The 1,070,975-nt window shown below is 43.4% G+C and overlaps 4 protein-coding genes, 1 long non-coding RNA gene and 2 pseudogenes across 11 annotated transcripts; 4 read left to right on the top strand and 3 right to left on the bottom strand.

The window, feature by feature from the left end:
- Positions 1-102,519: 102,519 nt before the first annotated feature.
- On the top strand, positions 102,520-136,701 carry LOC121284880. Its single transcript, XR_005944566.1, has 4 exons — positions 102,520-102,629; positions 134,891-134,970; positions 135,923-136,324; positions 136,656-136,701. It is a non-coding gene; the product is annotated as an uncharacterized LOC121284880 (long non-coding RNA).
- Positions 136,702-266,431: 129,730 nt separating this feature from the next.
- Positions 266,432-544,023, top strand: lnx1 (ligand of numb-protein X 1). Of its 3 annotated transcripts, XM_041200624.1 has the most exons (12): positions 266,432-266,577; positions 305,240-305,657; positions 364,579-365,053; positions 460,389-460,651; positions 466,469-466,606; positions 471,342-471,544; positions 473,610-473,969; positions 479,514-479,642; positions 499,774-499,951; positions 502,161-502,392; positions 534,661-534,819; positions 543,038-544,023. In XM_041200624.1, exons 3-12 carry the CDS (start codon positions 364,689-364,691, stop codon positions 543,171-543,173), a joined length of 2,163 nt encoding a protein of 720 aa, XP_041056558.1. In that variant the 5' UTR covers positions 266,432-266,577; positions 305,240-305,657; positions 364,579-364,688; the 3' UTR covers positions 543,174-544,023. The 3 variants fall into 3 exon arrangements, with proteins under 3 accessions (XP_041056558.1, XP_041056547.1, XP_041056567.1); XM_041200613.1 differs by lacking the exon at positions 305,240-305,657; XM_041200633.1 differs by lacking the exons at positions 266,432-266,577; positions 305,240-305,657 and adding an exon at positions 359,555-359,629.
- A 213-nt stretch (positions 544,024-544,236) lies between these two features.
- On the bottom strand, positions 544,237-651,705 carry fip1l1a (FIP1 like 1a (S. cerevisiae)). 5 transcript variants are annotated; one of them, XM_041200666.1, is made up of 16 exons: positions 651,513-651,705; positions 651,295-651,340; positions 637,701-637,764; positions 627,436-627,542; positions 615,556-615,614; positions 613,602-613,712; positions 613,181-613,311; positions 610,308-610,435; positions 604,102-604,207; positions 595,758-595,923; positions 587,275-587,301; positions 586,829-586,880; positions 566,001-566,056; positions 562,769-563,012; positions 546,312-546,467; positions 544,237-544,634 (listed from the first exon to the last, which is right to left on the bottom strand). In XM_041200666.1, the coding sequence occupies exons 1-16, from the start codon at positions 651,598-651,600 to the stop codon at positions 544,490-544,492; spliced, it is 1,686 nt and encodes a 561-aa protein (XP_041056600.1). In that variant the 5' UTR covers positions 651,601-651,705; the 3' UTR covers positions 544,237-544,489. The 5 variants fall into 5 exon arrangements, with proteins under 5 accessions (XP_041056600.1, XP_041056581.1, XP_041056590.1 ...); XM_041200647.1 differs by having other exon boundaries at positions 544,237-544,637; positions 651,513-651,702; XM_041200656.1 differs by having other exon boundaries at positions 544,237-544,637; positions 604,102-604,204; positions 651,513-651,702.
- A 7,590-nt stretch (positions 651,706-659,295) lies between these two features.
- scfd2 (sec1 family domain containing 2) lies at positions 659,296-1,022,880 on the top strand. The gene is made up of 9 exons (XM_041198895.1): positions 659,296-660,196; positions 668,734-668,902; positions 723,156-723,283; positions 743,143-743,318; positions 818,270-818,519; positions 957,378-957,523; positions 997,321-997,455; positions 1,003,329-1,003,448; positions 1,022,283-1,022,880. The coding sequence occupies exons 1-9, from the start codon at positions 659,371-659,373 to the stop codon at positions 1,022,373-1,022,375; spliced, it is 2,043 nt and encodes a 680-aa protein (XP_041054829.1). The 5' UTR covers positions 659,296-659,370; the 3' UTR covers positions 1,022,376-1,022,880.
- Positions 887,252-887,352, bottom strand: LOC121285790 (annotated as a pseudogene).
- Positions 1,022,881-1,028,501: 5,621 nt separating the features above from the next.
- On the bottom strand, positions 1,028,502-1,034,531 carry rasl11b (RAS-like, family 11, member B). The gene is made up of 4 exons (XM_041202525.1): positions 1,034,240-1,034,531; positions 1,033,775-1,033,831; positions 1,033,547-1,033,623; positions 1,028,502-1,030,190 (listed from the first exon to the last, which is right to left on the bottom strand). Exons 1-4 carry the CDS (start codon positions 1,034,352-1,034,354, stop codon positions 1,029,723-1,029,725), a joined length of 717 nt encoding a protein of 238 aa, XP_041058459.1. The 5' UTR covers positions 1,034,355-1,034,531; the 3' UTR covers positions 1,028,502-1,029,722.
- A 15,858-nt stretch (positions 1,034,532-1,050,389) lies between these two features.
- On the top strand, positions 1,050,390-1,050,498 carry LOC121285570 (annotated as a pseudogene).
- The last annotated feature ends 20,477 nt before the right edge of the window (positions 1,050,499-1,070,975 follow it).

Raw genomic sequence — 1,070,975 nt, 5'->3', positions numbered from 1 at the left:
GATATTTACAGTGTAGGCTTTATATAACTGCAGCAAACTTTGAAAAATCTTACTGTACTGTAAATTTGGAATCTTTGGTGTGCAACTATTTTTTTGTTACAGTTTGTCAGGGAGCCTGAACCAAGACTGGAATTTTTGAAATTTGTTATAAATATTCACAAATATTAAAATATCAGCCTTGTATCATATCTTTTGTGAATTAAAACTATTTCTCCATAGCAATCTAATCCAGATTTGTTTTAGAACATAGGTATTATTCAAAATTGTGGAAATTCATAATTTTAAAATTTTCAGTGAAATTCATTGTGTTTAGATATGAATGCAAAATTAATAGATGTAAAAGATACAAATTGATGCTTTCTGAACAATTTAGCAACATGGGAAGTATTTCCACTGTGGTGTATTTTAGGAAATCATAAGTTGTTTACAAAGAACTAACGCAGATTTCATATGCAAGTGTACAAGAGAATTCTTTGCTGAAGAAGAGTCCCTATAAGAAATGTTTTCACTTGATGGCAGTCAATGGAAATACTTTACAAGATAGTCACTGTGCATTTATTACTGAATCAATTATGTAATCAACAAAATGTGGTAGTAAACCAGTGCACTTGTACCAAAAATGCAACCTTCATAGTTTCTAACCAGGCAAATGGAATTTGCTTGAACCCAATTGACTTTTTTTATGATGGTAGACAAGAAGGGAAGAAAAGAGAGAAGTTACATTTGAAGGAATTGAATGCTGTGATGGGGTTTACTGATTCTGTGAAAATATAGGATAGGTGGGCCGTATTGTCCTAGTTCTCTCTCTTTACCTTTGTACCCATTGTTTAGTGTGTAAACTGATGCTTAATCCTTTGCTGAAATTCTTGGCTACATGATCTACACTTCTAGTTTCAACAACAAGATTGATAATGATGGTCCCTTAACTCTTTGCTCATCTATGGAACTGGGTAAAGGATAAATTGAATGACACCTAAAAAGCTGAGTAGACACCACCCACCAACAGCTGCATAAAATCCTGGGAAAGCTTTTAAAAAAAAACCTAGACCTTTGATGGCGGAACCTGAGAAATTCCTTATTAATCCCTGCAGGCAACCAAAATGAGTTCCAGGAGATGATTTGGAGGAAAATGTGACTGGGCTAATTAGTAAGTTTGCAGACGACACTAAGGTTGGAGGAGTTGCAGATAGTGAAGAGCATTGTTAAAGGATACAACAGGATATAAGTCGGTTGGAGACTTGGGCGGAGAAATGGCAGATGGAGTTTAATCTAAACAAATGCGAGGTAATGCATTTTGGAAGGTCTAATACAGGCAGGAATTATACAGTAAATGGCAGAACCCTTAAGAGCATTGACGGGCAGAGGGATCTGGGTGTACAGGTCCACAGGTCACTGAAAGTGGCAACGCAGGTGGATAAGGTAGTCAGGAAGGTAAATGGCATGATTGCCTTCATTGGCAGGGGTATTGAGTATAAAAGCTGGGAAGTCATGCTGCAGCTGTATAGAACCTTGGTTAGGCCACACTTAGAATATTGCGTGCAATTCTGGTTGCCACATTACCAGAAGGATATGAAGGCGTTGGAGAGGGTGCAGAGGAGGTTTACCAGGATGCTGCCTGGTCTGGAGATTATTAGCTATGAGGAGAGGTTGGAGAAACTTGGATTGTTCTCACTAGGGCGACAGAGATTGAGGGGTGACTTGATAGAAGTTTACAAAATTATGAGTGTCATGGACAGAGTAGATAGTCAGAAGCTTTTTCCCAGGGTGGAAGAGTCAATTACTAGGGGACATAGATTTAAGGTGAGAGGAGAAAACTTTAGGAGATGTGTGGGGCAAGTTTTTTTACGCAGAGGGCAGTGAGTGTCTGGAATTCGCTGCCAGAGGAGGTGGTGGAAGCAGGTGCGATAGTGGTGTTTAGGAGGCAGCTTGACAAATACATGAATAGGATGGGAATAGAGGGATACAGACCCTGGAAGTGCAAAATGTTTTAGTTGACAGGTAATATGATTGGCTCAGGCTTGGAGGGCCAAAGGGCCTGTTCCTGTGCTGTACTTTTCTTTGTTCTTTGTTCTTTGAGACCATAGTGGCTATGATACTTATTGTCTAATATTGCACCTATGCATTGTCATATCAGCCATATCAAAAATTTGTCCAGTTTCCTTTTGAACTATTGCAACAAATCTGCCCTCCATACACAAGCCAACAGTTTGTTGCAAAGGTCCGTGCTCATTGGAAACAAACCAATCTCCTGACAGCTAACCATAAGCCGAGCATGTGCTTTCTTCATTTCTGGCATGTGCCCCTAATTCAAATAGTCAAGCCATTTAGACATAGTTCAGTCCCTTCATTATATGAAAGCACAAATCACCCGGAAGTCTATAATTTTTAGGGTAACAAGATCCAACATATTTATTGCGGTAATTAAGAGCTTTTAAACTAGGTATCACTTTAATTGCCTGCCTCTGAAACTTTTCCAGAGTATTTATTTTACCCATCACCTGAAATGAACAAAACTGGACACACTATTCTAGATGAGGCCTAACTAATGTATTATAGTGCATTTTGTTCTATCTTTGGTAATTATAGTAGTGCATCATTTAAGAAGCTCCATAGCTGCTTTAAAAAAAAATTCATCCAGATGGGTAAAACATGGCCACTTTTACCAGAAGCCATGTTTAGAGAACACCTGATAGAAGCCCTGATTTACAATGGCAGCAAGTGAATTTTATGCACAAAACAGGGGTGCAAGATTAGTACCCAAGTTTCAGTATTTTAGTGCTCATGTTTTGGAGGTGAAACTGATATTCCCAAATGGAAAGTTTTCCTCAGTGTCTATGACCGTTTGGACACTGCAGTGGTTATTAAAGAAGTTCCTAGATCAATGGATGAAGATAGTCTGGTCGACTCTGTATACTTAGATTTTGAAAAAAAAAATTAGAAGGTACCACCCACTTTATAAGAGATAATTCTGTGAATTGATAGACAAATTTGATTATATAAGGAATTGGCTACATTTTCATAGGCGGTAGGCTGTTTTTCAACATACTGATTCTGTGTAGAGGTTGCATGAATCAGTGTTAGGACCATTGCTATTCACTATCTTTATTAATTAACTGGGAGAAGACAGCTACAGTCAGAAGGAGTACAACTTGTCATATGACCTTTTCAACCTGTTTTGTCATTCAGTTGGTTGATGGCTGGTCTTTGACGCCAACTCCCCTTTCCTGCCCTATCTCCATATCCCTTAGTTCCCTAAGTGCCCAAAAATCTATCACAGCCTTGAGCATACTCAACAACTGAAGATCCACAGCCTTCTGGGGTAAAGAATTCCAAAGATTCACATTCCTCTGGGTAAAAATTGTTTTCCTCATCCCAGACTGAAATGGCTGACTCCTTATCCTGTGAGTCTAGCCATGTCAAATGGCCTCCCAGCATCTCTCCGGTCAAGCTCTCTTGGAACTGTAGTTTAAAAGAATGACACATAATCTCATGGAAACATACCGAGAGTCTAGACCCATTCTACTCAATCCCTCCTCATAGGACACCCTGTCATCCTGGAAATCAACTTATTGAACCTTGGTAGCACCGCCTCTAAGGCACAATTTTTCTACCTTGGATACGGAGATCAAAACTGTTCACATTAATGCAGGTGTGATCTGACCAAAATACTGTACAATTACAGCTAGACTTACTTTCTTGTGTAAAAGCAAAAAATTGCGGATGCTGGAAATCCAAAACAAAAACAAAAATACCTGTTAAAACTCAGCAGGTCTGGCAGCATCTGTGGAGAGGAGCACAGTTAACGTTTCGAGTCCGCATGACTCTTCAACAGAGCTAAGGAAAAATAGAAAAGGGGTGAAATATAACTTTATAAGTAATATAAATATTACTTTCTTGTGTTTTCTACACCCCTTCCAATGAAGGCCAGTATGCTATTTTGAGTTTCGTGTATAAGGATGCTCAAATCCCTCTTAGTACCAACTTTAATTGTTTCTCACCATTGTACTAAATGTTCTGTTTCTCTTCTTCCAACCAAAATGAATAGTTTTGCCTTCCCCTCATTATACTCCATCTGCCACCTTGCCTGACTCAATTAACTGGCCTATATCCCTTTACAGATTCCTAGTATCCCCTTGCATCTTTCTTTCCTATCCTTATACTGTCAGAAGACTTGAATATATTAGTCTCTGTCCCGACATCCAAGTCATTAATATAGATTGTAAATAGCTGATACTGCTCCCTCCCCACACATTTATCCTTGTGAAACTTCATAAGTTACACACTGCCAACCTGTAAATGAACCATTTACTCCTATTCTGTTTTATGTCCTTTAACCAATCCACTACCCAGACTAATACATTACCCCTAAACCCCACCATGAACAGTTATCTTGAATTTGAAGATTGAACAGAGATATTACTCAGCATTCATCTAATCTCCATTTGTTACCACAAATGTAGAGGCTGCTGCATCATGAGCAGCAAATGCAGTATACTAAGCTGGAAAAAAAATGCAAGTAAGTCACTGTTTTAACTGGAAAGAGTATTTAGTATCATGGGCAATGGGAACGGAGGAGATAAAAGGGCAGGAATTGCATCTTCTACACTTTCAAGGCAAGATGCTGTGGTATGGGGCGAGTTACGGGCAGTTGAGTGGACTGGGGTATTGTGGAGGAAATAATCCCTGTGGCAAGCTGAAAGTGGTGGGAATGATGTGTTTGGTGATGGCATAATGCTGGAGGTGGAAGGCATGACATGGTGATTCATTGAATGTGGAGTCAAGTGGAATTGAAGGTGAAAACGGGGGAACCGTTTTGGGGGGGGGGGGGGGGCAATGACTGAAGACAAGTGTGCAAAATGGAACAGACGCAGTCAGAAGTCCCTGTCAACCACAGTGGAATCATATCCTCAGCTGAGGAAAAAGGAAGACATATCGGAAGCATTGGTATGGAAAGTAATATATTGTCAGAACAGATGCAACAGAGATGGGGAAAGCGGGAGAATGGGATAGATGCTTACAGAAAGCAGGTGGGAGGAAGTGTAGTCAAGGTAGCTGTGGGAGTAATGTGGACTTATTGCGGTGAATATTGGTCAAAAAGCAAAGAATTGGTTGAAAAGGAGACACAAATGTCAAGGAAAGGAAGAATCGAAATTGGGCCATGTGAAGGCAAGGGAAGGGTGGAAATTAGCAAAGCTAATGAAATTTGCCAGTTTGTGGCGATAGCCAGAAACTGCACTAATGCGGTCATGCACTAGAAAAAGATGTAAGACTTGAACAAGAGCATATGTTGCAACACCTTTTTGATTTGGGGGAAGTGAATGAAGTCAGAGGAGAAGTTGCTCAATGTGAGAACAAGTCATGCCAGGCAAATTAGAGTACTGTTGGCTGGGGACTAGTTGGGTCTCCATTCAAGGAAGAAGCATCAAACCTCAGCCTATCCTGGTGGAAGTATGGAGAGTTTGGACTTTGAAGATGAAAAGGAGACATTTAAGACCTGAAAATAGCTAAAGTAGCAGTGGGGATTGGAAGAGTAGTGGATGCAGATGGGATGAGACTGCATAAAAATAAATCAGTTCCATGGGGCAAGAGCAGGCTGCTGCAAAGGGCTGCTGCTAGATCCAGTCTGTAAACCTTAGGCAGGAAGTAGAAGTGGCTATCGAGGGCTGGGGATTGAGATATCAGCATTCCGAAGGGACCATGTCTTCTGTGACACCCTGGTTCACTCCTCAACGGACCCTCCCCCCACAATACCCCTTCCCCTTTCATAATGGCATAAATAGGAGCTGGCGCAGGACATTTATCCCTTAGACCCTGCTCTACTATTCAACAAACTCATGACTGATGCACCTGAAATTACATTCCTGCACTATCCCCATAATCCTTAATACCGTTACTACTGAAAAAAACCTATCGACCTCTGTCTTGAATGTAGAGAATTCCAAAGATTCACAGCTCTTTGAAAAAATTCCTCCCTTTTTCAAACATGAATGGCTGTCCCATTATTTTAAGTTTGTGACTCCATTTTATAGACCTCACAAGCCAGGGGAAACATTTTGAAGCCCCTTAAGAATTTTATGTTTCAATTAGATCACTTCATTCCTCTAAACTATTGCAAAAACATAAGCCTAGTCTACCCTCTTAAAACAAATCCCCTCATCCCAGGACAATTTAGTCAACCTTTATTGCACTACCTCTAAGGCAAATAAGTTCTTCCTTAAGTCAAGAAACCAAAATTGCACGTAGTACACTGGTGTGGCCTCACCAATGCCCTGCATAATTGTAGTAAGGCTTCATTACTCTTATACTCCAAACCCTTTGTAACTAAAGCTAGTGTATCATTTCCCTTCCTAATTGTTTGCTGTACCACCATGTTAACTTTGTGATTCATGCACAAAGACCTGAAGGTTCCTCTGAGTGCAAACATTTTCTAGCCTGTCACCATTCAACAAATATTGTGCTTTATTTATTTATTATTCATTCACAGGATGTGGGCTTCGCTGGCTGGGCCAGCATTTATTGCCACTCCCTAGTTGCCCTTGAGAAGGCGGTGATGAGCTGCCTTCTTGAACTGCTGCAGTCCATGTGGTGTAGTTACACCCACAGTGTTGTTAGGAAGGGAGTTCCAGGATTTTGACACAGCAACAGTGAAGGATCGGTGATATATTTCCAAGTCAGGATGATTAGTGACTTGGAGCGGAGCTTGCAGGTAATGCTGTTCCCAACTATCTGCTGCCCTTGTCCTTTTAGATGGTAGTGGTTGTGGGTTTGGAAGGTGCTGCCTAAGGACCCTTGGTGAATCCCTGCAGTGCATCTTGTGGATGGTACACACTGCTGTTACTGCGTCGGTGATGGAGGGAGTGAATGTTTGTGGACAGGGTGAGAATCAAGTGGGCTGCTTTGTCCTGGATGGTGTCAAGCTTCTTGAGTTTTTTTGGAGCTTCACTTATCCAGGCAAGTGGGGAGTTTCCATCACACTGTTGACTTGTGCCTTGTGGATCGTGGACAGGCTTTGGGGAGTCATGAGGTGAGTTACTTGTTGCAGGGTTCCTAGTCTCTGACCTGTTGTAGCCATAGTATTTATATGGCTAGTCCAGTTCAGTTTCTGGTCAATGGTAACCCCCCAGGATGTTGATAGTGGGGGATTCAGTGATGGTAATGCCATTGAATGTCATGGGACGATTTTTAGATTCTCTCTTGTTGGAGATGGATATTGCCTGGCAATTGTGTGGTGCGAATGTTACTTGCTACTTGTCAGCCCAAGCCTGGATATTGTCCAGGTCTTGCTGCATTTGGACAGGGACTGCTTTAGTATCTGAGGATTCACGAATGGTGCTGAACATTGTGCAATCATCAGCAAACATCCCCCCTTCTGACCTTCCGATGAAAGGAAGGTCATCGATGAAGCAGCTGAAGATGGTTGGGCCAAGGACACTACCCTGAGGAACACCTGCAGTGATGTCCTGGAGCTGAGATGACTGATTTCCAACCAACTACAATCATCTTCCTTTATACTGGGTACGACTGCAACCAGTGGAGAGTTTTCCCCTGATTCCAACTGACTGCAATTTTGTTAGTGCTCCTTGATCCCACACAGTCAAATGTGGCCTTGATGTCGAGGGCAGTCAGTCTCGCCTCACCTCGGGAGTTCAGCTCTTTTGTCTATGTTTGAACCAAGGCTGTAATGAGGTCAGCAGCCGAGTGGCCCTGGCGGAACCCAAACTGGGTGTCAGATTATTGCTAAGCAAATTCCATTTGATAGTACTGTTGATGACCCCTTCCATTACTGTACTGATGATCACGAGTAGGCTGATGGGGCAGTAATTGGCCAAGTTGGATTTGTCCTCAGTTTTATGTACCAGACATAGCTGCGCAATTTTCCACATAGCTAGGTAGATGCTGGTGTTGTAGCTGTACTGGAACAGCTTGGCTCGGGACGTGTTAAGTTTTGGAGCACAAGTCTTCAGTACTATTGCTGGAATGTTGTCAGGGTCCATAGCCTTTGCAGTATCCAGTGCCTTCAGCCATTTCTTGATATCACATGGAATAAGCCGAATTGGCTGACAACTGGCATCTGTGATGCTGGGGACCTCCAGAGTGGGCTGAGGTGGACCACCCACTCGGCACTTCTGGCTGAGGATCGTTGCAAATGCTTCAGCCTTATCTTGTGCACTGATGTGCTGGGTTCCCCCATCACTGAGGATGGGGATATTTGTGGAGACTCCTCCTCCAGTAAGTTGTTTAATTGTCCACCTCCATTCACGACTGGATGTGGCAGGACTACAAAGCTTAGATGTGATATGTTTGTTGTGGAATCACGTAGCTCTTTCTATTATTTGCTGCTTATGCTGTTTGGCACGCAAGTAGTCCTGTGTTATAGCTTCGCCAGGTTGACACCTCATTTTTAGGTATGCCTGGTGCTACCCCTGGCATGCCCTCCTGCACTCTTCATTGAACCAGGGTTGACCCCCTGGCTTGATGGTAATGGTAGAGTGGGGGATGTGCCAGGCCATGAGGTTACAGATTGGGCTCGAATGCAATTCTGCTGATGCTCCACAGCGCCTCATTAGATATCCAGTCTTGAGTTGCTAGATCTGTTTGAAATCTATTCCATTTAGCACAATGGTAGCGCCATAGAACATGATGAGGATATCCTCAATGTGAAGACAGTACTTCATCTCCTCAATGACTGACTGTGCGGTGGTCATTCCTCCAGATACTGTCATGGACAGGTGGATCTGCGGCAGGCAGATTGGTGAGGGTGAGGTCAAGTATGTTTTTCCTTCTTGTTCATTCCCTCACCACCTGCCCGCAGACCCAGTCTAGCAGCTATGTCCATTAGGCCTTGGCCAGCTTGGTTAGTAGTGGCTACCAAGCCACTCTTGGCGATGGACATTGAAGTCCCCCATCCAGAGAACATTTTGTGCCCTTGCTTCCTCTAAGTGGTGCTCAACATGAAGGAGCACTGATTCATCAGCTGAGGGAGGATGGTACATGGTAATCAGCAGGAGGCTTCCTTGCCCATGTTTACCTGATGCCATGAGACTTCATGGGGTCTGGAGTCGATGTTGAGGACTCCCAGGGCAACTCCCTCTCGACTGTATGCCACTCTGCCGGGTCTGTCCTGCCAGTGTGACAGGACATACCCAGGGATGGTGATGGTGGTGTCTGGGATATTATCTGTAAGATATGATTCCGTGAGGATGACTCTGTTAGGCTATTGCTTGACTAGTCTGTGAGATAGCTGTCCCAATTTTGGCACCAGCCCCCAGTTGTTAGTGAGGAGGTCGACAAGGCTGAGTTGCCATGGTAGTTTCCGGTGCATCTCTCAATGCCGGTTTTTTGAGACTTTTTAGCAGTTTGGCACAACTGAGTGGCTTGCTAGGCCATTGCAGAGGACATTTAAGAATCAACCACATTGCTGCAGATCTGGGGTCCTACCAAAGTGGAAAAGCTTCATTCTTCATCACATTGTATTCCATTTGCTATGCCTTTGTCCACTTATCTAGCTTATCTGCAGTCCCTTTATGTCCTCCTCATTGCTTACTTTGATCCTTCAAGGATATCATCCCTCTTCTTAGATATAATAGGTTACTTGCATATTGAAAACATCTTCCGTTTTATTCCCTTCTCTATCTCATTTGATAACTTTGTAGCCAGAAATGTTGAGCCATCATTCCTGCCTTTCTTTAATCCATGTTTCAGTTAAAGCTATGATATACTTCTGAGTGTCGACCTGTGCCTTCAGTTCATCTGCCTTTTTTGATAGACTTCTTGCATCAGTTTATATCATTGGGCACTGCCAAACTCCTCTATTTTCTTTTGTTTCCTCTGCTTTCCATTAGGAGCATGAATAGGCCATTTGGCCTGTCCAGCCTGCTCTGCCATTCATTCAGATCATGGCTGATCGTCTGCCTCAATGCCACTTTCCCGCTCCATCTCCATATGCCTTGATGTCATTACTCTCCAGAAATCTATCGATTTTTGTCTTGGAACATGCTCAATGATTGAGAAGGCCCTGATAATTTCCTAACTGCCTAAATTCTGCTTGCAGGACCTCCTGCCTGTTGGCACCTATGCTATGTCATTAGCAAAAATATGGACCAGAATCTCTGGTTGTTCCCCCCCGCCCCGAATGTTCTGAAACATTTCAATGATATCCTCGACCCAGGCAAGATCCCATCCTGGAATCGCATCTGCAGACACAAATACTGGTCTGCTCCCCTAACTATTGAATCCCTACTATTATCTATATACCAATTTCTCCAGTTAGTTTTGGTGGCTCTAATAGCAACTTGTTACCTTCAGTTGAGCGAAATATCAATTCTTGTTCTTTGGAGAGTTGTTTTACTTCAGTCTGTTAAAGTTTGTTTTGCATGAGTTTGATTTGTCCAGTTAGCCAAATTGCTTTACCACATACCTTTTGTATCTGGATTCATACACGACTTCCTTTCGAATTCAGATATTTTTGTGTCCTTTGTCTGTGTTCGCAATACCCCTCCAAGGAGTATTACCCAATTAAGCCGATTCAAGTTCTCTCTTTTTTTTACACACCTGTTCTTCTTGAAATCCAGAATTTGCAATTAAGTTTCCTGTGAATTCAAAGGGAATGGAGTATAAAAATAGGGAAGTCTTGCTAAAACTATACAAGGCACTAGTTAGACCACACCTAGAATACTGTGAACAATTTTGGTCCCCTTATCTAAAGAAAGATACACAGGCATTGGAGGCAGCCCAGAGAAGGTTCACTAAATTGATCCTGGGCATGGAAAGATTTTATTATGAGGAGAGTTTGAGTAGGCTGGGCCTATACTCATTGGAGTTTAGTAGAATGAGAGGTGACCTTACTGAAACATTTAAGATTCTTAGGGGGTTTGACAGGGTAGGTGCTGAAAGGTTGTTTCCCCTTGTGGGAGAGTCTAAGACCAGAGGGCATAATCTCAGAGTAAGGGGTCGCCCATTTAAAACAGGGATGAGGAGGAATTTCTTCACTCAGAGGGTAGTGAATCTGTGGAATTCTTGCCGCAGAAGGCTGTAGATGCTGGGTCGTTAAGTATATTCAAGACTAAGATAGACAGAATTTTAATCAATAAGGGAATCGAGGGCTATGGGGAAAAGGCAGGAAAGTGAAATTGAGGTTTATCAGATAGGCCATGATTTCATTGAATGGCGGAGCAGGCACCATAGGCTGAATGGCCTACTTCTGCTCCTACATCTTATGGCCTTATGGACTGGTGTAGCTGCTCAAATCCAATATAATACTATTGTCAGTTTCGCCCAACTGTTCCTCCGCATGGAAGACTGATACCACATCAGTTTCACTGCTGAAACTTAAATCAAGATTGATTATCTTAAGAAACAATCATTTATGGTGTCAAATATCTTTCAATTGCCCTGCCTCTCAATACTTGATAACTAACAATTATTCTAACCACTCGTCATCCACCCTCGTTTCTTCTGCTGTTCCCGAATTATTTAAAATTTCATTAAAAGTTATAGTGCCACGAATATACGATTTATACACAAAGTTGCAGGCGCCGACATTCTTGTGGCTTTCAGTTGCATTCTGATAGGAAGCATCACAGCCTGGTTAGAAAATGAAATGCAAGACAGCAATATATGTTGGATGTTAAAGGTTTCATGGCCAAAGTGGCAGTTCATTTGACTGGATTTTCGTTTAATTTATCTGCGGCATTTTGTTTTGCATGACGTTATATATTTTAAAGTGGAAAATGAAGTTGAGTTGTAGCTTTATTCCGAACTAATGTTTTCTTGTAAATTACTTTGATCCCGGGGTTTCACTTTACCAATGATGGCATTCAACCCACTATGGGTGGCGGGGCTTATTGGCCTGACTGCGAACTGCTCATTTAAAAATAAAATTCTCCAGTACACAGTCAATGGGCTGAAAATCTAGCATGTGTGAAACCAGAAAATCTCGAGAAAGGCGAATTTAAAACTAAAACCTAAGACTGCAGAAAAGTAGGTTTATCTGCACATTGGGGACATTTCTAGCATCCCCTTTTCCAGAAGTAAAATGTAGAATACTGTGTTAGAACACCGGTTTTCTCCCATGTAATTTTTGTAATGTCTCTTAAAATGATCACGATTCTTTAAAGAAAATATTCCTTGTATTTGCATTTGCAAAGTACACTGGGATTTGAAAATGCAGCGTTCTGTTCAACGCACTATGTTTTATTCCCAATTCCTGTATAATCCGTATTCAGTAAAACACCGGGAGAAATATTAGGGATTCTCGCTGCCATTGTAAGAGCGCACAGAAAACAACAAAAAAACACGTTTACCGATGTAATCAAATTTGGCATACGCGTTCAACTATAAAACGTAAAGTGGGTACTTTTTTGTTGAAGAGTGTGGAAGGTTTTGCCCTTCAGATAAACGTCTTTTGAGGCGGATTCTGCTGGAAATCAAACGCTAGGAAGGAGAGGCCGTTGTTGCGCATTCATTAGTAGCTTAGCTCCCAGTTAGCCGGGGTGTGGTACAAAGTTGCTGAGAAGAAAAGTTGCACGATCGATTTAATATAGCCGATTGTCTAACGTGTGAAAAAGAGTAACAATTCTGTGAGTTAATTTTGAATTTTTCATAGTCTGTCTGCCTGCTAGGTATTGTCCTGCATTCTCGCAGATAAATGCCCATTCCATGTGGGCTGTTCGATCCTAAATGCTCTCGCCGTGACACTCGGCTCTCCTTTTGCAATCAAGATTATGTTGCTAAGGAGATTTGCTTTACTGTTACCACTGATTTGTGTTAATACGTATTGAATACCTCTTAGTATTCTTTCAGACAAGGGCGAAGGAAAACTTTCCTAAGTTTCGGAATTTACATTACAAATGAATCGGTCGTGTAATGAAGCCGATATAAAGTGCGAAAGAGAAAAGAGGCTAAAGAAGGGCACTCATGTGAGAAATGAAGTGAGCTGCAGGCTGCTGTTGTTGAGTTGAGAGCGCTCAGAATCAGCTGGAAGAGGGGGAGAAAGGAGATCGAGCGACTCCATCAGCCCCGACCACCCACTCACTAAAACCCTCTGCTCAAAATCATTAGTACCGTCCTGACAATATACTGGAAAATCTAACGAGTTTGGTGCACCTACCCTCTGTTTATATACATTTTTAAGCATTTCAGTGAAATTGTATTTAGGTGACAGTGAGATTCACTTTTGTAGAATTGATTAGAACCAGTCCATTCTACTCTTAACATGTTTCCAAGAGTAAATATTACTGCTACTAAAAATGGGCTCTGATTTCTTTCGGGTCATTTCAATTGAGTTTCTTGTAAATTATTGTGAGAAATGTGTTAATAGGCTTCCTTTGTAAGATAGCAATAACCCATTTTCACTAAAGGAAGAGGATTTCGAACTTTTAATGTCTTGCCCAGTACCAGGCAAGTACCAGTACCAGCACAGTAGTTCAAAGTGGTCAATAACAATCAACCAAACTTTCAAAGCACTCATTTTATAGATAATAAATGGCAATTACATTGGTTATAATTACAGTTTACAGCAACAAAAAAAGTCACTTCTGGTCTTCGATTATTCAATTATGCCATGCCAGCATGTTACTCAAAAGAGTACAATCCAGCTCCAAGAAAATCAAAACTCGATCAATAATATTCTTATATTCTAGAATGCCATTTATTTTCCCTAACTCTCAAGTTTCTCTCTGTGAAAGCCCTCAAAGGATGTTGTATAATTCCTTTAAGTATTGAGCTTGAATACTGTAATTGCATGTAGGCAATCATTAGCAGCTGGTTTCTGCAGTTTTTTTTTATTCGTTCATCAGATGTGGGTGCCTCTGACTAGGCCGGCATTTATTGCCTATCCCTAATTGCCCTTGTTCAGAGGGTATTTAAAAGTCAACCACATTGCTGTGGGTCTTGAGTCACACACATGTAGGCCAGACCAGGTAAGGATGGCAGATTTCTTTCCCTAAAGGGCATTAGTGAAACAGATGGACGTTTGCAGTGATAGTTTTGTGGCCATCATTAGACTAATAATTCCAGATTTTTATTGGATTCAAATTTCACCATCTGTCATCGTGGGATTCAAACCCTGGTCAGCAGAGAATTACCATGGGCCTGGAATACTAGCCTAGTGATAATATCATTATGCCACTGCCTCACCCATACCAAGCCTATTCCTAAACAGGTATAAAAAAATACAACATTACATGGTATGCCCCAAAACTTACAAAGCTGTCACAAGCTTGAGTGAGATATGTGTACTATGTGAAATCTGTCATCACAGATAAGTTAGACATGTGTAAATGCCCATTGTTTCTTGTCTTCAGAATTTTGAAACTTCAGTATCTCACAAATAACATGCATTTTTATCACAAACAAAAACAGAAAATGCAGGAAAAACTCAGCAGGTCTGACAGCATCTGTGGAGGGAGAAGTTTCTCCCTCCACAGATGCTGTCAGACTTGCTGAGTTTTTCCAGCGTTTTCTATTTTTGTTTCAGATTTCCAGCTTCCACAGTATTTTGCTTTTATGCATTTTTATTATATATTTTTATATAGAGAGAGAGAACACCATCCCAAGACATATCACTGAGGCATGAGGAAAATGGAGGCCAACCCGTAGAAAGGGAGGATAGGAGAGCATAAAACAAATAGTAAGAGATGGATATTAAGGAATGTTTTAGAGGAGGAGAATGAAGAGGAAAGGAAGATAGTTTTTGGAGAGAAAACCAGAGACACCTTGACATCTGGAAACACAGCTACCAAAGGCAGGAATTAGGAACAAGAGTTCCCTTTCAATGAGCTTACTGTGCCATTCAATGAGATCCATACCTCTTAATGCTTCAATTAAAAAAAAATCTCTAACTTAGCATTTAAAATTTGAACTGACCCAGCCTCAACAATCTTGGGGAAGAGCTCCAGATTTCAATTTCCCTTTGATTTCACTACTGAGTTGCCTAACTCTCCTCTCAAAGGGAGAATCCTTTTGCTCTGGATTCTCCCATCAGAAGAAGTAGGGTAGATAGATACAAGTGGTTGAAATGAGTAGTGAAGAACAGCTTAAAAATGGGGGCTTTTTCCAGTGGAACAGATAAAGTTAAGGAAAAATCTAATAGATTTTTTTCAAAATTTTTAGAGAGTAAGCTACAAAGGAAAATATATACTGGTTAGCAAATCAACAGTAAGGCATTGACTGGTTTATCACAAGAAGGATGAAAATAGACAAAGAAACGCTTTCACACAAGTTCTAAGAACATGGAATACTTTTCTGAAGTCTATAACAATTTAAAAGAGAATTGTGTAAATATTTGAAAAGGAGGAAGATGGGGAAAGGATAGAAAAATAGGATTTTCATGTGAAAAGCTAGGACTAGCACAGGTGTAATAGGCTGTGCAGCTTCCCAAATTCCACAATAGATGAATTAACTTAGAAGCAAACTTTCTGTATGTTGAGTTGCAACGACTTAGTGTTCTATAAGCATTTTTTTCTTGGTGCACCCTCATGTGCATCACTTCAATCAACAAGGTAGAAGATTATTTTTAGTTTACAATAAATACAATCAATGTAGGGTATTATGTATGTATGTATGTCGATACAGATAATAAACCTACTGCAGTTAGTTAACATGTTGCTTCAGTTTTTCCCCAAGCTCTTTGATTGCGCTTGTTTACAAGTGTGAGGAATGATTGTGCTTGTGAATTTTTTTCTACCCTAGACATTCATGTTCCGAAATTGCTGAGTCTTACTCCACTACAGAATGTGTGATGGAGTAGGAGTTCCTCCAAGCCTTGACCCAAAACCTGGGGATAGAGGCATTTGCATAAAAAGGATCAGTGCCTGTGCCATTCCCAGCATTCCTTGCACATTTATTCCATGTAAGGCCATAAATTTGGATATTATCTTGCTGCATCATAAAAATATAGTCAAATTCCATTAGGAAAACTAGCAATTTGGATCCTGCATCTTGTCAAGATATTACCCTAACCGCATGGTTACTTGCATTAGGGCAAAGAAGGCACAACAGGTGGTATTTATAGAGGCTTCCTTTTCTGATATCAGCACTAAAAGGGCTTAATGCAGCTAGTGCCCATTCCCACTTCTGGTAAAATTTTTCACTATTTCCAATAAAGGTGGTGGGCAGAGTGCGAGCAGTGCCAAGTCCCAACCCCGAATCTGGCCTTCAATGCAACATATGCAGGGCCAGGAATTCTGAGACTTCAGTGTCTGCGTTAAGCGCTGTCAGTTCAGGTATAATACTGGCAGAATAGAAGCCCCTTTCCCTTAACAATGTGCTTTAACCACATTGCTACTAACCATACCGCTTTGCTACTGAGATTTTCATTTTCTCCATTAAACATCCTGTGGCTTCTGAGTGAAACTTCCATTTTTTTTCTATTAAATTATAGGCAGTTTTAGATGACTTGTTGCCATTTGCAACAGAGATTGATCTGGATAACCTCAGCTGGAAGAATGTTTTATTTTGCCACAAAAGCAAAATACTGCAGATGTTGAAAATCTGAAATAAAAGCCAACAATGTTGGAAATATCCAGCAGGTTTGGCACATCTGGGGAGAAGGAGAAATAGAGTTAGTGTTAGGTCTGTGACCTTTCATCAGAATGTCATTTCATTAGTTGGGTTGCATTAAAACCCAAGACTAAGAACTGCGTGGTCACTATTCTTAATCATTGTGCTACCCAATCCAATGACATCTTCGCTGACACTGAATTCAAGCTAATCTCTGATATCTCACTTCTTCCATTTCATTTATTCAAAGACTCTATGGTAGGTTTGTATCCATTTCTCACAAAGATATTCATTGTAATGTGGTTTTAAACTCTATTTTGCAGTTTTACCTCATATTAGAGATTGCTATGTAAAAAAACTGATAGTAACATTTCCATTTAAAGCAGGTGTGTTTAAACCTATTATAACTGTGCACCTCATCTACATATTATACTGCTAATATTACATGAATGTAACCATTAATTTTTCATACAAGTCATGCTGTTTGTGCAGAAAAGAGACGTTTCCAAAACTCCTGCTATAAAATTCCAATAGTAGAAATTATCTGCCCTGTCACTTTTCTCCTGTCTCTGTGTCCTGTCAGCTTTTGCTCCTCTATCTCCTGTTATGACAATAGACACTAATTCATTACATTCGGAATAATCAAATAACATTTTCATTTATTCTGAATGCACAAAGTATAAAGTTCTTGCTTTTGTAAGATGAATGAAAAATAGCTATTATCATGAAGTGAAAGTACAGGCCAATGGCGGAATCATCCCAGATTTGCAATAAGTGTGGTAGCTGGCAGGGAAAATGATGTTTTACCTGCTGGCCGCAATGGTGGCTTCTCCCGCTGTATCATCCGAAAACTGCCACGTTAATTATGCATTCCCGTGAAACATGCCGTTTCCATGGCGGGCAGGCTCCAATTCACCCGCCACACCATCACCTCGCTGCTTCAGGCCAGGTGCAATATTTAAAGTGCAGCTGTGCACATACTTCTCAGTGCTTCCAGCCCAGGACTGCTGCAGGGGAGACAGGATGCAAGAAGACTGCAGCCCCCTGCTTCAATGACTCATCCCTTGAGCACCTTTTGGATGCCATGGAAGCCCGCTGTGACATCCTCTACCCCCTCTCTGGCCGCAGGATGGGCAGCAACATCATCGATTCAGGGAGGTAGTGGCAGCAGTGGTCAGTGCCAATGCCTTGCAAAAGAGGATAGCCACCCAGTGCCGCTACAGGATGAATGGTCTCCTCCATTCTGCTGGGTAACTCACTCTTCTCATCTCTCTCAACTCACGCACTCACAAACTCATCTTTCATCCACAGGGATCCCACACCTCGAGGGACAACACCACTAACTCACACACCCTCACATCTCCATCAGGCTTATATCCTCTCGAGCTCTCACTCTCATCCCATCCATGTCTCCGCTCACCACACAAACATTCCACGCAGTGCCATGCATCCTGCTCACACTTTCTCCACCTATTTTCATGCAGGGAGAGGTCCCAGGCTGGGGGCGGAGTTGCCCAAGTTAGGTCCCTCACTCACATTGAGGATCGTGCCATCATGCTGACTGGTGAGGACATGGACTTTGTCTATGGTGATGGTGAAGTCGGCAGCGAACACCCTTGTGAGAATCCTGCACCACACCAACCCTCTCTCAACACAGCTGTGAGTACTCTCTCTGCAGCTTTTGACTCTGCTGCCATGCACTAATTATCTCTACTGTGGTTCACAGGGAGCTCTGCCAAGCGACCCACACCCTCAGGCAGCCAGTCCCTCAGCTCGACCCAGGTCCTCACCTCCAGCCAAGAGGACAGCTTCTCCATTGAAGAGCTGGAAATAAGCAGCCTGGAAGATCTGCCACAGTGCTTACCCAACACTGCACCAGCACAGAGATAAACACCTTGGTGTGATCTAGATCTTGAACAGGCTCGGGTTCACAATCTGATGGTCAGCGCACGGACACATGTCTGCAGCAGGAAGAGGCAGATTTGGCTGAGCTTCCCAGCACCTGGAGGACTGGGGAAGAGACATCTGTGAGGTCAGAGTCAGATGACGAGCCTCTAGATTTGGCTTTCCAGCTCATCTTGGAGAGTCAGCAGAAAGCATGGGAAGCCATCAACAGAGTGGCACATGAGTTGAAGGGGTGTATCCGCCTGCTTTCTGATGAAGTGGTGCCCATATGTGCACTTAAGGATGTCTCCATGGGGAGTATGACAGACGCCATGGAGGCCCTGGTCCAGCAGAACACTGAGATGTGTGCAAACCTGCACTCCATCGTGGGAGCCATGGGTGAGCTCCTGCAGTGACAATGTGAGAGGCAAATGGGGCACCTTGACGTTCCTCCAGGTGCTCCTTCCCCTCGGGGAGTCAGGCCGGGGCCCCCAGGCACCCAAAGGGAGGAGGAGTGGCAGCTGGACACCCCTAGGTCATCCACTCAGGAATCTCAGAGGCTGTCTTCTCCCTGCTAGTCCCCTTTGCATGTGAGCTCCTCAACCTTGCCCTCTTTCACCGCAGAGGGAGCAGCTGCCAATGAGCGATTCTGGAGGGAGGTGTGTGTGTGACAGGGCCTTTTGAAGCCTCATGCAACCACTCTCCCATGCACGCGGATCCTTCATATATCATACCTCAATGTCCTGAGCATTTTCAATGCTGCCTGCTGGGGTTCACTTTCAGTTGACCTGCATCTCCGCTCACCCAATGATCACACTCCCATGCAGCAGCTGATCTCGCCCACTATGACTGTTGTTTCACTTTCAATTTAGGCAGCATGGTCTTGACTTGGGTTTTTGTGTGCTCCCCCTTCTTTACCCCTCCCCCAGACACCCATTCTCTTTCCCCCATCACAGTTGACACCCCGGCATCACCTTCCACCTCCCCCCTGTGACCTAACAGCCACAACCCTTTTCCTTTGGGGATGTCCTGATGAACATGCATGTTCCCTTCCTTTCTGAAAATCCCACCCCCATCCACATTCACCTATCTGACCTCCTCCTTCCCATCCCCAGGTTCCATGTCTGCCTCCAAGTCCTCACCAACCACCCTTGCTGCCCTTCTACTGCTCCCATTGAACCCTTACCCTCCCACCTCACTCAGCCTCAGCCCTGGGTCAATCTCACCATTCCCTCACCCCATGCCCACCCTCAGTTCGCTCCCCAGGAGGCAGTCATGGACTCATCAGAGACCTCCCTTGCAGGTTCAACTAGACATCTGACCCTATGGACCCCTTCCCCTTGCCCCGCCCCCCCCCCCCCCCCCCCCCCCACCCCCACCCGACCTCTTCTCCACCCATTTCTCTCCCCCCCCCCCCCCCCCCCCAACCCTTGGAACCCCTTCCTCGCTTCCCCCCCACCCATGGACTCCACCCCCGCTTAGTCCTTCACCCTTCCTGACTCCTTCAGAAACCCTTATGTCTGCTGACACCCTTAGTCCTTCCCTCTACCCTGAGGACTTTTTCCTCCAGCCTTGCTTCTTCCTCCAGCTTTACTCCTTCCCCCTCCCTCACTCCTTCAGACAGCCTTACCTCTTCCTCCAGCCTTTCTTCTTCAGCCACCCTTAGTCCTTCACCATTTTCGACTCTTTCCTCCACCCTTACTTCTTCCTCCAGCCTTACCCCCTCCCCTCTCTGCACTCCTTCCACTCCCTCCCCTCTTTGCACTCCTCCCCGCCCCCAAACTCCCTCCCTTACACCATCCAACACCCCTTAAACCTGCCTCCCCAGTTGCCATCTTCCACCTGTTACCTGCTCTTCCTCCGTACTCCCTACCTCCCCAATCTCCTCCCCTGCCACCTTAATTTCCCATTTCCCAACCTCACCCCATCCTAACACCTTCGTTCCCATGCTCACCCCCCCCCCCCCCCCCCCACCCCACAGCCAGACTCCTCTTCCAATCCCGGTCGATCCTAGACCATCCTCTCCCACTCCCCAGTATATCTTCCTCCCCCAAACACAGCTGAACCTTCCTCCTCACTCCCTTGACCATCATCAGTTGTGAGTGGACCCTCAATGGTGACTTTCCAACATCTGTGAGCTGCTTCGCGGCGGAGCCATGTCCATGAGAATCCACCCTGCATGCCATAGAGGTTCCTCCTGTGTGCCATTGCCGTCAGGCTCCAGCATCTTCTGCTCCTCGGATGTCTGTGATGTGAGCAAGGTCCTGGAGGTAAGCCCCAACTTCTGCACGTTACACTTGTCAGACATAATCTGCACCACTGTGCAATTACGCCGACATGGACAGATGATCCAGAGGTGGTGGCGGTGCTGAGACCGGCGGGCTAGCCTTATAATGATATGCAGATGTATTATAATCAGGTTCCTGATATCCCATGGTGGGAAATGCTGCCCATCATTGATGAGCTGAATAGACGATTGCAAACTGGTTTCACGACGTTGTGAAACTCACTTCTGGCCTTCTCGCCATATTGTCCGCTCTCGCTGCTGAGCATGCCCAACACCAGCGGGCATGGAAAATTCAGCCCAATATGTGGGTAGAGAGGATGGAATTCATGCTTTCCATTTCCTCAATCATGGTTTATGGTCATGAAACTGTTTTTCAGTGTACATGAAGCAGTTACATAGTTAATAGGAGGTGCTACTAAATGCCCAGTCTAGGATTCTGGCTAGGAAATTCAGCATGTGTGACAAATCTTCTCTTGTTGATTTTAGCAAATATATAAAATTAAAAAGTCATGTACTGGTAGCAGAAAGCACCAATAGACTATTCATCTAACAGTAATGCTGTTCTGAGGATTTCCAGCCTTTCAAAAGGTACATTTTCCTCTTTGCATGCCCATTAAAGTAATTAACGATGAGCTTGTGCTGCATTCTGCAGCTGCAGAGTTGAAAGAGGAACTTTTTTTTTGAAGTGTGGCAAGAGCAAACAAGTGAAGGTTTTGTGCTTTACAGCATAAGCTTGGTGGGTATATTGTGATGGATAATTCAGGAGTGTGAAGGACTTAGAAGGTACACACCTAGCAATTAGTATTTACCTAGGGAGCTAGTTTATTGCACAGATTTAGTGACTTGGGAGTGATGAAGCAGCTGTGCTCAACTGGTTCCAACTTAGCAGAGAGGTTGTGATTAAGATTAGCCACAAAGACCTCCAGGGAAAGTAAATGATGAACCAGTACAAATGAAGGTACCCGCTTCAACAACCAGGGGTTTTGAAGGAGTTAGCCATTTTATTTGGCTTTAATCTCTCTCGTGTTTGGGACCATAAATCATAAAATTGTGACTTTTGTCTGGCCATACACCAGGAACTCTCTCACGTTTTTTTCCCCCCTCTATACTGCAAGGTACAATCAAAAGTAAATTAAGTTTATTCAGTTGTAGAATGTTAGTGGTGTATATATTTTGCGGCTGTATTTTCCTTTTGAATTTTGTGGATGTGCTTTTTTTTATTCTTTCATGGTATGTGGGCAATCGCTGGCAAGCCCCATTGCTCTTGAACTGAATGGCTTGCCAGACCATTGCAGAGGGCAGTTAAGAGTCAACCACATTGCTGTTGGTCCAGAGTCACATCTAGGAAGGACCAGGTAAGGATGGCAGACTTCCTTCCCTAAAGGGACATTAGTGAACCAGATTGGTTTTCAGAACAATTGATAGTTTCATAGTCACCGTTACTGAGGTTAGCTTTCAATTCCAGATTTATTGATTGAATTTAGATTCCACCAGCTGCCGCAGTGGGATTTTGAACCCATGCCCCCAGAGCATTAACCTGGGTCTCTGGATTAATGTTCAATTACATTACCACTACGCCATTATCTCCTTATTATTCAATATTTCCCAAATTGAAAAAGTAGCAGTGGTATGTGACTATATAGTCAATTAATAGGGCATAAAAAAAAGTTTGAAGGCTTGGTATGTATACCTGTAACTAACTCTGAAACACCTACATTAGCATAAGAGTGGCATCATTTTACACCTTGAAATTTATCCAGTCTAGTTTGGTTGAGGAACCATCAGAATGGAAGGCCCATGAGATCACATTCACATTTATCTAACATACATTGAGTTTTGATGTTTCTTTACTCCATGGCAAAACAGAAAGATAGGCAGGCTGGAATGCAATTGTCCCTTTGTTGATGGTCCATCCTTATACGAAGGGATGTGTGAATTCCACAGATGGCTGTAAATGCCCATATTTAATTAGATATTTGCTTGAGACTTAGGACTGTCCAGAGCTCAGTGTCAAGATCACAGGATTTGCAGCAGTTATTTTAATAGCCTGTGTTCAAAATTTTAAACTATTAACAAAGTTCCTAATATACCAGAGCATGACATTAGGTATAACCACAGCTTTGTACACAACAAGTTTTATTGTGAGTATGATACCTTGTTGCCTCCACAGTATCTTGCATAAAAGGGCATGTGCTGAGATTGCTCTGGCAATTCTTTTTGCCACCTTGCTGTCATTACCGACATTTCTGGAGATTGTGCTTCTGAGATAGGTAAAGTTATCTACAGCCTTCAGGGTTGTGTCATCGATGGTTATAGCATGTGGGGTATAGTCTGGATTTGGTGGTGGTTGGTGGAGTATCTCTCTGTCTTCCTTAAGCTGATGGTTAGCCTATAGTCGTCAGCTGCTTTTAAAAAAACTGTCCATGATCCTTTGGAGTCCATGTTCACAGTGTGACATGAGGGCACAGTCATCGGCAAACAGCAACATTATTTCTGATACCTTAGTTGAGGACTTCAGTCGTCTCAAGTTGAAGAGATTATCATCTGTTCTGAATTGGATGCATATTCCATCAACATTTCCATCAAATGCCCCAGAAGGCATGGCAGCGAAGAATATACTGAAGAGCAGAGGGGCCATGACACACTCCTGCTTCACACTAGTTGTTGCGTCAAAGGGGTCAATGTATTCACCACAGTCAGTGGCTCTGGTCACCATTTCATCATGAAACTGCTGTATCAGATTTACAGGTCTATCAGGACATCCGAGTTTGACTAAGACTTTGCACAAGGCCCCTCTATTTACTGTGTCAAAGGCCTTTGTCAGGTCAGCACAGGCACAGTAGAGTACGCTCTGTTGTTTGTGGCATTTCTCTTGTATCTGTTGAAGGGTGACAGTCATGTTACAAGTGTCTCTGTCTTTCCTGAACCTCTTTGCAGAATGTGCACTACCAGAAAGTCAATGTGGCTTACCAGTCTGTTGAGTAGAGCTTTTACTAGAATCTTACCAGTATAATCACAAGCAGTGTGATTTCTCTGTGGTTGTCACAGATCTTTGTCCTTTTCCTTTTGTACAAGTGAGCAATCATGGCATCCTTGAACTCCCAAGGAATGATATAGTTGAGAGTTTTATGGCTAGCTGGGGTCCCTCAGATTTGTAAATTTCTCCTGAGATCCTATATGAGCCTGGAGCATTCCTCAAGGGTGGTGGTCTGATGGTTTTGTCAACCTTCACAACAGAGGGCTTGCTGTCTAAGCTTTTACCGTTGGGCCGGTCTGGAAGCCTGCCCATAGCTACCCCAGTTATGGTGGATGGGTGGTTAAGCACACCACTAAAATGCTATCCCAGAGCTCTTTGATAACTGGTCCTCTCCATCAGGGGAGATTCCCCGCTAGTGCTGAGAACAGGTGGGTAGTCGTGTGAGGGAGGACCAATTCAGTCTTCAGGGCTTTATAGAAATTCCTCATCTTGTGCTGATCATGGTAGACTTGAAGCTTTCTGGCTTGTTTGGCCCAACGTGCACCTTGCATCCTATGCAGCTTCTGTTGCAGGTTCCTTTTGCTCTCCTGGTGTGATTTCTTAGCAGTGTTTGTTTCACAGCCATGCTGCATTTTTCTCCTGTAGCAGCTCCTTAATTTGATTAATGTTTTCATTGAACCAATCTTGGTGGTTCTGTGCTCCCAGGACGCAGCTTCCAGAGCTGTAGATTTGAAGGTTGAAAATGTCGAGTTGACATCATTACTTGGATTTTCTTCGGGAGACAGCTGTTCCTCAAATCTGAGCCTGAACTGCTCGCAGCACTCTGTGTATGCCAGATTTTGCACATGTCACTTTCTTGGAGGCCTAGACCATATTGGTCATCTTTTCTGTGAAATAGTAGCTTTTAACTAGGAGCATATATTCCTGTGGTCTCATAACCCTGGTGATCATAATATATTTTATGTTGTTTTCCTAGGTGATACCACTGTTTAGATCTTGGGTGTATTCATGTGTTTTTATACTTTGCCTTCTGTTTAAAGATGGTTTTGGTGATGATATGTTCCAGCAGGTCCAAAGAGTCAGGAGAAGCATGCCATTGCTGTTGCATTTCTGCACATCTTGATTCCCCAGGACACAATCCCAAGCCTGATAGTCAGCATTGAAGTCCCTACCACAATGAACTTGTCCTGCTAGGGAGTACTTGCAATAGCTCTGTCTTGGTCCTCATAAAATTTGTCCTTGATACCCTTTGCAATAGTCATTGTTACAGCGTATGCACTGATGATTGTTGCAAGAGGTAGGCATCGAGTCATGAGGCAATTGTTTATGCCCCTAGGAATAGTACCCAAACTTTTTGCATCATCAGACTTGGTAGCAAAGTCAGCACCTGCCCCTCTCCTCTCACTCTTCGGCTTGCCAGTCTAGAAGAATGTGTAGTCGCATATTGTCTCTATTGGTTGTCCCTCCTCTGCTAGGCAGTTTTGCTTAAAGCAGCAGTTGTATCACAATAGTTTCATGCCAACCACAGCAGTTCTGCGCTATCAGTGGACACCGCCTCATGATCCCCATTCATCTATCAGAATATGGAATGGTGGACATTTATGGGATTTTGGAATCCCTTCCTTATTGCAATTAACCATTCTCCAAGTAAGCTGAAATTCTTCATGGTTGCATCTTAATGTCTTGATTCCAAAGCAGCCATGAAAGATGTTGCTACTATGTTTACAGTCTGCTCAACTGAAGGCTCCACTGCAAATGGTACCACTGTGCTCATTAGTAGCCAGCAGGTCATTATCAACTCTTTCTCTGAAGCATATGAGAAAATGGACCTTTCACTAAACACCCAGAAAACTAAGGTCCTCTTCCAAGCACCTCCCAGTAGACAACACTTATCCCCACCACGATTAAGATCAATGGTGCGGATCCTGGAAAGGGTAGACCATTTTCTGTACCTTGGGAGTCTCTTCTCAATGACAGAGGAAAAGAGCATTTGAAGACCAGGATTTCAAACTCGGGATTGAGGCCATGGTTTACCAGGCAGCAGTAACCCCCTGCTGCCTCATATGCTTTGGAGAATTGGACAACCTACAGCAGGCACCTCAAAGCACTGGAGAAGTACCACGAATGGTATCTGCACAAGATTCTCCAAGTTCAGTGGCAAGAAAATTGGTCCAACAGTAGAGTCTTCTCCCAAGGCAACTTGCCCAGCATCGAGGCACAAGCTCTGTTTGTGGGGGCATGTCATTTATATGCCTGACACCGGACTCCCAAAGCAACTGCTTTACATGGGACTCAGTTGCAGTAGGAAACTCCCTGGAGGACAAGGAAAATGTGTGATGTTCTCAAAGCATCCCTGAAGAGATCAAACATCCCAGTTGACTCATAGGAGTCCCTGGCTTAAGACCGGCCAAAATAGAGACGGTTTATTCAGTAAGGCACATCAAGAGACTTCTTCAGGAGCAGGCATCAGACCTCCAAACACCTCATCTCCTCATCTACCTGACCCTTTAAACACTATCTGCCCCGCAATTGGCAGAGTCTTCTGATCATGCATTAGACTTATCAGCCATCTTAGAACACATCGAACTGGAGTGGAAGCAAGTCATCCTGGAGCCTGAGGGTCTGCCTAAGATGAAGAAAAGCATAGCAGTGCAAACTGCTCACTAAATAACATGTTCAAGAATCACATATCTCAAAGTAGCATATTCATGCAATTTCATCAATATGTTACTTGTTCTTTTCCCCGCTTTTTAGTTAAAAACAGAAATTCTAGTCTATAGAATCTACTGGTGAGCTATTACATAGACTCCTTATTTACCTGTCCTTAAATAGGAAGAGAAATATAAAGGAAGAACCAAGGGAGAAAAGAATCTATCTATAAAACATAGTGAACAGTCGAAGGGAGCCTCAGTTGCTCAGACTTTCAGGTGCACACAACCCATGATTTTTCCAGCTATGATTTAATGATCAGAAACTATGAGCTGTGAGGACTTGAATTTCCCATATGTGTCTGCGAAATTCTCACAGAACAGAAAACTTCGAAAATTGTCCCTAGGAATAACAGAAGGAGAAACATTATTCAAATGCCTGGTTGATGATCATCAGTTCCCTCCGCAGCTTATTTACACTCAAATAACAGCAATCCTAGACATGCAAAATGACAGCACTCTTTGCCAAATTTCTGCCTGAGCCCTGATCCTGTTTATTTTGTTTCTTCGTTGAGGTCACTCTTTGCTCGTATGTACAGCCAAGTTTATTCTGTCAGGTTCCGCTTCATTGCGTATCATGGGATTTCGATCAGTTAGAATAACAATGTCATAACGTAGCCATCAATGAGGTCAACTCACTAGGATTAGACATGAGCTCCACCAACCTAAATTGGATGAAACATAAGAAAATAAAAATACACTGTGATCTGTCAAATAAGCCATTAGCTGTGTAGCAGTTCATTTAAATCAAAAACTTAATTTATTTGATTTTCAACACTTGTAATAATCCACAGAGAAATCAGCACACATTATTCTGGAGAAAGTACATTGCAGTAATAGTTAATTCCTTCTCTTCTGTTACAGGGAATACCAATATTCCATGGAAAAAACCTCTACTTTTCTTGTCCTTTTTCACTTGTTAAATTACCAGCTAAAATTCATTTTTGTTTAATCTTGTGTAAAATAATGGAATTGGTTATTATCTGTAGTCTAATAACTTAGTTTACAAGGATTTGGAAGTTTAAGGTCCTGCCTGACTAACCTCCTTGACTTCTTTGAGGAATCGACATCCCAAGTGAAGTGTGAAAAATGCTATGATATGGTGTACTTGAGCTTCCAAAAGGCATCTGACAAGTTTGCACATGAAAGCTTTGAGATTAACTAATAGCCTGTGAGGATTCAAACAAAATCTTAGAAATAGATAAGGAATTGGCTGAAAAGTAACCAGCAGTGGTGATTTTTCAAGAGGAGTTATGTCAGGATTGAAACAAAGTAGCCCAATTGATTAGTAGCCCATCCATATGTTAAATGTTCACTCACTCTTCCACTGACGCACAGTGGCAGCAGTTCATATCATCTACAAGAAGCACTGCACAGGAACATAGGATTTAGGGGCAAGAATAGGCCATTCAGCTCTTTGATCCTGCTCCGCCATTCTGTAAGATCATGGCTGATCTGGTTGTGTCTCAAGCCCACTTTGCCATCTGCCCCCCATAACCATTGACTCACTTACCTATCAAAAATCTGTCTAACTGATCTGTAAATAGGCAAGAAAATGGCAGATGAAGATTAATACATAAAATGTGAGATGCTGCATATAGGAAGGAAAATTGACTACACATGTATTCCATGAATAGCGTTGAATAGCGAAGGACCTCATACTCATGCCATCATTAAGACCGCCTATTTCCACCTCCATAACATTGCACGTCTCAGATCATCTGCTGAAACCCTTATTTATGCCTTTGCTACCTCTAGACTTGAGTATTCCAATGAATTCCTGGCTGACCTCCCACATTCTACCCTCTAAACTTGAGGTCACCCAAAACTCTGCTGTCTGTGTCTTAACTTGCACCGAGTCCCATTCCCCTATCACCACTGTTTGCTGACCTACGTTGGCGCCCGATCAAGCAAAATTTTGATTTTAAAATTCTCATTTTTGTTTCAAATCCCTCCATGGTCTTATCTCTGTAATCCCTGTCAGCCTAAAACTCTGAGATATCTGTGCTCCTCTAAGTTATGTCTTTTGAGCCTATCTGATTTTAATCGCTCCATCATTGGTGGCTGTGCCTTCAGTTGCCTAAGTCCCAAGCTCTAGAATATGTTCCCTACACCTCCCCTTCTTTCTCCACCTCACTTTCCTCCTTTAAGATACTCCTTATAATCTACCTCTTTTAAGTTTTTGGTGATCTGCCCTAATATCTCTTTATGTAGCTTGTTGTCATACTTTGTTTAATAATGCCCCTATGATGTGCTTTGGGATGTTTTATTGTGTTAAGGATGCAATATAAATAAAAGTTGTTGGATAAAATTAAAAATGCCTGTTGGGTCCTTGGTAGACTTAATACTTCTTGAGCTAAAAATTCATCTGCACCTGTTTTTGGGAACAGGGGTTATGATTCAGGAACTGCCCATACCTATTCCTGGCCCTGTTGAGGCTGCTGCCTTATTTGATTGATTTTCAGCACCTTGCCCAGCACAACCTATGCTGCTGGCTGGCTGCATGCTCAAAAGGGAAAGCCTCACAGTGTACAAGGTTGGTACATGTTGCCATTAGCCTTCAGCTCTTAAAGGCAGCCTGACCCTTTTGAAGAGCAGCTACCACTGACCTGGAAGATGCTGCTGAGTACTATTGCTGCAATTCTACTCAATGCAGCCCATTGTCACAGCTTCCACTGCAGCACAGGCAGAGGCCACCCAGTGTCTCAGTGCTGCAGTGGAAGCTCGGATGGAAGTTGTAGATCCATACTTGCTGCCATGCAGATTCAGACTGCTGCCATTATGGCTGCAGACTCCAGTACTCAAAGAGGCATGCAGGCTTTTACAGCAGTCTGGTAATTGGTCTTTCAGTAGATTACTGTGATTGCTGAACTGTCATCCCATGAAAGTGGCAGTGCCTCTGTGGAGCATGAACCTGCAGTCCTCTCTCAGGGATGACAGCACTCATGGCCCCACCATTGCCACTGCACCAGTTGTTAGTGCCTTTCAGCTAGCCAGTCCAGGCTGCTGCTCCCCATGCTGAGTTGGTGCAGTCTGAAGCCAAGCTCTCAAGGCCCAGAGATACTCCAGGGTGTCCTGCAGGACATCTGCCATCTCCCCCAGTGAAAGTCAGCAGCCTTTCACCAGTCATGCTGCAGGCACTGCTTTGGATGCAAAAGAGCACTAGGACAGGCAAAGGCACCTGCAGGACAGTCACTAATGGAATGCACAAGGACTAATAGTTCACTTCTATTTGTAAAATTGCTTGTTTTGTTCGATAAGGATGTTACCAAGAAGGTTTTTGAGGGTGGGCTTTATTGTAGGTTGGTTGCCAAGGGAATGCTGTAATGGGGCATCTCAGGTAACAGTGTGGAATGGTGGGTCCATGCTGATCAAGGGAGTTTTATTGAAAGCAATGTCTAGGAAACTACTCTTTGATAACCCATCTGGAGCAGAACAGTCCATAATGCAGCTTCCCTTCCTCCTCCTCTTCTTGCTCCACTTCACACTCCAGTTCCTCAACCAGATCAGTAGCATGTTGAACTACTTCTCCAGAACAGTAGAATGCAAATTGGAGAAAGTCATAATCTGTATAGTTCCAACCGCAGAGACACAATGGCGACATTCAGTCACAGGAACCAGCGTAGGAAAGGAACATGAGGTTGAACCCTAGTGTTAGAGGTCTGAATTCTCAAGAAAGATGATAGAAGCTTGAGTTTTTCGACCTTGGAAAGGGAAACATCAGAGATGTTCTTCATGTATTTAAGATCATAAATGGTAAAAAAAAGTAAATGCAGAAAATAAATTCAAAATAAGTTACGTGCTTAAAATATGGAAACACGGATTCAAGATAATGAAAGACAAATTTAGTACTGGTATCACAGAGTGTTCATGCCACCAGGACAATCCATAGACCAAAGTCAAATGTACAAAATCCCCTTCATTTGCTTGATGGTGTTTCTCTCCTTGAGGATGGCAATGCAATCTATCATTGCTGAAAAGAACATTATCAACAACTCATCAACTGTGAACCCACAGCGGCAGTACCCTACTGTAGAAACCATGGGTGAAACACCATCGATGGGACAGCTGCAACAAGCAATCAAACAGATGAAAAACAATAAAGCCCACAGCCCTGATGGTATTCCAGCTAAGGTCTTCAAAGCTGTGAGCTTTTGCTGGCATCAAAACTCCATGCACTCATCCTACAAATTTGTGAGGAAAGAGAAACTTGGGAAGGTGATGGCGTATTGGTATTGGCGCTGGACTAGTAATCCAGAGACCCAAAGTAATGTCCTGAGGATCCAGCTTCGAATCCCGCCATGACAGATGGTGGAATTCAAAAAAATCTGGAATTAAAAGTCTGATGATGACCATGAAACCATTGCCAATTGTTGTAAAAATCCATCTGGTTCACTAATGTCCTTTAGGGGAGGAAATCTGCTGTCCTTACCTGGTCTGACCTACATGTGACGCCAGACCCACAGCAATGTGATTGACTCAAACAAGGGCAATCGGGGATGGGCAATAAATACAGACCTAGCCAGTGATGCCCACATCCCATGAACGATTTAAAAAAAGAACTCCCCTACCCACTGTATCTTCCCCGCACCAACTTCAGGAATGGGACAATTGTTACAATCTTCAAGAAGGTAGATAAATCATGCTGCAGAAACTATGGAGGTATTTCCCTTTTGTCCACAGCAGGCAAAATCTTGATAGGCATTCTCCTGAATCACCTACTTCCTGTGGCTCCCCCAGAGACACACTGTGACTTTAAACCTTCCAGAGCAACCTCCAACATGGTCTTTGTTACCAGACAAATCCCAGAAGAATATTGAGAATGACACTAGGAACTCTTCATTGCATTCATGGACTTGGCTAAAGCATTTGACTCAGTAAATCAAGCTCTGTGGATTGTGCTCCAAAGATTCGGATGTCCAAGAAGCTTCTTCACAATCCTGCAATTGCTCCATGATGACGTGACTGCACCTGTCTTGAATAGGAGATCTGAAACAGCTGCCTTCAAAATTCCGGTCCGCTGATAAGCAAGACTATGTGATAGCTACCATACCATTCACAATCTACCTGACAGTGGCTATTCACCTCATGAGAGATCAACTGCCATCTGCTTTTAGCATTAAACAGCATTTAACCTCATTTGTCTGTGTGCCAAAACTAAACTGACATAGACACTCAAGATCTACAGTTTGTGAGGAAAGAGAAACTCTGCACCAGATTTGCAAGCCACTCTTGATCTTCGACATTCAATTCTACACACAAGAAACTCAGCCTGTCCTTGAATGTTGTCAGAACAAAACTCATCTATCAACCCACACCTGGTCAGCCAAATAATCCACCTCCCATATATGTTGAAGGGGAGTCTCTGGAATATGTTAAGCACTTCCCATACCTTGGCTGCCACCTCTCTCAAAAAGTCACCATTGCCAAGGACATCATCAACATCAAATCAGCTGCACCAGCTCAGCCATCAACAGTCTTTGACAGCAAAGACCTCCGCAAGCCAACGGGAGCCCTGGTGTACAGAGGAGTTGTCATCACCACACTCCTGCACTGCAGTGAGACCTGAACTGTGTATCAGCGACACATAAGAGCACTGGAGAAATTCCACCAGCAATCCCTCCTCCAAATCCTACGGATTCAAAAGGAGGACTGTCGAACAAACTATAGTGTCCTTTTTGAAGCTAGGTCCACAAATATTCAGGTAAAACTCCTGCAAAATCAACTTTGATTGATTGAACACTGTGTCAAAAACTGTCTCCCCCACCAGGCCTGTTTTCTCAACTCTTAAATGGCCAACGTTGAAGGGGAGGACAAAGAAAACACTTCAAAGCCATTCTGAAGCTTTCCTTGAAGTGCGGCAGCATTGATTTTAATGACTGGGAGGAGCTTGCTGTTGATCATTCAAAATGGTGACAACTTGCCCATCAAGCTGCATCATACCTTGAGTCCCAATGTCTTAATGATGAGGCAAAGAAAGAAAAGGAAGCAAATCTTGCACTCTGGATCCCACTACCCCATGTGCCCAAAGATCTGTGGGTCAAGAATTGACTTGTTAAGTCACGTGAAGACCCATGGTAGAAACTTCTGATGCTAAGTAGACATCATCCTTGAATCATGGGACAGCTGATGAATTAAAACGTGCAAAGGATTTCTTGGTAGTGTAGTAGAAGCAAAACCTTGGAATCATTTATGAAACCAAGTGAACATTGGAGCTATATGATTCTAAGATGTGCAAAATGGCCTGCTCCTGCTTAATTATTTTATAGCCTTGTAGCTTATATCGCTCATAGAAATGTAAAATACTGCAGATTCTGGAAATCTGATATATAAACAGAAAATGGTGGAAATACTCAGACAGAATTTGTGAAGAGAGATATAGAGTTAATGGCAGAATTCTCCCACGGACTTCAGGACCCTGACCTAAATGTTCACAGACCTGAAATGTTAACCCCACCATCCTGTACTCCCATTGTTCAATTGTAAATCTTTGATTCTCAGATTTTGAACAAGGAAGCCACGCTCACAGGAAGGGAAGCCATGCTCGCAGGAAGTGTGCTTTCAAGCTACATTTCCTGGGAGTGCCAGATCACAGAGTCACCCCTATACTCTTCATCGTAGTTGCATAGCACAGTCAATCTGCAGGAGCCACTGAGATAATTATTTTTGAGTTACTTCTTACTAAATTGCAATGGTCAAAATGTTCTCCTGTTCTATTGTAATCCAGTGAAGTGTGGACATCAATCTTATAAAGATTAAAAGTATGACACACATTAAAATTGCATCTCTTAAAATAAATTTGATTTAAATATTTACTTATCTGACCATGGGAGAAGGAAATAATTGGAACAGCTCCTGCCGTTGAGGATAGAAAACATGCATTTGACCTCTGCTTGTTGCAAACAGATTTGAACTGCACAGGCAATACATGAGTGTTTGAAAACTACACCGATGAAGCAGTATCCAGCAGTTGGGAAGCATGGAGAACAAATAAGGAGCCTACTAAAATGTCATAGTCACATATGGGTATTGCACAGGAAAGTAGTTATCAGGAGGGTAGCCTCATTCATCAGGAGTGCAAAGCCGAAAAATGAATATTAACTTTGTGTGTGGAGGGCACGGGGCGATCTTCTCCCTTTAGGTGAGAATCTGCAATTTGAGCTTCTTTTTCTCCCAGGACACTCAAGCTCAATGGATTGACAGTTCTCTGGTTTTGAAATTATATACCAAAGTGTTCTTGAGTAAAAAATAAGTCAAGAGATATTTATCTGATTGTGCCACCATGGACCTAATCTTTCCAACTCTCCTCTTCCTGATTATAGCTTCATGTCTGCGACTGTCACAGTTTGTTATGGTGTGAAAGCAACATCAAGTCAAGCCTTTAAGCTGTCAAGATGGATAAAGGAGGAAAAAGTAAAGGAATGTTATAGGTTAGATTTTCCTCCAAGAATCTATCCAATTTCAACCTGGAAAGTTAATGGGAGGAAAATCGTGTCTTTAAGCTGGCCGCAACTTTTTAAAATTGTAGTCAGCAATAAACTTGATCACTACCTAGAGATTCCTGAAAGAAGTATTCATGAGAGTAAACTAATTAGTTGGGGCAGGGCAGGGGGCGGCTGCGGGGTGGGGGGGGGGGGGGGGGGGGGGCGGTTGGGGGGGGAGTGTTCAATTGAAGGGAAGTTTAAAAAACCAAAAAGAAATGAGAGCAGGGGTGCAGGGTAGTAAAGAGGTGAACTATAAAGTGTGACAGGAAGGGGCAGAATATATAAGCAGATGAGTGCAGCAGAAATTAGAATCAGAATGAGTAATAATGCTTAAAAAGTCAAAGCTTAAGGCACGCAGCATTTGTAACAAGATGGGTTGACGACACAAATAGAAATAAATGAATATGACGTAATAGCTATTACAGAGATATGCTTTCAGGGTGACCAAGACTGAGAACTCAATATTGAAGGGTATTCGACGTGCCGAAAAATAGGCAAAAAGGAAAAGGAGGTGGGGTAGCTTTGTTAATAAAGGAAGGTATCAGCGCGGTGGTGAATAGTGATATAGGTGCAGTAGATCATGATGTGGAATCAGTTTGGGTGGAAATAGGGAATAGCAAGGTGAAGAAGTCACAGGCAGGAATCGCCTATAGGCCCCCAAAGAATTGCCTCACTGTAGGACAAAGTATAAATCGGGAAATAATGGAGGCATGTAAGAAGGGTGCTACAATTGTCATGGGTGATTTTAATCTGCATATTGACTGGACAAGTCAGATTGGCAGGGGTAACATGGAAAACAAATTTGTAGAGTGCATCAAGGATTGTTTCATAGAGCAATACGTTACAGACCCTACCCGGGAACAGGCTATTTTAGATCTAGTAATGAGTAATGAGGTGGAATTAATAAGAGATATCATAGTTAAGGATCCTATAGGGGGTAGTGATCACAACATGGTAGAATTTCAAATTCAGTTTGAGGGTGAGCAGCTCAGATCTCAGACCAGTGTCCTCAACTTAAATAAGGGCAATTACAGAGGTATGAAGAAAGAGTTGTCTAAAGTGGGCTGAGGAACTAGACTAAGGGGAAGGTCAGTGGATGAGCAGTGGCAGATATTTAAGCAGATATTTCATAATGCTCAGCAAAAATGTATCCCGGTCAAAAAGAAGGACTCGAGAAGGATGAACTGCCCTTGGTTAACAAGATGGTCAAGGAGAGTATCCAATCAAATACTAAGGCATACAAAGTGGTGAAAACTAGTAGTAGGCCAGAGGATTGGAAATTTTTTAGGAATGGGCAGTGGATGACTAAAAAGCTAATAAAGAGGGAGAAAATTGATTATGAAAGTAAATTAGCAAGAAATATAAAAACAAATAACAAGAGCTTCTATGGGTATATGAAAAGAAAGAGAGTGGCTAAGGTGAGTGTGTGACGCTTGGAGGATGCGACTGTAGAATAGATAATGGGGAACAGGAAAATGGCAGTTAACTTAAACCAATATTTTGCATTGGTCTTCACAATGGAGGACACTATAAACCTCCCAAAGCTATCAGATAAGCAAGAAGCTAATGGGAGGAAAGATCTTGTAACAGTCTCTATCATGAGGACAAAGTATTTGACAAACTAATGACTAAAGGCAGACAAGTTGCCAGGACCTGATGGTCTGCATCCAAGGATTTTAAAGGAAATAGCTGCAGAGTTAGTGGAGGCATTGGTCAAAATATTCCAGAACTCACTGGATTCCGGAGGGTCTCAGCGGATTGGAAAACCACTAATGTGACATTCCTGTTCAAGAAGGGATGGAGGCAAAAAACAGGAAACTACAGACCAGTCAGCCTAACATCTGTTGTTGGGAAAATGCTGGAGTCCATTATTAAGAAAAATGTAGCAGGATATTTAGAAAAGCTTAACGCAATCAAACAGAGTCAACATGGTTTTGTGAAAGGGAAATCATGTTTGACGAATTTGCTAGAGTTCTTTGAGAATATAACAAGCAGAGTTGATAAAGGGGAACCGATAGATGTAGTGTATTTGGATTTCCTGAAGGCATCCAATAAGTTACCACTTAAAAGGTTATTGCACAAGATAGGAGCTCACGGTATTGGGGGTAATGTATTAGCATGGATTGAAGATTGATTAACATACAGAAGACAGAGCGTCAGGATTAATGGGTCTTTTTCAGGTTGGAAAGCCGTAAGTAGCACATCCACAGTAGCTGATCCACAAGGATCAGCCCTAGGGTCTCAATTATTTACTATCTATATTAATGACTTGGGGGAGGGGGCAGAGTGTAATGTATCAAAATTTGCTGCTGATACAAAAATAAGTGAGAGGGCATGTTGTGATGAGGACCTAAGGATTCTGTAAAGGGATGTAGATAGGTTGTGACTGGGCAAAAACTTGGCAGATGGAGTTTAATGTAGGAAAGTGTGAAGTCATGCATTTTGGTAGGAAGAATCAAACGGTAGACTATTATTTAAATGCAGAGAGACTCCAAAAAAGTGCAGCACAGAGGGATCTAGGTGTTCTTGTGCATGAAACACAAAAAGTTAGCAAGTAATTAAGAAGGTAAATGGAACTTTGGCCTGTATTGCTTTGTTTAAAAATAGGGAAGCCTTGTTAAAACTGTACAGGGCGTTAGTGAGGCCGCACCTGTATTACTGTGTACGGTTTTGGCCCTTGTGTTTAAGAAAGGATATACTGGCACTGGAGGCAGTTTGAAAGAGATTCACTAAGCTGATTCCTGGGATGGAGGGGTTGACTTATCAAGAACGGCTAAACAGGTTAGGCCTTTATTCACTAGAGTTTAGAAGAATGAAGGGTGATCTTATTGAAACACATAAGACCCTGAGGGACTTGGCAGGGTAGATGTTGAGAAGATGTTTCCACTAGTGGGGGAATCTCGAACTAGGGCCATTGTTACAGAACAAGGGGACACTCATTAAAAACTGAGATGCAAAGGAGTTTCTTCTCTGAGAGTATTGAATGTCTGGAATTCTCTACCCCAGACAGTTGTGGAGGCTAGATCACTGAGAGTATTTAGAGAGGAGGTAGATAGATTTTTGAAATATTGGGTAATTGAGGGCTATGAGGAGCTGTCACGAAAGAGAAGTTGAGGCCTGGGGTAGATCTTATTGAATGACGGGGCAGGCTTGAGGGACTGAATGGCCTACTCCTGCTCCTATTTCTTATGTTCTTATGTTTGAGTGCATGTTAGAAAAAGGTGCGGGGCAGGATTGATGGTGATGTACCTCACAGCGAAAGAGCTTGCCACAGCACGTGATATGGGTTCACTTGAAAAATGACCACTTGAATGAGGCACTAGAGCAAGGTCAATGTTTCCAGGAAGGAAAGATAAAAAGATGGATAAAGGAGGAAAAAATAAAGGAATGTTATAGGTTAGATTTTCCTCCAAGAATCCATCTAATTTCAACCTGGAAGGTTAATGGGAGGAAAATGGTGCAGGGTGGCATATGGTCATCATCCCTAAAATGAATCATAAATTTTGCTTCTCTTCCACCTCCATCCAATGTCAAACATCCATCTTTCTCCCCACACTAGACAGTTTGGCTAGGCTTGAGACTCTTCAGTTTTTTTGCTTTGCTACCTCTGTACTGTTGGTGGAGAAGATGACAGGTAAAAAGGTGGCAGTAGAGGAATTATTGCAGTGGGAGGCAAAAAGAATTCTTGAAAGGAAGGAAAGGACCTCAATCCTCCTCCTGTCCCATCCATGGGCTCTGTTTTTATTACTAAGTTCACTTACAGCTATGTTGGGCTGTCCTATGCAGCTTATTTATGAAGGCTTTGGCTCTGTGCTAAACTAGATTATAGGTTTCATATGAGACCAAATCAATTAGAATACCTTATTTTCTATAATATAATATTGTTACATCTGCATTATTTGATAACACTCAGACAAAGCACCATTAAAGGTGCTACACAATTGCAAATTGTTGTTGCATGTATTTCATTTCCACTAAATGTACTTCCTGATATGTTTTTGATTTTTTTTTCAAATTCCTGAGTTCACGTTTGAAATGGAAACTGTCCATGTGGTGCAGTTTTGCTTCTGGATTGCATCTCCTTGGCCTCTACCTTATGTTTAACTAAAGATAATTTGAAAAGCAGAGACCTCTACTTATCTGCTGCCCAAATTCCTCTAAGTATTGATATTTACCATAAATAATGTAAAGTCAAAGTATATTGTGAAAAAGGACAGAATAGGATAAAAATAGATAAAGACAAAGTACTTAAAAGGTTGGCAGCCTTGAAAAGTCACCTGGTCCAGATGCTTTGTATCCTAGGTTACAGATTGGGGAAGTAGGGGTGGAAATTGCAAAGGCTCTACCAAAAGCTCTCAGTCCTCTTTGTGTATGGGGGGTGGTGCCAGAAGATGGAGGATTTCAAATGTTACACCCCTGTTCAAAAAGGGGGGAGTGAAAAAACTTGAAAATTGACAGGCCAGTCAGCCTAACATTGGTGGTAGGAAACCTTTTACAGACAATAAGTAATTGGCCTTTGAGAAAGCATGGGCTAATAAATAAAAGCCAGTGTGGCTTTGTTAAAGGCAAATCATATCTGATTAACTTGTTTGTGTTCTTTGATGAAGCTGTGGAGAAGGTTGATGTGGGTGGTGCAGTTAATGTATAAATGGACTTTCAAAATGTGTTTGGCAAAGTACGATGTAATAGAATTGTTAGCAAAATTAAAGCCGTTGGATTAAAGGGACAGTGACAAAATGGATACAAAATTGGCAGAAAGGACAGAAACCAGAAAGTAGTGATGAACGGTGGTTTTTCAGACTGGAGAGAACTATACAGTGATGTTTCTTCTGAGGTCAGTATTAGGACCACTGCTCTTTTTAATATACATTAATGACCTGGATTTAGTATCCAGGCATAATTTCAAACATTGAAGATGATACAAAACTCAGAAATGTAGTAAGCAATGAGGAGGATAGTAACTGACTTCAGATGGATATAGACTGCTGAGGATTTATCCACTTTCAAAGATGTTAAACCCCTTAATACTTCCTTTCACTGTTAATTGCATTTAATATTTCTCACTACAACTCCCTCGATGGTCCCTCTCTTTTGTGAAAACAGATGCAAAGTATTCATTAAGAACCATACCAACATCTTCCACAACCACGCGCTGGTTGCCCTCATGGGCCCTACTCTTTCTTTAATTATCCTCTTGATCTTTATGAATCTATAAAAAAATCATTGGGTTTCCTTGATTTTACTTGACAATACTTTTTCATGCCTTCTCTTTTCTTTCCTAATTTCCTTTTTAATTGAACCCTTACACCTTTTATATTTCTTTATGTTTTTTGTGGTAATGAGCCCTCAGCATCTGTCATAAGCTTCCTTTTTTTTTCTTTGCCTTTTCCCTTAAGATCCTTGACATCCAGGAACCCCAGGATTTGTTAGTCCCACCCTTTTTCTTTAACAGAATATACTTGCTCTAAAGATTCACTCTCTCTCTCTCTCTCTCTCTTGAATGCCTCACACTGATCTGGCATTGATTTCCATTCAGGCTGCTGTTTCCTGTCCACTTTAACTGAATCACATCACAGCTTAATAAAATTAGCTTTTCCCCAATTGAGAACTTTTATTTCTGGTTTATCTTTGTTCTTTTCCATAACTAACCTAAATCTAATGAACTATGATCCCTTCCATTTAAGCGTTCCCCAACAAATACTCCTTCTACCTGCCCAATTTCATTCTGTAAAACTAAGTCCAGAACTACCCCCTCTTTTGATGAGCTTGCCACATGCTAAAAGCTTGCCTGAATGCATTTCAACCATTAACCCCTCTCCCCTAACTTCACAAAATCCAGGCTCCTCAGACTTTAAGCATAAGTCCCACTTATGCACCTAAATGGAGTCTCACCACACTTTCCACAAAGCTACAACAGCATAGTGACAGAATTTTGGAGAAAATGCATGGTTTTAATAAGCCAAAATGCAATTTATAAGAGATTGATCCAATTTTGGATGAGATGCTGAAGAGACAGCCAGCAAGGTTTGACAGTGTCAACCCAATCCCATGGTAAGTCATAAGCAAGGAAGCAGATTTCTGGATGATCAGAAGTGAAACTCCAGAATACAGACACTTGGAAGAGAGCGGGAACTGTTCCAATGGAAATCGGCTAAGAGGAGAATAGCATTTAAGTGCCAAGCTTGAGTTGCCAATGAATGATAATTGTTTGTCCTGAAAGAACAGCTTCCTGCAGGGAGCAAAATGTCTGAGTTCAGTCATTATTGTAAGTTTGGACGAGGTTGAATAGTATAATATCGGTGGGACAACCACTGATTCTGATAAATGCATCTAAGTACTGTTTTAAAATATATCGTCAAATTTTAAAAAAACAAATATGCCAGGATTTTTTGGATAGCAAAGTTTCCCAGGCCGCCATCCGAAGAGTTGGTGGAGAATTCATTTCTGCCGGTACGGGACTTTCGTCCCTCTCTTGGGGGGACGTTTTGGCTCTGAGAGCTGCGGGCTAAGCTGGTTAGCCAGCAGCTCTAGAAGCTGCAGTGGACAGAACTGGGATTACAAGCATTCCCCAGAACCTAAGTCCTGCAGTCCAAGACTAAGCAGGTGTGGGGGTCTCAGGGTGGGGAGAGGAGGTGATGCCTGGGGGCATTGGCAAAGAGGGGGTGGGGATAATGGACATTTTCATAGACATGATAGACTGTTTCAGCAAATGAGTAATGAGGTTGGATCATTAGTAGTTCCTAGGACACCATCCAAAATGGAATCATCCTGAGGGTGCACCAGCATGTTCATAACTAACATTATCATCATCGTCAGTAAGAACACAAAGCCTTGTACTATCCTTATCAGGGGTATTCATCAATGTAAGAGGAGGAAACACTGACCATGTATGAAACTTTTACAAATGTTCCTTGGAATCTAAATCTTATAGAGTTGACCTATGGAACCTAAGTATAAAACATCCTTCGTACTCCAAATTTTAGAGATTTATTCTAAAATAGCCAAGTACTCAGAAGACATCACCAATATTTTGTGAACCCAATGTTTCCATTTACATAGGAAGGGCAATGCTATTATTGCTGAAAACAGAGAATACTGTCAAAGCTTTTCATCTTGCACTCATCAGGACAGATTCTCAAGCATACCAAATCTCAAAGGGAACAACAACTTATACTGCATGGGAAGAGGGTGCTGATTGGTTGGCAAGTGGACTTTGATTGGTAGAGGCATAACCATCGAGAATGCACCAGGAAATAGCTGTCCCCCAAGCTTATTTGAAAAGGGCACAATGTATGGACATGCTCTTTCGGTTCGCGAAGGACAGGGCCATACGTGTGAATATGTGTAGTTTAGTAGCACGCATAAGTGAGCCACACTGGCAATCTGACTGATAAACTTAAATTGGTTGTCAGTGTAATTCTTAGCACAATCAGAATTGTTTAGCAAGTGTTGCCCAATCGTGGAATTTTATCTAATGTTGGACACTATGTTCTGAGTTTTGCAAGCATAGACTGGCTAAGCAGTACTTCGCGAATAGCCAAAGGGACGTGCTGTTTCATACAGTCCTCCAGTTGTTAGGATGTACGGCCCATATACCTGGCATCATAGCGTTGAAATTCATTTATCACATTATTCAATTGTGTGGTAGTCAGAACATCTTTTTGGCTTGACAGCAGCATCCTATTGGAGAATACTACTCATGATGCTACTGCATAGTAACAGTGTGAAATGGCTAGCTTCCCCTGTTGTTCAAATTTTTGAGGCAAATTACTGTTCCAGGGTAATCTGAGACAGACTGGGCACTTTTCAGGACCAAAAGTGACAGCTTTAGGCCCATTCACAAGTTTGCGCAATATCCAGCAAGTCATGACCTGAGCAGGATAGTCATTATTATGCAGGATAGCTTTGATGTACCTATTTCAGCATCAAGCTCGCACGGTGTGCAAATGGCTCGGGCCCAATTTCAAGGTTGCTGATAAGGCCAACCCTTTAGCATGTGGGACTGTAGGAATCTCAATGTGTATGTTGACTAGTGAAAGTGGGCTTCTTGTAGATAGTCATAGAGGACCCATTGGCAGATATTTCAACTGGCATGTCGAGGAAAGGGAGCTCGTTTGACTGCTCCATTTCAAACGTGAATTTGAGTGCAGGATGGAGCCCATTAAGGTGTGTAAGGAAATTCTTACATGCAGCTGCAGATTCAAATGTAGCAAAAGTATTATCTATGTATCAGAAATATACAAGGAGTAGGAGGTTAGGGATCATTCCATTAAAGATGCGCTTCTGGTGGAAACCAACAAAAATAGCCAGTCTGCCAACCCTAGAAAATGTGGGAAGTAAAGAATCATAAATAGACAGTACTAAGAAAGTAGCATTGTTTTTGAAATTTAGGCAACATATTTACAGGGGACTATACAATGCCAGGCTTCAGTTGGTGCCTGAAAGGAGCCAATACCAAGAGTATTACTAGCTGCAATTATGTTCACTGCAGCCATTCCCAGAGAGAGTAACTCTAAATTGTCATTCAATGTGTGGCAGATATAGATGAATTGATCTACAATGAGATGTACAGACTGCAACTCAGTCAAGACCAAGTATTTTGTCCTCGGTCCATATGCCTCCTGAAAAATGTATTCTTCCTTCATCTAGTCTTTTAGTCATTCCTCTATCCTGCTTATGCTCAGCATCAACTATCAGTGAACCATCCATTCCAATTCAAATCACAAGCATGATTAAAAACTTTGAGTCCAGAGAGTACCATTTAATTCTACTTCTTACAGTCAAATCCTATTTATGAATCTGAAAGTTATTAACTGTGGTAAATATCTTGCCTGCTTTGATCAGGTTCCCTTTATAATAATTGGTTTAAGGGTTCATTTTGTCAATGTGCAGCATTCTGTAGAATATGATACTCAGAATTAGGTGAAAAAAATGAGTAGCGATAACAACCATTAAGTGTTAAATTACCTCTGATAACAAACTCATTAATGACAAATGAATGGTAACAGTACCACACACAGGACAGCCCCAATTAAAGCACATGGGATTTGGGGTAATATATTGGCATGGATTGAGAAGTGGTTAGCAGACAGGAAACAGAGAGTAGGAATAAATGGGTCTTTTTCGGAGTAGCAGACGGTGACTAGGGGGTACTGCAGGAATCAGTCCTTAGGCCCCAGCTATTCACAATATATATCAGTGATTTGGATGAGGGAACCAAATGTAATATTTCTGAGCTTGCTGATGACACAAAACTTGGTGGGAATGTGAACGATGAGGTGGGTGTTAAGAGGCTTCAAGGCGATTTAGACAGGTTGAGTGAGTGGGCAAATACATGGCAGATGCAGTATAATGTGGATAAGTGTGAAGTTATCCACTTTGGTAGGAAAAAACAGAATGGGAGAGTATTATTTAAATGGTGATAGATTGGGAAATGTTGATGTACAAGGCGACCTGGGTGTCCTTGTACACCAATCACTGAAAGCAAGCATGCAGGTGCAGCAAGCAGTTAAGAAGGCAAATGGTATGTTGGTCTTCATTGCAAGTGGACTTAAGCACAGGAGCAATGATGCCTTACTGCAGCTGTACAGGACGTTGGTAAGACCACACCTGGAGCATTGTGTGCAGTTTTGGCCTCTTTACCTAAGAAAGGATATACTTGTCATAGAGGGAGAGCAGCAAAAGTTCACAAGACTGATTCCTGGGATGGTGGGATTGTCGTGGGAGGAGAGATTGGGCCAACTAGCCTGTAATCACTGGAGTTTAGAAGAATGAGAGGAGATCTCATTGAAACATATAAAATTCTGACAGAGATGGACAGACTGGATGCAGGAATGATGTTTCCTCTGGCTGGGGGGTCCAGAAGAAGGGGTCACACTCTCAGGAAATGGGGTGGACCATTTAGGACTGAGATGAAGAGAAGCTTCTTCACTCAGAGGGTGGTGAACTTATGGAATTTTCCAGCACAGAAGGCTATGGAGGCATGTCATTGAATATATTTAAGCAGGAAATAGGTAGATAGATTTCTAGACCCTAAAGGCATCAAGGGATATGGAGAGAGTGTAGGAGTACGGCGTTGAGATAGAGGATCAGCCGTGATCATACTGAATAGCGGAGCAGGCTCGAAGGGCCGAATAGCACTCCTATTTTCTAAGCATATGGTTCCAATACGAATCCATTTGTTGTCAAAATACAAAACATTTTCTGTTACTTACTTAGCCTGAGGATTCACTTAAAAGGATTAACAAACCCTCTGCTCACCCAGTTAGTGTAAAGGAATCCATTAACCTGGCATGCCTAACAGCATAAGCTCACAAGTCATGTCCACATAGCCAAGAAGCCTCACATACATATGAACATACGAATTAGGAGCAGGAGTAGGCCAGTTGGCCCCTCAAACTTGCTCTGCGACTCAGTAAGATTGTGGCTGATCCAATTGTGGCCTCAACTCCACATTCCGCCTACCCCCATACCTGACTCCCTTGTTAGGCAAGAATCTATTTAATTCAGTTTTATAAATATTCAATGACCCAGCCCCCACTGTTCTCTGGGCAAGAGAGTTCCACAGAGTCATAACCCTTTTCACCAGCTACTGATATTTGACAAACAGTATGCATCTCATTGTGGAAATGCAACTCATTAAATTTTTGTCTTCCTGTTTCCATTGCCTGTTTACATAGTGTTCTTTCATTCAAGTCTGCTTAAATTTAGATACCAGTTTAATTACCAGTCATAGGGACAAGAAAGGCCATTCAGCCCTTTGAGTCTACTCTGCTTCTCAGATAGATCATGGCTGATCTATATTGCAATCTTAATGTAACACTAATTATTTGGGATGGAATCCTAACAAATGAACCAAATATGTTAAACATTTATCCTTCTTTGAGCACAGGAAAAAACTAAGAGCTTAGTTCTGGAAAACTGTCCCAGTGCTGGTTCTCCTCCAATCGTGTGTAAAACAGGGTTTGTGCTTTATTGCCAGAGAAGTAACGCTGGCAAAAGGAACAGTTCTGAGGAAGTTCCTGGGCTATATAATTGTGAAGCTTTCAATGCAGCCAATGTCTACCCACATCTCCTCCTTCAGAAACGGTCTCCGGCACTGAGTATTCCCTGTGGGTTCCAACTGAAATTCCATCCTTCATGTTTCATATTCACCCTTGATTACAGATATCTCCATGATATTCAGCATTCTACAAACTGTTGTTCTTGCTGAGAACCACGCTCAATGCCGTGTGCCACCAGATGCACGCTCTCGACCTCTCTCTCTTCAGCAGCATTGACTTACTCCATCTCAAAGCTGTCTTGTTCTGCAGTTTCGTTTCATCCTTGTCTCATGTGCACTTTAAACAAAAGCATTTTTCTTCAATAAGCTTCAATAACTCATGGCTACCAAACATCCCTCAAGATCCTTCTTCCCCTTCACTTTCATATAACACCATCCCTTCTAATTTCACCTCTTGCCATGCATTCACAATACGCTCTGATCTTCCCCTCCCTGAACGTGAATGACATGTTCTTAGCAAAGGCGTCAGCTTCATCCCCTTATGCCCCCACCTCAATGAATTTTGAACTTGGCACAATGCTGAGCTCTTATTCCATCACTTTCGCCTCTGCACCCACTTCTTTGGCCTGGGATCTTCCTCCAGCACAGCAGACACTTCCTCATGTCTTCAGAATTCTCCCACCACCTGGGCCCCTCCTTCTGGCTTCTTGCCTCCTGTAGATATTTTCATTGAGAATTCCAGGCATGACCTGGGCTATCTCCCTCTGCCAAGCCCCAATATTGTCATTAAAACTGTTAACAAGGGTACCATTTTAGGTAAAGCAAATGGCAAACCTCTGACACTTCCTCCACCAGACCATGACCCCACCACTGAACATCAAACCATAATTTCCAAGAATTTAACAAACTCATCTCTGGAGATCTTCCCTCCATGGCCTCTAACCTGATAGTCCACCAACCCTTCACAGTCTGATTTGACCTCCTTCCCAAGATCCACAAACAAGACTGCGCTAGGACTGGACTTTGCTGTCCGGAATCAGGACAGAATAGCGAAAGAAATGATGCTGGCACCTGCGAGCCAGACTTCCACCTCCGTTTCTGACTCTGATGATGTTCCAGAGTAAAAGTGAAGTCACTCGCCTCGCTAATTGGGTGGACTGAGGTCATTAGGGAGTTTGTTCAGAGCTCGCGTTTTGACCACCCAAGGTTTTCATAGAATCGGGCTGCCATTAGGAGCTCTCTGAAGCTGACCAGCTGCAATCTGGCAGGAAGAGGGGTGACAACGCTGGAACTGTTTTATTTAATGCAAATTGGTAATAATGTGGACAAAAACAAACGAGCAATAATATAATTTTACTAACTGACCTTTCCCACCCTATCTTTGGTCCCTGCTCTCCATTTACCATAGCTAATCTGAAGATAAAGATCCTCTTTTTTTAAGGCCATGCACAGATGGCAGCCACAGCAATAGCTACCAAGCCTGAACGGGGTCCACTTCCCTGGTAGCCCACCTCCATTCCTGCCCCGGCCACTAATTGGGTCGCAGACTTATTTCTAGAGTCATCAAGATCCTGATCCTATGAAGATAGTGCTTCTCAATTTTTGCCTCCAACTGGATAATCCAGCCTCTATTGTTTCAGCCTGTTCCTGCCGCACTAAACCAATTTCTTTCTATCTCCTCTCTATTTTTCCACCTCTTGTCCAATCTTTCCCCACCTACATCGTGACTGTTTCATGTTCTCTGTCACTTTAACATTTTTCAATGTCCTGACCCTAACCATCTTTCTTCACCATGGATGTCCAATCTCTCTACACTGCCAAGCCCCACCAGGATGATCAGAGGCCTCTCTGCTTCTTCCTTCACAGAAACCCATCAAGTGCCTATCACCGCCTTTGCCTGGCTAACCTTATTCTCACATTGAACAACTTCTCCTTTAACTCCACTCACTTCACGCAAATAAAAGGTGTTGCTCTGGGAACCAGCATGGGTCCTAGCTATTCCTGCATTTTTGTGGGATATGTGAAACATTTTTGTTCCAGTCCTACTCAGTCCCCTCCTTGACCTCTTTTTTTTCCTGCTACATTGATGACTGTTTTTGTGCCATTTCCTGTTCTTGCTCTGAACTGGAAAATTTCATCAAATCCAGTTTTCACCTTTCCCTTACTCTCATATGGTCCATCTCTGAGTATTTCCTTCCCTTCCTCTATTTCTCAGTCTGCATTTCTGGGGATAGACCATCAACCACTATTCAATATTCTTGCTAGTCAATCCTTCGGGATCAAGGATGTTGTGCTTCCACTTAGATTCAGTGGGGCTCTGAGATGACTGATAAGTCAATACACAATCTGCAGACTCTCATGTAGTGCTTCAAGGGTGGGTAGATGGGTTGTTTGGAGGATTGTGCACTTTCTCAAATGCCTCAACTTCACCTCTGCATGTTCCTGACGATGGGTTGAATTTTACCAGAATTGCACTAAGTGCGGTAGAGAGCAGGTAAAATGAAGTCCTACCCACTGATGAAAATGGCGGGTTTTTACACCATATCTTCACGAGCCCACCTCATTATATATTCACTCCTGTGAAACATGCTGTTTCCATGGCGAGCGGGCTCTCATTCACCCACTAACCATCATCCCGCTGTTGCATCATGCTGGCCACCATATTTAAAAGGCAGCTGCTAGCAAAGCATTCATCACCACTAGCTCACCACCGCTTCCTGGGAGACATGGCCAGTCAAGGCAAAAAGACTGCAGCCCCCCCACTTCATCGACGGGTCCTTCGAATGACTGCTGGATGCCATGGAGGCCCGCCGGGATGTGCCCTACCCCCGCTCTGGCTGCAGGATGGGTAGCAATACCACCAACCCGGCTTGGGAGGTGGTGGCTGCAGTGGTCAGCTCCAACGCCCTTCAGAAGAGGACAGCCACCCAGTGTCACAAAAGGATGAATGATCTCTCCCATTCTGCCAGGGGAAGTTACTCTTTTCATCACTCCCAGCTCACACACTCACAAACCCATCACACATCCACAGGGCCCTCACTCACTGCCAGTGCAAGGGACATCACCATCCAGTCTTTCACGCACACTATCATTGTCCTCATCCCGTCCATGGGACCACTTGCCACCCACACGGGCCAGGCATACTTATCATCTAGCCTGGCAGACGTCCTAATACACTTTCCCCATCTCTATCCGTGCAGAACAAGCTGGCTCACAACAGAAGGGAAAGGCCGCAGACAGGTGGAGGGTTGCGGGAATTCAAAGTTCTGACAAAATTTGAAAACAGAGCCATCCAGCTGGCCAGTGATGACTGGGACTGGTCCTGTGCTGACAGTGAGGTTGGCAGTGCTCTAAAGTGAGGATCCAGCAGTGCAACGTCCATCAGACAACCATGCCATGAGTGATATGTCCTCTTTCACAGGACACTGCCATGCACTAATTATCTCCCCTTGATTTCACAGGCACATCTGGGGAGCAGATGACGGAGTCCATGACCCAGAGCCTCCAAGCAACTTCCGAAGAAACCTCTGAAGAGGAATCTGGAGGCACCCTCCCTGAACACCTGTCACCCGCTCACCCACACCCTCCACCAGCACAGAGACACACACCTTGGTGGGACCTGGCTTTAGAGTAGCCTCAGGACCACAATCGCACTTTCTGATCCACAGCAGGCGGAGGCAGGGACTTCCCAGGTCCCCGGCACTCGCAGGACTGCTGGAGGCCAGAACGTTGCTGAGTCCGAGTTAGATGACGAGCCTCTGGACTCGGTCATGTCACAGTTGATGGAGCTGCAAAGGCAAGCTTGGGAACATCAGGAAGGGATGTCCACTGTACTCCTCAGGTTGCAACGCACAATGGAAGAGTTCATCACCTTCAGGCTGAGGTGATCGCGCCAGCATTGCAATGCACCGAGGTCAGTACTGGCAGGATGGCGGCCACCATGGAGATCTTGGTCCAGGACGTCACTCCTGCGCTGCTGCGCGGGCTGATGCCATAGTTGGCCTCCAACAGTGTGTACGCGAGAGGGATGCTGGGCAGCTCGATCACACTCCAACCACCCCTTCTGCTCACAGAGTCAGCCAGGGGCCCTCGGGCACCCAGAGGGAGGAGGATCAGCGGATTCATACTCCGGGGCCATCCACCCAGGTGACTCTGGGAGTGATCGGCCCATCTGGTCCCTCTCTTCCTGTGACCTCTGCAGCTCCAGCTTCACAGACCGAGAAGGGTGCCACTACCACACAGCAGGACCCCAAAAGCAGGCCAGGGCCCTCCAGGTCTCAGCCCTCCAGAGGACGCCCCACCACAGACAGGGTGTTACAGTCAGCAGGCTGCCTCCACCTCCGCTGTGTATGTCTGGGGAGCACCAAGACGTAGCGACAGGGTTAGGATGGTTAAGGAGAATTAGTTGCACAGCCTGAGCACGGGTGTTAATCATTTGTACATACTGTTCACTATTGTCAATAAACTCCCAAGAATGTCTCCCTGCCTATGGCTCCTTGTTCTGATGAGCAGTGTTCTTGTCACTCAGATGTGAAACCTTACTGCACTCAGTCCAGGGCCTCTTCCCTGTGCTCTGTGTGGCCTTCAGACCACAGTGATGGTCCAGCCTCACACTCCCTGGAAACATTACTGATGCCTGCACCTTGGTGGTGCTGGTCATTGCTTCCAGAATGTAGTGGGCAGGCACCACAGAGCTCTCTCATACTCTCTGTGTGCTGGTGGGGCTGACCCCCATACCAGCATCTGCGACCAGCGATGCTGTGCACCAGCTCCTGAAGGGCTGAGGTATTGAGGGCGACACAGCATCAAGTGCATCTAAAGTTTCAAAGCTGTGTCTTTGAGATGGTCCTGATCACAGAGCGCAAGCGAGCTGCCCTCGGCCAGACAGGAGTCAGACATTCTCAGAGGCCATGTGAAGATCTGTGGAGTGTCCTCATTGCACGTTGTCATCACCCTCCTCCGATCGAGCAACTATTAGGGCCTCCACTGCGTCTCCATGACAGGGGCGTTCTCGCAGAGGGTATTGGTGCTGCAATAAGTCAGACTGGAGTCAAACATTCACAACTGCAACGTGAGGATCTGCAGGGACACCTCACTGCATGTCGTCATCATCCTCCACAAATCTGGCAGCTATATGAGCCTCCCGAGTGCGCTTGCCTCGTCTAGCCAGTGTAAGAACCTCATCCTTGTCGTTGTCACCACTGAAGACCCCCTCACTCTCATCCCCATCAGCGTCCTCCTCATCGGAGGAGATGTGCAGCTCCTCCATCTCTTCCCCAGTCAGCTCCTCACCCTGTTGCAGTGCCAGGTTGTAAAGGGCACAGCAGACAACAACGATGCTCTGTGGACTGTATTGCAGGGCTCCACCAGACCAGTCCAGTCACCGGAACCACATCTTCAGCAGCCCGATGGTTTGCTCCACCAAGTTGCGAGCTGCTGCATGAGCCTGATTATAGCGTCGCTCTGCTGCAATCTGAGGCCACCGCACGGGTGTCATCAGCCACAGCCTCTGTGGGTAGCCCTTGTCCCCAAGGAAGCAACGCTGCAACCTCTGTGGACCCTGGAAGACGTCAGGGATCTGTGAACGACTCAGGATGTAGGCATCGTGCACACTCCATGGAAACCATGCGCATGCCTGCAGGATGTGTTTCTGGTGGTCGCATACCAGCTGCACATTCAGTGAGTGGAAGCCCTTGCATTTGATGAAATCCACTGAATATAGCGATGGAGACCTGAGCGCCACATGAGTGCAGTCAATCGCACCCTGCACCTGTGGAGATCCCGAGATCAGGGTGAATCCAATGGCCCTTTCATCCTGGCTGTCCCGGTCCCGGGTGAAATACTCAAAGTTGTGTGCCATGGAGAAGATGGCATCTGTGACCTCATGGATGCATTTGTGGGTGGCGGATTGTGAGATCCCACAGAGGTCACCTGTGGAGCCTTGAAAGGAGCCACTGGTGTAGAAATTGAGCGCCATGGTCACTTTCACAGCCATTGGCAGTGGATGCCCTCCATGTCCCCTTGGCGCAAGTCCTGCAGTAAGTGGCAGATGTGAGCCACCAGGTCCCTAGACATGCGCTGTCATCGGCAATACTGGTTCTCAGTCATCTGCAGGAATGGCAGATGGTGTCTACTGGGTATTGCTAGGTGTTGCCCAGCCACGGCTCACTGTCGCTCCTGGGCAGCATGTGGGGGAGTCCCTGCTGCCTCTTCTTCATGAGGTTGCTGCTCCAGCCTTTGCGCAGCCAGGAGCCTCAGTCACTCTCTCCTCCGTCTTCTATGGTCTCTGTAGGCCATCAGACATACAGCTAGGTCACCAGGATCCATGATCCAGACGTGGTCCTCATGCAGCATAAAAGAGAGAGAGAGAGAGAGAGAGACGTGGTTATCATGGCTGTACTTAGCAGCTTTCCTGGTCCTGTGTGGCCGCCCCTTAATGCTTCCCGGAGAGTGCTGGTCACCCCTTGGATGGCCAGAGATGAGTGCGCTGCATGGCTGCCCTGTCAACCTGCGACATGGGGGACACTGGTTCAAACCAGGCTTCTGAGATTCCAAGGGGCTGTGAGCGCCTCCAGCAGTGACTGCCAAACGGGCAGCATTGGCGAGGAGATTGTAAAACATGTGCAGTCCAACTGCTCCGCGGTCCAATAAAGTGGTGGCAGACTCAAAGTCTGTGCCGGGGGATCGGGGGCTGGGGGCTGTAATGTATGGAGCACTTGGTGGCCCTTTGGTGCCTCGGTGTTGCTTGCATGGGCAGGCAGGCTAGGAGCCTGACCCCAATCATATCGCTGTGGCTGCACTTGATCTGTCTCAGTTGCAGAGGCATGGTCAGTTTATACAGGTGTCCCTAATGCGTGGCCACTTCCCTCAGTCCTGCCCCCCACCTCGATTGCCTGTGCAAGGGATGCAGCGCCAGGGCAGCACTTGACCCCCCCCCCCCCCGCTTACCCCTCAGCAGTCGCCTCCCAGGCTGGCCAGCACTTGCCCCCTGACACCCCCCACCCCTCAGCAGTCACCTGCGGGGCCAGGCATCAGTTTCCCCTGCCCACCGGTGCCCCTGAGGCCTGTAAACAACGGGTGAGCTGTGGAGAACGCTGCTGCTCACTTACCTCAATTCCCTCAAAGTGAAGGCCTCCAAGCGCACGTCGCCTGCGTGCTGTTGTGGCATGCTTTCCCGCCGACGTGGACGGATGATACGATGTTGTTCCAAGAGCCTGGCGGTATGGCCTTTTAAGTACATGCTAATGTATTGCAATTAGCTCCCCGCCGACCGATGGCAGGAAACGCAGCCCGCTATCGGCAGTCTGAGCGGAAGATCACAACTTCGCCATTGTGAAGTGGGTCCTGCCATATTTTCCGTGCATGCCACCTATCATGCCCACCACCAGTGAACTCGGAAAATTCCCCCCGTTGTGTCTCAATGTGTTCGGTGCCTTGCTGAAGGAATCTTCTCCGTTTTAGTTGGTCACAAGCTTGTGTCTCCCATGAATCAGTGGGTATGTTTGACGCTTTGAGGACATCCCTAAAGTGCTTCCACTGTTCTCCTGTGCAGAGCAATTGCTTTGTAATTCTGGTGTCAGGTGTACAAATGACATGTGTTGTTCAGCGGAGCTGGTTTTGAGTGATTAGTGCCTTGATGCTGGGCAAGTTGGCTTGAGGGAGGACATTGCTGTAGACTTTTCTTGCAACCAGATTGGGAGAATCTTGTGAAGGCATTTCTTTCTCCAGTGTTTTGAGGTGCCTGCTGTAGTTTGTCCAAGTCTCCAAAGCAGATAGGAATGTGGGAATCCCCACTGGGAGCCAAGCATGGAGGTGAGCTCATCAAGGACAGGGGGGTAGTCAGTGCTCACTGGAGAGAACATTTTGAAAAACTCCTCAAAGAGACTGTCTTCAACTCAAAGATGCTCAATTCCATTCCTCAATACCCCATCCAGTTCAGTCGTGGCACTACCCTGGTCTGGAGCAAAATTGACAGTTGAAAAACAACAAATTCACTTGAAAAAGTGGAATCTCTACTGATATTCTAAAACATGGAAAAGATACACTCTTGACATGGCTACACAGCCTCATACCCCTCATCTGGGAAGAAGAGTGCAAGCCAGGGGATCTCAAGGACACTGTGATTGTGATTATATTCAAGAAGGGAGACAAGTCTGATTGCAGTAACTACAGAAGAGTCTGCCACAGGGAAGATCATTGCAAAGGTCCTCCTTAACTGCCTCCTACCAGTAGCTGTAGAGCTCCTTCCAAAGTTGCAGTGTGGTTTTCATTCAAGAGGCATCACAGGTATGATCTTCATTGCACAGCAAGTTCAAGAAAACTGCAAGAAACAGCATGAACCGCTGTACATGGCCTTTTTTGACCTCACGAAAGCTTCTGAATGTCAACTGTAGAGGCTTGTGGAATATCCTCTCAAATTTGGCTACTTTCAGAAATTTGTCACCATCCTCTGCCTACTTCATAATGACATGCAAGCTGTGATCCTTACTAAAGGAACCACCACAAACCCTATCACAGTGAAAACTGACATCAAACAAGGCTGTGTCATTGCACCAACTCACTTCTCCATTTTTCTAGCTGCAATACGAACTTCACCTCCAGCAAATTATCCTCAGATATGGAGGTACTCGACCGAACAGATAGGGAAATGTTCAATCTACACTACCCTTCAATCCAAACCCAAAACCATTATTCAATATAAGCCCACTGATTTCCATAGCTACCTTGACTACAATTTCTCACCCTGCATCCTGTAAGGACTCTATTCCATTCTCCCACTTTTTCTGTCCCCATTGCATCTTTTCTGACAATGTAACCTTCCACACTTGCATTTCTGATATGTCTTCCCTTTTCCTCAACTGAGGATTCCTGCACCCATTGTTGATAGAGCCCTCAACTGTGTACATTCCATTTCAAGCACAATCGCTCTCACCCCTTTCCCTCCCAGGACTATGATAGGGTTCTTCTTGTTCTCACCTTCCACTCCATCAACGTCCATATTCAACAGATTGCCCTTTGCCATCTCCAATGTGATGACACCACAAACATACCTTTCCCTGCCCTCCTATAACAGCATTCTGAAGGGACCTTTCCTCAAATCATCCCCAACACCAACCCCCCTGCCCACAGCACCTTTCCATGCATTCCCTTCTCACCGTCCAAGGGCCCAAACATTTCTTCCAAGTGAAACATCAATTTGTATGTACTTCTTTCAATTTGGTCTACATTATTCGCTGCTTACAATGTGGCGTCCTCTACACTGGGGAGATCAAATGCAGATTGCATGACTACTTTGCAGAACACCTCCATTCAATCTTCAAACCTGTTACTGAGTTTCAGGTCGCCTGTCATTTTAATTCTCCACTTTGCTCCCACTCTGATCTTTCTGCCCTCGGACTTCTGTAACATTCCAATAAAGCTAAACATAAGCATCAGGAACTTTATTTTTTAGTTAGGCACTTTATATCCTTCCATATGGAACATTGAGTTCAACAATTTCAGATCATAACTGCTGCTCCATTTTGTTTCCCTTTTCCTTTTCTGATTTTGTTTTTTCTCTCTTTTTCTAACTTTTATTCCTTGTTTTTGCCTACGGAAGAAGCTGTTCATCATTCTGCCATTCACACCTCCTCTAGACACATCATTTTTTTTCTTTATTTTTACCATTACCACTCCGATTGGCCATGCACTATAACCCTTTTATCATCTAAGCTCTCCTGCTCTTCACCCTCACTCACCTTCCCATTTGGTATTTTTATACGTTCCCCCTTTCACTTGTTTAAAACTTATTACACCACTAACTTTTCACAGTTATGATGAAAGGCCATTGACCTGAAATGTTACCTCTGCTTCTCTCTCCAGAGATGCTGCCAGAACTGTTGAGTTTTTCCAACATTTCTGTTTTTACTTCAGAGTTCCAGCAACTGTAGTATCTTGTTTTTGTTTCCATGTCTGTCTGAGACTCAAGTACTGCTGTTGTATCTTGAGTTTATTGTATAAGTTCTTCAGGCCCTCTGAAGATATGAAAAAAGCACATCCTCATTGTTAAAATCACCACATAGGCTCTTACTCTGACTTACTGTTTCCCAGGACCTCAAAACTCTCCTCTTGTTGTTTTTTGATTCATAACACTTTCTCTGTTACTCTTACTAACGTAGGGTTTGTTAGATGAGGAAGGTCCAAGGTCAATCTCATTCGCCTTCTGCCATCCTGGTAGTCACATGATACATTGATATTGGAATTGTTAAGTAATCATAGCAATAAAATTTAACCAACCAATTAGTCTACAACAAATTCAAATATGATGAGAGGAAAACCTCAGTGGTGGAGAACTTTGGGAGTCATAAGTCCAAACTCAACTGTTCCTCCTGAGCATGGTAAACTGATCACATATCATGCCCCAAATTGCTCAAGTACTGTGTCCCAAAATGTTATTTTCTGAAAAAAACTATCTAGTTTGCATTTGAATTAATCAATATCGACTACTTCCAATGTCTCATTGATCACATTTCTGGAATGGGCCCTGACAATGTTCCAGCAAAAGTACTCAAGATTTGTGCTCCACTGGCTTCTACCAGGAAATGTGGAAAATTGTTTTTGGGTCCCTGGGACATGAAAAGATATCCAGAACTTTATTTTAATTGCTACATTTTAAAAAATGGCTGCTACAAGTCACATGACCATAGGGTTGGCCCTTTGTTCTGGGAGCTTCCCTCAGGAGTTACAAGAACAAAAGAATTCTTTTCTCAACTGGTGGTATCTCATACCTCATTGTACAGACTCCTTGTAATTATGAAAAACAGGAGACTTGCACATCGAAACTTGTTAGGCTTACAGAGCTGCTGACAGACTTGTATCACAACTTGGACTGTCCAGGCCCATTTAAAAGAAGAACCAAGGGGGTGTTATTTGCATCTGAAGCTCACCCTGCTAGTGGAGTCAGTAGGTCAGCCCAGACAATGGCTCCCTGACACCAGCACCTCAATATGGATGGTAACTCTTTCAACAACTAATGATGGGGACATTATCAGTCCTGAAATCAAAGCTAGTTCCAGACATTGGATAAACATTCTCTTCCTTTCCCCCATGACTTCCAAAGTCATCTGACTTGAGTGACCATTTTGAAGTCTCTATATGCCTTTGAAAATGGAGAAATACTTAGTCTGCTGTTTTAACATCAACTGGAAAGGTCTCCAGCCACCCAGCTGAGCAAACAGTCAGTTACCAAGCCAGGTGAATTCGAACTCCCACGTGAAAGAATTCGTAATTGGACTCTGACTTTGGATTCTGGAAATCACGTGAACTCATGTTCATTTCTGTGGTCATTGTACTGTTAATATCTAGAGTTTAAAACTCATTTTTCTAATCCCCCCACTCTCTTTACCTGGTGTTTGTGTATATGTGTGTGTATAGTGGAGAGAGAAGCTGTGAACACTCCTCCCCCAGATTTTGAATGTGAAATAAACTAACCTGAGTTAATCATAACACAAGTTCACTGTGGGTTATTAGTAAATTGGATCACACAAGCCGAGGGCTTGGGAAAATACCTTCTGTTTATGGACAAGTGGTGAAAGGAAATCAGTGCAGTTAGTCTATCTCTCTACTGTTTGTAACATCTGTTGAGTTTTGGCCTGTCCACAAAAAGCAGGACAAATCCAACCTGGCCAATTACTGCCCCATCAGTCTACTCTCAACCATCAGTAAAATGATCAACAGTGCTATCAGGTGGTACTTACTCAGCAATAACCTGCTCACGCCCAGTCTGGGTTCCGTCAGGGCCGCTCAGCTCCTGACACCATTACAGCCTTGGTTCAAACATGGACAAAAGAGCTGAACTCCAGAGGTGAGGTGAGAGTGACTGCCCTTGACATCAAGGCAGCATTTGACCAAGTGTGGCATCAAGGAGCCCTAGCAAAACTGGAGTCAATGGGAATCAGGGGGAAAACTCTTCCTTTGTGCTAGGTATGACTCCAAGTAGTGAAATCACTTATGGTAATTGGAGGTCAATCACCTCAGTTCAAGGCATCGCTACACGAGTTCCTCAGGGTAGTGTCCTAGGTCCAACCATCTTCAGCTGCTTCATCAATGACCTTCCTTCCATCATAAGATCAGAAGTGGGGATGCTTGCAGATGATTGCACAATGTTCAGCACCATTCGCGACTCCTTAGATACTGAAGTAGTCCATGTCCAAATGCAGCAAGACCTGGACAACATTCAGGATTGGGGTGACAAGTGGCAAGTAGCGTTCGTGCCACACAAATGCCAGGCAATGACTACCTCCCCTTGACATTCAATAGCATTAGCATCACTGAATCCCCCACTATCAACATCCTGGGGGTTACTGTTGGCTAGAAACTGAACTGGACTTACCATATAAATACTGTGGCTACAAGAGCAGGTCAGAGGCTGGGAGTTCTGTCGAGAGTAACTCACTTCCTGACTTCCCAAAGCCTGTTTACCATCTACAAGACACAAATCAGGAGTGTGATGGAATACTTTCCACTTGCCTGAGTGAGTGCAGCTCCAACAACATTCAGGAAACTCGACACCATCCAGAACAAAGCAGCTCACTTGATTGGCACTCCATCCACCACCTTCAACATCCACTCCCTCCATGACCGACGCATGGTGGCAGCAATGTGTACCATCTACAAGATGCATTTCAGCAAATCACCAAGGCTCTTTTGACAGCACTGTCTAAACCCTAGAAAGATAAGGCACCACCTGCAAGTTCCCCTCCAAACCACTCGCCATCCTGACTTGGAATTATATTGCTATCCCTTCACTGTCGCTGGTTCAAAATCCTGGAACTCCCTCCCTAACAGCACTGTGGGTGCACATACACCACATGGACTGCAGCAGTTCAAGAAGACGGCTCACAACCACCTTCTCAATGGCATTAAGGATTGGCAATAAATGCCACCTAGACAGTGATGTCCATACCCATGAAAAAATAAAAAAATTCTTGGATTCAGCTCTTCAATTTTGCTTTTCAATTGAAATATATTTCATAAAGAATGATTTATAATGGTTTCTCAGGAATTCAGATTCTGCTAACAAAATGTTTAATAAAAAGAGTATCCTTTGAGGAGCTAATCAATTTTATTCAGCAGCGAGCAGACCAAAAATAAAATGAAAGGGGACAAGGGGCCTGAACTTCCATGGAGTGGCAGTTAGAGTTGGATTGCCACTTCATTTCTACTTTTTAACCTTGAAACCTTTCCGATCCTTTCTCGCCCAACATTGCAACTCAGGCCCGGCAAGAATTGTTTAGTGCAGTATGTTCTACGGGCCTTCTGTTGAGGGCCTCAGAGTTGGACGCAAGGAGGCCACATCCCTTTTGTTACAGCACCGAGGAGTCAGACAGTCGAGGGGTCTGGTAGGACAATTGGTGGGGGGAGCGGGTTCGAGTGTCGGAGCGGGGGGTGGGGGAGGGGAGGGCATCTAACATGGCAGAGTGGGGCAGTCTGGGGGTGATGGGGCCGCACATTTGGGGACGGTGGGGGATGGGAGCAGTCGGCAGGGTTGGGCAGTCATGGTGAGGGTTTGGGCAGTCGACAGTGGGTGGAGTAGTCGGGGGTTGGTACCCTCGGCACCTACTGCTCCTTTTGGTAAACCACAGGGACCCTATTACAAATTTGGGTGACCTGGCTATTTAGCTAGGGACTGCAGGAGTGCTTGACACCCAGGAAAGAATGGCCCACCTATTAGAGGACTTCCAGGACTACCCCCATACACTTCTCAGTCCCTAACTGCTACTGAGGCCAAGATAGATCAGTTGGTGAGTAACATGAACAAATTGAGTGTGAATCTTGCCAAATTAGTAGCATTTATGACTACTCAAGCTCTGACTCAGGGAGGAAGCGAAGGCTTTCACGTGTGTACCACTCTCATTTAGCCACCTATGGACCCAGGGCGAAGGCCTACATGAAGGGCCCCATTCTGATTGGAAGTGGAGTTCCGATGCGAAGTTAATGGATGACCAGTGATGCCAGTTGTTTTACCAGAGGCCGGCAACAAACCATGCTTATTGACACCAGCTCCGCCATTACCATTGTCAATACCCCACAAGCTTAATGCCAGGTGGTGGTGGACAAGGGTTGCTTAAATGTTAAAAGGTTTTAGCGGTGAAGAGAGTTGCATTTAAAGGGGATGCTCCATGTGCAAAATGTCCCAATGGCTATTGAGACACCTGTTATGATGGTTATCCCTGTTGGTCAAGGAATTTTGGGCAATGATGTCACAACATAGCATGAGGTGATCGTTAATTATAATTATAATTGCATTTGGATAAACACGGGAGGTAGTGAATTGCCCGAATGACCAGATGTTCACTATTTTTTGCCATTAAAAGGGCTTCCTTGTATGAACTCACGAGCCACCCCAACAAAAGTATTTATCAGATGATCCCACCATATTCATCTGTCTTTGCCACCAGCCAGCAGGGTAAGGAAATAATTAATGATCTTCTCCATCCCTTTGCCAGGTAATCCCTATTGCTAAAGAAAGTTACCTGTAAATTAAAGATGCGTTTGATTCAGCCCTCATGCAGGGTGCCTTGAGGGCCGGCATGTTTACGACCAACTCTCTCATTTGGCCAGTTCATAAACCAGATGGAGGCTCACCATTGATCATAGGTGCTTGAATAAGGTAACACCTAAAGGTGCCCCTATTGCCAGGGAGGCACCAACCATACTCTTTGAGATACCCCAGGATCTCAGTTTTTCTCTACATTGGACATTGCCAATGGGCTTTGGAGTATTCCCGTGGGTGAAAACGACAAATATAAATTTACCTTTACTTTAGGTGACAGGAGTTGCACTTGAATATGTCTGCTCCAAGGCTTTCTCAATGCTCCAACCATTTTTCACACAAGAATGGAATTTCAAAAGCTTCTCTCAGCCAGAATGCCTGCTGCTGTATGTGGATGACTTATTGTTAGGTACAAAACCATTGATGAGCATTTGAGTTTGCTGCTAGAGACTAGTTTAAAGATCAAACCATGACAATATCAGTTGTTGCAGGAAGAAATTACCTTCCTGGAAGTCTCTGTACCTCCACAAAGTGTCAGTCCAGATACCCATATGGTCAGAATTATTCAGCAATTACCTTTTCATCTATCTAAAACTGCTGTTTGTTCATTCTTGGTGTTGGTGAGATACCAATGTAATTTTATTTCAGGATTTTCAGAATTGACCAAGCCTCTTCGTGAACTTTTGAAGGCACTTGTATCCTGGACCCCTGAGCATACCATTGCAACAGAGAACCTTAAGAAGGTAGTGATACAGGCTACATGTCTTGTCTCATCTGACACAACACAACCGTTACATCTTGAGCTGTCTTCTACAGACCTGAGCCTGACAGCTGTGCTCTGCCAAGAGCATGCAACTGGTTGCATATGCATCTCATTCTACAAGGAGCAGAAACAACATATTAGATGTGCAAGCACCACCTTCTGGCAACCTTTTGGGCCATTCAGCACTTTACCTACATTACTGGTGACAGAAGATCCTTATCATTCTCCATACACCCCTTTGAATTTGTTGATCAAACCTAGCGATTTGTTGGTTCTCTTCACAAAGACTGAGCTAACGGACTTTAGAGTTACTTAATCGTGATCTTGACATGACTCCAAGGCAGCCCATTCTTTTGCCAATAGTGATGGCCTATGAAGGTCATCCTCACAAGAGTCCTTTGCTTTTGATTGGCTTTGAGTCATATGCAGTACCTCACACACCAATTAAAGAAGCACATAATGTCTATGTTGATGGATCAGGGACTCCCCTCACACAGAATTCACAGTGGTCCTACCTGAATGCACCATCAAGTTCAAATGTTCTTGATATTCATGCTGCCAAACTCTTATTGAGTTAGAACCACTAATGAATTAGGTAGGAATTTCATTACTGATCATTGTGACAACCAACACAAGTTGGTGCATCTTTTCTAAATTGCACGTACTAATGGGAATTCTGCACAAGTTGCATTTTGCACACGACCCTTAGGCCGAAATTTTCCAACGCAGTTGGTGTCGGGCATCATAGCAGGTGGGGAGGGGGGAGGAATGGTGGGGGTTGGGGGGGGGGGGGTGCGGTGTGGCGGGGGATAATATGGTGAGAAGGCCAAAAATTGGTTCATGCTGTTGTGAAACCAGTTTGCGATTGTCCGCTCCACCTGTCAATGGCAGGCCACGTTTCCCAGTGCAGCACATCGGGAACCTAATTTCAATACTTTAGCCCTGCTCACTGCAAGCATCCCCCCCCCCAACGGCAAGTTTACCACCCACGCAGGCATGACTTCAGAATGGCGTGCTTCATGACTGCCTTTAAAAGGCATGCACCTGGTGACCTGAACTTCGAGGGTAACTTGGAGGTGAGTGCACACAACCTTGTGCATGTCCAGGGAACTGGTTCGTCACATATGCCACCTACTGCAGGATTTGATGTCACGGGTACATGGAGGGCATTCATTGCCAGTGGCCGTGAAAGTGACCACTGCACTCAATTTTTACGCCAGTGGCTCCTTCCAGGACTTCACAGGTTACGTTTGTGGGATCTCGCAAGCCTCCATACACAGATAAGTGCCCGAGGGAGGTGTTGCTAAATTTGGGGGCAGCATGTTTCCTCCCTTTGGCAGCCATGATTTTCCAACAGCTTCTAATCCCTTAGAGAGAGCTAGCTCTGTGCAGGGGTGCCCTTTAAATATGGTGCCCAGATTACTGAAGGCCTGAAGTGACAGTCGGGCAGGCGAATCAGAGGCTGCCCCACCAGTGATCTGGAGTGTTTCCCATGCTTGCATTATTTATGAGGCAGGATGCTCTGGCAATGGGATGATACGGTGGAAATTGGGATATTATAATTATTATAATTGTGGCCGGTAGGTAAAATGACTTTTTTCATGCCCACTACCACACTTCGTGAAAACCTGGGACAATGCTGCCCTTAGTCCTCTGAGATTGTGAATCGCAGCAGTCGTACCTCAAAAAGCACGCTGTGAAAATCGTGTACAGACTACCCTGCTCAATGGGTAAATAGTTTGCCTAAGTGTGTAATGGCAATTCGATGCACGTCACATAGAACCATGGGTGTGTCCCCATACCAGGCTAGGACTGAAAGATTAATGAGAGAGTACCTGGCTATTCAACATTGACCAGTGCCACCCCACTTCTGCACCAACCATGGAATTCTAGATGGTTGGAAGAAATGGTAGAACATGTGAATCAATATATGGCTAAGAACATGGAAAAATCAAAGAGGCAAGTCAAAAAGTACTTTGAATACCAGGTGGGAGATACTATAATGGTGCAAGCTATAGTAAAACAAGTACAGAAAACACACTCGACCTCACATAGAAGGGACCTTTCCAATAATTGATAAATTAAATCCTACTGTTTATTTAATTGAACTCCTGCAGGCAGCTAAAGGGGACAAGAAAGTAATGAAGTGGTATTACGTGAATCATATTAAAGCTGTGAAAGGATAAATACTATAGTTTGTTAAGAGGTAAGCTGAGCTGATGTGTGGAAGTTCCTCTTCGTGATAGCTCTGGTGTATTGTCAAGCTGCCATCATCATTGTCAAAAAAGGACCAGGAACAGCACACTATGGAATCTTGCCACACCTAGCACGGAGAAGACTCCGAGGGGGATCACTCCATGAAATCAACCGAGGAAATCTCCCAGTCAATCAATGCAACAGCACAATTACATGCAGGTCGTGCCATTTGGAAACCAAAGATAAGGACGGGAGGAGAGGTTAAACTGTAAGGTCAATGTAAAAATAAAATGACAAAAGGAGGATGGATATGGGTCAGAGATGAGGGTGGATTCCCAGATAAGCAATAGGGTGGTGGAAAAATGAGACAGCTGGGAAAGGGAGGTAAGCCATATTCTCTGGCAGCAACTCAATTAAATTATCTTCAGTGTTTGCCTAGGCAAGAGGGGTTGGTAATCTTTTATTCAATGGATGGCCCCAACCTGACTATATGTCAAAATAATTTCAAAAGTCAAATGATAGTCACCTGGCCATATCATATATGTTGAAAGTGGCCATCAGATACAATGCAGTGTGGGCTATGGGCATGTCTATTTAAAGGCAGCTAGGGAAACAGAGTTGATGGGCATGACTATCACTACAGGAGGAAGGACCAGAAAATGGTCTGGTAATAGCTCCAGAGCTAGGTGGTCTATATGATGACATACAAGATGTGATTATTCCAGTAAATCTGAATTTGACTAGTTTAGCCTTCCTGGAAGAAATTTGTCTGACTGCTTATAAAAAGTTCATACACCAATCAGTGAAGCACCTAAGGGACTCTAGAGAAACTACCTCCTCAGTATAACACTTGGGAAGTTCTGATCCAGGTAAAGTTAAGAACATACATTTTAATGCCAGCCACTACAATGCAACCATGAAACCCAGGAAGAAAAGAGGTTTAGGAGAATGATTAGTAGTTGTGGGGAGGGGGAGTGGGGGTGAATTGGTTGGTGGGGGTGAGGTGCAGTACAAGCAATGAACAGTATAGACATAGAAAGTATGTGGGAGCACAACGAAGCCATGAGGTGACAAATGTAATCAATATTAGGATGAGGTAGTTATCAACAGCTCCAGATGATGAATGAAGTGCTTTGCTAGAGGTTAAGCTTTTTTGCAGAAATAATTAATTATAATTAAGGACATGACAGAATGGAAAAACAGGAACATCTCCAAAGTTATTGGTTGTAGCATCTATGGCAGTTATATTTTAACCGAAGTAGAATCTAACCTTTGGCAAGTAGGGCAAGGAAAAGGATGCCCTGTGATTGTCCTGTCCAAGCTAGGAGAATAGATGGCAGAAAACTTAGAAACATTAATGAAACAGCTGGGAATGTCACCTGAGCAAAAAGGAATAGTGAAACCCCAGAAACTATAGTACCTATAGTATTAGGCATACCACTTATCAGAAAGAGAAGCAAATAGGAAATATTTAGGGTTGGTTTCACAGGAATTATGGAAGAGGGAAAGCACATTGAACATGAGGAGCACCCTGCAACCCTTAATAGGGATCAGACATTGCTAGCAGGTGATTTAAAGTGCTGTGATTCCATAAAGGATATATATGTGTAAATATACAGATGCAGTGTCACACATGTAAAGACCAAAGCTTGTGGTTTTGCCCTTGATGAGACTTTGCCACTAGGTAAAATGTCAGTCACAAGGTGGTAAACAAATGAGATTAAGGTAGCATATCAGGGAGTCGATAATATTGTTTGACCACATCAACGAAGATTATGGGGCTTGAACTAACTAAGTGCCAGGTTAAGACTCCTACTTTCAGCTTCACCCCTTCTCACATGGTGCAAAAAGGTGACAGGTAGATACGACCAATTTTTACTCATAATATTACAGAGTTAAAGAGTTAAATTTAGTATCGGTCACATTGATGTGACATGTGCAAGTGTGATATTAATCTTTCATTTCATCAGCTGATCAAATATATATTGAGCTGCTTTAAAAGGACTTTTAAAAAGCAAGCAAAGACACTGATGTAAGATGGCTGCCACAGGTCACCTAATGTATGATATTACAGGTTGGTCAGCATCTGGAAGGTTCTAATGTGGATTACAATTAAGACATGCCAGGGCCACCTCCAATGCAATTTTGCACCAGCTGATGTCAAGATTAACTTCAGAGATTTACTGAAACTGTATTTGCGTTTCTATAAAGCTACTTTTCAAGCGGAGACAGAAAGCCTATCAGGCCAATGGTTATATAAATGGTGTTCTTTCTGTCTCATCAAGATGGAGGATGGATCATTCAGGAGTTAATGGCTAGAACATTAAAGAAACAAATCACCTAGGCTATAACAATAATCAAGGGCCAGTGTGTGAAGGAGTGGAGCTTTGAGGCTTTGGCTCAAGAGGCTTTAGCGAGCAGAGGCTGAGGACGAGCTTGCTCCCAGTGAGGTGAGGGTGGGTAAGTTCCTTTAATTAAATTAGAAGTAGGTAATGGAGGCAGTCGAGTGCTCCGAATGCAGCATGTGGGAAGTCTGGGACAGCACAATTGTCCCTGAAGACTACACCTGCAAAAGATGCATCCAGCTGCAGCTCCTGACAAACCAAGTTAGGGAACTGGAGCTGGAGCTGGATGAACTTCAGATCATTTGGGAGACAGAGGCAGTAATAGACAGGAGTTTCAGGGAGACGGTCACCCTAAAGATCAGGAGGCAGGAAGCTGGGTGACTGTCAGGAGAAGGAAGGGGAATAGACAGAAAGAGCAGAGCACCCCTGTGGCCGTCCCCATCAACAATAGGTATACCATTTTGGATACTGTTGGTGGGGACGACCTACCAGGGACAAGTTGTAGTGGTTCTGTCTCTAGCACCAAGACTGGACCCTCAGCTCAGAAAGGAAGGAGGGTAAAGAGGAGAGCAGTAGTGACAGGGGATTTGATGGTTAGGGGGACAGATAAGAGGTTCTGTGGGAGAGATCGCGAATCCCAGATGGTCTGTTGCCTCCCTGGTGCCAGGGTCCATGATATCTCGGATCGAGTTCTCAGTATTCTCAGGAGAGAGGGTGAGCAGCCAGATGTCATTGTCCATGTACGGACCAATGACATAGATAGGAAGGAGGAGGAGGTCCTGCAAAGAGAGTTTAGGGAGTTAGGTGCAAAGTTGAAGGACAGGACCTCCAGGGTTACGATCTCAGGAGTGCTACCCATGCCACGTGCTAGTGAAGCTAAAAATAGGAGGATAATGCAGCTAAGTATGTAGCTAAGGAGATGGTGCAGGAGGGAGGGCTTCATGCTTCTGGACAATTGGGCTCTGTTCCAGGGAAGGTGGGGTCTGTTCTGACGGGACGGTTTGCACCTGAACTGGAGGGGGACTAACCTCCTTGCGGGTAGGTTAGTGCTGCTCTGGGGGGTTTAAACTAGATTTGCAGGGGGAGGGGAACCAGAGTGTTAAAGCAGATAGTGAGGTGGAGGAGGATAAAGGTCAAGCGAGGAATGCATGTATAGACAAATCAAAGGTTTGTACGTGATAGAAATGTTCTCAGGTGCATCTATTTCAATGCAAGGAGTATTGTTGGAAAGGCAGATGAGCTTAGGGCGTGGATTGGCACGTGGGATTACGACATTATTCCTATTAGTGAGACTTGGTTGCAGGAGGGGCAGGACTGGCAGCTCAATGTTCCGGGGTTCCATTGTTTCAGACGTGATAGAGGGGGAGGGATGAAAGGGGGAGGCATGGCATTACTAGTCAGGGAAAATATCACAGCTGTGTGTAGACAGAACAGCCCGGAGGGCTCGTCTACAGAGGCAATATGGTGGAGCTCAGGAATGGGAAAGGTGTGACCATGCTAATAGGGTTGTATTATAGACAGCGCAATAGTCAGAGAGAATTGGAGGAGCAAATCTGTAGAGAGATAGCAGACTGATGTAAGAAACAGAAAGTTGTGATAGTAGGAGATTTTAACTTTCCACATATTGACTGGGACTCCCATACTGTAAAAGGGCTGGATGGCTTGGAGTTTGTCAAATGTGTTCAGGAAAGTTTTCTAAATCAATATATAGAGGTACCAACGAGAGAGGATGCAATACTTGATCTCCTATTAGGGAACCAGACAGGTCAGGTGACAGAAGTATGTGTAGGTGAACATGTTGGGTCCAGTGACCGTAATGTCATAGTTTTAAGTTAATTATGGATAAGGATAGGTCTGATCCTCGAGTTGAGATTCTAAATTGGAGAAAGGCCAATTTTGTGGAAATGAGAAAAGATCTAGGAGGCGTGGATTGGGATAAGTTGTTTTCTGGCAAGGATGTGTTCAGTAAGTGGAAGGCATTCAAAGGCAAAATTTTGAGAGAGCAGAGTTTGCATGTTCCTGTCAGGATTAAACGCAAAGTTAACAGGCATAGGGAACCTTGGTTTTCAAGGGATATTGGCGATCTGGTTAAGAAGAAGAGAGAGGTGTATAGCAGGTGTAGGCAACAAGGAGCAAATGAGGTACTTGTAGAGTATAGGAAATGTAAGAAAATACTAAAAAAAGGACATCAGGAAGGCAAAAAGAAGACATGAGGTTGCTTTGGCAGATAATGTGAAGGTAAACCCGAAGGGTTTCTCCAAGTATGTTAAGAGTAAAAGGATAGTAAGGGACATAATTGGTCCCCTTGAAGATCAGAGTGGTCATCTATGTGTGGAGCCTCACAAGATGGGGGAGATATTAAACAGTTTTTTTGCATCAGTATTTACTCAGGAAACTGGCATAGTGTATAAGGACGGAAGGGAAACAAGCAGTAGTGTCATGGAACATATAGAGATTAAAGAGGAGGAGGTGCTTGCTGCCTTACAGCGAATAAAGGTAGATAAATCCCCCGGGCCTGACATGACATTCCCTCGGACCTTGAGGGAGACTAGTGTAGAAATTGCAGGGGCCCTGGCAGAAATATTTAAAATGTCCTTAGCCACGGGTGAGGTGCCGAAGCATTGGAGGGTAGCTTATGTTGTTCCGTTGTTTAAAAAAGGCTCCAAAAGTAAACCAGGTAATTATAGGCCAGTGAGCCTGATGTCAGTGGTAGATAAATTATTGGAAGGTGTTCTGAGAGATCGGATATACAATTATTTGGGCAGCCAAGGGCTGATTAAGGATAGTCAGCATGGCTTTGTGCGTGGTAGGTCATGTTTAACGAACCTTGTAGAGTTTTTCAAGGAGGTTACCAAGAAAGTAGATGAAGGAAAGGCTGTAGATGTTGTCTACATGGATTTTAGTAAGGCCTTTGACAAGGTCTCACATGGGAGGTTAGTTCAGAAGGTTCAGAGACTTGGTATCCATGGAGAGACTGTAAACTGGATTCGAAATTGGCTGTGGGGGAGAAGACAGAGAGTGGTAGTGGATGATTGCTTCTCAGACTGGAGGTCTGTGTCTAGTAGTGTACCTCAGGGATCTGTGCTGGGACCATTGTTGTTTGTTGTCTATCTCATTGATCTGGATGATAATGTGGTAAATTGGATCAGCAAGTTTGCTGATGACACTAAGATTGGAGGCGTTGTGGACAGCGAAGAAGGCTTTCAAAGCTTGCAGAGGGATCTGGACCAACTGGAAAAATGGGCCAGAAAATGGCAGATGGAATTTAATGCAGAATAGTGTGAGGTGTTGCGTTTTGGAAGGACAAACCAGGGTAGGACATACACAGTAAATGGTAGGGCACTGAGGAGTGCGGAAGAACAAAGGGATCTGGGAGTTCAGATACTTAATTCCCTGAAAGTGGCGTCACAGGTAGACAGGGTTGTAAAGAAAGCTTTTGGCATACTGGCCTTCATAAATCAAAGTATTGAGTATAGGATTTGGGATGTTATGGTGAGGTTGTATAAGACATTGGTGAGGCCAACTTTGGAGTATTGTGTGCAGTTCTGGTCACCTAACTACAGGAAGGATATCAGTAAGATTGAAAGAGTGCAGAGAAGATATACTAGGATGTTGCCGGGTCTTCAGGAGTTGAGTTACAGAGATAGATTAAACAGGTTAGGACTTTATTCCTTGGAGCGTAGAAGAATGAGGGGAGATTTGATAGAAGTTTACAAAATTATGAGGGGTAAAGACAGAGTAAATGCAAATAGGCTCTTTCCACTTAGATTAGGAGAGATAAACATGAGAGGACATGGCTTTAGGGTGAAAGGGGAAAGGTTTAGGGGGAATTTCTTCACTCAGAGAGCGTGGAATGAGCTGCCATCTGACATGGTAAATGCGGGCTCACTCTTAAATTTTAAGAATAAATTGGATAGATGCATGGATGGGAGAGGTCTGGAGGGTTATGGATTGGGTGCAGGTCAAGGGGACTAGCAGAATAATATTTCGGCACAGACTAGAAGGGCTGAATGGCCTGTTTTTCTGTGCTGTAGTGTTCTATGGTTCTATGGTCTGTCCAGGCATGAGCTAATCAATTCCCTTCTGAAATCACAATGGGGAGAGAGATCATGTTACCAGAATAACCGTTTTGATGTAGCTTTTAGTACAACACCCAAGCTGCTTACAAAAAGGAGTCTAGAAGAAATCTGCGAATGGAGTAGTAACACTATCTCTCTCCCCTCTCTCTCAAGTTCAATACCCTATCTCTGATACATTTTGGAAACCACCATAGAGATAGAGAAATTCTATCAAATAAGTCTCAGGTAATTCACGTTGCCTTTTGGAAAAGATGGATTATGGTTTAAAAAGAGACTGTTTCCAGAAATTGCAGTTTACATCAGCCTCAACTCCACTGGAATTTCAGGATCACTATGGAAAAATTCTGCTTCAGCCATGGATACCAGCAAAGGTCTCATAAACAGTGAACTTTCCATTTTTGCCTTTTATCAGTTTCCTACTGTAGAACATGTGTGTGCATGTTACAAAGGTCAGGACATGGGTTTACCTTTTTAAATAATCTTGATATCTTTACCTGGGTGGGTTTTTAGTTCAACAAAAAACTTAATCCCTTTTGTTTAAACTCAACAAAGCCTGTCAGACTGTTTTTTTGCAATCAGCACATAAATGGTTGAACATAGACATTGAATTAATATCTTCATCCTTATAAATTACAAAAAGCCCTGTTACAATTAATTGAGGAATGAGAAAGAAAGAACGAGTCCTGACATGTATCCTCCTTGGTTGTAACATATGCAAAAAGAAGCCCATGGCATGTAGTGGCATTGGGGTACCCCATAATTCATTTATCGCTAAATCCTAAGAATATAATTGCTAGAATGCATTTCAAGTAAAGCAACAGCACAGGAGAGATAGTGAAGATAGTAAGAAGCTGGGAGCAAGTGACAGGTGGGAAATAACTTATAGGGCAGGATTTTATGCGTCGGCGAGCAGGGGAGGGGCCCACTCGCCAACGTGTAAAATGATGCGCTGTGACATTGGGGGGAACTCCTGACATCACTGCATCCTATTTAAATTTTCAGGAAGGCAGGGGTGCAGCGAAATCAGCTACGCGCCTGCTGACCTGTCAATGGCCAACTGAGGCCATCGTCAGAGTCAATTATGTAATTAAAGGACCAGGCCGTCCAACCTTAAGGTTGGCAGGCAGGCCAGGAGCCCTGGCGCGAACTGGAAAAAGCATGAAACCGCATCCACGGGTGGGATGAGGTTTCATGTAGGTTTTAAAAATTTTTAATAAAGTTTATGTGAAAATTATGGACATGTCCCAACTTATGTGACATTGTCAAGTTGGAGGATGGATCATTCAGGAGTTAATGGTTAGAACATTAAAGAAACAAATCACGTAGGCCATAACAATAATCAAGGTCTGTCCAGGCATGAGCTAATCAATTCCCTTCTAAAATCACAATGGGGAGGGAGATCATGTGACCAAAATAGGAACATAAAATTTCCCTAACATGTCCCCTCATGTGACATGGTCACATGAGGGGACATGTTAAGGAAATTTTACATTCCTAATTTTAGGTTTTGTATATTTTAAGCCGATCTCCCTGAGGCAGCACTTAGCCTCAGGGATGAGTGTGCTCTTTCATGCGCATGCGCGAAAGGTTGCACTCTCGATTTTGGTATTCCCCTACCCGCACAGGGAGCGCATAGCGCTTCTGTGCGGATGTCACGCCCTTAATTGGCCCGCCCACGTAAAATGGCACCGCGCCTCCGATCAGGGGCGCTGATCGGGAGCGCGCCCGCCCTTCAACATCCCCCCCAATGGGGGGAAAGTTCAGCCCATGATGTGTGTCAACACCCAAGGTATCAAATCATATTCATGCTAATATTGTCTGTTCAAGTGGTTTTAACTATTATTGTACTAATTACGACATGTTGTCTCAAATGTATGATTCATAGGCCTGAATTTTATTTTGGAGGATGCGCACGATTGACAGGCCCAGGAACAGTCAGGAAATGGGCCCCTGATCGTGATTTCATGCTGGCTGGCCAATTAACGGTCAGCCAGCGTGAAACATGCACTGAAAAGCTCAGCGCTGCTGGGGTGGGGGTGGGAAGAGGGCAGGCAATGATGTTTCCGCGGGCGCTGGTGAGCACCGCGAGAAAGCTCCCTGAAGGCGAACAGCTGCCTCAGGGAGTTGCAAACCTGAAAATGCTCAAATAAAGGTTTATAAAGCTGCAAAAAAATTGTCCATGCATCACAATCAAGCACCTGAAAATATAACTTCTAAAAATGCTGTCCACAGATATTTATTTTTATTTTATTTCATAACGAAAATTTCATCCTGCCCTTGGATGAGGTTTGATGAAAAATGCAAAAGCCAGCTGGCCGATTCACCCAACCACCTGATAAGATTGAGCAGGCCACAAAAAATCGGAGATAATTGCGCCATTAATGGGCTTAATTCCCCGAAATATCATGCGAGTGCGCGATGATGTCAGGACGCTTGCCCGACATCTTCTCGTGCGATTTTATGTCCGATCGGGTCGAGCGCGTGCCCACCCATGGGACATAAAATTCTGCCCATTGACTTTCCCAAAGGGCTATTGCTATTGAAAATTTGGAATCAAAACATCAACTCTTGTGGAGATAAATTTTAAGTTATTTGAAGCATCAGTACAAGAATGCATTTCGTTCTCAAGGTGGGAAATTGTGATAATGTTAATTCCCTTAGGAAGGTGTTCCGAGTGTTTGTATTTTTTAATGGAAAGATTCTGAATTGTTTAATGACTGTACTGTTTATAGACCTAGGAACTGAAGGGTTAAGCATATTTTAAAAAAGTGCACTTTCCACAGTTAGAGGATAAAAGCAGCCCTCGGTGTCCTGTGGTCAACAAGCAGCATGAAAATGGAGCCAGCGAGTCTAGGTGATTTAGCCAGTCCTCACGTAGTCAAGGGGTCACTCATAGGCAGGGAGCAATGTGCAGAACTGCATGTAGGCAACCTCTGGGAGGGTATAAAAGTAGGGACCTCGAGGCAGACAAGCACACAGCACCGCAGGAGGAGGAGCGAGAACAAAGAAGACATTGGAGAGAACCATTGACAACTTCACTTGTGGCCAGGCAGCTTCGAGGATCAAGAATCAATGGCAGCTTCTCTCCTTTCTACGTAACCTATTGTTAAGTATTTTTGTTCAATCACTTCATTAATTTCTGTTAACTTGTTGCACCAAAATCACTGTTTGTTTCCTTTTTGTCTTGTTCCAAGAATTCAGTTAAGGTCAGGAAACCTTAAAGCTGTTCTATAATGAGAAGCTGAGTAAATTGGGTTTATATTTTGTAGAGTTTAGAAGAATGAAAGGTGATCTCATTGAAATATTCAAGATTATAAAGGGGCTTGACAGGGTAGATAGTAAGACGTTGTTTCCCCTGACTGAGGAATCCAGAACAAGGGGGCATAGTCTCACCATAAGAAGCCAATCATTTAGGACTGAGAAGAGGAGAAATTTCCTCCCTCAAAGGGTTGTGAATCTTTGAAATTCTCTATCCCAGAAGGCTGTGGATATGCCATCACTGAATATATTTAAGACTAAGATTGACAGTTGCTTGTTCTCCCAGGGAATCGAGAGATATGGTGAGCGGTTGGAAAATGGAGTTAAAGCCCAAGATCAGCCATGGTCATGTTGAATGGTAGAGCAGGCTCGATGGGCTGGATGGTCTACTCCTGCTTCTATTTTTTATCTTACTCTTAGCTCCTCAAGGAGGAGTGTAACTCCTCAAAAGTATATATAACACCAATTCAGAAAAGATCACTTAAATTCAAATCCAGTGACAGAAAGAGTCATAGAAACTTAAAAAATACTTAGTCTTCTGAACTCAAATAACCCTGAAATCCTGGAACAGTCGTCCTAATACAGCTTTCATGTGTAGATCTACAGAATGAAGATTGACATATCGCGCCAGAAAGCACAAATTAAATGCTTGCACACCATAATTTTGTATCTCCCCTGCCCCCACCCCCCTTAAGAGCATTATATATGCTTTTGTTCTTAAAGGTATAATTTTAGAAACAAATATTTCAATTTCTTCAACAATTGCTTTACATTTTTCTCATCAGCCTTACACATTATGATTGGCCAATAACCTAATCTGGAACAAATATAAACCAACTAGACATGTTCATTGCAAATAAAAGAAAGGTTGCCTCAGTAACTTCTAGTGAGAGCAGAGTTTGGCTAAAGGCAGAATTAAATTTACATATCTCCTTTTCTGACTATCATTTCCAAATGAAAAGCAGAATGTAGCATGAGTGTCTATATAGAAATGAGCATTATGCAATTGTCTTTCTTGACCCTGCAGCTGATGATGGTCATCTCCACTTCAGTGGAACAGGATCTTGAGTATATTTTACAGTGTGTAGTTAAATCAATTTCTTGTATATAAATGGATATTTTGTCTCTCTGTAACAGTTGCTTTACCATCTGGCTTTTAAAATATATTGTGATAGCCAGAAGGTAAAGTAACTATAACAGAGAGATAAATGGCTAGATTTTCAAGTCAGACCTAAAATAGCATTACAACTTGGCTGCCTGTATAGAAACTGTCCAGTTTTGTTTCTGTTTAAATCAATAGAACTTTAAACCAGTCAGCTTCTAAAACAGGTGGACAATCTGCGGTGCCTATTTTATACCTGGGCAGCATCTTGAAAACAAACCAGTCAAAATATCCATTTATGCACAAAAGCATATCACATAAAGATAGAATACTATTTCATGCAAGTAAAATAGTCATTTTTAAATAATATTAAGATCATAAACTAGTAGTTTAACAGCTGTACTAAACACCGGTGGCTATTAATGGTGATTGCAAAGAGCCTAATATATAGCTTCAGTATAACCAAACACTAACTGAAGGGCAATGTATCTGCACATTTTCTTTCTAAGCAAACAATTTTCTTCTAATTTAGATAGTTTGTGGTATCTCAACTTTAATTCAAAAAGATCTTAAACCCAAAACCGCAACTCCAATTTTGTATTTAATCCACAGGTCTAGTTATTATAATTAATTTGTCCTGTATACATTCTTCTGTATAGTCGATAAAGAATTGAATAAACATATTGTAAGTTTGTTAATTTACCTGTGTTTTGAATTGCATGATCCAATTTTCCAGGCATGAGAGAGCAGTAATTCGCTCAAAGTCAGTCAAATGCCACCTGATTAAAAATGATTGTACAGCATGACTGTGATTCAAGGACCTAACACAACAACTTGTATTAATATAGAGCCTTTAACATAGTAAACAGACCTAAGGTGCTTCACAGGAGTGCAATCAAACAAAATTTAATACCAAACCACATAAGGCAATTTTAGGACAGGTCATCCAAAGCTTGACCACAGAAGTAAGTTTTAAGAATTTTAAAGGAGGTGAGAGAGATGAAGAGGCAGATGGATTTAGGGAAGAAGTTTCAGAGCTTAGAACTCAAGTAGCTGAAGACACAATGGTGGAGTGAAGAAAATTGAGGTGAATAAGTGGTCAGAATTAGAGGAGCTCAGAGATCTCAGAGGCTTGTAGGGCAAGAGGAGATCTCAAAAATAGGTGGGGGGTGGTGGGACTTGGCCATGAAGGGATTGGAAAACAAAGGTGAACAATCTAAAATTGAGGCATTGCTGAAACCGGAGCTAATGTGGTCAGCAATCGTAGTGGTGGTAGGTGAACGGGATATATCATGATTTAGGCTATGCTGAACTTTCCTCTCAATGCTTATACTTCGCTTCAGCTTTTTGATGGGAATGCATTATAGCAGATTGCTGTCCGTATTACCCTAAATAAAAGACTACATAAAGCAGTGATTAGCTTTAATCAGCACCTTGAATAACTTGGAGAATTATTTGTGATATTTATTTTGAACAGGTTAAGTACCGCCATCCAGGCATTGAGTATTTCCAGCACAATTTATGAGTTTGTGGTTATGGAATGGAATATTCCCTTTGGTGATTGAAGCCGTAAATTGTAGTTCAAATTATGTCAGAAACCACACGAACAAAGCTTGTGCAATTAATAGGCAAGAACATCAGACAAATCCCAAGAGTGTATATCAACTTTGAGCACATTCACGGACATTTTTATACTTTACAATGTGCATATTTTAGCCTTTTTCCATCCATGAGCGTTCCCTCTCCATGTTTCGCTATGCAGGGTTGGATATTCCATTATAGCTGCCAGATATTTTCTTACATTCACTAACTGCCACTGGTACAGCTGCTGAGATTTTCCATATGGCTTAACATTACAAGGCAGAAAGTTAAAAAAAAGATGATGACGGTGACAGGAAGAGAATGTTTTTGTTTCCTTCTTGCTATGTGGGGATTGTTACCAGATGTGAAAGATAACTGGAGTAACTAGATCCCTAGATCTACATTTAAAAATCTACCATAAGTGATACTTAGGCAGTCCTAAATGAGAATTATACATGAAGAAATATACTTCAGATAGTGGCAGTAAATAGGATCGACTTAAATCTTCTGCAATCTATATCCACATGGAATCATAGAAGTTTACAGCATAGGAAGTATCCATTCAGCCATTGGCCTAGAAATTGGACTGGTGCCCAAAATGGTCAGCCATGCAATGTCTCCACATGCCAGTCCATACAGCCTGAGATCTGCATTTCTCTCTGAGCTAATCTGGTGTCCTGCTGTTCACCAGTCAGAAAGGACAATAAATTTGCAGGCTGCCATGCAAGCCAGCTAGCAGGTCGGTCTGGGGAAAGAAGGAGGGCTTGCAGTGGGCTAGATGGGCCCAGGATGGAGCATGCCTTCTACAAATGAAAAAATAATTTTGCCCTTTAAAGGTAGAAAACAAAATCCTGTAGACGTACATGATCTGAAACAGAAACAGCAAGTGCTGGAGACACTCAGTTTGTGACATTTTAGTGACTAGTAGGTAGGCCGATCAATTGCCTGGGCAGGGCAGAGGGTACATAAGCTCCATTTTTTTGTACCTAAATTTTAATCTTAGTCTTACACCCAATGTAGGATCCAAATAGCATCCTTAAGTGCCCTACACCTGTTTCAAGCAGCAGGACTGCTTGCCCGTTTATAGACCTGTCTGAATATCACACCCCACCTCCCCATTGCCAATTTTCAACTTCTTCCATTTTTCAAGCACATAACAGGAAGTGGTAAATTGAATTGTTCAGCTACTGTATCCGACAAATCTTTGTGCTTTGAATATTTACCTTCAATGATGCAATGATGTCTGCCTCAGTTTCCTGCTGCAGCACAGCATTCTATGCTCCAAAAATTCTTTATGTAAATCAACCCTGACCTCCCTCACAGTGACAATCTTAAATTGATGACCAAGAGTTGTAAGCCTGTTTGTTTTGGCATTCTGGGTGAAGATATAAATAGGGACAATCAGAAGAGCAAATGTGTGCAAACTTAAGGTACATTCTATCAGGACTCTCATTTCCCAGGAATCTCACCAGAGTTGACAATGTCTGGTGACCCTATTAGGACTGAGAGGGAAGGAAAGGATACAACAAGCCTGATGCAAAACTGAAAAAGTGACATCACAGGAAAGCTGTGACCTGATTGGTTGGTAGGAAATCTGCACCAAATTTGAAAAAAAAACTTGTTACAAAGCTAATTAATAAATTAATTAACTAAGTCGAGATAACTGGGCAGGTGATATGCTGTAGCTGTTCTGTTGAAGGGTCATTTGCATTCGAAATGTTAACTGTGTTCCTCTCCGCAGATGCTGCCAGACCTGCTGAGTTTTTCCAGGTATTTTTATTTTTGTTTTGGATTTCCAGCATCCGCAGTTTTTTGCTTTTATCTTGCTGTAGCTGTATGATGTGGGAGCTGGCAGATCCTATTGCGAGCTGCAGTGACCACATCTGTAGCAAGTGTTGGTTGCTGGAGGAACTCCGGCTCAGAATTGATGAGTTGGAGTCCGAGCTCCGGACACTGCAGCACATCTGGGAGGGGGAGAGTTACCTGGAGGCTTTGCTTCAAGAGGCGGTCACACCCGGTAGATTAAGTACCTCAGATTCGGTCAGTGATCAGGGTCAGCAGGGTGTGACTGCAAGTGAGGCAGGTAGAGGGATCCTGTGTTCAGGAACAGAGGAGCTTCAGCTCCAACAAGTACAAGGTACTTGCTCCCTGTGCGGATGAGGAAAAGGGCTGTAGGGAGGATGAGCCAGCTGACCATGGCACCGTGGCACAGGAAGCCATTCAAGAGGGAGGAGCAAAAACACAAGTGGTAATTGTAGGGGATTCTATAATTAGGGGAATTGATAGCATCCTTTGTAAGCAGGATCAAGAGTCCCACATGGTATATTGCCTGCCCAGTGCCAGGGTGAGGGACATCTCTGAACGTCTTGAAAGGATGTTGGAGAGGGAGGGTGAGGATCCAGTTGTTGTGGTCCATGTCGGGACAAATAACATAGGTAAGAGTAGGAAAGAGGACCTGTTTGGGGATTATCAGGGATTAGGAACTAAATTAAAGAACAGGTCCTCAAGGAATATAATCTCCGGATTACTACCCGAGCCATGTGCAAATTGGCATAGGGACATGAGAATAAAGGAAGTAAGCATGTGGCTAAAGGCGTGGTGCAGGAAAGAAGGGTTCCATTTCATGGGGCACTGGCATCAGTATTGGAACAGGAGGGATCTGTACCATTGGGATGGTCTCTACCTGAACTGATCTGGAACCAATGTTCTAGCGAAAAGGGTAAATAGGGTGGTCAAAAGGACTTTAAACTAGAAAGTTGGGGGGAAGGGAAAGGTAAAACGCCAAGAAGTATGACTAATGGGAAACAAAGCAGCAGGTTAGCATGTGGGAGGGGGGTGGATTCAACTTCATGGAAAATTATGAAAAAACTGAAAAGAAAGGAGAGCCCAGGAGAGGCTATTAGAGTCTCCAGAACACAAAATAGGACAGAGTGTTTGGAAAGGGCTAGGAATGTAACTTCAAGCACTTCAAATAAAGGGATGACAATGAGAAAGGGGATGGGAAATACAGGACTGAAGGTGTTGTATCTGAACACACGTAGTATACGAAATGAGCTTGTGGCGCAGATTGAAATTGAAAGGTATGATGTGGTGGGCATCACGGAGACATGGCTGCAAGGGAATCAAGACTGGGAGCTAAATATCCAAGGATATACATCCTATCAAAAAGATAGGCCGGTTGGCAGAGAGGGTGGGGTTGCTTTGTTAGTAAGAAATGAAATTAAATCGATAGCAAGAAATGACGTAGGGTCAGATGATGTAGAATCTGTGTAGGTAGAGTTGAGGAACTGCAAAGGTAAAAAAAATCATAATGGGAGTTATGTACTGGCCTCTGAACAGTAGTCAGGATGTGGGGCACAAGATACACCAGGAGATAGAAAAGGTGAGTAAGAAAGGCAAGGTTACAGTGATCATGGGGGATTTCAATACGCAGGTAGACTGGGAAAATCAGGTTGGTAGTGGATCCCAAAAAAAGGAATTTGTGGAATGCCTATGAGATGGCTTTTTGGATCAGCTTGTGGTGGAGCGAACTAGGGAACAGGCAATTCTAGATTTAGTGATGTGTAATGGGGCAGATTTGATAAGGGAGCTTAAGGTGAAGGAACCCTTAGGAGGAAATGATATGATAGAATTTACCCTGCAATTTGAGAGGAATAAACTGTAATCAGATGAATAAAGGCAACTACAGAAGCATGAGGGAGGACCCGGGCAGAATTGACTGGGAGATGAGCCTGGCAGAAAAGACAGTGGAACAGCAATGGCAGGAGTTTCTGGGAGTAATTTGGGAGACACAGCAAAAATTCGTCCCTAGAAAGAAGAAACATACTAAAGGGAGGACGAGGCAACCATGGCTGACAAGGGAAGTCAGGGACAGCAAAAAAGCTAAAGAGAAAGCATACAATGCGGCAAAGAGCAGTGGTAAACCAGGGGATTGGGGACCCTACAAAGACCAACAGAGGACAACTAAAAAAGAGATAAGTAGGGAGAAGATTAAATATGAGGGTAAACTAGCTGGTAATATAAAAGAAGATTGCAAGAGTTTTTTTAGATATATAAAGGTTAAGAGAGAGACAAAAGTGGACATTGGGCCACTGTAAAATGACGCTGGAGAAGTAGTAGTGAGGAACAAAGAAATGGTGGAGGAACTGAATAGGTACTTTGCGTCAGTCTTCATGGTGGAAGACACAAGTAACATCCCTAAAATTCAAGAAAGCCGGGGGACAGAGGTGAGTATGGTGGGCATTACCAAGGAGAAGGTGCTAGGAAAACTGAAAGGTCTGAAGGTGGTTAAATCACCTGGACCAGATGGATTACACCCCAGAGTTCTGAAGGAGATAGCTGAAGAGATATTGGAGGCATTAGTGGTGATCTTTCAGGAATCACTGGAGTCACGGAGGGTCCCAGAAGACTGGAAAATCGCTAATGTAACCCCCTGTTTAAGAAGTGAGTGAGGCAAAAGACAGGAAACTACAGGCCGATTAGCCTGACCTCGGTCATTGGTAAGATTTTAGAGTCCATTATTAAGGATGAGATTTCAGAATACTTGGAAGTACATGGTAAAATAGGGCAAAGTCAGCATGGTTTCATCAAGGTGAGTCATGCCTGACAAATCTGTTAGAATTCTTTGAGGAGGTAATGAACAGGTTAGACAAAGGAGAGCCAATGGATGTTATCTACTTGGACTTCCACAAGGCCTTTGACAAGGTGCCACACAGGAGGCTGCTCAGTAAGATAAGAGCTCATGGTGTTAGAGGCAAGGTACTAGCATGGATAGAAGATTGGCTGTCTGGCAGGAGGCAGAGAGTGGGGATAAGGGGGTTCTTCTCAGGATGGCGGCCGGTGACTAGTGGAATTCCGCAGGGGTCAGTGTTGGGACCACAACTTTTCACTTTATACATTAATGATCTAGGTGAAGGAACTGAGGGCATTCTGGCTAAGTTTGCAGATGATACAAAGATAGGTGGAGGGACAGGTAGTATTGAGGAGATGGGGAGGCTGCAGAAGGATTTGGACAGGTTAGGAGAATGGGCAAAGAAGTGGCAGATGGAATACAACGTGGGGAAGTGTGAGGTCATGCATTATTTTTTAAATGGGGAGAGAATTCAGAAATCTGGAGTGCAAAGGGACTTCGGAGTCCTAGTCCAGGATTCTCTTAAGGTTAACTTGCAGGCTGAGTTGGTAGTTAGGAAGGCAAGTGCAATGTTGGCATTTATTTCGAGAGGACTAGAATATAAAAGCAGGGATGTGCTGCTGAGGGTTTATAAGGCTATGGTCAAACCACATTTAGAATATTGTGAGCAATTTTGGGCCCCATCTCTGGAAGGATGTGCTGGCCCTGGAGAGGGTCCAGAGGAGATTCATGAGAACGATGCCAGGAATGAAAGGCTTAACATATGAGGAACGTTTGAGGTCTCTGGGCCTATAATTTATGGAGTTTAGAAGGATGAGGGGGGATCTGATTGAAACTTACAGAATACTGAAAGGCCTGGATAGAGTGGAAGTGGGGAAGATGTTTCCTTTAGTAGGAGAGACTAGGACCTGAGGGCATAGCCTCAGAGTAAAGGGAAGACCTTTTGGAACAGAGATGAGGAGAAACTTCTTTAGCCAGAGAGTGGTGAATCTATGGAATTCATTGCCACAGAAGGCTGGGGAGGCCAGGTCATTGAGTGTATTTAAGACCGAGATAGATAGGTTCTTGATTGGTAAGGGGATCAAAGGTTACGGGGAGAAGGCGGGAGAATGGGGTTGAGAAACTTCTCAGCCATGATTGAATGGCGGAGCAGACTCAATGGGCCGAATGGCCTAATTTCTGCTCCTATGTCTTATGGTCTTATGGTCTATGCCCCTGAGTTAGGACAGTCCCATCCATTTCACCATCTCCTGTCACCTCTGCCAAATTCACTCCCTGCATCTTGAAAGCCTTCATTCTCAATCTGAAACTTTTAGATTAGCAGTCGGTCTTCCAATGTCTTGTTCTCTATTCAAAGCCTTCTGTTGAGACCTTTACTACTAAGAAAGAAAAGAATTCTTGTGTGTTTATATAGTGACTTCCACAACTTCAGCAAATCCCAAAGTGCTTTACAGCCAATGTTATACATTGGGCAAAAATTTCACCCTGACAGGGGAGGGCAGGAGTGAGCACAAACCCAAAGAGTGTCCCCTATTGGGTATGTGCTGCCATTTTACATGGGTGGGCCAATTAATGCCCGCCCAGCATGATTTACACCTGGAAGCAATGAGCACTCCCTGTGTGGGTGGGTGGGGGGTGGGGAGGGCGTGGGGAGGTGGTGGTGGTGGTGGTCGGTGGTGGAGGGGTGGAATTCCCTGAGTTGGGGCTCACGCTCTGGTGCATGTGCACAAAAGAGAGCAGAAATCTCCCTGAGGCACAGAAATTAGTATAAGTTCTGAAAAATGGAATAAAGGTGAAAAATATTTTTATGGACATGACCCTTCATGTGAAACTGGCACATGAGCTGGGACATGTCCATTAATTTTTTCAAAAATTTTTATGTAATTAATAGACCCTTCATGAAACTTCATCCTGCCTGTGGATGAGGTTTCATAAAAAATGTGAAGGTCACCTGGGCTCTTAGCCTGCCCGCCAACCTTAGGGTTGGACGGGCAACATTCTTAACAACTTTAAATACTTTGTTAATGGCCTTAATAGGCCTTTGACAGTTCAGTGGGCGCACAGCCGACACAGCTGCATGCCTGCCGAACTGACAATCTAAATGACGTGTGCCGACCGAAATATTGCGCGAATGTGACTTTGGGACACTCGCACGACATCATTGCACACTATTTTATGCCCGATTGGGTCAGGCTTGTGCCCGCATGCAGGACGTAAAATTCTGCCCCATGTGTTATCAATAATATTCAAACCCTGGGGCATGTTATACTATTGCAATATATTCCAATCTTTGTTATGCATGTTATTGATAAAAGCACAGTTAATAGAGCAATTTTATTTCATTCTTACCAAGTTATTGTTTTGTCTGCAGTAGGTGTCATAGCAAGACAACATTAGAAAAAAGGACCCTCCAACCTGATCATGTGGTTTAAGCTCAAATAATATTTTACCATGTGATTTGAAGTGAAGTGTTATTGGTCTTGATTTCACTCGATGCCAGAAGGGAATAGTAGAACCGTTATACATTTCAAATTAGTAACAGATGCTATACAATGCCTCAAACTTTTATGAACTGCTTTGTATTGTTTTACAGCCTTGCTGAGACATTACTGTTGAATATTAAAGTGGTGTAACAGCATTTTTATTAAGTGCTTCTTAACCATTTGTTGCATTGTTATCATAACATCTTATTGATATATCGTAGTGGAATTTTTCTAGGTTTTGTAAATGATTAAATTATTTTGTCATCATTTCCATTTGAGGTGAAAAGGATTAGTAACTTCACCACCATTCCATCAATTTTCTGTTCATTTAAAAAGTATATCATTTTTCAAACATTTAGTGAACTCATCATCTGCAATGAGTTGTAGCTATTGTGTGGGAGATGAAATATCATTTGTGGTTAAAAAAAAAGGATGCTTCAGCTCCCTTAATGGCTTAATAAATCCACGACTTAGTGTGTAAATCTAAGCCATACAAATGGAGTGGATCACAGATCTGATTCTTGCTCAATGTTAACTAATCTCGGTCAGGGTGATAGTTTGTGTCTCTACGCTCCTGGGCTAGAGAAGGGGAAACAAGCCAGGTCCCACTTGTGATCACTATCAAGTGACCGCCTTTGCAAAGTGGGCACATGTAAATATCAGCTGAGGCCAGAATTAGATGTATCCTAAGACTGCCATTCATTCTATAAAGCAACAGCTAATATACAGTCACCTGGGGTGAAGTATCTGAGGCAACCTGATGTCCATGGAAGCAACTGCTACCATCCAGAAGGACAAGGGCAGCAGGCACATGGGAACATCACCACCTGCAAGTTCCCCTCCAAGCCACTCAACTTGACTTGGAAGTCAAGTTCCTTCACTGTTGCTGGGTCAAAATCCTGGAACTCCCTCCCTAACAGCACTGTGGGTGTACCTATACCACAGGGACTGCAGCATTTCATGAAGGCAGCTCACCACCACCTTCTCAAGGGCAATTAGTGATGGGTAATAAATACTGGCCTAGCCAGCGATGCACACATCCTGTGAATTAATAAAAGAAAGTATAGTATGAGTCAGTTCCTATTGGAGGAGGAGGAGGAGGAAAAATTGGAAGACAAAATGATTTCTTTAGATGAATGGCTCGTACCTCTGATAATAATTCAGCTCCCTCAAACAGTCAGCATCTATCGATATCACATTGTAGTCAATGCCTCAGATATGTCACCAGCACTCACAGATTAAAAATAATTATGCAATAAAAAAGAGCACAATTAGGCAAAGGAATTTTAATGTTAATGACAATCCTTTGTAAGGACTTACTTTTAAAAAGAGCTACTGATAGTGTTAGCAGATCTTTAATTTGTAGTTCACAGCAGATACTTAAAATGAAGGACCCAGTAACCATTCTTGTGTGCTGTTCTCTTTCAATGTGATTAAGGTGTTTCTATTGCATATATGTGCTGAGGATTGATTGCCAGTGCAGTTATATGTTCTGACAGTTTCATTTTTTTCTCTCATATTGCTTGCTAGTGCGGTTGAAATCTGTGGGTCTGGGTAAGTGTTTTTTCCCAACTTCTTTTTGGCTAAAGAAGATTTATACCTCCTCTCACCCTTGGCAAACAGAACGCTTCAAGCTGGTTTGTTGAAGTTGACATTTAAAGCTCAACAGAAGCATTTCTGCACTACATCAGCAGAATAGTCTTAATATACCAATTTATAAATTGCCATAAAAATAAGGTGAACATTTTTTACACTTCTGGTTATAAAGCAACTAAACTGGTTTACCTGGGATGTAGATAGAATTGAGATTTTAAAATGTTGTAACCGAGTCAATGTTAAAAATGAACAACAATTTTGAACTGAATGGATGGATTTTGGGATAATTTTTAAAAAAGCTGAAAACTGTGAGAAATCGACTACCTGTATAATTATTGCATTTGGAACCATAAAGTGCTAAGTTTCACATTTTCCAGTAGAAATCCTGCCAGCGCTAATGGCTATATGTGTTCTCCCTCAATTTCCACTTTTGTTTAAGGTACATTCACTTTGATAAGCAACAATTTCTGAAGTTACCTAGCCTGAAAGGAGTGAAAAATAATAATACAAAAGGGTGTTCCACGTGAAACGGCCAGTGAAAAAACATCATTTAAAGCAAATGCTCAATTGATTTGTTACCACAACACACATTAAGTTGTGAGGTCATTTGGCATAGGCAATTCAGTCAACTGATTTTTTTTTGTTATGTCAGAGAAACATAAGAAGAGATAATTTGTTCCAAATGACAAGCATAATAAATCGAAATATGATGATTTTGCAAAGCTGAACCATTAAATCTTCCCCATAAATTGTCATGGAGAGCAAATTGTAAACGAGCACAGATTGTGTTTTATGTAGTTGGCAATCTACCAGAGTTTGAATTGACTGTTCCCATGGCTGCCTGGGCCAGCTTCATGCCTCCAGTTCAGCAATACCACATATGTAAAAACATATTTGATCATTTTGAATAAAATAGTCAATAGTTTCATTGTTTGCCTTAGATGGTTTCAGGGGAGTCCAAAGGTGGAGGTAGTTCACCCAAACTGTTTCATAACATTTCCTGCACACATGATGGGATAAAACTTGTATTCTTTCACATTGAATTTGCGCTTGTTGCCAAGCTGTTTTTAACAGGTTTAAACCTTGTAATGGGTGAAATTAAAATTGCTTAATCTATATGTTCAGATAAAGTTACTAAAACGTTAAAAGACCTGTCAAAATAATTATTGCTTGGTGATTTTAAGTGTAATATGTTTTCATGCCTGCTCCCATGGGATGTGTGTCTTGTAGCACGTTGATCTATTTATAGCTCTGTCAGAAAACTCAGAAATCAGCTGTTGCACAACAGCCCATGCATTTCACAACATGTTCATCATTACTTTGCAGAATTGCAAACTGTTTCTAGAAAGAGTTTCCACTGGATATAACTTTAATGGTAACAATAAATGCAGAAACCCTTCCTCTAACTGTACTGTAAGGGAACAGGAAGGGCAGTTAATTTCTAGATTTTAAGGGACTTGACTAGTTATTAAATTCTATGTTGTAATGTACAAAGTAAAAGATGTAGGGAACGTAAATTACAGACCAATATAAGTACTGATTTTAGAGGTCAATCAAAAAATCTCTAGATTCTGACAGAGGAACGTTCATTTTACAGGGATATGATTTCAGAAATTATAAGAACCTTAGTAGTGGATCATGCACCTTCTGTACACATAGGACTATTGTTACCATGGTTAGACAAGTCTACCAGGATACCTCCTTGGATTTAGTGGTGTCAGTCCCTTCCTAAGGTGGCTTGAGTGTTTTATGTCTTTCTGGGAGTTGACTCAGACTACCTTGTATGTAATGGTACAAAAACATAATATAGAAATGTAACAACAGCATTGAATTATGATCTGGGCAAGATATTTTTGTCTATTATTGTGTATTATAAAGAATTTACAGTACAGAAATAGGCCATTTGTTCCAACTAGTCTATGCCAGTTTTATGCACCAGAAGAGTCTCTACCTTCATCTAACTCTATTCTACATTTTGCCCTCAAGTTTATCTAGCTTGACTTAAATGTGCCCTTCTATTTATTGTAGAATTGAAGGTGTATAATTCTTCAATCTCTCTGATGACAGACTAAGTTACCACTGGATGAGGGGACACTTGTTACAAGTCATTAAGCTGCTTTGTTCTACAATGAAGTATGCAAACGGAGCTGCAGTTATGATGAGGTCGCTTAGTTGAATGGTAAAACTTTGTTTAAAGGTATAAAAATAATAAATATTTTATGGGTCCCCAAGAAGTCAATGTGATATGGCTATTGTGTGGGTGAAGAGCATTTGCTTGCTTTCTGCTTAGTGTTCTAGTTTGTTTCTCATTTTAAGTCTACACCACTGGCTAGCAGCAATGTGAAAAATAGAGTGAAATGTATAATTCTGCCCCTGTCAGTACACAGCCTCTCCATTGCAAGTCCTGAGCTGCGCTTCCTCGTGGTAACATATGGAAGCTAGGTCCACAGGTTAAAACTTCAGAGTAACTTAAAGGTTTGACCCCCGGACATGCAATGTGCAGGGCCACGGGAGTGCGGACACCTCCCAGAACTCATGAACCAAACTTCCAGCTATGGCAGAATAATTCCATTGCCTTGTGGAAATCTCCAGAGAGTTGAAAGCTCAAGGTGTAAACCCTGACAAAAAAAAATCGAGTGCAGCCCAAAGGTAGACTAATGTCTAAATATGTCATCTTTCCAGCAACTTCTGCAACCAAACATAATGCTTTGTATTCCTTTGGACTCAACTGTAGAGCCGAGAGGAGGGACCCTGATATTTGGACAGCTCAGGGTCTCCATACGTTTTGCCCAGGCTTGCGTTCTCCAGGGCGGTTGCTACAGGCTGTTTCCAATGGTAGGAGGGACCATTGTGTCCCACTGGTCAGCCACCACCCACCTCAAATTGGACAGCTCCCGACTATTAAGGTGCTGATCCACCATAATACATCTGCTTCAGTGATTTCTTGGAGCTTAGAGTCTCTGCTCAGCAAATGGATGGAATCCATTGCACCAGGCAAACAAACAAAGCAAATGGAAAGAAAGAAGATGTCGACTCTTTGAATGGCAAACTGAAACGTCAGGAACATGTGCACGGGACGGACAGATGGCTTGCAACTGGGCGATAATTTTTTTTTATTCATTCATGGGATGTGGGCATCGCCGGCTAGGCCAGCATTTATTGCCCATCCCTAATTACCCATGTTCAGAGGGCATTTCAGAGTCAACCACATTGCTGTAGGTCTGGAATCACATGTGGGCCTGAACAGGTAAGGACAGCAGATTTCCTTCCCTAAAGGGCATTAATGAACCAGATAAAAGCAAATTACTGCAGATGCTGGAAATATGAAACAAAAACACAAAGTGCTGGAAAAATTCAGCAGGTCCAATAGCATCTGTGGAGAGAAAAACAAATATACCAGACGGGCTTTTACAACAATCAGCAATCGTTTTGTGGTCATCCTCAGACTTTTAATTTCAGAATTTTAAAATTAAATTTCACCATCTGCTGTGGTGAGATTTAAACCCAGGTCTCCAGAGCATTAACCCCAGGCCCCTGCAATATTAGTCATTGACAATACCACTATGCCAACACGTCCCCCCATAATGTGTGGAAGATAACCATGATCGATGTGGAGCTTGATAGGCTGAACAGTAACATAGCATCCTTTCATCAACATAGCATCCCTACAAGAGACCAAGCTCAGCGAGAATGGATCACTGAAAGAAAAACATTACACATTCATTAGGCAGGGGAAGAGTTCAGAGGCAACATGTGAGCAAGGTATTAGCTTTGCTGCAAGGAACTTGCTAAACTCAATGATAGAAACCCTCCTCCACAAGTGGTTCAGAATGTGTTCTCTCCATCCATCTCTCAACTCAAACAGGGCCAGTTAAACTCATGAGTATCCATGCTTCAATGCTGTGCTCCACCACAGAGACAAAAGTCCTGTTCTGTGAGGAATTTGACACTGCTACCAGCAGAATCCCTATCAGAACATCTTTAGCTACTGAGAGATTTCAATGCAAGAATGGGCACAGACCATGAGGTATGGCCCTCCTGCCTCAGACATCATAGTTTGGAAAAGGTAAATGAGAACAGACAGAGACTACTTGAGCTTTGCTGCTACCACAAGCTTTGTATAACTGACACTTTCTTTCAGAACAAACCATCCCACAAAGGCATCCTGGAGACACCCAAGATCAGGACGTTGGCACCAGCTGAATCTGATCATCACCAGTCGTGACTCTCTGAACAGCATTCTCATACACAGCTACCACAATGCTGACTGTGATACAGATCACTCCCTGGTGTGCACCAGTGTTAGGCTGCAACCGTTGAAGCTTTTGATTCAAAGCAGAAATGCCGTCCTTGTAGCAAATTTAACCATACTGCCTACCCAGATAAAAAACAACAGTTCCTCAATTTGAACAGGCACTGTCCGGCATTTCCACACAGGGTGCAAAATCGAGATGGAACATACTGGGAGTGGAATGGTCCCAGAACCACACTAAGTGCGGTATCAGGCGTGAAAAATGACATTCTACCCACCAGCCACAATGGCGGATTTTAGTGATGTATTATCTGCTTCCCGGTGTGTCCCACCTCATTAACAATGCAGTCACAGTAAACATGTTGGATTGCTGGTGGGCAGGCTCGGATTGCTGGCCATGCTGTGCCCTCAGCACTTCCTCACTCCAGGCACCATGTTAAAAGCACCTACTTCATATCTACATACCAGGACTGCCCAGGTGACAGATGGCCTTGAAATCAAAGGTGACAGCAGCGCCCTCTCTTTGTAGTGCATGCTTGACGCAGTGGAAGACCACCACGGACTCCTCTTACCCCACTCTGGCTGCAGGAGGTCCACCAGAGTCACTAATTTGGGCTGAGAGGAAGTGACAGCAGCAGTCAGCACCAACAGAGCACAGAGGACGTCAGCCGGCCAATGCAGGAAGAGGATGAATCATCTCACCTGTACTGCCAGGGTAAGTCAACCACCTCATCACTCTCAACATACACTCCCAAACCCATCACACATCCACAGGGATCTCACACCTCAAAGAACAACACCACTAACTCACACACAGCCTCACATCTCCATCAGGCTCATATCTCACTTGCATTGTCATGGCCTCCAGGGCTATGGGTCAAGCGCTGGAAATGGGATTAGTGTAGTCAAACCTTTGTTGACTGGCACAGACATGATGGGCTGAATGGCCTCCTCTGCTGTAAATGTCTATGGATCTATATCCTCTGGAGCAGTCACATATGGATGAGACTATATCATTATGAGTGTCCTTACATGTTGATGCTCTGTTAGACCAAAATAGGACACCTGGGGTGTGTAGTCTCCCCGACTAGGATTTTGTCTTGTTTTGTTCCTCCAATTCTGTGCCCTCACCTCCCTTTTATCCTAATCATCATTCATTTGATTGAAGAATGTTGTAAAAGTTGAAAATCCATGCTCTTAGAACTTCTCTGGTCTCTTCAGTACAGCAGCATTAATTTAAGCTCTGTATCAGATGTACCTTGGACAAGTCATACTACCACTGAAGAGGTGCTAGTAAAATCTGAGACCAAAATAATTCTGTTGAACAAGATCAGGAAGAGACAGTTGGAATTTCTTGGGCACGTAATAAAAAATCATGATTTAGAAAGTCTGATGCTGATGGGAAAGATTGATGGTAAAAGTGATCGAGATGGTCAAAGAATGATTTTTTTAAAGAGCCTCGCAAACTGGATGAACATACCACCAAAGAAGATGATTCACACCTCCAGAGCAAGATTAACATGGATGCCCACTGTTGCCAATGCCCTCTTAGGGCATGGTACCTGAAGAGAGAGAATTGGAGGTAACGTGAAGTCTGGTTATGTAGAACATTTTTCAATTTAGTATTTGCTACCTAGACTATCACTGGATCTGCCCCGCCCCTGATAATTTGTTTAATTGGAGCCTTTACCGATAATTTTAAACACTATTAAACCCATGAAACAGAATGTGATTTGACTCAATTACCAAGTCAACAATGGTCTTTGTGGAATGGAGAAGGTCCTCTAAATTAACACTGCCCTATTTAATATAAGAAAATAGTTATTATTATTCAGGCTTTTCTGAATACTTTTTACAAGATCTTGTTCGTAAGGCAGCTTCCAAGGATAATTTGTCATTAAAAAAACAGCTTCTTGTCCAAAGCCACTTTTAGGATAACCTAAATTCTCTGAGTTACATTCTGTGATCTGAAATTTTGTCTACAGTGTATAGTAAATGGAATATAGAATGCCACAGAGGAAACAATTCTTCTTTATCTTACAAGGAATATTACAATACATAGGATTCCACAATATCCCAAGTCATGTCAGAAGACAGATATTATCAGCACACAACATGTTTTTCATAACAAGCTAAACGATGGGGAAAATTTTCCCCCATTGGGGTGGTTGTGCGGGGGGGCAGGCGGGGGCAGGCACGGACCCGATCAGTGTCCCCAGTCGGGTCGGTGCCACCATTTTACGTGGGTGAGCCAATTAAGGCCTGCCCAGCTTGACATGCGCCCGGAAGCGCTGAGAGTTCCCTGTGCGGGGGGCGGGGGGGAGGGTTCCCTGAGTCGTACGAAAGAGTGCAGAAATCACCCTGAGGTACAGAGGTATCTCAGGGAGATTAGTTTAAGTTTTAAAAATCTAAATAAAGGAAAGAAAAAAATTTAAGTCATGTCCCCTCATGTGACACTGTAACATGAGCTGGGATATGTCAATGAATTTTTATAAAAATTTTTATTCAATTTATAAACAATTCATGAAACCTCATTCCACCCGTGGATGAGGTTCCATGAAAAATGCGAAGGCCGCCTGGGCTCTTCGCCTGCCCGCCAACCTTAAGGTTGGGCAGGCAGCTCAGTTTGTTAGTTTAATGAGTTTTTAAATGGCCTTAGTTGTCCTTTGACAGTTCAGTGGGTGCACAGCCGAGTTGGTTGTGCACCTACCGAACTGAAAATATAAATGAAGCACGGTGACATCGGGACGAAAGCTCGATGTCACCTCACATCATCTTACGCCTTGGTGAGTGGGCCCCGCCCCCCGCTCCCCCTTGCCAAGCCAAAAATTCTGGCCTATGAAATAGGTTTATTCATTGTTAGGATCACTATAGGAGCAGTGAAATTACTCCCCGATTCTCCCTTTCCAGGTCCAACCGTAACAGGGCTTTTGTGAACTTAGAGAGGATGTGCTTTGCCAATGCTGCAGGAGTCCTACTGTTTATGCTTTCAGATTGTAAAGTAGTAGTAAGACAGGTATCCTTAAGTTAAACAAAGAACAAAATAAGTTTATTGAAACTATTCCCCGAATTTAAAAAAAGGACTAGGTAACTCGCAATATGTCACACTCACGCGTCTGGGCCCACACACACGCGCGCGCACACACACTCGTACAGATGGCAGAATAAGAGGATAGACTTAAGGACTTTTTACAGCTCATGAAGAAGATAAAACAAAGGGCTATACGGTTAGCTGTCCTTTGGCTAGTTTCAATGCGGTGATTTCACATTGCAGCTGTTTTGTTCAGTTGTCTTCATGCCTGTGGTTGTATGGAGCAGATTTCCACATATTATTCCCAAAAGGTCTCGGTTTGCAGTAGATTTCTCTTCTCAGGCTGATTACTTTGCAAATCCAGGCACAATACTTCTGAAAGAGAGAGAGAGAGGAAGCAAAGAGCTTCAGCCCGGCTCAGTACAGTGTGGTCTTGGTCTCTTTCCTGCTTGTAAACAGATCGTTAAAGTACTCTGTTGGCTGCATATTCCAGAGAAATTCTCTTAGTCCATGTCTACTGCAGCATTGTTTTAGAACAGGTAATTGCATTTTGATGTCTCATTTCAGAAACAGTTGCAAAGTTTCGGGATAATGTAAAGCCAACAGGAGATGGGGTCTTTCATGTTCCCAAGGGGTTTGAGTGTTTTTTCCTTTTGATCCCACTTGATGGAATGCAACTACAAACGTAGCCATCTGGCCAGTCTTCATTGCCTTAAGGGAATTTCAGTTTATTTTTAAAAATCCAGCCAGAGAAAGAGAGATAAGAAATTGTGGGTAGAATATTCTGCTGATCGGGTGGGCTCGTGCCCAACCCCATTGAGCATAAAATGACGCGCGATGACGTCAGGTGAGCATCCCAATGTCATTGTGCAATATTTCAGTCGGCAGGCGCATGTGGGAGTCGGCAATGTGCCCGCCGACAATTAAGCGGCTTATTAAGGCCCTTAAGGAACTAATTGCTTGAATTTTTCACTGCCCGTCCAAGCATTCAGTTGGCAGGTGGACAAAAAGGCCAAGTGGCCTTTGCATTTTTGGTGAAACCTCTTCCACGGGCAGGATGAGGTTTCGTCCAGTGATTTAAAAAAATAAAAACCTTTTGCACTCATATTTTACTTTTCCCTGTTCATGTGACAGAGTCACATGGGGGAAAAGTTTTTATTATTTTAAAATTCTTTATTTATATTGATAAAAATCTTCAGCTCCCTGAGGCAGCTCTGTGCCTCAGGGAGTTTTTACTGCGCGCACCCGCGATCTCATGCACGAACATTAGCGCTCGCACTTCTGTCTCCCCCACCCAGGCTCTGCTGAGAGCTGTACAATGTGATTCATGCTGGCTGGCTATTCATTGGCCAGCCAGTGTGAAATCCATGCCTGGGCCTGATCGTGGGCAGCGGTCGGCTTCATGACCACCCCCAGGCCTGCCTGCCGTGCTTGCCCAATGAAGGCAAAATTCTGCCCTGTATCTTTGAAAAAAGCACGTCCTTGTAACATCATAAACAATATAATTCATGAAAGTAAACAGAGTGAGATAGTGAACAATGTAATGCAGTACTAGGAAACTGGAGACAGATTGCCAAGGGGTAAGCCAAAACAAATTAGTTAGACAAGTCTTTTTGAATTCCTGTGATAGAACTTAAAATGAGTACTTCTCAGAGAGAAATATGTAAAAGATGACAAACTTTGTAACAATTACATTGAGCAGAGCTTAATTCATCCTTGCACTCCACAAGAGAAACTGAAACACTACATACATCAATCGTGCTGATTTGAAAGCTGGTGTGTGTCATGACAGCGGACCACAGCCCTGAATTACTTACTGGCATATTGAACTTTTTAAAGGAAGATATGTGTTTTTTTTTAAAGACATACAAGCAAAAGCTGGCTGAGAATGTAAAGTAACCACTTTCTGGAAAATTCCTATGTGGATTATACATGACCAACTAGCCCAGAGAGAACATGAAATGTTACACATAAAAAGGTATCAAGGCCTACTTCAGACAGAGACATTTGAAAGGAAGAGATGCATTGCAAAAGATTGCACTTTAATCTCCCGTGGTTGTCGAGACAAAGGAAACTGATTACCACATCTCAGCAGAAACCATCTCCTGTTGAGTGATATCTCAGAACGTGGAATAGTCTGAGTTGAAAGAAATGGATTATAAAACCAGTTGCAAACCTGACCTGTGTGTTCTAGTTCTGGTGTGCTAGTGTGTGCTGTGAAGGTCACGGCAAAAGAACATCAACTAGGCATTCCTGCAGCTTACAGTTAAAAGTCTCTATCTCTCTCTCTGTGGCTGGAGGTAATTCAGCAAAACAACAGTCAAGAAGGAAACAGGACAGCTCCTTCAGTTAACCTGCAGAACTAAGTGTCTCCAAACCAACTGCTCAACTGTCAAAGTCAACTCTATCGGAATTACCAAACTTAACAGCCACAACATTTCGCCATTAACTCCTCACAGACAAGCCAAAGACTGATTTGAATACCTTTTTTAATTTTTATTTTTAGACTCAACTTCTCATTTCTGATCTGTATATATGTATGTTGCATTTTTATAATTTTTTCTCAGGTTTTTAGTAACTAATAAACTTACTCTTTCTTTAACTCAAGAAAGCCTGACTTTGCCCGCTGTCCCCACCCTGCCAAATTTTAAATCTTGGGTAAGACTGAAGTGATGAAAACTTGTCCCTAAGAACTAGACATATGGAAGGCCAAGGAACTGAAGCTTTTTATACAAAAAATGTAGGTTCTTGGAAGAATTTGTTTCTCTTTTCATGTACTTATGCCTGGTCCACACAATAATTGATTTTAATACACCTCCCCACATGTGAGCATATGATGCATCTATACCAATTGTAGAAATAAATCCTCCAACATATTCCCCAGCAATTAGGTCATTTGAATATTGGATGCAAAAGGCCATGAGTTTGGCCCAGACGAAGAGGGCCACAGCAATCTTTCCAGCTGCTAGGGAATGTGAAAGTATTCATAGATGTGAACTCAGAGACTATCGGCATCCTCCTGCTGTGAAAGGCTCTGAGGGCTGCTACCAGAAATTGAAGGAACAGCACCTAGCACCAGGCATGTTACAGGGTGGGGTTTTTTGTGCTGTACCGCTAAGAGCAGGTTCTTTCTGCAGTGCTTCAAGCAGAAAAAATCTTCTATTCCCATCCTTCTATCATTGAACTCCAAATCCCAATGAAAAGTGAGCAACAGAAGGATGAAAATGAAGCGAGAGAGACACACAAACAGTGTGAGGCTGCACTAAAGGTGTTGTAGGCCAACCAGGGCATACAGTTCTCTAGGGTCGGTGCCACTCCATTGAGTATAAACCAGAAGAGGCCCCTTTAAGGGAGGCTCTAGTTCTGAGAGGATCCATTACAGGAATTCTGACCCAAAAATTGGGAGGGGTGTGATCGTGGCAGTTTTGCCTTTCATTGTGCACACTGATAATCACAACAAACAATTCGTTTCTTATCCTGTCTTCCCCTGATGCTTTTCTGTGCAGTTCTATTGATATAATCCCTGATAAATATCAAGCCTGAATGCCAGTGTTCAATGACTCCATGTTGGAAGCACTAACTCCTCTAGGCCTCTGACTGGGAAGAACAGAAACGAGGGAAGAAAGGAATGGGGCAGATGTGGAAGTCCCTGGAAATGCCGTTTGCTCCGAAGAATGCTGCATCATTTCCAATCCGTTTTGAAAGTCGACTTTGATGGTGGTGCTGAAAATATATTTGGAGTTAGTGTTCCAACAGGCTGTGTTCTTCCAATGTGATGCATATTATCACAGGATTCATGTTCTGTTTTGCATTTCCGACCTCTCCATTTCGAATTATGGGCATCAATTAGACTGCAATGGCAAATTCCATTTTTCAGATTACTGTCTTGACTGAAATGTTATGCTTTTGTTTTATAAGATATTTCCCCATTGAGTGTTTTTTTTTAAATTTGGAGGATATTGTGCATGAGCACATGTGCATGGTCCACCATTACTTTTGACTGCACATTCAGAGAGGAAGTTGCTCTTCCCTTATCTCTTCCTCATGCGGTGATACAATTTATAAAAGGCATTTTGCAAACTTCTGCAGCTGGATTCCAAAATAGTTCAGAGAGGTTGTTTGCAACTAAGCTATTCAAGTGAATGGCTATGAATCCATCATGACTCAGAACTGATACAAATTACGTTTACAAAAACTAATGTAACACCAGAAAAATGTTTTAACAGGACTACATGACTTCTCACACCTCGATTTAGAATGCCTCGGATTTTGCATCATTAATAAAGGCGAGGCTATCAGCACCCATAATTATTAAATTGGACAGCAACTTCCAGCATTCATACAAGTTGTAAAAAGTGGAAATCCAGGGGGGAGGATTTTTCCTTTGTTAGGCGGGCTTGGCGGAGGTAGGCTGCGATTGGGGTTGGACTGCGATTTCACACTGGTGGTCCAATTAAGGCCCGCTCAGTGTGCCTGTGTTGGGGGGGTGGGGAGGAGGGCAAGCACACAAGTGCAGTATTAGACTGCAGTGAATGAAGATCCCAGTGCCTGGGCTAAAAGCAGCAAATCCAAGCACCTGGCCAAGGTAATGTCATAGCAGTCGGTCATGTAAAGGCAAGGGGTGGGGGGAGCACATTGATCTGCACCCCACACTGGCCATCATTTTAGGGGTGAGTAGTTGTTGATATGGGAACAATGCCCCTGAACCCAACATTCATTGATGTGTCATTGACAGAAAGAGGATCTTTGGAAACTAATGCTGACTCTTGTTTCTCATTGATACTGCAAAGAGGAGACCACCAGGAAGCTGGAGCCTGGATTTACTGCTGCCTGCATTATCACATACAGACAGGAGAGAAGAAGGAGAAGATTATGATAGTGATACCTGGCTTACCAAAGGGAGGAGACACTCACAGAAATGTCATGCGTAGGTGGCTTGCAAGACCAAGGGTGTATAGAACTTGCATGTCTTATCTGCAGATGAGCAAGAACCTTTGTCACCAACACCTCCACATATCCAGGGATCTGGTAACTTGCATTTGCCACATTCTCCAGGAATTGGCTCTGCAGGGACATTGCCAGTGGCTCCGAAAGCAACAGCCGCACTCAACTTCTACACCAGTAGTTCCTTCCAGGGTCTCTGAAGCATCCACACACAAATGCATACCTGAGGTGACAGATACCCTTTTTGCCAGGGCCCACAATTATATCAACTTCAACAGAGATCAAGCAAGCCAGGACACCAGCACTGGGTTTTGCTGAGATTCCGGATTCCCACAGGTGCAGGGTGCCATCGACTGCACTCATGTAGCTATAAAAGCTCCCTGGCAACAGGCACTGCAATACATGAACTGGAAAGGTTATCACTCGTGCAATGTACGGCTGGTCTGCGACCATAAGAAACCAACCATGTAGGTTTGCACCAGATACCCAGGAAGATTCCACAATTCATACATCTTGAGTAGATTGCAGTGCAGGACATCTTCAAGGGATCACACAGGATCTCAGAGACAAAAGGTACCTGCAAAGGGCATGGCTACTGATGCCCATTTGGCAGCCTCAGACTCCTGCAGAGAAAAGGTGCAATGAGACTCAGGCCACCAGCCGAACATTAGTGGAGCATACCATTGGGATCCTAAAGATGCGATTCCGATGCCTGGGCAGATCTGGTGGAGCACTCCAGTACAGCCCCCAGAGAGTCTCACAGATCATCATGGCTTGCTGTGTGCTGCACAACCTGGCGGTGCAAAGGGGGGAGGAATTGCCAGATGCCGACATGGAGGAGCTGCAGGTTTCCTCTGGTGAGGAAGACATCAAAGGGGAAGAGGGTATTGAGTTAGAGGAAGCCATGGTTGCAGGGGAAGAGGCCATAGAATAGCCCAGATGAGTCAGGCGTGCATGTGAGGCACTCATTGCCACCAGGTTCCACGAGGAGGATGACGAGTTGCAGTGAGTACCTTCTTAGGCAAGTGCCCTCCATCATGGGCCAGCATGAACACCAGCATTGCTATTTCTCTCATTTCACCCAGGCAATTCAATATGAGAGTGAATAGTTTTACATCTGGCTCACATTGTCCTGATCCTTTGAAGGATGATGAACACTCAGGAGCATGAGTCCTTGCTAAGATGGGATGCTAACTGGAGGAGGGCATCACAGCATCTGATATCAGAAGGTGCTGCTTCTTCAAGCGTCTCTCCAGCATCCCAGTCACTGTGGCAGCCTACGAGAGCCAGGAACTGTTCCACTATCCTCAGTGGGCTCATATCTGTGTGCCTTCAATCTCAAAAGGCTCCTCAAGGAGATCCATCTCCAGCAACAGGACGACGCATTCTGTGTAATGTCGATGGTGAAACTGGTAGGTGACATTTTGGCCAAGGCAGCCGAGGGCGTTCTACAGGTGTGATCTATTCAGAGGTGACTCAATCCTCTGTATCACCTTCTTCTCTATCACAATAACATCCGGTACTCTCAGTTAAGCTGACCCGCTTTTATCCTCACCTTACTATGCATGTGGACCACCTGAGGATGGCGATGTTCAACCACTTGAGTGGCAGATATTAAAATACCTCCTCTTTAAGACACACTTTGTGTCCCCTTGGCCAGCCCTGGCCCTTGTGAACTCCAAAATCCTCAGACACCACAAGGCCCTCAAGGTGACGAGTTGTTGCTAATAAAGAGCAGACTTCAGCTTAAGTACATCCTTGCTCCTATCGCATTGCTCCCCAAAACATTGTCTAAATCTACGATGTGCACTTTCAGGGCATGCTCAAAGGCTCCATCGACTGCCAAATATCACCATTTGCAATTAGTATCACTTGTCTCGGTGAGTATTTAGTTGATGGGACGCACCGCGCTGCATCCCAACATTGTGATGAGAGCCTTGTGGCTGCAATCCGGACAATTACAGGCTGAGAAACGCTAAAGGTTGTAAGTTAGAGTGCCAGGGCAATAATGTGGTTGAGAGGGGCAAAGCTTCATCGTCTTGAGATGGCAAGGTCCTCCCACTTATTGGTGAGAATTGCAGATGTACACTGGGAAAGTCACAAGTGCAGTTGGAGGTGCCCGGCCTGCTTTGCAGGTGCACCCTCCTCGGCCTGTGGAGCTGGAGCTGCTGGGGTCACAGGAAGAGGGGATTCGGATGGGCTGGACACTTCTGGAGGCACCTGGGTGGATGGCCCTAGAGTGTGCACCTGCCGATAGGTGCCCAAGGATCCCTGGCTGACTCCTTGAGGAGAAGGGGCAGCTGGAGTGAGATCTAGGTGCCCTGGCCCCCTCTCATGTAGCCACTGATGGGTGCCTCCAACGGGTACAGTGATAGAGTGCTGCTCCTGCAGCAGTGTTAGACTGATATCATGGACCAAGTTCTCCATGGCAGCCACCATCCTACCAGTATTGGCCTTGGTGCTTTGGCATGCCGGCGCTATCACCTCAGCCTGAACATGGACAGACTCCTGCATCATCTGTTGCGATCTGAGGAATGCAGCTGATAGCCCTTCCTGATGTTCCTGTGATTGTTGCTGCAGCTCCACCAACTGAGTTAGGATCGAGTCCAGAGGCTTGTCATCTGACTTGCACTCAGCAGAATCCTGGCTTCCAGCAGCCTGCAGAGTGCCAGCAGCCTCAGATGTCCCTGCCTCAGCTTGCTGTGAACCAGATTGTAAGCCCAAGGGTATTCCAGAACTAGGTTCCACCAAGGTGTGTGTCTCTGCAATGCTGGAAGGGGTGGCTGAGCGTTGTGACGGTTCTTCTATAGTGCTCCCCTCTGGTGCCTCATCCAAGGTGTTGTCAGGGCTGGGACTGAGGGCCTGGCTTGTGGATGCCCTTTGGCACTTTCCAATAATGCCTATGAAAGAAAGGAGAGATAATTAGTACATGACAGCTGACTCTAAAACGGACAATGCACTCACAGTTTGGTTGTCTGAGGGATGAACTGGTGCAGGACCCTCACTAGGATGTGTGCTGCCCACCACATCGTCGGCACAGGCAGGGTCCACATCCTCTCCAGCCAGCTCGATTTCTTGTTTCTCACAGGGAATTTCGGCCACTCCGCACTTGGTCTGGGACCTCTCCCTTCAATCGTATGCGAGCTTCTCCTGCATGAAGACAGATGGAGAGTGTGACCAGGATGCATGCCAGGGCAGATGATAAAGGTGCCTGCCATGCGTGGGTGGTGAGTGCAGCCATGGATGGGATGAGGATGCGAACTACAGAGGTTGTGAGGCCAGGTGGAGATGTGAGGGTGTGTGTGAGAGTGAGTGACGATGTCCCTTGAGCTGGCAGGATGTGAGATGCCGGTGAATGTGTGATGGGCTTGTCAGTATGTGAGTTTAGAGTGATGAGATGGTTGCCTTACCCTGGCAGCGTGGATGAAATCATTCATCCTCTTTCTGCACCGGGTGGCTGACCTCTTCTGTGCTGCGTTGGCACTGACCATCGCTGCCACTGCCTCTCAAGCCAGAGTGGTGAGGTTGGTGGACCTCCTCTGCCATCATGGGAGTAGAGGAGATCGTGGCAGCCTCAACTGCATCCAGCAGACATTCCAGTGAGACGTCATTGAATTTCAGAACAGCATGCTTCTTCCCTTTGGGAGCCATGTCTTCGGTGTCACATTCCTGGGATGCAAACAATAAAGAAGCTGTGCACGGGTGCCATTTAAATATGGCACTTGGAGTGAAGAAACGGTGAGCTCACAGTGGGGTGGGTGAATCAAAGGTGTGTTTCCCATGTGTGCTTAATTAATGTGGCGGGAAACGGACAATGTGGCGCGTAAACCTGCCATTGCGGACGGTGGGAAGAACGCCATTCTTCACGCCCACTTCCGCACTTGGTGCGACGAGGGGAAAATTCCACCCATTCTTTCGAAGATTTTTGTCTTGCACTCATCAGGACAGATATGCCAGAACCAGGGGGCACTGTTTTAAAATTAGGAGTTGTCCTTTTAGGCCAGAGATGAGAAGAAATTTTTTCTCTCAGAGGGTTGTGCCACTTTGGAACTCTGCCTTCGAAGGTGGCGGAGGCGGGGTCATGAATTTTTTAAAGGTGTGGGTAGATAGATTCCTGTTAGGCAAGGGAATCAAGGGTTATTGGAGGTAGAAGGGAATGTGGAATTCAAAACACAAACAGATCAGCCATGATCTTATTGAATGGCGGGGCAGGCTCAAGGAAACAAATGGCCTAGTTCTGCTCCTGTTTCGTATGTTCAAATGTTTATAAAGGGAACAACGATTTATACTGCATGAGAAGAGAATGCTGATTGGTTGGCAAGTGGACTCTGATTGGTAGCAGCATTGTCTTGGAGAATGCATCACGTAACAGTCAACTACCAAGCTTTACTTTAAATTCAAACCAGGCAGGTTGACTCTGATTGGTCAAGGCATTGCCATGGGGAATGAACTAGGGAATGGCTGTCCCCCCAAGCTTTTGTTTAGTTGACAAAGGTAATCTGAGGTCGACCCTGGAAGAATAAGGTGTCTCAGAAAATTGAGCAACAGGTAAAGCCAGCCGTTTCTCACTGCTACTATGCAGTAGCAGCACGAGTGGTATTCTCCACTAACAGGATGCTGCCAGCAAGCCAAAAAGACTGTTCTGCCTATCACACAAATGAGTAATGTGGTTCATAAGTTTCAGTGCTGTTGTGATGCCTGGTATGTAGGCTGCACATCCCAATGACCTGCGGATTGTATCAAACAGCACACCTCTTCAGCTGTTCACAACAGGCAAAGTACTGACTGTATCCAACCAGCACGTGCTTGCAAAACTCAAAACATAGGCCAGGATTTTTAGAGCGGCGGGGTTGCCCTTTCCACCATCTGAAGAGTTGGCGCGGAACACCACATTAATTGGCTGTAGGTAGGACACCTGCCCTTCACTCAGGAGGTAGTCCCACCTTACAGAGCTGCCAGCCAATCCGGTTGGCCAGCAGCTCTCTAATCCCTGCAGCGCCAGAAGCTGCAGTGGACAGGACTAGGACTGCATGCAGTCCACCCGGAACCTAAAACCTGAGATTCCAGGAAGTAGTAAGTTTTGGGGGTCTCAGGGCAGGGAGGGTAGGGGATGCCTGGTGGGGGTGGACAGTGGTGGATTGGGGTGTCAGTGGAGAGACTGGGAGTGGAGGGGAGGGAGGTCCTGCCGTTACTGGCCTTAAGGGAGGAGTACCCAAAGTTAAAATGAAGCCGCTGATAGAGCCGCCCTCCCCCCTTCCAGCCCAAGGCCTGAATCCAATTATTTTTATACTTCCTCTATACCCGGGAACTGCTTGCGCCAGCCTCAAAATTGAGGCTGGGCGGAAAACAACTCTTAAGTGGTCAATAATTGGCCATTTAAGGGTCTCAACTGGGTCAAGGACGGAAGGGCTCTCCAAGGCCTCGCCCACCCCAGCATAAAATTGCAGAGTGGTCGGAGTGGGCCAGAACCCAATGGGAAGCCCATCCGAGGAATTTTACGCATACCCCCACCAACAAACCTGCTGGCAGGGGCATGAAAAATTGAGGCCACAGTGTCCAACATTAGATGTGATTCCACGATTTGAAGCACATGCTAACAATTGTGCTAAAAATTACACTGAGAACTAATTTAAGATTATCAGTCAGGCTTGGCTCATTTACGCATGCTAGAAGCTACATATACCCACATTGCGGGCACTGTCTTTTGCAGATAGAAGGAGCATGTCCACACATTGCACCTTTTTCAACTAAACATTCCCCACGGCAATGCCTTGACCAATCAGATTCAATTGCCTGGTTTGAATTTAAACAAAAGCTTGGCAGCTAACTATTTCCAGGTACATTCTCCATGGCAATGCCCCCACAAATCAGAGTCCATTTGCCAACCAATCAACGCTCTCATGCACTAGAAATGTTGTCCCTTTGCAATTGGTATTCTTGCATATTTGTCCTGATGATTGCAAGACAAAAAGCTTTGACAGCATGTCTCTTTTTTCAACAATACTCAAATCCCATACTACCAAACGGCTATTTAATAGCATTTCTATATTCCCTATTATTATCCAATAAACCTATTTGAGGAGAAATTTGCAGGGCCAACTCAGCTCTGTGTGGCTTTGTCATGTTTGAACCATTAGCTAGGTCAATGCCCCGATCTTGAGGTTTGAATGGAATTAGGGCTCGGTGGGGCAGTTTTCCCCTAGAGGTTCTGGACAATCATATCCATTGAGTTCCCTTTAACCACTGGGCCCATCACTTTAAAAAGTCAAGTAGATTTATCAGATATGCACTCTTTCCCATAAAGCCATGCTAACTTTACTCTTGCTTATCCATATTTCTCCAGGTGCTTTATTACTCTTTCCTTTGGGATACCATATTTTGCCTACTACAGTTCCCAGAGTTATCATTATGCCCCTTGAAAAACACATAATGTTACTTTGGCTCTTGTACAATCCTCAGGCACTTTTTCAAATTCCAATGCATTTCTTAAAGGATGTGATAGATTTCAATATCACTCCCTTAAGTACCCTGCTATGCAATCTACATGGGCTAAGATGACTTATCCTCTTTTGTGCTGTCAGCCTGTTTATTACTTGTCAAAACACAGGGAAGAAGACGAGATGAATCAAAAAATAATGATTAGGTGATGCCGAGGATAGGTTAGCCTAAAGTTAATTGTGTAAGCAAACTTCCAACTTATGTCAGCTCTTTCCATGGATTTTCATTACCACAACCATTGGCAAGTGGACCTGAACTCCACCTCCAATTGTCTGGGGTGCCATAGAACAGGAGTGTTGCAGCATCACACATACTTAAGAACAGATGTTATATCGCATAGTAAATTGCTTACAGATTCTTTAATTGTAGAAATGTAAGTTAAAGTATGCAGGAGAACACGGTGAATAAGAAGGGCAATCTAGATCTCTCAGAATTATGTTGGAAAAAGAGAAGAAATAAGCAGAAGAAACTGCGAAAGTGCATAAAACAACTAATAGTAAGTGCAACAAAGCCTTCTTATAAATTGTGCAGCTACTTTGTTCCTTACCAATGTTTCCTGCTTATGTTGTAATTAGCAAAATAGGAGATGCAAAAATACTACAGTCTAGACAGAGTGAAGTCTATATATTTGTGAATCTTTTATTTTGACAAATGTTACATAAATAAATAGGAAACCACAAAAGATTCATTTTGACTTGATTTTCTTTGCTCACTTAGGTTTTTGGGGCATTTAAGGCATGTAGAAGTTTTACCAGCTCCCCTCCCCCTTTAGCCAATACAAGAGCTAACTGTTCTTGTAGGGTCCCCTGACAATACTCCACTTGTTTTCCATTAGGTAATTACTGCCCCTGCAGGAACCATGGCCATGTTTCTTCCACTCAGCTCCGAGAAGCAACAGAATTGTCGTTTGAAATGAATACATTAAAATGTGTTTTCATGAATTGTAATGTTTTTGCCACGTGTAAAAGCAACACTTAACTGTTATTAAGCCAGCTGTTATATAACAGCCTGGTTATATATTTAATATGTTGCTTGCATTTAATCCTTAAATTGTGTATTGTTTCTTTATTTGCCAGGTTCTGGGTTTGTTGGCTGCCAATCACACTTGCATTCCTGCTACCTAATAATAAAAATTGTGAGCCAATGAGAATTAGGGAGGCGCAAGGATTAAGCAAGTTATACTTAACTTGACTTCGTTACATGTCATCTCAGTGTAAACTGACTGCACAGTGAGCTAGATTGTGACTTGACACGGACCACTCTCAGAAGGGGCCTTGGTCACATATGGCATGCTTCAAAAGAATTGGAGGCATTAAACTGCAACACAGCTTCACAGAATGAACTGCCATCACCTCCTCTTCTTGGGAGGAATTATACCATTGTTGCTGTAGGTTTCTGATAAATGTTGTAACTAAAGTAAAATTCCCATTATCATTTCCTCACAACTTCCTGAAAATGACTGAGAGTATTTACAATATCTCAGTGAACTGTTGACCATTACTCATGAAACTGCCTGTCTGGAAACCGTGATCTTTTAAACAGAACATTCTGACCACTGGGTCAGCAGTGTGAACTGGTTTACTGCAATAAGAGTGCTGTTTCAGCTATCATACAGCAATTGGTGCATTTATATTGGATTACCACTTCTCTGAAAATAATTCACTAATTTATTTAATTCCTCTCTGGTAGTTACTTTAATTCTCAGCCTTTCCTAAGAGCTTGGATACCTTAAACTGTCTATTGTCACTGGGTCAGCAGTGGGGAGCTAGAGGATTTGTGTGTTGTAAATGTTGTGGCTGTGCACACGTCTGTGTGTGGGAGAGAAACAGGAAGAACACCACCTGCAGTCACCACCCGAGAGCCCCCAAGGCTTGTTCAAAAATTGAACAAGAAAGAAAACCAATTTAAAATAAAGCCAGGTCCAGCACAACAAATGTTGCAATGTGTAAACAACTGACCATTTGTTAGCTGTCCCACACATTTTTATATGAATGGATTTGTCTTCCACTAGTGACCACGAGGAATGTAGCTCTTAAGGTTATTTTAAGGGCCCACTTATCGCATTAAAATCACTAAAAATGAAAACATAAGCCCTGAACTTCAAGGAGCAAGCACATAAGTGGGTGCTGAACCCTGGGAGTCTGGAGACATGGAGGTCCAGTGATCTTAACTTAGCTGCCAGGCCTCATCCATAAATTTTCCCAGAGTCTGGCCTGAACCTAACCAGATCCATGAGCCAGCCAGTTGTTCAGAGGTTGGGGGTGGCGGGGGTTGGGGCGGGGGGGGGGTGGGGGGGGGTGCGGTGGGGAGGTGCGGGTGTCGGTGGGGGGGTGTGGTGCTTCTAGAGGAGATTGGGGAGTGGGGGATCGGCTTCTTTGAGGCTGAGGGGAGCATTTCCTCCTGGTCCACTGTGAAACCTAAAATCAAATTTAAACCATTGCTGCCTGGTTCTCTCCTGGCTCACGATCCCAACAGGTTTGGCTTGTCAGGGAAGCTGTCACTGCTCCTTTGATTATAATTGCAGACCAGGTCCCAATAATCTTTGGGATCAGTGGGGGTAAGTGCCGGCCCTCATTTTTTGACTCACTCAATTCCCACCAGCTGAGGGGAATTAAAATCAGCTTTTAAATTGCGACACTTTTGGTGAAATTTGTTAAAATGATACTATTCACTTGAGATTTAACTTGTGTAGAAGTAAATGGCACAATTGCAATGCATGTCCAAAGGCACCAGTGAGTAGCCTGAATGAAAAGTGGTGTCAAGTTTCATTTGAATAACACTGTGGAAGCCAGTTGTTGTGACGGGGGGAGGCAATGAGTCCAGGCCAGCAGTGGTCCACAGTACTTTGCTGGAACCTGGTGGCACTGCCCTGGCTATGCCCGAATTGCAGCTACTAAAAAGCTTTGTTACGTTTTACTAAGTGGTGGCCAGAGACCCTGTGACCACTAGTTGTGCTGTTCAAGACCTCGAACAACTGGCGGAGTAGAAACAGCCTAATTTCTGCTTATATAAAAACAAAAAACTGTGGATGCTGGAAATCCAAAACAAAAACAGAAATACCTGGAAAAACTCAGCAGGTCTGGCAGCATCGGCGGAGAAGAACAAAGTTGAATTTTCGAGTCCTCATTACCCTTCAACAGAACTAAGCAGAAATAGGAAAGGGGTGAAATATAAGCTGGTTTAAGGGGGAGGGGGGGGGAAGAAGTTGGGGGGTGGGATTTGTTGGGACAAGCAAGCAGTGATAGGAGCAGATTACCAAAAGATGTCACAGACAAAAGAACAAAGAGGTGTTGAAGGTGGTGATATTATCTAAAAGAATGTGCTAAATAAGATTGGGGAGCAGGACGAGCAAGGTAGCTCTAGTAGGGGTGGGTGAAATAAATCATGGGTGGAATACATTTAAAAATAATGGAAATAGGTGGGAAAAGAAAAATCTATATAAATTATTGGAAAAAACAAAAGGGCGGGGGAAGAAACAGAAAAGGGGTGGGGATGGAGGAGGGAGCTCAAGGTCTAAATTTGTTGAACTCAATATTCAGTCCGGAAGGCTGTAAAGTGCCTAGTCGGAAGATGAGGTGCTGTTCCTCCGGTTTGCGCTGAGCTTCACTGGAACAATGCAGCAAGCCAAGGACAGACATGTGGGCAAGAGAGCAGGGTGGAGTGTTAAAATGGCAAGTGACAGGGAGGTCTGGGTCATTCTTGCAGACAGACTGAAGGTGTTCTGCAAAGCGGTCGCCCAATGTAGAGGAAACCGCATTGGGAGCAATGAATGCAGTAGACTAAGTTGGGGGAAATGCAAGTGAAATGCTGCTTCACTTGAAAGGAGTGTTTGGGCCCTTGGATGGTGAGGAGAGAGGAAGTGAAGGGGCAGGTGTTGTATATTTTACGTTTGCATGGGGAGGTGCCGTAGGTGGGGGTTGAGGAGTGGACCAGGGTGTCACGGAGGGAACGATCCCTATGGAATGCCGCCGGGGGGGTGAAGGGAAGATGTGTTTGGTGGTGGCATCATGCTGGAGTTGGCGGAAATGGCAGAGGATGATCCTTTGAATGCAGAGGCTGGTGGGGTAATAAGTGAGGACAAGGGGGACCCTATCATGTTTCTGGGAGGGAGGAGAAGGCGTGAGGGCAGATGCGCGGGAGATGGGCCAGACACGGTTGAGGGTCCTGTCAACTACCATGGGTGGAAAACCTCAGTTAAGGAAGAAGGAGGACATGTCAGAGGAACTGTTTTTGAAGGTCGCATCATTGGAACAGATGCGACGGAGGCAAAGGAACTGAGAGAATGGGTTAGAGTCCTTACAGGAAGCGGGGTGTGAGGAGCTGTAGTCGAGGTAGCTCTGGGAGTCGGTAGGCTTGTAATGGATATTGGTGGACAGTCTATCACCAGAAATTGAGACAGAGAGGTCAAGGAAAGGAAGGGAAGTGTCAGAGATGGACCATGTGAAAATGATGGAAGGGTGGAGATTGGAAGCAAAATTAATAAATTTTTCCGGGTTTCCATCTAATCTCTGCTTGTTGGCTGACCACTTTCAATCCTGCAATTGACTTTAGGATTCCAATCTTGCTCATTCAGGTTGCCTAATGCCTCTATCCGGTTGGTGTTTTGACCACTTATAAATGGTCAGCTCTGTTTCCAGGGGGAATCAGACACAGGAGATCCTGACCTGAAATTCGTTCCTCTGACATAGATCTAACACCAAAAAAGGTGCAATGATCTCCTTTAATACCAAAAGGAAAGAACATCTTCAAAAAATGTTTTCTCTAGATTGTTATAAATTAGAATTCAAGAAATTCAGTAAATCGAAGAGCATTAAAAACTTTTTAAAATGGATCCTAGTTCTGATACAGATTTTTGTGTTGAAATAGTAATATTTATTTGCAATGTTTGTGTTAACCTTTTAAATTATTGTCTTCAAAATGTAACAATGCAACATTGAATACTGCATACAATACATATATGTTTACATGAAACACTAAGCTAATAGAAGTCAAAGTGAAGGTTAATTAAGGTCAGTTAAAAAATGTGTGAAATCATTTAATGACACAGATGAAAGGATTGACTATTGCAGCCCTAATAATTGGTTTATTTTCAAATAGGTTAACAGTCCTCAAATCCCCAAACCAAATCAATTTTAATAAAAAGTAACTTTAATATCAGCTTAATCTTTAAACCTTATGGGTTTATTAATTCTACAAGCAACAAGAATTATAAGAGGAAGAATGAAGGGCAGGATTTTCTGGCCCCATCTGCCACCAGGATCGTCCGGTCTTGCTGAAAGCCAATGGACTCTTGGCTGGCTTGCCACATCCCCCACAGCAGGCCTTGGCACGGTGGGGCTGCAAAATCCCAGCCAAAGAGCCTGATGGCAAATGAAACAGGGAATTTTTCATTTTTTGGAGAACTCACAGTTACTTAATCCCAAGGGTTAATGTGGAAGAAAATATTTAACCAACGACTAATCGAGACCACAATTCACAATGTTTCAGAAAGAGAACACAGTTTTCTACGCTGGACAGCTTCATCTCCAAAGAATGTGACTAAATTCACGAATACCAGATTCAAGATAGTTCCAGCTAGTCAAAGCAAAAAATCTGGGTTAATTTGAGGACATCTTGAACTTTAACTTAAAACAAAGTCAAAACTCTGCAGAATAATAGAGTTTGAGTTATATTTATGGAGAGAATATTGTTTGTTGTGAAGGCAGAGGCCGTATTAGGCCTGACAAACACCTGAGACAATAGTGAAATATGAGCAATAGGCATATATGTATATTTTCCCCTGTCACTATCTAATGTCGAATGCGTGATGGGAACCCTGAAAGCGAGTTGAGAATCACTTCCACAAGAGTTCTGATGACAGGTTATCAACTTGAATCTTTAACACTGTTTCTGTCCCCACAGATGCTGCTTGACCTGCTGACTGTTTCCAGCATTTTCTGTTTTTAATTCCACAAACCTGTCCAATTAGCATAGCATGTGATCTTCTTACCAAAATTTTACATTGGATTGAAGTGTACTCTCAAAATGGGCAAGGGCTCAATTTAAGTATTAAAATCAATGTCAATAGCATGATGATAAGCATTAATGTGATTTCCCTATTGTTTTGTGAACAAATAGCTACATGTTCAACAATCCATATAAAATGATACAGAACGTCAACAACAACATATCTACATGGCATCTTAACGTAAAAAGTGCCCCAAGGCACTTCACAGGAGCATTATAAAGCAAAATTAGACACCAAGCCACATAAGGCAATATGAGGGCAAATGGACAAAAGCTTGGCGAAAGTGGTACTGTTTAAGAAGTGTCTTAAAGAAAGAGAAATAGAGGCAGAAAGGTTTAGGGAGGGAATCCCTGAGCTTAGGGCCTAGGTAGCTGAAGCCATAGCCACTAATGCTGCAGTGATTAAAATTGGGGGTGCACAAGAGGCCAGAACTGGATGGGTGCAGGAATCTCAGAGGGTTGTGGGGCTGGAGGAGGTTACAGAGATAGAGAGGGGTGAGACCGTGAAGAGATTTGAAAACCAGGATGAGAATTTTAAAATCAAGGCATTGCTTAACCTGAAGCCAATGTGAGCACAGGGTGGGTGAAGGGTCAGTAAGGACACAGGCAGCAAAGTTCTGGATGACTTCAAGTTTATGGGGAATAGAATGTGGGAGACCAGCCAGGAGTGCATTGGAATAGCCAAGTCTTGAGGTAACAAAGCATGAATGAGGACTTCAACAGCTGATGAGCTGAGGCAGGGGCAAAGTTGAGCAGTGTTATGGAAGTGAAATTGGGGTCTTAGTTATGGTACAAATCTGTGGTCAGAAGTTCATCTTGGGGTCAAATGAGACACCAACACCATTGAGCCTGTTCTAAAAACCTATTTCCACCTCTACAACATCACCCATCTTCCCTCCACTGCACCCCATCAATGTTGAGATCTTTAATTATGCCTTTGTCACCTCCAGAGCAAATTATTCCAATGATCTCCTTCCAATTCTCCCAACTCTACACTATTAAAAAGCCAACTTATCCAAATCTTCACTTCCCGCACCCGATTCCATTGTATGAACCCCTTCCATTACTCCTGGGTTTGTCAACCTTCACTGGTTCCCTATTCCTCATGCATTGATATCAAAATCCTTGTCCTCATCTACAAATAACCCCAGTGACTTTCCTCATCCATATTTCTGTAAACACCTTCATGCCCAACCTTCCCACACTTACCCTCAGCTCTTCCAACTATGGCCGCTTTTGGATCGCTTTTTTCCCCTTTGCTCCCCCTCAGTTGGGCTGTCATCTGCCATTTCAGCTGTACACTCTGGGACCTACTCATTAAATTCCTCGGCCTTAGTATCTCTCTCCCACTTCCAAACGTTTCCTGAAAACTTGCTGCTTTGATCTTGGCTTCATAACTAATCTATTTCCTTCTCTTTCACCTTGGGATATGTAAGGCAGAATCTTGTGCTCTCCCCTGTAGTGAGCTTGGTAGTGAAGGGGCATCTAATCAGGTGGGAAGGTGGCAAGTGGGCACCCGATTAAGTCCATGGCAGGAAGGCCCATGGATGGCCTACCTGCCCTGCTACTAATTGAGGCCAATTAATGCCCACTTAATGCCTCCTCTTGCCACTGCTGATATTAACCCAGTAGCAGTGGGCAGCTCACCATGCTGGGAGTACAACAAACAAATCCTGGCATGTTTGCTTGCAGGATCTCAAGGGTGGAGGGGAGTGGGGGGTCAGAGCAGCCCTCGTTCAAAGGCACTCAGTGTCTAATCAAGGAACCCAGCTTCGGGTAGGGGGAGGGGTGCTGACAGCCACCCCTCCCCTGTTCTTGCTGCCGACCCCCACACTCCCCTCCCCTGAGACCCACTTCCTGCAACCTCTTCCCGCCATTACTCGTCTGTGCCTGGGTCCCGCCTCAATCCAAGGCCTTGGGCAGGTTTCGCAGCAGTAGCAGCCACCACCTCCCTGGTGGCACTGCTGAGTACAGAAGAGCTGGCGGCCTCTGATTGGCCATGCTGCTGGCCTGTCAAGTGCCTAAGTGGCACAAGATGCGGCAGGATTTCCTGAAAAGAGGCGACGTGGGGCTCTGACCAGACCTGCAGCCAGCAGCTGAGACCCCTTCGAAAGATTCTGCATGTTACATCAAAGGCATTAAGTGCAAGTTCCTGTTGATCTGTTGGATTTCTCAGACAAATACGTTTGATTGTGGAATTTAACTGTTGAGTGGTGGATTACTCATTGTTCTTTTTTGCTGCTGGGATATAGCACTGTTGTGATTTTGGTACTGGACCAGTAAACCAGAAGTCTTGAGCTTAAATCCCATCATAGCAATTTGTGAAACTGAATTCAGTGGGCACGAAATATATTTGCGTAGCGCTACTGCAGGCCCCCTGAGGTTCCCAGGGGAAGGCCACGCAGCAGTCGGCTGCTGCTTCTGCAAGCTATGCACCATTCTCCAAGGGTATGGGCACATGCAGAATTGATTTGACATCACACAGCCCAACCAGCAGCTGTGACATCACTATGCTAAATTTGGGCAATACAGATCCAGGTAGCACTTGCATTGTTTAATGATGAAAAAAGAAGCATGAAGCAACAAGATGGACCCTGCAGTAGCATTAGTTAAAGGACCAGGTACCCTGATTGAATTTAAGTTAAAATTTTGAAACCTCTTCTATGACAAAGAGTTTGAAAGCACTCTAGAGTTTTTTTCTAGGTGTTATGATGAGTTCCTGCATTTGCCAAATTTTGTTGCTGCACCCTCACCAGGATGGCAGAGGAGTAGCCACCCTGCCCACACAAAGGTTGCAACAGGTATGAGGGAGTAGTGGCAGTGCCTCAGCACAACAGTGAGATTAGAGCAGAGGCAGGAGAGAGGGCAAGTTCAATGTCATCACCTCCACCAAGTTGGAGCCAAATATCTCCATGCTCCTTGACAGTGTCAGGAGTCTGCCTGGCAGACCAGTCAATGCACCCAGCTTCTTCATGTGTATGCCCATTCAGTGCTCTCCTTTATGCCCCCCATCAAGGTACTCTGCTGAGTTCTCTGTAGCAAAACTCATTTGTCACCTTGCCCTCCGGTGAGTTGGTAAACAAGCCGGCTGTTCTCCCAGACATGGCTGCAGCTCATTTGTGCCTAAAGATTTGCCATGTGCTAATCCTAACTATATACTTGCTTCCAAGGTAAATGCAGAGTCTGTGATTGAGCTGGTGGAGGCTGCGAGTGTCAGACCAAGTGACAGGGTTTCTCCATCAATTGGTACAATAGAGAGGGATGACCTTGGACCTAAAGATCAGGATGTAGAATCAGTTTAGATAGAGATAAGGGAGTGGTTTATGGGCCCCCAAACAATAAGAACGCTGTAGGTTAGGATTTCCAGAAGGAAATAAAGGAGCCTGTGAGAAAGAAATGTTGATAATAATGGGTTATTTTAATCTACATATAGATGAGATGAATCAGGTTGGTAACAGTAGCCTGGGTGATGAGTTCATAGAGAGCTTTTGGGACAGTTTCTTAGAACAGCACACTCTTGAGCCAACTCTTGAGTATACTAGATGTGCAATGACACAGGATTAATTAATGATCTCATAATGAAGGTACCTCTTGGTAGCAGTGATAATAATATGATTGAATTTCACATTCAGTTTGAGGGAGAGAAGAGTGGAGCTAAGCCTAATGTTTTAAACTTAAATGAGAGTAATTATGAGGGCTTGAAGACAGAGCTGGCTAAAGTGAACTGGGAAGTTAGGTTAAGGGATAGGTCAGTAGAAATGCAGTGACATACACTTAAGGAGATATTTCAGAATATTCAGAAAGGATACATTCTAATGAGAAAGAAAGGCTCTAAGGGAAGGATGTACCATCCATGGCTAACTAAGGAAGTTAAATATCAAGTTGAAAGAAAAAGCTTTTTATAATTCCACAAAAATGAGCAGCAAGTCAGAAGATTGGACAGAATGTAAAGACAAGCAAAAATGACTAAAAGATTAATAAGGATGGAGAAAGAAGTGTGAGAGAAAACTAGCTTGGAATATAAAAAACAGATAGTAAGAGTTTCTACAGGCATTTACAAAGGAAAAGAGTAAGTGAAGTGAATGTTGGTCCTCCAGAGAATGAGCCTCGGGAAATTTATAGTGGAAAATAAGGAAATGGTAGATGAATTGAGCAGATATTTTGCATCTGTCTTCAATGTAGAGGATACAAATAACATCCTAGAAATAATTGTGAATCAGGAGGTGAAAGGGAGGGAGGAACTAAAACAATTACAATCACCAGGGAAAGAGTACCGAGAAAATTATTACAACTAAGCCGTCATGTCCCCAGATCTGGATGGACTTCATCTTAGGGACTTAAAGGAAGTGGCTGCTGAAATAATGGATGCATTGGTTTTAATTTTCCAAAATTCCCAGATTCTGGAAAGGCTCCATCAGATTTGAAAATAGCAAATATGACTATGGAAACAAAGCAGGAAACTACAGGCCACTTAGCTTAACATCTGTCAGAGGAAAGATGCTTTAATCTATTATTAAGGTTATAGTGGGGCACTTAGAAAATCTCAATACAATCAAGCAGAGTCAGTATGGTTTAATGAAAGGGAAATCATATTTGACTAATTTTCGGAGTTCTTTGAGGAAGATAATGAACAACATGGATCAAGCAGAACCTGTGGATGTGCTGTAATTAGATTTCCAGAAGGCATTTGAAAAGGTGCCACACCAAAAGTTACTATGAAAAATAAGAGTTCATGGTGTAGGGGTAACATATTAGCATGGATAGAGGATTGGTTAGCTAACAGAAAACAGAGAGTAGGCATAAATAGGTCATCTTTGGGTTGGCAAAATGTGACTAGTGGAGTGCCACAGGGGTCAGTGCTATTTATCACTATTTACAATTTATATCTGACTTGGATGAAGGGACCAAATGTATGATTGCTAAATTTGCTGATTACACAAAGGTAGGTAGAATAGTAAGTTATGAAAATTATGTAAGATTTCTGCAAAGGGATATAGATAGGTTAAGTGAGTGGGCAAAATATTTGGCAGAAGGGCTATAATGTGGGAAAATGTGAACTTGTCCACTTTGGCAGGAAGAATAGGAAAACAGTATGTTATTTAAATGGAGAGAGACTGCAGAACTCTGAGGTACAGAGGGATCTGGGTGCACTGGCACATGAATCACAAAAGGTTAGTAAGTAGGTACAGCAAGTGATTAGGAAGGCAAATGGAATGTTACCATTTATTGCAAGGGGAACGGAATATAAAAGTAGGGATATTTTGCTATGTTGTATAGGGCCTTTGTGGAACCACATCTGGAGTATCATGTACAGTTTTGGTCCCCTTATTTAAGAAAATATATAAATGCATTAGAAACAGTGCAGAGAAGATTCACTCAACTGATACCTGGGATGGGAGTCATCTTATGAGAAAAAACTGGATAGGCTGGGCCTGTTTCCATTGGAGTTTAGAAGATTGAGAGGTGATATTATTGAAACATGTATAAGATCCTGAGGGACTTGACAGGGTGGATGCTGAAAGGATGTTTTCCCCTCGTGGGAGGACTGGAACTATGGGACACAGTCTAAAAATAAGGGGTCTCCCATTTAAGATGGAGATTAGGAGATTTTTTTTTCTCTCAGAACGTTAAGTCTTTGAAGCTGTCTTCCCTAGAAAGCAGTGGAAGCAGAGTCATTGAATATTTTTAAGGCAGTGATAGATAGCCTTTTACTCCATTGTTAGTGAAGAATCTATCTGGGGTAGATGGAACGTGGAGTTAAGGCTGCAATCTGATCAGCCACAATCTTATTGAATGGCGGAGCAGGCTTGAGGAGCCAATAGATCTGCTCCTGATTTGTATGTATACACATATCAGTGCTGTCATGTTTCTCTCTCTCCTCCTGGTGTTGCTGCAGCTGAGAAGGTAGCAGTTCTTGGGTGTCCGAAAGAAGGAATTCAAAAGGGGCAAGTTGGTGTAAGGGAAGGGGATTGGGGCAGGGAGCAAGAGGTCCACAGTCACACCATCAGCAGCTTGTCCAATATGCCAGATAGCAGGATGGGTGTGTGATGAGAGTGGAGGAGTAGCATAAGGCAGGACCATCCTCAATGTCCGATGCCACAGGCCCCATCAAAGCCCATATGATGCTGAAAACCATCTCCTCTGTAGGACACTGGAGATGCAGGTGTGCCTGACTCTTGCCAACTCTGCTCTGTGTTCTTCTATTTTCCATCTTGTCCTGCAAGAGAGAGAACAGAATGTTAGTGATTCTGTAGCATTGTGATTGGATAATGTACCTGCCATTACTGATAGCTGGATGTATGTGGAGGTAGCAAGAAGTGGGTGTGAGGCTAGCAGCATTGGAATATGTGTGATGATGAGGTAGAGTATTTGAATACTAGGTATGAGTTCTGAGTGCCAGGAATTGCTGCTAGTTGAGTAATGGGGATTTAGTACATTGAGCAGCATGAGATATGGTGATGTGGTAGGTAGGAAATGTCATGTTAAGATCCACTTCCTGGTCTTGAGCACCCACATGAGGCCATTAGGCTTCTTTTGCCAATGCTGCCAGGTCCTTTGGTTCAGACTCCAGCTGTTGATCTTCCTGGCCACCTACTCCCATTCCCTTCTGAGGGTGGTCCCTGAGGTTCTCCTGGTACCTCTGTGGTGTCATGATTGCCCTCCTCCTGCCTAGCTGAACTACCAATGCCCCCAATGCTGCATCTATCACAGTGGATTCCTCTGTTGGCTCTGTACAGTTTCCAGAAATTTCCATTGCAACAATCTTTTTGTGCAGCTTTCCTCTCAGCCTTTAGGAAGATTAGGTTGCCTCTACTGCATGATCAGCAAACTGCACTGCTGGGGCCTCCTGCTGTGTGCAGAGATCATCAGTGTTCAGGTGCAAAGAACAGTGCTGGAAGAGCACCAGCTAGCCCCACAACTATTCAGATGATGTTAAACACAAATTTTGTGCGTTTTCCACCTCACTCTGAACAGGCACAGGCACGTTACAATTTGCAAGATAGCAAAGTATCAATAAGGGTAATGACAATCGGAGCATTGGACAGAGTGTACAAACTTAAGAGTGTGGCAGCAGATAAGGACAGAATTTGAAAAAATAGTAAAAAGTCAGAACTAAAGGTTTTGTATCTGAGCACCCATAACATTCGTGACAAAACAGATGAACTATCAGGTCAAATATAAATAAACATGTATGGGCTGATGGCCATTACAGAGACCTGACTGCAAGGTGACCAGTGCTAGGACCTGAATATTCAAGCGTACTTGATATTTCAGAAGGACAGGAAACTAAGAAAGGATCGTGAATTAAGGATAACATTCATACAATAGTGAGAGACGACCTTTGTTCTAAAGATCAAGATATAGGATCAGTTTGGGTAGAGATAAGAAATAGAAAAGGGAAGAAGTTACCTGTGGACGTATTTTATAGGCCTCCTAACAGCAAGTACACTGTAGGATGGGGTATACAGGAAGAAATAATGAGGACTTCTAAGAAAGGCACTGCAATTCTAATGGGTGATTTTAGTTTACATGTAGTTTAGATGAATCAGATCGGTAAACGTAGCCTGGAAGATGAGTTCATAGAGTGTTTTGGGGACAGTTTCTTAGAGCAGTGCATTCTAGAGCCAACCAGAGAGCAGGCTATTCTAGACCTGGTAGTGTGCAATGAGACAGAATTAATTAATTACCTCATAGTAAAAGAGCCTCTAGGCAGCAGTTACCATAACATGATTGAATTTTGCATTCAGTTTGAGGAAGAGAAGAATCTAAGACTAGTGTTTTAAATTTAAAGGTACAAGGGTATGAAGATGAAGCTGGCTAAGGTGAGCTGGGAAATTTGTTAAGGGCTAGGTTAGTAGAAATCAGTGCAAACACTTAAGGGGATTTTTCATAATGTTCAGCAAAAAGGCATTCCAGTGAGAAAGAAAGATGCTAGGAGATGAAGGCGCCATCCGTGGCTACCTAAGGAAGTTAAAGATAGTATCAAATTAAAAATACAATTTTTGTGAAGATTAATGGTAGGTCAGAAGATTGGATAGAATTTGAAAAACAGGAAAGCATTACTTAAAATTAATAAAGAGGGAGAAATTAGAGTATGAGAAAAAGTGAGCTAGAAATATTTAAAAAAACAAGAGTTTCTACAAGTATTTAAAAAGGAAAATAATAGCTAAAGTGAGCATGGGTCTTCTAAAGGGTGAGACTGGGGGATTAGTGGTGGAAAAGAAGGAAATGGCGGAAGTGCTGAACAGATATCTTGTATCTGTCTTAACTGTAGAAGACGTAGATAACATCCCAGAAATACTTGTAAATCAAGAGGTGAAAGGGAGGGAGGAACTTAAAACAATTAGAAGCAGCAGAGAAAGGTTATTGAGAAAACTATTCGAACTTAAGGCTGACAAGTCACCAGGGGTAAAATTTTTAGCTCGGTGGGCAGGCTTGCACCCGACCCAACCAAACATAAAATGATGTGTAATGACATTGGGCAAGCATCCCAACATCATTGTGCATTCGCGCAATATTTTGGTCGGTAGGTGTGTGCTGGAGTCGGCAGCGCACCCGCCAACAATTAAAAGGCCTATTAAGGCCATTAAAAAGTTAATTAAAAGGATTTTTTCACTGCCTGTCCAACCTTACAGTTGGCAGGCAGGCGAAAAGGCCAAGTGGCCTTTGCATTTTCTTGGAAACCTCATCCACAGGTGGGATGAGGTTTCCAAAAGCAAATAAAAATAAAATAAAAACTTTACTTTTTCATTCGTAACAAGTCCTTGCTCATGTGACGGAGCCACATAAGGGGACATGTTTTATAACAGTTATAAAATCTTTAGTGTTTTTAAAATCAGTTCACCTCCCTGAGACAGCTCTGTGCCTCAGGGAGATTTGCAAATGGTGCTCACCCGCATGCTCGCACTCCCCCACCATCGCAACCACCCCCCCCACCTCAAACCCCATTCACCCGCACAGGCAGCGCTGAGTGCTGCCACTCGTGTCTCATGCTGGGTGGGCCTTAATCGGCCCACCAGCGTGAAATTGCCTTCCAGCCCTGATCGTGGGCAGTGGTCGGCTTCCCGACCTCCCCCACTGAGTCCGCCCGACATGGTTGAAATTCTGCCCCAGGACTTAACAGACTTCATTGTAGGGTCCTAAAAAAAGTGGCTGTGTAGATGGTAAAAGTATTGGCTTTAATTTCCCTTGATCTTGGAAAGGCCTCATCAGATTGGAAATTAGCAAATGTAACCCTTCTATTCAAGAAAGGAAGGAGGCAGAAAGCAGGTAACTACAGGAGAGTTAGCCTAACATCTGTCATGGGGAAAATGCTAGAATCTGCCATTAAGGAGGTTATAGCAGGGCATTTAGAAAGTCTTAATGTAATTAAGCAGAGTCAGCATGGTTTTGTGAAAGAAAAATCATGTTTCACTAATTTATTAGAGTTCTTTGAGGAAGCAACAAGTAACATGGATAAAGGGGAGGCTGTAGATGTGGTGTACTTGGATTTCTAAAAGGCTTTTGAAAGAGAACATGCCACATCCTCATTAGTATAGTGGTTTTTATCCCCCCCTGTCACATGGGAGACTGGGGTCCAATTCACCGTTGGGGAGGCAAGTCCTTGATTGAAATGCATGCTGCATAAGCAGTGCTCATGCTTTTCCTGCAAGAGAGTCCTGGATTTAATTTTTGAGAATGAAGCCGGGCAAGAGGTAGAGTTATCAAAGGGGAGGCATTTTGCAGATAGTGATCATAACTCCATTAGATTCAAGGTTGTTATGGAAAAGAACAAGGATAGGCCAGAAATCAGAGTTCTGAATTGGGGGAAGGCCAATTTTAATAAGAAAAGATATGATTTGGCCAGAGTGGACTGGGAGCAGCTACTTTTAGATAAATCTACATCAGAGCAGTGGGACTCATTCAAGAAGGAAATAGGGAGAGTACAGGGCCAACATATTCCCATAAAGATAAAGGGTGGGACCAACAAATCCAGGGAACCCTGGATGTCGAGGGATTTACAGGATTGGATAAAGAGAAAAAAGGAGGCTTATGGCAGATACCGAGGGCTCAAAACAGCAGAAGCCCTAGAGGAATATAGAATGTGTAGAGGGGAGCTTAAAAAGGAAATTAGGAGAGCAAAAAGAGAAAAAAATGGCAGGTAAAATAAAGTAAAATCCGAATTTATTTTACAAGCACATTAAGAGTAAGAGGGTAACTAGGGAAAGAGTAGGGCCCATTAAGGACCATAGTGCTAATTTGTGTGTGGAGCCAGAAGACGTAGGTAGGGTTCTAAATGAATACTTTGTGTCAGTGTTCACAAGTGAGAGGGAGGACATGGGTATGGAAATCAGACAGATATAATTAAAGAAATAAGCATAGAAAGGGAGGAGGTTCTAAGTGATCTAGCAGGCTTAAAAGTAGATAAATCTCCAGGCCCAGGCTACATCCCAGGCTGTTGAGCGAGGACAGGGAGGGGATAGCAGGGGCGCTGGCAATAATTTTGAACACCTTTCTGGCCACAGAAGAGGTGCCAGAGGACTGGAGATCAGCCAGTGTGGTACCATTATTCAAGAAGGGAAGAAGGAATGAACCAGGGAACTACAGGCCAGTCAGTCTAACCTCAGTGGTGGGGAAATTATTGGAAGCAATTCTGAGGGACAGAATTAATCTACACTTGGAGAGGCAGGGATTAATCAAGGACAGTCAGCATGGTTTTCTTAAGGGGAGGTCATGTTTGACCAATTTGATTGAATTTTTCGAAGAGGTGACCAGGTGTGCAGATGAGGTCAATGCATTTCACGTAGTCTACTTAGACTTCAGCAAGGCTTTTGATAAGGTCCACCATGGGAGACTGATAACGAAGGTAAGAGCCCATGGGATCCAAGGCAATTTGGCAAATTGGATCCAGAATTGGCTAAGTGGCAGGAAACAGAGGGTGATGGCCGAAGGGTGTTTTTATGACTGGATGCCTGTGTCCAGTGGGGCTCCACAGGGATCGGTATTGGGTCCATCGCTGTTTGTAGTATATATAAACAATTTAGACTTGAATGTAGTAGGGTTGATCAGCAAGTTCGCGGATGACATGAAAATTGGTGGGGTAATAATTGTGAGGAAGATAGCCTTAGATTACAGGAGGATATAGACAGGCTGGTCAGATAGGCCGATCAGTGGCAAATGGAATTTAATCCAGATAAGTGTGAGGTGTTGCACGGGCAGGACAAACAAGGCACGGGAATACATGATGAATGGTAGGACCCTGGGAAGTACCGAAGATCAGAGGGACCTTGGTGTACATGTCCACCAGTCCTTTATGGTAGCGGGACAGGTAGATAAGGTGGTTAAGAAGGCAAATGGGATATTTGCCTTTATTAGCCGAGGCATTGAATGTACGAGCAGAGAGGTTATGCTGGAACTGTATAAAACACTGGTTAGGCCACAGCTAGAGTATTGTGTGCAGCTCTGGAATCCACATCATAGGAAGGATGTGATTGCACTAGAGAGAGTGCGGAGGAGATTTATCTGGATGTTGCCTGGGCTGGAGAGTTTTAGTTATGAGGAGAGATTGGATAGACAGGGGTTATTTTCCTTGGAGCAGGGGAGATTGAGGGGGCATGATTGAGGTGTATAAAATTATGAGGGTCATCGATACAGTAGACAGGAAGGAACTTTTCCCCTTGGTGGAAGGATCAATAACCAGGGAGCATAGATTTAAGGTAAGGGACAGGAGGTTTAGAGGGGATGTGAGGAAGAATTTTTTCACCCAGAGGGTGGTGAGAATCTGGAACTCACTGCCAGAAGAGGCAGAAGCCTTCATAATATTGAAGAAGTATTTGGATGTGCACTTGTGATGCCATGGCATACAAGGCTATGGGCCTAGTGCTGGAAAAGGGGATTAGAATAGTTAGGTACTTGTTTTACTGGCGCAGACTCAATGGGCCGAAGGGCCTTTGTGCTGTAGACCTCTATGACTCTATGACATCAAAGGTTACAATGTAAAGTAAAAGCTCATTGGTGTGAGAGGAGGACCCCGAGCCAGGCAGTCAGCAGCACCTAGAGGAGAGCAGAGGAGCTATTAAAACAGCACGAAAAGCAGTGAGAGTTCGAGAGCAGAGGTGACTGAGGGAGTTCGATGAGGAGGGAGGAGGAGGCTCCTTCCCTTTCTACCTTTCCTCAGAAAGAAGAGCGGTGGCCTTGGTAAGTAGGACCTGGTGAGTAAATTAGAAAAGTGTAATACTTTTAAACAAGTAGCTATACTTGGATTTAACTGAGAAGTGCCAGTAATAAGGGAAATTTAGGGCCAATATAATTAAGCAATATAAACACCCAAAGTAGAATAAAGTTAATGTAAGGGAAATAGCGTTACGGCATGGAAGGGCAGCTCAGTCAAGTGTAACGTGTGTCCTGTAATATGTGAAATATTAGAGGAAATTAACATAGAGAGAGAGGAGGCACTGGCGGGTTTAGTGGCCTTAAAAGTGGAAAAATCCGCAGGCCCAGATGAGGTGTAACTCAGGCTGTTGAGGGAGGCAGGGGAAGAGATATCATGGGCCCTAGCAGTAATTTTCAAATCCTTTCTAGCCACAGGTGAGGTGCCAGAGGACCGGAAGACTGATAACAGTGTGCCATTATTAAAAAAGAAAGGAAAGGATAGACCAGGAAATTCCAGGCCAGTCAGTCTAACCTCAGTGATGGGGAAATTACTACAAAGAATTCTGAGGGACAGAATATACCTGCACTTGGAGAGGGTCAGATTAATCAGGGATAGTCAGCATGGATTTGTTAAGGGAAGGTCATGTTTGACAAATTTGATTGAATTTTTTGAGGAAGCAAACAGTAGTGTTGATGAGGGTAATGCATTTGATGTGGTCTACATGGACCTCAGCAAGGCTTTTAATAAGGTCCCTCATGACAGACTGTTCAAGAAAGTAAGAGCCCATGGGATCCAAGGCAAAGTGGCACGTTGGATCCAAAATTGGCGGAAATGCAGGAAGCAGAGTGTGATGGTGGAGGGATGTTTCTGTGACTGGAAGTCTGTTTCCAGTGGGGTTCTGCAGGGCTCAGTGCTGGGACCCTTTCTGTTTGTGGTGTACGTAAGTGATTTGGATTTAAATGTAGGGGGTATGATCAAGAAGTTTGCAGATGACACGAAAATTAGTAGGTTGATAATTAATGAGGAGGATAACCATAAACTGCAGGAGATATCAATAGATTGGTCAGATGGGCAGAGCAGTGGCAAATGGAATTCAACCCAGAAAAGTGTAAAGTAATGCAGTTGGGGAGAGCTAACAAGGCAAGGGATTATATTATGAATAGTAGGACCCTGGAATGTACTGAAGATCAGAGAGACCTTGGTGTGCATATCCATAGATCCCTGTCGGTAGCAGGGCATGTGGATGAAGTGGTTAAGAAGGCATATGGGATACTTGCCGTTATTAGCCGAGGAGTAGAATACAAGAGCAGGGAGGTTATGCTGGATCCGTGTAACACACTGATGAGGCCACAACTGGAGTACTGTGTGCAGTTCTGGTCACCACATTATAGGAAGGATGTGATTGCACTGGAGAGGGTGCAGAGGAGATTCACCAGGATGCTGCCTGGGCTGGAGGGTCTGAGCTATGAGGAAAGATTGGATAGGCTGGGGTTGTTTTCCTTGGAGCAACGAAGGTTGAGTGGAGACCTGAAAGAGGTGTATCAGGTTATGAGGGGCATTGATAAGGTAGATAGGAAGGCATTTTTTCCATTAGTAGAGGGGTCACTAACCAGTGTGCATAGATTTAAGGTAAAAGGTAGAAGGTTAAGGTGGGAGTTGAGGAGAAATTTTTTTACCCAGAGGGTGGTGGGAGTCTGGAACTCAGTACCTAAAAGGGTGGTTGAATCAGAAACTCTCGTAACATTTAAGAAGTATTTAAATATTCACTTGCATTGCTATAGCCTCCAGGGCTATGGGCCAAGCGCTGGAAAATGGGATTAGTGTAGTTGACTGGCATGGACATAATGGCCCGAATGGCCTCCTTCTGTGCTGTAGACGTCTGAGTCTGAGTCTATGTGCGAAGCCATGGATGCTACCGGTGTCCTAGACTACCACATGTGCACAAAGTGCTGTCAGCTGCAGAAACTTGAGCTCCGGGTTTCAGAGCTTGAGCCGCATCTGGAGTCACTGTGGCACATCCACAAGGCTGAGAGCTACATGGATAGCACATTCAGAGAGGTGGTCACACCACAGCTTAAGGGCCTTGAGACAGAGAGGGATTGGGTGATCACCAGGCAATCTGAGAGGAGTAAGCAGATAGTGCAGGAGCCCCTTGGGGTCCCACTCACAAATTGGTTTTCCATTTTGGAAGCTGGTTCCTCAGAGGAGTGCAGTCAGAGCCAAGTTTGTGACACCACAAATGGCTCGACTGTACAGAAGGGGAGAAAGAAAAAAGAAGAGCTATGGTGATACGGGGTTCATTGGTTAGGGGGAGCAGACAGGCATTTCTGTGGCTGTAGATGTGACTCTAGGCTAGTATGTTGCCACCCTGGTGTCAGGGTCAAGGATGTCAAAGAGCGGCTGCAGGACATTCTTCTGGGGGAGGGTGAACAGGCAGAGGTCGTGGTCCACATTGGTACCTATGACTTAGGTAGGAAAGGGAATATGGCCCTGAAATCAAAATTTATGGAGCTAGGTCAAAAATTAGCAAGCAGGACCTCAAATGTAGTAATTTCCGGATTACTCCCAGTGCCACATGCCAGTGAGTACAGAAATAGGAGGATAAGGCATATGGTGTGGTTGGATAGATGGTGCAGAAGGGAGGGCTTTAGATTCCTGAGACACTGGGACTTGCTCTGGGGAAGATGGTGCCTGTACAAGCCAGAAGGGGTTGCATCTGAACAGAGCTGGGACTGAGTTCCATGCGGATCGTTTTGCTAATGCTGTTGGGAGGGCTTTACACTAACTCGGCAAGAGTGTGGGAATCAAGAGAAAATATTTCAGAGAATACCAGGGTGCACAAAATACTGGGAGGGACAGATACTTATTATTCTTTATACTAGTGCTAATAAGTGAAGTCGGTGTGAGGGAGAAAGTAACAAGATCTAAATCAGTGTTACTGTGCATATATGTGAATGCATGGAGTATAGTAAATAAGATTGGGGAGTTACAGGTGCAGATTGCAATGTTGTGGTGAAAACAGAGACCTGGCTCAAGGAAGAGCAGAACAGAGTGTTAAATATACAAGGTATTCAGAAGAGACAGGAAAGGAAGGAAAGGAGGATGGGTGGTGGTATTGGTTAAGGAGAGCATTGCAGTGCTGGAGAAAGAGGATGCCCCAGAGGGTTCAAGGACAGAATCAATTTGGTCAGAGCTATGGAACAAAAAGGGTGTAATTACATTGCTCGGTATAGTCTATAGACCGCCGACTGGTGAGAAGAACATAGAAAAGCAATCTGCAGGGAAATTATAGAGAGATGTAACATTATAGAGTAGTTATAATGGGGGACTTTAATTACCCAAATGTAGACTAGGACAGTGGTTGTGTAAAGAGCAGAGAGGGGCAAAATTTCCTAGATTGTGTTCAGGGAAGTTTTCTGCAGCAGTATGTGTCCAATCCAACCAGAAAAGATGCACTGTTGGATCTGGTTCTTGGAAATGAGATGAGCAAAGTAGGTCAAGTGTCAGTGGGGGAATATTTAGAAAGCAATGATCATTGTATTGTACATTTAAGGATGATGATAGAAAAGGACAATAGGCAATCCAGAGTAAGAATAATTAACTGGATAAGAGCCGACTTTGATGGTGCAAGAACAGAACTGGGTCAGATAAACTGGAACAAAAGATTGGCGGGAAATCTACAGCTGAGCAATGGGCTGCCCTCAAAAAATAACTGGTTTGGGCACAGTCAAGGTATATTCCATGGAAGGGAAAGGTAGGGCAAACAAATCCAGAGCTCTGTGGATGAGAAAGGAGGTAGAAATTAAGATAAAAAAGAAAAAGTGTACTTATGACAGGTGTCAGGTAGAAAATACAATTGAGAACCAAGAGGAATACAGAAGATTCAGAGGGGAGGTGAAAAAACATGTTAGAGAAGCGAAGAGGGATTATGAGGAAAGACTGGCAACCAGCATAAAGGGGAATCCCAAAGATTCCTATAGGCATATAAGTAGTAAAAGGGTGGTAAAAGGAGTAGGGCCAATTAAGGACCTCAAAGGGAATTTACACATGGATGAAGGGGCCATGGTTGAAGTATTAAAAGAATACTTTGCATTTGTCTTTACCAAGGAGGTAGATGCTACCCAGGCCATGATGACAAACAAGGAAACTGTCACTGGAAGGAATCAAAATTGATAAGGAGGAAATGTTGAATAGATGTCCGTACTTAAGGCATCGGCACCAGATAAGGTACATCCAAGGGTATTGAAGGAAATGAGAGTAGAAATTGCAGGGGCACTGGCCATAATCTTTCAGTCTTCCCTTGACTCAGGGGAGGTGCCAGAGGACTGGAGAATAGTAAACATTACACTCTTGTTCAAAAAAGGTTGTAAGGCTAAGCCCAGCAATTACAAACCAGTCAGTTTAACTTCAGTGGTGGGCAAGATTCTAGAAACAATTATGCAGGATAGAATTAGTAGTCACATGGAAAAATGTGGGTTGATAAGGATGAGCCAGCATGGATTTCTAAAGGGGAAATCGCGATTAACTTGCTGGAGTATTTTGAAGAGGTAACAGAAAAGGTCAATGAGGGTTATGCTGTTGATGTGGTGAACATGGACTTTCAAAAGGCATTTGACACCATGCCACATAACAGACTTGTGAGAAAAGTTATTGCTCATGGAATAAAAGAGACAGTAGCAATGTGGATACAAAATTATCTGAAAAATAGGAAGCAGGAAGTAATGGTCAATGAATATTTTTCGGTCTGGAGGAAGGTTTGTGGTGGAGTTCTCCAGGGCTTGTTATTGGGACCCTTGCTGTTCCTGATATGTATTAATGATCTAGATCTTGGTGTGCAGGTGACAATTTCAAAGTTTGCAGATGATACAAAGCTTGGGAGTGTTGTAAACTGTGAGGAGGACAGTGTAGAACTTCAAAAGGATATTGACAAGTTGGTAGAGTGGGCAGATAGGTGGCAGATGAAGTTCAATGCACAGAAGTGTGAGGTGATGCATTTTGGTAGGAACAACATGGACAGACAATATAAAATAAGGGGTGAAATTTTGAAGGGGGTGCAAGAGCAGAAAGACCTGGGTGTATATGTGCATAGATCATTGAAAGTGGCAGGATAGGTATAGAGAGCAGTTAATAAAGCATATAGCATCCTGAGCTTTAACAATAGGGGCATAGAATACAAGAGCAGGGAGGTTATGCTGAATTTATATATGACACTCGTCAGACCTCAGCTGGAGTATTGTGCACAGTCTTGGGTGCCACATTATAGGAAAGATGTGAACACATTGGAAAGAGTGCAGAAGAGGTTTACAAGAATGGTTCCAGGGATGAGAAACTTCAGCTATGAAGATAGATTGGAGAGGTTGGGACTGTTCTCTTTGCAGGAAAGAGGGTTAAAAGGAGACTTGATAGAGATATTCAAAGTCATGAGGGGGCTGGACAGAGTAGATAGGGAGAAGCTGTTCCTGCTTGTAAAAGGATTAAGAACAAGAGAGCACAGATTTAAAGTGATTTGCGAAAGAAGCAAATGTGATGTGAGAAAAAACTTTTTCACACAATGAGTGGTTTGGATCTGGAATGCACTGCCTGGAAGTATGGTGGAGGCAGGTTCAAGAGGGCATTAGATGATTATTTGAATAGAAACAACATGCAAGGGTATGAGGAAAAGGCAGGGCAATGGCACTAGGTCATAATGCTCATTTGAAGAGCTGGTGCAGATACAGTGGGCCGAATGGCCTCCTATGCTGTTAAAATTCTATGATTATCATGGATAGAGGATTGGTTGGCTAACAAGAAGCAGGGAGTAGGGATAAATGAGCCATCTTCACCTTTGCAAGCTGTAACCAGTGGAGTGTCACAAGGATCAGTGCTGGGGCCTCAAATATTTACAATCTACAGAAATGACTTGGATGAAAGGACCAAATGCTAAATTTGTTGATTACACAATGATATGTAGGAAAGAAGGAACTAGGGTTTGCAAAGGCATAGCTTAAGTAAGTGGGCAAAAAAATGGCTGATGAAGTATAACGTGGGAAAATGTGAACTCGTCCACATTGGCAGGAAGAATAGAAAAGCAAATAATTATTTAAATGGATAACGATTGTAAAACCTGGAGGTACAGAGGGATCTGGGTGTCCTGGTGCATGAATCATAAAAAGTTGGTATGCAGGTACAGCAATTGATTAGGAAGGCAAATAGAATGTTGTTGTTTATTGGAAGGGAAATGGAATACAAAGTAGGGACAACAATTGCTACAGTTGTACAGGGTGTTGGTTTGACCATATCTACAGTACTGCGTGCAATTTTGGTCTCCTTACTTGAGAAATTATTTAATTGCATTAGAAGCAATTCAGAGAAGGTTCACTCAACTAGTTCTTGGGATGAAGAAGTTATTTTGTGAGGAAAGTTCAGACAGATTGGGCCTGTATCAATTGGAGTTTAGAAGAATGAGAGGTGATCTTACTGAAACATATAAGATCTTGAGGGAATTGACAAGCTGGAGGGTGAAAGGATGGTTCCCCTTGAGAGAGAGCCTTGAGCTAAGGGACCCAGTTTAAAAATAAGCAGTCTCCCATTAAGATGGAGGTGAGGAGAAATTTTTTCTCTCAGAGGGTCGTTGATCTATGGAATTCTCTTCCCCAGAGAGCAATGGAGGCTGGGTCACTGAATATTTTTAAGGCTGAGTTAGATAGATTCTTAATTGACAAGGGAGTCAAAGGGTATAGAGGGTAGACAGGAATATATGGCAGCATTTTCCCCCTGCCGGTGGGGTTGTGCGGGAGTGGGCGCCAGCGGGTGGGTTCCCGATCGACGCCCCCAGTCGGGGCTGCGCCGCCATTTTACGTGGGCAGGCCAATTAAGGCCTGCCCAGTGTGATGTTCGCCCAGTTCACATAATTGATGTTCGCACGCCCAACGTCACCCCACGTCATTTTATGCATCGGTGAATGGGCTTCGCCCCAGCTCGTCGACTGGAGAATGCTGCCCGTAGAGTTCAGGCCACAATCAAATTAGCCATGGCCTGATGAAATGGTGGAGCAGGTTCAAGAAGCCGGCAACACCCGCACCTGAAAATCAAGGCAATGAGCCTCGAGCCCAATATATCTCGTAATTTGTGAGCTTGTGCTAGAAATAAACATGAGCTGTCAGGTTGTCGTAAAACCCCAACTGATTCACTAATGCCCTGAATTTCTCCCATCTCTACCTGATCTTGTCTAGATGTGATTCCAGCCCCACACTATGTGGCTGAAACATGGCAAAAGGGAATGGGTAATATATGGTGCCTTGCCAGTGTTGTCTATATCCCAGAAATAAACACAAAAAAATATGATTTATTTAGGTTGATTTTTTGATAGCACAAATTTTGATTGCTTCAATTGAAAAACCTGGACATGAGAATTCATGTCTTGTGAATTTTTGGATGAAAAAAAGTTGTCTTTGGATCAATGAAATGTAAATACGCCTCTTAAAAACAAAAAGCCACCAATTAAACATTTGTATAAATAAAACTCACACGGTGCTAGTGTTTAAATTGAATGTCTTGGTTCTTCCCTCAGACATCTGGCCAGGTATGTCTATTTTCTGGGGCGATTGTATCAAAATAAATTGAGCCCTTTACTATGAGAGAGTTTTTATTATTGAATTCTAAAAAAATGTACCTTCACATCTATGCTTTGAGGGTACTGAAGATTTTGCTTGTACAGTTCCTGTGGAAAGAATGCATCAATACATGAAAACCTAGTTTATGGAAGGATTGATTGGTAGGTCAGACGGCAAGCTTTAAAATCTATCAAAGCTGAAAGTGAAGACAAAATCACATCGAATCCTGATCAGAGAAGTCCTTTTTGCTAATGATGCTGTGCTAGTCGCCCGCGTGGAAACTCAACTACAAAGACTCATGGACTGTCTCTCTTGTGCTTTTAATCAATTGTTCTCCCTGACTATAAGCATCAAGAAAACCATGGTGTTGGGACAAGGTATTGCATCTCAGTCCCTGGCTAACTAACACCCACTGGGAGCCATTTGCAAATTCTGCTACCTCACGTCCACAGTGACACAATCTGCTCCTTGATGCAGTACATAATACGCACATGGGGAAAGCAGCCACCACCTATGGCCAACTCACAAAATGTACATGGAATAACATCAAGCTGACCCTTAGGACCAAGCTGATGGTTTAAGGGGCCTGTGTTCTCACACTTTCTTGTATGGCTGTGAAACATGGATGACTTATAGTTATCAAGAAGAGAAGTTCAACAATTTCCATCTTCGCTATCTGTGAGGCATTATGGTTATACCCTGGGAGGACAAAATCACAAATGTAGCAGACCTTTCAAAGGCAAAGCTCCCATGTGTGTTCACACTCATCAAACTTCATTGGCTTGCGCACATCTGCAGGATGGAAGATGGTCACATACCCAAGGATTTTGTCTGGCGAGGTAGCCGGAGCCAGATGACCAGTGGGACACCCAAAGTTCAAGGAGAAGAATGCACATAATGCTGCCAAGTGGGTGAGGACTGGCAGCGGCCCGGCACAGTTAGCGATTCTCAGCTATTTTGAGCAGGAGGCCCTAGATTTGAAGAGGCACCATGATCCCAGGTCCACCGGTGTCGGTGAGGCTGGAGTACCACAGGTAGGTATGTTTGCCCAGCAGTGAGGTCACCATTGTTCTCCCAGCAGCCATGGCAGTGCTGAATGTTCAGTGATTGAAGTTTGCAACATGGCTTGACCATTGCTTATGGAAGTATGAGCGCATAATGATCCAGGAGACAGGGATCCACATTGACATTATCTCCACGTTAACTGATCCAATGTCCTTGTTCTTCCATTCAGCATCATCGGAGCAGGGCCGGGAGGAGGAGCAGCAGAGGCCCCCTCTCACACCTGAGGGCCCTGAAGTCTCACCAGCGTCACACCATTTCTGCCAGGTAGGCATCAGTGCAGATACTAGCACCTCGATGGGAATTAGAACATCAGCTAGTGTCCCCGGGCACAGCAGCAAGGGCACTTCACAATTGCTGGAGGAGCTGGCAGAGACAGAGAGTACCCATGGTGCCAGCAGTCAGAGGACTGCAGGGAACCAGGCACATGCTCAGCTGGTGCCTGATGATGTGCCTCTGGAGTTGTCCGTAACGCAGCAGCTGCAGGAAATGCGGCCGGGTGTGCGGGAGCATCTGGTGGAGATACATGAGGCTAAGCTTGGCTTGGTGTCTATGGTGGAGGAGTTTACACAGACTATTGCTGAAACAATGAGCCTCATGGCTGAGTACCATGAATCCTCCATGGAAAGAGTGGTGATTCTCATGGAGAGGGTCCTCCAGGAGACCCATTAGGGCTTCCTGGGGATGTGTTTGGACCAGCAAGCCCTCACATCGGCATTGACCTCAGCTGGTCAGTGCCAGTGTGGGAGATGGTCTGGGCACCAAATTTCCCAGCTCGGTGCCCATCCATCCACGGTGAGCAGGGAGGTCCAAAGTGACCTCACATCAGCTCTGCAGCTGCCTGTCATATCTGCGGGCACCTCTCAGGGCGCTCCAGATGAAGGCGGCTGCTCCTCTGACCCTCTGCCAGTGACCATTTTATCTGGCGAGGCTGCGACGACTGGGGAGATGCCAGCTGTGGAACTGGCAGTCCCTCCCAGGTGGGGCCAGCACAGGCGCCACAGGCCAGAGGACAACTGCCAAGGTCATCGAGGCCAACAGGACAGCAGAGTCAGCAGGCTGTCTCAGCTGCCACTACCAGCGAGGGGGCACCACCAAGACGTAGCACCCGAAAACGTAAACATAAGGCACCTTAGGCACATCATGGGTTTATCACTGGTGCTTTTGTGTTGACCTGCAATGAGATTTTTATGAGTTGGTGTGATTTTTAACACTTCTGTCATTTTGTTTCATTAAGTTTCTTTGCTTGCAAAAATAAATTCAGACATGTCACCATGGCTGAGGTTGCCTCTTTTGTTCTGCAGGTGGATGGTTTCCAATAATGTAATATGTGCTTTGTGGGACATTCAGCTTTATTAACAAGGCCCTTGGTTAATGTTCCTAACCAGGCTGGTTTGGCACTTAGTTATCGAATATGGAGCCTGCAGCCCAGGCTTGTCCTGGAGGTCCATATGTGGTGTGCTAGGTTCGTTGGATTAAAGCCTCCCAGTTGCCCCTGCCTCCCTGCAGTATGCCCAAGTCAGTGTCTACCCTGTCAGCATTTCCCTGTGCATGCTCATCCTCGGACTCACTGCTGGACTCTTCGCGTGCAGCCGCAGCCACTGCGTCTACGTTTTCATCGTCCACTGTGTTCCCCCTTTCCAGCGCAAGATTGTGGAGAGCACAGCATGCAACCACTATCAGCAACACATGATCTGGAGGGTATTGGAGTGCGCCCCCCTGAACGGTCCAGGCATCGGAAGCACATCTTGAGAAGACGGTTGGCTCTCTCCACCACAGCCCTTGTGAAGGCGTGGCTCCTATTGTACCGCTGCTCAGCCTCTATTCTTAGATGGCGGAGAGGTGTCATGAGTCACCCTCTGAGAGGATAGCCCTTGTCACCCAGCAGCCATCCATCCAGCCGGGCTGGAGCACTGAAGAGCCCCGGCACCTGGGAGTGTCTGAGGATGTAGGTATCATGGGAGCTGCCTGGGTACCTTGCACAGACTTGTAGAATCAGCATCCTGTGGTCACACACTATCTGCACGTTCATGGAGTGGAAGCCCTTCCTATTGACGAAGGCACCGGGCTCATCTGCTGGTGCCTTGATGGCCACATGTGTGCAGTCTATTGCACCCTGGACACAGGGGAAGCCAGCAATGGCCGCGAAGCCTCTGGCTCACTGTGCCTGACTTGCCTGGTCCCAGTGGTAGAGGATGAAGTTCACTGCACGGCCGAACAGAGCGTCTGTCACCTGCTTGACAAAAGTGTGGACAGCTGATTGGGAGACACCAGAAAGATCACCCACCCACCCCTGGAAAGAGCCAGAGGCATAGAAGTTAAGGGCAGCTGCGACCTTCAGAGCCACTGGCATGGAGTGTCTACCCACACAGTTCACAGAGATCTCAGGCCCAATCATCTAACAAATATAGTTGACTGGCTCCCTTGAGAGACAGAACCTCCTTCGGCACTGCACCTCAGACATATTGAGATAGCTGCTTTGCCGCCTGTATTCCCTGGCAGCAGGATAGTGGCGTCTTCTGTGGCCTCTTCCACCTTGGACTACCTCTTGGCCCTGCGTCCCTTGTGCCTGCACCTGACCTCCCAAAGGTGGCTCCCCTGAAGGCTGCATGTGCACTCCTAGTCTTCTCCTCCTTCTAGCCCTCCCTTCCTTCTCTGAGGAGGTGCCTCCAGTAGAGCGTTCAGCTCCCATTCCCAGGCTAAGTGAAGGCTTCCTGAAACCTGCAGGCCCAAAAATGATTCTTCACTGCAGAGTGCTGACCTGAAGGTAGTGAGTCCAGACCAAGCAGCTGGTATGTGTTTTGAAGTATTGCAGATCACACAGGCAAGTATCAGAAACTTTGAAACATCGATATTTGACAGAGCACACTCGCGACCCCACTGAGCCCTCTTATCCCACCTGTGAATGAGGTTTATACAAATTTGTCCTACCCGCCTGCCCATTGTGTCTGTGAGCCAACCCAAAGATTGTGTGGGTGCTGAAAAATCAGTCAATTGGAGCGTCAAGGGCCTTAAGTGGCCTGTTAATTAATGGCAGGTGAGCATTGGAGAGCATCGCGCACCCACCCAATGAAATATCGCGATGGCGCGCAGTGACCTCGGGACACTCACCTGACATCACTGCACGTCACTTTACGCGTGTGTGTGCGGGACCCACCCCTGCACACCAACGGGAAAATTCTGCCCATTGATTATTGTGCCTAGGAGCTCTTTCTCCAATGGATAGCCTCAAATAGACACAGGCCTGAATGGGTGAAACATTAGTGGGACAAATGCCAGTCAGAACAGGTAATATAGAGGCTTGACCTGAGTTTTAGAAGCACCTGGGGGTTTAAAGCTTGTTCCCAGAGAGCTCCTCTACTTAGACATCACCCCACCCAGACTGTCCCACAGGATGGTAAAAAAGGGTCAGCAGCGAACTCAGTCACAGTCTGTCATGGATTCTTTTGTGTTCATCTGGGCTGTCAGAAACTCAAGCTTTGCCAGATTCTGCTGCACAGGCAAAGTCCTGGAAATCACCGTGACAGAGCCAAAACCTGAGATGGTTAAATAACCAAAAGTAAAAGTTCCACCAACAGAAAATGGTGAAATCTCTCCCAGATTTTCAATGATAATCGAACAAAAGGTAAATTTCATCATATCTATTCTAAGGCAAGTTACAGAATACAATCTTTAAGCCTAACAGGTTAGTTATATATGATTACATATGATTTAAACAAGTTTGTTTTCAGCGTAGATACATGCATTCACACAGACTTTGTAAACATGTCATTAGTCAAAGATAGCAAATGGTCACCTACGCTGTTTTTGCTCTAACTTCTGTTGACTACCTGATGACAGAAGAAAATGGCGACACCTCTTGCGGGCTGGCATGCACCACCATGTGGCTACAGTGACTTGGTAACAACCCCAACTCCAAAAATAACAAACCACAATGACACTCGGTAGCTTTGCAAGTATCTTGTGGCAGAATCTGCCTCTTGAGGATTGGCCTCTTCAGCCATCAGCAAAGGAGCGCCGTATGAAGAAACCCATCTGAAATGATGTGTTTGCTGGCTGCCCACCATCTTTTATGGATGGAAGGATGCCGACGAGTTTTTGACTCCATATGTGCTGAGAAATAAAGAAGGCAATACATAAGAGGCAAAAATAGTTTATTTTTGTCAGTGGCGCACACAGATTATACAGAAGTTGAAGCAAAAACAGCGTAAGTGACCATTTGCTATCTTTGACTAATGGACATGTTTACAAAGTCTGTGTGAATGCATGTCTCTATGTTGAAAACAAACCTGTTTAAATCATATGTAATCATATATAACTAACCAGTTAGGATTAAAGATTGTATTCTGTAACTTGCCTTAGAATAGATATGATGAAATTTACCTTTTGTTCAATTATCCTTGAAAATCTGGGAGAGATTTCACCATTTTCTGTTGGTGGAACTTTTGCTTTTGGTTATTTAACCATCTCAGGTTTTGGCTCTGTCACAGTGATTTCCAGGACTCTGCCTGTGCAGCAGAATCTGGCAAAGCTTGAGTTTCTGACAGCCCAGATGAACACAAAAGAATCCATGACAGACTGTGACTGAGTTCACTGCTGACCCTTTCTTACCGTCCTGTAGGACAGTCTGGGTGGGGTGATGTCTAAGTAGAGGAGCTCTCTGGGAACAAGCTTTAAACCCCCAGGTGCTTCTAAAACTCTAGGTCAAGCCTCTATATTACCTGTTCTGACTGGCGTTTGTCCCACTAATGTTTCACCTATTCAGGCCTGTGTATGCTTGAGCCTATCCACTGGAGAAAGAGCTCCCGGTAACTTGTAGGATAATTGAGCTAAGACTGCCATAAGAAGAAGCATTTTCGCCACCACCCAACAGCAAAGTGCTATCCTGCCCTCCACTTACACGCAATTTCTTATTCATAAATAAATTTAAGTCATGATACAAACTGAATACTCCGTTAATAACGACCGAGTGTGATGAATTAAACCAGAATTATATAGCTCTTTTCATGGCAGTAGCATCTCAGACCTACAAATTGTGCATCATCTATGCGCAAGTTAAAGATAGATCATAACTTGCACTAGTCTTAGGGACTATTCTTCCAGGGAGATAGATTGAGAAATCTTACTCGAGGACCCGGATCAAGTGCAAGGAAAGAAGATTGATCTTAACCATATCCAATTAGCTTGGTTAATTCAGCCGCTCACTTGATGAGCTGTTATATTCTCTTGTGCTGATGTGTTACAGTAATGGTGGTTTATCCTATAAATCTAACTGTCCTGACTGTGTTTTGTTCAAATTTAACTTCAGCTTTGATTGTCAGGCAAGAGGTGGAGACCACTATGGTTCTGGAAATCAGTCTCAGCACATTGGGCCATGTATGAAATAATAAGTTGAATAACACAATAACAAGAATATGTGGTGATGTTCATTGGATCTCACTGAGTCTGTCGTCTTCACCACATGAAGATGCATCTCTTGTTTGCTGGCCCACAGAAGAGCACAGGCACCCATCACCATGGAGGTTCATGGTCCTTTTCCCAGATGGAGGAGGGCTGTGCAGAACTAAATAGTTGTGAATGGGAATGGAAAACATTGCAACTATTATAGACCAGTTAGACCTTTTCCCTGTAGGGAGATCATTTAATTTCTAATTTTAGCAAGACTCAAAGTCAATAACCTTGGGCCAGCTCCATTAAACAAAAACAGGAGATTTTTTACTTTAATTGCAGATTTGTCTCATGAGCGACAAGGGGGCATTGCCTGAGGTAAATCAAACTATGTTTAAAACAAAATTGGTCTACTTCTGTTCATCTACTGCTGATGAAGATATATATATAAAACAAACCCTTCGCCTGGAGATGATAAATTTAACTGCAAGTAGCCCAGGTGCACACGTTGTATTTGTATTTCTCAGACAGACCCTTATTAATCTGTTATTGTCTATTTACTTTCTGTTTTCATAGTCTGTTCCTGGCAGTTTAGTATCTCCTGGTGTGTCCTGTTGCAATAAGCAGCTGCCCTGTCAACATCAGTGAAAAATGAGGTAATAAGGCAGACACGTTAACCCATTGCCTTTTGAATTTCTTTTATTTACAGAACAATAATTTTTGCAATGGAATAATTTAACTGTTTGAAAATGGTGAAGCAGTTTAAAAAAAAAGTGGAACAAGAAGAATAAGGAGTAGAGGGTTGACCCAGGATTATGTTAAATCACTGAGATTCATTCCCCCCAGTACTTCACATATAAGAAATATAATGACAAAATGCAGGCCTTAATCTTTTAATTAGAAACACTTGGGACAAAAATGTTTAGTTTTCTTTCTTGAGTCATGCTCAACAATCAGTTTGTTTTTTTTTTAAACTAAAACTCAGAATTGTTACTTCAGGCACAGGAGAATTCGTTTCTACTGAGAAAGGTAAACCTGGCACAATAGGCAACTGTCTTTCTTGTGCTGGCAGATTGCTCTTACTTTAATTATAATATGACTGAATCCTCTTGGAAAATGACTGGTATGAGTTGTGAAATGAGTTTTGTTTTATTTGATAGTGTGCCAGTATTCAGATCCATTGGGAACATACGATCCATCTTCATGCAAACTCCCTTTGGGAGGGACTATTAACCAGCGGGAAGGGACAGTGTATGACAGCATCATTCGTCATGACTTAGGAAGCCTGGCCAATTTCTCCTGGGAAATATTAGCACATTGTCAGGGGTCACTAAATCAAGTGGCATCTTATAGCAATTGCTTGTCCTCTGAGGACTGCCACGTCTCGTATTACATAGATTTCATCAAGAAGCTCAAGCACTGTATAATTGATGTTGTCTTAAGGCAGGTCAAGTTTAGTGAAAATCACGTGATCTGTGGTTGGCAGGAAGTGAATTAAGTGGTTACAACATGACATTGCTGAAAGTTTCTAGATGTTTTCAGTCTGTACTGTCTGTTCCTTCCAGTAACTTGTCACTTCTAATCTGATCCATTTCTGTTTCTCTGCAGCATTCCATCAGACTACAGTGAACATGTGACAGGATTTCAATATGCACTGGATGATGGAGCACCATGAAGTGCACTATCATAAGAGTCGATCTCAAAGGCAGCAAAGTAATTTTTCCTATACCCCTGGAACAAGAATGAGGGGTGTCCAATATGCCATTATTTATGTTTTGTGACTGCCGGCTGCTGACTTTACTTCTTTTTGCAGTATTTTGGGAGACATTATTGTGACATTCTCTGCCATTGGAATTGTAATAGGTGTAACATTTCACTCCCCAGGATGGGCTACACTATAAAGAAGCAGCAGCTTATAAGACAGTCAATAGGAAAACAAGAATCACCAGACTGTTGCAGTTTGGCATTAAAGCCTCAGTAACTACAGGCCTTCATGGACAAAAGATAAAGGTAAAGTCAGAATATTGAAATAAATCAAATTTGAATTTCAGGTGTATGTAACTTTCCATTAACAAAAGAAAATTTTGGAAGTACAGGCTAAAGGAGTTATGGATTTTTTTTTAAAAAATGATCTTATAATTAGCATATCTCCCCATGGAATATTTCAGTGAGTCTAAAGTTATTCTGAAGTGGTGGTGAGGGAGGGTGGGGGGAGAGGGGGGTTCTGTGCTGACTTAGAAAGCTGGAGGTGGGGTGAAATGTTAAATGAAAAAAATTGTTAAGAAATTCATGTGAGATTTTTTTCCAGAGATTAGTGAAGTTTTTTTTTGATTTGTTTCAGGAAAATCAGTGCCTGGATGAATGCAGTTCCACCACTTTAGACATTCATTCCCTCCACCACAGACACACAGTGGCAACCGTGTGTACCATGTACAAGATGCACTGCAGCAACTCAGCAAGGCTCCTTTGACAACACCTTCCGAACTTGTGATCTCCACCACCTAAGAGGACAAGGGCAGCAGATACATTAGAACACCATCGTCTGGAAGTTCCCCTCCAAGCCACATATCATCCGGACTTGGAAATACATCACCATTCCTTCACTGTCATTGGGTCAAAATCCTGGAAATTCCTCCCTAACAGCACTGTGGGTGTACCTACACCACATGGACTGCAGCAGTTCAAGACAGCTAACCACCACCTTCTCAAGGGCAATAAGGGATGGCCTAGACAGCAACACGCACATCCCATGAACAAATAAACAAATAGTGTTTTCTTTTGCCTCATGAAAGTCAACATCAAGTTACCCTGATTCTCAGCTTATCGTCCACTGAGATGCAGTAGGTACCAAATCGGGTAGAGGATCCTGGGCTATGATTGTCCCCTCACATCCACCAATTGATTGACTGCTACACCAGGTCCCTGAGCAAGCTAAAGGGAAGGAAACCTCACATTTGGGGCCACTGCCATTTGGGGCTCCCTTGCCACCTCCCCAATGTATTGGTGTCCTGCTAACATTCACCCTTCAGCCTACATCTATTTATGTATCCCATTGCTGTTTAGAGAACCATGCTCAGACATCATTACCACTTCCCCATTTCTACTTCTCTTTAGCTCTGAAGGGTCATACAGACTCAAAACATTACCTCTGTTTCTCTTTCCACAGATGCTGCCAGACCTGCTGAACGTTCCAACATTTCTGTTTTTATTTCAGATTTCCAGCACCCACAGTATTTTGCCTTTACCTGCTCAGACCAAATTGGCTGTTGAGTTTGCTTAATAACTGTGACTACACTTTGAGTTTTGGTGTCAGTTCAAAACTCACCAGAAATGAGGCCCAGACTTTTTTAGTTCCCAAGCCTCACTTAAATGACACAGGCCAACTTTACACCAGTTTCTGGGCAGGAACTTGGTGGGAAGTGATGGAAGTTTGGAGAGCCTGCCACAGGATGAGAGGCAGGATCAGTTTCAAAATCCTCACATTTAAGTGACACTAAAGTTCCAGAAGTTTTCTGATTCACATTCATCTGGTCACTGCCTTTGCTATACTGTAGATTTTCTTCTACTTTAAATGGGTGGGAATCTCTCACATCTTTGAATGGAACTTATGGGTACACACTCCATTCACATTAAGTCTCTGGATCTTGATAGATTGCTGATGAATTTTTATAAAATTCAGCCCAGAATGGGAAGCACCACTCCTAATGTGTGTGTTGGTGTGCAATTGATGTTCACGCATGAAGTATTACACACTCAGAGGGAAGTATGTTGCTTTTCCCATATGTTGTTGCAATTTCTGCTAATTCAGCCTTCAGCACAATTTGAAATTCCCCGACAGGGACTGAGCATCTTTCCATTGTGTGCAAACATTGAGAGCACCACAGACCTAAGCTTGCAAAGAAAGTGTCTGTGGATTGCTTTTGCACACTGGACTGATTATATTCGCCAAAATGCAGGCACAGTCACATAAGAAATTGTTTGCATTACCCTGTTTGGCAATTTTAATCTTATTGTCCAACAAATGTGTCAATCTTAGATTACTGCATTTAACTGATTGTGATTACTTATCACTAAGGTTCTCTAATTTCAATGGCTTTCTAATAAAAACAAAGCAAAGTTAACCAAATTGTTTTTTTGGCAGCACCACTATGGGTAATGTTTATTTCAGGAACTCTCATAACATAGTAAAGTATAGTAAATCTTGTTACAGTGAGACAACTGGAGTTGGCAGAGCATGTGTGAGTCTGGCTGAAGACTGGTGCCCTTGAAGAGTGCTGGAAAGAGCGTCAGCTAAAAGATGGCCATGTGGAGGCCCAAGGCTGAGAGAGTGGTTCTATGTATGAGAAGACTTAAACAAATTAGTGATGGTGGGAGGCGGCAGAGGGGAGAGTCTTGTGGCATCTGTGATCACTTTGGAATGCACTATCACATTGCGCTGTATACTTGTATATTTATAGTACACATAAGATGTTATATATTAATCCTAATGTGTTGGACCTGTATAGCCGGCTTGTAGTGAGGTAGATACTATAGCTTGTATTTTCAGTTTTTAACCAATTGTTTACAAGCCTGAAAATAAAACTCTGCAAGAGCACTTGCACCCATAAACCACTGATTCTGTCACATTGTCAAAACTATTGAGCTAAGTATGATATAGTTGGGACACTGTCTGACAAAGCTTTAGCCATCATTTACAAACATATGATTAAAAGCTGGATCAAATGGAAACACTTCATCATCACAACACAAAATGACATAAGGCCCTCCTGCCTCATCAATCAAAAAAAGTACAGCTTGCCACACTTTTTATGTGAACAATAAACCTTGCTCAGATTTTAGTGCAGCCTGGAGCAGACTACACTTTACAAACGCATATTTCAAATGCCTGTTCCCAGTTCTGGTGGTGTAAAAGATCTGTTGTGACTATTCAAAATGGAGGATTGTATTCTCCCAGAGTCTTAGTCAATATTCCCGCATCAACCAATATCAGCAAAGCAGATCAACATTTCATAGAGTCAAAGAGTTATACCGCACAGAAGCAGACCCTTCGGCCCATCGTGACGGTGTCGACCTTCAAGCACCTAACTGTTCTAATCCCATTTTCCAGCACTTGGCCTGTAGCCCGGTATGCTATGGCATTCCATGTGTTCATCTAAATGCTTCTTAAATGTTGTGAGGGTTCCTGCCTCTACCACCCCGCCAGGTTCCAGTCTCCAACCACCCTCTGGGTGAAAACATTTTTCCTCAAATCCCCTTTGAACCTCCTGCCCCTTACCTTAAATCTATGCTCCCTGGTTATTGACACCTCCACTAAGGGGAACATTTTCTTCCTATCTATGCCCCTCATAATATTATATACCTCTGTCAGGTCCCCCCTCAGCCTTCTCTGCTCTAAGGTAAACAACCCTAGCCTATCCAGCCTCTCTTCATAGCTGAAATGCTCTAGCCCAGGCAACATCCTGGTGAATCTCTTCTGCACCCTCTCCAGTGCAATCACATCCTTCCTATAGTTTTGGTGACCAGGGCTGCACACAGTACTCCAGCTATGGCCTAACTAGCGTTTTATACAGCTCCAATATAAACTCCCTGCTCTTGTATTCTACGCCTTGGCTAATAAAGGCAAGTGTCCCATATGCCTTCTTAACCACCTTATCTACCTATGCTGCTGCCTTCAGGGATCTATGGACAAATAGACCAAGGTCCCTCTGATCCTCTGTACTTCCTAGGGTCCTACCTTTCATTGTGTATTCCCTTGTGTTAGACCTCCCAAAATGAATCACCTCACACTTCTCAGGATTAAATTCTATTTGCCACTGCCCTCCCCATCTTTACTATATCGTCCTGTGAGCTAAGGCTTTCCTCCTCACTATTTACGACACCACCAATTTTCATGTCATCTGCCAATTTACTAATCATACCTCCTATATTCACATCTAAATCATTAATGTACACCACAAACAGCTAGGGTCCCAGCACCGATCCCTGTGGTACACCACTCGTCACACGCTTCCAACTGCAAAAACAACCTTCGACCATCACCCTCTGTCTCTTGTCACTAAGCCAATTTTGGATCCAATTTGCCAAATTGCCCTGGATCTCATGGGCTCTTACCTTCTTGTCCAGTATCCCATGTGTCAACTTGTCAACAGCCTTACTGAAGTCCATGTAGACTACATCAACTGCACTACCCTCATCTAAACAACGAGTCACCTCCTTGAAAAATTCAATCAAATTTGTTAGATATGATCTCTCCCTGACAAAGCCATGCTGACTATCCCTGATTAATCCCTGTCTCTCCTAGTGGAGATTAATCCTATCCCCCAGAATTTTTTCCAATAGCTTCCCTAGCACTGCTGTTAGACTCACTGGCCTGTAATTACCTGGTTTATCCCTACTGCCCTTCTTGAATAATGGTACTACATTTTCTGTCCTCCAGTGCCCTGGCGCCTCTCCTGTGACCAGAGAGGATTTGAAAATTAGTGTCAGAGCCCCTGCAATCTCCTCCCTTGCCTCACAAAGCAGCCTGGGATACATCTCTTCTGGGCCTGGGGATTTATCTACTTGTAAGTTTGCTAAAACTGCTAATACCTCCTCCCTTTCAAGCTAATTTGTTCAAGTATATCACAGTCGCTGATTTCTACACATACATCATCCTCCACCACACCCCACCCCTCCCCCGCCCCGTCATACCTGAAAATTCTATACCCTGGAATATTGAGCTGCCCGTCCTTCAACCATATCTCTTTGATGGCAACGATATCATATTCCCATGTATTAGTCAGTGCCCTCAATTCATCTGCCTCACTTGTAAGACTCCTTGCATTAAAATAGATGCAATACAGCCTTGCATTATTCCCTTGTGCCTTTACAGGTCTATATTTTCTCTGCCTTCCAGACTGACTTAGTTTCTCTTCTACATTTGGCTGTGCATCACCCCAACTGTACCTCCACTCTGTATCCCACCCCCTCTGCTAAATTTGTTTAAATGCCCTCCCCCCCCCCCCCAACAGCACTATCAAAGCTCCCCGCAAGGATGTTGGTCTTGTTCCGGTTCAGGTGCAATCCGTATGACTTGTATAGGCCCCACTCTCGCCAGAAACAGACCCAGTGATCCAGGAAACTAAAGTCCTCCTTCCTGCACCATCTCTTCAGCCACGCATTCACCATCTCTATCCTCCTATTCCTATACTCACTAGCATGTGGCACAGGGAATAATCCAGAGATTACAACCTTTGAGGTCCTACTTTTTAATCTGAAACCTAGCTCCCTAAATTCTTGTTGCAGGACCTCTTCCCTCTTTCTACCTACGTCGTTGGTACCAATGTGAACCACGACCTCTGACTGTTCATCCTCCCCCTTCAGAATGTCCTACAGCTGTTCTGTGACATCCTTGACCCTGGCACCAGGGAGGCAACACATCACCCTGGAATCACGTCTACAGCCACAGAAGTGCCTGTCTGTGCCCTTCATTATTGAGTCTCCTACCACTATTACTCTTGCACTCATACTCTTACCCCCTTGTGCAGCTGAGCCACCCGCAGTGCCATGATCTATTTCTACTGTTTGTGTTGGCTGTTTGATAGAGTTATCTAATTAGCCTCTTCACCCATAGCCCTGCAGTGTCAGCTGTGACTCAGTTAGTAATGCATTTGCCTCTGAATCATAAGGTTGGAACCAAATACCACATCTAAGTGTTCAGCACAAAAATCAAGGTTGATACTCCAGTGCAGTACTGAGGGAATGGTACACTGTCAGAGCTGCTGCTTTTTAAATGAGACCAAACATAGGCCCCATCTGCCTTCTTAGGTGGATGTAAAAGATCCTGTGGCACTATTTCAAAGAGAAGCAAGCGAAGTATCCCTCGTGTCCTGACCAATATTTAGCACCTCATAAAACACAAAAACATTATCACGTTGCTGTTTGTGGGAGCTTACTAGGTTCAAATTGAGTGTTGTATTTTCTACATTACAACAGTGACTGCGCTTCAAGAAGTCATTGGACGTAAAGTGTTTTGAGATAGCCTGCAGTCATGAAAGGTATCATATAATTTGTTTGCAAGCTTTTCCTTTTTAGGTATATAATTCACTCAAAAGACATGCAAAAAAAACTTCTTTCCCAGTAACATGTTTTATTTTATGATTTGAGAATCCCCTTTCATTTTCTCTTTATTTGTTTGTCCTCACATTTGCTTTCATTTTCTGCTCATACCTTCACTGGCGGTTACTGTTTTATAACAGTGGGCATGGAAATGCTGAGAATAACTCAAGTAAATATTAAAGTTCAATCGGCTAAAGGATGACTGGTCGTGCTAGGTCGCTGTTAAAGTAATGAGAACCTCTCCATATACCACCATTACCACCATGGCATTTTCCCTTTATGTACTTTGGTGCTGTACAAGTTACAAAAATTGAAAGAAAAAACCACGTACATTAGAGGCAATGAAAAAAAATTGCAGTGTTTTCACTGAATGCATCCACATTTTGCAGTACTTAAAACCCCACTTAATGCAGGAGAGGAAGGATCCAGGATGCTTACGGTGGGGGTGTTCAGCGTGTGGTCTGAATGTGAATGTGGTCTATTGTTTCCCATTCCCTGCAATGTACAGAATGAAGAGACAGCTCCCCCTATTGTTTCCCATGTGCATTTTCACAAATGCTGACTGGCAATAAGTGTTGTATGCTGCTGCTTAGATTGCCTGAATTAAGGGAGAACCAATACTTTTGAATTTCTTTCTTCAATGCAACACTCTGGTCAGATATAAAGTGAACAAGAAATATACACTTAGCTGTTAAATTTGAGAGTAAAAGCCTGTGCTCCCGTGCAAGCAAAATATTGGAATCAATTTGCACAGGTTTGTATTTCTTCAATTTTTTTATCTATAACTAATTATGCCTGTAAAAATATTTCATTTTCCCTTATTCTGTGGCCTTCACAGCTTCAGTTCTCCTACTATACCTGTGGGAAAGCCCTTCACTTTTCTCAGGCCTCCCCATGACATCCCTCCAAGCCCAGGAACTTGCTATGTGAAGAATTATGGATGCGCTCCCCTACTGAACTGCTTGGAGAAGCAGCACATCCAAATATGTTCACCCATTGCCACTTTTAAAATGCAGTATAACTGATTCTCTAAATTTATAAGCACAAGTATATCAATTGATGAGCCCATATGTGTGATATTAAGAAAGCATTAAAATGTATTGTACAAGATTAGGAATGGCAATAAATGACAACAAAATAGGCTGACACAAACAGCATGTTTTCTTTCAGCACCAGCTATAGAAAGTCTTTGGGAAAATACTTTATATGTAGTTCAATGCTTGTTTTCTCAATGTTTATTTGAATTGACGTTATCTCATCGGGTGAGACTTGGCAACAGGTCGATCTGTCATTCTAAACATGGATTAATAAGAGATTGGGGACTGGTAAGGTCAGCTTTAAAGGGCTAGTTCACTGCAAACCTTTTGAAGCAGAATAAATACTGCACTTGTCAGCTGTTACCTTTCTATAAACAGTATGTCAGTATAAAAAGGCCTATGTCCCTTGGGATCAAACTTTCTAAGTGCAATTTCATGCCACTTAGTAGTACAGTAACCCCTCTTTGCAAAGCAAACATGGGAACCATACAATGTTTCTAGAAAGGGTATAATATAGACTGGGATAGTGGGATGCTATATGTCTTGATTTCTTATATGGAACCAGCTACACATATGTAAGATTACATCTACAGCAGTAACAGTTATCCATATGCTGCCCAACACTTAAAGGGATTTTTGATGGTGGGTTTCTCTCTGCTGAACTGTGTGCAGGGCAGGGGTTGAGGGGCCAGGGAAAGCACATCCACATCAGGGTGGGCTTTCCACTCATCAATATTATCATCTCTGACCCTTTTCCAATTTCTGGGGTCAGGTGTATTTACACATTTTAGGCAGGTACCTGCATTTGCATGGTATAACACAGCTGCCCATTGCTGAACAGCTCTATAATGTTTATTCATCCTTCAAATGCAGCACAAATTATGCTGGGCAGAAAAAGGAGCAGAAGTCCTGTGTAAGTGGCTCCTGTCCAAAATTTCCACTCTCCCATGCCCAGGGTGAAGCATGTTTACACCAATTTGGCAGAAGAAATTGGCTTCAGCAAAAAATGAAGTGGCAAACCTTTTATTGATTTTACAAACACCCAATAGGATGATCTCACTTATTCTTTCCCATGCATGTGATAATAAGTATGATTCTTGGAGCTATTTTCCCATTTTCTCCCTGACCCCCGAGAAACAAAAGGCATGGTAAACACATTCACGTGAACCCAAGACTTCTTAGTAACTTGGTACGAGGACAGGTGATATTTGTTTTTATGAAGCCAGTTGCCAATATGTTCAATAATGAACAAACTAGGAACTACTTATTCCCCGGCCCACCAAGTTGGTGTGAGCTGTCTGCCGTGGTTGGATGTGAACTTATCCTAACTCACTCAGATTTTATGGACGCCTTTTAATTCTGGAGTTGCTAATTGTCTGCAGTATTTAATTTTACCTGTTTTCAATGTTAACATGACATTTCAGTGCTTCAGTGGGTCAACCTTTGAAGTAAAAATAAAAATATAAAAACAAAAAAACTGCGGATGCTGGAAATCCAAAACAAAAACAGAATTACCTGGAAAAACTCAGCAGGTCTGGCAGCATCGGCGGAGAAGAAAAGAGTTGACGTTTCGAGTCCTCATGACCCTTCGACAGAACTTGCGTTCGAGTCCAAGAAAGAGTTGAAATATAAGCTGGTTTAAGGTGTGTGTGCGGGGGGCGGAGAGATAGAGAGACAAAGAGGTGGAGTGGGGGGGTGGGGGGGTGTGATTGTAGGGACAAACAAGCAGTGATAGAAGCAGTTTGAAGTAGTTGGGCACTAATTTCACCCATGATCTCCCAGGATTAATTTTAGCCCTTTATCATCAGGTGAGAAAAGTGCGATTGCAAATTAACAGCTCGCTTTACATCCTTGCTGGATTTAAGTGAATGGAAACAAAATCAGGTGAGGTGTAAAACCGACCATCCAGGACCCACAAGGAAAGCCGTGGCCACTCCTGATCTAGATTACCCCGCCCACTCCCACTTTGTTTCCACAAGAACCTCCCAAAACCACTTCCCTATAAGTTGCCTGTAATTTGGCAAATGACCCTTGCTCTAGCTGTCCAACCTTCCGCAACCCATGCAGGAAAGATGTGGGTCGGCAGCATTTAAATGAGACTTGATGGTTAAAATCACAAAACCTTCTGCTGCCATTTGCAGGGGTCAAGGGGGTGGAATTAACTTTTCTTAATAGGTTTCCACTGGAAACCCAATCCAAAGAGAGCCAGTGTAGTACAGTCTCGGTTAGTGTCTCTCAAGAGTTCACTAATGTCCTTTAGGGAAGGAAATCGCCATCCTTACCTGGTCTGGCCTCCATGTGACTCCAGACCCACAGCAATGTGGTTGACTCTTAGTTGCCCTCTGAAATGGCCTAGCAAACCATTCATATGAACATGAGAAAATACAAAATAGGAGCAGAAGTAGGCCATTTGGCTCCTCAAGTCTGCTCTACCATTTGATAAGATCATGGCGGATCTGTTTGTGTTTCAACTTCCACATTTCCATCTACCCCTAATAACCTTTGATTCCCTTACCCAGCAAGAATCTATCTACTTCCACCTTAAAAATATTCACTCACTCTGCCTCCACCGCCTTCTGAGGCAGCGAGTTCCAAAGTCGTACAACCCTCCGAGAAAAAATTTCTCCTCACCTTGGCCTCCTCCTGAGGTCCCCAGGAGCACAGATGCCAGTCATCAGCAAGTTTGATTCACTCCACACGATATCAAGAAATGACTGAAGGCACTGGACAATGCAAAGGCTATGGACACTGACAATTCTGGCAATAGAACTGAAGACCTGTGCTCTAGAACTTGCCGCGCCCCTAGCCAAACTATTCTAGTACAGCTACAACACTGGCATCTACCCAGCAATGTGGAAAATTGCCCAGGTATGTCCTGTACACAAAAAGCAGGACAAATCCAACCCGGCCAATTACCGCCCCATCAGTCTGCTCTTGATCATCAGTAAAATAATGGAAGGGATCATCAATAGTGTTATCAAGTAGCATTTGTTTAGCAATAACCTGCTCACTGACGCCCAGTTGGATTCCGCCAGGGTCACCCAGCTCCTGACCTCATTACAGCCTTGATCCAAATATGGATAAAATAGGTGAACTCCAAAGGTGAGGTGAAAGTGACTGCCCTTGGCATCAAGGCAGCATTTGAATGTGGCATCTAGGAGCCTTGGCAAAACTAGAGTCAATGGATTTCAGGGAGAAAACTCTGCTGGTTGAAGTCATACCTCGCACAGAGGAAGATGGTTGTAGTTGTTGGAGGTCAACCATCTCAGCTCCAGGACATCACTACAGGAGTTCTTCAGGATAGTATACTAGGCCCAACTATCTATAGCTGCTTCATCAATGACCTTCATAAGGTCAGAAGTGGGGATGTTCGCTGATGATTGCACAATGTTCAGCACCATTCGTGAATCCTCAGATACTGAAGCAGTCCTTGTCCAAATGCATCAAGGCCTGGACAATATCCAGGCTTGGGCTGACAAGTAACATTCGCGCCACACAAGTTTCAGGCAATGACCATCTCCAACAAGAGAGAATCCAACTATCGCCCCTTGACATTTAATGGCATTGCCATCACTGAATCCCGTATTATCAACATCCTGGGTGTTACCATTGACCAGAAACTAAACTGGACTAGCCATATAAATACTGAGGCTACAAAAGGAGGTCAGAGGTTAGGAATCCTGTGGCAAGTAACTCACCTCCTGACTCCCAAAGCCTGTCCACCATCTACAAGGCACAAGTCAGGAGTGTGATGGAATACTGTCCACTTTTCTGGATGAGTGCAGCTCCCACAACACTCAAGAAGCTTGACACCATCCAGGACAAAGCAGCCCACTTGGTTGGCAGTCCATCTACCACCGTCAATATTCACTCCCTCCACCATCAATGCACAGTGAGAGCAGTATGTACCATCTACAAGATACACTGCAGTCTCTCACCAAGGTTGCTTAGATAACACCTTCCAAACCTGCAATCTCTATGACCTAGAAGGATAAGGGTAACAGATGCCACGATAACACCACCACTTGCCACACACCCTCCAAGTCACTCTCCATCCTGGCTTGGAAATATATCACTGTTCCTTCACTGTTGCTGGGTCAAAATGCTGGAACTCCCTTCCTAACAGCACTGTGAATGTACCTACACCACCTTGACTGCAGCGGTTCAAGAAGGCAGCTCACCATCACCTTCTCAAGGGCAATCAGGGACGGGCAATAAATACTCACCTACCCTGTGACACCCAGATCCCATGAATGAATTAAAAAAGGTGTTGCTGGTTGCTGCAATGGTTGCAATGAATTAAGGGCATTGCATTTTGTTCCCAATCAGATTCTGATGATGTGGTTCTATTGATACACCATTTATTCTCTCACATCATCAGTAGTGTCATCATTGAGTATTCAGACATGAATATGTTTCAGCCTTGGCCACCATTCTGGAATGTGTGGCCTAAACATGTACCAGGCAACCCAGCAGCTATTGCTCACCCAGTTTTGAGCCCTCTTAGAATGCTGTGTGCGCAGTGTTTGTAGTCTAGTCCTCACATATCCTGCTGGTGTCCTTATGTGAGACATGAGGAGTTTGCAAAGAGATCTAAAGGCTAAGTGAATGGCTAGGAACATGGCTGAAGGAGTATGGGAGTCAAAAACAAGAGTCTCTCCACTGTGGTCTGAGGAAAATAAACAAGAGCCTTTCCTAGGTAGTGAGATAATGAGAAGTGTGGATGGGCAAACAGACCTGGCTGCCCTTGTTCAAAAGTAACTGTGAGTTAACATGCCAGTGCAGCTGGCAAGCAAGGAGGCAACTGTCAAGTTGATTGCAAGAAAGATGGAGTGTAGAATTGAAGAGCTCCGGGAGCAGTTGACTGCAGCCTTAGTGAGCCTCAACTGATGTATTGTCCATCCTGTTCAGCTCCTTACCTAGCAAAGGATTGACCTCGCATAAAAGGATTACAACCAAAATTCACCAGACTTATGCCAGGGACTGGGCGATTATCCCATGAGATGAGGTTATTTGCTGGGATGTCGATATTATGAAACTCTTGAGTAAGGGGGAAAATCTGCTGCTGTGTGGGCTTCACCATGGAAAGGAGAACATAGCTGAGCATGGTTCTCATCCAGTTCCTTCATAAAATTTAGAGTGTCCCTTTGGTCGGTAATTGTGCTCAGCTTGAACTGCGTTTTTGAGGACACATTTAAAAAATGGTGCACGTCACATTTCAAACATGCTCCCCCTCTTTCTACCCTCCCTCTGTCACTCACCAGCCTCCTTCCATCACCCTTGATTAACCAGTATAACCAATCCTCTCTCCTCTCCATGACCACCCTTAACAAATCTTCAGCTGCCCGACTATCATCCTGGAACTTCCATCCTACCGCATCCCATTCATCCCTCTTAATGTGACTGTTCTCACTGTTGCCCAGTGCCCTCAGTTCAACCCCACCATGGACAGCAACAACCCTGCCCTCTAGGACAATCTCCCTCCCACCATCCCAACCTGGAAAAACCCTCCCCCACCAACATGCAGGGCCCCCAAACCCAACATGCAAGGTCCTTCCTCCATCCCATGTGCCCAGAACCTTGCATTCCCTCGCTGTCTCCTTCCTTGGCCCATACAGCGCCCCCTCCATGCCCTGAACAGTCTGCCTTCCTTCCCCAGACAGTCTGTCTTCCTTCTCTAGGCAGCCTCCCACCCTTCCCTGCTGGCCCTCCCTACCATGCCCTTCCAGAAGGAAAAAACAGTTCAGACCAGTATTCTTATTTCTCAGTTTTTACTGTTTTTTCCTTCTGGGCTGCTTCTGTTCCACTCTTCCCCCACAGCCTGCATTCACTGTTCAGTCTCCACTCCCCCACCCTTCCCACCAGTCCTGCTTCCCATGTCCAGCCTTCAAGCAGCTTGGCCTATCAGCACTTAATCTCAATCAAGAGCCTATCATTTTTGAGTGGTCCTCAAGAAGGGCAAAGCAGCGGTTACTCACTCCGAAGCCCTGGAAGAAGCCAACCTCAGCAGGTGCACGCCACTTATATGCATAAATGTGAACGTTTTCATTTCTGACTGGTGGGTAAATTAATTTGGAGGGGAAGCTTAAAGTTCTCTCACCCACCCAAGTTTCCTGTTGCTGGTTGGCTCAGAACATTCCGCCCAATATTTCCAGACTGCAGACCCAGTTGTTCATTTCTACCATTTACTAATGTGTCACTATAAAGCAGATCAGCAATGAAAACACTGATAGAAGGTCATTAATCGGAAACGCAGGCTGGATCTTCCAATCAGAGCAGTGAATGTTGAGACGTTTGCACTGTTGCACGTTGGGATGCTAAGGAGTCCCGACCCACATACATGTGCAGTATTAACCCGGAATTTTAAACTTCTAATGCTCAGGATTGCCTCAGCCACTCCGAGAACATGTCCGACACTGAACTTAGTGTCGGGAGTCTTAGGCTAGATGCCCTCATTATAAGTATACTTACCCCATCTTTCTCCCGCTGGTAATCATAGGCATAGGACGTGGGTTGACAATGGAAGCTGTATCGGGAAAGCCTGAGAATTTACCTAAACTGAGCAATTAACACCCACCCTCCCGCCCACCATTCACCCCCCACTCCCACCATTCACTCTCCACCTCCACCTCCTCCCAACAATGCTCACACTCCCAACATTACTAATCCCACCCCTGCACCCCAATACTGTTCACCCTCACATCCTGACAATGCATCCCCCCCACCCTGCAACTCCCCACCGCCCCCCTCAGCTGGAAATCTGAATGAAAAACAAAAAAAACAGCAGGTCAGGCAACTTGTGGGCGGGAGAAACAGAGTTAATGGTGGAATTTTCCGACACTTTGGAGTCAGGCATCATGGCAGGTTTGGGGGACAATATGGCGAGAAGGCCAGAATTGTTTTCGTACCATTGTGAAACCAGTTTGTGATTGTTTGCTCTGTTCCTTAATGGCGGGCCGTGTTTCCTGCCGTCGTATGTCGGGAACGTCATTTTAATACATTTGCATCTAGTTATAAGCGCTGCTAGCCGGAATCATCCCCCCATGCTAGGCCATCCGAGCACATTGGTGTGATTGTATGCCGACATGTTTCACAACTGTACAAAGGCGGCATGCACCTGGCGAGCCGCACTTCACTCAGGATTTTGAGGTTTGTTTGCCTACCTTGCTTCGGGCAGCACTTGCAGTCATCAGCACCAGGCTTCACAGGCAGCACCACACCATGGTTAGGGGGATTCACGAGCATGTCTCTACCTACCAGACCAGCTGTAAGGCATGGGTGGCTTTTCAATGGCTGCAGGGCTAGGGTTTGCTTGGGGAAGGGGGAGAAGTGGCCCCAGGCAAGGGAAGAAGCTGAAGAGTTAGGGCATTACTGGGGATGGCGGGTATCCCAGGGTGTGTGTGGGTGTGGGGTACATGTTGATCTGTGCAAGTGGCCTCAAGATGGGTAGGGCTGAGGAGGCAGTTTCCAGAGGAGATGAGGCTAGATGGAGATGTGAGGGTGTGTGGGTGAGAGAGTGAGTGATGATGCCCCTTGAGCTGGCAGTGAGTGAGATGCCAGTGAATATGTGATGGGCTTGTGAATGTGTGAGTTTAGAGTGATGAGATGGTTGCCTTACGCTGGCTGCACAGATGAGATCATTTATCTGTGTTCTGCACTGGATGGCTGACCTCTGTGCAGCACTGGCGCTGACCACTTCTGCCATCGCCTCCCAAGCGGAGCGGTGAGACTGATGGGCCTTCTGCGGCCAGGGCAGGGGTAGTGGACATCGCGATGACCTCCACGGCATCCAGAAGGCATCCCAGGGATGCATCACTGAATCAAGAGTGGGGGGGGTTGCACTCTTCTTGGCTTTTGGGGCCATGTTTTCACTGGAGCAGTCCTGGGTTGTAAGCATTGAGAAGTGTGCACACGGCTGCAGCTTAACTATAGCACCCTGCGTGAGGAAGTTGCGAGGTAATGGTATGGTGGGCAAACTGGAGGCTGCCCACCAGCGAGATGGCATGTTTCCTGTGGCTGCATAATGAATGAGGCAGGAAGGGGATGATACAGCACGAAAAGCCGCCATTGCGGCTGGCAGATAAAACAACTTTTTTTACGCCCAGTGCCGCACTCTGTGCAAATCTGGGACGATCCTGCTCAATGTTTCAGGTCAATGATCTTTCATCAGAACTTGAAAAATATCAAGATGTAACAAGTTTAAAACAAGCCCAGAGGCAGGGAAAGGAGGGAAGTGGACAAAAGAACAAAAGGGAAGATCTGTGATAGAATGGAATACAGGAGGAATTAATTGACATGGGAATGATGGTGAAGGCAAACAGAGATGGTAATGGTAGAAGTAAAGAAACAAAAGATGAGCTAAGAGGTATAAACGGCAATATGAGAATCACTGCCAATTGCTGCCATCTGAAAAACTGGGATGAGCGCTTATGAGCTGAAATTGTTACACTTAATGTTGAGTCCAGGAGGCTGTAAAGTGCCCGACTGAAAGATGAGCTGCTGTTTCTTGAGCTTCTGTTGAGCATCATTAGAACAGTGCAGGAGGCTGAGAGAGGGAGGTCAGAGTGAGAGTGGGTGGGCAGTGAAGAATCAAAACGACACGTGACCCGAAGCTCAAGGTCAAACTTGCGGTCTGAATGGATCTGTTCCACAAAGCAGTGACCCAATCTGCATTTGGCCTCCCCAACGTAGAGAAGAGCACATGGTGAGCAGCAAGCACAGTATACTAAATTGAAAGAAGTATAAACAGATCACTGTTTCATCTGGAAGGAGTATTTGGAACAAAGTTGTGTAAAAAGTGAATCACCAGGGGTTGCAGTCTGACAAAACAACCATCAGCCAGCTGTGAGTGGTAGGGGAGACCAAAACAGAGAGGAGGTAAATAAAAATTCACAGTAACCAGCAGAAGAATTTTTTAAAAATTAAACAACAGAACTTGATTCAGGAAACTGTTAACTGAATAAAGAAAAGCCCTTGATCCCAGCAGAGTGTAACCATCACCGGCCTGTGAACAACTCCTCCAAATACAACATTCCAGGTTCCAGCAGGAAGTACAACTGCATTCAACAAATGACCGGATTTATCTTGTAACTAACCCCTATGTAAAAAAAAGTCTGTAGGACATACTACAGAACAGATATTACTTTGAAGTCACTTGCGATCGGTTTAACATGATTGAGCCTGTAACAGTTTGGTGTTTGCATGCATGTCCTAAATCCTCAGGGTAGAGGAAGTCCTATCCTTTCAAAGACAAAAGTACACTATATAATGTAACAACTATAAAGAAAATACTTTTTGCATGTATAAAACTGAATCAAATAGAGAGGGTAGAGAGATGTGGAGCAGGCCTTGAATTACAAAATTTTCAGCTGATGCTAAATGGGAGTTAAATGGACCGGCAGTACCCACTGTGAGTGTAACTGAGCACTAGTATAAGAATAGTGCACTCTAATGCATATGTTGTTGACATTCACTGATAGAAAGAAAGGGTTACATTCACAGAAGCATCTACTGATCTAGCAAATGCTGTTTCTTTGGTGATGGAAGGTGCGCAATGGCAGAAAACGACACTCCAATAGAGCAGCGATGTATTTTCTAATGATTTAACACAAGATGGTTCTTCCTGTTACCTTTCCCACCACCCACACAATCTCCTTACCCCTGACCCTTCCCCACTGACCAGTTTCAAAGGCAGATTAGTAAATGGATTTAGTAAATGGGATAAGACACATCCATAGGAATAACTGAGCAGAATCCATCTGAAGTTTAAGTTTGGCGGGCTCATTATTTATGCAAAGGTAAAGGCAAAGTACTGTGGATGTTGGAAATCTGAAACAAAAACGGAAAATGCTGGAAAAACTCAGCAGGTCTAACAGCATCTGTGGAGAGAAAAAATAGTTAACGTTTCGAGCTTTATGACTCTTCTTCAGAGCTAAAGAGAAGTAAAAATGTAATGAAATTTATACTGTTTAAGGGGGGGTGGAGAAGGTGAAGCTGGATCGAAGTTTAGTGATAGGTGGAGGCAAAGGAGTGATTGCAAAAGATGTCATAGACAAAAGGACAAAGGGGTGTTAATTATAGTGATACTGGCTAAAGGAGGTGCTGATAGCGGCATTAAGGTAAGAATGTGATAATAGCAGGACAAGGGTAAGCACTCTGGAAAGAACAACATGAACAAGTGACAGATGGCCCTAGTGGGGGTGGGGTGGTGGGACGGGATGGTGGTGGGAAAAAAGATTGAAAATAGGATAAAAGGTGGGGATAAAACAATGAATAAAAATGAAAATAAATAAAAATGAAGAAATGAGAATGAATATTGAAAAAGGGGGATGAAAAGGGGGTGAGGATGGAGTAGAGACTTCATGGTCTGAAGTTGTTGAACTCAATGTTAAATCCAGAAGGCTGTAAAGTGCCTAATCGGAAGATTAGGTACTGTTCCTCTAGTTTGTGTTGGGCTTTACTGGAACATTGCAGCAGGCCAAGGATGGACATGTGGGCATGAGAGCAGGGTGGTGTGTTGAAATGGCAAGCGACACGAAGGTCTGGGTAATGCTTGTGGACAGACTGAAGGTGTTCCACAAAGCGGTCACCCAGTCTGCGTTTGGTCTCTCCAATGTAGAGGAGACCGCATACTTATGCATCTGTGTGGAGCACGGTGAATCTCATAGTAGGGGTGGGCAGCGAGTCGCCCTCCTTGTCACGTCATGGGATCAATGATCCAGGCACCATATTTAAAGGGCACCCAGACAGCCTCCCTCCATGCCCTCCTTTAGCTTGCCTCCCAGGTCGAGCCTGCACTCTACTCTTCTAGCCTAACACCCCTGCCCAACTCCCCCTAACTTCCAGCCTTGGCACAGCTTGTGCTGCCAGCACCCAATATGAGTGAAGTTATGAGCAGTACCCAAGAAGGTGAAAACAGCATCTACTGACCTCAAAATCATGGAAGAGGTGAAGCTCGCCAGGTGCACACCATTTATAGTCAGTCGTCAAATTGAACGTTCTAAATTCTTGCTAGTGGGAACTTAATTTGGTGGAGGAACTTAATTCCGGCGAGGTGACCTTTCAATGAGCATGAATGACATGCTAATGCATGCAAATGGGGTTCCCGACATTATTTTGCCTTTTTGTCAGTGGCGAGATCTCCCTGCTATCTCCATTGGTTTCAGTTTTGCGAGAGCTACTTGGTTTAGCACTTGATCAAATGCTGCCTTGATGGCAATGTCAGTCACTCACATCTCACCCCTGGAATTCAGATCTTTGATTCATGTTTGGACCAAGGCTATAATGAGATCTGAAACCAAGTGGCCCAGGCAGAACCCAAATTGAACATTAGTGAGTAGGTTGTTGTTGAGCAAGTGCTGTTTGATAGCACTGTTAATGACCCCTTCCATCACTTTGCTGATGGTCAACAGTAGACTGGTCAGTTTTGATTTGTCCTGTTCTTTGTGGACCGGACATAGCTCAGCACATTTCCACATTGTCAGGTAGATATCAGTGTTGTAGCTGTACTGCAACAGCTTGGCCAGGGGCATGGATAGACCAGAAGCACAAGTCTTCAGCAATATAGCCAGGATGTTATTAGAGCCCACAAAGTTTTGTGTATCTAATACACCTAGCCATTCCTTGACTTAATTAATTGAATTCAAACTTCTGCACTGTCATTGTGGGATTTGAACTCCAGATAATTAGTCCAGGCCTTTGGATTACTACTATACACTTATGAGTCCCTGTTTTGAAGGATTTTTCTTAGTCTAAACCAAAGCATTGATGCTTCCTGTGCTGTGTGTTTACATTCCTTCCAATACGTAGACAGCTGTAGAATTCTGGAATGAAAATGGGCCACAGAATTATTGAAATTAAGTTCATACTCATTCAACACAGTAACTGTACAGGCCGCAGTGATGAATTATATGCTGGATTTGCATTGCAGTACATGGACTGTGTTAGCTTTCTGTCAAAAGGTCATGAGGACTCGAAACATCAACTCTTTTCCTCTCCGCCGATGCTGCCAGACCTGCTGAGTTTTTCCAGGTAATTCTGTTTTTGTTTTAGCTTTACAGATATTGTCATCATGAATGGAATTAATAAAATTTAGCCCATTTTGCCATCACTTTCATATGAATAGGATGTTAATGAACATGATCAGAAGCAAGAAGATGTTTCTTGACCTTTTTTATGTTTCAGAATTTTCCTGTTTTATAATCAGTTCTCATATTCTTTCACAAGAACACAAGAACTAGGAGCAGGAGTAAGCCATTCGGCCCCTGGAGCTTGCTCCGCCATCCAATAGGTTCATGGCTGATCGGTTTGTGATCTCAACTCCACTCCCCTGTCTGCCTCCAATAACCCTTGACTCCTTGTCAATCAAAAATCTATCTAACTCAGCCTTGAATATATTCAATGACCCAGCCACCTTTGCTTTTGGGAGGAAGAAAATCGCACAGACTAACAACCTTCTGAGAAAAAAAAATTCTCCTCATCTCCATATTAAATGGGAGACCCCTAATTTTTAAACTGTCTCCCCTAGTTCTAGACTCCCAACAAGGGAAAGCATCCTCTCTGCAGCCACCCTGTCAAATCCCCTCAGGATCTTATATGTTTCAATAAGATTGTCTCTCATTCTTCTAAACTCTAAACAGGCCCAACCTGCTCAACCTTTCCAACTAAGATAATCCTTCATCCCGGGAATCAGTCAAGTGAACCTTCTTTGAACTGCTTCTAATGCGATTGTATCTTTTCTTAAGTAAGGAGACACAAAACTGTACACAGTATTCTAGATGTGGTCTCACTAAGGCCCTGTACAGCTGTAACAACACTTCCCTACTTTTATACTCCATTCCCCATGCAATAAAGGCAACATTCCATTTACCTTCCAAATCACTTATTGTATTCGCATACTATCTTTTTGTGATTCATGTGCCAGTGCACCCAGATCCCTCTGTACTGCAGGGTTCTGCAATCTCTCTTCATTTAAATTGTTTTCTGCTTTTCTATTCTTCCTGCCAAAGTGGACAACTTCACATTTTCCCACATTATACGCAATCTGCCAAATTTTTGCCCACTCACTTGGTCTATTTATAGACTCTTTATGTCCTCTTGAAAACTCTCTTACCTATCTTTGTGTCATCAGCAAATTTAACTACCAAGCATTCGGCCCCTTCATCCAAATCGTTGATATAGATTGTAGATAGCTGAGGCCCTAGCACTGATCCCTGTGGCACTCCACTAGTTAGAGTTTGTCAACCCAAAATTGACGCATTTACTGTATCCCTACTCTTCGCTTTCTGTTAACTAACTAATCCTCTATGCATGCTATCCATGCTCCCCCAGTGAACTATGAGAAAGTTCAGATAAGATTAGAAATTCTGGGCCATTTCCTGGTATCTCAGTGGGCAATTTCACTGCCATACAGATTAGGGTGATTCCACTTTCACTTCCCTCCTTATGCTTAGTTGTCTGTTCTCAAGGGCCCAAGTTTCCTTGGGTTAGGGAATGAACGTATCAACCAGATTTCCTGCTGTTGGTTGATATCAGTGACTGCAGCTGGAAAGTAGATATGTAAAGAAGGAAGGAAGAAAGAAAGGGACTGTCATCTATAAAGTAACTTTCACAACCTCAGAACCTCAGTGTTAGAAATACCAGAGAGACAAGCTTGGAGTCATTGGGTGGCATCATCCCAGTTTTGCACTAAGTGTGGTAGTGGAAGGGAAAAAGAACATTTTACTCATCGGCTGCAATGGTGGCTTTTCACACCATATCATCCCGATCCCGCCTCATTAATCATACATGACCCAGAAACACGCCGTTTCGATGGCGGGCGGGCTCTTATTCACAACCATCTCATCACTCTAAACTCACACATTCACTAGGCCATCACATATTCATCTCTCACCACTCACTCTCACAGACCCTCATATCTCCATCTGGCCTCATCTCACCTGGAGACTGCCTCCTCAGGCCTCACCCTCTTGGGGACACTTGTGCCCCTATAGACACCCTGAGATACCTGCCTTCCCCAGTAATGCCTTTGCCCTGCCGCCTCTTCCCTTGTCTTCTCCCCCTTCCCCAAGAACGACCTTGCCCTGTAGCCATTGAAAAGCCACCCTCGCCTTATGGCTGGCCTTGTAAGTAGAGACCTGCCCATGAGACCTGCCTCTATAGGTGATGTGATGCTGTCTGTGAATCCTGGCGCTGATGACCCAGAAGCAAGTTAAGCAAACAAACTTCGAGTGAAATGCTGGTCCGCCAAGTGCACTTCAGTTATGTTCAGTTTTGAAACACGTTGGCATGATGGTGCCAGGATGATCCAACGTGGGGGTTGATTCTGGTAAACTGGGCTTATAATGATATGCAGATATATTACAATGAAGTTCCCAACATGCAGCAGTGGGAAACGCAGCCCACCATTGATGGGTGGAGCAGGCAATCGCAAATTGATTTCACAACGTCATGAAACCGATTTTTTGGCCTTCCCGCCACATTGTCTGCTCACACCTGCCATGATGCCCAATGCCAGCAGGCACAGAATATTCTGCCCATTATCTTTGTGCCAGCAATGAGACTTTGAGACACTTGTTCATTCACAGAGGAAATGATAGTCACAGACAACATGTGGCAATGGACAGGTTTCAGAAAACCCAAGGCTGTTACTTCCTCAGAGTAGCAATCAGCATCAGATTACCATTCCGCGCCCACTTACTATGCCAAATTTCTTCCGTGCCTGTCTCACCTGACCTTCCAACTCAGGCCGGGCAGCACAACTGTCTTTGAAATCCAGCGTTGGAGTCCAGCACTGTCGAATTGAAGGAGGGCACACCCCCTTTTTTACAGCACCTGCTGCCGTAAAGCAGGAAAGTTTAAAAGTCCCGTTGAAATTGACAGGCCAGGGAGAAGATAAATGCCTAAGATAAGTGAAAAGGATCTGGGGGGTGGGGGTGCTCGGAGGGTGGCTGGGGTTGCGGGGGAGGGGATCAGACATCGGGGATGGTTTTGGGGGAGCTGGACATTGGGAGGGGAGCAGCGGACCGGTCATTTGGGGGGGTTTGGGGGTCGAACATTTGGGGGACATGGGGGGTTGGACATCAGGAGGGGGTGGGAGGTCAGACATTCAGGGAGGGTGGGGGGCTGAGGGTTCGGACATCAGGGGATGACGGGGTCAGACATCCGGAGGGTGGTGGGGGGGTTTGGACATTTGGTGGGGGGTGTGGGTCAGATATGAGGCTGTGGGGGTTGGGCCTGCAGGTAGTGTTGTCAGGTGAGGAGTCCCGTGCAGCTGGGGGGAGTCCCATGGCGGTTGAAGGTGGGGAATACTGTAGGGGGGTGGTTAATCAAGGTGGGGGAGTCCTCTGAGACATGGAGGCTTTCGGGGGAGTCCCATGGAGGGCCGGTCTGGGTCTTTACAATAGTTACCCAGAAGTTAGAAGAGGTTTTAGTTCTTCTAACTTTTTCTGGTTAACTATTGGTGTAACCCTGGCGGAACCATCTGAAGTTTGCGATTTCAACAGCATTTTCAACTGGTTCCCAGTGCAGCGCAATTATCCAGAGGAAGTGTGCATTTCTAGGCAATTGCCATGCAAACCCTTACCTGGGAACTTCCCAGAGGGATTCCTGAGCACATCTTTGGGGTACCCCCCAAATCTGACTCTGGGGAGCTCGGAGGTTACGGCCCGTAATGTTACAGTTGCTGAGTTCAATAGAAGTGTGGTTAATCCTCACTCCACCTCACTCTGCAATACAATTATTCAGTCTGTTCATTTAGCTATAGGCCATTACATCATATCTGTCACATGACCTTTATCCTTAATTACATTAGCTTCTATAAGCTCAGCCTTGTAGAGACTTGCTGTCTCTATGATAAAGATCCACCGCCTTCACTCATCCACATCAATGATGCAAGCTGTCTGTCCATTTATATCTGCAGGAAAGGTAAAAGCAACACCTTATGCAGATGTGAGAAAGATTAATTTATTTGCCAGAAGCTAGAGTTCCCCAATGAACAGCGACCTATCCTTATGTCTCTAGCTTCTACTAGCCTAAAAAGGACCTTGAAGTTGTTTGGACATGTTCCAGATACCGTCTGCTTCAACTGATTTCTGCAGACACTGTTTTTCATCACAAAATGAAGTCCTCAGCACAAGATGGACCCAAATTTTAGTTTAGCTCCACTAACAAGTGCCAGGCAGGACCTGGGTTTAATATCTCTTTTAAAATACAGCACCTCTGACAATGCAGTACTCTGAAACTAATGCACTAAAGTGCCCGTCTAGATTTTGTTCTTAAATCCTGTGCTTTAATTTATAGACCTTGACTAAGAGGTGAGAATGTTGCTACTTAACCAATTGACACCTAGGCACTTTATTGCTCATCAAACATCTCCTAATTATTAGAAACATTTTAAATAACACAAATCCTGCAAAGCACATCGAGGACACTCAACAGTTCAGATCAGATGTAGACCCTTAATGCATTTACATAACAACAGCAATGGCAATACAAAGTGAGTTCGTTGTGAGCGATGTGCTCTGAGAAATGCTGAGAGACATGATGAGGTGCTATAAACACAAATTTAAACTTTCTTTATTAATTGTAAGTCATTGAAGGTTTGCCATCTTTCCTGTTCTTGGTTACTGATCTGAAGTGACCTAGCGATGAAATACCTCTACCAATGGTATACTGCTGTGTTGAACAATTGATCCAATGTGAAGTTTGTTGGTTGAAGCTCGTGAAAGATCTAGCCTTGTTTCCAGCTGTCTGGCTGATGGATGTTTGACATTTCAGTTTGAAATTATAGAAAGGATCAAAGGTGTCTAACTTAGCCTTGAAGTCTGTCAGTTCTTATAAGAAAGATCCTTGGTGAATAATTAATGACCTGTTAACCAGATGTCATTGGCATATTGAAGTACAGTAAATCCATTTCACTCCTACGATGACAATTAATGCCATTTAGAGGCAAAACATTAATGGTCCATTTTTTTCAAGAACAAGTATTGTCAATGCAAGGAAATGCCAGTACAAATACCTCACATTATGAAACATGGTGTTAAACATAAGAAAACTGAAATCTTGGCAAAACATTTGGCAATTGTGATCATATGTAAGAAAGCTGGGAGCATGCCTAGAGAAATGAAGGGAATGAACATCCTTATTTTGTTGGTGGTAGAATTGTCGGTGTTGTGGTTTAATTCCCTATAACCTGGCAATAAAAAATAAAAACAGCATCAGTAGCTGTCCACCATAGTAGCCTTTCTGTGGGCCTGTCTTACCTATATATATATATATATATATATATACACATTTATTTTAGAAATAGCCTTTATGGATAATGCTTAACCTTTTAATTGGTGAAGAATGCCCATGAGGATCAGTAATAGTACAACAAAAACAAGTGCTTTTTAAAGGAGCCTATCTTTTAAAAGCAACAGATTTTAAAATGTAGTAAAAGTGATTATTATGAATATTGCTGACTACAGTTCAGTTGGTAAAATATGTGCTTATATCTGTAACATCCCCAAGATCTAAAATCCTCCACAATCTCTGGACTTCTCCAGTTTTGGGCTCTTGTGCATCCCTGATTTTCATCAGTTCACCATGGGTGTCTGCATTTTTTTGTTAATTCATTCGTGGGATGCGGGGATCACTAGCTAGGCCAGCATTTATTGTCCATCCCTCATTGCCCATGAGAAGGGTGATGAGCTGCCTTCTTGAGCACTGCAGACTGTGTGGTGAAGATGTTCACACATGCTGTTATGGAGTGAGTTCCAGCCACAGTGAAGATACAGCAATATAGTCAGGTCAGTATGGGACTTGAAGGGCAACTTGGAGCTGGTTGTCTTCTCATGCATTTGCTGCCCTGTCCTAAGTTGTAGATGCTGTGAGTTTGGGAAATACTGTCAAAGAAGCCTTGGGAAGTTGCTGCAGTGCATTTTGTAGATGGTACACACTGATGTCACTATGTGCTGATGGTGGAGGGAGTGAATGTTTAAGGTGATGGATGGGGTGCCAATCAAGCAGGCTTTTTTTTGTCCTGGATGGTGTTGAGCTTCTTGAGTGTTTTTGCAGCTGCAATCAACCAGGCAATTCCAGGCATTTCACCACACTCTACTTAATTGTGCCTTGTAGATGGTGGCTAGGCTTTGGGGAGCCAGGAGGTGAGCTACTCACTGTAGAATTCCCAGCCTCTGAACTTCTCTTGTAGCCACAGTATTTATATGGATGGTCCAGTTCAGTTTCTGGTCAATAGTGACCCCCAATATAGTGATGATGAGGGATTCAATAATGGCAATGCCATTGAAAATCAAAGGGAGGGTGGTTAGACTCTCTGTTGTTAGGATGGTCATTAACTGGCACTTGTGGGGTACGAATGTCATTTGACACATCAGCCCAACTAAAATGTTGTCCAGGTCTTGTTGTATGCAGACCCTGACTGTTTCATTATCTGAGGAGTTGGAAATGCTGAACATTGTGCAATCATCTCTGAACATCCCCACTTCTGATTTTATGACAGAGGGAAGGCCTCTGATGAAGCAGTTGAAGATGCTTGGGCCTAGGACACTACCTTGAAGAACCCCGGCAGTGATGTACTGTGGTGAGATGGCCTCCAATGACCACAATCATTTTCCTTTGTGCTAGTGATGACTCCAGTTGTAGAGAGTTCTTCTCTGATTCCAGTTGAATTCAGTTTTACTAGGGCTCCTTGATGCCACAATCAGTCAAATGCTGCCTTGATGTCAAAGGCATTCTCACCTCACCTTTGGAATACAGCTGTTTAGGCCTCAAGCTTTGGAATTCTCTCCCAAAACCACCCCACTTCTCTACTTCTCTTTCCTTCTTTCAGACACCTCTTAAAACCTCTGTCTTTGACCAAGGTTTTGGTCATTGATCCTAATATATCGTAATGTGGCTTGGTGTTGAATTTTGTTTGATAGTGTTTCTTAAAGATCATTAAAGTCCCAGTTTTCACTCTGAAATAAACAGCAAACTAACAGTGGAGCTCAAACATCTCCAGTTTACATCCCCAGATGCCTGTTCATTCCTGGTGATCAATCCTTATGTTCCCACAGGTCAACAAGTTATCTTATCTTTAGTAATAGTTTTGTTAGTTTGCAGCTTTCAGCTGGTGTCTTACCAGCACATTCTGACAAAGGTGTAAACATGCACTCTAGGTAATTCCCACCAAAACAACAAGAATTCCTTGAGACAGGAGACTAGCATTGATACAAAGTGTCAATAATGATGGAAAGCAGGGAGCTGGGTCACACACTGCAGGCCTCATCTGGCAACCAGAGCCCAGCAAGTTGCAAATATCACTCAACTGATAAGCAACTGCTTTCAAATGGGTGACATCTGAGAGCCAGTGTGAAAAATGTCCTACAGTGCTATCTTCACAAAGACTGAGTTATCAGCAAGGATTGAAACGTTTAAACACATTTCTCCAATTTTTCAACATATCATCAGCGTTCTCTCAACTAGTTAGAAAGCCATTTTTAAAAACTACATTTTTGCTTTAGGGCCTTATCACCACACACAACTCTTGTCATGTTTAGCAGAGCCAGAGTAAAGAACTGAAACATAGGGCAGAATTTTATGTCCCGCGGGCAGGCACGCACCCGACCAGATCGGCTGTAAAATAGCATGCGACGATATCAGGCAAGTGTCCTGCCGTCATCGCGCACTCACACGATATTAAAAATTGGCGGGCGAGAGAGGTTGCCAGAGCCCCTCCCGTCATTAATTAATAGGACACTCAAGGCCATTTTAAAGCCAATTGACAGTGATTTTTCGTTGCTTATGTGATTTTGCGCTCATCGCACAGGCAAAACGAACAGGTGGGCAGCCACAATTTCAAAAACCTCATCCAAGGGCGGGATAAAAGGGTCAGCAGCCTTGCCAGTATGAATAGTGAGGAGTTTGGTAGCTAGTTTGCTGCTGATAACTTATTGGTACTTGGCAGCTTCATCTCTGTTCGGGACTTCATTCTTAGGATTTCCAAGCTTCATTTCAGGACTCCTTGGTGTCTCCAAAAGCACTGAAAGATTTACACCATGTGGACCCTTCCAGGCATCAGACAGCCTTCTGTTACCCTGGTAATGGGGATTGTTCTCTCCGCTGGTGGCTCCTCCTCTGAGGAGGAAGAGAGGGGCAGAAGGGAGAGGAGGCCAGGATGCCCAATGCAGCTTCCAGGGGAGGGACCTGTGGGAGGGGAGGAGCAGGCACAAGAGGTGCAGGGCCAGCAGGAAGTCCAAGGCAGAAGGGGCTGCAGAAGATGGCACTATCTTACTGCCAGGGTTTACAGGTGGGGATGCAGCTACCTCAATATGTTCGAGGTGCAATGCCAAAGGAGGCTCCATCTCTCAAGGGAGAGTGCGACCTCCCTTTGCCAGGTGATTGGCCCTGAGATCAGCTCTGATTGTGTGGGTGGACACCCCATGCCAGTGGCTCTGAAGGTCACAGTGGCCCTCAACTTCTATGCCTCCGGCTCTTTCCAGGGGTCAGTGCAGATCTGTGTGGAGTCTCCCAATCAGCTGTCCACAGTTGTGTCAAGCTGGTAACAGAAGATCTGTTCAGGTGGGTAATGACACTTATTCTTTATCATATGGACGAGGCCAGCCAGGCTGAGTGAGCCAGAGGCTTTGCAGTGATTGCTGGGTTCCCCCACATCCAGGGTGCTATAGACTGCACACATGTGGCCATTAAGGCGCCAGCGGGTGAGCCCAGTGCCTTCATCAACAGGAAGGGCTTCCACTCCTTGAACGTGCAGAAAGTGTGTGATCACAGGATGCAGATTCTGCAAATCTGTGCAAAGTGCCCAGGCAGCTCCCATGATGCCTACATCCTGAGACACTCCCAGGTGCCGAGACTCTTCAGTGCTCCAGCCCAACTGGCTGCTGGGTGACAAGGACTATCCATCGAAGGGGTGGCTCATGATGTCTCTCCTCCACCCAAGAACAGAGACAGAGAAGTGTTACAATACAAGTCACACCTCCACAAGGGATAGAGAGGGCCATACATCTTCTCAAGATGGGCTTTCAATGCCTGGGCCATTCAAGGGTTGCACTACAACATCCCCCAGAGCGGGTATCACTGATAGTGTTTGCATGCTGTGCTCTCCACAATCTGTCTCGGGCAAGGGGGGACCTACTGGAGGAAGAGGGTCTTGACACAGCTCCACAGACCACAGAGGATGAGTCCAGAAGTGAATCAGAAGAGGAGAACGGTGAGAACGCTGCAGGTGTGGAGGCAGATCTCTGTATCCTTTAGGGAGGCAGGGACACCAGGGATGCCTTGATCCAATGCTCCTTCTCTGCCAAAGATCAGCTTCAAACACATAACAGGGATGCCTCCATCCCAGATGTCTGAAATGACCCTTTCCTTTGAACCCAAAGTTCGCTCAGTGCCTGTGCAGAAAAGTTTTGAGCCACCCATGTCCAACATTAGATACTGGTGTACCCTGCACCACATTAAATAAAAAGGTGAAGCATACTCAGGCCATTACGACAAAAGAAAATTTACCTCATGTTGACACTCAAAACAAATTAACAGAACCTTTTATGGTCTTCAACACCAGACCAGTTAAAATAAACAAAACATTGTGCAACAGAAGGTCACCCATGACCAGTCCCTCTTGTGCTCATGGTGCCTTAAACTTATGTTTGTGAGTACTACGTCTAGGTGCTCCCCCCTTGCTGGCAGCGGCATTGGAGACAGCCTGCTGACTCTGGTGTCCTTTTGGCCTTGATAACCTTTGCTGTTGTCCTCTGGCCAGTGGAGCCTGTGCTGACCCCACCAGGGAGGGAGCGGCCATTGTCACAGCTGGCATCTCTCCAGTCGCTGCATCCTCATCAGATGCCATGGTCACTGACAGAGGGGCAGAGGAGCTGCTGCCATCACCTAGAGTGCCCTGAGAGGTGCCCACAGAGACAACAAGCAGCTTGTGCGCCAACGTGAGGTCGTTCTGGACCTCCCTGCTTGCCATTGATGGTTGGGCACCTAGCTGGAATACTGGGTTCTTATCAGACACAGACACTGACTACCTGAGCTCATTGCCTGTGTGAGGGCTTGCAGGTCCGAGTGTAACCCCAGGAACCCCTCATTCTGTTCCTGGAGCTGCATCTCCATAAGATTTGCCACTCTCTCAATGGAGGAGGCAGTGCGCTCGGCGATGATGGTAAACACAGTGCTCACGCTCCGCATGCACTCCTCCACAACAGAGACCATGGCATGCATATCCTCATGGATCTCCGCCAGATCCTCCCACACATCCCGCTGGACATCCAACATCTGCCGCCTAATGGACGACTTCAGAGGCTTTTCATCTGCCTTCGACTGCACCACAAAACTCTCACCTCTGTGCACTGCACTCTTACCTTCATCTGACTCTCAAGCCTCTCCATGGCCGGTTGACCAAGGTACATGGTGCCTCTCAGGTCCAAGGCGTCCTGCTCAAATCTGGAAAGGATTAGGAGGGTAGCTGGGCCTCTGCTGCTCCGTGACCTTTCTGCGTTGTTATGGGCGTCTTCTCCTGAAAGGACAGAGGAGTCTCCTCCCCAGTCATTGCAGCCCAGCCAGCCCCAGCTGAGGAATACTTGCAGGGCACATCCGAGTTGTGGCCCTCGAGCCGGAGGACACTCAGTCCAGGCAACCATGGCTCACCTCCTTGGCCAGCTCTGGCATCATTGACAGTTGGCATTCAGACTCTAAACCCCTGAGCTCCACAGGGGATGGCCAGACCTTAACACTTCCCCACACTGATCCATGCCAACATGGCACTCACCCTTCCTGAGTGCAGAAAGTCATTAAACCTCTTGCAGCATTGAACACAGGTGCACCGCACAACATTGTAGCTGCTGACCAGCACTGCCACCTCCTGCCAAGCTCTTTTCGTTAGGTGCTGTGGCCTCCTTCTATCTCTGTGGGCAAGGGTGTCCCTCCTGGCAGCCACCTCTTCCATGATGACCACCAGGCACTCATCAGTAAACTGGGGATACCGAGCGCCCACCCGACCTGCCCTCCCGCCTGGCGTCTGCAGCTGCATTACTCTCCATAATTTACACTCGCCTGCTCACAGTACTGGAATTCTCCTCATCGCCGGCCTGGTAGTGCTGGTTTTAAACTAGCTGCTGGGTCACCATTGGACCCAGCAGCTGACAGGCTCTGCCCCTGCCCACCACTTGCCAACCAGTTAAGAGCTGCACTTCATGCTGGGCAGGCCTTAATTGGCCTGTCAGCGTGAAATTGCGGTCGGGGGCCGATCGTGGGCGGTCGACCATTTCCCGGCTGCTCCCGGGCCCACCCAACATGTCCGCCCGATGACCTCAAAATTCTGCCCATAGATATCAATGTGCCTCTTCCATATCCTGTTTAAAGGGCACAATGCACAAGAAATAATTTTCCTGAAAATGTCAGTGTGATCTCACTTTATGGGTGGAATCGTCCCAGATTTGCATTAAGTGCGGTAGCAATGGGGGTTTTTCACACCGTATCATCCCAAACCTGCCATGCTAATTATGAATTCCCAGGGTACACGCCGTTTTGATGGTGGGCGGTCTCCGCTTCATGTGATAAGCTGTCACCTCGCTGCTTCACGCCAGGCACCTCATTTAAAGTACAGCTTCCAGCCCAGGACTGCAGCAAAGAAGACATGGCCCCGAAAGGCAAGAAGACTGCAGCCCTCGAGCACTTTTTGGGTGCTATGGAGGCTCGCTGTGACATCCTCTACCCCCACTCCGGCCACAGGAGGGGCAGCTATATTAACACTCTAGCTTGGTAGGTGATGGCAGCGGTGGTCAGTGCCAATGCTGCACAGAAGAGGTTGGCCATCCAATGTAGATAGACGATGAATGATCTTATCCGTGCAGCCAGGGTATGACAACCACCTCATCACTCCAAACTCACACACTCAAGCCCATCACACATTCACTGGCATCTCACTCACTGCCAGCTCAAGGGACATCACCATCCATTCTCACCCTTTGCATGTCCATCTGGTCTCACCTCCTCTAGAGACTGCCTCCTCAGCCCTCATCATCTTGAGGCCACTTGCTCAGATTAACATGTGCACTCCCCACCACTCACCCTGGGATACCCTCCTTCCCCAGTACAGCCCTCATCCTGAAGCCTCTTCCCTTGCCTGAGGCCACTACTCCCCCTTCACCAGCAAGCCCTAGCCCTGCAGCCATTGAAAAACCACCTACATGTGGCTTACCTGTTAGGTAGAGACCTGCCCGTGAGCCCCCCTAAAAGCGATGTGGTGCTGCCTGTGAAGCCTGATGCTGATAACTGTGACTGCTGACCGAAACAAGATAGGCAAACAAGGTTGAAGTCCTGAGTGAAGTGCAGCCCGTCAAGTGCACTCCTTATATATGCTGTTGTGAAGCATGTCATCGTCTTTTCCCACCGACATGGGTGGACGATGCAGCCGTGGGGGGCGGGGGGATGGGTGATGAGTCCAGCGGGCTGGCCTTGTATTTGTATTCTGATGTATTTCAATGAGGTTCCCAAGTCCAATGGCAGGGAAAACAGCCCGCCATTAATGGGCAGAGCAGACGATCACAAACTGATTTCATGACACCGTGAAACCAATTTTTGGCTTTCTCGACATATTGTCCTCTCATGCCACCAAATATGCCCAACACCAGCGGGCACGGAAAATCCCGGCCTTTATTTACATTCACATTTCGGCTAAAATTTTGATCTCACAAACTTTGATTTTTTTCATTTCATTAATTTTCTTCTTGTCTCTTCCTCTCCCCTCCCCTCTTCTCGTAGACGCATTGGTTCTTCAGGATACAGTTCCATGAGTCAAGTACCTTTCCTAAGAAGCTATTGTTTATGCATAATTTCAACACTGTCTTCATAAAACAGTTGTTTTAAAATCTACTAGTTGAAGAGCGTAAAGCAGAGAAACCATTTGCCATTTTGCCATATTAGCTTAATGCAGGATGAAAGTTACCACCTAAACATGCCATAATAAAGTAGCACTCATCAATCAGTCATTGGATTTGGTGGAGTACATTTTATGAGTTAGTATTTGCAATACTAAAGCCATTCTCAGCAAGACAGCAGATCAGACAATCAAGTTCAACATTGCCATGACTAAAATATGAACTTCCCAATTTCAAATTACAGTAATATTAATGGATGGGACATTATAGGGGTCAGGAAAAGGACAGTGACCTCTAAACCCAATTATCCAATCAGCTTTCTCATTGGGAGCACTAGTTTGTAAAATTTACCCTATAATCTTTAAATTAGCTTTGCCATTTGCTAGTTGTTTTGCAGGAACTATCTTCGTGATTGTGAGGAAAAAAAATCCATGCATGGTTTCCCTGCTTTTATACTTGAAGTGGGGAGCCAGACTTGGGAGGTGTGTTGTTCTCTGCTTTTACACAAAACGCAACAGACAGCCCCTATTCCCAGTATTTATGTTGTTAAATCTAGCTCCCTTATCTTAATGGCAGACTCACATTTTTGTGGGTCTATGATGCTGTTGGGATAAGGAAGCCAGGTTTGTGGAGTGCAGCTGATGGAAAAATCCTCTAGCTGAGACATTGCGCAGATATGTTTGAGGGGGTGGCGTGGAACTTTAATCTGTGCCTGCCACCAGCTGATGGCTCAATCCCAAGTCCTAAGTGCTAAGCAAGTGTATTCAGTTAGTTATTAATTTATTCTATAAAGTATCAGATACTGTGTAAGCGAAATCCAAAAATACAAATGCTCCATTCATTTACTGTACCATTTTGGTATTTCCAGTATGAAATTTCCAATGTTGAAAATAAACTTTTTAAACATTACCAGACAATTAAAATGTACTTACTTCTGAACAATACAAGTGTATTGGTATAGTTTTCTTTTGGATTATGTATGCACCGTTTGAAAGCTTGATCCTCGATCAGAAGCCTGGAGCATCACTGTTACCTGTGCCTAGAAGTGTGGATTTTAATTCTACGCTTTCTGGGCCGCTCTCTCCTGTCACTGCTGCTGGCGCTATGAAAGCTCCAAGTTCAAAACCTTGGTTGGACCACTTCTGACCACTTACATCTTGGCCAGCCTAGCACTCTGTCTGACTGGGTGTAAGTGCGAGTGTGCCATGCATGCAAAAACACATGAGAACATAAGAAATTGGAGTAAAGGTTAACTATACCAATACACGAGGAGACCATTTGGGCATTTGAGTGGCTGTGCCATTCAATAAGACCTGATCTGGTTACAGCCTTAACTCCACTTTCCTTCTTCCCCCATAGCTCTAGACATCCTTGTAGATCAAAAATCTGTGCAACTCAGCCTTGAATATATTCAATTACCCAGCCTCCGCTGCTCTCTGGGGTAGAAAATTCCAAAAATTAATGACCCTGCAAGAGAAGTAATTCCTCCTCATCTCCATCTTAAATGGGACCCATTATTTTTAAACTGTGCCCCTTAGTTCTAGATTCACTCAGACTTAACCTAGTGAGCCTTCTGTGAATTGCTTCCAAAGCAAGTACATCCCTCCTTAAGTAAGGAGACCAAAATTGTATTCAGTATTTCAGGTGCAGCCTCACCAATGCCCTGCACAGTTGTAGCAAGACTTCTTACTTTTACCTCTGATTCCTGGGATGAGGGGTTTGTCTTATGAGGAAAGGCTGAACAGGTTGGACCTATACCTTGCAGTTTAAAATAATGAAAGGTGATCTTATTAAAAGATATAAAGATTCTGAGGGGGCTTGACAGGGTAGATGCTGAGAGGATGTTTCCTCTTGTGGGTGATCTAGGACTGGGGATACAGTTTCTAAATAAGGGGTCTTTTAACAAGGAGATGAGGAGGAATTTCTTCTCTCAGAGGGTCGTTAGTGTTTCGAATTCTCTTCCCCAGCGAGCAGCGGAGGCTGGATCATTGAATATATTCAAGGCTGAGTTAGACTGATTTTTGATTCGCAAAGGAGTCAAGGGTTTTGGAGGGCAGACAGCAAAGTGGAGTTAAGGCCATAGTCTTATTGAATGGTGGAGCAGGCTCAAGGGGCCACATGGCCTACTCCTGCTCCTATTCTTATGCTCTTATGCTCCACTCACTTGCAATGAAGACTAATATTCCCCATTTGCCTTCTTAAATACTTGCTGTACCTGCATGCTAACTTTCTGTGATTCATGAACGAGGACACCCAGATCCCTCGGTACTGCAGCATTCTGCACTCTCTTTCCATTTAATTAACATCCTGCTTTGCTATTCTTCCTGCCAAAGTGGACAACCTCACATTTTCCCTCCATCTGCCAAATGTTTGCACAAACATTTAACCTATCTATATCCCTTTGCAAACCCTTTGCCTCCCCCTCACAAACTGTATTGTCAACAAATTTGGCTTCCTCCAAGTCATTTATGTATATTGTAAAAAGTTGACTAAATGTTGTTGACTCTTAAATGCCCCCTGAACAAGGGCAATTAGGGATGGACAATAAATGCTAGCCTAACCAGCGATGCCTGTATCCCATGAATGAAAAATAATATACTTCTTTAATAAGGGGAATTCCAGCATTTTTCCAGTAACTGATAATAGGCTAGCTGGCCTATAGTTGCCTGCTTTCTGTCTCCCTCCTTTCTTGAGTAGGACTGGGATGAGGGGTGGGGGGTTACATTTTTGGTTTTCTAATCCACTGGGAACTTTCCAGGATGTAGGGAATTTTGGAAGATTACCAATGCATGGTTGTAATCTTCCAAAGCTCCCTAGATTCTGGAAAAATCCCACTAGAATGGAATGGATTTGGAGAGCTTCTTTTAAGATCCAGGCCATCAGGTCCAATGGACTTTCAGTCTTTAGTATCATTAGCTTTCCTAATATTTTTTCTCTAGTGATAGTGATTATTTTAAGTTCTTCACTCGCCTTTGCCCCTTGATTTTCTTCTATTATTCTTGGGATTTTTTTTTATGTCATTTACCACAAAGACAGATCCAAAAATGTCTCTGCTATTTCTTTGTTTCCCATTATTAATTTCCCAGTCTCAACCACTAAGGGACATATTCTCACTTTAGCTACTCTCTTCCATTTTATATACTTGTAGAAGATCTTACTGTCAGTGTTTCAAATTTTTGCTAGTTTACTCTCATGTTCTATGTCCTTCCTCTTTTTTTTTAATCATCCTTTGCCTGTTTCTAAATTTTCCCAACCTTCCACGGATCTTCACAGCGCTATACGCCTTTTCATTCTACATGATACCATCTTCAACTGCCTTAGTTAGCCAGGGATAGTGCATCCTTCTGGTAGAGCCTTTCTTTCTCAATGGAATATATTTTTGTTGGGAGTTATGAAAGATCTCCTTAAATGTTTGCCACCGCTTCTCTACCATCTTCCCTTTTAACCCATTTTCCCGTTCCATTGGAGCTAACTCTGTCTTCATACCTTTGAAATTGCCATTATTTAAGTTTAAATTATTAGTTTCAAACTCATGTGTCTCACCCTCAAACTGAATATGAAATTCTATCATTGTTATGATCACTTTTCCCTAGAGGATCCTTCACCATGAGATCATTAATTAATCTTGTCTCATTACAAATTACCGGGCCAAAAATAAACTATTCCTGGTTGGTTTCAGAATGTATTTGTTATATTGTTATATTATTCCAATGTGATTTAGGAACTATATGTTCATGTGTACGTGCACATAAATATCACAAGTGCTACATCACTCACTACTGCACTATATTCTATGTATTGAGCTAACAATGTATCAGTCTGTAGCACACAGTGTAGTCTAAGAAATACATTTGATAATGATCTAGCATTTGAGTTTAATGGTGTACTTATTTCACACTTCTGGGAACCACAAGACATAACAGTATTGCTCTATGAAAGTTTCCCCGATACATTCTATGGACTCATCCTTAAGGCTACCATTGCCGATTTGATTTGTTCAATCCATGTGAAGATTAAAATTTCCCACAATTATTGTAATACTTTTCTCACAAGCCTCTACTTTTCCTTGCTTTATATACTGTTCTACAGTATAGCTACTGTTAGGGGGCCAATAAACTATTCCCACCCGTGACTGTGGTTGACTCTTAACTGCTCTCAAGGATAATTAGGGATAGGCAGCAAATGTTGGCCTTGCTAGTGACACCCACGTCCCATGAAAGAATAAAAAAACTTGTTGTTGCTATTTCTTATCTCTACCCAAACTGATTCCATATGTTGATCCTCTGAGCCAAGATAATTTCTCACTGTCCACCTCCTTTTCCTTTCTTCCTATATTTCTTAAATGTCAAATTCTTTTGAATATTCAGTTCCTAGGCTTGGTCACCTCGCAACTATGGGTAGATTTTATTTGGGAGAGGGGTGCTTATTCCTCATCCCCCTCGACCAAAAAGCCCGTGGTCATTTCACCCACTCAAAACCTGCAGTGATATTACACTAGGGGTAACCTTAATTGAGTCAGGGTGGATTTCCACCCCCATCTGGGAGGAATTCCTGCCCTCGGGATCTGCCAGCCAATCTGATTGGCCAGCACCTCTGTAGTCACAGTAGTATCAGAAATGATTAGGGGCCATTTCTGGGACTACTAGCAGTCCCTGAAGAAGACTGATGGATCCAGAACTTCAAGTAAATTCAGGGATTTTGGATGGGTCTGCCTGGAGAGAGGAGGGGGTGGGTAAGAGGCTGTGTCTTCGAGATGGGGGAAGGCTTAAAGGGGGCTATGATTTTGCAAGGTACCTCCAATGGGCACAGAGGACACCCCAAAGGAGGTACCCCCCATTGCTGCCCAATAGTAGCCAGTGCAGTGAAAGCTGCCAGATTGCCTGCCTTGCTTCTGCCTTCCTCTGAAGCATGTATTATAGCGGCAGAGGTGGAATGAAGCCCTTACCTCTTGCCCACCAAATGTAATATGGGGACAGATCAGCGGTGAGCGGGAGCCTCCCCACCATCAAGTGCATCAGTGGGGAGGGGGGGAGGGGGGGCATAAAATTCAGACCCATACTTCTGTAATGACTATCACATCATTCTCACTTATTTCAATTTGTGCTGTCAACTCATCCATCTTGTTATGAACATAGAGTGTATTCAGATGCTGTCTTTTTACCATTTTTTCCCTACTCTAACCCTACTTGCTGGTGCATTCTTGTTTAGAATGCTCTTTTAATTCCTGTCAAATTCTGTTGACTGCTGTGATGACCTTTGACCCAGAAGCAGTACTGTAAGAAAAATTTGTAATTTATTTAAAATGTCTGTGGAATCTGTAATTGTTTTTAAGAATGTTTGAAAAGGACTTTAAAGAGTTTGCATTAATTGTAAAAGAATAATTTTCTTGGATGATAAAAAATATTGATCCACCAGACCTGGTGACCCATGACCTAGAAGCTGTGTGGCCAGACACAACGGAGAGCTACAGACAAAAGAGAGCGTCAGCTGAGGGGAGGACAGAGAAGGTACATTTACAGGGTACATTAAACAAGACAAAGCTGAAGACAGGGTAAGAGCAGAGATTGTGAATTGGACATTTTTACTGCTGCTGCTTCAGTTTTGCCAGAGCTGAACAGATGGTTTAATAGTGTTTATTAAAGAGATAGAATAAAGGAGTCCCTGGGGAATCTCTGCCATCAAGACTGGTGTAAACCTAGCTAAGGAGGTTCTACAAGAATGTGTGTTCACTGAGGATGAACTCTGGGAAACTTGAATGGAATATAACTGCAGGTGAATGCGACCCGAAGGACAAATCGATTGAATGGGAAAGTAAGAGATCCTACATACCGGAGATCAAGTTAGAGAATTTTGAACTGCATGTAGTACGACATGTCAGTGGGGTGTGATGTGGGTGCTGGTGGTTGCGTAAGATGCACCTTTCTTGTATCAACTATTTAAAATGAAAGCTACCCTTTTTTCAAATATCATTTGCCTGTTAATTCATGTTTAATTTGCATTGGTTCTGATCCATGCTAAAGTAAAAGTTACAAAAAATGAAATCCTGTTGATAATTCCTTCAATTGGGGGTTATTTGGTAAATTTGGTTATTTTGGTTTATTGTTTTCCATGGGGATCATGACATTACTCTGCACTGTTGCCTTGTTCTTTCTTGTTAACTTTCCCAATCTCCCCTCACATGAACCCTCCCCTCCATTATTTAGCTAATGTCCTCCATACTGTCCTTGTTATACAACTCACCAGGACACTGGTCCCGGTACAGTTCAGGTGAAGGCCGCATCAATAGTACGCCTCCCTCTTTCCCTATTTCTCATGTCAATACCCCATGAATCAAAACTCATTTCTCCCACGCAAACCTTTGCGCCAAGCATTCAACTCTCTGATCTTATGATCCAGTGCCAATTTACTCATGGCTCAGGTAGCAATCCAGAGATCATTACCTTTATGATTCTGCTTTTTAATTCAGTGCCTAGCAGCTCACGCTCCCTCAGCAGGACCTGTTTATTTTAGTGCGACATATGTCATGGTGCACCATGACAACTGGATCTTCCCCCTGACCCTTTCCAAGTTCTTCCCCAGTCCTGAGGAGATGACCTTAACCTTGTCACCAGGCAGGCAATACAGCCTTTGGGACTCCCACTCTCAGCTGCAGAGAACAGTGTCTACCCCACTAACTATACTGTCCCGTGCTACTATATTCCTTTTTACTCCCCCACTTGAATGGCCCCATGGAACACGATGCTGTGGCCAGTTTGCTCATCCTCCCTGCAGTCCTTGCTCTAGCCCACAGGCTGCAAGAGCCTTGAGCCTGTTGGATAATTACAAGGGCTGAGACTCCTCCAGTGCCTAACTTATAGTCACAGCCTGCTGTCCCAGGCCATGGAGCAAATGTGAAGTATCTCGCCTAAGGGGTGTGACTGCCTCCTGGAACAAAGTGTCTCCCTCCCTGACATGCTCTTGTAGCTACAGTATTTATAAGGCTAGTCCAGTTCGATTTCTGGTCAATGGTGAACCCCCAGAATGTTGATAATGGGGGATTCAGTGAAGGTAATGCCATTGAACATCAAGGATCGATAGATAGATTCTCTCTTGTTGGAGATGGTCATTGTCTGCACTTGTGTGAAGCAAATATTACTTTCCACTTATCAGCCCAAACCTAAATGTTGTCCGGGTCTTGTTGCATATGGCCCCAGACTGCTTCAGCATCTGAGGAATTTGCAATTCCTAAAAATTACTCTCATCAAATGGCTTTGTGGAACTGAATATAACATCTAACAATGTTCTCCCTCTATCCCATATATATTTGGTACCAAAACACATAACTTAATTCCTTGCAGATCCAATAAAAGCTGCAGTGCACTTACAAAATGAAAGCATCAATACCTTCTTCAGCAGTTTTTATTCCTAACCAAGTTATTTTTCCTGACTTTGCCCCTTTCAGCAGCACTCAGTTGGCATTCTTCATCCACAAACAGTAGGTACAGGCATGTCTACTCACTGATCTTTCACCCACCACCCACTGCCACCCCTCCCCACCCCCCAATTTTCCTCTTCTATTACCTTCCTGAGAACCAGCCGTTCACTCAGTGAAGAACTTAATGTATTTTTATTACATTTTCTAAAAGACCCAAGAACCAATTCTGCAAAGTTGCATCTTTGGTGGAGAGCTTCAGCCAAGTGCCATGCAGATTTGGAAATTGCAGGTGATGATCCTGTTATTTCCTGATAGTGCAGTCAGCAGGCAAGATTCCTCACTTGCTGCACAAACTCACAAAATTACTCCCATAGTACAAGTTTGCTGTATTTGCCAATGACATTTGGCTAATACAAGGTAACTGTAATAAATCCTTTAATGAATGAACTCAGACATATTTATTTGAACATTCATTAGTCCATTTGAGTATTTACCACATCTTGCTGTACTGCTGTCATACATCAGCAAATGCAATAAAATGCATTAAAGACTTTTAATCAGACAACAACTGATTTGTGTTTCAGTATCAGGAATCTGGCTTTAAAAATGTTTTAAGTTCAGCATTGAATCGGAGCAGGAATGAAAGGCCCAGTGCCTCTGACGCCCTCTGCTCAATCCTGCAAGACCTTGACATATTACCAGATAATAACACACCAATCCCAATGCTTGGAATGCTTTGACCCAATTCACACCTTAACACCCCTTATATGTATATTCAATTTATGCATCTACATGTATCTACTTGGGTTCACTGGTGTCAGTTGTTTCATTAGCGGTCTGGTTGTCTGTTTTGGAAGGAAGCTAATTCCTGATGTCTTGCAAATGCTCATGTGGTAGTGGGAACAGGGAGAGTAACAATTAAAAACAAAAAAACTGCGGATGCTGGAAATCCAAAACAAAAACAGTATTACCTGGAAAAACTCAGCAGGTCTGGCAGCATCGGCGGAGAAGAAAAGAGTTGACGTTTTGAGTCCTCATGACCCTTCAACAGGTGAATCCAAGGAAGGGGCGAAATATAAGCTGGTTTAAGGTGTGTGTGGGGGTGGAGTGGGTGGTGGGGGGAGAGAAGTGGAGGGGGGTGGTGTGGTTATAGGGACAAACAAGCAGTGATAGAAGCAAATCATCAAAAGATGTCACAGACAACAGAACAAAAGAACAAAACAAAAACAGAATTACCTGAAAAAACTCAGCAGGTCTGGCAGCATCAGTGGAGAAGAAAAGAGTTGACGTTTCGAGTCCTCATGACCCTTCAACAGTTCTGTTGAAGGATCATGAGGACTCGAAATGTCAACTCTTTTATTCTCCGCCGATGCTGCCAGATCTGCTGAGTTTTTCCAGGTAATTCTGTTTTAGTTTTGGACTTCCAGCATCCGCAGTTTTTTTTGTTTTTATCTCTGTGAACAAAAGAACACATAGGTGTTGAAGTTGGTGATATTATCTAAACGAATGTGCTAATTAAGAATGGATGGTAGGGCACTCAAGGTATAGCTTTAGTGGGGGTGGGGGGAGCATAAAAGATTTTAAAAGATTTAAAAATAATGGAAATAGGTGGGAAAAGAAAAATCTATATAATTTATTGGAAAAACCAAAAGGAAGGGGGAAGAAACAGAAAGGGGGTGGGGATGGAGGAGGGAGTTCAAGACCTAAAGTTGTTGAATTCAATATTCAGTACGGAAGGCTGTAAAGTGCCTAGTCAGAAGATGAGGTGTTGTTCCTCCAGTTTGCGCTGGGCTTCATTGGAACAATGCAGCAAGCCAAGGACAGACATGTGGGCAAGAGACCAGGGTGGAGTGTTAAAATGACAAGCGACAGGGAGGTTTGGGTCATTCTTGCGGACAGACCGCAGGTGTTCTGCAAAGCGGTCGCCCAGTTTACGTTTGGTCTCTCCAATGTAGAGGAGACCACATTGGGAGCAACGAATGCAGTAGACTAAGTTGGGGGAAATGCAAGTGAAATGCTGCTTCACTTGAAAAGAGTTTTTGAGCCCTTGGACGGTGAGGAGAGAGGAAGTGAAGGGGCAGGTGTTACATCTTTTGCGTGGGCATGGGGAGGTGCCATAGGTGGGGGTTGAGGAGTAGGGGGTGATGGAGGAGTGGACCAGGGTGTCCCAGAGGGAACGATCCCTACAGAATGCCGACAGGGGGGTTGAAGGGAAGATGTGTTTGGTAGTGGCATCATGCTGGAGTTGGCGGAAATGGCGGAGGATGATCCTTTGAATGCGGAGGCTGGTGGGGGATAAGTGAGGACAAGGGGGACCCTATCATGTTTCTGGGAGGGAGGAGAAGGCGTGAGGGCGGATGCGCGGGAGATGGGCCGAACATGGTTGAGGGCCCTGTCAACGACCGTGGGTGGAAAACCTCGGTTAAGGAAGAAGGAGGACATGTCAGAGGAACTGTTTTTGAAGGTAGCATCATCGGAACAGATGCGACGGAGGCGAAGGAACTGAGAGAATGGGATGGAGTCCTTACAGGAAGCGGGGTGTGAGGAGCTGTAGCCGAGGTAGCTCTGGGAGTCGGTAGGCTTGTAATGGATATTGGTGGACAGTCTATCACCAGAGATTGAGACAGAGAGGTCAAGGAAGGGAAGGGAAGTGTCAGAGATGGACCACGTGAAAATGATGGAGGGGTGGAGATTGGAAGCAAAATTAATAAATTTTTCCAAGTCCCGATGAGAGCATGAAGCAGCACCGAAGTAATCATCAATGTACTGGAGAAATAGTTGTGGAAGGGGGCCGGAGTAGGACTGGAACAAGGAATGTTCCACATACCCCATAAAGAGACAGGCATAGCTGGGGCCCATGCGGGTAACCATAGCCACACCTGTTATTTGGAGGAAGTGAGAGGAGTTGAAGGAGAAATTGTTCAGTGTGAGAACAAGTTCAGCCAGACGGAGGAGAGTAGTGATGGATGGGGATTGTTCAGGCCTCTGTTCGAGGAAGAAGCTAAGGGCCCTCAGACCATCCTGGTGAGGGATGGAGGTGTAGAGAGATTGGACGTCCATGGTGAAGAGGAAGCGGTTGGGGCCAGGGAACTGGAAATTGTTGATGTGACGTAAGGTGTCAGAGGAATCACGGATGTAGGTGGGAAGGGACTGGACAAGGGGAGAGAGAAGGGAGTCAAGATAATGAGAAATGAGTTCTGTGGGGCAGGAGCAAGCTGACATGATCGGCCTACCGGGACAGTTCTCTTTGTGGTAACAATTAACTCTCTTGTGATCTGGACTAAATCCTTCTGGTCTTAGTCCCTGCCAGAATGGCAGGACCATTTTTGGATAGGGAATCCAATTAACTACTGGGCAAGCTTAGCCCTGGCCCCTTAAGTCAGCCTGGGTATTAGCAGCCTATCAATGCTATCTCCTCTTCGCCATGGACACCCAATCTTTCTACACCTCCATATAAAAAACAAAAAACTGCGGATGCTGGAAATCCAAAACAAAAACAGAATTAACTGGAAAAACTCAGCAGGTCTGGCAGCATCGGCGGAGAAGAAAAGAGTTGACGTTTCGAGTCCTCATGACCCTTCAACAGAACCGTTCTGTTGAAGAGTCATGAGGACTCAAAACGTCAATTCTTCTTCTCCGCCGATGCTGCCAAACCTGCTGAGTTTTTCCAGGTAATTCTGTTTTTGCTTTCTACACCTCCATTCCTCCAACAGGACAGCCTGTGAGCTCACCACTTCCTCCTTGAACAGAGACCCAACCAGTCCTCATCCACCACCACCTTCCTCCACCTGGCTGAATTTGTTCTCACATTGGACAACTTCTCCTTCAACTCAACTCACATTACCATAAAATAGGTATTGTTTTGTGTATCCACTGTGCTTGCCTTTTTGTGGGATAAGTGATACAACCCCTGTTCCAGTCTTACTCAGGTCCCCTTCCTATCTCTTTTCCCTGTATATTGATGACTGTATTGGTACCATTTTCTTTTCTGGCCCTGAACTGAAAAATTTCATCAATTTTGTTTCTAATTCCCACCCTCTCTCACCTTCACATAGTCCACTTTCCACTCCTCCCTTCCCTTCCTCGTCTTCTTAGACTCCATTTCTGGAGATAATCAGCGAATATTCACCATAAACCCACTGAGTACCAGAGCTACCTCAACTACATTCCACTTTCTGTAAGGACACCATTCCATTCTGCCAGTTTCTCCTTCTCCATCACATCTGTGCTTCTGATATATCTTCCTCTTTCCTGAACCACTGTGGTTGACAGGGCCCTCAATTAAGTTTGTCCCGCACTTCTGCTCTCACCCCTTCCCCCCTCTCTCAGAATTGCATTAGGGTGCCCCTTGCCCTCACTTTCAACCATTCCATCATTTTCTGCCATTTCTGCCACCAAAAACATCTCCCCAACACTCTCCCCTTACAGCATTCCGAAGTGAACGTTTGCTCCATGAGACCCTGGTCCACTCCTCAATCATCCTCAACACTCCACTCCTCCCCACAGTATCTTTCCATGCAAGCACAGAAGATGCAGCAGCTGCCCTTTTACCCCCTCTCTCCTCAACGTCCAAAGCCTCAAACACTCCTGTCAGGTGAAGCAGCGATTTATGTGCACTTCTCTTCATTTAGTTCACTATGCTCACAATGCGGTCTGCTCTAGGTGAGAAGATCAAACACAGATTGGATGACCGCTTTGCAGAATACTTCCATTCAGTTTGCAAGGGTGACCCTGAGCTTCTGGTGGTCTGTCAAAGAAAAGTACAGCACAGGAACAGACCCTTTGGCCCTCCAAACCTGCGCCGATGATATTGCCTGTCAAACTAAAACATTTTGCACTTCCGAGGTCCGTATCCCTCTATTCCCATCCTATTCATGTATTTGTCAAGATGCATCTTAAACACCACTATTGTACATGCTTCCACCACCTCCTCTGGCAGAGAATTCCAGACACTCAATACCCTCTGTGTAAAAAACTTGCCCCGCACATCTCCTCTAAAGTTTTCTCCTCTCACCTTAAATCTATGTCCCGTAGTAATTGACTTTTCCACCCTGGGAAAAAGCTTCTGACTATCTACTCTGTCTATGCCATTCATAATTTTGTAACCTTCTATCAAGTCGCCCCTCAATCTCCGTCGCTCTAGTGAGAACAATCCGAGTTTCTCCAACCTCTCCTCATAGCTAATAACCTCCAGATCAGGCAGCATCCTGGTAAACCTCCTCTGCACCTTCTCCAATGCCTCCATATCCTTCTGGTAATGTGGCGACCAGAATTGCATGCAATATTCCAAGTGTGGCCTAACCAAGGTTTTATATAGCAGCAGCATGACTTCCCAGCTTTTATACTCAATACCCCTGCCCATGAAGGCAAGCATGCCTTATGCCTTCCTGACTACCTTATCCACCTGCGTTGCCACTTTCAGTGACCTGTGGACCTGTGCACCCAGATCCCTCTGCCCATCGATGCACTTAAGGGTTCTGCCATTTATTGTATAATTCCTACCTGTATTAGACCTTCCAAAATGCATTACCTTGCATTTGTCCGGCTTAAACTCCATCTGCCATTTCTGCGCCCAAGGCTCCAACCGATCTATATCCCATTGTATCCTTTGACAATCCTCTTCACTATCTGCAACTCCTCCAACACTTACTAATTAGCCCAGTTACATTTTCCTCCAAATCATTTATGTATACTACAAATGGCAAAGGTCCCAGCACTGATCCCTGCGGAACACCGCTAGTCACAACTTTCCATTCAGAAAAGCACCCTTCCACTGCTACCCTTTGTCTTCTATGACCAAGCCAATTCTGTATCCATCTTGCCAGCTCACCTCTGATCCCGTGCGACTTTACCTTGTCAAAGGCCTTACTGAAATCCATAGAGATAACATCCACTACCCTTCCTTTGTCGATCATCTTTGTCACTTCCTTGAAAAACTTGATCAAGTTAGTGAGACATGACCTCCCCTTCACAAAACCATGCTGCCTCTCACTAATATGCCCATTTGCTTCCAAATGGTAGTAAATCCTGTCACAAAGAATCTTCTCCAATAATTTCCCTACCATTGATGTAAGGCTCACATGTAAGGATGTAATTTCCTGGATTATCCCTGCTACCCTTCTTAAACAATGGAACAACATTGGCCATTCTCCAGTCCTCTGGGACGTCATCCGTAGCCAGTGAGGATACAAAGATTTCTGTCAAGGCCCCAGCAATCTCCTCCCTTGCCTTCCTCAGTACTGTGGGGTAGATCCCATCTGGCCCTGGGGCTTATCCACCTTAACATTCTTCAAAACGCCTAACACCTCCTCTTTTTTGATCTCAACATGATCCAGGCTATCTACACACTCTTCCCTAGACAAATCGACCGTTAAGTCCTTCTCTTTGGTTAATACTGATGAGAAGTACTCATTTAGTATTTCTCCCATTTCTTCTGGCTCCACACACAGATTCCCACCTCTGTCCCTGAGTGGGCCTACCCTTTCCCTGGCATTCCTCTTGCTTTTTACATATGCATAAAAGGCCTTGGGATTTTCCTTAACCCTGGTTGCCAATGACTTTTCATGACCCCTTTTAGCCCTCCTGACTCCTTGCTTAAGTTTAAGTGTCATTTTAATTCTCTACCTTGCTCTCACACTGACCTCTCTGTCCTCAGCCTCCTTCACCCTTCCAGTTAAACTTAGCATATGCTCAAGGAGGAGCACCTCACCTTTTGACTCAGCCTTTTACAGTCTTTCAGACTGTAGTTCAACAATTTCAGACTGTAATCTCTGTCCCTATTTTGTCTTTTTTTGCAAGTTTCGATTTTACTCCAATTTTTCACTTGTTTTTGCTTTCAGAGGGCAGCTGTTCACCATTCAACCTTCCCTAGATTAGAGGCTCCCAAAATTTTTCTTCAATAAACTACAGAGGCAGGACAAAAGTCCTCGCTGATCATTCACGCTAATCCTATTGCCCTCTCGCACGATGCCTCACAGTCACCCTCCACAAATGGTGTCCATCTCTCCTCTGCACACAAGCTATTTTCAGCATTCTAACCTCCCTGCTTTCTTGATTTGCAGATCAGTGAGAGGATGTGACCTGTGGATGTGATCCTCCAGTGACAGGCATCTTGTGGCCATTAGCCCACCTGGTCCACTGAGAAGGAGATGTCAACAGTGACTCACCACAAGAGCCTGACCCTCCTGAGGCACTGGTGCTCAGACATGTTCAGAGAGCTGACCCTCTGCCTTTAGACCCTGTGTTGGAGTCTCGCCTCCTTCCAGCTGGATTTCGGTGTCCATCCACCTGCCATGTGAAGAGGCATGTGCCTAAAGAGAAGGCAGCTGGTGCTGCTGCTGGAGCAGTTGGTAGCTTCTGCTCTTGTCCCTCAGCAGAGGTGGACAGTGGAGCTGCGTAAGCTGCTCCCATGCTGAAGTGAAGGCTGGCAGCAGGGAGGTGCAGCTGAAGGTGTGAAGTGCTGGACAGATAAAGTTCCTTCCTAGAAGTTGGCAATCATCTGTCAAGTAACGGTTGCACTTTCTCAGAAGTGCTGTGAGCAGCAACCTCACACCTGGCCATGGTTAAAGCTCTTCACTTTTACAGAGCAAAGGCTTGCCAGCATGCCAGTTTCACTGAAGAAGCTCATCCCATTGTGCACTCGCCTTGGTGGTCCTTGTTGACAGTTGGAAAATGGGCTCCCTGGCTGCGAAATCCAGGATTCAGGCTTAAAATAGGTCTAAATTGGCTTTTTAATTACCTTAATGACTTACCCAATAGCGATTGCAACATGCGATTAACCCATGCCTGCTCAGTGTACTGCAGGCAGCATGCCAACTTTGCCGGCACATTTGAATGACTGCTTTGCGCAGCCAGTGCTATACCTCATTGTTCATTGGCTGCACTGTTGCAGAGGGCCCTAAAATTGTAAATTCCAAACATCACATAAAACTAACCTGCACTGTTTGAAGGGGAGGTCCGCTGCGGCTGGACCAAGTGCTGGAGTCATGAAGCAAGTGACTTTGACCAAGGGAACAATGAATAATGATGCAACATGGAGAGCATGGACTCCAGAATTTTCAGGTGCTACACTAAAGCCCGTTGTGGAAGAGATGGAAAGTACGACAGATGTCCTGTGGCCGCAGGGGGTCAAGAGACCCTTCAGAGATGCACTCAAATGGCATTGGGAGCAGATAGCCTTGGAGATCTATGCCAGGAGTTCAGGACCTGCATGCTGTGCTGCAAAAGGTTCTATGACCTCATGTGAGCTGTCAAGGCATGTAAATATATCTTCAAATGACATATCCTCCCAACAGCACCACGTGTCAGGCTTGTATATATCTAAAATGCTTGCTGGCTTTGTGCCTTCTGTAAAACACAGCCACTATGTTGAATTGCAGTGTGAGACTCACTGGCTGCTCTGGGAACAAGGTGGTTTGAGTGCATACCCCGATGGCTCCTGGGGTAAATATGCATAATACAATGTGGTATGAAGCAACACAGACCAGTAAAATCCCCGCTTTCACCCCATGTCAATTATAAATTAGAAAATTTCAATTAAAGCAAAGGATGATGCTATGGGGAGAAATTGGCCCTTGTTTTGTCTGTTTTTTGGGCATACAATGGGGGGAAAATGATTAACTTCATGGAACTATGTTCCGTGCCCGTAGAATGCCTGAAATAGATCCATTGTCTTTTGTTTATAAAACTTGATACTATTCAGAATTAGTAGCTGTTGATGGTTGAAGTAACAGTTTGCTTGCACTATGAAATAGCCATCATTGTGAGACCGATGTTTCCACAGTGATCACCATTTAAAAACAGAATGCAAAGGAGCAGATTAAAGATTTAGAGGCCAAGAACTTTAGGGTTGTGGTGGGTTGGGGTTCCCGAACAGAAATCAGGAACTACTCAAATCCCAGGTGACTGACGTTATGGTCTGCCTGCTCTGCATATTTCCAGCGAGCATTCACTACACATGCGGTAATGCTCTCACCAATATTTTTCCAGGGTTATGTGCTGGCCATTTCACCATTTTGGAACCTCAGGACATTCATAACAGCCCCAAAAATGGATGTTAATGAGTCCAATTTCTCACCCATCACTTTCCATTAGCTCTGTGTTGGGTATCCCTCACTGTCGTCAGTCCCAATAACCAGCAGAGAATAACTTCCGGTGTCTATGTTGCTTTCCGAGACAAGCATCAACTGCAGCTGGAGGATCATCAACTCGGTGAAAGACGCTCTTTGGTCTGCCTGAAACTTGTTGGTCTTGCAGCGCAAAGAGTTGTCCCCGACCGAATGTTGCAGACTGGCACATTCCAAAGTCCAGGACTTTGTGCTGAGGGACGCACTAAAGCTTGGGGCAGCTGCCACAAAGGCGCAATGGGGAAGGGTCGCTGCCTAAGACCTTTCTGCCACAGTGCACCGAGGGGCTGGGAACTGTGAAGAGCCCCTCGGGATGTACAGCTCAAAATGAATGTCTGCTAATGATTGTAATATTCATTGTTTGTACTGATGCACCTTGTGATACATGTTGTGAAAGTTGAACCTGATTGTACTTTTGTAATGGTGATTTTGAAATGGTTTGGAATGTTCTTGAAGATATTTTATGAATAAAGTATACTTTTGCAAAAAAAAAGTCTATGTTGATTTTTAAAAGAACCTTTCTTCAAGGACTAACAGAGATCAAAGAAATCGATCAACTCTTAGATGCTATATGTTTCCTGAACGGCTAGACATTGCTAATGAATGAGCCATTATTTGGGGACTGTTAAAGACATTGGCTCATCCCTCATTCAGAATAGCTCCTGGCTGTCACTGGATTGACAAGTTAGGTTGAGACTGGCTGAAGCAGCAAATCACTTTTAGGCATGCTTCTGCTCAGGATGCATTTTAAGATATCTTGGAGGTGATTCTCAACTCATCCCCTGGGCAATTTCCTGCCAAAGCAAATTACCTGTCAGCTGCAGAGCATTGAAATCAATGGGGTGAAAATTATACAGTTTCTGCAACAGAATATTTTGTTCCTGTGCTCCCACACTCATCAATCCCTTCTGTGGTCATTTCACACATTAGCACCTTGATCCCAGAATTGCCCGCCAGCACTTTCAGCCCTATCCCAATTATTCCCACACCCTGGCATTCCCTGCATTATAGCACAATGCTCACCAATTTCTCAGAGGAATTCTAATGCATTCTCTAATCCCTCATAAACATCAGGCAATAGATGTCAGGCATTTTATGGGCATGGAACATAGCTCCATGAAGTTAGTCATTGTATGCCCAAAAAAACAGGCAAAACAAGGGCCAATTTCTCCCCATAGCATCATCCTTTGCTCTAATTGAAATTGTCTAACTTATAATTGACATGGGATCAAACCGAGGGACTTTACTGTTCTGTGTTGCTTCATGCCACATTGCATTACATATATTTACCCTAGGAACCATAGGCGTATGCACTCAAACCACCTTGTTCCCAGAGCAGTCAGTGAGTCTCACACTGCAATTCAACACAGGGGCTGTGTTTTACAGAAGGCACAAAGCCAGCAAGCATTTGGATGTATACAAGCCTGATTTCTGGCCAAATTGAAGCAGCTTCATGAAGTTGGTCGTGTTCACTCTACAGTCAGATAAACAAAATTACACAATTTCCATTTCCCTGTTTATATCCGATTTCATTGTATTTGAATTTACACACTATCAGCTGAAAGGGCAGAACAGTTTGCCCCAAGTCTTTGCCACAGCCCCATGTATTTTAATGCTTTATCGGTCAGCAGGAGACACATGTTGAAAATGGGATAGCCCATCCCCCATGTTTAGTATTCCTTTCCTTGAAGCAGGGGATTCTACTACTCCCAACACTGTCAATCTAATAAGCCAAGAATGAGCAAAAGAAGTCTACTGAGGATAGTCGAGTTTGGATGGCAATCAAGGCTGGGATTTTAAACCTAGGTCTCCAGTACAGGAGTCCAATCCTGTACTGCTAGAGCTGCCAGACCACCCCTGCACTCTGCATTTTAATCAGAACCAGCTGCAAACTTGATACTATTCAGAATTAGTAGCTGTTGTACAGTTGAAGTATCAGTTTGCATGCACTATGAAACAGCTATCATTGTGAGACCGATGCCTCCATAGTGATCACTATTTAAGAACAGAATGTAGAGGAGCTGATAATTACAGGCCAACAACTTTAGGGTTGGAGTGGGATGGGACTCCCGAACAGAAATCAGCAGCCTCCATACGTCCCTCCCTACCTCCCTTTCCATTTAATTCAACAGATAGTGTATTAGAGCTGGTGTTCGCCTTACAGGGTCCCTTGCCATTTTTCTAGTCAATGAGCAAAAGAGACCCTGATTCCACCAATCAACATTGCCATTGCATGTTTTCACACAGTGGTGTGCAATATATTAGCGTCAGGTTCCTTTGCACATGTTTTTAGCCAGGGGAGGAGGTGATGTAGTGGTATTGTCGCTGGACTGGTAATCCAGAGAACCAGGTTACTGCCGGGTTTGAATCCCACTACGGCAGATGATGGAATTTGAATTCAATAAGTACCTGGAATTAAAAGCCTAATGATTGTAACTATTATCAATTGTTGTAAAAACCCATCTGGTTCACAAATACCCTTTAGGGAAGGAAATCTGCTGTCCTTACCTGGTCTAGCCTATATGTGACTCCAGGCTCACAGCAATGTGGTTGAATCTTAAAAATGCCCTATGAACAAGGGCAATTAGGGATGGGCAATAAATGCTAGCCAGTGACACCCACATCCCATGAGCAAATATAAATAAAACTTAAAAGAAAGGGTCCAATACACATTTAGTTAAAATAGCAGGAACTTTTTATTATTATTCACTCATTGGAAGTGGGTGTCATTGACAAGGTGTCCATCTCTAATTTCACTTGACAAGTTGTTGGTGTGCCACCCTCGTGAACCATTGCAATCTGTATGGCGAATGTACTCCCAAAGTGCTGTTACTGAGACAGTTGCAGGATTTTGGATCATTAACAGTGAAGGAACAGCAATACATTTCCAAGTCAGGCTGCTGTGTGACTTATTGATGGTGGAGTTCTCATGCATCTGCTGCCATTGTCCTTCCAGACGCTGTCAAATAAGCCTTAGCAATTTGCTGCAGTGCAAATTGCAAATAGTAGACACTGCTGCCACTGTGCACTGGTAATGGATGGAATGCCAATGAAGTGGGTTGCTTGGTCCTGGACAATGTCAAGCTTCTTGAGTGTTGTTGGAGCTGCACTCATCAGGCAAGTGAGCAGTATTCCATCACACTCCTGACTTGCGGATCGTGCAAGGGCTCTGGGGAGTCATGAGCTGAGCTACTTGTTGCAGAATTATGAGTCTCTGACCTGCTCTTGAATGTCCAAGGGACTTCTGAGAGCTCCTGCTCCTAGTATTTATATGGATGGTCCAGTTAAGTTTCTGGTCGATGGTAAGCTTGTTGTTAGTGGGGAATTCAGTGATGGTAATGCCATTGAATGTCAAGGGGAAGTGGTTAGATTCTCTCTTGTTGACATTGGTCATTGCCTAGAGCTTGTGAGGTATGAATGTTGCTTGCCACTTATCAGCCCCAAGCCTGAATGTTGCCCAGGCCTTGCTGCCTGCAGGTGCGGATGTTTCAGTATCTGATGAGTTGTGAATGGAACTGAACATTATGCAATCATCAGCGACCATCCTCTCTTCTGATCTTATGATGGAGGGAAGGTCATTTGCAAAGCAGCTGGTGTCAGCTGTGGCTCATTTGATAAAATTGTCACCTCTGAGTCAGAATGTGTGAGTTTAAGTCCCAGTGCAGTACACAAAAAACCAAGGCTGACAGTACGGTACTGAGGGAGTGTTGCACTGTTGGTGATGCCATTTCTCGGATAAGACATTATATCGAGTCTCTGTCTGCCCTTTCAGTTGGGTGTAAAATTTTCAGTGTTTAAAAGGTCAGGGGAATTATCCCTGATGTCCTGGCCAATACTAATCGGTCAATGGGACCTGAATTTCAAGGGTAGTTGATATTTTAGAAGGACTGGAAGTTAGGAAAAGGTGGTGGAGTTGCTCTGTAAATTAAGGATGATATTGGTACAATAGTGAGAGATGATCTTTGTGCTAAAGATCGAGTTGTAGAATCAGTTTGGGTAGAGATAAGGAATAGTAAAGGCAAGAAGTCACTTGTGAGAGTAGTTTATAGATCCCCTAACATTAATTACACTGTAGGGCGGAGACTACAGGAAGAAATGATGGAGGCTTGTGAGATAGGTACGGCGATAATCATAGGTGATTTAATCTACATATAGTTTGGACAAATCGGATTGGCAAAGGTAGCTTGGAAGGTAAGTTCATAGAATGTTTTCAGGACAGATTCTTAGAGCAGCACATTCTACAGCCAACCAGGGAATAGACTGTTCTGGACCTGCTAATGTACAATAAGACAGGATTAATTAATGACCTCATAGTAAAGGCACCGCTAGACAACAGAATCTCAGGATTGTTACAGCACAGAAGGAGGACATTCGGTCCATCTTGTCTGTACTTGCTCTCCAAATGAGCAATTCATCTAGTGCCATTTCCCTGCCTTCTGCTCATAACATTACAAATACAGTCTAGTTCCCTTTTGAATGTCCAATTGAACCTGCCTCCACCACACTCTCAGGTAGTGCATTCCAGACCCTAACCACTCGCTGTATGAAAAAGTTTCTCTTCGTATCATCTTGGATTCTTTTGCCAATTACTTTAAATCTGTGCTCTCTTGTTCTCGATCCATTCACGACTGGGGACAGTACTCTGTCCAGACCCATCATGATTTTGAATATCTCTATCAAATCTCCTCTCAGCCTTCTCTTCTCAAGGAAAACAGTCCCAACTCCTGCAATTTTTCTTCATAGCTGAAGTTCCTCATCCACGGAACCATTCTCATTAATCTCTTCTGCACTATCTCCAATGCCTTCACACCTTGCCTAAAGTGTGGCACCCAGAAATGGATGCAATATTCCAGCTGAGGCTGAACTAGTGTCTTATACAAGTTCAACATAGCCTCTTTGCTCTTGTACTCCACGCCCCTATTAATAAAGACTAGAATACTGTGTGATTTATTAAGCGCTCACTCAACCTGCTCTGCCACCTTCAATAACTTATGCAGAATCTCAGAGTTGGACAGAATATTAAAAAAAGCAAAGAATCACCAAAAGATTATTAAGGAGGGGCAGCAGCATCACCAATCCAGCATAGGAAGTGGTTACAGTGGTGGTCAGCACCAATGCCCTGCAAAAGACAACAGCCACACAGTACCACTGCAGGATGAATGGTCTCATCTGTTCCACCAGGGTAACTCACTCTTCTCATTGCTGTCAACACACACTCACAAACCCATCACACATCCACAGGGATCTCACACCTCAAGGGGCAACACCACTAACTCTTGCACACACCCTCACAGCTCCATCAGGCTCATACCCTCTGGATCTCACGTCCTCTTCCAATCCATGGCTCCGCTCACCACGCAAACATTGCATGCAGTGCTATGTATCCTGCTCACACCCTCTCCATCTGTTTTCGTACAAGAGAAGCCTGCTCACATCAGCAGGAAGAGTTCCCAGACCGGGGGTGGAGTGGCCCACGTTAGGCGCCTCTCTTGAGGAATGTGCCTGGTGAGGACATGGACCGTGCCTGCAGTGACGGTGAGGTCGGCTGCGAACACCCTCATGAGGACCCTGCACTACATCATCCCTCTCTCAAAGCAACTGTGAGTGCTCTCCTTCCTGCTTTTGACTCTGCTGCCATGCACTAATTATCTTTACTTTGGTTCAGAGGGAGTTCTGCCAAGCAACCGACACCCTCGGCCAGCCAGTCCCTCGGCTCCATCCAGGTCCAGACTTCCAGCCAAGAGGACACCTCCTCCATTGACGAGCTGGAAATAAGCAGCCTGGAAGACCTGTCACAGTGCTTACCCACACACTGCATCAGCACAGAGACACACACCTCGGTGGGACCTAGATCTAGAGCAGGCTCGGGTTCACAATCTGGTGGTTACTGCATGGATACATGTCCGCTGCAGGAGGAGGCACATTCAGCCAAACTCCCCAGTTCTTGGAGGACTGCTAGGGAAGAGGCATCTGTGACATCCGAGTCAGATGACAAACCTCTCAATTTGGCCTTCCAACTCATCCTGGAGAGTTGGTAGAAGGCAGGGGAACATCAGGCAGAGCTGTTGGAAACCCTCAACAGAGTGGCTCGTGAGTTGGGGGAGTACGTCTGCCTGCTCTCTGATGAAGTGGTGCCCACATGCACGCATGGAGGCCCTGGTCCAGCAGAACACAGAGATATGTGCAGACCTGCACTCCAAACGTGGGATCCATGGGTGAGTTCCAGTAGTGGCAATGCAAGAGGGAAATGGGGCATCTCAATGTCACTCCTCGTGCTCCTTCCCCTCAAGGGGTCAGGCTGGAGGAGGAGCGGCAGCTGGACACTGCTGGGTCATCCACTCAGGAATAAGAACATAAGAACATAACTAGGAGCAGGAGTAGGCAATTCAGCCTCTCAAGCCTACCCCACCATTCAATACGATGATGGCTGATCTCATTTCGGCCTCAACTCCAATTTCCCACCCTCTCCCAATAACCTTTCAACCCATTACTAATTAAAAATCTGTCTATCTCCTTCTTAAATTTATTCAACGTCCCTGCATCCACTCTGAGGTAGTGAATTCCACAGAATCACGACCCTTTGATCTCTGATCTCTGATTTAAATCTACCACACCTTAGCTTAAAACTATGGTCTCTCATTCTAGAATGCCCCACATAGGGAAACATTTGCTCCACGTCTACTTTGTCTATCCCCTTTAGCATCTTATATACCTCAGTTAGATCCCCTTTCATCCTTCTAAACTCTACAAATATAGACCTAAACTGCTCAATCGCTCCTCATAAGACAAGCCCCGCATCCCTGGAATCAATCTAGTGAATCTCCTCTGAACTGCCTTCTATGAAACTCCATCCTTCCTCAAGTAAGGGGACCAAAACTGTGCACAGTGCTCCAGGTGCAGTCTCACCAATGCCTTGTACAGTTGCAACAACACTTACCTATTTTTATACTCTAATCCTTGAGCAATAAATGCCAAAATTCCATTTGCCTTCCTTATTACCTGCTGTACCTGCATACTAGCTTTCAGCGATTCATGCATGAGGACACCCAGATCCCTCTGCACTGAAGCATTCTGAAGTTTCTCTCCATTTAAATAATAAGTCGCCTTTTTATTCTTCCGACCAAAATGGATAACCTCGCACTTATCCACGTTAAACTCCATCTGCCAAATTTTGGCCCATTCACCTAACCTGTCCATATCCATTTGTAAATTTCTTAGCTCTTCATTGCAACTTACTTTTCCACCTCTCAGAGGTTGTGCATTTCCTCTGAGACCCCCTTGCCTGTGACCCCCTCAACTTTGTCCTCTATCACCACAGAGGAAGCTTTCCTATGTAGTTTCAAAGGAGGCATTTCAGAGGAGGTTCACTAGATTGATTTCAGGGATACGGGGCTTGTCTTATGAGGAGAGATTGAGCAGTTTAGGACTATATTTGCTAGAGTTTAGAAGGATGAAAGGGGATCTAACTGAGCATTTTGTCCTGAGCATTTTCAATGCTGCCTGCTGGGGTTCGCTTTCAGTTGTCCATCTGAGCTGCCCTGCATCTCTCTGCACCTACTGATCACACTCCATGCAGCACCTGGTCTCACCCACCACAACTCTCGTGTCACTTTTGGTTTAGACAGCATGGCAGTGATTCAGTTTTTCATTCGCTCCTCCGTTCTTTCCCCACACCCAGTCAGCCGTTTCCTTTTTCCCATCACTGTTGACGCCCCCACCCCCAGGCATTAACTTCCATCTCCCCTCCGTGACCCTCCGTGACCCTACCAGCCACAACTTCAGGGATGTCCAGGTGAACATGCACGTTCCTTTCCTTCCTGAAAATCTCACCCCATCCACATTAACCTCCCTGACCTCCTCCTTCCCACCCTAGTCTCCATGACTGCCTCTAAGTCCCCACCAACCATCCTCACCGTCCCTTCTACTGCTACCATTGAACCTTCACCCTCCCACCCCGCCGCCTCACTCTTCCCATGGTCATTCTCACCATTCCCTTGTTCCACACCCACCTTCAGTTTGCTCCCAGGAGGCAGTCATGGACTCGTCAGAACCCTCCCTTGCACGATAACCTGGACATTTCCCACAGCTCCCTGGACACCTCCCCACCCTTAGTCCTGCCCCATCACCAGACCTTCCCTCTCACCCCCCCCACCCCCCCCACCCACCGCCCCTCCTTGACCTCTCACTTAGTCTTTCCCCCCCTTCCTGTCTCAGTCAGGCACCCTTACTTCTTTCCCCGGTACATCCTCCTCCCCCAAACATAGCTGGATCTTCCTCTGCACCCTCTCGACCATCATCCATTGTGAGCAGATCCTCAACGATGACCTTCTAACACCCGTGAGTTGCTTCGCGATGGAGCCACGTCCATGAGAATCCACCCAGCATGCCATGAATGTTCCTCCAGGGTCCCGTTGCTGTCGGGCTCCAGCATCTTCTGCTCCTCGGATGTCCGTGGTATGAGCAAGGCCCTGGCGGGTAAGTCCCCAGTTCTGCACATTACACATGTCAAGGCGTGTTCTGCACCGGCGTGTAATCACGCTGATGTGAGCGAATGATCCAGCATGTGGGGGTGGTTCCAGTGGGCTGGCCTTATAACGATATGCAGATGTATTCCAATGAGGTTCCTGATGACTGGAAACGCAATGTGCCATCGACAGGATGAGCAGATGATCGCAAACTGGTTTCGTGACGTCATGAAACTGATTTCTGGCCTTCTCGCCATATTATCCGCTCACACCGCTGAGCACGCCCGACGCCAGCAGGCACAGGAAGTTCCACCCAAGGAGTCTACAAAGGGAAATCGATAGGTTAAGTCAGTAGGAAAAAATTGGCAGATGGACTATAATATGGGAAAATGTGCACATCCTCTTTGGCAGGAAGAATAGAAAAGCGGCATATTATTTAAATGGAGAAAGATTGCAGAGCTCTGCAGTACAGAGAGATCTAGGTATCCATGAAACGTCGCAAGATGTTAGTATGGAGGTACAGCAATTGATTAGGTAGGCAAAATGAATGTTGTTATTTATTGCAAGGGGAATGGAATATAAAAGTAGAGAAGTTTTGCGACATTTGTACAGGGTGTTGGTGAGACCACATCTGTAGTACTATGTACAGTTTTGGTCTCCTTATTTAAGAAGGGATATAATCGAATTGGAAGCAGTTCAGAGAAAGTTTACTTGACCGATTCCTAGGGCAAAGGGGTTGTCTTATGAGGAAAGGCTGCACTGTTTGGACCTGTATCTGTTGAGGTTTAGAAGAATGAGATGTGATCTCATTGAAACATATAAGATCCTGAGGGGACCATAACAGGTTGCATGCTGAAAGGATGTTTCCCCTTGTGGCTGAGTTAGATAGATTCTTGACTGATAAGGGAGTCAAAGGGTATAGGGAGTGGGCAGGAAAGTAGAGGCCACAATCAGATCAGCCATGATCTGATCAAATGGCAGGTTTGTGGGAACTTGCTGTGCACAAATTTACTACTGCAATTCCTATATTACAACAGTGACGACATTTCAAAAGTACTTGATTGCCTGCTAAGTGCCTTGGGACATCCTGTGGTCATTAAAGGTGCTATATAGACACATGGATGAAGGGGCCATGGCTGAGGTATTTGCAAGGACGTAGATACTACCCAGGCCATGGTGACAGACGAGGAAACTCTGTCACTAGAAGGTTCAAAATTGATAAGGAGGAAGTGTTGAATAAACTATTGATAATTAATGTTGACAAGGTACTGGAACCGATGAGATGTATCCAAGGATACTGAAGGAGGTGAGAGTAGAAATTGTAGGGGCAATGGCCATAATCTTTCAGTCTTCCCTGGACTCGGGTGGAGCCAGAGGACTGGAGAATTGCAAACATTACGCCCACCAATTATAGATCAGTCAATTTAACTTCAGTGATGGGCAAGATTTTAGAAACAATTATTCGGGATAGAATTAGTAGTCACAAGGAAAAATATGGGTTGATAAGGAAGAGCCAGCATGGATTTCTAAAGGGGAAATTGTGTTTAACTAACTTGCTGGAGTTTTTTGAAGGGGTAACAGAAAAGGTCGATGAAAGTAATGCTGTTGATGTGGTGTACATTGACTTTCAAAAGACATTTGATACAGTGCCACACAATAGAGAAAAGCTATTGCTCTTGGAATAAAAGGGACAGTAGCAACACAGATACAAAATTGGCTGAAAAATAGGAAGCAGAGAGTAATGGTCAATGGATATTTTTCAGGCTGGAGGAAGGTTTGTAGTGGAGTTCCCCAGGGGTCAGTATTGGGACTTTTGCTTTTCCTGATATATATTAACAATCTAGATCTTGGTGTGCAAGGAACAATTCCAAAGTTTGCGGATGATACAAAGATTGGGGGTGTTGTAAACTGTGAGGAGGACAGTGTAGAACTTCAAGAGGATATAGAAAAGTTGGTGGAGTGGGCAGATAGGTGGCAGATGAAATTCAATGCAGAGAAGTGTGAGGTGATACATTTTAGTAGGAAGAACATGGACAGACAATATAAAATAGGGGCTGACATTTTGAAGGGGGTGCAAGAGCAGAAAGACCTGGGTGTATATGCACATAGATCATTGAAGTTGCCAGGACAGGTGGAGAGAGCAGTTAATAAAGCATATAGTATCCTGGGCTTTATTAATTGGGGCATAGAGTACAAGAGCAGGGAAGTTATGCTGAATTTATATAAGACACTCGATAGACCTCAGCTGGGGTATTGTGTACAGTTCTGGGTGCCACATTATTGGAAGGATGTGAACACATTGGACAGAGTACAGAAGAGCTCTACAAGAATGGTTCCAGGGATGAGAAACTTTAGCTATGAGGATAGATTGGAGAGGTTGGGACTCTTCTCTTTGGAGAGCAGAAGGCTAAGAGGAGATTTGATAGAAATGTTCAAAATCATGAGGAGGTTGAACAGATAGATAGGGAGAAGCTAATCCTACTCATAAAAAGGTCAACAACGAGAGGGCACAGATTTAAAGTGATTTGAAAAGAAGCAAGTGTGATGTGAGAAAAATCTTTTGCACACAAGTGGTTTGGGTCTGGAATGTAGGTGGTAATCAGTAGAAGGCCTTCTTGCCCATGTTTGACCTGATGCCAAGTGGCTTCACTTGGTCTGAAGGCAATGTTGAAGACTCCCAGGGCAACTCCCCCCGACTGTATACCACCTTGGCTCTGCATCTGGTGGGTCTATCCTGTCAGGGGGAGGGGACATACCCAGGGATGGTTTTCAGAACAATGGCTGTAAGGTGTGATTCAGTGAGTATGACTATGTCAGGACGTTGCTTCATAGTCTGTGGGGCAAGTCCCCAGATTTTATTGAGGAGGACTTTGCACAGTTGACTGGGATGAGTGTGCCCTGATCAGGTCTGATTAGGTTGGTGCTGGGTGGTCCGTCTGGTTTATTAAATCCTATACTTGGTGACACAAATGTATTGAGAAGCAGATGTAAACTACTCCTGTGGGCAGGAGACAAGTTGTGGGGCAGTTGGTGGTTCCCTTTACATCTTGTCCGATTTTCCTTTCCAATGAAACAGATTTACTCTGCACCAGGAGTCCTAGCTCACAGAATTTTTGACGCGTCTTTTTCCCCTCCCTCAACTTTTTTCCCCTAGTTCAGATCACAAAATCTGAGATCCTCACACTGCACTCACCCCTTCTGCTGAAGCAGATTCAGCTTATGTGTCTGCAGGTGGAGACGAAGATCCTTTTCCAACAGCACCCTGTTTCATTCACGGGATGTGGGCTTCGCTGACTGGGCCAGCATTTATTGCCCATCCCTAATTGTCCTTGAGAAGGTGGTTGTGACTGCCTTCTTGAACCGTTGCAGTCCATGTGGTGTAGGTATACCCACATTAGTGTTAGGAAAGGAGTTCCAGGATTTGGACCCAGCGACAGTGATGGAACAGCAATGTATTTCCAAGTCAGGATGGTGGGTGTCTTGGAGGGGAATTTCCAGGTGGTGGTGTTCCCACCTATCATCTTCCCTTGTCCTTCTAGATAGTAGGGATTGTGGGTTTTGAAGATGCTGCCTAAGGAGCCTTGGTGAATTCCTGCAGTGCATTTTGTAGATGGTACACACTGCTGCTATTGTGCGTTGGTGGTAAAGAGAGTCAATGTTTATGGATGGGGTGCCAATCAAACAGACTGCTTTGTCCTGGATGGTGTCAATCTTCTTGAGTGTTGTAGGACCTGCACTCATCCAGGCAAGCGGGGAGTATTCCATCACACTCCTGAATTGTGCTTGTAGATGGTGGACATGTTTGGGGAGTCAGGAGGTGAGTTACTCATCGCAGGATTCCTAACCTCTGACATGGTCTTGTAGCCACAGTATTTTTATGGCTAGTCCAGTTCAGTTTCTGGTCAATGGTAACCCCCAGGGTGTTGATAGTAGGGGATTCAGTGATGGTAATTCCATTGAATATCAAGGGGCGAAGGTTAGATTTTCTCTTGTTGGAGATGGTAATTGCCTGGCACTTGTGTGACGTGAATGTCACTTGTTACTTTTCAGTCCAAGCCTCGATGTTGTCCAGTTCTTGCTGCATTTTGACATGGACTGCTTCAGTATCTGAGGAGTTTCAAACGGTGCTGAACATTGTGCAATCATCAGTGAACATCCCCACTTCTGACCTTATGATGGAAGACAGGTCATTGATGAAGCAGCTGAGAGGGACTCCTGCAGTGATGTCCTGGAGCTGAGATGACTGACCTTCAACAACCACAGCCATCTTCCTTTGCGTTAGGTATGACTCCAGCCAGTGGAGAGTTTTACCCCGATTCCCATTGTCTCCAGTTTTGCTAGGGCTCCTTGATGCCATGCTGGTTTCAAGGCAGTCAGTCTCACCTCACCTCATGTCGGGAGTTCAGCCCTTTTGTCCATGTTTGAACCAAGGCTGTAATGAGGTCAATAGCTGAGTGGCCCTGGCGGAAACCAAACTGGGCATAAGTGAGCAGGTTATTGCTAAGCAAGTGCTGCTTGATAGCACTGTTAATGACCCCCTCATAACTTTACTGATGATGGAGAGTAGACTGATGGGGTGATAATTGGCCGGGTTGGATTTGTTCTGTTTTTTGTGTTCAGGACATACCTGGGCAATTTTCCATGTGGCCGGGTAGATGCCAGTGTTGTAGCTGTACTGGAACAGCTTGGCTAGGGGCACAGCAAGTTCTGGACAGATGCATCGGCAGCAGGCAGGTTGGTGAGGATGAGGTCAAGTATGTTTTTCCCTCTTGTTGGTTCCCTCACCACCTGCCACAGACCCATTCTAGCAGCTATGTCATTTAGAACTCCGTCAGTAGTGGTGTTACCAAGCCACTCTTGGTGATGGACATTGAAGTCCCCCATCCAAAGTACATTCCGCACCCTTGCCACCCTCAGTGTTTCCTCCAAGTGATGTTCAACATGGAGGAGCACTGACTCATCAGCTGAGGGAGGGCACTACGTGGTAATCACATGGTTTCTTTGCCCATGTTTGACCTGATGCCATGAGACTTTGTTGAGGACTCCCAGGGCAACTTCCTCCCGACCGTATACCACTGTGCTGCCACCTCTGCCCGTGGGACAGGACAAACCCAGGAATGGTGATGCTGGTGTCTGTCTGCAAGACAACTCTCCCAATTTTGGCATTTTCCCCCAGATGTTAGTGAGGAGGACTTTGCAGGGTCGACTGAGGTTTTTTCCTGTTGTGGTTTGATAGACCCCAAATTGGGTCTGGAGTCACATGTAGGCCAGACCAAGTAAGGACATTAGTGAACCAGATGGGTTTTTAACAATAATCATTTCATGGTCATCATTAGACTCTTAAATCAAATTCAAATTCCACCATCTGCCGTGGCGGGATTCAAATCCAGGTCCCCAGAGTATTACCTCGAGTCTCTGGATTATTAGTCTAGCAACAATACCACTACGCCATCACCTCCCCAATAAATGACTCCGCTGATTATGCAATAACAATGCCAACATCTCACTGCACCTCCTGGCTCTGTGGGCTGATTCTACTCGGGGGATCTCTGTCTGGCTCAAGGTGCCAGCCAGCTGCACAGGTTTCATGACCTTTTCACTGCCACCCACCTACACCCCCCGTGCCTCCACCCCCAACAGAGAGGAGAATCAGACAACACATCCTTGAATGCCAGTTTTCTACCCAGGCCTAAAAGTGAAAATGGCCCCCCCACCGTGTTTCCTGAGCATCCCCCCCATCCCCCTGCCCCCTGTCCTATTGTTAAACTCCAATACAGTTCCCAAAGTTACTTAGTTACTTGTGAACGCTCCATACAGCTGATGTTAATGTGGCCTAGCAGTTATACTGTAATGGCCTTATACTGCAACCGGGAAATTAATTGCAATCAGTGGCTTCCTTTAACAAACCCGCCTCAAGTTAAATACTCTTCACACCCCACCCCACTCCCTGCTAAACTTACGGTTAAAGGTAATTGACCAAAAGAGATTGTGGCACTCCTTTTCCTTAGTGTTTATAGCCCTGTCATTTATTCTCTAAAGACCTTAAATATAAATCGGATGATGCAGGATAAAAATGTCAATTACATCTCGCATACTGTGTGCAATTTTGGTCGTAAGAGAAATATTCAAGCAATAGAGGTGTGCTGAGAACAGCCACTAGTATCAAAAGATTGAAAGACTTCAGCTGTTAGGAGGTGACAGACCATGAATTGTACACAAGTATAGATATGGAGAATCTAGGACAGAACACTAAAACAAGGGGCATAGATTAAAAATGGTGGTAGGATGATTTTCTATCAAGAATGATTAACATTTGGAATGGTTTTCTGAATAGTAGATTAGAGGCAACATCTTGGACACATTCACGAGGCAGACAACTTTGAGGAGGGAGGTGGAGTGGGTGGGGGAAGTAGGTCTTTTATTCCAGATGGAAGAGGTAAGATTATCCATGTGGCCTCCCTCTCCTACATTTAATTGTGATCCTGCATTTTCATCTGAATTTGTTCCTTTATCTCTCTTCTGGCCTCCCAAAGCCATGCATTGTTGTGGTCACAGGCTGGCAGATCACTTGCCAGGTCTACACCAATGTGATTCCTCAACCACCAAGAAAGAAATGTCCACCAGTGGTTCAGGTGCAGTGATACCTCTAAGTTCCCCCAGAGGATTCCACTTGGCAAATGCCTCACAGCAATGTAGCAATTCACCAAGCAGGGAATTCCACCGTGCATGAGCGTTAAGCACAACACTCATCCTGGCAGTGCTTCTTTTAATTCTGCATTATGTGAGTCTACAATGATAATTCTTTCTCTAAATTGTCTCAGGAGATAAGTTGTTCGAAATGTTATTTTTGGAACTAAACTAAAATTACCAAGCAGACTGCTTTCAGTAAAGCAGTGTATTTTAAATGAATGGTCATTATATTCACAAACCAGTTGTAATGAATGTGTCTTGTGGAGCACCGGATGAAACATCCAGAACACAGAATGAAAAGTGGCTCCCAGGCAGCAGTCTGATTTCTCTGCTGTCTTTTCAATGTGTCTGCAACATCCCTACATCTAAACCCTGGCAAGCTAGCTTTTGTAAGCTATACATGAAAGTCAGCTTACATCATGTAAACGTGCTACACCACAATTGCAGTACAAAGACGAGTGTTTTTTTTCACTTGACCCATACAACATAAAAAGGCTCAAGGTCATGTTGTCAAAACAAGCTTCAAATTTTTCTACGTTTACTGCCGCCCCTCTCCAAACATGACAAGGATTAAAGCACTCTTCCTCCAGCCCCCAGCTATGACCATGAACCAAGTTAACTGCTATGATGACAATTGGTGGTCTGCCACTTCACTCAGCTAGTTGCAGCTGTTTGAAAGGACCCCTATGGTCAACTGTGTGCACACAGCACATTGATGCCTACAGCAGTCAGATAACAAAGATTATCAGGACACCCCTTGGTGAGTAAAATTAAACACTGCAGGTTAAATGAATATCAATTACAATGTGAAACTCGTGCAAACCAATAGGTTGCCATCTATAAGCTGGGATAGTTTCAACTCTGGGTCAGTGCAATTTGGAAGCTGGCTCCTCTCAAGTACTCTCTCTCATTTTGCAGAGAACACTGGAACAATGTATCCCCAAAAAGAATGAACTATTGAAGTAATTGATTCTTACAATGTATGATTGCTTTCCTGAGAGCTGATTTTTGCTTAAGGACATGGGGAGGATTGTTCCCCATGAAATGCTCATTAGTAAGAACATTGGTATCTATTCAGGGAATATTTGGATCGGAGCAAGGTTACATCTTACATATATAAAACAAAACTCCGCTCCAATTATTTTCTTTGGGAGTATTAGGTAAATAGAGACGATCCTCTTGCCCCCAACTCCTCCCACTTTGACCAGGCGTTGAGCAGGCAATTAAGTCGAAGAACTTTTCTGTACTTTTATAAACAAAGTAAGTCTTAACTGATTGCACCCATGGATACTCATAGAAACTCAGGAAAAGACAGTGGCGGTATTATTATTAAAAATTCAGCAGAAAAAGGAACAGTGCCAGCAGACTGGCGAGCATCAAATGTAATCCCTATCTTAAAATGGGAGATAAATTTAACTCAGGGAACTCTAGACCAGTTAGCTTCATGTTAGTGGTAGGAAACATACCCGAGTCATTGGTAAAGTAGAGGAAAACATATTTAGACATGGAGACGGTAAAATTGGCTTAGCACCTGAAAACAATTGGATTGTTTGATTAACCCATGCCCATTCAAAGTAATGCAGGCAGCATTTAAACTTCCTCAGTGCTCTTGGGGGACCCTAGGTGGGCTCCTGTTGTGACCCTTTCCACTGCCCCCCTCCTCTCCCTGTGAGCAGCTTAACCTGCTATTTGCTGCCTCTGCACTATCTCTGTCTGTTGCTGCAGCTCATGGAGATTGCAGAATAGACCTCATGACTGGGAGCAGATGGCCTGACCAGGACCCTTGTAATAACAACCAACCTCTTTCCCCAAATGCAGCACCAAAATTCACAACTGTAACCAACTCCTCAAAACACTCAGCGTTCCCACTAACTCAAACAAACCTAGTAGAAAGCAATCGGCAACTAATCTGCGAGTTGTTAATGATCCAGTTAAATAGGGTGGGTGGGGAGGGGGTTCCTCCATGTTGCTAACTGCATATTCAGCTGTGTGTGTTTAAGAGAGGGCATTAGCTAGGGTGGTGAGGTTGAAATGGAAGGGCTGGTGTCAAATCTAAATGGCATAGCACATTTATTTATAAATTTGGCATGTAATTAAACTGCACATCCTAAGGATTCCCCAAGTAGGAATTCCACTGTGCATGAGAGTTATCTACTTTTTTGTTCCACTGAGCTGGTCTGTAAAAGATGAAAAATCGTAACAATCTAAGTAATCCTGTTGACCAATCATTGATAACTCTAACCTTTCTGCTGTCAATACTGCAAAATGTATTATCAATGGGAGAATGATCTAATTTATAGTCATTGTTCCTATTAGTTAACCTCATTTTAAAAGTTGAAGATGATTGCCGGAGGAACACTTTATATGCTTCATTGTGCTCCTGGCATTATGCAATGGTTGCCCAAGTAACTAATTTGAAAATGCTGGTAAGAAAATGACATTTGAACACAATTCAGCTAGCTCTTTAAAACCAATGAAATCTTGTAAGCTGCTTCTCAGATGACACTGAAATAAACATCTCTGGCAGAAAACTTACAAAGCTTACTTCCTGCCTTCAGAAACCCATGACAACTGATAATCAAAGGCAGTCCCACAGGGGATTGTGACTAGGCAGGACAAGAAGATCAGACCAGGACACTGGAGACTAATGGCCATTAAAGAGAATGGAGACATTGATAGAAATAGAGAGCCTTGAGCACTCCAACACAGAAACCTTCAGTGACAATGCAAAGAGCCTTGAGCATTCTAGTAAGGAAGCTTGAGTGTTGAAATGGAAGCCTTGAGTGTCTGTCAAAGACGTAAGAAGTCTTGAGTCTCAAACTTAGAACACCGGTTGGTTCCAGTTACACTGAATATTTTTCTGAGCTGTTGGCTGTTGGGATTAGAATATTTTAAAGGTATTTTAATCAGTAGGGTCAGGTAAAATTATACATTATGATAATAGAAAATGAGCGCACCAACATTCTGATTAAAAAATCCATTGTCTGAAATTTTTAACAGATGTACCAGCCTGAAATGGGTTATGCTTGGTTAAAACCACAAAGAGAGGAATTTGATATGAAGTTATAGAATATGGATACAGTGTGACCTCATTCCCACTAATTCAATGTGTTTTTAAAGGATTGACTTCCATCAGATCTAAATCTCAAACTAGTTTGCTCATCCTGGTTTAGCAAAAGAGAACTTCAGTTATAAAAGCTTATCTAAAACTGAGTGATAAAGGTTGATTTTCCTCCCACCCATATCAGCCAAATGGGTGCAATTCAGTTGGAATACATTTGAAGTGTTCTTATGTGCCTAACATGATCTGAGGCATCTGTTTCTGATCATTACTTTGAGCCCAATCTTCCTGTGGTGTAGACTACCCTCAGAGGCCTGCAGAAGTGGTACTGGCCATCGGCTGTGGAGCCATCTGGCTGCTTTCAAAATACAACATCCTCCAGCTCTGAAGGACTAATGGGATCCTGAAGAAAAAGGGCCCATCACTTTTCAGTTGCGCCATAGCCTTGCTGTCTGCCACACCACCTTAAGCTCATCTGACCTGAGGGGAACCAGGTGCGTTAAGGCCTAAGCCTTCTGGGCACTCTTTTTAATGGGTGCTTAAACATTAGGGAGATTGGAGGATGAGGCAGCAGATGCCCTGACATCATTCCAACTTCAGTTAAATGCAATTTGAATGCTTCTGTCTGCTCCAGATGCAAGGACTCGATCCTTCAGTTCCCCTTCTCTCCTGTGGAAAAACTCTGGAAGTCTCAGAGCAAAGCAAAGGATTCATTGGATTTCTCCCCTTTTAGCTTAGCTTCCCACATGGGAACTAAACATTTCCAGGGGGCAGGACAGATGAAAATTTGTTCAGTTATAACTTCAAACAGACATCAATATTTCTTAGCAGTTTACATTACCTAGCATAATAGCTATTTATTTGCTCCATTTCCTAGAAGTTTCCTCAGAGAAACCCCAGCTTCAATGCAAACCTTGGTTTCAGGGTGTGACTAAGTGCAGATTTAATGCCTGACCTGAGTGAGACTCCCTGGAGGTGGTGGTTTCACAACATTCAGATGCACAAAAATTTGGGAGCTGTCTATTTTGATATAAATTCTCAGATCTGCCTTCTGGGAGCATTCACTACTTATCCAACCAGAGCACCCGAGGCTAGAGAGAGGTTTTCTAATTATAATTCTGTTGATGGGCGTCTGTGCTGCTATGGGCACATTTCAGGTGCTTGCCAAAGCAGCGTGGGGTAGCACAGACGGGAGAAACAGCACGAGGCAGCCATTTGGGTTTTATCCAGCTGTCCAGACCACTTTTTCAAAGGACCTGTTGTCCACTCTCAGACATAATGGGCTGACAGAATCCTTCAAGGATCCAGGCCAAGATCCAGGCCTGGAACCCCAGATGATCCCCAGTGGTGTAGAGAGGAAGCCTGGCACACCTCCTGCTTCCTGGAGTATCAGACTCCCAGGCCAGGGCTGAGGCAATTCCCAGACTGAGCATTTCCTCCTCCAGCCTTCCGAGATGGCAAAGATGAGTTTTGAGGTGGACAGAGTCCAGTAAGTCAGGATCTAACCCTTCCTAATTGCCAGCTATGCTGCTGCATGTGCCAACACCAAGTCAAAAAGGCTCATACAAATTTTGAGGTTCAGCTAACATGGTGTTAAACCTGGTTTACAAAGAGCTCAAAGGTTCTCTGGGAATTCCTGGGTACTTTTTAACCAATTTTGGTTGATTCAAATTTTTTAGGTTAGATTCAGTGCATAGATAACAGTCACTCTCGTGCTATTCATAATGGTGGAATAAAACTGATGATAGGACCCACAAAATAAATTCACAGCATGGCTGCTTTTTGACACCAGGGCCAGAATTTTACGTTGGGCGCGGGGGCATGCGCCTGACACCCCCGAGTGAAATATGACGTGTGATGACGTTAGCCGTGCGTTCTGACATCACCGTGCTCCCTCGCTATATTTCACTAGGCAGGTGGATGATGAAAACAGAGGCATGCGCGCCATTCATTAACAGGCCAGTTAAGGCCCTTGAGGCACCAATTGCCTGGGAGTTTACGTAGCCCATGCAATTTTCAGGGCGTTGCATGGGCGCAATGGGCAGGCGGGTAGGCCAAGTTTTCAAAAACTTCATCACGGGTGGGATAAGAGGAGTGAGTGGACTTGCTAATGCGAGTTGTTTGAACTTTAGCTTATAAGTTGCTGGTGCTTGATTGTGTGAACAGGACAGCTTCATTTCGCTTCAGAGCTGCTTTGACAGAAATAAGAGGCTTCAGTTCAGCACTCCGGAGGAGTCATATCACTTGGGGCCTTCCAGGTATCAGGCAGCCTTCCCTTACACTGGGAATGGGGATTGTGATCTCCACTGGGGGCACCTCCTCTGAGGATGAAGAGAGGGCCAGAAAGGGGAGGAGGCCAGGAGTCCATATTCACCCTCCAGGGGAGCAACCTGTGGGAGGACAGGTGCAGGCACAAGGGGCTCAGGGCCAACAGGAAGTCCAAGGCGAAAGGGGCCGCAGAAGACGCCATTATTCTGCCAGGGTTTATAGGTAGCAAAGTAGCTACCTCAATATGTCTGATATGCAATGCAGAAGGAGGCTCTATCTCTTAAAGGAGACAGTGGCCTCCTTCTTTCAGATGATCGGCCCTGAGATCCGCTCTGACTGTTTGGGTGCACACCCCATGTCAGCGGCTCTGAAGGTCACAGTGGCCCTCAACTTCTATGCCTCCGGCTCTTTCCAGGGGTCGGTGGGTGATCTTTGTGGAGTCTTCCAATCAGCTGTCCACATTTGTGTTAAGCTGGTGACAGAAACTCTGTTCAGGTGTACATTGACTTTCATTCATTACCGCACGGATGAGGCCAGCCAGACAGAGTGAGCCAAAGGCTTTGCGGCCATTGCTGGCTTCCCCCGCGTCCAGGGTGCAATAGACGCACACATGTGGCCATCAAGGTGCCAGCAGGTGAGCCCGGTGCCTTCGTCAACAGGAAGGGCTTCCACTCCATGAACGTGCAGATAGTGTGTGATCACAGGATGCTGATTCTACAAGTCTGTGCAAAGTACCCAGGCAGCTCCCATGACACTTACATCCTGTGACACTCCCTGATGCCGGGGCTCTTCAGTGCTCCAGCCCGGCTGGATGGATGGCTGCTGGGTGACAAGGGCTATCCCCTCAAAAGGTGGCTCATGATGCCTCTCCATCACCCAAGAACAGAGGCTGAGCAGCCATACAATAGGAGCCACGCTTCCACAAGGACTGTGGTAGAGAGAACCAAGATGCGCTTCCGATGCCTGGACCGTTCAGGGGGCTCACTGCAATAGCCCCCAGATCATGGTCACTGATAGCGGTTGCATGCTGCGGTCTCCACAATCTGGTGCTGGAAACGGGGGACACTGTGGAGGAAGATCGTGACATAGCTGCTCTGGCAACAGACGAGTCCAGTAGTGAGTCTGAGGTCGACTACAGTCAGGAGAACACTGAGGGGATAGACGCTGACCTGGGCAACCTTCAGGGAGGCGGGGACCCCCGGGAGGCTTTGATCAAATGCTCCTTCAGCTAGAATACCAAATAAGAACCATCACCACATGCCAGGGCTGCAGGCTCCATACTCGATACCTGACAGGAACATTTGCTAAGTGAACAACATGAACTATGTGCCATTTCAATAAAGTTCAATGACAAACAAGTCACTCATAACATCATGGGTTACCCTGCACCTGCAGAACTAATAAAACAGAGGCTTGTCGAACAAAAACACATTTAATGCTGTGGTGCCTGGCAAATATAATACAAATTAAATTGAAAGGTGTTATCCATCACACCAAATAATAATTAACATAAAAGTGGGGGGAAAAATATCACCAGTGATAAGCCCGTATTGTGCTTAAGGTGTTTTAAGTTTGTGCTTGTGGGTGCTCCGTCCCTCGCTGGCACTGGCATTGGAGACAGCCTGCTCACTCTGCTGTCCTGTTGGCCTTAATGACCTCGGTGGGCATCCTCTAGCCCATGGAGTCTGTGCTGGCCCCGCCTGGGAGGGATGGCCAATGGCATGGCTGGCATCTACCCAGTCGCTGCAGCCTCATTGGATGCCACGGTCACTGGTAGAAGGGCGGAGGAGCTGCTGCCATCACCCAGAGTGCCCTGAGAGGAGCCCGCAGAGACAATAAGCAGCTCGTGCACCAACATGAGCTCGCTTCGGACCTCCCTACTCACCTTTGATGGATGGGCACCGAGCTGGGATACTGGGTGCCCAATCTATCTCCCCCACTGACACTGACCAGCTGAGGCCAATGCCGCTGTGAGGGCTTGCAGGTCTGAACACATCCCCAGGAAGCTCTGATTCAGCTCCTCTCCATGAGAATCATCACTCTTTCCATGGAGGAGGCAGTAAGCTCGGCCATGAGAGTCATTGTACTGCTCATGCTCCACGTGGACTCCTCCACAACAGAGACCATGGCATGCATTCTCTCATGTATCTCTGCCAGATCCCCCTGCACACCCTGCTGGACTTCCAGCATCTGCTGCCTCAGGGACGACTCCAGAGGCACATCGTCAGCCACCAGCTGAGCATGTTCTTGGTCCACAGCAGTCCTCTGGCCACTGGCGCCATGGGCACTCTGTCTCCATCTGCACCTTGAGAGAGTGTGAAGTTCCCTCACCGATGTGCACTGAGATATTATCCGCTGATCTAATGCCCACCGAGGTGTTGGTATCTGCACTGGTGCCTGCTTGGCTGTGTGTGTGTGACGCAGGTGCATTTCGATAGTTGCTGTCCTCTGGGGTCAGTGGTGGCCATTCAGGCCCCTGACACCGATGGGCTGCTGGTGAGCCTGAAAGGAAGAACAAGGATATGTCATTAGTTGAAGTCATTACACTGTTACTGTGCATGCCTGATACCCGGATCAGGGTGCCCTCGTCTTTCCATTATCAATGGAGAAGTCATATTCGAGGTTCACATCAATATAGAGACTACGGTGGAATGGTTGCTATGACAGACATTTTGAACTCAGTGCGCTGCACTCTTACCTCCCTGTGGCATCCCAACCTCACCGCAGCCGGTTGACATAGGCGCATGGCGACTCTCCAGCTCCAGGGCCTCCTGCTCATATCGAGTTAGGATTAGAGGGTGGGGCGGCCCTCTGCTAGTCCACAACCTCTTGGCATTGTTATGGGATGTCTTCATCTGAAAGGAGAGAGGAGCATTGATTAGTCCACCCTGTGCCTGCAGCATCATTGCAGCCTGGTCCAACCCCACTTGAGGAATACCTCGCAGGACTCAGCCAATTTGTGACCCTGGAGCCGCAAGACACTCATTCCAAGCAGCCAGGCCCCCCGCCCCCACCCCTCGCCCAGATGCTGCCTCATTAACATTTGCCACTCGTACTTTAAGACCTTTGAGGTGCAAGGGGTGGGGGTGGGCAACTCCTAACTGCTGTGCTAAGTGACCCATGCCAACAAGGTACTCACCCTTCCTGATCGCAGGAGGTCATTGTACCGCTTACGGCACCGCACCCATGTGCGCCTCACCACATCATGGGGGCTCACCCTGGATGCCACCTCCCCCCGGGCACTTTTGGTGAGGTGGAGGGGCCTCCTCCTCCCGTCCCTGGGGACAAGGATCTCTCTGTGTGCTGCCACCTCCTCCAGGAGGGCAGCGAGACACTCATCAGAAAAACGCGGAGCCAACTGTCCCACCCACCTGTCCTCCCGTCTGCCGTGTTCACCAGTAACCAGCTCCAAGACAAGGTACGTCTGCTTCACTGGCAGCGTTCGCATGGCTTCCGCAGTCACTTTAGAATCGGGTCGCCATTGGACCCAGCAGGCAGTGAGCTCTTGCCCCCGCCCCTCCCTTCTTGCTGTTGCCACTTTCGCATCTTATGCTGGCTTAATTGGCCTGCCCACATAAAACCACGGTGCAGATCCGATCGTGGGCTGTCAGAGAGGAAATTCCAGGATTTTGACCCAGTGACAATGAAGGAATGGCGATATATTTCAAAGTCAGGATGGTGAGTGACTTGGAGGGGAACGTCCAGTTGGTGGCATTCCCATGTGTCTGCTGCCCTTGTCCTTCTAGATGATAGCGGTCTTGGGTTTGGAAGGCACTGTCTAAGCATTCGTAGCCTCTGACCTACTCTTGTAGCTACAGTATTTAAATGGCTAGTCCAGTTCAGTTTCTGTCAATGGTAATCCCCAGGATGTTGCTAGTTGGGGATTCAGCGATGGTAATGTCATTGAATGTCAAAAGGTAATGGTTAGATTCCCTTTAGTTGGAGATGGTCATTGCCTGGCACTTGTGTGGCATGAATGTTAATCGCCACTTGTCAGCCCAAGCCTGAATATTGTCCAGGTTTTGCTGCATTTGGATACGGACTGCTTCAATGGCTGGAGTTTTCCAGCGCACCCCCCCCCCAACCCCCGCCCCCCCGGCCCCATGGCAGCTTTCCCTGTGATGGGGCCGGAAAGCCATTGAAATCTCTGTTCATGTCGCAGGGACCAGAAAATCCGGGTGGCGTGAGCAGCTAGAAAATTCCAGCCCATATCGGAGGAGTCATGAATTGTGATGGGTATTGTGCAATCATCAGCAAACATCTCCACTTCTGAGCTTATGATGGAAGAAAAGTCATTGATGAAGCAGCTGAAGATGGTTGGGCCTAGGACACAACCCTGAGGAACTCCTGCAGTGATGTCCTGGAGCTGCGATGATTGACTTCCAACAACTGCAACCATCTTCCTTTGTGCTAGGTATGACTCCAACCAGTGGAGAGATTTCCCCCTGATTCCCATTGACTCCAGTTTTGCGAGGGCTCCTTGATGCCACACTCAGTCAAATGTGGCCTTAATGTCAAGAGCAGTCACTCATACCTCACCTCGGGAGTTCAGCTCTTTTGTCTATGTTTGAACCAAGGCTGTAATGAGGTCAGGAGCTGAGTGGCCCTGATGGAACCCAAACTAAGCATCAGTGAGCTAAGCAAGTGATGACCCCTTCCATTACTTCACTGATGATTGAGAGTGGACTGATGGGGCAGTAACTGGCCGTGTTGGATTTGCCCTGCTTTTTGTGGACAGGACGTATCTGGGCAATTTTCCACATAGCCAGTATTGTAGCTGTACTGAAGCTGCTTGGCTAGGGGCGCAGCAAGTTCTGAAACACAAGTCTACAGTGCTATTACCAGAATATTGTCATGGCCCATAGCCTTTGCATTATCCAATGCCTTCAGTCATTTCTTGATATCACGTGGAGTGAATCGATTGATTGAAGACTGGTGTCTGAGGTGCTGGGGACCTCTGGAGTAGGCCGAGATGGATTATCCACTCAGCACTTCTGGCTGCAAATTGTTGCAAATGCTTCAGCCTTATCTTTTGCACTGATATGCTAGGCCCCCCCAACATTGAGGATGGGGACATTTGTGGAGCCTCTTCCAGTGAGTTGCTTAATTGACTACCACCATTCACGACTGGATGTGGCAGGACTGCAGAGCTTAGATCTGATCCATTGGTCATGGAATTGCTTATCTCTGTCTAACACATGCTGCTTATGCTGTTTGGCATGCAAGTAGTCCTGTGTTGTAGCTTCACCAGGTTGGCATCTCATTTTGAGGTATACCTGATGCTGCTCCTGGTTTGCCCTCCTGCACTCTTCATTGAAGCAGGGTTGACCCACTGGCTTATGGTTATGGTAGAGTGGGGGATATGCCAGGCCATGAGGTTACAGATTGCATTCAACTACAATTCTGCTGCTGCTGAAGGCCCACAGCGCCTCATGGATGCCCAGGCTCGAGTTGCTAAATCTGTTCAAAACCTATCCCATTTAGCATGGTGGTAATGCCACACACACAATGGAGGATAACCTCAATATGAAGGTGACACTTCATCTCCACAACAACTGTGCGGTGGTCACTCCTACTGATTATGTCATGGACAGATGCATCTGCAACAGGCAGGTTGGTGATGATGAGGTCAAGTATGTTTTTCTCTCTTGTTGATTCCCTCACCACCTGCTGTAGACCCAGTCTAGCAGCTATGTCATTCAGGATTCAGACAGCTCGGTCAGTAGTGATGCTACCGAGCCACTCTTGGTGATGGACGTTGAAGTCCCCGATCCAGAGCACATTCTGCATCCTTCCCACCCTCAGTGCTTCCTCCAAGTGGTGTTCAAAATGGAGGAGCACTGATTCGTCAGTGGAGGGAAGGCAGAACGTGGTAATCAGCAGGCGGTTTCCTTGCCCATATTTATCCTGATGCCATAAGAATTCATGAGCTCCGGAGTCGATGTTGAAGACTTTACTGTACGCCATTGGGCCGCCTCCTCTGCCGGGTCTGTCCTGCCGGTGGGACAGGACATACCCAGAGATGGTAATGGTGGTGACTGGGACATTGTAAGATTTGATTCCATGAGTATGACTATATCAGGCTGTTGCTGGTCAGTGAGACAGGCCTCCCAGTTTTGGCCCCCAGGTGTTAGCAAGGAGGACTTTGCAGCGTCGACTGGGCTGAGTTTGCCATTGTCGTTTCCGTAATCTAGGTTGATACTGGGTAGTCTGTCTGGTTCCATTCCTTTTAGACGTTTTATAAGTTTGATACAACTGAGTGGCTTGCTAGGGCATTTCAGAGTCAACCGCATTGCTGTGAGTCTGGAGTCATGTAGGCCAGACCAGGTCAGGGCAGCAGATTTCCTTCCCTAAAGCACATTAGTGAACCAGATGGGTTTTTATGACAATTGACAATGGTTTCATGGTCATCGTCAGACATTTAATTCCAGATATTTAAGAATTGAAATTTCATCATCTGCCATGGTGGGACTCAAACCCGGGCCCCCACAACATTATCCTGGGTCTCTAGATTACAAGCCCAGTGACCACTATGTCACTACCACCCTGGATTCAGGGAAACCAAGGGGCAGTGCCAGCTTAGTGAAGCTAGCAGTCTGCGAAAAACCTGGAATTGTGCCTGTAACTGGAGGTGGGAGTGCAGCTTTGTGAATCCTGTGGAATGCAGGCTCGGGAGAAGAGACTGAATCATCAAGAGGTGAGCAGTCATTGAGGCAATCCAAGTCAGAGTAGCTTTTGAGGGAAATCTGAGGCAAGGGACTGAATTTTACATGCCCCTGGTGGGCATGTTTCCCATGGGGGGGCAGCATATAAAATAGGATGGGCACCCACCCCACAGCTTCCCAACTACCCTGAGCTCTCCTCCATAATATGGGGGTGGGGGGGGGGGGGGGGGGTGGGGGGGTGGTGTTGGTTGGGGGGGGGGGGGGGGGCTGGTGAGCCTACTCCCCATATTTAATTGATTAATTAAGGGTCAATTAGGCTTGTCATCAAGCCAATTGACTCTGATAATATGCTGCCCATACCATAAAATATTTGGAGTGGACAGCCGGCCATGAGCAAGAAGTTCAATTTTTTTTAAATCCAGTGTCTCAAGGGTGGGAAGGAATAGGGGAGGGTCACTCTTTGGGGGCTGCCTTTTGTTGATCATGGGCTCCTTTGCTTCTGTTAATCCCCATCATCCTTCCATCAGCTTCAATGAGGGGCAGAAGTCCATCTCAGTCCTTATTAGTCCATCCGGCAGCACCTTATGGCTTCGGGATGAGTCAGCACGGAGCATGTCGGCTCCATGCCCACATGATTTCTGGGAGTGGGGGTGGGGGCGGGGGGGGGCGGCCTCCGTTCGCGTCCCCATGTTATTCAAGTCTAGATGTTCGAAAGTGAAGAGTTCAAATCCCTCATGATGAAGATGTGGTTTTAACGAGAAAATGTGACTCTCAGCGGTCATTGACATCTGGATGGGTTGCCTGAGAAATCCATGGGATCTGTCTTGGTTGCATCTACCATTTAATGTGCAGTGAGGTGTGTTTGACCACAGTTTGTCTGTTAATTCATATATACCTCATGTTAATTCTGAATGTTGGAGTATAAGATAAATATTGTGGATTGTTGTACTTTTATGACCTTCTATAGAAAAGTTCATTTTGTTTGTTAAAACTGTGGAATCTTACAGCTTTATTCTCCTAGTGAGTAACTGGGATTTCAAACTTTGTCCACTTTAAACAAAAAGTTACTGGTCAATAACTAGATCATGTAATAGCATTCCAATACTAAATAGTCAAGGGGGAAAAGAGGGGGAGGAAATAAATACAATAAATATCACTAGAGAAAAAATATTAGGGAAACTACTGGGCAAAAAGTCCCCTGGACCTGATGGGTTGCATTCTAGGATATTAAAGGAAGTAGCTACAGAGATAGTGGATGCTTTGGTAGTAATTTTCCAAGAATCCTTAGATTCTGGAAAAGTCCCAGAGGATTGGAAAACTGCCATTGTAACACCCTTATTCAAAAAAGGAAGGAGACAAAGAACAGCTAACTATAGGCCAGTTAGCTTAACGTCTGTCACTGATAAAATGTCAGAGTCTATGATAAAGGATTTTATAGCAGAGCATTTAGAATTACATAATCTAATGAAGCAGAGTCAGCATGATATCATGAAGGGAAAATCATGCCCGACAAATTTACTAGAATTCTTTGAGGAGGTAACAAGCAAGCTAGATAAAGGAGAACCAGTGGATGTAATATATTTGGATTTCCAAAAGGCGTTTGATAAGGTACCGCATGTAAGTCTACTTAATGGGATAAGAGCCCATGGTGTTGGGGTTAGTATATTAGCATGGATAGAGGATTGGCTAACTATTAGAAGACAGAAACTTGGGATAAAGGGGGGCATTTTCAGGATGGCATCTGTAACTAGTAGAGTGCCACAGGGAGCAGTGCTGGGGCTGCAATTATTTACAATATATATTAATGACTTAGATAAGGGAAGTGAATGTACTATCGCCAAGTTTGTAGATGATACAAAAGTAAGTGGGAAGGCAAGTGGTGAGAATGACACAAGGAGTATACAGAGGGATATAGACAGGTTAATTGAGTGGGCAAAAAAATGGCAGATAGAATATAATGTGGGAAAATGTGAGATTATGCACTTTGACAGGAAGAATAGAAGAACTGGACATTATTTAAATGGAGAAAGACTGCAGAAGGCTGCAGCACAGAGGGATTTGGGGGTTCTTGTGCATGAATCACAAAAGCTGTCATATAAGTTCAACACGGAATAGGGAAGGCAAATGGAATGTTGGCCTTTATTTCAAAGGGAATGGAATATAAAAATAAGGAAGTCTTGCTAAAACTATACAAGGCACTAGTTAGACCACACCTAGAATACTGTGAACAGTTTTGGTCCCCTTATCTAAGGAAAGGTAAACTGGCAATGGAGGCAGTCCAGAAAATGTTCACTAGGTTGGTTCCAGGTATGGAGGGATTTTCTTATGAGGAGAGGTTAAGTAGGTTGGGCCTGTACTCATTGGAGTTTAGAAGAATGAGTGGCGATATTATTGAAACATATAATATTCTTAGGGGGCTTGACAGGGTCAATGCTGAGAGGTTGTTTCCCCTTGTGGGAGAGTCTAGGACCAGAGGGCATAATCTCAGAGTAAGGGGGTACCCATTTAAAACAGAGATGAGGAGGAATCCCTTCTCTCAGAGGGAAGTGAATCTATGGAATTCTTTACCACAGAGAGCTGTAGCGGCTGGGTCATTAAGTATATTCAAGGAGGAGATCGACAGATTTTTAATCAGCAAGGGAATCAAGGGTTATGGGGAAAAGGCAGGAAAGTGGATTTGAGGATTATCAGATCGTCCATGATCTCATTGAATGGCAGAGCAGACTCGATGGGCCAAATGGCCTACTTCTGCTCTCACTTCTCATGGTCTTATGGTAACCTGGCTCAATTAGTTGCCTGAAATCATGGCTTTCAACCCTCAGAGGCATCCTGCCAAGACCTGCCTGTCAGAGGTCCTGAAGCTCCTCAGCCCTAGCAACTCACCAGGGGCAGTGGCCACTGCTGAGGCTGCAGTAGGCACAGGATCAGGAGCCCCAGAGTTAAGATGAGAGAAGTAGGCTCACTCGGCCAGTTAGGCAGGCCCTAGCAATGGAGGTGTCGGCAATCAAGAGGCTGGAGTGTTTCTCAAGCGTGGGAAGGCGTTATTGCTGGGAGGGTGGCCCCCCATGGGTTATAGGGCACCCAAAAGGTGGGAACCACACCAAGCCCACAAGCAGGCCACCAGTGTATATCTGACAGCCTTGCCATTGCGGCAGCGGTGAGAAGAGGCCCTAAGAACATTCAGGCCACCCACCACCTACCTCGCTGCTGGTAAAATACCAGTGGAGGCAGGTAGGTGATGGGCACAGCACCCTCACACCATCCCACCTGATTTCATGCCCCACCCTCACCTGCCAACCTGCTCCAGTGTGTGAGCATAAAATTCTGCCAGTTAACGTTTCAGGTCTGTGACCTTTCATCAGAATGCTTATTCCTATTCTTTTTAAAGCAGACCTAACTATAGTTAACTGTGGTGTCTACAGTTAATTTCTGTGCTCATCCCTCCCCAATAATGATAGGAAGTTGAGTGAGAATCTAAAGTGGGGGAATGTGGTGGGGAAGTGGGGAGGATTCCTCATATGAAATAAGCTTCCTTGCAGGGAGCAAAAGTTGCTGAAAGTATTGATATCAGATCCATAGGAACTCAAATGAGGAGTGAGGCTAAGATCATTGGGCAAGTTTGTCATGTATTATCAAAAGAATTAACACTTTGAGTGCTGGAGACCTTTTCACATTCCTAAGAAATGCCAGAACCACTTAGAGAGTTTCAATTTACCCTGTTCGTAGACTTTTTAAAATCGGGTTTATGTTTAGCAGCCTTAAGTTGTGCTCAGTGGTGGTGTGGATGTGTTTTATGTTAGTGACCTGTGAAAAGTTCATGTCCTGTGGGACAGATGGCTCTTTCCCCCAGAGTGGCAGCATGATTAATGGTTTATTTACTACTGACATCGAACAGCAACCATCTCTCAGCAGCTTTTTGATGTGAAACACACTTATTTGCAGACAGAGTTACTTTGTTGTCCCTAACATATTAGCAAATCTAAACAATAATAAATAGCTTAATCTCATAAAGCTTTGTGTATGTAATCAGATTGTTCCAATATGTTTTGGAACTGAGGTTCACCTTTTGGTTTATTTTTATTCTTTTCCTCCACCTTTATCTGAAGCCTTTAACTCTTTGCTGCAGCACAGCTCTATAGGCCCCAGAGTGTGGTGCCTCGCAGAAGTGGCCATTATTGATGTGCCAGTGAGAGTCAGTATGCCATCCAAACGGTCCTGTCCAAATCATTTCCACATATGTACATGTCCAGCAGGGCTCATGAGGCCCCTGGCTGATCTTCCCTTCTCTTTCCCAGGGATGTCAAAGCTACTTATGATATCTCTACTATACATGTCTGAGATCAACTAACTTATCAGACATTGTGGAATCAAACTGGATCCTGATTAGCAATACACTAGAGGAAACCTCATGAGGATAAATTTTAATGGTAAGGCTAGGAAAATTGGATGCAGCATAAGATGTTTGGCTGAGTAATCTCTGCCATGTCCCACCCAACAAGACCAGTTAAACTGACCTTGGTGACACTTAGTCTATAAGCTTCATGCACTTTAAAATAGTATTGTATTTTTTTCTGTTAAAACATAAATAATGTTTGTAAAAATGCATTTTGTTGGCTATAACAACCATTGTTAATCAAGAGTACAAATGAATTCACCTTCAGTGGAAGTATTCTTTTTCATCAACCACTTTAAAGCTACATTGAATAGATACCTGTGTTGTAATCTATCAATTCTTCTGTAAAGACACAACATTTGATGTACAGGTGGGCTACAGATCTCCCTTAAAGGTACAGGAGTCATTTCAAAGTGAATCTAGGTTTTCTTGTTGAACCTTGTGTTGTCTAAAAGGGATCTGTGTCAGCAGTTTATATAATCCAGATATCCTGTTCAATTGCCCGTGTCCTTTAATGTTAGTCAAAATGAACTTTAACCTGCCACTGACCACAAAGTCTGATTACAATGTGGAAAGTCTTCAGGAAACAGTTTCTTTTCCAGCTGCACAATACCCAGACCGACAGCAGATTAACACCTGTAAGTCTTTTTTTTAAACAAAGGTCAAAGGGAGAGAGGGAGAATCTTGAGGCAGTTAATAGATTTTTAGTCGCATGGCCTTGGCTGTTACAAAACCCTTGTGTGACTATTTGAATTTCAAACCTGACTTGCCAGTAAACATTATCCAGTCAAAATAAACCAACAGAATACATTAGCCTGTCAGATTTAGGACCTCTGAGTTGCTCTGCACCACATATTTCATTGCTCCCAGATTAAAGAAATCTTTCTGATTTCCACATTTATTTGTCACTTTCTTGCCCCAGGTTCATAATTCCTAAGCTTGGCTTAGTTACTTTTAAGTCAGCACTGAGAACATTAAGTAACCTTATATCCCCTGCAGATTTTTTAAAATGTGGTTTCTTCAGCAGGATGCAGACCACTTAGAAGTAATCAAAAACAGTGTGCCTCAGATGCAGTAGAAATATTATTCATAAGCAGTAATAGTAATCAGACTGTCTGAAAAAAGTACCAGTCTGTTCTGTTCTTAGTAATCCTTGTAGTGAATAATTGGGGTTGACAAATATTTGTGTTAAATCACCCTTCAGATGTTATTGTGAAATGAAGACATTTTGTCTGATTGGTTGCTGACGTTACAGGGGAATCTACACAAAGGGAAGGAGATTGTTAACTGGTTGGTTTGTATATATACGAATAGCAAGAACCCATTATTATTAGATATTAATCTTTAACCCTTTCTCACTTACCACACTGCAAACAAAGTTTCTATACATAGAACGATACATAGCTCTATACTCTGCTCAAGATATTAAGTCTTTTTTGTTAACTCAGAGGATGTATATGCACCTGCTGTTCTGGTTCTTCTAGGTGATTAGAGATTGTGGGCTTGAAAGGTACAGTTGAAGAAGGCTTGTTGCAATGTTATCTTCAAATGGTACACACATGGCAGCCATGGTGTGCCAGTGGTGGAGGCAATGAATGTTTAAGGTGGTCGCATACCATTCTGACTTGGGACTATATCCCTCACTGTCCCTGGGTCAAAATCCTCAAACTCCTTCCCTAATAGCACTATGAGTGTCTACCTAGATTACATGGACTGTAGCAGTTCAAGAAGGCAGCTCACCACTTCTTTCTTAAAGTCAGTTAGGGACCTTGCAAACAATGCTCAAATCCCACAAATGAAGAAAGAAGAAGGCCTCTAACCAAGCGAGAATTTTCCCCTGAATTCCATTGAATTGAATTTTACAAGGGCTCCTTGAAACGATAATCGTTCAAATGTTGCCTTGAGGTCAACAGTAGTCACTTTCTGTTCACCTCTGGCATTCGGCTCTTTTGTCCTTGTTTGGACCAAGACTGCAATGATTTTAGGAGCTGAGTGAACTTTACCAGAACCAAACTAAGCATAGGTGAGAAGGTTATGTCTAAGCAAGTGCCGCTTGATAACCCTACCAACAACACCTTCCAACAGTTTGCTGATGATTGAGAGTAGACTGATAGGGCAGCAATTGGTCAGACTTGATTAGTCAGGACTGGACATACCTGGGCAATTTTTTGCATTGTCAGGTAGCTGCCAGCCTTGTAGGTGTACTGGAACCACTTGGCTAGAGGTGCAGCTAGCTCTGGTGCACAAGACTTCAACACTACAACTGGAAGGTTGTTAGGACCCATAGTCCTTGTTATATCCATTGCCTTCAGCTGTTTCTTCATGTCAGTTGGAGTGAATCAAATTGGTTGAAACTGGCACCTGTGACGCTGGAGACCTCAGGAGGAGACTGAGATGGATCATCCACTTGGCATTCCTGGCTAAAGATGGTTTGTCAGTCTTGTCTTTTGCACTGACACATTTGGCTCTGTCATCATTCAGTCAGAAAAGGATGTTCATGAAGCCTTCTCCTCCTAACATTTGCTTAATTTGTCCATCGCCATTAACAACTGCAAGTGACAGAACTGCAGACCTTTGAACTGATCCAGGGGTTGTGGGACCATTTAGCTCTGCTTATAACATATTTGCTTCCACTGTTTAGTTTGTTTGTAGCCCTATAGCGTTGCCAGATTGTTTGTAGCATTGCCAGATTGGAACCTCATTTTCAGGCATGCCTTGTGTTGCCCCTGGCATGTGTTATTATACTCCTCATTGGGTTTGATTCCTTGGCTTGATGGTAATGGTAGCTTGAGGGATATGCTGGGCCATGAGGTTACAGATTAGGGTTGAATACAATTCTGTAGGTACTGATGGACTAGCATGCCTCATGAATGTTCAGTTTTGTGCTAATCTGAATCTCTCCCATTTGGCATGGTGGTAGTGTCTCACAACATAATGCAGGGTTTTCTCACTGTGAAGATGAGTCTTGGTCTCCACAAAGATTGTGCAGTAGCCACTCCTACCATTACAGTCATGAAGAAATGCATCTCATTCATGAGGATGAGATAAAGTAGGCTTTTCCTTCAAGTTGGTTCTCTCACCACTTGCCACAGGCTCAGTCTGGCAACTATGTCCAGTTGAAAGACTGGTTGGGACAGCATTGTTTTCACCTGGGTTGAGTTCCAGCCCAGACCAATAAGATGAAAGTCACTGTCTGCTGGATGGAAAGGTTCTACCAGACAAAATTATTTTGGGTAGTGACATCCCATGCTCTAATGGATGTGTGAGCACACACAATGCAATGAGATAATGTCACTTGTACAATCTTATACTACATATTCTTGAAAGGAGAAAGCTAAAATCCCCATTTTAACCCTCCTCATTCATTGAGAGTGTGTTGTGCAGAGTGTTAAATAAAGGCAGCATCATGCCCAGTAGGCTTGGCACTGGTCTCATGCTGGATGTTATTTTGACCCCTGGGTCTGGGGAGGTGCATGATGCTCTCACTGCAGGCAGGTGAGGATTTTATATAAAATGCAAAGTTGAAAACTGATGATGCAATTGAGACCTAAATGGCATCTTAAGCTGCAAAGAACACCCAGTGCCAGCTTCATCAGGATCATGGGGTGTCAAGAAAGAACAGGTCCAGAACAGAATCGCGAAGATATGAGAACTTAATTTTCTTTAAGTTTTCCTTCTGGGCAGGAAGAACAAGAGATCTCCTCTGTTTCTGCAAAAAATCTTTGGACTTCTCCTGTCCCAGACTTTCCTCCCCCAGCCGGAACTACAATAATGTCCAGCATCCCTCCTGAAGCATTACCACACTGCTGGGGACTGTTCCCATGGGTCACTGACGGTGGCCTTTAACTGCATTCACCCCACTCCTGCCTGTGGACCTTCACATCATTCCTTCTAGTATCGGGCAAATATTTGCTAATGAGCCTAAGAGTTAAAGTGGTCTGGTCACACATTGGTTAGTCAGGGCAAGCCTGCCACTCGGCCCACCAGCTTCACAACTGACTCCTCACCATGAAGTTAAACGGAGATGGCATTTTTGATTCAAATTCAGCCCTGGCCCAATTTTTCCAAAGCTCCCCTTGTCAGATCTATTCTGATTTCTATCCAATTGATTTGTCAAAGTTGTAGAAAAGTCTTCCACATGTGCACAGCAGTGATAATAAGACCTGTGTGCCAATACTGATAAAGCTGCAACTTCATCCTGATTATAGAAATAAAATGGTTGGCTCCATCCACCAAATATTAATCCAGCGGTTTTCAGTAATCTGCCAAACTCCCCCAGTAACCATTCACTCTTCAGTATGTACCTTCCCTAAACTGGCACACTTGACCCCACATGTTATATCTTAGATTTTTCAAGGCTCTCACGCTGTAGCACCAGTGGGTGTCAGTTTAGATGAAAAGTGGTATTGTGCTGCTCCTGACCACTTTTAGTGCAGTGCGCACTGATTGCCATGTCATTGGGGATGATAGTGTGGGAATTATGTATGTGCGCTGGATATTTGCAGTGTAAGCAGATCATGATGCATGCTTGCTATTTTCAACATCACCGCTCTAGTTAATGCTGTCTCTTAATCATATACACAACTGACAGTGCACAAGGGCACCCTCATCAGCATTAATTAAAAGGATCCATCCAATTTGGGACTAGTTGCTTATTGCTATCCATTGACTCTTGCAGAATGTGAGTAAATACTGGTTTTCTGAAAGAGTTCAGAACACTTGGTAAAGCCTGGGGGGTGTGGTGCTGGATGTTAAAAAGGAGTTGGTTGCTACTGCAAGGGCTCTGAGCACATCATTTGCTCCTAGTTATGGGGGCTGGAAATTGATTCCCTCTTGGGCTGCAGCATCAGAGGTAGATGGAGCAGAGGCAACAGAGAAAGCAAGCTGCCCACAGAGGGAAGAGGAGGTAGGATGGATCTCAGTGGGAAGTCTTACCTACCCAGAGTCTTCAGGGAGCTGAAGCTAAAGCAGGAGCAATATGTTCGATGGCTACACTTCCCCAAAGCAGTGGTCACAGAATGGAACCGGGGCAAGGATGGCATTGCCAGTGGCCTTCAAGGTGACCAAGTCCCTGTATTTTTTCCACCAATGGACCCTCTGGGCTGGATCAGACGCCCTAGAAAGCATTTTGCAGTTTTCCATCCATTCCTGCATCTGGGAGGTGACAGAGGTTCTTTATGTCAGGAGAGAGAACACCATTGTCATCTCTCTAAACAGAGAGAAGCAGATGGATCCTGACTTTGCCAGGATAGCGGCTGTCCTCTTGGTGCTGGGAGCCATTAACTGCACATACTTCACTATGCAGGCGCTGCATCTCAATGCTGAGGTGCAGTCCAACTTAGGTAGCACACACTCAATTCTCCTGGATCTGTGTTATTTATTGCATTTTTTGTAAGCTTTTTCTTTTAGTTTTACCTCTTTAGTTCTCCATGGCTGCCTTTATTAGCAAGTAGAGCACTTCCCCCACACTGTTTCTATATCACATTAAATTCTATTTTCAACATCTCCCACCGGAGTTCTGTTGTTTTACCTATTAACAGATTTGTACAGTTTACTGTGGACAGTATCTGTCTCAACACATTGAAACTGGTCTTAACTAAATCTCGAATCTTAGGAGCTGTTTCACATTTCTGCCTTTCCAACACTACATTGAATATTATCATATTATGATTGCAATTAGGTAAATGTTCACACACCATGAGCAGGACTTTTAGTTCAGTGTGCGGGCGTGATTGGCAGGCCCAGGAGCGGCCAGGGAACGGACCACCGCCCGCGATCAGCCCCTGACCACGATTTCACGCTGGCTGGCCAATTAATGGCCAGCCAGCATGAAGCACTCACTAAAATGCTCAGCACTGCCGGGGTGGACATGGGAGGAGGGAGGGCGGGGCGAGCGCTGAATGAAAGCTCCCTGAAGGCAGAGAGCTGCCTCAGGGAGCTGAAGACTTCAAAACAGTTAAATAAAGATTTTAAAATCACGAAAACAATGTCCAAACATCACAATCAGTTACCTGAACATATACATGTTAAAAATTCTGTCCATAGATTTTTATTTTTCTTTCGTTTAATAATGGAAACCTCATCCCGCTCTTGGATGAGGTTTCATCAAAAATGCAAAGTCCGCCTGGCAGATTCGCCCATCCACCAGCCATAAGGTTGGACAGACCACGAAAAATCAGGGACAATTAAAAACTTTAATTATGGGCGGGCATGCTTCTGACACTCGTGCGTGCCTGCCAACCGAGATATCGCCCAAGTGCAGGGTGACGTCGGGACACTCGCCCGATATAATTTCATGTCCGATTGGGCTGGGCATGTGCCTGCATGCCAACCTAAAAATTCTGCCCCATTATACTGTTAAGTAAATCTGGTTCATTACTCACTACTGAATCTCATGTGACTTACCCCCTTGTTGCCTGTAGAACATATTGGACAGAATTTTAACCTACAAGGAAGAACAGGGGCCAGCATTGGTGGATGGTTAAATCATTAAAAAATGCACAACACAGTCCCACTCACTTCCACCTTTAACCAGCATTTGTTTGGTGGTGATAGTTGTAGCTGTGGTAGTTGTAGGGGATTCAATAATTAGGGGGATAGATAACGTCTTAAAGCAGGATTGAGGCCTGAGACCTTGCTGCTCCATGGCTTCTCCCACCTTTGATGCTGTTCAAGGTCCCTATGGTAGGTTTTTAATATTTTAATAGAGGCTCTATTAAAATAAGGATGAGAGGATGGCCTTGCAAAATTCAGGAAACCAACTATCCTCTCAACCTATCACAATTGATGGACAAAGCCCCAATTTTGTAAAAAAGTAGCAAATGGGGTTTATGCCTACTATAAGGCTGTCGTTCAATTTCAAGCTTAATAACTGTCTAAAATAAACTGTCCTAGTGACTGGCTGATCAGAGCCTTCAGTTCAACTATAATAATTTCTCCCTTTGCAGTATTCATTACATAACAGTGTTGGTAACATTAGTAGAAATGTGCAATAATACCACAATAGAGGTAGAATCTCAGCTAAAAGCAACAGATCTTTCAGAAAGCATTAAAAAAATGTACTTATAAAAATGAAATAAATTGACAGTGACCTTGACTGCCATTAAACCACACAAATCTTATGAACCCATCAGGTAGACTGCAAAATTGATTTTTCTTAGCTCTTCCTTCTCAAACCCCATGCTGCTTGCTGTGGTCTAAATTTCTGAAGTGAGAGCCCTAACCAATAGTCCTTAAAAGAACTGCAGGAGGTCACTCACAAAATGGCCCATGAAATATCTCACATTTCTGTGGTGGCACCAGGAGGAGCAGAAGAGCTCCGACTAAAAACCAACAAAAATAACCAGGGGTGCTGCCAGTCCACCCACGGCCCCTGCTGGGATTGTCCCTGCTCCGTGCCACCCCATCCACCCTCCCAGCTCAGCATGGAAGCCCTTCCAAATCCACTAAGCTGAAATGTGACACCTGTCTGGCGGTTACAGCTCACAGGCACAATGGAAATGAGCCCTTGCATCTAAATAACTCATATCTTCCACTGGATAGAGTGGATGTGCAATCTCCACCCACCCATCCACCCGCCCATCCTCTGATGGTATTTGAAATTGGCCTTAAGGTCTTGTTCAAAGTGACTTGGGAAATCGGTATGTATTGTAAGTTGCATCAAAGATTCTATTTTCATGGATAAACCCAAAACTCCTTGATCCTGAATTGCATCTGTGACCATTTTTATTTCATGTAATTACTTCTTCCAGTGATCAACAATGACCATTTGGTCCATGACCATACTCTGAAAAGTACCCTTTAACTTCTCTTTTCAACTGAGACAATTATCCTCTTTTGGCTGATAATGAATAACCTCATAATGGTGCTCTTAAAAATACTCTCAGTGATTAGTGCTTGAAAAGTCTTAGAGTTGAGCAGTTAAAAACATCATGAAAAAGAATTGTAAAACAATTCTGTCAATGAGCCTTTTAATTTAGGCTAATATTAAAGTCTCAGCCACCAATCATTCTACTGCAGGTTTAATTTTCTTGAACTTCTGTATGACAACTTGCTGTAAGTGGGAGATGAAAGCAGCCTGGCACCCTCTGCAGGGCATCTGGGACCTGCATGAAACAGGTAAGCAGCTGTTTATGCCCTTAATTCAGATTGAAGAATTATTTCTGAACAGTGCAAAGCCTGAACCACAAATTCAAAATTAAAATAGTAAATTCAATGTCAAATCAGGGGCAGTAAGCAAAATAAGGTGAAGGAAAGAAAGATTGGATTAAAAGAGTGAGAAAAAAAGAGATACAAAGGGCAAAATTGTCCATGCCCACTGGCGTCAGGCATGCTCAGCGGCATGAGCGGACAATACGGTGAGAAGGCCAGAAATCGGTTTCACGACATTGTGAAACCAGTTTGCAATCATCCACTCAGCCGTCGATGCAGGTTGCTTTTCCCGCTTTCGGACATCGGGAACCTTATTGTAATATATCTGCATTTTATTATAAGGCCAGCCTACCGGAATCATTCCTCCTACCCACTGGATCGTCCGCCCATGTCGGCATCTTTGCACACCAATGCGTTACACAACAGCATATAGAAGGTGTGCACCTGGCGGGCTGCACTTTGAGGGGAACTCAGAGGTGAGTGCACAATAACATTATGCAGTGCTCGCAAGGGTCAACTGTTAAACTTCAAGGTTGAGGTACGTTGGATGCGTGAGGGCAAAGGCTGCTGTATGGCTGAGGCGACTTGAGGGTGGGGGAAAGGGCTGTCCTGCGGTTGAGGCGACTTGGGGGTGGGGGCAAGGGCTGCCTTGAGGTTGAACGTAGCGTACAAACACGTGTGGGGTGAGGGGGGAGGGAAGCGACCACACATTAGGGAAACCTTGTATAAAGTGACCATTCCTCTGCTGCTGAGACAGTTCAGACGCAGCCACATTGACATGCGAGCAGTTGGGCCTCTAGCTTATCTGCACACAGAAGCAAAATAAGGTGAAGAAAAGAAAGATTGGATTATGAGAGCAAGAAAAAAAGAGATACAAAAGGTGTAAGTATGGCATGTAAAGCTGCCATTGTGGCCGGTAGGTAAAACATTCTTTTTCCTGCCCACTACCACATTTAGTGCAAACCGGAGATGATTGGCTTTCTGTGGCAAACTTAGTTCATATCAACAATACAGGAAATTCACGTTACATCTGAACGGTGAACCAGACAACGAGGGAAGCTAATGGCAGGGTGCTGCATCTCGGACAGCAGCTTTTGGATTTTTGTGTTTAGCACATATTGCCTTTTCCTGAGGTTGCTGTGCCATAGACACATAAGTTATGGTGAGTGCTGTTAATTGCACCATTATTTTGACAGTAAATTCTGGCCATATGTGTATTTTATTTAGCTATAAACACAGAGGTGTACAGTTCTGGAATTTAGATTATTTTAGTATTTATAATACAATATTTACAGTACCTTGAACTGAAGGACCTTGAAATTCTGTGGCAGTTCTCCTGCTCTCATAACTTGAATGGGAAAGCATTGCAGCGCACAGGGAAACGAATAGTTTTCCAATCATTTACACTACTTTCCTACTGGGGTTAGGGGTGGGGGGACTTGCAGTTGAGGAGAGCACTCTGCCAGCCTCTTCACTGGAGTTACAGAAAGAAACCAAAAAAACCCCAGTGGAATTTCAGGTCTATATTCTGATCACTGGGACAATATGTTTTGGAGTCACCCCTGATGTTTTGACAAAGTAATCTTCAGTTGCTAACACGATTCAGAACTTCTTCAAAGCAACCCAGCAGGACCTGGACAACAACTATGCTTGGATTGACAAGTGACAGGTAATGCTCATAGCAAATAAGTACCAGCCAATAACCACTTCCCTTAAGAAAAGCCACAACTATCTTTTCCTTTTTGATCTCCCCACTTGAATGGCTTCCTGTACCATGGTGCCGTAGTCAGTTTGCTCTCCCACCCTGCAGCCCCCACTCTCATCCAAACAAACTGAGAGAACCTCACACCCATTGGACAATTGCAGAGACCCACACTCCTGCTTACTCGTACACTTCACCAATATAAATCTTGAGCCAACTGGTAGGAGCTGATTGAGGTAATCCTGGTGATAACTTGCTCGCTGATTTTCCCTCCTTGCGTCGTAACTCTTGCTTACAGCAGCAACTGAATGGAGAGTCAGCTGACTGATATAAACCTGTATCTCTCCACTTGTTGAAGCTTTGACAGGCTGGGCACTCTCCCATCTCACTTTATTTAATTTTACATATTTTGGTTTCTTTCTTCACATCTTGTTTGCCTCTTTTTCTCTCCACAACAGTTTTCAGAACTTCCCCATAAACCAGCTCAGCTCTAAACCTCATCAAAGTGAACCTCCAGTGCGATGAAGAAGAGTTTCAATAGTTCCATCCTTCTCACTAGCTCCAAACTCAATGTTGTCCGGGGATTTTATTGCTAGGGAAATATGTAGTCACCATTGTTATTGCCCCTCTACACTTGTATGTGTTACTGGGCACTGCCAAAGTTGCTGGTGGAGACAGAAAATAAATCAATAAAACCAGAAAAAATAAATAAAACAAGTCAATTCATAAACCCTCCTGTTCATAAGAAAACATGCAGCTGAACTGTTTTTTGATATGTTCCTCTGCATATTTCCCTGTATCCTTATAATTTTTGAAAGCACTGATTGTGCTGGGATATCATTCTGTTGGCAATGGTCACCCTTTGATGACAAGTTGTCATTCTTCGTTTGCAGGTCTAGACAAGCGAGTCTGTTGTCCAGTCAACAATGGGAGGCATCACAGCAGAGCCTAAATGATCCTCAATCTATGGCTCACGTGCATTTTTCAACCGGGTTCAGTGGACAGAGATTATAAGCACGAAGCTTAGCTTATTTTGTGGCTGCCGCTTTGCAACGCAATGGCAGACAGAAATGAGAAGCAAGTGAGGCAGAGGCATGCGTGGCAAGTCTGCCTGATGTTTAACAATGCCACTCTTGACATCATCATTGGAGGCTCTGTGAGAAAAGAGAGTGTCAGGAGAAGGCCACCCAGCCAAACTAAGCTGGCTTGGCTGGAGGTGGCATAGCATGTGAGCAACTGTAATGTCATCAGGAGGATCTGGGGTAAGTACCCTGAAAGATTGAATGACTAGACAGGTCTCCAGGTCTGCAGCCACCAGTGGACACAGCAGCTGAGCAGCCTGAGGGCAGACTGTGCTCCTCCTGAGCATGGCAGAGTTGTGTGCCAGGGTAATCACTGGCCCACAGTAAGGCTCAGAGTCTTAGCCCTAATGAGGAGCTAGCAGATTGATACATGCAACATCTTATTGAGAAAGGCCTCTAGGATTGGTGAAAGAGGACAGCACCGCCTTAGCTCTCTCTCTTCTGTCCGTGCAGGAGCAGGGGGTGTAGAATGCAAGGAAAAGAGTATGCACAAGAGGAGGAGCGTCCCAGCTCGCTATCCTCACTGCCATGGAGGAAGCGATGGTGGTGCCCCATGAGGAGGTGGGCGATGGAGAGATGGGTATATCAGGAAGAAAGAGTGAAAGATTGAAAAGATATTGCATTCTGTAGATCAAGGAGATGGAATACAGTCCTGCCCATCTGACAGCATGCGAACCCCTTAGCGCCATTGGGAAGCCTCAGCTCTGTTGTCATGGGTGAGTTCTCATCATCTTCTTCCTATGCCTCCCACAGGGTCAGTTTTGAGGTGCAGCAGTATTGCAGGGATTCTCAGATGAGATGGAAGCCACAGAGCCAGCACCATCACATTATTCAATGCACCCACCACCAGTGTGGATGCACTCACATCAGTGAGTCCTCATGTGCAGTTAGAAAGGGTGGCACTGGCTGAAGAGCATGGCACCAATGAGCAAGAGTAGGTGGTGGAGGCAGAGGGAGCTGTGAACAGACCGCCTGGGAGGAGGGAGGACAGACACATCCATGTTCAGCTGGGCACTATGCAGGAGTTTGGGAGTCACAAGCAAGGCAGCCCTACCTAGATCAGCAGTGTGAGATACATGTCCACATGTTTGAGTTCCCTGAGGCAGTGCCGTGTCATTGCCCCTGATTGGAAGAATCCATTCAGCTCCTGATCACTACCATGACTCAGGGCTTTGAATGAATGAGCTCCTCCAATGAGAGTGTGGCCAACCTCATGGAGATCCATATGCAGCAGCACTAGGAGTGAATGCAGGAACATTGCAATGATGTGTGCAGAATGTCACACCCTGTAGCATTGACTGGTCAGTGGCGCTAATGGCACAAAGAGGCAGGCAGTGGATGCCAGTTATACCCCACCTGGTGCTCCCCCCCAGCCATCCAGAGCACCATCCAAGGGCTGAGGCGGTCACCGAAAAGGATGATGGGCCAACACCAGCTCCTTGGTCCCTCTGAACAATGCAGCAGGGCCCTGTGATGGAGGCTGCCCCTGTATTGATGCCAATGCAGAAGCCTCTAGAGCTGCTCCCACTGGCAGTTCCACATGAGGACAACCACCACGGGCATCTCCACTGCAAGGGGACACGCACAAGCAGGCTGCCTCCACCTCACCCAAGGCCACCAGGGGACCAACCTGTAGAAGTGGCTGAGGGTGAAGGCTGGAATGTTGGTCACAGCACTGAGGGCTCACTTTGGTGACTTACATTTCTGATGGCAATTGTTGTTTATTTATTACATTGGTGAGGTTGAGCCATGATCCCAGATGTGTGAGCTTCCATTGGGTGAAGGGAAGCCTTGGTCTTTGAATGGGTCACTGAGACTGCTGGAGAGATGCACCCTACATTGGCAATAAGAGTGCATCTATTCAAGGTTGTGTGTTTAATAGGTGTGTTCTCATCGGCAGATCAAAGTGAGAGCCAGAGCATGCAGTCCTGCTGAATGAATAGAGCCTGGATCAGATTTACCCGGTGTTGACACCTACCTGGTGAGAGATTTGCCTCCTTGCCAGCCCCTCCCTACTCTGTATCTTTCTCCTCTTCTTCTGCCTCCTCCTCCTCCTCTAATGAACTGTGTCGATCTAGCACTTCAAGGTCCATACCTTTCTGAGGGCTATCTTACAGAGTGCTCAGCAGACCACCACAATGTGTGAGTATACTGCAGGGCATCATCTGACTGGTCCAGGCATTGGAATCGTACCTTCAGAAGCTCAGTGTTTTGCTCGATGGTGGCCCTTGTGAGCAGATGGTTTTGGTTGTACCTCTATCTTAGGGACATTTAAATCTATGAGTAGGCATCTCTTCAAGGGATATCCCTGGTCCCTTAGAATCCATACACAGAATTTTAGGGGGGGTGTACTGTAGGCTTGAGGTCTTGTGGACTGGCAGTGGATGAAGGATTCATGGCAGCTGCCAGGAAAGCGAGTGCACACATCGAAGAAGCTCTTGTTGTGGTCACTGACCTGCTGAACATTGAGGGAGAGGAAGCTCTTCCTGTTGATGGGTCTGAGCGGCCTCTCACTTGATGCCTTGATGGCCACATGGGTGCAATCAATGATACCCTCGGCCTGCAGGAATCCAGTGGTGAAGGGGGATCCCACTGCTCTTTGGGCCAGTGAGGCTGCATCTCTTTAAGATTATATGTACTGCACAGCTCTCGCAAACAGTGTTTCAGTGAGTTGTCAGATGCAATGGTCTGCTGCTACTCGACACGATGGGCCACTGCTGATCCTCGGAATAAGTCAGAAGTTAGGAAGCTCAAGACCATAGTGACTTTGATGACTGCAGGCAGGGCATGGCGAGCAGTGCTTTGAGGCCTGAAGCCTTCCTCTGTGAGGGCACAAATGTCAGATACCATCTACCTAGAGAGGTGCAATCTCCCATAACACTGATTCTCTGGTATTCAAGGTGGGGAGATAGTGATGTAGTGGTAATGTCACTGGACTTGTAATCCAGAGTCCCAGGCTAATGCTCTGGGAGACATGGGTTCAAATCCCATGGCAGATGGTGGAATTTAAATTAATAAATCAGGAATATAAAACTAGTCCCAGTAATGGTGACTATGACAACTATAATCGATAGTGGTTAAAAACCCATCTGGTTCACTAATGTACTTTAGGGAAGCAAATCTGCTGCCCTCAACTGGTCTGGCCTGCATGTGAGTCCAGACCCACAGCAATGTGGTTGACTCTTAACTGCCCTCTAAGCTGGCTCAGCAAGCCACTTATTTCAAGAGCAATTAGGGATGGGCAACAAATGCTGCCTTGTTGGCGACACCCACATCCCATGAAAGAAAAAAGAAAAAGAGGTAGCTTCTTCTTCAGTGGTGCACTCTATGGTGAAGTTGGCCTCCTGCCCATTGTTCGTCTTCTTTATCCCCCTCATGCCCAGGGGTCTGCTCCAGAGGATGTTGCTCCTCATTTCTACTTATCCCTAACTCCGAATACCTTAATCACAGCTGTCCAGCTGATGTCTTGCTTTCAGTCAGCTGCACTCACAATGCTTACAAGACCTGCTTCTCATGGCCCTGAATCCCTGGAGAGTCAAAACCTCCTCACCTGACCCCAAAGTGCACAGAGCACTCATTTCACTAGCTTTGCTCACCCAGTGGCACCTGTGGTGCTAATTGATGAATGCACGTCTCAGCTGTGCCCCCTTTTATGAGCCTATTTTTAACTGAATGGCACAGCCATGAGTGGCTCCCTGCTGGGTTACTGCCTCCTTCCACTTGAAGTGTTCCAGGTCCCGTGTATACCCCGTGCCTACCCACAAATATTGCAGACTGGGTCTTAACAAGCTTACAACAGGCTTAATTGGCGATTGCTCCAAATTGGGTGGGTTGCTGGCTCCCAAGTTCCTCCCTCTTCAGCAAAATCACTGACCATCAGGAAGGTTTCAGGAAACCAACACAACGGCTGTCATTGGGAAATTATGCACTCACCTGCCTTGGCTCCCACCCCTACCGAGCCACAAAAGTCCTGCCCCTAATGTGTGTGATTTATTACTATACTACATAGCCTATTTAACCATGGAAAGACCTAGAAACAGCCCTTAATAAGAATATTATGTATGAAGTATGTGTTAGATACATAAATAAAAATGAAACGAACATGCTAGCATACCTTTGAAACAAGCTTACTTTAGGACAAGCTTGATGTATTTCATACTTCCAGTATTAAGTGACTAATACTAATCATTTAATATTAATTTAGATGGAAGTCCAGCTTCCTATTATAAAGGTTGCATTTCTATAAGGTAATTGTATGATGCATTATTTAATTAAGCAACGAGGGCTAGAGTTTCTACATTGCTGTGAGTAACAATGCTATTGCAATGATCAAGCTCATAATGGTTGTCCTTTTCAGTAATTTTCCAAACACAAGCAGTGATGCCATGGCTAATATTTATACAGAGATAATCTTACTGCAAGATTTCTTTTAACAAAGTGTGGTTGAGTTCTATGAGGTTAACTCTTTAGTCCTGGGTGCACATAAGAAAAAAAAGTAAGTGACAGACTTATTCTATGAATACAGTTGAAATATCTAGGAGTTTTCTCCAATTTGACAGTCAGTACCTCTGACCACTGAAGAGAAGCAATCGAGAAGACAAACAGGGTATTAAGCCATTTAACTGAAACAATGGGCAGAATTTTTCATGCCTGCTGGCGTTAGGCGTCATGGCGGACAATATGGTGGGAAGGCAAAAGATCAGTTTCACAACATCGTAAAACCAGTTTGCAACTGCCCACTCCAGCCATCAATGGTGGACTGCGTTTCCCGCTGCCACACATCGGGAACTTCATTTTAATACATCTGCATATCATTATAAGCCCAACTCGCCAGAATCACCCTCCCATGCTGGATCATTTGGGATAATACCGATATGTTTCGCAGCTGAACATGAGTGACATGCACCTGGCGAGCTGCATTTCAATCGGGACTCTGATGCTTGTTTGTCTACCTTGCACTCTCGCTCATCAGTGCCAGGTTTCACAGACAACACCACATCACTTTTAGGGGGCTCATGGGCAGGTCTCTACTTGCAAGACCAGCTATAAGGTGGAGGTGGCTTTTCAATGCCTGCAGGGCTAGGGGTTGCCTGGGGAAGGAGGAGAAGTGGCCTCAGGCAAGTGAAGTGCTTGCAGGGCTAGGGCATTACTGGGAAGGGGGGTATCCCAGGGTGTATATGGGGATACATGTTGATCTATGCAAGTGGCCTCAAGAGGGTGAGGGCTGAGGAGGCAGTCTCCAGAGGAGATGAGTCTAGATGGAGATGTGAGGGTGTATGTGAGAATGAGTGGTGATGTCCCTTGAGCTGGCAGGGAGTGAGATGCCAGTGAATATGTGATAAAAACACAAAATGCTGGAAAAACTCAGCAGGTCTGATAGCATCTGTGGAGAAAGGAACATAGTTATTGTCTCGAGTCTTTATGACTCTTCTTCAGAGCACTGAAGCACATACGGAGTCAAAAAGCGCGGCTGCATTTTTTTTTTGCTTTTGGGATGTGGTTGTCGCTGGCTAGGCCAGCATTTATTGCCCATCCCTAACTAGCTGCCCGTGTTTAGAGGGCATTTTAAGAGTTGACAACATTGCTGTGGGTCTGGAGTCACATGCAGGCCAGACCAGGTAATGACAGCAGATTTCTTTCCCTAAAGGACATTAGTGAACCAAATGGGTTTTTATGACAATCAGTAATGGTTTCATGGTCATCATCAGAATTTTAATTCCAGATATTTGTTGAATTCAAATTCCACCATCTGCCATGAGTCCCCAGAGCATTACCTTAGGTCTCTGGAATACTAGTGCAGTGACAATACACTATGCCACCATCTCCCTTATGGTGGTCATAAATACAGAACCTGGAATGAGGAAGCGATGTGGCAATGGTATGGTGGACAAATGTGAGCCCACCCACCATCGAAACAGCACGTTCCCAGATTGCATGATTAATAAGGCCGGTTTGGGATGATATAGCATGAAAACCTATTACTGGGGCTGGTGGGTAAAATGTCCCTTTTCCCATACGCTACCGCACTTAGTGCAAATCTGGGACAATTCCCCCCAATAAATTACCAATTTCGTCAGAACACACCTTGAATGCTGCTTCCAGAGATATTTAAGTCTTTGAGGCAGCGCAGAGAAACGCAATTGACGTGATACTTAGAGCCGGATTTTCAAATGTGGGCAGAGCCAGGGCCTGGTGCAAATGCTATTTCGAAATCGCAGCCCTGGAGGCTGCCTTAGGATCCTACTCTCTCTGGGATAGTTTGAAATTTCCAAAGGCCTGGTTAGGGGAGGGAATGGGAAACATGTTTGCCTCAATTAACAGTCAGTTAAACTCCTGTAGAGGGCTTTGTTATTGGGCCAGGAGGGCAAGGGCAGGAATTTCCATGACCAGGTTGGCATCTCCCAGTTGGTGCTCAGCTTTCGGGTTTGCTGCGGGGGCACCAGAAATTTTATATCTGTTTGTGGAGAGCTGAAGTTTGATGAGCCATCTTGTACCAGGTCAAGCATTGTCCCTTTACTTTGCAGGCTTGGCCACTTTCCTCCATGTTCCAACCTAAGGCCTTCTAAGGAGCTGCCTGCTGTATTCGACAAGGCAACAGCAGGCCCCGTCATAACTGCCATCTGCCTTTTCCTGGAGGTGCTCAGCACTACTAATTGATCACCAAGCTCCCCTCCAGCCCAGTTAGGGCATTTACATTTAAAAATTGTGTCAGGAGAATGACACAGTTGTGGTGCAGGGTCATGGCCCGGAATTCGTTTGGGTATTGGGTTCCCAACCCCACTTTAAAAATCCAGCCCTTAGTGTCAAAGGACTAAACTATGAGGAAAGTCTAGGGATACTTCAACTTTTCAATCTGCAAAGGAGATGTTTGAGAGGTGATCTTGTAGGAAATATAAAATCTTCACTGGATAGTAAAAGCAAATCTGGAATATCATTTTAAATTAAACTAGGAGTGTAATATAAGGGGACTTTTTTTCAAGGTAAATTTGGAACTGATGTCAGGAAATATTTTTTCATGAAGAGGTTTCCAGGAAGATAAGTGAAGATAAAAACCCTCGAATGGCTTAAGAAACAATTAGATGCTGAAACAGAGGGATTTTAGCATCTCTCTGGATGAATGAATTGAGATGAGAAAATAGCTTCTCCATCAATATTTATCTTGAGTTCTTGGAATTGTTCTTCAGGTACCTATTGCCCCTTTACAAAATCAAAACTCAATCATTTCGATAATGCATGGTTATTAAGATGAATTAACAGTGCAAAAAGATGTTGGATGATTTATTTCGATGACTGTTGTCATGACAGCCGACATGATGTCAGAGCGAGAGTGACCCACAACATACGACTAGCTACGGGCATATTGAACTGCTTCAAGAAGACCTGTGCTTTACAAGGAAATACAAGAAAAGGCTCTGATCAAAAGATGGCTGATACTTTAAAGGAACTCTTGCTGGAAAAATTCTTATGTGGATTATACTTACAGACCTGTCCTGAGAGGTTGCATAGAATTTCGCACCTGGGGAGGTGTTGAGGCCAATTCAAACAGAGACACTTGAAAGGAAGGCATGGAAAATTGTGGTAATCTTAGGTGCAATACACCTTTAAGAGAATGGGAGCAGATTGACCACGTGACTATATTACCTAATTTCTGTGTAGTGCGGGCTACAAGGCTAATCAGTAGTTTAGAATAGGGTCTGTGTTAGTGCTCTGCTACTTGTATAAATAAACAGCGTATGCTTCATCTTATATTGGTCTCTGCGTCTGCAGTATGTTGTTTGCCAACTCACCCAATGGAAGACAGGTGTCCAACCATGTTCACGAGCAAAGCAACCCGGCAGAAGGAATGTAACAAAATACAAAAGGCTGGATTTTAATCCCTTGTGTTTGTGATGACAATGGATACTGTCCCTCTAGCCAGCTACAACCCATCAGACATCCAAAAACAACCTCCTTTTGATTTATATCTCAGAATATGTCAAAATGTTCCTGAATTGAAAGCAAATTGGACTTGAGATGCAAAACATGCCAATTAAATTCTCTTCTGGGAAATCACAGAAAAATGAATTTAAACCTGGCTCTGGAATTATTTTTACTCATTCTTGGGATGTGGGCATCGCTTGCTATGCCATTTATTTCCCATCCCTAATTGCCCTTGAGAAGGCGATGGTGAGCTGCCTTCTTGAACAGCTGCAGTCCAAGTGGTGTCGGTACACCCACAGTGCTGTTAGGAAGGGAGTTCCAGGATTTTGACCCAGTGACAATGAAGGAACGACGATATATTTCCAAGTCAGGATGGTGAATGGCTTGGGGGGTACTTCCAGGTGGTGGTGTTACCATGTGTGTGCTGCCCTTGTCCTTCTAGATAGCAGTGGCCATGGGTTGGAAGGCCAAAGGAGGCTTGGTGAGTCCTTGCAGTGCATCTCGTAGATTATACACATTGCTGCTACTGTGCATTGGTGGTGAAAGGAGTGAATGTTTGTGGATGTGGTGCCAATCAAGCAGGCTGCTTTGTCCTGGATGGTGTCAAGCTTCTTCAGTGTTGTTGGAGCTGCAAGTCCAGGCAAGTGGGGAGTATTCCATCACACTCCTGTGCCTTGTAGATGGTGGACAGGCTTTGGGGAGTCAGGAGGTGATTTACTCGCTGCAGGATTCCTAGCCTCTGACCTGCTCTTGTAGCCACAGTATTTATATGGCTCGTCCAGTTCAGTCACTGGTCAATGGTAACTCCCAGGGTGTTGATAGTGGGGGATTCAGTGAAGATAATGCCATTTAATGTCAGATGGTGATGGTTAGATTCTCACTTGTTAGAGATGGTCATTGCCTGACACTTGAGTGGCGTGAATGTTACTTGCCACTTGTCAGCCTAAGCCTGGATATTGTCCAGGTCTTGCTGCATTTAGAAATGGACTGCTTCAGTACCTGAGGAGTCGCGAATGGTGCTGAACATCGTGCAATCATCAGCGAACATCCCCACTCCTGAAATTATGATGGAGGGAAGGTCACTGAAGAAGCAGCTGAAGATGGTTGGACCTATGACACTACTCTGAGGAACTCCTGCAGTAATGTCCTGGAACTGAGATGACTGACCTCCAACAAACGCAACCATCTTCCTTTGTGCTAGGTATGACTCTAACCAGTGGAGTGTTTCCTCCCTGATTCCCATTGACTCCAGTTTTGCTAAGGCTCTCTGATGCAACACTTGATCAAATGCGGCCTTGATGTAAATGGCAGCCACTCTCACCTCACCACAGGAGTTAAGCACTTTTGTCCATGTTTGAATCACGGCTGTAATGAGGTCAGGAGCTGAGTGACCCTGGCGAAACCCAAACTGGGCGTCAGTGAGCAGGTTATTTCTAAGCAAGTGCCACTTGATAGCACTGTTGACACCCTTCCATCATTTTACTGATGATCGAGGGTAGACTGATGGGGTAGTAATTGGCTGAGTTGGATTTGTCCTGCTTTTTGTGTACAGGACATATCTGGGCATGTAGATGCCAGTGTTGTAGCTGTACTGGAATATCTTGACTAGGGGTGTGGCAGGTTCTGGAGCACAAGTCTTCAGTACTATTGCCAGGATATTTTCAGGGCCAAAGCCTTTGTGGTATCCAGTGCCTTCAGCCATTTCTTGATATCACGTGAAATGAATTGAATTGGCTGAAGGCTGGCACCTGTGATGCTGGGGATCTCCAGAGGAGGCCAAGATGGATCATCCACCCGGTACTTCTGGCTGAAGATTGTTGCAAATGCTTCAGCCTGATCTTTTGCACTGATGTGCTGGGCTTCCCCACTGAACTGAAAAAAGCCAACTCCAGAGATCTATCAAAATTATCTAACTTAAAGGCCACAATGTTCCACCAGCTATGCCTCATGGACAAGCCAAGGATTTACTCGTATCTTCTATTAGCTTTTATTTGGACTCTTACTGTTCTTATTTCTGATCTGCGTGCGTGTGTGTGCATGTGTGCGCATGTGCACATGTGTGTGCATGTGCGTGCGTGTGTGTGTGTGTGTGTTCGCGTGTGTGTGCGCGTGTGTGTATGTGTGTGTATATGTGTGTGTGCATGCGTGTGTGTGCATGTGTGTGTGCATGTGTGTATGTGTGTGCATGCGTGTGTATGTGTATGTGTGTGTGTGTGTCTGTATGTGTGTATGTATGTGTGTATGTGTTTATGTGTATATGTGTGTGTGTGTGTGGGTGTGTGTGTGTCTGTGGGTGTGTGTGTGTGTGTGTATGTGTGTGTGTGTGTGTCTGTGTGCGTGGTGCATGTGTGCATGTGGGGGGGTGTGTGTGTCTGTGTGTCTGTGCATGTGGGGTGTCTTTTATTATTTCTCCTCGGGTTTTAATAAATAATAAACTTACTCTTACTTTGACTCAAGAAAACCTGGTTTGATTGGTTCCTTGTTAAAAAGTAAATACATTTGGTCTGGAAAAGATGTCCATGGGGGGAGAATTCTAAACAAAACTTTGTTGTGACCAACCGAGGGTATTGTAAATAAAGGGAGTTAGCTCATTCCTCCTCACCTGGTCATAACACTGTATTGTGAGAAGTATTTGAGTAAGTTTCCACTTTAGTTTCTGCACTTTGCTTTCCTTTTCTGCATCCAACTGGCCTGATGCCTATAGCAGAGAGGGCAGGGACTTGGCCTGCTCCCAGACCTGGGTAAATACCCCTGAAACCAGCCACTAGAAGATACCTGGAACCATACAGACATGACCCTCTCCCTCATTTAGTAACACTGCAACTTTGGCTCAGCCCCACACCTGCTCTCCACCCCTCCCCCTCTTCCCCTCCCCCCACACTGGACATGGTTCAACTCAGGAATGAAGGATTTACATATTCCATTTTTTCAATTTGGAGATTTATTTTTCTCCTCTCAGGCCAGGCCAAACCATTTAACATTCTCTGGGCAATAGAATGATCAAAAGACCTTTTACCCGATGAAGTACAAATAGTCATTTTGTGTGGTTGCTAGGATGAGCATGGGGTGAGTTAGTGCTCATTTTCCCACCTGCAGGGTACAAAGGGCTTTGTGTGGGCGCTACATCTCTGCTGGTAACTAAATTGAGGTTATTACTTATAGAACCATGCGCACAAAGTTGCAAACCATTCTGCCATAGCAGAGTTTTGTGTAAGGTTCAGTTCTACAAGGACAGTACCTTCACCACCTCGTCTCTTCTTTTCTTCTCCCCAATTACTTTTATGCTCCATGGGTGCCAGCTGTCATCTCACTCTGTTGATATTCACTGTGTATGAGCAAGACGGCTAGTTACTGAACCATAACATCACATGCAGGTCCCACGCTAACCTCAACCAGTATCCACATGCGTATGCTTTCCAGCAGGAGCAGATGGGTCAGGTAGGAAAGTAGGAACTCTAGCAATCTGTTTCCTTTTCACACATGAGAGGCTGAAGCTAATTGAACCATGCCCATGAATGCTTAGGCCAACTAACTGGACTTCTTGATCGTGGGACTTTCCTGGCCTGCATGGTTCATTTCCAGTATTGGACAATGAATTTACAACTCTGCCTTCAGTGGTGCCTACACAATTTATTTTTCCTAACATTTTCAGCAACAATAAATGAAAGAGAAAAGAAACTAGCCCAGGAGAATGGAAACTATCACATTGGATGTCATGGAATTTTGTCTTATCATGAATGAAGGAAATGTAAATAAACTATAATCACGTGTACAGTCAGAAAATATTGTTTGATAAAATTGTTCAAAAGAACTTACCCTATCTTGTGATTTTCAAAAATGGAGGTACAAATCGCAAATAAATACAACAAGTATCTATTCATTTATAATCTATCTCTAAACAAACGACTGCAAATCAAGGTTCCATACTGTAACGATTGAACATTACCATAAATAAAAGGAGAAAAGGAGATCGTAATACAGAATATCTCTTTAAGGCAGAACTACTTAAAATAGTTTTTATTTTCTTTGCCAATACATATTAGACCTAAGCAGTTGTATAAATATTTTGACTCTTAGTGATACAACTAATAAAACTGTTTAGAAAATTTTCACAATGTTTACACATAGAGGAAAGATATGAGCCTGATCTTACATTAATGTTTAGCAGATGAGATGCTGCTTATTAGCACTCAGTATAAATATTTGCATAAATGGTAAATCCCAGATAAGTTGTATCTTGTATTTCAGGTATTTACTTCTTCCTGAAGATTACATTTAAAGATGTTTTTAGGCGTTACCACAGAAATGTGGTTTTGGGCAGCGTCAGTATGATCCAAGGTTCAAGTTCAAAAGCAGCCTATCCCCCAGACCCCTGGTGGAACTGAATATTTTTCTGAGCTGTTAGATAAAGTGCCAGGGTATGGAGTGGACATCAAGCCTGAGAACTTTTCACCTTTCTGCGAGCATGTTCACTGATTCCTGACCACTCAATGGCAGCTGTGCAAACCTCAGTCTGTGTGTTGCCTACATAATGGTCACTGCACTTGAAAAATAATTAATTGTGTGAGGTGCTTTGCAATGTTCTGAAATAAGGCACCTAATCAATGCGAGCGTTATTGTTGTTATATATTTGCTGAGCATGGATCATTTATGGAGATGGATCATTTTTGCAGAGTGTGAAGGGGAAAAGTCAAGGATTTAAATTGAAATTGTGACAGATAAAACTGAGAAGTCTGCATTCAGGACTCCTGTCCTGTGTATGACCAGGCAAAAGACTGGTTCTCAGCACCCACTATGAAAACCATGGTAGAATGAACTCACTTTAAAGGGAGATCACCATCAGTTTGATGAGGCCAGAAGAAAAGAAGCTTTACAGACAACTTTACAAGTGCGAAAATGCCTCTTTATATAAAAAAGCTGGTTTCCAAGGAATCTATTTTCCAAGACTTCAAGCCAGAACACAATAATTTTGTTTCCTTTTTGGATAAAATTACCTTAACTTTGAATGATTGTTTCCTTGTTATTATCCTCTGTGATTATAATCTTCTGGGTGCAATTTTCACCGTATTCCATACTGTAGAACTTGGAGGCACTCCAGCACTACTGAGATAAGGACATGTTCTGCTACATTTACACTAAAACTAATCTCAGACGTCTAGGTGCCAATCAAGGAGGCACATTTGATGGGCAACAATGTAAGCAAGTTACATCACCCCTGTTTTTGGCTGGAGACAAGAGCCATATATCAAAATTAGATCCTGGCATTGCTGTGGGCTTGAATTAACACTACACCAACCATCACAGTCATTAGAGTCTGAAAGACATCTCTGCAGAGGCCTACTTGGCTCCAGTGTGTGGAACCTGTAACTCCAAACCAAAACTGACAACTTCAGCCTGGACATTAGAAAAAGCTAAAGTTATCATTGTAGGTACTAAGTATCCTGGGTAACTATTTATGGTGTGTTATTAGCAATGTAAATTGCAATTGTGTTCTTCTCACTGCAAAATTAAGACCATACTTCACTCCGTGGTTCAACGTGTACGTCTGTGCCAATAGGTTAATATAGATAGAGAAATTAAATGAGTTTCCATGGTATTTCTGTGTTTGTGTGGTGTTTTTGAGTTATGTTTTTTGTAAGAAATGGTGCAGAGCCCTTCTTTGCTCCTGCAAAAATTCTTATCAAACCTGTTGGTGCTGCAGATTTTTGCATTGTAAAAGCAGCAGAATCACATAGGCATGCTGTGGTGTAATGCAGTGATATTGGAGCAAATTAGCAGAAAAATTGAGAACAAAACATCCTGCATCACATTGGTGCAACTGGCTTCATTAATATTTTGAAGAAATTATGTTTCACAGCTCTATAGTACTGTCCGAATCAAATGAATCCAATTCAATAATAATGTTAGCATATGAAAATGTTAATAAGACATTTATCAACATTTCATTAATACATTAATATCATTTTTAAACATCATTCATTCTCGGGATGTAAGCATTTCTGTCAAGGTCAGTATTTGTTATTCATCCATAGCTGAAGAAGTGATGATAGGCCTTTTCCTTGAACCCCTGGTAATGATGTAAAATAATTTCAAAGGAAAATCAATTACATTTGTGTGGGAGTCATGAATAGACCAGACCAGGAAAGGACAACAGAGCTCCTTCATTAAAGGACTTCAGTGAACCTGATGTGTTTTTATAACAATTCAACAACTTCATGGATACTTTTGCTGAGACCATTTTTTTTTTACTTCTGGATTTTGTAAACTGTATTTTCTAAAGTACAAATTAGGAGCAGGAGTGGGCCACTCAGCCCTTCGATCCTGCTTTACCATTTAATAAGATCATGGCTGAACTGATTGTAGCCTCACCTCCACATTCCCACCTACCCTATATAACCCATTCAGTACACTGGAATAATGGCACATTGAGCCTCATACTAATCATATCAATATCATAATGTTATTACCAGGATGGGAGGAGTGTGCAGTTGATCTAGCTCCACTACTCCACAGGTCATACCATTAGTTTAAAAGTTTAATTTACTCACCAACGTGGCCAATTTTTCATATTCACTACTGGTACCCAGAATAAAAGAGAATTTAACCAAGCTTCTTTCAATAAACAACAAACTTATTAGTTTATTATAAAATCGGTCTTGTCAAATAGAAAGGCAAAGCTTATCAACACAAGGTATGGAATATGAAATTATACCAATTACTCTTTCGAGGTACCCGATGACTGACACACACACACACACACACACACAAACACACACACACACACACACATATACACACATACACGTAGAAATAAAAATAGAAATAGAGGAATTCGGCCAAAGGTCAAAAGTCAATGGTTCAAAGGCAAAGGTTAGACAGTGGAGTTCTTGAAATGGCGTCCAGGTTATATTGAGTTGACGTTTCGAGTCCTCATGACCCTTCGACAGAACTTGCGTTCGAGTCCAAGAAAGAGTTGAAATATAAGCTGGTTTAAGGTGTGTGTGTGGGGGGCGGAGAGATAGAGAGACAAAGAGGTGGAGGGGGGGTGGGGGTGTGTGGTTGTAGGGACAAACAAGCAGTGATAGAAGCAGATCATCAAAAGATGTCAACGACGATAGTACAATAGAACACATAGGTGTTAACATTAAAGTTGGTGATATTATCTAAACGAATGTGCTAATTAAGAATGGATGGTAGGGCACTCAAGGTATAGCTCTAGTGGGTTTTTTTTTTATATATAATGGAAATAGGTGGGAAAAGGAAAATCTTTATAATTTATTGGAAAAAAAAGGGAAGGGGGAAACTTAAAGGGGGTGGGGATGGGGGAGGGAGCTTACGACCTAAAGTTGTTGAATTCAATATTCAGTCCAGAAGGCTGTAAAGTCCCTAGTCGGAAGATGAGGTGTTGTTCCTCCAGTTTGCATTGGGCTTCACTGGAACAATGCAGCAAGCCAAGGACAGACATGTGGGCAAGAGAGCAGGGTGGAGTGTTGAAATGGCAAGCGACAGGGAGGTTTGGGTCATTCTTGCGGACAGACCGCAGGTGTTCTGCAAAGCGGTCGCCCAGTTTACGTTTGGTCTCTCCAATGTAGAGGAGACCACATTGGGAGCAACGGATGCAGTAGACTAAGTTGGGGGAAATGCAAGTGAAATGCTGCTTCACTTGAAAGGAGTGTTTGGGTCCTTGGACGGTGAGGAGAGAGGAAGTGAAGGGGCAGGTATTGCATTTTTTGCGTGGGCATGGGGTGGTGCCATAGGAGGGGGTTGAGGAGTAGGGGGTGATGGAGGAGTGGACCAGGGTGTCCCGGAGGGAGCGATCCCTACGGAATGCCGATAAGGGGGGTGAAGGGAAGATGTGTTTGGTGGTGGCATCATGCTGGAGTTGGCGGAAATGGCGGAGGATGATCCTTTGAATGCGGAGGCTGGTGGGGTGATAAGTGAGGACAAGGGGGACCCTATCATGTTTCTGGGAGGGAGGAGAAGGCGTGAGGGCGGATGCGCGGGAGATAGGCTGGACACAGTTGAGGGCCCTGGCAATGACCGTGGGTGGAAAACCTCGGTTAAGGAAGAAGGAGGACATGTCAGAGGAACTGTTTTTGAATGTAGCATCATCGGAACAGATGCGACGGAGGCGAAGGAATTGAGAGAATGGGATGGAGTCCTTACAGGAAGCAGGGTGTGAGGGGCTGTAGTCGAGATAGCTGTGGGAGTCGGTGGGTTTGTAATGGATATTGGTGGACAGTCTATCACCAGAGATTGAGACAGAGAGGTCAAGGAAGGGAAGGGAAGTGTCAGAGATGGACCACGTGAAAATGATGGAGGGGTGGAGATTGTTTCCAGGACTGTCACTGACCTCATCTCCTCTGGGGATCTCCCTCCCACAGCTTCCAACCTGATAGTCGCCCAACCTCGGACGGCCCGCTTCTATCTCCTACCCAAAATCCACAAACAGAACTGCCCCGGTAGACCGATCGTCTCAGCTTGCTCCTGCCCCACAGAACTCATTTCTCGTTATCTTGACTCCCTTCTCTCTCCCCTTGTCCAGTCCCTTCCCACCTACATCCGTGATTCCTCTGACACCTTACGTCACATCAACAATTTCCAGTTCCCTGGCCCCAACCGCTTCCTCTTCACCATGGACGTCCAATCCCTCTACACCTCCATCCCCCACCAGGATGGTCTGAGGGCCCTTAGCTTCTTCCTCGAACAGAGGCCCGAACAATCCCCATCCAACACTACGCTCCTCCGTCTGGCTGAACTTGTTCTCACACTGAACAATTTCTCCTTCAACACCTCTCACTTCCTCCAAATAAAAGGTGTGGCTATGGGTACCCGCATGGGCCCCAGCTATGCCTGTCTCTTTATGGGGTATGTGGAACATTCCTTGTTGCAGTCCTACTCCGGCCCCCTTCCACAACTCTTTCTCCGGTACATCGATGATTACTTCGGTGCCGCTTCATGCTCTCGTCAGGACTTGGAAAAATTTATTAATTTTGCTTCCAATCTCCACCCCTCCATCATTTTCACGTGGTCCATCTCTGACACTTCCCTTCCCTACCTTGACCTCTCTGTCTCAATCTCTGGTGATAGACTGTCCACCAATATCCATTACAAACCCACCGACTCCCACAGCTATCTCGACTACAGCTCCTCACACCCCGCTTCCTGTAAGGACTCCATCCCATTCTCTCAATTCCTTCGCCTCCGTCGCATCTGTTCCGATGATGCTACATTCAAAAACAGTTCCTCTGACATGTCCTCCTTCTTCCTTAACCGAGGTTTTCCACCCACGGTCATTGACAGGGCCCTCAACTGTGTCCAGCCCATCTCCCGCGCATCCGCCCTCACGCCTTCTCCTCCCTCCCAGAAACATGATAGGGTCCCCCTTGTCCTCACTTATCACCCCACCAGCCTCCGCATTCAAAGGATCATCCTCCGCCATTTCCGCCAACTCCAGCATGATGCCACCACCAAACACATCTTCCCTTCACCCCCCTTATCGGCATTCCGTAGGGATCGCTCCCTCCGGGACACCCTGGTCCACTCCTCCATCACCCCCTACTCCTCAACCCCCTCCTATGGCACCACCCCATGCCCACGCAAAAAATGCAATACCTGCCCCTTCACTTCCTCTCTCCTCACCGTCCAAGGACCCAAACACTCCTTTCAAGTGAAGCAGCATTTCACTTGCATTTCCCCCAACTTAGTCTACTGCATCCGTTGCTCCCAATGTGGTCTCCTCTACATTGGAGAGACCAAACGTAAACTGGGCGACCGCTTTGCAGAACACCTGCGGTCTGTCCGCAAGAATGACCCAAACCTCCCTGTCACTTGCCATTTCAACACTCCACCCTGCTCTCTTGCCCACATGTCTGTCCTTGGCTTGCTGCATTGTTCCAGTGAAGCCCAACGCAAACTGGAGGAACAACACCTCATCTTCCGACTAGGGACTTTACAGCCTTCTGGACTGAATATTGAATTCAACAACTTTAGGTCGTAAGCTCCCTCCCCCATTCCCACCCCCTTTCTGTTTCCCCCTTCCCTTTTTTTTCCAATAAATTATAAAGATTTTCCTTTTCCCACCTATTTCCATTATAAAAAAAAACCCCACTAGAGCTATACCTTGAGTGCCCTACCATCCATTCTTAATTAGCACATTCGTTTAGATAATATCACCAACTTTAATTTTAACACCTATGTGTTCTATTGTACTATTGTCGTTGACATCTTTTGATGATCTGCTTCTATTACTGCTTGTTTGTCCCTACAACCACACACCCCCACCCCCTCTCCACCTCTTTGTCTCTCTATCTCTCCGCCCCCCACACACACACCTTAAACCAGCTTATATTTCAACTCTTTCTTGGACTCGAACGCAAGTTCTGTCGAAGGGTCATGAGGACTCGAAACGTCAACTCTTTTCTTCTCCGCCGATGCTGCCAGACCTGCTGAGTTTTTCCAGGTAATTCTGTTTTTGTTTTGGATTTCCAGCATCCGCAGTTTTTTTGTTCTTATCCAGGTTATATTGTTGGTCTCTCAGCACTGATCCATGAAACAATCAATGACTCCAACACTGCTTTTCAGGCAGACTCATGGAATACTAGAGTGTACTCTATTCCAGCATGTAGAGCATCTCAGGAGCAGCATATATTCACTTCTGGCTGTGGACTGGCTCTGGAATTGTAAAAGGCAACTGATTTCCTTTTCAAGCAGTTAGTCCTTTTATTCTCAAAGCCAAACCAAACTTTTTAATCACAGTCTTGCAGACATGGTATTTTATCTGAGCCATAAAACCCATGTGACCCCCTTTGTACACAGTTCACCTGGTTCAAGAGGTTCACAGATTTTTTTTCAAGTGCTTAATTACCCTTTCTTCAAGGATTTCTCTCTGCTTCTCTGAAGACTCTCCTGGCCTCTTCAGACCACTGAGTTACATCCTGTCAGGATACTCTGCTGGGTTTGTCAGTGGGCGGTCTTTCCCCTAAAACTGATTCTATCGTTGGACTATGACCCTTCTGTTTAAATTCTGCCCTCATTTTCCTGCAACAGGAAGGTCAAACAATTCCAAAGTCGATGAAGACAAGATATTACCAGGTAGGAACAGTTTATTCACAAGCCAGTAGGTAAACTTGGCCTGAACTTAACCCCCCACCATGAACCATACTCACTGGGCAATGGGGGGTTAAACTATCGACCCCACAATCTCAAATTAAAGGAATAGTTACTTGTAATAATTTCTAACAATATTAAATTATATTTGTCCCTCCAATGGGTACTGAAAATAGTTGGAACTCAAATGAATTGGGGGTAAGGAGGGTTATTTCAGTTTGAATTTGACATTTTGATATCAGCTATATCTGTAACCAGTGTTTTTCACAATTACACAGAATATAAGTCAAGCATGTTGAAGATAGCAATAACAAAAAAAGCCATGATTTATTACTTGCTATAAGGCTGCTACCATTCCAGTTCTTAGACAACATAAATGTTCTCTGCTCCATGAAAAACCAAGCAAACAAGCAATGTTTGTAGCAAACATCTTTATATCAGATGATGGAAGGAGCAGTAAGTAATCATTAGCCTGACCTACAGAGTTACAGATATATCTTGCTTTAATTATGGATGTGGACTCTTGATTAAATCAGTGGATGTAAGCATCGCAGGCAAGGCTAGCATTTATTGCCCTTGAGAAGGTGATAATCAGCTCTCCCAATTTTGGCACATGTCCCCAGATGTTAGTGAGGAGTCCGTCGCATTGTCACTGGGCAGGGTGTGCCATTTTCATCTTCAATATCTTGGTCAATATCGATTGAAACACCTGGTTTTATTCTTATTAGACCTTTTCGTAGCAGTTTCATACAGTTGAGTGGTTCACAAGGATATTTCAGAGGGCATGTAACAGTCAACCACATTGCTGCAATCTGGAGTCACATGTAGACCAAACCAGGTAAGGGCGGCAGATTTCCTTCCCTGAAGGACATTAGTGAACCTCAAACGTTTTTACGACAATTCAGTAGTTTCATGGTCACTATACTAGCTTTTTATTCCTGATTCATTGAATTAACTGAATTTAAATTCCCCAGCTGTCATTCCTGAACAGCATCTTCCAACCCCAACACTTCTACTTTTACCACCATGAAGAACAAGAGTAGCAGGCTCCTGGGAACACCATCAGCTGCAGGTTTCTGCCCCCCACCAACCCCCCCCCTCCCAACCCCCCACCCCACCCCTCCCCCTCTCCCACCATCCTGAATTGAGAATATATCACTATTTCTTCATCGTCATTCAGGCGAAATCCTAGAGCTTCCTACCTAGGTGTGCCTACGCCAGATGGACTACAGCGGTTCATGAAAGTGGCTCACCACAACCTTCTGAAGGGCAATTGGAAATGGCCTTGCCTTATAAACAAATGTCCACATCTCATGAACAAGTGAAAAAGCCTGATCGGTTTCAATTGTATTGCTAGCTGTCGCACCAATTACCAAAAAGATAATCAGTTAGCATGCAGAAGGGAATGACACCATCCACAGTATTAAATTTACCCTGCTGAGGATTTCATGGAAATTTCACAGAATCACAGAATCACACATGCAGAAGAGGCTCTTTGGCCCATCGAGTCTGCACAGACACATGAGAAATACCTGATCTACCCACCTAATCCCATTTACCAGCACTTGGCCCATAGCCTTGAATGTTATATGCCAAGTGCTCATCCAGGTACTTTTTAAAGGATGTGAGGCAAACCAGGTATTTTTTAAAGGATGTGAACCACCCTCCCAGGCAGCGCATTCCTGACCATCACCACCCTCTGGGTAAAAAAGTTTTTCCTCGCATCCCCCCCTAAAATTCCTGCCCCTCATTTTGAACTTATGCCCCCTTGTGACTGACCCTTCAATTAAGGGGAACAGCTGCTCCCTATCCACCCTGTCCATGCCCTTCATAATCTTGTGCATCTCGATCAGGTCACCCCTCAATCTTCTCTGCTCCAACAAAAACAACACAAGTCTATCCAGCCTCTCTCCATAACTTCAATGTTTCATCCTAGGCAATATCCTGACGAATCTCCTCTGCACCCCCTCCAGTGCAATCACATCCTTCCTGTAATGTGGCAACCAAAACTGCACACAGTACTCCAGCTGTGGCCTCACCAAGGTTCTATACAACTCCAACATGACCTCCCTACTTTTGTAATCTATGCCTCGATAGATAAAGGCAAGTATCCCATATGCTTTTTTCACCACCCCACTAACGTGCCCCTCCACGTTCAGAGATCTATGGACACACACACTAAGGTCCCTTTGTTCCTCAGAACTTCCTAGTGTCATGCTGTTCATTGAATACTTCCTTGTCAAATTACTCCTAAAGTGTATCACCTCACACTTTTCATGGTTAAATTCCATCTGCCACTTATCTGCCCATTTGACCATCCCGTCTATATCTTCCTGTAGCCCAAAACACTCAACCTCATTGTTAACCACCTGGTCAATCTTTGTATCATCCGCAAACTTACTAATCCTACCTCCCACATAGTCATCTAGGTTACTTATATAAATGACGAATAATTGGGGACCCAGCACAGATCCCTGTGGTACATCACTGGACACTGGCTTCCAATCACTAAAGCAGCCTTATGTCATCACCCTCTGTTTCCTATAACTAAGCCAGTTTTGAATCCACCTTATCAAATTCCCCTGTATATCATGTGTATTTGCCTTTTTTATAAGTCTCCCATGTGGGACTTTGTCAAAAGCTTTGCTGAAATCCATATAAACTACATCAACTGCACTACCCTCATCTACACATGGGGATGAAATAGTTTCCAGCCAGTTGCCTTTATTAAAAAGAACTCAAATTCTCAAATTTAGATTTTATAGGCAGCAAAATCACAAATATTGTGATTCAAACACCAACAATTTACAAAATAAAGGCAAGTGTTAACAACAAATTAGAGGAGCATTCAGTACCATCATTTTCATCACCTTGAATGTAGGCAGTCTATGTAAAATAGGTGTGACTCCTCTCATTAGTACCTTATTCTATTTGCCAGGGGCACATGGTGCAGTGACAGAAGGAACAGGGTCAATTATAATGCTGCCCAAGCCCAGGGAGAAAGTTACATTAGGCAAGGTTAGCTGGGCTAAAAAAACAAAAAGCAATATACTCAAGGAAGGATGATGATGTTTCATTACTGACATTTAAAAGACAAAACAAGGCTATATCTCCTTTCATATTTTATTTTTATTCGTCTGTAGGCCATGTTCTAAGAATTCAGCGCTACACAATATACCACGAAGCAGTAATCATTCAAGAATAAAAAGAAACTTATTGAAGTTTAGGCAACCATTAAATTAGTTAGTTAATAGTTATAAACTACACAGATGGATATGCAATAATCAGTAAAGAACAAAGACGGTATAATCAAATGTTACAGGAGCAGCCATTTCATTAGTTATGTTAACCAGTGAATTACAAAGCATTAATCACTGTTGATGAGTAGAAAAAAGCTTTTTGATGTCTTAAAATATATTTTCACTCCCGCACCAGTCATCATCAGAAGTTATACACCAGACCAGCAATGAGATGATTGGAGATCTCAAACTTGCAAAGATTTCGGACTTTAAACTAGAATTAAGAGAAATGATCTCACTAAGTGTGAAAACTTTGTCAGCACTGGTTGCTGAATTAAAGTGCATTTCTAAATAATAATGCGCTTTTTGCTGTTTGACATAAGAACACTAATGACCAGAATAACTTTGCCATGTTCATTCACCAAACAGAATTCTAACATTGGTTTTAATACATGTAATACCTTAGCAACATAGACTAGAATGGAATAAATATATGCCATGACAATTTGGTACTAGCATCCATCTAAATGGAGATCTTACACTCTTAAATCTTCATAGGAAATAGTTGCAAAGTGGTTTTCAACAATGTTAAAATATTCACACTTGCCTGTAATGTTTTCCTGTGATATCAGTAGGTGTCACTTTAATTGGTGTTTCAAAGTTGAATTTATGATTTGCTGGACAGAGCTTCCTGACAAACAATCACAGGTTGCTGTAACATCTACCCTCCACAAACCACTGAAAATGCTTTCTGGGGATAAAAAGTTCCACCATGTTTTTCTCAGCAACTGAAAGTTTAAATATCCAAATTAATATTTTAAATAAAAACAATATAGATTTGTAGTAACTGAAGATTTAGCTTCTCTTGCTGGCTATCAGGGGTTACGTGATGTCTTTGGAGGCTCCGACCAATGAGCTCTAAGCGCAGGTAATCCGGGGGTTGAGGCTTCCTGATGAGACTCCTGAACGAGCATGTACCATCTGAAAAGCTATCTGTAATAAAGTTCATCTATTTCTTGTTTAGACTTGTCTGGTCCACCAAGTCATTACATTTGGTGACGAGGTTAAAACAGCTCCGCATCTGCACCTTGTCTTGTTACTGTGAGTACATTGAATCTTAAGAGAAAAGAAAAGAATGCTCACCAGTCATGCCATTCTTTAACAGGATCAACCCTGAGCCAGTATGCAGAGCGCCTTGGTTTTTATTTCAGAGCGAATGAACTTACCACGGAGGAATAGCAGAAAGCCACCCTTTTCAGTGTATGTGGTAGCAAGACATACAAACTCATCCGCAGCCTGACGGCCGCGAATGTGCCCAATCCTTTAATGAATTAGTGGACCTCGTGAAAATGCATTTCCAGCAAAAGCCATTGTAATAATGCAGCAGTTTAAGTTTAATTCCAGCGTTAGGGCCCCAGGAGAGTCCATCACAACATATATGGCAAAAGGTGACGCAGATGATAGAGCACTGTGATTTCAGAGCCACACTAAATGATATGCTGTGGGACCAATTAGCTTGTGGAGTTTACAATTACGCTATTCAGCACCATTTATTCGCAGAGGTCAACATCGATTTGAAACGTGCCCTGGAAATATCCCTCACTATGGAAAGTGCTGTGAGAGACCCGCAGGCTTTGCAACACACAACATGGTGCTGTTCTTCATGTGGGGTGGGAATCTACCACCAGGCATGACATGAAAACCAGAGACACAGCAGCAAAGTGAGAGGCAATGTCCACTGTTAGAAACATGAAAAGGCCTAGCAGAAACACTTCAGAAGTGACTCCAATTTGTTATAGATGTGGAGATGACCATGGACCGGACACCTGCAGATTCAAGGAAGCAGAATGCCATTACTGCCATAAGAAAGGTCACATAGTAAGGCAATGCAGGGCGAAGTCGAAACAGCCTATAAAGCAGCAAACCAACATGACTGAATTGGAAAATACAGCAGAACCTGAAGCTGCCGATATTGACACCTATTCCCTGTATAATGTCGCCACTGTAAAAACTGAACCTAACACTGGCACAATCCAAGTTAAAGGGAAGCCACTAATAATGGAGATAGATACGGGAGCCTCAGCCACAGTAGTGAGACAGCATACATTTAAATACCTAAATGAAGGTACCCAGCCACTGAATCTGGAGCAGACAACTGCTAAATTAAAGACATACACTGGAGAATCTATAAAGAGTATCGCCACAGTACCAATGTCTTACAGGCAACAGACAGCCCAGCTTCCAGTGATAATAGTGACAGGAGAAGGCCCTGATCTTCTGGGCCAAGACTGGTCACAGAAAATTAAGCTTGACTGGTCTGAAGTATTTTACCTGAGAACAGGAGGAGTTCCTGAGCTGCTAAGGAAATATGACAGTGTATTTCAGACAAATTAGGGAAGTTAAAAGGCTTGCAAACAAAAATATATGTGGATCCTCAGGTGACACCACATTTCTTTAAGGCCAGACCTGTGCCTTATGCATTGAAGGAGATGATGGATGCAGAATTGTGCCAGTTAGAAAAGCTGGGCATCATCCAACCTGTCCAGTTCTCGGAATGGGCAACAGCTATAGTTCCAGTGGTTAAGCCTGACCAAACCATACATACTCGTGGGGACTATAAATTGACCATGAACAAGGCAGCCAAACTAGATATGTACCCCATTCCAAGGATAAGTGACTTATATGCAATGCTAGCTGAAGGCAAATCCTTTACAAAATTGGACATGAGCCATGCTTACCAACAATTAGAACTGGATAGCATAACTAGAGGATACGTGACTGTCAACACACACAAGTGTCTTTATCAATATACTCGCCTGCCCTTTGAAGTGTTGTAGCATGTGCAATCTTCCAAAGGACAATGGAGTGTCTTTGTAAGGACTTCCCCAAAGGATAGTATACCTAGATGATGTTTTGATCACAGAGCCAACCGAAACTGAACATTTGGCCTACCTGGAGGAGGTACTAAGAAGATTCATGGAAGCCAGTATACGGTTAAAGAAGAAAAAATGTACATTCCAAGCACCAGAAATTACTTACCTAGGTCACAGGGTAGACGCAATGGGTTTGCATCAAGTAGAACAGAAAGTTAGGGCAATAAAAGATGCTCCCTCAACGTCCAATGCAACCGAACTTAAGTCTTTCCTGGGTATGATCAACTACTATAGCCACTTCTTGCCAACTTATCAACTGTGTTAGCACCATTACAGTTGTTGTTAAAAAAGAATTGCCATTGGTTGTGGAATTCACAGCAGGAAGAAGCCTTTGTGAAAGTAAAGAAACTGTTGCATTCATCGTGTTTATCGGTACACTCGACCCATCGAAAGAATTGGTATTAACATGTCATGCTTCTCCTTATGGTGTGGGAGCTGTGTTATCATATAGAATGGAAATGGATCAGAAAGGCCCATTGGCTATGTCTCTAGAACACTCTCCCAGCTAGCATCACAGAATCACACAGTGCAGAAGAGGCCTTTTAGCCCATCGAGTCTGCACCGACAAGTGAGCAACACATTGAAAAGGAAGGTTTATCGGATATTCCACCATTACCTACATGGAGGGCATTTCACCGTTGTGTCAGACCATAAACCATTAATGGGTTTATTCAGTGAGGATAAGGCCATTCTGCCAATAGCCTCAGCAAAAATTCAATGTTGGACTTTAATTATCTGCATATGAGTGTACCTTTATGCATCCATCCTGGCTTGCATATTGCAAATGCGGACACACTTAGTCATCTCCCGTTACCAGATAGCATTGTACATGCTCCAGTGCCACAAGAAGTTGTGCTTGTACTGGATTTCTTGGATACTTCACCTGCATGTGTGAAGCAAATTAGAAATTGGAAGAACAGAGATGCAATTTTGTCTTAAGTCAGAGACCTTGTGTTGCAAGGGTCGTCAAATTCACCAGTGACTGAAGAGGTGAGACCATTCCATGCCCGAAAAACAGAGTTAAGTTGTCAAGATGAATTTTGTTGTGGGGATCAAGGGGTGTCGTTCCATCACAAGGTAGCGAACCACTCTTGACGAAGATTCACAGTGCGCATCCAGGCATCCCAAAGATGAAAATGCTTGCGCAAAGTTATGTCTGGTGGCCAGGTACTGACAGTGTCAAGCACTGTCTCCATTGTCAGCAACAACAGAAGTTGCCTGTTTTAGCTCCACTGCATCCGTGGGAGTGACCTTTTCAACCCTGGGTTAGACCACATATTGATTATGTTGGACCATTCTTAGGGACCATGTTTTTGTTGATGGTAAATGCACATTCTAAATGGATGAATGCACATGAAGTCAATTCACCAACATTGAGCGCAACTATTGAAAAACTGCATCATTATTTTAGCATACATGGCCTACCTGAAATCATCATTTCTGGTAACGGTACAGCCTTTACCAGTACAGAGTTTCAGAGATTCATGAATTTAAATGGAACCAAGCATATTAAAACAGCCCCATGGCATTCCTCATCAAATGTTTTAGCTGAAAGAGTTTTGTAAACTTTCAAATCTGAATGAAGAGGTTATCTGAAGGTGTTTTTTTGGAACTCGATTTTCCCGCTTTCTTCTCGGTTATTGTACAACACCACATTCAACAACGGGTTCAACACCGACTGAATTATTGATAAAACACTGCCTCCGTACAAGCTTAAGTCTGGTGTTTCCAAACTTAGGGGGGAAAGTAGAGAGGAATCAGAGCAATCAAAAATTGAATCATGATATTCATAGCAAAGCTCAAAGATTCACTGTAGGAGACACAGTATTCGTGAGGACTCTTAGAAGTGGACCTTGTTGGGTTCCTGGCGCCATTATCTCAGAGACTGGTCCCTTATCCTTCCAGGTGGAAATGGAAGATAAAATTGTTCAAAAACATTTGGGGCATCTTCGTGAGAGAGAGACATTCCAACAACCCACCATTCTGCCTGTGAGTAACATCGAACCATTAATCCCTGAGGTTACAGATCGACCTAGTATAGACAAGCCCAATGTCTCTACAGAGTTGCCTAACCCAAAACTGCCACTTTCTAATGATGTATCTTGTGCTGCAGTATTTTTTTTTTGCATTCATTCATGGGATGTGGGCATCACTGGCTAGGCCAGCACTTATTACCCATCCCTAACTGCCCTGCTACAGAGGGCATTTAAGAGTCAACCACATTGCCTTTCCTGATCATGTCAATCCTGTGGAGGAACCTGAAATGGTAGAGCTACGCGCTCAAACTGAATAAGGAAAGCACCTCTGAGACTTAATCTTTAATCAGCTGAAGTTGTATATATGCATATGTTGTTGGATATTCAAATGTTCTCTATAAATAGAAACTGTAAAAAACTACAGAGGGGAGAAATATAGTAACTGAAGGTAAAGGCTCTCCAGCTGTCTATCAGGGGTCACGTGATGTTCTTGGAGGCTCTGACCAATGAGCCCTAAGTATGGGTAATCCAGATGGGGCTTCCCGTTGAGAATCCTGTTCGAGCACATAGCATCTGAAAAGTTTATCTGTTTCTTGTTGAAACCTATCCGGTCCATCAAGCCATTACAAGATTCATAAAAACTTGTTTACATTTATCCACTGAATTATCTTTTTTCACCGCCTTCATTGAAGATTTTACTTGAATATCTCCCAAAAGGCTGAGCTAGGATTGGTAACCTAGAAATTGTTTTTGGTTCAGTTTTGGACGTGTAACCAATGGCTCACAGAAAACATTCATACCCCAATTTGAAAGTTGCAGGCTGGCCTGAAACTGAGCCCCATTAGCATTAATTGGGACCCACCTACTGCCCATCTTCCATCTCAGCACCCATATGGAGCAACCTTTCTGAGGAACATCTACAAGTAGACATCCTTTGGCTCAAGGAATGGAAATCATGGGAAGTCACTAACATGTTCCTTGTGACAAATCCTATCTGTTTAGTGGCAGACTTTGAAATACCACGGTGACAGTGGTCCTTGCTGAACAGGTTCAGGACAGGACACGATCCCCATGTAGCCAATCTCCACTACTGGCGCCTCAGTACAGCTCCCTTATGCACTTGTGGAACAACACAAACAGTGCTGCACATTACCGAGAAGTGTCCCCTCTACAGACTAAGTGGTGGGCTAATCTCCCTAAACTCAGAAAATGAGGCTATTGCTTGGCTTCGGGGATTTGCATTCCCTAAATAAGTAAAAATAGGAGAGCAGTCAGCACCTTCACAGGAAGCTCACCATTTTATATATTTCAGGTTCAGATTACTTTCCTAGGTTACTACACTTTAAGCTCTGCTCTTTAATTTATTCCCTAATTCCTGAAACTCCCTTGACAGAACCTTGGTTCTGTTCTTTTTCATGTACTGGTTCTACCACGAGCCACAACTTTTAACACTCAGCTGCTAGCCATGGCTCAGCGGACTGCACTCTTGGCTCTGAGATAGAAAGTTGTGGTTTGTGCACACTGCACAAGTGTGGTCATGAGTGAATACTTTAGGCAGGTTATTCTTTCCATTCAAGGAGTTCCTCAGCAGATCACTGTATTTGTATTGCAAATAGTTAATTATTCTACCTGCAGCCACAGCAGCAAAATCTAAGAAGCTATTTAGGACTAAGTCAAAGTCATACTGGACAGTTGAAAATCATAGCTAACAATTCTTGGCACTAACCTGGGTTAATTTTTTCAAGTCTATCATCTTCTTCTTGCAGTACCTTGAGGGTTCGGGACACTGCATTCGCTGTTTCTTATCATGCATGGTGAACCTCAGGAGGAAGCCTCTTTGCCGCAGACAACTTCCCTCCGTTGCTTAGCTCAGTCCCTCCTGAATCTAGTCATCAAACTTGCTCTCTTTTTCCATTGCACCATTGCACTCAGTCTGAACTCCCAAATTGCTAGCCACAATCAAGTGTTGCTCTTCCATGCACTTTATAACTGAATCAACTAATGGCCCTTATAATATTGCTTAAATTTAGATTGCAGCCACAGTCCAATCAGTTGCTTCATTGTGCAAGTACTATAGCGCACATGCTAACACAGATCATCTCACATCTTCAACTATGCCTAATAAAACGCATAAACCAAAATTTAGGTAAAATTAATCCTATTTTGGAAATAAAACAGTAACCCTTCTAATCAATATTCTTAACTATGACCACTCCTTTCAGTAAGCAATAGATAAATAAATATATTGCTTGAATAAAACACATAAAAATGTAAGTATTGTTAATTGTATTTTTTATTAGTCTTTTTAAAAGGGAACTGACAGTAACATGCTCTCTTTACATCAACCCTCTTTTTTTTTCATTATGATATACCCTTCAAAACCATGCTTTACTATTAGTGTTATCTGAATTCATCTGATATAACTTTATAGTTTCACTGACAACAGTCCTTTGAAATATAACGATTTTATGAAAACCATTTCTAAGTATTTATATGGATTCTGATTTTCTACTTGTATTACCTACATATACCACATATAAAGTAGAAAGGTTGGCACCAACATTGTAGTGTTTGTCATCATTAAATCACTATCCTTGTTACTCTGCATTGCAATATTTGCCAAACTTGTGGAGTGCAGACAGGTGCCAAGACCCTACCTGACTCAAAGCAACGTGGAGCTGGGTTACCTACACCAGGTAATCTTACTCATCTTTGCTATGGTGTCAACTAGGGCACTGATTCCAGGTTTAGGTTACTTTTATGCTGTAACTGCCACATTGATGCCAAGCAAAATCAGTTGGCACAAATATTACAGTTATAGTGAGAATGCAGCCTTAATTTGATGGAGACAAAAGAAGCCAAATAATGTGTGCCACAATCCTTAATAGTTGCTACTGTTTCATCTTAATATCATGATTGGAAAGCAAATTGTTCCTTCATGCAGTAGGATGAGAATGGATCTATAACGGAGCAGTAATTCTGATCGTTCATTTTTTGACCTTTTCCATAACTAGTGATTTTTGTATGAACACGTAAGTAATTTATGTCACTCAGAAATAGAAAATGGTAGAAACTTACAGTATTTGAAAAAAGATAGGTTAACACTGCAATTAGAAATCCTTCATCAGAACTGCTTATCTTTACATAAACTCAGCTTTGGATGGCACACTTTCTGTAGTAATATTTGAAAATTTATCATTCCTCCCATTTCAGATTCCACACCCCTTTACTCCATCATTCTCTCTTACATCCAAACATATGAAATAGGCCCCCTGAGCCTGCTCCACCATTCAATAAGAACATGGCAGATCTGCTTGTGTTTTGAATTCCACATTCCCATTTACTTCCGATAACCTCTGATTCCCTTGCCTAACATGAATCTATCTACCTCTGCCTTAAAAATAAATACTTTCCCTATTTCAGCCCCTATATCAGAGCATCTCAGTCTTCTCCCTGTATCAGTCAGCCTTCCCTTTATCACATCATCTTTCTCCATGTATGAGACCTTTCACATCTCTATAAGAATCACTCATCACCCTCTGTTGTACCACTCCATTTTTTTTCAATTCACTCATAGGATGTGGGCATTGTTGGCTAGGCCAGCATTAATTGCCCATCCCTAATTGTTGCCCTTGAGAACGGAGTGGCTTGCTAGGCCATTTAAGAGTCAACCATGCAGGCCAGACCAAATAAGGACAGCAGATTTCCTTCCCTAAAGGGCATTAGTGAACTGGATGGGTTTTTATGACAATCATGTCATAATCATCATTATTGAATTCAAATTTCACCATCTACAGTGGTGGGATTCAAACTCAAGTCCCCAGAGCATTTCCCTGGGTATTTGGATTACTAGTCCAGTGACAATACCAATATGCCACCACCTCCCCTATCTTCCCTTATATTATTCCTCACAATCCCTGCACTACATCTGTTCCAGTCTTGGGTTCTGCCTCTTCCTCACCCTGTATTACTCCTCATCACCTATATTTTCCCTCTTTAGTATCACAGAATCATAGAATCACAGAATTTTAACGACACAGAAGGAGGCTATTCGGCCCATCGTGTCTGCACCTGGTCTCCAAATGAGCATTATGACCTAGTACCATTGCCCTGCCTTTTCCCTGTACCCCTGCACATTGTTTCTATTCAAATAGACATCCAATGCCCTCTTGAAAACATCGATTGAACCTGCCTTCACCACACTTCCAGGCAGAACACTCCAGACCCAAACCACTCGCTGTGTGAAAAAGCTTTTTCTCACGTCACACAGCATCATCCCACCCATTGTCTTGTATCATTCCTCCCTGTCGATCACTTCCTCTGCTCTAACCAAAAGGAAAGACTTGCATTTATATAGTGCCTTTCACAATGACTGGATGTCTCAAAGTACTTTACAGGCAATCAAGCATCTCCAATCAATCTAAAAGACAGCACAGGAGTATCAGCTTTGATTTTTCTTAGAGCGAGGCTTGAACTCAGGCCTTTCTGACTCCGAGGAGAGTGTGCTAACAACTAACCAACATTGGACACTGAACTAAACCAGCCCTTATCACTCCTCGTTGGCTCTGCATCATTCTTCTCCCTGCATCAATCCTCACCCTGTATCACTCCTCACCTTTTATCATTCCTGCCCCTGTATCATTCCTCACGCTGTATAATTCGTCACGCTGTATCATTCCTGCCCCTGTAGCATTCCTCCCCTGTATCATTCTTCTCCCTGTATCATTCCTCATGCTGTATCACTCCTCTCCCTGTATCATTCCTCATCCTGTACAATCCCTTCCCCTGTATCATTCCACTCCCTGTATTATTCCTCTCCTGTATCATTCCTCACGCTGTATCATTCCTCCCTCTATATCGTTCCTCACCCTGTATCATTCACCCCCTGTATCACAGAATCACAAAATCACAGAATCACACAGTGCAGAAGAGGCCCTTCGGCCCATTGAGTCTGCACTAACATGTGAGAAACACCTGACCCACCTACCTAATCCCATTAACCAGCACTTGGCCCATAGCCATGAATGTTATGGTGTGCCAAGTGCTCATCCAGGTACTTTTTAAAGGATGTGAGGCAACCTGCCTCCACCACCCTCCCAGGCAGCGCATTCCAGACCATTACCACCCTCTGGGTAAAAAGGTTTTTCCTCACATCCCCCCTAAACCTCCTGCCCCTCACCTTGAACTTGTGTCCCCTCATGACTGACCCTTCAACTAAGGCTCACTAAGCTGCTCCCTATCCACGCTGTCCATGTTCCTCATAATCTTGTACACCTTGATCAGGTCACCCCTCAGTCTTCTCTGCTCCAACAAAAACAACCTAAGTCTATCCAACCTTTCTTCATAGCTTAAATGTTTCATCCCAGGCAACATCCTGGTGAATCTCCTCTGCACCCCCTCCAATGCAATCACATCCTTCCTATAATGTGGCGACCAAAACTGCACACAGTACTCCAGCTGTGGCCTCACCAAGGTTCTATACAACTCCAACATGACCTCCCTACTTTTGTAATCCATGCCTCAATAGATAAAGGCAAGTGTCCCATATGCCTTTTTCACCACCCCACTAACATGCCCCTCTGCCTTCAGAGATCTATGGACATACAGGCCAAGGTCCCTTTGTTCCTCAGAACTTCCTCATGTCATGCCATTCATTGAATACTTCCTTGTCAAATTACTCCTGCCAAAGTGTATCACCTCACACTTTTCAGGGTTAAATTCCATCTGCCACTTATCTGCCCATTTGACCATCCCGTATATATATTCCTGTAGCCCAAGACACTCAACCTCACTGTTAACCACTTGGCCAATCTTTGTGTTATCCACAAATTTACTAATCTTACCCCCTACAAAGTCATCTAAGTCGTTTATATAAACGACGAATAATAGGAGACCGAGCACAGATCCCTGTGGTACGCCACTGGACACTGGCTTCCAGTCACTAAAGCAGCCTTATGTCATCACCCTCTGTCTCCTGCAACTAAGCCAATTTTGAATCCATCTTATCAAATTACCCTGTATCCCATGTGCATTTGCCTTCTTTATAAGTCTCCCATGTGGAACCTTGTCAAAGGCTTTGCTGAAATCCATATAAACTACATCAATTGCACGACTCTCATCTACATACCTGGTCACCTCCTCAAAAAATTCAATCAAATTTGTTAGGCATGACCTCCCTCTGACAAAGCCATGCTGACTATCCCTGATCAAACCTTGCCTCTCCAAGCGGAGATAGATACGCTCCTTCAGAACTTTCTCCAATAGTTTCCCTACAACTGACGTGATACTCACTGGCCTGCAGTTCCCTGGCTTATCTCTACAACCCTTCTTAAATAGCGGAACCACATTACCTATTCTCCACTCCTCTGGCACCTCCCCCATGGCCAGAGAGGAATTAAAAATTTGGGTCAGAGCACCTGCGATTTCCTCCCATGCCTCCCTCAGCAGTCTGGGACACAAATCATCCGGACCTGGAGATTTGTCCACTTTTAAGCCTGCCAACACCTCCAATACCTTGTCAATCCCTCTATCAATTTGCTCAAGAACCTCATAGCCTCTCTCCCCGAGATCAATACCTTCATCCTTATTCTCTTGGGTAAAGACGGATGTGAAGTATTCGTTCAACACTTTACTGATGTCCTCTGGCTCCACCCATAGATTGTCCCCTTGGTCCCTAATGGGCCTTACTCTTTCCCTGGTTATCCTCTTCCCATTGATATACTTATAGAATATCTGGGAATGTTCCCTACTTCTACCAGCCAGAGCTTTCTCATATCCCCTCTTTGCTCACCTAATTGCTTTCTTAAGCTCCACCCTGCACTTTCTGTACTCCACTCATTCCTCCACTGATTTGGTCCCCTTGTACCTGCTAAAAGCCTCTCTTTTCCTTCTCATCGTAACCTGAATATCTTGGTCATCCATAGTTCTCTGGGCTTGTTACTCCTTCCTATCACCCTAGAGGGAGCATATTGAGCCTGTACCCTCCCCATTTCCTTTTTGAACGCCCCCCCCCACTGCTCTTCTGTAGATTTTGCCACAAGTAGCTTTCCCCAGTCTAACTTGGCCAGATTCTGCCTTATTTTATTAAAAGCCGCTCTCCCCCAATCCAAAACATTTTTTCGCAACTTGTCTATTTCTTTATCGATAACAAACTTAAACTGTACCATGTTGTGGTCGCTATCACCAAAATGCTCCTCCACCACCACTTCAGCCACTTGTCTGGCTTCATTCCCCGGAATTAGGTCCAGCACTGCGCTGTTCATTGCGGGCCCTCTACATATTGACCTAAAAAGTTCTCCTGTACACATTTCAAGAAATCCACTCCATCCAAGCCCTTAACACCATGTCTATCCCAATTAAGGTTAGGAAAGTTGGAATCACCTAATATAATAACCTATTGTCATTGTTTTTATACACCTCCGTGAATTGTGCACATAGTTGCTCCTCAATTTCCTGCTGACTATCTGAGGGTCTATAATAAACACCTAACAATGTGGCTGCCCATTTTTTATTCCTAAGCTCTACCCTCAAAACTTCATTTGATGCCCCCTCCAAGATATCATCTCTCCTTACTGCAGTAATTGACTCCTTAACTAATAATGCAATGCCTCCTCCTCTTTTACCCCCTCCCCTGTCTCGCCTGAAGACTTTAAATCCCAGAATGTTGAGCTGCCAATCCTGTCCCTCCTTCAACCATGTCTCAGTGATGGCTACTATATCACAATTCCACGTGTCAATTCTCACCCATAACTCATCCATTTTACCTGTAATACTCCTGGCATTAAAGTAGAGGCCATCCAGCCTTGCCTTACTGCCTTGAAACTTAATGCAGCTGTACTTCCTCTGACTTGATTGTTTTATAGTATTATGATGTGTCCCTATTCTGCTAACATTCTGTGTCCCATCTTCCTGCTGAATCACCGTGTATCATTCTTCCCCCTGTATCATTCCTCCACTTGTATCATTCCTCACCTTGTATAATTCCTCTCCCTGTATCATTCCCCTCCCTGTATCATTCGTCCCCTGTATCATTCCTCACCCTGTATCATTCCTCACTCTGTATCATTCCTGCCATTGTATCATTCCTCCCCTGTATCTTCTTCACCCTGTATCATTCCTCTCACAGTATCATTCCTCTCCCTGTATCATTCCTCACCTTGTATCATTGATCACCCTGTATCATTCCTCTCCCAGTATCATTCCTCTTCCTGTATCATTCCTCCACTGGTATCATTCCTCTCCTTGTATCATTTGCTTGGACAGTGGACTAACAGTACCAACTACCAATGGGCAATTTGAACATTTTAAGGAAGACTTGTATTATTTTAAGCAATGAAATACAAGGGCCAGGTTTTTCATGCCCGCTGGCATCGGGCATGTTCAATGGCGTGAGCAGACAATATGGTACGATTAGTTTCATAATGAGAAACCAGTTTGCGATTGTCTGCTCAGCCCTCCGATGGCGGGCATTGGGAACCTCACTGTAATATCTGCATATCATTTTTAGGCCAGCCCACCAGAATCATCCCCCAACCCCTGCTGGATCGCCTGCCCATGTCAGCCGGAAAACACGCCAATGTGTTTCATAACAGCATGTATAAGTTGTGCACTTGGCAGGCTGCACTTCACTCGGGATTTCAAGGTTTGTTTGTCTACTTTGTTTCGGTCAGCATTCAGTCATCAGCGCCAGGCTTCACAGGCAGCACCACATCACTTTTAGGGGGCTCACAGGCAGGTCCCTACCTACCAGATCAGCCATATGTGGATGGCTTTTCAATGGCTGCAGGGCTAGGGCTTGCTTGTCAAAGGGGGAGAAGTGGCCTCAGGCAAGGGAAGATGCTGCAGGACAAGGGCTGTACTGGGGAAGGACGGTATCCCAGGATGTGTGTGGGGGCACGTGTTGATCTGTGCTTGTGGCCTCAAGATGGTGAGGACTGAGGAGGCAGTCTCCAGAGGAGATGAGGCCAAATGGACATGTGAGTGTATGTGTGTGAGAATGGGTGGTGATGTCCCTTGAGTGAGTGAGATGCCAGTGAATGTGTGATGGGCTTGTGTGTGAGTTTAGAGTGAGGAGATGGTTGCCATACCTTCGCAGCATGGATGAGATCATTCATCCTCTATTTGCAGTGGATGGCCAACCTCTTCTGTGTAGCACTGGCACAGATCACCAATGCCACTGTCTACCAAGCCAGAGTGGTAATGTAGCTGCCCCTCCTGCTGCCGGAGCAAGGTAGAGGACATTACAGCGGGCCTGCACAGCATCCAAAAGGTGCTCAAAGGCTGCAGTCTTCTTGCCTTTCAGGGCCATGTCTTCTTTGCTGCAGTACTGGGATGGAAGCACTGAACGCAGCTGTACTTTAAATGTGGTGCGTGGCATGATGAAGCGTGAGGTGACAGCGTAGCAGGTGAATCGGAGCCTGCCCACCATCGAAACAGCATATATCCCAGGAATGCATAATTAATGAGGTTTGGGAAATATGGCATGAAAAGTCGCCATTGTGGCCAGCATGTAAAACGTCATTTTTCCTGCCCATTACCAAGCTTTGTGCAAACCTGGGACAATTCTGCCCAAGTAAAGGCACTGAGCGAAAGATGGCTGATAATGTAAAGTAACCATTTTCTTGAAAATTCCTATGTGAGTTATACTGACAGACCTGTACTGAGGGAACATCGAATGTCACACCTGAAAAGTTGTCAGGGCCTTGTTCAAGCAGAGACACTTTGAAGGGAGATAGGAAAGATGCAAAAAGACTGAACTTTAATCCCCTGCGGTTGCAGAGACTAAAAAGTGATTTGCACGTCTCAGCAGAGATGCAAAATCCATCTCCTGTTGATTAATACCTCAGAATGTGTAAATTGTCTGAGAAGAAAAGAACATGGACCCTGGGTAAGAGTCATAGTTTTTTGCCTTCCAGGATACACAGGGAAAAATCAGTTAAAAAGCTGGTGTGCTGGTGTGTGACTGTGTGTGACAGCAAGCAGAAGAACTGTCTAGTCACCCCCCCTATAGCTTGCAGATGAAAGGTCTCTCTCTCGTTCTCTCTCTCTGTTGCTGGAGTTAAAGCTTAGCAGAAGCCACAATCTAAAGGAAAAAGGACAGCCTTTCAGCCACCCTGCAGAACCAATTGTCTCCAAACTAAATGTGAAACTACCAAAGTCAGCTCTACTGAATCACCCAACTTAACGGCCACGACGTACCACCATCTACGCCTCATGGACAAGCCAAAGACTGATTAATTTTTAAAACTTTTATTTGGACTCTTAACTTCTCATTTCTTACCTTTGTGTATGTGTATTGCATTCTTATTATTTTTCTTGGATTTAGTAACGAATAAACATACTTTTTCTTTGACTCAGGAAAGCCTGGTTAAATTTGCTCTTTCTAAAACATAAATATATTTGGACTGGGAAAGATATCCACGGGGGGAAGGGGTCCCTTTTAAATTAACCTTGTTGCGTCCAACTGAGGGAGTTGTATAAAGAAAGGGAGATAGCTCATTCCTCTTCGCCTGGGAGCATAACAAAATTGGGGTCTCGTTTGGGAAGTTAACAAATTGGGGGACCTCACCTGGAAACCAGTCGTAACCAATTCGTCCCCCTGTATCATTCCTCACCCTGACTTGTAAATATATTGCTGTTCCTTCATTGTCACTGGGTTCAAATCCTGGAACTCCCTCTGTAACAGCACTTTGGGTGTACCTACACCACATGGACTGCAGTGGTTCAAGAAGGCAGCTCATCACCACCTTATCAAGGGCACTTGGGGATGGGCAATAATAATTTCCGTGAAAGAATAAAAAGAAATTCCTCTCCCTGTATCACTCCTCACCTCCGTATCACTCCTCTTGAACAGTAATTATTTTCTAGTCGCTGCTGAAAGATTATTTGGAGAAACAGATGTCATTGGTTAAACCTCATTCTGGAAGAGGACAGCTTGCTGTCAGGCTGCAGTCAGTCTTGTGCTTGGGCGCAGGGCTTAGTGTATGGAAGGTACAGGTGCAACCACCTGTGGTGGCATCCTGCCATGTAGGTACCCGAGGAGCAAGTTTCTGAGGGGCGGATACCTGAGGGGTGTCTATCTGGTCAGCGGTAATCTGAGGGGTTTGTACCTGGTGGATGGATAGCTGAGGGTGGGTACCTGAGGGTTAAGTACTTGGTGGGTAGGCGCCTTTGGCGGGTGTACCTGAAGATTGGGTACCTGAGGAGTGTGTACCTGGCAGACAGATACCTGAGTGGCATCTACCTAGAGGGTGAGCATCTGGGGAAGAGTGTACCCTGCAGGCAGGCATCTAAAGAGTGTGTACCTGAGGCCTATTTACCTGAGGGTGTATGTTTGAGGGGTGTATACTGGGCAGGCATGTACCTTAGGGAGTATACCTGAGGGCTGTGTACCTGAGAGGTGTGTGCCTGGAAGGCATTTACCTGGTGGGAAGATACCTGAAGGGTGTGTACTTGAGGGATATGTACAGACAGGCAGGTACCTGAGGGCTGTGCACCAGAGGCCTGTGTACCTGAGTGGTGTTTACCTGAGGAATGGGTACCTGGCAGGTACATGAGGGAAGTCTATCTGGTGAACAGGTGGAAGGGTGCATACCTGAGGGATATGTTTCTGGTAGGCAGGTACTTTAGGGGTGTGTATTTGAGGCATGCATATCTGAAGGTTGTGTCCCTGAGGGGGTGTACTTGAGGGTGTGTACCTGTTGAGCATGTACCTGAGGGTGTGTATGTGAAGGTGTGTATCTGGTGAGTGTGTACCTCAGGATGTGTACCTGAGGGTGTGTACCTGTTGAGCATGTACCTGAGGGTGTGTACCTGAGGGTGTGTATCTGGTGAGCGTGTACCTGAGGGCGTGTATCTGGTGAGCGTGTATCTGGTGAGTGTGTACCTGAGAGCGAGTACCTGGGCAGCTGATACCTGAGAGGCGCGGATCGTGCGGGGCGGTTACCCTCTGCGGCGCTGCGGAGAAGTTACCACGTATCAGTTTTACTTTATTTGTCTAACATTGTTTACTCCTGAAAGCTTTTTCGAAGAATTTCTCGGAGTCGCTTTTTGGTGCTAGGTGAGTAACTGGTTAATTCTCTTTGAAATATTCTGTGGCGTGAAATAGTGAATTTAATGTTTTATTATCGCCAAGTTTTATATCAATTCCTTTTCGGGTGTGATCGCCTTTGTCTCGTTGTTTTATGCTCAGAGCGAATGGAGCTAACTTGTGACTGGTCCGTGGCAGCTCCCAGCAGGGCTGCTGATAGTTGCTTGTGTTTCCTTTACCTTTCACTACAGCAAATGCAAAAAAAAGGGCACCAAGTATGTTCTACTGCAACCAGATGACTAGACTGACAAAAGCACAGTTAAAGTAACTTTTTAAAAAATGGACTGTAAACAGTAGAGCAAAGTGCAAAACTTAAGAGGTGTGGGCTCACTCCTTGATCTGCGAATTTAAATATTGCATTATCAGAATCAAGTGAAGCGTTATTCTCAAAGTAATTTCTGTTTTGTTTACAGTATTGCCGTTTTTATCATGTTAAATGTGATACTTGTGTTATTGTATTTAAACTTTTTTTGTGTATATGTACCATTCAGCGATAAGTGTACATCTACTTCAAGAGCCGGTGACGATCATTGTACCCCTTTTAAGCGGCTTCCATACTGCACCTTCGGAAGGAAATACAGATTTTATGATTCGAGAGGGACAGAGGGTTCGATTTATTTGCAGGCTGAAAGTCTCTTTGTGCATCAAAATGGTTGAATAATTAAAGAAGCTTTACTGTTAGGAGGTTTGGTATTTGTAGTGCTAAACTGCAGAAATTTTTGGTACTGATAAAATCAGGCGTAATAACTAAGGAAAACTAACCAAAGTGCAGAAACTATCAATTTGCCAATATAGGTATATAAAGCTTTATCTAGATGATAAAATGTTATTTATTACAGAGCCATTAATATGTTGGAGCCCCTGAGGAGCAAAGGGCGGGATATATAGAACTGTCGGCTGAGTATTCTAGATAATCCAGTTAGCAGGGATCAATCCCTGGGATTGGTGGTACTGTAAAATCAAAGCTCAGGTGATCATTAATGCAATTTAAACCCGGAAATCTATCGCTGTCTTGCGGTTGAAACTAAACGAGAAGTTGTAAAGCAGAGCAGCAAGTTCTCAAATGTGAAAAAAATAAGCATGTTTGAATGTGACGTCTTTCAAACTGTAATGATATGAAAATGAATTTGTTGATGCAGAAAATAACACATAATTATTCCCTGTAATTGATGCTGACTGTTAGGAGAGCGGTGAAAGGCCTAGCACCAGTTTTAGCAGTGATTCACAATAGTTATTCTTTTATTGATGTTCCACCAGATAATATTGTCTAACTAAGATGATGGGTGGAGTGACCTGTTTTTAGGCTGTTGAGTCAGAGATTATAAATTAATGGTCAGAGTCAGAGAATGTCTAGCCCACGAATTTTTCTTCATTTTCAGGGGAAATCACTTGGCCTCTTGACAATCCCATAAGTATCAAACATTTTCTGTCTGAAAACTGGTCAAGGGAACTTCTTGTTCCAGTTCATAGTGTTGGCCATATAAAATAAAATATAAGCTATGCTTTTCACTTTGTTACTTTGAGTGTGCATGAATCTGAAAGAAGTAGATACATCCACATTCTGGTAGTACCAACTGGTATTGCAGTAATGCAGATATAATAGAATGGGCATAACCTGATGACATTTCTCAGTATACTGTATAATTTGGTTAAAGGAGGAGACCTACTTTGCACAAGCTCACCTGGATTTAATAAAGTGCCATATCAAAGATTATTGCAGAAAATTAAAGCTCATGGTTTATGGGATAGCATATTGGCATGGATAGAAGATTGGCTAGCTAACAGGAAACAGAGAGTTGGCATAAATAGGTCATTTTCTGGTTGGCAGGATTTAATGAGCAGTGTGCCACAGAGATCAGTGCTGGGGCCTCAACTTTTTATAATTGATACAAATGATTGGATGAAGGGACCGGAAGTGTGATTGCTAAATTTGCTGATGATACAAAGATAGGTAGGAAAGTAGGTTGTGAGGAGGACATAAGGAGGCAACAAAGGAATATAGATAAGTAAATTGAGCGGGCAAAGATCTGGCAAATGTGGTAAGATGTGGGAAAATGTGAAATTGTTCACTTTACCAGGAAGAATAAAAAAGGAGCATATTATGTAAATGGTGAGAGATTGCAGAGCTCTGAGATGCAGAGGAATCTGGATGGTCTTGTGTATGACTCATAGAAGGTTAGTATGCAGATGCAGCAAGTAATTAGGAAAGCGAATAGAATGTTATTGTTTATTGTGAGGGAGGTTGAATACAAAGGTAGAGAGGTTATGCTTCAGTTATACAGGGCACCGCTGAGACCACATCCTATGTACAGTATTGGTCTCCTTATTTAAGGAAGGATGTAAACACATTGGAAGCAGTTCAGAGAAGGTTTACCAGACTAATATATGGAATGAAAAAAACAAAAAGATAAAAACAAAAAAACTGCGGATGCTGGAAATCCAAAACAAAAACAGAATTACCTGGAAAAACTCAGCAGGTCTGGCAGCATCGGCGGAGAAGAAAAGAGTTGACGTTTCGAGTCCTCATGACCCTTCGACAGAACTTGAGTTCGAGTCCAGGAAAGAGCTGAAATATAAGCTGGTTTAAGGTGTGTGTGTGGGGGGCGGAGAGATAGAGAGACAGAGAGGTGGAGGGGGTTGGTGTGGTTGTAGCGACAAACAAGCAGTGATAGAAGCAGATCATCAAAAGATGTCAACAACAATAGTACAATAGAACACATAGGTGTTAAAGTTAAAGTTGGTGATATTATCTAAACGAATGTGCTAATTAAGAATGGATGGTAGGGCACTCAAGGTATAGCTCTAGTGGGTTTTTTTTTATATAATGGAAATAGGTGGGAAAAGGAAAATCTTTATAATTTATTGGGAAAAAAAAGAAGGGGGAGACAGAAAGGGGGTGGGGATGGGGGAGGGGACTCACGACCTAAAGTTGTTGAATTCAATATTCAGTCCGGAAGGCTGTAAAGTCCCTAGTCGGAAGATGAGGTGTTGTTCCTCCAGTTTGCGTTGGGCTTCACTGGAACAATGCAGCAAGCCAAGGACAGACATGTGGGCAAGAGAGCAGGGTGGAGTGTTAAAATGGCAAGCGACAGGGAGGTTTGGGTCATTCTTGCGGACAGACCGCAGGTGTTCTGCAAAGCGGTCGCCCAGTTTATGTTTGGTCTCTCCAATGTAGAGGAGACCACATTGGGAGCAATGAATGCAGTAGACTAAGTTGGGGGAAATGCAAGTGAAATGCTGCTTCACTTGAAAGGAGTGTTTGGGTCCTTGGACGGTGAGGAGAGAGGAAGTGAAGGGGCAGGTGTTGCATCTTTTGCGTGGGCAAGGGGTTGTGCCATAGGAGGGGGTTGAGGAGTAGGGGGTGATGGAGGAGTGGACCAGGGTGTCCCGGAGGGAGCGATCCCTACGGAATGCCGATAAGGGGGGTGAAGGGAAGATGTGTTTGGTAGTGGCATCATGCTGGAGTTGGCGGAAATGGCGGAGGATGATCCTTTGAATGCGGAGGCTGGTGGGGTGATAAGTGAGGACAAGGGGGACCCTATCATGTTTCTGGGAGGGAGGAGAAGGAGTGAGGGCGGATGCGCGGGAGATGGGCCGGACACGGTTGAGGGCCCTGTCAACGACTGTGGGTGGAAAACCTCGGTTAAGGAAGAAGGAGGACATGTCAGAGGAACTGTTTTTGAATGTAGCATCATCGGAACAGATGCGACGGAGGCGAAGGAACTGAGAGAATGGGATGGAGTCCTTACAGGAAGTGGGGTGTGAGGAGCTGTAGTCGAGATAGCTGTGGGTGTCGGTGGGTTTGTAATGGATATTGGTGGACAGTCTATCACCAGAGATTGAGACAGAGAGGTCAAGGAAGGGAAGGGAAGTGTCAGAGATGGACCACGTGAAAATGATGGAGGGGTGGAGATTGGAAGCAAAATTAATAAATTTTTCCAAGTCCTGACGAGAGCATGAAGCAGCACCAAAGTAATCATCGATGTACCGGAGAAAGAGTTGTGGAAGGGGGCCGGAGTAGGACTGCAACAAGGAATGTTCCACATACCCCATAAAGAGACAGGCATAGCTGGGGCCCATGCGGGTACCCATAGCCACACCTTTTATTTGGAGGAAGTGAGAGGAGTTGAAGGAGAAATTGTTCAGCGTGAGAACAAGTTCAGCCAGACGGAGGAGAGTAGTGGTGGATGGGGATTGTTCGGGCCTCTGTTCGAGGAAGAAGCTAAGGGCCCTCAGACCATCCTGGTGGGGGATGGAGGTGTAGAGGGATTGGACGTCCATGGTGAAGAGGAAGCGGTAGGGGCCAGGGAACTGGAAATTGTTGATGTGACGTAAGGTGTCAGAGGAATCACGGATGTAGGTGGGAAGGGACTGGACAAGGGGAGAGAGAAGGGAGTCAAGATAACGAGAAATGAGTTCTGTGGGGCAGGAGCAAGCTGAGACGATCGGTCTACCGGGGCAGTTCTGTTTGTGGATTTTGGGTAGGAGATAGAAGCGGGCCGTCCGAGGTTGGGCAACTATCAGGTTGGAAGCTGTGGGAGGGAGATCCCCAGAGGAGATGAGGTCAGTGACAGTCCTGGACTGTTTCCAGGACTGTCACTGACCTCATCTCCTCTGGGGATCTCCCTCCCACAGCTTCCAACCTGATAGTTGCCCAACCTCGGACGGCCCGCTTCTATCTCCTACCCAAAATCCACAAACAGAACTGCCCCGGTAGACCGATCGTCTCAGCTTGCTCCTGCCCCACAGAACTCATTTCTCGTTATCTTGACTCCCTTCTCTCTCCCCTTGTCCAGTCCCTTCCCACCTACATCCGTGATTCCTCTGACACCTTACGTCACATCAACAATTTCCAGTTCCCTGGCCCCTACCGCTTCCTCTTCACCATGGACGTCCAATCCCTCTACACCTCCATCCCCCACCAGGATGGTCTGAGGGCCCTTAGCTTCTTCCTCGAACAGAGGCCCGAACAATCCCCATCCACCACTACTCTCCTCCGTCTGGCTGAACTTGTTCTCACGCTGAACAATTTCTCCTTCAACTCCTCTCACTTCCTCCAAATAAAAGGTGTGGCTATGGGTACCCGCATGGGCCCCAGCTATGCCTGTCTCTTTATGGGGTATGTGGAACATTCCTTGTTGCAGTCCTACTCCGGCCCCCTTCCACAACTCTTTCTCCGGTACATCGATGATTACTTTGGTGCTGCTTCATGCTCTCGTCAGGACTTGGAAAAATTTATTAATTTTGCTTCCAATCTCCACCCCTCCATCATTTTCACGTGGTCCATCTCTGACACTTCCCTTCCCTTCCTTGACCTCTCTGTCTCAATCTCTGGTGATAGACTGTCCACCAATATCCATTACAAACCCACCGACACCCACAGCTATCTCGACTACAGCTCCTCACACCCCACTTCCTGTAAGGACTCCATCCCATTCTCTCAGTTCCTTCGCCTCCGTCGCATCTGTTCCGATGATGCTACATTCAAAAACAGTTCCTCTGACATGTCCTCCTTCTTCCTTAACCGAGGTTTTCCACCCACGGTCGTTGACAGGGCCCTCAACCGTGTCCGGCCCATCTCCCGCGCATCCGCCCTCACTCCTTCTCCTCCCTCCCAGAAACATGATAGGGTCCCCCTTGTCCTCACTTATCACCCCACCAGCCTCCGCATTCAAAGGATCATCCTCCGCCATTTCCGCCAACTCCAGCATGATGCCACTACCAAACACATCTTCCCTTCACCCCCCTTATCGGCATTCCGTAGGGATCGCTCCCTCCGGGACACCCTGGTCCACTCCTCCATCACCCCCTACTCCTCAACCCCCTCCTATGGCACAACCCCTTGCCCACGCAAAAGATGCAACACCTGCCCCTTCACTTCCTCTCTCCTCACCGTCCAAGGACCCAAACACTCCTTTCAAGTGAAGCAGCATTTCACTTGCATTTCCCCCAACTTAGTCTACTGCATTCGTTGCTCCCAATGTGGTCTCCTCTACATTGGAGAGACCAAACGTAAACTGGGCGACCGCTTTGCAGAACACCTGCGGTCTGTCCGCAAGAATGACCCAAACCTCCCTGTCGCTTGCCATTTTAACACTCCACCCTGCTCTCTTGCCCACATGTCTGTCCTTGGCTTGCTGCATTGTTCCAGTGAAGCCCAACGCAAACTGGAGGAACAACACCTCATCTTCCGACTAGGGACTTTACAGCCTTCCGGACTGAATATTGAATTCAACAACTTTAGGTCGTGAGTCCCCTCCCCCATCCCCACCCCCTTTCTGTTTCCCCCTTCTTTTTTTTCCCAATAAATTATAAAGATTTTCCTTTTCCCACCTATTTCCATTATATAAAAAAAAACCCACTAGAGCTATACCTTGAGTGCCCTACCATCCATTCTTAATTAGCACATTCGTTTAGATAATATCACCAACTTTAACTTTAACACCTATGTGTTCTATTGTACTATTGTTGTTGACATCTTTTGATGATCTGCTTCTATCACTGCTTGTTTGTCGCTACAACCACACCAACCCCCTCCACCTCTCTGTCTCTCTATCTCTCCGCCCCCCACACACACACCTTAAACCAGCTTATATTTCAGCTCTTTCCTGGACTCGAACTCAAGTTCTGTCGAAGGGTCATGAGGACTCGAAACGTCAACTCTTTTCTTCTCCGCCGATGCTGCCAGACCTGCTGAGTTTTTCCAGGTAATTCTGTTTTTGTTGTGTAATATATGGAATGGGTGGGTTGACTCATGAGGAAAGGTTAGACAGGCTAGGCTTGTGTCCACTGGGGTTTAGAAGAGTAAGAGGTGACTTCGTTGAAACCTATCAGATCCTGAGGGGTATTGACAGGGTGGTTGTGAAGATGAGGAGAAATATTTTCTCTCAGAGAGTTTTGAGTTTTTGGAACTCTCTTCCTCAAAAGGCAGTGGAAGCAGAGTATTTGAATATTTTAAAGGCAGAGGTAGATAGATTTTTGTTAAGCAAGGGGTGAAAGGTTAATGGGGATAGATGAGAATGTGGAGTTGAGGTTACAATCATATCAGCTATGATCTTATCAAATAGCAGAACAGGCTCAAGGGGCCAAATGGCCTACTCCTGCTCTTAGCTCGTATGTTTGTACTAACTAACTTAGCCTGGACAGATTTTTAAAAAGTTTAATTTGAAACTCTTCATTCATATTAATATATGGACCAAGACAACAGAAGTGAGTCACAAATGCTTATGCAAAATAAAGAACAATGAGAACTTGTGATGTGTCACTGCTGACACTGTATAGTATATTGTTTGTTAAGAACATATAATCCAACAAATTCTTTCATTGTTCAACAACTTCCTTACATTTGATTGCAAATCAATTTAACTGATTGTTTTGGAATTTCAACTCCGAATCAACATTCAGTCACCAACACTTCACCAATAGTGTTGATACATGGGTTATATGCTGATAGAGAATCCTGAATAAACATTGGACAAGGAAAATATTATTAGTGCAATGGATCATAATTTGTTAGCAACCAATGTTTTCATACTACGTGGTCTGCATAACAATCAATGGTTTCGTTAGTGGTTCATGTTTTGTCTGTTGTGTGTGTGTAATGATCAAAATAGCTGATTCAAACCAAGAAAACGTTATGAGCTCATTAAACAAATTATGAAATTAGGAGCTGGTTTGGTTTGAGATGATCTAATGCAACCCATACCTTTCCATGGTGAGAACAGGGTGAGATTCCCAGGGCTATATATGAAGAACTAAATAAAACATTAAAACTAGTCAAGAATAAAAACAACTGAAGAAGAAAAATTACTGTATTCATCCAGCTGTGAGAAACAAATGTCTAAAACTACTTAAGAATTTGCTGAGATAGCTATTTCAAGGTTGTTTAGGAAATGGCTAGACGTTTTTTCTGCTTCCTTTCCCTAACATCTTTAAAAGTAATGCTCAAGTTTTAGCACAGACTGGGGCAAATTATGAATTCTTGAGATGTTTGCACTCATGCCTTCAAACATTATTTTTATTCATCCATGGGATGTGGGCTTCATTATCTGGGTTAGCATTTATTGACCATCCCTCCTTGCCCTTGAGAAGGTGGTGGTGAGTTGCCTTCTTGAACTGCTGCAGTTCATCTAGTGTAGGTACACTCGCAGTGCTGTTAAGGAGGGAGTTCTAGGATTTTGACCCAGCAACAGTGAAGGAATGGTGATATATTTCCAAGTCAGGATGGTGAGTGGCTTGGAGGGGAACTTACAGGTGGTGTGTTGTCATGTGTCTGCTGCCTTTGTCCTTCTAGATGATAGAGGTCGTGGGTTTGGAAGGTGCTGTCTAAGGAGCCTTGGTGAATTTCCGCAGTGCATCTCGTAGATGGTACACACTGCTGCCACTGTGCGTCAGTGATAGAGGGAGTGAATGTTTGTGCAAGGGTTGCAAATCAAGCAAACTGCTTTGTCTTGGATGGTGTCAAGTTTCTTGAGTGTTGTGGGAGCTGCACTCATCTAGGCAAGTGGGGAGTATTCCATCATGCTCCTGACTTGTGCCTTGTAGATTGTAGACAGGGTTTGGGGAGTCAGGAAGTGAGTTACTTGCCGCAGGATTCCTTGCCTCTGAACTGCTCTTCTAGCCACAGTATTAAATGGCTAGTCCAGTTTAGTTTCTGGTCAACAGTAACACCCAAGATGTTGATAGTGAGGGATTCAGTGATCATAATGCCATTGAACATCAAGGGGTGATGGTTGGATTCTCTCTTGTTGGAGATCGTCATTGCCTGGCACTTGTGTGACGTGAATGTTACTTTCCACTTGTCAGCCCAAGCTTGGATATTGTCCAGGTCTTGCTGCATTTGGACATGGACTACTTCAGTATCTGAGGAGTCGTGAATGGTGCTGAACATTGTGCAATCATCAGCCAACATCCCCACTTCTGACCTTATGATGGAAGGTCATTGATGAAACAGCTGAAGATGGTTGAACCTAGGACACAACCCTGAGGAACTCCTGCGGTGATGTACTGGAGCTGAGGTGATTGACCTCCAATAACCACAAACATTTTCCTTTGTGTGAGGTATGACTCCAACCAGCATAGGGTTTTCCCCCTGATTCCCATTGACTCCAGTTTTGCTAGGGCTCCTTGATGACACACTCAATCAAATGTGGCCTTGATGTCAAGGGCAGTCACTCTTACCTCACCTCGGGAGTTCAGCTCTTTTGCCCATGTTAGCACCAATGTTGTAATTAGGTCATGTAGTGAGTGGTCCTAGCAGATCCCAAACTGATCATCAGTGAACAGGTTATTGGTAAGCAAGTGCCACCTGATAGCAATGGTGATGACCCCTTCCATCACTTTACTGATGATCAACAGTGGACTGATGGGGCGGTAACTGGCCGAGTTGGCTTTGCCCTGCTTTTTGTGTACAGGACATACCTGGGCAATTTTCAACATTGCCTGGTAGATGCCAGTGTTGTAGCTGTACTGGAACAGCTTGGCTAGGGGCATGGCAAGTTCTGGAGCACAAATCTTCAGTACTATTGCCAGAATATTGTCAGAGCCCATAGCCTTTGCACGATCCAATGCCTTCAGCAAGATCCCAGCAGCAATGCAATACTGACTGGATAATATGTGATCGTGATGTTGGCCGATGGATAAACATTGGCACCAGGACACCAGGTACAGCTCCCCAACTCTTCTCCCAATAGAGATCGTGGGAGATTTCCGGGGATGGGAGATTAGGGAACCAGTAGATTTCTTGATATTACATATAGTGAATCAAATTGGCTGAAGACTGGCATCTGTGATGGTGGGGGCCTCTACAGGAGGCCATGATGGATCATCCACTTGGCACTTCTGGATGAAGGTTGTAGCAAGTACTTCAGCCTTAACTTTTGCACTGAAGTGCTGAGCTCCCTCGTCATTGAAGATGGGGATATTAGGGGAGCTTCCTTCTCCAGTGAGTTGTTTAATTGCCCACCACCATTCACGACTGGATGTGGCAGGACTGCGGGGCTTAGATCTGATCCGTTGTTTGTGGGATCGCTTAGCTTTCTGCTTAAGCTGTTTGGCACTCAGGTAACCCTGTATTATAGCTTTACCAGGTTGACACCTCATTTTCAGATATGTCTGGCGCTTCTGGACTTTCCACATTTGCAGACAAACCACCTGTGAGGCCCTTCCCAATTTGAGGACGCAATTCACAGGCTGTGCCTGGAATTATGGAAGAAACAGGATAATGTCGGCTCCCTTTTGCAGGTCTGCTTCACCTCTGCTGCACACAGTCAAAGATAGCTTGAAATCAGTGGGCAACTGGAGAGGTTCCAGATCATCCCTGCCCAAAAAACATCCCAAAAACAATATCCTGAACAAACCTTGGCCACACCCTATACTCCCAAAAACCCTGATTCTTCTTATTAAACTAAAGAGCTCCCTACCAAAACATTACTCTTACCCAAATAACACTCAATGTGCTACCAAAATCTTTATGGATTCTTCAATATTTTTTCCTACAACTAATGTTCAACATTAGTGCACCTTATCTAGAGAAAGCACTTTGCTGAAATCATCTTTATTTTTAAAAAGACCTTAAACTTCAAATAGGAAAATATGTCGCAGTGCATAGATCTAAAAACAAACTAAATCTTGGAATAACAATGTATAATATTGAGCCCCCCATTTGCATCAAGTTGATTTGTTGTTTTAACAGTACCTGTAATCCTTTTGAGATATGTAGGATAAATAGATTAATGCAACTATTGTATTGGAGGACAAAGGAAATTTATTCAGACTGTTAAGCATTCTTATGACATCACGCAACTTAATTTCCACATTGTATTGGGCTGATTTTCATATGCCCCATCTATTCGATGGAGAAAGGTGCAGTAGACAAACAAAAATGTGAAAAGATAAAAGCAAAATACTGCGATTGCTGGAAATCTGAAATAAGAAAATAAAAGCTGGAGAAACTCAACAGGTCACACAGCATCTATTGAGAGAAACAGAGTTAACATTTCAGATCAATGACCTTTCATCAAAACTAGGATCTCTCGACAGATGCTGCTTGACCTGCTGCATTTCTCCAGCTTTTTATTTTCCTATTAAAAATTTGAAAAAGCCCTCCAATCTGACTTAAGTTTTGAGCGGGTCTCAATGGGTGTCCTGCTCCAGCCCGAAACACGAGGGAGCCTTATTTAAATCAATGATGTATGGCTTCAATACAACCTTTGCGGGCCAACAGATGGGACGTATTTCATGCCCACCTGTTCAGCTTGGCATGTAGCAGCCTGACAAGGGTCCTAAAGGGATTTATGCGGGCAGAAGGTACTTTGCAGTCTTCTCCTACTTAACATCACTAAGATGATTGGTTCCAACCTACCTATATTTCCTCACCAATCCTTCTCTTCCCCTTCCCCTTCCCTCTTCATCCTCTCCTTCCTCACTCTCAGCCTTCTTTATCTTGTCAATTCTGGTAACATCCTTGCAATTCTTTGCTGTGTTTTCTGTAGCACTGCAATATCCTTTTAGTTCGGAGGCCAAAACTATGCATTGTACTCCAAGCATGGTCTAACCAAGTTTGTTATCAATTTGGCATTACTGCCTGCTTTTGTATTCTATTCCATTAGAAATGAAACCCAAAAGTTTTATTTCAGTCCTTCATTTGGAAGTTTAGTTTAACAATCTTTAATATATCTTTGTTCCATACTCTCTGGAACGCTTATTAAAAAGGTTAATAAGGAATAAACATTGTGATTAGCCAGAATCAGCAATGCAGCTGATTTCAAGTGTAAATTAATAACAAAGGGCTTCTGCTGAAGTGGAAAATGGGTGTGCCATCCTTTTCTTCAAGGTGACAGTGTTTCTTCGTTCATGGGAAGTAAGCGTTGCCAACGAGCCCAGCATTTAATGCCCATCTCTCATTGCCCCTGAGAAGGTGGTGGCGAGTTGCTTTCCAGAACTACTGTCGCCTATGCTGCGTAGTTACATCCATAGTGCTGTTAGGAAGGGAGTTCCAGGATTTTGATCCAGTGACAGTGAAGAAACAGCAATATAGTTCCAAGTCAGGATGGTGTGTGGCTTGGAGGGGAACTTGCAGGTGCTGGTGTTCCCATGCATGTGCTGTGCTGGTGTTCCCATGCATGTGCTACCCTTGTCTTCTCGGTGTAGAGGTTGAAGGTTGGAAGGTGCTGTCGAAGGAGCCTTGGTGAGTTGCTGCAGTACATCTTCTACTTAGTGCAGACTGCAGCCATGGTGCACCAGTAGTGGAGGGAGTGTGGTGGATGGAGTGCCAATCAAGTGGACTGCTTTGTCCTAGATGATATTGAGCTTCTTGAGTGTTGTTGAAGCTGCACTCATCCATGCTAGTGAATAATATACCATCACAGTCCTGATTTGTCCCTTGTAGATGATGGACAGGCTTTGGGGAATCAGGAGCTGAGTGCACCTGCAGAATTCCCAGCCTTTTGACTTGCTCTTGTAGCCACAGTATTTATGTGGCTGGTCCAGTTCAGTTTCTGGGCAGGATGTTGGTGGTGGGGGATTCAGCGATGGTCATGATATTGAATGTAAAGATCAGATTGTTAGGTTCTCCCACTTTGCAGAAGGTATTGCCTGAAACTTCTGTTGCACAAATGTTACATGCCACTTTCCAGCCCAACCCTGGCCATCACTTGTCCTGGTCTTGCTGCAAATGGGCATGATGTGGTTCAGTATCTGAGAAATTATGAACTTTACTGAACACAGTGCAATCATCTGCAAATAACCCCACTTTTGACCTTATGATGGAGGGAGAATCATTGATGAAGCAGCTGAAGATGCTTGGATCGAGGATACTACCCTGAGTAACTCCATCAGCAATGTCCTAGGAATGAAAGAATTGGACTCCAACAATCACAACAACTTCCTATGTGCTAGGTATGATGCCAACCAGTGGAGAGTCTTACCCCGATTCCCATTGACTCCAGTTTTGTTAGCACTCCTTGGTATCACACTCAATCAATGGGCAGTCACTCCCACCTCACCACTTGAATTCAGCTCTTTTAACCATGTTCGGTCAGGAGCTGAGTGGCCCTGGCAGAACCCAAACTGAGCATCAGTGAGCAGGTTATTGCCGAGTAAATGCCACTTGAAAGCATTGTCGACAGTACCTTCCAGCACTTGTAAATGTTTGACAGTACACTAACAGGACAGTAAATGATCTGATTGGATTTGTCCTCCTTTTTATGGACACGGCATACCTGGGCAATTTTCTATATTGCTGGGCAGATACCAGTGTTGTAGCTGTACTGGAACACCTTGGCTAGGGGCATGTGCTCATTCTGGAGCACAAACCACAACTGCCCAAAGCCTTTGCAGTATCCAGTGTCTTCAGTCATTTCTTGATATCACGTGGAATGGATCAAACTGGCTGAAGACTGGCATCTCTGATGCTGGGGACCTCAGGAGGAGATGGAGATGGATCATCCATTCGGCACTTCTGGCTGAAGATTGTTGCAAATGCTTCAGTCTTAGTCTTTTGTGATGACTTGCTAGGCTCTCCCACCATTGAGGATGGGGATATTTGTGGACCCTTCTCCTCTGGTTAGGCATTTAATTGTTTAGCACCACTCACCACTGAATGTGTTACAACTGCAGACCTTTGATCTGATCCATTGCTTGTGGGATTGCTTTGCAACAGCTGTTTAGTATGCATGTACTCCTGTGTTGTAGCTTCATCAGGTTTTTCATTATTAGGTATGTCTGATGCTGCTCCTAGTATGCTGCCATACATTGCTCATTGAACTAAAGTGGATCCTCTGGCTTCATGGTAACGGTTGAGTGAGGGTTATGCTGGGCCATGAAGCTACAGATTATAATTCTTCTGCTGTTGATGGTACTCAGCAATTCGTGGATACCTAGCTATGAGCTGCTAGATCTGTCCTGCACCTATCCCATCTAGTATAGTGATACACAACACAATGGAGGGTGCCCTCAGTGTGAATATAAGACTTATATCCACAAGAAATTTGCAATGGTCACCCCTACCAATACTGTCATGGAGAGTTGCATGTGCGAAAGTTAGATTGGCAAGGATGAGGCCAAATAGGTTTTTCCCTCTTGTTGGTTTTCTCACCTCCTGCCACAAGCACAGTTTGGTAGATATGTTCTTTAGGACTTTGCCAGCTTGGTCAGTAGTGATGCTACCATGCCACATTTTGTAATGGACCCAGAGTACATTCTGTGCCCTTACTACCCTTAGTGCTTCTTCCAAATGGTTTTTAATATGTACTGATTCATTAACTATGGTAGAGCAATAGGTGCTAATCAGCAGAAGGTTTCCTTGCCCATATTTAACCTGAAGCAAAGAGACTTCACAGGGTACAGAGTCAATGTTCAGGATCCCAATGGCCACTACCTCCCGGCTGTATACCACTGTGCCGCCACCTCTGGTGGGTCAGCCCTGTTGGTGGGATAAGACATACCCAGGGATAGTGATGATGGTGTCTGAGACATTGTAAGGTATGATTTGGTGAGTATGACTATGTCAGGCAAGGCCAGGGAAAGAAATCACGGGCTCCAGTGCTTCCCCTGTTTCCAGGCCCTCAGGTGTGTCTGTGCAACAGAACTTTTAAGAGGCCAGAGAACAAAGGTTGAATGGTTCACAGTTGTATTCTGTTTCATGATCAACAAGTCTGAAGACTCTGCTGATTGCTGCTTCTCACTACAATATCCTTTCAATATCTGCTATGCAACAGAATTTATTATAATATTTCAATAACTCAAAAAACTCAAAATGCACCAAGATAGAGTGGAATAATAGGTAAGCAGACACAAGGACAAGATGGACGTCAATGGAAAAGAAATCTAAGAATCATGTGCAGTGTAAAACAAGTTATTGATTCACTATGAGTCCATTATGGGCACTCCTGTCCTGGCAATGTCACCCACAAAACCTGCTCACCAGAACTGTGAACTTTCATTAGCAAAAAAATAAACTGAACTCCAGCCATGATTCCACCCTCTGTTCCCAGAATAGTTATGGATAACAAAGGCCACTTAGCCCAGTTCCTTTCATCCATCCCAGAGTGACATACAAACATTCACATTCGGAGCAGGAGTAGGCCAGTTGGCCTCGTGAGCCTGCTCTGCTATTTGTTAACATTGCCTACATTATACCAGTGACTACAACTCAAAAGTATTTACTTGGCTGTAAAACGATTTGAGACATCATGAAATGTGTTGTATAAATGTAGGTTTTGTCTTTCTTTCATTACACCTGCATGCAGAAGTCAAAGTGACTGTAACGCTGGTGAAATTGGAGGCCCAGTGCTGATTCTCTCAGGATAATTAATCACAGATCAATCAACTGATGTGAAGAAAGTGGCTACAAAAAATCACCACATTTACAAAAACAATTCAACTCTATAGTAAATCTCCCCCCAAACTCCCCACAGCCACCCTTCTAACCAACCCTCCATCCTTCCCCCCAGCTCCCCCTAACGTCCCCCCAACCCCCCCTCCAACCTTCCCCCAACCCCTACCAAACATACCCCCAACCCCCTCCAAACTTCCTCAACCCCCCTCCAACCATCCCCCAACCACCCTCCAATTTTGCCCAATCCCACTCCGACCATCCCCCCAAAGCCCCTCCAACCTTCCCCCGAGTCCCCTCCAACCTTTCTCCAACCCCCCCCTCCAAACTTCCCCAAGCCCCCTAGCCTTACTCCAACCCCCCCGAACATTCCCCCAATCCCCCTCCAACCTTCCACCAACCCCGCTCCAGCCATCCCCCAATCCCCCTCCAACCTTCCCTCAACCCCCTCCGACAATCCCCCAACCCCCCTCCAACCTTCCCCCAACCCACTCCAAACATACCCCCAACCCCCTCCAACCTTCGTCAACCCCCCCAACCATCCTCGAATCCCCCTCTAACCATCCCCCAAACCCCCCTCCAACCTTCCCCCAACTCCCTCCAAACATACCCCCAACCCCCTCCAAACTTCCTCAACCTCCTCCAACCTTCCCCAAGCCCCCTAGCCTTACCACAACCCCCCTCCAACATTCCCCCAATCCCCCTCCAACCTTCCCCCAACCCCCCTCCAACATTCCCCCAACCACCCAACCCCCATCCAACCTTCCCCCAACCTCCCTCCAGCCATCCCCCAATCCCCCTCCAACCTTCCCCCAACCCCCCTCCAACCTTCCGCAAACCCCCTCCAACCTTCCCCCAACCCCCCTCCAACCATCCCCCAAACCCCCTCCAACCTTCCCCTGAGTCCCCTCCAACCTTCCTCCAACCCCCCTCCAACCTTCCTCTAACCCCCCTCCAACCTTCTTCAAGCCCCCTAGCCTTACTCCAACTCCCCTCCAACATTGCCCCAACCCCTCTCCAATCATCCCCCAATCCCCCTGCAACCATCCCCCAATCCCCCTTCAACCTTCCCCCAACCCTCTTCCAACCTTCCCCAAGACCCCCCCCATCACCCCCAAAGCCCCCTAACCTTACCTCAACACTCCTCTGACCTTCACTCTAATTCCTCCTCCAACCTTCCCTCCAGTCCCCTCTCCAACCTTCCCTCCAACTCCCGCCCTTCTCACACACATGCAGCTTCCAGTTGGTTTTAAAATGACAGGGATTTGACTTAACATTGTTTAAGCAAGAACACTCTTCATTGCTGCTGCTGCTTTTCACCTTCAGGCAAGTTTGTGGTTTTCTGGCAGGCTATCCAAAAAAAAAATCTGGAATTGCGAAACTGCCCGAAGGTCGCAAGCAGCAGCAGCAACTCATGAAATTGACCTGACACTGGCAGACTGATTTTAAAAATATCGGAGCTCTCAGCCTGACAGATCCAGTCTTTTCAAGCTGGTCTTTCAGGGCTGCAGCTCTGGTTGCTTAGCGTGCACGATGATAAACTGTTTGAAGCATTGGGCCCAGGCCTGGGCACCCCCAGGCCCCCCACCAAACCCCAGTGTCTGGCACTATCTGCAGCCCTCTCTCCCAGGCTCTGATATCAAGTTGTTGCTTGACTCATTTCTGGGCTCTCCCTGTTTTGGCCCAAGTTTCCAGACATTCATGAGGAGGGCTTTTCAGAGACAGCTGGGCAGCGTATGCTTTTGTCAGTTCTGGTGTCTAGATCGATGGCTGGGTGGTCTGTCTGGTTTTATTTTTCTTCAACTTTTCTGTAGCAGTTTGATACAACTGCTTGACCTCTTAGGCCATTTCAGAGGGCAATTAAGAGTCAGTCATATTGCTATGGATCTGGAGTCATATGTAGGTCAGACTGGGTTAAGGATGGCAGATTTCCTCCCCTAGAGGGCATTCATGAACCAGATGGGTATTTACAACAATCTAGTGGTTTCATGATCATCATCCATCATCGTTACTGAGGCTACACTTTTATGCCAAATATATAATTAATTGAACTTAAACTGCCCCAGCTGCCATGCTGGGATTTGAACTCATGTCACTGGTATATTAGTCCGGACGTCTGGATTACTAGCCCAGTAACATTGCTATTATGCTACTGTCTGCATTGTAGTCAGAACTCTCTTAAGACGCATCAATAATTGTAAATATGTACCACTTTCAAAAACCCTATGTTAACAATATTGAAAAATGTGCCCATCACTGCCAAAACAGTTTATGTACTGGACAACTTCAAATCCCCAAGAGTTTCCTGCATTTGCCTATGGCTGAGTCATCCTCCTGCTGTACAGGTTGGTCACTCATGTTCTTTCCTCTGCCTCCCAGATTGTGAGTGAGCAGTTCCTGCAAAGTACACTCTAGAAACCACCGCCCCCCCCCCCCGCCCGCCTCCCCCCCAACCCTCGCCTATCCACTTAGTGCAGAAATTTGCAATTATTTTTCAAGATCAGTAACATTGAGCCAGAGTGATTCCACCCAGAGACTTTTCATTCATCAGTGATAGTTCTGGACATTTGTAGCAACTTCTATAGCATTCACCTTTCACAAACAGAACTTGGAAATTCAAATTACTGAATGTTGACTCTAGCCAACTATACTTCAGTGCCAAATTTCCTGTGCTCTCATTGCTGCTTTCTTACTCCTTGACCTTGCAGCTTCATTGCCTTTTGCCTGTACAATCTACTTAAATCCTCTCAAAACAATGTCAGCAAAATCAGCTAATCCTAACAGAGATACCACATTAAAAACAACAATTAATGAAATATCACACCAGGCCTCCAATACTTTTGCTTCATGCATGACTTGTCAGTCAAACCAGGCCAAGTCTGTATTTACAGAAAAAATACCACAGTTAACTACTAACTAGTCAGAAATTATAATTTAGTACTTGGCCACTCAATCTAGTTCAGGACAAACATCTTGTACTTTCATTGATATGAAAAGACTTGTTTCAGGTTTTAATAAATCTGCTCTTTATTGTAAGAGTGGGTGAGAGCAGAGAAAAACGCTTTCTTCTCTTATGAAATGGCTAGTTTATTTCAATTAATTCTTAATGTATGGAGTACAGAAGACTATAAATTTTGCAAGTACTGCATGTTATATTTCAGAAAACCTGACTGACGCAACAATTAAAGTATAGTTTAAGATCTGGAAGACTCATTCTTAGATCGAAGCAGGACTAACTGGTTCTTCATCGTGAATCGTTCTGTCATTGTGAATCATAGCAACAAGTAGCACAATTTTAATACCAAATGCTTTGGTTAACATTGTTTTCACTGTATTTTAATAGCACCTATTTCATTCATCATTTGTCAATTTTGAAGATTCTCATCAATTATGGACAAAGTGCTTGGCTGTTTTGTAATTGTCACCAAATGGGAATTTAACTTTGCTAATGTCAAATAGTAATATAAATAGTTCTAAATCTACTTTTATATATTAGAAGTCTTCTGACAGGAGATCCCCTATTAAAATTCCAGTTGCAGCTGTCAAAACACTGGAGGCCAAGTAAGTCTTTATTACATCCTATTGATTGTAGTGAAGTCACACTTGTGATAAAGCTATACTGTAACCAGGGTTTGAAAGCAGTGTTCTGATGCCAGTCCAGATAGTATCGTCAAAGGTATTAGCCTAGATTTTCCATGCTAAAAGTATGGTGGGACAGGACTTCCGCTTTCCTGACAGTACAATTGCTGACCTTCCATTGTTTCAAATGTCTGTATTGACTTAAGGAGGAAGTTATCCTTAGAAGACTGTTTGCCAGTGTTGCATTATGCACTTTCAGGCAATACTTTTAAAATTTTGGACTCAAACAGTGTATTAAAATGGCCACTAAAAAAAAATCACGTGACCATTAGCATTTTGGGTTCCTGAATCTCAAACAAATACCTAATTAAGTGTGGACATTCACAGCCAACTGAGAAATTCACACATCTTGTTGTTTAAGGATGGACTGTCAGCATTCCAGCCGACTCATCTTTTTGTTTCACCACGGAAAAAAGAAACATCAAAACTCAGTATGCGTTAACCGAAAGTGCAAGGGATCCTCCATTCTATTTTGATGGTTTCTTAGCCAAACTAGACAGGGTGAATTTCAAAGTGTCAAACGACAATACAGGATATATAATCAACAAATCACCTTGCTTTGGACAAAGAATTTTTGAACTTGTACAAGTCACATGTTGAGCATAGCCACATTTTCTATCTGTTTTTAAAACAGCAAAAGCTGCTTGCAGAGAAAGAGAGAGTTCAAAGTTCATCAGGGAAGCCATCAAACCAGCTTCAAGTCAATTATGCAGCCAAGGGAGCAAACAGAAACACCCTGAAAGTAGGAGAAGGACTTTGCCCAACCTATTCCAACTTCAAATTCACCCTCTCCTGGAAATTCAACTACAAGAAATATCACAAATCACTGAGAATCCCCTGCTTACAAGACCTTCACTTCAACTAAAAGCATCAACTCATCTAAGAAACTGCAGGCCTGCCACAAAAGAGACTGAGACAATTATACTTAGTAATTGTATTGATTTTTCTTCATCAATACCTAATCTTTGTGTGAATGATAGTATGTGTAAGGTAATTGAGTGCGACATCATATTCTTTAAACCTCCAGGAAAGTTCAATCTTTCCCCATTATGTAACCAGACACTGGTTTTGTTGCATCCCATGGTATCCAATGATATACGCACTTTTCTATTAATCTTAGAGGAAAAGATAGCCTTGAACAAGGGAGATAGGAATAGACAAGTCTGTGAGATTTTGCTTTCTCTGAGAAGAAAGCTTTGCAGACCTTGAGAGAACTCATGAAAGGTGTTGGAGATTGGCAATAAGACAGTATAGAGTTTGTCAGACCATCTGTTTCTCCTGAAGTTCATTAATTATCAATAATTAACTATCAACACTATCTGGGGGCTACCATCAACCAGAAATAGAAGTGAACCATCCATATAAATACTGTGGCTACAAGAACAGGTCAGAGGCTTGGAATCCTGTGACGAGTAACTCACCTCATGCCTCCCCAAAGCCTGTCCAAGGCACAAGTCAGGAGTGTGATGGAATACTCCCCACTTGCCTGGATGAGTGCAGCTCCCACAACATTCAAGAAGCTGATACCATCCAGGACAAAGCAGCCCACCTGATTTGCACCCGTTGCACAAACATTCTCTCCTTCTACTGCCGACACACTGTGGCAGCAGTATGTATCATCTACAAGATGCACTGCAGGAACACACAGCACCTTCCAAACCCATGACCACTACCATCTAGAAGGACAAGGGCAGCAGGCACATGGGAACACCACCACCTGGAAATTCCCCTCCAAGCCACACATCATCCTGACTTGAGAATATATTGCCATTCCTTCACTGTCGCTGGGCCAAAATCCAGTTGAACAGCCTTGGGATCTGCAGCCTATCAGGCTCAGCATTTAAAGGAAGGTTGTTGTTGAGCATCAAGGTCTGTATCAGATTGTGTGCTGCTGGTGATGATTCAGGTAGGAGTAACCATCAGGAGAACCTAGGAAGACTATTTAATAGCACTGCAGTCAACCATGGACTGTGTGGCTGCTTCAAGAAGATTTGTAGCTAAGGCCCTAAGAGCAGCCTTTGTTCAAACTGTGTTGCTGACTGGAGAGACAGGTCTTTGAGTTTGGAAAGATTAACAACTAATGGCAGGCAAGCATCAGACAGAACTTCATTGATTTCACTGGGATCATTAGGTGTAATATCCAGCAGATCAAGGGTCACGCAAAGTCAATGTCCAATATTAGTTATGTGGCAGGAAGTTGAACAGATGTCTCAGGATAGCAACACATGCATGCCCTCCAGCCAACTTCTTCCAACACCTCTATATGTACAGAATGGAGGCAAGGCAAAGTTATCCATGCAACTGCACAAGTCATAACAGCCTGCAGCATTTCAATCCCAACACTTAATTGGCATGACACAAGGCCCACTTCAGTCCATGCACAGTAGCCAGCTAGCCAGCTATTAGGGATTTGGATAGGGATGTTCATATGCCCCCACATTTGTTCATTCACTTTAACAGATAGAAGATTTTGTATTGTGTGCTGACCTGCGTGTCCAATTCTCAAAATATACACTCATTACATGAGGCTCTGTGCCGGGTGCATTAATCCATAACATTTACTTTTAAAGGGTAAAATATCAAGCATGCTGCAAAGTTGAATCATTGGCTGTCTTGTGCAACTCTCCAATCTACACTCCCTCAAAGAAAGACTGAGTTAGGAGCAGAGGCTTCAAACAAAGAGTCTTATGTTTGTGGAACAAAAATAGGATTGAGTTTGTTGGTCCTAATATTTGTAGCACGACCTTAATTTATTGATCTGGTCATTACTGCTATCTGAAAACTCCGATCTCTTCTAAAAAGTCTACCAGAATTACATGGTCACATGAAATTGTGTGCAGTTGACCGCAAGGTGGTAAATGTGTACTCTATATGACAGTACTCAAGGGCCAGCAGTTTGAGGATCTCAAACATTGGCTTTGTTATACCTCTTGCACCTCTTTATGTGTATCTTGAGAAGCACCATGCAGATTGAGCAGAATAAGCATAATCATGGTGCAATCCTGCAACACTTGCAAACAATGTAGTGCAATAAGATTTTGCTTTTGCAGATGTTCTTAACATTCACATAGCATAATATTTTTCTATTTAGAAGCAGCCCTGGGATCTATGGTATTCCATGTACTGCAACATACACGCAGATGATTGATTCCATAGCTTCGGAAAAGTTGAGTTGGACATGGAAACCTAAATTTTTGGTACATATCCAAGGAATTTAGAAAGACAAATATGGTGATCTGGCACCCCAATTTGTATGAAGGTCATCTAGTTTGTGCTGTATTTTAAGACAAAACACAGCATGGTTGATAGCTGTCGTCCCCCAACATACTAGAAACTGAAGCTGTTATCACTGTCATTCGAACAGGTGAGGCTAGGATTAATGCAGAATCTGTTTCCAAACCCAGGTCAAAACTTGTTTGCTTTCTCAGTGAAAATCTCTGCAGACATTGGCTAAGAACACATAATTGAAGCTAATAGACCCACAGGAGGATATTTCTTCCTCTGCTTCCTTTCTCAGTCTTGCTTCGCCAAAAGTTAAAGAAAACATGCTGGAATGAACCATGTTTTTTTCCGTTATGGATTGTTGCCTAGGAATATGTTTTGTTCATACTTAAGATATAAAAAATGTAAGCCTCAATTCCATTCATAAAATTATCTCATTACAACAATGAATTTCCAGAAATGAAATCTTAAATTCTTAATTATTAATTAATGACAACTAAATTAAAAATAGATTGTTGAACTTGGCAAATCCAAAATGTAAAACTCAAGATTCAAGCTAGAAGTGGAGGATAGAACAGTAGAAAAAAAACAACTATGGAATTCACAGAATTCCTTGTAGATTTCTTGGCATAATAACAGTGAACAGTGTACAGATTTCAATTGTGAGCAGTCCAACTCCATTTTAAGTTATCATAGTGTGCAGTATGGAAAGAGTTGTAACTCTTGTTACATGTTAGAGAAAAAGGACAACTTCTATTGCACAACCCAAGAGGAAAAGGGCGATGTTGGAATGTCCCACGAGTAGTCTGCAATTCATACTCCAACCAATCACAACTATGACTTTGGATTGAATTATTGAATGTTGAAGTTTTAAAAAAAAGTTTGCCAAGAAATAATATTAATTCAGTCTTGCCTAATGTTTAGGTGAAATGTATAGAGATAGGATGACATTTTCTCCATGATGAGTGATAATGGAGTCCACGTGGGCTATACCAGAAAAAAATCTGTTACTACTTAGTATTTTTCTGTTATGTTGCTATCAAGCAGGAAATTTAAGTATGGTGATGTCTACTGGTTGTAATTTTCTCGGCTCTCACAGCTGTGCATTTGGAAGAAATATTATTCAAGTTGGTATGAGATCAATTTTGAAGTGTTGCCATCATTGTCGATGTTAAAGTCTTAATATTTTTGCCTTCTCTCTATGCTTAGTATCCTTAGGTACCAGTGAAATGAAGTAGAAATGAAGCTCAACATTTTTGGACCTAATTCCGGCAGCCATTCAAAATTGGGTGGCTGCCTCCTTGGAAGTTAGAAATATTGTCAGAAAATGCTTCAGGTGAAAAATTCAGCAGGGACCTAGAACTAGGCCAATTTTCTGATTAGATCTGTTAGATTCAGACCGGAAACTAAAGTGGGTCTATTGTGAATATCCAGGCCACTAAATCTGCACCATCTCCTTTGGGAGAAAAAAGTTACAATATTACTCTGTGGAAATAAAATCTTCACAGATGAAGTTATTTAGCGTTTCCCTGTATATTGAAAGGATATAATAGTTTCCTGTGGCTGAAAAGAATAGCATGTCAATTCTTTGTTGAGGAGGTTCCAGTCCAAACATTCCACTTTTTTTCGGAAATATTTTAGCCTGCTTATTCACAATCGATACCTATTCACATTTAAAGCATGATTATCTCAATAGAGCCATTTTAAATATATTTATAATTACCTCTGCCTGGCTGCAGTGCTTAACCTTACAAAGAAATCCATGCAAAATAAATATCCTTGCATGTACATAACACCATTTCTGATATTCTGTGTAAGAGGTGTGGAAAAACTATATAATTTTCTTGCGGTTTTTTTCTTGCAAGAAGACTGGTTAACAAGCTTACCAGTGCACCAGGCGGGCATGCAGTGCCTGTAGCTGACAAGACATCTGTCACTGGAGGGGTTTCTCCCTCACCTGCCCCAAACCACATCAAAAAAATTCTCCATTCTTGGCAACATTCTGGTAAATCTCCTCTGTGCCCTTTCAAGTGCGATCACATCTTTCCTGTCATGTGGCGGCCAGAACTGTATGCAGTACAAAAAAGTACAGTACAATAAAGGGTCCAAGTCTATAGGTGGTGCAGGAGAGGGGTATAAATCATTGATGGTGGCAGGACAGGTTGAGAAAGTGATTAATAAAACATGTAGGATCCTGGGCTTTATAAATAGGGGCATAGAGTACAAAAAAAAGCAAGTTTTGATAGCCTGCACAAAACTCTGGTTCAGTCTCAACTGGATTATTGTGTCCACTTCTGGTCACCACACCTTAAGAAGGGTGTGAAGGTATTAGAGGCTGTGCAGAAAAGATTCATGAGAATGGTTCCAGGGATGAGAAACTTCTGTTATATAGCTAGGCTAGAGAAGGTGGGGCTGTTCTCCTTGAAGAAGGGGAGATTTGATGGAGGTGTTCAAAATTATCAGGAATCCGGGCAGAGGACATAGGGAGAAAATGATCCTGTTGGTGGAAGGATCAGGAACCAGAGGATATAGATTTAAGCTAATTGGCAAAAGAAGCAACCGTGACCTGAAGAATTACCTTTTTTTCCGCAGCAAGTGAATAGGATCTAATATGCATTTCCTGGGAGTGTGGTGGAAGCAGAGACAATCGAGGCCTTCAAAAAAGCATTGGATAATTATCTGAAGAGAAAAAAATTGTAGCACTACAGGCAAAAGGCAGGGAAGTGGAATTAAGTGAGTTGCTCTTGCAGAGAGTCAGCAGGCACATGATAGGCTGAATAGCGTCCTGTGTTGTAACCATTCTATGATTTTATTCTAGTTGTGGCCTAACTAATGTTTTACACAATTCTAGCATATCCTTCATGCTTTTATATTCTATGCCTCAGCTAATAAAGAGAATTATCCCATATACCTTTTTAACCACCTTATCGACCTGTCCTGCTACTTTCAGGGATTTGTGAACATGCACTCCAAGTTCTCTCTGTTCCCCAACACTTCCTCAGTACTGTATTCTATATCACCCTGTCCTCTTTTTTCCCTCCCCAAATGCATTACCTCACATTTCTATGGATTGAATTCCATTTGACACTTTTTTGCCCACCTGTGCATTGTTATCTTCCTGTAGTCTACAGCTTTTTTCATCACATGGCCAATTTTTGTATCAGCTACAAAACCTACTACTCATACCCCCACATTTAAGTTTGAGTTGTTAATATATACTACAAAAGCAGGGGGCTTAGTGCTGGCCCCTGCAGAACCCCAGTGGAAACAGCCTTGCAGTCACAATAACACTCGGCAATCATTACCCTTTGCTTCCAGCCACTGAGCTAATTTTGGAGCCAACTGCCATTTTACCATGGACTCATGGTCTTTTACTTTTCTGACCAGTCTGCAATGTGACACCTTGTCAAAAGCCTTGCTAAAATGCAGAGTACGTTAAATGTATTAGCTTCATTGGCCTTCCTTGTTACCTCCTCAAAAAATTCAGTCAACTTCTCCAAACATGACTGTCCCTTAGCAAATTCATGCTGACTGTTCTTGATTAATCTATAGCTTTGTAAATGATGTTTTATATTGTCCTTCAGAATTTTCCCAATAATTTTCCCACCACTGGGGTTAGGCTGACTGGCCTGCAATTGCTCAGTCCACCCCTTCCTCCCTTTTTAAACAATGATACAATATTAGCAGTCCTATAGTCCATTGGCACCATGCCTATAATCAGAAAGGATCGAAAAATGATGGTCGGAGCCTCTGCTATTCGATTCCTTGCTTCTCCTAACAGCCTGGGATACATCTGGGCCTGGAGATTTATCTACTTTGAAAGATGCCAAACCCCTTGTTGTGATATGATGTACATACCTTTAAGGGAGTGTATATTGAATTGCTATCAATAACAACTACCAAGACAAGATATGATGAAGCGGTCCCATGACTTGTTACCCAGTAACAGTAGAAGTCAGATATGCATACACAGCCCTCCAGTTAATATTGTATGTCTTATCTTCAAATAAAGAACCCACATCAATGTTTTACCAATCCTTGTCGTATGATTGGTGCGTTTACATTGAATAGAAGACTGTAACGCCCTTTAATATTTCTTCTCTTATTATTTTTATTCCTCCTTAACTACATTTTCTGCATCAGCCCCCTCTCTCATTAAGGCAGATGAAATGTATTAATTAAGAACCATGCCCATGTCTTCCGCCTCCACACATAGGTTCCTCTTTTGGTCTGAAGGATTTAGTGCGACATACAATATGGACATCAGAGCTTTTAAAGAACACTGTAACTACTGTTGCCGACCTGAAAGACATCGGGAACAGTACTGCCCACATTGCAGCTACAGGCACATGCACAACTATTCCTGATGCTTTTCCAGTCGGTAGCAGGAGTCGAATATGCACGATGGGCATCAATTTTGCTGCCATAAATAACAGATTACGAAAAGACATGATTGGTTGGCAACAATTCATTCCAGTTCCCAAACTGTGAAGGGATCTCAATCTCAATGAGAGTTTATGTTAGTGCTGCCTCCTTAGGCTAGATCCCGTGTGGTAAGGCTTTATGCAAAGAGTTGCTATGCAGCCCAGGTACCTCCCTTGGTAGATAATGGGACTCCTACTTCCAGGATCATTGTTTTGCATTGGGTAATGAATTTTTTCTTAAATGTTTTCTTCAAAATACTATTTTTATTGATTTTTACCAAAACTGGCTTTCAACTAAATAATACAATCAATCCTCCACATTGGAAGTTGGGAATCTCATTTACTGAAATGTTCTGTTCAAATATCTTCATCATTTACTAAACCATCAGAAGTGTATTTTACAGAGGGAACAGTTGATAAATGATAGATAGATTAGATACAAGAAATTGCAATCAGTTAAGGACTGCACAGACCTAAAAATGGGTAACTTGAACTTAATTCTTAGTCTACGTCAAGCTGGCTTATTTGTTTTAATGGACACAGCTGATACTCTGGGCAGAATCATCCAGTCCCATTGACAGTGGGCAAGCATGGGAGACTTCAGCATGAGGGGCAGAAATGGCTTCACGCCAGCATGAAATCACAATGGGAGCATCCAATGGTGACCGCCATGGCGGAATGAGAATCCCACTGGAGGCCAGCGTGTGCATGATTTGCATCCCTCTAATGGGATGCAAAGTAAGACCCAACTGGAATCCATACCCCCATGCCTATTTACCATTATGCCAGCAGGAAAACAAATTGGCCCAGAACACGTCTGGACAAGTGAGATGTGCAGAAGTCAGGACTGACCTTTAGGACCTTGCTCAGATTGCGGACATCCGAGGAGAAGAAGATACTGGAGCTCTACAGCTACCAGACCCTGGAGGAACACATGCATTTCATGCACGTGGCTCCGCCACGAAGTAGCTCTTGGAAGGTGGGAGGTCTCCGTTGATGCTCCGGGCTTGCTTCAGAACATCACGATCTTGGCCATGGGCTGTTATGGATGATCGACAAAGGAGGGAGGGAGGGAGGAAGCTTTGGTGTGAGTGGAAGAGGAAAGTGTACCAGCGGGGGGGGCGGGGGGGGTGAGGTTGCGGTGGAGGGAGCAACAAAGGTGTCAGGGGGAGGTGAGGTTGGCAGAGGGGGATGAAGTTGTCCATAAGACCATAAGATCATAAGACATAGGAGCAGAAGTAGGCTATTTGGCCCATCAAGTCTGCTCCACCATTCAATGAGATCATGGACAATCTGATAATCCTCAGCTCCACTTTCCTGCCTTTTCTCCATAGCCCTTGATTCCCTTACAGATTAAAAATCTGTCTACCTCAGCCTTGAATATACATAAGCCTCTACAGCCCTCTGCGGTAAAAAATTCCACAGACTAACTACCCTCCGAGAGAAGAAATTCCTCCTCCCTGTTTTAAATAGGTGACCCCTTACTCTGAGATTATGCCCTCTGGTCCTAGATTCTCCCACAAGGGCAAACAACCTCTCAACATCTACCCTGTCAAGCCCCCTAAGAACCTTATATATTTCAATAAGGCCACCTCTCATTTTTTCTAAACTCCATTGAGTACAGGCCCAACCTACTCAACCTCTCATCATGAGAAAATCCCTCCATAGCAGAATCAACCTAGTAAACCTTCTCTGGACCAAAGGTCTTTGGGGATCAAAGGTTACAGGGAGAAGGCGGGAGAATGGGGTTGAGAAACTTATCAGCCATGATTGAATGGCAGAGCAGACTCGATGGGCCGAATGGCTAATTTCTGCTCCTATGTCTTATGGTCTTATGGACTGGGTCCATTGTCAGTATATCTTTCCTTAGATAAGGGGACCAAAACTGTTCACCGTATTCTAGGTGTGGTCTAACTAATGCCTTGTATAGTTTTAGCAAGACTTCCCTATTTTTATATTCCATTCCCTTTGAAATAAAATCCAACATTCCATTTGCCTTCCCTATTACCTGCTCAGGAGGGGAATGTTGGGAGGGGGTGGATGAAGGTGTTGGGCGGTTGAGGTTGGGAGAGGGGGGTTGAAGGTGTCAGGGAGGAGGAGGGAGAATGGGGGGAAGAAGGTGTAATGGGGAGAATACTGCACAAGTGGGGAGGTAGGTGTAAAGGGGAGAGGAGGGTTTAAGGGAGGGAGTTCGGAGGGTAGACAGAGGAAGTTATGAGGGGGGAAGGTGTCCAGAGAGAGGAGGGAGTAAGGGCGGAGGAGGGACTAAGGATTGAGGAGGGAGTAAGGGGGGGATGTCCAGTGAAAGCGCAAGGGAGGGGCCTGTAGAGTCAATGACTGCCTTCTGGGGAGTGAACTGAAGGTTTTTGGCTCGTCAAGTGGGCATGGGTCCAACCTGAACAAGCATAAAATGACGCGCAATGATGTCGGGCAAGCGTCCCAACGTCATCGTGCACTCGCGTGATATTGCGGGTGCGCATGGGAGTCGGCAGCACGCCCACCGACAATTAAGCAGTGGTAGGACGGAATGATGAGTGTGAGGGGGGCAGAGGGAGCTGGTAGGGTGGGAGGGTGAGGGGGCACTGCAACATTAGAAGGGGCGGTGAGGATAGTTGGTGAGTACATAGAGGCAAATAAGGACCATGGGTGTGTAAATAAGGAGGTCAGGGAGGTCAATGTGGATGGGGACGGGATTTTCAGGAAGATAGGGAACATGCACCTAGTAGGGTTTGTAGGTAACAGTGAGGAGATAGAAGGTGATGCCAGGGGGCTCCACAGTGATGGGGGAGAGGACGTGGGTAACTGGAGAGGGGAAAGGATGGGGGAGCTGATCAGAAACTTAATGACTGCCATGTTTTAGAAATCGAAAGTGAGCCTCATGTTGGCTGGGAACAGGTGCAGCATGGGAGTGTGATCAATGGGTGGACGGAGATGAATCTCAGCTCAGATAGACAACTGAAGGAGAACCCGTGCAGGCAGCGTTGAAAATGCTCAGGATATTGAGATGTGTGAAATATCAAGGATCCGTGTGTGTGGGAGAAAGCTTGCTCAAGGCTCGAAAAGGTCCTGCCACACACACACTTCTCCCTCCAGAATCACTCGTGGGCCAGCTGTGTGCAGCTGAACTGCTAGTGGTGGCAGGGTAGTGGGGGGATGCAGGGGGAAGCTGGTAAATGAAGCTGAAAGACAACGCTACACATTATTCAGTGAAAGTGAATATATTTTCAGATTATAAAGTGACAAAATGTGTTCACCCTGTGCAACCATCTGGTGATCAGAATTTCTTAACTTCTCTAGACCTACCATTTCTTCTAAGTGCTGCCCTGACATCTGCAGCAGGGGTGGAGACAGCCTGTGCAGTGGTTGGCCCGGTTGCCTCTGATGGCTTTGGCATGGGTCCTCTGGAAAGCCGAGACCTGGATGTCCCTGACTTGCTGTGGCTGTCCTCCTGTGGGCCAGATGCTCCGTCTGCAGTGACCAAGAATGAGGTTGAGACGGTCACAGGCAAAGGAGACTCAGAGGGCGAGGACAGGAGATGACTCCCCTGCCACCACTAGCAGTTCAGCTGCACACAGTCGGCCCACGAGTGATTCTGGAGGGAGAAGTGTGTGTGTGTGGGGCAGGACCTTTCAGAGCCTCGTGCAAGCACTCTCCCACGCCCTAGATCCTTCCCCCATCACACTCATCTCAACATCCTGAGTATTTTCAATGCTGCCTGCGGGGGTTCTCTTTCAGTTGTTCATCTGAGCTGACCTGCATCTCCGCCCACCCATCTCTAAGATTCCTAAGTGGATGACCCAGGGGTGTCCAGTTGCTGCTCCTCCTCCCTTCGGGTGCCCGAGGGCCCCAGTCTGACTCCTTGAGGGGAAGGAGCACCTGGAGGGACGTCGAGGTGCCCGTCTCCCTCTTGCATTGCCACTGCAGGAACTCACCCATGGCTACCGCGATGGAGTACAGGTCTGTGCGCATCTCTGCGTTCTGCTGGACCAGGGTCTCCATGGCGTCCGTCATCCTCCCCTTCCCATGGGGACCTCCATGCATACACATGTGGGTTCCACTTCATCTGGGAGCAGACAAATGCACTCCTCCGTCTCGCGTGCTACTCTGTTGAGGGCTTCCGACAGCTCTGATGTGATGTTCCTCCGCCTTCTGTTGACTCTCCACGATGAGCTGGAAGGCCGAATCCAGAGGCTCATCATCTAATTCAGACCTCACAGATGCCTCTTCCCCAGGAGTCCTCTGAGTGCCAGGGAGCGTGGCTGAACCTGCTTCCTCTTATGGCAGATACATGTCTGTGCGATGACCATCAGATTGTGAACGTAAGCCTGCTCTAATCTAGGTCCCACTGAGGTGTGTGTCACAGTGCTAGTGGAAGGTGTAGGTTAGCATCGTGATGGGTCTTCAAGCATGCTGTCCTCAGAGCCCTCCTCCAAGGCACTCTCGGAGCTGGGGTCGGGTCAATGTTGCCTGAGGGCGACATGTCAGATGTGTCCTTAAAGACCCGCCACTGCGCACACCCACACCCTCCACCAATGCAGCGACACACACCTTGGTGGGACCTGGATTAGAGCAGGATTGGATTCACAAACTGGTGGTCACCGCAGGAACACATGCCCGTGTCAGATGTGCCTAGGACAGAAAGTGGAGATTATTAGTGTTTGGTAGTCACGTTGAACACAGAACAGTGGACTCAAAGTAGCGTTGTGGGAGGGATCATGTGGTGCAGGATCCTCATGTTGGTGTTTGCCACCAACCTCACCATCACTGCAGGAGTGAAGACCTTGATGTTTTGCACTCCATCCCCGGTCTGGGACCTCCCCTATTGATTGTGCGCGATCTTTTTCCTGTATAAAGAGAGATGGAGGAAGTGTGAACAAGGTGCATGCCAGGCCAAATGAGAAGGATGCCAGTCATGTGTGTGCGTTGAGTGGACAGAATGAGGTGGAAGTCTCCAGAGGAGATGAGGCCAGATGCAGATGTGAGGGTGTATCTGAGACAGAGTGATGATTTCCCCTGAGCTGTCAGTGAGTGAGCACCAGTGAGTGTGTGAGTTTAGAGTGATGAGATGGTTGCCTTATCCTGGCAGCACGGATGAGATCATTCATCCGTTTTCTGCACTGGAAGGCCAACCTCTTGTACACAGCATTGGCACTGACCACCTCTGCCACTGCCTCCCAAGCTGGAGTGGTGAGACTGATGGACCTCCTGCGGCCAGGGCAGAGTAAAGGCCATCGCAGCGGGCGGCCTCAGCATCCAGAAGGCATCACAGGGATGGATCACTGAATCAAGAGGCTGCATTCTTCACTGGGGCAGTGGTGAAGGAATGAGATGGTGGGCAAATTGGATCTGGCATGTTTCCCATGAATGCATCATTCCACTATTAATGAGACAGGACGCATCAGGAAGGGGAAGAAATGGCGCGAAAACCTGCCATTGTGGCTGGTGGCTAAAACGTCTTTTTTCACACCTGCTACCGCACTTAGTGCAAATCTGTTCGATTCTGCCTTCTGTCACTAACACTGGGACTGCATCTGAACATGTGCAGGAAGTGCTCCCCCTAGTGTTGTGGTGTAAATAAGAACAGCTGTTGAGAGTGGAGAATGAAAAGGCAGTGAACAGATCACTGGAATAGTTAAACCTGGAGGTGATAAATGCAAATACATGAACTCCAGTGGCAGATAAGCTATGGCAAGGGGTGAGGCAGGCAATTTTTGAGATGGAAGTCGGCAGTCTTTATGATGGAGAGGACTTGAGGTTGGAAGCTCAGCTTGTTGTATGTTGGTTTGTCTAGCTTCAGAATGATTACTGAGACATGGGTAAATTCAAACAAAAGCTGGCTTATTTTATACAACTGGACTATGTACAGCTATCCATGACTAGGTGTTACACTGCTGAAGCCATGAACATTCTCCCCTCCTCTCCACGTCATGTGTTGTCTTGCATTATCATTATGGGAGGTGCTGTTTACTCAGTCCCATACATTAATCTTTACAAACCCTAATGCTACATCACCCCCCAAAGTTTTCATCCATATTTTTTACATTCATGTTTACATACTACCCCATCACCCCCAAGTCTCTGACATCACAAATTCAATCTGTCAGGAAGCTTCACAGCTGATCATGTTCTTGTCAGACTTGGAAAATCAGTATTGCGTTTCTGAACTCCTTTTTCTTGACTTGGATGGTCTTCATTGAGAGTTGTAGCATCTGCTTTTTATTAATTTCTGACTCAGCGTCTGGTTCTTCCAAATGTACGACTGATTGTCCCATTTTTGATGATTAGAAATAAAATGTTTCCAGTTTCTACATATATTACTTTCTGAAGCATGTATTAAATAAGATCTCTTTTGACTGTTATCTCTCTGGGCTATAACTCTTTCTTTCTCTTGGACTGTCTTCTGGATCTGAAAGGAGTAAAATGAGGGAAAATGTGAAATTGTCCATTTTGGCAGGAAGAATAAAAAAAGCTTATTGTCTAAATGGTGAGCGGTTGCAGAGCTCTGCGTTGCAGAGGGATCTGGGTGTCCTCGTACATGAATCACAAAAGTTTAGTATGCGGGTACAGCAGATAATTAGGAAAGCTAATAGAATGTTATCGTTTATTGTGAGGGGAATTGAATATAAAAATAGGGAGTTTATGCTTCAATTGTACAAGACACTGGTGAGGCCACATCTAGATTACTGTGTACAGTGTCGGTCTCCTTATTTAAGGAAGGATGTAAATGCATTAGAAGCAGTTTATAGAAGATTTTCTAGACTAATACCAGGAATGGGCGGGTTGTCTTATCAGGAATGGTTGGACAGACTAGCCTTGTATCTGCTGGAGTTTAGAAGAGTAAGAGGTGACTTGATTGAAACATATAAGATCCTGAGGGGTCTTCACAGGGTGGATGTGGAGATGATGTTTTCTCTTGTGGGAGAATCTAGAACTAGGAATCACTAATAAGGTATCGCCTATTTAAGACAGAGATGAGGAGAAATTTTTTCTCTCAGTGGGTAGTGAATCTTTGGAACTCTCTTCCTCAAAAGGCAGTTGAAGCAGAGTCTTTGAATATTTTTAAGGGAGAGGTAGATAGATTCTTGATAAACAAGAGGATGAAAGGTCACCTGAGGTAAGCGGGAGGTTACAATCAGATCAGCCATGATCATATTGAATGGCAGAGCAGTCTCAATAGGCTGAGTGGCCTACTGCTGCTCTTAATTCATATGTTCATGTGTTTGTATCTGGACTTGATCCATTTCTTCCTCTTTTTACTGTTATACTTTTCACATTTCTCTCTCTCTTTATTCGATTTGGAGGTTTTATCCCTCTCTTTGCATTTTGCATGCTCCCTATCCTTGCTTCATGAGTTTGCCCTCTTTCCTTTGTTTTATTTTCTGTCCTTCCTTACTTCTGGAGTGATGTCTCTCGTTTTTGAACTCTCAGATAGTCCTGGACTTCTAGCCCTGGACTTCTAGCCCTGGAAGTAATTCTTTGGGTAGGATGGGAGGAATCCACCTGCTTAATGTCTTTGTTCCCCTCAGAATCTAGCAAACCTGGTTTATCAATAAGTTCACTTTCTTATCACATAGAAAGGGCAGACATTATGTGGCTTGGTTCTATGTCTAGCTTTGACTCCTTTGATTGCTAGTATCCTTGATGACTACTTTTTGGGAATGGATAGGTACAGATGCACTTTCTAGAAGGTCGCCACTGTTGGATGAATGTAGTATTTCAACAGAGTATTTGGTCAACAGATTTTCATCTTCCACTTTTGAAGCAATGCTACAGAGTGATGAATGATCATTCTCATTCTTGTGTTTTTTTCTGGTCTAATTCTTTTCACTGTGCATTCGTTGTGCATGAGTAGACTTCCCCCTCCTGAACATCCTATTGCAAAACAGCTGGACTATCGATCTCTGTGAAGCATGTCAAAAAGTCAGTGCTGAAGTCACAAACCAAATCTTCGTTGCAGCTGGATAGCTTCAGGGATTCATTTCTGAAGTCACCCTTGGATTCTTGCTGATTGACTTCCACTTTTTTGATAAGATTGAGGTCAATACAAGCTCTTCTACTTAAAAGAGAGAATTCCTGATTCTGTAGGACATACAATGTTTCTAATATCTGCTTTCCCTTGTACTGGAATGTTGTCTGTAACTTTCCCTTAACCTTTGGTTTGACTCGTCCTGGACCATATAGGATGTCCATTGGCTGCAGGCAATGTGTTCGTAACCTGATTCATTGATAAAACCATTACACTTGCTCCTGTAGCTAGTTTAAAGTTGGGGATATGTCCGTTGTCGTATGCGTCTACATTCCAGAATGCCTGCTTGGGGTCATTGATCTCGCTAGGAAATATTTTTGATCCTCTTCTGGCAGAAATTCTTCAATGTCCTTGTGCATAAAGAATTTTGCTTTGAAACCTCTGAAGTTAGAGGCATGTCTTCCTGAAATGTCCAATTCTTCTGCAGCAAAAGCATTCTGTAATGTTTGCAGGACACTTTGTGCCTGTGGGCATTTTTGGTGCCACAGTACTGGCAGGGTTTTTAGGCACCTTGTATTTTCAATCCAAATTGTAACTTATTTTCTGATGCTTCTTTTACGTTCCTGGGATAAAGGAACTATATGGTCACTGGAGGTTTCCTGAGCCAAAGTTTTTCTTCACTTCTCAGTATTGCCCTGTTCTGTTTACAGACCTTTGTTGTGTCACCAGCTGTATTGCTTTTTCAAAGGTGAGGTCTTCCTTAGAGTGCAATAAGTCTGATAGGGATTCATCAGTAACACCAACTACAATGCAGACTCATATGAATTAGGTTTTTAGATCGACATAACTCACCTCCTTCAACCAGCCTGTAAAGGTCATAAATAAAAGCATCTACTGGTTCACCTGGTTTCTGGATCATTTTGTTCAATTTGGCCCTTTGCAGAATCTTATTGCTCCTCAGGTTGAAATAGTTATCAAAGGCTTTTAATACTTCTTCAAATTTGTCAGAGGTTTCATTGATGCCCTGTCTTGCAATAACATCATCTGCTCCTCTTCCAATGGAGTAATGTGTTAACATGTTCCACTTCAGACTTACTGTCCAATCCTGAAGCAATTTGGAACCTTAAGAACCGTTTTCTCCAAAGTGCCCAGTTTGTCCTTCCATGTGTTCAAGCTTTTAGGTAGCATAAATTTAGGATCAATGGCTTTTCTGAGCTTTCAGGTGGTTTACCTGGAGTTTCAAATTCTCCTTCCAGTATTTGAAGTTTCCTCACGCTGTTCAGCCTCTCACTGAGACCGGCTGAGGTTATTGTCTCTCAAAGAGGGGATCTTTCAGCTGGACTTGGTATTTATTTTTTGAATGCTGCAAAGTTGTTAAAAGCTACTTTGCTGTAGGTTATTTAAATAGTCTCTTCACTCTCTTCCCCTGGAGCTTGGAGTATTTGCAGCCATTTTCTTTTCTTTTATGCTGCCTTGCGGTTACCGTGTGTCATGGGGCCAACCTCGGACCAGGACTACAGAGTTTTCCGTAACCTGCCCTTGCAAGGGATCTAACTTTCCCAATACTGCCTGCCCAGTGCGCCGTTAAAATTTATTTTTACCCTTCTTAAGGGTTGCTTACCAGTTCTACAATCTTTGTTTGGTTCTCCGACTTGAAGCCTATGATCGCTGGACCAGGATTTTCTTCACAGGCCACCACGTGCTGTGGTGTAGCCCTGAATGACTTTGAAAGTTGATTCGCTGACTCTTCCTGCCTCCACTTCATCTTTGAAGCAGCTTTGGAGTTGCTCAGCTGTGCCTTACAGAGTTCTGCAGATTTGGCACCACTTTTGCAGGTCTGATATTTCATATTCTTTAAAGTTGAATTTTCAGTGCTTTGGGACCCATCCCACCACTGCCACCATGTTGTATGTTGGATTGTCTAGCTTTGGAATGATAACTGAGACATAGGTAAGTTCAAGTAACCACTGGTTGATGTTATACCACTGAACTATGTACCATAGACCAGGTGTTATACTGCTGAAGCCATGAACATTCTCTCCTAGTCATGTGTTGTCTTACATCATCATTATGGGAGGTGCCATTTACATAGTCCTTCACATTAACTCTTAAAAATCCTAATACTACACAGCTCTTAATTGAACAGGGCACTGAGATTGCAATCAAATTCAGCCTGGGAGAGTGGGCAGGAAAGGGCAAGAGTCAGTGACAAGGTTATGGAGTTTATCGAGTGGGGCAAAGACAATGTCATTAGTCTTTCCAATGTTTAAATAGAGGAAATATGTTTTTTTTCAAGACTGCATGTCAGATCAACAGTCTGATGGCACAGATGAAGTTGAGAGGCAGAGGGAAGTTATTTATCAGCATATGTGTGGAACCTGATCCTGTATCTTCAGATGATGTCAGAAGGGGCAGTACACAGATCAGGAAAAGGTGGTGGTTTTAGGACTTTGGAGGTGACAGTTCAGGGACAGGAAAAGAGATCAACAGTTGCTACAGCTGTGCTCAAATAGGTAAGAGTGTAGCCAAACAATGGTACTCCCACCGAGTTGAACGACTGAGCAGAGCCATTGGCAGAGGATGGTGTGATCATTTTGAAAGTTGAAGAGAAATTGAGGAGGTATAATGCACCAAGGTTAAGAATGTTCTTAATGTGCATTTTGGGCTGTTTCAGTGCTGTGGAATAGGTGGAAAGATAATTGTGATTCAGAGTGTACTTAATCATCTTGTTTGTATTCATATGTTAGGTTAATTTTAAATCTTTGAAACTGATTTAACAACGGTGAAAGAATTTGCTGGAAATATCCTTATAGTGGTTCATTTTGGTATGATAGGTACTTAAAGTGATTTTTTTTTCCAGCAGTAAATGTGTGGTGAAGGGTAAAGGTTTGTGCTTGGTTTTAGAATCCCATTTTAGTGGCTAGAAGAAAGCTGTGACCTTGAAAGCTCACAGAAACTTCCAGAGCAGGGTCATAATAGCTCAGCTCAGTTGAAACACTAGGGCTGTTCACATGTCATTCATCTGGCCCTTTTAATGCTAATAGGTCCTGCTCATTATATACTAAGGTAGTTCACCAGTCATGGTGGTAATTTGCTTTAGCGTTCACACTAAAGTTGTCTACAGTGGTGTAGTAATTAACATCATTTAAGGTGACGGTCAAGGAAATTCCAATGTTCAAAAGTAGGAAGGAATATGCTGGCTTTTTGGGGGTATATTCAAAAGGCAAAACCCTAAGCTATGGCCTGCTGTTTCAATTTGCATGAAAAAACAATGTGCAAGTCTTAACAAGCATGCTATACAGAGCAGCTTTACAAGCCAGGGCTGTGATAGCATTCACTTTCAAACCGCCTGGGGGTAAAAAAAACTCACATGGGTCTGAGGTGTTCATGTCTGCGAATATTAAATGTTCTTGTTGAATGCGATCCTGAGTGGATTGTTCATGGGCCAAGCCTTGCTGTTGACAACACTAGTTGGCTTTGTTGCCCAGTGAGATTTTAGAATGTGTTTCAGTTGCAAAGCCTATTGCTACTTGTTTTCATATACAACTGTCCATAGATAGAGCATAGGAGACTGGCCAGCCATTTTTTAAAACATTGAGTCAGTTTTGAGAGAGAGATTAATTGGTCAATCATACATATAAAAAGAAATTGTTTGGAACTTTAAAATAAATAGTTCTTTTTCAAATGTTAATCTCCTATCTGTTCTTTGGCTCAATTAGGAGCATGTTTGTCATCAGGACTTGAGTTCAAAAGTCAAGGCTGACAGTCCAATGCAGTGCTGAAGGAGTGCTGCACTGTTGGAGGTGCTGTCTTTCAGCACTTTCAGCTGAAAGCCCTGGCTGCCCTCTCAGGTGGATTTAAAAGATCCCATGGCACTATTTTGAAGAAGAGGAGGAGAGCACAGCCCCTGTTCAAGCCAATATTTAACCCTTAATCAACATCACAAAAATGGTGCGGAATCGTCCCAGATTTGCGCTAAGTGCTGTAGCGGGAGTGAATAAAGGCACAATGGTGGATTTTCACATTGTATTACCTCCTTCCCAGCAGGTCACACCTCATTAATAATGCATTCACGGGAAGGACTCTAGATCGCTGGCGGGTGGGCTTGGATTTGCCTGCCACACCGTGACCTCAGTGCTTCCTCACTCCGGGCATCATATTTAAGCCGCACCTGGTTACAGTCTACTTCATGTCTACAGCCCAGGACTGCTCCAGGCAACAGATGACCCCTACAGCAAAGAAGATGGCAGCCCCTAGATTTACTGAACCCTCTCTGGGGCACCTGTCGGACACAGTAGAAGTCCATCGCGATGTCCTCTACCTCCGCTCTGGTCACAGGAGGTCCACCAGGGTCACCAATCCAGCTTGAGAGGTGGTGGTAGAGGCGGTCAATGCCACCGGAGCACAGAGGAGGTTGGCCATCCAGTGGAGGAAGAGGATGAATGGTATCATCTGTTCTGCCAGGGTAAGTCAATCGCCACATCACCCTCAACTCACACACTCACAAACCCATCACACATCCACACGGACGTCACACCTCAAGGGTCAACATCACTAACTCTCACACACATCCTCACATCTCCTTCAGGCTCGTATCCTCTGGAGCTCACGTCTCCCGTCCATGTCTTCACTCAATTTGTAAACATTCCATGTAGAGCTATGTGTCCTGCTCACACTCTCTCCATCTCTTTTCATGCAGGAGAAACTGGCTCACATCAGTAGGGAGAGGTCCCAGATGGGGGTGGAGTGGCCCATATTTGGCCCCTCACTCACTTTGAGGTGTGCCATCACATTGACTGGTGAGGATGTGGGCTGTGCCTGCGGCAATGGTGAGGTTGATGGAGCACCCACATGAAGATCCTGCCCTCTCTCAACACAAGTGTGTTACTGACACACCCTCACCCTTCCAGTCTCCCGCTGCCCCCTCTCACACACATCATTCCCTCCTACCATATCTACCCTCAGCTCGCTCCCCAAGAGGCAACTATTGACTCCACAAACCCCTCCCTCGAACATTCACCTGGACATCCCCCGGTCCTTACTCCCTCCTCCATCTTTACTCGCTCCTCCACCCTCACTCCCTACTCCCGCCAGACACTTTTCCCGCTCCAAATTCCCTCCTCCCCCCGGATACCTTTCACCTCCAGACTCCTTCCTCACCCATGGACACCTGCCCCCTTTAAACTCCATCCCTTACACCTTCCTCCCCCTTACCCCTACCTCGCCACTTGCAGCATTCTCCTCCATTATACCCTCCTACCCCTGTACTCCCTCCACACCCATACTCCCTCCTCCCTTTAGACACCTTCCTTCCTCCCCAAACACTTTCATTCCCCCCCCCACCGCCAACCACACCCTCCCCCACACCTTCTTTCCCCCATTCCCACCCTCACGCCCACCCCCAACCAAACAGTACACCTTCACTCTCCCAGTCACACGTAGACCTTCCTCTCCCACTGCCCCCACACCCTCCACCCCCGGTACACCTTCCTGACCCCCACTCACAGCTGGACCTTCCTCTTCCCGCCTCACCAATCATCTGTAGCAGCCCATGGCCAAGACCATGGTGTTCCGAAGCAGACCCAAAGCATCAATAGAGACCTCCCACCTTGCTGTTTTGTGGCGATGCCATGTGCATGAGGATCCACTAAGCATGCAATGCATGTGTTCTTCCAGGATCCGGTAACTGTAAGGCTCCAGTGTTTTCTGCTCCCCAGATGCCCATGATCTGGGCAAGGCCCAATGGTATGTCCCAACTTCTGCACATCACACTTGTCCATCCATTACTGGGATGCAATCGTGTTCACACCGGCCTCCAGCAGGATCCGCATTCTACCAGGGCGGACACCATCGGATGATCTCACTGTGATTTCACACCAGCGTGAAGCCAATTTCTGCCCCTCACATCAAATTGTCGTTCACCCCCACAATCCCCGTCATGACGCCCACCACCAACAACAGGACCAGACGATTCTGCCCCAGTTTATCTGGTCATTATCACATTTTTGTTTCATTGGAGCTTGCGATGCTAAAATTAGCTGCCACATTTGCTGTATTACAACGGTGACTATACTTCAAAATTAATTCATTTATGGTAAAGCATTTTGATCTGTGCAGTGGTCATGAAAAGCACGGTATAAATGCAAGTTTTTCATAAAATATTATCTCAGTTAACTTTATTATGGGCAGAATTTTGCCCTCGGATGGCGGGTGGGCCCCACCGGCTCAGCGGCGGGCGGACAGCCGACCCCTGCCACCAAAATAGGGCCTGCCGCCATTTTGAGTGGGCGGGCCAATTAAGGCCTGCCCATCGGCCTGCCCGACAGGAAGCGCTATGTGCTTCGTGTGCAGGAGGGAGGGATTCCCCATTTGTCAAAGTGCACTCTTTCATGCATGTGCACAAAAGAGCACACTACTCCCTGAGGCAAAGTCCTGTCTCAGGGAGATTCGTGACAGGTAAATACAGTCTAAAAATAGATAAACATTAAAATTATTAACATGTCCCCCTCATGTGACAACTTATTAAATGTTTAAAAAACAGACATGAAACTTCAACCCGCCAGTGGATGAAGTTTCATGGATAACCTGGAGCCCGCTGGGGCTCCTGGCCTGCCCGCCAGCCTTAAGCTTGGACAGGCAGGTCTTCAATTATCTTAACGAGTCTATCAATGGCCTCAACTGACCAGTGACAGGTCGGCGGGCGCACAGCTGGTTTCACTGTCTGCCCGCCTTCCTAAAAATTTAAAGGGACCGAGATGACATCGGGGATTCCTCCTGACGTCATCCCACATCATTTTCCCCTCGGCGAGCGGGCCCCGCCCCCAAATCGCCAAGGGGAAAATCCTGGCCTATGACACAGATTTAAAGCTACTTTATGTTGTACGTCACTAGGACATTTGAGGTGATAGTTTTGTTCATGAAGGGTTAAGTTGATATGATCAATGTTCTGCTTGACATAGCTGCTGTGTTACAAAACTTAGCAGAAGAGTAGAGGCTTGTAAAGGGTAGGGCCTACATTCTTCATTGATAATGTGATGGCTAACTTAAATAATCTAATATTAAAGCAAATTACCAAAATGCTTTATTATTTATTATAGTAGTTAGTACATTGTTTTGGGGAAAAGACCCTTTTACTTTACAGCGTTTCTTTCATATTATATAAATCTTAATTTAGCAACATTGGACCTAGGAGCAAGTGTAGGCCATTCAGCTCTTCAGGACAGCTCCACCTTTCAAGAAGATCATGGCTACTCTGATTGGTCAACTCCACATTCCTGTCTGCTCTGCATAAACCTTAAAGCCCTTGCCAATCAAAAATCAATCTAACTCAGCCTTGAATAAATTCAGTGGCCCAGCCTCCATTGCTTTCTGGAGAAGGGAATTCCACGGACTAACGAGTCACTGAGAGAAGAAAAGTTCCTCATTTTCATCTTAAAACATAGAATTCTTATTCTTAAGCTGTGTCTCCTAGGCCTAAGTCTCCCCCACAAGAGGAAACATCCTCCCAAGGAGAGATTTAGGAGCCCTGACCACTAAATGATGGGCATTGTTGTGGGCAGGACGGGAAAAATTGGAAGCTGACAATGATGCCTGCCGCTGACGGGACTGGAAAACCCTAGCCCCATTATCCATCCTATCAAGTCCCCTCAGGATCCTATGTTTCAATAAGATCACCACTCATTCTTCTAAGCTTCAGTGGGCATAGGCCCAACCTATTCAACCTTTCCTCATAAGGTAAGCCCTTCATCCCAGTCAAGTGAACCTTCTCTGAACTGCTTTTGACGTACTTATATCCTTTTTCATTTAAGGAAACCAAAACTGTACACAGTTTTCCAGATGAGGTCTCACCAAGGACCTGTACAGCTGCAATAAAACTTAATTACTTTTATATTCCTAATCCCTTTCAGTAAATGCCAATATTCTATTTGCCTTCCTAATCATTTACTGTACCTACATACTAACTTTTTGTGATTTGTGTACCAGGACACCCAGATCCTTCTGTACCACCGAGTTCTGCAATCTCTCGCCACTTATATTGTATACAGCTTTTCTATTCTTCCTGCCTAAGTGGACAAGTTCACATTTTCCCACATTAAATTCCATCTGCCAAATTTTTTGCCCATTCACTTAACCTGTCTACATCCCTTTTCGGACTCTATCTCCTCTTGACAACTTACTTTCCTACCTATTTTGGTGTCATCAGCAAATTTAGCCACCATACATTCAGTCCCTTCATCCAAGCCATTGATATAGATTGTAAATAGTTGAGGTGCCAGTACCTTGTGGTACTGCACTAGTTACAGTTTGCTAACTGAAAAATGACCCATTTATCTCTACTCTCTGCTTCCTGTTACCCTTTATGCATGCTAATATGTTAGCCCTTACACCAAGTGCTCCTATTTTGTATAGTAACCTTTGATATGGCACCTTATCAAATGCCTTTTGGAAATACAAGTACACCACATCTACAGGTTCCCCTTTATCCATATTGTTTACTTCCTCAAAGAACTCCAATCAGTTAGTTAAGCATGATTTCCCTTTTACTCTTCCTGGTCCCATTATGATTTTCTAAATGGATTCTAGCAATATCCCTGTGACAGATGTTAGACTAACTGGCCTATAGTTTCCTGCTTTCTGTCTTCGCCACTTGTGTAAAGGTGTAACATTAGCTATTTTCCAACAGGCTGGGACCCTTCCAGAATCTAAGGAACTTTGGATGATTATAACCAATGTATCTGCTATCTCTGCTGCCACATTTTTTAAGAGCCAAGAATGCAGGCCATCTACAGTGAAGACAGACACAAAATACTTGTTCAACACCTTTGCCATTTCCTGGTTTTCTATTATCAATTCCCCATACTCATTCTCTAGAGAACCAACATGAGATCTAGTTACTCTTTTCTTATCTAAATACTTGTAGATACTCTTATCTGCTTTTATATTACAAAATAGCTTTCTCCCACGTTCTACTTTCTCCCTCTTTTTTTAACTATTCTCTGACCTACCACTAATCTTTGCAGATTTATACCGTGTTTCTTTCAATTTGATACAGTCCTTAACTTCCTTATTTAGGCACAGATGATGCATCCTTTTCAAAGAGTCTTTCTTTCTCACTAGAATAAATCTTCGCTGAGATTTATTTATAACTCCTTAAAAGTCTGCCACTGCATCTTTACTATCCTACATCCTAGCCTAGCTTCCCAGTTCACTTTAGCCAATTCTGCATTCATATCCTTTTAATTACCTTTATTTGGGTTTAAAACACCAGTTTTAGACCCAGACTTCTCCCCTTCAAACTGAACATAAAATGATATCATGTTACGATTGCTGTCTTCCAGAGGCTCCTTTACCCTAAGGCTACTGAGTAATCCTGTCTCATTGCTCATTACCCGGTCTAGAATAGCCTGCTCCCTGGCTGGCTCTAGAACGTACTGCTCTAAAACGTTGTCCTGCAAACACTCTATGAACTCATTTGCCAGGCTACCTTTGCCAATCTGATTCATCCAATCTATATGTAGATTAAAGCCACCTATAATTATTGTAGTATCTTTCTTACATGTTGCATTTATTTCGTTCTATGCATTCTGTCCTACAATATAACTAATGTTAGGGAGCCTATAATCTACTCCCACAAGTGATCTCTTACTTTCCTATTTCTTATCTCTGCCCAAACTGATTCTACATTCTGTTCTTTCAAGCTAAGGTAATCTTTCACTACTGTATTAATGTTAACATAATTAACAGAACTACCCCACCATCTTTTCCTAGCATCCTATACTCTTGAAATGCCAAATACTCTTCAATGTTTAGGAGCTAGCCTTGGTCACCCTGCAACATGTCCCTGTAACGGCCATCAGGTCATACATATTTATTTCTATCTGTGCTAACAATTCATCCATTTTGTTATGAATGCTGCATGCATTCAGATACAGAGCCTTTAATTCTGTCTTTTTACCATTTTTGCAATCTGGCCTTATCTGCTGGTGTACTCTTAAGTTTGTACATTATGTCCTCTCCTGCCACACTCTGTCTATCATTAGGCAAATTGCTACCCTACTCTGTCACCTCGTTTTCCTTCAATTTACCATCTCCTTTCACAGACTTGCCAAGCATGATCTTCCCTTTCTCCCATTATTTAGTTTAAAGCCTACTCTACTGCCCTAGCTATACGAATCACCAGATCACTGGTCCCAGCACAGTTCAGGTGAATGGTCCCAATGGTACAGCTCCCACTTTCCCCAGTACCGGTGCCAATGCCCCATGAATCAAAACCCATTTTTCCCACACCAAACTTTGAGCCAAGCGTCATTTAGTCTACTCCAATTTGCTCGTGGTTCAGGTAATAATCCAGAGATTATTACTTTGGGATTCAGCTTTCTAATTTTTGTAGCTGCTCATAAGAACTACGCAAACCTCTTTCCGAGTCCTATATATGACATTGGCACCCACATGACCACAACAACTGGATCCTCCCCCTCCCACTGAAAGTTCCTCTCCAGCCCAGAACAGATGTCCTGAACCCTGGCGGGCATTGCAGCTGTAAAGATTCTTGTTCTTGCCTGCAGAGAGCTGTGTCTATCCCCCAAACTATACTGTCCCCTACTACCACTACATTCCTGTTTACTCCCCCACTTGAATGACTTCCTGTACCATGGTGCAATGGTCAGTTTGCTCATTCACCTTGCAGCACTCTCTGTCATCCATTCAAGCTTCAATAACCTTGAACCTGTTGGACAATTGCAAGGGCTAAAGCTCCTCCACTTCTACATTTTCAACCCGTTATCTGCCCCACTTGCAGTGATACCCTGCGTGACCACTGACCAAATCAGATGATTCGATCCTAACAGGCGTGACTGCATCCTGGAACAAATTGTCCAGGTAACTTTCCCTCTCCCTGATGCATCGCAGTGTCTGTAGCTCGGCTGCGAGCCCAATGGCTCTCAGCCGAAGCTCGTCAAGCCCACAGACACTTACTGCAATCACACTGGCATCCAGGAGCTCCCAAATTCTGCAGTCACAACACATCACCTGCTTTACCCAGTAAACTAACCATTGTTCCACTTTCTATTCTCCTTCCACAATCTTATCAGTTTGCACTTGACAGCATCGAATTTAATTCGTAATTTTTCCTTTCAACTTCCCGACTTCCCAGTCTATCTAGATCTCTCTGCAGCTGATTACTCAAGCAACTGAAAAAAGAGAATAGGTAAAGACCAGCTGATTCATCGAGATTGTGACAAATCATCATGATGTAACTTCAAACAGCTCTTGTTCACAGCACTTTTTTCTACCTGAACCCCTACAACCTTGGTGCCAACAGTGAGGTTTAACCATTTTCATTTCATTGATATACAATGTGAAAAGTAACATTTCCAGCACTGATCCATGGGGCACTTCACTAATCACTTCCTGGCACTCCCATCCTGATAGCTAAATGATCAAGTGCTAGTCTACATCGTAATTGTTCAGTTAATTCTTTGGACCAACCTAAGCAGCACTCTATCAACAGCCTTGCTGACATGGCGTTCCCTTTTTTGATGAGCACTGATAGCTCCTCAAAGAATTCTAACAGCCTTGCCAAGTATGATCTTCCCTTTCACATTCCCAATAAAAGCATTAATATAAAAAAAACTGCGGATGCTGGAAATCCAAAACAGAAACAGAATTACCTGGAAAAACTTAGCAGGTCTGGCAGCATCGGCGGGAAAGAAAAGAGTTGACGTTTTGTGTCCTCATGACCCTTCAACAGAACTGAGTGAATATTTGGAGAGGGATGAAATATAAGCTGGTTTAAGGTGGGTGGGGGCGGTGGGGGGGGGGGGCTAGAGAAGTGGGGAGGGGGGTGTGGTTGTAGGGACAAGCAAGCAGTGATAGGAGCAGATAATCAAAAGATGTCACAGACAGAAGAACAAAGAGGTGTCGAAGGTGGTGATATTATCTAAATGAATGTGCTAATTAAGAATGGATGGCAAGACACTCAAGGTACAGCTCTAGTGGGGGTGGGGTGGAAAGACTAACAGGGCATAAAAGACATAGATTTAAAAATAATGGAAATAGGTGGGAAAAGAAAAATCTATATGAATTATTGGAAAAAACAAAAGGAAGGGGGAAGAAACAGAAAGGGGGTGGGGATGGAAAAGGGAGTTCAAGATCTAAAGTTGTTGAATTCAATATTCAGTCCGGAAGGCTGTAAAGTGCCTAGTCGGAAGATGAGGTGCTGTTCCTCCAGTTTGCGATGGGCTTCACTGGAACAATGCAGCAAGCCAAGGACAGACATGTGGGTAAGAGAGCAGGGTGGAGTGTTAAAATGGCAAGCAACAGGGAGGTTTGGGTCTTTCAGGTTTGTCCATAAGAAATACTGAATACTACGCTTGTCAAGTGGAATGAGGTTTCGATCAGTTATTTAAAAAATTTATAAACATTTTTCAAACTAATTTGTAACATGCCCTTGCACGTGTGACAGAGACAGGACATGTTATTAACATTTTAAAATTATTTTTACATTTAAAAATCTTCAGCTCCCTGAGGCAACTCTGTGCCTCAGGGAGGTCTTAGTGCGTGCATCCCTGTGCACATGCAAAATTCTGCGCTCGCCCTCCTCCTCTTCCCACACAGGCAGCGCTGCAGCGCACAATTCATGTTGACTGCCCATTAATTGGCCAGCTAGCGTGAAATGGTGGTCAGGGCCCGATCACAGGCGATAGTTTGATTCGCAGCATTTCACTCTCAACTCACTCCCGCCGAGCCCAGAACTGGTAGAGTTGATTAGTTTAAAACTCTTGTAAACTGCCTACTGTGGACAAAATAAAAAGTAAAGCAGTGCACAACAAACAGCATTAAAATGGCATTTTGTATCTGATTACTATCTCACTTCTATGAGTATCATGGGAAATGTTCCTTCCCCAAAGCAACACTAAACAGTTAAATGTCAATGTGCAAGATAGCAGTTCCATCTGCCTATGTAACAGCACTCAGCTAAATAGTTTACTGAGGCCCTTTGAGGTGTTTCTGAAATAAGGATTTATTTAAATGCAAGTATTTGCATGGCCTGGGGCAGATCAGTGATGATCTAATTGAATGGCAGGGAGGCTTGAGGGGCTGAATGGCTTACTCCTGCTCCTATTTCTTATGTTTTTATGTTCCTTGATGTCAAATAATGACTTGTGCCATTCCTGCTTAGTATAGGTGGGTTTCTCAAACAAACAAACAATACTTTTTTAAAATTTCAAGCAAACTGAAAGATCCAACTCCACACAACACATCATGCCTATATGAAACTGAACAAAATTCATGCACTACCCCACAGCATGACACAAAACTGCCTGCTGTGTTACAATCCATATATTGTTATCCATTTTGATGTATTCACTGAGGTACTGTCTGCTTTATAAGTGAAAAGAACAACTTGATAGCCTCACTTTGAAAATATAATATGTAATTATAAAAACTAATCTGTGAACATAAGAACATAAGAAGTAGGAGCAGGAGACTATACAACTCATCAAGCCTGCTCCGTCATTCAATACAATTAGGCCTGATCCTGGGCTTCAATTCCACTTTCCCAACCATCAGTTAATTCCCTGACAGACCAAAAATCTGCAAATCTCAGCCTTAAATATATTCAATGATGGCACATCCAAAACCCTCTGAGGTAGAGAATTCCAAAGATTCACAATCCTTTAAATGAAGAAACCTCTCCTCACCTCAGTCCTAATTGATTGGCCCCTTATCCTGAAACTGTGCCCCCTTGTACTAGATTCCCCAGCCAGGGGAAACAACCCCTCAATATCTATGCTGTCAAGCCCCTTCATAATCTTGAATGTTTCAATGAGATCACTGCTCATTCTTCTAAACTCCAGAGAACATAGACCCAATTGACTCAGTCTCTCATCATAGGACTAACTGTCTCATCCTAGGGACTCATCGAGTGTGCCTTCACTGTACTGCCTCCAATGAAAGTACATCCTTCCTTAAATATGGAGACCAAAACTGCACACAGTATTCCAGATGTTGTCTCACCAAAGATCTGTACAATTGCAGCAAAACTTCTTTACTCTTGTACGCCAGTCCTCTTGCAATAAAGGCCAACATGCTATTTGCTTTCCTTATTGCTTGCTTTACATTCATGCTAACTTGTTTTACAAGTACATCCAAGTCACCCTGAAAGTCAACATTTACAAATTTCATGCCTTTTAAAAGATATTCTGTTTTTCTATTTTTATGACCAAAATGAATAACCTCACACTTCCCCATGTTATATTCCATCTGCCAAATTGTTGCCCACTCATTTAACCAGTCAATATCTCTTTGCAGCCTCTTTCTGTCCTCCTCACAGCTTGTAAATCCTGAAAGTCAGCAAAGTTAGATGCAATACTCTATGCCTCTTCTTCCAAGTTATTAATATAGATTGCAAATCGCAGAGGCCCAAGAACTGATCATGGCTGCACTCCACTAGCACAGCCAGCCAACTTGAAAATCCCTGATTTCCACTTCCTGTCTGCTAACCAACCCTCTATCCATGCTATTTTTTTTTATTCATCCATGGGATGTGGGCTTCGCTGGCAGGGCCAGCACTTATTACATAATATATCATACATATCATCCCCAACTCCATGAGCCCCTATCATGTGTATTAACCTTTTGTGTGGCACTTTATTGAATGTCTTTTGGAAATCAAAGTTTACTACATCTACTAGTTCCCCTTTATTCAGCCAACTAGTTACAACCTCAAAAATGAATACATTTGTCAAACAGGATTTTCCTTTTGTAAAACTATATTGATTTGCTCTAATCATACTATGTTCTTCTAAGTGCATTGTTAAGATTTCCTTCTTAATAGATTCCAGCACTGATGTCAGGCTGACTGGCCTGTAGTTCCCTATTTTCTCTCTCCCTCTTTTCTTGAATACTGATGTTACATTTGCTAACTTCAGATCTGCTGGAATCTGTCCCAAAATCTCGGGAATCTTTGAAAATCATAGCCAGGGCGTACACTATCTCGGCAGCTGCCTCCTTTAGAACTCCAGGATGTAGGCCAACAGGTCCTCGGGATTTGTTGGATTTTAGTCCCTTGAGTTCCTTCAGTATATTTTCTTTGCTGATGTTAATTACTTCAGTTGCCTCTTTCATATTAGCCCTTAGGTTACCTTCTATTTGTGATATATAGCTTGTGTCTTTTACTGTGAAGACTCAGCATCTCCGCTATTTCTTCATTCCCTATGATAATTTCGCCTATTGCTGCTTCTAAGGGACCGACATTTAGACTCATAGCCTCATAGATGTTTGCAGCACAGAAGGAGGCCATTTGGCTCATCATGTCTGTGCTGGCCAACAAAGACCTGACTACACTAATCCTATTTTCCAGTTATTGGCCCATAGCCCTGGAGGCTATGGCAATGCAAGTGAATATCTAAATGCTTCTTAAATGTTACAAGAGTTTCTGACTCAACCACCCTTTCGGGTACTGAGTTCCGGACTCCCACCACCTTCTGGGTGAAAAAATTTCTCCTCAACTCCCCTCCAACCCTTCTACCTCTTACCTTAAATGCAGCCTGGTTATTGACCCCTCTAATAATGGAAAAAGTTTCTTCCTATCCACCCTATCTATGTCCCTCATAATCTTATACATCTCCTATCAGGTCCCCTTTCAAGCCCTGTTGCTGCAAGGAAAACAACCCCAACTTATCCAATCTTTCCTCATAACTCAGACCCTCCAGCCAGGCAGCATCCTGGTAAATCTCCTCTGCACCCCATCCATTGCAATCACATCCTTCCTATAATATGGTGACCAGAACTGCACGCAGTACTCCAGTTGTGGCCTAACCAGCATTTTACACAGTTCCAGCATAACCTCCCTGCTGTTGTATTCTATGCCTCGGCTAATTAAGGCAAGTATTTCTTCCCTTTTATCTATATAAAAGCTCTTACAGCATGTTTTTATATGTTTATTCTCATTTTATTTTTTACCTTTTTATCAACTTTTTAGTGACTCTTTACTGGTTTCTAAAATACTCCCAATCCTCAGACTTACTATTATTCTTTGCAACATTATAACCTCATTTTTTAAAATCCTTAACCTCCTTAGTAAGCCATGGATGGGTCTCACTGTGGCTTTGTTTTTCAATGGAATATAGTTTTATTGAACACTTTGAGTTGTTTCTTTAAATGATTTCCACTGTTCATTTACCGCCATACCTTTTAGTCTATTTACCCAATCAACCTTGGCCAGCTCTCCTCTCATACCTTTATTGCGTTATTTAAGTTTAAGATTTTTGTTTGTGATTGGAGTAAGTTGTTTTCAAACTTGAAGTGGAATTCAATTGTATTACGATCACTATTTCCCAGTGCATCTTTTACTATGACATTACTAATTAACCCTGCCTCACTGCATAATACTAGACCTAAAATATCTCTATCTCTAGTTGTTTCCATAACATATTGCTCCAGAAAACTGTCACAATATAATTCTACAAACTCATCTTCCAGACCATCTTTGCCAATTTGATTGGTCTCGTCTATTTGAAGATTGAAGTCCTCCACAACTATTAAATTGCCTATTTTACAGCTCCAATAATTTCTTGCTTAATTCTCTATCCAATGGTATAACCATTGTTGGGAAGGGCCATAAATTACTTTCTTCAGCATTTACTGACCCTTGCTATTCCTAATTTCCAGCCATACTGATTCTAGTTCCTGATTTTCTGAGCCAAGATCCATTCTCACTAATGTCCTTATATCATTCTTTTCTATCAGAGTTACCCTATCTCCTGTTCCATTCTGCCTGCCTGTCTTTTCAAAATATTCTATACCCTGGAATATTTATTTCTCAACTTTGGTCACCTTGTAACCATGCCTCTGTAATGGTGGTTAGACCTAAACCATTCACCTCTATTTGTGCTATTAGTTCATGTAACTTATTGCAGATGTTCTGTGCGTTCAGATAAAGTGGCTTCATTTTTAAAAATTACTATTTGCTATTATTACTATTCTGTCCCTTACTGCCAAACTCAATTTGTTTTTACCCATATTGATATACTTTCCTATTGCCTCAACTTTTATCTTTGGATTTCTAAATCTCCCTTTACCTGAACCCTCCACCTCCTCTGTTAGTTTAAAGCCAATTTGCCCTATTCTGACCATATTTTCTGGTGCACTCTTATGTTTGTATGCTCTGTTCCTTCCTGTCACACTTTGGTTACTATTACCCGTATCTTTACCTGCACTATTGCCTTGTCCTCTCTTGTCAACTTTCCAAATCTTCCCTCATGTGAACACTCTTCCCTCCCCTCCCACCCCCAACACTGCACCTCACTAATTAGTTTAAAGCTCTCTCTACAGCCTTAGTTATACTAGTGGACACCAGTATCACAATGAGTTATGCTAGTGGACACCAGTCCAATAGCATAGCTCACCAGGATACTGGTCCCAGTGTGGTTCAGGTGGAGACCATCTGAACAGTACTGTTCCATCTTTCTGCAATACTAGTGCCAGGACCCCATGAATCAAAACCCACACCACATTTCTCCCACACCAATCTTTCAACCACATTCAACTCTCTGATCTTATTTACCCTATGCCAATATGCTTGTGGATCAGGAAGTAACCAATAGATTATTGCTTTTGTGGTTCTGATTTTTAATTTAGCCCCTGGCTCCTCATACTCCCTCAGCAGAACCTCTTTCTTAGTCCTATCTATGCCATTGGTACTCTCACCTACCACAACAGTTGGACCCTTCCCTCCCACTCCACGTTCCTCTCCAGCCCAGAGGAGATATCCTTGACCCTATACCAGACAAGGGCAGCAGATGCATGGGAACACCACCACCTGGAAATTCACTCCAAGCCACTCATCATCCTGACTTGGAAATATATCACTGTTCCTTCACTGTCGATGGGTCAAAATCCTGGAACTCCCTCCCTAACAGCACAGTGGATATTTAGAAGTTTAGAAATGTCACTCAACTGTTATCTGTCGTTATATTAAATAGTTGAACTAGTTAAGCTATAAATTTAATGCAATACTTATTTCTGTCCAGTCCACACTTAATTGTTGAAACATGTTCTGATGCTTCAAAGTTTGACTGATCTTTGCACAGAGATGACAGTAGCTGTTTGATTTGAAGTTCTACACCAGCTGCATAAGTGCTATTTATTATATAATCCCTAGATTATCTCAGCCATTTGGCAATTTCCATGGCATTTCCCACAATCATCCATCAAAGCTCTTTCAGCTACCATCATTTTACTTCAGAAACCAATCATACCAAGACTCACATGCTTGGTATAGTGAAGTCAGATTTGAGAAGAATCCGAGTGCTGCACTTAAAAGAAAATAGTGAAATTTGTGTTACATCAATTTTAAGATTTTTTTTATAAAGTTAAACATAAAAGCAAATCTTGTAGGTTAACCTCAACCATCATTCTTCTGCACTGGAGATGAAAATCTTTATTTTCATTATTATTCATTCGCAAAGATAAACACAGAGGAACATCTTTACTTAGTTTGTACTGAATTTTTCATTGGATTATTTTTCTCTCTATTGTTTGTGAAATATTACTACATAAGTGATTGCTGTCCTTACAACTAAAAGATCAAATATTGTTTATTATTTGTCTTCGCTGGGGGTGATTTTTTGCTTCAAAGCCATCAACTTCAATTGCTCTTTTCTCTTTCTGATGAGGGACAAAGAGTGCTATTTTAAATGCGATTGCACTTCATAATCAACACAGACCGTTTTGAAATCAAGAATGAGGAGAAACAGGGCTGTGTCTTAGCACCTACCCTGTTTGGTAACTTTTTCTCTGCCCTATTCGCCTATGCTTTCCCTGCTGACATGAAGGAGTGTATCTCCTCACATGATCAGATAGGAAACTCCTCAACCTATAATGATTGAAAGCCAAGTCAAAAACACAGCATGTACTGATCAGAGAACATCTGCATGCAGATGATGCTGCACTAGTTGCCCAAACAGATGATCAGCTCCAAAGGCTCATGGATCATTTATCCCATACTTGTGTCGTAATCTCCCTCACCATCAGTATCAAGAAAACTGTAGTTATAGAACAAGGTGTTATGTCTCCGCCTGTAATCAGACTTGACAACACACTACTGAAAGAAGTCAGCGAATTCTGCTACCTTGGATCTATGGTGACAGACAACCTGTCTTTTGACAAAGAGCTCAGCTCACACATTGGAAAGGCAGCCACCAACTATGACCAACTAACAAAAACAGCATGGAAAAACAACAAACTGACCTGCAGGATCAAGATGTTGATCTACAAGGCCTGTGTCCTAAGCATATTGTTGTATGGCAGCAAAGCCTGGACAACCTATACCTACCAAAAGAGAACATTCAATAATTTTTGATATCCCACTTAAATTTCCCCTTAACCTTGCTCTTTCTAAAGAGAACAAGTCCTAGGTTTTCCATGTAACAGAAGTTCCACATCCCTGGTACCATTCTGGTAAATGTCTTCCGCATCCTCTCTGCTGCCTTGACATGCTTTTTAAAGTGTACTGCCCAGAATTGGAAACCATACTCCAGCTGATGTCCAACCAGTGGTTTATAAAGATTTAGCGTAATTTTCAGGTTTTGTACCCTATGCCACTGTTTATAGGGCAGGATCTTCCTGTCGGCGAACGGGGGTGGGGCCCACTCACCGACGCGTAAAATGATGCGGGGTGACGTCGGGTGGAACTCGTGACATCACCCCGTGTCATTTCCACTTTCAGGTCAGCAGGGGAGCAGCCGTGTCGGATGCGCACCCACTGACCTGTCAACGGCCTATTAAAGACATTAGAAAACCAATTCATCTCATTTATGGACCTGCCCGTCCAACCTTAAGGTTGGCGGGCAGGCCAGGAGCCCTGGTGGGCTTGTGAAAAAACATGAAACCTCATCCACTGGCGGGATGAGGTATCATGAGGGTACTTAAATTTTAATGAAAGGTTTAAATAAAAGTTATGGACATGTCCCAACTCATGTGACAGTGTCACTTGAGGGGACATGGCAGGGAAATTTTTAAACTCTTTTACCAAAAGTTGAAAATCTGAGCCGATCTCCCTGAGGCAGCACTTAGCGCGCATGCATGGGCCCGACCACATAAAATGGCGATGCGCCTCCAATTGGGGGCGCCAATCGGTCACTCCTAACAATACTGTCATGGATGCAGCAACACATTCATCCTGCTGTTTTGCTGTTTATTGGAAAAGAAAATGAGGGTGTTGGTCCTGTTAAATGATAGAGTCATAGAGTCATGGAGGTCTACAGCACAGAAAAAGGCCCTATGACCCATCGAGTCTGAGCAGGTCAAACAAGTACCTAACTATTCTAACCCCATCTTCCAGCACTAGGCCATGGTATCACAAGTGCACATCCAAATACTTCTTCAATGTTATGAGGGTTTCTGCCTCTACCACCCTTTCAGGTAGTGAGTTCCAGATTCCCACCACCCTATGGGTGAAAAAAATCTTCCTCACATCCCCTCTAAACCTCCTGCCCCTTACCTTGAATCTGTGCCCCCTGGTTATTGATCCCTCCACCAAGGGGAAAAATTGCTTCATGTCTACCCTCTCTATGCCCCTCACAATTTTGTATACCTCAATCATGCCCCCCCTCAATCTCCTCTGCTCCAGGGAAAATAACCCCAATCTATTCAATCTCTCCTCATCACTAAAACTCCAGCCTAGGCAATATCCTCGTAAATCTCCTCTGCACTGTCTCTAGTGCAATCACATCCTTCCTGTAATGTGGATTCCAGAACTGCACGCAATACTCTAGCTGTGGCCTAACCAGTGTTTTATACAGTTCCAGCATAAGCTCCCTGCTCTTATATTCTATGACTCGGCTAATAATATCCCATATGCCTTCTTAACCACCTTATCTACCTGTCCCGCTACTTTAAGGGACTGGTGGACATGCACTCTGATCCTCGGTACTTCCCAGGGTCCTACCATTCATCGTGTATTCCCATGCCTTGTTTGTCCTGCCCAAGTGCATCACCTCACACTTATCCGGATTAAATTCCATTTGCCACTGATCAGCCCATCTGCCCAACCCGTCTATATCCTCCTGTAATCTAATTTACCACCCCACCAATTTCCGTATCATCCGTGAACTTACTGATCAACCCTCCTACATTCAAGTCTAAATCATTTATATATACCACAAACAGCAAGGGAGCCAGCAACAATCCCCGTGGAACCCCACTGACACAGGCATCCAGTCACAAAAACACCTCTCAACCATCTCCCGCTGCTTCCTGCCACTCAGTCAATGTATCTGTTGCCTGTTTGATTCACCATTATTGACTGAAATTGCAGATGGGCTCGGTATTAACCAACAACAAGGAGCTGGTGCCATTAAATTTGAGGTCCCTGCTCATCTTGCCTGCACAGGCAGTTCTTTCCCCATGCCTGATGTTGCCTGCACAGCTCCATGAAGCAAATGTCAAGTTCTGTTCCTGTAACACTGTTAATTCAGAGCGTGCAGAAGCAGTATGCTCCATTACCAGATAACCTTGTCTTGGCATATAGAAATGGTAGACAGCTTGTTGGTGGCTGCAGCCAGGCTGCCTCTGGTGCCATCTCATATCTCCAGCATCCCATCTCTGTTCTTGCACAACCGCTTCCATTAAATGAAGTGAGAAAAGGGCACTGACAGGATCCCCATTGCTAATAAGTACATGACTGCTAGGGAATGGAACATTAGCATTATTGAATTATTCCTGATGAGCACCTACCTCCTTGTCCTTTAATGCCTATTTATTGCATAGAGCAGGAAAATAGCCTGCTTCTTTTTACTAACTATAATGATGGGTTTGCATTAATAATTAAGGAAATGTGTATTCTGTGCAGGAAGCGCCCAACCTGCTGGGAAGCAGCGTTTACAACTGGGTTTACAATGCTAACACTCAGTGAGTTCAGGAACTCAGAAAGATTATTGCCCTGCTTCACCTGATTCCCTTCAGCAAATTGACAGGAATTTCCAAGTGATAAAGACTATAAAATGAAGCCTAAACACAGAAGTTAAAAGTCCTTCTTGGTTTGTTTTGAATACATGAGTAAGGTGCATAATGAAACTCGCAATAATTGCTACTCTTCTGCATGGTGATGCTGTTCATTATGGTGTTCTTTCTGAGTTTTGTGTATTAAGTTACCATGGACTGTTTGCTAAGCGACTGGGAGAACAGGTTTCTATTGTGCATGATTTTGTCACTTTGCATATTGATGCATCATTTAGGAATCTTTTTGTTGCACAAAATTGTGTTTGTTTTGGATAACTTCAAAAACGGGATGAAAATACTGAAATTAACATAACTGTAAGGATAATCATGTTTATGTGAAAAGCAAACAACCTTTATTCTAAATCTAGCCTGCAAATTGCAATCACTAATAAGAGGCTTCCACTATATTACAATTCCTGGTAAACTGCAGTTGAAGTCTTATTCTTTCCTGCTGGGTTCTGTTCATTCGAAAAGGCAATTGTAATGGGAGCTGTTTTGGAAAGGTTCTAGGTCACCACGTATTGAAATAATGCCAGCAAGTAGTCACATACTATCGAGCTTTTCAGAGAGGAGGAATGGGATTAGTGATGTGTGACAGAAGATTGAAAGAAACTAAGGAAAAAATTGAAAGGTAAAAATAAAGATTGAAAAGAAGCATAATAACAGAAATAAACATAAACTAAAGAAAACCAAGGGGGAGTAAAGGCGAAGTAGCTGAAATTATTTTAAAGTTAAAAACAAAAACAGACTCACCCGGAAAAACCCAGCAGGTCCGGCAGCATCGGCGGAGAAGAAAAGAGTCGACGCCTCGAGTCCTCATGACCCTTCAACAGAACTTTATTTTAAAGTTACTCTGTTCCCTCACCACCGACTCCACCCCTCTCCTTGGAAGCTGTCTGAGGCTGAACCAGACAGCAACCATGGTGTTATATTTGACCCTGAGATGAGCTTTAACCACACATCCACACTGTCACTAAGACAGCCTATTTCCACTTATGTAATCTTGCCCGATTTTGACCCTGCCTCAACTCCTCTGCTGAAACATTCATTCATGCCTTTGTTACCTCCAAACTTGACTATCCTAATGCACTTAGTCTACTGCATTCGTTGCTCCCAATGCGGTCTCCTCTACATTGGAGAGACCAAATGTAAATTGGGCGACCGCTTTGCAGAACACCTGCGGTCTGTCCGCAAGAATGACCCAAACCTCCCTGTTGCTTGCCATTTTAACACTCCACCCTGCTCTCTTGCCCACATGTCTGTCCTTGGCTTACTGCATTGTTCCAGTTAAACCCAACGCAAACTGGAGGAACAGCACTTCATCTTCCGACTAGGCACTTTACAGCCTTCCGGACTGAATATTGAATTCAACAACTTTAGATCTTGAACTCCCTTTTCCATCCCCACCCCCTTTCTGTTTCTTCCCCCTTCCTTTTGTTTTTTTCCAATAATTTATAAAGATTTTTCTTTTCCCACTTATTTCCATTATCTTTAAATCTTTTATGCCCTGCTAGCCTTTCCACCCCACCCCCACTAGAGCTGTACCTTGATTGCCCTACCATCCATTCTATTTGGCACATTCGTTTAGATAATATCACCACCTTCAACGCCTCTGTGTTCTTTTGTTCTTTTGTCTGTGACATCTTTTGATTATCTGCTCCTATCACTGCTTGCTTGTCCCTACAACCACACCACCCCCCCAATTTCTCTCCCCCCACCCAACCACCCCCCCTCCCACCATAAACCAGCTTATATTTCACCCCTCTCCTTAGATTCACTCAGTTCTGTTGAAGGGTCATGAGGACTCGAAACGTCAACTCTTTTCTTCTCCGCCGATGCTGCCAGACCTGCTGAGTTTTTCCAGGTAATTCTGTTTTTGTTTTGGATTTCCAGCATCCACAGTTTTTTGTTTTTATATCCTAATGCACTCCTGGCTCCCAACCTGCCTCACCATCTCTGTAATCTCATCCAGTCCCACAACCCTCCAAGTTATTTGACCTTCTATAATTTTGGTCTCTTGAACATCCTCAATTTTAATCAGTCCACCATTGGCCGCCATGCCTTCAGGAACCTGGGCCCTGAGCTCTGGAATATCCTCCCTACACCTTTCTGCCTCACTATCTCACTTTGCTCCTTTAAGACATTCCTTTAAAACTATCTCTTTTACCAAGTCTTTGTTCATTTGCCCTATCTTCCTCTGTGGTTGGTATCATTGTTTTGTTTTATAACATCTTTGTGAAGTACCTTGGGAGATTTTAAGATTTTATTATGTTAATGTAAGCTAAAGAGAAAAATAATCAAAATGATGAAAACTGTGCCAAAAATTATGAAATAAGTCAGAAAAACAAAATAACTGGAACTAAAAATAAGGCAGAAGCAAAATGTTTTTCAATGATAATGTTACAAGATATGACCTATAACTTTGGCTATCCATGCAGTTTGTTGTGTATTTCATCATTTATATTTACCTGCATCACATTTCTTATTTCCCTCCTTCAGTTTTGCCCTTTTTATGAATTTCCATGACAGAGATGCAGACCAGTTAGGAAGGTTATCCACTGTTGATAATATTGTTAAAATATTATTCAGTGTTCAAAAGGCTTTGTTCAGTTTAGTACAGCTACTGTGGTTTCCTTCCCATCAAAGATTGGAATGGTTTGCATCAGAATGGTGTTTCATCCAACAGCAAACCCGCAATTGTTAAATCACCCAATTAAGGTCAACAAGTTGAACAGATAACCAAAGCACTCAAACTCAGCCTGCTGGATAGACATGCCCCTGATGTGTGAACATAAATGTATTCTACTTAAGTTACAGAAGAGTCAGAAGGTCATGGGTTCAAGTTCTACTCCAGAGATTTAAGCACATAATCCAGCTGAGAGGCCAATGCAGTACTGAGGGAGTGCTGCAATTTCAGAGATGCTGCTTACAGATGGGACGTTAAACTGAGACCTCATCTGGCCTCTCAGGTGGGCTTGAAAGATCCCATGGCTGTATTCAAAGTGGAACAAGGGAGGCTCCTAGTGTCCTGACAAACATGTATCACCCATCCAAAATCACTGAAACATAATGAAACATTGCTGATCTAAAATGTTTACTCTGTTTCTCTCTCCACACATGCTCCTGGCCTGCTGAGTATTTCCAGAATCTTGTGTTTTTATTTCAGATTTCTAGCATCCAGTGTTTTGCCTTCGTACCACTGAAATGGATAACCTGGCCATTATCTCATTGCTGTTTTCAGGACCTTGCTTCTTTGCTTTCCTATATTACAATAATGACCACACTTCGAAAATGTCTCATTGAATGTAAAGCGTTTGGGAAACCTATGCTACTGTATATAAATATAAATATGTTCCTTTCATTTTTCTGGTGCAAATGAAACAGCTTCAGTTTGTTTTGCCTTTTACCAAAATCATGTGCAGTCCCCTTGAGCCACTGTATAATTACATATCAAAGAGAGCATTATGTTGAGATTTGCAGCTTGTAAATTATAAATTAGGTCATCATCCTGCATGTTGATGCAATACATGTGTCTATGCCTTTGTATCATTATGTGGTTACATATCAAATGAAGTCAAAAACATCCAAAAAATATTATTACTTCGGGCTCATTATCAAAGGTCAATACAAGATTCCCAGAGGGAGAGACAGCCAGGAAGTGTACCACAAAATGTCACCCCATCCCCCACCCATGCTGCAAACCCCTCTTGGCGCTCACCTTGCCTCTTCCCTGCTGCCAACTCCTCACAGCACCCCCACCATCCCACCAGCTCCCCAGGTCATCGCTCCTCTGTCCCTCGTCATCTCTCTGTGACAGTGGAGGAGTTGACAGAAATATTGGTGCGAGGGAGCTGGATGTTGTCAGGTTCAACAACTACACTGACGTTTTCTTTTATATTGAGATTGCCAAGAGGCAGTGTGTAGATGAGAAATGGGAGGGGGCACCAATAGATGCTTGAGGGCGTCTGGGTGGGAACAGAGGCCATTGCTGGTGATTCTCTGTCTATGGCTGAATAGGGAAGATTGGAATATGACCATTTTCAGCCATCCTGGGATCAGCTTCCACTCCATGTCACACCATCAACAAGGCCTCTCACATCACCTAACTCTGCCCTGCCCCAATTCATCAGATCTTGCCTATGTTACCTCCAGACTTTACTATTCCAGTATTTCACTAGCCTCCCATTTTCCAACCTACATAAATTTGAGCTCATCCAAACTCTACTGCCCATGTCCTAATGCCTAGTCATGTTCACCCATCACACTTGATCACACTCTCTAGGTAATAAGCTCGGGAATTCCTTGCCTAAACCCCTCCACCTCTACATCTCTTTCTTCTCTTAAGGTCCTCCTGAAAAACTATCCCTTTCATGAGGCATTTGATCGTCTGCCTTAATATCTCCTTGTGGCTTGGTGTCAAATTTTGTTTGATTGTGCTCTAGTTAAGCACTTTGGGATGTTACTCTGCATTAAAGATGCATTTTTCTCCTTCTCCTCTTCTATTTTCCCTGCTCCTTTTCTCCTCCCAGTTTTTAGGGGGCTGGAGTCTGGGGCTGGAGTGTGGAGTGGGGGCCAAAGACAATAGCTTTGAGGTTCCCAATATTTTGTTGAAGGAAATTTCTGCATGCCAGACAAGCAGTATGACAAATCACCGAGAGACAAGGATCGAGAGAGATGGGGCAGGATTTTCCCCTCGTGGTGCGGGTGCAGTGGGCGGGCCCAGGAGCAGCCACAAAACCGATCACCACCAGCAATCGGGCTCTGACCACAATTTCACACTGGCGGGCCAAGTAAGGCCTGCCCAGCGTGAAAAATGGCTCCACACTGGCTGGGAAGGGCCACGTGTTGCTGGGGGCCTGTCGGCCACCGAGTCCAATGTTGACCCAACAGCCCGCTTTAAAGCGGCCCTGGCTGCCACGGAGGGCATTTCTTGAGTGAAGCTGGACACGGCAGGCAGGAGGGCAGGTCGGGTGGGCACTCGGCCCTCCCGCTTCTCTTATGAGCGCCTGGTGGTCCTCATGGAGGAGGTGGCTGACAGGAGGGAGACCCTTGTCCCCAGAGATGGGAGGAGGAGGCCTCCACACCTCACCAAGAGAGCATGGGAGGAGGTGGCAGCACTGGTGAGCAGCCGTGACGTGGTGCAGCACTCCTTGGTGAGGTGTCAGAAGCGCTTCAATGACCTGCTGTGCACAGGAAGGGTGAGTACCATGTTGGCATGGGTTAGTGTGCAGAAGTTTTAAGATCTGGCCATCCCCCCATGGACCTCAGGGGTGTTAGAGTCTGAGCGCTAACTGTCAACCATGCCTGAGCTGGCCAAGGGGGTGAGCCCTGGCTGCTTAGACTGAGTGCCCTCCGGCTCAAGGACTACAACTTGGATGTGCCCTGCCAGGTGCTCCTCAGCTGGGATTGGCCAGGCTGCAATGGTGCTGCAGGTACAGAGAGGACTAATCAATGTTCCTTTGTCGCTTCAGGAGAAGACAGCCCACAACAATATAGAAAGGTTGCGGACCGACGGACGTCCCGCTAGCCTCCTAATCCTTTTGAGTTGTGAGCAAGATGCCTTGGAGCTTGAGAGCCAGCATGCCCCATGTGCAACCGGGTGTGGAGAGGCGGGGGTACCAGACGAAGGTAAGAATGCAGTGCACAGAGAATTTCAGTTTGTGCAACCATTCTAGTGTAATCTCTTCACTGATGGGAGCCTTGAACTTGGAGTCCCCATTGATCATTGGAAGATGAGGGCACCATGATGCAGATCTCCATTGTCTCACCAGGGTGCCTGACATGCACAGTGTGACGGCTTTAACTAATGACGTGTCCTTCTTCTCCCTTTTAGGCTCACCAGCAGGCATCCAGCCTCCAGACCCCGAAGGGCCACCCCTGTCACCGGGGAAGCACCGGGTGTCATTTTCACCTACGTCACACCCAATCTCTGAAGCAGGCACCAGCGCTGATACCAGCACCTTGGTGGGCATTAGAACGGCAGCTAATATCTCAGTGCACATTGGTGAGGATGCTTCACAATCGCTTGAGGAACAGGCGGAGGCAGAGAGTGCCCAGGGCGCTGGCAGTCGGAGGACTGCTGGGGACCAGGAAGATGCTCAGTCAAAGGTAGGTGAAGAGCCTCTGGAGTCGTCCATTAGACGGCAGATGCTGGATTTCCAGGGAGATGTGTGGGAGGATCTGGTGGAGAACCATGAGGGTCTGCGTGCCATGTCTCGGTAATGGTAGAGTCCATGTGGAGCATGAGCACTGTGTTCACCCTCATGGCCAGATGCACTGCCTCCTCCATTGAGAGAGTGGCGACTCTCATGGAAAAACAGCTCCAGAGACAGAATCAACGGTTCCTGGGGTTGCGCTCGGACCGGCAAGCTCTCACCCAGGCAGCGATCTCAGGTGGCCAAAGTCAGTGTGGGAGATGGATGAGGCACCCAGTATCCCAGCTAGGTATCCGTCTATCAATGGAGAGCAGGGAAGTCCAGAGTGACCTCACATTCGTGCACAAGCTGCCTGTCATCCCTGTGGGCTCCTTTCAGGGCACTCCGGATGACGGCAGCAGGTCCTCCACCCCTCCACTAGTGACCCGCACTCGCCCGCTGAGCGAAATATCGCACGAGTTGCGCGATGATGTCAGGACGCTCACCTGCGCACTATTTTACTCCCATTTGGTCAGGTGCACACCCGTCCAATGGGACGCAAGGTTCTGCCCACGATGGTGAAGTCGAACTGGGTGTTGTCAGCAAACAATCAGAACCTGATGTTGAGCTTTCAAATTATGTTACCGAGGGACAGTATGTAGATGCAAAATAGGGTCCAAACTTAGATTCCAGATTTAACAGCCTTTGTAACTTGTTTTGCCATCTTCAATGATCAGTGTATGTGCACCACATTTAAAATTGTATCATTTATTTTACATTGCCTCTTACTCTTCCCACCAAAATGCATCACTTCATATTTTTCTGCTGCCACATGCGAACATATGAATTAGGAGCAGGAGTAGGCCACTCGGCCCTTTGAGCCTGCACCACCATTCAATAAGATCCTGGCTGATCTGCTTGTAACCTCAACTCCACATTCCCGCCTAACCCCGATAACCTTTCACCCCCTTGCTTATCAAGAATCTATCTAGCACTGTCTTAAAAATGTGCAAAGACTCTGCTTCCACTGGCTTTTGAGGAAGAGAGCTCCAAAGGCTCACCACCCTCTGCCCATTTCAGCAGTCGATGTATGTTCTCCTGAAATCGATTACTATCCTGTTCATTGTTTACATTTCCAAGTTTTGTATCTTTGAAATTAAGCCCTGTATTCCCAAAATCAGTTGTGATTTCAACACCGATACCTGAGTATATGGGTGGACTTCAACTCATCAGCGCAGAAGTTGACATCCACGTCACGTAGTTTCTAGAAAGTTCAAGTGATTTACTCCCGAAGTGCAAATTTGCACTTTGACCCTAGTGTAGAATAAACCATTGTAAAGGTTTCCATAGATATGTGAGGTTTTCATGTTGCCAATTCTCTTTTCTTGGTTTTAGGCTATTTTATGTCTATTACTATCATGGTAATTCTTACAATTGTGAATTTATAGAACCATATTCTGTCTCAGTGGCTTCACAGTAACTCGTGTACTTGAACCTTGTCCCCTATGATCTATAGTTAGTGTGACTTGAAGGTTAACAGCTGTCTGTACTTGCAGTAAACTGCTTACAGGATTAAGCATGACCTGCTGCAACACTATTATACTCACTTTGGAATACTGAGCTCAGACATATTACAGTAACAATACATTTATTTATATTAACTATGGAGATAAAGTGAATAATAACACAATATAAGAAACAAAAATGTTGGGCTTTTACAGACAAAGTACTGGATGCTTCAATGCAAGCTTATTTTTCAGTTTTCTACTTTTGAAATTACTGTAAAACCTTTAAATGTGCAAAACTAAGAAATAATTGTAGGGGAAACATTTTATCAACATCTACTAACAGATATATTAAAAGCTTAAAATTAAAGCCTAAAAAGAGTTGATAAATCTCTTTTTTTTTAAAGTCTGGCATTTGGGATTCTAAAGTTTACTGGCAGGAATATTTGATCCAGAGTTGAGCTTCTGGTCACATACCAGTCACATACTTTTCCACTTCTGTAACATTGCCTGACTTCATTCCTCCTTCAGCTCATTTGCTACTGGAACCTCGTCCATATTTTTGCCACCTCTGGACTTAATTATTCCAACACACTGTTGGCCCACCTCCCACATTCTACCTTCTGTAAACTTGAAGTCATCCAAAACTCTGCTGTTGTGCCCTTTTGTTGATCACACCAAATGCCATTCACCAATCACCCCTGTTCTCACTGACCTACACTGACTCCCAGTTAAGCGATGCCTTGACTTTAAAATTCTCACCCCTGTTTTCAAATCCCTCCACGGATTTATCCCTCCCTACTTCAGTCACCTTCTCCAATCCTGCAATCTGCTGACATATCTATTCTCTTCCAATTCTGGTCTCTTGAGCATCCCCGATTTCAATTGTTGCACCACTGGTGGCTGTGCCTTCAGCTGCCTAGGCCTTAAGATCGGCAACTCCCTCCCCTAAACTTCTCTGCCTCTGCCTTTTTTCCTCCTAAAAGCCTATCTCTTTGACCAAGCTTTTGGTCATCTCACCTAATATCTCCATATAGCTCAGTGTCAAATTTTGTTTGATAAAGCTGCTTTGAAGCATCTTGGGACATTTTTAGTGTGTTAAAGCATCCTATAAACTCAAGCTGCACCCTTATATCATCTAGAGTAGGCTGAAAAAAGTCCAATGACTGATGGAACTCTTACAGGGTCTGAGAATTTTTAACTATCTTTAGATTTACAGTGTTTTCAGCGCAGTTTTATTGTTAAAGTTCTGCATTTTTATGTGTTATTTGATCTATATTGTAGTAACTGAAGGTATAGCCCCTCCGACTGATGATCAGGGGTCTCGTGATATTCTTGGAGACTCTGACCAATGAACACTTAAGCGTGGATAATCAGGTTATTGTGGGGGGTGTACTTCCTGTTGAGGATCTGATCAAAGCATGTAGCATCTGAAGAGCTCTCCATAATAAAGTTTACCTGTTTTTGTTAAAACCTGTCCAGTACATCAAGTCATTACATTTGGTGACGAGGGTAGAATAGATCTGACGCTGCACTTCACCTTGTTAACGTGAGTACATCCAATCTTAAGAAAAAATAAAAGACTACTCACCAGTATCTGCATAGATGACATTTCACCATTGTGTTGGACCATAAGATGTTCAGTGAGGATAAGGCCATTTCGCCAATAGCATCAGCAAGAATACAACGTTGTGCTTTGATATTATCTGTGCATCAGTGTACCTTTATGCACTGGCCTGGTGTGCATGTTGCAAATGCAGATGCAGTTGGTCATCTCCTGTTACCAAATAGCATTGTACATGCTCCTGTACCACAAGATGTTGTGCTTGTAATGAATTTATTGGATTCTTTGCCAGTGTGTCCGAGGCAAATTAGAAATTAGATGAACAGAGATCCAATTTTGTTGCATGTTAGAGACCTTGGGCAAAATTTTTAGCTCAGCGGGCGGCTATGCGCCCGACCCGCTCGAGGGTAAAATGACATGCGTTGATGTTGGGCGAGCATCCTGACGTCAGTGTGCAGTCATGTGACATTTCGTTCGGTGGGTGTGCACCAGAGTCAACAATTAAAAAGCCTGTTAAGGCCATTAAATTATCAATTAAGTTGAACTTTTCGCTGCCTGTCCAACCTTACATTTGGCGGGCAGGCGAAAAGGCCAAGCGGCCTTTGCACTTTTTATCCATAGGCAGGATGAGGTTTCCTAAAGCAAATAAAAATAAAATAAACATTTTAAATCTTAATTAATAACGTGGTCCCTGTTCATGTGGCAGAGTCACATGAGCAGACATGTTTCATTACATTTTTTATTGCATTTTTTTTACAACTCTTCATCTCCCTGAGGCAGCTCTGTGCCTCGGGGAGATTATGAAATGCGCACTCACATGCATGCGCTGAAAGTTGCCCTCGCCCCCGCTCCCCCTCTTCTCTCTGCCCGCACAGGCAGCAATGAGTGTCGCTGCTCGCGTTTCATGCTAGGGGGGCCTTAACTGACACGCCAGCGTGAAATCGCCTTCAGGCCCCAATCGCGAGAGGTGGTCATCTTCCCAACTGCCCCTGCCCGCCCCTGCCGAGCTCACCCGACAAGGGTGAAATTCTGCCCCCTGTTTTGCAACAGTGGTCAAGCTCACCTGTACTTGAAGAAAGGAGACCATTCCATGCCCGAAAAACAGTGTTAAGTTGTCAAGATGAAATTTTGTTGTGTGGATGAAGGGTTGCCATCCCTTCGCAAGGAAGAGGACCACTCTTGACAGAGCTTCACGGTGCGCAATAGGGCATATTGAAGCTGAAAATGTTTGCGCGAAGGTGTATTTGGTGGCCTGGCATTGACAATGACATTGAAAGCATGGTCAAGCACTGTTTCCATTGTCAGCAACAACAGAAGATAGTTTAAAATGCTCAGGCCCTGTAAGAGTTCCATCAGTCGCTGGGCTTTTTTCAGCCTTCTCCAGATGGTAGTCGGGTGCAGCTTGAGTTTATAGAATGCTTTTAGCACACTAAAAATGCCCCAGGATTCCTCAAAGCAGCTTTATCAAAAGTTGCCTATTTCAGCTCCCCTACATCTGTGGGAATGGGTTAGACTACATATTGGTTATGTAGGACCATTCTTAGGTACCATGTATTTAATTGATCATAGACGTACATTCTAAAGGGTGAATGTGTATGAAGTCAGATCACCAACATCGAGCAACTATCGAGAAGCTGCATCGTTGTTTTAGCATACATGGCCTACCAGAAACCATCGTTTCTGATAACGGTCCAGCCTTTACCAGTGCAGAGTTTCAGAGATTCATGAGTTTAAATGGAATCAGACATGTTAAAACATCTCCATACCATCCCTCATCAAATGCTTTAGCTGAAAGAGCTGTGCAAGCTTTCAAATCCGGAATGAAGAGGTTATCCCGCCCGTGCATGAGGTTTTCACAAAAATGCAAAGGCCACCCTTGGCCTTTTCGCCTGCCCACCAACTGTAGGGTTGGACGCGCAGTGAAAAATTTCATTTTATTACCTTTTTAATGGGCTTAATAGGCCTTTTAATTGTCAGTGGGAGCGCTAGTGCAAGAATGCACAATGACGTCGGGACGCTCGCCTGGCATCATTGCACGTCATTTTACGTTCGGTTGTGTCTCAAAACATCAACTCTTTTCTTCTCCGCTGATGCTGCCAGACCTGCTGAATTTTTCCAGGTAATTCTGTTTTTGTTTTGGATTTCCAGCATCCGCAGTTTTTTTGTTTTTTTCTCTGGGTCAAGAGTATGTCCGAGCTGAGCCCACAGTTTTCATGTGGAATTTTCGAAGTGGACTTTGTTGGGTTCCTGGAGCAATTGTCTCAGAAATGGGTCCTTTATCCTTCCAAGTGAATAAAGGGGAACCGACGGATGTACTGTAATTAGATTTCCAGAAGGCATTTGATAAAGTGCCACATCAAATGTCATTGCAGAAAATAAAAGCTCATGGTCTAGGGGGTAACATATTGACATGGATAGAAGATTGGCAAGCTAACAGAAAGCAGCGAGTTGGCATAAATGGGTTTTTTTTTGGTTGGCAGGATGTGACGAGTGGTGACAAGAGGGATCAGTTGCTGGGGCCTCAACTTTTTACAATTTATATAAATGACTTGGATGAAGAGACCGAAGGAATGGTTGTTAAATTTGCTGATGATACAAAAATAGGTGGGAAAGTAAATGGTGAAGAGGATGTAAGGAGGCTACAAATTGACATAAAAGATTAAACATCTGGCAAATGGAGTATTTTGGCAGGAAGAATAAAAAAGATGCTTATTACCTAAATAGTGAGAGATTGAGGATCTCGGAGATTCAGAGGGATCTGGGTGCCCTAGTGCATGATTCACAAAAGGTTAGTATGCAGGTACAGCAGGTAATTAGGAAAGGTAATAGAATGTTATCATTTATTGTGAGGAGAATTGATTACAAAAGTAGGGAGGTTATGCTTCAGTTGCACAGGGCATTTGTGAGACCACATCTGGCTTATTGTGTACAGTACTGGTCTCCTTATTTAAAGAAAGATGTAAGTGCATTAGAAGCAGTTCAGAGAAGGTTTACTAGACTAATACCGGGAATGGGTGGGTTGTCTTATGAGGAAAGGCTGGACAGGTTAAGCTTGTATCCACTGGAATTTAGAAGAGTAAGAGGCGACTTAATTGAAATCTTTAAGGTCCTGAGGGGTCTTGATAGGGTAGATGTGGAGAGGATGTTTCCTCGTGTGGGAGAATCTACAACTAGGAGTCACAGTTTAAAAATAAGGGGTCGCTCATTTAAGACAGAGATGAGGAGAATTTTTTTTCTCTCAGAGGGTTGTGAGTCTTTGGAACTCTCTTCCTCAAAGGACAGTGGAAGCAGAGTCTTTGAACATTTTTAAGACAGAGATAGGTAGACTCCTGATTAACAAGCGGGTGAAAGGTTATTGGGGGTAGGCAGGAATGTGGGGTTAAGTTACATTCAGATCAGGAGAAGGCCACTTGTCCCTGGAGCAGGTTTGAGGGGGCGAGTGACCTACTCCTGCTCCTAATCTGTATTTTCATAGGTGGAAGTGGAAGACAAAATTGTCTGAAAACACGTGGACCACATTCGGGATAGAAAGACATTCCAACAACCTACTATTCTGCCTGTGATTAACGTCGAATCGTTAATTCCTGAGGTGACAGATCGACCTAGAATAGACATGCCTGATGTCTCTGTAGATTTGCCAAACCCTAAACTGCCACTTTCTAATGATGTATTTGGTGCTGCAGTCCCTGATCATGTCGATCCTGTGGAAGAACCTCAAGTGGCAGAGCTACGCTGCTCTAATCAAATAAGGAAAGCACCTCAGAGACTTAATCTTTAATCACTTAAGATGTATATATGTATATGTTGTTGGATATTTGAATGTTCTCTGTAAATAGAAACTGTAAAAACCTAAAGGGGAAGGAAATATAGTAACTGTAGGTTTAGCCTCTCCTACTACATATCAGGGCTCACATGATGTTCTTGGAAGCTCCAACCAATGAACCCTAAGCATGGGTAATCCAAGGGGCAGGACTTCCTGTCAAGGACCTGATTTAACCATGTAGCATCTGAAAACCTCTCTTGTAATAACATTTATCTGTTTCTTGTTGAAACCTGTCCGGTACGTCAAGTCATTACAATGTATTACAGTTTTTTTTTGGAGAATTGTTTTAATTTTCTGGGCATAATCTTCATCTGGATAGTCAAATCTTGCTCATTCACTGGAAAGCTGAATGTAAAATGGAAGTATTTCTAAGACATCAGCTATACCATTATAGGTCAGGAGATCATCATAAATAATTAGGGTAGATCCTGCAAAAACTTGGTCATCTCAGCTGGCAATAAGTCAACAAATATTATGCTTGTATCATTCTAATATTGTAGATTTAGTACCTGGATCAGAAAATATACACAAATTGAGAAATTATTATTACAGATAAAAAGGAGATGAGCACTTAATATGTTTGCATGACATTCCTCTGCCTGCTATTTTAACAGAGATGTTGGGCAGGATCTTTAGGTCGGCAAGCAGGGGGCAGGGCCCGCTCGCCGATGTGTAAAATGACACGGGATGACGTCAGGTGGAACTCTTGACGTCACCCCGCGTCATTTCCATTTTCAGGTCGGCGGAGTGCAGCCGAATCAGCTGTGCTCCCACCGACCTGTCAACAGCCAATTGAGGCAATTTAAAAAGTCATTAACCTAATTAATGGATCTGCCCGTCCAACCTTAGGGTTTGCAGGCAGGCCGGGAGCCCTAGTGGGCTTCAGAAAAAACATGAAACCTCATCCACAGGCGGGATGAGGTTTCATGAAGGTTTTTAAATTTTGAATAAAAGTTTGAGTTTAACTGATGGACCTGTCCTAACTCATGTGACAGTGTCACATGAGGGGACATGTCAGAGAAATTTTTTAAACGTTTATGTTAAAAGTTTTAATTATGAGTCGATCTCCCTGAGGCAGAACTTTGTCTCAGGGAGATGATTGTTCTCTTTTGCACACATGCAAGATAAGTTCTTTTTGATAGGAAGTTATTCTTTGCAATTTTTTTGAGATAAGAGAAACAGTGACAATTGTAAGTGTCAGCTTTGGCTCTATGAAAGTGTATTTGCTTTTTGAGGCAGAAGGTCATAGGTTCAAGCTCCACTCCAGACATATAAATGCATAATCTAAACTAACACTTTAAAGTACTGCTGAGGGAATATTTGCACTGTTAGAGATTCCTTCGTTCAGATGAGATGTAAACCAAGTCTGGCTTCTTGGGATGGGTGGATATAAAAGATATCAGGGCACTATTCAAAGAAAAGCACTAAAGGTCTTGTCTCCTGGCTAACTTTTATCCCTCAAATAACATTTTTTTGGAGCATTCCTATGTACAAATTGTGCCATATTTACAAAACTAAAGTGACTGACTAGACTTAAAAATAATTCATTGGTTGAGCTTTGGAATTTCTGAAAGGCAGGAAAGGTGCTATATAAATGTAAATGCAAACATTGTTATCTAGTGTGAAGCTTTATTGACTTTGTTTCACTGTTCATTGCAATCCCAAAATTGACAGCCCAAAATTTGGATATGGGTTTTGGAGGACTGTTGAGTTAGGCCCCTGGAGCTTGATCCACCATTCAGTATAATCATGACTGATCTGATTGTGGCCATAACTCTACTTTCCTGTCGATCCCCCATAAACCTTGATTACCTCATTGATCAAAAATCTGTCTAACTCAGCCTTGAATGTATTCAATGACACAGTCTCCACTACTCTCTGGGGAGAATATTCTCCCTGTCGGTGGGGGCTGAGCAGGAGCGGGCACAGGCAGGCGCGCAGCCAATTGCAGGCAGCGATCGGCTGCACGCCGCCATTTTACGTGGCGAGCCAATTAAGGCCCACCCAGCGTGACGCACACCCGGAAGTGCTCAGCGCTACCTGTGCAGGCAGGGGGAGAGTCGGGGCCTGCGCTCTTTTGCGCACAGAGCTGCCTCAGGGAGATTAAGGAAAGTCATAAAGATGTGATAAATAAAGGAATAAAATTATTCTGACATGTCCCCTCATGTGATATTGTCACATGAGGTGGGACATGTTTATCAATTTACATGAAACATTTTGTTAAATTAATAAAGCCTTCAAGAAAGCTCATCCTGCCCGTGGATGAGGTTCTTTGCCTGAGCTCTTTGCCTGTCCACCAACCTTAAGGTTAATAGAATTTACCCTGCAATTTGAGAGGAATAAACTGGAATCAGATGTAACGGTATTACAGTTGAATAAAGGCAACTACAGAGGCATGAAGGAGGAACTGGCCAGAGTTGACTGGGGAATGAGCCTAGCAGGAAAGACAGTGGAACAGCAATGACAGGAGTTTCTGGGAGTAATTTGGGAGACACAGCAAAAATTTATCCCTAGGAAGAAGAAGCATACTAAAGGGAGGACGAGGCAACCATGGCTGACAAGAGAAGTCAGGGACAGCATAAAAGCTAAAGAGAAAGCATACAATGCGACGAAGAGCACTGGGAAACCAGGGAACTGGGAAGCCTACAAAGACCAAAAGAGGACAACTAAAAAAGAAATAAGGAGGGAGAAGATTAAATATGAGGGTAAACTAGCCAGTAATATAAAAGAAGGTTGCAAGAGATTTTTTTAGATATATAAAGGGTAAGAGAGAGGCAAAAGTGGACATTGGGCCACTGGAAAATGATGCTGGAGAAGTAGTAGTGGAGAACAAAGAAATGGCGGAAGAACTGAATAGGTACTTTGCATCAGTCTTCACGAGTGACATCCCCAAAGTTCAAGAGAGTCGGGGGGGCAGAGGTGACTATGGTGGGCATTACCAACGAGAAGGTGCTAGGAAAACTGAAAGGTCTGAAGGTGGATAAATCACCTGGACCAGATGGATTACACCCCAGAGTTCTGAAGGAGATAGCTGAAGAGATTGTAGAGGCATTAATGGTGATCTTTTAGGAATCACTGGAGTCAGGGAGGGTCCCAGAGGACTGGAAAATCACTAAAATAGCCCCCCTGTTTAAGAAAGGAGTGAGGCAACAGACGGGAAATTGCAGGCCGATTAGCCTGACCTCGGTCGTTGGCAAGATTTTAGAATCCATTATTAAGGATGAGATTTCAGACTACTTGGAAGTGCATGGTAAAATCGGGCAAAGTCAGCATGGTTTCATCAAGGGGAGGTCATGTCTGACAAATCTGTTAGAATTCTTTGTGGAGGTAATGAGTAGGTTGGACAAAGGAGACCCAATGGATGTTATCTACTTGGACTTCCACAAGGCCTTTGACAAGGTGCCACACAGGAGGCTGCTCAGTAAGATAAGAGCTCATGGTGTTAGAGGCAAGGTACTAGCATGGATAAAAGATTGGCTGTCTGGCAGGAGGCAGAGAGTGGGGATAAGGGGGCCCTTCTCAGGATGGTGGCTGGTGACTAGTGGAGTTCCACAGGGGTCAGTATTGGGACCACAACTTTTCACTTTATACATTAATGATCTAGATGAAGGAACTGAGGGCATTCTGGCTAAGTTTGCAGATGATATAAAGATAGGTGGAGGGGTAGGTGGTATTGAGGAGGCGGGGAGGCTGCAGAAGGATTTAGACAGGTTAGGAGAATGGGCAAAGAAGTGGCAGGTGGAATACAACGTGGGGAAGTGTGAGGTCATGCACTTTGGTAGGAAGAATAGAGGCATAGACTATTTTCTAAATGGGGAGAGAATTCAGAAATCTGGAGTGCAAAGGAACTTGGGAGTCCTAGTCCAGGATTCTCTTAAGGTTAACTTGCAGGTTGAGTCTGTAGGAAGACAAATGCAATGTTGGCATTTATTTCGAGAGGACTAGAATATAAAAGTAGGGATGTGCTGCTGAGGCTTTTTAAGGCTCTGGTCAGACCACATTTAGAATATTGTGAGCAATTTTGGACTCTGGAAGGATGTGCTGACCCTGGAGAGGGTCCAGAGGACGTACACGAGAATGATCCCAGGAATGAAAGGCTTAACATATGAGGAACGTTTGAGAACTCTGAGCCTATACGCAATGGAATGTAGAAGGATGAGGGGGGATCTGATTGAAACTTACAGAATACTGAAAGACCCAGATAGAGTGGACGTGGGGCAGATGGTTCCATTAGTAGGAGAGACTAGGACCCGAGGGCACAGCCTCAGAGTTAAGGGAAGACCTTTTAGAACAGAGATGAGGAGAAACCTCTTTAGCCAGAGAGTGGTGAATCTATGGAATTCATTGCCACAGAAGGCTGTGGAGGCCAGGTCATTGAGTGTATTTAAGACCGAGATAGATAGGTTCTTGATTGGTAAGGGGATCAAAGGTTACGGGGAGAAGGTGGGAGAATGGGGTTGAGAAACTTATCAGCCATGATTAAATGGTGGAGCAGACTCGATGGGCTGAATGGCCTAATTTCTGCTCCTATGTCTTATGGTGTTATGGATGGTCAGCCCTGGCAAGTGACTCAATTAGCTGATTAATGGCCTTAATAGGCCTTTGACAGTTTGCCTCCAGCATGCGCCCGCCGAACTCAAGATCGGAATGACGCAAGGTGGCATCGGGACGCACGTCCGATGCCACCGCCCGTTATTTTATGCATCAGCGTGCAGGGCCCACCCCCGCATGCTGAGTGGAAGATTCAGGCCTCTGAGGAAGAGAATTCCAAAGACTACCAACCCTATGAGAGAAGAAGATTTCTCCCCATCTCAGTCTCAAATGGGACACCCCTTATTTTTTAATAGTGGCCCTTTTTTCTGGATTCTCCCACAGGGGAAACATTCTCTCAGCATCTAATCTATCAACCCGCCTCAGAATCTTACATGTTTCAATAAGAACACCTCTCATTCTTCTAAGCTCCAACCTCATGAACCTTTCCTCATAAGACAACTCCTTCGTCCCAGAAATCAGCTGGGTAAATCTTCTCTGAACTGTCTCCACTGGAAGCATATCCCTCCTTCAGTAAGTAGACCAAAACTGCATGCAACACTCTTGCTGTGTTCTCACCAATGCCCTGTATGGTTGGTTGTAGCAAGACTTCCTCAATAATCTATCACCCTTGCAATAACACTGGAGTCATTTTAACTACCTGGCCAAACTCTACAGTACAAAGGTGGAAAGCTGGTTTGTGAGGTACACCATTGGCTCCCCACTCTTGATCTCTCTTCTATCATTGCATCTTCTAGGGGATGTATGGTATGGGCTTCCATGTTGGGCTGTGAAGGCAAGAACATGAGAATCATTCCAGTAGCTGTTTGGCTATATTTGAATGGTCTTCGCTTGAACCGCACTGGGACCAGTGTCCTAGTAAGTTGTATAATTGGGCTGTAGTGTGCTATGAACTAAATAGTGGGAACAGGGTTCATGTGAAGGGAGATTTAGAAAGTTGAAGAAAAAGGACAAGGTAATTGAGCAGGGCATTGATATAGGCATCGACATGGTAACCAGAATATGGGAGGAAAGGACAGGGCATACAATTTCATTCACTGTCACTAGTTCAAAAACCTGGAACTCCCTCCCTAACAACACTGTGAGTGTGCCTACACCAAAGGGACTGCAGCGATTCCATAAGGCAGCTCACCACCACCTTCTCAAGAACAACTAGGGATGGGCAATAAATGCTGGTCTAGCCAGTGATGCCCACATTCCATGAATGAATATAAAAAGTACATGAAAGTGCACCAACAAATATGGTTAGAATAGGGAAAAATGGCTTTAAACTAGCAGATGGGAGGAAGGTTCATTTGAAGGGAGATTTGGAAATCCAAAGATAAAAGTTGAGACAATAGAAAAGCATACTGATGTTGGTAAAGACAAGCTGAATGGGAAAGCAAGGGACATAGAGTTTAATGGTAATAGTGCATCTGTGAATAAGGTCAATGCAGAGACTAGTAGCAAAAAATTGAAATTGAAGCCACTTTAAGTAAATGTGTGGAGTATCCACAACAAGATAGATGAACTAATGGCACAAATAGAGATAAATGGTTTCGATCTAATCATCATTACAGAGACATGGCTACAAGGTGACCAAGATTGGGAAATAAATATTCCAAGCTACACAAAATTTTGAAAAGGTAGGTAAAATGGAAAAGGCGGAAAGGTAGTCCTGATAATAAAGGATGACATGGTGAGAAAGGATCTTGACCAGAAATCAAGAAGTGGAATGAGTATGGGTGGATATTAGGAATAGCAAAGCTCAGAAAATGCTGGTGGGAGAAGTTTACAGGAGTAGTTATACCATTGGACAGAGCATCAAACAAGAAATTATTGGAGCTTGTAACAAAGGCAATATCATAGTTATGGGGGATTTTGATCTTCATTTCGATTAGACAATTACAATTAACTAAGGTGGTCTGGAAGATGAGTTTATAGAACACTTGTGAGAGTTTCCTAGAACAAAATGTTGTAGAATCAACTGGAGTTAAAGCTGAAAAATGCTGGTAAAACTCAACAGGTCTGGCAGCATCTGTGGCAACAGAAACAGGGCTAATGTTTCAAGTCCATATGGCTCTTCAGAGCTCCCCTTTAGCTCTGAAGAAGGGTCATATGGACTCAAAATGTTAACTCTGTTTCTCTCTCCACAGATGCTGCCAGACCTGCTGAGTTTTACCAGCATTTCTGTTTTTATTTCCGATTTCCAGCATCTGCAGTATTTTGCTTTTATCTTAGTGTTAAAGCTATTTTAGATTGCACAATGAGGCAGGTTTAAATAATGTCATAGTAAAAGATCCGCTGAGAAATAGTGATCATAATACCATTGAATTGCATATTCAGTTTGAAAACAGCATTGCTAATCATAAACAAGGATCCTAAACTTAAAGCCAAAAATGTGGGTATGAGGAGAGAGTTAAGGTTGATTGGGTAAGTAGACTATAAGGTATAAAAAGCAGCAAGTAAACAGTTGGAAACTTTAAAAGGAACAATTCAAAATGCTCAACAAAAATGCATTCCATTAAAACTAAAACTCAATGAGAAAGACCTATGTATGGCTTACTAAGGAGGTTAAGGATAGTATTAGTATAAAAGATGAGGCTTATAACGCAAATAATGGAAATAAACCTGAGAATTGGGAATGGTTTAGAAACCAGCAAAGAGACACCAAAAAGTTAATAAAAATGTAAAAAAAATGAGTAAACTCAACAGGAATGTAACAATGGATTGTAAGACCTTTCACAATATAGAAAAGAGAGTATCTAAAGTAAACATTGGTTCCTTAGAAGCAGAGGCAGGAGAAATTATTATAGGGAATGAGGAAATGTCAGAGACGTTCAACAAGTATTTTGTGGCCGTCTTTGCAGTAGAAGACACAAGTTACATACCAGAAATAGAGGGTAACCTAGGGGCTAATAAGAGTGAGGAAATTAAAGTAATTAATATCAGCAGAGAAAAAGCACTGGAGAAACTCAAGGGACTAAAATCCAGCAAACCCCCTGGAACTGATGGCCTACATCCTAAGGTTCTGAGAGTCATAGCTTCAGAAATAGTAGATGCACTGGCTATGATTTTCCAAATTCCCTAGATTTTGGTGCTGATTAGTTGGCAAGTTGACGCTGATTGGCTGAGGCATTGCCATGGAGAAAGCAACAGGGAACTATAGGCTCCCAAAGCTCCTGGATAATTCTCAAAAGATGCAAGTCTTGAACATATTCCTTTTATCTGCAGACAATGAATCCCTGTGTATGAATGCATGTTGCCTCTAGCACAAGTATGTGACTCACATTATGAGCTCAACTGATTATCTTAAATTGCTTGTTCGTATAGCTATTAGTACACTCAGGATTGTACAACTAGTGCTGCCCAATTGCAGAATCACAACTTTTTTTGGATTTTGCGAATACGGTTTGTACTGTGCCTATTATGAACAATTGAAGAAACAGGCTGTTTGATTAAATCAGCCAACCGCTGGGACATATTTTTGGGATATTTTGCCTTGCCAACCAATTAGCATGTTTTTCTCCGCCAGTATAAATTGTTGTGATTGTTTGAAATTTAACATTTTTACCTTTATCCTGATGAATGCTAGACAAAAAGCTTCAACAACGTCTCTCTTTTCAGCAGTATTCAAATTCTGTTTCACTAAGTGACTATTTTTATACCTGAAACACATTTATTTGCTTTTGAAAACCATCATTAGGATGGAAGGATTAAAGTTGAAGCCTTTATTGGTAGTTAGCTTTCAACAGCATCTGATTGATTGTACAATTCATTGGTAGGTTTTATTATCTAGAATTCATCAAATATAATTTTTTATAAAACAAAAGGTCCAGATTTCTTCCTTTTTTGAAGGTGCTGACTCCTGCTGAGGTAGAGTTCCTTCTGCGAAAGTGAATGCGACCAAGCTGTTTAGCCATGAATAACATTAGCATGATGATTATTCTGCATTTACCAAATGTCACTATGTAATCTGGAACAATTGCTTTTCCCCATTCATAAAGGTTTTGAAGCCACCCCTCCATCCTTCAGACTGAGGTCAGCACAGATTGGAGATGAAACTTGCAACCGCCCTGGTCTGTGTGGGTCAGATCCACTCCAGGCAGTGTTTTTACTAATTCAGCTATTGGCAGAGCTACCTCTTCATGGTGACATTTACCTTTGGCAGCTAGCTTTTCTACTTGAAAAGTCTAAACATTTGCTTATGTATAATGTATCAGAACATTGAACACTGGTTCATTTATGTTTGGTCATAAACATCCACAACCATGTGTGGCCTTGTTGATGCAACAATTTGTTCTTTTGTATATTGTATTACAGTAAATAGTTTTGGTTGCATCCAGTAGTGTTGTGACAAATTTTGAGGTGCTGGAACTCTAAGAAAATGTGATGGCCATATCATTTCTAAATCTACTATATAAGTTGCTATGTATTAATCATTTGAGTCCCCAAAAATCAGTAAACTATGCTTTTTAAGTGAAAGATATTAGTGCTGGTAGGCGGTAAGCATTTTATTTTGAATCATGTGATATTTTGAATCTCTAGTGTTTAGCGTGGCTAGAATTTCATTACACAACAGTTCAATTATTTAATTCAAGCCTATTAAAAACATGAATTACAGAAAACTCTGCTTACCTCTGACTGGGGGATGGTATATAGAGGGGCCACTGCTTTTCTTGATTTATATTTATAGCCTAGGCCTGGGTGTACAGACACAATTTCAAAATTTGCAGATGATGCAAGACTTGGAAGTACTGTGAACTGTGAGGAGGATAGGATAGACTTCAAGAGGATATAGACAGGCTGATGGAATGGGCAGACACGTGGCAGATGAAATTTAATGTAGGGAAGTGTGAAGTGATACATTTCAGTCAGAAGAACGAGGAGAAATGACATAAAATAAACAGTAAAATTCTAAAGGGAATGCAGGAGCCCAGGGACCTGGTTATATATGTGAATAAATCATTGAAGTTGGCAGAGCAGGTTCGGAAAGCAGTTAATAAATTATACTAAATCCTGGGTTTTATAAATAGGGGCACAGAGTACAAAAGCAAGTAAGTTATGAACCTTCATAAAACACTATTCCAGCCTTGACGGGAAGGATGTGAGGTTTTTAGAAAGGGTGCAGAAAAGATTTGAAAGAATGGTTCCGAAGATGACTTCAGTTACATGGATAAATTGGCGACACTGGGGCTGTTCACCTTGGAGAAGAGAAGGTTGAGAGGAGATTTGTTAGACATGTTCAAAATCATGAAGGGTATGGATATAGTAAATGGGGCAAAACTGTTCCCATTGGCAGAAGGTTGAGAATCCTAAGGTGATTAACAAAAGAATCAGAGGCGACATGAGGAAAAACCTCTTTATGCAACAAGTAGTTTCGACCTGCAATGCACTGCCTGGGCGTGTGGTGGAGCATGGTAGAGACAGATTCAATTGCGGTGTTCAAAAGGGAACTGGATAATTATCTGAAGAGAAGATATTACAAGGCTACAGAGAAAAGGTGGAGGAGTGGGGCTAGCTGAGTTGCTGTTGCAGAGAACTGGCACAAAGGCAATGCACTGATTGGTCTCCTTCTGTGCTGTAATGATTCTATAATTCCAGTATAGTTACATTCAAGGAACTTGATAAACACAAGAGGAAGAAAGAAGCTGAAGGTTACCCTGATAGTGTGAACAAGAAGGGAGGTGGCTTGTGTGGAACAAAAATGCTAACATGGATAGGGTGGGCTAAATGGCCTGCTTCTGTGCTGTAAATCTCAGGTAAAGCTGCCAACTGGGATGAGAAACACTATAACATGTTTCACATCCTCAGGCCATCACAGCTGAGGAATTAATGTGAATCATTTTCTCTCCCCACACACTCTCTCGCCCCACCACATTCTCTCTCTCCCCCCACTCCTTCACACTCCGTCTCCCCCGCCCCCTCACTTTCTCTCTCAAACTGTCTCCATTCACTCACTTACTCAGATGCCTATGGGCTTCGCTCTGGCTGCCTCCAGCCCCGCTCAGGCTCACCTAAGCCCCATTCACTTGGGTCCTGCTCCACCCTGACTGGGCCCCACTGCATCTGCCTTGCACCTCTATTCCAGCCCATCTGGGCCACACTTGGGCTGCATTGCACTCTGCTCCGGCCCACCTGGGCCCCATTGCAGCTGCCTCATGCATTGCTCCGGCCTACCCGGGCCCTGCATGGGCTGCCTCGCGCTCCACTCCATCCCGCCTGGACCCACTTGGGCTGCCTTGTGCATCACTTCGGCCCAGCTGGACCTAGTTGAGCTACCTGTGCTCCACTCTGGCCTGCCTGGGCCCCACTCAGGCTCACCTGGGCCCTGCTGCTCCAGTTGCCTCATGCTCCACCCCTTGGAACTTACCCAGCAAAACTTACCTTCCCATTTTTTTCTGCTGGTCGTTGAAAATCTAACAAGCTTGACAGGCCACACTGAATTGGACAAGCCTGCTTTAACTAGAAGGTGCTGGAGCAGCACATCCTGGTCGCATCTTGATAATGTGATTTAATAACAGAATGAGACTACAGATTAAAACCACTCAATGCTGTTGCCATTCCCATTAAGCTGTCAGTCTGTCAGCATAAAAATATGATGCATTTCTGTAGTTTGTGGCCATGCCATTTTTTAGTTGCTGGAATAGAGCTGTCCTTCAATGAGAACCATCTCTAGTCCAGCATACAAACTGTAGCATCACCTTATAACCTTTAGTACACTGCATCAAATGTCATTGTTTTCACATCATGATCAGATCTTAATTGTTCCTATACTCCTTTATAATTTCAAGTTTGTGTGCACAAAGAAAAAATATGTAAACTATAATGTTACTATTATTTGGATGTGTTCTTACTAGCATGAGAAAAATCTAATCAATGTACCCATCTAACTTAACTTCAGTGCACTGAGATCATGATTGTTAATTCATTCAGAAGCCAGATGAGGTAGGAAACCAGAAGCCAATCTTTTTACTTAATACTAGATTTATTTACAGAATGCAGCATTACATATATCTACCTCCTCCCTAACCAACACCCAGTGACCCAGCAGTCTTTCTTTATATTATCTTTTGAAATAAACCAAATAATCAACAAAAAAAGTAATATGGGGGGGTGACAGCCCCTGACTGGGCACAGTGATAGGAAGGCAAATGGAATGTTGGCCTTTATTTCAAAGGGAATGGACTATAAAAATAGAGAAGTCTTGGTAAAACTATACAAGACACTAATTGACAGAAATCTTTGTATCCTCACTGGCTATGGATGACGTCCCAGAGGACTGGAGAATGGTCAATGTTGTTCCATTGTTTAAGAAGGGTACCAGGGATAATCCAGGAAATTACAGGCCGGTGAGCCTTACGTCAGTGGTAGGGAAATTATTGGAGAAGATTCTTTGTGACAGGATTTACTACCATTTGGAAGCAAATAGGCGTATTAGTGAGAGGCAGCATGGTTTTGTGAAGGGGAGGTCGTGTCTCACTAACTTGATCGAGTTTTTCAAAGAAGTGACAGAGATGATTGACAATGGAAGGGTAGTGGATATTATATACATGGATTTCAGTAAGGCCTTTGACAAGGTCCCTCATGGCAGACTTCTACAGAAGGTAAAGTCGCACGGGATCAGAGGTGAGCTGGCAGGATGGATACAGAATTGGCTTGGTCATAGAAGACAGAGGGTAGCAGTGGAAGGGTGCTTTTCTGAATGGAGAGCTGTGACTAGTGGAGTTCGCGGGGATCAGTGTTGGGACCTTTGCTGTTTGTAGCATACATAAATGATTTGGAGGAAAATGTAACTGGACTAATTAGTAAATTTGCAGACGACACCAAGGTTGGAGGAGTTGCAGACAGTGAAGAGGATTGTCAAAGGATACAACGGGATATAGATTGGTCGGAGACTCGGGCAGAGAAATGGCAGATGGAGTTTAATCCAGACAAATGCGAGGTAATGCATTTTGCAAGGTCTAATACAGGCAGGAATTACACAGTAAATGGCAGAATAGTCAGGAAGGCATATGGCAGGGGTATTGAGTATAAAAGCTGGGAAGTCATACTGCAGCTGTATAGAACCTTGGTTAGGCCGCACTTGGAATATTGCGTGCAATTCTGGTCGCCACATTACCAGAAGGATATGGAGGCATTGGAGATGGTGCAGAGGAGATTTACCAGGATGATGCCTGGTCTGGAGGTTATTAGCTATGAGGAGAAATTGGAGAAACTTGGATTGTTCTCACTAGAGTGACGGAGATTGAGGGGCGACTTGATAGAAATTAACAAAATTATGAGTGGCATGAACAGAGTAGATAGAAGCTTTTTCCTAGGGTGGAAGAGTCAATTACTAGGGGACATAGATTTAAGGTGAGAGGAGAAAACTATAAAGGTGATGTGCGGGTTTTTACGCAGAGGGTGGTGAGTGTCTGGAATTCGCTGCCAGAGGAGGTGGTGGAAGCAGGTACGATAGTGGTGTTTAAGAAGCAGCTTGACAAATACATGAATAGGATGGGAATAGAGAGATATGGACCCCGGAAGTGCAAAATGTTTTATTTGACGGGCAATATGATCGGCGCAGGCTTGGAGAACCAAAGGGCCTTTTCCTGTGCTGTACTTTTCTTTGTTATTTGTTCTTTGTTCTTAATTAGACCACACCTAGAATACTGCGAACAGTTTTGGTCCCCTTATCTAAGGAAAGATATACTGGCATTGGAGGCAGTCCAGAGAAGGTTCACTAGCTTGATTCCGGGTATGGAGGGATTTTCTTATGATGAGAGGTTGAGTAGGTTGGGCCTGCACTCATTGGAGTTTAGAAGAATGAGAGATGACCTTATTGAAACATATAATCTTCTTAGGGGGAATGACAGGGTAGATGCTGAGAGGTTGTTTCCCCTTCTGGGAGAGTCTAGGTCCAGAGGGCATAATCTCAGAATAAGGGGGCGCCTATTTACAACAGAGATGAGGAGGAATTTCTTCTCTCAGAGGGTAGTCAATCTGTGGAATTTTTTTTTACGACAGAAGGCTGTAGAGGCTGGGTCGTTAAATATATTCAAGGCTAAGATAGACAGATTTTTTTTAATCAATAAGGGAATCAAGGGTTATGAGGAAAAGGCAGGAAAGTGGAGTTGAGGATTATCAGATCAGCCATGATCTCATTGAATGGCAGAGCGGGTTCAATGGGCTGAATGGCTCCTTCATCTTATGGTCTTACTGGAACAAAAATCAAAACATCATAGGAAACTTAACTGACAAAACAGAAATATAATTTCCAGGGGTAATGACGCACCTCAGCCCTCACCGTGCCCATCGATTACGGAAGGCTTCAAGCATACGGGTGGACACCGCATGCTCCTTCTCCAGGGTCACCCATCTGTGAACATAGCAGTGGTAGAGGGGTAAACAGTCAGGTTGGACAACCCCCTCGACTGCCTGTTCCCTGGGCCTGTTGATGGCCATGTTAGCTGGCCCAGGAGCAGGTTTACGAGGAGGTCCTCCTCCCTCCCCCCTCCCTCCTCTGCATGGAAAGTCTTTCTTTATATGTGCTCATGGTACTTAATCACTCAATCCTCTTTACTGTGTACCCTTAACTTTGATAATACAATTAGTATGCCATTAACAATGATCAGATTTCTCTGGCAAACTATGAGGGTTTTTTCCCCTTTTGCCTCGGTGCATGGTTTTGTGTGCTGCTAAAAATGTACCCCTAAATATTCTTTGGTCTGTGTTCAATTACTAGTTTTCTATCTTTCGCTCATTCTGTATTTCTAACTGTCAATCAGCTTCTCCTTCTTTCATTCTAATTCAGTAAAGTAACTGAAAATCTATGTGCAGTAGTTCTGCTATACAGATGAATACACACTATCGAGAATGCCTCTTTGAAATGGAAATTGTGCTCTAAGAATACAAGACTCTAGCAGGGTAATACTGCTTGCTCCCTAACTAATTGCAGCTGTCTATCACTAGCAGTAAAGTGTGATCCAGATGTAACTAAATGTGATAATTTTGTTTAACCTCTTCCTCTCCTACTACTGGTAGCTTGGTGGAAATCAAAATAACTAAACTAATTGAATGGAACGGTTGTCATTTCCCACAAACCAATTCATATCCCTCCTTCAAAATAAAACTACAGAGTCCCAAATTCAGGTTTTTTTTCACATTGGTGCAGCTTTTATTGCTGTTGCTGGGCCATGTGCAAAACATATTGAAACTCTTTCAATATTGTTGATCTGTTTTCCTCAACTGAAACAGTACTGTGATTGTGGAAAGCCTCAGGCTCTCTTCAGCTTCTCTACCCTACATATCTGTGTGGTTCCTCAGCAAGTGAAAAGTGGGATATTATTTACTGTGCTGAGAGTTTGTAAGGAAAGTTCCAGCCCCAAAAACTCCTCAAATATATTTGAACATTGGCTGATTGGGGAGCCCTCTCCCACCATGTGTTAATCTAATCATTTGCAGTTTCATGATGTATTTATATTACTAGTTTACCATTGGTAAATTCAAAATTATATAATAAAATTAATAATGGAAAATTATGGATAGGAGAGAGTACATGCTTAGATTCTTAGTGTGCGAAGCTCTGTGCTAGAGCACTGAAGGTGAACATTTACTCCACTGTTTTATATTTGCCATTGATACTGCTTCAAGGTTCACCTCTTGGGTGGGTTGGGGGATAGTAGTGTGACTTAATTTATCTTACAATGTTGTCTCTGAGCTTGTGACTGTTATCAGCAATGGCGATGCAAGGCAAAAGCAACAGTAAGTGTGTTGTATTGTCTATCTTCAATTATAGTTGAAGGCCAGTGTAAACATTTTGTTAAAAATCCATCTATTTTTCAATTTGAGGTAATCTGAATTAAGCATTATTAGTGTTTTTTCTTTATGCATTTGAAAATGATTTATTTTTCCATGCCCATTATTAATTGTACTCTTTGTTATTCAACTTTCAGTAACCCTTTGACAGCACTGCGTAATTGTGCATATCTTAAATAGAAAGATGGTATTCAGTAAAGGCAATGTTAAGTTGAGTAGGGAGAATGTTTGAAAGCAGACTTCACAATCAGACGAAATAGTGAACGAGCAGTGAGTGGCCTCAATGAAGAAGTGGATGCAAAAGCAGGGAGGCAAACTTGAGAAATAAGCTGTTGGCAATTAATTGTGGGGGTGGAGGGGGGTGGTGGGGATGCGGGGTGGGTGACGGAGTGCTCTCTGGACATGCATGAGCAATTAGAGCCAGTGCCTTTCTGAACACAAAGGAGTCTTCAGAGCTCCCTGAATATTATTGAGAGGAAAAAAGGAAGTGTTTGTGTTGCCTTTTGGGAGTGGCTTGAGGTATTTTACATCACTAAAGAATATAGGCTTTTCAAACAAGAACCTTCAACAATATTCGTACAGTGATTTGAGAAATCACCAAGGGGATGGGAAGATTCAAAGCATTTGACAACATCCTTTGCCTTGGTACGCTTTGAAGTTCCATTTGCCATTGATACGAATGATTACCTCTCAAAAAATATTACTGCATCTTTTTTATGATGTGTCTATGCTCCATTAAAATACAGGTTTCAATATTTATTGCTTTTGTAAATTTGTGGAATATCCAAGAGACTCCATACCTCTCGCCCTGTAAACCTGCAGAGGTTTGTTAGTGAAGAAATTTTTATTTATTTGTATGTAAAGAATTGTAGTCAGATTATTTGAGCCTAATAAACAGTTTAATCAGCTTTGCTGTATTATAATTAGGAAGAGGAGATTGGAATGGTGTTAAGTTAAATTTTGCAGGGAAGTATTGTAGGTTGATGTGTATAAAGTATGTTTGAAAATATGAATTTTAATAAGATTCTTTGTATACATTTCTGTAATGCCTTCTTCCAATTTTGTTTTACTGTTTTATAGACCATATTTTTACTAGTTGGTTTAAGCAATATTGGCATCCATGGCATTGAAGGAATTGGCATGTGAGCTGGCAATACAAATTAGTACTGAATTATCTTGACCTTATCAGAGTTGCAGGCAGAGGAAAATTGGTTGTCCAGTTGCTCAGCTTTTTAATTTTTTCATGGGGTGTGGCACTTGCCCATTCTGAGTTGCCTATTAGAAGATGATGTTGAGCTGCTGCCTTGAACCACTGCAGTTCATCTGGTGAGGGTACACTCACTGTGCTGCTAGGGAGGGAGTTCCTGGATTTTGACCCAGCGACAGTGAAGGAACGGCGATATATTTCCAAGTCAGGATGGTAATTGACTTGGAGGGGAACTTGCAGGTGGTGGTGTTCCCTCTATCTGCTGCCCTTGTCCTTCTAGGTGGTAGAATTTGTATGTTTGAAAGGTGCTGGCAAAGGAGGCATGCAGTGCACTTTGTATACGGTAGACACTGCTGCCACTGTGCACTAGTAGTAGCAAGTGTGAATGATTAAGGTGGTGGATGGGGTGCCAATCAAGTGGTTTGCTTTATCCTGGATGGCATCAAGCTTCTTGAGTATTGCTAGAATAGTACTCATTCAGGCATACGGAGAGTATTCCATCACACTCCAGACTTGTGCCTTTTAGATAATAGACAAGTTTTGGAGAGTCATGAGACATGTTACCCTCTGCAGAATGCCCAGCCTCTGACATATTCTAGTTATTTCAGTTAAGTCTCTGCTCAATTGTAACCCCAGGAGGGTGATGGTGGGGTTTCAGCATTGGTGATGCCATCAAAATACAAGAAATGACATCTCTTGTTGGAGATTGACATTACCTGACACTTGTGTTGCATAAATATTACTTGCCATTTTTGGATGTTGTCCAGATCTTGCTACATAGGGGCACAGACTGCATCAGTATCTGAGGATTCGCATCAGTCAGCATCCGCACTTCTGACCTTATGATAGAAGGAAGGTCATTAATGTAGCAGCTGAACATAGTTGGGTCTAGGACACTACCTTAGAAAACTCCTGCAGTGGTGTCCTGGAACTGAGATGATTAGCTTCCAACAACCACAACCATCTTCCTTTGTGTTAGGTATGACTCCAACCAGTGAAGAGTTTTCCCTCTGATTCCCAATGACCTCAATTTTTCTAGGACTCTTTGATGCCACACTCAGTCAAATGCTGCCTTGATGTCAAGGGCAGTCACTTTCACCTCACCTCTTGAGTTCAGCTCTTTTGTCCATGTTTTGACCAAGGCTGTAATGAGGACTGGACCGAGTGATCCTGGCAGAACCCAAACTGAGCATCAGTGATCAGATTATTGATGAGTAAGTGTCGCTTCTTAGCACTGTCAATGACACCTTAAATCACTTTGCTGATAAGGCAGTAAATGGACAGATTGGGTTTGTGGATAGGGCGTATGTGGGAAATATTCCACATTATTGTGTAGATGCCTTTACTGTAGCTATACCGAAACAGCTCTGGAGCACAAGTCTTCAGAACTGCAACTAGGATATTGTCAGGACCCATAGCCTTTCTTGTCCATTCAGCCATTGCTTGCTATCACGTGGAGTGCATCGAATTGGCTGAAGACCGGCATGTGCGATGCTGGGGACCTCAGGAAAAGGCTGAGATGGATTATCCACTCGGCATTACTGGATGAAGATGGTTACAAATGCTTCAGCCTTGTCTTTTAAATTGAGGATGGGGATATTTGTGGAGCCTCCTCTTCCAGTGAATTGTTTAATTGTCCACCACCATTCACGACTGATTGTGGCAGGGCTGCAGAGCTTAGATCTGATCCATTGGGTGTGGAATTGCTTAGCTCTGACTATAGCATGCTGTTTCCACTATTTAGCGTGTATGTTGTCCTGTATTGGAGCTTCACCAGGTTGACACCTCATTTTTAAGTATATCTGGTGCTGCTCTTGGCATGCCCTCCTCCTCTCTTCATTGAACTAGAGTTGATCCCCTGGCTTGGTGGCAATGGTAGAATGAGGGATACTCCAAGTCATGAGGTTACAGATGTGGTTGAATACAATTCTGCTGATGGCCCACAGCACCTCATGGACGCTCAGTTTTCAGTTGCTAGATCTGATCTGAATTTATCTCATTTAGCACGGTGGTAATGCCACACCACACAATGAAGGGTGCCCTCAGTGCAAAGGTCCCCACAAGAACTGTACATTTGCACTCCTGTCAATACTGTCATGGACAGATGCATCTGCGACATTGGTGAGGGCGAGACAAATAGGTTTTTCCTCCTTCTTGGTTCTCTCACTACCTGCCACAGGCCTAATCTGGCAGAAATATCCATTAGGACTCAGTCTGTAGTGGTGTTAATGAGTCATTCTTGGACTTTGAAACCCCAACCATTGTAGATTCTGTACCCTAGCTATCCTCGGTACTTCTTCCAACTGTTATTATTTAAATGGAGAAAGACTGCAGAAAGCTGCAGCACAGAAGGATTTGGGGGTCCTCGTGCATGAATCACAAAAAGCTAGCATACAAATTCAGCAGATAAAAAGGAAGGCAAATGGAATGTTAGCCTTTATTCCAAAGGGAATGGAGTATAAAAATAGGGAAGTCTTGCTAAAACTATACAAGACACTAGTTAGGCCACACCTAGAATACTGGTGAACAGTTCTGATTCCCTTACCCAAGGAAAGATATACTGGCATTGAAGGCAGTCCAGAGAAGGTTCGCTAGGTCGATCCTGGGTATGGTGGGATTTTCTTATAAAGAGAGGTTAAGTAGGTTGGGCCTGTACTCATTGGAGTTCAGAAGAATGAGAGGTGACCTTATTGAAATATATAAGATTCTTCGGGGACTTGACAGGGTAGACGCTGACAGGTTGTTTCCCCTTGTGGGAGAGTCTAGGACCAGAGGGCATAACCTCAGAGTAAAGGGTTGCCCATTTAAAACAGAGATGAGGAGGAATTTCTTCTCTCATAGGGTAGTCAGTCTGTGGAATTCTTTACCACAGAGGGTTGTAGAGGCTGTGTTGTTAAGTATATTCAAGGCTGAGATAGACAGATTTTTAATCAGTAAGGCAATTGAGGGTTATGGGGAAAAGGCAGGAAAGTGGAATTGAGGATTTTCAGATTAGCCATGATCTGCTTGAATGGTGGAGCAGACTCAATGGGCTGAATGACCTACTTCTGCTCCTACATCTTATGGTCTTATGGTCTAATGGTGTTCAAAAATGGAGGAGTACTGATTCATCAGCTGAGAGAGGGCAGTAGGAGGTAATCAGAAGCAGATTTCCTTGTCCATGCAGGTGGGACAGAGCATACCCAGTGATGGTGATGGTGGTGTCTGGGATATTGGCTATAAGTTATGATTCAGTCAGTAAGTTGCTTGACTAGTCTGTGGGACAGTTCTCCCAATTTTGGCATAAATGCCCAAACGTTAGTGAAGAGGACTTTGAGGGTTGACTAGGTAGGGTGTGCTTTTGTCGTTTCCAATGTTTCGGTTGATGCTGGGGGCTTCATTTGGTTTATTCACATTTAATTTTTCCTTTGTGGCTTGATACAATTGAGTGCTTTGCTAGGCAATTTCAGAGGGCAATTAGAAGTCAAACACATTGCTGTGGGTCTGGATCATTACTCTAATAACATTACAATTGTGTTACTGTTCCCTTTCACATGCATTGGTGAGGCAGATCAGAACCATGAGGGCACTCCAACATGGCGCTTCCCTTGCTGGCCAACACAGAAGGGCTGCATCGAAGACTCCCCAAGCAGATAAGGAGATTGGGATAGAGGGGTAACCCCTCTGCAGGGCTATTCACTGATGGGGCCTATGGGATTTCATGTGCCGTCTTAATTGGACTAAATAGCTGCCTATCTCTGTGGAACAACAGCTGACCCAGTTCCCAGTCTGTCCCTTGGAAAGTCCCCAGAGGCAGGAATGCACCAGGAAGCTGTCCCAATGGGTTCCCCACTGCCTCCCCCACCTCAATTTTCCTTTTCCCATCCAGCGTCCAACTTTGTCTCCTTTGGGGCTTGGAAAATCTAGCCCAAAATAACTTGTTAAATAACCCGAATTGTTAAATGCATCATCACCATTAGTTAAAAAAACGGTGGAAATCAAATGATATAAGTGGCTTTGGGCATGGATATATCTGCAACTGCGATTGGAATGATTGAGTCCGTGGATGGCAAAGGTCTGAGATGAGGGTTTCAGCAACAGTTTTTTAATTTTTTTTATTCATTCACGGGATGTGGGCTTCGCTGGCTAAGCCAGCATTTTTTGCCCATCTCTAGTTGCCCTTGAGAAGGTGGTGGTGAGCTGCCTTCTTGAACCGCTGCAGTCCATGTGGCGTAGGTACGCCTACTGTGCTGTTAGGAAGGGAGTTCCAGGACTTTGACCCAGCGACAGCGAAGAAACGGCAATATATTTCCAAGTCAGGATGGGGTGACTTGGAGGGGAACTTCCAAGTGGTCGTATTCCCATCTATCTGCTGCCCTTGTCCTTCTAGATGGTAGTGGTTGTGGAAGGTGCCATCTAAGGAGCCTTGGTGAGTTCCTGCAATGTAATTGGTGATGGTACACACTGCTGCTGTTGTGCGTTGGTGGTGGACAGAGTGAATGTTTGTAGATATGGTGCCAATCAAGCGGGCTGCTTTGTCTTGGATGGTGTCAAGCTTCTTGAGTGTTGTGGGAGCTGCACTCATCCAGGCAAGTGGGGAGTATTCCATCACACTCTTGACTTGTGCCTTGTAGATGGTGGACAGGCTTCGGGGAGTCAGGAGGTGAGTTACTAATCACATGATTCCTAGCCTCTGACATGCCCTTGTAGCCACAGTAATTTTATGGCTAGTCCAGTTCAGTTTCTGGTCAATGGTAACGCCCAGGATGTTGATAGTGGGGGATTCAGTGATGGTAATGCCATTGAACATCAAGGGACGATGGTTGGATTCTCTCTTGTTGGAGATTGTCATTGCCTGGCACTTGTGTGGCGTGAATGATACTTGCCACTTGTCAGCCCAAGCCTGAAAGTTGTCCAGGTCTTGCTGCATTTGGACATGAACTGCTTCAGTTGTCTGAGGAGTCACGAATGGTGCTGAGCATTGTGCAATCATCAACGAACATCCCCACTTCTGACCTTATGATGGAAGGAAGGTCATCGATGAAGCATCTGAAGATGGTTGGGCTGAGAACACGACCTTGAGGAACTCCTGCAGTGATGTCCTGGATATGAGATGATTGACCTCTAACAACCACAACCATCTTCCTTTGTGCTGGGTTTGACTCTAGCCAGCTGAGAGTTTTCCCCCGATTCCCATTGACTCCAGTTTTGCTAGGGTTCCTTGAAGCCACACTCAGTCAAATGCTGCCCCACATCACTTTTAGGGGGACTTTCGGGCAGATCTCTACCTACCAGATGAGCCACATGTAGGTGGCTTTTCAGTGGGTGCAGGGCTAGGGCTTGCTTGGCGAAGGGGAAGTGGCTTCAGGCAAGGGAAGAGGCTGCAGGACGAGGGCTGTATTGGGGAAGGAGGGTATCCCAAGGTGTGTGGGGCATATGTTGATCTGTGCAAGTAGCTTCAAGATGGTGAGGGCTGAGGAGGCAGTCTCCAGAGGAGATGAGGCCAGATGGACATGTGAGGGTATATGTGTGAGAATGGACGGTGATGTCCCTTGAGCTGACGGTGAGTGAGATGCCAGTGAATGTGTGATGGGTGTGAGTGTGTAAATTTAGAGTGTTGAGATGATTGACATACCCTGCTGGCATGGCTAAGATCATTGATCCTGTATCTGTATTTGATGGCCAACCTCTTCTGTGCAGCATTGGCACTGACCGCCATTGCCACCGCTTCCCAAGCCTGGCTAGTCACACTGCTGCCTATTCTGCTGCCAGAGCTGGGGTAGAGGACATCACAGTGGGCCTCCATGGCATCCAAAATGCATTCCAGTGATGCATCACTAAACCTGGGGGCTGCAGTCTTTTTGCCTTTCATGGACATCTTCTCTGCAACACTTGTGGTCTGGAAGCACTGAGAGGTGTGCACGCAGCTGGACTTTAAATATTGTGCCCAGTGTGATGAAGCTTCGAGGTGTCGGCATGGCGGGCAAATGAGAGACCATCTGCCATCGAAACGGTGTGTTTTCCAGGAATGTATAACTAATGCGGCTGGTTTGGGATGATATGGCATGTTTCACCTGCCCGCTATCACACTTAATGCAAATCTGGGATGATTTCGCCCAGTGTCATTGGGAATTCAGGCACAGAGAAAAAGACACACAAGTTATAATCATAGCTGGACAGAAAATCATGCAGACTGCAATTAAGGTGCAATTACTTCCATGGCTTAATTCACAATGTGCACTCCCTTGGTATAAAGCTCTTAGACCTTTGTGCATAGTGTAGGGTGTGACAAAGCAGATGTCATGAGATAAGCCACAAGTTGTGTACAGCAACCTGAAAAACAGCCAATACAAAGGAACAAGCAACTACCAGTCTGGAAATGACTCAGAAATATTTAAAGAGGGGATGTCTTAAATGGAAAAAAATCCTGTTTAGGGACAAGTCCCTATGTCTGAAAAGGGAGAAGAAAGAGATTAGTGTTGTTTGCATTAACGTGATATGACATGTAAATGATGGCATAATGCACTCCCACATGATTTATAAAATGGATTTTCCAAATATTCTCTTGTGTACATGGTGCCTTTTTTTAAAAAATGTCTTTGGTTGCTGTATAGATGTCTCCAGGGAACCAGAAACCTCTGAGCTGAATATTGCATGTTAGGGCGGGATCAAAATCTGCAATTTTGCAGTCTGCAGATATATATGAAAAAGGATTCTACGTTACTAATTGGCTGATCCTTAAGCAACTTCATTTTTGTCCAATGACAATCCTTTATAAAAAGTATTCAGCTACAGTGAGTTCACAATGTGCTTCTGTGGATTTAAACGGATGTAAATCCTCTTTGTAACTTTTTCTGACAAAGGAGATGATTTCCTAGCACCAGACATAGGTAAGTTACAATGATCAAACTTCTTCCTATTTATTCTTTTTGCAGTTTTATCTGGAAAATTCCTATCTGCGTGAGAGCGTACTGTGACATGTAGGACCACCATTCCTGACACTTTGTAACTTTATCCAGGTTTAGTAGAACCTAAATTTTAATAACTTCAACTCGTTTTTTTAGTTTAATTCCTGTTAATTCTATCTACTTGGTGAAGTTTCACATCTGTGTGTAGTAAGTAATTAACTCCATTAACCAGAGCACTTTAATTATTAACTTTTGTATTATTGAATTTATTGAAAAGGGAACAATCAAATTTATTGTGAAAATACAGTATTAAAAGAGAAAGTAACAAAACCTCATTATTAAAGATTCACACATACATAAATATAAGCATTATATTTATTCACCACATGGACTGCAGCGGTTCAAGAAGGCGACTCACCACCACTTTTTCAAAGGCAATTAGGGAAGAACAATAAAAATGCAGGCCTAGCCACATTCCTTGGAAGAATTAAAAAAATTATCATGATTGCATTCAAACTTGAAGCTACAAGAATCTGTGTAGAAGTTGCATCACATAGAGAATTGGAGAAATTAGATAAGAGCTTGCATTTATACAGTGCCTTGGCCACCTCGGGATGTTCCAAACCACTGCAAAGAGACATCCTTGAAGAGCAGCTGTAATGTAGCAAACACTGGAACTAATTTATGCACAGCAAGGTCCCACAAGTAAAATAGGATAAATTTACCTGACAACCTGTTGTTAAGTTATGCGGTTAAGGGATGAATTTGGCCCTAGGACTACAGAGAGAACTCCCTTGCTCTTCTTCCTTTACAACACCTGAGAAGGCATACCTCACCCAAAAGATAGCAACTCTTGACACTTGGGCACACCCACAGTATTGGCACTCTGACAGTGCAGCATTCCCTCACCACTGTCCTTCCAACAGCATGGTACTTCCTCAATATTAGTGCTGCTGAATGTCACCCTGGATTATGGGACTCCAGTCTCAAGACTGGGGCTCAAACCCACAACCATCTGACTTGGAGACAAGATGAGCCACAGCTGGCACTGAAGATTAGGAAACAACAAAAGAACCTTATGGAAACAAAACATATTTATATATAATGCTGAATCATAACCTCAGGACATTTCAAAGGGCTGTACAGCCAGTGGATTCCTTTTGAATTGAACTCACTGCTATTAGGGACCTAAGAAAAACTTGCACCAAGCAAGGTCACATCAGCATCAAAAGGGGTAAATGGCTGGTTAATCCATGTCTGGGTTTGTCACGTGAGGGAGGGATATTGGCAAGGACACTGCAGAACTCCTTGTTCCTCATCAAATTCAGCCATAGAATCAAATTCCAACTGAACAGACAGATGAAATCTCGCTTTAACATCTTATCTGAAAACCAGCACCTGTAATAATGTAGCACTCCTTCACAAAAGAGGAACATTTAAGAGCCAGCCTAGGTTATGTGCTCAAGCTCTGAAATGGAACTTGAACCCACAATCTTCTGACTTAAGGTAAAAGCTGTGTTTACAACCAAGCCAATCTAATTCTTGAACATCAATGAGTGCTCTTCATCCATCACTCCAAGAAAAAAATTTAACCAATTTGATGAGAGAGGAAAAGAGTTAATGGGCTGAATTTTAGTTTCAGGGTCCAATCCGGACTTTCAGATTCCAGATCGGGAATCTGGAAGTGGCCATGGCAGGACCACGGGTGGCAGCTGGGCTCTGCAGCTGGGAGGGCCAATGGAAGTTCCAGAGGCTCTGGGCAGCTAGCAGCTCCACCTCCACCAGGGGTGGAGGGCACTGCCAGTGAAGTGGGTGGGGAGGTAGTCTGGTAAGGGCAGCGCAAGTCAGAGATATCCTCTGAAAACTTGTAAATGGGTCAAAATGTACTGCGACCACAGTTGCCAAGTATCATTGCTGAGGGGGTTCCCCTCCAAAGGATGGCATATGGCCATGACTTTCAGCCTAGCAGATTGATGCTGGGCTGCTTTGCAGGACATGCCTCTCACCCCTCTGGCCTGCCCGCTGGGAAGCCACCGCCATTCACACAACCATAGCCACACAGTGGAGCTTGTCCGCAATCTGTAAAATCCAGGTAGCGTATGAAGAGAGCCCTCAGCTGACTATTTAATTAACCCAATTGGCTACCCTCCACCAGTGGGTGAGTAGCCAACACCTCCCAGAAGTCACATCCCTGAAAATAGACCAGAGACAAGAACATGGCAACAGACTGGCACTCCAGCCAGTTGTGGGAAATTACTGGTGTAAATGCCTCCTAACCAGCCAGTCTTACGATGAAAACTCATCCCAACCTAAGGCTGATGACCTTTCATCAGATCTCAGGAGAAAGCAATGATGGTGAACAAGGTAAAAGAGACAAACAGGAAGTCCTGTCGAAGAGAAGAGCAAAACTTCTTCAAGGTTGGGATTCTTGGAAGAGCAGTGGCAGTGAACTAAACACTAATACGAAAGCAAGATACTGTGGGTGCTGGAAATCGGAAATAAAAACAGAAAATACTGGAAATAGTCAGCAGGTCAGGCAGCATCCTTGGAGAGAAACAGAGTTAATGTTTCAGTTTGCTTTCATCAGAATTGAGATCCATGTATACACCAGTAAATTTGTTATAGTCTTTGCATTTTGTAGAAACCATGCTGGTTTACCACATAACCGTGTCAACAAATTACAAGATAACGCTTGATCTTTGAAGTCCCAATGCAGAACTTTGCATGAACAATGCATAGAAGAAGGGTATTATGATTTGTACATAATGTGCATTGAAACATTTTACACTAAGATTCTGTTATTTTGTGTTAAATGGAAAATTAAACTGCTCCATCTCCTGTGGGAGGAGGACCACGGACGATTTCAAATAGGAATTGAAATAAACAACATATTTTAGCACCACCTCCACAAGTTGAGACAGATTCAGAGATTTTTTTTTTAGGAAGGTCCCAGTGACTAACAACAAAAACAAAATCCAGTTTTACATACAGCTGCCTGTTCTCAGAAAGCCAGGTTAAAATAAGATATTTATGGGCGTTACCTGATTGCAAATTTTTCAGGCAGGTTCTATTGCTGTTGAGGTTTGGACAAGTCTGTTACAGTCATTCTGCTGATATGGCATTGTGGTTGTTCGTTAAGATTTACAGTGCGATGTGTTATGTATTTGCTGAGCTGTAAAGGGTGACAATGGTTTTGATATTATTTTCTCCTTTCTGATTCTCACTAGTATGATTCCAGCTTTGTTTTTCAAATGGCAAATAAACACAATGAACGACATCATTGCTCCACTGATTGTATTGCTGATCCATCTCTGTTTACTGACCTTGGGAATTGTCCGATATGACAGTATTGCAGCAATCAATATCTTTTTATAGTGCAAAGAATTACTTTAATTTTTGGCCTGGTCATGCCCCTGTAGTCTGTTTTTCATCCAGCATATCTGTATTCACAGAACTTGCTTAAACTGCTCACATGCCAACTGGTAAATGAAACTAGTTGGAGATTTAGCATTTAATTTTCTATTTAACTTTCCCCTTTTTTCTCCTTTGTTAACCCAAAAGCAGAGGTTCTTGGTGGCTTTCAGTTGAAGGGGAGCCAGCAGCTTTCCAGTACCTGCACCTAGAAGTGCCAAGAGCCCATGCCTGAACAGTCATTGTTTGTGGCCTGCTCCGTGTGCCTGCCTTTGCAGAGGAAAACCAATCTAGGCTAAGTGCCTTCCCAGACAGCTACCCCTCCCCCAGCACTACTACCTTGTGCTGTTGCTATAAGAGATGGAACCCTGCTGCATACCGTGGGCAGAAATTCTTAAGAGGTTAGCAATTCTCACCTACAGTGTGCAGCATTATCACAGTCGCACCCGGAAGTAAGAGCCTCAATTATGCACTGGGGGGGGGATGAAGAGAAGACTGAATTAACTGAGATAGGGAAAGAGGAGTAACAGTGACAGACTTAATTGAGCACAATAAAGGAAAATGCCAGCACGAAGGGGAGTAATTGCGAGAGGGTGGGGTGGGGGGGGGCGGTGGTGTCAGTGAAGGGGGAAAGAAGAGGGGAGTGCCAACTTTAAAAAGAAACTGAATAAATTTTCTCCCCTGAAATAGTTTGTCAGCTGCTACTGATTTTACACTAAGGAAGAACAATTAATTCTCAAATAACAAATAGGGAAACATTTTTCTGTAAAATGGTGAAATGACTCTCCCTTTTTAGATGGGAAAAAGATCAGCTTCTGTATTCATTATAAATTCTAAACTATCTCAAAATGAACCAAATAAAGTGTGAAAATTTCTAGAGATTTTTCCCTGGACCCTTCAACATATTCTCATTCAAGCTATTCCCCCTGCAATAGTTATTTAAAAAATTACATTTTGAAATGTATTTACTTTGTTATATAGACATAAGTGACAGCCAATTGCACACACAAAAAAGGGCTTATTTCTGGTATATTGGTTGGAGGGGGTGTGCTGTTCAGAACACTGAGATAACTCCTACTTTTATTCAGACATTGCTGATGAAGCTTTTACCTGAACAGCGGGGTAGGGCACGGCATCAGTTTAATATCTCAGCCAAAAAACAGAATCTCCAATGATAAAGTATTGCCTCAGTGCTGCACTGAATTGTCAGCGTGCATGATATACTCAAGTTTTTAGTGAGGCTTAAACCCCAAACCTCAGTCACAAGAGAGTGTTATCAAATGAACCAAACTGAAATGTACTCGTGATGCTTTTGCCTCAGGGACAGAGCCTTACGACAGGTTTAAGCGCATATCCAGCTTTTTTCTCATTTCCCGTTGGGAAATTTCTTTGATGTGCAATGGTATGACCTTTATTATGCTTTACTGTAGCAAGATTCAACTTCATAAGATTTTAACAACTATCTGTTGAAAGAAGAACTTCACTTGTTTAATTGTCACTATCCGTGTTGTTTCTTTCAGTTCTGGAGTTTAACCTGAAACTCAGCAATCTTCATTGTTGGTGAACATTGATTTGGATCTAGCTTTCACTGAATATTGTATTGCTAGAATAAAGTGATTCTGCAGTGAATATGGATCCTGCTGTACTGACTCTTTGTATCTGCTGCGGACAACCACACCTGCCTCAGGAAAATCATTCATATAATTACTGGGATGAAATAGATGATGATCTCATATGTCACATCTGCCTCCAGCCCTTAGTGCAACCACTGGATACACCATGCGGTCACACTTATTGTACTTTGTGCCTTACCAATTTCTTACTGGCCAAAGATTTCTGCCCCATGGATCGAAAGCCCTTGTGTCTGAAGGTGTGCAAGAAGTCAAGCTTCCTGGTGCAAAAACTGCTGGATAAAGTATTGGTATTCTGCCCATTTAAAGAACACTGCACTGAAGTTATGCAGCGCTGCGAACTAGAAATCCATCTACGTCACAGGTAAGTCCACTCGGCTATTGGAGAAGCATGTCAACACAAAATCATTAAGGCATGAATCTGCTGTTGAGGTTACAGCCAATCTGTTAATCATGTCCCAAAACTGTTGTTGATTGACCAAAGCGATTACTTCCAAGCAGCAATCTGCTATAGCTAATTAAGACATTTTTAAAGTGAATAATATTGTCCAGAAATCATCTGAGTCACAATCCTTTTACCTAAGGGTGTGTGCCTATGTTTTATATTCTTGTCCCTCTCCCTCTTCTTCAAAATTAGTGCATGAAACAATCTCGCTTTCAGTTATTCCAGTCAATAGTATTGAATGATTTTTTTTAAGGGAACTCTTTGGCTTAGATCTCCCTACAGGTTTCAGTAACATTTAAATAACTCTCTTAAACACTCAAAGAGCAGCCAATCAAGTATTTCTTTGAACAATCTGTCAAGATGTTAGTATTTAAATTGAATTCAATGGCTTGGTTTATCCCTCAGGCTTTTGGCTCCCCCAAAACTATTGCATTGAAACATATCCTGGTCTATTTTGAATAATCAAACTGATTTTTAACCCTTTGTGTGTTGTAATAAAACTAAAAGAATCTAATCCACGTTGAAAGATTATTTTTGTCACAACTGCATCCAGCTTTCGAGGTGTCAATGTTTTTTATTTTACCCCCCAAGTCCTGTGTTCTGTTTCCAAATGGACATAAGCTAAAATTAGTGGCAGCTGCTTCTTCCTCTTAACACAACCACAGAGAATGGCTGACTAAAGTTCTTTCAACTAGTTAAACGTTGAGGGCAGTTTTATACTTCAGTTTTATTCTTTGCATTTTATGTGAATGCTTTGGTGAAAACCAACTGACTACCCTAAGACAAAAAAACAACCCTCATCAGAGGTATGTGGTTGTGGAAAGTAATTTACTTAGTTTGACTATGATAAAGATTGTAACCCAAAAATTTCCAGACTCCAGTTCAATGTTAATGGCGAGGCAGTGGTAACATCTTGCAATTCTGTGGCTTATGTGTCAGACATAAGAGACTACACTGCAGACATTGTACTAGCCAATGGGGAACTTTTTAATTATTTATTGCCATCTAGGGTTTAATTTTCTCTTTGCAAAGCATTAGTTAACGCATTTGCAGAAAATATCTTCATGGGCTGTTTAATGCCGTCATTAACCTTTCGAAATAAGTAGCTTAATTGTACAAAGTAGGACACAAGGGAGTTTAACAAAAAACAGAAAATCAGAACCCTAGTTGTTTAACTTAAAAAGAAAGTCATGAGACCTTATTGTTACATGAGCTGTTTGCATTCACTGACTGGTTATATGAATGCACAGAATGAGAATCACATAAATACAATGAATTATAATGACCAGATGATACTCTTTTTAATGATGTTGATTGAGGGATAAATACTGACCAATAAACCAGGGAGAACTCCCTTGCTGCTCTTCAAATTGTGTCATGGGATTCTTTATGTCCACCTAATAGGGGGCCTTGGTTGAACGTCTCATCAAAAAACAGCATCTTCAACAGTGCAGCACTCCCTCGATATTGCCCTAGAGTATCAGCCTAGACCTTTCTCAAATTTCCAGAGTGGCACTTGAACCCACAAGCTTCTGATTCATTGGCAAGCGTGTTACTAACTCAGCCACAACTACAACTACTGGTATTAAATTCACATCTGTTGACGCGGCAGTGACAATGTGTCTGAATTAATTCACTTAATTTTGTCAGGTCTGAGCTAACCTGGCCACTTCAATCATCTGTTCCCCTTTCTGTGACAAGTTATTTGTGCCATTGCCTAACCACTGCTTGCTGTCTTCCTCGGATCCTGGTTCTATTTATCTCTGCTGCTGGGGCAAGAAAAATCTCCCAGCTACTTCCTGAAATATGCCCAAGCTATTGCAGTTGTCTTTCTTGGATGGACTGTATGAGCAGAATTTTGCACCAACAAGATTTTACAGTCCCGCTGAAGTCAATGGACTTTTGAATAGCTCGCTACATTTTACGGCCCCTCACCATTACCCACGTAGTCTTCCCACTGCTTAGGATATCTGGCAGCAAAAAGGAGGTTTGAGATGTTGGTTCAAGAAGGTAAATGCCTTTTACAGCACACTTTTTGGATCAGAAGGCGCAGCAATGCACCAGTGGCACCTTTATCCCATACCTCCTCTGTGAAAGGGAAATCATGTTTAACCAACTTATTGGAGTTCTTTGAGAAAGTAACATGTGCTGTGGATAAAGGCGAACCAGTGGATGTACTGTCCTTAAATTTCCAGAAGGCAATTGATAAAGTGCCACATCAGAGCTTATTGCGGAAAATAAAAACTCATAGTTTAGGGAGTAACATATTGTCATGGAGAGAAGATTGGCTGGCTAACAGGAAGCAGAGAGTAGGCAAAAATGGGTATTTTTCAAGCAGTCAAGATGTAACGAATGCTGTGCCAGAGGGATCAGTGCTGGCGTCTCAACTTTTTACAATTTATATAAATGAATTGGATGAAGGGATTGATAGGATGCTTGCCATATTTGCTGATGACACAAATATAGCTAGGAAAGTAAGTTGTGAAGAGGACATAAGGAGACTACAAGAAGATATAGGTAAGTTAAGTGAGTGGGCAAAGATCTGGCAAATAGAGTATAATGTAGGAAAATGTGAAATTGTTCATTTTGACAGGAAGAATAAAAGAGAAGCATATTATCTAAATGGTGAAAGATTGCAGAGCTCTGAGTTGTAGAGGGGCCTGGGTGTCTTCAAAAGGCTAGTATGCAGGTACAGCAAGTAATTAGGAAAGTTAATAGAATGTTAAGATTTATTGCAAGAGGAATTGAATACAAAAGTAGGGAGGTTATACTTCAGTTATACAGAGCATGAGTGAGACCACATCTGGGGCCGAGTTTTGCCCTTGGCAGGTAGGCTCAGTAGGAGCAGGCAGGGGCAGTAGAGAAGTCGACCACCGCCGGCGATCGGCACTGCACTGCGATTTCACGCTGGAGGACCAATTAACGCCCGCCTGTGTGGGAGGGGGGGGAACAGTGCGAGCCAACCGAGCGCAAACTTCATGCAAGTGTGTGAGTGAGTGCTGCATAATCTCCCTGAGGCATGGAGCTGCATCAGGGAGATGGAGAGATATTAAAAGAAATTTAAAAATAAAAATGTAATAAAACATGTCCCCTCATGTGACTCTATCACATGAGCAGGGACATGTTATTAATGAAAAATTAAAGTCTTTATTTTGTTTTGATTAGCTTTTGGAACCCTCATCCCACCTGTAGTTGAGGTTTCCAAAAAAATGCAAGGCCACTTGGTCTTTTTTGCCTGCCTGCCAACCGTTAGGTTGGACAGGCAGTGAAAACTTTATGTTAATGGATAACTTAATAGTCTTAACAGGCCTTTTAATTGTTGGCGCGCACGCTGCCGGCTCCAGTGCACACCTGCCAACCTAACTATTGTGCAAGTGCGCATCGACATCAGCATGCTCGGCTGATATCAACGCGCATCATTTCATGCTTGAGCGGGTCAGGCGCAAGCTCACCTACCGAGCAAAAACTTCTGCCCCTGAATTACTGTGTACAGCATTGCTCACCTTATTTAAGGAAGGATGTAAATGCGTTGGAAGCAGTTTAGAGGAGGTTTACCAGACTAATACCTGAAATGTGCGGGTTGTTTTATGAGGAAAGGCTGGACAGGCTCAGCTTGTATCCGCTGGAGTTTAGAAGAGTAAGAGGTGCCTTAATTGAAACATGTAAGAACCTAAGGGGTCTTGACAGGGTGGATGTGAAGAGGCTGCTTTCTCTTGTGGGAGAATCTAGAACTAGGGGGTCACTGTTTAAAAATAAGGGGTCGCCCATTTAAAATGGAGATGAGGCAAAAAATTTTCTCTTAGAGGTTCATGAGTCTTTGGAGCTCACCTCCTGAAAAGGCAGTGGTTGCAGAGGCTTTGAATGTTTTTAAGGCAGAGGTGGATAGATTCTTGGTAAGCAAGGGGGTGATAGGTTATTGGGGGTGGACAGGATGCAAATCTGAGGATACTATCAGACCAGCCATGATCTTAATAAATAGCAGGTTCGAGGGGCCGAATGGCCTACTGTTCCTGGTTCGTATGTGTTATTTCTTGTCCAAACCATGTTGTTATTACATCATTCTTGAATCTGTGTCAGTTATTAGCTTTTGCTCATCAACATTACTCCTGTTCCACCACTTAGGTCATCCAGCAATGACCTTCACTTCATAAGTTCTTACTAAAGTATCTTTAGTCTCTCATATCCTGCATTTTTAAGGTAAAAGGGAGAAAAAAGAATAAAACTGGAGGGAGGAGTAAAGTGAAACCCAAGCCTAGAAGGTTTGTCAAACACATTCTAATGATGGTTAATGTGCATTTAAGAAAGAAAGAGCTTGCAGCTGTATTGTATCTTTCACAGCCTCAGAATTTCGCAAAGCACTTCACAGTCATTGAATTACTTTTTGTAGTTAGTCACTGTTATAATTGTAAACGTGGCAACCAGCCTGTAAACAGCCACGTCCCACAACTGATAAATGACCAAATCTATTTTGCTGATATTGGCTGAACAGCCAACAGCTCCTGCTTTTTTTTTTCCCAAATATTGTCTTTTATGAATAGGCAGAGAGGGCTTCAATTTAATAGCTTTCCTCCAAAACCAACTCTAAGGGCAGAATTTTCCCACTGGCATGTTGGGGTGAGTCCTGCATGCCAACGCGCAAAATGACATGTGGTGACGTCGGGCGAGCGTCCTGACGTCACCGTGTGCCATCATGATATTATAGTGGGTGGGCGCATGATGATCTCCAATGCATGCCCGCCATTAATTAATGGGCCTCTTAAGGCCCTTGAGGCACCAATTGACGCCGATTTTGAGGCCCATGTGATCTTCACATCATCGCATGGGCACAACAGGCAGGCGGGTAGGACACATTTGTATAAACCTCATCCATGGGTGAGATAAGAGGGGTCAGTGGGGTCGCGAATATGCTCAGTCAGATATTTAATTGGGAAAGTTACTGATACTTGCCTGTGTGAGCACAAATACTTCAGAACTCATACCAGCTGCTTGGACTGGACTCACAACCTTTAGGTCAGGACTCTACAGTGAAGATCCTTTTTGGGGCCTGCAGGTTTCAGGGAGCCTTCCCTTAGCCAGGGAATGAGAATTGTGCTCTCCACTGGAGTCTTCTCCTCTGAAGAGGAAGGGAGGCCTAGAAGGGGGAGGAAGCCAGGAGTGCACATTCAGCCTCCAGGGGAGCCAACTTTGGGAGGACAGGCGCAGGCACAAGGTGCGCAGGGCCAACAGGAAGTCCAAGGCAGAAGGGGCTGCAGAAGGTGCCATTGTCCTGCTGCCAGGGTTTACGGGCAGCGAAGCAGCTACCTCAAAATGTCTGAGGTCCAGTGCCGAAGGAGGCTCCGTCTCTCAAGGGAGACAATCAACTCTATCTGTCAGATGATAGGCCCTGAGATCTCCGCAAACTATGTGGTGGACACCTCATGCCTGTGGCTCTAAAGATCACAACTGCCCTCAACTTCTATGCCTCTGGCTCTTTCCAATGGTCGGTGGGTGAGCTTTGCGGTGTCTCCCAGTCAGCTGTCACACTTGTGTCAAGCAGGTGACAGACTCTCTATTCAGGCATACATTGACTTTCATCCACTACCACAGGGACAAGGCCAGCCAGACAGAGCAAGCCAGAAGCTTCGCAGCCGTTGCTGGCTTCCCCCGCGTCCAGGGTGCAATAGACGCACACATGTGGCCATCAAGGCGCCAGCAGGTGAACCCGGTGCCTTCGTCAACAGGAAGGACTTCCACTCCAAGAACGTGCAGATAGTGTGTGACCACAGGGTGCTGATTCTACAAGTCTGTGCAAGGTACCCAGACAGCTGCCACAATGCCTAAATCCTCAGATACTCCCAGGTGCTGGGGCTCTTCAGTGCTCCAGCCCGGCTGGATGGATGGCTGCTGGGTGACAAGAGCTATCCCCTCAGAAAGTGGCTCATGATGCCTCTCCGCCATCCAAGAACAGAAGCTGAGGAGCGGTACAATAGGAGCCACGACACCACAAGGGCTGTGGTGGAAAGAGCCATCGGTCTTCTCAAGATTCGCTTCCGGTGCCTGGACCACTCGGGGCACACTCCAGTACCCTCCAGATCGTGTGTCGCTGTTAGTGGTTGCATGCTTCACTCTCCATAATCTTGCGCTGGAAAGGGGGGATGCTGCGGACGATATAGATGTAGACACAGTGGCTGCGGCTGCACACGATGAGTCCAGCAGTGAGTCCGAGGATAAGCACGTACAGGGAAATGCTGAGGGGGTAGACACTGACCTGGGCACACTCCAGGGAGGCAGGGACACCCGGGAGGCTTTAATCCAACGGACCTTCAGCTAGAACACCACAGATGGATCTCCAAGACAAGCCTGGGCTGCAGGCTCCATACTCAATACCTGAGTGCTAAATCAGCCTGGATAGGAACATTAACTAAGGGCCTTGACAATAAAGTTCAATGTGACACAACTCACTCCTAACATTATGGGTAACCATCCACCTGCAGAGGAAAAGAGTCACCCTCAGCCATGGTCATATGTCTAAATTTAATATAGAACAAAATGAACTTAAGGAAACAAAATGACAAAGGTGTTAAACACCAGACCCACTTAACATGACCTCATTGCAGGGCAACACAAAAGCACCAGTGAAAAACCCAAGGTGTGCTGAAAGTGCCTTAAATTTACGCTTTTGTGTGCCAAGTGTTGGTGCCCTCCCCCTCCCCACCCCGATTCACTGGCACTGGCATCTGAGACAGCCTGCTCACTCTGCTGTCCTGTTAGCCTCGATGACCTTGGCGGTCATCCTCTGACCCGTGGACATGGCCCCGCCTGGGAGGGAGCGGCCAGTTCCACAGCTGGCATCTTCCCAGTCATCGCAGCCTCATCGGATACAACAGTCACTGGCAGAGGGTTGGAGGAGCTGCTGCCCTCATCTGGAGTGCCCTGAGAGGTGCCAGCTGAGACGACAGGCAGTTGCTACGCTGACATAATGTCGCTTCGGACCTCCCTGCTCACCGTAGCTGGATGGGCACCGAGCTGGGAAACTTGGTACCCAGACCATCTCCCACACTGGCACTGACCAGCTGAGATCAATACCGATGTGAGGGCTTGCTAGTCCGAGCACATCCCTAGGAAGCCCTGATTGGTCTCCTGGAGGAACCCCACCATGAAAGTCGCCACTCTCTCCATGAAGGAAGCATGGCGCTTGGCCATGAGGCTCGTTGCATCAATGATGGTCCGCGTGGACTCCTCCACAATGGAGACCAAGCCAAGCACAGCCTTATGTATCTCCGCCAGATCCTCATGCACACCCTGCTGGACTTCCAGCATTTGTTGCCACATGGACAACTCCAGAGGTACATCATTAGCCACCGACAGAGCATATGCCTGGTCTCCTGAAGTCCTCTGACTGCTGGCACCATGGGCACCCTCTGTTTCCACCAGCTACTCCAGTGACTGTGAAGTGCCCTCACCACTGTGCCCTAGGACACCAGCCGATGATCTTGTTCTCACCGAGGTGCTAGTATCTGTGCTGGTGCCTGCCTGGCAGAGATGGGGTGACGCTGGTGAGTCCATGACTTCAGGGCCCTCAGGTGTGAGATGGGGCCCCTGTGCCTCCTCCTCCCAGCCCTGCTCCACTGATGCTGAAAGGAAGAACAAGGGCATTGGATCAGTTAATGTAGAGACAATGTCAATGTGCATCCCTGTCCCCCGGATCATTATGCACTCATCCTTCCGTAGGCAATGGTCAAGCCATGTTGCAAACTTCAATCACTGAACATTCAGCACTGCCATGGCTGCTGGGACACTAATGGTGACCTCAGTGTTGAGCAAACATACCTGCGCCTCTCCAGATTAAGGGCCTCCTGCTCTAACCTGCTAATGATCACCAACTGGGCCCGTCCTCCGCCAGTCCTCACCCACTAGGCAGCATTATGTGCATTCTTCTCCTGAAAAGGAGAGAAGAGCATTGATTAGTGCTAATTGTACCTGGACTCTCTTCGCGGACGGCCCACCCCAACCAGAGTGAGACATTGCAGGGCTCCAGTGTCTCCTCACCTCACAGATACCGAACATTCACACAAAGATGCCAGGCCTGCACCATCCCCCCACCCCCTTGGCCAAATGCTGCCTATGTCACCGGCCTAACCTTGCTAAGCAAGGAGGTGCAAGCATGTGGAACATAAAGGGCAGCAGATGCATCGGTGCCAATGCCACCTTGAAGCTCCCCTCCCAGCATATCATCACCCTGACTTTGACATGTCCTGGAGTTCCAGCACTGCACCCAAGTGCAGCTCCTCCAGGTTGTCCCCAAAACAGTAATGTGGGTCTCAGTGTCCCACATGCTGTGGGGCAGAACCCATCTCTTCACCACCCTCTCAGGGTGGCCTCAGCATGGGCAATATCTGCTGGCCCACCCAGCGAAGGACACATGCCGTCAATGATTCAATGCAGTCACTACACTCAGAGCTTGGTGGGCTGCAGCCAAGCAGGAAAGCCATCCTGCTGGGTTAAGTGACCAATGCCAACATGGTCCTCACCCTTTCTGAGCACAAGAGGCTGTTGAAGCGCTTGCGACACTGGATCGAGATGCACTGCACCACGTTGCGGGAGCTCACCACCTCCATCACCTTCTCCCAGGCACGTTTGATCATGTGGGGGAGCCTCCTCCTCCTCCTGTCCTGGGGTATGAAGACCTCCCACCCATGCTGCCACCTCCTCGAGGAGGGCAGCAAGGCAATCACCCGAAAAATAAGGGGCACAGTGCCCCCCTGCCCTACCCCTCTGCCTGGCCTGCTCACCAGCAACTCTCTGGGAAGCCCTTCCACTGGCCATGTTTGACAGCCTTTGAAAGGCTGTAGGAGCTTTTAAAACAGGCCACCCGGTCGCCATTGGACCCAGTGGTCATAGCCGTCCCGCCGCCGCCCGCCCACTCCCGCTGTCCTCGGGAGCCGCGATTCACGCTGGGTGGGCCTTACTCAGCCCACCAGCATGAAATCGGCTTCTGGCCTCGATCGCAGGCAGCAGTCAGCTTTCTGACTGCCCCCACCAAGCCCACCCTGCAAGGGGAAGATTCTGCCCAATTAGTAGAATTTTCAGGTTGGCAGGCGGCCGCAATCAGCGGGCCCAAGAGCGGCCGGAGAACAGACCACCAACCACGATCAGCCCCCAACCCCGATTTCATGCTGGCTGGCCACTTAATGGCCATTCAGCGTGAAAGGCGCGCTGAAAGGCTCAGCGCTACTGGGGTGGGGGCAGGAGGAGGGCGAGCGCTGAAGTCAGCGCAGGCATGGGGGAGCGTGGAAGGAAAGCTCCCTGAGGACAGAGAGCCTCAGAGAGCTGACAAATTTAACATCAATAAAAACAGAATGTAAAATTCAGAAAAAATGTCCACACCTCAGAATGAGTCACTTGAACATACGGACGCTGAAAATTCTGTCCAAACCTTTTAATCTTTTTTAAATTAATATCGGAAACCCCATCTTGCCCTTAGATGAGGTTTCCTCAAAAAGGCAAAAGGCCGCCTGGCCAATTCACCCGCCCACCAACCGTAACGTTGGACAGGCAGCAAAAAATCGCCATCAATTGCTATTTTAATGGCCTCAATCAGGATTTTAATTGTCGGCGGGCACGCTGCCAACTCTCACAGACTCTTGCTTGGCATCATCACATGCTATTTCACGCTCGAGAGTGTCGGGCATGCCCCTGCATGCCAAGAGGAAAATTCAGTTTAAGTCCTGTGTGTTGTTTGAACGTACAATTTTCAGGTTCAGAGGCAAGAGAGTTATTATTGAGCCAAGGTGACAATTTAGCAACTCTTTTAAAGTATGATACACACAGTGACTTTTTTCTTTATAGGTTCCTGTACTACCAGAACCATATAAATATTGATTGCACTAGTGCAGTCCCCAGCAATTGGGCAGGGGGAAAGGAGCAAGCAAGAGTTCATTGGACGTCAACCATGGCTGAGGGGGGGAGAGATTGTAGCTTGCAGGTGGGGGGGGTAGTTGGTAATCATGGAGGGTGGGCAGGAGAGGTTGGGAGCAGAAGTGGTGTATTGTAACGGGGTGGGGGGAGGGTAGAGTTTGGCAGAGGGGGCATGGATCTTTGGAAAAGGGACCGAGTGGTGCATTGCTGCACCTTCTGACCCACAAAGAGTGCTGTAAGAAGTATTTACTTTCTTGAACCAGCATCTCACACCTCCCTTTTGCTGCCAGGTATCCCAAGCCCTGAGAAAACTGTGTGGGTAACATTTACATTTAAATCAGGCTTCCAATAATACTGCGGGAGCCTGATTTAAAATAGATAATGAATTGTCCTTGACTGTCCACAATGGAATACCTGTACGTGATGAAACCTGACACCTGAGAAACAGCAACTGGCATGTTCACAGGCAGTTGGGGCGTGTTCCAGTTTTTGCATTTTTAACTTCTCCCAACCCTCTCCTGCATGTCACAGGGTTGTTAATATTGAGGCCTGAAAGAGCAAGCCAGGCTAAAAGCCCTACCACATATATATGAAGTATAGTAACTTATGATTTCTAATTATCACCTAACATAAAAACACAAGGATTGGTGAAGCAGTAACCTATACACTGCTGTTTCCCTCCAGTTACCTTGTTAAGTTGTGCACAAGAGTGTCAGTACCCAAACAGAGTTTCTGTATGAATGCTGCTTCCAACCAACCATCCGATGATCAAACTCAGTAATCTTCTTACATTTCAATAATGTTCAGTCCAACTTAGTTTTGAAGAGATTTAAGTTCAGAGTACCAGTCTTTATACCAGTCTTCAGGCAGAAATGATTGGTGATACAGCCAGACTGAAAGATATGTGCCCAAATGGGAGAGAGAAATATAGATTACAGAGCAGCATCTCAGCAAGAATCCTTTGACAATGAAAGCTCTCTTGCTGCTGGCATCACCCTGGCTAAGTCCTGCTAACTACGTTGACAGTGTTGGCAACCTGCACTTTCTATACACAGAGCAGTGAGTAGCATAAAATGGCTTCACATCTTGTGTTGTAGTGGAAAAGTGTTTTTACCTGTGTTTTTACTGAATAAAGTAATGCTTTATTAACTAGAAATAAGACAAAAAAATGGTATTTCACAATGTCCATGTTTATGTTATAAAAACAGGGCATGCTAGAAATGCTCACCAAGTCCAGCAGCATCTTTGGAGAGAGAGAGTTAATAGCTGGAATCATTTCGGAAGAGGGGAGTCCCAACGGTGGGACTATATGTGGGTCCCAATCATCATTGATGGGCAGTTGGGCCACAGTGGCAATCTTCCCGGATGTGGTCTTTTAATTAACCGTCATCGGGCCCACCATCCAATTAAGAACGGCAAGTGGGTTGCTGATGCTGCTGGACCAATCAGAGGACCAGCAGCTTCGAAGCTTCAGCAGTGCCATCAGGAGAGGCAGGTGCTGCTAAGGCAGGTTGGAGAACAAGAGGGGGCCTCACCATGGATGCGCCCTCAAAAAGGTAATTTGAATTTAAACAATGATGTGACTGACGGTGATAGGCTCTGTCGATCAGAGGGCAGACCCTTCCGGATGCATCTTTGGGGCTGCGAGGATAGCCGTTCCTGGTCCCAACCCTTTCTTTGGGACATGGAGGCTCCAGGTCTGAAGTTAGAGAGGAGGAGGGTACATACGTGTTGAGGTGAGGACAAAACCTGTCACTGAGGTTCAGGTAGGGTGGGGCAAGGTCACTGAGATTTTAAGGGATTATCATTCTGAAGTATACTCACTGAGATATGGGGCTTTTTGGATATGGTGGCAATGAGCAGAGTTCGAGAACTTTTGATATTTGGCAACATTGTGGTTTGGGTGGGAGTAAGTTGTTCAGGGATAGGATCTGGTCCTTGGATATGGAAATATTGTGGGGCTGCCCTGTGGCGGGAGGTACTTGGGTTTAGGTGCACTGAAGAGGGGATTCGGACCAGAGGCAACACTGGCATAGATCAGAAAAGGGGGCAATAAGTACAATAGCTGGGATCTGGCACTGTTTCTCTTTCACAGGCTCCACTGCTGACATGGAACACGGAGAAAATGCAACAACAGAAGGTGAGGACGGCAGATTAAAGCAGCCAGAGAGTTACAGGACCATTTAGGGAGATAGAAAGGAGGCTGAAGTGGGTGCCACAGGTAGCACTCCTTCCACATCCTATTCTTGGTTCTCCAAAGTACCTCCAAAAGAAATGGTACTTAAAATCTTTACTTGGCCTTCAGGCAACCTCACCTACTAATTCCTAGGCATCAGCTGAGAGCAGCAGTTAAAGATTTCCTTCAACAATCTGCTAGCTTTGGCCCAGTTTGCTTTTATGCTGTACAGTGTTAATGTGTTTTTTGGTATTTGTGGGTTTTGTCCCATTCCATTGTGTCTGTTCTTTTTTGGTCTCATTTCAAATGCTTGTATTTTTTTTAAAATTCCCACACCCCAAAACCTTCCAAAAATAGCATCCATCTCTCCACTACTTCTAGATATATTATGTTTGACTTTCTTCTCAATCTTTTCCTTCGCCATTCTCCTGATCGTAATTACCCTAACGTCAAACTCAATCCTCATCCCAACAAATTCTTTTTTGGTCCCCACTCATTGCCACAAATATTCTGAAGCTCCTAATGTTCCTTCTCCAAATCTTCTTCTCAAATGCTCACCACTTTTCTCACTTGTGTTACAGATGGAGTGAGGGAGAACCACTACAATCCCTCTTTCCTTCTCTACTGTCCATAATCAGTAAGACTTTGAGAGGAAGAGATGGATATGTGTATGTTTTTAACCCTGAATGTGTGAACAATTTGAATAACCAGCAAACAGCTTTTCATGGGGTTAAATAAAAAGGATTGTTTATTCATGCGCTCACCCCAAAAATCTAAGGCTACGGCACTCACTTACACAGTCACACAGACAAACAGTCAGGGAAAGATAAAAGCAAAATACTGCGGATGCTGGAAATCTGAAACAAAAACAAAAATAACTGGAAAAACTCAGCAGGTCTGACAGCATCTGTGGAGAGGAAGACAGAGTTAATGTTTCAAATCCGTATGACTCTTCATCAGAACTAAAGAGAAATAGAAATGTGGTGAAATATAGGCTGTTAAAGGATTAAATTGAGGGAAGTGCAAGGGAAGTGCTGCTCAATTTGGTCTACTGCATTTGCTGCTCCCAATGCGGTCTCCTCTACATTGGAGAGACCAAACACGGACTGGGTGACCGCTTTGCGGAACACCTTCGTCTGTCCGCAAGCATGACCGAGACCTTCCTGTCACTTGCCATTTCAACACACCACCCTGCTCTCATGCCCACATGTCCATTCTTGGTCTGCTGCAATGTTCCAGTGAAGCTCAACGCAAACTGGAGGAACAGCACCTCAACTTCCGATTAGGCACTTTACAGCCTTCCAGACTTAACATTGAGTTCAACAACTTCAGATCATGAACTCGCTTCTCCATCCTCACCCCTTTTTTCTAATAATTATTATATTTTTTTCTTTCCTCACCTATTTCTATTATTATTTTTACAATTTATTTCCATATTGTTTTATCTCCACCTTTTAGCCTATTTTGATCCCCTCCCCCCACCCCATCCCCACTAGGGCTATCTGTCACTTGCTCACCCTGCCTTCTACCCTTAATGTCAGCTTAAGCACATCCTTTAGCAAATATCACCACCATCAACACCTCTTTGATCTTTGGTTTATGACAGTTTTGGCAATCTCTCCTTTGCCTCCACCTATCACTGGCCCTCTATCCAACTTCAACTGTCCAACCCCCCCCTTAAACAGTTTATATTTCACCAAGTTTCTATTTCTCTTTAGATCTGATGAAGAGTCATATGGACTCAAAACGTTAACTCTGTCTTCCTCTCCACAGATGCTGTCAGACCTGCTAAGTTTTTCCAGCTACTTTTGTTATAGTCAGGGAAAGTACAGTTAAAGATAATGGTGCACTTTTACAAATTAAAAACAAGAGCGATAGTTCATAATTCATGTGATTAGTTCATTCTGGAAAATGCATTTTGCTGGCATGATCAAGAATTTGTCTTTACTTCTGAAGCGTAGCTTAAGTAAATTCAACAATTAAAGTTCTATACCAAAGTCCTTTCCCTACTGCTGTGTCTTTCTGCAGACAGCACTTAAAGATTAAAGGGGAGACCAACATAGCTGCTCTACTATGTGGCATCTCACAGTTCCTTTTCCAAATATGGTGTTGATCTTAGGTTGATTAGCCACAACCTGGATTATTGTTTGAAGACATTCACCCTGGGGTGAGAGCAGTGGGGGTTGAGTCACCATCTTTGTTTCAGAAGGACCCAGTCAAGTCAGGAAATATCTTTTCTATGGCCTCAGGAGATGAGTAGTTGACACCACTAAGTCTGGAATGTATCCTTTAGTCCTTGCAAGACAGTGTTGCAGCTTTGAATTCACAGACTAGGGTAGATGACCTTTGGCAGCCACCTTTTGCTGCACATTTTGTCCACTTTTAAAGAAAAGTCAGTTCCAAAAGATTCCACACTGAGTAACTTTCATATTTTAAAAGTTATGAATTTGAATGCCTTTACTGGATGTGACACTTGACTTTTACCAGTTGGTCACCACCATGAGCATCACTGTGATCTTTATCATCTTCTGCCCCCATCAATGCTTACTATTACTGTATCACTCAGACTTGACTCTCCAAAGTACATCCGTCCAACCACCAAATAAAATGACACTCACACTTTATTAGGATCATTGTCTGTATTAGGACTATTGTCTGTATTAGGACCATTGCTTTTCTTGTTACGTGTAAATGCCATGGACTTAAGAATAGGGAGTATAGTTTTAACACTTATAGATGATGCAAAGCTTGGCAATATAGGAAGTAATAGACTGCACAGTAGCAGGTTCAGGAGGACTGGTGAAGTGCACAATTTAATGCTGATAAATGTGAAGTGACGTGCTTTGAGATGAACAAAGTACAGAGACAATAGAGTCTAAATGCCAGTGTTTTGAGGTGGGTACAAGATCAGAGGGACCTTGAACACAGCAACCTGATGCGGCAGTTAATAAAACATTTGGAATAACTGGCCTTGTAAATAGGAGCCTTGAATGCAAAAACAAGGAAGTCATGTTAAACCTTTTAAACACACTGGTTGGGCCTCAGCTGGAGTATTGTGCTGCACTTGAAGAAGCATGCCAAGGGCTTGTAAAGATGCAGAGGACATTTGAGGACGTACATACGATGAGAGACTTAAGTTATGTGGAGAGATTGGATTGTTTTGCTTAGAGCGGAGAAGGTTAAGAGGGAATTTACTGAAGGCATTCAAAACTATGAGGGTTTTTGAGAAAGTAGATAAGGAGAAATTAGCTCTTTTGGCAAGTGGGTCAGTAAAGATCATAGGTTTAAACAATTGGCAAATGAACTAGAGAGGGAATAAGGAGCTTTTTCTTCTTAGAGGATTGTTAAAGTCTGGAATAAACTACCTGAAAGGATGGTGGAAATAAATTCAATGGGGGCTTTCAAAATACAATCTGACATGTTTTGAAGAGATTAATTTTCAGGGTTATGAGGAAAAATCTAGGGTGTGGTGTTAATTTGGACAGCTCTTTCAAATAAGCAGTACAGACACAATGGGCTGAATGGCCTCCTTCTCTGGTATAAGATTCTATAATAAAATATTTTGTACAAATTATGCTCAGTGCCTTATGTGCTATATACACTTTTTATATTTACATTTGATAAAAATCTTGCACATGATGCACTTCCTTTCTACATTTTTCTTGCTTCCAATTTTTGAGTAATGTTTTTATGTCAATATTTATAGTGGAAGAGCCATGGACCAAAACTCTATGGTACTTCTGCTATTTCTTTGGCACCACAACGTGGATTTTCCTTTTTGAGGCTTGTAAATTGAATATTATTTCCACTGACTTTTCACCCCATTGCAGCTGGGCTCCCAGTTTCCTTTGTCACCTGAGGGCTTCTTGTATTGTATCCATTGTTGTAGTGGGTTTTACCATGGTTGCTGGGGCAACACTTAATCCAACATCAATAGCTCCACTCATGGTTCCAGGCTTGAGTAGATTTTTGTAATGAGGTTTAATATATTGACTGTTAACTGTCTGCCATATTGTATAAGTGACATGCAAATAATACAACCAGGTTCTCAGTCTCCAGCTACCTTAAACGCTTAGAGACACAAAGATCACAATATGGGTCTAATTCTCTTGGACTGGGGCAACGACAGCGCTCCAAAATGTTGTGTGCCTGAACATTTCAACAATGCTTTGCTTTGGGAGGAAACAGGTTCTATTCTTACATTATAATACAACCTTGGCCTGTGCCTATGGATTGTGTGGTTGCATGTTTAGCTGAGGCTACATTTTAAGGTGTTTACCCAACTTCTAGAGCACGATTTTTTAGTCAGCATGTGGGGCCAGGCCCGACACGCCGACGTGTAAAATGACACGTGATGATGTCGGGCATTATTAAGGCCATTAAGAGAGTAATTGATTTAATTATTAAGGCTGCCTGTCCAACCTTACAGTTGGCGGGCAGGCAAAAAGGCCAAGCGGCCTTTATGTTTTTTTAGGAAACCTCATCGTCGAGCGGGATGAGGTTTCCTAAAGCTTTTATTAATTAAGTTTAAAAATTTTCATAAATATAAAAACATGTCCCATCTCATGTGACGCAATCACATGAGGAGACACGTTTAAAGAAATTTTTAAACCTTTTATTCTTTATTTACAATAGCGATTCAATCTCCCTGAGATAGCTCCATGCCTCAGGGAGATTGAAGTGCGTGAAAGAGCGTTGGCCCCAACTCTCTCTCCTCCCCCTGCCTGCATAGGTAGTGCTGAGCACTACAGCTGGTGTCTTATGCTGGGCGGGCCTTAATTGGCCTGCCGCATAAAATGGCAGCACAGAACCGATCATGGACAGCGATCCGCTCTGCGACCTCTCCCGCCTGCTCCCGCTGAGCCTGCCCACCGCCTGAAAAATTCAGGCCTTAATTTAATAAGGGGAGGTGGTGGCATAGTGGTATTGTCACTGGACAGGGTAATGCTCTGGGGACCTGGGTTTGAATCCTACCATGGCAGATGGTGGAATGTGAATTCAATAAAAACCTGGAATTAAAAAGTCTGATGATGACCATGAAACCATTGCCGATTGTTGTAAAAACCCATCTGGTTCACTAATGTTCTTTAGGGAAGGAAACCTGCCACCCTTACATGGTCTGGCCTGCATGTGACTCCCAGCAATGTGATTGGCTCTTAAATTGCCCTTTAAAAACAAGGGCAATTAAGGATGGGCAATAAATGCTGGGCCAGCCAGCGATTCCCACATCCTATGAACAAATAAATTTTAAAAAGCCTTGATTATTTTATACGCAAAGTACATGATACATGGTACATACATAGGCCAAAATTTTAGCTTTTATACTGGTTTGTGGTACCCCGTCATACTATATCCTGTTATATAGCATCTTTAAATGTAATAAAATGTCCCAAGGCACCTCACAGAACCATTATCAAACTAAGTATGTCACCGAGCCACGTAACAGGATATTGGGCTGCATTTTAATCCTACAGGCAGGTAGCTCAAGTTGAGAAATTTCCTGGCTCAACGCACCCGCCTTGGGAAAAGGTGTTCTGAATGGTGTGATTTTTGTTCCGGGGCCGGGGGGTGGGTGGTGCTAGTTTGGTATAAAGTCAGGCCCATCACCCCCAAAAGCAGATCGGAGGCGGCCTCAGGGGCTACCAAGTGCTGAAGTGGGCTGGTTAAAAAGCTCTCCTTGGTTCTCTAAGACCTATTTCCCAGTTGCATTGGTAAATATTAAGCCCTCTAGCCCTCATCTTTCACACCCCCTCAACCTTCCACCCCCTCCCCATGCCCCATCCATGCCAACCCATGCCCCACACCCACCCCCAATTGGCTCCTCATACCCTCCATCCCAATGCATGCCCTTCCACCCAGCCCCAATGACCCCTCATCTGCTCCAGCCAACCCACGCCTCTCCACCCAGCCTCAATGGCCTCTCATATCCTCCATGTCAATGCATGCTTTACCACTCAACTTCATAGTCCCTTGTAGGCCCTATGCTAACTTAGTGCCAACTCATGACAAACCATGGTCCCCATCCAGCACCCTTTGCCCTTATATCTCCATGCCAACTCACCCAGACATCAGGAGTCATGCTGAGATGAAATAAAACAAAGTTCTAATTATCTATTACAGCCTTCACAATATAAAAAAGCACTCATTCATGAAAGCACACTCAATGCATTTTAATCCCCTCAAGCACATAATCCCTTATAAAAATGAACATTTGTATTCATAACCCCACAATATTGGAAGCTAATTCTTTAATGACCCCTTGGAGCTGTTAATCAAACTGTGAACTTAAAGACTCCTACCGTCATATCGACAGTTGTGGAAGCAGTCAAGCTACAATGATAGTACTTAGGGCTATGTCAACAAATATCTATTGAAATAGCCAGATAGGATTTTTCTCACTCTCAAATACATAGGCAGGCAGTTGTTTTTCAAAATATAAAGGCCAGGGGATTACATACAGACAAACATATGAACATGCAAAACAGAAGCAGAAGTAGGCCACTCGGCCCCTTGGGCCTGCTCTGCCTTTCAATAAGATCATGGCTGATTGTTTGTGTTTTGAATTCCACATTCCCATCTACCCCAATAACCTTTGGTTCCCTTGTCTAACAAGAATTTACCTGCCTCTGCCTTAAAAATGTTCAATGATCCCACCTCCACTGTCTTCTGAGACAGTGTTCCAAAGTTGCACAACCCTCTAAGAGAAAAAAATTCTCCCCATTTCTGTCCTAAAAGGGCGACCCCTAATTTTAAAACAGTGCTCCCTAGTTCTGGATTCACCCACCAGAGGAAACATCCTTTCCACATCCACCTTGTCAAGACCATTCGGGATCTTATATACTTCAATCAAGTCGCTCCTCACTCTTCTAAACTCCAGTGGAAACAAGCCCAATCTGTCCAACCTTTCCTCATAAGACAACCCGCTCATTAGGTATCAATCTAGTAAACCTCCTCCGACCCACCTCCAATGCAGTTACATCCTTCCTTAAATAAAGAGACCAAAACTGCACACAGTATTCAAGGTGCGGTCTCACTAATGCCCTGTATAACTGAATCATAACATCCTTACTTTTATGTTCAATTCATCTCATAATAAAGGATAGAATTCTTGATTACATGCTGTACCTGCATACTAACTCTTTGTGACTCACGCATGAGAACACCTAGATCCCTCTGCACCTCGGAATTCTGCCGTTGTCCTTATTTAAGTTATACTCTGCTTTTTTATTCTTCCTGCCCAAGTGAATAATTTCACATTTTTCCACATTATTCTCTGTCAGATTTTTGCCCACTCACTCAACTTACCTATATCTTGTCTGCAAGTTCCTTGTGTCCTCTTCACAATATATTTTCCTACCTATCTTCGTGTCATTTGCAAATTTAGCTATCATGCCTTCGCCTCCCCCCCTCCATCGAAGTCATTGATTTAAATTGTAAAAAGTTGAGAACGTTTGACAGTTCTCCATGCCCTTCCCACCCTTCATGAGCATTTACGCCTCCACCATAAAGTCATAGAACATAGATTGTGGATTGAGGCTATTCCTGGAGTGAAACCCGGATCTGCTTGGCGTGTGCACTGAGTTTAAATGGCCCAGCTGACTCGTAATTCACACCTGTGCACTTCATGTCCCACCTCCTCTCCCTTACTGGCAAAAATGGAATGTGTTGGAAATGGGGGCAGGACTTCCAGATCTGGAGTGTGTCCAGCATTTTTAAAATTCCAAAGTCTCCACGACTCTGCGAATATCCAGCCCATTAGATCAGATGACCAAAATCTTGGTCAAAGAGGTCGATTTTAAGTATAATAAAGGAGAAAAGTGATGTGGAGAGGGAATTCCAGGGCATGGAGCCTATGTAACTGAAGGCACCGCCACCAGTGATGGAGTGATTAAAATTGGGGATGCATTAGGGCTCAGAGTTAGAGGAGCGCAGATATCTCAGAGGCTTTTAGGGCTGGAGGAGATTACAGGGATAGGGAGGGGCATAGCCATGGCGGACTTTGAAAATAAGGTTGAGGGTTTTAAAGGATGACTGGGAACCAAGTAAATCAGCAAGCACAAGGGTGATAGGGGGCTGGAACTTGTTGCGAGTTAAGACACAGGCAGCAGAGATTTGGATGACCTCACATTTATGGAGGGTAGAATGTGGGAGATCAACCAACAGTAAATTGGAATAGTTGAGTTTGGAGGTAACGATGGCATGAATGAAGGTTTTATCAGAAGGTGAGCTGAGAGAGGGACGAATTCAGATGATGTTACAGAGGTGGATATAGGCAGTCTTAGTGACAGCACGAATATGAGGTTGAAAGCTCATCTTGGGATCAAATGTGACATCAAGGTTATGAACAGACTGACTTAATCTCAGGCAATTGCCAGGGGGAGGGATGGAGTCAGTAGCTAGGGATTGGGACCGAAAACAGTTGCTTCAGTCTTTCCATTATTTAATTCGAGGAAATTTCTTCTCATCCAGTACTGGATGCTGGATAAGAAGTCTGATAATTTAGCAACGGTGGAGGAATTGAGAGAGGTGTTGGAAAGGTAGAGCTGAGCATACATGTGAAAACAAATACTATGCCTTTGGATGGTGTCAAGGGGGAGCATGTAGAGGAGAAATAGCAGAGGACCAAGGATAGTTCCTTGGGGGACACCAGATGTAACGGTGTGGGAGCAGGAAGAGAAACCATTTCAAGTGATTCTCTGGCTAGAATTAGATAGATAGGAATAGAACAAGGTGAGAACAGGAGAGAGTCCAGAGCAGGTTCATGAGAACGATCCCAGGAATGAAAGGCTTAACATATGAGGAACATTTGAGGACTCTGGGTCTATACTCGATGGAGTTTAGAAGGATGAGGTGGGAATCTGATTGAAACTTACAGAATAATGATAGGCCTGGATAAAGTGGACGTGGGAAAGATGTTTCCATTAGTAGGAGAGATGAGGACCCGAGGGCACAGCCTCAGAGTGAAGGGAAGACCTTTTAGGACAAAGATGAGGAGAAACTTCTTTAGCCAGAGAGTGGTGAATCTATGGAATTCATTGCCACAGAAAGCTGTGGAGGCCAGGTCATTGAGTGTATTTAAATCCGAGATAGATAGGTTCTTGATTGGTAAAGGGATCAAAGGTTATGGGGAGAAGGCGGGAGAATGGGGTTGAGAAACTTATCAGCCATGATTGAATGGTGGAGCAGAGTCGGTGGGCCGAATGGCCTAATTTCTGCTCCTATGTCTTATGGTCTTAGTCCCATCCAGTGATAGGCGTTGGATGGTGTAGTCACCCATGTCAAAGGCTGTAGACAGGTTAAAAAGGATGAGGAGGGAAAGTTTACTTATGTCACAGTTACATGAGATACCATTTGTCAACCAGTCTCTTAATCAGGATATGAGCCTCTTAATTTGTCTATCATTCTTTTGTCTTACTAACTAATAGTTGTCCATGCATAATTCTCACACTTTCACTGGTAATGGGCATTCCTAGTCAGTTCAATGCTACAGCTTGTTCTTCATTGAAATCTTCTATTCTCAATTCCAAATTCATATTCAAGCCAACAATATGTGAATTATGGATTTTGTGACAATTAGTGCTGGACAATGATACTAAGTGAGAATAGATTCTAGGAATTCCAGCAGGTAGTAAATAATAAATCACTTTTATTACAAATATTTTCCAAAAGGATTGTAAACAGGAAGCAGGCCAATGTAGTTATTCCTCACAAGTCCTGATCTTAGTTGTGTCCCAGAGGTAGTGTTTATTTTACCAGGAAAGAAAAAAAATCAGAATCAGAGATCCTCGCATGAGTGAAGCTGCTGGGGACTAGAAGCAATTGATTGTATGTAATCTAAACTGAGGCATGGTGCTTATAGCAGGTAGTGGTGGAAAGAGCCCAAAAGCACCAGCAAGTTTCCCTGCAAGTTGTACACCGCGGAGACTTGGAAATATGTTGCCATTCCTTCAATATTGCTGTGTGGAAATCCTAGATCTCCCTTCCTAACAGCACTATGGGTAATTAGGTATGAGCAATAAATGTTGACCCTGCCAGCAACATCCAAGCCCCATGGACAAGTATAAAATAAATTGTTACTTGACATTAGCTTTTGTAAATTTGCAGGCAACACTGGTTTGTATGCTTCTTCATGATTCAACACAAGAAAAGTGAGTGCTTCTGACTAGCTGTGCAATAATTGTAATGGTAGAACTTTCTGTCTCCTTTATTGAAAGGACATCTGATGTCTTACAATACTTGGCATTAAAGATTAGCCTGTACAATTGAGAAACAATTACTTTGTAAAAGCCATCCAAAAATGCACCAGCCAGGCCAGATGGACATGGGAACTTCAATGTAATGCATTTGTCACTATTACTGTGTAGATTTGTTCCTGTATTGATGCATTATATATAAGACCATAAGACATAGTAGCAGAAATTAGGCCATTCAGCCCATTGAGTCTGCTCTGCCATTCCATCATGGCTGATAAGTTTCTCAACCCCATTCTCCCGCCTTCTCCCCGTAACCTTTGATCCCCTTACCAATCAAGAACCTATCTATCTCGGTCTTAAATACACTCAGTGACCTTGCCTCCACAGCCTTCTGTGGCAATGAATTCCATAGATTCACCACTCTCTGGCTAAAGAAGTTTCTCCTCATCTCTGTTCTAAAAGGTCTTCCCTTAACTCTGAGGCTGTGCCCTCGGGTCCTAGTCTCTCCTACTAATGGAAACATCTTCCACATGTCCACTCTATCCAGGCCTATCAGTATTCTGTAAGTTTCAATCAGATCCCCCCTCATCCTTCTAAACTCCATCGAGTATAGACCCAGAGTCCTCAAATGTTCCTCATATGTTAAGCCTTTCGTTCCTGGGATCGTTCTAGTGAACTTCCTCCGGACTCTCTCCAGGGCCAGCACACCCTTCCTGAGATAATGGGCCCAAAATTGCTCACAATATTCTAAATGTGGTCTGACCAGAGCCTTATAAAGCCTCAGCAGCACATCCCTGCTTTTATATTCTAGTCCTCTCGAAATAAATGCCAACATTGCATTTGCCTTTCTAACTACCGACTCAACCTGCAAGTTAACCTTAAGAGAATCCTGGACTAGGACTCCCAAGTCCCTTTGCACTCCGGATTTCTGAATTCTCTCCCCATTTAGAAAATAGTCTATGCCTCTATTCTTCCTACCAAAGTGCATGACCTCACACTTCCCCACACTGTATTCCATCTGCCACTTCTTTGCCCAGTCTTCTAACCTATCTAAATACTTCTGCAGACTCCCCGCCTCCTCAATACTACCTGTCCCTCCACCTAACTTTATATCATCTGCAAACTTAGCCAGAATGCCCTCAGTTCCTTCATCTAGATCATTAATGTATAAAATGAAAAGTTGTGGTCCCAACACTGACCCTTGCGGAACTCCACTAGTCACTGGCCGCCATCCTGAGAAAGACCCCCTTATCCCCACTCTCTGCCTCCTGCCAGACAGCCAATCTTCTATCCATGCTAGTACCTTGCCTCTAACACCATGGGCTCTTATCTTACTGAGCAGCCTCCTGTGCGGCACCTTGTCAAAGGCCTTCTGGAAGTCCAAGTAGATAACATGCATTGGGTCTCCTTTGTCTAACCTACTCATTAACTCCTCAAAGAATTCTAACAGATTTGTCAGGCATGACCTCCCCTTGATGAAACCATGCTGACTTTGCCCTATTTTACCATGCACTTCCAAGTATTCTGAAATCTCATCCTTAATAATGGACTCTAAATGTAATGCTTGGAGAGGTCTTTGACAGTAAGATTTAATTTAATTAATTAAGTAACAATGCAGTGGGAAAAGCTAGGGAAGTTGAAGTATAGAATTTTAATTTTAATTCGGTGTTTTGTTTTTTGCAATTTACTGGGATTTAAACAAATAACAGATGCCTGGAAGTGATAACCTGCCACTATGAACACAAAGCTTCAGGAGTTCATAACTATCTTTTAAAAGCCAAGGTGCAGTTCTCATTGGCTATTGACCACAGTAAAAAATTATCCCTAATTGAAGTATAATTACTGTATCTCTAAATTGGCAATCTCACTCAGGATTTGTGGTAGGATAGCTGAGGTAGGAAATACAGTAGGATGCTTTTCTGAGGTTAAGACAGAGGCACTATGCTGAGAGTGTAGTTAGTTTTACCCTGCACCTAAATGAGCTCTACATAACTGGGCTTAATGCTGACACTGGATACCTGAAATAAATGTTACATTCCCTAGCACAACCATCTCTTACCTTGAAAGTTCACAAAAGAAACTCCAGGCCCACATTTAAGTCACCATGAAATCATTCATTCCCAGTATTTTTCTGTAATTTTTGCTGAGAAGCTCACAAGGCATTTTCATTCCATTCTGGATCACTTGCCAGCAGCCATCTTGTACTGGAGTAACCAGCCGGCGTGTGCTCTGTGTAAATGTATGTTCCATGATTAATGACAAAATGACTACAAGTTAATCAAGAAACTATTTGTATTTGGTTATCGGGAAATATACAATCATGTTTACTATATGCACAATATTTAACTATAGCCACCAAATAACAAAATCATACTGATTTTTATTGGATAGCTTCACCTGTTAAAATATTTTTGGCGCTGTATTTATTCTGTCTTGCAGCCAAGGAGACAAGCTTCAGCTGACAAAGTAGAAGTATTGTACTAGTGCTTCTTGGGTTCTAAGTTTGACTCTTTTGGGACAGATTCTTAACCTCTGTTTCTTTGTCAAGTTCAGATAGAAAACTCTAAGCAATGGAGTAAAACAGTATATTGAGACATAGAGATAAAAACAAAAAAACTGTGGATGCTGGAAATCCAAAACAAAAACAGAATTACCTGGAAAAACTCAGCAGGTCTGGCAGCATCGGCGGAGAAGAAAAGAGTTGACGTTTCGAGTCCTCATGACCCTTCGACAGAACTTGAGTTCGAGTCCAGGAAAAAGCTGAAATATAAGCTGGTTTAAGGTGTGTGTGTGGGGGGCGGAGAGATAGAGAGACAGAGAGGTGGAGGGGGGTGGGGGGGGGGGTGTGGTTGTAGGGACAAACAAGCAGTGATAGAAGCAGATCATCAAAAGATGTCAACGACAATAGTACAATAGAACACATAGACGTTAAAGTTAAAGTTGGTGATATTATCTAAACGAATGTGCTAATTAAGAATGGATGGTAGGGCACTCAAGGTATAGCTCTAGTGGGGTTTTTTTTTATAATGGAAATAGGTGGGAAAAGGAAAATCTTTATAATTTATTGGAAAAAAAAGGAAGGGGGAAACAGAAAGGGGGTGGGGATGGGGGAGGGAGCTCACGACCTAAAGTTGTTGAATTCAATATTCAGTCCGGAAGGCTGTAAAGTCCCTAGTCGGAAGATGAGGTGTTGTTCCTCCAGTTTGCGTTGGGCTTCACTGGAACAATGCAGCAAGCCAAGGACAGACATGTGGGCAAGAGAGCAGGGTGGAGTGTTAAAATGGCAAGCGACAGGGAGGTTTGGGTCATTCTTGCGGACAGACCGCAGGTGTTCTGCAAAGCGATCGCCCAGTTTACGTTTGGTCTCTCCAATGTAGAGGAGACCACATTCGGAGCAACGAATGCAGTAGACTAAGTTGGGGGAAATGCAAGTGAAATGCTGCTTCACTTGAAAGGAGTGTTTGGGTCCTTGGACGGTGAGGAGAGAGGAAGTGAAGGGGCAGGTGTTGCATCTTTTGCGTGGGCATGGGGTTGTGCCATAGGAGGGGGTTGAGGAGTAGGGGGTGATGGAGGAGTGGACCAGGGTGTCTCGGAGGGAGCGATCCCTACGGAATGCCGATAAGGGGGGTGAAGGGAAGATGTGTTTGGTGGTGGCATCATGCTGGAGTTGGCGGAAATGGCGGAGGATGATCCTTTGAATGCGGAGGCTGGTGGGATGATAAGTGAGGACAAGGGGGACCCTATCATGTTTCTGGGAGGGAGGAGAAGGCGTGAGGGCGGATGCGCGGGAGATGGGCCGGACACGGTTGAGGGCCCTGTCAACGACCGTGGGTGGAAAACCTCGGTTAAGGAAGAAGGAGGACATGTCAGAGGAACTGTTTTTGAATGTAGCATCATTGGAACAGATGCGACGGAGGCGAAGGAACTGAGAGAATGGGATGGAGTCCTTACAGGAAGCGGGGTGTGAGGAGCTGTAGTCGAGATAGCTGTGGGAGTCGGTAGGTTTGTAATGGATATTGGTGGACAGTCTATCACCAGAGATTGGGACAGAGAGGTCAAGGAAGGGAAGGGAAGTGTCAGAGATCTTCCCTTCACCCCCCTTATCGGCATTCCGTAGGGATCGCTCCCTCCGGGACACCCTGGTCCACTCCTCCATCACCCCCTACTCCTCAACCCCCTCCTATGGCACAACCCCATGCCCATGCAAAAGATGCAACACCTGCCCCTTCACTTCCTCTCTCCTCACCGTCCAAGGACCCAAACACTCCTTTCAAGTGAAGCAGCATTTCACTTGCATTTCCCCCAACTTAGTCTACTGCAGTCGTTGCTCCCAATGTGGTCTCCTCTACATTGGAGAGACCAAACGTAAACTGGGCGACCGCTTTGCAGAACACCTGCGGTCTGTCCGCAAGAGTGACCCAAACCTCCCTGTCGCTTGCCATTTTAACACTCCACCCTGCTCTCTTGCCCACATGTCTGTCCTTGGCTTGCTGCATTGTTCCAGTGAAGCCCAACGCAAACTGGAGGAACAACACCTCATCTTCCGACTAGGGACTTTACAGCCTTCCGGAATGAATGTTGAATTCAACAACTTTAGGTCGTGAGCTCCCTCCCCCATCCCCACCCCCTTTCTGTTTCCCCCTTCCTTTTTTTTCCAATAAATTATAAAGATTTTCCTTTTCCCACCTATTTCCATTATAAAAAAAAACCCCACTAGAGCTATACCTTGAGTGCCCTACCATCCATTCTTAATTAGCACATTCGTTTAGATAATATCACCAACTTTAACTTTAACGCCTATGTGTTCTATTGTACTATTGTCGTTGACATCTTTTGATGATCTGCTTCTATCACTGCTTGTTTGTCCCTACAACCACACCCCCCCCCCCTCCACCTCTCTGTCTCTCTATCTCTCTGCCCCCCACACACACACCTTAAACCAGCTTATATTTCAGCTCTTTCCTGGACTCGAACTCAAGTTCTGTCGAAGGGTCATGAAGACTCGAAACGTCAACTCTTTTCTTCTCCGCCGATGCTGCCAGACCTGCTGAGTTTTTCCAGGTAATTCTGTTTTTGTATTGAGACATAGAGATGAGTTATCAATCAGTATACAGGTTATGTGGCACATCTAAATAAAATTGGATAATATCTATAATTGGCTCTGTTTTCAACCGCATGCCACATAACCAGGCAAATTAATTCAAGTTGATGCTTCTGTTTTGTACACAGTAACCATTTGCTCACCAGGCGGTGAATTATTTTCTCATCAAACACACTATTGAAACTGGTATCAACAAATAAACTCAGAAAATCCTATTTTCTCAATAGCCAGTACAGCTGAAACGCAAGGGCAGTACTGATAGATAGTCAACTCAAATGCAGAGTCAGCAGGAAGGCAGAAATCATGCATATCGATATACTTATACTAGATGGATGACCATAAATGTTGTCATACAAACTCTGCAAGAACATCCCCAGCAGAAATCATTTCTTTTCCTGTTACCTCTTCTCTCAAAGTCCATTGATGATCAAAGACGATCCCTGGTGTAGTTTGAAAGAGGGATACCACATTCCAGTGTCATGGGATTGTGAACAATCGACGTTTAATTGACCTCTGTCCCCATCTGGAATTCTTGACTTCTGTTTTCTGTGTACTGAGGCAATGTGTTTTACTCTTTGTCAGTTCTATGGTATTGAACAATTGGAAGCACAGTAACGTCACAGATAAATTATAAATTTATTTTTTCTTTAGAAGATAGTCTGCCACTTTGCGTTGCTTTATCCTAAAACCTTAACTTTTTTTCTCTATTAAACTAGAAAACTTCTATGTTTTTGGTTATCAGGTTCGTTTTGTCCGGTGAACGCTAGCTGCACCCTTGATATTAACACATTAATTGGCGCTTGAAGCAATATTGGCAGAGAGGCCGATTAACTGAACAAACACTAGTAGTTTATTGGAACTAAGAACAGGCCACTAAAAACCATGTGTGCTTCTTCAATCACCTCCAGCTCTAGACTTAAAGTTACCCAAGAAACCTGCACTGTGCAGCGATTGGTCAATACAATCACATGGTAAACTAACTACATTCTCTTAAAGGTACATAGCACTCCCCATTACCACATCCTTCCCCCTTTACTTGAAAGTACAATTGACAAGCATCACAACATCCCCATTATTTGCACGAATAACTATTTACAAGTCAAGTCTGTCAGGAGGCTTCCTCGGATGTGTCGAGCGTCGTAGCTCAACGGCCTCGGCTGGTTTTTCCAAGACCCCCCCTTCTCAGGGGTCAACTGTCCACCAGGTTCTTCAATGGAAGTGGGCAGGTTTATGTCGTTGACCCTCTTGGGTCCAAATTGTGTGGCATTTCTTCTACGTGCGGTGCAGACTCAAACACAAATGATTCTTTCTTGTGGGACTGTTTCTCTTCTCCGGAGATGATCCATGAAGTGAGTGTCATTTAATTATTCAGTCATTTACTGATACATTATAGGAGAGAGGTCCTGTCAGTTCACCTAATAGCCAATTGGGCTCATCTCCAAAGTTCTCCCACCATGAAATTTCTTTCATGATTAAGGCCATCATGTCCAGCCTTTTGGGCCTCTCAGCTTCTCTCCACCCTCCCCATAAATCCAGCCTGATAATAGACAGGTGCAGAGACATCTCTTCATTAGTAATTCAGTGGGAGCATTACGGGTAGTCGTGTGTGGCATCAACCGGTATGCGAACAGGAACCGTGACAATCTGGTGCTGATGGAATCCCCATCCAGCTTTTTCATTCCAGACTTAAAAGTTTGGACCGCCCACTCAGCCAAACCATTAGAGGCGAGGTGGTAAGGCGAAGTTTTGATATGAGTTATTCAACTGAGTGTTGTAAACCTATGGAACTTCCTGCTGGTAAATGCAGTCCCATTGTCTCACACGAGCACCTCTGTTAAACTGTGCACTGCAAAATTCTGTTGCAAACTGTCTATGGTGGCAGCAGACATGGGTGATCAGATATCATAGACATTCATCTACTTGGAGTGGGCATCTATTAGTAAAAGGAGCATCGTGCCCAAGAAGGGCCCCATATAGTTGACATGGAGGTGCACCCATGGGCATCCCGGCCATTCTCAGGGATGCAATAGAGCTAGGGGGGAGCTTTTGTGCCTGCTGGCATTGAAGATAATTTTTGACTCGGGTTTTGATGTCCGCATCCATCCCTGGCCATCCCTAGTGTGTCCAATCATCTTCATCCTACTAATGCCAGGGTGAGCGCTAGGTAATTCGGCCAGCAATAGCCTTCACCCTCTCAGGGCACGATAACCCTTGCTCCCCAGAGCAATATGCTGCCCTGGCAGGTGAGCTTATATCTGTGATTGAAATAGGGCTTCATGTCATCAGACTTTGGCTCGCCTGACCATCCATTCAAAACCTGCTCCCAGATGTGAGATAAATGTGGATCTCGGTTCGTCCACTCATGGATTTGTTTGGCCTGGACAGGGGAGGAATCCAAATAATTTATTACTAAGACAGGTTCCTGGGGAATTGGAACCCTCACGTTGTTATCTGGCAGGGGGAGGCAGCTCAGCATGCCAGCATGTGCAATCTGGCTTCCTGATCAGTGAATAAAAGTGTACTCATAAGCAGCCAATATCAGTGCCCACCTCTGGATGCGAGCAGATGCGATGGAGGGCATTGCATTATCCTCTCCAAATAATGGTCGAATATAATGTGAAAATGTCAGCCTTGGAGGTATTGATGGAATTTCCGAATACCAAACACAACAAACAAGCCCTCCTTCTCAATTTGAGAATATTGTCGTTCTGCAGCACTGAGCATGCAAGATGTATAACCAATGGGTTGTTCGGAGTCATCTACCATCTGATGTGAAAGTACAGCTCCTACTCCATAAGGGGATGCTTCGCAAGTTAAAAATCAATTCTTTCTTTTGGTCAAAGTGGACCGTTAGGGCCAATGATCTTAACAATTGCTTTACCTGGTGCAGAGCTTGCCAAATCCATTTATGGTTTCTCTTAAGCAATGCGTATAATGGAGCCAGTACAGTTGATAGATTTGGGAGAAATCACCCAAGGTAGTTTATCATGTCTAAGAAGGCCTTTAGTTCTGTAGTTTCTCGGTGCCTGCACCTCGCGAATAGCCTTGACCTTTGCTTCCATCGGATGCAGGCCCTACGCGTAGACTTTATGGCCCATGTAAATTACTCCTTTGGCTTGGAAAAGACATTTTTCTCGCTTCAAGTGCACCCCTGCTTGTGAGAAGTGTTTCAGCACCTCCACCAAATTACCTAAGTGTTCTTCGTCAGTTTGTCCAGTGACTAAGACATCATCCAGATAAACAATGACATGGGGCAGTCCCTGAAGCAGATTTCCCATGGTACGCTGGAAAATAGCACACGCCAATGAGACCCCAAAGTTGAGTATATTGATACAATCCTCGATGTGTATTGATGGTTACAAATTCCCTAGAGCCTTTTTCCAACTCTACCTGCTGGTAGGCATGGCTCATGTCAAGTTTTGAATATGTGATGCCCCCTGCCAATTTTGAATATAATTCATCAATCTTCGCTATTGGGTGTCTATCAAGTTTGGCCACCCTGTTTATAGTCACCGCATAAGCGAATACTTTGGTTTGACTTCAGTACAGGTACTATGGATGCTGCCCACTTGGAAAATTGCACCGTTTGTAAGATACCCAACTTTTCCAGCCTGTTTATCTTGGTCTCAGCCTTGGCCCATGGAGCATTAGGGACTGATCTGGCTCTGATAAACTTGGGGGCTGCGTTAGGGTCGACGTGACTTTGGCTTGTAGCCCACAAATCCTTCCTAGCTCGTCACTGAAAATGGAAGCGTGCTTTTGTAACAATTCCTGTGAGTTTCTCATTCTGATTTGAAAAATCTCAGCCCCTTGCAATTTAATGTTTTTGAGCCAGTTGCAACCAATTAAACTGGGGCCCACCCCAGCCATTGCAAGGGGTAAATTTTCAGACTGATCCGCATACTGCACCAGGACTTGACATATCCCTTTCACTCTTATTTCTTCACCCGTATATGTTTTTAATTTAATGTCCGACTGTTCCAAACTTAAAGGATGGACTCTTTTATTCATATGTTCTCACATATATTCTCCTATGACAGACATTATCGACCTCTGTCTTGATGGGTTGTTCACTGACTCTAACTGGCTCAGTTCTACCCACTTTCAGGTTGTATAGTGAATAGATATCAGAATCTCCTTCCTCTGATTCTTCAACGAGGCAGATTTCATGATTTCTACCATTGTTTTTAAAATGCTGTCTCAGCCTATCTTGACAGTGCCACATTATTGTGGTGGCAGAAAAAGCATTTGATATTTCTAAACTGTCGATTGCCTGCCGGCTGCCTGGAGGCATTTCTCTCATTAATGTCTTGGGTTTTCACTGTAGTGTTGTTGTTCTTCAATGGTCTGTACATAGTGGGCTTTCCCCACCTTTCTGCAGAGTCCAACGTTTTCGCACTTTTTGTTACCAGCCCTTCCTGCCTTACAAGATGGACGTCACCATTTTGTGTATCTTTTATTGCTTCCGAGTCTCTAACAGCACTCTCCATGACTGCAATCAATTCTAATGCCTCACTGAAGTCTAGATTAGTTTCAGATAGCAATCGCTTTTGAATAGCATCGACCCCGATTCCGCATATCAATCAATCTCTCAACATGTCATTAATTGAAGTTCCGAACTCTTAATATTCTGTTAATTCCTTTAAAGCAGCTCCATAGCCAGTGATTGTCTCTCCTGGAAGCCTATTCCTCAAATTGAATTTAAAACGCTGCATAGTGACTGAGGGCTTTGGTGTGAGGTGGATTTTTACAAAGTTTATTAACTCGTTGAAAGTCTTTGTATCGGGGGTGTTAGGTGACATGAGGCTGCAGATCAGCCCATACATTTTGCTTCCGCATGTGGACAAAAGAATCGCCCTCTTCTTGCCCTCCCTCGCTTTGTCATTAGCGGTAAAGAAGAATGCTCGGCGTTCAACATAATGTGACCAGTTATCGGAAACGGGTTCGAATGGTTCAAGCTGCCCAAACCGTTGCATACTTGGTGACGAAAGAGACTGCGCTTTCAAACAGCTTTGAAGGTAGTGGCGAAGTAACGTAACTGGCTTACCGCAGCTTCCTCGATTGCCGTCAATTGATCCAGTTTATCCTCGTCGCCTGTTTTATTGTTCTTGGTTATCAGGTTCGCTTTGTCCGGCGAACACTAGCTACGCCCTTGATATTAACACATTAGTCGGTTCTTGAAAAAATATTGGCAGAGAGACCGATTAACTGAACGAACACTGGTGGTTTACTGGAACTAAGAACAGAGCACTAATACTTTGTGTGCTTCTTCAATCACCTCCAGCTCTAGACTTACAGTTAACCAAGAAGCCCGCAGTGTGTAGCAATTGGTCAATACAACCACATGGTCAACTAACTAACTAACTCTTAAAAGTACATGGGACTCCACTTTACCACAAAAGCCATTTGCAAGAAGATATTAAATTGCACCATGGAAATGTGGTGTAACCAATTCAATTTTGTATTGGCAAAGAAAGTTATATTCAAGTTATCTATAATGGACCTTAAACCTATTCTGTTTCAGATCAATTAAGCTCTAATTTATATTTGTACAGGAACTTGTGGCTGTGTCAGACGTTACAGCATCTGAGCACAGTTACTGAGGTTGCTTTCTGGAAGATATTTCTGTGCTTGTGAAGGACAATCTGTCCAGGTTTGACACTGAGCTATGTAGAGTGATTCGTCTGCCTTTTGCTCCGATCTTTGCCATTATGTAAACAGTTCCTCATCAGTTCCAGATCGGCTGTGGTACCTTACCACTGCTTCTCCTGGTTAACAGCGTTGCTGCTAATCAACATGGTATGAAAACTATTTTTGGCTTTGGTGCCTTTGTTCTAAATTTTATTGATAGTTCGGTAGCAGAGTATTGAGTAAATATGGGGATAAATATGTTGAGCCTGGCTCTTTAGTTCAGTTCATTCAGTTTCATCACAGGTACGGTTTGTTATAGTGAATGTAAGAGTGTGTGCTTATGTCAAAAACACCTTTAAAGCTCTTAAAGATTTATTTTGTTACTTAATTTAGTTTTAAATAATGAATAGTTTTTATCCTCAGCTATGCGGTATGCTATTGTGTTATATTCAGAGGTGTCTGACCTATTCAGTGGCAGGTGGTGGTGTAGTGGTATCACTGCATTCGAGGTCCTGCCTAATGATATGAGCCAGGATTTAGTCCTTGTCGGGTGAGATCGGCAGGGGCAGGCGGGAGTGGTCAGGAAGCCGCCCACGATCAGTCCACAATCACGGTTTCACGCTGGCCAGTTAAGGCCCGCCCAGCGTGAAATGCGTGCTGCAGCGCTGCCAGGGTTGGGGGTGGGGAGGGAGGAGGGCGAGCACGAACTTCGCACATGCGTGTAGGTGTGCACAGGAAAAGCTCCCTGAGGCACAGAGCTGCCTAAGGGAGATGAAGGCTTTTGAAAATGAAAAATAAAGCATCTTAAAATGATTAAAAGCACGTCCCCTCATGTGACTCTGTTGGAAACCTCATCCTGCCCGTGAATGAGGTTTCCTAAAAAGTGCAAAGGCCGCTTGGCCTTTTTGCCTGCCTGCCAACCATAAGGTTGGCCAGGCTGTGAAAAATTTCATTTAATTGGTACTTTAATGGCCTTAATAGGGCTCCCAACTCCCAAGCATGCCCACCGACTGAAATATCGCACGAGTGTGGGATGGCCCCGGGATGCTCGCCCGATGTCATTGCACGTCATTTTACATCGTTCAGGTCATGCACACACCTGCCCGACGAGCGAAAAATACTGGTCTATGGATTCAAATCTCACCATGGCAGCTGGTGAAAATTGATTGTTTTTATAAATCTGGGGCAGAATCTTGCCCTTGTTGGGCAGGCTCGGCAGCAGCGGGTGGGGGTGGTCGGGAAGCCAAACGCCCCCTGTGATCGATGTCGGAAGTCGATTTCATGCTGGTCAGTCAGTTAAGGCCCACCCAGCGTGAAACACAAGTGGCAGCGTTCAACACTGTCTGTGCGGGCGGGGGGAGGAGGCTGAGCATTGTCTCAGATGAAGAGATTTTAAAAAAATAATAAAGAAATTAAACATGTTATAAAACATGTCCCTGCTCGTGTTACAGAGTCAATTAATTAAATTTTAAAAGTTTTAGTTTATTTTTATTTGCTTTAGGAAATCTCATCCTGCCTGTGGACAAGCTTTCCTAAAAAGCGCAAAGGCCGCTTGGTGGGCCTTAATTGGCCCGCCAGCTTGAATTCGCGGTCAGGGCCTGATCGCAGTCAGCGATCTGCTTCCTGACTGCTCCCGCTTGCCCCCACCAAGCCCGCCCAACGAGGGCAAAATGTCAGTCAATTGATACTTTAATGTCCTTAATAGGCCTTTTAATTGTTGACAGGTGCGCTGCCAGCTCCAGGCGTGCCCACCGACCAAAATATTGCGCGACTGCATGTTGATGTCGGGACACTCACCCGACATCAACATGTGTCATTTTACGCTCAAGCGGGTTGGGCCCACACCCACCCGCTGAGCTAAAAATTTTGCCCCTGGAATTGAAAGTGTCAGTAATGGTGACCATAAAAACCCATCTGGTTTGCTAATATTCTTCAGGGAAAGAAATCTGCCATCCTTATCAGGCCTGGCCTACATGTGATTCCAGACCCACAGTTATGTGGTTGATAAATGCTCTAAAGGACAATTAGGGTTGGGCAACAAATGCTGGTCTTGCCAGTGATGCCCAAATCCCATGAAAGAATGAAAAAAACATTGAACTGACCCTACAATACCCATTGCAAACACCCCTGGCAATAGGGTCTGTACATTGCCTTGTAGCAATTCAAATCCAAATTGTCATCATAGGATCAAGTTTCACAGGCTTACCGATGGAAGATGCTGAGTTTTGGAATAAGCACACAAGCTTTGGGAAATAATCTGAATGGCAACACCTAACTTGGGTGGAGCCTGTTAAACTTTAGGCAGGATTTTCTGGTCCCGCCTGTGGCAGGCATTTTGGTGGGTAGGACCGGAAAATTCAGAGTGTGGCCAAGAGTCAGCTCCTTGCCGGCGGTGAAAATGGTTCACACTGTTCAGCTGCTGAGTTTCTTGACAGGTCAGGTTGCCCGCTGTGACATGTTGGGAACCGTATTTGCGTGCCTTTGCATCGGACGAATGCTCATTAAAAACCCAGCTCGCTGGAATCATAAAGCAAAATGCTGCAGATGCTGGAAATCTGAAATAAAGACAAGAAGTGCTGGAAAAAAAACGCAGCAGGTCTGTGGAGAGAGAAACAGAGTTAGTGTTTCGAGCTGGTATGACTCTTCTTCAGAGCTCCCATGATAAAACTGCAGCAGCACCATTTCACCAGCCGATGGAATGACTCAGTTGAAAAATAACCTTGGAAAATATCACCAGGGGAGGGGGCCTGAGGACTTATGGGAGGAGTTGACTACTGCACTTTTGGGCTGATTAATGGGGCACCCCAATAATTTCCACTTCAGGACATGGAGAACGAGGCTACGAATTGAAGTATTTGGGTGCCTTAACTCATGCAGGTGCATTCTTGCGAGAATCCATGGCAGCTTGTGGCCAAATGTTGATTGGGTTTGAATGACCCTTTGCCCCTCTCATAGGAATGTGCAAAGGTCACAAGGATCCAACTGTAATGGGGCAATAGCTAAAGTGCACATGCAAAAAGCTTCAAAGACCTACACATTGCAGCTGAGAGGTTCAGGCTTTACACACCTCAATGATTATGGTAATCACCTTAGTGCAAGTTTGGTCTCGAGTCTACTCCAAAGGAGGCAGCCTGACAATCCCTGACTGAGGCTCACAGAGCCTGGCTGCAATTATCCGGATGCAACTCCGTCTGTGAAAGCGCTGTCATTCCTAGGGCACCTGGGGGATGGGTGGGGGTGTATGGGTGGGGGGTAGTTTCCAATAATCCTGAGAGCTGTGCGACAGCTGCAAGAGATGATCTGGGGATGGAATGTCTGGAATGAAGGCAGCCCAAGGGCTTCACAACAACTCCCTAGCTTGGTGACGGAAGGTGACCATTGCAGGGTTATGTTCAGTCATGCCTCTGTTCAGTTTTCCCACAGAGTCGGGAAGGAGTGCAGAATTTAGGCCATAGGAAACGCTGCCTTTCTCATGGAGCTGAGAGGGAGATAAAGGGCCCTTCACCGTCGTGCAGGACAAAGGGAAGAGCCTTGCGCTGAGGAACATGGGCCAGCAAGGCCCCATGTAGTCCCAGAAGCTGAGGAGGAGAAACTAATTCCACGGAGGTGTTTCGTGTGACCCAGGGTATACCGAAGACGCCTCTCATACTTGCAGATGAGCAACAGACAGTGCCGTAGGCATGTAGGCTTGTCAAGGGATATGGTGGCTCACATCTCCCAAATTCTTCGGGACAATCTGACTCTGCAGGGACTGGGAGGCCATCCATTGCTAGTGGCTCTAAAGGTGACCGCTGTACTCAACTTTTTGCGCATGGCTCGTTTTAGGGCTCCACTGGGGACCTCTGCGGAATATCAGAATTCTTTGCACATAAATGCATCCGAGACGTTACTGATACCCTATTCAGTAAGACACACAACTACATTCAGTTTGTCCTGGATGAAGCCAGCCAGGCTGCCAGAGCAATGAGGCTTGGAATGATCTCTGGCTTCCCACAGGTCCAGGGTGCCATCGACTACACACATGTGGCTTTAAGAACTACCTGGCAGCTGCCACTACAATTTATTAATAGAAAAGGCTTCCACTCTCACAACGTACAGTTGTCCGTAACCACCAAAAGCAGTTTATGAAGATCTGTGCGAGATACCCTAGAAGCCCACATGGCTCTTACATCTTGAGCCACTCACAGGTGCCCGAGATCTCTGAGGGCCCTCAGTGCACCCAGAGTTGGCTCTTCAGTGAGAAAGTCTACCCGCAAAAGACGTGGCTAATGAGGCCCGTTAGGCAACCACAAAGTGCTTCAGAGGAGAGGTACAATGTGTCTCATTCCACGACATGCTCCTTGATTGAGTAGACCATTGGCATGTTGAAGGTGCATTTTTGATGTCTGAACAGGTCAGGCGATGCTCTCCAGAACTTCCCCCAGAGGGTCTCCCTCATCATCATGGTTTGCTGCGATCTACGCAAGCTGGTGCTACAAGGGGGAGGTGAGTTCCCAGATGGAGAGATGGAGTCAAGAGGGATGAGCTCGATCAGGGCGAGGATATTGAGGCCCCAGAGGAAGAGGCCATAGCATGGGCCAGACATGGCAGACATGCCCTTGAGATGCTTATAGCCTCAAGGTTCCAAGATGATGAAGATGACTAGCTCATTCGGGCCTCTTTCACCTGTGCCCTTCATTCTGCCTCGACATTAGCACCTTCCTTGCTATCCTCAGCATCTCAATGAAGGTCATCAATCTCAGAATGTGTTGTCACCATCTTGCGTGATGTTGGCCTCATTCTTGGCATGCTAAGCAGCCTATGGGTAATGTGGCCGTTCTGTTATGGGGTAGGAACTCCACCAGCATGCTCTGTGAAGAAGTTGACAAGGTGCAGTCTTTTCAAGCACCGTGTCAACATTTCGCTGCCTATGACAGCTTTCAAGAGGCAAGAGCAGCACTGCAAACCTCGGTGCACTCATGGCAGTATGCCTGGAGCATTGCAAGGTACCTCAAGGAAGACAATCATCCATCACTGATTCTCGCCTGAACGTCTGAGGTCTAATCTGAATCCGGAATGAGGCACCTCTTTCTCAGGCCATCCCTCCTGCAATAATAATGTTCTGGCCTCATCCTCATACTAAGTCCACAGCATGAGATCATTCTTTAGGACGCAGTGATCTGTCACTCTCAGTCATGGATGCGAGCCTGCGAGTCAGGTCACCTTGTGTGCACAGAGAAAACTTCAGCAGCAGCATCATCTGATCAGTGACAAGTGCCAGCCTTCTTATGGAACTTCCTAAATCCACATCCAGCATTGCCTTGGCACCTGTGGCCCATGTCGACACGGCATTTAAGCATCGTTTAGTAACTTTGTTGATAATAAAGAGCACACGTCAGATATACTGGAGCTTCGTTCTGAACCCATTTGATGCCTCCACATTTTCATTCCAGCAGCTTCAGAGACACAAGGAAACCTGGCGCACTGATGGCATTGTGATGATCAGATAACCATGTCAATTGCCCATTTGAGTGCTGGCTCAGGGATTAAGTTAAGCCACACTAGCCAGACCTTCAGGGCCAGAGCATCATCATCTCATTTAAAAGTCCAGCATCAGGAGCCTAGACACATACTTCTGATCTCGCATAGTCCCAGCAGATAGGGTCACCAAGTCCGTAGTCACTAGGTCCGTAGCTCTGCATTATGCAGGTAGAGAATGGGAACTACTATAGGGGTGATGTCTAGCTGTACTTGTGGTCACGACATCACGCTACAGGCTGCCATGACCGGCTAAGACCATCGACTATTTCTTGAAATGTAAACCACACTCAATACATTTCATGGAGAACATTGATAAAACGTATAAGATTCACACAGAACAATCTCAATGCAACAACATCAGGAGAATAAACCAGACTGCAAAATCTATACTTGTGAGGCCACATGATATAATCCCCTGACGCAAATCTAAGAAATGCATTGCCTAACCACCATATCGATAGAGCAAAGGCTTTGCTCATGGTGGTGCGGTAAACAGAAAGAGATTGTGTGAGACACTATAGGCAGAATTTTTACCTCAGTGGGGAGCACACGACCCACCCACTCAAGCGTAAAATGATGCGCATTGAGGTCAAGCGAGGGTCCCGAGGTCAATGAGCAGTCATGTGATAGTTCTGTTGGCAGGCGCACTGCCGACTCCGGCACACGCCCGCCAACAATTAAAAGGCCGGTTAAGGCCATTAATAAGGTCATCGAAACAACTTTTTTACTGACCATCCAACCTTACAGTGTGTGGACACCCATGCCACTTTTGTGCTCTCAATATTTCTTAATTTTTCGTACTTTACTGTTACACCTAGGTGCTTCCCTGGCATCTGCAGCAGAGATGAAGAAAGCCTACTAACTCCTATGCCCTTTTGTCTGTGTCAGGGCACTAAGACCTCACTCTATATTTTTGTTTTATATATATATATATTTCAACCTGGCTAATCTATACAATTATTTTCCTTAAAAGTGAACAGAGGCCTTAAACTGACTGAAGACATGATTGGCTATGACTCACAGCAAAGGAATTTTTAGCCTTCACACAGCAGCAACCTGGTTATCCTAAAGAGGCACTAATGTCCTTGTGACCGCATTTTCCATCTAGCAGGCAGCAACAGAAAAGGGGCTCTGAATTCCTGGCTCCCCACCTACACCTTTTTTTCTATGGAACTTCTGAACTTTGTAACAATGTCCACAAGACTAAATCATTCTTATGTGCCTATCCCATCAGGCAGGTTAACCCTACTGTGAAAGTGGATTATCTAGCATCCATCTTCAACCTGCTGACCCTGTGAAAGAGTACACCATTGGGCTTGATTCTGGACTCACGTTAAACAATATTTCTTGTCTTCTCTGTGGTCTTTGCCCTGTACCACTTTCTTTCCCTTATCCCTCTCTTATTGAATGAACGTACTGGAGGTTACGTAGCGACACCCCCTCCTGCATTTTGAGTGTGTGCAAAATAAACTAACCCTTTTAGTTCACCCTATCTCAAGTTTTCTGTGGGATTATTAATAGAGAATTGGATCACACCAAAACTGAGGGGTTGGGAAAGTACACCACCACATATAAAATCAAAAATCAAAAACATCTTTCTGTTTATGGATGGGTAATGAAACGAGAAATCAGGGCTATTTTAATTAAATGCCCTCCTGTCCGTTAAATCTGTGATTGCCTTGGCAGGTGTCCTCTGGAGGGCCGAGGCCTTGAGGGTCCTGGCCTTCTGTGGACCTCCAGCTGTGGACGGATGCACCCTCCTCAACCTGAACATCTGGAGTTGCTGGACGACAGGCAGAGGGGGCTTGGGGCGGCTGGACAGCCCATGAGAGTCCTGGTGGATTGGCCAGGGGTGACTGGCTCACACTGCTCCTCCCTGTGGGTGCCAGAAGGCCCTTCTCTGACCCCTTGAGGAGAAGAGGCTCCTGGGCGGAGATTGAGGTGCCCATCCCCCTCTTGCATAGCCACTGATGCATCCCATTCATGGCTATAACGATGGTGTTCAGGTCCTGCATATGTCCAGCACAAACTGCTGGACCAAGGTCTCCATGGCGACTGCCACCCTTCCGATGCACTGGCACGTCAGTGCCATGACATCAGGCAGAATGTGAACTGACTCCTCCATCCTCTGTTCTGAACTGCTGACAGTCTTTGACAACTTGATTCTATGATTCTAACCCTGCCTGATGTGACCCTGTCTGTCTTTGGATCTCTAGCATCTCTCTGAGGGCTGATTCCAGAGGCTCATCATCAGACTTGGATTCAGCAGAATTCTGGCCTCCAACAATCCTGCAACCATCAGTGATCTTGGCTGTCACTAACTCCACCTGCTGTGGACCAGACAGTGTAATGTGCTCTCCAGACAGTGACCCTGAGCCTGTTCTAAAACTAGGTCCTACCGAGGTGTGTGCCTCTGCACTGGTGGAGGGTGTGGGTGAACGCAATGACAGCTGTACATCTAGTTGGTTCTCAGGATCCTCATCCGAGGTGGTCTGGGGACCAGGTCTAATGGGTTGGCTGGCAGTGTGTCTCCTCCTTTTCTTGCTGGAGGCTGTTATGGAGAGAAGAGATAATTAGTGATTAGTTGGATATTCACCAACATTAAAGAGCAATCACAGTCTCGGAGGGTGGGCGATGACTACAGGATGGACCCTCACTGGCTTGTTGAGAGATACCAATCTCGCCTTCAGTGCAGCAATGGTCCTGGTCCTTGCCAGCCTGCTTAGCTGCCTGCTCTTCAAAGGGGCTGAGCGGCCCGAGGTCTGGAATGCCCTCTCCAGTCTGGGATCTTTCCCTCTTGTTGTGGGCGATCTTTTCCTGCATAACGACAGATGGACAGATTGTGAGCTGGATGGATACCAAAGCAGAGGATAAATCTGCCAGTCTGCTATGGGGGCTGAGTGGAACTATGTAATTCTGGAGATGCAACTTGTGCAAAATGTGACAAGAGATGATGATGTTAAAGTGTGTGTGAGAGAATCTGTGATGGTGTCCTGTGTGCTTTGTTTTTATTCATTTCTGGGATGTGGGCATCACTGGCTAGGCCAGCATTTAATGCCCATCCCAATTGCCCTTCAGAAGGTGGTGGTGAGCTGCCTTGAACTGTTACAGTTTATGTGGTGTACGTATAATCACAGTGCTGTTAGAGAGGGAGTTCCAGGATTCTGATCCAGTGACATTGAAGGAACGGTGATATCTTTCCAAGTCGGGATGGTGAGTAGCTTGGGGTGGAACTTCTAGATGGTGGTGTTCTGATGTGTCCGCTGAACTTATCCTTCTAGATGGTAGTGGTTGTGTGGTGTGTAAGGTGCTGTCTAAGGAGCCTTGGTGAATTCCTGCAGTGCATCTTGTAGATGGTACACACTGCTGCCACTGGTGCGCAGGTGCTGGAGGAGCGAATGTTTGTGGGAGGGGTGCCAATCAAGCGGGCTGCTTTATCCTGGATGATGACAAGCTTCTTGAGTGTTGTGGGAGCTGCATTAATCCAGGCAAGTGGGAGTATTCCATCACACTCCAGACTTATGCCTGGACAGGCTTTGGGGAGTCAGGAGGAGAGTTACACAACACAGGATTCCTAGCCTCTGACCTGCTCTTGTAGCCACAGTATTTATACGGCTAGTTCAGTTCTGTTCCTGGTCAATGGTGACCACCAGGGTGTTGACACTGGGGGATTCAGCGGTGATAATGCCATTGAATATCAAGGGGTGATGGTTAGATGCTGCAGCTGGAGATACTTCCTGCACATGTGGTTGCCCTGCACACTGGATGCGTCCCTGACTTCCCATATCACACAAGAGGAGCATTCCACTTGGCCAAGCTGCCCTGCCATGGCTTGCCCCTAAATTACTTTTAATTGAATTTACTTTGAATTCCTCTAGTTTAAAGAATATTAAGGACAAAAGAAATACTCACCAGGTCTTACTGACCAAGGCCACCACTCTTCTTATTGAGGAAAGGAAGAAAATTAAAGGATCCCTCCCTCCCTCTTCACTGAACTCCCTCTCTCAACAAATTTTATCTTAAGCATTCTAATGCAGCTCAAAGCAGCACCCCAGCTGGTAGTCTCAAGGTTCAACATATACAATCACTTGAAGCAACAATTGACAAAGCAAAAATTCTAAACATTAGTCCTGAATTTGCATTGAGCTGGGTTGAACCTATGTTTCTCTACTACCATGGCCTGGTTTGAGATAGCTTTCAAATCCCCTTTTTTCTTTCATTCTGTTTCTTTCTCTCTCTCATATATTGTATGTTAATAATATATAAATAAATATATATATTTTTATATGTATATATATAATCTGTAGCTGTACTATATATATCATTGTAAGGCTTCAAACATCTCATTACATGATTAGCTGTAGAAAAGTTCATTTTTTGATAGTGCTAAGTACATTTGCCGAGCTTGAATTTGAAAGGTAAAATTTACATCCTATTTTTTAATCTGGAATTTGATTTGAAGATGGAGCAAATGTGTATTATTTGGTATTCTCTGTTGCATTACATCTGCCCTTTTCACATTCAAAGCTTAGTCTTTTAGATTGAAATCTGTTTGGAGTAAATTATGCAACTATTGCGGGTAATCTCCAGGATTATTCCATACTTCGCTCAATTACTGCCATAAATTGTTATGACTAGAATAATTTACAGGCATTTTCAGTATTTAATGCCACAATTATGGTCCGGCCTTCAGCAATACATGAGGAATGGGGTTGAGCAGAAGAATTGTAGCTGCCGGTAGAGACAAACAAATATGACACTGGCACCCTATGCAGCAGCCTCACTTTTCCTTTTGCTAATATTGATCAAAGCGTTCCTGCTGCCTCTATCAATGGCAAAACAAGGTGAAAATACACTACATTTGTTGCTGTGTGTGCCTGGGCATGGACAACACGGTTGCTACAAATGCAGACTTTTTTAGCATTTTGTTTTATTTCCCATTTCCCCTTTTAAATAAGATAGACAATTCAATAACAAATGACCTGGAATGTAATGGAAAGTTTGATCAGATGCTCTGGTCTGAGCATAATATGCGTAATAGTTTATATACTTCAAAAGCTGATCATTGTAATACAATTGGTGTACTCTTGTGTAAAATCATGATTATTTCCTTGTAATTATGCACCTCTACCGTTTATTACAAACAGCAGTTTTACATTATTCTCAGCTCCCCTGTCACAGTACACATATATCATGTAGTAACAACATATAGCTCAAATAATGAATAAAATATATCACAAGGAGTGTATTACAGGCATTGAGGTGCTCACAATAGGAGCCATTTTTAAGGTTCTATACTCAAGATGCTTCATGCCACAGAGAGCACTGGTGAAAAGTGACTGAAGCGTTCTAGGAGAAGTCAGCGCAGTCACCACGACTCAGGAAGAAATCAAGGAGAAGGACTCTTGTACTCAACAGGAGGAAGGGCATCCAACAGAGGGTGCTGGTGAAAAGTGACTGAAGCATTCTGGGAGAAGTCAGCGCAGTCACCATGACTCAGGAGGGAATCGAGGAGAAGGACTCTTGCGCTCAACATTTGAAAAAGAGCGTGGATCTTGAAGGCAGGTCAATTGAAAAAGAGTGTGGAGATTGAAAATAAAAGGAGGGGAAGCTGAAGAGGAGCGGCCAGCCTGTGAGCGGCCAGTGTGTGAGTGGCTCAGTGAAGGAGTGGAGCTTTGAGGCTTTGGCTCGAGAGGCTTCGGCGAGCTGAGGATGAGCTTGCTCCCAGTGGGGTAGGGCCGGGTAAAGTCCTTTAAATAAATTAGGAGTAGTAATGGAGGCAGCAGTTGGTGCAGTCGAGTGCTCCGAATGCAGCATGTGGGAAGTCAGGGACAGCACAATTGTCCCTGATGACTACACCTGCAAAAGGTGCATCCAGCTGCAGCTCCTGAGAAGCCGAGTTAGGGAACTGGAGCTGGAGCTAGATGAACTTCGGATCATACGGGAGGCAGAGGCAGTAATAGACAGGAGTTTCAGGGAGACCGTCACCCCTAAAAGTCAGGAGGCAGGCAGCTGAGTGAATGTCAGGAGAGGGAAAGGGAACAGACAGAAAGAGCAGAGCACCCCTGTGGCTGTTCCTATCAACAATAGGTATACCGTTTTGGATACTGTTGGTGGGGACGACCTACCAGGGACATGTTGTAGTGGTTCTGTCTCTAGCACCAAGACTGGACCCTCAGCTCAGAAAGGAAGGAGGGAAAAGAGGAGAGCAGTAGTGATAGGGGATTCAATAGTTAGGGGGACAGATAAGAGGTTCTGTGGGAGAGATCGAGAATCCCGGATGGTCTGTTGCCTCCCTGGTGCCAGGGTCCGCGATATCTCGGATCGAGCTCTCAGTATTCTCAGGAGGGAGGGTGAGCAGCTAGATGTCATTGTCCATGTAGGGACCAATGACGTGGATGGGAAGGAGGAGGAGGTCTTGCAAAGGGACTTTAGGGAATTAGGTGCTAAGTTGAAGGACAGGACCTCCAGGGTTGCGATCTCAGAAGTGATACCCGTGCCACGTGCTAGTGAGGCTAGAAATAGGAGGATAAGGCAGCTAAATACGGGCTAAGGAGATGGTGCAGGAGGGAGGGCTTCATCTTTCTTGACAATTGGTCTCTGTTCCAGGGAAGGTGGGACCTGTTCCGACGGGACAGTTTGCACCTGAACTGGAGGGGGACTAACATCCTTGCGGGTAGGTTTGCTAGTGCTGCTCTGGGGTGTTTAAACTAGATTTGCAGGGGGAGGGGAACCAGAGTGTTAGAGCAGATAGTGAGGTGGAGGAGGATGAAGGTCAAGCGAGGATTGCGTGTATAGACAGAAATCAAGGGTCCGTACATGATAGAAATGTTCTCTGGTGCACCTATTTCAATGCAAGGAGTATTGTCAGAAAGGCAGATGAGCTTAGGGCATGGATTGGCACATGGGATTACAACATTATTGCTATTAGTGAGATTTGGTTGCAGGAGTGGTAGGACTGGCAGCTCAATGTTCTGGGGTTCCGTTGATTCAGACGTGATAGAGGGGGAGGGATGAAAGGGGGAGGAGTGGCATTACTAGTCAGGGAAAATATCACAGCTGTGTGTAGACAGGACAGCCCAGAGGGCTCGTCTACAGAGGCCATATGGGTGGAGCTGAGGAATGGGAAAGGTGTGCCACACTAATAGGGTTGTATTATAGACCGCCTAATAGTCAGAGAGAATTGGAGGAGCAAATCTGTAGAGAGATAGCAGACCGATGTAAGAAACAGAAAGTTGTGATAGTAGGAGATTTTAACTTTCCACATATTGACTGGGACTCCCATACTGTAAAAGGGCTGGATGGCTTGGAGTTTGTCAAATGTGTTCAGGAAAGTTTTCTAAATCAATATATAGAGGTACCAACGAGAGAGGATGCAATACTTGATTTCCTATTAGGGAACCGGACAGGTCAGGTGACAGAAGTATGTGTAGACGAACATTTTGGGTCCAGTGACCACAATGCCATAAGTTTGAAGTTAATTATGGATAAGGATAGGTCTGGTCCTCGAGTTGAGATTCTAAATTGGAGAAAGGCCAATTTTGTGGAAATGAGAAAGGATCTAGGAAGAGTGGATTGGCATAAGTTGTTTTCTGGCAAGGATGTGTTCAGTAAGTGGAGGGCATTCAAAGGTGAAATTTTGAGAGTGCAGAGTTTGCATGTTCCTGTCAGGATTAAAGGCAAAGTTAACAGGCATAGGGAACCTTGGTTTTCAAGGGATATTGGCGATCTGGTTAAGAAGAAGAGAGAGGTGTATAGCAGGTGTAGGCAACAAGGAGTAAATGAGGTACTTGTAGAGTATAGGAAATGTAAGAAAATACTAAAAAACGAAATCAGGAAGGCAAAAAGAAGACATGAGGTTGCTTTGGCAGATAACGTGAAGGTAAACCCGAAGGGTTTCTACAAGTATATTAAGAGTAAAAAGATAGTAAGGGACACACTTGGTCCCTTTGAAGATCAGAGTGGTCGTCTATGTGTGGAGCCTCACGAGATGGGGGAGATCTTAAACAATTTTTTTGCATCAGTATTTACTCAGGAGACCGGCATAGTGTATAAGGAAGGAAGGGAAACAAGCAGTAGTGTCATGGAACATATAAAGATTAAAGAGGAGGAGGTGCTTGCTGCCTTACAGCGAATAAAGGTAGATAAATCCCCCGGGCTTGACATAATATTCCCTTGGACCTTGAGGGAGACTAGTTTAGAAATTGCAGGGGCCCTGGCAGAAATATTTAAAATGTCCTTAGCCACGGGTGAGGTGCCGGAGAATTGGAGGGTAGCTTATGTTGTTCCGTTGTTTAAAAAAGGCTCCAAAAGTAAACCAGGTAATTACAGGCCAGTGAGCCTGATGTCAGTGGTAGGTAAATTATTGGAAGGTGTTCTGAGAGATTGGATATATAATTATTTGGACAGCCAAGGGCTGATTAAGGATAGTGTGTGGTAGGTCATGTTTAACGAACCTTATAGAGTTTTTCGAGGAGGTTACCAAGAAAGTAGATGAAGGAGAGGCTGTGGATGTTGTCTACATGGATTTTAGTAAGGCCTTTGACAAGGTCCCACATGGGAGGTTAGTTCAGAAGGTTCAGACACTTGGTATCCATGGAGAGGTTGTAAACTGGATTCGAAATTGGCTGTGTAGGAGAAGACAGAGAGTGGTAGTGGATGATTGCTTCTCAGATTGGAGGTCTGTGACTAGTGGTGTGCCTCAGGGATCTGTGCTGGGACCATTGTTGTTTGTTGTCTATATGGATGATATGGATGATATATTGGATGATAATGTGGTGAATTGGATCAGCAATTGCTGATGATACTAAGATTGGAGGCGTTGTGGACAGCGAGGAAGGCTTTCAAAGCTTGCGGAGAGATCTGGACCAACTGGAAAAATGGACCAGAAAATGGCAGATGGAATTTAATGCGGAAAAGTGTGAGGTGTTACATTTTGGAAGGTCAAACCAAGGTAGGACATACACAGTAAATGGTAGGGCACTGAGGAATGCGGAAGAACAAAGGGAACTGGGGGTTCAGATACATAGTTCCCTGAACGTGGCGTCACAGGTAGAGAAGGTTGTAAAGAAAGCTTTTGGCATACTGGCCTTCATAAATCAAAGTATTGAGTATAGGAGTTGGGATGTTATGGTGAGGTTGTATAAGACATTGGTGAGGCCAACTTTGGAGTATTGTGTGCAGTTCTGGTCGCCTAACTACAGGAAGGATATCAGTAAGATCGAAAGAGTGCAGAGAAGATTTACTAGGATGTTGCCGGGTCTTAAGGAGTTGAGTTACAGAGAAAGATTAAACAGGTTCGGACTTTATTCCTTGGAGCGTAGAAGAATGAGGGGAGATATGATAGAAGTTTACAAAATTATGAGGGGTATAGACAGAGTAAATGCGAGTAGGCTCTTTCCACTTAGATTAGGAGAAATAAACACGAGAGGCCATGGCTTTAGGGTGAAAGGGGAAAGGTTAGGGGGAACATTAGGGGAAACTTCTTCACTCAGAGAGTGGTGAGAGTGTGGAACGAGCTGCCATGTGACATGGTAAATGCGGGCTCACTCTTAAGTTTTAAGAATAACTTAGATAAATACATGGATGGGAGAGGTCTGGAGGGTTATGGACTAGGTGCAGGTCAATGGGACTAGCGGAATAATATTTCGGCACAGTTGGCCTGTTTTCTGTGCTGTAGTGTTCTATGGTTCTATAGTTCTATTACAGGTGAGTTCCTTTGGTTTGCAAAAAATTCTTTTCTGTTTCAAGAGGTGATGATCTACCAGTACTCTGCAGCAACATGAGTAGCTGGTCCTTGCTCAATATAGTGTTTGTTCATTCTAATTGGGACATGTCAAGCACTGAAGAAGCAGCGGGTTGTGAGAGATGGCACACCAAAATGGTAAGGTGCAGCTTAAGCCAGGAAGGAAGGAAGGGCCATGTTGGGAGGCTGCCTCCAGGTAGCTGCACTCTCACCTTGAGGGACCTGGAGGTTGAGAGGAAAACCCCAGTCGGCCTGAGACAACAGGCCTTATTGGTCTTTAATTAGTTGAATCAACTCTATTTGCTGTCCACCATCTCGCCTCTGGGAAAATGGAGCAAGGAGCGAGATGAAGGCAAAGAAGCAGCACACTTGCCGATGAAATTCTATGCCTGCCCCCATCAAGGTCTAAACATTCAGCTCAGGTGTCAGCGGATTTGGTACCTGCTCTCTCAACTCTGCATCAAAAGCTTATAGATTCAAGCCCCACTTCAGACATTTGAGCACCTTATTTAGGCTGACACTTCAGCATATTCTAAGAGTGCTGCCTTTTGGATGAGACTGTAAACCAGTTGTATGTGACAGATGATTTTGTTCATCTTTACATTCTATCTAGAATGACCCCACTTTGCCTGAATCTCCCCCATTGCTTTGGCTACAGCGATGAGTTAGAAGTTACAAATCACAACCCCACCCCCATGACTCTGGCCATGGTGCGTAATCCTTCTGCTATTCTCAACCTCCCTGTAGCCTGATTGATCATACTATCCTTCACCAATCCCACCATCTGGTTTATTGCTCTGTTCCACTTCTACCTATCCGGTTGTAGCCAGAGTATCTCCAACAATGGCTTCATTTTCAGCCCCCAATCTATCATTAGCTTTCCTCACTTCCTCACCTTCTTACTTTTCCTTGGTGATATCATCCAAAGACATGGGACGGAATTATCCCAGATTTACACTAAATACGGTAGCGGGTGGGTAGAACGCCTGCCACTGTGGTAGCGTTTCACACCATATCCCAAACCCACTGCATTAATTATGCATTCCTGGCAAACGTGCTGTTTTCATGGCAGGTGGGTTCTCAATCGCCCGCCATGCCATCACGTCACTGCTTCATCATGCCAGGTGCCATATTTAAATTTAAAGTTCAGCCACCCACACATCTCTCAGTGCTTCCAGCCCACGACTGATGCAAAGAAGACATGGCCCTGAAAGGTAAAAAGACTGCAGCCCCCAGGTTCAATGACATGTCCCTCGATCACCTTTTGGACACAGTGGAGGCTTGTCGTGATGCCCTCTACCCCCGCTTTGGCCGTAGGATGGCAGCAACATCACCAATCCAGCTTGGGAGGTGATGACAGCAGTGGTCAGCACCAATGCCCTTCAAAAGAGGACAGCCACCCAGTGCTGCAAGAAGATGAATGATCTCCTCCATTCCACCAGGGTAAGTTACTCTTCTCATCACTCTTAACTCTCACACTCACAAACCCTTCACACATCCACAGCCCCCTCATTCATGCCAGCTCAAGGGACATCACCATTCACTCTCTCACACATGACTTCATCTGCCCTGTGGATCATGTCCTCATCCTGTCCATGGCACCATTCACCACACACACATGCCAGGCATACTTATCATTTGGCCTGGCAGGCCTCCTCCTTACACTCTCTCCATCTGTATTCATGCAGGACAAGCTGGCACACAACAAGAGGGAAAGGCTGCAGAATGGTGGAGGAATGCTTGTCATCAAGGTGCTCACAGCCTTTGAAAACAGAGCCATCCAGCTGACCGGCGAGGATCTAGACTGGTCCTATGCTGACAGTGAGGTCGGCGGTGCTCTACCAAGTGAGGATCCAGCAGTGCAACATCCATCAGACAATTATGCTGTGAGTGATGTGTCCTGTTTCACAGGCCACCGCTATGCACTAATAATCTCTTGTTGCTTTCGCAGGCACATCTGGGAAACAGCAAACAGAGTCCATGACTAAGCCCTGAAGAAACCTCTGAAGAGGAATCTGGAGGCACTCTCCTTGAAGTCCCGTCACAGCACTCACCCACACCCTCCACCAGCGCAGAGACACATACCTCAGTGGGACCTAGCTTTGGAGTAGCCTTGGGATCACAATCTAGTGGACAAATTGCACTGCCTAATCCACAACAGCAGCAGCAGGGACTTCCCAGGTTTCCCGCACTCAGAGGACAGCTGGAGACCAAATATTTGCTGAGTCTGAGTCAGATGATGAGCCCCTGGACTCAGTCATGTCACAGTTGCTGGAGCTGCAAAGGCAAGCTCGGGAACATCAGGAAGGGATGTTCACTGCACTCCTCAGATTGCAAGGCACGATGGAGGAGTCGTCTGCCTTCAAGCATATGTGATAGCGCTGGCATGCCAACACACCGAGGCCACTGGTAGGGTGGCAGCTGCCATGGAGGCCTTGGTCCAGGATGTTGCTCCTGCACTGCTGTGCGGGCTCAACTTCATCGCTGATATCATAGGGCGCAGCAGACGACGATGATGCATGACACCTCTGTGGACTGTATTGCAGGGCTTCAGGCACTGGAACCTCATTTTCAGCATCCTGATGGTTTGCTCCACCAAGTTGTGAGTTGCAGCATGAGCCTCATTATACTGTCGCTCTGCTGCAGTCTGAGGCCACTGCACAGGTGTCATCAGCCACATCCTCTGTGGGTAGCTCTTGTCCGCGAGGATACATCCCTGCAGCCTCTGTGGACCCTGGGAGACATCAGGGATCTGAGACCGACTGAGAATGTAGGAGTCGTGGACACTCCCTGAGAACCATGCGCAGACCTGCAGGATGCATTTGTGGTGGTCGCACATCAGCTGCACATTCAGCGAATGGATTCCTTGCGGTTGACATAGTTGACCGCTTGTTGTGAGGGAGATCTGAGCGCCACGTGAGTGCAGTCGAGTGCATCCTGCATCTGTGGGAAACCCAAGATCTGGGCAAATCCAATCACTCTTGCATCCTGGCTCTCTTGGTCCTGGGCGAAATGCATAAAGTTGTGTGCCCTCACAAAGATGGCATCCGTGAACTCATGGATGCATTTGTGTATGGCAACTTGTGATATCCCACAGGGGTCACCTGTGGAGCCCTGAAAGGAGCCACTGGTGTAGAAATTGAGCACCCCGGTCACTTTCACAGCCATTGGCAGTGGATGCCCTCCATGTCCCCGTGGCACCAAATCCTGCAGTAGCTGGCAGACGTGACCGACCAGTTCCCTAAAAGTGCACAGTCTTCGGTGACACTAGTTCTTGGTCATCTGGAGGAATGAAGGGCACCGTCTATGAGCCCCTGGTCTCGCTAAGCGCCGACCAGCGACAGTTCGCTGTGAATCTTTGGCGGTATGTGCGGGAGCCCAGCTGCCCCTTTTTCCAGAGGGTGCTGCTCCTCCCTCCGCGCAGCCAGAGAGCTCAGTTGCTCTCTTCTCAGTTGTCTTCACTCTCTGTAAGCCACAAGGCATGCAGCTAGTCCACCAGGCTCCATGAACCTGATGTACTCCTACTGCAGGATGAAAGAGAAAGATGAATGGGTTAGCATAGGTATACTAAGAATCTCTCTTGTTTAAGACAGAAAGAGCCTCAATGCATCCCAGAGAATGCTGGCCACCACTTGGATGTCCAGAGTTTAGTGCCCTGCATGGCTGCCCGAAACCCCACCCACCTACATCCGACTCCACCTCCGCTTTGCCCATTGGACTACGTGCTGTGCTCTCAGCTCAGGCGCAGGCATTCTCTTAACCCACACTGCAAGTCTGCACTGTTAGCTTGAACCATGGGGGAGACTGGTCCAAACTGAATGATGACATTGTTAAGGGGCTGTGAGTGCCTCCACCAGTGACTGCTCCATGGCCAGCTTTAGCAAGGAGATTGTACAATGTTTCCAGTCATCCAACTGTTTTGCAGCCCACTAAAACGTTCATTAGTTTGCAGTCTGTGCCCAAGGCATGAAAAGCTCTGGTGCACTTGATGGCACTTTGATGCCTCTGCATTGCTTGGGTGGGCAGAGAAGCTAGAGGCCCAACTCCAATCATGTCAATGTGGCTGCGGCTGAACTGTCTCAGCTGCAGAGGAATGATCACTTTACACAAGGTATCCCTGATGTGTGGCCACTTCCCTCACCACCCCCAACCCCAGTACTTGTGCACTACCTTCAACTGCAGGGCAGCCCTTGCCCCTCCCCAACATGCTTCAATCGCAGGGCAGCCCTTGCCCGCCTGTAACATTCCTTAACCGCAGGGCAGCCCTTGGTCCCTCCACGATGTGCCTCAGCCACAGGGCAGCCCTTGCCCTCCCCCAATGTGCCTCAACTGCAGGGCAGCCCTTGCCCTCCCCCAATGCGCCTCAACCACAGTGCAGCCCTTGCCCCATCCCCACATGCCTCAACCGCAGAGCAGCCCTTAACCCCTCCTCCAACACACCTCGACAGCAGGCAGCCCTTGACCCTTCCCCCAATGCGCCTCAACCGCAGGGCAGCCCTTGACCCCTACCCAATGCACCTCAACCTTGAAATCCAACAGGTGACCCAGGCATGTGCTCATCTCTGAGCTCCCCTCAAAGTGCAGCCCAAGCGCACACATTTTCTATGCTGTGTTCAATCACGCCGATGTGGGCAGTTGATCCAGTGTGGGGGGACGATTCGTAGAAAAACAACAAACTGACCTGCAGGGCGGAGATGCTTTATCTATAAGTCCTGTATCATCAGCATATTGTTGTATGACAGAAAAGCATGGACAACCTGTACCTATCAAGAAAAAATATTCAATAACTTTCATCTCCAGCATCTGCGAACCATCCTTGACATTGAGAGACAAAGTCACTAATGAAACATTTCATTCTAGGGCAAACATGCTAGAGTTCATCAAGCAAAGAAAGCTTCACTGGTTTGGGCATCTGCACAGGATGGAAGATGGCCGCACCCCTAAGGATATGCTATAGAGGGAGGCAGCCTGTGCCAAGGTACCAGCAGAGCGCCCAAAACTCCAATTCAAAGATGCTGTCAAAAGAGACATGAAAGGCCTTAACATCAGTCACAACAAGTGGGAAGCTCCAGCTGACAACCTTGCTAAGAGCAGCACCAGCTGTGGTCAGGAGTTCACCTCCACCACAACATGTGGCTTTAGAAGCTTCAAAGCAGATGCCAGCCCTGCAAACAAGGCATCAGTAGAGATCATCCCACACCACCGGCAAGTGACAACTTCATGTGGGCACTTGTGGCAAGCTTTGACTTTCCAGAATTAGCTTGTTTAGCCATTAAAGGAAGTGCAGCAGATTATCTCATATGACCTAAAATTCTGAGGCTGCATTTCCATCATCTCTCGCAAGGATGGAAGAATGCCAAATCAATTGACCATGGATAAATGCCAGAAGATTGAAGAGTTGTGCCTGTAACCACTTCATTAACCCAGTTATTAGCAGGCCAGTTAGGTTGACGTCCCTGGTAGGGGAAACTTTTTTTGGAGTCTTAATTAAACATGAATTCACCATATTCCTGGATGAAAAGCTGTTAGAAGTAGCCATTTTAAAAAGAATTATTGCACTTGACAAACCTCCGAGAGTTCTTTGAAGAAGTAACAGGCATGATAGATGGGGAAAATGCAGTGGATATAGCGTGCTTGGATTTTAGGAAAGTCTCCAAGAAGATGGCTGTGAGCCACCTTCTTGAACCATTGCAGTCTGTGTGGCTGTAGATAAACCCACAGTGTTTTAGGTAGGAAGTTCCAGGATTTGAACCCAATCATGCTGAAGGAATGACAATATATTTCCAAGTCAGAATAGTTTGTGACTTGGAGGAGAACGTGTAGGTGCTGTTGTTCCCATGTGTCTGCTGCACTTGTCCTTCTATGTCAATGATCCCCAAATTTTTTCCAACAGTGACCCCATTTCGAAGCTTGAAAATTGCCATGGACCCAGAGTGAGAGACAGGTGATGGGGAAAGAGCTGTGAGAGCGGTTGAGAGGAGCTGTGAGAACGGCTGGGAGATGATGTGAGATCAGGTGGGAGGAGCTGAGAAAGATGGTGGGAGGAGCTGTGAGAGCGGGAGGGAGGAGCTGTGAAAGCGGGTGGTAGGAGCTGAGAGAGAGGGTGGAAGGATCTGTGTTAGTGGGTGGGAGGAGCTGTGAGAGCGGTTGGGAGGAGCTGTGAGAGAAGGTGGGAGGAGCTGTGAGTGTGAGAGGGAAGAGTTGAGACAGCGGGTGGGAGGAGCTCAGAAAGAGGGTGGAGGAGCTGTGAGTGGGTGGGAGGTGCTGAGAGTGTGGGAAGAGCTGTGAGAGCGGGTGGGAGGAGCTGTGAGAGCAGGTGGGAGGTGATCTGAGAGTGGATGGGAGGAGCTGAGAGAGAGGGTGGGAGGAGCTGAGAGAGAGGGTGGGAGGAGCTGAGAGGGTGAGAGGAGCTTTGAGAGGAGGTGGGAGGTGATGTGGGAGTGAGTGGGAGGAGCTGAGAGAGAGGGTGGGAGGAACTGTGAGAGAGGGAGGGTGGAGCTGAGAGAGCAGGTGGGAGGAGCTCAGAAAGAGGATGGGAGGTAATGTGAGAGTGGGTGGGAGGTGATGTGAGAGCGGGTGGGATGAGCTGAGAGAGTAGTTGGGAGGAGCTGTGAGAGCAGGTGGGAGGAGCTGTGAGAAGGGGTGGGAGGAGCTGTGAGTGGTTGGGTGGAGCTGTGAGAGAGGGTGGGAGGAGCTGAGAGAGAGGGTGGGAGGAGCTGTGAGAGAGGGTGGGAGGAGCTTTGAGAGCAGGTAGGAGGAGCTTTGAGAGCAGGTGGGAGGAACTGAGAGAGTGGGTGGGCGGAGCTGAGAGAGCAGGTGGGAGGATCTCAGAAAGAGGATGGGAGTAATGTGAGAGTGGCTGGGAGGAGCTGTGAGAGCGGGTGGGAGGAGCTGTGAAAGAGGGTGGGAGGAGCTGTGAGAGATGGTGGGAGGAGCTGTGAGAGTGGGAGGGAGGAGCTGAGACAGCGGGTGGGAGGAGCTCAGAAAAGGAGTGGAGGAGCTGTGAGAGTGGGTGGGAGGTGCTGAGAGTGTGGGAAGAGCTGTGAGAGCGGGTGAGAGGAGCTGTGAGAGCAGGTGGGAGGTGATCTGAGAGTGGATGGGAGGAGCTGAGAGAGGGTGGGAGGAGCTGTGAGAGTGGTTGTGAGGAGCAGAGAGAGAGGGTGGGAGGAGCTGTGAGAGTGGGTGGGCGGAGCTGAGAGAGAGGGCAGGAGGAGCTGTGAGAGTGGGTGGGCGGAGCTGAGAGAGCAGGTGGGAGGAGCTCAAAAAGAGGATGGGAGGTAATGTGAGAGCAGGTGGGATGAGCTGAGAGAGTGTTGAGAGGAGCTGTGAGAGCAGGTGGGAGGAGCTGTAGGAGAGGGTGAGAGGAGCTAAGAGAGAGAGTGGGAGGAGCTGTGAAAGAGGGTGGGAGGAGCTGTGAGAGTGGGTGGGAGGAGCTGTGAGAGAAGGTGGGAGGAGTTTTGAGAGGGGTGGGAGGAGCTGAGAGAGAGGGTGGAAGGAACTGAGAGAGAGGGTGGGTGGAGCTGAGAGAGAGGGTGGGTGGAGCTGAGAGAGAGGGTGGCAAGATCTGAGAGAGAGGGTGGGAGGAGCTTTGAGAGCAGGTGGGAGGTGATGTGAGAGCAGGTGGGATGAGTTGAGAGAGAGGGTGGGAGGAGCTGTGAGCGTGGGTGGGAGGAGCTGTGAGAGAGGGTGGGAGGAGCTGTGAGAGAGGGTGGGAGGAGCTGTGAGAGAGCGTGGGAGGAGCTGAGAGAGAGGGTGGGAGGAGCTCAGAAAGAGGTTGGGAGGTAATGTGAGAGTGGGTGGGATGAGCTGAGAAAGTGGGTGGGAGGAGCTGTGAGAGTGGGTGGGAGGAGCTGTGAGAGAGGATGGGAGGAGCTGAGAGAGAGGGTGGGAGGAGCTGTGAGGGAGGGTGGGAGGAGCTGAGAGAGGGTGGGAGGAGATGTGAGTGGATGGGAGGAGCTGCGAGAGCAGGTGGGAGGTGATGTGAGAGCAGGTGGGAGGAGCTGTGAGGGAGGGTGGGAGGAGCTTTGAGAGCAGGTGGGAGGTGATGTGAGAGCAGGTGGGAAGAGCTGAGAGAGTGTTGAGAGGAGCTGTGAGAGCAGGTGGGAGGTGATGTGAGAGCGGGTGGGAGGAGCTGAGAGAGAGGATGGGAGGAGCTGTGAGAGTGGGTGGGAGGAGCTGTGAAAGAGGGTGGGAGGAGCTGTGAGAGATGGTGGGAGGAGCTGAGAGAGAGGGTGGGAGGAGCTGTGAGAGAGGCTGGGAGGAGCTGTGAGAGAGGGTGGGAGGAACTGTGAGAGTGGATGGGCGGAGCTGAGAGCAGGTGGGAGGAGCTCAGAAAGAGGATGGGAGGTAATGTGAGAGTGGGTGGGAGGTGACGTGAGAGTGGGTGGGATGAGCTGAGAGAGTGGGTGGGAGGAGCTGTGAGAGAGGATGGGAGGAGCTGAGAGAGGGTGGGAGGAGCTGTAAGTGGATGGGAGGAGCTGCGAGAGCAGGTGAGAGGTGATATGAGAGCGGGTGGGAGGAGCTGAGAAAGAGGGTGGGAGGAGCTGTGAGAGCAGGTGGGAGGAGCTTTGAGAGCAGGTGGGAGGTGATGTGAGACCGGGTGGGAGGAGCTGAGAGAGTGGGTGGGCGGAGCTGAGAGAGCAGGTGGGAGGAGCTCAGAAAGAGGATGGGAGGTAATGTGAGAGCGGGTGGGATGAGCTGACAGAGTGTTGAGAGGAGCTGTGAGAGCAGGTGGGGGGAGCTGTGAGAGAGGATGGGAGGAGCTAAGAGGGTGGGAGGAGCTAAGAGAGAGGGTGGGAGGAGCTGTGAAAGAGGGCAGGAGGAGCTGTGAAAGTGGGTGGGAGGAGCTGTGAGAGAGGGTGGGAGGAGTTTTGAGAGGGGTGGGAGGAGCTGAGAGGGTGGGAGGAGCTAAGAGGGTGGAAGAGCTGAGAGAGAGGCTGGGAGGAGCTTTGAGAGCAGGTGGGAGGTGATGTGAGAGCGGGTGGGAGGAGCTGAGAGAGAGGATGGGAGGAGCTGTGAGAGTGGGTGGGAGGAGCTGTGAAAGAGGGTGGGAGGAGCTGTGAGAGATGGTGGGAGGAGCTGAGAGAGAGGGTGGGAGGAGCTCAAAAAGAGAATGGGAGGTAATGTGAGAGTGGGTGGGTGGTGATGTGATAGTGGGTGGGATGAGCTGAGAGAGTGGGTGGGAGGAGCTGTGAGAGTGGTTGTGAGGAGCTGAGAGAGAGGGTGGGAGGAGCTGTGAGAGCAGGTGTGAGGAGCAGAGAGAGAGGGCAGGAGGAGCTGTGAGAGTGGGTGGGCGGAGCTGAGAGAGCAGGTGGGAGGAGCTCAAAAAGAGGATGAGAGGTAATGTGAGAGCAGGTGGGATGAGCTGAGAGAGTGGTTGCGAGGAGCTGTGAGAGCAGGTGGGAGGAGCTGTAGGAGAGGGTGGGAGGAGCTAAGGGAGAGGGTGGGAGGAGCTGTGAAAGAGGGTGGGAGGAGCTGTGAGAGTGGGTGGGAGGAGCTGTGAGAGAAGATGGGAGGAGTTTTGAGAGGGGTGGGAGGAGCTGAGAGAGAGGGTGGGTGGAGCTGAGAGAGAGGGTGGCAAGATCTGAGAGAGAGGGTGAGAGGAGCTTTGAGAGCAGGTGGGAGGTGATGTGAGAGCAGGTGGGATGAGCTGAGAGAGAGGGTGGGAGGAGCTGTGAGCGTGGGTGGGAGGAGCTGTGAGAGAGGGTGGGAGGAGCTGTGAGGGAGGGTGGGAGGAGCTGTGAGAGAGGTTGGGAGGAGCTGTGAGAGAGGGTGGGAGGAGCTGTGAGAGAGGGTGGGAGGAACTGTGAGAGTGGGTGGGCAGAGCTGAGAGAGCAGGTGGGAGGAGCTCAGAAAGAGTTTGGGAGGTAATGTGAGAGTGGGTGGGATGAGTTGAGAAAGTGGGTGGGAGGAGCTGTGAGAGTGGGTGGGAGGAGCTGTGAGAGAGGATGGGAGGAGCTGAGAGGGTGGGAGGAGCTGTCAGGGAGGGTGGGAGGAGCTGAGAGACGGTGGGAGGAGCTGTGAGTGGATGGGAGGAGCTGCGAGAGCAGGTGGGAGGTGATGTGAGAGCTGGTGGGAGGAGCTAAGAGTGAGGGTGGGAGGAGCTTTGAGAGCAGGTGGGAGGTGATGTGAGAGCAGGTGGGAAGAGCTGAGAGAGTGGATGGGCGGAGCTGAGAGAGCAGGTGGGAGGAGCTGTGAGAGTGGGTGGGCGGAGCTGAGAGAGCAGGTGGGAGGAACTCAAAAAGAGGATGGGAGGTAATGTGAGAGCGGGCGGGATGAGCTGAGAGAGTGTTGAGAGGAGCTGTGAGAGCAGGTGGGGGAGCTGTGAGAGAGGGTGGGAGGAGCTAAGAGAGAGGGTGGGAGGAGCTGTGAAAGAGGGTGGGAGGAGCTGTGAGAGTGGGTGGGAGGAGCTGTGAGAGAAGGTGGGAGGAGTTTTGAGAGGGGTGAGAGGAGCTGAGAGAGAGGGTGGGAGGAGCTAAGAGGGTGGGAAGAGCTGAGACAGAGGCTGGGAGGAGCTTTGAGAGCAGGTGGGAGGTGATGTGAGAGCGGGTGGGAGGAGCTGAGAAAGAGGATGGGAGGAGCTGTGAGAGTGGGTGGGAGGAGCTGTGAAAGAGGGTGGGAGGAGCTGTGAGAGATGGTGGGAGGAGCTGAGAGAGAGGGTGGGAGGAGCTGTGAGAGAGGCTGGGAGGAGCTGTGAGAGAGGGTGGGAGGAACAGTGAGAGTGGATGGGCGGAGCTGAGAGCAGGTGGGAGGAGCTCAGAAAGAGGATGGGAGGTAATGTGAGAGCGGGTGGGAGGTGACGTGAGAGTGGGTGGGATGAGCTGAGAGTGGGTGGGAGGAGTTGTGAGAGTGGGTGGGAGGAGCTGTGAGAGAGGATGGGAGGGGCTGAGAGTGGGTCGGAGGAGCTGTGAGTGGATGGGAGGAGCTGCGAGAGCAGGTGAGAGGTGATATGAGAGCGGGTGGGAGGAGCTGAGAAAGAGGGTGGGAGGAGCTGTGAGAGAGGGTGGGAGGAGCTTTGAGAGCAGGTGGGAGGTGATGTGAGACCGGGTGGGAGGAGCTGAGAGAGTGGGTGGGCGGAGCTGAGAGAGCAGGTGGGAGGAGCTCAGAAAGAGGATGGGAGGTAATGTGAGAGCGGGTGGGAGGTGATGTGAGAGCGGGTGGGATGAGCTGAGAGAGTGGTTGGGAGGGCTGTGAGAGTGGGTGGGAGGAGCTGTGAGAGAGGGTGGGAGGAGCTGTGAGAGTGGTTATGAGGAGCTGTGAGAGAGGGTGGGACGAGCTGTGAGTGGTTGGGTGGAACTGTGAGAACAGGTGGCAGGAGCTGTGAGAGAGGATGGGAGGAGCTATGAGAGTGGTTGTGAGGAGCTGTGAGAGAGGGTGGGAGGAGCTGTGAGTGGTTGGGTGGAACTGTGAGAACAGGTGGCAGGAGCTGTGAGAGAGGGTGGGAGGAGCTCAGAATGAGGGTGGGAGGAGCTGTGAGAGTGGCAGGGAGGAGCTGAAAGAGAGGGTGAGAGGAGCTCAGAAAGAAGGTGGGAGGAGCTGTGAGAGATAGTGGGAGGAACTGAGAGAGAGGGTGGGAGGACATCGCCTTAGCACTGTTAACATTCAGTTGGAGTTCCATGGCAACCATTGCTCCCTCGGAGCTCGCGACTCCAAAATTTTGTCTGCAGCTCCACTGGGGTTCAATACCTACAGCTTGGGAAGCCTTGTTCAAGGTGACAGAGATCAGGAGTTTGGAATGTAAGATCCAAGCAGCCTTGACGAAATGCTGCAACACATCTTGTACATGGTACCTTTGTGATTGGGTGAGGAGGAGTGAACTAGTTCCCCTCTATTCAGCCTCCTCAGTAGGTCACAACAAAGGATTTTAAAAGTTTCTTTTTCCCATAAGTGCCTTTTCCAATCCAAATATATTTACTTTTTAATAAATAGCCAATCAAACTCGGTTTTCTCGAGTCAAAGAAAGTGTAAGCTCATTAGTTACTAAAACAGAGAAAAAATAACAAAGACGTGAGAACACACATCTCAGAAGTAAGAAAAGTTAGAGTCCAAAAAAAATGTCAAAAGAATTTAGGATTAAATCCTTTGCTTGTCCTTGAGGCGTCGATTGTTGAATGTTGTGGCCATTTGAAGTCAGCTTGTTTCTTTTAAAATCCTGGAATTGAATTAAAGTTCAAGAAACTGCACTTTACTGGAGACCATCTTAGCTTCAGAAAGAGAGAGAGAGAGATTCCTTACTGTATCTGGCTTGGCAAAACCAGCTCTTAAACCTACTGTCTGTATATTCCAAGAAAGGAATTTGATTAACATGTCTTGCTGTCATTGTTGTAGAACAAGTAATCGCATTTTTGATTTTTCATCTCAGAAAATTTTAACACATTTCAAGATAGTAGAAATCAAGAGGAGATAGGGTTATTTCATCCACTACAGGGGGTTTTGATGCCTGTTGGGTGTATCTGGCTGGTTAGTAGCTCCCATTGTCTTGAGAGAATAACCATTGTTTAAAGTCCAGCAATTTGCAGTTTAATGCCTCCCTTTCAAGAGTCCCTTTTTGAAGTGGACCTTGACACCCCCAGGTGTGAAGTTCCATGTAACATTCCAGGGCAGGTCTGCAGTGCAATCCATTTAGGAGCTTTCAAGAGAAGTGGTCAACTTACAATACCAGATGTCAGATGAATGGTGGTAGCTATCTTTGGTCAGTGTCTTTTCTTGTATTTTTTGAGAAAACAGGTCCTCTTTAAACAGTAAATAAAAAATAAAAAATACCTGGAAAAACTCAGCACGCCTGGCAGCATCGGCAGAGAAGAGTACAGTTGACATTTCGAGTCCTGATGACCCTTCAACTGAACTAAGTAAAAATAGGAGATGGGTGAAATATAAGCTGGTTTAAGGCGGGTGGGGGGGGGGTGGTTGTTGGGACAAGCAAGCAGTGATAGGAGGAGATAACCAAAAGACGTCACAAACAAAAGAACAAAGAGGTGTTGAAGGTGGTGATATTATCTATAAGAATGTGCTAATTAAGAATGGATAGCAGGACAAGCAAGGTACAGATAGCTCTAGAGGGTGTGGGGTGAAATAAAACTAAAAGGTCATAAAAGGTATAGATAAATGATCGGTAGAATACATTAAAAATAATGGAAATAGGTGGAAAAAGAAAAATCTATATAAATTATTGCAAGAAAAAAAGAGGGGGAAGAAACGGAAGTTTTATCATGTGTCCTTTCCTTATTCCCAGTCTAAGAGAGAAAGAAACCAGTTACAGTTTTTTATTTATTCAACACATGCATAGTCCCTGAACTAAGCAATAGCCTTATCAGTGGTTCGATGGAGTTCTTTAAGCCTGCATTCAAGTGTAGTCTGAGGACACTCCTTAACAACATGAGTCCTTGTTTGGACTGCACCACAGCTGCTGCCTGGATGTTCTTGGCGACCCCACTGATGTTGGGTGGCTGCATAGAGGCCTTGGTCAGTCCAGAAATGATTTAAAAGGGCCCAATGTCACCTTGGGAATGCAAAACTGGGTGGCCGAGCAGTGGAATCTGTGATAAGAAAGTGGTTTTTTGGTGCATATGGGTGACAAGCTAGTGCCTGGAGGAAGCAGATGAACGGACCACCCCAAAAGTCTGTCTTAGCCCAGCCCTGTTCAATTTGTACACCAATGACCTATCCCCAAACCAGTCCCAGAAGTTTACCTATGAAGATGACACCGTGTTGTGGCACACAGACTCAGACTTTCCCTGAGCTGGAGGGCCATTTAAACAATGATATTGCCAAACTGGTCGATACTGGAAGACATGGTTGCTATTCCTGATCAACATCTGTTGATTCCTGGAACTCTGCTAATACAGATGTCTGATGTTAACAGGATGGAATCCTCAGTTGTGATTTTCCCTGGAGTAAATATCGTGGCAGACTAATTAACCAACTGGACACGAAGAATTTTCTTCTCTCGTTCTGCCTGATTTTGGGCAGGCAGGAGAAGAAAATGGAGCAGGAGCTGATCCATCAGTTCTCCTCCACCTGCCTTTTCCTGCCAGAAATGGAACTGGGTGTAAATTACATTTGCTCCAGTATGGGCAGGAATATTGTAATGAGATGCAAACGAGAGGAATATATCAATCACCGCATTTCCCATGACTTGTGCAAGAACAATGCTCGATGATGAGTTTCTGGGTAGCTGTGGCAGAATTTAAAATCTTAACATCCTTCCTAGTATGAATGCATGATTACAATGCCTTGTGGCAGAATTTTTTAAAAACGTCACTGACCATGTTGTACTGTGACAGTCACTGCAGCTATTTCCTTGCCCCCTCTCTACCCTGTGCCTCCCACCACCCCCACCCTGGTCAGGCAACCCAGAGTCTGCCAAAACTAATCATATGACCCTGGAGGTCTGGAGCAAGTTAGAGGGCCTGCCAAGTAGTCAAAAAAAATTGTCTTAAAGAATTCCTGTGTGTTTGGCATGTTGATCACTTGGCCTATGCCTTATAGTCTTATGAAAAGATTGCTAGTATAAATCAGTAAAGTAAATGTGATTATTTCACAGATTTCCCAACTGTCTTACTTGAAGCACAAAAATGATGCTGCTAATTTTAAGATTCAATAGGTGCCCAGGATGGAGCAAATCCCCAATAATAAATTCTACAGTGGATCATGCAAAATATTTAAATGCTGCAAAAAAATTAAATATTGCAGAAGTCTTGTATTCAGTGTGAGAATATTGGTTCTGCCTCTGCATGTTGTGCTAAGTTTTGGCCTAGCACACAGCTATTTTATAACGTCTTGTTGTGCCTATTGCAACATGTTTGGTTGGTTAATTGTTACGGTTCTCCAGCAGCAGAAATTCCAAGAAACGAGATGCACAGAAAGTGAGCTGACCTACAATGTGACTTGCTGCTCCTTTATTTTAGTAACAGAAGCAGATGTGAAAATTACTGCACAAACTGAACATCTATGAGTTTCATTAATTACACCAGCTTTATAAGGGGAAAACATGGGCAGAGTGCAGCGTGACTTTTTCTATTTATCAAAATAACAAATGACAGGAGTGGGGAAATTGACCATTCCTCATTTTTCAGCCGATGTCTGCATCCAACAGCTTCTGATCATGCATAGCTCAAATTAGCTGAGAAATAGAACTGATTTGAGCCGAGCATTGCACGAAAATCACATCACAGAGGAGCACTCCCTACTGCATAATGTACTTAGGTCCATTTGCCTCGCCAGCTGGCCTTGTGGCCTCGTGGAATGTAACTGTTGGTGGATTATAGATAGTTATTTTCACAACTACATTGTGTCTGACTTGGCCAAAGAAGCTTGGAAGGCTGTCAACCTCAGGGGATTTTAACTGTGTGATTAATGGTTAAAAAGAGGGAAACAGCTCACTTCAAATGGGTTACAATTTTAAACCATTCCAAATGAATGTGAAAGACTACATTGTTCCTTTTGAAGTATAAATTGGCAACAGGTTATAGATGATCAGGAAATGGTATTTGTTTTGTCCCTCTTTTTTTCCTCAATTGTCTTCCTTCTCTTAGCATTGATTCCCAGCTGCCGTGCAGTTTGACAGACACTGGACATCCTCTGCTAACTTGCCCAAGTGACCATTTTGTGTGTTTAAGCTTAATCAATAGGAGTAAAGCTCCCATGGGAGTTCCCACTCTCCTGCTATAACTTTGGCAGAGGGTCACTTGAAACCCTGAAGAAATGATAGAAGCTCGGTGGCATTCCCACAGAACTTGGTGGTGTAGGTATCAGTGGGTTGTCTAATTGTTGGTGGGACGGGACTGAAGGGGCACAAAAAAGCTATATCCATTCCAGTGTCCCAACAGTGTCCATACACATGAAATTCTACAGTAACAAGAGAAGTCATTGCAGAAGATTTCTCTGGCTCTGATTACCTTAATAAGAGAGTAACAATGGAGAGACTTTGGGTGAGGATGGCATAGTGAACCAGATCAGAGGCTGCAGAGGGGGTCAGAGGGTGAGAATAAGATAGTTTATCACAGACACAGAGGATGGCTGTAACTTTGATTAGGACCAGTTCAGTGCTGTGTTGGGTGGAAACCTGATTGGAGAATTCAGATCTGGAATTTTACAAACATAAGAACATATGAATTAGGAGCAGGGGTAGGCTCCTCGAGCCTGCTCTGCCGTTCAATAAGATCATGGCTGATCTGAATGTAACCTCAACTCCACATTCCCACCTACCCCAATAACCTTGCACCCCTTGCTTATGAAGTATCTGTCTACCTCTGCCTTAAAAATATTCAAACATTCTGGACAGAATAAATCCAGATTTACATTAAATGTGGTAGTGGGCGGGTAAAACGACATTTCATCTGTTGGCCACAATGGCGGGTTTTCACGCCGTATCATCCCAAACCTATTGCATTAGTTATGCATTCCCAGGAAACACGCTGTTTCCATGGCGGGCGGGCTCTCATTCGCCCACCAAGCCATCCCTTCACTGCTTCGTCACGCCAGGCATCATATTTAAAGTCCTGCCATGCGTACACATTTCAGTGCTTCCAACCCACGACTACTTCAGGGAGATGTTCACAAAAGGCAAAAAGATTGCAGCGCCCAAGTAAATGACGTTTCGCTGGAATGCCTTTCGAACATCGTGGAGGCCTATCACAATGTCCTTTACTCCTGCTGTGGTCGCAGGATGGGTAGTGGCATGACCAACCAGGCTTGGGAGGCAGTGGCAATATTGATCAGTGAAGAGGTTGGCCATTCAATGCAGATAGTTGATGAATGATCTCATCCATGCAGCCAGGGTAAGGCAACCATCTTATCACTCTAAACTCACACACTCAAGCTCATCACACATTCACTGGCATCTCACTCACTGCCAGCTCAAGGGACATCAGCACCCATTCTCTCACACACATACCCTCAAATGTCCATCTGGCCTCATCTCCTCTGGAGACTGCCTCCTCAGCCATCACCATGTTGAGGCCACTTGCACAGATCAACATGTGGCCCCACACAAACTCTGGGATACCCTCCTTCCCTTGTCCTGCAGCCTCTTCCCTTGCCTGAGGCCACTTCGCCCCCTTCCCCAAGCAAACCCTAGCCCTGCAGCCATTGAAAAGCCACCCACATATGGCTGACCTGGTAGGTAGAGACCTGCCCGTGAGCCCCCCTAAAAGTGATATGGTTCTGCCTGTGGAGCCTGGCGCTGATGACTGCGATCGCTGACTGAAGCAAGGCAGGTAAACAAGCCTTGAAGCCCCAAGCAAAGTGCAGCTCGCCAGGTGCATGTCGCTTATGTGGTGTTGTGAAACATGTCGGCATGTTTCCTGCTGACGTTGGCGGATGATCCAGCGGTGGGGGCCGATTCCAGAGGGCAAGCCTAATAGTGGCATGCTGGTATATTACAATGAGGTTCCTGATGTCCAATGATGGAGAACGCAGCCCGTCATCAGTGAGCAGGATGGACAATTGCGAACCGGTTTCATACTATCGCGCTGCATTGCCTGCTCACTGCACCGAACACGCCCGACACCAGCGGGCACGGAAAAACTGGCCTCTGCTTCTGCCACCTTTTGAGGGAGAGAGTTCCAAAAATTCACAACCCTCTGAATGAAAAAATTTCTCCTCATCTCTGTCCTAAATGGACAACCTCTTATTTTTAAACAGTGACCCCTAGTTCCAGATTCTCCCACAAGAGGAAACATCCTCTCCACATCCACCCTTTCAAGACCCCTCAAGATCTGAGATGTTTCAATCAAGTCACCTCTTACTCTTTCAAATTCCACTGAATACAAACCTAACCTGTCCAGCCTTTTCTCATAAGACAATTCCAGATATTAGTCTAGTAACCTTCTCTGAACTGCTTCCAATGCATTTACATCTTTCCTTAAATATGAAGACCAATACTGTACACAATACTCCAGATGTGGTCTCACCCTGTATAATTGAAGCATAACCTCCCCACTTTTATATTCAATTCCCCTCACAATAAACAATAACATTCTATTAGCTTTGCTAATTACTTGCTGTACCTGCATACTAACCTTTTGCAATTCATGCACTAGGACACCTAGATCCCTCTGCATCTCAGAGCTCTGCAATTTAGATAAAATGCTTCTTTTTTATTCCTCCTGTGAAAATGGACAATTTCACATTTTCCCTCATTATAACTACATTTGCCATATCTTTGTCCATTCATTTAACCTGCCTCTATTCCTTTGCAGTCTTGGTATGTCCTCTTCACAGCTTACTTTCCTACCTATTTTTGTATTATCAGCAAATTTAGCAACCATACCATCAGTCCCTTCATCCAAACCATTTAAATAGCTTTGAAAATGTTGAGGCTAATTTACAGCCAGCATGAAAGGTGCGCTGAGAAGCTCAGTGCTGCCAGGTGGGGGCGGAGGAGAGTGGGCGCTGACGTCAGTGTGGGCACGGGCGGGCACTGACAGAAAGCTTCCTGAAGGGAGAGAGCTGCCTCCAGGAGCTGAAGACTTGAAAAGCATTAAATAAAGTTTTTAAAATCAGGGAAAAAATGTGCAAACATCACAATCAATCCCTGAGCATATATATGATAAAAATGCTGTCCATAGGTTTTTAGTTTTCTTTCATTTAATAATGGAAACCTCATCCCGCCCTTGGATGAGGCTTCATGAAAAATGAAAAGTCCACCTGGCGGCCATAATGTTGGACAGACCATGAAAAATCAGAGACAATTACACCTTAAATTACATTAGTTGGCCTCTTAATTGTAGGCAGACTCGCTTCCAACTTTTGATGCTCGCCTGACTGACGACGCTCGCCCAATCGTGTCAGGCGCGTGCCCACCTGCCGAGCTAAAGATTCTGCCCATAGAGAACAAGAGCAAGGAGATTATGCTGGACTTACATAGGACACTAGTTAGACCTTACTGGAGTGTCGTGTACAGTTCTGTGTGCCACACTTTAGGAAGGATGTGAACGCATTGGAGAGAGTGTAGAAGAGGGTTACAAAAATGGTTCCAGGGAATAGAAGCTTCAGCTATGAAGATGGATTAGAGAAGTTCGGACTGTTCTCCTCTGAGAAGAGAGGACTAAGAGGAAATTTGATAAACGCTTTCAAAATCATGAGCGGTCTGGACAGAGTGGATAGGGAGAAATTGTTCCGCCTTGTAAAAGGACCGAGAATGAGGGGGCACAGATTTAAAGTGATTTGCAAAAGAAGCAAATGCGATATGAGAAAAACTTGTTTCACACAGTGAATGGTTCGAGTCTGGAATGCACTGCCTGGAAGTGTGGCGGAGACAGGTTTAATCGAGGCTTTCAAGAGAGCATTCGATGATTATTTAAAGAGAAACAATGTGCAGGGTTACAATGAAAAGGCAGGAGAATGGCACTGAGTCATAATGCTCATTTGAAGAGCTGGTGCAGGCACAATGGGCTGAATGGCCTCTTTCTGCACCATAACAATCCTGTGATTCTGTTACCCCCTACACCATGAGCTTTTATTTTCCACAATAACCACTGATGTGGCATCTTATCAAACACTTTCTTGAAATCCAAGTACATCCACCAGTTGACCTTTAGCCACAGCATGTGTTGCTTCTTCAAAGAACGTCAATAAATTGGTTAAATATGATTTCCCTTCCACAAAACCATGTTGACTCTGCCTGATTACCTTGAATTTATCTAAGTGCCGAGCTTTAAAGCCTTTAATAATAGCTTCTAACATTTTCCCTATGGCAGATGTTAAGCTAACTGGCTGCAGTTTCCTGCTTTCTGTCTCCCTCCTTTTTTAATAAAGGAGTAACATTTGCTATTTTCCAATCTCATAGAATCTTCCCCGAATCTAGTGAATTTGGGAAAATTAAAACCATCACATCAAATACCTCACTAGCCACTTCTTTTAAGGCCCTAGGACGAAATCCATCAGAACCCAGGGACTTGTCAGCCCCCACAATTTTCTCAGTACCACTTCCCTGGTGATTGTAATGTTCTTGAGTTCCTCCATCCCTTCCAATTCCTGATTTACAGCTATTTCTAGGATATTACTTGTATCCTCTAGAGTGAAGATCGATACAAAATACCTGTTCAATTCATCTGCTATCTCCTTATTTTCCATTATTAATTCCCCAGTCTCACTTTCTTTCAGGCCAACAGTCACTTTGTTAACTTGTCTTCTTTTTTAAAAAATTTATAGAAACTCTTACCATCTGTCTTTATATTTCTAGCTAGCTTTCTCTTGTGCGCTATTTCTTCCTTATCAATCTTTTAGTCACTCTTTCCTTTTTTTTATATTCTGTAAAATCTTCTGAGCTGCCACCCATCATTGCACAATTATATGCTTTTTCTTTAAATCTGATACTATCTTTAACCTTTTTAGTTAACCATGGATGGTGGATTCACCGCTTGGAATTTTCTTTTCTTGTTGGAATGTATCCATTCTGTGTATTCTGAAATATCCTTTTAAATGTCTGCCACCCATCTCTGTTGACCAAACCCTTAACCTAAATTGTCAGTTCACGTTAGCTAGCTGTGCTTGCTCATTTTGGAAAAGATGGACACAAATTTGGGAATCAGGAACACATTCAAGAACTCTGGAGAGATATGGTTAGTTTCCAAAGACAGAGCAGTCAATGGGAGCATTTTTTAGGGTGATGATCATGATGATGGCATTTTTAGGGATGTAGCAAAACCATTGTTGAATTTGATTAAAAATGGAAAATGCTGGAAAAACTCAGTAGGTCTGACAGTGTCTGTGGAGAGAGAAACAGAGGGCAGAATTTTCCTGTTGGCGTGCAGGGGTGTACCCCGCATGCCAATGCTTAAAATGATGTGCGGTGATGTCGGGCATGCATCCCGACATCACCGCGCACCATCGCGATATTTCGGAAGGCGGGCGCTATGAGTTCGGAGGCACACCCGCCATTAATTAACAGGCCAGTTCAGGTGGCAATTCAATACAATTTTTCGCAGCCCGTGCGATCTTCAGGACGTCGCACAGGCGCAACGGGCAGGCGTGTGGGAGACATTTATATTAGCCTCATCCACGGGCAAGATAAGAGGAGTCAGTGGAGTCATGAATGTGACCTTTCAGGTATCTAAGTGTGAAAGTTACTGATATTTGCCTGTGTGAGCAGGAATACTTCAAAACTCATACCAGCTGCTAGGACAGGAATAAAAGCCTTGGTCAAGACTCGACAGTAAAGATCATTTTTGGGGCCTGTAGCTATCAGGAAGCCTTCCCTTAGCCTGGGAATGGGAGTTGTGCTCTCCACTGGAGGCACCTCCTCTGAGGAGGAAGGGAGGGCCAGAAGGGGGAGGAGCACAGGAGTCCACATTCAGCCTCCAGGGGAGCCAACTTTGGGAGGAGAGGTGCAGGCACAAGGGGAGCAGGGCCAACAGGAAGTCCAAGGCAGTAAGGGCCACAGAAGATGCCAATATCCTGCTGCCAGGGTATACAGGTGGTAAAGCAACTACCTTAATATGTCTGAGGTGCAATGTCGAAGGAGGCTCATCTCTCAAGGGAGACAGTCAACTCTATCTGTCAGATGATAGGCCCTGAGATCTCAGCTAACTGTGTGAGTAGGCACCCCAGGCCAGTGGCTCTGAAGGGCACAGCTGCCCTCAATTTCTATGCCTCCGGCTCTTTCCAAGGGTCAGTGGGTGATCTTTGTGGAGTCTACCAATCAGCTGTCCACACTTGTGTCAAGCAGGTGACAGACACTCTATTCAGGTGTGCATTAACTTTTATCCACAACCACTGTGATGAGGCCAGCCAGACACAGCGGGCCAGAGGCTTCACAGCCATTGCTGGCTTCCCCCGTGTCCAGGATGCAATAGACGCACACATGTGGCCATCAAGGCGCCAGCAGGTTAGCCGGTGCCTTCATCAACAGGAAGGGCTTCCACTCCATGAACGTGCAGATAGTGTGTGACCAAAGGATGCTGATTCTACAAGTCTGTGCAAGGTACCCAGGCAGCTCCCACAACGCCCACATCCTCGGACACTCGCAGGTGCCGGGGCTCTTCAGTGCTCCAGCCCGGCTGGATGGATGGCTGCTGGGTGACAAGGGTTATCCCCTCAGAAGGTGGCTCATGATGCCTCTCCGTCATCCAAGACCAGAGGCTGAGCAGCGCTACAATAGGAGCCACGTCTCCACAAGGGCTATGGTGGAGAGAACCATGGATCTTCTCATGATGCACTTCTGATGCCTGGACCTTTCAGGGGGCGCACTCCAGTAACCCCCCCATCATTGTGTGTCACTGATAGTGGTTGCATGCTGTGCTCTCCATAATCTGGCTCAGGAAAGGGGCGACACTGTGGACGAGGAAGATGTGGACCCAGTTGCACCAGATACACACGATGAGTCCAACAGTGAGTCCAAGGATGAGCATACACAGGAGTACACAGAGGGGGTAGACGCTGACCTGGGCACACTCCAGGGAGGCAGGGACACCCAGGAGGCTTCAGCTAGCACACCACAGATGGATCTTCAACAATCGCCAGGGCTGCAGGCTCCATACTCGATACCTGAGTGCTAAATCTGCCTAGTTAGGAACATTAACTAAGGCCCTTGTCAATTATGCTAATGTCAAACAACTCACTCATAACATCATGGTTTTCCGTCCACCTGCAGAAGTAAGGAATCACCATGGCAACATGTCAAAATTTATTGACGGAACAAATGTAACTTCATAAAGCAAAAAATAAAAGTGCTGAACATCACACCAAGTCTTCAATAAATTACTAAGGGCCAACATAAAAGCACCAGTGAGAAACCATGGTGTGCCTAAGGTGCCTTAAGTTTACGTTTGTGGGTGCTACGTCTAGGTGCTGTCCCCTCATTGGCACTGGCATCTGAGACAGCCTGCTCACTGTGCTGTCCTGTTGGCCTCGATGACTTTGGTGGCCATCCTATGGCACATGGAGCCTTTTGAGGAGCCGACTAGGAGGGAGCGGCCAGTTCCACAGCTGGCTTCTCCCCAGTCACCGCAGCCTCATTGGATGCCACGGTCACTGGGAAAGGGGTGGAGGAGCTACCACCCTCACCCAGAGCACCCTGAGAGGAGCCCGCAGAGACAACAGGCAGCTGCTGCACTGACATGAGGTCGCTTCAGACCTCCCTGCTCACCGTTGATGGATGGGCACCGAGCTGGGATACTTGGTGCCCAAACCATCTCCCACATGGGCACTGACCAGCTGAGGCCAATGTCGCAGTGAGGACTTGCAGATCTGAGTGCAACCCCAGGAGCCCTGACTGGTCTCCTGGAGGAGCCTCTCCATGAGAGTCGCCAATCTCTTCATGGAGGAGGCATGGCGCTCAGCCATGAGGCTCATTGCATCAGTGATGTTCCATGTGGACTCCTCTAGCACGGACACCATGCCACGCATAGCCTCATGTATCTCTGCCAGATCCTCCCACACATCCTACTGCATTTCCAGCGTTTGTTGCTTCACGGACGACTCCAGAGGCACATCATTAGGCACCGACCAAGCAAGTATCTGGTCCCCTGCAGACCTCCGACTGCCAGTGCCCTGGGCACTCTCTGTCTCTGCCCACACCTCAAGCGAGTGTGAAGTGCCCTCACCGCTGTGCCCTGGGACACCAGCCGAATATCTAATTCCCACCGAGGTGCTAGTATCTGCACCTGGCTGAGATGGTGTGACACTGGTGAGTGGATTTCCTCTGGGGCCTCAAGGGTGAGAGGTGGATCCTCTGCCTCCTCCTCCCGGCCCTGCTCCGGTGATGCTGAAAGGAAGAAAAAGGACATTTGATTAGTTACAGTGCAGAGACAATGTCAACTTGCATGCCGCTCCCCCGGATCTTTATGTGCTCATCCTTCCATAATCAATGGTAAACCCATGTTGCTAACTTTAATCACTGAGCATTCAACAGTGCCATGGTTTCTGGGACACACATGGTGACCTCAGTGCTCGCCAAACATACTTCCCCATGGCACCCCAGCCTCACTGCCATCTGTGGACATGGTGCCTCCCCAGATCCATGGCCTGCTGCTTGTAAGCTGTTAGGATGGCCAACTGAGCCTGCCCTCTGCCAGTCTGTATTCGTTCAGAGGCATTGTGCACAGTCTTCTCCTGAAAAGAGAGAAGAGCATTTATTAGTTCAGCCAGCACCTGAATTCCCCTCGCATCCCTGCCAACCCAACCAGAGTGAGACATTGCAGGACTCCAGCTCTTTGTCACCCCGCATTTGCTGCACACTCACCCAAACAAGCCAGGGCTGACCGCACCCCCTCCCCCCCCATTGCCCAAATGCTGCCTCCTTCACATAAGGGACCACAAGGTGTCACTTTCCTAAGCAAGGAGGCACAAGCACGTGAAGCGCAAAGACCAGTAAATGGATTTGTGCCCCGCCACCTGGAAGCTCCCCTCCCAGCATGTTAGCCACTGACTTTGACATACTTCCCAGTTCCAGCACTCTGACTAGGTGCAGATCCTTGTTTCACCCCACTCTATACTCTTGGGTCAGTGTCACACATGCTATGGATGCAGAACACATCCTAGCTCAACCCGATCAGGGTGAGCTGGGCATGGACAATCTCTGCTGTCACACCCAGCGAGGGATACATGCTGTGAAGGATTCAATGCTGTTACTGTACTCAGAGATGCCGGGGTGGGGGGTTGGCTGCTGGGAGGAAAGGGTGACGGCTGCATTAAGTGACCTGAGGCAACATGGTACCAACCCTTCCCAAGTGCAGGAGATCGTTGAATCTTTTGCGGCACGGAGCCATGTGCGCCGCACCACATCATGGGAGCTCATGCTCTCAGCCACCTCCTCCCATACACATTTGTCATTTGGGGAGGCCTTTGCCTCCTGTCCCTTGGAAGAAGGATCTCCCACCGCACTGCCACCTCCTCCAGGAGGGCAGCTAGGTACACGTCGGAGAAACGAGGAGCACACTGTCCCTTCCTTCCAGCCTGGCCTGCCCCGCTGGCCTACCCTCCAGGCTTGCATCAGGCACATTGCTCCTCTGATGTGCTTTCTCCCAGTCATTATGAGCAGCCTTACAAAGGCTACCAGGCCTTCATTTAAACAGGCTGCCGGGTCCCCATTGCACCCGGTGGTCTGTGCACGCCCATCGCTGCCCGCCCACTCCCGCTATCCTCAGGAATTGTGAACTACGCTGGGTAGGCCTTAATTGGCCCGCCTGCATAAAATGTCAGCATGGACCCGATCACAGGTGGCAACTGGGCCTTCGCCCACCCATGCCTGCTGCTGCACAACCCTCCTAACATGGGGAAAATTCTCCCCAGAGTTAACGTTTCGGATCTGTAAGATCGTTCTTCTGAAGAAAAGTCATACGGACTCAAAACATTAACTCTGTTTCTCTCTCCACAGGGGCTGTCAGACCTGCTGAGTTTTTTCAGCATTTTCTGTTTTTATTTCAGATTTCCAGCATCTGCAGTAATTTGCTTTTGTCGAATCTGATTATGCGAATTTTAAATTTAACACATTGTAGGTAAGTGATGATAGGAATGATGAGTAAATTGGAATATTTGTGGGACAAGATATGGACAAATGATGTGGCTTAAAACAATTTAGAATTTGTGAAGAATGGCAGGTCAGCAAGGAAGTCATTGTAGTTAAGAATCAACATGGGATTTGGAGGGATGACTCCTCCACCTCCCTCCAGTCTCCAAACTATTCCCTCCCCACCCCCAGTATCCAAACTCTTCCCCCCACTCTCTCTCTCTCCAGTCACCGGGCCTCCGGCCCAGCCCTTCACTGCCAAACTCCAGGCCTGCGTCCGCCGAAATCCGAATTCTGCACCCCCATGGTTATCACCCACCACACATGCCACCCCCCACCACCTCCACCCCCCCCACTCCCAGTACTCACCTTGTTGCCAGCACAACGACTGCTCCCACGCTGGCTGAAAAACTTCACTTTCACTCCAACCACCCTCTCCCACTCCTCCATCCCTTCCCTGCCATCCACTCTCCCTCTCCAACTTCTCCATCTCTTCCCCCGGCTCTCCCCCTTCCCCCTCTCTCTCTGCCCCCTCTCTCTCCCCCTCCCTCCTCTCTGTTCCCCTCGTCACAACTCTTCCCCTCCCTTCTCCCCTTCCTCACCTCTCTCCCCTCCCTCCACTCTCCCTCCCCTCTCCCCTCTCTCAACCCCTCCGCTTCTGTCCGCCTTCCTCCCCTTTCTCTCTCCCTCCTTTTCTCTCACCCCTCTCCCCTCCTTTTCTTTGTCCCCCCTCCACCTCTCTGCCCCCCTCTTCCCCTTTCTCTCCCCAACCCTAGGAATAAAGAAAAACATTTTTAACAGTGATTCAGCAGCCTCATCTACAGTGAAAAAGGGCAAAGAGTGAGTACTGAAACTGGTTCAGTGTGAAACCTAGAGCAGGGTCTGGAACATGAATCTCAATTTCTCTTGAGGTTCTCAAAGATTAATATTTTTATAAAATCAAGGTTACTAAAAAGTGTGATTGTAATGACGTGATTAATATTTAACATGACAACAAGATTTCCTCTGTGCATAACATGAAATGTAATAAAGTTGTAAAATCCATCTATTGCGACTGTATATAATGCACAGAGGGTATCTTGCTCCAGGAATGGACACCAATATCAAGATTTCGGCAGGAAATATAATAGTGTTGGGAGAAAATATCTGGCATACAGAAATCACTCAGATTTATTTCCTAACAAGCTATCGCCTGTCATCATGTATTCTTTGTGGAAACCACTGCTAGGTTTAGTTGATTTATGTCACATATTAATATAGCTTGAGAACAAAAGAAAATCAGTACATTTAAAATGATGTTCATGACTCGCTACTGACTCAAGGTCATGTAATGCCACAGAAATTAATTCCAGGTGTAAAATAAAATGGTGATAAATAATCCAATGAGGCACAGATCACACACATGTTACATGCTAATTCATAGAAATGATTTACACTAGTCTTGTGATCAGAGTGCAATATTAGTTTCTCAAATTCATTCATGTTAAATAAAACCCAGTTAATTTGGGTGAAATTGTAAAATTTAACTTCCCTTGGCAGTCTGGGCTATTGAGTAGGATTTTTGCATTGTTTCTTGTGCCAGTTTATTTCAATCAGTACCTCCCAGAATCATGCCCCTCCTCCATCTCCCAGTGTCAGCTTCCCTCTTCCAAATGTACTAGCGTCCTTGCTGTGGTACAGATTCAAGCATCCAAATTTCTCTGTGGTTCAAGTAGTCATTGTCCACGTATGACCTCTGACCAGCTCATTGACTTGTCATTCAACCAGGGTGAGCATCACAGATTAGCTTGATGCAACATCCCATATCACATTCACAAAGCACAACCTTTCTAACATATTATCAGGAATGGGAGCCATGGCTTTATTTTTCTCTTTCTTACTTAGCTAAGGAATGCAGAAGTGATTGGTAGCACCCTTATCAGCACCCCCCCATAATATTATTTCTTATTTCGTGACCCCACACAGTAGGAAGCAATTGGACAAGTAAACTGTTCACTCTTTCAGGGACATAGTATTGCAGTCTGTTGCAATACGTCAAGGAAAATATTACGTGGCTATAAACACACTTGTCTCACATCATTAACTGGCTACATCTTGCACACACTACTCTCCAACTGCATGTTTTAATTTTATGCATTTTTTTTGATGAATTTCTTCGAATTGGTAACATTTTTGATGAAATAGGATGTTAAAGAAATATCGGTGATCCACCAGACTTTTCACTTGATCTCTTTCTTATTGTTTTGTGCAGTTATAACACAAGAGGATTTTTTATTACTCTGACCAGTACGTCTGAGAAACTGGGAACTGAAACCATTTTGAGAATTGCACCAGTTCGCTGAGGTTACAGGAAACTACTGATCATGAGAGGCTTATTATTTTGATTGTTAGTTGATTGTCACCTGTCTGACCCCAGGGCTGATGAAACTGATTATCCCTCTGTTTGCAGTCTCTATTGATAGAGGGCATATGTGGAAAATAGCCTGATGATCTGGCTGACCTTGTGGAGACTACAGGACTCTGAATTCAGAAAGGTCAAAGGGCAGTGTCATTTAACCCCGACCTCATGAGCGACTAACTTCACCAAGATGTAAAACCTAAAATGTTTAATGTGAAAATCTAAAAACAGTTGAAAGATCAATTTAGCTGCTTATGATGGGTGAAGTGTTGTATTTTTAAAGAACATTATTATTATATATCCCATGTGGTTTTGTTTTCTCATGTACTATGTGGCACCAGACATCTACATACAAACGGAATCCTTTGGAAAACTGACAACACCCTCGTCAAAAGCTCTATAAAAACTCTTAAAAAGTTTCCACAATCCTCCACCCTCAGCTGACTCTTTTTCTAAAGGTGCCGGTTAGTGCTGGCCTGTAAGGAAAACAATTCTGTCGAAAATACTGTGTCAGCCTACAATATGTATTTTGTATCTTATTTTTACAACTGGTTATGTTCCAGGAAAATGGTCCTTCAGCAAGAAAAAGCTTTGTTGATGTTTGAGCTAGGAGGAGGCTATGACAAATTAACCATTGAAAATCTCATTTTGTTCTAATTACACCAGAAGTAAGGTTAAAGCTGAAATAACCTTTCTTCCATGGGTGCCAGGGTCAATGGGACAGTACCATTATCATGGCCAGGCCATTGCATCTAATGTCAGTTTACTGTAGTATCTCCAAGCTACATATTTTTGAGTTTCTTCATTATTGGTATATTAAGCTGTATCCTGATGATGACTCATGTATATTCAGTGTACATATAAACCTGGTATGAGCACAAACCTAGATAAAATATTTATTTAACTCACATTTGGCTGCTTTAGCAGGCACAAGTAAATCTTCATTCTTAACAGCTCCTGATCTTACAGCAGTAGGTTTTCGGAATAAACTCTGTATTCAGAAGAGCAAGGGGTCTTTTAGGATCATCCAGCAGCATCCATGTGAAAGCTTAGCTGTTTACTGAGGTAAACGTAGAACCTCTGGGGGGGAGGGGAATCTGGATCATCCACAGATGAAGCTTGTAGTGCAAGCACACTTTCCTCTTTACCTATTTTTTTGTTGTTCCTCTTTAAGACAAAGGCCTATGTGCACCAGTCTTGACTGTATCACTCAGCAGATCAGGCAGCATCTGTAGAGCAAGAAACAAGGTTAGCATTTCAGGTCGATGATCTTAATGATTTGAAAGATGAAACTTATTTATTTGAGTTTGATATTGCACAAGAAAACATCTGATATTTTAACGTTCAGCCTTATTAGAAAACATTTTAGTGAATGGACCTTATGCCCAGGATTTTCCAGTCGTCGGGTGGGCTCAGCGAGAGTGGGCAATGGTGGTCGCAGAGCCGATTGCCACCCACGATCGGCTCCGCACTGCAATTTCATGTGGATGGGCCAATTGAGGCCCGCCCTGCTTGGATCGCGAGCGGTAGTGGTGAGTGCTACCTGTGCGGCCAGAGGGTGGAGGGAGAGTCAAGTCCAGCGCTCTTTCGCGCACGCGTGTGAGAGTGCTTCAGTCTCCCTGAGGCATGGAGTTGCCTTCGGGAAATTGAAGCACTTTTTAAAGAAATAGATAAGGACATTAAAAATTTAATGAAACATGTCCCTTCATGTGACTGTGTCACATGAGATGGGACATGTTTTTATTTTCAAAATAAAGTTTTCATTTCATTAGTATTAGCTTTAGGAAACCTCATCCCGCTCTTGGATGAGGTTTCCTAAAAAATGTAAAGGCCGCTTAGCTTTTTCGGCTGTCCGCCAACTGTAAGGTTGGACGGGCAGCATAAAATTCAACTTAATTACCTAGTTAATGGCCTTAATAGGCCTTTCAATTATTGGCAGGTGCGCACCCGCCGAACGAAATATCACGTGAGTTCACGATGACATCCAGTCACATGCCCGCACACCGAATGTAAAATTCTGCCCAATGAATATGATTTTTCATTTGTTATATTACCATTTCGCCTGAAGTGACACAACGTTGACCAGACACTCATCAGGGGTCAGAACGTTTGCAACACACCTGTGCTTCAGAATTGAATGGTAACAGTGTTTGTTTTAATATTATGTGAAAAGATTTTTACAACAGTATAAAATATAAAATGATGCCAAGTCAATGATTTAATAACAAAGTGACCTGAATTCCGTATAACATTTCCTGGTTTCTGTACACAAGGCAGGCAAAGCTAGCCATTGGCCAGAGCCAAGAAGAGTTCAATTGGGAAAGCACTTGTCCAGATTTGTTTAAATGCAAACCCTAAAATATTGGCCATTTCTGCAATTGCCAAATAAAACATTTCTATTTGATAACGTATTTTTCTTTCTGGACCCTGAAGAGCTTGGTCTTAAATGTGTTTTTTTTCAAACTTAGTGTCAAACACATTGAGCAGACTTGGGAATTTGAGAAGGTGTAGATCCTATAATATGCACCAGCAAAAGCTTAAGTCGATTTAATTAAGTTTAAAAATGCATTTAAAAGCAATCATTGGCATTTCACTGACCAGATGCAATATTTTACTCAGTAAAATAAGGGAGAAAAGCTGGCAATCTAAAATAAAATGTTAGAAATATAAAGCAGATCAGTTAACATCTAGAAAGAGAGAAGTTTCAGCTATGTAACCTTCCTGTCTTGATGAAGGGTACACACTTGTAAATGTCAGAATCTGTCTTTTTGCAGATGCTAACTGACCTGGTTTGGACTTCCAGTTTTTGTTACTAGCTTCTAGTTATCGTCTAGGCACTGAGCCGCCTGACAGTCTTACCTTAACGAACATTAATACCATCAACGGTAGATCCTGTACCATTAATGGCACTATAAACATCCCAAACTCACTACAGGCCACAGAGCAGGCACTACTTCTTTGTGATGATATTTTGCCCTGTTGGCAGAACAACTGCATATTCCTCGGAATTGCTGAAGGTTCAGGATTAATTCATAGGCTTACTGCATTTACTATTTCACTGTTGGCTTGGCCTAAATAGCCAAGTGGTTATGGTACTGGGTTTACAACCCCAAGATCAAGAGTTCAAATCTCACAATGGCAAACTATGAAACAATGTAACTTCATCTGAAACAGATGGAAATGTATTTGTACTCAAAAGAGTTACTATTTCACTGTAGGTGTTTAATGGCATACCCAGGAAACCTATTCTTTTAAAAACTGAGCTTATAATGAAATAGGGTCAGAATAACACTGAAGGGCACTTGGGATAAGTCTGTGGGCAGATCCCGGCCCTCATTCCAAGGTTATGGTAATTTATGTATTGTGCTATTTGTGGTACAGAGGGTACCTGTGAGGGGTGGAAAGTCACTGCAGCAGCTTACCTGGCCCAGGTCTATTATTTAAAAAGAACAGAGAAACCTCTGAAAATGATGGACCGGAAAAGACTAACTCCTCCATGGAGCTTGCAATCCTGATGCCCTAAAGCATTATGATCACAACAAACCACTCCCCACCTCACCTGCCCCAATCCCAGCATCAACAGCTAAGTAATCTCCCAGAAGAGATAAATAACAGGTTTTTTTTAAATGAAAGCTAATTCTGTGCAAGGAAATCTGGAAAACCCCTCTCTGACCCTCTTTGGCAGTCAAGATTCGTCCAGAAGTCTACATTGACCATGACTTTTATTACTGGTTCCTAAATCTATCTTTTGCACGCCGCTATTAGTAAGCAGTGAATCACCACTCATCACGTGCGCTGAAACTTGTATCTTGATCAACTATCCTTTGGAAAAGTAAAACCTCTCAGCATCTCATGTAGTTCTGCCCTTGGATAACCTATATGAATAACACCTGGTCCTCCCATCATTAATTGAAATAGTCTGTCAATATGCGCACAGGGCAGAATTTTGCCCTTGGCATGCGGGCTCAGTGGGGGCAGGCAGGGACGGTCGGGGAGCCAACCGCCGCCTGTGATCGGGCCCGGAAGGCAATTTCACGCTGGAGTGCCAATTAGGCCCCCCTTACCGCGAAACGGGGGGTGGGTGGGTAGGAGGGCGAACAGACTGAGCACGACCTTTGCACATGCACGCAAGTGAGCGCTGCATAATCTCCCAGAGCCAGAGAGCTGCCTCAGGGAGATGAAGAGATATGGAAAAAAAAAACTCTTTTTAAATGTAATAAAACATGTTCCCTCATGTGACTCTGTCAAATGAGTAGGGACATGTTACTAATGAAAAATTAAAGTTTTTATTTTATTTTTATTTGCTTTTGGAAACCTTTTGGATGAGGTTTCCAAAAATGTGCAAAGGCCGCTTGGCCCTCTTGCCTGCCCGCCAACCGTAAGGTTGGACAGGCAGCAAAAAGTTTATTTTAAATAATTTGTTAATGGCCTTAATAGGCTTTTTAATTGTCAGCGGGCGCTGCTGCAAGTGTGCGATGACGTCGGGATGCGTGCCTGACATCGTCACGCATCATTTTACATTTGGTCAGGTCAGGCGTGTGCCCACCCGCTAAGCAAAAAGTTTTATCCATAGTGTAATGCCTTCATTATTTTCAGTTGTATCAGATCACCCTAGAGTCCATGTATCTGTAAAGTAAATATGAACAAGTTTTTAAGCCTATCTGGGTAACAATGTATTTGAAGCCCGTTATCATTCTTATAGCCCTTCTCAGAACGTTTTACAAAGCCTCTATTATTGTCCTCTATTGCCGGCATAAACTCGATGGGCCAAATGGTCTTCTTCTGTGCTGTAAGTGGCTTTCTGACTCTAAGTGCTGGGATCAAAACTGAATACAGTATTCTAAATGAGGCCTAGCCAAAAAAAATCAAAATGGTGTGTTTTGTTTTATATTGAATTGTTCTGGGAATGAAACCTAGTGCCTTATTTGCTTTTGGCTTTCCATTCACAACATTGGCTGTGAAATTTAAAAGAAGCCCTACAGTGATGTCCTGATGATTGGCCTCCATCACCCATAACCATATCCCTTTGTGCTAGATACGACTCCCAACCAGTGGAGCATTTCCCCCCGATACCCTTTGACTTCAATTTTGCTAGGGTTCCATGATGCCACACACGGTCAAGTGCTGCCTTTGTATGCAGATCATTTTATTGGGTCCATAACTTCAAGAGGGAAACTATCCCTTTAAATAATCAGTAAATCTTAGTGCTTAAATGCACTGCATCAAAAATAGGATAGCACTTTTGCTGAAATTAAACCTGTCAATTTTCTGGGATTTAAGAGTGGGCGGGGGAAGGTTGAAAAATTGCTCAGGGACTGCACTGCACTTTAAGATACAAATTAGGGAAATATGTCCTTCAACATTGGATGTGGAGAACACCTGCAAGTCCCCAGTGGCTGCTATGCTAATTGGTGGTGGGCACATGCTGTCAATTTTCCATCGTTGGAAAGCTCATGCAGTTGCTCATTGAGGGATACTTTTCATAGGATGTTTTATTGGCAGCCTTACACTTTGACAGACCTCTGAGACTTGCTGCAGGAAAACTCCAAATTCGGCCTGGTGAAACACTTCTACAGGGGCTTGGGAGCCCACCTACAATATAGATTTGACTATGAGGTCAGAAGATCAGCTGGGGTTAGGGGCTTGGGTGGAAGTGAAATACCTTGAGTGTTATTTCTTCTTTTAAGCTGGATAAATAGATCAGGTGTTTAGAAAACAGGCAAGCTACAAATCTCCAAGCAGAACCTTTATGCAGATTGTGTGATATCTCTTATAATAACATGATTGTTCCATTATTTTTCAAGTTAATAAAGGGAAATTTGATATAGCCTGAGGGAGGGGAAACAGAGGGTAGAAGACTGAAAGTTTCACAGTCATTGAAAAGAAACCCTCTGTTTTTAATAATGTGATTGCCTCATGGGTCAGGACCTTTAACACTTGTGACAACCATATTTAAAGGGTTCTGTGCACTTCGACGTTAGGGTTGACTACTCCACTAGAACTATATGGAAGTTTTGTTCATCCTGCCAATCCACTTCTCATAGAATTGACTCACAACCATTACTTGGTGCTCAAACCACAATCAGTTATAGAAATGTTATGTTGTAGAACCAGGCGCACAAGATGTAATTACCGGGAGCAAGAAAAACGTTGAAATGTGCACAAAACTCTTTTGTAACTGTAAATTGCATTCTGTATTATTTAAGTATATAAGATTGCAGTTCAAGGCCAATAAAAGCACTGCATCAGACATAGTACAACATGAAAACTGCCCAGTTTATTCAGCTGCAGTACTATAAATAATTTGTGGGCACTAGTGTTTAAATTAACAAGAGTTGGGATAGCAACCAGTTTATTATTTTGGACTGCATATTTTGAAAATTTTCTTAATAACTGCAATAACAGAAATCAATTTAGTTTTAGTCATGGTCACAGTTTTTAAAAGTAGGATAATAATATAGGCCTACAGCAAGAAAAGAAGCTGGACTAGAGCCAGGCCACAGTGAGGCCTACTGGGTGTATCCTCTTGCTCTGTGACGTGGTCTCTTTCTCCATTAGCCGTTATTTCTGTCTCTTCTCTTTATATATATCCCCTATTTCTACCATTTATTAACTATTATTTTTCTCTAGGCATACTAGATAGTTTCGAAGAAGAGTCATATTGGATTAAAAACGTTAACTCTGTTTCACCCTGCACAAGTGCTGCCAGACCTGCTAATTTTCCCCAGCACTTTCTATTTTTATTTCAGATTTACGGCATCTGCAGAATTTTGCTTTTATATTAGACGGATTTAGTCTTTTTACACATTCTTCTCTATTTGAATGGGATAGGAAGAGTGCATTGGTGCTGTGAGAATATTCTGGAGGCTAATCATTAATATATGGAAGAAACAGGGGCAGGGAACACAATGTGGGATTAACACTTGTATGTTCCTTCCAATGCACGTGGCGTGACAGCTTCATGCTGTCTGAACATTAACATGACTGCAGTGTGCAGCTAGCACTAACCCCACTGTTCAGTGGCTGCATGCTTCAAGCTGTTCCCGTACAACTACAACACTGGCATCTACCCGGCAATGTAGAAAATTGCCCAGATATATGCTGTCCACAATAACCAGGACAAATCCAACCAATACGCCCCATCAGTCTATTCTCAATCATCAGCAAAGTGATGGAAGCAGTCATCGACAATGCTATCAAGCAGCAATTGCTCAGCAATAACCTGCTCACTGACATTCAGTATGGGTTCTGCCAGGGCCACCAGCTCCTGACCCCATTGCAGCCTCCAAACAGGTTCAAAAGACCTGATCACAAGCGGTGAGGTGAGAGAGTCTGCTTTTGACATAAAGGCAGCATTTGACCTGGTGTAGCATCAAGAAGCCCTAGCAAAACTGGAGTCAAATCAGAATCAGAGGGAAAACTCTCCATTGGTTAGAGTCATACCTAGCATAAAGGAAGATGGTTGTGGTTGTTGGAGGTCAGTCATCTCAGTTCCAGGACATCACTGCAGGAGTTCCTCAGGGTAGGGTCCTAGGCCCCACCATCTTCAGCTGCTTCATCAATGACCTTCCCTCCATCATAAGGTCAGAAGTGGGGATGTTCACTGATGATTGCACAATGTTCACCATTCGCGACTCCTCAGATACGGAAGCAGTCGCTCTCTGGACAACATTCATGATTGGGCTAATAAGTGACAAGTAACATTCGTGCCAAACAAGTGCCAGGCAATGACCATCTTCAACAAGAGGGAATCTAACCATCTCTCTTTGGCATCCAATGACGTTACCATCACTGAATCACCCAGTATCAACTTCCAGGGGATTACCATTGACCAGAAACTGAACTGGACCAGCCATATAAATACTGTGGTTACAAGACTAGGTCAGAGGCTAAGAAATCTGTGGAGAGTAACTGACTCCCCAAACCCTGTCCACCATCTACAAGGCACAAGTCAGAAGTATGGTGGAATACTCTCCACTTGCCTGGATGAGTGCAGCTCCAACAATACTCAAGAAGCTTGACACCATCCAGGACAATCCGCTTGATTGGCACCCCATGCACTACCTTCAACATTCACCCCCTCCACCATTGTCGCTCAGTGGCAGCAGTGTGTAGCATCTTCAAGTTGCACTGCAGCAACTCACCAGGGGTCCCTCGACCTCCGAACCTGTTACCACAACCACTTTGAAGGACAAAGGCAGCACAGGAAGGGAACATCACCACCTGCAAACTCCCCTCCAACCCACACACTATCCTGACTTGGAACTATATTGCCTTTCCTTCACTGCGGCTGGGTCAAAATCTTGGAACTCCCTCCATAACAGCATAACAGTGTACCTACACCACATGGACTGCAGCAGTCCAAACAGGCAGCTCACCACCACCTTCTCAAGGGCAATTAGGGATGAGCAGTAAATGTTGGTGAAGGCCACTAATTCCATGCTGGAGAGGGTTAGGGCTCAGAAGCCCTGGCAGCCATTTAGAATACAATGCAGCCAGAAAACTGGAGTTCAGAGAAACCTGGGGGCAGTGCCAGCTTAGCAAAGCTTGCAGTTTGCAAAAGAGTTGGATTTGTACCAGTAATTATAGGTGGGAGTGCAGCTTTCTGAATTCCATGGAATGCATTCTTAGGAGAAGAGATTGAAGCATCGGGAGGTGAGCAGTCAGAGGCAGTCCAAGTTAGAGCAGGTTTTAGGTAATTCAGAGGCTAGGTCTTCAAATGTGAAGAGCTGAAATTCCTCATGAGGGAGACAGAGTTGTAATGAGATATTGTGGTCCGAATTTTCTGGCCCCATTGGCTTCGGACGTCATGGCAGGCCCCCTTCCTCCAATATGGTGAGAAGGCCAAAAATCAGCTTTATGCCATCATGAAACTAGTTTGCGATTGTCCACTCAACCCGCCAATGACGGGCTGCATTTCAGCCACTGCACATCAGGAACTTCATTTTAATGTATTTGCAGCTAATTATAAGCCCTGCTCGCCGGAATCATTCCCCCATGTCAAATTAACCACCCACATCAGCACGACTTCAGAATGGCATACTTCACGACTGCCTTTAACAGGCGTGCACCTGGCAACCTGAATGTCAAGGGGAACTTAGAGGTGAGTGCACCTTGCACAGCGCTCCTGAACATTGTCCGTAGGGCATCAAGGAAGAGGTGCTGTGCATTCACGGGGGACACAGGCAAGTCGCTTTTTCCAGGGTAGCTTTCACTGCAGTGCAAGGGCTCCAGTGCAGTTCAGGGTTGGGGGGCAAGGCAGCACGGACTGAAAGAAATACTCAAGCACATGCTGGGGGGTAGTTAGAGTGAGGGGGGGATGAGGGAAATAGCCACACACTTGGAAAAGTTTGTCGAAAGTGAGCATCCTTCCGCAGCTGAGGTCATCCAGCTGCAGCTCCATTGACATACTTGGAGTCTAGCCTCTGAAGCTTTTCTGCCCAATCAAGCAATGCAAAAGCAAGAAAGTGCCACCAAATGCACCAGAACTTTTCACCCCTTGGGCACAGACTGCAAATTAATGTGTGTTTTCGGGGGCAGCAAAGCAATTGGCCGACTAGGAAAGCTGTAGAATCCCCTTGCAAAAGGTGTCATGATGCAGTCACTAGCAGAGGTGCTCATAGCCCCTTGCAATGTCAGCATCCCGGTTGGATCAGTCTCCCCCATGGTTCAAGCTAACAGCGCAGCCTTGCAGTGCAGGTTAGGCGAAGGCTTATGCCTGAGCTGAGAGCACAGCATGCAGTCCAGTGGCTGATGCTGCTGCCAATTGGTCAAATGCAGCAGGGCAGAGTTGGGGGCAGTTTTTGAACAGCCAGTGATTGTACTACACACTGGCCATTCAAGTGGCCGCCAGCACTTTCCCGCATGTGTGAAGGGGCCTTCAGACTTAACCAAGATAGGTTCAGAGGACATCCAAGCTAACCCATGTCTCTCTCTCTCTTTGATCCTGCAGGAGGAGAACATCAGGATCATGGAGCCTGGTGATTTAACGGTATATCTCATGGCTTAAACAGACCAGAGAAGAAGAAGAGATTGGTGGAGATACCTAGCTTAGCTACCCGCAGAGGATGTGGCTGATGACAGCCATGCAGCGGCCTCAGACTGCAACAGACCGACGGTATAACGAGGCTCATGCTGCAGGCCGGACTTTGGTGGAGCAAACAATAGGCACTTTGAAAATGAGGTTCCAGTGCTTAGACAGGTCTAGTGGAGCACTGCAATAGGGTCCCCACAGGGTGTTGTGCATCATCATTGCTTGCAACGCACTCCACAACCTGGCGCTGCAAAGGTGGAGGACCTGGCTGAAGAGGAGATGGAAGAGCTGCACATCTCCAATGAGAACGACGTCAAAGGCGATGATGGTGATGAGGTCCTCGAAGGCAAGGATGCTAGCAACAAGGCCTTTACTCTGGCCAGACGAGGCAGGCACACTCGGGAGACCCTCATAGCTGCAAGATTCATGGAGGAGATGAGGAGATGCAGTGAAGACAGTCCTGACATCCTCACCTTGCATCTGTGAATGTTTGACTCCTGTGTGGCTGATGGCAGTACATATACCCTCAGTCCTCAGGCTTCTGTCATGGAGATGCAGTAGAGGCCCTGAGCGTCGTTATATTCCAGGAAGATGATGATGACATGCAGTGAGGACAGTCCATAGATATTCACATCGCCTCTGAGAATGTCTGACTCCTGTCTGGCTGAGGGCAGCTCACTTGCACTCTGTGATCAGCGTCATATCATGCAGACCCAGCCACGAAACTTTAAATACACCTGACCCCATCACCAGTCACAGATGCTGAAGAGATGAGGGCCAGCCCCACATCAAGAAGTTGAGAGCACACAGAGAGAATGATGGAACACTGTGACCCCTGCCCACGGCATTCTGGCAGCAATGACAAGCACCATCGAGGTGCAGGCATCAGTCATGTGTGCTTGGTTAGCTTGGGTGTCCTCTGAACCTATCTTGATTAAGTCTGAAGGCCCCTTCACACACGTGGGAAAGTGCTGGTGGCCACTTGGATGGCCAGTGTGTAGTACAATCACTGGCTGTTCAAAAACTGCCCCCAACTCTGCCCCGCTGCATTTGACCAATTGGCAGGGAGTGTGAAGCCAGACCATCACTTTGGTCTGAAGGTTACACACTGCACAGGGAAGAGGCCCTGGATTGAGACACCTGCCTTTATCTTGTGCAGGAACTAATATTTCATATCTGAGTGACATGGACACTGCTCATCTTAACAAGGAGCCAAAGGCAGGAAGACATTCTTGGGTGATTATTTACAATTGTGAATAATATTTGTGAGTAAAACCTGTGCCCAGGCTGTGCAACTACACCTTCTTAACCTTCCTAACCCTGCCACTATATCTTGGTGCTCCCCCAACATCCACAGTCCTGCTGACTGCTACGCCCTGACTGGGATGATCTTGGCGGGCGTCCTTTGGAGGGCCAAGACCTGGAGGGCCTCGGCCTGCTTTTGACAGTGGCACACTCCTGGGCCTGTGGAGCTGGAGCTGCTGGGGTTACAGGAAGAGGGGATTTGGATGGGCCAGACATTCCTGGAGTCAGCTGGGTGGATGTTGCTTGGTTATTTCGAAGAGGGGAGTTAGCAGCCATGCCACTGAGGGATCAGGATTTTCCTCTCAGATTAACATATAGGAAAATCCTAATGCACACATTAATTATTGTATGCTAAATGCTGCTTTATTGCTTTTTGGTGATTACTTTTCAAGTGTTAACATAGGGTTGTAATGGATTTACATCTGCTCATCCCCCTTCCTATGAGTGCCTGAGGGCCTCTGGCTGATTCCTTGAGGAGAAGGGGAAGCTGGAGGGGGATTGAGCTGACCTGCACCCTTCTTGCGCTGACACTGCTGGAGACCAACTATGGCATCCGTGATGGACTTCAGCCCACGCAGCAATACAGGACTGATGTCCTGGATCAAGGTCTCTAAGGTGGCTGCCATCCTACCAGCGTTGACCTTGGTGCGTTGGCATGCTGGCATTATCACCTCAGACTGAAGGCAGACAGACTCCCCCATTGTGCTTTGCAATCTGAGGAGTGCAGCGGACATCCCTTCCTGATGTTCCTGAGCTTGCCTTTGCAGCTCCAGCAACTGAGGTATGACTGAATCCAGAGGCTCCTTATCTGACTCAGACACAGCAGATTGCTGGCCTCCAGCAGGCCTCTGAGTGCCGGATACCTGAGAAGTCCCTGCCACCACCTGCTGTGGATCAGACAGTGTGATGTGCTCAACAGATTGTGACCCCAAGGCTACTCTAGGATTAGGTCCCACTGCGGTGTGTGTCTCTGCACTGGTGGAGGGTGTGGGCGAGCACTGTGACGGGTCTTCGATTAGGGTGTCATCAGATTCTTCTTCCAAGGTTTATTCAAGCCTTCAGTTGAGGATCTGGGTTGTGGACCTCCTTGGCTGCTTCCCAGATGTGCCTGCAAAAGCAAGGAGAGATAATTAGTGCATGGCAGGGGACTGCAGAACAGGGGAACTGACTCACAGCATGGGTGCCTGATGGATGTTGCACTGCTGGATCTTCACTTGGCTGAACACTGCCAATCTCATCATTAGCACAGGAACAGTCCAGATCCTCGCTGACCTGCCGGATGACTCTATTTTCAAAATCCATGAGGACCTTGATTTCAGGCATTCCTCCACTGATCTGCGACCTCTCCCTTTTGTTGTGTGCCAGCTTGTCCTGCATGAAGACAGATGGAGAGAGTGTAAGCAGGATACCTGCCAGGCCAGATGATAAGTATGCCTGGCATGTGTGGGTGGTGAGTGGTGCCATGGATGGGATGAGGACACAATCCGCAGGGCAGATGAAGGTGTGTGTGAGAGAGTGAATAGTAATGTCCTTTGAACTAGCAGTGAGTGAGATCCCTGTGGATATGTGATGGGTTTGTGAGTGTGTGAAATGAAAGTGATGGGAAGACTGACTTACCCTGGTGGGACAGATGAGATCATTCATCCTCTTTCGTACTGGGTCCCTGTCCTGTTTTGCAGGGTGTTGGCACTGACCACCGCTGCCACATCCTTCCATGCTGGATTGGTGACCTAGTCTGCTGGTCTTGCCCATAGCAGGGGTAGAGGGCTTCACAGCCGGCCTCCACTCCATCCAGTAGGTGCCTGAGGGAGGTGCCACTAAATTTGGGGGCAGCATGTTTCCTCCCTTTGGCAGCCATGACTTTGCAGCAGCTTTCAATCCGTTAGAGTCTTTTCTGACTTTGTATAGTCAAGTTTTTTTTGTTTGTTTTAAACCGCAATCTTTATTCTCCTAGTGGGTTACTAGGATTTCAAATTTCATCGACTTTGAACAAAAAGGTTACTGATCCTTAACTAAATTGTAACATTCCCCACCCAAAATTGGTGTATAATGTTGACACCCTTGCTGCATTAATAGTCTTGTAGCAATGTTAATTGCCACACACTTGCTTTAAATGTCATAGTGCCTCCAACATGGCTGCCAAGCATGTACAAGTAGCTATGTGCATAAATGTACTTTAGTACATGTGATTTGGCCATTTTCTGATATTTGGAAGAAGCTGGAGCATTTTGGACATGTGATCTGCATTACTGAGCTAATGCAAATAATACCAGCAAATCATCAAAAATGACTTGTGCCAGTTGGAAAGGGCTGTTCTGGTAGTTATTATGACATGCAGTAGCTTCTGGACACTTTCCCAGCTACAAACTAAGATGAGGAATTGGCAAAAAGCTAAACCATCAACAGTTCATTATTATGTACAGGTGTTGTTGCTGACAGCACAGTGAGGAGTGATAATGTGCAAGTGGCATTTTAATGCAGTTGCAGTTTAGAGCAAGCAGACTGTGGAGCTAAATTTCAAATTTAACCCAATAATTAGAGAGACTGCAAAAACATTTAATATTATAGAATCATGGGATGATCCAATTAGTCCCACATTACTGCTCTTTCTGCGTTGCTGTGTAATTTATTTTCCCCTTCAAGTACTTATCCAATTCCCCTTAAACTACTTAATCTATTTGCACCACCCTTTCAGGCAGGGCATTCCAGATCACAACCTAAGGCATAATTTTTTTCCCCTCATGCAGCCTTTGGTCCTTTTTCCAATCACCTTAAATCTATGTCTTCTGGTTATTGGCCTTTCAGCCACTGGAACCAGTTTCTCCTTATTCACTCTGTCAAAACCATTCAGAATTTTGAACAACTCTAAATCTCCTCAGCTTTCTCAGTGCTACAGAGAATCATAAGACCATAAGACCATAAGACATAGGAGCTGAAATTAGGCCATTTGGCCCATCAAGTCTGATCCACCATTCAATCATGGCTGATAGGTTTTTCAACCCCATTCTCCCGCCTTCTCCCCGTAACCTTTGATCCCCTTACCAATCAAGAACCTATCTATCTCGGTCTTAAATACACTCAATGACCTGGCCTCCACAGCCTTCTGTGGCAATGAATTCCATAGATTCACCATTCTCTGGCTAAAGAAGTTTCTCCTCATCTCTGTTCTAAAAGGTCTTCCCTTTACTCTGAGGCTGTGCCCTCGGGTCCTAGTCTCTCCTACTAATGGAAACATCTTCCCCACATCCACTCTATCCAGGCCTTTCAGTATTCTGTAAGTTTCAATCAGATCCCCCCTCATCCTTCTAAACTCCATCGAGTATAGACCCGGAGTCCTCAAGCGTTCCTCATATGTTAGGCCTTTCATTTCTGGGATCGTTCTCGTGAACCTCCTCTGGACCCTCTCCAGGGCCAGCACACCCTTCCTGAGATACGGGGCCCAAAATTGCTCACAATATTCTAAATGAGGTCTGACCAGAGCCTTATAAAGCCTCAGCAGCACATCCCTGCTTTTATATTCTAGTCCTCTCAAAATAAATACCAACATTGCATTTGCCTTCCTAACTATCGACTCAACCTGCAAGTTAACCTTAAGAGAATCCTGGACTAGGACTTCCAACTCCCTTTGCACTCAAGATTTCTGAATTCTCTCCCCATTTAGAAAATAGTCTATGCCTCTTCTTCCTACCAAAGTGCATGACCTCACACTTCCCATGTTGTATTCCATCTGCCACTTCTTTGCCCATTCTCCTAACCTGTCCAAATCCTTCTGCAGCCTCCCCGCCTCCTCAACACTACCTGTCCCTCCACCTATCTTTGTATCATCTGCAAACTTAGCCAGGATGTCCTCAGTTCCTTCATCTAGATCATTAATGTATAAAGTGAAAAGTTGTGGTCCCAACACTGACCCCTGCGGAACTCCACTAGTCACCGGCCACCATCCTGAGAAGGACCCCCTTATCCCCACTCTCTGCCTCCTGCCAGACAGCCAGTCTTCTATCCATGCTAGTACCTTGCCTCTAACACCATGGGCTCTTATCTTACTGAGCAGCCTCCTTGTCAAAGGCCTTCTGGAAGTCCAAGTAGATAACATCCATTGGCTCTCCTTTGTCTAACCTACTCATTACCTCCTCAAAGAATTCTAACAGATTTGTCAGGCATGATCTCCCCTTGCTGAAACCATGCTGACTTTGCCCGATTTTATCATGCACTTCTAAGTATTCTGAAATCTCATCCTTAATAATGAACTCTAGAATCTTACCAATGACCGAGGTCAGGCTAATCAGCCTGTAATTTCCTGTCTTTTGCCTCACTCCCTTCTTAAACAGGGGGGTTACATTAGCGATTTTCCAGACCTCTGGGACCCTCCCTGACTCCAGTGATTCCTGAAAGATCACCACTAACACCTCCACTATCTCTTCAGCTATCTCCTTCAGAACTCTAGGGTGTAATCCATCTGGCCCAGGTGATTTATCCACCTTCAGACCTTTCAGTTTTCCTAGCACCTTCTCCTTAGTAATGGCCACCATACTCACCTCTGCCTCCCCAACTCTCTTGAACTTTGGGAATGTTACTCGTGTCTTCCACCGTGAAGACTGACGCCAAGTACCTATTCAGTTCCTCCACCATTTCTTTGTTCCCCACTACTACTTCTCCAGCGTCATTTTCCAGCAGCCCAATGTCCACTTTTGCCTCTCTCTTACCCTTTATATATCTAAAAAAACTCTTGCAATCTTCTTTTATATTACTGGCTAGTTTACCCTCATATTTAATCTTCTATCTCCTTATTTCTTTTTTAGTTGTCCTCTGTTGGTCTTTGTAGGCTTCCCAATCCCTTGGTTTCCCACTGCTCTTCGCCGCATTGTATGCTTTCTCTTTAGTTTTTATGCTGTCCCTGACTTCCCTTGTCAGCCATGGTTGCCTCGTCCTCCCTTTAGTATGCTTCTTCTTCCTATGGATTAATTTTTGCTGTGTCTCCCAAATTACTCCCAGAAACTCCTGCCATTGCTGTTCCACTGTCTTTCCTGCTAGGCTCATCTCCCAGTCAATTCTGGCCAGCTCCTCCCTCTTTCTCTTCAGTTGCCTTTATTCAACTGTAATCAACCCCAGTTTCTCTTGTCTCAGCACAAAACTGAACTCCCTCAATTCAGGTACCATTCCAGCAGCCTTTCCTCTGCCCACCCACTGCCGCCACAACCTATCTGAAATTTTACGGTAAGGGAGGCATCCAGCAGCTTGTCTGCTCTTGGGCCTTTTGAGACCCTTAAGCGGTCAAATGATGACTACTTAAGGGCCTCATCCCACCACCACCAGTATTTTATCCACGGTTGGGGAAGCCCCACGCCATGTGAGAAGCCCGGCAGCTTTAGCTGGGGGGGATCATGTTGGGAAAGCGGTGGTTCCTCCTTTATGGCTCTGTGTACTTTGTATTTTCCTGTTTTGTTGTACAGAACATTTAAACATCAGATTAATATGTAAATTTAATTGTTTTCTTGCTTTTTTTAAAGTTTCTCTTGCTTCTTGGACCTGAAATTGTTTGGCTTATGACTCATTACTACTGCATGTTTTTGTTCTTCAGTAGTTTATGAGCAAGTGTATGATATGTAATAAAAGTAATGGTTTAGTCAGATTTTAATCCACTATACTCAGTAGTCCAATAAATATTCCTTAAGATTGTGCTAGTGTTTCTGGACGTGTTAAGATATTGATAGAACTTGATTATGATCTAATTGCCAATCAAGTATAATAGTCATATCCTATTACTTCTTATTTCAGACTTTTATTGTCAAAGATAATTACTCAGTTTAGTCAGTTTAGCTCTATATGTTTCATTGAATGCTCTATTAGGGTGGTCTCTCCCCTTTTGCGCACTTTCCATTGATCTACTACAGACTTCTCAAAATTTGTTTTGTGTCATGATATTTGGCCTTTTCATCTAGATGCTAACATCACACAATTGATTATAGACATAAGTAAATGATCTCATTGCCTGGAGGGTGAATGAAGACAGTTCCATGCTTTGCTACCAACAAAAATGTTAGCATCATTTTAAAGCTATTGTGACAGCTGTGGTATACAACAAATTTCATAGAATTGCCAAAAAAGAGGCATGAATCTCTGCCGCCAATATTAGGAAATAATGGCCCAGATTTTCCATTCTCTGGAGGGCCATACCCCAGAGGTACATTAGAAGATGCGCTGGGGCATGCCTCAGATGTCCTCAAGCAAGGACTGCACGGAAGTTGCTCAGGAGGTCGTAACTTCCATTGGACAATAACCCTGCGTCTGGAATCCTCCAAAACTCTGAGTTAAAGTCAGAGACTTTGGATGGTTCGACTTAGCTAGCAGAATAGTTACCAAGGAAAAGTTAGAAGGAATAAAACCACTTCTAACTCTTCAGTAACTGTGCTACTGACACCCCCAACTCCCACTGGACCCGCCCCCCACTGACTAGCCTGCTTTGGCCCTCCTGACTACCCCCTGACCACTCGACTACCCACCACATCCAGCCCAACTTCTCACTACCCCCACCCGCTGACGACTCAACCCCTCCAACCACCTGACCCCCCCCGACTACACCTCCAACCTCACCTGACCACCCGACTACCATCTACACCCTCCGCACACCCGACCATCCTCCAACCACCCAATCCCTCCCACACCACCTCACCCCCTCACGCATCACCCAACCGGACCTACTCCCTCACTTATCTTACACACTTTCCTTCTCTCCTGTCAAAGTGGCTGGGATATTTAAACCTACCAGAATACGGCAGCTAGTGACATAAAAAGGGGGCATAGCTACATTTCCCTGACAAGCCACCGAAGATCTCCAGGAGCAGTTATGCTCCACATTTCTCAGCAGGCCCAGGTTGGAAGTCTAGGCGAGAAATGTGTAGCTCCAGACTAAAGTAGGAAAATAGGAGCAGAGTGGCAATCCGATGGTGACTGCCACTGCACAGAAGATTCAGCCCTTTAATGCCTACACTGGAATGGCAAAATGGTTAGAGGTTTCCACAGCACATTGTTCCCCACCTCACACCCCCTCCACCTCACACCCCCGCCCTGCCGCCCACCACCTCCTTCAACAATCATTTTCCTTGTGACAATGCCAAGGTTCTTAAATTCATGTGTCCCATGGGTGTAAGATGAGAACTGTGTAACATTTCCAGCTCAGATACAATGGATTGATAATATTGTATTGGTGTTGAAGTTACCAATCACACGTCAAATACTTGTGGAAAGATTCTTGTGTTGTACTCCTCTTTGACTGATGTATCCTTCTACTTAGTGTGTAATGTAAGTCAATGGCATGGCTTAAATCCCCATACCAGCTGTGGTAGTTCATGGAAGCCTGCCTCCTAGCCTTACCCCTGTTTGCAGAACGATGCCCCTCAAGCTATATATAACCAATTGTCTGACTCTAATGGAGAGAGATGACTATGGGCCTTGGTGGACTATGGCTAATTACTTACTTAACCAGTCTCATGTTTCCTCCATTGGTAGGTTAAATGCTTTAACTCTGGAGCATAATAATATTAGTTGAACATCAACTGCACTACTTTATCAGCTTGTACATTGAACTGAATCACTTGCTAAGTAACATTAAGCTATGTTTTGTGAGATTTAATGAGATGTACAATTTGAATGGAAGCCCGTGATTCAGTGCGTCAGCTCACTAATAACCGAAGAATCAGGAAAGTAGGAGCAAAACAGAGTGTCGATTTTGTTTAACTTGTTTCACAAATATGACAAATTTGCAAGGTGCTTTTACATGTTTTGTGAAAATCAGAGTCTTGTTTTAGGTGCAAAGGGGCAATCCAATGTGGACTCTTGGGAGAACGAAAGAGACATTCGCAAGATTCTTCAACGAGTGATACAGATTTAGAACACAGGAGCCCTGTGGATAACAAGGACATGGCCGTGTCCTTACTTTCACCACAACTGTCAGCATCTGCCTTACAGTCAAATGCTCCGGGTCTGGCCAATGCAGATTTTGTTGCAAGTGCAGAGGACAGCCAGTCAGAAAGCAATTCCAGCGCCCGCAGCAAAAGTGGTATAAAGAAACGTAAGTATACGTACAAACTGCAAGCAATTTGAAAGCTGCTCTAGTTCCTGGGGTTTTTCAAGGATGAACGAAAAGAAATTTGAATTGAGAGAACAGGTAACATTTTGGGTGTGAATTATTAAAAATGGTTGGCTGACCTGCAAAGAGTCATGTCTATAAGAGGGAGTTCGTAAGGAGGAATTAATAATTGGGGATAATTTGTTAGCTTGTTGGCCTGATTTCAGAATTGGGATGTTTTCCACAAGTGAAATGAGACAAATGATAAAGCTGGAACATTTGCAAATATCTTCAGCCACAAGTGTCAGGTGGATGATCCATCTTGACCTCCTCCTGAGATACTCAGCATCACAGATGCCAGTCTTTAGGCAATTTGATTCACTCCACTTGATATCAAGAAACAGATGAAGGCACTGGATACTGCAAAGGCTATGGGCCCTGACAATATTCCGGCTATAGTACTGAAGACTTGGGCTCCCCTAACCAAGCTGTTCCAGTACAGCTACAACACTGGCATCTCCCCGGCTATGTGGAAATTGCCAGGTAGGTCCTGTCCACAAAAGCAGGGCAAATCCAACCCAGCCAATTACTGCTCAATCAGCCCATTCTGGAGCATCAGCAAAGTGACAGAAGGAGTTATCAACAGTGCTGTCGAGTAGCAATTACTCAGCAATAACCTGCTCACTGACACTCAGTTTGGGTTCACCAGGGTCATTCAGCTCTTGACCTTATTACAGCCTTAGTTCAAACATGGACAAAAGAGCTGATCTCCAGAGGTGAGGTGATAGTCACTGCCCTTGACATAAAGGCAGCATTTGACTGAATGCGACATCAAAGAGCCCTAGCAAATGGGAGTCAATGAGAATCAGGGGGAAAACTCTCCGCTGATTGGAGTCATACCTAGCACAAAGGAAGATGGTTGTGGTCTTGAAGGTCAGTCATCTCAGCTCCAGGATATCACTGCAGGAGTTCCTCAGGATAGTGGCCTAGGCCCAAACATCTGCAGCTGCTTCATCAGTGAACATCCCTCCATCATAAGGTCAGAAGTGGAGATGTTCACTGATGATCACGCAATGTTCAGCACCATTTACGACTCCTCAAATACTGAAGCAATCCGTGCCAATATGCAGCAAGACCTGGGCAATATCCAGGCTTGGGCTGATAAGTGGCAAGTAACGTTCATGCCACACAAGTGTCAAGCAATGACAATCTCCAACAAGACAAAATCTAACTATCTCCCCTCGACATTCAATGAATCCCTCTCTATCCACATCATGTAGGTTACCATTGACCAGAAACTGAGCTGGACTAGCCATATAAATACTGTGGCTACAAGAGCAGGTCAGAGGCTAGGAATGTGGTTGACTCTTAAATGCCCTCTGAAATGACCTAGCAAACCATTCAGCTGTATCAAATTACTAAAAAGTCTAAAAGGAATAAAACTGATGGACCACCTGGCATCGATCTAGGCAGCAAAAATGACAATGGCAAACTCAGCCCTGTAGACACTGCAAAGTCCTCCTTACTAATAACTGGGAGCTTGTACCAAAATTGGGAGAGCTGTTTCAGAGACTAATCAAGCAACAGTTGACATAGTCATCCTCGTGGAATCATACCTTACAAATAATGTACCAGGTTCCACCATCACCATCCCTGGGTATGTCCTGTCCCATCGGCAGAACAGACCCAGCAGTGGTGGCAGCACAGTGGTACACAGTTGGGAGAGAGTTGCCCTTGGAGTCCTCAACATTGACTCCAGGCCCCATGAAGTCTCATGGCATCAGGTCAAACATGGGCAAGGAAACCTCCGGCTGATTATTACACACCGTCCCCCCTCAGCTGATAAATCAGCACTCCTCCATGTTGAAAACCACTTGGAGGAAGCACTGAGGGTGGCAAGGGCGCAGAATGCACTCTGTGTGGGGGACTTAAATGTCCGTGATAAATGTGGTAGAGTCAGAAACCCTCATAACATTTAAGAAGTATTTGGATGTGTAATTACAATGCCATGGCATACATGGCTATGGGCCTAGTGCTGGAAAAGGGGATTAGAATAGTACAGTGCTTGTTTGACTGGTGCAGACTTGATGCGCCAAAGGGCCTTTTTCTGTGCTGTAGACCTCCATGACTATCTATGACTCTATGACTCTACGACTCTAAGACTGGCTTGATAGCACTACTACCAAGCTGTCCAATTCCTAAAGAACATATCTGCTAGACTGGGTCTGTGGCAGGTGTTGAGGGAACCAACAGAGGGAAAAATATACTTGACCTCATCCTCACCAACGTGCCTGCTACAGATGCATCTATCCATGACAGTATTGGCAGGAGTGAATACCGCACAGTCCTTGTGGAAACGAAGTCCCATCTTCACATTAAGGATACCCTCCATTGTGTTATGTGGCACTATCACCATGCTAAATGGGACACATTTCAAACAGATCTAGCAACTCAAGACTGGGCAATCATTAGTCACTGTGGGTCACTAGCAGCAGCAGCAGAATTGTACTCAACCACAATCTGTAACTCGTGGCCCAGCATATCCCCACTCTACCATTACCACCAAGCCAGGGGATCAACCCTGGTTCAACAAAGAGTGCAGGAGGGCATGCCAGGAGCAGCACCAGGCATACCTAAAAATGTGGTAAAAAAAAATACCTGGAAAAATTCAGCAGGTCTGACAGCATCTGTGGAGAAGAACACAGTTAACATTTCGAGTCCGTATGACTCTTCAACAGAACTAAAGAAAAATAGAAAAGAGGTGAAATATAAGCTGGTTTAAGGGGGTGGGGGGGGGGGCGGTGGGACAAATAGAGCTGGATAGAGGGTCAGTGATTGGTAGGGATAGCCATAAGATGTCATTGACAAAAGGACAAAGGTATTGAAGGTGGTGATATTATTTAAGGAATGTGCTAATAGGTGACATTAAGAGTAGATAGCAGGACGGGCAAGGTACAGATAGCCCTAGTGGGGGTGGGGTGGGGGGAAGGGATCGAAATGGGCTAAAAATGAGGTGTCAACTTGGTGAAGCTATACCAGAGGACTACTTGCATTCCAAACTGCGTAAGGAGCAAGTAATTGACAGAGCTAAGCAATTCCACAAACAGCGGATCAGATTTAAGCTCTGCAGTCCTGCCACATCCAGTTGTAAATGGTAGTGAACAATTAAACAACTCACTGGAGGAGGAGGCTCCACAAATATCCCCATCCTCAATGATGGGGGAGCCCAGCATATCAGTGCAAAACACAAGGCTGCAACATTTGCAACAACCTTCAGCCAGGATTGCCAAGTAGATGATGCATCTCAACCTCCTCTGGAGGCCCCCAGCAGCACAGATACCAGTCTTCAGCCAATTCATTTTTGGAGACCAGTGCTCCAGAACTTGCTCCTGACCGTATTACTGCCTTGGTTCAAACATGGACAAAAGAGCTAAACTCCAGAGGTGAGGTGAGAGTAACTGCCCTTGACATCAAGGCAGCATTTGACCGAGTGTAGCATCAAGGAGCCCTAGCAAAACTGGAGTCAATGGGAATCAGGGGGAGAACTCTCTGCTGGTTGGAGTCAGATCAAGCACAAAGGAAGAAGATTGTGGTTGTTGGAGGTCAATCATCTCATTTCCAGCACATCACTGCAGGAGTTCCTCAGGATAGTGTCCTAGGCCCAACCACCTTCAGCTTCTTCATCATTGACCTTCTTTCCATCATAAAGTCAGAAGTAGGGATGTTCGCTGATGATTGCACAATGTTCAGCACCATTCGCAACTCCTCACATACTGAAGCAGTCCATGTCAAATGCAGCAAGACCTGGACAAGTGGCAAGTAACTTTTGTGCCACACAAATGTCAGGCAATGACCATCTTCAACAAGAGAGAATCTAAATATCATGACATGCAATGACATTACCATCGCTGAATCCCCCATTATCAACATCCTGGTGGTTACCATTGACCAGAATCTGAACTGGACTAGTCATATAAATGCTGAGGCTACAAGAGCAGGTCAGAGGCTAGGAATCCTGTAACAAGTAACTCACCTCCTGACTCCCCAAAGCCTGTCCACCATCTACAAGGCAGAAGTCAGGAGTGTGATGGAATATTCCCCACTTGCCTAGATGAGCTCCAACAATACTCAAGAAGCTTGACACCAACTAGGAGAAAGCAGCCTGCTTGATTGGCACCCCATCCACAAACATTCACTCCCTCCACCACCGACGCACAGTAGCAGTAGTGTGTACCATCTACAAGATGCACTGCAGGAACTCACCAAGGCTCCTTAGACAGCATCTTCAAAACCCATGACCACTACCATCTAGAAGGACAAGGGCAGCAGATAGATGGGAACACCACCACCTGGAAGCTCCCCTCCAAGTCATTCACCATCCTGACTTTGAAATATATCATCATTCCTTCACTGTCGCTGGGTCAAAATGCTGGAACTCCCTTCCTAACAGCACCGTCAGTGTACCTACACCACATGGACTGCAGCATTTCATGGAAGCAGCTCACCACCACCTTCTCAAGGGCAATTAAGGATGCGTAACAAATGCTGATCCTGCCAGTGAAGCCCACATCCCATGAAAGAATAAAAATGAATTTTACCAATTCCAATTGTAATCAGTAACTTGTAGTCAACTCTTGCCCAAAATCATTTTTGACAGCACAAATAACATGAACCCCTCGCCACTTAGCATGACTTAAACCATGGTATCATCCTGTTCAATGCCTATTTGTAATTTCAAGAAGTGAAGTACCCAGAGTTTAGATCTTTGTACTGCTAAATATTTGGCGTATGCAACAGAAATCTCGAAGTAGCAGGCTAAAGGTTAAATTAACAGTTAGCCAATCCATACTTTGTCACCTAATTATTATAGTAATGGACACAGGCATGCAGCACACTGTGTAAAATCAGCTATTCCCATTGTTTCATTAGTTTGTTTTAATATGGTAAAACACCAAGCTCGTTGGCAATAATGGCACGGCCCCCAGGTTCTAAAAGTTGTAACGAATGATATTTAAAATCTTAAAGAGGGGACTAACCACAATTCCTTTTAATCATATGTAACTGCATTAATTTTAATATTAAGATACATTTAAATTGATCCCTTTTTACACTGCAGTGTATGATGTTTAATGGGCCTGGTAATGGAAGGGATGATGAAAGCTGATGAATTTCTAATCAGAAATGCAGACAATAAGGAACAGTGTCAAAAATGAAATGAAGTCTTGAGTATGTTGAGGCTGAACCTTACTTTTATGATTCCGATTATATTATTCCATACTTCTTGTTCCACAATCCAGACCATCACTTATTGTATGTATTGAGATTAACCTGGTTGAAATTTCTTTTTAAGTGTACAGGTCTGTTAACGAATCTCAGACTAGGCATTGATAGAAATGTAATGATTGATCTCAGCCTCCAGGCTAGGAAAATCTGTGTCCGGTTTGCCTATTAGGCCTGAACTGTTGAAAGCTCACACTGGTGAAGGGTTCACACACTGTCAATTAGACAAGATGCCAGGGTCACTTGCACCTGTTGAACTATATCCCAAACATGAGGCAATGCCATCAGTAAAGGAAAGAATAAAGAGGAAAAAAGTATCATATTTTATCACATAGCTTCAATGTTAAAATTGCTTGTTGGTCAATTAACTCTATTAAAACACAATTTACGTTCCTTAAGAATGTAATATTTAATTTGCAGTTTATACAAAAATCAAAGGGTTGCCATATCCTCTTTCATAATATTAGACAGAATGTTCTGTTGTCTTTATTTTCTGATATACTTAAATTTATAATGTCACAAATTTCCATTTTCTCATAGACCGACCTTTAGATCGCAGAAGCAGATCCTTTAAAAAACTGAATCGAGCTTTCAGCTACCTCCGTAGGACTAACAGTGAAAGCCAAGCTGGCAGTGATCCTGGAGAGCAAATGCAAACTGACACTCTTCCTGAAGAAGGTAAAAAAAACTTTGAATTTGATTCCTCTGTGCCAGTGATAGTGTCCTGAAAGAGCAAAGGTGCTTGTTAAATTGCCTTGCAAAATAACTCAATAAGGTTTGTGAATTGAAGAGAATTCAATGATGCAACTGCAGTGGTAAAATGAAAAAAAGACTTGTATTTTACAAAGTATTACAAGGTTACAAAGTATTTACAGCACAGATATGGCCAATGGATCCAGTGGGTCCATGCCAGTGTGTATGCTCCACACGGGCCTTTCTTCATCCAACCCCAACAATATATTCTTCTATTCCTTTTTACCTCATGTGCTTCCCAGCTTCCCCTTAAATGCATCTATGCTATTTCCTCAATTAGTCCTTGTGGTGACAAGTTCCACAATCTAACCACTCTCTGGATAAAGTCATTTCTCCTGAATTCCCTGTAGGATTTATTAGTGACTGTTATATATTTAGGGCCCATTATACTATGCTGTGTCCAAGGCTGAACCATCTTCAGCTACTTCATCAATAGGGGCAGAAGTTGGCTGATAATTACACAGTGTTCAGTACCATTTGCAGCTTCTGAAGTAATGAAGAAGTCCATGCCAAAATGCAGTAAGACCTGGGAGTGAATTTTACACTTGGGAATTGGAACTATGGCCACACTGTGCATGTGTAGCATCTGGCGTCATGAAGTCGGGTCGCAAACCTGACGTCAACACACTGGGCTGCCATAATATAGAAGTTGGGCGGGTGCCAAAATTGGCAGCCAGCCCAACATTTTTAAAAAGTTCATTAACAAGCGTTTAAGCTTGTTAACAAGGTAACTAACTGCAATATTACATTAAAAGCAAAACCCACACCATAATGCAATGGGTGTAAGGAAACACATTTATTGGGAGTTATGTTTTTTGTGAATAAGTGTTGCAAAGACTGTATAAAGGCTGCAAGTGAGACTATGTCTGACTTCACCATAATAGGTGTTGAGAGATCTTTCTAGTGAAGGTAATTTCGCTTTTCATTCGTTTCAACACTGTATTAGTGTTATTCCAGAGGGAAGGGAGCAATCAGGAGGTGCTGCAACCAACATTTTGCAGTACAGTATTTGTGCTGATCATCACTGTTCCCAAATGGGAGTCGTACAGTCAGTGGGCGACTCCTTCTCCAGTGAGGAGGAGGAGGATGAGGAGGGCAGGTGGCCAACAACAGGTGCACTCTGCAAGGTGGGCAATCTGCAGCAGAGCAAGAACCTGTGAAGGGGAGGCAACAGCAGGCATGCATACTAAGGAGAAGCCGGAATTCTGCCAATAGACACTACCAGACAAGGCTGACATAATTACAAATGACAGGGTGCCAGTACCTCCGAAGACCCTGGCTGTTCAGGGAGATAGTCACAGTAATCTGTAACCTGCTGGCTGCCAACATTACATCCAATTGTGTAGGGAGGCATTAAATGCCTGTGGCCTTGAAGGTACCTAGAGGTCCTGTATTTTTTCGCCACAGGGTCCTTCCAGGCCTCAGCTGGAGACCTGTGTGGGGTCTTGCAGCCGGTTGCCTGTCACTGCATCAAGGTAATGACTGACGCCCTGTTCAGGCATGTGGTGAATTTATGTCATTTACTGACTCCATCCCCCTCCCTTGCAACTGTCTGAGACTAGACTTCTTGCAACCTTTGGTGTCATAGACCTGACACCCCAAGGTGGGTTTCCAACCAAACATATGCACCATCACTAAAAATTCCTATTGCCAGTTCCATAATATTGCCCGACTTTGCCAGTGCCTCAGCTCATCTGCTGCTGGAACCCGCATCCATGCCTTTGTCATTTCCATGCTTGACGATTCCAATACACTCCTGCCTGGTCTCCCATATTCTACACCCCATTAAACTTGAGATCATCCAAAGCTCTGCTGCACGTGTTCTTACACCAAGCCCTGTTCACTTATTACCCCTGTGCTCGGTGACCTCCACTGACTCCCAGTCAAGCAACATTGTGATTTTAAATTCTCATCCTTGTTTTCAAATCCCTCCATAACCTCCTCCAGCTCCACAACTCTCCGAGATATCTGCACTCGTCTTTCCTGGCCTCTTGAGCATCCTGATTTTAATTGCTCCACCCTTGACGGCCGTGCTTTCAGCTGTCTAGGCCTAAGCTCTGGCATTCCCTCCCTACACCTTTCTGACTCTCTACCTCTCTTTTTCTTCCCCTTAAAATCAATCACTTTGGTGAGGCTTTTGGCCACCTGATCTAATATCTCCTTATGTAGCTCAGTGTCAATTTTTGCTTTACCATGCTCCTGTGAAGAGCCTTGGTGTATTTTTATGTAAATATGAGTTGCTACTGTATGGAAAATAATGAAAGCTAAACCAAAGAGGTGGGCTCTGCAAGAAGGAACGATTGCAACAGGGCAGGCTTTCTCCTGCTGCAAAAGTAGTGCCTTGATAATGTAGATTTGATACTAGGCTTCATCCAGCCCCTTTAAAAAAAAAATGCAAACAATCTGAAATGAATTGGTCGTTTTATTATTTATTTTGTTTTTACTTTCCTTGTTCCCTGTATTTTTTACAATGGTTGCCTGGCACTACGTAGCCTCTTTTGCATAGTTTAGGCAATGAACGTATCTCTTGACTGCTGCCAATGCTGCTCTGGATTCATCTACTGCAAAATACAATTTCAGTAAAGGTGAAATGTCTGTAGAATTTTCTCTTTCTCCCATTGCTCCCCCCTCCCCTTTTGTCATTGGATATAATGCAACTTCCTAGCAGGATGTACATAAACATGAAAATGGAAGCAGAAGTAGAACATACATCCCCTAAGCCTACCCTGACATTCAATAAGATCATTGCTTCTGCCTCAACTGCATTTTCCAACCCACTTTCACAGCCCTCCGAATGAAGAAAGTTCTCCTAAATAATCACCCCCTTATCCTGAGACAGTGCCCCTGTGTTTTAGATGCCATGACCAATGGAAACAATGGACAGAATTTTGTCATTGGTGTGTGGGGGTGGGTCCCACACGCCGGTGCGTAAAATGATGTGTGGTGATGTTGGGATGCTCGCCTGATGTCATCGCGCGCTATTGTGATATTTTGGTGGGTGGGCCCGCGATGATCTCCACTGCGCGCCTGCCATTAATTAACGGGCCATTTAAGGCCCTTCATGCACCAATTGTCAATGATTTTTCGGGGCCCGTGCGATGTTCAGGTCTTGCATGGGTGCAACGGGCAGGCGGGTAGGACACATTTGTATAAACCTCATCCATAAGAGGGCTCAGTGGGGTCGCGAATATGCTCAGTCAGATATTTAATTGGGAAAGTTACTCATACTTGCCTGTGTGAGCAGAAATACTTCAGAACTCATACCAGCTGCTTGTACTGGACTCACAACCTTCAGGTCAGTACTCTACAGTGAAGATCCTTTTTGGGGCCTGCAGGTTTCAGGAAGCCTTCCCTTAGCCTGGGAATAGGAGTTGTGCTCTCCACTGGTGGCACCTCCTCTGAGGAGGAAGGGAGGGCCAGAAGGGGGAGGAGGCCAAGAGTGCACATTCAGCCTCCAGGGGAGACACCTTTGGGAGGACAGGCACAGGCACAAGGAGTGCAGGGCCAAGGTGGAAGAGGCCACTATCCTGCTGCCAGGGTATACATGGCGAAGCAGCTACCTCAATATGTCTGAGGTGCAGTGCCAAAGGAGGTTCCGTCTCTCAAGGGAGATAGTCAACTCTATCTGTCAGGTGATAGCCCTGAGATCTATGCTAACTGTGTGGGTGGACACCCCATGCCAGTAGCTCTAAAGGTCACAGCTGCCCTCAACTTCTATGCCTCTGACTCTTTCCAGGGCTGGACGAGTGATCTTTGTAGTGTCTCCCAGTCAGCTGTCCACAGGTGTGTCAAGCAGGTTACAGATGCTCTCTTCAGGCATGCTTTGACCTTCATCCCCTACCATTGGGACCAGGCCAGCCAGACAGAGCGAGCCAGAGGCTTCACAGCCATTGCTGGCTTCCCCCATGTCCAGGGTGCTATAGACTGCACACATGTGGCCATCAATGGGCTTTTAATGATTTTTATTAATCAACAATAGTTTCATGATTACCATTACTAAGATTAGTTTTCAATCCTAGATTTATTTTAAATTGAGTTTAAAATCCACCAACTACCTTGGTGGGATTTGAAACCATGGTCCTAGAGCATTAGCCTGGGCTTTTGGGTTGCTAGCCCAGTGACAATATCACTACACCACCATCTCCATAAAGTTTGATTGGTGGGCAGTGGGATTTGATTAGAAGGTCTGCAAAGGTCTAATAAAGTTTCTGCACAAGCTATCACAGAGAAATTGTAATAATCATTTGATTCTCTAGCATTTAGATGGAGCTAAATGAAGAGGGGTGAGAAGAGGCTTGTGTGAAAGCATAAACATTGGCACTGACCTGTTGGACTGAATGACCAGTTTCTGTGCTCTAAATATTTTGTTATTTCAACTGTTAGTCATGCTGAATCTATTGCTTACCATATGTAGTTATTTAATTTAAATTTGTTGCATATTTCATATTGTATACTTCTGCACAATAAACCCATGTTTATGGAGAATGCAAAATCTGTGGTCGGCCCATGGTTTAAGTTCAGCCAAAGCATTGATATTTCATGAAAACAGAATGTAACATGAACTAGTGTATTGAAGGTCATATTTAAAATGTAAGATAATAAACTAGATAATACAAAGTCAGACTGAGAGATTCAAACATGTTTGTTCTTATGTTTCCAGAATTTCCCAGGCTACATCATTTAATTCCAGATGGTGAAGTTACTACTATCAAGATTAATCGCTCTGATGCACATGAAAGCCTTGGCATCACTATTGTGGGAGGATGTGAAACGCCTATGGAGAATATTGTCATACAAGACATTTATCAAGATGGTGCTATTGCTAAAGATGGCAGACTTCTACCAGGAGACATGATTCTGGAGGTACTGCACATTTATTTCTAAGAATGAATTATATCCTCCTTCCTTTAGGTTCCTTAAAGTACATTACACAGCAGAGAGAGGCATTAGGCAAATTGTCTGTCCCTCCCCTCATTCCCAATAATATATAACTGACTGACTTGGGGAGAGTGTGATAGACTGTAACTGACTTTCTGTTTGAAATTGCTTCATTTCTCCTTTTCATCTGCTGATTACCTAGTTGAAACCAGGACTTTATTAAAGCAATATGCCGTGGATGCTGGAAAAACAAAGGGCGGAGTCCTGTGGAGGTGGTGGGGGTCTTGTCCACCAGTTAAAGAGCCGGCAAGACCCCTACGTTGCCTCTTTTCGAGAAGGCCCTCCGCATCTTGTGCCACCCAGGCACTTAACAGGCCAGTGGCAAGCCTCCCACTGGATCAAGGACCCTGGGAGCGGATGTCCCACCTACCAAGAGCTGCTAACCAATCAGAGGCCAGCAGCTCCAGCTGTACTCTGTACTCAGCAGCACTACCAAGGAGGTGGTGGACAAAAAATATTATGAACCGACAAGAAAATGATTTCGGTTTAACATTTAATGATGCAGGAGTTCAATCAATTTACTGAGAACCCCATCAAATAAGAAGGCTTAACTAATTAGTTATTAGTAGCTCAGTGCTAAATACTGATGTAATGTTATATTAATAATAGATGTGCCATATTTTCTGTTATATTTTATGTTTCCTATGTCATTTACTTCTTGCAAGTATATTCCAGACAAACATTTTTGTGGCTGGTTGGTTCATAAGAAATTTTGTGGAAGCAATCTCATTTTCTGTGGTAACCTCCAGCACTACATGGAGTTGGCCCTGCCATCAAAGGCTTGGGCTAGGTGCCTGGAACTTGCCCAGAAACTGATTTCCAGGATACTTACGCCTGTTTATCACAGGCATAGCACTAGTATTGGAAGTGATTCACGGTCAGGCCTTATTCTTATGCAAACCATAGTTAAAAACAAACTTGCAGAACAATTCCCCCCTCCCCAACTCTGCACCCACCCCCACCCACACCACCACCCCGCCGCAATCCCACTTTCACCCCAACCCACACACCACCTCACCCCCACGCCACACTCACTCCCAACCCTACCCCTGCACCACTTCTGTGCCTCGCCAGTTCTCCTCATGATTCTCTTCATGACGGCTGCATCCGGTATCTGAGATAGGAAGTCCCTAAAGCTCCAGCATGAAAAGGTAATGCCACAGTGTAAATTGCGGTCAGTGGCATGCGCCTTAGTTTCACTGCTGACGAGGAGATCCTCCCCATTACAGTTCATGTATTTTGTGCGTATGTATATGTAAAAGTCTTGCATAAAGAATGTATTTCGTGCAAATGTCACATACTCTTCTTGGAACACTTTTTTCATCACATTTTGTCATCATCACAAAGAACAAAGAAAAGTACAGCACAGGAACAGGCCCTTCGGCCCTCCAAGCCTGCGCCGATCATATTACCTGTCAAACTAAAATGTTTTGCACTTCCGGGATCCGTATCCCTCTATTCTCATCCTATTCATGTATTTGTCGAGCTGCCTCTTAAACAGCACCATCGTACCTGCTTCCACCACCTCCTCTGGCAGCGAATTCCAGACACTCACCAACCTCTGCATAAAAAACTTGCCCCGCACATCTCTAAAGTTTTCTCTTCTCACCTTAAATCTATGTCCCCTAGTAATTGACTCTTCCACCCTGGGAAAAAGCTTCTGACTATCTACTCTGTCCATGCCACTCATAATTTTGTTAACTTCTATCAAATCACCCCTCAATCTCCATCGCTCTAGTGAGAACAATCCAAGTTTCTCCAACCTCTCCTCATAGCTAATAACCTCCAGGCCAGGCAGCATACTGGTAAACCTCCTCTGCACCCTCTCCAATGCCTCCATATCTTTCTGGTAATGTGACCAGAATTGCACGCAATATTCCAAGTGTGGCCTAACCCCTCATGTGTTCCAGCTTACTACAGATAATAAGAATATTTCCTCAGATTTCAATGTCTTAATTCATTTTTGCATTTATGGGTTTTTTTGATCCAGGCAAATGGTACTGACATAAACAGTGTACCTCATAACTATGCAGTAGCAGTATTGAAACAGCCCTGTCAGATCCTGCTGCTGAATGTGCTTCGAGAACAACTCTATAAGTGCAGGAGAAACATTGAAAGTAACTGCTCCAGAGATGACAGCTTCCATGTTATTCTCCACAAGAGTGCTGATCAGCCTCTGGGAATAAAGTTGGTCCGTAGGCCTGATGAAGCTGGGGTTTTTATCTATAATTTACTTGAAGGAGGCCTGGCAGCCCAGGATGGCCAGTTGCAAGTGAATGACAGAGTACTGGCCATTAATGGACATGATCTTCGGCGTGCAGCTCCTGAAATTGCAGCACATTTTATACAGGTTAGTTTAATTAACACAAAATTATTGCTAGCTGATGTGATTTATTGGCCTTTACCACAAAGCTGTGAATATCATCCAGGATGGTACAAGGCGAAATAGATGGACCTTGGTCTTTTTTATGTAGCAATTCCTAAGTTCCTATGAGAAAGAATAATTAGTAGCTCACACAAGAGATTACTTTTTAGCTGCTAATTTGACTTTTTTTAAGTCCTAAAGTTAGTCTAATAAGAGTTCTGTATTAAATAAGATGTATTGGATGAATTTACTGACATTGGAATAACAAGGGATCACTCTTCATTCATTATTAGCACTCTTCCTCTGAATCAAGAGGTCATGGCTTCAATTTCAAAGACAAGTACTGAGTCAGTGTTGCACTGTCTTTCGGGTGAAACATTAAATTGATGCTGACCTCATGGATGAGTGTAAAGGATCCCACGGCAGTTTTTGAAGGAGACCACAAGTTCTCCTGGATGTCTTAGACCGCTGTTATCCATCAATTAACATCATTTAAAACAAAGAGATTATTTGTTCATTTATCTCATTGCTGTTGTTGGACCTGTTTTGGGATGTTCTGATGTAATGAAAGATGCTATTTAAGCCCAGGTTCTCTCTTCATAATTATTGTATGATACAAGGTCCAAAAGTTACTGCATTTGATAAAATGAATAGATAATAAAGCCTGGAAATGCTGGAAACACTCAATAGGTCAGGCAGTATCTGTGGAAAGGGGAAGGTAGGATTAGTGATTTATTTTGATGGTCTTTTATTGGAAATGGGAGATGTTACAGAAAGACAGTTTACAATAAAGAACAAGGCCAGGGCAAAGGGGTTGGGAAAATAATATGAATGGTCTGAGATTAGCGGGAGGATAAGAAATTATTAAATGAAGGAAATGCTATTGGTTTAAGACAAAAGGAGGCCAAAATGAAAGAAATTAAAGGAATGAAAGAATCCAAGAGTGAGAGGATGTGGAAATGATAATAATGAGGGCTGGGGGTTGGGTGTGGGGGGGACAAATTATGTTTATATGGCACTTTTATCATAATAAAACATTCCTAAGCTGCTTCACAGGAGCCTTATAAAACAAAATTTGGCACTGAGCCACTTTTAAAAAATTTGTTCATGGGATGTGGGCATCTCTGGCTAGGCCAGCATTAATTTCCCATCCCTAATTACTTTTGTTCACAGGGCATTTAAAAGTCAACCACATTGCTGTGGGTCTGGAGTCACATGTAGGCCAGCAGATTTCCTTCTGTAAAGAACATTAGTGAATTGGATGGGTTTTTACAACAATGGTTTCATGGTCATCATCAGACTCTTAATTCCAGATTGTTATTAAATCACCATCTGCCATGGTGGGATTCAAACCCAGGTCCCCAGATCATCACTCTGGGTTGCTGGAATACTAGTCTAGTAACAATACCACTGTGCCATTACCTCCCCAGTGATACAGCTGATGACCAAAAGCTTGCTCAAAGAGGTAGTTTTTAAGGAGTGTCTTTAAAGAAGAAAGTGAGTTTGGGAGGCAAAGAAGCGTAGCAAATGCATTTCAGAGCTTAGGGCATAGACAACTGAATGCATGGCCGCCAATAGTAGAGTGATTAAAATCAGGGATGCTCAAAAAGCAAGAATTAGATGAGCATAGATATCTCGGAGGATTGTGTGGCTGGAGGAGATTACAGAGATTGGGAGGGACAAGGCCTTGAGGGATTTGAAAACAAGGATGAGAACTTTAAAATCAAAGTGTGATAGGTGAACAGGACTTGGTGTGAGTTAAGACACTGGCAGCAGAGTTTTGGATGACCTCAAATTTACAGAGGGAAGAAATAGGAGGGGGCCAAGGATCAATTCTTGGGAGACACCAGAGGTAATGGTGTGGGAGCAGGAAGAGAAGCCATTGTAAGTGATTCTTTGGCTACAATTAGACAGGTCAGAATGGAATCACTTGAGAGCAGTCCCACCCAGCTGGATGACAGTGGAGAGGCACTGCAGGAGGTCAGTGTGAACCATGTCAAAGGATGCAGAGAGGTTGAGATGGTTGAGGGCAGTTCGTTAACTTTTGTCACAGTCACATGGGTGTCATTTGTGACTTTGACAAGAGCTGTTTTGATACTGTGGTAGGGATGGAGGGAATCAACCAATGAGTTCCAGGAAAATTGGGCACGGATTTGATGGGCGATAACACATTCAAGAATTTTGGATAAAAGGTTGGAGATGGAACTGTAGTTTGCAAGGACAGTGCAGGTGGCAATTGAAAGGAGAGAGGCACAACACCTGAAGTGAGAGAGAACCATTCATAATGTCTGCTAACATGGGAGGATGGAAGCTGAGTGATCAGCAGTTTCATGGGAATAGGATCAAGGGAGCAGGATGTGATTCTCATGGACCAGATGAGCTTGAAGAGGATGTTTGGCCAGGTGAGTTAGTGGAAGAGAGGGACACAATAAAGGCAGTCAATTCTAGTGACAAGAAGATCCATATGCTCCTCACATTTATTCTTGAAGGTGAAGGCAAAGGAGATGGGGAGAGTGTTTAAGAAGATGGGTTTGCAGTAGAGGAAAGAACCAGTGAGCTATCTTCGCATTCCAGGATGATCCTGGATATTCCCAGAAAAGTGAGCAGTTAGTAAACAAGAACAGGATCCAATGTTGTCCAGCCAGATCTGGCAGTGGATGAATAGAACAGTTGCCCACTATATCGGTTCAAGTTCCTCATACCTCAGAGTTAAGGGAGTGGAGATGAGGGCTGTGGCGGGGAAACAGCCAGGCTAAAAGAAAGTAATGGTTATGTTGGAGACAAGGGTATCAAAGCTGGAGGGACAGGTGCAGTTAAGCAAATCAGTAGGTACAGAAATGTGGCCAACAAAAAGCAGGAGTTCATCTTGGAAGGTGAAGCTTGGAAAATCTGACAAAAAGGAGAAGGCTCCACCTATGTGGGAGTCTGTTGGAAAATAAAAGCAGATGACACCAGAGGTACAAACCCTCCGTGCTGATCATGTACAATAGGGGATCTTTAAGCGGCAACCCACAACCTCTCCCATTGCTGAAAATGCTAGTGCATCCCTCCTACTGCAGCAACAAGAGAAAATGGGAGTGGTGGTTAAGACCTGAATTGGTTACAATCAGTTTTAAGATCACAAGGCTGCTAAGTACCCTGTAGAAACTTGAGGTGCTGTTCCTTGAGTTTTCATTGAGTTTCATCGGAACAGTGTAGATGGCCAAGGACAGGGAGGTGAGAGTCTGGGTGGGGTAAAAGGTTAGGGTCACACTTGCAGGCAGAATGGACATATTCAGCAAAGCGATCAGCCAATCTGTGTTTGAGCTCCCTGATATAGAGGGTAGCACATAGTGAGCAGGAAATACAGTCCTAGGTTGTAAATATCTGTCTCACCCGGAAGGAATGTTTGGGGCTCTGAATGGCAATGATAAGTTAGGGATGAAAGGACGGGTGTTGCATCCCCTGCACTTACATGAGAAGGTTCCAGGGGAACAAACATAGTTGAGGGCCCTGTTGGAGGGGAATCCTCATCTGAGGAAAAAAAATAACATTTCAGAAGTCAGGGTTAAAAGTAATAGCAAAGCAAATGTGATGTGAAACTGGAAAAAGGAAATGGAATCCTTACAGGGAGTGGAGTGAGGAGAAGAGTATAATCAGTGTTGCTGTGGAAGTCAGAGAGCCTGGAGCAGAAAGCAGTGCATATTCTATCCCTAAAGATGGAGATAGAAAAGTTGAGTTGGGTCACATGAAGGTAAGAGAGGGACAAAAGCTAGAAGCAAAATTAACTAAATTCTCCAGCTGAAGGTGAGAACAAGAAGCAGGATCATTCAATGAATTAGAAAGTTTAAAATCAGTAATATGAGCCTATAACAGCTCTGGCTAAAGCAAGTAATGAGTGCAGAGTTGGAGTAAAAACAGGTTTAATCATTCATCCACCAAGTGCTGATGAGTGGTCAGCAGTCTACACTACTTAGCCATCTCCTGAACATCAGTCTCCTTGTACGCTTGAACATTAACATTGCACATACTGCACACATTTATTTCCTATTGAGACTGAGCAATTATCCTTGACATTGACTAGGTAACATAGATTTCAGTGAGGAACTTAGGAGAGGGGGCAGATGGATCTACAGCTGTTTGACCACAAATTACATAGTTTTGATACTCATACGTCCATCAATATGAGAGACATGAACAAGAGTAGCACCTGTTCAGACCTTGAAATCAGAGCTAAACCTTCAATACTGAAAGTAATTACAAGCATACAGTCCTAAACATCGATCAAAACACCAGAAAATAGCTAGCTTGTCACACATACAAATACAAATCTGCAGGAATGACTGTCATTATTGGTGATGGATAATATTGGAATAGCTACTTGTTAGTTGTAGTGTAAGTATTCAGGAAAAATTGTATATCAGTCTTGGATATAGTTTTGTATTTGTTCAATGGCCCAGATGGTAGATTATAAAGTAGCTTCTTCAAGAACCTCTTAGTTTTGATATTAAACAGATTCAAAGGATTCAGAGTTATTTGAATGATTGAAACTTATTTTGTAACACATACACACTAAGTCCCCATATTAATTCTACACAATTCCAATGTATTTTGCTGCTTGCAGTTTTGTTTACTTAACAGACTAAATTAAGTTGCACTCTAAAAAAAGCTGAAATTGTAAAAGTAGCTGTAAACTTTTACCCACCTCTGCTCAATTAACTGAAATACATGGGAAATCACAGCCCTGACATTGTATATATGCCTGGCTCTCAAGCCCAGCCATCAATTCAATTTTATTGTACTCTAGTTACATTGCTCAGCAGTAATTCATTTATCTGAACCATAAGGGTCTATTTAAAAGGTAAGAATGAATTAATAGCTGCTTCACAAATCAGGTTTTAGTGGATAATTGATATATTGAAGCAGACCAATTCATTTTTAAATTTAACAACTGAAATTTTCAAAGCATAATATATGATGTGCAATATTTTTAAAACAGCAAATTTAATGAATTATTTCAGAAATACCTCATCTACTGCATTGATTCTGCAAAACAGGTGCAAAAGGTAGTTTCACTGAATTTTTATTACAACGTTTAGAAGTTTTCATACTTTCAGTTTTTGGATACTTTTTTTGTTTTCTGTGTGGTCCTAGCTGTCTTGCCCCAGCTAGTGATTATTTTTTAGCATTCATTTTCTAACTCTTATTTTGAAATCAAAGTATCCATTTCAGGACAGTTTGATCATTTCAGATTTTATCAATTAAAAATCTCAGGACTTGAGCTAACTTCAAAATGTGGGAAATCATTAAGCAGACCTACTGTAGGAACAATTTTAGAATCATACCATTACAATAAAATAATTATCGTCATTGCAAACGGGCTAATGTATTTCGATTTTTATACATGTAAGCAAAGACCAGGGAATCCCATTTTACACTGATGGTTTGGTGTGTTGTATTTGTTTATCTGAGGTTGCTATGCAGAAATTCTAGTTTGGAATGTGTTTGCTAGTTTTCCTTTTTGACTTGCGTTTATATATCATAATTTAGGTAAGCGAGGATCGTGTACATTTTGTTGTATCAAGAAAGACCAGAGAACATACCCCTGATATCTTGCAAGAGAGTGCCTGGAACAGCAGTAGCCCAGTCAGCCCTGATGAAAGAAACTTGCACAACAAGGTAAGGGCAGGGATTTCCTATAGTCCTTCTTGATACTGTTGGAAGGATTGAATTTACTTGATATTGTTCAGTATAATGGCAACTGAAGTATATCTTCTATCACCAAATAAAATATATTATATATTATATATAGAGCAGTAAGCATTAACAATGTTTTTAATTGTCTTAGAAACTGGAACTAAAGCCTTCAGGCAAAAAGGAATAGAATCTCTCCTTCACTGTTGAGGCTGATAAAGTATTATTTGGCAGATTGCACATTGCTATTTTGAACAGGATTGTGCACTTGTAACAGAGCTTGCCCTTAAATTAACGGAGAGAATTTAAATTAGCGGATAGAAAATCAGGGAGTCTCTGTTACAGACGAGTCATCTCTATACAACTTCCTCCCAATGCGCTACCCGGAGGTGTATTATACCCAGATCATAAAGCCAAATATTTATCCCAGATGCTGTTGGAGAAATTTTGTACCATTCATTTTCTATTATACTGCATCTGCTAATGTGTTGTAAAAACAAAAGAACAGGAGATGGTGTAGACCATATGGCACCTTGAGCTTGTTCCACCATTCAATACAATCAAGGCTGATCTTCTACCTGAGCTTCACTTTCCTGCCCTGTCCCCATAAGTCGATACAAAACATATAGGGCAAAATATTACGCTTGGCATGCAGGCACACGACCGACACACCCGAGCACAAAATGACATGCGATGACGTCGGGCAAGCAGAGTTGGCTGCGCGCCCGCCTATAACTAAAAGGCCTATTAAGGCCATTAATAAGGCAATGAAATCCAAATTTACGCTGCTCGTCCAACCTAACAGTTGGTGAGCAGACAAAAAGGCCAAGCGGCCTTCACATTTTTTTAGGAAACCTCATCCACAGGCGGGATGAGTTTTCCTAAAGCAAATAAACATCAAACAAGAATTTTATTTTTGAATTCAAAACGTGTCCCAGCTCATGTGACAGAGTCACACGAGGGGACATGTTTTATGACAATTTTATTTCCTTTATCTTTTTTTGCCTCAGGGACATTGAAGCGCTCTTTCGCGTGCACGGCCCACTCACCCTCCTCACCCCGTCCACACAGGCAGCACTGAGCGCTGCTGCTCGTGTTCCACACTGGGCAGGCCTTAATTGGCCTGCCCGTGTAAAATCGCGGTGTGTAGCCGATCGCGGGCAGCGGACAAGTGGCAGGTGATGTTCAATGTAGAGAACTGTGAAGTGATTCATTTTGGTAGGAAGACATGGAGAGACAATATAAAATAAAGGGTACTACTCTAAAGGAGGTGCAGGAACAGAGAGACCTGTATATATGCATAAGTCATTGCAGGCCGTAGGACGGGTTGAGAGCATGGTTAATAAAGCATACAGTATCCTGTGCTTTATTAATATGGGCGTAGAGTACAAGAACAAGGTATGGGACACCAGTTCAACCTCAGCTGGAATATTGCATCCAGATTCAGGTGCCGCACTTTAAGAAGGATAAGAAGGCATTTGGAGAGAGTGCAGAAAAGATTAATGAAAATGGTTCCAGGGATGAGAAACTTCAGTTATGAAGGTAGATTGGAAAATTTGAGACTGTTTTCCTTGGAGAAAAGAAGGCTGAGAGGAGATTTGATAAATGCATTCAAAATCATGAGGGGTCTGAGCAGAATAGATAAGGAGAGACTGTTCCCATGAATGAAAGGATGGAGAATGATGGGGTGTAGATTTAAAATAATTGGCAAAAGAAGCAAAAACAACAAAGGGAAAAACTTTTGACGCAGCAAGTGCTAAGTCTGGAATGCTCTACCTGAGAGTGTGGTGGAAGCAGGTTCAAAAGGGGCATTCAAAAGGGAATTAGACTGTTATCTGAAAAGGGAGAATACTTAGGGTTATGGGGAGAAGGTGGGGGAATGGTACTAGGTGAATTGCTCATTTGGAGAGCTGGTGCAGATGTGACGGGCTGAATGGCCTTCTGTGCCGTACCATTTCAGTGATTCTGTGATATCCATGATTGTACAAGAGATCAAAATCTATCCACCCCAGTCTTGAATAACGATGGACCGCCCCAAACCTCTGGGGTAGACAATTTCAACAGGTTCACAACCCCTTGAGTGAAAAGATTTGTCCTCATTTTAATCCCAAACGATTGACTCCCTTATTCTGAGACAATGCCCCCTTGATCTAAATTTCCCAGCCAGAGGAAACAACCTCTCAGTGTCTATCCTGTTAAGCCCCTGCAGAACCTTATGTGGTGAGTCCCAGCACACACTATGAGCTGCATTTTACATGCCCCTGTGGGGCGTGTATTCGGCAGGGGACACATAAAATAGGACGAGTGCCCACCCCACCACTTCACACTCACCCCCAAGCTCACACCCATTTTTATGTGGGGTGGGTGGGGGCCGAAATGGAAATTGAAATAAACATTCCCAGATTTGTACTAAGTGCAGTCGCAGGCAGGAAAAAGACGTTTTACCCACAGGCCTCAATGGTGGGTTTTCACACCATATCATCCCAATCCCACCTCATTAACCATGCATTCCAGAAAAGATGCCATTTTTCTAGCGGGCAGCCTCCCATTCACCCACCACACCATTGCCTCCCCACTTCCTCACATAAGGTTAAAGTCCAGCAGTGCGCGCAACTCTCCGTGCTTCCAGCCCAGGACTGCTGCACAGAAGACATGGCCCCGAAAGACAATAAGTTTGCAGTCCCCCAATTCAGTGACGTGCCCCTGAAATGCCTTTTGGACACCGTACAGGCCTGCCATGATATCCTCAATCACCACTCTGGCCACAGTAGGGGCAGCAACATCATCAATCCGGATTGGGAGGTGATGGCAACAGTAGTCAGTGCCAATGCTGCCGACAAGAGGTCAGCCATCCAGTGTAGGAAGAGCATGAATGATCTCATCCGTTCCACCAGGGTAAGTCAACCACCTCATCGCTCTCAACTCATACACTCACAAACCCATCACACATCCTCTGGGATCTCGCACCTCAACGGACAACACCACTAACTCTCACACACACCCTCACATCTCCATCAGACTCATACCCTCTCACGCTCATGCCCTCATTCCTGCCCATGGCTCCGCTGACCACAGAAACATTCCACACAGTGCCACGTGTCCGGCTCAAACCCTCTCCATCTGTTTTCATGCAGGAGAAGCTGGCTCACATCAGCAGGAAGTGACCAGGGGTGGAGTGGCTCCTTACTCACTTTGAGGAGCGCACCATCGCACTGACTGATGAAGACGTGGACCATGCTTACAGCGACAGTAAAGTTGGCGGCAAGCACCCGCGTGAGAATCCTGCACCACTTCATCCCTCTCTCAACACAACTGTGAGTGCTCCCTCTCCTGCTTTTACCTCTGCTACCATGCACTAATTATCTCTACTTTAGTTCACAGGGAGCTCTGCCAAGCAATCAACACCCTCAGCCAGCCAGTCCCTCAGCTCCGTCCAGGTCCTCACCTCCAGCCAAGACGACACCTGCTTCATTGAAGAGCTGGAAATAAGCAGCCTGGAAGATCCATCACAGCGCGTACCCACACCCTCCACCAGTGCAGAGACGCACACCTCAGTGGGGCCTGGATCTACAGCAGGCTCGGGTTCACAATTTAGTGTTCACTGTATGGACATGTGTCCGTGGCAGGAGGATGCAAGCAAGCTCCCTGACACTCGGACGGCTGCAGGAAAGAAGCATCTGTGAGGTCCGAGTCAGATGACAAGCCTCTGAATTTGGCCTTCCAACTCAGAAGGCAGGGAAACATCACGCAGAGCTATTGGAAGCCCTCAGTGGAATGGCATGTGAGTTGGTGGAGTGTGTCCGCCTCCTCTCTGAGGAAGTGATGTCCAAATGTGCACGTATGGAGGTCTCCATGGGAAGGACGGTGTACACCATGGAGACCCTGGTCCCTCAGAATGCGGAGATGTGTGCAGACCTGAATTCCATTGTGGTAGCTATAGGTGAGTTCCTGCAGTGGCAATGCAAGAGAGAAACAGGGCACCTTGACATCCCCCCAGATGCACCTTCTCCTCAAAGATTCAGGCTGGAGCCCTCAGACACCCAGGGGGAGGAAGAGCAGCAGCTAGACACCCCTGGGTCATCCACCCAGGAATTTCGGAGGCTATCCTCTCCCTCTGAGTCCCCTTTGCCTGTGACCCCCTCAACCTTGTCCTCTGTTATTACAGAGGGAGCAGCTGGCCCACAGGAGGACAGCCAAAGCAAGCCAGGGCTCTCCAGGCCTCAGCTGTCCAGACGCTGAAGTCATCAGAGGTAACAGGGCGAACCATTGCACAGACTTTCTCCACCCCTGCTGTGGATGTCAGAGCAGCACCTAGAAGAAGTGCTAGGCCTAGAATGGTTTAGATTTCTAATTGCAAGTGGTTGCATGGGTGAACATCTTTTGTCACTTTATAATCGGAAAATATATTCACTTTTACTGAATAATGTGTAGTGGTGTTTTTCAGCCACATATGCAGGCTTTGCAAGTCCTCCTCCTACATCCCCCCTTCCCTCCCACTAGCATTTCAGCTGCAGGCAGCTGCCAACGAATGATTCTGGAGGGAGAAGTGTGTATATGGCAGAACCTTTCAGAGCCTCGTGCAAGCTCTCTCCCACACACGTGAAGCCTTCCCCTATCATACTCATCTCAATGGCCTGAGTATTTTCAATGCTGCCTGCTGGGGTTCGCTTTCAGTTGTCCATCTGAACTGTCCTGCATCTCCGCCCACCCACTGACCACATTCCCATGCTACACCTGTTCCTACCCAACACGAGGCTCTTCTTACTTTCAAATTTGCAAGACGGTTGTAGTGAAGTATGTCTTCAGCTACTCCATCCTTTCCCCTCTTCCAGTCACCCATGTCCTTTCCCCCATTGCTGTTTACTCCCCTGGCATCACCTTCTACCTCCCCACCATTACCTACCAGCCAGCACCCTTTTCTTTCCAAATGTCCAGGTGAACATGCACATTCCCTATCTTCCCAAGAATACCCCCCCCGCCCCCCACCCCCCCCGGTCCACAATGACCTCCCGGACCTCCTCCTTCCCACCCCAGAGTCCGTGTTCGTCTCCAAGTCCCTACCAAACACCCTCACCATCCCTTCCAATGCTACCGTCACACCCTCACCCTCCCACCTTACCTGCTCCCTCTGCCCTCTCTTGTTCTCTCCTACTACACCCACCCTCATTTCACTCTCCAGGAGGCAGTGATTGACTCCACAGACCCCTCCCTTGTATGTTCACTTGGACATTCTCTCCCCCTTACTCCTTCCTCGCCCCTTACTTCTCACTCCCCATTTCCTCCTTCCCACCCCTCCAAACTCCTTTCTGCCCCTGAACTCCTTTCCCCCTCTGAACTCCTTCCCCCCTCCAAACTCCTTCCTCCCCCCTCCAAACTCCTTGTTCCCCCCAGACTCCTTCCTCTCCCTGGACTCCTTCCCCCCTCCGAATTCCTTCCCCTCTCCGAATTATTTCCTTCCCCCAAACTCCTTCCCCCCTCCGAACTCTTTCCCTCACAGCTTCCTTCCCCTTACACCTGCCTCCTCAGTTGTCACATTCCCCCCCCGTTACATCCTCCTCCCCCAGTATTCCTTCCCCCAACCTCATTCCCCCGACATCATCGTTCCCCCCCACCCAACCTCACCCTGGTACATCTTCCTTTCCCAGTCAAAGCTAAACCTACCTCTCCCACCCCCCGTACAGCTTCCTGTCCCACTCACAGCTGGGCCTTCCTCTCCACCCTCTGGAAAATCATCTGTAGCAACCCATGGCCAAGGTACTGATGTCCCCAAGCAAATCCTCAATTGTGACCTTCCACTTTCCATGAGCTGCTTCGCAGCAGAGCCATGTCCATATAAATCCACCCAGCATGCAATGCACGTCTTTCTCCAGGATCCAGTAGCTATAGGGCTCCAGTACCTTCTGTTCCACGATGTGAGCAAGGGCCTGACGGTAAGTTCCGACTTCTGCATGTCAGACTTATCAAGATGTTTTCTGGGCCAGTGTGTTTTCCCACTGACGTGCGCAGTAAATTTGATGTGGGGGATGATTCCGGTGAGCAGGGCTTATAATGATATGCAGATGTATTAAATTGATGTTCCCAATGTGTGGCGGCAGGAAAGGCGGCCCACCATTGACTGGCGGAGCAGACGATTGTGAACTGATTTCATGACAGAGTGAAACCAATTTTTGGCCTTCCAGCCATATTGTCTGCTCATGCCCACCATGACACCCAAAGCCAACGGGGTGGGAAAATTCTGCCCTCTGCCTGTGTCTGTGACAGAATTGAAAAAAATCAATTCCAGCAGATTCAATCGTTGTTTGTTGACATAGTTTGTTGACTCTCATTTGAGCATTATTAATGCTTCTCTGCTTTCCACAGCCTATCATTATCACAATTGGGAGTTTTAAATTAACAGTTTTATTGACAGCTCAAAGAGGCTATTAAATCAATAGCTGTCTTTGATGTGGGGTTTATAAATACAACTGCTTCTTTTGTTAAGGGATTAAGTACTTGAGAGGATTTAAATGTATTCAGTGGCCTTTCATGCATGGGACCATTTTTTATATATAACGAGGGCTGCAATAGATATTTAGAGCTTTATTTTATTTCATCCCAATATGGCTCCAAAGGTCTGCCTATGGTGGATATAGGGTGAGTCAGAATGGAGGGTGTAATGGCAAAGGGTGGTGGGTGAGGTTCATGGGTTGGCATGAGTTGGCACTATGTTGGCATAGGAGCAATGAGGGGCCATGGGAGGTGGAGGTCATGTGTTGGCATGAACTGGCATGGTTGGAGTACAGGGAGTCAGTAGTGGGGTGTGGGTGTATGCTAGAGGACCTAAAACGTAAGCAACCATCTTGGACAAAGTCACAGAGAATGAGGATGGGCCTTTTAAACAGTCTGCCCAATTGGCACTCAGCAGCCTTGAAATTTTCCAACTCACACAACTCGACAGGCAGGAACAAAAATCCAGGCCATTAAGCTAGAGATTTTGCAAAAATTACACTTCATACAAAATAGGATAATCCTCGACACAAGGGGACCTGTGAAGGAAAAATGGAGGAAAAAGACCACATAATTTAATCAAAACGTATATTTAAGGGAATTGCTTTATTCTATAATTGCTGTGCCCTAACTTCTCACCAAATGCAGTGCAAGTAATTTGTAAACAAAAATTCAGGACGTTGGGCAACAAAATGATCATTACGCGCGGGTCTTCTGTAATGAAGTGCTTGTTAGCCTAAATTTCTACAAATATTTACCTAATTGTGAACAAGAAGGTCAGTAAATGCTGATGTCTATCATTGAAAATTACTAACAGAGGTTAGAGTTGCCGGAAGAGTGGCTTAGACAGTGATGTAAAAATGTCAGTGGAGAGTCGCTGAGTTTACTCAGATGTATTTCAAGATAAACAATGTCTGCTCTGGGCCTGGATTTTATCAGCGATTATTCAGCTTTCAAGTACATGTTTATAAGATGATTTTTTCACATTTGCATTCAGTCCGATTCTCAAGATAAAATAGTTTGTGCTCAGTAATATCTGTATTGAAGCGGTAAGTCCTGGAAAGCTTTCTAAAACATTGACTTTTTAAAATGTCCATTAGCCTGAAGGGTGTCAACACAGGGGAAAGTGCCCCACCTTTCAATTTTGAGTAAATGTTAGCCCACGCATTCGCAAATCAGCATAGCAAGACAGTGTAGTTGGCCTTGATTTTGAGCCAGAAGGGTATGGGTTCATGTCCCACTGTGTAGGCTTGAACATATAATCTAGGCTGACACTTAAGTAATGAGGGAGTGCTGCACTGTTGGATGAGGCCCCAGCCTTAAGATCTACCGCAAAGTGCTACAACGCCACCTTTAGAAGAATATCTCCTACTGAACTAATGTGGAATTTCCTCCATCTGCCATCCCCATCGTTGTACTAATATAAATTGATACAAAATTATGGACAGTTTGAACCACCCACTAAGTGTTGGGTTTATATTGTTCAACTCACTTCACATAGACCCTTACAACAAGCAGAGAGCTCATGGGTTTTCTCCTATCAGATGGAAAGGCAAAAATGTGGCCCAGGCCTCCATTTTTTCAATTCTTCGGACAAGCCAGAATCTTAATAACTGTTGTAAAATCTCTTAATTTAGAGACATAGGTCAGAATTTTACGTTGCAGGATCAGGCACACGGCCAACCCGACCTCGCATGGAAATTGTGCGAGAGGACATCGGGCAAGCATCCCGATGTCATTGCACTGTCGTGCCCATATTACAGTCGGCAGGTACGTGCCAGAGTTAGAAGCACACCCACCAACAATTAAATGGGCAATTAAGCCAATTAAAAAGGCAATTGACTGAAATGTTACGTCGCCCATGTCATTTTGCAGTCAGTGCACGGGACAGGCGGCCATCCTATTTTTAAGTGAAACTCAATCCAGAGCAGAATAAAAGTTGACCAGAACCACGGCTCTGTGAGTAGGTAGGATGTTTAGGTGAGAGTTGGTTGTAGGTATTTTTCTGACAGCTATTTGCATTTTCTGTGTTTTCTGGAGGACTGTTTGACTTACCAGCTTTCTTAGAGGCTTTCTGCCGAATGCACCTTTTAGGGTCATTTGTATTGCAGCAAATGGGGATTATCTGAACCACTGGAGGGGACTCCCCCCTGAGGAGGAGAGGACCAGAAGGGAGGGAGGGCTGTTGTCCACAGGCAGCATCCCAGAGAACAACCTGTGGAAAGATTGGCACAGCCAGAGGGGTTGCAGGGCCAGCAGGAAGTGCAGGCAGAAGGGTCTGCAGAAGATGCCATTATCCTGCAGCCAGAGTTTACAGCTACCTGACATGTCAGAAGTCCAGTGCCGAAGGAGTGTCCACCTCTCTAAGGAAACTGTGACCTCCATTTGCCAGATGATTGGCCTGGAGATCACCCCAAACTGTGTTGGTGGCTATCTGATGCCAGTGGCTCTTAAGGTGACAGTGGCCCTGAACATTTTTGCCTCCGTTTCCTTCCTAGGATCAGTGGGAGATCTATGTGGTGTTTCCCAATCTGTTGCCCACAGCTGCATCAAGCTGGTCACTGACTCTCTGTTCAGACGGGTGATGAACTTCATTCATTTCCGGACTGACAAAGCCAGCCAGGCTGAGCGAGCCAGAAGCTTCATGCAATTGTTGGCTTTCCCCATATCCAGGGAGCCATAGATTGCGCTCATGTGGTCATAAAGGCACCAGCGGGTGAGCCGAGAACCTTCATCAACAGAAAGGGGTTCCACTCCATCAATGTCCAGATTGTGTATGACCACAGGACACAGCTTTTGCAGGTCTGCACCAGGTACTCGGGCAGCTCCCATGATGCGTACATCCTGTGGGACTCCCAGATGCCAGGGCTCTTCGTTGCTGCAGCTCGGTTGGGTGGTTGACTCCTGGATAACAAAGGCTATCCACTGAAAAGGTGGCTCATGACGCCACTCAGACACCCAAGGACAGAAATGGAAGAGGGGTACAGTAGAGTAATGCCTCCGCAAGGGCAGCAGTTGAGAGTTGATCTGCTCAAGATGAGGTTCCGCTGCCTGGGCTGATCAGGAAAAGCACTTCAATATCTCCCTGAGCGCATCTCTCTTACTGTTGTGTGCTGTGCTTTGCCCAATTTGGCTCTGTCAAGGGGGTACCTTTTGGAGGATGAAAACAGTGAGGCAGCTCCCCAGGTCGCAGAGGACATCTCAACTGACGGGTCTGATGAGGAGCCAAAGGAGGCCCAGGGTGAGGACATGGCTGCAGAAGTGATGAACCTTGTGCAAGGCAGGGAGTCCAGGGAGATCCTGATTCCCTGTTCACTTAGCTAGGCATCCAAGGCTCGACTTGAAAGTGAGGACAAGAATGACACCTCCTTGCTGAACATTCCTGATGAGGCCACCCTGTGACCCTTACGTCAGCTAACTGCCTCTGAAATAAAGTTTGCAGCCCTTCCTGTCTGTCACAAGCCATTCCCATACCCAACACCTATGAGAAACATAAAGCACCTTCAGACCACGAAACAGAATAACGCTTTTCAATGGTCAAGTGACCTTTAATTGGCCAGCCAGCGTGAAATCGCCTCCAGGTTGCATTCACGGGGAGGGGTGCATAACGCATCCATTTCTGGGCCCGCTGATCACATGCACATGATGTGTGTAAAAATCAGGCCATAAAGTCAGCAGGGAAGGCATTTAGATATAAACAGGTATTCTTGCAGAGATTGTCACTTCAATTCTGAGATAAATATTCATTTCTCTGGGCTGTAAGGAACTTACATGAAAAGTGCTGACGGAGTCTCAACCGAATTTCTGATTGAAATAGGTCTACAGCACAAAACTGAATGGATATCTAACACAAATTGGGTTTAATCGAAAAATGAACAAGGATTACATTTGTGGGAAACATAAAAATAATCACATTAGTTAGTCTTCTAATGTTAGAATTTTGACTTTTTCTTGGCATAGTAGTAGGAGTTTTATTTTACATACTGCATATCCAACCTGTGCTAAAATATATGTAATTTGAAACTAGCTAGTACCTGGAGGCTTGGAAAGATTCAGTAGTATGAAAGCTTCATGCTGTGGTAACCTTCAATTCTACTTTCAGAGATGTCTACAAGTTGTCCTCCAATGGATGTCACAATTGAGTGATAGTCTGTCTTGTGAAGCAGAGGGCATGAAGATGATTACTTTCAGACATACCCGTGTTCAGACACTTGGGCCCGGATTTCCATTCCAGGGTCAGGTTTGCCGAGTTGGGAGATTTCCTGGCTCAGCAAAGCTGACCCTTAAAAATACCTGCCCCCAGGTTGGAGTTTTGACGGGGAATGGTGGCAGGCTGAAATAGGAGTTGGAACAGGGGACCCAGGAATGAGCATGGAGGCTGCTGGGTGTGGGCTGGGCTGGGCATAAGGCCTACCTCTGTGCTCTGGCATTGTGTTTAAATAAATAAAAGAAACTGAGAAACATCCCTCCAGCCCTAACCCCTCAAACCCCCACAGACTCCCTATGCCCTACCCATGCCAATCTATGCTAACCCATACCCCCACCCACTTCCATGGCCCCTCACACCCCCAGTGCCAACCCATACCACCCCACCCACCCCCCTGTGCCTCCATACCCCTTATGCCAACCCATGGCCCTCTACCCAGCCCCCATTTTCCCTGACCCCTAAGTCAACTTAGTGCCAACTCATGCCAACCCATGCTCCCCCATCCATCAACCTTTGACCTTACCCCCTCCATGCCAACTCATCTACTTGAACAGTGCCTGACAGCTTTGACTTTTCCTGGACACTTTTGGCAGGTTTCACGGCTTTAACATGTTTGACAACTTTGACACTTCCTGGACAGCTTTGACAGCTGGACAACTCTTTAATAGTTCCTTGACAGCTGGGCAGCTCTTTGACAGTTTGATAATCCAATGAATTTGTGCGTAAAATATGCATAATCATGGTCACTTTTAACAATCCCAAAGAGTGCCTTACTTCTCCCAAAGATATCCTGGGACCATATCCAAAGGGCACCCAAATGAATTAACCAATTTCAGATCCCCTCTAACTGGTCGAATCTGCACATTCCGAGTTTTACACTCCTGGCCTTCCAAAATCCTACTTCAGTGGAGGCAGCTGGCAAGTTAACTGGCCAGCTGCCTCTGCGAATCACACATGCCTGTTTTTTTTAAACAGCCTTCCCAATTTGTCCCGCCCGTCTCAGAGATTTCAATGTACATACCCCACAGGTTTCTCTGTTCCTGCAGCCTTTTAAAACTGCAGAATTTATTTTATATTTCCTCACCTATAATTCCTACCAAAGTTTATCACTTCACAGTTCTCTGCATTAAATTTCATCTGTCTGTTTCACAATATGTCTATGTCCTCCTGAAGGTAGTTATCATCCTCCTCATTGTTTAATACATTTCAAAGTTTTGCGTCATCTCCAAAATTTGAACTTGTGCCCTATGTAGTCAAATCCAGATAATAAATATTTAGGAAGAAGTGGCTTTAAGTTAGAAAATCACAATTCCCCTGATTTCCCAACGGGAAATTTTGAAGGGTTGACATGTGCAGGCCAATATTGCAGGAGGGACTTGTCATCTGAGTAGCAGTTACAGTCATCAAATTTTATGTTTTCTGTTAAATTTTAACTAAATGCTTTCTCCCCATCTCCATATGCACCAGTTATTTCTTCTGGGAACGGTTACATTTTTGTTTCTGTTTTGTACCCATGTTTAACGTCATAATTCTTGACGCTGAGCACAGAAATTACTGGCCAGTGTCGGACCATGCTGGATATTTCAAAGGTTGGATCTTTGAGGGGGGGAATCACCAACAATGTGTAATGACACATGGGGCATTTTGCCGACATTTAACAAGGCTCAGGACCTGCATTTACAGGGGAGTACAGCCCAGATTTTCACCACACCATAGAGTCCTTCTCTAGTGGCAAAAGTCCCAGAAATGGCTGAAATTTCTAAGTCCTGGCATTCCAGACCCAGCATATGCTATCTTCGCCGAGGCGAGTCTTTATTCAAAGAGACAAAGTGTATAAAAGTTAAGAGTAAAACATACAAACATCTGAATTAGAAGCAGGAGTAGGCCATTCAGCCCCTCAAGCCTGCAATGCCATTCAATAAAATCATGGCTAATCTGATTGTGGCCTCAACTCCACTTTCCTTCCTAACCCTTATACAAATATATAAATTAGGACAACTAGAATTAGAAGAAGCTATGCCAAAACTTCATAAGACATTGGTTAGGCCTCAGCTGGAATATTGTAATATTCATTCTGGTCATCACATTTGGAGAGTGTGCAAAAGAGATTTTCTAGAAATGTATCAGGGATAAGGGGCTTCAAAAATAATGTGGAGAGACTGGAGAAACTGGGATGTTCTCCATAGCACAGGAAAGGTTAAGGGGAGGTTTAATTGAGGTGTTAAAAATCGTGAAGGGTATTGATATTGTAAATAGGGAGAAATTGTTTCCAGTGGCAGAAGTGTCAGTAACTAGAGGACACAGATTTAAGATGTTTGTCAAAAGAAGCAGAGGTGACGTGAAACTTTTTTTTAACAGCTAGTTGTGATCTACAATGTACTACCTGAATGGGTAGTGGAAATAGATTTAGCAGCAACTTTCAAAAGGGGGTTGGATAAATATTTGAAAAAATATGCAGAGCTATCCGGAAAGGGCAGGGGAGTGGGACTAGTTGGATAGCTCCACCAAAGAGCTGGCATAGGCATGATGGGCTGAATGGCCTCCTTCTGTGCTGTATCATTCTATGATTCATGTATTTGCTTTCCTTGATGCTTCTGGTTGAGTGAAGTTTGCAAAATCATTACAGCTTGACGTAGAACGACTCAAAAATTGTTAGTAACCTGATGTGCCACAGTGGCAGTTGTTGCAGGATTATGAGATTGAATTCACCATTTATAGTAGATTCCTTTGTAAAGATTGCTGGTATGACTCAGTCTTGGATGTAATCCATCTCAGAAATAGAAATCTCACATGCAGACACTCTGGGCAGAATCGTCCCAGATTTGCACTGTGGGCGGGAAAAATAGCGGTTTTTCACGCTGAATTGTCCCAAACCCACCACATTAATTATGCATTCATGAGAAACACGTCGTTTCCATGGCATGTGGGCTCTCATTCATCCACCACGCCATCACCTTGCTGCTTCATCAAGCCAGGCACCGTATTTAAAGACCAGCTGCACGCACACCTCTCAGTGCTTCCAGACCAGGACTATTGCAGGGAAGATGTCCACAAAAGGCAAAAAGACTGCTGCCTCCAGGTTTAATGATATGTCACTGGAAAGTATTTTGGACGCAGTGGAGGCATGCCGTGGTGTCCCCTACCCCCGCTCTGGCCACAGGATGGGCAGCAATGTAACCAACCAGGCTTGGGAGGTGGTGGCAGCGGTGGTCAGTGCCAAAAGGGGACTGCAACCCAGTGCCACAAGAGGATGTATGATCATTTCCATTCCGTCAGGGTAAGTCACTCTTTTCATCACTCTCAACTCACAAACTCACAAACCCATCACACATCCACAGGGCCCTCGCTCACTGCCAGTTCAAGGGACATCACCATTTACTCTCTCACACACACCGTCATTGTACTCATCCTGTCCATGGGACCACTCACCACCCACACATGCCAGGCCTATTTATCATCTGGCCCGGCAGGCGTCCTGCTTACCGTCTCTCCATCTCTATTCATGCAGGACAAGCTGACACACTGCAAAAGATAGAGGTTGCAGACCAGTGGAGGAATGTCTGAAATCAAGGTCTTCACGGAATTTGAAAACAGAGCCATCCAACTGGCCGGTGAGGATCTGGACGGTTCCTGTGCTGATGGTGAGTTCGGCGCTGCTCTAACAAGTGAGGATCCAGCAGTGCAACGCCCATCTGACAACCATGCCGTGAGTGATGTGTCCTCTTTCACAGGCCATTGCCATGCTCTAATTATCTCCCTTTGCTTTTGCAGGCACATTTGTAAAACAGCCAACAGAGCCCATGACCCAGGGCCTCCAATCAAGCCCCGAAGAAACCTCTGAAGAGGAATCTAAGGGCACCCTCCCTGAAGTCCCATCACATTGCTCGCCCACACCCTCCACAGTGCAGAGACACACACCTCGGTGGGACCTAGCTTTATAGTAGCCTCGGGATCACAGCCTGATGAGCACATCACACTTTCTGATCCGCAGCAGGCAGCAGCAGGGACTTCCCAGGTCCCCGACACTCGGAGGACTGCTGGAGGCCAGAACGTTGCTGAGTCCGAGTCAGATGACGAGCCTCTGGACTCGCTCATGTCACAGTTGCTGGAGCTGCAAAGGCAAGCTCTGGAACATCAGGAAGGGATGTCCGCTGTACTCCTCAGATTGCAAGGCATGATGGAGGAGTCCATCTGCCTTCAGGCTGAGGTGATAGGGCCGGCATGCCAACGCACTGAGGCCTGCACTGTTAGGATGGCAGCCACCATCCAGGACGTCACTCCTGCACTGCTGTGCACGCTCAACTCCATCACTACCACCATGGTTATCCTCCAACAGTGTGTACTGAGAGGGGTGTGGGGCAGCTCAATCTCATTCCAGCTACCCCTTCTCCTCAAGGAGGCAGCCAGAGGCCGTCAGGTGCTCACAGGGAGGAGGATCAGCAGGTGCACGCCCCAGGGCCATCCACCCAGGTGACTCTAGGAGTGACCAGCCCATCCAAATCTTCCTGTGATCTCAACAGCACCAGCTCCACAAGCTGAGGAGGATGCCACTGCCACACAGCAGGACCCTGAAAGCAGGCTGGGGCTATCTAGGTTTCGGCCCTCCCGAGGACGCCCACCAAGGTCATCACAGATATGGTGTAGCAGTCAGCAGGCTGCCTCCACCTCCACTGTGGATGGCCGGGGAACACCAAGACATAGCGGCAGGGTTAGGAAAGTTAAGAAGATGTAGTTGCATAGTCTGGGAAAGGGAGTAATCACTTGTACATAATGTTCACTGTTGTCAATAAACTTCCAAGAATGTCTCCCTGCCTGTGGCTCCTTGTTTTGATGAGCAGTGTCCATGTCACTCAGATGTGAAATCTTTCTGCACAAGATAAAGGCAGGTGTCTCAGTCCAGGGCCTCTTCCCTGTGCTTTGTGCAGCCTTCAGACCAAAGTGATGGTCCAGCCTCATATTCACTGGACACATTAGTGATGCCTGCATCTCGATGGTGCTTGTCATTGCTGCCAGAATATTGTGGGCAGGTGTCACAGAGTTCCCTCATTCTCTCTGTGCTCTCAGCATCTTTGAGGTGAGACTGGCCCCCATCTATTCAACTCTGTGACCAGTGACACTGTGCTCCTGAAGGGGGCAGGTGCAGAAGGCGGACAAAGTACCAGGTGGATTTAAAGTTTCATGGCTGCATCTCCATGATATGACCCTGATCACAGAGCGCAAGCGAGATCCCCTCAGCTGAACAGGAGTCAGACACTCTCAGAGGCTGTGTGAAGATTTATGGAGTTTCCTCACTGCATGTTGTCATCACCTTCCAGTAATTGAGTGACTATTAGGGCCGCCAATGCATCGCCATGACAGGAGCATTCTCACAGAGGGTATTTACACTGCCATAAGACAGACTGAAGTTAAACATTCACAGATGCAATGCGAGGATCTATGATGTCTCCTCACTGCAAATCGTCATCATCCTCCAAAAATCTAGCAGCAATGAGGGCTTCCCAAGCATGCCTGGCTTGTCTGCCCAGTGCAAGGGCCTCATCCCCGTCATCGTCGTCTTCTCACCATCATCCTCATCGGCAACCTCCTCATCCGAGGAGACCTCCATATCCTCCATCTCTTCCTCAGCCAGCTCCTCTCCCCATTGCAGCGCCAGATTACAAAGGGCGCAGCAGGCAATGCTGATGTGTGACACCCTCTGTGGACTGTATCGCAGGGCTTCACCAGACCGGTCCAGGCGCTGGAACCTCATTTTAGGAATCCTGATAGTCTGCTCCATAAAGTTGCAAGTTGCAGCATGAGCCTCATTATATCTTCTTTCTGCTGCAGTCTGAGGCTGCAGCACATGTGTCATCAGCCACTTCCTTTGCCCTTGTCCTGAGGAGCCATCCCTGCAGCCTCTGTGGACCCTGAAAGACGTCAGGGATCTGTGACTGACTGACTGTAGCAGTCATGGACACTCCCTGGAAACCATGCGCAGACCTGAGGGTGTGTTTGTGGTGGTTGCACACCAGCTTCACGTTCAGCGAATGGGATCCCTCGTGGTTGACACAGTTGACTGATTGTTGCCATGGAGATCTGAGTGCCAGGTGAGTGCAGTCAGTGGCACCCTGCACCTGTGGGAAAGCTGAGATCTGGGCAAATCCGATCGCTCTTGCATCCTGGCTGTCCTGGTCCTGGGCGAAATGCACAAAGTTGTGTGCTCTCGCAAAGATGGCATCCGTGAGCTCATGGATGCATTTGTGGGTGGAGGCTTGTGATGTCCCACAGGGTCACCTGTGGAGCCCTGGAAGGAGCCACTGGCATAAAAATTGAGCACCGCTGTCACTTTCACAGTCACTGGAAGTGGATGCCCTCCATGTCCCTGTGGCGCCAAATCCTGCAGCAGGTGGCAGATGTGATCAACCAGTTCCCTAGACTTGTACAGTGTTCGGTGACACTGGTTCTTGGTCATCTGCAGGAATGAAAGGCGGCGCCTATAGACTCTGGGCCTAGCTAGGCACCATCCAGCAACGGCTCCCTATGGCTCTTTGGCATCCTGTGAGGAGCTCCAGCTGCCCCTTCCTCCAGAATGTGCTGCTCTGCCCTCTGCGCAGCCAGGAGCCTCAGTCACTCTCTTCTCTGTCATCTTCGCTCTCTGCACACCATGAGGCATACAGCTAGTTCACCAGGCTCCATGATCCTGATGTACTCTTCCTGCAGGATGAGAGACACATGGGTTGGCTTGTGTATACTAAGAACCTGTCTTGGTTAAGTCAGAAAGCCGCTTAATGGATCCCAGCGAGTGCTGGCCTCCACCTGGATGGCCAGAGTTTAGTGCACTGCATGGCTGCCCAAAACCCCACCTCTGCCCCATTCCACCCAACCGATTGGTGGCAGCTTCGCCGACTGGACTACACGCTGTACTCTCAGCTCGGCACAGAGATTCTCCTAAGCCGCACTGCATGGCTGCACTGTTAGCTTTGGGGAGACTGGCCCAAACCGAGATGACAACATTGTAAGGGGCTGTGAACGCCTCCACCAATGACTGCTCCATGGCCAGCTTTAGCAAGGAAATTGTACAATGTGCCCAGTCGTCCAACTGTTCTGCAGTCCACTAAAATACTCATTAGTTTGCAGTCTGTGCTGAGGGATGTAAAGCTCTGGAGCACTTGGTGGCACTTTGATGCCTCTGCATTTCTTGAGTGGACAGAAAAGCTAGAGGCCCGACTCCAATCATATCAATGTGGCTGCGGCTGAACTGTCTCATTTGCAGAGGAATGGTCACTTTATACAAGGTGGCCCTAATGCGTGGCTGCTTCCCTCACCCACTGACCCCTCCCACCCCGCGCATGCTTGTGCACTACCTTCAACCGGAGGGCAGCATTTGCCCTCCCACCAAGTTGCCTCAACTGCAGAGCAGCCCTTGCCCCCCCACTGCCATAGCGCGCCTCAACCTTGAAGTCCAGCAGGTGACCTGGGCGAGGGCTCTGTAATGTTACTGTGTCCTCACCTCCAAGTTCCCGTGAAAGCACACCCCGCCAAGCCCACACCTTTTATATGCTGTTATGAAATACATCGGCGTTATGGGCGATCCAGTCGACTTATAATTATATGCTGATGTATTACAATGAGGTTCCTGATGTCCAATGGCGGAGAACGCGGACCACCATCGGCGGGCAGAGCAGACAATCGCAAATTGGTTTCACGATGTCATGAAACCAAATTTTGGCCTTCTTGCCATACTGTCCACTCACACCACCAAACACACCTGACTCCAGCGAGATGGAAAATCACGGCTACTAGATGATGAGCATTCCTTTATACCATGCATCCTAAAGACAGCACTGTGAAGGCTCCACTAGATTATTGGGAAATCTCTCTTAATAGCATTAAAAAATTGATGCATTTCTTGTCTTGTCACTTTTATTTATACTTTAGCCTAGCAGTGCACCTCTTCTGATGTAATTTGTAGCCTGGATAGTACTTCTGTATTATACAACTCCAATATCATAATTCTCCGCGGTAGAATTTCTGTTGCTAGTTATTACACTCAATTTTTCAGGTCAGTGTGCGGCTGAGTTTACTTTCTTCCCGATTTTCTATGCTATTTTTATACACTTCTCCTTAAGGCTCTAACAGTTACTGGCATTCCAAAACTATCCCCAAATTGCTAGCCTAGATGTATGAACCGAGTCAGCGATTGCTTACAGATTTTTCATCCGATTCTAATTTCTTCTACATCTCCGTAAACTTATTTCCATTAGTCATTGCTGGATAATAACCAGCAGTGGGAGCTTGGATGTTTTTCTTCACTGCCCTAGTCTAGAAATGTTGAGACTAATTGTAGCATAACTCTATTATCTCAGCACAGACCAGAGACCAAGGGTTGGATTTTCCATTTGGGGTTGGGCCTCTGATGGGGGTCCCAACCCTGCATTGTTTTGGGAATAGTCATCCCGACATGCGTTTTTGGCGAGCTGTCAAATTAATGGCCAGAGGTTGCGATTATCATCCAATTAAGGATGGCAGGTGGGCTCCCAAGGCTGGAGGGCCAATAGGAGGACCTCCAATGATGACACTTCACCATCCAAGTTGGGAGCTGCCAATGCCTGCAGAGAGAGAGAGAGAGGACGGCTCACAGTGGAAGTTTCCTCTATGGAGGCTGCCTCCTGGCTGTGTTTTGGCCGCAGTGTGCAGCCTGCCATGAACATGGGAGAAGGGCCTCAATAAGTCTCATATTTGCCTCAATTGGCTACCCGCTACTTGCGATTGGGTAGTGATATGCCCTCAACTTGACCTTTTCGAAAGGAGTGAGAAGGTGCCAGCAGGCCAGTATGCTGGCCAATGACACTGAATTTTGGGCCCGTTCCCCCTCAAGTCCCTTCCCCGTTGACCTTTGAAAATCCTGACCCAAGTGTGAGCCCTTCTGATCTGTATTGCTCAGTGCTGTGCCAAATGGTGCCTTTACTCACTGGGTCATTGGAAGCTGTTCCAGTATTTTAATTTCTTCTGAATCTATTAATCTTCCATTTGTGACATAATTTGTAGCTTATATAGCTGCGTTGTATAAGACAATATTCACGATGAACCACATTTCCTCATGTTTCACACTGCTCATGTTAGCAGCTTTTGCTGAATCTGTACTGCAGCCATCTGGGAACATTAATTGGAAGACTAATTGATGACACAAACTTGACATACAGGAGAGACAGAAACACAGTCTTACAGTGAATGACTGCAGAAGTTAGACAAATAATATATTTACATTTTTTAAATGCAACAGAAGGAAGTAAATATTGAATAATATTTATATTTCTGAAATACTATCTCATAAAAGCCAAAGGCCATAGGACCATGTTATTGGGCTAAAAGTGCTACAATTGGAAGTAATTTAAACACATTTTATTATGGTACATAACATCAAGTTGTCTGTGTCGTCTCTAGAACTTTCTTCATTACTTCACATGCCACGAAAAGATCGTCAATGTTAGCAAGGAAGCCCATGAGTCCTTGGGAATGACAGTATCAGGAGGTCTGCTGAGCAAAGGCTGGGATCTCCCAATCTATGTTACATACGTACATCCCAATGGGTGCTTGGGGAATGATGGAAGAATTAAAAATGGTAACCAAGAGCTTCTTGTAAATTATTTATACGATTGTATGTTTTACACCATGCATTAATCATGTGTTCATTTAGGATTTATTGTACATGCATAAATCTGTTCTTCTTTCTACATCCTTGATGTTACTGTTTAAGTGAATTTTTTTGTTTTATTTTTAATTTATAAGCACTTCAATTCCTTTTAACACAATCTTTGATAACTCTTGACTGGAGTATTTTTGACAATGTAGGCAGGAAACTCTGCAGAGTTTTCAGAGGAGGTGGAAATACAGCAGGATTTTACTTCCACCCACCACTTTGACCTTGCAATAAGCCTGTCCCAAACTGTCCCTGGCCATCTTGAAAGCGGGAGCTTTAGGCCTTTACTAACCAAACAAAGAGTTTCAAATTACGTTTATTTTTACAATCCTCCATCCCTGCAGACTACGTTGGACAGTATTTCCACGGTAATCAATCCCGCTTAAAATTCCCAAGAATGTCAGGACTGCCCCCAAAATGCTATTGGAATGTAAATGAGGAAAGGAAAAGTTGCAATCTGTGTCTAAAATTAAAGTTAGATGGGCTGGAATTTCAGCAGGTCCAGGTTCTGCCCTAATTCAGACTCGATGATGCCCTGGTGCTTCCATGGCTGTCATTGTATCTCCTCTCTGCTTCCGTTCTGGGTGTCCTCACTGGCATCATGAGCTATCTCTTCAATGGATAACCCTTGTCACCTAGAAGCATCCATCCAGGGTATCAGGGCCGCTGAATAGGTCTGGCACCTGTGAGTTTCACAAAATGAAGGAGTCGTGGCCACTGGTCGGGTGCCTGGCGCATGCATACCTGCACTATCCAGCAACGATGATCACAGACTAAATGGACATTTTGATGACTGGAAGCCCTTCCTGTAAATAAAGGCGCAGGGCTGTCCCGCAGGAGTCTTTATGGTGATGTGCATACAATCAATGTCTCCCTGTGCCTTGGAGAAACTTGCAATCGCCACAAACCCTGTGGCTCTATTCCGTTGACTCTGCTCGTCCAGTGTGAAGAAGATGTAATTCCCTGCCCTTCGAAACATTGCATCAGTAAAGGCCTTGATGCAGTGGTGTGCAAGGTCTCTACATGCTGCCTGAAAGGAGCCTATCATGTAGAAGTTGAGCGCGACCTTTAGAAGTACAGGCATCGGTCGACCCCCAATGCCATTGGAGGAGATCTTCCCTGGTGGCACGTCACAGAGTGATGTGATTGTGGCTCTTGAAAGCCTGAGTGCCCTCTTGCATTGTGTCTCGGACATCTGCAGATAGCTCAGTCTCTGCCTATATACTCGAGGGCTGCATTAAGCCGCCTATGCCTCCTCTGAAGATGTATGACAGCTTCATCACCTTCTGGGTTTGGTGCAGCTCTGGCACCTTCATGCAACACCAGAGCATCCTGGACCTCCCTTCTTCCTCTCACTCTCCTCCTCCTCCTCTTCTCCTCATTGGAGGTTGTATCTCCCACAGGGACCACAATCCCCATTTTTTGGCTAGTTTAAAGCCTAGGATGATGAACAAGGTCTAAATGGACATTTAACAGGAGGAATAAGGCCCCTAATTAAGATAAGTTTTAATGCAAACTCTGCTTCTTGCATGAAGCACTTCCAGTAGTCACAGATCTCTGAACTGCTAAGCTGAAACTCAGGGCTCAGCTGAAGCTTTTAAACCCACCCTAATAGACTGCCTCATAAAAATCCAGGAACCCTTTTTGCTTGAAACAGACGCTGCAAGCATTTTATTATGGACACCACGCATTATTCAGGTAAGTTGCCTCATTAACAAACTTAAATACCCATTCAAATTAAATTTGAATAACATGGGTTGGCTCCCAATTTTTAACCCCACCTACCAGCTGTATTACTCGGAGCTGGCATAAGGACGTAGTGAACGTGACCTGACATTATCATGCCTGATAATACATTGGCACTGGGGCGAAACACTCCCATTTTCGGAGTGTATTATTCAACTCATGGTGTGTGAATGCAACTGTTGGTTTAGTATTGGAACATCACTTGAATGTGACCCCAATAGGATTAGTTAAATTTATAATCTTTCTCTGTATAGGTAAGCACACTATGCAACATTGAATGAGAAGTTATTATCCTCATAAAGAATGATTTTCTGAAGCAGATTTACATGCCTTTAGAAGTTATAAAATTAATTTCAGTATTTCATATTTTCTTTGCTCTTCTTAGGTGACATTCTGCTGGATATAAATGGCATTGAACTAACTGGTATGACACAAAGTGAAGCAGTGTCCATAATAAAGCATAGTGCTGCCTCCTCTCCTGTTGTTTTCAAAGCTTTAGAACTCAGGGTGGCAGAAAATGACAATGTCAACAATCAGATGCCTTTTAACACCAATCAAAACAACTTACTTGAAGATGACTGGTCACCATCATGGAATATGTGGCTAGGATTGCCTCGGTAAGCACGCCTGTTAATATTCACATAGTACCCAGTAATATTTCTATGATAGCAAATTAGAATTGACTACAGGGGTGAGTGAGTGCCAAGGCAGGCTGGTTAAAAAGCTCGCCTCAGTTCCCTGGGACTTTGATACACTTGCATTAAAGGCTATAAGGCCCTCTAGCCCTATCACCTGACACACACTCTCATCCTCCACACCCCCAGCCCCATGACCCTTTATACCCTCCATGTCAACTCTTGTTCCCCCACCAACCCCCATAGCCACTTATAGCCCAGGTGCCAACTCATTGCCAACTCATGGCCCCTTGCATGCCCATTCACCCAATATACACTATGTACAGATAGTGACAGTGGCATGTGTGGAACTGCTCAGAAGAAAAAAAATTCACAAATATTCTTTTGAAAATAAGCAGCTTTTTCATAACCCTCTAAAAGAATGAATCAGACTGGTCATTTGTAGTTTTCATGCATAATGCTTGGCTGAAAGCCAAGACTCGTAAAAGGATTATCTCAGTGGGAAATGTTTTGAGAACTGGAGAGAACTGTTGACTTTGCTAGGCTGACATCTTTAAGTGGTTATAATACATTGTTCTTTCCGTGATCTCTTTTGTCAATCTCTCAATGTTTATTTGCACAAGATTAAGAGGTGTGAAGTGCTTGAAGCTTCTGTCATTGATGTTTTAATGATTTGTCATTTGACACTTTTATAGAGCTATAGAAACAATAGTTTTTTTTAATAAGAAGATTGGTGAATGGGTGTTTTTTTTTCTAAGCAGTTCCACACATGCCATTTTTACTATGTGGCTTATTGGTTCTGTACATAGTGTAAACTGGGTGGATGGGCATGGAAGAGCCATAAGTTAGCATTGAATTGGCAGAGGCTACAAGAGGTCATGGGGGGGGATGGGCAGGGTGGTGGTGGGAGGGCAGCATGAATTGGTATAAGTTGGCATGGAGGGTATGAGGGGACATAGGGTATGGATGGAGGCATGAATTGGAACTGTGTTGGGGGCATGAGGACAATGGGTAAGACTGTTTGAACTTACATTTCAAAAGATTCCAGAATCCAAACTGTGGTTCACAACCTTTCTGAGGGACCATGAACACTTGAGAAACTAGCCTGACTCCACAAAAATTGCAGGGGTGAGGAGATTCCCACCCCCATATTGGAGCTGGCCAGGACAAGAGCGCAGGGTGGTCTCACTACCCGCACTTTTATGCTATGCCAGTGAAATTGGGGATACCAGGAATGGGGGTGGGAATCCTGGAATCGGGCTCAGCCTGTCATTTTTAAATGGCTCCAAAGTTGTTCCAAATACCTGAAAATCAAGTCACAGAGTTTGACTTGGAATACATATCACTTGTAACATATTTATTTTGCATTTTATCTTCATAAACCAAGAGCTACAACAATGGATCGCAGACGGGCATCAACTAAGATGCCAGAAAAGACAAGTAACAGGAGTCAAAAGCTCATGTGGGCAAAGCATTTTTTATAGGCTACTGGAGCCTGCTGAACTCAGAAGGGCCATTTAGACTCAGTGCTGAGTTCAAACAGACTCCATTTTAGCTGTTGCAAGGGCCTTAATTCATAGTGTGGGAGTTAAGTGTTGATGGAATAGATATAAGCATTATTGCATGGCAGATAAAGGTATGCATAATTGCCATGGACTGAAATTGTTTAAATGCCCCACTCTTTATACTTTAAAAAGTGTATGAGCTATGCTATTGTGCTTTACTGCATACTTTGGTGATGGTGAGTCAGTGACTGTTGCCATTGAGAAAAAACAGCTTTGCGGACAGTGCAGTGTGTGGTGAAGTGGGTATCTTCAACTTCACCATCAATGACTCAGTGCTGTCTCAGCCAGTTATCTGAAAGGCAATCTCAATACTGAAGCAGTCCATGTCCAAATGCAGCAAGACCTGGACAATATCCAGGCTTGGACTGACAAATGGCAAGTAACATTTGCGCCACACAAGTGTCAGGCAATAACCATCTCCAACAAGAGAGAATCCAACCAACGCCCATTGATGTTCAACGGCATTACCATCACTGAATACCCAACTATCAACATCCTGGGGGTTACCATTGACCAGAAACTGAACTGTAGCCATATAAATACTGTGGCTACAAGAGCAGGTCAGAGGCTAGGAATCCTGTGACAAGTGACTCACCTCCTGACTCCCCAAAGTCTGTCCACCATCTACAAGGCACAAATCAGGACTGTAATGGAATGCTCTCCATTTGCCTGAATGAGTGTAACTCCAACAATATTCAAGAAGCTTGACACCAACTAGGAGAAAGCAACCTGCTTAATTGGCACCCCATCCACAAACATTCACCTCCTCCACCACTGACCCACAGTAGCAGCAGTGTGTACCATTTACAAGATATACTGCGGGAATGCACCAAGGCTCCTTAGACAGCACCTTCCAAACCCATGACCCCACCATCTAGAAGGACAAGGGCAGCAGATACATGGGAACACCACCACCTGGAAGTTCCCCTCCAAGTCACTCACCATCCTCTTGGAAACATATTGCCATTCCTTCACTGTTGCTGAGTCAAAATGCTGGAACTCCCTTCCTAACAGCACTGTGGGTGTACACCCACCACATGGACTGCAGCGGTTCAAGAAGGCAACTCACCACCACCTTCTCAAGGGCAACTAGGGATGGGCAATAAATGCTAGCCCAGGCAGTGAAGCCCACATCCCAGGAATGAGTTTTTTAAAAAATCTCTTGATAGTCACAACTTAGGGGATCTCCCTCCATTAGTATCCTCTCTTGTTATGTGCAGCCAACAGAGGCCCAGATTTTCCCCACGATGAACAGCCTTTCTGTTGTGGTGAAAATGGCAGAAGTACCTAAAAAATCACAAGTCCCACCCCCTAAACATGGCACTTCCTATTTTTATCGGCGTGGGCTGCATTTTGTGCATGCGTATTTTACGGAGGCTGCTGTCCATCTAAATCAAGTCTTTAAAAATCAGATGCCTCCACTGAAGTAGGATTTTGGTAGGTCAGAAGTGTGAAACCCGAAGTTTGCAGATTAGACCTGGTAAAAGTTGGTCTGAACTTTGTGGATTCATTTGGATAGTCAGGATACCCCTTTAGAGAGCTAAGGTATCCTGTGGATCTGGTCCTTGGACACCTTTGGGGGAGGTAAGGTACCCTTTGTGGAGGTAAGGTACCATTGGGCAAGGTAAGGTGCCCTTTGGAATTGTTAAAAGTAGGCATAAATGTGCACAAAAAGTGCTTAATCTCCTTACTGTCAAGCTCAGTGGAACTGTCAACAGACCCGTCAAAATCAACTGTCAAAACTGTCAGAAGCGCCTGTCAAAAGTGCCTATCAAAGGGAACTGTCCCTTTTAAATCTTTGAAAAAAAATGTCTAGAGTTTTTTTATTAAATTGCTTGCTATTTCACTCTGTGTGTTGACATAAGCCTGAGGGCTTCCACACTGGATGAGTGCTACATGACTGATTTCACAAATATCCAATATCATAGTAAAGTGCCTGTCATTTAACAGTTTGATTGACAGCTAAAAGTGACTATAGACTCTTTGATGTGGCACTATGAATTCCAATACTTGTTGTTCCAAGGGATTTTACACTTAAATGTTGTTATAAGGATTTATTTAATTGAAAGAATTTAAATGTAATGAATGGGTTTTTACGAATGTGTCTTTTTTCAAAATAGTGAAATCTGCAATAGACACCTAGAACTTCATTTTGTAGAACTTTATTTTTTCTCATCTCTGCATGGGCCCTGAGATCTGCCTATGTTGATACTGGGTGACTTGGCATTGTAGGTGAAGGGTTGCCACTAAGTTGGCATGGGGCTATAAAGGGCCATGGGAGGTGGCTAGAGGGGCATTTGTTGGAGTGGAAACTATAGAGGGCTAGGGCTGGTGGTGGACAGGGGCATACTTGGCATGGGGCATGCAGGGACACAGTGGTTGTTTGGGAAATATACCTTGGCATGGATGACATGAGGCGCCATGGGGAGGGTGGGTGAGGGACATAGCTTGGCCTTGGGACATGAGAAGGCCTTAGGGGATGGGTGTGAGGCATGGCTTCACATTGGAGGCATGAGGGACCATAGGGGTTATTTGTGGTATAGCTTGGCATGAGGAGCACCAGGGACCATAGGGGTTATTTGGGGGCAGAGATTTTAAATGGGGGGCATGAGGGGCCATGGAGGATGGGTGGGGGCATGAGGTAGCATCTGTTGGCATGGATGGAGCATGGAGAATGTGTGGGGTGTAAGATTTTTGGATTTGGGGCCATTGATACCTAAGATAGGCAGTCAATTATTTGTAGGTAATTTTAATATTGTTTATTAAGTTTACTAAGGAACAATGGTTTAGATAAGATACAATAATTAATTAGACAGAAAAGTATACAGTTTACAGTATACAGAGAGCAGTTTACTGATCCTTGCTGGCACAGAGTGTGTTGGTTTCAGTAACTTATGATAGCAGCATTTTATTCTCTAGTCAAAGTGTTAGGGAACGCTTCCCTTGGTTTTTCTCCTCTATTTCTTGTTCATCTTCCATCTGTAGAAGACAGCTGCCTGATGAGCACTGCCACCTCACCAGCCCTGCCCCCTGTCCCTGAGCACCTGTTAATATACCCTTTTTCTGGGACTGGTAGCTTACCCAGTGTTAATCACATATTCAAAGCCTTCTGACCAATGGTTACAGGATGGGTCCCCAAAATATCAGGATGGTTACTTCCTCCGCTGTTTTTCGCCCTGCTCAAGGTCAGCCTTTTAGTTTACATCATGCTGAGGTCATTTCCTGGCCCTTTCTAAACACTTGCATAGATAAGGGGGTACACAAGAAGCCATCCTATCAACTTAAGAATGTCAACATGGCAGCCTGATCCAAGTGACCCTGACATTCAGAATTGTTGCCTGTTTAGAAATTGCCTTTTCAGAGAGCAAATCAATGCTGATTAGCTAATCTCGTAAGAGCTCAATAGTATGCAGAAAATACCTGCTTATTAAGAACCCCAATTTCTTACAGGAGGGGCAGTGTGAAGGGGTTGAGGGTGGGGGTGGGGTGTTGTAGGGATGTTTAATGCATTATTCTTTATCTTTATATTTTGGACACAGTGCTAAAGCCCTAAGGCAGGCCTTCCATCCAACTCATCTACGCTCCTTGCATCCTCCTCAGTTCTTATGGGGTCACCCACCACAACCTCCAATCCAGCTAGCCCCCCTCCGGACCAAAAATCTGACATCCGGGCATCCATTTTTAAAGGTCAGGTTCACAGGGCTGGGAATTCTCCCATCTCTGCGCACCCAGCGCGAGAGTAAAAATCTGGGCCAGAGGTTTAAAAAAAAGAGGTGACAAGCTACAGATATCAGGGGGTAACGTCCAAAGCAAAGTGTTACAGAGCTGTTATATAATGCACACACAATGGAGCAACATTTGATTGAGCAAGTCCCTTTTTGGAATGGGGCAAATGATTCACTTGTAGGTCTAAGTTACTGGTGCAAAATGTACCGTAATGTACATGATGGCCCTTTGTAGTCCTATAACATAGTACGTAGGTGAGAAAACTATAGAAACTAGGGCAGAATTTTTAGCTCAACAGTTGGGCGCGCACCCAACCCGACCAAGCGTGAAGTGACGCGCGATGACGTCAGCCAAGCATGCCAACACCGGCGCACAGTCGCATGATAGTTCAGTCAGCAGGCGTGCGCCAGAGCCAGCAGTGCACCCTCAACAATTAAAAGGCCTATTACGGCTACTAAGTTAACAATTGACTTTAAATTTTCACAGTCCATTCAACCTTAAGGGTGGGACGAGGTTTCCAAAAGCAAATACAAATAAAATAAAAATTTTATTTTTTTAATTAAAAACATGTCTCTGCTCATGTGACAGAGTCACATGAGGGGACATGTTTCATTACATTTTTCTGCTTTTTTAAAAAAATTCATCACCCTGAGGTAGCTCCGTGCCGTAAGGAGATTATTCTGCATGAAGTTTGCACTAGGCCTGCTCACACACCCACCCCCATCGCCCGCACAGGCGGCGCTCAGCACTGCCGCTCATGTATCACGACAGGTGGGCCTTAATGGCCCGCCCACATAAAATCACGGAGCGCTGCCGATCGCAGATGGCAGTTGGCTTCCTGACCACCCCCACCCGCCCCCGCCAATCCCGCACCCCAAGGGCTAAATTCTGCCCATAGAAACTTTTGCACAGGAGGTCCTGAATTTACTTTCTCTCAAGTGCTGATTTTGAACATTCCCATTTTTCGTGCATTCTTCCCATACTCTTTAATTATTCTTTATATAATTGTGCAAACACTTGAATGCTGTCATTGATTTAACATTCCATTTTCCAATAAATATTTACACAAGTAAGTTCCTCCTAATCTCCCTCGCAGGAAATTTTAACTTGATTTTAACTCCATTTCCGTTGCGTGAAAGGAGATAAAATCCCTCTGCCAAAGTTTTTTAAAGACTTGCTTCACCAAGTATGTGATGGTCATAAAGCAAAGTATCTCCACAAGGATAAAACTAACACGCTTTGCAATAGTTATAAGGCACACCATCACATCTTCGGCTGCTAACACAGATAACAGTTGTAAAATAAGCCAATTATATTAAGTGCATTATTTCAGAGCGATTAAAACATTTCTTCATTTTCCCGCCCCCATTAACTGTCAGTGAACATATTCAACTATCGGTATCCATTTGCAGTTGGCAGTTTGGACCGTAAGATCTAGATGAGAGCTCTATGCATGTATGTTTGCATGTTCATTAAGTTCTGGTCACAGCATTTATACTTTATGGGGGCAGATGGGAGAATGCACAGTCTTGGGGCATTTAAATAAGCTTTGGGTAAAGTTTCTAAAGTGTACCATAGTTTTAAAGGTTGCATTAGCATTTTGTAAACCTGCTTTAACACCCTGGAGTCAGGGCAGGAAACCATCTGCAGTCACTAACATTGCAATGTAAATTCTGCCTTAAGGTGCTCAAAGACACATTTAAATTTATCAGCATGTGATCATGGACTTGAATTTTTATTGAAACTACTGTTTCTGCCAAATGAGAAATGCCTGTAATTCACTATCAAACCTACAAAATAAGCAACTGAATCATCTAATTGCAGTTTACAGTCTAAAAATATCTGGGTATATGCAGTTAGTAAATTGTTCCTTTGTTTGGCCAAATCCACAAGAAGGTAATTGGAAATTACAGGGAATTAAAGAGTTTACTGGAAATGTCTTTGTTATTTTCACTATACCTCACACTTGGATTCCTCACCTCATCTGGCTACAGAGTATTATTTTCATTTATTCTTAGCTCGTGATGTTAAGTTTACTTTTTCTCTTGAGGATTCAAAAACATTCTGATGTTATAAACAGATTATGCAGGAGTGACAATCTAGGAATTCAGGCACTCATGCAGCAGATTGATTCTCCTATCTATCTGTTAACAAAGAAGCCATTAATAATGGCTAGTTCCAGCCAACAGCATATGGCTCTTGAAAATAGAATATATCTTATGAGGTTAATGATGTGTTGACTGGAAACTCTACAAAAATATTTTTACAAGAAGGAATGGCACATGTTAAAAAGGATCTAATACCTTTCAAGGAAGAGAGCCTGCCACCCTGGGCTTGTTTGGCTTACATATGACTCCAGTCCTCAGAATGCCCTAAGGACAACCAGGGATGGGCAATAAATGCTGCCTTACTAAATCTGTCAGCTAAATCTTGAGAACAGATTGAAAAAAAAATGTTGATTTACACTACCCTGATTTTCTGGCAAATAATAATATAAAATGCTAGAAATACATTCTAGAAGTTGAAAAGCTAAAAGGCAGTTGGAAAGTTTTGGGTGCAAGCTCTTCAACCCAAGCCTGGGTTGGAAGTGAACCACTTTATAGAACTAAGAAACAAAGAGATAAATAAACATGTAAAAGTCAAGACTCAGTATGTGCTAAATGTTGTCGCACGGAAATAGTTAATGAGTTTAATATCCTGTTATTTTTAAACAGTAGAAAAGAGGGAAAAATAATGGATAATATACAAAGATATTGCATTTTAATGATGCAGTAAAGAGACATTAGGCTGATTATGTAGACAGTGTAGTGGTGGCAACAACATGGGTGTAGTTGCTTCTCACAGGGTCAACAAGGCCCTGGGCTATGTTGACATGTTAACTTGCACAGATGTGTACCTTGACATGTCGGATTAAACCTATATGCTTTACGATTCCTCATGGAGACCTACGGTGAACTTTGTGAACTTCCACAGCAGGACCTGCAAACTCCTTCAGCAACAGGGAAGGCTTTGTCAGTTGTTATTGCAACCACAATCTTTTGTGGGGTACTTTTATAAACTATTAGGGGGTTGGTTAGCTCAGTTGGCTGGTTTGTGATGCAAAGTAGCGCCAACAGCACAGGCTCAATTCCTGTACCAGCTGAGGTCATCCATGAAGACCCTGCCTTCTCAACCTCACCTGAGGTGTGGTGACCCTCAAGTTAAGCTCACCACCAGCCTTCCTAATGAGAGAACAGCCTATGGTCCTCTGGGACTGCAGTGGTGACTTTCAAACTTTTATGTTACAAAGTTCCAAACTACAGCAGAAGGCAATTGTCAAATTTCTCAACCTGTAGTGCATCATCAAGGTGACCAGTACCTTGTTGCTTGAGCTTCTCAAATCATCAGTTTTCCCAAAATAAGCCGCAAAAAGAGTTCTTGTTCTACCAGTTGCTGTATTTCCCATTATTAATGCCGTACATGTAGCTATCTAGCCCCGTTGCATAATGCCACTCCTTTCAAGAACTTAAATGTGTTCCAATCCATCCATCTGTAGCTGGTCTCTGACAGGACATGTCATATGGTACATAGTGGAGCCTGCTATCCTGGCAGATGTCATGATGCATATATGATTCCACTTTTATTTGCAGGACCACACAAATCTAGTCTATCCACCAGAAGCTATGACTACATACAGTATTTTAGGATCCCAGGGCAAAAGATGAAGAATGATACAAGAGAACAAGTAATGCTACCAGGTCCTTGGCTGAGCATACCATCATCGTCCTTACGCAATGGTTCAGGTGTATGGAAGGATTTGAATAAAGCACTCCAGTACAGCCTGGAAAAAGTATCCAAAATTATAGCATGTGACAGAGTAGTAAACATTAACCTGTATGATTAAAATGCTTCTTTATACACTACTTTGAGGGGCCTTGCTATGAAGCAAACTGTGAGATACAGTATCATTAAATGACACAAGATTACCCTAACAGCCAATGACATGGCAGTCAGTAATAGGGCACCTTTAATTAACTACTTAATCAAGCTAAAGTAGGGCAGTTGTTTCCATGTGTTTAATATCCAGGCCAAATAAAGCATTAACCATCTTGTCCTCCATCTTGTAACTCGGACCTGAATTTTACATGATCGGCAGGCCTGGAAGCAGATGCAAAAAGCTCATAACAAAAAGTCCCCAGATATATATTTTCTATTTTAAATCCTAACGGAGATTTCATCCCACCTTTGGATGATGTTTCACCAAAAATGTAAAGCCTGCCTGGCCAATTGGCATGTTCCGCCAACCATAAGGTTGGACAGGCCACGAAAAATCACTGACAATTGGGAAGTTAATGAGCTTAATTGCCTGCATAATTGTTGGTTGGTGCTCTTCCGACTTTTGCGCATGCCTGCCGAGTGAAATATTGCACGAGTGCAAGATGACATCAAGATATTCGCTCGACGTCGCTAGTGTGATTTCACGCCCATTGGGGTTGGGTGAGCACCCACCCGTGGAACATAAAATTCTGGCCATGATCCGTGAATGAAGTTGGCTGCATGGAATTTCTGCATTGATGTTGTGAATTGCCAAAGTTATAGTGAGTGATCAATGAACCTATAGATACATTTCTCATCACCTACCCTTAATCTGCCACACAACAGAACCATTTTCATGCAATTATCCCATTTTTATGGACCCTAACTGGTGCATGGTTCTGATGCATTCAGTGTTTCTCCCCTTTGTCACTGTGCATGGAGGGTGTCACTGCCATTTGTGAAACAGGCTACCCAGAAGGAATAAACAGTAGACACTGAGAAATAAGAATAGTGGTCCAAACTGGTCTTGTATACCTTAAAATGGAATACCATTTCCCAAACTGGGAAATAAGAGGACTGGTCCGAACTGTTTTTTTCTTCTGGGTAGATGGAGCAGAGGTCTGTTCCTGACTGTCATTGTCCATACAGGTGTATTTTACCTTTCTTCATTTTTGGGACAGAAAAACATTGACTTTCAACTCTGAGGGGAAGTGACCACTTTAACTGCCTTGAGCTGCCTTCTGTACTTTTTGAAGCGTAGTCACTGTTGTAATGTAGGAAATGCAGCAGCCAACTTGCATACAGCAAACCCCCACAAACACAAATGTGATAATGACCAGATAATCTGTTTTTTGTGATAGTGATTGAGGAATATACATTGGCCAGAACACCAGTGATAACTTCTACAAAATAGTACCATGGGATTTTTGAAATCTACCCAAGAAGGCTAATAGGGCCTCAGTTTAATTTCTCACCTAAAGGACAGTACCTCTGACTAAAGTGCTCCTTCAGTACTGCACTGGATTATCAGCCTTGATTTTGGGTTTAAGACTTGGCATGAGATTTGAACCCAGAAGCATGTAATTCAGAAGCAAGAATTCTACGAACTTAGCCACAGCTGGCACAATTATTGCCCCTTTATCAAGTCCAAAATACCGATCACCAACTTATACTGTCCAATGAAAAATTCCAAACAGTTTGTTTGCTATGCAGTAGCACCATAAAATGATACAGCACAGAAGGAGACCATTCAGCCTATCATTCCTGTGCAGGAAACTGACAATTAATTCATTGTTGAAATTCATTCATTTCCGTAGTTTACAAAACCAAAACAATATTTTTCCATACCAGAGGGAAACAAAGGGCAGAATTTTTACCTCGTCAGGTGTGGTAGGCAGGGCCATGAGCGGCCGCAAAACCAATTAATGGCCAACTAACGTGAATTGCGCGCTGAAATGCTCAGCGCTGACTGGGTGTGGGGGGGAGGAGATTGAGCATGGAAGTCAGCGCAGGCATGGAGGAGCACGCGGTGAAAGCCCCCTGAAGGCAGAGAGCTGCCTCAGGGAGCCGAAGATTTCTAACATTCAGAAATAAAGATTTTAAAATTAAGATAAATGTGTCCCCTCGTGTGACTGTCACATGAGCAAGGACATGTTAAAAATAAGATTTAAAGTTTTTAATTTAATTTTAAAAATAAAATAAAAATTTAAATACTTTAAAATAAAAAGATTGGATGGGCAGGGAAAAATTCAGTATAATTAATTTATTAATGGGCTAAACAGCCCTCTTAATTGTCGGCGGGCATGCTGCCGACTTCTGCGCACGCCCACTGACCGAAATATCGTGCAAGTGTGCGATGAAATTGAGACACTCGTCCGACGTCATTGCGCGCCAATTCACGCTCATGCGTGTCGGGCGCACGTCCCTACACCGAGCTGAAAATCCAGCCCAAAAGCTTTGGGACTAAAGAAGCTCAGCATTGCTGATAAAATAGCAGAGCAGGCTTGATGGGCCAGATGGCTTGCTCCTGCTCCTAATTCATATATTCGCAAGAGCTGTATATTTTCAATTCTGTCCCAAAAGATTTATGTCCTTTTCCTATGAAACTACTTAAATCACTTTTTATGAAAGTTTAAGCATTAGATTGGCAAGTAGTCAAAACTCACGACCTGTTCACCGCCTCAGCTCATCTTCAATTGCTATCCTTGTCCATGCTTCTATTACCGCTACATTTAACTATTCCAATGCTGTCCTGGCCAGTCTCCCACCTTGTATCCCTGTAAACTTGAGCTCCTCCAAAACTCTCCTGTCACATTAAGTTACTCCACCCACCACTTCTGTGCTCTCTGACCTGCATTATCTTCCATCCCTGTTTTTTAACTCGCCCTGTGCCCTCTCCCTTCCTCTATAACTTCCTCTAGCTTTACAACCTTCTGAGATCTCTGGCTTCTTACATTTCTGGCCTCTTGCAAGTTCCTGATTTACTTCACTTAACTATTGGCAGCTATGCCATTAGGTGACTAGAACCTAAGCTCTGGAATTTCCTCCCTAAATCTCTCTACCTCTCTCCTCCTCTATTCACCCTTTAAGCCACTCCTTAAAATCCAGCACGTTGATAAGCCTTTGGTCCTAATATCTCCATCTGTGGCTGGGCGTTAGATTGTTACATTTGATCACTTCAGTGAAGCACTTTGGAACGTTCTATTATAGTAAAACCATTATTAAATTGTTGTTTGACGCACTATTAGGCTGCATTTAACATCTGAGGATTGCATTCCTAGAACTGCCCGTAGTAGTTAAATTGGGAAGAAAATTTGTATGACCCTGCTCCAAGTCCAGCAGTACATTGCACCCTGACATATTTGCAGAGAAGAAAAAGCAGCCATAAAGGGTTTCAGTGGGAAAATGTGAGGGTTATTCACTTTGGTAGAAGGAACAGATGTGTGGAGTATTTCCTAAATGGTAAGAGATTAGAAAGTGTAGATGTACAAAGGGAGCTGGGTGTCCTTGTCCATAAGTCGCGAAAAGCCAACATGCAGGTGCAGCTGGCAATTAGGAAGGCTAATGGAACGTTGGCCTTTATCACAGGAGGATTTGAGTACAGTAGTAGTGAAGTCTTGCTTCAATTGTATAGGAGCGTGGTTAGACCGCACCTGGAGTACTGTGTACAGTTTTGGTCCCCTTACCTCAGAAAGGATATTATTGCCATAGATGGAATGCAATGAAGGTTCACCAGACTTGTTCCGGGGATGGCGGGACTGTCTTATGAAGAGAGATTGGGGAAACTGGGCCTGGATTCTCTAATGCTTCAAAGAATGAGAGGTGATCTCATTGAAACCTACAAAATACTTAAAGGAATAGACAGGGTAGATGCAGTTAAGATATTTCCCCTGATTGGGGAGCCTAGAGCCAGGGGACAATTTCAAAATAAGGGGGAAGCCACTTAGGACTGAGATGAGGAGAAATGTGTTTACTCAGAGGATTGTGAATCTTTGGAATTCTCTACCCCAAGGGCTGTGGAAGCTCGGTCATTGAGTATGCTTAAGGTAGAGAGTGATAGATTTCTGATTAACAATAACGTAAAAAGGTTATGGGGATAGTGTGGGTGAAAGACATTGAAGTGTTCGATCAGCTATGATTGTATTGAATGTCAGAGCAGGATCAACCGGCTAAATGACCTTCTCCTGTTCCTATGTTCCTAAGGACAAACTTCAATTGAATGACCAATTAAATAAAATATATCTAGTGAAATTGTAAAAAATTACATTGCTCAATACTGGGGAAGGAAAGAAAACTTTTAAACTGACAATAAATATATCATGAATGAGTATCCATGAAAAATAAACTTAAACCTAGCAAAAATGCCTTTATTGCCCATCCCAGTGGTCGTGAGATGGTGGTGGCAATTCTCCTTCAACTGCTGCAGTCCTTGTACTGATGGTGTTAGGTGGGAAGTTGCTGGATATTGACCCAATGATGATGAAGAAAGGTAATATATATCTAAATCATGATAGTGTGTGACTTGGGGTCCTGGTGTCCAACAGAATTGCTGCTCTTGTCCTTCATGGAGCAGTCACAGGGGAAGGAACTTTACAGTTGGGTCAGGATGTGATTTCCCCCATCACAGGTTATACAAGCTCTGACCTGTTCTTGTAGGAGCCATCCTTGGCCAGAAGTGCTGAGTGGATGATCCATCTCAGCCTTCTCTGGAGGTCCCCAGTATCACTGATGCCAGTCTTCAGCCAATTCAATTTGTTCTGCATGGTATCAAGAATTGGCTGAAGCACTGGATACAGCAAAAGCTTTGGGCCCTGACAATATTCTGGCAATACTACGGAAGACTTGTGCTCCAGAACTTGCTGCGTCCCTAACCAAGCTGTTCCAGTACAGCTACAATACTGGCATTTACCCAGCTATGTGGAAAATTGCCTAAGTGTATCCAGTACAGGATGATAAGCTGTTGACTTAATTTGTTTTATTTCCAAACTGTTCATTACTTCCTTAAACAGCTGTAACATGAAATTTGAACCCTAATCTGATTGTATTTCTTTAAGTAAACCATATCTTGTAAAAAAATTAGTCAGTTCTTCCACATTCTTCTTTGTTGTAATATTTCTCAAAGAACTGCTTCAGGAAACCTTGTAGACACATCTATTATTGTCAGTAAGTACTGATTTCCACTTTTAGTCTTAGGGAGGGGTCCTACACAATCAATCAAGACCCTAGTAAAAGGTTCTTCAAATGCTGGAATTAGAATTAAAAGTGTTGACTTAATAACTGCTTGTGGTTTCCCTATCATGTGACATATGTGACACGTTCTACAGAATTTGATTACATCCCTATGCAATCCGGGCTAATGAAAATGTTTTTGCACTGTTCCTTGTGTCTTTCTAATTCTTAAATGTCCCCCCATTGGAAGTTCAAGAACTATCCTCAGAGTCTCATTTCTATATCCAAATGGTATTACAATCTGATGCACCTCCCTCCAGTTTTCATTTGCTGAAGCATGATAAGGCCACCATTTTCTCATTCAAACAATATCCTTAAGGTAATAACATTCTGGAATACACTTTGCCTCTGTTTCTGAGTAAGCTGTCTGATATAACTGTGTTAATTGCGAATCCATTTATCTGCAACTCCCCTAACTGCCTTGAGTTAAATGCCTCAGTTGAATTGTTCTTTCCTCCTGAACAACGTTATCTAACAAAGTGCCAGCTACTCAGACTTCCACACCTTCTCTCTGCCTTTGAACTTCCTGTTCTTCTTATTTCAACCTATGAGCCTGTGATCTTGTTATCACACAATCTGGAAACAATCCAGGATGCTCTCTCTGTAACACTTCTGTTGAAAACACTTCTACAGACTGCTCAACTACCATAGGCATCACCCACACCTGTGACCCAGCTATATCATTACCCAAAATAAATTGAACTCCTGAAATGGGCAATTTTTCCACTACTCCAACAATCACTTTGCCTGTTGTCACTTGCTCCTTAAATTTACCTTCCATAATGGAATAGGTTTAGCATCTCCATGAACCCCACTTATTATCACCTGCACCTGCAATGCTTCCTCTGAACAACAAATGTCACTATCCCACAACATTAAGGATTGACTAGCCTCTGTGTCTCTTAAAATTTTAACATCTTTACCTACCCCACCCTGTAGACATAGACAGACTTCCTCTTCACATACAAAATCTTTAAACATTTCTGCAACCTGCTCCTCAGAACTCCCTTGGGTTAATTGTGAACACATTCCCACTTCTTTACGTATCACTGATTCTTTCTGTTTTACCTGCACACAAACCATTGGTTTTTCCTGTGCCTGAACCTCAGAACCTACAGTTCTTTTACTTCCAGAACTTTTCTGAACCCCAATAATCCCAACAGATTTTCCCTGAAATTTCCAACACACTGACTTTGTGTGTCCAACTTTATTACAATGAAAACACCTCAATTTTTGAATGTCAATTCTACCCTCAGCACCTTCCTTTTCAGTCTAAAAAAACATCCTGCGAATTTCCACCTACTCCTCTTCCCTGACTGTCCACTTTCCTTTCACCTTCCCACTTTCTATCCTTCTCTGATTTAAAAGGATGATGGCAAAAAGCTTTAGCTCTATGAACTAACTCATAATCATCAGCTATCTCTGCTGCTTGTCTTACCATTTCAACCTTCTGTTCCTCCACATGAGTTCTCACTACCGAAGGAATTGAATCTTTAAATTCTTCCTAAAAAATTACCCCTCTAAGAGCTGCATATGTCATCTCTATCTTTAATGCCCATATCCACCAGACAAAATTACTTTGTTTTACTCTTTCAAACTCAATATAAGTTTGCCCAGACTGTTTTCTCATATTACTAAATTTTTGCCTCTATGCCTCAGGAACCAACTCATATGCACTCAAAATAGCCTTTTTCTAATCACATCATAGTTCACCGACATTTCTTCTGACTGTGAAGCATAAACATCATGTGCTCTACCCACCAACCTGGATTGTAACAACAACGTTGGAGTTTATTATAAAGGATGTAATAGCAGAGCATTTAGAAATGCATAATATAATCAAGCAGAGTCAGCATGCTTCATGAAGGGGAAATCATGCCGGACAAATTTCTTAGAATTCTTTGAGGAGGTAACAAGTAGGATAGATAAAGGGGAGCCAGTAGATGTAACATATTTGGATTTCCAAAAGGCGTTCGATAAGGTACCACACAAAGGCTACTTAATAAGATAAGAACCCATGGTGTTGGAGGTGGTATATTAGCATGGATAGAGGACTAGATAACTAATAGAAGACCGAGAGTTAGGATACAGGGGGGCATTTTCAGGATGGTCAATCTGTAACGAGTGGAGTGTCACAGGGATCAGTGCTGGGGCCACAATTATTTACAATATATATTAACTTGGATGAGGGAAAAGGATGTACTATCACCAAGTTTGCGGATGACACAAAAATAGGTGGGAAGGCAAGTGGTGCGGATGATACAAGGAGTCTACAGAGGGATATAGACAGGTTAAGTAAGTGGGCAAAAACGTGGCAGATGGAATATAATGTGGGAAAGTGCACTTTGGCAGAAAGAATAGAGGAGAAAGACTGATTTTCAACACAGAGGGATTTGAGGGTCCTTGTACATGAATCCCAAAAGCTAGCACACAAGTTCAGCAGGTAATAGGTAAGGCAAATGGAATGTTGGCCTTTATTTCAAAGGGAATGGAGTAAAAATATAGGGAAATTTTGCTAAAACTATACAAGGCGCTATTTAGACCACACCTAGAATACTGTGAACAGTTTTGGTCCCTTATCATAGGAAAGATATACTGGCATTGGAAGGTGTCCAGAGAAGGTTCACTAGGTTGACCCTGGCTATGAAGGGATTTTCTTATGAGAAGAGGTTGAGTAGGTTGGGCCTGTACTCAATGGAGTTTAAAAGAATGAGAGGTGACCTTATTGAGACATATAAGATTCTTATATGGGCAGATGCTGAGAGGTTGTTTCCCCTTGTGGGAGGATCTAGGACCAGAGGGCATAATCTCAGAGTAAGGGGGCGCCCATTTAAAACAGAGATGAGGAGGAATTTTTTCTCTGAGGGTAGTGAATCTGTGCAATTCTTTACCACAGAAGGCTGTAGAGGCTGGGTCATTACGTATATTCATGGCTGAGGTAGACAGATTTTTAATCAGTAAGGAAATCAAGGGTTATGGGGAAAAGGCAGGAAAGCGGAGTTGTGGGTTAACAGATCAGCCATGATCTCATGATCTCATTGAATGGCAGAGCAGACTCGATGGGCCGAATGGCCTAATTCTGCTCCTACGTCTTATGGTCTTAAGATCTTATGTCCAGTTTTCCTGTGGCATTTCACCTGTTAAGTTATCTTCTCAAATGAAATAAAGAATGCTTCCACATCTCCTTCCTCAAACTTTGGAAGAGCTGGTATAAATTTAAACATCTCTCACTGGGTTCTGATGTGGAAATAAGTCCTTCCTTACCTCCTGGTGTCTCTTTTTTTAACTGCCAGCATTTTAAGCTGGAGTTCTCTCTCTTTTTCTCTTTCCTGCCCATCTAACCTAGCCATTTCTAACTCCATTTGAAATGCTCTCTTCTTTTTTCTGCAGCCTCTGGCTCAATTTTTTTCATTAGCAACTGAATTTGAGCCCATTCCAATGAACCACCCCTTGGAGAATTCAATCGCTCAGGTGTTCCTTCCAATTTCAAATAATGTGCTGTACTTTTAATTATGTCTGATTTCCTTACCCCTGCAGGTAACCCTAATTGTAACTTATCTGCCAATTCCATTAACTTAGCTTTATTTACCTTTAGTAAACCAACCAAAGTTATAACTTCAACTCCCAGAGAAGTCTTAGTAACTGCCAAATCCATATTGCAGTCTCACCACTTTAAAAAAAACCTCATGCCAACTCCTGAATTCAAAGTCCTTCTCGTACTCATAACCTTAAGATTCATCAGCTCCAATCCAATCAAGGAATTTCAAATATATCCCACAAAGACCCTCCAATTTTGTTGTGGCACAGCAGATGGTAAATGCTAAGCTGTTCAAATCCCAGAGGGAAACTTGAAACAACTGCAGCAACTATTTTACGATTTGGATTTATTTTGGGATACGTGCCTTGAATTCAGTAGTAATAAGACCACCGAGTCTTATAGGTTTCTTACAAAACTAAATTAAACCTTTATTAAATAAAAAAATTATTTTAAGCACATACATAGGTTTACAAATTACTACTATCATAACTTCTAAATCCCCTAGTTAATCTGACTCCCAGTTACACTTCCATTATGGCAATAGTAAAACACGTAGAATTAAACACACCCAGGGAAAGCACAGAGAATGGAGTTCAAAGTGAGTTTTTCTCAGCTTCAGTTCCTTGTAGACAGCAGATTGAGGCTTAGATGATGGAGGCTTTTCACATTTGTGTTAGATCTTAGAATGCCTGCCATTACACACAGCCTTCTCTCCTTTATACATATTTTCACCTTTAAATGCAAATTCCCATTGCTTCACTATGTCTTTGGACTTATCCACTCTAATTATAAAAATCAATCGCAGTATTAATTTTACCAGTAATCTTTGGGGAAGTGGGCAGAATTTTCTGAGCCCGCTGGCGGCGGGCGTGATAGGTGGTGTGCGTGGAAAATATGGCAGGAGCCACTTCACGACAGCATGAAGGCAGGTCACAATCTTCCGCTCAGCCACCAACAGTGGGCCGCGTTTCCTGCCATCGGTCAGCAGGGGCAAATTGTAATACGTCAGCATAAAATTAAAAGACCATCCCACCAAGCTCTTGGAACCATGCTGTATCATCCGTCCATGTCGGCGGGAAAACGCGCCAATGTGTTTCACAGCAGCACCCAGGCAACATGCACTTGGCAGCCTTCACTTTGGGGGAACTGAGGTGAGTGCGCAGCAGCGTTCTCCACAGCTCGCCTGTTGTTTACAGATCTCAGGGGCACCAGTGGGGTGGGGGAAACTGACGCCTGGCCCCACAGGCGACTGTTGAGGGGTGGGGGTGTCTGGGGATAAGTGCTGGCCAGCCTCAGAGGCAACTGCTGAGGGGTGGGGGTACAGTCAAGTGCTGCCCTGGCGCTGCATCCTGCGCACAGGCAGTCAAGGTGGGGGGGCAGGGTAAATGAGGGAAACGGCCACACATTAGGGACACCTGTATAAACTGACCATGCCTCTGCAACTGAGACAGATCAGGAGCAGCCACAGTGATATGGTTGGGACAAGCTCCTAGCCTGCCCACCCGTGCAAACAGCATGGAGGCACCAAAGGGCCACCAAGCACTCCAAACCTCCCCCCCATCCCCACCCCCCCCAACCCCACGGCACAGACTTCGAGTCCGCCACCACTTTATTTGACCGCGGAGCAGTTGGACTGCACACGTTGTGCAATCTCCTCGCCAACGCTGGCGTGTAGTAGTCACTGCTGGAGGTGCTCACAGCCCCTTGTAATCTCAACATCCCAGTTTCGACCAGTGTCCGCCATGTCACAGGTTGACAGGGCAGCCATGCAGCGCACTCATCTCTGGCCATCCAAGGAGTGACCAGCACTCTCCAGGAAGCATTAAGGGGCGATCACACAGGGCCAGAAAAGGTGCTAAGTACAGCCATGATAACCACGTCTCTCTCTTTTCTGTTGCAGGGGGACCACGTCAGGATCATGGATCCTGGTGACCTAGCTGTATGCCTGATGGCCTGTAGAGACCGTAGAAGACAGAGGAGAGAGTGACTGAGGCTCCTGGCTGCGCAAAGGCAGGAGCAGAAACCTCATGAAGAAGGGGCAGCAGGGGCTGGTCAGCACCGAGTGACACCCAGGGTCTATAGACGCCGTTTGCCATTCCTGCAGATGAATGAGAGCCAGTGTCGCCAATGACTGCACATGTCTAGGGACCTGGTGACCCACATCTGCCACTTGCTGCAGGATTGGCACCAAGGGGACATGGAGGGCATTCACTGCCAGTGGCTGTGAAAGTGACCGTGGCGCTTAATTTCTATGCCAGTGGCTCCTTTCAGGGCTCCACAGGTGACCTCTGTGGGATTTCACAATCAGCCACCCACAAATGCATCCATGAGGTCACGGATGCCATCTTCTACATGGCACACAACTTTGTGTATTTCACCCGGGACCAGGACAGCCAGGGCGCAAGAGCCATTGTATTCGCCCTGATCTCAGGATTCCCACAGGTGTAGGGTGCAAGTGACTGCACTCACGTGGTGCTCAGGTCTTCATCGCTACACTCAGTGGACTTCATCAACCGGAAGGGCTTCCATTCACTGAAAGTGCAGCGGGTATGCGACCACCAGAAACACATCTTGAAGGTATGTGCACAGTTTCCAAGGAGTGTGCACGACGCCTATATCCTGAGTCGTTCGCAGATCCCTGCAGTCTTCCAGGGTCCACAGAGGTTGCAGGTTTGGCTCCTTGGGAAAAGGGCTATCTGCAGAGGCTGTGGCTGTTGACATCCGTGCAGTGGAGTGCAGCAGAGCGATGCTATAATGAGGCTCATGCAGCAGCTCATAACTTGGTGGAGCAGAACATCAGGATGCTGAAGGTGAGGTTCCATTGCCTGGACTGGTCTGGTGGAGCCTGCAATACAGTCCACAGAGGGTGTCACGCATCCTTATCGTCTGCTGTGCCCTTTACAACCTGGCGCTGCAACAGGGTGAGGAGCTGGCTGAGGAGGAGATGGAGGAGCTGGAGGTCTCCTTGGATGAGGAGGACGCTGATGGGGATGAGGGTGAGGGGGTCCTCGGTGGTGATGATGACGGGGATGAGGCTCTCGCACTGGCTAGATGAGGCAGGTGCACTCGGGAGGCCCTCATAACTGCCAGATTTTGGAGGATGATGACAACATTCAGTGAGGTGATCCTGTAGATCCTCACATCGCAGTTGTGAACGTTTGACTCCAGTCTGGCTTACCTCAGTGCCAATACCCTCTGAGAGAATGCTCCTGTCATGGAGATGCAGTGGAGGGCCTAACAGTCGCTCAATCACAGGAGTATGATGACAACATGCAGTAAGGACACTCCATAGATCTTCACAAGGTCTCTGAGAATGTCTGACTCCTGTCTGGCCAAGGACAGCTTGCTTGCGCTCCATGATCAGGGCCATCTCAGATACACAGCCATGAAACTTTAGATGCATCTGATGCTGTGTCCGCCTTCAGCACCTCAGCTCTTCAGGAGCTGGTGCACAGTATCATTGGTCACAGATGCTGGTGTGATGGGGGCCAGCCCCACCTTAAAGGTGCTAAGAGCACACAGAGCGTATGAGAGAACTCTGTGGCGCCTGCCCACTACATTCTGGCAGCAATGACCAGCACCGCCGAGGTGCAGGTATTAGTGATGTTTCCAGGGAGTGTGAGGCTGGACCATCACTGTGGTCTGCAGGCCGCACAGAGCACAGGGAAGAGGCCCTGGACTGAGACACCTGCCTTTTATCTTGTGCAGAAAGGTTTCACGTCTGAGTGACAAGCACACTGCTCATCAAAACAAGGAATCATAGGCAAGGAGACATTCTTGGGAGTTTATTGACAATAATGAACAGTATGTACAAGTGATTAACACCCTTGCCCTGGTTGTGCAACTATAGTAGTATTGTCACTGACTAATATTCCAGAGACCCAGGGTCCGTGCTGTGGATCAGAAAGTGCGATGTGCTCACCAGATTGTGGTCCAGAGGCTACTCTAAAGCTGGGTCCCACTGAGGTGTGTGTCTCTGTGCTGGTGGAGGGTGTGGGTGAGCACAGTGACGGGACTTCAGGGGGGTTGCCTTCAGATTCCACTTTGGCGGTTTCTTCGGAGCTTGCTTGGAGGCTCTGGGTCGTGGACTCTGTCTGCTGCTCCCCAGATGTGCCTGCAAAAGCAAGGGGAGATAATTAGTGCATGGCAGTGGCCTGTGAAACAGGACACATCATTCACAACATGGTTGTCTGATGGATGTTGCACTGCTGGATTCTCACTTGGTTGAGCAGCGCCAACCTCACTGTCAGCACAGGACCAGTCCCGGTCATCGCCGGCCAGCTGGATGGCTGTTTTCAAATTCTGTGAGAACTTTGAATTCTGCATCCCTCCACATGTTTGCAACCTTTCCCTCCTGATGTGAGCCAGTTTGTCCTACATGGATAGAGATGGGGAGAGTGTATTAGGATGTCTGCCAGGCCAGATGATAAGTATGCCTGGCCTGTGTGTGTGGTGAGTGGTCCTGTGGATGGGCTGAGGACAATGACGGTGTGTGTGAGTGAATAGTGAAGTTCCTTGAACTGGCAGTTAGTGAGGGTCCTGTGGGTATGTGATGGGTTTGTGAGCATGTAAGTTGGGATTCATGAAAAGAGTGACTTAACCTGGTGGAACGGAGGAGATCATTTATCCTTTTGCGGCACTGGGTGGCTGTCCTCTTCTGAAAGGCGTTGGCGCTGACCATCACTGCCATCACCTCTCAAGCCAGGTTGGTGACATTGCTACCCATCCTTTGGCCAGAGCAGGGGTAGAGCACAAAACAAAAACAGAAATACCTGGAAAAACTCAGCAGGTCTGGCAGTATCAGTGGAGAAGAACAAAGTTGACGTTTTGAGTCCTCATGACCCTTCCACAGAACTAAGTAAAAATAGGAGAGGGGTGAAATATAAGCTGGTTTAAGGTGGGGGGAGAAGTGGGGTGGGGGGGTAGTTGTAGGGACAAGCAAGCAGTGATAGGAGCACAAAACCAAAAGATGTCACAGACAAAAGAACAAAGAGGTGTTGAAGGTGGTGATATTATCTAAAAGAATGTGCTAATTAAGAATGGATAGCAGGACACGCAAGGTACAGATAGGTCTAGTGGGGGTGGGGTGAAATAAGACTAAAAGGGCATAAAAGGTATAGATTTAAAAATAATGGAAATAGGTGGGAAAAGAAAAATCTATATAAATTATTGGAAAAAACAAAAGGGACGGGGAAGAAATGGAAAGGGGGTGGGGATGGAGGAGGGAGTTCAAGATCTAAAGTTGTTGAACTTAATATTCAGTCCGGAAGGCTGTAAAGTGCCTAGTCGGAAGATAAGGTATTGTTCATCTTCCGACTAGGCACTTTACAGCCTTCTGGACTGAATATTGAGTTCAACAACTTTAGATCTTGAACTCCCTCCTCCATCCCCTCCCCCTTTCCATTTCTTCCCCCTCCCTTTTGTTTTTTCCAATAATTTATATAGATTTTTCTTTTCCTACCTATTTCCATTATTTTTAAATCTATACCTTTTATGCCCTTTTAGTCTTATTTCACTCCACCCCCACTAGACCTATCTGTACCTTGCGTGTCCTGCTATCCATTCTTAATTAGCACATTCTTTTAGATAATATCACCACCTTCAACACCTCTTTGTTCTTTTGTCTGTGACATCTTTTGGTTATGTGCTCCTATCACTGCTTGCTTGTCCCTACAACCACACCCCCACTCCACTTCTCCCCCCACCTTAAACCAGCTTATATTTCACCCCTCTCCTATTTTTACTTAGTTCTGTTGAAGGGTCATGAGGACTCAAAACGTCAACTTTGTTCTTCTCCGCCGATGCTGCCAGACCTGCTGAGTTTTTCCAGGTATTTCTGTTTTTGTTTTGGATTTCCAGCATCCGCAGTTTTTTGTTTTTATCGGGGTTAAAGCACATCCTGTCGGGCCTCCAAGGCATCCAACAGTCACTTGAAGGACCCATCATTGAAGCGGGGGTGGGGGGGGGGAGTGGGGTGGCTGCAGTCTTTTTGCCTTTGCTGGTCACGTCTCCCAGGCAGTGGTGGTGAGCTAGTGGAGATAAGCGCTTTGATGGTAGCTGCCTTTTAAAGATGGCGGCCGGCATGATACAATAGGGTGGTGATGGTGAGCGGACAAATGAGAGACCACCCGCCATGGAAACAGCGTGTTTCAAGGGAGTGAATATATCATGAGGCGGGCTCAGAAAGATACAGCATGAAAAGCCACCATTTTCATCAGTTGGTAGGACTCCATTTTACTCATCTGCTACCGCACTTAGTGCAATTCTGAGAAAATTCAGCCTACTGTTCCTTAACTTCTTCCGGCTAAGTTAATATTTCACCCCCTCTTTTGAATTCAAGCTACTCTGGTTTATTTAAAAATGCAAATGTTCCCTTTCCACCTCATATTCTAAAACTTCACACAAGTCTACCTATTTAGCATTTCAAACCTCGCTTCTCTTCTTACATCAAAGCCTCCAGACCAGCTGTCTTTAATTCAACTAAGTCCCACACATACACAAACCCATAGACACAGACCCCACTATTATTCAACTTTACCTAAATTCCAATAACATTATGAAAATTATTATATCTTCCTGACAGTAGGGAAGTGGTGGAAAGATTTCCAGGATGATTATCAGTCCATTGAACCACATCATGAACACTCCTTCCAGGCTCCACAAGTCCTGGTGAGGGACTTAAACCCAGAGCTTCAGGCCCAGAGGTAGGGATGTTATCACTGTGCCACAAGACCTCATACGCTGCATGATAAAAATGTTGGATGCAGTTCTGTCCTATTTCTATATTGTGATCAGCTGCAAATTTCTCCTACGCCAGGGCCGTTTATCTTAGAAAAGTGGGTTTCTGGTTTTGCTTTAATTTTTCAGTAATTGTTGAGAGGCAGATATTGAGAAGGATTGTCCTCTCGATCTTAAATCTCACACTCAGCCATTTTTGTAGTAGTTAAGCACTAAGTTTTCAGCTGTAGGCTCATTCATAAACCACATGTAAATTAGACAGTAGTTATTTCCAGGTAGTGAAGTGTTATATCTAACAACTGGAATGCACAGTTGTGTCCCTTGGGTATTTCAAATTTTGTCCAACATTATTATTGTTTATATAGTACTTTACAACAGTCATAAAGAATGTTGTTTAAAAAGCATGTCGAACATTTACAGTTTAAATATTAGCTCAGTTGGGATTGGCTTTGTTGAGCTGATCATGTACGATGCAGGAATGTAAGCATCGCAGTTAGCCACAGAACTCTTGCTGACAGCTGTCAGAGAATGGACTGGTGTGAATTAGTATTTGAGAAACTTTTAAGAACTTGCCTAATTCAACATCAGTTAAAAATACAGAAAGGTTTCACTGGTCTAAACTGACACTAGTATGACACTACATTGCATGTAGGAGTAAATGCCTAAACGCCTATTTATAATAGGAACATAGAATAGTGCAGCATGGAAGGAGGCCACTTGGTTCATAGGAGCAATCCGTTTAGTTCCACTCTCCTGCTGTTTCCCCATATCCCTGCAATTGTTTTGCCTTCAAATATTTATCCAATTTCCTTTCAAAGGCTACTATTGAATCTGTATCTACCACCCTATCTGGCTGTGATCTCAAACATACGAACATACAGGCAAAGAGCAGGAGGTGATGGCATAGTGGCATTGTTGCCAGACTAGTAATCCAGAGACCCAGGGTAATGCTTTGAGGACCTGGGTTTGAATCCCACCATGACAGATGATGGAATTTGAATTCAATAATATCTGGAATTAAAAGTCTAATGGTGACCATAAAACTATTGTCAATGTTGTAAAAACCCATCTGGTTCACTAATGTAGAGATGGAAATCTGGGCTACATGTGACTCCAGACCAAGGTTGTTGATTCTTAAATGCCCCTGAACAAGGGCAGTTAGGGATGGGCAATAAATGCTGGCCTAACCTAGCCAGTGACACCCACATCCCATGAACAAATAAAAAAAGGTGAGTCTGCACTATTTTTTAAGATCATGGCTAATCTGATAGTAGCCTGAAATCTGCATCCCACCTACATCTCAAATCCTAATCACTCGTTGCGTAAAGATGTTTTAACTCATATTTCTCTGTTTTTTTTTGTCAATTACCTTACATCTATGTTATTGACCCTTCAGCCACAGGAAACAGTTTCTCTTTATTTAATATATATAACCCCTTCTTGATTTTAAACATTGCCAACAAAACTCCTCTTTGCCATCTTTGCTTGAAGGAGAACAAGGACAGCACCTTCAACAGTACCTTGCAAACACATGACTTCTATTGCCTAGAAGGACAAGAGCAGCAGGTGCATGGGAACACCACCATCTCCAAGTTCCCCCCAAGCCATAACCACCCTGACTTGGAAATATTTCACCATTCCTTCACTGTCACTGTGTCAAAATCCTGGAACTCCCTCCCTATCAGCACTGTAGGTGTACCTGCACAATGTGGGCTGCAGCAGTTCAAGAAGGCAACTCACCACCACCTTCTCAAGGGCAATTAGGGATGGGAAATAAATGCTGGCCTAGTCAACGATGCCCAAAACTCATAAAAGAATTTTAAAATTGGTCAGCTTCTCTAGTCTTTCCACATAACTGTAGCCCTCATTGCTGGAATAATTTTAGTCAATCCCTTGCATATCCTCTTTAAAGTCTTTACATTCCTCCTAAAGAATTGGACACAATACTCCAGCTGAGGGTGAGTTAGTGTTTTACACAGGTTAGCATGACTTCCTAGCTTTTGTACGCTATGCACTGGGTCTTACAGGCCACCCACAGGTGGGAAAGCAGGCAGGTGGAGCTGTAAAATAGGGCACTGTGCCATTGGTGCAATGTCCACCACCTGCAATTTTACGAGCGATGGGGGAGGCATTGGGTGGACCCATGACCAATTGAGACCTTAAGTGAGCAATTAATGCCCACTCAAGGGCCTGATCCTGCCACTACACAGATTTAACAGGTGGTGGGAAAGGCCACTGCCCAATGTGTGGCCTGACAGATTTATCCCTGTGGGCTGCTGGCCAGTGAAACGTTGTCAGGGCCCCTGGTGCCAATTGGAAACCCTTGCCACAGTTTTCTCTCCACAAGTCTACCTACCCTCACTGTCCTGTCCAACGTTGCTCCCCCAACCGTCTCATTGGAGCCTGCCAGCCTGGCTCCAGTGAGATCCCACATTACGGGCGTTAGTGGTTGCTCTTCTCCCAGATCTCCTGCAGTACCAGCAGTACCGATGTCACCGCCGGTACTGCAGAGCAGTACCTCTGATTGGCCAGTAATTCTATGGCATGGGATTTCCTCTGAGAAAGAGGCGGAGATTATATTTCATAACAATTAAAAGCCCGTTGGCCAAAAAATTAAAGTGTGGAAAGCTGGCCGAGTGGAGACAGACTCACCCCCAACATTTACACTAGGGTGTGGAGAGCCCTCCGATAGTATAAAATCCAACCTTGTGTCTCTGTTTTTAAAGATAGGATCCATGTGCTTTGCTAACCAGTCCTATCATCTTCAAAGATTTGCGCGGTAAATAAAGCAACCCCTAGTCTTTCATGTTCTCACAGTCCTTTAAAATCATACTATTCAATATGCATGGTTTCTCCTTATTCTTCCTACCAAAATATATCAACTCTTTTTTTTTTGCATTGAATTTCATGTGCCATGTGTCCACTCATGCTGCCAGCCATGCCATCTGCAAATTTCAAAATTATGCCTTGTACCTTCAAGTCATGAATATCCATTAAAATAACTCCACTGTATACTTCTCTCCAGTTCAAAAAACAGCCAATCACCAGAACTCTCAGTTTTCTATCCCTGGGCCAATTTTGTATCCATGCAGATGCTAGCCCTTTTATCCCTTCAATTTTGGTAACAAACCTAAATGTGGTACTTTATGAAATATCTTTTGAAAGTCCATATACAGAGCATCAACTGCATAACCCTCATCCACTTTCTCTATTAGCTCATCAATAAACTCAATCCACTTAGTTCATCACAATTTATCCGTAACAAATCAATCCTCTCCTTTATTAGTCCATGTGGCCATTAGTTTTTTTCTAAGATTATCATTTTTAAAAGCTTCCCCACCACTGGTTTTAAACTGACTGGCCTGCAATTGCCAGGTTTATCCTTATCCCCTTTTTTGAACAAGGGTACAACATTTGTAATTCTCCAGTCCTTTGGCACACCCCTGTATCTAAGGAGGATTGGAAAGTTGTGGCCAGCACCTCCACAATCTCTACCCTACATCCTAAGCATTCCATCTGGATTGGGTGACTTATCTACCTTTAAGTACTGCTAGCTTTCCTAGTAGCTCCCCTTTTATTATTTTTACTTTATCCCATTTCCTGACAACCTCCTTGTTAACTGTAGCTTTGACAAAGTCCTCTTCCTTTTCCTCATTTATTGCCTTCTGCCTCCACCAATAGAACTCCATTGTGGACCTCTGACAGCTCTATAAGTGTTGTTGATATGTCTACAGGCCACCTTTGGAGGCCCTTTTATTTTAGCCACATTAACCTCAAATAAAATCTAATGCCTAGTCCATATTGATTTAGAAACATAGAAAATAGGAGCAGAAGTAGGTCATTTGGCCCTTGAGCCCTCTCCGCCATTCAATATGATCATGGCTGATCCTCTATCTCAACGCTGTACTCCCGCACTCTCCCCACACCTCTTGATGCCTTTAGAGTCCATAAATCTATTTATTTCCATCTTAAATATATTCAGTGACTTGACCTCCACAGCCTTCCTTCTGTGATAGAGAATTCCATAGGTTCACCACCCTCTGTGTGAAGAAGTTTCTCCTCATTTCAGTCCTAAATGGTTTACCCCATATCCTAAGACTGTGACCCCTTGTTCCACATCCCCCCAGCCAGAGGAAATATCCCAGCATCCAGTCTGTCCATCCCTGTCAGAATTTTATATGAAAATCATACTAAAATGAAAGTTACTGTCCATTGGAGATCCTATCCAAAAGCTCAGTTTGGGACTAGTTGATGCTTTGGCAAAAGCAACACTATCTTGTGACTAACTTTCACCAGAAATGTGTTTGAGGTTTCTGACTGACTTTTAGTGGAAAGCATAAATTTGCATCATGGCTCCAGAACTCTGGAAATATGTCTAGCCTAACTTGTGACTTTATTTAAGTTAAAGGTTTGAAGGATAAGCCATCATCAGGAATATTCTAAGCAACTAAATGAGACAGGGTTTGAGCCCATTAAATAGTTTTAAAACCAGTTCACCCTCCTTGGTGTTTCACACAAACAGTAAAGACCTGGGACTGGTTTTGTCCTCCCACACTGAACAAACCCACATTCTGTGGCCAAAAATGAAGATGGGGCAGATCGTAAATTCAAATTTCCTATCCATACCTGCTGGTCATCATTTTGATCAGTGCAGGAAATGTGGTAGGGGTGACCCAACCTGCACTCAAAGTGATATTGGGCTCAAGCTTTAAAATGTTTACCTCAATTTTGAATTTCCCTAAGTTTGCGATCTTCAGCGAGGCAGGTGTGTTCCTGAGGGTTGTGTGAAACACAACAGGTCAGTCAGTTTGTGAGCATTGGGGGAAGCCTATTGTGGCACAGAAACCTTTTGACATTTAAGTTTAAAATGTGTCACCAACCTCAAATGCCAGAATTAGGTGCTATATGATAAATTGTTTTTAAAGCTGTTATTGATCATAGGGATCTGTCCTTAACAGGTAAGTAACCAATAAATTTACAGCAAAGTGTTCAGATGCATTAAAGTACATTCTCCAGTGGATGAAGTGTTGTTCTGCATTCAACAGTATTGAGAATCAGATATTGATGTGTCAGCTGGACCCTGTGCTTTCAATTTTATATTGATTTAAAGATCATACATCTGTTGAATCTTTGAAGTAACTGAACAGATGGCTAACTTCCTTGATTGAAAGTCAATCTATTGAGTTTTCTGCTCAGGCAACATCAAAGGCATTGTATTGCACTCTGGAGGACTTGTTTATATGGTTGTGGAATGGAATCTCATAATGAATGCTTGGCTGAGCTCCAAGTTCCACTAATGGATTTAGCTCAACAGGTGTTGTTTACACATCTGTGAAGGGGACAGTGAACTTTGTTTGATTGACAGATGTATGAGCACTAAAAAATAGTTTTTTTGTGGAGTTTGAATAGCTGTGTGTTTAATTCACAGTTGAGCTCATGAATTCTGTCCATAGTGGATACTGTGAGTGGGCATGGAGGATGCATGAGGGGGACATGGGAGGTAAGAAGACATGGAGGGTGCATGGGGTTGGGTGGGATGTGAGGGATGAAGGCCTGGAGACTTTTCAGTCATCCACAGGACTGGGCTGATTTCCCAGTGAATGGAGGCAGACCTTCTAACCTGGCGGCCTTGGCATCTGCCTGTCTCCATTCCCACCTTGGGCCTGCTTCAAGAGGCAATGATTCCAAATCCAACCCATCCACGACTTATCGGTGGGGAGAGGGGTGGGGCGGTGGATATATTATTTGTGCTCAGAACCCGGAAATGTGATGTTGGGAAATGGTCCGACTCATGATTCCTAAATCTATCATGAAAATCCAGCCCATGTATAGCCTTCAGGTGAAGCAGTACCTTGAGATAATTGGAGCAGAGGAAGTAGATACAATTTAGTCAGCATCTTAAAGGTATACATACATGTTTAATAAAATACTTTGGTTTTATATTTAGTTAAAAATAGCAAAACACGCACAATTTAGAAAGCAGGAATAGAGTTAGTTAGATAATAGGTGTATCTCTGTTGCAGGCTGAGATACTGAGACATAAACATCAGACCATCACTGGCTGGAGGGTATAGTTGCAGTGTGACAATTTTACCTTGGCAATTTCCATCATGAATATGACAGAGGAATTCATAATGGGGAAAGTTGACACAAAACACATGCCCCCATTAAGATGTTTCAGGATTTGTTGACCTTTTTTCCACAGGAAGGACTTGGAAAAAATTTCACTTTTGACGGATTGAGCTAAGCATTATAGACAGGAGAGGGTTTAATTTAAATGTTTAATTTAGACATTGATGGAGAGAGAAGGGAGAAGCAAAGGAGAGAGTAGAGGAAGCAGCAAAGCAGGTGGGAGAAGTTGCAGAGAGTGGGCGTGAGTGGCGGAGAGAGTATGCATGAGTGGTGGAAGGAATGTGAATGAGTGACGGAGAGAGTGGGAGTGAACGGCGAAGGGATGTGGACAACTGAGGCAGGAGGAAGCAGCAAAATGAGCTGGACAAAGCAGCAAAGGGACTGGGAGGGATAGGCTAGTGGTAGCAGTGAAGGAAGGGTGGGTTGGGTCAAAAGGAACTTGGGGAGGGATGGGGGAGGGCAGTGAAGGGAGTGGGGTGAAGTAGGAAGTGGGAGAAAGGGGCGAAGGTATGGAGGGAGCGGGGAACAGGAAGTGGCAGAATGGATATCGGGGAGTAGGAAGTGGTGGAATGAATGGCAGTGGAGAGTGAGAACAATGTTGTGTGTTCTTTTCCATCTTTGTTAGATCTGCGCCATCTTTGCAGGCAGCTGCCTGGTATATCACTGGTGTTGACAATGATATGTGGGGAGTGCTCCCTCTGCACTTGTGGTCTCAACAACTACAGCCAACAATTAGTTAGCCTGCCTCAGAAATTGATAAATATTTCAAACCATCTGTTTTCAGCAGGCTTTCTACCTGTGAACAAAAAGACATAGAACATCAGAAGTGAGGTCCAATAACGGCTGCAAAGTCAGTCAGGTTTTAAAACAGGAAGCTGTGATGGGCAATCTTCGTCCATGCTCCAAAAGAGAGTGCAGATCAGTCAGGAGTGTTTTAAACCACTAAGATAAACTACTGATGTGCAGAAGAGTGATGTATTAATTACTTATATTATTATGTCAAGACAAATTGTACTCAATTAAGTGAGTCTGTTCACAATGGATGCGCTGTATGTTAACTTTCTGCTTCTTAAAGCAGTTTTAATGGTTTATATCAAGTAAATTTGTGGTTGCTTCAATAAAGATTGAAGCACATGTACAAGACATGGATATCTACTTCTGATCACAAGGTGATTCTACTGTTACAACATTAGATTATGTCATCACATAATTAAATATGGTCTCATCCCAAATGCGAGATGCTCAGGTCCCTTGCATTTACCACCATTATACTCAAGAGAGTGTCTAAGGTAAAACCTCAAAACATGTAGCAAAGACTTATAACAAACATAATTATTCAAAAATTACTTTTCCATTTAAATAGAAAACCTTGTAATTGTTACCATGTTTATAGTACAAGTTATTAGAATTAAGTTGTTAATGGATTCAATTGGTTGCACTTGGGAACTACTTTGTTGCCTACATGAAGAACAATACTAGTGAGCAAGGAATTGGTGTTACATTTAATTTCATTTTGTGCTATTCTAGGTACCTTTATTGGTGTAAGGACATTGGACTGAGGAGAAATACGTCTGGGAGTCTGGGATTCAGCATTGTAGGTGGATATGAGGAAAACCATGGGAGCCAACCGTTTTTCATAAAGTCCATTGTTGATGGAATGCCAGCTTACAATGATGGAAGACTGAGGTATTAAAATAGGTGTTATTTCTTGTTACACTGTTAACAGTTGCTTGTGAAGCATAGTTCCTAATTGTAACTCATATTTAGAAAAAATTTGAAACTCTGACACTATTTTGAATTTGAACTTCTTGAAATTGATTTTCTTGCCTTTACTAGAGTGCTGTCAGTTAAGGAAGTATAAAATATAACATAGGTCTTAAAAATCAGTATGGATTCATTGAAGGACGAAAGCTTAATTATGTGAACAATTACAAAGCAGAGTTACTCAGGAAAATAAACAAACTATATACCTGGCAATAATGCAATTAGTATTCAATTTTACAAAAGTTTGACCTTACTACTTTATATTATTACAACTTTTAACTTCTAAAACTTTGCATCCTTTAAGTCTAAAGATAAAATCTTGGGGACTGGGTGATGAGACTGACAGTTGTTAGGGTTCTGGAAAGTTTCAACTCAATTCAGTGGATGTGAATAAAACTGCCCATAATTCAATGTGAAATGACACTAAATATTGTGTCTCAGTAATCCAGAGAAACCATAAAACCATCTTGTTTGGAAATGATAACATCTCACTGAGTACAACAGGAAGTGCTCTTATAAAGGTTGGGACTGAGGCACAGTGCATATGGGGAAAAGGAGGAATAGCTTTACCCTAAATCTGACCCATACAATACCTGACATGGGACACTTAATTGTGATATATGGGGTAAGAAGCTGGAAAATATCCTATTTCCAGCATTGACATTCCTCGCCCCAAGAGCATTGAGTTCATCAATCTAATGTAGACATTTTAGTGCAGTACTATATACACAAGATAGCAAAACAACATTAAGAATCAAGTGTATAAGACATTAAATCTATCCCTCATGCTGTATAAACGCATAGGATTTTGTTAAATTATCAAATATGCTCAGATTTGTTTCCTATTTAAAAAGATAGTTATGAAGAACCCAAACTATGTTTCTCCATCCATGGGGAGAATCGATATACCATTCTGGAGAGAGAGAACAATCAGCTAATTTGAGAATATGATGAATTAAAATAACAGAATTATAAATAACGAATGTGAAAATCACATCAAGATTTATACTGGTCATAATGCTGAATTGGTGTCTAAAAAGTTGCCAATGTTGTCTTATAAAGAGGGATTTAGCAATGAAATAGTACAAATAGCCTCTATTACATCTATTTGAATCAAGGTACACATCACAAATATGGTTGATTTAAAATAGTCCACATATATCTTTGGTAGAAAAGTATTTTACTTGCATACTTATGAATGAATGAACTTGCATATATAGGACCTCACTTCATCCTCAGCATTAGCACTTTTGCTTATAGCTAATTATTACTTTAGCGAATTCACTGCTGTTATGTAGATAAATGTCACAGCAGTTTACAATCAGAAAGGTCTCACAAACAAAATGGGTATGTGTACAAATACATTTTTTTGGATGTGATAAATATTGGTCAGGGCACTTGCTCATAGTTCAAGAATGTAAAGGAATCTTTTACTTTCCGAGACAGTTTTAAAGTGTTGTCCAAAGCCATTCTGGCAATGGTGCACTGCACTGAAGGTTTTGCCTAGATTACAGGTTTATGTCTATAGTGAGGATTGAACTTTCAACCTTCTGATTCAAAGGCAAAAGCACTACTAAGACAAGCTAACATATCATTAATTGTGGAAATTAAGAGTGCTACAACTGAAGCTAGATTAATGTTCTTATATTTCCTATAATGACCTATAGAACAACAAGCTGTTAATTTTTAAAAATATTTTTATCCCAGAAACACAATGCAGAACGACTGAGGTAAACATCAAACATGTCTCCTGTAGAACAGCCAAATCAGATAGTGCCTTTAGCTTTGAACTTTTTGTTAAATTTTCCCTGATGTCATCCTGGTTACTAATGCCCTCTAACCTTTGTTCCTCTCACTATCCCTCTCCTTATTTTTACCCAAAATGCCATTCTGCTCCAAAGCCTTGACACTTCCCTTGCTGTTTTTGAATTTACCTCATCTTGAATCCTCCCAACTCCTCCCCCAGACTCCAATTTTAATTTAAAGTCCTATCTACAGCCCCAGTTCTTTGATTCGCCAGGAAACTGGTTTTGCCTGGATAAAGTGGAGCCCACCTCAATGGAACAACTTTCTCTTTCCTCAGTGGTGCCAGTGGCCCAGGAAGCAAAACCCCTCAGTCCCACATCGCTCCTTCAACCATGCATTTAATTTTCTAGCCTGCTTATCCCTATGTCAATTGGTGCATGACTCAGGTAACAATCTAGAGATTATTACTTTGGAGGTTCTGCTTTTTAATTTGGATCCTAACTCCTCAAGTTCTCTCAGTTGAACATATTTCCTTTTCCTACCTATATTTATATACCACATTGGTAAGCTGCCAAACAGAGAAGGCCAAGGCTGAAGAAATACAAAGCAACAACTGGTTATGAGGCCATGGATAGAATTATTTAAAATTGGTTAACATGCACCGAAACTTTTAAATGTCTTATGCTATTTTATGTTAATTTTGCTAATTGTGCCTTTTTGAGGGTGCAATTTCTCCAGCATACAGCCATTTATGATTTCCTCATTGTAGTTACAGCTTTACTATTCTCTACCATGATTTCTCAATAAGTAAAATGGTATGCTGTAACCCAAAGAAGTTTGGTTGCCTGCTGCTTCCAGACAAATAAACTTGGACTACAATCCCTTTTGGCACTCTGGCAGATATTTAGCATTAATATTAAATCAATTAATAGCTTTTAAAGTTTCAAAACTTGGTTTCCTCAGTAATTTACTTTGATATGGATGGGTCAGGAATTTGTGAGAAACTCAAGTACGATTAAAAGTTATGGTGAATAATCAATCAAGCTGTTGCAGACACAGAGCTATGGAGTATATAGTAGATTGGGACAGATCCCAGCGGATTGGAAAATCGCAAATGTGACACCTCTAAGGAGAAAGCTGGAAATTATAGGCCGGTTAGTCTAACGACTCATAGGGAAAATGCTATCATCCATTGTTAAAGAGGTAATAGGACATTCAGAAAAACAAAATCATGCAGACTCAACATGGTTTTATGAAAGGGAAATTGTGCTTGACTAATTTAACTAGTTCTTTGAGGAAGTATCAAGCAAGGTGGATAGAGGGGAACCCGTAGATGTGGTGTACTTAGATTTCTGAAAGGCATTTGATTAGGTGCTACATTAAAGACAGTACACAACATAAGAGCTCACAGTGCAGGAGGTAACATCGTAGCGTGGATAGAAGATTGGTCAGCTAACAGGACTAAAGAGATTGGGGATAAATGTGTCATTTTCAGGTTGTCAAGCTGTAACCAGTGGAGTTCTACAGGAATCAGTGCTGAGGCCTTAACTGCTTACAGTCCATATCAATGACTTGGATGAAGGGATTTAATGTAAAGCGGCTAAATGTGATGACAGAAAGATAGGTAGGAAAGGAAGTCAAGAGGACAAAGAGTCTACAAAAGGATTCAGATAGGTTAAGTGAGGCAAAAATATGGCAGAGTATAATGTGGGAAAATGTGAACTTGTCCACTTTGGCAGGAAGAATAGAAAAGCAGGAGAGAGATTGCAGAACTCTACAGTACAGAGGGATCTGGGTGACCTGATACATGAATCACAAAAAGCTAGTATGCAGGTACAGCAAGTGATTAAGAAGGGAAATGGAATCTTGGGATTTATTGTAAGGGATAGGTTGACTATTAAAGTAGGGAAGCATTGCTACAATTGTGCAGGGCCTTAGTGAGACTGCACCCGAAGTACTGTGTACAGTTATGGTTTCCTTACTAAAGAAAGGAAATAATTGCATTAGAAGCAGTTCATAGAAGATTCGCTTGACTGATTCCTAGGATGAAGGGGTTAGCTTATAAGGAAAGGTTGAACAGGTTGGGCTTACACTCATTGGGAAGAACGAGAGGCAATATTATTGAAATGTATAAGATTCTGAGGCACTTGTCAGGGTGGATGCCGAGAGGAAGTTTCCCCTTATGAGAGTCTAAAACGGGAGACCCCTAACTTTTAAACTGTCCCCCCCGAGTTCAAGATTGAGATGAGGAGAATTTTTTCTGAGTCGTTAATCTGTGGAACTCTCTCCCCCAGAGAGCAGTGGGTCATAGAGGTATACAGCACAGAAACATGCCCTTCAGGCCATCGTGTCCGTGCCAGCCATCAAGCACCTATCCATTCTAATCACATTTTCCAGTACTTGGCCCATTGCCATGTATGCTATGACGTTTCAAGTGCTCATGTAAATACTCCTTAAATGTAGTGAGGGTTCATGCCTCTACCACCCCCTCAGGCAGTTTGTTCTAGATTCCAACCACTCTCAGTGAAAAAATCTTTCCTCAAATCCACTCTAAACCTCCTGCCCCTTACCTTAAATCTATGCCTCTTAGTTATTGACACCTCCGCTAAGGGGAAAAGTTTCTTCCCATCTACCCTATCTATGCCCCTCATAACTTTGTATACCTCTATCAGATCCTCCCTCAGCCTTTTCTGCTCTAGGGAAAACAACCCTAGCCTATCCAATCTCTCTTCATAGGTGAAACGCTCCAGCCCAGGCAACATCTTGGTGAATCTCCTCTGCACCCTTTCCAGTGCAATCACATCTTTCCTATAGTGTGGTAACCAGGACTGCACGCAGTACTCCAGCTGTGGCCCAACTAGCGTTTTATACAGCTCCAACATAACCTCCCTGCTCTTATATTCTGTGTCTTGGCTAATAAAGGCAAGTATCCCATATTCTTAACCACCTTATCTACCTGTGCTGCTGCCTTCAGGGATCTATGGACATGCACACCAAGGTCCCTTTGATCCTCTTTACTTCCTAGGGTTCTACCATTTGTCGTGTATTCCCTTGCCGTGTTAGTCCTCACAAAATGCATCACCTCACACTTCTCGGGATTAAATTCCATTTGCCACTGCTCTGCCCTTTTTACCAGCCCATCTATATTGTCCTGTAATCTAAGGCTTTCCTCTTCACCATTTACAACACCACCAATTTTTGTGTCATCTATGAACTTACTAATCATACTTCCTATATTCACATCTAATTCATTAATCTACACTACAAACAGCAAGGGTCCCAGCACCAATCCCTGCATCACACCACTCATAACAGGCTTCCAATCACAAGAACAACTTTCGACCATCACCCTCTGCCTCTTGCCACTAAGCCAATTTTGGATCCAATTTGCCAAATTGCACTGGATCCCATGGGCTTTTACCTTCTTGACCATTCTCCCATGTAGGACCTTGTCAAAAGCCTTACTGAAGTCCATGTAGACTACATCAACTGCACTTCTCTCATCTACACAACTAGTCACCTCCTTGAAAAAGTCAATCAAGCTTGTTAGGCACAATCTCCTCCTGACAAAGCTATGCTATCCCTGATTAATCCCCATCTCTCCGTGGAAATTAATCCTGTTCCTCAGAATTTTATCCAGTAGCTTCCCTACCACTGATGTTAGACTCACTGGCCTGTACTTACCTGGTTTATTCCTACCACCCTGCTTGAATAATGCTACCACATTTGCTGTCCTCCAGTCCTCTGCACCTCTCCTGTGGCCAGAGAGGATTTGAAAACTAGTGCCAGAGCCCCTGAAATCTCCTCCCTTGCCTCACAAAGCAGCCTGGGATACATTCATCTGGGCCTGGGGATTTATCCACTTTTAAGCCCACTAAAACTGCTTATACCAACTCCACTGCTAATTGGTTCAAGTATATCACAGTCCCCTTCCCTGATCTCTACACCGACATCGTTTTTCTCCATTGTGAACATTGAATATATTCAAGCCAAAGTTAGACACATTTTTGATTGACAAGAGAGTCTAGGGTTATGGGGGCTTGGTGGGGGGGGTGGTTGCTGACAGGAATGTGGAGTTAAGATCACAATCAGGTCAGCCATGATCCTATCAAATGGTGTTACAGGCTTGAGGAGCAGAATTTCCTATTCCTAATTCTTGTGTTCCAGTTGAGTTTTCTGCACAGATCTGGTGTAATGCAGTTTTAGATTTTAGATGAGGAAAAAGCGAAAGTGGAGATATCACCTGATAGTCCTCTTGGTTGGATAATGTTGAGTTCTGCCAGACAAAAATAAATAAATTAACACCTTTCACATTTGCAGGACGTTCCAAGTGTTTCAAAGCCAATTTATTACATTTGAAGTTATGTAGGCAAACATAGGAGTCAATTTACACACAGCAAGGCCCCACAAATAGCAATGAGACAGGTATTGAGATCAGATAATCTGTATTTGGTAATTCTGGGAGACGGCTGAATATTGATAATGACACCAGGAGAAATTCTTTTCTCTTCCAATGGGATCTTATGTCCACCTGAATAAATAGCCTTGGTTTAACATCTTAGCTTAAAGATGATACCCAAGACAAATTGAGCAGTGCTGAAGTATCAGTCTAGATTACCCTGGCAAGTCATGGGGTGGGGCTGGAACCCATGCTTTCTTTGGTTAATTAGACTTTGGATGATGGTGTAAAATGGGCAATAGCGAATCACTCACCAAATAAACACCCCATTTGATTTTCTGCTTTATTGACTTTAGCGCAAGGAAAAGAAAAATAAATTAGGTGTGGTGTATAAAAATAGGCACAGTTTCTAATAAAATTGTTTCTAAAAACATACCAGAGCTTCAAAACAAACAAAATGTAGAATATTTAATTAATCCTACAAAAGAATGTAGCAAAAATAATTCTATATGTAAATAAAAGTACAACTTTATAGTTGAATAAATTACTCTGGTTAATTATTTTACAAAACTACAAGTCCGTATCAAGTTTAAGAAAAAAAGGTTGCTTATAATTTCACCTCACTTGTTGATCAACTATACTTCTGTTAACAAAAGTTTTAGAACTGGAAGAGTGTTTATCAGTCTGCCTCAATTGGATTATCTTCTAATTTATTTCACAGTGGCCATCTGGAAGGAAAAGTTCTATCTAATTTACCATTTAACTCAATTTTAAACTCTACAATATTTTCACTTTGTTACAATAAACTGAAATTCACAAAGCTAATCCTTTTCACAATCTTAAACTTGGGGCATATCCCTGAAAAACGTGGGACACTTGCCTTTAATGGAAGGAAATATTAAAATTGTATTTAAAAATTAGGTAATTAATCTAACCCAGGGAAATCCCAATTAAACTCATAACTGTGCTTAACAGCACCCAGTTTACAAGTTTCATTCCTACTGAAAAGTGCTCGTCAGCAGTTGCAATGCCTGATGTCAGGTGTAGTTTTAATCATCATTTACACCACCATTTTGGCAACATTCAAACTGTACACAAGTGTTGCTTCACATCACAGAAACTATAACTATGTTTAGACCCAAATAACCTGAATATTTACTGTAGAAATTCAATGTATTCTCGTTTTTTTTAAAAAAGAATAATTAGGAGACAAACTGCTAAACTGTAAGACAACATTTACAGAGTAGCATGTAGATCCATTGACAGAATCTCAACACTGCTTTGTTACCTCTGCCACGGAAGGTGGGCAGAGGTAAAGTTTTTGCCCGTTTGTTAGTCTGTAAACAATATGTCTCAAAATCTATGGATGGATTTCAACAACACTCGGTTTGTAGATAGGGTATAGCCCAAGGAAGGACTGATTAATTGTTGGCAAGACGCAAATCTGGATACTGGAACTTTTTAAAGGTTACGTTAACATTGGAAGATAGGGCAAGGATGTTGTGGATTGTTTTACTTCAATGCTGATTGTTTTAGAATGTTGTGGATCGTCTCAGCTGCTGTGGTGGAATTTGTCACAGCTGTCAAAATGTGAGCAGAGTTTTCAGAGCAGCTTGTTGGATACGGATTGACCTGAAGCCTCTTCAGTGAGGTGGAAAGCTCTTAACAAAGGATTTATTTTTTCAGCTTTGTAGTTAGAGCATCAGCTAGGCAGGGAAAAGTCTCCAGGAAGAACTGCACAATTGTACAATGAGTTAACACAACATTGGAGATATGCACTCTACTGAGTACCTTCTTTACATGTTTACTTTGTGGTAGAACCACCTCATTTGATAGCCTACAAAATATACCTCCATATCAGAACTGGAAACATTGGTTGCCAACAGAAGACCATCACAACTAAATTGCTGTTTTATGACTGAGTAAAGTTGGTTAATATTAAATTTCATTCAACTAAGAACCATTGTGTAAACCTATGCTGTTTTGTTATTGCAGGTGTGGAGATATGATTTTGGCTGTCAATGGAAGGAGTACCTCAGGGATTAGTCATCCCTGTCTGGTGAAGATGCTCAAGGAAGCAAGGGGAAAAGTTACGCTCACTGTGGCATCCTGGCCTGGTAGCCGACTCTAGACTAGATTACAGCAACTTTATTGTCACGAAAAGAAACAAGTCAAGGCTACTGACTCAGGATCAAGGCAATGATATTGAAATGGCAGTGTAATTCCTAAGTTATAAAACTTAGCTTGAAAAGAGTTCTGTGGAGTTCCTTTGATTTTTAAATGATATATTTTCTGAAGAAAATGTCTGCATTATTAAGAACTCAAAGGAGTTGGATATTTCAAAAAATGATTATAAAACTCAAAAATGCATCAATGCACCTCAGAATGTGCAACTTTAAACTGCTGGATGGGACTGACATGCTCACTAGTGCATTTCAGATTACAATAAACTTAAGTTTTGCTGGTGAATGGATTCTCAGCAACTGTTGTTTAACAAAATGTCTTGGCATAAACTTCCAGTAGAACTAGGTGTCAATGAACAATGAGGAGCAAGTTTTTTATTTTACAAAAATAACTTGTGCAAGAATGGCTTATGGCTACAGTAAATCTTACGGGCCTCTTAAATAAAGAATCTTCTAGTTGGTTAATTGTGAAACTGGAAAATTTCATGGTAAATATTCTTCAAGTATCCTTGACATGGTATTTTTCCCTGCTCTAAATAAATTGCAAATATAGTGGCCATATCAGTTTGTTGTACATTCAGGAAATACGTTATGATATTTACTTGTACTTATTTACTAATGATTCTTACTGCCAATATTTTACAGTATAGGTAAAATTTGTTACATGATTTGTACCTCTAAATGCATTAAGCCAGGGAGATTTCAGATGTATACTGAAGTGTTGCCCTCAATACCAAGTGAAATATCTTCATATTCTCTTAGTCGGCATGCATTAAATAAAAATATCAATTATAGTAATTCTAGAAGTGGTGCAGAAACCTGTGGAACAAAATGTATCATTACTTTTATAGCTGGACACAAACCCACCAGGATGTCAGGAGGAAATAAGAGTGCAACATGGACAAGCAACAAACTTGCCTAGCAAATGGCAGAGTAAAATTGATGTATCCTGCATAGAATCTTCAGGAATGCTAAATCGCTAATAAACAATTGTTAAAAGTAAAACATCCATTTTTAAACAAAAAAAAACAAATTTTATTAATCTTCAATAAACTAATACAAACATTGTAATTATGTTTTAATAACATAATAGATGCTTAAAAGCACCACATACTTCCAACAGTCTTTTGAAATAATTCTGAATTTCTGATTTCTGCAGAAATTCAGTTTAGTAGGTTACCATCACCTGAATGATTTTCAAGCATTTCCAACATTTTCCTTCCCTTTATCAGCAATATAAGCCAATAGGTAAGGATCCAGAGATCTAATTACTGCTAGCAGCTTCACTGGGTTCTGGTTCCTGGGAAACTTCCTCATTGGTTTCTTTATCTTCCTTGCTTCGCTTAGATTTCTTGTGTTTGTGTCGTTTGTGGCCATCCACCTCTTCACTGTCATGGCGCCGTCTGCTGCTGCTATGGGACATAAATTATTACTGTCACTGTGATCTACTGCAGCAGGTATTTATAGCTCAAATCATGCCTTTTACACAGATCACACTTTCTATGAGATGACAGGATGCCAATTCAACTCCACAAATTTCAGATTGTTAATCGACTTGACAACAAAACAATTCAGAGCTGGGACTTTCTGGAGCATGGTTTGAACTCAGTAATTGCTGACTGAAATGCAATTTCCAAACTGAAGCCGAAAGTCAGCAGCCCACCGCCCACCGACTGCAAGCAATTGGAAAATCACACAATCACAGAATTTTAACGGCACAGGAGGAGGTCATTCAGTCCATCGTGTCTGCACCGGCTCTCTAAATGAACATTATGACCTAGTGCCGTTGTCCTGCCTTTTCCCCGTACCCCAGCACATAATTTGAATAGAAACAATCATTAATGCCCTCTTGAATGCTTTGATTGAACCTGCCTCCACCACACTTCCAGGCAGTGCATTCCAGACCCGAACCACTTGTTGTGTGAATAGGTTTTCTCTCACGTCACATTAGCTTCTTTTGCAAATCACTTTAAATCTGTGCCCTCTCGTTCTTGATCCTTTTACAAGCAGGAACAGCTTCTCCCTATCTACTATGTCCAGCCCAGTCATGATTTTGAACATCTCTATCAAATCTCCTCTTAGACTTCTTCTCTCCAAGGAGAACAGTCCCAACCTCTCCAATCTATCTTCGTAATTGAAGTTCTCATCCCTGGAACTGTTCTTGTAAACCTTTTCTGCACTGTCTCCAATGTGTTCATATTCTTCCTATAATGTGGCACACAGAACTATTCACAATACTCCAGCTGAGGTCTAACAAGTGTCTTACAAAATTCAGCATAGCCTCCTTGCTCTTGTACTCTGTGCACATATTAATAAAGCCCAGGATACTATATGCTTTATTAACTGCTCTCTCCACCTGTCCTGCCACTTTCATTGATCTATGCACATATTTACCCAGGTCTTTCTGCTCACTGGTGTACTGCCTGTAATTTTCACATACACAGTACATGGAAGCTCTTACCACAGTGCTTTCCTTTGCCATTTCTTCTTTTATAAAGGAATTAATCAGTACAGTGGGTTAGGCTGTGGCCTTTTAACGTTGGAGTCTGGATTCAAATCCAACTCTGATAATGGGATGAAAGGAACCTCTTTTGGCTGATAGAGTCCTTTTTGAGTTGAGTATGGGCAATCTAGTTCCTAGTCAAAATGCACCTGCCATATAAAGTTAATTTTGAAAAACTGGCAATTTCACTCAAAGATAACAGAATGGTTGTGGTGAGAAGTGGAAAAATAAAGGCATACTTTTATAGTAGACTGCTCTACTGCGGTTGGTTCAGAATAGGGGCACCTTAACACTGCATCTGGCTGTATTGTAACCCAGGAATCCATCAAGTGGGAAGGATTTTGTTCCATGTCACCAACATCCCTCACCTCGATCAGCATAAAAATAAGGTAAACCATGATTTTAATCAGTATTTTATCATATTTGGCTGCAAATATTTTAGTGCCTTTCTTGTCTGTTCATCCCCAGATGCAGCAGAATTCTCAGCTGCAGGATGGGAGTACTATGCAGCTGCATTTTAAAGAATATTAAAAATATATATAGGTCCACCGGAAGAAGCAAGTTGGTGGCTAAATTTTGTTACCTTCTAGAAGATTTGTGTCTCCCTTCTTCTTTGTCCCGGTGTCGGCGTTCTTTGTGCCGATCTTCTTTTTCCCTGCTAACTTTGTCCCGATGATGGTAATCACGATCATAGCCTTTATCGGATGAGTAGTCTCTGTGCCTATACCGACCTTCTTCACTGTGGGCAGAGAAAAACAAAGTTTTACATCTTCAAATACTTACAACTTTCGTACATGACATGGAAGACAAGGTTCTTCTTTTTAAATATATAATAGGTGTACCTCCTTTTCACAGCACTGTACAAATGCTATCCTTTGCAGTAATTTCCAATTTCTATCAAACTTATTCACTGCTCGTTCCACAGCTGGTTAAGCTGTACTTTTATTGGACTGAGATAGTTCATTTACTTGCATTCATTAACATCTGCTCAAAAGACAAGAATGGCCATCAGCCAAAGGCCTGAATCCACAATTTCAGGCTTTTGACAGGCTGAAGCGATCAAAACCTTTCAGATGGATTCAGTTATTCTTCAGGGAGCAAGATAAAACAATTATTAGTAGAATTAATAGGAAAAAACAAAGTAAGCAGTCACAGTTGGTGTTGCACTATTAGACAATACTCCAAAGTTCCACCCTAACAGTCATACCATACTAGACAGGCCTATTAAAATCAACAGCTTAGATTCAGTTGCCAAGTCAGACCCATTTTAAACATCACAATTTTTGTTAAAGAAGCAAAACTGTTGGGCTACACATTATGCCTTTCTTAAAAAAAAGTAGGGTGTTCACTGAAGTGACCCAAAAATAGGTTCAAAAGTCCCTTTTATCGATTCAAGGCAAGGCAATTTGGTGATTAAAGTATTTTTGAATGCCACAATGCTGAAGCAGATAGAAAAGCAAAATCAAGCACATTTATGCAACCTGCCTAGCAGCATTGTATTGGTACAAATGAACACAACAACAAACTTGCATGCAAAGAGTAACTGCTGTTAAATCCTCGATTTCAGATAGGGGCATAAGATCATGAGAAGCAGGAGTAGGCTATTTGGCCCATCGAGCTTGCTCCATCATTCAATATGATCATAGCTAATCTAATTGTGGCCTCAACTCCAATTTCCTGCCTGTCCACTATAATCCCCGACTCCCTTGTCAATCAAAAATCTAACTAACTCTGCCTTGAGTATATTCAATGACTCCTGCTCCATTGCTCTCTGGGGAAGAGAATTTCACAGATGAACAACCCTCTGACAGAAGAAATTTCTCTTCAATGTAGTCTTAAATGGGAGACCTGTTATTTTTAAAAGACATTTAAGAGATGGCAAACACATTTTTAAAAAAGGAGACTATTTTAAAAGAGCCACGAAACATGTAGTCTCTCGGGTCCAGATGGTCAACCCTGGTCAAAATTCTGCAATTCCAGAAATGGTAGCGTGGCTATGATTCATAGAAGTAAAACATGTTTCAGACATCAAGAATGCTCAATATTTTGAATACTGCAGAAAGATGATTTGTAGGAGTCGGCTTGCTTAGAAATAACATGCGGCTTTGAGCATTCACAAAAAAAAAGCTGCCAAAGCTATAAGTTAGCCAAGAGAAGCAGTCAACAGCATTCCAACACTTGCTGAAAAGGCATTTCCTCAATTAGCAAAATCAAACTATATATATTTCCTATGACAAATGCTTTTAGTAATATTTAGTCATTAATACATTTATTAGACATTAGACCATTAGTGCTGACAGGAAAGCAATAGTTTACTGATTGTGCAGCATCTTAATACTGGCAAGAGAATGACATTTCAACTTTCTCTGGAGGAAATAAAAATTCATCAGTGTGGCATAAACAGCAAGCAGAAGAAAATATTGAAATAATTCACAGGAAGATACAAATCTCAGAACAGAAGATCAAGTTACAATAGTTTAAGGTTATTAAAAAGCAAACAGATCACGATCAAATATATCTCAACACTATTATCATTATAGGTTTAATAGCCATAATGAAGGAAGGGAAAATAAAACATTGTGAACCACAAAGCCCAGATATTTTTCTGTATGTATCTGCTTGCAGCAAGTGGCAATGATAAGGATTCTGGTCAAAAACGCTATGTGACTGGATTACTTTCACTAATTTGAACAAGCCATTTTTTGACGCCTGGCTGAGATATTCAAAAACCTGCTCATCTTTGCACACCTTCTGCATAGGTTAGGGGATCTCTGGTGGGTTTGTTTCTGGGCTTGGCTCTATCAGTCATACACGTCACAGATACAAAGGCATATAGATGAAAGAAAGGGAGAGAGAAAGGTAAAAATGGAGTAAGGAGGAGCTGAAGTGAACATAAGTAAAAATGAGCAGAGAGAAGCAAAGAGGAGTTTTTTTTCTTCTTGCCTCGGATGAGTAGCAATTGGAAACACGTATTTTTCCCAGAAAGTAAGGGTAGTCTCTTAAAGTTTTGAGAACCCTTTTTTACTCTACAAAATGATATTTTGTACAGTTGGCTGGCATCAGGCAACACCCTCTTTCACTCAAAGTACAAGGGCCTTCTCCCGTTTCCCCACCAACCACACCAATTAAAAGACAGGCTTCTCCTATTCAAAAGTTAAAATCTGATAAATTTTAAATAATTTAATTTTGGATTGTCGTACTCAATACAACATACTGCCACCAGTTGCAGAAAGGTCCAAGCAATTTGATAAATACCATATTGTCATTTTCCATGGTAACCTGGACGTGTACTAAAGACTTAAACGTGACTAAGCAATGGGAGACTTTGCCGAGCACTCCTTCTATGACTACAAGATTCCCAGTTCCAGTCGGACAATGTGGTAGTTCAGGGCACAGTGCAGGTTCTGATCCTTACCACTGTTCTATAGTCTAAAACAGACAGAAGTTTGCAGATCGTTGTAATTTGAAAATCTAATGAAATAAATACCACATGACTGTCATTGGGCAAATATATTATACAAATTATAGAAAGATGGATATATTTTATTACTTATCCATGCTATCGAAATTGCTTAAGAGGCAAATAACTTTGTTCTGCCCTTGCCAAAACTTCAATCTTGCCTATATCATTCAAACATGTTTTCAGCCCATCTCCCACCTATTTAAAACACAAGTTTTCTTACTTTTGCTTAACCTTCTCTCATCCTTCCAGAGACCTTTTCTAGTTATTCACATGCATTTCAAGAAGATTTTTCTTGCTTCCCACAATGGTTTTGCAGTTCTTGCTAAAGCTGTCATTGAGGATTTTGCTCATAGCCAAGTATTTAGTCACCTGTACCTTGAACAAGTTGCCACTCCATGGTTTGGACTGGGTGATCCATACTAGTCAGTGTCAGAGCTCAGCATCAAAGCCATGTCAGAAACAGCCCATTCCAGATCAGTTTTCCTTTCAGTGACAAAATTTTTAACTTGATACTTCAACTTAATTTTTATTTAAAGGCTTACATTATACAAAGTGTTAATTGGCTAGGCACAACTATAAAGATTCCACCTGCACTGGGTGGAGTGGGTGGGGCTAAAATGGCTGAAAGTAGTTTTAAAAAGATTGAGCAATTTAACTAAACATATTTGTACAAGTTATTCTTCCCACTTTTGCACCGTTAGTTCTGGAGTGCCCCAGTGATCCATCTTTGGTCCCCCATTTCTTATCTACATACTGCTCCTCCGAAACAACATCTGAAAACACATCAGGATACACATTAATGCAGCAACACCCAGCCCTTCTTCACCACTGCCACTCTCGACTGCTCCACTACCTCTGATTTGTCACGCTACTTATCCAATGAGCAGAAATTTCCACCAACTAAATACTGGGAAGACTAATAATTGTCTTCAATTCCTGCCACAAACTCCGTTCCCTAGCCACTAACTCTATCCCTCTCCGTGGTCACTGTTTGAGATAAACCAGGCTGTTATCAATAAAAGCGGAAAATGCTGGAAAAACTCAGCAGCTCTGGCAGCATCTGTGGAGAGAGAAATAGAGTTAACATCATGTCCGTATGACTCTTCTTCAGAGCTGTTCGCAACCTTGGCACCTTTTTTACCCTAAGGCAACCCCATATCCTTTCCATCATCAAGACTGCCTACATTCACTTCTGTAGCATTGCCTGTGCTCCCCCCTAATGCAGCTCATCTGCTGCTGAAATTCTCAATCCATACCTTTGTAACCTCTACTTCAACTATTCCAATGTTCCCCTCACCGGCCTCCTAGCTTGCACCCTCTGTAAGCTCGAATCACAAAAAACTTTGCTGCCAGTTTCCAAATTCAAGTGTTGTTCACCCATCATTCCTGTGTTTACTGACCAACACTGGTTTCCAAACTGGCAATGCCTAATGTTTAAATGCTCATCCTCATTTTCAAATCCTTCCATGACCTCAACTCTACATCTGTTAACTCCAATTGTTTTTTAACCCTCAGATCTCTGCACTCCACCTCCTGGCCTCCTACCTCCCTGTTTTTCTTTCTTCCACTGTTGGCAGCCATGCCTTCATCTGCTAAGGCCTTAAATTCTGGAATTCCCTTCCTCAACCTACATGGCTCTCTAATCCTTTCTCCTTCTTTAAGATACTCCTTAAAATGAAGTTTTTGTGACCTGCCTTAAAATCTCCTTGTGTTGCTCAGTATCAAATTATGTCCGATAGCCACTCCTGTGAAATGTTGGAAATGTTTTACTAAGTGTTATATAAATGCAGATTGTTGTGATTGTGTTGGTGGCTTTATGGCTACTACTACTACTATAAACCTCATTGGGGAAACTATTAAACCAAAAGAACCAAATTTACCAAATGATCTCCAAAGAAGAAATTACCAACAAGATTTCATGTTTTGTAACTTCTACCTTAACACTAATCAGAACCGACATGAATTAAACATGAATTAACAGGCGAATGAAACTTCAAATAAAAAGGTAAATTTCACATTAAATAGTTGATACAACAAAGATATGTTTTACACAACCACAAGCATTCCTCTTCAGCATGTATAGCATCACGTAGCTAAACAGTTCATTAATATGCTGTTCCTTATTCACATAGGGTAGGTCAGGAGTCTCATCTGATAATAGCTTTCATCCCCTAAGTTTCATAGGTACGAGCTGTTAACAGCAAGGCACACTTCTACAAATCCTCTCTCCCTTGGGTCACCGACAGTTCTTCTTGATGGTGTAGCTTTCCTGAGTTCCTTTTCAACAGGCCAACAGTTCTCAGTTTGGCCACTTCTGGGAAAACACCCAGTGTCTCCAGTTTATTCACACAGCTTTCTAGGTGTCAGGCATTTTTTTTAGCCACCTCGCACATTGGCAGAAAAGGGGACCGAAGCTCTTGGAGGCAAACAGAAAAACCGACTTCTTCCCGAGTGATTTGCTTCTTCTCCTCCTCAAGAATTTAATGGGTTGCTCTTCCTTTGCGTCTGCAACTCCTCTGCTTGTATCTCTCCCTTGGGTCTGGCCACACAGCATTTGTATCTCAACTTTCTGTTGGTATTACTTCCAGGTCAAGGGTCATGAGGTCACACAGACCAGCATTTTTTTTATTATCCAAGAAAATTACAATTGATCCCTTTACAATTGATGTAAACTCTTAAAAGTCCTTTTCAAACATTCTTAAAAACAATCAGGTTCCAGAGATCTTTTAAAGAAATTACAAATTTTCCTTACTATACTTCTTCTCGATCAAACGTTGTCACACTACCCATCTATATTTGAGCAAATCAGAAACTATGAAACCAAGGGCCACTACCTCTTGGATACTTTTGCAAATGTGATACTCTGGAATTATTATTTTGAAATTATTTTGTAGCAATGGCGTAATGGTATTGTCACTGAACTAGTAATCCAGAGGCTCAGGGTAATGCCCTGGGGACCCAGGTTCGAATCCCGCCACAACAGATGCTGGAGTTTGAATTCAATATAAAAATCTGGAATTAAAAGTCCAATGATGACCATGAAACCATTGTCGATTTTTGTAAAACCCATCTGGTTCACGATATCCCTTTGGGGAAGGAAATCTGTCGTCCGTACCTGGTCTGGCGTACATGTGATTCCAGACTCACAGCAATGTTAGGCCGCAAGCCACTCAGTTGTGACAAATCGCTACAAAGACACAAAAAAGGAATGAAACTGGACAGACCAACCAGCATTGATCTAGGCACCAGAAATGACAATGGCAATCACAAAATTGGGAGAGCTGTCTCACAGGCTAGTCAAACAACAGCCTGATATTGTCATCCTCACGGAGTCATACCTGACAGATAACGTCCTAGACTCCACCATCACCATCCCTGGATATGTCCAGTCCCACCAGTAGAGGTGGCAGCACAGTGATATACAGTCGGGAGGAAGTCTTATGGCATCAGGTCAATCGTGGGCAAGGAAACCTCCTGCTGACTGCCACCTATCGCCCTCCCTCAGATGAATCAGTGCTTCTCCATGTTGAACACCACTTACAGGAAGCACTGAGGGTGACAAAGGCACAGAATTGGGGACTTCAATGTCCAACACCAACAGTAGCTTGGTAGCACCACTACTCACCGAGCCCTAAATGACATAGCTGCTAGACTGGGTCTGCGGCAGATGGTGAGGGAACCAACAAGAGGGAAAAACATATTTTACCTCATCCTCACCAACCTGCCCTAGATGCATCTGTCCATGACAGTATCGGTAGGAGTGACCTTGTGGAGACGACGTCCCGCCTTCACATTGAGGATACCCTCCATGTTGTGTGGCACTACCACCGTGCTAAATGGGGTAGATTTCGAACAGATCTAGCAACTCAAGACCGGGCATCCATGAGGCGCTGTGGGCCATCAGCAGCAGCAGAATTGTGCTTGTACACAATCTGTAACCTCATGGCCCAGCATATCCTCCACTCTACCATTATCATCAAGCCAGGGGATGAACCCTGATTCAATGAAGGAGCAGCACCAGGCATACCTAAAAATGAGGCGTCAACCAGAAGCTATAAAATAGAACTACTTGTGTGCCAAACAGCATAAGCAACAAGTGATAGGCAGAGCTAAGCGATCCCACAACCAACGGATCAGATCTAAGCTATGCAGTCATGCCAGATCCAGTTGTGAATGGTGGTAGACAATTAAACAACTCATTGGAGGAGGAGGTTCCACAAATATCCCCATCCTCAATGATGGAGGAGCTCAGCACGGCAGTGCAAAAGGTAAGGCGAAGCAGTCACAACAATCTTCAGCCAGAAGTGCCGAGTGTAAGATCCATCTCTGCCCCCTCCGGAGGTCCCCAGTATCACAGATGACAGTCTTCAGCCAATTCGATTTCACTCCAAATGATATCAAGAAGCAGCTGAAATCATTGAATACTGTAAAGGCTATGGGCCCTGACAATATTCCGGCAATATTACTGAAGACTTGTGCTCCAGAACTTGCCGTGCCCCTAGCCAAGCTGTTCCAGTACAGCTACAACACTGGCATTTACCCAGCTACGTGGAAAATTGCCCAGGTATGTCCTGCGCACAAAACACAGGATAAATCCAACCTGGCCAATTACCGCCCGGTCAGTCTACTCTCCATCATCAGTAAAGTAATGGAAGTGGTCATCAACAGTGCTATCAAGTGGCACTTGCTTAGCAATAACTTGCTCAGTGATGCACAGTTTGGGATCCGCCTGGGTCACCCGGCTCCTGACCTCATTACAGCCTTGGTTCAAACATGGACAAAAGAGCTGAACTCCCAAGGTGAGGTGAGAGTGACTGCCCTTGACATCAAGGCAGCATATGAACAAATGTGGCATCAAGGAGCCCTAGTAAAACGGGAGTCAATGGGAATCGGGGAAAACTCTCCACTGGTTGAAATCATACCTAGCCCAAAGGAAGATGGCTGTGGTTGTTGGAGGTCAGTCATCTCAGCTTCAGGACATCACTGCAGGAGTTCCTCAGGGTAGTGTCCTAGGCCCAACCATCTTCAGCTGCTTCATCAATGACTTTTCTTCCATCATAGGGTCTGAAATGGGGATGTTCGCTGATGATTGCACAATGTTCAGCAACATTCACTACTCTTCAGATACCGAAGCTGTCCATGTCCAAATGCAGCAAGACCTGGACAATATCCAGGCTTGGGCTGACAAGTGGCAAGTAACATACGTGCCACATAAGTGTCAGGCAATGACCATCTCCAATAAGAGAGAATCCAACCATTGCCCCTTGATGTTCAATGGCATTACCATCACTGAATACCCTACTATCAACATCCTGGGGGTTACCATTGACCGGAAACTGAACTGAACTAGCCATATAAATACTGTGGCTACAAGAGCAGGTCAGAGGCTAGGAATCGTGTGTCAAGTAACTCTCCTCCTGACTCCTCAAAGCCTGTCCACCATCTACAAGCCACAAGTCAGGAATGTGATGGAATACTCCCCACTTGTCTGGATGAGTGCAGCTCCCACAACACTGAAGAAGTTGAACACCATCCAAGACAAAGCAGTCTACTTGATTAGCACCACATCCACAAACATTCATTCCTTCCATCACCAACTCACGGTAGTAGCAGTGTGTACCATCTACAAGACGCACTGCAGGAATGCACCAAGGCTGCTTAGACAGCATCTTCCAAACCCATGGCCACTGCCACCTAGAAGGACAAGGGCAACAGATAAATGGGAACACCACCACCTGAAAGTTCCCCTCCAAGTCACTCACCATCCTCACTTGGAAATATAGCACCGTTCCTTCACTGTCACTAGGTCAAAATCCTCAAACTCCCTTCCTAACAGCACACATGGGAACGTCATCAACTGCAATTCCCCCTCCAAGCCACACAGGATCCTAACTTGGAACTATAACACTGTTCCCTCACTGTTGCAGGTCAAAATCCTGGAATTCCCTCTCTAACAGCACTGTGGGTGTGCCTACACCACATGGACTGCTGTGGTTCAAGAAGGCAGCTCACTACCGCCTTCTTAAGGGCAACTAGGGATGGGCAATAAATGCTGGCCCAGCCACCGAAGCCCACATCCCGTGAATGAATATAAAAAAAAGTCGTACCAAATTTTAAGACCATGGAATGACCATTTATAGCAAGAAGGCTACAGCAGAAGCAGATCAGATATGGTACAATAAAACAAGAGTCTTTGGTCAGATTGCAATGCTGCGATGATGTGATACCCATGCCTCAGCTAATTAGCTGCTGAAATCCTCATTCATGCCTTCATTACTTCTATTTCAATGTATTCCTGGCTGGCCTCCCAAATTCTACCCTCCTTAAACTTGAGGTCATCCAAAGCTCCGCTGCCCATGTCTTAACTCGCAGCACGTCCTGTTCCTCTATCAATCCTGTGCTCGCTGGCCTATGCTGGATCCCGATCAACCAATGTCTTGATTTTAAAATTCTCATCCTTGTTTTTCAATCTCTCCAAATCCCTCTTCCTATTTCTAATCTCCTCCAACCCCACAACCCTCCAAGATATCTGCTCCTTGATTTCTGGCCTCTTGTACCTCCACAATTTTAATCGCACCACCATTGATGGTCATGTCTTCAGATGCCTAGGCCCCAAGCTCTGGAAAACCCTCCCGACACCTCTCTGCCTTGCTACCTTACTTGTCTCCTTTAAGACACTCCTTAAAACCTCTCTTTGACCAAGCACTTGGTCATCTACCCTAATATCTCAAAGTGATTCAGTATCATACTTGTTTGACAATGCTTCTGTGAAGTGCCTTGGGATGCTTCATTATGTTAAAAGCATATATAAGTTGTTGTTGCTGATGAGCAGCAGCGATTATACTGCCAATCAACTAATATATTAAAATAATGTGGTGAAAAAATTTAAGTAACTAGAAAGTTTTTCACCATCATCTTAGAATCAATTATACTGAACGCATAGTAGGCTACAGGCATTTTTTAAAAAAATGATAAATGTGATATTTCGTGAAATACTTAAAGTAGAAAGTGCTCACTGGTGCTCCCTGCTAGAAAATCAAGATACTGTGAAGGTGAAAGCAAAATACTGCAGATGCTGGAGTTCTGAAATAAAAACAAAGCGCTGGAAAAACTCAGCAGGTCTTGCAGTATCTATGGAGAGAGAAACAGAGTTAACGTTTCAAATCTAATATGGCTCTTCTCTGGTACTGCGAAGATAGTTATCTACTAGTCAGTGCCTCTTCATTTGCTGCAAATCAGCATTTCAGTTATCAGTGTTGAGCGTTACAGAAAGTCACAGTTGGGAGACTAATTTTTGTTGTAAACTGTGCAATATGAAGTTTGCCTTGTGCATCAAGCCTTCATGAAAATCATACAAATTATTATATGTGCAAAGCTGATCCTCTCCCTGATGATTCCTGGATTGTGTGACATAATTTTGAAAGAATTGCTCGTTGAAGGGGGAATCGCGGCTGTTTATGTGGTAATCCATTAACTGAAAGCACTAGGAGCGACATGAGCAGGGACTACATGGTAGCAAAAAGACTAAACACTGTAATGTTAAAAAGAGTGTAGCAAATTTTGAAGCTTACAGTGCCTCAAAAATAAGACATCAATGCCTATATGAAGCCTTCTACTTTAAGTTCAAAACTACTTTCCCACCCACCTCTCTCCCTATACCCCATTCTACCCTGCTACAATCTCAAAAATCCAACAATGTGAAATGAGCAGGATGCATGCCCAAAGCAACAAAGTCCAAAATCTTAATAGGTCAAAGTGAAGTCAAAATTCCTGGGAATGTTTGAAATATCCTGGATGAATGCATCTGTTCTGACAGCAGCTCAATGTGGGCTCTGAATTAATCGCTCCAAAAAAACAACTAAGTTTGTAGTCTTCACAGCTTGCAAACAGACCATTTGCAGCTCAGTGCTATGAATTAGTCACAATAATGCCATGCATCTGGGATGAGGTTATGCAAAGCGTACATCTCAGTTATGACCACTACACCTCCCCCAGTCACACTTCCATTGCTTCTTGGCAGCAATTTTTAAACTGTACACACTCCATCCAAATGTTGTCACTACACCCGTGCATTCACGGATGCAGGCATTTTTAGAAGGGTCTGTGGTGTGCAGTGAGTCACAGAAAATGTTAAACTTTTACACAAAAGATGTTCTAGTTCATTTTAAATACTTTGTTACTTCATGAATGTTACAGATTAAATATGAACAAACAGCATTTGGGTTTGTCAACCCCTAACTTCCGTCTCCAGTTTAGAGGTAATTTCTTTCTCTAGAGCACCCCCCCCACCTCAGTTGACAGAGGCACTTAACAGACTAGATGCCACCTCACCTACAGGGACACACTTTTCTTTGTTTGTCTCTCATCAGTGTCAGTCCCAGCTGCATTCACTGACTGCCAATTTGCCCAGAATCAGGCTCTATACCTGATTCCAATTTTTTTACAAGATCAGCAATTCTCGCAGCATGCAACATCAAGCCTACATTTTCTAGCTTCCTACCCTTCAAACCTGTAAAACAGGAGTTAATCTAATTTTATAAAACTGGGACAGATAGATTTTTGTTCAACAAGAGTATCAAGAAATATGGAACCAAGGTGGGTGCAATGAGGTTTAGGTACAGATCAATCATGATCAAAGTACAAAACTGAACTTCTGAAATGGCATTATGGCGTACCCCCCTAGCACTCTTAGAAATTGTTGTTAGAAACCATTCATGTCCAATTCATAAAGCAGCATTATGCCACTTTAAAAGGGAAACAATGTTGTTGGTGCTTTAGATTTTTGGGTAAATATAGTGTAAGTTCAAGCATGTCATTCAGCCCTCTCTAGTTTGTCAAACCAGTCATTCAATTTGATCATGATTGATCTGTACCTCAACTTCATTGCATCCATCTTGGTTCCATATCTTTTGACACTCTTACTGAACAAAAATCTGTCTGTCCCTGCTTTCAAAATTCAATTTCACCCAGCAGCAACAGCCTTTTGGATGAGCGAGTTCCACATTTCTGCTTTTCTTTGAGAGAAAAATAGCTTCTGATTTCACTCCTAAATGGCTAGTTCTAATTTTAAGGTTATGCCCCTTTGTTCCACCTGAGTTTCTCTGTAGCTACCCTCTTGAATCCCTTTATTAATTCAAGCACCATGATTAGATCTCCTCTCAATCTTTTAAACTCAAGAGAATACAACTTTATGCAATCTGTCCTCAAGATTTAACCCTCATAAGCCTCTTAGGCAGATTTGCACTCTACCCACTCCAAAACCAATATTTCTTTCCTCAGACTCAGTGCCCAAAACCAACAAAGGACACCAGATAGGTTTCTGACTAAGAGACGTATATATGTGAAGCATCTCTTCTTTATTTCTGGAATTCTAAGCCCCTTGGGTAGAGGCGTCAATTTATTAGCCCTTCTTTAAACATTATTTCAAGCAAAACAGACTGCTCCATTTTTGATTTACATATTTTAACCACGCTTCGGGCTGGATTTTGTCATGGACTTCAGGACCTCACCATCAGGCCCAAATGGGGGGTAGAGTACCATACTTGCCAGGAGCGAGACCGACAAAGCAATTTTTCCCCAAAGTGGTCTCCTAATTGGCCACATCGGGCTGGCTCCCAATACTACTGAACTTTTTCAGAAGACCTGCAGCTCTGAAGCCTTGGCAACCCCACCATGTGAGGTGAGTGTTCAGAGTTAGGCCTCATTCAGTTACGCAACAATAAAAACAAAACAGGATATAGACTGGTAACTCAAGTGGGATAATGGGGAATCCCTCCTTTACAGTCCCCTCTTTGAGGCACAGAGCCTCTGGCTCTGAAAGGCCCCATCCGGCCTACCACAGGGAGGCTGTCAGCATTGAGCTGGCGGCCTCTGCACACAGCAGGGGGCCCCTCTGCTGGCAAAGCTGTAAGATTGTCCCTAATTGGATCCTTAGCTATGCAAATTGGCTGCCTGCCTCCTTGGAGCAGGCAGTGATTCACTTCCCAGCCTGCCTCTAGGAAAGTTCCCTGGCAGTGGGGTTGGGTCAAGAAACTGTCCCGGCACAGTACCCCTTATCTTTCTGGGCACATTGCTATTAAGCATGCCATTCTGGGGCTGGGAAAATTCAGCCCTTTGACTCTACTATACGAAAAATTACCATCTTGCCATTAATTACGTAGGCTATTTTGCGAGCATTCTTCAGGTTTCTAAAGGTTACATTTTGGAAAAAAAAATCCAACCACAATCCAAACATTGATCATTGAAAATCAAAGGTTGCAAAATGCACCTTTGAGGCATTACAGCAATCATTTTAAGGCAGAAACAAACTTTATCAGCTACTCAAGATTTGCTACACCTGCCAAAAAACTGCAGAGCCCAAGTTTATATTGTGAATCTCATTTATTATCCTTAAAATACCTTGAATCCCGTTTTCCTCTTCTTAGTGTGCTCACTTCAGTAAAAGGAGACGATATCCTGACGTTTCTATATTAATCTTTCTATTTTACCTGACATCTGGAGCTCTTTTCCACCTTTTCTCTTATTTCAAACCCAGCTTTTATGAATTAAGGGCCTCTTACATTTCTTCCCCAAGACATGTGGCAGCAGCTCTGGCACAGATGGTAAATAATTCAACTTCATCCAAATTGAGCCCTCCTCCCCCATTTAGAATAATTTTGGCATCAGCACAGAGACTTTTCTTGGGCTGGTAGTCATTAAGACTCATTTTGGCCAGCTATCAGTGACCAGCCCTCCTCCCGGCCCCTGGAAGTTGCCCGACAAACAGATGTCCTATGTGCTCTAGTTCATTATACCTTCACAGTATAATTTGTAACACACGCATAGACACACACACACACACACACACACACACACACACACACACACACAAACTACAGCAATCTTCATGCTTCTACAATCAAAAGTACAAAATGCCTCACACCCTATTACTTGTTTTATTTGTACAAACATAAAACAGATCTAATGAGGTGTAACCATTCAAATGAAACAGTGCAGACGTGTACACGCTTATATTGAACCTAAACCAGGTCAGATTCCCTAAGAAATCTCTGCATATTCTTGAAGTTCCTGATACAGGAAATGATATAATGATAGTGTGTTGCTCTTAGATCCCCCAATTACAAATACAAAACTGTGAAAAACAAAATGAACAGAATTTAAAAGCCTAAATGGAAAATATAGGGAGACAATAGAGTAAACAAGTTGGTAAACAAAATGAGTTTTCATAATCTGTGAACATTTATGGAGCCGAATGCTGAAGCCTTTATATACATACCACAATAACAATTCTGGTGGTGGACTGAAAGCCTGTTACAGCAGATGGCTGCAGGCTTCAAGTCATAGGGCTGTACATTTCTCCATCTCCTCTGTCACTGCTTGGAAATTGTCCCAACACTGGTTGCAATACCTCATTTTAATGAGATCCTCCGTTAAGCAGAGAAACAAAAGTAATGCTGCATTACTGCAGACCTGGCCACACCACCTCCTCATTAATAGCACCACATTTGTATTCTCTTTTTTTAAATGGCTGAAAAAAAATGAAATACTTAGTTCTTTAGAACATAATTTAAAATATTTTAGGTTTTGAATTTAAAATTATTGAAGTTTTGCGTTCTATGATATAGCATGATTTATTTTGTATTATTTGGAGAATATCCCAGTGTGTGGGTATTTGAAACCAATTCATTATTAGAATCAAGAAACACACATTGTTAAAATAATTCAATACGATAGATAGAGAAACTATTTTCTCTGGTCACAGACCCCAGAACAAGGAGCAATGATCTTCAAATTTGGGCCAGGTCATTAGGAATGAAATCAAGAAGCACTTCTCCACATAAACAGTATTACAAATCTCAAACTCTCTTTCCATAAAAGGTTATGGATACTAAGTCAACTGAAATTTTAAAGGCGGATTGATAGATTTTTGTTAGGCAAGAATATAAGAAAATGAGCATTGAAAAATGATGAGCAAAGTCAGAGTAAACAGAGTTAAGGTACATCAGCTATGGTCTAATGACATGGCAGAAGAACAGACTTGAGGGATTGAATAACCTACTACTTCCTGTTCCTATATACTTAGCAAGAGTGGAATTCTAGGTATTTACTAGTTCTCTTCAATTTTAGGGTGCTCACTCCAGGGACTTGGAGCACAAATTCCAGGCTCAGCATGCCACATGTAAATTCGCACATTATAACAGACACTACACTTTTAAAAATACTTATAGGCTGTCAAGTGTTTTGGGACATCTTGTGGTTGTGAAAGGCACAATGAAAGTTTATTTTACTTTAAGGATGCTTCACAGTCTAAAGGATTAACTTGCAATTTTGAAATGTTAATACAAATGTACATGTGAATTTAATACCCAGCAATGAATGGGTTGACATACTCCTGCATGTTAAACAGAAGATTCATGTATTGCTTTACCATTTAACTACCTAGGGTAGGCACATTGTCACCATAGTATAAATATAACCTTTTATGACAATATGTCTACACCTATGTAATATTTTGTACACACCATAAATGCCAGTTATCCAACTACATCCATAAATCTTTAAAATGAATATCTTACCTCCAGGAACAAAAATGTTATTTACAAATTGTACAGAGATGAAATGTTAATGAAACTACTTTTACAAATCTCATTTTTAAAAATTCATTCATTCATCTGATAAGACCATTCATATATTTCCCATCCCCAATTGTTTTTGAGAAGAGCAGTCATTATCCTGTAAAAGCACATCATTAATTCATCTTTGAATCTAACTATTTTCCTCTAACTTTCTTCCTTCATTCCCTATAGGAGTTGCTCACACATCCTCTCCATCAGGAAAATGTAATTCATTCAGTTGCTCAAACCTGTTCTTCTACAATTCTATTAGATCATAGCTGATATGCACCACAACTCTATTTACTTTGTCATTGCTCATTATCATTTGATATTCTTATTTAACAAAAATCTACCAGACCATCATCCATGAGCAGCAAAGTACAATGGTGCAACCAAAAGCAACAGCATCCGCCAGTCTGAGACGTCAATGAAGTATGCCGGGAATATGTCATTGATGGACTATCTCAGTGAAATCTATAGTTTACTCAAATCTTCAATAATAGCTCTGGTGCTATTTTAAGCTAGTTATTGAATTTTGCACTCCAAAGCTAGTTATCGGAGGCCAATAGAGACATAACTGAAACATTAAAAAATACTACTACACTGGATGCTCTGGTCTAATTGGGAGGATAGAGCATCACTAACCTTCCCTTTGTTACCGGTCAACAGCTCAATCATTACAAGCCATACGGTCAGGCCTGATGTTCAGCAGTCAATCCATTAAAGATACAAGGACAATGTCATACTATTCATTTCACAAGCTCACGTAAATTAAAATAGAATTCAGCACAAATGAACACAAAAATCATAATAAATTGCGAAAAAGCAGATTCCTCTCAAATTAACAGACTCAGAAGTTGAAAGATAATTGATTAGTATACTTTAGGTGAATGATACATGGTAAATAGTTGCACTGCAGATACTAAGTACAATAAATATCACAAATGATTTTTAGTAACTCACCCATTATAAACACTTGAACTAGGACTGCGTTCGCGCTCTCGCTCATGGTCCCGGTCTCTGTCCCGATCTCGTTCTCTCTCCCTTGTGCGCTCTCGTTCACGATCACGCTCCCGTTCCCTCTCTCTCCGAGGGTAATAATCCCAGTGTGGTTGCTGTTGCTGCGATGATTGTTTGTTGTTGTTGTCAATTAAGGTACTCCAGGAAGAGGAAACTGGGATATTGGGATATGTCAGATTACCATAATCTGAAAGACAGAAATGTGAAATAAGAAATATAGTAGAATCATTGCTATCTTCCATTCTCAATCAAGCAATATGGAAGCATATTGACTTAAGTAATGACTAAAATCTGAGTTCAAATTCATTAGCTCAGTGTTTGCAGTAAAAATAATAGTGCTGTTATCAGCACTAAACATGGCAGAAAATGTTAGAGCTTGCCAATTCCAGTCGAAGTGAATTTTTATTGGCCTGCTAAGTCATAATAACTTCCAAGCAACCTCTCTGGCACATGGATAAACAGCACAGAAAAAGGCCATTTGGCCCAATCAGTCCAAGTTGGCGTTTAAGCTCCATTTAAACTTCCTGTTAGCTTTCCTCAGCTAAATCCATCATCGCAACCCTCTAATCCCTTCTCCCTTATGTTTGCCTGGCTTCCCTTAAAAACATCTATACTCCCTGTAGCGGCAAATTCCACATTCTCACAACTCTTCAAAAAAAAAGTTTTACTTTCTTAATTACATATTTTGTCCATTTTTCTTGCTTTCTGTTTGTAACTTGGCATTGAATTAAATATTCCAACTGACACTTTTTGCTTCAGACTCTCATGTCTCAGTAAAGGAGAGACCCCATTGCTTGTCCTGTTCCCATATGCTCAAAGTTACCTATGGAGAGTGGAATACTATTTTGGATTTCTAACTACTATAACTTTCAGTGAGGGCAAGTGCAAGTGCAACAAACAGCTAGCACTATTCATTTGCTATTGCCTTCAAAGTCTGGGCAAACAAACCTGATAATATGTGGGGTAGCACCGAAATAAAAAAAAAAGTTTGTAAAGGTCCATTTGTACACTAATATTTTTTAGGGCAAGGAAACTGTGTGCGTGCATAACATAAGAAATAGGAGCAGGAGTGGACCACACTGTCCATCAAGCTCGCTCCACCATTCAATACAATCTTGGCTGCTCTTGGGCTTCAACTCAATTTCCTCGCCTGCTCCCCATAAGTCTTAAGACACCAAAAATCTATTTATCCCAGCCTTAAATGTATTCAACGATGGGGCATCCAAAACCCTCTGGAGTAGAGAATTCCAAAGATTCACAAAATTTTGAGTAAAGTAATTTCACCTCCAGTCCCAAATGATTGGCCGCTTATCCTGAGACTGTGCCCCTGTTTTTAGATTCCCCAGCCAATGGAAACAATCTCTCAACATCCACCCTAACAAGCCCCTTCAGAATTCTGCAAATTTCAATTAGATCGCCTCTCATTCCTCTAAACTCCAGAGAATATAAACCCAATTTACTCAGCCTCCCATCAAGGGAACAATTTAGTGAACCTTCACTGTACTACCTCCAATGCAAGTATATCCTTTCTTAAATGTGGAGACCAAAACTGCACAGAGTACTCAAGGTGCAATCTCACCAAAACTGCACAACTGTAGCAAGACTTCTTTATTCTTGTAATCCAATTCCCTTGCAATACAAGCCAATATGTAATTTGCCTTCCTAACTGCTTGCTGCACCTGCATTCTAACTTTCTCCGTTCCTTGTACTAGCACACCCAAGTCTCTTTGAACATCAACATTTACAAGTTTCTCACCTTTTAAAATATATTCTACTTTTTATTCCTATGACCAAAGTGAAAATAACTTTGTACTTTCCTGTATTACACCCCATCTGCCATCTTGTTGCCCACTTACCTAACCTATTTATATCTCTTTGCAACTTCTCTTTCTACCTAGTTTGATATCACCAGCAAACTTAGATGAAGAGTCAGAGAGTAATGTTTCTAAGTCATTAATATAGATTGTAAATAGGTGTGGTGGGGGGGGGGGGAGGGGAGAGCTGTGTGTGTGCGCGCGCGTGCGTGCAAAATAAATAAGTACACATATATACACACACATTATACCAGGCCTTAATTGACTGCTAGTGGTCTCTGAAGTAGCCTAGAAAGTCACTTAACTGTAAAAAATGTCAACTGAACTACTCACCACATTCTCAGGCAAATAATAAATAGGAAAGGGCAATAAATGCAGCCTCACCATTAGCACCCAGATCCAGAGAACAATTTTAAAAATACACATGCATAGTAACAATCATTAAACAAGACATTGTATATAACCTAAAAAACTTATATACATTTCTCAATGATTAAATGCATACAGATCTTTAAGTCAGAGTGAAGGAAGTAATTCCATTTCACTTCCAATAGAAATGTTTAAAGCATATTTAATTTAAATCATGTGATGACATAATTTGCATACTGGTTTGAAAGGGCTTTTGATATCAACTAATCAAACTAGTACGTTCCTTACAATTACAGCATAGAAACAGGTCACTCAACCCAACCTGTCCTTCCCAGTGTTTATTCCCCAAATTAGTGCTAGTCCTAAAGCCATGTACCTGCTGCTCCCAAACCCCTTTACTAACCTATTCAGCCACTTATCTAATATATTTTGAAATGTTGACATACTCTCTGCTTCAAGCACTAATTTTGGTACTTTGTGTAAAAATGTTTCTCCTGCTCTGTGCCCTAAATCTCTTCCACTTAATCTTATTACCATATCTCCCCTGTTTTAGATCCCTCACCAAAGCAAAAAGCCAGTTTCTATCAATTTTGTCCACTCCCCTTAAATTGCTCCGTAATCTCCTTTGTCCACTCCCTTTAAATTGCTCCTTTCTCCTTTGTCTGATGAAAACAGCTCTAATTTCGTATTTTATATTTCACACCAGGCAGTATCTTAATTAATTATTAATAAAAGGTATAGTCAACAAAAATGTATAGTATCAAAAGTTTGAATCAATCAGATTCAATAGCTCTTCCATGTCAGCAGCCCCACTGAAATTAAACAAAAATGCATTAAGAACTGAAAAGGTGATATAGGAGGTCTTCACACTTACATTCACTTTAATTTCCATAAGAAAAATCTCTGAACATAATGTTTGTTAAATAGTGATAAGCATTTTTTTCTCCAATAACTCAAAATGCTGACTAGGCAAAACTGCAGGATACACTTACCATTAGTTGTATAACCAAATGGAGCTGTAGTACGGCTGTTATATGTTGGAGGTCCACTAAAAATCACAAGAACAAAACCATTTGTTATGCACATAATGTAACAGATGTCATGAAAAGTACAGATGCAACAGAACATTCAATATAGTAGTATAAGTTTATCTCCAGATAAAAACGTCATCCTTAGAACTGCAGACTTAGGAACTCAATGGCACAATCGGATGAGCAAACTGTCCTCTCACTTCGGAATAGTGAGCTTAGAATAGTGGGACCAAAGTTGTCTTTTGTAACTGGCCATATGCGTGATTTTTTTTAGGGGAGGCGATGGCATAGTCACTGGACTAGTATTCCAGAGACCCAGGATAATGTTCTGGGGCCCCAGGTTCGAATCCCACTACGGCAGATGGCGGAATTTAAATTAGTTAAAAGTCTGATGGTGACCATGAATCCATTGTCGATTATGTTGTAAAAACCCATCTGGTTCACTAATGCCCCTTAGGGAAGGAAATCTGCCATCCTTACCTGGTCTGGTCTACACGTAACTCCAGAACCACAGCAATGTGGTTGATTCTTAAGTGCCCTCTGAACTAGGGCAACTAGGGATGGGTAACAAATGCTGGCCTAGCATTATGGCCACACCCATAAACGAATAAAAAAAATTCAAGGGATGTGGGCATCGCTGGTGAGGACAGCATTTATTACCCATCCCTAACTGCCCTTGAGGAAGTGGTGGTGAGCTGCTGTTCAAGTAGCATTAACTTAGTTTCTAGTGGGCACAACCCAAAGCAAATGATTAAATTGGGAATCTCCCTTGGATAGACCCAAGTATGAATGAATGATAACTGGCAAGTGTGCATAGGCTATTTCATGAGTTTCATCATGTTCTGATGAAAGGTCATCGACTTGAAATGTTAGCTCAGTTTCTCTCCACATATACTGCCTGACCCGCTGAGCTTTTCCAGCCTTTTTTAGTTCTTTGATTTCCAGCATCTGCAGTATTTTGCTTTTGTTCATGAGTTAATGCATATCTTAGTTTATACATAATATCCATATAGCACTGCAGAGGTAGCCTTAAAGGAGGAGTACCATGTCAGCTCTCATAAAATTCATATGCAGCTGCTGATTTGTGAAGCACATTAGTCCATGTGCTATGTTCCACCAGTCCTTACTATCACTGTTCTATCACTATCCTCCTCACAGTTCACAACACTTCCAAGTTTTGTGTCATCTGCAAGTTTTGAAATCACGCCCTGTACACCCAAATCTGTACTGACCTCTGGGGAACTTCACTCTAAACCTTTCTCCAATCCTAAAACCAACTGTTCACCATTACTTCGTTTTCTGTCACTCAGCCAACTTCCATTTCCATGCTACTGCTGCCCCTTTTATTCTATGGGCTACAGTTTTGATGTAAGTCTATTATGCGGCATTTTACCATCCGCCACATCAACTACATTACCTTAAAAACTCAATCAATTAAACATGATTAACCTTTAACAAATCCATGCTGGCTTTCCTTAATTAATTCATATTTGTCCCAAGTGACTGTTAACTTTGCCTCAGATTATTGTTTCTAAAATCTTTCCCACCAGAACCAGATCCAGCAATGCCCCCCTCCTTGTGGGGCTGGGATCGTACTAATCAAGAAAAATATCCTGAACACACTAGAAAAACTCTTCTCCCTCTCTGCCCTTTACTATAAACTAGAATAGTAATAGTGTAAAGTCCTTTATTATCACTACTCTAGTTTTTCTATGTGGTTCATTCCTCAGCACTGACCCATTCAGATGAGGAATGTCAAAGGGACAAAACCAGGGGCGAGGGAAACAGGAAAGAAACTACCCAAGCACAATCCACACCAAGATTACTGTTGCAATTAACATTTTAAACACTCACTTTGCTTTACATCCTGAAACATTTTTCTATTCTAATACCAGTTTTATGACAACCTAGTAAATTATCAATCGATGAGAACATGCCTACCATCAGACTGCATCTTGAAAACTGCAACCAGTACTGCCAGTCAAAAAATCTGAGTGGTGTATCTTGAAGTTTTACATAATGGACTCCTTAGCAAAATTCAAGCCCACATGACTAAAGGTGTAGTGACAGCATGCATACACAACTGGCCATGAGACAGTTGGGATTGTTCTTTGAGCAGAGGTTGAAGGAGGGGACTCAAGACGTGTTCAAAATTATGAGGGGTTTTGATGAGGGTAAATAAGGAGGAACTATTTTCATTGCAAGAGGTTTGGTAGCCAGAAGACACTGATATAAGATAATTAGCAAAAGGAGGAGGAGAATTTTTTTAATGTATGGACTTGTTGTGATCTGGAATGCACTGCTTGAAATGGCGTTGGGAACAGACTCATTTGTAACTTCTGAAAGGAAATTGAACGAATACTTGAAGGAGAAAAATACTGCAGGGCTATGGGGAAAACAGTGGTATGAGACAAATTGCATAACTCTTTTAAAGAGCCAGTGCAGGCACAATTAGTCAAATAGCCATTCATCTGTGCTGCATGGTTCTACATTCAAGTATGGGAGGTATTGCGGAGAAGAGTCACGAAGCTGTTCCCTGATGTCAGAAGTCTGAGTTATCACTAAAGACTGGAGGAATGTGGGTTTTTAGCCTAGAAAGGAAAATTTCACAAAGTGAGCTAAGAGGTGTATAATATTATTAACTGCATAGAAAGAGTTAACCAGGAACATATTAAAATTGAAGTGTGAAAATAGAATTAAGGGATTTGGATTCAAACCAGTAAAGGCAAATTTAGAAATTATAATAGGAAGAGCTTTTTCACACAAAGAATAAGGGACTAAACTTCCAGCTTGAACGACGGAGGCAAACACCCATAAGTCAGTTAAGAAACAACTGAATATTACAATGGTGAATTCAGAAGAAACATCTTTTCCTATAGTGGTAAGAATGTGGAACTCACTACCACAAGGCATAATTAAGGCAACTAATATAGAGGCTTGTAGAAGGAAGCTAGATAAAAACAAATAAGAAAATAACAACAGGATATATAAGAGATTAGATGAAGAAGGGTGGGAGAATTCTCATGTGGAGCAGAAACACCAGCATGGACCTGCTGGGCTGCAGGGTCTGCTATTTTATTCATTTATGGGACGTGGGCATCGCTAGCTCGGCCAGCATTTATTGCATCTTCAGTTGCCCCTGAGAAGGTGATGGTGAGCTGCCTTCTTGAACCGTTGCAGTCCATGTGGTGTAGGTATGCCCATTGTGCTGTTAGGAAGCGAGTTTGAGGATTTTGACTCAGCAACAGCAAAGGAACAAGTTAGGATCCTCTGTGGCTTGGAGGGGAACTTGCAGTTGATAACATTCCCATGTGCCTGCTGCCCTTGTCCTTCTAGGTGGTAGAGGTCGTAGGTTTGGAAGGTGCTATCAAAGGCGCCTCAGTGCGTTGCTGCAATGCATCTTGTAGATGGTACACACTGCTGCTACTGTGCATCAGTGGTGGAGGGTGTGAATGTCAAGTGGGCTGCTTTGTCCCCGATGGTGTCAAGCTTCTCGAGTGCTGTTGGAGCTGCACTCATCCAGGCAAATGGAGTGTATTCCACCACATTCCTGACTTGAGCCTTGTAGATAGTGGATAGGCTTTGGGGAGTCAGGAGGTGAATTATTCTCTGCAGCATCTGACCTGCTTTTGTAGCCACAGTATTTATATGGTTGGTGGGTTCAGTTTCTGGTCAATTGTAACCCCCAAGATGTTGACAGGGAGGTATTCAGCGATGGTAATACCATTGAATGTCATGGAGAGATGGTTAGATTCTCTCTCACTGGAGATGGTCGTTGGCTGGCACTTATGTGCTGCAAATGTTACTTGCCGCTTATCAGCCCAAGCCTGGATACTGTCCAGGTTTTGCTGCATACAGACACTGACTGCTTCAGTATCTGTGGAGTAACAATTGATGGACATTGTGCAATCAGCAGCAAACATCCCCACTTCTGACCTTATGATGGTGGGAAGGTTATTGATGAAGCAGCTGAAGATGGTTGGCCCTAAAGCCCCTGGGGAACTTCTATAGCAATGTCCCAGGACCGAGATGATTAACATCCAACAAACACAACCATCATCCTTTGTGCTAGGTATGACTCCAATCAGTGGAGAGTCCCCCCCACCCCCTGGCCGGGCCTTCCTCGATTCCCATTGGCTCCAGTATTACTAGGGCTGCTTGGTGCCACAGAGGGTCAAAAGCTGCTTTGATGTCAAGAGCAGTCACTCTCACCTAACCTCTCGTTCAGTTCTTTAGTCCATGTTTGGACCAAGGCTGTAATGAGGTTAGGAACCGATTGTCTCTGGCGGAACCCAGAGCGTCAGTGAGCAGATTATTGCTGAGTAAGTGCCATTTGATAGCACTGTTGATGACACTTTCCATCCCTTTACTGATGATCCAGAGTAGACTGATGGGGTGGTAATTGCCTGGGTTGGAATAGTCCTGCCTTTTGTGGCCAGGACATACCTGGGCAATTTTCCACATTGCCGGATAGATGCCAGTGTTGTAGCTATACTGGAACAGCAAAGCTAGGGACGCAGCTAGTTCTGAAGCACAAGTCTTGAGTACTACTGCCAGGATATTGTCGGGGGCCATAGTCTTTGCAATATCCAGTGCCTTCAGCAGTTTCTTGATGTCATGTGGGATGAATTGAATTAGCTGAAGGCTGGCAGCTGTAATTCTGGGGGCGAGGCAGAGATGGATCATCCACTTGGCACATCTGGATGCAAATGCTTCAGCCTTGAGTTTTGGCACTGACATGCTGGGCTCCCCCATCATTAAGGATGAGAATATTTGTGAAGCCACATCTTCCGTTGACAACTGGGTGTGGCAGAACTGCAGAGTTTAGATCTGGTCCAATGGTTGTAGAATTGCTTAGCTCTATTGCATGTTGCACCTGCTGTTTGACATGCAAGTAGTCCTGTATTCTAGCTTCATCAGGTTGCCACCTCATTATTAGGTATGCCTGGTGCTGATCCTGGCATGCCCTCCTGCATTCTTCATTGAACCACGATTGCTCCCCCAGCTTGATGGTAATGGTAGAGTGGGCGATATGCTGGGCCATGAGGTTGCAGGTTGTGGTGAGTACAATTCTGCTGCCGATGGCCCACAGCGCCTCATGGCTGCCCAATTTTGATTTGCTAGATCTGTTAGAAATGTATCCCATCTAGCACAGTGGCAGTGCCACACAACACGATGGAGGGTATCCACAATGTGAAGGCGGCACTTCGTCTCCACAAGGACTCCTCGCTGGTCACTCCTTCCAATACTGTCATGGACAGATGCATCTGTAGATTGGTGGACTGTACTAATCTGTAGATAGGTAGATTGGCGAGGACGAGGTCAACTAAGTTTTTCCTTCTTGTTAGTACTCTCGCCGCCTGCCGAAGACCAGTCGAGCAGCTATGCCCTTTAGTATATCGGTCAGTAGTGCTCTGAGCCACTCTTGGGGATGGACATTGAAAACTCCACCCAGAGTACATTCTGTGCATCTGCCACCCTCAGTGCTTCCTCCAAGTTGTGTTCAAAAAGAAGCACTGATTCATCAGCTGATGGGGGACAGTAGATGGTAACCAGGAGGTGGTTTCCTTGCCCATGTTTGATCCTGATGCCATGAGACTTCAAGGGGTCCAGAGCCTGTGTTGAGGGATCCCAGGGCAACTCACTCCCAACTCTATACTGTTGTGCCACCACCTCTGGCTGGTCTGTCCTGTAGGTGGAACAGGACATACCCAGTGCTGGCAATGGTTGTGTCTGGGGCCTTGTTCGTAAGGTAATCTTTAAGTCAGGCTGTTGCAAATTTTGGCACAAGCCCCCAGACGTTAATAAGGAGAGCTTTGCAGGGTGGATAGGGCATTGTCATTTGCTTAGGTTGATGCCAGGTGATTCATCCAATTTCATTCCTTTTAGATTTTGTAGCAATATGATACAACGGAGTGGCTTGCTACTCCATTTCAGAGGGCTTTAAAGAGTCAACTACACTAGTGTGGGTCTGCAGTCAAAGGTAGGCCAAGCCAGCTAAGGACAGATTTCCTTTCTGAAAGGACATTGGTGAGCTAGATAGGTTTTTACGACAATTGACAATAGTTTCGTGGTTGCCATTAGGCGAGCTTTTAATTCCAGATTTATTAATTGAATTCAGATTTCACCAGCTACCATGGTGGGATTTGAACCCCTGCCCCTGGAGCATTAGTCTGGGCCTCTGGATTACTAGTCCAGTGTCATTATCACTATGCCGTCAACTCCCCCACGAGCTGAGTTTCTATGCTGTAAATACTATGTAATTCTAATGCAAACAAATTTGCAACTGCAATTCAAACATGTGGTCTGTTTCCTAATCCCAATTTTGTTAGCTACATGCAACTAATTTGTATACAACAGGATACCACTGTATCATTTCAGATTTTGCACTCAATATCACAGTTGAATAAAATGTGGAAATACGTAATGAGTGACCTGTAATGTGAAAAACCAGTACCAAAAATAGCTATAATTAAGAAGGTAACTTGATTCGTGTTTTGAGGGTAGGGGAGGTTTTACAACATTCAAACTATTTCAACACTACAACAAGACAGTTTCGTTTTTTGAAAACAAAATACTGCCAAATTTTCTATGTTCTCTTCTTAGAGGCAGAGTGCTGTATTTCAATAGCTACAAGTCACATGATGTGCCAGAAACTGCACAAGATTATAGCCAGGACTGGGGACACTGGACTTTATTCCCTTCCCTAAAACAAGAGTGCTAACACCAATTAACTGAGATCAGTCAACTCAAGGACCATGGACCGAATCTGGGACATTCTTGTTCTGTATGACTCAGATAATAACTGCATAAACTCAGAATTTGTGGAGCCAGCAAGATTCTACCCTAGAAGCTTATTAATTTGTTAACTGGCATATCAATCTCCATAGTCAGTTCTTCAGAAAGGCTCTAAGAGCTAAAAGCTTGCATTTATTTTATGCCTTTCACTCCCTCAGTATATCCCAAAGTCCTTCACAAGCAATCAAATGCTTTTGAAGTATAATTACCATTGTAACATAGGAAGACAAACATTTGAAATAACATTTTTGTATGAAAAGAAGTGGAAAAAAGTTTTTTTAAACCTTAATAGAAATACACACAATTAAAAAGTGGGCTCATAAGTTAAAACAAATCCAATTTTAGGGACAAACGTCAACTGTTATTAAAAATAGCTTTTAAGTGTGTACCATGCAAAGATTCCCCAAAACCAGAGCACGATTTTCCTGGACCGTTTGATATGACTGGCTTTAATTTAGAACTCAAGGTGCAGGTTGGATTTAGAAGCCCACGCACTGAAGAATTGGCAGGTTACCTTGCTCACTGCCTAACGGGTTGGCAAAACGCCGAATGTTGATTGAATACTTCCATATATCCTTCCGGTAGCACATTTATGTAGGTAAACTCATCCAAGAAATTCATGTTATAAACAGGTGGGCCATTAATCCATTGTTCTATAAATATACTGTTAAATCAGATTCACATTTACCAGAGTCTACACTGCAGCAGTGGCCAACATGTGTGGGTGGCACATGCATGAACTGCAGTGAGCAGCCAAGTCATGAGTGAAGCTTTCATTTCAGTTTCTACTGAAAGATAAAGGCTTTGCTATAGCTAAGTGCACATAAGTAGGAATGCAAGGTAACCTTCAGCATAAAAACCCATTTTTGATATTGATTATAGCAAATGATTAACATTTTTGTATCATGATCCTCTGCTCACTACTAAATTTTTAAAATCTAATTATTTCACTAACTGCATCTTCTCTTCTGTGCCTTGCAAGTCATGAGGTAACCCAGATCTTCCACAGCTTTTACATTAAGGAGATCATACTCTGGGTTGTTTCTGTTAACAAAAGACAGGTTGTTAGCCTGACACTGGGGGTGGCAGGAGAGCAGCTAGATGTGATGGGGGTTAGATTACTGCCACTCCACCCTCATCTGAAGCAAATACCCGACTGGATGGCAACCCAGTATTCAAAGATGGGAACTCTATCCACTGGCTGGGGATGTGTAGAGTGGGGCTCAAACTCATATGCATTTGACTCAAAAGTGGGAATGTTACCACTGAGCTGAGTCTCCTTTCCAAGTCAGTAGCTAGCAGGCACAAATTTAACATTACTAAAAGAGTGAAGGAAGAAGTTCAGAAAAGATAAAATCATTTTTGTGCAAAGATTTAGGACAGGAAATGATCTGCTAGAAACAGCAGTGGAAGAAAAATCCATTAGAAAAAATGAAGAAAGAAATAGATGAACAGTTAAGGAAAAATATTGAGAATTTTAAGTGTTTTGAAAAGAATTATTAGGGCACATAGAAACTTTTTTCCATTGTTGGGGTGTCTAGGATAAGGGGACATTATCTTCAAACCAGAGCCAGGCCAAACTAGAGATGTTACGAAACACTTCTTCATGCAAAAGGGACAGAAGTGTGGAACTCTCTCAAAATGCAGTTGGTGCTAATTCAGTTAAATCATTTTAAAATCGGAGATTGATAAATTTTTAGATAAGGTCAAGGATATTAAGAAATATGAAGCCAAGGCAGATAGATGGAGTTAGAATACAGATTAGCATGATCTCAACTGAGTAGCAGACCTTGCCACTGTGCTGTACATTCTATGTAAGAGATATGAACGTGAGAGAGTTCTACACTGTGAAAGATAATGCTAATTTGCTACTCGTCTTGAGTTTTGAACAACACAGTAAAGTCCCGGGGATGCTTTTGGATCGGGAGATAAAAGATGTAGTGCTACTTTGAGATATTGAACTTCTTGTTCTTTAGGTGCAAATTGCTTAGTTTAGTACAGCCCTTCTAGTGCTGTGCCTTAAAAATCATTGCAGCAAGCATCTCTGGGAAGAAATCTGAGAAAAAGTCAATGGGATCAGAGCAGTTTCAGTGCAAAGGAGGCTATTTCAGGCCATACAACAGGATAAAGGATTGGCAAGCTGACGTGCCTTTCACTTCTGTGATTTGGATTTCTGTCTAGCTCAAACCGTTGGATTGCAAGTCAGCTCTCTGTGCAAGTTGCAATCCAAAATTAATTGGGTAGTCTCAAACTCAACTCTTGTGGAGGCAGGTCTAAGCTATGAAAAAATTATTTAATGCAGACTGTAGATCAGTCATAAAAAAATGATACAGGTAGCTTGTGTTATACTGAAATGTGAGACATTATACTTGCACAGATTGATCTTATTCTGCTTCTAATCCATGTTATATCCAATAGGAAAATGCTTGACAGTGACAAAAGATGCCAAAATTTAGCCATCCCTAGTGCTCCCACAGCTGCATGCAAAACAAAATCAGATGTAGGAAATCAGGAACATTACTAGGAACTGAGGCTAAACTAGACTCGGTGGCTACAAAAGTAGGCAATTCTTACTTACAATAAACTACTTTCACATCATGGAGGAAAGTGGGATAGCCCTGTCTCCCAATACCAATCATTCATTAATTTCAATAGTTGGTCTGAAGCAACTCACATCCACAGAATTTGAGCATTTCAACTTACATCAAGCATGAGAACCCCCAAAATTGGCATGTTAAGCATTATCTGTGATAATCTGTGTTCATTTAAGACAGAGGAGGAGAATTTTTTCCCAAGGGTTGTGAGGCTTTGGAACTCTGTTTCTAGCGCCTTTTGAGGAAAAGAGTCTTTGAATATTTTTAAGGCAGTGCTAGATGGATTCTTGATAAGCAAGGGGATGAAAGGTTATAGGGGTTTGGCAGGAATGTGGAGTTGAAGTTAAAATCACGTCAGCCATAATCATATTGAATGACAGAGTAGGCCCCAGGGGCTGAGTGGCCTACTCCTGTTCCTAATTCATGAGTTCGCAACCTTCCCACAAGCCAAATTTTAACAACCTAAGTACTACAAAGTAATAGGTATGGCCCTAAAGTGGTTTAGAAATTGGTATGAATTGGAGCTGGGATTAGTCGAAAATATGTATAAAATTGGTGAAAAATTGATAAATTACAAGAATGAGTTTGGATCATTGGTAATTACAGAACTGTATGTTGTCTTAAAAGCTCAAGAGAAGAGGCAATGGCTCTGTGGTAGTATCACTAAACTAGTAATACATAAGCCCAGGCTAATGTTCTGGGGGCACAGGTTCAAATCCTATCAACCGGCTGAACTTAACTTCAATTACTAAATCTGGAATTGTAAGCTAGAAACCCTGAAACTTTGATCGATTGTTGTAAAAATCGAATTGGTTCACTAATGCCCTTTAAGGAAGGAAATCGGCCATCTTTACCTGGTCTGGCCTACGTGACTCCAGACCCACAGCAATGTGGTTGACTCTTAAATGGTTGCCATTCAGTTCAAGAGCAATTAGGGATGGACAACAAGTGCTGACCTTACCTGCAATGCCCACATCCCATGAAAGAATGAAGAATAGCTTACTTGCATTATAAAAGAAAGTCTTGCATTTATGTAACCCCTTTCATAACCACAGGACATTCCATAGCATTTTACAGCCAATGAAATACTTTTGAAATGTAATTATTGTTATAATGTAGGAAATGCAGCAGTCAAATTGCATACAGCAAGTTCCCACAAACAGCAATGTGACCAGATAATCTCTTTTTTGTGATGGTGTTTCAGGGATAAATATTGGCCAGTACTCCAGGAAGACAACTCCCCTGCTCTTAGGAAATTTGTACAGAAATAAGATCCAAGTACAGTAAATCAGTAAGCAGTACTTATGACCTAAAAGCAGGCATTGTGTTTCTTCCCACAGGCAACTTCTGGGTGCACTGCAGGAATATGTTAGCCCACCAAAATGAGTTTTTACAGTACTTGCTCCCAGATGATGTATTTTTTCACTGTAGTTAAAATTATTGCAACAGTGCTACAACGTTAGTAGGTAATGAAACATCTATTAGCTTAGGAACATGCAGTCCCATGTTCATTATCTACATGGTTATGAATTTATTTTTTCTGGTCAGTAAAGAGATGCTGTCAATAATATAGGTTTTAAAATTTTCTTTCCTTTGTTTGTCACAAGGCACAGTGATGAAATTTTAGGAATTTCCTTCCTGATACAATATAATGCCAATCTTAGCAGCAGTTTTGGAATGCCCAAAAACCAACTGATGACTGCATACTGAAATGTTCCGATGCTAGAAGACTATATTCAACAAAGGAGACATTGACTGAAGTTTGCCTCAGACATATCAATGTTACTTTTACACAAAAGAACATAGAACTCAGAACTCAGCAGCTTTAGTAAGAGACACTCAACACCTATGCCTCATACTAAATGCAGAGTTTTCCATCTCGAGGAATTGCGATCCTAAACTGTTCACACGGAGCTAGTTTCCTTTTCTTCAGTGGGAACAGTTGAGCTTGATATTTGAACTCAGACTGTCTAGAATACCATCAAGATTTAGTGGTTTGGATATTATTTGGTATAACGCAAAAGTTTGAGATTAGCTTGTTTACGAAAAAGATTTACTTGATATGTCTTCTCTACTGAATTACAGAATCAGAGAATGGAATCTTTTAGCAATTGGAACATTTAATCTTGTAGAAATGGCTGTGACGCATAAAATGCTGGGACGTGTAACAATAAAACACAGGAATTAAAATTGTCTCAGAAGTTTTCATTAGATATCTGATAAGGCGCCTGTGTTCCATTATGAAAGTTATGCCAAATTATATTAAAGAAATGTAGCCACATAAATAATGACTAACTGATGTTTAGGGAACAGAAAATGAATGGCAGTATTTGGGTGCTTTCTGAATTGGCAGGATGTGGATAGTGGTGCATCCCATGATTCTGATCAAAGATTCTTTCATTTTTCATTTGTACACAGGCACTATTTCAAAAATCTGATGATGGTAAATTAAGGATCATGGCAAACTGTCAGCAATGCAGTGGGGCATGAGCAGGTTCACTGAGTAAGCAGGTAAGCGGCCAGTGCAGAAGTGGTAAATTTTGTGAAAAAGAATAATGAAAGGAAGTATTCCAAAATAGCATGATCCTTAAAGGGGGAGGGACAGAGACACCTATGGTTACAGATACAGAGATCTTGCGAAGTCTTGAGCAAGAGATCAGTGTGAAGGGTTCTTAGAATATGGAATTTAGCTTTAGTGAGCATTACTGATGCTTGGACTAATGTGAAAACTAAGAATTTACCATTGAGCCTTTAGTAGCAGTAGACTGCGAAGGGTCATTAAAAAGTGGAGTTCAGCAAGGAGATGCAGTTCCCCATATGTTATAATTGAGGGATCAAATTGGTATATTTGAGTTTAGTGGAGCAGAAGGGAGAGATTTGTCTCAGATGTCCCTACGTTGAACTCCATCAAATTAAGCGTAAAAAATATATTAGGGAATTTTTTTAAAAAGAGGCAAATAAAGCAAAGGAATAAAAGCCAGCAGGAAACAAAGGAACAGTAAAGGGAAATTTTCAAAGCACACAAAAACATACACACGTGAAGTAGCATTAATTAGATGAAAAAGGGTACCTTTGCCTTTGATGAAGGTATGGCGCAGAAACTAATGAAGGTATGGCACAGACTAATAAGCATTTTGCTTCAATTTTCACAAAGGAATGGAAAAGTGGAAAAGAAAGAGGAGGAACAATTAGGTAAACATAGTACTCAGTCACATGGTGGACATGTGGAAAAACCCACCAGGCGTTGATGGCTTGTGGCTTGCAATACTGACAAAAGTCAGGAAGCAGTAAGTGTTTCCAATAATAACCAAAGATCCTTGGAACTCCAGAATGATATGTTGCCTCCCTGGTGCCAGGATCCAGGATGCCACTGAGCTGCTGCAGAGCACTCACAGGAGGTATGGGTGAACAGCTAGCGGTTGTGGTCCATATTGGTACCAATAACATAGGTAGAAAAAGGGATGTGGTTCTGCAGGCAAATCTTAGGGAGCGAGGAAAGCAATTAGGACTTCAAAAAGTCAGTAATCTCTGGATTACTCCCAGTGCCACACTCTAGTGAATAGAGAAAAGGAGAGCAGAGCAGATGAATGCATAGATAAAAACAAAAAAACTGCGGATGCTGGAAATCCAAAACAAAAACAGAATTACCTGGAAAAACTCAGCAGGTCTGGCAGCATCGGCGGAGAAGAAAAGAGTTGACGTTTCGAGTCCTCATGACTCTTCGACAGAACTTGCGTTCGAGTCCAACTCTTTCTTGGACTCGAACGCAAGTTCTGTCGAATAGTCATGAGGACTCGAAACGTCAACTCTTTTCTTCTCCGCCGATGCTGCCAGACCTGCTGAGTTTTTCCAGGTAATTCTGTTTTTGTTTCAGATGAATGCATATCTAGGGGGATAGTGCAGGATAAAGGTCTTTAGATTCCTGGGGCACTGTGATCAATTCTGCAGAAGCTGGGATCCATACAGTCCAGACAGATTAGTTCTGGATCGATTCAGGTGCAATGACCTCGTGAGATTGTTGTGGAGGGTTCAAATAACTTTTGCAGCAGAGTGGAAATCAGGATTTTTTAAAAAAAATTTATTTCATGGCATGTGGGCGTTGCTGGCTTGGCCAGCATTTATTGGAGAGTTTTCCAGGATTTTGACCCAGCAACAATGAAGGAGCGGAGATATATTTCCAAGTCAGGATGGTGTGTGGCTTAGAGGGAAACTCGCAGGTGGTGGTGTTCCCATGCATCTGCTGCCTTTGTCCTTCTAGGTAGTAAAGGCCACGGGTTTGGAAGGTGCTGTCAAAGGAGCCTCGGTGAGTCACTACAATGCATTTTGTAGATGGCACACACCGTTGCCAGTGTGTGTCAGTGGTGGAGAGAATGAATGTTGAAGGTGCTGGATAGGGTGCCAATCAAGTGGGCTGCTTTGTCCTGGACTTCTTGAGTGTTGTTGGAGCTGCAATCATTGAGGTAATTGGAGAGTATTCCATTACACTCCTGGCTTGTACCTTGTGGATGGTGGGCATGCTTTGGGGAGTCAAAGGTGAGTTACTCTTTGCAGAATTCCCAGTCCCTGACTTGCTCTTGTAGCCATAGTATTTATGTGGCTGGCATCAGTTCAGTTTCTGGTCAATGGTAGCATCCAGGATGCTAATAGTGGGTGATTCAGCAATGGTAACACCATTGAATGTCAAGGGGAGATGATTAGATTCTCTCTTGTTGGAGTTGATCATTGCCTGGCACATGTGAGGCACGAATGTTACTTGCCACTTATCAGCCAAAGCCCAAATGTTGCCCAGGTCTTGCTGCATATGGTCATGGATTGCTTTCGTATCTGAGGAGTCGCAACTGGCACTGAACATTGTGCAGTCATCAGTGAACAACCCCACTTCTGACCTTATGATGTAAGGAGGGTCACTAATGAAGTAGTTGAAGATGGGCCAAGGACCCTGCCCTGAGGAACTCCTGCAGTGATGTCCTGGGACTGAGATGATTGACCTTCAACAACCACTATCGTCCTTTGTGCTAGATATGACTCCAACCAGTGGAGAGTTTTCCCCTGATTCTCATTGACTCGAGTTTTGCCAGGGCTCCTTGATGCCACACTCAGTCAACTGCTGCCTTGATGTCAAGGGCAGTCACTCTCATCTCACCTCTTGACCTTATTACAGCCTTGGTCCAAAAAATGGACAAGAGAGCTGGGCTCAAGAAGTGAGTTGCCCTGGTGGAACCCAAACTGAGTGACAGTGGCGTGCTGCTTCATGGCACTGTCGACGACCTCTTCCATCACTTTAGTGATGATCAAGAGGGTGAAGTATTAGAAAGGAGAAACAAAGTACACAGAATTGGGAGGGATGGATACCACTACAATAGAAAACAGTAAGATAGTAGGCAGGATCAGATTAAGAGTAATGCAATAGGTCTAAATTAGGTTAACGGTACATGTATGTAAACACACAAAGCATGGTAAATAAGACTGGTGAGCTGCAGGTGCAAATAACCACAAGGGAATATGATGTTTTGGTGCTAATATTTTTAGAAAGTACGTAACAAAGGGGGCAGCCCTGCATTTAGTTTGCGGAAACAAAAGTGAGCAAATGGAAGAGGTATCAGTGGGAGAGCATTTTGGTGGTAGTGATTATAATTCAGTTAGCTTTAGTGTTGTTATGAAAAGGACAAAGATAGATCAAGGCCAGGAATTTCCCCTCGGCAATTTGGGGGTGGGGCCCGCTCACTGAGGGGAAAATGAAGCTGGATGAAGTCGGGAGGAATGGCCAAAGTCATCCCGGTCCTTTAAATATTCGTGAAGGCGGGCGGACAGCGAAATCAGCTGTCCGCCCGTTGACCTGTCAATGGCCAATTAAGGCCATTGATAGGCTAATTAACCTTATTAAACACCCTGCCCGGCCAACCTTAAGGCTGACAGGCAGGCCAGGAGCCCCAGCTGGCTGCAGACTATTAAATGAAACTTCATCCAATGGCGGGATGAAGTTTCATGTCTGTTTTTTAAAAATTTAATAAATTTTGTGTTTATTATTAACATGGCCCATCTCGTGTGACATTGTCACATATGGGGAACATGTTAATAATTTTAATATTTATCTATTTTTAGAGTTTACTTACCTCTCACGAATTTCCCTGAAACAGGACTTTGCCTCAGAGAGCACTGCGCTCTTTCGCGTGCATGCGCGAAAGAGCGCACTTTGACAGATGGGGATTCCCTCCACCCCCTGCACAGGAAGTGCATAGCCTTAATTGGTCCACCCACTCAAAATGGCGGCAGGCCCTGTTTTGGCAGCGGGGTTCTGTTGCCTGCCCGCCGCCGAGCCGGTGGGGCCCACCCGCCCATCGAGGTAAGAATTTTGCCCCAAGAGTAAAAGTTTTAAATTGGGGATAGGCCAATTTATCTAAGTATTTGATAAACTGCCGTACAACAGGCAAAGTTATAACTCATGGAATAAAAGGAACAGCAGCAACATGGATATGAAATTGGCTGAGTAAGAAGAAACAGAGTGTGATGATTAATGAATGTGTTTTGGATTGGAGGAAATTTTGCAGTGGAGCTCTCCAGAGGTCAGTGTTAGGAATCTTGCTCTTCCTAATATGTATAAATGACCTAGACTTTTGTGTACAAGGCACAATTTCAAAATCTGTAGATGGTACAAAACTGTGAATAGTGAGTGGGGATGATATAGAACTTCAAAAGAATGTAAGCAGGTTGGTGGAATGGGCAAGTGGCAGATGACATTTAATGCAGAGAAATGTGAAATGATTCATTTTGATAAGAAGAATGAAGAATTACAGCATAAAACAAGGAGTACAATTCTATAGAGGATACAGATACAGAGGGACTTGGGCGTATATGTGCTTAAGCCATTGAAGGTGGCAGGACAGGTTGCAGAGAGCAGTTAATAACACAAAGGCTTTATTAAAAGGGGTATAGGGTAAGAGAGCAAGAGGTTATTCTAAACTTGTTAAGAACACTAGTTTGAACTGAACTAGATATTGCATCCAGTTCTGTGCGCCAAACTTTAGGAAAGATGTGAAGGCATTAGAGCGACTGCAGAAAAGATTCACGAAAATGGTTACGTAATAAGATTGAAGAGGTTGGGACTGTTTTCCTTGAAGAGACTGAAAGGTGATTTGAGATGTTCAAAATCACGAGGGCCTGGACAGAGTAGATAGGAAAAACTATTCCCATTGGTGGAAGGATCGAGAACAAGAGGGCACAGATTTAAAGCTAATTGCCAAAAGAAGCAATGGTGACATGACGAAAAACTACTTCATGTAGCGAGTGGTTGGAATCTTGAATGCTCTGTCTGAGCGTGTGGTGGAAGCAGGTTCATTTGAGGTACTTAAGAGGGAACTGGATTATCTGGAAAAGAAGAATGTGCAGAAGATTGGGAGTGGCACTTAGTAAATTGCTCCTTCAGAGAATCAATGCAGACATGATGGGCCAAAGGGCCTCCCTTCATGCTGTAACCATTCTGTGATTCTAAATATGACGTGGGAAAAGTGAACTGAAAACAGTTACTTGAAGATAAATTAGTGTTGCAGCAGCAACAAATAATCAAGGAGAAGATAGAGAGGATTCAGAACAAACATGTTCCGATAAATAAAAAAGGATTGTACTCCCAAATCTATAGCCCCTGAATGCCAAAGAGCATACAGGGTAGAATAAGGCAAAAAAAAAGGGAAGCTTATGCCAGATACACCAAGGGCTCGAAACTAAAGAAAACTATGATACGGAAAGTGCAGGGGTGACATTAAAATGGAAATTCGAAAAGCAAAGAGGGCATGAATAAAATACTGGCAAGTAAAATGAAGGAAAACCCAAAAGATGTTTTATAATACACAAAGAGCAAAAGGATAATTAAGGAAACAGTAGGGCATTTTAGAAAACAAAAAGGTTAACTTGTGTGTGGAGGCAGAAGACAGGAGCATGGTTCTTAATACTTTGTATTTGTTTTCACAAAAGAGGGGGATGAAGCAGATATTGTATTTACGTGAAATATTAGATGGGGTACCAATAATGAGAGAGGGGATATTAAGGGACTTAACATCTCTAAAAGTAGATAAATGGTCCAGGTGGAATTTATTCCAGGCTGCTAAGAGAAGCAAAGGAGGAAACAGTGGACACTCTGGCCATCATTCTCCAATCCTCTCTGGCTCCAAGCATGGTGGCAGAGGACTATTGTTTAAAAAGGGAAGGAAGGGTTGCTGAGGGTGGCAGATTTGGTGTAGCCTGCATGGATTTTAGCAGGGCTTTTGACAAGGTCCACATGACAAACTGGCTTAAAAAAAAAGATAAAGCCCATAGAATGCCTTGGGAAAGTGACAAGTTGGATCTAAAATTGGCTCAGTGCCAGGAAGCAAGTAGTTGACGGGTGTTTTCCTGGCTGGAAGATTGTTTCCAGAGGGCTTCCATGGAGCTGAGTACTTGTGTATGAATAACTTAAACGTTGGTGGGGACATGACTAAGAAATTTGTAGTTGATGCAAAAGTTTGCCATTAGTTGATAGTAAGGAACAAGATGGGCAGCAAAATGGCAAATGGAATTCAATCCAGAAGTGTGAGGTAATGTATTTGGAAAGGATAAACAAGGCAAGGCAATACATAACAAATGGTAGGATATTAAACAGTGTGGAGGGAAAGACAACCTTGGAGTACATGTCCATAGATCCTTGAAGGTAGCAGGACAAGTAGATAAGATAAGGTAATTAAGATGACATATGGGATACTTTCATTTATTAGCTGAGGCACAGAATATAAAAACTTTGATGTTGTGCTAGAACTGTTTTAAAAATAATTAGGCCACAGCTAGAATGCTTTATAAAGTTTTGGTCACTGTATTACAATGAGGATGCGATCACACTCGAGAGGGCACAGAGGAGATCTACGAGGATGTTGCCAGGAATGCAGAATTTTAGCTAAGAAAGGAAGGTTAAACAGGCTGGGCTTTTTTCTTTGGGACAGAACAAGCTGGGGGCAAACTTAAGTGAGGTGAATAAGATTATGAGGAGCCTAGATACAGGGTTAAGAAGGTACAATTTCCCAACTTTCACAACCACGAGACGTCTTGAAATACTTTACAGCCAATGAAGGACTTTTGAAATGTAATTACTGTTATAATGTAGGAAACGCGGCAGTCAATTGGCAATATCCCACAAATGGCAACGTTGTAGTGACATGATAATTTAATTTTTTATGTTGATTGAGGAATAAATAAAGTAACAGGTAGAAGGATTCAAAGGCCAAGGGGGTCTGGAAATCACTGCCTGAAAGTATGGTAGAGGCAGAAACCTTCATAACATTTAAAAAATACTTGGCTATGAGATGATGTAAGCTATAGGGCTACCAACAAAGAGCTGGAAAGTGGGATTAGGCTGGAAGGTCCTTTTTTGTTGCCACAGACATGATGAGCCAAACTGTCTCCTTCCATGCTGTGAATTTTCTGTTTCTATAATACAAAAGCAAAATACTACAGATGCTGAAAATCTGAAATAGACACAGAAAAAGCTGAAAATACTCAATAGGTCAAGGATCATCTGTGGAGAGAGAACTAGAGTTAGTGTTCCACATCAGAACTGTAAAAAGTCAGAGATGGAGCAGGTTTTAAGCAAGAAGAGGTGGGAAAAAAAGGAAGGGGAGGAAAAGCACAAAAGGGAATGTCTGTGATAGAGTGGACGGGAAGACAGTAATAAATGACAAAAGGAATAATGGCGCAAGGAAATAGGGTGTGGCAATGAGCCAATAAACAAAAAAAACCCAATGGATCTAGAATAGCTGAAAACGACCACAGCAGAATCTTTATCAACAGCTGCTGTCTGAAAAAAAATGGGACCATTGGTTATGGTCTGAAATTGTCGAATGCAATGTTGAGTCTGCTAGGTTGTAAAATACCTAATCAAAAGTTGAGGTGCTATTCACTGAGCTTCCTTGAGGTGGAGTGTGGTAGAGAATTAAAATGACAAGCCATCGGAAGCTTAGAGTCACACCTGTGGACCAAATGGAAGTGTTCTACAAAGCAATCGTCCAATAACTTCAATGTTAGGCTGTCTGGCTTGTAGATTCCTAGCTTGTCCCCCTCTACCATTAGCAACACTCTAGTCACTTGGTATTATTAATGTATCCAACGCAGATCGAATGATTGTGACCAATGCTTCTGCTTTTTCTACATTTGCTTCTTTCAGCCACCTAGAACGCATTCCATCTAGGTCAGGCAACTTACTAACTTCCAATATTGCTAATCATTTTGGCATGTTTTCTCCAGCTATCTATTTCTATCCTGTCTTTAACATCCATCTCCTGTTTTAGTATAACCTTCACATTATCCATTTCCTTTCCAAAGACAGATGCAAAATACTCATTTAATACTTTAGCATGTACTCTGCCTCTACATGAAGAATTCCCTTTGGATCTTTAATAGGCCCAGAAACCAAGTAGTGGTCAATGGATAATTTTTGGACAGGAAGGGTATAAAGAATAGAGACCTCACCCTGAGTCACTATTCATTTTCTGCCTTGTATGTATTGGTAGATGATGTAAAATATAAAGAGGGCTGTAAGCAACTACAGAAGGACAAAGACAGGTTGGTGGATTTTGACGGTTAAATAAACTTTAGAGGAATGGGCATAAAAGCAAGAAATGCTAAATTTGTTGAAGACAAAGAATGTTGCTAGGGCATTGTAACAAATAGTGTGTCCATCAGGAGGAGTGTATTGGAGCCACAGAAAGGGTGCAGGAAAGATTCACTAGGAATTTACTTTAGAGAGGTCATAGTTATAAGATGCTTAAAACATTCAAAGGACATAACATTGGAAAAAAATGGCCTTTTCCCCCCTGAACTAGAAGTTAAGCAGAAAACTAGAGATTTTCAAAAGCATGAAGACTGTGGGATGGTAAACCAAGCAATAGTTCCTAGTTGTTGCCAAATTGGTAACATAGGGGCAATAATTATCACTAGAAGAACAAAGGAGGAAGTTAGAATAAAATGTTTTCATGCAGAATGTTAATAGAATATGGAAAACATTATTAAAAGTATGAATTTCAAAAAAAAAATTGAAAAGGAAGAACAGTATCTGGGGAAAGTCAAGTTAGCAGGATTTGTCAGTTGAAGTGCCAGGACAAGCAGGATGGTCAAACAATCTTCTTAGGTGAATAACTTAAAATAAATCAGAACACCAATCAGTTGATTACAAAGTTGAATCAAAAGCCTTGGATACATCCAAGCTGCCTTTACTTCAAGGATTAGAAGAAGCAGGAATATGAAAGGAGAGGGTAAAAAAAAACTAGAAGTAAAATGGAGTAGATATTCAATTGAAGTTGATTATATATGCAACTAAAACAGTACTTCACATTTGAACAAAATGATAGAAACTTTATGAAGATTTTTGAAACTATTTACCTTTCTAATGGCACAAGTGAAGGTGGTGGAGCTCCAGGTGGGGGCAGGAAACCTGAAACAAAACATTTAATTCTAAGCATATTTAGAAAATATTCTAAATTACTGGAAGCTATGGCACAAGTCCATAAATGTACCACCTCCCTACTCAATGGAAAGAAAAATGCACTAGATTTGCAGTATACCAAGGTTTTAATATTACCCTTGAAAAAAGAAATGTTGGACTTGCACTGAAGGTTTTTCCATAGGCTTTATTTTTCACATTATTACTTAAATTTAGAGCCATTTATTAAATACCTACATGCACAATAATGTACTGAACTAAAACACAAAAGACTGAATAAAGTATCCATATACCAACAGAATGCTATAAATACAAATACACAGTATGAATTCTACTTAAGTCATAATACTGTAATATGTATTAAAGTAGAAATATAAAACCATACCTGGTGGTGGTGTCGTCAAAGGCATTCCTAAAAAGAGGAGAATTATGTCACTAAAACCATAAAGCACATCACTATTCTCTTGTTTCTGTACATGTAAAATGTAAAAGATAGTCGCTGAGTGGCGAATTGGGTTAACACCTTGTTCTTTCGACTCGGTGCATGGACTCAAATCCAGCATGAACTGATGAGAACAATGTAATCCTCAACTGAATTTCAATGGGCATTAAAACAGAAGTACATTTAACTTGACATGCATTGGCAAAGTAACTAAGGCACAGGTGGCTAGATCAGTAAATGGAAATGTTATACCTGGGCAGCAGCAAGAGTTCTTCGAAGGGTAAATTTAAGGCACATTTTTGGACCAGTGCAGAGGAAGCTTTGCTCTGTTTCTAATCTGTGTAGAACTTTATTTAGGAATGCTCAATGAATCATAAAATCTTGGAAAATTCGCCCATTCATGTAAATGACAAGTAGCCATTCAGCTTAATCCTAATTTCAAACTGTTGGGGCAGAATTTTCTGCCTGTCGGGCGGGCGGGCCCGACCCAATCTCTGGCGAGCAGGGAGCTGATCCCAGCCGGAGAAGCGAGCCCCGCCGCCATTTTAAGTGGGCGGGCCACCCAGCGTGATGTCTGCCAGGAAGCACTATGCGCTTTCTAGTGCGGGTGGGGGGGGGAGATTCCCCAAATGTGAGAGTGCGCTCTTTTGTGCATGCGCATGAAAGAGCACACATCTCCCTGAGGCTAAGTGCTGCCTCAGGGAGATTGCTGACAGCTGTATAAACTTTAAAAATAGAAAAATAATAAAATCCTTAACATGGCCCCCTCATGTGACAATGTCGTACGAGATGGGACATTTAATAAATTTAATTGAAACTTTAATAAACTTTTTTAAACCCTACACGAAACCTCATTCCGCCAGTGGATGAGGTTTCATGTTTTTTCAGAAGCCCGCCAGGGCACTTGGCCTGCCCGCCAGCCTTAAGTTCTGTTGAAGGGTCATGAGGACTCGAAACGTCAACTCTTTTCTTCTCCGCCAATGCTGCCAGACCTGCTGAGTTTTTCCAGTTAATTCTGTTTTTGTTTTGGATTTCCAGCATCCGCAGTTTTTTTGTTTTTTATCACCAGCCTTAAGGTTGGACGGGCAGGGCCTTTAATTGTTTTAATTATCCTGTCAATGGCCTCAGTTGGCCATTGACAGGTCGGCGGGCGGACAGCTGCTCTCGCTGTGCCCCCGCCTTCCTGAAAATTTAAATGGGGCGGGATGACATCAGAGGTTCCCCCCAACGTCATCCCGCCTCATTTTGCCATCGGCAAACAGGCCCCGCCCCCTGCTCGCCGACAGCAAAATCCAGCCCTTGATCTGTAGCCTTGTAGGTAACAGCACTCAAGTTCATAGCCAATTATTTATCAAATGTCACATTTGTGCCTCTTTTAGAGGAAGAGTTCCAGATCCTCAACTCACTGGGTGAAAAAAAGATTCCCCTCGAGTCCCACCAACTTCTTATCGCCTACCCAAAATCTATGCTCCTGGTTATGGATGCCTCACCCAAGGGGGATAGGGCCTTCCTATCCGCTGCCAGCGTGATCCCAAAAAATGAAATGCCACAACAGCCAAAGATAGGTTAAAAAGCAAATGTTTTCCGATTCCAATGGGCAGAATCTTACGTCCCATGGGTGGGCGCGCATCTGACCCAAACAGGCGTAAAGTAGCATGTGATGATGATGGGTGAGCATCCCAACGTAATCACACGCCTGTGCAATATTTCGGTCGGCAGGTGCCCGCGAGAGTCGGCAGTGCGCCCAGCAACGATCAAGAGGCCCAGTAAGGCCATTAACATATTAAGTGCGAATTTTTGCTGCCCGTCCAACATTACGGTTGGTGGGCAGACGAATTGGCCAGGTGGCCTTTGGATTTTTGAGGAAACCTCATCCACAGGTGGGATGCGATTTCCGATGTTAACTAAAAAAAAAATGTTTTGACAGAATTTTTATAATCTATATGTTCATGCGAGGGAGTCTGATGTGTGGACATTTTTTTCTGCATTTCCAAACCTTTATTTCATGGTTTAAAATTTTTCAGCCCATTGAGGCAGCTCTTTGCCTTCAGAGAGCTTTCATTGCGCGCTCCCCTACGCCCGCACTGACTTCTGTGTTTGCCCTCCTCCCTCGCCCACCCCGGTAGCGCTGAGCCTTTCAGTGTACATTTCACGCTAGCTGGCCGTTAATTGGCCAGTCAGCATGAAATCGCAGTCGTGGGCTGATCGCAGGGTCATTTCCCTGTCACTCCCAGGCCAGCCCACCACACCCGCCTGACCTCAAATTCCTGCCCAACGCATATCAAACCATGCATATTTAAGTTTTATTTTGTTGTTGACATCTTTTGATGATCTGCTTCTATCAAATCTTGTTTGTCCCTACAACCACACCCCACTCCACCTCTCTCTCTCTCCGCCCCCCACACACACACCTTAAACCAGCTTATATTTCAACTCTTTCTTGGACTCGAACTCAAGTTCTGTCGAAGGGTCATGAGGACTCGAAACGTCAACTATTTTCTTCTCCGCCGATGCTGCCAGACCTGCTGAGTTTTTCCAGGTAATTTTGTTTTCATATTTAAGTTTATCTGACTTGATATAGGGGCAGAGAGCAATTGAGACAAGCATTCGCCCACCTTTTTTTGTTTTTGGGATGTAAATCTCACTGGCAAGGTCACCATTTATTATGCATCTCAAATTACTCTTGAGAAGGTGGTGGTGAGCTGTCTTCTTGAACAGCTGCAATTCATGTGGTGTAAGTACATCCACAGTTGTACCAAACGAGTACAGAAAAAAATTTATTAATGAGGCTAGCATTTTATTTTAGATTTTTGTTAATTGATTGAATTTAAATTACCCATCTGTCTTGGTGGGCTTTGAACTCATGTCTTCACTACATTAGCACAGGCCTCTGGATTACTACTCCAGTAATATTATCACTATGGACAGGATTTTTTGGATGGTGGGTTTCCCACCCTACGATCCAAAGAGTTGGTAGGGAACGCTTTCCCGTCAATCACATACGCAGAATGTTAACTGGCTGGAGACAGGATTTCTGGCCCTCACTAGGGAGCTGCTGGTCAATCCAATTAGCTGGCAACTCTGTAGTTCCAGTAACGCCAGTGGCAGCAGCAACCTGGGCTGGGACTACAAGCAGACCCAGATTTGTGCCGGAGTTCAGAAACAGGTAAGTGTGGAGGAATTTCACGGTGGCAAGGAGAGCCCTGGGGGTGGGGTAGGGAGAGAGGGTTGCGGGTCTTGATGGAGAAGCCGGGGGGATCGGGGGGGGAGAAGGCAGGGGCAGACCTTGGTGGGGAGGACTTGGAAAGGGGACCCTTAAGGGATGCACCCGCCTTCTCACACAAGGCTCGGGCAGGTTGACCTGCCGGGCCTCCCCTCTACTGCTGAACTCCTCCTGCCAGCCTCAAAATGGTGGCTGGGCAGAATGCAGCCCTCAAGTGACCAATAATTGGCCATTTAAGGGCCTCAACTGGGGAAAGCATGGTTCGGCTGCCCTCGGCCTCACCCATACCGCAACGAATCGCAGACAGGTTGAAATGGGCAAAACAGTAATGGGAAGACCACCTGGGAAATTTTACAGGCTCCCGTCCAGTTGCAAACTTGCCAATGGGAGACTATAAAATTCTGCCCGATGTCACCATTCTTCTCATGTGTACCTACCATCCTGCATATCCATGGGAAAAGCAACAAGTCCTGTGAATTCCATTCCAATGGTAAAATGGCCAACTAACACTCACTATCTTGGCTTACATTAGAATAGTCACTTAGACAAGATGGTGGATGATGGTTTGCGTTCACAAAGATCCATGCCACAACATATCTCAGCTACTCAGAAGAGCAAAAAATTGAGACAGAAGGGGGAGAAGTACGAAATTAAGGAGCTTCTATTTGCGCAGGATACATTTGTTTCAGGTAAAACTAGAATTAACCTCCTGAATAACAGGTAGTTTCAACTTGAACAGCACATTTGGGACAGCAAGAGGTTCTATTACTTTAACTACACAATATACTGACTGGCTAGTTATTCTGAAACTCAGCAAAATCACAGCAAATGCTTAAGAAATAAAATAAAAACTTTAAACAAAGAATGCAACAAGCAATGTATAAACATACATCTTTTTCCAAAGCAGCTAGTGTCAATGCTGAAAACTTAACCTTTATGGGTCAATGGAAATACAGACTGTTTGAAATATGAAATTGCAATCAGTTTTGAATGTTCAACATCAGAGGAAAACCATCTGTGAACAATTTATTATTTCTTTAAAAGGGTGCCAGATGTGAATCTTTGATACTGTAACAGCAGGTACAAAAAAATTGTTAAAAGGCCATACACATAAAACTATTTACTTGACCTTTTCTCCAATTTATAAATTAATAGTCTATCAATTAGCAAAATCTTGAATTTAACCAGTTTCTTGCACGAAGAGTAAGTAACTTTCAGTTAAAATTGTCGTGAAATATAAATAACTGCACATGCCACAGTACTTAACATGTATTGGCTGTGAAAGTCCCAGAGTTTGAGGTACTACGGAGACTAACTTTGAGCTCACAGAAATACAGTTTTTCTTTCTGGTTATGCATTATTTAATGCAGTTTTCAGCTTTGTTTCTGTGTAAATAAACAACGTTTAAAAAAAATCAGATCTTGAAGTAGATCAAATTTGGCCAATAACTACACTTCAAGATACAGCCATTCAGGGCTGGTTTTATGGGTGACCAGCATCTTATCTTCTACTTCAACTACTCAACATGCACTTAAAACCAATGCTTACTAAATAACTAAACTATGGGAAAACTGCACTCCCCATGCACCCCTGCCAAAGAAAAAACATACAAAACAGGCTTCTCTGGGTACTTTAAAAATGGGCCAACACTACTATGGAAGATTGGAGAAATAAAATAAATGCATACTCTTCTGTAGGCGGAGTTAAAATATATTTTACTATGCATCCAAATTGAGCATAATTATCAGTGTTATAATGGAGCTTAACTTCACCACTGCATTAGTTTTATTAATGGAATGCATTAATTGCACAAGCCATTGATGGAAAATGTCAATCACTCTTAATTCTAAGATATTCAGTACTGCAGCTATAGCCCTCAACCTGGCCACAGTAAGCACCAATGAGAAAAAAAGACAAACAAGCAAGTCACCTCAGAATTGTTTCAACCCAAATTGGGTCTGACATAGTCAGCCAAACCCACATATTGCAATATGATTCCAGAAATCTTCATTTCTAGTGGACTTGGAAGTTTGTAGCATGGAGGATACACGCTATATTTTTAAAATTTGGGGAGAGAGTCTCTTATATTCACAGAACAACAGAAATTTAACTTGCATAACGGTAAAATAATACAACATAATAAAACTGCACCAACAGCGGTGAAAAATATGTAATTCCTTCCTTAAAAATTGTAAAACATATAAAAGCAAAAAAGTACATAATAAAGCTTGCTTAACTTGGACATCACAAACTATAAAGTTAATAAGTAAAGTTTGATTAAGCAATGCTGTGTTTAATATAGATTTCAAAGAGTCTTCCACAGGATGTTTTATATTTGTAGTGATTTAAAGATTTTGGCACAGGAATACTATTCATAGGTAACAGCAGTCTTTTCCCTTGAACCCAACAGATTTTAAGTTCTATTTTAGAGGATGCTTTGAAGATTAAGCATTAGAAGCAGCACAATTAAGTACATCTAGGCATGAGCCAAATGTACACAACTTATCAGCAGATGCCAATTTGGAGCGTCAGGTTCCCAAGCTTTACTAAATACAGGTGCATTAAATATAAGGTGCACTTTTTCGTTGAAAAATGAAATCTTGGCATTCTTCATGCCTTTCATTCCAAATTTGTGCATTTATAAAAAGGAAGGAATCTATTTCTTGCCTTGGATCAATAATTAGTACTTGTCCCTACAGTAATCACAAAATCATAGGTTGCATATGATTCCATCGGCCAAAACACTTCAAGAAAATCTGCTTTCAAAAAAAAAGTGCTGAAAATATTGACAACAATTTACAGGGAATCCATGAATTTTACACAATTTATACATTTGTTCTTATTGAGTACAGCCACTATCAACATGCATTTTCAATTATGAACGTTTTCTCAAAGGAGAAAATAACCAAAAGGAGGGTACAAAGTACTTTCAACATTCAATCAGTTAACCTGCCACAATGACCCAATCCCTTTTTACCTCATTCTTTTTGTTCTGGATGATATTCTAAAATCTATTTTGAAAACAAGGTGCTGAAATAGTATCCAAGTCAAAAAAGGGATCCTGACCTCCTCCTCCTACCCTGATTCTTTGGAACTGATTATTAAATATGTCACCATAAATACTGGCTAATTAGCTATTTGGCTTGGAATATCAGGTTTCCCTTAAACTGGGCCATGGAAACACAGTCAAATTTTTCCCTCCCAATATGAAGATGCAGCATTTTGAGCCTGAGGTTAAATTGAAAGACACTAAAAATTACTTTAGTATATTGTTATGATATGACAGGTGGTAATTGCTGGGCTGACCAAATCCCAAAAGGAAAACTTGGTCAAGCTATCACAATTATTTGCAATTTGTATTTTTATTACAAGAAGGTATGCATACTGGAATCAGAAGCAGAGATTCCACTACCACTTTTGGAGATTTTAAATATTGAATGAAAAATATTAACAAAAGAAAAGAAAACAAACACACAAGGGCCAGGATTTTCCCCTCGGCGATTTGGGGGGGGCCACTTGCCGAGGGGAAAATGACGCAGAATGACGTCGGGAGGAACCCCCGACGTCATCCCAGTCCCTTTAAATATTCATGAAGGCAAGCGGACAGCGAAATTAGCTGTCCGCCTGCCGACCTGTCAATGGCCAATTAAGGCCATTGACAGGCTAACTAATCTTATTAAACACCCTGCCCGGCCAACCTTAAGGCTGGCGTCATCCACTCGCGGGATGAAGTTTCATGTCCGTTTTTTAAAAATTTAATAAATTTTGTGTGTTTATTATTAACAAGTCCCATCTTGTGTGACATTGTCACATGAGGGGAACATGTTAATAATTTTAATATTTATCTATTTTTAGAATTTACTTACCTCTCACGAATCTCCCTGAGACAGGACTTTCCCTCAGGGAGCAGTGCGCTCTTTTGCACGCATGCATGAAATAGCGCAATTTGACAGATGGGGATTTCCTCCATCCCCTGCACAGGAAGCGCTGTACACTTCCTATTGGGCAGGCCTTAATTGGCCTGCCCACTCAAAATGGCGGCCAACCCGTTTCAGCAGCGGGGTTTGGCTGCCCGCCCACTGCCAAGCCGGTGGGACCCACCCATCGAGGTAAGAATTCTACCCAAGATTACAGTTACACAGTTAAATTTAGTCTTACAACATTTCCCAAAAGATTTCTACTTAGCTAGACTCACAAATAAATACCCTCTTCCAGGCAACAGTCCCAATACATTCTTAATCTATAAAATATCTAGCAATATTACCGCAAGGCACCCACTGTTGTTATAGGGGAGGTATATCGCATGGTTTCTTTCTCCCTCTCACTCGACAATGGAAATCCAAGGTTTGTAACAAAACCTTGCTTTCTGAAACAACCAGGCACTTCTCCGGGGTGGCAAGAGACTGTTTCCTTTTCATATCTGTCTTCACAGAGCACACTCTTCAAGATCTCACATCGCCACACCCAATCCAGCTTTTAATCCTTTCTTAATTTTTTTTTCCCTCTCTCATCTTTAAGCCCATTGATCTTGTCTTTCTTTGGAAGTTACCTCGCCCAGAATATAAAAATCTTTCATGTTGTCTTTATGGCCACTATTTTCAGGATACAAACTTAATAACTTTTGCTTTATTCATTTATGATCTTTGCCAGCAGTAAAACTTACATTTTTCTCTCTTTGAAATTCAACAGCTAAAAATTCAACTCCTCATTTATCTCCTAATGCAAATTCCTATTCATGCTGATTTACTTGTATCCCATTTTAGCATGTCCATTTCCACTCCAAAATGCCTGCTTTTACACCTAACCCATTGATGATTTAAATCTTACAGTTTAATTAAATCAGTCACATGCACACACAAACATACACACAGCTCCCACAAGCCTGCTTCACAGTAATATTGGAAAAATTGATATTTTCTTTACAATGTCAAATGGCATGGGAAGAACAAGCATGTTTCAACAAAAATATCTTGTTCCTCTTCCCCACCAAATATTAAATGAACTCTCAGCCTGAGTTCCATGACAATTCAAACTTTCTTTTGTTAACTAAAAGTTGCGGTTTAACGCTGGCATGCAGTACTCCAGACAGAATTAGGATCCAAAATGTTTGTCTCCTGATTCCTATGTAAGAGAGTGATACTGAATCTAAACAACAAACTAAAAATGTGTTTTTCCATGTCAAAACTATGGGCTGAATTCTGACCTGGTGGATGAAGAATTGGAGGCCCGGTATTGACAGGAGGTGGAGGAGGTAGGAATGGGGGAGGTGGTCCAGTCAAGTGAGGTGGAGGTGCTCCTGGAGGCATAAATGGAGGGCGTTTTGTAGAGGCATTGTTATTAAATTCTGGTGCTGCATGATCTCCAAGAACCTTTTGGGAAACAGAAAAAAGAATTAAGTTCAGAATTAAATGTACTCAAAAAGGTTATGGTAAACCTAGAAAAAAGACACAAATTATGAAGTCAAATATTTGATCATATGAATTTGAATAAGCTAACTGATTACTTTTCAAGGCCAGCTACACATTCATTTGTTTATAGAATTGAAGGGGCCTTTGAACCATGCCTCAGTCTTGACACCTGCTTTATTATTTTAAAGTAGAAGAAAATATTTAACTGAAGCCCTCACAGGTTGATGCTGCAACTTTTTGCAAAGCTCTAGTGATCAGCTTAATTTAGATACAGAAAGGTCAGTTCAATATTATTGTCAGCATACTGTCAAGGTTTAAACTAATAAGGCGAAGGGTTCAGGTAGGGGTAAATTCATAAGTTTAATGAGAAAAGTCAAATCATACAGCAAAGTGACGATTTGGGTAAAATGAAGCAGAATGTATCAGGAATGGACAGAGTTTGACAGTGGTAATAGATCACAAACAATAAAGGCCTATCAAGGAAAAATGGCCAAAAAGTTCAAATTAAGAGGTGCTATGTCTGAACACAAATACTTCATAACAAGATGGATGAATTAATGGTACAAATAGAGATAAATGGATTTGACTTAATAACCAATACTGTGATATGGGTGGATGGTGACCAAGGTTGGGAAATAAATATTCTAAAGGTACCTGACTTTTGGAAAAGATAGACAAAATAGAAAAGGAAGTGGAGCAGTAGCGATAATAAAAGAAATTGGTAAAGGCAGTTATGAGGGATCTTAGTCCAGAAAATCAGGATGTAGAATCCATATGCCTGGAGCAAAGAAATAACAGCAGAAAATGCGATTGGGAGATGGTTTATAGTGCTAACTATAAACCTTGTGTTGTCCAGAGTATAAATTAAGAAATTAGATGAGCATGAAGCCAAGGTAATGCAATAATCATGGGGGACTTGAATCTTCACATATAGAGTGGACAAATCAAACTGGCAAAAGTAGCTTGACGGACAAGTTCATGAAATGCATTCAAGACATTGTTCGAGAACAATACGTCATGGCACTAACTAAGGAGCAGGCTATTTTAGATCCAGGTGTGTGTCATGAGGCAGGGTTAATTAGTCATGTTATAGAATCCCTGGGGAAGAGTGAACATAATAGGATAGAACTCCATATTAAGTTTGAGTCCAAAGTACCAATTAGGGGGGTAGCGAACGTAAGGAGAACTATTGGTCAGTTAGCCTGACATCAGTAGTATAGAAAATGCTAGAATCTATTATAAAGGACGTGGTAACAGGGCATTTCAAAAATTGCAACATGAATAGGCAGAACAAACATAGCTTTATGAAAGGGAAATCATATTTGATAAATCTATTAAGAGTCTTTTCAAGGTGTAACTAGAGGACAGATAAGGGGGAATCAATGGATATGTTATATCTGGATTTTCAGAAAGCATCTGATAAGGTGCGAAAAGAACAGGTTCTCAGACAAGATTAGGGCCCATGGGATTGGGGTAATATATAAACAAAAGTTAAGGCAGGAAATAGAGTAGGGCAAATAAAACCAAAACAGTTAATTTCAGGATGGCAAGGTGTCAGTGATGAAATGCAGCAAGGGTTGATGCTTGGGTCTCGTCTTTTTACAATCTATGTCTATGACTCAATGAGGGGGCTGAGTGCAATATAACCAAATTTGCTGATAGTCAGAGAGTCATAGGGGTCTACAGCCCAAAAAAAAAGGCTCTTCAGCCTGTACACATTGAGTGTACACCGGTCAAAGAAGTACCTAACTATTCTAATCCCATTTTCCAACACGAGGCCCAGAGGCTTGAATGCCGTGGCATCGCAAGTGCACATCCAAATACGTCTTAAAATGTTATGAGGGTTTCTGCCTCTACCACCCTTTCAGGCAGTGAGTTCCAGATTCCAACACCATCTGAATGAAAAAATTCTTCCTCACATCCCCTCTAAGCCTCCTGCCCCTTACCTTAAATCTATGCCCCCTGGTTATTGATCCCTCCACCAAGGGGAAAAGTTCCTTCCTGTCTACCCTATCTATGCCCCTCATAATTTTATACACCTCAATCATATCCCTCCAGGGAAAATAACCAGCAATCTATCCAATCTCTCCTCATAACTAAAACTCTCCAGCCCAGGTAACATCCTGGTAAATCTCCTCTGCACTCTCTCTAGTGCAATCACATCTTTCCTATAATGCAGATTCCAGGACTGCACACAATACTCTAGCTGTGGCCTTACCAGCATTTTATACAGTTCCAGCATAACCTCCCTGCTCTTATATTCTATGCTTCAGCTAATAAAGGTAAGTATCCCATATGCCTTCTTAACCACCTTATCTATCTGTCCCGCTACCTTAAGGGACCAGTGGACATGCACACCAAGGTCCCTCAGATCCTTGGTACTTCCCAGGGTCCTACCATTCATCGTGTATTCCCGTGCCTTGTTTGTCCTATCCTAGTGCATCATCTCACAGTTATCCAGACTAAATTCCATTTGCCACTTATCAGCTTATCTGACCAACCCATCTATATCCTCCTGTCATCTAAGGCTATTCTCCTCACTATTTACCACCCCACCAATTTTCGTGTCATCCGCGAACTTACTGATCAACCCTCCTACATTCAAGTTTAAATCGTTTATATATACCACAAATAGCAAGGGACCCAACACCAATCCCTGTGGAACCCCACTGGACACAAGCATCCAGTCACAAAAAACACCCCTCGCCCATTACCCTCTGCTTCCTGCCACTCAGTCAATACTGGATCCAATTTGTCAAATTGCCTTGGATACCATGGGCTCTTACCTTCGTTATCAGTCTCCCATGCGGGACCTTATCAAAAGCATTGCTGAAGTCCAAGTAGGCTAGGTCAAATGCATTGCCCTCACCTACACACCTGGTCACCTCTTCGAAAAATGCAATCAAATTGGTCAGGCATGACCTCCCCTTAACAAAACCATGCTGACTGTCCTTGATTAATCCCTGCCTCTCCAAGTGTGGATTAAATCTGTCCCTCAGAATTGCTTCCAATAATTTCCTCACCACTGAGGTTAGACTGACTGGCCTGTCATTCCCTGGTTTATCCCTTCCTCCCTTTTTGAATAACGGTGCCACACTGGCTGTCCTCCAGTCCTCTGGCACCTCTCCTGTGGCCAGAGAGGCATTGAAAATTATTCCCAGCGCCCCTGCTATCTCCTCCCTTGCCTCACTCAACAGCCTGGGATACATTTCATCCGGGCCTGGAGATTTATCTACTTGTAAGCCTGCCAGACCACTTAGAATCTCCTCCCTTTCTATGCTAATTTCTTCAATTATATCACAGTCCTTCTGCCTGATTTCCATACCCACGTTGTCCCTCTCACTTGTGAACATTGACACAAAGTATTCATATAGAACCCTACCTACGTCTTCCGGCTCCACACGCAAATTACCACTATAGTCCTTAATGGGCCCTACTCTTTCCCTAGTTATCCTCTTACTCTTAATGTACTTGTAAAATAACTTTGGATTTTCCTTTATTTTACCTGCCAATCCAATGTCTTTTCATGCTCCTTTTTTGCTCTCTTAATTTCCTTTTTAAGATCCCCGCTACACATTCTATACTGCTCTAGGGCTTCTGCTGTTTTGAGCCCTTGGTATCTGCCATAAGCTTCCCTTTTTCTCTTTATCCAATCCTGTATATCCCCCGACATCCAGGGTTCCCTGGATTTGTTGGTCCCACCCCTTGTCTTTACTAAAATATGTTGGCCCTGTACTCTCCCTATTTCCTTCTTGAATGAGTCCCATTGCTCTGACGCAGATTTACCTAAAAGTAGCAGCTCCCAGTCCACTCTGGCCAAATCATTTCTGATCTTATTAAAATCGGCCTCCCCCTAATTTAGAACTCTGATTTCTGGCCCATCCTTGTCCTTTTCCAAAACAACCTTGAATCTAATGGAGTTATGATCACTATTTGCAAAATGCTCCCCCACTGATACCTCTACCACTTGCCCGGCTTCATTCCCTAAAATTAAGTCCAGGACCGCCCCCTCTCTTGTAGGACCTTCTACGTACTGGCTTAAAAAGTTCTCCTTGATGCATTTTAAGAATTCCGCTCCCTCTAAGCCTATCACACTATGACTAACCCAGTTAGTGCTGGGGAAGTTGAAATACCCCACTATTACCACCCTATTATTTTTACACTTCTCTGAAATTTGCTTACATATCTCTGAACATCCTCTCAGGATCCCATCCCCCTGATGATACAAAGCTAGGTGGGAAAGTAAGCTTTGATGTAAGGAGCATGCAAAGGGATATGGACTGGTTAACTGTCTGAACAAGGCAGCAGCAGAGGGAGTATAATGTTTGGAAATGTGAAATTATCTACTTTTATTATTCTTTCATTGGATGTGTGCGTCACTGGTCCATCCCCAATTGCCCTTGAGAAAGTGAGTCACCTTTTTGAACTGCTGCAGTCTATGTGGTGTAGGTATACCCACAGTGCTGGTAGGGAGGGAGTACCAGGCTTTTGACCCAGCAACAGTGAAGGAATGGTGGCATAGTTCCAAGTCAGGGTGGCATGTGGCTTGGAGGGGAACCTGCAGGTGCTGGTGTTCCCATGCAACTGCCGGACTTTCCATGCAACTGCTGGACTTTCCCTTTTAGGTGATGGAGGTCGTGGGTTCGGAAGGTGCTGTCTAATGAGCCTTAGTGAGTTGCTGCCTTGTAGATGGTACACACTGTTGCCACTGTGCATCAATGGTGGAAGGAATGAATGTTGAAGGTGGTGCATGGGGTGTCAATAAGTGGGCTGCTTTGTCCTGGATGGTGTCAATCTTCGAGTGTCATTGGTGCTGTACTCACCCAGGAAAGTGGAGAGTATTCCATCACACTCCTGAACTTTATTTCTTTATTCTTTCATGGGGTGTGGACATCACTGGCAAGGCCAGCATTTGTTTGGATGTTGGGCATCCTCCTCTGGTTAGTTGTCTAATTATCCACCACCATTCACGACTGGATGTAACATGACTGTAGAGCTTAGGTCGGATCTGTTGGTTGTGGGATTGCTTAGCTCTGTATCTCGAATGCTGATTACACTGTCTGGCATCTATGTAGTCCTGTGTTACAGCTTCATCAGGTCGACACCTCATTTTTAGGTATGCCTGTTGCTGCTATTGGCAAGCCTCCTGCACTCTTTGTTGAACCAGGGTTGATTCCCTGGCTTGATGGCAATGGAAGAGTGCAGAATATGCTGGGCCATGAGGTTACAGATTGAGGTTGAATACAATTCTGCTGCTGCTAGCCCACTGTGCCTCATGGATGCCCAGTTTTGAGTTGCTAGATCTGTTTGAAATCTATCCCATTTAACACAAGGGTAGTGCCACACATCATGACTGAGGATAACCCTCTATGTGAAGATAGGACTTTATCACACAAGGGCATGTGATGGTCACTCCTACCATTAATGTCATGGACAGATACACCCGCGACAGGTAGATTGGCGAGGATGAGGTCAAGTAGGTTTTTCCCTCTTGTTGGTACCTTCGCCACCTGCCGCAGTCTAGCAGCTATGTCCTTTAGGACTTGGCCAACTTGGTCAGTAGTGGTGCTACATTTGAATCCCCCACTCACCCAGAGTAAATTCTGTACCCTTGCCACCCTCAGTGCTTCCTCTAAATGAATCCCAACATGGAAGAGTACCAATTTATCAGTGGAGGAGGGACAGGAGGTGGTAACCAACAGGTAGTTTCCTTGCCCATGTTTGATGTCTTGCCATGAAACTCCATGGGAGTCAATGTTGAGGATTCCCAGGGCAACTCCCTCCTGATTGGATACCCACTGTGTCACCACCTCTTGAGTCTGCCTTGCCAGTGGGACAGGACATACCCAGGGATGGCGATGGTGGTGTCTGGGACATTGTAAGATATGATTCCGTGTGAGACTATATCAGGCTGCTGCTTGACTAGTCTGTGGGACTGCTCTCCCAATTTTGACACAAGCCCCCAGAAATTAGCAAAGAGGACTTTGCAGGATCGACAGGGCTGGTTGTGCCGTTGTTTCCGGTGCTGGGTGGTCCACCCGTTTTTATTCCTTCTGTGACTTTGTGGTTTGGCCATTTTGGAGGGCAGTTAGGAGTCAACCACATTGCTGTGGGTTTGTAGGCTAGACCAGGTAAGGATGGCAGATTTCCTTCCCCAACCTTAAGGACATTAGTGAGCCAGATGGATTTTTACGACAATCAACAATGGTCATCATTACTGAGGTTAGCTTTTAATTCCAGATTTATTACTTGAATTCAAATTCCACTAGCTGCCTCTGGATTGCTAGTCCAGGTGACATTACCACTATGCCACCACCTCCACCTGGTAGGAAGAACAGAAAAGCACATTCTTTTTTAAATAACAAGAGGTGAGAGTAGTAAATATTAGCATGCAGAAGGATTTGTATATTTGTATGTCCTTTCACATGAATCACAGCAAGTTAACATACAGGGTACAGAGAGTTGGAGTATAAGGCAATGAAGCCTTGCTGCAATTCTATAGGTCTTTGCTGAGACCACACCTGGAGTATTGTGTACAGTTTTAGTCTCTGTACCCAAGGAACGTGATACTTGCCTTAGTGGGGTGCACTGAAGATTCACTAAACTGGTTCCTGGGATGAGAGCTGTCCTATGAGGCGAGGTTGGGTATAATAGGTCTATGATCCCTGGAGTTTAGAAGAATGAGAAGTGATCTCATTGAAATGTATAAAATTCTTAAAGGGCCTAACAGGGTAAATGCTGAGGGGTGGTTTCTTGGATAGAGAATCTAGTATAAGGGGTCACAGTTTCAGGCTAAGGGCCATTTAAGAGCGAGCTGAGGAGAAACTGCTTCACTTTGAGGGTTGTGAACCTTTAGAATTCTCCACTGAGACTGCAATGGATGCTCAGTCGTTGAGAATATTCAAGACTCAGATCGGTTGATTTCCTTAGTACCCCCCAAAAAAATCTAAGGATATGGGGATAGGGTGGGAAAGTGGAGTTGATGTAGAAGTTCAGCTAAGTTCTCACTCAAAGGCAGAGCAAGCTTGAGGGGGTTATATAGCCTATTGCTGCTCCTACTTCATACAAAATGGCTAGAAGTCACTACATTTAGTATTATTTAATTAAGTTCAGACTTTCTAAGCTGATAGGGTTAACTGAAGCCAAGTCGAAGAGGTTCATAAGGAGCATAAATACCAGCATAAATATCAGAGACGGTAGTGTAGTAGTAATGTCACTGGACTAGTAACCTAGAGGCCCAGACTAATGTTCTGGGGACATTGGTTCAAATCCCACCAGATGGTGGAATTTATATTCAATTAATAAAATCTTCAATTCAAAGCTAATCTCAGTGATGGTGACTGTGAAACTATCATCGAAACTGCCCTCTGAAAAAAGCCTAGGGCAATTAGGAATGGGCAACAAATGCCACATTCCATGAATAGAGTTAGAGAAAAAAAAAACAAGACAGGTCAGTTGGATTGAATGTACTGTAAAATTCTGACCAACATGCTGGAGAGGTAGCCGGAATAATTTTGAAGTTTAATGTTAGATTTAATGAAAATTCCCTCCCTGAAACTCTGCATCAACTTAATACAAAATGTTTCCTTTTCTCACTCTTCATCCTATTTCTCCCCATCCAAAAATTGCACTTCTGAGTTTCAACCTCATTATCACAAATAGCACCAAATATCCACTCCTTCCGTATTCTAGTTCAGTTGATTATCACAAATATTTTATGTAACTGCGAACAGCTGTTTGCATGAAGCTACTAAGCTAATTATGCAAAAAAATGGAAGCGCAACCAGGACACTTTTAGAATGGTGTACATCAAACTCAGTTCCTGAGACTTTCAACAGGCTTCAAACCTTTCCTGATAGTTATACCAGCAATATCATCTGCCACTTTCAACAAAAATATTCAAATAAAACATAGTTCAAGTTTCTGGAGACTGTTTGCAAGCTTGATTTTTTTAAAAGTGTACAAATGACTAGACTTGCTGTTACATAGGAAACCATTTGAGTTACTCCATCCGCATTATGAAACTACGATTCTTTCTTTAAAAATATAACTTCCGTTCTTCCCATAAAATAGCTCAGGTGACTTGCATAAAACATCAACTTAACTGTTGGAATATTTGTACACAAGTACTTAACAAACCTGGATGGCATTTTCATCTGCTCCACCCCTGTCCCGACGTCGCCCCTCCACACGAGCAATGGTAATTAACTGACCTCCAATAACCTCTATGGACCCAGACAGCCTTCTGAAAAACAGGTTATAGATTAAGGTAGTGGCAACAAACATATTCTGGTTGATTTGCAAACAGTAAAACATTGGTAAATTAAAATTAAAATTAAAATATTATGCAAACAAAACAATGATCCCAAACACATTACAAGACAGCATCCACTAAAGATTTCAGGCTCGTATAATCAATTCAAGGAGAGTTAGTAAAAGGTCTTCTAACCTGAACATTTTTAGCAGTAATGTTCACTCATCAAAAATAGGAAATGAGAGAGAACATACTTTAAAACACCAAAAAAAGAATCATTGGGTCTAACAAATCTGCTCCTTTTTGATTAAGCCCGATGTCAGCTTTCCGAAAAATTCTCTACCCTCCTTTTCTCCCCAGAAGTATTCCAGCTTCTCCAACCCATTTATGATGCTGTTTCAATGGTTTCACTGAAATTAATTCCATACTTTAATTACACTTTTTCTGAAATTGTTCTCTGATTACTCATTTCCTGACCACTTATGGTATAACAACTTATGTTTATATAGTGCATTTAATGTAGTAACACATCCCAAGGTGTGACACAGAAGTATCAGCCAAATAAATCTGGCACATGGTAAGCTGTTTAGACAGATGAACAAAATACCTTCCTCTTTCTGACTAAACTTAAGATATGACATAAAGGGGGTGGGGGGTATGGTGGGGGCTTGGGACTGAAGGCGCAGGCAGCAATGGTGGGGCATAGTGATGGATGGACAAGCCAAAAGGGTTGGAAGAGGAATGCGGAGTTCTTGGATGTTGTTGATTTGGGTATAGGAGGCTAGCAAAATAGAGGGCAGAATTTTAACCTTGGCATGCGGGCTGACAGGGGTAGGTGGGAAGCCACCTGCCGCCCGCGATTGGCAGCGCCCCGCGATTTTACGTGGGTGGGCCAATTAAGGCCCACCCAACGTGAGACACCGCCTTTGAATGAGCATGAAGGGGAGGGCTGTGGCTTAATGTCCGCCAGATCCAATGGCGACCTGGCAGCTGATTCAAATGCGGCCTCAGCAGCCCCTGGAAGGCTGCCACCGAAGGATGTGGGAATCATGGATGTGCATGGATGCCACAGTGGCCGGACGTGGCAGGCGGGAGGGCAGTCGGCCCTGCATTTTTTAGACAAGTGCCTCATGGCCCTCCTGGAGGAGATGGCAACCAGGAGAGAAACGCTTGTCTCCAGGGACGGGAGGAGGAGGCCCCTCCCACCTCACCAAAAAGGCCCGGGAGGTGGTGACATTCAGGGTCAGCACCCCACCGCCCCCCCCACCCCCGTGGACCTCAGAGTTGTTATAGTGTGAGTGGCAAATGTCCATGAGGCAGGATCTGGCCAAGGCGGGTGAGCCCTGGCTGCTTAGGCTGAGTGCCTTGCGGCTCCAGGATCACAAATGTGCTGAGCCCTGCGAGGTTTTCCTCAGGTGGGATTGGCCAGGCTGCAATGGCACTGCAGGTAGAGGGTGGACTAATCAATGCTCCTCTGTCCTTTCTGGAGAAAACATCCCATAACCATGCAGAGAGGTCTTGGACTGGCAGATGACCCCCACACCTCCTCATCCTTAGTAGATACGAGCACGAGGCCCTGGAGGTGGAGAGGCGCCATGCACCTCGGTCAAGCAGCCATGGTGAGGTTGGGGTGCCACAGCAATGTTAAGAGTACAGTGCATTGAGGTGAAAATGTGGTTTTTTGCAACTATTGCAGTGTAGTCTGTATATTGATGTGAGCCTCGAACCTGGTATGCCCATTGATAATGGAAAGACGAGGGCACCATAATGCAGATCTCCGTCGCATGAGGATGCCAGGCATGCACAATGACAGTCTAATGACTTAAGCTAATGACATGTCCTTCTCCCTTTTAGGCTCACCAGCAGCCCCTTGTTGTGAGGAGCTTGAGGCTCCACCCGTGATCCCTGAGGACCAGCATGCTGAGCACGCACCAGCGTCAGACCCTCTCTGTGAAGCAGGCACTGGCGCAGATACCAGCACCTCTGTGGGCATAAGATCGGCGTATAGTATCTCGGTGCACATTGGTGAGGGCACTTCACACTCACTTGAGGTGCAGGCTCTCGCTTGAGAGTGCCCAGGGTGCTGGCAGTCGGAGGACTGCTGGGCACCAGGACAATGCTCAGTCGATGGCTGATGATGGGCCTCTGGAGTCATCTCGGAAGCAGCAGATGCTGATGAGCAGCAGGGTACGTGGGAGGATCTGGCAGAGATACATGAGGAAATGCGTGCCATGGTCTCCGTGATGAAGGAGTCCCTGCGGAGCATAAGCACTGCGTTGACCCTCATGGCCGAGCGAAATGCCTCTTCCATGGAGAGAACAGCGACTCTCATGGAGAGGCTCCTCCAGGAGCTGAATCAGTCAGGGGTCCCTGGGGTTGCACTCGGAACTGCAAGCCCTCACATCAGCAATGACCTTAGCTGGTTAGTGTCAGTGTGGGAGATGAATTGGGCACCCAGTATCCCAGCTAAGTGCCCGTCCATCAACGGTGAACAGGGAACTCCTGAGCGACCTGACACTGGCGCACAAGCTGCCTGTCGTCTCTGCAGGCTCCTTTCAGGGCACTCTGGAGGGCTCCTCCGCCCCTCTGCCATTAAACTTCAAAATTATTCCAGCTACCTCTCCAGCATGTTGGTCAGAATTTTACAGCACATTCAATCCAACTGACCTGTCTTGTTTTTTTTTTCTCTAACTCTATTCATGGAATGTGGCATTTGTTGCCCATCCCTAATTGCCCTAGGCCCACATCTGAGCCATCTGTGGATGCTGTAGGGGCTGGGGAGATGCCAGCCACGGCACTGGACGTCCCTTCCAAGTGGGCCAGCACAGGCTCCATTGGCCAGAGGACACCCACCAAGGTCATTAAGGCCAACAAGACAGCAGAATGAGCAGGCTGTCTCCAATGCTGTTGCCAATGAGGGGGGAGCACCTAGACGGAGCACTCGCAAATGAAAATTTAAAGCACCTTAAGCACAACACGCCCTGATCCCCGGTGATATGTTTCCCCCACTTTTGTTTTTTTTTATTTAAAAATGGTGTCATGTAAAATACTGGTGAATGTTAATTTCTGCTATGTTTGTCACTCAGAAGTAAATGAGATTTTTTTTTTGCAACTGGCCTCTGGATGCTTCATTTGCTCTGTAGGTGCAAAGTAAGCCATGATGTTATGATGGACGCGTGACTCCTTAAACTTTATTGCAAAGGCACATCATGTGTGTTGTTGAGCAAAGAAACGGTCCTGTTGGGGATCAAATACGGAGCCTGCAGCCCTGGCATGTGGCAGTGGTTCTTATTTGGTAGGCCAGCTGAAACAGCGTTGGATCAAAGCTTCCCAGGTGTCCCTGCCTCCCTGGAGGTTACCCAGCTCAACGTTCTCCTGAGTGTGCTCGTCCTTGGACTCACTACTGGTCTCATCATCTGTTGCCTGTGAAGCTGCGTCAAGATCCTCTTCCTCCAATGCGTCTCCTCTTTCCAGTGCCAGATTGTGGAGAGCGCAGCATGCAACCACTATCAATGACACATGATCTGGGGGGTACTACAGTGCACCCCCTGAACGGTGTAAGCATCGGAAGCACATCTTGAGAAGACCTATGGTTCTCTCTACTATCGCCCTTGTGGAGCAATGGCTCCTGTTGTACTGCTGCTCGGCCTCTGTTCTTTGGTGGCGGAGAGGCATCATGAGCCACCTTCTGAGCGGATAGCCCTTGTCACCCAGCAGCCATCCATCCAGCCGGGCTGGAGCACTGAAGAGCCTCAGCACCTGGGAGTGTCTCAGGGTGTAGGTGTCATGGGAGCTGCTAGGGTACCTTGCACAAACTTGCAGAATCTGTATCTTGTGGTCACACATTATCTGTATGTTCATGGAGTAGAATCCCTTCCTATTGACGAAGGCTCCCAGCTCACCCACTGGCACCTCAATGGCCACATGTGTGCAGTCTATAGCACCCTGGATGCGGGGGAACCTAGCAATTGCTGCAACGCCTCTGGCTCGCTCTGTCTGGTTGGCCTCGTCAGTGCGGTAATGAATGAAAGTCAATGCACACCTGAACAGAGAGTCCGTCACGAGTTTGACACAACTGTGGACAGCTGTTTGGGACACTCCACAAAGATCACCCACCGACCCCTGCAAAGAGCCAGAGGCATAGAAGTTTAGGGCTACCGTGACCTTCAGAGCCACTGGCATGGTGTGTCCACCCACTCAGCCAGAGCTGATCTCAGGGCCGATCCTCTGACAGATGGAGGTCACTGTCTCCCTTGAGAGACATACTGAGGTAGCTGCATCGCCGCCTGTAAGCCTACCAGGTTAGTGACATCCTCTGCGGCCCCTTTCACCTTGGCCTTCCTGTTGACCCTGCGGCCCTTGTGCCTGCACCTCTCCTCCCATAGGTCGCTCCCCTGGAAGCTGAATAGGGACACCTGGCCTCCTCCCCCTTCTGCCCTTTCTTCCTCCTCAGAGGAAGTGCCTCCAGCAGAGACCACAATCCCCAATATCGGGGTAAGGAAAGGCTGTCTGATACCTGGAAGGCCCCACATGGTGTGAATCCTCCAGGGGCCTGGAATACAACACTGAGTTCTGAACTGAAGCCTCTAAATTCTCTGAAGCAGAATGAAGCTGTCTTGTTCATAGAAGCAAGCAGCAGTAAGCGATATCCAAAACTACTCACTATTTGCTTTGTGAAGCCCAGTAACCCCTCTTATTCCACTCATGGATGAGGTTTTGCAAACTGTGACCTGCCTGCCTGCCCATTTTGCCCATGCGATGGCCTGAAAATCGCACGGGCTACGTAAACGAGTCAATTGGTCTCTCAAGGGCCTTAATTGACCACTTAATTAATTGTGGGTGCGCCTCAGTCTTCATCGCGCACCCGCCTAGCGAAATATCGCGAGTGCTCGTTGACGTCGGGATGCTCATCCGACCTCAACGCGCTTTATTTCACGCACGAGCGTGTCAGCCGTGCGCCCGCATGCCAAAGGCAAAATTCTACCCAGAGAGGGACTTAGCCATAAAGGAATTTGAACACAAGGATGAGAATTTTAAATTTGTAGCACGGCTTGATCAGGAGCCAACAAAGGTCAGTGAGAACAGAAGCAATTGCTTCCTATATCCTAATGTACCCATTTTGGGTGAGCTGAAATACATGGAGGGTGTAAAAAGAGAGATCAGTCAGGAGGCATTGGAATAGTCAAGTCCTGGAAGCGACAAAATCAGCAGCAGATGGGCTGAGGTAGAGGCAAAGGTGATAATACAGAGATGAAAGTAGGCAGTCTTGGTTTTAGAATGCTTCGCAGAAATCCTAATCATGAACCTCTCAAAACCTTATTGTCATGACAGTTTCATAAGCTCTTGACTCTTCTGTTTGAAGAACCTCTGGATAATAATAAAATATGTCCTCCAGATTGGGCAGATAGTCAGTGAGGGAGGGAATAAAGAGATGGGCAGGTTAGTCACTCTTTGGGGGAGCATGCTTCCTCTTACCAACACAAATTCTCATGAATATAACAAATTGGATATCATGTTGAGTAAAGTATATCCATTGCTTGCAGTAACATTATCCAGTAGAACAAAGTGCTCATTCAAGAAAAGGTTGAAAGACATCAACAGTGTTTATTTCTCAAATCAATCAATTTAAAAAAAAACTCCGAGTGTGGATGAACCATGAAAGAAAACATTTGGCAACAAAATTCAGGAACGCTTACCATTGGCAGTCACTCCTTAGGGAACTTACCCTTCACACAAACGATGAGATTCAAGTAGCCCTAGATATTGGACCTCATATCACTGCACTATCGACAGCGCTGTGAAAGGGAGACCCAGGATTTTGATCCAACGACAGTGAAGGACCAGAGATATATATCCTAGCCAGGATGGTGTATGATATTCCAAATTCACCACCCCAAATACAATAGCTCTCAACCTTAACCACTAGTATTTCACCTTAGCACTCATAGCTCAAAATGTTTTCTCTAGACATAATGCAAGTTTTGAAACACATTTCAAGTGGACATAGTGCCAGAATTTCACATCTATATGCTTTATTAAAACATCAGCAATAACTACTGGGAGAAAATGCAAAAACTTCCACTGGACCTGCCTTTGCCCAAGTTCTGACCTGTTGGGCGGAGGTCCTGCCCTGAAACGATTTGGAGGAGAAGGGAAGTCCATCTTAGGGGGTGGTATCTCTGGTTCTTTCTCAGGGTTTCCAGTTCTACCCTGCTGTACCTGAAAAAAAATAACATTTTAATACCAGTGCATAATTTTAAGTATGATCTCCACCACATACAGCAAGCAAGTTGCAGTAAATGGAGCAAGACTATACAAAGGGACATACACAGTATTAATGAGAAGTCAAAAGTTAGGCAGTTGGAAGTTTATTGTGGGATGTGTGAGGTCAATGTTGAATCTGAGAAAGACAAATCAGAATATTTTAAGAGTGAGAAACCAATCAGCTCTGGAGGAGCATAGGAATTTAGGTATCCATATACACAAATCATTGAAAGCTTTCAACACAAGCACAAAGTAAATTTAAAAAGCTAATCAAATATTGGCCTCCAACGCTAAAGAGGATTAACATACAAGATAAAGTGGGGAATTGATGTTTCAGTTGTACAAATTCTTTGTCAAAGCCCAAATGGATAATTACATTCAATTCTGGCACTGAACGTGAGGAAAGTTATGTTGATCTTGGAGGGATACAGTGCAGATAGGATAGCTAAAAATCATTTCCTATGATGTGGAGTCCAGAACTTGCAAAGTAGTTGCAAGACTAAGCCATTAAGTCCCTTGAGCCTGCTCTGCCATTCCATAAGGTCGAAATTGATCTGCCTCAACTATATCTTCCTGTGCTATTCCCATATCCCTTGATTCCCTAAGTATCCAAAAATTTATTGATTACAGTCTTGAATATACTCAACAACTGAGCACCCACAACTCAAGAATTCTGAAGGTTCACAACCCTTTGAGTGAGAACAGGATCTCTTCATCTCAGTTCTAAATGGTTGACCCCTTAAGTCTGAAATGATAACCTCTAGTTGCAGACTCCTCATTCAAGGAAACGTCCTCCCAACATCTACCCCGGCAAGTCCCTTAAAAAATGTATACCTTTCAATGAGATCATCCAGCGTTCTTCTAAACAATATTGAATGTTGGTCTAGTCTACTCAAACCCTCCTCAAAAGGACAATCCCCTCATCCCAGGAATCAGCCTAATGAACGTTCATTGCACTCTATCCTTGGTAAGACCAAACTTGTATACAGTACTCCAAGCATGGTCTCACCATGGGCCTATAACAATTGCAGTAAGATTTCTTTATTCTTATACTCAAAAATTTTGTAATAAAGGCTAATATAACGCTTGCTTTTTAATTACTTGCTGTACCTCCATGTTAACTTACCATGACTTGTGTACAAGACGACTCGGATTCCTCCGAATACCAACATTCCCCTGTCTTTCACCTCTTAAAAAATATTCTGCTTTTCTATTTTTCCTACCAAAGTGGATAACTTCACATTTTTCCACATTACAATCTGTATGCCACATTCTTGCCCACTTGCTTAACCTGACTAAATCCTTTTGCAGTCCAAGTCCTTCTCATAGCTTACTTTTCTACCTAAGTTTGTATCTTAGCAAGCCTGGGTACATTGCACTCAGTTCCCTCATCTAAATATTTATTGCTAAGACTCTAAATAGATGAGGTTCAAGCATTTTAACTGTTTGGATTAGCAAGGATCAATCAGCCAAACTGAAAAACCCTTATTTTCTACTGCTTCTTGTCTGTTAACCTATCCTCAATCCATGCTAATATATTACTCCCAACCCCAAGAAACCTAATTTTGTGTAATAACCTCATTTTCGTCACCTTATTGACTTCTTTCTGAAAAAACAAATAAATCCACCAGCTTCCCCTGGCCCACCTTAGTTACATCCTCAAAAAACTAGCTGGTTTGTCAAACATGATTTCCCCTTCATAAAACTGTGTTGACATAATAGTGACCATATTCTAACAAGGAAGGATAACCTTAAAATTAGAACCAAGCCATTTAAGATCAAAATCAGAAAGTATTTTTCCACAAAAATGATAGTGGAAATCTGGAAGCAAAATACTGTGGATGCTGGGAAAACATTCAGCAGGCCTGGCAATATATGTGGAGAGAAACAGAGTTAACGTCTCCAGTCGTAATGAAAGGTCACATGCTGAACTGGAAAAATGCTAAGTTTTTCCAACATTTCCTATTATAGTAGACATTTGAGACTCCTACCTTCAAAAAAAAAACTGTGGATGCTGGGTCAATTAAAACTTAAAAGACTGACATGGATAGAATTTTTTGTTAGGTAAGGGCATCAAGAATGTAAAAACACAGGTAATTAGTGTTGAGTACAAATCAGCTGTGATCTGTTTGAATGGTAGAACAGATTCGAGGGGTTGAATCATCTACTTTTGTTCCTGTGTCATTCTCAGTGAACAGAAAAGTTTTTAGATCTTCCTATTCCTCCTGCTCCTCCTTCATTTCATTGGCAGTAAAATTGAAACTTAGCACTTTCTTACTAAGACTTTATAATAGTATTTCCTGTCTGACAATAGGCTTGGAATGAAAGGGGTGGGGAAGAGTATGATAGGAATTCTTTGAATGTGTGGTGATCTCCGTTTTAATAATTCGTTACGACCGGAGACATTAACTCTGTTTCTCTCCACATATATTGCCAGACCTGCTGAGTGTTTTCCCAGCATCCACAGTATTTTGCTTCCAGATTTCCACCATCATTTTTGTGGAAAAATACTTCCTGATTTTGATCTTAAATGGCTTGGTTCTAATTTTAAGGTTATCCTTCCTTGTTAGAATATGGTCAATATTATGTCAACACAGATTTATGAAGGGGAAATCAGCTAGTTTCTTGAGGACGTAACTAAGATGCGCACTGATAATTCACGTGTTAGAATTGTAATCTGTAATCTCAATGAATACTAACTGTAATTCTGTTTGTAGTTGAGGCAAGGGGGAGGGGCTCAAGACCCATTCTCAGTCGCTTCTGTTTCTCACAGTAGGCCTTCCAAGTCTCCTCATTGAACCCATAATTGAAGTAATCAGAAAGATCAGCACCTTAAATGGAGGGGAAAACAACTGCATAAGCAAACAACACTATAATTACAAAAATTACTTAACTCCAACTATTTTTCTCTCATATGCACAGGTTTTGAGCTACATGAACATAAAACAGTCATTATATTAAGAATTTAACTCAGCAATTTTCTACAACGAAGATAAATTTGAGACATTACCAATAACATGATGACCTGGATGACAAAAACGCTAAAATAGCTCTTTAATTAATGCACAAAGTTAAATATTCAATTGCTAAGAGGATCACGTGGTAAGAGAAAATAGTATACCTGGTTTCCTCCAAGGTTTATCTTCAAAAGAATCCAAATCTATTTCTAACGTTGGGATTCCATTGATGTCCCCAGGGGCATCAAGGTCAACCCCCTTTCCAGCTTTTGTCCCTGGAAATAAAAAGTTAAAGATTGATAGTAAGTAACAATATATTACCACTGTAGAATGCTAAATACATTTCAAAAGTGAGATAAAGTTTCTTCATCTGACACCTCATTCTAAGTCAGTTGCAGTTCTCATTCAATGTACTGGATGCAAAGACAACTCAAATATAAAATAATTCATTCAAAAAGTAACTATTTTACCAAGATAGGGTGCCCCTTGTCCTCACTTTTCACCCCACTAGCCTCCACATTCAAAGGATCATCCTCCATCATTCCCACCAACTCCAGCATGATACCACCACCAAACACAACTTCCCCTCACCTCCCTTGTCAGCATTTAACTGGGGCTGTTCCCTCCAGGACACCCTGGTCCAGCCCTCTATCACCCCCAAAACCTCATTTCCTTCCCATTGGCACCTCCCCGTGCAATCACAGGAGATTGGACATCTAACCCTTCACCTCCTCCCTCCTTGCTGTCCAAGGCCCCAAACACTCCTTCCAGGTGAAGAAGCGATTCACTTGCACTTCTTTCAATTTAGTCTACTGCATGTGCTGCTCACAATGCTGTCTCCTCTACATTGGGTGACCGCTTTGCAGAACACCTTCGCCCAGTTCAGAAGCATGATCCCGACCTTCCTGTTGCTTGCCATTTCAATTCACCATCTTGCTCTGACAGACTCAAAATGTTAACACTGTTTCTCTCTCCACAGATGCTGCGAGACCAGCTGAGCTTTCCCAGCATTTCATGTTTTTTAAAATAATTATTTTACTTTCTCACTATTCACCAAGAGATTTTGATGTTATTGATGCTCAAATAGCTTAAAATGTTGCTAAAAGAAATATCTGATAGCTTTAACCTCTGTAATTATCGTAGGTTTAAAAAAAAACATGCTCCAAGGCATTACTTTGCTCTTTTATGAAAAAGGTGAGCACGCTAACAATGATAGAAGCAGTGTGTGATAAGTGGCTTGAGTGAGGATAGTTACACAAGGCTGTAAGATGTTTACTATGGTATGACAGATTCGACCACAGTAGTAACAGAGTATTGGGTAGCTGTTCACCTCATACCAAAGACTATTACCTGATCTGTATGGTTCAAAAAAACTCTTCAGGTTAATGCAGTATTTACAATGATATCCAATCACTAAGCAAAAGAGCATGAATTTGAATAATGCACAAAATTAATCTTGTATCCTAACTGGCAAGCCACTTTACTCCCCAAAGAGCAAATCACAACAATTGACAAAGGTGGTAGTGAGGGTTCCTTACTATGTGTAGAACTGAATGGCAACTGTGAACCAGGGAATGGAAAATATATGATTAAAATAAACTTCCAGCACGTTGAAGATTTTCTATTCCTAAAACCTTAGATGGAATGCTTTTGTTGAAGATATTCTTTAATATACTGACAATCTCATTGGTTTTGTCTTTGTGGTTATTATGACCTCAACATCCCAAAAAAATTGTAATTATGCTAAAGGGGCTATGTAAACTGCAAATTGATGTTTTTTTATAAATGCCATACTGCAATGTTAACAAAATCAATAAAGGAAATTCTGTTGCATCAAGATATACAGGTTTAACAGCTAAAGTAAATCAGTTTAAATATAAAATTACCAGAGTTCAGATGTGGAGCATAGTGTTGATTTCTCAATAAGCAACCACAGTTCTGAAAAATGGCCAAGTGAGGCTATGTACTTATACACTCAGTGATACAGGATAGAAAGAATAATGATCTTTGCCAAGCCACTCTCAAGCAATGCTTAGGAGCCAGTTTATGCAGTTACTCATTATCTTGGCTGCAACTAGCAAGTAGCTCAGGGAGAAAATAACAGGTAAAATTTCTTACCCGATCCATAAAGTCTTCCTGACGACTTGATATTGAGATTTACAGGTGTCACTCCATAGCTATTGGACAGAAAATATAATTCAATTAAGACAAAAAGTCTCAATTTCACAGGACCAACAGATTACGTAAGTAATGATCACATGCTCATTTAATATTCTTCACTTGAATTTTGTCAAAGCAAACATTTAGCTTCACATTTCACATCACATTTGATATTCATATAAACGGGCATTAAAAATTCTTGTTTATGCTTTTCAATATAAAGTTTGCACCGAAAGTTATACACATAGGACCACAATTATTTGCAGCCTTCCAGAGCTTCTTTCCAAGTAAACACCAGCTGGGATAGCCTTGCTGCATATCAATAAGTGCTTATTTATAGAATGGGTCATTTTGTGTTAGAACTTTGCTTTACCAAATGAAGTGAAAGGATTTTGTCAATCCCTTCTGAATATGAGGCTAAATGACAAATCTGGCTGAAAAAGTTGCCATCAGTTTTAAAATCTGAAGTTGAAAGATGGCATAAAAACACCATTTGACCATTACTTTGGTCATCAATGTAACTACAAATTCTAATTTAGATTTGAGGTTGGGAGCGAGGCTATCAATGCATTTGCAGTGCCAGCTACGTTAACAATTCCTCTGATACTGAAGCAGCCCATGCCAGCCCACAACAGGACTTGGATAACATCTCTGTGTGCTGACAAGTAGTATATAACTATCACACAGGCAATGACATCATGAATGACAGTAAACTAAGCCAACTGCCCATGACATTCACCATTGCAAAGTTCACTACCCACACCTGGGGGTCCACTTAAGCTTGACTGGACTAGTTATAACACCATGGCAACTGGAATATTTCCTGACCCATCAAAACCTATCCTTCATCTCCAAGGTTAGAAACACAGAAAATAGGAGGAGTACATCATTTGGCCCTTCGAGCCTGCTCCGCCATTCAATCTGATCATGGCTGATCCTCTACCTTAACGCCATACTCCTGCTCTCTTCCCATACCCCTTGACGTCTTTAGACTCCCGAAATCTATTTCCTTCTTAAATATATTCAGTGGCTGGGCCTCCACTGCCATCTATGGTAGAATTCCACAGGTCCACCACCGAGTGAAGGTGTTTCTCCACATCTCAGTCCCCCCCAGTAACCTGAGACTGTGACCCCTTGTTTTAGACACACACCCCCATACATGAGACTGTAGCCCCATGTTCTAGACACCCAAGCCAAAGGAAATATCATCTGAGCACCCAGTGTTGTCCAATCCTGTTAGAATTTTAGACGTTTTAATGAAATCTCCTCTCATTCTTCTAAATTCCAGTGAATACAGGCCTACTCGGCCCAATCTCTCCTCACGCAACAATCCTGCCATCCCAGGAATCAGTCTGAACCTTTGGTGCACTGCCTCTAAGGAAAGTATATCCTTTCTTAGGTAAGGAGGCCAAAACTGCATGCAGTACTCCAGGTGTGGTCTCACCAAGGCCCTGTACAGCTGCAATAAGATATCCCTGCTCCTGTATGCAAATTGGGAGGCGATGGCATAGTGGTATTGTTGCTGGATTAGTAATCCAGATACCCAGGGTAATGCTCTGGGGACCCAGGTTCGAATCCTGCCATAGCAGATGGTGGAGACTGAATTCAATAAAATTCTGGAATTACTATGATGACCATGGGACCATTTTTGATCATCCATCTAGTTCACTATTGCCTTTACGGGAAGGAAACCTGTCCGGCCTTTACCTTACCCGGCCTACACGTGACTCCAGATGATGTCCTGCCCCACTGGCAGGACAGACCCAGCAGAGGTAGCGGCACAGTGGTATACAGTTGGGAGGGAGTTGTCCTGAGAGTCCTCAACATCGACTCCGGACCCCATGATGTCTCATGGCATCAGGTCAAACAAGGGGAAGGAAACCTCCTACTGATTACCACTTACCGCGCTCCCATAACTGATGAATCAGTGCTCCACCATGTTGAGCACAACTTGGAGGAAGCACTGAGGGTGGGAAGGACGCAGAATGTGCTCTGGATCAGGGACTTCAACGTCCCTCACCAAGAGTGGCTTGGTAGCACCACTACTGACCGAGCTGGCTGAGTCCTAAATGACATAGCTGCTAGACTGGGTCTATGGCAGGTGGTGAGGGAACCAACAAGAGGGAAAAACATACCTGACCTCAACCTCACCAACCTGCCTGATGCAGATGCATCTGTCCATGACAGTATCGGTAGGAGTGACCACCGCATAGTCATTGTGGTAACGAATTCCTAAATTCACATTGAGGATTCCCTCCATCGTGTTCTGTGGCACTACCACCGTGCTAAAAGGGATAGATTTCAAACAGATCTAGCAACTCAAGACTGGGCATCCATGAGGTGCCATGGACCATCAGCAACAGCAGTACTCAAACCCATAATCTCTAACTTCTTGGCTTGGCATATCCCCCTCTATACCAATACCATCAAGCCAGGGGATCAACCCTGGTTCAACGAAGAGTGCAGGAGGGCATGCCAGGAGCAGCACCAGGCATACCTAAAAATAAGGTGTCAGCCTGCTGAAACCATAACACAGGACTATTTGCATGCCAAATAGCACACGCAGCAAGTGATATTCCGGCTAAGTGATCCCACAACTAACAGATCTGCGGTCCTGCCACATCCAACCGTGAATGGAGGTGGATAATTAAATAACTCACGAGAGGAGGAGACTCCACAAATATCCCAATCCTCAATGATGGAGGAGCCCAGCACATCAGTGCAAAAGATAAGGTTGAAGCATTTGCTACAATCTTCAGCCAGAAGTGCCGAGTGGATGATCGATCTCAGCCTCCTCTGGAGGTCCCCAGCATCACAGATGCCAGTCTTCAGCCAATCCGATTCACTCCACGTGATATCAAGAAACGGTTGAAAGCACTGGATACTGCAAAGGCTATGGGCCCTGACAATATTCTGGCAATAGTACTGAAGACTTGTGCTCCAGAGCGTGCCGCGCCCCTAGCCAAACTGTTCCAGTACAGCTAGAACACTGACATCTATGCTATGTGGAAAATTGCCCAGGTATTTCTTGGACACAAAAAGCAGGACAAATCCAACCCAGCCAATTACCGCCCCATCAGTCTACTCTCGATCATCAATAAAGTAATGGAAGGGATCATAAATAGTGCTATCAAGCAGCACATGCTTAGCAACAACCTGCTCCCAGTTTGGTTTCTGCCAGGGCCACTAAGCTCCTGACCTCATTACAGTCTTGATTCAAAAATGGACAAAAGAGCTGAAATCTAGAGGTGAGGTGAGAGTGACTGCCCTTGACATCAAGGCAGCATTTGACCGAGTGTGGCATCAAGGAGCCCTAGCAAAACTGGAGTCAATGGGAATCAGGGGGAAAACTCTCCACCAGATGGAGTCATACCTAGCACAAAGGAAAATGGTTGTGGTTGTCAGAGGTCAGTCATCTCAGCTCCAGGACTTCAATGCAGGAGTTCCACAGGGTAGTGTCCTCGGCTCAACCATCTTCAGCTGCTTCATCAATGACCTTCCTCCCATGATTAGGTCAGAAGTGGGGATGTTCGCTGATGATTGCACAATATTCAGCAACATTTGTGACTCCTCAGATACTGAAGCAGTCCATGTCCAAATGCAGCAAAATCTGGACAATATCCAGGCTTGGGCTGACAAGTGGCAAGTAACATATGCGCCACACAAGTGTCAGGCAATGACCATCTCCAACAAAAGAGAATCCAACCATCGCTCCTTGAAGTTCATAAAAGCAAAAAAACTGCGGATGCTGGAAATCCAAAACAAAAACAAAAACAGAAACAGAAATACCTGGAAAAACTCAGCAGGTCTGGCAGCATCGGCAGAGGAGAGCACAGTTGACCTTTCGAGTCCTTATGACCCTTCAACAGTTCTGTTGACTGCAGCAGTTCTGTTGAAGGATCATGAGGACTCGAAACATCAACTGTGCTCTCCTCCACCAATGCTGCCAGACCTGCTGAGTTTTTCCAGCCCCTTGATGTTCAATGGCCTTGCTATCACTGAATCCCCCACTATCAACATCCTGGGGGTTACCACTGACCAGAAACTGAACTGGACTAGCCATATAAATACTGTGGCTCCAAGAGCAGGTCAGAGGCTCGGAATCGTGCAACAAGTAACTCACTTCCTCACTCCCTAAAGCATGTCCACCATCTACAAGGCACAAGTCAAGTGTGTGATGGAATACTCCTCACTTGCCTGGATGAGTGCAGCTCCCAAAACATTCAAGAAGCTTGACACCATCAAGGACAAAGCAGCCCACTTGATTGTCACCGCATCCACAAACATTCACTCCCTCCACCACCGATGCACAGTAGCAGCAGTGTACCCCATCTACAAGCTACACTGCAGGAATTCACCAAGGCTCCTTCGATAGCACCTTCCAGACCCATGACCACTACCATCTAAAAGGGCAAGGACAGCAGATAGATGGGAACACCACTGCCCGGAAGTTCCCCTCCAGGTCACTCACCACCCTGACTTGGAAATATATCGCTGTTCTTTTATTGTCGCTGGGTCCTCTGTTTACAGGGTTCTCTGTAACACGAGGGTACTCTGGGTGTACCTACACCACATGGACTGCAGCAGTTCAAGAAGACAGCTCACCACCTTCTCAAGGGCAACTAGGGATGACAATAAATCTGGCCCAGCCAGTGAAGCCCACATCACTTGAATGAATAAAAATGAAGGCCAAAATGACATTTGACTTATTAACTGCTTCTGCATCTCCATGCTGCCTTTCAGTCATTGGTGTACAAGGACACCCTGGTCCCTTTGTGCATCAATATTTCCCAATCTATCACCATTTAAATAATACTCTGCCATTCTGTTCTTCCATACTTATCCATGTTATATTGCATCTGTCATGTATTTGCCCACTCACTCAATTGTCTAAACTGCCTTGAAGGCTCTTAACATCCTCCTCATCGCTCACCTTCCCACCAAGTTTCATGTCATCAGCAAACTTGGAAGTATTACATTTGATTCCCTCATCCCCCTGCAGTATCACACTAGTCACCGCCTGCCTCTCTGAAAAAGACCTGTTTATTCCTATTCTGTTTCCTGTCTGCTAACCAATTCTGAAACTATACTGATATATTACCCCCAATCCCATGTACTTTAATTTTCCACACTAACCTCTTATGTGGGACATTATCAAAAGCTTTCTGAAAATCCACTGGTTCTCCCTTATCTATCCTGCTAGTTGCGTCCTCAAAAAACTCCAGTAGTTTGTCAAATATGATATCCCTTTCATAAATCCATGTTGACTTTATCTAATCCCAATGATATTTTCCAAGTGTCCTGTTATCATATCCTTTATAACAGATTCTTGCATTTGCTCTACCACTGATGTTAGGCTAACTGGTCTGTAATTCACTGTTTTCCTTTTTTAAACAATGGGGTTACATTTGCCACCCTTCAATCTGCCAGGACTGTTCCAGGGTCCACAAAATTTTGGAAGATGACAACCAACACATCCACCATTTCCATGGCCACCTCCTTTAGTATCCTGGGATGTAGATCATCATGTCCTGGGGGATTATTGGTTTTCAGTCCCATTAATTTCTCCACCACTATTATTTTAGTAATGCTAATTTCTTTCAATTCCTCTTTCTCACTAGACCCTTGGTTCCCTAGCATTTCTGGGAAGTTATCTGTGTCTTCCTTCATGAAGACAGAACTAAAGTAGTTGTTTAATTGCTCTGCCATTTCATTGTTCTCTATTATAAGTTCTCCCGTTTCAGACTGCAAGAGACCTACATTTGTCTTCACTAATCTTTTTCTATGCTTATAGAAGCTTTTACAGTCCGCTTTTATGTTCCTTGCAAGTTTAATCTCATACATTTTTCCCTTCAATCAATCTCTTGCTCCTCCTTTGCTAAATTCTAAACTGCTCCCAATCCTCAGCTTACTACTTTTTCTAGCAACTTTATATGACTCCTCTTTGGATCTAATACTATTCTTAATTTCTTTTGTTAACCATGGTTCAGCCACTTTTCCTGTTGTGTTTTTGTACCAGAAAGGAATGTATAACTGTTGCAATGCATACATCTGTTCCTTAAATATTAGCCATTGCCTGTCCACCGCCATGCCTTTTAACGAAGTTCCCTAAACTATCTTAGCCAACTCATGCCTCATACCTTCATAGTTTCCTTTGTTTAGATTTAGGGCCTTAGTTTCAGATCGGATTACTTCACTTTCCATCCTAATGAAGGATTCTATCATGTTATGGACACTGTTCCCTAAAAGACCCCTCATAAAATGATTATTAATTAACCGCTTTTCAGTGCACAATAGCAAATCTAGGATAGCCTGTTCCCCAGTCGGTTCTTCAGCATACTGGTCTAAAAAGACATTTCGTACACACCCCAGGAATTCATCCGCCATCATATTATTGCTAATTTAGTTTGCCCAGTCTATATGCAGATTAAAGCCACCCACGATTACTGTAGCACCCTTGTAAAATGCATTTCTAATTTCCTGTTGAATGCCTTCTTCTACCTTATCACTACTGTTTGCAGGCCTATGGACTACTCCCACTAATGTTTTCTGCGTCTTGTTATTTCTTAGCTCCACCCAGGCTAATTCTACATCTAGATTTTCTGAGTCAATATCATCTCTCACCGATTTCATCCTTAACTAACAATGCTATGCTGCCTCTTTTTCCTTTTTGCCTGTCTGTCCTAAATATCGAGTACCCTTGGATATTCAGTTCCCAGCCTTGGTCACCCTGCAGCCATGTCTCTGTAATCGCAATCATATCATGCCCATTTACATCTATTTGCACTGTTAATTCGCCTCGTTTATTGCGAATGCTCTATGCCTTTAGACTGGTCTTTTTAACATTTTTACATATATTTTTTGTACTATGGCCCTATTTGCTGCTATCCTTTGTTTCCTCTGCCTTCCAGTTTTCTGTCTTTCATTCCTCTTTGTTTCCCTCTCTTGTGTCTCCCCATTTAGGTTCCCATCCCTATTGGATTTCCAGCATCCGCAGTTTTTTTGTTTTTATCTCTGTGTTTAATTGACTGCCACTGCTCTTCAAGAAATGGCTACTTCCTTGAAGAAGTTCTGTTCTTTTCTGCGACAAGATTTCCGTTCCTCTCTTTTGCCTTGCTCACCTTCCTTGCTTTCCATTTCCCTCCTGGTGTTTGACAAGGTGTTTACTAAAACCCGCTTTCACAGCCATATCTCCTTTCTCAGTGACTGTCTCCATCTCCGACTTACCCCACGTGGATTTCAACTGAAATTCCACCCCTCATGTTTCGAACCCACCCAGGATTACAGGTATCTCCGGGACATAAAATGTTTCTCGGACTGCTGTTCCCGTCACATTCTGAAATCCACACTCAGTGCCATGCGCCGCCATATGAACACACTCGACCTCTCCCTCCAGCAGCACCGCCGTACCCTTTTTCAAAGCTGCGCGTGCCCCCAGTTTCATTTTATCCTTCGGCTCATCCGACGCCTCAACAAGAAACTTTTTCTCTTTCTCTCAAGTGCTAAGGAACGCAAGCTCCAACAACTCATCGACACCAACACCCATCTAGGACCCTCCACCCCTGCCTGTCCCTCCATCCCCACCCCATCTTCCAATCCCAACCCCAGCCGTGTATTCACCATACCCCCTGACCTTCCCCTCTTCGATGCTGAACGTTCAGTGCTCAGCAAAGGACTTAGTTTCATACCCTTACGCCCTCACCTCAATGAATTTCGGGCTCGGCATGATGCTGAACTCTTCTTCCGCCGTCTCCGTCTCCAGGCTCACTTCTTTGGGCAGGAGTCCTCTCCCAGTTCAATGGATCCTTTTACCCATCTCCAATATTCTCCCTCCACCTGGACCCCTCCCTCTGGATTCTTACCTTCTCTTGATCTTTTCGTTGAGAACTGTCGGCGCGACATTAGTCATCTCAATTTCTCTGCTCCTCTCACCCCTCTCACCTGTCTCTCTCTGAACTTACTGCACTCCATTCTCTCAGGTCCAACCCTGACATTGTCATCAAACCCGCTGACAAGGGTGGTGCTGTTGTTGTCTGGCGCACTGACCTCTACCTCGCGGAGGCTGAGCGTCAACTCGCAGACATTTCCTCCTACCTCTCCCTGGACCATGACCCCACCACTGAACATCAAGCCATTGTTTCCAGAACTGTCACTGACCTCATCTCCTCTGGGGATCTCCCTCCCACAGCTTCCAACCTGATAGTCGCCCAACCTCGGACGGCCCGCTTCTAACTCCTACCCAAAATCCACAAACAGAACTGCCCTGGTAGACCGATCGTCTCAGCTTGTTCCTGCCCCACAGAACTCATTTCTCGTTATCTTGACTCCCTTCTCTCTCCCCTTGTCCAGTCCCTTCCCACCTACATCCGTGATTCCTCTGACACCTTACGTCACATCAACAATTTCCAGTTCCCTGGCCCCAACCGCTTCCTCTTCACCATGGACGTCCAATCCCTCTACACCTCCATCCCCCACCAGGATGGTCTGAGGGCCCTTAGCTTCTTCCTCGAACAGAGGCCCGAACAATCCCCATCCACCACTACTCTCCTCCGTCTGGCTGAACTTGTTCTCACGCTGAACAATTTCTCCTTCAACTCCTCTCACTTCCTCCAAATAAAAGGTGTGGCTATGGGTACCTGCATGGGCCCCAGCTATGCCTGTCTCTTTATGGGGTATGTGGAACATTCCTTGTTCCAGTCCTACTCCGGCCCCCTTCCACAACTCTTTCTCCGGTACATCGATGATTACTTCGGTGCCGCTTCATGCTCTCGTCGGGACTTGGAAAAATTTATTAATTTTGCTTCCAATCTCCACCCCTCCATCATTTTCACGTGGTCCATCTCTGACACTTCCCTTCCCTTCCTTGACCTCTCTGTCTCAATCTCTGGTGATAGACTGTCCACCAATATCCATTACAAACCCACCGACTCCCACAGCTTTCTCGAGTACAGCTCCTCACACCCCGCTTCCTGTAAGGACTCCATCCCATTCTCTCAGTTCCTTCGCCTCCGTCGCATCTGTTCCGATGATGCTCCGTTCAAAAACAGTTCCTCTGACATGTCTTCCTTCTTCCTTAACCGAGGTTTTCCACCCACGGTCGTTGACAGGGCCCTCAACTGTGTCCGGCCCATCTCCCGCGCATCCGCCCTCACGCCTTCTCCTCCCTCCCAGAAACATGATAGGGTCCCCCTTGTCCTCACTTATCACCCCACCAGCCTCCGCATTCAAAGGATCATCCTCCACCATTCCCGCCAACTCCAGCATGATGCCACCACCAAACACATCTTCCCTTCACCCCCCCCATCGGCATTCCGTAGGGATCGCTCCCTCCGGGACACCCTGGTCCACTCCTCCATCACCCCCTACTCCTCAACCCCCTCCTATGGCACCACCCCATGCCCACGCAAAAGATGTAACACCTGCCCCTTCACTTCCTCTCTCCTCACCGTCCAAGGACCCAAACACTCCTTTCAAGTGAAGCAGCATTTCACTTGCATTTCCCCCAACTTAGTCTACTGCAGTCGTTGCTCCCAATGTGGTCTCCTCTACATCGGAGAGACCAAACGTAAACTGGGCGACCGCTTTGCAGAACACCTGCGGTCTGTCCGCAAGAATGACCCAAACCTCCCTGTCGCTTGCCATTTTAACACTCCACCCTGCTCTCTTGCCCACATGTCTGTCCTTGGCTTGCTGCATTGTTCCAGTGAAGCCCAACGCAAACTGGAGGAACAACACCTCATCTTCCGACTAGGCACTTTACAGCCTTCCGGACTGAATATTGAATTCAACAACTTTAGGTCGTGAGCTTCCTCCCCCATCCCCACCCCCTTTCTGTTTCCCCCTTCATTTTTTTTCCAATAAATTATATAGATTTTCCTTTTCCCACCTATTTCCATTATTTTTAAAATTTTTTTAAAATCTTTTATGCTCTCCCCACCCCCACTAGAGCTCTACCTTGAGTGCCCTACCATCCATTCTTAATTAGCACATTCGTTTAGATAATATCACCAACTTTAACTTTAACACCTATGTGTTCTTTTGTTCTATTGTTGTTGACATCTTTTGATGATCTGCTTCTATCACTGCTTGTTTGTCCCTACAACCACACCCCCACTCCACTTCTCTCTCTCTCTCTCTCTCTCTCCGCCCCCCACACACACACCTTAAACCAGCTTATATTTCAACTCTTTCTTGGACTCGAACTCAAGTTCTGTCGAAGGGTCATGAGGACTCGAAACGTCAACTCTTTTCTTCTCCGCCGATGCTACCAGACCTGTTGAGTTTTTCCAGGTAATTCTGTTTTTGTTTTTGTTCTGGATTTCCAGCATCCGCAGTTTTTTTGTTTTTATCCCATCCCTATGCCTGTCTAGTTTAAACTCTCCTCACAGTACTCGCAAATACCCCTGTAAGGATATTGGGCCCAGTCCTGCTGTGATGCAACCCATCCAGCTTGTACATGTCCCATCGTCCCCAGAATCGGTCCCAATGCCTCAGGAATCCAAATCCCTCCCTCCTACACCATCTTTCCAACCACGCATTCATCTGGTCTATTCTCTTATTCCTGATCTCACTATCACGTGGCACTGGGTGTAATCTTGAGATTGCTAATTTGAGGTCCTGTTTTCTAAATTTATTTCCTAGCTCACTATATTCTGTTTCAGAACCTCAACCCTCTTTTTACCTACGTTGTTGGTACCGATATAGACCACGACCTCTGGCTGTTCACCCTCCCTCAAAAGAACGTCCTACAGCCAGTGACATCCTTGATCCTGGCACCAGGGAGGCAATATACCATCCTGGTGTCACGTCAGTGGCCGCAGAAACATCTATTTGTTCCCCTTACGATAGAATCCTCTATCACTATTGCTCTCCCAATCCTTTTATTCTCCCCGCCTGTGAAGCTGAGCCACTCGTGGTGCCACAGGCTTGGCTCTTGCTGCATTCCCCTGAGAAACCATCGCCCCCAGCAGTATCCAAAACAGAAAATCTGTTAGAGAGGGAGACGGACGCATGGAACTCCTGCACTAACTGCCTAGTGCTTTTACTCTGTCTGGCGGTCACCCATTCCCTTTCTGCCTGTGCACTCTTTAGCTGCAGTGTGATCACCTCACTGTATGTGCTATCCACTTTCAAGCCAAGATTGTGATCAAACAGTCACCACTCATCTGAATGGACATAGACATTCATCATCATCCAGGAGGGAAGTTTTCTGTGACAGGTGCCCTGGCAATGGACTAAATATCCACCCCCGATGCATTGTGTTAAAGTACGCACTGCAGCAGCTCATCAAAGTTACTTAGACAGTTCCTCTCGCCGTGACATCTGCCACAGAAAAGGATAAGAGGAATGTTATGGGAACACCATCATCTCAACCATCAATTCCATGTTATACATCCTTCTGACTTGGAAAACAGAGTGCTGTTATTTCATCATTGTGACGTTATCCTAGAATTTCCAACCAAGCCCCATTGTGGAGCACCGTCACAAGGAGAGTAGCAGTTCAAGGGGAAAGGCCATCACCACCGTCTTCTCAAGGCAACTGCTGATCAGCAAGAAACAAGGCCTTACCAATGTCACCCGCATCCTAAGATAATTTATACCAGCGACCAGAACATTTAAGTCAAAAACTCTGAAGTGTAAGTGTGTGTGAGAAATATCCCTGTTTTATATGCAAATTTTTAGAAGCTGCACTTGCAGTTCCTGCTCAGAATAATGCAATTGTAAACAGAACCAATCCTGGCACGTTCACGCAATGTAAACCAGAGCTGTATTACTCACCTCAAGGAACACCGACAGTGAAACATTCACATACATACAGGAAGGAACATAGGGACTTACGTGTACTGTGGTGCTCCAGTTTTAATATCACCAATGGTTACTTGAACATCGTCATCATCATCATCACTATCGCTATCGCTTTCATCCTCCCCTTCGGCTGCAGGATTCTAAACATTGAGAAAACAATTGCTTTTAAAATTAAACTGAATGTCAAACATAGCCTTTTCAAACCTTCAACATTCTCCTCCCCTATTGCAAACATACACTGGAAGTAGAAAAACATATATGTCATCAAAATATCCAAAGCACAAAGCTCTATTTTCTTGTGCTGTTTTTAATTTCAAAATATCAGTCATTTAATGTTAACAGGGCAACTGCAGCAATTGTCTTCTGGTATAATACTGAAGAAAGCAAATAGGAGTAAGAGCTTCCTAAACTGACATTAACTAGTTATGCATTCAACTGAACAATGAAGATTTTTACACTACACAGAATTTATATACGAACTTACGAATTCGGAGCAGGAGTAGACCACTCAGCCCCTCGAGCCGGCTCTGCCATTCAATAAGATCATGGCTGATCTGAATGTAACCTCAACCCCACATTCCTGCCTACTTCCGATAACTTTTCACCCCCTTGTTAATCAAGAATCTATCTAGCTCTGCTTTAAGAATATTCAGAGACTCTGCTTCCACCGCCTTTTGAGGCAGAGAGTTTCAAAGACTCATTATCCTCCAAGAGAAAAAAATTCTCAAGGTCTGTCTTAAACGAGTGACTCTTATTTTTAAACAGTGACCCCTAGTTCAAGATTCTCCCACAAGAGGAAGCATCCTCTCCACATCCACCCTGTAAGGCCCCTCAGGTTCTTAAAGGTTTCGATCAAGTCACCTCTTACTCTTCTGAATTGCAGTGGATACAAATCTAACCTGTCCAGCCTTTCCTCATAAGACAACCCACCCATTCCTGGCATTAGTCTGTTAAACCTTCTCTGAACTGCTTCTAATGTATGTACATCTTTCCTTAAATAAGGAGACCAGTACTGTATACAATACTCCGGATGTGATCTCACCAATGCCCTGTACAACTAAAGCATAAACTCCCTACTTTTGTAATCAATTCCCCTCACAATAAGTGACAACATTGTTAGCTTTCCTAATTACTTGCTGTATCTATATATTAGCCTTTTGTGATTCATGCACTAGGACTCCCAGATCCCTCTGAATCTCAACTCTGCAATCTCTCACCATATAGATAATATGCTTCTCTTTTATTCTTCCTGCCAAAATGAACAATTTCACATTTCCCCACATTATACTCCATTTGCCAGGTCTTTGCCCACTCACTTAACCTATCTATGTCCCTTTGTAGCCTCCTTATATCCTCTTGACAATTTACTTTCCTACCTATCTTTGTGTTGTCAGCAAATTTTGCAACCGTTCCTTCGGTCCATTCATCCAAGTCATTTATATAAATTGTAAAAAGTTGAGGCCCCAGCACTGATCCCTGTGGCACACTACTCATCACATCCTGCGAACTAGAGAAAGGCCCAATTATGTCAACTCTCTGCTTCCTGTTAGCTAGCCAATCTTCTATCCATGTCAATATGTTACCCTCTATACTTTTATTTTCTGCAATAAACTTTGATGCGGCACTTAATCAGATGCCTTCTGGAAATTTCCTAACAGACTTTTGTAAATACAATAAATAACAAAGTATATACCCAATCAGGGTATTTCAAGGGCTATTAATAATTGTTTACCCAAATAAAAATAATTTATTTGATAAACTAGGTGAAACAAACATAATGCAGTACTATAAGCAAACTTAAGTCTAAGCCAGTTTTTTTAAAAATAAAAAGCAAAAAAAAATCATAACCTATTTTAGATTTTAGTCTGAAAATCCAATCCTAGCATCTGGCAGTATAATATTGTCTTTCATCCTTAAGAGTCTTGGACTAAATTCAGCCAAAATTAATGGAATCAATGTTGCCTCCCACTGCAGCCTTAGAAATTCTACATTATAGAAGGTGAAAGAGTCAAACATCATAAACTGCACCCAATTTGCCAAACTATCTTGTAGAGACTATGAAAATAGCTGGTTTGCAAATAGAAGAATTCACACAACTTTCACTTATAAAATGACTTTAAGTAGTAAACATCACAAGATGCTTCACAAGAGTGTTATCAAACAAAATCTGATATCTAGACATACAAGGAGATATTATGACAGGTGATCAAAGGTTTGGTCAAAGAGGTAACTTTCAAAGAACCTCAAAGAAAAGAAAGAAGTAGAGAAGTGGAGAGGTAAATGGAAGGAATTCCAAAGTTCAGGGCTTAGGCAGCTGAGGGCATGCTGTCCACAGTGGAGGAATTTAAATCAAATAAGTGCAAAAGGCCAGAAATAGAGAAGCGCAAAAATCTCTAAAGGCTGTGGGAGGTTACAGAGGTAGAGAGAGGGGGACGAGGAAGTGCAGAAGTTTGAAAACAAGGATAGGAATTTTAAAGTCCACCCATTGCTGGACTGCCCTGAGGACGGGGTTCTGGGCAAACAGGACTTGGTGTGAGTTAGGATACAGGCAGCAGAGTTCTGAATGAGCTCAAATTTACGGAGGGCGCAAGGTGGGACACTAGCGGCAAGACATGAGTGATAAGGGCATGGATGAGAGTCTGAAATGAGCTGAGGGAGCAGCGTGGATGGATGATGTTAGAGGTTGAATTCGACAATCTTGACAAAGTCACGTGCTCTTTTGGAGGTATATGTAAAAGGCAGCATTCTTTTTAAATCTGGCCATCCTATCGTAGCCTCAGAACATACAACACTGAGGATAAACCTGCCCAATGGAGTTGTAGCAGTTCCAGCAATCTAGTAATATTCAAATATTTGTTTATTTACTTCTTTCAATGATTACTAGAACACTAAAATAACAAATAACTAAGTTACCTTCTCTCTCTGCATTGTTTTATTTGAACAAATCATAACTACAAGGAAGATCAGGGAGGAGATGGAAGTTGAGAGATCCAACTTACATTCGATATCCAACAGCCTAATATGGTCCATATTCAAAAAAGGCTGCCAAACAGAAATTTGAAACTACAAACTAATTAGTCCTATTTCAATTTTGTCTAAAAACATCAGAATCAATAATCAGCAGTAAACTGAGGATTATTTGTACAGTAATAACTGAATGAATAATCTCAGAATTCTTGGAGGAAGTGGCAACCCAAATAATGCAGAAAGGATACTTGGTACATCCAGAGTCCCAACTGACTAAATTCCATGCAAAAGGCTACTGATTATTTGTGGGGATACAGAGAAAACTCTAGGAATGGATAAAAAATATATGGTTGAAGGGTAGGAAAGAAGTACTTTTTAAGAGCAATTCTGTCAGAGTGAGAGGGAAGAGGGAGTACTGAGTAGGGTTCCAGGGCCCACTACTGTTCCTCATTTACATCACAAAACTCAGAAAATCAAAGCAAGTGGTCAAATTTGCCAATGAAACTCTATGAGGGGAAATTGAGGAATTGAAGGAAGCAGCTCAGAAATCAGTATGGTTACAGAATCAAAGACAGCATTAGGTTTGTCATATCTGTTATGAACAGAACAATGGAAAATGAAATTTTAACAATAAAGGACGCTGTTAATAATGTCTGAAGCTTTGCTTTTGGGTCTGTCATTGATAGGTTTCCTATAAAATAGCAGAGGCAACAACTTCTATTAATGTAGCACCATTAAAACAATCATCCTTCTCCTTCTGCTGAAATTTCAAGTGTTACAGATAATGTATCACCTGTCTCTGTCCCCTTGATTACCAACTGTATAATAATGGAGATTAAAGTGTATGATTTAGTATTGCATCTAGTTCTGAAAAAAAACCACTAATAAAACATCCTACATTTCACAGAGGCATTATAAAACAAAATATGACACCAAGCAACGTAAGGAGATAATATGGCAGATGAGCAAAAGCTTGGTGAGAGATAGGTTTTACAGAGTGCCTGAAAGGAGGAAAGCGAGATGGAGAGGCAGGGGGGCTTAAGGAAGGAATTCCAGAACATTGGGCCTTGGCAGCTGAATGCACGGTCATCAATGGTAGAACAATTAAAATTGGGGATGTACAAAAGGCCAGAATTAGAGGAGCACAGGTGTCCCACAAGGCTACAAGGATGGAAGAGAATAGAGATAGGAATGGGCAAGGGGGCAATGTAGGTCAGCAAGAACAGGGGCAATAGATGAATGAGAATTGGTGCAAGTTAAGGCATGGGCATCAGAATTTTAGATGCCCTCAAGTTTACAGAGGGTAGAATGTGGGGCACCAACAAGGGTGCATTGGAATAGTCAAGTATAGAGCTAATAAAGGTTTCAATGAAGGCTTCAGCAGCAGATAAGTTGAGATAGGGGCAAAGGTATTGTGGTAGAAATAGACAGCCTTAGTGACAGTGCGAATGTGCATTCGGAAGATATCTCGGTTGAAATGTGACAAAGGCCTGAATCTTCTGAGTAGTGGCAAACACAGTTGCATTGCCACTCCATTCTTGCTTTCCAGCGCCACGCTGGAGCTCACATTTCTGGCTGGGAGTTCTGATCCCACTTTCTCCAGAAATGCTTTGCATTTCTGAAATCCAATTGCTTCTTCATGGCGCTGGATCTTCAGGGGAAGGCATGAGCTGCCACATTCTGTTAAGTGTTCACTAACACACTGAAAAGCTTGGACACTTAAACAGCTTTTCAGTGTTTCAGAGTATAAGAGAAGAAGTCAGTTATTGTTTGAAGGCTTTTTTTATTCTTTCACTCCACGTGGACATCACTAGCTAAGAAAGCATTTATTGCCCATCCTTAATTGCCCTCGAGAAGGTAATGGTGAGCCAGCTTCTTGAATTGCTGCAGTCCAGATGGTGCAGGTGCACCCACAGTACTGTTAGGGAGGGAGTTCCAGGATTTTGACCCAGTGACAGTGAAGGAACGGCAATATATTTCCAAGTCAGGATGGTGGCTTGGAGGGGAACTTGCAGATGGTGGTGTCCCATGTATCTGCTCCCCTTGTCCTTCTACGTGGTAGAGGTTGCAGGTTTGGAAGGTGCTGTCAAAGGAATCTTGATGAACTATGTTGTTGCAGTGCAATTTGCAGATGGTACACACTGCTGCCATTATGCGCCAGTGGTGGAGCGAGTGGATGTTGAAGGTGGTGGACAGGGTGCTAATCAAACGGGCTGCTTTGTCCTGGATGGTGTCAAGCATCTGGAGTATTGTTGGAGCTGCACTCATTCCGGCAAATGGGGAGTATTCCATCACACTCCTGACTTGTGCCTTGTAGGTGGTGGACAGGCTTTGGGGAGTCAGGAAGTGAGTTACCCTCTGCAGAATTCCCAGCCTCTGACCTGTTCTTGTAACCACAGTATTTATACAGCTAGTCCAGTTTCTGGTCAACGGTAACCCCTGGGATGTGGACAGTGGGGGATTCAGTGATGGTAATGAGAGTGAAAGCCATGGGGCGATGGTTAGATTTCTCTCTTGTTGGAGACGGTCGTTGCCTGGTGCTTGTGTGGTGTGAATATTGCTTGCCACTTGTCAGCCCAAGGCTGAATGTTGCTGCACATTATGCAATCATCAGTGAACAACCCCGTTTCTAAGGAGGGAAGGTCATTCATGAAACAGCTGAAGATTGTTGGGCCTACGACAGTATCCTGAGGAACTCGTGGAGAGTGATGTCCTGGAGCTGAGATGACTGACCCCCAACAACTACAATCATCTTCCTTTGTACTAGGTATGACTCCAACCAGTGGAGAATTTCCCCCCCCAATTCCCATTAATTCCAGTTTTGCTAGGGCTCCTTAATGCCACACTCAATCAAAAATGCTGCTTTGATGTCAAGGGCAGTCACTCTCACCTCAGCTCGAGTTCAGCTCTTTTGTCCATGTATGGACCAAGACCAGGAGCCGAGTGTCCTTGGTGCAACCCAAACCGGGTGTTAATGAGAAGGTTATTGCTAAGCAAGTGCCGCTTGATAGCATTGTTAACAATCCCTTCCATCACTTAGTTGATGATCGAGAGAAGCCTGGTGGGACGCTAATTAGCCGTGTTGGATTGGTCCTGTTTTTTGCGGACAAGGCATATCTGGGCAATTTTCCACATTGCTCGGTAGATGCCAGTGTTGTAGCTGTACTGAAACAGCTAGCAAGGAGTGCAATGAGTTTTGGAGCACAAGTCTTCAGTACTATTGCCAGAACGTTGTCAGGGTCCATAGCCCTTGTAGTTTCCAGGGACGTCAGCCATTTTTTGACATCATGCGGAGTGAATCAAATTAGCTGAAGACTGGCATTGATGCTGGGTACCTCAGGTGGAAGCCAAAATGCGTCATCCGCTCAATGATTCTGGCTGAAGATTCTTGCAAATGCTTCAGCCTGGTCTTACGCACTGATGTGCTGGGCTCGCCATCAAGGGTGGTGATATTTGTGGAGCCTCCTCCTCCAGTGTGTTGTTTAATTGTCCACCACCATTGACAACTGGATGTGGCAGGACTGCAGAGCACAGATCTGATCCATTGGTTGTGGGATCACTTAGCTCTGTCTATCACATGCTGCTTTCACTGTTTGGCATGCAAACAGTTCTGTGTTGTAGCTTTACCAGTTGACACCTCATTTTTAGGTATGCCTGGTGCCGGTCCTGGCATGCCCTCCTGCACTCTTCAACCAGGATTGATCCCCTGGCTTGATGGTAATGGTACAGTGAGGGATATGCCAGGCCATGAGGTTACAGATTGTGGTTGAGTACAATTCTGCTACTGCTGATGGCCCACAGCACCTAATGGATTACCAGTTTTAGTTGATAGATCTGTTTGAAATCTATCTCATTTAACATGGTGGTAGTGCCACAGAACACGATGGAGTCTCCATGGGACTGTGCGTTGGTCATTCATACCAATACTGTCATGGACAACTGCATCTGCAACAGGTAGATTGTGGAGGATGAGGTCAAGTAGGTTTTTCCCTCTTGTTGCTTCCCCACCAGCTGTTGCAGACCCAGTCTACCAGCTATGTCCTTTAGGAATCAGCCAGCTCAGTCAGTAGTGGTATTAGCGAGCCACTCTTGGTGATGGACATTGAACTCCCCCATCTAGAGTACATTTTATGCCCCTGCCACCTGCAGTGCTTCCTCCAAGTGGTGTTCAACATGGAAGAGTACTGATTCATGAGCTGAAATGGGGGGACGGTAGGTGGTAACCAGCAGGAGGATTCCTTGCCCATGTTTAACCTGGTGCCATGAGACTTCACGGGGTCCTGGTGGGTAAGGGGGTACAGTGGTCGAGGAAGTGGGTAGGGCAGATGGGTAGGGGTGGCAGGTGGGCAGAATGGTAAAGTTGTGGGGAAGGGGGGGTGGGCAGGGGAGTATTCAGGAAGATCAGCAATATAGCTAGTTACCCTGGAGTTAGATTCCGGCTGGGTAACTATTCAGGTCAATAAGTCGGAACCGTCTGACGTCTCTGACTCTAACTCAAGAGTTGGAGACATTTTTGGAAGGCACCAGGTTCAAACTTCCTGGATAATTCCCATGTAGTTAGTGTAATGGAAGTTCTGAGGGGTCCTAACGCATATCCTGGGCATATTTCTGGTTTCTGACCATTCAGAGACTAGAAGTTCTGGGCCAAGGTTGCAAACAAAATGGCTTAATCTCAGGCAGGGGAGGAAGTGGCAGAGCGGTATTGTCACTGGACTAGTATCCCAGAGAACCAGGGTAATCCTTGGGGGAAACCAGGTTTGAATCCCACCAAGGCAGATGAAATTTTAATCCAACAAAAATCTGGAGGTAAAAGTCTGATGATGACCATGAAACCATTGCTGATTGTCATAAAAGCCCATCTGGTTCACTAATGTCCTTTAGGGAATGAAATCTAACTGGTCTGGCCTACGTGATTCCAAACCCATAGCAATGTGGTTGACTCTTAAATGCCCTTGGAAGTCGGTAGCTAGGGAACAAAGTTTGGAGCAGGGACTGAAAACAGTGGTTTCGACTTTCCCAATATAGAACATTAAATATTGGATGCTGAATAAGCAGTCCGATAATTTAACAACAGTGGAGTCATTGAGAGCGGTGGTGATAAGATAGAGTTGGGTGTTGTCAGCATATGTGTGAAAACTAACACTATGCTTTTGAATGATATTGCCAAGGGGCAGCACGCAGATGAGAAAAAGGAGGGGGGGGCAAAGATGGGGCCTTGGGGTTTACAAGAGGTGGAGGGGAGAGAATTGATAATTTGACTATAATTGGATAGATAAGAATGGAACCAGGTGAGTGCAGCTCCAACCAGCGGGTCGACAGTTGGAAGCCAATGGTGTGATCAACTGTGTCAAAGTCTGCAGATAGGTTGAGAAGGGAAAGTTTAGTTTTGTCATATTCATTTACAATGTAATTTGCCACTTTGATAAGAGTTGTTTCAGTACTGTGGCAGGAGCGAAAACCTGATTGGAGGATTCAAACACGGAGTTGCAGGGAAGGTGGGCATGAAAAAAAAAGCATTAAAACTTCAGGGACTGACTGAAAGAACAGATGAATTTTGTTCTGATACATATGCTACCAGGTCACCTTCCAAGTGTGTGTCTCTATTCTGCTAGGGTGGAATAGTGTCCCAAACCTAGATGTAATCGACACACATTGTCTGTATTTTAGATCCTTTTGGCTTTTGAGGGAGCAATAGAGAGCACCTCACTAACTTACGAAGAAGTTTTTTTTAACTCAACATATTTTGTCCAATGTCAAATTGTACTTGATGTAACATAGGCCATGCCTCAGGTTTGTTTTCATGGATTTTAAAAATCCACAAAAGTTTTGGTATTTTTTAATAAAGCTAACTAGTTTACAGTAGAAAATATAACTGGCCAAAGTTCCAGAGGCCCCATAATATCAGAAATTTATGGGCACTATGCCTGTAATTTTCCTTCTGTTAGCAATAGAAGAAAAATTGCAGGCAATGCATCTGCATTTTTCTAATAAGCTTCCTACAGCATGCAAGGTCCTGATCATAAAATGAGGCTTTGGAAAGTTCCACCCACAGTAGCTCTGCCAAATTCAATGTATGCACTCCTAGAAAAGGCATGTACCCAACATAAAATGTGTATCTCCACTACTGTTTCTGGAATGCACTGCCTGAATGTGTTGTGGAGGCAGATCCAATCAAGGCATTCAAGGTGGAATTGGATTATTATCTGAAAAGGAAGAATGTGCAGGGCTATGAGAAGTTTGGGGGGGGGGGGGGGGGTTGGGAGCGGGGAGCGGTGGCACGAGGTCAATTGTTCTATCAGAAAGCCAGCACAGATATGGCAGGCTGAATGGCCTTCTCCTGTGCTGTAACCATCCTATGATTCCGTTCTATTCTGTGTTTCATTTAAACAACTCCCGTGTTCTAAAGATTCTGGATATTTGTGTTTTTCATCTGTTCCTTTTTATTCTCTTCTTTGGTGACTGAATGAACCGTAAATAAAATGAATTTTCAATCAAATTGTAAGCTACTTTAATAAACAGCAAGGTGAAAAGTAAAAGTAGAAATGATTAGATTCACCTGGTTGAGCTGATACAACTTGGCTCCATGTCATCGTAATGATTAATAAAACTAAAGTGATGCAATCCCACATTAATGGGTTGCCTTACTTAAATGATCCCTCCGCTTCTGGTGCTATAGTCCAAAGGCAGGATGTCCTCTCTTTCCAGACTTCAAAATTAACTACCCTTCTGCCAAAATCCATTAATCTAACATGGCAATAACCCACGTCGAATTCAAATGAATAGGACTGCCACAGCAGCAAGTGTGAATGGTTGCTGAACTGTCAAATTATCCTTGAATGTCTCCAAGGTGCCAGTTCAGACACACTGTGAAACCTAGTGCATTGTCCCAACATTGATGCCATGTGAATTTAACCCTTCACATCAGTCTCAACATAAAAACACATTTTAAATTAACTAATTTCTATATGCTGCCCATGGAAATACAGCCAAAAATCCAGAAAACATGACATTAATCTTTGTCATGTTATACTGATAGGAGCCAAATGAGGGACAAAACAACTGAGCGAAGAGATGTTATATCCCTCAGCAGAAATAGTAGTGGCGTGAAACTTATCAGCCACCCTGGCTTCTCTTCCACAGCGACTATATAACTTAATGCAGGGATTCTTAAGAACAGGAAAGAGTCTTTCATTCCATCAACCCATCTTATTTTGAACACCCCACCTAACTGTCACATGCCTCAATCTTTTCTTCCTCCAAAGATACACAACCGTCCCTTGAACTAATTTATACTGTTAATTTTGATGGTCTTAAGTTGATGGAAAACTTACAACTCGCATCACTCCATTACCCCGAGTTTCTTCTACAGCAGAAGTTGGAGCAGGTGCATCGGCACTAAAGAGAGAGAAACTATTATTATTCCAAGATATATTTTACACGAACAGCAGAGTCTTTAAAACTAAAACACAAAAGCACTTAGGAAAAGAAAATTTTTTCAAAACATGAAAATAGCAAACATGGTAACTTTTTTCAAAATTTAACACTTTTGGTACAAAAATACATTTCAATTAAGAGTGTCAGGTTACATACTTTTCCATTTTCTTCCCCGTTTTCTGAAGGAACATAAGCTACAAATCAGCTTATCTCAGCTAGTATCATTCTCAACTGAGGTAGAAAGTTGCATAATCAAGACCCACTCTAAAGCTTCGGCATGAGTTATTAAGGCTGACTGAGTGCTGCTTTGTGGAAGGTGTATCTTTAAAAGAAAATTATTTTGCTCTGGTAGTTTAGTGCTCACGATTATGACTCCATTGAAACTGACAGCAACTTTGGGAGTTTGTGCAGAAATCCAGAAGTTGCGGTCAGTGAGTATATATTCCTCCATGGGTGCATTGTCGAGATTCCCACAGACTGCAATAGCCCTTGCAATCATGAATTGGAAAGAACTTCCACTTCTACATGGTTAGTCTCACTGTAAAAACATTAGAAAAAGTTACACCTTGTTGAATGAGGTGCAACTGGGTTTTCAATGGCATACTAACTTCATAATTACTGCTAAACATCCTCACTGGCCTGAAAAGCTAATGTCTGTCTTTAGTTTAGCTTTTTTTTTCATGCAGTCATGGTTTTATGAATTTTTCATGGATTTATTTCACTATCTGAAAGTTTAAATTAAAAGTGAAGGATTTAAGTGCTTTTAACTTCCTGGTTTGCAGTGTGTGAATACTTCAACTTGATTGGTCGCCCACCTGCTTGCTGACATCACTGCTGTTGCACATCAAGACGTAACCCTTGATTTGGCACCAGATTTAAACTACCATCAAGAAAGGGGTAATTCCTGCCACAGAGATTGCCAGATCTTTGTAGGTAGTTTCCTTTGAGGTCAGCAGTGAGAGCCTTTGCTTTGCCGCCAACTGCAAATTCTGGGCCATTAAGCAAAGGCTTTCACCTGTGCATGTTCAGATGGACATAAAAAAATCCCATATATTTGAAAGGGTACCCTGATGTTCCTTCTTCAGCCAATGCCAAAAGAAATAGATTAATTGGTCACTCATCTCATCTGATGTATTTTGAGATATGATTGCAGTGTTTTCCCATATTAGAATAGCAAATGCACGTCATAAGTAATTCATGGATAGAATGAAAGACTTCAGAAATTCTTGAGGATGTGATAACATGCAACATATAAAGGCAAGTTCTGTCCTTCTTTATGTTGTTATTCAAAAAGAGCAGCAGGTGCTGGCTTTGAAACCCAGTTCCTACTACATATTGATTTTGTTTTGTAAAGCAGGTGATATTTCAAAGGAGGCTGCTGCAATGCACTCCCTTGATAGCCTGATGCCCAGTGGGATACAGAAATAAACCAAGCAAGCTAGTAAGTCCCATGTACAATTCCTATTCTATGATAAATTAATCAGTCTCAGTTGGTTTGGCATTCTGTAGCCTGAGGAGGTGAGGGAGAGGGGAGAAATCAGCAAAAGTTCTAGACGACTATTTCACCATCCCTGCTGGAAGCTGCATCAAATACACTGCTGCCACTCACTGTCTAGATTCATACTTCTGTACCCAGGAGAAACCAAAGTCTTCAGGAAATGAGTAATTAGGATAGAAAATAGTGGGTGGTTGAGAAATGTAAAATGAAAATACAAAACATTAACATGGTGACAAAGTAAAAAACAGACAAATGGGAAACTCTAAACACTCCACATTAGAAAGAGAATCAAGCGGCTGGCAGGAGGAAACTGTGTTGAAGATGAACTGTATTCAAAGAAAGTAGACATTCTTAACTGTATTTTGCAATCAGGCAACAACTCTTTTCCAGAAAAAAGAAGGATTTCACAAACTTTTCTTCCCTGAAAGGAAAAGGACTTAACAAGTAGCCAATTCACTCCTCACATTTGAGGCCACTAGCCAGATTTTTAGGAAAATAGGACTTCACAAGTCATTGAACCTCCATAGCATACACCAGCTCATTAAAGCGTTAAAGGGTTATTCTTCATCCAAATCCCTTATAATTATTTTCTTCTTGAAATATTTATCCACTTTTTACATAAAAGCTACTAGAAATTCTGCTTCAGATGTTATTGGTTTCTGGCAGAACATTCCATATCCTAACAACCAGTTGAGTATTTTTTTTTCTGAATCTCTCCTTTCAGTGATGATCTCCAATTTATGCTCTCTAATTCCTAATTCTGACTACTGGAAATAGTGTGTGGCCGTTTACCTTACCAAAACTTTTTAATCTTCTCTATCTAGAATGCTTCTTAACATTCCCTGCCCCAGTCAAAAAGTCCCAGTTTCTTCAGTCATTCCCTACAGAGCTAATGTTCTTTAGAGAAGGAAATCTCCAGGTCCACAGCAATATGGTTGACTTTGAAATTCAAGGACACTTAGGGATGGGCAATAAAGGATGGGCCTTTCCATCGATGCTGACATCCCATGAACGAAAAAAAAATTAATGACCAGCATTTGTTGCCCATCCCTAACTGCCCTTGCTCATAGGGCATTTTATTTTTTAAAAGAGAGTCAACCACATTACATCACATGTAGGCCAGACCAGGTAAGGACAGCAGATTTCCTTCCCTAAAGGACATCAGTGAACCAGGTGGGTTTTTATGACAATCAACAACGGTTTCATGGTCATTATTAGACTTTTTTATTTATTAAATTCAGATTCCACCATCTGCTGTGGTGGGGGTCAAACCCAGGTCCCCAGAGCATTATCCTGTGTCCCTGGATTACCAGTCTAGTGACAATACCACCAAGCCACCACCTCCTTCTGGTATCATCATTAAAAATGCCTTCTGTGCACTCTCAATAGCCTTCACTTTTTTTCTAAAGGATGGTGTCCAAAACTGGACAATATTTCAACTGTGACATAATCCATGATTTGTACAACTTTAAAATTTCTTCTTTGCCTCTACCAATAAAACCTAGGTACCAATTATTTGCTCAAAACCTTTAAAAATGAGATGATAACACTGAGACCCAGAGGTCTTTATTTTATTCCTTTTAAAAAGGAAAGAATACCATTTGCCGTACAGGTATTCAAAATAGATGCACTTCCCCCCAAAGTGTACCACATCACATTTTTCTGCATGAAAATTCATTCAACACAATCTGACTTGTCTATACCCTCCTATGAAATTCCACAGTCTTTTGGATAGTTAAACTGCCAGCTATTGTTATCCAGTACTTCTGGGTCTCAGTACTTGTCATCTCATTTTTAAAGGTTTTGAGCAAATAAATGGAAACCTAGGTTTTATTGGTAGAGGCAAAGAAGAAATTTTAAATTGGTAGAAGTCATGGATTAATTCACGGTTGAGGTGTTGTTATGCAAATTCTGAAAGTGACCTTTGCCAAAATTCAGATTAAAATATATTCAAAAGCACAATTGTCCTTACACTGACCCCTGGAGGATATCAGAGTTTAGATCCCTCCAGTGTGAAAACAATTACTCCGAAGAACAGAAAGCAGCCAACTTCCAACTACTTGTGAGCAGAGGTGAAGATGAACGAAACTTGGCATAAGTAATAATACAAGCAGCAGAGAACAGGATAAACTGAAGTGTATCGAAAATGGTAGATGGAAGGTTAGGCATGGAAGCATTGGAGCACTCAAGCCAGGAGGAAATAAAACCAAGGGCTTCCTAATTATTATGGCAAATTCTCTCAGGCCACCTGCCTTACAGTTATCACCTTCACAAATACTTTTGAAAATCCATATATACAACATTCATTCAATATGAGGCACATAAGCACCACGTACTCTGAACAGCTTTTGTTCCTTTTAACCTTAATCTGCTACCACACCAATTTTTCCATTACAATTTGGCTCTGCTGCAAACACACAACTTAGGATTTTTAAACATGATTATTTCCCACTCAATCTCTTCATTATTTAAATCCAGACAAGTCAGGAGCACTCCAGTAGCCTGGCTGATTTAAAACAAGGCCAAACTAAAGATAAGGAATGTCTCAGTTTGATCACAGGGATGTCTGGAGTTAACTGACATCAGCCAACACAGTGGTCTATAAAAACAAAAAAACTGCGGATGCTGGAAATCCAAAACAAAAACAGAATTACCTGGAAAAACTCAGCAGGTCTGGCAGCATCGGCGGAGAAGAAAAGAGTTGACGTTTCGAGTCCTCATGACCCTTCGACAGAACTGGGTGACTCGAAACGTCAACTCTTTTCTTCTCCGCCGATGCTGCCAGACCTGCTGAGTTTTTCCAGGTAATTCTGTTTTTGTTACAGTGGTCTATAATCAGCTTCACTATATCTCAAGTTACCTAAGCCCTAAACTTTGGATTTTAATCCCAAAATCTCTTCTTCCTTTAAGATGCTCTTTAAAACTTACCTTTTTAACCAAACTTCTGGTGATCTGTCCAGAAATCTCCTTATATAGTTCAGCACCATGTTTTGTTTGGTCACACTCCTTTGAAGAGCTTTTTTTACTATGTTAAAGATGTCATATTATTACAGAATTACCTGGAAAAACTCAGCAGGTCTGGCAGCATCGGCGGAGAAGAAAAGAGTTGACGTTTCGAGTCCTCATGACCCTTCGACAGAACTTGCGTTCAAGTCCAAGAAAGAGTTGAAATATAAGCTGGTTTAAGGTGTGTGTGTGGGGGGCGGAGAGATAGAGAGACAAAGAGGTGGGGGGGGGGGGTGTGGTTGTAGGGACAAACAAGCAGTGATAGAAGCAGATCATCAAAAGATGTCAACGACAATAGTACAATAGAACACATAGGTGTTAAAATTAAAGTTGGTGATATTATCTAAACGAATGTGCTAATTAAGAATGGATGGTAGGGCACTCAAGGTATAGCTCTAGTGGGTTTTTTTTTATATAATGGAAATAGGTGGGAAAAGGAAAATCTTTATAACTTATTGGAAAAAAAAGGGAAGGGGGAAACAGAAAGGGGGTGGGGATGGGGGAGGGAGCTTACGACCTAAAGTTGTTGAATTCAATATTCAGTCCGGAAGGCTGTAAAGTCCCTAGTCGGAAGATGAGGTGTTGTTCCTCCAGTTTGCGTTGGGCTTCACTGGAACAATGCAGCAAGCCAAGGACAGACATGTGGGCAAGAGAGCAGGGTGGAGTGTTGAAATGGCAAGCGACAGGGAGGTTTGGGTCATTCTTGCGGACAGACCGCAGGTGTTCTGCAAAGCGGTCACCCAGTTTACGTTTGGTCTCTCCAATGTAGAGGAGACCACATTGGGAGCAACGAATGCAGTAGACTAAGTTGGGGGAAATGCAAGTGAAATGCTGCTTCACTTGAAAGGAGTGTTTGGGTCCTTGGACGGTGAGGAGAGAGGAAGTGAAGGGGCAGGTGTTGCATCTTTTGCGTGGGCATGGGGTGGTGCCATAGGAGGGGGTTGAGGAGTAGGGGGTGATGGAGGAGTGGACCAGGGTGTCCCGGAGGGAGCGATCCCTACGGAATGCCGATAAGGGGGGTGAAGGGAAGATGTGTTTGGTGGTGGCATCATGCTGGAGTTGGCGGAAATGGCGGAGGATGATCCTTTGAATGCGGAGGCTGGTGGGGTGATAAGTGAGGACAAGGGGGACCCTATCATGTTTCTGGGAGGGAGGAGAAGGCGTGAGGGCGGATGCGCGGGAGATGGGCCGGACACGGTTGAGGGCCCTGTCAACGACCGTGGGTGGAAAACCTCGGTTAAGGAAGAAGGAGGACATGTCAGAGGAACTGTTTTTGAATGTAGCATCATCGGAACAGATGCGACGGAGGCGAAGGAACTGAGAAAATGGGATGGAGTCCTTACAGGAAGCGGGGTGTGAGGAGCTGTAGTCGAGATAGCTGTGGGAGTCGGTGGGTTTGTAATGGATATTGGTGGACAGTCTATCACCAGAGATTGAGACAGAGAGGTCAAGGAAGGGAAGGGAAGTGTCAGAGATGGACCACGTGAAAATGATGGAGGGGTGGAGATTGGAAGCAAAATTAATAAATTTTTCCAAGTCCTGACGAGAGCATGAAGCGGCACCGAAGTAATCATCGATGTACCGGAGAAAGAGTTGTGGAAGGGGGCCGGAGTAGGACTGCAACAAGGAATGTTCCACATACCCCATAAAGAGACAGGCATAGCTGGGGCCCATGCGGGTACCCATAGCCACACCTTTTATTTGGAGGAAGTGAGAGGAGTTGAAGGAGAAATTGTTCAGTGTGAGAACAAGTTCAGCCAGACGGAGGAGAGTAGTGGTGGATGGGGATTGTTCGGGCCTCTGTTCGAGGAAGAAGCTAAGGGCCCTCAGACCATCCTGGTGGGGGATGGAGGTGTAGAGGGATTGGACGTCCATGGTGAAGAGGAAGCGGTTGGGGCCAGGGAACTGGAAATTGTTGATGTGACGTAAGGTGTCAGAGGAATCACGGATGTAGGTGGGAAGGGACTGGACAAGGGGAGAGAGAAGGGAGTCAAGATAACGAGAAATGAGTTCTGTGGGGCAGGAACAAGCTGAGACGATCGGTCTACCAGGGCAGTTCTGTTTGTGGATTTTGGGTAGGAGTTAGAAGCGGGCCGTCCGAGGTTGGGCGACTATCAGGTTGGAAGCTGTGGGAGGGAGATCCCCAGAGGAGATGAGGTCAGTGACAGTTCTGGAAACAATGGCTTGATGTTCAGTGGTGGGGTCATGGTCCAGGGAGAGGTAGGAGGAAGTGTCTGCGAGTTGACGCTCAGCCTCCGCGAGGTAGAGGTCAGTGCGCCAGACAACAACAGCACCACCCTTGTCAGCGGGTTTGATGACAATGTCAGGGTTGGACCTGAGAGAATGGAGTGCAGTAAGTTCAGAGAGAGACAGGTTAGAATGGGTGAGAGGAGCAGAGAAATTGAGACGACTAATGTCGCGCCGACAGTTCTCAATGAAAAGATCAAGAGAAGGTAAGAATCCAGAGGGAGGGGTCCAGGTGGAGGGAGAATATTGGAGATGGGTAAAAGGATCCGTTGAACTGGGAGAGGACTCCTGCTCAAAGAAGTGAGCCCGGAGACGAAGACGGCGGAAGAAGAGTTCAGCATCATGCCGAGCCCGAAATTCATTGAGGTGAGGGCGTAAGGGTATGAAACTAAGTCCTTTGCTGAGCACTGAACGTTCAGCAGTTTTTTTGTTTTTATCTCTGTGTTTAATTGACTGCCACTGCTCTTCAAGAAATGCCTACCTCCTTGAAGAAGTTCTGTTCCTCTCTGCGACAAGATTTCCGTATCTCTCTGTTGTCTTGCTCACCTTCCTTGCTTTCCATTTCCCTCCTAGTGTTTGACAAGGTGTTTACTAAAACCCGCTTTCACAGCCATATCTCCTTTCTCAGTGACTGTCTCCGTCTCCGACTTACCCCACGTGGATTTCAACTGAAATTCCACTCCTCATGTTTCGAACCCACCCAGGATTACAGGTATCTCCGGGACATAAAACGTTTCTCGGACTGCTGTTCCCGTCACATTCTGAAATCCACACTCAGTGCCATGCGCCGCCATATGAACACACTCGACCTCTCCCTCCAGCAGCACCGCCGTACCCTTTTTCAAAGCTGCGCGTGCCCCCAGTTTCATTTTATCCTTCGGCTCATCCGACGCCTCAACAAGAAACTTTTTCTCTTTCTCTCAAGTGCTAAGGAACGCAAGCTGCAACAACTCATTGACACCAACACCCATCTAGGACCCTCCACCCCTGCCTGTTCCTCCGTCCCCACCCTTTCTTCCAATCCCAACCCCAGCCGTGTATTCACTATACCCCCTGACCTTCCCCTCTCCGATGCTGAACGTTCAGTGCTCAGCAAAGGACTTAGTTTCATACCCTTACGCCCTCACCTCAATGAATTTCGGGCTCGGCATGATGCTGAACTCTTCTTCCGCCGTCTTCGTCTCCGGGCTCACTTCTTTGGGCAGGAGTCCTCTCCCAGTTCAACGGATCCTTTTACCCATCTCCAATATTCTCCCTCCACCTGGACCCATCCCTCTGGATTCTTACCTTCTCTTGATCTTTTCATTGAGAACTGTCGGCGCGACATTAGTCGTCTCAATTTCTCTGCTCCTCTCACCCATTCTAACCTGTCTCTCTCTGAACTTACTGCACTCCATTCTCTCAGGTCCAACCCTGACATTGTCATCAAACCCGCTGACAAGGGTGGTGCTGTTGTTGTCTGGCGCACTGACCTCTACCTCGCGGAGGCTGAGCGTCAACTCGCAGACACTTCCTCCTACCTCTCCCTGGACCATGACCCCACCACTGAACATCAAGCCATTGTTTCCAGGACTGTCACTGACCTCATCTCCTCTGGGGATCTCCCTCCCACAGCTTCCAACCTGATAGTCTCCCAACCTCGGACGGCCCGCTTCTATCTCCTACCCAAAATCCACAAACAGAACTGCCCCGGTAGACCGATCGTCTCAGCTTGTTCCTGCCCCACAGAACTCATTTCTCGTTATCTTGACTCCCTTCTCTCTCCCCTTGTCCAGTCCCTTCCCACCTACATCCGTGATTCCTCTGACACCTTACGTCACATCAACAATTTCCAGTTCCCTGGCCCCAACCGCTTCCTCTTTACCATGGACGTCCAATCCCTCTACACCTCCATCCCCCACCAGGATGGTCTGAGGGCCCTTAGCTTCTTCCTCGAACAGAGGCCCGAACAATCCCCATCCACCACTACTCTCCTCCGTCTGGCTGAACTTGTTCTCACACTGAACAATTTCTCCTTCAACTCCTCTCACTTCCTCCAAATAAAAGGTGTGGCTATGGGTACCCGCATGGGCCCCAGCTATGCCTGTCTCTTTATGGGGTATGTGGAACATTCCTTGTTGCAGTCCTACTCCGGCCCCCTTCCACAACTCTTTCTCCGGTACATCGATGATTACTTCGGTGCCGCTTCATGCTCTCGTCAGGACTTGGAAAAATTTATTAATTTTGCTTCCAATCTCCACCCCTCCATCATTTTCACGTGGTCCATCTCTGACACTTCCCTTCCCTTCCTTGACCTCTCTGTCTCAATCTCTGGTGATAGACTGTCCACCAATATCCATTACAAACCCACCGACTCCCACAGCTATCTCGACTACAGCTCCTCACACCCCGCTTCCTGTAAGGACTCCATCCCATTTTCTCAGTTCCTTCGCCTCCGTCGCATCTGTTCCGATGATGCTACATTCAAAAACAGTTCCTCTGACATGTCCTCCTTCTTCCTTAACCGAGGTTTTCCACCCACGGTCGTTGACAGGGCCCTCAACCGTGTCTGGCCCATCTCCCGCGCATCCGCCCTCACGCCTTCTCCTCCCTCCCAGAAACATGATAGGGTCCCCCTTGTCCTCACTTATCACCCCACCAGCCTCCGCATTCAAAGGATCATCCTCCGCCATTTCCGCCAACTCCAGCATGATGCCACCACCAAACACATCTTCCCTTCACCCCCCTTATCGGCATTCCGTAGGGATCGCTCCCTCCGGGACACCCTGGTCCACTCCTCCATCACCCTCTACTCCTCAACCCCCTCCTATGGCACCACCCCATGCCCACGCAAAAGATGCAACACCTGCCCCTTCACTTCCTCTCTCCTCACCGTCCAAGGACCCAAACACTCCTTTCAAGTGAAGCAGCATTTCACTTGCATTTCCCCCAACTTAGTCTACTGCATTCGTTGCTCCCAATGTGGTCTCCTCTACATTGGAGAGACCAAACGTAAACTGGGCGACCGCTTTGCAGAACACCTGCGGTCTGTCTGCAAGAATGACCCAAACCTCCCTGTCGCTTGCCATTTCAACACTCCACCCTGCTCTCTTGCCCACATGTCTGTCCTTGGCTTGCTGCATTGTTCCAGTGAAGCCCAACGCAAACTGGAGGAACAACACCTCATCTTCCGACTAGGGACTTTACAGCCTTCCGGACTGAATATTGAATTCAACAACTTTAGGTCGTAAGCTCCCTCCCCCATCCCCACCCCCTTTCTGTTTCCCCCTTCCCTTTTTTTTCCAATAAGTTATAAAGATTTTCCTTTTCCCACCTATTTCCATTATATAAAAAAAACCCACTAGAGCTATACCTTGAGTGCCCTACCATCCATTCTTAATTAGCACATTCGTTTAGATAATATCACCAACTTTAATTTTAACACCTATGTGTTCTATTGTACTATTGTCGTTGACATCTTTTGATGATCTGCTTCTATCACTGCTTGTTTGTCCCTACAACCACACACCCCCCCCCCCCCCACCTCTTTGTCTCTCTATCTCTCCGCCCCCCACACACACACCTTAAACCAGCTTATATTTCAACTCTTTCTTGGACTTGAACGCAAGTTCTGTCGAAGGGTCATGAGGACTCGAAACGTCAACTCTTTTCTTCTCCGCCGATGCTGCCAGACCTGCTGAGTTTTTCCAGGTAATTCTGTTTTTGTTTTGGATTTCCAGCATCCGCAGTTTTTTTGTTTTTATCATATTATTACTGTTGAACTGATCCAGAACTGCTTTGTTTATGCAGTTCCATTATGTGCCAAGATGTCAATATTCAATCCATTCAAGCAATTAAAATGACTGGACAAATTTCCTGATTACTCGGTTGATAGATGAGCTACATAAAATGGAATTGAGTCACGCAGGTCCATTATTCAATTCCCATTCCATCAGCAGCTAATCTCAATTCAGGCTACAGGAAGATCATATAATTAGCCTCAACAACACTGGGCTGGTTGAGAGAAAAGCACAACTCACGTTCCCACTACTAATCACAAGGCTGGCAAGTGCACAAGTGAGGGTGAGGCTTGGAGGTGATATCTGTCAGATTGGACAGTCTGATGTCCATTGCAGAATCTGCATTTGGGCAAGGTGGTCATATTATAGAATTGTAGTACAGTATGAATCTAGGAAGAGAAGTCAATTGGGAAAAAAAAATCTTAAAATCAGGATTAGAAGTAAGTATAATCCCTGAACCACTGGACTGTGTAAATTAGGGAGCAATTTCGTATATTGGAATTATATACAGTTGGTTACAATCCCCAAGTTTATGTCTGAGGAAATTTCAGAAGCTCATGCTTCACAAATGGTTCAACTAGCAACTACTGTATATTGCCCATTGATTATGGAGTATTAAGGCTTAGAGACCAAGAGGTTCCTGGTTCAAACCAGTCTGTAACACCACCACCTTCTCAAGGGCAACTAGGGATGGGCAATAAATGCTGGCCCAGCCAGCGAAGCCCACATCCCGTAAATGAGTTTAAAAAAAGGCTAGCTAGTACTGGCTGGTATGGCTGTAGACTCAGTACTATTGGCAGATTTGAGTGAGGAAAAGTAAAGTATAATCAGCAAACTATTCATTGCATATTTAACAATCACTAAATAGCATGTGGACATCAAAAACAAATGAAGCTTGTACAAGATGTTTCATCGTGAACAACCTGGAAACAAAAGTTTAGCCATTTGGATAAGATACCAGAAGGCAGCTACTATCCTCAAAGTCCTAACAAGATCTTGTCTTTAAAAGCTAAAACAAAACAAAATAGGAACAATACAAACTCAATTCAAAATAGATGAGCTGCTGGGAGGATAACTTGTCAAATGACATCAGGCAAGGAGAAAAAGTTTACCTTTACTTTTTTGACCTGTATGCAGGTTGACTATACCATCCATGTCCAATGCATTTCTACTGTTGTCTAGCTGGGTGGGACAGCTTTTACCTGGTTCCATTTTTAGCTATCGAGTCACGTCCAGAGAATCACATACAAAGGCTTCTCTTCTTGCTCTTACACTGTTACCTCTGGTATCCCCGAAGGATCTATTTTTGGTCCCCTTTTATTTCTCATCTACATGCTGCCCCTTGGCAACATCATCTAGAAGCACTCAGTTAGCTTTCAAATGAACTCTGACAAGACCCACTTCTACCTCACCACCACCTCGCTGGACTCTTCTCCACTGTTGCTAAATTGAGACTGATTATCTGACACACAGCACTGGATGAACAGAAATTTCTTCAGCTAAACACTGGGGAGACTGAAGCCATCGTTTTCAGTTTCCACTCCAAACTTTGTTCCCTAGTGAATGGCTCCGTTGCTCTCCATGGAGATAGTCTGAGATTAAGGCATGCTGTTCACAACTTTAGGACCACATTTGAACCAGAGATGAGTTTCTGACCTCACATCTGTACCATCTCCAATACTGCCCATTTCAACCAGTATCATGTGACTTATCCCCCTCTCAGATCATCTGCTATCAAAACTCTCATTCATGTCTTCGTTACCTCCCGATTCTAATATTTCAACACACTCTTGGCTGGCATCCTACATTCTACCCTCCTGAAACTTGAGGTCATCCAAAACTCTGGTTCCAGGCTCAACTCGCACCAAGTCCCATTCCTGTACTTGCTGATCTACTATGGCTCCTGGTCAAGCAACATCTTGATTTTAAAATTCTCATCCTTGTTTTCAAATCCCTCCATGGTCTTGCCTCTCCCTATCTCTGTAATCTCCTCCAGCCCCACAATCCTCTGAGATATCTGAATTGCTCTAACTCTGGCCTCCTGACCATCCCTGATTTTAATCACTTCACCACTGGTGGCTGTGCCTTCAGTTGTCTAGGCAACAAGCTTTGGAATACCCTCCCTACACCTCTCCGTCTCTCTCCACCTGGCTTTCCACCTTAAAGCACTCCTTAAAAACACACCTTATGACCAAGATATTGGTCATCTGGCTTAATATCTCCTTATATGGCTCAGTGCCATACTTTATTTTATAATGCTCCAGTTAAGCACCTATGGATTTTTAAAAAACATTAAAAGGTACTATACAAGTTGTTGTAAAGAGGGTCCTTTGATTCTGCTCCAAATCACCTGTAGTCAGAAACGACACTTTAGTTTATGACAAAAACAGAATTACCTGGAAAAACTCAGCAGGTCTGGCAGCATCGGCGGAGAAGAAAAGAGTTGACGTTTCGAGTCCTCATGACCCTTCGACAGAACTTGCCAGACCTGCTGAGTTTTTCCAGGTAATTCTGTTTTTGTTTTGGATTTCCAGCATCCGCAGTTTTTTTGTTTTTATCACTTTAGTTTATGGCCAGGCCGACTGTCTTTGGTTGAGACAGAAATATAGATAAAAATTTGTAACATGACCCAAAAGACTGAAAATGTTCTATAAACGAATGGGCCTAGTTAGAAAGAAACAGAATGCAAACGTGATCCCTGAAACACTGCTTAAAACGCGACTTATTTAGTCACCGCCAAACATCATTGCCAGTCAGACAGTGCCTTGAATTCTGTACAAATTGAAGTGAATCAGAGGCCACACACAAAGGGAAAACAGGAATTCTTAATAAATGATCTGAACGCATCGCTGAGAAACAAAGCACCTTATAAACAAAATAAATAACCCACACAATGGAAACAAGGAAAAACGACCAGCTACAGGCCCAGACTATAATATTCAATGAAATACAATCTCCCACCTGTCAACGGGCGCTGCCTCCTCTTGCTTGTTTGGATCGTTTTCATCTGAAATCAAAATAGCCATCTGTTAAAAAGATCAAATGATAAAGACAGTAAGCGGCAGCCCAGCCCAGCGGCCTGGAACTCCTTGACAGCTTTGAGAAGCAGGGGCCGCTGTACCCCCCGCGGACTCTCCGCTTGGTTACCCGGCAGTGATCGGCCCCGGTCCATCTCTCACCTCCGTAGAGCCAGTGCTCCTCATCCTCGCCGAGTCCCGCATTGCCCGAGCCGGCCTCCTTCGGCATGTTCTCCGCATCCGCTGACATGCCGCCAGGGATGTTCGGCGTCACCTTACTCCAGGCCCAACTCCGATGCGCAGATTCACTCCTAACCTGACCTTTAACCCAGGAAACAAGCCCAAAGCCGGGTACCTCTGACCCGGAAGTGAACGCTGGCATTGAGCCTTAGTTTTGCTGTTTTGAGTCAGAGAAAGAGGTGAACATTGAAATCATACAAGAAACATTTAGTGCTCACACAAAGTTTCACACGTTTTGGATTATGATTTATTAATAAATTAGAGGCATAGAGGTCTACAGTACAGAAAAAGGCTCTTCGGCCCATCGAGTCTGCGCTGGTCAAACAAGTATCTAACTATTCCAAACAAAAATAAAAATACCTGGAAAAACTCAGCGGGTCTGGCAGCATCTGCGGAGAGGAACATAGTTAACGTTTCAAGTCCGTATGACTCTCCGCAGATGCTGCCAGACCTGCTGAGTTTTTCCGGGTATTTTTATTTTTGTTTTGGATTTCCAGCATCCGCAGTTTTTTGCTTTTACCTAACTATTCTAATCCCATTTTCTAGCACTAGGCCCATAGCCTTGTATGCCATGGCATCGCAAGTGCACATCCAAATTACTTCTTCAATGTTATGAGGGTTTCTGCCTCAACCACCCTTTCAGGCAGTGAGTTCCAGAATCCCATCACCCTCTGGGTGAAAAAATTCTTATTCACATCCCCTCTAAACCTCCTGCCCCTCATAATTTTATGTGACTTAATCATGTCCTCCCTCAATCTCCTCTGCTCCAGGGAAAATAACCCCAGCCTATCCAATCTCTCCTCATAACTAAAACTCTCCAGACCAGGCAACATCCTGGTAAATCTCTTCTGCACTCTCTCTTGTGCAATCACATCCTTCTGATAATGTGGATTCCAGAACTGCATGCAATACTCTAGCTGTGGCCTAACCAGTGTTTTATACAGTTCCAGCATAACGTCCCTGCTCTTATATTCTATGCCTTGGCTAATAAAGGCAAGTATCCCATATGCCTTCTTAAACACCTTACCTATCTGTGCTGCAACATTAAGGGACCGGCAGACATGCCCACCAAGGTCCCTCTGATCATCGCTACTTCCCAGGGTCCTCATTGTGTATTCCCGTACCTTGTTTGTCCTGCCCAAGTGCATCACCTCGCACTTATCTGGACTAAATTCTATTTGCCACTGATCAGCCCTTCGATATCCTCCTGTAATCTTGGATTTTAAAAATACATTCCAAAAACAAAATAATGCAGATTCTGGAAATTTGGATCAAAAACAGAAAGTGCTGGAAGAGGCATTCAAGGGGTAATTGGATTATTTGAAAAGGAAGCATGTGCAGGGTGACAGGGAGAAGGCGGAAAATGGCACGAGGTGAATTGCTTAGCTGGAGAGCCAGTGCAGACATGATCAACTGAATTGCCTCTTTGCTGTAACAATTCTGTGATTCTATAAAGACCATAAGATGTCGGACCATAAGAAGTAGGCATTTGGCCCATTGAGTCTGCTCCACCATTCAATGATGTTATATAATTCACTTTTCCAGTAGAGTTGATTTCTGCGATGAGATAGACACCCAGAGAGGAATCAGTCTTGCAGGCGATGATACAAAAGTTCCAGTAGAAGCAGTGTAGATGAGGCCAGGTATTCAGCCTCTGCAGAGCCCACTTTTCTGTGCTAGTTAGATTATAAAATGGCAGACTGAGCTTTGCAGTTCCACAAGGCAATGTTACTGGTTCTACAAGCTAGATCCATATCACGTGACTCCTACTCTCCCCTCTGGCTTTGACAAAGGGGGTTGTTATGACCACACTGGTTAATTGCTGCACAAACCAAATACCAAAGGGAAACATGGCTTACGGGCCATACCCTTTTTTCTGAAAATGTGATGGGGATGTATTGATCTCAGCACTAAAAGTACAGTAACACTTTTGGGATTTTAAAAATTAAAAGTTTTATTAACAAGAATAAAAGAAAACTTAAGCACACAATATTACAGGTACACAGTTAAACTTAGTATTTCAAAACATTCCCCTCAAAAAAACGCTCTACTTGGTCAGACTCACAAGTAAACACCTTCCAAACAACATTCCCTTATAGATGTTTAACTTTAAAAAATCAAGAAATGTTACCCAAAGCAAATTGCTGTGGCTTCAATAAAGACACATCACATGACCTGTAACTCTCTTCCGCTCTGCTGTGAAATTCCAAACTTCAGAATAAACTGCTTTTTGCAGCCCAAGATTTTTCTGGCTTGACTGGATGGTTGATTCAAACTGTATTCTCTCTCAGCCATGGCTCCAGCTGCTACATCTTACATCTCACAGCTCAACAGCCCAACAGCTCAAACAGCCAAAGCCCAAAAATACCTTATCTTCCCTTTCATCTCAGGTTCCATTGTTTTCATATCTCTTTGAAATTCAAATCCTTCCAACTATAAAGTCTTTCATGTTTTCACCTTGTCTTTGTTTTCAGGTCAATAAAATATAATATCCCCAATTCTAGTTTCCTATAGCTATTTATCTATGGAACTTCTGCAAGATGCAAGCCTGTCTCTTTTTACCTCTGACTCCCCTTTGATATTCAAACAAACTCTCCACTTATCTAAAAATGCAAACGTTATTTCTAACCGATTCACTTGTACCTCAAACCTAACACCTCTATCCTTTCCATGTTTCTAACCCCACCACAGTCAACCTGTCCCCTATGAATCTATGCCCAGCTTTATTAAATCACACACACGCACAGACACAGATACACACACACTTTTCACAGACTAACACAATATTCCCCCAAAATATACAAAAAACACCCATTTCTCACAGGGTATATCCCTTTGTTTGGGTCCCTGTGGTTGTTAAATGTTCCAACCATTAAGATTTGAAAGGAAGGTTGTGGAGTCCTTTTATCCTGGCAGATGAATAGGCTCTGGTTGGCCAGCCTGGCTTATGAAATGCAGATGGCCTTTGCATAGTTCTCTTTGAATTTGGTCTCTGCAGCCCACAATATGGGCAGAATCGTCCCGGATTTGCACGAAGTGTGGTAGTGGGCAGGTAAAATCTCATTTTACCTGCCGGCTGCAATGATGAATTTTCATGCTATATCGTCCCAAACCCACCGCATTATTTATGCATTCCTGGGGAACACGCCGTTTCCATGGCAGGTGGGCTCTCATTCACCCACCATCGCCTCGCCGCTTCAGCACACCAGGTGCCATATTTAAAGTGCAGCTGCGCACATACTTCTTAGTGCTTCCAGCCCATGATTGCTGCAAAGAAAACATGGCCCTGAAAGGCAAAAATACTGCAGCTCCCAGTTTCAGGGATGCATCCCTCAAACGCCTTTTGGACACAGTGGAAGCTTTCTGTGATGTCCTCTACCCCCACTTTGACTGCAGGATGGGCAGCAACATCACTAAGCTGGCTTGGGAAGCGCTGGCAGCGGTGGTCAGTGCCAATATCCTGCAAAAGAGGTCAGCCACCCAGTGCCACAAGAGGATGTTCTGCCAGGGTAAGTCACTCTTCTCATCACTTTCAACTCACACACTCACAAACCCATCACACATCCACAGGGCCCTCACTCACTGCCAGTTCAAGCAACATCATCATTTACTCTCTCACACACGCCTTCATTGACCTCATCCCAGCAATGGAACAACTCACCACCCACACATGGCAGGTATACTTAATGCTCAATGTTAAGGCTGGATTTTGCCTCGAGAATTGTGCGGTGGTCACTCCTACCAATACTATCATGGACAGATGCATCTGCGGCAGGAAGGTTGGTGAGGATGAGGTCAAGTATGTTTTCCCTCTTGTTGATTCCTTCACCACCTGCCGCAGACCCAGTCTAGCAGCTATGTCCTTTAGGACTTGGCCAGCTCCGTCAGTCGTGGTGCTACCGAGCCACTCTTGGTGGTGGACGTTGAAGTCCCAGATCTGCACCCTCGCCATCCTCAGTGCTTCCTCCAAGTGGTGTTCGACATGGAGGAGCACTGATTCATCAGCTGAAAGAGGGTGGCATGTGGAAATCAGCAGGAACTTTCCTTGCCCATGTTTGACCTGATGCCATGAAACTTCATGGCAGTTGGAGTCAATGTTGTGGACCCAGGGCAACCCCCTCCTGACTGTTTAACACTGTGCCTCCACCTCTGCTGGGTCTGTCCTGCCAGTGGGTCAGGACATACCCAGGAATGGTGATGGTGGTGTCTGGGACATTATTTGTAAGATATGATTCTGTGAGGATGGCTATGTCAGGCTGTTGCTTGACTAGTCTGTGAGACAGCTCTCTCAAATTTGGCACTAGCCCCCAGATGTTAGTAAGGAGGAATTTTCAGAGTTGACAGGGCAGATATTGCCATTGTCGTTTCAGGTGCTTAGGTCGATGCTGGGTGGGCTGTCCGGTTTCCAACTCCTCATCTCTTGTGCTAATGGTTCCACAGTTACTTGCTCAAAATACAATGGGAACCTTGTTAGCTGAATGACTCGACCCGAAAATACCCTGTCACACGACACCTTCAGGGTTCTATCTTTAGTTGCTGTTTAACCTCACAAGAGGTAACAGGACTGCAGGCTACAGCAGCCTGCCTCTGACCTTTGTCTCTCTCAAAGCCTGGTCTCCAGAAAGAATCCTGCATTTTGCCTACATTGTGAACCCAATTCCCAGAATGCAAGAATACTGCATCTTCACCTGCCTCTGCCTTCAACCGAGCTCCTACGAAAAAGAACAGGCTTTCTGCCAGACAAAGCTAACTGAAAGAACTTTTCTTGGTCATTGTCTTACTGGACTCTGGACTCACGTGAAGTAATAACTCTTTTTTGTGTGGTCTTTTCCCTGTACGTCTTTTCCTTATCCCTCTTTTATTGTGTGAATGTACCGAAGTTACATAGCGACATTCCCTCCCTGCGGTTTGAGTGTGTGTAAAATAAACCAACCCCCTGATTTTACCCTATCTCGAGTTTACATGGGGTTATTAATAGAGGATTGGGTCATTCTCAAAGTGAGGGATTGTGGAAAAATATGCCACCACTTGTTAAGGGCGAAATCAAACATCAAAAGCATCTTTCTGTTTACGGAAGGGTGGTGAGAGGAGAAATCAGGCTGTTTGAAATTATATCTCCTTCTGTCCATAACAGGGGCTTGGGCTCACTAGGCTGATTCCTGAGATGAGGGATTTGTCTTATAAGGAAAGGTTGAGCAGGTTGGGCATTTACTTATCGGAGTTTAGAAGAATGAGAGGTGATCTTATTGAAACATATAAGATTCTGAGGGGGCTTGACAGGGTAGATGATGAGAGAATATTAAATCAACAACTAGTGAGTATACAAACATAAAAACAAAAAAACTGTGGATGCTGGAAATCCAAAACAAAAACAGAATTACCTGGAAAAACTCAGCAGGTCTGGCAGCATCGGCGGAGAAGAAAAGAGTTGATGTTTCGAGTCCTCATGACCCTTCAACAGAACAGAGAAATGGAAAGCAATGAAGGTGAGCAAGGCAAAAGAGAGATACGGAAATCTTGTCGCAGAGACGAACAAAACTTCTTCAAGGAAGGCATTTCTTGAAGAGCAGAAGCAGTCAATTAAACACAGAGATAAAAACAAAAAAAACTGCGGATGCTGGAAATCCAAAACAAAAACAGAATTATCTGGAAAAACTCAGCAGGTCTGGCAGCATCGGCCGAGAAGAAAAGAGTTGACGCTTCGAGTCCTCATGACCCTTCAACAGAACTGAGTTCTGTTGAAGGGTCATGAGGACTCGAAATGTCAACTCTTTTCTTCTCCGCCAATGCTGCCAGACCTGCTGAGTTTTTCCAGGTAATTCTGTTTTTGAACAAGTGAGTATACTTTCAAAATAAGGGGTCTCCCATTTAAGACAAAGGTGAGTAAGAATTTCCTCTCTCAAGAGGCTCACCAGTGTTTGGAATTCTCTTCCCCAATGAGAAGTCAATGCTGGGTTATTGAATATATTCAAGGCTGTGTTAGACAGACTTTTGATTGACAAGGGAGTCAAGTGTTATGGGGACAGACAGGAACGTGGAGTTAAGGCCACAATCAGATCAGCTATGAACTTATTGATTAGCAAAGCAGGCTGAAGGAGCCAAATGACCTACTCTTGCCCCTATTTCTTAAGTTCTTATACATACAAAATTCAGAGGGAACTTAATTATCAAAAGAGTGGTGAGAATGTGGAACTCGATGTCACAGGGAGTGATTGAAGTAAATCGTATAAAGGCATTTAAGAGAAAGTTGGAAAAGCATATGAGGGAGAAGGGAGAAAGAAGGTCATGTTGACAGAGGTAGATGAGGTTGAGAGGACACTCGAGTGGAGCATAAACGTCAGCATAGATTAGTTGGACTGAATGGTCTGTTTCTGTTCAATATATCCAATGTAACCCTATATAATGCAATGTGAAATCACCCAGATTAGACAGTAACATATGAAACTATATAACAAGTGAAAAGGGTACTTAGTAGAGTGCATACTCCACCACTCCGTGTTAACTCAACTACACATTTCAACTCCTCAATTACACAATTCTTTGTTGAGGCTTTTCCTTGCCTGATTGATGCTCTGTAACTACAAAGGTGAAAAAAAATTTAAAAGCTTCCATCTCACTGAGAAGGCTTGAGGCCAATCCCCATCCAACAATCTGCTCTGAAAACTCTGCTCATATTTGGCAGCTGTCACAAATTCCACCACAGCAGATGAGACAATCCACAACATTCTAAAACATCAAACATCCTAAAAAAAAAGTGAATTTGTCCTATCTCCCAGTGTTAACGGTTCCTTTAAAAAAAATTCCATGGTCTAGATCTGCTTATCCATCAAAATCTAATCAGTTAAAAGCAAAATACTGCGGATGCTGGAAATCTGAAACAAAAACAAAAATAGCTGGAAAAACTCAGGTCTGACAGCATCTGCAGCGAGGAACATGGTTGTCATTTCGAGTTCGTATCACTCTTCATCAGAACTAAGGAAATAGAGAGATGAGGTGAAATATAAACTGGTGGGGGGGGTCGGGGGGATGGGACAGGTGGAGCTAGGTAGAGGGCCAGTGATAGGTGGAGGCAAAGAAGAGATTGCCAAAGATGTCATGGACAAAGGGGTTTGAATCAGTTCAGCTTTTGGCCATATCCTATCTGTGCACCAAGTTTTTTTTTATAAATCCATCCATTAGATTTTGAGATACTGTATGTTTTTTACAAACAAGGGCCAAACTAACTGTGCACCGCCAGAGATTTAATGATTAATTAATTCAACCACTATTACTAAATGTTTACATTAGTAACCACCAAGTACCATAATTAATGTCACCATCCATTGCACTCAATTGTGCACCTCCTGTGAAAATTCCTTCAGTGGAAGACTGCAGAGGGAAACCTTATCAAGTACCAAATGTTTTAAATCTAATGAACCAAAAATGTTGGCTTAATAATCGATTACATTCCTGAAGCAACAGAATGCAGCCCTGGACTCGAACTCAAGTTCTGTCGAAGGGTCATGAGGACTCGAAACGTCAACTCTTTTCTTCTCCGCCGATGCTGCCAGACCTGCTGAGTTTTTCCAGGTTAATCTGTTTTTGTTTTGAGTGCAACAGTTCCCTGGTTTGAACGTCACGGAAACCACGCATGCGCACTAATAATCCCGATGCCGAGGGCGGTCATTGCGTTATCACATTGCGTCTAATTCTGTGCATCGTCATCTTTAAGGGACCGGTGTGTCGAAAGTTGCCTGTAGTTGTGACCATAGAGACGGGAGGGCAGCTTTATTGAGAGAGCATGAGTGATGGAGCCGGCACGGGGCCGGGCCTGACCGGCCTTGCCCACCACACCTGGGGGAAGGTGTGTGACAAGGTGAAGAGGGCCGTGGTGTTCATGGACGCGGCGTGCGCCGAGAGCTTGCACTGGGCCGGCGGGATGGACAGGCTGCTCCAGGCTGGGGCCCTGAACGTCAAAGAGTTCAGCAGCTTCGAAGCGGGGGCCCCGGGGCAGGCCAAAGCGGTATTTGTGGTGAGCACTTTGCTGAAGGGACGCACAGCAGACGTGATCCATGACATTGTGAGCCTCAGCTCCTTCCAGTATTGTGTGGTGATCACCGCTGTCAGCCACTCTGTCCACCTGTTTGCCAATAATGTGATGGCCGAACTGGAGCAGGAACTGGTCTTCGAGCAATTCGGGGAGCTGCTGTGCCAGTGGATGGGTAACATGAATTACACCGGCGAAGTCATGCACTTGCCCATATTAATCGCGCCCCTCGCTCCCCACCTTTTCGTCACTGCAGCCTATTCGTCCTTGTTTTCGTTTGTGCCTCAGGATCTGAAACTACTCAACAATACCAGACCTGACAAGAAGAAATTCGGGAGCCTGAACGACGTAGACTTCCAGTCTTTGCCCTTTGAACTTCAAGTACAGATCAGGTCACTCGTTTCGTCCTTGAACTCTATGTTTGAAGTTCTGCAGCTCAAAGAGGAATGTTTTGCAGTTGGACCTAGTAGCAGAATAATTGCAGGAGAGCTTGCTAATTATCCACAGGCAAAACACAGAAGGAAAACTGCTCAACATAAGGCATCTATCGTCTTTATAGATCGCACACTTGATCTCTCAGGTACAATACTGATTCATGGATTTTTATTGTTCTGTCACATTTCAGGTTGTGTTGCAATATATTATTTGCAACCCAGAATTAATGCTTGCTGTTACTAGTTATCATCAACTTTTTAATTGCATATCCACATAACGTTATTGTTAGGAGTATCAATTGAGTGTGGTAATTATATGGAAATAGTTAAACTTATGTTAGGGGAAAGTGCAAACCTTATTCACCAATGTTTCGAGTTGTCTTTTTTCCATTATTTTGCATTGTTTTCCACATTCAATATTACTATATCCCAATGTACTTGGTTACTGTTATGATTTATTTTTAGCATCAAGAGGTTTTGGAAGTTGTCTCTTTTTCTTGTTAAGTCACAAGTAGTCATGGTAAATATTATAGCATTGTTTGCTCCTGTGCACCTACTTAATATTATTAGAAGATATTCGGATGCCCAAATAGTTGATTAGAGACAATGCTCCTTTTGTCACCTTTATGTGAGACATTAATGTTGCTGCCTTTTGGAAAGAAAAAGTGCAATAACAACTTATATTTATATAGTACCTTTAATCTAATGAAATGTCCCAAGCAACGTTTTTGCTAAGTTGTAGGGGCAGCTGTTTGGCAAACTGAAAGATAGCATGTAGGACATGACATGTTCTGGGAAAAGCAACACGTGTGCAGCAATGCAGATAATGAAAGGGGTCACACACACAGCAGCCAGCTTTTAAAGGGATCACTGGTCTCAAGGTACTTCACAGGGGTATTACAAAACAAAATATGACAATGAGCCATTTATAAGCGGATTAGGGCAGATGATCAAAAGCTTGGTCGTAAAGGTAGGTTTGAAGGAGAGGAGTGTTGTCACGACTCACTGGGGATAGTGCGCTGTAAAATCAAACCCCACTGATCTCCGAGCTGTGACAAATGTGAAAAGTTTGGCCAAACTACCAGATTGCCCCAATTCTATCTAACTGTTTAATTTAGGTTAACACAATACGAGCACCGGGTTTGTATACTTAATAAGTAAATAACTTTATTGAATAAACTGTCATTAACCAGTGGCAAAAGCAAGAAACATGAACTGCTAATTTCTAACTCTATAACCTAAGCTCTACCCCTTCTTAAATCCCTATACACTCACATACAAGACGTATAAGACACAAAAAAACGTGGATTCTCAGGGTGGAATAAAACAGTTCAATAGCACCAATTCTGGAGTACAGGATTTTATAGAACAAAAACAGAAAATGCTGGAAAAACTCAGCAGGTCTAACAGCATCTGTGGAGAGAAAGACAGAGTTAGCGTTTTGAGTCCATATGACTCTTCTTCAGCTCTGAAGAAGAGTCATACGGACTTGAAATGTTAACTCTTTTTTTTCTCTCCACAGATGCTGTTCGACCTGCTGAGTTTTCCCAGCATTTTCTGTTTTTGTTTCAGAATTCAAGCATTCGCAGTATTTTGCTTTTATCACAGGATTTTATGGGTTGATTTTGATCTATGTCTTCCAAATTCCTTTCAGTTCTTGTTGATGACACAAGGTGGTCTTCCAGCACTTTCAGTATTTAGTTCATTGGTTGAACACTTGCCTTTCAATGTCTCTAACTGTGATTTTTCCCTTTGCTTCTTGACAGGGGTTTTCAGCGAAAGAGCAGGTTATAGAAATATGAGAAGAAAAAGCCAGTTAGCTATTACTGTGGAATTACTGTAATCTTCCACACAAGAGCAAGAGGTTTTAGGTCTTGATCCTTTCAGGATAGGATCTATTCTGCTGCAGTGCTTCTCACACATAACCTGGTCAGGAGCCAAAGAAAACGTTGTTTCTGGGCAGCTCCTTTGGTCTACGACTCCTTTCTGGCTCCATCCTGTCTTTCATGGCACACTTTGTTTCAGGACTACAACATTGTATATCTCATCCTGTTCCAGTGGACATATCTTTCAACCTGCAGCTATTGTAATTTTAATCCCCAGTCCAACAGAAAATAAAAAGATATGTTCTTTACAACAGTCCAACAGAAATAAAAAAATGTGTTCCTTATAGTGTCCTAAAGGAGAAAGTGAAGTGGAGAGGTTTAGAGATAGAATTCCAGAGCTTGGCACAGGCAGCTAAAGGCGCAGCCACCAATGTTGGAGCAAATAAAATCAGGGAAGTTCAAGAACCAAGAATTAGAAGACCGCATATGTCTCGGAGGGCTGTGGGGCTCAAGGAAATCATAGAGATAAGGAAGGCTGAGGCCATGGAAAGATTTAAAAGCAAGAATGAGGATTTTAAATTTGAGGTGTTGCTTAACTGGAAGCCATTGTAGGTCAGCGAGCACAGGGGTCATGAATGAACGGGACTTGGTGTGAATAAGGATAAAGACAGCCAAGTTTTGGATGAACTCTGGAGGGTAGAGTGTGGGAGATCAGCCAGGAGTGTGTTAGAATAATTAAGTCTTGAGGTTACAAAGGCATGAATGAGGCTTTCAGCAGTAGTTGAGCTGAAGCGGACTGAAGTTGGTCAAAGTTGCCCAAGAGAAAATAGGTGGACCTAGTGATGGTGTGAACATGTGGTTGCAAGCTCATCTCTGGGCCAGATATGACTCAGTTTGCAAACAATTTAGAATCATAGAATGGTTACTGCACAGAGGAGGCCATTCGGCTTGCTGTGTCTTTGCTGATTCCCTGTAAGAACAACTCTCCAAGCCCCATTCCCCACCTTTTTCCAGCTGACCTGCATTTGTTTTTCTTCAGATAATTATCTAATTTTCTTTTGAATGCCTAGATAGAGTCTGTCTTAGAAACATAGAAAATAGAAGCAGGAATAAGCCATTTGGCCCTTCGAGTCTGCTTCGCCATTCAATATGATCATGGCTGACCCTCTATCTTAACACCATACTCCTGTGGTCCCCCTGTACTTATTGACACTTTAAGAGTCCAGAAATCTTTATATTTCCTTCTTAAATATATTCCGTGACTTGGCCTCCACAGCCCTCTGTGGTAGAGAATTCCATAGGTTCACCACCCTTTGATTGAAGAAGTGTCTCCTCATCTCAGATCTAAATGGTCTACCCTGTATCTTGAGACTGTGACCCCTTGTTCTTGACATCCCAGCCAGAGGAAATAAAATCTCTGCATTGAGTCTGTCCTGCCCTCTCAGAATTTTATGTTTCAATGAGATCTCCTCTCATTCTTCTAATCTCCAGTGAATACAGGCCTAGTCGGCCCAACCTCTCCTCATACAACAATCCTGCCATCCCAGGAATCAGTCTGGTGAACCTTTGCTGCACTCCTTCTATGGCAAGTATCCTTTCTTAGGCAAGGAGATCAAAATTGCACACACCACTCCAGGTGTGGTCTCACCAAGGCCCTGTACAGCTACAGGAAGACATCCTTGCTCCTATACTGAAGCCCCCTTGCAATGAAGGCCAACATGGCATTTGCCGCCTTAACTACTTGCTGCACCTGCATGTTTGCTTTCAGTGATTGGTGTACAAGGACACCCAGGTCCCTTTGTACATCAACATTTCCCAATCTATCACCATTTAAATAATACTCTGCCATTCTGTTTTTCCTACCAAAGTGGATAACTTCACACTTATCCACATTATACTGCATCTTCCATGTATTTGCCCACTCACTCAACTTGTCTAAATCTCCTTGAAGCCTTTTAACACCCTCCTCATTGCTCACATTCCCACCAAGTTTCATGTCATCAGCAAAATTGGAAATATTACATTTGGTTCCCTCATTCAAATCATTGATGTGTATTGTGAATAGCTGGGGCCCAAGCACTGATCCCTGTGGTACCCAACTAGTCACCGCCTGCCATTCCAAAAAAAGCCCACTTATTCATACTCTCTGTTTCCTGTCTGCTAACCCAATTCTGAATCCATGCCGCTATATTACCCCCATTTCCATGTCTTTTAATTTTGCAAACTAACCTCTTATGTGGGACTTTATCAAAAGCTTTCTGAAAATCCCATTACACCATATCCACTGGTTCTCCCTTATCTATTCTAATTACATTCTCAAAAGAACTCCAATAGGTTTGTCAAACATTATTTTCCCTTTCATAAATCCATGTTGACTTTGTCCATGCTGTTGATATTTTCCCAATGTCCTATTATCACAGTCTTGACCACAGTATTAGGCAGTGTATTCCAGATCCTAACCTCATGTTTCCATTGCTTCTTTTGTCAGTCACCTTAAATTAGTGTCCTCTTATTCTTGATCATTCTGCCAGTAGGAACTGCTTTTCCTTATATACTCTGCCTAGAAACCTCATACACTTGCCACAGAAAGGGATAAAGTCGCAAGTGATGGAGCAGAGTTAGTGGCACTTACTGAAGACAATGCCTTCGGTCTTTCCAGTATTCAAACGGAGGAAATTTCTACTCATCCAGTACTGTCAGATAAGCAGCCTGACAATTTAAAGACAGTGAAGGGGATGAGAGAGGTGGTAGTGAGGTAAAACCGGGAATCGTCAACGTACATGCTGAAATTGATGTTGTGTCTTTGGGTGATGTTGTTTAGAAGTAGCATGTGATTCAGAAATAAGTGAGGTCCAAGGATCGATCTTTGGGTGTGGGAATAGGAAGAGAAGCCATGGATGGCGATTTTCCGATCTAGAATGGATCTAGACATTTGCTGTCCCACCCCGCTGGACAATGGTTGAGAGGTATTGGAGGAGGATGGTGAGATCAATTGTGCTGAAGGTTGAAGACAGGTTGAGAAGGATAGGGGGACACTTTGCCTTTGTCACAGTCACCCAGGATGCCATTTGTGACTTTGAACCATGTTGGTACTATGGAAGGTATGGAAACCTGGTGGAGGCATTCAGTTGTGATGACTGGAAAGATGGGTGTGAATTTTGGAGGTGACAACACGTTCAAGGACATTGCAGAGAAAAGGATGGTTGGAGATGGGATGTAGTTTGCGGAGATGGGATGGTACTTCGTTAGGGTGGTTGAGTCAAGGCTTCTTTTTTGAGGAGTTGTGTGATGACAGCGTATTCCAAGGAAAATGGGACAGAACCTGAGGAGAGAGTACTGTTAACAATGTCAGCTAACATGGGAGCTGGGAAGAGATTAGAGAAAGTGAGGAATTAGATAAAGATGCGAGTTCAGAGCTAGGGAAGGGGGAGCTTTAGAGGCAGATTAGTCCGCTGGGCTAAGGGAAGGGAGGGAATTGGAAGAGGCAGCTGAAGGGATGATCTTGGTGACAAAGAAATCCATGAATTCTTCACACATTGTTGGAGGTGAGGGTGGAGGGACAGGGGAGAGGGATTTAACAAGATGCTTTGCAGCCGTGAAATGAAGCCAATGTTTTACTGTTCCGTTCCAGGCTGATCCTGGAATAGTGAGCACTTTTCTGCAGACGAGAGCAGGATCGAATAGTGATTTATGTGGTCCAGCCAGATTCAAATATGTGTACTTTGGAGTTAAGGGAGTGGAGATAAGGGCTACACCAGGTGTGTTGGAGTACAGCCAGGGCATGAGGGAGTAATGATTTTAATGTGGACTAGGGCATCAATGGTGAAGGAGAGGGTGTGGCTGAACCGGTTGGTAGCTGCAGAAATACCATGGTGAATGGAGGGCCAAAGACTAGACATTTGGGATTTTGAGAGTACAGTTGTAAATGAATTGGGAAAGAGTTTTATCCAGGGGCTGGCCTGAAGGAAGTGGGGTTTGGAGGGGGCAGTGGATGTGGGTGGGGAGTGATACAAGGAAGTGATCGGTGATAGCTGTTTCTGTGATTGATACTATGGGAGTATTGAGACCACGTGACATTGTGAAATCAATTGCATGACCTTGAATATGGGTTGGGGAGTTTACATAGTTTAAAATTAAAAGAGGATAAGAAGACAATGAACTCAGGAGTGAGAACATGATGAATTGAGATGGAAGTTGAAATCATCTAAGATGAGAAGTTGCTCCAGTGCAGAGAAGATAGCTCATCGAGGAAAATTGGAATGGTACTTGGACAGGTGGCAGAGAACCAGGACTTTACATGAAAGGTGGAATAATATGAGACGTTCAAAGGAACAACCACCAATATTTTAAAGTCAGCTAAAATAGAATGCTTGTAATTAAGGAAGCATCATACAGGTTGAGGGATTATATGTCTAAACTTTTGTCATTTATGCTCTTATGGAAAGATCCTTTCTCGAGGACAATACTAAATTAAATTTCTTTCTTCTAACCCTCATAGATAATTCATAAACAGTACAGCACTGTCTGTATGGGTAATGGAAACAGTTTTATTCATAACTTTCAAAAGGAAACTGGATCAACATTCAATAAGGAAAATTTGCAGGGCTACAGGGAAAGGGCAGGGGTCTGGGATTAATTGGATCACACTCTCAGAGCTGGCACAAGACCATTGGGCTTAATTGATGCCTTCCTTGCTGTATCTTTCCATAATTCTAATAAATGTTTTTAAACTGCTCCGAATTGCATTCTGACACATATGCAAATATTGACATGCTTTTCAGTATCCCTTGTTCCAAATAACCCTGAAGAACAGCATCAGCAGCCCAAATAAAAATATTAAGCAAAGTCTTAACATTCACACTTCAAAGGCCTCTCTTTTCTTCCACAGATTTTTAGTTTTTGTCCAGGTTTCTGAGGCATACAGGAAAGTGGATAGAATGTAGCATCTTATGAGTTTTTTCCTTGCTAAAAGCTTGAGTTTTCTTGTTGTTAGCACATCCTTCATCTACACTTAATTACTTTTGTTTATCTGTATCCTCCTGATTTTGACATCACATCTACCATCTCCTATTATCATTTGCCCTAAATGGACAAACTTATCTAATTGTTCCAGTATGACACCATATGCTTCAAACTTCACTCCAGTTTCTTCCAATGTATTCCTTCTGACTAACATTGCTTTTGTCTTTTTGGTGTTCGCACTCAATCTGTATTCTAAACTTCAAGATTTTACTTGATCTATGATATTTTGTAGTAAAAAAAATGAAGGTGTGTAATTAAAAAAAAATCCTAATTTCAGCAAAGCTGCTTCATATTACTTGTCTTTGCACTTTATAAGTCTCAAACTCAAGTTTATATTTGCATTTGCATTAACTTGTCTACGTCTTGCTATTTAGTATCCAGTCTAAGTTAGTTTGGTGCCTCTTTGAGAGCTGTTTGCTGCGATCTAATGCATATGTTGCTGACGCATCTGAACTGAAGGAGCAGGCTTCCATTAGGCTATCTGTGACTAGTCTTATTTCTCCCTTCTGAAAAATATTTGAGGAGAATACTTTAAATAACCCTGCCAACTCCAAAAAAAACCCCGAAAATGTTGGAAATACTCAGCAGATCAGGTGGCATACGTGGAGAAACAGGTTGATGATCTTTTGTCAGTATTGCTGAGTGTTTCCAGCATTTTCTATTGAGTTTTGCAGCACTTGCAGTTTTTTTTATTTGCTTTCCTTCTAACTCACTTTTCTTCTATGGGAATCTTTTTTTGGGTATTGGTATATGGAAATGTTGATGTTGTCCATGTTGTTTTTGGACACCATCTAGAACCCAGCTCAGGCAGGTGCCTGAGATATAAGAAACTGGAGTGAAGATTGAAGTGGAGGGTCCAACATTGGAACAAGTAGATAAGTTTATCTATTTAGGGCAATATTTTGGATGCAGAAAGAAACATGAATTTTGCTAACTTGAACGTAAGTAATTTGTATGCTCACATGAGAATAAATCGCAGTTCCTGATCTTTCATTAGTTGAAACCTGTTTCATGTTTTAATTTTGCTTTAATTTAAGTACCTGTTTAAAAACAGAGATAACTATATATTTGGAATCCTTTGTGTTGATTTAAATCATCTTCTAGAAAACTTGTCCAGCATACAGCAATTAAACAGCTGATGACAATGCATTTTCTTTGAAATGGCAATTAATTGATGCATTTTGTGGAACCTTACGTTCTTGCTATTCATGATTTGTTTACAGGCTAAAAATATATTTATATACTTTTTAAAAAATTGTTATTCTTAACTGTTTATTGGACATTACAGCCAAATCTGAGCTTCCTGCCCCCTCAGCATTCTTGAATAACAATGGGAGCATGAATTCTCTCCAATTTTTGTTCTGATTCTTCCCCCCTTTTACTTTACTTTAAGCCAGTTGTTGCATCCCTATGGCCACTCTGGCTGAAATTGTCATGCAACCCAGATCAGCGATCTGTGTTGGCCTTTCCTGGCCTATATGGTTCAGCTATTCATTGCTTAACCATTGAGGCAGCTAGCCGTATGTTTAACAAAATTTAAATTGTTTGCCTATGAATTCTTTGTGTTGTATGCCTCCCTAATAATTAGTCTGGTGGAGTATTGGAGCCCTTTACTGGGTCTTAGAATGTCACCAAGCTTTTTAAGTGCAGTTTTGAAATTCTTGTTCACTTCTTTGGTCCAATGAATTATCTTATTCTTAGTGATTTCTACAATATTTGACACAGAACCTATACATAAGGAAGATCAGAGTTGTTCTAATACTTCACTATATATACTGTCCCTCGAGAAAACAGAATTAAATGTAAACATACTAAACAGTATTATTTTTCCACAGGTTCTGTTGCTCATCATGGTGACAATCTAGTTGAGAAAATTCTTAGCATTCTGCCCAGGTTTCCAGGGCTCACCAATGATGTGAAGATTAATATGGTGGATCTAACAGCTATCCAAAATAATGAAGAAACCCAGAATATCATAGCTCCAGGATGCTTATCCCAACCAAAGTAAGGCCTTTTAAAACAAATAGGTATTGGAATGCCACCCTGCAGAAATATTTTTCATGATTTTACACCAATGGTAAAATGTTGCACCTTTAAGATTTAATATATTCTGGCTAGCAGTGATATTTGATGACCACTCCCATGCCAGACAAAACAGTATCTAGCTTACCAATCTAAGTTATCAAATCAGCACTTACTATTGCTTCTGATATTGCCTTTTTATTTTTGTATAGTCTAACAAAATGTGTATGAGAGAATTAACAGGGAGTAGCACAATTGAAATATTTTAAACTGCATTTGAAGCTTGTGAAAATATTAATATTAATGCTTTTAATACCTTCTGTGTTTAGTTTGGATGCAGATGAGTTGTTAACGTTTTATACTGGGGAGTGGTGGCAAAGAAAAATGCAGTAAAGGTTGGTTGCACAGTTCAGTAGACAGATAAGTGCAATTCTGATATCCAGAACCATTTTTGATGTTCACAAAAGATATCCCAGAACAAGCAAAAAATGTAAAATATGAATCATGTGAAGGATAAGTCATATACATAATAAGAGTTTATGTTTTGTGGGATAAATAAGACTATGCAGGAAGAAAATTGAGACTTGCATTGTAACTGTGAGGATGAAAACAGAGGATATTCCAAATTGAACTGATCATCTTTTAGTTTTTTTGTCTGGGGTGGGTCAAGTTAATTATTGTTTTCTGCACGTGAGAGATTTCCTTCCTGAGTTGTTGAGGTAAGTTGGAGGACTGCCTGTGGTAATAGACTGGCAACTGACTGACTATATGTGGAATTGAGCTGAATAAATGTGGTTCCAGAAAATTGAATGTGAATATTACTGATTGTTAAAAGTCCAACTGTATTATGAATGCCCATCAGGGATGGTAACCTCCTCATCCCTAACTAGATTGGCCTTTGTGTGCCTTCAGTCAGTTCTACACTGCATATCTCTCAATGGCTCTTGAAATGCTTTAACAGGTTGTTCACTTGTATAAACAGCACCAACTAGGATAGGCAATAGGTACTGTATTCTCTGGGCCACCAGCATCCTGAGGACAAATAAAGCAATGCACTATTTTCAGCTTTGTCATCCAGTGCCAACATTCTCAGGTTGTATGGTGAGACCGAAGGTTAACTCTGCCATAACTACCATTAGAAAGTTACAAAAATTATTCCAGCCTTTAAGAAAAGATGGAACAGTGTCTGAGATCAGCATGATCTGAGTAGTTTCATAACCTGCACTGTGTAGCATTCGTCACTGGACAGCAACCAAGAATAAGAATCTTGATGATTTTCTTATTACTCCTCCATTGCATGGATGTAATATTATCAGCTTTGATTCCCCACTTGCCACCTGGTAAAAACCAGCAAATTCAACATGTAATCCCTTGGTTCCTATGGGTTAGGACCACATTGGTTGTGATTTTATCCACTAAACCTTTTAAACTGATAACTATTACACTTTTATATGCCGCTGCTTTTGCCTCTTTTTGCAATATTTTCTTTGTCATTTATAAGTTGCTTCAGCTGATTATATTAATGTTAAAAGTTGTGATTTTCAGAGGGCTGGTGTTGGAGCAACATACTGTTCATTTCAATTCCAAAACCTCAATTCAAATCCAGCTCAGACTAATGCAATTAGACTGCCGAAGCTTCTGCGAATTATGAGGCCGCCACACTGGAGAAAATATTCAGAAAAGGATGACCAGTCATTTCAGGTTTAAATCAGTTGGGGAAATTGTAGACATTCAATTTGATATAAAAACAAAAAAAACTGCGGATGCTAGAAATCCAAAACAAAAACAGAATTACCTGGAAAAACTCAGCAGGTCTGGCAGCATCGGCGGAGAAGAAAAGAGTTGACGTTTCGAGTCCTCATGACCCTTCGACAGAACTTGAGTTCGAGTCCAAGAAAGAGTTGAAATATAAGCTGGTTTAAGGTGTGTGTGTTGGGGGCGGAGAGACAGAGAGGTGGAGGGGGGGGTGTGGTTGTAGGGACAAACAAGCAGTGATAGAAGCAGATCATCAAAAGATGTCAACGACAATAGTACAATAGAACACATAGGTGTTAAAGTTAAAGTTGGTGATATTATCTAAACGAATGTGCTAATTAAGAATGGATGGTAGGGCACTCAAGGTATAGCTCTAGTGCGGTTTTTTTTATTTTTTTTTATATAATGGAAATAGGTGGGAAAAGGAAAATCTTTATAATTTATTGGAAAAAAAAGGGAAGGGGGAAAACAGAAAGTGGGTGGGGATGGGGGAGGGAGCTCACGACCTAAAGTTGTTGAATTCAATATTCAGTCCGGAAGGCTGTTAAGTCCCTAGTCGGAAGATGAGGTGTTGTTCCTCCAGTTTACGTTGGGCTTCACTGGAACAATGCAGCAAGCCAAGGACAGACATGTGGGCAAGAGAACAGGGTGGAGTGTTAAAATGGCAAGCGACAGGGAGGTTTGGGTCATTCTTGCGGACAGACCGCAGGTGTTCTGCAAGGCGGTCGCCCAGTTTACGTTTGGTCTCTCCAATGTAGAGGAGACCACATTGGGAGCAACGACTGCAGTAGACTAAGTTGGGGGAAATGCAAGTGAAATGCTGCTTCACTTGAAAGGAGTGTTTGGGTCCTTGGACGGTGAGGAGAGAGGAAGTGAAGGGGCAGGTGTTGCATCTTTTGCGTGGGCATGGGGTGGTGCCATAGGAGGGGGTTGAGGAGTAGGGGGTGATGGAGGAGTGGACCAGCGTGTCCCGGAGGGAGCGATCCCTACGGAATGCCGATAAGGGGGGTGAAGGGAAGATGTGTTTGGTGGTGGCATCATGCTGGAGTTGGCGGAAATGGCGGAGGATGATCCTTTGAATGCGGAGGCTGGTGGGGTGATAAGTGAGGACAAGGGGGACCCTATCATGTTTCTGGGAGGGAGGAGAAGGCGTGAGGGCGGATGCGCGGGAGATGGGCCGGACACGGTTGAGGGCCCTGTCAACGACCGTGGGTGGAAAACCTCGGTTAAGGAAGAAGGAGGACATGTCAGAGGAACTGTTTTTGAACGTAGCATCATCGGAACAGATGCGACGGAGGCGAAGGAACTGAGAGAATGGGATGGAGTCCTTACAGGAAGCGGGGTGTGAGGAGCTGTAGTCGAGATAGCTGTGGGAGTCGGTGGGTTTGTAATGGATACTGGTGGACAGTCTATCACCAGAGATTGAGACAGAGAGGTCAAGGAAGGGAAGGGAAGTGTCAGAGATGGACCACGTGAAAATGATGGAGGGGTGGAGATTGGAAGCAAAATTAATAAATTTTTCCAAGTCCCGACGAGAGCATGAAGCGGCACCGAAGTAATCATCGATGTACCGGAGAAAGAGTTGTGGAAGGGGGCCGGAGTAGGACTGGAACAAGGAATGTTCCATATACCCCATAAAGAGACAGGCATAGCTGGGGCCCATGCGGGTACCCATAGCCACACCTTTTATTTGGAGGAAGTGAGAGGAGTTGAAGGAGAAATTGTTCAGCGTGAGAACAAGTTCAGCCAGACGGAGGAGAGTAGTGGTGGATGGGGATTGTTCGGGCCTCTGTTCGAGGAAGAAGCTAAGGGCCCTCAGACCATCCTGGTGGGGGATGGAGGTGTAGAGGGATTGGACGTCCATGGTGAAGAGGAAGCGGTTGGGGCCAGGGAACTGGAAATTGTTGATGTGACGTAAGGTGTCAGAGGAATCACGGATGTAGGTGGGAAGGGACTGGACAAGGGGAGAGAGAAGGGAGTCAAGATAACGAGAAATGAGTTCTGTGGGGCAGGAACAAGCTGAGACGATCGGTCTACCAGGGCAGTTCTGTTTGTGGATTTTGGGTAGGAGATAGAAGCGGGCCGTCCGAGGTTGGGCGACTATCAGGTTGGAAGCTGTGGGAGGGAGATCCCCAGAGGAGATGAGGTCAGTAACAGTCCTGGAAACAATGGCTTGATGTTCAGCGGTGGGGTCATGGTCCAGGGAGAGGTAGGAGGAAATGTCTGCGAGTTGACGCTCAGCCTCCGCGAGGTAGAGGTCAGTGCGCCAGACAACAACAGCACCACCCTTGTCAGCGGGTTTGATGACAATGTCAGGGTTGGACCTGAGAGAATGGAGTGCAGTAAGTTCAGAGAGAGACAGGTTAGAATGGGTGAGGGGAGCAGAGAAATTGAGACGACTAATGTCGCGCCGACAGTTCTCAATGAAAAGATCGAGAGAAGGTAAGAATCCAGAGGGAGGGGTCCAGGTGGAGGGAGAATATTGGAGATGGGTAAAAGGATCCGTTGAACTGGGAGAGGACTCCTGCCCAAAGAAGTGAGCCCGGAGACGAAGACGGCGGAAGAAGAGTTCAGCATCATGCCGAGCCCGAAATTCATTGAGGTGAGGGCGTAAGGGTATGAAACTAAGTCCTTTGCTGAGCACTGAACGTTCAGCATCGAAGAGGGGAAGGTCAGGGGGTATAGTGAATACACGGCTGGGGTTGGGATTGGAAGAAAGGGTGGGGATGGAGGGACAGGCAGGGGTGGAGGGTCCTAGATGGGTGTTGGTGTAGATGAGTTGTTGCAGCTTGCGTTCCTTAGCACTTGAGAGAGAGAAAAAGTTTCTTGTTGAGGCGTCGGATGAGCCGAAGGATAAAATGAAACTGGGGGCACGCGCAGCTTTGAAAAAGGGTACGGCGGTGCTGCTGGAGGGAGAGGTCGAGTGTGTTCATATGGCGGCGCATGGCACTGAGTGTGGATTTCAGAATGTGACGGGAACAGCAGTCCGAGAAACGTTTTATGTCCCGGAGATACCTGTAATCCTGGGTGGGTTCGAAACATGAAGGGTGGAATTTCAGTTGAAATCCACGTGGGGTAAGTCGGAGACGGAGACAGTCACTGAGAAAGGAGATATGGCTGTGAAAGCGGGTTTTAGTAAACACCTTGTCAAACACTAGGAGGGAAATGGAAAGCAACGAAGGTGAGCAAGACAACAGAGAGATACAGAAATCTTGTCGCAGAGAGGAACAGAACTTCTTCAAGGAGGTAGGCATTTCTTGAAGAGCAGTGGCAGTCAATTAAACACAGAGATAAAAACAAAAAAAACTGCGGATGCTGGAAATCCAAAACAAAAACAGAATTACCTGGAAAAACTCAGCAGGTCTGGCAGCATCGGCGGAGAAGCAAAGAGTTGACGTTTCGAGTCCTCATGACCCTTCGACAGAACAGAACTTCTTCAAGGAGGTAGGCATTTCTTGAAGAGCAGTGGCAGTCAATTAAACACAGAGATAAAAGCATGATGCCACCACCAAACACATCTTCCCTTCACCCCCCTTATCGGCATTCCGTAGGGATCGCTACCTCCGGGACACCCTGGTCCACTCCTCCATCACCCCCTACTCCTCAACCCCCTCCTATGGCACCACCCCATGTCCATGCAAAAGATGCAACACCTGCCCCTTCACTTCCTCTCTCCTCACCGTCCAAGGACCCAAACACTCCTTTCAAGTGAAGCAGCATTTCACTTGCATTTCCCCCAACTTAGTCTACTGCATCCGTTGCTCCCAATGTGGTCTCCTCTACATTGGAGAGACCAAACGTAAACTGGGCGACCGCTTTGCAGAACACCTGCGGTCTGTCCGCAAGAATGACCCAAACCTCCCTGTCGCTTGCCATTTTAACACTCCACCCTGCTCTCTTGCCCACATGTCTGTCCTTGGCTTGCTGCATTGTTCCAGTGAAGCCCAGCGTAAACTGGAGGAACAACACCTCATCTTCCGACTAGGGACTTTACAGCCTTCCGGACTGAATATTGAATTCAACAACTTTAGGTCGTGAGCTCCCTCCCCCATCCCAACCCCCTTTCTGTTTTCCCCCTTCCCTTTTTTTTCCAATAAATTATAAAGATTTTCCTTTTCCCACCTATTTCCATTATATAATAAAAAACCCCACTAGAGCTATACCTTGAGTGCCCTACCATCCATTCTTAATTAGCACATTCGTTTAGATAATATCACCAACTTTAACTTTAACACCTATGTGTTCTATTGTACTATTGTCGTTGACATCTTTTGATGATCTGCTTCTATCACTGCTTGTTTGTCCCTACAACCACACACCCCCCTCCACCTCTCTGTCTCTCTATCTCTCCGCCCCCCACACACACACCTTAAACCAGCTTATATTTCAACTCTTTCTTGGACTCGAACGCAAGTTCTGTCGAAGGGTCATGAGGACTCGAAACGTCAACTCTTTTCTTCTCCGCCGATGCTGCCAGACCTGCTGAGTTTTTCCAGGTAATTCTGTTTTTGTTTTCAATTTGATATGTTAGAAGAAACATAATATTGAGAATATACTATTTTTAAAGTAATGATAAGGGGAATCTGAGACGGAAGTGCATAAAAGTTACAGCACAGAAGCAGATCTTTGGTCAACTTGTCAGTGCTGGCGTTGATACTCCATTGTTTTATTTGTTTTCCTTCCACTTCACTTCATCTAAACCTATCTGCATATCCTTCTTCTGTTCCTTTCCCTCTTGTGCACTTATTCAGCTTCCCCTTGAAGACATCTATGCAAATGCTAATCATCTCAACTACTCTATGCAGTAGCAAGTGTCCACAGTCTAACCACTTTCTGGGTAAAGTAGTTTCTCTTGAAGTGGGCTTATTGTCATAGAATAGAATCATAGAACGGTTACTTTTTAAAAATTCCTTGGTGGGATATGGGCTGACCAAGGCCAGCATTTGTTGCCTATCCTAATTGCCCTTGAACTAAGCGACTTGGCCATTTAAGAGGGCAGTTAAGAGTCAATCACATTGTTGTGGGTCTGGAGTCACATGTAGGCCAGTCCAGGTAAGGATGGCAGATTTCATGTCCTAAAGGATATGAATGAATGAGACGGGTTTTTACAACATTCAATGATTAGTTTCATGGTTGCCATTAATGAAATTAGTTTTATATTCCAGATTTTTTATTAATTGAATTAAATTCCACCAGCTGCAATAGTGGTATATGAGCCCATGTACCTAGAGCATTAGCCCAGGTCTGTGGATTACTAGTCAAGTGACATTAACACTACACCACCATCTTCCTTTACTGCACAGAAGGAATCCATTCAGCCTTCCGTGTCCCTGCTGGCTCTCTGCAGGAGCAGCTCATCTAGCCTTACTCCTCCTGTCTTTCCCCTGATAATTTCTTCTCAGATAATAATCCAATTCCCTTCTGAAAGCCATAATTGAATCTGCCTCCACCACACTCTCAGTAGTCCATTCCAGATTTTAAAAATTCTTTCATGGGATGTAGGCATCGCTACTGAGGCCAGCATTTATTGCCCATCCCTACTTACCCTTGAGAAGGTGGTGGTGAGCCACCTTTTGAATCGCTGCTGTTCCTGTGGTGTATGCACATTCACAGTGCTGTTAGAAAGGGAGTTCCGGGATTTTGACCCAGCAATGGCAATATATTTCCAAGTCAGGATAATGTATGGCTTGGAGGGGAACTTGCAGATGGTGGTGTTCCTCTGCCTCTGATGCCCTTGTTCTTCTAGGTGGTAGAGGCTGTTTGGAAGGTGCTGTTGAAGGAACCTTGGTGAGTTCCTGCAGTGCATTTTGTAGATGGTATACGTTGCTGCTACTGTGCATTGGTGATGGATGTAGTGAATGTTAGTAGATCAGGTGCCAATCAAACAAACTACTTTGTCTTGAATGATGTTGAGCTCCTTGTGTTGTTGGAGCTGCACTCATCCAGGCAAGTGGAGAATAGTCATCAGACTCCTGACTTGTGCCTTGTGGATGGTGGACAGGCTTTGGGAAGCCTCTGATCTGCTGTTGTAGCCACAGTATTTATATAGCTGGTCCAGTTCAGTTTCTGGTTAATGGTAAACCCCAGGACAAAAACAAAAATAAAAATACCTGGAAAAACTCAGCAGGTCTAACAGCATCTGCGGAGAGGAACACAGTTAACGTTTCGAGTCCGTATGACTCTTCAACAGAACTAAGGAAAAATAGAAGAGAGGTGAAATATAAGCTGGTTTAAGGGGGGATGGGACAAGTAGAGCCGGATAGAGGGTCAGTGATAGGTAGGGACAAAGAAGAGATTGCCAAAGATGACATAGACAAAAGGACAAAGAGGTGTTGACGGTGGTGACATTAGCTAAAATATGTGCTAATAGGTGACATTAAGGGTAGAAAGTAGGACGAGCAAGGTACAGATAGCCCTAGTGGGGGTGGGGTGGGGGTAAGAGATCAAAATAGGCTAAAAGGTAGAGATAAAACAATGGATGGAAATACATTTAAAAATAATGGAAAAAGGTGAGAAAAGAAAAATATATATAAATTATTGGAAAAAGGGGGATCGGAAAAGGGGTGGGGATGGAGGAGAGAGTTCATGATCTAAAGTTGTTGAATTCAATATTCAGTCCAGAAGGCTGTAAAGTGCCTAGTCAGGAGATGAGGTGCTGTTCCTCCAGTTTGCATTGAGCTTCACTGGAACATGTGGGCATGTGAGCTGGGTGGAGTGTTGAAATGGCAAGCAACAGGGAGGTCTGGGTCATGCTTGCAGACAGACTGAAGGTGTTCTGCAAAGCGGTCACCCAGTCTGCGTTTGGTCTCTCCAATGTAGAGGAAATCGCACTGGGAGCAGCGAATGCAGTAGACTAAATTGAGGGAAGTGCAAGTGAACTGCTGCTTCACTTGAAAGGAGTGTTTGGACCCTTGGATGGTGAGGAGAGGGGAAGTAAAGAGGCAGGTGTTGCACCTTCTGCGCTTGCATTAGAAAGATGCCGTGGGAGGGGGTTGAGGTGAAGGGGGTGATGGAGGAGTGGACCAGGGTGTCCCGGAGGGGGTGATGGAGGAGTGGACCAGGGTGTCCCGGAGGGAACGATCCCTGCGGAATGCCGCTGGGGGGGTGAAGGGAAGATGTGTTTGGTGGTGCCATCATGCTGGAGTTGGCAGAAATGGCGGAGGATGATCCTTTGAATGCGGAGGCTGGTGGGGGTGATAAGTGAGGACAAGGGGGACCCTATCCTGGTTCTGGGAGGGAGAGGAAGATGTGAGGACGGATGCACGGGAGATGGGCCGGACACGGTTGAGAGCCCTGTCAACCATCGTGGGTGGAAAACCTCGGTTATGGAAGAAGGAAGACATGTCAGAGGAACTGTTTTTGAGAGTGGCATCATCAGAACAGATGCGACGGAGGCAAAGGAACTGAGAGAATGGGATGGAGTCCTTACAGGAAGTGGGGTGTGAGGAGCTGTAGTCAGGGTAGCTGTGGGAGTCGGTAGGTTTGTAATAAATATTGGTGGACAGTCTATTACCAGAAATTGAGACAGAGAGGTCAAGGAAAGGAAGGGAAGTGTCAGAGATGGACCATGTGAAAATGATGGAGGGGGAAATTGGAAGCAAAATTAATAAATTTTTCCAGGTCCAGACGAGAGCATAAAGCAGCGCCGAAGCAGTCATCGATGTACCGGTGAAGGAGTTGTGGGGGGGGGGGCCAGAGTAGGACTGGAACAAGGAATGTTCCACATACCCCATAAAGAGACAGGCATAACTGGGGCCCATGTGGGTACCCATAACCACATCTGTTATTTGGAGGAAGTGAGAGGAGTTGAAGGAGAAATTGTTCAGTGAGAGAACAAGTTCAGTCAGACGGAGGGGAGTAGTGGTGGATGGGGATTGTTTGCGCCTCTGTTCGAGGAAGAAGCAGAGAGCCCTCAGACCATCCTGTTGGGGGATGGAGGTGTAGAGGGATTGGATGTCCATGGTGAAGAGGAGGTAGTTGGGGCCAGGAAACTGGAAATTGTTGATATGATGTAGAGTGTCAGAGGAATTGCGGATGTAGGTGGGAAGAGACTGGACAAGGGGAGAGAGAATGGAGTCAAGGCAGCAAAAAATGAGTTCCGTGGGGCAGGAACAGGCTGACATGGTCTACCGGGACAGTCTTGTTTGTAGATTTTGGGTTGGAGGTAGAAGCGGGTCGTCTGAGGTTGGGAGACTGAGGTTGGAAGCTGTGGAAGGAAGATCTCCAGAGGAGATGAGGTCAGTAACAGTCCTGGAAACAATGGCTTGATGTTCAGTGGCGGGGTCATGGTCCAGGGGGAGGTAGGAGGAAGTGTCTGTGAGTTGACGCTCAGCCTCTGCGAGGTAGAGGTCACTGCACCAGACAACAACAGCACCACCCTTGTCAGCAGGTTTGATGACAATGTCAGGATTGGACCTGAGAGAACGGAGTGCAACAAGTTCAGAGAGAGACAGGTTAGCGTGGATGAGAGGAGCAGAGAAATTGAGACGACTGAACCCCCAGGATGTTGGTATTGGGGAATTTGGCAAAGATAATGCCATTGAATAACAAGGGTAGATGGCCTTTACTTGGCACTTGTGTGGCATTAATGTTACTTCTCAGCCCAAGGCTGAATGTTGTCCAGGTCTTGCTGCATTTGGACAAGGACTGCTTCAGTATCCAAGGAGTTGCAAATGGTGCTGAAGATTGTGCAATCATCAGCGAACATCCCCACTTCTGACCTTAAGGGAAGGTCATTGATGAAGCAGCAGAAGATGATTGGGCCTGGAACACTCACCTGAGGAGTAGCGATGTCCTGGTACTGAAATGATTGACCTCCAGTAACTGCAACTATCTTTCTTTGTGCTAGGTATAATGCTAACCAATGGGGAGTTTATCCTCTGACTCCCATTGGCTTCAATTTTGCTAGGGCTTCTTGATATCACACTCGGTTGAATGATGCCTTGATATCGAGGGCAGTCACTCTCACCTCACCTCTTTCCTTGTTTTTGTACTTTGCAACTCTAGTTAGAAAGCCCAGAAGCCTGTAAGCCTCATTAGCCATTTTCTTAACCTGCCCTCCCATCTTCAACGATTTGTGTACACATACCCCCAGGTCTGTATGTTCATGCACCCTTTTTAGAATTGTGACCTTTATATTGCCACTTCTCGTTCTTAGTGAAATGAATTAAGAATAAAAACTGAATAAATTTCATCTGTTGCGTCTCTGACATTCCTTGTGCCACTCTTTGTCCACTTGAAGTTTCTCACGATCCTCCTCACTGTTCATGATACTTCCAAGTTTGGTGTCCTCTGAAAATTTTGAAATTGTGCCCTGCACTCCTAAGTCTAGGCCATTAGTATGGACCAAGAATAGCAATGGTCTTCGTACTATATACCTTCCTCCAATTTGAAAAATAGCCGTTCACCGCTTCTCTGTTTCCTGTCATTCAGCCAACTTTGTATCCATGCTGCCATTGTTCCTTTTATTCCAGGAATTTGACTTTGTGGACAAATCTGCTATGTGGAACTTTACCAAAAGCCTTTTGGAAGTCCACATACACGACATCAGCCCCATAATCCTCATACTAGTGATTACTTTGTATCTGTGGTTTTAGAGTTTGAGTTCTGGACTCCAAAGCTTAATTTATGAGGCAAGGTTACCCAACCCAAAATTGTATTCCTTGGAAGTTAGAAGGTTGATTGCTGCTTTGGTTGAAATTTTCAATTTATGGCAATGGTAACATAGTGATAATGTTACTGGACACTTAATCCAGAGGCCTGGACTGGTGCTCTGGAGACAAAAATTCAAATCCCACAAGAGCAGCTGGTGGAATTTAAATAAAATAAATTAATAAATCTGTAACTAAAAGCTAGTCTCAGTAATGGTGTCCATAAAACCATTGAATCCATCTTGTCTACTGATGTACTTTTGAGAATGAAATTTGACATCCTTACCTGGTCTGGCCTATATGTGACTCCAGATCCATAGCAATGTTATTGTCTATTGATTGCCCTTTGAAAGCTTAGCAAGTTGCTCCGTTGTATCAGACTGCTACAGAGAAGTTAAATTAGAATAAACCTGGCATCAACCTAGACACCGGAAATGACAACCTGCTCTGATGACCCTCCAAATTCCACCTCACTAACATCTGGGGATATGTGCTAAAATTGGGAGAGCTGGCCCACAGACTAGACAAACAACAGCCTGCCATAGCCATATTTGCCAAATCATGCCTTTCAGTCAGTGTATTCCCAGTCCAATGGGCAGGACAGACCTACCGGAAGTGGTAGCACTGTGCTATGTAGTCAGGAGGGAATAGCCTCAGGAATCCTCAATGTTAACTCAGGACACAATGAATTTTCATGGCATCAGGTAAAAAATGGGCGAATAAATCTCCTGCTTCCATCCTCCCTCAACTGAAGAATCAGTACTCTGCCATGTTGAACACTATTTTGAAAAAACAGAGGGTAGCAAGAGCACAGTATGTACTCTGGATCGGGTACTTCAATGTCCGCCATCAAGAGTGGTGTGGTGCTACCACTACTGACTGAGCTGGCTGAGTCATGTAAGATATATCTGTCAGACTGAGCCTATGGTAGTGAGTGAGTGAACCAACAAGAACAAAAGCCCGACTTGATCTTGTCCTCGCCAGTCTACCTGTTAAAGAGCATCTGCCCAAGACAGAACCAGTTGGAATGACCACCGTACATCCTTGTGGAGACCAAGTTCCATTTTCACATGGAGGATACTGTCCATTGTGTTGTGTGGCTAGATTGAGAACAGATCGAGCAGCTGAAGCTGGACATTCGTGAGGCTCTGTGGGTTATCAGCTGCAGTAGAATTGTACTCGACCAAAATAAGTCACCTGATCACCCAGCATATCCCTCATTCTACCATTACTGTGAAGCCAGGGGATCAACCCTAGTTCAATGAAGAGTGCATGTGACCACGCCAAGAGCAGTACCTAAACGCGGGGTGCCAACCTGGTGAAGCTACAACGCAGGACTACATGTTTGCTAAACAGTGGAAGCACATTCTGGAAGTTGAAAATTCATATGGTTTAAAATATAACTTTTTTAGTTTTTAGTGGTTAAGGTGTTAAATGTAAGATAAATGTCAAATCCTGATTGAGATCTGGTAATAATCCTGAAGTGAATGCAATTCAAACGAGCTGGGAATTATTAACAGTTAAAAGCTATCCTTTGTTTATCTTACAAGGTCAGAAGGAGAAGTGTCAGCATTCTAACAATGAATGATCCATTTCTGGCCCTCTGGGTAGAGTCAGGTTGTCTATGGATATCTCAATAAAATAAGCTAAAAGCTAGCAATTCTGGGAAAGAGTGGTCAAAACTTCATTAGAGATAGAAATTGATTCTGCAACCCATATGAATAAAGAGTAGCCTTGAAGGTAAAATAATTAATTTGCATTTCTGGTTGAATCATCCCAAAGCATGTCATATTGCCATGGAGATATCGATTCAGGGTGGAGCCTTGGGTAGAATGTTTTTTGTGTGTTTACTGACAAAAACATGCAGTTCAGTTTGGAAACACCCACAGGCCATTGTAGCTTTGCTTTGGTGAAGACTGCATCTCACTGGATTGAGACACCCAACAGGAGGCCATAGTTAGGCCTGTGCTTCAAGCAGAGAAAATACTAATTGCACCGTTCACCATATGGAAGACAGGTGGTGCTCTATATCAGTTTGGATTTTGTGAGGAGAAAAATAGCTATAAGATTGGTTTTAACTTGCGGTTAGTAGTCCAAATATCGTAGCCATGTGGCAGAAAGGAGCCAAAAGAGTTAGATTGCAAAGCTGTGGGAAGGCAGTTGGATCTGCTGGCCACCTGAACAAGGAGTGGAGGTATTTCCATTCATGAGGTCAGTAAAGGAAAACGTGGAGGGTTGCATAGCTAAAAAGCTAATGGAAGGACTCCCCATAGAATCTTACCTTGGAGGAATAACTGGAATACTTGGGAGAATTAAAGTAAATTCCAGAGGGCTGTGGCATACCTTTTGGGTTGGTCCCAGGGAAAGTGAACGAACCTTCAAGATTTTGTGAGATAGCGAAACTCTTTGGGTGGGGGGGGGGGAGAACTAAAATGTAGAACTTAGTTTATAGCATAAGCCTTTATAAGCTATAGAGTTAAGTTATTGGTGTTTGCTTTGTTTAATTTCACTTTATATGTACAATAAAGTTTCTTTTGTTAAAAAGCATGGAGTCTTGTGGTTAATTGCTGGGTGTTCGGATTTCTTTAAATGTTAACAGTTCCTACAGATCATAACAGATCTGTATGTAAGCTGATAGTGATGAGCGTTTTCTGTTCTGATAAACAGGTAAAGATACTCCGGTTCAGATAGAAGAAAGCCTCACTCAGAAGAGTGGCCTGAAGTACTAATCTTAATTTAAAGCAAAATTTTGATTTAAAAAGGGCAAAAATATAACCAAGAGATCAGTTTGAGTCTATGAATGTCTTCATTTCATGACAACATCTAAGAATTTTGCAACACTGCTAGTTTACAAAAGATATTTATTTATATATATTTTATATATATATATATATCTTTATTTATTTCTTTATATTAGGGGGAGGTGGTGGCATAATGGTATTGTCGCTAGTTGGGTAATCCAGAGACCTAGGCTCTTTTCTATTTTTCCTTAGTTCTGTTGAAGAGTCATGCGGACTTGAAACGTTAACTGTGTTCCTCTCCGCAGATGCCGTCAGACCTGCTGAGTTTTTCCAGGTATTTTTATTTTTGTTCTGGATTTCCAGCATCCGCAGTTTTTTGCTTTGACCTAGGCTAATGTTTGAACCCCACCACGGCAGATGGTGAAATTTGAATTCAATAAATAGTCTAATGCTGACCATGAAACCATTGCCGATTGTAGCAGAAACCCATTTGGTTCACTAGGGAAAGAAATCTGTTGTCCTTACCTGATCTGGCCTACACGTAACTCCAGATCCACAGCAATGTGGTTGACTCTTAAATGCCCTCTGAACAAGGGCAATTAGAGATGGGCAATAAATGCTGGCCTAGCCAGTGACGCCCACATCCTATGAATGAATAAAAAAAAATCAGCAATGCATTTTTATGCTAAGAATGCTCACTTGAAGATACAGTCCAGAACTTGACAACACTTTTTTAAAAAGTAAATTATTTTAAGGATTTGTGGAAATACCTAAATAAATGTCGCAAACATAATTTGAAACCCTAGAGTAAAATTCTGATACCCACAGCATTTTCATGTCTAGATGTGTGTTAGTTTTATTTATTAAATTGGGTTTGGAGGAAAAATGATTATTTAAAGGAAAATTTGCCTCCATCTCAGCTTTGTAATTTTTATGATAAGGAAAGCAGACAAGACAACTAGATGCTGTATCTGGGCACAAGAAGTGTGTGGCAGAAGCTTGGGTTGACTTCTTCACACCCACTTTATTTTGTTGAGTAGTAACCTAGCTTTATTCTGTGTGCCATCCTCCAGAGCCCGGATCAGCAACTTATTGTGCGAAGAATTGCTTTTTATAAGCTTGAGTCCTTCCTTTTTCTGACTGAATTATATTTTGGTACCACTAACACTAGCAGTCACTTCTTGGCATTGAAGGACTAGATTCATCTATAGCCTCTAGTTGTCTGAAGAATATGAACTTCCTGGGACCCAGGGTCTTATTTTACCGGAAGCATGGTGTAAAAGTCCTGTCATGAACAGAACAAATAATAAAAAAGTTATTTTACAAGTTTTTCTGAATTTGCAATTAATATTTATAAGTGCTACTAAAAATTGGAGAGGATTAGGAGGATGTGACCCACACCCTGGGCTAGACTTGCCAGACAAGAAGTTCAGTTCTTGAGGTTGGAAAGTTTTTGGTTTTATAAACAGGTCCCTTCCTACACCTCAGGCTGTTTCAAACTTTGCTAATGATAAGAGCTCAGCAGTATGCTGACACTTTAAAAGGCTTTGCATGATGTAGTGGCAATAAATTCGTTGGCTGTTTGGATTTTGAGGATTTATATCTCTCCTGGGTGGTGGGTTAAGGGTGTTGACAAAATGTTATCTAACAAATTACTTGTCATGTTTGCATAAAGTGTACAGCTTTGGGTATTATGTGTCTGTAATAAACTTTGCATTATCCAGGTAAATATTCTATGTACATGTAACCACTTTTCTGTAATAAGAACTTTTGCGTTTATAAACAGCTCTCTTTCCCTCCCTCCCCCATGCGCAACCGCCACCCCCCCCAACCCCCACCCCCATCCACCCTCAATATTACACAATATTTGGGAACCAATGATCCATGGAAGCTGCAAAAATTTTGTAAGCAATGTTTATCGTTTTCCCCCCTACGTTCGGGGAATATTTTGTAGACTATACATATTGCCTAAATCAGGACAAACTGGCCCGGTTTGATATTTTGCAATGTATAATGCAATGTATGAAACAGTGTTTTAGTTCAGCAGAAGAGGCTCTTCTGACTTGGATCACATCCATTGTGGATTATGTATTTTTCTTTCATTACAACAAATGTTTCATATTTATCCAATCGGTGCGATGTGTTGTTTAAATTGTGTTGCAGCAGCTGCTTTGGAAGAACTGGTAATATTAGTGCCAAATTATTTGAAATAAAATATGTTCAAAGATTTTGAAAATGATTCAAATATTTCGTTTGAACTTATATAATGAATTTATTTTTATTTTAATCGTTAAATATTGTTGTGTGCAGTTGTGTCTAGACTCTGGGGGTTTGAATTGGCTTGACTGACCACAATCATTCAGTTGGTGGTCATACAATAGACTCTGATAAAATACTGCACACCAGATGTTTCAATAATTTGCAGTGCAACTTACCACTGTCCTAGATACATTGTCTTCTTTACAGAATCTACCTTTATAGGCAAATTCAGTCTGGCACTGCATTTTATTCAGTGATAAAATGTGTGTCTGGAGAGTGTTAGAAAGTCCATTAACCTTTTTGTGTTTCCAGCAAAGAGAGCAATTACAAGATTTTCAAAGATTTCATAAAGAATATGAAAATCATTAGATGTGAATATTGATCAATCAACTTTAACTCCTTTTCTGCTATGTATAATGTTCAGAAAAGAGTAGTTACGATGCTCGAATAGTTGCATTATCAATGCAGTGTATTCCTGAAGCACTGTTCTTGACAAAGCAATGTACTTCCTGTTATTTTCATAAATATCAATATCTGACCCATTGAGTGAGTGCCTTGTAACCTAGCCAGTGAAATAACCAAGTCACATATGCGAAATAACAAAAACATTCTTTTCAAGAGTACATAATACTAGTTTCAATGCAATTATTTGACACCGTTGATTGGTGCTTCTCCCAAAATTATTTGACTGAGTGAGGGGGAGGAAAGCAAGGCAAGTAAGTTTCTGGCACGTGCTTCTTTAGAGCCGTGCAAGTTCACAACTTCTCCCCTTTTATTCTGGTGTGCACTATTTTATCAGAGTCTATCATATGACCACCAACTGAATGATTGTGGTCAGTCAAGCCAATTCAAACCCCCAGAGTCTAGACACAACTGCACACAACAATATTTAAAGATAAAAATAAAAATAAATTCATTATATAAGTTCAAATGAAATATTTGAATCATTTTCAAAATCTTTGAACATATTTTATTTCAAATAATTTGGCACTAATATTATCAGTTCTTCCAAAGCAGCTGCTGCAACACAATTTAAACAACACATCGCACCGATTGGATAAATATGAAACATTTGTTGTAATGAAAGAAAAATTCGTAATCCACAATGGATGTGATCCAAGTCAGAAGAGCCTCTTCTGCTGAACTAAAACACTGTTTCATACGTTGCATTATACATTGCAAAATATCAAACCGGGCCAGTTTGTCCTGATTTACACAATATGTATAGTCTACAAAATATTTCCCGAACGTAGGGGGGAAAGCGATAAACATTGTTTACAAATTTTTTCCAGTTTGAGTTTCGTTTCAGCTCTGTTGTGGATTTTTTTATAGCCTGTTGTGACTTTAATGCTTCCTTTGCATTTGTTTTTGGGTGTCATTAGTGTGCAGATGGAAGCTGACGCTCTGTGTCTGTGAATTATGTCACCAAGGGACCTTATGTAAGTGTGGAAGAGAAGGTCATAATGACACTAAAAGCTCCTCTAGCAGTCAACTTAGGGGCCACCAGCCCCAAGGATATTGATCTTGCTCAAAAAATGTCCACATCTGTAATAGCTAGTTTGTGGTAGTGTTGATTTGAAACCACGTGAAGTCCACTAGTGCTGAGAACACTGTTGTGAAAGGGGTTTCAGCAGCCTAAGAGTTGGCCCTCTGATAGGCTGTGAGTTTCACGATTGGACATTTTTTTTCCTAGCAGGGTGGGGAGATCTAAAGAGAAAACGGTTGCTTGATTAAAAAGTAAGCACCGCACTTTGGCACTGCCAGTTTGAATTTTCTACCTGGTTTTAATTGGATGTTTAAATTCTCTTCCTCTGAAAGTGAGACAGCCTTTGATGTTGGTAGAATGGGATTCAACTTGACCACTGTGCTGATACTAATCTCAAGGATGAGTGATGCAGATATAGATAGTGACTCAGATCTGATTCAACTAAAGTAGATGGAGTCTATAAATTTTCTTGGTTACTTGGATAATTTAAATTATAACCTCCCAAGCAAATGAGGCAAGTTATAAATGCTATGAAGAGGCAATTTTGCTTTAACATCATTGTGAAACTTGAGCATAGAAATCTATGGTGCACTGCTCTGAAGTAACACCTTTTCTCATTAATACTTTTAAAGATTGTTAAAACGGAACCATACGTTTTCATTCAATTCACCAAATGCAATGACGTGTTCTTGAACCAATTTGTAGGTGATAGGAAGGAGCTAGAAAAATGATGTCATTGGGACCAGTAATGTTTCTAGTTATTTCAGGATTGTACAGCTTTTTGTGTCGTGAACCTGAGAACAGGATAACAAATCAATTAATAATCAAAACTATCACCAAACAATTGCAGAAAACATCTTCCCTCGCACTCTCTCATTACCTTCCAACTCTTGTCCTCAGGCTCACTTGGCTCTGTTGTTGATGCTCTTTAGCCTCTCCCTTTGAAGCCCATGACCAACCAAAAGTTCTATCTTGCAATCCTTGTGGTGGTGTTATAGTTCTCAGGAAGTCAGAGTTCATGTGGCAACATGCACTTTTGCATGCATGTTGTGCTCTGGAGCTATGGATAGTGATGGTAGGCTCCAAGGTTCTTTCCACGTGTCTGACCAGAAATCTTGCCTGCTCTTACCACCTGCTATTGGTGTGTGTTGGAAGGATTTACAGGTTGATACTGAACCTGTTTGGCCTCATGAGCACACCTTCCTTGGCCGTCAAGTCCTGGGGTGGGATCTTAATCTGGAGCTTCTGGCTCAGAGGCAGGGACACAAGACACTGCGCCACAAGATCCCTTGAAATGTAATCCTTGTGAAATCTCCATTTTTGTTTCCTTGGGCTGGGGGGCAGCAAACTTGAGCACAGTGCATAACTGGACTTTGCACCAAATCTAGTTGTGAAAGAAGCCATGTTGAGCATTACATACCTTGTTCTCCTCAGTCAAATCCAGGATCTTCTTGGAAGGCAGGAACACCACATATTTTCATTTTTCTATAGCAAGCTGCTTCCTCAAACCAATTCCAAATACCTCTTTACTCTTATTTCCAATACAAAGCACAAAGAGTTCATCTATTTTCTTTGTTTTCTAAAACTGAAATCACTTAAACGGCCACTTCTGCTACTACACTTCTTACTTTGTCTCGTCCAGCTCTTAATTTCCCTCCACGCTCCCAGACATTCTATGACTCTCTATGAGCTTATCTTTCTAATGAGATTCACTTCTAAAGTGGCTGTAAACAAGTGCAGCACAAACAGTGTAAAAAATTGGGAATTAGATGAGAATCCTCTGAAGCTGACAGCAACCTCATGAATCCATGCATGCGTTTAGATGTGGAAATCCAGAAGTTGCTGCCAGTGATTCTAGGCTTCACCAGGGTACCTCTTTTCCCCATACACCCATGTCAAAGAAATCACTGAACTGATGAAAATTTGCTGCTTTCTTCGATTAGCCTTGCTGTTAAAAAAAAACTCATGCAAGTTTGTTGAATGGGGTGTAACTAGACTTTGAATTGTCTAAGCTCATAATTATTGTTAAATGGTCTCAATTGCTCCGAAAAGCAAATTTTATATTTGCGGACTGTCATATTTCCATTATGATGATAATTCACGTTTTGTACTTTTTATTGTTAAAAGTTTTTGATATTTCACCTACCTTATCTCTCCTGTATGTCCAAAGCATTTATTTTGCTCTCTATATATTATTCATTGTTCATTCATAGGATGGGGGCTTTGCTGGCTGGGCCAGAATTTATTGCTCATCCCTGGTTGCCCTTGAGAAGGTAGTGGTTAACTGCCTTTTTGAACCACTGCAGTCCATGTGGTGTGGGTACACCTGCAGTGATGTTAGGAAGGCAGTTCCAGAATTTTGATCCAGTGACAGTGAAGGAACAGCGATATATTTCCAAGTCAGGATGGTGAGTGACTTGGAGGGGAACTTCTAGGTGGTGGTGGTGTTCCCATCCATCTGCTGCCCTTGTCCTTCTAGATGGTAGTGGTTATGGATTTGGAAGAAGCTGTTGAAAGAGCCTTGGTGAATTCCTACAGTGCATCTTGTAGATGGTACACACTGCTGCTACTGTGAGTCAGTGGTGGAGGAAGTGAATGTTTGTGGATGTGGTGCCAATCAAGCAGGCATGCATTGTCCTGGATGGTGTCAAGCTTCTTGAGTGCTGTGGGAGCTGCACTCATCCAGGCAAGTGGGGAGTATTCCATCACACTCCTGACTTGTGCCTCGTAGTTGGTGGACAGGCTTTGGGGAGTCAGGAAGTCGGTTACCCTCTGACCTGCTCTAGTAGCCACAATATTTATATGGCTAGTCCAGTTCAGATTCTGGTCAATGGTAACCCCCAGAATCTTGATAGTAGGGGATTCAGTGATGGTACTGCCATTGAACATCAAGGATTGGAGTCTCTCTTGTTGGTGATGGTCATTGCCTGACACTTGCGTGGTGCAAATGTTACTTGCCACTTGTCAGCCCAAGCCTAGATATTGTCCAGGGCTTTGGGCATACATTGCTTCAGTATCTGAGGAGTAGTGAATGGTGCCGAACATTGTGCAATCATCAGCAAACATCCCCACTTCTGACCTTATGATGGAAGGAACGTCATTGATGAAGCAGCTGAAGATGGTTGGGCCTAGGACACTACCCTAAGGAACTCCTGCAGTGTTGTCCTGGCACTGAGATGACTGACCTCCAACAACCACAACCATCTTCCTTTGTGCTAGGTATGACTCCAATCAGTGGAGAGTTTTCCCCCTCATTCACATTGACTCCAGTTTTGCGAGGGCTCCTTGATGCCACACTCCACCAAAGGCTGCCTGATGTCAAGGCAGTCACTCCCACCTCACCTAGGAAGTTCAGCTCTTTTCTCCATGTTAGAACCAAGGCTGTAATGAGGTCAGGAGCTGCGTGGCCCTGGCGGAATCCAAACTGGGCGTCAGTGAGCAGGTTATTGCTAAGCAAGTGCCGCTTGATATCACTCTTGACCCCTTCCATTACTTTACTGATGATGGAGAGTAGACTGATGGGGTGGTAATTGGCCGGGTCTGATTTGCACTGTTTTTTGTGTACAGGACATACCTGGGCAATTTTCCTCATAGGGCAGATGTCAGTGATGTAACTATACCAGAACAGCTTGGCAATGGGCATGGCAAGTTCTGGAGCATAAGTCTTCAGTATGATTGCTGGAATTGTCAGGGCCCATTGCCTTTGCAGCATCCGGTGACTTCAGCCGTTTCTTGATATCATGTGGAGAGAATTGAATTGGCTGAAGACTGGCATCTGTGATACTGGGGACCTCTGGTGGAGGCCATGATGGATCACCCACTCTGGCTGAAGATTGTAGCAAATGCTTCAGCCTTTTCTTTTTCACTGATGTGCTGGGCTTCTCTGTCATTGAGGATGGGGATATTTGTGGAGCCTCCTCAGCGACTGTGCAGTGGTCGCTCCTACCATTACTGTCATGGGCAGATGCATCTGCAGCAGGTAGGTTGGTGAGGATGAGGCCAAGTATGTTTTTCCCTCTTGTTTATTCCCTCACCACCCAGTCTGGCAGCTATGTCCTTTAGGACTCGGTCAGCTCGGTCAGTTGTGGTGTTACCGAGCCACTCTTGCTGGTGGACAATGAAGTCCCTCACCCAGAGTATCTTCTGTGCCCTTGCCACCGTCAGTGCTTCCTCCAAGTAGTGTTCAACATGGAGGAGCACTGACTCATCAGCTGAGGGAGTTTGTGGTAATCAGCAGGAGGTTAAAAGTGAAAAATCCATTGCGTTTTAGTTTATCATTTGCTTTCTGTAAGAATATTTCACTGTCTATCTCTCCTTCAACTCTGCCATCATCATCCCACAACTAAATAAAAAAAACAACTCTGATCCCTCCGTCCTTTCTTACCACTGTCCATTCTTACTCTTCCCCTCAAGCCCTCGAATGTGTGTTGTCACCTTGCAAATTTGCGCCCACCTTGCCCTGAACATCAAATTTGAATTCTTTCCATCAGATTTCCACCCCTGCCAGTGTACTGAAAACAGCTCTTACAAAGTCACAAATCACATTCTACGTGACGACAAAGATAAGCTATCCCTCCTCATCGTCCTTGACCTGTCTGAAGCCTTTGGCATGGCTGACCATACAATCCATTTGAAATACCTCTCCAACATCACCCAGGGTGGGACTGCACTCACCTGGTTCCATTCTTATCTAGTCATAGAGTAATACTTGCAATGGCTTCTCTTCACTCTCCCACACCATTACCTTATTCCCCAGTGATCCATCTTTGGCTCCCTCCTATTTCTAATCTACATGCTGCCTCTTGGCAGCATCACCTGAAAAGATGGTGACAACACCAGCTTTACCTCACCACCACCTCTCTCAGCTCCTCCACTTATGCTAAATTATCAGACCGCTTGTTAGGCATCCAGTCCTGAGTGAGTAGGAACTTCCTCCAGTTAACTGTTGGAATGACAGAAACCATAGTATTTGGTGCCTGCCACAAACTTACCTCCCCAGCTGTTGACTTCGTCCCTCTCCCTGGCAACTGGGGGGGGTGAACCAGGCAACTTTCGACCTTGGTGTCATACCTGACCCTGAATTGAGCTTCCGACCACACATCCACACCACCACTAAGACTGTTTAGTTCCAATTCCATAATATTACCCGACACTGTACCTGCCTCAGCTGATCTTCAGAAATCGTCACCCATGCCTTCCTGGTTGGCCTCCCACATTCTATCCTCAGTAAACGTTGTTATCCAAAACCCTGCTTGTGTCAATACTTGCACCATCACCCATCATTAACCCAGTCACATTCACCCATCACTCCTCTGCTTGCTAATCTACACTGATTCTCAGTTAAACAATGCCTTGATTTTTAAAATTTTCATCCTTGTTTTCAATCACTCCATGGCCTCACTTTCACTATCTCTGTAATCTCCTCCATCTGCTCAACCCTCTAAGATAAATGTGCACCTCTAATTCTGGCTTCTTGAGGTTCTCGATTTTAATTGCTCCACCAACTACTGAAGTTATGGAATTACCTTTCTAAATCTCTCTGCTTCTCCACTTCTCTTTTCTCCTTTAAAATTGTTGGTTAAAAGCTACTGATTTGACCAAAGTTCTGTCTATCTGAACTAATATTGCCTTATGTAACAGTCTCAAATTTTGCTTTATAATGCTCCAGTGAGGTGCCTTGAGTTGTTTTATTACTTTAACGGCTGTATATGAATACACGTTCTTGTTGTTGTCAGTGTTGTGATTGGCTGTTTACCCTGCTGAATGCCAGAGATCTCCTTGAATTGGCTCCAGATTCACACTGACAATAGGAAATGGAAAATTCACACCACAGATATCGCAAGATCTTTATGGACAGCTTTCTTCAAGGTCAATGGTAAGCAGCAGCTCTCACTGCTGACCTCAGTCTGGGCCAATACATTCACAAAGGGCTGTAAAAGTATTGAAGCAAACTATAAGCATTGTCCAATTCTGTAAAGAAACTCAGCTCGCACTTCAGTTGAATTCTGCTTTCTGTAGCCTGTTGATATAGTATTTTGTCAAACTTCTTAAAATGGTTTCTTTTGAGCTGCAATTCCCTCGGATCTTCTGGGCATGCCACTGTGATGATGTAAACTGATGTTACGTCATGTTGCTACACAGTAATTTGCTCTGGATGCCTGTGCACCTGGTTTTTTGGCCTCCTGATTTTAAATTTTAAATCTGGTTGATTTCAACATGCAAATCTTAAATGCTTTCGCAGTGCTCCAGGGTGAGCCAAACTGCAATTTCTCCAAATACAGCTATAAATGGGGCTTATGGCATAAAAGTTGAAAAATGACCACCTGGATTATCCCCTTTTTAAAAGTCAGCTGTTTCCTTCAGAAAATGCATTGAAGGTTTCTGATGCAATTTTCTATATATACAGTTTGTGTCTATTCTTAGAAAATCATATGCATGTGAAAAAGGCACTGTGCAACTCGAGCCATTGAAAATTGCCAGTTTCTGGAGAGCCTGCTTGTTTTTATTCATTCAAGGGATGTGGGTGTCGCTGGCTAGACCAGCATTTATTGCTCATCCTTAATTGTCCTTGATAAGGTGGTGGTGAACTGCCTTATTGAACTGCTGAGTCCATGAGGTGTAGTTACACCCACAGTGTTGTTGGGGAGACAGTTCCAGGATTTTGACCCACCGAAAGTGAAGGAATGACGATATATTTTCAAGTCATGATGGTGAGTGACTTGAAGGGGAACTTCCGGATGATGGTGCTAGCATGTATCTGCCACCATTATCACTCTAGATGGTAGCAGTTGTGGATTTGGAAGGTGCTGTCTAAGGGGGCAAGGTGAGTTCCTGCAGTGCATCTTGTAGATGGTACACATGGCTGCCTCTATGTGTCGGTGGTGGAGGGAGTCAATGTTTGTGGTAGGGGTGCCAATCAAGTGGGCTACTTTGTCCTAGATGGTGTCGAGCTTCTTCAATGTTGTTGGAGCTGCACTCATCCAGGCAAATGGAGCACATTCCATCACATTCCTTACTTATGCCTTGTAGATGGTGGACAGGCTTTGGGGAGCCAGGAGGTGAGTTACTCACCCCAGGATTCCAAGCCTCTGATCTGCTGTTGTAGCCACAATATCTATATGGCTTGTCCAGTTCAGTTTCTGGGCAATGGTAACCCCCAGGATGTTGAACATCAAGAGGTAATAGTTAGATTCTCTCTTGTTGGAGATGGTCATTGCCTGACATTTGTGTGGCGCAAATGTTACTTGCCACTTGTCAGCCCAAGCCTGGATATTTCCCCTGGCCTTGCTGCATTTGGACGTGGACTGCTTCAGTATGAATGGTGCTGAACATTGTGCAATCATCAGCGAACATCCCTACTTCTGCCGTTATAATGGAAGGAAGGTCATTGATGAAGCAGCTGAAGATGTTGGGCCTGGGACCCTACCCTGAGGAACTCCTGCAACGATGTCCCGGAACTAAGATGATTAACCTCCAACTGCCACAACCATCTTCCTTGGTGCTTGAGATGACTCCAGCCAGAATAGTGATGGCAACTGGTTTACATATTTGGCTTGATGTGCGCAATGCATATTTTTATTTAAGTTTCAGTACTATTACTTATATTGTTGCTTTTAAATTTATTCTGCTTTAACAAGGTCACTTTAATTATATCATGTACATTCAGTACACTAGACATCTTAGCAAACCTACTTAGACAGGATGTTCCAGACCTGTCTGGCTTTTAGATGAAAACTGCGTAGCTGGATTATAAACAGAATAATTCTGATAATCAAATTCTTTAATTTATAATTGTTATTACAATCTGAATCACTCAGTAAAACCTGGCTCTATAGTCTGTAAATTAGAAAGGACCACAATTATGTAATTGTATTTCTACTGTGGTCCATGGATGAAACATTTGAAACGGTCCATTTTAAAGCTGTAAAAATACCAAAAGATTTATTGTACTTTTACATAAAATAAAATGTATATGTTTTATAGAGGTATCATGGATTTGGTGTGATTGCTTTGGTAGTAGATGTTGAGAGAATAACATATGAATGTTGAATTAGCCCTTGAAGGTTTAATTTCCAACTGGAGTTGGCAGGATTTTCCTTGGGTTAGTGGAGCCCAGCCTTGTAAATGACTGTCTCGGCCCCCCCTCATGACATCGCTTCCCCCCATCTTCTCGGCCTCTGCCTCACACGCACCTTGCTAATATGTGAATAGGGCAAGTATTCTCAAAACCGCTTGAGCGTTTTCCTCTTGTAAGTTGGGTTTATGTTCAACTCAGCATGGGGAACTTATGGGAACTTAAAATGCTTACTGACTCCTGCCCATAGTGGTGATCCAGAAGTTGGCACCTCCAATAGTGCAGTGCTCCCTCAGTACTGCACTGTGTCAGTTTTGATTTTTGTACTGCAATCCTGGAGAGGGATTTGAATCTGGAACCTTATGATTCAGTGGCAAATATGCTACCAACTGAACCATGGCTGACACTACGAGCTGAACTCTAATCAAATTTACTTACATTTGAATATGATTCAACAACAACTTGCATTTATACAACATCATTAATGTAGGAACAGAGGTTCCAAGATGCTTCACAGGAGTGCCATGAAACAAAGTTTGACACTGAGGTGTATAAGGAGATATTAGGACAGATGACCAAAAGCTTGGTCAAAGAGTTAGGTTTTAAGGAACGCCTTAAAGGAGGAGAGAGACAGAGGTTTAGGGCTTGTAATCTGAAAGCATAGCCCACCATTCATGGAGTGATTAAAATAGAGAACAAGTAAGAGGAGAAATGCAACTACTTCAGAGGGTTTGTAGGGGTGAAGGATGTTACAGAGAGGCAAAGCCATGGGGGGGATTTGAAATCAGGATGAGAATTTTAAAATCGAGGAATTGCCAAATTGGGAGTAAGTGTAGGTCAGTGAGCACAGAGCTTTTAGGTATGGGATTTCATGCTATTCAGGACATGAGCATTAGAGGTTTGGATGTTTTCAAGTTTGGAGGAAGAACCTGGAAGTGTGTTGGAACAGTCAAGTCTGGAGGAAGCAAAGGCATGGATGAGGATTTCAGCAACAGGTGAGTGGGGCAGAGTCAGGCTGCATTGCAGAAATGGAAGTAGGTCGTCTTGGTGATGGCGCGCACATGTTTTGGAAGCTTGCCCCTGGATCAAATAGGTAGCCAAGTTTTTATGAATAGTGGTTCAGCCACAGATTTTTTTTTCTTTATACTATCATGGGGTGTGAGCGTCGCTGGTAAGGGCAATATTTGTTTTCCATCCTTAATTGCCCTTGAACTGACCTTGCTCAGTTATTTCTAGGGCAGCTAAGAGTCACCACATTGCTCTGGGTCTGGGTGTGGAGTCAGGCGTAGGCCAAACCAGGTAAGGATGGTAGATTTCCCTCCCTCCAGAGAGAGGACTGGAGTCTGTGACTAAGGAGCAGTGTTTGTCAGGGGTTGAATTCAATAGTTTCTGTCTTCCCCAGTATTTAATTGGAGGAAAATTATGCTCATCCAGCACTGGATGTCAAACAAGCAGTCTGATGATTTCGGGACAGTGGAGGGTTTGAGAGGGGTGGTGAGGAAGAGTAAAGACAGAAATACTCATCAGCAAATACTATTTAAGAATTGAAACACACCACCAGCAGTTAATTAAAATGCTGTGTTCACCTTTTTGTGGAATGGAGCAGTTTAATTGAGATCAGTTGAGTCTTCCTATCTATTGGCAAACCACAGGTTGTCTCAACTGAGATGTTACATATGGAATATTCAAGCCTCTAAGATCTTGCTAAGTATATACCATAACAAAACACTAACTGCAGAAGCTAGAATATTTACCTTGACTAAATACCTAATGTCATTCTTTTGTGAGCCAAGACATTGAGGTACCAGGAAGTTGTTTATTGTGATGGGTACTGCAGCTGAGCTTGATGTGCAGATGTTGGCTGTTCAGCAGGATCAGGGACTCAATCAGGAATAGGAATCCTATTTGCTTTTTTTAACTTCCCATATTTTTGCATAAATCATTTTTTCTCTATTCTTATTCTAGGCTCTTAATTATAAACCCAAAATTCTTTTCCACAACCTTTATTATCTTTGCACCAAAAGTGTGAGCCCATTCATTTTTCCTGAAATGTATTACTGCACATTTATCTGTAGTAAATTGCACCTTTGGCCTGTCTGCTAACCTCTGTCCTCCTAAATTATGTAATTATCCTCACTGCCAATCCTTCTCCTTGCTTGTTGTTAGGAAATGTTGAGAATGTACTCTGGTCCAAATGATCTATATATTCTGAGAACAAAAGTTGGCCTAACAGATCTCTGGGGTACATGACTTGACACTATGCTCCAATCTGAACAATGTCCATTTATCCTTAATGCTAAAGAAATAGCATATGGACTCAAAACGTTAACTTTGTTTTTCTCTCTACAGATACTGTCAGACTTGCTGAATTTTTACAGCATTTTCTGTTTTGGTATCCTTAATGCTTGTTGCTTGTCAACCAACTTTGAGGCATTGTCGTACCTCCTTATATGGCATACCTGAATTTTTCTAACAAGCTTTGTGTGAAGCACCTTATGAAATCCCTGCTCAAAAACTGCTATCATTGCCTGTTTTTGATTGTGTAAACATAAATGTTTGCTAATTTCACCTTGAATTATGGATTAGGAATTTATACACAACTGATGTCAAACTACAGTTAAATGAGTTTATTCTTGCTGGTCTTGAACAAGGGCTATTACATCGCCAACTTTCCAGCCCTATGATGGAATTTGCATATTTAATGAGGATTGAAAAATTATGCTCAAGATTTCTGTTGTCTTGAACATGTTGTTGCCTCCCAAATCTGTTCCTATCTTTCCTGGAAGCCTGTTTGAATCCTTCCAATCGGATTTCCACTCCTGCCACAGTGAAAGGGCTCTTGTCAAGTCATAAATGACATCCTGTGTGGCTGTGACAAATGTAAACTTTCCCTCATCCTTCTCCACCTACAGGCAGCCGTTGACACAGTTGACCACACCATCATCCCCCAAAAACCCCTCAACTGTTGTCCAGCTAGGTTCCATTCTAGGTGCACCCACATGGTTCCATTCTTATCTATCTAATAGTATCCAGAAAATCACTTGCAATGGCTTCTCTTCCTGCTCATGCGCCATTACTTCTGGTGTACTCCAAGGATCTATCCTTGGCCCCCTGCTATTTCTCATCTGCATACTGCCCCTTTTGCTTTATCATCCAAAAGTACGGTGTTAGTTTTCACATGTATGCTGATGACACCCAGCTCTACCTCATCACTATCTCTCTTGACTTCTCCACTGTTGCTAAATTGTCAGACTACTTATCCGGCAACCAGTACTGGAAGGGCAGAAATTTCCGCCAGTTAAATATTGGGAAGACTGAAGCTATTATTTTCGGTACCTGCTCCAAACTCTGTTCCCTAACTACCAACTCCATCCCTCTCTTTGGCAACAGTCTGAGATTAAGTCAGTGTGTTTGCAACCTTCGTATCACATCTGAACCTGAGCTGAGCTTTCGACCCCATATTCATGGCATCACTGGGACTGTCTATTTCCACCTCCATAACATTGCTTGACTTCGCCCCTGTCTCAGCTCATCTGCTGCTGAAACCCGCATCCATGCCTTTGTTACCTCTAGACTCAACAATTCACAGGAACGTTATAAAACAAAGAATGGCACCAAGCCTCATAATGAAATATTAGGTCAGATGTCCAAAAGCTTGTTCAAAAGGTGGGCTGTAGGAAGTGTCTTAAAGGAAGAAAGTGAGGTAGAGAGGTGTAGGGAGATAATTCCAGAGCTTGGGGCCTAGGCAACTGAAAGCATGGCCACCAATGGTGGGGAATTAAAATTGGGAATGCACAAGAGGCCAGAATTAGAGGAGTGCAGATATCTTGGAGGGTTGTGGAGGAGATTAGAGAAAGGGAGGGACAAGGCCATGGCAGGATTTGAAAACTAGGAAGAAAGTAAAATACAGCCTTGGGTGGAGCACTTGTTGAAGTTTGGAGTCATTAGGCTGCAGGAGTTAAGGTCACAGCAAAATTAGTAAGGAGCAAGTAAGAAGTTTATCCATCATTTTCTTTTGATCTAAGACAAATTGTATGACTAATTCACCAGTTATAAATAATTTGCAAACTTTTTTCAGTTTGAAGACTATTTTGAGCACTCACATTGTTCTCATTGCCTCGCTTGCTTTATTACAATGTTTTATTTTTTTCCCTTTTATGTAATGAAGATGCGCTAACTGATAAAAGATCACTGTTATTTTGGGGAGGAGACAACAACTTTTAAAAAAAAACAAAATTACAGTTTGGGTTTTTCCAAATGCTGTTTTTGTTTGTAAGATAACAGTTTTGTTTCCATCAATAGGCCAAATCTCATGCAAACCAAAATATGTATCTTTACTGTCCCTTAGAGTAGCCTAAATGTGACAGTATGCTTGAATTGGAATTGAACTGGAGAATGTCTAATGCGCACCCTCCACCAACGCCTCAAAAGTTGGAAAAATAACAATGGAGCAATGCATGAGAGCTACAAGTACCTAAAGTATCAGAATTATGTACAGATAAAACAATATATAACAAAGTTGAGTAAAATACATAACTGCTATGTATTCTGTTGAGAAATAGAATCGTATTTGGAAGAAGATGACATTACAGTTAAGGCATCAAAACCTCACATACTTGTAGAGTTTAGTTAACTAAAACTAAAAACACTGAAGGAGGCTGGTTGACCCATCACACCTGTGCTGGCTCTTTAAAAGAGCAATTCAATTAGTCTCACTCCCCTGCTCCTTTTCCATAGCCCTGCAATCTTTCCCCCTCAAGTCATTTATCTCATTTCAATTCTTAAAGTTATTATTGAATGTGCTTCCATCATTCTTTTAGACAGTGTATTCCAAATTACAACATCTTTGTAATTTTTTTTGACTCATCTCTTTCATCTCCTGGCTCTTTTGTTGATTACCTTAAAACTATGGCCTCTGGTTACCAGCCTTTCTGCTACTGGAAGCAATTTCTCTTTATTTACCCTACCAAAACTGTTCATGACCCAGGAGCCAATAGTGCTTTATGTGGTCCAGCTAGATCTGGCAATAGGTGGCTAAACCAGTTTTCTGCTATATTCTTTCAAGTCTGCATCCCTTGGACCTGTGAACATTAGCAGTTAGATGATAATTAGAGATCAGAGGATTTTAGGATGGACTTTTTTAAAGGGAGGAATGACAGTTGTTATTGGACAGAAGGGGATTGAATTTAAACAACCCTGATTAATCCTCTCAACACCTGTCCATAAACAGGTGTTTTGATTTTTATTTCTCTCTTTATAAGTGGTGACGTATTTCCCAACTCTTCAGCTTGGGTGTGATCCAATTCAGTTAAGAACCCCACAACAAACTCGATAGGGTAACTCAGGGGTTGAGTCTATTTGCAAACAATCGAATGTGGGAGGGGGGTTGCTATGTAGCCCCCTGTGCATTGGTGTACTAAAAGAGGAAAAGACAAAGGAAGATTTACAGGACAAAGACTACAGATTAAAGAATTATTGTTTCACTTGAATCTAGAATCCAAAATCAAAGTCCAATGGTGTACTCCTTCACAGAAGTTGACAGGCTGAGCTGATGCTGGATAATTTACTTTTCCAGTAGAGTTGACTTCCACAATGAGAGAGGCATGTGGACATAAATCAGTCTTGTAGGTGATGGTACAAAAGCTCCAGTAGAAACAGTGTAGATAGATACAGCCAGGCGGTCAAACCTGGACAGAGCCCCTTTTCTGTGCTGCTGCTTGATGGAAGGAAATATGGCAGACTGAGCTTTGCAGCTCCACAAGACAATGTTACGGGTTCCACCAGCTAAGGGGTGTATATCCCTTTACCTTGGTTCCTGAGATTGTTGATGTTCCAACCATTAAGGCTTAATGGGAAGTTGTTAGAATCCTTTGCCATAGCAGACAAATTGGTCCCAGTTGCCCAGGCCTGGCTTATGCGATTCAGATAGCCTTTGTATAATTCCCTTTTGAATTTCGTCTCTACAGCGCACAGGGGTCGTTACTGTATCTTCAGAGATAACAAGGCACAAATTTCTGCGATACTCCCAAATAGCTGTTATTGCTCAAAGGTCACAGCCAGACATGGCTTCAGTCAATTTAAATGGTCATAATCCAGTTTTAACATTTTAGAAATTAGCCACAATGATATACATATATCGTTACAGTTTTGATGGAGGGAAGTAGTACATAAGCAGATGATTAGTTGATGCGGGAGTAGGAGCTAAGTTAAAGAATATTCCTGTGTCCGAACTTTGATAAAGGGGCTCCTTGAAGCTGGGCACAGCTGAGATGGTGGGACAGGAAGACACTTGATTGGATGTTTTGGAGATGGAGAAATCAGTGTGTTCCTTGCACATAGTGTAGAAGGTGAGAATGGAAACAGAAAGAGACAGTGCACAAAGGAGGCTCTTTCATTTTGGAGAAAAGGTTGGGAGTTGCCCTTGTCATCTAGGATGATCCTGCAGTAATGAAAGAATTGAGAGACATTGGTAGAAACAGGGCTTCAAATCATCAATCAGTTTGCAGTGGCTGACTTGTGATTCGTGTGAAGTACAGTTAAGCTGCCAATAGCCTTGGGTATTTTAGTTGTCAGAAGTGGAAATGGTAGAACATCTTGACACTGAGGTAATTTACAGCATCTAACTAACCATCGTCAATTGACACATGGATCATAGGATAATATTCTGTATGCCTTCTTACTGCATCATAAAGTTCATTTATCCATAGAACTGTTGGATTATCCTGAGAATATATTTTCAAGATTTGTAACACAGTGAAGGCGATATAGACAAGTAAGATTCTCTGTGTACTGAATTCACTGATCTTGGTTGGGGAGGAGCAAGAGTTGTGAAAGTTTAAAAAGCTCTTTCGGTGCTAACTGGTTCAAGTGTGACCATCACGTCAGTTTATTGTTACATGAATGTTCATACTTGAAGCATCAACCCTATGGATGGTGAAATTAGCAATTATCCATACAAAATAAAAATAAATCCAAATTTTCCAATTGAGCTAGTTTCATAATGTTCTAAGAAATTTAACTCAATTTCTCATTCATGATTGATGACCAGAGTTTCTTGCCCTAACTTCCTGCCAGACTACCATGCTTAATATTTCTTTCTGATCTTGTCTCAGATGCTGCAGAACGATTGGAAACCAGAGCAGTTTATATTACATGGAGAGGCACTATTATAGATTTCTGTTTTTGATCTGAAACAACTGAACAAGGCCCTGATTTGTGGAGACCAGGTTAAATGATTTAAACAGATAACCATGCTAGGTTTAAGCTGCTTTGATGTATAAAATTAATAGTTTTCTACCTCATTAAACAGTAGTTGCTTGTTTTTGCTTTGAGCCAAGGGTATAAGCTATTCCAAGGTGTGTCTTCCTATTTGGCCTTAACTGATTTAGCTAATACAAAAAGTAAGGTAATCAGTTTATTACCATCATACTTTTATAAAATTAAGCAAAGATGATATCCCGTGCAATAAAATTTCACCAGTGATCTTCTCTGATAAACTTGTTAAATTTTTATTTTAGTGTTTTATCCAAATTTTTCAGGTGAACACTGAAGAATCTGAAGTGTTTTCCTTTCAGTTTAGATTTGTGCTGGTAATTTGAAGTAAGAGCCAATGACACCTGGCATTTAACAAAACCAGCTAGTCTGATGAATTCTTAATTCTAATGTGAGCTATTACTCCAGCATTTGCCATCTGAGAGGAAGACATACCAATCAGCCGCCTCAACATTAGAGGTATTCGTGGAGGCCCAGAAGGAAATTTTCCTATCCTATTGTTGAATGCATGGTGCCAAGAACTGAACAAGTAGCCGGGGAAAAGGTTCCTTCACTAACCATATGGGATTAATGCAGTGGATTTTTAGCTATAATAAATATGAGTATAGTCAAAATTTATTTGATTAACAATAATTTGGCAATACTCAATTAGTGTTAGTGTAACCAGCTTATTATGTTTTATTCTGTTTGGTCTTTGCTGAAATTGCTTCAAGTAGATCTTGCCTTAAAATGTTTTTATTAGTCTAATATATTTAGTGGCTAAATGTAAAAAACTTCTTTAGATTTCTATTGGCAAGCAAACATTTTCAAATAATACATTAATGAAGCTTTTATCAGGCAAGCTCATCTGTTCACCACATTAATGCCATTCTGCAGAGAAATGCGGCCTCTGAATGGAGATGCTCTTTTTACTTACAGTAGCCTTTCAGTGAGGTAGTTGGGGCTAGGAAGCTTTCTGTATGGTTCTGGATGTCTGGGCCCCTTTCAGGCATGTAAATCAACTAGAAGCTTTTTGAAAGCTTGAGTTACTGCCAAAATATGCAGACTGAGTTGAGTCTACAGCAGAATCAATCTGCCGTAGTATCCCTAGATGTTGAAAGAAAAACAATAAATAGTTGTTTTAGTTCGAACGTCACATTCACAAATAGAAAAAGATTCCCTTGTCTCCATACAATGTGATGAAACACTGACAGATGATTGCAAGTAAACATTGTATCTGTAATTATCTATAATTTGCTAGAGAATATTGGTTACTGAACTTTAAATATTGATGAGGTTAACATTTTGAACATAGTTTTCTGTCCTCTTGAGTGTTTCTTCTTTATATTGAAACCTCCAAGATCATGCAGGTTTAGTAAGACCCTCAAGATTACTCTTATGAAACTAGCAAATGGGCCCTTAACATATAGACCAATCAACATAGGCAGTGTCATGCATAATGCATTTCAGATTTTTACCTGGATCTGCAATAGAGAATAATTCTGTGCTGTAAACTGGAGGATTCAGAAAATCAAATCTATTTTGCCAATAAATAATCATATTATGCATTTGATGTTCCTTGACTAATTGCAAGTGATGGAAATCTGAAATAAAAGCATAAAATGGATATACACAGCAGACCTGTCATGATTTGAAATGAGGTAGACCGGTTAACATTTCAAATCTGGACTTTCTCCAGAAAAGTTAACCCACTTTTTCAAATGTAGATAATCGTTAGTGTTTGATTATAGTTCCTGTGCATTTTATTCGAGATTCAATTTGTTAATGCCTGCATTACTGATTAGCATTTTAAAGAAGAAAAGAAAGACTTGTATTAATATAGGGCTTTCCCAGACTGCCAGACATCCTAAAGCATTTTACAACCAATAACGTACTTTATGACGTGTAATCACCGTTGTAGTGTAGGAAACATGGCAGCTAATTTGTGCTCAGCAAGCTTCCACAAGTGGTGATGCAACAATGACCAGAATATCTATTTCTTGTGATGTTGATGGAGGGATAAATCTTGTAAAAGATTTTTGGTACCAGAGAGGCTGTTTTGGCAGTAATTAAAACATATCATACTGCTAAAAATTAACTTGCACTTGAGTGGGCAAGTCTAACTTTTTCTGGGTAACTAGTGGGCAAGTACCACAACTTCATGCTCTTCCATATGAGTGAATGCTGAGTCTCTTGGTGAGATATTGTTAGATCTAAGCTTGTGGAAGAGCAAAATAGGATCTTCCTGATTTGAATCTTGAATAGCAGCTTCCTGATTTCTACATTGATTTTTTATTTATTCATTCTTGGGATGTGAGCATTGATGTCAAGGTCAGCATTTGTTGCTAATTCCTAATTTCCCTGAGAAGGTGGTAGTGAGCTGCATTCTTGAACCGCTGCAGTACATTTACATAGTGCTGTTGGGGAAGGAGTTGCAAGATTTTGACCCAGTGCCAGTGAAGGAATGGTGATATAGTTCCAAGTCAGGATGGCCTGTGGCTTGGAGGGGAACTTGCAGGTGTTGATGTCCCTTGCATTTGCTGTCTTTGTCCTCCTAGGTGGTAGAATTTGCGGGTTTGGAGATGCTGTTTGAGGAATCTTGGCAAGTTGCTCCATTGCACCTTGTAGACAGAAAATGTGCAGATGCTGGAGGCTGTTGTCTGATTTACCCCTTAATAATAGTGAGTGCTGATAGCCCTGCTATTAGTGCAAAATCTGAGCCAAGAGCAAAATTTTTTTTATTTTAAATTAGTCCCTTTAAAGTAAAAATTATCTCTGATTTAGTGAATGACAGATATGGCTGTTTGATGTTGGTGACTTATCCATTGAGTAAAGCAACAGTTATTTTCACAGCTGGTTTCCTGTTGATTTTGATTATATGTGATCTTAGTCATTTCAGTAAACTTTTGGCCTTTTCTTTATGTATGTGTATTGCTGCCATAATGCAGGCCTGATGGTCTTCATCTACCATAAGCTGCTTTGAACATGGCTATGACCACAGTCCCTGTTCTGTGTAAAGTTTCTTTTTGAGCTCGAAGCAAACTAGATAACTTGCATGTAGGCCAATGTTTTCTGTAATAGCTTTTCCAGACTCGCAAACTGGCCCAAAGCTGGTTAAAGAGAAAATTTATTGCTGATAACACTCAAGCCTCAATAATTGATTGTCCAGGCATCGGCCCGCATATCCAAGCTTCATCCTATGTTTTTTTAACACCTCTAGGAACTCGTTAGAATTAATTACAGAAATGTGTTTAAAAGTTGGGATGATCATTTATTCTCTCTACCACCTCCGCGTTTGCAATTGGAAGCCACACAGGCACAAGGTTCATCTGTCTCCTGTAGCCCAGCAGTGCCCTCTGATGGCCTTAACTTTTCCACTGGCATGGGAAGGTGGTGGGGGAGAGCAGTATCTTGACAGCTTTATGCACAAAACAAAATAGTCATCTGGAAATTTACCTTCTGTTTAACCCCTTGGATTCTGATTTTTTTTTGTGCCTCAGCAGTGTTGAAAGAATTTGCCACTAGCCACATGTAGCTAATTGGGAATTCAGATGTGACCAATTACATTTTTGGTTAGTCAATACAAAAAGAGTAATGGGTATAGTCACTGAGAATGTGATCTCAATACTTCAATTCTCATAGTGTGTGCATATGTTGGTAAAATTGAAAAGCAGATTGTGTGAATGTCCTTTGTTGTCTGTGCTTTACTTTCTTGGTTACTTATTGATTATCTGCTAAAATGGAGTGCAACATAACAAATTGTATTTGTATGGAGTTTTTAATGTAATAAAATGCCCAAAAACACTTCACTGATGCATTATAAAGCAGTATTTGACACCAAGTCACAAGATGTTAGGGCAGATGATTTAGGACAGCAGGCACATGGGAACGCTACCTCTTACAAGTTCCCCTTTAAATCACACACCATCCTGACTTGGAAATATACTGGTGTTACTTAATGGTTGCTGGGTCAAAATTGTGAAACTCCCCCACTTAATAGTCCTGTGGGTGTAACTCTTTCGAGTACAAACACGTTTCCATCTGTTCCTATTCAGATGAAGTTACATTGTTTCATAGTTTGCCATTGTGAGATTTGAACTCTTGATACTCTTTTGAGTAAACCTGTTTCCATCTGTTTCAGATGAAGTTACATTGTTTCATAGTTTGCCATTGTGAGATTTGAACTCTTGATCTTGGGGTTACAAACCCAGTACCATAACCACTTGGCTATTTAGGCCAAGCCAAGATGTAACTCTTTCGAGTACAAACCCGTTTCCATCTGTTTCAGATGAAGTTACATTGTTTCATAGTTTGCCATTGTGAGATTTGAATACTTGATCTTGGGGTTACAAGCCCAGTACCATAACCACTTGGCTATTTAGACCAAGCGCCCTGTGGGTGTACCTACACCACAAGGCCTGCACCTTCTCGAGGACAATTAGGAATGGGTAATAAATGCTGGCTTTGCTGGTGACATCCGCATCCCATGATAAAAGGTCGTTGACCTGAAATGTTAGCTCTGTTTCTCTTCACAGATGTTGCCTGACCTGCTGAGCATTTCCAGCATTTTCTATTTTTATTTTAAGATTTCCAGCATCTGCAGTAATTTGTAATTTTTACCTTTGTGTAATACATTTTCGACCAAAATTAGTGTATGTAAATATTAATAGAATTTGCAACACAGAAATGGACTATTCGGCCCAGCTGGTCAATGTTGCTATGGACACATGAACATACTAATTAGGAGCAGAAGGCCATTCAGCCCCTCAAATCAGCTCCACCCTTCACTAAAATTGTGGCTGATCTGATTGTAGCCTCAACTACAGGGATCAGTAAGGGGCACGTGAGGAGACAGGCGACTATGCTGGAGTGAGACTGAGATTGAGTAAGAATCAAATAAGTTCTGGTAAGTCCTTTTTCGGGTTTTAACTATAGATTAAGAATCAAAATCTGACATTGTACTAACCTTCAAGTAAGTTAGGTTAGCCAGTTAAATAGAGAACTGCCTGGAGTGGCAGTTATTTGTCAATTCGATGCATGGGGAAAGAGGTATGGTATACATAGGAATTATTCTAAGCTAATTGAGTAATTAAATGAAGGTAACTAAATAACAAAACGAACATTGACAGGACAGGCGTTATGTTGCATCTATGTAATGTTGCGCCAATGTAATTTTGGACGCCAAGGTTATCCATGACAAATATGTCTGCAGAAAATGTAAGCAGCTAGAGGAATTCGGATCAGGCTTATTGAATTGGAAGCCGAACTGCAGACACTGCGCAACATAAGGGAGGGGGAGAAATACCTGTATGCTTTGTTCCAGAAGATGGTCACGACTCTTAGAATATGGCTGCCTGTGTTGGTCAGGGCGATGCGACCGTGAATAAGGCAGGTATTGGGACTGAGCAGACAGTAGTGGAGGAACCTCAGACTTGGCAATTGTCAAACAGGTTTGCGGTGCTCGCAACTTGTGTGGATGAAAGTGAGGTCTGCAAGATGGATGAGCAGGCTGGCCAAGGCAGTATGGTACAGGAAGCTGTCCAAGTGGGGGGGAGCAAACAGGAATGTAGCGATAGGGGTCATGATAGTGAAGGGGATTGACACTGTTCTCTGCAGCAATGAACGAGAGTCCAGAAGGCTGTGTTGCCTGCCTGGTGCCAGAGTTTGGGGACATCTGCTCAGGGCTGGAGAGGAACTTGCAGTGGGAGGGGGAGGATCCAGCCGTTGTGGTCCATGGAGGTACCAAAGACATTGGCAGATCAAGGATGGGGGTTCTGCAGAGGCTAGGTATTAAATTAAGAAGCAGAACCTCAAAGGTAATAACCTCCGGATTATTACCTGAGCCATATGCAAAAATTGCATAGGGCAAATAAGATTAGAGATGAATGCGTGGCTCGAAGACCGGTGTGGGAGAAGTGGGTTCCGGTTCATGGAGTACTGGCACCATTACTGGGGAAAGTGGGGGCTGCACTGTTGGGATGGTCTACACCTGAACTGTGCTGGGATGAGTGTTTTTGCAAATCACATAACAAAGTAGAGAAGGCTTGAAACTAAATGGGATGGGGGGGGGGTGGGGGGGCGGGGGTTGCGTGATGGGTGGTGAGGGTTCAAGCTTGGGTAGGTGGCAAATCAAGGTGTAGATTCAAGACAGGAGATCATAATAGTAATATGGGAAATGAGGGTCATAGAATAGCAGGATGGGACAGAGGGAGAAAACCTAAGAATACACCAATAGTCCAGACTAGATGTTACAAAGAAAACAAAAAGCAAAACTAAAGCCTCTGTGTCTGAATGCATGTAGCAATCATAACACAGTAGATGAATTGGCAGTGCACATTGGAGTAAATAAATATGATTTGATAGCCATTACTGAGACATGGCTGCAGGATGACCAGGATTGGGTCCTGAATATTAAGGGGTATATGACTTTTAAGACTAATAGAAAGCTAGGTAAAGGCATAGAGGTAGCACTGTTGATTAAGGATGGCATTGGTGCAATGGTTAGAGATGACCTTGGCTCAGAAGATAAGGATGTAGAATCGGTTTGGGTGGAGATGAGGAAGAATATGGGAAAATAGTCACTAGTGGGAGTGATCTACAAGCCTCCTAACAGTGGTAACAATGTAGGACAAAGTATACAAGAAATGTTGGATGTTTGTGATAAAGGATCAGCAATAATGATTTTAATCTCCATACAAACCAGAAAAATCAGTGGCCTGGATGAGGAGCTCATAGAATGCTTTTCAGTGTGTTTTTTTAGGGCAGCATGTTCTTGGTATTGTGTAATGTGACAGGATTAATTAATGACCTCAGAGTAAAGGCACTCTGGTAGCAGCAACCACAATATGATTGAATTTTACATCCAGTTTGAAAGGGAGAAAAGAGGGTCTAAGACTAGCATTTTAAACTTAAACAGGGCAACTTGTGGACATGAAAGCTGAGCTAGCTGAAGTGAACTGGGATATTCGGCTAGGGGATAGTTCAATAGAGAAGCAGTGGCATACATTTAAGGGGATATTTTAGAATACTCAGAATAAGTTAAACAACAATTCTAAAGGGAGGACCCACCATCCATGGTTTACTATAGAAGTTAAGGAAAGTATCAAACTTGAGGGAAAAAGCAGATAGCTGCACAAAGATGAATGGCAGATCAGATCACAGAATCACAGTGCAGAAGAGGTCCTTCGGCCCATCGAGTCTGCACTGACACATGAGAAACACCTGATGTACTTACCTAATCCCATTTACCAGCATTTGGCCCATAGCCTTGAATGTTATGACGTGCCAAGCGCTCATCCAGGTGCTTTTTAAAGGATGTGAGGCAACCCGCCTCCACCACTCTCCCAGGCAGCGCATTCCGGACTGTCACCACCCTCTGGGTAAAAACGTTTTTCCTCACATCCCCCACTAAACCTCCTGCCCCTCACCTCGAACTTATGTCCCCTTGTGACTGACCCTTCAACTAAGGGGAACAGCTGCTCCTATCCACCCTGTCCATGCCCTTCATAATCTTGTACACCTTGATCAGGTCGACCCTCAGTCTTCTCTGCTCCAGTGAAAACAACCTCTATCCCACCTCTCTTCATAACTTAAATGTTTCATCCCAGGCAACATCCTGGTGAATCTCCTCTGCACCCCCTCCAGTGCAATCACATCCTTCCTATAATGTGGCGACCAGAATTGCACACAGTACTCCAGCTGTGGCCTCACCAAGGTTCTATACAACTCCAACATGACCTCCCTGCTTTTGTAATCTATGTCTCGATTGATAAAGGCAAGTATCCCATATGCCTTTTTCACCACCCCGCTAACATGCCCCTCTGCCTTCAGAGATCTATGGACACACACGCCAAGGTCCCTTTGTTCCTCAGGACTTCCTCGTGTCATGCTATGCATTGAATACTTCCTTGTCAAATTACTCCTTCCAAAGTGTATCACCTCACACTTTTCAGGGTTAAATTCCATCTGTCACTTATCTGCTCATTTGACCATCCTATCTATATCTTCCTGTAGCCCAAGACAACTCAGCCTCACTGTTAACCACCCGGCCAATCTTTGTGTCATCCGCAAACTTACTAATCCTACTCCCCACATAGTCATCTATGTCGTTTATATAAATGACGAATAGTAGGGGACCCAGCATGGATCCCTGTGGTACACCACTGGACACTGGCTTCCAGTTACTAAAGCATCCTTCTGTCATCACCCTCTGTCTCCTACAACTAAGCCAATTTTTGAATCCACCTTATCAAATTACCCTGTATCCCATGTGCATTTGCCTTCTTTATAAGTCTCCCATGTGGTCAGAATATAAAGAACGGCAGAGAATGACTTAAAGGGTAATCAGGAGAAAGAATTTGGGGTATGAGAGGAAGCTCGCTAGAAATGTGAAAACTGATAGCAAGAGTTTCTGCAGGTATTTAAAAAGAGTTGGTAAAGTGAGTGTCGGTCCTCCAGAGAGTGACAATGGGGAGTTAATAGTAGATAATAAGGAAATGGCTGATGAAATGAACAAATATTTTGCTTCTCTCTTCACTATGGAGGGTACAAAAAATATTCCATTCATAGCTGTAAATCAGGTGACAGAAGGGAGAGGAGAACTTAGTGAAATTATAATCACTAGGGAAGTGGTACTGAGCAAGCTGATGGAGCTGTGGGCTGACAAGCCTCTGGCTCCTGATCGACTTCATCCTCGGGTCCTAAAAGAGATGGCTAATCAGGTAGTAGATGCATTGGTGTCAATTTTCCAGAATTTGCTAGATTCTGGAAATGTTCCATCAGACTGGAAAATAGCAAATATAACCCCTCTATTCAAGAAGGAAGGGAGGCAGACAGCCGGGAACCATAGGCCAGTTAGCTTGGTGTCTGTTGTAGGGAAAGTGTTACATTGATCATTAAGGAGGTTATAGCTGGTCACAGAGAGAAACTCAAGGTAATCGGGAAGAATCAGCATGGTTTTGTGAAAGGGAAATCATGTTTAACAAATTTATTGGAGTTCTTTGAAGGAGTAACATGTGCTGATGATAAAGGGGAGCCTGTAGATTTGCTGTATTTGGATCTCCAGAAGGCATTTGATAAGGTGCCACATCAAAGGTTATTACGGAAAATAAAAGTTCATGATTTAGGAGATAACATATTAGCATGTATAGAAGATTGACAGCTGGCAAAAAACGGAGCGCATAAATGGTTTTTTGTATGATTGGTAGGATGTAACGAGTGAAGTCCTGCAGGATCTGTGCTGGGGCCTCAACTTTTTACAATTTATATCAGTGACTTAGGTGAGGGAGTGAAAGCATGGTAGCTAAATTTGCAGATGGCACAAAGTATGTTGCGAAGAGGATATAAGGAGGTTACAGATGAATATAGATAGGTTAAGTGAGTGGACAGAAATCTGGCAGATGGAGTATAATGTAGGAAAATGGGAAGTTGGCAGGAAGAATAAAAAAACCGAGTATTACTTAAAGGAGAACAGCTGCAGAATTGCAAGGTGCAAAGGAGTCTAGTTGTTCTAGTGCATTAGTCGCAGAATGTTAGTATGCAGTTACTGCAAGTAATTAAGAAGGCTTACAAAATGCTATCTTTTATTATGAGAGGAATTGAACATAAAAGTAAGGATGTTATGCTGCTTCACCTGTACAGGGCATTGGTGAGACCACATCATGAATATTGTGTTTGTTTTGGTCTCCTTATTTAAGGAAAGATGTAAATGCTTTGGGAGACAGTTCAGAGGAGATTTACTAGATTGATACCTGGAATGAGTGGGTTGTCTTAGGAAAGGTTAGGAAAGTAAGATCCTGAATGGTTTTGACAAGGTGGACATGGAAAGGATGTTTACTCTTGTGGGTGAGTCCAGCACTAGGGGGCACTGTTTTAAAATTAGGGATCACCCTTTTAGGACAGAGATGAGGAGAATTTTTTTCTGAGGGTTGTGTCACTTTGGAACTCTCTGCCTCAGAAGGTGGTGGAGGTGGGTCCATTGAATATCTTAAAGGCGGAGGTAGATAGATTCTTGTTAGGCAAGGGAATCAAAAGTTATTGGGGTAGATGGGAATGTGGAATTCAAAACGCAAACAAATTAACCATGATCTTATTGAATGATGGAGCAGGCTCAAGGAGCTTAATGGCCTATTATTTTGTATGTTTGTATGTCCACTATCCTTTCTACCCTCTTTTAGCTTGTCAATTAAGAATCTATCTAATCCAGCCTTAAAAGTATTCAACGACTCGGTCTCCTCCACTCTTTGAGGAAGAGGGTTCCACAGACTCATGACCCTCAGAGAAAAAATTCTTCCTATCTCCATCTTAAATGGGAGACCCCTTATTTTAAACTGTACCCCTTAGCCCTAATCTCTCCTACTGGAGGAAGCATTCTTTCAGCATCCACCCTGTCAAGTTTCCCCCCCCAGGATTTTAGCAACTGTAAATTTGATCCCATCTTCCAAGCCATTGATATAGATTGTAAATAGTTGAAGCCCCAGCACTTATCCCTGTGGCATTTCACTCATTACATCTTGCCAACCTGAAAATGACCTATTTATGCCTCCTCTCTGTTTCCTGTTAGATAGCTATCCTCTATATGAACATATGTATGAACCTACAAAATAGGAGCAGAAGTAGGCTTTTCAGCCCCTCGAGCCTGCTCTGCCATTCAATAAGATCATGGCTGATCTGTTTGTGCTTCGAATTCCACATTCCTATCTACACCCAATAATCTTAGATTCTTGTTAGGCAAGGGAAGTAATTAACTCCGCCTTAAAAATATTCAATAACTCCGCTTCCACTGTCTTCTGATGCAGAGAGCTCCAAAGTCTCTCAAACCTCTGAGAGAAAAAATTTCTCCTCATCTCTGCCCGAAAAGGGCAGCCCCTAATTTTAAAACAGTGCCCCCTAGTTCTAGACTCACCCACAAGAGGAAACATCCTTTCTCCATCCACCTTGTCAATACTGTTCAGGATCTTCTATACTTCAATCAAGTCACCCCTCATTCTTCTAAACTCCATGGAAACAAGCCCAGTTTGTCTAAACTTTCCTCATATAACAGCCTGCTCATAAGACCATAAGATATAGGAGCAGAAGTTGGCTATTGGGACCATTGAGTCTGCTCCGCCATTCAATGAGATCATGGCTGATCTGATAATCCTCAACTCCTCTTTCTTGCCTTTTCCCCATAACCCCTGATTCCATTACTGATTAAAAATCTATCCTAGCCTTGAATATACTTAACGACCCAGTATCTATAGCCCTCTGCGGTAAAGAATTCTGCAGATGCACTACCCTCTGAGAGAAGAAATTTATCCTCATCTCTGTCTTAAATGGGCAACTCCTTACTCTGAGATTATGCCTTCTGGTCCTAGACTCTTCCACAAGAGGAAACAACCTCTCAGCATCTACCCTGTCAAGCATCTTATATCCTAAGTATCTTATGTTTCAATAAGGTCGCTTCTTATTCTTCTAAACTCCAATGAGTACAGGCCCAACCGACTCAACCTCTCCTCTAAGTAAATCCCTCCATACCTGGGATTGGCCTAGTGAACTTTCTCTGGACTCCCTCCAAAGCCAGTATCTTTTTCCTTAGACAAGGGGACCAAAACTGTTCACAGTATTCTAGGTGTGGTCTAACTAGTGCCTTGTAGAGTTTTAGTAAGATTCTCCTACTTTTATAAAAACAAAAAAACTGCGGATGCTGGAAATCCAAAACAAAAACAGAATTACCTGGAAAATCTCAGCAGGTCTGGCAGCATCGGCAGAGAAGAAAAGAGTTGACGTTTCGAGTCCTCATGACCCTTCGACAGAACTTGAGTTCGAGTCCAAGAAAGACCTCCTACTTTTATATTCTGTTCCCTTTGAAATAAAGGCCAATTTGCCTTCTCTATTACCTGCTGAACTTGTATGTTAGCTTTTTGGGATTCATGCACGACGACTCTCAAATCCCTCTGTGCTGCATCTCTCTGCAGTTTTTCTCCATTTAAATAATATTCAACTCTATTTTTCTTGCCAAAGTGCATAACCTCACATTTCCCACATTACATTCCATCTGCCATGTTTTTGCTCACTTACTTAACTGTCTGTATCCCTCTGTAGACTCTTTGTCGTCCTCACCACTTGCCTTCCCACCTATTTTTGTGTCATCCGCAAACTTGATGATAGAACATAAGAACTCGGAGCAGGAGTAGGCAATTCAGCCTCTCGAGCCTGTCCCACCATTCAATATGATCATGGCTGACGTCATTTCGGTCTCAACTCCAATTTCCTGCCCTCTCCCCATAACCTTTCAACTCATTGCTAATTAAAAGCTCTCTATCTCCTTAAATTTATTCAGCGTCCCGGCATCCAATGCACTCTGAGGTAGTGAATTCCACAGATTCATGGCCCTTTGAGAAAAGTAATTCCTCTTCATCTCTGATTTCAATCTACCACCCCTTAGTCTAAAACTATGGACTTTTATTCTAGAATGCCCCACAAGGGGTAACATCCATAGTACATTCACTTCGCTCATCCAAGTCATTGATGTATATTGTAAATAATTGTGGCCTCAGCACTGATCCCAGTGGCACTCCACTAGTTACAGGTTGCCATCCTGAAAATGTCCCTATTATCCCAACTCCCTGCCTTCTATTAATTAGCTGATCCTCTACCCATGTTAATATACTACCCCTAACACCATGGGCTCTTACTTTACTCAGTAGCTTTATGTGCGGTGCCTTTTAGAAATCCAAATATATTGCATCTACTGGTTCCCCATTATCTATCCTGCTTGTTACCACCTCAAAGAATTCTAATAAATTTATCAAGCATGATTTCCCCTTCATGAAGCCACGCTGCCTCTGCTTGATTATGTTATGCATTTCTAAATGCTCTGCTATTACATCCTTTATAATAGACTAACATTTTCCTAATGACGGATGTTAAGCTAACTGGCCTATAGTTACCTGTTTTCTTATCTCCCCTTTGTCTCTTCTTTTTGAATAAGAGTGTTACATTGGTAGTTTTCCAACACTTTTTCAGAACTTTTCAAGAATCTAAGGATTCTTGGAAGATTACTACCAGTGCATCCACTATCTGTGTAGCTACTTCCTTTAATATCCTATGATGCAATCCATCAGGTCAAGGGGACTTATCGGTTTTTAGCCCCGTTGGTTTCCCTAGTACTTTTGCTCTAGTGATAGTTATTGTATTTATCTCCTCACCCTCTTTTGTCCCTTGACTATTTAGTATTTTTGGAATGCTGTTTGTGTCTTCTACCATGAAGACAGATGCAAAGTATTTATTCAACTCCTCTGCCATTTCCTGGTTCCCCATTATTATTTAACCAGCCTCATTCTCTAAGGGGCCTATGTTCACTTTGGCCTCTCCCTTCATTTTTACATATTTAAAGATGCTCTTACTGTCTGTTTTTATATTATTTGCTAGTTTACCCTCAAAGTTTGTTTTCTCCTTCTTTATTATATTTTTGGTCATCTTTTGATGGTTTTTAAAACTTTTCCAATCCTCTGGGTTTCCACTAATCTTTGCCACATTGTGCGTTTTTTCTTTCAATTTGATACTATCCTTAACTTCCTTGATTAACCATGATTGGTTTATCTCTTCCTAGAATCCTTCTCCCTCACTGGGATATGTCTTTGTTGTGAGTCATGAACTATTTTCTTAAACATCTGCCATTGTTCATCAACCATCTTTTCTGTTAAACTCTTTTCCCAGTCCACTCCAGCTAACTCTGCCCTTATTCCTTTTGTAATTACCTTTATTTAAGTTTAGCACAGTTGTTTTCGACCCAAGTTTCTCACTCTCAAACTGAATACTAAATTCTACCATGTTATGGTCACTGTTTCCTAGGGGATCTTCTACTCTGAGATCACTTATTAAAATCTCCTCATTACACATTACCAGATCTGAAATAGCCTGATCTCTGGTTGGATCCACAACATATTGTTCTAGGAAACTGTCTCGAATACACTCGATGAATTCTTGCTCGTGGCTACCTCTGCTAATTTGATTTTCCCAATCTACATGATGATTAAAATCAACCACGATTAATGTACTACCTTTTTTACATGCCCTCATTATTTCCTGATTCATTCTCTGTTCTACAGTATAACTACTGTTAGGGGCCCTATAGACGACTCCCACCAGTGTCGTCTTCCCCTTGTTATTTCTTACTTCCACCCATATGGATTCTTCATCTTCCGATCCAAGATCATTTCTTGCTATTGTACTTATTCCATCTCGTATTACAAAGTTACCCCACCACCCTTTCCTTCCTGCCTGTCCTTTCAAAAAGTCACATACCCTTAAATATTTAGTTCCCAGCTTTGATCTCCTTGTAACCATCTCTCCATAATGGCTATAAGATAATCTCTATTTGTGCTGTTAATTCATTTATTTTGTTCCAAAAACTGCATGCGTTTAAGTAAAGACCCTTCAATTTTGCCTTTTTACCACTTTTCCCCTTTTGACCCTATTTGCTGCTGTCATTTATCCAATTAACGAGGCCTTGCAAGCGCATAGCTTAGCTTAGCAATGAAGGATCTAGCACTCTGAGTTGGTGATCTTTTCCTGACAGATGCCGCAGATACATCTGACACAGCAAAGATGGAAACTTTCAACTTTTTCTCCTGCCCCGCATATGTTGTCTATTTCTCACCACTGTAGAGGAGTGCACTGATGATGCAGGCCTGGTAGACTCGCAGTTTGGTATTCCCAGTTCCAGGTATTAATCTAGTGAACCTCCTCTGAACTGCCTCCAATGCATTTACATCCTCCTTTAAATAAGGAGACCAAAACTGCACACAGTATTCGAGGTGTGGTCGCACCAATACCCTGTATAATTGAAGCTTAACATCCTTACTTTGATGTTCAATTCCTCTTGTAATAAAGGCTAGCATCCTATTAGCTGCCTTAACTGCTTGACTTTGGCAGGATTGGAAAAGCCTGCTAGCGGGAGGGGCTGTAAAATTCTGCCCATGTTTACTCTGCCTGATTACATTGAGATGTTCTAAGTGCTCCACTATAACCTCCTCAATAATAGATTCCAGAATTTTCCCTATGATCCTTATCCTACTTATGCTCCATATCTGTCATCTCCTACTCTAATTCATATAACCCTATCAGCATATCCTTTTCCATTCCTTTTTTTTCGTGTTTATCTGGCTTCTTAAATGCATAGACGCTGATCACCTCCACTCCTTTTGTAAGTGCGTTTCATATTCTTGCCGTTTTTTGGGTAAAGACATTTCTCTTGAATTCTTCGGTGTATTTATTGTATTTGGCTAAAATTACATTTACTTATTGGAAAGTAGTTGTGCCACAAGAAGATCCCACTAGCACTCCACCATATTGCTCTTCATTTGATGTCATAAATTAAAGAAGTACATTTATACCAAATACAAAATAATTTGAATGTAACACTAAAAATTATTATTTTTGAAAGCATGGGTTGATCTTTAGATACATTCTAGTTACTTGCTCCAATTTATGAATGTGAACAACCATATATTGACTTCTTAAAAGAAATGGTTTTCTGCTTTTCAGTTGCTGTGCGAACACAATGTACAAAGACATTTGTTTCTGAAAACATTACATCTAATTTTAAACCTGTCAACTTTCTAATATTAACTTGAAGCAGAGTGTGATAAATAGTTTAAAATTGTGAACTTCCAAACAAATTATTGATGGCACGACCATTCCAAAGTTGCAGTTCAACAGATTCCAAAGTATTGAAAGAGGTCTTCATTCAGGTCTTTGGATTGCTGTAATTTATATGATATGTGTGGGGGAATAATTATTTCGAATGTCATACATACTGTCAATGGAATGTATTTTGGAATCTGAGTTTGTTTAAGCACAAGTGATTTTGTTTTATCTTCTAGGCTTGATTTTGAATTGAAAATAATAGAGCTAGTTTATACGTGAAATATTTGAAATAGACTGGGGGAGGCGATGAGGGTGGTCATACTCCATTGCACTTCTATAATTGAATAGAGTAGCTTTTGGGATATTCGTAATGCTGTATCCCTTTTCCACTATTCGGCTCATAAGGAACATAATTCCCAAAGCAACAAAAAACTTAGTGACTGAAGCTGCAAAACACTTCCTTCAATATTGGAATTCCTTTCCTTAACTGTTTTTAAAAATGTTCACCTTCAGGAAGCGGTGACTTAATGGATTGCAAAGTAAGCAGCCAGCTTCAGATTGGACTTAAAACCTCAAGTAGAAAAGGGGATGCTTTGATGTTCTTGATACATTAGCACATTACTGCCAGATTTATGCTGTAGTGGCATAAATATCCAGGAACAGAGCAGAACTCCATTTGCTTTAGAGTGATGCCTCCAATAGCAAGAGCACCATCTGTTCCAAGCTCATAAGCACAGAGTCACAAATACATCTTGGAACCAAGTCCTTAATACTGCAATTTTATCAGCTCCTGAAGGTATTAACTCCTTGCTGGGCTCCAATTAAAGACATTCATATCTGTAAATCTACAAAAGGTCACTCGGCATCCATAAAGAGAAAAAGAGAAAAAATATTCCAATGTGTAACTGTGTAACTACCATCAGAACGGAAGTATACATTGAAAACATTGACGAAACTGAGTATGAGAAGAAACAGGCATTTAACATAAGAGGGAATCCAAAAGTCTTCTATAGGCAAATAAATAGTAAAAGGGTAGTGAAAGGAAGAGAGAAACCAATTAGGGACTGAAAAGTGAACCAAACAACATGAAATCAGAGGGCATGGCTAAGGTACTGAATGAGTAAATTGCACCTGTCTTTACCAAGGAAGAAGATGCCACCAGTCATAGAGAAAGAGGCTTGTTGAGCTAAACATTAATAGATATTAGAAAGACTGGCTATACTTAGAGAAAACTGGATGGGATGCATTCAAGGAACCTAAGGGAAATAAAAATGGTAATTGTAGAGGCAGTGGCCATAATCTTCAATCCTCCTTTGGTATGAGGATGATTCCAAAGGATTGGAGAATTGTAAATGCTGCACCCTAGAGGATGTAAGGTGAAATTCAGCAACTACAGGCCAGTCACTTTAACTCCGTGGTGGTAAAACTATTAGAACAATAATCCAGGTCAAAATTAACAGTCAGATGGACAAGTGTGAATTCATTAAGGAACGCCAGCATGGATTTGTTAAAGGCCAGTCATGTTTAATTACTTTGATTGTTACCTCACTAAAAAATTCAGAGGGGGTTGATTAGGATAATGTGGTTGATGTGCTATGTGGCACATGGATTTAGGATAATGTGGTTGATGTGCTATATGGCACATGGATTTTCGAACAGTTTTTCATAAGGTCACGTATTTGGCTTGTCAGCAAAGTTGAAGCCCATGAAATGGTGGCAACATGGAAATGAAGTTGGCTTCGTGACAGGACAAAGGTATACAGTGGAGTTCTTTAAGGGTTGCCACTAGAAGCACTGCATCTCTTGATCTGCATTAATGACCTAGACTTGGGTGTGCAGGGCACAATTTCAAAATTTGCAGATGACACAAAACTTAGAAGTGTTGTGAACAATGAGAGGGACAATGATTGACTTCAAGAGAACACACAGGCAGGTATGTGGCAGATGAAATTTAATGTGGAGAAGTATGAAGTGATGCATTTTGCTAGCAAGCGTGAGTAAGGCAATGTAAGCTAAAAGGTCCAATTCTAAAAGGGGTGCCGGATCAGAGAGACCTGGATATATGTACACGAATCATTGAAGGTGGCTGGGCAGGTTCAGAAAGTGGTTAATAAGACACATGGGATCCTGGGCTTTATACATAGGGATGTAGAGTACAAAAGTAAGAAGGTTATGATGGACCTTTACAAAACACTGGTTCAGCCTCAACTGGAGTATTGTGCACAACTCTGGGCACTGCCCTTTTGAAAGGATGTGAAGACTTTAGAGAGAGTACAGAAAATATTCACAGGAATGGTTCCAGGGATGAGGGACTTCAGTTAGGTGGATAGACTGGAGAAGCTGGGGTTGTTCTCCTTAGAAAAGAAAAGGAGATTTAATGGAGGTGTTCAAAATCATGAGGGATCTAGACAGAGTAGATAGAGAGAAATTGCTCCCATTGGTGTCCTCCGGTTCAGGACCCACCAATGTAAGGTGATTGGCTGTTTGCCAATGGTGAGTTGAGGACACTTTTTTTATGCAGTAAATGAATAGGATCTGAAATACATTGCCTGAGAGGGTGGTGGAGGCAGATTTAATTGTTGCTTTTAAAAGGAAATTGGATAAGCACCGGAAGAGAGAAAATTTGGAGGCCGACAAGGAAGAGGTGGAGGAGTAGGATTTAGAGTTGCTGTTGCTGAACATAGGCATGATGGGGTTAATGGCCTCCTTCTGTCCTATCGCCAGTCTCTGATCCCATGTCTCTCGCCACATTGATGGTGTCTGACCTGTTTCTTTCAGATTTCTGTAATTTTCTGTTTTTACTTTAGTTGCTCAGTGAGTGCAGGTATTTTACCTCAGTGCTCATTCTTTATTTGCGCTTTAAGAATGAGTGTTGGCAGGCTATTTGATCACAGGAAACATTGCAACTCAGTCCTGTCTTCACCAGATGACCATGTTGGTGGATTCCTTGAGTCCGGTTTATAACGTACCTCATTTCATCTGACCTCAGGCAATTCAGCACAGACCAAGAATTAACCCTGGTATTCCCTTATTTGTATGGCTTGGTTGAATCAACAGGAAGCTACAATTGTGCCTTTAAGGACATAAGGAATGCAAGAGTAGGCTATACGACCCATTAAACTTGTTCCCCATTCAACAAGATCGTGGTTGAACTTCTACATCAACCCAACATTCCTACCGTGTGCCTATATCCCTTGATTCTCTTAGTGGCCAAATATCTCTCAATCTCAACCTTGAACATGCTCATCGAATGAGCATCTCAAACCTCCGGAATTCAGAACTCCCAAGATTCATAACTCTTGGGGTTATGGGGAGAAGGGCAGGGTGGGGGCAGAATGGCACTCGGTGAATTGCTTGTTCATGGAGCTGGTGCAGACACGACGGGCTGAGTAGCCTCCTTCTGTGCTGTAACGTACCAGGGATTCTTTGATTCCGGTCCTATATGACCAACGCCTGAGCCTGTGGCCCTCAGTTCTAGACTCTTCGGCGAGGTGAAAACAGCATCTTAGCATCTACCCTGTCAAGCCTTTTCAGAATTTTATATGCTTCAATGTGATCACCTTTTATTCTTTTAAACTGTAAAGAATATAGGCCCATTCTATCTGATCTCTGCTCATAAGACGCCACTCTCATCCCAGCAATCAATCTAGTGAACCTTTGTTGCACTCCCCTCTAAGGCAAGTGTATTCTTCCTTGTGTACAGAGACCAAAACTCTGCATAGTACTCCGGCTGTGTTCTCAGCAAAGTGCTACGTAATTGCAGCAAGACCTCCTTACCTGGTGCTCCAAACACCTTGCAACAAAGGCGAACATACCATTTGCCTTCCTATTTGCTTGCTGTACTTGCATGATAAGTCTGTTATCCATGTACAAAGACCCCCATATTCCTCTGAATACCAACATTTACCAGTCTCTCACTTTCCAGAAGTATATTCTGCTTTTCTGTTCATAGCAAAGTGGATAATTTCACAATTCTATACATTATACTCCATCTGTCATTTTCTTGTCCACACACTTAAGCTGTCTATATCCCTTTTCATCCTCCTCACTTTCCCACCAAGCTTTGTATTGTCAGCAAACTTTGAAATATTACACTCAGTCCCTTCATCTAACTCATTGATCTAGATTTTGACTAGTCAAGGCGCAAGCACCTATCCTTGTCGAACTCCGCTGGTTACACTTTGCCATTCTGAAAATGACCTCAATGGTTACAGCACAAAAGGCCGTCATTTGGCTCATCATGTGTGTGCTGGCTCTCTGAAGGAACAATTCACTTAATGCCATTCCCCCACCTTCTTCCTGTAGCCTGACACATTCTTCCTTTTCAGATAATAATCCAATTTCTATTGAATGCTTCAATTGAATCTGCCTCCACACTGTTAGGCAGTGCATTCTAGATCCTAATCATTCACTCCGTGAAAATGTTTTTCTTCATGTCACCATTGCTTCTTTTGCCAGTTGCCTTAAATCTGTACATCCTGATTCTTGATCCTTCCACCAATGTTGACAGTTTCTCTCTATCTACTCTGACCAGATCCCTCATGATTTTGAACACCTCTATCAAATCTCCTCTTAGCCTTCTCCTCCAAGGAAAACAGTCCCAACTTCTCTATTCGATCTATGTAACTGAAGACCTCTATTTCTATTCCAGTTTTCTGTCCATTAACCAAATCTACAATCCATATGAATATATTATCTCTAATTCCACAGGCCCTCATCTTGCGTAAGCTGTGAGTCAGTGTGCCATTTTATGTAATTGCTGAATTAACAAAGTATAAATAAAGTAGGCCAGCTGCGAGAGCACCATGTTATATTACATAACTTCTTTAAATAACAGTGATTCCATAAGATAAGCAGGATATAAGACACACCAGATGGGTGAACTTGGCTGGAGTAGCTCTGTATTTTCCAATTATCAGCTAAAAATGATAACATTCTAGAATACAGTACATACAAAACATGTTGAGGCAGATCTTAACCTTCATACCTAGACAGAAAACTAGAAAAATCCTTGGTGTCCTCTACCTCTGAATGGCAGGATTTGAATGCAAACTCTCTAATTTCCCCACCTGGCATATTCCTAATCTTTGCCAAGATTGAGTGTGAAGTGAAGGTACTTTCCCACAAGGTGAAAAATGTCCTATGCTGCCATTGAGCAGCTCTTGGCTGTGAGTTGAAGTGACGTTGCCAGAGCCCTGTGAGCGTTTCATCTGCCAACTCCCTTTAAGGAAGCCATGAGGGAAGGGAAATAACTTTGTAAAAACATTTTTTTTCACAAAGTAGAAACTGGTAGGGCATAAATAACAGTTGCAAAACATACAAAATGTTCTCCATCTTTTGTGTGGAAAAAGTGCAGATATTTAATTTTAACTCTGTTATTTCATTGCAGTGACCCTTCAGCCAAAACTCTGTGGGAGTCCATGCTAAACATGAAACAAAAAGAGGCTGTGATGGAAGTGCGGAGGCACCTAGTGGAGGCAGCTAGCAAGGAGAATCTCCCCATTAAGATGAGCTTAGGTAATGTGCATAACTAATTTACTCTCCCATTTCTTCAGCTGAATAGTTTATTTTGCTTCTCAAAATGGGCACTCACCTATATAGTTGTTTTTATCCCTCACTTATTGATAACTTGTGTTCAAATGGATAACACTTATTTCGAAAAGCTTTCAAAGGGAAATCAGGTTGCTTTTATGACTGTGACATAGGCTTTCACGTTTACCAATTTAAATTTCTCCCGTAATCTTTTTTGTGAAACAAAATTCAAACATTTGGCTGCAAATTGAAGTTTATGTTAGTACTTTTCTGATGAAAAAGTGCATAAATAATTTTCTGTAGTTGCAATACTACATTGAGATGGGCATGTTCTCCTTTCTCAGCTTGTGGGGAAACCTTGATCCCATTACCATGTCATACTGGTAGATTTTGTGAATATTCTTTTCACCCCTCATGCATTCACACATTTCTAATAGACTTTGGTTAATAGTTCAATAATATTACATTAAAAGAACTGTGGTTTTGAAACCTTGAGCAGATTTTAATTGGAACAGTTCCAGTTTTACTGAAGTCCTTCCGTTTGTAACGTACCTTTATGGACACATTTTAATTGGTAATAATTTCACTGTTCTCTTCAGTCTTTGTGAATATCCCAGTAAACCATTTAAAAGAAAAGACCCTATATCTGGCAGCTTGCTTACTGGTCTGATTCTCAGCTAACTTTTTAGCTTCATGAATACACAGTGCCCTCTTCAGGAAACTGGAGACAAAATCCTGAGAGAGAAAAAAATGACAAGTTGTTTGTATATGTGGCAAGGAGGTAATCAAAAGCATGTGTGAGATGCCTATGAATGTTTGTGATTCAATGTACTGCATAGCTTTTGGTGTTCATTGGACGTTCTGTTTCTTCTCATTTTTTTCTGACCCATTAACCTTTATATTACGTCACAGCTGATATGAATAAATATGAAAGCAGTAATAATATGTTGATTTTCCAGAGGTTGTTGAGGTCGTTCAGAGGAAGCCCCTGGGATTGGCCCAACAAGGAGTCTTAATGTCTAGCTCCCACGGTGGCTTCATTTTGACTGTGCTTAGAAAACAAAGAATACATTTTTAAATAATGCATGTAAGAAAAAATTAGCAAAGTTCAGAATATCTTTTTTGCAGTAAAGCTGGCCATATGCTAGCAGCTTGATGGTAAGGGATTTATGAATCACTGTAGAATAGCATTTTCTTATAGAATTTCTCTGCATTTAATGAACGATTACACTTTTGCAGTGTGCTGCTGGTGAGCCTCAGTAGCTCTCTGTTTAGGTTTAAAGCCTACTGCTTATTGATAAATGATGTAATTTTTTTCAACCACACATGGTCAGTTTGCCTGCCAAATTCAATAAAAAGTGTGTTTACTCTTTCTTTGTGACATTGCTGGAATTCTACTGCATTGATTTATTACATGATGTCTTTTGACATTTTTAATGAACATTTGGCACATGCATTTCTTCCATTTTACTAGCACTAGTGTAACTGGGGTATGTGCTGATATGTGATCTTTACATATTTTGGAGCTTTACTTAGGGTTAGACAGGGGTCGGGGAAGCAGCTTTGAGTTCTGAAGTTATCTCTGTTCCATTGTTGTCGTTAGTGAGAATATGTGTTGCCTTGGGTTTATTAAAAATCTATTTTTTATACTTGCGCATTGTAGTAACTCCATCTGCCAAGCATCACTGGCTTTTTTGTGTCAAATCCTTATTTATAAACACGTAGCATAACATATTTGAATTTTTTTTCAATCTGTATGATTGTTATTGATCATGTCAGTCCAAGTATTTAGTTGACAGGAAATATATCAACCATGCATCTGGATACTTTTTACAATTTATTTGAATTTGTAAATATGGTTTTTTACAAAGAAAAATCAAGTCCCTACTTCACTACATTCATAAAAACATTGCTGACATTGGGAGCTGACTACCCTTTTAAGTTATGGAATGAGCTTCTCTGTTGTACAGTGTGGTTATGAGTACCATCCTGTTGAAAACATTTTCTTTTGCAGAGGACCATTGCCTGCGTTTACACTCTCTTCACTAAGTTTTTTTTCCGCCCAGAAACACAGCAAGTAGGTAACATGAGAATATATAACTGTTGAAAAGAAATTTGGTACAGAATAAGTCCAACCAGCTCATTGTGCCAGTCTGATTGCTAGCTCCACTATCAGACAGAGCTGTCTATTCTAATTCTAGATCCCTGTTCTTTTCCTGTACCCATTTTTTTTTAGGTGTTTATTTAATTCCCTTTTGGATGCTGTTATTGGCTCAGCTTCAACAACCACTTGTGGTAAAGTGTTCCAGATTTCAATGATACTTTGCATGAAAGTATTCCCTCTAACTTCTCTTTATGCTTCTGATACTAATTTTCAGTTTATGCAATCTAACTACTAATTCACCAATCAGTAGAAATCATATTTTGTGATTTACTTTCTGAAACCCTACCCCACACTCCACCCACCTAGCATTCTCTATTCTGGGAATACAGCCCTTTGTTTCTTTTTTCTCCTTGTGACTTTATCATTCCACCTCTAGTATATACTTTGTACCTTTCCCCATGGTTCCAATGATTTTTCTATGATTTGAGTGACCAAAACTGCACAGTGTACTTTGAGGCTGAACCAGTGTCTTGTATGTTATGAATGGCTTGTTTTCATATTTAGCGCCTCTAAAAACAAACTCATTTTTACCTATTTTATTCATTTTCCTATTTGAAATTCTGCTTTTGAATTTGTGGCTTGGATTTCGCCGTGTCGGGCTTGACTTGGGAATCCTTGCAAAATGGTGGGTGGGTCCCCATTCTCCGATTCCCGACCTATTCTCCGATTCCCAACCCATTCCCGGGCTGTGCAATTTTTGGGAGTGCCTTTAAAGGATGAGGCGGCTTCCTGTCAGAAGCCCACATTTTCCAATCCCAACCTGGCCAGCTCCATTGTGGAGATAAGTATCTCCTGCTTCTCCACAATTTCAATGGAGTCAGGCCAGGTTTTTAAAGAGTCGTGGTTCACGGCCCCTCGGAGGAGTAATGAGCCCCAGTGTGCATAGAAGGACCTTTTTAAAAGGTAAGTTCAAAAGGCCCCTCCCCCTCATGGCCCCAATGCCAAGTTACGCACCCATGACCTCAGGCCCCTCATGTCCCCTGTGCCAGCATATGGCTTGGCTTAGAGCCCAGACGTCTATTAGAATAATAGTCATACAGACTTGAAACGTTAACTCTGTCTTTCTCTCCACAGATGCTGTCAGACCTGCTGAGTTTTTCCAGCAATTTTTGTTTTTGTTTCAAATTTCCAGCATCTGCAGTATTTTGCTTTTATATTAGAATAACAGAATACTTTCTCCCCAGAGGAAACCTTGATGATTGACAGCTCAGGCTGTCTGATCTCTGCTGTCAGTGTCACAATGTTTGTTTACATAACTCGGGTGCTTTCAAGTGTTTGTGGTTTATGAAACTTCAAAGCGCCTGGATGATTGACACTTATTAGGGGAAAGTGATCAAAGGATTACATTTTCTCAAAGATTGTTTTTACTCATACCACTTTACACTGTTTATTGGTTCTAGAAAGTGGTGGCAAAGTGGTATTGTCACTGGACTAATAATCCAGAGACCTAGGGCAATGCTTTGGAGACCTGGGTTCAATTCCCACCATGGCAGATGGTGAAATTTGAATTCAATAAATATCTGGAATTAAAAGTCTGATGATGACCATGAAACCATTGTCAATTGTCGTAAAAACCCACCTAGTTCACTAATGTCCTTTAGGGAAAGAAATCTGTCATACTTGGTCTGGCCTACATGTGACCCACGGCAATGTGGTTGACTCTTAAAATGCCCTCTGAGCGAGGGAAATTTGGGATGAGCAATAAAAGCTGGCCTAGTCAGTGATTCACACCCCACATCCAACGGATAATAAAAAAAAAAGTAGGTCAGTGAGTATGGAAGTGCCAGAGTCTGGCTTAGGGGGCATGGACTTGAAGGGATGTAACTTGGAATAGGGAGCATGAGGGCCCTGGGGGGGTGAGGAAGGGCAGAACCTGGCAGAGGGGGCATGAGGGGCCTTAAGGGGTTGGTGGAAAGATGGAACCTGGGATAGGGGGCATGAGGGGCCCAAGGGGTTGGGTGGAAGGGCAGAGCTTGTTACAGAAGCATAGAAACTAGGAACAGGAGTAGGCCATTTGGCCCTTTGAGCCTGCTCTGCCATTCGATATGGACCTCTATCTCAACGCCGTATTCCCGCTTTCTCTCCATACCCCTTGATATCCAAAAATTTATCAATTTCTTTCTTGAATATACTCTGACCCTGCTCGTTTCCTGCATCCAGCTTGTCTAGCCCTGTTAGAATATTATACGTTTCAATCAGATCACCTCCCATTTTCCTAATCTCTAGTGAATACGGGCCCAGTTGAACCAATCTCTCCTCTTACAACAGTCCTGCCGTCTCTGCTATCAGCCTAGTGAACTTGCGCTGCACTTCTTCTGAGGCAAGTATATCCTTTCTTAGCTAGGGAGACCAGCACACAATACTCCAGGCGTGGTCTCACCAAGACCTTGTATAACTGCAGTAAGACGTCCTTACTCCTGAACATAAATCATCTTGCAATGAAGGCCAACATACCATTTGCCTTCCTAATTGCTTGCTGTACCTGCCTGTTTACTTTCATTGACTGGTATACAAGGACACCCAGATCCCTTTGAACATCCACATTTCCCAATATGTCACCATTTAAATAATACTCTGCCTTTCTGTTCGTCACACCGAAGCATATAATTTCACATTTATCCACGTTATACTGCATTTTTCGTACGTTTGCCCACACACACAACTTGTCTAAATCGCCCTGAAGCCTTCTTGCATCCTCCTCAAAACTCATAACCCTGCCCAGTTTTGTGTCATCAGCAAACTTGGAAATATTGCATTTGGTTTCCTCATCCAAGTCACTTATATCGTGAATAGCTGGGGCCCAAGCACTGATCCCTGCGGTACATCACTAGTCACTGCCTGCCACCTGGAAAAAGACCCATTTATTCCCACTCTGTTTCCAGTCTCAGCCAATTCTTAATCCATGCCAGTATATTACCCCCGATCCCATGTGCTTTAATTTTGCCCTCTAGCCTCTTATGAGGGGTCTGAGGGGATGGGTGGGGTGCGTGAGGTGGCTTGGATGGGGCATGGGGAGTATGAGTGGGTACAAAGGGTGAGGGCTGATGGCCCTTTGTTTTCTTTCCACTGGGGCACGGCACTGAGACGGGCCTTTAAACAGCCCGTCTTGGAATCCGGCAGCCCTTGTGGGTGCCTCCACACTTTAACGGGTTGGCTGACCTGACTGTAGCTCGCATCTAGCCCCCAGCAATGAAGAATCCTGCCTTGATAGCCACTCTCTCCTGAGGTGGGTGGGCTAAGCTGGGAATTTTCCCTGTACTTGCCTCGAGGATGAAAATCCAGGTCAGGGTGTCTGCATTGATCTCTGAAGGTTGTGATAGTGAATAACATTAGCTTCAAAGGACAATAAAGTTGGACTGGATAAAATGTAGTGAAATTCTTTTTTTCTATTCACTTTCTGGAGTTTAGCAAACTATTTATATTTCAATTTTAGAATCATAGATATTTTACAGCACAGAGAGAGGCCATTTGACCCATTGTGTCTGCGCCAGCCGAAAAATCAGCCACCCAGCCAAATCCCACTTTCCAATTCAGAGTTCTGAAGAAGAGTCATTTGGACTCGAAACGTTAACTCTGTCTTTCTCTCCACAGATGCTATCAGACCTGCTGAGTTTTTCCTGCATTTTTTGTTCTTGTTTATGTTTCAGATTTCCAGTATTTTGCCTTTATCCCACTTTCCAGCATTTGCTCTGTAGCCCCGCAAGTTACGGCACTTGAGGTGCATATCCAGACACCTTTTAAATAAGGTGGAGGATCTCTGCCTTTGCAACTATCCTTTCAGAGAGTGAGTTCCAGACCCTTATTACCCTCTGGGTGAAAAATGCTTTCCTCATTTCCCCTTTTAATTTTTCTACCAGGCACTTTAATTCTAAGCCCCCAAGTCACTTACCTCTTCACAAAGGTAAATCGGCCCTTCCCATCTACTCTACCCACACCGCTCACAATTTTGTACATCTCAATCAAATCTCCCCTCAGTCTCCTCTGTCCCAACCTACCCAATCTTTCCTCATAGCTGCATTTTTCTAGGCCTGGCAACATCCTTGTAAATCTCCTTTATACCTTCTCTAGTGCAATTACACCCTTTCTGTAATGAGGTGACCAGAACTGCATACAATACTCAAGTTGTGGCATAACTAATAATTTATACATCTCCAGCGTAACCTCCCTGCTCTTATACTCTATACCTTGACCAATAAAAGGCAGGATTCCATATGCCTTCCTAACTCCTTGTCGAATTGTCCTGCTACCTCAGAGACCTGATTTGTGGACATTCACTCCAAGCTTCCTCACTTCCCCTCAGTATTCTCCCCTTAATTGTGTATTTCTTTGCCTTGTTTGACCTCCTCAAATGCACCCCGCACTTTTCTGGGTTGAATTCCATTTGCCACTTTTCCGCCCACCTGCCCAGTCTATCGATATCTTCCTGCAGTCTACATCTATCCTCCTTATTATCAACCATGTGGCTAATTTTTGCTGTCTGTAAACTTCTCGATCATGTCCCCTACATTTACATCCAAATCGTTAATATATAGCGCAAAGAGCAAGGGACCTAGTACTGAGCCCTGCAGAACTCTACTGCAAACAGCCTTCCAGTCGCAAAACTACCCATTGTTTCCTGCTACTGAGCCAATTTTGTTTTCAGCTTGCTACATTCCCCTGGATTCCATGGGCTTTCATTTTTTTTTCAGCCAGTCTACCATGTGGGACCTTGTCAAAAGCCTTGCTAAAATCCATGTAGACCACATCAACTGCACTACCCTCATCGATCATCCTTGTTACTTCCTCAAAAAATTCAATCAAGTTGGTTAAACACAATCTTCCCTTAACAAATCTATGCTGACTATCCTTGATTAATTCAAGCCTTTCTACATGACAGTTTCTCCTGTCCCTCTGGATTGATTTCAATAATTTGCCCATTACTGAGCTTAGACACTGGCCTGTAATTATTCAGCTTATCTCTTGCTCCCTTTTTAAACAAAGGTACAACATCAGCATCCTACACTCCTCCAGCACCACATGTGTATCCAGCGAGGATTGGAAAATTATGACCAGACATTCCTCTCTTTCCTCCCTGAATTCTTTTAACAGCCTGGAGGTACATTTCATCCAGCCCTGGTGATTTATCCACTTTCCAGGTTGCTAATCCCATTAATACTTCTCTCCCTATGTTTATTTTTTAATTCATTCACGATATGTGGGCATCACTGGCTAGGCCAGCATTTATTGCCCATCCCTAATTATCACATCCAATACTTCATGCCCTCCTCCTTAACACCCCTCCTCTTTTATGAAGACAAAAAAAGTATTCATGAAGAACCCTATCAACCTCCTCTGCCTCTATATGCTTCTTGGCTTTCTGTAGTATTGAATTTGCGGTGTTGGATGTAAGCTTTCCTTTTCTGCCTTATCTTACTCTGTAAGTTCCTTGACATCCAGGGCACTGTAGATTTGGCCATCCCACCCTATTTCTTTGTGGGAACATGTTTACTCTGAACCCTTTGAATCTTCCCTTTGAATGCCTCCTTCAGGTAGCTGTTTCCAGTCCATTTTTGCTAAATCACTTCTCTTAGTAAAATTGGTCTTGCCCCAATTCAGAACTCTAACTCCTGTTCTATCTTTGTCCTTTTCCATAATTATGTTAAAACTAACTGAATTATGATCACTACCACAAAAAAGCTCTCCCAGTGCCACTCCTTCCACCTGCCCAGCTTCAGTTCCTATAACTAAATCCAGAACTGTGCCCTCTCTTGTTGGACTTGCTACATGCTGGCCATAAAAGTTCTGAATGCACCTCAAGGATTCTGCTCCCTCAATTCCTTTCACACTAAAACTATCTCAGTTAATGTTGGGGTAGTTAAAATCCCCTACTATTACTGCCCTTATGGTTTTGCACTTCTCAGAGAATTGCCTACATATTTACTCTTTTATCTCTTCCTGACTGTTTGTTTGAGGATCTATAGTACACTCCCAGCAATGTACTGTCACTTTTTTTGGCCCTTAGCTCAATCCATATGGCCTTATTTGATGATCCTTCTGACACATCATCCCTCCTCACTGCTGTAATTGTGTCTTTGACCAAAGTTGGCAACCCCCTCCCTTTATGTCCCCCTTTCTATCTCATCTGAAAACCTTGTGACCAGGAAGGTCAAGCTGATGTTCCTATACCACCTCAAGCCGTGTTTTTGTAATAGTAATGGTAGCACACTGCCATGTTTCTACCTGTGTCCTCAGCTCATTTGCTTTATTTGCCATATTCCTTGCATTGAAGTAGATACCCTTGAGCACTGTCAAACTTTTTTTTTATTTTCTAAGCTTTGTTTCCTCTGCCTTCCAGACTCAGCCATTAATTTTCTGCCTTCCATTTTTATTTTTGATTTTGTCCCAACTGAATCTACCCTTGGGGCCCCCATCCCCTGCCAGAGTAATTTAAACTCTCTCTAAGAGCACTAGCAAGAAACTCAGTTCCAGCTGTGTTCAGGTGAACCCATCCGGCCTGTACGGGTTTGATCTCCCCTAGAGCTGGTCCCAAGAATCTAATGCCCTCCCTTCTGCATCAACTTTCCAGCCACACATTCATCTGTCTTATCATCCTATTCCTGCACTCACTTGCACATGTCACTGGGAGTAATCCAGCGCTTACTACTTTTGAGGTCCTGCTTGCTAATTTTCTACATAGCTCCCTATTCTGACTGCAGAACCACATTCCTCTTTCTACCTATGTAGTTGGTTCTGATGGCTCACCCTACCCGTCAGGATGCTCTGCAGCTGTCAGTGACATCCTTGACCCTGGCACCAGGGAGGCAATACACCACCCTGGAATCATGTTTGCTGCCACAGAAATGCCTATCTTCTCCCCTAACTATTGAATCACTTATCACTATGGCCCTCCTAGTCTTCCTTGTACCTCACTGTGCAGCTGAGCCACCTGTGGTGCCATGGACTTGGTTCTGGCTGCACTTCCCAGATGAACCATCACTCTCATCAGTATTCAGAACTGAATACTAGTTGGAAAGCAGGATGCACTCAGAGGACTTTTGTACTTCCTGCTTCGTCCTTTTTGACTGCCTGGTGTCATCCATTCCATCTCCCTGCATACTTTTAAGCTGCAGAGCGATCACATCTATAAACATGCTGTCCACTTAGCTCTCAGCCTCACAGATGCAGTACAGGGAAGCCAGCTGCTGCTCAAGTTACAAAACCCGGAGCTCAAGCTGCTGCAACTGACGACACTTCCTGTACAATGGTTATCCAGGACATGAGAAGCATCCTGGAGTTCCCACATTGCACAGGACTTTCATTCTTGAGGTTGGAGCAGCCCTGCCATTCCTTTATTAGTTAGCATTGCTACTGCTAAAAAACCTTACCAATATTAATATACCTTATTAGTACTGATACACCCTACTAAATTTATTTACTTAATTAGTGAATTAGTTAATAGTTCACATAGCTGAAGTAATATAAAAACTTGCACTTTCCCAGCTTAGAGACAAGGAAAGAAAAACCCACTAACTACTGGAGACTGATTTGAAAAAAAGGTATAGGATGGAGCACCAAGCTTACCACATGAAGTAAATTCCCAAGACCCCTATGTCTCACTCGGGCGTAGTCTCCTGCCTAAGCAGTTTGAAAAACCTATCTCTTATATAGCGCCTCGGAGTCACTAGTTAATTTAGCTTCCTGCTGCAGTAACTAATGCCACTTGAACCAACTGCTTTCAGCTGATTGACAGATAACTGCCCCCTGTTTAACAAGGCTATTTAATTCACTTGAAGGTCGTTAGTTCTATTTCAGAATCTTGACTCTTAAGTTTTTCTCAAGTTTAAATATAAATTATGTGAATCAAATTCCCAACTCCACACTCTGTCTAGGTTTCAGTCAGGCATACTCAGTCCTGTCCATGTGCCCCTGACTGTTCCTCCATTCTGTTGTATATTTTGCTATTTATAGCATATTTCCATTCTGTTTTCTTTGCAAAAAAAGCTATTTCATATTCATAAATGTTTAACTGCACTTAAGGCGTACTCTATTAACCTGTTTGCATGCTCCTGCACTCCTGCATGCTATGTCCTAGATTTGGTATAATTAGCAAATATTGTCAAATTCCCTATATAAGTATCCAGATTATTTTTTATGTGGACAGTGATATGAAATAGCACAGATCCCTGGGTCATACTATGAATTGCTCCTTGCTAATTAAAGAAGTATCCATTCATTCTCACTGTTTGCATTCTATCCTTTCAATATACCTCGATCCATGCAATGATTTTATACTTCAAGCCATGGGCCTTAACCTTTGTAACAGATATCATGGCACTACATGAATGCTTTTGGGCCATATAAATGTATCAGATATTGTACCTATGTTTCTCTAAATTTGTTGATTTATTTAGAATTATAATTATTGGGAGGAGCAGGAGCATTCTATACAGCCATTCGAGTCTGTTCTGTCATTCTGTAAGATCATGGCTGATCTGTACCTCAACCGCATTTACTCACTTTTACTGCATAGCTCTTCACACCCTCACCCAGCAGAAACCTATCAATCTCTGTTTTGAAAATTTCAATTGACTCAGAATCCAAAGTCTACTTTTTTGGGGAAAAGTTCCAGACTTCCACTACCATTTGTGTGGCTAAATGTTTCCTGATTTCATTCCTAAATGGCTTAGCTCTAGTTTTAATATTATCCCTCTTTGCTCTGGATTCCCTCACCGGAGGAATATGTTATCTGTGATCTCTATTGAATCCTATATTCATTTTAGACACCTGGATTGGATCAACCTTCAACCTACTAAACTGGAGGGAATACAAATCAAGTTTATGCAACCTGAGCTCTTAATTTATTCCTTTGAGCCCTAGTATCATTCTGGTGATTCTCCACGGTATCGCTTCCAGGACCTGAATATCTTTCCTGAGTTCTGAGATAGTGCAGATGGTGCCTGACCAAGGCTCTAGTATGATTTATCCCTAATTTTTTTTTTGCCTGTCTTTCCTAAGTGTTAAGTGGTATCCAAAATTATGGCTTCCATTATTTACTTACTACTGTTGTGAGGCCAACTGGTTTCTTTGTTTACCTCTTTAGCACAATATCTGCTTACAAAAAATTCTGAATCCCATTGATCCTTTTAATACTCCTCCTTTTAACACCATTACTTTTTAATATTGTTTAGTACAACAACACTTGCATTTATGCCATACTTGTAGTGGAAAATATTCCTAGTTGCTTCACTGAAGGGTTAGAAGAAAAAATTGCAATAGATGCAAGGTTTAACAGAACAAACACATATAGGATGTGAGAATTGGGAGAATTGATGAAAAGCTTGGTTTTGGGAAGATTTTTCAAGATGCGGGGGTAGAGAAAGAAAGAGAGAGAGAAGAGAGAGATGAAAAGTGATACAAATTCTGGAGATTAGAATCAAGGCAGCTGAAAGCTCTGATAACAATAGTGGGACAAACAGAAGGGTGACAAAATCCAAAGCTAAATGATAAAAGGATATGAGAGGGAATTTACGGCTGGGGATTTTGTAGAAATTGAGTAGGGTGAGGCTGTCAAGGCAATTGAAGCTCAGGCCCCTCTTACATTTGGTGCATTAATGGACATGATGCAAAGGGACGCAAGTGAGGGCTGACGTGCAAGTAGAATTAGTGCAGAACATGATCCAGGTTCCTGAAATCGGACAAGTTGGAGTTTGAGAATGAGAGGAGAGCAAGGTCAACATTCGAGAATCTGAGTCTAGAGATTGTTAGAGCTTGGCTAAGGCTTTCAGGAATGGTGAGAGGCAAGCAGGATCGCAGAAGCGGAAGTATGTAGTCTCTCAATGTAAAGATGTGGAATTTAAAGCTCAGTTCTGGATCAAAGAGTGCCATGGTTTTTCGTGGTCTGGCTCAGCCTGAGGTGTGAAATTAGGGGAATTTATGACAGTGGCTGGAAATCATGGTTTTGGTCTTCATTGTGATCAGTTAAAAGCAACTTCTAACTCATCATGACTTGCTGTCAGACTGGCATGTAGACATCACTAAAAGCTAGTGCATAGGTACACAAAGTAATCAAAAAGGCTAATGGAATGTTAACCTTCTTGTCCAAGCTTCATCTAGAGTACTGTGTTCAGTTTTGGGCATTGAATATCAGGAAAGATATGTTAATCTTGAAGGGGATACAATGCATTTTCACAAGAAATATATCAGGGTTTAAAGAGTGAGGCTATGAGAATAGTCTTCCCTTGAGTTTAGAAGCTTATAGATGATTTAATCAAGCTGTTTGAAATGATTGAGGTGACTAATTTTTGGAGATGTCGTGGTGGTATCTGGACTGATTAAAATGGAATCACATGAAGGCAGTTTTCTGCAGGTGACTAATGCATATCCAGCTTGGGAGCCAGGAGAGATTTTGAATGTGGAGGTCACTCCTGTAATCTATCCTTCCCCTCCACTGTAAATCAAATGGCATTTCTTTAACCATCTCTGTTATCCTTTTTATTTTCTTAGTTTAGTGTAGAAATTGCAGGGGCCCTGGCAGAAATATTTAAAATGTCCTTAGCCACTGGTGAGGTGCTGGAGGATTGGAGGGTAGCTCATGTTGTTCCGTTGTTTAAAAAAGGCTCCAAAAGTAAACTGCCTGACATCAGTAGTAGGTAAATTATTGGAAGGTGTTCTGAGAGATTGGATATACAATTATTTGGACAGCCAAGGGCTGATTAAGGATAATCAGCATGGCTTTGTGCGTGGTAGGTTGTGTTTAACGAACCTTGTAGAGTTTTTCGAGGAGGTTACCAAGAAAGTAGATGAAGGAAAGGCTGTGGATGTTGTCTACATGGACTCTAGTAAGGCCTTTGACAAGGTCCCACATGGGAGGTTAGTTCAGAAGGTTCAGACACTTGGTATCCATGGAAAGGTTGTAAACTGGATTCGAAATTGGCTGTGTGGGAGAAGACAGAGTGGTAGTGGATGATTGCTTCTCAGACTGGAGGTCTGTGACTAGTGGTGTGCCTCAGGGATCTGTGCTGGGACCATTGTTGTTTGTTGTTTATATCAATGATCTGGATGATAATGTGGTAAATTGGATCAGCAAGTTTGCTGATGGCACTAAGATTGGAGGCTTTGTGGACAGCGAGGAAGGCTTTCAAAGCTTGCAGGGGGATCTGGATCAACTGGAAAAATGGGCTAGAAAATGGCAGATGGAATTTAATGCAGAAAAGTGTGAGGTGTTGCATTTTGGAAGGACAAACCAAGGTAGGACATACACAGTAAATGGTAGGGCACTGAGAAATGCGGAGGAACAAAGGGATCTGGGAGATCAGATACATAATTCCCTGAAAGTGGCATCACAGGTAGACAGGGTTGTAAAGAAAGCTTTTGGCATACTGGCCTTTATAAATCAAAGTATTGAGTATAGGAATTGGAATGTTATGGTGAGGTTGTATAAGACATTGGTGAGGCCAACTTTGGAGTAGTGCGTGCAGTTTTGGTCACCTAACTACAGGAAAGATATCAGTAAGATTGAAAGAGTGCAGAGAAGATTTGCTAGGTTGTTGCCGGGTCTTCAGGAGTTGAGTTACAGGGAAAGATTAAACAGGTTAGGACTTTATTCCTTGGAGCGTAGAAGAATGAGGGGAGATTTGATAGAGGTTTACAAAATTATGAGGGGTATAGACAGAGTAAATGCGAGTAGGCTCTTTTCGCTTAGATTAGGAGAGATAAACACGAGAGGACATGGCTTTAGGGTGAAAGGGGAACATTAGGGGGAATTTCTTCACTCAGAGAGTGGTGGGAGTGTGGAACGAGCTACCATCTGACATGGTAAATGCGGGCTCACTTTTAAGTTTTAAGAAATTGGATAGATACATGGATGGGAGAGGTCTGGAAGGTTATGGACTGGGTGCAGGTCAATGGGACTAGCAGAATAATATTTCGGCACAGATTAGAGGGACCGAATGGCCTGTTTTCTGTGCTGTAGTGTTCTATGGTTCTATGGTTTAATATAATATTGCTTTCTTTGTCCCTTAGTGCCCATTCAATTTAATGATCCTCGTGCTTCTAATGTATAACAAATGTTTTTGTCCTTTCTCTTTAACTACCAGTCTCATTTCATACTCAGTCCTCCTAATCTTTGGTTCCCTTCAACATTGTTGCTCTTGTTCTTATTTTTTTTTTCAGTATTACTTATGTCACGACTCACTAGGGATAATGCGCTGTAATATCAATCCCCACTGTTCCCTGAGCTGGAACAAATGTGAAAAGTTTGACCAAACCACCAGATTGCCCCAATTCTACCTGTTTAATTTAGGTTTAAAAACGAACACTAGGCTTGTAAACTCAAAAGTAAATAACTATTTATTGAACAAGTTGTCTTTAACTAGTGGCAAAAGAAAGAAATATGAACTGCTAGCTTCTAACAGTATAACTTAAACTCTATCCCCTCCTTAAATCCACACACACACGCAAGACACACGCACGACACACACAACACGCAAGACGCACGCCCGACACGCAAAACACACGCACGACACGCAAGACGCACGCACAATACACTCACAACGGCACACCACACACGACGCGCATGCGCACAACACACAACACACATGACGCAAACAACACAAACGACACAAACGATGCGCACGACGCGCATGACATGCACGACGCACTCACGCGCATGACAGGCACACACACGTGACACACGCAGGACACGTACACACACGACACGCAGGATACACGCACACACACGACACACAGGATACACATAGACACACACGCACGACACGCAGGATACACGTAGACAGACACGCAGGACACACATCGACGCACATGCATGACACGCACGTCACATGCACACGCACGACACGCAGGACACACACGACACGCAGGACACACGCACGACACGTACTACAAACGCACGACGCACGCACGACACATGCACGACACACGCACGACAAGCAGGACACACAAAACATGGATTGGATAAAACAGTTCAATAGTACCAATCTGGAGTACAGGATTCGATGGATCGATTTTGATTGATGTCCTCCAAATTCCTTTCAGTTCTTTTTGATGACACGAGGTGGTTTTCCAGCACTTTGAGTATTTAGTTCACTGGTTGAGAACTTGCTTTTCAATGTCTCTAACAGTGGTTTTCCACTTTTCCCTTTTCCTCAGAGGGAGAGCAGCTTATAGAAATATGAGGAGAAAAAAAAACAGCTAGCTATTATCGTGGAATTACAGAAATCTTCCAGGCGCAGGAGAAAGAAGTTTTAGGTCTTGTTTCTTTCAGGCTAGGAGCTATTCAGATGCATTGCCGCCACACAAAACCTGTTCAGTGGCCAATTAAAATGCTGTTGTCAGGCAGCTCCCTTGATCCAGGATCCCTTCGGCACCATCCTGTCTTTCATGGCACACTCTGTTCCAGGACTACAACATTGTACATATCTCTCACCTGCTCTGGTGGACATGTCTTTCAAACTGCAGCCATTGTAATTTTTACACAGTCTGACAGAAACTAAAAAGATATGTTCCTTACACTTGCATTAACTTTTATTGCATACTGATTTCTTTAGACTTCAATTTTGATGTAATCTGCTTATTCATGAAACTTTGGCCTCAAATTTGAAATGTTTTTTAATTAATTCCCAGCATTGGTTTGGTATTTGTCTCCCAGCTTTGTCCACCTAATTAATGCTGGAACTCTTTAGTCCCTAAAATTTGCTTTTCTCCAATCCAACACCTTTTGTTCATGACATTTAAAGAAAATATTCAAACTACAGACCTAATTGTGTTGTCAGTGCTGCAAATGTTCAACCTTGTTGATCGCTTTGGTCAGCAGCCAGTCTAGGATTGAATTGTTCCTCATGGAATTTGGAAGCTAAGTTGGAGACAGTCATAAGCGTTGTAGAGTCCTTGCTGGCTTGTAATATTACTGAACTGTGAAAAGTATGCTTTAATTGAAGCATTTGAATAAACCTGCACTGTACGAAGAATGAAGTTGAATTTAGAAAGAGAAGTTTATTGTAGGCTGTTCACTGCTCCCTCAATGGCTCAGTTAATAACAACTTTGCCTAGAGTGGAGCTGAGTCACAAAGAGCAGGTAGGCCCAAGGTTCAAATCCCCCCAACTGTCCTGATTCAGCCAATCTACTAGAATGGTGATAGCTGGTTTCAATGTTCTTGGACTGGTGAAGGGGGAAAATTAGTGCAGATTTCTATCCATGACCTTTGACTTTTATTGAAAATTGGGCATCTATCTCTGAAGTGGGTTATGTTTGACTGGGATCCCCAAATACCTTACCAGTCCTAATGAATTCTGATTTGGACAAGGAACTGTAAGGCTGCTAATGGCCATGAATTTGTTTTCTAGCCTCATCAAGAAAGGAAGAAAAACAAACCTACCCACTGGGCTAACATTTATCCTGAAATTTCAAAAATAGTCAAAAATTTCAAAAAAAAGTGAGCACTTTCTTAATTTTATCCTCCTTTCTTGTTTCTCCATTTAAATTTAAATAAAAAACCTGGATAGATAAAATTCTGCATACTTGAGCACACATACCTTTGTATGAGAGAAGATTTAGTTATAATTTGGATGGACAAATGTAAAGACAATTTTGTGTTGTAAGCTTTTTTTTGGAGGGCTCTGCTTTTGAAGGCCCTCTGTCTAATAACTAAACACTCAACAGTGCTAGGGAAATTATTGCAGAAAATTCTTCGTGACAGGATTTACTACCATTTGGAAGCAAATGGGGGTATTAGTGAGAAGAGCATGGTTTTGTGAAGGGGAGGTCATGTCTCACTAACTTGATTGAGTTTTTCGAGTAAGTGTCAAAAATGATCGACGATGGAAGGGCAATGGATGTTATCTACATGGATTTCAGTAAGACCTTTGACAAAGTCCCTCATGGCAGACTGGTACAGAAGGTAAAGTCGCACGGGATCAGAGGTGAGCTGGCAAGATGGATACAGAATTGGCTTGGTTATAGAAGACAGAGTAGCAGTGGAAGGGTGCTTATCTGTTTGGAGAGCTGTGACTAGTGGAGTTCCGCAGGGATCAGTGCTGGGACCTTTGCTGTTTGTAGTATACATAAAAGATTTGGAGGAAAATGTAACTGAGCTAATTAGTAAGTTTGCAGACGACACTAAGGTTGGAGGAGTTGCAGACAGTGAAGAGGATTGTCAAATTATACAACGGGATATAGATCGGTTGGAGACTTGGGCAGAGAAATGGCAGATGGAGTTTAATCCGGACAAATGCAAGATAATGCATTTTGGAAGGTCTAACACAGGCAGGAATTATACATAAAATGGCAGAACCCTTAAGTGCATCGACGGGCAGAGGGATCTGGGTGTACAGCTCACTGAAAGTGGCAACGCAGGTGGATAAGGTAGTCAGGAAGGCATATGGCATGCTTGCCTTCATTGGCAGGGGTATTGAGTATAAAAGATGGGAAGTCATGCTGCAGCTGTATAGAACCTTGGTTAGGTCACACTTGGAATATTGCGTGCAATTCTGGTCGCCACATTACCAGAAGGATATGGAGGTGTTGGAGAGGTGCAGAGGAGGTTTACCAGGATGCTGCCTGGTCTGGAGGTATTAGCTATGAGGAGAGGTTGGAGAAACTCGGATTGTTCTTACTAGAGCAATGGAGATTGAGGAGTGACTTGATAGAAGTTTACAAAATTATGAGTGGCATGGACAGAGTAGATAGAAGCTTTTTCCCAAGGTGGAAGAGTCAATTACTAGGGGACATAGATTTAAGGTGAGAGGAGAAAACAATAAAAGAGATGTGTGGGGCAAGTTTTTTACGCAGAGGGTAGTGAGTGTCTGGAATTCGCTGCCAGAGGAGGTGGTGGAAGCAGGTACAATAGTGGTGTTTAAGAGGTAGCTTGACAAATACATGAATAGGATGGTAATAGAGGGATATGGACCCCGGAAGTGCAAAATGTTTTATTTGACAGGCAATATGATCGGCGCAGCCTTGGAGGGCCGAAGGGCCTGTTCCTGTGCTGTACTTTTCTTTGTTCTTTGTTCAATATTATAAGCGATGGTAGTATAATAATCTATCACTTTGCTTGTAGACTACAGCAACTGCAGCACTATTTTCATGAGGGCAGTTAGGGATGGGCAAGGAATGCTGGCCTTGCCTGTGATGCTCAAATCTCAAGGAAGAATAATAAAGAAAAACACCACTTCTTTCTAACAAAGACTAGAATTTTATATTTGCAGACTGTGGACATGTCTTTCAAAATTCCATCTTGAAGGGGAATTGCAGGTGCCATTGTCTTTCCTGCTATGACTAGGAAATCCTGCAGCAAAATTCATTCACAATCTATGCTTATGCACATTAGTAAAAGGTAAATTAGTAATTAAATTAGTAAATATGATTGGGAATAAACTGAGGCAAGGATTGGACTTAATTGCTGTGCTTTATAGCATAATCGTGAATGCTTTAAGATACATGACAGTTAAGAATAATGGGGTAGTCCTGTAAATTGAATAATGATTTTTTTTTATTTGTTCATGGGACGTGGGGATCACTAGCTAGGCCAGTATTCAGATTGCTGTGTCACATGTAGGCCAGACTGGGTAAGGATGACAGACCTTAAGGAGTTCTAAAGGAGTGAACCAGATGGGTTTTCACAACAATCGGCAATAGTTTCATCATTGATAAAATTCTACATTCTTGTATGTACCTTTGTACGAGAGAAGTTCTATTTCTAATTTGGATAGACAAATGTAAAGATGTTGTCAGCTTTTTTTTGGAGGGCTCTGCTTTTTGAAGGCCCTCTGAGGTCACCATCACACCTTTCAATTCCAGATTTTTTTTAACTGAATTTAAACTTCTTCCTCTGCCACGGTGGAATTAGAACCTGGATCTCTGGATTACTAGTCCGGTGATAACACCACTACACCACTGCCTCCCCTGATTCAGATAGTGAGGTGTGACTCTCTTCAATTTTATCTCCCCCTTCCCCACCTCCCTCAACAGACAGCTTACATTATAGCTCTGAAATTCTGTACACTGGGAACCCATAACTGACACTGAAGTGCTGTGCTGAAGGAGCGCCACATTACTGGAGTTGCCATCAGCCACTTGACTGTTTTAAGGCGGATATTAAAGATTCCACAACACTATTTGAAGAAGAGCAGAGCATTTTCCCAATGTCTTGGTGAAGAATTGTACTTCAGCCAAAAATTTCAGATTAGCCATTCATTTTAATAGCCTATATAGCATGTTGCTGTGCATAAGTTTACTACTGCATTTGGCTATATAATAACAGTAACCACACTTCAAAGTTATTTGAGTTGTACTTTGACTCGAGAAAGAAAGAACTTCTCCTTTTGCAACTCAGCACCTCACAGCCTGTGTATTATTTTTCTTTGACCATAAAAGATGATAAAAGTTAGCCTTGGGTCAGTTTCAGAGAATTTATACTTCTGTCCCTTTTAGTTTCTGTTGGAATAAAACACATTACCAGTAATACTTACCAGCATTGTGGAATCATGAGTGCGCAAATGGTATGCTAGCTTTTGAAACCGGGTATTGCATTTCAAGGGGCATTCACAACTGTAAATATATATTAATTTTCTTTTCATAAAGCTGATTTAGTTTTCAATTTAGTCATCACCTTAAAGGAGGCTGATTGACCAACTTAATTCTAAATGTACCTGTGATGTTTTTACATGCATCCTTTTCCTTCTACAGGTAGAGTCACACCTGAACAGCTTAATTCTTATGTCCAGTTATTTAAAAGCAATCTGAAAGCTTTGGAAAATCACTGTGGGCTCTTGCAACTTACCATGGCAACAGTGCAGACTTTGGGACATGCGTACTATTCAAAATGGGACAACTTCCTTGCTTTTGAAAGGCTGCTGTTACAGGTTTGTTTTTATTCACTTTTTCCCCCCCTTCAATGGCTATCCCGATAGTTCGTGCAAAATGGAATTAAACTGTGAAGTTGAATCTGCTATAAAAACAAAGTATAAAACTAAATATAAAAACTCAGCGTCACCTTCATCTCGAAACATTAGCTTTGTTTCTCTCCCCGCAGATGCTGCCAGACCTGCTGAGTTTTTTATTTCAGATTTCCATCTGAACTATCTTCAGCCATAAGTGTCAAGAGGATGATCATCTTATAGTCCTCCTGAGCTCTCGTCAGGGCCCATAGGCTTTGCTTGTATCCAGTACCTTCAGCTGTTTGTTGATGTCATGTGAAGTTAATCGAATTGGCTGAAGGCTGGCAGCTGTGATGCTGGGGAACTCTGGAAGAGGCCGAGATGGATCATCTATCTACTTGACACTTCTGATGTTTGCAAATTCTTCAGACTTGTCTTTTGCACTAATGTGCTGGGGTCCCCCATCATTGAGGATGGGGATATTTGTGCAGTCTTCTCCTCTGATTAGACCTGATTGTTTAATTTTCTACCACCATCCACAACTGGACGTGGCAAGACTGCAGAAATTTGATCTGATCTGTTGGTTGTGGATTGCATTTTTGAAGGAGAGTTCATGAATTTTTAAAAAGGGAATTGACATAGGAAAGTATAAAGTTATATACAACCACAGCCGATGTTATTTGCTGAGCAAGCCAAATCCCAGAGGGAAACTTGTCTTACTGCTCATAACCTTTTTGCATTTTGAAAACTTGCCTTGGCAAGTTGCTGCACTGCATCTTGCAGATGGTACACACTCTGTGTCATTGGTGGAAGGAGTGAATATTTAAGATGGTGAATGGGGTTCTGATCAAGTGAGCTGTTTTGTCCTGAACAGTGTTGAGCTACTCTCATCCGGGCAAGTCAAGAATATTGCATCATGCTTCTGACTTGTGCGTTGTAGATGATTGACAGGCTTTTGGGAGCGAGGGGGTAAGTTATTCATTGCAAAATTCCCAGCCTCTGACCTGCTCTTGTATTTCTGTGGCTGGTCCAGTTTAGTTTCTGATCAATGATAACCCCCAGGATGTTGATATTGGGGGATTCAGTGAAGATAATACCATTTAAAAAAAAACTTGCACTTATATAGCACTTTTCTCGACTACCTCAAAGCTGTTTAGAGCCAAAGAATTATTTTCCAGTGTTGTCACTTGTGGGAAATGTGGCAGCTAATTTGCACACAGCAAACTCCCACAAACAACAGTGTGGTAATTAATAGCTCATATGCTTTTGTGATGTAATTTGAGGGATAAATTTTGGCCAGGACACCAAGAATAACTCCACCAGTCTTATTCAAAATAGCGCCATGCGATCTTTTACATTCACCTAAGCAAGCAGGTGTGGCATCAGTTTAACATCTCATCCAAAAGATGGCACAGATCCAACAGTGCAGCAGTCTTTCAGTGCAGCACTGGAGTGTCAACTTTGATTTTTGTGCCCAAACCCTGATGTGGGACTTGAACCCAGAACCTTGTGACTCAAGCGAGAGTGCTACCAACTGGGCATTTCTGACACTTCCAGGGGATTTAGTCATTACCTGGCCCTTCTGAGGCGTAAATGTTACTTGCCACTTATCAGCACAAACCTGAATGTTGTGAGCCTATCTTAAGAGATAAGGTATCAAGCTAAGGACTGTGGCAAAGTTATTACTTTGCATATGTAAAGTAAAATGTACTTTTTTTAATTGTTTGGACATAGAGGCACTGATGAAGTAACAAAAAAATTACTAGAATGATGCCAGAACTGGGAGGTTATACCTGTCGTGAAGGATTGAACAGGCTGGGCCTGAGGGGTGGTTAGATGGAGGCCCTCAAGATTATGAAAAGATTTCATGAGGTAGGCATAAAGCAAGTGTTCCCAGTTGTAAATGAGACCAGAACTAATTCATGAACATCAATGTAAGATAGTTACTAATATATTCAATACAGAATTCTTCCCCAGAAAATGGCTAGTATGTGGAACTTGTAGGAAGTAGCTGAGGTGAATAATATTGATGCATTTAAGGAGAAACTAGATGAGTGTATGAGGGACAAGGGAATTAAAGGATATGCTGACTATGCTGATAGAGTTAGAAGAATATTTGAATGGTGCATAAATGCTGGCATGACTGATTGGGCTGAACGCCTTGTTACTTTGCTGTATATTCTATGTACTAAGTCTTCACCAGTGTCACTACAGCAAGATTTATGTTGAGGTAAAACTAATATCGGAAACAGCTAATTCACATTTGTGCAAAGCTTTGTTTAAGGTGGGGAGTGTTTTTCTTTTTAGCATTTAGATGCCAATATAGTTCTAACAGAAGAGGCCTTGAATTGAGAGGAATTGGGTTGGCTCTTTCCATGTGCCACTTCCCATTCATAATACTTCCAAGGTTCTTAGCCATCTTAACAACATAAGATCCATCAGAATTAGGAACAGGGCCCATTGAATCTGCTTTGCCATTCAGTCTGTGCTGATCTGATTGTGGATTAACTCCATTTTCCTGCCTGTTCCCCATAACTCTCAACTCCCTTGTCCATCAAAAATCTGTCTAACTCAGCCCTGACTATATTTCAATGATCCAGCCTTCACTGCTTTCTGTGGAAGAGAATTCCAAAGATTAACTTCTCTCTGAGAGAAGAAATTCTTCCTCATTTCCATCTTAAATGGCAGATACCTTATTTTAAACTGTGCCCCCAAGTTATAGATTTCCCTGTGAGAGGAAATATCCTCTTAGCATCTACCCTTTCAAGCCCCTTCAAAATCTTGTATGTTTCAATAAGATCCCTTCTTATTCTTATGAACTCCAATGACTGTAGACCTAACCTGCTCAACCTTTCTTCATAAGAAAAAACCTTCATCCCAGGAATCAGCCTTCCCCCCAAACTGCTTCCAATGCAAATATATCTTTCCTTAATTAAGGAGACCAAAACTGTACACAGTACTCTAAATATTGCATCAATGTCCTGTACAGTTGTACCATTTTGTGGCTCAGTAGACAACCCATTATGTCATAATGCTACAGCTGGAACCCTATTTATTTTATATAGGTTTTAGTGATCACTTCTTGGTCTCTTGGTTTAGAACACACATGATTTTTGTTTCCTTTTTCCTTTTAACATTTCTCTCCTTCCTTCTGGTTTTGTATCGCTTTTTCCTCCTGACAAATTGACAAGCAGTTAACTTACTGTTAATTCTCTGATAACACGAGTTTGTTAACAAGAGATTGTTAAAAACTAGGATCAACTGTCATGGACAGAGCGCATGTACCACTGGCAAGCCTGTTTTATGTGCATATTATTTCTTAATTATTGATTTTATTGATAGCTTTATTGTACAGTGACGGAAAAAAGACATTTCAAGCTATACAAATGCTTGCTTTGCGTTATTACAATTTGTGCTGGTGTACTCAATTACTTAGGGATATTTCCTGGTAAGTTTTGGAAGGAGATTTCAGGACAGTAATGCATGTTTCTTAAGAGTATTATTTAAATGGTGGTAGATTGGGAAATGCTGATATACAAAGGGACCTGGGTGCCCTTGTACACCAGTCATTGAAAGCAAGCATGCAGGTGCAATAAGCAGCTAAGAAGGCAAACGGTATGTTGGCCTTCAGTGCGAGAGGACTTGAGTACAGGAGCAAGGATGTCTTATTGCAGCTGTACAGGGCCTTGGTGAGACCACACCTGGAGTATTGTGTGTAGTTTTGGTCCCCTTACTTAAGAAAGGATATAGTTGTTATAGAAGGAGTGCAGCAAAGGTTCACCAGACTTATTCCTAGATGGCAGGATTGTCGTATGAAGAGAGAATGGGCCAACTAAGCCAGTATTCACTGGAGTTTAGAAGAATGAGAGGAGATCTCATTGAAACATATAAAATCCTAACAGGGCTGGACAGACTGGAGGCAGGGATGATATTTCCTCTGGCTGTATTGTCTAGAACATGGGGTCACAATCTCAGGTTACGGGTAGACCATTTAGGACTGAGGTCCTAAACTTCTTCACTTAGAGGGTGTTGAACCTGGGATTCTCTACAAGGCTGTGGAGGCCAAGTCACTGAATATATCCCATTGCAACTATGATTGTAACTACATATCTTGTGCTTTTTTTTTGACGGTTTACCTAATAAACTTGCTTCACTTGTCAGAATTATCTTACCCAAGAAAATTTCTGTCACACTTGAACGCGAACAGATATTTTACACCCTTTTATATGAATATTTTTATTGTAAGGAAATCCCAACATAAAGAACAGACAGAGGTTTTGATTCTTGATTCTATCTTGGTGATGATCTGATGGTGGATTAACATTGTTGCTTGCACCCACTTTTATGACATGGTAGATGATGTGTGCCAGGCAGACCAGATCCACAAGGGAAATTTGGTTGCGCTATCACAATGGTTTTTCAATTTGTATTTTTTTAACAAGAACTAACCTGCGATGGTTCCTCCTCATCTGGGCAAAAGCCACTAGAAAGGCAGTGTTCCCGGAGTCTGCATCATCTTGGCCTCAGTGGATCTGTGAATGAATTGTAGTGATCCATCTAGTCAGCATATTCTTTGTAGATTAGGCTCCATCTCTGAGCCTTAAAGCCAATGCTGAGCCTTGTGCCTGGCCTCTATCTAGACATGTCATCCCCACCCGACCCCTTCCACATGAAGGACATCTTGGAGGACCACATGTGAATGTTTGAATATTTTTAAGGCAGAGGTAGATAGATTCTTGATAAGTAAAGGGGTGAAAGGTTATCGGGAGTAGGTAGAAATGTGCAGTTGAGGTTAACATCAGGTCAGCCGTGATCTTATTGAATGGCAGAGCAGGCTTGATGGGCTGAGCAGCCTACTCCTCCTAATTCATATGTTCATATAAGAAGATGTATGCGCTGAATTCGGAAGTAATGAGTTCACCAAGACCTTTAGAGATTTTAAAAATTAAATTAAAATATTTAATAACAAAATAAAAGATTTCAAGCATATACATAAGATTATAAACAAAAACAGGATTACCTGGAAAAACTCAGCAGGTCTGGCAGCATCGGCGGAGAATAAAAGAGTTGACGTTTCGAGTCCTCATGACCCTTCGACAGAACTAGGTGAATCCTAGGGAATCCCCTAGGATTCACCTAGTTCTGTCGAAGGGTCATGAGGACTCGAAACGTCAACTCTTTTCTTCTCCGCCGATGCTGCCAGACCCGCTGAGTTTTTCCAGGTAATCCTGTTTTTGTTTTGGATTTCCAGCATCCGCAGTTTTTTGTTTTTATACATAAGATTATAATTACTACTATAAAAACTCCTAAAATTCCTAATGAACTTGACTCCCAGTTGCACACCCACTTTAAGCAACAGTCCAAAATATATTTTAGATTTAAAACAAAACCAGCAAGTTAACACAGTACCCAATTGACAGTGGAATTCCAAATAGTTTTTCTCCAATTTCAGTTACTTCACATAGCAGACTTGTGCACAAATGGCTGGAAGCTTCTTGAAGGCTGTTTCACGCACTCCTGTTAGATCTTAGATGGCCCTCGCCACACATAGCCTTCCATTCTCCTTTATATATGTTTCTCTCCCTTTAATAAGTAAATTCTATTGTTTCATATGTATTTGAAACTGTATTTCCTCATAATATAAAAACTTTCATGTTGCCAATATTGTCAGTAACCTTTGGGGAAAAATCAAGTCTTTAGCCTTGCTTACCTGACTAGTTGTAAACAGAATAACATCCCTTTGAAATCCAAATAACCCGTTCATTTAACTAAAAAAAAGTGCAAAATTCCCTTTACACCTTACATGTTAAGCCAGCATCCATGTTTACTCATTAGCATTTCAAGCACATTTCTATATCACAGAATCACACAGTGCAGAAGAGGCCCTTCGGCCCATCGAGTCTGCACCGACACGTGAGAAACACCTCACCTACCCACCTAATCCGATTTACCAGCATTTGGCCCATAGCCTTGAAGTTATGACATGCCAAATGCTCATCCAAGTACTTTTTAAAGGATGTGAGGCAGCCCGCCTCCACCACCCCCCCAGGCAGCGCATTCCAGACCGTCACCACCCTCTGGGTAAAACGTTTTTCCTCACATCCCCCCTAAACCTCCTGCCCCTCACTTTGAACTTAAGTTCCCTTGTGACTGACCCTTCAACTAAGGGGAACAGCTGCTCCCTATCCACCCTGTCCATGCCCCTCAATCTCGTACACCTCGATCAGGTCGCCCCTCAGTCTTCTCTGCTCCAACGAAAACAACCCAAGTCTATCCAACCTCTCTTCATAACTTAAATTTTTTACCCAGGCAACATCCTAATGAATCTCCACTGCAGCCTCTCCGGTGCAATCACATCCTTCTTATAATATGGCATCCAGAACTACACACAGTACTCCAGCTGTGGCCTCACCAAGGTTCTATACAACTCCAACATGACCTCCGTACTTTTGTAATCTGTGCCTCGATTGATAAAGGCAAGTGTCCTATATGCCTTTTTCACCACCCCACTAACATGCCCCTCTGCCTTCAGAGATCTATGGACACACATGCCAAGGTCCCTTTGTTCCTCAGAACTTCCTAGTGTCATGCTGTTCATTGAGCACTTCCTTGTCAAATTACTCCTTCCAAAGTGTATCACCTCACACTTTTCAGGGTTAAATTCCATCTGCTACTTATCATCCATTTGACCATTCCGTCCATATCTTCCTGTAGCCCAAGACACTCAACCTCACTGTTAACCACCTGGCCAATCTTTGTGTCATCCGCAAACTTACTAATCCTCCCCCACATAGTCACCTAAGTCGGTTATATCAGTGACGAATAATAGGGGGCCCAGCACAGATCCCTGTGGTACACCACTGGACATTGGCTTCCAGTCACTGAAGCGTTCTTCAGTCATCATCCTCTGTCTTCTACAACTAAGCCAATTTTGAATCCACCTTATCAAAATACCCTGTATCCCATGTGCATTTGCCTTCTTTATAAGTAATCCATGGTGGGACCTTGTCAAAGGCTTTGCTCAAATCCATATAAGCTACATCAACTGCACTACCCTCATCAACACACCTGGTCACCTCTTCAAAAAATTCAATCAAATTTGTTAGGCATGACCTCCTTCTGACAAAACCATGCTGACTATCCCTGATCAAACCTTGCCTCTCCAAGTGGGGAAAGATTCTCTCCTTCAGGATTTTCTCCAATAGTTTCCCTACCATTGATGTGAGACTCACTGGCCTGTAGTTCTCTGTCTTATCACTACAACCCTTCTTAAATAGCGGAACCACATTAGCTGTTCTCCAGTCCTCTGGCACCTCCCCCGTGGCCAGAGAGGAATTAAAAATTTGGGTCAGAGCCCCTGCGATCTCATCCCTTACCTCCCTCAGCAGTCTGAGACACACATCGTCTGACCTGGAGATTTGTCCACTTTTAAGCCTGCCAACACCTTGTCACTCCCTATATCAATTTGCTCAAGAACTTCGCAGTCTCTCTCCCCGAGTTCGATACTTTCATCCTCATTCTCTTGGGTGAAGATGGATGTAAAGTATTCGTTCAACACTCTAGCGATGTCCTCTGGCTCCACCCATAGATTGCCCCCTTGGTCCCTAATGGACCCTACTCTTTCCCTGGTTATCCTCTTCCCATTGAAATACTTATAGAATATCTTGGGATTTTCCCTACTTTTACATTTCTGTACCTAGCTTCTTTTGATAATTCCAAACTTGCAGTCTACCTGACTCCAAATGTAATCAAATTACACAGACAGAACCAACTATATTCCCATCCATTAATCTACTTTACACTAAACCAGGAAAATATTATGAAAATTATTATACTTTCATAACACCACCTTGAACTAATGCAGTAGTGGTTGGAATAATGCTGTGTGCAGCCATTCTTCTGATAGCTGACACTCTTGAAATTCTTGGGATCATTATTCTTAACCTTAATGGTCACAGCCTTCTGTCATGTAAGATGATGGTTTGCGCTGTGGTGGTCAACTCTTTGATAAGCATTGCCTGGTGTGGCTCAGGAGCACCACTCTGGCATGGCAGTGATTGCTTCATTTGCTGCAGAGGAAGGCAGTAGGCTGAGAGGTGCACAATTTGTTGGCCTGTTTTCTGTGGGCCCTCTTCTCGGCCAGCTGTGCTTCTCGTTTCTGCTTGTCTCTTCCAATATCCAAGCAAGCAGTTGGCTCCAGACATCATGGCTGCCAGCGACTGTTCCCCACAGGTGAGTTGAGAGTGACTGCCCTTGACATCAAGGCAGCACTTGACTGAGTGTGGTATCAAGAAGCCCTAGCAAAACTGGAGTCAGTGGAATCGGGGAGAAAACTCTCTGCTGGTGGAGTCATTTCTAGCACAAAGGAAGATGGTTATGGTTGTTAGAAGTCAATCATCTCAGTTCCAGGCATCACTGCAGGAGTTCCTCAGGGTAGTGTCCTAGGGCCAACTATCTTCAGCTGCTTCATCAATGATCTTCCTTCCATCCTAAGGTCAGAAGGGATGCTTGCTGATAATTGCACAATTTTCAGCTGAATTTGTGACTCAAACACTGCAGCAGCCTGCGGCGATATGCAGCAAGAGCTGGACAGTAACCAGGCTTGGGCTGACAAGTGGGAAGTAACATTTGCACCACACAAGTGCCAGGCAATGACCATCTCCAGCAAGAGAGAACGTAACTATCACCCCTTGACATTCAATGGTGTTACCATCACTGAAAGCCTCACTATCAACATATTGGGTGTTACCATTGACCGGAAACTGAACTGCAGTAGCCATATAAATCCTGTGGCTACAAGAGCAGCTAAGAGGCTAGGAATTCTGCAAAGGGTAACTCAACATCCCAACTCCCCAAAGCTTGTCCACCAACTACAAGGCACAAGTCAGGAGTGTGATGGTATACTCTCCACTTGCCTGGATGAGTGTAGCTCCAACAACACTCAAGAAGCTTGACACCATCCAGGACAAAGCAGCCCACTTGATTGGCACCCGATCCACAAACATTCACTCCCTCCACTACCACGCAGTGGCAGCAGTGTGTACCATGTACATGATGCACTGCAGGAGCTCATCAAGGTTCCTTAGACAACATCTTCCAAACCAACGACTGCTATCATCTAGAAGAACAAAGCAGCAGATGCATAGGAACAGCCACTACCTGGAAGCTCCCCTCCAAGCCACACACCATTCTGACTTGGAAATATATCACTGTTCCTTCACTGTCGCTGGGTCAACAGCACTATGGGTGTACCTACATCACGTGTACTGCACCAGTTCAAGAGCACCACCTTCGCAAGGGCAATTGGGGATGGCAAATAAGTGTTGACCTAGCCAACGATGCCCACATCCATAAATGAATTTTTAAAAAATTGACAGTGCCAATGTTCGTCATCTTTATCTCTCACTTGCAGGTGTCCTTGTAGTGAAGGATGCCGAAGAAGTTTTGGTCAAGTGGCAAGTTCACCATGTAGTAAACGCATCCAATGGATGTGGCCAAGCCAATGCTGACATTGTTGGCTTCGCAATTAAAGTAAACTGATGGAATTAGCATGCTCCTGGGGACCTCTGAATTGGTAGCCTTGTACTGCTAAGATATGCTGAGCACAGTGAAGGTGGAACATTTCAGTCTTTTGTCCTGACTAGCATATGTTGTCCAGGTATAGTGGTTCTTAAACTGGCACATACATAGCACATATGTGCCTGAATTTTAGAGGAAGCCAGTCTGGTCAGTGTGACCAAGATAATTCCAGCAGATCTGTACGGTGAGGACATCAAAAATTAAATACAACTTTCAAAACATCATTGCCCATTACATAAAGTCTAGATACTGCAAATTGTATGTTGATCAAGTTAGGCGAAGAAAGGCAGCAGGAGATTCAGTGGAACATAAACACCAGCATGCTCTGGTTGAGTTGCAAGGCTTGTTTTTGTGCTGTGTATCCTATCTAATCCTATTTATTATATAAAAAAAATGTATCCACTTACCTTTTGACTTCTGAACAAGCTTTGTGATAATATAAGTCATCTTCCCACAGATTTGCTTTTCTTGTTAAACTTCTAAACTGCCTATAGAATGCATTAATAAGGGATTGGCAAATATCAACACAGACATGGGCTTGGGCATTTCTAGCAACAGTTTGGTCAATTACAGCTCAGTGATGCTCACTTAAGATCTCCATATACAAAGTATCATTGGGTTTAAAACTAAAATTAATATGGCACCATGGATATCAGCAGTTACCAAAACTGTGAATATTAAGTGCTTTAAAGAGTTAGCAAATGAAGGTTTACAATTGGATGTAAAAGAAACACTGGAAAGTTCTCTTTGTCAGCTTCAGTTCATCCTTTGACCACTTTTTTTTGAATATTTTTAACTTTTCAAACTTCAAAAGCGTGACCTAGATGTGTGTTGACATGTGCTTATGACCTAGAGATTGCTTCGATTTGCCACAGGCCTTTGAAGATGATGGATCACAAATTCTCATTACAGTTGTTGAGATCTAAGTTAAGTTAAACCTTCATAAATTCTGTTTTAAAATTCCAGAAGATCCTTGAGTCAGTTCAAGTAAGTGTTTATTAGGAAATTAACATGCAAATGTTGTATGCATATAACTTTGTCGGTATTCCATACACCTATATTGCTTTAGTTTTGAATTCTGATTCCATATTGAAGATGAGCAACATTTTAAACAAATGAACACTTGCTCTTTTCTTTTACAATAAATCCTTGGCTAACTTTGCTTCTGGCTGTTAAATGGAAACATTGAAAATACGAGCAGGAGTAGGTCATTCGGCCCTTCGAGCCTGCTCCACCATTCAATATGACCATGACTGATCCACTAGCTCAACTCCATGCTCCCGCGCTCTCCCCACACCCCTCGATGCCTTTAGAGTCCAGAAATCTATCTATTTCCTCCTTAAATATATTCAGTGACTTGGCCTCCATGGCCTTCTGTGGTAGAGAATTCCATAGATTCACCACCCTTTGCATGAAGAAGTTTCTCCTCATCTCAGTCCTAAATGGTCTACCCCATATCCTGAAATTCTGACGCCTTGTTCTAGACACCACAGCCAGAGGAAATATCATCTTTACATCCAGTCTGTCCATCCCTGCCAGAATTTTATGTTTCAATGAGATCTCCTTTCATTTTCTAAACTCCAGCGAATACAGGCCCAGTCGGCCCAATCTCTCCTCATATGACAATCCTGCCAATCCAGGAATCAGTCTGGTGAACCTTTGCCGCACTCCCTCAATGATAACTATGTCCTTTCTTGGGTAAGGAGACCGAAACTTCACAAAATATGAGAGGTGTGGTCTCACCAAGGCCCTGTATAGCTGCAATAAGACATCCTTGTTCCTGTACTCAAGTACTCTGGCAATGCTTCTTAACTGCTTGCTCACCTGCATGCTTGCTTTCAGTGATTGGTGTACAAGAACACCCAGGTCCCTTTGTACATCAATATTTCCCAATCTATCACCTTTTAAATAATACTCTGCTATTCTGTTTTTCCTACCAAAGTGGATAATTTCACACTTATCCATGCTATACTGCATCTCCCATGTATTTATCCACTGACTCAACCTGTCTAAATCACTTTGAAGCCTATTAACACCCTCCTCATTGCCCACATTCCCACCAAGCTTCATGTTGTCAGCAAACTTGGAAATATTACATTTGGTTCCCTCATCCAAATCATTGATATATATTGTGAATAGCTGGGGCCCAAGCACTGATCCCTATGGTACCCCTAGTCACCGCCTGCCACTCCGAAAAAGACCCATTTATTCCTATTCTGTTTCCTGCCTGCTAACCAATTCTCAACCCATGCCAATGTATTACCCCCAATCCCATGTACTTTAATATTACACACTGACCTCTTATGTGGGACTTTATCAAAGGCTTTCTGAAAACCCAAATACACTACCTCCCTTATCTATCCTGGTTATGTCCTCAAAAAAAAACTCCAGTAGGTTTGTCAAACGTGATTTCCCTTTCGTAAATACATATTGACGTTGTCTAATCTCTTTGATTTTTTTAAGTGTCCTGTTATCATGTTAGGCTAACTGATCTGTAATTCACTGTTTTCTCCCTCCCTCCTTTTTTAAATAGTGGGGCTACATTTGCCAGCACCCAATCTGCTGGGACTGTTCCAGAATCTACAGAATATTGGAAGATGACAACTGACACATCCACTATTTACATGGCCACCTCCTGGGATGTAGATTATCAGGCTCTGGGGATTCACCGGCTTTCAGTCCCAATAATTTCTCCAGCACTATTGTTTTAGTAATACTAATGTCCTTCAATTCCTGCTTCTCACTAGACTCTTGGTTCCCTATTATTTCTGGGAAGTTATTTGCGTCTTCCTCCGTGAAAACAGAACTAAAGTAGCTGTTTAATTGCTCTGCCATTCCTCGTTCTCTATTATATATTCTCCTGTTTCAGATTGTAAGGATCCTGCATTTGTCTTCACTAATCGTTTTCTTTTTACGTACTTTATAGAAGCTTTTACAGTTCGCTTTTATATTGCTTGCACGTTTACTCTCATACCTTATTTTTCCCCTTTTAATCAATCTCTTGGTCCTCCTTTGCTAAATTCTAAACTGCTCCCAATCCTCAGCTTGCTGCTTTTTTCCAGCAACTTTATATAACTCCTCTTTGGATCTAATACGATCCTTAATTTCTTTTGTTAGCCATGGTTGAGCTGCTTTTCCTGCTGCCATTGCCTGTCCACTGTCATGCCTTTTAACCTATCTTAGCCAACTCATGCCTCATACCTTTATAATTTCCTTTGTTAAGATTTAGGACCCTAGTTTCAGATTGGACTACTTCAATTTCCATCCTAATGAAGAATGCTGTCATGTTATGGGCACTTTTCCCTAAATGACCCTGCACAACAGGATTATTAATTAACCTCTTCTCATTGCACAATACCAAATCCAGGATAGCTTGTTCCCTAGCCAGTTCCTCGACATATTGGGTCTAAAAAACCATCTCATACACACTCCAGGATTTCATCAGCCACTGTATTATTGTTAATTTGGTTTGCTCAGTCTGTAGGTAAATTAACGTCGTCCCTGACCACTGTAGCACCCTTGTTACATGCATCACTAATTTCCTGTTTAATGCCATCCCTTACCTCGCTTTGTTAAATTCTTTGGCTTGAACACAGATTTCAAATGGGCTTACTTCTCAAAGGTGAGGGAAAGTTTGAACAGGATTGATTTGAAATCCTGGTAAATTCGGTTAACTTTAATACAGAAAAAAAACTGGTGGTTGTTTGAATCTATACCTAGGCAAGAGGGAAGCCTTGTACGTTCCTCAGATATAAAGGAGGGCATTTGGTGTAAATTGAAACTTATCTAGCTTAATGGAGATTAATTGGGAAAATGTAAAAAAAAGCTTCATGTTGGTATAAAGCAAATAGCAAGTAAGAAATGGAGTAAGAGATAGCTGAGGATAATTAAAGCTGCTATTCAAAATGCTACAGAAACTAGAAAAAACGATCCTGTGCAGCTGTAAAATTAGTGGCAAAGCATTTCAATTAAAACAGAAGTTTGAAAATAAGGACTGCACAGGTCTGATGAGAAGTTTGGTTGGGTGAGCTTGAAGACTGAGGTCTGGATGAAATGCTAAAAGGATACTTTGGCTCTGCTTTCACTACTGATGAGTATGCTCAGGGTGCTGGTGCTCCTAAAATTGTTCTCTCAGAAGTAAATTCCAAAATGTTACTCTAAGTTGATTGTGTTGCTGGACCTGATACCATTTATCCCAGTATATGCACCAGCTACAGAAATAACCCATATATCTAGCTATGTAAAATATGTCTTTCTACTCCAATTAAAAATTTTATAGTTTCTGTCATCAGAATGCAGTGATGTTAATCACCCTGTTCATCTGAGATAGCTTCAGAATTCAACACATTTGCTAAAGGAAATAATCCTCATTGCTACAACCTTGTGACTTGTGTATCTGTACCCAAGAACCCTTTGGTTCTGTACGCCATTTAAGCTCTTACTCAAGTAATATCTGGCCTCCTTATTCTTCCTACCAAAATGCACCATGTCACACTCTTCTACACTGAAATAAGTTTGTCAATTACACACTCATTTTGGAAGTTTGTTAATATCATCATTCTCACATTCTTCCTCAGTATTAACTGTAACTTCATCAATCTTGTCTTTGACAAAGCTGCCATCTCTTTAAGCTTGAAATAATATAAGTAGCTTTTTTTTAAAAGCTTAGGTGAAAAACATACTTATATTCATCATTCTTGCCTCTCACGTGTTAGAAGCTATAGTGCTAATGGAGTCAAAATATACAATTTAAAAAAAAATTGTGTAGCAGTATTTCTAGCATGGTGCCTCTCATCACATTGCTGAAGTCTGCATGCCTGCCTGCCCACATGGCTGGAAACTCCAGAGCCTGCCAGCTATTTGGGGTTATTCAAGTTACCTTTCTTCGCCTCATCCCTAAAGACATCACCTCCTTGCTTTAAAAAAAATGCCTACCTTTTGTTGGTCCAGGGCACTTGGAACTTCCTACCTTCCTGGCCTATATGGGGCGCATTTGCACCCTTCTCATTCAATGTACTGGTGTCCAGTCTTGCACCAGTTCCTTTTTAGGCTAGAAAAGCAGGAGCTTCCAGAATATGTCAATTTCATTCCCCAGATGAGGTTGGGATCCAACTCTTCCCATTTCTATCTTTTTCTAAGCTATCCACCAATCTCCTGCTGGAGTTATGGCAGGAGAATAGCAGAATGGCCAAAGAATTTCACCCCTACATTGTTTTCTTAAATCTAACTTGAAATAAGTAACATTTAAAAGGCTACGGTGTGACACTGATAAATGTATGCTGATTGATAGTGCCAACTATATCAATATATTAAAGGAGTAATACTCATCATGTTATTGTTTACACCTTTTACCAGATTTGCTGATTCTGCCCATTTCTTCTAATGTGTGGAAAATGCTCTATGTTCTGTTCTTAATTTGAGAGATAATGTTCAGTGAAACTTGTCCCTAACCCCGAAGCTAATGAACTAAAACTCGGAATAAACCTTTGTTATTGGACTGTTGTAGCCAATAATAAATGCATTAATAATACCAGCAAATAGATATATTTGGACTGTACCTGGGATGGTTTGAAGCAATAGGTTGTACCAGTATTTAAATGGTAATGATTTTCCCATCATTTTGACAGATTTCAGTAAAATAAGACTGCTTTCCAGTCTAGGTTGATGTTGTCTCGTGTGACGTTAAACAAAGTCTCAATTTACATAATCGATTGCAAACTGCATATCAAGTCAGAGCTGGATGGATGCATCGACTTTGCGCCACACTTGTTTGTCCTGAAAGTACTTGACTCTGTTCTCCTCAAATGTCAAAATCACTTGATGACGGAGACTTCTCCATTTAGGTTTGTCCATGGTTGTTTTTTCCCCATGTGTTGGGATCTAGCTTGCAAGCATTGAGTCTGGCTTTCAGATTATCTTTATATTTAAATTTGGGATGTTCTCTAGTGTGGATTCCTGTGCTCAGCTGGCAGTAGAGTACCGCCTTTGGATGTGGGAAGCCTCCACGCAAACCACATGACTGACCCCATGATGAGCTGAGCTCTGATGAGCATCCTGTCCATGCCAGATATATAATACCATGCAAGACTGTACCAAAATTAGTAATTTGGGATGGAGCTGATGCCTGAGTTGACTGATTGGCCAGATTATTCTTCTCCTAATTTTGGTGCACTTGCAGGCTTATTCATTTTTCATTATCTTAAATGATAATACAGGCATTTATATAGTATTTTATAGACTTATATAGTGTTTTATATAGCATTTTATAGCATTGAAATGTCTCAAAATACATCACACAACAAATCTCTTAACTTATGGGAAAGGGTTGCAGTAAGAGATTTGTTGTGTGATGTATTTTGAGACATTTCAATGCTATAAAATGCTATATAAATGTGTATAATTGTTATATCCTGGATAAGAATAAGCATATTTGAAAGGTTACATTGAGATATTTAGATAAAATCATGAACACATTTTATGAACATAATCTGAACCATGAGATGTGTTTCAACATAAAACAAATCAGTGTATATATTTTTTAAATTATGAAGTCATACAAAATTTAGTGGGGTATCTTCTCAAGATTGTGACAAGAGCAGTTCTAATACTTCTGTTGGCAAAGCATATGGTCCAGGAAGGCTCCAGGTTTGATTTCTCGTCTGTAGCTGGTGTTAGCTTATGGCAACTTTTGGGGTATTGCAGTTAGCCTCTGGACATCTTTGTTAGAGAAAGGAAAAATTGAGCAGAGTTCCTACTTCTGATAATCTACAAACATTTTCTGTGTCAGCCTCAGCTCATTTGGTTAGTAAGTTGTAGGTTCCAACTCTATGCAAAGAATTGAGCTTGAAACTTAAATTGACAGCACTGAGAGAGTTGTCTCGCTGCAAAAGCTGAGAATTTTGAATGATATCTTAAACAGAAGTCCCACCTGTCCCTTAAGGTGAATGTGAAAGATCACATGGCACTTTACAAAGAAGAGCAGGCCAGTTCCACCAACATCTGGCCAACAACTATCTGTTAACCCAATAGCACTAAAACAGATTATAATGTCAATTCTCCCAATGATTGTTATATTTCACTGTTACAACAGTGATTACACTTATTAATTAGTAATTAATTGGCTGTAAATTGCTGCAAATGCAAATTTGTTTTTCTTTCTCTCTCTCTCTCTCTCTCTCAGAAATAATCTGTTTGAAGGAGGTTCTACTGCAGCTTGAGCTAACTGGTGAAAAAATTAAAGATCAGAGCCTCAGGATCAGAGCTGATAGATTATTAGCCCATTATAATATCTTTATTAAAATTAATGTTGTATGACTAATGAGATAATACCTGAAGGTCCGTTAGGTCTATTCTGTAAAACATAATGCTCTATCTTGGACTGCATCTGCTCTCCTGCAGAATCCTTGACTATAAATCTAAACAGAACACAGCTAAGATTACAACCTCAATTATTCAATCTAATTGCTTTCCCAAAATTATATTTCAGTGATCCAAGCAGCACAGTGATTAATATGGTGAATATAACAGAAGATGATGGCAATATGGGTGGAAATTATTAAAATAAATCCTCATTCACTGAGGTGAACAGGTAGATACTGCAGTATTCTGAAAACAGAGCCTGCAGGAAAGTGTGATATGATTAAGACCCCTGAAGTAAAATGAATATTGACTAGGGACAAGCTGAATTGCTTTCCTCCCTCACAACTCACTGAGGATAGTATGTTGCATTATCAAGCCCCACTGCTCCCCGAGTGTGAAAAAGTTTGACCAAACCACCAGATTTCCCCAATTCTACCTAACTGTTTAATTTAGGTTAACAGAATACGAGTACCAGGTTTGTAAACTTAATAAGTAAATAACTGTTTATTGAACAAAATGTCAGTAACCAGTGGTAAAAGAAAGAAATATGAGCTGCTAACTTCTAACGCTATAACTTAAATTCTGCCCCCTCTTTAAATCCCTACACACACACACATACGCACATGCGCGCGCGTGCAAATGTGACACAAAGGACACACACAACACGGATTTTAAGGCTGGGATAAAACAGTTCACTAGCACCAATCCGGGGTACAGGACTCTATGGGATGATTTTGATCAAATTCCTTTCAGTTCTTGTTGATGGCACAGGGTGGTCTTCCAGCACTTTCAGTATTTTTCATTGGTTGAAAACTTGCTTTTCAACGTCTGTAACAGTGATTTCCCCCTTTGCCTCTTGACAGGGGTTTTCAGAGGGAAAACAGGGTTTCGAGAAATAAGAAGGGGAAAAAAAAAGCTAGCTATTATTGTGGAATTACTGAAATCTTCCACACACAGGAGAAAGAGGTCTTAGGTCTTGTTCCTTTCAGGCTGAGAGCTGTTCTGCTGCACTGCTACTCACACACAACCTGGTCACCTGGTCAGGAGCCAATTAAAACATTGTTGCCAGGCAGCTCCTTTGGTCGGCCACCATCCTGACTTTCATGTCACACTCTTTCCCAGGACTGCAACATTATATATATCTCTCATCCGTTCTATTGGACATGTCTTTCAACCTGCAGCCATTGTAATTCTAATCCACAGTACAATAGAAAATTAAGAGATATGTTCTTTACAACAGTCCCACAGAAATAAAAAGATGTTCCTTACAACCCCCACCGTTGCTAGACAGTTTCTCCCCTTTTTTGTTGTCAGTTATTTAACGTATATTACAAAATGTTTATATATGAGCAGCCGCAAGTCAATGACTCCTGCAGGATCTGTTGTACAGCTGCTAGCATCCAATGACTTCTTAAGATGTAATTCCAGACAGTGATCTAGGGTTGTTTGCTCGTGAAGGAAGAGAAGAGCCTGATGCCCTCACAAAGGTCCACACACTTTCCTTCAATGGTTGTGTAATCCATTACTAATAATTTCCTCCCTGGTCTAAATAGGTTTGCTTTTGTGAAGGATACAGTACCTTTCTAGCTTCAGCACACAACATAAAAACAAAATACTGTGGATGCTGGAAATCTGAAATAAGAACAGAAAATACTGGAAATGCTCAGCAGGTTCAGCAGCATCTTTGGAGGGAAAACCACAATTAAAGTTTCAGTTGTGACTATCCATCAGAACTGAGAAAAGTTGGAAAATAGTTCTGATGAAAAGTCACAGACCTGAAATGTTAATTCTCTTTTCTCTCTGCAGATGTTGCCTGACCTACAGAATATTTCCAGCAGTTTGTGTTTATCTTTCTAGCTTCAGTTCTTACTGATCTTGTAGATGCAGGCTTATTTTGCTAAGTAATATACGGTGTTATCAAGTGGCACTTACACCTCATTAATCTGCTCACTGATGCTCAGTTTGGGTTCTGCCAAGACCTTGGCTCCAGACAGCCTTGGCCCAAATATGGACAAAAGAGCTGAGTTCCAGAGGCGAGGCTAGTGTTGGCTTCCCTTGGCACTAAAGCAGCATTTGACGAATTGTGGCATCAAGGAGCTCTTCTAAGATTGAAGTCAGTGCACATCGGGAGAAAACTTTCCATGGTTGGAGACATACCTAGTGCAAAGAAAGATGTTTGTGGTAATTGGAGGCCAATCACCTCAGCTTAACTCCTATTGCAGGAGTTCTCAGTGTAGTGTCCTAGGCCCTACCATCTTCAGCTGCTTCATCAATGATCTTCCCTTCAGCATAAGGTCAGAAGTGGGGATGTTCACTGATGATTGCACAATGTTCAGTGAAGTTAGCAACTCCCCAGACAATTAAACATTTCATGCCTGCATGTAGCAGGTTGTTAAGTGGCAAGTAATTTTTGTTACTGAAGTGCCAGGCAATGACCATCTCCATTGAGAGAGCCTTGACATTCAATGGTAATGCGAGCTCTGAAACTCCCATCATCAACATGCTGGGGCAGGGGCAGGGTGGTGGGAGGGGGGGTGTTGTTCATCATTGACCAGATACTTAACTGAACCAATCATGTGAATACTGTGCAAAAATAAAAATACCTGGAAAAACTCAGCAGGTCTGGCAGCATCTGCGGAGAGGAACACAGTTAATGTTTCGAGTCCGAATGACCCTTCAACAGAACTAAGTAAAAATAGAAGAGAGGTGAAATATAAGCTGGTTTAAGGGGGAGTTGGTGTGGGGGGTGACGGGGGGGGGGGGGGGGGGGGGGGGGGGGGGGGGGGGGGGGTGGGACAAGTAGAGCTGGATAGAGGGCCAGTAATAGACAAAAGGACAAAGAGGTTTTGAAGGTGGTGATATTATCTAAGGAATGTGTTAAATAAGGATAGAAAGCAGGACAAGCAAGGTACAGATAGCCCTAGTGGGGGTAGCCCATGAATACTGTGACTACACAAGCAGGCCAGACAGAGGCTAGATGTTCTGAGGTTAGAGACTTACCTCCTAAAGCCCATCTCATCTACAAGGCACTCGTCAGGAGTTAGATAGAATACTGCCTGCTTGCCTAGATGAATGCAGCTCCAACAACACTGTAGAAGCTTGACATCATCTAGCCTGTTTGATCGGCACCCAATTCACCACCTTCAGTATTCACTGCCTCCACCATCAGTGCATAGAGCCTGCTGCCAATTACATCTGTAAGATGCATTGCAGCAACTCTCCAGGGCTTCTCAACAGCACCTTAAAACCCATATCTACAACCATCCATAAGGACAAGGCAGCAAATTTTTTAAAAAAATGTTCATGGTATGCGGGTATTGCTGGCAAGGCCAGCATTTATTGTCGTTGAGAAGTGGTGGTGAGTCGTTGCCTTGAACTGTTGCAGTCCACGGTGCAGTTAAGGAGGATTTTGAAGGAGTGATAGTGATAGTGAAGGAACATTGATATGTTTCCAAGTCAGAATGATGTGTGACTCGGAGGGAAATGTGGAGGTGGTGTTCCCATGTGTCTGCTGCCCTTCTCATTCTAGATGGTAGAGATCTCTGGTTTGGAAGGTGCTGATGAAGGAGCCTTGGTGAGTTACTGCAGTGCATCCTGCATATGATACACTGCTGCCGCTGTGCATCAGTGTTGGAGGGAGTGAATATTTACGATAGCGATCAAGCTATAGGGTGCCGATCAAGCAGGCAACTTTGACCTGGATGATGTTGAGTTTCATAAGTGTTGTTGGAGCTGCACTCATCAGGCAGGTGGAGAATATTCTGTCACCTTCCACACTTGAGCCTTGCAAATGATGTGTAGGCTTTGGGGAGTCATGAGGTAAGTTACTCACCACAGAATTCCGAGTCTCTGACCTGTTTCTATAGCCACAGTATCTATGTGGCTAGTCCGGTTCAGTTTCTGATCAATGGTAACCTCCAGGATGTTGATGGTGGGAGAGATTCAGTGAGGGTAATGGCATTGAATGTCAAAGGGAGATGGTTCAATTCTCTCTCATTGGAAATTGGAGTCAATGGGATCAGAGAAAGTACTTAGCACAAAGGAAGATGGTTGCGGTCATTGGAGGCCAATCATCCCAGCCCTAGGACATCACTGCAGGTAGAGTCCTAGGCAGGGAAATGGTTAGATTCTCTCTTGTTGGAAATTATCATTGCCTGCCACTTGTATGGCATGAATGTTGCTTGCCATTTGTCAGCCCAAGTTGTCCAGGTAAATGTAGGACAGACTGCTTTAGTATTTGAGGATTTGCAAATGGTATTGAACATCATGCAATCATAAGCAAACATCTCCACTTCTGACATTATAATGGAGGGAAGGCCACTGAGGAGGCAGCTGAAGATGGTTGGGCCTAGGACACTAGCCTGGGTGTATATTTAAGTGAAATGTCTGCATGTGGAGTTGTGTATATAATGGTAGCACATAAAAAGTAATTTGATAGAATGAAATTCTTCACTTAATGTTCTTACCTGGAGTCACATGTATTGCATTTCTAAACAATATATTTACTGAAGAATGGAAAATTAATTCCTCCTTACAAGCTGTAATTTTGGAGATATGTTTTCTATTAGTGTATTATTGATGACAGACATAGTGACGACGTTTTGATCTATGGTGCAAGTACCTTGTGGTTTGAATACTGTTTTTCTTTTGACTCGTGATGTAATTTATTTATAAGCATGAATTCAGTTTGGGTGCATCTGTACACAATTAATATGGTTTTGTTTATACTCATAAAATATTGATGCAAATGAACAGTATAGATGTGCACTCATGATCTCAAGTTAAAGTTCTCCAGCAAAGCCCAGAATGTTGTCTGTTCAAAATAACACATCCTCGGCTAAAGAACTGAGAATTTACAATAAAACACAGAATATTTTATTGAGTTATATTTTTTTCCCTAACTGTGCTATTCTACTTTGGCCCAAACCTTTTGATATGGGGGAAAGGCCACTGATTCAGCTTACATTACTGATGCACCTTGGGACCATAAGGAAGTCTCAATGCAAGGACGTCCATGGTACTTAGGCAGGAAGTTTAAACTTCCAGTTGCTGTTTTTATCCCGCCCAGATTGCTCCATGATTGCCAGAGCCACGAAGACATGGGCTGTTTACACTATACCTACCCTTGTTTTTATACAGATTTTCTTAGAGATTTTCATAGTTAATAGTCATTTGGTGCTACAGAACTTGAGTATTGCTGATAAAAATCTCTTTTTACAGTGATTTTCATCATGTTATGCTGGCTTTATACCTGCAAAATAAATCAGCTGTAGTGTGAGAGCACTCCAGCCTCCACAGCAATGTTCACCCCCACCTCCTGGTAAATGTTCAACCCCAGCCCCCAACTTCCTGACGATGTTCACCACCTGGCTCCTGTCTGGCCGATTTCTAGAAGCAGCATTGCGAATGCGGGGGTGTGGGAGGAGTTGCACTGAACGTTGCACTGTAGGGGATAAGGGAAGGAGGGAGAACACTTGGTGAGTGAGAGAGGCAGAATACTATCGGGGCATGAGAGAGCAGGGTAAACACCTTCGGGGAAGAGGGGTTTTAGCACTGTTAGTGGGGTGAGACAATGCAGTTTCTCAAGCAATCTTAAATCCATGAGTTGTTCCCTCAGCTCAGCGTGTTCATTCAAAGATTAATAAACTGAGAATTGTAAGTAATTTTTTTTCTCTTTTATTCATTCTTGGGATGTGGACATCACTGACAAGGTCAGCAATTGTTGCCCATCCCTAATTACCCTTGAACTGAGAAGCTTTCTAGGCCATTTCAGAGGGTAGTTAGGAGTTAATCACATTGCTGTGGATCTGGAATCACATGTAGGCCAGACCGTGGTAAGGATGGTAGATTTCTTTCCCTGGAGGGCATTTGGAAACCAGATGGGATTTTACAACAAAAAAAAATTTCACCAGCTACCACATCATAACCTGGATCTCTGCATTACTAGTCCAGTGACATTATCACTGTGCCTTCATCTCTCTGATTTGATTTAGAAATTCAGGCCACAGGACAATTTAATAATTGTAGAAACTATTTTTGAAAATCATATTTTCTACTGTGAAAAACAGAGCTGGAAATAACTCAATGAACCAGGCTTTGGGAGATTTAAACTCTTAGAGCAGAAATTTCCTCCTTTCGGGGGGGTTGTGCGGGGGCTGGTGGGGGCAGGCACAAACCTTATTGGCGGCCCAATTGGGGCCGCACTGCCATTTTACATGGGCCAGCCAATTAAGGCCTGCCCAGTGTGATGCTCGCCTGGAAGCGCTGAGCTCTCCCTGTGCAGGCAGAGGGGTATTCCCTGAGTCAGGAATTCTTTTGCGCGCAAGCACAGAAATCTCCGAGGTGCCTCAGGGAGATTTGTTTAAGTTTTAAACATCCAAATAAAGGAATTAAAAACTTTTAAAATATGTCCCATCATGTGACAGTGTCACATGAGCTGAGACATGTCAATGAATTTATTTCAAAATTTTATTGAATTTTTAAATACTTCATGAAACCTCATCCCACCCATGGATGAGGTTCCATGAAAAAGGCGAATGCCGCCTGGGCTCTTCAGCTGCCCACCAACCTTAAGGTTGGACAGGCAGCTCATTTAATTATTTCAATTAGTTTTTAACAGGCCTTAATAGGCCTTTGACACTTCAGCAGGCGCGCAGCCGATTCAGCTGCGTGCCCGCTGAACTGGAAATCTAAAACGCATGGTGACATCGGGACGCCCGCTCGACTTCATTTTACGCATTGGTGAGCGGCCCCCACCCCCACTCACCGACCAGAAAATTCTACCCTTAGAATATGGCAGCTAGTGGCGTAAAAAGGGTGGTGGGGCATGTCTTCCCCTGACGATCCTGCACTACAAGGAAACAGTTGAATGGAAGACACATCCAGATTTCTGAAGAAGCCAGGATCGGAAGGCCAAGCCAGAAATGCAGCACTCAGTGGTAGCGCAAAATGTAGGAGCAGAGTGCAATTCGGTGATTACCTCTTCTTGGAAGATTTGGGCCTTCATCTCCTTTGATATTTCTGCAACAAGTGTTTTCTTGTGCGTTACGTCTCTGTATCACACAGCGTTTCGTCATTTGAAAGGGTGGGTCATTTTGACATTAAGGTCAAAATGCAAAATAGTGTGGATGCTAAAAATCTGGAAATCCCTTTTCTATAGAACCTTGCAATGTAAGCGCAGGGGAGGCAACACTTGCCCGTTTACCTCCTCCCTTCCCACTGTCCAAAGCCCCAAACACTTCTTCCAAATGAAATAGCGATTTACTTGTATTTCTTTGTATTCCTTTAAATTTAGTATACTCTATTTACTGCTCACGATTTGGGCTCCTCTACATTGGGAAGACCAAAGTCAGACTGTGTGACTGACCTGTGAAACAACTCCATTTAATCCGCAAGCATGACCCTGAGCTTCCTGTTGCCTGTTATTTCAATTTTCTATCTGGTGCCCACTCTGCCTTATTTGTCCATGGCTTGCTACATTGAAACAATGAGCCAATGCAAGCTCGAGGAACAGCACCTCATCTTCCGAATGGGTACTTTATAGTCTTTAGGACTCAACTTTGAGTTCAACAATTTTAGACCATAACCTCTGCCTCCAATTTGTTTCGTGATCTTTTGTCCGCTGGTTCATTCACCCCCTTTTCTTTCTTAATCTCTTTACTTTGTGTTCGGATAATTGCTATCTTGCCATTCACACCTATCTCGACATATCTTTTGTTTCTTTACTTGTCCCATTACCACTCCCTTTGGCTTTGTATCATGAAACCTTTTGTCATTTGATTGATCTTGCCCTCCAGCCTATCGTAGACCTTCCCTTGTGTTGTTCTTCCCGCCCTCCCCTTTCACTTGCTCGAAAGCTATTCCATTTCTAATTCTTTTCAGTTCTGTGAACTGTGAAAAGTTTAATACTGGCCCAGATCTTCTGGTGTCTGATCATTGAAGACCGGACATACAACCCATGATATGCATTGGGACCCCGTGGAAGTCCCAACATGCTGACCTCCATGTGAATTGCTGGGATGTTTGAACTTCTGATGGGCAATTCCCCTGCTCGCTGGGACCCACCACAAGTGTCTCCAACTCCAAGCTGAAGTCGGAGCTTTGGACAATCCCGTAGGACTTAGCTGAACAGTTACCCAGGAAATGTTAGAGAGAAAGATCATAGTCTAACTTCTGGGTAACTACAGAACTGAAATGCTGCCCCCCCTCCCCATTGCATTCGACAACATGTTTGCCTTATTTATGTATTTTAATTTTCTTTTAAAGGCTATTCTGAATAAGTTCCTCCCCTTACCTGCCCTCTCTTGTGGTAATGATTTCATCTTTCTTCTGCCTGTAATGATGCCACTGCAACCGTCAGGGTACACATCCATAACTTGCTTCTAGCACTGTTGCTCCTTGCCGTGAGCATTGTTGCCAGAGATTGGATAGATGGAACTTCCCTCCTTTGTTCTCTTCTGCTCTGTCTCCACCCATGTTGTACTGATGCTTAGACCTACGCTATAGCCTTCTGTCTACTTTTTTCACCCTATGAAGAGCAGCTATCCTTAAATGCTTGAGTAATCAGTGAAAAGAGCCTGGATCATATTACTCCATGCCACTGAAGGTCTCAAAATAGTAGAAAAAGGCAAAGCATAAAAATTGTTATTTTTATATGTTAAAGCAAGGTTAAAAAACTGTGCAGCCAAGCCACCGCATCTATTTGTCAGTATTTTTGTGTAAACTAAGTGCATTTTAAATAAAGACTTGTCTCTGAACTGGTACTGACCTAGTATGCTTTGTTTAAAATGCATCAGCTTTGTATAATAAAAGGTACCAACAATATGTTTCTGGGCACAATATTTTTATGTATTGACTACATTAAGTATTTTATAGAATCATTAGAATTTTACTGCACATTGGAGGCTGAATAGCCCATTGTGCATACGTTGGCTTTGTAAAAGCTGTCCAATATAGTTCCACAACTAGGGGACCAGCCAACTCTCCAATTCTGGTTGGACATATTCCAGGAAACATCACGGGAAGTGATGTCACAGAAAGCCAGTGGTGTGGTGCAAGCGGGTTCTATGGGTGACATCTCTGGGGAATATGCAGGAAAAATTGTTTAATGGTGAACTTAAGGTCTAATGCAAACAAGAACCTTCTCCCTCGTTGACATTTATAGTTCTTTACTTTTTTTTAATTGCATGAATAAAAAAGAAATGAGAAGTTAGAATGCATCCTGGTGGGATGTTGTCTCTGGCTGTTGTATTTTTCTCTAATGCAAGAGCATGTGGAATCCTCCTGGGATGGGCTGGCGGGTTTGTCCTGGGGATAGATCTCTGTGCCCTTTGATCAACAACAACTCTTCAACACACTCTTTGAGCTTCCTAGTGCATATCGAAGGTCACCACGGAGGACTTGTCCTCTGCCAGACTACTTGGAGCCAGCACCGGGGTCACCTGGAGCAATGCATCCTCCAGGCCTGTAGGCCTCCGTCACCCACACTTACCTGGCCTTTTGCCTGGAAAAGCGTGACAAATCATCGAATGGCAGTGGTTTCCTGACATTGCAAGACTCTGACTGGAGATGGACTTGTGGATTTAAAGGAGCAGAGGCTATCAACTGCTCCAGACCCCTGATCTCAATTGCTGACCATGGACACTAGAGGACCCCCATGACTCCAGGCTACCTCCTTCAGGGAAGATGGAGCACATCATTCACCCACATGGGGAGTCTCTACAGGAATAGTAGAGATCTCGCTTCTGATTGGGTGGCACGGCACTGAATGTGATGTTACCATGTGGCAGCGCCTCATGATGGGAGTTGTAGTTTCTTTCCTTTTCTTAAAGGTTGCTAATGTCAAATTATGGGACTGATTTGTTTAAAATATTGTTTTAAAATCTCCTGTAATGCTTTCTTTGGCCATTGGGAGATTGATGTTGATTCTGGTAGACTCCTGGCCATCTGGGAGGGTTGGCATCCCTATCTACAGCCCAATTTTTGCCCTAAACCTTGCGAATCAATCCTCTAAAGTATCCAATTGAAAGTTCCTATGAAATCTAATTCCACCACCCTTTCAGGTAGTGCATTCTAGACCTTAGCAACCCTTATTTCCTCTCCACTTCTTCTGACAATTACTTGAAATCTATGACCTCTGGTTATTGACTCTCTGGTCAGAGTAAACAGTTTCTCCCTACTTGCATCCTTGTAATTTTGAATACTTCTTAAAACTCCCTGTAAACTTGCTTCTCTCTAAGGCGAACAATCCCAGTTTCTCCAGTCTTTCCACGTAATTGAAGGCTGGTATCATCTTGATAAACCTCTTGACATTCTTCCTAAAGTGTACACAGTTCTCTAGCTAAGGCCAAACAGAGATGTGTAAATGTTTAGCACAACTTGTTATATTCAATAACAAGAAACGCATTGGTCCCAAAACCGATCCCTGGTGGGCCATACTGCATACTTCTCCCCAGATTGAAAAACATCTGTTTGCCACAACTGTACTGTCAGTCTCTCTTAGCCAATTAACATATTAGAATTGCAATTATCACACTATGTGCTTCTATTTTTCGAATAAGTTTGGGGCTATATGTCACTTTATTAAAAATCTTTTATAATTCCATATATACAATTCTGTTGCACATCTCCATCAACCCTCTCAAAGAACGTAAATGGGTTAGACAGGATTTGCCTACAACAAATTATGCTGGTTGTTCATTTAATAGCCATTACTTCTTCAAGTGAGAATTGATTTTTCCTTGACAATGGTTTCTTGTAGTTTTCTCACCACTGATGTCAGATTGATTATCCTGTAGTTTCCATGTTTATCCCTATTCCCATTTTGACCAGGGATGTAACATTTGTATTCCTTCATTTCCGCCACTTCTGGCATGATGCCTCTACCTAACACATCTTCCCTTCCCCTTTCCTTTCAGAATCCCAAAGGGACTATTAGACCATAAGACTTAGGAGCAGAAGTAGGCATTCAGCCCATCAAGTCTGCTCTGCCATTCAATGAGACCATGGCTGATCTGATAAATCTTCAACTCCACTTTCCTGCCTTTTCCCCATAACCCCTGATTCCCTTACTGATTAAAAATGTACCTTTCTTAGCCTTGAATATATTTAACAACCCAGCCTCTACAGCCCTCTGTGGTAAAGAATTCCACAGATTGACTACCCTCTGAGAGAAGAAATTCCTCCTCATCTCTGTCTTAAATGGGCAATCCCTTACTCTGAGATTATGCCCTCTGGCCCTAGACTCTCCCACAAGGGGAAACAACCTCTCAGCATCAACACTGTCAAGCTCCTTAAGAATCTTAGATGTTTCAATAAGGTCGCCTCTCATTCTTCTAAACTCCAATGAGTGCAGGCACAACCTACTCAACCTCTTCTCATAAAAAAATTACTTCCATACCCGGGATCAACCCATTGCCAGTATTTTTTTCCTTAGTTAAAGGGGACCAAAACTGTTCACGGTATTCTAGGTGTGGTCTAACTAGTGCCTTGTATAGTTTTAGCAAGTCTTCCCTTTTTTTATACTCTTTTCCCTTTGAAATAAAGGCCTTTGCCTTCCCTTTTACCTGCTGAACTTGTATGGTAGCTTTTACACAAGGACCCCAAATCCCCCAAGTTTCTGCAATCTTTCTCCATTTAACTGATATTCAGCTCCTCTATTCTTCCTGCCAAAGTGCATGACCTCACATTTTCCCACATTATCTTCCATCTGCCAAGTTTTTGTCCACTCATTTAACTTGTTTATATCCCTCTGTAGACTCTTTTTGTGTTATCCTCATCGCTTGCCTTCCCACCTATTCTTGTGTCGTCTGCAAACTTGACAATAGTACATTCACTTCCCTCATCCAAGTCATTATTATATATTATAAATAATTGTGGCCCAAGATTGATCCCTGTGGCACTCCACTAGTTACAGGTTGTCAACCTGAAAATGCCCCCCTTATCCCAGCTCTCTGTCATCTTAGTTAGCCAACCCTCTATCGATGCTAATATACTACCCCGAACGCCATTTATATTATTAAACAGCCTTATGTGCAGTACCTTATCTAATGCCTTTTGGAAATCCAAATATATTGCATCTACTGGTTCCCCTTTATCTATCCTGCTTGTTACCTCCTCAAAGAATTCTAATTAAACTTGTCAAGCATGATTTCCCCTTCATGAAGCCATGCTGACTCTGCTTGATTATATTATGCATTTCTAAATGCTCTGCTATTACATCCTTTATAATAGACTCTAACATTTTCCCAATGACATGATAAACTAACCTGGCCTATAGTTATCTGTTTTTTGTCTCCCTCCCTTTTTGAATAAGGGTCTTACATTGGCAGTTTTCCGATCCTCTGGCACTTTTCTAGAATCTAAGGATTCTTGGAAGATTACTACCAGTGCATCCACTATCTGTGTAGCCACTTCCTTTAGTCGAGGGGACTTATTGGCCTTTAGCCCCATTAGTTTCCCTAGTACTTTTTCTATAGTGATAGTTATTGTATTTATTTCCTCCCCCCTTTTGCCCTTTGATTATTTAGTATTTTTGGAATGCTATTAGTGTCTTCTACTTTGAAGACTGATGCAAAGTATTTATTCAACTCCTCTGCCATTCCCTGGTTCCCCATTATCATTTCCCCAGCCTCATTCTCTAAGTGACCTATGTTCACTTTGGCCCCTCTCTTCCTTTTTATATATTTAAAGAAGCTCCTGTCCGTTTTTATGTTGCTTGCTAGTTTACCCTTAAAAGTTTATTTTCTCCTGCTGTTTTTTGGTCATCTTTTGTTGGTTTTCAAAACTTTCCCAATCCTCTGCCTTACAGCTAATCTTTGCCACGTTGTATGTTTCTTCTTTCAATTTGATGCTATCCTTAACTTCCTTGGTTAACCATGGTTGATTGGTTAACCATGGTTGATTTATCCCCTTCCTAGAATGCTTTTTCCTTATTAGGATACATCTTTGTTGTGAGCCATGAACTATTTTCTTAAATGTCTGTCCATTGTTCATCAATTGTTGTTTCTGCTAAACTCCTTTCCCAATCCACTCCAGCCAAATCTGTCCTCATTCCTTTGTAATTATCCTTATTTAAGTTTAGCACCGTTGTATCTGACCCATTTTTCACTCTCAAACTGAATGCTAAATTCTACCATGTTACGGGCACTGTTTCCTAGGGGAGCTTTTACTCTGAGATCATTTATTAAACCTACCTCATTACACATTACCAGATCCAAAATAATCTGATCCCTAGTTGGATCCACAACATATTGTTCTTGGAAACTGTCCCAAATACAGTATGAATTCTTGCTCATGGCTACCTCTCCCAATTTGATTTTCCCACTCTTCATGAAGGTTAAAGTCAACCATGATTAATGTACTGTCTTTTTTACATGCCCTCATGTGATTTATTCTCTGTCCTACAGTATAGCTACTGTCAGGGGGCTTATAGACTACTCCCAACAGTGTCGTCTTCCCCTTGTTGTTTCTTCCAATCCAAGATAATTTCTTGCTATAGTACTTATTCCACTTCGTACTAACAAAGCTACCCCACCACCCTTTCCTTCCTGTCTGCCCTTTTGAAAAGTGACGTACACCTGAGTATTTAGTTCCCAGCTTTGATCTCCATGTAGCCATGTCTCCGTAATGGCTGTAAGATCATACCCATTAACCTCTCTTTGTACCGTTAATTCATTTATCTTGTTCAGAATACTACGTGCATTTAAGTTAAAAGAATCATTAATTTTGCCTTTTTTCCATTTTTTTCCCCTTTGACCCTATTTGCTGCTTTTTTTTTTGTATGTTTGTACACTCTGTCCCTTCCTGTCACACTCTGGGAATCATTACCTAAATAGCTGCCTTGCAATGCTGCCATATTCTTTTCTGCTATGTAAGCCTACAATCCCCTCTCCAGAATCCTATTCCACCACCCCCTCTCCTGCCACTCTCAATTTAGTTTAAAGCACTCTCTACAGCCCTAGGGCAGAATTTTGTCCTTGATGGGCGGGTGGCCCCACTGACTCGGCAGTGGGCGGGCAGCCGATCGCCGCTGCCGAAACGGGCCCTGCTGCCATTTTAAGTGGGCGGGCTGCCCAATGGGAAGTGCTATGCGCTTCCTGTGCAGGTGGGGGGGAGGGGATTCCCCCAACTGCCAGAGTGTGCTTTTCGCACATGTGCACGAAAGAGCTCACATTTCCCTGAGACTAAGTGCTGCCTCAGGGAGAGCGCTCTCAGTTTTTGAAAGTTTAAAAATAGAAAAATAAAAAAATCATTAACATGTCCCCCTCATGTGACAATGTCACATGAGATGGGACGTGTTAATAAATATCACAAATTTTATTAAAGTTTTTTAAAACTGACATGAAACCTCATCCCGCCGGTGGATGAGGTTTCATGTTTTTTCAGAAGCCCGCTGGGGCTCTTGGCCTGCCCACCAACCTTAAGGTTGGACAGGCAGGGCCTTTAATTGATTTAACTACCTTGTCAATGGCCTCAATTGGCCATTGACAGGTCGGCGGGCAGACAGCTGATTGCACTGTCCCCCCGCCTTCCTGAATATTTAAATGGGGTGGGATGACGTCGGGTGGGATGACGTCATCTTGCGTCATTTTCACATCACCGAGCAGGCCCCGCCCCCAGCTCGCCGACGGAAAAATTCTGCCCCTAGATATTTGGTTTTCCAGGACCTTGGTCCCAGCACGGTTCAAGTGAAGCTCATCCCATTGGGACAGCTCCCTTCTGCCCCAGTACTGGTGCCAGTGCCCCATGAACTGAAACCCATTCCTCCCACACCAATCTTTGAGCCACACTTTTATCTTTGTTTACCCTATGTCAGTTTGCCCGTGGCTCAGGTAATAATCCTGAGATTATTATTTTGGAGGTTCTGATTTTTAATTTAGCTCCTAACTGTTCAAATTCTTTCAGCAGAACCTCCTTTCGAGTCCTATCAATGTTGTTGTTCCCTCTGCAACACCTTATTCCACTCCTTAGTCATCCACAGCACTCCCTCACCTTCCCTAGCAAGTGCAGGAAATGCTTGTCCTTTATCTCCTTGATTTTCACTGCCCAAGTTCCCAGACATTCCTTCCAGATTAAACACTTATTTATTTGCACTTCTTTCAATTTAGAAAGCTACATTTGTTGTTCGTGGTGTGACCTTTACAGTGGGGAGACCAAACGTAGATTCAGTGACCGCTTTACAGAACTTGCATTCTGTAAGCTTGTTATTTTAGTTTTCCACTGCAGTTCCACCCTGACCAATCTGTCCTTGGGCTCTTGTACTTTTCCAATGTGCAATGTAAGCTTCATGAGCAATATCTCAGGCCAAATCTTCCTTTATCCTGAGGGGAAGGCTGGCCACTGGCCTGTCAAGTGCCTGAGTGGCATGTGATATGGCAGGCCTTCCAAAAAGAAGCAACGTATGGCTCGTGCTACTGTCAGCTGGTGGACAAGACCCAGTCGCCTCCATTAAATGTCACCCACTTTATTTCTGGCAATTTATTTGTTTTATTCTATTCACTTACTTATAAACAAAAATGCTTTTAGAATTTATTATCGTTCTATTTCCTTGTTGAAGCCAATACATTGGAAATGTGACATAAAAAATCAGAGCACGAGTAGGCAGGATGATCAGGGCTGATCTATTCAAACTCCATTTTCCCACCCATTCCCCATATCCCTCAATTCCCTGAGAGACCACAAATCTGTCTGTCCTAGCCTTAAATGTACTCAAAGATGGAGCATCCACAACGCTCTGGAATGGAGCATTTAAAAAAATTCGCAACCTCTGAGTGAATAAATTGATGCTATTCTCAGTCCTAAATGATCGATTTCTTATCTTGTAGCCACACCTACTTGTTCTAGATTCACCAGTTAGGGGGAGCAACCTTTTGGTGTGTCTACCCTGTCAACTCCCTTCAGAATCTTGTATGTTTCAATGTGCTCACCTCTCATTCTTCTTAAATCCAGAGAATATAGGCCCAATTTACATAGCCTCTCATCATTGGACAACCCTCTAATCCCAGAAACCAATCCAGTGAATTTTTGTTTACTAGACCTATTGAATATATATCAAATCCAGATGGTTCCTAGCATATTGTATCATTTTACTTTTTGATATTCTTGTTTAAAGACCTGATTCAGAAATTGATGCTTATTCCTTTTCTTCCTCTTATGTTTCACGTCTGCCCCCAAAACATAAATATAATTAAAGTAACGAACCTAATGATTCCTCAGCAACACCAGATTAACTGATTATTATTGCCATTTTTGTTTGCGGTACCTTGCTGTGTAAATTGGTTGCTGAATTTGCATATAAAACAACAGTCATTATGCCTCAAAAGTACTTTCTCTTAGCTTTGTGAGGAAATGAAAGGCACTATATAAATGTTAGTCTTCCTTTTTTCTTCAAGTGACAAGAAGCACTCTGGGCCCTTGCTTAGCAAATTCCTGATTTCAAAAGTGCATCCAAATGCCTCCTTTTAGAGAAAGAAGAAAAGTTGGGAAGTTGCTTAGAATTGCTTTTGCAACCTTCTTTCTAGCCATTTCAAGGCAACCTGAGATCAATTTAATTATCCACTTCCAGGATGTGTGTAACACATGGGAATCCAAACAAGGGATAAAATACCATACAACATGGAGTCACTCTAAAAAATTGATTAAGATGAAATGAAGTTAATTCATTTGGATTGGCATAATTTAAATTATTACCTGGCTCCCTATGTAAACGGGATTCTGGAATGTCTAAGTTAAGTAAGTGAAGAGAGTCTGGAATAGCACCAATAAGGCATATGATTTGGTGCCACTGTAGCATCCATGAACAACATTTATTATACTGAATGTCAAAGGGTTAATGTTCTATATAAATGACTCTACTCCTGGTGTAACAGAAACATTTATTCCAAAGACACTGCCTTACAGTATTGGCTTTGCCTAGGCCCACAGGAGGTTGTGTGTATGAACTCTTCAACTTGATGAGTTTCTGTCGAAGAGTTCCTTTACATGGCCTAATTAAAACCAGGTTGATGTCGGGGCCCACGCTCTGGTTCTTATTTGGCCTACTCCTCATGTCAGAAGTCAGGTCCCAGGAGAAATGTGAAGTTCATTATGGAGTCATGAGGTTTTTTAACCTATTTTTTTTTTATTCCAGTCTGAATAAATGTGTTTTAGGTTTTTGGCTGGCATTTTATCTGTGAATAAGATCCCTGGCAGACTCCCAAGGGTCAAAATGGCCCAATGCGATACGAATCCCAAACCTCAAACATTCATCTAAATAATGAAATAAAATGAGTAAACCACAGGAGTAGAAAAGCTGAATTTCCCTTTGTGAGCAATCTGCTTGTCAGTGTAATACAAGCGGAGTTTTAATGCAAACTCTGTTCTACACTCTGCCATAATATCTCTGTTTAGCTGCTGTCGGTTTTAAAAGTCATGTAATATTCTTTCTTTTTCCCTTTCAGTTTATCCCTCCTTCCTTCTCAGCTTGATAAATTCTACATACTTTGATATGTGCTAAAAACCCAGTCATGGTATTAGAAGCTGTATGGGAATTTAGTACTGAAAATGGTACCGTGATTTACAAGGGACATTGAAGTAGACATGATTTGATAACAACTTTGTGTATTTATCCAGATGTTAAATATTTTGCAAACAGTTTGTGTCATGTCAGCATTTATTTTATATATTTGCAAAGAATCTATAATATTTGGTCTTATCTGTGTGGCTAAACCCATTCTTAATCACTTGGGGGAATAAAATGGATTAAAGTTGATGCTTCCATAAGTAAACAGAAATTTTCAGCATAATAAGTTAACTTATTTTCAGTTCAAGTGTTTACATCTTGCACAATGTCAGCAAAACCTCAACGCTGCAGATGTTCCAATCTTTGGCCTTACTCTGGTAACATTCTGCAGTGACACCCACGGCCTCCACTGCTGAGTCATTAATCATCTAGTTTTCTGTATTTCCACTAACCCTGAGGGACTTTAAAGCTGAGTAATCAATGCTATGGGCTGGTTGTTCCCCAGAAATTGAGGAGAGAGAGAGAGAAATTAGCTTTAAGGATTCAGTGTGCCCAGAAGGTTCACCTTCTGTTGTTGGCACATAGTCTGAATTTGGACCTATCAAAGCGTAGTTGAATTGAGACCGAGCAAAGAATGCATTGATCACCAGGAGTTTGTTCTTTTTAAGAAGTAATTCATGTTTCATTGTTCGTCTTTTTGGTGATTCCGCCATTGGACTTGGTGCTAATATAATTCAGATGTGAAGGGTGCTTCTGTTTTCAGTATATATGTTTACATTGACCATTTTTATTTTATTTTACAAATATCAACTATGCAATAATTTGCACCTATGTGTGCCTTATTGGCAGTCAATGCTAGTTGTTGTGTTAGAATTGGTAATTCTTGGGTCCAATGGTGCCAATAGAACTTTTAACTTGCTGACTAAACTAGGGGTTAGAATTGGAAAGCAGCCTATGATTGACAGCATGAGAGCAGCAGCCAATATGTGAGTTGAGAACTCAGGCTGAAGACTCTGGCTCAGAATAGACACAGTATCTGTTATTACTATGGTATATGTGAACAGGGATTCATGTGCAGGATGCATATGCAGGACTGGCATTTTTGCGTGATGCGTGAGCATATTTTGTATTTGATGAAACTGATTGTGGAAAAAATACATCTTCAGCTTTGCAATTTTTCATCACACACAAAGTAGTAGCTATAGTGACTTGAGCTATTGTAATAGTAGTTTGTCTTTATGCCTCTGGGAAAAGGATATGACAGGATACTCAGTACAGTTATCTTGTTCATAACATTGGGTCAATTTGTTTATTTTCCTCCTTAATCTAGTTCCCGTATATAATGCTCAAACATTTGAGAAAGTCTGATTAAATAGTGCCATCTACCAAATCTGATTTTAGCAAAGTACATTATACCCATTTTATTACAGCAGCATAACTATGGGCAGAATTTTTTAGTCAGCGTGTGGGGGCAGGCCCGACACAAAATGACATGTGATGATGTTGGGGCATGTGTCCCGAAATCATTGTGCTCAGTTGCGATGTTCCACTCAGCGGGCGCGCGCCGGAGTCGGCTGTGTGCCAGCTGACATGTAAACGGCCTATTAAGGCCATTAAGAAATTAATTGAAATACTTGATCCACAAGCAGGATGAGGTTTCCTAAAGCTTTTGTTAAATACATTTAAAAATTTCCACAAATATAAAACATGTCCCAACTCATGTGACAGAGTTACATGAGGGAACACATTTAAATTAATTTTTAAACCATTTATTAATTTTAATACTGATTCAATCGCCTTGCGGCAGCTCTGTGCCTCAGGGAGATAGCTGCGCCCTTTCGCACGCATGCACGAAAGAGCACTGGCCCCAACTCTCCCTCCTCCCCCCACCCACACTACTGGTCACGTCTTATACTGGACAGGCCTTAATTGGCCTGCCTGCGTAAAATGGCGGTGTGGAGCCGATCACGGGCAGCGATCAGCTCCTCTCCCGCTGAGCCTGTCTGCCATATGAAAAGTTTTGCCCAATGTTTTAGCAATCTTTGCTAGGCTGACAGAGTATGCACAAGACTAATTGTTAGTACAGTACTCTGAGGTAATGATTTGATCTCCTGTCACAGTGAATTCTGAAATTGAATTCTAAGCTGAGTGAAAGCTGCTGTTTAAAAACACAGAGATAAAAACAAAAAAAAAACTGCGGATGCTGGAAATCCAAAGCAAAAACAGAATTACCTGGAAAAACTCAGCAGGTCTGGCAGCATCGGCGGAGAAGAAAAGAGTTGACGTTTCGAGTCCTCATGACCCTTCGACAGAACTTGCGTTCGAGTCCAAGAAAGAGTTGAAATATAAGCTGGTTTAAGGTGTGTGTGTGGGGGGCGGAGAGATAGAGAGACAAAGAGGTGGGGGGGGTGGTGTGGTTGTAGGGACAAACAAGCAGTGATAGAAGCAGATCATCAAAAGATGTCAATGACAATAGTACAATAGAACACATAGGTGTTAAAATTAAAGTTGGTGATATTATCTAAACGAATGTGCTAATTAAGAATGGATGGTAGGGCACTCAAGGTATAGCTCTAGTGGGGGTTTTTTTTTATATAATGGAAATAGGTGGGAAAAGGAAAATCTTTATAATTTATTGGAAAAAAAAGGGAAGGGGGAAACAGAAAGGGGGTGGGGATGGGGGAGGGAGCTTACGACCTAAAGTTGTTGAATTCAATATTCAGTCCGGAAGGCTGTAAAGTCCCTAGTCGGAAGATGAGGTGTTGTTCCTCCAGTTTGCGTTGGGCTTCACTGGAACAATGCAGCAAGCCAAGGACAGACATGTGGGCAAGAGAGCAGGGTGGAGTGTTGAAATGGCAAGCGACAGGGAGGTTTGGGTCATTCTTGCGGACAGACCGCAGGTGTTCTGCAAAGCGGTCGCCCAGTTTACGTTTGGTCTCTCCAATGTAGAGGAGACCACATTGGGAGCAACGAATGCAGTAGACTAAGTTGGGGGAAATGCAAGTGAAATGCTGCTTCACTTGAAAGGAGTGTTTGGGTCCTTGGACGGTGAGGAGAGAGGAAGTGAAGGGGCAGGTGTTGCATCTTTTGCGTGGGCATGGGGTTGTGCCATAGGAGGGGGTTGAGGAGTAGGGGGTGATGGAGGAGTGGACCAGGGTGTCCCGGAGGGAGTGATCCCTACGGAATGCCGATAAGGGGGGTGAAGGGAAGATGTGTTTGGTGGTGGCATCATGCTGGAGTTGGCGGAAATGGCGGAGGATGATCCTTTGAATGCGGAGGCTGGTGGGGTGATAAGTGAGGACAAGGGGGACCCTATCATGTTTCTGGGAGGGAGGAGAAGGCGTGAGGGCGGATGCGCGGGAGATGGGCCGGACACGGTTGAGGGCCCATCGCAAAAGATGCAACACCTGCCCCTTCACTTCCTCTCTCCTCACCGTCCAAGGACCCAAACACTCCTTTCAAGTGAAGCAGCATTTCACTTGCATTTCCCCCAACTTAGTCTACTGCATTCGTTGCTCCCAATGTGGTCTCCTCTACATTGGAGAGACCAAACGTAAACTGGGCGACCGCTTTGCAGAACACCTGCGGTCTGTCCGCAGGAATGACCCAAACCTCCCTGTCGCTTGCCATTTCAACACTCCACCCTGCTCTCTTGCCCACATGTCTGTCCTTGGCTTGCTGCATTGTTCCAGTGAAGCCCAACGCAAACTGGAGGAACAACACCTCATCTTCCGACTAGGGACTTTACAGCCTTCCGGACTGAATATTGAATTCAACAACTTTAGGTCGTAAGCTCCCTCCCCCATCCCCACCCCCTTTCTGTTTCCCCCTTCCCTTTTTTTTCCAATAAATTATAAAGATTTTCCTTTTCCCACCTATTTCCATTATATAAAAAAAAAACCCCCACTAGAGCTATACCTTGAGTGCCCTACCATCCATTCTTAATTAGCACATTCGTTTAGATAATATCACCAACTTTAATTTTAACACCTATGTGTTCTATTGTACTATTGTCATTGACATCTTTTGATGATCTGCTTCTATCACTGCTTGTTTGTCCCTACAACCACACCCCCCCCCACTCCACCTCTTTGTCTCTCTATCTCTCCACCCCCCACACACACACCTTAAACCAGCTTATATTTCAACTCTTTCTTGGACTCGAACGCAAGTTCTGTCGAAGGGTCATGAGGACTCGAAACGTCAACTCTTTTCTTCTCCGCCGATGCTGCCAGACCTGCTGAGTTTTTCCAGGTAATTCTGTTTTTGTTTAAAAACACAACTGGTTTTCTGATGCCCTTTAGAGAGGAACTTGCGCTATTCAAATCTGGCTTATATATGACTTGACTCTCACATTACGACTCGGTGTCCTAAAAAAGTCAGTTGTCAGAGTAATTAGTGGTGGGCAATAAATGCCGCCTGATCATAAAGTCCTACAGGCATCCACCAATGAGATCCTATTAAATATGATGTCACTGTATGATCTGGCATTCACAGCATTTCCTTTCACTTCACCTGTGAACTGTAATCAAAGTGTATATGCAATATGTTATGAAATAGATTTACAAACCAGCAGATAGAAAAAGACCAACATCAGCTTTTTAAAATTTATTCTTTCTCAGCATGTGGCTGTCACAGGCAAGGTCAGCATTTATTGTCCATCTGTAATTTCCATGCCTTCGCTTATGTAGTCACCTCACAGTATTTATTTTGATCACTGCTTGTGTACTGGCTGAAAATTATTTTATAAATGTCCATTCTGCAGGTTTATTATTGCATTGTCTTCAATTTTATCACAATCTTCCTTGTATTAACTTGTATTAACTTTGGTGCTGTCCGCAAATTTAGAAATTGAATTTCCGGTTCCCAAGTCCAAATCATTAATGTAACGTGTAAACAACAGTGCTCCCATGGAATACCACATTCCACCTTTTTCCAGTCTGAGTAGTTGGCCTTACTCCTAACTTTCTGTTATCTGTTTTGTTATCTATTCTGCTGCCTCTCCCCTGACTCCATATGCTCTGACCGTAGTCATGAGTCTGCTATGTGGTACCCTACTGAAGGCCTTCTGAAAATCCAAATATATTGCAACCACTGCATTATCCTTGTCGTCTTGTCGAATTCAGTAAGGTTGGTTGAGCATCATCTTCCCTTTTAAAATTTGTGCGCTTTATTATATTTTCAGTTTCTGAGTGTTTTCTACTATATCTTTGAGCAAAGATTTATCACCTTTCTTACCACTGATAAGCCAACTGACCTTTAGTTCCTTGAAATTGCATTATTACATTTTTTAAATATAGGATTAACAAGGGGGTGGATAGCATATTCTTTTTTCTAATGAATTGTTTCATATACATATATATAGTGCTACTGCTATTTCTTCCTGACTTGTTTTAATATGCGTGGAAACGCTTCATCTAGACCAGGGCTTTTTTTCCTCTAAGTTTCATTAGCTTATGAATTATTGTCCCTTTCTTTCTTAAGTGTTATTATTTCTTTTTTGATCTCTTCTTCTAATGTCACACCCACCTTGTTAGTCTCCCTAATAAATACTGAGACAAAGTAACTACTCTATCTCTATCATTTCTTTGTCAGTACCTGAGTTTATTATGTGCATCCCTTCATGGTCCATTTTCTTTTGTAATTTGTGTTTTCTATTTCTTATGTTTCTTGATAATTTAATAGTTCCTTTTTGTTTTCCCAATTCTTTTTCAACTTCTTTTCTAACTTCTTCATTTTTTTAGTCTATGCCTTTTTCTTTAGGTTCAGTTTATCCTTTATCTTGTTATTTATAGGAAAAACATAAGAAATAGGAGCAGGAGTAGGGCATTCGACTCTTAACGCCTACTACCCTATTTAACCGCCTACTTCAACTCCATCTTACCACACTATCCCCATATCCCTTCATTCCCTAAGTATCTAAAAATCTATTGATACCTGTCTTGAACATACTTCACACTGAGTATTCACTGCTCTCTGGGGTAGAGAATTCCAAAGATTCAGAAACCTTTAACTGAAGAAATTTCTCCTCACTTCAGTTTGAAATGGCTGAACCGTTATTTTGAGACTGTGATCCATAGTTCTAAACTCTACAGATAATGGAAACACCCTCCCAGTATCTACCCTGTCAAGCTCCTAAATATTTTGTATGTTTCAATGAGATCACCTCTCATTTTTTATATCTAATGGATATGGGTGTGGTTTAACCACACTGTCCCCATATGACAATCCACCAATCCCAGAGTCAGTCTAGTGAAACTTTGTTGCACTTCCTCTAAGGTAAGCCTATCCTTCCTTGGGGCTGCACGTCTTCTAAGGTAAGTATGTCCTTCCTTGGGTAAGGAGGCCAAAGCTATACACAGTACTCCAGGTGTGGTCTCACCAAGGTCCTGTATAATTGCAGTTAAGGTGACTTTGCTCTTATAATCCAATCTGTTTGTTAATAAATGCTAACATACCATTTGCTTTCCTAATTGCTTGCTGTATCGCAAGTTTACTTTGTGATTTGTGTACAAGGAAACCCAGGTTCCTCTGAATGTTAACATTTCCCAGTCTTTTGCTAGTTAAAAAAAAATGCCTTTTTTATCTTTCCTACTTAAGTGAATAGCTTCACACTTCTCCACATTATTTTCCACCTGCCTTGCCCACTCATTTAGCATTATGCCTCAATATTTACTTCCTTACCTAACTTTGCATCTTCAGCAAGCTTGGATACATTACATCAGTTTAAGATATTATTGATTGTAAATAGCCTATTCAAAGCACTGACTTTGCATGACCCCACTAGTTACAGCTACCCGACATGAAAATGCCCTAATTATTCCCACTCTGTTTTCTATCCATTTACCAATCTTCAATCATGCTAATATATTACACCCCCCCTCACCCCCACCAATCTAATACTTAATTTTGTGTAATCTCCCATGTAGGACTTTAATGAATGCTTTTTGAAAATCCAAATATCCTGCAGCCACAGGTTCCTCCTTGTCCCATCTTCTGGTAACAACCTCAAGAAATTCTAATAAATTGGTCAAACACAATTTCTCTTTCATAAATCCTTATGAACTCTGCCCAATTGTAATGTGGGGCAGAATTTCACCCTTGGCGGGTGAGCTTGGTGGGGGCGGGCGGGAAACCAACCGCTGCCTGTGATTGGCATTGCTGCGCAATTTCATGCTGGCGGGCCAATTAAGGCCCGCCTAGCATGAAACACGAGTGGCAGCGCTGAGCGTGCTGCGGGGCATGAGTGCAAGCTGGCCAAGCGCGAATTTTGCCATAGCGCACAAGTGAGCATTGCATAACCTCCCTGAGGCATGGAGGTGCCTCAGAGAGATGAAGAGAGATAATTAAAAAAAAATTTTTTTAAATGTAATAAAACATGTCCCCACTCATGTGACTCTGTCACATGAACAGGGATATGTTATTAATGAAAACCTAAAGTTTGTACTTAATTTTTATTTGCTTTTGGAAACGTCATCCCGCCCGTGGATGAGGTTTCCAAAAAAATGCAAAGGCTGCTCGGCCTTTTCGCCTGCAGTGGACAGCGAAAACTTTACGTTAATTGATAACTTAATGGTCTTAACAGGCCTTTTAATTGTCGGCGGGCTCGCCAAACTAACTATTGCTCGACTGCGTGTTGATGTCGGTAAGCTCGGCCCGACATCAATGTGCATCATTTCACACTCGAGCGTGCCCACCCGCTGAGCGAAAATTTCTGAACATGATTTTCTAATTGCCCAATTACCTCATCCCCAATAATCATTTCCAGCATTCCCCCACATACTTTATTAGACCAACTGACCTATATTTCGCTTCCTCTTTTGATTAGCTTGGTTCAATCTGCAAGGTACGTTCTCAGCTCTTGTGAATTTTGGAAGAACAAAACCAGTGCATCCACTATCTCAGTCCACTTTCCTAAAATATTAGGATGTAGATAATCAGGTCTGGGAGATTTGTTGGCTTTCGTGCTATTAATTTCTCCAGTACTTTTTTTTTACTAACACTAACTTTTTTTTTAAGTTCCTCATTCTCAGTAGACTCTTGGTTTCCCGTTATTCCAGAATGTTTTTGTGTCGTCTATCATAAAAGCAGACGCAAAATAATCAGTTAATGTTTTTGACATTCCTTTATTCTCCATTTTAATTTCTTTTGTCCCTGCTTTGTGGAATCCTCATTTACATTCGCTAATCTCTTCATTTTTGCATAACCTGTGGAAGCTTTTGTAATCTGTTTTTATGATTCTTGTTGGTTTCATTTTTGGCCAGTTTGTTTTTTTAGAGGAATGCATTTTTCATGAAGTCTATTGACCACAGTTTTAGGTATTTCCCATTGCTGTTCTAGCTCTGTCATTTTTTTTCCTGTTTCTCTTCCCTGATTCTGTTGTCATACCCTCAAAGTTAGCTTTTTTAAAATCTATTATTTCAATTTTTGACTTGCTTAAGTTTTTCTCAATCATTATTTTAAATAGTATGATGTTACAATCACTTGTCTTACTCTTCTCCTGTGCTTATTTCTCTTATCCGCTTTGGTTCATTTCAACATTGGATCAAAACTGATTCTCTTGTCAAGACTTCTTACGTACTGGGGTAAGGCATGAGTCCTGAACACAATATAAAATCTCCATTCCTTTTCCCCTTTCCCTGTCTCTTCTTGCCATTTTATTTCGGGATAGTTGAAATCTTCTGTGATTATTGTTCAATATTGTGACTTATTTTATAGATTTGCTGACATATTTCTTCATCCATTTCCCTTCCACAATAGGTGGTTTGTAAAGTACCCCTACTAATGTGCTTGATCCCTTCTTATCCTTGGTCTCCATCCTTACGAATTCTCTTTGAACCTTTAATTATGACCTCTTATATTTCCATAATGTTGTTTCAAATTGGCGCAGGAACCCTCCCCACCCACCCCACAACATCTTCCCTATCCTTTCTAAATATGTTATATCTTGCAACGTTTAACTGACAGCCCTGTTGTTTATGTAGCCAAGTTTCAGTTATTCCTACTTCATTTGGCTCCTCACTATGAATTATTGCCATCATTTTGTAATGTACAAGATGTTACTGCATGGATATATTTAATGACTTGTTAATTTTGTGATATTTTCAAAAGTTGCTTATTATGTCTTAAACTTTTATCCAGTCTTAGGTGTTCAGTTTGGTGAAGGAAGCAAACTGGTAGGAGGATAAAAAGAGCTGGTTCAGAATCCCCTTTCCACTGATGTTAGGTTTTATTGACTGCTGCAACCATTCATACTTCCTTTGTTGTTTTCCTACTTCTTTAGTAGTTCGTTATTTGTAGTATATCTACCCACTTTCCTTGGACTGTGTGATTCATATCTGTTAAGTCCTGATTTGTTATTATTCTATGAATACAATGTTCAAACCAGTTCGATATATACATGACTAAAGCTGAAGCATGGCAAAGAAAATTTGATATGATGGAAAAATACATGCTAGGAATGTTCTTACATATGTCAATCTTTATCTATTTTCCAAGTTCAAGGAAAACTGACTTTAGTTAAAGAAATATTTTCTTTTTGTGTAATGCCCAGTGTCAGCTCCCTTTGTTATACCTCAGCCTTAATAAAGCATCCTTAACTGGCATCAGGATCATTTCTTCACCCCAAAAAATTAATTTTCATCACTGAGCTTCCTATTTTTACAAATTATGTCTCCGTTTTTATTGTGGCTGCAGATTCAACAAGAACTGAACTCTAACTGTTCAAATTTATTTAATTTAGGATTTTTGCAGGCTGCAGATTCAGTACATTTTTTATGCTTTCAATTCAGTTCAAACCTAAAGAAAGAGAATTCCACTAAGCTTCTCTGCCAATCACGCCACTTGGTAGGAGAAATATCAAGTAAAAAAAAAATCGAGGGGAAAAATAAACTGCATGCATGATTTTTGTGCTAACACATGTATGACTCTTTGGCATTCATTCTTTCCCTAATTTTATTTGAAAATATTCTCATTAGTACATAGAGGTGTAAAATGGGAGCTGGAGACGGTTGCTGAGCAAAGCGATGTGGCTGTGACGTTTTGGTAGACTTGAGTGTCTGAAGTAAAAACAGGAAATGTTGGAAAAACTCAGGCCTGAAGGCATTTGTGGAGAGAGAACCGAGTAAATGTTTTGAGTCCAATATGACACTTTCTCAGAGCTGAAGGAAGGTAGAAATGTGATGGGTTTTATGCTGCCAAAGAGAGGAGGTGAAGCAGATGGAGCAAAATAGATGGTCATGGAAAAGTTGGAGTTCAGGAGAGATTAAGTCACAAAGATGTCATGGACACAAGACAAAGGGAGTGGTAATGATAGTGTTAAAGACTAAGGCAGATGTTAATAGTGGCATAAAGGTCAGGTAGCAGAATGTGTTAATAGCAGAACAAGGGTCAGCACTTAGATAAAGCAAAATACTGCGGATGTTGGAAATCTGAAATAAAAACAGAAAATGTTGGGAAAACTCAGGTTTGGCAGCATCTGTGGAGAGAGAAACAGTTAACGTTTCGAAATGGCAAGGCTGGTATTTCAATACATCATCTTGCTCTCGCGCTCACATTTTTGTCCTTGGCCTGCTACAATATTCCAGTGAAGCCCAACAAAAACTGGAGGAACGGCACCTCATCTTCTGATTAGGCATTTTACAGTCTTCTGGACTTAACATTGAGTTCAACTTCAGACCATGAACCCTGTCCTCCATCACATTTCTAACTCTCTTCAACTCTGAAGAAGAGTCATACAGACTCAGAACGTTAACTTTGTTTCTCTCTCCACAGATGCTGCCAGACCTGCTGAGTTTTTCCAGCATTTCCTGTTTTCATTTCAGGTTTCCAGCATTCACAGTTTTTGGCTTTTGTATTAACATCACTGACTACACTTAAGTCATGAAATTTGACAATGGATTTTCCCGCTTCCCACACCACTATGTCCAAACTGGATGTTATTTCAGATCAATATTTGAGATGTTCTAAGGTTGAGAGCTTTCCTATTACTTTATTATCAGATAGCCTATTGGATTCTTTCAGAATCTAATGCCTATTTGATAATGCGGTGTTATAGTGTGCAGGAAAGCATTTGATACCAGCAGAATATCAGAGGATGCAAACAGTTCACACATGTACATTAACCTGGTGCTATGTAAAATGCATTGCTACAAGATGATGACATCCTCCATAGTTGGGCATTGAGAAAAATATTTTGTAGCAATTCAGTGAGGATCCGATGGAAATCTTGGTGGAAATAGGCCTTCTGTATCTGAGAAGCTGCTTTTTCCAGAGATGTTATTTTGTTAACTTGCCTCCCCCCACCTCCAATCTGTTCTCTATTAGAAAATTAATTATTGAGCTCTCCAAAGAGCACGTAACATGCCCTTGATGTATGGTTAATGCAAACACCACCCTGATTGGCTGTAAAGATCACATCACTGACATTTGACAGGAAATGGCTGTACAAGAGAAAAAAATTAAAACAACTTCAGCAGCAGTAATGAGAGATTCTTTGGAAATTACCTAGGGCACTATTTTGATTAAAGATGTGACCTGAACAGTTCATGCTAAAATTTTTTTGTGATTGCTTACATAATCTGTCAAATGTTACATTTTATGTGTGTTCCATTATTTGTTAGAATGTGTAATTTATTTGCTACTGCACTGTACACTTATCGCTTATTAAGGTGATGCCTTTGTGGGTATGAATTTCATTTTTTGTTCAGCTTTGTGTTATAAATATATTCCTTCTGAAAAAACGATCAATTATATATATTCAGAATGCTAGTAATTCTGTATGCTTTTTGAAAATGAAACTATTTTAAAAATAAAAGCACAACACTGGATGCTGGAAATCTGAAATAAAAACAAAGGCCAGGATTTTTCAATCGGCGTGTGGGGGCGGGCCCGATATGCCGGTGTGTAAAATGACATACGATGATGTTGGGCATGTATCCCGACATCATCGTGCTGTCTCGTGATGTTTCATTCGGCGAATATGCACCGCAGTCAGCTGCGCGCCCGCCGATAACTGATAGGCCTATTAAGGCCATTAACGAATTAATTAATGTCAATGTTTACGCTGCCCGTCCAACCTTAAGGCTGGTGGGCAGGTGAAAAAGCCAAGCGGCCTTCACATTTTTTAGGAAACCTCATCCATGAGCGGGATGAGGTTTCCTAAGCTTTTACTACTTAAATAAAAATTTTATATGACAGGTAAAAACATGTCCCATCTCATGTAACACAGTCACATGAGGGGACATGTCTCATTAAATTTTTAATTTCTGTAAAAATGTTTTTACAAACAACTTCAATTTCCCTGAGGCATCTCCATGCGCGGGAAAGAGTGCTGGCCCTGACTCTCCTTCCTCCCACTACCTATACAGGTAGCGCTGAGCGTTACTGTACACGTCTTACGTTGGGCGGGCTTTAATTGGTCCGCCCGCATAAAATGGCGGTGCAAACCCAATTGCAGGTGGTGGTCGGCTCCACAACTGGTCCCGCCGAGCCCACCCAGATATGGGAAAAATTCAGGCCAAAGTGCTGGAAAAAGTCCGCAAATCTAGCAGCTTCTGTGGAGTGAGAAACTGAGTTAACGTTTCGAGTTGAATATGACTCTTTGGAACTGAAGGGAGGCAGAAATATTATGGATTTTATGCTATTGAAAGGGGAGATGGGGGAATGTAGAACAAAAGGGAAGATTCATTGGTTATAATCTTCCAAAATTCCATAGATTCTGGAAAGTGGATTGAAAATAGCAAATGTAACACCGTTTTTCAAGAAAGGAAGGAGACAAAGCATAAACTATAGTTAACCTAAAAAATATCATAGGGAAATTGCTAGGATCCACTATTACGAAGGTTATAGGAAGATACTTAGAAAATCATAATGCGATCAGGCAGAGTTAACATGGTTCTGTGGAAGGGAAATCGTGTTTAACTAATTTATTAGCATTCTTTGAGAAAGTAACAAGCAAGATTAACAAAGGGGAACCTGTAGACTCCCAAAAGGCATTTGATAAGGTGCCACATGAAAGGTTACTGCACAAAATAAGAGCTCATGGTACAGGGGGTAACATTTTAGCATGGATAAAAGATTGGTTAGCTGACAGGAAGCAGAGAGTAGGGATAAATGGATCTTTTTCAGGTTGGCGAGCTGTAACTAGTGGAGTGCCACAGGGATCAGTGCTGAAGTTTCAACTATTTACAATCTATATCAATGATTTGCATGAAAGTACCAATTGTATGGTAGCAAAATTTGCTGATGACACCAAGATAGGTAGGAAAATAAGTTGTCAAGAGGAGGTGCAAAGGGATATTGATTGATTGTGAGTGAACAAAAAATTGACAAATGAAGTATAATGTAGGAAAATATAAACTTTGGCAGGAGGAATAGTAAAGAAGTATACTATTTAAATAGAGAGAGACTGCAGAATCCAGTGGTACAGAGAGATCTCAATGTGCTGGTACTTTTTTTTAAAATTCTTTCACGAGGTGTGGGTATTGTTGGCTAGGCCAGCATTTATTGCTCACTTCTAATTGCCCTTGAGAAGGTGATGTGGAGCTGCTTCTGAACCACTGCAGGCCGTGTGATGTACGTACTGCTAGGAAGGGAGTTCCGGGATTTTTACCAAGTGACAGTGAAGGAACAGCAATATAGCTCCAAGTCAGGATGATGTGTGGCTTGGAGGGGAACATGAATCACAAAAAATTAGTATGCAGGTACAGGTAGTGATTAGGAAAACAAATAGAATGTTGGGGTTTATTGAAAGGGAGATGGAATGTAAAAGGGAAGTTTTGCTGCAGCTGTACAAAGCCTTGGTGAGACTAGATCTGGAGTACTGTGTACACTTTTGGTCATTTTTTTTGAAGAAAGATATAATTGTGTTAGAAACAGTTCAGAGAAGGTTCACATGCCTCATTCCTGGGATGAAGGGCTTATATTATGAAGGAAGGTTGAAAAGGTTGGGCCTACATCAATTGGAGTTTGGAAGAATGAGGGGTCATCTCATTGAAATATATGATTCTGAAGGTACTTGATCGGATGGATATTGGGAGGATGTTTCCTTTTAAGGGGAGATTAGAACTAGGGGACACATTTTAAAAATAAGAGGTCTTTCATAAGGTGGAGATGAGGAGAAATTTTCTCTCTCAGAAGGTCATTAGCCTGTGGAATTCTTTTCCCCAAAAAGCAATGGAGGCTGGGTCATTGAATGTATTCAAGGCTGAGTTAGATAGATTGTTGATAGACAAGGGAGTCGAGGGTTATGGGGAGCAGACAGGGAAGTGGTTTTGAGGCCACAATCGGATCAGCCATAATCTTATCAAATGGCGGAGCAGGCTCAAAGGTCCAAATGGCCTCCTCCTGTTCCTAAGTCCTATGTTCCTCTAACCTATCTGAGACATAGGATGAGAGAGATTAAATAACAAAGATGTCATGGAACAAAAGGCAAAAAAAGTGCTAATGGTTGCAGTAAAGAAACAAAGCATTGGTTCAGAGTGAGTGCCAATGGCAGAACAATGAACAGCTCGGTTTGAAAGCAAAATCATAAAAACAAGGTACAGTTTGGCACTTGGCAAAAGAAAACTTTCAAAATGAAGGACAGAATTCATAGTCTGAAGTTGTTAAACTTAATGAGTCCAGAGAGCTGTAAAGTGCCTTATTGGAAAATGAGGTGTGGTTCCTCAAACTTACATTGAGCTTCACTGGAACATTGCATCAGGCTGAGGACAGAGATATGAATATGAGAGCAAGGTGGTAAATTAAAATGGCAAGCAACTGGAAGCTTGGGGTCATGATTGCGGACTGACTGGAGGTGTTCCGCAAAGTGGTCACTCAGCCTGCGTTTGTTCTCGCCAGTGGAGAGGAGCCCAAATTTGTGAGCAGTGAGTACAGTACACTAAATTGAGAGAAGGACTTCTAAATTGCTGCTTCACCTAGGAGGATTGTTTGGGATCTTGGACAGTGAGGAGAGAGGAGGTAAAAAGGCAGACGTTACACTTCCTGCGATTGCATGTAAAGGTGCTGTGGGATAGGAACAATGTGTTGGCGATGATTGAGGAATGGACCAGGATGTCACAGAGGGAGTGGTCCCTTTGGAATGTTGACAGGGAGGAAAAGATATCTTTGGTAATGGCATCACACTGGAGATGTCAGAAACGGTGGAGGATGATTCATTAATGTGGAGGCTGATGAGGTGGAAAGTTCTGGGATGGAGGGGAAAGGGTGAGCAGAAGTGTGGGAAATCTGTTGGTCATTGTAGTTGAAGGCGCTGTCAACCACATTGGAGGGAGGTGTCGGGGGTTGGGGGGCTGAATCCTTAGTTGAGAAAAAAGAAAGGTATGTCAGAAGTGCTGTTGTGGAAGGGAACATCAGATGTGATGGAGCCTAAGAAACTGGGAGAAAAGGATGGAGTCCTAGGTTATGAGAAAGTGTAGTTGACATAGCTATGGGAGTTTGCGAGCTTTTAATGAATTCTAGTAGATAACCTATCCCCAAAATGGAGACACAAGTTGAGGAAGGGAAGTGGCAGAGATGGACAATGTGATGGTGAGAGGAGGGTGGAAATTGGAAGGAAAATTGATCAATTTTTCTAGTTCTGGGAAAGAGCAGGAAGTAGCACCAATGAAGCAGAAAAATTGTTGGGGAAGGGGTCTGAGTAGCGCTGAAACAAGGAATGTTCCATGTACCCTTGAAAAAGACAGACGTAACTACTGCCCATGTGGTACCCTTTGCAACACCTTTTGTTTGGAGGAAGTGAGCCAAGTTAAAGGAAAAATTGTTCAATGAGAGAATAAGTTCAGCCAGGTGGAGGTGGGTGGTAGTGGATGAGGAATGTTTGGCCCTCTGTTCAAGGAAGAAATGGAGAGCCCTCAGACCGAGCTGGTGTGGGTAGAGGTGTAGAGAGATTGGATGTCCATACTGAAGGGGAAGTAGTTAGGGCTGGGAAACTGGAAATTGTTGAAATGACGTTGGGCATCGGAAGAGTCACAGATGTAGGTGTGAACAGACTGGACAAGGGGAGAAAAAATAGAGTCAGGATAGGAAGAAATAAATTCAGTGGGGCAAGTACAGGCTGAAATGATAGGTCTTTCAGGACAGTCCTATTTATGGAGTTTGGGGAAGAGGTATAGGAAGTCTGTTTGGGGCTGGAGGACTATAAGATAGGAAGCTGTGGAGGGAAGAGCTCCAGAAGGGATGAGGTTAGTGTCAGTCCTGGAGGTAATGGCTTGAAGTTCACTGGTGGAGTCATGGTCAAGGAAAGGTAGGAAGAAGTGTCTTGAGTGTTGGCATTCAGCCTCTGCAAGGTGGAGGTCGGTACGCCAGATAACAACAGCACCACCCTTATCAGGAGGTTTGATGACAGTATTCGGGTTGGACCGGAGAGAACGGAGTGCAGTAAGTTCAGAGGAAGGCAGGTTACAGTGACTAAGGGGAGCAGAGAAATTAAGATGGCTGATGTTAGGCCAACAGTTCTCAATTAAAAGATCAAGAGCGGGTGAGAGGCTAGAGGGAGGGGTCCAGGCGAAGGGAGAGTACTGGAGGCGGGCAAAAGGGTCCTCTGGTCAAGGGGAGGACTCCTGCCCAAAGAAGTGAGGCTGGAGGTGAAGGCGACTGAAGAAGAGTTCAATATTGTGACCAGCTTGAGATTCATTGAAGTTGGGGGTGGGGGTGTAAGGGGATAAAACTGAGTTCTTTGCTACACAGATCATTCTGCTCTAAAGATTCACTGGCTGTACATGTCAACAAAATAATGCTTGTGAAAGTGTCATCCATTATAGATGAATCGTTAAGTTGGCAATTTACCAGTTGGTGAACTCCTTCGTGATAAATGCCTTAATTGACAAATTTGTATTACTGTAGTATTTAGTGTGCAAACTACATTTGTACATGAAGTTAAGTTTAATAGTCAGTTTAAATATTTTCTGCTTTCATTACATAGATCAATTGTTTTATTCATTCATGGGATGTGGGTGTTGCTGGAAAGGCGAGCATTTATTCCCCATCCCTAATTTCCCTTGAGCAGCTGTAATTGAGCCGGTATCTTGAAGTGCTACAGTCAACAACATAGTTTGCACTCTGCTTTCCTCTGATGTTATCATTCAGTGCTCATTCGCTGAGTAAAGGAGTAATCTATAGCCAGTCTTTCCTTAACATAGGTTTATACACAAAACTCCGAGAACACAGTTCATTTTCTTTTCCCCACACAGGTGGAAATCAGTTCTTGCATGTACTTAAGAATAATGTCCTAATCTTTTCCTAATTAGTAACAGCAGCTGTCACTTACAACTCGATCATGCACTTCATTGTGACAGGATTGCAACATTAACATCTGAAACCTGAGTGTTATTTTATGTGCCCAGGTACATATGAACTGCATGCGTGTTTAAAATTGGTTAGCAGTGGATCATCTGCTACCACACGGGATCAAATTCAAGTCAGTATGTATAGCATTTCCTTGTCTGTTGTGACATAATAATACATTGGATTTTGAGGCATGGTTGTTATACAGAAGTTGACTCAGTGATTCTTTACTTTAAGACTTTGTAGGCATTCCATAGAAGCTATAAATAAGAGTGATTGGTTAACTACTCTGGGCCTAGAATTAGGCTTCATGGTTGTAAAATTTGATGTAAAAATACATGTAAAATAGCTGAGAGTTTTTCCTAGAGCTGATGGTAGGGATTTTTTATATCTTCAAAAGCTTTCTTTGTTGCATTGCACATTGTATAGTCCTTTTTTGTTTTTAGTGGATTATTTTGACATAAGGTTACATAGGATATACAGCACAGAAATGGACCATTTAGCACAATCAGACCATGCTAGTGTTTAGGCGCCACCTGAGCCTCCTTCTGTCTTTCCTCATCTAAATCTGCCATCGTAACCATTTCCCTCAAATGCTTTTCTGAATTTGTGGATGATGTATCTGCATATATTTTAAACAAAGCAATTACATTAAAGCTACAATCCACTTTCAGAATCTGCCAGACTGAATTTGCAGTTGACCAGCCAGCACACAGCCCTGATTCACCCAGTGTATCGACCACATGGTCATTCTGTTCTAATCCACCTTCCACTGGAATTCGGCTTTATGCAGAGAAGTGTGAGGTGATCCATTTTGGCAGGAATAATATAGTGAGGCAGTCTAGAATAAAGGAAGCGACTCTAAAGGCAGTGCAGGAACATAGGGACCACGGTGTAGATATACATAGGTCATTGAAGATGGTAGGGCATGTTGAGAGATCGGTTAATAAAGCATATCGTATCTTAGGCTTTATTAGTAGGGGCATTGAGTACAAGAGTAAGGAGGTCATGTTGAATTTGTATAAGACATTAGTTAGGCCTCATCTGGAGTACTGTGGCCAGTTCTGGGCGCCAGAACTTAAGAAAGGATGTGAAGGCATTAGAGAGAAGACAGAGGAAATTCACAAGAATGATTCCAGGGATAAAGAACTGTAGCTATGAGGATAGATTGGAGAGGTTGGGACTGTTTTCCTTGGAGAAAAGAAGGCTGAGAGGAGACTTGATAGAGGTATTCAAGATCCTGAGGAGTATGGGCAGGGTAAATAGTGAGAAACTGTTCCCACTTGAGAGCATCAAGAACTAAAGGGCACAGATTCAAAATAATTGGCAAAAGGAGTAGATGTGATGTGAGGAAAAATGTTTTCATCCAGAGGGTGGTTGGAGCCTGGAACAAGGCAGGTTTGATCAAGGTATTCAAAAGCGATTGCCACCTGAAGTGAAATAATGTGCAAGTTTACCTGGATAAAACAGGTGAGTGGGACTAGGTGGAATGCTTTTTGAGAGAGCCAGTGCAGACTCGATGGGCCAAATGACCTCTTTCTAGACTGAAAAGATTCTGTGATTCACTCCACTCTGTGAAGCCAGTACCCTCTCCTAATGCCATTGTGCTGCAGTATCAGAATACCTGGCCATCATCAAACTTCTGTGCTAGTATTTAAGGGCGAGAATGAGTGACACTACACTTTTTGTTGGATTGACCTCAGCTTCATATGCTGCTGATGGGCTCAGAACTTGTGCTTGACCTGGAAAGTGGAGAGAGTGAAAATGGATAATACCTTAAGGTAAATCATAGCATCTATCAGTGTTGACACCTGGTTCTCATACAGTTTGTGTGATGAAGCTGGTCTAACTTGGCACTAGTGTTCAATAGCGTGAAATTGTTCCCCCAAAGGACTCTAAAATATTGCATAATGGAACCTGATCAGTGTTCCTCTTCAAACTTCAGCTGTAAATGTTGGCATGAATATAATCACAGAATTTTTTTCAATTTAAGAAGCATTTCTATAAAGATTGTTGAATTAGCAATTGGTATAACTTGTTGCAAAGAATTATGTGTGGTCATTTAGAGCAAAGAATTTGATTACCAAAGGAAATTATAAATGATAACTCCATTAGTGAACCCTTTTTATTAAAACAATAGTCATGTTCAGCAATGAACAAAATTAGTATTATTTAATAAATTATATATTCTTTTAAATATTACTTCACTAGGATTGAAACGGTACTAAACACAAATTATATTCTGCTGCTAATATGCCTTTAGTTTACCTGAAGATTTTTTTCAGATTTTTATTATTTCACTTTTTAGTGTGCATTACAGCATTGTGTTTGTGATTTTGGTAAAATGTTAGCATTGTATTTAGCTCAGTTCTCCATTTTAACCCCTTTAAAATTCCCAACTTTTTCTAATCTCTTGTATTCAAGTACATTTCTCACACTCATTTAATCAGTTTCTGGTGCAAGAGACTAATTTTGGCATAAAGGTGGATTTTTCATTCTGACACGAGTATGTTTGCACATGTAAATTAGTGCTTTTAGTTGAAAATGACAAAGCCTTGGGTTTACTAGTCACCTACCAAGTATAAGTTTAAGTTTTCTTCTTTCTCCCTGGGAGGTGTTGCCCTGTATTAATTGGGTGCAAATTCACTGAAACCACAAATGTTGCACTGAGTTTTATGCTCATAAATTAAGAAATACTAATTGAAAGTGCAGTACATGAGGAATAATTGATGAAAGAGTGCTACCATGCTAAATCACAATTGGAGGATTAAAAATTATATGCTTAACCACAACAGATAGTTTCCATGGTTTGTAAAGTCTGAAATTCATGCGTGAACATTATAATTCTTTGCTGTAAATTTTTTATCCGAATGTGTATGTTTTTCTATGTGTATGCGTTAATCTCCCTGTAGATTGCCCATTAAATTGCTTACAGTAAGGTGGGAGACATGCTGTTCTACATTGACAGAAGCAGTGTATAATACAGTGCATAGTACATTATTACAAGTGGTTTGGTGTGGGGCAAAATCCAGTGACAGGTGCTACAGATTTTTCCTGGAACACAACTTTCCTGCTCAGTCCCTTTGCTAACCAATGCTTTAATTTTAACCAATGAGCATTCTAAAATAATGTAATTCTTCCTCTCTCAATCTGTCAAAGATTGAAGGACCAGCTAGTTATTGTGGTAGGTGTTCAAGCAATTGGTCACACTCCATTTACTGGTAATTTATTCTAAATACATGTGAGTTGAGTACTTGCTAACCTCAGTGTCTTGCTTGACCTGAGTTGAATGCCAAAATGATTCATCATCAAGTGATAATCAATAGGAAGAATGTACAGACAAAAGATTATGTTGGAAAGCTGTTGTTGCACTATTTATGTTACAGAAAAGAATACAGTGTTATAAAGACAGGAACAATATACTGTGCAAAACACGATGTTATTCTGGTGCTAAAGTGTAGATACGTAACCTTTAAGAGTACAAATCTAAATAAGAAAACATTGTAGCCTAGATTTCCATGGAGCTGTGGAGATTCGGCGCCTTATCCAAATCACACCAGGACTCCTTTTAAGATTTCATTTTAGAGTTGATGTGATTGTTCGTAAAAGATAGATAAGGCTTGTGTATTTGTCAAGCTGTCAAGTCATTTAAATATCCTGCCCTTTAAATTTCGAAAGCAAACAGCTTGTCTGTGTCTCCGAGTTGAAAGAAAATCAGTGCTTACAGTTTTTTCAGTTCTTTGTTGACATTTTTTTTATTCATTTATGGGATGTAGGCATCACTGGCTAGGTCAGCATTTACTGCCCATCTCTAATTGCCCTTGAGAAGCTGTTGGTGAGATGCCTTCTTGAACCGCTGTAGTCTATGTGGTGGTGTAGGTACACCCCCCTAGTGCTGTTAGGAAGGGAGTTCCAGGATTCAAACCCAGCAACAGTGAAGGAATGGTGATATATTTCCAAGTCAGGATGGTGCATGGCTTGGAGGGGAGCTTTCAGGTGGTGGTGTTCCCATGCATCTGCTGCCCTTGTCCTTCTAAATGTTAGCAATCGTGGGTCTGGAAGGTGCTGTCTAAGGAGGCGTGGTGAGTTCCTGCAGTGCATCTTGTAGATGGTACACACTGCTGCCACTGCATTGGTGGTGGAGGGAGTGAATGTTTGTGTATGGGGTAGCAAACAGGCAGGCTTCTTTGTCCTGTATGGTGTCAAGCTTCATGAGTGTTATTGGAGTTGCACTCATCCAGGCAAGGGGAAAGTTTCCATCACATTCCCGACTTGTGCCTTGTAGATGGTAGACAGGCTTTGGGAAGTCAAGAGGTGAGTTACTCGCTGCAGGATTTCTAGCCTCGGACCTGCCCTTGTATCCATAGTGTTTATATGGCCAATCCAGTTCTGTTTCTGGTCAATGGTATCCCCCAGGATATTGATAATGTGGGAATTCAGTGATGTTAATACCATTGAATGTCATGGGACGATGGTATATTCTCTGTTGTTTGAGATGGTCATTGCCTGGCACTTGTGTGGAGCAAAAGATACTTGCCACTTCTCATCGCAAGCCTGGGTATTGTCGACGTCTTGCTGCATTCGGACATGGACTGCTTAAGCATGAGGAGTCATGAATGGTGCTGAACATTGTGCAATCATCAGTGAACATCCCCACTTCTGACCTTATGATGGAAGAAAGGCCATTGGTGAAGCGGCTGAAGATGGTAGGGCTGAGGATGCTACTCCTGTAGTGATGTCCTGGAACTGAGATAATTGATATCCAACAACCACAACCAACTTCTTTTGTGCTAGGCATGACTCCGACCAGCAGAGGGTTTTCCCCCTGATTCCCATTGACTCCAATTTTTCTAGGGCTACTTGATGCCACACTCGGTCAAGTGCTGCCTTGATGTCAAGGGCAGTCACTCTCACCTCGTTTCTGGAGTTCAGCTCTTTTGTCCATGTTTGAACCTTAACCCTAAGGGATATCATTTTTACTGCTTGACTGCTTTCATAACCTGCCATTATCACAATGGGTGGTGGGGAGGGGTATGGAGTTGTCAATTCACAGTTTGATTGACAGCTCCAAGAGGTTTTAAGGGATGAGCTGTCTTTGATCTGGAGATATGAATACAAATGTTTGTTTTTGTAAGGGATTAAGTGCTAAGGGAACTTACATCTATTGAATGGGCTTTTATCAATTAGTTTCTTTCCAAGTAGAGAGGTCCGTAATAGATACATAGAACTTTATTTCATCTCAGCATGACTCCTGAGGTCTGTCCATGGTGGATACTGGGTGAGTTGGCATGGGTGTCAGGGAAAGGGTGTTTGATATGGGCATGGGTTGGCACTAACTTGGCCATGTGGATGAGTCGAGGGGCATTGGTTGGCATGGAAGGCATGAGGGCCCATTGGGGGTGGATGGAGGGACATGGGTAGTGGATGGGGCTGTGAGGGGTAGAGGGCCTATTATTGAACATCTCAAGTGGGACAAAGTCCCAGAGAACCTGCATGTTTTAACCAGCCTGCTTCAGCACTTTGCAGCCCCTGTGTCCACCTCTGAACTATTTCTGGGGGCGGTGGGCCTAACTCCAGTATGCACCCACCCCCTTCAGAATGAAGACCCCATAGCTCGGAGCACTTTTTCCCGAGGCTGGTATGACAAGCTGGAAAATTTCCTGACTGCACACCTGCCTTGGGAGCCAAACTCCAGACCTGAGTTTGCATGTGGATCTTGTAAAAAAGTGCAGTCATTCAAGTTGGCAGAGAATTTGTCTCTACATTCGAAATGACTGCCTTTGTTTTTTAACGTTTTGTTTGCCTCCAAATTTTTGAAGCCTAACAGGCAAAGTGTATGACATATTCCTATAACATTAGGAATGGGTATGTGTCATTGCTCATAGGTAGTTAGTTTATAACCAGAAAAATGTTACACCATATAATGCATAATGTATTTTGGGGCCATGGATTTATGACCTTTCTTTTTTATAAATGACACTATATTTATCTCTTCACTCTCTTGGCATAACTTCTGTATATTGTAAGTTCCTTAAAATATCCAGCAGAATGTGACTGACTTTTCCATTTGTTTAATATTATATTATGAAGATGGATGTAAAATTGAAAAATTTCATTATAGAAAATCAAAATATTGGCAGAAATAGAAGTTCATCAAAGTGTCAGCTGTGTTTCAGTTGGTAGCGTGATTGCAGCCGAGTTAGAAGGTTGCTGGTTCAAGCTCTGCCCCAGAAACTTGCATAAAATCTAGGCTGACACTCCTGTACGCTACTGAGTGCTATGCTGATGGATGAGACGTTAAACTGAGACCCTGTAGCCCCCTTCAGATGAATGCAATAGATCTCATAGCACTAACTAAAACATCAGGGGAGTTCTCTCCAGGGTCCTGGCCAGTGTTTATCTCTCAGCCATCATCACTAAAACAAATTATCTGATCATTATCACATTACTGTTTGTGAGACTTGGCTGCAAAGCACTTTGGGGAAATCCTGAAATCTTGAAAGGGGCTAGAAAATACAAGATTTTCTTTCCTTTTGGAAGAAGTATATTTTGAGAAATTCAAAAATGCGGGTCCATGTTTTTGTTTTATAATGTTTATGAAGAAAGCAGGAGCACCTGCGAAAGATTCCCAAAACTTTGCTGGTACTTTTATGCTTATCAACGCCCGTTGTAATATATCTTAAGTTGCTCTGAACTGTTGCCAGCAAATTTTCCATGTTCTCCCTGCAGAGCAACAATTTAATTCTAGTTTTATCAAGATTTTTTTCTTCACAGATTTGACTTTCCAATATTTTAAAACGTCTATTTATTAATAACATCACACAACATATCAATAAAAATGAGTGTGGCAGTGATTTACTCAGCTATTTTTGATGTCACCCTTTGATTTTTATGCCAGGCTTACTTAGACATTTATAAATTGAAGCTTTCTGAATTTCCGACAAAATGTTAATGTCACTTCTAAGCAAGAACAGTGCTGATTTACATAAACAGCTTCTAGTAAATGTATTACTTGGTGGTCTGCAGAGTTGTCTTTGGGTGGGATTGGGTTGAAATTCTAATTGGCCCACATCCTATCAGAAAACAATAGGACAAACTGAAACCAAACTCTAGTAGTTTGGAGGTGGCAGCATAGTGGTTATGGTTCCAATTAAATAGATGTGGTAATTTGTGACCTGGCACCAAAAAAATGACCATGAATGATGCCAGCTGTATCAGCCCAACTGGTTCGCTTAATGTCCTTTGAAGAAGGCAATCTTTTGCCCCTACTAGGTCTGGACTATATGTGACTCCTGTTTCACATTGTGTAGTTTATCCTTAATACCCTCTGAAATTGCCAAGCAAGTTGTTTGAACAGAAACACAGTCACTTAAAGACAGGAAATAAGTGTGGATTTGCCAGTGTTGCCTGCATCCTGAGGACAAAAAACAAGAAAAAAAATCTCAAATAATAACTGCATCTCAACTGCAAGTTCCCTACATTTCATTGACAATGCTTGTTTAATAACTGTTTGACTGTAAAACCACCTTTACTGGGATTATTTAACTGCAGCTGATTAACAACTTACATTTTTCATTAATTTTATATATAATTCTCATATATATATATAAAATATATATATTTCTCTTTTGTCGGTTTAAACAAAAAATCTGGCTCTTGTTACACGAGCTAGCTAAGCAAAAGCTGAATGCAGTTATCAGTAGTATTCTACTGGGGTGTTTAGCTTGCATAGCTGTAGCTTCACATACATTTTGACCAGCAAATGACTAGTAAATTTAAAATCTCCTGTAAGTTCCTGTCAGAAATAGCTTCACAAGCTAGTAGTATAGCCAGTGAAAGAAGGTAACATTCTCTCCTTAGCTGTGTGTAACAGCTATATGTTTTTTATGAGCGTAACTAATGCTTATTTTTAAAACACTGGGTCGTGCTAAACAGCTTGTTTCCTCACTTGGCGCCAACTTAGCAAAATGAAGTTTTATAGTGCATTTGAACAGCGTGGAACTGACCTGTTTTTATTATTTTTTATTGAATCCCCTGATGTTAGACATATAAGACTATTCTGAGACTTCTTCAGCCAACAGGAAGTATAACTTAGGGGAAGCTACATTTTCTCTTTACCTGTAGCGTGAGAGGAGCTCATTCCTTGTAGTTGTGAGCAGCTGATAAATTGTGAATCAGTAATGGCATATTAAAACAGGAACATTTAAATAAATTATTGTTTACTTGTTAACAACACATTTACTGTTGTATAACCTGAATTCCCACCATCCCCAGGACACTTTCCTAAGTAACAATTCTGCATGCCTATCTCAAGTTCTGCAAAGCTTGGATTCCAGAAAAGCAGGCTTCATAATAAAACTTACTGTGCAGTGGGCAGCAAGTTGGACCTCAAATCCATGTGGCCTGTTTATAATGCAGGATTTGAATTTAAAAACTGCTGCTGGGAAATTCTCAGGCTCAGCGTATTAATAATCACCATGTTGATAGCGCTGAGGGAACATTCGTTCAGACACTGGCAAATTCCCTGTAATTTAGGCATAATTGGTTGCATAAATGGAACATTTTGCTGACTCCCAAGTTTTCCCATCAAAGCTTCTTGTGCTAGCTTTTGGATCATTCCATACTACTTTTGAGAAAAGGATATTTAGGAAAAATGACATGGTAGAAATGTTAAGAGCCTTGCTTTATGCTTATTAAGTTGCAAATAACTTTATTGAACAAACAGCCTAATCTCATGGTATTTTCAGGAACTGAAAGTAAACCGTAGTGAGGCCAAAATAACACAGATACAATTCAGTTTCGGAAATGCATGGCAGTAAATTACTGATTATTTCATGATCTGTTAAGAAGCCATTCTCCTTTGCATGATGTACATCTCTCCTTATCCTGCTTGTGTTTCAAATATGCAAAATTGCCAAACTGAACTTTTGCACCAATATTCCAGAATTTCTTTGGTAATCCTCTAAGTAACAATCAACTTCATTTTTAGATTTTATACAGAAATCTAACTGCACCTATTGTTAATTTGAAAGAGTATTTTTCCCCACCCTCTTTTACATTTTTAATTAGCTTCAAATTATAGCGATAGCTGGGAGGTGATGCCATAGTAGATTTGTTGCTGGACTAGTAATCCAGAGACCCAGGGTAATGCTCTGGGGACCCGGGTTAGACTCCTGCCACAGCAGACGGTAGAATTTGAATTCAATAAAATCTGGAATTAAAAGTCTAATGGTGACCATGAAACCATTGTCGATTGGTGTAAAAACCCATCTGGTTCACTAATGTCCTTGCCTGGTCTGGCCTACAGTCCCACAGCAATGTAGTTGACTCTTAAATATCCTCTGAAATGGCCAAGCAAGTTACTCAGTTGTATCAAACCGCTACAAAGTCATAAAAAAGGAATGAAACCGGACGGACCACCCGGCATCGACCTAGGTACCAGAAATGACAACAGCAATCTCAGCCATGTCAACCCGACAAAGTCCTCCTTACTAATATCTGGGGGCTAGTGCCAAAATTGGGAGAGCTGTCTCACAGACTAGTCACGCAACAGTCTGGACATAGTCATCCTCATGGAATCATATCTTACGGATAATGGCCCAGACACCACAATCACCATCCCTGAGTATGCCCTGTCCTGCTGGCAGGACAGACCCAGCAGAGGTTGCAGCACAGTGTTGTACAGCTGGGAAGGAGTTGCCCTGGGAATCCTCAACATCGACTCTGGACCCCATGAAGTCTCATGGCATCGAGTTAAACGTGGGCAAGGAAACCTCCTGCTGATTACCATGTACCACCCTCCCTCAGCTGATGAATCAGTAGTCCTCCATGTTGAACACCACTTGGAGGAAGCACTGAGGGTGGCAAGAGCTCAGAATGTATTCTGGGTGGGGGACTTAATGTCCATCACCAATAGCGGCTTGACCAAGCTGGCTGAGTCCTAAAGGACATAGCTGCTAGAATGGGTCTATGGCAGCTGGTGAGGGAACCATGAAGAGGGAAAAACATGCTTGACCTCATCCTCACCAACCTGCCTGCCGCAGATGCAGCTGTCCATGGCAGTGTCGGTAGGAGTGAGCACCGCACGGTTGTTGTGAAGATTAAATCCCACCTTCACATTGAGGATATCCCCCATCGTGTTGTGTGGCACAACCACTGTGCTCAATGGGATAAACTTCGAACAGATCTAGCAACTTAAGACTGGGCATCCAAGAGGCGCTGTGGGCCATCAGCAGCAGAGTTGTACATGAACACAATCTGTAACCTCATGGCCTGGCATATCCCCCACTCTACCATTACCATCAAGCCAGGGGATCAACCCTGGTTCAATGAAGAGTGCAGGAGCACATGCCAGGAGCAAACCAGACATACCTAAAAATGAGGTGTCAACCTGGTGAAGCTATAACACAGGAATACATGCGTGCCAAACAGCATACGCAACAAGTGATAGACAGAGCTAAGCAATCCCACAGTCAACGGATCAGTTCTAAGTTCTGTCGTCCTGCCACATATAGTCGTGAATGGTGGTGGACAATTAAACAACTCTCAGGAGGAGGAGGCTCCACAAATATCCCCATCCTCAATGATGGAGGAGCCCGGCACATCAATGCAAAAGATATGGATCAAGCATTTGCTACAACCTTCAGCCAGAAGTGCTAAGTGCATGATCCATCTCAGCCTCCTCTGGAGTTCTCCAGCATCACAGATGCTAGTCTTCAGCCAATTCAATTCACTCAATGTGATTCAAGAAACAGCTGAAGGCACTGGATACTGCAAAGGCTATGGGCCCTGTGATCACTATCTGCAAAATGCTCCCCCACTGATACCTTGACCACTTACCTGGCTTCATTCCTTAAAATTTAGTCCAAATTAAATAAAATTAAGTCTCTCGTAGGACCTTCTATGTACTGGCTTAAAAAGCTCTCCTGGATGCATTTTAAATATTCGGGCAATAGTACTGGAGACTTGTGCTCCAGAACTTGCCGTGCCTATAGCCAAGCAGCTCCAGTACAGCCACAACACTGGCATCTACATCGCTGTGTGGAAAATTGCCCAGATATGTCCTGTACACAAAAATCAGGACAAATCCAGCCCAGCCAATTACCGCCTCATCAGTCTATTCTCAAACATCAGTAAAGTAATGGAAGGGGTATCAGTGCTATGAAGTGGCACTTGCTTAGCAATAACCTGCTCCCTGATGCCCAGTTTGGGTTCAGTCAGGGCCACGCAGCTCCCGACCTCATTACAGCCTTAGTTCAAACATGGACAAAAGAGCTGAACTCCCGAGGTGAGGTGAGAGTGACTGCCCTTGACATAAGGCCACATTTGACCGAGTGTTGCATCAAGGAGCCCTAGCAAAACTGGAATCAATGGGAATCAGGGGAGAAAACTCTCCACTGGTTGGAGCCATACCTAGCACAAAGCTGGAAGGAGTATCCTACAGTTAGCATCACAGTGAAGCAGTCTAGGAAGAGTGTCCTGCAGTCAGCATCACAGTGAGACAGCCTGGGAAGAGTATCCTGCAGTCAGCATCATGGTGAAGCAGTCTGGGAAGAGTGTCCTGCAGTCAGTTCTTGTTGAAAATAACAAGGGTGACATCGCAAGACAGCGCAAGAGAGCAGTGGAGAGATCAGAACCAGCGCGAGTGTAGGGAAGCTTCAAAAAGTGATGTCACCACAAAGGTGAGAGCTGATTGGTGAGTAGTGGGTGAGTGTTTTTCTCCAGTTTTAAATAAATGAAGCTAATGAAAAGTAAGAGTTCTAGTTTTTATTTAAAGTGCATAAATAATTTAACTTTTTTTTACTGTATTTATCTTATTGTAAGTGTTTTTTTTCAACTAGAGGCAAGGCAGGGCAGCTTATTCCTGTGTTATGTACCACCTGCAACTTGTGGGAAGTCCTAGAAGGTCCTTGCTCCCAGACTGACCACATTTGCAGCAAGTGCCATCAGCTACAGCTCTGGGTTTTGGAGAATGAGCGGCAGCTGGAGGCACTGAGGTGCATCCGAGAGGCTGAGAGTTTCATGGATAGCACGTTTTTAGACGTGGTCACTCTGCAGCTTATGGAAGTGAAGACAGAAAGGGAATGGGTGACCATCAGTCAGAAGAAAGGTATCAGACAGGTAGTCAGGAAATCCCCAGGGTGCATCTTGCTTGAGAACCATTTTTCTGTGTTGGAAAATGATGAGAGTGATGGTTCCTCTGGGGAGTGCAGCCACGCTCATGGCACTGTGAATGGCTCAGCTGCACACATTGGGGAGGAAAAAGAGGGGAAGAGCAATAGTGGTAGGAGACTCAATAGTAAGGGGAACAGATAGGCATTTCTGTGGCCATAGACGTGACTCCAGGATGGCATGTTGCCTCCCTGGTGCCAGGGTCAAGGATGTCACTGAACGGTTGCAGAGCATTCTAAAGGGGGAGGGGCAAACAGACAGAGATCGTGGTAAATATTGGTACCAACGACATAGGTATAAAGAGGAATGAGGTCCTGCAAGCAGAATTTAGGGAGCTCAAAGGTATTAATCTCTGGATTACTTCTGGTGCCACGCGCTAGTGAGTATAGAAATAGGAGGTTAGTCCAGATGAATGTGTGGCTGGAGAGATGGTGCAGGAGGGGGGGCTTTAGATTTCTGGGACATTGGGACCATTTCTGAGGGCAGTGGGATCTGTACAAGGCAGATGGGTTGCACCTCAACCGGAATGGGACCTACATCCTTGTGGGGGGGTTTGCTAGTGCTGCTGGGGAAGGTTTAAACTAACTTGGCAAGGGAGTGAGATCGTGAGAGGAGGTTCAGCAGGGGGACTTGCACAGCCAAAATTAGAAGAGAGAGCAAGTGAGACTGGAAGGCATAGTAATTATAGGCCAGTTAAGACACAAGGGAGTTTAGCAAGGTTGGATGGCATTAATTTTAATGCAAGGAGTCTGACAAATAAGGCAGATGAGTTGAGGGCACAAATTAGCACACGGAAGTATGATGTCATTGCTGTCACAGAGACAAGGTTGAAAGAGGGGCAGGATCGGTAACTCAATATTCCAGGATATAGGGTCTTCAGACGAGACAGGGAAGGAGGTAAAAGAGGAGGGGTTATCGCAAACAAAAATAGCTGGAAAAACTCAGCAGGTCTGACAGTGTCTGCAGAGAGGGACACAGTTAATGTTTCGAGTCCACATCACTCTTCATCAGAACTAAGGAAATATAGAAATGTGGTGAAATATAAGATGGTTGAGGGGGGTGGGACAGGTAGAACTGGATAGAGGGCCAGTGATAGGTGGAGGCGAAGAAGAGATTGCCAAAGATGTCATAGACAAAAGGACAAAGGGCTGTTGACGGTGGTGATATTACCCTACATCATATCAACAATTTCCAGTTCCGTGGCCCCAACTGCCTCTTTTTCAGCATGGACATCCAATCCCTCTACACCTCCATCCCTCACCAGGATGGTCTGATGGCTCTCCGCTTCTTCCTCGAACAGAGGCCCAAACAATCCCCATCCACCACTACTCTCCTCCGTCTGGCTGAACTTGTTCTCACACTGAACAATTTCTCCTTAAACTCGTCTCACTTCCTGCAAATAAAAGGTGTGACTATGGGTACCCGCATGGGCCCCAGTTATACCTGTCTCTTTATGGGGTATGTGGAACATTCCTTGTTCCAGTCATACTCAGGCCCCCTCCCACAACTCTTTCTCCGGTACATCGATGACTGCTTTGGTGCCGCTTCATGCTCTCTGGAGAAATGTCTTAATTTTGCTTCCAATTTCCATCATTTTCACATGGTCCATCTCTGACACTTCCTTCCCCTTCCTTGGCCTCTCTATCTCAATTTCTGATGATAGACTGTCTACCAATATTCATTACAAGCCTCCCAACTCCACAGCTACCCCGCTTCCTGTAAGGACCCCATCCCATTCTCTCAGTTCCTTCACCTCTGTCGCATCTGTTCTGATGATGCCACTTTCCAAAACAGTTCCTCTGACGTCTTTCTTCTTCCTTAATCGAGGTTTTCCACCCACGGTGGTTGACAGGGCCCTCAACCGTGTCCGGCCCATCTCCCGCACATCCGCCCTCACACCTTCCACTCCTCCATAACCCCCTACACCTCAACCCCCTCCCATGGCACCTTCCCATGCGACTGCAGAAAGTAACACCTGCTCCTTTACTTCCCCCCTCCTCACCGTCCAAGGGCCCAAGCGCTCCTTTCAAGTGAAGCAGCACTTCACTTGCACATCCCTCAATTTAATCTACTGCATTTGCTGCTCCCAATGCAGTGTCCTCTACATTGGAGAGACCAAACTCAGACCGGGTGACCGCTTTGTGGAACGCCTTCGGTCTGTCCGCAAGCATGACCCAGACCTCCCTGTCGCTTGCCATTTCAACACATCACCCTGTTCTCATGCCCACATGTCCGTCCTTGGCCTGCTGCGATGTTCTAGTGAAGCTCAACGCATACTGGACGAACAGCACCTCATCTTCTAACTAGGCACTCTACAGCCTTCCGGACTTAACATTGAGTTCAACAACTTTAGATCATGAACTCCCTCCTTCATCCCCACCCCCTTTCTGATCCCCCTTTTTCCAATCATTTAAAATTTTTAAAATATATTTTTCATTTCCCACCTATTTTTAAATTTATTTCTATATCGTTTTATCTCCACCTTTTAGCCCATTTTGATCCCTTCTCCCCACCCCACCCCACCCCACCCCCACTTAGGGCCATCTGTCACTTGCTCGTCCTGCTTTCTACCCTTAATGTCAGTATTAGCACATTCCTTAGATAATATCACCACCGTCAACACCCCTTTGTCCTTTTGTCTATGACATCTTTGGCAATCTCTTCTTTGCCTCCACCTATCACTGGCCCTCTATCCAGCTCTACCTGTCCCACCCCTCCTCAACTAGCTTATATTTCACCACATTCCTATATTTCTTTAATTCTGATGAAGAGTCATACGGACTCGAAACTTTAACTGTGTTCCTCTCCGCAGATGCTGTCAGATCTGCTGAGTTTTTCCAGCAATTTTTATTTTTGTTTCAGATTTCCAGCATCCGCAGTATTTTGCCTTTATCCTAGGAGTTATTGCAATATTGATCAAGGAATCAATTACAGCAATAAGGAGGGATGCCATCTTAGAAGGCTCCTCAAATGAAGCCTTTTGGGTAGAACTTAAAAACAATAGAGGAGCAATCACATTGCTGGGAGTGTATTATAGACCCCCAAACAGTCAGAGAGAAATAGAAGAGCAGATGTGTGGGCAAATTTCAGAGAAGTGCAAAAATAATAGGGTAGAAATAGTGGGGGATTTCAACTTTCCCAACATTAACTGGGTTAGTCATATTGTGATAGGTTTGAGGGAGCGGAATTCTAAAAATGCATCCAGGAAAGCCTTTTAAGCCAGTATGTAGAATGTCCTACAAGAGACTTAATTTTACTTAGATAAAAACAAAAAAACTGCGGATGCTGGAAATCCAAAACAAAAACAGAATTACCTGGAAAAACTCAGCAGGTCTGGCAGCATCGGCGGGGCTCCGCCGATGCTGCCAGACCTGCTGAGTTTTTCCAGGTAATTCTTTAATTTTACTTAATTTGGACTTATCTTTAGGGAATGAAGCTGGGCAAGTGGTAGAGATATCAATGGGGCAGCATTTTGCAGATGGTGATCATAACTCCATTAGATTCAAGGTTGTTATGGAAAAGGACAAGGATGGGCCAGAAATCAGAGTTCCAAATTGGGGGAAGGCCGATTTTAATAAGATCAGATAGGATTTGGCCAGAGTGGACTGGGAGCAGCTACTTTCAGGTAAATCTGCATCAGAGTAGTGGGACTCATTCAAGAAGGAAATAGGGAGAGTACAGGGCCAACATATTCCAGTAAAGAAAAGGGTGGAATTAACAAATCCAGGGAACCCTGGATGTCGAAGGATATACAGGATTGGATGAAGAGAAAAAGGGAAGCTTATGGCAGATACCGAGGGCTCAAAACAGCGGAAGCCCTAGAAGTGTATAGAATGTGTAGGAGGGAACTTAAAAAGGAAACTAGGAGAGCAAAAAGGGGGCGTGAAAAAACATTGGCAGGTAAAATAAAGGAAAATCCAAAGTTATTTTACAAGTACATTAAGAGTAAGAGGATCACTAGAAAGAGTAAGGCCCATTAAGGACCATAGTGGTAAATTGTGTGTGGAGCCGGAAGACGTAGGTAGGGTTCTAAATGAATGCTTTTTGTCGTCGTCACAATTGAGAGGGACGGCGTGGGCATGGAAACCAGGCAGCACGACTGTGATATAATTGAAGAAATTAACATAGAAAGGGAGGAGGCAGGCTTAAAAGTAGATAAATCTCCAAGCCCGGATGAAATGTATCCCAGGCTGTTGAGTAAGGCAAGGGAGGAGATAGTAGGGGCAGTGGCAATAATTTTCAATACCTCTCTGGCCACAGGAGAGGTGCCAGAGGACTGGAGGACAGCCAGTATGGTACCGTTATTCAAGAAGGGAGGAAGGGATAAACCAGGCAACGATAGGCCAGTTGGTCTAACCTAGTGGTGGGGAAACTATTGGAAGCAGTTCTGAGGGACAGAATTAATCTACACTTGGAGAGGCAGGGATTAATCAAGGACTGTCAGCATGGTTTTGTTAAGGGAGAGGTCATGTCTGACTAATTTGATTGAATTTTTCGAAGAGATGAACAGGTGTGTAGATGAGGGCAATGCACTTGATGTAGTCTACTTGGACTTCAGCAAGGCTTTTGATAAGGTCCCGCATGGGAGACTGATAACCAAGGTAAGAGCCCATGGGATCCAAGTCAATTTGGCAAATTGGATCCAGAATTGGCTGAGTGGCAGGAAGCAGAGGGTGATGGCCAAGGGGTGTTTCTGTGACTGGATGCCTATGTCCAGTGGGGTTCCACAGGGATCGGTGTTGGGTCCCTTGCTGTTAGTGATATGTATAAATGATTTAGAATGTAGGAGGGTGATCAATAAGTTCGTGCATGAAAAGAAAATTGGTGGGGTGGTAAATAATGAAGAAGATAGCCTTAGATTACAGGAGGATATATACGGGCTGGTGGGATGGGCTGATCAGTGACAAATGGAATTTAATCCGGATAAGTGTGAGGTAATGCACTTGGGCAGGACAAACAAGGCATGGGAATACACAATGAATGGTAGGATCCTGGGAAGTACCAAGGATCAGAGGGACCTTAATGTGTATGTCCCCCAGTCACGTAAGGTTGCGGGACAGGTAGATAAGGTGGTTAAGAAGGCATATGGGATACTTGCCTTTATTAGCCGAGGCATAGAATATAAGAGCAGGAAGGTTATGCTGGAACTGTATAAAATGCTGGTTAGGCCACAGCTAGAGTATTACGTGCTGTTCTGGAATCCGCATTATAGGATTGCACAAGAGAGAGTGCAGAGGAGATTTACCAGGATGTTGCCTGGTCTGGAGAGTTTTAGTTAAGAGGAGAGATTGGATAGACTGGGGTTATTTTCCTTGGAGCAGAGGAGATTAAGGGGCGATATGATTGAGGTGTATAAAATTGAGGGGCTTGGATAGGGTAGACAGGAAGGAACTTTTCCCCTTGGTGGTGGGTTAATAACCAGGGGGTTAACCATAGATTTAAGATAAGGGGCAGAAGGTTTAGAGATGATGTGAGGAAGAATTTTTTCACCCGGAGGGTGGTGGGAATCTGCCTGAAAGGGTAGTAGAGGCAGAAACCCTCTAAATATTGAAGAAGTATTTGGATGCCTACTTGCGATGCCATGGCATACAAGGCAATGGCCCTAGTGCTGGAAAATGGGATTAGAAATGTTGGGTACTTGTTTGCCCGGCGCAGACTCGATGGGCTGAAGGGCCTTTTTCTGTGCTGTTGACCACTATGACTCTATAAAGGATGCTGGTTGTGGTTGTTAGAGACCAGTCATCTCAGCTCCAGGATATCACTGCAAGAATTCCTCAGGATACTGTCCTCAGCCCAACTATTTTCAGCTGCTTGATCAATGACCTGCCTTCCATCATATGGTCAGCAGAAGTGGGGATGTTGTCTGATGATTGCACAATGTTCAGCACCATTCACAACTCCTCAGATACTGAAGCAGTTTTTGTCTAAATGCAGCAAGACCTGGATAATATCCAGGCTAGGGCTGACAAGTAACAAGTAACATTCGTGCCACACAAGTGCCTGGCAATGACCATCTCCAGCAGGAGTCAATCCAACATTACCATCACTGAATCCCCTACCATCAACATCCTGGGGGTTACCATTGAACAGAAACTGAACTGGGCTAGCCATATATATACTGTGGCTACAGATCAGAGGCTAGGAATAGTGCGACGAGAAACTCACCTCTTCACTCCCCAAGCCTGTCTATCATCTACAAAGTGCAAATCAGGAGTGTGTTGGAATTACTCCCCACTTGCCTGGATGAGTGCAGCTCCCATCAACACTCAAGAAGCTTGGCACTGTCCAGGACAAAGCATCCCACTTGATCGGCACCCCATCCACAAATATTCACTCCCTCCACCACTGACGCACAGCAGCAGTGTCAACCATCTACAAGATACACTGCAGGAATTCACTAAGGTTCCTTCGACAGCACCTTCCAAACACATGACCACTACCATCTAGAAGAACAAGGGCAGCAGATAAATGGGAACACCACCACCTGGAAATTCCTCTCTAAGTCACTCATCATCTTGTCTTTGAAAGATATTGCCGTTCCTTCACTGTCGCTGGGTCAAAATCCTGGAACTCCCTTCCTAACAGCACTGTGGGTGTACGTACACCACATGGACTGCAGCAGTTCAAGAAGGCAGCTTACCACCACCTTCTCAAGGGCAACCAGGGATGGACAATAAATACTGACCCAGCTAGCGAAGCCCGCTTCCCGTCAACAATTTTTAAAAAAATTATAGCATTGGATAATATGAGCCCCTTCATCTGTTTACTAGTACATCGGTTCAATTAATAATCAGAGGAAAGCATACTCATGTCAGTATAAGAAAAAAGTTCCACAAATAAAAAATGGGGAAATAATTGGGCTGCTTTTCCCCTATTGCATGAGAATGCACCCAGCCATGTTTTTCTGCATCACGTAGTCCATTATGGTGGCTTTGTCAAATAATCACCATTATCAGTGAAAGCAAAACTGTAACTTCCTTTACTTGGCCTGGATGCAAAACATGGCATTCAAAGAGAGACTAAGCTTGAGAGGATCCCAGTGCACTGAGTTGGCCAGTTCCTTATGCACTGTGCAAATAAAGACATATTCTGATGAAGTATCGTGTGTGAAAGAAGTGTGCCATTTTTATTTCAGACTCATTTATCATTTAAACTATGTTTTAACATGATCACAACAGTCCTTAAAAAACATTTATTTCTTTATGGAAATAGATGTTTACCAGGAAAACAAAGTATTGAACAATTAGCATTTTTAAATCAGTATATTAAAAATATGTTATGCATTTCCTGTCAACAATCATTGCCATGATTTTGAATCATATCTTTTATGTGAAAATTAGCATTGAAACTGTCTGTGCTAACAATTGGCTTGTAAACATAACTGAGCAAACTTGTTGCCTGACACAATGTTAGGGTGGATTACAATGCCAACTTCTGTCTTCCAGTTTAGCGTCGGAGTAGTCTCCTGGAATAGATTTGATCACCCAAAGGGATTGGAAAAGAATTTTTCCCCCCATATTTGCCTGTTCTTTTTTTAAATTTGTTTTTTTCCCTCTGAGGCTTCCTCCTGTCATTTGCAGCCACCATTTCCCAGTAGTGCATTGGCTGCCACTGTTGCACCTACTCTGTTTGCTTTTCCTGGTGATATGTAGAGATTGAAGCATTGAAATATTGCAACTCTGCCAAAACCTCTGACCTGATGTGCCCCTGACTTTATTGTGACCCCTAAGAACGCCCCTCTTTTCCTAATGCCCAAGCCTCACCATTCCTTCCTATAGCACTCCTTTTAGGAGCTTCTCGCAGAAACCTTTCCAAAACACCACTGAATTTCAAGATTAGGATTTTTTGGGGTAAGTATTCAATACTCATGCTGTACAAATGTATCGTAATGACACTTTAATGTAGCTCATTGAAGAGCATTTTAGCATTTTTTTCTTGCATTTGTGGTCTGCAGACCTGTAATTATATTTGGTGCTTGAAAAGTAAACCAATGAACCAGTGAAATTAGGGCAAAGTAGGGAGAGAATATTAGTTCATTGCCCTCTGCTCCAGTCATTTATTGATTTTGTTGGTGAATTCATTGCTCTGCGTTTATTGATTCACTGGTGCCTGATGCTGCATTAATTTATTTGTTGATGTGCTTTGCTCTATAAATTATTGGATTTATTGGCTGTTTCATCAATTATCGATATTTTTGTACCCACTTTCAGGAACATATCAATCCACTGGCGCCTATTTCTCTAGTAATTTGTTGATGTATCTACTACTCTATAGGTTTATTGATTTTGCTGGTATGCAAACTGGCCTAGCAATTTATTAATTAATCGCTACTCACTTACCCATTTAGTTCACTGATGTCCATTGCTAGAGCAACAGGTGGCAGCAAATTAATACATTAAACTATGGTTTAACTATTTATTGATGCATTTGTGACTGTTGCTCATTAATTTAATATATCACCTATCTCTGTATGACTGCTATAATATTCATCAGCTTTGTCTTATTGTTCTCTGTAAGCTGTCATGAATCTGGTTTATGTTGCTATCGTGTTGCTATTGTATGGTGTCAAAGGAAAGCACATTTTTGTCCTAATTTTAAGCTTTCCAGTCTTTGGTTAGGTTTTGGCCTCTATGTTAGTGTAGTAGCAGTTTCTTATCTCCTCTGTTTTAGAGTATATTATCCATGTGTTCTTTTGGAGCTAAAAAATTTTCTTTTAATGTTGCACACGTCCTCTGTGAAATCCCATAGGCGATTGACTAATATTTGTAAACCATTTGGTAGGATGACACTAATGAACGCCTATGTAATTAATTCCAGATAGCATTCTTAATACAAATTTAATCTTAAGGGCAGCATCTTAGCATAGATGACCATCGTGAATAACATGACCATGGACTGTTTTACTGTATTTAAGCATCATTTATACAGTAGAACGAAAGAAAGAAAGAAAAAGAATTTGCATTTATTTAAAGAATTTTTTTTTACTTCATTTACAGGATGTGGGCTTTGCTGGCTGGGCCAACATTTATTGCCCATCCCTAGTTGCCCTTGAGAAGGCGGTGCTGAGCTGCCTTCTTGAACCACTGTAGTCCATGTGGTGTAAGTAGACCACAGAGCTGTTAGGGAGGGAGTTCCAGGATTTTGACCCAGAACCAGTGAAGGAACAGCGATATATTTTCAAGTCAAGATGGTGAGTGACCTGGAGGGGAACTTCCAGCTGGTGGTGGCCCCATCTTTCTGCTGCCCTTGTCCTTCTAGATGGTAGTAGTTGTGGGTTTGGAAGGTGCTGTTTAAGCTGTTATGAATTCAGATTCCACTTCCTGCCTTGGCGGGGGTCAAACCCAGGTCTCCACATCATTACCTTGGGCCTCTGGATTACAAGTCCAGTGACAATACCACTACGCCATCACCTCCCCCTGAAAAGTTAACTCTGTTTCTCTCTCCACAGATGCTACCTGACCTGCTGAGCGTTTCCAGAGTTTTATGTTTTTATTTTAGCTTTCCAGCGTCTGCACTATTTTGCTTTTACATTTACATAGCTCCTTTCACATGCTCAGAACATCGCAGTGTTTGACAACTATATATTATTTTTGACATGTAAGGCATATTCTCGTCTGGCCAGTGCACTGGCCTCATCGCTCCATCCTCACTTTCCAGGACCTCATCACCCTCATCCCCTTCAACTTTCTCAGGTTCGAAGGGGACGCGCAGCTCTTCCATCTCCTCATCATCCAGGTCCTCCCCCTTTTTCATCACTGGGTTGTGTAGCATGCAGCAAGCCTCAATGATGCATGACATCCTCAGGATCATTATGATGTGCTCAATCAAACTCTGGGTTGCGCCATGAGCCCCATTGTAATTTCTCTCAGCAGCAGTCTGAGGCCGCTGCTCAGGCGTCATCAGCCATGTCCTTTGCAGGTAGCCCTTGTCCCCGAGGAACTAACCCTGCAGCCTGTGTGGTTCGTGGAAGATGTCAGGGATTTGAGACCCGCTGAGGATGTATGAGTCGTGGATGCCCCTGGGGTATCTTGCACAATCATGTACGATCCGTTTGTTATGGTCGCAGACCAGATGAACATTGAGAGAGTGGAAGCCTTTGTGGTTCCCATACTGGATTGCTTGTTGCCAGGGAGATTTAAGAGCCAGGTGAGTGCAGTCAATAGCACCCTGCACCTGTGGGAATCTGGAAATCTCAGAAAACCCCAATGTTCTTGCTTCCCGGCTTGCCTGATGTCTCAAGATTGACAAAGTTACGTGCCTTGGCAAAAATAGCATCCGTGACCTTGGGGTGGAGGCTTGTGAGATCCTGCACAGTTCCCCAGTGGAGCCCTAGAAGGAGTCACTGCTGTAGAAATTGAGTGCGGCAGTCACCTTCACTGCCAAAGGCAGTGGTTGCCCTCCAAGTCCCCATGGCACCAAATCCTGCAGAAGTTGCATATGTGAGTGACCAGTTCCCTTGACATGTACCTTCAATCAATATACTCACAAATTGATTTTTCTGGCTCAAAGAAAGTAATGTTCACTTGATCTAAATCAGTGCCTCCCTTGTCTTGCATATATAAGTAAATGCCTTTGAATGCTCTGATGTGATCCTGAATAGCTGAAACAATGCTCATGAATTATACAGTATTGAAACTCAGCACTTAATATATCTTAGAGCATTGGTACAGCATTTAGTATTTAGTTAGAGATTCTGGTCATCAACAGTTATAGTACAGTTACTTGGAAAATGTCCTGGCTATTGAAAAAAACCCAATGCCCTATCTGCAACTTGTCTATTTAAAAAAATATCTTTGGTGTCATTTCATTTCACTTTGTCTGAAATATGTTCTTCAATTTGCTTCACAACTGTTTTCTAAATATTTATTACTGTTAATATTGAGTGGCATTGGTTTAAGCTTCGATATGTGTGAGAGCAGTTTGGGGTATTTTGTACGGGAACTATTCGCAGAAGAAAATTTATTCCAATTTGAAAAATATTTGAATTTAGTCACTACAGTTTTTGCACTAAAATTGGAAACATTTCTGTTTTGTTTTTCAGATGCTTGGAGATTGTGATTTGTTTCGCGTTTTAACCCAATTTCTGCCTATGATCAAGTCCCATGGGGAGAGAGACTATCTTGATTACAACCCTGAAGAAATTCTTGTATTATTGATTTACATCTATTCTGTGGTTGGAGAGCCCAAGTTGGACAGCATCATGTATAAAGCTGAACATGAGGTCAAGAAAGCTTTGCTGCAGGCATTGTGTGATGAACCCAACTTTTCTGAACCACTTCAGGAAATAACAGGTGGGTTTGAACTCTATTGTATACAGCCTGGACCAATGCTTAAAGCATTATAATACTGAAATCCCATCAAGCGCATCCCAGTTTGACTGATGTTACACTTAGGTTTCCCTAGGGGAGTTCCATGATTCTTGATCAAAATGCCTTGGTAATGTGTGAAAGTCAGAAAGGACTTGGATGGCAGTGAAGCTATCCTCTGAGATCTAATGTCATTCTCTCCAGGATAGCATTGATGATGGAAAAGGAGCAGGGGTAACTGGGAAACAGAAAATGAATCAAAATATATATTTTTAAAAAATAGATTGCTGCATATTGAAGTGTGATGGCACAAGACTTGCAAAATTAAATGATATACTTTGTTTAAATTATGAACATGTCAACAAGGGAGCTAACATGTTTTATATTTATGTTGCTCTTTTACTTTTGTGTAATCTTTTAGGAAGAGAATTCCAGACGGAAGGAGCATAATTGCTGAAAGTTTAAAAATCTGAAAAATATTGAGCTAAAGTACAGAACAGCAAACAAGCCTGAAAGAGAATTTTAAGCGCTGCTACTAATAGATATAAAGGAGAACTATATTCTGCTGAAATTGCCCCATAACCCTTAATGTTATCATGGAAGCTCTCTGTATATGTTTACTAGTCTGTGTCAGTTACCTAGTAGAGCAGTTGGCTTGGAGAATTTCTTTATGTACAGTTCTCCTTGTCGTGATTTGAAGAACAGATGCAATGAATTGTAAGTAGTACTCCCCATTCAAGACATGACTGATATCAAACTTAACATGAGAGGGAGATGTGCACAAAATGCTTGCTCAAGTGTGAAAGCAAAAAACTGCGGATGCTGGAAATCCAAGTGTGTCGTTAATCATTTATTTATAAGTGTGAAACCTGGTGTAATTACTGACACCAGTAGGTAATTGGAGACCCCTCCCAGTATAGCATTTACTAACAAACAAAAATTAAAAATAACAGAGAACCTCTTTAAGATTCCAAAAATAATGCAGTGTCTGGGAGATTAATATACAGTGTTATTTATAGTTATTTTAAGTACAGATAATTTCAATGGCTGTTATGTTCAAAATCAAACAGTACATCGGCTGATGACTTATATTTTAATGTGTTCACATCTTTTCATTGTGGGAATTAGCTGATAATCTTGTTGGCTTTCCTCTAACAGCAGGTTTCTTTCCTTCCTAAAGCTACTTTTTCACTAAAAGACAACTGCTTTAAGGCAAAGATTGCCCATCAGGGAACAACCTTTTGTCTACTTGTCGCCAAATGGGAACCTTTGGTATTAGCTACATGTTGTTTCACATCCTGGTGTTACTGTACCATCCCTCGGGGCCCATTCTTTGTTGAAGATAGCTTATTGAGTCAATTGTTCATCTTTTAAACCCATTTCACTAAGCAGTAATACAAGCACGTGAACAACATAGAACAATAAATATTAAGTGCTAAAAACATAAAACTGCGGATGCTGGAAATCCAAAACAAAAACAGAATTAACTGGAAAAACTCAGCAGGTCTGGCAGCATCGGCGGAGAAGAAAAGAGTTGACGTTTTGAGTCCTCATGATCCTTCAACAGAACTGAATAAAGATTAAGTGCTTTGCTACTTTGCAGAACTCACAACTCCTGCCACAGTACAAGGAAGAGGGAAACACAAATTTTCTCAATTGGGCATATAATCTGTTAGCAAATATTAATTTTCACTTTATTCCCTTCAGAACAAAGTGTGCTTTTGTTTGGTTGTTAGCCTCCCAGGATTGTCCTGCAGTCCACAGGAATTAAATATTAATCTACAGGTGATTGCTGCAAGTAGCATGGGAGAAAATTTTATTTTAAAAAATTGTGTTTTTATTTTAAAAAATTATTTGAATTTGCATTTTGATAGGAAGAATGAAGAGTGGCAAAATATAGGTTACAATTCTAAAGGAGTGCAGGAGCAGAGGGGGTATATGTGCATACATTGTTGAAGGTATCAGGACAGGTTGAAAAAGCATTTAAAAAGGCATATGGGATCTTTGATTTTATGAATAGGGGCATAGAATACAAAAGCAAAGAAATTATGGTGAATCTGTATAAAATACTGGCCTCAGCTAGAACATTGTGTTCAGTTCTGGACACCGCACCTTAGGAAGGATGTGAACGCTTTAGAAAAGACTTACAAGAATGGTTTCAGGGATGAAGGACTTCAGTTACATGGATAGGTTGGAGAAGCTGAGGCTGTTCTCCTTGGAGAAGAGAAGTTTGGGAGTTGTTCAAAACCAGGAAGGGTCTGAACAGGGCAATTGGGAGAACTGTTCCCATTGGCAGAAAGATTGAGAATAAAGGGAATTTAAGGTGAATGACAAACAAATCAAGGCGACATGAGGAAAAATGTTTTTTTACACAGTGAGTGGTTAGTATCTGGATGCACTGCCTGAGTGTGTGGTGGAATCAGATTCAATTATGGCTTTCAGAAGGGAATTGGATAGTTATCTGAAGAGAAAAGATTTGCACAGCTATGGACAAAAGGCCGGGGAATGAGACGAGACGAGTTGATCTTGCAGAAAGCTGGCATGGACACCTTTCTCCTCTATGCTGTAACCATTCTATACAAATATACAAATTAGGACTAGGAATGGTTCCAGGGATTAGGCCCTAGAGCCTGCTCTGCCATTCAATAAGATCATGGCTGATTTAATTTTGGCTTCAACATCACAGTCCCACCTACTTCTGATTTTTACCTACCTTAGATTTTTGACTAACAAAGAAGTCCAATCTATCTCTGCCTTAAAATTAAATGACCCTGCCTCCACTGTTCTCTGGGAAGAGAGTTCAAGGACTCTCAACCCTCAGAGAAAAAAATTCCCATCTCTGTCTTAAATGGGATACCCCTTATTTTTAAACTGAGCCTCCTAGTTCTAGTCTCTCCCATAAAGTGAAACATTCTTTCAGCATCCAACCTGTCAAGTCCCTTCAGGATTTTCTATGTTTCTTAAGGCCACCTCTCATTTTTCTAACCTCCAATTGATACATGCCCAACCTGTCCAACCTTTCCTCATAAAATAACCACCACCCCCCACCATGCCAAGTATAAGTCGCCTCACCATCCCAAGTATAAGTCGAATGAATCTTTTCTGAACTGCTTCTAATGCACTTATATCCTTAAATAAGGAGACCAAAACTTTCATGGTACTCCAGACATGATCTCACCAATGCCCTATACAACTGGAACAAAACATCACGCTTTTATATTCCATTCCCTTTGCAATAAATAACAACATTCTGTTTGCCTTCCTTGCTGCACCTGCGATCTAACTTTTTCTTTTCTGATTCATGTACCAGAACACCCAGTTCCCTCTGTACCTCAGAGTTCTGTAATCTCGCTCCATTTAATTAATATGCTGCTTTTCTATTCTTCCTGCCAAAAAGGACAATTTCACATTTTCCCACATTATACTCCATTGATGCAATTAGTTATAAAAAAATATTGGAAATGGGGCAGAAGGCTTTTTGATTAACAGTCAAAAATCATCTAATTGGATAATGAAGAATGCTTTGCCAATTATGAAGCGAACAATGTAGAGGAACATGACAATTGCATGTCAGGGAGTGTGGGGAAGGTGGTTAGAGGTGGGAAATCATGCAATGAAACCTCCAGGAACATCTTAATCAGAGTTAGCAACCCAACTTTGCATTGTAGGTCGTAGTGTTTTACTTTAAAGGAAAAAAATTGAATTTTTATACTACCTTTCATGGCGTTTGAAGTTCCAAAGTTCTTCATTACTGAGTTTATTGCTTGACATGGTTTTCAATTCAGCTCTGTCAAAAATTGTCAGAAGGTGGGTTTTCAACTTGATGAGAAAGCTGAATTAGACGCTAATCTTTACGCAACGTTTTGCTGACTTGACATATTGTTAACTCAGCATATTCAACAGATTAGCACCTGAAATCACTTTAAATTCTATTTAAGAGGCCAAACTGGCTCAGTCTACCTATCTCAACTGAATATCAGATATGAGAGGAATAATTTAAACTTATTGTACTTGAATTTCAGGTATTGAAAGCAGATACTATCCCACAATGAACACTTGAGACAGCTGGATTGTAAAGCATTGGAAATAGGAGCAGAAGTAGGCAATTTGGCCCCTCAAGCCTTCTCTGCCATTCAACTAGATCATGGCTGAATTTCTACCTCAACCCCATTTTTCTGCACTATCCCCACATCCCTTGATATCTTTAATATCTAGAAATCTGTCACCCTCTGTCTTCAATATACTCAATGACTGAGCCTGCATAGCACTCTGGGGTAGAAAATTCCAAAGATTCACCACCAAGTGAAGAAATTCCTCCTCATCTCCGTTCTAATGGCCTACTTCTTATTCTGATACTAAAGAGGTTGCAGGTTCATCCTTGAAGAGAATTTTTTGTTCAGAATATACTCTTTTTTATATTGAGAAATAAATACAATTTGGAAATTTTCAACTGAGCCAGGTCGGGTCTCCTTGCTATTCAGCATTGACATTGCTGGAAGCAATTTGGCTTGCAACTTCAGATTGTATTTGGAGCCATTTTGGAACTGCCTAACGCTGTGAAACGTGCTGCTGAGTCAGTATGCAGTTAGTGCAGCTAGAAGCATTTGTTCCACCTCCCACACCAATCTGAAGTTACAGCCCATATAGAAATGAAGAAACTGACCAGCATTGATTCCATCTGTGTCTTCAATAAGGCTGGCTCGTGGCAGAGACCTGTTCAGAGTAGAACACTGACATTAAAATGAATAATGTTTTAGTATAATTACAAAAATATATTGAATAAATGATACTTCTGCTAAATTTCCTGTCCCTTTTAAATGCTCTGATTGCATATTGTTGCCAATTTAAAATAATGGATGAGACTAGTACTCACAACCTAAAAAAGTTAATCCTTTAAACCAATTAAATTCCAATTTCAAACCACCTCTTTCTCAAGAGAGCCAGTGCAGAGAAGCTCAACTTTTAATGTGGACCTTTCTTGGGATGTCACACGCTTTCACTTTCATTTTGTACATTCTCTTAATTTGTCCTTAAATTCTCTTCCCTGAGACTATCTGAATATCCCCCCTACAGTCTAGCTTTAAGATCAGGTGAAAGAAGGGACTTGAAGCACCAGTCTCAGATATCTTCAGATATGCTGCAAGTTCAACTGAAACTGTCCTGTTTCTGGCAACTGCCTCTATTATGATCAGCCCGCCTTCCACTATTCTAAGCTGCCACCCATAAGGATCATACCCACCCAAGATTTATGATTAATTTATAGTCCTTTTATTGCCAGCTTAGCTTTGCTATCAAGACGTTGGGGTCCGCTCGCCAATGTGTAAAATGACACCCGGTGACGTCGGGTATGCGTCCTGACGTCACCCCGTGTCATTTAGATTTTCAATTCAGCGGGCGTGCAGCCAAGTCAGCTGCGCACCCTCCAGCCTGTCAATGGAGAGAGTCATATGTCCAAGTTTGCTGATGACACTAAGTTGGCACAATAAATGTCAGATGGGATAGAAAATTGCAAAGGGACATTGATAGATTTAGTGGACAAAACCATGGCAGATGGAATGCAGTGTGGGAAAGTGTGAGGTCATCAATTTTGGACCTAAAGAAAATTAGATCAGAGTGTTTTCTAAATTGCGAGAAGCTAGGAACAGTGATGAGTAGAGAGATTTAGGGGTTCAAGTACAGAAATCATTAAAAGCCAGTGGGCAGGTACAAAAGGCTAATGGAATATTGATCTTTATCTCTAGAGGATTGGATTGCGAAATGATGGAAGTTGGCTTACAGCATTAGAGAACACATCTGGCATATTACATTCGATTCTCGGCACCTCGCCTCAAGAAGGAGATATTTTCCTTGGAAAACATACAGTGCAGATTCACCAGAATGAAACCCGGGATGAACTAGACTAGACTAGACTAGATGAACTAGGCATAGACTAGACTTGTATTCCCTTAGGAACATAGGAACAGGAGTAGACCATTTAGCCCCTCGAGTCTGTTCCATTATTCAATGAGATCTTGGCTGATCTGCAACTTGACTCCATATCCCTTTGCCGCATATCCCTTACTACCTTTTGGATAACAAAAATCGATCAATATCTGATCTAACATTTACAATTGATCAAATATCAATTATCATTTACAGAAGAAAGTTCCAAACTTCTCCCACCTTTTATCTGCAGAAGTGTTTCCTAAAGGTCTGCCCCATAGTCCTAGACTTCCCAAACACTGTAAATAGTTTCTCTCTATTTACCTTATCTGTTCACCTTAATATCTTGAAATCTTCAATCAACCCACTTCTTAACTTCCTAAATTCCAGGTAATACAACATGAGTTTGTGTAATCTTTCCTCTTAATTTAATCCTTGAAGGCCAGGTATCATTCTGTTAAGCCTACACTGTGCTCCCTCCAAGGCCAAGATATCATTCCTAAGGTGTGGTACCCAGAACTGCTCACATGGCTCCATGTGTATTCAAACCATTTCTTTTTATAAATGAAACAAGACTTCTACCCTTTTGTAGTCTCGTCCTCTAAGTACAAAGCCCAGCATTCTCTTAGGCTTTTTGGTTATTTTCTATGCCTGTTCATGAAATTTTAATGATCTATGTACCTGGACCTCTGCATCTTGACTGCTTCTAGCTTTTCACCATTTACAAAGTACCATGTTCTATTCTTTTTAGGTCCAAAGTGGATGACCTCACATTTGCTTTCATTGAAATTGGCTACAGTTTTGCCCATTCACTTGGATCTATCAATTTCTCTTCATAAATTTTGTACTTCCATTTGTACTGCTTACAGTGCCACCTATCTTTGTATCATTGGCTTTCTATCTCATCACCTAAGTTGTTAATAAATGTGGTGAATAGTTGAGGCCTCAATACAGATCCTTGTCAAATCCTAACAATTAGAGTCCCTGCCCATTAACCCTACTCTGTCTCCTGCAGCTCAGCCAATTTCCTAACCAGGTCAATAATCTGCCTTCAATTTCATGTGCTTCATTTTAGCTAGCTAGCAATCTCTTATGAGGGACTTTATTAAATGCCTCTGGAAGCCCATATTAATAACATCTATAGACATTCCCCTGCTTGGTGCTTTAGTCACCTCTTCAAAAAAAATTCAGCTTTGATCTACCTTTTACAAATCCATGCCAGCGCCCTCTAATTAGCTGAAAACTTTCAAGATATTCAATCACCCTATCCTTAATTAAAGAATCCAGTAACTTCCTAACAACAGAATTTAGGCTAACTGGTCTATAATTCCTTGGTTTTCTTCTATCGCCTTTCTTAAGTAGTGTGATGGAGCCAGATTCATCCATGGTTTTCAAAAATGAATTGGATAATTATCTGAAGTAATAAAATTTGCAAAGCTACAGGGACAAGGAAGGGGAGTGGTATTAGGTAAGTTGCATTTGAAGAAAGCCAGCATAGGCGTGACAGACTGAATAGCCTCTTTCTTTGTTATAACCATTGTATGATTCCATGATGTGCAATCTTCCAATCTAAAGCAATGGTTCCTTAGAGAACTTTGGAAGACTACAGTTAGAGCATCTGTAATATGTTCTCACCTACTTCCTTCAAAACCCTGAGATGGAAACTATTTGGTCCTGGAGATTTGTTACTCTTTAGTGCCATTATTTTCTTCATTACTGTTATTTTGCTTACATTAATTTTGGTGAGTCCCTGTCCCTAATTCATATTGGTTTCCCTGGGGCTTCTGGCATGCTGACCTCTTCCTCCACTGAATACTGATGCAATGCAATTATTCAACACATCCACCATTTCCTTATTTTCATTTGAAAATATCACCACATGTTAGCAGTTGTTAAGGGAACCACATTGCTCTTGGCCACCCTCTTTTTCCTAATATAATTGTAAATAAAATTGTTTTGATTTTGGCATCCCTTAACAAGCTTCTTTTTGTAATTCCTTTTGTAGCTTTTACTACCTGTTTTATCCCTTTTGCTGTTCTTTGTATCTTTCCCATTGCCAGGATCTGCCCTATTTTTTGCATTTCCAAGGGATAATCTAATTGAGATATTTAAGCTGATGAATTGATTTCACTGGGTAGATTGAGAGAAACCAATTCAATACCGCTGATGGATGAGTCCTGAACAAGGGAACATAACTTTAAAATTAGAGCTAGGCAGTTGAAGTTCTGGAGGTGCTTTCTGTGAAGAAGTTTATTGAAAACATGAAATTATCACCTTCAAAAAGCTTTTGAGAGTAGGTGAATTGAAAATTTCAAAAGTGAGATTGATGGATTTTTTTTAGGCAAGGGTTTTAAGGATTCTAGAACCAACATGAGTACATAGAGTTGAGATAGATCAGTCATGATCTAATTACATGGCAGAATAGGCTTGAGGGGATGAATGACCTAATCCTAATTCCTACAATCTTCTGTTTTATGCTGAATAGTGCATCATTCTAAATTATTTGGTACCTTGAAAAGTGGCCATCTTGATTTGCCAGTTCCCAAATTCTCTAGAGGATAGTCTAGGGAAAAAAATCAGGTGTCTTTTTTGCTTTGGAAGGACAGATTTCTCTAGTTTTGGTTTCAAGAATTTTGGAGATGGTGCATTACTACCAACCTTGTGTATTCAGGACAGTTTTAGGTCGCACATGTGAACAGGAACTACAGCTGGAGGAGGCTGGCACTGATTCTGGGATAACCGAGTTCACAGTGTTATCTTAAGAGCAATTCTCGCACCATGATTAGCATGCCTGGACCTGGTGAATGTTAGGAATGTGGTTAGCCATTAATTTCCTTCGAACTTTGATAAATAGAATGCCTTGAAAAGGGCATTGAGAAAAATTACCAGTTCATAGCTTTTTGAATAAATTATGTTATTGGCCTCACACATTTAGAGGTTCAGCGGTCTATTGATTTAAGGCATGTTCTCAGAATGATATATTATTACCTGTATGTATTAAGCATATAGTTAATTGTCACATACAATCCTTGCCACTGTTTGTATACCTATTATTTGATGTAGAACTTCAGCCCTAATTCTGACAAAAAGCTTGGTCCTGTAATTGGATTATTTAATATTGACAGATACAATGTGATCTATTTTTGGAAAGGAATTCCAAGCATTTATATACTATGCAGGTTCCAATGATTAGGACAGCTGAGTCGTAAAAGGACCTGGGTGCTATTGTTCATGAGTCACTGAAAATCCATGACCAATATCATGAGGCTAGTGTGAGGATAAAAAGTGCAACTTTTAATTTGTACAAGGCTTTGGTCTGATTGAATCTAGGATACTTTACATAGTTTTGGTCCCTTCACTTGGTGGGGGATATTAAGGCCGGTAAAACATTTAAAGGAAGACCAGTTGATTGACACCCTAGGTTGATAGTTCTTAGTTTTCAGGACACGCTTGGAGAGCTGAGAACCGGTTACTTAAACAAAGTTAGATTAGGTGCCAAGAAGTTTTTCTTTTCGCAGACTTATCGACCTCTGGGAAGTGTTGCAATGAGTATAGTTTTGCTCCAAGGGTGCTGAATAGATTCCTGCAACAAGAAGACATGTTGAGTTGTTGTAGAAGGTAAGTGTATTGACAGGGATAGTGATACCATGCAACATCATCTGGAGAGGAATTTCCAAGAATTTATTCCCAAATTAACCTATAGTTTGTTCTATGATTTGCCTAACCCAGGGTCTGGTGATTTATTTGCATCCTTTTTGCATTATCGCTGAAGACCAATTTCACCCCCCCCACCCCGAGCATCTAATTTCCATTTGAACACCAGGCTTGATTCCGAGCCTGGTGGAATATCTACGTTTGTTTGCTTTGAGGAAAGTCAGCCAGAAATGCCCAACGGATTTGTCATCTGAGTAGGTCTTTTCTGGCCAGCAAAAAGTTTCTGTCAGGCTACTATGGCCTTGCATCATTAGAAACATCTAAGAAAACAAATGTATTTAAGTTTTATCTTCCAGTTTTGGAGGCTGATGTAGAGAGAGAGTACCTTGCATTAAAGTTTATCTCTTCCCTCCCCTCTTGAAGGGCCTTGGGGGAGCACTCCTTTTCCTGGCCCTTAAGCAGTGCTGAAACAGTCGCTTATCCTGGGGAGCTGGCAGCTCCCATTGACTTTTTGCTGCCAAGTTTCCCATCAGTTAATTTCAAATCAAGCTCTCAGTTATACTTTAGTAGCATCCCTAAAGTTTGTGAATTTATTTAGGAGAAAAAAATGTCCGGGTGTCCTTTTAGATATGGAAGAACCTTCTTGGGCAAACAGAGTGTCATTGAAATTTGAAGCATTGGAAAATTCCATCACATTTGTGCAGTCTCACTGCAAGGGCAATCCAAAACTACATATCTTCTACCACTTTATATATTTATCAGTTATTACCTTAAAAGATGCAGTGGATTCTACCTCAGCCACCCTTTCTGTGTAAAGCTTTTTCTTGTAGCCTGTCTACTATTTCTCATGGTGGCAATTTTAAATTGGTGACCCCCCCCCACCCCCCAATCACAGGCTCCCCAATCAGAAGAAACGTTCTTCCTCTACTTACCCTAACAAAATCCATTATAATTTGAAAGAAAAATAAATCTCCTGTTGACTTCCTTAGTTCCAGTGTAGAAATAGTATAAGCCTCTTCACTGTAGCTATAATCTCCCATCCTAATGAGTCTATGATTTATGCTCTCCATACTTTTAGTAAGCTCCAGTACAGATTAAGACCTGATACCCAAGTTAGACTGCCACTTTTGCAACAGTGTGCACCTGAAAGCACTTCACACCATCATGAACATGACAGTCCAGCTGCAGCCTATGCAGGAAACAAATAACAACGCAAATTGTATCTGTGGGTGTTGGATGATCCTATTTTATTAGTGGTGGAAGACAAGTGGGAGTTGGAGTGTAATTCCTAATGGACACTGTCCAAGAATAAAAATGTCAAAAGTGTGATTTAAATAGGGTTTGTTGGTCTGCAGAAGCAATTAGTTTTGCTGTTTATTGTTAAATAGTGGACAATAATTACCAAGTGCGTGTTGAGACTCCAGTGTTCTTTTTTCAAACCACTTGTGAGCAACCAATTACTGCCCACTGACTGAGCAATATTCCCCTGTGTAGCTGAAGTGTGAGAGTTATGGGACAGTCTTCAAAAATAATGAGGTTTCTGCTCTGCTTTACCCTTTCTTGTCCAGCCATAGAAGCCAAACACTTCCCCTGAGCCTAATGAATAACAATCTAAATGAGGCATTTGAGTTTTCAAACTATAATAGCAAAGTAAATTCATAATTTATAGGGAAAAGTGACTGTGTATTTCCTGGATGTACAGCTCACAAATACATTTTTTAAATGTCTATTGTTTTAATATAATTTCAAAGCAAAAGGTCATTCCCCCAGCAAAATCAGTTTTCTTAATCAGCAAAAGGAATCAATTAAGCTTTTTTAAAAAAAAATGTTGGACCTGCCTGTAGAGAGTAACTAATGATTACCTTGTAAAGTTTCTATAAAATATAATTAATATAATCCTGTTTATGGACAAAAAGTTGGGATGTGGGACTAGATATGACTGCTCTTTCAAAGATCCAGCACAGGCACAGCAGGCTGAATGCCCTTCAGTGTTGTACATTTCCATGAATATAAATATTATTTAAAATGTAGAGTTATTCAAAGCATTGTAACCTTATTTTAAATGCATATATTTTTCTTCTCTGCCTTCCCATTTTCTAAACTATATTTACCTTGCCAAATTAGGTTTCTTTGGCCGATCCCCTAATGTAAAGTGACTTACTTGCCTCAGAGAGGCAATCTGTTTTTAAGCTTCAGTTTTTAATGTTTTGTCCACAGTTGTACAGGAATGACAGAGGATGAGCCTATCCCATCAGGTAGGCATCTGTGTGGGCATATTCAGACCAACTAAAATACCAATGACATCCCCTGTGACTGTGATCATAATGCATTGGCCTTTTCTACTTCCCCATTCTGTCTGTGATCTTCAAGAAAGAACTTTTGTCCGTGTGGTGGCTTTCACGATCTCTGGACACCTCAAAGTGGTTCATATCTAATGAGGTATTTTCAAGTGTGGCCACTTTGTAATGTAGGATATCCTGGCAGCTAATTTTCACACACAAGGTCCTCTAACAGCAAAGAGATAAATGGTAAGGTATTCTGTTTTTGGTGTTGCTGGAGAGGGATAAATGTTGACCAGGACATCAAAAGAAATCTGTTGCTCTTCGTCAAATAGTGCCATGAGAGGCTCGATGGGGCCTTGGTTTCATGTCACATAAATAAAAACGTATGATCTGATAGCCATTACAAAGACATGGTTGTAAGTTGATAAAGGCTGGCACCTAAATATCCAAGGATACGTGACATTTCAGAAGGACAGGAAGCTAGGAAAAGCTGGAGGGGTAGCTCTGTTGATTAAGGATAACATTAGTAAAATACAGAGAGATGACAGTACTAAAGATCACCAATCAGATCTGCAATCTGCTTGGGTAGAGATAAGAAATAGTAAAGGTAGAAAGTCCCTTGTGGGAGTAGTTTATAGCCCCCAAAAAGTAACTACAATGTTATTACTGCAGCAACAACAGGAAGAAATAACAGGGACTTGAGAAAGTACAGTGATGACCATGGGTGAATCAGATTGGCAAAGGTAATGTGGAAGATGTGTTCACGGAGTGTTTTGGGGACAGTTTCTTAGAGCAGCACATTCTAGAGCCAACCAGAAAGCAGGCTATTCTAGATCTGGTAATGTGCAATGAGACGCGATTAATTAAGGACCTCGTGGTCAAAACACCCCTAGGCAGCAGTGATCATAACATGTTTGAATTTCGCATTGAGTTTGAGGAAGAGAAGAATGGGTAGAAAATTAATGTTTTCAATTTAAATAAGGGCAGTTGTGAGGGTATGAAAACAAAGCTGGCTAAAGTGAACTGAGAAATTAGGTTAAGGGATAGGTCAGTAGAAATGCAGTGGCAGACATTTAAGAAGATATTTCAAAACACTCAGCAAAGGTACATTCCAGTGGGGAAAAAAATGATTCTAGGGGCAGGCGTACCATCCATGACTAACTAAGAAAGTTAAAGATAGTATTAAATTGAAAGAAAAAACATACAATTCTGCAAAGATTAGTGGCAAATGAGAAGAATAGACAGAATATTTTTTAAAAAGTAAAGAGTAGCTAAACATGAAGAGTGTTCAACGAAGAGTGCAGGAGGGCATGCCAGGAGCAGCACCTGGCGTACCTAAAAATGAGGTGTAAACTTGGTGAAGCTGCAACGCATCATATTTGCATGCAAGTAGTCCTAAGCAGCAAGCAATAGATAGAGCTAAGCGACTCCACAACCAACAGATCAGATCTAAGCTCTGCAGTCCTGCCATATTCAGTCATGAATAGAGGTGGACAATTGAACTTACTGGAGGAGGTGGCTCGATAAATAGCCCCATCCTCAATGAAGGGGGAGTCCAGCGCATCAGTGCAAAAGACAAGGCTGAAGCATTTGCAACAGTCTTCAACCAGAAATGCCAGGTGGAAGATCCATCTCGGCCTCATCCAGAGGACCCCAGCATCACAGATGCCAGTCTTCAGTCAATTAGATTCACTCCGCATGATAGCAAGAAATGGCTGAAGGCATTGGATATTGCAAAGGCTATGGGCCCTGACAATATTCCAGCAATAGAACTGAACTTCAGAGGTGAGGTGAGAATGACTACCCTTGACATCAAGGCAGCATTTAACTGAGTGTGGCATCAAGGAGCCCTAGCAAAACTGGAGTCAGTGGGATCAGGGTGAAAACTCTCCGCTGGTTAGAGTCATGCCTAGCACAAAGGAAGATGGTTGTGGGTGTTGGAAGCCAATCATCTCAGCTCCAGGACATCACTGCAGGAGTTCCTCAGGGTAGCTTCCTAGGTCCAATCATCTTCAGCTGCTTCATCAATGGCCTTTCTTCCATAATAAGGTCAGAAGTGGGAATGATCGCTGATGATTGCACAATGTTCAGCACCATTCACAACTCCTCAGATACTGAAGCAGAGCATGTCCAAATGCAGCAAGACCTGGACAATATCCAAGCTTGGGCTGACAGGTGGCAACATAGGAACATAGAAACAGCAGAAGGCCATTCAGCCTGCCGAGCCAGCTCCACCATTCAATGTGATCATGGCTGGTTAAAACTTCAATGCCCTTTACCCACACTATTCCATAACATCCCCACTTCTGACCTCATGATGGAAGGATGGTCAAATGCTGCCTTGATGTGAAGGGCAGTGACTGTCACCTCACCTCTGAAGTTCAGCTCTTTTGTCCGTGTTTGAACCAAGGCTGTAATGAGGTCCGGAGCTGAGTGGACCTGGTGGAACCCAAACTGAGCATCAGTGAGCAGGTTATTGCTAAGCAAATGCCGCTTGATATCACTCTCGATGACTCCTTCCATCACTTTTACTGGTGATGGAGCGTAGACTGATGGTGGTAACTGGCCGGGTTGGATTTGTCCTACTTTTTGTGTACAGGGCATAACTGGGCAATTTTCCACATTGCTGGGTTGATGCCAGTGTTGTAGCTGTATTGGAGCAGTCCAGTATTGTTGCTGGAATATTGTCAGGGCCCATAGCCTTTGCAGTATCCAGTGCTTTCAGCCATTTTTGAATATTACGTGGAGTGAATCAAACTGGCTGAAGTCTGCACCTGCGTTGCTGGGGTCCTTTGGAGGAGGCTGAGGTGGATCATCCACTCGGCACTCCTGGCAGAAGATTGTTGCAAGTGCTTCAGCTTTATCTTTTGCGCTGCTGTGCTGGGCTCCTCCATCATTGAGGTTGGGGATATTTGTGGAGCCTCCTCCTCCTGAGATTTGTTTAATCGTCTTCCACCGTTCGCGACTAACTGTGTCAGGACTGCACAACTTAGATTTGATCCGTTGGTTGTGGAATCACTTAGTTCTATCTATCACTTGTTGGTGACATTGTTTGGCATGCAAGTAGTCCTGTGTTGTAGTTTCACCAGGTTGACACCTCATTTTTAGGTATGCCTGGTGCTGTTCCTGGCATGCCCTCCTGCACTCTTCATTAAACCAGGGTTGATGCCCTGGCTTGATGGTAATGTTAGAGTGGGGGATATGCTGGGCCATGAGGTTGCAGATTGTGGTTGAGTACAATTCTGCTGCTGCTTTTGGCCCACAGTGCCTCATGGATGCCCAATCTTGAGTTGCTAGATCTGTTCAATATCTATCCCACTTATCAAGGTGATAGCGCCACACAACACGATGGAGGGTATCCTCAATATGAAGATGGGACTTCGTCTCCACAAGGACTGTGTGCTGGTCACTCCTATTGATACTGTTATGGAGAGATGCAGGCAGGTTGGCGAGGATGAGGTCAAGTACGGTTTTCCCTCTTGTTGGTTCCCTCACCACCTGCCAAAGACCCAGTCCAGCAGCAATGTTCTTTTGGACTCGGCCAACTTGGTCTCTGGTGCTTAACATGGAGGAGCACTGATTCATCAACTCGGGGGGACAGTACGTGCTAATCAGCAGGAGGTATTCTTGTCCATGTTTGACCTGGCGCCATGACAATTAATGGGATTTGGTGTCAATGTTGAGGACTCTCAGGGCAACTCCCTCCCAACTGTATACTACTGTGCCTAGAATAAATGCTACTGGAAAGGCTGTGTGTGATGGTCACACTCGCTGAATCATATCTTTATTTTTGATCAAATTAAATCATATCTTACAGACAATGTCAGGCTGTTGCCTGACAGCTCTCCCAATTTTGACACAAGCCTTCAGATGTTAGTAAGGAGGTTTTTGCAAGGTCGACTGGGCTGAGTTTGCCGTTGTTGTTTCTGATGCCTAGGCCTGTCCAGTTCCATTCCTTTTGGGCTTTTTAGAGGTCTGATATAACTGAGTGCCTTGCTCAGCCTTTTCAGAGGGCATTTAAGAGTCAACCACATTGCTGTGGGTCTGGAGTCACATGTAGGCCAGACCAGGTAAGGGCAGCAGATTTTCTTCCCTGAAGAGCATTATTGAACCAAATGAGTTTTTACAATAATCGATACTGGTTTCATGGTCATTATTAAATTCTTTAATTCCAAATTTTTATTGAATTCAAATTTCACCATATGCCATGGTGGGATTTAAGCCTGGACCCCCAGAGCATTACTGAGTCTCTGGATTACTAGTCCAGTGACAATACCACTACACCACCGCCTACCCCATAAAGATGTAATGAATGGAGTGATACATGGCATTGACTTGGATGACAAGACTGAATGTCTGGTTGCTAAATTTGCTGATGACGCAAAGATAGGTAGGAAAGTAAGTTGTGAAGAGGATGTAAGGAGTGGTAAAGGAATATAGATAGGTTGTGAGTGGGCAAAAATTTGGCAGATGGATTATAATGTGGGAAAGTGTGAACTTGTCCATTTGGCAGGAAGAATAGAAAAGCAGCACCTTTAAATGGGGAGAGATTGCAGAACACTCAGGTACAGAGGGATCTAAGTGTCCTGGCACATGAATCTCAAGTTTGTATGCAGATACAGCAAGCGATTTGGAAGACAAATGGAATGTTGTCATTTATTGCAAGGGGAATAGAATATAAAAATAAGGATGTTTTGCTAGAGTTGTACAGGGCATTGGTAACACTACATTTAGAGTACTGTGTACAGTTTTGGTCCCCTTATTTAAAAAAGGACATAACTGCATTAGAAGCAGTTCATAGAAGGTTCACTCAACTGATTACTGGGATGGGGAGGTTTTCCTATGAGGACAGATTGGACTTGTATCCATTGGAGTTTAGAAGATTGAGAATTGATCTTATTGAAACATGTAAGATCCTGAGGGGACTCGACAGGGTGGATGCTGAAAGGATGTTTTCCCCTTGTGGGTGAGACTAGAATTAGGGGATACAGTTTAAAAATAAGGGGTCTCCCATTTAAGACAGAGATGAGTTATTTTCTCCCAACGGTCATGAGCCTTTAGAATTTTTCCTCAGAGAGCAGTGGAGGCAGATCATTGAATATTTTAAAGGATGAGGTAGATGGATTCTTGACTAGCAAGGGAGTCTAAGGGTATTGGGGATAGGCAGGAAAGTGGAATTGAGGTCACAATCAGATCAGAGTATGCTGGCCCAGCAAGAATATGCGTATGTTCAAATCAGAAACAATGACAACAACTTGTACTTATACAGCATCTTAACATTGATTAAATGAAGTTTACGCATAAATACACAACAGAAATTTGTCATTTCTCACTGGTTTTAATAAGGTGAATCAGAGCTGATATTTACCATAACCTTTGTTAGTAAGAACCTTTCAATTCTTGACCATATGTGTTGCTTCTGGCATTATGTTTAATATCAATGTTTATAATAGGAAACCCATACACAAATATGGCTAACCTAACTTGTCAATAAATCACTTCAAATTGCTGTAAAACGGTAGATTTTTCTGGCACGCAAGGAGACCACCACGTTGTGCTGGTGCTTCATTAGAAAAATCCAAATTAATCCCATTTATACTTTTCTCCCACGTTACTGAATGGACTGAAGTTACAGTGGATGATCAGGCAAACCACAGCAGAAATTCCAACCAACCAAATGTCCACATCCTGAAGGTATCCTATCAAACTTGAGTCACTTTTGGAAGATGAGTTTGTTTTTTGATCACATAGTTACCATGAGAAAAGAAAATGCAATAGCATGAGTTATGACTGGTCCCCAGGTGAGTTCCGCCAATTTGTTAACTTTGTGAACGAGGTCCCAATTTTGGGAAGCTCTCGGGTAAAGAGGAATGAGCCCGCTCCCCTTCTTTATTCAACCCCCTTGGCTGGTCACAACAAGTTTAATTTAAAAGGGATCTCCTTCACCCCCCCCCCCACCACCACCACCAATGGATACCTTTTCCCAGCCTAAATGTGTTTATGTTTTAGAAAGAGCAAATTTAACCAGGCTTACTTGAGTCAAAGAAAGAGTAAGTTTGTTAGTTGCTAAAACCCTGAGAAAAAATAACGCAACCCACAGATCAGAAATGCAAAGCTGAGTCCAAATAGAAGTTACAAAAAATGTATACAAATCAGTCTTTTCCTTGTCCGTGAGGAATAGATGGTGAAATGTTGCGGCTGTTAAGTTGGGTGATTCCGGTAGAGCTGACTTTGGCAGTTTAGCAGTTGATTTGGAGACATGTGGTTCTGCAGGTTGTTTGATAAAGCTGTCCTATTTCCTTTTTGAGTGTGGCTTTGCTGACTTGCATCCAGCAACAGAGAGAAAGAGATAGCCTTTTGCCTGCAAGGCACAAGGGTGCCTAGCTGATCATCATCTACTGTCACAGTACACTAGCACACATATATCAAGTCTGCAACTAGCTTTTAACCCATTTCCTTGTCTATTCCTGGGAAAGAAGAAACATGTTTTTCACCCAGAGTTTGTTTTTTTTCAACTCAGATCATTTCCACATTCTGAGATGTAACTCAACAGGAGTCTTTTGCATTTCATCTCTTCCTTTCAAGTGGCTCTGTCTGAAGTAGGCCTTGACACCTTTTTAGGTGCGACATTCAATGCTTTCTCAGGACTAGTTGGTCAAGTATAATCCACATAGGAATTTTCCAGAAAGTGGTTACTTTATATTCTCGGCCACTTTGTGCTCAGTGTCTTTGGTTGTCTGTCTTTTTAAAAAGCATGTCTTCCTTAAAAGGTTCAGTATGCCTGTAAGTAATTCGGGACTGTGGTCCACTGTCGTGACACACAAAACGTTATATACAAACTTTGTTGATTCTGTGTGCACTGTTGTTCTGCTCTCTTGCCACATATTTCCTTTGTCTTTTTGATATTGTTCTAGACCTTCATTAGCTGTATGTGTATGTTAGGAGTAGTGTGTTTTGTCAACATTTATTGTGCATTCAACATTTTTCTAAAGAGGAAGTACAGCTGAACGCTGAGGACTCCAATAGTGATTCCGCTTGTAACTAAACAACAAGTCTTTAATGACCAGTGAAATACACTGCTTAACTGTTTACATCTTTGAGGTAAACAATGTAAATAAATGTTTAAAAATGTAGGGGCATACATTTTAGTTTTTAAACTGCCTGCAAGTCCTGATTATATAACGGTGTTTACGTTGCAACCTCCGGTGTGCTTTTGCAAACTCTTGGATTTGCAGCATGAAGTTGTTTTCATCCTGCAGTTTATCCTTTGCCTTATCCTGAGTAGGAGGAAATATTGTTCTCTGTAAATAAAGGGAATATTAAATTTTTAAGAAGTTCCAGCATCTCCCACTGAATTCTAGTCCGTTTCAAATTGGGTGTTGGCTTATTTCCATTAATGAATTTTTATGAACTACTTAAAAGTCTTGTAAGCCAGTGGCAACATCAAGTACTAAAGAGTGTATTACTTATTGCAACGCCCTTCTTCATCTGTGACCTCAGCAAAAATCTCATCGCCAAATATATGGAGAACCCGTGATAAATAGCATGAATCTTAATGCCCTATGCTATGGGTATACCCACAGCACATGGACTGCAGCAGTTCACCACCACGTTCTTAGGGGCAATTAGGGATGGACAATAAATGCTGGCCTTGCCAGTGATACCCACATCCCTTGAATGAATAAAAAAAATCTTAATGGCTGTTTCGCACTAACCCATTTTATTGGTTTTCATTAAAAGAAAAACCAACATTAATAGATTTAAAACAAAAACAGAATTACCTGGAAAAACTCAGCAGGTCTGGCAGCATCAGTGGAGAAGAAAAGAGTTGACGTTTCGAGTCCTCATGACCCTTCAGCAGAACTGAGTGAATCTTAGGAAAGGGGTGAAATATAAGCTGGTTTAAGGTGGGGTGGGGGGGTGGCAGGGGAGAGAAATTGGGGGGGTGCTGGGGTGGTTGTAGGGAAAAGCCAGCAGTGATAGGAGCAGATAATCAAAAGATGTCACAGACAAAAGAACAAAAGAACACAGAGGTGTTGAAGTTGGTGATATTATTTAAATGAATGTGCTAATTAAGAATGAATGGTAGGGCACTCAAGGTACAGCTCTAGTGGGGGTGGGGTGGAAAGGCTAGCAGGGCATAAAAGATTTAAAAATAATGCAAGTAGGTGGGAAAAGAAAAATCTATATAAATTATTGGAAAAAACAAAAGGAAGGGGGAAGAAACAGAAAGGGGGTGGGGATGGAAGAGGAAGTTCAAGATCTAAAGTTGTTGAATTCAATATTCAGTCCGGAAGGCTGTAAAGTGCCCAGTCGGAAGATGAGGTGCTGTTCCTCCAGTTTGCGTTGGGCTTCACTGGAACAATGCAGCAAGCCAAGGACAGACATGTGGGCAAGAGAGCAGGGTGGAGTGTTAAATGGCAAGCAACAGGGAGGTTTGGGTCATTCTTGCGGACAGACCGCAGGTGTTCTGCAAAGTGGTCGCCCAAATTATTGGGAAGAATTTTCAGGTCAGCGAGTGGGGCATAAAATGACGTGCGGTGACGTTGGGCATGCGTCCCGATGTCACTGCGTGTCATTTAGATTGCTAGTTCGGCAGGCGCGCAGCCTACTCGGCTGCGCGCTTGCCGAACTGTCGAAAGCCTATTAAGGCCATTAACAAAGTAATTAAAGTTGTTAAGAATGCTGCCTATCCAACCTTAAGGTTGGCGGGCAGGCAAAGAGCGCAGGCGGCCTTCACATTTTTCATGAAAACTCATCCACAGGCGGGATGAAGTTTCATGAGGGGTTTATTAATTAAATAAAATTTTTTGAAAAAATTAATGGATATGTCCCAGCTCATGTGTCAGTTTCACATGAGGGGACATGTCCTTAAATTTCTTCTTACCTTTCTTCAATGTTTCATAAATTAAACTAATCTCACTGAGGCACCTCTGTGCCTCAGGGAGCTTTCTGCAGGCCCCAACTCAGGGAATTCCCCCGCCTGCACACAGGGAGCGCTTAATGCTTTCAGGCGCACGTCTTAATTGTCCCGCCCACGTGAAGTGGTGGCGCTGCCCTGATCGGGGGCGCCGATCAGGTTCGTGCCCGCCCCCACACAACCCCCCCGCCCCCCCCCCCGGGGGGGGGAAATTTTTGACACTTAATGCTTTTTGTAATTATTTCTACTAATTGCATCTTTTTGATACAAGGTAAGAAATGCCTGATTTATGTTTGAAGGTTTGATTTCTTATTAATTCCACTTTTTCTCGAGCAATAACAAAGGAAGTTGTGGTTTTGTATCCTTTTCAATATGAAGTCACTGAAGTAAAACTGTAGAAACAAGGTTTGAGAACAGTGGTTAACAGTTAATCTTTTAATAGGGTTTCAGGAATGCATTACAAAAATAGTTTACATTTGCCCAAACATTGTGTAGTGTGTGTTACCAATAGTATTTGTACCACAAAATTTTAAAGATTTAGGTTAACAGTATGAATTATGTTTCAGAGGGTAACCTTCACTAGCACAGCTCGAAATGTATTGCTTGCTATGTGTACTCCACACCTGTGAATTGCTGGCAAAGAGATTATCTCCAGTTTTTTCAAGTAATATACTGTGTATTGCTAGGCTGACTATACAAGACAACAAATGTAGGTACATAGTGGAGAACAAAATTAAATGCAGGACAATTTTAGATTTAGCACTAAATTAAAATGCCTGAGATTAGTACTTGTTGGAAGCCTCCTGGATCTCAGTGAACTTTACTTTGGAGGGCAAATGACTCAATCCTACAAATGAGCTATACTTCTATTTATATAAGTCTTATATTTGATCCTTAATTTGTGCTCGGATAGTAAACCTCAAGAAGTGCATTGTAGGGCCTTTACATTTGGGCTCAGCTTCTGATAGTAGGAAGCCTAAATATACAAGGCTTCCCATTCACAATTGTGATCAAGTGACCCCCTACTGAAAGTGTGTATTCGGGGACTGGATATCAGGTGAGGACAAGGTGATTCAGCTATGATTCTTCTGTTGTCAAATCACATTTTAACACTCAGTATTCCATGAAGAGTGACCATTTGAGCTCTGACATAGTAAGATTAGCAAATGATCATCTGTTTACTGTAAAATCTGATCCACAAGTTGCAGCTTTCAAAGCTTTTTTCTTTGCACTTTAAATGCAAGAGAGTGAATTGGATAATAAAACAACTTGTAGGATTTTTACCAAAATGAAAAAGTAGCGATATAAACAGCAAGAACAGGGTTATTGAATTTTTATATCTTTTCTTTCCTGTTGTTAGTTATAAGGCCTCTCTATTTCATATCAAAAGTCTTTTTGATGTTGAGATAATTCCTATGTAAGTAAGTTGCTGACATATTTGTAGATGTTTAGCTACAGCCCCAATATATATGTACATATCAGGAGATAGCAGTATATAGGATCATGAGGACTTCGTGTACCATAATCATTTGCCCTCAGGTATGACACCTGGAAATAAAAATACAAAGATCAAAATCAAAAGAACAAAGCAAGACCAATTTGTTTGAAAAGCATGCATACAAAGTTATATGCATATTTATTTTGAAACCACTGCAATCTTTTGTTTGGAATCATCAAAGATCTTAGTAATATTGAAGTACTTCACATTTTATTATACATGTATTATAATCCAATGCAAAAGCATACCAATTGCTGCTGTCAGCAATATAAGACACTTAGGGCAGAATTTTCTGCCTGCCGGGCAGGCGGGCCCAACGCAATCTCCGGTGGGCGGGGAGACGATCCTCGCTGGAGAAGCGGGCCGCACCGCCATTTTACGTGGGTGAGCCAATTAAGGCCCGCCCAGCGTGACGTCCGGTGGGAAGCGCCTTGCACTTCCTGTGCGGGTGGGGGGGATTCCCCAAATGCGAGAGTGCACTCTTTTGCGCATGCGCACGAAAGAGCGCACATCTCCCTGAGGCTAAGTGCTGCCTCAGGGAGATCGCTTACACTTTTAAAAAGATTAAAAATAGAAAATAAAAATCCATAACATGTTCCCCTCATATGACAATGTGACATGAGATGGGATATGTTCATAAATTACAGTAAAACTTTCTAGAACCCTGCATGAAACCTCATCCCGCCAATGGATGAGGTTTCATGTTTTTTCTATTAACCGCTGGGGCTCCTGGCCTTATTTAAAAAATGATCCTGTCAATGGCCTCATTGGCCGTTGACAGGTCGGTGGGCCCGTAACTGATTTTGCTGCGCCCCCGCCTTCCTGAAAATTTGAATGGGGCGGGATGACGTTGTGGGTTCCGCCCGATGTCATCTCGCGTCATTTTACGCGTCAGTGAGCGGGCCCTGCCCCCTGCTTGCCAACGGCAAAATTCTGCCCTTAAAGTGTGCTGCTGCTTTATATATTCCTACTATGTCAGCTGTGGTTCAGTAGCACTCTCGCCTCCAAATCAGATCTTTCATTCAGTTCCCATATCAGAGACTTGGGCCAGAATTTTACATTTGGCGTGCAGGTGCACGTCCAACACACTGGAACGTAAAGTGACACACGATGGCGTCGGGCGTACATCCCGACGTCACTGCACACCGTCACAATATTTTATTCGGTGGGCGGACGCTGGAGTCGGCTGAGCATCCGCTGATAATTGAAAAGCCTATTAAGGCCATTAAGGACCTAATTAACTTGAGTTTTATGCTGCCTGTCCAACCTTACAGTTGGCTGGCAGGCAGGCGAAAAGGCCTAACAGCCTTTACATTTTTTAAGAAACCTCATTGGTTTGCTAAAGCTCTTACAACTTAAATTAAAATTTTCTTTTGCCGTTAAAAAATGTCCCATCTCATGTGACACAGTCAGGGAGATTGAAGCGCTGTTTTGCGCGCATATGTGAACTGTGCGCTAGACCCGACTCTCCCTCCTCCCCTCGCCCACACAGGCAGCGCTCGGTGCTACCACTTGCAATTCATCCAGGGCGGGCCTTAACTGGCCCGCCCATGTGAAATTGCGGTGTGGAGCCAATCGCCGACCGCCCCTGCCCACTCCTGCCGAGCCTGCATGCCGAATGTAAAATTCTGGCCTTGCACACAAAATCTAGGCTGACACTTCAGAGCAACATGGAGTGTTGGAGGTGCTGCCTTTCAGACGGGATGCTAACCCAAGGCCCCATCTGCTCCCCTCAAATGGACCTAAAAGACGTCAAGGTGTTTTTTTGAAGATTCAACAACTAAAGTAGAATATTTGGTCGTTAAATCATTGATGTTTGTTGGACCTTGTGTGCAAATTGGCAGCCCTGTTTCCTTCATCACAAAAGTACTTCACAAAAGTGGTTTGGGACATCCTGAGATTGTGAAAGGTACTGTCGTAGTATTGTACAGCACTGAAGGAGGCCATTCGACCCATTGTGCCTGTGCTGTCTCTGAAAGAGCTATACAATTTGTTCCATTCCCCTGCTCTTTACCTGTAGTTAGTATGTATCCAATTTCCTTTTGAAAGTTGCTAATTCCAATACCCTATCAAGCAGTACAATCCAGAGCACAAAAACTTGCTGCATTAAAAAAAAACCTTCTTTGGTTCTTTTTCAATATTTAATAAGAGAAGAACTGGTGGAATTCAAATATCAGTGATTGGCAGCTTGCTATAACTTGTGTTTTTTTTAAATCTTAAAATAACAGCAGCAATTAGACTGCCAATGGCATATAAACATGAAATATTCTCGTACACTTTCAGTGGAAACTTTCCAGTGGGTGCGTTACGTCTTATTTTCTGCATTAGCGTTTTTAAAAATGTATATCAAACCAATCAGTTCCTCTCTGAAGCTTATTTTTAGTTAACCTCTACCATTGGCATTTTACCTTCATAGAAGAGGAGCAAGGTAAAGGCAGGACATTCATTTAACAAGACTGCCATTTCCATATTGTCCAATACTGTACAATCTCACCTTTGTCTTCCTATAATACAAAACAACAGCGTACATTTATATAGCACTTTTAACTAGTTAAACTTTCCAAGGCACTTTTCAGATAAGAAGTGATGCTTAGGGCAGATGACCAAAATCTTAATAAATGAGGTAGGTTTTAAGGAGCATTTTAAAGGAGGAGAAAGAGGTAGGGAGGTATAGGGAGTGAATTAGGGCCTGGGCAGCTAAAGGCATGGCCACCAAAGATAGAGTGATTAAAATTAGGGATGCAGAAGAGGCCAGAAATTTCGAAGGTTTGTAAGGCTGGAGTAGGCTCTTGAGATGGGCAGCAGTGATGAAGAGATTTGAAAATTAGAGTGATGATTTTAAAATTGAAATGTTGTTTAAGTAGGAGCTAATGTAGGTCAGTGAGTACAAGGTAATGGGTGAATGGGACTTGGTGCGAGTGAGGTTATGGATATCAGAGTTTTGGTTGAGCTCAGGTTTATATGAGGTGGATGATGGGAAACCAGGAGGAGAACATTGAAATGGTCAAGTCTGGAATTAACAAAGTCTTGGATGAGGGTTTCAGCAGGGGTGGAGTTGGGCAACAGTATAGAGGTGGAAGTAGGCTGCCTATCTGATGGAATGGTTATATTGATGGAAGCTAACCTTGGTGTCAAATCTGATGACAAGGTTACAAACAGTTTGGCTCAGCCTCAAACAGTTGATAGGAAGAGGAATACTCAATGACATGGGAACATAATTTATGATGAGGAATGAAATAATTACTTTCTCTTCCAATATTTAGCTATTATTAATAGGCCCACATTCCCCTTTACCTCTTTTTTTTTAACATAATGATAAAGATTTTTACTGCTGGTATTGATATCCCTGCAGTTTAAAAAAAATTTTTTTTGCACCTCTTAATGCTTACTTTGTATGCCTTTGTTGCTTTTCATGGGTCTCCCTGTCCCAGGTTTTCAACATCGCATTTTTGTAAAATCTTCAGCTTGATATCCTATCTTACCTTGTTTATTGATTAAGTTTGCTTAACTAGGCAACTAGAACGTTTGCATTGAAGTATATATACTGATTTTCTAATTACCATACTTCGAATACCACCTGAATGTTGGTCTTTAAGTTTACCTGTTTTGCTCAGTTTACTCAGGTTACTTTATGTCACATCCCTTAGGAATTTGCCTTACTTAAAGTTTAAAACCTTAGTTTGTGACTTTCCCTTCTCGTTCTCAAGCTTGCTATCAAACTTTATCCAATTGTGATTGTTGTTGAGAAGATGTTTGCTTACCATCAGATTGTTGCTTGGCCTAAATAGCCAAGTGGTTATGGTACTGGGCTTGTAACCCCAAGATCAAGAGTTCAAATCTCACAATGGCAAACTATGAAACAATGTAACTTCATCTGAATAGGAACAGATGGAAACGTGTTTGTACTCGAAAGAGTTATCATCAGATTGTTAACTAATTATGGTTCATTATTCATCATTAAATCTAGAATGAGCTGTTCCATTGTCCATTCAAAATCACACTTCTAGAAAACTGCACCATATAGAAAATAAATCTCTTTATGACTTGTGCTGTTCTGCTTCTCCCAGTCTATGTGAAAATTAAAATCACCCATAGTAACAGCATTGTTTTTTGTTGTCTCTTTGAGGGTTTTTTTGCCTCTCCAACGCAAAGCAGCTGATTGGTCGGCATGTCTTATGATTCTTCAAGCATCAAAGTGGTGTGGGGTAGCCTTAATGGACTTTTCCTGCCCATTATTTTAAAATTTTGGTATATTCCTTTATCACTGCTGCACCAAAATATCAACAATCAGCACAAACCTCAAGGAAACAGATACTTAAAGCTGCTTGATTTGTTTTATTCTTGCCAGCTATGCAGAATGTGTTTCACTACTCTTCCAAAATATGTGAATATTTGATTTCTGGTCAAAAAATTTCATCCATCTAATTGATTACAATATATATAAATAAAAAAAGACTTGAGTTGATATAGCACTTATCACATCTCTAGACTTCTAAGCAAATGAAGTACTTTTCAAGTAAAGCCACTGTTGTAACGTACGAAACGTGACCGATAATTTATGTACAAGTTCCCACAAACAACAATGCGATATTGATCAACAAATCTGTTTTTGTAATATCAATTGAGGAATAAATATTAGCCAAGACATTGGGGAAATAGTGCTATGCGATCTTGTATGTCAACCAGAGAGGGAAGACGATTTCACGTCTCATCAGAAAAAAGGCACTTCTGACAGTGCAGAACTCTCTCGGTACTGCACTGGAGTGTCAGCTTGATTTTTTTTTGTCCTCAAGTCCTGGAATCAGACTAGAACTCAGAACCTTTTGACTCAGAAGCATGAGTGCTACCAAATGAGTCACGGCTGATGCAATAATGTGTTGTGTTTATGCTTAATCACATTACTAGTATTTGATGGGTTGTGTTCTGGCTGAGTTGGTATGAATGAAGAAGTGAACACCATTTCTAGTTATTTTACACTGTGGTTCAAATGGCAAATGTACAGCCAAAGGTTGTCAGATGGTTCCCTCATATAAATGGTGGTTAACATATTACAGTGGAGTTAGTAGCTCCTTTGTAGTGGTTCAGAACCATGTAAATAGACTTTGTTGCAAAAAGTAACAGGTAACAATTAAAGTCCCTCAGCAGGGAACATCTATTTTTGCATCAACTGGGTCACCCCGAGAGCCTTAACCATGGATCACCAGGACAAAAATCTGTCACATCCTTTATAAAATTATTTTGGAGAGCTTTCAAGCTGTCATTTTCATATAAAGAAAGTCTAGATGCAGCGCACATGGTACTCAGTGAGCATGTTGAGCAGGGCTCTATTGCAATGGTTTAAATGTTTGACATAATCTTGCCCCCCCCCCCCCCCCCCTATGGATTGGATGAAAATACCCCTTTTTAGGAGAAATAAAGGATACATGAAAACAGAATGAAAAGGTTAATCTGGAGGTCTCTGTTATCAAGCGCAAAAAAAATGTTATGATTGGGATCAAAGGGAAAGAAAAAGCAGAAAAACTGAGGACAATGCATGTCTATCAGCGCAACATCAACCAGATGGCTACTTATCACTGAGGAATCTAACTGATGTGAGTTGAATCAACCACCCACCTCCAAAGCCTTAATGACTGGATTGCGAGCTCACATTCATCACTGGCTAACCATTGTCAGTTTCTCTGCATCTTGCAGCATATTGCATTCTGCATTGTGTCACAATAATTCTTAAAATGTTTAAAGTGACACTATATATCCAGGTTGCTGCTCATAGTTCATTAAAATAATTTGACCTGGCAATAAATAGGCATTGCCTGGTGATTACATGGAGAGGATGATGCTTACTACTCTAGTTACACGAAAATAGTATTAACTGTGCATATAAAATGTTTGATTTTTATTTTATTTTGAATATACTTTGAAATAAACCAGATTTGTACTACCAAAAGCTTGTTCTGTAAATGGATTTAGAATAAATGAATTGTCTGATACATAGAATCTATAAGATTTGGTATGTAATTTTTTGACTGATAATATGTCCAATAGCATGCATGCAAGTGTGTGTGTACTCCCTGTACACATTATCCTTCCTTCTGGCACAATTTTCATGTGGTGCTTTTTATGCTAATATTCATAATTAAATCCTATATGTCAGCATCTTATAATGATCCATCCAACATTTTGTTCTTTCATCTGATTTGTGTACCCCACCAAAGGTTTCGGAAGCCATAGTTTATATCTGTTTGAATGCTTAAATCTTTCGTATTTTAGCTTAAATACAGCACTATCTCTATTCCTTCTGGTCTCCATCTGCTCATTGCACCAGCCCTGCTTCTTCTCCTACCCCTGCCCAGTTCAAACACCAACAGGACCCATCTCCCTCTCCCCAATCTATTTCCTGAATTTTGCTGTTTTCTCAATTTTGCACTGTATTAAGAATCCAATTGAAATATGTAAGTTATACTGTGAAGATATTCTTCTGAAATCCTGCAAAAAACTTGGGGCGGGATTTTCCGTCCCCGCCTGTTGCCAGGATCATCCAAGCCCGCCAAAGGTCAATGGATTTTTGCCGGGCCACTGCATGCCCCACATTGGGATTGGAAAATCCCGGTGTTAGTTACTTATTAGAAGAAAAAGACTTGCAGTATCTGAATTTCTATTGTCCAAGGTCTAATCTATAGGGTTATTGTGGAAACTGCTACTTCTGGTTTGAAGCTGGCTATGCAATTATTACAATTTCTTCTCACTCTCCCTATAAGATAAGATAATTAATATCTTCTAAACCTAAATAGAATCATTGACTTGAAAATCTTGAACAAATACTTGGTGATGCTGAAGTTTATGAATAAAGTTAATACTTATGTATTCTGTATATAATCCAATGATTCCGATAAACTAAGGATCCAATCAAAGCACTTTGGCTTTGTACCATTAACTGAGTTGTATATTGGAAGCACTGAAGCTCTCATTTATATTGATTTAAATTTACTGAAAAAAAGTTACTCTAAGTAATCTTTAAATATAGGGAATCAACTATTATAAAGATAAAACTTTTAATGCATTTACTGAATAGCAACTAAAGCATAAACTTGTAATGGTAAATGGAAGTCTGACTTCTCCAAAACACAACTTTTGACTGTAAACTCCTCAGACTGGCAAGGGTAAAACCAAATACACTGCAGGAAAAGATATAATATGGAGATTAACCACACTACCAGTGTAAATCACCAATTAGCTTCTGGCACAAGGAAAGCTAGAGAATGACCAATGCTCTTAATAATTGATGCTGTAGTTGCTTTGAAATTACCCTAGTCTCCCCAAATCATGTTTGCTAACACCTAAGTAAAGCATGGGCATACCAATCATGTTTCCTCTCAACAGTATTCACATCTTTGCAAGTAACCTGGGGCAGGATTTTTAGGTCGGCGTGTAGATGCAATCGGCGGGCCTGGGAATGGCTAGGGAACAGACCGCCGCCCGCGATCGGCCCCAGACTGCAGTTTCACACTGGCTGGCCAATTAACGGCCAGCCAACATGAAAAGTGCGCTGAAATGCTCAGCACTGCCGGGGTGGGGCGGAAGGAGTGCAGGTGTTGACTTAAGCACGGGCATGAGGGAGTGCGGAATGAAAGCTCCCTGAAGGCAGAGAACTCCCTCAGGGAACTGAAGAATTTAAAGCCAATCAATAAAGGTTTTAAAATCCAGATAAAAATGTCCATGCATCAGAATCAGTCACCTGAACATATACATGATGAAAATTCTGTCCATACATTTTAATAATGGAAACTTCATCCCGCCCTTGGATGAGGTTTCATCAAAATGCAAAGTCCGCCTGGCAGATTCGCCTGTCTGCCAACCATAAGGTTGGACGCACTATGAAAAATCGGGGACAATTGGAGCTTTAATGGGCTTAATTGCCCTCTTAATTGTGGCATGAAAGTTGAAAGCCTGCCCACCAACTGAAATATCATGCGCTATTTTACGCTCAAGTTGGTCAGGTGTGTGCCCGTACTCAGTTAAAAATTCTCCCCCTGGCTTTAGCATTTGGCCCCAGTTGGAAATGAAACTTTTAAACTGTTATCATTTAGAGGAGTTCACGGATCATGGCGCTGCTCTAGGGCCTCTATGGAAACAAAGAGTGACATACTTTGGGAGCAAGACACTATAGCACAAGAACATGTTTAAGATGCCTATCCACATTGAATCAGTTGATAAAGATTGCAGTCAGCTTCATGTGCAGGCTATCCATAGACTACCTGCCACAGAACAGAGGCTGTTTCATGCCGATATCCCACAGTTGGTGGATGGTCATTTTTAACTGGATTTAATGTATTTAAGGTCATGTTAAGCCAAAGAGAAAAAAACCTTATTTATTTTGCATCCTAATCTAAACTCTGCAATCAAATCCGTAATAGGTCTATTAATGGAGCTGCTCCACCTGTACTGGGGACAATACATTGATAGCAAAACAGAATTTACTATGCTGCCAACTTGAGTTAGCAGGCATTGCAGGAGGAGACATAGAGGAAAGAAAAGAAATGTATCAACTGATTTGGAGAATCCTGCTACCTAATTATGTTGCTTTAGACATCAAAAACCATCACAGTGCTGAAACATAGCATACATGCTAGAGCCATGATCCAGATTAATTTACAGATAAAATAAAGTAAATGGAACAAAAAGACAAATACTAGCTTGATGGTTTTAAAATAACACAGTTTAGGATTAGTTGTTAGACTTGGCCTATGTTATCAGTGCATGGAGTCTTCTGCAAATTGCATTCCAGTAGGTTACATACAGAAAGCTTTAGAGGCAAACCAAGACTCTTTGGAGCATGAGGTATTACACGTTGGTCTAATTTATGTGCTGGATTTCAGGTAACACTTGGGGGAGAATTTTATGTCTGTCGGGCGCGCCCACGATCGGCTGCACACCACCAGTAGGGCTCAGCGCTACCTGTGCGGACGGGGGAGGAAGGAGTGTAGGGGCCTGCGCTCTTGTACATGTGCACACGAAAGAGTGCACAAATTTCCCTGAGTCACGGAGCTGCCTCAGGGAGATTAAGTTCAAATTGAAATTTTTTAATAAAGACAGATAAAAATTATTTACACATGTCCCCTCATGTGACAGTGTTTGTCAATTTATTTATTTATTTAATAAAACCTTCAGGAAACCTCATCCTGCCCGTGGACAAGGTTTCCTGAAAAACACGAAGGCCGCTTGGGCTCTTCGCCTGCCCGCCAACCTTAAGGTTGGATGGGCAGCATTGATTTAATTGCTTTAATTGGATTTTTAATGGCCTTATTAGGCCGTTGACAGTTTGGCGGGTGCGCAGCAGCCTCCGACTCGCGCCCGCCGATGGTAATATCTAAATGACATGTGCTGACATTAGGACGCACACCCGATGCCACCGCGCATCATTTTACGTGTCGGGCCTGCCCCCACACACCAACATCAAAGCCCTGGTCTTGGAATCTAGATTTTGCAATAATTGTAGCAAACAACTCCATAAAGCGCAGTATTCAAAAATTCCTAAGTACTGAATGACACTCCCAAATGGAGTGTTAGTTTACTTACGGTGATTTAGATAAATAGAGAATTTATTTATGACTGAGACTTCAGAAGACCATAGCTGTATCCGTAATCTTTACCTCTGCATAAGCTCATGGATCACCTAATCTGGGCAGATAAATGATTAAAATACTTTGAGGAACTGTGCCCTATTACTTTAACACTATCGTGACAATATGTCATTAGTTATCCTTACAGAATTTCTCAACCTGAAAATTGGAAACTAAATGCTACATGTTTGCTTTCTAGGCCAAGTTGTTGTGTGTATGTGCTTCTGAGTAGCATTATAAATTTAAATCGAGTGGGTTTGTTTACTTTGTGGAATTTAAAAAAAAAATCTTCTTGTCAATTATGCTGTAGTTTAGGCTCCCAGCACATTTCATTGTACTGATTTTAAACATCAACATAATATATGTTTTGATTTCATTATACTGAGATTACAGTGAAACCTTGATTATCCACCATAATGGAAAAAAAATTCCCAGCAGATAATTGAATAAACCCTTTATTTAGTCTGACATAGCGCATTTTAAACTGATTGATTTAGGTTAATTAATTAAGTTCCTAGTATTTGTAGATAAGATTCACATTCTTTTCACTTTAATAATGAGATCTTCTTCAAATAAGTTGCTGGTCTTCTGGATGCAGAGTCCTGACTTTTGCTGATCTCCTGACCTAAAGTCAAAGATCAGCATTGCATGGATAGTAAATTCTACCAGGTACTGAATATCCAGATAACAGCTACTTATCATGTTGGATCAAAGACCTCAGAGCCTGAAAATTAAGTTTAAATAGCTCAGTTGCATTTTAGCTGGTTAGTGTAAAACTGAGCCCCAGCCCTCACGAGAATTCTTATGGATAATCAAAAGTGCGAACAATGGAAGTGCAGTTAATTGTGCTTCTGTTGCATATAGCTGTCCCAATTTCAGGAATGATATATCAAATCTAGTACTGGTTTGCAGTGACTGTCCAGCCAATGCTACAAAAATGTTCATTGCAAATGATTTGTGGCAAGTTGCACAGGAACTATTTTCAGTGGCTACCTTTATACAGTTTTAAGGGAATCTATCCCATAATTTTGTTCTCCTGGCAAAGTAATTAGCTTGCTGAGATTTCTCTTCAAAATCTATGTCAAGAATTATTTGTTAATACAAATTTGGAAATTCTGTATGACTTGACTCATCTTAGGCTGACAGCAGGACCTTGTGCAATGGAAGCCAGGAAAACATAGATATAAAATGCCAGTATTCTTCTAAAAATGCTCCAAACTTCTCATTGCAAAACACATTCAAAGCGAATAATCAGTCCACTTTACACCACAATTAATTTTCTTTTCCATTGACTTCAAGTTTTCCTTGATCTTGGCCATAAGAAAACCTAAAAAATGTTTTAACTTGCCTATCTGGGCCTCATCTTGTCCTTAATCCAGCTCCAGACAGTTCTAGCCTTGTGGGGTAGCCACCAATACTCCTCCATTCAGGCTATGGGTTAAAATAATGTGTCAGGCCTTGATGACCTCATTAGAGTCTGATCAGCAAATTTAAAGTGGACCCTATGGCTTTGAGCAACTTTCCTTGCCTGGAATTTAAAATTGCAGTCAGTCATGTTGGAATGAGAAAGCACCTCACTCCATTTCAACTCTCCCCATCCTGTTCAGTTTCCAACTGGTTATGAGGAATGGATAGGAGTTAAAATCAAGGCGGTTGTTTTCTTTGGGAAATAGAATTATGTTTAAAATGGGCTGCTTAAAGAAAATTCATATAGCATCCTGTAAATTGGTTCATTACCTAATGGAAAATTGCCATTTAATCTGCAGTCGAATCATTTTAGCAACTTGTTATTAGGACACCTACGTACAAAACTGTTATTTTTGACATCACAATTTTGTACCAATATGCTTTCCTTTAAGGTCACTTCAGTGCCAGTGACGCATTTCATTGTTGGAAAGACTAAAAGGTCAGTGGTTTGGAGGAAAAGCATTTGTTTGTTTTTTTTTAAAAAGAAAATTCTGCAATTTTCAACATAGTGCGTTAACATGTGGCTGATTTCATGGAACACATTCACCCAAAGATATATGCTGCCTCATCAAGTCTGGCTAAAGGATCTGCTTTAGTCAGCTTGAAAAATGTCCAGAGAGCAATGTAGCTTCATAAATAATAGCCAATTCTTGTCAGCTGCTCCAGACACTGAAGTACAGTAACATGTTTTCCAAGCAGATGGAACAGCTCTTGTCTGCTGAGTTCTGGCTTATGAACTTCCTCTTCAGAGGTATGTTTTTCATCAACCTTCATTCATTCAAGAATACCAACCCTATTCTGTCCTACACCAGTTAGTGGTAATGCTTAGATTTCATGATTTACTAGACTACATGAACAGGAGTTTATATAATAATGTGAATTTTGCAGTGTAAGAATCTGCAGCATTATCAAGGGGTCACAGTTTGAAGTACCAAGCCTTCATAAGCTTTGATTTTGTTCTTTATACCCTGATCAAGAAGGAAAAGTAAATGATGAGCACTAGGTACTTGGCATTGTTACTCTGAAAATCTGCATGAGGAAATGTATGGAACTGGCCTAATGTGACTCTCATTCTTCTTCCACTTCCTGGTCATAAAGCTGATCTTTGATTTTGTGCCAATCGCTGACGCATCAGCTGAGATACTAATACAATTCACGGATCACTTTTGGTTGGTTCCAAGCCAGGGAGTAAGGTGGTGGATTCTACCTTGAGCAAGTAATAGCTGAACAGTCTACCTCGCCAAGTAGCATGGGATTTTTCAAGCTAACTGAAGCGTGTCCACCATTGCTGTTAGCTTTGCAGCATTGGCAGCAGTTGCTCTTCATTTCCCTCAACTGTTTGGCTGTCAGATGAAATGTTATAGCGCTGAGGCAGCTTTGCTCTCTTTTTTTGATGGCTCTGAATATTCAGGGATATATTCCGCTTTTTTCTGCAATTTCGGAAGAGATTGCCAGGTCTCAATTCAGTGGTGATCCTTACCACATATTTCTGGGAGAAAGGTTTTGAACCCTTTTAGAGCTGGATTTGAATTCAGATCCCTGGAAGCAGCAGTACATTATCCATCTGTAAATAAAAATTACAGTAAATAATTAGGCCCAATAACTTGTGATTTAACTTGGGGGTTTTTAAAATTGATAAATGTATTTGTGTAATTTACACACAATGTAGGCATGTATTTCAAATTTATTTTTTCATTTATATATCTTGGAATCCTCTATTCGATTTTGTAATATGATGCAAAATTCACATTTTATTTGTGTCCATAAAATAAAAGCTAATACTGCAGATGATGGAAATTTGAAATAAAAACAGAAAATGCTGGAAAAACTGAGTGCCTCTGCCATCATCTGTGGAGAAACAGAGTTAACATTTTAAGTCCAATATTGGATTTGAAATGTTAACTCTGTTTCTCTCTCCACAGATGCTGCCAGACCTGCTGAGTTTTTCCAGCATTCTCTGTTTTTATTTGTGACCATGTTGGTTCTAGCAGAACATGTTTTAATGTAAGTGGCAAAAGCTTGTTTCACACCGGTTCCTTCAGGTCTTAACTTTTTGCTGCAGGAGTAGAATCATACAGCATAGATGGAGGCCATTAGTCCCCTTGTGCCTTTGTTGGCTCTTTTAATCATTATAGTAACAATAATCTCCTGAAAAAAAACGTTTGGCTGTCATATTAGAAAATATATGGTAGAAAAATTAATTAAGAACTTGAAAATGTGAGGGCATCCATGTTTTTAAAAATAAAGATTTTTTCGATGAGGTAATAGAATGAATGATTGCAGTGCTATTAATATTATTTCTATGGACCATCAAAACATGTTTAATGAAGTTCCACATACATTAGGCTTGTTAACAAAATTGAGTACCACGCTTTAGGGATGATATGGAGACTTTGGAGAGAGTACTACAGACATTTATTAGAATGGTTCCAGTTTTTTTTTAATCATTCATGGGATGTGGGCTTTTCTGGCTGGGCCAGCGTTTATTGTCTATCCCTTGTTGAGAAGGTGGTGTTGAGCTGCCTTCTTGAATTGTGTGGTGTGGGTATACCCACAGTACTGTTAGGAAGGGAGTTCCAGGATTTTGACCCACAGTGAAGGAATAGTGATATATTTCCAAGTCAGGATGGTGAGTGACTTGGAGGGGAACTTCCAGGTGGTAGCGTTTTCATCTATCTGCTGCCCTTGTCCTTCTAGATGGTAGTGGTCGTGGGCTTGGAAGGTGCTGTCAAAGGAGCCTTGGTGAATTCCTGCTGTGCATCTTGTAGGTGGTGCACAGTGCTGCTACTGTATGTTGGTGGTGGAGGGAGTGAATATTTTTGGATGTGGTGCCAATCAAGCGGGCTGCTTTGTCCTGGATGGTGTCAAGCTTCTTGAGTGTTGTGGGAGCTGCACTCATCCAGGCAAGTGGGGAATATTCCATTACACTCCTGACTTGTGCCTTGTAGATGGTGGACAGGCTTTGGGGAGTCAGGAGGTGAATTACTCGCCACAAGATTCCTAGCCTCTGACCTGCTCTTGTACCCATTGTATTTATATGGCTAGTCCAGTTCAGTTTCTAGTCAATGGTAATTCCCAGGATGCTGATAGTGGGATATTCAGTGATGGTAATGCCATTGAACATCAAGGGGCAATGGTTGGATTCTCACTTTTTTGGAGATGGTCTTGCCTGACAATTGTGTGGCGCTATTGTTCCTTGCCACTTGTCAGCCCAAGCCTGGATATTGTTCAGGTCTTGCTGCATTTGGACATGGACTGCTTCAGTATCTGAGGAGCCACGAATGGTGCTGAACATTGTGCAATCATCAGCAAACATCCCCACTTCTGACATTACGATGGAAGAAAGGCTGTTGATGAAGCAGTTGAAGATGTTTGGGCTGAGGACACTACCCTGAGGAACTCTTGTAGTGATGTCCTGGAGTTGAGATGGCTGACCCCCAACAACCGCAACCATCTTCCATTGTGCTCGGTATGACTCCAACTAATGACAAGTTTCACCCCGATTCCCATTGACTCCAGTTTTGCTAGGGCTCCTTGATTCCACACTCAGACAAATGCTGCCTTGATGTCAAGGGCAGTCACTCTCACCTCATCTCGGGAGCTATTTTGCCCATGTTTGAACCAAGGCTGTAATGAGGTCAGGAGCTGAGTGGCCCTGGCAGAACCCAAACTGGGCATCAGTGAGCAGATTATTGCTAAGCAAATGCCACTTGATAGCTACTGTTGATGACCCCTTCCATTACTTTACTGATGATGGAGAGTAGACTGATGTGGTGGTAATTGGCTGGGTTGGATTTGTCCTGCTTTTTGTGTACAGGACATACCTGGGCAGTTTTCCACATGGCTGGGTAGATGTTAGTGTTGTTGCTGTACTGGAACAGCTTGGTTAGAGGTGTGGCAAATTCTGGAGCACAAGTCTTCAGTATTCTTGCCTGAATATTGTCAGGGCCCATAGCCTTTGCAGTATCCAGTGCCTTCAGCCGTTTCTTGATATCGCGTAGAGTGAACTTAATTGGCTAGAGGCTGGTACCTGTGATGCAGGGGATCTTTGGAGGAGGCCGAGATTGATCATCCACGTGGCACTTCTGGCTGAAGCTTGTAGCAAACGCTTCAGCCTGATCTTTTTCACTGATGTGCTGGGCTCCTCCATCACTGAGTATGAGGACATATGTGGAGCCTCCCCCTTCAGTGTGTTGTTTAATTGTCCACCACCATTTACAACTGGATGTGGTAGGACTGCAGAGCTTAGATCTGATCCGTTCATTGTGGGATCGCTTAGCTCCGTCTGTCACTAGCTGCTTATGCTGTTTGACAGGCCAGTAGTCCTGAGTTATAGCTTCACCAGGTTGACACCTCATTTCTAGGTGTGAATGGTGCGGCTCCGGGCTTGCCCTCCTGCAGTCTTCATTGAACCAAGTTTGATCCCCTGCCATAATGGTGATGGTAGAGTAGGGGATATGCCGGGCCATGAGTTTACAGATTATGTTCGAGTACAATTCTGCTGCTGCTGATGGCTCACAGTGCCTCATGGGTGCCCAGTCTTGAATTGCTAGATCTATTCAAAATCTACCCCATTTAGCATGGTAGTAGTGCCACACAACACGATGGAGAGCATCCTCAATGTGAAGCCAGAACAGTCTCTATAATGACTATGCGGTGGTCACTCCTACCGATACTGTCATGGACAGATGCATCTACAACAGGCAGGTTGGTGAGGATGAGGTCTTGTTGGTTCCCTCACGACGTGCCGCAGACCCAGTCTAGCAGCTATGTCATTTAGGACTCGGCCAGCTCAGTCTGTCGTGGTGCTACTGAGCCACTCTTGGTGATGGATATTGAAATCCCCGACCCAGAGTACATTCTACACCCTTGCCACCCTCAATGCTTCCTCCAAGAGGTGCTCAACATGGAGGAGTGCTGGTTCATCAGCTGAGGGAGGGTGGTACGTGGTAATCAGCAGGAGGTTTCCTTGTCCTTCTTGGACCTGATGCCATGAGACTTCATGAGGTCTGGAGTCGATGTTGAGGACTCCCAGTGCAACTCCCTCCTGACTGTATATCACTGTGCTGCCACCTCCAATGGGCCTGTCCTGCTGGTGGGATGGGACATACCCAGGGATGGTGATGGTGGTGTCTGGACATTATCTGTCAGATATAATGCCTTGAGGATGACTATGTCAGGCAGTGATGAGGATTACAGTTACGTCGGTAGGCTAGAGAAGCTGGGTTTGTTCTCTTTTAAGCAGAGAAGGCTAAAAGGAAATTTGATAGAGATATTTAAAATAATGAAAAGTTAAGATACAATCGACAAAGAAAAACTATTTCTAATGACTGAAGGGTCAATAACCAGAGGGCACAAATTTAAAGTGATTGGCAAAAGATGCAAAGGTGATATGAGGTAAAAGATTTTTATGCAATGAGTCGTTAGGATTTGGAATGCATTGCCTGGTAATGGTAGATACAGATTCAGTTGTAGCCTTCAAAAGGGAATTGCAAAAATACCTGGAGGAGGATAAGTGCAGAGATATAGGGAAAAGAGTGTAGAGTGGACGTAACTGGATTGCTCTTTGAAAAAGACAGCACAAACTCGATGGGTTGAATGCCCTGCTTCTGAGCCCTACTATTCTATGACAGGACTCTCAATCTTTGCCGATCTGAGTTTGTGCTTGCTGGGCTTAAGCACAATTCCCTCACACTTCAGCTCACAGACTAGTGCAGCTGTCAGTACTTGCTGCAAAATGAAGCATTCCATCCACACCCAACAATGACAGAACATTACCCTCTCCAGATTCTCCACAACTAACATGGATGGAGCATCTTTGGAATGTTTTCAAATCGAATAGGCTGTGTGTGAACTCTGCCTGGAGCTTTGGAAATATCGGGCAGTCTGGAACTTATTCTGAGAAATCCTTAAACTAGACACCTCCCACAAAACCCAAGACCATTCATCAAGAAAGTAAAAGGACAGGGGGCCAATAAATAGCAACAGACCTTCTTGTTCTCCACAGTGACCAAGGCCTATGTCGTATTTGCAAGACCTAGCCAAACCTCATTGACTATTGACAGATTAAATTGGCCACCGCCAAAGTTGTTCTCAACATGTCCACAACGTGCTGAATACCTTAGTACACTACTTTATGTGTATATAGCTAATTACCTTGTGCCAAATGTATAGTGAGTTCATAAACCATTTGTATGCAATTATTTGTAGAGGAAAATCGAAAAATATCATCCTTGTTTTCACAGCCCACTCTCAGATTTACCCTATGCTGCCTCTTCCAGTCATACCCAGAAGAAAAAACAGTAAAAACTGGAAAATAAGAATACTGGTCCTTATACCTTAAAATGGAACACCAGTAAAAACTGGGAAATAAAATTACTGGTCTGAACTGTTTTTTCTTCTGGGTATGCACACAGTTTGCTTCATCATGCCCCTTGTTCACTGCTCTCTCACTCTATCATCAGTTTTAGCTACTATGCCCCTGTTCTCTGGCACTCCCTCTCTAGAATCCTCTACGTTGTACTGTCATTCCTAGCTTTCAAAAGCCTTCTATTACAAAAATCTCCCTGAACATATCTTCAAGTCTCTTCCCCTCTATCTTTCCATTTGCTCTTTTCCTTCCTGTTTAACATCTGCATTTTTTCACCCCCCTGTAAAGTGCTTTGCAATGCTTAAGTTACAACTGCAAGCTGTGTAGTGGTGTTGTGTAAGTGGGAATATTTTTTAAGGGACAAAGTGTTTGTCTTCTAGATTTACGGAAACCAGGGTATGCGTGTTGTGCAATGATGTTATTTAATGTTTAATTTCAAAGCATAAGGCTCACTATCATTACTCTTTTTAACAAATGGAATTGGAAGAACAACTGAGGATGTTTGGATTTGCTCTAAAAATGTTTTAAAGGTCAGTGCTAATGATGGTCTTGGATAGGTCTGGTTGTGGGTGAGGGGACCAGTATGGAATATGAACATGCAAAGGAGATTAATAACACATGTATAACTCAAAAGTCATTATCACTGAAGTACTCTAAAATAGTGATTGTATCTCTACTGATATTAATTTAGTATTCAGCACTTATAGCCTCAGGAACTTCAACAAGACCAGTTCTCTGATTGGAAGGTGATTGATGAAAAATTCATTCTTTAATCAAATCCAATTCATCCAAGCTTTTTTGGTTGGATTAAAATTGAAAGAATAAACTTAAGCCATCAGTTAGGTATAAGTTTATAAGATGTATTAGTTCATTAAATAATGGAAATGGTTTTAAGATATGTATTGGCTAATTATGTATTAAATTAACTGGAAAAAGTTTTAAAACATTCATCATTCTGGCTTAATTTGATGAATTAGTTCATTAAGTAATGTCAATAATTTTGATACATTACTTTGTGTTCATTATGTTTAATCTTTCTAAAATGACTGAAATCGCCTTTTCTTTTAAAAGTTTTTGAATTTGTTATTTGAACCTTAGGGATATATGTCTGCTTTTGAAACCAGCTACAAAATTTCATGCTAAGTATGGGATTTTTTTGTCTCCAGGCCCACAGCTCTGTATAAAGAACGCACACTTCAAGTTCAGTTGCAAAGTTGAGTTTTTTATAGTCGATCTGCAGGCTGCTCGTTTGCCAGTATACTATTGTTAATATCTGAACATTTAATCCAAAGCACATATAGCTTCTGCGTTTTCCTGTGTTTTGTCTCTTGCCATCAGTGATGTAACTGTAATGCAGAGCAAAGGTAGGAAGATCTAGCTGCCAGAAACTATTCATCATGTAAATAGCTTGATATGTTCCACATCCGTTAGCAGTTAAATCTGGGTCAAAGGTATTCACTACTTTCCAGTTTGCAAAATAATTGTGAACAGCCCATTTGCTACTTGTAATTGAAACTATTTTCTGTTCCTTTTTTTATCCTATGAGAGAGGCTACGTCAGACCTACAAAAATTTGAAGTAATGACCCACATTTTTGTGGTCAGTGGCGAAGCAAGGGTGCTTGCCACTGATCTTGAAGAAAGCTGCCCTTATAAATGTAGTGATCTCTGTAGCATGGTTTTCTCCTTTCTCAGCAGCACTTTAAATCTCGCACCAGGTCAAGTGTCTTTGCTAGCAGAAAGTGATTTCAGCAAGCAGGAAGCAGCCAGTCACACTGAGGTATTCTCACAGACAACAAACCAGGAAGTTAAAGGCATTTAATATCCTGCACTTTTAATTTAGTGTTTTCAGGCAACAATTTAAACAATTATATTTGGATTAAGATAAAAGCTGAAATAAAGATAAACAAACTACTAAAAAAGGTAAAAATATGGATTTTTATGATTGTGGAGAAATATATTTCACATATATAAAATTATTTTTTTTTTAGGGCCAGTGAGGGTGTTTAGCAGGCATTATTATAAAGTTAGTATGCCATTAAAAATCCAGTTACCTCATTCAACAAGGTTTAATCTTGTCAAGGGTTTTTACAGCGAGATTAACAGTGTAAGAGTTGAAGTTGCCTCAATTCACTATGAATTCAATCTGCAGAAGCTTAAACACTGTACCGCATCTTATGGAGAGGTGTAGAATCTCTGACAGCAACTTCTGGATTTCCATATTTAACTGCATAGGTGTGGACTCCAGAGGTTATTGGAATAATGACAGCAAATGCTGATAGTTTTGCTATCCATTGCCACAACAACATACAGGTCAATGTTCCTTCACATGTAGATGATATTGTGGTCAGTGGGTTTGTTATTTGTTTCCTTATTTTGCTATAAACATGCTAAAACATATCAAGAAATCGCTCCAAAAATTTACAACGTATATTTAGGAATAGAACCTGAAAATCAGTTTAGGGATACTGGGCAGGATTTTCCTCCCGTTGGGGGCGAAGTTGAATGGTGGGCGCGCACAGGCCGCCCCCCAATTGGGGGCACGGCGCTATTTGTGATGTCCGCACGGAAGCGCTGTGCGCTCCCTGTGTGTGTGTGTGTGTGTGTGTGTGTGCGTTTGGGGGGGGGGGTGGGATTCCCTAAATCGAGAGTGCACTCTTTCACGCATGCGCACGGAACAGCGCACTTATCTCCCTGAGGTTAAGTGCTGCCTCAGGGAGATCGGCTGTTCTGTGACAAAAATTAAAAATAGGAAAAAAAAATTCCTGACATGTCCCCTCATGTGACACTGTCACATGAGTTGGGACATGTCCATAATTTTTACAAAAACTTCAATAAAATTTTTAAAAACCTACATGAAACCTCATCCCGCCCATGGATGAGGTTTCATGGTTTTTCTAATTCCCTCCGGGGCTCCTGGCCTGCCCACCGGGCAGATCCATTAATTAGCTAAATGACTCTCTCAATGGTCTCAATTGGCCATTGACAGGTTGGCAGGTGCACAGCTGATCTTGCTCCACCCCTGCCTACCGGAAAATTTAAATGGGGTGCGGTCATGTTGGGAGTTCCACCCGACATCATCGCGCGTCAATTTACACGTCGGCAAGCAGGCCCCGCTCGCCATCGGGAAAATCCTGCCCATTGTGAAATGAGGTGAAAGTTGCCAGATGACCATACATTGTACCTGGTGTAATGCAGCTGAAAATGGAATTCTCCTGATTGTGCTGAAATATTAATCTTATCCATGCTGTTGTAGGGAAGCCTCGATCAGAGGCCAAATACTATCCTCTAAAAGAGAAAGAAAATTAGATGAGTGAATTGTCCCCAGCCTGCATTTTCCCAAACCCAGCAGTTAGTGGAAGTTTCATAACAAGTTGTGCACCCAGCTTCTTGATTTTTAGTAGGATTGAGGAAAAAATAAAACTCTTCATACTTATGACTCTAATGCCAGCAAATATGTTACAAATATGGTCTATGCTTGAAATTTGCATTCAACCACTTGATCTAATTACAGTTTTCAATGAAGTCCCATTTCTGATGGCTTATGTCCAAAAGGGCATTAAAGGAGTTTTGCTGTCAGTTTAATGCAGTGCAACTAAATTGCACTGAAGAATCCAGTGAAGATAATGGTAATGAGATTTAATTCCTTAATTAGCATTAAAAGCTAGTGGAAAGGAATAACTTACATTCAAACCTACTAACAATTCTGGCCATATATTGATCTGTAATTTTTTCTCAGTAGAGAATCAGAAGTACCATAATGATTAGGATCACTTGGAAAAATTTATTAATTTTGCTTCCAATCTCCACCCCTCCATCATTTTCACGTGGTCCATCTCTGACACTTCCCTTCCCTTCCTTGACCTCTCTGTCTCAATCTCTGGTGATAGACTGTCCACCAATATCCATTACAAACCCACCGACACCCACAGCTATCTCGACTACAGCTCCTCACACCCCACTTCCTGTAAGGACTCCATCCCATTCTCTCAGTTCCTTCGCCTCCGTCGCATCTGTTCCGATGATGCTACATTCAAAAACAGTTCCTCTGACATGTCCTCCTTCTTCCTTAACCGAGGTTTTCCACCCACGGTCATTGACAGGGCCCTCAACCGTGTCCGGCCCATCTCCCGCGCATCCGCCCTCACTCCTTCTCCTCCCTCCCAGAAACATGATAGGGTCCCCCTTGTCCTCACTTATCACCCCACCAGCCTCCGCATTCAAAGGATCATCCTCCGCCATTTCCGCCAACTCCAGCATGATGCCACTACCAAACACATCTTCCCTTCACCCCCCTTATCGGCATTCCGTAGGGATCGCTCCCTCCGGGACACCCTGGTCCACTCCTCCATCACCCCCTACTCCTCAACCCCCTCCTATGGCACAACCCCTTGCCCACGCAAAAGATGCAACACCTGCCCCTTCACTTCCTCTCTCCTCACCGTCCAAGGACCCAAACACTCCTTTCAAGTGAAGCAGCATTTCACTTGCATTTCCCCCAACTTAGTCTACTGCATTCGTTGCTCCCAATGTGGTCTCCTCTACATTGGAGAGACCAAACGTAAACTGGGCGACCGCTTTGCAGAACACCTGCGGTCTGTCCGCAAGAATGACCCAAACCTCCCTGTCGCTTGCCATTTTAACACTCCACCCTGCTCTCTTGCCCACATGTCTGTCCTTGGCTTGCTGCATTGTTCCAGTGAAGCCCAACGCAAACTGGAGGAACAACACCTCATCTTCCGACTAGGGACTTTACAGCCTTCCGAACTGAATATTGAATTCAACAACTTTAGGTCGTGAGTCCCCTCCCCCATCCCCACCCCCTTTCTGTTTCCCCCCTTTTTTTTCCCAATAAATTATAAAGATTTTCCTTTTCCCACCTATTTCCATTATATAAAATTAAAAAAAAACCCACTAGAGCTATACATTGAGTGCCCTACCATCCATTCTTAATTAGCACATTCGTTTAGATAATATCACCAACTTTAACTTTAACACCTATGTGTTCTATTGTACTATTGTTGTTGACATCTTTTGATGATCTGCTTCTATCACTGCTTGTTTGTCGCTACAACCACACCAACCCCCTCCACCTCTCTGTCTCTCTATCTCTCCGCCCCCCACACACACACCTTAAACCAGCTTATATTTCAGCTCTTTCCTGGACTCGAACTCAAGTTCTGTCGAAGGGTCATGAGGACTCGAAACGTCAACTCTTTTCTTCTCCGCCGATGCTGCCAGACCTGCTGAGTTTTTCCAGGTAATTCTGTTTTTGTTTTGGATTTCCAGCATCCGCAGTTTTTTTGTTTTTTTTTTATAATGATTAGGATGCCAGACTTAAGAATAATGGGAATGCAACACCAATTAGAATTTGACTCAGTTCCCTCATTTTCTTGGGTTTTAGCAGACTATTAATTAACCAGATTGATAAGGTGCTTTTTGCTAACAAATGGACTGAAATAAAAGTTATGCTGCACTATGCTATGTTATTAGTTGGAAAGTAACTGCCTTTTTGTCCCTTATTTTATTGGCCCTCTTACACTTGTAATTGCAGTACTTCAAACAAGTTGTGTTGTTTAGAAAACAGACTTTGAATTTGTGCAAATTTTTGTATGGAAACTTTATGCTCTAATTATTTTCAGAATGCACAGAATTTCAAAACATCCTTGGTTGATATTTTCAATTATTTTTGTTTTATTCTAGTTGACCCCTCCAGTTTCCTTTGTGTAATGCCTTTTGAGGACTGAATTTCCCTTCATGGTTATACACTTTTTCAGCTTTTTAGGTGTGCCTGTGCTATGCATCATTCGCTGATAATGTATCATCCTAACATTCTGCACTGAATTTCTGCCAGTGCTGCTCTTTAACCGGTCCCAAGATGATGCATGATTAGATCTTCGACCTCAGGCTATCCTCTCCATTTTTCCCCTTTGGACACCACCACCCCTCAACTATCCCACCCCAGTGCATTGAGAACTGCCTCCCTTAAATTCAGCGCCTCTAACTAAGATTAGGAGCTCACTGTGTAGGTAAACAGTAAAGTGGCAACTTTATTTAAAATAAGCCTTTTGCTGTGCCTTTTACCAGGGAGTTGACGCTTCTTAGTTATACAGTAAATCTTCAAGTATGTTATGTTTTTTTAAAAATCAACTATATACTGATATTAAAATGAAATTAATTGGCCATAGAATCGACAACCGTTACAAATGGCTTAAAGTGCAACACATGAGTTAACCCAGCATTCCTGTTGTAATTACAACAGGAAATTCAAAAGAATGTGGAAACATAACAGCAACATTATGTAGCCTTACGCCTGATATACAATGACATTACCATTGTCGAATCTTCCATCATCAAATTCCTAGGGGTCACCACTGATCAGAAACCTAACTGGATCAGCCACATAAACACTGACTACAAGAGCAAGTCAAAGACTAGGAATTCTCATCTACTGACTCCCCACAGGTTGTCCATATTCTACAAGGCACAAGTTAGGAGTGTGATGGAATGTTCTTCACTTGGCTGGATGGGTGCAGCTCCAACAACATTCAAGGAGCTCAACACCATCCAGAGCAAAGCGGCCCACTTGATTGGCATCTCATCGATCATCTTAAAAATTCACTACCTCCATCACTGATGCACATTGGGTACATTTACAAGATGCATAGCAGCAACTTGCCAAGACTTCTTCAAGAGCACCTTCCAAACTTGTGATCTATCACCTGGAAGCATAAGGGAAGACGACACATGGGAACACCACCATCATCACAAATTTTCCCCCAAAGTCACACACCATCACTGGGTCAAAACCCTAGAACTCTCTTCCTAGTAGCACTCTGGGTGTCCCTGCACCACATGGACTGCAGCGGTTCAAGAAGGCAGCTCACCACCAGCTTCTCAAGGGCAAGTCAATATGGACAATAAATGCTGGCCTTGCCAGTGATGCTCACATCCCGTGAATAAATAAATACATTTTAAAAAGCACCTCAGCACGGGCACTTGGCAGGTAATTTCAGCTGTTCAAAAACCAAAGTGGACATGGACCCCTATCATCCACAGATACTAAGTTTTCCCAGGTCCTGATGGCCTGCATTCTAAAGTTCTAAAAAAAGATAACTGCAGAGATAGTGAATGCACTGGCTATGATTTTCCAAAATTCCCTAGATTCTGGAACAATTTGATTAGATTGGAAGTTCGCAAATGTAACATTGCTATTCAAGAAAGAGGGAGAGGGAAAGCAGTAAACTACAAGCCAAGTTAGCCTGACATCAGTCATTGGGAAATTGCTGGAGTGTATTATCAAGGAAGTCTTAATAATGTACTTAGAAAAGCATAATATGATTAGAACAAGTCAACATAGTTTTATGAAAAGGAAATTCTGTTTGACAAAATTATCTGGCTAATCATAGCCAGTTGAGGATGTAACTAGTAGGGTGGATAAAGGGGAATCAGTAGATGGAGTATCCTTGGATTCCCAAAAGGCATTTGATAAGGTGTCAAACAAAAAGGTTAATAGGCAAGATAAGGGCTCTTTGAGTTGGAGGAGATATATTAGCATGGATAGAGGATTGATTAACAGAGTGCAGAGAGTAAGGATAAGTGGGTATTTTCAAGTTGGCAGGCTGTGACTAGTGGAATGTCGCAAGGATCAATTAGGGGGCCTCAGCTAATTACAATCTATATTAGTGACTTAGACAAAGAGACGGAGTAATGAATCCAAGCTTGTTAACGATACACAGCTAGGTGGAAGTGCATACTGGAAAGAAGACACAGAGGCTGGAAAGAGATATAGACAGGTTATGTGAATAGGCAACAAGGTGGCAGATGGAGTATAATGTGAGGAAGTGTGAGGTTATTCACTTGGGTCGTAAGAAAAACAAACTTGTAAATGTTGATATTCAGAGATACTTGGGTGTACTCATACAAGGAACACAAAGTTAGCTCACAGATACAGCAAGCAATCAGGAAAACAAATTGCATGTTGGCCTTTAGAAATCTTGCTACAGTTGTATGGGGCTTTAATGAGACCACACCTGGAATATTATGTGCAATTTTGGTCTCCACATTTAAAGAAGGATATACTTACATTGGAGGTGGTACAGATAAGATTCACTAGATTGCTCCATAAGAAATAGGAGCAGAAATTAGGCCAATCGGCCCATCGAGTCTGCTCTGCCTTTCAATTATGGCTGATAAGTTTTTCAACCCCATTCTTCCGCCTTCTCCCCGTAACCTTTGATCCCCTTACCAATCAGGAACCTATCTATCTCGGTCTTAAATACACTCAGTGACCTGGCCTCCACTACCTTCTGTGGCAATGAATTCCATAGATTCACCACTCTCTGGCTAAGGAAGTTTCTCCTCATCTCTGTTCTAAAAGGTCTTCCCTTTACTCTGAGGCTGTGCCCTCGGGTCCTATTCTCTCCTACTAATGGAAACACCTTCCCCATGTCCACTTTATCCAGGCCTTTCAGTATTCTGTAAGTTTCAATCAGATCCCCCCTCATCCTTCTAAACTCCATCAAGTATAGACCCAGAGTCTTCAAACGTTCCTCATATGTTAAGCCTTTCATTCCTGGGATCGTTCTTGTGAACTTCCTCTGGACCCTTCCAAGGCCAGAACATCCTTGCTGAGATACGGGGTCCAAAATTGCTCACAATATTCTAAATGTGGTCTGACCAGAGCCTTATAAAGCCTCAGCAGCAAATCCCTGCTTTTATATTCTAGTCCTCTCAAAATAAATGCCAACATTGCATTTGCCTTCCTAACCACCGACTCAACCTGTAGGTTAACCTTAAGAGAATCCTGGACTAGGACTCCCAAGTCCCTTTGCACTCCAGATTTCTGAATTCTCTCCCCATTTAGAAAATAGTCTATGCCTCTATTCTTCCTACCAAAATGCATGACCTCACACTTCCCCACGTTGTATTCCATCTGCCACTTCTTTGCCCATTCTCCTAACCTGTCCAAATCCTTCTGCAGCCTCCCCGCCTCTTCAATACTACCTTTCCGTCCACCTATCTTTGTATCATCTGCAAACTTAGCCAGGATACCCTCAGTTCCTTCATCTAGATCATTAATGTATAAAGTGAAAAGTTGTGGTCCCAACACTGACCCCTGCGGAACTCCACTAGTCACCGGCCGCCATCCTGAGAAGGACCCCCTTATCCCCACTCTCTGCCTCCTGCCAGACAGCCAATCTTCTATCCATACCAGTACCTTGCCTCTAACACCATGGGCTCTTATCTTCCTGAGCAGCCTCCTGTGTGGTACCTTGTCAAAGGCCTTCTGGAAGTCCAATTAGATAACATCCATTGGCTCTCCTTTGTCTAACCTACTCATTACCTCCTCAAAGAATTCTAACAGATTTGTCAGACATGACCTCCCCTTGATGAAACCATGCTGACTTTGCCCGATTTTACCATGCACTTCCAAGTGTTCTGAAATCTCATCCTTAATAATGGACTCTAAAATCTTACCAATGATCGAGGTCAGGCTAATCAGCCTGTGATTTCCTGTCTTTTGCCTCACTCCCTTCTTAAACAGGGGGGTTACATTAGCGATTTTCCAGTCCTCTGGGACCCTCCCTGACTCCAGTGATTCCTGAAAGATCACCACTAAAGCCTCCACTATCTTTTCAGCTATCTCCTTCAGAATTCTGGGGTGTAATCCATCTGGCCCAGGTGATTTATCCACCTTCAGACCTTTCAGTTTTCCTAGCACCTTCTCCTTGGTAATGGCCACCATACTCACCTCTGCCCCATGACTCTCTTGAACGTTGGGGATGTTACTCGTGTCTTCCACCGTGAAGACTGATGCAAAGTACCTATTCAGTTCCTCCGCCATTTCTTTGTTCCCCGCTACTACTTCTGCAGTGTCATTTTCCAGCGGCCCAATGTCCACTTTTGCCTCTCTTTTATATATCTAAAAAAAACTCTTGCAATCTTCTTTTATATTACTGGCTAGTTTACCCTCATATTTAATCTTCTCCCTCCTTATCTCTTTTTTAGTTGTCCTCTGTTGGTCTTTGTAGGCTTCCCAATCCCCTGGTTTCCCACTGCTCTTCGCTGCATTATATGCTTTCTCTTTAGCTTTTATGCTGTCCCTGACTTCCCTTGTCAGCCATTGTTGCCTCGTCCTCCCTTTAGTATGCTTCTTCTTCCTAGGGATGAATTTTTGCTGTGTCTCCCAAGTTACTCCCAGAAACTCCTGCCATTGCTGTTCCACTGTCTTTCCTGCTAGGCTCATCTCCCAGTCAATTCTGGCCAGCTCCTCCCTCATGCCTCTGTAGTTGCCTTTATTCAACTGTAATACCATTACATCTGATTCCAGCTTTTTCCTCTCAAATTGCAGGGTAAATTCTATCATATTATGGTCACTTCCTCCTAAGGGTTCCTTCACCTTAAGCTCTCTTATCAAATCTGCCTCATTACACATTACTAAGTCTAGAATTGCCTGTTCCCTAGTGGGCTCCACCACAAGCTGATCCAAAAAGCCATCTCGTAGGCACTCCACAAATTCCTTTTCTTGGGTTCCATTGCCAACCTGATTTTCCAAGTCTACCTGCATATTGAAATCCCCCGTGATCACTGTAACCTTGCCTTTCTTACTCGCCTTTTCTAACTCCTGGTGTATCTTGTGCCCCACATCCTGACTACTGTTCGGAGGCCTGTACATAACTCCCATTATGGTTTTTTTACCTTTGTGGTTCCTCAACTCTACCCACACAGATTCTACATCATCTGACCCTACATCGTTTCTTGCTATCGATTTAATTTCATTTCTTACTAACAAAGCAACCCCACCCCCTCTGCCAACCTGCCTATCTTTTCGATAGGATGTATATCCTTGGATATTTAGCTCCTGGGAGATGAAAGGGTTGTTCTGTGCTGAAAGGCTGAGTAAATTGAGTCCATATTCTCTGGAGTTTGGCAGAATGACAGGTGATCTAATTGAAACATCCAAGATTATGAAGGGGCTTGACAAGGTAGATACTAAGACATTGTTTCCCCGACTGGGGAATTGAGGACAAGGAGGAACAGTTTCAGTATAAGGGGCTAATCATTTAGGACTGAGATGAGAAGAAACTTCTTCACTCAAAGGGTTGTGAATCTTTGGAATTCCCTACCCGAGAGGGTTGTGGATGTCCCATCGTTAAATATATTTAGGTCTGAGATAGGCATCTTTCTGGTGTCTCAGGGAATGGAGGGATATGGGAGCAGGGAGGAAAGTGGAGTTAAAGCTGAGGATCACCCATGATTGTACTGAATAACAGAGCAGGCTCGAAGGGCTGTATGGTTTTCTCCTGCTTCTATATCTTATGTTCAGTGGGGTAGATTTTCATTACCTTCATAGAATGGTTACAGCACAGAAGTTGGCCATTTGGCCCATTGTGTCCATACCAGCTCTCTGCAGGAGCAACTCGTGTAGTCCCACTCCCCCCACTTTTCCTCAGCCTTGCAATTTTTTTTCTCTTCAGATAATTATCTAATTCTCTTTTGAAGGCCTTGTTTTGGCACCTTGATACATCATGCCTCATTTAAAGCAGACCTCTGGTTATATGGGACATTTTTAACAGGGTGAGTCAGGAACCAAGGGTGAAAGGGAAACTGATTGAGTTCATATGGGCTTTGTCCCCAGAATCAGAAAGGACACCCATTTAACATCAGAGGCACAAGATACACTGTACAAAATAAACAATCAGGCCAATGTGGGATTTTTTGCTGTTTGAGGGAGCTTGCTTTAGCAGGGGCAGAAATTTCTCTCTGTCAGGGTGGGTTGTGTGGGGGCGGGTGGGCGGGCACGAACCCGATTGGTGCCTCCAATCTTGGACGTGCCGCCATTTTACGTGGGTGGGCCAATTAAGGCCCGCCCATCGTGACACACACCTGGAAGCGCTGAGCGCTCCCTTTGTGGGTGGGGGGGCGATTCCCTGAGTGATTTCCTGCGCTCTTTCGCACGTGCTCGTGAAAGAGCACAGAGATCTATCTCCCTGAGGCACGGAGGCACCTCACGGAGATCAGTTTAAGGTTTTAATATTTAAATAAAGAAAAAGATTTTTAAAATGTCCCTTCATGTGACAGTGTCACATGAGCTGGAACATGTCAATGAATTTTTTCAAAATTTTTTATTTAATTAATAAACCCTTCATGAAACCTCTTCCTGCCCATGAGGTTTCATGAAATATACGAAGGCTGCCTGGGCTCTTCGCCTGCCTGCCAACCTTAAGGTTGGATGGGCAGCTCAGTTAAGTATTTTAATTAGTTTTTAACAGGCCTTAACAGGCCTTTGACAGTTCGACTGACGCGCAGCTGACTCCACTGCACGCTTACCAAAATGAGGATCAGAATGACCGATGGTGACGTCGGGAAGCCCACCCAACATCACCAAGCGTCATTTTACATGTCGGCGAGCAGGCCCCGCCCCCCATTTGCTGACGGGAAAATGCTGCCCCAGGTGTTAATGGAGTTAACTCAAAATGGATTTGGTGTCCTTACTGCCCTATTGAAACCTGCCATGTGGCTGAAATTGATTTAGAAAGGGGCTTACTCCCAGCTATCCATAGAACCAGCCTGTTTGAGGGAATAAGCCTCTTTTGATAATAAATTTGGACTCCTTTGACGTAAACAGGATGCTGATCGCCATTTTTGCTCAGGAGTGTTCACCTGTAATGCTGCCCTGGAGCCCCCACCTCGATCATCCCTCTGCCCCCCAAGACTTAGCAAGCTGGCATTGTCCTGACCCTGATCTTGACACTAAAATCTGGCCACCTGCAGTAGGATATTAAATTGCCATCCTGCAGATTGCCTGTAAAATTTAAATGAGGCCAATGCCTTAAAATTGGGTGGGCCTCTTCACCACCGGAACAGGCTGCCAGCCAGCTTGCTCCATGGTTGGTCACCCAGGAATCATCATGTCAACGTTCTTGTTAAATTTTAATTGTAGTAATTAAGTAACATGATGTGATTGCATTATACTTGGGACAAAGTGTTATTCCATTAGTGAATAGTGTAGGCTTTGTACCTGTGGGTTTCATATGTGGCAAATGTCGATCTTAGCTAGTGGCAGGAATGAGGTGCCTCAACAGATGGAAGGGAAAACTGAAGGGCAAATCAACACAGCTTGTTTCTGTGTGTTGCTTTTAATAAAATGCAAATTGAGAACATTATGTGAAATAAATCATTTGAAGATATTTTACCAATGATGTATATTACTTTAGATCTAACAACTTCATTCTTCCACAGTCCCACTGCTATCACTTCTTGAATAATTTGCCGTCCCTACGCTAATTTGAAGATCAGTTCAAGTATTCATTTCTGTTCAATATTTCTTGGCATTGATTGTGAGTTTACTTTTACCAAGTAGCACTACACCCCCAGATTCTGCATTTATTGTTTATCTTGAAATATTGTTCTAGGTTTTTTTTATTATTCAGCTACATCTCATTCGCCTCCCTTTCGAGGCTGTGGAGTTCAATTTGTTCTCAGATTTCCTCATAACTCTGCCTAATGACTATTTTTGAAGCTTTTAGAGGCTCTTAAATTTCCACAATTCCTCATTTACAGCTCCTTGCTCTTTGTGTAGTCACATGGGATGTCTAATGGCCGCCTGAACCATAGGAAAAGGTTGGATGGCAGGGCCTTGCTTTATCATCTAATCTAAAGGATGAATCCCCCAACAATGCTGTCTTCTCTCAATGTTCTGTTGAAGATTTGGGTTAGATGATGAGTTTAACCTTTAACATGAGACTCAGAATGGCAAACTTGAGATCCAGATGTAAGAATGCCACCAACTGACACAATTTCCACTACAAAATCCATGAATAGAGAAATTTGGAAATGCAAAGAAAAGCTTCATGTTAGCAGGTTAAATAGTACCTTGACAAAGCTTTGAAATAGGCTGTTCTGTCAAAGAATGCTGTGCATTGAGGTAAGAAAAATTATGAAGGATAGGTAGATATAAGTAATGTACTTTTGATGAGATAATAAACCCCTTTAATAAGTTTTGTTTTAAAAATGTATGACTTAAAAATAACAGAAAAGGATATTGTTTTGTTAATGATCAACAGCATATTGCTGTTGGACTTTGCAACACTTTGTGCCACAACTGTGACAAGTTAAGTAAAGTAGTAACATTGCCATCTGAAATTTATTATGTTCTTTCGTAAGCAATCTTCAGTTATGTACAAAGATCTTTGGATTATCGAGTGTGTATCCAGACAATCCAGCACAGACTGACTTCATAATACTAAATAGAGTTTGGCAGTCAAACACAGTACATCCCTTTTATAAAGTGACCACCACTACAGAAGTTGCGAACATTGAACCTGCCAGAAATCAAAACTAAATCACATCTCTTGTATATTATGGCTGTTCAAGGTACAATATATTTCCTGTGTGGGTATTATGGAACTAGAGTCTAATGCCATTCAATGGACAGATTGATACAGAGGCATTGTATTAACTCCGTGCATATAAGCACTTTGTATTGTTGTTGCACTGTAGAAAAGAGAGTTTTGCATTTTGAATTGAAAAATGAAAATATAGGCTTGTTTTGTGCATTATTTGGGCGCCTGAATGAATTAGTGCCGCTTAACAAGGGATCGAATGAATATCCGCAGCAATAATATGGGAGAGGAAAAGAAAGTGTTGTTTTTGGCAATGCATTACCCTACCTTTGCTGCTTCCGCTCGACAGCAGAAAACCATTGACAGTTGAGAATTCTTTCCAGAAGTTTGTGCGCAAGGAAGATTATCTACAAGCAGCTGAAAGATGACTTAATTTACTATAGTACATTTCTCCTAGCCTCCAGGAAAGGTCTGCTGATTTTACAGAAGGGAAACATCATCAAACTATGTACTAAAGCTTCAACTGTAAATACCACAGCAATGCTTTGCCGAAACTCCTGGTTTGGAGTTGATCAGCACCTCAGAGGTTTGATGGTTGTGTAGTTTTATTTTGTGAGAAGTTTGGCTGTAATACTGCTGAGCACTTGGATCCAGATCAGCCTCCGGGTAGAGAAATTTAGCCTTATAGGACCGTGGAGTGCAAACATGTGGTCACGCAGTTGGACAGAGTCTGGTGACTCCAGGAAGATAATTGTGTTGCATATAGTGCAGATCTTTTTGTCCATGTGGAGCTGAGTCAGCCAGGATCCTGAGAAAGAATTGGTCTTTGTTCCAAAAAAAATAGAGGGAGGCTAACTAACTGATGCTTTGCATGGTCAGGATTAATGCTGACATTACACTGGGTAATTGCTGCAGTGAAAAAGATTGACTTTATTTTCTTTTTGATGTTGTAAGGAAGCTTTTGTGGACTCTAAAACCCTAGCTCCTCCGTCTAGAGTTCTGAACATAATTTGCATTTGATGCCTTCTTTAGTTGATGCCCTTGAAAGTACTTTCTTTGATATCATCAGATAGAACCAGCTGCACACAATCCCTGTACAGATGGACACATGCACCTGCACCTTTGCACTTGCACCTGTGCACATATTTGTAGACATTTTCAGGAAAATTAGACTTCGTTCACACCAAAGACAATTCAGTTCTTGAGCAGATTAAGAATGCTGATTCTCAGGCCACAGGAAAAGGTGTTGGCTACTTAGAATTTTTATAAAGTTCTTTTAATACTCTTGAGCCAATAAATTTTGCTGTGCAGTGCCTGTTTCTCAGGCCCTAACCAGCCTACTGAGGCCTGAATGTGATCGGCAGGAAGCATGTGTATGTTTCAAAAAGAAGTACAAAACCCTTGATATCGAGAAAGAAGAAAAGTCAACTTCTACAGTCCAATCCTGAAACATTCATTAGGCCTTTTTATTGACATATACAAATGTAACCAAGCTCCTGTTTGTGGCCCCACTGTAAGATTGTTTTGCTCTGAGGCAACCAGGCTTATGTGTAACTTAACAGTTAATGGTATGTTAATTGTATTTTTATGGTTAAGGATATACAGCTGGAGGGCATTGAGTGATTAAGTACCTTGAGCACATTTAAAGAAAGATTGCTGGGACACTGAGTGTTGGTTATGGAGGAGATAGACATTTGGAATGTTGCATTCTGTTAATAAATCTAGTATTAAGTTAAAGATTGGCATCTGGTTTCCTGCTTCACCAACTGGCGTCTGAACAAATTCACATAATAGCAGAGAATGGTTGCCTAAAGGTGAAGGTTGGAAACAAAAAAAATTTCAGACAGGAGCAGGAGATTAAAATCTTAGTTACTTTGGTGAAGAATGGCTGAAAGAATATGTAAATTGTCAAGGTATGATTACCTACCTAAGTTCTCCAAATCTGAACCTTACGACCAATGATGAAGTGAATATGTGAACCTGGGTTATGTCCTTATCAAAGAGAAAACAAATATGGCCTTGGCATTATCGCTTCCTAACAAAAGTAAAATCGGAAGCAAAGTATTTTGTGGACTGGATGCCCATCGGTTGGATACTGATGAAGGTTTGCATTAAGCTTCATGGATGAAATTTTCAAGAAAGATGATCTGTTAGATGCCTATGGGCATGGTCAGACTTTGATATATTTGAAAGACAGATGGTAATTCTGTGGAGGAATATATCATGAACTTTAATAGACTGTACATAAGATTAAAGAAATTCAATTTCTTTCAGTGCTTGCATTCAGATTGTTCAATTGTGCTAAGGTGTTGCATATGGACAAGCTCCTGCTCTTAACTGGTGTTTGGTTCTTAGAAAAAGACACCCTTTCAGATCAAATATCTGCTGATTTAAAAGAAATCCTGGGGAAGCATTCATTTCCAGCAGCTTTGATTGGCGCAAATGGGACATTCCACAATGTCACAAAGTTTTGAGGACTCGATGATTGCAGCCTTTTGAGATCGCTTAGATAAAGGGCACAGGGGTCAGTATAACAGAACAGCTACATACCAAGGGAATGAGGATGCAGCCACTAAGCAGACCTGGATATCACAGCAGATGACAGGATTGGAGCAACAATAATAGACAAATGAACCTTAGGAATGCCCAGGGGACAGTTAATAGGTGTGTTATGACCGACAGAATTGGTGAAGAGGAGTTATTTTAAAAATCTCCAGAGAGGAACTTTAAATAACTGTCATAACCAATAATTTAAATGTTATGTTTGAGATGCAATTTTAAACTCAGGAATCCGACCACTAGTTCGCGAGGTTTTACATTAAACTAAATTAAACATTTTATTAACTTACACAAGTTAAGACATATGTACACATGGCTACAAATTACTACCATCATAACTTTTAACAAATTCCCAAACTAATCTCCATTAAGGCAACAGCAAACCATAGACTTAACCAAACACCAGGCAAAGCATAAAAGAAAAAAACTGTGGATGCTGGAAATCCAAAACAAAAATAAAAATACCAGGAAAAACTCAGCAGGTCTGGCAGCATCTGCGGAGAGGAACACAGTTAACGTTTCGAGTCCGTATGACTCTTCAACAGAACTAAGTAACCAGGCAAAGCATTTTCACCTTATGAATTCAAAATGAGGTTCTTTTCACTTTGGAGCCAGTTGGAGGCTTGCAGCTGTCTTTTGATCTTACATTGCCTCTGTCTGCACACCCGAAAACTACTGAAGTTGTACTACAATCCCATTGAATGTTAATTCTCATTATATCAACAACCTCTTTGAACTTTACCTTTTAACAATGAAACCCCTTTCATAATACCAATTTTATTCGTAACATAAACATATTGCTTGGTAGCTGCTAGAAAGGTGTCAATTTTCACCCCACTTCATGAATGCTGTATTCAAAAAATACAGATGCATGCTATCTCTCTTACATATCAAAACTAGTGCATATCAAAGCACCCAGACTAGCTGGCTTTAATCCAATTAAGACATACCCACAGACTAAATCTCTGTTTAAAATAAAAATATTTTCCAAAATATTATATACATTAGCAGCTTCATGACAAGGTGATTCAGATGTGACTCAGAATATCATTTTGATTGAACTGTTCAGAGCAGAACAGAGAATTCAGAAGTTAATAATGATAATGATCAGTCTGAGGGAATTGTACTAGTCACAAGAAGTTTTAATCAGGTAAATAGGATATTAGTTGCAGGTTCATTTCATTGTCCTGTATTAGATACTGGTTTCAACTAAACAATGTGTGGAACAGATTGTTTAAAATGTTATTTAGATTCACTCAGCAGTAAAGATCGCAGTAAGATCAGGGAGTATGAAAGTTCTCTTTAGCTCTGAAGAGGATTCATAAGGACTGGAAACATTGGGCTGAATTTTCCCCGTCGGGGGGGAAGTTGATGGGCGGGTGTGTATGGGCAAGCTTCCAATAGGGGCATGGAGCCATTTTACGTGGGCGGGCCAATTAAGGCCTGCCCAGCGTGACATCTGCAAAGGAGCACTATGCACTCCCTGTGCGGGCGGAGGGGGAGAATCCCAAAATCGAGAGTGCGCTTTTTTGTGCATGTGTGGGAAGGAGCGCGCTCATCTCCCTGAGGCTAAGTGCAGCCTCAGGGAGATCGTCTGTAAATGTAAAAAGGACAAAAATAGAAAAATAAAATTTCCCTTACATGAGTCAGGGACACGTCCATAATTTTCACGAAATCTTTACTAAATTTACATGGATGAGGTTTCATGTTTTTTCCAGTTCCCGCCGGGGCTCCTGGCCTGCCTGCCAACCTTAAGGTTGGATAGGCAGGTCCTTTAATTAGTTAATAGACCCTGTCAATGGCCTCAATTGGCCATTGACAGGTCAGCGGGTGCGCAGCTGATTTTGCTGCGCTACCGCCTTCCTGAAAATTTAATTCGGGCATGATGACATCAGGAGTTCCCCCCAATATCACCGTGCATCATTTTATGCGTCGGCGAGCGGACCCCCTCCCCCGCTTGCCAATTCGTAAAATTCTGCCCATTGACTCTGTTTCTCTGTCCACAGCTGCTGTCAGATCTGCTGAGTTTTACCAACATTTTCTGTTTTTATTTAAATATGAAAGTTCTACTTGTTTCAGGTTCAGGAATGACAACATATTGAGCTCACTAAAAAGAATGATGGTTCCATGCAAAGTAGCTAGAGTAAGCTACTTCATTAATACTGATGTAGTCTCTCATGAGATACCCTTGCTGCTGAGCAAGTCTTCCATGACAAATGAAACTGGACTTGGAACAAGATTAAAAAAATTGTTTTTGGAAAGTCAGTGGATCTGCACTTTACCCAATCAGGGCATTATTGCATCCCCTTAACAAAAAACCTGGCATTTCTAAACAGAACGTTAAAGAAATGTTAATGGCATCCAGAGAAAAGAATCAGAGAGGGGAAAAAAAGTAAATTGTCTTAAAGTTACACAGACCCTTCTTGTCACAGATTAAAAATCCTACTAAAGGACACTAGTGTAGTGGGAGATGAGTATATAAAGCTCATCAGAGAGATTAATGAAAAATGCAGTGTACACAACAAGTATTGCAGGACACTGTCACGGCTTATTGCAAGTCTTCCATTGGCATGAGACTTTAATGAAGTAGTAGCCATAGATGTCAAGGCATGGGACAAAGAAACATTTTCATTTTACATTTTATAGACATGGCAACCAGATTCAGTCTTTCTACAGTAATACATAGTAAGGACAAAGGGTGATTGTAGATAGTCCTGGAGAAATGGATAGGGATTAGACTTGGAGCACCATCTAAATTTCTGACCGTTAATGCCAGGGAGTTTGTGAATGATGAATTTAGAGATATGCAAAAATTTGAACATTGTGGTCATGAACACCGCAGATGAAAGTTCTTCAGCAATGCACTCTGGGAACGAAGTCACGCAATGGTGTATGAGTTGCTTCATAAGATCTTAGCCAAGCGACCAAACTGCAAGTTAACAAGTGCCCCAGCATGGGCAGTCCATACAAAGAATTTGCTTCAAGTTGTTGGGAGAAATAGTCCTTATCAATTGGTCTCTGGGAGGAATCCTAAATTACCTCCTGTGTTGTGTGATAGTCCCCCTCCCCTAGAAGGGGAGTTAGTCCATTTTTTTCTGTATACTTGAATGTGTTACATGCCAGGAGAAGGGCATTTAGCAAAGCTGAAGTCTCGAAGAAAATTCGGAGAACTCTTAAGTGTGGAAAGGCCTAGGTAAGGTGATAAAGTGTGACGGGATGATGGTGGGTCACCAGCATAATAGCTGCTATTAAGATCCATTCATCATGGTTAATTGGGGTTGATTACAAACTTTTAGAATCTAAGCAGTTAATGGAAGGTGATGAGGCACCCTGTACACTCATAGTCATTTGATTGGCAGTAATGAGAAATAGAATACAAGATAAGGGGCCAGATGGTGATCGGCAGTATCCAAAGGACACCGGCTTAGAGTGGACACTCAGGTGGCATACACACCAGAAGGGTCCAGTAAATGTAGGGATGCAACTTTTGTAGGGAGAGCAGGGAAAGCTACCGGCAAGTTCAAATATTGACTAAATATCTAAGATGATGGACTAAAAGTAAGATCTATAAACTGGCAGAATGGGATGAAAGAATGGCAAGCAAGAAAATGCAGTGCAAATTCTCATAGTGGACCTGCATGTGACTTGTAAACCAGAATACGATCCCATACTGGTGATAGAACCTCTGATCATGGGAGAGAGAGAGATCCTACAATAGCCCAAAAAGACATCAAAGTGCAAGGAAAGGCCGTAGCTTGAAATAGAATGCAATAGGGAAAGGAATACAGAACAATCTAGAAACTCTTATAACCAGGAAGTTTTGATGACTGCCAATAAATTAGAAGAAGCAAAACAAAAAGAGTTGGATAGTTGGAAGGAATTTGATGTCTACTCTGAAGTGCCAGATAGGGGACAGCCTGCTTTACCAAATAGATGGGTATGTACAGAAATACTTTCTCCAGATGGGACATATAAGGCTAAAGCAAGAGTGTGGCTCAGGGCTTCGAAGAGCGATTGGAGATCAAGATGTTAGTGTAGGCTCGCTCATGGCGGGAAACGTAATCCTGAAAATTTTCTTAGCTCTGTTAGCCACATATTTGTGGGAATGTAGGTCAATCGATATAAAAGCCGCATTTTTGCAGACATAAAAATTTCACAGAGAAATATTTTTGAAACCGCCTAAAGAGGCAAACAATGAAGGGAAGTCATGAAAAGTAAACAAATGTATTTATGGATTGAATGATATGGTATTTTTTGATTAAGTCTGTCTTGCTGAAAGTAGGCTGTACTTAACTGAAAGCAGATCCAGCAATGTTCTACTGGTATCACAAAGGGAAACTTTCAGGCATCTTTATGATGCATGTCAATGATTTTCTATGGAGTAGCTTTGTGGAATTTGAGCAGTTTGTTATACATAAGATTAAAGGGGAATTTAAGATTGGAAGTCAAGCCTTGGGACCTTTAACTATATAGGCATAGACATTAGGCCGAATAGGCCTGAATAACTTTGAATAAAAAATCTTATTCAGAAAGCATTATTCATATCCCAATAAATCATGCTAGATTGTCATAGAATGATGTTCTCTCTAAAGGAGAAAGACAGCAGTTTGGACAGTTGAATAGGCCATACCAGGTAGGGATGGCAGATTTCCCTAAAGGGCATTAGTGAACCAGATGTGTTTTTACAACAATCATTTCATGGTTATCATTAGACTTTTAATTACAGATTTTTATTGAATTCACATTCTATCATCTGCCATGGTGGGATTTGAACCCAAGTTCCCAGAGCATTACCCTGGATTACTAGTCCAGCGTCAATAGCACTACGCCATTGCCTCCCCAGGAGAGAGGTATTGAAACCAAGTACTATGATGAAACACGCCAAAGTTGAGAATGTTTTAAGCACAGATAAAATATTAAAAATATTAAATACAGAGAAAGTTTCCAGCCTTGAGACACCCAACTGTCAAATGGGTATTCCAATACAGCTGGTTTTCTAATATTGGTGGGTGAAAATGGAAAATGTTGTCTCTTGTCTCTTGACCTGAAAAGCTAAGAAAGCAAAAAAGGTTGTTGAAAGTATTTTAGCTGCAGAAGTACTGTCTCTTGTAGAAGCAATAGAGACAAGATTTTGCTTGTCAAATATTTTAGGGGAAATTCTAAAGAAGGAGTGTTCTGAGAATAATTTGCCCATTAAATGTTACAAAGATGATCGTTTCCTGTGGGATAACGAACATTCAACAAAAAGTGTGACTCAAAAAAGGCTAAGGACTCATCTTGCTAGTGTAAAAGAAATGCTAGAAAGGAAATAAATCTCCAACATCAAATGGGTTGTTGCAAGTCATCAATTGTCAGATTGTTTTATAAAAAGGAATGCTTGCACAAAGACTATTGGAGGTCCTAAAAGAGGGATGCCTTTTATTGTAATGTGGTGTACAGAATATGGAAAACCATTTTTTTCCTTTCCCTTTTCATTTTGTTTGTGGTATAAAGTTTTTATTTAGAGGAAAGAGGGGAACCTGTTAATGGTATGTTAATTGTATTATTAAGGTGAAGGATATAATGGTGGAGTGCATTAAGTATCTTGAACACATAGAAAGGGAGATTCCTGGGACACTGGTGTTGTTAATGGGGAGGCAGACATTTGTAATGTTGCACTCTTTTAATAAAGTATTAAGTAAAAGATTGTTGTCAGGTTTCCTACTTCACTAGCTGGCTTCAGGCTGAACCAACATTAACAAGTGTTCCTTAAAGAGACCATCTGTTAGACTTGGAAATCACAAAAACGAAGACTGTTTCACTCGCTGAAATCAGGGAGCAGGCACAGGTGATATTATGGAGGTCAAAATAGGCGGTCTCAGTGATGGATTATATGCATGGTTTGAAGCTCCACTCTCAGGATCATAGAGACCATTGTATTGTGCATCATTAGTATCAGCTTGTATGAATTTCAAAAGTTCAGATGTAAGTTTATCAAAGTTGATAATGAAAAGTGTGACTGAAAGACTTGATTGAAATTAAAGTCCTGCATTAGCATGAATCTATGGGTATTGATGCTATTTTCTGTCTTTATTAATGATCTTGAGTTACGGAAAGGATCTTGCTGTGGTCCAGTCATCTTTTTAAACACTGAACTGTAAGTGGGGGCATCAAAGAAATCACTATATCCTTAGATCTACTAAACACTTTCTGTCAAATTGTTTTTGTAGGCATGTCTGTGCACTTACGTTTGCGTCAGATTGCGAGCTTCACATGTGGATTATCCCAGAATAGGAAATTCAAGTTTAGACAATTGCTGTTCAAAATAATTTCCCAGCCTGTTTTCCTTAGTGATAAGATAGCATTTGTACATTTCCTGGTGAGATTTTGTTTTCTATTGTGCACAAATTGAAGGAATTTGGCACATTTCTACATTTTTCAAGCTGGGGTGAAAGAAGCATTTCCAAGGTTAGGTGTTCTCATTCTCTCACATTCTTGCAGACTTACCTGTCTGTGAGGCTAAGGGAGTTTTTAAGAAAAACCTGCGACCCGATCCTACAGTGGCTTCCTATGGACTTCTCTCTTCCCAAAGCCCATCTCCATAGCAATGTGAATCCCATGGGCCTTGTATCCAAATAGAAATGCTAATTAGTTATCCTCTATACCCACAATTCCATTCTATGTTGGAATTAAATAGATGGTTTAATGTATAAGCATTTGTAAAACCTCACATTCTTCATACCTTCCTTGGGGCTTGGAGGCCAACAGTCTAATCACTGTCAGCATAGCTACCCTGGTCATTGTTTACAGGTGGGAATATCTAACACCTTCTTCCCAGTAAGATGACATGGACCTTCCTTTAACTGTTAACAACTAAGCCACCCAAGCTTGTTGCCGGACAGAATTCAGAACAGGCCACATAAGCCTCTTCATTCCAATATTTTACCCTAAATTAAAGAGACGGTGCCAAAACATCATAATTTTACAAACTTCATATTTGTAACAGTATCTTCTGAGGTGGTGCTGTTCACACCCCTGCGATAGTCTCAAACAGATGCATGGATATAATGAGAACCACCTTCATACAAGAACGCTCAAGGCCTTTTCAAGATGTGCTTCAGATGCTTCGACTGCTCACGGGGATCTCTGCAGTATGCACCTGACAGGGTGTCATGGATGATCATTGCTTGCTGCATGTTTCGTAACTTGGTGCAGTGAAATAGTCTGGCATTTGAGGCAGAGGAGGTCAGGGAAAGGCTCCTATACTCAGATGAGGTCAAAAAGGAGAAGCAGGAAGAATTGGAGGAGGAGAAGAGTGAGGAAGAAGGCCAGTGGAGGCAGAGGAGGAAGGGCCACGGGAAGCACGATGGAGACAAGGTACATGATAGGTCTAGGGAAGAACAGAAGAGCCTATACAGGATGCCGTTATGGCCAGAGACTTGCTCGTTGAATATAGATTCACATAATGGCTACCATGGAAGAGTGTCAGCCAAGAAATGGTGAGGACCAGATGAAGGGGTTGACATTGAATCATGCTTCTGAATAGGTGTCACATGAGGAAGGTCTACTGGATGTTGCGCAAAGCTGGCTCCATGAGATTATGTCCTCTGACTGCATAATATCTTCTAAATAGTTTGTACTTTGTCACTAAAGTTTTTCACTTAACAATATACATGTTTCCTTGATTACTATACACTAATGACATATCCACCACTGTGACTCATTTATTGCTGTAACCATGCAGTGTCCTCTGCTCTCTGAAACTCCTACATTATATTACCCTTGTTGCTTTAGAAGAGGTGGAGCAGGCTGCTCATTTCTCTGGCTATATGGCTATGAGGACGGTAGTGTTAACTTGCTGTGCAGGGACCCATTGGGGCCCTTCCTGCGACTACAATGCCTAATATCTTTGCAAAGGCAGCTGCACTTACTTGGTCCTGGCTAACAGACGGGGCCACTGACCAAGAAAGCCAAGAATGGTGAGGTTCCCTCAAAGTGTGAGGATCTCTCCTCTTCAGATTCTTTAGCCCTTGGCGTGATGCCTTGCATACTGGATTGGGTGGGCTGTTGGGGAGCAGCTGCCATCCTCTCTAGCCACTGATCTCCCACCTACAAGATGGTCCTATTCAGGGCCCTTAGCTCCTCCCTCACTATTGCCACAGAGCCATACAAAACTGCGCAAGATCTCTCGCTGATCTTGCATGCGCTCCAGGTGCTGCCTTATTTGGCTCACTATGAGGTTGGCCACTTCCTCATAGTTGGAGCTCATGCGTTCGCCAACATGAGACATGATCATGATCATAAAGGCAAAATACTGTGGATACTGGAGACCTGAAATAAAAACAAGAAAGTTCTGGAAAAACTCAACAGGTCTGGCAGCATCTGTGGAAAGAGAAATAGAGTTAATGTTTTGAGACCGATATGACTCCTGAACAGTTCCAAAGAAGAGTCGTATTGGATTTGAAATGTTAGCTCTGTTTCTCTCTCCACAGATGCTGCCAGACCTGCTGAGTTTTTCTGGGACTTTCTGTTTTCAAGATGAGATCATGACTGTCACAGACTCCTCTATTCACAATGCATGAGATTTCAACGCCCCAGGGAACTGAGCTAGATGGACACTTATCTGCTGTTGCGGATCCAAATACTGAGTCCCAAACTGAGTCTCCTGAGGCTCTGTCTCAAACCCCTGCAGAGCAACCGTGCAACTGTCCTCACTCCTCTGGGGGAACTGTGCACAGAAACCTTGGCCTCTGACGCCTCCTGCACATGAATGCTATGCTCATCACTCAGTGCTCCCCACTCTATGTTTGTAATTGAACCCACTGGAGTACAAGTCTCTGGGTTGGTGTCTGCTGAGTCAGATAGCTCTGTTGGTGCATCCTCGGACACATCCCCTTACTCCTGGTGTCCAAAACTTGACTCCTCTCTTCGGGGTGGGCAGTGCCTGGACCTGTGAAAGAAGCACAAGGTAGTCATGAGATGAAGTCGAGCACATCATCCTCATTCTTAACTGCTCCCCTCCAAACCTATCCCAGTACTCTGCCTGCAGACAATCAATGGCTCACGGGCAGCACATACTCAGACCTTTGAATTGACCAACATCAGTGCCACCTGAGATGTCACTACTCCCTCCCCATTTTCCTCCTGCCACCACCCCCCTCCTCCCACTCCCCCCAGCAGCCCTCGCTACTATCTGTGCAATCGCATTGACATCACAGCCTTGTGCATCTGGAAGAGCAGACTTGCCATCACCACACATTCCAATGGCAGCATTCTTGCAATTTGCCTTGCCCTCTCCTCGAGAGATCTAACATGACAGATTTGTGGGGTGCCAGCCCTGGTCAAAGGTTGTCACAGCCTTGTGCATCTGGGAGAGGAGACTTGCCATCACCATACATTCCAATGACAGCATTCTTGCAATTTACTTTGCCCTCTTCTCCAGAGATCTAATGTGACAGACTTGTGTGGTTCTAGCCCTGGTCAAAGGTCATCACAATGCAAAAATGTTTCACCTTGCATTGGCTTGGTAACATTAGCATTGCATGACAAGTAGCAGGATGGCAAGCCATGTCACTCATCGTCAATGTTGGTAGGGTTGGGAATCTTCGAGGAGCACTTATGTCTTGGTTTGAGGTGTGGCTGGGCCTAAGCATGGGACGCTCGTATCTTGGTTCCTCGGGCAAGGCGTGAAATAAGAATGTATTGTGAGAATAGAACAAGATGCACCAGATTCATAATAGTAAAACGTAAATTTTGAATTGATATTTTTCACCAGAGTGATTTCAGGGCTTAGGATTCATTTATGAAGATTGGTTGCATAAACTTAGCTGGTATTCTTTCAAGTTTAGCAATTGAAGAGTTATCTAATTGAGGTGCTTAAAATGATAAATGGATTTGAAAGGGTAGATACAGAGAAACTATTTCCTCTGGTGGGAAATCCAGAACAAGGGGGCAAAATCTTACAATTAGAGGTGAGGCCTGTCAGGAGTGAAATCAGGAAGGACTTTTCCACAGAAAGGGAAAGTGGAAATCTAGAACTTGCTCCCCAAAAAGCTGTGGACGCTAGCCCAATTTAAATTGTCAAGACGAAGATGCTGTGTTCCATGTTAATTCTAAGCATATTGTTCTAGAAAACTCTCAAATACCTAGAAACTCATTGTCTTTACAACTCGGGCAGTTCTTCCCCCAAGTCTGTTCAGCTCTTATCTAAAAACATTATCTATATCATTGAATTTTTAGCTATATTTCAAAGGGCTTGACATGTCATTGGACAAGGTTGCTTATCTGATTTTCAGAAATTTTAATCTTGCAAGAAAAACTGAAGACCAAAGAGGGGGAAAAAAGCTTTTGCAGTTTTGGATTTTTACCCTCGAGCTTGCTAACATATGTTCCACAGTCTCCCGACAAGCATTGATTCCTGCACCAATAAATTTTTCAGTTTCAAAACTTACCTAGCTTGTTCTTGGCTTGAACTTCTGCATCTGTCAATTAAGGTATCTGTACTTTGTCATTGACACCTTGTAACAGTAATGTACTTTTTATTGAAGATTGGGAGGTTAACAGTTAATATATTTTATTCAGTTTATTGACGGTGCAACCACAGTTGTAACTTATTAATTCTAGCCAGGAAATTGTAAGGTGAGCTACTTAGTCCCTTTGGTCAAAAATACTCAGCAAGAGGTAGTGTTGAATTCACTAGGTCATGCATTTAAATTTGAAATTGTAGCTTTGAGACTGTTGACTAGAGAATTCCATACAGTTATTTAAGTTACAAGCCAACAAAAGTCACTGAAATTTATGGCCATGGAGAAGACAAGGTGACCTAAGAACTTTGAACAAATGCAGATTATAGATGAAAAACACCAAGTGAGCTCCATATGTAACACCTGTCTGAGATTATGCTTTTGGGGTTCAGATTTAATAACAAAAGGATTACCTTGGTACAGCAATTTTGAAAAAACAGAGCTTGCAAATAATTAACTCTACTGTGACCACCCCGGCAAGCTCACTGACTGGTAGATGTAATAAAGGATAAATCTATGCATTTATTTGTGCACAAACCAGCTAAAACACATGTTCCTTGCATCAGAAACTGCCCACACAAGGACCACCCAAAACTGATCATCATCTTAATAATTCAGGTGAGCTGCCAGTAACTGTTATGCCTCCTGGAGCAGCTCGCTACTTTGGTGCCCTCCAGTTTAGGTTGGTCCTAAGCTAAGTCCTGAGTGGGAGAAGGGAAACGAGGAGAAGTGTTGAGCACAGATCTACAGCAATCAACAGCGGTGCTAAAAAGACAAAAGGAACACTGTTTCTCCTTCTGGCTGCACTTTCAGGTCAGTATCTTTAAAACAATTTACCTTTTGGTGGTAGTCTCCAGCGGTCCCTTGAAATGCCATTGATTGGACCCTGTGTGAGCCAAGTAATGCTGAACAGAGCAGGACTGAATCCAGACCGGTCATCGAGCCTGAATTAGGCCCCTCATTAACACGTGCAATGCACCTGAAGCTTATTTTAGGCAGACATCAGGGACGCACACAAAATCATCCAAACCATTACAGGGTTGGACATTTTGGGGGCACGTGACATAGCCCAATGAAATTGGTCTTTTATGCCCCTTTTTCAGCCAATGAAATGAGCCCAAGTCCAATTTTGTTCCCTATTGGATTAAACAAAGAACATCAAGGATCAAAAGGGATACCCACTTTTATCTGGACTATCAGCTTTTCTGCTGTGGGTAGTAGATATTGCATGAAGAGTCTCAGACTTACAGCATGTCCCTCAATTTGGTCAATTGACAATATGCACAATCTTTTAATAAAAATGCTTTTGACCTGTCCTGACAGCCCAGTGTAGAACTGAGCACCAGCTCCCAAATTCAAATTAGCTGGTCTTAGCTATGGCTGTCGCATTGGTTGTGGCTACTACAGTCAACTTTGGTGCTCCTGGATTAGTGAGGAGAAAAATGAGCTAGGATTCTCACTCCTGATCATGATCTAGTGACCTCTGCTGGAAAGGTACACACAGAATTCAGGTGATGTTCATATTGATAGATACCAGTACTGATGCACTGCTGGCTTACCCATGAAATGTTTTGTAAGTCTGAAATATGGAACGCTTCACGAATTTGCGTGTCAACCTTGTGCAGGGGCCATGCTAATCTTCTCTGTATCGTTCCAATTTTAATATACATTTGAGCAAGGTGCTGAAGGTCAGCCAATGCTTATAGAACTATCAAACCATGAGAGGATGAGGGCAAGTAATTTTCTGTTCCAGCTGTATTATTTTAGTGCTGTATATAGCCTACTGCCAATGTCATATGTTAGTTCCAATGTGATGTCACTGCATTATTAAGACCTTATCCTTGGTTGAGCTCAACTTTCCACGGTTAAGCACTTGGGATGCCTTATTCAATCACTGAGCTAAACGAGCTGTGATTGAATGTGTGTTTAATGAGTTTTGTCAATTTTTTTATTCTGACTGCTAGACAGTATATCGTAGTGGGAGCAATTGGCACTTTATCAGGTCCTCCCTTTCATGCAGAGTAGACCTGCTGTCTGATTCTGACAATATATTTACTGTTGGAAACTGGCTAGAACATCCTAATGGGAGAAGCTGGCATTCCATCAGTCTCATTTCCATGCAGAGTAGTGCTGCTGTTGACCCAATTGTAGAATTGCATTTGTCAGAAACTTTACAATAGTTACTTCACTAAAGTAGACTGACATGCAGGCATCTGAGGGAAAGAAGAAAATAGCTTCTGCAAAAAGCAGTTCCTTAATCAGATACTATTAACGAAGCGGTGTCTGGAAAGCTGCAGGGCACTACAGAGGTTTTCTATCTTATCACCAACTTCCAGTAAAATTTCTCATATAAATATTTGCCTGTACTTTTCAGCAAATGTTTTCAAAGCATTAAAATGTAAATGAAAACTGATAAAATAATACGTCTCTTGTTATGGTTACATTTCCTGTTGATTTTGGAGAAGTTAAACCTGATTTATACTGTAGAAAATAGAAAGATAACTACTTACAGGAAATATTTTGCCTGGCAATAAAGGAAATACTAAAAGAAAAAATTTACATTTATATAGCGCCTTTCAGCCAGTGAAATTACTGTTTAATGTAGGAAACACAACAGCCTATTTTGCTCATAGCGATGACCTACATACAGCAACATGATAAACAACCAGTTGGTCTGTTTTGTTTTCATGTTGATTGAGGGATAAATGTTGTCTATGAATAGTGTCATGGGATCTTTTATGTTCACCTGAGTGGGGTCCTTGGATTAACTCCTTGTCCAAAAGACAGTGAATCACTTCTTCAGAAATTCATTGAAGTGTCAGCCTAGGTCATATACTCAAATCTTTGAAGTGAGGCACACAGAAAAGTAATTCACTTCGATCTTCACTGTCAGCTTTTCGACTACACTGCACAATATGGGGAGAGGGAGGGAGATCTGCATGTGATTTTCCATTATGTTAACAAATGGTAATGCCAAATAATAATACCTGTTTCACTTGTATTGCAGCAGCATTTCCCCTTAAAACACAGTGGGCTGTGTTTCCACACTTAAGTGGAGAAGAAATGGAACCGGGGTGGGCTGGGGGGGTTGGGGGTGGGTCAGGGTGCCAGTGGTGGGAGTGCTGCTTTAACGTGAGGAAAGTTCCTGCTGAAGTTAATGACAGGAAATGATTAGCTTTTTTTCATACTCTGTTTCCTGGTTGTAGCCAGGCAGATTTAGAGGCTAGCTGGCTGTCGGTTCAGTAGGCCATCAGCACCATGGGAGCAGAGAAGAGGGAGAGAGGTGTCAGAAAGACAGGGAGAGGATGAGTGTGTGGGGGAGGATGATTGAAGAAGGCCAGAGGGAAGATTAGGGTGAGAGGTGAGGGGTAGTGAGATCGGAGGCCACAGCAAGTATTGGGGTCCAGGGTCAGGGGGTGATGGAAGGTCAGAGGAACAAGCAGAGGCTGGAGTCCAGGAGTGGGGGGTGGGGTACAGTGGAGGGGGGAAATAGGTAAGTTGGAGGTCTCATTTAGGAGATCGGAAGGGTTGGAGTGAGATTGGTAGGGTTAATTGGGAGCTGTCCAATTGTGTGCAGTTTTGGTGAACTAGGTAAACTGGATCCAGCCAGTGAGCAGAAAAGCACTTACCTCCTGGATTCAGCAGTCCTTTAGTTCCTGGGGTTTCCGAGGCCCAGGAAACTCAGCCGACAAGGGTTATGTTTAAAAAGGTGTTTAAATATGAGAAATGCGACTTCATAACAAGACATGGGATAGCGTGGGAAGGTGAAGTTGAGGAAGAAGATTAGTTGTGATCTTGTTCAAAGGCAGAGCATGCTCGAAGGCCTACACCTGCTCCTGTTTCTTTTGGGAGATGGTGGCAGAGTGGTAATGTTGCTGGACTAGTAATCCAGAGATCCAGGTTAATGCTCTGGGGACATGGGTTCAGATCCCATCATAGCACTGAATTCAGTTAATAAATCTGGAATTATGAAGCTAATCTTAGTAAGCATTGAATGTTGTTAAAATACCATCTGGTAATGTGGAAAATCAGGAAATCTGCCATCCTTACCTGGCCTGGCCTCCGTATGACTCCAGATCCACAGCGATGTAGTTGACTCTTAACTGCCCTCTTTTCAAGGGCAATAAGGGACGAGCAACAAATGCTGGCCTTGCCAGTGATACCCACATCCCATGAGTAAAGAAAAAAAAGTTCAAATTTCCAGCCCAACTCCTGGGAGTGCATTGGTTACCCACATCTCCATTCTGTTACAATTAAAACCTGAAGTGGATAGCTTGGGATTCAGATTCAGGTTTTCTAATGTTTTAACATTTGACCCAATCCTGCCCTGCCCCATTTTGCAGTTATTCAGATCAATTTTTGAGCTCCTTTTGGGTTTTCATGCAAATGCTCATAGCCATCATATTTCCCTCAACGATACATGTTAGCCTCATGCTAAAGGGTCAACATTTGAAAACTAATGGCTGCAGACTTATCCAGAAATGACTTGCAGTGGAATTCTCAGAAGCAGTAGAAATTACAAAAATATGTAGAAGGAGCTGTCCTTACCTGAGCACTTGGAAAACAGTGGCAGAATTGGACAGAGACAGCATGGATTTACGAAAGGGGAACCTTGCTTGACAAATCTACTGGAATATTTCAAGGATGTAACTAGTAGAGTTGATGAGGGGGAGCCAGTGGATGTGGTTTATTTGGACTTTCACAAGATTTTCGGCAAAGTCCCACATAAGAGATTGGCGTGTAAAATTAAAGCACATGGGATTGGGGGTAGTGTATTGAGATGGATAGAACACTGGTTGGCAGACAGGAAACAAAGAGTAGAAATAAACAGGTCTTTTTCCAAATGGCAGGCAGTGACTAGTGGGGTACCACATGGATCAGTGCTGGGATCCCAGCTATTCACAATACATATTAATGATTTAGATGAGGGAACTAAATGTAATATCTCCAAATTTGCAGATGACAAAGCTGGGTGGGAGGGTGAGCTGTGAGAAGGATGCAGAGATGCTTCAGTGTGATTTGGACAAGATGAGTGTGTGGGCAACTGCATGGCAGATGCAGTATAATGCGGATAAATATGAGGTTATCCACTTTGGTAGCAAAAACAGGAAGGCAGATTATTATCTGAATGGCTATAAGTTGAGAGAGGGGAATGTGCAATGAGACCTGGGTGTCCTCGTACACCAGTCGCTGAAGGTAAGCATGTAGGTGCAGCAGGCGGTAAAGAAGGCAAATGGTATGTTGACCTTTATAACGAGAGGATTTGAATACAGGATCAGGGATGTCTTGCTGAAATTATACAGGGCCTTGGTGAGACCACACCTGGAATATTATGTGCAGTTTTCTTAGATGAGGAAGGATGTTCTTGCTATAGAGGGAGTGCAGTAAAGGCTTATCAGACTGATTCCTGGGATGGCGGGACTGACATATGAGGAGAAATTGGGTCGATTAGGATTATATTCACTGGAGTTCAGAAGAATGAGGGGGTATCTCATAGGAACCTATAAAATTCTAACAGGACTAGACAGGGTAAATGCAGGAAGGATGTTCCCGATGGTGGGGGAGTCCAGAACCAGGGGTCACAGTCTGAGGATACGGCGTAGACCATTTAGGACTGAGATGAGAAATTTCTTCACCCAGAGAGCGGTGAGCCTGTGGAATTCGCTACCACAGAAAGTATTTGAGGCCAAAATATCGTATGTTTTCAAGAAGGAGTTAGATATAGATCTTGGGGCGAAAGGGATCAAAGGATATGGGGAGAAAGCAGGAGCAGGCAATTGAGTTGGATGATCAACCATGATCATAATGAATGGCGGAGCAGGCTTGAAGGGCCGAGTGGCCTACTCGTCCTATTTTCTACGTTTCTATGTTTCTGTTTGTTATATGCCCTTTAAAAATCCCGCTCATTAAATACTGCAAAAAAAATTTGTGATTTACCTAAATACCGAATGAATTTGATATGGAGGCACCAGATGAGCATTTAATGGCCTTTTCTTTACATGGAACAAGCAAAACCACTCAAAATAAACATGGGCTTCATATGCAAATTTGTACCAAGTGAGTTTCCCCACACATTTGGTTCAGTGGCTTCTTTCAGAATTGACAGTTATATCATTACTTCACTTTAAATAGTTAGTTATCAAAGCTTCTTCCTGCTCTTGTTGTGTTTAACTTATGACCTTTAGAATGAGTCAATGGCAGCCTAAAGCAGAGCTAAACATTTAAATGTTCCAATCACAAAGTGTAATGCAATTTGAGGTAGTTATGATTGTTAATTTTATAAAAGGCTAGTTGCAGATTGTTGTAGATACATTTTAAAAGGGACTGTTTTTGTTCTTGGAATATAACTAATACTGGCAAGGCTATGTTTATTGTCTATCTGCAGCCTTGAGAAGATCGTCTTCTCCTTGAACTGCTGCAGTCCAGCTGATGGTAGATAGGAAATTTCAGGGTATTGAGCCAGTGACAAAAGAACAGCTGTAATGTCCAGGTTTGGATGGTGCATCATTTGGAGGTAATGGTGTTCCCATGACATTCCTGCTCTTGTTATTCCTGGTGCTAAAGGTCTCTGGGAGGGAGATGATGTCGAAGTATCATTCCTAAATTGCTGCAGTGGATTGTACAAACAGCAGCAAAAGTACTTTGGTTGTGGAGGGAGTGACTACTGAGATCAGTGGCACTCAGGCAAAAATTATAAAACAGCTCTGTCCTGGATGGTTTTGTGCTTCTTGGATGTTGTAGCTACATCCATCCTGGTGAGTGTTTCATCATATGTAGCTGGTAAGGAGGTTTTGAGGGATTAGGACATGACCTATTTATTGCACAGTGCCCTGCTCTTATAGTCAGAGTGTTGATATGGCTAGTCCGGTTAAGTTTTTGGTCAGTGGTGTCTGCTGCCCCTAACCCACCCCAAAGATATTGTTGATGGGAGTTCAGCATTGGCGGTGCCATTGTAGATCAGAGGATAAATGGCTGGGCTTTCACTGGTTTGAGATGGCAATGACCTAGAAAAAAGTGGCACAAATATTTTCTGCTACTTGATGTAACCAAATCTGGATGTTGTGCTGATTCTTCTATCGGCTGACATGGGCTGAATCGTTACCGCAGTATTTGCGAATGAAGCTGAGGACTTTATAATTGTCAATGGACAGCCCAACTTGTGAGTTTATGGATGGAAGGAGAAGCGGTCATTGATAATGCAGCTGAGGATGGTCAAGACATGGAATGGGAAGTGTGGGTGAGGCTGTGTAAGTGTACTTAGTTCTAGTACTTGGTAAGATTTCCCTCTGTGTTTTCCACTAGGGAATTTTCACAGAAGCTGCACAATGAATGCAGTTGATGGTCCCATTAACTAAAATGAAATGTATGCTACAAAGATATCATTTTTGATACCAAAGTTTCAGTTTTGGCTCCCTTCCGAGAATAGTAAACCTCTATGCAATGCCTTATAGCTTAGAAATAGCTGAAATGTATTTTTCCAAAGGAGATTTTAAAAAGTATAATGTCCTTTTTTTTTGAAAGAAGCCAGACTGTGCTGTGAAAGCTCCAATCTGTTTGTTTCTTCTGGCAGAGATTTTAAGACCTAGTGTTCTTTTCAGTTGTGAAGTATAAGATGTACCAGTGAAATCCCAGGAGACAGCTGGCCTCAGCAGCTGACCTCTGTTTTTAGAACCTATTATTAAAAACAGTGCTCAGATATTCAGTGTTGCACAGTAACATTAAGTGAAGTAGGCTTTATTCTGTTTAGATTTTAAATTGTTTGAGTTCTACTGTACCTACAGTCATCGATATTATTGGCAGCAGTGTCAGATGACAGAAATAACGGATTTGCTTCAGACCAAAGTGCTGAATCTCAGGGTTTGTTTAAGCTGAACAATATTAAGAGTATTCCTTCAAGGAGGGTGAAAAACTAGTGAAAACTGAATATCATTCCTTTTGTTAGGGATGTCCTACAGCAGTGCTGTTTTCATGGTCAGACCAACATGTGAGCCAAAGGTCATGGTAAGAACCCCACTATCTGAACAATGCTGCTCCAGCACGCTGGAGACTGCATTACACTTTCAGAACTTATTCTACTTATGATTCTTGCAGCTGCTGGACAAAGAGGTTATCGAGCATCATTAGAGCTGAACTATAAGTTGTTTTTCTGAAGTGAAGGTCAGTGTCTGAAATCACTGGCTTAGATTGTTGCGCCATCTTTTGCCTCGGAGGACAAATTGCGGTGTTAGTCACAGTTTGAACCATGAAGTGCAACGGCACAGCTTTAAATTGTTTAATCCTGTATTCTTTGTGTTGTTTTGCTGGTGTAAAATCATAATTACTTTTCATAATTTGCTTTTGTTGGATTTTAGCCAGTAAGTGCTAATGTGAGCCAAAATAGTCCTGTAATGGTGATCCTAGCACTTTAAATCTCTTGGATACATTTTGTTTAGAGATTTTAAAAATAAAATTGCAGCATTTACGAGTACAAGTCCGTTGTTTCATACCATGTTTTAAAAGGAAATGTTGTGCCAATTTTCATTGAAGTGTCTCTCTAGCACCTTGCCTGGGATAAAAGCATTGGGAATCTCCAGAAAATGGGAGTCCTAAAATTGAGTACTATAAGTACAATTGTGAGATTATTATTAGACATGAAGTAACAAAATCACTTGTCATAAAAGTATTATGCTTTAGTAAATAGAGATACAATTAATATGGGACCTGGTGCTACTTAATTAAGGGTTTATTTTTACGGGTTACTTGGTTTGATTTCCTTAAGGAAAATGTTCTTAACTAATGAGCATCAAACTATTTCCTGTTTATGCAGTAACGTACACATGTGTCTGTTGCAGGGTGGCCGAGTTACCTATTTCTAAGAGTTGATCTGCAGACACTTCTTGAGTGGAACCATTAAGTTTATTTACAGTATACTCAGCAGCAACTACACGTGTGCTTTCAGCTCCAACTCTATCTCTACATTGACTGCTGAGGTAGCTCACGCTGCTCTCCTATTGGTTAATACAGATCATGTTATCTTCCCTAACAAGTATTATTCTTAACGCTGCATAACACACTAAATAAAACCATAATCACTACACCCCTCCCCCTTTAACTCAGCTATACATTTTATATTTACAAGTATATACTTTTCAAGCAACATAATATTTACACTGGGTAAGGAATTTACAAGTTCAGTCTTTCAGGTGGTTTCCTGGTACGTGTGGAACATCGCAGCTTCACAACTGCAAGTTCTTTGTCAGGAACCTCCTTTTCTGGAGTTGCCTGAACATCAGGTGCTTCGGTGGGCACTTGCAGTTCTGCATCCTCAATTCTTACAGGAACATCAGACATGTCAGTCCTGTGTTGAGCATCCTGAACAGGAAACACAGACCCGGCCATGGTCACTGGTGGAACCATATCTTGATGATTTGTCTCTTTCTTCCTTAAATGGTCCACATGTTTACGGATGATCCAGCCTCTCCAGCCGTTAAAGTGGTAAGATAGAGATCCAGTCACCACACTTATTTCACCCGGTAACCACTTTGGACCTTCCCCGAAGTTTTTCACATAAACAGGCTCTTGCATGGTAAATTTCCTCTCACGACTGTGCCAGTCGTGTCTAGTTTTCTGGCTTCCCTGACCCCTTTCCACATTCTCCTCTAAACTCGACATTATTAAGCTCAATCTCGTCCTGAGATGGCGTTTCAACAATAACTCCGCAGGTGTGACACCTGTTGTTGTGTGAGGGATGGTCCTGTAATGAAAAAGAAAGTGTGCTGGCTCGGTTGCCAAGGAATCACCAGTTAGATTTTTCATGCCTGTCTTGAATGTTTAAACCGCCCTTTTGGCCAGTCCGTTTGAGGAAAGATGGTACAGTGCTGTCTTCACATGAGTGATACTGTTGAGGCTGATAAACCATTGAAACTCAGCACTCGTAAATGTTATACTGTAATCGGAAAAGACGACTTCTGGTACTCCGTGAATGGCAAAACTCTGGCATGGTTTCTCAATTGTAGTGCCCAACGTGGGTGACTTCACCTCATGTACGTCCAGCCATTTTAAATGGGCATTGATAATGATCAGAAATATTGTTCCCAGGAAAGGCCCAACGTAGCCAATGTGTAACCACACCCAGGGTCTACCTGGCCACTCCCATGGGTTTAATGGAGCTGTCGCTAGCAACTTTTGCGGCTGCTGACATTGCACGCAGTGCTTTACTAAACTCTCTATTTCGCCATCCATCCCTGGCCATCATAGATAGCTGCGTGCTATGGTCTTCATTTGGGAAATTCCTGAATGGGCACTGTGTAGTTCAACTAAAAGTGGCTCCCTTCCCTTTGGAGGAACTATCACTTGTGCACCCCACAATAGGATGCCATCCTGATTGGTTATTTCATGTCTCCGGTTGAAGTACAGTTTCATTACATCAGATACGGGCTCCTGGGACCAACCCTTTAGCACTTGTTCTCGTACTTGAGATTGGACTGGGTCCCAGGTTGTCCAGTCTCTGCACTGTCGAGCACATACCGGCAAGGAATCTAAGAAATTTAACAGTAAAACAAGTTCCTGTGGAACTGGGAGGTGCTCATCATTTTCTTGTGTACAACTAAGGGCATCAGCGTTTGCGATTTGATTGCCAGGTCTATGTACGAAAGTGTATTCATATGCTTCCAGAATTAAGGTCCATCATTGTAGCCTTGCTGACGCTATGGGTAGATTAGCCTTTTCCTCACTAAACAAACCTAATGATGGCCTGTGGTCTGGAATGATTGTGAAACGGCAGCTGTATACGTACTGGTGAAATTTCTTGATACCAAAGATGGTGGACAGGCATTCTTTTCCCTTTTCCGCTGTGGTAAGCACTCTTGATATGTATTGGCCGTTTCATCCATCTGATGGGATAGCACTGCTCCCACTCCATAGGGAAATGCATCACATGTCGGCACCAATTCTTTCGTCTGGTCATAATGCACTAATAGATTGGATGAGTACAACAATTTATTAACCTTTACGAAGCTCCTTTCTGAGGCACCTACCAAGACCAACGTTGGTTCTTTTTGAGTAGAGAATGCAAGGGGCTAGCACCATAGACAAATTGGGTAAGAACCGCCCATAATAGTTCCTAGGAATGATTTGAGCTCTGAGGCATTCTTTGGCGTAGGTGCCTCTCTTGTGGCTTTCACAAGTGGAGGAGACGCCAAAAGGCAATTGTGTATTTTGGTACAACCCTTTGTGCATATTAGTAGTGACAAATTTCTGGGAGGCATTATGTAATTCAAAACAAAAACAGAATTACCTGGAAAAACTCAGCAGGTCTGGCAGCATCGGCGGAGAAGAAAAGAGTTGACGTTTCGAGTCCTCATGACCCTTGTTGATAAGCGTAGCTCATGTCAAGCTTTGTACATGTTGTCCCTCCTGCCAGCTTGGCATACAGGTCTTCGATTTTTGGAATGGGATCCCTGTCCAGTTTGGCTACTTTGTTAGCCGTTAGTTTATAGTCCCCACAAATTCAGATGCTTTGGTCGGGTTTAAGGACGGGGACTATGAATGCTGCCCAATCTGAGAACTGAACAGCTTGTATAATACCCAATTTCTCTAGCCTGTTCCGCTCAGCGTCGACTTTTTCTCTCAGGACGCATGGCACAGGTCTCGCCTTCATGAAGCTAGGGGTTGCTTTCAGATCCACACAAATCTTGGCCTGCAGGCCCTGGATTTTTCCCTGTTCGTCCTTGAAGATGGTGGCATACTTTATAAGTAGCTCTGGAAGCCCACTTGCTCTCAACTGGAAGATTTCAGACCAGTCTAACTTAATCTCCTTTAACCAATCTCGCCCAAGGAGGCTTGGCCCTTCACTTGCTTGCACCATCGTGGGTAGCTGTGTCAATTGGCTTCTCTGCTTATGCCTTTCACTTGAATGTGTACATTTTTAGCTTGGTAGTTATATGTTCCAAGCTTAATTGATGTTCACCATAATTGAAATAACTGAAAGTCTGTTCCCCAGTTACTGTAGTGGAAGCTCCCGTGTCTACTTCCATTTTAACAGGTTTGCCATTTACTTTCACTGTGACAAATATTGGTTCTGTCTTTCGAACTTTCAGATTAAGCAATGAGTAAATGTTAGAATTTGTTGTTTCAGGCTCTTCTACATTGTAGATTTCATTGGGCTTCTTCCTTTGTTTACAAGCCTGCTTGAATCTTTCCTTGCACTGACTTGTCATACGTCCATTTCTGTGACAATAGTAGCATTCGATTTTTTAAACTGCCAATCACTAAAAGACTGATTGATTTGTTTCCACCTCTATTAAAATTACTCTTCGATTTTGCTGCTTATTTTTCTTTATTCTTCAGCTAGCAAGAGCTGCTTCCCGTTGGCTTTTTCGCGCCTCTTTCGGCTGAGGTTTCCCACCCGATGTGGAGGATGGCGCCATTTTGCGCTCTCTGTATTGCTTGTGAATCTCTTACAGCGCTTTCCATGGCCAGCACTATCTCTAGTGCCTTCTTGAAATCCAGATTCACCTCAGACAATAATCTTTTCCGAATAGTGTCCTCTTTCGTACCACACACTAAACAATCCCTGAGTATGTCGTTCAGAGTCGTATCGAACTCTCAGTGTTCCATTAGCTGCTTCAAATTTGCCATGTAGCCATGCAAATTTGTCTCACCTGGGGCTCTATTTTGTGAATTAAACCTGAACCTCTGCATTGTGGCTGAGGGTTTGGGTTGAAAATGTCCCTTCACGAGGTCCACCAATTCATCAAAATTCTTCAAATCTGGGGCACTGGGTGCCATCAGACTTCGAATCAATCTGTAGTTTTTGCTCCCACAAGTACTCGAGGATCCCTTGCCCCTTCCCGTCATCTTGTGCGCTTGAAAAAAGAACATGAGCGTTCTATATATTGAAACCAATCATCTGTGGCTGGTTCAAAAGGATCAATTCTCCCAAATTGTGGCATTTTGAGAGAGGATAACGGAGCTTGATATTTACAATCACTGGGCAAGGTACAGTGCCAATTTCTTTTTAACTTGATTTCTTCTGCTCAGTCTTGTCTTATCCAGTTTGTTGTAGGGTGGCCGAGTTGCCTATCTGTAAGAGTTGATCTGCAGACACTTCTTGAGTGGAAACATTAAGTTTATTTACAATATATTCAGCAGCAACTACACGTGTGCTTTCAACTCCAACTCTATCTCTGCACTGACTGCCGAGGTAGCCTGCGCTGCACCCTATTGGTTGTTACCACGTTATCTTCCCTAACAAATATTATTCTTAAAGATACATTACATACTAAATAAAACCATTATTACGACAGTGTCTCTGGTATTTCTGATCCTTTTCACAAACTTCTGCCTACTGTAAAATTAATGAATAAAGTACATCCTGAAGGCTGTATGATTCACCTATGTGTATAAATGACTGACTGCGAGTTTATGCGTTTGTCTCCTCTTCACACTATAATTCCCCGGCAATTCAATTCATTCTAACCAATTCTAATTCTCTCTCATTTATTGGGTTTGTATTATTCTTGAGATATTGACTATTTTATTTTTATCTCCCTCTCTTTCAGCCAGTCTGAATGCTCCATTCCATAGCCAATGGTCAGGCGAAATGGCCTTCTATTAGGACTCTAAAAATGCCACTCCTGATTCATTCACTAAGGTGAATAAAAAAACTGCATATCGAAGTGATTTTGCTCCCAGTTCCCTTCCCTCCTTTGTAGGGGAAAGCCTGCATTACTCTTTTGCTCCTGCTAATAATACAACTAGGATTTGGACCTAATTACACAGGAAATTGCAGAATTGAATGCTATACCTGCAATCACTAAGCTCCCTATATTGATATTACTTCATATTTTTGATACGGGTTAATTTCCATGATGGTTTTAACAGCTCTCTTGGAGTAGGTGCTGAATGTATTTATGGAATCTCACCATAGTAAAGGAGGGAGAAAAAGCATAGGGCCTTTTCTCTGAACATAACAGCTTAATTTAAAGAATCACATTGGCTGACCAAGAGCCCCACTTGTTCTCCTGGCTTGTGAATAATGTATCATACAGGGAGGAGGTGGGGTGGACAGGAGATAAACAAATAAAACAAAAATATTTTACTTTCTGTCAGCTCTGGAATTCCCTCCCTGTCTCTAGCTGTCCCTCAAGGAAGCTTGTCATAGAACCTGTGGCAATAACTTGTGGGTGGAGTCTTGTCATGCTCAGTACAAGCAAGAGATATTGGATATTATGACATGTGAGATCATACTTTGTGAAAGCATACTTAACATGTGACTACTGACATTTAAACTGTGGACAGTATTTGATTCTGTGGCCAATATTTAGTTAACCATGGACCTGAATAAGGGTACTTCACAGTCACCAATGAAGTTTAAACATCTCATTGTTTAAGGATGAACAAGTGTTTGAGGATTATGAAATCTCTAGATTGTTGGTCTCCCAGTGCCATATTGAACAAAGGAGAATATTTGAGCTCAAGTTGGGCAAGGATAAGAGTGAATGACCATTGTCAACTGCTATTGTATCGTGATGGCCTGGACCCCAGAAGTGTTAACTCTACAGTCATGTGACTGAAACTAACTTTCAGGGACTGCAGTATAATACAAACTGAACAAAGTAAATCTGGCAGGGAGAAAAATTTGAAACACCAGAAATAGCTGAACCATCATGGCTGAAAGTCTTCTAATACAGCTGGAGAGCTGTTCTTGTTCTAGCTCCCATGTCTAACAAGAACCAATCTCCTCACTCTTCATCCACAAGAGGCTTTGCCACTTCATAAGAATCCTTTGCTCATAAAAGACCTTCACTCCAACCAAAGTAAGAACTCAACTAAGAAGACAACAGGCCTACATCAACACAGAGACTGAGTTAAAAATTCAACTTTTATAATTACGGCTTTAACTTCATCTGTATCTAATCTTAGTGTGCGTGTGATAGTATGAGTGAGATGAGCGAATGAGACATCACATTTCAAAACTTCTGGGGCAAATGTGTGATAATAAATAACCCCCTTTATTTTTAAATCACCAAAACGCCTGCTGCTAGAATTTAGTTTAAATTAGGAAAAATCACTCTGAGGGTAAGGAAATACCTTACATACAAACATCCTGATTACAGCCTGGAAGGGACCACACAAATTCTTCTGTAACAGTCTTTTAAATGGGGCTGCTGTTGCAATGCAGCTACCACATGGTTCTGGCTGAACAAGAAACTTTCCCACTCTTACTTCCTGCCATAAGTATATCGGAAGGATTGACAATCAACCAGCTTGGCCACACCATGAGCACACCTTCTGCGGCCTTCAAGTGCTGTGGTGGGACTCTAACCCAGAGCTTATGGCTCGGGGTAGGGACACTACCTACTGCACCATTAGACCTCCATTCCCTCCCTAATCTCTCCATTTCTCATTCCTCCTTTAAGATGCTCCTTAAAACCTAGCTCTTTGACCAAGCCTTTGGTCATTTGCCTTAATATCACCTTATGTGACTCAGTGTCAAATTTTGCTTTATAATGTTCCTGTGAAGTGCCTTGGGATGTTTTATTACATTAAAGGCACTGTGTAAATACAAGGTGTATTGAGTGTTTCCATTTGAGATTTCCTGGCTGAGAGGCAGAAGAATTTTGTGAATGACTTTGGCAGATGAGAAGGGTACCTGGGCAAGGAATGGAATAAATCTCTAAATTGGGCATGGCTTTGGTTGGATGTGAAAGAAAGCTGTCTCTGTTGTAACAATGTGCTGCAACTCCAACTTCAAAATGGTAGGTCTAGCACAGCAGTGCAATACTTCTATATCCCAGCAGCTACCTCCGTGACCTTTGAGTGAAATGCAATTTAATGCTAAGTTATAGGGTCAAAAAATGCAACATGGAAAAGGTTGGCCTGTCAACAATCAGGACTGCATTTAAATATAGGACAGAAAGATGAAAAAATGGCATTCTGAATTTGTATATTAAACTCCCTTAGTACTGACCCTCATCATATTTGGAAGACATTCCTATCAGTTTTGGATGTAGACTGTGTTAGGTTCTGCATCAACTTGTACAAACTTTTTTTTATTCTTTTACGGTGTGTGGGTGTCACTTGCTAGGCCAACATTTATTGCCCATCCCTGAGATAAACCTTTGTCATAAACTCTAACGTGAATCAAATATGATTGAGTTAGAGCAGCAAAATTCAACAGCCCCTGAAAACGAACACGGGGGTTTAAATGTGCTATTAACCCATGCCAATTGCTTCCAATGAAAGCAGCATGCCGACTTCATTCTATCTGCCAATTTAAATAATAGTGTCGTCCAGCCCGATGCAATGACCAACTCCAAGAGAGAATATAACCATCTCCTCTTGACATTTGATAACATAACCATCGCTGAATCCCCCACTATCAACATCCTGGGTGTTACCATCAACCAGAAACTGAACTGGACTAGTCATATAAATACTGTGGCTACAAGAGCAGGTCAGAGGCTGGGAATTCTGCAGCGATTAACTCACCTCCTCACTCCCCAAATCCCATCCAGTGTCTACAAGGCACAAGTCAGGAATGTGATGGAATACTCCTCACTTGCATGGATGAGTTTCACTTCAACAACACTCAAGAAGCTTGACACTGTCCAGGGCAAAACAATCTATCACCTTATATAATATAAAATAAAAATAAGATGTGCTGGAAAAACTCAGTGGGTCTGGCAGCATCTGTGGAGAGAGAAACAGAGTTGTTTCGAATCTGTATGACTTCTTCAGAGCTAAAGAGAAGTATTTGATGTATTTTATATTGTTTAAGAGGGAGTGGAGCAGGTGGAATGAGATGGAAGGTCAGGAATAGATGACAGCTAAGGAGAGATTAGCAAAGATGTCATGGACACAAGACAAAGGGAGTGTTAATGGTAGTGGTAAAGAGTAAAGAAGGTGCTGATAGTAGCATAAAGGTCAGATAACAGAACGTATTAATAGCAGAACAAGGGTCAGCACTCGTGAAAGCAAAACATAAAAACAAGTGACAGGTGACCCTGTGGCAGGTGGGTAGGGGGTGTGGTGGTTGAGGAAAAGGATAAAAAATGAACCAATCATTAAATATATTTTTTTTCATTAATAAAAGTTGGATTTAAAAAGGAAATCAAGAGGGAGGAGAGAGCTCATGATCTGAAGTTGTTGAACTTAATGTTAAGTCCGGAAGGCTGTAAAGTGCCTAATCGAAAGATGAGGTGATGTTCCTCCAGTTTGCATTGGGCTTCACTGGAACATTGCAGCAGGCCAAGGACAGACATGTGGGCATAAGAGCAGGGTGGTGTGTTGAAATGGCAAGCAACAGGAAGGTCTGGGTCATGCTTGCTGACTGAGTGAAGGTGTTTTGCATAGCGGTCACCAGGCCTGCGTTTAGTCTCCCTAGTGTAGAGGAGACCACCACTTTAACACATTCCAAACCCACGATCTATACCATCTCGAAGGACAAGGGCAGTACATGGCATGGGAACATCACCACCTGCAAGTCCCCCTCAGAGCCATACGCAAGCTTGACTTGGAGCTACATTGCCATTCCTTCACTATCGCAGGGTCAAAACTTTGGAACTCCCTCACAGCATCGTGGGCGTACCTACACCAGATAGACTGCAGTGGTTCAAGAAGGTAGCTCACCCCCCACCTTCAAGGGCAATTAGGGATGAACAATAAATGCTGGCCTAGTTAGCAACACACACATCCTGTAAAGGAATTTAAAAATTGAGGTCATACGAGTTCTGCATCGAGACTGCCTCACTGGTTGCAGCCAGAAGCAGATTTCCATGAGGACATCCTTACTGAAGAACGGATGTCTGACGCACTGGTCCTCATTGAGATTCAGGTGGGTGAATTGCTCTGTAAGTACCCGGGGATGATAACTACTTCTTGGAGAGCCCTTCTCCAACCTCTCGTCTGGCAGTTTATTCTGCTCTGTCTCTCCTTTCATTCTTCTGTCATGCTATAGTCCAAGGAGCATGCGTACAGTAGTATACATGTCTCTGAGCAGGTGGTTTACACCGAATCCTTGAAGTCAGCAAAAGGTCCATCAGCATGTCCCACACCAACTTTCCAGAACACTTCAAACCACCAAATCACTTCTATAATCACAGCAAATGCTAGTAGAAATAAATCAGCTAACCGGAAAGTTGTTGATTATCCCTTTAAATAGTTGGTTAGGTGGGTGAGGTCCTTCCTGCTGCTGAGTGTGTGTTTAGCTGTGCATTTAAGAAATGGCATTAGCTGGAGCATTTGAACTCCAGAATAGCGACTGATAGATGTCACGAACTGTATACTTCTGGTGGACACTTTCTGTTGGCGCCAACACCCTCACCAAAATAACGACTGCTGTAGCTCGTCATAGGAGTGTCTGCACTGCAACCACCATTTTGGGACCAAAACGACACTCTGCCAAAATAATGGGTGCTAAGGAACCGAATTTTGTGGCTATGATGTTTAAACTGAACACTAGATGAAACTGGAGTGTGATCTTTATAAAAGTATGGTATTAGGATGGGAAAGAGAGCAAATGGTCTGAATTTTTTAATATGCAACCAGCTGGTTTACTGCAGTAAAATTCAATGGTAAATTGAAAAATATATTATTCTATACAATATACAATATATTATGAGCACCATTTATTCATGGTGATGGAATAGGTCAAATTGTGATTTTATTATAATGTATTATGGGATTCTTCTCTGTATTTTGGATTTCAAATGGCACCATTTATGTCTAAATTTTTATGGAAATTGTAAATCAGTGGCCTTTGTAGTATCGGGAGAATGGATCTATTTGTTAATAGGGCTAGCGCCAATGGCTCTATATGTTTTGTCATATATTCCAGGTCTAGAGGGGTTCTTTGGAGCTTATCTTCAAAATTTCTCCAAAAGTAAGCTGCTTGAGACTGTTGTTTGTTAAAACCATTACACTTTATTTACATCTACTATATAAAATTAGGACCTCTGCATGGGGTTGAAACTTCTTCCTGAAGATCTCTGTTGGTCAGTCATGTGGTGTTGCATCTGCATCATGTGCTTCTGATGTTAACCCTTTTCTCTACAAGCCTTTATCCAAATTATATACATCCTCCTACATCTCCTCCCCAAGGTCTCAAATTTCACAAGGATGGTCTCTGAGGTGCATTGACCAATCTCCCTGATCTTGTTCAGATCTCTTTCTGAGATTGAGGACATTCCTTACTCTCTCCCTTCTGTCAGTGGGAGTGTCCTTCTCCTGGGTGGCTCTGGAGCTTTGTCTTGTTTCTTCTTCTTTATCTCCATCAGGACCTTTGTAGTAAGCCCAAATTTCTATTAGCTTTCTTTCCAACGATATTAAGGCGCTGCAGTTTTTGGAAAGCAGCAAATGTAACCTCACTATTTAAGAAGGAAGGAAGTGGGAGAGTGGAGAACTACAGACTGGTTAGTTTGACATCAGTAGTAGAGAAGATGTTAGAACCTATTATAAAGAATGTGATAACTAGAAATTTAGAAAAGAATGTTAAAATTGGGTAGAGTCAACAAGGGTATATGAAAGGGAAATCCTGTTTGACAAACTTGAAGTTTTTTAAGGATGTTTTGAGGATGCTTTGATAAAGGAGAATCAGTGGATATGGTGTACTTGGATTTTCAAAAGGTTTTTGATAAGGTCCCACACAGGAAGTTGGTAAATAAAATTAGAGTGCATGGGATTGGGGGAAATATACCAGTATGGATCGAGAACTGGTTAGCAGATAGAAAGCAGAGAGTAGGAATAAATGGATCATTCTCAGGATGGCAGGCTGTTGCTAGTGGGGCACGACAAGCATCTGTGCTAGGTCCAGCTGTTCACAATCTCTATAAATGATTTGGATTTGGAGACTAATTGTAATATTTCCAAATTTGCTGATGACACCAAACTAGGTAAGTTGTTGTGAGGAGGATGCAAGGAGGCTTTGAGAGGACTTGGACAAGCTAAGTGAATGGCTAGAACATGGCAGATGGAATATAATGTGAATAAGTGTTAAGTTATTCACTTTGGTAGCAAAAATAAGAAGGCAGAACATTTCTTAAATGGTGAAACGATGGTAAGTGAGGGTGTCCAAAAAGACCTGCATGTCATTGTTTGTGAGTCTCTAAAAGCTAGCATGCAGGTGCAGCAAGCAATTAGGAAGACAAATGGTATGTTGGCCTTCATCGCGAGGGAATTTGAGTACAGGAGTAAGGATGTCTTGCTGCAGTTATATAGAGCCTTGGTGAGGCCTCACCTGGAGTATTGTGCACAGTTTTGGTCCCCTTATCTAAGGAAGGATATATTTGCCATAGGGGGAGGTGCTGGCATAGTGGTATTGTCACTGGACTGGTATTCCAGACACCCAGGGTAATCCTCTGGGGAAACTCAGCAGGCCTGACAGCATCTGCGGAGAGGAATACAGTTAACATTTTGAATCCGTATGACTCTTCATCAGAACAGGAGGGGCAGACAATTCCGCCCTTGCATTTAATAGTACTGGTGAAATGGAATATTCAATTTCAAGTACACAGCGCTGGTTCATTAGAGATCTCTGCACAGACATTCAAGTCGAGTATTTGATTCTTTGAAAATGAGTAAATGCTGCTTTCCTTTGATAAGTACAGCTGCATAAATATAAAGATTCCACTTTCTCTATCTCTATACTTCTCTGTAGCAGTCAATTATGACCCACTGGCAGAAACTGGGTAGGCAGGCAGTTAAAGTCAACCGGGTGACTGAGCTGCCAATGGTCCACTTGGTTCCCGCCATCTTCCACTTTAATCTATTTTTCTGAGCAGGCAGCAAAGGCACGCACCTGAAGTTTACCGGGACTTCCTTTAAATATGAAGACTGGGGTCCAATGATGTCACTGAGTTCCAATCATGATTGTAACACTTCACCTGACTGGAAAGCCACAGCGGCTTCTCAGATTAGGCCAATCAAGTCAGAGCAAGGTCATAAGCAGAGAAAATCATTCAGGGTAAGTTTTTACTTTCCTTCACCGGTCCAGGAGGAGAAGGAGTGCTCCTCCATGTCCCATAAGCCCTTCAGAACCACCTTCTTGCTGAGTGGCAGCGGGTGACTCAGAGTATTGGCACAGTGACAGCTATTTCTTGCTCGCTTCCTGCTTGTTGCAAGTACAAGCTAGCTGGTGGCGTAATATTGAAGCTTGGAGGTTAAAATCACTGTGATCTTATACTGCAGTGGATGAGTGGGAATGTAACTGACACCAGACTTATAGCATGAAAGGACATTTAAAACATCTTTGACTACCTTCATTAATGTTTTTTTCTTGAAGACCTCAGCCTCTTTCAAAAGACAATCTTAAACTTTCAATTTTTGCCCAAATTTATGATGAGTGTAGCATGATTATGTCCTTGACTGCATCACAGTATCTACTTGACAGGGAAACTGCCTGGGGAATGATCAGATGTTCCTACCTGGAAAACATCTACTCATCTCTCATCCTCCTCCACTGTCCCCTCCTCCACTTTCCTCCTTGTTGCTGTTTCCCCACTATCCTCACCCCAAAGCCTATTTTTAGCTTTATATTGTTCTAATGAACTAACAATAAGTTCCTAGCTTACTGCTGGAAACCCTGTGAAGAGTACCAGTAGAACAAGGAATAACGGGTGACAGTAACAGCCCAATCATGGGGATGGGATCAAGTCAAGGTCCAGGTCTCGAGGATAGAGAATAATGGCTGTGGGCGGAAAAAAGTAAGGGCACCCAATTTTTTTAAAAGTTTTTAAAATTAGGTAATAGTAAGGGTGGATGGGCACAATTTCAAGATTTGAAGATAATAAAACTTGGCAGTGTAGTAAGCAGATAGGAAATACTAAAAGACTTCAAGAGGGCACAGACAGACCGGTGCAATGGGTTTCATTTGAAATTTAATGCATTGCAGTTGAAATTTAATACAGAACTGGGTGAGGTGATGCATTTTGGTAGGAGGAATGAGAGAAACAATACATGCTAAATGGTAAAATTTTAAAGGGGGTGCAAGAAATGACTGGGGGTGTTTGTGCACAAATTTCTGGAGGTGGTAGGTCTAGTTAATTTAGCAGATGGGACCCAGGACTTTGTAAATAGAAGCATTGAGTACAAAAGCCAGGAAGCTAAGTTCAGCCTCAGGTAGAGCAATGTGTTCAATTCTGTGCATCACGTTTTAAGAAGGATATGAAAGCTTTGGAGAGAGACCAAAAAGGATTTACTAGAAAGGTTCTAGGGATGAGGAATTACAGTTAAGTGGATAGACTGGAGAAGCTGGAGTTGTTCTCCTTGGAATAGGGAAGGCTGATTTGAAAAGGTATTGAAAATCATGAAGGGTTTAGATAGAATAAATAAAGAGAAAGTGTTGCGAATGGTGGATAATGAGAGGTCTCAGATTTAAGGGGAATGGCAAAAGATCCAGAGGTGGCATGAGGTAATAAGTTTTTGCATAGCGTGTAGTTAGGATTTGTAATATGTTGCATGATCAGGTGATTGATACAGATTCAATGGTAGCCTTCAAAAGAGAATGGGATAAATATATGAAGGAAAATAAAATTGTGCATTATGGGGAAATAGTGGGGGAGTGGGACTAACTGGATTATTCTTCAAAAGAGCCAGTATGGATGTGATGAGCTGAATTATCTCCAGTGCTGTACCCTTCGATGATTCTAAGATCTATATTCATATTTAAATAATTTAAAATCTAAAACTTTAAGCTTTACCTGATAGCTGTAAAAACCTTCATATTAGAGACAGAGCCAGGTTTACATGCCACATCACAGAATCACAGTGCAGAAGAGGCCCTTCAGCCCATTGACATGTGAGAAACACCTGACCTACCTACCTAATCCCATTTACCAGCATTTGGCCCATATCCTTGAATGTTATGACGTGCCAAGTGCTCATCGAGGTAGTTTTTAAAGGATGTGAGGCAACCTGCCTCCACCACCCTCCCAGGCAGTGCTTTCCAGACCATTACCACCCTCTGGGTAAAAAAGTTTTCCCTCACATCCCCCCTAAACCTCCTGCCCCTCACCTTGAACTTATGCCCCCTTGTGACTGACCCTTCAACTAAGGGGAACAGCTGCTCCCTATCCACCCTGTCCATGCCCCTCATAATCTTGTACACCTCGATCAGGTCACCTCTCAGTCTTCTCTGCTCCAATGAAAACAACCCAAGTCTATCCAACCTCTCTTCATAACTTAAATGTTTCATCCAGGCAACATCCTGATGAATCTCCTCTGCACCCCCTCCAGTGCAATCACATCCTTCCTATAATGTGGCGACCAGAACTACGCACAGTACTCCAGCTGTGGCCTCACCAAGGTTCTATATAATTCCAACATGACCTCCCTACTGTTGTAATCTGTGCCTCAATTGATAAAGGCAAGTGTCCCGAATGCCTTTTTCACCACTCCACTAACATGCCCCTCTGCCTTCAGGGATCTATGGACACACAGGCCAAGGTCCTCAGAACTTCCTCGTGTCATGCCATGCATTGAATACTTCCTTGTCAAATTACTCCTTCACATGTATTGCATTTACAGGAAGTGCATGTATACAAGTAACTTTAATATATTATAGATATAAGGTTGGTCCAATAATTAAGTAATAATTTTTTAATCTTCTTTTGTTCATTTAGAGAGGAGCAAAATGGAAAAGGGAGCTTTTCCTCTCTACCTCTTTGGGGTGGCAGTGGGGGATGGTGGTAAGAAAAATCAGCAAGGGAGTTGCACTGGACTATTTGTACAAACCTTATAGTGACAGAATCAATAGGAACATTACCTAGAACTTGGGACTACTTGTTTGGCCAGCCATTCAACTGGCAAGGTGCATGCGAGGGAAAAGTACAGTTTCAGAAAAAGAAAAATGGGGCTGCAGTAATACTGATAACCTTGAAATTAACTTCCATCTATAATTATGGAAAACCAAGTAAACCCACTTTTAAACCATCTTTAAATTATTACAATTTTTAATTGGTTTGCTAGCCACAAATTCTTGTTCTATCCATTGAGCCGAGCTGAGTGAATAGTGATTGTAAAAGAGGTCGTCATTATGCTGACTAGGAGGAACCAATTGAACGTTTTATTAGTTTTCTGTTAAAGATTTCTCCAAAGCTTGAGGCTGTTGCTTTTGTAGTAGGAATGAGTGTTTGATGTTTATCCAGCGTAAAGGCACTAACACAGTTGGAATATTCTAACTTAATAATTGTAAAATCTGTTTTCCTATTTGTAGATTGGAGACAGCTGCTTCTGTAAACCGGTGGGTGAATTGTATTCATTTATCAGAATTGCATTACTGAGGCTTGTCATTAGAGGGCGCAATATATCATCTATAACTGAGTGTTTCTACAATCTGTTACATGGAAAAAATAAGTTGCTGTAAATTTTGGGTTCTAATAGTCCTACAGAGCTGAAGGAGCACAATGTAAGTACAGGTGGTTTCTGATTTTTATCTGTTATTGGGCATATTTGTTTACGAAAAATGTTCCCAAATCATTTGTCTATTTAAAAACACTGAAGGTTTTGCTGTACACTGCGCCATTCATTAAGCTGGAGCGGGTGAGGAGCAATTCATGCTGCTGTGCAGCCTAAAGGTGCGGAAAAGCATCCAGGATGTGTTGCCTTGGTCCTGAAGCCACCTTCACCTTCTGCTCACCTTAGGCAGAAACCCATCATGTTTGAGAGTCTTCAAGCTAAGCTACCCAGAAATCTACAAACAGTATCTCTGTAGCACCCTCCCCCCCACCACCGCCACCACCCATAATGGGCAGACTCCAATCATCAATCCCTATGCTCCAAGATCTGGAACTCTCCTTTGGTTAAAGTGGATTTATTTGGTTTTCCATAATTAGAGGTGAAAGTTAATTTCAAGGTCATCAGTATTATTGCAGCCCCAGTTCTCTTTTTCAAAAACTGTACTTTGGAGATACTGATACAGCTACATACCCCTCCTATTTATACATCATAAATTTTAAGCAGAATGTTACTATTTATTTACAATTTTTGTTACAGAGTGAAATTATTGTGTGCCCTGGAGACACTTGGGGAGATTTTCCACTTCTGTTCCTGCCAGGCTGTGATTTTCTTTTTGCTTGCTACAGTGAATGGATGGAAAATCACTGTCTGGGGAGCACGCAGTGGAAAATACTAGCTATTTTAACTCATTGCTGCTTTAATTGCAGGACTGTTAGATAGACTAGCAGGACAGAGAGATTGATGGTAGGTGCAGTTCAGTGTAGAAAAATGTGAAGTAATTTTGGACGAACATAAGAAATTGGAGCAGCAGTTAGCCCATTCAGCCCCTCGAGCCTGCTCCGCCATTCAATAAGGTCATGGCTGATCATCTTGTGTTTCGATTTCCACATTCCCATCTAAACTCGATAACCTTTGATTCCCTTGACTAACAAGAATCTAGCTATCTCTGCCTTAAAAATACTCAATGGGCCCACCTCCACCACCTGAGGCAGAGAATTCCAAAGTCGCACAACCCACATCTCTGTCCTAAAAGGGCGACCCCTAATTTTAAAAAAGTGCTCCCTAGTTCTAGACTCACCCACAAGAGGAAACACCCTTTCAACGTCCACCTTGTCAAGGCCGTTCAGGATCTTGTATACTTCAATCAAATCACCCCTCACTCTTCTAAACTCCAATGGAAACAAATCCAACCTTTCCTCATAAGACAACCCACTCATTCCAGGAATAAATCTAGTAAACCTCCTTTGAACCGCCTCCAATGCATTTACATCCTTTCTTAAATGAGACCAAAACTGCACATAGTATTTGAGATGTAGTCTCACTAATGCCATGAATAAATGAAGCATTACATCCTTACTTTTATCAAAAACAAAAATACCTGGAAAAACTCAGCAGGTCTGACAGCATCTGCGGAGAGCAATACAGTTAACATTTCGATTCCGTATGACTCTTCATCAGAACCAGGTTCTGATGAAGAGTCATACGGACTTGAAACATTAACTGTATTGCTTTCCACAGATGCTGTCAGGCCTGCTGAGTTTTTCCAGGTATTTTTGTTTTTGTTTCAGATTTCCAGCATCCACAGTATTTTGCTTTTATCCTTACTTTCATGTTCAATCCCTCTTGTAATAAAGGATAGCATTCTTTTGCAAAGAAAGCATTGGTAAAGGAAACTGCACCTTAACTTACAAGATTTTAAATGGCATGGAAGAGCAGAAGATGCACAAGTCATTGAAGTTGGCTGTGCAGTTAGATAAGGCATAAGAAAAACTAACAGGTCCTTAGCTTTTCTAGATGAAGGCACGCAATATAAAAACAGAGATCTGTTATGCCTGCAAATTTATGATAAAATGGACACTACTTTTTTAAAAGCAGAATGCAAAAATGGACAATTTACCTTGAAACAAGATGGAATAAAGGGGGTCAGGTGACCCCTCCCATTTGCAAATATACATGAAAATGCCCAAGTTGGAAATAGCCTGCCTGTCTGGTTCGAATATTAAATTGTAAACAACTTTTGGGGACATTTCATTGAAGAGGCATTAAAAATGCAACAGATATCTCCTGTGGAGTTAACAGCTATTATTGTCTAAACGTCAACGAAAACTGATGTCAATGGCTGCACTTAGTGGCTGCAGAATGAAATTCTATGGAAGGGAGTGAGGGTGCAAATGGCTGAGATACAAACCCTATTGCGTGTCAATGCTAACGTCGTCAGGTCTCGTTTGTGTGGACAATGGGAACACCAATAATATGGTCACCTGACAGAAATCAGCATATGATAAGAAACATTTATTAATGCATATCTTAAAAAGCAGCTTTCAGATGTCAGTCAGTCTTGGAGACAAGGAAACCACAGAGGGAAGAGATCCCACCCTGAAAAGAAAGGACCCTGCCTAGAATTCACTCACAGGCAAAGAAGTGGGGCTGTCCCTCCTACAGATTTGCAGAACCAGGCCACATATTCAGTACAGGGGCTTGATGATAACTTCAACTGGAGTATAGCCAGAAACCTACTGTTACAAGGGATAAGTCACTGTGAATGTATTGCCAAGCACCTCCAACCTTCAGAAAACCAAAAGAAATCAACAGTCCTGGAATGTTTCCAGTTTCCATCTCAAAGGACAATATGGTAGTGATTTTTTAGACTCTGAAACCCTAACTGCATGCTATCTCTTTTGCAGTCACCTTTTCTTGTATGTAATGAAAGTGTGACTGGGTGCTGTCATGATTACATTCGGGTGTTGAGAAATAAATATTTTTTCTTTAGTATTGCTGAGAAAAGAGATATACTGTTGAAGCTTTTCATCTTGCACTCATCAGGCAGTTACGCAAGATAAACCAACAGCCAAGGGAACAACAACTTAGACTGCATGAGAAGAGAGAACTGACTGGTTGGCAAGTAGACTCTGATTAGTAGAGGCGTTGCCATGGAGAATGCAGTAGAGAACTGTTAACTGCCAAGCTTTTGTTTCAAATTCAAACCAGGTAGGTTGACTCTGATTCGTCAAGGCATTGCCATGGGGAATGAACAGCGAATGGTGGTCTCCCAAGCTTTTGTTTAGCTGGAAAAGGCGTAATTAATGGACATGCTCCTTCTATCTACAAAGAACAAGGCCCTATGTGTGAATATATGTGGCTTCTAGCATGCGTAAGTGAGCCACTCTGCAAGCCTGACTGATAATCTTAAATTGGTTTTCAGTGTAACTCTTAGCACAATCAGGATTGTTTAGCAAGTGTTGTCCAATTGCAGAATCACATCTAATGTTGGACACACTGCTTTAAGTTTTGCAAGCACGGGCTGGCTGGGTCCGATCAATACTTTGCCTGTTATGAACAACCGAAGGGACGTGCTGTTTGATACTATGCAGTAGCAACACGGGTGGTATTCTCCACTAACAGGATGCTGCCACCAAGCCAGAAGGATGTTCTGCCTATCACACAAATGATTAATGTGGGTCTATGAATTTCAGTATCAGTGTAATGCCAGGTATGTAGGCCATATCCCAATGACTGGCAGGTGTATCATATTAAACAGTACGTCTCTTTGGCTGTTCGCAACAGGCACAATACTGATCATACTCACAGCACACAAGGGGGTTAAAACACTTCTTTAAAACACGTCTTGTTGCGGTTAGTCAAGAGATAGAAAAAAGGGGGACCATCCTACCATCTCTCCCCTATCTGTAACAGATCATGTTGAACTTTTGCAAGACTTTAATTAGCTATAGCTGAGTAAGAGAGTGTGGAACAACAGCAAACCAACTGAGAACAACGAACTGCAAATCTACCAAGCCCTATTTCCTCTATGCACTCCTCTACAATGCTGAGACCTGGACAGCATCTGCGAGGTAGGAGAAAAGCCTAAACGATTTCCACCTTCTCTAGCTCAAATGTATGCTCGGCCTTTCTTGGTCGGATAAGGTCACCAGCTCGAAGGTCCTGGAGCATGCTAATTCCATCAGAATACACTTATTGCTAAACCAACCATGTCTGCATTGGCTTAGCCGCATTCATCAGATGGATGACGGCCGTATATCCAAAGATCACCTTTACGGTGAAAGGCTACTGGGCCACAACTTCATGGACATTCATAGCTCAGCTACAAGGACACATGCAAGTGAGATATGAGGATTGTGGACATTGACACTGACAACTAGGAGACAGTTGCTGATGGCTGTGACCTCTGAAGGCTCTCTGTTTGGAATGGCATTGGAAGAGGCATGCAGAAATGAAAAGCTCAGCTGGCTGAGAAGAGGGCCCAGAGAAAATACAGATCAGCGATACAAACACAGAAGCACCTTCTAGGCCATTGCCTTCCCCTGCAACAAATGTGGCAGAGACTGCCATTTTAGAGTGGGGCTCCTGAGTCACACCTGATGATGTTTAACAGAGTTAACAGACCACAACAAACCGTCTCATGAGAAGGAAGGTTGACACCAACAAAGCTGAGGCACCTTATTATAGAACATGAAAGCAATAGAAGACTTACAGCATTAATTTATTAGGATGTTCCCAGGAATGAGACACTTAGGGCCTAATTTTCCTGTGGGAGGCAGGAATTGGGAGTGGGAGCTGAATCAGAGTTGTGTTCTGTGTCCTGGCTTCTGTTTCCATGCTGCAAGGGAGCACAATTTTGTGGTCCCCGGGCCTTACTTGGCCACAAGGTGGGTCTGCTGCCCACATCAGCAGACCTGAGGCGGGGTAGAGGCAGTTTGACTCTAGTGCGGGCAGGTTAAAAGTCTCACCTTCACTCCCATCCATTCATAAATACGTTGAGCTAAAAGAATTTCAAAAGGATCTCAAAAATATGTATTTACCCCCTCACCCCCATCCCACTCCCTTCCCCCTCACTTCTCCTCCCCCTGCCCCATCCTGCATCCCTATTCCCCGCCCACCCATCCTCCACCTCGTATCCTCAATTCTCCATCCATCTCCAGCCCCACCCCTTGTCCATTTTATAAAAAAATGAAATCACAAGCACTTTTTTTCTTTATTCATTCATGGGATGTGGACGTCGTTGGCAAGGCCAGCATTTGTTGCCCATCCCTAATTGCCCTTGAACTGAGTGGCTTACTAGGCCATTTTAGAGGTCAATTGAGAGTCAACCATTTTTCTGTGGGTCTAGAGTTACGTGTAGGTCGTATCGGGGAAGGGTGAAAGATTTCCTTCCGTAAAGGACATTAATGAACCAGATAGGTTTTTACAACAGTTGATGACAATAGTCATGGCCACCATCACTGAGACTAACTTTATATTCCGAATTTAATAACAAAATTCAAATTCCACCAGCTGTTGTGATGGAATTTGATCCATTAGCCTGGTCCTCTGGATTTCTAGTCCCATGACATTACCAGTATGCCACTGTCTGCCCAAGTAAAAGCTGGATTGCTTCTACGAGCACATAAGTGCCCAAATAAACAGTATGACTCTTCAGAATAGCTGTATAAACTTTGTCAAGAGTAAGGTTGTTTGTATGTTTGAGGGATTGATGGGCTCTTGGAAGCAATCCAACTTTTTAATGTGTTTCTAAGTACTTGACAATGCTTAGTCAGATACTCTCAAGTATTTATAAACACATTTAAAACCTGGATTGCCTCCAAGAGCCCATAAATCCCCCAAATAAACAATTTGATCTCGGAACTGCAAATTTCAGCAGATATCAAAACTCTAAACATAAAAGTAATTACCAGTGCTTAAGTGTTGCAAGCCTGAGAAAAGGAATAAAAGAAAACTTACCTTTTAAAAGACGAAGTTTGGGCCCTCAGAGACTGGGATTACAAGTCCCAGTAGGCCTTAGTGGTTTCTGCACATGCGTCGGCTCTAGAATGTCTGCACATGCACAGATCATTCCTTTTCCCAGTCTGCGGTGATTCTATATTAAAAGCAAAATGCTGCGGATGCTGGAAATCTGAAGCAAAAACAGAAAATGCTGGAAAGACTCAGCAGGTCTGACAGCATCTGTGGAGAGAGAAAAACAAAGTTAATGTTTCAAGTCCGTGTGACCCTTCTTCAGAGCTGAAGAAGAGTCATACGGACTTGAAACCTTAACTTTGTCTTTCTCTCTCCACAGATGCTGTCAGACCTGCTGAGTCTTTCCAGCATTTTCTGTTTTTGTTTCGGTGGTTCTGTGCATGTGCCAGCCAGAGTTTGGCCGCACATGAGCAGTTGGTTGGGATCCTCGTTGCAAAGCTGGTAAACAGCCCTGTGCATGTGTGTAGTTTGTCCTTTTCCTTTTTTTTTCCCATTTAAAGGCAGTCCTGCACCTGCACAAAAGAAGTGAAAGTGAGTAAAAAGAAGATCGGGTGACCCAGAAGAGAAATGCCATTCTCCAAAGAGGCACAGAGGAGACAGGAAGAGAACTGCAGAGAGTGGTTTTCCCAGAAGAAAGTCCCAGAAACCAGGGGGTGGGACAAAAGGCCCCAGGAAGTCAATGAAGTAGACGAGAAAGAACAGGAACCTGAACAAGGTCCTGCTCAGCGAAGTTAAAGTAAGGAGCAGAGGAAAAGGCTCCAAATTAGAGGGAAAGCTGCAGGGAGCATTATCAAGGCAAAGTGAGCTTGCAAGAAGCCAGGAGAGGCAGCCAAAGGTTGGTGACTCCTTACTACAGGCCTGTGAAGCAGTGGTGTTCTGCTGGCATGGCTGAGTATCTGAGAGAGAATGTGTGGAAGGCGAAACTTGAATGCATGTGGCGATTCAGCGGAAAGGAACATCAGAAGGACAGGTTGAAACTCTGGAGGTGGATCCTTGTATTGGATGACTAAGTGAAAGCGTTGTTGGGGAGAAGATTCCAAAGCAATTTCTCTGAGCGTTGAGTTTGGAAACCCTTTAGAGAAAGACGGAGCACCGTGAGACCAGTTGGCTCATGGTGAGACAGGTGTCTGGGGAGAGTAGCTGAGAGATCCATGGCATCTGTTTGGGGTGGCTTCTGTCACTTGGCAGAGGATTTTCCCCTCCTTGGGCAGGCGTAGTGGGTGGGCCCAGGAGCAGCTGCGCAATGGTCCAATGCCCGCGATCAGGCCTCAACCGTGATTTCACACTGGCTGGCCAATTACCTCAGTGCTGCCAGGGTGGGGGCGGGAGGAGCATAAGCGCTGAAGTGTGCACATGAGCAGGGGAGCACTCAGTTAAAGCATCCTGAAGGCAGATTTTTAATATGAGATAAAGATTTTAAAAATGAGGAAAACATGTTCCCACATGTGACTCTGTCACATGAACAGGGACATGTGAAATGTGAGTTTCAAAAATTTTTATTTTTTTAGTCACTGTTCAAAACCTCATCCCGCCTGTGGATGAAGTTTCGCAAAAAATGCAAAGGCCACCTGGCCTATTCAACCGCCCGCCATCCATAAGGTTGGACGGGCAGTGAAAAATTCAATTTAACTAATTGATTAAGGGGTTTACTAGTCCTATTAATTGTCAGGCACACTGCCAACTCTCGCACGCACCTGCCGACCGAAATATCGTACGAGTACGCGATGATGTCGGGACGCTCACCTGATGCCATTGCATGCTCGTGTCAGGTTCACACCCACACGCTGAGCTGAAAATCCTGCCCTTGGTTTCAGAGTGTGGTGTGTTTGACCACCGGTCGCCTATTGATTTACTGTGCACTTACTGTGAGCATGGAAGTAAAAGATAGCTTTTGTAACTTGTGTTATCCTTACGAATCTGTATATATCTGTAAAGGTTTAGTTGTGGGTGAAGGAGTATTGTAATATATTTCTTCTTTTTCTTGTTTAAGAAATGTTTTATTCTTTTGTTAAAAGTACATCAGCAAACTCTGGCTCTGTTCAATTGCTACTCTCCACATAACTAAGGAAAAAATAAAAGTTAGGATCTTATCGAGCCAGGGATCTGACTTGCCCAGTAATAACATCAGCTAGGATCATAACATAAGAATTACTTAGCTTTTAAAATGCTTCCTGTCTCTATGCAGCTGTTGTAAAACCCGACAGCTGCTGAACCCCAGCCACCTTGCACAAAATCCAAAAACTTTCCAGGAATGGGCTCTTCATGAGTCTACCACTGTGTAAATTAGCTTAATAATAGGAACAGGACTGTTCAGATCCCACATACTCCCTCTCCCGTCCTCGGGGAAAATGGAGGAGGGCAGAAACTGAGGCGGGATTTCCAGCTGCACCAATCAGAGGTCATTTTTGGGTGTCCCAACTCCATTCTCATCCGGTTCAGGACCGAAAAGTTCCAGCTTTGATGCCACGGTTTTATTTTCATTAGAACCAAGAAGTTTTAGGGGTGACTTTATGAATGCTTTGAAGACTATAATGGTTTATAATCAAATCAGTAGTGATCAATTGTTTTTGCTGATTGGCAAGCTGGTGACAGCAGGGCACAACAAAAAATAGACGAGAGATTGGGGAAAAAGTTCATAATTGGAATGAGATTGGATTAATTGTGTAGACTAGATAGGCCAGATAGTCAGTTTCCATGCTAAAGCTTTTTGTGATTCTTTGTTGGTTATCCTATATTTTCACTTGTCGGCTGATAGTCCCTCAACATTAAGTTGTAAGATTTGGAGAACATGCCCTATTGCCATAAATCCAGGGGGCTGGTCAATGTTGAATCTGGCAGTTCCAAGGGGACTGGGATTCCGCAATGGGGCTCTTTCGGAGCCCTTTAGTTTTCTCTTGGAATTCACTCCGCTGGTAGGATTATTAACTTTCCCCAGGGACACCTGGGTACTGACAGGGTGCGCAATGTGAATGCTGATCCATTGTCCCCTGACTTTCTGTCCTTGCAAACCTCACTCTGCCATACACCTGCCAATTGACGAAACCCACAGGCTAGATGAAACATATGAAGCATATTGTCAAAAAGAGGTGCTTAACAGTGATCAGGAGTAACTGAGGCCAGCTGTAATGCCCCTTACTCCACCCTCTCTGAGATTAGCTAATTCAGCACAGATGGAGGATAGAAGCTTGCACGTCTGGCTCAGATACTTGATCAATAAACTTGCAAAGTCATTAGGCAGCCACAGCTGGTAATCTTGATCAATGAGGAGATGATCAACCCAGATTAATTCATTCAACCTGAATAAGAGAACTTTCAGATTATTTCAGATGTTGATCACTCAGCATGAGGTTTTCTTAACATCTATTCTAAAAAGTTGTTTCACTAGTATGGTATAAATCCATGAGGTTATCTCCCTCAGTCATCTCTATTTATGGATCAAATGTCCTTGTTTATCCTGTCTTTCTTAAAAATTCAATCCAGGCTTCAGCCTTTGACTTTTATTTGCAGCAGTTCCAGGACTTGAATGTAACCAATAGTTTTTCATAAGACTCATAGAATAAAGTTAAGAGAACAGTTTATTCAACTTATCCTGCAGTGCACTTGCAAAGTGATCACAACCTTAGCAAGTGCTTCACCACCCTAATTTGGAAAGGATTTACTGCCTTGTGGAGTAAGGAGCATTACAATTGGCCTCAGTTACTCCTGATCACTGTTGAACACCTGTTGCTAACAATATGCAATACTAAAGAATTTCAACAGGAGAGGGCAGCAGTAGTGTGTGTAACATGCTCACAATGCGCTAAATTATCTCCAGGCATTTTGGAGACCAATAATTGTGCATCAGCTTCTGGTCATTGTACTGCCCCTTGTAGAATAGCAGCAGAAATTACAGCATGAAAAGCTGTATATGATTATGCCATAATGTAAACTCAAAACCAGGACAAAGACACCAATCTTCTTGATCCTCTGCAGCCTTTAACAGTGTAATACTAGAGGGCAGTTGAAAGTCGACCACATTAGACATGAGTCACACAGACCAGACTGTATAAGGACAGATTTTTAGAACATAGTTACTTTTTAGTTTGAGCTTTTTTTCTAATAAGCTGGAATTTAAACTGATTTCAAATTCTCAAACTGCAGTGATGGAACTTAAGGTCACTTTGAATTATCAGCCCAGACCTCTGGATTGCTAATCCAGTAACATAACCATATCACTACTGTACCTAGCTGTTTTTTGTATATTTTAAGATGCGTTTTAGTTTGTGACACAGACATATGGGTAGGCTTTGTTATAAGCTTGATCAACAATTAGAAGCTATGGCATAGTTCTGTGACTATACCGTGATAAGGTCGTTTTGATGCTTGATGCCAGCTGCCCCTGCCACACTGCTGTTAACCATGTAACAGAAGAGTGAAATATCAGAGCTAAGTTAAGAGACACCAGTTCCAAATCCGAGAACAGTTTGATTCCTGCACATCTTGTTTAGTCCTATACATTATCAATTAAAACTTAAGAACCAAAGCCATTATTGCAGTACTAGTGGAAATTAGACTTGGAGTTCAGTTTTTTTTTTGCATGCATATTTCCTCTCAAACAATACAGTTTCACAAGGACCCAACTCAAATTTGGTTACAGTTTAGCCAACCTAAGTTACCAAGATTGTACAGTATAGAATACTTGAAAAAATAAGCAGCTTTGTTTTACAGTAAGTTTCAAAAGGCTTACAAAACACACTGGAATTTCAGCAATAATTTTTCCTCTTAATCTGACCGTGTTTCTCATTGAGCTGTCTGCTATGAAAGTACTTTAAAGCCTGGCAAATTAGGGTTCTCAAATCACTTGATGTTCTGTGCTGATATCGTGCTCAGTTTTTGTATTGTGCTCATTGTCTACTGAGCATAAAAGCTGCGTTCATACTGTTAATAACTCTCTCATCATAATTTTCATAGCCTGCATTCAGAACAGAACTCCTGAACTTTAATTATCAGTGGAATATGAACAATCTCTGCCAAATATTTCCAATAGTTGATGTCTAAAACTTATGAAATATTTTTGGTTCATGGAGTGACTTCAGTAGGTTTGCTGCAAGGCAGAAAAGGCAAGTGAACTTGCTGCTAATGGCAATAACCGTTAATTCACTTGAACCATGCTGGGACCAGTGTCCTGGCAAATCAAATAACTAAGGCTGTAGAGAGGGCTTTAAAATAAATAAAAGGGGGTGGGGGGAGTTCTGGAGAGGAGATATGTAGGCTAACAAAGCAAAAGGACATGGCAGCATTACAGGGCAGCTATTTAGGCATTGATACCCAGAGTGTGACAAGAAGGGACAGAGTGTACAAACATGAAAAAACAGCAGCAATAGGATTAAAGGGGGAAAAAGTGGTTAAAAAGGCAAAATTAATGGCTCTTTACTTAAATGCAAGTAGTATTCAGAACAAAATAAATGAATTAACAGCACAAATAGAGGTTAATGGTTATGATTTTATAGCCATTACAGAGACACGGTGACAAGGAAGTCAAAGCTGGGAAATAAATATTCAGGGGTATGTGACTTTTCGAAAGGATAGACTGGAAGGAAAGGGTGGTGGGGTAGCTTTGTTAGTTTGAGATGGAATAAGTACAATAGCAAGAAATGATCTTGGATCAGAAGATGTAGAACTCATATGGGTGGAGGTAAGAAATAACAAGGGGAAGAAGACACTGGTGGGAGTAGTCTATAGGCCCCCTAACAGTAGCTATACTGTAGAACAGAGAATAAACCAGGAGATAATGAGGGCATGTAAAAAAGGCAGTACATTAATTATGGGTACTTTAATCTTTATGTAGATTGGGAAAATCAAATTGGCAGAGGTAGCCACAAGCAAGAATTCATAGTGTATTCAGGGCAGTTTCCTGGAACAATATGTTGTGGATCCAACCATGGATCAGGCTGTTTTGGACCTGGTAATATGTAACGAGGCCGGTTTAATAAATTATCTCAGAGTAAAAGATCCCCTAGGAAACAGGGACTATAACATGGTAGAATTTAGCATTCTGTTTGAGTGAGAAACTTGTGTCAGAAACAACTGTGCTAAACTTAAATAAGGGTAATTATAAAGAAATGAGGGCAGAGTTGGCTGGAGAGGACAGGAGTTTAGCAGAAAAGACAGTTGATGAACATTGGCAGATGTTTTAAAAAATAGTTCATGAATCACAACAAAGATATATCCCAGTGAGGAAGAAGGATTCTAGGAAGGGGATAAACCAACCATGGTTAACCAAAGAAGTTAAGGATAGTATTAAATTGAAAGAAAAAAAACACAAAATGTGGCAAAGATTAGTCGTAAGCCAAGGATTGGTAACGTTTTAAAATTCAACAGAAGATGACAAAAAAAAATGAAGAGGGAGAAAATAAACTTTTGAGAGTAAACTGGCAAGTAATATAAAATCGGACAGTAAGAGCTTCTATAAGTAGGAAGAGAGAGGCCAAAATGAACATAGGCCCCTTAGAGAATGAGGCTGGGGAAATAATAATGGGGAACCAGGAAGTGGCAGAGGAGTTGAATAAATACTTTGCATCAGTCTTCACAGTAGAAGACATGAATAGCGTTCCAAAAGTACAAAATGATCAAGGGGCAAAAGCGGGTGAGGAAATAAATATCATAACTATTACTAAAGAGAAAGAACTATGGAAACTAATGGGGCTAAAGATGGATAAGTCGCCTGGACCCGATGGGTTGGATCCATTGCATCCCGCAATCAGCTACACGCTGCCATTTTACACAGGCAGGCCCATTAAGGTCCAACCAGTGTAATGCGCAGCCAGTAGTGCTCAGTGCAAACTGTGCAGGTGCGGGGAGGAGGTAGAGTTGGGGCCTGCATTCTTTCATGCATGCGCACGAAAGAGCGCAGCAATCTTCCTGAGGCACGGAGCTTCCTCAGGAAGATTAAGTAGATAATAAGTTTTTACATAATAAAGTAAAAATTATTTAAACATGTCCCCTCATGTGACCATTATTAATTTTATAAAACCTTCAGGAAACCTCATCCCGCCCATGGATGAGGTTTCCTGGAAAACGCGAAGGCCTCTTGAGCTCTTCGCCTGCCCACCAACCGTAAGCATTATTAATGCTTTTTTAATGGCCTCTGGCGCACACCTGCCAAATACAATGTCAAAATGACGTCGGGACACATGCCCGACGTCATCTCGCATCATTTTGCGCGGTGACGAGTCGGGCCTGCCCCCGCACGCCAACGGCAATTTTCTGCCCTTAGATTCTGGAAAGGTCCCAGAGGACTGGAAAACTGCCAATGTAATGCCCTTATTCAAAAAGGGAGGGGGACCAAAACCAGATAAAAATAGGCCAGTTAACCCAACATCCGTCACCGGGGAAAATGTTAGAGTCTATTATAAAGGATGTAAAGCAGAGCATTTAAGAATGCATAATATAATCAAGCAGAGTCAGCATGGCTGACAAATTTATTAGAATTCTATGATGAAGTAACAAGCAGGATAGACAAAGGGGACCCAGTTGATGTAATATATTTAGATTTCCAAAAGGCGTGCGATAAGGTACCACATATAAGGTTACCTTGTAAGATAAAAGCCCATGGCATGGATAGAAGATTGGCTAACTAATAGAAGACAGAGTTGGGGTAAGGGAGCATTTTCAGGATGGCAACCTGTAACTAGTGGAGTGCCACAGGGATCATGTGCTGGGGCCACAGCTATTTACAATATATATTAATGACTCGAATGAGGGAAGTGAATGTACTATCGCCAGGTTTGCAGATGACACAAAAATAGGTGGGCAGGCAAGTGGTGAGGATGACACAACAAGTCTACAGAGTGATATGGACAGGTTAGGTGAGTGGGCAAAAACTTGGCAGGTGGAATATAATGTGGGAAAATGTGAGGTTATGCATTTTGGTAAGAAGAATAGAGGAACTGAATATTATTTACTTGGAGAAAGACTGCAGAAAGCTACAGCACAGAGGGATTTGGGAGTTGTCGTGCGTGAATCCCAAAAAGCTAGCATACAAGTTCAGCATGTAATAGGGAAGGCAAATGGAACATTGGCCTTTATTTCAAAGAGGATGGAGTATAAAAATAAGGAAGTCTTGCGAAAACTATACAAGGCAGAAGTTAGATCACACCTAGAATATTGTGAACAGTTTTGGTCCCCTTATCTAAGGAAAGATATGCTGGCTTTGGAGGCAGTCCAGAGGAGGTTCACTAGGTTGATCCTGGGTATAGAGGGATTTTCTTACGAGGAGAGGTTGAGCAGGTTAGGCCTGTACTCGGAGTTTAGAAGAATGAGAGGGAACCTTATTGAAACATATAAGATTCTTAGGTGGCTTGACAGGGTAGATGCTGAGAGGTTGTTGCTCCTTGTGGGAGAGCCTAGGACCAGAGGGCATAATCTCAGAATAAGGGGTCGCCCATTTAAGACAGAGATGAGGAAGCATTTCTTCTCTCAGAGGGTAATGAATCTGTGGAATTCTTTACCACAGAGGGCTGTACAGGCTAGGTCGTTAAGTATATTCAAGGCTGAGATAGACAGATTTTTAATCTGTAAGGGAATCAAGGGTTATGGGGAAAAGGCAGAAAAGTGGAGTTGAGTATTATCAGATCAGCCATGGTCTCATTGAATGGCGGAGCAGACTTGATGGACTGAATGGCCACTCCTGTTCCTTTGTCTTATGGTCTTATTTGGATCATGTGATAAACTGTTCTTTCTACATTGTATTAGAAGGTTATGTTGTAGTGTTGCAGTAAATTGGTACACCAAGGAAAATGTGCTACTGATTGATAGAATACAGATTAATGCCCGTAACACCCCCGTTGCTGAAATGCAATCCCTAAGACTTATCTAACCATCGAAAGAGTTATCTCTCCCTCTTCAAACCTACTTCAACCTGGTTTTGTTGCCGATAAAGAGGAAGCCAAAGACTTGCCTTCTGAAGCTTCTAAGCTCGCCACTGAGGATTGTCTTCTGGATCTGCCAGTCAAAACTGCTATCTCAAATTGGAAACCTATTCATTTGGACCCCATCTTCCACAGCGAGGAGATGCCATTCTAATATTACATTCAATTTCTTCTTTAGAATGTGCTAAAAATAAACATTGTCCCAAACTGATATGTCATGCAGGGAAGAAAATTCCAGCAGCTTTTTCCACTAGTCCCAACTAGTGGACCAAATTTGCATTCCCAGATAGATTGTGTTTTGTGGATTTAACCCCTTGTGTACTGAAATGCGTTTTACTATTAAAGCAGGTCAAAAATTAGAAACCATAAAACTAATCTTATCTCATTAAAAATATATGTTTAGGCAGAACATAACGCAAATAAGTATCATTCAATGCCCCAGGATTATTGAATTTTGTTATTTCCTCCTATTCGTGCCACATTCCATTTCTGAGCTAAGCAATCTACTACAGCATTAATCTTCCTCAGTAACTGTTGCCAGGATATTCATGAAGGCAGCTGTTGAAACATGAAACTTGATTGTCTAGTTTGTCATATATATTTGAGATTTAATTAATTTATTTGTCTAGGCATTTAGAAGTTTTGTATAAAATAAACATAAGCTATAAAGCTATCATGGCTGCAAGCTTTTCTTTTTCAATGTACAGCGAAAATGTCGAAGCCTTGAAGAGGGTACAGAGAGGATTTGCCAGAATAGTGCCAGGGCTGAGGGACTTCAGTTCTGTGGAGGGACTAGCAAAGCTGAGATTGTTCTCTTTCGAACAGAGAAGATTACAGGGAAATTTAATAAAAGTGTTCAAAACGATGGGGATTTTGATAGAGAAAATAAAGAGAAACTGTTTCCACTGGCAGATGGGTCAGTAGCTGGAGTACAGAGATTTAAGATAACTGGCAAAAGAACAAGAGGGGAGATGAGAATTTATTTTTACGCAGTGTTTAAGCAAATTCAAAGATGACTTTCAAAAGGAATTGAACATATACCTGAAATGGTTTTTAAAAAAATGCAGGGCTATGGGGAAGAAGCAGTGGATTGGGGATAATTGGACAGTGATTTCAAAGAGCTGGCGCATCCATGATAGGTGGAATAGTCCCCGTGCTGCATAAATTCTAGATTATTTAAAGTTACTTCCTTCTAAAATGCAATAAAATCTAAAATGTTACTTGTACTGGTACAAAAGTCCTATAAAAATGCATGCTTTCACTGTAGTATTTTTAGGTAATATATAAACTACAAAACAGATTTATTAACTAGTCATAAATATGTGGACAGTTGGAAAGACAAAACAGTGGATCTAGTAATTTCCTCTGAGCTGCTCCTGCTCCACCACCATAACTTTGCTGGAAGTGTGGCAGAAACCTTGTTTATAGATGTAATCAGGGTTTCCAGCAAAGTAATAATGACAACTCTCCATCTCTTTCGCAATACAGATATTCACCAGCCACTTGGGGTCATGTCATCCTCTAGAAAAGGTGAGAAACCAGATAAACAGCCAGAACAATTCATAGAACAAAAACAAAAATACCTGGAAAAACTCAGCAGGTCTGACAGCATCTGTAGAGAGGGATACAGTTGACGTTGCGAGTCCGTATGACCCTTCATCAGAACTAATACATATAGAAATGAGATGAAATATAAGCTGGTAGAAGTGGGTGGGACAGGAGAGCTCGATAGGGGGCCAGTGATAGGTGGAGGCCAAGAAGAGACTGCCAAAGATGTCATAGACAAAAGGACAAAGGGGTGTTGATGGTGGTGATATTATCTAAAGGATGTGCTAATGGGGACATTAAGGGAAGCAAGCTAGTGGCAGATGGCCCTAGTGTGGGTGGGTGGGGGGAAGGGATCGAAATGAGCTAAAAGGTGGAGATGAAACAATAGATTGAAATAAATTTTAAAATAGGAGGGAAAAGAAAAAAATATAGTGTAAAAAAATATAAATTATTGGAAAAAGGGGGTGGGGATGGAGGAGAGAGTTCACGATCTGAAATTGTTGAACTATTGACATCAAAATATGTGCGAGTATTTACAGGATGCTCGACTACTCCACATAGATCTTCATGTGTTGGAGGAATGGGTCTCTGTTTGGCAAGTGATACTTAACTTAGGAAAATATAGCATTACACACATGGACAGGTTTAATGTTAAATATACATGTACCCTAAATGGAACTGAACTGAACCCAATGGTGAAAGAGTGGTATCTGTATCAATGCCTTGAGGCCACAACCAAAATAAACTGTGTTCAACCCATCAAGTTGTTTCAATTACTTTATGTTTCACCATAACTTGGGCAGCACCTTCTTCTTTCTTGGTAAAGATGCAAAGTACTCATTTAGTACCTCAGTCATGCCTTTTGCCCCCATGCATAATCCCCTTTTAGGCCACTAATCTGCCCCACTCCTTGTTTTACCACTATACTATGTATACTATAAATATGCCTGTAGAAGACTTTTGAAGTCCCTTTTATGTCAGCTACCTGTCTTTTGTACTCTCTCTTATTTGTTTCTTCAGTTCCCCTCTGAACGTTCTGCCATGGGCCTGATTCTCAATCAGGGAATAAAAGCTGGAAAATTCCTCTCCGACCCCTTTAGGCGATCAAAAATAGACCAGGAGATAATTAAGACAGATTATTTCTGCTTTTAAATTTATATTACAGGGTCCCTACCTCTTTTACAAGGCAATCTCTGCTGCAGCCAGAAATGGCCACAGCTCTGTCTTGAAGAAATAGTGTGTTGTATCAGCGTTCACCAATGTGCTGGCAACCTGTTCAAAAGATCTACTGTTCTTTTGGAAAGTAGAGCTGCCGAACATCCAGCCTGATTCTGCCTCTAAGTAACTTGAAAATGTGACCCCTGTTCTCCCTAACGTTCCCAGGCGAAATAATTAGTCTGCATGAATACAATATAGTCTTCTCATCATTATATAAATCTTGATGAAATCACCCAAGCCTACACTTTGAGTCTATCTGGATGACTCGAGTGCTTTAAGCTGAGAATTAATTTTTTGGCCTTTGGTGCTTTGAAAAGGGTAGAGGCAATATCCCCAACTATGGAAAGGGACCAAAATGAATCACAGTATTTTACCTGGAGCCTAACCAAGGCCTTGCACTAGGAGAAAAGGGTATACGTTGTTTTATAGTGAATTGTCCTAAGAATATAACTCAGAACACAGTTTATTTTGGTTGTGGCCCCAAGGCATTGATACAGATACCACTCTTTTACCATTGGGTTCAGTTCAGTTCCATGTATACGTAACATTAAACCTGTCCATGTGTGTAAAGCTACATTTTCCTAAGTTAAGTATCATTTGCCAAACAGAGACCCATTCCTCCAACACATGAAGATCTATGTGGAGTAGTCGAGCATCCTGTATATACTCGCACCTATTTTGATGTCATTCACAAACTTATTCCCTGAGCACCTACATATAGGTTATCAATGAAAACAGCAAATAGCAAACCGATTCTGCAGGCACCACTGATGAGTCTCCAAGCAGATTCAGATTAATTGACAACAACTTTTTGCCTCCAGGCATTCAACCAATAGTCAATCCATGCAACAGACTAGAACTTGTAGCACAAGGTTCAAACTTTTGGAGTAGCCTATTGTAAGGTACCTTATCAAAAGCTTTCCAAAATGAGGGTTATCCTCATCTACTATCCTGGTGACTTTTACAAAATCAATCAATAAAATTCATAAGACACAACCTTTTTTTCCCCCAGTAGTCTTGTCGGGTTTCACTGACATGGCTTGCTCTATCTAAGTGACCTTATATGGCAAACCTACAGATTTCTTCGAGCATCTCACCTACTCCTGAAGTCAAGCTAATGGCCTTACAGTTACCTATGTTTTATACCCTCTTTAAAAATTGGAACTATGTCGGCCCCCTCACTGTCTAAGGGAACAATGCCTGATTCTAGTGGTCATTGAAGATATGAGCAAGAGGCTCACATTGCACCTACTCCATCTGTTTAAGGATCCTCGCACTGATATCTTCTGGGCTAATAGCCCCATCGGTTTTTGGGTTTTATGTTCTGTCTAAGACTCTCTTCGTCTACTGTATATACGCATGTAAAAAGTTTCTGAGACTGAATTTTTAGCTAAAACTTTTACATAAGATGAACCATTCCTTGAGTAAATAAAAATGTTATTGATTACAGCATCATATAATGCTCAGTTCAGCAGTGCCTTCAAGAGTATAGACCAATGCAATGCAAATTACCCATTTAGTATCTCTGCCACACAGAGCTAATCCTTTCTAAACTGACCTTGAGCATCTTTCAATGGCTCAATACAATCTTTAATGGCCCTCTGCCATTTAATATAACTAAAAAAGCTTTTGCATTACCACCACAGTTGTCCATTATCCTCTTTTCCATTAACTTTTGTGCTCAATTTTTTAAAATTATGTGACAGGGTGTTGACATTGCTGGCTAGGCCAGCATTTGTTGTCCATCCCTAATTGCTCTTGAGAAGGTTGTGGTGAGCCACCTTCTTGAACATAAAAAAGTGAAAATTTGGTTGAAATGTATTTGGTAAACTCTAATCTGCCAATTCTAACTCCTGAGGAAGTTGTGTAGAAACTGAACTGGATAAGCCATATAGTGCCATTTTTAGCCATATAACCATATGTATGGCTACAAGAGGAGGTCAGAGGCTAGGAATCTTGTGGCGAGTAACTCACCTCCTGAATCCCCAAAGCCTGTCCACCATCTACATGGCACAGTTCAGGAGTGTGATGAAATACCCTCCACTTGCCTGGATTAGTGCAACTCCAACAACACTCAGGAAGCCTGACACCATCCTGGACAAAGCAGCCCACATGATTGGCACTCCATCTACAGACCATCCAGCCTTACACTGTGTGAGGCTCAGTAGATTCCTGCTTGACTCCAATGGATGGCTGCCACCAGGAACCCAAGGGAATAGTCTCATGCACTGGGTAAGGGGTTGGAAGTGGGGTTGCTTAGTCATTATGGTCATGCGAGTCCCATAGTTTCCTTGTGGGCCTTAGAGGAGCAATGATAGAACTGTTTTCCTTTGGGTGGCTGATACTATCTTTCAGAATTTCCTTGGAATGTGTTAACATCTTTAAGAGGTTCTCCTCAAGTTTTTGTGCAATGCTATGCATGACCCTTTGCACTTTCCAACTTCCTTCTGTCTCAATCTCCCCCCGACTCTCCAGTTCTCCAATACCCATTCTGTATCTCCCATCCTCTGCATTTCCTATCTCCCCTCTGGAAATAAAAACTTTTTTTGATCACTTAGCCAGTTTATTAAATGTGTAGCTGAGTCATACAGACTGGTAAGATTTCAGGTTCATACCCGGCTTTTACTGAGTTAGCTGATCTCAGCCAGTATTACAGTTGCCTTTGAAGCCCCTAGACTAGGGAAAGGAAAATTGGGCAGGGATTCCGTCTCTGAATGTTACCAAGAAAAGATGCTCAAAAGTACTTGTGCGCAGACCTCAGGAATGAAAAAGATTGAGCTCGAGTGTGTTGACCCCTAAGAAAGGAATAACCTGTCAACACTCACTATTTAAGTAGTGCAGGGAATCTGTGGAACCATAATCATGAAGGTTGCCATCTCAGAAAAGCAGAAAATATTTTAATAAATACCAGCAGAGACCCACAAAAACATTTGCAGTCAAATTAGTACTTTGTTGCAACAGTACTTCTTTAAATACAGGTTTTCTAGTTATTCTTTCACCTAAGACTTTAACAGAATCAAAACTGCTCATTCTGGAAATCCAACATAAAACTGTCCATGTGCAAAAGCAGGCCAAGGAATATAAACACAGATTTTGTCGCGTGCCTGGTCTTGTGACTTGTTTATATTCAAAGAATATGAAAGTCTAATTGGGAACTGTTTTTCTGAGTTGAACAGGCAGGTTTACATCTGATGGGTCCAATATTACTTGTGGAATATTTGCATGAAATCTTGGTATAATTTCAGCATCAATCATTGGAGAAAACACTGTCCTATCAATCTTGTATTCTCCACCAACTCCCTGCACCCCATTGCCACCACCACCAACCATGAGCAGTCGCATCCTCCAGTCCTCTGCAGCCCCACATGCCTTTGCATGCGCCAAGCACTACCGTCCAGATAAACCCATCAACAGACAACCCCTTTAAACTAACCAATCAAAATAACCTGGACAGATGAAAACTATGATTATTATAGATTCAGCAGTTGTAAATGCAGTCCATGTCACTGAATTATAAAATCTGCAGTCTGAGTTCATTACCTTTATATACTAAACTTGCCAAATAATATTTGATTGCTTCATTACTGCTCCTGCAGCATCTGGTGTTATGAATAGAGTAGGATCATTTTACTGCAGAACAGAACAAAACACCAAAACTGGCATAGATGAACAAGAGATTAGATTCAGCCAAGCCAGCGGGAATTCCAGTTTAAATCCAGTCCAAAAAAAGATTTAAAGTTCCCCTGTAGCTCTCTGAGAAGCCTCATATCAATTAAGTTTGATCTGTGTGAGTAAGCTTAGTCTCTTATGGATGAGAGTTAACTGCCTAAGCCTGTCCCAAATGAAACCCTAGTATGTGTTGTAGCCTCATGACCTACATTAACCATTATACTGAGATGATTTGCAATTCTTAGATTCATAAATCAGCTATGCAGACTACACAGAACTGTATTATTGTGTTGTCAGTAAAAACATTAAAAGTGATCTGATATTTTCTGAATTACAGAGCCTTTACTTCAAGTGAAATCTGTTAAGTTGGGAGAACTACCAATGCTAGTTTTATTACAACTGAAGTCAGTGCAGGTACATAAAGACAGACTTTGTACAAATTTATAAGGAAGACAAAGGTCTGGATTTTTGCTCCCAGGTCGGGAGCACAGAGCTGGGACATTTTCTGGCTCCACGCACGACCCAAGAGAAAGTGACCCAGCAGGTAGGATTTTCGTTCCCTGGGAGTTGGCCCGGGTGACCCAGAACGAGTGTGGAGGACGGGTGTGGAGACAGGCTGGGCGGAAGGCCTGCCTCAGTGCGCTGTGCGGAATTTTTTAAAAAAAGATAAAAACATAGAACAGCCCTCCAGCCTCATTTAGAGAGTCAATGCAGACACGATGGATTGAATGGCTTCTATCTGTGCTGTTAAAATTCTGTGATTCAGCCCCTTACTCCTCGCACTCCCTCACAATCCCTATGCCCCATCCATGCCACCTCATGCTCTCCACGCATCCCCATGGCCCCCCATACCCTCCATGCCAACACATGCCCCCACCCCATGGCCTTTTATTGCCCCTAAGCCATGACACCCCACCCACCACCCTTTACCCTTGCACCTATCATACCAACTCACTCAGCATCCACCATGGGCAGACATCAGGACCCATGCTGAGATTAAATAAAATAAATTTCCAAGTGTATATTGCAGACTTTATTCTTTATAAAAATACTCGCAATCAAAAAACTATTTACTACATTTACATTCCTTCAACTATATTATCGCTTATAACAAGAAACATTTCATTCAATTGCATAATCCCTTATAAAAACAAGCATTAGAATTCATAGTCCCACTTCAAAGAGTCCAAAATCACTTGCAGCTGTCAATCAAGCTGTGAAATGGCAGGCACCCTACCGTGATAATGAACATTTGTGAAATCAGTCATACAGGAGAGGTGATGGCACAGTGGTAATGTCACTGGACTAGTAATCCAGTAATGCTCTGGAGACCCGAGTTCAAATCACACCACAGCAGCTGAGTCCTAAAGGACATAACTGCTGGACAGAATCTGCGGCAAGTGGTGAGGGCAAAACATACTTGACCTCATCCTCACCAACCTGCCTGCAAGAGATGCATCTATATTGGTAGGAGTGACCACTGCAGAGGGCTGTGGAGACGAAGTCCCGTCTTCACATTGATGGCGCCCTCTATCATGTTGTGTGGCAGTACTACCGCACTAAATGGGATCGATTTCAAACAGATCTAGCAAGTCAAGACTAGGCATCATGAGGCGTCATGGGCCGTCAGCAGCAGCAGAATTGTTTTCAACCACAATCCGTAACCTCACGGCCCAGCATATCCCCTACTCCACCATTACCACCAAGTCAGGGGATCAATCCTGGTTCAATGAAGAGAGCAAGAGGGCACGCTAGGAGCAGTGCCAGGCACACCTGAAAATGAAATACCTGATGAAGTTACAACACAGCACTACTCACATGCCCAACAGCAGATAGAGATAAGCAATTTCACAACCAGCAGATCAGATCGAAGCTCTGCAGTCCTGCTACAACCAGTCGTGAATGGGACAATTAAACTACTCACTGGAGGAGGAGGCTCCACAAATATCCTCATCATCAATGATGGGGGAGCCCAGCACAGCATTCGCAACAATCTTCAGCCAGAAGTGCCAAGTGGATGATCCATCTGGGCCTCCTCCGGAGGCCCCCAGCATCACAGATGCCAGTCTTCAGCCAACTCTATTCACTCCACATGATATCAAGAAACGGCTGAAGGCACTGGATACTGTAAAGGCTGTGGGCCCTGACAATATTCTGGCAGTAGTGCTAAAGACTTATGCTCCAGAACTTGCTGCGCCCCTAGCCAAGCTGCTCCAGTACAGCTACAACACTGACATCTACCCAGCTATGTGGAAAATTGGCCAGATTTGTCCTGTACACGAAAAGCAGGACAAATCCAACCAGGCCAGTTACCGCCCCATCAGTCTACTCTTCATCATCAGTAAAGTGATGGAAGGTGTCATCAACAGCGCCATCAAGCGGCGCTTGCTTAGCAATAATCTGCTCACTGACGCTCAGTTTGGGTTCTGGCATGGTCACTTGTCTCCTGACCTCATTACAGTCTTGGTTCAAACATGGACTAAAGAGCTGAACTCCAGAGGTGAGGTGAGAGTGACTGCCTTTGACACCAATGCAGCATTTGACTGAGGGTAGTATCAGGGAGCCCTAGCAAAACTGGAGTCAGTGGGAATCAGGGGGAAAACCTGCTGCTGGTTGGAGTCATACCTAGCACAGAGGAAGATGGTTTGGGTTGTTGGAGGTCAATCCTTTCAGTTCCAGAACATCACTGCAGGAGTTCCTCAGGGTAGTGTCCTAGGCCCAACCATCTTCAGCTACTTCATCAATGACTTTCCTTTCATCATAAGGTCAGAACTGGCGATGTTCGCTGATGATTGCACGAGGTTCAGCACCATTCGTGACTCCTCAGATACTGAAGCAGTCATGTCCAAATGTAGCAAGACCTGGACAATATCCAGGCTTGGGCTAACAAGTGGCAAGTAATTCATGCCACACAAGTGCCAGGCAATGACCATCTCCAACATGAGAAAATCTAGCCATCGCCCCATAACATTCAATGGCATTACCATCGCTGAATCCCCCATTATCAACATCCTGGTCAACATCATTGACCAGAAAACAGAACTGGACTAGCCATATAAATACAGTGACTACAAGAGCAGGTCAGAGACTAGAAATCCTGCCTAACTCACCTCCTGCCTTCCCAAAGCCTGTGCTTCATCTACGAGGCACAAGTCAGGAATGTGATGGATTGCTCGCCACATGCCTGGATGAGTGCAGGCTCCAGCAATATTCAAGAAGTTTGACACCATCCAGGACAAAGCAACCGGCTTGATTGGCACCTTATCCACAAACATTCACTCCCTTCACCAGCAACGCACGGTGACACCAGTGGTACCATCTAGAAGGTGCATTGCAAGAACATACCAATGCTCCTTTGACAGCAACTTCCAAACCCACTACTGCTACCATCTAGAAGGATAAGGGCAGCTGACACAGGGAATACCACCACCTGGATGTTCCCCTCCAAGCCACTCACTATCCTGACTTAGAAATATATCACCATTCCTTTACTGTCACTACATCAAAATCCTGGAGCTCCCTCCCTAACAGTACTGTGGTTATACCTACACCACATGATTGGCAGCGGTTCAAGAAGGTAGCTCACCACCCACCTTCTCAAGGGCAATTAGGGATGGGCAATAAATGCAGGTCTAGCCAACAATGCCCACATCCCATTGTGAATGAATTTAAAAAAAGCACTAATCCATCAATTGCAGTCTTATGTCAACAGAGTGGACATTGTTTTTAACACTCCGGAGTGTTTTTTCGAAGAGTTAAAGTGTAGGAATTTTTCACGCTTTGACAGCTCCCTTTGACAGTTCATCTTGATACTTTTGACAGTTATTTTTGACTGTTCCAGTGGGCTTCACAGTTCCGATGAGTTTATGCACTTTTTACACACATTCATGCCTATTTTTAGAAATCTCAAAGGGCACCTGACCTCCTCCAAAACTTGGGACCTTATCCAAAGGGATACCTTACCCCTCCAAAAGGGTATCCTGGCTATCCAAGGAAATCCACAAAGTTCAGATCTGTTCCTACCATGGCCTAATTTGTGCATGTCAGGTTTCAGACGCCTCTCACACCAAAATCTTGAGTCAAGGCAGCTACTGATTTCTGCGGGCATAGTGGTATTGTCACTGGACTAGTAATCTAGAGACCCAGTGTAACGTTCTGGGGAGCCGGGTTTGAATCCCACCATGACAGATGGTGAAATTTGAATTCAACAAAATATCTTGAATTAAGAGTCTAATGATGATCATGAAACCATTGTCAATTGGCATTAAAACCCATCTGTTTCACTGATGTGCTTTAGGGAAGGAAATGTCCTGTATATACCTGGTCTAGCCTACATGTGACTCCAGACCCATAGCAATATGGTTGATTTTTAAATGTCTTCTGAGCAAGGGCAGTTAGGAATGGACAATAAATGCTGGTCTAGCCAGCAAAGCTCACATCCCATGAACGAATAATTTTGAAAATGTGCATTTCCCAACCTGGGGCTCTCTGTCGCTATGTAAATGGCAGAAGAGGCCTGAATCCGGAAGTACGCCCCCAAACAAGGCATCTACCATTTTTGAGGGGGCGGGAATGGGCCCAGGTTGGGATTTGCACACGCACATTTCGTGGAGGCTCTCCGGTGTTGCAAAAATACAGGCCAAACTTTCTGTATGGAAATGTCCCTTGAGTGAGTTACTTAGACCGTATAAAGACTGAATTCTTTCCTGATAATCTTAGAAATGTCTTTTTCTTTTTACAGATTTCTAGCAATATGTTGTTCAAAAAATGTTTGAAATTCTAAATGCTTTCATGTATGACAGGCTGATATAGTGCATACTAAAAACACAATAATATAGTATTTTGAGGAAACCCCTCTGAATTGTTTACTTGCAGTGTTTAGTGTTTCCAGTATCACTACCAGGAGCAATAAAACTTTCTATATTTCGCTAGGTGTATTTGTAATTTTTTTTGGAAAAGTAATGATTTAAGGTTAAAAACTACTTTTTCTTTTTCTACCATAACCTTTTGCCTCCTTAAACTCCTCTCTCTCTCAGTCTTTTTCATACCTCAGACTATAGCCAACTTGGAACCCATCTGCCCTGTTTCCTTTCTTCAACAATAACAGCCAAGCCTCATGCCTAACACTCACACCTTACCTACCTGACCCATTTCCAGCTGCCAAAATGACATTCTAGCTATAAGCTGCCTTTCTGGCTTCATATTCAGTTGAGTAACGGTTAGATCTTGTGATTCTTGGCCCCACTGACCTCTAACTATGCACACACTAGGCTTATGTGCACATTCAAGAAGGTATGAATGTGGGGAGCGTGGAAACCCCCCATGAAGCCTTGGCCATTTTGAGGCTTGATTTAGATGGCCCTGAGGCTTGACTTAACTAGTCAAGGAGAATCTCCTACTGATAAATGGCGAGAATGATGTGTTAGGTTGGGAGACCAAGGTCACTGGAAATTCGAGGCACTGGTCTCTGGCGCAAAGGTAGCATTGGGCAAGAGCTTTGGCAACCTTAGTCAGGAGGAAGTGGCAAGCCTGGGCTGGGGAGGCCCAAGCACTCCTCGTAAAGCTCAGGTGGGGATGGGGGGGGTAGCAATCCATCACTTCCTGGCCCATTAGGATTGCATTATTTTGCAAAGGAATGCTTTGTACACTTAACCTAAGGACCTCTCCTGGCCACAATGCAATTCTCACTGTGGTTCAGCAGTTGTGATTGGCCTGTGCAGGCCAAAAGCTGATGAGAAGTCCATGGCAACAGTGGAACATGACTTCACAATTTAAAATGCCCTCACCTGTGCAATAAGACAAGTAAAGATGGTCAGGGATAGTGCAACCTTTGTTACTGGTGGCTGGAGAGTGATAAAAAACATCCCATAGAACCTGTAAAAGTAAATGTGGGTAAATTTATTCTTAATATCTTTGGATGTGCCCATCCCTAATTGCCCTTGAGACGGTGATGCTGAGCTACCTTCTTGAACCGTTGCAGTCCGTGTGGCATAGTTACACCCACAATGTTATTGGGAAGGGAGTACCAGTATTTTGACTGAGCAACAGGGAAGTAACAGCAATATATTTCCAAGACAGGATGATGTGTGACTTGGAGAGGAGCTTGCAGGCGGTGGTATTCCCATGCATCTGCTGCCCTTGTCCTTCTAAGTGGTAGAGGTTGGGGTTTGGAAGGTGCTGTCAAAGGAGCCTTGGTGAACTTTGCTGCAGTGTATCTTGTAGATGGCACACACTGTTGCCACTGTGCGTTGACGATGAAGCAAATGAATGTTTAAGGTGGTGGATGGGGTGCCAATCATGTGGGCTGCTTTATCCTGGATGGTGTTGAGCTTCTTGAGTGTTGTTGGGGCAGCACTCATCCAAACAAGTGGAGGATATTCTATCACACTCCTGACTTGTGCCTTGTAGATGGTGGACAGACAGGAGATGAGTTAGTCATTACAGAATTTCTAGCCTCTGACCTGCTGTTGTAGCCACAGTATTTATATGGCTAGTCCAATTCAGTTTCTGGTCAATGGTAACCCCCCCAGTGTGCTGATAATGGGGTACTCAATGATGGTAAGGCAATTGAATGTCATGGGCAATGGTTAGATCCTCTTATTGGAGTCATTGCCTGGCACTTGAGTAGCATGAATGTTACATGCCTCTTATTAGCCAAGTCTCAATGTTGTACAGGCCTTTCTACATATTGACATAGACTGATTCAGTATCTGAGGAATCGTGAATGGTGCTGACATCGTGCAATCATCTGCAAACATCTCCACTTCTGACCTTATGATGGAGGGAAGGTCATTGACGAAGTACTGAAGGTGGTTCGGCCTAGGATCGAGGAACTGCTACAGCAATGTCTCAAGACTGAGATAATTGACCTCCTAAAACCATCTCCCTTTGTGCTAGGTATGACTCCAACCAGTAGAGAATTTCCCCCCTTGATTCTCATTGAGCAGTCTTGCTAGGGCTCCTTGATGCCACACTTGGTTAAATGCTGCTGAGTTCAGCTGTTTTGTCCATGTTTGGACCAAGGCTGTAATGAGGTCAGGCGCTGAGTGGCCCCAATGGAACCCAGACTGAGCATCAGTGAGCAGGCTATTGCTAAGTAAGTGCCACTTGATGGCACTATCGATGACATCTTCCATCACTTTGCTGATGATCCACTGAATCTGCCCTTACAGAGTTGATTGCTTAGCCTCAGGATAAAATGATTTCAAATCATAAATATCAGCTTATTGTTGTGGATGAACAGATAGAAGTAAGCTTACGGACTCAAAAGAAGAATATCACTGGATCCAGCTTCAGAACGTTTCAGTTAATATTCCACATAACTGATTTGTAGAGCCAGTTGTATTCCTGTTTATGAAGTTCAGAACCAGTTTATACACCATATATATGATACAGAGATGAGTGGCTTGTAATTATTCATAAGGAAGTTCTTACATTGTCAAGATCACGTGACCTTGGGGAACAAGGAGGTGATTGTTAAACGTATAAAGTTTTTTGATGTAAGTCTGTTTGGTGATTGACAGCAAGAATTTGCTGCAATATAAACTGATTGACATCGAAAAATAGCCAACTTGTCCTTGATTTGCAAGTATATTTAGAAGCCATTCTTGACTTGTACTGTAAACCACTGCTTTCTGTTATTTTATACAACCAGAAGGTGAATAAACATGTGACCAATTAATTGGCTTATTTTTTCCATTTTTAAGTTTTAAGATAGTTCAAAGTCTTTAATCTGCAGCACAATTAGAATGAAAACAAATATTTAGCCAGTGGTTCGATCTTTGTTTATACCTTAATAACCGTGGGTCCTGGTCTAATAAACAAAATGAGCTTTAAGTTTCAAGCATCAATTTCCACAAGGAAAGTTTGATTCACCATTATTTGATTTTACGACTGATGAAAGAAAAGTTGGCTTCTTCTGTCAGTCCCTTAAATCAAATTTTGGTCTCACTTTAAAAGATGCCTGCATTGTTATGAGGTTTTATGACTCTTGAAGGGAAGTTAAAACAAACACAAGGTAGAAAAACTGTGCTGTTGCCCAGCAACTGGGGTCCAGAGAGAGGGACCCACAGAGACAGAAAAACAGAAAAGTAGTTTCAGTTCATTTGAAACCAGGAGCCAGGAGGAGCTGGACAAGAGAGGGAACTGCAGAAAGCAGATTTCCAGTAAGATCAGAAACCAAGGAGTGGGACAAAAACGACCCAAGAACACCTAGTCAAAGGAAAAGAACAGGAATCTGGAAAAGCTCCTGTTAAGTGAAATTAAGAGTGAGGAGCAGAGGAAGGCTTCAGGCTTAATGGGAGAAAGCTGCACGACGCAGGCTTAAGGCAAAGTGGGCTTGCGAGAAGTCAGATGATTCAAGGAGACAGCCACAGGTTGGTTATTCCTTACTATGGGCATGTGAAACGGTTCCCTGTTGGCATGGCTGAGTATCTCAGGGAGAGTGTGTGGAAGGCAAAGCTTGAATGCACACTGGCGATCCAGGGGAAAGAAACATTGGAAGAAGAGTTCCAAACCCGAGAGATGGATCTTCGTGGAAGAGTCTGAGAGAACATGTTGTTTGGGAGAAGATCCCAAAGCGGTTTCTTTAAGAGTGGAAATTGGAAACCCTTGTGTTAAAGATGGAATTCAGTGAGACCAGTTGGCTCACGGTGTTATATGCGTCCGGGGGGCAAGTTGATGAGGGGTCCATAACATCTGTTTGGGGTAGCATCTGTCACTTAGAATATAAGATAGCATTATCAAACAATATTTGGCCGAATAATCAAAGATTTGATCAAAGAGGTAGCTTTTTAGGAGCATCTTAAAGGAGGAAAGAGAAACAAAGAGGTTACTGAGGGAATTCCACAGTTTAGAGCCTCGGCAGCTGAAGGCATGTCCGCCAATGGTGGAGCAATTAAAATCAGAGACACGCAAGAACCATAATTGGAGGAATATAGGAGAGTTTTTTCCTTGTGTGTGTAGTGGACACGAACTGAACTGCAAGAAGTAGTGGTGAAAGCAAAATCTGCAAAAGCAAAGTTGATAAATATTCAGTAAGAAAAATTCAGAAGGGCAGGGGAATGGAACTAAGTAGATAGGTTTTCAAGAACCAGCATCGATGTGACGTATTGAATGGCCTTTGGCCATGCTTTAAAACTGTACAATTTCTATGACCTATGCCAACATTAGATCCCAATTGGCATCCTTTGCGCCCTGATTCTGGTTTACTGTGTGTTTTCTTCAAAACATCTGTCTGTACCTCCAATCCAGCATCACTGGGGAGAGGCCACAACCAGCACACCAATCTGAAATACTGTTCCTAAATGTTGTCTGATTGCTACATTTGTCTGTGCCTTCAATTGCCTCATTTTGAAAAATAAGCTCCTCTTTCAACCACCTCCCCTTGTCTAACTACTTACTGCTCAGTGTCTGATTTTTGTCTTTTGTGAAATGCCTTGTGATATTTGATTGCTTTAAAGTCTCAGCTCTGATTTGTCTGCCTTCCCTAATTGTGACATTGACAGATGGATTGAAGTACAGTACTAATACACATCATAACTCATTGTCTAAAATTAACTGTAAAATGGTTTGAGATTTTAAGTTTGCTGCAATCTTCAGTTCAGCAGTGCATAAATTTCCTTAAGTGTTTATTTCTGGAATGTCTGGAGTGCAGCAAAAGTTTGTGTATGTGTGTGTGAGTCTAATGTATGCGATGCAATGCCTTAAAACCCAACCTGATCTATTCCAGTGAATGTTAGTAGCTTGCATTGAATGTGCTGAAACTGCTAGCAATTCAGACCCTTTGTGATCCCTCTGACTGTTAATGTGGCACTTCATGAAATTAAGTTTGGTTTATTCTGTAACTTGGTATCCAGAGATTCTCGGCTGAATGAATTGACACGTGGCATATGAATTATCACAAGGAAATTTAGGTGATTTTGCTTGCTTCTCTGGGTTCAGGTGGTTCAGATCAACTTTCTGGCCCACCAAAATAATTGAAATGAATGCAGAAGACGCCTTCTGGTGTCACTGGATTGAACTGAAGGAAAGGAAGTCCCACATAGAAGGCCAAATAAAAAGAAAACTATTGCAAATGCTTGGAATCTGAACTAAGTATTCCTGGAATTATTTGCGGTAGCTCATAGGTTACATTGTTCTAAAGAGGTGCTAGTGCAGAGCACGTATTACAGCTGAAAGGATTTGAAAAAGTTTTACTTGCAAGCATTGAATTTTTTTATAATTGGTTCCTGGAACTCAAGATTTTGTATGTGATATACATGTTGCACATGTGATAAACACACATTCTTTAAAAACATGGCATTCCTAAATGACGAAATTTAAAAGACAGATATATTGCTTTCCTGACCTATTGAGGTTAGTATGTAAAACAATTAATTTGTCACTTACGGTTATAGAAATAAAATAACTGTCTATGCAACGTGCTGTATTTGTATAAGTAGCCTTTGAATATAGTTAGTTATTTATCCTGTCAAAGTTATATCAAAGTTTATGCTTTTCTTTGTTTTGATATTTTGTACCCCAAGAACAAATTCATTGTTTTGCAAAAATTCAGTGACCCTATCTGACTATTGGACAAGAGCTTGGGGCTTGCAAAAAGCAATTCCTGGCACAATTTGTGAATTAACAGTCTTTCAATCAATTGTACAAAATTCATAGTCCTAGAGTCATAGAGGTCTACAGCACAGAGAAAGGCCCTTCAGCCATCGCATCGCAAATATTTCTTAAATATTGTGAGGGTTTCTGCTTCTACCACCCTTTCAGGCAGTGAGTTCCAGATTCCCACCAACATGTGGGTGAAAAAATTGTTCCTCACGTCCCCTCTAAGCCTTCTGCCCCTTACCTTAAATCTATGTCCCCTGGTTTTGATCCCTCCACCAAGGGGAAAAGTTCCTTCCTGCCTACCCTATCTATGCCCCTCATAATTTTATACACCTCTATCATATCCCTCCCCTGCTCCAGGGAAAATAACCCCAGTCTACCCAATCTCTCCTCATAACTAAAACTCTCCAGCCCAGGTAACATCCTGGTAAATCTCCTCTGCACTCTCTCTAGTGCAATCACATCCTTCCTCTAATGTGGATTCCAGAACTGCATGCAATACTCAAGCTGTGGCCTGACCAGCCTTTTATACAGTTCCAGCATAACCTCCCTGCTCTTATATTCCATGCCTCGGCTAATAAAGGTAAGTATCCCATATGCCTTCTTAACCACCTTAAATACCTGTCACGCTACCTAAAGGGACCAGTGGACATGTACACCAAGGTCCCTCTGATCCTCGGTACTTCCCAGGGTCCTACCATTCATTGTGTATTCCCGTGCCCTGTTTGTCCTGTCCTAGTGCATCACCTCACGCTTATCCAGATTAAATTCCATTTGCCACTGATCAGCCCATCTGACCAGCCCATCTATATCCTCCTGTTATCTAAGGCTATCCTCCTCACTATTTACCACCCCACCAATTTTCCTGTCATCCGCGAACTTACTGATCAACCCTCCTACGTTCAAGTTTAAATCATTTATATATACCACAAACAGCAAGGGACCCAACACCTATCCGTGTGGAACCCCACTGGACACAGGAATCCAGTCACAAAAACACCCCCTCGACCATCACCATCTGCTTCCTGCCACTCAGCCAATTCTGAATCCAATTTTCCAAATTGCCTTGGATCCCATGGGCTCTTACCTTTGTTATCAGTCTCCCATGCGGGACCTGATCAAAAGCCTTGCTGAAGTCCACTTAGACTACTTCAAATGCATTGCCGTCATCCACAAACCTGATCAACTCTTCGAAAAATTCAATCAAAATGGTCAGATATGACCTCCCCTTAACAAAGCCGTGTTGACTGTCCTTGATTAATCCCTGCCTCTCCAAGTGTAGATTACTTCTGTCCCTCAGAATTGCTTCCAATAGTTTCCCCACCACTGAGGTTAGACTGACTGGTCTGTAGTTCCCTGGTTTATCCCTTCCTCCCTTCTTGAATAATGGTACCACATTGGCTGTCCTCCAGTCTTCAGGCACCTCTCCTGGCCAGAGAGATATTGAAAATTATTGCCAGCACCCCTGCTATCTCCTCCCTTCCCTCACTCAACAGCCTGGGATACATTTAATCCGAGCCTGGAGATTTATTTACTTTTAAACCTGCCAGACCACTTAGAACTTCCTCCCTTTCTATGCTAATTTCTTTAATTATATCACAGTCCTTCTTCCTGATTTTCATACCCACATCGTTCCTCTCACTTGTGAACACCAACACAAAGTATTCACTTAGAATCCTACCTACGTCTTCCGGCTTCACACGCAAATTACCTTTATGGTCCTCAATGGGCTCTACTCTTTCCCTAGTTATCCTCTTACTCTTAATGTATTTGTGAAATAACTTTGGATTTTCCTTTTTTTTACCTGCCAATGCTTTTTCATGCCACCTTTTTGCCCTCCTAATTTACTTTTTAAGTTCCCCCTACACATTCTATACTCCTCTCAGGCTTCCGCTGTTTTGAGCCCTCGGTATCTGCCTTAATCCTCCCTTTTTCTCGTTATCCAATCCTTTATATCCCTTGACATCCAGGGTTCCCTGGATTTGTTGGTCCCACCCTTTGTCTTTACTGGAATATGTTGGCCCTGTACTCTCCCTATTTCTTTCTTGAATGAGTCCCACTGCTCTGACGCAGATTTACCTAAAAGTAGCTGCTCCCAGTCCACTCTGACCACTTCCTGCTGTAGCATTCCAAAATATTATGTAGTTTATTACATTCAGAAGGGATCAGATGCATGTTGTATTCTGGAAGCTGTGCACAAATTTCTTGCACAGTAACATTGATGATTTGTGACAGTCTAGTCTGTTATCTAGTTAAATTTTTCATTCAACTGATCAAGTGACAGTGCTGGGAAATACCATAATCTGAAGCTTGACAGTTGCAAACCTTCAAAGGACCGCATTATTAGACACATTTCAAGAAACTTTCTTGTGAAGTTAGTTATGTTTTATATCTTTATTATATTAGAACCCTTAAGTACCAAGTCCTTATAGCTGAGTTTGAAAATAAGATGACCACCAAAAGTACTTGACGGATGTTGTTGGCTACTCTTCCCCTTGCTTTTGATTGATGACTGCTTATTCTTGATTAGTCGTTTACCAACCTCTTGATTCATGGATTTTGTTCCCACTTGCTACTTGCTTTTTGTTAGATTCAACACCGCCTCAGGCTCAATTTATTGTTTTACAAATATGATATTTGAGAAAATCAAGTATAAACATGACACATTTCTCTTATCAGGCATGATAGGTATAGGTATGTGATATATTTTTATAGATATGGATTCCTGCATTTATAATCTTCCATAACTTTGGTTTTGATAAATTGGATCATGCACTGTTTTATAATGATAGAAACATCATGCCATGTTACACACAGTATATTCTGTTATGTTGAAGCTTTATATGTTTAAGGCCACAAAGTCTAATTTTTGTTAAACAGCACACCGGTCAGAATCCTGGATTCGTTTCCCTTTTTTAAAAAACTTGTGGTTGGTAAGGTCAAAGTAGAGTCTATAGACACTCAATTCCAAGAATTTCTCTATACATTACAAATTACTGCATTTTTTTGGTTTGCAGTTTTTTTTAAAAAATCTGTGACACAAATTTGAGTGTGATATTTGCAGTGTGCTTTTTTATGTTAGTAGGATATCTCCCATGGTAGTGTTAATGGCAAGTCAAATGCTGGAGCACTTTATAAGAAAAGGGGTGTTCTGCATTGCTATGCACAATGTATTATTTTACTAATGTGAAGTTGTCTCTCCTTAAAGCTCCAAAACCTAATTCTTAAGTAAACAGAGGCTGAGGTCATTCAGTGTTTAATTGTTATTTGGCCAGGTATGTTCATTGTGTGGAATCGGTCACTTTCAAGTTGGAAGTTAGAAGTACTCAATATTTTAAGATTGTTTTGCACTTGTAACACATGGTTTCTTTTGCTCGCTTCATTTTTTGTATAGGTGGGGGTAATTTTTATTATACATAGATACATAGTCCACCTAGATTCTCCTTCTCCTTGAAGTTTTAGTTGAAAGTGCCTACAACAGCACATGTTCAAAATCCAAACTTTTTAGACAGTCTATTTGACTTGTGTGAAAAATGGCACACTTTTTCAAAGCCTGACAGTTATTTTATTTAATCTAAATGAGTATTTGAACTAGGTGAGTGTAAATGTTTGAGGAACATTTAACCTCTGGGGCAGGGAAATTGATTTGCAACTTGACTGATTATTTCTTTGTGGCATTTCTCACAGAGCAGTGAATTGAAAAGCCATTCAAGAGAAATCAAACCTATTACTACACAGCTTTAAACTTTCTGTATACAATTTAATTTTCCACAGTTTAATTTAACTGCTGTTTATTCATTCTGAAGGGTAACAGCCAAAGGAAATTGCATCAAGATCATCTAAAAAACAAACTAAAACTTACTTTTGTTTCTTCAGTAATAAGTATCATCTTCACCAACATTTAAAGGGATTTTTAATATTGGTTGGTGGGTTTTAGTTTGGATGTAACTTGAGCATCAAAATTAAGAAATTTATTATTAACTGTGATGTTTTAAGCTCATAAAATGAACTAAACATTTCAGACACTTTGCTGGGGTGAAAAATGTTTGAATGTAGTGTAGCTTCCTCCACACCCCAATGATATCCCTTATCCTCAGTCTCTGAACTAAACCAGTATGACTTACACGAGTCACCTTTACCCTTCTGAGGTAGTAACTAATAATGAACTGGATAAAAACCCAACTTGCATTTAGAGAGCACCTTTAACGTGGTAAAATGTTCCACGGTGATTCACAGGAGCATAATCAGACAGATTAACACAGCGATAGACGGATGCTGGTGCAGATGCAAGCATCCTTCCACTTTGCAAACTGAAATGTATGTACCCACAGAAATGGCAAGTGATTGCAGAATCACAGAATTGTTATGGTGCAGAAGGAGGCCAATTGACCCATTGTGATGATTCAACCGACCAATGCCAAACTCACTGTGTACAATAGCTGAGGTCCCTGGAATCCATTATACTCAAGTGTCACTGCAACATCTCGCCCTGGTCACCTCAGACATTTTATGCTGTGGACACCATGAGTCCAGTGATCACCGCATGTAGGGACCTGCCCTTGGTCAGCATCCATGGTATCGTCGAGACAATGACAAGACAAAGACCACAAGGAGCACTTTTAGAAACCCCATGCTTACACCGGAAAAAGATCACTTAACTGCAATGCAGATGATCAGCCAACGGGCAATGTGGCACAGCTGGAACAGAATATGTATACCCATCCCGAACTTGTACACTTCATTGTGCTGTGGAACCAATGCAGAATTACTATAGGACAGACAACCCTCTCCAGTTATCACTCATCGATACTCCCAGGAGTACAAGATGCATTCATTGAAAACAGGGAAGATAAAAGATTTCCTCAACCGGCATGCAGATAACAAATTAACCAGCCTGAAATAATAGCAAAATATTGCAGATGCTGGAACTTTGAAATAAAAACAGAAAATGCTAGAAAACCTCAGCAGGCCTAGCAGCATCTGTGGAGAGAGAAACAGAGTTAACGTTTTGAGTTGAATATGACTCTTCAGACCTGGAGAGAGGTAGGAAATGATGGATTTTATGCTCTTGCAAAAGGAGGGAGGGGTAGCTGGAGCTACAGAGAAGGTCAGGGATAGGTTAGGGGACAGGAGAAATTAAATGACAAAAATGTCATGGAACTCAAGGTGAAGGGAGTGGTAATGGTAGTATAAAAGACTACAGCATTGGGTCAGAGTAGGTGTTAATAGCAGAAAAAAGATCAGTGCTGTCTGAACCATAGAACACTACAGCACAGAAAACAGGCCATTCGGCCCTTCTAGTCTGTGCCGAAATATTATTCCGCTAGTCCCATTGACCTGCACCTAGTCCATAACCCTCCAGACCTCTCCCATCCATGTATCTATCTCATTTATTCTTAAAACTTAAGAGCGAGCCTGCATTTACCACGTCAGGTGGTAGCTTGGTCCACACTCTCACCACTCTCTGTGTGAAGAAGTTCCCCCTAATGTTCCCCCTAAACCTTTCCCCTTTCACCCTAAAGCCATGGCCTCTCGTGTTTATTTCTCCTAATCTAAGTGGAAAGAGCCTACTCGCATTTACTCTGTCTATACCCTTCATAATTTTGTAAACTTCTATCATATCTCCCCTCATTCTTCTATGCTCCAAGGAATAAAGTCCTAACCTGTTTAATCTTTCCCTGTAACTCAACTCCTTAAGACGCGGCAACATCATAGTAAATCTTCTCTGCACTCTCTCAATCTTACTGATATCCTTCCTGTAGTTAGGCGACCAGAACTGCACACAATACTCCAAAGTTGGCCTCACCAATGTCTTATACAACCTCACCATAACATCCCAACTCCTATACTCAATACTTTGATTTATGAAGGCCAGTATGCCAAAAGCTTTCTTTACAACCTTGTCTACCTGTGATGCCACTTTCAGGGAACTATGTATCTGAACTCCCAGATCCTTTTGTTCCTCCGCACTCCTCAGTGCCCTACCATTTACTGTGTATGTCCTACCTTGGTTTGACCTTCCAAAATGTAACACCTCACACTTTTCCGCATTAAATTCCATCTGCCATTTTCTGGCCCATTTTTCCAGTTGATCCAGATCTCTCTGCAAGCTTTGAAAGCCTTCCTCGCTGTCCACAACGCCTCCAATCTTAATGTCATCAGCAAACTTGCTGATCCAATTCACCACATTATCATCCAAATCATTGATATAGACAACAAACAACAATGGTCCCAGCACAAATCCCTGAGGCACACCACTAGTCACAGACCTCCAGTCTGAGAAGCAATCATCCACTACTACTCTCTGTCTTCTCCCGCACAGCCAATTTCGAATCCAGTTTACAACCTCTCCATAGATACCAAGTGTCTGAACCTATGAACTAACCTCCCATGTGGGACCTTGTCAAAGGCCTTACTAAAGTCCATGTAGACAACATCCACAGCCTTCCTTCATCTACTTTCTTGGTAACCTCCTCGAAAAACTCTACAAGGATCGTTAAACACGACCTACCACGCACATCCTTAATTAGCCCTTGGCTGTCCAAATAATTATATATCCGATCTCTCAGAACACCTTCCAATAATTTACCTACTACTGATGTCAGGATCACTGGCCTGTAATTACCTGGTTTACTTTTGGAGCCTTTTTTAAACAACGGAACAACATGAGCTACCCTCCAATCCTCCGGCACCTCACCCGTGGCTAAGGACATTTTAAATATTTCTGCCAGGGCCCCTGCAATTTCTACACTAGTCTCCCTCAAGGTCCAAGGGAATATCATGTCAGGCCCGGGGGATTTATCAACCTATATTCGCTGTAAGGCAGCAAGCACCTCCTGCTCTTTAATCTCTATATGTTCCATGAAACTACTGCTTGTTTCCCTTCCTTCCTTATACACAATGCCAGTCTCCTGAGTAAATACTGATGCAAAAAATCTGTTTAAGATCTCCCCCATCTCATGAGGCTCCACACATAGACGACCACTCTGATCTTCAAGGGGACCAATTGTGTCCCTTACTATCCTTTTACTCTGAATATAGTTGTAAAAACCCTTCAGGTTTACCTTCACATTATCTGCCAAAGCAACCTCATGTCTTTTTTTTGCCTTCCTGATTTCCTTTTTTAGTATTTTCTTACATTTCCTATACTCTACAAGTACCTCATTTGCTTCTTGTTGCCTATACCTGCTATACACCTCTCTCTTCTTCTTAACCGGATCGCCAATATCCCTTGAAAACCAAGGTTCCCTATGCCTGTTAACTTTGCCTTTAATCCTGACAGGAACATGCAAATTCTGCACTCTCAAAATTTCGCCTTTGAATGCCTTCCACTTACTGAACACGTCCCTGCCAGGAAACAACTTATGCCAATCCACTCTTCCTAGATCCTTTCTCATTTCCACAAAATTGGCCTTTCTCCAATTTAGAATCTCAACTTGAGGACCAGACCGATCCTTATCCATAATTAGCTTAAAACTAATGACATTGTGGTCAGTGGACCCAAAATGTTCACCTACACATACTCCTTTCACCTGACCTGTCTGGTTCCCTAATAGGCGATCAAGTATTGCATCCTGTCTCGTTGGTACCTCTATATATTGATTTAGAAAACATTTGATGAACTCCAAGCCATCCAGCCCTTTTACAGTATGGGAGTCCCAGTCAAAATGTGGAAAGTTAAAATCTCCTACTATCACAACTTTCTGTTTCTTACATCAGTCTGCTATCTCTCTACAGATATGCTCCTCCAATTCTTTCTGAAAGGAAAGACATGAGACCAAGATACAGAATGGCACTTGGGGGTGGTTGGGAATTCAAAATGGAGAATAAAATCCTTCCCTGGGATTGAGGACAACGGGGAGGGAAATCCTACCCACTAAGAGCTGCTGCCAATCAGAGGCCAGCAGTGCTCCATTACAGGTAGTGCCACTGGGTCACAGTGAGGGGGCTGTGGAAGGGGATGCCAGAGGCAACTTCAGGGGCGTGGCTTTTGCAGCCACACCTGTACCCAAAACCGGATCCCTCGATTGGGCACTGCATGCCTTTGAAAGACAGGCTCCTGGGTTTGCCAGGCAGCCTCCTGGGAGTATGCAAAAGCCTTGCCCCTCATATTTTCAATTACCCCTGCCACGGGGGGATATTTGGTGTCAAGTGGCTCAATAATGAGCCTAAATGACAACCCCCATGAGAAGGCAAGTTTCCCCAATGAGCATGTTCCCAACATCAACTTAATTGCGGGAGATTTCCCACTGATGCTGACGTGCAGCCTCTCTAGTGATTAAGTGGACCTGGCAAGCATGTTTCCCTTCATAACAGGGCTGAATTTAATCCTAAGTGTGAGTTAGGATATGAACAGGAGAGTTTGGAACTCAAGTTTATGTGATGTGGAGGATTAGAGATGGACTAGGAGAGCAGTGGAGTACTCAAGTTTTGAGGCAACTGAAACATGAATGAGACTTTCAGCATCAGATAGGGTGAAGCAGGGGCAAAGATGAGCAATGTTGCAGAGGCGGCAATAGGCATTACCAGAGAAAAGCAGTTTCATGTTCAGCTATTCTATATATATATATATATATATATGTATATATAACTATATGTAAAATGTATAGTATATGTATAAAATATTGCTGCCTTCTAGACAATAGAATGTAATCAAACCATTCTTATCTCAGCTTGAAACACAAAGAAATATCAGAACTGTCTCTATTATACAAGGCTGTATTGAAATTATAACTCAATTATTTGTCATCTCAGTCAATTGCTGCTTTTCATAAGTAATATTACCTACTTTCACTGAGATATCGGCTAGAAATGTAATTTCAAAAATGAAGTACTCTTGACAGGTGTATTATGGAGTAACAAAGGGAGGTTCCCAACACTTGAGTGATACAAGGCTGAATGGTATTTTAAGAATGCATTGTGATTCCATTAATCTGATTCTGGGCTGTGGAAATTAATTTGAAAGTGCTTTTAAGTATCATCTATCATTCAACTGAACATCAAGTGCTCAGCATGAGTGCTTATTAACTCAGTCAGCCACAAGCCAGCTTACCAGGTATGTCTACCTGCAGACTATTTAAATATTTAGTACTTTCCAGAACAACTAACTCTTCAATGCCTCAGTGACACAATGATGATAGTAACTGCAGACAGGCTTGACAAACCAGCCCCAGTTTGCAAATCTAGGCAATGATAACACAACTGGCAGATGTGAAGCATGTGGTGAAATGTGATGTAAAGTGACAGTAGCTGTCTAAAGGTACTTTTGCATTGCCAGTCCTTTAATTTGGATTGCAAGAGAGTGACTCCTGAAGATCCTTATCCAGACTGCAAAATTGCAGCCCCACTGGCATTCCACAATCTGAACTAACCAAGTACCATTATAAAAAGCATCTGAAGAGTTATAGTTCAGTAAATGGAAGATATTTTGCTTGTTCTATTATTTTATGGAATTTCACAGAATGATGTGTCTTCATTTTACTGTTTGAAGTTTTCCACGGTAATCTTAAATTAAATTCAATGTTATCACATTCTGTAAGTTACATTTAGTGATGTACAGTTTAGGATTGTTTGTCTCCTAGTTCTGTCTATTTCTCTTCAAGTGTAGAGCAAATTCTTTATTGTTTTTGTTCTTGCTGCATGCAACTTCTATGATATTCATGAGAGTTAAAAAGAAGTCTCCCCGTCACTGTCATAGAACTAAAAAAGCTTACAACACAAAAGGGGGCCGTTCTGGAACCCAGCATGTAATGTGACGGATTCTTTGCTAAGGCAATTCAAATCCCATGGCCTGCTCTCCTCATTTCCATTCCTCCTGGATCTTTCCTCAGAAGATGAGCAGCTGGATCCTATTCTCACCTTAACCTCACAACTCGCTTTCCGGTATGGATTATTGGTTAGCAATCTTGAGCAGGAACCCTGGCTTTATTTTGCCACTTCCTAACCCAGGAACAGTGAGGCCAGCTGTGGCACCACTACTCTTTCAAATTGCAAACAGCTACAAAAAATCATTATCATCTTAGTGAAGGAAAGCTTTGTTTGGAGCAGTAACTGGGCCCGATAGTACAGTTAAGTACATGAATAGCCACTTTTAAAATTATGAGATCAATTAATCACAGGCTGATAGTTTTCCTCCTTTTAACATTTAGGTCCATAACTTGTCCAAGAAGAGCTTAGCTGCTGAATTGGCAGCATCACTGAATGATGGAATAAGGATAACTGATGTTGGAAATGGAAGTATCACAGTTATGGGTTAAAATTTGCTGTTCCATGTCAGCCATGGCTCAGTAAGTAGCACCCTCACTTCCAAGTCAGAAGGTTGTGCGTTCAAGTCACACTCCAGGACTCAAGCACAGAATTTAAGGCTGACGCTCCAGTGCAGTACTGAGGGAGTGCTGCAGTGTCAGAGGTGCCATCTTTCAGATGTCAAACTGAGGCCCCATCTGCCCTTATCAGGTGCATGTAAAAGATCACATTGTAATATTCTGAAGAAGAGCACTGGAGTTATTCCCAGTGTCCTGGCCAATATTTATCCCTCAATTAACATCACAAAGACAGATTATCAGTGCATAGATTGGCTGCTCTGTTTTCTACACTACAACAGTGTAGTGTTCTTTAAAATTACTTCATTGGCTATAAATCGTTTGGGATTACATGAGGAATGCAAAACAAATTTCCTCCTTGAGTTAGCAAACGCTCTCCATTTAGTAAACTGTGGGTCAGATGGGGCAAATTGCCCTCCATTCTCTCTTTCAGAAGAAAAGAAAGACTTGCATTTATGTAGCACCTTACACAACCATATTTTCACATATACGGTTTGAGTGATCCACTGGGGAAAATTGGCTGCACTTTGGTACCTGTCAAATAACACAATTATGCCTTCGGAGTCCTGCCCAGGCCCCCCCAGACAGACAAGGCCCAGCAAACTGAACAGACTGATCCAACAGAGGCACCAGTCTGACTAGCCCCTTGCCTCATCCATGCAACATTTGCTTTTTATATACTGAAGAATGTTTTAAAGTTGAAAAGTACTGTATATATAGTGTTTCCTCTATCCTATAAACCAATTGGAGAAAGCCAATTCAAAAAATAAAGATATGCTTTTCTGTGCAAACTTCCAATGGATTAAAAGAAAAGTGAAGGCACAACATGGAAGAGTAGTGTTCAGAAGTAAGCTTAATGTGACTCTCCCACATCCATAGTGAAGTGGAGGTGCCATGAGAATGGTGTGCTTCCACTCAGCCCCCTATCAATAAGTCTGTCTCACCCTAGAAAAAAAGGTGAGCTCACTGTGCTGGAATCACAACTATAAATCTATTTCCTCTGACACTGTGGTATAAAGTGTCAGTCCACTGCATCGCCACACGCCCTAACAATATGTTTTTTCCTGATGAACTGTACTGTGTGTTTTATACTGAATAGCTGGCATTGAGTTTAATACTGTAATCCGGACTCAAAGTGCTATTTGCATTCTTGTGATCTGTGACTTCATCATCATTGTTCAGTCAAATATTAGCCTCCTAATTTACCATCAGCTACCACCCTGGACACTTTTGGGGTAATTTTAACATGGGTGAGTGAGTGCGATTGGGTGTGGGTGAGTACTAAATCCATGAAAAGTGCAAGTACATCAGAAATCCCACTCCAACTCACCAACATCCTCATTTCACTCCAGCGCTTCAGGCTGTGTGTGCGCAACCGCCTTGGGAAAGACAGATTGTCAATTTCAGTTTGTTAGTCGCTCAGTTAGAACGACATTAATGTGGGATTTGCAATCTAACTTTGGGTTTCCCAGGCTTTCTAAAACTCGCCAGTGAAATCAAGGTGAGAACACTGTGGCAACTCCACGAGCTAAAGCAATTGCATGGAAATATCCCAATAATTACTCAGTAGTCACAGCTACTTTTCTATTTGCTTGTGTGAAGGGTTTATTCACAATACTTGTGCTGGGAGATAACTTTACACACTTCGGTTATACTGTCTACCCATTAAAGGTTTGGAGGTCTGATCTGCATTTCGGAGCTCTGATCTATCAGACCAGTGTAAGTGCCACCTACTTTCTGTTACTTTGGTTCTCGGATGAGGATTGAGATGTCAGCAGGAACAGCAGCAGCAACTGTCCGCTGCTGATAGACCTGCAGTTCCACAGGAGAGAGGAGATAACTTGCAGGAGGGCATAACGGCACACAGGATCTACAGGTAGAGGATGAGTTTCCTCGACATTTTAGAACACCAGTGTCTCAGGAGGCTTGGCGTAGAATCAGACAATTGCAGCCTGCTGGAACAAGACCCGTTGTCGTTTGGACCTGGTGGCTACACTTTGATAGTGGTTATCAAAGTCACCTCCACACTTAATATTTTTGCTACTAGGTCCTTCCAGGGCTCATCTGGAGACTTGCTGGACCTCACTGTTGGTGGCTCACACAAATGCATAAGACAGAAGACAAACTGAGCCACAACTCCTACATTTTAAAAAAAAGTAAAACACTTAAAAGGAAACCTGGTCCAATAACTGATTAATAAAATTAGTCCACATATTGTACTTAGGCATGCTATGCCATCATTTTTTAATGTCATGGTGTGTGTTTTAGCATTGAGAAAAGTTAGTCTCTCTTGCAATCCTCTGTCACTCAGCTGCTCCAGTACCAAACCTTCCAATTAGATTTTACATGGATTCTATGGCATTGAACTTGAGCATGACAAAATCAGTTTGTTTTCATAGTTTATATACAAATTATTTTGGGCAGAGAACTGTGGGTTGTTATAGCTGCCTTCCCACACTTCCTGGGGTTGGGAAGGTTGAGGAATGAAAGTCTCTGAAGAACTTTCTAATTGAATGTGACCATGATTTGTTGACACCAAATTATTTATGTTTACACATTTATATCAGAGATAAACAGAAACAGTAAGATTCTGATAAGTGGACAGAAATACATTTTTGGGAAGTGATTGTTAAATATTCATGTAAAGTCATTTAATTATTAGCACAATTTATTTTTGGAACTGTGTAAAAACATTTTCATCTTTGTTTTGAGTGTAGGTTACATACCTGCCTGTATGAAGCAATTGTAGTAGTACAGGTAACTTCAATAATGTGCTCACCAAATGCGAAGTCAGTGTAGGGAATTAGAATGCACTTCCATTTTTGGCACCCAGTGTCACTATCAGGCACTCTTTGGTCATGTGTAGCACAGAACGAATGCAGAGACAAATTGCACTTCACCTAAGCAATGGGCTCAAGTAGAACACCTAATACTGCACAATGTAAATATTCCCACGCCCCTCATAAAACACTGTGGGGCCTCTGATTTTGAGATTGCTCATGTTCCACCAAAATCATGGGTAGTTTTTTTCTAAGTCATGGTGCAACATTAAAATGTCACGCCAAACCTGTGTAATCACAGAATAGCGAGCCCCACAGCATTACTGATTTACAGCAAAGCCTGTCACAACTAAATCCCAGTAGCAACTTACATTTATATGCATTTGATGTAGTAAAAGGTCCCAAAACACTTCAGAGGAGCATTATCAAGCAGCATTTGGCACTGAGCTATAAAGGAGACATTAAGACCAGAAGAGGTAGATTTTAAGGAACTTCTTTAAGGAGGGAGTGCCAGAGCGTAGAGCCTAAACAGCTGAAGACATGGCCACCAGTGGTGGAGTGATTAAAATTGGGGGTGCTCAAGAGGCCAGAATTGGAGGAGTGTTGATATCTTGAAGGGCTAGGCTAAATTACAAAGAAAGAGGGGCAAGGCCATGAAGGATATGAAAACAAAGATGAGAATTTTAAAATCCAGGCTTTGCCACACCAGAGCCAATGTAGGTCAGTGAGCACAGGGGTGATCTTCATGTGTGAGACACGTTGCAGTAAGGAAATGCAATAATATGACAGTAAACTTTAACATTGAGCCCCTAAGGGTTGGTACAAAGGAAGAAAGAGAGAGAATGTAACGGTGGAAATCCAAAAAAAAACCAAATTGCTAGAAATAATCAATAGTTCCAGCAGCATCTGCAAAAAGAAGCAAGTCAGGTTAATATGTAGATCCTTTGACAGAATTCAGTGCCAACATTTTTCAGTACTATTGGATCTCCCTTTGTATTGCTCACATAAATTATGTAATGTAATATATTATCAGGGCCAATGAGTTATGGCATTTGTTAAGATGAATATTGGTATTTTCAGATTTAAATTGTGCAATTATGCCTGCATTTTTCCATAGTTTTTTACGGTTATGTCTGTTTACCTGTGTAGGGAATTCATTTTATCATCTCTTTTTTGAAGTTCAGGATCCAGAAAGGAATAGTAGGACAAATGCTCCAGGTGGTTGGAAGATTTTTAGAAGGGGTGATCATGTAGTTCAGTAATATTGAGAAGGGGATCCAAAGGTTTGGGAGCCAGGAATGAGAAGTGTTGGTGAGAGGTTCCTTGATCCTGGGAATGGTAGATTGTCTCTGAGGTTTTGTGAGTTGTATGATGGAGGGGGTTCTGAGTGCTTCACTGGTGCAAAAATGTGTGGGAACATGGGAAATGACACGGTGCTAGGTGTTGGAGTACTTGGAGGGGATCTGGGGTGGTTTCGCTCTGTGAAAGAGGGTCTGAAAGTAATGGACGTGGATGGTGGAGTTTGGGAACAAATTGTAGTGTACTGGGCTCCAGCAGCATTGGGTACTCAACTAGGGAAAGAGTGCAGCGATTTGGGATCATTGGTATGAAGTTCACAGAATTTGGCACAATGGCAGTTGCCATGTGGAATTACCGGGTGGGAGAGTGTGATCTTCAGAATGATTGGGGAGAAAGATGCCTGAGTCCAGAAGGAGGAGCTGGGATGTAATTGTGTTGCAGGTGTTCTGGTATTTTGGGAGAGAGGAGGGTTAAAGGCAATGAAGGCTATAAACATTTGAGTACAAAATTATGAGGGGAATAGATAGAATAGACAGGATAAAATTGTTTCCCTTGACGAAGAATTCTAGAACCAGGGGACATAGATTTAAGATAAGTGGCAGAAGGTGTAGGGGGGACATGAGGAAGAACTTTTTTACGCAGAGTAGTGGGTGTCTGGAATTCGCTGCCCAAGTTGGCTGTAGAGGCAGAAACTCTAAACTCTTTTAAAAAATACCTGGATCTGCACCTAAAGTGCTGTAAACTGCAGGGCTACGGGTCAGGTGCAGGAAGGTGGGATTAGAAAGGACACCTCAGTGTCCTCAGGCTGGCATGGACAAGATGGGCCGAATGGCCTCCTTCTGTGCTGTAACTTTTCTATGGTTCTAACCTTCATGAATTTCCCACATCCCACCTCTACCTCACCCTTGCTCAAAGAAGGTTACCAGCACCAAACTGAGAAACCTGTCATCCCAAATGAGATTATAAGCACTGAATAGTAACTAAATCTGGGGTCTTTGTGTCCTGTAAACATCAGGATTTCATAATGCCCTATACTTACAAACTGAGCTATCGGAGTGCTTTTTGTTATAGTCTTATTGCACAAATACTGTGAAATCTGAAAGAGAGTGCATGTTGTAGGGATGCACAGGTGTGGAATTACTGAATGATATAATATTCATTTTATTTCAGGTTGTTCTTCAGCAGCTGAATTAACATTTGATAGAGCCACTGCTGTAGTGGATCAGGTATTTGAGATGCTTCAGGGCATAGCGAGAGCACGGGCGCACCTGAGGCAGTTCAAAGCATTATACAGCCCCGGTGACAGCACCCACCAGGTAAGAATAGTAAATTTAATTGAATGGTTCCTATTATGTGTCTTATGTTTGATGGAGCTTTTTTATTTATCAGGATGAAAGATGTCACGACTGCAGAATGAAACATTTGCCTTTATCTGTGTAAGCGAACCCAGGTCATATCTACCATATGATGGATGCAGAGTAAACCTCCCCAACAACAGTAACAATGGCCAGTTACAGAAATGCATTGGTATTTTCAGGAATCTAACCTCCCCCCAGATCTTTTCTTACCCATGGGTTGTTAGAGCAGTGTTGGTTGTTAAAATTAAGGCGACAATGTGAATTTTCTTTGTCTGGATCACCTAGCCTTCTGACCTCTAAGTCAAAGCTCTAGCATGTCTACACTGTGAATTCATCCCCATTAAGAACTGAGAATAGTCCAACTTTATTTCACCTTGGATATTTACGCCCAGCAGAAGTTACCCTTATTGGCATTAGTCTATGCCAAATTAGGCAAAGAACCAAAGAATGTCACACTGATATCATAGAGGATACTTCTTTGAGATTATTTACATAAGAACATAAGAAACAGGAGCAGGAGTAGGCCATTCAGCCCCTCAAGCCTGCCCCGCTATTCAATAAGATCATGGCTGATCTGCTCCAGGCCTCAACTCCTCTTTTGTGCCAGCTCCTAATACCCCTCAACTCCCCAATATTTCAAAAATCTATCTATCTCCTCTTTAAATACTTTCAGTGATCTAGCGTCCACAACTCTCTGGGGTAGAGAATTCTAGACTTTCACTACCCTCTGAGAGAAGGAATTCCTTTGCATCTCAGTTTTAAATGAGTGCCCCCTTATTCTGTAACTATGTCCCCTAGTTCGAGATTCCCCCACTAGTAGAAATATCTTCTCAACATCTACCCTGTCAAGCCCCCTCAGAATCTTCCTCGTTTCAATAAGATCGCCCCTCATTCTTCTAAACTCTAATGAATAAAGGTCTAACCTGTTTAACCAATCTTGATAAGTCACCCCCTTCATCACAAGAATCAGCCTAGTGAATCTCTTGAACTGCCTCCAATGCCAGTATATTCTTTCTTAAGAAACAAAACTGTACACAGTACTGCAGGTGCAGCCTCACCAACACCCTGCAAAGTTGTAACAAGACTTCTCAATTTGTAAACTCCAACCACTTAGCAATACAGGCCAAAATTCCATTTGCCTTCTTACTGCTGACTTGCTGCACCTGCATGCTAACTTCTTCTCGTTTTCTTTTTGATTTTTTAAACTTCCTTTCAATTGAACCCTTCCCCCCGCCAACTAATTAGTTTAAAGTTCTATCCACAATCATAGTTATACGATTTGCCAGGACACTGGCCCAGCATGGTTCAAATGAAGCCTGTCCCAATGGAACAGCTCTCTCCTTCCCCAGTACTGGTGTCAGTGCCCCATGAATTGGAACCCATTTCACCCACACCAATCCTTGAGCCCCGCAATTACCTCTCTAATTTTATTTGCCCTACGCTAATTTGCACCTGGCCCAGGTAATAATCCAGAGATTATTACCTTTGTGGTTCTGCTTTTTAATTTAGCCCCGAGCTGCCCATAGTCTCTCAGCAGAACCTCCTTCCTAGTCCTACCTATGTCATTGGTACCTACCTGGATCATGACAGCTGGATCCTTCCCCTCCCATGCCAAGTTCCTCTCCAGCCCAGAAGCAATGTCCTTAACCTTGGCACCAGGTAGGCAACACAGTCTTTGGGATTCTCTGTCTTTGCTGCAGAGAACAGTATCTATTCCCCTAACTATGCTATCCCCTATTACTACTACATTTCTCTTTTCTCCCTTCACTTGAATAGCGCTCTGTATCACGGTGCTGTGGTCAGTTCGCTCATCCTCCTTGCAGTCTGTGCTGTCGTCCACACTGGGAACAAGAACCTCGTACCTATTGGATAAGGACACTGGCTGAGGCTCCTCCAAAGCTAAATCCTGGATCCCCATACCTGCCTCCCTCACAGTCTCACCCTCATATCTGACCATGGTCCAAATTTGATGTAATTAATCTAAGGGGTGTAACTGCCTCCTGAAACACAACGTCCAGGTAACTCTCCCCATCCCTGATGTGCCACAGTGTCCGCAGCTCGTACGCCTGCTCCTCAACTCTGAACCGAAGTTCCTGGAGCATCCAACACTTGCTGCAGATGTGGTCACCGTGGATCCACCAGTGTCCACCAGCTCCCACATACTAAAACTGCAACACATCACCTGCCCAGCCATCTCTATTCTATTTAATTAATTAATTTGGATGTTCAGTATTTTAAAAGTGAATTTCTTAATTGCACTCTTCAGCTGTAACAATGGCTCCTGATTTAAACCACTTGGCCAATCAAAAGAGACATGGAAGAGATACCCACCAATCACTTACCTGTTTTCCTTTGATGTCACATTTCAGCTCTGACAGGTCGAAACAGATTGAAGAGGCTCTCTGCCGTCAGTTTTTATCTCCCGCTTCCGCTGCCCTTCTCATGCAGGTCCGCTTGCCGTGTGGCCTTACAAAACCAATATATTGGGCACAATTTTGCCCTTGGCTGGCAGAAAGGCAGCCGACTCCTGCCGCCGAAATGGGGGTCGCTGCCATTTTGAGTGGGCGGGCCAATTAAGGTCCGCCCAGCGGCCTGCCCGACAGGAAGCGCTATGCATTTCCTGTGCGATGGGGGGAGGGAATCCCCAACTGGCAAAGTGCTGTCTCAGGGAGTTTACTGACAGGTAAGAAAAGTCAAAAAATAGAGAAATATTAAAATTATTAACATGTCCCCCTCGTGTGACAATGTCACACGAGATGGGACATTTTAATAAGAAGCACATAAAGTTTATTAAATTTTTAAAAAACGGACATGAAACTTCATCCCGCCAGTGGATGAAGTTTCATGAATAATCTGGAGCCCTCTGGGGCTCTTGGCCGGCCCGCCAGACTTAAGCTTGGACAGGTAGGGTCTTTAATAAGGTTAATTAGTCTGCCAATGGCCTTAATTGGCCATTGACAGGTCGGCGGGCGGACAGCTGATTTCGCTGTCCGCCTGCCTTCCTGAAGATTTAAGTGGATCGGGATGACGTGCGGAGTTCCTCCCGACATCATCCTGCGTCATTTTCCCCTCGGTGAGCGGGCCCCGCCCCCAAATTGCCAAGGGGAAAATCCTTCAGATTGTCTCTTTTGGGAATGTTTGCTGCTTCATGCTGGATAACTAAAATTTAAAAAGAATACATTTCTCTGCACTTGCCAATTCTAATTGAGCTTAAAAGTTCAAGAATTGTTCTTAATGACGGTGTTCATATTCTCCCAATCAAGATTAGTTGCATGAGTGAAACATCAGACAAAATTAAAGAAATTGGTCAGATTAGAGCACAGTAGCTCTTGTGAAAAACATTTACACAATCATTGCTGTGACTAGTCTTTATTGCTTACTTTTATAATGTTTAACTAGCTCTGTTCAATGACCCTAAGATTACCTTACTGTAGGCTTTTTTCCTTAAAATAACCAATCCAGAAAGGCGTGCAATATCTGTAAATAGCATGCAGAGCAAAGCAATTCTTTGTTGTGGCAGCAGTTAGCAAGGTTGTGCTGCTTAGCATAATTCTATATTCCCTGCCTCTGACACCACATGCAGACAAACATGTGCCCAGTTATGTTGTGATTGTGCCACTAGCTTGCAATGTGGCCTCATTTATAAATTCATTTATTGGCAACACCAAAATAAGCTGATTCGATTCACTAATACCCACAACTGGGAGACCAACTTTTTGTGTTCCTGGCTGCCAGGCTTAGTAAATCAGGCAAGCTTACTTTGCTGTTGCCACTAGCTGAAACAAGGCACATTGGGAGCTCCATTATAAAAGTAGATTACAAGGGCTATAATTTTAACAGCTATAAATCCCAACCTCACCTTTCTGATCTATTGTATGTCAACTTGTGCAAAAACTTAACACCGTGTGCAGCAACTCACCAAGGCTCCTTCGGCAGCACCTTCCGAGCCCGTGACCTCTACCACCTAGGACAAGAAGGCGGCTTGCCACTACCTTCTCAAGAATAATTAGGGATGGGCAATAAATATTGGCCTAACCAGCAACACCCACATCCCATGAAAGAATAAATAAAAGTTTGAATCTCTAAACCTGAGGAATCCACTGAAGTAATGGCGGAGGCTAATTTTAACCTCCAAGATGATCTTCAAGTCTGTTGAGCATTACTGCACGATGTAACCTGGCTAAACACACAGAGTTTTTCACAGGAGTCTAATGAGCTTCCCGCTGATTCTAGTATCATTCTATCATTAAGACACGGTGTCTGATTATCAGATACCATGCAGGAAACAGCCATTCCTAGTGGCATTACCTTTTATTCCTTCTTGGGATTTCAGCAGCATTTACTACCCATCTCAAACTGCCCTTGAGAATGTGTGGGTAAGCCACCTTCTTGAACCACTGCAGTCCCCATAGTGTACATACACCCACAATGCTGTTAGGGAGGGAGTTCCAAAATGACCCAGCTATGATGAAGGAACAGAGATATATTGCCAAGGCAGTATGGTGATATGACTTGCAGGTGGTGATATTCCCATGGGCTTGCTGCCATTGTTCTTCTAGTCATAGAGGTCGATGGTTTGGAAGATGCTGTTGAAGAAGCTTTGGCGTGTTGCTGCAGTGTATCTTGGAAATGGTCGACACTGCTGTAGCAGGTGTGGAGAGAGTGAAAAAACAAAAATAAAAATACCTGGAAAAACTGAGCAGGTCTGGCAGCATCTGTGGAGAGGAACACAGTTACTGTTTCGAGTCCGTATGACCCTTCAACAGGTAGTTTTATTTTTGTTTTGGATTTCCAGCATCCGCAGTTTTTTGCTTTTATCTTAGTGGAGAGAGTGAATGTGGATTGGCTTGGATGGTGTCGAGTTACTTGAGTGCTGTTGGAGCTGCAGTTATCCAGGCGAGTGGAGAGTAGTTCATCACACTCCCCTTGACTTATTCCTTATAGAGGGTGGAAAGGCTTCGGGGTGTTAGGAAGTGAGTTATTTGCTGCAGAATATATAGCCTCTGTGCTGCCCTTGTAACCACAGTATTTATGTGACTGGTCCAGTTAAGTTTCTGGTGGATGGTGACCCTCTAGGATGTTATGGTGGAGATTCAGCAATGTTGTTGTATGGTCATTGTCTGGCACTTGTGTGATGCAAATGTTGCTTGCCACTTATTAGTTCATGCCTAAATGTTGTCCAGGTCTTGTTGCATGCGGGCAAGACTGCTTCTTTATCTGACGAATTGCAAATAGAACTGAACACTGCAACCATTAACAAAAATTCCCACTTCAGACCTTATGATGAAAGGAACGTTGTTAATGAAACAACTAAAGGTGATTGGGCCTAGCACAATGCTCTGAGGAACTCCTGCAGTGATGCCCTGAGGCTGAGATGACTGGCCTCCAACAGCCACAGCCATCTTCCTTTGCGCTAAGTATGATTCCAACCAGCTGAGAGTTTCCCCCAATTCCCGTTGACTTCAGTTTTACTAGGGCTCCTTGGTGCCAAACTCAGTCAAATGCTGCTTTGATATCAACAGCAGACCCTGTCACTTCAGCTCTGAATTTATGCTCTTTTGGTCCAAGGTTGTAATGAAATGCTTCTGGCAGAACCCAAACTAAGTACCAGTGAATAGGTTATTGGATTTTTGTGGATCCTCCTCCTGTTGGTTGTTTAATCATCCACCAGCGTTCACAACATGATGTGGGAGGACTAAAGAGCTTTGATCTACTCTGTTGGTTGGGGGATTTTTTAGCTCTATGTATTACATGCTGCTTCCACTGTTCAGCATGTTTGTAGTCCTGTGATATTACTTCACCAGGTTAGTACCTAATTTTTAGGTGTACCTGACGCTACTCCTGGAATGCCGTCATATACATCTCATTGAAGAAGATTGATTCCCTGGCTTGATGATAACAGTTGAGTAAGGGATATGCTGGACCGTGAGGTTACAGATTATGCAGACTGCAGCAGTTCAAGAAGGCAGCTCACCACCACCTTCTCAAGGGCGACTAGAGATGTGCAATAAATGCTGGCCCAGCCAGCAAAGCCCACATCCCATGAATGAATTTTTAAAAATGGTTGGATACAATTCTGCTGCTGCTGATGGCCAACAGCATCTAATGGATGCTTAGTTTTGAGCTAGTAGATCTGCTTGAAATCTATCCCATTTAGCACAGTGGTAGTGCCACCAAACACAATGCAGGGGTGTCCCCAGACTTTGACAAGAAACAAGACTTTGTTTACACATGTACTTCTATCAGTGCTGTCATGGATACAGCATCTGTGATTACTAGGTTAGTGAGGATGAGGTTAAGTAGTTTTTTGCCCCTGTGTTGGCTCTCTCACTACCTGCTGAAAGCCCAGTCTGGCAAATGTATACTTCAGGATTTGGCCAGTTTGGTCAATAGTGGTGCTGTCAAGCCACTCTTGCCCTGTCTAAATCCCTCAATGAGCCAAGTTGTCTGGTCAGTCATCAACAACACCTACTGCAGACCCACCTGACTTAGGTAGATTATTGATTCTGCCATAGAGGACTGGCTGTTTTCCAGTCATCCATTGGAAGAGAAGCCTGCTTAGAACTTGACTTTGCTTACCTACCCGCATTCCCCAGATGTATAATTGTTGGCTAACATTTGGACAATTCCCAAACACCAGATTGAGCCTTCACTAGATGCATGACCTTTTGATAAGCTAAGTCAGAAATTTTGATGATAGCTACAGAGGAATCCTATTCAGTTTTGGATATGTCAGGTACTGTACAGATGATGGTTGACTCACTAATGAACTCATTAAAACAATTCTGTGATCCGCAAGCAAAACATGCTGCATTTCCTTCTAATAATGCATTTTCAAATGTTTGGGGGAACAGGGTCTTTCTTCAGGTTGAATCAAATCAATCTAAGCATTGTGAGTGTAGACTGTCTATGCCTATCAATGTTAATCTTATATTAAAGCTTTTTCAATACTAGTTGAAATAACTTTAGGGGCTCGATATCAATTCCCTTCCAGTTTATAAAGACAACAGTAAATAAGTTTCTTCTATTTTGTTAAGAGACACACAGTGCTACAGCTGATTTCCAATGGGTGTCTCAGTAGCGGAGACTCAATAGTAAATTTGCCAGATTTGTTGAGACCAGTTGCTGCCAAGGCTTCGCAAATCTAACAAGTTTATATTGGGGTTCCACCAATCAAGCAAGAAACTGCATAACAACTCTGTATGTTGATGCGGAACTGCTGAAAATAAAATAAATTCCCACAAGGTGGCTTGGCTTACAAGAGGTAATGGAGTAGATGCGAAACCTATTTCACGTGTTCCTGATTTATTTTTATTTAGCTAACTCCTGCGTGTGCCCGCTGACCAAATTATCATGCAAGTGCGCGATGATGTTGGGACGCTTGCCCGACTTCATTGTGTGTCATTTTACACTCGTTCAAGTCGGGCATATGCCCGCCCAATGAGCGAAAAATTCTGGCCCTTCTGTTTAACACAGCCCGCCTGTATCATCACAGCCTTAAATGTTTCTCTTCCATCTTCAAGTAAATTATTTATCCTTCAATCTATTACCCTTCTTATAACATCATAACACCTCAGACCTCTTTGCCCTTATAATAATTATCTAGTTAAATAAATTATCACAAAACAATACACTTTTCCAGTATAACTCTAAACTCCTTGAATAACAGAAAGCTATATAAATGCGCATTCTGCTTTTCATAAAATAAACTTCATAGTGAACATAGTCCAACCTACTCTTTCCTAACAATTTAGCTGCTCTGGCTGGCTACACATGCCTTTTTCCTATTTCTGTGCTTCTAAATATAACATGAGGGCAATATCATGGGAGGTGATTGGCTTCTACACGACAGAAGGGTCACAGGTCTGATGTGGTTCTCTTCTCATGGCATATTGCTCTTGAGACAGGTCCACTGTAGGCTGTCTCTGGATGTTGTGCATGTACAGCCGGTGTTTTCTCTTATTTACCACCGATGTGGTGCTTTGAGGGGCAAGGCCAGTTGCTTGCTGTGTGCTGCTGCCCTGAAAGATGTCAGGTCACCTCCACCCATTAGATTTCTCTTTCTCCAATGATTAGTGAGGTGGTTGGTCCAATGGCAGCTGCCAATTCCTTCAGAAATGGCAAGCTGCTTCTGGCTGCCAGGGTCTGGAGGACAGTGCATGGGTTTCAAAACAAAAACAGAATTACCTGGGAAAAGCTCAGCAGGTCCGGCAGCATCGGTGGAGAAGAAAAGAGCCGACGCTTCGAGTCCTCATGACCCTTCTGTTGTTTTTGTTTTGGATTTCCAGCATCCGCAGTTTTTTGTTTTTATCTCTGTGCATGGGTTTCAGCCTGTTCTGTCTCCTACTGCCACCAGAGCTCAAATGAGCTCACCTTAGGTCATGTTATCTATCATATGACTAGATATTGGACAATAAATGTATACCCGTAATCATGGGGCACATGGAACTGAGTAGTCAGTTGCACTGTGCCTACGAGTCTATCTATTGCAGACCCAAAATATCTAAGAAAGGGAGAGCTGCACTGTTGGAGGTCATGTCTTTTGGATGAGAAATTAAACTGAGCCCCTGTCTGCCAGCTCAGATGGAAGGGAAGGATCCTATTGCATTATTTGAATAACGACAGCAAGCTCACCCATTGCCCTAGCCAACATTTTCCCAGCGACTATCACCATCAAAAATTAATCATCTGGTCATTCTCCATTTGGGATTTTGCCATCCACAAAATGATTCTGCATTTTCCAATACAATCCCCACCATTTAAAACATCTACGCTAAAGCAGACAGTTGTTTATATTGTTCAAAAAGCAAGAACCTTTATCCATTTGTATAAATGTCAATTCCAGAGTTTCTCAAGTGCTCCACTTATTTTGGACAGAGGCAGCTGTGCTTTCTCACTCGTTCACATTCCATTAAAGCAAAGAGAGAACTATTTACTTTTCCAGCATATTTGTACATCTGCTGTAATAAATGACCCACATTTTAAAACCATCTAGTAATTATGGACCTTTAGTAACAACGGACTATTTTTTTGTTACATTTCAGTTATAATTGCATGCAGCCTTTTCATCTCTTAAATTAAACAAATAAGCAGTTTATTATTTGGTGGTACAGAACTTGAGTACTGCTGAAAAAAGACATGCTGTTGAAGTTTTTCGTCTTGCAATCATCAAAGCAGCTCGCAAGAAACGCCAGCAGTAAAGGGAGCAATAATTTACACTGCATGAGAAGAAAGTGCTGAACAATTGGCAAGTAGACTCTGATTGGTAGAGACAATGCCACAGAGAATACAGCAGTGAACAGTTAACTGCCAAGCTTTTGTTCAAATTCAAACCAAACAGGTCAACTCTGATTGGGGAATGAACCAGGGGATGGCTGTCTCCTAAGCTTTTATTTAGTTGAAAAAGGCACAATACATGGACATGCTCCTTCTGTCTGCAAAGGACATGGGTCTATGTGTGAATATATGTGGCTTCTAGCATGGGTAAGTGAGCCTCTCTGTGAGCCCAACTGATAATCTTAAATCAGTTTTTAGTGTATTTCTTAGCACAATCAGGATTGTTTAGCAAGCGTTGCCCAATTACAGAATCACATTTAATGTTTTGAGTTTTGCAAGCACGAGCTGGTTGGGTATGGTCAGTACTGTGCTTGTTGTGAATAGCCGTCAGGATGCTGTGTTAAGCTAAAAAGACATTCTACCTATTGTACAGATGAGTAATGTGTTATATGAACTTCAGTGCTGGTGTGATGCCAGGTACATAGACCATACGTCCCAGTGGGCCATTTCAAACAGCATGTCCTTTTGGCTGTTTACTAACAGGCACAGTACTAGCCATATCTAACCAGCTTGTGCTTGCAAAACTCAAAACATAGTGTCCAACATTAGATGTGATTCTGCGATTAGACAGCAATTGCTAAATAATCCTGATTGTGCTAAGAATTATACTGAAAGCAATTTAAGATTGAGTCGGGCTTGCAGTGTGGCTCACATGCTGGAAGTCACATATATTCACACAGAGGGCCCTGTCCCTTACAGACAGAAGGAGCATGTCCATGCATTGCCCATTTTTTCAACTAAACAAAGGTTTGGGGGACAGCCATTCCCCTGGGAATTCCCCATGGCAATGTCGTGATCAATCAGAATTGAGCTGCCTAGTTTAAATTTGAACAAAAGCTTGGCAGTTAACTGTTTGCTGCTGCATTCTCCTTGGCAATGCCTCTACCAGCCAATCAGCACACTCTTCTCATGCAGTATAAATTATTGTTCCCTTTACTGTTGGCATTTCTTGCAAACTGTCCTGATGAGTGCAAGACTAAAATAGCATGTCTCTTTTTTAAGCAATACTTATGCAGTTTGTCAAGGAATATGCATTAGTTATCAAAATTTAGTATTGCATGATCACACAATGCAAGACTAGGGAGTTCCCTGGCTAAATTTTTGGTGAATTTTAAATTTAAGTTAAAATTAGATTACAAACCGTTTCATACTCAGTGGATATAGAAAAGTACTGATGACCATGCCTAAGTATACTAAATTATGTAACTTGTGCAAAAAGTATTCATGCCAGCCTCCTTGCCCTTACTAAACAATAATTTCAGTCTGTGCTATCAAAGGCATTTAGGGATAGCCAATAAATACTGGCCTTTTCAGGTGTGCCCACATCCCATGAACAAATATTTTTGTAAAACTCCAGTGGTTATACGCCAGCTATTGAATGCTATTAAAGTTTTCTTTCACCTACTGTACTAGCAGATTTGCTATTTCAGCTATAATACATGCACACAATTTATCAGCCATCTTGTGAGCAAATCGTGTTCACATGAACTCATTTGATGTAAGTGGTGGGGACTGTATAACAATAGTGATTGCACTTCAAGAGTAATCCATTGGCTGTAAACTGCTTTGGGATTTCCTGAGAACATGAAAGGTGTAATATAAATGCTATTTTCTTTAAATGTGGAAGTTTTCCTGTATTATAGGGTCTGTGAACGTTGTGCTCATTCTTGCGTTTTCTTTCTTCTACTCATACACTCCCATTGTCACTCACTGTCTTTGTCTTTCTCTGTAGGGGTTTCCTCTCCTCCCACCCCACATTTATACCTCTTTCCCCACCCAATCCTCATGTATGCAGATCTGTTTATTAGCAACATGACTGGCATTCTTCAACAAGTACAGTTAGCAGAAGTGTGCTGTAGTTAAAATGTTGTATTGTAAAACTTCATCTCATAAAATTTAATTTAATGCATGTAGCTAAACTCATTAAGCACTTCATTGGAAAAAATGTTTTTTTTTAAATCCTGTATTGAATAAGTATTGCCTTGAACCATTTTCAGAAAATAAATGCTCTGGACAATTTAGTTTAAGTAGTAAAAACGTAATATAATTATAATCAAACTGGAATACAGTGCAGAGGGGAGTGAATGTGTAATGATCAGTGTTGATTTGTGTTTGTTTTTCAACAAAGGCTTTGGTCTTAACTCAAGCCTTTCAATTCTAAATGTATTTCAGTTTTGAAGTGTTTGACTGTTTCTGGATATTATTAAACAGCTGGTCTGTGTTTGACTCAGAGCTATTGACTGCTGTTAAAGACATTTGAGTTTTGCATGGCCAGGAGCTGACAGGCACATTGGAATCTGGTGCAACTCCCTCTCCTGCCTCCACCCTCGAACATTATAACTGCAGCTAATGTTGCCTCACTCTGTGGTGGGATTGCATGGTCTTGAGGAGGGGGGATTGGAAGATTAAACTGAATTGTTTTTAAATTCCCAAAAAATCTGTTTGAGCTTTACAGTACAATGGAATGAAGTAAACAATGATAATAACAACAAAAAAACTGCAGATGCTGGAAATCCAAAACAAAAACAGAATTACCTGGAAAAACTCAGCAGGTCTGGCAGCATCGGCGGAGAAGAAAAGAGTTGACGTTTTGAGTCCTCATGACCCTTCGACAGAACTTGAGCTCGAGTACAAGAACTCAAGAACTTGTTTTTCCCTACAACCACACCAACCCCCTCCACTTCTCTCTCTCTCCGCCCCCCCACACACCTTAAACCAGCTTATATTTCAACTCTTTCTTGTACTCGAGCTCAAGTTCTGTCAAAGGGTCATGAGGACTCGAAACGTCAACTCTTTTCTTCTCCACCGAAGCTGCCAGACCTGCTGAGTTTTTCCAGGTAATTCTGTTTTTGTTTTAAACAATGATAATGTTCTGGCAAATGGAAGTGGGAAGCCAATGTAATAAAATACAGAAAAATATTTTTAATGTTATTACCCTCTGCTTAAGGCTAAGCTACCAAGTAAAATAAAACTTTACAGCGGTAAATTGCACACACATGCTAGCCTCAGCATCTTTTTACATCCGGATGTTGATGCCCCAGGCAGGTGGACAGTCACAGCAGACATTTGAACAATGTTTTTGTACCGCAATAGAGATTGTTTTTTCATTTCTTCTTATAATTGGTTTTCAGAAGAATGTTTGCGCTATTGTACTTTCTATTACTAATTAATGTTGGCACGTTATGTGATACATTTCTTTAAAAGTTCTGCAGGCTATAAGCGAAATTGGTAATATAAGTTTGACTTAATGCAACAATTAAAATGCCAGATGTTCTTTAACTAAAGATTCACCAGTCCTAATCCAAGTTCTTTATAACTTCAAATTGGAACAATTTTTGATGGTTCCATCTGGTCTTTGTATTCATCTTAAGTGAATTGCTTATGGAACGAGTTGCTTATAGAACAGTTAGGATGCAACAGCTTAAAAATCTGCAATTTGGCTGCTGTGGGCTCTGTGTTTCATTCCGATTAGCCCATCCACAGTGCCGATGCTCTGTTCACGTGTAAAAATGCTCTTTGCCTTTGCACCTGCATTCATCTTGATCTACGTTGGAATTGGGCTTGTATGGTAATTATCAAACTGCCTCTGAAGCAGATTTACTTGTGCTTATGAACCTAGAATGAAATCTATGTTGGATGTGAAACAAGTGGCATTATTAGTGCTACAGAGCACACGCAGCTCCATTGAGCTCTGCACCGCCAGCAATGATAGTAAACATGACAGTGAGCAGATATTATGTAAAGCAAAACTCATGGTATCCTATCAAAATCACTTGCAATTTCAGTCCGACCCATGTCCAAGAAGACTGTTGAAATGTAATATTGTGTCTGCTATATGAGTTCCAATAATGAAAACCTGATATTTATTTCTATTCAGACTAAAACATGGGTTAAAATGTTATCAACCCTCTGGAAATGGCAGTGGAAGGCATGAAGCGGGAAGCAAGATGTCTTCCCATTGCCACCGTATATTTCGAGAAGCGGGAATGGCAGTACTGACAGGAGGCCGACAACCAATTAAGATAATTAATTGGCTTATTAATGGGAATTTAACACTCCTGTCAGCATTTTACTGGTGTTGGAACGGCTCCCTGCCAGGTCTATCGGGGAGTCATTAAGCCGGCCTCCCAGCTGCTTACTGGTGGGTGTGGAGCCTTCCTTTCTCAGGAGTCCGTGGCCCACGGAGGGGACCCTGAGCAGTCATGGCCACTCCTGCCACTGCTGGAGGGTTCACTCTTCCAATAGCCAGGACCTGCCTGCCGGACCCTGGCACATCTCTTACTGTCCCTTTGAGAGCAGCTCAAAATGGAAACACCCTCTCCTCCTTGCAGCCTAAGCAGCGGCAACCTCAATTGATGGTGTTGTCAAGGCTGCAGAGCTGATTGACTGATTGAGCCAGAAGCTCAGAAAGGCAAGTTTCTGAAACAAAAACAGAATTACCTGGAAAAACTCAGCAGGTCTGGCAGCATCGGCGGAGAAGAAAAGAGTTGACGTTTCGAGTCCTCATGACCCTTCGACAGAACTTGAGTTCGAGTCCAGGAAAGAGCTGAAATATAAGCTGGTTTAAGGTGTGTGTGTGGGGGGCGGAGAGATAGAGAGACAGAGAGGTGGAGGGGGTTGGTGTGGTTGTAGCGACAAACAAGCAGTGATAGAAGCAGATCATCGATGATCTGCTTCTATCACTGCTTGTTTGTCGCTACAACCACACCAACCCCCTCCACCTCTCTGTCTCTTTATCTCTCCGCCCCCCACACACACACCTTAAACCAGCTTATATTTCAGCTCTTTCCTGGACTCGAACTCAAGTTCTGTCGAAGGGTCATGAGGACTCGAAACGTCAACTCTTTTCTTCTCCGCCGATGCTGCCAGACCTGCTGAGTTTTTCCAGGTAATTCTGTTTTTGTTTTGGATTTCCAGCATCCGCAGTTTTTTTGTTTTTATTAAGGCAAGTTTCTGTCCTTGTTGGATGGCGGCCCCCGTTTGCAGCTTCTTCACATAATCATTAATTGGCCATTGCCAGTAAAGTTGCTGCCATAGTCTAGCCATCCACAGGGACTCATATTTGGTCCTGATGGTAAAATCCTGGTCATGGTTTCTGTTTGAATATATTCAGAGAAAACAATGAACCGCATGTTCTGTGTAGTATGTTTTATAGAATTTTCAGTATGCCGTGGTGTTCCAGTTGGCTTTTGGCCATCTTTTTCCTGTTGACTGATGATAGCTTCAAACTTTGTCAAACAGACTGACACTGTGCCTTGTTCTGTGCTAACCTAGCTTTATGTGAATTCAGCTTAAAAATATCCTTTTCTACTTATCAAGCTGAGAAATGTTAGTGCTGGGAATGGGACACTTGTAGTTTTGGGATAAACAGCAACAGCATTAAGCACTCAGCAGACAAGTTTAGCAAAGTTAGATATGGATTCCCTCTGCTCTGCCCCATAATATTTCTTAGTCGAGGATTCCTAATATACACCAGCCATCCTGGGCACTTATTGAGTGCCAAATTCATAGAAGACGGTGACATGGTCCCATGCCCATTAAAAACTGGATTTCCTATCAGATCCTTTACATCCAGCAGACAGAAGAGACTCTCCATTGGCCTGGACAGAATCGGAACTTAAGTCCTAAAGGAAGAAGTCAGTGTCTGTTCCCCCATAAACACCATCACATCAGGCATACCTACATATCTTGTGTTTAATACATTCTTGCTTGTTCAGAAAGATTATTCTGAACATGATAGAAAAGCTGTGCAATTTTGAACCGCAAAATATGTTCAACACAATAGAATTAAATTCTTTCAGTCCTCAAATGATCAAAGTTTTATTATATTTTATTTAGTAATTTTTTTAAAGAATTTTTTTTCTTCCCTTCCCCTCTTGCTGATCTTCATGCACCTTCCCCAGTTTAGAGAATAGGTACATCGGCCACTTTTAGTTCCTGCTCTCTGACACTCGTTGACCAGCCACACACATGTGGGAAATTGGCTTGAGTCTTCAAATTTCCCCTCCTACCTCTGAAAAACTGCCTGGCCTCCTTTCAATGCCACCCTACAACAGAATGGCTGAGATTGGATAATCAGTAGCTGGGGATGTTGAGATTTTGTTTCCTGCTTTAACTTGATGTCAGGGCCAGAAGGTTAGATTTTTTCAGTCTCTGTTTTTCCAAACAAGTATGGCCATCCAGAGTAGTTGTTACATTACTACATTATTTTACTATTACACTGCAGCAACATAAATGCATTTTAGGAACCTAATCTTATTACGTGTATACACTATTATAAAATTATAAGCTTATGTAGCCAACCTTTATTTTGCACATTGACTAGTTTTCAGTCCTCCCTACAAGTCAGTCCAGAAGAAAAGTTACTAGGGCATCTACTTGAGTTGCTTCAAGTGGCTACAGATTTGTCCCATTTCTTGATACTGAACATTGATTGTGTGCTACATCTCTTCACCAACATATATTTTTTTTAAAATCTCTTACCTACTCTCAAGCAAGCACCTAATTCAAGAAAATTAGGCCAAAGATGAGAAAAGCCCATTAAAGCTTGTCACACAAATCCCATAGCATCTGACCCTAATTTTTCAAATGGATTATTTGAAACTTTTTTCACTGTTCTGTAAAATCATAGAGTGTTACAGCACAGAACGATTTCGGCCCGAATTTTTGACATGATGGAGAAGCTCTCTATTGGGGCAAAAAAGTTCCAGAAGCGGCCGAAATTTCCAAGTCCCATCCCCGAACCCAGCATTTCCCATCTTCACTGCGGCAGGACTGGAGTCAGGCCAGGATTCACGCATGCTCGATTCGCAGAGGCAGCTGGCTATTTACATACCAACTGCCTCCACTGAACAGGAGTGTGGATTCCTGAGTGTGCAGATTAGAACAAGTAAGAGGAGGTCAGAATTTCATGGATTCATATGGGTAGCCAGGGTACCTATTTGGATAGGGTTCCAGGACACCTTTGGGAGAGGTAAGTCACCCTTTGGGAAAAAAAATGTGCCCAACATCGCTCTCATACTGATGGCCAGCTTTGTGTGTGGCTGCATCAAGCGGTGCATAGACCCTCAGTACGCAAACACCAAGTGTCACTACGTGCTGAGATTCTACCTGTCCCCAGTGTTGCAAAGGATGGGTCTGGCCATGCTGCCGCGAAACGCTCCAAATAGTTGGACCGTGCCGTACCACCTGTCCCTCGTGGAAAAATTTATGCAAAGAAACACCTTTGACCACAAGTCCATCAGGCAGTCGTCAGCACGTAACGTCTTAGAGGCCCTGAGGGAAAAGGAGAGGGTGGATCCTGTGGGATGGTTCCCCAAGCAGACTGTCAAAGTCATTTGGCAGAATGCCTCATCGCCAGAACTTTCCAACAAGCACCAAGATATAGCTTGGCTGGTGGTGAGAAAGGCCCTCCCCGTCAGATCCTTCCTACACACCAGGAGTCTCACCCCCTCTGCACGTTGCCCTCGAGGTAGCTGTGGTGGGGAAGAGACCATTGTTCACCTCCTTGTAGATTGTGCCTTTGCAAAGAAGGTCTGGAGAGAGATGCAGTGGTTTCTGTCCATGTTCATCCCGAGCAGTTCTGTGACACAGGACTCTGTGCTCTATGGGCTGTTCCCAGGGACACACACCGAGACAAACATCAACTGCAGCTGGAGGATCATCAACTCGGTGAAAGACGCTCTTTGGTCTGCCCAAAACTTGTTGGTCTTCCAGCGCAAAGAGTTGTCCCCGATCAAGTGTTGCAGACTGGCACATTCCAAAGTCCAGGACTGCATGCTGAGGGATGCACTAAAGCTTGGGGCAGCTGCCGCAAAGGCGCAATGGGGAAGGGTCGCTGCCTAAGACCTTTCTGCCACAGTGCACCGAGGGGCTGGGAACTATGAAGAGCCCCTCGGGCTGTACAGCCCAAAATGAATGTCTGCAAATGATTGTAATATTCATCGTTTGTACTGATGCACCTTGTGATACATGTTGTAAAAGTTGAACCTGATTGTACCTTTGTAATGGTGATTTTGAAATGGTTTGGAATGTGGTTGAAGATATTTCATGAATAAAGTATATTTTTGCAAAAAAAAAGTCACCCTTTGGGATTGTTAAAAGTAAAAAGTGTACTTTTTGCACACAAATCCTTTGGAACTGTCAAGCCAAAAAAGAGGTATCCAGGAACTGTCCAGGAGATGCCTAACTGTCCAGGAACTGTTAAGGAGCTGTCCAGATGTCAAAGTTCTCCAGCAAGTGTCAAACTTATCAAATAAACTATCCTAAGATACAGGGCAGAATTTTCCGAGCCTGCTGGTGACGGGAGTGATAGGTGGTGTGCGCAGAAAGTATGGCGCGACCTGCTTTGCAACGGCATGAAGGCAGGTCACACTTGTCCACTCAGCCTGCCAACGGCAGGCCATGTTTCCCACCATTGGTCAGTGTGGAGCTAATTGTAATACATTAGCATATAATTAAAAGTCCATCCTGCCAGGCTCTTGGAACCCCGCCATGACATTCATCCACATCGGCAGGAAAACACGTCAACATGTTTCACAACAGCACAGAGGCAACATGCACTTGGCGGCCTTCACTTTGGGAGAACTGAGGTGAGTGAGCAGCAGCATTCTCCACAGCTTGCCTATTGTTTACAGGCCTTAGGGGCATTAGGGGGTGGGGGCAACTGATGCCTGGCCCCGGAGGCTGAGCGGGAGTTGTCCGAGGGCAAGTGCTGGCCAGCCTCATCAGTGCAGAGGGGGTGTGGGCCAAGTGCTGCCCTGGTGCTGCATCCCGCACACAGGCAGTCGAGGTGGGGAGCAAGATAAGCGAGGGAAGTGGCCACGCACTAGGGACACTTGTATAAACTGACCATGCCTCTGCAACTGAGACAGATCAAGTGCAGCCACAGTGATATGATTGGGGCCAGGCTCCTAGCCTGTCTGCCCACCCATGCAAGCAATGCGGAGGCACCAAGGGGCCACCAAGCACTCCATACATTACCCCACCCCCCTCTTCCCCACACCCCCGGCAAAGAATTCAAGTTCACCACCACTTTATTGGACCACAGAGCAGTTGGACTGCACAAGTTGTACAATCTCCTCGCCAATGCTGCCCATGTAGTAGTCACTGCTGGAGGCGCTCACAGCCCCTTGGAATCTCAGCATCCAGGTTTGGACCAGTGTCCGCCATGTCGCAGGTTGACAGGGCAGCCATGCAGCACACTCACCTCTGGCCATCCGAGGGGTGAGCCACACTCTCTGGGAAGCATTAAGAGACGGTCACACAGGGCCAGGAAAGGTGCTAATTACAGCCATGATAACCACGTCTCTCTCTCTCTTTCATGCTGTGGGAGGACCACATCAGGATCATGGATCCTGGTGACCTAACTGTATGTCTGAAGTCCTACAGAGACCATAGCAGACAGAGGAGAGAGTGACTGAGGCTCCCGGCCGCACGAAGGCAGGAGCAGCAACCTCATGAAGAAGGGGCAGCTGGGATTCCCGCACACGCTGCCCAGGAGTGACGGGAAGCCGAGGCTGGTCAGCACCGAGTGACACCCAGGGTCTAGAGACACTGCCTGCCATTCCTGCAGGTGACTGAGAACCAATATCACCGATGACTGCACATGTCTAGGGACCTGGTGGCTCACGTCTGCCACTTACTGCAGGGTTTGGCGCCAAGGGGACATGGAGGGCATCCACTGCCAGTAGTTGTGAAAGTGACCGTAGCGCTCAATTTCTATGCCAGTGGCTCCTTTCAGGGCTCCACAGGTGACCTCTGTGGGATTTCACAAACCGCCACCCACAAATGCATCCATGAGGTCACGGATGCCATCTTCTACATGGCACACGACTTTGTGTATTTCACCCGGGACTGGGACAGCCAGGGCGCAAGGGCCATTGGATTCGCCCTGATCTCGGGATTTCCACAGGCGCAGGGTGGGATTGACTGTACTCATGTGGTGCTCAGGTCTCCATCGCTACACTCAGTGGACTTCATCAACCGCAAGGGCTTCCACTCACTGAACGTGCAGCTGGTATGCGACCACCAGAAATGCATCCTGCAGGTATGCGCAAGGTTTCCAGGGACTGTGTACGACGCTTATATCCTGAGTCACTCGTAGATCCCTGCAGTTTTCCAGGGCCCATAGAGGCTGCAGGGTTGGGTCCTTGGAGACAAAGGCTACCCACAGAGGCCGTGGCTGATGACACCCGTGCGGTGGCCTCAGACTGCAGCAGAGCGAAGGTATAATGAGGCTCATACAGCAGCTCTCAACTTGGTGGAGCAAACCATCAGGATGCTGAAGATGCTGTTCTGGCGCCTGGACCAGTCTGGTGGAGCCCTGCAAAACAGTACACAGAGTGTCACACATTGTCATTGTCTGCTGCAACGGGGAGAGGAGCTGGCTGAGGAGGAGATGGAGGAGCTGGAGGTCCATTCCGAAGAGGAGGATGCGGACAGGGATGAGGGTGAGGGGGTCCTTGGTGGTAACGATGACAGCGATGAGGCTCTCGCACTGGCTAGACGAGGCAGGCGCACTCGGGAGACTCTCATAGCTGCCAGATTTGTGGAGGATGATGACAACATGCAGTGAAGACAATTCATAGATCTTCACATAGCCTCTGAGAGTGTCTGACTCCTGTCTGGCCGAGGGCAGCTCACTTGCACTCCATGATTAGGGCCATCTCAGAGTCGCAGCCATGAAACCTTAGACGCATTTGATGCTGTGTCCACCTTCAGCAGCTCAGCCCTGCAGGAGCTGGTGCACATTAAAGGTGCTGAGAGTACACAGAGAGTATGAGAGAACTCTGTGGTGCCTGCCCGCTACATTCTGCCAGCAATGACCAGCACTGCCAAAGTGCAGGCATCAGTAATGTTTACATGGCGTGTGAGGTTGGACCATTACTGTGATCTGAAGGTCACACAGAGCACAAGGAAGAGGCCCTGGACTGAGATGCCTGCCTTTCATCTTGTGTAGAAAGGTTTCACTTCTGAGTGTTAAGAACACTGCTCAAGAGAACATGGAGACACAGGCAGGGAGACATTCTTAGGAGTTTTTTGACAATAGTGAACAGTACGTACAAGTGATCAACACCCGTGGCCAGGCTGTACAACTACTTTTACCTAACTTTCCTAACCCTGTCGCTACGTCTTGGTGCTCCTCGGACATCCACAGCAGAGGTGGAGGCAGCCTGCTGACTGTGACGCCCTGTCTGTGATGACTTTGGTGGGCTGAGGTTTAGTGGATCCCAGCCTGCTTTTAGAGTCCTGCTGTGTGGGAGTGACACCCTCCTTGGCCTGTGAAGCTGAAGCTGCGGAGGTCACAGGAAGAGGGGATCAGATGGGCCGGTCACGCGCAGAGTAATCTGGGTGGATGGCCCCGGAATGTGCACCTGCTGATCCTGCTCCCTATGGGCGCCTGAGGGCCCCTGGCTGATTCTGTGAGTGGAAGGGAGTGAGGTCGGGCTGCCTTTGCAGCTCCAGCAACTGTGACATGACCGAGTCCAGAGGCTCGTCATCTGACTTGGACTCAGCAACACTCTGGCCTCCAACAACCTTCCGAGTGCCGGAGACCTAGGAAGTCCCTGCCTCCACCTCCTGTGGATCAGAAAGTGCAATGTGCTCTCCAGATTGTTATCCAAAGGCTGCTCTAAAGCTAGGTCCCACCGAGGTCTTTGTCTCTGCACTGGTGGAGGGTGTGGCTGAGTGCTGTGATGGGACTTCAGGGAGGGTGCCTTCAGATTCCTCTTCAGAGGTTTCTTCGGAGTTTGATTGGAGGTCCTGGGTCAAGTACTCTGCCGGCTGTTTGGCAGATGTGCCTGCGAAAGCAAGGGGAGATAATTAGTGCATGGCAATAGCCTGTGAAAGAGGACACATCATTCATGGAATTGTTGTCTGATGCATGTTGCACTGCTGGATCCTCAATTGGTAGAGCAGCGCCAACCTCACCATCAGCACAGGACCAGTCCCGGTCATCGCCAGCCAGCTGGATGGCTCTGTTTTCCAATTCTGTCAGAGCTTTGATCTCCGCGCCCCTCCACCTGTCTGCGATCTTTCCCTCCTGTTGTGAGCCAGTTTGTCCTGCATGGATAGAGAGGGAGAAAGAGTAAGCAAGATGCCTGCCGGGCCAGATGATAAGTATGCCAGGCCTGTGTAGGTGGTGAGTGGTCCCATTGGACGGGCTGAGGACAATGACTGTGTGTGTGAAAGAGTGAATGGTGATGTCTCTTGCACTGGCAGTGAGTGAGGGCCCTGTGGTTGTATGATGGCTTTGTGAGGGTGTGAGTTGGGCGTGATGAAAAGAGTGACTTACCCTGGTGGAACAGAGGAGATCATTCATCCTTTTGCAGCACTGGGTGACTGTCCTCCTCTGCAGGGCATTCGCGCTGACCACCGCTGCCACCATCTCCCAAGCCGCTTTGGTGACTTTGCTGCCCATCCTGCGGCCAGAGTGGGGGTAGAGCACATCCCAGCAGGCCTCCACAGCATCCAGCAGTTGCTCAAGGGACCCGTCATTAAGCGGGGGCATGCAGTCTTTTTTCCTTTGCTGGCCATGTCTTCCAGGCAGCAGTGGTGAGCTGGTGGTGATGAGTGCTTTGCTGGCGGCTTCCTTTTAAAGATGGCGGCCGACATGATGCAACAGTGGGGTGATGGCAGGCAGGCGATTGAGAGCCCACTTGCTATGGAAATGGCGCGTTATGTGTGAATGAGTAAATAATAAAGCAGGTTCGGGACGATACAGTGTGAAAATCCACCATTTTTGTCGGTGGGTAGGACTCCATTTTACCTGCCTGCTATTGCACTTAGTGCAATTCTGGGAAATTTCTGCCCACTAGTGAGTTGGCATGGAGGAGGTTAAGGGCAAAAGGTGGTAGGGGGCAGAAGTTGGCATCAAGTTGGCAAAGGGGGTCTGGGGCAATTGGGGTGTGTAGAGGGGCATTAAGTTAGCATAAGGGTGTTGGGGCCTTGGCAGTTGGGTGGGGGGCATGGATTGGGCATAGGGAGTGTGTGGGGGTGCTGAGAGGTGAGGTCTGGAGGGATGTTTTTTGTTTTATTATGTTTTTTAATCACGATGCCAGGACACAGAGACAGACCTTGCACCCAGCCTGCCCCTGTGGATTTGTAGATTTGTTTCAGGATCATCTGCCTTGATTCCTGTTCCAGCTTTCTACCCTCCCCCCACCCCCAGCCAACTGAAAATCTCACCTGCGAGCAGCCATTTTTGAAGGTGAACATCTGGACCTTAGTCTTTTTTGTTAATTCTTTCATGGGATTTGGGCATCACTGGCAAGGCCAGCCTTTGTGCCTATCGTTAATTGCCTGTCAACTGAGTGGCAGATGGCATGTAGACCAGACCAGGTAAGGATGGCAAATTTTCTTCCCTAAAGGACATTAGAGAACCCAATGGGTTTTTGAAGCAATCACTGATGGTTGTCATGGTCACCATTACTGAGACTAGCTTTTCAATTTTTTATTGTTGAATTAATAAATCCAAGTGGCTGTGGTAGGATTTGAACCCTGGTCCCCAGAGCATTAGTGTCAAGAAGGTATAATTATGTCCATAATGTTATTGGAAATTATTTTAAAATAGAGCTCAGTGTTGTCTGTGGCTATGTGTGTGTGTGTCTTAATTAGATTAAAGCCAGCTGGTCTAGAGGCTTTGATGTATAGAAGAGAAATAGGTTCCAAATGTTAATTAGGTAAATTTGGGAGAAATTGCATTTTTCCTTTAAATAAACTAGTGTAGTTTGGATTCAAAGAGAGGGAGTGAAATATTACCAGGTGAAGCTCAGAAACAGTGTGTTTGTTTATTTTTCCCAAGGATTACTAATAAAATGAGTATTATGAAAAGGGTCTTATTATTAGAAGAGGTAAAGTTCAAAAGACATTGTGATACAATGAAAATTTGCATTCAAAGATGAAAATGTGTGTAAAGGACAAGAAGGCAGTTGGTAAAAAGAAGGATTCCAAGACCTAAAGCCTCGAGCCTGTAAGTCTGCAAGGACCCAGAGCTGAAAGAAACTCATTTTGAATGCGACTGTCCAGAGTGTGCTTTGCCAGGGGTCTGTTTAAATCTAAGATAAAAGCAAAATACTGCAGATGCTGGAAATCTAGAACAAAAACAAAAATACCTGGAAAAACTCAGCAGGTCTGACAGCATCTGCGGAGAGGGATACAGTTAATGTTTCGAGTCTGTATGACCCTTCATCAGAACTAAAACATATAGAAATGAGATGAAATAGAAGCTGGTAGAGAGGGGTGGGACAGGTAGAGCTCGATAGGGGGCCAGTGAAAGGTGGAGGTCAAGAAGAGACTGCCGAAGATGTCATAGACAAAAGGACAAACCTAGTTGACAGGGCCCTCAACCATGTCTTTTGAACTTTACCTCTTCTAATAAAAAAGCCCTTTCATAATACTCACTTTATTAGTAATCCCTGGAAAAAATAAACAAACACACTGTTTCTGAGCTTCACCTGGTTAGATGTAATATTTCACTCCCTCTCTTTGAATTCAAGCTATACTAGTTTGTTTAAAGAAACTGAAAACGTCAACTGTATCCCTCTCCGCAGATGCTGTCAGACCTGCTGAGTTTTCCAGGTATTTTTGTTTTTGTTCTGTTTAAATCTATGTATTTTACTTAATGGAGGTGTAACTAAGAGTCAGATTAATTAGGGAATTGTTGTAGTAATTTTGTTGACATATGTATGTGCTTACGTTCTTTCCTGTGTTAATAAATGTTTAAGTTAGTTTTATAAAAACCTCTTGAGTCTCAGCGATCTTATTACTGCTGAATTCAAAGCCTGCAATGCGAAACATACAAATTGCAAAATTAGTTATGACAGTTGTTTCAAGTTTCCTTCTGGGATTTGAACAGCTCAGCACTTACATCATTGTGTCTGGATTACTAGGGCAGTGACATTGCCATTATGTCACAACCTTCCTTCCACAATGTTTTTCTTTACTTAGGCTATCACATACTCATTTCTCATGTACTCGAGTATTCAACTCTTCAAGTTACTATTTTATTTCCTTGTAAAATAATTTATGAGCTATTTCAACAGTTCCTAGCAGAGAATTCCACATTCCAACCACCTTCTGTGCAAAGACATTTTTTTCTAACTTCCCCATTAATTTCTTTTGTGGATCATAGAGTCACAGAAATGATTCTCCATTAATTCTTTTTGTGATTAATTTGTAATTGTGCCCCTCGTTACTATCTTGGCAACTAGTAAAAATAAACTTTTAGCATTTTATCATAACCTTCCATACTCTTGAAAAACATCCATCAGGTTATGCCTTGACCACCTCCATTCAAATGAAAATGTTTCTAATGTTTTCCTTTAGAACTGTAATCCCTCTTCCATGATAATATCTTTGTGATTCTGTGCTGCATATTTTCTATTGTTTTTCTATCCTTCTTATAATGGTGTACCTAAAACTGCATGCAGTTCTCCAGCTGTGTCTTAACTAAAGTCTTGTATAAGTTCAGCATTAACTCCTCGTAATGTCAGCTGTAGCTAAATGGGAGGACACTTGCCTCTGAAGGTCATGGGTTCAAGGCCCCCTCCAGAAATTCAAGGGAGTTGTGTCTACTCAGAGAATGGTTGGAATGTGGAATTCACTACCAAATGCAGAAGTTGAGCTGAATAGCATGGATGTGTTTAAGGGAAAGCGATACAAGTAGATATGAGGGGGAAAGGAATAGAAGGATATACAGATAGGGTTAGGAAGGAGTGGGGTGGAAGGAGACTCGGCGGAGCATAAACACTGCCATAAATCCATCTGTTTGGCAATTAAGAAGGCAAATGGTGTGCTGGCTTTTAATACAAGAGGATTTGAGTATAGGAGTAAAGATATCTTACTGCAGTTATAGAGCCTTGGTGAGCCACACCTGAAGTATTCAGTGAAGTTTTGGTCTCCATATCTAAGGAAAGGTATACTTACCATAGAGGGAGTGCAACAAAGGTTCACCAAACTATTTCCTGGGATGGAGGGATTGTCCTATGAGGAAAGATTAAATAGACTGGATCTTTATTCTCTGGCGTTTATAAGAATGAGAGGTGACCTCATGCAAACATACAAAATTCATACAGGGCTCGATAGGGTAGATGCAGGAAAGATGTTTTCCTTTGCTGAAGTATCTAGAACCAGGGTACACAGTCTCAGAATAAGGGGCAGGCCATTTAGGACGGAGAAATTTTCTTCACTCAGAGGGTCCTGAATCTTTGGAATTCTCTGCCCCAGAGGGCTGTGGAGGCTCAGTCATTGAGTATGTTCAAGACTGAGGTTGATAGATTTCTACATATTAAAAACATCAAGGGATATGAGGATAGTGCAGGAAAATGGTGTTGAAATAGAAGATCAGCCATGATCTCATTGAATGGTGGAGAAGAACTGAATGGCCTACTCCTGCTCCTATTTCTTATGTTCTTGTATTTTCATTATAGATAAAGGAAGTATAAAAATTGGCAACGATGAGACCACAGAAGGATTTGAACATGACAATAAGAATTTTACTTTTCTGGAGTTGGGGAAACAGGAATCAATGAAGGACTTCAAAGGCATGGATGGTGGATGAGTAGGACTTGGCAAAATAGCTTTAAGTGACCTGAAGTTTACAGAGGATGAATGGTGGGAGTCCAGCAGGAGAATATTGCAATAGTCAAGACAGGAGGTCACAAATGGATGAGAGTTTTAGTGGCAGATATGTTGAGGTAAAGATAGAGACAAGGAGGTAAATTTGACTGTTTTTGGTGGAGAGCTTTGGAGTCAGAAGCTCAGTTCAAGGTAGTTCAGTTCAGAACAGGACACTGAGGCTGCAAACAGCGGTTGATCTTGAGGGAGTAGCTAGGATCGAAATGGAGTTGGCAATGAGAATAACAAAATTGTGGCTTTGATCTTCCCAATGCTGGAGGAAGTTAACAGTGCATCCAGAACTAAATATTGGACAAGCAGTCTGACAACACAATGACTGTCAGAAGAGCCAGAGGTGGCATGGGAAAAAAATTTGGGTTAGGATTTGGAATTTGCTGGTGGTGGATGCAGATTCAATAATAGTCTTCAAAAAGGAATTGAATAAATACTCAAAGGAGAAAAAAAATTACAGGATATGGGGAGAGTGGGACTAATTGGAATACTGTTCAAAAGAGTCAGCGCAGTCTTGATGGGCCAGCTGGCTTCCTTCTATGCATTAGGCATATTTTGCATTGAAATCTTTCACTGTAGCTATGCCCCTAGCCCCTATAGATAAATATATCATTATAATGCCTGTTGTACCTGTTACAGCTATATGTGATGTTTGAGGCATTTCCAATGTCAAGAGTGTCACACTTGGCTCTTGCAGATTTGCCCAGCCTGGCATCTTGCGCAGCAGAAGTGATTGTTTTGGCAGGCATGGAAATCATCCTTGCTTCTCTGAAATGTATGACCGAGGTAAATAGTCACATCCCCACAGGCACTTCCTCTTGAAACTTTTGCAGACCTCTAATTCTATCTGTGGCCTTCACCATTTGACTTCTTGCGATAGTTGTCATTGTCTCACTTACATCAACTTCTCTCTCCATAATGTACAACTAGAGGAAAATAGTTGAACTCGTTTAATTAATTAATTAATTGTTCTACACCTGCCTACACTATTTCTTAAATTCAAAGGTCGATAATTCAACAAATTATTGAATCCCTGCTTCCGACTCAGTCATAGAATGGTTCCAGCACAATATAAGGGGTGGGGGTGACATTTGGCCCATCATGTTTATGCCAGCCCTCTGTAAGAGCTACTCAGCTAGCCCCATTCCTCTGCTTTTTGAGTTACTTGGCATTCCAAAATTTCCAGGTATAAACAACTGTATCTATGAGGATAGATTGGAGAGCTTGGGTCTCTTTCCTTGGAGAAAAGAAGGCTGAGAGGATTCTTGATAGAGGTATTCAAGACCCTGGGGGGTATGGGCAGGGTAATTGGTGAGAAACCGTTCCCTCTCAAGAGTACATCAAGAAATAGAAGGCACAGATTCAAAATAATGGGCAAAAGTAGTAGAAGTGATATAAGGAAAAAAATTTTTCACCCAGAGGGTGGTTGGAGTCTGGAATGGACTTCCTTAAAGGATGGTGGAGGCAGGTTCGATCGAGGTATTCAAAAGGGAATTGTATTGTTATCTGAAAAGAGAGAATGTGCAAGGTTACGGGAATAAGGCAGGGGAGTGGGATTAGGTAGAATGCTCTTTCAATGAGCCAGTGCAGACTTGATGGGTCAAACGGCCTTCCTCTGCACTGTAAAGGTTCTGTGATTCAAAACCTTCTTATTCCTGCCAGTTAGAGGCCTTTCATTAAAATTAGTTTGATACCCATGCGTGGAAAGGCACTGTTGCCAATGAGCGCTCCTGAATAAATTTTTGGAGGTTGGCTCTTTCCCTATTCTCCTTGCCCCTTTTCTTCCTATTCTCCACCACCCTTCCATCCTGCTTCTCCCCCCACCCCCCACCTCCATTTCTCTACCTTTTCCTTCCCACTATCCCCTCTCTTCCATTCCCTTCTCCCCTTCCATTACTCACCTGCCCTCCTCCCCTTCCCCTGTAGCTCTACCTTCTTTTCTCCTGGTCCACCCACTCCTCTCCTCCCTTCCAGTCTTATCCTCACTCTCTTCCTTTGCTGATCTTGGAACTGCATATCAACCAGTTTTAAGAAAATCTATGTTTATTTTATATTTTATAAAATATATTTTGTACTTTTACTTTGTGTCCACTAATGCACAGGACGAAACAAATTCCGAGGCCAGAATTTTGAAGTCGGTGTGCGGGAGCAGGCCCAGCACGCTGATGCGTAAAATGGCGTGCAGTGAGGTCGAGCACGCTCCAACATCACCACGCGCTATCGCGATATTTCGGTGGGCAGGCGCTATAAACTCTGCTGCGCGCTCGCTATTAATTAACAGGCTACCTAAGGCCCTTGAGGCATTAATAGACTGAGATTTTTCAGAGCCTGTGTGATCTTTAGAGCGTCACATGGGCGCACCAGACAGGCGGATAGGCCACATTTTTAAAAACCTCATTCACGGGCGGGATAAAAGGGTGAGTGGGCTCGCAGGTGCTATTTGTTAGTCATTTACTTTTTAAATTTACTGCTACTTGCTTGTCTGAACAGGAGAACTTCAGATCTCTTCAGAGCTGCTTGTATAGGAATAACAGGGTTCAGGTCAGGACTCTGGAGTAACATCATTCTTGGGTGACCGCTATACAGAACACCTTCGGTCTGTCCGCAAGCATGACCCAGACCTCCCTGTCGCTTGCCATTTCAACACACCACCTTGCTCTTATGCCCACATGTCCATCCTTGGCCTGCTGCAATGTTCCAGTGAAGCTCAATGCAAACTGGAGGAACAGCACCTCATCTTCCGGTTAGGCACTTTATAGCCTTTCGGACTTAACACTGAGTTCAACAACTTCATACCATGAGCTCTTTCCTCCATCCCCACCCCTTTTTGATCCCCCCCTTTTTCTTATTCATTTTTATTTTTTAATTTTTATTTATTTATCTTATTTTTCCCCACTTACTTTCATTATTATTGTTTTTTAAATTTATTTCCATTTTATTCATTGTTTTATCCCCCGCTTTTAGCATTTTCCATCTTTTTTCTCACCACCGCCCCCTTCCCCCAGCCCACTCCCACCTGTCACTTCCCAGAGTGCTTACCCTGGTCCTGCCATTATCACATTCTGCTTTCCACTCTCAATGTCACCATTAGCACCTCCTTTAGCGAGTACAACTACCATTAACAACCCTTTGACCTTTTGTTTATGACATCTTTCACAATCTCTCCTTTGCCTTCACCAATTGCTGGTCTTTTATCCAGCTTCACTTGTCACCCCCTTAAACAGTATATATTTCACCACATTTCTTACTTCCCTTTAACTCTGAAGAACAGTCTTACAGATTTGAAACGTTAACTCTGTCTTTCTCTCCACAGATACTGTCAGACCTGCTGAGTTTTTCCATTTTTGTTTTTGTTTCAGATTTCCAGCATCTGCAGTATTTTGCCATTATCATTCTTGGGGCCTTGCAGGATTCAGGCAACCTTCCCTTACCCTGGGAATGGGAATTGTGCTTTCCACTGGAGGCACCTCCTCTGAGGAGGAAGAGAGGGCCAGAAGAGGGGTGAGGCCAGGAGTCCATATTCAGCCTCCAGGGGAGCCACCTGTGGGAGGACAGGCGCAGGCACAAGGGGTGCAGGGCCAACAGGAAAGACAAGGCAGAAGGGGCCCCAGAAGACGCCACTATCCTGCTGCTAGGGTTTACAGGCGGCGAAGCAGCTACCTCAATATGTCTGAGGTGCAATGCCGAAGGAGGCTCCGTCTCTCAAGAGAGACAGTGACCTCTATTTTTTAGATGATAGGCCCTGAGATCAGCTCCAACTGTGTGGGTGGACACCCCATGCCAGTGGCATTGAAGGTCACGGCAGCCCTCACCTTCTATGCCTCTGGCTCTTTCCAGGGGTCGGTGGGTGATCTTTGCGGAGTCTCCCAGTCAGCTGTCCACACTTGTGTCAAGTTGGTGACAAATACTCTGTTCAGGCGTGCATTGACTTTCATTCACTACTGCCGGGATGAGGCCAGCCAAGCGGAGCAAGCCAGAGGCTTCACAGTGATTGCTGGCTTCCCCTGTGTCCAGGGTGCAATAGGCTGCACACATGTGGCCATTAAGGCGACAGCAGGTGAGCCCGGTGCCTTCGTCAACAGGAAGGGCTTCCACTCCATGAACGTGCAGATAGTGTGTGATCACAGGATGCAGATTCTACAAGTCTGTGTAAGATACCCAGGCAGCTCCCATGATGCTTACATCCTGTGACACTCCCAGATGCCGGGGCTCTTCAGTACTCCAGCCCGGCTGGACGGATGGCTGCTGGGAGACAAGGGCTATCCCCTCAGAAGATGACTCATGATGTCCCTCCTCCATCCAAGAGCAGTGGTACAAAAGGAGCCACGCCTCCACAAGGGCTGTGGTAGAGAGAACCATGGGCCTTCTTAAGATGCGCTTCTGATGCCTGGACCATTCAGGGAGCGCACTGCAGCAAGGACATTTGATTAGTTGAAGTTGTAACACTGTTAATGTGCATACCTGGCGCCCAGATCAGGATGCGCTCCTCCTTCCACAATCAATGGAAAACCCATGTTGGATGCTGAATTCAATAGTCAACAGTGGAATGGTTGTAATGACAGATATTGTGACCCCAGTGAATGGCCCTCTTACCTTCTAATGGCACCCCACCTCACTGCTGCCGGTAGACCTGGGCACATGGCGCCTCTCCAGCTTGTATGTGGTGAGATTGAGTAATTGGCCCTGCCCTCCACTGGTCCACATCCGTTCAGCATTATTGTGTGCTGTCTTCTCCTGAAAGGAGAGAGGAGCATTGATTAGCCCACCCTGTACCTGCATTGCCATTGAAGCCCTGTCACCCCCACTTGAGTAAAACATTGCAGGGCTCATCCAATTCGTAACCCTGGAGCCACCATACACTCACTCCAAGCAGCCAGGGCTGACGCCCTCGCCCAGGTGCTGCCTCCATCACACTTAACACTGTATCACCTTCCAAACCAAGGAGCGCTATCACCTAGAAGGACAAGGGCAGCAGATGGGTGCTGCCCTGCCACCTCCAAGTTTCCCTCCCAGTCACTCAGCATCCTGACTTTGAAATGTTTTAGCGTTCCAGCACTGTGCCTAGTACAGATCCTGGAGCTCGCCCCCAAAACAGTACTGTGGGTGTACCTGCACCACATGCAGCAGATACAGAAGGCAGCTCAGCACCACCCTCTCAGGCTTGGGCAATAACTGCTGGCCCACCCAGTGAAGGCCACGTGCTGTGAATGATTCAATGCAGTAACTACATTCAGAGGTGGGGGGGGCAGGGGTGGGGGGGGCAGGGGGGCCTACTGTGCTAAGTGACCCATGCCAACACAGTACTCAACCTCCCCGATCGCAAGAGGTCATTGAACCACTTGCAGCACTGAACCCAGGTGCATCGCACCACATCGTGTGCGTTGGCCCATTTCTGCCACCTCCTCCCAGGCACGTTTTGTCATGCTGGGGCTTCTTCCTCCCGTCCCTTGGCACGATGATTTCGTGCCGTGCTGCCACCTTCTTGAGGAGGGCAGCAAGGCACTCATCTGAGAATCTAGTGGCACAATGCCCCACCGACCTTCCCTCCTGCCTGGCCTGATCTCTGAGAGTGCTCTCGGGAACCCTTCTGTGTGCCATCATTGACAGCCTTTGGAAAGCTGCCTGCACGCTTTTTAAACAGGCCACCAGGTCCCCTCATTGGAGTCCCGCCCCCTCCCGCTGTTCTCGGGAGCCATGATTCACGCTGGACGGGCCTTAATTGGCCCGCCCATGTAAAATAGCGGCGCAGAGCCAATCATAGGCAGCGATCAGCTCCTCGCCTGCTCCCACACAGCCAGCCCGACATGCTGAAAATTCTCCCCCAAGACCAAATTGTAATGATATCATTAACCTTAACAGGAGGAATGGCTATAATATTTACATAGCAATGTCAAATGTCAACGGCAACATCATCAATTTGTCAACTATGCATTAAGTAGTTATGTCACTGGTAGAGTAATCATTGACAGTTTCAGTTGGCTCAAGTGTTGGAGATTAATGATTCCTTTCCCCTCACTTCTTTTAAATACGGGGCAAAATTTTTAGCTCAGCAGGTGCGCGTCCGACCCGCTTGAGCATAAAATGACGAGTGTTGACATCAGGTGAGCATCCCAACATCAACGCACAGTCACGCGATATTTCGTTTGGTGGGTGCACGCCTTGTGGTTGGCGGGCAGGCAAAAAGGCCAAGCAGCCTTTGCACTTTTTAGGAAACCTCATCCATGGGTGGGATGAGGTTTCCTAAAGCAAATAAAAATAAAATTTAAAATTTAATTAATAACATGTTCCTGCTTATGTGAGAGTCACATGATAAAGAGAAGAGTCACAAAATAAAGAAATTAAAAATGTCATAAAACATGTTTTATAACATTTTTAATTTCTTTATTTTTTTTTAAACTCTTGATTGATCTCCCTGAAGCAGCTCTGTGCCTCAGGGAGATTATGAAGTGCACGCTCACCCCACTCGCCCTCCTCCCTCCGCCCGCACAGGCAGTGCTAAACATTGCCGCTCGCGTTTCATGCTGGGCGGGCCTTAATTGGCCCCACGGCATGAAATCGCCTTCTTCTTAAATACTTAATATGGCACATGCAACAGTGTTGAATTTCTCACGTGACAATCCTAAAACTCCCTATTATGAGACCTTTTCAATGCTTAAATTTAAATTACAGCAAATGGGTTTTAAAGACAGCAAATGCTAGTTAGCAACAATTGCAAAAACACCATGAAAGAATCCAGATTATCTTTTTAAACTTCTATTGCCTTAGGCAATTTTAAAAAAAAATTCAAGATTTCTGGATATTTTATTCTACGTAGCCTTGTAAGACTTTGGAGTGAAGTTGTCTGTTTAAACTGATCTCTCATATGGAGATTCTCTGGATACCCATTTGCTGTAACCCAGATGCAAAAAAATAAATTTTCTTTTGTGTTGGCAACAGCGTGGTGTTTTTAAGCCATGCAACTGTGTCCTAATCTAATTATTACAGTGTGCCTGTTACAGGAGTAGTGTTAATGCAATGTCAGCAAAACTCTAAAATTTGTTTGTGTCATCCATATTTAAATGTTAAATATACAGTAAACAAGTAGGGCCAATCCCTGTCTTCCTGTCCTGGGCAGAGGTGGAAAAAAGTGGGCAGGGCAGCAATTCCATCATGACTGGGATTTTCTGGCGAAATACTGGCAACCTTTGAATATGACTCTTGCCTAAATGGTGGGAGAGGGGCATTTTCAAATGGTGCAGTAATGTTGAGGAATAAAAGGCAATCTATTTTCTAACGTTATTGCCATTGCAACAATGAAGGCAAGGACTTTGTAACTGGCATCCAGTATTGCTGTGGTATGTGGAGAGGGATTTTAAATTTAAATTGTTCCCTTGTCCTCATCCCCTTCCCCCTCCCTCAATGATCAGTCATTGATTACTCTCTTGCAGCCCCAGAATTTAAAAGTTCGGGGGGAAACTGCCAGTCTCTTCAGTTACCCTGTGGCAATGGTTTTCTGTTCTTTTCGCATCCAGAGACAGGCTCCCAGGCACAGTCGGAATTCTTTTATCTTAAACACAGAAAACGCTGGAAGTGTTCAGCACAACTGGCAGCATCTGTGGAGAGGGAAACAGAGTTAGCATTTCAGTTGGATGGCCTTTCAGCAGAATCATAGAAAGAGGCTGTTCACCTTGTCGTGTCCATGCCAGCTCTCTGCAAGAGCAACCCAGCTCGTCCCGTGCCCCCACCTTTTCCCCTGTTCAGATAATTATCCAATTCCCTTTTGAAAGTGATGATTGAATCTGCCTACACCACATTCACAGGCAGTGCATTCCAAATCCTAATCACTCGCTGTGTAAAAATGATTTTCCTCATGACCTCGGGTTCTTTTGCCATTCAAGCTTAATTCATGTCCTCTGGTTCTCTATTCTTCTGCCCATGGGAACAGTTTCTCCTTATCTACTCTGTCCAGATCCCTCGTAATTTTGAACACCTTTCTCAAATCTCTTCTCAACCTTCTCTTTTCTGTGGGGAACAACCCCTTTTTCTCCAATCTGTCCACATAACTGAAGCCCTTCACCCTGGGACCACTCTTTTGTAAAGTTTTTCTGCACCCTCTTTAATGCCTTCACATTCTTTCTAAATTGTGGTGCCCAAAGTTGGACACAAGTTTGAGACCGAACAAGTGTCTTAACCTCCTTGCTTTTGTACTTTGTGCCCCTATTTATAAAGCCCAGGATCCCATATGCCTTATTAACCACTTTCTCAACCTGCCTAGTGGAATTGGATCCTTTATTTTATATTCTCCTCATTCTTCCTACCAAATTGTATCACCTCACTTTTCTACATTACATTTCATCTGCCATGTGTCCACCAGCCTGTCTGTACCCTCTGGAAGGCTAGCCTTCTCACAGATTACAATACATCCAAGTTTTGTGTCATCTGCAAATTTTGAAATTGTGCCCTGTACAATGTCTAGGTCATTAATAAGGATTAGTAACAAAACAAAAACAGAATTACCTGGAAAAACTCAGCAGGTCTGGCAGCATCAGCGGAGAAGAAAAGAGTTGACCTTTCGAGTCCTCATGACCCTTCAGCAGAACGGGGTGAATCCAAGGAGAGGGGTGAAATATAAGCTGGTTTAAGGTGGGGGGGGGGTCGATTGGGTGGGGGGAGAGAAGTGGAGGGGGGGAGATGTGTTTTCCTTTGCGCAGCTGAAAGATCCATTTGAGATGGGTTAACTTCCTGTTGTGTAAAATCAGAGAATTAAATGGCACACAGGCTGGCAGGTCTGTCTGTCCAAAAGCCGTAAATAAATTAATAAATGCTTATTTATCTCTTATTCCTTAATCTACTGAAGGGTGCACATGAAAAAAGTCACAGCCTGACTTTTCCTTAACAGTTGCTATGATGTTTCCAGTATCTGCAGTTTTACCTTTTTTAAATAACTGCATTTTCTGATGCTGCTAAGACTTTCTGTCACCTGTGCTGTCAATCATTGGAACCAGATTTTAAAATTTTTGACAGACCTGGGTTATTTGGTATATTTTCCAATCATTTAAGGTTGCAGTACTGGAACATTGACTAGAAAATCTGTTTTAGATAATGCATCATCAGATCTGCTCTACTTCAGCACTAAGTGAGAAATGATTAGCCTAAACCAATCTGAATTGGTTAAATCAGTTCTGGAAAGGAACAAAAGCTTCATCTAAATATTATAATAGGAAGAAAGTTCCAGCTTAGCTCAGGCAGTAGCAGTCTGCTTCTGAGTGACAAGTATGTGGGTTCAAGTCCCATCATAGACTTGAGCGTATGATCCTGTACTGATGGATTACTGCATTGTTAGAGGTGCTATCTTTTGCTGACTTGAGATGTTAAATTGAGGCTCTACTGAGCTCTATGTAAAGGACTCTGTAGCACTATTTAAAATGGGGAATTCTCTAATATCCAAAATGGCATTCTTCCCTTAACCACCATAACCAAAAACAGACGATCAGGTCATCCATCCACTTGCTGTAAGTGGAACCTGATTTTTCCAAGTTGGCTGTCGAGTTTGCTAATCTAACAACATTAATTGCACCTTAAAAGTTATCCATTGGGTCTCCTTAGGACAGGATAAAATACTATATAAATGCAGTTTTAAAAATTATATTGCATTCAAATGAAGTTTAATGTAATTTCTTAAAATTCAGTTATTAGGGAAGGGGACTGGAAAATCTCACCATGGAACATGTGTCATGGGACAGAATTTCCCGTTTGTCGGGTGGGCGGGCCTGACCCAATCGCGGGCGGGCGTGGAAGCCGATCACCGCCAGCGATCGGGACCGCACCACCATTTCACGCGGGTGGGCCAATTAAGGCCCGCCCAGTGTAACGTCCGCCGGAAGTGCTATGTGCTCCCTGGGCGGGCGGGGGGGAATCCCTAAAATTGAGAGTGCGCTATTTCGCGCATGCGCACAAAAGAGCGCACTCATCTCCCTGAGGCTAGGTGCAGCCTCAGGGAGATCGCCTGGACTTTTAAAAATATTAAAAATAGAAAAAAAAAATTCCCTTACATGACAATGTCACATGAATTGGGACATGTGCATAATTTACAGAACTTTATTACAATTTTTTAAACCCTACATGAAACCTCATTGGATGAGATTTCATGTTTTTTCCAGTTGCCGCCGGGGCTCCTGGCCAACCTGCGAACCTTAAGGTTGGACGGGCAGGTCCTTTAATTGGTTAATTGATCCTGCCAATGGCCTCAAGTGGCCATTGACAGGTCAGCGGGCTGGCAGCTGATTTTGCTGCGCCCCCACCCTCCTGAAAATTTAAATGGGGCGGGGTGACATCAGGGGTTCCACCCGACGTCATCCCGTGTCATTTTACGCGTCGGCGAGCAGGCCCGCCCCCTGCTCGCCGACGGTAAAATTCTGCCCCATGGAGTTCTTATAGGGTCTGAAGCTTTAAAAGCTTCTTAAAAATTCTGCAATGTGCTTTAATACCAATCTATTACTGTAAATTTTAGCATATAAGACAACATCATTTTTCAAGCCCCAAAATTCATGTTTTTGCATGTGCTCAGCATATAAATCAGCCTTCCCTTTTCAGCCACAACATGCTGTACATGCAAACTGGAGTCAGTGGAAATCAAGGGGAAAACTCTCCTCTGGTTGGAGTCATACCTAGCACAAAGGAAGATGATTGTGGTTGTTGGAGGTCAGTCATCTCAGCTCCAGGACATCACTGCAGGAGTTCCTCAGGGTAGGGTCCTCGGCCCAACCATCTTCAGCTGCTTCATCAATGACCTTCCTTCCATCATAAGGTTTGAAGTGGGGATGTTCACTGATGATTGCACAATGTTCAGCACCATTCCTGACTCCTCAGATACTGAAGCAGTGCATGTCCAAATGCAGCAAGACCTGGACAATATCCAGGCTTGGTCTGACAAGTGGCAAGTAACATTCGCACCACACAAGTGTCAGGCAATGACCATCTCCAATAAGAGAAAATCCAGCCATCACCCCTTGATGTCCAATGGCATTACCTTCACTGAAACCCTCACTATCAACATCCTGGGCATTACCATTGACCAGAAACTGAACTGGACTAGCCATATAAATATTGTGGCTACAAGAGCAGGTCTGAGGCTAGGAATCATGTGACGAGTAACTCAGCTCCTGACTCCCCAAAGCCTGTCCACCATCTACAAGGCACAAGTCAGGAGTGTGATGGAATACTCCCCACTTGCCTGAATGAGTGCAGCTCCCACAACACTCAAGAAGCTTGACACCATCCAGGACAAAGCAGCCCGCTTGTTTGACACCACATCCACAAACATTCACTCCCTCCAACACCGACGCACAGTAGCATCAGTGTGTACCATCTACAAGATACATTTCAGGAATTCACCAAGGCTCCTTGGACAGCATCTTACAAACCCACGACCACTACCATCTAGAAGGACAAGGGCAGCAGAAAGATGGGAACACCGCCACCTGGAAGTTTCCCCCCAAGTCACTCACCATCCTGACTTGGAAATATATTGTCGTTCCTTCACTGTCGCTGGGTCAAAATCCTGGAACTCGCTTCCTAACAGTATTGTGAGTGTACCTACACCACATAGACTGCAGCAGTTCAAGAAGGCAGCTCACCATCACCTTCTCAAGGGCAACTAGGGATGGGCAATAAATGCTAGCCCAGCTAGTGAAGCCCACACCCTGTGAATGAATGTTTTAAAAAGTAGTCAACCTCAATTTTTCACTCCACAAATGAAGGTTTTACTTACTGGTACCTTACATAAGAAATCAAGCAGGTGATATAGGCTGTATTGGGAAGATGCACAGGAATTTAACACACACACGCTCCTAGCATCAGATGCTGAGAGTATTTCAAAATGGTGACCACCATCTAGCTGTTTGCCCTTTCATGGATACTTGAGGGCTCATGGGAGTTTGCTAATCCAATCTACCTCTGTTTTGTAGACCTAGAGACGGCATATGACCGTGTTCCTCGGGATATTTTATGGGAGCTGCCTCAGGAATGTGAGGTGCCAGCGCCGCCTCTGCGTGCTGTCAGGTCCCTCTGATCATGGAGCAAGAGTTGTGTCCGCATTCTCGACGTTAAGTCGAATTCCTTCAAGGTGGGTGTTGAACTCCACCAAGGGTGCATCTTGTCTCCAGGCAGAGACCTCGAGGCTGACCCAGGAGATGCTGGAGGTATTACATCTCTTGACTGGTCTGGGAACGCCTGGGAATCCCCCAGGAGGAGCTGGAATCTGTGGCTTAGGAAAGGGATCTGGTTGACTCTGTTCAGCTTACTGTCTCCACAACCCTCACCAGGAGAAGCGGTGTGAAACTGGATGGACCACCCACACCCAGATCAGCTGTTCACTTTTATACTTGTGTTTAGATCCACCCTGGTTTTTGGAAGCATTTTTCAAGGCTTCAAAGGTCGACTTATTCACTGACATCAACGATATTAATTTTGCTGGTATTTTTATGAAAAAAATCTTTTTTCTTTTTCTTAGTACGAAATGCTATGTGAAACCTAAAAGAACTAATTGTTTCCTAATTCACCAGAAAGCTTACCATAATCAAAGCATTTTCAAAACTTGAACAGAACAAAACAGAGTTGAACAAAGCTAGGAAACATGTAAACGAAGCCCTGACAAGCTGCAACAATATTTACCTCCACAAATGGCCACCTACCTTTAAATAATCAGCAACTAAACTCAATATCCATCCTTCATCAGAAGTGCACTGTACCTGCAGTGTGTACATCAGCAACAATGTATTTCTTTTATATAGTGCTTTTCATGTGAGGAAACACTTCTCAGAACCGTAATCAGACAAAAATTGACACCAAACCAAAGCAGAAGTGAGTAATAACTTGGTCAAAGCAGCAGATTTGAAAGGCTGAGAGCAAGGGGCAGAGAAGTGTAGGAGGGAATTTCAAGTTTAAAGCCTAGAGGGCAGTGGTGGAATGATGCACTGGAGGCCAAAGTTTTCATAGGCCAGGATTTTCCCCTCGGCGATTTGGGGGCAGGGCCCCGCTCGCCAAGGGGAGAATGATGCGGGATGACATTGGTAGGAATCCCCGACGTCATCCCGGGCCACTTAAATTTTTAGGAAGGCGGGCTGACAGTGAAATCAGCTGTCCACCCGCTGACCAGTCAATGGCCAATTGAGGCCATTGACAGGCTAGTTAAGATAATTAAATACCTGCCCATCCAAGCTTATGGCTGGCAGGCAAGCCAGGAACCCCAGAGGGCTCCAGATTATTCATGAAACTTCATCCACTGGTAGGATGAAGTTTCATGTCCGTTTTTTAGAAATGTAATAAATTTTAAGTGTTTATTATTAACATGTCCCATCTAGTGTGACAGGACTTTGCCTCAGGGAGCAGTGCACTCTTTCGCGCGCATAGCGCTTCCTGTCGGGCAGGCCGCTGGGCGGGCCTTAATTAGCTCGCCCACTCAAAATGGCGGTGGGCCCCGTTTCCGTGGCAGGGGTCAGCTGTCCGCCCGCCGCCAAGCCGGTGGAGCCCGCACGCCATCCGAGGGCAAAATTATGCCCATAGAGTTGTAGGGCTGGCGGAGGCAACAGAAATAGGGAGTGGCGAGATCATGAATGCTGGGAGGCTATTACCTGTCTGCACACTCAGGCAGAGATGCTGTAAGGGAGCCTTAAGAAAGAAGGGAATGGAGAGAAAATACTCCAAATGAATTTTGGCCTCAACTTAATAAGTTATATATTTAATTCAAATTATTTCCATGCACCAGTTTCTGGAAGCAAACAGAATTTAATTAAACACTTTCATTCTTGTAGGCAACTTACAAGCCTTTGGTGAAACAAATTTTAGAGGAGATATTCCATCCAGATCGACCTGACACTGTGGATATTGAGTACATGTCTGGTGGCTTAACAGAGCTTCTCAAAACTGGATTCAGCATGTTCATGAAGGTTAGTTATAGTTCATTGAAGAATTTGACAATCACTGTTATAAAGGTCCATTCATGTAAAGTGACAAAGGTTTTAACTTATGATTGCGCATACACCATCCAGGTGTCATAATGTATGCTATAAAATGTCACCCTTGTTACAAGTACATCTTCAAAAAGAAAATGCTAGAATAATATTTATTTCAGTCACAGGTTGAGAGTGTCATTGACATGGACTGGAATACCTAGATGCCCTTAAGAAATTGCTGGTAGGATTTCTTCTTGAATCATTGTAATCCATATGCCAAAGGTGCTGCCACAATGCTGTCAGCTAGGGAATTTTAGGATTTTGACCCAAAAAAGATGAAGGAATGACAATATTTGTTAAATCAGGTCAGTATGTGACTTATGGGGGAACATAAGAAATTGGAGCTTGAGTAAGCCATAGGGCCCCTCGAACCTGCTCGGCTGTTTAATAAGGTCATGGCTGATCCTCGATCTCCACTCCACTTTCCTGCCTTATCCCCAAATTTCATGAATCCCTTAGAGTCCAAAAATCTATCATTCAGCTTTTGGTGTACTCAACAACTGAGTATCCACAGTTCTCTGAGGTACAGAATTCCAAAGGTTCGAAACCCTCCTCACCTCTGTCCAAGTTGATTAATCCCTTATCCTGAGATTAGGAGCAGAATTTTATGGTCCCTCGCTGGCGGGTTTGCAGGTGGAGGTGCCTATAAAATTCCCTGGGTGGCCTTCCTGCCGCTGTCCCACCTGCCCCACATCTGTCAGAATTTTATGTGGGCAGGACACCCTTGTTCCATATGAGTCCCTTAAATGCCCAACAAAGGCCATTTCCTGCCCTGCCTTAATTTTGAGGCTGGTATGAGGAGTTCAGAGGCAAGAGGAAGCCCAGCAGGTCACCTTGCTCAGGCCTCAGGCGGGAAGAAAGGAGGTCACCCTCAAGGGCCCCCTTTCCACATTGGGTACCCCTACCCCCCAAAAAAAGGTCTGCACCTCTCCATTAAGACCCCTTTCAAGCCTCACCTCCCTTTCCTGCCGTGAGATGAGACCCCCCTCCCCTCCAAAGTTAACCTGGTCCTAGACTCCAGGACTTAAAATCTGGGGACTGTTTGTAGTCCCAGTCCTGGCCTCGAAGGCAAATATATCTCTCCTTAAGTATGGAGACCAAAGCTGTACACAGTTATTCCAGGGATGGTCTCGCCAAAGCCCTCTACAATTGCAGCAAGACTTCCTTACTCTTATACTCCAACCACCCCCCACCCTTGTAATAAAGGACAATATACCATTTGTCTTCCTAATTACTTGTTGTTCCTGCATGTTATCTTTCTATGTTTCATGTACAAGGATACCCAAATCCCTCTGCCAACATTTAATAGATTCTCACCAGTTTAAAAAAAATTCTGTTTTTCTTTTCTTCCCACCAAAGTGAATAACGTCACAGCGCAGACCCTCCATGGAGAGGCAGTCATCGTTGAATTGCTGCTCTGCTCAAACTTTTCCGCACCTAGATGCTGCTCCGCATTTTTTGCTGAGTCTTCCAAGCCCATCTTCTCCAAAAATGTGGAGTTCAGCATCCCTCGGAGAGCTCCGTCAGAGCACTGTAGTGTCGTGGCTGGTGGTGGGTTGGGGGGGAGAGAGAGACAGGAAACGCTCCCTTTTTGTGCCACTAGCTGCCATACAATAGGTTTAAAAGTTCGGTGTGAATGTTAGTGGATGGGTGAATGAATGAATGAGTGAATGGGTTGGGTGGGTGAACTAAGTGGATAGGCTGGGTGAGGTAAGTGGACAAGTAGGTAGGGTGGCAGGTGGGTAGGGTGGTAGGTTGGGTCAAGAGGGGTAGTTGGGTCAGCAGGGTAGTCAGGTCAGGTGTCGTCAGGTCGAGTTGGGGGGCAAGTCTGGTAATCGGGGAGGGGTGGTCAGGTCGGATCATGTCAGGGGTTAGTCAGGTCGGGTCGTGGGATAGGCATGTGATCAGGAGTGTAGTCAGGGTGTCAAGCGGGGAAATCGGCGGGGGGGGTTGCGGTGGGGATTGGGGTCAGTGTGAGTGATTGGTGGTCAGATCTGTACTTACCTAGGAGTTAGACTAGGATATTTCTGTCTGACATTTCCTGGTAACTATTTGGGTAAGTCCCATGGAACTATCCAAAGTCCAATTCTGACTCAAAGCCGGAGACTTTCACAGGGGCTCCCAGGGAGCAGGGGAATTGCCCATCAGAAGTTCAAACTTTCCAGGCAATTCCCTCGGAGGTCAGCAGGCTGGGAGTTCCATAGGGTCTCGACACACATCTTGGGTCATTCGTCCAGTCTCTAACGATCCGGGGACCAGAAGATCTGGGCCCAAGTTTTCCCTCTGGGCCCAAATTTTCCCACATTATATTCCATCTGCCAACTTAATACCTACTCACTTAACCTATCTAAATCCCTTTGCAAATGCTTTGCATCCTTCCCACAAATTACTTTTCCATCAAGCTTTGTACTGTCAGAATTTCTCCTATTCTGTTTGTGAAACAAAGTAATGTTTTCTTTAAAATAATAAATACAGTTGCCTTCTTTTCTGAAACCATTAATTGCTATGGAGAATATATGATGTTTGTACAAGAGTGAATTACTTTCAGTTACTTCCAATTCTAACATTAGCAGAAGTGTTGAACTATTTGTCCAAATATATATTAACAAACATTTGCCCACTGCCAACAGCCATTTTTTATTATGTAAAAAATCCTTTGAATTGTTTCTCTAACTTTTCTATCACCATATTGTGTATCTTTTCTGTGGAATTCCTGTCTGCTAAATAAAAAGCTCTTAACATTCTGCTTCAGGCTCCTGCTGGTTTTGAAGGGACAAGCAGTATGTCCTACCTGGAGTGCTTTACAAAACTAAGTCTGACACAATTAAGTTGAGAGGAGGATTGGTGTGTTTCATGCTCCAGAATAACATTGCAGCTTCACAGGTCTGCATGTCGGGTCACAAAATTGCTGGCTTCATTATAAATTGAATTGCTGGCGTAATTGCACTTTGAACAGTTAAACTTAATAGGTTATTGGTGACTAAGTATTTCTGGAATTTGTTTTGCATTCCTCATATTGTGTTTATAAAACCTTTTCTTTTTGACTCTAATCGAAAGATATTTCTAGGCAGACTGATGAAGAGGATTTCCTCACTAGGGGATATTTTTAACATGCTGTGAAAAACTACTTCTCCAATTGTACTGCCCCTTCAGCTGCTCTAACAGTCTCCCCTTGTATGGTATATTTAATGCAAAGGCTACAGTTAGCATATTATAACATTCAGCCTTGTTTAGGTTAAGGAAACTTGATTTTTAAGATAGCAGATCAACTGTTTAGCTACAGTTAAAACATTTTCACTTTTAAAATCAGAATTTCTCCTTGTTTACATATTGATGCAAGTTGTGTGCATTTTGTTTTAATGCGATTTGCAGAAGCTTCATTTGTACAATGTTTTTTGTTGTAATGGATGTGCATATTAGTACTGTTGGGATTCATTTTTGCTGGAAAATGACGCTGGAGAATTACTAGTGGGGAACAAAGAAATGGCGGAGGAACTGAATAGGTACTTTGCGACAGTCTTCACAGTGGAAGACACGAGTGACATCCCCAAAGTTCAAGAGAGTCGGGGGGCAGAAGTGAGTATGGTGGCCATTACCAAGGAGAAGGTGCTAGGAAAACTGAAAGGTCTGAAGGTGGGTAAATCACCTAGACCAGATGGATTACACCCCAGAGTTCTGAAGGAGATAGCTGAAGAGATAGTGAAGGTGTTAGTGGTGATCTTTCAGGAATCACTGGAGTCAGGGAGGGTCCCAGAGGACTGGAAAATCGCTAATGTAACGCCCTGTTTAAAAAGGGATTGAGGCAAAAGGCAGGAAATTACAGGCCGATTAGCCTGACCTCGGTTGTTGGTAAGATTTTAGAGTCCATTATTAAGGATGAGATTTCAGAATACTTGGAAGTGCATGGTAAAATCGGGCAAAGTCAGCATAGTTTCATCAAGGGGCAAAGTCAGCATGGTTTCATCAAGGGGAGGTCATGCCTGACAAATCTGTTAGAATTCTTTGAGGAGGTAACGAGTAGGTTAGACAAAGGAGAGCCAACGGATGTTATCTACTTGGACTTCCAGAAGGCCCTTGACAAGGTGCCGCACAGGAGGCTGCTCAGTAAGATAAGAGCCCATGGCGTTAGAGCCAAAGTATTAGCATGGATAGAAGATTGGCTGTCTGGCAGGAGGCAGAGAGTGGGAATAAGGGGGTCCTTCTCAGGATGGCGGCCAGTGACTAGTGGAGTTCCGCAGGGGTCAGTGTTGGGACCACAACTTTTCACTTTATACATTAATGATCTAGATGAGGGAACTGAGGGCATCCTGGCTAAGTTTGCAGATGATACAAAGATAGGTGGAGGGACAGGTAGTATTGAGGAGGCGGGGAGGTTGCAGAAGGATTTGGACAGGTTAGGAGAATGGGCAAAGAAGTGGCAAATGGAATACAACATGGAAAGGTCATGCCCTTTGGTAGGAAGAATAGAGGCATGGACTATTTTCTAAATGGGGAGAGAATTCAGAAATCTGGAGTGCAAAGGGACTTGGGAGTCCTAGTCCAGGATTCTCTTAAGGTTAACTTGCAGGTTGAGTCGGTAGTTAGGAAGGCAAATGCAATGTTGGTATTTATTTTGAGAGGACTAGAATATAAAAGCAGGAATGTGCTGCAGAGGCTTTATAAGGCTCTGGTCAGACCACATTTAGAATATTGTGAGCAATTTTGGACCCCGTATCTCAGGAAGGATGTGCTGGCCCTGGAGAGGTTCACGAGAATGATCCCAGGAATGAAAGGCTTAACATATGAGGAACATTTGAGGACTCTGGGTCTATACTCGATGGAGTTTAGAAGGATGAGTGGGGGATCTGATTGAAACTTACAGAATACTGAAAGGCCTGGATAGAGTGGACATGGGGAAGATGTTTCCATTAGTAGGAGAGACTAGGACCCGAGGGCACAGCCTCAGAGTAAAGGGAAGACCTTTTAGAACAGAGATGAGGAGAAACTTCTTTAGCCAGAGAGTGGTGAATCTATGGAATTCATTGCCACAGAAGGCTGTGGAGGCCAGGTCACTGAGTGTATTTAAAACCAAGTTAGATAGGTTCTTGATTGGTAAGAGGATCAAAGGTTACGGGGAGAAGGCGGGAGAATGGGGTTGAGAAACTTATCAGCCATGATTGAATGGCAGAACAGACTCGATGGGCCGATTGGCCTAATTTCTGCTCCTATGTCTTATGGTCTTATGGTCTTATAGTTTGTAAGACTGTTATGTTGGCTGTGTCCATAGGTAAGGGTATGTTTCTGGGCAGCAGTATGTTGGCTGCCTTGTTTGTTGGCCGGTATTGTTGGGTTCTTACCGTTCTAATAGATTCAGAAATGATACTCGATACCCTCCCCTCCGTGTGGGTTATTCTCTCTATCCTCGGCACACAAATGGTTTTATCCAGTATTATCCTGATGGTATAATAATTACTGTTGCATCCTCAGCCAGTTAGCATTTTGTTTTCTGTGTTAAAATCAGTAAAAATTATAATTTCTGTCAATTTTAACTGCACATTCTTTTCAGAGGGTGTGTTGCAATTTACTCATTAAACTAAAATACAGCCAATTGTTTAAGTAGATAGCTAGTTTTCTATAGTTTAGAAATGTCTTTCTAAACCTGTGAAAATAGCAGTTATTTTTAATGAAGCACTGTGAATCTGTCTTGGAAAGGGGTAGTGAGGTTTTTTTTTATTCTTTAATGGGATGTGAGCATCACTTGTTAGGCCAGAATTTATGCTACAGATTTGTCTCTGAAACATTGTTGTTCCATGTTATTAACCTGACAGGTTAGTCGTCCTCACCCCAGTGACCACCCACTGCTAATCCTATTCCTTGTGGGTGGGGTCACAGCCTCAGAGGTTCGAATGATAAAGGAGTCAGTCTCCACGCTCAAACCTAGTTGCCAGGTAAGTAGCATTTACATTTAACTAATGTGGTAAGTCAACATTATACATCTTATATATAATTGCTTTTGCTTTAAATGATTGTACCTTAAAACTGCTATGTAAATAAATTTGTGCTGAGTTAGCTGATTGAAGTGTACCTCAATTGGCTTTGGTGCCACAGAGTTGATGAAGGGACATATGAACAGGATTTGCTCCTTCTTGTTATCCTGTAACCTCTGTTGAAAGTGTATTGATCTTGACTAAGGATAACATTGGAATTGACCACAGTGCCTGCCACGCAGAAAAACCTGCCTACTCAGACTGGCTGCACTTGAGCAGAAGAGTGGCCACTTTGGCAAGTTACTGAACAGCTACTGGTGTCCATGTAATTCCCGGTCAAGCAACGCTTTGATTTTAAAATTCTCATCCTTGTTTTCAAATCCCTCTAAGGCCTAGCTACTCCTCATTTCTGCAAGCTCCTCCAGCCCCACGATCCTCTAAGATATCTGTGTCCGCTAATTGTGGCCTTATGAGGGGAGGCAGTGGCGTATTGGTATTGTCACTGGACTGGTAATCCAATGACCCATGGCAATGCTCTAGGCACCTGTGTTCGAATCCCACCATGGCAGATGGTGAAATTTCAATTCAATAAAAAGCTGGAATTAAAAGCTTAATGATCACCATGAAACTATTGTCGCTTGTTGTATAAACCCATCTAGTTCACTAATGTCCTTTAGGGAAGGAATTCTGCTGTCCTACCTGTGATTCCAGACCCACACCCAATGTGGTTGACTCTTAAATGCCCTCTGAACAAGGGCAGTTAGGGCTGGGCAATAAATACTGGCCTAGCCAGTGACGCCCACATCTAATAATTAAAAAAAATCCACAATTTTATTGTTCCGCCACTGGTAGCTAAGACCCTAAGCTCTGGAATTTCCTCCCTCAACCTCTCCAACTCTTTCTCTCTCTTTCTTCCAGTAACATGCTCCTTAATATCCACCTCTTTGACCAAGCTTTTGGTCATCTGCCCTAATATCTTCTCATGTGGCTCAGCATCTAATTTTGTTTTATAACACTCCTCTGAAGCACCTTGGGATATTTTATTACATTAAAGGCGTTATATTAGTCTATGTTTTTGTCAGCAAATAGCACCACTCGCATGTTTGCATAGTTTACAGAGAAAGAAATGAATAGACACTTAAAATGAAGTAAAAGGAAATAAGTATAATAGGATGAGGGAACCAGCTTAATAATTCCCAGAATCAGCTCATGATAAAAGCAAAATACTGCGAATGCTGGAAATCTGAAACAAAAACACAAAATGCTGGAAAAACTCAGCAGGTCTAACAGCATCTGTGGAGAGAAAAACAGAGTTAACGTATCAAGTCTGTATGACTCTTCTTCAGAGCTAAAGAGAAGTAAAAATGTGATGAAATTTATACTGTTTAAGGAGGGCGGAGCAGGTGAAGCTGGATAGAAGGCCAGCGATAGGTGGGGGCAAAGGAGAGATTGACAAAGATGTCATGGACAAAAGGACAAAGGGGTGTCCACGCTCACGGATGTTAGTCTTCCAAAGTCCATATTGAAGCCACGCCAGTATAAATGTAGCCTTAGTCACCCAGAAGTAATCTGATATAAGGGCTGGATATTTAAACTATTAGTTACCTCTGCCTCATTGCACACTAGTAGATCTAAAATAGCTTTATCCCTAGTTGCTCCACAACATATTGCTCCAGGAAACTGTCACAAGAGCACTCTACAAATTCAGTTTCCAGACTGCTTTTCCCAATTTGATTGGTCCAGTTTATATGAAGATTAACATCCCTACAACTATTACATTGCCTTTGTTACAAGCTCCAATAATTTCTTGTTTAATGCTCGCCTGGGGCCCATAAATGACTCCCACTAGTGTTTTCTGACTTTTGCTATTTCTAACCTCCATCAATCCTGATTCTACTTGCTGATTTTCTGAGCCAAGATCCTTTCTCATTAATGCTGTTACATCATTCTTCATTATTAGGGCTGTCCCAATCTCCTTTTCCATTTTGCCTGCCTTTTCCAAATGTTGTGTACCCTGGAGTATTTTATTTCCCAAATGTGATCACCTGGTAATCAAATTTCTAATGGCAATTAGATCTAAACCATTTATCTCTATTTGTACCCCTAGTTCATCTATTTTATTGCAAATACTCCGCACATTCAGATAAAGTGACATCAATTTTTTTTATTACTATTCCCTGCATTGGCCTTACTCTATGATGCACTAATATCATTAAACTCTATGTCCCTTCCTGTCCCACTGTCTTTACCCTTCTGTTGCCTCAAATTCTATCTTTGGATCTCTAAATCTCCCTTCACCCGAGCCTTCCTCCCCCTCTGTTAGTTTAAAGACATTTTTCTCTATTCTGAACATATTTGCTGGTACGTTCTTACGCTCCATCCCTTCCTATTACACTCTGTTTACCATTTCTCGCATCACTATCTGCACTACTGCCTTGTCCTTTCTCTTCAACTTTTTAAATCTCCAGTACCCCCTCACACCCGTCTGCTATTTAGTTTCAAGCCTGTGCTACAAATCTAGCTATAAGACTCACCAGGACACTGGTCCCAGCACAGTTCAGCTGAAGACCATCCAATGGTACAACTCCTTCTTTCCCCAGTACTCTACCAATGCCCCATGAATCGAAACTCGTTTGTTCCTCATCAGCCTTTGAGCCACACATTCAACTCTTATCTTATTTACCCTATGCCAACTTGCTTGTGGCTTAGGTAGTAATCTAGAAATGATTACCTTTGAGGCTCTGCTTTTTTAATTTAGTCCTTAACTGCTCACACTCACTCAGCAGAACCTCTTCCTTAGTCCTACCCATGTCACTGGTACCCACGTGCATCACAACAGCTGGATCCTTCCACTCCCACTCCAGGTTCCTTCCAGCCTGGGGGAGATGCCCTTAACCTTGGCACTGGGCAGGCAACAAAGCATTCAAGACTTGCTCTCGGCTGCAGAAAACTGTATATATCCCCCTAACTATACTGTCCCCTACTACAGCTATATTCCTTTTTACTACCCCCCCCTTGGATGGCTCCCTGCACCGCAGTGCTATGGTCAGCTTGCTGGAGTAGTAAGGATTCCAATTAAGTCAAGCACAATTTTCTGATGTTTTAGTTAACCAAAGTGAACTGTGAAGGCTATGGTGTCCATGATACTAAAGCCAAATACAAACCCTCATCTTCATGGGAGGAAAGCAAATCAAGGAAAACCTTCAATATGTACAATGAAATGATGAGAGCACAAAATGAACACTGATCAGACCATTTGGCCCATCCTCATTCATCCACCTAGAAAGACCCAACAACTCCCCATCAGAACATCCATTTTTTTTTATTCTTTCACGGGATATGGATGTCACTGGCCAGCATTTATTACCCAACCCTAATTGCCCTTAAGACAGTGTTGGAGGGTCACTTCTTAAATAATTCTAGGTTTTTCATCTCCACAGTTTTCTATCTGAAGTCTATTCCATGTGTTGATCATTCTGTGTGATCCTTTGTCCTACACTCAAAAATTAAAGTAATTTTCTGGAACTTTTTTCTATGTGATTAATTGACATGAAATACATCAATACATCAAATTTTGGTCCCCTTCTTTCAAGACTAAAAAGACAAAGACTCGTGTAGTTCCTCATTTCTCAGCCATCTGATGCTCAGGATTAGTCTCTTGGAACTTCTCTGCATTCCTCTACCCTATGAAAGTATGTCTTGTTTCTAGTTTGTGCATATAAACGGGGTTTTTGACAAACTTGCACAGTGTATTGTCATAGAGTATAAGAAATATCTCAGACACTGTATCAGGTTAGACTTGGTGCAAGGCTTTAACTGGCTGTTAAACTCCCTAAGCACAGTGACTAGGTTTAAAGAGACAGAATCAAAACTTACATTGTAAAAAATTGTCAGCCGCTAGCTTGGCCTAATTTACAGAGTGTTTCGCATACTTCACTGATAAAATATCTAACTGTGAGTGCATTGTGCATTTTTCCTTGCAAAGATGTGTAACTGGCTGCACAGTTCATCAGCAAACCAAAGGCATTCCAGTTTGCTCCTCCCCAGAAAATAATGCTTTTAGAATGGACCCAAGTGGTTTTCTCATTTCTGTTAAAGGGGCCTGGTTGGGGAACTTTAGATTAGGCAATTGCTGGAAAAAAGCAAAATGCTGGAAATGCACAGCAGCTTGACCACCATCCGAAGGGAAAGTCATGTTAACATTTCAGATGTGACCTTAATGAAAGCTGAATTGTCAAATTCTTGTGTCTTGTTCCAGTATATATTGAACTTTCCATCAATATTTTATATTTTAAAAACCACAAAAGGCTACAAAAATATGGCTGCCTGAGGATCACCTGACTTCTCTTATAAATTGAAACACTCCCCTGTCTCGAGAGTGAACAAAAGTAATTTTCCAGACTGATGTTGACTTGATACCTTTTCCTGAATCTGACTCAAACAGTAATTTCAAACTGAATGGGTTATTCAAATGCAGAAACACTGGCTGCCTCAAACTCTCGAGGTGTGAAAATCATCATACAGGATGTATAATCAATCCAGATGTACACCTTATTTGGAAAAGGACTTAATAGGTAACATGGTAATAGGTAACATGGTAAGACAGCCATATTTATTGCCTACTTTTACAAAGGCAAGAAGCTGTTCTGAACAGAAATCCATCAGATTCCACCAGGGATCCATCAAACCAGCTGCACATTAGTTAAACAGTCAAGGTAGTAAACAACCATACCCTGAAGGTGGGAGAAGGACTCTCCACAACCTGTTCCAACTTCAAGTTCACTTTGAGAACCAACCTCCTGGAAAATCGACTGCAAGAGGCTTTGCAGCTTACTGAAAATCATCTGCAGCACAAGACCTTCACTTCAACTAAAGCATCAACTAATCTAAGAAACTAGAGGCCTGCCACGAAAGACTGAGACAATCATACATTCTAATTGCATTGTTTTTCCCTCAGCTGTATGTAATCTTTGTGTGGGTGCGCTGAGTGAGTGAGACGTCGTGTTTTAAACTTCCACGGCAAATATGTGATAATAAATAACCTTCCTTAATTTTAAATTCCCAAACACTTGCTGCTGGAATTATTTAAGTTGGGATAATCACTCTATGGGTAAGAAAACATGCACTCCTCACATACAAAACACATTGGGAAGAATTTTTAGTTTGGTGGGTGGGCGCACACATGACCCACTCAAACATTAAATAAAGCGCATTGGCCGAGCGTACCAACATCAATACGCACTCTGCGCAATATTTCGTTAGGTGGGCACGTGATGCCGGTTAAGGCCCTTGAGACACCAATTAGCTCTGGCTTTACGTAGCCCGTTTGATATTTAGGCCGTTGCATGGGCAGGCAGGCAGGCCACATGTTTGCAAATCCTCATCCACGGGCGGAATAAGAGGGGTCAGTGGCCTTGACAAAGCAATTAGTGAGGAGTGCTGGATATCACTTGCCGCTGGTTGCTTCTGTGAACAGGACAGCTTCATTTCGCTTCAGACCTGCATTCAGATATTTTAGAGGCTTCAGTTCAGGACTCAATTGTTGCTTTCCAGGCCCCGGGAGGATTCACACTGCATGGGGCCTTCCAGGTACCAGACAGCCTTCCCTTACCCTGGTAATGGGGATTGTGGTCTCCGCTGGAGGCACCTCCTCTGAGGAGGAAGAGAGGGTCAGAAGTGGGAGGAGGCCAGGTGTCCCAATGCAGCTTCCAGGGGAGCCACCTGTGGGAGGACAGATGCAGGCACAAGGGGCACAGGGCCAACAGGAAGTCCAAGGTGGAATGGGCCACAGAAGATGCCAATATCCTGCTGCCAGGGTTTATTTGTGGTGATGCAGCTACCTCAATATATCTGTGTTGCAATGCCAAAGGAGGATCCATCTCTCAAGGGAGACAGTGACCTCCATTTGTCAGAGGATCAGCACTGAGATCAGCTCCAACTGTGTGGTTGGACACCCCATGGCAGCAGCGCTGAAGGTCACAGTGGCCCTCAAATTGTATGCCTCTGGCTCTTTCCAGGGGTCAGTGGGGGATCTTTGTGGAGTATCCCAATCAGCTGTCCACAGTTGCGTCAAGCTGGTGACAGACGCTCTGTTCAGACGGGTATTAACTTTCATTCACTACCGTATGGACGAGGCCAGCCAGACAGAGTGAGCCAGAGGCTTTGCAGTGATTGCTGGCTTCCCCCACATCCAGAGTGCAATAGACTCCCCACATGTGGCCATCAAGGCGCCAGGAGGTGAGCCCGGTGCCTTCATCAACAGGAAGGGCTTCCACTCCATGAACGTGCAGAAAGTGTGTGATCACAAAATGCAGATTCTGCAAGTCTGTGCAAGGTACCCAGGCAGCTCCCATAATGCCTACATCCTGAGACACTCCCAGGTGCCGTGGCTCTTCAATGCTCCAGCCTGACTGGATGGATGGCTGTTGGGTGACAAAGGCTATCCCCTCAAAAGGTGACTCATGGCGTCTCTCCACCATCCAAAAACAGAGGCCCAGCAGTGGTACAATAGGATCCACGCATCCACAAGGGCGGTGGTAGGGAGAACCATCGGTCTGCTCAAGATGCACTTCCGATGCCTGGGCCTTCCAGAGGCGCACTGCAATACCCCCCAGATCATGTGCCACCGATAGTGGTTGCATGCTGCGCTCTCCACAATCTGGCGCTGGAAAAGGGGGACCCACTGGAGGAAGAAGATCTTGATGCAGCTGCAACAGATGATGAGTCCAGTAGTGAGTCCGAGGACGAGCACGTGAGGAGAACACTGAGGGGATAGAAGCAGACCTGGGTAACCCACAGGGATGCAGGAACACCAGGACGCTTTGATCCAACGCTCCTTCAGCTAGGCTACCAAATAAGAACCATCGCCACATGCCAGGGCTGCAGGCTCCATACTAGATCCCTAACAGGACCAGTTCCTTGGTCAACAACATAAACTATGTGCCTTTGCAATAAAGTTTCAGGAGACACACGTCCCTCATAACATCATAGCCTACCCTGCACCTACAGAACAAATGAAACATACAGAGGCCAATGGTACAAAATAACATATCATTTACTTGTGAATGTGAAGCATTGCAGAAATTAACATGAACCTGTGTTTTCCATCACACCATTAAAAAAAGAAAAGAAAAATGGGGGAACCAAATATCACCTGTGATAAGGCCGTGTTGTGCTTAAGGTGCTTTGAGTTTTCATTTGCGGGTGCTATGTCTTAGTCCTCCCCCCTCGCTGGCATTGGAGACAGACTGCTCACTCTGCTGTTGTGTTGGCCTTGATGACCTTGGAGGGCGTCCTCTGGTCCGCGGAGCTGTGCTGGCCTCACCTGGGAGGGAGCGGTCAGGGCTGGCATCTCCCCAGTCGCCGCAGCCTCATCAGTTGCCACTGTCACTGGCAGAGGAGTGGAAGAGCTGCTGCCATCATCCTGAGCACCCTGAGAGAAGCCTGCAGAGACAACAAGCAGCTCGTGCACCAACATCAGGTCAATTTGGACCTCCCTGCTCACCATTGATGGATGGGCACCTAGCTGGGATACTGGGTATCCAATCCATCTCCCACACTGGCACTGACCAGCTGAGGGCTTGCAGATCCAAGCACATCCTCAGGAAGCCCTGATTGAGTCCCTGGTGCAGTCTCTCCATGAGAATTACCACTCTCTCCATGGAGGAGGCATTTTGCTCAGCCATGAGGGTCAATGCAGTGCTTATGCTCCACAAGGACCCCACAATGGAGGCCATGGCACGCATTCCCTCATGTATCTCCGTCAGATCCTCCCGCACACCCTGCTGGGCATCTGCTGCCTCATGGACGACTCCAGAGGCCCATCATTAGCCATCGACTGAGCATTATCATGGCCCCCAGCAGTCTTCTGACTGCCAGCATCCTGGGCACACTCTGCCTCCGCCTACACTTCAAGCAAGTGTGAAGTGCCCTCACCAATGAGCACTGATAGACTACATGGTGAAGTTGTGCCCATCGAGATGCTGGTATCTGCGTTGGTGCCTGCTTGACAGAGAGGGTGTGACGCAGACGTGTGGTGAGCATGCTGGTCCTCGGGTGTCAGAGATGGGCCTTCAGGCTCCTCATAACGAACGGCTGCTAGTGAGCCTAAAAGGGGGAAGAAGGACATGTCATTAGTTTAAGTCATTAGACTGTCACTGTGCATGCCTGGCACCATCATGGTGCCCTCGTCTTTCGATTATCAATGGGGATTCCAGGTTCCAGGCTCACATCAATATAGAGACAACACTGGAATGGTAGCAATAACTAACATTCTCACCTCAGTGCACTGCACTCTTACCTTCCTCTGGCACCCCACCCTCACCACAGCCGCTTGACCGAGGTGCATGTCATCGCTCCAGCTCCAAAGCCTCCTGCTCATATCGCGTGATGATGAGGAGTGGGGATCCCCCGCCAGTCCGTGACTTCTCTGCATTGTGATGGGCTGTTTTCTCCTGAAAGGATAGAGGAGCATTGATTAGTCCGCTCTCTACCTGCAGCGCCACTGCAGCCTGACCGATCCCATCTGAGGAGCACCCTGCAGGGCTCAGCCGATTCGTGACCCTGGAGCTGCAAGGCAGTCAGTCCAAGCAGCCAGGGCTCACCCCCTGGGCCAGCTCCTGCCTCATTGACATTTGCCACTCACACTTTAACACTTCTGAGATCCACAGGGTAATGTGAAGCTCTTAACTGTTCTGCAGAGTGACCCATGCTAACACAGCACCCACCCTTCCTGATCGCAACGGATTGTTGAAGTGCTTCCGGCACTGGACCCATGTGTGCCTCATCACGTCGTGGCTGCTGACACTGGATGCCACCTCTTCCCAGGCCTTTTTGGTGAAGTGGGGGGCTTACTCCTTCCGTCCCAGGGGACAAGGGTTTCTCTCCTCACTGCCACCTCCTCCAGGAGAGCTGCGAGGCACTTGTCTGAAGAACACGGGGCCAACTGCCCCGCCGGCCTGCCCTCCCAGGCTGCCCTTCCGCCTGCCGTGTCCACCCACTACGGTTTCCGTTGGCAACATTTCCGCGTCCTTTAGCGGCAGCTTTCCAGAGGCTACCAAGGCCGCATTTGAATCGGCCACCGGGTTGCCATTGGACATCCACCCACCCCTTTGTGCTCATTCCCAGACGCATATCACGCTGGGCGGGCCTTAATTGGCCCGCCCGTGTAAAATTGCAGAGTGCTGCCGATCGCGGGCAGCCCCCGCCAATCCTGCACGCCAAGGGTAAAATTCGGTCCATTGATCATAGGCAGTAAGAAAACTCATAAAATCTGTCCATGACACACTATAAAACATGAACAATGTTAACATGCCTTTTTTTCTTTTAAATGTTGATCTACCTGCTGTGAATTGCATTATTTCAGATTTTTTCAAATTTCCAGCATTCCAGCACTCATGGTTTACTTTTATCTGTGTCTAGGGGGTGGGAAATAGCAGGAACAACATACTCTCAATAGCTGAAAGCATGTTGGCAGCTGGGGTCAATTGTCATTCCAGCAGAAACTGTGTCTGCAGCTCTGCATATATAAGTCTTTTTAATGGTTTATACCAGATTCTGCTAAGTGTTTTAAAACTGGTGAAGGGTGATGTGATTATTTGCACAATAAATTTGTTGTGTCCTGGATCAGACTGAGCACAGCTTTGTTCACAAACCTGCTAAAGAGGTTTGCAAGTAATTTTACCAGATATGAAAGCTTCTTTAATATACAATGCCATTTATTGTTGAACTTAAGTTGGGTATTTGTAAACCATTTTTAATCCTGATATGTGCACTGGTCTACCAAGCTGTGCCTTTCCATAGTATTTTTATAAAACCACAGAACATTGGTATATATGAAATGCAAATCTGCTCATTCCGTAAAGGCAGACATGCAGACTGAAAGGCCCCTGATTCAGTCAGCTGTTGGTGCTGATCTCAGCTGGAGTAATAATAGAGGGCCTCCAATTAACCTCTGTCTCCTTCTCAGTCCAGGGACACTGTCATCCAGGTTCCCATTCCTGATCACTTTCCAGTGATCTCTGTAAGCTGTGAGGACAGCCCACCAATGATGCCCTGACAGTCAAATAGCCAATCAACATACTGTCAGGGTTCACACATGAAGAGTGACAGAATGTGAATTCCCAGTATCTGTGAAATTGTGTCCAGCAAGGAAGCAAAGAAAACTGGGAAAAATAAATAAACCTGGCAATCTTGCTGATTTACACTAATCTAATATGCATTCTGATATTCTTTTAATACAAGTTAAAATGTGTATAATTCATTCAAAATATTCCAATAAACCATGCAAACCCCTAGGAAAAGAGATTTTAAGGTGATAGTTATTGCTTTAGACAGGGAGTTTACTCTAGTCTCGAATATGAGTCTGCCAACAGGTTTATGCCTCCTGCTGCAATGAATGTAGGGAGATCATCTCTATAACAATTGGGCCACCTAATTTTGCATTGAAGCAGGCAGCTCCATCTGAGTTCACTAGCCAAGATACATGTTTACAACAAGAGGAGAGCATTAATGAAGACACGTTACATGTCTTGGAGACTCACCAAAAGACTTGTAATAGATGGTGAGCTGATGAGAGGCAGAAGACAATTTTTGGTTATGCAGAGCAGTCAGTGTTGCAGCGTGTTACCCATTTCAGACTGATTGTTCGGCTGCTGAATAAATGACAGGTTCAGATGTAGCAAACCAACTTTGTCTCCAAGGGATGTTTTCAGTCAGGTTGCTTAAAAATCTCAGTAATAACACCAATCTGTAAATTGTTTTCTAGAAATCAGTTTTTAGAATTGGCTGAGCATCATTCAGATCATATAACATCTGTGCCATAAGGACTGGCTTCCTCATGTGATAGTTAATACATCAGTTGCCAACAGCTCTCTTATTTGAAAATAACTGGAAATTCTAATGCCTTGAAATTAATTTTAAGGAACTGGGACATTCTTTCCCTTTTTCCTCCTCATGAAGGTATGTTCTCTCACTGCAATAGGAACTGACACTTTAACAAAAACATACTTAATGCCAAATAATAATTTTTGATCCAATGGCTGGAAAACTGAACTGAACTTTTAAAACACAGACTTTTTAAAACACAGACTAAAAGTATGACTTGAGCTCAGAACAAAGACAGCTGCCCGATTTGCATCACTGAGCCTTCCACAACCTAATCCACAGGTATATAGCCGTGCAGTAACAGGAATTTGCGTAGTGCAAACCTTTGATCTCAGCAATCTGTGAAATGTGATTTGTTTCAAGACCCCAGAATTGAACTTGACCTCACATTAAATCCAAAGGCCACCAAAGACCTTGTGTTTGTTGACAATAACATAGCCAGGACATTACCACAAGATGCTAGCAAACACACAGACCACCTTGATGACACCTAACAGGGATTTAGAAGGCAAAGGTCAGAAGGCACCAAGTTTTGAAACTACACCTTCCTTAAGCCAGACCCCCAGTACCAAAAGACATTTAATTATAATTGTGCCTCATCCAAAGATGGTGACAAGAAGAGTCGAACTTAAACAGAGCAAAGCTGTAACAGTGTGAGATTGATAAGTGAATGTTTGAAGATGAATGTGTGTGTATGATTTGTTTTATTACAGCCTTATAACAAAATGTTCCTGGATTCAAATTTGATTTGAATGAGCCTTGATGAATTCCTGCAGTCCATTTTGTAGTTGGTACACACTGATGCTATTGTGTGTCGGTGGTGGAGGGAGTGAATGCTTGTGAATGGCATGCCAATCAAGCGGGCTGCTTTATCCTGCATGGTGTCAAGCTTCTTGAGTGTTGTGGGAGCTGCAATCGTCCAGGCAAGTGGGGAGTATTCCATCACACTCCTGACTTGTGCCTTGCAGATGGTGAACAGGCTTTGGGGAGTCAGCAGGTGAGTTACTCACCGCAAGATTCCTAGCCACTGACCTGCTCTTGTAGCCACAGTATTTATATGACTAGTCCAGTTCAGTTTCTGGTCAATAGTAACCCCCAGGATGTTGACAGTGGGAGATTCAGTGATGGTAATGTCATTGAATATCATGGGATGATGGTTGGAGATGGTCATTGCCTGGCACTTGTGTGGCACAAGTGTTACTTTCCACTTGTCAGCCCAAGCCTGGATATTGTCCAGGTCTTGCTGCATTTGGACATGGTCTGCTTCAGTATCTGAGGAGTCACGAATGGTGCTGAACATTGTGCAATCATTAGCAAACATCCCCACTCTTACCTTATGATGGAAGGAAGGTCATTGATGAAACAGTTGAAGATGGTTGGGCCTAGGATACTACCCTGAGGAACTCCTGCAGTGATGTCCTGGAGTTGAGATGACTGACCTCCAACAACCACAACCATCTTCCTTTGTGCTAAATATGACCCCAACCAATGGAGAGTTTTTCCCCTGATTCCCATTGACTCCAATTTTGCTAGGGCTCCTTGATGCCACACTCAGTCAAATGCAGCCTTGATGTCAAGGGCAGTCACTCACACCTCACCGCGGGAGTTCAGCTCTTTTGTCCATGTTAGAACCAAGGCTGTAATGAAGCTGAGTGGCCCTGGCGGAACCCAAACTGGTCATCAATGAGCAGGTTATTGCTAAGCAAGTGCCGCTTGATAGCACTGTTGATGACCCCTTCCATTACTTTACTGATGATGGAGAGTAGACTGATGGGGGTGGTAATTGGCTGGGTTGGATTTGTCCTACTTTTTGTGTACAGGACATACCTGGGCAATTTGCCACGTGGCCGGGTAGGTGCCAGTGTTCTAGTTGTACTGCAACAGCTTGGCTAGGAGCACGGCAAGTTCTGGAGCACAAGATTGGTGAGTAAATCCTGGTGAGTTTTTTTTTTCAATCTATTAAAGTAATTCATTGCTTAATATTGAGGTAGGAGCTAAAAAAAAAAGTATAAAGTAGTACTGTACAAGTATAATTAGTCAAGAAACAAGGTTCCCAGCTAACATAAATAAGGCCCCGAGCTAGCGTATTTTTTAAGGGAGTAACTAGCTTAATCGTGAGGGACTTCATGGCAGAAGAACTCAGACCCGTGATATGCTCCTCCTGCAGGATGTGGGAAATGAGGGACGCTTCCAGCGTCCCTGGTGACTATGTGTGCGGAAGGTGTGTCCAAATACAGCTTCTAGCTAACCGGATTTTGGAGCTGGAGCTGCGGGTGGACTCAGTGTGGAACATCCGCGATGCTGAGCAAGTCGTGGATTAGCACGTTTAGCGAGGTGATCACACCGCAGGTGAAGATTACACAGGCAGAAAGGGAATGGGTGACCATCAGGAACAGTAAAAGACTCAGGAAGGTAGTGCAGGAGTCCCCTGTGGTCATTCCCCTCTCTAACAGATATACCGCTTTGGATACTGTTGGGGGGATGGCCTCTCAGGGGAAAGCAGCAACAGCCAAGTTCACGGCACCATGGGTGGCTCTGCTGCTCAGAGGGGTGGGAGGAAAACAAGTGGCAGGGCTATAGTGATAGGGGATTCAATAGTTAGGGGCACAGACAGAAGCTTCTGTGGCCGCAAACATGAATCAAGGATGGTATGTTGCCTCCATAGTGCCAGGGTCCAGGATGTCACGAAGCAGCTGCAGGCCATTCTGGGGATGGAAGGTAAACAGCCAGTGGTCGTGGGACACATTGGTACCAACGACATAGGTAAACTAAGGGATGAGGACCTGCAAGCTCAGTACAAGAAGTTAGAAGATAAATTAAAATGCAGGACCTCAAATGTAGTAATCGCAGGATTACTCCCAGTTCCACGTGCTAGCGAGAGCAGGAATAGGAGGATAGACCACTGAACACGTGGCTGGAGAGATGATGTGGCCGGGAGGGATTCAGATTCTTGAGGCACTGGGACCGGTTCTGGGGAAGGCGGGACCTGTACAAACTGGATAGGCTGCACCCAGGCAGAGCTAGGACCAGTGTCCTTGCGGGGGCTTTTGCTAGTTCTGTTGGTGAGTATTTAAACTAGTGTGGCAGGGGGATGGGACCCCAGGAGTAGGATCAGATAGGTCAGATTCAGATCAGAAAAATGGAGGTAAAACATTAGCTAGGGACGTTGTGATAGACATGGAGTTACAGGAGAAGCAAAGTTTACAAAGTGTCCAGCAAGGGAAATTGACGGGGTTAAACTGTTTATACTTCAATGCGAGGAGTATTACAAACAAGGTAGATGAGTTAAGGGCATAGGTGAACACATGGCAGCAGAATGTCGTTGTTATAATGGAGACCTGGCCAAAGGAGGGACAAGACTGGCAGCTTAATATCCCTGGTTATAGAGTCTTCAGACACGATAGAGTAGGAGATAAAAAAGGAGAGGGGTAGCACTAATGGTTAAAGAATCAATTCCAGTTGTGAGAAGGGATGATATACTAAATGGGTCAACAAATGAGGCTTTATGGATTGAGCTCAGAAGTAAAAAAGGGACAGTCACACTACTGGGAGTATACTACAGACCCCCAAATAGTGAAAGGGAGATAGAAGAACAAATATGTAGGCAAATTTCTGCTTGTAAGAACAAGAGGGCAATAATAGTAGGAAACTTCAACTATCCTAATATCAACTGGGAGTTAAACAATATAAGGGGCACTGAGGGAGAAAGATTCATGCAGTGTGTCCAGGAAAATTTTTTCAGCCAATTAGTGACAAACCCAACAAGAAGAGATGCAATTCGAGACCTAGTCTTGGGGAGCGAAGAAGGGAAATGGTGAGGTGACAGTTGGCGACCATATAGGGGACAGTGATCACAATTCAGATAGATTTAGCATTACCATGGAAAAGGACAGAGATAAGGCAGGAGTAAAAGTCTTGAACTGGGGGAAGGCAGAAAGGAGAAGGACTTGGCTGAGGTGGACTAGACAGCCCTGCTGGAGGATAAAACAATGGAAAACCAGTGGGAAACACTAAAAAGCGAGATCCTAATTGTACAAATTAGACATGTCCCCTACAAAAATAAGAGTGGTATTACCAATCTAGAACCCCCCCCCCCCCCCCCCCCCCCGGTTGTCTAGAGGAATACAGGGGAAGATCAAACAGAAAAAGAAAGCATACGATAAGCACAAAGAACTAAGCACTGCAGATAGTCTAGACGAATATAGGAAGTGCAGGGACGAAGTAAAAAAGGAAATAAGGAAATCAAAGAGAGGGTATGAAAAAAGATTAGCAAGTAAAGTTAAAGATAACCCAAAGATATTTTACTAATACATTAATGCTAAAAGGTTTGTTAAGGAAAAAGTTGGACCTATCAGAGATGAAGATGGAAACTTGTGTGTAGATGCAGAGGCTGTGGGAAGGGTTTTGAATGAATATTTTGTCTCCATGTTTACAAAGGAAAGGGAGGATGTAGATGCAGTAGTCTAGGAGGAACACTGTGAGATATTGGACGGGATAGTCATAAAGAGAGAGGAAGTACTCGAAGGGTTGAAATCCTTGAAAGTTGGTAAGTCACCAGGGCCAGATGGATTGTTTCCGAGGCTGCTGAAGGAAGTCAGGGAGGAGATAGCAGATGCTCTGAGGATGATTTTCCAATCTTCACTAGATACAGGGGAGGTACCAGACAACTGGAGAAATGCAAACATAGTTCCATCGTTTAAAAAGGGATCAAAGGAAATGCTAAACAATTATAGGCCAGTTAGTCTTACATTGGTGGTGAGCAAATTAGTAGAATCAATCCTGAGAGATAGGATTAACTCTCATGTGGAAAGGCATGGACTCGTCAGGGATGGTCAGCATGGATGTGTTAAAGGAAGGTCTTGCCTCACAAATTTGATTGAATTCTTTGAGGAATTGATGAGAAGGGTTGATGAAGGTAGTGCAATGGACGTTGTGTACATGGATCTTAGCAAGGCATTTGACAAGGTCCCACATGGCAGATTGGTCAGGAAAGTAAAAGCCCATGGGATTCAGAGTAATGTGGCAAACTGGATAAAAGGTTGGCTTTGTAACAGGAACAAAGGGTAATGGTCGATGGATGCCCTTGCAAATGGAAAGTTGTCTCAAGTGGTGTTCCACAGGGCTCGGTGTTGGGATCCTTGCTGTTTGTGTTATATATTAACGATTTGGTCGTGAACGTGGGTGGCACGATTGGGAAATTTGCAGATGACACAAAGATTGGCCGAGTAGTGGAAAATGTAGAGGATAACCATAATCTCCGAAACGATATAGATGGGCTGGTGGAGTGGGTGGTAAAGTGGCAGATGGATTTTAACTTAGAGAAGTGTGAGGTCATACATTTCGGGAGGTCAAACAGTTACGGGGATTACACAATAAATGGGAATATACTCAGAGGGGTAGATGAAGTGAGAGATCTTGGCATACAAATACACAGGTCCCTAAAGGCAGCAGTTCAAGTAGACAAGGTTGTAAAGAAGGCATAAGGAATGCTCTCCTTCGTTGGCAGAGGTATAGAATATAAAAGTAAGGATATAATGTTGGAATTGTATAAAACACTGGTGAGGCCACAACTGGAGTATTGTGTGCAGTTGTGGTCATCACATTACAGGAAGGACGTAATAGCTCTGGAGAGAATACAGAGGAGATTTACAAGAATGTTGCCAGGATTAGAAAAGTGTAGCTACGAGGAGAGATTGGATAGGTTGGGGTTATTTTCCTTAGAACAAAGAAGGCTGAGAGGTGACTTGATTGAGGTGTACAAAATTATGAGGGGAATAGATAGAATGGACAGAATAAAATTGTTTCCCTTGGTGGAGAATTCTAGAACCAGGGGATATAAATTCAAGATAAGTGGCAGAAGGTGTAAGGGGGACATGAGGAAGAACTTTTTTATGCAGAGGGTAGTGGGTGTCTGGAATTCGCTGCCCAAGTTGGTGGTAGAGGCAGAAACTCTAAACTCTTTTAAAAAGTACCTGGATCTGCAGCTTAAGTCCTGTATGCTGCAGGGCTATGGGCCGGGTGCAGGAAGGTGGGATTAGAAAGGGTACCTGGGTGTCCTCGGGCTGGCATGGACAAGGTGGGCCGAATGGCCTCCTTCTGTGCTGTAACTTTTCTATGGTTCTAAGTCTTCAATACTATTGCCAGAATATTGTCAGGGCCCTTAGCCTTTGCAATGTCCAGTGCCTTTAGCCGTTTCTCGATATCATGTGGAATGAATCAAATTGGCTGAAGACTGGTGTCTGAGATGCTGGGGATCTCCTGAGGAGGCCGAGATGGATCATCTGCTTAGCACCTCTGGCTGAAGATTGTAGCAAATGCTTCAACCTTATCTTTTGCACTAATGTACTGGGCTCCTCCATCATTGAGGATGGGGATATTTGTGGAGCCTCCTCCTCCAGTGAGTTGTTTAATTGTCCTCTACCATTCATGACTGGATGTGGCAGGACTGCAGAGCTTAGATCTGATCCATTGATTGTGGGATCGCTTAGCTCTGTCTATCATTTGCTGCTTATACTGTTTGGCACACAAGTTGTCTTGTGTTTTAGCTTCACCAGGTTGACACCTTATTTTTAGGTATGCCTGGTGCTGCTCCTGGCATGCCCTCCTGCACTCTCCATGGAAACAGGGTTGATTCTGGGGATATGCCGGGCCATGAGGTTACTGATTGTGTTCGAGTACAATTCTGCTGCTGCTGCCGATGGCTCACAGCGTCTCATGGATGCCCAGTCTTGACTTGCTAGATCTGTTCGAAATCTATCCCATTTAGCACGGTGGTAGAACCACACAACACAATGGAGGGTATCCTCAATGTGAAGGCAAGATTTAATCTCCCTCTTGATGATTCCCTCACTACCTGCCACAGACCCAGTTTCGCAGCTATGTCATTTAGGGCTTGGCCAGCTTAGTCAGTAGTGGTGCTACCGAGCCACTTTTGGTGATGGACATTGAGGTCCCCCACCCAGAGTACATTCTGCGCTTTTGCCATCCTCAGTGCTTCCTCCAAGTGATGTTCAACATGGAGGAGCACTGAGTCATCAGCTGAGGGAAGGCGGTACATGGTAATCAGCAGGAGGGTTCCTTGCCAATGTTTGATCTGATGCCATGAGACTTCATGGGGTCCAGAGTCGATGTTGAGGACTCCCAGGGGAACTCCCTCCCTAATTCCACCTAATTCAGCTTGAAGCCAGCTGAGTCACCAAACCACAGATTGATATCCCTTTTATTTCTTTGGACTCTAATTTGATTAATCTATCTTTCCTACTCCGTAATCAATATTTGTGTTTGTGTATGTGTGTGTGTACTTAGATTGGTTTAAGAATAATAAAGCTAACCACTTCGTTAAACTCAAGAAAATCTTTGGTTCTTTATGATCATAGCACATAAACAGTTAAAACACTCACCGAATTGGTAAGCATATCCTTTTCAAAAAAACCCTTTTGCGGTCAAACAAGGAGAGGAAAAGAGGGGAACCATTCAATTCATTCTCACCTGATTGCAACAACACAAATAAGTGTTACTCCAATTTGAACATTGACAATGAACATGATAGGCTAGCCATGACCTATCCTCACACATATTCACTTCCTGTACAGCAACCTGGAGCAGAAACCCTCACTAATTTTCCCATCCTTAACCCAAGGGTATTTTAGATAGTTTGTAGCATTCCTGCCACTGGTCGGACTGAGTTCAATTGATTCAACACAATCCGAGGATCAAATTTGGGACTAGGAACAGAGTTAAGTTACAATCAATGTCAACGTTAATCAGTGGTATTATGTACTTGAGTCTCAAATGTGCAAGGAAATTAATTGTTCTTTTTTATTGCCATATTCAGGAAATCATTAAATTAATCAATTGCTAAATATGTGTCCAAATTCAGTGTTAACTTTTTTTTTCACTTCTTATTTGTAGGTGATTGTGTTGGCTACCAGACTATTAAATCCACTTGATGTAACTCAGCTCATCTTTGCAACTGACAGACTGCATCCTGATATTGGAGTGTAACAATTACATTATTGCTGACCAGAAACTTGGACTATCCTGGGTGTAAATGACAGAAATCCATGATGTGTCATCATTCAAGGGAACAGCAGATAACTAATGCCCAAAGAGTACTAATATGAGGAAGAGGTGGTTAAATGCCTGGCTATTAATGTACCTATTGGTGTCTGATTGTAAACTGAAGCCCACTCAATCTACAACTAGCACAATGTTTTTGGAGAGTATTAATGTGATTGTCCTTGCTGCCAACCCCCCCCCCCCCACCAACCCCCGTTTTTTTCTATATCACTAACTGTGCAGCTTTTCTAATTTCCCCGCGGAAGCATGCCCCTTAAGCTGATTTATTTGAGAATTGAACTGAACTGTGCAGCCATGTGGATAATACTGAAAATGTATTCGCTAAAAATAACATTGGTTTATATTATGTCAGTAATTCTACTGGTGCAGAATTTCCCTGTACTGAACTGAAAATGATTTCCTAATAAACCTCCAGTGATTATGTTGGAAAGCTTTGGCAATCTTTTATAATCACACATCAAGGAAATGAAACATATTGATGATCACAGCTATCTTCCTCTTAATTGTTTTCTCCCATTAAAACTCCTTAACTTCTCAAACTCCAAACTTGTTGAGAGAGCATGAGCAAAGACACAAGTAGAAGTCACCAAACCATACGTATAAAATAGCATTTTTAACTCTTTCCCCCCAACCCCCGCAAAATTGTTCAATGCAGTAGTGTCATTGAATTAAGTAGGCAATGGCATTTGTGAGGTTGATCCCCAAGGTTGTTCCTTACACTTCTATTTCTCCAAGATCCATTTTAGATTTTGTATCATTTTAAACTCCTTTAAATTAACAAAAACTTCTGGCCATTCAACTCATTTTTGCATTAAAACATTAGAATTAAGATTTTGAATTAAGCAACATAAGAGGAAATTGGTGCTAAAAATCAGATCATTTGAATCAATCAATTTTGAATTAAGAACTTATTTCCAATTACATCTAATGTCATTAACTTTACTGGATTTTTTTTATTTAGTTGTGGTTGACCTTTGTTTCTATAAATAACTTGAAATTGGTGCTTTTAGTGCCAAATATTAAAAAACACGTAGGAACTGGATGGATTTCAACATCCTGAAGTAAGGCAGAAGTTAGGGAACATGTAATCTGATGAGTGTGTCCTTTGGGGATCAGCTGTAGACATTGTTTCATTCAAATCCCTATTTTCACTGGCTTCTGTGCATCTTCCTCTGACCAGAGGACGTGCAACATACTGTTCTACACCACTGCACATTTCTACCAGTTAGGAAATTCTCCCCCAGCGTGGGGGAGTCAAATTCATTACCTCCTGAGAAAAGGTCACTATCACTCCAGGAAAGGATTTAAACCCAATGTTGGAAATTTCTTGGGGACTTCCCTCCATTAGCTTGGAAGCTTCATTTATGTGTCTACCAGACGTGTCCGCCAAAGTTATGGCAGCCAAACAGGACAACCCAATGTAAGTTCTAGGCATAAATCCCCATCACACAGCAGGGTTTGGTTGCTATTATAGAAAACAAATTGAAAAACTATACAATTTTAACTAATAAGATTCTTTCACTATAATTCAAGCAAAGCTATTTACTAAAACAATTTTACCTTTTACCTCCACTTTAGTGGTCATACAATGGCTGGAGGTTTCTGTCACCGTTGGCGTCAGGTGTCATGGTGGGCGTGAGCAGACAATATGGCGAGGCCAAAAATCGGTTTCACACCATTGTGAAATCAGTTTGCGATCATTCATTTCACTGTCAGTGGCGGGCCACGTTTCCCACCGTCACATGTCAGAAATGTCACTTTAATACATCTGCATCTAATTATAAACCCTGCTTGCCAGAATCATCCCCCATGTCAAATTTACTACCCACGTCAGCAGGAAAACATGCTGGTGCAGAACACGTCTTGACAAGTGTAACGTGCAGAAATCAGGATTTGCTGTTAGGGCCTTGCCCAGATGGCAGACATTTGAGGAGCAGAAGATGCTGGAGCCCTACAGCTACTGGACCCTGGAGGAACACATGCATTGCATGCTGGGTGGATTATCATGGACATGACCCCATTGCGAAGCAGCTCTTGGAGGGTGGGAGCTCTCCGCTGATGTCTGGGGTCTGCTTCAGGACATCAGGGTCTTGGCCATGGTCTGCTACAGATGATTGTTGGGGGGGGGGGGGCACACTCCGACTCACATGCTAATCTGCTGTGGGCTTCCAACAGCCCTGCGTGATGTTCCCCCGCCTTCTACTGACTCTCCACGGTGAGTTAGAAGACCAAATCCAGAAGTTCGCATCTGACTCAGACTTCACAGATGCCTCTTCCCCAGCAGTCCTCTGTGTGCCGGGGAGCTCAGCTGAACCTGCCTCCTCCTGCTGCGGGCACATGTCCATGCAGCGACCACCAGATTGTGAACCCGAGCCTGTTCTAGGTCTAGGTCCCACCAAGATGTGTGTCTCTGCGCTGGTGGAGGGTGTGAATAAACGCTGTGCAGGTCTTTCAGGCTGTTTATTTCCAGCTCTTCAATGGAGGAGGTGCCTCTTCACTGAAAGTGAGGACCTGTATGGAGCTGAGGGACTGGCTTGCTGAGGGTGTCGGTCACTTGGCAGAGCTCCCTGTGAACCAAAGTTGATATGATTAGTGCATGGCAGCAGAGTCAAAAGCAGGAGAGAGCATTCTCAGAGACAGGGATGATGTGGTACTGGACCCTCACATGGGTGTTCGCCACTGACCTGTCACCGCAGGTACCATCCATGTCCTCATCAGTTAGCACGATGGCATGGTCATCAAAGTGAGTGAGGGGTCTAATGTGGGCTCTCCACCCCCGGTCTGGTGCCTCTCCCTGCTGTTGTCAGCCAGCTTCTCCTGTATGAAAACAGATGGAGTGTGAGCAGGGCACGTGGCACAGCGTGGAATGATAGTGTGGTGAGTGGACCCCTGGATGGGATGAGGACGTGCGCTCCAGAAAACATGAGCCTGATAGAGATGTGAGGGTGTGTGAGACTTATTGATGTTGTCCCTTGAGATGTGAGATCCCTGTGGATGTGTGATGGGTTTCTGAGTGTGAGTTGAGAGTGATGAGAAGATTGACTTATCCTGGTGGAATGGATGAGATCATTCATCCTCTTTCCACACTGGGTGGCTGTCCGATTTTGCAAGGCATTGGCACTGACCACTGCTGCCAGCGCCTCCCATCCTGATTTGGTGGCCTCGCTTGCTGGTCTTCTTCCAGAGGGGGGTGGGCAGTAGAGGAGATCGTGGCAGGTGTCCACTGCATCCAGTAGATGCTCAAGAGAAGCTTCACTAAATTTGGGGGCAGCATATCCCTTTAGCAGCCATCAGTTTCCAGCAGCTTCCTATCCCTTAGAGTGCTAGCTCTGCAGGGGCAGCTTTTAAATACTGCACTCGGTTTACTGCAGGCCAGAGATGATGGCAGGGTGGACGAATCAGAGGCTGCCCCGCCAGGGAACCGGCACGTTTCCTGGGAATTAATTATTAATGAGGCAGGGCACACCAGGAATGGGATGTAACGGCATGAAAAGCCACCATCGTGGCCGGCAGTTAAAATGTTCTTTTTCTGGTCGCTACCGCACTTAGTCCAAATCTGAGATGATTCCACCCAATATCTTTCAGAATTTTTTTTACATTCCAGAGAGGAAGATGCACCGATGTATATCGCAAGACAGCTTAATCAGAATAAGTATTCCAAGTATTAAAATTGAAATGATAGGAATTGTACACCTGAATCTGCAGTGATTGACAAAAACTACTAAATAAAACAGCCAAATCTACTAGGTTTTTTCATGAATGATATATTTAGATGTAAATGAATAATTGTTTTGGAAATTTAAGTAAACTGGAGCGACTTACTAAGTCAATATAATTAGTAATAGTTGTCCTAGAAAATGCAATCACTCAGGTAACGTGAATTATAAGAATAGAAATAACACTTGTGATGGTTTAACTGTCCTTTGGAATGTAACAAAAATTGAACAGTAATAAAACTTAATTCTCTATTGTTTTTTTTTGTCATTTTGTGAAGATGAAGAATGTGTTAACAATAAGAAAACCAAGCTCGTAGCATGGCAAAAAAACTCATAAGATGCCCCATAAGGGCAAAGTGGAGGGTAGCAGAAAGAGGGGTCGACCTTCGATAACCAAGGTAACAGAGTAGTTGTAGACAAGCTACAGCAGCTGTGTGAGGATGGCGCAAGACAGACTAACTTTGATAAGTTCAGATGGAATGTAATGCTCTAAGCCCTGTGAGTTTTCTTGAAGTGTTGGCAAGATGAGAATCAAATAAGTTTTTTGAGTAACATCTCAACAAACTTCAACTCAAAGGATACTTGTACCAGACGTGGTTAGATTTCATACCACTAAGCAGATTTTAGTGCACTGAATGGTTGAAAGTGGACTAAAAGGTTGGATTTGTTTGAGGGCATGCATGTTGTGTGTGTTTTTTAATAAAAATGTTTAAACCAGCTCAGCCCTTTAACGTATGCCTTTCAAAGCAGTAAAATCTGCTGCGGTCAAGTAGAAGTGAACATATTAGCTTATATGTATTAAACACAGACTTCCTCAACAATTAAATTAATCCATCAAATAACTAAGCCACTCAGACCATGAAAGTCTCGGGTTTGATCCGTACCGCTGTAGCAGGAAAAACTGTTACGAGTTGCCTTCATACTTCCAGCTGGAGAGGGAGGGGGAATGAAGACAAGGGTCCCCACTCAACTAGCAAACACTGGTGGAAGTCCATGTGTGTGAATGATCACCTGCAATGCCCTCCAGGGTCAAATGGCCTGGCTAACAATTACTATTGAGACTTACACAATAATGACCATAGGCAAAAGCAATTAGCACATATAAAACCATACATATGCCATCAGAGAAATGGGGAGACTGAAGGTGGGAAAAGTAAAATTTATAAACTGTGACTGAAAAGGCTGCATTATGGGAGGACAGGCATAAAAACAAGTGAACAATTGAGAGTCCACTGCTCCTCCTCCTCCCAAAAAAGGTGAGCATTGAGAACTACACAATATTAAAAGTTTCTATTTAATAAAAATACATCACAATGAATTGTATGTTTTTGTCACAGACATGGGAAACAGCGTACTGAAAGGGAGAGGGAAGGAAGGAAACTAAATAGCCACGTTTGATTTAGTGTAGATTTTTTCACACCACACAGCATCTTTGAATACTGCACAGTGCCCTCAAAGTCTGCAGTTCAGCTTTCAAACTGGATGGTTTTATTACCCACGTTAGAAAAATGTGTTGGATTGGGACCCCACGATCTACATGGGAGAGTATTTAAAAAGGATTCCAAGCCATAATTACTTTCCAGGTATTATAAATTAAACATATTCTTGATTCCCCAAATTAGATTAAATGAAGTCCAGAAATTTTCAGATGCTTTTGTAAATACTGTTTTGTACCTTTTAAAAAAGATTTAATAATTCTATGTATGTCTGATTTTAAATTATCAATAGCAGGAATAAGTTATACTATGTAGACGAATCTTTCAGATTACTGTTGTAGTCACTGATTGAGAGTTAGTCTACAAATGATAAATATAATCTGATGCAATCAACTTCCATTTGATGACAAGAAATTTTACTGCACTAAATGGCTAATAGTGGAACACATTAAAGGGTTAGATTTAAAATGCTTTGAGTTCATTATTTATCACTTCCAAAACACTTCAGTGTTTTGTCAATAAAGTGGGATGTATCTTCCTTGGATAAAAATGTATAATATTGCATAGTTAAGTACATGGCAATATGTTTCAGCATAGACGAATGATTGAGAACCCTAGACTAACCCAAACCCCAACAGAATATGTGACTCTGTGCAAAAAGGACACAACCATGGAGTTAGTAGAAAATTGCAATCATTAGATCAGATATGGTGCAAGTGCTTTGTCACCAAAGTATGTTTGGAACCTAGTAGGCATTGCAAGGACTAATGTAAAGTGGCAAAGCAAACTGCAATTCAGTAAATGGACATCGAGTGACATTAAACACATGCCTGGGCTTGATAAGGACAAGTTGTACTTCTGTGAAAGTAAATAATCAAGTCTTTCATAAAACAACATGCTTGGTTCAAATGTTTATTTGCCAAAATATTGGAAAATGCATTGTACTCTGGAGAGGAGTCATTGCTGTAAACAGATTAAAGCAAAAGCACAAGTGGCTTTCATAAAGTGCATTTAGAAGCTGGCTTCCATCCTCTTTGCACTTAGCATGAGGAAAGCTTTCCCACTTAACGAAGAGGTCAGATGTCAATGCTCAGTTTAGAATATCTATTCGGACAGTATATGCCTGGTTTTATTTAACAAGCTTCAATTGAATTCCTGTAGTCTTATATCATGGAGTGGAGGTGGGGAGAATTCAACTGCAGGCCATTATGCTATATTTTCTTTACACAATCAAGATTGCTGGGTGGGAAGGGGGAATGTGAAGGTCAGAAGATCTTAAATAGTTTCAGATGAGGGCATGGAGGTCCGGTTTTACTCCCACTAGCTAGAATGGAATGCAAATGGAGCAGTATGGCCTGTGTAATAGTTGTGTTTATTTGAACAGAAAGCTAGCTCATTGAAAAGCTGCAAATACCAAGGCTATATCCAGCATATTGAAATACTTGCACAGCAGTTTGATCAGTAATGCAGTACAGGTAGCCAGGTGCTGATTCTATGCTCCTCATTGCTTCCAGTGTGGAGCAACTTAAGAAATGTAAGATCAGGTATGCACCTGTGATTTCCTGCCATGCACTCTCCACTGGAAGAATCGGATCATCCTTACATTCCAGCAGGTGAAACAATGAATGTCATTTTACTAAAAAATATGTACTGAACAGTTAGACTGATAAATACAATCCTTCTGGATTGAACTAATAGGAAAGTTTCCACAAACAAAACAAAATGCTGTTTTAACATATTCAGCTTTGTCCCAATCAGTTATCCATCACCACTGCACATTTTCAAAATCATTTGTACAAAAGCTGTATTAACAAACAAACCCTACAAGGCCCTGATCAAGGAGCTCAGACAGGGATTTCTGGCAGTTGAGGTCTGCTCCCACCATAGCCTTGAACAGCAAGTGTCCATGAAGTATTTATTCTTAAAATCACTGGCTGGGCAATGAGCAAAAGTCCAGATGACTGAATACATGTGTTGGCTACACTAGACATGTCATACAGCTTCTGAGTGCAGCATTGACTTTCCAGATCTTCTCATGCTCACTTTTCCCAGTCTTAAAAGTCAACGATGAAACATCTCATTGTTTTTATTTTAGAATACCAATATCTTCAGCTGCCACCTCAGACAGATGTTGCAGTCCGTACTTTGGCAGAAAGAGCTTGCTTGAACCGCCTCCTCAAATCTAGCATGTTTGGTGATTTTGGCCTAGGTATAATGGATGTTTTTCTCTTTTCAGCATTGCTGCTCATTTGTTGTTTACTAATCTCTTTGCAAAGCACATGAAAAGCATTGTACACATCATTGTAGTTTTCACTGGCAGACACCTCATAGAAGGTGCATCCTAATATGTTTGCTAACTGGAGGCCATGGTGAGGTTCCACTTGTTTAGCATGAAGGAGGTCAGCCTTGTTTCCTACAATTATGACAGGAACTCTATTCTCTGGATGCATACGGCAGACATGTTGGTGGAGCTGACTGATGAGTTCATAGCTTTTGTAGTCTGTGATTGAATAAACCAATACAATTGCATCAGCCCACTGTATGGATCTGTTAAGTAGGTCATTGCAGCTCAGACTTGGTCCACTTATCTAGAAACAGAAATAACTATTACAGACATTTACCTTGATTAGATAATGTTTGTATCTAAAATCCGCAAGTGAAGAGAGAAAATAGGATTGTTAATATTGTAAGCAAAATCTAATATGAATGAAAATGTCATTGGTTTCTATCTAGTTTAAATATTGTCATCAAAAGTTTATTTTGCAGACAAGGACAAAGCTCAAATACAAAACAGTTATCCTAGTTTGTGCTGTGCTGTATTTCTAGATCAGTTGGTTTTGTCTGAGCTACATAATGGCTTTACTATGGCAGGGCTATGTTTATTCAGCTGTATGGCTGAGAATAGCACAAAAAGTGTCATACTTCAGCAAAGTAGCAACAGGCAATACAACTGTCGAACCAACCTGTTTTCCAATCCAAGTATCAAGCACTTCAGTCATTTTCACTGCTTATAATCCAAATATAGATTAGTGTAGGAAGTTATGAATTCAGCCAACTTGGCTTGAATCTAATATTCCGTTTGATCAGTTGAGCAGCCTCAAATCCAGGCTACCTGTGTAAATAATGTTCTTGCCTTAAGCAAACTAAATGGGCAGACATAAGGTTTAAAATAAATCTGAGTGGCAAACAGCTAAAAGCATGTAATGTTGCAGCAGACCCATACTTTGCTCTCTCCTATTAGTTAAAATTCCATCTGTGTATGTCATCTAAACTGCATTCCAAATATGAAGGACCTCCACAGCCCAATATCACCATACAGGCAAGTGAGTTTTCCAGGCTTGAGGAGTGGTGGTGGTGGTGGTGGTGACAAGGAGTGTGTGTGTGTGTGTGTGTGTGTATGTATGTGTTGGGGTTGGCGGGGGGGGGGGGGGGGGGGGGCTGGATAACCTGGGACAGGTCTCAGTTGGAGAACAAGGAATAACAGCTGGATTGCACAAAGTGCTGGGATTATAGCAAAGAGCAAGGCTGGAGCAGTTCTTCAGATTCAATGGTCCTGGAAGGTAAGAGTGAGACTAAAGCATTTTTCTTCATTAGTGGAGTGCAGTGGGAGTGTGAGTAAGAGGAAAAACTCCCCATCAGGAAAGAGTTGAAATAGGTACATAAACAGCCTATGATACAATTATAGAGGAGCATTGGGAAGAAATACAGGGAACTATCACGACAGCCAAAAACTGGGTGAATGTCGTTAGCAAATTAGAGGTTTATGGAAATATAAAAACGCAATTTTATCAATATATAAATGAAAGTGCCTTAAATATGCTGAATTCTAATTTATTTATTTGAACAAATAAACACATTTGGTAACATACCCCATCCAAAAGTGAATGTATGCTAGGATTTATGTGGAACTCCAGATCAGGTTTTTTTGTGTTTAGTTGAGGAGGATTGTTTGAATCCTGCCCCTATACTTGGAGGGACATTTGTGACAGGATCTTTCTTCTGAATGCAGTGCGTCTTTCAGTTTGAGTGAGTAGTTTCCGAATTGAGTACTTTTATTCTGGTGAGCCTTCATACCAGAACCATTGTTACAGAAACATAAGTTTCAGAGCATTAAAAGAATGCACTTTAGTTGGTTTTTTTTGCTGCTAACAAAAAGATTTCAATTTTGGAATGAAGTTGGTGAAGGTGGGGGGAGGGGTTGTTTGGAAAGGGCCAGTATGTGAAATGCTAATTATGCTAGATCAGAAAAGCTGAAACTCAGGCAACTGGGGAAGCAGCCTCATTCCTCTATGCAACACCCAACTGTTCATAAATCATTGGCTAAATGCTACATATTTGCACCAAAGAAATTCTAGGCTTTTCTGAGGAGCATATAATTCTACATACAGCATATATACTCAAGTAATCACCTTATTTGAAGTACTGTCAAGCAGTTCAAAATGTCAGTGCTGGAATTCCTGTTCTGGATTTAACTGTAGTAAGATGAAACACATTGACTTGACATGTGTCCAACATCTTACCACAGAATGCAGATTAATGGACCGTGAAACTGTAGAACTTCTCAGTTTGGACAATGGCAGTGTTACAGTGCTTCAGGAATGTGGCTACATCTGCTAAAGCACACCAACTGGTTCAGCAACAAGGGATTTTCTGCCTTCTGAAATGTCTGCTCAAAGCAGCACTATTTACTAAGTAAAGAAAGGAATAATACAGCAGCCGTTCTGTGCAACAGCTGTTAAGTGCCCCCACCACCAATCTTAGAATGGGAATGGCCATTAAAATGAATAGACCCTTGCAGTACAATGAACCTTGAGCACCGTTTTAGGGTCTAGATTTTGAGGTCCACATATTAACCCTTGTTATTTTGCTGCAGCAACAAAAAGTTTAATCAAAAGCAAAATACTGCAGATGTTGGAATTCTGAAATAGCAAAAAGTGCTGGAACTACTCAGCAGGTCTAGCAGCATCGGTGAAGAGGAATAATTAACATTTCAGGTCAGGGACTTTTCTTCTGAACAAAGGCTATTAGTTTAATGTTGGGATAACAAGAAAGCAATGCCTCAAACCCCATAGGCTACTCTCCCTATGGTAATAGGCTGCATCCCTTTTTTGGTGACCAGTTTGTACTTAGATACCCATTTTGGATCAAGTTATTGGCATGATTGTCTAGGCAACCTGCTGAAATCAATCTCTACTACATATAGTTCCCTCCTGCTCCAACACTCTGATAACCTTTTCCTATCATCCCCTGACTCCTTGCTCTGCTTTGTCCCATAGGCAGCCTTCGATACCTTCCCCAAGTGATAATTCATAAAGAAGCCTCAGAATCAAGTGTCAGTATCGCCTGGAATCATAACTGCCAAATCAAACAGCATTTTAAACAGGGTGTCACTGGAATCTTATTATTCCTCTATCCTGGGGTACCAATACTCCCAGTACCCAACTCCTGGCTTGGCTGAAATCAGCTAACTCAGCACAGACTGAGGATCATATTCAGGACAGTCTTGCTCTGCTTTGCTTACTTCAGCCACCAATTGGATAAATTAATGGGTTACCAAGATGTTTGCTGCATGTAGGTTAGCAGGCAAGTAGTGGGTGGCACCTAATCCAATAGCCACTAAAAATCTAAGTTTTTAATGCCCTTGGGCTCTTGTTTTTTGTTTAAATCAAAATTTGTAAATAATGTAACAAAAGATTGTAAGAAATTAATCCCAATAAAAACACACCCTCAAATCAGCTGAAAGAATGTTCAATTTGAATATTGAACAACCCACTGTCCCAACATCATCCCCTCAAAGCTTTTGGATTCAGGTGAACTGTCCCAAGTATTCCATTATAATCTTACAAGGAGAACATTTGTTTGTGTCAGGACTCTCCTGCCCATGAGGTTTCTACTTTGTGAAGCATAATTGAGTGTGAAAGAAAAGTCGTGAAGAAAATCTCACCTGGACACCTGGTGTGTCTTGAACTTGTAGTGCAAGTTGTTCTCTATCTACTTGAACTTGTCTGGAGTATAAAGTACCTGAAGATATTAAGATTAGCTGTTTAGAAAAAAAAACTCCAAAATTTTATTGATTTGTCCCAATTTAATGTAGACAAAAGAACAAAGCTGTTCAACGCCGAGAAAATAAGGTTTCAAATGTTCTCAAAAGGATGGGGAACATAACGCTTACCTGCATTTCTTTCATAGTCTCCAATAAATCTCCTGGTTAAAAATCGCACTACCAAAGCTGAGAGAGAAAAAGAAACAAACGGGAATATGAAGCTGTTCGTCTGCCCAGGACAAAGACCCCAGCCCGACATTTCACAGGAAGGGGGGCACACTCAAAAGCTGCAGCTGTCAATAGTGTTTCTCGAGATGAGCTATCCCCCAGAGCAAAACAAAACTTGGACTTTATTCCCATTTGTCAGAAACCCTTTTCGCCGTGTGGGGGACAGAAACTTTCTTGTAGACAAAACAAGCGCTTCTCCCTGAACAAACTTCAAAGATTGGTAAACTAGCCGGCTACCCCGACAAGCGCTGGGAGCAGCAAATCTGTCTGCATGTCCCCTGCCGGGGTCAGAGAGTCACAATCCACCAGCTCCGAGCACATTGTGGCGCTCTCAGCGCCACTCATTCTGCAGCCCCGTTTTCTTACCGGTTTTACCCACGGCGCTGCCGCCGATCACCGCGATCTTGATGACCCGGTTGTTGGGGGCATATTCCGCAGGTCCGTACTCCTGGATCGTCGACATGTTCTGAATCAGGCGCATGTCAAACAGCAGCGGTGGCCGTGCAACAAGACAAGAAGAAGCGAAGCCCCGCAGGAGGGCTGGAAGGTGCTGCAGCCGAGCCGAGTGGGCCGGGACTGTCTGACTACGCCTACGCTTACACTCACTCAGCTCCCCTCTCACTGTAGACGCGCTGCCGCTCAGCCCCTTTTATAGCAAACCTTTCCGCGCGCTCTGATTGGTCACTGGCGACTCTGCTGATTGGATACTTGGAGCAAGAACTTCATTTTACCTGAGATTCTTTTCAGAAACTCTGGAACTCTTGTGCAGCCAGAGTCCGCACAGTGATTGCAACTGGGCAGAATGCAGAAGTGGACAGAGCCTACAGCTGGACAGAGTGTGTAGCTGGACAGTCTGCAGCTGGAGAGTGTCTGTGGCTGGACAGTCTGCAACTGGACTCAATCTGCAGCTGGACACAGTCTGCAGCTGGGCAGAATGTGTAACTAGGCAGTCTGTGGCTGGACGATCTGCAGCTGGGCAGAATGTGTAGCTGGACAGTCTGCAACTGGACACAATCTGCAGCTGGGCAGAATGTGTAATTGGACAGAGTCTGCAACTGAACATTGCGTTCACTCACCTGTAGACAGTGTCAGCTAGCCTTAACAACAACCTGTACGCGCAACCGTCACTGATTATTACTACACTTGCTTCAATTATGTGCATAAACCTTGACGCAGCCAACCATAGCCTTGTGTTCGCTCAGATTGAAAGATTCAACACCGACAATGAAACCTAAACATATGAATGAACGGGTATATTGTGCACTGGAAGCCTCGCTGTTTTTCTGTCGTGTTTCCAACACCATTGGAGATACGTTTCTATTGTTCACCTTCCCCTCTGTATCTGGTATAAAAGTTGGGATCTGTGCAAAGAAACCCTTAGTAATTTAACAAAATTCCCACTTTTTGTTTGTTTAGATCTATCTGTTAAGACGTAATTTAAAACCGTAAACATCCCACAGAAACGTTATCGTTCATAAATCACTAAGCCTCTCAGAAATGGGTAGCCATTTTCTAATAAACAATCTGAAGAGAATGTGCCACATCAGTAATCGGTGAAGAATGTAATTATTGGTACAGTTACATAATGTTAGCTCTGATCAGAACAGCATTTATAGTATCCAATTAGGAGAAACTTAAAAATTGCCAACGAAGAAATAACATACAAGTAGCAAAAGTGTTTGCCTCCACAATTCTATCAGGGGTTCTATTCCCTCTTTGCATATGGAACATGATGTCTTCTATTAATTTGCAGCTGTAACTCATTGCACTATTCTCAATTTAATTTAAAGATTAGTGGAAAAAACCCACAAACTTTCTATATTTTTAAAAACAGATTTTCATTTAAGTGGTATCCACCAATCCCGGGATTGAAACTCCTGTTTCACCAATATCGGCATCAAGTAGGTCAGCTCATGTGACAGATGTAATCTCCATCAACGGTACTTTGCTTCAATAATATTCCTAATGTCCAATGCCAAACTAGTATTCCCAATGCACTCACGTGAATGTTTCTAATTCACTTACCAGGCGTCCTGTATCCAGTCTGATTTGTTTTTTTTTTACGGTGTGTGTAATTCAAATTAACTGCAATGTTTTTGGGCATTTTATTTTGCACTTTATGAGTTCTGAGGTTCTCGTACTGCTGTATTTTACAACCAGTACCATACTATGACTCTTTTTCTGCTTGGCACCAGTCGGTACTATCTCAATTTATGGGTCCCCATTGACAATGTCTTAACAATCACGCATACATGATATTTCATGAACTAATTCTACTCTCTAGTGTCAGCAGGGACTCAGTTGGTAGCCTATTACCTCTGCAGCAGAAGGTTGTGGGTTGTAGTCCTACTTTGAAGACTTTAGCACATAATCTGGGTTGATACTCACTCCAGTGAGTCACTGAGAGAGTGCTCCACAGCAGAAGGTGCTTTTTGGATGGGAGGTTAACTTAAGGTCCCACTTGTTCTCTCAGGTGGATTTCGAAGAAGAGTGGGGGAGTTCTCCCCAGTGCGCTGGCCAATAGCCATTCCTCATCAACTTCACTAAAAAAGCAGATTGATGTTTGTGGGAGCTCACCATGTGCAAATTGGGCTGTTATGTATCCTACATTTCAACAGTGACTACACTTCAAAACAAAGTGCTTCTTTGGTTGTAAAGCACTTTGGATTATCCTGAGGTCACGAAAGGTGCTATATAAATGCAAGTCTTTCTTTTCTTGTTTTTTCCTTACATTTCTGCACTCATGGCCAGAATCTCACATCTTCGTGATAGCAATGGATTCCTGATTACTGTTGTCCTGTAGTTTTGCATTAACTAGTCTCAACCTCAATCTGTTACCACACCATGGTTCAGGATGCTGCTGTTTGTGGAGTCTCCTCCTCCTCCTGGTAGTTGTCTGTTTATCCACCAGATTCTTGTCTGAATATGATATGGATACAGGCCTTTGCTCTATACATTGGTTATAGGTTGATTAGCTCTGTTTGTAGCCTGCTGGTTTTGATGTTTGACATGCAGGTAGCCATGTGCTGTGGCTTCACTAGTTTGGTACTTAGGGTTTCCAACTGCCCAGGGTTCTTCTGGAGTCTCCAGGAATTAAAGATTAATCTCATGGACACTGCTGTGAGCACCCCAAGAGAAAAATCATAGGCACATTAAAAATAGTGTCTTGAGTATTGCTGAAAGAAGAGACATGCTGTTGAAACTTTTCATCTTGCACTCATCAGGACAGGCACAAGAATGCCAAATTTCAAAGGGAGCAACAATTTATACTGCATGAGAAAAGGGTGCTGATTGATTGGCAAGTTGACTCTGATTGGTCGAGGCATTGCCATGGAGAATTCACCGGAGACTATCATCTCTCACGTTTTTGTTTAATTCAAAAAAGGTGCAATGTCTAGACACGTTCTTTTTGCCTACGGAGGACAGATCCCTGCTTATATATGTAGCTTTTAGTAAGCATTAGTGAGCCACATTGCAAGCTCAACTGTCTTCTTTGTGCCTTCTTTAAACAATTTTGGATATTAATTATAAAATTATTAGAGCTGGGAAAAACAAGCCTTTTCAACTGAGCAGACAGTTGGAGCTGGGAGGTCACATGATGAAATCTCCAGGAATACATCCAACCAGAGTTGGCAAACATGTCTCATTCTAAGGTATGCATGATCCTGCTTCAGAAACATTCCTCCACACTCAAATTTAGTTTCCTGGCTTGACAGTGATGGAAGAGTGAGGGATATGCCAGGCTTGTGCTGATAAACAATCCTGCTACGCCTGCTGATGGCTCACAATGCCTGATAGGTACTTAATTTTGGGCTGCTTGATCTGTCCTTAGTCTATCCCATATAGCACAGTAGTAGTGCCGCACTAAATGATGAAGGAAGTCTCTCTATGAAGAAAAGACTGCCTTCTCAAAGAATGAAAGGTAGGTCACTCGTATCTAGACAGGCTTGTCTGTAACAGGCAAATTTTTAATTTATTCATTGTTGGATTGTTCAAAGACAGAATATATTGACCATCTCAAGTTGTCCTTGAGATGGTGAGCCACATTCTTGAACCGCTGCAGTCCATTTGGTGTAAGCTGTTATTGAGGGAGTTCCTGGGTTTTGACCAGTGGCACTGAAGGAATGGCAATATATTTCCAAGTCAGGATGGTGTATGACTTAGAGGGGAACTTGCAGGTGGTGGTGCCTCTATGCGCTTGCTGTCCTCGTCATTCTAGATGGTAGAGATTGCAAGGTTGGAAGATGCTCTCAAAGAAACCCTGGTGAGTTTCTGCAGTGAATCTTACAGAAGGTACAAATTGCAACCACAGGTACACCAGTAGTGGAGGAAGTAAGTGTTTGTGGATGGAATGCCAATCAAGGAGGTTGTTTTATTCAGGATGGTTTCCGAGATTTTTTAGTGTTGGAGCCACACTCATCCAGGCAATTGGGAAGTATTCCATCACACTCCTGACTTGTGCCTTGCAGATGGTGGACAGGCTTTGAGGAGTCAGGAGCTGAGACACTCACTGTAGAATTCCTAACCTTTGAACTGCTCTTGAAGCCGCAGTATCGATATGGCTGTTATGTCTCTGGTCTATGGTAACTCCCAGTATGTTGATAATGGGATGCCATTGAATGTCAAGGACGATGGTTAGATTTTCTCTTGTTGAACATGGTCATTGCCTAGCACTTAAGTAGCAAGTAACATTTATGCCACACATCAGCCTAGGTCTGAATGTTTGCTGCACGTGGGCATGGAATGCTTCATTATCTGAAAAATTGCGAATGGAACTGAATGCTGCAATCATTAGCAACACCTTGATTTTTGATTTATAATGAAGGGAATATTATTGATCAGGCAGCTAAAGATGGTTAGGCCTAGGATAATAACCTGAGGGACTTCTGCAGCAGTGCCCTAAGGCTGAGACGATTGGCTTCCAACAACAACCACAATCATCTTCCTTTGTGCTAGATATGACTCCAATCAGTGAAAAGTGTTCCCCTGATTCATACTGACCTCAATTTTGCTAGGAGTCTTCAATACTACGCTTAGTCAAACTCTGCCTTGATATCAAGGGCAGTCACTCCAACATCACCCTGGAACTCAGCTCCTTTGACCATGATTGGACCAAGGCTGTAATAAGATCAGGAATCAAGTGGTGCCAGTGGAACCCAAACTGAGCATTGGTGATCATCTTTTGCTGTGTAAGTGCTGCTTGTCAACAGCAATTTCCATTGCTTTGCTAATGATTGAGAGTAGACTGATGAGACAGTAACTGTACATACTGGATTTCTCCTGCTTCCTTTGGCAGGACATCTCTGGGCAATTTTCCACATTGCCGGTTGATGCCAGTGTTATAGCTGTACTGGAACAGCTTGGCTAGGAGCGAAACTATTTCTGGATACAAGTCTTCATCACTGCTGCTAGGATGTTGTCAGGACCCTAGCTTTTGCTGCAGCCAGTGCACTCAGCCATTTCTTGATATCAAATGAAGTGAATCAAATTGAATGAAAACTGGCTTCTTTGATGCACCTCAGGAGGAGGTCAAAGTGGATCATCCATTTGGCATTTGTGGCTGTAGATGGTTGCAAGTGCTTCAATCTTGTCGTTTGCATGAGTTGGGCTTCCCCCATCATTGAGGATGGAGATATTCATGAAGCTTCATCCTCCAGTTAGTTGTTTAATTGTATCCCATCTGTCACAACTGGATGCGGCAGGACTGCATAGCATTGATTGTGAAATTGCTTAGCTCTGTCTATAGCATACTGCTTCTGATGTTTAGCATGCATGTAGTCCTGTGTTGAAGATAACAAGGTCCAAATAGGTTACTTTCTCATGTAGGTTCCTTTTCCACTGGATGCAGGCCAAGACTGGCTGTCATATCCTTCAGGACATGACCAGTTTGGTCAATGGTGGCACCATGAAGCCACCCTTCATGATGGACATTGAAGTCTGCCATCCAGAGTAGATTCTGTGCCCTTGCTTTTCTCAGAGCTCTTGTGATGTTCAATCCAGTAGAGTATAGAAAAAGAGAACTTTCATATAGCCCCCATCTTTTTTGTTATTCATTCACAAGATGTGGGCTTCACTGGCTGGGCCAACATTTATTGCCCATCCCTAGTTGCCCTTGAGAAGGTGGTGTTGATCTGCCTTCTCGAACCGCTGCAATCCATGTGGTATAGGTACACCCACAGCACTGTCAGAGTGGGGGTTCCAGGGCTTTGACCCAGCTACAGTGAAGGAACGGCGATACATTTCCAAGTCAGGATGGTGAGTGACTTGGAGGGGAACTACCAGGTGTTTCCATCTATCTGCTGCCCTTGTCCTTCTAGACGGGAGTGGTTGTGGGTTTGGAAGGTGCTGTCGAAGGAGACTTGGTAAGTTCCTGCAGTGCATCTTGTTGATGGTACACACTGCTGCTACTGTGTGTTGGCGGTGGAGGGAGTGAATGTTTGTGGATGTGGTGCCAAACAAGTGAGCTGCTTTGTCCTGGATGGTGTCAAGCTTCTTGAGTGTTGTGGGATCTGCCCTCATCCAAACAAGTGGGGAGCATTCCATCACACTCCTGACTTGTGCCTGATAGTGGACGGGCTTTGGGGAGTTAGCAGGTGAGTTACTCACCACAGGATTCCTAGCCTCTGACCTGCTCTTGTAGCCACAGTATTTATATGGCTAGTCCAGTTCAGTTTCTGGTCAATGGTAGCCCCCAGGATGTTGGTAGTGGATGATTCAGTGATGGTAATGCCATTGAATGGCAAGGGGCAATTGATAGATTCTCTTTTGTTGGAGCTGGTCATTGCCTGACACTTGTGTGGTGTGAATGTTACTTGCCACTTGTCAGCCCAGGCCTGGATATTGTCCAGGTCTTGTTGCATTTGGACATGACTGCTTCAGTATCTGAGGAGTCAAGAATGGTGCTGAACATCATGCAATCATGAGCAAACATTCCCACTCTTACCTTATGATGGAAGGAAGGTCATTGATGGAACAGCTGAAGATGGTTAGGCCTAGGACACTACCCTGAGGAACTCCTGCAGTGATGTCCTGGAGCTGAGAGGATTGAACTCCAAAAAGCACAACCATCTTCCTTTGTGCTAGATATGACTGCAACCAGCAGAGAGTTTTCCCCCTGATTCCCATTGACTCCACTTTTGCTAGAGCTCCTTGATGCTGCCAATTGCAGCCTTGATGTCAAGGGTAGTCATTCTCACCTCAACTCACCTCGGAAGTTTAGCCTTTTATCCATGTTAGAACCAAGACTGTAAAGAGGTTAGGAGCAGAGTGGCCCTGGCGGAACCCAAACTGGGCATCAGTGAGCAGGTTATTGCCCAAGCAAGTGCAGCTTGATAGCACTGTTGATGACCCCTTCCATTACTTTACTGATGATGGAGAGTAGACTGATGGGCGGTAATCGGCCGGGTTGGATTTGTTTTGCTATAGAACATACCTGGGCAATTTTCCACATAGCCGGGTAGGTGCCAGTGCTATGGCTGTACTGGAACAGCTTGGCTAGGAGCACGGCAAGTTCTGGAGCACAAGTCTTCAGTACTGTTGCCAGAATATTGTCAGGGCCCATAGCCTTTGCAGGATCCAGTGCCTTCAGCCGTTTCTTGATTTCATGTGGACTGAATTGAATTGGCTGAAGACTGGCATCTGTGATGTCATGACAGCAAAATACCCCAAATCACATCACGGCTAAAAAGTATTTTTTAAGCATGTCACAATTGTCATGTATGAAAATATAGTAACCAATTTGCATGGAGCAAGGTCCCACAAACAGCAATGAGATTACTGACCATGTGGAGGATCATATGAAAAAGAGTCATATGGACTCGAAACGTTAATTTTTTTTTCTCCACTGATGCTGTTTGACCTGCTGAGTTTTTCCAGCATTTTCTGTTTTTGTTTCAGATTTCCAGCATCCGCAGTATTTTGCCTTTATGTTACTGATCATGTAGTCTGTTTTAATGTATGTTGCTAGGTAGATGGCAGATCTCCGCTGCTCTTCTTCAAAAAGAATCATGAATGAAATTTAATGCCAGCAACCCCCACTTCTGGAGCAGGCTGGGAGGCAGCAGGGGTGGTATAATTGGGTAGGATGGTAAGGAGTGGAGAGCCCATCGCCTTCCAAATTTCCCCCAATTAAGACAGGGGAAGGGAGCTCAAGGCGGGCCTTCCTGTCACTAGAGCGATTGAGGCCTTGAGACAAACTAATGACCACTTAAAGCCTCATCACCAGTGGCATGAGGGGCCACGGGCTGTGCTGGGGGGCTACATGCTATATCTTGGCAGCTCCCTGTGCCCCACCAAGGGGCCCTCTTAATCAGGCACTTCATGCCTAATGGGGGGGGCATAGTCAGTGGCAAGGGCTGCTCCAGCAGAAAAACCACCCCCCTGCCCTTCACACTGACACTGCTGCCCACCTGAATGACCCCAGCATGTCCACCCCACTCACCTTGTAAATTCTTCATGGCTGCTGCCCCAGGCTTCCTGCAGTACCAGCAGTGGCCACCATTCCTGGTGGCATTGCTAGGATTGAAGAGCTGCCGCCCGTCTGATTGACCAGCAGTTCTTGGAAAGCAGCTTTTGAACATGGTCTCTTCACTTTTAAAGGCTCAGGAATCCAGACGGCTGGTATTTAATTGCCTGTTTAGCGTTTAATCCCTCTGGGGCTCCCAGATATGGCCAAGGCATTGTTCCCATCTTAAGGTTGACAGGCAGGCAAAGAGCCCAGGCGGCCTTCGCATTTTTCATGAAACCTCATCCACGGGCAGGATGAGATTTCATGAAGGTTTTATTAATTAAATAAATTTTTAAATCAAAATTCATAAACATGTCCCAGCTCATATGACACTGGCACATGAGGGGACATGTCTGAATAATATTATGTTTTCTTTTTTCCAAACTTTACAACTGCACTTAATCTCCTTGAGGCATGGAACTGCCTCAGGGAGATTTCTGCGTTCTTTCACACGTATGCACCAAAAAGTGCAGGCCCCGACTCTCCCATCTCCCCCGGCCCACACAGGGAGCACTGAGCCTGCCCACATAAAACAGCGGCGCGCAGCCAATTGCTCCGCACCCGCTCCCAACCGGGCCGCCCGATGGGGAGAAAATTCTTCCCCATATCCCTGATGGTTTTCAGCAGCATAAAAGCCATCACCCTCCTACCTCTCTTCAGCTCTGAAGAAGAGTCATACGTTAACTCTGTTTCTCTCTCCAAAGATCCTGCCAGAACTGCTGAGTTTTTCCAGCATTTCCGTTTTTTATTTTACATCAGTGTGGGAGTTTCATGGTCACCATTACTGATGCTAGATTTTTATTTCATGTTCCCAGATCATCAGTCCAGCTGTCTGGATTACTAATCCATTAGCATAACCACTGTGCCACCATAACCCAAAAGGGTTTCTCTTTACTGAGGAAACAGGTGCCAGATTTTAATTTTTAAAGATTTTTTCCTGTTTAGCCCAGATTTCCTCACGTCTTCTCCTCAAGGCGTTAACTCATGCTGGCTGCGGTGCAACCAGCCTTCAGTATGTTCCCCTAGACGTTATTCGTCATTTTTGAGTTTACAAAGTGGATCAACCCCTTTCTGGCCTGCTTAGCTGGGCTTGTTGCTGGACAGTGTATTTATGAAAGTAAATGGGTTCACTGCCAGCTTTGCTGTTGATGAATTCACTCACCAAGGAGGACATCAGAACCCATATTACAATATCAACATAGTAGAAAGCTGGTAATAGATTGGAATGAGCCAGGCCATAGTTTTTGAAGCGGTTAAGTACAGTACTGTGATATCCCTTTACTACAGGCCTTTTCCACACCACTGATGTAACAGATGTAACCAGTGGGTTCCCACCCACCACACTCCTACACACACAAGAGAACAATCCAAGGGCACAACTATTAGCTGCAAAATAGCCACCAAACAGCAGGAAAATGTAGGAAACTCTTTTGTTTACATCTCCTTCTTCCTTCATGTGTGCTCTGTCTGAAGGCAGGTCCTTGGCTTATTGTTTGCTGATGTGTTTCCATCTATCCCTGCTCTTTCACCTCAGATCCACAGATGTTTAAACAAGCCCAAAAAGAGGTCTGTACGCTAGCATCTGAATGCTAGTCAAATTTTAGTATACGCAAGAAAAAAAAGCTGACATCACGTCAGCTCTCTGCTAAGATGAAAACGTTCATAAGCGAGAGAATCTTCTTAAGTTTTTCTTTGCATCCGGTGATGTTATGACCACAAAGCCAAAGTGGCACAAACCTATCTTCTCCGGGTAGTGTCATACCTTATGCCTAAATTTGATTCCAGTAGTCTTGTACCCAAATTACATGGCAAAGATTGCTTCAGTTCAAGGCTGAAAATGCTTTATCCCAGTATAAATTTTTGACTGAAGTGCAAATCTATTTTCTCTCACTGATCCTATTTATTTCCCTCTCCCTCCTATGCTACTTTACTTCCTACATTTTTTCGCTATCTCTACATCTATGAGATTAATTGACCTCAAAATTCCAAAGACTTGATAGGGCATGAACTCAGTGGATTTCTCTCAGAGGATCAGAATTTGGGAAGGAGAGATAAACTGCTGGTTTTACATCCCCTTTAAGTTCTTCCCCCAATTTTGCCGGAAACCAGGAGGCAGCGGGAAGATGTATGGCAGGTTTAGACCAGAAAAACAGAATAATTGCAAGTTCTCCACTTTTTACTCGTGTCACTTGGTATTTGAATGCTTCATCAAAATGAACAATGTGGCCATAGGTCACAATGAACATGCATGTTTATAACTAGACTCACATATCATTACAATGGTTGTTCTCCATCAGGAATCAACTGAGACTTGATTTTAAGCAAAACAAAAATTGATTAAATTATATCAGGAATTTGATTACATCATGTATATGGAATCTAATTTTACTGTATCAAACACGTTAATTTGAATTGCCTGGCACTCATGTGTGCTATGTTACATCTCCAGGGATTTACTGCTCAGATCATTGTCTCAGGGTTTCTTCATCGGATATATTTGCTTTGTTCCTCTGATGAATCAGAATATTTATCCAGAGAGCAACTCAGCTAGACAAACCAGGATAGTCCCGGGTTTGATCACTGATCTGTACAGAGTTGGCTGATTGTAGTTAGTGCACACATCTGTATCAGGGAGGGGAGAATTGATCAATACCTCATCACTATCCATTATCCCTTCTGGAAGCGTACATGTATGACATAAGGATAGGATCATATATAACCATGATGCAGTATCTAGTTGAATAGCCCAGCAACATTGTCAAGACTCACATATGTGTAATGAATACATTGCTTAGGAAAGCCACCATGAAAACTCTACCCTCATAACAAGTCAATACCTTTAAGAAAGAGGAGAAGGGAGAAGACTGGCAAGATAAACAAATAACTTGTTTAAATGTGTTTCAGGACAGAATTTTCCTGCAGGCTGCAGGACTCTGACTTCAGGTTCAAATGGAGGTCAAAAGCCCCAACTGTGTGGGGAAGAGTCACTCACTTGTGATTTTCTCTGAATTGGCCAATTAGTGGCCAGAAGGCAGGTTCTTGAATCTGGGTGCCAATCAGAGGCCTTCCAGCTTGAAGGCAGTAGTAGGATGCCATGACAGGTAAGTGAGAGAGAGAGCGAGAGAGAGCACTTTCATTTTGATGTGCCGTCTTTCTCACTTAAGTTAAAAAATATTGTAATCAGGATGGCCACCATTTGTGGGGGCAGGGGGAGTGATGGGAAAGCCCTCTACAGGATGGCCTGCAGCTGCTGCTAAACCAAGGCAGTGAGGGTGGGCCACAAGGCCTGCATGGCCCATGGTCTGCTGCCAGGAGGCTGCTGACCCTTTAAAGAAAAGGTGGATTTTGAAGGGAGGAAAGAAAATAATTCCAAATTTGGTGGAATGAGTGAGTGTGGGAAAAACTGCTGCATTTGACTACAGCTTAGAGGCCCTGCTATAGGAAATGCAAGAAAAGAATAAACTTGTTTTTAGGATAGAAGACCAAGCTTCTGTTCGGATATCAGTGCCAGCTGCATTGTGGAAGTTGGGACAAGAAGCAAATGCAATCTTCCAGGTCCATTATAAGTGGGAGAAAATCAGGAGAACGCTTTCAGGGATCTGCAGGAGTGCGAAGGGAAGTTCATCCTCCTTTGCGCACATATTAACTATTTGCCTAAGGATAGCATGACATCACAGGGAATCCTGAGTCTGGTTCAAAATTCGTTATTATTTGGGCAAACTGCTGGCTCATAACTGGTGGCAGGAGCAAACATACCATTTGAGGCAAAAGCAGAATATTGCAGATGCTGGAAATCTGAAATAAAAACAGAAAATGCTGGAAAAACTCAGCAAGCCTGGCAGCATCTGTGGAGAGAGAAACAGAGTTAACGTTTCGAGTCCAAAGGGCTCTGAAGAAGTCATATGAACTCAAAATATTAACTCTGTTTCTCTCTCCACAAATGCTGCCAGACCTGCTGAGTTTTTCCAGCATTTTCTGTTTTTCTTACCATTTGAGGCATCTTTGGATTTAAAGATGTTGCTCACCCATGAATTGGTCCTCTTCATTCAATTCATGCAGTACTATGGGAACAGGTACTTCAAATCCCATCCTCCCAACTATTGTCATGTCCAAATTTCTCTGCAGCAGAAGGTATAAACACTTAAGGACATCATAGCTTAGCAAAATGACTTCAGCTGGGCCATCTCATAATTTTGCATTTGGCGGTTCAAGGGCACACTGAACCCAAAAAACACAATATCTTTCCTCTCTCTGCCATCACAGTTGCTTTTTCTGCTTGACGAGCTCAAAATCATGCAAATAGAAAAAGGCAGATCGAGGAGGTAAAAGGTTTTTTTAAGATGTTCAGTGCAAAAGTAGAAAAAACATTCCAGCCAAAGATAAGTACACCTCAGAGTATGAGAGAGGCAAATGCTGTTCAGAGCATCATCCAAAGTTATGAAATTTGGCCTGGAATCTACTTTAAATAACACCACAAATAAATAAGGCCCATACGTACTAGTATCACAATCACTCAAAGTTATTTCTAATTTTATGATCAATACTCATCAGCAGCAAAGACCAGCATTGGCCCAGGGCTTCAGTGTATAACATAATTCAACATGGTAACTAAACAATATCACTACTTGCTGCAGGTGAGAAGAATGAAGCTATCACTCTGTTGAAGTGAGCATGTTATGCAGGCGAGCAGATGGGTAGAGGTGACGATAGTGTGTTTATTGTTGTAAAATGGCTGACATTCCCATTCTTTTTTATTATTAGTACACGTAGTTTAAAACTGTAAAATGACACGTGACTCACCACACAATAAGGAAGAAAAAGAAGTTGAGATTTACATTCTACTTGTGAATGTAAACAAAAATGCTACTGCAACAAGGGGCAAACTGGGAAACTTACCTCCTAATTATACACAGGAAGCATGAATCAATATTTTGCTACATAATGTATTATGATCTTACATATCTAGGACCAAGAAATATTTACCCATGAAAAATACCAAACTAAAATATCTTTTACACAGAAAGAATGCCATAATGTAACATAAATGTGAACAGATTAGCAGAAAAATAAGTTAAATTGAGATCTGGCACAGAAAGAAATATCTTGTGAGTCACATTTTGATGTTACTTTCTGAGTGATCTGAATCTGAAGACATTTCCAAACACAGAAATAACAGTTGCTGATGTCCGTTTTGTTTTTGGCAAGTCTGCAAAGAATATTTGAGACCAATCCAAAAGACAACTGCAAGAACCCCTTAAAAGACAAGGATGAGCGAGCAAAGGCACACAGATTGTATAGCAAGAGATAAAGCTGTCACATAAAACAGACTTTGGATTTATTTTTAGAAGGAAATGAGTAACTATTCCCTGTTACTAGTTTCTGGCAGTGGTATTAATTGCTTTTTTATTAATAGAATATAAATGTGTTGGTATTGTGTTTTTTTCCAGCAAATCATAGTTACAGTATCTACAAACTAAATGTATTAATAGTAAAAAAAGTTTAACCCTGAAGCAGTATCTTGCAGTTTGGTGTATATCTTCAGGGTTCCCATATAATCAGCCAGGACATCATGTGGAGGTGATGAGTGGAGTCAAGGCATCATCACCCCAGAGGACAGGAGATGGGATTGAGATAAATCAAAAAGTTGCCAGCCTCTTGGGCCTAATGCCATTTTCCTATTTGCATTAACTATTATATTTGCATGTACTGTGTAATGCAAAATTCACAAGCTGTGGATGCAAAGAGGGCGCCACATTAATGTGACAGCAGCGGGCACTCACAACACCATAAATACATCTTGACCAACTGCTAGAGCAGGGGATTTGTGCCCCTGGTCCAGCAGAAACTTGAGGTGCTTGCATTTCCTTCTGACTGGTTATTCAAAATCACTGACAGGAGTACAGTCCTTGGAGACAGTGACTGAAAGGAAAAACAGGAAGCCTTGCATTTATGTAAAAGCAAAATACTGCGGATGCTGGAAATAAAAGCCGAAAGTGCTGGAAAAGCTCAGCGGGTCTGGCAGCATCTGTGGGAGAGAGAAACAAAGTTAACATTGAGTCCAATTTAACTCTTCTTTGTAAACCTTGCAACTATATAGGGCCTTTCACAACATCATCATCCCTAAACACCCCACAGCCAAAGGAGCACTTTTGAAATGTAGGAAACATGACAGCCTATTTGTGCACAGCAAGCTCCCACAAGCCGCAGTGTGATAGTGGCCAGAGAATTTGTTTAGGTGATGTTTGGTGGAGGGATAAATGTCGACCATTAAACCAAGAGAACTCCCCTCTCTTCTTCAAACTAATGCTATGGGATCTTTTACCTCCACCAGGGAAGGACATGGGACCTTGGTTTAACATGTCATCTGAAAGATGCCAATTCTTTTAAAATGCAGCACTTTCTCAGATGACATATGATCCTATTCTGGAGTATAAAGTACACCTGAATTATGTGGTCAAGTCCCAGAAGTGAGTCCTGAACCTACAATCTTACTCAGAGACAAGAATGTTACCACAGAGTCAAGGTTGAAATTGGTTACTTGCATCTTTGGTATCTTCCCTCAGAGAACAGCAGAAAGTAGCAGAAGGATCTGTAGGCTGATTAACAGTCTGACAGGCCGGAACCTGAACCCTCCTTCCATGGCCATAATTATCTAATCGTGACTGACGTGACATGGTGGAAAAATTGTAAAACTTTTAACAAACTATATAATTGATATAACAAGCGATAAATTCTTGGAACTAATTGTATTCTGCTTTTGTTATAACACAGATACAGAGAAAGAAAAATGACCATCCATCCCAATGAGTCCACTCCTTGGGCTCACCTGAGAGGGCAGATACGACCTTGCTCATCCAAAAGACAAATTATCGCAGTACAGCACTGGTGTGTCAGCCCAGATTATGTGCTCAAGCTTATAGAGTGGGAATGAACCTACAACTTCCAGAATCTGGGGTGAGAGTGCTACCACTGAGCCACAGATATCACTTGCTGGAGTAGCTGACATCATTGGATATTTTTGTTAAAATAATGTAAGCATTGGCATCAGCCTGTGTACTTGTTGAGAAGAGTTGCTAAGACTAATAGACATAAATCAGCATGTTTCAGCAATCGTGCTGTTTCAAAGAGCCCTCCCTTTTGTAGCCATGCCAGCTTATTTCGAAACATTCTGCACCTGGAGAGAATTGGCTATTGGGGCCACATTAAAATGTCTAATTGTGTTGAGACAGGAGTCAGATGAAAAATGGCCAAAAGGTACCAAAAACTCCATAGTAACAAAAGGAAATATTCTCTTAATTATTGATGTTGTATCCAAAACAAAGTTTGCTAATGTGCTGCCTGTGTGTACACAGGTGAACAACACTAACTGGTGCCACAAAAACAGAAAATGCTGGAAAAACTCAGCAGGTCTGGCAGTATCTGTGGAGACAGCAACAGAGTTAACGGTTTGAGCCCGTATGACTCTTCGGAGAGAAGAGCAGTACTTCTTCAAGGTAGGCATTCCTGGAAGAGAAGTAGCAGTGAATTAAACACTAAGATAAAAGCAAAATATTGTGGATGCTGGAAATCTGAAACAAAAACAGAAAATGCTGGAAAAACTCAGCAGGTCTAGCAATTATGTTGCCATATTAATTGATAAAAACAGAGTTGCAAAGAAAGCAATATATGTCTGGAGAGTTTTGGAACGATTTAAGTTTTTATTAAACAAGATTCCACGCACATTTGTTTCTGTGACTGCCAATTACTAGTTTTATAATTGCCCTTATCACCACTTAATGCTGCAACTTCTTCTGTGCAGGTTAAAATGGCAGATGCTTGGCCTAAATAGCCAAGTGGTTATGGTACTGGGTTTGTAACCCCAAGATCAAGAGTTCAAATCTCACAATGGCAAACTATGAAACAATGTAACTTCATCTGAAACAGATGGAAATGGGTTTGTACTCGAAAGAGTTACACCTGCCCTGTTTCAGTCAGCATCAAGTTCTCTTCTGTTCTAGGCAGACAGCAAATGCCTGCGGCCATACTAGTCTGAAAACACCTGATCTCGGAAGCTAAGCAGACTCAGGCCTGGTTAGTACTTGGATGGGAGACCACCTGGGAATACCAGGTGCAGTAGGCTTTAGGGCTTGGCCTAAATAGCCAAGTGGTTATGGTACTAGGTTTGCAACCCCAAGATCAAGAGTTCAAATCTCACAATGGCAAACTATGAAACAATGTAACTTTATAGTTTGCACTTCAGCCCCACGCTCCTGATCTATGGGCACCCGGTGCGGAAGGGGGTCGGGAAGAAGGAGGACCTCCTCGTGAACCTGCTCCTGGGCCTGGCCAAGTTGGCCATTAACAGGTCCAGGCAGCGGGCGATCGACGGGGGAGTCCCGCCCGATTGTTTGTCCCTCTTCCGCGGCTACGTTCGCTGCCGGATGTCCCTGGAGAAGGAGCACGCGGTGTCTGCTGGCACTCTCGAGGCCTTCCGTGCTCGGTGGGCACCGCGGGGACTAGGGTGTTTTGTTGACCCCTTTAATCACATTTTGATTTAAAGTTTGTAAGTTTCCTTTAAAACTTTGTTCTTGGTTTTACAGCTGACCTGAATTAGGGGCTGTGCCTGATTTTTCCCAATTTTGTTGATTTGGTTTTCATTTAAAAGATTATCAAGAGTTCAAATCTCACAATGGCAAACTATGAAACAATGTAACTTCATCTGAAACAGATGGAAATGGGTTTGTACTCGAAAGAGTTACACCTGCCCTGTTTCAGTCAGCATCAAGTTCTCTTCTGTTCTTGTTGGGATTAAAATGGCAGATTTCACAGAGCTCAGTTGATGGAGGAGGTTTCTTTAATGACTGTGACTTGTTTTGTAGGGCAGAGATTTCCAGCCTAGCTTTTTAGAGTTTTCATGAAAGTAGAAAAGAAAGAGTGAAAGAGTTTGCACTTAAATAACAGATAACATGTTCTCAGGCAATCTCAAAGGATTTCAAAACTAATTATTTGTTGTCACTGCTGTTCTGTAAGCAAGCAGAGCAACCAATTTATACACAGCAAGTTCTCACAAGCAGAAAATGAGATGAATGATCAGTTCATCTGTTTTCCAAGGTGGCTGAGGACTAAATGTTGGTCAGAACAACAAGATAGCTTCTTGCTTTTCTCTGAACAGTGCCATTGTATCTTGGCCTTGGGCTCAGATGCAACAGTGTGGGGCTCTCTCCATAGCCTGCTGAAACTTGAGGTTTCCACGAAGGTTGAATCCTTACATTTTATGATCCTATGTCACCCCTGCAGATCTTTGGGTTGAGCTTCAACATGACACTGTGTTCTTCATATGTGTAATAACTTAATTTTCCATCATGCTTTATTTACTAAGCAGATAGTGATGTTAAGTCAGTATAATTCCAGGTGAGGGCAGGATCGTAGGTCATGAGGATTGCTGTTATCTGAGCTGATCAGATACCAATTGCTGTGAGGCAGAGCGAATCTTATCTGAAGGACAGCAGGCCAGAGATGGATGGTGGAGATGTGGGGGTGGATACATATTCAGGTGTTTTCTTTGGTACCTTGGAAGAATCAAGGTTTTTAAGTAGAGTGGTTCCCTCTGTCTAAACTGGTGGGTAAACTCCTTAAAATGGTAGGTTGTACACATCTTTATCTCAGGACACAGCCGCCAGATGGCATGGGTCAACTGAATCTCAGGAGATTCTTATACACACACAGCTGTCAGTAGGTACTCCTGCCACTCAAATAACACTTGAAAGAAGTACAAGACTGAATGAGCGAGCACATAAATCATACACACTGTCACTAAGGGAGAACATCATGGAAGCAAACACTAGACACATTACATATTGAGGTTAAGAATCTGGTAAGACTGCAGCCATGTACAGAGAGAGTTCCTGCAGGCAAGGATGTTTATTCAAGTTCTGTCGAAGGGTCATGAGGACTTGAAACGTCAACTCTTTTCTTCTCCGGCGATGCTGCCAGACCCGCTGAGTTTTTCCAGGTAATTCTGTTTTTGTTTTGTATTTCCAGCATCCGCAGTTTTTTTGTTTTTATAAGGATGTTTGAGAGTTGTGTAGAATATTTGAGGTATATTTGTAAATGGAATAGAAGATGCAGGCAAGATTGTTAAAGGCAAAATTAACAATCTGCTGGTATGAGGGCTTGCACTTGGCAACAGAACAGGTTCTGTTTGCATTTTCAAACTCCGCCTGCTACTCTAGTTAACAATCACCTTGCTGCACAGGTGCCTACCTCCTGTGGGCAGCCCGTTTGATGCCTTTTAAGACCAACACAACCCAACAAACATTAACTAGGCTCCATTGCAGAATGTCCTGAAACAGTGGGGCAATTTTAATCGAACCCACTCTTTGGAAGCTGACAGGTTCAGGTGTAGTTTTACACCCTGCACCATTTTACCCTTCACTGAATTCAATGGAGAGTAATAGTGAGTGGAATGTAAAACTGGCATTCGACCCGATCCGTGGAGTTTTCATCTGAAGATTTAGATTAAAATTATCCCCATTAACTCCATCTCTCAGCAGAAATGCTGCCTGACCTACTAAGTGTTTCCAGTATTTTCTGGTGTTTTTTCAGATCTTCAGCATCCATAATATTTTGCTTTTGTTCTGAACAGTTATATATCCCAGTCAAAGCCTGCAGCATGGATCACACAACAATATTTATCAGCCTTAGCACCATCTGCCATGGAGATTCTTTGGAGTTTACTGAAATGGCTGCAGCCAATATCCTGCAGGTCAGTTTGAGTACAAAGATGGGACAACCTGATAAAAAGAAATACATCGTGAGGCTCACCAGAAGATGAGATCAAACCAACAGAAAAACACAACCGACACCAGGAAAGGCAAATAGTTTCATTATTACCCCTCCATGATAGGAAAAAGGATAAGAAGATAATTTTTAAAAAAATAGTTGAGGAAATCAATACGGGCACAGAAATACAGCAGGACGTCTCCTAAAACTATGAGCAGAATCTTACTTCCCACTTCTGAAGTGCTCCTGGACCAAAAGCAGATGCTGCCTCTGTGAGTGTCGGCTGGCTGCATGGCCATCACCATCATTTGCGAGGGTGGCCTGCTAATCTACTGCCTCCATGTTCACTGTTTAATTAAGGAGGGAGGGCAGGATGCCCAGTCAGAGGCCCGATGATGCTCTAGATGACCGGCAGCCCCGCCGGGTGAGGTCAGAGGGAAGAGTGAGGGTGCCTCAAGATGGAGACAGCCTCTGAAAGCTTCTGGAAATGTAAGCATTTTTAAAAGAATGACCTCAGCTGGCAGACCGTCATTGTGATGGAGGAGTCCCTTCATTGGATTGCTTCTTAGCACCACTGTAGCCCTCTGGGCGATTCCTGCAGTTCCTTGATGGGGAATTGAGAGGAGGCATTGATGGCCCCTAGTGATGTGCTGCTGAGAGGATGCCTTTGGATACATGCAGGAGGGCCCGCTTAATGTCAGGAAGATCCCAGCAGCAGGCCAGTGGTGCATCTTGCCCTCAATTAGTCTCTAAAGCGCCTGTAATTGGTTATCTGCTGCTGCTAGGTCGAAAACATTCTTGGGTGGAGTTGTCCCAAATTTGCACTAATTGTGGTAACGGGCGGGAAAAGAAACGTTTTACCCGCTGGCCACAAAGGCGGCTTTTCACACCGTATCTTCCCAATCCTACCTCATTAATCATGCATTCCCGGGAAACACACTGTTTCAGTGATGGGCGGCCTCCAATTCGCCCATCGCACCATCACCTTGCCACTTCATCACACCGGGTCCCACATTTAAAGTGCTTCCAGCTCAGGACTGCTCCACAGAAGACATAGCCCCAAAAGACATGAAAAGGTCCACGGTTAAGTGATATGTCCATCGAGAGCATTTTGGACGCTGTGGAGGCCCACCGAGATGCCCTCTATCCCAACTCTGGCCACAGGAGGGGCAGCAACATTACCATTCCAGCTTGGTAGGCGATGGCAGTAGTGATCAGTGCCAATGGTGCACACAAGAGATTGGCCATCCATTGCAGATAGACAATGGATAATCTCATCTGTGACACCAGGGTATGAGAACCAACTAAGAGATAAAAACAAAAAAACTGTGGATGCTGGAAATCCAAAACAAAAACAGAATTAACTGGAAAAACTCAGCAGGTCTGGCAGCATCGGTGGAGAAGAAAAGAGTTGACGTTTCGATTTCCAGCATCCGCAGTTTTTTGTTTTTATCTCTGTGTTTAATTGACTGCCACTGCTCTTCAAGAAATGCCTTCCTTGAAGAAGTTTTGTTCGTCTCTGCGACAAGATTTCCATTTCTCTCTTTTGCCTTGCTCACCTTCATTGCTTTCCATTTCTCTCCTGGTGTTTGACAATGTGTTTACTAAAACCCGCTTTCACAGCCATATCTCCTTTCTCAGTGACTGTCTCCATCTCCGACTTACCCCACGTGGATTTCAACTGAAATTCCACCCCTCATGTTTCGAACCCACCTAGGATTACAGGTATCTTCGGGACATAAAACGTTTCTCGGACTGCTGTTCCCATCACATTCTGAGATCCACACTCAGTGCCATGCACCGCCATATGAACACACTCGACCTCTCCCTCCAGCAGCACCACCGCACCCTTTTTCAAAGCTGCGCATGTCCCCAATTTCATTTTATTCTTCGTCTCATCCGATGCCTCAACAAGAAACTTTTTCTCTTTCTCTCAAGTGCTAAGGAACGCAAACTCCAACAACTCATCGACATCAACACCCATCTAGGACCCTCCACCCCTGCCTGTCCCTCCGTCCCCACCCCATCTTCCAATCCCAGCCCCAGCCGTGTATTCACTATACCCCCTGACCTTTCCCTCTCCGATGCTGAACGTTCAGTGCTCAGCAAAGGACTTAGTTTCATACCCCTACACCCTCACCTCAATGAATTTCGGGCTTGGCACGATGCTGAACTCTTCTTCCGCCATCTTCGTCTCCGGGCTCACTTCTTTGGGCAGGAGTCCTCTCCCCATTCAACGGATCCTTTCACCCACCTCCAATATTCTCCCTCCACCTGGACCCCTCCCTCTGGATTCATACCTTCTCTTGATCTTTTCATTGAGAACTGTCGGCGCGACATTAGTCGTCTCAATTTCTCTGCTCCTCTCACCCATTCTAATCTCTCTCTCTCTGAACTTACTGCACTCCATTCTCTCAGGTCCAACCCTGACATTGTCACCAAACCCACTGACAAGGGTGTTGCTGTTGTTGTCTGGTGCACTGACCTCTACCTCACGGAGGCTGAGCATCAACTCGCAGACCCTTCCTCCTACCTCTCCCTGGACCATGACCCCACCACTGAACATCAAACCATTGTTTCCAGGACTGTCACTGACCTCATCTCCTCTGGGGATCTTCCTCCCACAGCTTCCAACCTGATAGTCGCCCAACCTCGGACGGCCCGCTTCTACCTCCTACCCAAAATCCACAACAGAACTGTCCTGGTAGACCGATCGTGTCAGCTTGCTCCTGCCCCACAGTACTCATTTCTTGTTATCTTGACTCCCTTCTCCCTCCCCTTGTCCAGTCCCTTTCCACCTACATCCGTGATTCCTCTGACACCTTACATCACATCAACAATTTCCAGTTCCCTGGCCCCAACCGCTTCCTCTTCACCATGGACGTCCGATCCCTCTACACCTCCATCCCCCACCAGGATGGTCTGAGGGCCCTTAGCTTCTTCCCCGAACAGAGGCCCAAACAATCCCCATCCACTACTCTCCGTCTGGCTGAACTTATTCTCACACTGAACAATTTCTCCTTCAACTCCTCTCACTTCCTCCGAATAAAAAGTGTGGCTATGGGTACCCGCATGGGCCCCAGCTATGCCTGTCTCTTTATGGGGTATGTGGAACATTCCTTGTTCCAGTCCTACTCCGGCCCCCTTCCACAACTCTTTCTCCGGTACATCGATGATTACTTCGGTGCAGCTTCATGCTCTCGTCGGGACTTGGAAAAATTTATTAATTTTGCTTCCAATCTCCACCCCTCCATCATTTTCACGTGGTCCATCTCTGACACTTCCCTTCCCTTCCTTGACCTTTCTGTCTCAATCTCTGGTGATAGACTGTCCACCAATATCCATTACAAGCCTACCGACTCCCACAGCTACCTTGACTACAGCTCCTCACACCCCGCTTCCTGTAAGGACTCCATCCCATTCTCTCAGTTCCTTCGCCTCCGTCGCATCTGTTCTGATGATGCTACCTTCAAAAACAGTTCCTCTGACATGTCCTCCTTCTTCCTTAAACGAGGTTTTCCACCCACTGTCGTTGACAGGGCCCTCAACCGTGTCCGGCCCATCTCCCGCGCATCCTCCCTCACACCTTCTCCTCCCTCCCAGAAACATGATAGGGTCCCCCTTATCCTCACTTATCACCCCACCAGCCTCCGCATTCAAAGGATCATCCTCCGCCATTTCCGCCAACTCCAGCATGATGCCACCACCAAACACATCTTCCCTTCACCCCCCTGTCGGCATTCCGTAGGGATCGTTCCCTCCGGGATACCCTGGTCCACTCCTCCATCACCCCCAACTCCTCAACCCCCACCTATGGCACCACCCCATGCCCACGCAAAAGATGTAACACCTGCCCCTTCACTTCCTCTCTCCTCAACGTCCAAGGGCCCAAACACTCCTTTCAAATGAAGCAGCATTTCACTTGCATTTCCCCCAACTTAGTCTACTGTATTCGTTGCTCCCAATGTGGTCTCCTCTACACTGGAGAGACCAGACGTAAACTGGGTGACCGCTTTGCAGAACACCTGTGGTCTGTTCGCAAGAATGACCCAAACCTCCCTGTCGCTTGCCATTTTAACACTCCACCCTGCTCTCTTGCCCACATGTCTGTCCTTGGCTTGCTGCATTGTTCCAGTGAAGCCCAACGCTAACTGGAGGAACAACACCTCATCTTCCGACTAGGCACTTTACAGCCTTCTGGACTGAATATTGAATTCAACAACTTTAGTTCTTGAACTCCTTCCTCCATCCCCACCCCCTTTCTGTTTCTTCCCCCTTCCTTTTGTTTTTTCCAATAAATTATATAGATTTTTCTTTTCCCACCTATTTCCATTATTTATAAATATTTTTAAATATTTTATGCTCCCCCCACCCCCACTAGAGCTATGACTTAATTCCTCAACCATCCATTCTTAATTAGCACATTTGTTTAGATTATATCACCAACTTCAACACCTATGTATTCTTTTGTTCCGTTGTCTGTGACATCTTTTGATGATCTGCTTCTATTACTGCTTGCTTGTCCCTAAAACCACACCACCCCCCTCCACTTCTCTCCCCCTACCCAACCACCACCCCCCCTCCCCCCCCACCTCCTCCCCACACATACACCTTAAACCAGCTTATATTTCACCCCTTCCTTGGATTCACCTAGTTCTGTTGAAGGGTCATGAGGACTCGAAACGTCAACTCTTTTCTTCTCCGTCAATGCTGCCAGACCTGCTGAGTTTTTCCAGGTAATTCTGTTTTTGTTATGAGAATCAACTCATCAGTCTAAACTCCACACTCAAGCCCATCACACATTCACTGGCATCTCACTCACTGCCAGCTCAAGGGGTATCATCACTCACTCTCTCACACACCCTCATATTTCCATCTGGCCTCATTTCCTCTGGAGACTGCCCCCTCAGACTCACCATCTTGAGGCCACTTGCACAGATCAACATGTGCCCCCATACACACCCTGGGATATCCTCCTTCCCCAGTACAGACCTCGCCCTGCAGCGTCATCCCTTGCCTGAGGCCACTTCTCCCCCTTCCACAAGCAAGCCCTATCCCTGCAACCATTGAAAAGCCACCCTCGTCTTATGGCTGGTCGTAAGTAGAGACCTGCCCATGAGCCCATAGGTGATGTGGTGCTGTCTGGGAAGCTTGGCACTGATGACTGAGAGTGCTGCCCGAAGCAAGGTAGACAAACAAACCTTGAAGTCCCGAGCGAAGTGCAGCTCGCCAGATGCATGTTGCTTATGTACAGTTATGAAAAACGTCGGCGGCTCAGATGATCCAGCATAGGGGTTGATTCAGGCAAGCAAGGCTCATTATGAGATGCAGATGTATTAAAATAAGGTTCCTGATGCCCAACTGTGGGAAACGTGGCCCACCATTGATGGCAGAGTAGACAATTGCAAAGTATTTTTATGGTATCGTGAAACCGATTTTTGGCCTTCTCGCCATATTGTCCGTTCACGCCGCCAAACAGCCCGCCACCAATAGGCATGAAAAATTCCACCCTTTATCACAAAAACTTCCCAATACTAGTTATTCCCATGGTGGGACTTGAACTGCATATCTGGATTAGTGAAAGGTACGGAACAAATGGTGAATGAAAACATGCTCTCTTTGGGGCCTCAATAAGGATTTCGATGCTGCAATGCAATTTATTCACTGAATGGTGTAAATTAAGAGATATTTCATTAGTTTGACTAATATTCTATGGCATTGAGAATCATTTTTGTAAACGTTATGATAGTGAGGGTGCATACATCTTTTTTGTCCCATCACATTTCTTTCCTCCTTCCCTTGGGATGCTAACTCAGATATGAGATATGGGCAGGGTAGCCATTTGTAGTCTTCACATGCGACCATAGGAGTTAAGAGTTAGTGACCGGCCATTCAATACTGGCATCAGAGATCAGCCCAATTCTCTGCCCACCTGATGTCCACATATTCCAGCAGGGCTCAATGGGTAACAATCAGAAGCAGAAAACCCACTATTTTTTGCACTACCAAATTCAGGAACACAGGGAGACCAATTTTACCACACCACTAACCTACCCCTTCCTCCCAATCCCCACCCCAGCCGAAATTAACTAGTTCAGCACAGGTTGGGTGCTCAAACCTATGACTTTTATTGACTGTATGCATCATTCCCATACTCAGGCGCAAATTTACCAATTGAACCATTATATATTTCAAATGGTTTTAAAGTTGCAAATTATATTTAGTATTTGAAAGGTCACTGGGGCTAACCAGTGTGGAGGAGCAATTGATTCTTCTTTTAGAAACAGAATGACATTTGTTATAATTGCTGTGCAGTATTTTGGAAAATCCAATCTGCTATTGTGTTGAGCATTTAGGCAATAACATTACTGTGTAAAATAAAAGCAAAATACTGCGGATGCTGGAAATCTGAAATAAAAATAGAAAATGCTGGTAAAGCTCAGCAGGTTTGACAGCATCTGTGGATAGAGAAAGAGAGTTAACATTTCTTGTCCATATGACTCTCCTTCAGAGCCTTCATCATTATTCAGGTTACTGGGTTAGGTTTTGTCATGTGTGGTTTTATTACCATAATAATATGATAGTGTAGAAGTAGCAGCACATTCCAGTTACAGTGGTGCTGGGGAATGCGTGTAAAAAAGGAAATAAAAAACATTCCATTTTTCTTTAATTGGAGGAATAGATAGGGAGGAGGGGGCACTCAATAGAAATCCTTTAGATTTTCATGAGCACTGTACGTAAAATTTGGATTCAGGAAAGGCTTTTGTCAAGCCCAGGATTCAAGAATTATGGAGCACTTTGTTTAAAATTAAAGAAAAGTAAGTTACTTTTCTTACTAGGCAACAATTTTGCATAAGCGGGTAACAGAAAAGTAGAATATATCACCAAAAAGACTGAGTCGTCTCTTTTTTTCTATCCAATTATCTTCCCTACCCAACTGTCCTGAAGGAATAATTCCCTCACTGAGATACAACTCCACAGAGTAGCGATCACTTTCAAGGACTGTCCAATATGGCACATGTGGAGAAAAAACGATAGGCAGCATTTTAACTGCCAATAGGTGTGGGCAAGGCTTTAAAACCCTGAAAGTGGAGTTGACTTGGATACTTGTTTTTATTCCACCCACTCTTGATTTAACCCAGGCTGGTTTGCAGGCAAGTGGGGAACCCCCGTGAAGCTGTCAGGTAGCACAATCTCAGAAGGAATGCCTCTAGAGACTGCCAGGGTCAACAAGGCAAGACCTTCAGTGAAATTGACTGGCTGGGAGGCCTTTGAAGAGTGAAACTGAATAGCTGTAACCAAGGCAAGGTGAAAGGCTGCTGCCCATAGCATTCCTCCTGAGAGTGTGCTCAAGCCATGTGATTTACAATAGACTAGAGTGGTCATGGGGAGATTCGGGCAGGAGTACCCACATTGGATTCTTGATGTTGGTAAACTGTCTGTAATTAAGTTGGGATGGAAAGACCCTGATGCTAGTAGAGGGAAGGTAAATAGGCTCATTCATATAGGGAGGCAGTGGCACAGTGGTATTGTCACTGGACTAGTAATTAGAGACCCATGGTGATGATCTGGCGACCTAGGTTCAAATCCCACCACATAAAAATCTGCAATTAAGAGTCTAATGATGACTATGAAACCATTGTCGATTGCTGTAAAAACCCATCTGGTTCACTAATGAAGAAAATCTGCCATCCTTACCTGGTCTGTTCAGCATGTAACTCCACAGCAATGTGGTTGTCTCTAAAATGCCCTCTAAATGGCCTAGTAAGCCACTCAATTATATCAAACCACCACAAAGTCTAAAAGGAATGAAACTGGATGGACCACCCTGCATCGACCTAGGCACTGGAAATGACAAAAGCAATCTCAGCCCTGTTGACCCTGCAAAGTTCTCCTTACTAACATCTGGGAGCTCATGCCAAAATTGGGAGAGCTGTCTCACAGACTAGTCCAAGCTACAGCCTGACATAGTCACACTAACGGAACCATACCTTACAGATCATGTCCCAGACACCTCCATCGCCATCCCTGGGTATGTCCCATCCCACCAGCAGGAAAGACCCAGCAGAGGTGGTATACAGTTGGGAGGGAGTTGCCCTGGGAGTCTCAGCATCGACTCTGGACCCCATGATGTCTCATGGAACCAGATCAAACATGGGCAAGGAAACCTCCTGCTGATTACCACGTACCACCCTCCCTCAGCTGATGTATCAGTGCTCTTCCACCACTTGGAGGAAGCACGGAGGGTGGCAAGGGTGCAGAATGTACTCTGGGTGGGGTACTTCAATGTCCATCACCAGGAGTGGCTCGGTAGTCCCACTATTGGCCGAGTCCTAAAAGACATAGCTACTGGACTGGGCCTGTGGCAGGTGGTGAGGGAAGAAACAAGTGTGAAAAACATACTTGACCTCATCCTCACCAACCTGCCTGCCGCAGATGCATCTGTCCATGACAGTGTTGGTAGGAGTGACCACCGCACAGTCTTTGTGGAGACGAAGTCCCGTCTTCACATTGAGAATACCCTCCATCGTGTTATGTGGCAAAACCACCGTGCTAAATGGGATAGACTTTGAACAGATCTAGCAGCTCAAGACTGGGCAATCATGAGGCATTGTGGGCCATCAGCAGCAGCAGAATTGTTTTCAACCACAATCTGTAACCTCATGGCCCTGCATATCTCCCACCCTACCACTACCACCAAGCCAGGGGATCAAAAACAAAAACAGAATTACCTGGAAAAACTCAGCAGGTCTGGCAGCATCGGCAGAGAAGAAAAGAGTTGACGTTTCGATCCTGGTTCAATGAAGAGTGCAGGAGCAACACCAGGCATACCTAAAAATGAGGTGTCAACCTGGTGAAGCCATAACACAGGACTCCTTGCATGTTAAACAGCATAAGCAGCAAGTGGTAGACAGAGCTAAGAGATTCCACAGCTAATGGATCAGATCTAAGCTCTGCAGTCCTGCCACATCCAGCTGGTGCTGGACAATTGAACAACTCACTGGAGGAGAAGCTCAACAAATATCCCCATCCTCAATGATGGAGGAGCCCAGCACATCAGTGCAAAAGATAAGCCTGAAGCATTTGCTACAATCTTCAGCCAGAAGTGCCACGTGGATGATCCATCTCGGCCTCCTCCAGAGGTCCCCAGCATCACAGATGCCAGTCTTCAGCCAATTCGATTCACTCCACGTGATATCAATAAATGGCTGAAGGCAATGGATACTGCAAAGGCTATGGGCCCTGACAATGTTCTAGCAATAGTACTGAAGACTTGTGCTCCAGAATTTGCTGCACCCCTAACCAAGCTGTTCCAGTACAGCTACAAAACAGGCATCTACCCAGCAATGTGGAAAATTGCCCTAGTATGTCCTGCACACAAAAAGCAGGACAAATCCATCTCGACCAATTACCGTCCCTCTTGATCATCAGTAAAGTGATGGAAGGGGTCATCAGTAATGTTATCAAGTGGCAATTGCTTAACAATAACCTGCTCAGTGACACCCAGTTTGGGTTTCGCCAGAGCCACTCAGCTCCTGATCTCATTATAACCTTGGTTCAAACATGGACAAAACAGATGAACTCCAGAGAGAAGGTGAGAGTGACATCAAGGCAGCATTTGACTGAGTGTGGCATCAAGGGGCCCTAGCAAAGCTGGAGTCAATGGGAATCAGGGGGAAAACTCTCTGCTGGTTGGAGTCGTACTTAACACAAAGGAAGATGGTTGTGGTTGTTGGAGGTCAATCCTCTCAGTTCCAGGACATCACTACAGGAGTTCCTCAGTGTAGTGTCCCCGGTCCAGCCATCTTCAGTTGCTTCATCAATGACCTTCCTTCCATCATAAGGTAAGAGTGGGGAGGTTCACTGATGATTGCACGATGTTCAGCACCATTGATGACTCCTCAGATACTGAAGCAGTCCAGGTCCAAATGCAGCAAGACCTGGACAATATCCAGGCTTGGGCTGACAGGTGGCAAGTAACATTTGCGCCACACAAGTGCCAGGCAATAACCATCTCCAGCAAGGGAAAAGCTAACCATTGCTCTTTGACATTCAATGGTATTACTATCGCTGATTCTCCCACTATTAACATCCTGTGGGTTACCATTGACCAGAAACTGGACTGGACTAGCCATGTAAATACTGTGGTTACAAGAGCAGGTCAGAGGCTAGGAATCCTGCAGCAAGTAACTCACCTCCTGACTCCCCAGATCCTGTCCACCACCTACAAGGCACAAGTCAAAAGTGTGATGGAATACTCTCCACTTGCCTGGATGAGTGCAGCTCCAACAACACTCAAGAAGCTTGACACTATCCTGGACAAAGCAGCCCGCTTGATTGGCACCTCATCCACAAACATTAACACTCTCCAACACTGACACACAGTAGCAGCAGTGTGTACCTTCTACAAGATGCACTGCAGGAATTCACCAAGGCTTTTTCGACAGCACCTTCCAAACCCATGAATACTAATATCTAGAAGGACAAGGGCAGCAGAGACATGGGAACATTGCCATCAGGAAGTTCTCCTCCAAGCCACTCACCATCCTGACTTGGAAATTTATCACCATTCTTTCATTGTTGCTGGGTCAAAAATCCTGGAACTCCCTTCCTAACCTCATTGTGTGTGTACCTACACCTCAGAGACTGCAGTGGTTCAAGAAGACAGCTCATTTCCACCTTCTCAAGGGCAATTTGTGATGGTTAATAAATGCCCACCTAGCCACATCCTGTGAATGAATAAAAAATAATTCAGGAGTCAATTAAAGGAAATTATCCCTGAGCTCACTGGGGTGGGGTGGGGGGGTTGGCCCCTGAGTCAGGAGTATGCACGTGAAAGAGCGCAGAAATCTCCCTGAGGTTAAGTTCTAACAGTTCAATAAAGTATTGAAAAAATTTTTATGACATGTCCCCTCATGTGAAACTGTCACATGAGCTGGGACATGTGCATTAATTTCAGTTAGTTAATCATTAATCATTAATTAGTTTTGAAAAAATTTAAAATCATTTACGAAACCTCATCCTGCCCGTGAGTGAGGTTCCATGAAATATGTGAAGGCAGCCTGGGCTCTTCGCCTGCCCGCCAACCTTAAGGTTGGATGGGCAGCTCCGTTAATTATTTTAATTGTTAGTTAAATTGCCTTAATAGGCCTTTGACAGTTTGGTGGGTGTGCAGCCAAGTCGGATGCGTGCCTGCTGAATTGAAAATCTAAATGGCGTGTGGTGATGTCGGGACACATGCCCGATGTCACCCTGTGTCATTTTACGCCTCGGCGAGCGGGCCCTGCCCCCACTTGCTGAGCCGAAGATTCTCCCCGTAGAAATATCTGCTTTAATGCTTCATTTCTGCCAAGCTCTGACAGATAGCTCAATGAGAGAGGGTCATATTTCTCTATGGTGATCTGAGGCTAAATTCCAAAAGATTTTACTTCCTTTTTTATGTTATTGTACATGATGTCTTGGTAAGGGTTTGTGATCATGCTCTCCTCATATTGCCATTTCCAACTGTGATGTTGAATTAGTTGGGGGTGTCAAATGATTCGTCTCATATTGATTGCCCTTTCCCTGGAATCCTAGCTTTTTGCAGTCACAGAATCACACAGTGCAGAAGAGGCCCTTCAGCCCATCGAGTCTGCACCGACATGTGAGAAACACCTGACCTACCTACCTAATCCCATTTACCAGCACTTGGCCCATAGCCTTGAATGTTATGACGTGCCAAGTGCTCATCCAGGTACTTTTTAAAGGGTGTGAGGGAACCCTCCTCCACCACCCTCCCAGGCAGTGCATTCCAGACCGTCACCACCCTCTGGGTAAAAAGGTTTTTCCTCACATCCCCCCTAAACCTCCTGCCCCTCACCTTGAACTTATGTCCAATCGTGACTGACCCTTCAACTAAGGGGAACAGCTGCTCCCTATCCATCCTGTCCATGCCCCTCATAAACTTGTACACCTCGATCAGGTCACCCCTCAGTCTTCTCTGCTCCAACGAAAACAACCCAAGTCTATCCAACCTTCTTCATAACTTAAATGTTTCATCCCAGGCAACATCTTGGTGAATCTCCTCGGCACCCCCTCCAGTGCAATCACATCCTTCCTAGAATGTGGTGACAAGAACTGCACCTGGTAGTCCAGCTGTGGCCTCACCAAGGTTCTATACAACTCCAACATGATCTCCCAACTTTTGTAATCTATGCCTTGATTGATAAAGGCAAGTGTCCCATATGCCTTTTTCACCACCCCACTAACATGCCCCTCCGCTTTCAGAGATCTATGGACACACATGCCAAGGTCCCTTTGCTCCTCAGAACTTCCTAGTGTCATGCCGTTCATTGAATACTTCCTTGTCAAATTACTCCTTCTAAGGTGTATCACCTCACACTTTTTGGGGTTAAATTCCATCTGTCACTTATCTGCCCATTTGACCATGCTGTCTATATCTCCCTGTAGCCCAAGGCACTCAACCTCACTGTTAACCACCCAGCCAATCTTTGTGTCATCCACAAACTTACTAATCTTACCTCCCACATAGTCATCTATGTCGTTTATATAAATGACGAATAATAGGGGACTCAGCACAGATCCCTGTGGTACACCTCTGGACAATGGCTTCCAGTCACTAAAGCATCCTTCTGTCATCGCCCTTAGTCTCCTACAACTAAGCCAATTTTTAATCCACTTTATCAAATTACCCTGTATCCCATGTGCATTTGCCTTCTTTATAAGTCTCCCATGTGAGATCTTGTCAAAGGCTTTGCTGAAATCCATATAAACTACATCAACTGCACACCTTATCTACACACCTGGTCACCCCCTCAAAAAATTCAATCAAATTTGTTAGGTATGACCTCCCTCTGACAAAGCCATGCTGACTATCCTTGATCAAACCTTGCCTCTCCAAGCGGAGATAGATTCTCTCCTTCAGAATTTTCTCCAATAGTTTCCCTACCATTGACGTGAGACTCACTGGCCTGTAGGTTCCTGGCATATCTCTACAACCCTTCTTAAATAGCGGAACCACATTAGCTGTTCTCCAGTCCTCTGGCACCTCCCCCGTGGCCAGAGAGGAATTAAAAATTTGGGTCAGAGCCCCTGCGATCTCCTCTCTTGCCTCCCTCAGCAGTCTGGGACACAAATCATCCGGACCTGGAGATTTGTCCACTTTTAAGTCTGCCAACACCTCCAATACCTTGTCACTCCCTATATCAATTTGCTTAAGAACCTCGCAGTCTCTCTCCCCGAGTTCGATACCTTCATCCTCATTCTCTTGGGTGAAAACGGATGTGAAGTATTCATTCAACACTCTAGCGATGTCCTCTGGCTCCACCCATAGACTGCCCCCTTGGTCCCTAATAGGCCCTACTCTTTCCCTGGTTATCCTCTTCCCATTGATATACTTATAGAATATCTTGGGATTTTCCCTATTTTTACCAGCCAGAGCTTTCTCATATCCCCTCTTTGCTCTCCTAATTGCTTTCTTAAGCTCCACTCTGCACTTTCTGTACTCCACCAATGACTCCGCTGATTTGCTTCACTTGTACCTGCTGAAAGCCTCTCTTTCCCTTCTCATCGTATCCTGAATATCTCTGGTCATCCATGGGCTTGTTATTCCTTCCTATCACCCTAGAGGGAACATGTTGAGCCTGTACCCTCCCCATTTCTTTTTTGAACAACCCCCCACTGCTCCTCTGTAGATTTCCCCACAAGTAGCTGTTCCCAGTCTACCTTGGTCAGATCCTGCCTTATTTTACTAAAATCTGCTCTCCGCCAATCCAAAACATTTTTTTGCACCTTGTCTATTTCTTTGTCCATAACCAGCTTGAATTGTACCATGTTTTGGTCGCTATCACTAAAATGCTCCCCCACAACCACCTCAGCCACCAGTCTGGCTTCATTCCCCAGAATTAGGTCCAGCACTGCGCTGTCCCTTGTTGGACCCTTTCCATGTTGACCTGAAAAGTTCTCCTGTGCATATTTCAAGAAATCCACTCCTTCCAAGCCCTTAATGCTATGTCTATCCCAATTAATGTTGGGAAAGTTGAAATCACCTAATATAATTACCCTATTGTTATTGGTTTTACACACCTCTGCAAATTGTGCACATATTTGCTCCTCAATTTCCCACTGACTATCTGGGGGCCTATAATAAATACCTAACAATGTGGCTTCCCCTTTTTTATTCCTAAATTCTACCTACAAAGCTTCATTCGATGCCCCTCCAAAATATCATCTCTCCTTACTGCAGTAACTGAGTTCTTAACTAATAATGCAATGACTCTTCCTCTTTTACCCGCTCCACTGTCTAGCCCGAAGATTCTATATCCTGGAATGTTGAGCTGCCAATCCTGCCCCTCCCTCAACCATGTCTCTGTGATGGCTACTATATCACAATTCCACGTGTCAATCCTCACCCTTAACTCATCCGTTTTACCTGTCATACTCTTGGCATTAAAGTAGAGGCCATCCTCTACTCCTTTGAAAGCCTTACTCCCTTGAAACATAATGTAGCTGTACTCCCTTTGACTTGATTGTTTTACTGTATTATGATGTGTCCCTATTCTGCTAACATTCTGTGTTCCCTCCCTCTGCTGAATTAGTTTAAACTCCTCCCTACAGCACTAGCAAACCTGCCCGCAAGGATGTTAGTCGAACTCTGGTTCAAATGTAGACCGTCCCGTCCCACCTTCCCCAGAAAGGATCCCAGTGATCCAGGAATCTAAAACCCTCCCTCCTGTACCAACTCTTAAGCCACATATTCATCTGCGCTATTCTCCTATTTCTGAGCTCGCTAGCACATGGCACTGGGAGTAATCCAGAGATTACAACCCAAGAGGTCTTGCTTTTCAGTCTACTGCCTAACTCCCTGAATTATTGATGCAAGACCTCATCCCTCTTTCTACCTATGTCATTGGTACCAACATGTACCATGACCTCTGCCTTATCACCCTCCCCCTTCAGGATGCCCTGCAGCCATTTAGTGAAATCCCGGACCCTGGCACCAGGGCGGCAACACGCCATCTTGGAGTCCCATTGACGACCACAGTAGCACCTATCTGTTCCCCTGACTATAGAATCCCCTATTACCATTGCTCTTCCTTTCTTCCTCCCCTCCTGTACAGAAAGGCTGCTTGTGATGCCAGAAGCTTGGCTCTGTCTGCACTCCCTGGAGGAACCAGCGCCCTCATCAGCCTCCAAAATGGAATCTGATTTGCAAACAGGACCTCAGGGGATTCCTGAACTACCTGCCTGTTTCTCTTGGACTGCCTGGTGGTCACCCATTCCCTTCCTTCCTCAAGTCCCTACAGCTGACGTGTGACCACCTCTCTAAACGTGCTATCCACGATGCTCTCAGACTCGCAGATGTTCCACAGTGTCCCCAGCCGCCATTCCAGCTCTGAAACCCGAACTTCCATGAGCTGCAGCTGGACACACTTCCTGCACACATGTTGGTTCCAGGGCACTGGAAATGTTCCCGGCTTCCCCCCTGGAGCACAAGGAGCACACCACAGCTTTCAGTGCTCCTGCCTTGAATTATCCCTTTAAATTAAATCTTTTAAATCAATTACTCTAAGGCCCTTCTTTCCTGATCCTCGTTACTACAGAATGTACAAACTATAAACCACAAGAAGACCTTAAACCATAAGCGATAAAAGTAGTAAATACTTACCTGACCTTACCCACTAATTGCCTCTTGTTCTTTCCCCTTCTCCAAGCTTGCCTTTTCAACAACAGAAACAATTTGTATTTATAGAGAGCCTTTAAAATAATAAAGTATCCCAATGTGCTTCTTAGGAGCATTATGAAACAAGATATGACACAAGCCACATAAGGGGAAATTAGAGCAGATTTTATAATCGACGCAATACTTAACAGGGTGCCTATAAATCAACAAGCTCAGGGGTGATGGGTGAACAGCTTTTGGCATGAGGTAGGGCACCAGCAGAGTTTTGGATGAATTCAAGGTTACAGAGGGTAGAATATAGGAGACTGGCCAGGAATGCATTAGAATAGTCAAGTCTAGAGGTAACAAAGCCATAGATGAGGGTTTCAATGGCAGTTGAGATGAGGCAGGGGCAAAATTGGATGATGTTACAGAAATAGGCAGTCTTAGTGAGGTCAAGGATACGTGGTCAGGAAGCTCACCTCTGGGTCAAATATAACACCAAGGTTGAGAGCAGTCTGATTCTGCCTCAGACTGTTGCCGAAGAGAGGGGTGGAGTCGATGGTTAGGAAGCAGTTTGCTGCTGGAACCAAAGACAAGGGATTTAGTCCCCCAATATTTAACTGGAGGGAATTTCTGCTCATCTGGTACTGGATGTCAGATAAGCAGTCTATAATTTAGAGACAGTGGAGAAGTCAAGCAAAGTGATGGTGAGGTAGAGCTGGGTGTGATCAGACTTTGTATGGAAACTAATGTCATGTTTCCAAATGATGTTGCCAAGGGGAAGCATGTAGATGAGAAATAGGAGGGGAGCAAGGATCAATCCTTGGGAGACACCAGAGGTAATGGTGTGGGAGCAGGAAGAGAAACCTTTGCAAGTGATTCTCCAGTTACAATTAGATAGATGAGAATGGAACCAGGTGAGAGCACTCCCACCCAGCCAGATGACAGTGGAGAGGCATTGGAAGAGGAATGTGTGATCAACTGTATCAAAGCTGCAGACATGTCGAGAAGGTGGAGGAAGGCAAGTTTACATTTGTCACAGGTATGTGGATGTAATTTATATTTTCAGAACAGCATTTTGCACTCTTGTTGGTTTGGGGCCGTTCGATGTCTTTGATCACTGGGTGGGATGAAATGAACCCAGCTGGATTACGTGGAGGACATTACTCTAGCTGAACAGTAGTAACATGTGTACAGTGTTTTCAGACAACATTCCACACATGGCTCTTATCAAACCAAATGTAAACTGCCAAGAAGAAAAGTTAGCAAAACTGAAGCCTACACAACTTTACTGCAACGTTAAAACATGGAAATAAACTGAACTGAGCCATTTACCTGTGCCTCTGACACTTGGGCCCTGAACTCCTGTGAGGTTGTCCCAATAGCCTGCTGAAACTCGCATATTCCTGGTTGAACAGTACCCATGGGCAGTGTGCATCTGCAGCATGGAAGATTTCAGACCTATCAGTAGCAGTGTCTATGTGTAAGACATGAAGAACACCCACCTCAGCCCCACCAACCTCCACACCAAAATCTCGGTTCTCCTGATTCCAGCATTCTCACCTTCACCTCACTTTTGGTGACTGTGCTTTCAGCTACGTAGGTTCCATTAGCTATAATTCCTTTCCTACATCCCACTACCTTTCCCCCATCCATCCTCCTTTAAGGCTATCCTGAAAATCTACCTCTTTGAATAAGCTTTTGTTTGCCCACCCTAATCTCTCCTTCCTTGGATAACTGTCCATTTTCCTCACATATCTTTGAAGCCTGCTAGAACAGTTTTCTACATAAAGGGTGCTTCATAACTCCAAATTGTTGATATTTCATTCCTTTTAGCTAGCATTGTTTTCGTTCTCTCCTTCCAGCTGTAGCTTTTAATTTTGGCTTGTTTTTCCTTGGCAGCCTCTAGGCAGAAGTAATCTTGGCAGTCTTTCCTGGTCTTATGACATTACAGGATGCACTTATTAAAAATAATTCCCTTGTGGGGTTAGAAGCGTAGTTCTTAATCTCAAATATTTTCTTTGTACTTTTTGGGTCTTCCTAATAACGAAGTCCTAGTCTGAATCCATAAAACCTTCTTTGAACTCCTCTTCCTTTTCCTTTCCTCTGTCATCTTTGATTTCCCCCTCCTCTGTGATCCATAAATCAATGGCACACTTTCATAGCATCAC

The sequence above is a fragment of the Carcharodon carcharias genome, chromosome 1, assembly GCF_017639515.1.
Source record: "Carcharodon carcharias isolate sCarCar2 chromosome 1, sCarCar2.pri, whole genome shotgun sequence".
NCBI classification, from domain to species: domain Eukaryota; kingdom Metazoa; phylum Chordata; class Chondrichthyes; order Lamniformes; family Lamnidae; genus Carcharodon; species Carcharodon carcharias.
This window is presented reverse-complemented; position numbering and strand designations above follow the sequence as displayed.

Coding starts and splice junctions, on each gene's coding strand:
- lnx1 (XM_041200613.1), top strand. CDS start 364,689: ATGGATCCTGCTGTACTGACTCTTTGTATCTGCTGCGGACAACCACAC. Junction 479,643..499,773: donor AAAGAAACTTGCACAACAAG/GTAAGGGCAGGG, acceptor TGTCGTCTCTAG/AACTTTCTTCATTACTTCAC. Junction 499,952..502,160: donor TGATGGAAGAATTAAAAATG/GTAACCAAGAGC, acceptor TGCTCTTCTTAG/GTGACATTCTGCTGGATATA.
- fip1l1a (XM_041200647.1), bottom strand. CDS start 651,600: ATGTCAGCGGATGCGGAGAACATGCCGAAGGAGGCCGGCTCGGGCAAT. Junction 604,208..610,307: donor AGGTCAGAACTTGGGCAAAG/GCAGGTCCAGTG, acceptor CCTGTTTTTCAG/AAGGCTGTCTGGGTCCATAG. Junction 586,881..587,274: donor TTTGACGACACCACCACCAG/GTATGGTTTTAT, acceptor GTTTTGTTTCAG/GTTTCCTGCCCCCACCTGGA.
- scfd2 (XM_041198895.1), top strand. CDS start 659,371: ATGAGTGATGGAGCCGGCACGGGGCCGGGCCTGACCGGCCTTGCCCAC. Junction 668,903..723,155: donor GGATGCTTATCCCAACCAAA/GTAAGGCCTTTT, acceptor ATTTCATTGCAG/TGACCCTTCAGCCAAAACTC. Junction 997,456..1,003,328: donor GATTCAGCATGTTCATGAAG/GTTAGTTATAGT, acceptor TTAACCTGACAG/GTTAGTCGTCCTCACCCCAG.
- rasl11b (XM_041202525.1), bottom strand. CDS start 1,034,354: ATGCGCCTGATTCAGAACATGTCGACGATCCAGGAGTACGGACCTGCG. Junction 1,033,624..1,033,774: donor AGACTATGAAAGAAATGCAG/GTAAGCGTTATG, acceptor TAATATCTTCAG/GTACTTTATACTCCAGACAA. Junction 1,030,191..1,033,546: donor AAGACACACCAGGTGTCCAG/GTGAGATTTTCT, acceptor TTCTGTTTCTAG/ATAAGTGGACCAAGTCTGAG.